The sequence below is a fragment of the Anabrus simplex genome, chromosome 2, assembly GCF_040414725.1.
Source record: "Anabrus simplex isolate iqAnaSimp1 chromosome 2, ASM4041472v1, whole genome shotgun sequence".
Classification (NCBI taxonomy): Eukaryota; Metazoa; Arthropoda; class Insecta; order Orthoptera; family Tettigoniidae; genus Anabrus; species Anabrus simplex.
In genome coordinates, this window is record NC_090266.1 from 997,647,838 (window position 1) to 998,499,238 (window position 851,401).

An 851,401-nucleotide genomic window follows, 5' to 3' on the forward strand; every position below is an offset into this window, starting at 1 on the left:
TATGGCAAATCGTTTATTACGGTATAAGGAATCTCCTCATACGATTCTATCAAAGACACTTTCATGGAACACTGAAGCTGTCCCGTTTATCGGAAGAAAAGAAGTCCTCGCACCCTCTCTTTTCACACGTTATTCTTTCTTCTACTTTCTTAATCTGTATACCCTCCAGGGTCGGTTTTTTTCCTCGGACTCAGCGAGGGATCCCACCTCTACCGCCTTAAGGGCAGTGTCCTGGAGCGTCAGTCATCGGGTCGGGGATACAACTGGGGAGAATGACCAGTACCTCGCCCAGGCGGCCTCGCCTGCTATGCTGAACAGGGGTCTTGTGGTTGGATGAGAAAGACTGGAAGGGATAGACAAGGAAGAGGGAAGGAAGCGGCCGTGGCCTTAAGTTAGGTACCATCCTGGCATTTACCTGGAGGAGAAGTGGGAAACCACGAAAAACCATTTCGAGGATGGCTGAGGTGGAAATCGAACCCACCTCTACTCATTTGACATCCCGAGGCTGAGTGGACCCCGTTCCAGCCCTCGTACCACTTTTCAAATTTCGTGGCAGAGCCGGGAATCGAACCCGGGCCTCCGGGGGTGGCAGCTAATCACACTAACCACTACACCACAGAGACGGACTCACACGTTATTATCTGACTAAAGCAAAAGCGTCACTATAAGTTATTATTTCCAGTTCCTGTCCTTTTTTACACACGAGGCTACTGGAAATTTCTATTTAATGAACTGAATTATATTTACAGGGTGGCTGGAAACAACCTCAACGGGATATAAAAGCGTTAGAGTGTTGGTCACACTGATAAATAATTTGAAAACGATAATTCCATATCTCATTCTGTTGTTATTTTATCACATCCTGAAGTTAGCTAATTAGATCGCTTCGCGGGCGAATTTAAATTGGCTTCGCAAGTCGATGTTGCTAAATCTGGACGTGGCTTAAGACCGGATTTAGTGCCATTCCACGAAATCAGCATCAAATACACAGTGGGTTCAAACCAATTTAATAGTAGCGTACTTGCCATGGGGAGCCCTGTCAGCACGGAAGTCCGTGTTCAAATACCTGCCCTGTAGGAGCTTAGTTATTCCACTGATGCTCTCACGCCACGTACAGATTTAGGAACACCGCCTCGCACGCGAAGCGATATGATTGCCTAAGAGATAAAATGACAAGGGCACTGGATATCGCATTATTATTTTCTAATTATTTATCAGCTAGCAGTTGTACCCGTTCTTCGCACGGGAATTCGCAATGTTTCCTTCAGGAATTTATGCTCAGTAACATGGATCTATTCACACATGTTAAAAAGATATTTTCGTACGAAAGTGCGTGGCAGTAACGTGAAATATGATGAAGGTGAACAAAGTCGAAAGAGAATGAGGGCGTATTCCGAATTTATTGTACGTTACAGTTCCTCGGCCGAAGTTGTGCGAAATTCTGCATGGTTCTCAGGTTGCATATTGTATCTCTGTCCACTGGCGTGGCGCTTTGACGTTGATGATACCCCCTTAATAACTTTAATTCTTTAGTTTCCCGTTACTCACCCTGAAGTGACAGACCGAACTTGTACCCCGGGGCTTGGACTAAAAATCCATTTTTTGTAATAATCTGCGTTATTATACGTCGTACGATAAATACGTACATGGCATAAAGGATCGGAAGTAACATATTTACCTAATGTTAACAAAAATATTTGATAATAACCATCCTATAAATACCAACTCCCTGTGATTACTATGATATCATATGAACCTGAAAACAAAATCCTGAGTGAGCATATTACATATTCATAGTTTGGTTGAAATAAGTCTAGCAGTTTTCCAATTTTAGGAATGTACAAACAGATAGATAACTAGACGGACAGACAGACTGACACCAAAGGGAGAGGTTCTATCTTATGTTTCCTCGGTGTTCACTTGCATTAGTTGGGGTTAATTTTTCTTTTTTTGCTATTTGCTTTACGTCGCACCGACACAGATAGGTCTTATGGCGACGATGAGATAGGAAAGGCCTAGGGAGTGGAAGGAAGCGGCCGTGGCCTAATTAATGTACAGCCCCGGCATTTGCCTGGTGTGAAAATGGGAAACCACGGAAAACCATCTTCAGGGATGCCGACAGTGGGGCTCGAACCCACTCTCTCCCGATTGCTGGATACTGGCGGGGTTAATTTTCATGCCGAGCAAAATATTATAAATCCTCTGATTTTCTCCTGCTATGGATCCTTCAAATAACTGGCTGCAGAATGTGAAGCCCGTAGGAAATGTCATTTGTAGAGTAAGCGAAGTGATGTACATAACAAACATTATTTAAAATGAAGGAGTGTTTCACACATGCATTCTACAGATTTTACATATAGTCAATAGTGTAAAAGATAATGAAAAAACCTTTTCTGGTCTTCCTATAAACTTCCAGTCTATTCAGCGGATTTTAAATGATATGCACATCGAAACCTGCTCCTGGATGAGTGGACTCTGAATATGAAGTTTGGTCGAGATATCATCAATTGTACCGGGATAAAAAGAAAATTGAAAAAACCCTGTTCTGGTCTTACTATAAACCCCCATAACAAAATCCTGAGTAAGTAGATTACATATACATAGTTTGGTTGAAATAAGTCCAGACGTTTTCCACTTTCAGGAATATACAAACAGTTAGATAACCAGACGGACAGACTTACACCAAACGGAGAAGTTCTATCTCATGTTTCCTCGGTGTTCAGTTACATTAGGTGGTGATTTTTAAATTATAGGGTATGGATATCAAAACCTGCTCCTGGATGAATTGATTCTGAATATGAAGTTTAGTTGAGATATAATCAATAGGGTAAAATTAAATTGAAAAAGATTATTTTGGTCATCCAATAAACCCCGAGTTTAATCGGTGATTTTATAAATGGTATGCATATCGAAACCTGCTCCTAGATGTGCAGACTCTAAATATGAAGTTTGGTCGAGATATAATCAATAGTGTAAGAGAAAATTAAAAAAAAAATTGGTCTTCCTATGAATCCCTAATCTCTTCAGTACTTCTTAAATGATATGCATATCAAAACCTGCTCCTAGATGAGTAGATTCTAAATATGAAGTTTGGTCGAGATATAATCAATAGAATAAGAGAAAATTAAAAAAATCTCTTCTCTTCTTCTTATAAACCCCATTCTGTTAAGTGATTTTGATATGATATGCTTATTAAAACCTGCCCCTGGATGAGTAGACTCTAAATATGAAGTTTGTTCGAGATATCATCAATAGTGTAAGAGAAGATGTGAACAAACTCTTTTGCTCTTCGAATAAACCCCCAGTCTATTCTGTGATTTCACCGAGCTCGATAGCTGCAGTCGCTTAAGTTCGGCCAGTATCCAGTATTCGGGAGATAGTGGGTTCAAACCCCACTGTCGGCAGTCCTGAAAATGGTTTTCCGTGGTTTCCCATTTTCACACCAGGAAAATGCTGGGGCTGTACCTTAATTAAGGCCACGGACGCTTCCTTCCCACTCTTAGCCCTTTCCTGTCCCATCGTCGCCATAAGACATATCTGTGTCGTTGCGACGTAAAGCAACTTGCAAAAAAAAAAAAAAATTCTGTGATTTTTTAAAATCATATGCATATAGAAACCTGCTCCTGGATAAGTAGACTCTAAATATGAAGTTTGGTCGAGATCTATTCAGCTGTTTACCCGTGATGGTGGAAGAAACAAACAAACAAACAAACAAAGAAATACGAAAGCAAAAATCTACTGATACGATCTTAATTTGGCCTAAACCGGGTAAATATATCAAAACATGGCGAAATAAATGTCATTACAGACAGTGGACCCCTACAACTTGATTTATATGACCAACTCTGTAACGCTCATACCGTACACGATTCACGTTGTTTCCTGCCTGTCTATGTCCCGAGACATATTAATGACTGATATGAAATGTCATGTTTTTACAGCGTGTGTTGTAAGTTAATGTTGCTAAAAACCCTCATTGCACATAGCATTTAAAGAAACCTCACCAGTGATTCAAAATAAAGGAAGAAGAAACCTTGCACCACTTCACACTCTGTGGATAACATATCCATTGTTTCCACAATATTTTGAATGAACAGTAAGTGATAACAACTTTAGTAAGTATTTCACGTAATAGCTTATTTGCTGGAGCGCTTATAATCAATCTTGTTTGGCCATATTTTTCATTACCATTATGTGATGGACGTCAGCTCTGAAGAATTCTGCTAGTTTTGCTCCAATATGGTCCGGGAAGTAGAAATTATTTATGTCCCTGTGACTGAAACGAAGCATTAAATTGGCTGGATTTATTCGATTGAATGGATTGAATAAAGAATTGAATAGTTGTACAGGTGACAGAATTCAAGAGTATAGAGGCCACTGTAGGAAGATTCTACGATACAATTCGTATTAAATAAGGGCTTCCGAGTCCCAACTTACATTACTCGTGAGTGCGTGGGAGTTTCTTTGACTAGGACTTACCTGAGAATCGGGACTGGATTTACAAAACCTGTAGAATATGCTAAAAGTGTACTTAGTAGAACAAAACGAGAATCGAATCTTCAGTCAAAAGGAAATGCAATTGTCGGTGGAAAAATGAAACTCTAGGAAGAAGCCAATTAGTGTGCAGTCACAGTACGCATACCACGTAGTTCACTGCACTGTTCACATTTTAATGAACTGTTGGGCAGTGCATGGGGAGTACACTTCTTCTTCTTTTCCCACACATGTGGGGTCGCGGGTGCGAATTGAGTCGCACATGTGGATTTGGCCCTGTTTTACGGCCGGATGCCCTTCCTGCCGCCAACCCTATATTGCCCCCATTTTTCCCGAGCTAAGCCCAGCCATCGAGCGAGAGATCCCAAGGTGGACCGTTCGATCGTTGGCTATCACTTTCTAGAGGCATTTAAGGGTTGTTAGGGATTGATGACCAAGCAGGATAAAAAGAAATGTTAAAACAACACTCTGACATTTATTCACATAAGCAAACAAACAAATGAAAATATTCTTGCTGATATTTTACAAAAATAGAACTTTCATAATATTGCATTTCTTCCTCGATTTAGAGTGACACGTGTTCTTAATCTCCAGCCTTACTGTGCTGTAATGAAACCAAAGAAAAATTAGGCCTCTTGCCTTTTCAAATCAAAATACTTGACTGAAAGAATTAAATAAATTAACATAGAACTTCATAAAATCATAAACAGCTGTCTTGCTAACGAGGGTTTTACAATAAATGTGTTCAAAGTTTTATCAACTCAAAGTAGTCTCAACACGTGGTTTTTAAGAGGTACTCAACTGAATTTGTCATTTACAGTATTTAATAATAGTCAATGACACCAACATGAACTTCAGTAGAAAATGAAAATAGATTTCAAAATTCTCAAAATTAATTAATTATTATTCTGATTATTATTATTATTATTAATTTCTCATCATTTAATTATCCCATGTTTCATTGTCACACGATCGTGTTCTTATTAATTTTCCACTGCATTATTTACCTAATGATCGTCATTAGCATTTCAGAATAATTATTTTGAATTAATTATTAATGACTTATTTTCACCATAACTCCAATTAATCATGCGGCTAACAAATGTCTACCTCTGATCTTTGTATTTCATTTCTATTCAAATTAATCTTAATATTTTCCAAATTTTAGAAATTTACATTACCAACGTGTGAGCTAGTTAAATAAATTTTATTTACAAATCGAGTGCCTTCATAAAATAACGAGATGATCTTTCCTTTTAAATCTCGCTAATTAAGAAAATAAATTCTTCCTAGTCTTCCTTGACTTAACTTAATCAAACTTTCCCTTAAGGGCATGAAATTATTTCTTAAGGCAACACACAACGATGAGTGTAATCTGCGTCACAGCGAATGCGTGACCAGATCAAAATTAAATGAAACCAACATGACACAAGAGAAATATACATACATACACACACACATTCACACTAGGGAAACGCGTTTTTATGTACATTTTTACATCGAATCCTGTTTTGGCAAGTTTATGCATGATTTTTATTGGTGGTCGGGACGCGTAATGTCTAGCAGAAATAATCCGTGTACTGAAATTATCCTTCATTTATAGTGGCTAGTGATCGAAGTCATGGGTATCACTTGGTAGAAACACATTTCACATATCAATGTAAGTTCATCTAACTCATGAAATTATAATGGAAGATTCTAGTAAAATCCATAAGCACTACCATCATTTGGGCTACAGGTTGAGATTACCGCAAGCGTGAGCCTTACTTGTATTACTTTTAATTCCTACCTGTGAAATACACTCGCAACACGTGCTCCAATAATTATAATCCATCTTGCGCTCCCAATACACAAGAATAAGTCAAATATCATCATTAATTCATCAACTGCACAATTATACAACAAGTATCCCTCAGGATTGGTCATATTCCAGACCCTTCATGAACAGAGCACATTCAATCTCACATATAAGGACTCTACAGTAGATTTATGGCTCACGAGCGTTTACTTCTGTTTTACCCGATCTTTAGTTAATATTATTATTATTTAAGTGATTATTACATCTACTGAACCTCATGGAATATCGTAAAATTAGATGACTTCATCATAAATGCAACAAGTGATCTTGAAAGACACTAGGTTCGACCCTATTCACTCAAAATGTACACGCAAATTTCCATCCAGTAACTTTCAACATTACAAGGAAAGTAGATTTATCGTGTGGTCAGTGATTATTAAATATAAAGTTCCTTAAGCATGGGAAATCATTCAAAGACAACCTACATGTCTACTCTAATAGATTCCAAAATTTCATTCACACGTACCTAGTCTACCACGACACCTTAAGAAGTGGAAAAATGAAATATCTCTAACTACAACAAACTAATAGATCTACGACTTAAGAAGAAAGACCTCTAGTTGTACAAGAGATAAGACAGATAAATTAAATTAAAAAGGTACTCAAGTTTTTGGTGGGGTTCGATTCCCGTCAACAGTCAGTTATTCCAGCATACTCCTCCGGTCAGTCTCCTTCCAATTACCAGATACGCCTCACATTTTACAGCTCCATGGAGGCTCTGCAACAGGTGTCCCTCGATGAAATGATGTTGTCGGTGATTGCAGAATTATCCATCTTGAGATGTTCAATTCTACGACGACTTCCGTAGAATGCCGGTCACAAGCTGTAACTGAGATGACAAAATTAAGTATTTTGCACAAGCACACGCCGAATATAATTAGCTCGTCTACACTGTCACACTTAACTTGGCTCCTAGGCGTCTTTATTCCATAGAATTCACTAATGGTTTCTCTAAATTCTAGTAGAACGGCGTTGACTTGAATTGAAATTACTTCTCCACGTGGTCTGAGAACGACGAAGGATATTCAGAGTAAGAGCTTCAGAACTTCAGAGTAAGAGTTTCAAGAACATTAAGAGAGCGATTTACTCGAAACAAGGCCTTTTATCTAATTAGCCAGGGAGGTGTGATCTCCAGCGAGAGCGGTAATTGGCTGATGGTCTCCTTTAATTGGCTCAGACTATTCCAGAAACAAGCTGGGTTGCGCGCGTGCGAAGGCAGTCACGTGGTTTGCTCTGACCTTGGCACAGTCTTGCCGGTGTGTCACCCCTCTGAACGACGAAAAAAACTCGTTCTCAGCTCGCCACAACTCCCCAAATGATATACTGCAGTTACAAGCAGACAATAAAATTTTCACTTTCCACTTGTTAAAATATTCGTAATATCGCCAATTTTAACGGGGACAATATGTAGGGATGTAATCACTATTGCGTGTTTCAGTGGTGGTTGATAGCGTAGTATGTTGTGTGAATATGAAGAGGAGAGTGTTGGGACGGACACAAATATCCAGTCCCCGAGCCAGAAGAATTAATCAGAAGCGATTAAAATCCCCGACCTGGCCGGGAATCGAACCCGGGACCCTCTGAACTGAAGGCCAGTACGCTGACCATTCAGCCAACGAGTCGACGCATGGGTAGTACACTACAAATGAAAAAAGGAAAACATGGCAGGAAGAAGAAGATATTTAAATGTCCGCCGGCCTCGTGGTGTACGGTCTGCGCCTCAGCCTCTTAAATGTTCTCAGGTTCCATTCCAGGCTTATTCGCGGACTTCAGTTGATGCCTGTGGGTTCGAACAGAATATACTCAGTCTTATGAGGTCAACTGAAATGCTGTCTGATGTGAGAGTCTGTGGGCTCTTTCAAGGGCGCCAAGTCGTTACACAAGTCATGTGAGACAAACCAATATCTGAAGACGATTTTTTTTTTTTTTTTTTTTGCTAGTTGCTTTACGCCGCACCGACACAGATAAGTCTCATGGCGACGATGGGACAAGGAAAGGCTAGGAGTTGGATGGAAGCGGCCGTGGCTTTAATTAAGGTACAGCCCCAGCATTTGCCTGGTGTGAAAATGGGAAACCACGGAAAACCATTTTCAGGGCTGCCGACAGTGGGGTTCGAACCTACTATCTCCCGAATACTGGATACTGGCTGCAATTAAGCGACTGCAGCTATCGAGCTCGGTGAAGACGATTTGACTGAGCAGAAATCCTCTAGACATTCTAAAGTCCTTAATGGGGTGCAAAGGCTACCAACTTAGTTTATATGTATTTAAACGCTCATCTGGGATAACTCTTTGAATTTAAACACAGACCACTATGAACTCGTTTGGATTCCATGTCTTACGTCTATGCATTCTAGAAGTAGTTTTGAGTGGCTTTCTATTCCAGTAGCAGGCAAATACCAATAAGGAGCTTTTCTTACAGGCTACAACCTTTTTTCTCCTCGATTCCTAGTATAATTAGTTTTATTTTTTACCTCCATGAGTTTCCCTGCTTCGATACAGTGAGTTGAAATGAAAAATACTGTTCTCAGTGATGGAACTAATCTATGATATAGCTAAGTTTTAACCCAGGGACCCATTACACACTTCCGTTTACGTCGATATTAAGAGCATGAGCCCGGAGAAAAGACTTGGAATAATATTCGATTGACCAAGCACTTCTCTGGGTTTGTATAAAATAAAAGAGAGCGTAAAAAACGATACATTAAGTTGGCTCAAAATCAAAGAGAAAAACATCGGAGTTCCATGAATATTTTTACCGTCATTCAAAGCTCTGAAAATGATAAAAGTAAAATGGACCACTGACCAGAAGCTGTAACACTTAAAACATGACATTTCTGATAAAGGCAATGACTACCTAAAATGACCTTGTCCTAGGTTTTACTACACTTTTTTCAGATAAAGTTGGAATAGTATCCTATTGCAAATACAAGAACAACGCTATAAATCCCAGCCTGAGAATAACTGAACCTACATTGTACAGAAAGTCAGATCGGAAATTCGAAATCAGGTTAATTAATCTTAATATGAGAACAGCAGTAACAAATAACAACGGCGGCGGTGACAAAAACAACGAAAACAACAAGAATTAAAATGAACTTAGAGCCTTGGCACACCCCAACTTATCAATAGTTATTATAAGCTTGGGCAATAGGATGAATACGGCCCGTAAAGTTCTCGATCGTAAATTCGGAAGTGCAGAAGAATACTTCTGTAGCATTTGATACTCAAATGAGACAATTCGTAACGCCCAGGCACCATGTTGTTACTAATATATGAAATTTACTCACTTTTCCATCTTCAATTCGTGTTGTTCATACATGAAATTTATCAACAAGAATCACGTTTTTCAAATTTGTAACCAATTTCATGGTAGTTATTTTGGTAGGAATCAGTTTGCAGGTTTAAAATGCGTGGCTATAAGAGTGTAACGAAGCTTATGATGGATTAATAGGAATTTACCCAGTTGTTTTTTCAAAATCATGTTTGTGTCAAAGTTCAAAATAAGATTTTAAACTATTAACGATTATTATTTCATTTAAATCAATCAATCAATCAATCAATCAATCAATCAATCAATCAATCAATCAATCAATCAATCAATCAATCAATCAATCAATCAATCAATCAATCAATCAATCAATCAATCAATCAATCAATCAATCAATCAATCAATCAATCAATCAATCAATCAATCAATCAATCACCATTGAGCTGTATTTAGGGCTGTCGTCCAGGTGGCAGATTCCCTATCAGTTGTTTACCTAGTTCTCTTAAATGATTTTAAAGAAGTTTGAAATAAAGCCTATCAAATATCTCCCTTGATGAATCATTCCAATCCCTAACTCCTCTTCTTATAGACGAATATTTGCCCAAATTTTTCCTCTTGAATTCCAACTTTATCTTCATTTTATGATCCTTCCTCATTTTAAAAACTCCTCACAAGTTTATTCGTCTACTAATGTCATGCCAAGCCATCTCTGCACTGACAGCTCGGAACATGCCGCTTTATCAAGCTGTTCGTCTCCTTCCTTCCAAGTCTTCCCAGCCCAAAATTTGCAACATTTACGTATCACTACACTTTCGTCACCGAGTTCGATAGCTGCAGTCGCTTAAGTGCGACCAGTATCCGGAATTCGGGAGACAGTGGCTTCGAACTCCACTGCCGGCAGCCCTGAAGATGGTTTTCCGTAATTTCCCATTTCCACACTAGGCAACCTTAAACAAGATCACGACGCTTCCTTCTCACTCTTAGCCCCTTCGTATCTCTTCGTTGCCATGAGATCTATCGGGGTCGGTGCGACGTAAAGAAATTTGTAAAAAAATCTCTCTTTTGTCGGAAAGCACCCAGAACTAATTGTGCTGCTATCCTTTGAATATTTCCCAGTTCTCGTAACAAGTAATCCTGGTAAATGAAACGGCGTATGGCTTTTAGTGCCGGGAGTGTCCGAGGACATGCTCGGCTCGCCAGGTGCAGGTTTTTTGCCCCTGCGCGTCGTGATGAGGATGAAATGATGGTGAATACGACACATACATCTAGCCCCCGTGCCAGAGAAATTAACCACTGATGGTTAAAATTCCCGACCCTGCCAGAAGCGAAACCGGGACCCCTGTGACCAAAGGACAGCACGCTAATCATTTAGCCAAATCAAAATTCGTGTAATAATCACTACTAACTTAATTACTAGGTAATTGATCGTATATTCAACTTTCTTTAGTGTACAAAGCATGAGCCTCAACTTCTGGAGAAAATTTTGCTTGCACTTAGCAGTCGAAATCTAGCTTCGTACTTTTCGTGGCCATTGTGTTATACTTATTGCATATTCTGTGAAGTGGTGAGTTATTTTCACATTTTCACAGTAGAACGTAAAGGAAACTCGTGTTTTCACCTGCGGGACGTTGGATTTTGGTAATGAAAGAACATACGAATTATCATCGATGCTATTTACAACTTTGTACGTAAATATCATATCGCATAAATCTCTAGGTGATTTAATAGATTTTAAATGGACATCTATGAGCAGACACTTGTAGCACACATTCAAGGGAAATTCACCATATTCTCATGTATAGACATCTCTGGACTTTTCTGGACTTTTTCTATTATTTCGATGCCTCTAATTTTACAAGAGTTTCATAAAAGAGTAGCGTATTCAAGTCTACCGCGTACTAATGTATTGTACCGTGAAATAATTGTTGTTATTTTATTAAGTGATTTTGCAATAAGCATGACAATTACTGGCATTTTATAAGCGTTCCTAGTTATTGTTTCAATATGACTTCGGAAAATAAACTTGGTATCAAACAGTATACCAAGGTCATTGTATTCTAAGAGTTTCTTCAAGTTCTCCCCTAACTTTGAGTAAGTGAAATTTACCTGCACTTTGGCTCTTGAGAAGGAAAGGGTTACACACTTAGAAATATTGAATTTTATTTTGTTCTTAATGCTCCATTCGCAGATGTTATCTATATAGCGCTGTATAAGATGGCAATCCCCTATTGTTGTAATATACCTGTATATTTTCAGATCAACTGTATGAAGTATAATTTGGAATGTTTTACAAAATTTAGCAGATCATCAGTAAAGACTGAAAACGGAGTTGGTCCCAGATTTGAGCCTTATGGAATTCCTGAGAAGGAAGGACATTTTTAGATGTATTTCTTCTAAAAGTGACGTGCTCTGTTTTTTAAGTATGAACTGAAAAATTGAAGAAGTGGCTTAGAAAAACTTTTCGAACTTATATTGCTCAGAACCTGGCCATGATTCTACTTTATCAAACACATTTGCCAAGTCTGTGTATATTACATCCGTCTCAATGCCCTCATCCGAGATTGTAGAAATATCCTGTGAGTACTTTACCAAGTTGGTAACTGTTGATCTTCGGGACACGAAGCCGTGCTGAGACACTCTGACACACGCGATTTTACACGAAAAATTATGTATTTACATAACAGGTAAACTCGCTTAATTTTGCTACTATTATAACATTTCTACAAGACGAAAGTTATAAATTAGTAGCCGGTTACCAGATATTTCGCTGCGGGCTATTTTCCTATGACCTGAAAACAGGAAAATATTGTCCCACTCCTTAAATCAGCCAACAAATTTAATGTTTCATCTTACCGACCAATTTTTATTCTCCCCAAACTATGCTTTATTTCTGTAACGTGTCCTCGCATTCACCTCACCCTATATCTCAACCAATCAGCATGGTTTTCTACCAGGTAGCTCTTGTCTAATAAACATGGCCACTCTGCATATTTTTGCATCACATGCCATTGCAGCTAAATCACAGCTGGATATCTGCTACGTAGACATTTCGAAAGCTTTCGATTCTGTATACCACACTCTGCTGCTCCATAAAGTGTCTGAACGATTTAATATACATGACAGTCTTCTGACCCTTCTTGCTGGCTTTCTACATAACTGTTGGCAGAGAGTGGTAATATCAGGCACATCATCCTCAGGGTTACCAGTCACCTCCAGTGTCCCAAAAAGCAGTGCTTTGACCCCTTGATGATTTCCTTGTTTATGGTCGATCTGCCGTCCGAACTCAACGAAACAGCAAATGCCCGACATTTTGCTGACGACTGCAAGATATTTAGTGAGATCATGAATCCCGCAGATGCAGCTCTTCTACAGTCCTCACTTAACGTCCTCTCGAACTGGTGCCGTACTTGGAAACGTATCCCCAATCCATAAAAATACGGCCATATCACCATAACACTAGGTAAATCTCCTCTAGCGACATCAAATTACCTACACGACAAACCCATCGCCGTAGTTACGCAACAGCGTGACTTAGGTGTAATATTCGATACAAAATTACAATTTAAGAACCACGCAGAAACATATACAACCAAGGCTATAAAATTACAGGGCATTCTCTACCGTTTCACAGAAATTTCTGATTCATCTGCTCTTCGTCACTTCTTCCTCACCGGGCGAGTTGGCCGTGCGCGTAGAGGCGCGCGGCTGTGAGCTTGCATCCGGGAGATAGTAGGTTCGAATCCCACTATCGGCAGCCCTGAAAATGGTTTTCCGTGTTTTCCCATTTTCACACGAGGCAAATGCTGGGGCTGTACCTTAATTAAGGCCACGGCCGCTTCCTTCCAACTCCTAGGCCTTTCCTATCCCATCGTCGCCATAAGACCTATCTGTGTCGGCGCGACGTAAAGCCCCTAGCAAAAAAAAAACCTTCTTCCTCACGATTATTCAGCCTCTCTTGAACTACTGCTCTCCGATTTGGACAACAGCATTTCCCTCCAATATTAACCAGTTAGACAATGCAGTGTCCTTTGCATCAATTGTTAGGAACGGAAATCCCAAGCTCAGAAATCTGTCCACACAGCATGTGGTACCGCTGCACATCAGGCGACAGGTAGCTGACATGAGTTTCCTCCAGGGAATCTTAAATGGGCATTACCGCTCGGAACATATTGTCTCACTCTTGTCTCTCCGTGTTCCTTCCCGCTCCACCAGAATCAAAGACTTCTCCACATTCCCCACACTCAGCACTCAATACTTCATGATCTTTTGTAATCCGCCCCCCAACTCTCCTTATCATCATTAACAGGAGACAAGAGCTTGATACAGCATCAAATGAAAGTACGTTCGAGAGCGGTATAAATGGTCTCTTATGGATAAGTTGATGTGAAGTGCTCATACCGCCATCTTGACTTACAGCAACTTGGCTATGAACATGGAAATTCTCATAGTTTTCGATTTGGACGTTTTTATTAGTAGGCTACGTACCTGAACTTGTTACTTTTTGTTATGTTTGTTATATTTTATCATGAAAGTTCACATTTGTTAATTAGTCTGTTGACAGTACAAGTGAAATCTGCTCAGTGTAGCTGTACCTTTTGCGTCGTAAATAAATAAATAAATAAATAAATAAATAAATAAATAAATAAATAAATAAATAAATAAATAAATAAATATTGGACATAGCCTGGAATTTTTCAAGCAGCAAGGAATGTATTGGTTTCAAGTGCAATGTTCTTTTAGAACAGCCCCGCAACCCTTGATGACATAAGGGAGGGATTAAATCTGTACCAGTAGATGCTTTCGCTTTCAGTTTCTTAATTGAGGCTGAGATTTCGTTCATAGTTATGTATTTTACATTTAATATTTCAGATAACGCCTGCTCTGCGCCGGGATATCGTATTTTGCCTGTTCTGGGCTATATACAGACTGAAAGTAGCATCAACAATTGCCTCAGCAGTCCTCAACTCTCCTGATTCAAAGTACATTGTTCCACATCGTCCATGATTTTCCTTTTTATTGTTTGTGAATGTCTAGAATGATTTGCTGCCCACTTTTATGTTGCTCTCATCAACTGATGGAATATTTGACTTATAAGCCCTTTTGTTTTTGATCTGTTAAATTCAAACTGCTCTTCTCTTTCGATGATAATAATAATAATAATAATAATAATAATAATAATAATAATAATAATTTTGTGTGGCTATTTCTAGCCTAGTGCAGCCCATGTAAGGCAGACCCTCCGATGAGGGTGGATGGCATCTGCAATGTGTAGGTAACGGTGTGTTATTGTGGTAGAGGATAGTGTTATGTATGGTGTGTGAGTTGGAGGGATGTTGGGGACAGCACAAACTCCCAGCCCCCGGGCCGTTGGAATTAACCAATGAAGGTTAAAATCTCTGATCCAGCCAGGAATCGAACCGAAGGCCCTCTGAACCGAAGACCAGTACGCTGACCATTCAGCCAACGAGTCGGACTTCTCTTTCAATGATACCCTTTTAATTTCCGATTTTGTTTTTTTATCAAACGTGAACCATTTTTATTCTTTCATTCCTCATCCTGAAGGGGTGAGGTGGGCCAAATAGAGGGCAACACCCTTTCTCTGGCCGGGAAAGTGGGCATGTTAAAGGAGGTGAGAAATAACGTGAACCAGACTGGATATCTATTACGCTTCCTGGCAATTGATATTGGAAGAGTAGTATCTATCACAGAATACACTAATCCAAAAGAAACCAATCTGCAGCTAAATCTACATCATTACTGCATAAATCGAATCTCATTTTTATTAATCAGACATCTATACAAAGCTTTTAAGTTGGCCTTTCTGAAGCTATAGCTTTCTTTAGTTTTTAAGTGAACCTGACTACAAGTGACAGTGACATGAACCACAATGTCGAAGGGAGGGTGCTGTGCCTCTGCAGGTATGATGGGATCCGTGTTTTTTTTATACCACAATGTTGTTTGATTTCGACGGTATAAGATCAAGAGTTCGAGTGTTTCCATTACAAATAGAGTTATAGGATTTCAAATCAAGTAACTGCATGTAATTTATACAATCAGATAGGAGGAAACTCGATAGAATCCCAAGGAAGCAGCCAGTCAACATATTAGGGGATTTCAATGCCAAAGTTGGATGCACCTAAGATGAGAGATACCTTCGAGACGTAGTTAGACGGTTTGGACTAGGGATGAGAAATGAAAGAGGAGAACATTTGCTACAGTTTGCCACAGATGACAGCTTAGTAAATATAAAGACGATGTATCAGCACCACTCACGCCGACTGTCCACCTGGATCATACCCAACAAAAATTTCAGCAATCAGATTGATTATGTATTAGTAAGAAGGCGATGGAGAAACTCTATACGTAACGTTAAAGCGAAACCAGAGCCGGGAATCGAACCCGGACCTCTGGGAGTGGCAGCTAATCACACTAACCACTACACCACAGAGGCGGACAGACATTACTTACAGTATTTATTTATCACTTTCACTTTTGAGTCTTTCCTCTCTCAGTATTGCTGTACAGCGTTACATGTTGATGCGACGTAAAACATCTAGCATTAAAAAAATCGTTTTCTCACGTACAATGGGTTTGTATACGTAAGATGAATTCCTTCAGAGTCACTGATAATCCTGTAGTTTTCCCCTTGAAACAACAACCATCACTTCCCTCACAATCAATTATCTTCAGATAGGGTAAAATGAAAATAAATCATAATCCGATTTTTATCCAATCTTCTTCCCTTTTTCTTTTATGGATGTTTCCTGTTAGATGGTATGGCACAGTTGCATGTTTAGTTACACAATACTGGTCACGATTTTCACAACATGCCAAATAGTGGGTTACGGTCATTTAGTACGAACTGAATAAAACCGTATAATACTCTCTACTTGATTATGTATTTATACACAAACACCTCATTCTAAACCGAAATGTATTGTATGAAACTCAACTTCGGATTGAAATTATTTACGATATTAGGAAATAAAAGCATCGATGAAAGAATTACTGTTTATCAAATAAAAGCAGTTCATACATATCGTTATATTAACTGAAATGGAGTATGGATTTTAGTGCCGGTAGTGTTCGAGGACAAGTTCGGCTCGCCAGGTGCAGGTCTTTTGATTTGACGCCCGTAGGCGACCTGTGGGTTGTGAAGGGGATGGGATGTTGATGAAGAAGACAAATACATCCAGTCCCCGTATCAGCGAAATTAACCAATGATGGTTAAAATTCCCGACCCTGCCGGAAAATGAACCCGGGACCCCTATGACCAAAGGTCAGCACGCTAACCATTTAGCCAAGGAGCAGGACGTTATCTTAACTAGCTTCAAAATACACTCATTATCATAAAAACCAGAAAAGCTTGAAAGACTAGTGATAGGAAGTTCATATTAATAAAACATGTGCATTAGTATGTTCTGAAGAAATGATTAGTATTTGAACCATGTCGGGCCTCAAGTTCAAGGTCCACATCGATATTTCGGCGCACCACCGCCGACTGGAAAAATGTGCTGCTTCTCACGTTGTCGCTATAAACCGAAGGTAATGGATCAGTGTGACTTGAGCAGACGTGGAGGATACCTCGCAGACGTATGCGAGAACCGTACCGTCAAATAAGTAAGTTTGAAACAGGCCGCGTTATTGGCATGAGAGAACGTGATGCATCCACCCGGGAAATTGCTGCTCGTGTGGGACGAATTGTGTCGGCAGTGCAACGGGTGTGTACAGAATGGTTCACAGAAGGCCGTAGAACACGACGTGATGGGCCTGGTCGCACCACCCAGACCACTCCCCGTAAAGATCGACACCTCATCCGAATGGCATTGCAGGACAGATCTGCGTCCTCCTCGGCTCTGGCGCAAAAGTGGAACAGTGTAACACACCGTACAGGAGTGACAGTCCATCGCCGTTTATTACGGTCTGGGTTACCGGCGCGTCGTCCACTTCTCCCCCCACCTTTGACTAGTGTGCGTAAACATGCTAGAATGCAATGGTGTATGGAATGACGTCACTGGGGACAGGAATGGCAGCAGATATGTTTTCGGACGAAACTAGGTTCTGTTTGTTTGAAAATGATGGCCGCATTTTGGTTCGCCGCAGACAGGGGGAGAGGCATCACACTGACTGCATTTGCACAAGACATACAGCGCCAACTCCAGGCCTTATGGTGTGGGGTTCTATTGGGTACAACCACAAATCACAGTTGGTGCGTGTCCAGGGCACTGTGACCAGTTTGAACTACGTGAATGACATCCTGCGTCCCGTAGCCATACCCTTCCTGTACGACACTCCAGACGCCATACTTCAGCAGGACTATGCCCGACCACATTTTGCTGCACGAACACGTGCCTTCTTGTTGTCACAGGATGTCAGACTGTTGCCCTGGCCAGCCCGATCACCGAACTTGTCACCAATCGAATATGTGTGGGATACGGTGAAACGACGGGTGCGGCGCTGTGACCCAATGCCAACCACCAAAGATGAACTATGGAACTAGGTGAATGCAGCATGTATGGCTATACCCCAGGACGCCATTCGCGCCTTGTACGCGTCGATGGCATCAAACATGGAACAAGTTATCAGTGTCCATGGAGGATCCAGTGCCTACTAGGCAACAGCATACATGCTGAACCTGGGTGACTGAAATGTTAATCGTTTCTGCAGAACATACTAATGGACATGTCCTGTGAATCTGAACTTCCTGTCTGTAGTCTTTCAAGGTGTTTTTTATGAACGTGAGTGTAATAACAAATAATAATAAAACCGCGAAAATAGCAATTTAATTTAGAGAGAATATTTCTGTATTGGAAATTACAAGAGTCCTGATAAGAAAAAAATGGAATGTTGTATGGCTTTTAGTGCCGGGAGTGTCCGAGGACATGATCGGCTCGCCAGGTGCAGGTCTTTCGATTTGACACTCGTAGGCGACCTGCACGTCTTGATGAGGATGAAATGATGATGAATTCAATACATACACCCAAGCCCCGTGTAAGCGAAATTAACCAATTATGGTTAAAATTCCCGACCCTGCCGTGAATCGAACCCGGGACCCTTGTGACCAAATGCCAGTACGCTAACCATTTAGCCATGGAGACGGACGTCCTGATAAGAAAATACTGGAGTATTCATATATTTGCTTATTTTCTTTTCACATTATGGGGGAGGTCTGTATTTGCATTCATTTTCTGAGGCCCAAAATCTCATACTACTTACGTAATGTACACTTATGCAATTTATTTTTACACTGGCAGTGATATTATGAAAACAAATCCACAAAATATAGAATAATAAAAATAGTACAATAGAAAATTTTCAAGGTATATTTACTCACAATTATGGAACCGAATAACTCCCACTAAATCGTTCACATTATTCCTTTTTACATTACTACTGCTGCTGCTAGTTCTACTACTACTAATAATAGCATGATTTCTGCTTTAGTTTACGTCTGGACGACTTATTGTATGGGATCAGTTATACTCAAACCAAATCACACGTACTATACTGTTCTGAAGTTATCGAATTGTTTTCTAAGTAATGTGGGCGGAATACCTCTTCCAATTTACAGGTACAGGTACTAGCAGGAACTGGATGATGAATATGTATACTATGGTTGTTGAAAAGACAGATTTGCATGTAGTTTTGAGAGTATTAATATACCTGAGTGTAGGGGCTCAAATTAGTAGACTCTGTTCTTTCTTGGTGGTGTTTTGTTGGAAGAAATGCTCGATTCACTTTGATATGGGCAATACTTGACAATACTGATAGTAGAGCGTGAAAGCACCTGCATTTTGAAAAGAAAGATTCCTTCCGAAGCGTAAGAATATTCACAGATTCAATTCAAAATATTAGGAAAGATGGCAATTGCAACATCCTAACAGTTGAATGTCACTGAAATAATATACTGTAGCTTACTGATTTTGATGTAAGTGTATTTCTTTTTAATCAGAAGGTAGGGGTTATAAGAGATCACGAAATGCTCAACTACTGATCATGTGTATGAGCACAATTAAATTATCACGAATTACCATGAGGAATATAACGGTAATAAAAAAATATATTCGATTCTAAACAGTGTAAACACGACTCGACCAACGTTTCAAACTGTCAAGCAAGTTGCTTTACGTCGCACCGACACAGATAGGTCTTATTGCGACGATGGGACAGGAAAGGGCTAGGAGCGGGAAGGAAGCAGCCGTGGCCTTAATTAAGGTACAGCCCCAGCATTTGCCTGGTGTGAATGGGAAACCACGGAAAACGATTTTCAGAGCTGCCGACAGTGGGGTTCGAACCCACTATCTCCCGAATACTGGATAATGGCCGCACTTAAGTGACTGCAGCTATCGAGCTCGGTCGTTTCAAACTGTCACTGCGTAGCCTGCATATTTAACAAATTATTCACTGAAGATATTTTCGTCCCTCTTAGCGAGTATTTGGACGAAATTTGACAAGTAAGGATTGGCATATAACATAAATATGGAATAACTTAGTGAATTCTGGCTATTGCCAATATTATGCTTATGATCAAGGAAATTCCTCCTCGTTTGTGATTTACTTCTCCCAGGCGGCCTCACCTGCTATGTTGAACAGGGGCCTTGTAGGGGGATGGGAAAATTGGAAGGGATAGACAAGGAAGGGGGAAGGAGGGAAGCTGCCGTGGCCTTAAGTTAGGTACCATCCCGGCATTTGCCTGGAGGAGAAGTGGAAAACCAAGGAAAACTACTCCCAGGATGGCTGAGGTGGGAATCGAACCCACCTGTACTCAGTTGACCTCCCGAGGCTGAGTGGACCCCGTTCCAGCTCTCGTACCACGTTTCAAATTTTGTGGTAGAGCCGGAAATCGAGCCCGGGCTTCTGGGGGTGGCAGCTAATCACACTAACCACTACACCACAAAGGCGGACTTTGTGATTTACCATGTTCTAATTATCCTGTGAATCACTACGGAATTTCAATATCCGTCTTATTTAAACGGATGTTAGCCTGCTGCGATGTCCCAATGCCATGACATTTGGAAATGAATCACCACAATATATTTAAGTGTGATTTCTACTAATAACAGGATTCACGATTTCCTTTATCTAAACGTAAATATTTTCTAGAGCAACATTTCAAATGGCAATCATAGGAAAGTATAGTGTAATTAATTTGGAAAAAGGCCCGTATGAGGTTCGAATTCTGGAGGAATAGTGCTGTATGACATAATTAGAGTGATTTCCCTATGCTACCGACCATGATAATGTATCCTTATGTAAAATATGGTCATCAACTGGATCGATGTACCATTACTTAAATATTGATATATAGATAAAGTCATCTGCAGTCCGTCTCCATGGCTAAATGCTCATCGTGATGGCCTTTGGTCCATGGGGTTCTTGCGTTCGATTCTCGTCCAGGTCGGAGATTTTAACCTTCATTGGTGAATTTCGATAGTTCGGGCGCTAGGTGTGTGCCATCTTCATCATTAGAATTCATCAATAGGTAGGATCCGATCCTAATAGACGAGCAGGTCGTTTATACGCAGTCAACGCGCAAGATCTGCACCAGGCTTCGTAGGAGGCCACATGCAATTAATTAAGCCATCTGCATTGGTAATTACGATTACCGACATAAGAAGTAGCAAAAGGAATATACAATGGGCAATTTAACAGCATTACCAACTTTCATTAGAATGACATCTCTTTCAGGAAAATTACAAGGCAGTTAAAGATAAAAAGGAAGAATTAGAAACAGTACAACGACGTCCGCCTCCGTAGCGTAACGGTTAGTGTTGTTATCTGCCGTCCACGTTGGCCCGGGTTCGATTCGTGGTACTAACAGAAATTTAGGCATCGCAGGAGGGATGGTATGTGTTTTAGATGGTACATGTAGCTCACATCAATTGGGGGTGTGTCCAAAAAGAGTTGCACCACCTCGCGATAAGGACACGAGTTTACTTTCTTAGTACAAAGAGGATGTCGCAGGTGATACTGCATTAGTGGACACTAAAAAAAACCAGATGTATGGCAGAGCGATCAAAGCAGGATGAATTACGAAACGGCATAGCATGAATATTGACGAAATATTGGGAGAAAAATACCCTGTCAACAGTAAAACACACAGTTACTGTTGGCGTTCTCTTTTCTAGTACGACTACTGAGAAAGATGATTTACGTTTACTTCGAGGAGAAAAATGTTACGTTCACACGAAATTTCAAATGTCAAATTGAAAAATCTTTCTACCAAATATGTATGGTGATGCTAGTTCGAGAAGAAATGGCTTTTGAGGAGCATCTAGTAACTTCCATTCGACAAATCTTTTAAGGCGCATCAGCCAATGAGAGTTGCTTTTTGTTGAAAGTTGAAATAGTCACAATTAGCGTGAGATCTGACAATGATATGGTCGAGGTCATTTCTCTGAAAAGTGACAAAATATGTTTAATCCTTTTCCCTGTTGAAAAATTATGTCAGAAAAATTCCCGAATTCTTCAAATATCACATTGAAACTTCTAAAGCAAGCTTCACGCTACTGCGTTCATCATAACACAGCCTTCCAATGTTTACAACCGACCGGGAAAGAAACCATTTTGTACTATATTAGCCTATTCTTGAAAATTATTTGATTTTTAATATTTTAGCTGAATTTCCCAACTTTGAAACTTATTTTTTTGAACATGTATTTCAACTTAATTAGAGTATTGTGTTGTTGATGAATGTGAAGAATCCACTTTAGTGAAATGAAGCTACTCTTCAGTATTCATTTCCTTTAATAATTTAATTGGAAATCTTCGTTACGACTTTTGAACAATTATAATAACGTGGTCCGCCTCTGTGGTGTAGTGGTAAGCGTGATTAGCTGCCACCCCCGGAGTCTCGGGTTCGATTCCCGGCTCTGCCACGAAATTTGAAAAGTGGTACAAGGGCTGGAACGGGGTCAGTCAGCCTCGGAAGGTCTACTGAGTGGAGGTGGGTTCGATTCCCACCTCAGCCATCATCGAAGTGGCTTTCCTTTCCAGTTGTATCCCCCGACCCGAAGTCTCACGCTCCAGGTCACTGCCCTTGAGGCGGTAGAGGTGGGATCCCTCGATGAGTCCGAGGGAAAAATCAACCCTGGAGGTTAAACAGATTAAGAAAGAAAGAAGATTTCCGACAAAAGAGTAGCGTTACGAAAATGTTACAGAGTTTGCTCTGGGAAGACTTGAGATAAAGGAGACGAGTTGCTCGACTAAGCGGTATGTTCCCAGCTGTCAGTGGAGAGATAGTGTGAAATTATATTAGTAGACGATTAAGTTTGAGTGGTGTCTTTAAAAGTAGGAAAGATCACAATATGAAGATAAAGTTGGAATTCAAGAGGACAAATTGGGGCAAATATTCGTTCATAGGAAGGGGAGTTAGTGATTGGAATAACTTACCAAGGGAGATCTTCAATACATTTCCAATTTCTTTGCAATCATTTAATAAAAGGCTAGGAAAAGAACAGGTAGGGAATCTGCCACGTGGGCGACTTCCCTAAATGCAGATCAGTGGTGACTGACTGCTTGAGAGTCAATCTCATGAAATATGTAAACGCAAGGAAAGAAATTTTCATCTCTGCATATCCACTAATCAGTCCAGATCGACCTCACGACAGGCCAGACACCACCACTATACCACAGTAGTATGTCCTGAAGCCTTTTATGCTGCTAAATGTTTGGGCCTCACACAGCACAGTGAGGTAGATAGGATAATGAGTGAGAGGAAATTCATAGGAATGATCCTCGGCCCACGTCAATATTTTGAGGGCGAATATTCCTGAGGTCAAATGCAGAGCTGTAAACTAAATTTGAAAAGGTCTCACTTGTTATGGGGAAGCACCGTCTTAAATTTTACGGTCATCTGTCTCGAATGCCTAACAGCCGAACACTTCGAAACACTTTTGTTCTTCTCATAACTTGGAAATTTACAACTCCATGGGCAACTGCCCTGAAGGAGGATCTGGCAGGCGTCTCTGAGACACTGGTTCAAGGGAGAAGAAAGTTCGGGACCTGGGTACACAGGATAAAGAATTTTCCGGAAAGAGTGAGAAGACGATCTGGTGCTTAGTGGTCCGAACTGCATTCTCCATCAAGATGAAGGAGTACTGGAAAGGCTAACAAGTGTTAACGGTGGACCTAAGATGCCGGAACGATATAATCATCATCATCATCCTCTTCGTATTTGTTCTCACACACCGTGCCATTTGGTGCCATTTACGCTGCCTGCATGTCAATTTCAATTTAATGTCCTATTGGTGAGTTTCAACTAGTTTTCTCTGTTAAACTTCAAATGTCTTTTACATGCTAGCATCGTCTGGCATGAAGTGTCGAATGGATTCTTTCCCGTTCATCAGTCAAACCATATCCGATGAATTTTAAGGCCGACACACATCACTGATTCACACAGATCGCTTGCAGTTTATTATTATTATTATTATTATTATTATTATTATTATTATTATTATTATTATTATTATTATTATTATTGAAAAACTGCAATACATCACTGCGAATCCACTGAATGTGAGACAAGATGGTGCCGCTGAAACAGACTCGCCTTCTCATGACTCGACGGTCGTCTGCTCATGACTCTGTCCACGGTTTAAACCGCTCGTGCAGGGCACTATTCACGGAATTCCCTCTGCGTAGTTGATATGATCGCTCAGTCAAAGCTGTGGGAAGTGAAGACAGCTGTGTTCAGGTGACCTCTACTATCTACCTACCATCCAAACTGTATAAGAATGCATTTATTTTCTGGTATGCTGGACAGTTTATCCAATAATTTGTTTCGTTGGTACACTAGTGACCTTGATCCTACTCAAACTGCTGTTTTCTTTCCTTACAGAGAAGGTGGTGCTGATGAGTATGGTGAGAGTGAGCAAATGGATGAACCTACAAGGTAAGTTTTATTTTAACCTCAGAGTAAGAAAGACAACTGCAATAATTCCTACTGGTGATATGTTCGGTTGTGTGTTGATTGCGGACGTATAGTCTACATTGCGAACACGAAATACTTTCGAAGAGTACCAGCTCGTTTCAGAGTTTTCCTTTCCACCCCTCATCCACCCATCTTTGTTCAAAAAAAGCCTGTTGTAAATAAGAGTGTATTATTAGCGGTATGTATATAAAATTATAACGAATCTTATAGATAAGAAATAATTATAAGCCTAAATTAATACGTAAATAATTAGTACTATACAATACAAACTTCTTAAAAAGTTCAAACAGTTATTTTGACAAAGCAAAAAAAAAAGCTAATTATGGAACTAGGTCTTACAACTTATGCCTACATATTCAAGTGGTATGTTTCCCATCCAATTTTTTTACTGTCATGTTTATCCAATAATTTGTTTCGTTGCCATGGGCCTAAATGTTGCCTATATATTTCTTATGGCAGAATTGACATCGTTTATTTTCTGCATGAGCTACAATCTTATGACTTATGCGTACAATCCATCTTATTAACTGTTATTTTTATCCGTTAATTTGTTTAGTTGCTACTGGCTTAAAAATGCAACCTATGAATTTCATATGGCAGAATTATTTGACGAGCCGCCTCTGTGGTGTAGTAGGTAGCGTGATTAGCTGCCATCCCCAGAGGCTCGGGTGCGATTCTCGTCTCTGCCAAGAAATTTGAAAATTGGTAAGAGAGCTGGAATGGGGCCCACTCAGCCTCGGGAGGTCAATTGGGTAGAGGGAGGTTCGATTCCCACCTCAATCATCCTCGAAGTGGTTTTCCGTGTTTTCCCAATTCTCCTCCAGGCAAATGCCAGGATGGAACCTAACTTAAGGCCACGGCCGCTTCCTTCCCTCTACCTTACCAATCCCTTCCAATGTTCCCATCCCCCACAACATCCCCTTTCAGCAAAGCAGGTGAGGCCGCCTGGGCGAGGTAATGGTCTTCCTCCCCAATTGTTTCCCCTGACCGTAAGTCTCACGCTCCAGGACACTGCCCTTGAGACGGTAGAGGTAGCATCCCTCGCTGAGTCCGACGGAAAAACCAACCCTGGACGGTAAATAGATTAAGAAAGAAAGAAAGAAAGAAAGAAAGAAAGAAAGAAAGAAAGAAAGAAAGAAAGAAAGAAAGACAGAACTAACTGACAACATAACTAATCAAAATTATAGGTAAATACAACCTCGAACGTTAAAAACAGTCTTGGATTATACTTCAAGTTACATTTCGTGTAAAAACGACGTTGGGGGTGCAAACATCCCTAAACTTAGAAACTCATTATCCCTTCGACTGAGAGAACTGTTTTTAGCTTATAATTGATAAAAAATTAAAATATCCTCTAGCAAATGATATATATCAACTATCTCCTAACAGCTTCTTTTCGAAGTTTCGTGGTAAAAATTACTTCTAATATTTAAAAAGTCTCGGGAGATGCTTTAAATTACGGTTGGAGTAAAAAGTAGGTTGGGGGTGGAAACATCCCTTATATAAAAAATTCATTATCTCCTCAAGCGATTGCCACAGAAAACTTATTTTTAGCTTAAACGTATGAAAAAATATCATCTAACAGGTGATACATATATCAATGTTTCGGGGTAAAATGTCTTCTAATATTAAACATTCTCGGTGATACTTTAAATGACTTTTAGTGTAAAATAGATGTTGGGGTGAAAATATTCCTTAACTAAAATTTCATTATCTCCTAAACCGAGGCTTACAAGGGGAGGTCACCGGTTTTGTTCAACTTTGTAGTACTTTGTAGTACATCACAAAACACGCTGGCAAAGTAGAAGCGCGCAGCTCTCATAAATTTTCGAAAAACAACTATTTTGAAAATGTCGACGAACAAAGGGCATTATGCCGTTTAATTGAGGTTCGGTCCCTCCGGCTGTTATCGTCGGGAAGGGCATCTTCCCGTAAAACTGAGGTTAGGCGCTATCCCCATTTTCAATTCAACCCTCCAAGATAGTGGCTGTCCACGTGGGGAAGGGTAACTGGCTGTAAAACTGAGGTTAGGCCCCTCCAAGATAGTGACTGTCCACGTCTAAGATGGTGTCTGTGAGGTTAGGCTTGCTTTCTTATGCAAATCCGCAAAATCGGCGTTGTACAACCACTATACTAGGGGTCAATGACCTCGGGTCAGAACCCGCATAGATATACTACTAGACCTCGGGTGCTTACTCAGCAAAAAAGTGCTGACGCTATGATTTGGGAACCCCACTGCTCCTCTACTAATGTTGTACTTTGAGAGCTTCAGGGGAAGTGAATGATAATACAAGACAATTCTGGATATTATCCGGACTGCTTCTAGAACCTTAATGGCCGCTTGGCTGTCCGTAAAAATGAAAATTTTCTTATTCCTTTAGTTCATTTTTAGATTTTCTTCAAGACATGTTGTGATAGCTATCATTTCCGCTTGAAAGATTGTAGTATGTTTGCCCAGGCTCATCTGGATTGATCTCTCAGGTCTTCCCCAGTTGATCTCTCCTCCTGTGCCATCCCCAGTCTTTGAGCCATCAGTCCACCAGAGTACATCTTCTTTTTCAGTATTCCATTTGTTGATATCCCAGTCTTCTTTTTTTATTATCTGGGTCTCAAACAGTTTTTCAAAGTTGTACTTCGGTATCGTATGATCAGAAGGCATGTGTATAATTTCCTCTGTTATTACTCTGTTGATTTTAAAGTGTCCTAGATTGGGTCTTTGTGCATTCCAGCACTCTGATTGTGCAATTCTATATGAACTCATTCTAGTCTGTCTTTTTATGAAATTGCATAGTGATGGGAGGTCTAGTAAAGTATTCAAGGCTTCTATCGGCGTAGTTCTCATAGCCCCAGTTATGGCTATGCATGCCATTCTCTGTAGGCTATCCAATCTACTACTGACTTTTCCCTGACTTACTTTCTGCCACAAGATGATTACAGCATAGGCCATCAACGGTCTAATGGTCATTGTATATATCCACATTACCAGTGATGGTCTTAGGCCCCATGTCTTCCCTATGGCTGTTTTACATGCATACAGTATTTATGATCTGACAGACGAAATGGAATGATAATGGAGAGCGTAGCTGGAATGAAAGATGACAGGGAAAACCGGATTACCCGGAGAAAATCGTGTCCCGCCTCCGCTTTGTCCAGCACAATTTTAACTTGGAGTAACCGGTATTTGATCCATGGAACCCAGTAGTGAGAGGCTGGCACGCTGCCTCCTGAGCCACGGAGGCTTGCATTAGTTTATAATATTACGAATTAATTAATTATACGTTTAATTTTAGTCTCCCTGCAACTGCAAGTTGACAGAGAAAAGGTGACCCAAAAATGAATTAGGCCGTAAGGCATTCCAGAAGGAGGCATCTGCCACCTCCTTGCCTTCACCCCTACCGATGTCCATCATTGCAGGGTAACAAACACTTGCTGGATGCACTTAGTTTGGTGTTGGACCACCCATAGCACGGAAACTTGTGGTGATACGATCGGGTATGGAGGCATGCAGAAATCCTGCCACAGTTGGCGCAAGTGACTAACACCCCTCCCCATCTAAAAACTGCCGTAGTTTTCGTACAGTCTGGTCCCAAATATTCTCTGTGGAAGAGAGGTCTGGAGACCTTTCTGGCCAAGGGAGCATGCTGATTTCACGAAGGCAGGCTAAAGATACCCGTGCTGTGTGAAGTCGGGCATTATCCTGCTGGAAAATAGGGTTGTCGAGCAGCACCAGAAAGGGAAGCATGCAGTCGCAGAATTTCCTGAACGTATTGCCGCGCCGTCAGGGTTCCTTCAGTTTACGCCAGTTTGAAGCAGAAATCCTAGGAAATGGCGCTTCACACCATGATGCCTCTCGTTGGGACGGTGTGCCGCTCTAAGAGGAAGCGTGGATCACTATGCTGTCCAGGACGTCTGTAAACCCGAACTTGTTGATCGTCTGTGTGTGTAGATAGAAGCGTGATCAGTCACTGAACACCACCCGTTGCCAGTTCGCAAGCTGTCATCCTGCCCCTTGCTAGCAGAAGTTCAAACGTGTTTGGCAATGATCAGGTCGTAATGGTAGACGTCGGAAGGGACGCGACGATGACAGATCCTGCTCTGGTAGATACCTCGATGTGGTAATGGTGGACACAGGCGTATACCCAGGTCTCGTGACATGTCTCTATATGTTGTACAGGGACGCCTGTGGAGTGCTTACAGCCTGTCGCACAATGAAACCATTCTGCATAGCTTTCTCGATGCGTGTGTGTGCCGTCACGTTCCCACTGCGTTCAATACCGACACACAGTGCAGTCAAAAAGGTTCAAGTAACGAGCAACGCGCCGAAACATAATTCTTTATATAGTTATTGATTTTACGTCCCACTAACTCCTTTTATGGATTTTGGAGACGCCGATGTGCCCAAATTTTGTCCCGCAGGAGTTCTCTAACGTGCCAGTAAATGCACCGACACGAGGCTGACGTATTTGAGCACCTTCAAATACCACCGAACTGAGCCGTCCAAGTTGGACACAGACGGCCTGCACTCTTCCGTCCGAGCTACTCAGCCCGGCAAACGTCATTCTATCTGTCTTCGTCTGACGATGCAGCCTCTCTCAATCTCATCTAACTGGCCGAAAGCTTGTCAAATTTGCCGCCTTGGCATGCTGCGTGTTCACTCAGCTTACATCTGTGGTTCATACTGTTAAAATTGCTACTAACGACTTATTTGGTGTCTAGCATCCATGAATGAGAGAGATACTTGTACGCCCCCTAGTGGGACTTCCAAGCAAGCGATCTGCATTAAACGCAATTGGGACTCATATCAGCCTAGGACGAAACTGCGTGACAACCTTCGTTGAACTTGCGTGATTCGTTCATAATGTGATATTTTAATTTGCAAATTAATACCCATTGTATTGTTATAGCCAGATTTAAAACATGACATGCATTCAATATATATAAAAGGAAACAAATATGTTTCCTTTCCTGACGTCTTCATATTATGACAGTTGTTTCTGGCTGTAATGTTTATCTAATTTTGTCAGTAACTTTGCAAAAAGAGTTATCAAAACATTTCAAATATCTTAGAAGAATCATAGATTAAAATATTTATCTTGAAGCTTAAGAACTATCAATGTTTTATTATCTTTCTCCTGGAAGGAATTCGAATTCTTAAAATACAATTTCCTAAATGAAAATATAATACTCCATTCCACTTAAAGTTAAGGTAAGCATAAACTGAAGAAGATGTGTTATGTACAAAGACAAATACGACATGAATACAGGTAGAACCCAGTGAACCAGACAACGACATTCGCAAAACTGCAGAATGAAAAACTGTGAACCAACTTACAAAAAGACGTATTATCTTAAAATATTTCACAAATATATTTATGAAATTTATATAAGCGCTTATTAAGGTTATTAAAACTGCGTTACTAGAGAAATCACAAAATATCCAACTTATAATTTTGGAAAAAGAAAAGAAGCTTGGTGGACGGAACTGGATTTTGGAGAAATTGCCTGAATGGTAAAGAAATTAGACTTCGTGGTTTTAATGTTCACCAATGTTGCATCGTATTTGATTTGAAGTAAGATACTAGAGAGCAACAAATTTGTTAGAGACGTCGATTACAAGTAGTATTATCACTTGTTTGCTAAACCTCGGTAGTGATTCATTAGTTAGATTGATAAGTTATGCCACGAGGTGGTTTGGTGATAAACGTTCCTAAATTACAGTATGTCCGTAATGTAAAATTTATAGCTTTACACATAGAGTATACACTAACATTTATCAACTGGATTTCAATTAAATAGCTCAAATTTACATGTAACGTTTCCAGTTCTCCATCATTACTAACCAAGATTCCTGGGTCAATTATAGTTTTCTTCAAGACGGTATCATGGGATTCTTGCTACCTTAAGGCATGCTTATAGTTTGATTTCCTAAAAGAACATTTCTTTCTCTTCTGATAATTTAATTTCCCTTCATTTATTATAAACTGAGTTCAACTAAATTCAATCGCCATTATTTCTACCTGATTTTGCCGGCAATCTCTGTACCTTCCTGTCTGTACCTTCCAGCATGTCAATAGGTTATCGCAAGTGTACGACAAAGTTGACCTGAATACGAAGTGCTGTGCTTAGGGATAATTTCACCTTCGAACTCATTTCTTTCTTACAAAATACTGGTAATTGCAACTACGAAATCACTTAATTACTTTCCTTGCCCCTTGATTATATTTCTCTCACTACACTGCCTCCTGGAAGAATACACGCTCTAAATTTTTGAAAGACCATACTTGATCAGATATCGTATTACTAACATGACTATTCATATCCCTAAGTACCTTCCCAAACGACATCACTTCAATCGTGCAGATGGTGATATTATCACACTCGTTACTCCTCTTTTGAGGTCTCAAAATATAAGATTTCAAATACTCGACATAGTCTCCCATTAAGACCAAGTTATCGGCATAGAACAAATTGTTTAATACATTTTAAGCCAATTGTATCATATCCAACATTTTGTGCGTTTTAGTAAGTGGTCCCTTTAATCTATGAACAGTAATTGTGAAATATTGCACTCTTTCATGTCCTCTGCACTGCCTTTCAACACAGATCTCATTCTACAAGCCATTACTGCGGTCTAATAGTAAACATAAGTGCCTCTTAATATCCACAATATCTTACTTTTGGTTCAGTGATCTCTCAGTATGGCTGACGTATTTTACTTTGGAAATTTGTCCTTCGGTATAACAGTCCATTTCAATCTTACTATATCTGAGATATATGACACATACAGAAATTCTGGTCTTGACCATATTTGCCAAATTAATCTATTCGTTCCTGTGCTTCTAGGAAAGAAATTGAAGAACATGAACATGAAAAACGTAAGTTAAGCGGTACCTCCAATATGGCATACGGTAAGACTGCAGAACGTAGCCATACAAAAGGAAGACGCCCAAGAGTGAAAGGGCGTACTGGCGGCTACAAAACTGGTAAGTAACAGAATCCTTAGTCCTAAGTAGTCCTTAACTCGCTGCAGAGGTTATTAACACTGTGATGTTCAGACTGTTTGACCCTGTGATTTAGTGATGTATTTCCCTGAAAACACCAGGGTTTAGTCTCACAAATGTGTCCCAAACCTTTATTTATAAATTGTTTACCATCTTGAAAATCGTCGATATCGAGAAGTAGAATAGATAACGTGAAAAAAGAAGAAAAACAAATGAAGCTTTTATAAGCGTAGTATTGTAAAAGTGATCTAAAGCCTTGTGATCGTTGAAGGAAGATCTAAATACAAGTTGTTGGTATAACCTAATAACCTAAAGAAGTCTACACAGTTACTCCTTTACACTCATAATTTATTCAAAACCATTAGTTTCATTACTCAAACATTTGAGCATATTGCCAAAGTCAGTTTCTTTTATATGCAGACTGAGGTACAACGTTTGGTAACGCTAAAATATCTGCTCTATTTACAAGATTGGTGGTGCCAGCTGGTTTAAACTTCTCCTGCGTAGAACCTTATATGAGGTCCCTAATACGTGTCTACTTTAATGCACCGCAAAATAAAAACTCTAAACTTTACTTTACACCTCATGTGAGGTGCGGCACTAGTCCCACCTTAATCCAAGAAATGTAAACGGGAAACATTTTGGTGGTCTTTCGAACTGTTGATTTACATGTCACTTATACAAGTTTCTGAAGTTAATACTACCACATAAATTAACCGTAGTTGGTGAGTAAAACTGTTTTCTATAGCAGAAGCATGAGTCCTTTCCAATGTTATTACGGTTTTTATCATGCATACAATATATTACTAATATCTTACCAGAATCAGGTACGTAACTCATAAGAGGTACGGTACCTACTATTTTAGAAGAAAATTAACCTATAATTTTCGTTAGAAGATGTGATGGTATTTTGTAAACTTTCACTGAATTAAAAATTGAGAAATGTCTTTAACATGAAAATGCATGCATGAGAGGGTTAAACACCAAGTACTGTATATCCTAACGTACTAGCTCTCTACAGGTTTTCTTTTAAAAGCCACATCAGGATAATCCATTTTGACTCGCTGGCATGAATCCTTACTAATTCCACGTTTCGAGGTGTCAATATATTTCGATGAGGCGCTATCACAATAAAAAATCTTCTCCTTCCCCAGCACCTTTTTGTGTTTCATAGTTATGTACGTTTTTATTCCAGTTTCACTTTCCACTAATTTTCTATGCTTCTTGAAAAGATTTTTCACTATTTCGGAAATCTTTCATCATCCACTCTAATTCCTAAACATAAGTATTTTTAGCATTAAACTGGTAAGCATTCAACAAAACATATGCATCCTTGCCGGGACGAAACCTCCTAAGTGATAATACTTTTCGAGTTATACTGACCTGCAGCACATACATTATGAAGAGCGAGAATGCCTTGACAATATTAACACAATATTGCATCTTAGATGACAGAACCTTACCGGCCAAAGTTCTAAGCTAAAATGTTTCACATAGGGCTTTGTCCCGGCAGCGACGATAAGCATCTGTAACTGTGAGTTACGACAATGGCGTGCGAGATATTTATTTAGACAGTACATCACTTAGGGGTCACGGTGCCATTTGTCGATGGGTTTTAATAATAGAAGGATAGAACATCTGATGTAGGTCACTCAGCACTGAACTGGTGTTGGTACGTAGATCACTTTGGCAGAAAAAGTAGGATTTGGTCCGTTTTGGTACTTTTATTTGCCCGCACCACTGTTCAATTATAGATCTAATCACATTCAAAATGGGAGCTGCTAGTTTCTGGACTGTCACATGGGATATCAAAACTAAATACTAGTTTAAGCACTCTTACAGTCTCAGCTATGCCAGAGTGTAACGGTTTAAAAGGGATGACCAGTCCGCTCGATGAATTTTGGTAGACTTTCGGAATAGCCATATTCTTTTAACTCATATGCTGTTCTGATATCAATGTCAATAGCACGAGTGAGAGGGAAATATATTGAGCAACCGACATGCTATGATACGTTTGGGGGAGTGTTTTAATGACTGTGTTGGTGGGATAAGAGTAATTCATGGAGATTACTATGAGTACCTGGGAAATATCTCCATTGGGGTAATCACGTAAACGGGATTTAAATAAATGTCACAGATCACTTTATACGGTGTGTAGTGGTTCTAGTAAAGGTGTAAAGTAAAGGGCATATAAGTCACTGGTAGGACCCCAATTAGAGTATGGTTCTAGTGTATGGGACCCTCAACAGGAGCACTTGATTCATGAACTGGAAAACATCCAAAAGAAAGCAGCGCGACAAATGATTTGTGTTACGAAAATGTTGCAAACTTATGGTAAGACATGGAAGTAAGTAGACGAACATCTCGACTAACTGGAATATTGCGAGTTTTCAGTAGAAAGACAGCGTGAAATGACATCTGAATACGTTAGGCTTGAATGTAGTTTTGAAAAGTAGGAAAGATGATAAAATGAAGATAAAGTTGAAATTGAAGTTATTTTTTGCATACAAAGCTCATGTGTAAATACCGTATATCCACAACTTACAATATGAATTAACGATAAGTACAGCATGTTAACTGGTACATGAAGTAGTGTGTATGTGTAATAATTTTTGTTTATTTTTTCAGATTGCCCTCCCCAGCCCACGGATCTACATGCAACCGTAAAATGTGTAGCACACAGGTAATGTTTATCAGACTTGAAGAGCATAAACCATTTAAAGAGGAATCTTTAGTGTAATATTTAATTAAATTTCAGAAACCTAGATATTTTATTGTGTGTTATTCTGTGGTAAATCATATTTGAACGTTTCTTAAGTTGTCAAACAGATTTAGTAGAAATAAAGCAGTTCCTTAATATTTCAGGAAGAAATGTTTGAGAACCTTGTACATAGGATATAGTTTGAAAGATATGTATTTTTATCAAAAAAAGACTAAAGTAATAATTTCTTAATAAATTAAGCACTGTAATATACTCGACATATTGACAACCTGTACATCATACACAGAAAACAACGATACGCTCACACATGTGAAAAGAATGTAAATTTAAATTTTCAGAATGTCTCTCATATATCGGAATCCAGTTCCTTATCATACATACATACATACATACATAAATACATACTGTAACGGTTACGACCCGTACATGAGTATTTTTTGAGTATAAATTACATTTAATTACCACGCGTAATGTTCTGAGCACGCCTGGTTTGTTTACCATCAGCGGGGCAAGCAAGCGAGTGAAGGACATCTGTGAGCTGTGACGTAGCCACAGGGGCTAGTTAGACCACCCGCCAGTCACACACGTGTTCCCAGCCTGGACTCGTATATTCTAGACTCCACGTCACATCTTCTGGATTGTTCGACGGGGAAAATTTTTTAACTCCCGTAATAATTATGCTAGCGGCTTGAGCGATATGTCATCTTGTTTGGGATCACCTGAACGTCGCAATGCTCAAGTTTCAAGTAAATTCATCGAGGGATTTAGGAGATATTCAGTCAAGCCGTATTGTGACGTAGACGCCCCGGATCGAATAAAAGGAGGGCCCACTGTAGCCTGTTCACTCAGTTACAGCTGAATAGTCAGCGTGGACACTCTCGCTGCTACTATCGTCGTGTAGTGACAGTCCCGACGAGGAACTCTGTAATTTCTAAGTTTTCATAAAGTGAACTTGTATTTTCTTCGAGTGTGGGAGAACGAATTCTTCCAAGTATTCTCAAGTGGACTTGCAATATTTCGAGTGTTAAAGAACATTTTCTAAGTCTTCATAATTGAACTTACAATATTTACGGGTGTTCGAGACTGAAATTTTTCCAATTATTCATGAAATGGACTTGTATTATTTACGTGTGCTAAATTCATAATTGGACTTGTATTATTTACGGGTGTTAAAGAACGAATTCTTCATAAATTGAACCTGCAATATTTGCGAGTGTTAAGAGACTCATTCCTCTAATAAACAGTGATTTATAAACTTTGCTAGTGATGATCTCTGAATGTGCTTTAAGTTCCCGTAAGCATAAATTTGTGATTTTGCTGGTACTGGATCAAAGACATAAACTTTGCCGGTGATGAACTCTAACTTCATTCAACGTCTTTAAAACATAAATTTAGGATTTCACCTGTGTTTATTCAAAGACTTGGATACCTTGCCAGTGATAGACTGTAAATTTATTCATGTGGATGGACTTGTGTTTTTCGTACACGTTCACTCAATGACTTGTACATTCGCCAGTGTTGATTCAAAGACTTATACATTTCGCCAGTGATAGACTGTAAATTTATTCATGTGGATGGACTTGTGTTTTTTGTACATGTTCACTCAAAGACTTGTACATTCGCCAGTGTTGATTCAAAACTTTATAAATTTCGTCAGTGATGAACTTTAAATCTATTCAGATTTTCATGTGGATGGACTTATGTTTTTCGTCCGTGTTCATTCAAAGACCTTCGCTGGTGGTGAACTTAAAATTTGGTCATAGTTTCATGAGAAGGGACTTGTGTTTTTTTTGCCATTATTTATTCAGAGACGAAGACTTTTGCTAGTGGTGAACTTCGAAAGTATTCATAATCCTCGTATACAGAGACATATCATTTTACGAGTGTTAAATTTTGAAAGTCTTGACAAATAATTACCAGTGACTTCGCTAATAGGTTAATCACCCAAGGTTTTTATGAACTCAGATTTATCAGTACTGCGAGTGACCTTGGAGACATCAACCCTCTCAGTCACACTGGACTGAGGTAGTAAATGATTATCTGCAACATAACCAGGATCATCGGGGTTCAACCTGGGCCTCGAAAGTTCGAGGCATCTCTACCTTCTACCAATCCAGACAGTCCAGCTGCTTCTGTACGGAGTCCCTGGAATCTTCCGGAACGTGTTCCAACCTGATCGGCTTGGTGAACTGGAGAATCCGAGCCATATTATAGGACTATGTGGAAGACAGCTTATATCTACCTGGAGGCGATGTGCAATTTCATGTCTTATATGAATAAACTCATGTTCAGTCAAAGTTTTCTTGTAGATAGGACCCTATCTCCTGTACCGAGCCCTAGCTACTAGTCACCCAGTTTTAGCCCTGAGAACTATATTCTTACTTACTATAAAATATAATCTGAGAGTCGGGCTCTTTTACCGGTACAATACATAGATACATACAAATATCTTCCTTATAAACTCTACGCCTTTCATCGTTCAGCATGCAAGAGCCTGTGAACTGACTACGCACCTCCACAGTCGTCTATTTACAAGTACCTCTATACATTCTTTTAGTTCCACACTTCTTTCATAACTTCATGAAAACCTGAGTCTAGCCATCGTCGCCTTGGTCTCTGTCGACTTCTATTACCTTTCATGGTCAAGTCCACTATTTTCCTTAGTAATCCACCCTCCTCCATTCGCCTCACATGAACCCTCCACCAAAGTAGATTTATGCGAATAGCTTCATGCATCGAGTTTATTCCTAACCTAGCCTTTATCTCCTCATTTCGGCAAACCCTCTTCCACAGTTCTCACTTATTTCTACCGGCAATCATCTCACTGTTTTCATATTCTGATACTTACTATTTATGAATAAGACAATCCAAATCAACACTGATTTCACTCCCGTACAGCAAAGTTGGTCTGAAAACAAACTGATGCACAGGTAGATTTGTCCGAGAGGTGACTTCCTTCTTACAGAATGCCGCTGATCGCAACTGCGAGCTCATTGCATTAGCTTTGCAGCATTTCGATGCAGTTTCACTTTGCAAACTACGATCCGGGAACAATACAAATCCTAAATATTTGAAACGATCCACCTGTTTCAATTTCGTATTCCTGACTACTTAGTTTTCATCACCACTGACATGAAGTTACTTTTGGAATTACCAACCTTCATGTCATATTCACTGTACCTCTTTTCAAGTTCCGAGATATTATATTGCAGGATTTCAGCACCGTCTGATTTTAAAGACAAAGTTGTCGCCATAGGCCACTACTTATTACATTTCCACCTAACTTAATTCCTCCCTGCCACTTTATACCTTCCAGTAAATTATCCATGTATGTTACAAACAACAAAGATGAAAAATTAGAGCCTTGCCTAACCTCTGTAACTACTTTGAAACAAGAACTCATTATCGCCGCAGCACGAATGCCTTTGAATAGCGTTAGTAATCTACCACTTACACCGTAATCACTCCGTACAGCTAACACGTTTTCCCTTGGTACTCTGCAACATGCCTTCTTAGGTTCTACGAAACAAACATAACTGTCTAATCCTCTCGTAGAATTTTTCAATTGTTGTATACAAAAAAATCGGTTCTGACAGCCCTTCTGTGGTCTAAAACCGCACTGGTTTCCATCCAAGCTGCTCTCTACCATTGATCGCACCGTCCTTTCCAAAATGCCTGTGATCACCTTGCCTAGTATAGTGAACAATGACGTATTTACAATATTTTCCTGTTAACTTGCTTATAGGTGCAATTACTGTTTTCGTCCAATCAAGAGATACCTCACTCACATTGATGATAACCATATTGATCTACTGTAATACTCCCTGCCGTCCCACTATATTTCACCATTTCAGATCTAACTTAAACTATTCCTGCTGTTGGATGTAAATGTAGTTTATTTCCATTCTTTCCACTCACTTCCTCGAGCAGAATTTCACTGCTACAATTGCTCTCCTCTCTATGAACTCCAATATTCCAGACTTCAATGAAAGAGATTTCCTTGATTCTTTCCTGCGCTCCTCTGACCAATTCCCGGCTCCTTTGTGGCTAGCTGATGTAAGGGATGTTAGGAAAGGTTTAGTTTTGACCATTAAACGGTATGCATTTCTGTCAGTAATGGCGGCTTGATTAATATTAAGCTCTGCAAGATCTTTGTCCACTTGTTTGGTTCAGGGGAATCCAGTAGCTTTGCCTTTGTTAGCAACCTTGAAGATCTTATGGGATAATCTATTAGGATCCATTCTGTATAGGTGTCCATAGAAAGTCAGACGTTTTCTCCTGATGGCATCTATGAGGTTTTCTTGATGCTAGAAAAAAATTCTCTAGTGGATCAGTCTCTTGATCAAAATGTAATGGTAATATAGGCCCCTGCTGATTATTGTATACATTGGAATCATAGTTGATGGACTGGGATCAAAATTACTTACGTCTGTCTAGGCAGAGCTGGGTGCACCTGCATTATCGTCTGTATGGTCACTTGTGCTGCTCTTGCTTCCACTACCACTGCCGGAAGGAATCTCGGGAGACTGACTTTTATGTCACTAACTGACAATTCTGACGCTTTGCTGTCACCTTCATTAACTATTGCCTCTATTTCATCACTTGTGATTAGTTTTGTTCTTGCAATTTTGCCAAAAATTTGGGGGAAAAGCAGAAAATGTAAACCGCAGTATTCTCCAGTTGTGTAGAGTCAATGAACTCGGCCGACAACTCGCAAAGAAATGTGCCTGGCATAGTCATAATGCCAGCATCCAGCTGTAAAATGTTTGGAAGAACAGCTTATGTCATTTGTTGACTATTCCTGTTACTATTTGAAATTGGATTGCTGGTAATATTTTGAAGTAATGTGCAGGCTCATACACTATATGGGTTTCAGCGTGTGAGGATTTGGATAGGTACATTGAAAGCAATCAAACAATTACTTCTTTCCTGGCTCGCTGGGCCTAACATAAAGAAGGATTTTCATGCGTGGTTTACTCCCTTAGCCTTTGAGGATCCCTCCTCTATCTGTACTACCCCAGAGGATCTTCATTTCCCATTTCCCTTCCTTCCTTCCCTTCATATTTTATTACAGTCCAGAGAGGTTTCCGTGTCAAGTGACAAAGCTTTTTATGGTTTACGTCGAGATTTTCCCGTGATATTTTCTTGGACTCTCTAATGATTCAGAGCGCAATACAAAGATTGCCCGGTACTGATGCAGACGCCTCGGAATGCCTGCGTATTTGCTAAGACTAGGTCTAAACTAAAAGAGGCCACAGGAGTAGTTAGGAATAGAGGATTGTAGCGGCGTTTAGTAAATTGACAGAGGCTTGTCAGCTACTGTATGGTGTCATTTTCTGCATGCCTTCCTTTTTACTTTTATACTGCCCTGACTTCATCATTCCACCAAGATGTTAACTTTCATACGCCGTTACACACAGCTGTCCCTAAGCATTCCTCAGCTGTTTCTGCTACAGCATCTCTGTATGTCAAACATTTTAATTCTATATTCTGAACCTGATTACCCTCTGCTCTTTGGAAATTTTCACTAATCATACCCATGTACTTCTGTTTAAATTCCAAAACATGGAGATCCGCGTACAGACAGACTTCACTTACTCTCTCCTAGGCCTATTGATATTTTGTTCTATGCCAGTCATACAATGATCCGTGTCAACAAAATCCATATCATCAAAAAATCCCCGGGATGCCTGTACATTCCTAATATATTTCCTGATTGCTTAGACAATTATGATTATAGTCTATTACAGATTTGGCGCACCCACCCTTCCATGTGTAGCGGTGAATAGCCTAATGCTTGAAGAATGAACTTGCAACTGCTAATCGCATACTAGAACTAAACGTTTCCCATTCTTATCCGCTTCCACATCTTCCCCACATTTACCCATTACCTTCTCCAATCCTGTTGTTCCATTTCCAATTATTTTATTTAAATAGGAAATTAACACTACCCTATCGTTGCTGTTAACCCTGACTACGATATCCCTAAGTGCGAAACTTCTCTACTTCATTCTTATCTACATCGTCGCATAGTGAATACACTGAGACTATTCCAAATTCATGCTTTCTCCAAATCTATACACATTATTCGTTCATTCGTTGATTTCAGAACCTGTGTTGTGTGCTATCGTTTTCCAAATGAACTACCCAACCCCACACACTGCCGTTCCCCTTTTTTAACACATTGAAGTAGCCCATCTCTTCCCCGTTTCCCCTTACACGAACATCCTTAACTCCTAGCACATCCACTTTTACCTTTCTCTGTAGCCTCTATTTAATATTGATGGCACACCATCCAATACCATTTCGTTTGCGAATTTGTTTTTAAGGAGTCCTTGGCCTGTCAAATGGAAGTGAGACTCCGTCACTTCCATAGATCCGAGGCTTCTTACAACATTCTGAGCGTTCTCGGTATATTGCTGCAAAGTAGGGTACTATTTGGCTTACACGTAGTCCCAGTGAGAATTTCTTCTTACCGGGCGAGTTGGCCGTGCGGTTAGGAGCGCGCAGCTGTAAGCTCGCATCCGGAGGATAGTGGGTTCCAATCCCACTGTTGGCAGCCTGAAGATGGTTTTCCGTGGTTTCCCATTTTATCACCAGACAAATGATAGGGCGGTACCTTAATTAAGACTACGGACGCTTCTTTACCATTCCTAGGCTTTTCCCGTCCCATCGTCGCCATTAAGACCTATCTGTGTCGGTGAGACGTAAAGAAAAATAGCAAAAAATTTCTTCTTAAACAGGTGAGGAACCACTGATGGATTGTACAATCCAAGTCACCTGAACACAAGCAAGACCACGACGAAGAATACGCCTGAGGTGCCCTCTTCAGTTCCATAGGAACTGGTATTTCGAATCTCAGGACTCCTTAACATTGCCCATGGCCATGAACATTTTTTTTACAAGTTCCTTTACGTCGCACCGACACAGGTAGATCTTATGGCGACGATGGGACAGGAAAGGGCTAGGAGTGGAAGGAAGCGGCCGTGACCTTAATTAAGGTACAGCCCCAGCATTTGGCTGGTGTGAAATGGGAAACCACGGAAAACCATCTTCAGGGCTGCCGTCAGCGGGTTTCGAACCCACTATCTCCCGAATACCGGATATTGACCGCACTTATGTGACTGCAGCTATGGAGCTCGGTTGTCCACGAATTAGGACGTGACTAATGTAACCCACACCGCGAACTACACCTTACTATAGAAAACATTTGTAATATTGTACAATTTTTGTTAAACTTGATTCTTGTAGACAAGCAAAATATGAAGAAGGACAATTAAACTGTAAAGAATTATAGTGCGCTATTACGTGTTCCGTCTGCATTCAGTACACCACTGCATATTTCACATCACGAGACCTTATCTGCCACTTAACTGTTTTCAGTAAGACACTCTATTGTTCGCAGATTATTTTAAAATGTTCACTCATGACTCCGTTGCCGCAAGCCTTACTTAAATGCACAACCTTGCCAATGTAGAGGGGGGTCTGTTATATAATAATAAATCTAAAATATTTCTCTCCTATTTATATGAGAACAAATGTTAAGCATGGGATATCATCCAGTTCGATGAAAATAATTTACAAAACATGCTGTCGATATGATAATATACATATCTGAATAGGAATAAATTTTACCCCATGTGTCAAAAATATTTAGAAGTAATTGAATTACCAGTCTTGAAATCTTGCGACTTGCTGTATGGTGTAGTTGGCAAAGCGCTTGTGTTTTAAGCTAAGATTGCGGAACTGAATCCCAGTACAGTCGAACGGCATTTAAGGGTGTTTGAGTACAAAATATTCATGTCAGGACATTAAAGAACAGCTTTTCAGTTCAAATTAAGATATTCCGATGACTAAAATAATCCGTAGTAACACCTGGTAATCATTTTCAGAAATGATCTGGATGACGATACTTACCGCATACACACCGTAATATTTCACTACCATATAAATCATTCCATTTTCATTCACTTGTTCTCAGCCTTAGAACTTATGGTCATCCAAAGTAACTTATTGAAATATGATGTAGTAGTTTTGTCTTTTTCCTTGTATTCATACTACATTTATATACCGCATCATTCAGCCGCCCCTTCCAATGTAGCTTAATGCAACCCAACTAACGTGCGACATGGTTATAAGGAGTCTAATCCCCTGCAGGCGCACTTTATGGTTCTAATGTCCAGTAGGCACATTTTGCACACGATTCTGAACCCTACCGACAGGTCATATCGTCCGCTCGCAAAACATGATGCTTTGAAATCCTGTACCGACGTCCTTTGACTATGAAACTATGTGAATGTGTCGTGCCTCGTGACCGGGTGTAACGAAGAGGGGAATCAATGCATAAAACTAGATAAAAGTGCAGTAATTAATGTCTTAAACACGGAACCGGATGGAGTGTGTACTCTACTTGCGTTGTACTACCAGAATGTTTCCAGCAGTGTAGCGTAGTAGATGTAATTAGGCGTTAGCCTAGCAATCGACGGAATGTGCCATCGGCGGTTCGAATCGTGTATCGTTCAAATGTTGTTGCATTGGTATGATGTTTGAATACGTGAACACAGGCCCACGTTTGCCACATTCAAACAGTAGAACGTCGCTGTTATTCATATTGCGCCCTGCGCATACTCCACCGGTTAGGGCCTGAATGTAATCTCTGCTGCCAATCGGCATATTTTACACAGATGAATACGTTGACATGCTCCTGATTTATGGAGGAGCAAGCCAAAATGCGTGAGAGGCACTACGTCTGTACCAGGAACGGTATCCCGACAGGCAACACCCGGCTGCTACGACTTTCTGCCGTGTTGGAAGACGCCTTAGGACAACAGGCGTGATTTCCAAGCAACCACCAGTCCGCTATTGGCCCGTTACTTCGGGTGAACAGAAGAGGCCGTTCTGGTGGCAGCTCATGATAATACACACGTAAGTACAAGGGCGATTGCACAACAGGTAAACACCAGCCAGCCGCCCGTCTGGCGAATTCTGCATGAATATAAATGTCACCCATTCCAACTTGAGCTACACCAAGAGCTCCATGGGCGGGATTTCGAAGCTCGAATGGAGTTCTGTTGGCGGCTATGGGACAGGCTGGCAATGATGCAGCATTCGTATCGCACAACTTGTTCTTGTACAAATCGCGCTTCCACAAAAATGGGAACGTCAATCGCCACGACATGGACTATTGGAGTCCTGACAATCCTCACTGGGAGCGACAGGCGGCCCATCAAGTACGATGGGGAGTAAATGTGTGGTGTGGAATCTTGACGTTTGCCTGATTGGAACTTATTTCTTTGAGGCCATTGGATGGGCCCACGTTCCCTACACTTTCTGAGACAGGAACTCCCACTGCTGCTGGAGGATGTGCCCTTGAACTATAGTTTGACGATCTGGTTGCAACAGCATGGAACTCCGCCACATTCGACTTTACCAGTTCGTAACCATCATTACAACTACGGTACTGTTCCGTACGGCACACTGTGCAGCTTGTAATATGTATTAGGTTTACTGCGGTCACAATATCAATTTAGTGTTTTGCCGACGTGTTAGGTTCATATGATCCAGAAGGCACACGCATGCCTTTCGATGTTTAATAAGAGTGTAACTTTACGGCGTCCTATCATAGTGAGGCGGTAAATACCAAGATATCCGGTTGTGTTATCTGAGTATACCGGGAGGGCAGATGTTTTCAGGACGGTATTAATATAGCGGGTTGCATAAAATTACACCAGAAGGTGCGGCTGATCACACGGTATAAGTCATTATTGCACTATATCATTAACTTTTGGTGATTTCAGAATTAGTACCATTGTTGACCAATCAATAAGGTTTAATTTCACAGGAATTACTCTTAGGCTATAAGGTGGAAGCATATTAACTGTTTATACGAATTCATGTATTATCTTTCAGTTGCCGCTATGATTGTCATCGAGGTTACAAGTTTCCAGACGGCAAGAGACAGCTGATTATCGTATGTGAAAATAAGAAATGGCAAGTTAAGGGAAGCGACTTTGAAGAACTTCCTAGTTGTACTCGTGAGTTAACACTTGTTCTAGTCATAGAGAAATAATAGCATTAGAAAAAATATAGGTTAAGTACCTTCCTCTATTAAGAATACGCACTTGCAAGTAGCTGATTTCATGACCATTTCGTAAAATATCAATGATATTCAGGGATTTAAGTGTTAGTTCTCTCAATCTGTTTAATGCAGACTATTTCAATCAAAAGTCATGTTTACACTGTACAGTTAAGGGAAAGTTGTAGAAAGAAGTTATCACAGTCCAATAAGTTAAGAGGAGATGGTAGTTTGTAGAAATATTATGTATATGTAATCGCACGACATTCCATATTTATCCTTAGCATATATCATATGTATGAACAGTATCTAGGATTGCATTACTTCGCAATATGTATAATTGATGTTAATAATAATAATAATAATAATAATAATAATAATAATAATAATAAAATCTCTTTGTATTATTGTAATTTATAAGGTACTAATGTTAAGTGGCCTAGTGTGCCACAAAACACGAAGACAGGAAGTGGAGAGACCGTAATCCCTTTTGTTAATAGCCGCCTATTGTTGAAAACAACGAGTGAAAGGTAATTAATTACATAAACATCCCTTCTTCTGGAAAACTGGACTACTGTAAATCGTAATTTAACGGAACTGTATTTCGAAATTGCATTTCCTCAAAACAGAGGATGTAGGAGGTATAATAATGAAATTGGCCCATGCTTTGTAAAGAGCTGTCGTGAGTTCGCCCGTCTCCAGCGACGCCGCATGAGGTCATAGTAACTTTAGAACGACGGAGAGCCTTACATTCCTGCAATGGCAGCCAAGGAGTCATTTTTAACTCTCAGAATAAATGCTTTGAAAACGTACACGTTATATCCAAATAAAATATTTATTTTATTACACAATGTTTCCTGAAATGTATTTTAGATGTAAAGACCTGACATGATTGTGTGGAACTTCCGTATTGCCGATTGGAGTAAGAATAACCACAAGCCTCTGTACAATGTTTCTATAAGGAGTTTTTATAAAATTAAAAACTGATCACTTTTAGTTAGTCGGTCTACTCTAACCCCTTTACAATACTTCTAACTTTTCTGAAATACTTTAGCAACAACCTAAACATATTTTGTACACGAGACTTGTACTTTCCTTGCATATTTTACCCAGACGGCTTCAAGGCACTGGTTACAGACATGACTGCACTTGTTACCTTTACACTGGCCAATTTGGCACTTCTTTCACTTTTTACATGGACACGATTCTGGATCCTCCTCTTCTTGACGCTGTCTTTGCTCTTTCCTTCTTGTCAGTTCACTTGTCAGCTGCAGAATGAACTTCATTCGTTTAATCTTCCTAGCCATAACTTGCTTGTATATGACCCAGCAGCAAGGTCTGAGGTATTGTAAAAGACATGCATCAGCCACCTACTTCATACGGCGTTGCTGATGTATTTACGAGACATTTGGTCAACTACATCCATCCCATGTTCCCTGCCAATATAGAAAGTTAGAGTTTCTGGCTTTTCTGTCTTCATTTGTTTGTTTGTTTGTTTGTTTGTTTGCTTGTTTCTTTATTCCATTCTGTGCCCACTTCTACTTGAACGCGCCGCGTGCTAAGAAGAAGGGCATGATATTTCTTCTTCTCTTCGTACACAATCAAGGTGCGTTTCCTGTCTGTCGCAAGATGGTTGTGGGATATAATTCTGAACTGTACTACTACATCTCATTAGAGATTTCACGACAAATAGGTTTGATTGCTCCCGACAATGAAAATTTCTTCTCTTGGAACTTCTTTGCTAGTTGAAGAGATGCGAAGAAGTTGTCTGTGGTTTATAAACCGTTCCATAAGGTTGAAATGACGTACTCTCCAAGGGGCGGCAGATTCGAGTGCGCGTTGACCTTACCAACGTATGGGAAGACATCGTAGGTATAATTTATCGCTACGTCTGCAACGATCCAAAAATTTGAGTCCATATTTTTCGGGTTTGTTTACCATAAATTAGGTAAATCTGCACCTGGTTTCACTGGGAAGTAAATGTTCATTGACGGTTATATTTTCTAAAGGTCGGTAACAATAAAGGCAATTTACCACAATAAACTCTACACCACCTTTGAAGGTTCTGTAATCAAATTAATCACATTGGAGGTTGACAATTCGAATTCGTTTTCTAATTTATTGCACGATGTGATATTCCTCTTGGGTTGTTGGAGGTTTCTTCACAAAATAAGGATTGCACACCCATCATCATATTCGAATGTTGACAAATTTTGACAGTGCCCTAACCATGGATTTCCGGACATCCGTCTCCTCTTGAAATATGATCCCATGGCCGCTCCATACAACATATTAATCGTTCTTGGTGGTTTTAATTACCTTGTAGAGCTGAGCTGTAGTCAGGTAACAATAAGGTAATTATACAAATTGCCCTTTGCGAAGGGTGTGATGATAATACATAATGAAAATATGACTGGGAACCAGCCCACTCGTGACAGCTCTTCATGAAGCATGATCAATGAACGCCTGTCTGGATCTTATTTTCAACCTAACAATCGAGAATTTTTAAATTATGTGGAAAGCGCACAAGTTTCTCTGAAGTACAGTTCGACACGCACTCCACGTCTCGTAAAATTCCAAGTGGATAGTGAAGCCTCTGTTCGGTCTTATTTAAGAGTAAGTTACTTCCACCAGACTCGTGATCTTCACAGAGGAACATTAGCTCTTCTTTGTACTCTGGTACACTTTCTCTTTAACGGACATTTCCACATTGTTTATTCAGCTAATATAGCACAATTAAAAGGCATTAAGTGTCCTAGACAGTAGAGAAATCTAAAGGTAATTTCGCTCCAAACGGCTCAATAACAGAAATCAGAGCTTGTATTGAGATGATTTCAGTCCTGCATCTCCTCGTATTTTTCTAGCTCTTGTTGGTAGTAGGGACTCCCCATAACAAAGTTCGAGTCTTCTATCTCTCTCGCTGGCCCTTGTTTCTCTGTCATCCGTGGCGCACCCTTATTTCTCCTTTGTCAGATTCAGCCTTCTATCGCTGGTGCCTCCCTGTTCGTAACTCGGTGAATGTCTTTCCCTCGCGTTATGCGTCAAACATTACTCCTAGAACCGCCGCATGTCACGGTTCAACATATTCTTCCTATTTCTTCACCATCTGCTGAACTCGTAGGCATATAGACTACCACTAATGTGGTGGGCATTGGCTTGGTGTCTGTCTTGACAACAATAACCTTTCCCTATGCTGATTGTAGTAGCTTACGCGCCGTTCTACTTTCTTATTCATTATTAAACCAACTCCTGAAATTCAGCTGTTCGATTTGTGTTGATAATTCTCTAGTCGAAGCCTTCGTGGCTCAGGCGGCAGCGTTTCGGCCCCTCACCACTGGGTATTGTGTTTCAAATCCCGGGCACTCCATGTGAGGTTTGTACTGGACGAAGCGGAGGCGGGACAGATTTTTCTCCGGATATTTCGGCTTTCCCTGTGATCATTCATTCCAGCAAAACTCTCCAGTATCACTTCATCTGTCAGTCATTAATCAATACCCGCAGAGGAGTACGACGGACTTCGGCAGCCGGCACAATTCTTATCCTCGCCTTTAGATGGGGCTTCATTCATTCCATTGCTGACCCAGGCAAATGACTGGAAACAGGCTGTACGTTTTCACTTTCAAATCCGTAGTCACCCAACCAAACTTCCTGCCCTTCCTGCCAACGTACTTCACCTATATCAACTACATCTAACTTTAGTCATCCATAATAATAATAATAATAATAATAATAATAATAATAATAATAATAATAATAATAATAATAATTTCGTTAAGTTATTGCTAGATCTGGGTGCTGCCATTTTAAGGCCAACCTTCCGATATGGGTAGATGACGTCTGCCCGGAGGATAGTGTTGTGTGTGGTTATTGAGGTGCAGGAGTGTTGGGGATAACACAAACACCCATTCTCCGAGCCAATGGAATTAACTGTTTGAGATTCAAATCCCTCGACGTGGCCAAGAATCGAATTCAGAGCCACGAGGACTGAAGGCTAAGATGCTGACCACTCAGCTTTGAAGCCGGACACATTGTACACGACTCCATAATGCGAGACACCTATGTTAGGGTATCTACTAACACCCTAAATCCACAATTAATTAGTAATATTCAGATGATTGCAATAGTGGATGATATCTGAATCGAAATATTGACATTTAAGGGCAACATTCTCCTTTCTATAGATTGCCCGTGCTTCAAAGATCCTCGGAAGGGAATTCCGGCGTTTCTGAAAGACCCATACTACTCGTTGAGGTGTCAAACACTTGACATTATTATTATTATTATTATTATTATTATTATTATTATTATTATTATTATTCAGCATCATGCACTTAACTTGTTGAGTCGTAGTTTTACAACGAACAAACAGAAAATGTTAATACTCTGTCATGTATTAAGAAATATTAGAATGTAATTTACACATTGTACTAATTTTGAAGTTAGATTAAGTGCTAAAGTAGGGGCAAAAGATCTCTATAGGTCGACGACCCGAACAAATAGCATTTTTAAGAAAAAATGTGCTAAGTATAAAACATGTCTTGTTGTAGCTTAATTCATAATTAAGCTTGCATCATAATGAAAGCGACCTGTACATGGCTCAATGTTCGTATCTGTAAGGTATCAGAATTTGTGAATTTATTTAGTTAGTTTACTTGTTAGTACTATTTATTTATTCATTAATTTGTTTATTTATTGCCTGAAATTACAGCTGAATGCAACCCTCCATGTCAGAATAATGGAATCTGCGTGTCACCCAATATGTGCAACTGCTCTGACATGTATCAAGGTCCCCAGTGTCAGTTCAAGAAAAATCCCTGCTACAACGAGCCTCGTTTACCAAATAATTCCAATTCGACCTGCAGCCACAGGTGAGTACACTATAAAATTACAAGTAAGTCCAGAGCATTATTCAGGGTTGCCTTGTATCTTTATAATCACTTCATATTTGCCACAAACAGCACAAAAATTATCCCTCTACACACTCAAACTCTATATGTCAGCACATACATTGTCCTCTGACTTCACCGCAAAGAGCTTCACACTCCTGGCACAAGTCTTGTCTTCAAGTACGAGCAGTGATTATAAAGTGTACTCAACAGTCTTCAGCTCAGTGGTAACTGAAAACTTTGGAGATTATTGTGCAATATTGTTAGAGTAGACCATGATTTCAGGATGAGATTAATTGGTCCGTTTTCATTCTTCTTGGCCTTCGCCCACATACCTAGGGCAGCACTAAATGTGGTTTATGTTCAGTTTCACAGCCGCATATCTTTCCTGACGCAAAACTTATGTGGAGGGATGTATTTACCATTGTGTGTTTCTGGGGTGTTTGGCAGTACGATCTGTTGGATATAAATTAGGATATGAAGTAAGACCAATACCGGCACTTCCCGCTCGAGCTAATAAATTAAGCAGACTGGGTTAATATCCTCAGATAGTAGAATCGAACCCAGGGTTCTCTGAACAGAAGTCCATTTCGCTGACCATTCAGGCAATTAATAAATACAGAACAGTTTACAATTTTCAAAGGAAATAGTAGACACTGATCCACTGGTTCAATCAACCTACACAGAAAATGAATATAAAGTTAATTCCGAGATTCACAGACCTATAATTAACCACGATACCCCACTTAATTTTGTGGTTGTGAATAGTGGAAGCCTTTATTTTTCACTCGTCCAACAACCTTCATAGCTTGTCCTTGGTATGTAGCGTAGTAGTGGCTCGATCTTCCAGTTCAGCAAAAAATAAGGCAAATGTGCTCCGTTGTCACAATTTTGGTTAAAAAGGTCATTTTGTAGGAGGTATGACGTTATGCGCTTTCCCAGCCAATTCTACTCGTGGAGCTGGAATGACATTTTGCTGCTATTTTTAATTTTTATGCGTAATACAATGCACCTGAAATCTTTAAACAGTTACCATTTGAGAGATATCTATTACACTCCAGATAAAGACTGTAGGGCCTACCAACTTTTTGAGAATTTGTAACTTATTTCCCTACCATTCACCCTTAAAATGGGATTATTATTCTTTAGAATCTCAGCGTCTCATTCACATTATCACCAGTATGGAATTTACAAATACACATAACGTAAAATAAAGTTCATAACAAAATGTACATACTTCCAGTTTGTGTATTACTAACATCGTTACTAGAATCTCAGCAAGATGTCCGATGCATGTGGAAATGAGAAGTCACGTCCCTGTGTTTCATATGAATTGGAGGTCCCATGACTATCATTACGAAACTAACAACCGCCTAAAACTAGAAGATTATCCCCATGAATTTATGGTTATTCATTTGCACCTTGTCTGCCTGATATCACTGTAATGGATTTCTCCTATAATATTGTGATAATTGCAAAGAACATGGTAGCAGAAATGAAGCTAACTAGACTTGCAATTCACAGATTTGAAGGGATCGTGTTGAGTATAAGCAAATCCAGATGCATTTTAATTAAACATGGCATGCTTTACTGGCCTTCGGTTCAGAGGGTCCCGGGTTCGATTCTCGACCGGGTCGGGGATTTTAACCTCCATTGGTTAATTCCAATGGCCCGGGGGGTGGGTGTTTGTGCTATCCCCAACATCCTTGCACCTCACACACCACACATTTCACTATCCTCCACCACAATAACACGCAGTTACCTACACATGGCAGATGCCGCCACCCTCATCGGAGGGTCTGCCTTACAAGGGCTGCACTCGGCTAGAAATAGCCACACGGAATTATTATCATACATGAATATTTTTGGTGACATCATATACAATCATAAGGTCAAGACCAGATCAAACTATTCCATATATCCGTGTAAATTATCACAACATGATTCTTTCGAACCTAGGTCAACAATGGAGAAGTAAGAACACGAATCTAAACCTGCTAGCATCATCTCCCTTTCTACAGCCTTTTCAGAAATTTACTCTACCGGTACTACCCTCGTTTATCTGTCTCGTCCTCGTCTACCCACTTCAGGCAACACCACTGCGTAAACGACAAAGAAAATGTATTTAAGATGGTGATGTACTGATAAAGACTATCCTGAAATAAATATTACCACTAGCGTACGATCTAATACCCAGAGGGCATTTTATATTCTCCAACGAAATACTAAGGGCTTAGAAGTAAATTTCCAAATATTAATTTATGTCATGTCCTTACCAGCTCTAGCAACATTTATGGAATCCCCACGTGCAACACCAACGCTGAAATAGATGAATGTTTGCACAAACTACATCTGTCTAATAAACAGTCCGTTTGAGAGCTCATAAGTGCTCGCCAGTTGAGTCAAGACCTATGCCTCACAGAATATGAAAGATTGCGCGCCTTACCTCATAAGGGCAAAGGGGTTATCCTGTGCAAGAACATTCGGTGACCGACAGATGGGTGACAAATTCTGACTGACCTTCTAGCAGTGAATGGAAATATTCACTCTAAATAATTACTTTTTTGCTAGTTGTTTTACGTCGCACCGACACAGATAGGTCTTACGGCGACGATGGGACAGGAAAGGGCTAGGAGTGGGAAGGAAGCGGCCGTGGCCTTAATTAAGGTACAGCCCCAGCATTTGCCTGGTGTGAAAATAGGAAACCACGGAAAACCATTTTCAGGGCTGCCGACAGTGGGGTTCGAACCTACTATCTCCCGAATACTGGATACTGGCCGCACTTAAGCGACTGCAGCTATCGAGCTCGGTAAATAATTACTAAAATTGTGTCCTGGTATTACCAGGCAGGTCCCAAGATAAATACCACTGTCACCGTTGCCATGGTGAGAGTGAAACCCTTGTACACGTCATCGGTGCCTGTAAACATGGTGAAGACCTTAGAAATACCCGCTATCACCGTATTGGAACTATGTTCTTTGAAGACTGGGGAGAACAGTGAAGTACATGCTCTTGTGCTCAATGGATCCTCTAAGTATAAGCATATATGCAAGATAACCATTCTCCAATAGGCTCTACTCAAGGCTTTTAAAATTGACCCTATTTTAAGAAAAAAAGGCTTCTAAAATCCATCCAAAATATGTTCATAAAGAAAAGTGTGACGCCTATGAACCTTCATTTTCATACTATAAGGCAAAATATAAGGTATTATGTATAGAATGGCATTTTCTGTTTGTCATTGCCCTTCACAGGAGTGCCCTAGGGTCAGGTATGGACGACTGGAGTAAGAAACTGCCTCCTTACTAAGTATTAACAACTCATTTTGTTGTTCAGAAATATCGATTTCTTCAAAGAGAAGGCCCGTAGAGTGTAAAGGATGTTGACTCAGGTACCTGAGAGGGGACGAGACTCATGAATGATAGCCCGTAGTAGGTACTAATACCGTAATCGCCAGAAGGTTTGATATGGTTAGTCCGTCCGCATAAGGTAGTTTGTCTTCATTCCTCTACTCTGTTGATCACATGGTATTGGAGACATGTAACTGGCATTAGGACGCTGCATTAAGACACGGTAAATTGACATCCAGAACTTCGAAGATTGTGAGGCTGAGGCCAAGCCCTAATGATCACAGCAAGTGTACAAATTAATGTTTTATTTTCAAGTTGTTGTTTTATTTTGTCTTGTGTGATATTTTGTCCATTGTATTGATTTGTTGTCGTATTTGCCATTGGTTAAGGGAATCATAGTCCGCACGCTATATTTGGGATGTGGGGTTTTCTTCTCTCTTCAATTGTATACGGTTCGGTTACCGTAAATAGATTCTGTGCTATTTTGGATGGCAGAGACAGTCCCAAGCAAGTGTCCCGACCGATTGGGAATTGTTTATAGAGGCCAAGATATGCGAATATATTAATGCAATTTCAGGTTTAAATGCTATTTAGACCGAGGCAATTGGCCATCAGCAATTTAACTTATTTTAATCTCCGTCATAATTAAATAATTTCCCGTATTCCGTGTAGTGAACTTTCGGTAACCGAGTTCGTGGTCCTTGTAAATTATGAATGACCTTTGTTGTCAGATTTTGTTTATACAAATATGTGTCATTTTCATTTGTCTGGGAAGCTGGCTGGGTCTCCAGAAGATCCACGATAAAGGGATATAGACAGCCGTGGCGTCACTGAAGAGGCGTACTAGAGAAGTGAGAAGTGAATTTTTTCTGTTTCGTTCTTCGTAAAAGATGATGTTACAGGTAGGTTTACCACTCACCCTGTGAGTGACACTTCCACACCATTCATCACACTCCTATTGCTCACACATTTTCTACGTTCATGTCGTCTAAGACTACGATAGATTAATAAAAATATCAAATTTAATCTACCCCACACCAGAAGATATAATGCGAACTGAACACTGTGTCTCATCAGACAGGCAATTATTTTTAAAATTTGCTTCGCGTTGCACGGACACAGATGGGTTAGGAAAGGGCTAGGAGTTGGAAGGAAGCAACCGTAGCCTTAATTAAGGTACAGACACAGAAAATGGGGAACAACGGCCACATGTTTATTCCATCAGGCATGGATCTCGTAGTTAATGTAATAATAACAATAATAATTTCGTGTGGCTATTTCTAGCCGAGTGCAGCCCTTATAAGGCAGACCCTCCGATGAGGGTAGGCGGCATCTGCCATGTGTAGGTAACCGCGTGTTATTGTGGTGGAGGATAGTGTTCTGTGTGGTGTGTGAGTTGCAGAGATGTTGGGGACAGACAAACACCCAGCCTCCGGGCCATTGGAATTAACCAATGAAGGTTAAAATCCCCGACCCGGCCGGGAATCGAACCCGGGACCCTCTGAACCGAAGGCCAGTACGCTGACCATTCAGCCAACGAGTCGGACTAGTTAATGTAATGGAAAATTACGTTGACTCTCCTGTAAATTCTTTGGAGTGATGAGCTTACGTTTAATTCCTCCATTTAAGCAGGTGTGAAAGGCGAATCGAAACTGTCAGCTCAAATGATGGCTCCGTCTGTCCTTCAGCGATCTGTGAGTATGTGATGATGACATACTGTGATCCCTTCATGGAGCGAGGAAAAGGCTTTTCATTTTCAGCGACAGATATTGAAGCATGTAACAGCGAGTTACAGGGAAATAAGTGCCAAATTTAAAGTTTACGTAATGACGAAATGCGGCAATGCATTCTACTGAAATACTCTGGAGTTTAAGCCCTCCATCTTTGAAACCATACTGTTTTCTAACGACAGCAGTGCAAGACGTTTCAATGATACAGTGATGTAGTGTTCCTTAACGTTACTCTAACGTTCCCAGCGACGATGGGGGAGTCGAGATCACGACCCGGAGGTAATAGCCGTGGCCTTTATTAACGCAGTGTCTGATGTCTGCTATTGAAATTGGGAACTGCGTAAAATTATACTCAGGGCTGCCGATATTATCGCTTGAACCCAGCGCCACCAGATCACTCACAAGGACGTTAATAACTACGAATTGTAGAGTTGTTACCGTAAGTTCGTCTCTCATACAGAGAGTAAGAAGCTGTCCATTCCAAGATGACCTGAGTAAGTGAATTTCCTCCTCTTCAGCATTTGCGTCCACATTCAGTGAGATTTGATGAAGTGTACACACCACAGTCTTCTTCTAAAACCAATGTCAGTTATTAGCGATTAGGTCTCCGTATGGTTAGAACGTTCACACTGCTCTGCGGTTAATCCGTGGGGACATGATACGTCATGTTGACCAGGTGACGCCTGCGCCTAGCAACACAACTGTGTGTTGTAAAGCTAAGTGTTCCTTATGTTAATGGCTAGAAGCCGGAGGTTCAGGAATTTATTTTTGCTAAAATAGGCAGGAAAATAATTAAAATAGGCATTTATAATGAGCGCTAAAATAATAAAGATGCTTTAATGTACGTAACACACATCTGTGTCACATTTTAGTACTTAGTCTTACATCGCCCTGTGGGCGGGGATGGTAGAGTAACGTCAGCGGTATCCCCTGTCTGTCGTACGAGGAGGCGACTAAAAGGGGGACCAGGGCCTCTCAATTTGTGAGTGTGAGTTGGCGACGACGGTTCCCGTAGCCGAGTCTGGCGTTGCTTTTACTTACTTGTCTGACCTCCCTTAGTCAACTCTTGTTCTTTTCCGACCCCGACGTTATTAGACTTGCAATTCCTAGGGAGTTATTCATTTTCACGCTCTTTGTGGACTTCCCTATCTTTTGCTGATACCTTCATTTTTGAAGTGCCGAACCTCTTCCATTTTCCTTCTGATAGTGTTAGTAGACGATGGTTACCAAGTTGTCCTTCCTCTTAAAGCAATAATCACCACCAGCACTTAATTTTACGTAGCAAGGACGTGACCTGGCAATCCTCTCGACCATTTGGCTTGCGGAGTTTTAGGAGAGATTTGTGTAATGTGTAAATGTTATATTTTATCTATCAAGGTAAAATGGTTTTCTTTATTATTAATACAGCGAGTTGGAATTATATATTTTCTCTTTCCATTGATTAATTTTAATACATAAATAACAGCAGAAAATATCCACAGCTTAAAAAAGCAAAAAAGGCATTTAACTATAAAATAGGATACGGAAGCTAAAATAGGCAAAATAGGTAAAATAATAACTGGTCCTAACTTTCCCAAACATATGGAAACATGTTTGTCTCTGTGACACTTTAAAATATCCACTCAGATAAGAAGGAATTTTGCCTAACATCCGGGCTCTATTAATGACCTTATATATGTCGGATTTCTTTTTCAGAGCATGCACTGTGGAGTGTCGCCAAGGCTACCAGTTTCCTGACGGCTCCTCTATCACCAATCTAATTTGCCGTGATGGTAACTGGGTCCCTACGAGGTCCAGCTGGGTAACCCTACCCGACTGTGAAGGTAAGGGTTGGTACATACAGGATATTGGAAGTGCGAGATATGATCTGGGTGCAAATAGAAATATCTAAGAAAAACTCGATGCATTTTGTCCTATCAAGTCATGGGATTTACACACTAACTAAAAACTGTAAGCAGACAAATGTACCAGAGGAATATTTTATACGCATGAGAAAAATATGTAATTGTGAATTAACTTGCTCTTCACACTCTTCATGGGTTATTAAGTAAAGAGTTGAGAAAATGAGAGAGAATAGTGAAATTGTGAAATATCTTCACAGGAATGAGAGAAGGGAAATGGGAAGAACGTGAGGGCAGAACGATACATGTGGCTAGTGTTATGGGTGGGCATTAGAAAATATCCTAGATTCTATGATTAAGCTAAAGTCTAGGAAACAATTCACGAAATCTAGGTCTTATTAATATTGTTGAAGGATATGTCCAGGAAAGACACATTTCATGTATCTACGTACGGTAAATTATGATTGATTGATTTTTGCAATATTTTGTTGTTTGGAATGTCTTTAGTGTGCTGAATTATAATTAACCAAGTGAATGCATCAGTGAAGATTACAATAAATGAATTATCTCTCTCCCCAGTAAATTATCATCCGTGAGTGGGGAAGAAGACCTTCCTTTTCCAGTTATTAATAACCAAAAAAGGGTTTCTTGGTCTTACTTATGTCACGTATTATTATTTTCTAGCCAAGTGTGACCCACCCTGCAAGAATGGAGGAATTTGTCTTTCCTACAACATGTGCCAGTGTCCTAAGGAGTTCAGAGGGCGCCAGTGTCAATACTGTAAGTATTTTCCACAAACGTTACTACATCACTGTGATTGCCTTTTTCCCAGGCTCAAGACTATCAGTTTAAGTTCTATCAAAACATTGGAATTTGATATCATTTGCCTCCTAGACACATAGATATTTGTCACAATAGCCTGCTAGCCTTGTCGATTTGCCTTAAAGGAGCGAATGAATAAAATAATGAAGACGAGAATACAAGGGTAGGAACTCAGCCGGTAAGAGGGCTCTTTCATCATCAGTCTCCTCAGATAGGGTGTGGGGTCCGAACCACAGGGGTGTGACTTTACATTTGTACTTTCTAATACTGAAGAAGCGTACGTGTTGTGATTAATGTAGCCCTTCCTCATTTCCTCGGATCCAGGTGCTTCTTCACTGCAATGCTGATCCAGTTCATACCGGTTGTGCACGGTTTTAATGAAGATCTATTGATCTATTTCTTGTGCTATAAATGTTTTCTCAGTATAGAACAGCTTTGCTTTTGTATTCGATGTCGGTGAACAGGCGAACTATGTTTGGGCAAGGTTTTATAGTTTCCGGCGTACTGCAATCAATGTAAATCTCGCTCACTTCTTCCTTCCTAGTAACAAACGAACAGTGCCGAAATGAAAATCAGTTGGCTCCTTACAATCGAAACAACCATGTCTTACTGAGCTAAGATCATGTTGTCTACAATAATATTAAATGGGATAATATTATTATTATCACTGATACTACGTCCCACTAACGGCATTTTTGGTTTTGGTTTTCGGAGACGCCAAGAGATGTAAGTATACACAGTCTAATATGTATCCATCAAGCACTGAATATTTGAGGACCACTGGAATACCGTAAACTTGCACGGTAACAGATCCTTCCATCTTTCTTAAAATCGGATTCTCGCTTTCTTTCTTATAGTGAAAATAATAGTTTTACTACGCTTGTACTACTTATCTCCAACTTGACACTTCAGTCCGCATAGTCACAGTCAGCTCACTCTTATTGTAAGCTTAATTGCCTTTCCGGCACCAGGAGTGACCAAGGCCTCGCCTAAAAGGCAACAACTCACGCCACTATCCAAGCAGGTTGGATAGGCCTATACAGCTAGCCTGAAAAATTAAAAGAGTTTATTTTCACATTAGGGTATCTCAACTCCTACTGGATCCGTCAGTTAAATCAGCCCTAAAGCTGGCTGGATCGTCAATCAGCACCGCCAAAGGTTGTCTAGTTATAGAAAATCAAAGTCATTTGTGATCGCTAAAATGAGGTTTACTAGGCAAGGTGAGACATGAGAATAAAGTCTGCTATTACTTCCTTCACTTAATGGATAATTCTAATTTTTAGGTGACTTGTGGTCTCAAAATGAATAGGATGTTACTGCATTGTTATTATTATTATTATTATTATTATTATTATTATTATTATTATTATTATTATTATTATTATTATTATACAAGTGTGAAAAAATGTTTTATCTAATTTCTAAGACAAGGGACGAAATACAAAAGTAGAGCACTCTACTTTTCATTCGGGAGATGGTGGGTACGATTCCCACCATCGGCAGCCCTGAAGATGGTTTTCTATGGGAAACCATGGAAACCAGTTAAAACCAGTATTTATGCAGTCGGTGCAGAGAGTGGGAGAGAAGAACAACATGAGAATAGCCTAGTACCAATAACAATTCTGGAGCTGGATGGCATTAATGGAATATAATGTAGCCTACAATGAACACTACATGACAGGCCTGGTCAGCATGTCGATCATGATTGATAGGTCGATTTTGCATTAGTTTTAATCCACCAATAAAGGCTTTGTGAACGAGAAGCATCCAAATTCCTGATAATCGTATAATTTATATTCCATATACTAGCATTTGTACCCGTTCTTCGCTCGGGAATTTGCGGTGGATTACATGCTTCCTTCAGGAATTTATGCGAAGTAACACGGCTCTATTCACACGTTTAATGCGATATGTTAAAATGATACTTTCCTACGAAAGCGCTTGGCAGTAACGTGAAATATGACGAAGCTGAATAAAGCCGAATGTATTACATGGTGCAGTTCCTGGTACGAACTTGTGCCAAACTCTCCGTGGTTGTCAGGTTGCATATTGTATCTCTGACCACTGGCCTGGCGCTCTGACGTTGATGATACCTTACTAACTTTATATCTGCCCTATCGAAAGGAGTAAAGTGGTTCTAATTTTTCCCCTTACCCTCCTTGAAGTGAGATGCACGGCATGTCCCACAGAACTTGGACTAAGGATAATATTTTTCGTAATCATCTGCGTTATTATCCATCGTACGATAAATAAGTACCCGGTATAAAGTAACGGAAATAACATATTCTTAAACGTTTGTTATATACAGTCTTTTGATAGACATAATGTTAACAAAAATATTTCATAATAATCTTAATACCTACTCCATGCGATTACCATGACATCATACGTACCTGATAACACAATTCTTGAGTGAATAGATTTCTAGTACATAGTTTGGCTGAAATAAGTCCAGAAGTTTTCCCACTTTTTGGAATATACAAACAGATAGATAACCAGACAAACAGGCTGATACCATAGGGAAAACTTCTACCTCATGTTTCCTCAGTGTTCAGTTACATTAGGGGGGGGGGGGGGTGTACGTTTCAAACCGAGCGAAATATTGTGCATCCTCTGATTTTTCCTGTTATTGATTCTTCAAATAACTGTAGGTGTGCGAGGGTGCCTGTCACTGGCTACGGAGCATGAAGCCCGTAGAAAATAATATTTTTCTCCGTCATTTGAAGAGTAAGCGAAAATTATGTACATAACAAAGAATAGTTTAAATCAAGGGGCGTTTCATATGTAGTCTACAGATTTTACATATTATTAATAGTGTAAGAGAAAATTGAAAATTTATTCTTGTCTTCCTATAAAACAGAAATCTGTTCAGTGATTTTTAAATTAACTTATATTCATATCTAAACCTTCTCCTGGGTAAGTAGACACTAAATGTGGAGTTTTGTCAAGATCTTTTTAGCCCTTTACCCGTGAACCAGCGAACGAACAAAAACAAACAAACAAACAAAAACACGAAAACTATAAACTACTGATACGAACTTGAGTTGACCTAAAACTGATAAATATATCAAAATATGGCGAAATAAATAATAACATTATGGACAGCGGACCCCTACAAATTTATTTATAAGATGAAAGGTCAAAGGAAATGAACAGGTAATTCAACTTCCATCAGAACTGAGAAAAACAAAATTGTAATTACAAAATGTTACTGGTTAAAGAAATAAAAAGTTACAAAGTCATATATTTTGAATAACTTAAGTTCGAAATGTAGTAAACTGAATTAAGCTTGGTCCGGTGGCCAGTATATCACCACTAACTCGATTCCGACAAGAAGTTCACGTAGCAGTGTTTTCCCCTGACTTTTCATGTATGGAAATGTTTTACACTCGCACTACACCTTGCTACATTCATAACAGTGATGATGACTTTAGGAATACAAAATATAAGTTCTCTAAAAAGAGTAAGTAGGATATCATTTTGAAGAACAGTGGTAGAATGATTACTTCTTATAGTAAAAGACAAAATGTTGCTGCCTAATTTGTAAAATCTCAGTAGCAATACGGTATCCCCTTTTTCTTTCTTTTTCAATTTTTTTGCTAGTGGCTTAATGTCGCACTAAAACATCGATGGTATCCGGTGACGGAAGAAGGGGAAAGTGCTAGGAAAGGGAAGATATCAGCCGTGGCCTTAATTAAGGTTCATCCCTGGCATTTGCTGATGTGAAAATGGGAAACGATGGAAAATCATCTTCAGGACTGCCGACGATGAGATTCGAACCCACCATCTTACGAATGCAAGCTCACAGCTGTGTGACCCTATCCAATACGGTACCTAAAAATAAGAATTTGAAAAGGCACATCAACATTCCCCACAGCTTATACTCAATAGTTAGAAAATCTATGATCTTCTCCTTGGATAATGTACCTACTCAGAATTAAAAAATATATATTTCCGATAGAAATACACAGATGGAAAAAATAATGCAACAGAAAAAGGGCATTTTATTCATCAGCGATGTGACAGGTAGTTCATAATTTCAGGAGTATATGATCACAACTTCACACCTAATGAAACATACAGGTCACAGTGAAAGGTGCCCAAACAGTCACTGAACTCCTCTCTGGCGGAAATGCAGGCGGGTATTTGAGCATGCAAATGATCATAAAGGTGCCAAATGTCATCTTGCGATAGATTTTCCCAAGCATCCTGTACCTTTTGATGCAATTCGGCTATAGTTCTTGCAGGCTCTGGAGAACGCGTACGTTCCCGCTTCATCATGTCTCATACATGTTCCATTGGCGAGAGATCCGGTGATCTTGCTGGTCAGGGCAGTTGTTGTACACCACGTAGAGCAGCACGTTGCGTCGCAGCAACTGTATATGGACGTGCATTGTCCTGCTGAGAAAGCACATCACCTTCCTCTCGAAGAAATGGCAATACCACGGGGACAACAGCCTGTGCAATGTAGCGGGCACTGGTTGCGTTACCCTGCAGAAACACCAACTGCGACCGCGAGTTTTAACTGATGACCCCTACACCATGAAGTCTGGAGTGGGACCCGGGTGTCGTGAGCGAATGCACTCTAAAATAGGCCGCTCACCAGGTCTACGCCGTACAAGTGTACGTCCATCATTTGAATACCGTCAGAACCAACTCCCATCACTGAAGACGACAGCGCGCCATTCCGCTCTCCAGTCGACTCTTTCACGACACCAGAGTATGCGTGCTTGACGTTGACGTGGTGTCAGTGGTAGCCTGTCCAGAGGCACACGTGATCGTAATCCTGCTGCGAGCAGACGATTTCCAATGGTTCTTGGTGACACAGCAGGTGCAAAATGTGACGGGATTTCTTTCCTGGATGGTGTTCGTTCGGCCACCGCTGCTAGCACAGTGCGTCGATCTGGACGTGCGTCTGTACCACGCCTGGTCTACTGGTATTAGAATGTTCCACAAACCACTGCTGAAAGCAGGGACACACCACCGATACACTGTGTTCAACATATGCAGCAATCCGTCGATACGTCCATCCAGCTTCCCGCAGGTCCACAGTCGACCCCGGTCAAATGGCTGCGGTTGTTCGACAGGAGCACGTATTCGTCGGCGGGGCATTATTGTTCCCTAGAATGAATGGTGCAAACACTGTTCACCTCTAACCTCAGCACTGTTACCGCCTGCAGAGTCAAAACAGAGCGCGCATGGACACGCCTCCTGAGTGCCATCTGATCGCCGATGTCCGTGAGAAATGAATTACTAACACAACAGCCCTCAGTATGCACATATTACACCATGGCGCCTCTGAACGCAGTCCTTGAGAATGTAGCATGTTTTTACGGCAGTGTATAATCCTATTTAAAAATGCAGGCAAATGCCGTATTCTTACCTTGTGTGAAAATATTTGTGTAAATCTATATTTTCATACTTCAAACTAAGGAACAGTCTTTCTGCCTCAATCCATGATACCCTATTTGTCCTATGCGTCCCACCTATCGCCCTATACCACATTTTCCACCGTAGGTGCCTCCGATGAGGCAAACCCAAGTCCAATTTATGACGCTCCGCTTGACACGCTTTGCTAAGCCCATCTACTTTGCACTAATGTTCAGAAGAATTCCGGGTGGAAAGGGAAACCAGTAACTCTAGGAAGTACACTCATGTTCATAAAAACCAAAACACCTTGAAAGACTAGAGATAGGAAGTTGATATTATTATTATGTTCTAAAAAAGTGAATAGCATTTCAACCATGTCGGCCCTCAGTTTCAAGGTCCACATCGTTATCTCGGAGCACCACCACCGACTGGTAAAATGTGCCTGACGCTCTCGTTGTCGCTATAAACCGAAGGTAATGGATTAGTGCGACTTGAGCAGACGTGCAGGATGCCTCGCAGACGTGTGCGAGAACCATGCCGTCAAATGAGTGAGTTTGAAAGAGGGTACATTATAGGCATGAGAGAATGTGATGCATGCATCCGGGAAATTGCTTTTCGTGTGGGACGAAGTGTGTCGCCAATGCGACGGGTGTGTACAGAATGGTTCACATAAGGTAGTAGAACACCACGAGATGGGTCTGGTCGCTCCACCCAGACCACGCCTTGAGAAGATCGGTACCTCATCCGAATGACAGTGCAGGGCACTTCGGCGACCTCCTCCGCTCTGGCGCAACAGTGGAACAGTGTAACACATCGTACACTATCAGGAGTGACAGTCCGTCGCCGTTTATTACGGTCTGGGTTACCGGCGCCTCGTCCAATTCTCCTACTAACTTTGACTAATGTGCATAAACATGCTGGACTGTAATGGTGTATGAAACGACGTCACTGGGGACAGGAATGGCAGTAGATAGTGTTTTCGGACGAATCCAGGTTATGTTTGTTTGAAAATGATGGTCGCATTTTGGTTAGCCGCAGATGGAGAAGAGAGAAGTGTATTTGTCCTCCTACTTCTCCCTCACTCCCTTCCCCTGATTTTCTTCTTTGTTCCTCAAACCACTGTGCGTGGTTTGAACTCTGGCTACGCATTCTGCTTATACTGGCTTTTCGTAGTCAAGGAAAACAATTCATTAACTGTAATTTCCCTGTGAAAAAATGAGCATGATGTAATCCCGTTCCAATACGTCCCAATTTAAGTGTTTGATCAGCACTGAGAGCTCGATCGGAAAAGGTTTTCAAACACCCTTGCGTATCTGATGATCATAAGTATTTAATGCCAGGTTATTTTTACTTTGATTGTTGATGATAGATTATTATTATTATTATTATTATTATTATTATTATTATTATTATTATTATTATTATTATTATTATTATTATTATTATTATTATACAAGGAGCCTCCGTGGCTCAGGCGGCAGCGCGCCTGCCTCTCACTACTGGGTTCCGTGGTTCAAATCCCGGTCACTCCATGTGAGATTTGTGCTGGGCAAAGCGGAGACGGGACAGGTTTTTCTCCGCGTACTCCGGTTTTCCCTGTCATAATTCATTCCAGCAACACTCTCCGGTATCATTTGATTTCATATGAAAGTGCGGCCAGTATACAGTATTCGGGAGATAGTTGGTTCGAACCCCACTGTCGGCAGCCCTGAAGATGGTTTTCCATTTTCACACCAGGCAAATGCTGGGGCTGTACCTTAATTAAGGCCACGGACGCTTCCTTCCCACTCCTAGACCTTTCCTATCCCATCGTCGCCATAAGACCTATCTGTGTCGGTGAGACGTTAAGCAGCTAGGAAAAAATCATTTCATATGTCATTCATTAACCATTGCCCCAGAGGAGTGCGACAGGTTTCGGCTGCCGGCACAATTTCTATCCTCGCCGCTAGATGGGGGCTTCATTCATTCCATTCCTGACCCGGTCGAATGACTGAAAACAGACTGGGGATTTTCATTACTATACAACCTTCTGGAAATGAACTCAGCAAATATTTAAAATTCAATCGCGTTTTATAGGTGGAAATATGGTCAAAATAAGAAGGATTTTTTAAATCACTTGGCAGTTCCTATAAAGAAATGAAATGACTGACCTACTTAGCACGTTTTCGCGTGAAATGTAATGTATTTGCATCAATATAACAATAACACATAACACCTCGACCCATTGGAATACTAATCATGATCAGTCTCGGATATCTCATGTATTTCAGTGTTTCCAAACTGCTAAAATATTGGGAGTTGCTTCAATAGTCGGCGACTATTGTAAGTTTTCAGAGCTTTTACTCTACCTCCTGACTGACATCTCTCCTCACAGTCTGTGGGCAAGAATAAAGGGGAGTGGGAAGAGACGAACACAACAGACCGTATACATGAGTGGTGACGAGGGGACGCATTGTCGTTATGCGAGTAAGTGGTCGCCGATATCAAATATCGCTGAAGCGGTCGGTCACTCAGAAGACACAGTTTGGTTTTAGATAAGAAGGCACTAGGAAGTCGGCACGGAGGGCCTTAAAACTCGCAGACTAGCTAATTTAGAAGGCAGAAATGAAGATTCTTCTCTATGAACAAAGTAATGAAGAACCATTCAGTTTCCGTTTTACCTTGATTAGTTTCCTCCATTTATTTGAATTGGTATAAAATTATTAATTTTGTGGTAATCTAGTGCGTTGTTTAAGATTATAATCTACTTTCCATTTTATAAAAATAAAATTATTTTCGTGTGCAGTAAGCGTTCGTTTAATTTGTTTAGGCTACTTTTACATGTAAAATGCACTTGTTTGTTTCGTTAAGACATTTCATTATATATATCGTATGGATTTACAAGTACACAAAACATCTAATATCAAATGGTAATGTCCAAATTTGACAACCCGTCCAGAACAGTCGGAGTCACTTGGTGTTGAAGCTTCAGATCACCGTTAAATACTCGAAGTGAACACTCCTTAATAATGCGTTCCATTGTCTGCTCCTCCGCTCTGCAGTCGCAGTCAGCATTGAACTGAAACTCCATTTCTTCAACATGTAACCACAGCTCTCTTGACCCGATTTAATTCGATTCAGCTTCGACCAGGTTTGACGCGCCAGTTGGAATCCTTCAAACTTGTTGGATCTTGAACCAAGTGAACGTTGTTGGTTGGATGTTCACGCCAACGTTGTCGCCACTCGAAGGTCATGTCGAAAGAACTGATACTTTTAAAATAGGTCCAGGGTGGTTTGCGTGATTTTAGACGAGTTATTGATGGGTCTTGTAGGGCATCGTACAGGGGAGAGTTCTTATGGGAAGAGATCTTGAGCAAGTTTACCTTAGCTGCTTTCCTCCTTGGATCTTGCGGGATAATATTAGCTAAGACAGGTAACCACTGAATGGGAATACCAGGCGAGTTGTCCGTGCTGTTAGGGGCGCGCAGCTGTGAGCTTGCTTCCGGGAGATAGTGGGTTCGAATCACACTGTCGGCAGCCCTGAAGATGGTTTTCCGTGGTTTCCCATTTTCACACCAGGCAAATGCTGGGGCTGTACCTTAATTAAGGCCACGGCCGCTTCCTTTCCACTCCTAGCCCTTCCCTGTCCCATCGTCGCCATAAGACCTATCTGTATCGGCGCGACGTAAAGCAACTAGCAAAAAAAAAAAAAAATCAAGTGGTGATTTCAATTATGGGGCCTTTCCCCAGAGGAACTATCGCGGAAGGGACACGTGGAAAAGGGGGGGGGAAGGAGAACACCCAAGAAAACTCCCACAAGCACAGGTTTCAAAAAAATGAACACATATATTAAAACAACTCCAAGAAATAACAATTGTTTACACTATTAGAATGAGAACTTCGACCATTTGATACACCATTAAAGTGGGAAATTGTACAAATTATCAACAGGTTTTCTCTCCTTTTTTTTTTGTTTAGTGTACGTATCTTAAAGGGGTAATCACCAAACCACAATAGAGCTTGGGGGGGGGGGGGCCAAGCACGAAACCAGAACAAAATTTTATGCCAATGTTCACGCGAATACCACAAAAGTAGCAAGGAATTATGGAAACAGGAAGAAGAAAATTAACATTAGTTAAAAGGAATTTTTCCAGTGCTCACAAAGGCACGTGATAAAAGAACAGGCTATCCCCCTAAAACTAAGGCACACCTTTTTTCTTTTTAAAGCAAGTAGACACCAGAGTAATCGAAAGGCACACGCCAGATGAAGTGTAAAAATTTTTAGCAGAGCACCAAGCTACAAATTTATTAATATGTTACTAGAGGTACGAAAGGTAGACGAAAGGAAGGAAAAATCGGGAAAGAGATTCAAGCAGAGAAAGGGGATTGACCAGGGTACGATGTCCGCTCCAAACGAGAGAAAAGGTTCCAGTACAACTGTTCAAAACTTGAAGCCCAGCACGCTTCCTCCTTCATATTTCCATCATAAAGTCAAAGTCAATAATTTGGCACCGTGAAACTTCGCTGTGTCCTGAAGGGACGATAGTTCAATATCGAAGCGTTATTCAAGCCCATATGATGAATGAGAGGGCGAAATAAAAATGAATGGTAAATAATTACAGTAAAAGTCTGCTCACCCAACACGTAACGGAGAACCAGGTAAAGTCCAAATGCACTCGGACCAGCCGGTGCAGGGCTTGAGCTCCCACTGCCGATTACAACACCAAGTCACACCTGATCGCCGGACAGGAGAAAGCGGCGAGTATATATACACGGAGCGAAGCGAGCTCGAGAACACACTAGAACAGGTGACGTCACGGAGATTGCGCGTGGCGGTGTAGCAGATGAAGCAGTGGTGAGACAGCATAGCAAGCAGAAGGTTCATAGAGCAGCGCAATATAGTGTGCACTAAATCAAGACGGAGAAGCAGCCATAAGGTAGGCGAAGTTGAGCTCGTAACACTCTGGAGCCAAGTTTCTTAGATAACGTGATGCACTGTTGTTTGAATGACAAGGACCGATCCAGAGTGATTCCTGCATATTTAGGATTGTAGTTATGGGATCAAGAAAGAATCCTCCTCGAAGATTTTGGTTACTGTAATCAGGCGTTCCCTGGGCAACGGTTAACCGGCTGATTACCCTACAAAGGTGCTGTTACACAGCAACAAGTATGCAAGAGAACGTGTCTACGAATAGTTCTTTTCAGGACCTACAAAGCACGGAAGAGTCATCAATTTCCATTGGTAACAACTTACGGATGTGTCACTTGAACATCGAATTGATTTCAACTGCTAAGAGTAAATATCTCTCACGCCTGATCCTACAGAATACTGTAGATTTAATAGCAATACAGGAGACTCACACCAAGGATGGCAGAGATCATTACAGAAGAGGAAGTATACATGGTTATGCTTTGGATGGATCCATAAGTGATGAATAATACGGTGTTGCTACACATGTCAGGTCCCATCTCACTGACTACAAAGTAACTTATAAAGTCAGAACAGCAGATGTCTTTGATTTGGTTGCAGAGTATGGCTTTTAGTGCCGGGAGTGTCCGAGGACATGTTCGGCTCGCCAGATGCAGGTCTTTCGATTTGACACCCGTAGGTGACCTGCGCGTCGTGATGAGGATGAAATGATGATGAAGACGACACATACACCCAGCCCCGTGCCAGCGAAATTAACCAATTACGGTTAAAATTCCCGACCCTGCCGGGTATCGAACCCAGGACCCCTGTGACCAAAGGCCAGCACGCTAACCATTTAGCCATTGTGCCGGGCGGCTGTAGAGTTTCCCGGCATCACTGTTGTAAATAGTTACAAACCTCCACAAGTCAGTTGGCCAAATCCTCCCGTAAGATCCTTCAGTCACCCAGTAGTTTGTGCCGGCGATTTCAATAGACATAGTCATGTATGAGGATATCAGAATGAAGACGGCAATGGAGCAATTCTAAGTGAATGGATGCTACACCTGTCAGGTCCCATCTCACTGACTACAAAGTAACTTATCAAGTTAGAACAGCAGATGTCTTTGATTTGGCTGTAGAGTTTCGCTGCAACACTGTTGTAAATATTTACAAACCTCCACAAGTCAGTTGGCCAAATCCTCCCGTAAGATTCTTCAGTCACCCAGTAGTGTATGCCGGTGGTTTCAACAGACATAGTCATGTATGGGTATATCAGAATGAAGACGGCAATTGAGCAGTTCTAAGTGAATGGATGGATCTGTACAATATTCAGCTTGTTTACAACGCTGATGATCCAGAAACGTTCCGATCTGATAGGTGGTTAAAGGATTATTTCCCTGATCTGTGCAACATATCTAAATCTGGAAATAAAGACAGGACGCAAAGAAATGTCATCAAGTCTTTTCCCACACAGCCAACATTGGCTAGTCATTATTCATTATGGTACAGATTTTTTTCACTAGTCACCTCCATTCCACAACCTCGTTGGAATTTTCAACTTGCGAACTAGGAACTGTTTCAGAAAGGTCTTGATAACACCGTTCAGTGGGTTTAGGAAGGAATTCATCCCCGGATGGTCTCAGGAATGCAATGTGTTATATGCTAAATATCAATAATTTCATGATGATACGACAGCTGATGACTTTTTGAGAGCTCTCAAAAAGAACAGTAGAGAAGAATGGCATAAAACAGTGCCGGAATTTAACTTTACACATTATAGTCGCAAAACCTGGAACCTTATAAGAAAACTTGGTACAGATCCAAGGCTGTCAAGCACGGTCCCACGCGTGAATGCCAATGCTGTTCCATTCCAGACTAGTCAAGAATTTGAAAGCTAAAATTGGCAAGGCACGTGTACGAATCGTGAAAAATGAACTGTACATGATGAGATCCAATTTAACACCACAACCTGACTACTCAGATGACTTCGGCATTGAGGAACTTGATGTAACCTGGAATATGCTATAGGTAAATAAAGCTGTTGGCTTTGATAGCGTATATCCAGAGTTTTAAAGCCATAGGACCTAAACAAATTGTGGGTAATTGAATTTTTCAATGACATTCTACGAACTGAAACATTACCAAAGCTTTTCAAGCAGGCTAAGGTAATTGCCATCCTGAAACCAGGCAAAGACGTAACCGATGCTTCTCACTACAGACCAGTATCGCTACTCAGCATGACCTATAAGCTACTAGAAAGGCTTGTTATAAATCGCATTCAAGAGGCCATTGATCAAATCAACCCTGTTTAACAAGGTGGCTTTAGGAAACATCGGAGCTACTTCGACCAGGATTTAACATTGACAACTCTAGTTGAAGCTAGATTTCAACGAGGTCTCCGGTCAGCTGCAGTTTTTGTTGACCTTACAGCAGCTTATGACACTGTGTGGAGGGACGGCTTGATGTCGAAGTTTATTGACTCTGGGGGTTCTACATTGGAAATCAAAATGCAGCTTATGGATCTCCTCGAGAAAGCTACACAACTTCATTATAAATCATGCAACAATAACTTAAATATAGTATACACCCCCTATGCAAACTGCTTGTACATGAAGTCCATCCTTCTCTCTTTCATTGCAGCAAATTTTTCCATACTCATGTCCCTAATTCCTTCTCAATAGAGAGCATTGCAAGAGCAGTCAGTCTTTCCTGACCATGGGTCGCCTCACTCATTGAACTACGTAAGAAAATCTTTATCCCCTTCAACGTTGAAAAACAACGTTCAACTTCCGATGTCTTCATCGGCACTATTATTATGAGTTTCAGTAATTTTATTATTTCACTAAATGGTGTACAGCACCTTTCACAGATCGAAAATCTACTCACATATATAGAATTTCCAGTTCCGTTTAAAATTTATTTTGCAAAGGACAAACTTCACACACTTTCTGAAGGTAAAAAAATGGGAACCACCTTCCATACTTTCTGTATCTACATGCATGTATAAATCAGTATTTAAATGTATACATTATTTGATTTTGTCATTTGAAAACGCCTGCTAAAAGTTTAATACGAATTATTTTAATTTCATTTACCGGTACGTATCTCTTTAGTTTGACATTCAGAAACCTTAGAACCTGTGCTAGGCTCCTGATTTAAATCAGAAGTGTAGTAGTGACAGCGCATATATTCATCATGGCAATTTTCTTCTTATGCAGACCCTCTGTGGGTGGGGCACGCAGACGAACAATACACCCACGGTATCCTCTGCCTGTCGTAAGGGGCGACTAAAAGGGGCGATCAAGTGATGATTGAATTAGAACCATGAGAATACTTGTAATCAGTACCATCACGCGAGGTACACCATGGGTCACCTTAACTTGCGAGTAGTACCACTATGTAAGGTACACAATAGGTTTGTGATTAGTAGCAACAGAGGGTGAATCAGTTTAGGTTGTACAGTACCCGTTGTTAGTACCACTATATGCGGAACACCATTGGCTTACGTTGCCTGTGATTAGTGCTACTATTTGAGCGACACCGTGGGTCTGCGTTGCCTGTGATTATTATCAACTATGTGAGGAACACCACGGAATAGTACGAGTCCCTGTGATTAGTACATCTATGGAACGAAAATAATAGGTTTGAGTTGCCTGTGAGTGGCGCCGTAATGTGGCAAACACCATAGGTATGCGTTATCTTTGCATATTACATTACATGTGAGCAGTACCACAATGTGTAGAACACCGTAATTCTACTGTACTCGCGATTAGTGCCGCTACATGAGAAATACCATGGTTCTTACTCTCCTAGCGATAACTACCATGAAGAGGGACTATTGACCTGGATTTTGGGCCCCTTTTAGACAACAAGCATCATCGAATCAGGATTGTGCTTTGGAAGGAGCCCCTTGGTCAGTATATCGTCGCTGCCGGGACAAAACCTCCTATGTGAAATATGTTAGCTTAGAACTTTGGCCGATAAGGTTCTGTCATCTAAGGTGCAATATTGTGTAAATATGGTCAAAGAATTCTCGCTCTTCATAATGAATGTGCTGCGGGTCAGTATATCTCCAAAAATATTATCACATAGGAGGTTTTGTCCCGGAAACGACGATATGCTATTGTTTTAAGATGGTTTCTGGGAAGATGAGGCATTGCGGGTCGAATCCACTGATTGTTTTAAGTGTATAATCATCGTTGATCATCTCTTTTTTATTCTAGTCAGTGGATTTGTTTTGGAATTATTTTAACTTTCAATATTGTGAGCTGGATCCGCTGGTTATTTTAAGTTCATATTCATCCATTCTTTCTTCATCATCACGACTTGAATTCTGGTCAAAGGATGAGTTTTGGCCTTTTAAATTGTCATTACATTTCGTACCATTAGGAGCCGATGACCTAGATGTTAGACCCCTTTAAACAACGATCATCATCATCATCATCATCATCATCATCATCATCCTCATCATCGTCATGTACAGGAGAATATCTCATAAAAATAGCATTATTTCTCTCCTTTTTGGCTGTTAAGGTAACGGGAAGGTGAGCATGCGTCTACCAACTGAACTCTTCGTTTTGGACAACACACAGTAGGGATAATGATTTCTCTTTCGGCACTACAAACAAGGCAATGTATACCATATGGCTCTTTATTAACCTGCTTTACCTACTAAATAATTTTGTCTTCATAACAGTTTATTCAGCTTTGCTACGTTAATGTCATGGCATTATTATAAGTATATACGTCGTCTGTTACTCTAAAAAAATGCTTTAGCAGTTGGTTTACCTGATCAAGACGAATAGCAACGAGGAAGAACCTCGAAATGTGGAGCTTGCTTCGGTTAGGTGCTCAACGAAGTTTTTTGTGCATGCTCCAACACGGCTCTGCTCGAGTTCACGTCTTACCTCCTGCATCCTCTTGCCTACAGTCCGGCACCTCCTCTCCTCCCCGCTCAACCCCAAACCATGGAACTGATGCACTTCTCCAGTGGTCCATGGGAGTAACCGCTACTGGTTAGTTGACCACCTGTCTAACTTGAATCTTGGCCACTATGTGGCTATATTTAGACCATTTCTCACTTGCATAAGTTGACCACTGAAGTTCAAGGTAGTGTGGTAGTGTATACATATTCCTCCTTAATGTAGCAAGGCCAGATTCCAAGCATCTTGCCACTTTCCTTGTTTTGTCTCTTTAATGATGATGAGCGAGGAAGTTGACACTGATGGGCTTCTCAACATAAAAGTGGTCTGGGCTAGGGGGAGTCCAAGATGTTATCAACCACAGTAATTACTGTACGACCTGTAACTGGACAGACAGGGAAGCAAGCTGTGTCTAGTATTAAGACGACCACCAGTGGCGTATACTGAGGGCTACCAAGGCTATCAGTGAAACCCAAACCTCAATTGAGAATGATGGAAGTCTAAAGCACATTATAATGTAAGCATCTGACACATTGTTCCATTTACAAAACTTGAAAGCAGTGAGAAAAAACATCGCACGTATTTCTGAGCGTAACGCATCGGAGACATATCGCAGCCCAGACTCTCGCTACTCTCCCCTCGACTCACCACACGCAGCTTGCTGCTGTATGTCGGATAGGAGCGGTCACCGGGGCAGATACGTGTGTTAGGCTTCGGTCCGTCAGATCGCCACTGCTAACTATCAACCATGCGTTACTCATCGTATCTATTTCCTCGCCTCATACTTCTGACTTAATTATATAGATAACAAAGTGCTGGTATTTCACTCCCGTTTACTTCTATATCCTTGTAGGAAGACACTGCAGGCCTGCTGTTATAAGAGCAATATAGTTTTCTTTTTATTGGTAGATCTACTAAAATGAAATGCAATCTTTCAGGGTTAGTGTTCTCTTTTGTTGGCTGGAATCGAATCCGTGATCACGGGTCGGTCACCGCCACTGATCTCCCGAGGAAGCTAATTAACCAGTGAAGGAGTGGTACGACCGCTGTAAAATTCAACATTTTATTTAATAATAATAATAATAATAATAATAATAATAATAATAGGAATCATCATTATCATAATGGGGCATGGCATCTGTATAGGCTTGGTGGTGACCTAATGAGGATAACAGGAATGACGAAGGCGTCATAAACACTCAGTGTCCAGGCCAGGGAATTTACAGTATGAGGGGGTTGATTCTGAAAACTAAACCGCGGCCATCGGACTAACGGCAAGCATTCTATCCATTTAGCCACAAAAACGTACTACCATGTACCATTTCCACTGATCAGGTGTTGAGTATTGTCAGTGGCAGAGGCCAGGGCAGTAACTCGTGAAGTAGCCTTGAAAACACAGCAGGCTTCTCCGTTAGCGACAGGCTGCAGCTCAAAACGCTGAAGGCTTGACGTTCTCTAAACCAACCGTCGGAAAGGGGTAACCTACGTCTAGTGGTAGCCCATGTCTTGATCCCAGCATACGCCACTGACGACCAGCTTTGGTTCCGGTCAAATGTGGTCAATCTAAAATGGCCATGAAGCAAATATGTAGGCCTACGTGTATTAATCCTGGAACACCATGCAGTACGAATCCTGTCAGTATGTAGTTACAAATATCACAGTTTAATAATACACGAAAATAACTTTTATTGCCCAGCACATCTCTGTAATTTTACTAATTAAATCTTTAAATCAATGACGTTTTTTGAAAAATCAATGTACAAGTAAGTTAAATCTCGCTAACGCAAGAGATAGATATTTACTATATCCTATCCATTGCAAAAAATGTCTCGTAGTAATAAAATCATATCTTGGAAAATGTGTCTCTGACAGGATTTCTTAATGATGGGTTTCAACGTGCTTCATAAGGGAACGTTGGTGTTCGTACTCGATACAAAACAAGACTCTGTTACTAAGACAAAGTGTTTTTACCCACTGCGAACATATCAAATCCATGCTTGTTTCAATGTCCTCAGTTATGTTGTAGGAATCTAATCCCAGTCACCACCTTCACTGTCACTATCCTCCAATATCTGCATTATGTTTTTTCTGACAATCTTATTCTAAAACTAGTCATTTTAAACATCACACAGATACACTGTATTTATCTTGAACCAGAACCACGTAAGTATTCGATGTCAGCACTTCAACAGTGGGCAAATACTGCAGGAGGAAAATATTGATACATGAGAAAAACACAACTGTTAATACCCCGCTGGGGTTTCTGGAACCTGACCTGTATTTGTTCGAGTCTTCAAAATGCCTCCTAGCAATTGACAGATTGGAAGGGCTCATTGCAGCTTACAGAGGGGTACTAATCTAATTTACAAGGATAAACCTAAATTATACTGCTAAAAATAAGAAATGTGCTCAATGACATATACATGTCGGGTTTATCAGACCCCTCTGTGGTGTCCCAGGGTTAAATACATTTTTTTCTTGATGAGGAGTAAATTCTCAAATGTTGTCTTGTGCAGTAATGTATTTCAAGGTGGAATAGAAAGTGAAATGTACACTAAGGCCGAAATTGACTTGGAAAATGTAATAAATCTGTCTACTTTCCGTGGTATCGTACAACATTCTAATTTTATGTTCTCACTTGCTTTTGAGAATTCCGTACAGTATTCTTGTGTAACATGACCATATGTTTATATAGACCATATTTGATCGGAAGGTGGTAAACTCGCACAGGTTTTACGGAAGTTAGAATTGGCTTTGACATTTTTATCTACTCAACAAATTTCTAACTTGCCATTATAGCAGCACTCAGCACTCAACATAAATCATTTGGAGGAAGTTTCCCCATATTCGTGATGTCAACTTTGAGACGTTTTCCCCTCTTCTTCTTTAGAAAATTACACGGTATTACTTGCAGTAATTGGGAACATGCATCATTTTCAAAAATATTTTTTTTGAAAAGTACACCAATGAAATAGTACGTAAACGTATTACATTGTGGTATGTTGCCTTGTTTTCTACCATTAAAAAAATATTTAATAGTGCCTTTCCGCAAGGCGAGTGAAACGGCCTCTGACGTAAGCGGCGCGCTGTGACGTCACGATCCAGTACCGCATGGAGCTCTACCAGCCGTTGTGCATCAGCCGTTGCTAAAAGCCGATTGTTTATTATTCATGATCGCGAATAACTTCGAAATGACAGAAGAAAGGTTCAAAACAGCACAGTCAGACAATCTACCATGTATAGATGTCATTATTCTTGAAAAATGTGACTTTTGTGGCCGCAGAAATTAGCGGATAACAAGCAAGTTTGTAAGTGGTGTCTTTTATATACGTGCAATGTACTGTAACCCATCGTATTAGGATAACAACGAACCTGGATAGATATCACATCACTTTCAACATTTCCTTCTAGACTGATTCCCCTATTAAAGAATAACATTACATTTTCGGGCTTTCAGCATTAGTAAAGTAAGAAATCGGATTTCAGCACTAACATAAACATATAGGTAGCATTATAGTACTAGTCCGCTTCTGTGGTGTAGTGGTTAATGTGTGCCACTCCCGGAGGCCCGGTTTCGATTCCCGGCTCTGCCATGAAAGTTGAAAACAAATAGTACGAGAGCTGGAACGTGGTCTACTCAGCCTCAGGAGGTCAACTGAGTAGAAGGGTTTCGAATCCCACCTCAGCCATCCTCAAAGTGGTTTTTCGTATTTTCCTACTTCTCCTCCAGGCACCTAAGGCCACGGCCGTTTCCTTCCCTCTTCCTTGTCTATCCCTTCCGATCCTCACATCCTCCAACAAGGCCCCTGTTGAGCATAACAGGTGAGGCCGCCTGGGCGAGGTAATGGCCCTCCTCACCAGTTTCATCACCATACTCAAAGTTTCACGTTCCAGGACACTGCCCTTGAAGTGGTAGAGGTGAAATCCCTCGCTGAGTCCGAGAGAAAACGAACCCTGAAGGATAAACTGATTAAGAAAGAAAGAAAGAAAGAAAGATCATAGTACTGTAGGTCTATAACCTATCATTTCTGAAAAAATATATATTTATGGTTGGGGCAACTGGCCTACCCACTTCCGGGGCCCATGAAAGAGAATTAAATATCTATGTGGAGGGAAAAATTTAAACATGATAAAGATAAATATGACTTCATCTAGTTTTCACAAGTTGGGCTGAGTGGTTTAGACGGTTGAGGTGCTGGCCTTCTGACCCCAACTTGGCAGGTTCGATCCTGGTTCAGTCCGGTGGTAGTTGAAGGTGCTCAAATACGTCAGCCTCGTGTCGGTAGATTTACTGGCACGTAAAAGAACTCCTGCAGGACTAAATTCCTGCACATCGGCGTCTCCGAAAATCGTAGTAGTTAGCGGGGCGTGAAGCCAATAACATTAATTACATTTGGCTTTTAACAAGCTGAGCATATCAGGAAAGAAAAGTGTCCTGGTGACATTTTAATCGCTCAATACAGGAATGTATTTGGGTGCTGTGACTTTTACTTTTTTTTGTTTTTGTTTTTGTTTTTGCTGTTTGCTTTACGTCACACCGTCACATCTAGGTCTTATGGCGACGATGGGACAGGAAAGGCCTAGGAATGAGAACAAAGCGGCCGTGGCCTTAGGTACAGCCTCAGCATTTGCCTGGTGTGAAAATGGGGAAACCACGGAAAACCATCTTCAGGGCTGCCAGCAGTGGGGTTCAAAACCTTCTATCTCCCGGATGCGAGCTCACAGCTGCGCGCTCCTAACCGCACGGCCAACTCGCGCGGTAATTTTACCCTTCGGTTTATTGACTTGGCTTGTATAACCTAAAACTTAGGCTAAGTTGGATAATATTTTAAACACCTACATCACTATTTTCACCTGTGTGCAATTATGTTATTTATTTCATTAATATTATGATAATTATTATAATTGAGCATTGTTAACTTATAAGACCCCAACAGACAAGCATTGCTTTTGTGTAGAGTTATACATTTGTTAAATTCACGTTGTTTCCTTTCATGGTGTACATGCCTATTCTTTGTTACATTATAGAGTATTTAGATATAGCCTAAATTTCTTTACCAATTAAGCTCTTCAATAAAGACATACATAACTGTCCCATGCCAAGATATATTGGTAGAATTAGAGCTGTTAAAATGGTTCATAACCCCTTTGATTTATTATCTTGACATGGATCACCCAAAACATAGGTTAGGTTTGGAGAATACTTTAATAATCAGCATTAATTAATGCACTGTTTATTACTTTCATATTCCAAGATGTAATTGAAGCATTTAAATAAAGCATCATACATTAAAATTTAAAGTTTTTCTACTAGAACAGCTGACATGGAAAAGTGATTTGAAAACTCAAACAAATTCATCTTACGTTAGAATCTTCAGAAAAATAAACTGTAGACTTTTCCGATATATCACCAGCATTTCTCCGGCTCGCCAAAATCCATTTCTCGCTAGTTTTAGCGTCTTTGGAACATGTATAAACAATTTGTTTGGTATGGTATGCGATGTGCTATTGCACATCGGAACTCTACACCATTTATAAGTTTTCTGCCTCACTGTCTGCGCAGGATTCATTTTAAGTCTAAAATATACCACTCAGATTATTATCCGATGTATAGACCTCGAATTTAACCATACTAGACACTAACGTAAAGTAGAAATACGCGAAGTGTATCCTGCTTCTCACAGCACACTACGTGTTATTTCGTCTGCTAATTCAGTCAACCTGTACGATGACGTCAGACCAATGAGATCGCGTACTTGCGTGACGTGACATTTTCGTAGATTTTTATCATGTTTGGAGTTATTATTTGTACATTCTGATCACATTTTTGAATTCTGCATGAAATTTTGAATCAGATTAGCATATTTTTAATTAAAACCCCGAATCATGCATGTTCCCTATTGAGGTAGAAGAATGTTTCATCCAGTTCAATATTCAACATTTAGATGCGGTGCCAAACTTCCCTTAAGAAACTTAAAGGGTACGTTAATGTTCCAGCTTCTCTGCTGGCACATAGATGCTTTCAACCTGCTGCAGTCCAACACTCACGTTGCTGGCAGCTCTTACATGTACTGTAGTTGGAAATTCAAAACAGGGGAACTGGTAGTTAAGGATGTTTGTATTTTGCATAATATGGTTATAAATATAGAGGGGCTGAACACTTGGACTATGAGGACGTACTTCCAAGAGATACCCAGTCAAGGAGGAACGACGCCGCTCCAGCTGAAGATTTTGAAGTGCGGAATAGATTCAGGGAATCTTTATAACTAATGAGTCACAATTTTGTTGGTGAGTGTATCTTAAAATAATTTGGTGTTTTAATGTATAATAAAAATTGTAAAATGCCTTGTGTGGATTTTACAGTACTTTTCCACTGCGGGAGTTGATTGATGATGATGATGATGATGATCCTTGTTGTTCAAAGGGACCTAATATCTAAGACATCGACCCCTGGGGTTGTGTGAAAGATTAAGTTACAAATGCTTGATTTCGTAATTAATTAGCACACTTTTAAACAATGTAAAATAAGGGGTTATGGAATACCTCATTTCGACTTTAGTTAGGTATCCTAAGCAAAATGTATTTACGGCTTAAAAATAGCTGTAGAACTTTGCATTAAAAAACGTGGTACTTAATATAAATCACCCGCTTGTAATAATAGAGGTCCGCTGAATAGCAAGAACAAAGTTGGCATACTGATGATGGTGCTTGTTGTTTAAAGCGGGCTACCATCTAGGTCATCGGCCCCTGATGGTACGAGATGAGACGAAATAATGGATTAAAATTAAAATTAGAGGTTAGGATTAGAGAAATGATAATCACGAGGAAAATTATCATGAATTTAAAATAATCAGTTGATCTAATTCGCAATGCCTTATTTTCCTCTAAAATGATTAAGAATAGAGTAACATGTAATAAAATGGAATAATAATCGTATGGCGTCAGTTACCGCGTGCAAGAATGTTTATTCGACGTCATCTGGCTGCTTGCTCGTCAATTTCGACGTTTCGTTTTACTCCAGGCCTACTAGATGGCAGAGTGAATTTTATAGGGTAAACGCCAAATGTGTCAGCGGAGATCTTTTCATGCCAACATCGTACAACATGGTGTGTGGAATGGACTTTCTTCCGCGCTTCAAAAATCTGCCAGGTATGAACCCGCTATCTTGGGATTCGGAGGCCGACACCCTACCACTGATCCACAGAAGGAGCTATAAAATTAAATAAGGCATTGATATAGAAGTAAAATCATATTAAAATTAAAAATACACAAAGAAAGATCAAATATAGTCAATAAAATAGAAGAGTAGTTCACAATAAAATCAAAATCAAAAACAAATAGAAACTTAACTTCTGAACACGGTAAACAGCCCACTATCCCTCATAAAACTGATTACGAGGTCTGCTGACTGCTAGTCATCTCGTCATTCCATAGTTAATCGTGTTTGAACTTGTTATGATGATCCGCACACGTCTGGTTTTAAATTATATCTAGCTAGTGATCACAGAACATCTGTACAGAGTGCGAAGTGGGAAAGAGTGGGAGAGTGGGTGACCTTGAAGGAACTAATCATAGTCCAAGTTACAGGGTAGCCGACGATGTGCTACGCGCCGAAAACAAACGTGTTTGAGACCAACGATGTGCCGAGGATAGCAGCCAGCAGCGAAGCGAGAAGCCGGGCTCCAGGGTAAAGGCACCGATGGAGATCCATTGGTATGTTTCATCATTGCCTGACATCGAGTAGCGAGGCCTGGCAATGTGCCAGCAGTGAAGCTGCAGCATAAACGTGCCCTTTATTCTTCTGCCACTTGTTACTTCCGTATCAATCTAGTAGTTATAGGCCTGCCGTAACTGATATGTGAAATAACTCCTATGGCGTTTGTTGGAGATGGAGCATTCACATGTAAAACTTCTTCCTAGTCATTACAAGCTCCCACATGATATTCGTCTTCTGTATACCGTGGACACAAATGTACGAATGATAAACAACACGTACAACTTGGTATGGGTTGTATATTTTCTCAATTTTAGTTTCGTTGACCACCTGCAGCCCTTTCTTGATGGATGCAGTAATTTTACATCTGTCTTTTGACTCACGCCAGAACAAAATGTAGCTTCTATCGAAATCCCAGTCTCATTGATTACTGTCAGGGTACGGAAGCTGCAATGATATGGGTGGTGCTGAGTAATGGCATTCAGAGCACAGCTAGTATGTCCGAGTGTTATGAAAGGTGCTACTCACCGAGATGGTCGTGCGGCAATAACATTTTCTGGACCAGTTAGGAAAGCAATGGTGAACTAGTTCATTCTTCATCCTGCCTAGTATGCCTCATTTTGGTTGTGCCACGGTGTTTACGGTTTCATTGTAGCCACATAACATTTCGTGGTACTTTCTAAGGAGCCAACAAGTTTTTAGAATTATGATCTAACTGACAGACAGTTTTGTTGGTACTACCCATGTATACCGTACAATTTAATAATGAATCATCTGCTCAACGACTGTTTTGTCAACTCCTGAAGTTAGTATGAAATCTTGCTTCCACTGTTAAAACTGACAACTCTATCTGTTTTTCTATTCAGTAGTCCCTTTGTAACTTTCTTTCTGAATACCAATAATAAAATATCTCAATAGTTAAAATTATTGAAATAAATTAAGTTAACAAAAATAATTAATGGAAATGTCTGTAGCGTGGGTGCCAGAGTTCACCAGAATATATCCCTCGAATTTTAATAGAGCATAATAATAATTCTTTCTCTCCCAGGGCGTGTATATAAAAGCTGCGTACTGCTACATCTGCTTCAGGCCTTACCCGACCTTCTGAAAACGACTAAATAGGTAGGAACTGCACCTAGGTTCATCAATAACTCCATTGATTCTGAAACTAACTAACTATATTCTCAATAAAATCCGTGCATGAGCACCTCATCAACACACCAAAGTATTCATATAATGCACACACAAAATATTACTGGAAGACTCCATATTTACAACAACAACAATGAAAACAGTGGAAAAACGAAAGCGAGAACTAAGCCACCATTTGCAGTTAGTCCGTTGAACAATGCACACACACACACACACACATATAGATAAATACCCTTCACTGTCTCAGTATCAACACGACTTGCAGATTTGTGTACTTATTATATCACACAGATACTGTACCCCATAGTACTGTGTTCACTGACTCTAATACTTGTTTTAAAGATACATTCACTTGAGCAACACACGCTTGTCGTTCTTAAACGTAAATTCTGGAAAGTCTGAGATTTATCACCTCACAGCTTTCACCAACATATAATACCAAGCCGCAGCAAGTGATAAAATACCAAGTGCCTAAGCACTCCACAGTTGTAGGCCAGTCACCTTCCACAAACATAATAAGAATACCTTCCAGAAATGTTTGAAGTCCAGTACAGTACCGTCTAGTGTTAAGTTAATTCCCGTGTCACGTGTCCCTCGCCGTATGATCACATGCATATATAAACATCAGCTTCCCCTTCCTCTCACATGATACGCCTAGATTGATCCTGGCCAGCCAATCATGAGTAGAACCTCATGTAAAGACCACGCCCTGAATCTCTTCTTGGACCCAAGACAATAACACCATCAACGGACTCTAGGGTGTTTCACATGAGTCATCGGAACTTTTCGACTACAACAAGTCCACCTCGTCAGACTCTAGGCTATTCACATGATTTATAGAACTTCCCGACTACATCAACAAGCTCATCAGTACTTCGATCTAGAACGTACAAGAGTCCGTTCATCCCACTTCCTACTGTTGGTTGTTCTTTCTGCATTGTGGCGATGTAGTAGATTGTGTGTTTGGCCCTTGCCGCACTTTTATAAATGAAATTATTGGTTCATTATAGTATTATAATGTTGAAAATGTATGTAGATATCCGAGACTTATTTGCAATAGATCTCTGCGTGGCAGGATATCTTTATTTTTTGAGAACGAGTGTCTAAACTTGCGTACCACTCGCGGCAGCTCGTGAAATTGTCTACCTTTCCATTTTCGAATTAATACCATCTAGGAAACAACAAAATCACGTTTTCTGCAGGCTTCTATGATGCTGCTGTAGTTATACTTTGCATCGGAAAGGGCAGTAATGTACACTTCCGAGTAGGGCCCTGTTTTCTGAGGCATCCCGTCTCAAAAACAATTCCACGCTCGATGCCGCATTTAACATTACTACGATGTTGTGAATACTAGACGATCGGAGCTGCCACTTGTAGCGTGCTGATGTTATCGTTTCTTAAACGCGTCACCAGAGGTCGGTAACAACCATCCGTATTAGAATAGAGCAGACAGTTTCGATATATAAAGAGCGTGTATTGCACCATCCGTTTATTGTTACTACAATCAAATTGTCTCTGCCATATCAACATGACTAACAGTGGGGAGGGGTAGTTAGGAAAGAATACAAAACCACGTTTAACTTCTACAACAATGACAGTAGGTTTCCATAAGTAAAATATTCAAGATTGCACCAATTGGATGGTAGGAAGGTTTTGTAATTTTTTTGGGCCACTTCTTGAGATTGAAAAAGGGAGAGTGACACTATGTTTAGAATTTTTGATATAACTTGTATTGAAATTGAAAGAACAACTACTAAAATTTATAGAACAACGTATAGAAAAACAATAGAGTCGCTGAGGAAAGGTAGAGGATGTACTTAATTATTTGTATTGGGCGGGCTGTTACATTTATTTGCAATATAATATAGCATTCTCCAAGATATAACAGTTTTCTAATCTGCTCTTTCAATTCTAATAGGACAGTTTTGTTAAAGGCCGTAATTTTGGCTTGGAGACTAATGCACCATTAACTATGCGTAGTTCTCTCTTCGTGCTCTTACATGTGCTCTACTCAGGAAGACGGGCTGTGAGCAGGTCTTGAGGCACAATGCAGTCTTTATATCATTTTCATTTAATCATAGATCTTAATAACTGATAAGAAAAAGAATAATAAGAACGGAATCTACTTTCTCGCAAAGATCGAAACTGTTTCTAGGAGCAAAGTTCGAATCCTGACATTAACATTAGTAATTTTTTCATTATTTGTACTCAAATTCTTGGATGATATCCCTCTCTCCAAATAAGAAATCACAGTCCCCAAAAAAGTCAATACAATAAGTGATAGACAGCATTCACACTTTCAAGCACATTCCGGTTCAACAAGAGAACTGAGTGCCTACTTACTGAAAAAAAGCAAAAACTACTGAATAATTTATAAGCAATTAATTTCCGCTGGAATAGTTATGACTCTAGGTAGCGCAGTCTGTAAGCTATTTGATCTGCATCATGCTGCTGAATGTCACTTCTCAATGCACTGTTGATTGTAGCGTTTTTACTTCAGTTCTATTTGTCTTTACAGCAAAGACCGCATGCACTGCAAAGAAGTTGAACTTCAATGGTGGATATAACTGTTCTGACAATGGAGAGACGTACACATGTGAAATCCACTGCCATTCAAACGCACGTTTTAGTCAACCACCTGCTTCTTCATATATCTGTAATTTCTCTACTGGAGAGTTTGTCCCGGCTGAGGTGCCGAAATGCATTTATGGTAAGTTGCTTTCACATTTAATTGCTTAACATACAATATATTTGAGTTTTCAGGTATAGAGACACGTGTTCTAATCCTAGGCCCAAAGAATTGCATTTATGCTCAAAGAACCCCGTGTATTTTTCGTAGATTGATAGTCCGCCCCCCCCCCTTATGAATGTGGCCTTTTTAATGCAACAAGTAAAAATTAGAACATTTCTGTTTCAACAGAATCATCAGTGGAGATCCATAGCTCTGATAACGAGTTCTTTAACGAGAAATTTCACTTTGGAACTGGAATTTTCTCTAATAAGTCGTGGAGTATGAACAAAATCCCAGATGATTCAAGGATGTTCGTGGACATTAAACCACCTAAACCTGGTGCCTGCTATACGTGGGGAGGCAGCCACTACAAAACGTTTGATGGGAATGTGATCAGGTACAATCATCTTAAATTGACATTAGTCATTCTGTAGTAGTCTCTTTTGTATTTGCTGTTGCTACCATTGTCTTGTTCGCATTTTGAAATAAGTAATTGTGTAAATTGTTATGTTAATAGTCATAATAATAATTATTGAAGCGTTCATTATACAAACCGGTTAAATCAATCATCGTTCCTTTATTCCTTCAGTACATCAAAAATATATTCCAAAACTACTACTACCTTTTCTACTACTGATAGAAATAATTCATTTTGAACGTGCTGTTACATTCTTATCATTCAGAATGTAATAATCCTGCGTTACTGGAAATGATAAAATTTTACTTTGCTGTTAAATGAAATGTATTCTGATTTTAAGTGGAATGTGACAAAAGATTTAAAGCCATGGGAGTTAGTAGATGGCATATGAACAACATTAATTCATGTAAAGGATCAGATCATGCAATGTTTTTGTGGCCCGTACAGTTGATCTCAGAATGGAAACGGCCTAATACCCTGCTAACCAACACTAAAGAAATGTACTGTAGTTTGGAGTACTGAAATCTACTCGCAATGTGACCTCGTTGTCTTAGGAGGAAATTGTGAAAAGTTTCATCTTCTAAATTCGAAGTGGTCTAAACACAATAACGAATAGTGCACAATCCATTCTATCGTCGAGATTCAAGTTACATAACTTGCAACTTACGTTGTAGAGTGTAACTAAAAGCAAATTTGAGAAATCTTCAACAACAACAACAAAAACAACAACAATAATAATAATAATTATAACATACATATATACATTATCATTATAGACTGTTATGCCTTTCAGCGTTCAGTCTGAAAGCCTCTGTGAATTTACTAAACGTCGCCACAATCCTCGATTTGCATAATAATAATAATAATAATAATAATAATAATAATAATAATAATAATAATAATAATAATAATAATAATAATAATCGTTTTCAGCGATCAATATGGATGAGTGATCAAGTTATTATTTCAAATTTGTTACTTTACAATCATTTGCCATCACCCCAGAAGTTCTCAATTAAATCAGCAATCTGGCATATTAATTTAAGTTAGGTAGGGTTTCATCACCTGATCTGGCACTTTTCAATTTCCTGTCATCACTTCCTGTCAAATTACACTGTCGAATTGAATACTCTATGAAGTAAGATCTTGTAAAACATGTTGACATATTGTGAAACCGGTACATTATGTATGGTGATGCAGTATCGATAGTGAAGGGCAACATATATGATATTAAACAAACGATTCTGCAGCGAAAACCTGGATGTATGACGTGTCAAAGGACATAAAGTGATCACTGATATTTCGAAGTTACTCCGCCTTGCATTAAACAATAATAATCATTCAAACAGTTGCTCTTCATTTAAAACCGTAAATTGTCTTATATTTCATTGTAGGATAAGTAACGGCCAGCACGTGAATATTCATCTCTCTGCCCCGTTGTTCATATGGCCGACTTAAAACCTTGGTCTGCCAGGCAGCATGCCACTTCCACATCCGTAGGCCTACTATTTGTATTTCTTGAACAAGTTCGCTGCCCGTATCAGACAGTTATTCAGTTGACTCACGAGGCTAAGTGAACTGATTAAAATCCTTCAACAAGACGGGAATCGAATACGAGACGCCCGGATCAGAGACAGTATGGAAACACAGCCCATAAATGTCTTAGGCGACTGCTGCCCTGGTTACCTGGTCTAAAAGTAATATTAGAGTGTCACGTGGTTAGCGTCTGCATTGCTTGGCTATCTTGACCAAGTTCACAGACTCTCATATCAATTGGACTCACAGCGTTGAGTGAAACCGTTTCCAACCCTCAGTCTGGGATTGAAATCCTTGAACTGACCGGGGATCGAACCCTGCGCGTCTGGATAGGAGGCAGACACGCCACACGGCTGGCAAAAGAGACAGAGATTCTATTCCATGGGACTAACTTGGTAAGTGAATAACGCGATAAAGAGGGATGCGCTCGGAAAATAACAATATTTGCTCTAAAACTTTTGAGTTTGAACATTTCTATACAAAAGTAATTAAAATGGGATTATTTATAGACTTTCGTTAGAACCACTAAGTGGAAGTATAAAAACATTCATATGTCTCAGTTTCATGTCCCATATTTTCTGCACACGATCTAGCTAAAGCCATCTTTTATTAAGGTGCTTCCGGATTTGTCTGTTTAATTGCATCGTAAAAAACACTGTGTATCTTAACTGGCAGAGATAGTAGCCTATCACTGCTAGAAATCAGGACAACTCACAAGTAATTATAACATTGTTTTCCTTTGTTTTTGTTTTCAGCTTCGACAACAATTGCTCGTATACTTTAGTTCGTAATGCAGTGGATAACACATTCAGCATCAATATTGAGCCACAGAAGGGATACCGAGCAATAAACATATTTGCTTTTGATAAGGAATACACACTCAAAAGATCTCGTAAGTAATCAATCATTAACAGTAAATGTTTCCTGATAAATTGACTGAGAAAGCTTTAATATTTCTTAATGTATTCTTTAAGCTATCGCACGTGCATCTTGCCAGTGTTGTACTTGTTGTCTGATGCATATGTATACAATAGTTGTTACTGTACCAAGGTGGCTGAGGTTTGAATCCCGGCAAGTGTACATGGGAATTTTGAAATGTGTTTTATTTTTATGACCACAACATTACCAGCGCACATGTAAGAAAAAAACTTACCCGTAGGCGTGTGACATGCTATTCATATAGATTGCTTTAAAAGATTGATCTTTTGTACGGAATAAGTTAACTGTCATAGTTACATAGCGAAAATATTCAAGCCCTTCTTTCAGGAAGAACCAAAGGAGAAGAACGTTTACGCATTATTCCACCAAGACTCCAAGATGGCACAAGGAAATCAGTCCGTTTCATTTGCTTTTGAAGAGAGAGTTATAACAAATAACATTTGGCCATCCAAATCCCCCGGTCTCAATCCTTGTGACTTTTACCTAGCAGAATAAAAAGAAGAATGTATGGATCAATCCTGTTCACTAATGATGATTATTTTTAATTATTGGCTTCGAAATTTCATTAATTTCTGAAGACGAACGACGTCATGCAAGAAAAAAAATCTCATACACAAATGTCAGCAGTGCAGGCTTTCTTTGTTTCTTTTCTTCTTTCTTTCTTCCTTCCTTTCCTACCCGGAGCCGGGCGCGTGGCGAGAGACCTGGGCTATAGAGGACTCGACCGCCGGTTAGCGACCGAAATTGATCCTGTACTGCGGTATCTTCCAGGCAGTCACTGAATTTTATTGTCTGCTAGCTCAGAAAATGTGAAGACGTGATAATGTAGCTTTAATAGTTTCTAGTCCACCTTCGTAGACTAAGGAGCTTCTCGACCCATTAACCTGGATTCAATTCCTGGCTTTGCCACAAATTTAAAGATATTTTTTGCTACTACAGTACAATAGTCATAATACAAGTAGACATAATCTAAGAGGAGAAGTGATTTCAAATCCTTCTTTCAGCCAGTGACTTTCGTTTGGCTCGAATTTGGTGGAGTGGAATCGTAAAATTTGACAAAGGCTTCTTCCGGGTTCAGGTAGCGATCTGTAAACGACCTGGAGCTACTAAGTTATCCGTACACATAAAGGGAAAACTAATATGACTCCATATATTTTCTTGTTAAATTTTATCTGAATACTGTATATGGAAGGTTTGAATCGCTCCTAAACATTTCTTCACAGGAACTGGAATTCCTGTTTTGGTGACTGGATCACGCCAGCATGCCATTCCTGTACAGTTACCTGGAGTTACCGTGGAATTCACAGCTCATTATGTTGAAGTAGCTCTTTTCACTGCTGGTGTTACTGTGAAGTGGGATGCTGAGGTGAGCATGATGGGCATTCATACCTCTAGTGTTAAGCCTATATAACTTTGTGCAATTGTATGTTGAAATATTATTAAAATTCTTTGTGTTTTGCAGAACTTTGTATCAGTGGAAGTAAGTGAAAGTTTGTGGAATAAAACTGTTGGTCTCTGTGGAAGAATTGATGGTTATCCTGAAAATGATCAAGAAACAAAAGATGGGACAATCAGTACCTATCTGATTCCATTCGTGAACACCTGGCAAGTGGACACATTAGGAGGTATGTTATATGAATATTCCTAAACTTACATAAAATATCATAATCCAAGAGCACTCCATTTCATTCAAGGACTTTTTTCCATCAGTTAGCCATTAATATCCTCAAATATTGTTTAAGTATCAGTCATTAAAATACAATGAGAAGGCAGAATACAGATATATTTATGTTGCAGAGACTTGTCCAACAACGCCCGATGAATCACATAAGTGTGATTCTCCGGAATCTCAGCTACAAGAATACGCCAAAGAAGCATCATCATTCTGTAATAAATTGCTCAATGATCCACGCTTTGCTAAATGTAGAACGGTGAGTAATGTTCGTTTCATTACAAAGACTTAATATTCCATTCCTAGAAAAAATTAAAAATACCTTCTTTACTTCGTTCATTCTGGAATGGCGTGATAAGGACGCAATATATTTTCAGCATAGGGCTCATTAGTCAGCTTCAGTCACAAAATATGACAAAGGGATCAGAGTAATAACGGACGCACTTTATTTCATATTTTATTTTCTGATACAACCACTTTATACCTTGCCTGGTTAGGGACAAAATGAAAATCCAATATGAAGTAAGTCATTAGAACTCTTCGGTGTTTTCGTGTGTGATGGTCCAACTTCCATGTGATGAAGGGACACATTTTTTGTAGGATCATGCTGTTGATCCTTGTTTCATTAGTTTATTTCCTGATATAGCCAATTTATACCTTGCCTGATCAGGGACAAGTTGAAAATACAACACCAAGAAAGTCATTAGAATTCTTGATCCTTGTAGAAAATAGGCAGTTATTATAAATATAATATGTGGGGTTCACAGCCATAGTGAACGAAGTCCTCTTATCTATATGTTGATATCAAAACCAAACCAAACCCCATGGCACTACAGCCCTTGAAGGGCCTTGGCCTACCAAGCGACCGCTGCTCAGCCCGAAGGCCTGCAGATTACGAGGTGTCGTGTGGTGAGCACGACGAATCCTCTCGGCCGTTATTCTTGGCTTCCTAGACCGGGGCCGCTATCTCACCGTCAGATAGCTCCTCAATTCTAATCACGTAGGCTGAGTGGACCTCGAACCAGGCCTCAGGTCCAGGTAAAAATCCCTGACCTGGCCGGGAATCGAACCCGGAGCCTCCGGGTGAGAGGCAGGCACGCTACCCCTACACCACGGGGTCGGCATATGTTGATATAGCTGGTGTAAAATTTACTGGACACTGTTCTGTTCACTGCTATAGTAAAGCAAGTTCGTTTGCTGTTCTAGAGTTGACTTTTTAAGGAATAAATGAAGAAAGAGGTTGTTTCCTTCACAGTCATATTGAACCTCTCCCAATACCGGCCACCTAATAAATTTTTTACTGTTTAAAAATAAAATGGTCAGAAATAAATCTGATCAAGTCAAAAGAGGCCTAATACAGTATTGTTACAATTGCCTTGAGTAGGCATGAAAAAATCAGTGTGCATGTCCATTACAACAAAAGGTAGAAATCTTACAAAACCTCACATAACAAAAACTGTTTCCCATTGCCGGCTAGCCAGACACTTTCCCTTATTATTTAAAAATGTGGAAGTGATACTTTACAAATACACATCAGTGAGACATTACAAAACTTTAATTAACAATAAAATTACATAAAGCAATTTTTACACAATAAAAAAGTAGTCCTGAATATCAAAGTTAGAAAAATTCAATCAAGATATTAAAAAACTTCAGTGGAATACACACCAATTTTCTAAATGCAATGATCACATTTCATAGGCTTTCTCCCGTTTTACTTTCAATCGCTGTTCTTTTTCTTCCAACATTTTCTTATAGGGAGTGTATGTTAGAATTTCACTCTTTTGACTTCTCCTCTTTCTTGTGCTAATTTCCCTTTCTGTTGAGTCTGATTGTGGGGATATTTCTTCTACAATCTTCAGAAATTCTTGTGATGTACAAGGCATTTCATCTCTGGAAGAAGAAGTTGCTTCCGCAGGAAGATATTCTTTTTGAGCATCAATTCTTCTTGGAGTTGATGTGGCAGTTGCAGATGTTCCTGGAATTACGACATCACGTTGTTGAGGCTCTTCTCTATCTCCAGAAAAGTAAGATGCTGTGATGAAATCCAAGTCTGAAAAATCATGTTTATTCAATGGATGTGGAATTAAATGCTGATTTTGAAAGATCCATTCTGCAAATGGATGTAAATGCTACATTAAATAAACCTGCAACGTCCTTCATAATGATCTTCAATGGAGCGTACTTCCTCATCCAAGAGCTGCAGGCATCATTGTAAGCTGCCATGAATGGTCTCATCACGATTCGATCCAGAGCCTGCAGCCTATGTGTGGCACGAGGAGGAAGACTGATTGTGTGCACGTGATTTTCTTTAGCATAAAGGACAACTTTGAGGTCTTTATGCGAACTGTGGCCGCCCACAACAAGGAGAGCTGGTTTTTCTAAACCTCTGACGGATTGACTTTCTGAACAAACATTTTCAGCCACATTAGGAATCCTGCAGCTATAATCCATCCACTCTCCTCAGCGTAGAATATAGTACCTTCAGGTGCATCTTTCTTCAGTTCTTCGGCCATTCTCTTTCTGGGAAATACCAGTAGATTAGGAAAAAAGTATTGCCAGTTGCGTTACTGGATAGCAAAACGGTTATGTTCCTTCCTCTTTCCTCTGACGTAAGCTTGCTGACCCGCTTTTTATCTTTAACTGTGAGAAATTTGCTTGCATTTTCATGCAAAACAGAGTTACCAGTTTCATCACAATTGAAAATCTTTGTAGAATGAATGTTGTATTTAATAAGAAGCTCCTCATATTTGCTGAAGAATAAGCCCACTGAGGCTTTGTTAAACCCGACAGCTCTCTGGAGGCTTGTGGATTCTGCTCTCCGGAGAGATATTTCTGGGTGACGGGACATAAATTCATAGTAAAATTTCTGTCCTGCAGTTCTTTCATCTCTATTAAATTAATGTGTAATTTTCAGGTGTTCAGCCAATGCAAAAGAAAATTGTAGGAACTCTCTATTGTTCATTGGCATCAATCTACTGTCCAACTGTTTTAGGTACTCCACAAGCTGAGCCTCTAATTCTTCCGAAAATGTACGTTTAAATCATCCCACCTGTGGAGTCACGGTCACTTGGCAACCACTTCTTATTACTCTTACTCTATCTCGAAATGTGTTTCTTTGAACAGAAAACTGAATTGAAGCTTCCCTGATGCTTAATTTTCCATCCATAACCATCTGAATTGATTCTTTCATGTTATCCGGTAACCATTTCCCTTTAGATTTGCCTTCCATTTTCAATAAAATAGTTTTGGAAAGCAAGAAAATCCGATATTTTAACTAAATGACAAATTAATTTTATAGCCGGTACTGGGGAAATGACACGAGGCCATTACTGGGCAATATACACGCCAAGATATATATTTAAATTTAATCACATGTCTCCCAATAACGCCGTTACGATTACTATCAATACTTTATCTAACTACAAATAAAATAAATATGAATAAATGGAGATCAACTCACTAGAGATTGATACACAAAGAACAAAGACTGAAAGTTTAGCAAGTACAGACTGAAAACACAATGACAACTTCTCATCACAACAGCTCCCAAGCAACTGAACACAGGCGCGAGGGATTCTGAAGGGCATCCCTTTGTTATTGTATCTAAGTAGCGGACACACTGAACATCTGCCATCTAGCGGCGTTTCTGAAAAGCACGTGGCGGCCAGTACTGGGAAATGGCCGCGTTCAGATGCACAAGATCTCTAATACCCACTGTTTCCCAAGAATCACTATTGCCAAAACACAATCTCGGAAAACAGAAAAGGGCATTTCTAATCTCGTATCTGCACGCCCGGTTGTTTTCATACATTTTTCTATTAAATTTTCTAGTGTATGCATTTTTGTTAGAAGTGGCTTTCTGAGCAATATCTAAGTCTCGGGCAGGTATACCTAATTCTTTTACCCTAATTTTTCCTTCAGAGTTCTGTTTGAAAATGCGGTTTTCAAGAGCTCTCCACTGAGTTTTCCATACTGAACAAACACTCAAACAACCCCAGCACATATACATACAAAATTAATTAAACACACAATGACCTGCAATGACAAAACATTCATGAAATCAGAAACACTTGGTGTGAGCGCGCAAACACAGAACTTCTCATTGTTACAAAAAACATTGAAATAAAGCCAGCAACGCGTAATGCATAATTACATGTTATGTTGCTATAGTGAAATTTATAAACTAGAAATTTTGTGAATAAGAAAATCACAACACCATGTCCTTATTTTACAACATAAAAAGTATAATTTGTATAGTTTACCGATTTACAAATGTGGCTATGGTATAGGCAAGTTGGGAGTAATAAAGGACCTGGCGGGAACAGCTGATGGCTTCCTCTACAGTACTTTGTTTTCCCGTTTGCTTTGAGCGATCCCCCTCTTAATACTACCGCTGAGTCCAGAGGGTGCTACATGCCACGTTCTCATTTTGGTCCAAATGCACGTGTGACCAGTGCTGCCTCTCTGTGGTTGAACGAAGAATCGCTGCGAAGTGATGTTTTGGCTGTGCTTTCCACAGCACATCGGAAAAGTTGAGCATGCAAGCGCAAAACGCAGAGTTCCTGCTTTCTGGCAAAAATATTACGAATTCTCGCTGAGCTGTGATCTGTACAGCACCCGGAGTGGAGCGCAGGACTAGTTACCTGGTTGTGGGGGGATTTTAATGATTTCCTGTTCTCTTTCAATGCACTGTGTTTGATTGTAGATCACATTATTAAAGTAATTTATTTTGACATGGACAATATGCTGCAGCACTTCAGCAAATAACGTACAGCCGCCCCTGTGCCAGCTGAGATGATAGATGCATGTTTGGTTCACACAGAAAAATGTTGTTTATTTTCCGGATCAGGCAAAGGAGAAATTTAGTACAGAAGACTAGGTACCATTTCTAGAGAGGCACATGACCCCATAACTTACATAGTCATTCATAGTCCTGAGTGCAAATACGACCAGAGTAGAGCTGTTCACTCCAAACCGCCTGGTGCTGAGAATGAGGTCACGTTCGGAACTTGAAAACCTTGACCGTTGGTCTATTGTATGTTATTCGAGTTCTAACCATCAGTATCTTCAAGTTACAATAATCATTGTTAGAGAAGTCTTAGTCATGGACAGACGTGTTTCTCTTCTGAAGAAGAGGAGCAAGGTCTCAGCGAAACGTAAATTACTTGTTTTCTTTGACACGGCAAAACCCGAAAAGATGACCATGTCCATTATTACAAGCCATTAAGGCGTCAATCTGGTGGGAATCTATATAGCCTAAATTCATTCATTTTAATGAAATATTGTCTCTATAGGCTTTATTCCTAACGGTGATAGAGTTATTCAGTGCTGGATGTATACCATATTTCTATGAATCTTGCCAAGCTTGAAAGGAAAATATTACAAAGAAGATCGATGCAGTCTTCATTTGCCTTTGAATGGTATGCGGTTACACTTGCTATTGTAATGTCTGTTCTAGTGTGCATGCACGTGTGTGTGTGATAGAACTGGCGAAGTATGGCTTGTATATTCAAATTTCAAATAGGGTAAAATGCCAGAGTATTTCTGGATTGAGCAAAGGAACCACTCGCAGCTAGGTCAGTGGAGATCATTGTTGAGTGAATGCTCATTCAAATTACGTGAGTTAATTTGCATAGCTTTGGCTGCTCTCAGGAATACTATAGTGAATTCACATGCATAGTGTCACTGAAGACTTATGTCCCATTGTAAATACTAATCTTCGCCTGGCTGAGTCGCTCAGACGGTTGAAGCGCTGGCCTTCTGACCCCAACTTCGGAGGTTCGATCCTGGCTGAGTACGTTGGTATTAGGAGGTGCTCAAATACGTCAGTCCCGTGTCGGTAGATTTACTGACAAATGAAAGAACTCCTGCGGGACTAAATTACAGCACCTCGGCGTCTCCGAAAACCGTAAAAGTAGTTAGATGAAAAATAACATTGTTATTAGACTAATATTCCACTGGAGTTCGCAAATTAAAATCGTTGTCAATGAGCTTTGAGAAAAGGAATGAAGTACGAGTCTGCTGTAGTGATGGTAATGGAAACATGGACTGGTGTATTTTTCCTAAGTAAAGTAACTCTATTAAACAGTCAATAATTCACAATGACAGGAAATCGATGGGCAGACTGAAGCTATAGTTGTTCTTTTCCAAACAGTCCTTAAGTTAATCTTAATTTTATGCAAGGGTCAACTAACGGCAAATATCTGTACAGGTGGTGGATGTACAGCCATACTATGAGGCATGTCGATGGGACTATTGTGGATGCAAGGAAGCTACACAGAGCAACTGTGCCTGTGATTCAATAGCTGTATTTGTAAGAGAATGCACACGTCAAGGTGTAACTTCAGTGACCAACTGGAGAGACAAAGACACTTGCCGTGAGTATATATCTCCAGTTAATTATCTGTTAAAACAATGAACATAAGGAATATTATCACTGCTAGGGATCTACAATATGTTTTGTCCTCCATGAACAGCAATGAAGTGCCAAGGTGGGCGGGTGTACATGTCTTGTCAGCCAGCCTCGGAGGAAACATGTGTGTCTCCTGAAAGTACCTCAGCACGAGAGAAGACATGTGAAGAAGGTTGCTATTGCCCAGTAGGCACCGTACTACATAACCAAGAATGTATAGAGCGCAAGCAGTGTCCCTGTCAGTTGCGCGGTCGTGTCTTTCAGCCAGGAGAATCCATCCCCAAAGACTGCAATACATGGTGAGTGTATATTACTTGTATTGAGGGTTATCTCGGGGAAAATAATTTGGCATTTAATGATAACTTTAGCGATTTTACTGTTATATGGCCTACTGAACTCCTCACTTTTCAGTACGTGCGTAGAAGGAAAATGGGTCTGCACTCAAGTCAACTGTGGGTCCCGCTGTGGCTCTGTTGGAGATCCTCACTACATTACCTTTGATGGATTTCGTTATGACTTCATGGGCAAGTGCTCGTACTATCTCGTGAAGGGTACCAATTATAGCATTGAAACAGAAAATGTCCCTTGCTTGGGAGCCATTTCTGAGGTGAGTGAGATTTAAGAAATATAATAGATAGAAAGGAGTCGCATTTGCTAAGTATTTACTTCTGGTGTGCATTTGGTTATATTATTTTATTTTGTTTACTGTACTTATTACACTGTAAATATACAGTAACTTATGTAAATGGTACATCAATTTCTAGAATATGTTCTTCGCTTCTTCATCCACATCACCTTCTTGCACTAAAGCAGTAACGGTACGACTAGGAGACCAAGTAATTCGTCTCAAGCAGAACCGAGAAGTTCTTGTAAATGGAGCAGAGGTCCGCAGTCTACCAGTTGTCGTTGCAGGCGCATATATTCATATTGCATCATCAATATTTCTGCTGGGTGAGAATCTTTCCATCTATTCTACTTTGAATTGAAATGTTCATAAGTTGTGTCTTAATGCTTTCAATAATTCTCTCTGGTAATTAGCTCGTCATGATTTCGAATTAAAATGGGATACTTGAAACCTTAGACATCTCGTCAGACAGTGTATTGAGGCAAATGCTGTTCAACCTCGTCCAAAATGAACAGGAGAACTGTTGACAGCTGTAGAGGGTAGACTACTGAATTCTAAGCAGGGGTTATCAGTTACTATACATGAAACGTCTAATACCTCTTCTCTGATGAATCCGACACCCATCATTTTCATTAACAACAATATTATACACTGTATAGCCATTTATAACACCATTGGTTATTTAATTATATTTCAAAAGAAAGCATGCGAGAATAGTTGTTACGTCATTAACAGTTTTCAAAATTGCAGGATACAATGTAGGAGCGATACTTCCATAGAGAGGGATGTATATGCTGCACATATTACTTACTGTACATGCTCCAAACTGGTTGAAGTAAATGATTGTCAAATCCATAGTCGGTATGAGTTGAAGCGATTCAAGCATACCCACTGATTTCATTTTAACATTACATTCTCTCCATTGTTCAGTTAACAACCACATTGCTGAAAATATTAAAAGCGCAACATATTTATCCAGGAGAAGATGTACTAAAGAGACAAGTTCAAGTACAGTCGTTAAAAAAGGTTGACAGTCCTGTCTCTTTTAGCTGTTTGACTCCGGAAAATGCCATTGCTCCGTCATTTTGGCAACGCTTGTTTATTGACAAAAGTTAAATTAATAATGATATTAACTGGCGTTGCCATGATGTTATTATTAGTATTATTATTTAAGTTTATAATGTACAGTATTGGCAATGGCTATCCCAAAATTTCCTCTCAAGGTAGATGGAAACGGTTGGGGGAAAATGCATACTTGCCTCCTGAAGCGATGAGTAGGTGCCACGTTGTAGAATGAGTCATTCAAAGTATACTGTGCTGCCTTCGTCAGTGGCTCTGCAGCTTAAGATTATCAGCGGAGTACAATGATCAGTTCGTAAGATGTACAGTTTACTGGTTCATCTAGTTCTCCGAGAAATATACCTCTCACATTGACTTCATGTAAGGATAATCTCAAATTTGGCACATTCACGTCCTAAATATTTCTTTGAAGGAGCTCTGTAAATGTAACGCTTTAAGAAAATAATATGACTGTAGTTTTAAGAATCACAGAGCTGAATATAATTCGCTGGTGGAGAATATTCTTATCATATGTATGTTTACTTTCTGCTCTCTAGGTCTACCTTCTTTTTAGAATTAATTTTATGGCCTTTTTATGGAATCCTCATAGGCCCCTACTTCACCTAGTTTTGAAGTACTGACTAAATATTGTGTCTTACAGTATCATACTACATTTCTCTAAATAGCCCTAATACTGAACAACATACGATATGCACCATTTGAATATTGAGAAACGACTGTGAACTTACGGCCGCTTATCTCTTGCAGATTTCTTTTACCATATACGGCTAGGAGTGCAGGCATAAGGAACAATAAAAGTAATAGTTTATAACATTAGTATTTTGTCCGAAGCTGGGTAGGATTAGCTATTGATAAACTGAGGATGGAATAAACGACTTTCGTCTCCTATTTTAGTGACTATTATTACTGTTAAACTGCGACTCCACAATCATTTATTATTATTATTATTATTATTATTATTATTATTATTATTATTATTATTATTATTAATATTATTATAATAATTATTCTTCTTATTATTATTATTATTAACATCAAATTCGTACTACAGTTAACTTCAAGTTAAGTGTCATTATTCTTAAATTTATTTCCTAGTTACTTTAACTGTATCAGATTCATGTAGTTATTAACCTCGGTTTGGTGCAAGAGAAGGATACTCCAAGCAAAACTGTGCAAGTAAATAAATACATACTTTCACAGCACATACCCAAAAGAAAATACAAGAGCTCTAGTTTTTGCGAGCAACATTTTCATCACTTAAAATCTTTGTGAAATTACAAGCTCTGTTGAAGAGTTAGATTACCTGTACACAGAATATGAATATTTTACCGTTTCCGGTTGACATACAAACAACTTAAGCAGTATAATTTGTATTCTTAGTTCAAATATTATTCCTACTCAGCTAACATTGGAGCAGTAATTCGTAGTTGAAAGTTCACAGATAATGCACTACTATGCAAGTTGTTAGCTGTTTCCGGCTAATGTATTGTTTGAGAGTTCCTTCAGTGAAGAACAGAACTGTTCATGTATGGATCACCGAGAACTGTTTAGGAGTTAGGAAGAGTGAGGGACCCAACATTCGTGCATTAAAGGAATCCTAGTGGATGATACTTTCTTGAACCTGAAGCAACACTTTGCAGTTTGGCTTTCATACATACATACATACATACATACATACATACATACATACATACATACATACATACATACATACATACATACATTAATACATACATACATACATACATATTTATACTGCATCCGTTAGAACACCAGTCGAAGAACATTGAGGCACCTCAGGGGTGCTCAGTAAGGATTTAGCATACATAAGAGTAATGACGTAGGATTTGGCATATAAAACTGAATAAAACTTGAATAATGGCATGATTTATTTAAATAAAATATATTCGTCATACACGCTATATATGATGATGGAGAATGATCATTAACATAAAATTAATTCTTGCTCTTGAAGTACAAAGAAAATATATCAAGATGGAATGGTACATATGAATTTTTCCCTATCTCAAAATAACAATCAATAAATACAATGTTTTGCGTCTTGTGATTTAAGTGAACAGTTTTCATTTAATTCAATTGTGAAAGATCTGTGTTCCGTCGATCAAATCTGGAAAATATAAAAAAAATCGGTAAGAAAATCATACCGTACCACAATCCCTCTTATTGAGACATTAATTTACAATAATTGTTTAAGGAACATGATTGGTGCTACAATTCATTTTAAAACTGAATGGATGCAAAAGAAGTAAGTATCTGTTAATGACTAGAGTCACCTCTAGTAAAATTAAAAAGAACCTTTGGTGAAATATCAATTTAAATGGTCCATCATAAGTTAAAGAAAAATCTCAGCTCTCACAAAACAACAGTGAATAATATGAAACGCTGAAATATAAAAACGACGTTGACTATTTCAAAAATAACATAAATGAAATGACTGGAACAATCAATGAAATCAAAGTCAATCACCGTCTCCCAAAACAAAGTTCTAATTTCTACAGGATATCTACAGCCTTCTACAATATTTACACGGTGATAAGACACACGAATTGAACGCTTATCCAACACAATTCCCGTCTGCAGATTAAGAGTCAGCTTATTCTAATTTAAACGTGTTCTTCCCACAAGAAAGTCATCGAAACTTCGAGAACAATCTTGAAGAACATTCCGAATTTATCATGAAGGAATAATGAAGTGACAACAGGTTCGGAGAACTCTCTAAACAGGACACGAAAAAATCAAATGTATGATCAAATTCACTTGCACCTAGTTTAAGAATATTTAATATCATATGAGGATCTCTAAACATCTCCACAATCATCCTTTCTGCGTAGGCGACAATCTCCTAATTATCAAGCCATAAATCACACATCGAATACTTCACCAATACGTCTATCATAAAGTGTGACATATATATATCTCGAAGACACTATACTAATAATGTACCAATCATGACCTCTTCAGTATCAGGCCCATTCAAACATTTGAATACATTCTCGATCCACCCAGGATGTGACGAATCTCATATATAACGTCACGTAAAACATCCTTCACATACATAAACATCTGACACTACGTCTAACATTTTGAAGATACAGGCTATCTCCCGGTGTCACTGTCAAAATTGAAGAGTTTCTCCCAATATCGAACTCCAATAGACATGAGGTTTGATTCAAAACAGTGGAATCAATTATATTACTCAAACCTCGTGATTTCGTAATGTCTCACGCGTAATATTCAGAATGCATAGAATCTAGAATCGAAAGTTTGTTTAATATGATGGCTTCGGAAACAAGAAAAAATCTTACGTAGCGTCTACAATAAACTGATAAATTGAAAATCGCCTAAATTTCGATTAATTATACACCGTACAGGAATAATTTAGAACATTTTATGGAAATATTTGTGGATAATCAGCATCACCAAGTTAGTTGAATTATACCAGCCAAACATTTGCCTGTGCTAAGTGGAAATTTACGAAGACTGTGTACTAAAACTACTACACATCAGAACGTGAGAACTACAAGGTTACACTAACTTACAAGACCATTCAACAACCACAAAGAAATCAACTAACCAACTATTGAACAGAAAATTACTATAAGATTTGTGTCGACTTAGCTCTTTTCGGCTCCTTCATTTTGGACGATGACTGGTCGCCCCCAATGATGTGATCATGGCAGGTACCCTCTCATCTTGAAGTGGTTGGCGGTGGTGCCAGGGTTTAAACTCTCATGATGAAGTTGAAGTTACACTCGGCAATGGGTAATGTCTTCATGTCGAATCAGTGGGTAAAGTCCTCTTGATTTCGTAGGTGAAACTTGTACAAAAATATTAGTAAAGTTGTCAAATCGTGGATCCTTTTCAATATCACAGGTGAATACGTACTTATCAGTCTCGATGGCGTTGGCGTCTGTTAGCTACAATGCTATGCATGAATCTGAGAATGTCAGTATGACAAGTCACAATACACGCGATGTTACTCGACGGTAGGAAAGTTGCGTTCTGAGGTCGGCTGGAAGATTGACCCATCAAGCAAGTGAATGAGTCACAGCTGGAAGGTGAGTGAACTTGTAGAGCCACACCGCACACCACACATATATACCGGAAGTAGTAATAGAGTTCATGTCCCAATTTAATATTACATCAAATTCACTCACATAACGAGTGCCTTCTAATACAAGCATTGACGGTGACAGAATTGCAATGTATTTTATCACTAGTAAAATTAACTTCTTGCCTCCTGATTGTAATATTTGTTTACCACACAACTCGCTTGCTGAACTTGACACATGTGGTGTTAGCATATGGCTTTCAACCCTCTCGTAACTTCGATCGCAATCATCTCTTTTCCTTTTTACAAACGAGTTTTTGTATTTGCCGTCGACACAGGCCAACATTCTCCCGCCAGAGATCAGATAACCAAGAAGAAAATAAAAACAAAAATGACGACTCGTCAAACGAGGGTGACACGTGTGCAAAGCAATCTAATATGAAGATATAACACACTTTCTGTCCAAAGCACTCCATCCGACATAACGAAACTGTCACAAGACATACATACATACATACATACATACATACATACATACAGAATCCTTTAAGGTCCTTCGAAGGATATCTGCCTTCTAGTGATGGGTCGTTCATGAACGAACTGACTCTTTTGAATGACTCATTGGAGAGAGCTAGCTGTCTAATTGAGTGTCGACTCTTGAATGAGCTAGCTCCCACCTTGATCCTTCAGAGCTAGTCGTTCAATTACGAGGCGACTCTTGTATGAGCTAGCTTCCTCCTTGCTCCTTGAGAGCTAGTCGTTCATTTACGAGCCGAACCTTTTATCAACTGCGACTCCAAGAAACAGCTAGCTCGTAACATCGACTCTCGTTCATTTCTGGCCATTACCATGCTTCAGATAATCACGTAACATACAGATGCCTCTTTCCTTTTTATAATCTAGCCTCTTCCCGCACTCAGTCAGAGTGCACTGAGTTCAGTGGTTGTGGTCTGTGTGGCATGTACGTTATTTGTGCCATAGTCATGGCTACGTAACGAAACAATGAAATGAAATAAACATGATACTATTGAGCAATACTTACCAGTTCAGTTCTTGTAGACACTCATAATATATGAAGGATGTACTGTAAATCCAGTAGGGTAAGAGGAAATAACCGACACCATGTTCGCGGTAACTATTCTAAACTAAGCACGAACAACAGTCGCTATCCCGAGTACTGAATATACCAGCCGACAAGTAGAAACGACGTAGTTTTATTCTGTCTGAAATATTTAAGAAATACTCTCACAGATCCTCACCTATTTCTTAAATGCAGTCACAGTTATTAATCAACATACGGCCAACATCATTTGGGTTTACAGTACACTGGACGATATGCCGTAGTTTTAAATCGAATTAAGGAAAATATAAAATAACGCTAGGTTTGGTTTTAAAATATAGGCTATATAAACTCATACCAAAGTGAATACCGCAGTATATTTTCAAATAATACACTGACTGACAGAGCAAATGCAACACCAAGAAGGAGTGGTGCGAAAGGGATGAAAGTTGGGGAAAAAACAGAGACGGCACGGACGAATAATTGATGTTTATTTCAAACCGATATGCAGGTTACACAATGCGCACGGCATCGACTCAGTAGGATGTAGGACCAACGCGAGCGGCGATGCACGCAGAAACACGTCGAGGTACAAAGTCAATAAGAGTGCGGGTGGTGTCCTGAGGTATGATTCTCCATTCTCTGTCAACCATTTGCCACAGTTGGTCGTCCGTACGAGGCTGGGGCAGAGTTTGCAAACGGCGTCCAATGAGATCCCACACGTGTTCGATTGGTGAGAGATCCGGAGAGTACGCTGGCCACGGAAGCATCTGTACACCTCGTAGAGCCTGTTGGGAGATGCGAGCAGTGTGTGGGCGGGTATTATCCTGCTGAAACAGAGAATTGGGCAGCCCCTGAAGGTACGGGAGTGCCACCGGCCGCAGCAAATGCTGCACGTAGCGGTGGGCATTTAACGTGCCTTGAATACGCACTAGAGGTGACGTGGAATCATACGCAATAGCGCCCCAAACCATGATGCCGCGTTGTCTAGCGGTAGGGCGCTCCACAGTTACTGCCGGATTTGACCTTTCTCCACGCCGACGCCACACTCGTCTGCGGTGACTATCACTGACAAAACAGAAGCGTGACTCATCGGAGAACACGACGTTCCGCCATTCCCTCATCCAAGTCGCTCTAGCCCGGCACCATGCCAGGCGTGCACGTCTATGCTGTGGAGTCAATGGTAGTGTTCTGAGCGGACGCCGGGAGTGCAGGCCTCCTTCAACCAATCGACGGGAAATTGTTCTGGTCGATATTGGAACAGCCAGGGTGTCTTGCACATGCTGAAGAATGGGGGTTGACGTGGCGTGCGGGGCTGCCACCGCTTGGCGGCGGATGCGCCGATCCTCACGTGCTGACGTCACTCGGGCTGCGCCTGGACCCCTCGCACGTGCCACATGTCCCTGCGCCAACCATCTTCGCCACAGGCGCTGCACCGTGGACACATCCCTATGGGTATCGGCTGCGATTTGACGAAGCGACCAACCTGCCCTTCTCAGCCCGATCACCGTACCCTTCGTAAAGTCGTCTGTCTGCTGGAAATGCCTCCGTTGACGGCGGCCTGGCAGTCTTAGCTATACACGTGTCCTGTGGCACACGACAACACGTTCTACAATGACTGTCGGCTGAGAAATCACGGTACGAAGAGGGCCATTCGCCAACGCCGTGTCCCATTTATCGTTCGCTACGTGCGCAGCACAGCGGCGCATTTCACATGATGAGCATACCTCAGTGACGTCAGTCTACCCTGCAATTGGCATAAAGTTCTGACCACTCCTTCTTGGTGTTGCATTTGCTCTGTCAGTCAGTGTATTTATTAACGTGTAGTCGTGTAAGGCGTCAGACTCCTTAGCTGGATGATCAGCGTTGAAGCCTTCGGTGCATAGAGTCTCGGATTTGATTCCCGGCAGATTCGGAGATTTTAATCTCTTCCGATTAATTCCTCTGGCATGGGAACAACACACCACACTGCCGATCATCACAGAAACACGCAATAGAAATTATGTCCCTCCACACAAGGTTAACGTCAGGAAGGACATCGTTCCGTAAAAAAAGGCAAAATCCACATGTGCTGAACAGTTCTCACCTGCGCCCTCAGCATACGTCTCGTGCGGTGCATTCAGTCTTGAAAGACATCATTTTAAGAAGAATGTAACTTGGGCAAACTAACATTAGATATCACCCAATAATAATGTACATTTGTGATACATTTCTTCGTTATAGTATATAAAGCTTTATAGTTGTATTAATTGCCAATGTTGCCAGCAGTGCATATATTATTTGTTCATTTGTTTTATTTCAAGAGTAGCGTGCCAAAGTGGACATTGTGTTGCCATCTGTTGCGGGAAATTTAAACTATTTGCGCTATCTCGTTCGTTCCCGGAAGTCATAAAGAGCGACCGGAAGTTATGAAGAACGACCGAAAGTCATGAAGAACGCCCCGAAGTCATAAAGAGCCGCCTGTCCTAAACCGGATGAACGAATGAACGAACGAACGTGGAGGATAAGCGGCGTCTGACTTCCTCGGCTCGCTCTAAACTTCCCGCTCCCAAGAATCGACCCTTTTGAACGACTCCCAGTTAGGAGCTGGAGCGAATGAACTAGCTCCCTCAAAAGAGCTAGTTCGACCCATCACTACTACCTTCCCTACCTATATGCAATCAGCATGAGATCTTTCTCTTGGGTCGCTTGTGGGTTCTTGTCACTTGCTTAGGTAAGAGGCGGTTTCAGTAATTTAAAACTAATGTCTACAATGGGTGAACTCGATTAAAAATTGTAGGCTTATTGACTATTCGAAACGAAATCTAAAACTTGTGACAATTCACAACAGCTGATCAACGAACTCATACCTGTCCATTTAGAAAGAAACGAATAATAACGATGATGAGGGACGCTGGCCTTGGAGACCTTAACTCAATTGCCTGAGGGGCATCCTTAACTAGCAACTATCGTCTTAATTTAAGAATAAAATAAAGAAAATCTGGATATCCTTAATATCGACTTCCATATGAGACTGCATGTGCCACCATAATGATTCGCGATAAAACAGCCCACGTAACACGAGTTCTGGACTCTTGGTATAATTAAGGCTGTCCAATCGGTATGTGCCACACAATGGTTGTACTGCATGCACCCTTAATTGAAACGATGTGACTTGCGACTATGTCATGGACCAACATCTAACTTCGTGATTTACGTTACGGTCATTGTGGATGATGACCGCAAGAAAAATGATGCTATAATGGCATATAGCCCTAATCTAAGTCACTGAGGTTGATGACCCCATGACCATCTAAACTCCTAGGCTGAAGGCTGAACACAATTAAGTTAAAGTAGTTGATGACCAAAGTTTCCACGTTAATAAATCCCCCAGCACATCTGGTGCTCAACAAATCAAAATCGAAATCAAAATAAAAAATAACAACAACAACAAACGCTCACAACACTTGTGACAGTAAAGTCCCTTGCTATCGGACATGTCCCCTTAGTCGTTACATTAATAAGTTGAATTTTCCCAGCAAATAAAACTAAGATTTCCAGAATACATTTTCAAGTTAGACACTTGGTTTTAAACTAATTCTCATAAGACGGTTTCACTGAATTTAATGTCCGATTCGTTGGCTGAATGGTCAGCGTTCTGGCCTTCGGTTCAGAGGGTCCCGGGGTCGATTCCCGGCCGGGTCGGGGATTTTAACCTAAATTGGTTAATTCCAATGGCCTGGGGGCTGGGTGTTTGTGCTGTCCCCAACATCCCTGCAACTCACACATCACACATAACACTATCTTTCACCACAATAACACACAGTTATCTACAAATGGCAGATGCCGCCCACCCTCATCGGAGAGTCTGCCTTACAAGGGCTGCACTCGGCTAGAAATAGCCACACGAAACTATTACTGAATTTAATAAATTAATAAGTGAAGTAATCTCATAATCCTGATTAACAACAAATTTATCTATCCCGAAATAAGTGGTTTCATTAAACCCCCTAACTGTTTCAATTAAATTTACGTTATCACTTGGACATGTTTACCAGAAACATTCTTGTAAAAGAAAATATGTATCTTTTGTTTATTCTCATAGCTTTCTTGTTTCGCAGCTGGAGTACTAAAGACATGGTCATAACTACCGGTGCTATTTGTTTATGTCATGATGTCACCCAATAAGTTTAAGTTATAACACTAATAATGATTGATAATCCTAGTCTTAAATCCTATAATTTGCATAAATTACACGAAACGTTAAATAAATCAGCCATGTTAAACTCTTATAACGTCTTCGGTTATCCCTTGGAATATTTCCGGTACCTTCTTCCGATATGACTTAATGCTAATGAGACTCAGGTGTCGCTATGCACCTCACCCAAACTCTAGGGTGAATGAACTGCTGCACCACCATGTGCTCCACAGGCATGAACTCATACCACACTAACCTACACTTGTGCCATGGAAACTAGCAACAACAATACCTCATCCATCACTAACTCTATGGATTTACAAGCTATCGTGACATTCAAATAAAATAATCGCAGGACCTTGGACAATCCTCAACAACACGAAGCAACATTACTATAGATTCTCAAATTTTGACACCCCTGGAAATGGTTATTTACAAAAGAACACAACATCGTATCATTTCCGTCGCACCTATAATGAATCCAAATTTCTCTACCAAACGATTCCCTTCTTAAGTACTGAAATCTATTTCCAAACATTTAGGCCTATTATAAATGACAAAATCTCAGTTGCAATTCCTTTCTGAAAAATGAACTGGCTCGCTCGCCCAACAGGTTGTCTACCTGGAAGGCAAACCATTCTCTCGTTATCTCTATGAAAGCAAAACCCGTTTTCCCTTCTAACTGCATCTAAAATAAAATCTTGCCTCGTCGACAACTGCGTGGAAGACAATACTTAACCAATACAGAATATGAGAAACGATTTTATATAAAACGTATTAAACATGTTACTAGCCACCACGTTCTATGGTTTTACGTGGGGTCCTAACTATGGAATGACCCTATTCCCATATCATTAAACACACAAATAAATCCTCCGGTTTTCTACAATGAAAAATTCCTGCACAAATATCACTTAAACACTACAGGATTTCAACCACCCGACTTGTGAGCCACATTTCCTCCTAACTCTGCACGACTTGAACCACTTGCTACCTCAAATTCACTACGCAACAATAATACGAAATATCTCTTTTACGCGATCCACTATGTTGTTACATAAAACAATCTGTGACAAAATAACCATCTCTCCTCGCATATCTGAGTCGAACAAAAAATATTTCAAAACCGAAATTCACAACTTGATTTCAAAAATGTTACCGTTATTTTCTCCTCACCAATTTTACACATATTTTAATAGAGATTTTGAATAACAATTCCCTTCCACAACTCACACGCCAGTTTTGTCTCGTACATTCCTTCACAAATGCTACAGCTCCGACCACATTACGGCGCACGCTCCGAAACAGCTGACGATATATCATTACTACACGATCGGTTTGAATGGTAAACCACGGATTACACTTACCGGAATTGTATCTTTACACTGAGCAGAATTTCGTAATAAATTTAACTTGGGCAAACAACAAACTTAGGAATAAACGTACGGAAATGATACATCGCTCTACACATTACATTCGTTTTACAACCATTAAATCTACTATTGTACAACATTTTACACACTAGTTTCGCGCCTCTACTGATTATCCAAGAAACATAAAATGACCTTTCCTTGTATACTTCTGACATTTACATGAAATAAAAGGGTGACCAATGAGCGTAACAAATACACAAATTAAATGGTGACATAATGAAATAAACAAATCCACTTTACAAAGGGTAGCTTGCATACCTGGAAGTCGTACGTGGCCTTGCATCGTTACAGGCCCACCAACCTCTCTCAATATCTTATCCAGCCATCCTAACACTTAGTGGACCGGGCGAGTTGGTCGTGCGCGTAGAGGCGCGCGGCTGTGAGCTTGCATCCGGGAGATAGTAGGTTCGAATCCCACTATCGGCAGCCCTGAAAACGGTTTTCCGTAGTTTCCCATTTTCACACCAGGCAAATGCTGGGGCTGTACCTTAATTAAGGCCACGGCCGCTTCCTTCCAACTCCTTGTCCTTTCCTATCCCATCGTCGCCATAAGACCTATCTGTGTCGGTGCGACGTAAAGCCCCTAGCAAAAAAAAACACTTAGTGGATTTACAAAAAATTATTTTCCTTTCATCAGGATTCCTAACCTGGGTCTTATGTTTCATGGATCATTTTATACCATTCATCTGAAAATAATGACATAAAAATATAACTGCCTTTCACACGTTTCTTCCTTGCACGGACCGAACACGTTTGTAGAACCACCAATCCGCGCACTCAATACTTTATAATACAACAATGATATTTGCTCATTCAACTGCAGGATTTCGGCATTAGAATGACCGTCTGTTGTCTGAACCTGAATCTGAATTATGATTACACATTTTGGAATACCGTCGATAACCTTTTAACCATCTCCACTTGGAGACGATGGTACAGCCACCATCAGCCAAAACTATCTGTTGCGATGTTACTCAGAAATGCGTGGATTCGCCTCGAATTAACCGGACACAATGGGCAGTCGTAAATGGCGCGGCGGGTTTTATAAATTTTTCTCCCACTCCCATGCATTTGCATTTACCAACCAAAAGTTTACTGACACAGTTTAACGTCACAGAAAATGTAATTAGGCCTGATTCTGAAATAACACATAATTCCCTAGTTTATAGCGGGGCTGATGATAAGCATTAAGGGTTCTCTTAACAAATTTGAGTCTTAAAATTAACTCAAAAGCTAGGCACTATATTTTGGTCGATGTAACAGAGTTTAAACAAGCAGGCGCGTCTATTCTGTAATTTTCCTTCTTGGGGTACTTAGCGGCCTAAAGGCTTTACCACTAACAACCAAATTGTTTCATTTATGTCCTCCTGATATTTATCACAGCGGTTTCGGCGCCAATTTTTCTTAAGAAGGAATTTCAGCAAAAATAGTTCCGCGCCAAATTACTATGTATCTCTGCACATTTTACACGTGTGAGTGACGTAATTTCTGTTGAGTGAGAATGGGAATATAACTACCGTTCTCCACATGCCATCTCTGGTCAGAAATAAAAATGCAACTAGGGCTCCTCTTGACCTAGCGCGCTGGAATTAAATGGTGCCTCATGTAATGAATTTCGGACTCTAGTTTCGTATGACTCAAAGGTCATTTTTTAATACATACATAATGTAGCAGGAAATGCCCGTACGTGTTAGACTGATGAGCATGAGATGGTACGCAGGGAGGGTACGGCAGATCAAATTGGAGTGTTTACAGAGAGTGAGAGAATTTGATTTGAGTGAAGGTCGGAATTTTGAAATCGTCTGTTTTTGTATAAAGGCAAAGTCATATCAACTCAATACAGTGGAAGATGGATTAGGCATGACGTTTCTCCGTCTTACAGTCGGCGATATCCGCGTTGATCTGCTACTCCTCCCGTCCTCACCACGGAAATGCTCTCGGCACCATGGGACCAAGTACCACTCCAACGACGGCAGCTCAAGACGTTTCTGAAGTTCTAAAAATTGTTGAAGAACGTGAAGGTCTAGGAGTTTGGATCTCCGGACTTACTCACTCGGAAGGATAGTGCGAACACACATATACTTTTCCTGGACGTTTTGGACGGATTAGTCTAAGGTGTAATTTTTGAACTGACTTTTACCGCTCCCATGAAGGGATTAAAGAAATGCAAAGGTATCGTGTCAAATGTCAATAGAATCGAACACGAACACTTCTTTAAGGTAAATCAACTGGTCACTGACTTGGACAAAATAAAGAAATTAACTTTCATGCGGCCGAATATCAATTGAAAGAACCCGCGTTCTTCCTAACGTAAGTTACACTTGGCACAGATTGTAAGATTTTTCTCACGAAACAAATGGTTCGCTTGTGCTTTTTATTCTAAGAAGAGATCGTAACTATCTGTAGAGTTATACTAAGTTCAATCAATCAATCAATCAATCAATCAATCAATCAATACTGATCAGCATTTAGGGCAGTCGCCCAGGTGGCAGATTCCCTATCTGTTGTTTTCCTAAACTTTTCTTAAATGATTTCAAAGAAATAGGAAATTTATTGAACATCTCCCTTGATAAGTTATTCCAATCCCTAACTCCCCTTCCTATGAATGAATATTTCCCCCAATTTGTCCTCTTGAATTCCGTCTTCAAGTTCTCAAGTTCTCCAATTGCTTTGAATGCATTTACAAAGTTTATTCAGACCACTGTCTTGACGCTATAAATGGCATTTACTTCACTTCGGTAGAAGAAGTTAGATGCATTACCTGTTATGTAGACATATGACAAGAAGATTGCACTATTAGACTATTAGCACATGAGTGAAATTAGTCCCTTTCACTCACACTATCATGCTTATGTTAAAACACGAATAATAATACTGGTAAGAATTTATAGCCTAATAACTTAATCGTGAAAATTCGTTCCGTTCACTGATAGTTCTAGGTTCATTTAAAGGTAACATGAAATCACAAAATTATTCACACTCGAACTTTTAATGTTTCCTAACATTCAAGTTCCACTTGAGAAAATGCAAGTCCTGATGCACTGTTTAACATTCTAATTTTGCTATCAGCAGAAATATTTCAGTCACTTTGAGGTATTTAAAGTACCGCACTTCAAGACTCTACGATTGAGTTCGTAGAGACTACTGAAATGTTTCAAAGTTATTCTCGCCGTAATTTAGTAGAACTGCATCCGTAGATTTTTACTTCGCAGTATTACATCGTAGCACCAACTTCCAACAGCCACCCACCCTGGTTGAATTATGGGATGACACTGGGTCCATGCCAGTATCCGGGCCTTTATTTATACTCATTTCGTCGGACGCGTCATAGAATTCAGTCATTTCTTCAACCTACAATAACTTCTTTGATCCTCAGAGGATTTTCACGAGACTTGGTAGTATTTTAGGTTATAACCTAGGGCACATGATGATGTTACTCTCATAGTTGTATTATTATTATGCTAGTAATTGATGACAGAAGGGATGTAATGTTCTCTAGGTGTCGTAGTTTAACCTTGAGCAGCTCGCTTCAAGCTCGTCATGACCAGCCTGCTCCCTCGCGCGCGGCGTGTATTTTAAAATCAGAAATACATCTTGCAGTGACGATGGACTAGCGTTTCTGGTACAATACATACATATATACATGCCAGTGGCGGCTCCTGGCCATTCGCATACTCGTAAGTGGACTCCCGAATCGGTTAATAAGCATGGCATTTATTTTAAAGTAAAGAACATTCAAGAACTTACAAGTTTTCGGTCACATAAACTACGTTTTCAGTTTTCGTGCTATTCCCACTGCTTTTGTTACCTCTCACGAGCATGTCCTTCCTGGCAGAATCGCAATATTAGGATCATATGGAGCAGCCTTATGATTTTGTGGAACCAAATCTGCTAGCGGGGAGCAGGGTGAAAGGCAGTTTCTTAACTGACATTGCGAAACAAGACTACGAATTATGACAGGTTATGCGCACGCACTTTTGCGAGTTGCATGAACGGTGTAGGAAACTTCTACATAATCCGAAGAACTTTCACCACCATTGGCTCACGTCAGCGTGCAGCACTTTCTGGAGATACTAATTACTCATCTACCCACTCCATCCAGTCAGGCATTACTGGGTCTTGCTAGACAAGGCCAGTGAGTGAAAGGTGTCTTATGGTGCACAGTCCTTGCCGCCTCGCTACTTGTCCACGTGCTCGTCTCCTTCTTTTCCGGTAATGGATAAATTTGCCGAGAAAAGTAGCGTAGAATGGACTTAATTCATTGACATGTGTTCTAAACCGTTTGTGTCATTGGCTGATGGAAGTGTTGATCTGTTATTCCGCTTATGTGCGTATTTGTGTATGTGAAAATACGAAATAGAAATGTTGCACACCGATTTGAATAGATGACGAGCCACCACTGATACATACACACTGCGAGGTAGTCCGCCATTTTGTTGTAAGACCTCGGGGAGCAAATATGGGTTGGTTCCACCCGGGACTGCCGATACTGACCCCGAACCCACAGGCAACCAATTGGTAATGCCAGGTGCGTAAAGCCAGCCCCTCTCTGCCACCCGTCTTTCACCGCTCTGAAGACCTCAAGACGGTGTAAGAATGACCCGGAAGGTTAACTCAGATCATTCCGAATCGAGAGGACTCTAGATACTTCTTTCAGGAAGTATCACGAGGGGAGGCCGTCCTATTTAAGACAGGCCAGACGAGCTCACGCGGTTTACTGCTGTTGAGCGCGTGTACTGCTATGAAGCACTTGGTGTGCTTTGTTCAAGGATACTGCTGCGAGTTCTCTGTTTTCAGTAAGAGTTGAGAGTTAGTTGAGCAGTGCAGTGCACTAAGTGTTCTTTCTGTGGAACTAAGACATTCATTCTGTTCAGTCCGTTGAGTCTCTCGTGTCCAGCTGCTGTGAAGTGAATGTTGGTGTATCTGGTGCAACCAGATAAAGTTTGACGAGGGATCTGCGAGGGACAGTGAACGAAGACTGTTGTGAGTGTACAGACTGTATACGACGTACAGAATTGTGAGAGTATTCTGCGTAAACTATGAACTAAGTGGATGTGATAGCGTAAAACTAGTAGGAACTCTCGTAGGGTATGAGTGGCAGTAGTGGAAGAGTGTATAATGCGTACTGTGTAGCTAGCATGATTGTGTTAGTTTGCAAGCGGTAGATTGAACAACCAGTGTTACTGAGTTTATGAAAGAAGAGAGAGCGCAAACTGATGAAGTTGTGCGTATGGGTAGTGTAAGAGAATTAGTTACTAATAAAGCGTAGTCTTTAATTTAGCGCAACCACTTGTGTTCATCTACCACCTCCGCCACGATACAACACATGATGCACCCTACCACTTGTCCTAAACGCGCCTGGCTAGCTCCCTCAGCGGTGGACCGACCGAATAGGGTCTCGAAATCTACTCTATCTGAAATTAATCAGAATAGGCAGGATCAGGAGGTACATCAGCTATGACTGAGAACTATAATTTATAGGGTAAAATCATGTTTTTTTCACTAAGAAAAAGTGACTAAACCCAAAGAAATATTAACATATTACAAAATGTGCATACGCAAGGAATACGCAATGGGGTTCACGCTCTTCTCAAATGATTCTTACAGACTGTTGGAACATGGGATACGTGTTTTCATGGAGTGGAATGATGAGGTAAGTTCTATAATCCATTTGGCCCCTAGACCGCTCACTTCAACCATCTTATGTAAGAATTAGAAAAGCTCCGCACAGAATTAATACTATACCGAAATTATACGTGTTCCAGAAATAAATACACCCACATAAACACATGGAAATGAGACCGGATAAAACACCGCCAAAAGCACTGAATTTACGCCAAGATTGCGGTTCCGACACCAAAGATGAGACTGAACACTTGATCATTTGCGCATTCGGCGCACACTATAAGAACAAAACAACAACAGGAAATACACTACACCAAAAAACACATAGACCAAACCATAGCAAGGAAATATAGCACGTGGCATACGATCAATAAGCGAGAGTCTGAAACAGAAGACAAGAAAGTACAGTGGCGCTCTCTCACAAGAGCAAACGGGACGCAATTTTCCGTCCTGGTGAGTCGTCCCTCAAGTATGCTGGACTTGAAATTCTATTGACCGCTGTGGTCGTTGTGCAAGTTTCAGGTACCATTTTGGAAATTAATCTTCACCTGAGAAAAACTCTCTATCATTGATGTGTACGGAAACTTCCGTTCAATTTCCATGTCGGATTTCTTGGATCCAGGGTGGATTTTATCATGAAATTTAACGCTTCAATTATGAGGCACTAAGGAAGAGCATCACGCCGGAAGGCTTAAGATGTTAAGCTGCCCAACTTTGATAGTCATCAATCCCAGGACGAGAATCCACCAGTTTTTAAGATAGGAAATATAAGCTAATTCGGTACTTTAGTATTTTATTTGCAAATAATTTTGGCGTTTGTTCTGTTGTATGTTGTAGATTATAGTTGGTAGAGTGCCATGCGGTACAACGTAGCAATCACTCTCCTTTTCTACTCGAATACCTCAGTGCTCAGCGAGTGAGCTAGTGGACGGGTATCATACATACATACATACACACACTGGGAAAACTCGATATCTTGACTGGGAACTGATGCCAAATACTTGATTTTTCATCTTTAGTACTGTCAGCAATTTCAAGTATTACCAAAACCATACTTCATCACATTTAGGTCTTTAACCTTGTGACTGTTGTAATATAAACAGTGAAGATGAAACTAACCAGCAGAATATTTGTATGTTAGTTACGGTGCCATGAACCATTGCTAATAGCACTGTACTCTCAAAAAAGGCTTCGTCTTTTAATTTGAGGTTTTTGTTGTTTTTATTGCAGTGGAGATGCCAAATGGCCTTGTCGTTTGGTGGGATGGAGCTACTCGGGTGTATGTAGATGCACCTGCTATACTTCATGGACAAACGCAAGTAAGTGACTGTTGTAATGATTTTTGTAAAATTCACCTACAAATCTGCTAAGTTGACTAAAATATTCCGATATTTATTCTGAACGGTTGCGACAAGTAAATATAAAGTATAGACGTTATGAACTGATACAATATTTACATAAAACAAATTCCAATGTAGAGCACTGCCGGAATCACAATTTGTAGCAAGGGTAGTATTTGAATGCAACTCGTCAAGTCCATATTTAATTTTCTACATTGATGTAATATAGTGGCACGAAGTATTCAAATGGTCGTTTTTTCTGCTGGATGCTTTGGATCCATACCCTGCAGTTGAATGGGTGGTCTAACTGGTCCACTGTAGGGTCTGTCATTGTGATGCATGAAACGACTACTCGCTACAAAGTCAGAAAAGCTGCTGAAAGTTGCAGGGGCTGCAGATTAACCAGGGCCTCAATTTTTTGAAACGCCACGTGAGGGGTCTGTGCGTTGCTTAATGTAAAACAGCACTGGTGCATAAATATCCAGTCTAGTCAAAAACATAGAAATGGAACGGCCAAGTTATACGTATGATGAACTTTTGAATGTTTGGCTGATATATGGAGAGTGTGATTTCAATGAAGGATAAGTACAGTAACATCCAGACAGATGAATTACCGATTTCAGTATGTTGCGTAATGTAAAGAGGAGAAAAAGGCAGCATGGTACACTTCATGTGACAAGTGGACCATTAAGGACATGACAAAGGGATCCGGAGGAATTAAATTCAGTGAGAGAAGCTTATACAAGTTGTGGCACTCACGTTGGAAATACATCGTGTTAAAATGCAAAAAAAAAATACAATAATAATAATAAAAATAATAATCATAATAAGTAATCATCATCTTCAATGGCTCTTGTGAAATGGTACACGACTGAATACCTACAACCGGACTACCACGCCCGCCGTAAGGCTTTCTCCGAGTGGATCGTTGAGCATGTTAATAGCTCAACATAACTATAAATTACGTTGTTACCTGAATTTATCATTACGTAGCTGGTGTCTCGTGAATCTCCATTTTAGGGCTGTTCTCGCTATTAAATTTATGCAACACTGACTTCAAACAGCGCTCATTTTGTGCGTGATCTTCGCGCAGGAACAGGAACTGTTCACACCGGCAATGAGAACAAGAGTGCGAGAGAGCATAATAAGAAGAATAGAATTAAGTGCGTAGCACACAGAGAGGCTACTTTGAATATGTGTTGTGATGAATTGTGCATCAGTATTCATATTATTGAGATGTTCTTATTACTTTTCTTCCCATATGAATACGCCTGGCAGGTGCGGTAAAGCATCATATTGCAGAATATGTATTGCACCCGCTCATGCCTTAATCCCAGACTAGCATTTATCTCAGGGGTGATCGGTTCTTCAGTAAATGTTTAAACCAAACTAATGTATACAAATAAGGTGATCAAGTAACTACAGGGATTAACAGGGCATGCAAATTTAATTAGGGGAAGGGCTCATTCGTAGACACTCAAATGAAAGACTCCGCAATAGGACTAGGGAATGACAGAATTGATTACCTTGGGCATGACTAAATATCTACAATAAAAATATAATGTAACTCTTTCCTTTTGAAATAGCAAAAACGAGCAATTTATGTAAGTAATTAGGCAATGTTATGTTATGACAGAATTTCAAATACGATATTAACAAACATGTAACAAGAATACAACCTGTGGCTTCACCATCATACCACTTTGAGGGTGGGAATAATATTATATGAGGCCAAACAGGAACCCGTATGCTTGTACGTGTAAACCTGAATCGGTCGTACACCTGATCCGTATGGATCGAACCAATGGCATGTGTACTAACATACGTAAACCTGAAGCCATTTGAGGAGCACAACCTGCATTGCGGTTGCCTCTACATCCCTTTAGATGAGTTACTGTACTACCGGGTTATTCACATATAAGGTAGCTCGGATTCCTATCCTAGAAATGCCATCGTAACAAACGGGAAATCTAGACGGAAAGACCCTAGCCTAACTATCCAGAGTCACGAGCATGCCAGTACTAGCTCACCAAATTAAGGCTCAATTTAATATTTACCTTTGTCAATGCGACATAGAAAAGTATCGGAAGATGACTCTAAAAACCTCATATAATCCTGACATTTACCAGCCGTGGTTTCACTCACAAAGTTATGCACCTAGGCATCCAAGGGAAGTCTAACTTGTTGGACAAAACCAACCCGACTCACGGAGACTGGACTGCGAGCATTATTATTATCATTATTACTATTATTTTTATTATGTTTACGATCGTCGAAAGATCAATATTATGATTACGATTACTGGTGTACAATATTAAAAGATGATGTTCATGATGATGATGATTATTGTTATTATTATTATCATTATTTTATATATACATGTTAATAAGTCCATTAAGACTACGCAAAGTACTTAGAGGCGTGCATTTGCATTCCTTTGTGTTCATATTTCTTTCATTCTTTTATTGTGGGCTTCTTTTCTGTCTTCAGACCAGGTTATTCCAGTCTTCTTGGCTGGTCTTTCCTCTTGGTCAACTTGCCATTTATGAATTTTGGATCTGAAGATTACCATGTTTTGGACATCTGCTGGTGTAATTCCTGTCTGTTTAAAATAGGTTTTAATTTCGCCAGTCCATTTTATCGTGTCTGTTTTAGCCTTACTCCTGTTTTCATAGAATTCGACTACTTGTTTGGTAAGTCTGTCTGGATGCATTCTTTTAACACGACTATAGAATCTTAGCCTGCGTTTTCTCATATCACTGTAAACATTTGTGTACTGTTTGATTTCTTGTCTGACTCTAAGTTGGTATTGTCCGTTGGTGAGTTCGGGACCTAGAATTTTTCTTACGATTTTGTGCTCCTTTTTCTCAATGGTTTCAATGTCTGCTTTCCTGATCAAAATTAGCGTCACTGATCCATAAAACATTCTGGCTTAATGACTGTCTTGTTTGGTAAAGTCTGTCTGGATGCATACTTTTAATACGACCATATAATCTTAGCCTGCGTTTTCTCATATCACTGAAAACATTTGTGTACTGTTTGATTTCTTGTCTGACTCTAAGCTGGTATTGTCCGTTGGTGAGTTCGGGACCTAGAATTTTTCTTATGATTTTGTGCTCCTTTTTCTCAATGGTTTCAATGTCTGCTTTCCTGATCAAAATTAGTGTCACTGATCCATAAAACATTCTGGTTTAATGACTGTATTTTAGTGTCTCAGTTTTGTATGCTTGGAGATACATTTTTGTTATAGATATTTTGGGTTAGTCAATGTGCAGTTTCCATACTTTGGCATTTAATTTCATTGGCTTTTGTTTCGAGTCCCTTCTCCTGAATTGTTTCACCAAGGTACTTAAATTGTGATACACTACCGCTAGTTTTCCTCTGCCTGAAGGGATTGGTTGGTGAATTTGAGGTCCAGTTTCTGTTTGCGCCATTCTTGTCTCACATTTTTCAGGACGCAGTTGAAGAGTAAGGGCGAGAGTCCATCTCCTTGTCTCAATGCCGTTTTGATTTCAAAGGGATCTGAGGTTTCCCCCGTGAATTTAACCTTGGAATTCTGGAATTCGTATCTGACAATATCTTTTCTATGATTGAAATTGTTTTCATATCTAAACTTTGTTTTTTTGTGCTACAAGTTATCTGATGTCTTAGGATTAGCTTTAGGTTCAAGATTTGCTCTGGACATGATCGGTCTGGTCTGAATACTGCCTGATATTCTCTCATTTGCGGTTCTAGTTGTTGTTATATATCTATCAAGGGATAGAATTTTGAATGCAGCCGATACTAGTGAGATTCCTCTGTAGTTGTTTACATCTGTTCTGTCTCCCTTCTTGTGTAACGGGTGAATTAGTGCATTTTGCAGTCTTCTGGGATTTGTTCTGTTTTCCAAATGTCTTGCATTATTTTTATGATTTCTTTTATAGTGTTTGGGCCTGGTGATTTGAGTACTTCTGCTATGATTCAATCCTCACCAGATATTTTGTTGTTTGTAAGTCTTTAGATCTGTCTTGTGATTTTTTCTTCATCTGGTGGCAATGAATTTGGATTTGGATATTCAGGTTCTTGTGGAGAAAAAATTTGTATTGGTTCTAGACAGTTCAGTATTTCTTTAATATACCTGGTGAGTTCCTCACAGTTTTCTTGGTTGTTTAGTGCCAACTGTCCATTTTCTTTCTTGAAGCAGATATATTCTGCAAGCTTAGTTTTGAAGTTCTTGTATAAATTTCGTGTGTTGTTTCTCTCAAAGTCTTTCTCGGTTTCTAGCAGTTGATCTTTTCAAATTTCCTTTTTATCTGTCTGATCACTTGATCTGTCTTTTTCCTCAATGCCAGGAATGTTTTGTAGTTATTCTCTGTCTTTCCTGCTGTTCCAGTTGTTGAATGCCTTCTGTCGAGATTGGATTTCTTGTTCACACTCATCATTCCGCCATTGAGGTCTCTTCTTTTTCTGCAGAGGAAGTAGTATTTGTGGTGATGTAATCAGTTTGCTTCTGAGTTGTTGCCAATTTTCTGCCCCTATTCTCTCTAAATATTCTGTGAGAGATGGTTGGATCCTAGTGGGGTCAAACTTTGGGATTAATTGTTTCTCCTTTGTGAATCTCTGAGGTTTCAGTTGTAGTTTGATCCTTGTCAGGCAATGACCTGAGTCTATGTTTGCACCCTTTCTGACTTGAACATTCATAATTTCTCTGTGATTTGGATAATAGATTGCTATAGGGTCAATTTGGAATTCGTCAATGAGTGTGTTCGGTGATTTCCATGTCATTTGTTTTGATGGTTTCTTTCTGAAGTGTGCTGACATGATTTTAAGGTTGAATATCCTGCAGAGTTCGACTAATCTTTGTCCATTTAAGTGCTGGGAATTTTCCTATTGTTCTTCTGTTTTTCTTTCTTTGTCTAATTGTGCATTGAAGTCACCTAGTAAGATTTTGACGGGTTTTTGATGAAGTTTGGATATTATTTCTTCTAGAGTTTCCCAGGATTTGTCTACCTTTTCGCGGTCTGTTTCACTGTCCTCATTGATTGGCATGTGTGCATTAGTGTGTATGTTTTATTTGCACACTTTAGGATGATTGTCATTTACAGGCTTTACATTTGTTATTGAGTATATTTTTCTTGATTGCAAAAGCGACTCCTAAAAGTGTCGTGTTTTTGAGAATTCGTTTGTCTGTTTTACTTTTGAAGAGTTTGTAGTTCCCGAAATCCATTGTGATTTCGCCAGTCAGTCTTGTTTCCTGTGATGCCAGTATCTGTATTTCTTGTTCGTTTAAGGTTTGTTCTAGTTCATAAAATTTTCCTGCCCGTATGAGAGTATTTATGTTTAGTGTTCCGAAAAACGTTTTGCTGTTTGGGTCTCCGACTCCCTCTGTTTGCGTGTCAGTCTGGACCCCCTAGAATCCGACAGTCTGGTTATACGGTTCTTGACAGCAGTGGATTGGTTACTACCTGGGGTAAAAGGTTTGATTTCTAACACGCCTCAGGGTACTTAATTATCACAAGTTTGGACCTAGGTCCAGTTCGTAGGACTGGAGTGGTGAGTTGCAGAACATGAATTTCCAGCCGCAGCTCTGGTGATCAGACGCTGACCACTTTGCCGCTTGCTGCAAGTCAGACGCTAAGTGGATTTGAGTTGACTCTTCCATCCTCTCTGCCATTGGGATGTGTCCTCTTCTCCCTTTAAGGCCGTTAACCATTTTCCCATTATCTCAGTTGATCCGTGGGTGCTAATGTGGCTATGCCTTATTCACACCTGTCCTGCATATGTATATGAACTTCTCCTATCAACCATTGGGACATGCTGTATAGGGGTTGAGGGCCTCACCGCAGTGTCTCACACAGGGTTATGCTTAGTTCTTACTCAATTCAGAGCCAATTATTAATTGTTCATCAACAGCTGCCATGTGAAACTTGTGGACACTCAACTCAACAACACAATGAGGATTATTTCAGGTGTAATAAGATCAACTCCTAACCACAGGCTTCCTATCTTGAGCAACATCATGCCTCCTTCATTCCGTAGAGCACAAGCACTGTTGAGAGAATACTCCAAGATAAATGAGAACACTGACTTGCCCATCCACTCCAATATTCCCGACCTTCAGAGGAACCGGTTGAAATCTAGACATCCGCCAGTTAAGTTCTCTCAGAAGCTCACAGAAGATAATTTCAACCCCTATGCCCAATGGAAGGAAGATTGGATCTCAAAAATAGGTGAACATCTCTGGCCTTTCTTCCCACCTAATTCGAGGTCTGATCTCCCAAGAAGAACTTGGACCATCCTTAATAGGATTCGATGTGGTCATGGTGTCTGTGCTGCGTCCCTGTATAAATGGGGAAAGATACAATCCCCCGAGTGTGACTGTGGTGCTCCTTTTCAAACCATCGAACACATTGTAAAGGAGTGTAGCAGAAGAGCCTACCCTGGAGATTGGTTTCATTTTCTAGAGGCCAATACAGAGGCTCTAGAATAGATAACATCTTTGAACATTAAAATATAATGTACTTGCTTTCTTGTTTGTGTATATCTGTATATATGCCATACGATAAATAAATAAATAAACAATAACCACAATGTAATACCGCAATCGGTTTTTGCGGTTTCCTTTTAACCAAAGGGGGATTTATAATATTGACCCACCTAGACACATACCTAGGGGCGGCAACGTTTGACCAATATTACGTTTTGTTAATACCTATAACTAGGGACCGGATTTTTTGAAAATGCATATGCGCATTTGTAAATGCATGCGGTTTTAGTGGATATAATGTATATTTAAACATAACAGCATATTTCAGCATATACATTTAAAATTAAGTATAATTTAAAACATCTCGAACAAAATTGGTTTGGTTTGCGTGTTGTACATTTCTTCAACCATCTGGGCAGTAACCCCTGCAAGCAACTTTCTGAGAAACAGATTAACAGTATTTTACGCAAGCACACTGCCTGACTATTTCAAGAAAGGGATGGAGTGGGGCATTCCTTTCGCCATCTCGGCAGCCAGTAGTCCGGGGTTATTTTTGTGAGGAGACGCTTCAGTTAATACGTTACTTTATTCTTAGTCTGCATATCCTTTATTCAAAATGCCTAAAGAGAAGAGCAGTAGAAAGTATATATTAAATCACTGGGTGTCAGGTAATAGTGATTAATCAACTGAAGGCGCTGTTGTCCATTGTCAAGTATGGTCGAAGGAAGCGAAATGTGAAAAGAAACTTCTACTCGAACAAAATACAAAAACGTCTGCGTGAAAGGAGAAATATGCACTACAACTACTTCATACGCATGTAAAACCGAAGCCTCCACTTAATACGTTTTCAGCCGATCGGTGTAAAGCGTTAGTATACAGCAATATTCCGTGGAATAAATTAAACAATCCAGTTGTACAATCATTCCTGAAGGAAGATGGTGTAAATCAAAATATCCCAGATGAGTCAACTCTTAGAAAAAATTATCTACTTCCTCTGTATAAATCCGCCGTGGGCGCAATCCTTTGTGAAATTGGAGGACACTGAATCTCGATATCGGTGGATGAAACAACCGATAAATGTGGCCGATATGTGGCGAATTTCATAGTTGGTAAGTTACATCCAGACGAACCCGACAGACCTCATTCTCTTGCATGCAAAGTGCAACAGAAAACTAACAATAGTGCTATAGCAAGATTTGTAAATGATTCTGTGCTTCTACTGTGGTTGACTGAAATTGATAATAATTGTTGCAAAGTGCTTGTAATAGTCACAGATGCAGCTGCCTATAAGCTGAAGGCATCAAAAATCCCTGTAAGTATTTTATCCAAACCTTCTACACATTACCTGCTTAGCACACGGATTGCACCATATTGCGGAAGAAATACGCACGCAATTCCCAGCTGTTAACGTTGTAATTGCAAGTGAAAAACAGGTGTTTCTAATATCAGCAGCCACTGCTCAGTTCTACAGAGACTGCTTGCCTGAAGCTGCTCTGCTACCGGAACCTTTCCTAACTAGGTTGGGAGCAAGGTTATCTGCAATTACAATTTGTGAGGAGTATTTCTATCAAGTAAACTATGTTAAAACACTTGAAGTTGATAAAGCATGCATCCGTGAAAGAAAAGTAATATTTGAAAGTGATTCTGTCTAACAAGATGTGAATTTCATCCATACGCAGTTTTCTTCACTTCTGAGAACCAGTGAGAACTTAGCATCTCACTGGTTCACTCACCCATGACTCCCTTGAACTCGTTCAGAAAGCAACTTCTTCAATGAACTCCGTTCCAGGTAAAATTGGAAATAAAATAAAATGCAAGTTAGATAAGGTGATAAACTCGAACCCAGGACGAAAGAAGATTCTAACAACTAGTAAGTACTTGGGTGGAATCAGGGTGCCTTGGCCAGATGAATGTTCGAAACCTTCGGTGCCCATCTATAAATTTTATAGACTTCACTTGATGTCTCGGCCTATAAAGTTATTTTGACAGACAACAGACGTAATTTGTATCAAGAAAACATCGAAAAACTTGCAGTTATCAATTGTGATGGTTCTTTCTATAGTGAATGACACATGTATAAAGTGAATGAATAGAATTGGTTTATTCTTAAATGCAATTCTTAAGTGCACATCTTTAAATTAGTAATGCATATTTTCTACATTTTACGCATAATTACATGCATATATTAATCGTATTTTGTGCTTAAAGTTAAGTTTCCTACCTATAACTATATTCTTGTATGCTTCGAATAATTAACATTAGAAGATATTGCCTTTACTTTTCACTGTTTCTTAGAACAACACAATACGTGTGTGTTCTGACAACAAACAGAGATTTACACGTAATACCTCTCCTTCTCAATCACAGTTAAGTTTCTCCGGAAACCACTCCTGGATAGAAGTACATCGTTGTCCATTTTCTTGTTAACCGTAATCTCTAACGAGGAACGGCTCGTCTCAAATCTACAAGATGTATATTTTCTTGCAAATTTCAGGGACCTTGTCTGTGACAAAAGCATTGTTTCACCGTGAATCATAACCGCTATACTGTATGACTGTCGTCGAACGGCAGCCACACTATCGTTTTATTAAATGTGCGATATCACGAAATTGCATGGCAAACTAGCTATTCAGTAGATACGATACCGTATTTCTTAGTGGTACAAAAGTTTGATCGCAAAGGCACCTGTATACTGTATTCTTAAATTAGTTCATTATTATTATTATTATTATTATTATTATTATTATTATTATTATTATTATTATTATTATTATTATTATTATTATTATTATTAATACATTAATTCAACTTCGCTAATCGGCCAACTAGGGACCACGATAAGCCTCACTTTACAATCTGGCATTTGTTCATTTTTTCACTTGATCCACATCGTCTTCATTAGCTCACTGTGTTTATCACGACGTTCTTCTGTCCATTTAGCACCAGTTGCCCGTTTTTCGTCCCGGAAAGTCCCAAAAGTCTTGATGGCTGCCCTGAAAAGATTTCGGTCTTGTGCATATTCTGCTTGTAGGCCCAGTTCTTTAAGATCTTTCTTGACACTAACGTACCATGGCAATTCCGTTTTTGGTTTTGAGTCAAATATACTGAAAATACGTTTCGTCCATCGAGAGTCGATCATCCGTCGTATATGACCGTAGAAGCGAACTCCGCCTTTACGCATTGTGTCCGTGATCTTCTCTATCTTAGAGTATACTTCTTGCCTGGATTTTCTGATGTAGATGCCATTTTTGTAGTTTGGGCCAAGTATGGTGTGTAGGATTTCCTCTCTAAATCCGCAAGCAAACATTTCTCGGATAGGATAAGGCATTCAGATGCATACAGCGTTACTGGTTTGATGACACTGTTGTAGTGACGAATTTTTGTGTTCAGGGAAAAGCACTTTTTGTTGTATATGTTGCGGGTGGTTTGGAAAGTGACTTACATTTTCTTGATTCTTGCTGCTATGGCCTGTTTTTCAAGTCCATTTTGCTGAATCCATTCCCCAAGGTATTTAAATATACTAACACAGTTCATCATTCCATATTTGGTGTTTAGTTGTGCCGTATCATCTTTGATATTCGACATTACTTCTGTCTTTTGAAAGGAAATTTGTAAACCTGTTTGTTCTGCTACTTCCTTCAACACAATGATCTGTTCTGTTGCACTTTCGAAATTTTCTGTCATAAGGGCTATATCATCAGCGAACGCTAAGCAATCTATTTCCACTCCATTTTCTTTGTCCCAATCCTTACGGGTTTGTAAAGTTTTCTTTCTTTTAACGTCTTTCACCACTCCTGCATCACCTTCTCAAGTACGCAGTTGTACAAAAGAGATGACAACCCATCTCCCTGTCAAACGCCTGTCTTGATCTCAAAGGGTTCAGAGAGACATCCTTGGAATTTTACTTTGTATTTGGTATTAGCTGGTGTTGCCCTTATTATCGCCAGCAGTTTCTCATCGACTCCCATTTCTGCAAGGATTTTAAGCAACACATCACGGTCGGTGGAGTCGTATGCTTTCTTGAAGTCTACAAATGTAGATACATAGGTTCGACCTCTCAGCATATGGTATCTTATTATGGTTTTTAGGTTAAGTATTTGTTCTGCACTTGATCGGCCTTTTCGGAAACCTGCTTGGTATTCCCCGAGTTTGTGTTCAACTTGCTGTTCTAGTCTTTCAAGGATGGATAGTGACAGGATCTTGTAGGCTACTGACAGAAGAGAAATTCCACAGTAATTGTTCACATCTCTTATATTTCCTTTCTTGTGTAAGGGATGGATCAAGACTAGCTTCCAGTCCTCTGGTAGTTGTTCTTTTTCCCATATATCTACAATGGTTTGGTGTTGGATGTCAACTGCTATTTCCGGGGCATGTTTCCACAGTTCCGCAATCATGGAGTCTTCACCAGGAGCCTTGTTATTTTTCAGCCTCTTTATGTGGCGTTTGATTTCATCGCGATTTGGTGGAGAAGATGGCATGTTTTGGCTCACTGGTTTGTTTGTTTTGATGGGATTGGCTGGTTTTTCACAGTTTAGAAGGTCGTTAAAATACTTAGCTAAGATTTCGCAGTTTTCTTCATTTGATGTTGCAAGAGTTCCATCTTTCCTTAGAAAGCAAAGGGAAGGTGCCTTGTATCCTTGTACCTTCTTTTTAAAATTTCTGAAGTATTCACGGGTCTCACCTCTGTGAAAGTCTTGTTCAATCTTGTCCAGTAGTTCCTTTTCATACTTGCGTTTTCTCACAGCGTATTATTTTTGCTGTTTGTGCTTGTTGTGTTTTGTACATCTTCCAATCTTCTTCTTTTTTTTCGAGGTGTAATACTTTTTCCAGGCATTCAGACGATCCCCTAAGGTCCTCTCGCAGTTATCGTTCCACCACGTGTGCTTCTTCCTCTTCTTGATTTCGGCCACTCCTTTTGCAGCTTGTATCATCTGTTTTCTCGTGCTGTTGAAGTCTTTTTCCACTGGTTATTATTATTATTATTACTATTATTATTATTATTATGTGTGATGATTGAATCTGATCTAGTTGTGAATTACCTTTCTGTAATCACGTAGGACCTATATAATATGTGTGACAAAAATGAACGCCCAAAATTAAGTTAGGCGGCATTTCCCAGACTAGCAAACGTAAAACGAGGACTATGAGGATTTGATTGACGAGTATCCCATCGTCGAAGTGAGACGAAATCTTCTATGATTGGTGAGGTTGTTTTCATCTTAAAAGTCATACGGGTCTGCATATTCAGGTTTTGTGTAATCTTACATTTTATTTGTACGGTGTACCGTATTCTGTAGTTATTTCAAGTACCAGTACTTGGTTATTGTTTTTTACTTTGAGGGCGCATGCCGTAAGTATTCCTAAGGGGGAAGAAAAATACATCCGCCACTGTTTATAACTGCATAACCTTCGGTGATGCCAAGTGAGGATCCAACCATTTAGCGAGCTGACGACTTCACAGACAGCTTGAAATGTATTTGTTTCCTCAAAAGGAATGGAAACTGGTAGGTGATCGTCATGGGAGACGGCTTTCACTACCGAGTCAAGATTTGATATACAATGTTGTGTATGGTCTTTGCTGAGAATCTCTGAATAGCCACACATTAGAATCAACAGTCTTTTACGTGGTTTCCCAGTTTCCACCAAATCATGGAAATAATATTAATTTCGTGTGGATATTTCTAGCCGGGTGCAGCCCTTCTAAGGCAGACCCTCGCAAGAGGGTTGGCGGCATGTGCCATGTGTAGGTAACTGTGTGTTAGTGTGGTGGAGGGTAGTGTTATGTGTGGTGTGTGAGTTGCAGGTATATTGGGGACAGCACAAACACCCAGCCCCCAAGCCACTGGAATTAACCAATGAAGGTTAAAATCCCCGACGCGGCCGGGAATCGAACCCGGTACCCTCTGAACCGAAGGCCAGTACGCTGACCATTCACCCAACGAGTCAGACAATCACGACGAACACTAGTACTGTTCATTCACTCCAACAACAACTACTACAGCCGTCCAGCTCCACAACGTAACTACAACAACAACACTCCAACACTAACACTGGTGAGACACTCACCACCCGCAACAACTCTGACGACGGACAGCACTACTGCTGTCCAACTCCAGGTCCTGTGTTCGTGGCTATGGTCAACAATGAAATTTCTCCACAAAATGCAATGTACCTTGTGACACAAGGAATAGTGTACTGATGTTAAATGTGTCGTCAGTCCCTTTCCATGACGATGAAATGGTATGGATTAACGTGTTCCCAGCTAAGAATCACCAAAGTGCCAAAATTTCACTTAGAAGAGGCATTCACTGACGTGTTAGTAAATCTACCGAAGGGTCTCCCGCATTCAAGTACTCTCAACTGTTAATCGACTGTGTCGGGATCGATGTAGCAAACTTAATCAGAGGAGGCGAGCACTGAACCAAATTTACTAACTGATGGTATATACTCTTGAATTTTCTGAATAACTGTAAGCGTACTTTATCATTTCTTTAATATTTCGTTTTACAAGAAGTTTCTTAGTTTAACGATCTCCTGAAAATTGTAGAGCTGATTCACAATAAATATAACGTGCATTCATTGCATTACGATATGCTGTACTGACACCATGCTCTCATATTCCAAACCTTAATGTAACTTCCTAATGCCCTCCCAGTTCAGAGATGGCTTTGGATCGAGATTTGTTGAAGATCCTTAATCAAATGCACAAATTCTCTGCTAAAATTAATGTGTGAAGGGTATAAAGAGATGTTTACTGACACTTAAGCTCGCTCTGAAGCTTTAAAGGAGAATAATTTTAAGTTGGTTTATCGAATATATTCAGAAATGTTTAGTTATTGCGATTCATGAATATTATAACGAAAGACCCTCTTCAATTTCTCTTCCTAACAATTTTCACAACTACGTTTTCAATCATTAATGAAAACTCATTTACTTAGGGTAGATGCCGTATCTCTACTTTGCAATTATGAAGAGTATTCTATAATCTCGATGAGAACTGGATAATGTCCTAAACCAAATGTTATAATTCAAGACTATACCCCGTGCTTAATTATTATAATTCAGGCAGTGACTTCATTTATCTCTAGTGCTACAGGTGTTCAGAAATTGTCATGTCTTTATGTGTTTATGTATAGATTTTGAAATGTAGAATCAACAACATATGAATGTATTCTCTGGTTTTTAACATTTATAGTGTACTACACCGAATTCCTTGTAATAAGTTAATGATTCATTCAACTACCTAAGAGAACTCTTTGAAATAAATTTATGAACTGAATCATTTGAATATTTTCATCCAGGGATTATGTGGAACGTTCAACATGAACCAGAAGGATGATTTCCTCACTCCTGAGGGAGATGTAGAGCAGTCTGTGACTGCCTTTGCCAACAAATGGAAAACACAGGAGAAGTGTGAAGATGAACCAGAAAAGGACCCAAGCAACCCTTGTGACGTAAACATTCATAACAAGGCCGTTGCCCAAAAGTACTGCAGTAAATTACATGGACCTCTCTTTGAAAGTAAGTTGAACAGATTTACAGCTAAATGTCCTCCATAAAATTATACCTGATGTAATAGTTTCAACTGTGTGATGAAGTTTCTAAGAAAACAGAACGTCATGGTTAAAGTAAATCTTTAACTAAGTCACTTGTCCAAAAATACTAGTTTCATGTATTCCTTATATTTTTGGAAATTTACAGCAAATTATTAGAAGTAATTAAGTAGATTTTACCTCATTCTGAAATCCTTGGAACTCTCTTTGGAGCTTAACATATAAAGTTCACATCGGGAGATACCGGGACTGCTATTTGCAGACGATTTATTGATCATGGCATTAACAGCAAATGGATTGCAAGAAGGGCTAAAAGAGGTAGTGGAATATACGAGAAGATGGGCGCTCAAAATAAATGTACGGAAGACGCAGATAATGATATGTAGGAAGAGGAAAGCCAAAAAGGAAAATAAATTCTGGATAGTCGAGCAGCAAGAAATCAGACCAGAAAAAATGGAGTATTTAGGAGTAATAATTAGTAGTAACGATTCGTGGGAAAACAGAGCAGAAGAGCCAAATATAAAGGGAGGGGAGCACTTGAAGTAGTGGGGATATTAGAAAATAAATTCTCGGATATAAAGTACAAAATCCAGAGAATGGTGTTCCAATCAATGGTTAAAGGAAAAATGTTATATGGGGTAGAAATATGGGGATTGGAAGAAAGTAGAAAAGAACTAAACCAGGTGGTGGCTAAATTTAGTAAGATTATTATGGGGGTCCCAAACTGCACTGCAAATGTGGGGGCTAGAGTAGTATGTAAAGAATCGATAGAAAATACTATAGCTAAGAGGGTGATGAAATATTGGATGAGAATGGAAGAAGGGAAGGGAGGGGATTTATTACAAGAGACGTATAGGTTCCAGAAAAATATGGAGAACGAGAAGTATTGGGTGAATAAGTGCAAAAATAAATTACGAAAACTAGGGTTAGGAGATATAGGGTATGAGAGATGGGGAGAGAGGAAAGAATGGGTATGGAGAAGGGTTATAAGGAGAGTGGCCGATATAGAAAAACAGAGTTTAATAATGGAATGTAGAGAAAGAGCCTCACTATCAGTATTAAACAAATTGGTAGAAACTATGAACCCGAAAACCGAAGTCGAGGACAAGAAAGGTAAAAGAGATTTATACTGGTGGGTTTTGGGAATTCCAAGAAATAGAGGGTGGATAGGTAGAGAAAATTCGGGTAGATGTATTCTATGTGGAGAAAGATGGTCGGACCTACATATATTTATCGAATGTAGGGAGTTAGAGGAGTTGAAAAAGAAAGTGTTGAGTAAGAAAGAGATAGAAAAAGTAGAAAAAAGGGAAAGGATGACGGTATGGCTAGCCAGAGAATGGGGAAGGGGAAAAAATATTTCCAGATATTTAAATATGGTTAGAATTAGATTTGTAATGAAATTAAGAGAACAAAAGGTAGAAGAGGATTGCAGAGGAAGGGGAGGAAATAGGTAGACGAAACTGCTAGGTTATATATAATTTTATTACAATAAGGGGAGTTTGGAATATAAACAGATAACATTGTATGATGAAAAGAAGATTTGGATATATTGGGAGAGGATTGCATTATATGACAGAACGTAGGTGAATGAGTTGATAACACAATAGAAGAAACTCTGAACATTAGTTTAAGATTCTAATAAGTAATGAGTGGCTGTGAGGAGGAGGAACTGTTGGACTGTTTAGAAACATAAATAAGTGGTAAGAAACGGGAGGAATAAGGAAAAGACAGGTTTGATTTGTTGGCAATTCGGTGGTTTAATATGTAAGTTCAACTATAGCAAAAATGTAATTAGGGAGTAGTTTCTAGTTTTAGTCTAAGAGACGTAAGAAAGATGAAAGAAATGTGAGGAAGAAGGAACTAGAGAATTGTCAACAAGTACGTTTGTAAATAGTATTTAAATTTTAAGATTCTAATAAGTAATGAGTGCCTGTGAGGAAGAGGAACTGTTGGACTGTTTAGAAATGTTGGACTGTCTAGAAATGTAAATAAGTGGTAAGAAAGGTGAGGAATAAGGAAAAGGCAGATTTGATTGTTGGCAATTCGGTGGTTTATATGTAAGTTCAACTATAGGGGGAAAAGTAATTAGGGAGTCGTTTCTAGTTTAGTATAAGAGACGTAAGAAAGATGAAAGAAATATGAGGAATAAGGATATGGAGAATTGTCAACAAGTACGTTTGTAAATAGTGTTTAAATATTAGCTATAGGGTGTAGTGGATGAACATAACCAAGCAGTGTAAAAGTCAACGTATAAGTATTATAAGAGAGATGAACAGAGGCAAGGAAGAAGTGAGAGGGGAAGATTGGGATGGAAGGGGGGGAGGGGTATAAGATGTAGACGGGTGGGGTGGTACAGTCCCATCCCATGGTGAAAGATGAAGCATGTCCGCTCACAGAAAATAAAGTGAATCAAGATGGGGGAAGGTATGAAGTAAGACGACTCGGTTATAGGCGGAGCAGTAGATAAAAACGTGACGGATCGTATGATGGACTGGTCAACCGCCTATACGATTCGTCACGCAAAAGAGGAGGGAAGCACGAGCTATAGGTAGGGGTAATATCTGACCCGGGAGGAGTGGCTGATAGCGGTGCTGGGTGGGATGGTTCTCTCCTTACTAGGGAATTCCGCGTGCAGCCAGTGTCTTTTTTTCTCTCTCTCTTGGCTTAGTTAGCTGTAGATAGTAGAATATGTGTTAGTACATTAGAATTGAGGTAGGGGATACCCTAACATGCGGTAGGTGTTCCTCGCATGCCAGAGACATCTCAATAGTTTTAGGCAAGGTGGTGCAGTACATGGTACGGATTCCGCCGGTGCTGTCACCACTAAATGAGTAGAGTACATAGTAAATAGTTTTAGTGTAGATAGTGAGAAGATTTACAAGATATATAATAGTATGTTAGTTTATATTGTTTTGTTTTGTTTTGTTTTGTTTTTGGGTTTAGGTGTATTTCACGGTCTTTATTGCCTGTAACCGATGGTGTACACTAGGGTGGGCAATAAGGAGTTGTATTATTATTATTATTATTATTATTATTATTATTATTATTATTATTATTATAATATAAAGTTCACATTAAAATTGAACGTACTTGTTTCTCAGGCTATAATTGGCAGTTTCCGGAAAAATGCAATATTGTGTATAATTCTTTAAATGCCCATAATTAATTTTAAAATGGGTAGTTTGACTAAATTATTCCTTCTTACATTTAAAATAAATCTGAAACTCATGACATCTGATTTCAGCCTTCATAAATGGACCAAGTATTTCTGTAGTCTTGTTGAATGTTTTACTAACTTGAAATTAGACATCATAAACCGTTTAAGCACATGGCACGTGCCGAGCTGAGTGGCTCAGACGGTTAAGGCGCTGGCCTTCTAACCGCAACTTGGCAGGTTCGATCCTGGCTCAGTCCGGTGGTATTTGAAGGTGCTCAAATACGACAGCCTCGTGTCGGTAGATTTACTGGCACGTAAAAGAACTCCTGCGGGACTAAATTCCGGCACCTCGGCTTCTCCGAAGGCCGTAAAAGTAGTTAGTGGCACGTAAAGCAAATAACATTATTATTATTATCACATGCCACGTTTCATATAAATAAAAGGCCTACGTGGGTATTTTAACACAAATTGTAACTAGTTTATTCCAAAACATTCAAATGTATGCCACAGTGATAAACTAGAACAAAAGGAAAAGATCTGAGGCTCTAGTTTGATCGGAAGTGAAAAATAGCAGAGAGCGCGAGCCATACTAGCGTACGTATAGATGTTGTCTAGAAATGAATATCTGATCTCCATTGCGTTTCCGAAGTGTTGTGAAACAATGCATGTTCGTAAAGTGATTAGCAATAATAACAATAAAGGCGTGTGGCCTCCGAAGAGGCCTGGTGCAGGTCTTTCGACTTGACGCCATGTAGGCGACCTGCGCGTCAGTTAGGATGGAGTTCTACCTCTGGTGAATTCTACTGAGCCATCGGAATTAACCAATGAATGTTAAAAGCCCAGATCCGACCGGGAATCGAGTCCGGGACTCTCTGGACCAAAGACCAGTATGGAGCCGGACCGTAAATTTATTTGTTTTCATACTTTGGTGTGTCAGCTTCTTATAGCCACTGTAGAAATGTGTGTGTATGTGTACGTGGGTGGGTGGGTGTGTGTAGAGATAAATATATTCGGTGTCTACTGATTTGAATAAAGGGGCGTATTTATATGAGGGGCTGCCTGGCCGAGGCGGTAAAGGCATGCTCGGTTCGCCCGGAAGGACGTGGGTTTCGCATCCCCGCCAGGAAGTCGTAAAATTTAAGAAACGAGATTTCCAATTCCGGAGGTGCATATGGCCCTGAGGTTCACTCAGCCTACACAAAAAATGAATACCAGGTTAATTCCTGGGGCTGGGCGTAGAGCTAACCACTCTACCCCATCACGTGCCGAGGTTAACAATGGTGGAAGCCTTTACCTTCCACTCCTCCAAGGGCCTTCGTGGCCTGTACGGAGGTGACTTTGCTTTGCCTTGCGTATTTATATGCATTTTAGGACTGGGTGAGAAACATCTAGATATTTAAGAATGGTAGATTTACTTCATTTGAGTGTGAAAAATGTTTGGAGAAAAATGCACTTTTGATAACTAGTAAAAGCCACCGTTGGTTCATTTGGATTAATGTTCACATAAAATGTTGCAGTACGTCTCCAAATTCGACTTCGAGTTTGTTTCTGGTAACGTATTTGTCACTGATCATTAATCATGTTTATATTCATACTGTTTTTCTTTTACTTACAGGCTGTAATTGGCTGGTCGACTACGAACCATACTATCAAGATTGCATGTTTGATCTCTGTTCATGTCAACAGAAGATTGGTCAGTGTCTATGCCCAATTATGGCTGCCTACGCCAAAGAGTGTGCTCGTAAAGGAGTTAATATAGACTGGAGGAACACCGTCAGAGAGTGTGGTATGATTTATCATTGTTTCTACATTCTTAGAGGAAAAGCATTATCATTATCTGAGACGACTACATTCAGTAGAAATATTAATATTTACTTCAAGTGAGGACACAAGAAAATAGATCAAGCCTGAACAAATGATGTTAAGGACGATGAAATAAATTTCCCATTGAAGATCTTGTTAGAATAACATCGTGCTCCCTATTAGATAGTGTCTGTTTCAAATTTAAATGCGCAGGAACACCGAATCAAGCTGGATGGATGAGACTCAATATCCAAACTCCATTAATTCCAGTAGCTTTGAAAGGTCAATACATTGTAAACTGGTAAAGTAGTGCTTGCTCACATTAGACAACACAGTATTAATGGTAATATAATGTGGGTTGAAATACAAAGCAGTTCTGAACAGGACATGTACAGAGGACAGTAAGCAAGGAGATCAAATTACCACAGAGTATCATCTTAATATTTGAAATGCTACCAACTAACTGGAAAGAACAACCAGCTGTTGGAAGACAAATTGGGAAATAGGGACCAATATTTAATGCTAACTAACTAGTGTATAAGCAAGAGTACAGTAGGGGTCTTTGTTAGGAACATTTCAACAGCCCGTTCTTGAGATCTCGCTTAAAGGTGTACATGTAAACGGGTGCTGTAGGTCAAAAATCTTTCATCATGAAACTCCATTGGCAGCTGTGAAGAAAAGAGCCGCCTTACTCGGTGCGCTAATAGTGGTATTTGGACACAAGGGCAGTAGGCTATTGGTAACTTTTGCATGTGTCTAGGTTAAATCTTAATATGTGCCTTAATAATGGAAAAGAGAAACCCAGCCAATATCCTTGATGAGGAACAGTATTATGTTCATGGTATGGTGTCGCGATATGTGCCCGAATGTCTCAGATAGGAATTGGGAACAACTAATATAGGAATTTTATCCACATTCAATATCAAATTTGAGCCAGGATGCCAGGATTCATGTTTATGAATGAAACCGCTCATACATAAGGTGTCCCTGTAGACGAGTACCAAGAAACAGGTCTGTGCGATAACCAGTCCAGTCTCCTGACATGATGCCTACATGGCACCCGTGGAATGCTCTTTGAGGATATTTTTTGATGATTGTAATGACATCCAAAGGCACTTTAAGAGCTTAGGATAGCAATGGTGATGATGTTAATAATAATAATAATAATAATAATAATAATAATAATAATAATAATAATAATGCCTCCGTGGCTCAGGCGGCAGCGCGCCGGCCTCTCACACCAGGGTTCCGTGGTTCAAATCCCTGTCACTCCATGTGAGATTTGGTGCTGGACAAAGCGGAGGCGGGACAGGTTTTTCTCCGGGTACTCCGGTTTTCCCTGTCATATTTTATTCCAGCAACACTCTCCAATATAATTTCATTTCATCTGTCATTCATTAATCATTACTCCAGAGAAGTGCGACAGGGTTCGGCAGCCGGCACAATTCCCATCTTCGCCGCTAGATGGGGGCTTCATTCCTTCCATTCCTGACCCGGTCGAATGACTGGAAACGGGCTGTGGATTTTCAATAGTAATAATAAAAATAATAACCCACATGACCTCCGGAGAGGCCTGGTGCATGTAATACGAGTTGACACCTGTTAGGTGACATGCGTGTCTGTGGGAATGGGGTCCTACCTATGGTGGATTCTGATGCTGAAGGCGGCACATACACCCAGCCCTCAAACCATCGGAATAAACCAACGAAGATTAATATCCTCGATCCAGCCAAGAACTCGGGGCCCCTTACACCAAAGACCAGCCCGTTAACCATTTATCCATGGAGCCGGACGGTAGCAATGGTGAAAGTGAGTAATCCTTAAACTCAGGAACGACTGGACAGTCATCCCATTCTGCCGTTCTCCATATATTACTGCAAGAGGTCATCACACTTCTTCCCATTGCCAGAATTGGACGGTGTTGAGTAGTTGCAGTTCACTGCTTATGTTAATTGTTCATATAATGAAACAAGAAATCCATTTCCGTAACTTATCACCTTTTCAAAATTATGTATAAATCTTATATCAGTACGTGATGAAGGGACCCATGGGGCTAGCATAGCATTTCAATAATTCATAAAATCCGTTAACAATTTTAAGCATGAAACTGGTGAACAGCCATCGCTGAAAAGTTTCTAAAATGTCTTATCATATTTTCGGGTTGAACTTAAAAGAAATGATCTATAACCAATTATTTTAAGGTAATATTCGAATTGATCTAACTACGATTTTTTCCTTCGATACAGGTATGCATTGTCCAGGAGGTCAGGTGTACCATATTTGCGGAAATACGTGTACGCGGTCTTGTGAGAGCATTTCGCGCAATCCAGACTGTCGCCCTGAGTGTGTGGAAGGCTGTAACTGTCCACTAGGCCAAACTCTCAATGATGTAGGAGAGTGCATTCCCATTTCAGAATGTACTTGCAAATACAAAGGTTTAGACTTCCCGGCTGGACATAAAGAGCTGAGGTACTTTGGCAGCGGACCACAGCTATGGTAAGTATCCGTTACTAAACAAGTAACATTCAACACTGTAGATAATGAACCACAATCACATAAAAATACAACATACAAGGTTATTCAGCTAATTTTTCCGACTCATGGGTCCCGGGTTCAATCCCCGGCCGGGTCGGGAATTTTAATCGCGGGTGATTAATTTCCTCTGGCTCGGGGACTGGTTGTTTGTGTTTGTCCCAACACTCTCCTCGTCATATTCAGACAACACACCACACTGTCAACTACCACAGAAACACGTAATAGTGATTACATCCCTCCGGAGGGTTGGCGTCGGGAAGGGCATCCGGTCATAAAACAGAACAAAACCCACATGTGCGTCACAATTTGCTCCCGCGATCACACAACATGTGGGAAAAGCGGTAGAAGAAGAAGGAGAAGAAGATTCAGCTAAGTTTACCACCTCAAATATCTTCTGATTCATTCAAGGTAGAGATATTCTGATTTCAAAATCTTAAATCATAAGCGAACAAAAACCGCGAACAGCCCCACCTCCCCCAACCCCAGTCACGGATAACCACCAACATGAGGGAGAGACCGTCCGATCATCGCAACCATCGCTATCATATGCCACTGGTTTTGTTCGATTTCGAAATATAACACACTTCTTCCAACTAACAAACTGTCATGATACCTAATTCAATTATAATTTACTACTACAGACGTATTCTTTAATAGTTACTTAGGTATGTCTTTGAAAGTATACAACCTTATCCTTATGAGGTATTTCCTGGATTTTAACTAAGTTATACAGGATAACTCTTCCTTAAATACATGTAACTTTCTCTGATTTCTTTACATTTCTTTTCGCAAATACCTCTAAAAATATTAAATAATTTTGCTGTTTTCCAGGTTTCTTCCATTCTGTGTTTAATAGCTTACCAAGTGTGTAAAGTTCCTGTTCATTTAGAATTTTATCGAACACTTTCCCATATATATATTTCTCTCTAATATTTAACGTTGTTTACAGTCCTTGATCAGATGATCCACTCCCATATGTGAATTACACAAAATACATTCATTTTCGCTTCTTTCTCTTAAAGCTTTATTTTTGAAAAAATCAACCACCAAATTATTACTCTCATATCCCTTTTTGTTAACATTTGCGTCCATATAGTCATATTTTCACTTATTTTGCAAAATTCTATTAGTGTTCTCTGCCTATTGCATTCTATCCTTGTTATTTGTCTTTCTATATCTTTCACTCTTTGGACGACCTTCTTGATGCATTGCTTCCCCAGTAAGATCCCATTTCTATGTATTCTAGAAGCTTCTTCACCCCATCCACCCAGTAGCCTTCATTTAGGTGTTTCATTTGGCATTGATGAGCTATGGCTAAAATTTCACCACCTCCCTCCGTTTTCAATCTCAACCAGTACTTCACTCTTCGTTTCGCAATATCAGCCCCTATACTCACCCCTTCACACATCATTCTTACTCCACTATTTGCAGTACACTTTGGCAATCCCATACTTATTTCCGAAAATTCACTAACGATTACCCCTAAGGTTACAATCTCATTATCTATTCCCCAAATTTCCGCTCCATACAATACCTTGTCTTTGACTACAGAATTAAATACGGTTTTTTGTACTTTGTATTCTATGTTAGGCATCGTTTTATCCAATAATTTTATACTATCCAAAGCACTTAATCCCTTTATTTTTGCTCTTTTTATTTGATCTGGCCATCTAACATTGCTGCTTATAATAGTCCATAAGTCTTCGATTTTTTAACCGCTTCTAACTTTGTCTTACCCATCCACCACTGTTGACTCTCAGAAAACTTGGCACCCCTTTTACAAACCATTACTCGGGTTTTCTCTCGACTAACCTTTAAATTCCACTCTTTACAGTAGTCTTCTATCTCATTAATACTATTTTGCATCTTGATGGGTGCTAATGCGAGTAGAATGATATCGTACGCAAAGGTTAGGCCTGGAATACCTTGATATTCAAGCCATGGAGAAGCGTCTTCCTCAAATACTTTCAACTGGAAAATATCATTAATAAACAATAAAAATAATATAGGAGCAAGTTTACACCCTTGTTGGAGACCCAATTTTGAAATTATCTCCCCCACTACTACACCACCTTTAACTTTGGCAATACATGTAAATTCCGAATATGTGTTATCAATTGCTCTTATAATTTTCGCTGATACTCCGATATGTCCCAACTTGTGGACGACAGCCCTTCTACTTACCGAATCGAACGCTTTCTCTAAATTGATTACTGTAATATACAACTTGCCTCTTTTCTTCTGAATATAGTCATCTATTATTGTTTTAACTACCATTATATTGTCACTTGTCCTCATTCCCTTTCTAAATCCTGCTTGAAATCTCGACAGAATCGAGCACACCTCTGTCCAGTTCATTAATCATTTTGCCAATATCCCTGTGTATATCTTGCTTAAAGAACCTAACAACTTTATCCCCCTATAATTAGTTGGGTTAGATATTTCTCCACGTTTCTTATATAAAGGACAGATGATTCCTTCTTGCCATTGGCGTTGAGTCACTGGCTGTACCGAGAGGAAGCTGTCGTCAGTATGTCATTCATTCATACAGAGAGATCTTCATGTCTTCGTGAATCAGTTATGGCTGTAGATTCCCGTTGCTTTCAACAACAGATCTAAGCCGTGTTATGTATTATTTCAAGGCCATATTATTCAATCATTTAGACTGCCACCCTTTCAACTTCCGAAATGATGCTACCACCCCCCTTTTCGGTGAAAAATTAGTTAGTTTATTGCTTCGACGGATACCCATCCGATATGGTTGCACCTACGGCTAGGCTATCTGCTTCATTGGGACGCACAAGTCTCCCCACAGCGGCAAGTTCACGTGGTTCACGTGGAAAGATACTCACGAAATTTATAGTTCCCATTCATGTTTTCTACAAATTTGTTAACTGTATTCACAATGAAACATTGTATTGGTCAAACTTTATTGTTTTAATAATAGTTTTAATTGACTGGGTTTTAAAACCTGTATTTGCTGTTTGATATTGTCAACGAAGCTTCACATTCTCTGTTTCAGTACATGTACTAATGCTGACTGGTCATGTGAACCAGCATCAAAGACTGATGTAGATAAATACCCATCTACGTTTCTGAAGGACACGTGTAGCGCAGCCAAGAATGAAGAATTTACAACATGTGAACCACCAGAGCCTATTACATGCAAGGCAAGTTTCAGTTCATACATAGTTAGAAAATATCTTCCTAAATAGGAGACCATGTTCTAAAATATTTAATATCTTTGTTTCAGAACATGCACTATCCTCCTGAAGTAAGTACAGCTGTATGTCAAGCAGGCTGTACTTGTAAGAAAGGCTTCGTGTTGGAAGCACATACAAAGCAGTGTATTAAACCAACCGAGTGCCCTTGCCATCACGGTGGTCGCAGTTATGCTGAAAGTGAAACAATCCAGGAGGAATGCAATACATGGTAAATCTCGTTTTTTTAAGAATGACACGTAATAAGGGTGAGAACTCTTCGTGTTATATTTAGCCTTTCTAAATATGTAACCTAGTAACCGAGAAAACGTGCACTCGCTGCACAATTCATTCGAAGAAATCCTCATAATTGTGTAATACTCAGTGCAGGCATGTTTGTCACGATTCAAGAAATCAAAACTTGACAATAGAGGTACGATACACTTCAAGAAAATTATTTCCACAGTACTACTTTAGCCTATCAAGAGAATACTTCTACTCCTCTCTAGGCTACATATTAGGTCTATTGTCCAAAAATATTAAAAAAGAATTGATAGTGTTAAATACAATATTTCCAGTCTCATTTGTCTGATAAGTTAGGCGTGGCAGACGAAGTACTTTTCTACAGTTCAGTACTGTGTATGGTCATCTTGTGATTTGGAAATTATCTGAAACGAGGTGCAGTCATTAAAATATTCACCGTTTTACTCATATGTTAAACACAAATCGTAGATGGTAACTATACACCATGAATATCCTGACATCATGAGACACTACTGATAATCAGATGATCTTCATGGGATGTATTTATCAACCGGTACAGAACAAATTGTTAACATTTCACTGCCCTACATACCAGATGTGCAGAATTAATCGATAATTTGTGTGTTTACCCCGGACATGCAGAGTATGCTATAATCGTCTGGGAATTGAAACAAATAACATTTTTGTTGTATCTCGTGCCATAGTCATCCATGTATCATTCAACCTACTAAATGCGATTGTAATGCTGCACTCATTGTTTGATTATTTCCCAGGTATTTACATTAGGTGACAAGTATAGCAGGCCACTGTACAAATTTATTTATTATGATTGAAATGTGTCCCAACGGTTGCTTGCAATAGCGAAATTCCCACTCTTCAGAAAATCATTCAGTTAATGAATACTCGCAATGCAGAGTAAGTCCTGGGGTTTTGTCTTGAAATCCAATAGTGTCGCATACCATGGTACCATGCTTCGCGTGGCGCACGCGCATTGGGTCTGACAGGAATGAGCACGTAATATTCCCCTAATCGTCAGTGTGATTGATCGACAAACAATATGGTGCCGTCCTTCTTTCCCTTAGGACGGCTTGTCTACGGAGAGGGTGTGGAGCGACGAAATGTTGAAGAATACATTGAATAACGTGTTACAAATTCACGCAGCAGATGAAGTGAAACAGTCTCTCTCTGAGAAAACTGGACGGATTTTCTCAAGCATTTGTCAGTGTCCGGTGTTCGGAATACTACCTACACGTGGGAGATACGTTCTTCTTTAAACCATTCTCTGCATAGTCTCCGCCGAACGGGAGCACTGTGGCTGACTGACCGTCCAAATAACACTCTCGTATATCATTAGTGTGACCTTTCTCAGACCCACTAAGTTGGCTGATTACAGTGCACATATTATGGTTAAGAGCTTCAGCATAACATTGGTAATAGTTTAATTCAAACCACGACATGTTAACCTTCTACTACCCTTCTTACGTCATGCCTACCAATTCATCGGTACTGTGCAGTAAACCTGTCCCGTGAACCTCAGATGATGATGATGATGATTTTTTATTATTATTATTATTACCGTGCTTTTGTGGAGCAGAGAGGTGAAAAAATTTGCGGACATGAATGGATGGATATACGAAAATCGAAAGATTGAATTAAAACTGTAAAATTGGCAGTTTTATTTCCTTTCTTAACCTTTCCCCTTTTTTCAAATCTTAATACTTTGCCAAGTAATTAACAATCAGTTAAAGAAATTTAGCTCGTAAGCTTAAAAAAACACCTTTAGAGAAGTCTAGAATAATCAGATAACAAATTTACAGGTTGAGCTTGAAACTCCTAATTACAGTTTTCACCTGAGCACTACTGCTCCTTTCAATCAACAGTCAGGGAGACGGATCTCCCAGTTACCTTTACATCACTAGTAAGAGCATCATTTCTCTACAAATTTTTCTACGAGACTACTCTCCAAACATTATACCACTCCAGCCCTCCAAAGGCACCATTCAACCTTTATATTAATAGGAAGAGCTTCTTTGCTCTATAAATTTACACTTTTAGGCCTATCAAAGGCACCACCTACATTTAACAAAACTAAGCAGTATACACTGTCTTAACTGCTCAACAGTCTGATATCTTTAACATAAAGTGAATGAAATAGCGTTTAACAGGGGTAACAAGGGCCCATTCTACATGGCCTTAGGTAAAAACAAAATATTAAAGTTACTGGTCAAAAACCAAACTGGTAAGGAGGCGAACTCTTGCTCACCTTGATATTTACAAGAAATGCATTTGGACTTAGGGCTCGACGTTACAGAGGCTAAGCCTACAGTACGGAGGTGACTGGATGGAGAAAAATTTTACGTTACAGAAATTACAAGATAGAAAATGTTACAAAATCATAGTCACCTCAAAATCAAGTTGAAGAGGAATACGAGAGTCCTCACTCTCTGTTCCCTGATTTCCGTTAAGTTCTTTCGGCTTGATTGAAATTTACATTTGAAGTTTGAAATTTACATTTTAGAAAATGAGGTTACATTACTAAAGATTTGAAACCTTCCCCTAGAGCTAGCTTTGAAAGACTATCACATTTTAAACCGGATCTGCCATTACCTTCAGCTAGTGGACTTCCTGAAGATGGATAAGGCTGCCCTTGCCTCCGTTACGAACACACACTTAGACTGGAGCGATCACAAAGACAACCTGGTCCGAAAAGTGCCAGCTTTTATAGCAGAGGGGAAGGTCCAGAAAACTCTGGGCCTAGGGCCAGACACCCCCCTCCCCAATTCTCATTGGATAATCAAATACATATAAAAATGTTGTCATTGGTAATTAAATAAATACACAATATTTCTAATTGGCCAACGCCTTAAGTTGGTGGTAAGAAACAGAAGTGTTGGTAACTTTTGATGATGATGATGCTTGTTGTTTTAAGGGGCCTAACACATCATCATCATCAAACAGTAAACATTCCAGTTTAGGAAACATTTACATACAAAATTTAAAGAGTATTTTAATAGTTATCTTTACACCAGATGCCAGGGGGCACAACATAAGTTTATAGTAGCGATAGCTGTTGAGAAATGTTCAAACTTCTACTACTGGTTGTTGCAAGGTGTCTTTTTCAGATGGCATTCTCCAAGGCGCTTAATTTAAATGTGCAGGGCGCGTGTACCTCCGGTACAGACCTCCACCCCCTAAAGTTTAACACAGGTTACACAGTTTAGAAAATTTACTTTTTACAGAAATTAGAAGCTGTAGTTTATAGTCAGAAAATGTATTGATAAAAGTCCATTTGTAAGTAATTAAGCCGTAAACAAGTACTTGAAGATCCTGGGGACAAGAACACCTGGAACAACTAATTTCATCTTCTGATCGTGCCTCGAAGGGCAGCATTGAACTCCATTCCTCAGCACATAAAGGACAACATGTTCCCCAGAATAAAGGGTTCCCATTATAGGAGCCAGCACTGGATCTTCCCGCTGATATTTTTCGATATCACCAAGCACCATAGGGGCATCAGTCAAAATGGCACTAACACCAGAAGGTTCGGAAATATAAGGAGATGAACTGTCCTCCTGTTCAATGGACTCAACATCACCAGAAAACATGCGGCTTAACCCATCTGCGACCACATCCTCTGATCCTGTAATGTGTCGCACGTCGAATTGAAAGGCAGAAATACGGATTACCCAACAGGCGATACGTCCTGTACGACGAGGCCTAGCTAAAACACAACTTAGATCTTGATTGTCATTTTCTAATTCAAATTTGACATATGTCGGATAAAGGCTGAACTTCTCCAAGGCAAACAGTACTTCCAGACCTTCTAATTCGTAGATGGAGTACTTAGCTTCTTGAGCCGATAAGGTCCTCGACACGTAGGCAATAGGCCGCCTTCCGAGTTCTTGAAGAAGGACAGCAGCAACAGCAGATGAAGAGGTTTGAACTATGAATTTCTTTGAGAAATTTGGCATGGCTAATACTGGGGCGTTAAAAAGAGCTAACTTGAGATCTTCAAAGATAGCTTGCTGCGATGGCCACCATTCGAACACCTTTCCTATGTAGTAGGTTCAGGGACGCCGTCTTATTACCGAAGTTAGGAATACATTTCCTGAAGAAATTCACCATACCTATGAACCTAGCGATTCCTTTGTCGTACTTAGGCGGCTTGAAGTCACAAATAGCCTGCGTTCTGGAATAGTCGATAGCAACACCATCTGGCAACACGATATGTCCTATGAATGACATAGAAGGCTTATCAAAAGCTACCTTAGATAATTTAACTATCAACCCAGCCTTACGAAGGCGATTAAAAACTTCCTTAAGATTATCTAAATGTTCTTCAATGGTCTCAGAAAACACCATGGCATTGTCGAGTCAATGATAAAGATATTCAAATTTGATGTCGGGGAAGGCCCTATCCAGCAGTCTCGTAAGAAACGCCGCCCCCGTGAGGAGCACAAAAGGCACGCGGTTGTATCCATAAAAATTCCAGGCGGTAACAAAAGCCGTCAGATGTTTGGATTCCTCCGCCAGAGGAATCTGATTATACGCTTGGTTAAGATCTCAGATGGTAAAGAACTTAGCCTTACTAAACTATGAAAAACATGAATGAAGATCAGGAAAGGGCTCTGAGCTAACATAGTTACGACCTTACGGTTTAAAGCTCTGTAATCGATGACAGGCCAGAAACCACCTTGGGGTTTCGATACAAGAAAAAAAAAGGGCGATAAATACGCCGACTTTGAAGGTCGAATAATTCCATCCTTTAACATTTTATTGATAATCTCCTTAAGAGCCTTCATTTTAGGTGCAGATAGCCTATATGGAGGAAATCGTACAGGAATTGAATCTGTTACCTCAATCATGAACTCAATCAGGTCAATGACACCCAAGTTTTCCGAAAATACATCCAGAAAAGACTGACACAACCTTAAAATACTCTCAGCCTGGTCCACAGATCTGATGACATCTCACTCTGAGCAGTCGAAATAGATGAATATGACACAGAATTACATTTCAAAAGAGGAATATGAACGTTACTATCAAATTTGAATGTGCACGACTTGCTCTGAAGGTCGAGCACAAGACCAGAATGCAACATGAAATTTGCCCCCAACATTACAGGGCCAGACAACGGTTTAGCCACAAACAACTTAATTTTCCATGTAAATTTTGAGGTACGAACTGTTGCAAAAATGAAACCCAAAATTTCTAAAGGTGAAGTATTTGCTGAAACGCATTTAATAGAAGACAAACAATAGTCTGGAAATTTACTACAGGCTTTCAACTTAGAGTACCACTCATCGGAATTAATAGAGCTAACTCTCCTTGAATCTAATAGCGCTGTGACGGGTTCGTTATTTACCTCAATTTTAAGAAATGGCACGATTCCTGGGGTCTCAGAAGCAATTCTAAGGCATTCCCTAGGGCCTTCAAATGATAAATTAGAGACAGCATCTTCCTCGAATAGTTCGGTGCGTGATTTAACGTGGGCTGAGTCTCGAGAAGTTGAACATGGTGACTCAGCCGACGACACTAGTCACTTCCTATCACCTAAGTTAGTCGAGACAGCACCAGAAGTTGAACAGGAAGGCATGTTGTTAGGTGAAGTGCAATTTTAGTTAGATGGGAAAACGAACCCGCTCTTAAAACAACCTTGGGACGGACCTGCTCCGTTTCTAGTTCCACTAGATGTTACCAAGAGACACTTATTCGGAAGGTGCTCTGTCGATAGGCACGCGTAACACTTGCGCGGAGGGAAGGTTCGGCGAGGTGGTGGCCGAGAACTGTTAGATGATGGAGGGGGCTCCCCGGCCACTCGTATGGTGTCAGCGTACCTCACTCCCTCGGCTGACACTGCCATTACCAGGAGTTCAGAGAAGGTTTGAGGTAGAGAAGAGAAACATAAGTACAGCCTATAAGATGGAGAGATTCCTTCGATAATGGTTTGCACAATTTGATCTTCTGGAAAATGAAGAGCGAATACCCGCGTATAGAATTTTATGTCTTGAATGAAATCGGCCAAATTCTCGGCCAACCTCTGTACTCGGAAGTAGTACTTCTGTATTAGAGATGACATGGCTCTAGCCGACATGAATTTAGCCAAGAGGTTGGCCTGGAAGTCTTCTATAGAGGATCTATCAGCCATCGCTTTCACGATTTTGTCCGAGAGGACGCCTACAGAATAGGGGTAAAGTATCTGGAGAATTTGTGAGTGAGAGAAAGCAAATACCACGGCATGATCTTGAAATTCAACTAGGAAACATAGAAATGAAATGACCTCATTAAGTGAATTAATCGAAAATTTGGAGATGCCCTTAAGCAACATGGCTAAGAGGTGGGGATAGCTGCTAAACCCTGGCGAAATAATACGTGACGGCATTGGAGATTGAGAGGGTTCAAAAAAGCATTACTCATAAAGAAAGGTGGAAGTTGTTTTAGATGATCAGATGCTTGTTCCTATGGGGTCGATGTTTGTTATGTAGCCACCGATTTCCTACTCGCAACAGACCTACTAGAGTCCTCTTCTGTTGTTAAGTTGACAGTTTGAACATTTCCTTTCTTAACAATTTCCCTTTTTTTAATCTTAAAACTTTGCCAAGTAATTAACAATCAATTACAGAAATTTAGCTCGTAAGCTAAAAAAAAAACACCTTTAGAGAAGTCTAGAATAATCAGATAACAAATTTACAGGTTGAGCTTGAAACTCCTAATTACAATTTTCACCTGAGCACTAATGCTCCTTTCAATCAACAGTCAGGGAGACGGATCTCTCAGTTACCTTTACATCACTAGTAAGAGTATCTATTCTCTACAAATTTATCTACGAGACTACTCTCCAAACATTATACCATTCCAGCCCTCCAAAGGCACCATTCAACCATTACATTAATAGGAAGCGCTTCTTTGCTCTATAAATTTACACTTTTAGGCCAATCAAAGGCACCGCCTACATTTAACAAAACTAAGCAGTATACACTGTCTTAACAGCTCAACAGTCTGATATCTTTAACATAAAATGAATGAAATAGCGTTTAACAGGGGTAACAAGTACCCATTCTACATGGCCTTAGGTAAAAACAAAATATTAAAGTTACTGGTCAAAAACCAAACTGGTAAGGAGGCGAACTCTTGCTTACCTTGAGATTTACATGAAATGCATTTGGGCTTAGGGCTCGACGTTACAGAGGCTACGTCTATACTATGGAGGTGACTGGATGGAGAAAAATATTTACGTTACAGAAATTACAAGATAGAAAATGTTACAAAATCATAGTCACCTCAAATCAAGTTGAGAGGGAATACGAAAGGGTACATCACTCTCTATTCCCTGATTTCCGTTAAGTTCTTTCGGCTTGATTGACATTCACATTCGAAGATTGAAATTTACATTTTAGAAACTAAGGTTACATTACAAAAGTTTTGAAACATTCCCCTTCGAGCTAGCTTTGAAAGGCTATCACATTTTAAACAGGATCTGCCTTTACCTTGAGCTGGTGGACCTCCCGAAGATGGATAAGGAGGCCCTCGCCTCCGTTACGAACACACACGTAGGCTGGAGCGATCACGAAGACAACCTCGTCCGAAAAGGGCCAGCTTTTATAGCAGACGGGAAGGTCCAGAAAACTCTGGGTCAAGGGCCCAACACAGGCCCAATTTTCATTGGATAATCATATAAATATCATAATTTTGTCATTGGTGATAAAATAAATAAAATCTGCCTCTGTGGATCAGTGGTAGAGTGTCGGCCTCCGGATCCCAAGATAGTGGGTTCAAACCCGGCAGAGGTAGTCGGATTTTTGAAGGGCGGAAAAAGGTCCATTCGACACTCCATGTCGTACGATGTCGGCATGTAAAAGATCTCTGGTGACACATTTGGTGTTTACCCGACAAAATTCATTAAATCTCAGCCACAGACGCCCAAGAGAGATCCGGTTTACTCTGTCTGCTATCTAGCGGGCCTAGTGTAAAACGGAACGTCGAAATTGACGAGCAGACAGCCAGATGGCGTCAAATTGAAATGACTGCACACGGTAGCTGAGGCCATACGATTATTATTATTATTATTAAATAAATAAACAAAATTTATGGTTGCCCAACGCCTTAATTTGGCGGGAAGAGACAGAAATGTTGATAACTTTTGAACATCAAAAACAAACACTAAACATTCCAGTTTAGGAAACATTTACATAAAAAATATATCTAGAATTTTAGTAGTTCATCCTTACACCAGAAGGCACAAAATAAGTTGAGAAATGTTCGACATTTTATTACTAGTTGTTGCAAGGTTTATATTTCAGATGGCATTCTCCAAGGCGCATAATTTAAATGCGCGGGGTGGGTGTACCTCCGGTACAATTATTATTATTAAGTGTACAAGGGCAGAAGACGGGAAGACGTGTCAGGGCCTAGGTAACTGGGTACATGGCCACACGAAAACGTTTACATTTTGAATGTATTCCTAAATCTTATTTTCTTTTCTTTCCTTCACGTTTCCATCCCAAAACAACATGAATACCAAGTAATAAAGGTACAGATTTTGAAGAATATACCAACAACATTATCAATAGGAGCTCAACAGCCTATTGAATGATCGAGGATGATCAACTCCCAATCTCAACATCTTTGGCATGTCTTTGAAGCACAATATACGTATTTGTTATGAAAATGTCCAGGACATGTTCATTTCATATATATGCACTTAGCAGAATATCATAATAATGATTTTGAACTTTTTTAGTAAAACAGAATGATTATCACTTACGTTCGCTCTGATATATAGTGAATTGTTTAACAGAAATAAACAGCACAAAGGTAGGTTTCTAGAGCCACAATTCGATAAATAACAACAGGTGACGCCCCGAGGTCAACTTCCCTGAAGTAAGAACACTCATAGCCAGTCGATAAGAAGAAAGGAGCACTCTATACACAAAGTTAAGAACTAACAGAAAACCGCAAAGTGTTGGTAGTAGAAACTTGCCATCATGCAGCATCATTAGAATTAATTTAAAAGATGTTATATATTTCACACCATCATGATTCAAAGAGGTATACAACATCAGTAAGAAGCGTGAGCTTTCAATAATAAATATTACGCATCCAAGAGATAAAGAAACTCCCAACCTTAAGCTTCAATAACATTGCGGGCCTAGTACCCACATCAAGGTATATATTAGTACACGTAAAAGCTTTTACACTATTTGACATTCACTGCCTTTAATTCAAGGGGAAACAACAACACAAAGTATGGCTTATGAAGGATCCAGAAAAACAGCAGCATTAGCTCATTAATAGAGCCAGCCAAAAAAGTACAATGGAATGCTGAAACCACTCAAGCAGTTCCGTGACATCCCTACGATAAAATCCAATGCGGCAAAAGGCCCAGTGACACAGAGGTTGAGCCATGCTAGTGAATAGGACGGGAAAAGAAAATTAAAGACCGAAGAGCAAGAAGGGAAATGTATAAATCTGGAAAAGCTTAGTCACAGAATGCAAAGTGAAACGGAAAACGAGGGTCCACACTCGTACATCCTTAATACATAGCAGCCGTTCGGGTAGTTATACTTCGTAGAAAGAAAGCCAATAAAGCTATATTTTACAAAATAATGTTAAATTAAAGAAAGCCTAGATTAAAATAAGGTAAACGCGGCTCGACCCTAACTGTTTCATGGTAGAGGGAAACGCAGGTATCTACCCGTTACCACAGCGGGTAAGTTCACCGCCTACCATAGGTGCAGCCCCAACCCACATGTAGCCTTGTGTTAGGAGTACTTCGCCCTTCGTCGCACTGGTCAAGATAAATAAATATGTCTAAGTTTGCTCCTATTTATAGGGGCGAGCTGAGCTATGATTGGTTGATTTAATTTAGAAATAGAGTAGTGGCAACTTAGAAACAGAAGAAATGCATTAGCTTGTGCCAACCCCTAATAGTTACAATACTCCACTAAACAGAGTTCATATCAAGTCCCTAGGTGGCACCCAAACCAAAATAGGGGCATCTCAAGAAACTTGAAAACTATGTGGTTTTCAGTAAGTTCATTCTGTCTCCTCGAGATTTCAACGCCCTCAGGCGTTTAAGGTGTTGCCCACCAGTAGCGAGAGGCCTTACTGATGGTAATATTATTATTATTATTATTATTATTATTATTATTATTATTATTATTATTATTATTATTATTATTACAAGTTGCTTTACGTCGCACCGACACAGGTGTCTTATGGCGACGATGGGAGAGGAAACGGCTAGGAGTCGGAAGGAAGCGGCCGTGGCCTTAATTAAGGTACAGCTGCAGCATTTGCCTGATGTGAAAATGGGAAACCACGGAACACCATCTTCAGGGCTGCCGACAGTGGGATGATTATTATTATTATTATTATTATTATTATTATTATTATTATTATTATTATTATTACTATTACTATTTTGTGTCTGTCTGTCTGTCTGTCTGTCTGTCTGTCTGTCTGTCTGTCCACTTGTCTCAAATTGAGGGGAAACGGCTTGACGGAATTTCTTATATCTCGTTATTTACGTTCAGGGGTATCCGGATAGAGCTCTAGGCTATATATTATTTGACTCGTATACTGTGGCACAGCAAGATTATCAGGAATAAAACAGAGAATGTCATTTTTCTCTGGCAATCTCAGCATTACCGATAAATTTTAAATGATGAAAGGTGTGTAAATATAATTTCCTATTTTCCATATTTTATGCACTTTTATCTTACGAATAATAATAACGGTGATAATTGTTACATTTATTACAAACTTCCAAATGTCTCCGGAAATATTAACTCTGTCTAAATAGCGTACACAATAAGCTGTTTTCAGTCGTTTATGTCCGATGCATTTTTACCGTATGTTTTAATATCACTGAGACAAAAAGAAACAAAATGTGATGGCCAACAATCTTGTCAGTCCATAAAACCTACCAGCAATAATATTACACTGACTGTTGTTAGCTGAGGGGTACTTTATCTCTTCTGCTGCCACGCATAACCAATAGACGGTGCTACTGCTGCACGGGTACGACAGCTGTTAACCGTATACATAACAATACACAACCACCAACACCACTGACTGTAACTTCAAATCTTAGCCTCTTACTTCGGTTTTATTTCAGATTAGGTCCTACATATGTCGAAAGCAATTTTTATGCGTCTATCTGTTTGGTTGTTTGTGTGAAAATCACGAGAAAAAGGACTGACAGAATGTCTTTAAATACGATATTCAAGTGTGGGGATATCCGAAGAGTGCATTGGGATATAGAGTATAATACTTTATTACCATTATTAGTAATAGAGTGGTGCAGAAATATTAAAGGTAGAAAACAGGAAATGTCAAATTTCTATGTTAATATTGGCTGTATCTAAAACTCTACATTATAAAAGCATTGCAAATATAATTTCCGATCTCTTATGTTTTATAAACTTTTACCTGATAAATACAAATTAAGGTAGATATTCGAGATTGTTATACCTTTCACAAATTTCCGAGTATCTTCAGATGTACAAAAAAGGAACTTGAAGTATGAAGAAAGTATAAATCGGATTTAATTGAATAGCGTAGCAAAGCATTCAGTACAACTTTACGTTCCATGCACGAGCTTTACAAACGTTAAATATGGCCACCTTTTGTTGAGCGGCATTATACACTCTGTAAGGAATTTCATCCCAAATTATACGAACCACATATCACGGTCAATGGTTACTTGTGCTTCTCTTATCCGAACTCGCAGTTCATTTAGACTTGCAGGAAGAGGTGGAAGAAACACTTCGCCTTTAACGCAGCTCCACACATGGAAATCCAAGGGTTTCAGATCGGGTGATCTTCACGACCAAGCTATCGTTCCACCACTTCCAATCCACGTCACAGTGTGATTGAGGTAAGATGTAACCTCGTGATGGAAGTGTGGAGGTGCACCATCCTGTTGAAAAATAAACTCTCTGTTCACGTCTTCTTTGAATCATGCCATTAGATAGTCTTGCAACTTATTAAGATAGAATTAGGGGCATAACATGACGGCTTCAGTTCCTGGAAGCGAGCTGGAAGCCAGCAGTCAATCACACCTTGCATCCTGCTGAGTTAACGCGTTCTAAGTGATCCTTCTTTAGTCTGAAATAGTCCGCATTCTTTACACTTCCTTCGTGTCGAGTGCAGTAGGCGATTTGGCAACTCCGGCTACAGTAGACGTAGTAAATCCTGTAAGCCGCTAATGGACACCGGGCTGCCGCTGGAGTGGAGAGGTGTTAGGTCGTCATGTTTTCTCCGAAGTATACCAGTAATTCATACCAATTACAGTACTCGCGTTAGAAAAGAATGAATCATACACTTTGGTATAACTTAGTGTAAGGAAGACATTTAACCTTGGCAAATCTCTTATTTATTTTGTACATGAAGGGAAAGCATGTCACAGTACTATGTTAACCATAACTTTACGCGTAAGTATGATCAAAGAGAAACAACTAAGACTTTATGCAATATGACAGAAAGAAACGTAGACAGTCGATAGTGAAAATATAACACATGATTACTTAAAACGTGATAAAAATATAAGGAAAACTTCATGATCTCAAAATCTTCAAAATCTCCAAATACCCTCTTTCTTTTCCGGCAGTAATTCGCCTCCTGGTTGAGAACAAGTGGTCCAGTAAACTGTAGATTTCCATGAACACCGTATGTTTTTGAAGTTACGTTCTCAATTAGAACTGAATCAAACTTTTACTCGACTAGGACTCAGATTAACGAGCATTTGTAGTATTTTACAGGAACATCCTAATATCTTTCCCTACAAGCATTGTTCTATTATGGAAGTATGTGCTCGTAACTCCTTCGTAAACTGAAAGACTTCTGTTTGTACTTGAATTTGTTTTTCTATATGCTATATTATTTTAATAGAATATAATGTAAAGAGAAATGTGTTACTCACTAGCCACTGATGACATCTGACTTGTTTATCAGTACTTGCCGGTCTGGAAGGTGGGAGTGTACCGAACGTGTGTGCTCTGGAGTTTGCACTGCCTGGGGAGATACTCATTTCAAGACATTTGATGCACGAATCTATGATTTCCACGGAAGCTGTGATTATGTTCTGTCAAAAGGAGCATCAGAGTCTGGCAGTTTCGTCATCACTATTCAGGTAAGTGCAAATATATAAGAACTACGATTAAAGTAACTGGCTGTTAATTCTACATGTTGTTATTACTCAGTAAACACGTTTTAATCCGAATAACGTGAAAAGTTAATACCAAAAAAATGTAAGTATGGTCTTCCTCTAATGTAAAGCACAACACGTGGTATGTAATAGCCTATGCCCGAAAATCATCTTCAGTAGGCATTGTATTTATTTCCATAAGATTTTTAGCCCATCACTACAATGGTACCGGTATGATGTCAAATGATAGAATATGAAGGCCAAAATGGTTATTTCTAGGAATCATACAGTATAAATTTCATTAGAAGTAATGTTCCAAATACTAAATTGTGTCATTTTTCAAATAAAGTTAACATTTAGTTTCAAGCTATTCAAGTGTTTTAGATAACCGCTAGTTGTTTTCGAAACAATCAGGACGTTTTAATAAGGTGCCGGTATTTTGTACCGCAGGAGTTCTTTAAGGAGGCTGAATTATTTAAACACCTTCAAATACCACCGGACTTAGCTAAGATCGAACATGCCAGATTGAGCTCAGAAGGCCAGTGTTCCACGTCTGAGCCCCTCAGCCCTGCAAGAAAACGTTTCATACGCGAATTGTCCATGTAGTTAGTGGTACTGGTAGGCGACATGAATAGTGACAATAAAATAAAGCGTCTTGAGGTGTGAATTCAGAAGATTGACCATGTTTTCCATAACCCTGAAGTAGTCAACAATATTTAAGAAAATATACAACGAACTGTCTGAATTTCAGAATTATTTGTAAAACTTCTTCACTTTATAAAGTATATGGTTCACTAACGCATCAACAATAATTATATCACTGTAACAAATTTTATCTTACAGAATGCACCCTGTAGCAGCCTAGGAGTGAGCTGCTCCAAGTCCGTTACTTTGAAGGTGATATCAGAAGGAGTTGAACAAAGCGTTACTTTCACGCGAGATAAAACTCTTCCACTACAGAAGAACATGGAACGGTAAGTCTGTAAATGTCTTCGAAAGGAGGAAGTATTTACAAATTTAGCAAAGTACTAAAATTGGATTACTGTTTTCATAATTAGAATTAATCATAGGTAGGGCCTCATCCTCATAGATGGAACATATCAGCCTTACCGAGAAATATATACTCATTCATGAAAACCATAGCCTTAATTATAACAATGATTCTACGACATTAAGCTATCTTTAAAACATAAAGTGAACTTTCTTGAAATTTGGTGTGATTTTAAAATTGAAATTAAGTTTTAACAGCAATACTTACGTTTAAGCAGGCACTATCAAAGCCATACTACAGATTAATGGCGTGTGGCATCCGAAGAGCCCTCGTGCAGGTCTTTCTATTCGACGCCGTGTAGGCCACCTGCACGTCTATGAGAATGGGGCACTACCTATCATAAAAGCTAATGATGAAGACAACACACACACACACACACACACAGCCCCCGAGCCATCGAAATTAACCAATGAAAGTTAAAATCCTTTGTCAGCCCTGGAATCGAACCCAGAATCATCTGGACCAAAGGCCAGCACGTTAACCATTTAGCTATGCAGATACTACAGATATCAAATTGACTTTAGAATGAAATATTGTAAATATGATACATCACAACAGAAGGAAACAAAAACAGTAATGCAAATTTAATGTTTACATTTACCACATTTCTTTAAATATGACAACTATCGTTGCCTCTGATCATCAATATTAACTCTACGAGTACTAATATGTGTTAAATGTTTCCCAAATGTTACATGTACAAGTGACAAATGACAACCCTCTTGCGCGCAAGATTAGAGGTATGATACCAGGTGTATGCATAAGTCTTTTCCGGTTTTACTAAGTTATGGCGCCAGCGAACAGTACGTCAGTTTGTTCGTCTGATATTAACCTACCAACACACACAAGGTGAGTCCGCCAAACACTAGCGTCAGTGGTGTATCGTTCAGTGATCATGCCGAAGTTTGTGCCTGAAAAAGAACATTTTCGGCACGCATTGCTTTTCTTATTTAATCAAAAGGAAAAGGCTGTGGAAAGTCATCGTTTGCTGGTAGAAACATATGGTGAACACGCTCCTTCAATTAGAACATGTGAGACATGGTTTCGACAATGTAAACGTGGTGATTTCAATGTGAAAGGCAGTGCGCGCTCTGGCAGACCAAAAAAGTGCGAAGACTCTATGAACTCGTGAAGCCCGACGAAACCGTTAATGCACAGCGCTATCGCCAACAAATTATTAATTTAAATCACGCATAGATCGAAAGACGACCGGAATGGGCCAGAAGACATGGCAAAGCAATTTTGTTACACGATAATGCACCGTCTCACACAGCAAAACCAGTCAAAGACACCATGAAATCACTTGGGTGGGACATCATTCCCCACCCGCCGTACTGCCCCGATCTGGCGCCATCTATCACCTCTTCGCGTCAATGAGGCACGCGCTCGCAGAGGAGCACTTCACCAATTTCGAGGAAGTTGGAAAATGGCTCGACGAATGGTTTGTTGCAAAAGACAAACTTTTTTCTGGCGTGGTATTCATAACTTACCTGAAAGATGGGTGAAGTGTGTAGAAGCCGTTGGCCAATACTTTGAATAAACAAAAATTAAATTTCTCTTGAAAATGACGGTTTTTCTTTACCACAAAAAAGCAAAAACTTATGCATACACCTGGTATAGGCTACTCCAAAGATTTTGCAATTTCGAAGAAGGAAAATTTGTAGTTTGCCTTGTTGTAAAAGCCTATATATGTTTATTAACAGTCCTGATCCACTTATTAGGTATCAACTTCATAAAATTCTTGGGTCATTCCAGTAAATGAGTTCATAACCTACATTAGATGAGTTGAGAGGCAACACAGTCGAATTACTGTCACTACACACTCACTCTGAAATGTCACTGATAACGTCCAGAAAGAGGAAGAAAAGCAAAGCAAATTCATCTCCGTACAGGCCATGAAGGCCCTTGGAGTGGTGGAACGTAAAGGCTTCCACTATCCATAACCTAGGTACTTGATGGGGTAGAGTGGTTACCTCTACGCCCGGTCGCCTTTGCCCCCAGGAATTAACCTGGTACTTATTTTTGGTGTAGGCTGAGTGAACCTCACGGCCATGTGCACCTCCGGAAGTGGAACAGAAAGAGGAAATTGTTATTTTATGACTTACTTCAATACGACAAATATTAAATGACCTTTCTTCGTGTAATTCATTTTTTATTTTAATTCAAAGAACCGATTGTTACATATTAAATTGAGCCTCCTTCAGGGCTGAGAAGATACAGCCCACGCGGCAGAGTTATATTGCATTCGGTAACATTTTCAATACATTTTAAATGCGCCTTAATGAATCAATTATCTCTAAAAAATTTTGGATAATCATTCCAACATTTTATTATTATTATTATTATTATTATTATTATTATTATTATTATTATTATTATTAAGGGCACTTAACTTAGGTCTAAAGGGATGCCATCATTTTTTCACATAACAGTTTATTTATTTATTTATTTATTTATTTATTTATTTATTTATTTATTTATTTATTTATTTATTTATTTATTTATTTATTTATTTATTTATTTATTTATTTATTTATTTATTTATTTATTTATTTATTTATTTATTTATAAGTTATGAGACAGATTTGAAACATTCACACATAAAGAACCTTCAATGCCATTAACTTCAAGAGTTGAAACTATAATTTTCCCCAGTCAGATAAACGAAGTACAAGTTCGTAATCATGTGAGTGTGACGTTGAATCAGGATGTAGTTACGAGGAAATGAAAAACATAACTTTATGATGTAATAATTAATGTATGATAACTACCGTCCAGAACTTCATTGTGTGTTTTTACTTGCTAATGTTTGTTGTTATATTTATTATTCAGAAAATTAGTAAATTAACAATATGGATTGAATACATATTTAACATTTGAATAATTTAGTCAATATATGTTCACTGCATCCTTTCCATCTCCTGAAAATATGCATAATGTGTTCCCTTGGAAAAGTTCAATAATTTCTATGGATGTCATGATTTTGGTGTGTTTTCGTAGGATTATTTTACGAGAGGCTGGACTTTTTGTGTTTGCGGAAGCTACAGATCTCGGAGTGGTGGTGCAATGGGATCGTGGCACTCGTGTATATGTTATGATTGATCCGAGATGGAGAAACAAGGTAAATATATACGTATACGGTATTCAGCTTCATGCTTGTTCACTTCAGATTTAAATCTCATGCTTGCTTTTATGTCAGCTAGATGAATTACAATCAATAAGAGTTTCAGTTTAATTGTTAATTTGTTTGTTTTTAATTACGCATACATAACTGAATGTAATTTCGTGAAAATTAATTTCAAATGAATCGTGAATTATATTGAAAACTAACTCACAAATAACTTGTGCAAATATTGCTGAGAAGGGGAGGTGATGTTTATAGAAGAAATTGAAATGTTTTCACTCGTAAGGTAATAAATTGCCTGAAAAAGGACATACAACAAAAGTGATCACATGTTCATATTCGAAATATTTTTAGTATTACATTCTGTTTGTCGGAAACAGTCCAAACCGAGATTAATGCAAATAATAATCTGAGGAATAAGAGAGAATAATAATTCGAAGTACATAGAGTGGCTGCTCTTGCATATTACAACTTACTTTTTGTTGCGTGTCTAAAGTTTCATTGTATATCTCGTAATATTTTCTTCAAAAGGCTCAATGGTCGAGTATATGGGATTTGACTCTAACGTTTCTGAAGTGCACCCTAGGAATGAGTTACAAATTTTGTACCAGAATGTAATGTATCTGGCCGGTCTGTGAGCACAGGATTCCAGCGACTTTGACCATTTCTTCATAATTTTACGAAGCCAGGATTCGCCTGTCACCTGGCGGCCCCGGGTTCGATTCCCGGCTGGGACAAAGGTTTTGATTGTAAATGATTATTATCCCTGGCCTGGGGACTAGGTGTTTGCGTCGTCCTTAACGTTCCTTTTCTCACTTTCAACACTCTACACTTCCTCCATTCCAATTACACGAAGGTTCATATCACATGGTGCAAGTAGGTCGACGCCCCGAACAACTAGTATTTAAAAAAAAGACATTTTGGGAGCCAAGAGAGGTTCACACGCCCTCACGCAGGAGGCGCGGTCGTGTAAGACAAGGAGAAACGGGAAGGTCAAAGAAAGAAAGAAGGAAGACATAATTAAGCTTTCAAATTGCAGCGAAGAATTCACCAAACAAGAGAAGAGAGCGACAATATCGTTCACCTTCGGAACAACATTTTGACAGAAGAAATTCATAATATTCGAATCGAGCACATCAGAAATTTAAATAAAAAACCCGCTTGAACATCCACGATTTATCGAAACAAATAATAATAAGCCAACTTGCTCTAACTTAAGGATATTATCAAAGTAGGTCACTTCAACGGCTACCCTGGTGAAAGTTTATCCGACGTCCACGGCAGACACAGCGGGGAAGGTCAGTAACCGTAGGCGTGGAGTTCCCACGCGTAGTTATAAACGAATTAATTGTGGAGAAATGTGTGATTGGATTCCAGGCATGAGTGGATATCTAATCATTACCATCCAGGGACTCGATTTGGGACTTTATGACCACGGAGAGAGGAGTGACCTCTCGTAATCAGCCCTATCCTGAGTCATCATGCTGCGCGGCCTCAGGAATGAGTAAATTGGAAGACAATGATGCCTCAGTCTCAAGTTACTCTTCGGTCACAGAGGTGCGTAGTCGAGAGCACTACTGCTACTAAAATGTTTTCATTCATCCCCTGAAGGGGGAGGCGGGCCTCTTAGACGGTGACGCCGTCTCTCAGGCCGGGAGATTTGTTACGGTGAAGGAGATGCTCGGAGAAGGTGAGGGGGTTGGCAGCCGTGGCTCATACTAGGAACCGTCCCGGCATTCCCCTTAGTGCAAGAGAATGGAGAACCACGGAAAACCATTCTCAGGACAGCCGACGGTTGATGCCAGCCGTGAGGTCCAGCCCTTTCCGTCTCCCGAATGCAGAGGCGTAGAGTCACGGTAGAGACGTGGCCAACCCTCCTCTGCTCGGTTGGCTGGTCAAAGTGCAGAGCTGTTGGACCACGGACCAGCCGTGGCCACTTGAGGGCCGAAACCCACTCTAGATCTACCGACCTAGGGCCGGTTCTACCACTTACGAGTAAAGTAGCGCGTAACTTGCCCTCCGCGTTAAAGGATATTTCCATTCGACCGCACCCAGGTAGCGCTATCGGCAGCATAAATTGTAGTTACCCAGTGCGTAATTTATCGGCCACTTCGAGGGCCCGATAAGACTTTACCTGCCGGGCAAGTTTTGAGAACTGAACATTATTAGCTGTATTTCTGGTGACACACAACTTAAACTAGCTTAGTATATTGATAAAAGGAAGCCTCCGTAGCTCCGGTGGCAGCGGGCCGGCCTCACACCGCTGGATACCGTGGTTCAAATCCCGGTCGCTCCATGTGAGAGTTGTGCTGGACAAAGCAGAAGCATGACAGGTTTTTCTCCGGGTACTCCGTTTTTCACTGTCATCTTTCATTCCAGCAACACTCTCAACTATCTTTTCATTTCATCTGTCAGTCATTTATCATTGCCCCAGAGGAGTGCGACAGGCTTCGACAGCCGGAAGAATTCCTATCCTCGCCGCTAGATGGAGGCTTCATTCATTCCATTCTCGACCCGGTCGAACGACTGGAAACAAGCTGTGGATTTTCATTGATAAAAGCACGATACCGTAAAAGTGATCGATATTGTATTTCAGGATTTTGAACATTAATGCTTCCCTTGAGTTGCAACGGTCACACCAGCCTCTCCCATCGACAGCGTCGGGAACACATTTTATACGTCAAGCTTTCGCAAAGAAACTCTACAAGGATATAAAAACAGAACCTATTTGGAAATGATATCAAATGGGCCTTAATTTTCTAATTCTAACTTTTCAGTTTTCAGACACAAGGTGTAAGTTAGTATATATATCTCAACTATCCCAAGAGTTCTCGAAGCGTAATGGATAACGTCCTCGCGTCGTAGTATGAGGTATGCAGCTTCGAGTAATTATTATGCCGAATACTTTTCATTTTCATTATTAGTGTTGTATTAATCTGTACGCCTCTTTTCAAACGTTCTTTTGTTAATAACACATTTCATTGAAATGTTTAATCACAAAATGATGTCTTCTTCTTCTTAATCTGTTTACGCTCCGGGGTTGGTTTTTCCCTCGGACTCAGCGAGGGATCCCACCTATACCTCCTCAAGGGCAGTGTCCTGGAGCGTGAGACTTCGGGTCGGGGGATACAACTGGAGAGAATGACCAGTACCTCGCCCAGGCGACCTCACCTGCTATGCTGAACAGGAGGCCTTGTCGGTGGATAGCAAGATTGGAAGGGATAGACAAGGAAGAGGGAAGGAAATGGCCGGGGCCTTAAGTTAGGTACCATCCCGGCATTTGCCTAGAGGAGAAGTGGGAAACCACGGAAAACCACTTCGAGGATGGAAGAGGAGAGAACTGAACCCCCTCTACTCAGTTGACCTCCAGAGGCTGAGTGGACCCCGTTACAGCCCTCGTACCACTTTTTAAATTCCGTGGCAGAGCCGGGAATCGAACCCAGGCCTCCGGGGGTGGCAGCTAATCACACTAACCACTACACCACAGAGGCGTACACAAAATTATGTCTACTGGGATAATACTTTATATTATGTGTGCTACTTATAGAAAGTGATGTTATGATTAAAATAGCATGTAGGACTGTCGCCTAGGTAGCAGATTCCCGATCAGTTGTTTAGCTAATCTTCTCGTAAATGATTTCAAAGAAATTGGAAACTATTCCATTCCCGAATTCCTCTTCCTGTTAATGGATAATTACCCCGATTAGTTCTTGCATTTACAGTATCTTCCAACTTTATCTTCATAAAGTTAAAGATTAGTGTGAAATGCATTATTAATAAATGGAAGCACGTGGAACTGAACGAGATCACAGAGCTAGTTGCAAATAGAGGATCGTGGAGATACTTTATCAATTCACAGAAGCCTGGAGATAGAATGCTCAAAGGCAAGTGTGACTCCGTCCATACGGAAAACAACGGCAGGGAACAAAAACAAATGTTTAAATGTAAATTAGAAAGACTTAAAGAACCTGTGTATCTTCTATTACGGAGCGAGCGACTTGAACAATCTACTACGAGAATACTTTCCAAAACGCTGCCTTAATGCCAGGTTATAACTAGCGTAAGAAAACGTAATCCCGAGATTTTAATCCCAATTAGGTATTGAATTTGAAGCTCATATATTAAAATCACGAAAGCTTGACATCAATCGTTGGCAATAACTCTTAAGGCTCCCCTTGTGATAATCAGCAGATGCAAGCACTAAGTCACTAAGGTACACACATGCTTAGTCTAATATCACAACATTTTTCCACCTGTCCCCTGCCAGATAGCCTTCAGCTTTCTTGCGTTAGTGCGACGTTCCGAAATGTAACGAAGCAACAGCTTGTGAACTCGGCACTTATGCCGCTTTTTTATATTTGCAGGTCGTTGTTGATGATGGTTTTAATTTTTGAAACATACCCCCCTAAGTTACGTGCGATAGTCCTTTTTCGTTGGGCGGAGGGGTGTAGGTTTACCACCTGCGACGAGGGCCTTCACTTTCCTCACCACTTCTGAGATACGGCTGGTGGCTTGTCGTGGATTTTCCTTTTTTTTTTTTTTTTTCACCTGGAATTAAGCCTAGTCAGCTTTTGCCTTTTGTATTCAATACTGCTCTGATACCGTTCTTTGATATCAAAAAATCGCGCTTCTGACACATTCCTTGGATTGCAGAATATCTATATTTATATGAATCATCACTTCTCGTTTTGATGTGTTCAAGTTGATAACAGCGCCAGCATTGGCCTTCGAACTCATCGCCAAAGATTCCATACGACCTTCTGTATTCATATAGAACAAGGCCTCTCAGGGTGCATGCACTATGCACGGTGCAAAAGACGACTTCACTTGGCTGACCGAAGTGCAGACCCCCACTTCACGATTTGGAGCAATAGCTCTGTCTCTCCATTTCCCCACGTCTGTCTCGCTCGCTCCGCCTGTCTCCCTCTTCCTCACTTGCTCCGTAGCGCTCCAAATCCGAGCCGAGCTTAGCCGAGTAGCCCAGAGGCGGAGCGTTGGTCCTAGCCGAGCCGAGTGGGACCGATGCACTGTGCACAGGAACTCTGCGCCGCAGTTTGCACGCGTGAGATTTTGGGCGTTTGAGAGGCCCAGATATATAATAAATGGCTTGAATCACGTCAGTGAGTGATGAGTTTGTGTCTGCACTTGTAGGGCAGTCTGGACCTCCAAATTAACATAGTATTTGAGCCTATGGAAATATGAGCTTGTATGTGCATCCGGTATGTTGGTTCATGGGTCGCAGCGGGAAGCAAGGCCAAATTTTGGAGCCGAGAAGCTCAGTGTTATTTGTTATCTTCAGTTTGATGGTTCTTTGTGTTAATATTTTCTAGTTTTCGTGTTACCTAGATGTAATAAATTTTCTTCTCCAGATAAGAGCCTCTTCATTTGAAGCAGATAGGAGATATAACTCTACCTTGCCTAGCCATTTAATTTAGTTAGACAAACGTGTGCCCTTAAGGACAGAACGCGCCTTGAACCTTGAGTTAGCCGGAGAATTGATGGCAAGCAAACGTGCAATAGGACTGGTAGAGGCAATAAATATGTGCTCGATTTATTTGGAAGCACATACACTAGTTCCGATTTCTCGCCAGGAATTTGAAAAAAATAGAAGAAGGTACTTTAAATTCTGAAGAGTTTCAGGGCCGCGATGTTTACTCAGCCTATCTAAAAATGAGTACCAGGTAAATTCCTGAGGGCAAAGGTGGTTATGGTTTGAATTATTCATTCAATTAAACTTAGCGCCGAGATTACGAATAGTAATAATGTGACAGAACCAGAACTTCAGCTTCCACTCTTGTAAGCAGTTTTATTACAGTAGCACCTGTTTTCTCTGTATCAAAATTAATATTCAACTGCCAATCTAAGGATGGTGATTTTGATGTCATTCTCATTACTGACCTCTGTCCCTAAATGCCTAGTCGTAAATCTGTTATTTTGACTTTTTTTAATAGGCTGGAATGAAACCAGTGAACTGAAAGGTTTTAAAATTAGATCTAATAATGGGTCGATTATATAATTACCAAAGTATACAGAAAACCATGTCACTCCACGTATCCTTTCGATGATGGAAGTTATTTTCTTTTAGTGAGAATTTTGCTCTTCCCGAAAGGTTTCAGAATGTGACAGAACTATTCATTTTTTTCTTATTGGATTGTTACTCACATATACCACTGAAACGAGAAATTTGGTCACTTTCTATAAGTGCATACCTCCATGACAGCCACACATACTGAAATGAAAACAGGCGTGCAATGAAAACAAATCTTCTTCCTTACAATAATTAAGAATCGAAATGAATAGCGTTCTTTCGACGCTCAATACACGACGTCAGTGTACAACTTGTCGTACACAAACTGGTACCTGGTCATGCACGAAAACAGCTACGTGGTAATTCAGTGTCCTAATTAGGAGTGATGCCACCACTCGCATGGCTAAGGGTGGTGGATTTTTCGCTCGGATGTGTTGCTCCTGTTGGTCCTAGACTTAATTGATGAGATCCATGTCAGGACTTGTGGAAGGCCACTCCATTCTTTGCATGTAATGCTTTTGCAGGAATATTCGAGCGATGTCGGTATCTTGCACTCTAGCATTATCATGCATGAATACTGAGTTTCTCCAAGTTACCTCACGTGAAGATTCATATGTGGCACCAAAATCTCGTCAATATACCGTCCAGCAGTCAAGGCCCTACTGCGAAAGTTCAGGAGATTGGTTTTCGTGTCAAGACTTACACCTGCCCACACCATGACAGATCCACCTCCAACAACGGCAGATTGTACAGCTGTCGCAGGAAATCGCTCCCCAGGAGTTCTCTAGACTCGCAGAAGACCAACTGAACGGTATAACTGAACGGCATAACGTTAGACGGGATTCTTATGAGAGCACAGAACGCTAGTGTCTTAGTTGTCAGAACATATGATCTCTAGTAAAATGCTGTCCAGTGCCACGTTATCGTATGTCTAGTGCAGGTGCATAGGGATCTTAAAATGGCCTCAAAGTCTGTTTTCCACTGGTTAGTAACCAACTCCTTCTCCGTAACCTGTTGTAGGCCCACCTCTAATGCTTGTGCTGTATCATAATGGTTTCGGTGAGCTTGTAGATCTACAATAGGATCCTGGCCTAGGGTTGTTTCCCTGGAAACACTTCCAGTCTGCCAGAAACTTTTCCTCCGACACCAAATTGTTTTCTCTGCAACCGCTAGCTTTCTGTCAACGTACATTTGCTAGTAGTCCTCTTGAATCAAGGTAAGTGCACGAATGGCTTCATTCGACGACAATTACTTCACCTGTTGCCTACTGTGCTCCGCATGATCACTAGACATAACTTTTAAACACTCCACTCCACACAAACCAAACTCCGCGCACGATCTGAATTGAGGCAATTGTATCTTTCAACTGACACTGACACCTCCCAAACTTCCAGTTTTGAGTGGAGCTCTACGTTATATAAACAGGTCATGTTATTACCGTAATAATGCCATTTCCATCCAACCATTCATTCTTACAATGTGGTTGGGAATATTTAAAGACGTAACCAAATTTCTTTTCCGACAAGTGTATTTTCCCATTTGTATTCCGATGACACAGATCTGGTTTTCAATTCGTGTATTTCATTTATAAGTAAACATGTGAATGTTCCTTCTTTACATCCGCCTGAAAACGGAGTAGACCGAAGAATATTTCCTCCATCGTGTGCTTTGTCTAAATCACGTTATTCAAACATCCATTCACCTTCTTCCAGGTGAAGTGCTAGGGACGATTGTATGGTTTTGCATCCTGTAAAACAGAATGCTCACAGTATGGGGACCAGAAAGATAATGACACTAACAATCCCCCCACCTGCCATTGCGCTCCACTGCACTGTAGGGCTCTCCTTTCAGTCCAGGTACCATGCATGAAGGAACTATCTGTGTATAAATTAGAGTGTCCTGCAACCGACATTCACTTTTTCTACTCACGACCTTTGAGCCAGCTTGAAGAATGCTAACTTTGTGCACCTAGTCTATATGTTCTCACAGTTGACTATCCTTGTATGAACCATTTACCGCAGTTGAAGAATTGATGCAATTTTGATCAACATATATATATATGCTAAACATAATTTAGGAAAATCTTGACTCATTTCTTGTAGCCTTCGTTTTTAAACAAATACCATGGCCTTTTCCGTACTTGTTTCAGGTGAAGGGTCTTTGTGGCAACTACAATAATGACATGCTAGACGACTTTCAGACCCCATCTGGTGGTATATCAGAAGTTTCAGCTGTTGCTTTTGGTGATTCATGGCGGCTGCAGGGATATTGTCCAGAATCTATTGAAATTACGGTGAGTGTAGGACCACAAACATGATATGGGATAACGTGACATCATTTCAAACAATGAACATATCTCTTGAACAATGATTTACATTACAGGATGCATGTGCTGCACATCCAAATCGTAAACTCTGGGCGATGAAGAAGTGCGGAGTGATGAAATCTGCAATATTCCAGCCCTGCCATTCGGAAGTTCCACTTGATCCATATATCGATAGGTAGGCTTCTTTGCACTGTATATTCCAGTTAAGTAAGGAGCACATGATTCCAACCCTCAACAACAATGCAACGCAGTTTGTTGCATATTCAGATAGATTTTCATTATATATGGTAAGTTTTATAACATTAATTATTTTTAATTTACAATAAGAACATTCCATTTCAGGGTCAAAGCTTTAACCAATGGCAGGGCATTATCCCTATTAAGATTGAGGGAGCAGTGATATTGTAACATCAATCTTACCGGATACAACATATTTTTTCTGTCTGCTAACAAATAAGGACGCATTTACTGTCCAACCATAAACAACTATACGTAATGAAAGTACACAAAAGCTTACACTGATCACCAGTTGCAAGTAGATGTATACCGCAGATAATTTAAGGTTAATCACTCAGAAAGCATCCTGTGTAACATAAATCAAATCCTAGAAAACAGCCGCCTTTGAGGAATATATCTTTATTTATAAACCAAAATATGTAGGCGGAGAAAAACGACATTGTACAAAAAATAAGAAACATTTATTTGTTAATATTTCCTGTCATTTACAGCTTGCTGAAAGCTCCTGTAAGCAATAGCACGAAAAAATATCCGTGTTCCATTAGCCTGTTTCTTTTCACTTCTCTAACTCGTTTACTAACGCAGGACCAAGTAAGTTACTCCTGAAATCAAACACAATATTGGCACTATTCCTCTTTGTAGAATAACGCTGTTTAAAAACAGACCAAACCGTTTCAATTTCCCTTCTTTCAGGAATGGTGAAAAAATGTGTTCTCTCGTTGAATTCAATGCTTTTACCAGAGTCGCTGAAAATGTGGGCATTGCGGCATGTTACCATATCAGACTATCATATGCGGGTATGTCTTATTCTGGTGTAAAGGTGTTTTATATGCAACGTAGACAGAACGTTTACCCACAATAGTCGAATATTTCAGGATCAGTTTAATTCAGTTGACAAAGAAATGTGGTTTACCATGGAAATCGAGGTAGATGGGGACCTACCACTCCCGATCAAGGAAAACACCTATGGAACTTCGAGACAACGTCTCCTAAAAGCTGGATGCACATAGCCAGGAATTGAGCTCTAGTCCTCTAGATAAGAGGCAAGCAAGTCACAGAGCTTTTAGGTTTTCTGAGAAAGCTAAATGACCGAGGGAGCTGACCGTGCTGAGAGATGGTAGGTTCGAATTTCACCGTCGGAAGCCCTGAAGAAGGTTTTCCGTGATTTTCCCATTTTCAAACCAGAAAAATGCTGGGTCTGCACCTTAATTAAAGCGACGGCCACTACCCACCCAATCCTAGCCCTTTCCCATCCTTCTGAGCCGAAAACTTTCGATGTGTTAGTGGGACGTTAAACCATTAGCAAAAAGAAAATGAACTCGGGTATCACTCAGCACCTATGCTGATAACATCTTCAGATCGTTCTTAGATGTAGAAATTATCCTATGGAACAATAATCTAACTTGATGCGTGAATGAATGAATGAATGAATGAATGAATGAATGAATGAATGAATGAATGAATGAATGAATGAATGAATGAAAAGTTCACTCTGCACGGGTAATGAGTGGACACTCAGGCATATATATCGTCAATAATGTACGGCCTGGTCACATTAACGAGTTTCAATAGTCTTTGGAACCATACTCTTAACGGTGTCCAAGGAGTTCTCAAAATTCCTGCAGCTCACACATCACACACAATTCTACCCTCCACCGCTATAACACGCATATTTTCATACACGCCAGAAGCCGTCATTGGAACGTCTCCCTTTTAAAGGCTGCAACAGACTAACGATGTCACATAAAATGATTGATTGATTGATTGATTGATTGATTGATTGATTGATTGATTGATTGATTGATTGATTGATTGATTGATTGATTGATTGATTGATTGATTGATTGATTGATTGATTGATTGATTGATTGATTGATTGATTGATTGATTGATTGATTGATTGATTGATTGATTGATTGATTGATTGATTGATTGATTGATTGATTGATTGATTGATTGATTGATTCCTACATTGTTCTACTAGTCATCTCTTGTTTTGAGTATGAAAAAGTGCAATAGCCTATATGAATTATAATATGGATCATCACTTTCTCAGTAATTATTACAGTTTAGTGGAAGACAAATCTAAAGTATCAAAGTATACGGCAATATACAATCGATATTTTCAGTATCTAAGCCAATCTGAAGAGGCCACGATCAATAACTGCTTTTTTCTCTATTGTATTTCTTAATATTTTAATGAGATGAGATTTTACACTTTCAGGTGCATATTTGATACATGTGCATGTGACATGGGTGGCGACTGTGAGTGCCTCTGCACAGCTGTGGCAGCATATGCTCAAGAATGTAACCTACATGGTGTTCCGATCAAATGGAGATCTCAAGATTTGTGTCGTAAGTAGTCTGTGATATTGTACAGTTACCACGTCTGAAATCTGATGTTCATTAGTCTTTGTCCAGTGTACATCAAAATATGAATTTGACGGCTTGAATTAAAAGTATTTATTCAATCCAATGTACATTAAATTTACGTCGTTCTATTATTTCCTTTCTCATTTACTATGTTTACATTTCTTATACTTCCTGTAACTTCTTCTCATAGATTTCAAATTTCTCAAATAGATTCAGGTTCAAATTTTGTCTGAAACTATCAGTTATAATCCTTTAAGCTTTGACCAACCCTGACCTCAGCAGTTCTTATTTCGTGTTATTTAATAACCGTTTCTTATAAAGCTTATGAGTATTATTTCTATATGTCATCTAATTTAGAGTGGAATTAAAGAATATTACAGTATTAGCTGAGCTGCAGGAGCAAGCACAACGAACACTTAGAGAAGTGATATTATTCTATAAATTCCAGCTGCAAGGAAATTCCTCCTACTTTCCCCCTTGATTTTACAGCAGGTATGAAAGATTGAAATTCTGTTGATGATGTACTTTACATTTCTCATTTACAGCAATTCAGTGTGATGAGAAATGCAGTAATTACCAGCCCTGCGTGAAAACCTGCCCGGTGGAGACGTGTGATAACCATTTAAAATTCAAGAGTTTAACTCACCTCTGCAAAGAAGAAACCTGTGTGGAAGGTGAGGTGCTAAAAATATTTTGAATTATCATTATCTTTGTCCAAGCACATAACAATTAAAAACATACATTCGCATATGACACACTTTCATACGGATAACTGTCATAAGAAAGAAAGAAAGAAAGAAACAAAGCCATTCGTGGATGAAAGTTCCTTGAAAAGAAAGTCACAAAACCCAATAGGCCTATTATGAATAATAACCACTGTACAAAAACTGTTCACATCACTTACCACACACTACACTACACTAATTTAAGGGTTCTATGATTTTATTTAAATCGAATTTCATGTTTGTATAACTCTTCGTGAGGAGTGATGTCAATGTTCCGTGAATTGCTATGCCACTCTTTGATACTATTACCCGTACAGTTGTAGATAACAGAACTAGGTCTCCGGTGAAGTCTGAGCATTGGGATGAAGATCTGTGACGTTCAGAAAACGTCATTAGCATATGTGGTTCTGTAAAGACAGATCGGTGCGCAAACAACCTCTATTATAAAAGGTGTGGTCGGAAACGATCCATTATTAGACTTCATCTGCATGATTGTTACAATGTGTCCTATGGCAGATCATATACCATGATCTGCTAGGATGAACGGAGGCATAATATCTGTCCGGGAATTGGTGGGATATATTTCACAATATTGTCTGTCCAGGGAACGTGAAACGCAGGAAACAGTCCATTAACGTGCTCCATGTTTCATTAGGTGATGAACGGTATATTTATACAGGGAGTATCAAAATTCACTACTCGAACTTCCAGGTATGATCTGAGAAGCAAAGATAGATAATTTTCATTAAGTAACCATAGGTCGGAAATTTATAGTTGAAATACATTTTGAGGTGTGCAGGAATAATTTAACTGTAATATTTTACGTACTGTAAATTGTTCAGAAGTGCGTCCTGCTTTAATACACGCTCTGCAACGACGTTCCATTGCCTCTCGTACACGTTCAAAAAACCCAGGCATGTGGTGTACAATATAGCGAGTATCTGAGAGAGAAGCTCTTCCTTGAGTTCAATTGGAGCCTCATACATTATCTGCTCTGCTCTAAATGAAAAAGAACTTACTGCATGTTGTCACACTTCATACCATTGTGTAATGCTGATGGTTTTGAAGAACGAGAGTCATAATTAACAATAATAATAATTAGTCTGCATTTAGCACTCTCTCCCAGGTGGCAGATTCCTCACCAATTGTTTAAAAATCATTTCTTAAATGATTTCAAAGAACGTGGAAATTTGTCGAACATTTAACTTCATAAAATATTCCCTTCCCTAATTCCTCCTCCTATAAATGGACATTTGCCCCAGTTTGCCTTCTTGAATTGTCGGGGTGAGTGGCTCAGACGGTAGAGGCGCTGGCGTACTGACCCCAACTTGGCAAGTTCGATCCTGGCACAGCCCGGGTGTATTTGAAGGTGCTTAAAAAGGTCACCCTCGGGTCGGTAGATTTATTGGCACGCAAAAGAACTCATGCGCGACTAAATTCCGGCACCTCGGCCCCTCCGAAAACCGTAAAAGTAGTTAGTGGGACGTACAGACAATACCATTATTATCTTCTTGAATATTCCAATGTTATCTTTCTTACCTTTGAAATCCCCACTCCACCTAATAAATCTACTAAAGTTATTCCATGCCATGTGTCCACTGACAGCTCGGAATATAGCCTACTGCTTAGGCGGTCAGCTCATCTCCTAACTCGTAAACCTTCCCAATGCAAAGTTTACAACATTTTTATAATAATACTGTTTTGTTGGAAATCACAATAAAACAAAATAAATCGTACTGCTCTCCTTTGTACATTTCCCAGTTTTCGTATCAAGTAATCATGGTGTGGGTCCCATACGGTGGACTCATATTCTAATTGGGCCTGAGACTTTATACGCCCTCTCCTTTACATCCCTACAAGAACCCTTAAACACTTTCATTACCATATGAAGAGATCTGTAACCTTTCTTTACAACTTCGTTAATGGGATTTCGCCAAAGAAGATATTTTATTATATTATTATCTGAGTATTAACAGCGATTCCCGTGAGGTACTTGCACCTCATCAACAGTGAGAGGACGCTTCCTCTTCGTGAAACTTACAACCTGACTTTTCACCCCATTTAACATAAAATCACTCTCTGCTGTCCATCTCACAACATTGTCGAGGTCTTTCTGTACTCTCTCACAATCCTGTAATGTATTCACTACTCTATACAATGTAATATCATGTGCAAAAAGCCTTATCTGTGAGCCCAATTGTTTACTAACATCATTTATATACATAAAAAACGTAGAAGTCCAATAATACTGTCCTGCGTAATCTCCCCTCGTAGTCGTTACAGCAATAAGGCCTAACCTTTTTTATTTCTCTGAGTTCTGTTTTCTAGAAATTTAGTTTCTCCTTCAACCACTATTTTGCCTAGTAAAATATCCCTCATTTTTGTCAGCGGTCTCCTATGATCTATCCTAGCAAATATCTTGGATTTATACACTTACAGAGATTTTTCTAATGTTCTAATTTTATCAATTAATAATTCGTTTCAGACCCATGGTTATTTACTAAAACTCTTGTTTCAGTCTCTTCCACAATCCTTGAAAGTTGTTTTACTGAATTTTGATACACCCTGTCTACAACTCCTTTATACAATTTGTGTTATGAAAATTCAAAACTGTGTCCAAATATACAGATGTAAATATTATTGTTATAAGGTATCGTTGATACATCCGACCTTGAGTAAATTTATCTGTGGATGTTCTAACTTCATAATTCCCCTTCATGTGCGGTAAAACTAAGGATGTGGAGGAAGATTCTGGACAACTGCAGTACATTACGCAAAAAGCCGAGAATTCTGCTGTGAAATAAGGCGCTTCATTTTTCAAAATTTCCTGAGTTTTGATAGTGGTTTAACTCCGTACTAACCCAAGGAGGGCTTTAGGCGATAGAAGAATAGAAGAGAAACCTAGTTCGGTCATGTAGAGTTCATTGGAGGTAATCGTACTTCACCATATCTTAGGTTTCAGTAGCATCTTCTTATTGAAAGTTTAGGAACAGTTAAACCTGAACTGAGGGGCTGGAATCGTCAATGCCTTCAAGGACAGTATCGCAATAGCCTACCGTGCTCCATAAATCACTCCAGCTCTAGGTTTACTACACGATCTACTTTTTAACAAGGCAAGAAGCAAGAAATTACTCTGCCTACCAGTAGGGGGTATATGACCGTGTACAAGAAGAGTATGTGCTTACATAGGACCATTTTGCTGGATGGAATAATCAGTATTTCCTTTTCCCCGATTTATTTTTCTGTCCTTGATTACCCCTTGAAATTCTACCAGGGAAAATGTTTGAGTGAAAAAATACCCAGTTTGTATACCGATTCATCCATTAAAACGATAGGTGAGAGATAAAAAAAACGCGTTACAATAAACTTGGTGAATTCTCCACCTTACTAGTCTTTATTGGTTCGAGCCGTCACAGTTTAACTTACCCATACCTACACTTTCATTATAGACTGTTATAGACTGTTCAGTCTGTAAGCTTCTCGTATAGCTCTATACCTCTTAACTACAAATCATTAGAAACTGAGTCTAACCATCGTGGTCTTAGTTGCACCCAGGATGCCTGAAAGGAATCCTACCGCATACCAGAAAACGGCAGTCTTCACTATCTCTGCTGAAGGCGCTAATTGGATTTCTATTTACTGGGGTGAATCCTCATGATACCACCCTTAGCCTTCAGTTGAAAATGGTGCGGTACATTTAATCTGTCGTCACAGTTCTTAACAGAAGTCATGCTCACTACTTTCGCTCAATCCCGAGAGTTCACTGCATATGGTCCTTTTTTGCTTCTTTATGATCAGTTGTCAATATCCATGGAACCCACACGGATCACATATTTCTCAACGCCAGTTGTTTCAGCATTTTTCACACACTTGCTATCGTAAGCCCCAGTTAGCGTGATATTTCTCTCACAGTTACATATAACTACATTGTCAGATCTTCGTGCGATGTTGTGTCTGCCACTGTGACTATCTCTGTTCCCGGCGATCGACAGTGACAACCGCATACACTTGTTTCAGCTTCTTGTGAATGCTTCTCACAGTCTAATTCTCACAACATAGGAAATTTAGAACAGCACATTGCTTTATATGGACTTTAAGAGCGGCCAACTTGAACGAGTCCTTGAATCGCACCAGGCGTGGGATCTATTCGAACCAAATTGAAATACAAGCGGTGAGGGTGCTTCTACTTATTCCTCAAAGAGTGAAAGTGTAGAAATTATTGTAGCTTTGGAAAAGTAATCTAGGTTTGGAGTGAACCTCTCACTTCCTTACAACATGGAATTCTCCACTATTTCGAGCTACTTGTCTGTGATATATATAGCACATCTTCTTTTTTCTTTCTATCCTTCTGACAACACCATTATGTTGTTTTTATCCACTCTGTTTCATATTCACCATTGTTCAGTCTCCCTACTCACTGTATCAAGTTGTTCTTGGACTACTTTCCTAACCTTTACCAAAATCATATCATTGGTAAATAGGATGGTGTATATTTTGTACTTCCTTTTGATGCATTTTCTACCAATCCCCCACAGCAATTGAAAATAGTAAATGAGACAGTAGATTCACATTATTAGATTTGTTTCAGTTTCACACCTTCCTGCCCTGCCAAATTGTGTCTTAATTCAGCTGTATCATTTACCATTATTAATTGCTTCATATTTTCTTGTTTCTTCTCTAATAGATATCTACACCCAGCTTTCCAAAACTATGCTCTGGCATAGTGAACAATAAGTAGTTTTATTGTTGGAGTGTTATTGTAACTCTCATAAATAGTTAAAGTTGCTAGTTTGAGGCTAGAGAACCAATACTACATGTTCTGTGGTAAAACCCAAACATACTAATACAGTTTGAGATAGTTCTTTGTAAGTACATAGCAGTCCCAAGACCTTTATGTGTTTTGTTTTTGACATCAAGTTATTTGATTATCTGTTTCATTGCCTTATAAAATACGAAGTTACCAACAAGTTTAACTCTTGATTATTTTAACACTATATACTGTTACACAGGTTGTGAGATCAAACCGTGCCCACCGGGACAAGTGTACTACAACAATTCTGCAACAGAGTGTGTTCCAGTTGCATCCTGCAAACCATTATGTCTTCAATTTGATAATGTGACGTATTACGAGGGAGATCTTGTGAAGAAGGACGACTGTCACTCGTGGTAAGCACAACATGTTTAGTATTTACTTTTAAATCATATAGAATATTAAATATACTTTATTATCTATATTACATAAACATACATTTAAATATCTCATTATTTATGAAGGTTATTTTATTTACCATATACAACTGCACTTTCCCTATTATTAAAGTCGAAAAATAAAGGGACGTAAACCCAAAAATCAGAAAGAGTAGACAGGAAACAACAAATTTTCAAAAAGAAAAGAAACAAAAAATTATAAATGCCATTACATGAATTTAATTTATTACAACCGGTAAAGTTACGAATACAGACCGTTAGTAGTAATCCACCTTATTAACGATAACCTGCGGTAATTTTAATCCTGTGATTTATTTTGTAAATAAGACTGTGAAGTAATTGTTGCACTAGCTAGTAAGGCCCTATTTCCCGAGCTATTTGGCCATGGTCATATTTTCATATTTCGACGAGTGTCGATGATTCACTTACTCCACAGTAGACCATTCCTAGATGATCTGACGGTCAAATAAAAGTGACATGTAAGTAGAGACGTGAACATTCACTAAAGAAATCTGTATTTCAGGAGAAATGATATCACGGCCAAAGTACTACGATCCAGACTCTATTTAAGGGCAGTTCATTTTGCTTACGATTAAAGTTATTTGAATATCTATTTCAATCACCTCTCTGTGTAAACGTGGATGAAACTGGCAGGTGGTAGCCAGTTCAACAGCTTTTTCCGATATTTTAATTGTGGTGGATATAATTGTGTGCGTGCTTAACTACTGTCAATTTCTTAGGTCGGTTAAGATGACTGTGATGCCACTGTTTCTCTATCCTTATTATAATGCTACACTAAGTAGTTCCACTTAGAAAGAAGGAAAGAAAGAAAGAAAGAAAGAAAACGTATGAGACGCTGGCTGTGACAGGACATTGAAAGCAAAATTTTAAGGGCTGTCGACAGAGGGGTTCAAATCCTTTCTCCCGAATGCAAGCTGACAGCCAAATGACCCAAACCCCGCAGCCACTCGCACTTGCCTAATTTACACCCCATCCCTTTACATTTTGTTAACAGTCACTGCAGTAAATAGTACTTTCAAATTATTCCCCGTGGTGACTGATTCTGGAACCTCCGTGTAATCGCCCTTGATTCCAGTTTAAAATTCACTTCAGTCTCTTGAACTCACAGCAGAGATTACTTTCACAAGCTGAAAAATACATCATTCAACGCAGTATCATTCAGTACTCAAGTCATGAACTAAACATGACTGGAGTCAACATCTCGACGTGGCAGCCGCAGCAGCCAGTGGACAAGGACATCTCTCCTTTGTAATCAAGAAAACATTCAATAGGTTATAGTAATTATTGTTACTTCATTATTACAGAGTTTGATAGAAATCAAACCTATGTATTCTACTACTGTATGTCGGATATCTATGTTCCAGCTATTGTTCCCACAACAAAGTGACATGCATAGGAACTCCGTGCACCACTGAGCCACCATATGCTTCCACTACTACTCCTACAGAAGAAGAAAGCAGCACACCTGTCGAGATGCCGTCTACAGAGGTCCAAATGGAGCCCACGATGAAACCATGTGAACCTGGTTGGACTCCCTGGATGAACAAAAATCCTTTGCCTGATGGAAAGACAGCATCTCTTCAGACGGAGCCTTTACCCATTATCACAGATATGGTACGAACGAGAAATGGATTCTTCTTCTTATTATTATTATTATCATCATCATTATTTTCTTTTACTACCTACCATATACATTTTAATTCATTTTTACACGTATTTGACTTGAAATTTACCAATTTTCATCGGAAAAAAGAAATAAGTTCTTATTGGTTATATTGCTTCTGATACATTTTGATTACTATTAATATTCATATTCATGAATGTGGGTGAAATCTTTATAATGAACATTTTATCGTGTTCTTTTAGTAGTGTACATATTATTTACCCTTAAAATAGGGTAGATGTTCAGGGTCTTAATGAAATACTGTCACAGCATTTCTATGAAATTAGTCATGGAGAGAGCAACACTAAAGGTTGCCATTCAAGTTACCATTGTATGGAACCAGATTATGCAACTTTTGTTCCCAATTCAGATACAGACATAAGCACAGCAATCGGTGTTACTTCCACGTTCTTGCTATAAATTTAAGTTTGAAATGTTTAGATAGGCAGGGCACAGAGGATACAGAGGAATTAACACACACTTCGCTGCACAGATAAAGAAAATTACATTTAACTAGATTATATTTTTGATTATATTTTCACAGCATAAAATAATAGACATGCTAGTTTTTTGGTCGACTTTCCATATGACCGTCCTTCACTGTCTCACAAGTAAGTTGTTAATGGCTAGTCTTGCCAGATTGTTAGAATAGACTTGATTAATTTTACCTTTCCCCTCAGAACATTGGATGCTTGATGTATTCAAGGAAACAATGTTGGATCCTCTGCCTGAAGGCTGGTTGAATCCCTGACAGTTACATCACGGAAGGGCGTACTTGGGATATGAGGACTGAAGTAGTCTTCCACTCCACCCCACACTGAACCAGAAGAAATGGTATATTATCTATGTACATCAACACAGATAGTATACTGGTATAATATTTTTCTTATAAGTTAAATGTTAAGTAACTTTTCCCATTTTACGATCAACTGAATTACAAACAATGTTCTGGTAGATGTCTAAGAGGTGTATCTATACAAGAGATAGTATTCTCAGTTGAAATCTCCAGACACAGACACAGAACCCATGTGAAGCACATCATTGAAATTGAAGGTGATAGTTCCTATTGTACCGCTTAAGGATAAATGAAACTTACGAAGTTCACAAGGAGTAGAATTCAGACCTCTGGCTAAAATATGCATTCGTTCTTGAATAAGAGTGAAACTAGTCCTTCGTACAAAATGGCGGACATACGGCGAAATGCAAAGTTGCACTAACACAGCGAATGATGTCATATCGTCGCTGGAAAGGTGAAAGGTTGTATTCCACAAAGCTCCTCCTATCAATTATTCTCCTTAAGACTGGTCACGCCTCCCAGCCACGTATGGATATGCAGTCCATCAGAACAAATTTTGTTGTGTTCATTTTCCTATGCCCATGTGTAAAGGAAAATGAACCTTACAGTACCGTACTGTAGGAATGTACGTTTGTATTACGTATTTGCGCACTCCTAGTGTACAATGCATGTAAGGTTCATTTTCGTTTAATCGTTGACATAGGAAAACGAACACAACGGACATTGTTCTGATGGACTGCGTATCCATATGTGGCTGGGAGGCGTGACCAGTCTTAAGGAGAATAATTGATAGGAAGAGCTTTGTGGAATACAACCTTTTACCTTTCCAGCGACGATATGATACCTTGTTGAAAACGCAAGCACCTCTAATATGGCCTACGAAATACCTCGGAGACTACTGGTAAACGTGACTATGTGGCATGACGTCAATAACGCATTAATTACATTCGAATGAGATTTGATGTAATCTGCGTGTCCATCCTGATGACATTCTAGGCATATTCCATACTGTGTCTCTCTTCACCTGGGTTACTACCATAAATTAATTGTATGGATAGAGTTTTTCCCTAGTGACATTGTTAGTCTGTTTCATGTGTTCTAACCAGGATGTACTCCAGTGTCCGCAATGGATTCAATTGAATGTTGTTACCTTGGGATCGCCATTGGCGCCAGTTATTGCAAATGTTTTTATACGCAGGATTTTGAAGAAGAGTGTTGTCTTCTGGCTTGCGCTCCAAAGTCTTCCATCCGGCCATGACAAACAGATGACATGCTTGTTCAATGGCCTCATGGTGAACGTGAATTATCCATAGTTTATGATCATCTGAAAACTTACAACTATGTATCAAACTAACTAGAAGACAAAACTTGGAGGTGTTTACCTATTATAGATTGTTTGGTTTCCAGGATATCCCAGAGCAGTTGTTATCACTCAGTTTCTCGAAAGCAACCTATAGTGATGAATACTTGTGCCACAGTCCTTGCCAAATCATGGCGTCCATAACGTTACCACGCATCGAAACGTGTACAGGGTGGCCGTTGCACCAATCGAAGAAGGCTTGCATTGCAGTGCGAGTCCAAGCCCACTGTACGCCTGCTGAACGAAATGTCCGATCGTCTAGGAGCTACCAATGATGAGAAATCAGCCTCAAACACAAACACACCGCGTGTTTCAGTCAGTGCAACCGTAGCGTGCTTGCTATGGCAGGATATTGTCAGCTCAGAAGTCCGTGTTCAGATTCCTCCCATGGAGTTTTTCTTCGATTGGTGGTCTCAAGCCTGTCTTAAACCACACCATCTCTCAATGGCCATTTCAATTTGCCCGTGAAGCGATATGATTGGCTGACTTCAACAGTTGATCAAATGATAACGGTGCGAGATATCGGGATGACCAGCACTCTAACGCTCACGTTGTTTCCGACCACCCTGTACACGTTTCGATGTGCGATAACGTTAAGGACGTTAAGAACAGTGGCACGGTGGGTTAAAGCCTTCAACTGGCAGACATGCTTCGGCCAGGTCATCCTAGTGACAGTGAAGAACAAGTGCATGTTCTTTCCGCGTGACAGACACTGATCGACGCCATACGATTCGTGAGCTCGCCCGAGACACCGTATTAGCGCGTACCACTGTGCTTCACATTCTTCATTGACTCTGAAGGCCATAAAATATTGTATTTTATTTCTGGCATTATCTTCTAATCTTGAGCCACATTATCTATGAAGGTAGTAACCTCATATTCACTGGGATGGAACCTTTTCTATGATGAAGTAAAAGTTCTAAAACTGAGATAGGCCTATTGGTGCATTGTTCCTTCTCTTGGTCAGATTGAAACAGCAGTATTATAAGTGAAGTGTCACATCTTCCTGAGATGAAAGATACAACACATCCGGTAACTCATCCTCGAGGTTTAACTTTCCTCATTTTTAAGACTAAATGTTGGGGATGTACACTGTCAACAGTTTTACTCAAATCGAGGTGTAATAGAATACTCCTTTCTCCGCGTGCTTATCGGGGGTTACTCAGAGTATTTAACTTATATTTATAATGTAAGCAGAACGAATAGAAGTGACTAGAGTGACAACTCGCCAGCAAGCAGGGCGCGCTGCTTTCACCACAAAGGCAAGGAGGAACGCGTTTTTCCTGCCTAAAGCGACAGTGTGCCAGTAAATTTTCCCCGATCTTTCTTGCCTATTAGTAAATATGCGTAATACCTCTTTTTATCTTTCATGTGATAAAAGTGAAAGGATTGATATATTCTCTTAGAGGAGATGAAGGACGTATACTTCGACTTACGTTCAAAATAATTACCGCACATGAATATGCCTTCAACTTGCTATGTCCCAGGTTGCATATCGGGTTACGTTAGAGTAGAATGAAAAGCTCTATCCCTTTTCACCACCCAAAAATCCAACTCTGTTCTCCAAGTGGTCGAAGGCTATTCCACGATAAGATCTGCTTATGAGTTAGAAGAAAAAGTGGTTGTGATCTTCATTTTGCGGTCGAACATATCCAAAAATATGACAGTTTCGTTATTAATAGTGAAAGTTAGAAGTTCCAGGACAGAGAAATAAACTGTATTTCAGTTTTCCTGTATATTCTTCCACATCTTCCTAAATATCTATAACAAAACATGTTTGTTAATTTGGATTTCATATCAGTTCCAGTCATCACGATCAGATGTTTCTTCCACTCATGGTTATTCTACACCAGATCCCCCTAGTGCATTATGAGCATTCTAGGCTCCAGCGCTGGTGATATTTATGTGGCAGTCTGTAGTAACGTTTGGGAAATTAAGTTAATGATCAACCAATTTCTAAAGTAACATCATTACTAATTGTAAAATACTCCCTAAGAATTTGTCACATATTTCTTAAAAAAGGGAACTGTGTATCTTATTTTACATCAGACACATGTAGCAAGTAAACGCAGTCATAGGTTAGTAAGTATAGTATACAATTCAGGAAAACCATAATGATGATTAACCTGTTTAAAATCATTTATTGAAACATGAAATTCCGAATTGATTAAATTCACATCCCACTTGAGAACACAAGATGACAGTGAGCTGCAAGTCAGCTTTGTCCGAAATAGCTATATTAGCACCCCACAGTGAAGTAACATATCAAACATCAACAGTCGTCACACTATGTTCATTTATATTCGCCCTGCACAGATTAATGTAAATACAACAAATTTCCAGAGTCTAGAAGCTTTTATAATTCATTGCATAGAATTTTCATCATCACAGTAACTAATTTTCTTCGCTCACAGCTCCAATACTGTTATGTTACCGACTATAGTATATTACCACCTGGATCGCTCCTAAATCAACATTTCGTAAAAATAAATTGTGAATATGTAATAAACCAACTTTTACTTGATTTTAGGTTTCTATTGATGGAAATAATTACACACGAAGGACATAACGATGAATTTTCTCTTACAGAAAAATCATCCAAATGCATCTTCCTTCTGCTCCATCAGCCATATGAAAAAAATTGAATGTCGTGTAGTTGGCAGCCATGAGAGTGCAAAAGATACGGGTTTCGATTCTGAATGCAGCTTGGAGCGGGGACTCATATGCCGTGGATCAAACTGCCCAGATTTTGAAATTAGAGTGCTGTGTGACTGCAGTAAGTAAACGCAATTTAAATTAGTTTGAAAAAGTTTATGAATGATGTAATTTAAAAATGTACGTTCTATACGATGAAGGCTGAAATGATTTTTATTTATGAATAGATAAATGTTATAAAGGATAGGGTAAATTTGTGAGAGAGCTTTCGTTATTGGGATCTATACCACTTACTCTTGCACCAAATTCCGAATTCCCCTTCTGTTCAGAAATATTGACATCAACCTTTGACCCCTTAAAAGAACAATCAAGTTCATCATCCACCGTCATAATAATTCCGCATTATATGCTTTATAGCCTCTCCTTGCATATTTTCTCCCCAGTAGAAGCCCATTATTGCCATACTCAGTTATAATTTCATGAAATAGATGTGTACTATAAATTGACTGCAGTTGGCATAAAAATTATAGCTTTAATATATAATGACCAATATCAACATTTACTAATTTTTCTCTCTTTACTGGGAAGTTGTAAGAAATAACCCAAAACTTCCCTTTTCATTAATGGTTCTCATTTCCCTCTTTGTATACACATTGCTTGGTGCATTGCTGTTAAGGATATATAATTTTGAGTATTCTTATCCAAAGATGCAGAACAAATGGTACACATTGCGTTAGAAATTATAAAGTTATTCTACATGACAAATACCACAAACACTTGACGTAATTTTCACCAGGACAGCATTGTTAACCTCAATCAATTGTTATAAATGTGAATGTCAGTCATAGCTCAGTATACTTCACTATAATTAAATTCATGTAGATATTATTTGTTATGATAAACTTCTATTACCTTCAGAAGTGGCACTGTTAATCACTTGGATGATAAATAGGTAATTATTAATTGTAGAAGGTTTTTCAAAGGTCTGAGTTGAAGACCTGATTCACAAGAAAATCCCTCAGAATTTAGTCGTTGGGCCTCCCTACCAGTAATGAACTTCGTCGGTTAACGCGTGCGTCGGGTTCAGCTAAACATCGATAAACTTTTATAATTGCACATGTTGTGATACACTTGCTGAGATTAACAATTTACACTGTTGAAATGCACCCTGCCGGGAATACATCAACATCAGCAACTCGCTTCCGGAGTACGATAACTGGAGTTCTGTTTTGTTTTCCAATGTTGCTCCTGGAACGCAATTCGAAAAGCACAAGAGTCGCACTCACAATGTAATATACTGTCACCATTATTTTGATAATAAACCATAACTTCTTCTATAGAGGTAACCAAACCAAACGAAACCCCATGGCACAAGGACCCCGAATGGCTATGGCCTACGAAGCGACCGCTGCTCAGCCCGAAGGCCTGCAGACTACGAGGTGTCGTGTGGTCGGCATGATGAATCCTCTTGGCTTTCTAGACCGGGGCTGCCATCTCACCGTTCAAATAGCTCCTCAAGCGTGATCATGTAGGCTGAGTGGACCTCGAACCAGCCCTCAGATACAAGTAAAAATCCCTGTCTTGGTCGGGAATCGAGCCCGGGTCCTCCGAGTAAGAGGCAGGTACGCTACCCCTAAACCGCGGAGCTGGCCTATATAGGTAACACCAGGCGAAATATCAAAAAACTATGCAGGATCCCCTCCGCATGGTACAAAACAAAGCATACTCCAAACAGATTTAGGAAATGCCTAGACTGAATAATTAAACAAGACAAAAACTATTTACAGAATATTTAGGAGATAAGTACAAAGAACCTTACGGACGGTAGGAATTAATGTCTGCAGTTCGTAAGAAATGACTTCTTTTTAAAAATTAGCGAATGTTTTCTCCGTGGGAAGAGTTTTAAATAGAGTGTGATACTTGTGTGTTATGTAATAACTTCGTTTGTTTTTCAGCTTATACCACCCCCCGTACCATGCTTCGGACAATAGGCATGCGTAACGTGTAAGAAGCGATAATTGCTATTATTCTACGTGCATCACTGCACTGCAGCTGTACTCATCATTTCACTGCGGCTGCAGGACGTATGCGTGTGTGATGTGCAAAAACAATTTGTAAGCTCATCTTTGCACTAAAACAACTTCGGGTAGTATGCATGCGTAAGTTGTACGTTTTCACATTGGAAAATATTGTAACGTATATCAGCAAATCCCTGTGTCGTTCATCATTAAATACTACCTGGGCTGCATACATCACATTTTCAACTACATTTGCTTATTTTCGAAATAGGCCATTATTCTGACGTCATATGGATTGAGGGTCCTATCAATAACCAGCAAAAAATTTTTTGTAGTTATCTTCCAAACACACTGTGTATATATACAGTATAGAATATAACTGATGTACCAAACTAATGCAAGTAACAGATCTTGTCTCAAGTTTCAGGTCTGTAGCTTGCACCGTTCTTGAGGAAAATCGTGTTTTGGGAATTGCAAGAATCGCAACGCAGCGGCTAGCGGCAGCTACTGATGAGGCCGACGGGGCACGTGCGCAATTGTTCAAACATATTGGTACCTTCTGTTGTATCCTAAATGCCAAGCTTACGCTGTCAAGAAAAACAATATATAATGACAACATGCATATCCTCTTTCCAGAGGAGCGATTGGCGTTAGTGCATTGACCGAGGTTTCTGACAGCACAGAGCGTAACTTCTCGCTTTAAAATTAAGAAACATAACGAACGCTAGGTAACTAATCAACAATGTGTTATTAAGAGTAACTTGGCTTATTCCAATTATGATGATTCCTCTCCCCTAATTGTACCCTGGAGGTAAAAATGGGAAACCACGGAACACTACCTTCAAGACGGTCGGTAATGGGATTCAAACCACTCACCATCCGACTACAGCATACTCGCCGAAATTGCGTGCCTCTGAGAACTACGCCAAGCTATTAGGGTTGACCAGCCCGTTAATAAATAACACCATAATGAGAACACAACCGTCCGTCTGCATAGCTGAAAGGCTAGCGTACTAGAGTCCGTGAGGCCAGGAGTTCGATTCCCATCCAGGCCGGGGATTATTACACTAATAAGTGCATTCCTATGGCACGGGGACTGGTGTTTTCGTCGTTGTCAACGCTTGTACGCAGCCCACAACAAAACACGACGACACTACCAGCACGTTAACTCGCAGCAATTTTCCTCTAATGGTTGGCGTCAAGAAGGGCATCCGGTCATAAAAATTCTGCCAAATATCCTACAATGCCTGACCCAGCAGTAACAACGGGATAAAATGGGATGTAATAGAAACAATCTCAGTGGCATCATTTCTCACTTCTCACCAAGGCGGTCTGGGCTTGATTCTCTTTTTTTTACTATTTGTTTTACGTCGCACCGACACAGATATGTCTTATGGCGACGATGGGATGGGAAAGGCCTAGGAAGTGGAAGGAAGCGGCCGTGGCCTTAATTAAGGTACAGCCCCGGCATTTGCCTGGTGTGAAAATGGGAAACCACTGAAAACCATCTTCAGGGCTGCCGACAGTGGGGCTCGAACCCACTATACTGGATACTGGCCGCACTTAAGCGACTGCAGCTATCGAGCTCGGTGGCTTGATTCTCAGCCAATGCATGTCGCATTTAAGAAAGGAAATGTCACGTTCTATAAGTGGGATTCCACATACAAATGGAGGTACCGTGGCTTGCGATCACAAAATTAAAGGTGAGGCAAAACTCTTTATACTAGGAAAAATGTGAACACAACGGCAATGCGTTTGTATACCTTTTAGAGGGAGACACATTCGACCAGGCTGGTTGTGAGAAATCGTGTACATTGTTACAGCAGGAGTTTGAAATGTCCACCATTGGTGGTAATACATGCTCTGAACCTTGGGAGAAAATTCACTTGAACCCGCCTCATTACCTCGTGGGTGTGACTGATGCCTTCAGCAGATTCCAACACACGTTCCCGTAGCTCTTGAAGCGTCTTCACTTCTCTATGATACACTTTAGATTTCATGTACCCCCAAGTAAAGTAATATAAAGGTTTGGATTGGGGCTGTTTGCGCCAGTCGGTCTATGAGGTAATACCACAGGTCCTATGGCAATGCCTCCCGACATCCTTGTCAAAACATTAGTGGAAAACCAAACCCGGTGGTGGGAACGCCTCATAGCATGGGGACTGTTCTCCGACCACACATGTGTGTTGCAAAAATTGAGGATGCCAGGCCTCGTATACGAGAGGCCCCGTCTATGAACAAAATATGATTCACGAAGTCTTCGGGTTGACGATGGACCCATTTGGAGAAGGTCATGCGAGGTGCATAATCCCCTCTCCGATAGTTGCTGAACACGCTGCAACACGAAGATCACGTCTAGGCACACCAGCTTTACGCCTGGAAATGACATTTCTAGTGTCAGCTATTCTCGTTATAGCTGCTACAAGACAATCTCTCCATAGAGGAGACGAAAATGAAGTGGTGCTGTTGATCTACCAAATCATACTGTGTGCTGGGATAGAAAATACGAAAATGAAATGAAGCTCTTGACCTAGAGAGGTAAGACTATGTACTAGTACAGACACCCTCTCACTAGAAGAGACGGTAATGAAGTGAAGTTACTGACCTATAGATATCAGACTATGGGCTAGGATAGACCACCTCTCAATGGAAGAGACGAGAATCAAGTGAAGCTATTGGCCTAGAAAGATCAGACTGTATACTAGGGTAGACAACCTCTCACTGGTAAAGCCGAGAATGAACGGAAGGTATTGACCTAGAGAGGTCAGATTATGAACTAGAGTAGACAACCTCTCACTGGAAGAGACGAGAATGAAGTGAACCTATTGACCTAGAAAGGTTGGACTTTGCATTAGGACACAAAACCTCTCATAGGAAGAGACGAGAATGATGTGAACCTACTGACCTGGAGAGGTCGGAGTGTAGACCAGGCTAGATAATATTTCATAGGAAGAGGCGAGTTTGATGTGAGCCTATTGACCTGGAGAGGTCGGAGTGTAGACTAGGCTAGATAACATTTCATACGAAGAGACGAGATTGATGTGAACCTATTGACCTGGAGTGCTCGGAGTGTGGACAAGGCTAGACAATATTTTATAGGAAAAGGCGAGAATGATGTGAACCTATTGACCTAGAGAGGTCAGTCTATGGACTAGGATAGACAGCTTCTCACTAAGAATGGACGAATTTACTTTTACGAAAATGTTGCGATCTTTGGGTTGGGAAGAATTGGGAGTGAGGAGACGCGCTGCTTCACGGTAGCGGTATGTTCCGAGCTGGTAGCAGAGAGATGCCGTGGAATGTCATTTGTAGATGAATATCCTCGAACTGAGTTTTTGAAGTAAAAAAAATACATAATAAATTTGGAAATCATGAGGACAGCCAGTGACAAATATTTCTTTATAAGAAGGGAAATAGGGAATTCGAATAATTTACTAATTTACCAATTCGATAAATTTTTAACTTCTTTGAATGAAATCATTTACGAAGAGAAAAGGTAAACAACTGGTAGTCAAACTGCCACCTGGGAGACAGCCCTAAATTCAGATCTGAGCAAATTGATTGAATGATTGATATTAATGTAGCGAAGATCATGAAATGAGGATTATTTGGAATGTAAGGCGGCAAATTGGGATAAATACTCGTTTATAGGATGAGGAATTAGGGACTGGAATAATTTATCAAGAGAGATATTTGATAAATTTCCATCTTCTTTGAAATTATTTAATAAAAGACTAGGTAAACAGCTGATAGGGAATCTGCTACCTAGACGACAGCCCTGTCATGTAGGTCAATGGTAATTAATCGATCGAATGGCGATATGGACCATATTCTTACGTAAATCTTTCAGCGTACATCTTCGCAGCTGCACGAGCATTCTGTCCTACTTCGCCGTAAATTAAAATCATGTCCAAATACTCCCACGATGTGAACTTTGCCATACCTGAGCTTAATGTGTTCACTAGCTGCACACTAGCCATGTCCGTGTTGTAAACATACGTCACTGGTCGCTCCTCCCCTTCAAACGTGGCTGCCGACCTTTTGCACTATTCATTTCATCATAGCTGCTTTGCCACATGTTCTTTGCTACCATTCAAGTAACAAATTTGTAATTTTTACTGCTTTTTTTTTTTTGCTATTTGCTTTACGTCGCACCGACACATATATGTCTTATGGCGACGATGGGATAGGGAAGGCCTAGGAATGGGAAGGAAGCGGCCGTGGCCTTAATTAAGGTACAGCCCCAGCATTTGCCTAGTGTGAAAATGGGAAACCACGGAAAACCATCTTCAGGGCTGCCGACAGGTGGGTTCGAACCCACTATCTCCCGATTACTGGATACTGCTAAACGCATGGAAATATAGGACAAATAACCAATAAATATTTGTTCTGGCACTAATTCGTAGGTGTTTGTGCACTCCATTGCTCTTCGAGCCATTAACCCTTTACATCACTAATTTCATTGTTATATTATTGCGTAATGGTGCAAGCTACATACCTGAAATTTGTGTTATTGCAATCTTCTCCCTAAGATATATTACTTGGATTTATTTTGTGCATCAGTTACCTTCCACTCTGTATATCCCTTCTTGACTGACACCATGTTAGGTAATATTCATTAGCCACCCAGTACGAAGACGTACTCACAAACAAACGCTATAAATTCAAACATATGTTATACATATTCAACAACACAATTTTCTCCGTGTAAGGTTATAATTTATATAGCATACAGTATGACACCTCCAGTTGTTGAAATATTTCATTAATTTACTGCTTCCAGCATAAAACGAAGATCCATAAATCAATTACACGCATAAGCAAAAACAAAGAGACATGTGTCACAGCCATATTCAACACACACACACACACTTGCCCAATAATTCAGGATGTTAGTGTAAAGGGCATAATTATGAGTCAATGTAATGTGGTTTATTATTGATATCAACAACGCTTAAGTGTTTTCCAGATATGTGGCCATGACAATATGCACCCACTCGAATGTCTGAGTAGTGAGCTTTACTCTTTCATGGGTGTATTAGACGTTTGTGAAAATAGGAAATATTGACTGAGAAATATCTCAACGTCCTATTGTATATTTTCTCATATATTGATGAGAACTTGTGCATAGATAGAATGGAAGTGCATTGAAGAAATATGTTCATCAATAAGTATGAGATCAAAATGTTGATTACTTTCTTTTCCTGTTTACTCAGTAAAATTTTCATCGGTTTCTAGGTAACTTTACTTCAAAGACTTCAACAACAACTACAGCTTCACCAGCACCAGGCCATATACCATGTGATGTGACTCATCCCAACTCTCCACATGAAGTCGACTGTCACATATTTTACCATTGTAAAGACACTCCCGAAGGACCTGAACTGGTTGAAAAGACTTGTGGCCCCTTCACGATGTATAACAGAGATACTCAAGTATGCGATCATAGCTATAATGTTATAGCGAAGTGGCCTCATTGTGCATGTGAGTAGTCAAATTAGTATTACATATTCGGAGGGAGACAAACTCCTCATTATTTTCTTTCTCTACACCGAATTATTACGATAAATAAATAGAAGTAAATGTTCATTGAAGTCGCATAGTTCAACCAAATTTGATGCCTTTGTATAAATATCCCCCGTGTTACTAATAATCTTAAACGCAATGAGACACATTGGTCAGAATTCTGCTGAGTACCGATATATTCTTCTCGTTACAAGATGGGATATTGTTTGACGTTTTCGTCATCGTTTTAATGTTGATATCGTTACGTTGTTATGATAACAATTGAAACGATTTATGACAACTTCAATGTTGCCACATAATAAATAAATGAAATACACCATTAGAGTGCTCTCAACCACATTTTAAGTACTGTAGTATACAATACTGAGCCTCCGTGGCTCAGACGGCAGCGCGTCGGCCTCTCACCGCTGGATACCGTGGTTCAAATCCCGGTCACTCCATGTGAGATTTGTGCTGGACAAAGCGGAGGCGGGACAGGTTTTTCTCCGGGTACTCCGGTTTTTCCTGTCATCTTTCATTCCAGCAACACTCTCCATTCTCATTTCATAGCATCTATTAGTCATTAATATATCACTTTGGGAGTGGCGACCCCATCGTACTAACAACCTATATATGCTTCATTCATTACATCCCTGACCCGGTCAATGACTGGAAAACAGGCTGTAGGTTTTCAGTATACAATACTGCGATGTACTGTAGCGTACAAAGGGATGTATTAAGCAGGTGGTTTCTCCTTTCTTCCAGTTGCAGTATGGTCACTTAAAATGCGGTTGAATGAGCTTCAATGAGGCAAATAGTTTACTACTGTAAATCATTAGTGAACTCACTATGATGTATTTCAATTATTTAGCTATTGAAAGATCTCCGTATGTTAATACTAATCACAGTAACTTTGTGAATGTGTATGTTATATATATTTTCCTCATATTTTAACATGTTAAAAGTGGAATGCTTGAAAGAAAGTGTTTTCTCTCATGATATGCCGTTCACAAAATTGCATGACTTAGTAAAGTATGTATATTTGATCGAAAATAAGTGGCAAAACTCAAGCACTTCAAGTTTGCTTCTCTTTTGCATAAACAATTTAATAATAACTCATGTGGTCACTTTGGAGTAATTCCCAGCTATTCATTTTGTTTTCAGTTTAGATCATGCATTCATTTTCAGTCACCTTATTACGGAATTTAATTGTTGGAAATAGGTTAGAGTTTAGAATGGTGACCTAGGATTTTGGATAAGTTATCATTCAAGTATGTTAATTGATACCGAATATAAAAATTTTATCGGCAAGAGGGCATTCATCGTACAACAAACGTGTTCCGATAATTATCATAGTTTTTCACATCGCAGTCACCTTTTCACGGTCGTTTTTGTTGTTCTGTGACTGGAAACACGACCATATGAAGATGCCTCTCGGTCAGCCAAAAAATCTTATTAATTAGGCGAATGACCTTAATACAGCCCAGTTATGACTGTCTTCGAATATAATATGTGCGGAAGGCTCAGTACGTTCTAAGTACTTGGTTCCTAATTTTCCCAAATCTAAATTTGTCCCGTGGTTTATACAAGATATTTCGTGTGGGAATATCTATTTTGCTAGAATTAAATCCAGGATGTCATAGTTGGTATTCATGTAACTTAAATGCTTTTCAGTGTGCCGAACACACAAGTTCAATATAAATATTACACTATAACACACCTGTAAAAACACACTATTAAACGAGGAATAAAAACACATATAAAATATGAAATTGAGTGTACAGTTAAAAAATACATCACTTACGTGTTGAAAAAGTTCATATTTCTGAACATACGTGAGATATGACAGCTATCAGTCAGAGCGGTCACACCCCCAAGCAGTAAATAACTTATTTATATATGAAATATTTGTGCTACACACATAAGTCGGACATATTTTGAAACCTACAAAAACGTCCTATTAGATGAAATAAAAAAATTAAAATTGGAAGAATTTGGTATATGTCCACCTTAAATTCTGAAATGGTAGACGGTAAATGACAAAGAAAACAGCCTGTGGGATGGGTTTCAAGCAATATTGTTGAGGAGTGTGAAAATAGGCATGTATATTTAAAGCTCTTAACGGATTGTAAAGAACCAATACATTATAAAAGAGAAATAAAGAGTTTAAAATGAGGTGCTGGTTAGAAAGAGATATATTTAGGAATTTTTATGGTAGTAAGCAGAGATTGAAGGATCTTGGCAGGAATTTGAAATTAGTGAAGAAATCTACCAAGAATAACATGATGGCAAGCATAATTGTTGGCAATCACATGAATTTTAGCGAAGTGAGGAGGGGTATTTATTATCACTTTAAGGCAGAAACAAGCTCCAGGAAGGACATTCCATGATTTCCTTTTTTGCTGGTGGTTTAACGTCGCATTAAAACATCGGAGGTTTTCGGTTACGCAAGGATGTAAAAGGGCTAGGATTGGGAAGGTACTACTCGTGGTCTTAACTGACGCACAGCTCAAGGATTTTCCTGGTGTGAAAATGGGAAACCGTGGAAAACCATATTCAGGGCTGCCGACGATGGGATATGAACCCACTATTTCCCGAAGGCAAGTTAAGCGACCCTAACCTCACGGTCAACTCGCTCGCTGGGGGAGTGCATATGTGAGGATCTATAGAAGGCAGAAGTATTTAGTCAGAAGTGTGTAAAGATAATTGGATATACGTGTACTAGCCAGGTAGAGATAGATAATTACTAATACTTTCATGCATATGCACTGAAAGTTACGACGATAACAAAGATAAGCAGATGGAATTGATAGCATTTCTGAGGTTATACTAAAGGCAATGTGCTATTATATATTACCATACCTGAAGCAGATTACTAATTGCATGAGGGAGCTATAAAGAATGAATGGAGAGTTGCTATAGAAAGCCCTGCGTACAAAGGAAACGATCAGTCACCTTGACATGTGTTAAGTCCATAGAAGCTTTAGGAAAGCGTTCTTTCTGATTATATTTGAAACGTTTGCGAAATTATTATCAGGTTTTATAGAAAGCAGTGCGGGTATAGGAAAGGTTATTCCAACGTGGCCCACATAAATAGTAGTATTCCAGCACGACATAGCAGATATTTTAGATTCAAGAGGTCGAATGAACTTCATCGCTACTGATATATCCAAGGCATTCACAGGGTACGTCATGGGAAATTACTGTCGAAAATGTGGGCTACTGGACTAGACAAAAGACAGATTTAATAGGTGGCTAAATTATGGTATTATTAGTAGCTAGACGCGCTAGCGAGTGGACGGCTAGCGAGTGGACGGCTGTTCCAAAGCTCTGTGTCATTATAGAAATAAAGTACCGGTAGTTATACTTACAGAAATTTGGTTAGTTATGTGTGTGTGATCTATTTACTGCTACAAATAATGGTATGTTGAGTTTGGTGATAGTGATTAAGATTATTTGTATTTATTTACATTTTACATTGACTATTTCCATTAGTGTACGGTAGATTGCGTATTATAGCTCACGTAGGGTAGGTTTATTCTGTTTCGATTTTGGTTTGGAGGAAATAAATATATTAATTTTTGATTTAAACATCGGTAGGGTTGTTGATAGAGTTCTTACGAAGACAGGATATTTTAAGGAGTTGTAACTTCCTCAGATTTTATATTCTTCCATTGAGTAGACACGGCATACGCAGCAACTAAAGAGCCGATCCACCGGTTCCCACCTATCACGAAGGTGATAATTTCTTTAATTAAGTAATACCTTACCCTTGTAAATTTTTTAAAGGAATAAATTGAAATGAATATACGGTATTTCACTGGCGAAATAGTTAAGAGTTATTCTAGTGTAATCGATTATTGACGCTCTTCGTATTCAAATATTACATTATTGGCTTATGATCCAGAGTAAATGGTACAGAAGTATTTATTATAACTGCACATTTCCATTGTTAGCCTGTTATTTCCAGTATTTTATTATTACAATACATCTAAGTAGAAAATTTTTAGTGTAGTTGTATTATCAGTTAGTATTTTACTTGCATTTTTGTCTGTAAATCTTTATGTAGCGTGCAATATTTCCTTCGTTTGACATATATACTTCTAGTCATAGATTACTCTATTTTATTTCTGTTGATATTAACATATTACTTCACATTCTCTGAAGAGATAAAAGAATGGTTAAAGAAAGGTGTAGGGATTGTGGATATCAGGAAGATGAGAGAAGAGATGGAGAGTGTGAGTAAGATAATTAAGCTTGGAACGGCGGACAAGTATTAAGTTAGTCTCCCTCAATCAATATAGGCAAGAGGGAGAGGAAGGATGAGGAGATGTTGTGGAAGACAGGTGGGCTAATGGTTTAAGGGTATTCCTCCGGGAGTGAGCACAGGAGTGGTATCTGTGAAGAATCAGTGTGAGTCACTACAGATAGAACAGCAGAGGGAAGATAGAGATCACAGAAGTGTTACAGAGGGAGGAAAGGGCAAGAATAAAGTGAAACGTAGTGTAGAGGATAGGAGCAGAAAGGTGGGAGAGGTTAGTGTGAGGGAGAGAGGGTAGGACGAAGTAGTTTCAGTAGGTCTGGGAAGTTAAGGGAGACCAGAAAAGGAGGCCATAAGTGAACCACGGTACAGTGTAGGTATAGTGAAATCCAACACTATTTTGTCAAAAAATTTAAAATTATTTTCGTGAAAGTTGCTGAGTTTGTTATGAGTTCGTCTCTAAATTTTTCATTGCTGATGACCATTATGTAAGGACGAAAACAATAATTATGGTAAATTAGACTGAATCTCTACCATTTTTACGGTATTTTATGAACTGTCAAAACAGCAGAGAAGTCAGTGTAGTTAATTATAATACCAATAAAATACATGTCAAAGTTTCGTGCATAAATGCATTTATTTGGAAGGAAAATTTGGAAAATAATTCGTATATTTCTTAAATGGTTCAAATGCAATGTTGTTCAACTCGTTTTCGAATAATGATGAATTGATCTAGTAAACATGCAATGTACTACCTCAAGATTGCAGACTGAGAGATCAATATCTTATTTACAGCTTCAGTCTCAACATCCTCTACGGAACCTGGATTAATTTTTTCTGAAAAGTCAACAACAGAAGGTGAGTGTCTTATTCCATTTATTTTTTGATATCATTGATAGAAAATTGTTAAAGTAATATACGACTACTATGAAGTGTGTCCATATCTTTAACAAAAGCCTTTGTGTTTGAATAAAACTACATAATCATGATTCATTAAAATATTTTCATAAATAACCTTGAAGTTTTCCCGTCTTTCGAAACTCAAAATTACTAGAAAATACCTGAAAATGAAAACATTTCATTAGTAACGGAATATACCCGAAAAAGGGGAACTTTTTCAGCCTAAGAACAAGGCACCTACATTAGTGAAAGTTTAAAATATTCAAACCCTGTCCACCTGTGACTGTTTCTTGATAGATATAGTATTTTTGCTTCTGCCACCTGACACAGGGCAGAGAAAATTGTGGCGTTCACTGAAGTTGAATTCCCATTTATGGCTGTGACTGTATGGAAGCTGGTGAGGTATGGGCTCTACTAGTGCCTCTGAATCCGTTAAATATTTATTCTGGAAGCCTAATGGGCATCTCTTGAAACCACAAAGGCATAAAATTCATTGTACTCAAAGGAAAAATCATCATTCGGCTAGTCCATGATGAAATAATGCCCTGCTACACTCATTCAGACATTTAATGGCATGAAGTGTCTTTTAAGGCTAGCATTTATTCATTATATTCCTTCTAGACTCATCATACCGTGTTTTAAACTGCATTACATCATAGTCATAAAGTATATTCTTTTTCAGCTTGTAGTGAAGGGTGGAGTGAATGGTTTAATACAACAGTCAACACTATTCACGAGGGCGATATTGAACTTCTAAGTTCATATCAAGAAGTGCTACCTTGTAACCTTGGCCAAGTTACAAACATCGAATGTAAATTTTATCGAGACGTCCCCAGGTATGTAAATAAAGATAATTTCAGTGTACATTTCAGTTATGCACCTTAATCTTGAACATGTTGAAACATCCCCACAGTGACACAATTTAGACATTATTTCAAATTAAATTCAGGATTGTTGATAATTGCCCTTTCTTGAACACTGATCATATTATAACAGTAGTTCAGTCTCTAGATATATTTGTAGCAGGACGCGCGAACGGAAATTATATTTCAAGTTTGTATAGTTCCTACAAATTGTTCTTATAGCAATGTATCGTCATCAGAGAGAAACACTGTTTTTGTTTTCTTATTGAGTAAATCATTCCGAAATTAAAGATCACCCACATAAATTTGAAATCATACAGAGTGCAATTAATGAGATAACAACCAAAAAGAATAAGTTACATACTTATGTGCATTATATAATGAGAATGAACACCACAATAGTTCTCGTAGCTATAATTATCTTACTTTTCACACTGTGACTTAGTTATATGACCACTTTAATAACAACAATAATTAATTTTACAGGTCGAATTTCAAATACAGGAAAAGAACTGCGAAATACCGAACACTTGGTTACGTGAAAATTTCAAAATATGATTCCAAAAATCATTGGTTCATCACTAAAAGAACCTAGAATGACCACTGCACATAGAAGGAGGCGAGCCGTTACAGGCGTCTAGATACAGAAGCTATTACAAAATTTTAAGTGGCAATGAGATATTTTACATTGAAACAATCTTGGCTGATAGAAATTCATACCCTATTCAGACATCGACACAAAAGACACTACGGATTCATATTTCAACAGTTTTAAATAGCGGGAATTGTAGATGTTCGACAGTTTTGAACGTAACAAGCACTAGTGATAACATTCGTCTTTTTGATTAATGAAGAGCTTATCAGACATTTATCTTTTAGTGAATTCTTGCCTGACCGTCGACAGTTTTATTACCTTCCTTTCTGTCTGTTACAACATAGCAGTCCTTGAATTTACCTTTGCTGATTCAATATATTTATTGCCTTTATTACTGAAAATCATGTCACTGAACCAATAAATTATTCGTACGTTCAAATTTATCATGTTTCAGTGGACAAGAGCTGGTTGACTACTGGATGTCATCAGATCCCGTTACTTGCAAAACAAAGCAAGGTCTTGTGTGTAATGGTCGTAGATGCAAAGATTATGCTATTCGAATATTTTGCTCTTGTGGAGGTAAGTGGAATCATATAATATAGTACCGTTATAATGTGTTCACGTTTCATAGCACAAGTATTAATTTGTCTGTTACATTTAAGTTCTACATCCTTACACTAATATATCTCGACATAAAATTGGTCTCTGAATACTTGAGATATTTCATTCTCATATGTTGTGGGATGTTTCTCTATTCATCCTAAAGTGAAAATGCCAGATCGTCCAAACAAAGAATACATTTGTTGTGATATTCAAATGAGTGAAATTACAGTAAAATATTCGATTGTGATAGAATTTTGTCACGATACCCTACCGTGCCTACTTTCAAACATCCTTTAACATAGCAAAATGTTTACTTCACCTCAAACCTTTTTTTATTTATATACGTTGTGACGTTTCATATGTATCAATTACGAGAATATTAAATTAATACGTTACATGAAATTTAATTTTAATGGGACTTATGCAAAGAGATGTTATAATGGGATCGGCGTAACGAACATCGCGACAGGAGCTGCCGTTAGGCCAGAATGAAATACATGCCTGGAGAAATCAGCCGTTCTTGTAGTAAAAAACAAGGAAGATATAAAATGTCCACTTTACCTGAAGTATGACATTAATCAAGAATACAAATTGAAGTGGCGTAAGTTTAATTGTCTTTTGTGGATATCAAAAAAGAAGAATACAGTAATGAATGATGCTATGAGAAAAGTTGATTGATATTAAATGAAAGCCGTAAGAAATTGAGAAATTGCTCGAATTCTCAGAGGGAAAGATTGGAGAATATCATTGGAAACAGTCCGAGAAAAGTATAATTTTCCCTCCAGAATCCAAAGTGAAGTACATGTATTTATATAAAAGAACTCTCGTGTGAGAAGTGATAAACTCATGAATACCTTTGAATGGACCAAGAATCGTGTTAATTGTAAAGTTAAGGTAATTGAGATTGTTAATGTTGTTGTTGATGGCGGCGTTTTAAGTTGTGTTATGTGTAAGCTCCGTATTATGATGAAAAAGTGATAGTTTTGTCGACAACCCAAGAGTGAGTGTGGTATAGTTTCAAAGTGTAATCTATACTAATCCGTCTAAGATAATCATTTGTGTGATCTTGTGCCTCTAAGTTAAATACTAAGCGATAATAGTGTGTAAGTGCATCGTAACCAAGAATTACAAACATTGTTCAGTGTAGCCAACTGTGAAATCGGAACAAAGAAACCAAAGGGCGTGCATTCGGAGCGGGAATCTAGGACACTACAGCTCCACTAATCACGGAATAAACAGTGCAAGAAATAAGTGCATAGTCAAGCGCCTGGGTGCGCCATCTTTGTTCCATAGGTTCTAAGAGTAAAAAACAGCAATGCTAACGGATACCGAAATAAGAGGGGTTGAAATGGGTATCTGTATGGAGATTGTGAGAGAGAACGAAAAAGCAGTTGAATGCGAACGTGGTAGAATCTGGCAACACGCTGACTGTATAAAGTTAAATAAAGGTGAATACGATATCATTAAAAGACGAACATACAATTTGACATGGATATGTGTCTCATTTATATCGACTGTTTTGTAAACTCAAACGACAGCCGAACCAGACAAAGACACCATAGCTAACCTAACCTTGAAAGTAAATGCAATTCTCAAGTTTCTGGAAACGAACCTACAGGAAAAAATCAAAGATGAAATTAAAGTAGCAATGGAAGGTGAAAATAGGACGCTCAAGAGGTAGACTGTAATAAAGAATGTAACAGAACGACACACAGACCCGTCGATGAAAGAAAGAAAAGAAACAGAACCTGACAGTATCATTCAAAGACCAAGAAGCTCTAGCGAGGGAGATCGGCGAGTACAATATATACAAATGGAAACTCAACAAACAGGCAGCAGGGGAGCAAGAATGGAAGAGAAAGAGGTAGAAATAGGGCATGATGGACCTTGGAAAATGCAGCGTAGCCGTAGAAGGCATACACAATTAACGGGCGCCACGGAAGAAGGACGCACAAGACAGGTGAGCCAACTTCAGGGACCTGGCTCTCATGAGAGAAGGGAGCTATTGCGTTGCAGTGGGGAGAGAGCAAGATTAAAGTAGCTGAGGGAAAGGGCTGGTTATACACTGGAAGGCTCAGTGCTGACACTACGAAGGAGGACCTCGAGGAATACATAAAACAAAACGGAATAAGCAACACTGATTTTTTTTGCTAGGGGCTTTACGTCGCACCGACACAGATAGGTCTTATGGCGACGATGGGATAGGAAAGGCCTAGGAGTTGGAAGGAAGCGGCCGTGGCCTTAATTAAGGTACAGCCCCAGCATTTGCCTTGAGTGAAAATTGGAAATCACGGAAAACCATCTTCAGGGCTGCCGATTGTGGGATTCGAACCTACTATCTCCCGGATGCAAGCTCACAGCCGCGCGCCTCTACGCGCACGGCCAACTCGCCCGGTAACACTGATTTTTTAAATTAAGTAATGAATGGGCAGAACCTAGCATGTGTTACTCTTTCATTTTTCTAAAAAAATTAACATGTTTGAACATCACTTAAAACTATTAGAGTATTTTATTGAACAAGATTTTTTTCCGGCGTTAATGTCCATAATGGAGAATTTTTCTTGGGCCCACCACCTGGCCAGATCACCTTACCCCTCAGATCTTTTGCAAACCTGCACCTACCACGAGCTTTGGATCCGCATCTGCGAGATGGTGTTCATTCAGTGAAAAATCACTAGTTATACATTTGTGACACCATTACCAGTGGGGTCAAGACGACCCAACATGTGCGATGTATAATGTTAACATTACATAGATTCATGTGTTGCTTGTAACATGAGTTCCCGCAATAACGTCCTGGTTTGAGAACGACGGACAACTGCTGACTGACAGGGAAAGTCGTCCCAATGGTCGAAATATCGGCTACTATAGAGCAGGAGTGGAAATCTCACTCCAATTCTTGATCATCCTAAAGCAGCTGGGCTATTCAGTCTGTCGATTGATACCCGAAATACTAGGATTAAGAAGATCGATAACAGTGAATTTGTGATGTTGAAAGGTATTCTAAGGGTAAATGTGAGAAGCTGTAGCAGATAAGAGTAACGGGATACAATTACTAGATTTCTGTCTGTAATGGGATAATTGACATTAAATTCGTACAGAAGACTGAGGGAACCTGATCGTTAATGGCTAGGTTTCATCGTTAGTTGCGTTGAATTCAGGAAATATTTGAGCAATGTCATGCATTCATGTTTTCAGGCTACTCCTCTGATTGATTGATTGATTGATTGATTGATTGATTGATTGATTGATTGATTGATTGATTGATTGATTGATTGATTGATTGATTGATTGATTGATTGATTGATTGATTGATTGATTGATTGATTGATTTATTATTTTAAATTTTTACAAATGCAGCTGTTTCAATTGTACCTATATATTTGATACCAATTCTCTCAAGTACAAAGGGTTCTTTTTACGTCAGATCACTGTGTAATTATTGAACCTGTCACCTTCTACCTGTTTCCTTTGCCTTCAGATGATCAATTGATTTATTTTTCCGATATGTAAATCCTCAGTGAATTAGAATAGGGAGAGTGACATTGGAATTACGTGCCAATGAAAATTATTTTACAAAATACCCAGTTGTGTTCCCTCAGTGGGAAAGATTGTGTAAACGCTAATGGTTTCCTAATCGTTGTCAAAACATAGCTACTTTATGTTTTAGGCACAAAACCATCTTCACCAATCACAGTGTCTACAACAGAAACTGTCTCTACCAGTGCTATATATGCCGCTGGAAGTACTCCACAGGGTATGTATTTCTCTTAATTCGTAGCAAGATAAGTTAGTAGAACAAGTTTAATTTTCAGTAAGTGGCTTAAGACTCATAACTAGGCAGGTAGTGGAAAATATTTGACGTATAAATTCGTTTGCTATCCTGAATTCACCTGTTAGCATCGATTCTCAGCCTATGTCAATGAATTATGCATTGTCTGTCCCTTGTTGTTTATTATGTGCTTAAGTCAGAACTAGAAAATGTGTTAAATGAAGAAAAGTTATATTCACTTCCTTTAGATATCAATGACCTATATATTTACTAACCTAGTAAAGGACGTGGGTTCGATTCCCCGTAAGGAAGTCGAAAAATTTAAGAAACGGGATTTCTACTTCCCTAGGTGTACATGGCCCTCAGGTTCACTCAGCCTACACCAGAAAATGAGTACCAGGTGAATTCCTGGGGGCAAAGGCGGCCAGGCGTAGAGCTAACCACCCTATCCCAACAAGTACCGAGGTTACGGATAGTGCAAGCCTTTACCTTCTCTTTCACCCAGGGCCTTCATGCCTTTTAGGCAGATGACTTTGCTTTGCTAGTAAAGGATTCCAAGAAGTGAAAATTATATATCGTCCTGTTTGAAGAATATTTGTATAAATGTGTGACGTATACTTACTGTAGCGACTACGTTGGTGCCATATGAAATGTAGGGATACCATTATGACATACAGTAAAGATGCGTTTTCAATCCAATCATCGCATAATTTAAGGATCCGGAGTACGCAGCTCTTGCCAGGCGAAATTCTTAATAAATGCTTAAAATGCATATGCCAAGGAGTCACTCGCATAGGTCTTATTACATTGTATTCCACACATTTATATCTGAGATATAATAATATGTATGAGTCATTGTTATATTTCTGCTGAACAAAATTTAAATTTATTTCAATATGTAGTTCCTGAGATATTTTGTACTGGGTAATATGGATGATATTACGAACTGTGACTAAATAGTTTGAACTATACTCATATTATACATGTGTCTATTTTGTTGAAACATATAGAGTTAACAGCGACGATAACGTCAAAAATACTGGTTATTTAAAAATATGCAAACCACACGTGTGGAGGACCAGCGACATACACAACACATTACGTTGAGGTCCTGTTAATGGTAATAGTGCGAGTGTGGACGTTTGTTGTTTTGTCTCATGGCCATAGCGGGCCAAAATTCTATCGCAGTTGAACTGGTACATGGAATGACGCGGCATCACCTGAATGTTCTGTTCCTCAATGACGTGTGTTTTCCCATCATTGTTGATGAGCACACTAAACAACCAAGTACCGTATATCAGGCTCAATAATGTATTATTTTTTTCAATCTAAAGCTGATCTCAAGCCAACTGAATGCGCTCTAGAAACAACATTGGAATCCAGGTACGGCTTCGTAATACGATCTGCAGAGCTAGAGAACCACCAGAATGAACGGTAATAATATACAGCGATTAGCGATCCTATCCTTCATATCGAGTGTTGATATCGAGCCAAAAATCGATACTCATTCCGATACTGGTAATCTGACAACCCTGTTCAGATCTGTGAACGGCAGAACACATAACTACCTCTTTTCTCCGATAGGTGGCTAAGAGTCGCCCATAAGGTTCTGCATGAACTGCACGGCTGGCCTATTCGCGTGTATTGAAGGAGCTGTGTAGCTAGGACCATAGAGTTAGTAAACAATACACTATTAGCAGCAGCGCGCCACCGTCTGCGAGAGAAACATTGCTGCCAGCCGAACATCTTCAAATCTTAGCTGTTTGGCAAAAAGCTCGCTCCGCTCTACTCATCAACATAAATAGAGAACGTTTAAAACTGTGTGGATATTGATATGGTTTAAACTTCAGCCATAATTCTACCCAACGACCGAAAACACTCTCTCTCGTACGGAGCAAATGAGTGAATTTTAGGCCTGAAAGCCTTTGGGGAGTTTATGGGGCTAAGTAGACGAATTATTGTCATCGCTGTTTTTTAAACATATATTTTACTAACTCTATGGCTGTGACATCCCAGTTCTATGAATCGTTGACAGTTACTCTCCAAACGCACCTGTAAATCACACCACCTCCTCTCTTGGACCATCACCCCCTTTGGGACAACCTTATCTTGCTGGATGTGAAAGAAAAGATCTGGCTTGACGATCTGTATTGAAATGTTACTACTCCGTGTTCGCACCTTGTAATACTGCGCCCGAGAATTATTTCAAAGCTTTAAATGGACCTTTCGACAAAAGGTTATAACAGGTAGTCTTTCACTCTGGCAAGATGAGACAAGCCGTAAAAGTAATTGATCAGTAACTGAGGAACATTCTACAAGTAATCATGAATATATTTATTCGTAATCGTAGTTAATTCAGAGTTAGGTAGTAATGAAAATGAAAACAGGAACGTTAATACCATCAGATGATGTTCCCCCTCCATTAAAACAAACCCGGCTCCCAAAGATGTATGCAGATCTCCGAACGGTTAGCGGCGCGCAGCTGTGAGCTTTCATCCGGGAGATAGTGGATTCGAACCCCACTGTCTGCAGCCCTGAAAATGGTTTTCCGTGGTTTCCCATTTTCACACCAGGCAAATACTGGGGCAGTGCCTTAAGAACTATCTGTATCGGTGCGACGTAAATCAACTAGAAAAAAGTCTCCGAACCTCTGTAAATGTGAGTGCATCGATACTACATCAATATTTTTCGATAAGCGGAAAGGATTTTCTTTATGTAACTTTGTAACTGTTGTTTTTTGGTATTTATATCGATGTCTCTCGAAATCGGAGTCTTGCAAATTGATATGTACCGTACGTTTACCTGTATTTTCTCTGTACATTTTCTGGGAACTCAAAGCTGATAGGACAAGGAGTAAGTAGTCTCTAAGGGTTTGGAGGACGGATGCACACGAGCTCAAATGGCACTTTCTGTATGCTATACGAATTTAGATTTGTCTATTACTATGGACTGGCGTCACAGAGCAGGACCATCAACATAATTTCTGTGTAACATCTTAGGTGAGTAACCCTGTATACCATACTACTACTGATTTCAATAAATCACATAAATATACCTTTTATTAACATAACGGCTATTGTACCAGATTCATGTTGATTTAATGTATAGATCTTAAACATTAAGTTTATAAATGAAATGCAGTTAAAGATATACACAGTACTTCAGGCGGCAGGAACAACTTTATCTACAAACAGATTAAACATTTACCAACGCATTTCACAAAGTGATCTCAGATAGGAAATGTGAACTCTTCTTTTTTTTGCTATTGGCTTTACGTCGCACCGACACAGATATGTCTTATGGCGACGATGGGACAGGAAAGTTATATGACTGGGAGGGAAGCGGCCGTGGCCTCAATTAAGGTACAGCCCCAGCATTTGCCTGGTGTAAAAATGGGAAACCACGGAAAACCATTTTCAGGGCTGCCGACAGTGGGGTTCGAACCCACTATCTTCTGAATACTGGATACTGGCCGCACTTAAGCGACTGCAGCTATTGAGGTCGGTAATGTGAATTCTCTTAGGTTGCTGATTCAAAGATAAGAGTTTCAACATACTCTAAATAACTGAAATATTAAAAGGGAAAGTAACTATAACAATAATACTAGCGGAAAATGACATCCCAACACCAAGAATACATTAGTTCAGAGGAGTACAATTTAGGTTAAGCTATTTTGAATGCAAGCATGTAAACGTGCATGCAATGTGTTGTACAGGTGCCGTATGTCATTTTTGTGGAATGGAGTTTCACACCTGTTGCATTTGGTCAGTAAAATAACCAACGGTTAATGCTGGTATTCGATTGCGCTGGATTTGTCGTCCCATAATGTCCCATACGTGCTCCGTGAGTGAAAGGTCTGGCGATCTCGCAGGCCACGGCAACTGGTGGACACTCTGTAGAGAACGTTGGGTGACAGTAGTGGTATGAGAACGAGCGTTATCCTGTTGTAAAACACCGCCTTGAATACTGCGAATGAATGGCAGCACAACCGGTTCAGTCACCAGTCTGTCACAACCGCTGTCAAGGTTCTTGGTGTAACGACCAGAAGGCTCCTTCGCTCCCCAGAGCGTAACTACTGGTGTAAGTCCAATGTGTCGACGCAGCAGACAGCTTGATCCCAAGCGCTCACCTGGCCTCCTCCTTTACCAAACTACGGCCATCACGGGCACCAAGACAGAAACGGCTCTTGTCTGAGAACACAACAGATCTCCAATCCAGACCCCAATGTTCTCTAGCTTGATAACACTGAAGTCGCAGATGGCAGTGATTAGAAGTTAGTGGCATGAACGCTACAGGACAACCGGCTCGGAGCTGTCCCTCAAGTAATCTATTTGTTACAGTTCACCGTGTCTCTCTGGTACCAACTGAAGCTCTAACGGCTGCTATAGGTACAGTATGATCCAGTGGCGTGCGGTGAACATATTCATTCCCCCAGTTGCAAAAAAAGTTTTTAAATATCAACAATAGTAGCCCCACTACACTCTCTAAAGTCAACATTGCCATTTTATAAGGCTGCGTTTTTCGTGGAAAGGTATACCTGAGAGGGATCCTTCAAGAATATTTTCAACCACACGCTCGCACATATTTCTAAATTGATATCCACGGCAGTGACGACACCGTAGCAGATTTTAAACAATGTACTTACAGTTTCATCCGGTGATGCTTCGTGATAGTACAGTCATGATTTTCACAAAAATACACTGGGATTAACTATTTGTTATTTACTTAAAAATCCTAATCTAAACTAATCAGCAAAATTTAACTGGTATTTTACCGTCACTGAAGTTTTATATTCGTAGTTTCATTCGCATACTGAGTGTATGTGCATCAACGACAAACTAGGAAAAGTATTTGTCACGACATATAACACACGTTAAATTCATGAAGAATGCCACAGAACTCGCGAAACCTTCACCTATAATCCAAGAGGAACACCACAAAAAATCACTATTTACCACCATCACAGACAACCGAAAACAAATCTTGTGTTCATGCTGGGCAACCCAAATACTTTTCTGCGGCTATCGGAACATATACTCTACACGTGCCATCAATGAATGGCCCGAAAAACTGTATACAAGCCGAAACCCAAGCGTAAAATATATTCTTCCATATTACAATTGATTTCATATACTGGCTCTATTTCATTAGCAAGACGATGTTCAAGTGGCTATACTGTTAAGATATTGATATTTTTCATGCAGTCTCTAGTGTGTGGCGCTGAAGAGTTCGAGTGTCAAGTACACTGACTGACAGAGCAAATGCAACACCAAGAAGAAGTGGTCAGAACTTTATGCCAATTGCAGGGTAGACTGACGTCACTGAGGTATGCTCATGATGTGAAATGCGCCGCTGTGCTGCGCACGTAGCGAACGATAAATGGGACACGGCGTTGGCGAATGGCCCACTTCGTACCGTGATTTCTCAGCCGACAGTCATTGTAGAACGTGTTGTCGTGTGCCACAGGACACGTGTATAGCTAAGAATGCCAGGCCGCCGTCAACGGAGGCATTTCCAGCAGACAGACGACTTTACGAGGGGTATGGTGATCGGGCTGAAAAGGGCAGGTTGGTCCCTTCGTCAAATCGCAGCCGATACCCATAGGGATGTGTCCACGGTGCAGCGCCTGTGGCGAAGATGGTTGGCGCAGGGACATATGGCACGCGCGAGGGGTCCAGGCGCAGCCCGAGTGACGTCAGCACGCGAGGATCGGCGCATCCGCCGCCAAGCGGTGGCAGCCCCGCACGCCACGTCAACCGCCATTCTTCAGCATGTGCAAGACACCCTGACTGTTCCAATATCGACCAGAACAATTTCCCGTCGATTGGTTGAAGGAGGCCTGCACTCCCGGCGTCCGCTCAGAAGACTACCATTGACTCCACAGCATAGACGTGCACGCCTGGCATGGTGCCGGGCTAGAGCGACTTGGATGAGGGAATGGCGGAACGTCGTGTTCTCCGATGAGTCACGCTTCTGTTCTGTCAGTGATAGTCACCGCCGACGAGTGTGGCGTCGGCGTGGAGAAAGGTCAAATCCGGCAGTAACTGTGGAGCGCCCTACCGCTAGACAACGCGGCATCATGGTTTGGGGCGCTATTGCGTATGATTCCACGTCACCTCTAGTGCGTATTCAAGGCACGTTAAATGCCCACCGCTACGTGTAGCATGTGCTGCGGCCGGTGGCACTCCCGTACCTTCAGGGGCTGCCCAATGCTCTGTTTCAGCAGGATAATGCCCGCCCACACACTGCTCGCATCTCCCAACAGGCTCTACGAGGTGTACAGATGCTTCCGTGGCCAGCGTACTCTCCGGATCTCTCACCAATCGAACACGTGTGGGATCTCATTGGACGCCGTTTGCAAACTCTGCCCCAGCCTCGTACGGACGACCAACTGTGGCAAATGGTTGACAGAGAATGGAGAACCATCCCTCAGGACACCATCCGCACTCTTATTGACTCTGTACCTCGACGTGTTTCTGCGTGCATCGCCGCTCGCGGTGGTCCTACATCCTACTGAGTCGATGCCGTGCGCATTGTGTAACCTGCATATCGGTTTGAAATAAACATCAATTATTCGTCCGTGCCGTCTCTGTTTATTCCCCAACTTTCATCCCTTTCGAACCACTCCTTCTTGGTGTTGCATTTGCTCTGTCAGTCAGTGTATTAAAACTAACATTACCTTACCTAAGCTAGCTGGCCTGTCGCCGTAAATTGCTGTCGGGGAGTGCTCACAGCCCCGCCCCGCTCCCAGAGCAAGGAAGCTTCACGTGTATGCGTCACCCAAGCGACCTTAAATTTCGCTGGGGTAGCTCTCTTTTGCGCCGGCAAGGAAACCCAGCTCGCTGGAGAAGCTGAACTGCGGTAGTACGAGCGGATTCTCGAGACAGCTGTACTTGGCTTGGTTTAGATGTTCGCAATTTTTTTAAACATTATAAAAAGCTTTCTGAGGAATAATTAGAAAATGTCAATACGAAGTTCTTTACCGCAGCAGCGCTGGGGTAGATGGGGTTCAGTGCACACCACTGGTATGATCCACGGCGTATATGGCGGTCTTCCCTCTCCGTAGTGGCCCGTGTGCGGCCAGACCACAGTCATCTTCATACAGTGCATTTCCGTGATCATTGTTGCCAGCACTGGTGCTCTTTGGATACGGTATATCTTTCTGCAATATCGCAGAAAGAATATCCACCTTTTCGTAGCCCTGTTACACGGTCTCGTTCAAACTCAGTAAGCTGCTCACACTGCCTTCTTCGTCCCCTTAAATGCACGTTTGACTCACACCTAACTCACGACATAAATACCGGATGATGACTAACGTTCACAAATTATACAACGCGTATTTAAAACGAACCTGCTTTTATAGGTCATAGTTGTGCTACTAGCACTACTTTTTATCGACTAGCGTGCAAAATTTGAATAACATGTGCAAACATGCCTTCGTAATTTCATTTATTTATTACAGCTACTTCTTGGTGTTCCGATTTCATTTTCCGCCAGAATATTTCGTGAATATGAATAGAGCATTTGGCCATAAACCAAGACAATAGTTACCAGCTCCAATTAATTGTGAACTGGTAGTATATATTGTATGTACTCAGCATCATGAGATGGAGAATTAATTGTACAATGAAAGAAGTAAGTAAACTCATGTCCTCATCCTGAGGTGGTGCAGCTCTTTTCAGGCACACCCCAATGGAGGTGAGCTGCATGTACCATTTCAACCACATACCAGCCCTCCTGCCATTCTTAAATTTCTGGCAGTACTGGAAATCGAACCCGGGTCTCCAAGGACGGTAGCTAATAACACTAACCGTTACGCTACGGAGACGGACAAATGAAGTAATTCGTAAGAATAGCTCGAGTTTGGTGGACACAATATATTGCTTCGTCGGTGACTCTGGAGTGAAATAAGTTTTCGGTTAGGTACTTGCATTGTGAATTACACAATATCAACAGAATTCAGCATCATGATTGAAATTTTGGAAACAGAGTATTATTTGTAGATGCGAGGTCTGAAAGAAATGCATCTCAGGTAAGGGAAATCCATTTATGGCGAGTTAACTTTTACATGTACAGGATGTAATTGAACTGGTGGTAGATTAGGCCATTCTAAGCAAATTACGCCTTAAAAGTTTTGGTCTACCTTTAAATTTCAAATTAAATTGAAAAAGTCAATGTTTTAGTTTGTCAGTAACTCTTCAGGAAGCATTAGCGAATTACTGTATATTTGCAGCAGATACAGTGGACTGGGGCGAGGCAATGTCGGTGAGGGGAAGTTGTTACGTACTCCAAGCTCGACTTTGCCTGATGGCAGGGGCGAAGAGGGGAGGTATTCAGCTGCTGTGACAATAGCGCTGTCGTCTTGAAAAATCCATGCATAAATAAATTGCTATTATTGTTGTCGCATCCTTACAAAATGGACTGGGATATTTGCACCGATAACACCATGTACCCCATCTAGTATGTGTGGGAGTCATTGATTGATTGATTGATTGATTGATTGATAGATTGATTGATTGATTGATTGATTGATTGATTGATTGATTGATTGATTGATTGATTGATTGATTGATTGATTGATTGATTGATTGATTGATTGATTGATTGATTGATTGATTGATTGATTGATTCCTCCTTACAGCTGAAACTATTGGTATGTTTCAGGATTTCGTTGGCTTCCCTTTGTAGCTGGGCGTCGTAAGGCACACTAGTTGTTAGTGTGGCATATTATTATTATTATTATTATTATTATTATTATTATTATTATTATTATTATTATTATTATTATTATTATTATGCAGTCTCCGCACGAAAGTGTGGCCATTACGGTTCCTTTAATCTTTATCATATCTTCTGTAATTTAATTTCCTAACTTCTGTGCTCTTTTCCATGTATTTCTATTTTTTATTTTGTGTCATCGTTCATAAGGCTGTTTGAATCCTCAACAGACAGAAATGTTATGTAATAACACTGTCTGAATCAGTGAGAAGAAAGGAGTACTGACTTTCGAACAATGATTTTTTTTATTTGCTATGTGCTTTACGTCGCACCGACACAGATAGGTCTTATGGCGACGATGGGATAGGAAAGGCCTAGGAGTTGGAAGGAAGCGGCCGTGGCCTTAATTAAGGTACAGCCCCAGCATTTGCCTGGAGTGAAAATGGGAAACCACGGAAAACCACCTTCAGGGCTGCCGACAGTGCGATTCGAACCCACTATCTCCCGGATGCAAGCCCTCAGCTGCGCGCCCCTAACCGCACGGCCAACTTGCCCGGTTTTGGAACAGTGGTCTACATAGCACAATCCCTTCCAGGGGAAGACGATATGGGGACATCAGGTCTGCTGAGGAGGGGAATCCAGTCTATTGACTTCTCAGAAACATTGACCGAAGTGTTCCTCCACTAATTTAGTTAGGAGTAACATTTCAGAAGACGTTTCCTTAGTATAGCATCTTGCACCACCAGTTTAACGGACTTCCTGTACTTCACTTAAACCCTGAATTACTCGAACGGTCTTCCAGAAATTATATACGGTAGGAAAATGGAGTCCGCTTCTGTGGTGTAGTGGTTAGCGTGATTCGCTGCCACCCCCCGGAGGCCCGGGGTTCGATTCCCGGCTCTGCCACGAAATTTGAAAAGTGGTACGAGGACTGGAACGGGGTCCACTCAGCTTCGGGAGGTCAACTGAGTAGAGGTGGGTTCGATTCCCACCTCAGCCATCCTGGAAGTGGTTTTCCGTGGTTTCCCACTTCTCCTCCAGCCAAACACCAGGATGGTACCTAACTTAAGGCCACGGCCGCTTCCTTCCCTCTTCCTTCTTTATCCCTTCCTATCTTCCCATCCCCCCGCAAGGCCCCTGTTCAGCATAACAGGTGAGGCCACCTGGGCGAGGTACTGGTCATCCTCCCCAGTTGTATCAACCGACCCAATGTCTCCCGCTCCAGGACACTGCCCTTGAGGCGATAGAGGTGGGATCCCTCGCTGAGTCCGAGGGAAAAGCCAACCCTGGAGGATAAGCAAATTAAGAAAGAAAGAAAGAAAGAAAGAAAGAAAGAAAGAAAGAAAGGAAAAGTGGAATAGAGATACGTGTATACATATGTAAACTATCAGGAGGTATATAAATTCCCATTTTCAACGTACATCGGCTGCAATTCAGTACGATGCGTGCTTGATGTTTAAGAATCTGACTGCATCCTCAAACAAATTCTCTCCACGGAAGTTATGGCTCGTGACAATCTGAAACGCACAAAGACTAGCTGTCACCGGGCGAGTTGGCCGTGCAGTTAGGGGCGCGCAGGAGTGAGCTTGCATCCGGGAGGTAGCGGGTTCAAACCCCACTGTCGACGGGATGAAAATAGTTTTCCGTGGTTTCGTATTTTCACACCAGGCAATGCTGGGGCTGTATTTTAATTAAGACCACGGTCGCTTCCTTCCCATTCCTAGGCCTTTCCTATCCCATCGTCCCCGTAAGACCTATCTGTGCCCGTTCAACGAAAAGCAAATTGTAAAAAAAAAGACTAGCTTTCATTTGATGGATAAATGATAATAAGATAGTTTATCTAACATTTACCTGCATAAACGAAATATATAAGGAAAACTATGTTTCACTTCAAATTTGTGAAGTGTTGCTCAGTGTGCAGTCACCCATATGAAAATATTCTTCTTAAACCTGTCTATCTTAGAGCGTACAGTAGACTTCTCAATCTTTCTGTTTATAACCTTCCAGAGTCAGAAAACGAATCCAATCATTACGAAGTTCTATAAAGCTCAGTATCAAAGCGACGTGTGTGCATTTGGGTGCCATGCACAAAATGCATCATATCCGAAGTAGTTCTCAAATGTTTATTTTGAAATGATGCCCTATTTTGATTTGAAAATGGGATTAGCTACATTAATCAATGTATTACCTGTTACCTGTTCATTTAATTTGTAATTGAAATGTATAGTTACAAAATAACGGAATGTAATGAAAAATAGTAGCATGGTAATAATCTTACACAGTGGAAACCTTATGGAAGTCCCCCTTTTCATACGGTTACCTCTGGATAAACTCCTATTAATTATTGGTTAATTAAGCCTGTATAATATCGTCACACGAAACTGCAGTAATAAGTAAGATCACCCATCTACACCACGTGCGGAGAGTAAACGTCTCATAGTTTTTACCGAAAGTATTTCAGAATCATTATGAATATCTTTTTTTCTGATTACTGTGTTACATTTTCATCGAATTTACATATTCATGTGGGGCATTTACAGTAACAGCAAAATAATCTGCTTTGGGTAAGGAGAAAAGGAATCATTATTCGATACATTCGACACATACAATAACTACAAACATTATAACACATAACAGCTTGATTTGTATTATACTAATGTAACATTTAAGTTAGTTGTTTAACACTTAATGTTAATTCGTTGACATTTTGAATGAATAACGTTTAATTCGAGTCAGTTAAGAAATTTCCAGCTTTACTTTAACTTTATTCGGTTAATTGTACGTATTAACTTTCCCAGTACTGGTCATTGGAGACTTGAGGCATTTTAAATCATCAGATCAGTGTACTTCAATGAGTGTTATAACCAGCATGATAGTGTGTGTAGTATAATAAATCCATTTCCAAAGTCTCTTTTCAGCATGAAGTGAATGAAGTAACTGAATAATGTACCTGGATGAGGAATATTTTAACAGTTATTGATAGAAACGATTCATATTTCACTTATTATATGCCGCAAGCAATTGTTACTTCTGTTAATACTTTGATTTGGAACATAGTTTAGCATGGTAAACATAACTTACTATTAATACTTACTATTAATTCCTACGGGACTTGGGGCATCCTCAGCCATCAACTTAGTGTACTTCAATATGTGAGACAGTTAGTCTGATAATACTGTATATGTCGTATGATAAGTGTTCTTTGAAATAAAATTGGGTTAAGTAAAATAATAAGGAGCGTATCTTACATGTACTGATAGAGATGATACAGAATTCACGTGTTTCACAGTTTTTTCCATGTTTTATTGTTCTTTTTTATACTGATGTGTTCTCAAAATAGTTTAACACATCATTTAATATGGATATGAAACTAACTTTAACATATAAACATAAGTCCATAAAATCTGTTTCTGATTCAACTTCTTCAATTATATCATGCACATCTTTCACTTATTCCATGTTATTATGTGCTACAGATATTTAACCATGAAATAAATATGTATGACTTCATTGTTTTATGATTATAATAATAATAAAATAACTACATCAGCACTGTTAATAAGAAATGGCTTTGATATTTTATAATGATTATAATTCCTCATTGTTTCAAATGTTAATTTATTCAATGTCATACGTTTCCTCAGTTTGTCCACCTGGTGAGGTATGGGAATCTTGCAGTATACGTTGCAGTCAAATATGCCATTTTTACCTCTACTACATACAAAGATCTGGCCAATGTTTGGACTCCACTGAATGCGTTGCAGGTAAGTGAAAAATGTGTAACAGAGAAGTAATAATATGATTTACAAGTAAGGGCAGAAAATCAATATGGTTAGATTTCAGTTCTTAAAATCATTCCCCAAAACTTACATATTACATATTCTCTTTAACAGGCTGTGTAACTGAAGACCTCCGTGGTGGTTGTCCTCCTGGAAAATTCTTGAGGGATGAGAAAAGCTGTGTTCAGAAAGCTGACTGTACATGTCACTCTCGCTTGGGAAATGTTGTACCGGTATTTACATTTTTATGATTATTTTTACTGTTCAAGACTTCCCGTGGATTGTATTCAATACCAGTATGATTTAGTTTTATAACATAAGTTCCGTCCGCCTCTGTAGCGTAACGGCTAGGATTATTAGCTGCCGTCCTTGGGGGCCCGGGTTCGATTTCTGGTACTGCCAGAAGTGTAAGAATGGCAGGAGGGCTGGTATGTGGTTGAAATGGTACATGCAGCTCGCCTCCATCGGGGGTGTGTCAGCTGCACCACCTCGGGATGAGGACACAAGTTTTTCTAACAGAAGTTCCAGGGTCTCCGTTCGAAATTCTAAGTATCACAAGAGAGCCTTCTAGAATGGGTAATCGAGTTTTCAGATAAGACACATCACATCTGATAGAAGATTTAAAAACTGTGACTATACAGAAGACGTAAGCTGTTTAGCTCAAGAAAGAGATCCATGACGCTGTGAGAAATTAGAGTACGGTGAACATCGCACAGATGTAGCTGGGGTGAAGTGACCGTTTAGAGATTTAAATATTATATTTATTTATTTATTTATTTATTTATTTATTTATTTATTTATTTATTTATTTATTTATTTATTTTTCATGTATTTATATTTAAATATTATATTATGTTGCTAACAATCGACATATAATGAAACACTATGAAAGAAAATGTTTATGGTACAGCTGTGATGGAAGCTGAATCATTCTTCATAATTACCACCTTTGAAGATATTTCCATAAACGAGTCCTCTTGATAGCCTACAGATATTTCAGGTTCGAAACTATATTCCATAGGAGTTTGTAATTGTCTTAGATGATGTTCTAAATATCCAGACATTAAGAAATCATGTTGAATAAAATTAGTACACCGAGGAGCACTTTATTGGAAAAGGGTAACTACTTGCAGATGGATAAGTTGCCACCGTGCCTGATATGAAAACCGTTAACTGTCATGGTTGAATCTGTAGAAAACCTCGATATTCTCATACGTTCGACAACATCCAAAGTAAAGATGATCATTACATAACAACCCTCCAGCTTTCGTTGCTCCCTTTCTTGAGATATTACCATTTTGCATATACTGTTGATACTTTTTTCATCCTGCATCAGATGTGATGGATGTCGTCTGATATCTCATTTTCTTGTTTCTTGTTTCGGACGATTCCCGTGTCAATAACGGAATGATCTCAATGGTACAGTAATAGGTAGTTTCAATGTATTCATTATTAAGTACCGTATTTTATTAGTTTTAGTCTTCCAACTGCATGTATAAATGTTATCATGTTGTTAATTCGCATTAGACTCGTTGTATAAATATCTATAGTCATCAACTATGTGAACTTAGATTGATGTAATATTTAGTGTTACTGGGTGGTCTGAAATAGTAAAACGGACAGTATTTACACATTATATACCGGATTCCGATGACAAAATATCCTAAAACCTATATATTGGTATGAACAACGACTCTCATCATCGTTACTTCAAATAAAGGAACAGGTTTCTGAAAGTGCCTAACCTAATGCAGAACATGGCTTCTTAGTTACTTGTAGTGGACAACTTTCCTATATACAACATAGTACCTTTAAAACCCAGTTCTATCTCCCACTTTTCCTCATTCACTTAGCCATGTCAATTGCTTGTTCAAGTAAGTGATCTTTGATAAGATTACAGTTAAGTTATTTTCATCAGATGATCCATTCTAGTTAAATTATTAATTCTAAAATATCACGCAACTTTAGTTCATGAATCATGTATTCATAAGCTACTTTCTGGTGTCTACTCCTCATCCTGTACAGATTCTAAGCACCCACCTCATAGAGAGCAGGCACGAATTTAAGAAATATTTAATTTATAGGCTAATAATTATTAACTTCCTTTGCTTCAGTGGTAGTATATAAGCACTAATTCTTGTCACTATCATTCCATTATTGTTAAAGATATTCATTGCATAAATATACATATTCCCAGAAACTTAATTTATTCATACTGTTACTTTCCTGCAGCCCGGTGAAACCTATCATGAAACAAGCGATGAAGTGTGCCAGTGCCTGAACGGTGACTACTTCTGTAAAAACAATACGATAACTACAACAGAGGGAGTGCTCTACACCGTAACCGTTGAACCAATCTCTAGCGAGAATTTGGTGACAACAGAGACTCCACCCGCCAAGTGTGATCCATCAAGGTTAGTACGGTGTAAATAATAAATATGGAATTACAACCTCCGAAAATTAGTAGGAACGAAATTATATTGTCATTCCATGTTATTGGTATTCAGATCTAACAACATGATTAATATCTATAGAAGGTCCGAATATTCAAGGGATATTTTGATTATATTGAAAGCAATATGATCTATGTTACATTTACTAAGTCTATCCTGGAAAGTATGGCTTCCTTCTTAACAAAATATGCAGTAAATCTAGAACTAGTCCGCCTCTGTGGTGTAGTGGTTAGTGTGATTAGCTGCCACCCCCGGAGGTTCGGGTTCGATTCCCGGCTCTGCCACGAAATTTGAAAAAGTGGTACGAGGGATGGAACGGGGTCCACTCAGCCTCGGGAGGTCAACTGAGTAGAGGTGGGTTCGGTTCCCACCTCAGCCATCCTCGAAGTGGTTTTCCGTGGTTTCCCACTTCTCCTCCAGGCAAATGCCGGGATGGTACCTAACTTAAGGCCACGGCCGCTTCCTTCCCTCTTCCTTGTCTATCCCTTCCAATCACCCCATCCTCCACCAAGGCCCCTGTTCAGCATAGCAGATGAGGCCGCTTGGGCGAGGTACTGGTCATCCTCCCCAGTTGTATCCCCCGACCCAATGTCTCACGCTCCAGGACACTGCCCTTGAGGCGGTAGAGGTGAGATCCCTCGCTGAGTCCGAGGGAAAAGCCAACCCTGGAGGGTAAGCAGATTAAGAAAGAAAGAAAGAAAGAAAGAAAGAAAGAAAGCACAAAATATAAAGCTTGTCTGTAAACGGAAGAAAATGCGGAGATTAAAAATGTGCGTTAATGCTATCATTCAAAAGTCCCTAAGAACAGACAATAACCATAGCTATTTTACGTAGAAAGGGAATAGGGGTTGCAGAGGGATGCTGTGTAGAAACAGCTAAGTAATAACATTTTATCCCATACTACCTGCAAGTTTGCCTACGACAGGCGGAGGTGCATCCAGAATAATTGTCTTTATACCTGTTCAAGAGAATTTAACTAAGATAACGAATACTAAAAGGTATCAACTTTCAATTCTGGACGCATTGTGTACGTATTCAGAGCTCCAAAGGATACGAATTACAGCTAAGAGCTCAATTTAGGGGACAATATCATCTTCAAGGGAATGTAAGTAAAATTATGAATACCTCATATCGTCAGCCTTCAATTTTGCGCGCATGTAACCAGAAGTGGAAAGAATAAGAATTACAGCTTCAACCTCAATAAACGTCAAATAAGACAGGGAAAATGAATACTGCTATGCCGCAGCTACTCGCTTCACCTAGAGCTAGGGAAAAAATTAATACTGCTATGCCCCAGCTACTCGCTTCACCTAGAGCTAGGGCCACCTGATAGAGAAGAACGCTCGCGTGAGCTGTAGTTTCAGGGAATGGGTGAGAGGACAGGGCAATGTACTTGCGTTTAAGTGAGACAGACTGAGCGGGAAATGCGGGAGAGAGATCTACACGAAAGTTTTATTGCTATTTCATGAATCTACGTCAAACATTCGGCAGTGTTATGAGTTTTTTAAACAAAACTGCCATCCAGAGGGAATACTTGTGCAATGTTTGAACATATTGGTTCATAGGGAAGTTGGTAGAAATCCTCGGACAGCTCCACAGCTTTACCGAAAGCGTAATGGATTTTAAATATGTACAGGATTAACAAACCCAGAACATGCAATTCGTTATCTACCTTTAAGGAAAAGTTCATCTAGCAAATTAAAATCGGATCCATCTGAAGATACAGCTAGGCGAAAGACGATCTGGCAACACGGAATAGACGTAGTAACGTGCATCACAGTACAATAACACAACAGCCATAGTAGCTCAGTGAGTAGACTGCTGGATTAGCTAACTAACTTTCACTATGGAGGAAGGTTTCGGATTCTGGTCTAGTAGCCTTTTTCCATTTTCTTTTTTCCTTTCACGTTTGTTCAGTTCATTGGTTAATTCACGTCATTTGTAAGCAATACAGTATTTTGTTTTTGCGTCACCTGACGGTAATAACCTATCACATGACAGTGCAATCCTGGTTTCCTGGTTTATGCTACTCCGCCGAAGAATGTACAAGACGTAATTAGCTGACGTACATGCTGCTTCAGAAATGGCAGATGCAGATGTAACGAGCAGAGTCCAGCAAAGTATGATCCAGCGAGTGGCCAAATGATTGGAAATGCAGTGTGGTTCCTTTGAATATCTTCTCAAAAGAGACCGTTGCTGATAAGTGTAGGTGCTGCAGGTAATGTCTCACTGAAGAAAAATGTGGATTTCAAAAGTAAATAGTGTAATTGTATTGGACAGAATATCTCCATTGTGTGCAATATACCGTAGCCTGTCTACTGTATTCTATTTTTGTACCTCATTTCATACAGCCCATGTTACTCTCTCCCCTATTGTCGCCCGTTGGATTTATTTGTTGGTGTACGGAAACGAGACCACTCACGACGTCACTCTGATCGTGAGGAATGGACGGCCGACCTGTGCGGTGCAAATCCGCACTCTCATTCCGGCCCGCACGAAACGTCTTGGCCCATCATTCAACCGTCTTATACGGTAATACATTCCCTCCACAGGCTACGGACAACTTCTATTTTAATCCACGAACTCTGATCACCTTTTGAAACATGCTTTAAAGCGGTGAAATCGACACTCTTCACTTCAAAGCCATACAGCAACAACACTCGAAACTGGATACACGTCAAAGTATGCGCACTACACATCTACAACGGCGCCACCTGACCACTCACATATTCTATTTGCTCATTCCCGATCGTCTGCGAGTGTCACGGTCTGCGTTGCCACTACTTTATTCACAGCCCTCGTGTGTATGTATGTATGTATGAAATACTTAAAGTTTCCTGAGTATAAAACATTCGCCGAATAAGACATAATCATTTCTTAATCTTACTCCTTTAATAAGAGTGTGATGTGTTTATCTGTTCATAAGTAAAATGAACCGTAAAGTCGGCATTAGTCGCTATGTTCTCAACATTCATAATCACATAAAATTACTTCTTTCTGTTCATAGGTATATCCCTTTGGTGCAGGGAGATTCACCTCTGCAAAATTCAGCATTTTCTTCAAGCAATCCACCACGACTGGGACACGAAGCTCACAATGCCAGGATTTATTCAGGAAAAACACGGGTCACAGGTACTTTTCTTAATATTATGATATAGAATACAAATTTGAAGTAATACTTATTAACTGACGTTAAGGAGCCCAATAATTATATAGATTTATTATTTTAGAGCTATAATTTATGGAATCATTTCTCTTCCTTCATTTCCATAAGAAAGTTAAAGCTTCATTCTTCAAATTTCTTCAAAATTTTATATTTTGGTCCCTGTTTAAGTTTTGGATTAATGTGCGATTTTATTATGCCTTTACTGACGTTATGGACCCCAATAATTATATAGATTTATTATTTTAGAGCTATAATTTATGGAATCATTTCTCTTCCTTCATTTCCATAAGAAAGTTAAAAGCTTCATTCTTCAAATTTCTTCACAAATTTTATATTTTGGCCCCTAATTAAGTTTTGGATTAATGTGTGATTTTATTATGCCTTTACCCTTCAATATTTCTTCTCATTCTAACATAAACGCCAACATCTATATGGTATGAAACTAGTGTCTTAATGTCATTCATTATACTAGTTTTTCCATCAATTAAGTTATTCCTGTCGGAACAAACTGAGTGCCTCGAACAGTAGAGATCTGGCCTTCTTCTCATTATTATTTATTTATTTATTTATTTATTTATTTATTTATTTATTTATTTATTTATTTATTTATTTATTTATTTATTTATTTATTTATTTATTTACTTATTTATTTATTTATTTACTTTCCTTAAATTCTACATGTTCAATCTAGGGGTGGTAGGATGAAGAAAGGGTAAGCCCCACATACACGGAAGTGCCTCCATCCCCACACGTAAGTTTACATAATTTCTACCGAATATTTACAGATGTATAGACAATTTTAAATTTACAAGTTTACTCTGCAGACACTGTACTCTTGAACAATAATTATCTTCATTTATTCTATACATACTAAGAGTAAAAAGACCTGGTCATTCGTACCTCACTCATAGGGGCTACCTCTGTATTCACACACTTCCGAGCTCAAACTCATTCACAACCAGGGAAACGAAATGGTCTAGGGAGCGGTGATGAGGGTACAGGGACCTGGAAGACATGTAAGAATGCCATACAAATGTTAGCGTTGAACTGTAGAAGTAATTTATAGTAAGGTGTAGAATTAGGTAATTGAATAGATATGCACTCACCAGATTTTGTAATAGGAGTTGAATCATGACTGAGAAAGGATATAAGGGATGCAGACATTTTCTCACGGAAAGGGAGTGTGAATCGTAGAGATATGATAGGAACGGTAGGAGGGGGAATATTCATTCTGGTGAAAGAAGAATTTGTAAGCTGCGAAGAAGTTAAATGTGGCAAAAATGAAATTCTTGGTGTAAGGCTAATTTCTAAAGTTAATAGGCAACTTGATGTCTTTGGTGTGTACACAACGGGAAAGGATAGCGCTGACGCTGATTCAGAATTATTTGATAAAATAATCAGCTATGAGAGAAACGATATGGAAAAGAATGTGATTGTAGCGGATGATCTCAATTTACCAAATGTCAATTGGTAAGGTAATGCGAACGACAGGAAGCATGACCAACAAACGGCAAATAAGTTAATATAGGAAGGACAGCTGATTAAGAAAGTGATGGAACCAACTAGACGAAAGAATATTCTGGACGTGGTGCTGGTAAAACCAGATGAGTTCTATAGAGAAACCGAAGTAATAGATTGTATTAGTGATCACGAAGCTGTTTTTGTCGTAGTTAAAAGTAAATTTGATAGAAAGAAAGGCTTTAAAAGTAGGACTATTAGGCAGTACCATATAGCTGATAAACCAGGCATGACGGAATTTTTAAAATGTAACTATGATCGGTGGAAAACGGTAAATAAAAATGAAAACGGACTCTGGGATGGGGTTAAGGCAATTGTTGAGGAATGTGAAAAGAAGTTGGTGCCTTTAAAGGTGGTAAGAAATGGTAAAGTCCCACTATATTATAACAGAGAAGTAAAGAGACTAAGAAGGAGGTTGCAAGTTGGAAAGAAGTAGAGTTGGAAATGGCTGTAGAAGTATGGAGAAACTGAAGAAACTTACTAGGAAATTGAATCTAGCAAAGAAGTCAGCTAAGGATAATATGATGGCAAGCATAATTGCCAGTCATACAAATTTTAGTGAAAAATGGAATGGTATGTATAGGTATTTTAAGGCAGAAACAGGTTCCAAGAATGATATACCAGGAATAATTAATGAACAAGGGGATTGTATATGCAAGGATCTTCAAAAGGCAGAAGTATTCAGTCAGCAGTATGTAAAGAGTTTTGGTCACAAGGATAATGTCCAGATAGAGGAGGTGACTAATACTAAGGAAGTATTAAATTTTACCTATGATAACAATGACATTTACAATAAGATACAAAAGTTGAAAACTAGAAAATCAGCTGGAATAGATAAGATTTCTGGGGATATACTAAAGTCATTGGGTTGGGCTGTAGTACCATATCGGAGGTACTTATTTGATTATTGTTTGTACGAAAGAGTTATGCAAAATGAATGGAGAGTTGCTGTGTATAAAGGAAGGGGTGATAGCCATACAGCTGAAAATTACAGGCCAGTCAGTTTGACATGCATATAAGCTTTGGGAAATTATTCTTTCTGATTTTATTAGACATGCTTGCGAAATTAATAACTGGTTCGATAGAAGGCAGTTCGGGTTTAGGAAAGGTTATTCCACTGATGCTCAACTTGCAGTATTCCAGCAAGATATAACCGATATCTTGAATTCAGGTGGTCAAAGGGATTGTATCGCGATTGACCTATCTAAGGCGTTTGATAGGGTGGATCATGGGAAACTACTGGCAAAAAGAGTACAACTGGACTAGACAAAAGAGTGACTTTATGGGTGCCTACATTTCTAGAAAACAGAACACAGAGAATTATAGTAGGCGAAGCTTTATCTGACCCTGTCATAATTAAGAGGGGAATCCCTCAAGGCAGTATTATTGGACCTTTATGATTTCTTATACATATAAATGATATGCGTAAAGAAGTGGAATTAGATATAAGGCTTTTTGCGGATGATGTTATTCTGTACAGAGTAATAAATAAGTTACATGATTGTGAGCAACTGCAAAATGACTTCGATAATGTTGTGAGATGGACAGTAGGCAATGGTATGATGATAAACGGGGTTAAGAGTCGGGTTGTGAGTTTAGTAAATAGGAAAAGTTCTCTCAGATTTAATTACTGCGTTAATGAGGTGAAAGTTCCTTTTGGGGATCATTGTAAGTACCTAGGTGTTAATAAACCGAGAGATCTTCATTGGAATAATCATATAAATGTGATTGTAAAATAAGGGTACAGATCTTTGCAAGTGGTTTTGAGGGTATTTATGGGTTGTACCGGTAGTAAGGATGTAAAGGAAAGGCATATATGTCTCTGGTAAGACCCCACCTAGAGTATGGTTCCAGTGTGTGGGATGCTCACCAGGATTACTGATTCGGGAACTGGACAAAATCCAAAGGAAAGCAGCTCAATTTTTTCTGGGTGATTTCCGACAAAAGAGTAGCGTTACAAGAATGTTGCAAAGTTTGGGTTGGGAAGAATTTAGAGAAAGAAGAAGAGCTGCTCGACTAAGTGGTATGTTCCGAGTGTCAGTGGAGAGATGTCGTGGAATGACATTAGTAGACGAATAAGTTTGATTGGTGTCTTTAAAAGTAGGAAATATCACAATATGAAGATGAAGTTGGAATTCAAGAGGGCAAATTGGGGCAAATATTCGTTTATATGAAAGGGAGTTAAGGAGTGGAATAACTTACCAAGGGAATCCAATAAATTTCCAATTTCTTTGCAATCATTTAACCAAAGGCTAGGAATACAACAGATAGGGTATTTGCCACCTGGGCAACTGCCCTAAATGCACATCAGTATTGACTGATGATTGAAACAGGCCTACACCCGCACGCATACACATTCGCCCACATTTAACTTTTGTTGCACACATCATTCTTGAAATTCTAATTTTACAAGCTATATACACCACAGCCAACGGCCGTAGCCGTGTTGAAACACCGGATCCCGTGAGATCTCCGAAGTTAAGCAAAATTGGGCGTGGTCAAGAGTTGGATGGGTTGCCACGCGCTGTTGGTTGGGGGTAAGGGAATGGAGGAGCGGAAAGGAACTGGCCACCCTACCGCACGTAAAGTCCGGCTCAGGAACACCTCTGCGGAGGTTCGGAACTGCCTTCGGGCAGAATAACCCTTACCTTACCTATATACACCATATATGGATTTAAATTTATAAATTTGTCAAGTTGTCTTATTTAATCCCGGTTCAGTCCGGTGGAACTTGAAAACGTTCAAATACTTAGCGTTGTGTGTCTTTAGATTGGCCGGGACTTTAAGGAAATCATGTGTGACAAAATTCCGTCACCTCAGTAGTTCCGAAAACCGTAAAAATAGTTAGCGTAGTTTAAACCAACAGAATTAAAGGTAAAATTATTATTATTATTATTATTATTATTATTATTATTATTATTATTATTATTATTATTATTATTATTATTATTATTATTATTATTATTATTATTATTTCATCTTTCCACATTTACACATTGTTTTCATCCTTAAATATTCTGATAGTTATTATCTTCCCAGTATGTTATTGGTGTAAAATATTATCAAATAAGTGTTTCCCCGCGTAAGAATTAATATACCGACGTACAGAAGCCGCGTTAATTATTTACTGCTCATTACTCATGTGTAAAAAGACTGACTTGCACAAATTCTCATGAAGAAGAAAGAGAAATCTTGGAAGTGGGAAAGGGGTGAGGAACGCAAGACGTGATTTGATTTAAGACTCTAGAATCACATTTCTTCTCAGTTATTTCTTCCTCCAAGTTGTGATGTGTTGCCCCATGTCTTGTAACGTGTTCTTTTTAAACTTAGTTGGAGTGTAAATTTACGTACCCTGACTTCACTGTGCTTTAAAAGCAACAAATACCACGTTGGTACATGCTCTGTTCAGCATATGAAAATGCTTAGCGACCGACTATCTAGACAGGAACACTTGAAATGTTTTGTCCTTTATAAATACTGTAATCTTAGAGGCACTTCAGTTTGATCTAGTCGTCTAGTGAATGGGATTTTAAATTTATCTCTTCACAGAGAAAGTAGATACTTTGAGGTAAAATGTGTGCTAGCACGTTAATGTGTTCATTTGGGGAATTTCCATGCTTATGATGGCGCCAGTATGTTCGCGTCCTTCGTCTAGTAAGTTATTGCCTTTACGAAGTGACTAATTTTTGTTTAAATGTAGTGAAAAAGGTGCGATTAGCTGAACAATTTTATCATTACCGCATAATAGAGATAGCATAACGTTAAATAATTAACAGTGGTACTGTAGAAGTTTTCTGCTTTCTATTCAGTGCAAAATTTGTCGAACCATGAAATCAAAAATTCTTTGCAATGTGTTAGCAAGTTTAAAGTTTTCATTTTTCTCTCCAACTATCAGAAAAACAAATATAGGGCCTACATAATATATATGTGTGTGTATAAAATTGAAAGGGAATTATCTTTCTGTGCATACAGCTGGTTCATGGATACCCAAGCGACAGGACAAAGACGAATTTCTTCAGATAGATTTGGGTGATCATGTCCCAGTGTACGGCGTTGTTGTGCAAGGCGATCCAGAAGGAGCTGGCTACGTCACCAGTTACAGAGTTCTTCACGGTGATGGACACTTGTTTCGTTATGTTATGAATGCTGAAAATTCCCCTATGGTAAGCTATGAAGTATACTCTCTAGTACTAGAGTTATTAGTTGTTGAGTGAGTTTTCTTAATTTCGTTATAGTCATATATGATCCTAACATTGTAAGATCCTTACTGGTGTGATGATCTTGTTACTTAACACAATCATTATCTGAGCATAATTCAGTTAACCTGTCATGTGTACGCTACATTTGGCGTTACCCTGCAACTACTATCTGAAGTGTCCGTGACTTGGAGTATATTTGCAACAGTTGCTGCAAATTCCATACCACATCGATTTGATGCCCGACAGATTCACCGCATGTATCCAGCATGTAGAGCAGGTACCAATGGTGACGATATTCTGCTTCATGGATGCATAGAATATTGTTCTGATACAATTATATTGTTATTAATTTTTGCTTTTATATAGCATGTATCATCACACGAATAGAACTTCGTTTGAACTGGAAGATTCCTTTTTGTTGTGCAAATTCTTAGTATAACTCATTCAGTGTAGTTTATAATACACGTAAAACAAGAATTTGATATATAAGTAACAAATAAGCTAATGTAACTACTCTGATGAGCATTATATTATCTTGACAGGGTCAGAAATACCTGATGGTTCATGTACGCTGCGGTTGAGAAAACCATCAACTTTGGAAATTTTAAATAAATCAAGTTAAAGGAAATTTGTGTCAAAGTTAAAACATGTCTATGATATGGATACAATATATCCCTACAATACGTACAATATTTATTCGTAACAATTCAAGTAAATTACGAGATTCTTCAAACATTACTTTACACAGGAAGACCCTAAAGAGGTAAAAGAGGCTGGATACATTGGTAAGATCAGTAACGATATTAACACGAAATAAGAAGTCGACTTAGGGAGTTAACTTCACTGACTGAATCATGTCCGGCATGTGAATGGTTGGAGAATAACGATCGTGTTAACCCATGAAAGGAAAATATAGAATATCCACAAAGAACTCTCACTGTACTTTTAGATGAAAAACAGTACTGATATTTATTTCGTCGCATTTTACCCTTAGGGTACAGATTTAATTTTGTGGCATATCTGTTAATTTACACTTGTAAAGAATACAATACGTCTGATGCGACAATATTGCACTTACAATGGCGTGGTATTCTTCAGTGAATAAACGTTGTTATACTGGTTTCTTAAGTTATTAAATGGTTTCAATTTTCCTATTGTATCCTGATATATATAATCATCAGTCTTCTACCTTGGGTTATGGGCTGAGGAACTACAATTAGGACTTGTGCGATCTACAAACGTGGCAGAAGTTAAGCAGGTAAAACTACCGTACCCGGCTTGTGAAGTATTGGTTATAAATTCAACCAACATGGTGGTGGCCCTTACGACCTCACAGGCTTGCCAACGTCGGCATTATACACAGCTACTGAATAACACGGAAAAGGATGAAAGATGCGTAACAGATACAAAATATTGATCTGGAAAGAGACCATTGGACTAGATTGGTTAGAACCGGCTAGTGACAAGACCAATGGGCTGGGGACAAGCAAAGAGTGTCTGCGGGCGTAAAATCCCAGATTAGTGACGCATAGTGGCCAACAGACCTCTAGCGCCCACTTGAGTCCTACTAAAATGTGACGAGTACGGTTACACTATGATAATTTGAAAGTGCGTGGTTTTCATGTTTGCAACAAAGGTGACAGCCTTGCGGGGAACATGATGCGAGGTCCATCGGAGGCAACAGACAACTTTTCTTCATGACAGCTGGTCGAAACCGGCCAATAGCAACATAGAAAATGGTCGCAAATATCAGATATAGATGTATACAATCTCAGTTGTAATTCTTCTATACAAGAACAAATATTTCTAGGGACGGGTTGGTGGTTCCCTGGCAAGCTTCGAGGAAGGTTCTCTCCTCTTTGCTACTTCAGGTATCGCAAAACATTATTGTTCCATGATTCCAACATCAGAACCGGGCATCGAAACACCACCGCTAACCACGGTGAACTGAAGCATGAATTTTGTAATGCTCATCTGCCAATCGTTGGGGTTTTGACTGTTTTAAGACCAAATGACCGAGCGAGTTGGCCGTGCGGTTAGGATCGTGCAGCTTGTATTTGGGAGATAGTGGGTACAAACTCCACTGTCGGCAGCCCTGAGGATGGTTTTCGGTGGTTTACCATTTTTCCATCAGGACAATATTGGAGTTGTACCTTAATTAATGCCACGGCCGCTTCCTTTTCATCGTCACCATCGTCACCATAAGACATATCTGTGTCAGTGCGACGTAATGGAAATTTTAGAAAGGAAAGGAAAGGCCAAATTACTTTCCTGATATATGAATTTTCAGCTTTAAATTTCAGCCCACCGTCCCCAGAAATAGAGGTTGCTTTCGCGTGTTCATGATAATCCCTCTTCCTGAAGTAAAGGTTTGTTACAGTTAAGCCATGAGTCAGTGTAGGTTTTCAATGAGTTTAGAAGGGTGAAAGCTGAATCGCACTTACGATAAGAACTATGTTGTACCTAGAGTCAATGGATAACTTTTAAACCACTCGAATAGAATAACAAAGACGACATTTTATTTCTGAAACATATATTTGCAGTAGGCCATTAAATATTGTACGTGCCAGCCCCGTGGTAGCCCCTTTCGGTACTTTCAGGGGTGACTCACATGACCCGGAATCTCCCAGCCGGCTTGTGAAGTGGGCCGGCCCTTCCATGTATTGTTCTCGCCGGCCGGCTTACCTGCGAGTTTCTTGGAGATTCAGCGGGAATGTTCTGCCTCTAGTAACACCGCGAAATGTCTGGCTCAAATCACGCGAGCTATAAAAAGGGAAGCTAGCCGCGGACAGCCTGTCAGTGCTGGACTCGGAGTCAGAGTTGGACTCCGCGGTGGAGTCAGTGTGACACTCAGTGAGTTGCGGTTTGGTGGCTGGGCTGAGGGCGACAGAAAAGTTTGCTGTCACCATTGTCCCAACAAGGTCTGAAAGAGAAACTGTTGTTTTGATATCGGAGAGACCAGTGAATGCGTGAACTGGAGACGACACAACGGAAGACTAGACTGTGTGTTCGTGTAATTCTCTGGACTGAGGGTCGCCGTGAACCAGCGAGGAAACCCGCTATCGTGAGTGCGAGGATAAATGGACATTTGTTAATGTTCGCTGTTGTATCGTCCTGCTGTTGAATACTGTTGAGTTGTTTAGTTGTTCGCTGCATGTGAATGTGTGAAGTACTGGACTATCTGTGCAGTCAAACTAACGAAAGTCGTCTTGTGTTGTGTAGCCAGTGGCACTGTGTTCAAATCCAGCGGTATACACACAGCTGTTGTACGAGTTGACAGGACTTGGGAAAGTGAAAGTAAGGATTATAGCCGTCCTCAGTTAATTCCAACCGGCCAGGACTCTCTGGTGTGTGTACAGAAGAGAGATTTGTAAATCGACTGTAATTAGTAAGTGTGGCCGTTCATAGCTTGTTAGAATTGTGTGTTTATATAGTTATATATATATATATATATATATATATATATATATATATATGTGTGTGTGTGTGTGTGTGTGTGTGTGTGTGTGTGTGTGTGCGTGCATTTATTAGGTCATAATGAATTGAATTAGAGTAATGAAACTGATGGAGTTTTATTCGTAACAAAATGGTGTCAGAAGTTAGAATAGACCCCATGTGTGATACATTATGGTAATCAGCGGACCAGATACTTTAGGTTTCGACCGTCATCGGGAACATTCCAGAACGTCGGTGTACAGTGAATGCACATTCATATAAATCTCTCTTTTAACTCTTGTTACTTACTGTATGCCAGTTGAGACCAGACCCCACACGAAAATTGAGGCACAGTTAAATGCGTTCTTCGATATGATGATGAAGAAGATGGAGGAGAAGATGGAAGAAAATCAAAAGAAGATGGAGGAGAATATGGAAGTAAACTGAAGGCAGACGAAAGACGGACAAAAGAAGACGGAGGAAAAGATGGAAAAATCGGAAGAAGATGAAATATGGGCAAAAGAAGACAGAAGAATATCAGAAAATGACGTTGGAGAAGTTGGATGTAGGCTATAGTAAGATGGAAGAGAGCCAGAGGAGAATAGTAGAAAGCCGAGAGAGGTGGATAAAGGAGATAAAAACGGCCATAAGAAGTCGTAAGACCACCAGGAGAAGACGGGAGATGGTCAGAAGAAGATGGAGAACGACCAGAAAAAGGAGGAAGACTACCATAAGGTGCTAGAAGATGCCGAGAGTAGACCGAAATCGACTATAATAAAATGGAGGACGGTCAGAAGAAGTAGGAAGACCACCAAGCGAAGACGAAAGATGATCCGAAGAAAATGGAAAATGTCCAGAAAAGGAGATAAAACGTCTAGAATATGCTGAAGACAGTCAGAAGATGCTGAAAGACGGCCGAAAGAAGACTGAAGACGACAAGTATAAGATGGACGACGGCCAGGAGAAGACGGAAGATTGCCAGAAGAAGATGGAGGACGACCAGAAGAAGACAGGGGCGGCCAGAAGAAGATGGGTGGCGGACAGAGAAATGATGACGAGGGTCCACGCGAGATACGGCATGTTCGGCAGGTTGACGTTCTATTCCGTAGACCTTGTCCAGAAAACTGCGAGTTCTGTTCCAGAAGGGAGGCCGAGCACGAAATTTCCTGCCGAGTGATCACCGTGTGGAGCCGTGACGCCTGGATGGAAATGCAGAGGGACGGGGATCGTCACCTTCTACTGGTCCCCCTGGCTTATCACTCCGCAGTGCACGAGGTCACGAGATCTACTCCAGCGAGGACGCCGTGTGAAAGAGAGCACCGCCTTCGGACGGATCTAGGGTTTGGCCTATCTGAGAACAATCCTGTCCCGAGAGATAGGTACTGTCTGGATCTGACGAGGAGGCCAGAGGATGGCCTAGGATGTCTATACAATTTCTTAAGGAAGAAATGCTTGTCCTTCAAGCTCCAGAGGACGTGGAAACGCCCTTACCACGTTCTGAGAGGAATAAATGAAGTCAGCTTCCGAGTACGACGGAGGCCAAGGTGCAAGTTGAAGGTAGTACATCTAGACCGACGGGCGCCATACCGAAGAACAGCTGAGAAGGTTACTGATCGGGACGATCAGCTCTCGAAGGGTGGCAATGTTACGGGCCAGTCCTGTGGTAGCCCCTTTCGGTACCTCGTGGGAGGGACTGGTGGCTCAGACGACCTAGGATCTCCCAGCCGGCTTGTAGGATGGGGCCGGCCTGTTCGTGTATTGTTCTCGCCGGCCGGCTTTATGTGAGTTTCTTGGAGATTCAATGGGAATGTTATGCCTCTAGTGACATCTCGAAATTTCTGGCTCAAATCACGCGAGCTATAAAAAGAGAGGCTTGTCGCGGACAGTCAGTTAGTGCTGGACTCGGTGTCAGAGATGGACTCCGCGGTGGAGTCACTGTGACACTCAGTGAATTGGGGTTCGGTGGATGAGCTGAGGACGACAGAGATTTTGGCTGTCGCCAGTGTCCCAACGAGGTCTGAACGAGGAACTGTTGTTGTGGTGTCGGAGAGACCAGTGAATGCGTGAACTGGAGACGACAGAACGGAGGACTGGACTGTGTGTTCGTGTAATTCTCTGGACTGAGGGTCGCCGTGAACCACCGAGGAAACCCGCTATCGTGAGTGCGAGGATAAATGGACCTGTGTTAATGTTCGCTGTTGTATCGTCCTGCTGTTGAATATTGTTGACCTGTTTAGTTGTTCGCTGAATGTGAATGTGTGAAGTACTAGACTATCTGTGGAGTCGTACCAACGCAAGTCGCCGTGTGTTGTGTAGCCAGTGACACTGTGTTCAAATCCAGCGGTCTGCACACAGCTGCTGTACGAGTTGACTGGACTGGGGAAAGTGAAGGTAAGACTTATAGCCGTCCTCAAGCAATTCCAACCGGCCGGGACTCTCTGGTGTGTGTACAGAAGAGAGATTTGTAAATAGTAATTAGTAAGTGTGGCCATTCATAGCTGGTTAGAATTGTGTGTGTTCATGTATGTGTGCCTGCATTTATTAGGTCATTCTGAAATAAAGTATAGTAATGAAACAGATGGAGTTTTATTCGTAACAATATTATGACTGATAGGTGGTTATCATGATGTTATGACAAGGGCAAAATCTAAAACAGTATGGTGTACTCTAATATCTTACCATGTGGAGCCACACTAAGCCGATGTTCTCAATGATGGTCCCTTAAAACAATTATTATTATTATTATTATTATTATTATTATTATTATTATTATTATTATTATTATTATTATTATTATTATTATTATTATTATTATTATCATGTCCAGCAAATAGCTAGAGTGCTGGCCTTTGGTCCAGAGGGTCACGAGTTCGATTTCCGGTCGGGTCGGGGATTTTAACTTTGATTGGTTTATTCCTCTAGCTCGGGGGCTGGGTCTTTATGCTGTCTTCATCACTAGAATTTCTTGTAGGTAGGGCCTTAAACTCGCAGACACGCAGGTCGGCCTATACGGCGTCATCTCGAAGGACCTGCACCAGGCCGCTCCGATGTTTGCTAATGATGCTTGTTGTTTAAAGGGGCCTTACACCTAAGGTCATCGGCCCGTTGTTATTATTATTATTATTATTATTGTTACCGTGTTTTGGTGGTAGATAGAGGTGAAAGAAGGTGCGGGCGTGAATGGATCTCAAGCTACGAAAATATAGTGCATGTAAACAAAATTTAAAATTTAATAAGGTTATATTTTCTTTTCAAAATAAATAAGTAACAAGCATGGCAGTTACAGAGTAGCAAGTCAAAAAAGGTAGTTACAATATTTACAGAAGTTGGGCTTCGAGCCCCGAATTCACAATGCTTGGGCAATCAGCTCAGTTTTATCCCAAACACAATTTTAACAGAGGGGCAGAAAACCCCATTCATACCTAGGAGCCCTTGCTCCAAATTACACTGAAAAACCTCCTCGAGGCATACAACATACAATTTTTAAAAGAGCCACACGCTCTCCAATTTAAGCCTCTCCCAGGCCACACTAAACTCCACCTTCAAGCTGTCCTCAACGGACATAACACAGGGGTAAAATACCCAATCTACTGAGGTCTGTTAAACGAAAAGAATGTTAATTAAATGACCTCTAAAATAACAATTTGAGAGGAGGCGAACTTACACTCCTAATACACTTTGTTTTTAAGACCTATTTTGGCTCTTAGGCCACTGATGCAAGGGCTAATCCCATACTACAGAGGTGACTTAAGAAAGGAACAATAGTTTTACGTTATCGAAGAATAGGTTGTGAAAAATAAGTTCACCTCAAAACAATATGAGTGGGAGCTCGAGAGGGTTAGCACTCTCTATCCCATTATGTAGCTTTACAAGAGAATAGAAGAAAAGAGTAGTTACATTTTAGGAAAAGGTTACATGATGGAAAACGCTTCGAACCCGCCGCGAGAGTTAAACTGCCGACCTAGCAAGAAAAGAAGTTATTAATAGGCCATTACCTGGTAGTAGATCGCTGCCGAGGAAAGAGGCGCTTCCCGCCTCCTGCTATGTACTTAATACACTGAAAGATGGAACAGAAGTGGCCCCGAGACCCTAAAATCAGCAGTTTAAATACTCTCGCAGAAAATTCTAGTCGTTAGGGGAAAGAAAACACCCTCCCACAAAGATTTTATTGGGTAGGACCCCGCAACAGATTCAAGTTGGGGAAAGATACACCAGATTGGTCAGAAATTCATTGAAGAAATTCGTGATTGGATACATTCAAAACAAGGGGAAGAAAGGGGTAAATATTGCCAACTTAAACAATGACAGAAAGAAATTTAACAAAGAACAAACTCCTGAAATTAAATTTTCTCCAACAAAATAGTTCTTTGACTCCGCACTAGGTTGCACTATTGTTGATCTTCAGTAGTGTCCTCTAGAAGAGAAAGTTCACACTTCTTAATACAAGCAAAACAAAAGTACGTCGAAAATGACACAGTTCACAAACTCAAAAATTTCCAGGTAGTGACATCTTCTGAGAAATTTGGAAATTAAGACCGTAGATAAAGTTCAGATTTCCTCCAGAAGAGGAGTTTTAACTGGCGCAACTTTTAAATAAACGGTGTGGAGGTGTACCGCCCGGTACAGACCTCCCCCCCCAAAAGTTCCTCCAAGGGGTAACACAGAAGAACATAAACTTTTGTTTGAAAATAAGTTCCAAGTTTTGATGTTGATATTAAGATAACTTGCAGAAGTTTTTGAGAAATTTCTTAATTCGGTTCCAAAATTTTGTTGTTGCAGGTGAAGTAAAGTCTTTATGTTTATAGAAGTTGAATTTCTGAAGATAAGCTTTTAATACTTAAAAGTGAAGGAAAAATTTGCAATGTCCACCAAATATTGCTGTTGAATTCCCAAGTGTAGTTATCTCTTATAGTAACTGTCCATGTAGTTGATGTTGATGAAGTTGGATGGCCAGACCGGCCGTTGCAGCTTGCGTCCAAAAGGAGGCCGCTCGGACCCCTTAAGTACCCTGAGATACCGCTCGCCCGCCCTATGAGGGGAGCAGAGGTGTTGAAACACGCCGCGCCCGCGGTGAACATATACAGGCTGCGGGCCAGTAGCAGGTCGTGCGCCGCACATCCGCCTTGGCCGGGAGGAGAGCTCCGGCTCGCCGTGCACATGTCGGCCTCGCTGGAGAGGAGGGGGCCCATCCCCCTCCCCAGTTGCTGCACGGCGCTGCGCGGCTGCGGGGGCACTGAAACATTAAAGCTAGGCGGCAGAATTGTGTTGGACCATCATCTTCATTGAGGGTACAGGCATTATGGAGAGGTTGAGGGGCCAGCGGCGTGTAGATATCCATGGCATTAAATATTATGAAGCCACAGTGTAAGGTGGAGCAGGAGACGGGAGCGTGGTAATGGCCGTGGCAAGGACAGAATGGCAGTTTAACGGGTCGGGACAGGTTTTACAAAAATGCTTACATCTGAAACAAAATATTATAGGTAGTGCAGAATGCCTTAAAAGTGAAACTCAAAAAAAAAATATAACCTTCATATCCTTTCAAAATAATATGAAGCAAGTTAACACAGAAATTACACCGGTTTCACCTGGGACAGGTGAACTCTAAATATCCTCTCGGTGGCTGGATTACTTAACAATAAGGTAACCGGCGTAAGAAAATCGAGAATGATACAAGGCCCATGAAATCTGGGGGCAAGCTTGCCCGCGGGAACAAAATTTTTGACCATAACCTGGTCACCTACCTTCAAAGGGGTGGGTCTCCGTCCACGATCATACCTTTCCCTAACCTTTTCATGAGACACTTTAAGATTGGCTTTAGCCTTCTTCCAAAGATCTTTAATGTTGTCCGGATCTATTGTCTCGGGCAGAATGTCACTCAGAGACCAGAGGTTAGAGAGCGGCGAGTTGGGAACAAACTTGAACATCAAAGAAGCTGGAGTAAACTTGTGAGATTCATGAACCGCCGAATTCAAAGCAAAAGCTAACCAATGCAGGGACGTGTCCCACCTGGAAGGATCTTCATGATGATAAGCAATGAGAGCGGACCTGAGATTACGGTTAACCCGTTCAGCCAGAGATGGTTGCGGGTAATAAGCAGAAGTAGTTACATGAGATATTGATAAGTCAAAACAGAATTTACGAAATAAATTAGATGTAAAAGCCTTAGCATTATCAGATACAATATATTGACACGGACCAAAAGACGCAAAAATAGAATTTAAGCAGGTAATGGTGGACTGAGCGGTAGCCAGCTTAGTCGGAAATAACCAGGAAAATCTAGTAAAACCATCTACACATACAAAGATGAACTTGTTGGCATTCCCCTTTGACTGGGGGAAGGGTCCCACATAATCAATATACAGACGTTCCATGGGGCGCGACGCTTGATGCGAAGACAAAAGGCCTACCTTGGTGGACATGGTGGGTTTACTGAGCAAACAAGATTTACAAGCTTTTACAAGTTCACGAATTTCACCGTCCATACCTTTCCAGATGAACCTTTCACGAATCTTTTCACGAGTTTTAAAGATACCCAGATGCCCCCCCAATGGGGTCTCATGATAGTATTTGAAGATCATAGGCACGAGAACAGCTGGAACGACAACTTTCATCATCTTGTCATGCCTCGAAGGGCAACATAAAACACCATTCCTCAGAACATAAGGGACGACATGTTCCCCAGAAGAAAGGGTTTCCATTATCGGAGCCAGCGTAGGATCTTCACGTTGGTATTTCTCGATATCCCTAAAGAGCATGGGAGCATCGGTTAAGATGGCATTAACCTCGGATAGTATGGACTCGGAAGGTGATGAACTGTCGACCGGTTCATGGGTCTCGACGTCGTTAGAAAACATACGGCTGAGTCCATCAGCAATAACATTTTCGGTACCTCTGATATGCCTGACATTGAATTGGAAGGCAGAAATACGGATGGCCCAACGGGCTATACGACCAGTACGACGCGGCCTACCTAAGACCCAGCTTAAGGCTTGGTTATCTGTCTCCAGGTCGAATTTGACATGTTCCAGATAGAGACGGAACTTTTCTAAGGCAAATAAAACTGCCAAACCTTCGAGCTCATAGATGGAATACTTGGCTTCTTGAGCTGACAATGTCCTAGATGCATAGGCGATGGGTCGCCTCCCTAGTTCAGTCTCTTGAAGAAGGACTGCCGCTACCGCTGACGACGACGCGTCGGTTTGGACGATGAATTTCTTCGAGAAATCAGGCATAGCAAGTACAGGGGCATTACAGAGAGCTAATTTAAGGTCTTCAAAAGCGGCTTGTTGAGAAGGTCCCCACTCAAATTTGATGCCTTTCCTACGAAGAAGATTTAAGGGCGCCGCTCTATTAGCGAAGTTAGGAATAAACTTCCTGAAGAAATTCACCATACCAATGAACCTGGCGATACCTTTAATGTCCTTGGGAGGTTTAAAATCACGGATGGCCTGTGTTCTAGAATGATCGACTGCTACACCATCGGGTGACACAATATGCCCTAGGAATGACATAGAGGGCTTAGCAAAGGCAACCTTGGACAACTTAACAGTTAACCCAGCCTTACGAAGGCGATCGAGAACTTCTCGCAGATGATCTAGATGTTCTTCAAAAGTCTCTGAAAATACGACGACATCATCTAAGTAGTGATATAAGTACTCGAATTTGATGTCGGAGAAGACCCTATCTAGTAGCCTAGTGAGCACAGCTGCCCCCGTGGGGAGCCCGAAAGGCACGCGGTTGTATTCATATAAATTCCAGTCCGTGGCAAACGCTGTAAGATGTTTAGACTCTTCGGCAAGGGGAATTTGATTGTAGGCCTGATTTAAGTCCAAGATGGTGAAGAACTTGGCCTTACGAAACCATGAAAAACAAGAATGAAGGTCAGGAAGGGGCACAGATTGCAACACCACCTTCCGATTGAGAGCCCTGTAATCAATGACAGGCCTGAAGCCTCCTTGGGGTTTCGGGACTAGAAAAATAGGTGATGAATACGCCGATTTAGAGGGCCTAATAATACCATCCTTCAACATCTGATCGACAATTTCTTTTAGAGCCTTCATTTTAGGTGGAGATAGTCTATATGGTGGAAAACGGACAGGAATCGAATCCGTGACCTCAATTTTGTATTCAATAAGGTCAGTAACACCAAGAGTATCAGAGAACACCTCGGGAAACGACTGACACAATTTACGAATACTATCAGCCTGCTCCTCAGGTAGATGTCTAAGGTCTAACAACATCTCATCCTGGGTAGGCGAAATAGATGAACATGATACAGAATTACACTTTAACAAGGGAATATTACAATTGGACGCAAATTTGAATGTGCACGACCTAGACTGGAGATCGAGCACAAGACCAGTGTGAGAAATAAAGTCCGCTCCCAGTATGATGGGGCAAGACAAGTGCTTAGCCACAAACAGTTTAATTTTCCATGTAAATTTAAAAATACGAATTTTGACCAGTACGGAACCTAGAATTTCTAATGGAGATGAATTAGCCGAAACATATTGAATAGGAGAAGAGTCATAGACAGGTAGTTTACAAACAGATTTCAATTTCGAGTACCATTCAGCCGAAATAATGGAACAAACACTGCCTGAATCTAATAGAGCTGTTATAGGCTCGTTATTTAACTCAATCTTAAGAAAAGGAACAGGTGCGGGGGTATCCGCCGCAATCCTAAGACATTCTTTAGGGCATTCAAAAGATAAATTTGAAGGCTGATCGTTCTCTGCATTTACAATCTGTTTACTAGGGGCTGAGTCTCGGGAAGATGGATTAGTCGACTCAGCCGAAGCCACTAGTCACTTTTTATTATTAGCATAGCTGGAATTTGCACCAGAAGTTGAGCAGGAGGGGGTGCTATTTGAGTTTGGGCAATTCTTGGCGATATGTGAGAAGGCCCCGCACTTAAAACAGCCTTGTGATGACCCGGCTCCATTCCTTGTCCCACTTGACTTGATCAGTGGACACTTGTCGCGCAGATGGTCAGGCGACCCGCAAGCATAACATTTACTGGGATTGACTGGTCGGCGAGGTGGAGGCCGAGTGTTACTAAAGGAAGGCGGGGGTTCTTTCGCGACACGCAAAGAATCGGCGTATCTAACTCCTTCCGCTGAAACGGCCAATGCTTCAAGTTCAGAGAAAGTTTGCGGGCACGCCGCGAAACACAAATATGACCTATAGGGAGGTGAAATTCCCTCTACAATAGCCTGTACAATCTGATCTTCAGGAAAATGAAGGGCAAACACTCTAGTGTAAAACTTAATGTCCTGTATGAAATCAGCCAAGTTTTCATCCAACCTCTGTACTCGATAATAGTACTTCTGAATAAGGGAGGACCTGGCCCTAGCCGGGATGAAATTAGCTAGCAAATGGGCATGGAAATCCTCAATAGATGACTGTTCAGCAATGGCTCTTACTATTTTATCTGAGAGAACACCGATAGCATACGGATAGATAATTTGCAAAATCTGACAAGGGGAAAGAGAAAACACAAGGGCGTGATCCTGAAATTCAACTAAAAATCTTAAAAATGAAATTACATCACTGGTGGTATTAACAGAAAACTTAGAAATGCCTCTGAGCAACATTGCCAATGGATGAGGCAAGCTGCTAAACCCAGGTGACATAGTAGGTAAAGGTTTCAATGGCAACGAAGTTAATTCAGAACGGATGTTACCCAACGATGCACGGCGTTCAGACTCGTTGTCCAATGGGGCAGAGATAGTTTGAGCAGAGGGGGTTTTCCTATTTACTTCTCCCTTAGGAGACTCTTCCTCGCTACCTACATTCACTATGGTGGGTAGATCAGATTTGGGAGGAACTTCCCCAGTTAACAATAGAGTGACCTTACTAGACAATTCAGAAATAGTTTCAAGGAGCGTATTAGCTTCCTTCCTCTGAACGTCATTCACCTTTAGAGACAACAGATCATTAACTCTATTTGAGAAGTGATATAGTCTGCCTTGCACACGCTTAATTTGATTAGGAGACGGATCATTTTCATCAAAAAAACTAACTACAGATGCTAGCCCAGTAATATTCTCGACGATCGTGGAAAGAGAGTCATCAATTTCTTTCTCTCCCAAATTGGGGATGGAAATGGGCAAATCAAGGGACTCTCTAAGCTTGTTAGTGTCTATTGCAACCGTGCCTCCAGATTGCACATTTCTGATAGTTAACTCGTATATCAACTCCTCTTTGCGCAAATAGTTAAGGAGGAGAACATCGCGAGGGCCGGGCATGATGACAGAACGATTTTGAAAAACTCAAAAAATTCCAGCAACTGGGAAAATAGTTAGAGTTTGAATTAAAGCAATGTTTAACCGTCAAGAGGGGCAAAATTGAGACCCATTCAACCACGCTCTGCTACCACTTGTTACCGTGTTTTGGTGGTAGATAGAGGTGAAAGAAGGTGCGGGCGTGAATGGATCTCAAGCTACGAAAATATAGTGCATGTAAACAAAATTTAAAATTTAATAAGGTTATATTTTCTTTTCAAAATAAATAAGTAACAAGCATGGCAGTTACAGAGTAGCAAGTCAAAAAAGGTAGTTACAATATTTACAGAAGTTGGGCTTCGAGCCCCGAATTCACAATGCTTGGGCAATCAGCTCAGTTTTATCCCAAACACAATTTTAACAGAGGGGCAGAAAACCCCATTCATACCTAGGAGCCCTTGCTCCAAATTACACTGAAAAACCTCCTCGAGGCATACAACATACAATTTTTAAAAGAGCCACACGCTCTCCAATTTAAGCCTCTCCCAGGCCACACTAAACTCCACCTTCAAGCTGTCCTCAACGGACATAACACAGGGGTAAAATACCCAATCTACTGAGGTCTGTTAAACGAAAAGAATGTTAATTAAATGACCTCTAAAATAACAATTTGAGAGGAGGCGAACTTACACTCCTAATACACTTTGTTTTTAAGACCTATTTTGGCTCTTAGGCCACTGATGCAAGGGCTAATCCCATACTACAGAGGTGACTTAAGAAAGGAACAATAGTTTTACGTTATCGAAGAATAGGTTGTGAAAAATAAGTTCACCTCAAAACAATATGAGTGGGAGCTCGAGAGGGTTAGCACTCTCTATCCCATTATGTAGCTTTACAAGAGAATAGAAGAAAAGAGTAGTTACATTTTAGGAAAAGGTTACATGATGGAAAACGCTTCGAACCCGCCGCGAGAGTTAAACTGCCGACCTAGCAAGAAAAGAAGTTATTAATAGGCCATTACCTGGTAGTAGATCGCTGCCGAGGAAAGAGGCGCTTCTCGCCTCCTGCTATGTACTTAATACACTGAAAGATGGAACAGAAGTGGCCCCGAGACCCTAAAATCAGCAGTTTAAATACTCTCGCAGAAAATTCTAGGCGTTAGGGGAAAGAAAACACCCTCCCACAAAGATTTTATTGGGTAGGACCCCGCAACAGATTCAAGTTGGGGAAAGATACACCAGATTGGTCAGAAATTCATTGAAGAAATTCGTGATTGGATACATTCAAAACAAGGGGAAGAAAGGGGTAAATATTGCCAACTTAAACAATGACAGAAAGAAATTTAACAAAGAACAAACTCCTGAAATTAAATTTTCTCCAACAAAATAGTTCTTTGACTCCGCACTAGGTTGCACTATTGTTGATCTTCAGTAGTGTCCTCTAGAAGAGAAAGTTCACACTTCTTAATACAAGCAAAACAAAAGTACGTCGAAAATGACACAGTTCACAAACTCAAAAATTTCCAGGTAGTGACATCTTCTGAGAAATTTGGAAATTAAGACCGTAGATAAAGTTCAGATTTCCTCCAGAAGAGGAGTTTTAACTGGCGCAACTTTTAAATAAACGGTGTGGAGGTGTACCGCCCGGTACAATTATTATTATTATTATTATTATTATTATTATATGACTGAGCCGTACGAGCTAACTTGACTCATGAAGCTTCCTCTCCCTGTGGTTCATATTTCTTGAGGAAATGTTGAATACTCCCTGGGTAAAACTTATGTCATTTTCAATCAGGCCTCTAATGCAATTTTTAACTTCCTAAACTATGTGTGTCACTTAAGAGGTGTAAACACTGTTTCCTAAATGTGAATTGATCTGCGATCCAGTAATGCTATGTTACGACTAAAGTATACACACGCAGGTAAAGGAAAGTTTATTGTATCTGCAGTCTACCTCATAAGTAACATTGGAGTAATGATCTTTAAATGGGCTTTGTTGAACGTAACTCTCAAACATTTACGCATGACGTCGAATATGTATTTCTCAGATTGTACAACCCTTCCTCGCACTTTCTATGAAATTAATTTATCCACTATCAGTATCACTAACGATTTATTTTGAATCAATTTCAGAAATTTAGGGGTCCTATCGATGGAAAGTCTCCAGTAATACAGATGTTCCATAAGCCTGTTGAAGCTCGCTACATTCGATTCAACCCACAAACATGGGAGAAAGAAATAGCTATGCGTGTTGACGTAATAGGCTGTGGGGAAGGAATAACTGAATCTACTACTCCTACAATACTTGAAACAGAGACGACTTCACCGATCCAAGTGACTATTGCACCAATACCAGGTAAGGGGTAATATTGTAGCATTACATTTACTGTTCTTTCCGCTGTACATTGTAAGAGGACGACGAGTAAGTGATTTGAATAATTTATCAATTTATCAAGTTCTTTGAAAAGGTTTAAGAAGAGGCAAGGTAAACAATACTGATAGGGAATCTGCCACCTGGGCGACAGCAGATCACCGATTGATTGACATCGCGAAATTTCTGGCTAAAATCACGCGGGCTATAAAAAGGGAGGCTAGCCTCGGATTGATTGATTGATTGATTGATTGATTGATTGATTGATTGATTTATTGATTGATTGATTGATTGATTGATTGATTGATTGATTGATTGATTGATTGATTGATTGATTGATTGATTGATTGATTGATTGATTGATTGATTGATTGATTGATTGATTGATTGATTGATTGATTGATTGATTGATTGATTGATTGATTGATTGATTGATTGATTGATTGATTGATTGATTGATTGATTGATTGATTGATTGATTGATTGATAAAATGGAGTGAACGAGAGAGCAACTGAGAAGAGAATTATAAGAGTGGTTTTCCATTCCATCAAGGATGGTACTTAACGTAAGTATCTAGTTACCCTGTGACTCTGATAAGAAAACAGTCGTTCAGTATGATCCAAGAAAATATTGTGACAATATTGGCCAACATTCCGATTGGGAGGTGGGGTGACAATCCGGTTGGAGTGGCGACAATTTGGGTAGTAGGGGGGGAGGGCAGCGGCGAGCAAAGCAATAGCGCCGGCAAATTGTTGGGGCTCACGATAAGGAAGTTCAAAGAAGAAGTTGGAAACTAATTATCAAAGGAGCAGGTGCCCAGAATGATCTGGAAATGGGAACTACTAGGTACTTCCACTGGCCTGTATAAGGAATGGAACCAGCGAGAGTTAGTTGCGACTCAACGTTTGCAGTTTTATCTACGAGAAGGTTGCGAGTCCGTGACGAATGCTTTCAGCTTGGAGTGAGTACGTCAGACGGTTGTGAAAAACGACGCTGCGCTGTGGAGCTCCAGTTGGAGAACAGGACTGTGTGAACGATTACTTCGTGAGGAAAACTGTGTCGAGTGGAAATTCAAACGCGATTGAACTTGTAAATAACTGCAAATACTAGTTTAATTAGTTGAGTTGATAGTATAACACGGTATATCTCCAAGTATTGGTTTTAGTTTTTAAGAACTCTGATTACCCACACAAATATTATTTTGTCTTACAATGCGTAGGGAAGTGTTTTAAGTCCGCATTTGTTTTGTCCTTTTTTACTACTTTCCGTCATCTAGAGCTGCTATATTGAAAGCGTACCACAGTTGAACATTGAATTTGGTAGTTGGTGTAAAATTGGACGTCCTTCCTGGTACAATGTGAGCTTTAAAGTTTGATATGGGAGACAAATTGCCAAGTTTGCTATTTCAGATCTCTTTCATACATAAGTTTAAACATAACGTTTATTTTACTGCCGGCTTTTTTCATTATATTATTACGTGACCGAATATATCAACATGTTTGGCATGTTTCTTCCCACATTACAAAACTCCGTCTGACATTTATAAACTAAGTGTACTTGAAGGACATCCTGCCATGACATTTTATGATAAGGTGCTTTCTTCTACAAGGGGCTACCGAGCTCGATAGCTGCAGTCGCTTAAGTGCGGCCAGTATCCAGTATTCGGGAGATAGTAGGTTCGAACCCCACTGTCGGCAGCCCTGAAGATGGTTTTCCGTGGTTTCCCATTTTCACACCAGGCGAATGCTGGGGCTGTACCTTAATTAAAGCCACGCCGCTTCCTTCCCAGTCCTAGCCCTTTCCTGTCCCATTGTCGCCATAAGACATATCTGTGTCGGTGCGACGTAAAGCCAATAGCTACTAGGGGCTGCCTGGCCGAGGCGGTAAAGGCGTGCTCGGTTCGCCCGGAAGGACGTGGGTTCGACTCCCCGTCAGGAAGTCGTAAAATTTTAGAAACAAGATTTCCACTTCCTGAGGTGCATATGGCCCTGAGGTTCACTCAGCCTACACTAAAAATGAGTACCACGTTAGTTCCTGGGGGCAAAGGCGGCCGGGCGTAGAGCTAACCACTTTACCCCATCACATGCCGAGGTTAACAATGGTGGAAGCCTTTACCTTCCACTCCTCCAAGGGCATTCATGGCCTGTACGGAGGTGACTTTGCTTTGTTTGGTTTCTTCTACTTCATCTACTGAATATTTAAATCCACAAAGGAACACATTATGTCCTTCAACTCAAATATACAGTAAGTAGTTCTTTATGGAGCATTTTGAGGAGGAGGCTACTGCTTCGGCGCCCGTCAAACCTATGATATGGTGGAGGTATGTCGATGATGTATTTGTGGTCTGGACAGAAGGTCTGGAGCATTTTGAAGAGGAGGCTATTGCTTAGGCACTCGTCAAACCTATGATATGGTGGAGGTATTTTGATGATGCATTTGTGGTCTGGACAGAAGGTCCTCAGAAACTTATCTATTTCTAAACCACCCAAATCATCAACATCCTTCATTTAAATTCACTATGGAGATGGAGTCGGACGGATGCCTTCCTTTCTTGGATGTTCTAGTAAGAAAGAAACCGGAGGGCTCATTAGGACATACCGTCTATCGTAAGCCTACCCACACAAATCGCTACCTTCATGCAGATTCTCACCACCATCCTGCACAAAAAACAAGGCATTCTCACGACACTCGCCAAGAGGGCGAGATGAATTTGTGAGCCATCAAATATCCAGGTGGAGATGGGCACGCTGAAAGTCACGTTCAAGGGTAATGGTTACAGCGATTTGCAGATTCAAAGAGCTCTGCATCCCAGAGAAACGACCAAGCAAAGCTCACAGAAGGAAGGAGTGAAAGGAACTGCCTACTTGCCTTACATTCACAACACCACAGATCGAATTACCAAGGTCCTCCGCAAACACAGTATAAAAACCGTGTTTGGCACAGCCACCAAAATTGCTCACAGTCTGAGTAAAACCAAGGACAAATTGTCCCCACTTTTACATCCTGGAGTATACGAAATTCCCTGTACTTGTTGTAAGGTATACATCGAACAAACACGCCGGGCCATTGGTACCCGTATCAAGGAACATGAACGTAATGTTCGTCTCAACCAGCCAGACAAATCGGCAATAGCTGAGAACGCTCTATCGTCGGGTCATGATGTCATGTTCCAAGATGCTCGAGCTCTTACCCACACTAGACACTACAGGTCCAGGATTATACCGGAAGCTGTGGATATACGTAGAAATCCTATCAATTTCAACAGGGACCCTGGCTATCAAGTAAGTAATACCTAGTTGCCAGCCATTAAGGATTTACGTAGGTAGTTCCCTTCCCTGTCCCTTCACTATTGTTATTTCGTCTCGGTAATTTCCAAGTTCGTACGTTCCTCATCGCCAGATGTTTCATTCCAGGCTTGTGTCAATGTCATATGTTACGTACACATGTCATGTGATTCTGATGGTTCGGTCAGCTCCCGCTAGCGTTGTGCCGCGTCCGGGGAGCCATCTGGTGACGAATGAGGCTCTTAACATCCTTGACTTTGTTTTCTTTCATACATTGCCCAATGGTACTTTTCAGTGGGGTATGTTTGTACATCTCCATAATGTCTGCATACAACGGTTTCCAACAGACAGAATTAGACTAAATTTGAATGACTTTCATTCCCGATATTTTGAAGTCTTGCTTAGGTTTCATGTGCACTTCAGTGGCAGATTTCCAGTTGTAAATATGCCAATCCTGACCAAGAACGCGCACCTGGCCGACCCTTGAAAAAATAGCATGATATTAAAATGGTAAAAGAAGCAGCTCAGTTTTCCTAATATGTTTTTCCGCTCTTCGAAATATGCGGTCAACAGGCAAGTAGCTATGACCACGCATCGGGAACGTGATGGTAAATATCACGCAGTAGACATCTGAAAGGTTGTTCAGCATAGCTCGGATAGTGTAATTCTTTTTCTTTTGGGCACTGCATACATCACAGAAAAGAGTGATACATTTTACTGACGGATTTGCAGAACAAAACTGGGACAAATAATGAACTAGTGCTCTAGAAACTTCTGAGCTACCCCTTTTGGCTTCATTTTCAGACCATGTATAAAAGGTAACATCATTCCAATCCTGTTTTGATTCTGCACCATAATGCCTCACTACACCTAAATAATATTACCACAACTGGCGAGCATAAAACGCTTCGCCCAAGGAGGTGTGAAGAAAGGTTGGTTCTGCATCATATAAAAAACAAAGCATGCAGTATCACAAGGCAATAGTTCGCGCATTAACTGGTAGAACTTTGCCCTCTGTTTATGCACAAGTAGTTCATCACAGAAAACCGCAGAGAAATTACGAAACCACGAGCGAAAAAGCACAGTCTCGCCACAATCGGTAAGCGGACACGTGATATGCGCGCGCCGGCCTATTGGTCGTGTGGAGTTGCGGCACTTTGAAAATAAATACAACTTTTGGATGCCACTTTAACCAAGATATACTCCACTTTGGAAATAAATATGTTTCCACATGATGAAGAACTATTGTGGGAATACATTCCCACGTTCAGCTTGAAATCAGAAAAAAAGTGGAGTTGCGTGACTTTGGAAATAAGCCCTTCAATTACAGGCACAACGAGACCGAGCCGTTACCAACAAAATTATTACAGTCAGATCGTATGGCTCTTATCTCCATCTGTTCAAATGTATCTGATAGCTCCCAGGTAGCCGGAACACCGGGTTGACTGTTCATTGTAACCCAACAGACTTTAGTACTGTATTTGTCCTCTCGGCAGAAGTTTTAATACTCTCACACAACGTTATATTTTACTACAGCACTAAGCTGTAAACAAATGTTATTAGCGTAGGATCTCACTTGATTAACCCGACACTCAGCGATTTTAACAGTAGTCAAGTCAATACGGCTTCCTAAATATAAGCTCATCACCTCAAACTCCGAATTTTAATACAAGTCCCTTTCCAAATCTTTATGTTGACTGACGCAGGTTCACCCTCTTGGGCCGATGGGTCCAAAGGAGTGGGGGTATTTATGAACATTTCTAGGACGCTATGCAACGCGTCTATGATTACAATAGCATATCATTTTCCATACTGCTGAGCCTACTTCTCCGAATTTAACACCAGGGATTCCTTCCATTTTCCTGATCACGATGGTGATATTTGCCGATTTTTCCCTTTCCTCCAGCGGGTGCAATTACACAAAGTTCTTGGCTGATTTTCCCGCGGTTTTATGAGGTCATTCTGACGTGTCGACTCTCCCTGGTGCTTGACCGAGGAACTTATTTCATGAACATTAATGTCCATATCTCTCCATGTGAGATAACATTTTGCAATACATTTCCATAAATTTCTAACAGTAATTTCTTCTTAACTGTGGGCCGAAATATCTTCATGTCATTAGTCATTAATGATTAACACCAGTACAATATCCGAAATGTTCTGAAATCTCCCGGTCTTACTCGGGTTCGGGTCACGTGACGCGTAACGAAGAAACAATCGACAGGAATATAAAATTTCGATCGGGAGGCTCGCTCTGTAATAAAATGGAGTCTCACCTTCCCGTGGTCTTGATACCATGACTCCCGCGGCGGTTCTCTTAGATCTAGGATTATGGGTTCAATATTGTCTCCTCTTTATTGTTGAATTTATCCTTAATTATTACCACGTGCTTATTCATTTCTCTTGTCATTTTCAGAATGTGAAGATGAAATGGGTCTTGACAGTGGTAAGATGAACATTGATCAAGTCAGCGTTTCATCTGTGAGAAATGGAGACAAAGCAAGGTATGGTACAAGTCAAGTACCCCTCAGCACAGTAAATGATGAAGATTCAGGGACTGGTGGTGCTTGGATTCCTGCAACAAATGATGTTGGCCAGTGGCTTCAGGTTATAAATATTTTAATAAATAATGAACATATTTGATACGGAATGTCTATTTTCTTAAATTTCAAAAGCATTAATTCCAACGTTTCTATTCCAACAGTTTGACTTTTTGGAGCCTCGAAATTTAACCGGGATAATTACAAAAGGTCAAAACAGCGGCAATGCCTGGACTGAAGTATTTAAAGTACAGTACAGCCATGATGGTGAAGTGTGGAATCCAGTATTAGATCGTGACGGAAATGTCAAAGTAAGTGAAAACATTCAAATTCACAAATAACTTTATCACTCAATAGATCTGCGATTTAAAATCATTTCCTCTTTCATTAGTTCCTATGTATCAAATACACGAAATGACGTAATTCATAAGAAATTATTTCTTTTTTCAGGAATTTCCAGCCAATTTCGATAGTGAAACTCCTCAGAAAAACTTATTTGATCGAGTTCTGCAAACGCAGTACCTACGAGTTTTACCAATCAAATGGCATAATCACATTGCTCTACGAGCTGAAGTTATTGGATGCTACCTTCCTTATCGTAAGTATTTAAAAAACGTTAAATTGTTCTTTCCCAATGGAAAGTATTTTCATATTATTATGATTTTCACTCCATTGTTTTGAATATTGAAGATGAAAACCGTATCACCTTTACATTTTTCAAAGATGAAGTGGACTTCTGCATTTAACAGTCTCTATTTTTATGTAGAACTAAATGAAACAGATATTCTTATAAAATACTAACATGGTACGGACTGAAAGTCTGAAAAACGTAGGATAATAGTATTCAATGTACGACGACCTTACTGTAACTCTGGTGACATTAGTAGTAAGAAATGGGTTCGAACCCCACTGTCGGCAACCATGAAAATGGTTTTCCGTTGTTTCCTATTTTCACATCAGGCAAACGCTGGGGCTGTGCCTTAATTAAGACCATGGTCGCTTGCTTCCCGCTCCTAGGTCCTTCCTATCCCATCGTCGCCATAATACCTATCTGTGTCGGTGCGACGTAAAGCAAAATTGTTAAAAAAATATAAGAAATGATCAATTTTCAGGTTTAATAATAAGATTTAATAACTGTTCTAAGGATCGGTCACGCACCTAGTAGGGCCTATAGTTATTATTACCAGGTTACTAATAATAGCGAAGTCCATCCACTTTATTTTGTTGCCTGCCAGCCTCTTCTATCCAAATATTCCCTTCCTCTGTGTTCTCGTCTTCTACAGACCTCCGAAATTTCCTTCTAGGTCTCCCAGATCTTCGTCATCCCCGTGGATTCCGGCCTAGTACTGTATTCTCTGTAGCTTCATCCGATGTCTTTGAGTGCAATCCAATTTCTTTTCCTTGTATAAACCATGTAGCAACTGACCCCCGCTTTGTAATTGTCCACGGTTTTTAACGAAATCAAAATTTGACAAAATATGTTGGCATAGTATATTATTTTGAAGTACAGTGCAAACTGTAGTTCACACAAAGATTCTCAATCATTTGCGAATTTTAATTGTAACCTTCCACGCTTCACATCCCTAGATTTTACATCAAAGTTAAAAATTCGGAGATTTGTTTCTTTGGAAATAATCTTGCTTTTCTGAACAGGGTATCGAGAAAAATGGGAGATACATACAAGTAAAATATTCCCAAAGAAAATAAAGAGATTAAAATAATAATAATAATAATAATAATAATAATAATAATAATAATAATAATAATAATAATAATTTCGTGTGGCTGTTACAGTCGGATGAAGCGCTTGTAAGGCAGACCCTCCGATTAAGGTGGGCGGCATCTGTCGTGTATGAGAAATTGCGTATTAGTGAAGTAGAGGATAGTATTATGCGTGATGTGTGACTTACAGGAATATTGGGAACACCACAAGTAAATTAACCATTTACAATTAAAATCTCATAACCCAGCCAAAAATCGAACCTGGGATACTGAGGTCCGAAGGTCAAGATACTGACCATTCAGCTATGGGGCCAGACAAGGAGAATAATGAAAGCTATGAAATGGGTTAAACGATTTCTAACGAAACTAAAATGGTATTGTGTTAAATTATTTACCTGTGTGATGATTCCGAACGTTTCAATACGACCTAGGAAAAGCATGGTAGCTGGAACAGAAGAGACCTGTTAAACGTTCATGCTTTTGACGTGAAACTGTTTTGCTTTCGACCAACATGGCTCAAAGAATCCGTGTTGACGACGTAATCGGGGAAGAGTCATTGAGTAACACGAGACAGGCTAAATTCATATCGTCGCTGCAGGAACGATACGGCGTATCTGACAAGGGACTTCCTGACAATGGATATTCCTTAAGACTGGTCACACCTCCGAGCTCCGAGCCATATGTGGATATGCAGTCTATGAGAACAATTTTCGTTGTCTTCATATTCCTATGCAAATGTGTAAAGGAGAATGAACTTTAAATACAGTGTTCTCTAAGAGTGCCTACAATATGTCCTGCAAACATACATTCCTACTGCACGGTACGGTAAGGTTAATTTTCCTTAACACATTAGCATAGGAAAGCATTTTTTTGCAAGTTGATTAACGTCACACCGACACAGGCAGGTCGCATGGCGACGATGGGACTGGAAGGAACTAGGAGTGGGAAGGAAGCGGCCGTGGCCTTAATTAAGGTACAGCCAAAGCATTTGCCCAGTGTGAAAATGGGAAACCACGGAAAACCATTTTCAGGGCTGCCGACAGTGGGGTTCGAACCCACTATCTCCCGAATACTGGTTACTGGTCGCAATTAAGCGATTGCAGCTTTCGAGCTCGGTGCATAGGAAAGCGAACAGTACAATGTTGTGTGATGGGCAGCAGACAATGGTGTGACGGTAGTGTGAAAAGTCAGGTTGTAAGTTTCACAAGTAGGAAAAGTCCACTGCGTGTTAATTACTGTGTTGATCGGGCGAAACTACCTCACGGGGATCACTGCAAGTACCTAAGTGTTAATAATGGGAAAGATCTTCGTTAGGGGTAATCATATTGAAGGGATTGTAAATAAAGGTTACGGATACAGTCATGAAGGTATTTAGACGTTGTAGTAAGGATGTGAAAGAGAGGGCGTGTAAGTCACTGCGAAGACCCCAATTGGGGTATGGTTCCAGTGTATGGGACACTCACCTCGACTACTTAATTCAAGAACTGGAAAAGATCCAAAAGAAAGCAACACGGTTTGTTCTGCATGATTTCCGACAAAAGAGTAGCGTTACGAAGATGTTGCTAATTTTGGGCTGGGAAGACTTGGGAGTAAAGAGACGAGCTGTTCGACTAAGCGGTATGTTCCTAGCTTGTCAGTAGAGAGATGTCATGTTCCGAGCTATCAGCGGAGAGATGGTGTGGAATTACATTAGTAGAAAATATGCATGAATGCAGCTTTTTAAAGTAGGAAAGATCACAATATGAAGTAAAATTTGGAATTCAATAGGACATATTGTGGCAAATATTCGTTTAGAAGATGAATATTAGGGTTTGGAATAATTTGTCAAAGGAGACGTTCGATAAATTTCCGAATTCCTTGAAATCATTTAAGAAAAAACTAAGTAAAGAACTGACAGGGTGTCTACCACCTGAACTACAATATTGAATGCAGATTAGCGGTGATCGATTGATTGATTGATTGATTGATTGATTGATTGATTGATTGATTGATTGATTGATTGATTGATTGATTGATTGATTGATTGATTGATTGATTGATTGATTGATTGATTGATTGATTGATTGATTGATTGATTGATTGATTGATTGATTGATTGATTTGACTAAGAGCACTAGGCAATTGACTTATTGCCCGAAGTTCTAATGAAGTTACAGACTAACAGCAACAACAACAACTGTGCTTTTAAATGTGAAAATTTATTCTATATTTCTGTATTTCCTAGCGGCTGTCAGCTATGAGCCAACTACAACGACTGAGCTGCCCCTTTGCAACGCATGTCCTGGAGTACCACTTGATTTGGTAGAAGGAACTAATTGCAATTGTGCTGAACCTCTTCTATGGGATGGAAAAGATTGTGTAAACAGCACAAAATGTCCATGTTATGTCAAACATATAAGGTAAGTTGCTGAAAACAGATTAAAAGACATCTAAGCAATAATAATGATAATAATAATAATAATAATAATAATAATAATAATAATAATAATAATAATAATAATAAGTGGTAGTAGTAGTAGTAGTAGTAGTAGTAGCAGTAGTAGTAGTATAGTGGTACTGTAGTACTGGTAATTACATTACATGCTACTTATGAAAATAACAAAAAAATATTATGAGATTGGTATATTACGTACATCAATACGATTTACAGTACATCTGCCCGTCATTTTGAAAAGTACTGCAGTGATAACTTAGTTAAAATACAACCGAAAAATTATAACAGTTAATTCTGGTAAATGAATTGGCATATGGCTTTTAGTGCCGGAAGCGTCCGAGGACAAGTTCGGCTCACCAAGTGCAGTTCTTTTTGATTTGATGCCCGTAGGCGACCTGCGCGTCGTGATGAGGATGAAATGATGATGAAAACGACACGTACACCCAGCCTCCATGCCAGCGAAATTCACCAATGATGGTTAAAATTCCTGACCCTGCCGGGAATCGAACCCGGGACCCCTCTGACCAAAGCCAGCATGCTAACCATTTATCCATGGAGCCGGACAGTTATTTCTTGTGGTCGCGAGATACTCGCAGGTAGTACTCACAGGCCGTCGCGTTTCCTGATGAGCAAGTACTTTGGGAAAAGCACCGTACTGTGCTTCCTTCTTACCCAGAGGCCCCAGATTCGATCCCCGGCCAGTCAGGGGTTGTACGAGGGCAATCCAGAAATTACGTTTCCCTATTTAGAGAAATAAAGACAACATAGTTCCATGAAAAACTCCATTGGCACCCGATACAGCAATGTTGGAGCTATAATCACCACCATAATGGAGACACTTGTCATATAGTGGGATCAACTTTTATATGCCGGTGCCCTCTGAGATTGGAACCGGCGTGTGATTTTCATCTTCAGCTCTTCGTCCATGTGAACATGCTGACAGGAGGACAGGAATTTCTTGAGGTGCAAGAAAAGATGAAAATCACTGGGAGCAAGATCAGGACTGCACGGCGGATGATCAAGCAACTCCCAGCCGAACTCCTGCAGAACAGCGAGCATTGCCATGGATCAGCACAACACCTGCACTGAGTTCCATGCCTCTTGTTTCGAATGGCCCATGCGATTTCCGTAGCAACTTTATCACAGACCGAAGCTTGCAGGTGGTGGGAGAAATAATACAAGCCGACATTTCGAGCAAATGTTGCTGCGCCGCTGACATCAGGTGGGACACGTCCGGACGCTATATGATTGCTAGAGTACGGCATAGTGTAGATCTGTCGCGCATGCTCATATTTCTTAGCAGAATAAGTTTACGTTACAAGCAAAGAAATAAGGAAATTTAATTTCTGGATGGCCCACGTAATTCTTGAGTGAGGGCTGGAAGGGGTTTCAGCCTCGTGAGACCAAGTGAGGAGCTGGCTGACATGAGAGGCAACGTACCCAGTCTTTAAGGATGCCAAGATATAGACTGAGGATGTCATCACGCTGACCGTAAGACACTACAGTATCTGCTGGTCATCTGACTGAGCAGCATAGTTCTTGACAGGTCAAAGCTCCACGGGTTTTAAGAGTTTTTTTTTGCTAGTTGCTTTACGTTGCACCGACACAGATAGGTCTTATGGCGATGATGGGACAGGGAAGGGCTAGGAGTGAGAAGGAAGCGGCCGTGGCCTTAATTAAGGTACAGCCCCAGCATTTGCCTGGTGTGAAAACGGGAAACCACGGAAAACCATTTTTAGGGCTGCCGACATGGGGTTCGAACCTACTATCTCCCGAATACTGGATACTGGCCGCACATAAGCGACTGCAGCTATCGAGCTCGGTTTTAAGAGTTTTAACCATATATGCATATTACTAATAGCGTTGGTTAATCAAATTTGGTTATCAATAAAATAAATCAAGGAAGAACAGCTTTCATGCTTTTCTGTTGACGTCACCACTGGCCTCTAGTTGAAGAGCTGGAGTGCTTAGGTATTTCTACGTTTCAATCTCTTTAATTCTTAAGTACAAGCAGTTCATCTATCTTTGTTGTACTTTTCATTTTAGACCAAAAAATAACCCTGCGCCTTCAAATAAGAATGAATCCCTACTAAAAATATTAAGGAACTCAATTTTGGGTATATTGAGTTGAGATTGACAGCGAGAGATATTGTGCTGCTTTTCTTGATCGATTAAACGATGCAGCTTGTACAAAATTCCGGCTGTAACATTCCCCCAAGCGTAAGTAGTCGCTATGCCCATGGAGAATCAGTGTTGTATCTGGGATGTGCAGCAAAGAACTGAGTCTTTTTCTACAAAAGAGAATTTTGTAAAATCAACGTAAGTGGTACAGGATACATCAAGTGGAAAGAGAAAAGCATGTATGATAAAAGAGACTTCCACAGATTGATGAAGAACATTAGGAGAGAATGCGAAGTAGCATACGTTAGATAGTCATGTGTGTCCTATGAAGTCCTGAAAAATCTGTTACTGATATCCCTACGGAAAGACGTTTTCAAAATCATTTACTGTATGTTCAAAGAATTTAGCTGAAGCATGAGATCAACAATGGTGATCGGTACAACTTAACAAATAGTAAAATTAATCCTTGTTCACGTGACGCAAGCTAAAGCAATACTAATGCCCTTTGCTTCCGCTCAGGCAATCGTCGCTGTAATAGAATCAATACTTTTACTTTGGCTTTACTGCCTGCCAAAATTCACTGTTCTTGCACAATACATACTGGGTGTGTATTTGTCCTCTTCTTCGTTATGTGAATTTATTTAACTCAGTTTTCAAGTTCAACCTGTAAATCTACATTCATACTTTGTATTCCAGTATATTTCTCAAATGTGATTTTAATTTTTCGTGTGACTTTAGTAATTTGAAGATGTCCACTTTACTGGACGAAACATGTCATTCTGGGTTTAAATGTATTCTTGTTTCAGATCCTCTGTCATAACTTTGTGTTTATATTATAAATTCTATTAAATCGACTGAAAATGTTTTATATTAAAACAGTTTTCCTAAATATTTTTCAATCTTATTGGTCCAGTAAAAGATCTTACTTTCTACATATTAGGCAAGCTGTATTTAGTTCTCCTTAAATAAGACAGTGATAATTAGAATAACTGATCAATTTTCCGAACATCCGTACGTTCCTTACAGACTGTTTTATGATTCCAAAGTCAGTTTCGATATAGCATATCTCTTACAATAGCCCGTACTAGCACAAAAATCCAGTAATGTTTTCCTATTTCAGCTATCCTCCTTATCTTCCTCACACGTATCCATTATCTTATCGTACTTTTCTGTTTTATTTCCACCGACAACATTGACATCGCACATTAGCACTAAGATATCTTTGCGCTTCATCTTCATAGGATATTATTCATCATCATCATCATCATCATCTGTTTACCCTCCAGGGTCGGCTTTTCCCTCGGACTCAGCGAGGGATCCCACCTCTACCGCCTCAAGGGCAGTGTCCTGGAGCTTCAGACCCTTGGTCGGGGATACAACTGGGGAGAATGACCAGTACCTCGCCCAGGCGGCCTCACCTGCTATGCTGAACAGGGGCCTTGTGGAGGGATGGGAAGATTGGAAGGGATAGGCAAGGAAGAGGGAAGGAAGCGGCCGTGGCCTTAAGTTAGGTACCATCCCGGCATTCGCCTGGAAGAGAAGTGGGAAACCACGGAAAACCACTTCGAGGATAGCTGAGGTGGGAATTGAACCCACCTCTACTCAGTTGACCTCCCGAGGCTGAGTGGACCCCGTTCCAGCCCTCATACCACTTTTCAAATTTCGTAGCAGAGCCGGGAATCGAACCCGGGCCTCCGGGGGTGGCAGCTAATCACGCTAACCACTACACCACAGAGGCGGACTATTATTCAGTTCTTTGTAAAGTTAATCTCCCTCATCCGCATCATTTCCTCATGATTGTTGGGCTGAGGAATTAATCGACCTTATCTCTGCAACTACAAGTCATTGGTCTTTTTATTTAAAAACGTCCCATTGTCGCGAATGATCATCTGGGGACGCTGAAATGCCTCACATTTCAAATATCGCTTTGGCGATCTATTTCACGCTGCGCGGTGTTTTAATGTGGGACTATTCTTCCTCTCTTAGTTCTAGGCCTGCAGGATCTTACAAGTATGTGCTGAGCACGACCTTCTTTCGTTCTCGAGGAAGGATAATGAGGTATTTCTTCATCAATGTTTTCTACATGGGCAAGATCACTGACAGGACTTATTGTACGGCTATAGAAAATGTCCTTTCCAGTTACCTGCTGACAATGAGCATAACTCGATAGCTTCAGTCGCTTAAGTGCGGCTAGTATCCAGTATTCGGGAGATAGTAGGTTCGAACCCCACTGTCGGCAGCCCTGAAGATGGTTTTCCGTGGTTTCCCATTTTAACACCAGGCGAATGCTGGGGCTGTACCTTAATTAAAGCCACGCCGCTTCCTTCCCAGTCCTAGCCCTTTCCTGTCCCATCGCCATAAGACATATCTGTGTCGGTGCGACGTATAGCAAATAGCAAAAAAAAATAATATATATATATATATATTATCCTGATCCGTGGAACTAGAATATACGTACATACTGTATGTAGAAATGAATGCAGCGACTGCGACCAGTGCCATTGTGCAGTTATTAGACCTAAAAATCAAGATATTTAGAAACATATGTAAAAAGATTTTATATTCAGTAGCACGGTACCACCAGAAATGTGAGTATGTCATGTAACGGAAAACATATTGAAAACGAGCTGTGAACTCGCAGAAATTAAATTTAAAGTCTTTACCAAATCAGGTGGCAAATCATTTCACTATTGCACTTCCTTCAGTGCCCTTGTGCTTACTAGCTTTTCTGGGACATAGCTTTTACTAACACATGATTCTCGGCATAGGTACATTTTTAGTTACTCCATATGTTGCATCAGTGATTATTTTTAGAAAATGTTAATGTTTCTATAATAATAATAATAATAATAATAATAATAATAGTTGTATATCCTCAGCTACCTACCTGCTTGTACATATACATTTGACGCCATTTATACTGTCCGCTTGTCAAGTTTCGGCGTATTTTGTGCATTATTAGGTGGCAGAGGAGCCGAAACACTGTTGGAAAATCTACAGCTGAGTTTCCATTTATTTTTGTCAGTAAACACTAAATTTGTCACCAGAGATATTTTACATGCCAACATCGCAAGGCATGGAGTGCCGAATGGACTATTTTCTGCCCTTTAAAAATCCGACTACTTCTGCTGGGTTTGAACCAACGAACTAGAAATGTGGAGGCCGATACTTGGTGTATCGATCATCCAAGTTCGAGTCTACGCCAAAAAAGTATAGTTTAGACCCAAGTTGTATACATTCTCAATGAAGCAATTTTTCAACTGACTGAAATACTCTATAAAATAGAACGTAGCAAAACATGTGCATTAGCATTCAATAGGGATTTTAGGGGAGAGATATGTTCAGACGATCTTGGGTGCGCCACCATACCGTAAATCACACAAATTAATTAGCTGATAAATTAGTGAAGGCCGCCTCTGTGGTGTAGTGGTTAGCGTGATTAGCTGCCACCCCCGGAGGTCCGGGTTCGATTCCCGGCTCTGCCACGAAATTTGAAAAGTGGTACGAGGGCTGGAACGGGGTCCACTCAGCCTCGGGAGGTCAACTGAGTAGAGGTGGGTTCGATTCCCACCTCAGCCATCCTCGAAGTGGTTTTCCGTGGTTTCCCACTTCTCCTCCAGGCGAATGCCGGGATGGTACCTAACTTAAGGCCACGGCCGCTTCCTCCCCTCATCCTTGCCTATCCCTTCCAATCTTCCCATCCCCCAGCAAGGCCCCTGTTCACCATAGCAGGTGAGGCCACCTGGGCGAGGTACTGGTCATACTCCCCAGTTGTATCCCATCGACCAAGAGTCTGAAGCTCCAGGACACTGCCCTTGAGGCGGTAGAGGTGGGATCCCTCGCTGAGTCCGAGGGAAAAGCCGAACCTGGAGGGTAAACAGATGATGATGATGATGATGATAAATTAGTGGACAGAGATGTTATGTAAATTTCATTTTCTGCAATTGCACTCTCTTTTATTAACTTTCTAAACCTATCTTATGTCACATGCAACAAGTATAGTTGATTAACCGGAGTATTTTCTGTAGTGGAAAAGCAGATGGAAGTGAAACATTTGAAGTTACACAACTTAATATAAGGACTTTGCAGTCGAGGCAGTGTAGGAGTGCTCGGTACCCGCGGAAAACCTTGGGTTCTGTTCCCCATTAGAAAGCTATGAATTTCTAAACGAGTTTTCAACTGACTTCCACATGGATATGGGAGTCACTCAGCCCACATCAAAAATGAGTACCAGGTTCATTCTTGAGGTAAAGGTTGCCGGCATAGGGCTAACCGCTCTACCTCACTTAGTGTCGGAGTCACGAATCGTATGGACTATAGAAACCTTTAACTTCCATTCCTCCAAGGGACTTCCTTGACGGAGATAACTTTGCTTTCACAATCCAGGATACCAAAATGCCAAAATACCTCCAATCGAATAGGTAGAATAGTTTTAATCTCCTTGATTCTTATTTATCTTAGATCATTCTCAAAGCTATATATGATGGTAGACAGCAACCTTAACCTGCATTGCTGAAACAAATATGAACTGCACTACGATACATTGATTCTGATATTGGTATGCAATGACAAAGTGACAAGAAAATAACCTGAAAACGAGAGGAAAATGTTCAGGATAATAAAGAAAAGCCGATTTCTTTCTTTTAACAGGTATGATGTAGGTGTTGCATTCCACACTGAGAACTGTGACAGGTGCGTGTGTAAACTGAATGGTATTCCTGACTGTAACAAGATTGACTGCAAACCTTGTGAGAAGGTAAGGAAAAAATCCTCAATTACAACTTTATAATCATTATCTGCAGACTTCTGTTGCATGTTATAAATGGTACACAAATATACTTTCAGGGTCTACGAAGAATGTTTTCTCCTTCCTGTGAGTGTACATGTAAACCTTGCCCAGAAGATACTGTTTTGTGTCCGACAACCAATATTTGTATCAATGAGTCTTTATGGTGTGATGGAGTAGAACATTGCCCAGATGATGAGCGCAACTGCGTTACAACCACAAGCATAGGTAAGTAATCATTGGTAGTACTGCCCAATAATATTAAAATACCCCCAGATTTTGAATAAAAAATGCATTTATCCTTGTATAATGAACTCTATAATATGACTGAAATGACCATAAATACATGAGGGGTCTATGTGCAATTGGACCGCAACAAATGTCTTAGAAGAATAAAGTAGTTTGAGATACTAATTTCTGATCAATATCAGTTTGTTTTGTTGAACATTCTTCATTATATTAAATGTTGACTATAGAATATGCACAATTCAAAAAATTAGGGAAACATGTTTTTGAACGTATGCCGTGCTCCACAAAATACCTCACACCCAAGTATATTACCAACTAAACCTTTATTCTTTAGCTTTGCAGTATACAAAAAAACATCGATGTATTCGCGTTCATTTTCAGAACACAAACGGAAATGTCCAAATAGGGGCGAAAACAAAGTGATAATAGTTCACCAGGGTGGATTTTTATTACAGTTGGAGAGCTTCAGTATGGTGCATGTCCTCCACGAGCATTTATCACAGCTTGGCACCTATGTGGCTTGCTGCGTATAAGTCGACGGAGGTCACGTTGCGGACGTTGCGGTATCAAGTCCCATTCTTTAATGAGAGCCTGTTCGAGGTCTTGAAGAGTCTGTAGTGGAAAAGGACGCCCACGAATACTTATGTCAAGCCTACATGCTCGATGGCATTAAGGTCGGGACTCACTGATGGCCATTCCATTTCTTGAATGTCAAGTTCTCGCAAGACAGCTCTGGTGATGCGCGGTGCTGTCCTGAATGAGTACGAATTCAGGGCCAACGCCGTATGCAGCAACCAACACATGCTGTAGCAGTATCTGCTCGATGCACCGCGCAGCGGTAAGATTACCGCGGCCGACGACAAGAATCTTACGGCCATCAATACTGTTGCCACCCCACAGCATCACAGAGCCTTGTCCGAATCGGTCGCCTTCCTGGACATATGGCATGCACTGCTCACCATGGCGTCTCCGTACACGTTGACGTCCATCACGCTGTGTCAGGGAAAATCTGGACTCATCTGTGAACAACATAGGTCTCCATTGGCGAAGTTGCCAGTTGACGTGGGTAGGGACAAACAGAAAGTGAGCTGCACGATATTGCTACATTAAACGGAGCACCCGCACAGGACCTCTGGGTCGTAAGGACACTTCTCTTAACCTGTTCCTTACTGTCTGTTCAGGCACCGTGACTCCAGTGAGCATCCTGACGTCTTGTTGCAGTTCTCTGGCAGTTGCTGAACGACGCCTCAACGCACAGATGGTCAGATATCGGTCATCCTGTGGGGTTGTCATGCATCCACAGCCTTGTCCAACCCTCTTTGTGAACTGGCCTGCCTCATTGTAGTGATTCCACAAGCGTTGAATGACTGACGGAGAGACATTGAGATCCACAGCAACACGACGAAAAGTCCATCCTTCCTGGATCAAAGTGACGCCCCTTGCGACTTGAACCTCGTTAATATGTCTCCTGGGATGTGCTGGTTGACGTACAACGTGCTCAAATGACCGCAGTAGTCTGTGTACCTCACAACGACACACGGACGCACCGCTATTCACTTTGTTTTGAGGGGTCACCTGACAGTAAAATGCATGGCTACGCCTACAGATAGAGTAGGCCTATAACTTCGATTTGACATACCCTGAGTAGCTAAGGTCTCAAGGTATGCTGTACGACCATTGGAACCCCATCTAGCAATTAGCGTTCACATACCAGACGTTACAAAACATGCTCCGCTAATTTTTTTGAACTGTGTATTTCCGACAGTTACGTTTTTACAGAAATACGAACAAACTATTAAAGGTAGGACCTCCATTTCTTTACAATTGTAAATAAAATGCTACATAGAAACCAGTGATAACTTATGATACAACTTACACAGTTTGAACAGTGATAATTACTAAGGCAGACGACGTCATTGTTACTACATACATCAAAATGACAGTATCACGACACTGCGAGGGAGACACTTACTGTAATTGAGAAAGAACCAAGTATGGGGAATTCCCTTTTGAATGAGGAACTGACATGGGCACGAGATGTAGGCAACAAGAGCGATACAATGCTGAACGTAATATTTGAACAGTTTAAAGAAAAAATGTTTTATTAACATGTTCTGGAAACATACCTAATAAATTTGACTAACTTCCCCTTATTAAATAAATATTTTGAAAGTCAAAAACCGGTTTCCTCTTCAACGCAGGAGACGGTCTCCATTTAGAAAACTTTGAGGGTCTTACTGCAGTTGTATGAAAGAAAATTCTCTTGTTCACGATTTAAAACTTGCGCCTTAACTTACACAACCCTACACGAACTATCTCCAATATAACTCATCTGCCTTTACACTGTACACGTTATTGACTGTAGAATATTACCATCATCCATAAATACTGTATAACCCCTATATCTGTCTCTCATTGAGAAAATGGAAACGTTTCGAGGGTTGAAATTGCCACCAGATATACTATAGCTTATTATCTCTCCTTTACGAGAAAAGTACTATGAAATTCTCACGAAAACGATTATTGAACCTTTTAAAGAAAAATAAGTTTCATTCAATGAAATGATTGTATCGTCTTCGCCATGTTGACGCGCACAGCTCTGCATAGCATTTTGTATCAGCATGAATTCGAATTGCGAATCTCTGAGCACGGCCAACTAGGTCCACCCTGAGCAGAAACACGTTAAGGCAGCCGTGCTCGTTCGTGTCACCTTCCACAGTGACATTAAGAAATTGAGAACGTTTAGGGGTGCGCCTCTGTGGTTTAGTGGTTAGTGTGAATAGCTGCCACCCCCGGAGGCCCGGGTTCGATTCCCGACTCTGCCACGAAATTTGAAAAATGGTACGAGGGCTGGAACAGGGTCCACTCAGCCTCGAGAGGTCAGATGAGTAGAGGTGGATTCGATTCCCATCTCAGCCATCCTGGATGTGGTTTTCCGTGGTTTCCCACTTCTCCTCCAGGCAAATGCCGGGATGGTATCTAACTTAAGGTCACGGCCGCTTCCTTCCCTCTTCCGTGTCTATCCCTTACAATCTTCTTATCCCCTTGCAAGGCCCCTATTCAGCATAGCAGATGAGGCCGCCTGGGTGGGGTACTGGTCATCCTCCCCAGTTGTATCCCCGACCCAGAGTCTGAAGCTCCAGGACACTGCCCTTGAGGGGGTAGAGGTGGGATCCCTCGCTGAGTCCGAGGGGAAAACCGACCCTGGAGTGTAAACAGTTAAAGGAGAAGAAGAAGAAGAAAAAAATTTAATAGATTAAAAAAGGGGAAAAAGGGGGTAAAAAGCTGGTAGCAGCGTCACTCGAACTCGCCATCTTCATAACTGAAGTGGAGAACCTTAACCACTCGACCACCGCGCCACAGTGTCACTTTATTCGACATTTTCAAAATAGCTTTTTTACGAAAATGTTTGAGAGTTGCGCGCTACTACTTTGCCAGTGTGTTTTTGTGATGTAGTACTACCAACCTGTCCGCCTCTTTGGTGTAGTGGTTAGTGTGATTAGCTGCCACCCCCGGAGGCCCGGGTTCGATTCCCGGCTCTGCCACAAATTTGAAAAGTGGTACGAGGGCTGGAACGGGGGTCCACTCAGCCTCGGTAGGTCAACTGAGTAGAGGTGGGTTCGATTCCCACTTCAGCCATCCTGGAAGTGGTTTTCCGTGGTTTCCCACTTCTCCTCCAGGCAAATGCCAGGATGGTACCTAACTTAAGGCGACAGCCGCTTCCTTCCCTCTTCCTTTCTTGTCCCGTCCAATCTTCCCATCCCTCCACAAGGCCCCTGTTCAGCATAGCAGGTGAGGCCACCTGGCAGAGGTACTTGTCATACTTTCCAATTGTATCCCCCGACCCAAAGTCTCACGCTCCAGAACACTGCCCTTGAGGCGGTAGAGGTGGGATCCCTCGCTGAGTCCGAGGGAAAAAGCCAACCCTGGAGAGTAAGCAGATTAAGAAAGAAAGAAAGAAAGAGAACGTTTAGGGGGATGAAATTGGCACCAGATATAGGTTACAAGAATGATACAACGATGACCATAATATTTGAACAGTTTAGAAAAAAATTACCTTCTATCAGTGACGTGAGTAAATCTTCATCATTCTGGCGTATGGAACGACATTTCCTCCCCCGGGTTGAGTGGCTCAGACTAGGGATGGGCCACTCGATCGCCTGCTCGAGCAGGCTCGAGTGCTGACGTCACGAACTGGTGTGTCGAGCGTGGTCGAGCCAGATCGAGCAACACGGAATTCCCTCGTGACGTAGGCTTGCATGTGCCCTAGGCAGGAGTGTGTGTTAGGGCTCGAGCCACAATTCCGTCTGCACTCATTCACGTTGATATTCACCTTCCGGCACTACGCGTAGAGTAGAAGTAGAGTCATTAGCGATAGCGTCCATTCTACAGAAATACATACGTACCGTAAGTCAAAGTGGACGCATCAGTTTATTAAATCCATATATGCCCGGAATTACTTTTTTTTTATCAAATGGAAGTGACTGCTCGACATGGCGATGAGCTCTGCATAGTGATAGTATTTGTGTGGTTTTCCTTTCGTTACTTGGTCGCTACTTCCATTTTTGGTTCTTCTGAACATTGTATGTATTTTAATAATATATTCTGTTCAGTTTTATTATAATGCTATATTCACTATTTCTCCTACATAATAAAACAATGTGAACAGACCCGAAGTCCTGCGTCCGATATAATATAACTGGGTTTTTTGCTATTGGTTTTACGTCGCACCGACACAGATAGGTGTTATGGCGACGATGGGATAGGAAAGGTGTTAGGAGTGGGAAGGAAGCGGCCGTAGCCTTAACTAAGCTACAGCCCCAGCATTTGCCTGGTGTGAAAATGGAAAACCACGGAAAATCACTTCGAGGATGGCTGAGGTGGGAATCGAACCCACCTCTACTCAGTTGACCTCCCGAGGCTGAGTGGACCCCGTTCCAGCCCTCGTACCACTTTTCAAATTTCGTGGCAGAGCCGGGAATCGAACCCGGACCTCTGGGGGTGGCGGCTAATCACGCTAACCACTACTCCACAGAGGCGGACTTACTTACATATTACGCCGTATCATTTCTCAGGCGATACTATTACTACTTACTTACTTTACTGGTTTTCGTTCCTCGCCGGGAGGGCGAGGCGGGCCCCTTAGAGCGTGACGCGCTCGCTCGGGCCAAGGGAAACGAAGAGAACTGTGAGGAACAAGGAATGAGTGAGATGGGAAGAGTGATGTGACAAATTTAATGAGGTGGGCTACGGATATGCGAATTTTAGGGGATTTTCGCTAGGATTGAAATTTAGAGAGGATTACTAGGATAGTATTGAAAGGTGAGAAGGTGTAAGGACGTAGTGAGATTATGAAGGGAAGATATTAAGTACCGGATGATCTCGAGTGGCGGAGGTGGGTAATGAAAGAAGCTATATGGGTGAGGAGGTGGACTGACAGATTGACGAGGTGAGAAGTTGGCTGCCTGGGGGTGGCGGGGAGAATTGTTGGTGGGATGTCTGGCAGAATTGGGGGGGGGGGGGGAGATGGACGGTTCTACTCTATGACATTTGCCAAATATGTAAGCTCCGTGGTCGATGAGGTGTTGAACATCTATGGCGCTCGGGACGTGGATGCGTACCATGAATGTTGGCCCTGTTGCATTTTTGATGCGGAAGACTCGGCGGACTGGGATGTCTTCAGCTTGTAGTTGGTGAAGTATGGTCCTTTCGGAGAGAGCCGGGTCCACTCCACGGATGACACAGCTGGACATTCTGTGAGAAGTTGTTGGTGGTTGCGAGGTCGATGATGTTGCGGAGGCTGCTGTTCTGGGTGAAGCTGGCGAAGGCGGTGCGTCGACTGCAGTATTCGTTGTTCCAGGAAATACATAGGGATGTGGAGGGATGGGGGAAGTGAGGAGTGAAGAGGTCATTAGTGAAGGTGGGTGGCATGGGACAACTGTTGTAACAGCGATCTGGGAAGTACGGAGGGTAGATGTCGGAGTGGTCGATGTGACGGTGGTGGTCGTGGTGGTGGTAAAGGGAGGGGTGTATAAATGTGACGAAGTCTGTAGTTGTGGTGGTCCCTGTGATGGCGTAGTTGTAGGCTCGGCTGTGGTATAGGCAGTTGGCAGGGCTGATGTAGTTGTTACCGGAACGTCTTCTACGCGATGGAGCCTGCCTTGGATATAAACGCCATTATCAACAGCGTTCCAGGAGTGATCGGCAGATGGAGTATAGTGTAGCACATCAGTTGAAGGTCCTGGGCCGGCGGAAGATCGTATGGCATGGTGGATGCCAATCGTACGGAGTTCTGCTTCAGTTTCTTCTTCGGGGATAGCTGGATTGACATTCCTGGCGAGACAGACATATAGAGTGGGGAGGCCGACTACCATCTTGGTGTCAGCCTGATATCCTTTTTTGGGTTCGGCGAGGCAACAAAGTTAGAGTTGGTGAGCCACCAGGCCGAAAAAAAAATTAATTGGAGATGCGCAGAGAATAGGGCAGACAACTTTCGAGTTGCGTGAGGTGTGATGCTATTACTCTAGGATAACAACCATATAATCCATATACTCCTATGTTGTGTAAGGGATTCAATGTATTCCGTTAATAATGTTAAGGCGTTATCATTATAAATATTTTCATGGTACGAAATGTAACAAGCTATTTCTGAAATTGCCGGGTGAGGATATAGTTTGTTCAGTTGTGTTCCTGTACACACACTGGTTTCATTTCATTACTGTAGTATTAAAAAAGCAAAGAAGATTGCCACTCATCTGGTTTAGTACAAGGTAATCACTCATAGATGGCAGGCCATACTCCTGCTCGAGTACTGCTCGACCTAGATCGAGCAGTGACGTCATCAATTCGAGCCGCTCGAGCTGCGCTCATGCCCATCCCTAGCTCAGACGGTTGAGGCGCTGGCCTTCTGACCCAAACTTGGCAGATCCTGGCTCAGTCCGGTAGTATTCGAAGGTGCTGAAATACTTCAGCCTCGCGTCGGTACATTTACTCCTGCGGAATTAAATTCCGGCACCTCGGCGTTTCCGAAAACCGTAAAAGTGGTTAGTGGGACTTAACGCCAATAGCATTATTATCAGACATTACCTCCATGAGATAGAACTTTTACGATTCAGTTCGTGGCGTGGCATCTAATAAATTTCGATCTTGAAGGTTTCGTTGCAGATATTTTCATAGTAAAGGTATGATTCCGGCAAAGCGGAATTCCGTATGTTTGGTCCTTTCTCATTTAAGTACCTCTTACTCAACGAGGTAAGACTGTCATTTTGATGGAAGTAGTCATCTACCGTAGTAATTACGACTGTTGACAATGTGTGGGCCAGGTTATTCATAAGAAACTTTAACATGTTTATTTAAATATTAAAAATTACAATTCACTATTTTGACTGTCGAAGGCAGGCCTACGTACTAGTTACTTAGTATGCATCAGTATTTAATAACAACAATAATATTATTTATTTATTTATTTATTTATTTATTTATTTATTTATTTATTTATTTATTTATTTATTTATTTATTCGTGTCAGAGGTACCAATATATACAAGAAAGAGATACTGAATATATGTACTGAATATGAAAAATGTACATGAACAAATTAATCGTATATGGTTGTGAATGAAGCACTTGACAAATTTGCATATGAAGTATAACAAATGGAAGAACATAAATTCTTTCTTTCTTTCTTTCTTTCTTAATCCCCTTACCCTCCAGGCTATATACGTGTTGCAGTGAAGCCACATTCCTCGTATTTGAAGACAGCGCGGAAAGGTCATACATACACAAAAGGAGCCAGAAAAGGTATTTTATTTATTTTATTTTGATGATAAATAGGGTTCCAGAGAGCAAGAGCTCTGTCAAGTGTATTGAAAGATATTGATGACAGCGTACGAGAGAACATTTATGAAGACTACTACAATCGTGGCTTCAATACCTACAGCAAACTAATAAAGCGCTATAAGTGCATCAAAAGTAAATCAAATTGCACATTAATTCTAAATTATGTGTCTGGGAAACGGGGAGCAGTTGCTCGTTTCAAAGGAAATAGACTGTCGCAACTACAAACTATAAAAGAGTATGTAATATCGCATTTGATGGTGCGAGGAAATATGGATCTACAGTTCACTATTGGCATTTGCCTGCAGGAGAAGTGGGAAACCACGGAAAACCACTTCGAGGATGGCTGAGGTGGGTATCGAACCCACCTCTACTCAGTTGACCTCCCGAGGCTGAGTGGACCCCGTTCCAGCCCTCGTACCACTTTTCAAACTTCGTGGCAGAGCAGGGAAACGAACTCGGGCCTCCGGGGGAGGCAGCTAATCACACTAACCACTACACCACAGAGGCGGACGGAAGAACATACATAAACATCAATGAACATATCTGCACTATATATACATTATTTACACAAGTTGTGACCAGTATTTGGCTACATTGATGGCATTATTTCCAGCCAGTGCCAATTTCAACCCTGTACATGAATCTGGGCATAGACGACAGTGCAAGAGATGCCTAGAAGGGTGTTCCTCTCCACATTCGCACAAAGAGTCCCCACCATGCACGGTGCCCCATTTCACAAGATTGTCCTTAGATCTTGCAACGCCGGTCCGCAGTCTGTTTAACGACTTCCATATACTCCATCCCTCTTCGTGACCAGGTGGCAACTTTTCTTCAGTTTCAACACGTTCCGGATGATCTGGGTACCTTTGTTTCCATAGCTTCATCCTGGCCTTTTTTGGGGGTCAGAATCAAGTGGAATAGAAGACCTGTAGAAAACTCTTCCTGGACTTCAGTCGAGCTGGTGGTGACTGATATTCATGAAGGGGATGGGCTGAGATGCTGCAAACCTTTTGTCTCTCAATATTAGCGGACACTTCACGTCTGATATCAGGTGGGGCTATACCTGCAAGTGAATACAACTTCTGTGTGGGTGTTGGTTTTAAACAGTCAGTGTTTAGCCTGCAGGTTTGATTCAAGACAATGTCGACTTTCTTTGCGTGAGCTGATTTGTACCACACGGGACTAGCATATTCAGCAGCAGAGTAGCAGAGTGTAGGGCAATTGTCCTTACTCTCTGGGGATGGGCACCCCATCCAGAACCAGTTACCGTACGCAATAGGCAGTTTCGTGATGAAACTTTTGCCTTGAGTTTGGTGCAGTGTGTGGTGAAGGTCAGCGAACGATCCAGGGTAACACCAAGGTAAACTGGAGTATTGCTGTGTTCCAGCTCCATTCCTTTCCAATTCACACGCAGCTTCCGCGGGGCTTCTTTGTTCTTAAATGAAAGGCGCACACATTAGATTTCGATGGGTTTGGCTTGAGGTGATTTTCCTCATAATAATCTGAGAGCATCTTCAAAGCAGCAGTAAGGTTTTGTTCCACTTGCTCGAAGTTTTTACTCTGAGTTGCCAGGGCCAGGTCACCTCCGTACAGGAAGCTCCTTGTTTGAGGTGGAAGAGGTTGGTCGTTGGTATATATGTTAAATAACATTGGTGCTAGGACACTGTCTTGTGGGAGACCGTTCTTCTGTATTCTCCATCTACTCCGCTGTCCTTGGAATTCAACAAAGAAACGTCGGTTCTGCAACAGCGTGGCAATAATCGTTGTGAGCCTTAAATCCATAGTAAGATGGTAAAACTTCCTTAGAACTATCTGGTGTTGTACAATATTATATGCTGAAGAGAGATCAACAAAAGCCACTCCAGTAATATCAACACGCTGAAATCCATCTTCTATGTGCTGTGTCAGATTAAGGATCTGTGTACAGCAGTTCCTTCCTGGTCTAAATCCAGCCTGCTCTGGAATTAGAAGTGGTTCGACCACTGGTGTTATACGGTTCAGAAGCATTCTTTCAAAAAATTTATATAGATGGCACAGGAGTGACATTGGTCTGAAATTCATAATAATAATAATAATAATAATAATAATAATAATAATAATAATAATAATAATAATAATAATAATAATAATAATGTGCGCCTCTGTGGTGTAGTGGTTAGCGTGATTAGCTGCCACCTCCGGAGGCCCGGGTTCGATTCCCGGCTCTGCCAAGAAATTTGAAAAGTGATACGAGGGCTGGAACGATGTCCACTCAGCCTCGGAAGGTCAAATGAGTAGATGTGGGTTCGATTCCCCATCAGCCATCCTCTAAGTGGTTTTCCATGGTTTCTCTCTTCTCCTCCAGGCAAATGGTACCTAACTTACGGCCGCCTCCTTCCCTCTTCCTTGTCTATCCCTTCCAATCTTCCCATCCCCCGATAAGGCCCCTGTTCATCATAGCAGGTCCTCACCTGGGCGAGGTACTGGTCATCCTCCCCAGTTGTATCCCACGACCAAATGTCTCACGCTCCAGGACACTGCCCTTGAGGCGGTAGTGGTCGCTCAGTCCGGGGGAAAACTAACCCTGGAGGATAAACAGATTAAGAAAGAAAGAAAGAAAGAAAGAAAGAAAGAAAGAAAGAAAGAAAGAAAGAAAGAAAGAAGGTGTAATAATAATAATAATAATAATAATAATAATAATAATAATAATAATAATAACATATCCTCAAACAGCTCGTGAAGTTATTTTGTTGGGATGTGGCGATACCATTTGGTGACTTCATGTCAATTTTCACAATACACTACCTCACTGCCATCTATGTCTGTAATTAAAAATAACGAATGGGCAATTTTCGGAGTATAATTTCGTCCAGTCCTCAACAAATACGGCAATGAAATGTTGTTGTGTCATTGAGGAAGTCTCATCACATTCCATGGCATAAAATACGAAAGCATATTACGTAAGCATGACATTGAGTAAATGGCTGAAATCTTCACAGATATTACAAATCACACACAACAATTGCATAATTCCAATATTTGGTCATTACCAGTCACAGTAAAAATATCTAATAATAGAGAATCGAACGTATACATCAGTTAAGTATACAATACCTTAGCAGCAAACCCCTCCATAAGGATAAGAGTGAAATTTTGAAAGCTCCCTTCTACTTCGTTCATTCTGACAAGGGACAACTTTGACCTCGAACGCTCGGAACCACACGAAACCATGCTTAGAATAACAAGCAATCATAAACAAAACAGTGGTGTGCTTCATTTCCATGCAATACTCCGCACTTTTTTGCTGAGCTCGCATCCGGGAGATAGTGGGTTCGAATCCCGCTGTCGACAGCCCTGAAGATGGTTTTCCATGGTTTCCCATTTTCACACCAGTCAAATGCCGGGGCTGTACCTTAATTAAGGCCACGGCCGCTTCCTTCTTATTCCTAGGTCTTTCCTGTCCCTTCATCGCCATAAGACCTATCTGTGTCGGTGCGACGTAAAGCAAAAAAAAAAAAAAAAAGCACTTTTCTGCTAGCGCCGCTAAACGGTGGCATGGTGTAGTTGCACTAACCAGTGGTCCAGTTGCCTGAGTGGTATAGCTGCAGTGCGTATTTGTCTCTTGGAGTGTAAGCAAGCGAGTTACTGTGTAACCTGTGTACAGTGCAGTGATATCATGAAGAGAAATAATCCTACGCATGTGGTCCAAATATTAGGGACCGAGTTGCGACGCGGTGAATATGGAAATGACATCGGGGCCGAGGATACGGAGTTCGCGGATATAATATTATAATTCAGAAATATAATGGCTATGATACAGAAATACACGACGTTACACTGGATAGTTATACGGATTTTGAAGGACACGAGGAACCTGAATCTGAAGGTGTCTCTTCAAGCAGTACACGACGTTCATCTCCAGAGCAACAGGAACAGTCAAGTGAAAGTGAGTACGAACTCTCTCCACCCAAAAAAGACGAGGTCCAGTGTATTGAAAGATATTGATAACAGCGTACGAGAGAACATTTATGAAGACTACTACAATAGTGGCTTCAATTCCTATAGCAAGCTAATGAAGCGCTGTAAAGGGCTAAAATGGTTGGCTTGGTCAATTTCAAAGCTTCCATTTTCTTTACCGACCATCTGAAGGCTGAATATGGCATTTCATCATAGCATATTACTACCGTTCTCACACGTAAGGACATAGAAGGCGATAATATTATACGTCAGAAGGCAGAACAGTTTGTGGAAGAAGTGAACATGGTTATAACAGAAGGGGGTGTGGAGAAAGGTAATGTTTGGAACAGTGACCAAAGTCAATTCCAGTATGAAATGTCTTCAGCATCAACACTGTCCTACAGAGGAGAGAAAGCTGCAGGTAGTGTGTTGCAGTCTGTACATAGCTCTACCCACAGCTACACAATTGATGTGGCTTTATCATTGGCAGGCAGACTAGCAAACAAGTTGTACATCTGTTTTCAAGAGACACAAGGCACTTTCGGTCCAAATATTTTAAAGAAACTTGAAACAGCCTGTCTACGAAACCTTTCATGTGGAGGCAAGCAAAAGTGGAAAAATTGGTAAAGAACATATGAAACGTTTTCTAACTTCAGTCCTTGGAGAACATGTAACAATTGAAAAGAGCCTATTGTTGTGTGTTTCCTGGACATGTCATACGTATCGTACCCTTCTAGATGCAAGTTTTCCAAACAAAGATGTTACGCTGAAGATATTGCCACCGAAAACAAAAAAAAAATATTGCCAATTCCTTGACGTGTACTCCTTTCGGCAGTATATATCAGAAGGATTACTCATTTTTTAAGACTACAAGGTGCCAAACCACAAGAGAAGGTACATGATCGTTATTTCATCGTGAAACTTCACTCTGTGATTTACAGTCAATTTGCTTTACCTACGGAAAGGCCTATGTTGCAATATGCTTGGCGAAAGACAGGTTATGACATTGACATACCAACATCATCTTTTCAAAATGTAATTAGTGTGGCTTTTGATATTGGACTGCGTGAATGCGAAAGTGATTTGGAATGTGATAACGTTTATTTAGTGAGGTGTGCACATTGTTCTCTCCCACTTTGTTTTAACCATTCATCGAAATCCCGCATCTGCTCTTTAAGGACTAATATAAGCACATTCAGGTGTGTGGTTCTGGTGTATATGTGTGTTTTGCTCTATTATAAGTACTTTAAGCAGAGAGTTTTTGGCGCTGCTGGTTGAAAATGTAATGATACACTGACGCCATTAAGTTATATATAATTTCCTTCCTATGGTACTGATATATTGTTACTTTGTTTCTCTCTATTAAAATGTTACTGGAGGTAGAATGCAACGTTTTGCATGGAAATGACGCACACGACTGTTTTGTTTATGATTGCTTGTTATTCTAAGCATGGTTTCTTGCGGTTTCGAGCGTTCGAGGTCAAAGGTGTCCCTCGTGAGTGATGTCAAGTGCTCTGTGGTGCAAAAATGAGCAATGTGTTTTACTATGATTAATATTTAATATAATTAATCTCTTAGAATGTACTTGTAATGAAATTATTGTGACTTCCATACGAACACGTCGCATGTATTGGTCATGTCATATTCCAATCTACTTACAGAAACTACAGTTTCACCAGCACCAGAGAAACCCACACCACCACCGTGTCCACCTATTGAATGTGAGCCAGGCTATGTACGTGTTGCAGTGAAGCCACATTCCTTGTATTTGAAGACAGCGCGGAAAGGCCATACATACACAAAAGGAGGCAGAAAAGGTATTTTATTTTTTTTATTTTATTGATAAATAGGGTTCCAGAGAGCAAGAGCTCTGTCAAGAGGAACAATACATAGATTATCACAACAATGGCGGATTAACACATAAGGTCTAAAAGTGAAGGAGTAATTATAGTGGTTTTACATATGCTTGAAGTATCACTATTTACCTAATGGAGAGGATTCTATTAAGTGGATTATTATCAGAGTAACAATTCGACTCGTTGGCTGAACGGTCAGCGTACTGGCCTTCGGTTCAGAGGGTCCCGGGTTCGATTTCCGGCCAGGTCGGGGATTTTAAGCTTAATTGGTTAATTCCAGTGGCACGGGGGCTGGGTATATGTGTTGTCTTCATCATCATTTCATCCTCATCACGACGCGCAGGTCGCCTACGGGAGTCAAATAGAAAGACCTGCACCTGGCGAGTCGAACTCGTCCTGGGATATCCCGGCACTAAAAGCCATACGACATTTCAGTTTTTTCAGAGTAACAATACAGGAGAAAGAACTTTTTGAAATTTTAAGGTGTTTTTGGATATAAAAATACAAGAGAAATAACTGTTACATATTTATAGTGCCTAACAGGTACTTCTTAAGCTTATTACGAAATGGCACAGTTTTAGAGATGATTGCTATATTGTCAGGAATGCTGTTATATTCAGATATTAGTAAGTGTTGCACTCTCCTAGTGCCAAACCTTGTATAATTTTTATGAACATGTAATTTACTTTTTTGCCTTGTTTTATATGAATTGATGTTAGTGACTTTAGGAAATTCAGAGTTGGTGCACATTTTATTATGCAAGACTTTATGAATAAGAAGTGACGCATTTAATGAGATTAATTTATTAAGAGGTAATATATTTGTTTCAGAGTACATTTTATTTCGAGAATATACTTGATGAAATCCATACACAAATCTAATAACCCTGTTTTGTAAGACCTCCAAAGTATTTAAATTATTTTGGGTTGCTTTGCCCCAAATGAAATACAAGTAAGAAAGTCGAGTTTGTATCATTGTGAAATAAATTAGACGAAGAGTGTCAATTGTTAGTAGGTACTTAATCTTGCTAATGACACCAACCAAGACAGAGATTTCTTTTTTACGTTTAATATATGAGGTGTCAAGGAGAGAGCGCTATCAATTATTAGTCCAAGATATTTAACTTCTTTAACCCATTGCAACTTAGTAATGCCAAATACTATATTTGTAGTTGCATTTAGGTGATTTTGTGATTTATCGAACATCATACAGACAGTTTTTGAGTAATTGGCTGTTAGAAGATCTAAGATATGAAAGTCATGCTGGATATCTAAAACTATTTCATCTTCAGAATTTGATGAATAGAACAGTGAAGTATCATCTCCAGAAGTGATATTTTACCCTTAAAAGAACACGGGGCTATATCATTAATATATATGAGAAACAAAATTGGACCCAATATGGAACCTCGTGGTACACCAAAGGAGATCTTTTGTAGTTCACTTTTATTCATGCCAATCTGAACATATTATTGTCGATTTGATAAGAAATCCTTAAACCAGAGCAGTGAGGGACCCCTCACACCTGCCTTTTCCAGTTTATATATCATACGTTCATGGCTAACAGTATCAAAAGCCTTTTTTAAATCAATTAACAACCCAGCAGTCTTGTAACCTTCATCAATACAATTTTGAAGCTCAATTATAATGTCCGTTAAGGCAGGATTCATCCCATCCTTTACTCTGAAGCCATATTGAAATCTGGAAAAATAATTGTATTCTTCGAGGTAACTAATAAGCCTAACCTTGACAACAGTTTCTAAGATTTTAGTTAATTCAGGTGGTACTGAGATGGGTCGGTAGTTTCCAGGGTCGGATTTATCATTCTGTTTGGGTATAGGAACCACCCTAGAGATCTTTAATGAATCAGGGACAATGCCTTTTGCAAAAAAGCAGTTGATAAATTCAGATATTGAACCAGAGAGTGCTCGATTACAGATTTTGAGAAGTTTACTGGAAATACCATCACTAGCAACTGAGCGAGCATGTTTGAGAGAATTGATAATTGCAGACACTTCTTCTGGAGAGCATGGTTCTAAGAAAAGGGTATTAGGATGATTGTTGATTGTAGCAGTACGTTCAGGATGTGGAACAATATTTTAAGATAGTGTGGCAGGGACTGAGATAAAATGATTATTCAGGGCATTGAAAATGCCACTTTTATCTTCGAAACATGCATTCCCTAGCTTTATACGAGCAATATTGATTGTTGATTTTGAAGGTTTACCAAGAACTTCATTTATGAGTTGCTAGGTGTGTTTAGAGTTGTGTAGATTGTTTTTAAATTGATTACCATATTATGACTTCTTGAGAGTCCTTTCCAGGGTTGTAACTCTATTGCAGTAACTTTTATATTCTTCTTTAATTATATCGTTGTGTGGGTATTTTCTCAATTTACTGTAGAGAAGTGCTTTATGCCTGCAGAGTGATCCAAGTTCTGGTGTGCACCATGCATTCAGAATGGTGTTTGCATTTTGATGATAACATTTTCTAACTGTTGATGCATAGTCAAGACTACTTTGAATGTATCTGGTTAAAGCAGCATATGAAGCATTTATGTCCCCATCATCTACCCACTGGAATTGGTGTTGCTCAAAATATGATCTAGCCCTTTCATAATCTATATGTTTATATGAGTGTAGTTTTGACTCACTGGGTGTATAAATAGATGTCTTTGAAATGGCTATGCTAAAGAGCAAGAGATTATCACTCATATCATCAATTATGTTACCTACAGACCAGTTATTAAGTTTTATGCTGCAAAGAAAGTGGTCGATTATTCGAACTCAGTCTGGTAGGCTATATTGTGTTACAGTTTTTAAGGCCGTAGCTCTGCATGAACATTTTATATTCATCAGTTAATACTGCATTTGAGAGTAAATTTATGTTAAAGTCGCCAACAACAATTATATTTCTATGTTTTATTTTGTTTAGTATTAGTTCTATGTCATCACAAAGCTGTGTCCAGTTTGGAGTAAATGGATTGTAAACAGCTATAATAATATAACTGCACTCTCACTTAGAAATCTCCAAAACCAGAATATTATGATGCTTTTGGACATTGTAGATGATATTACATTGCCACGATTTGTTTTTAGCGTAAATTGATATTCCCCCAGCCTTAAGTGATTTTTCAGAAGGAATTCTAAAGGAATGAAATGCTTCGTAATCTGTGATATTGTAGAAGTTAGACTCATCACCGTTTACAGACAACCATTTTTCGACAACAACTATAAAATCGATATTCTAAATTAACTCTATGCGATCAGCAATCATGTCTAACTTACCATTTCATATGTTACGAGAATTGAGATACATTATTCTCAAGGATGGAGCAATTGTTCCAAGTGAGGTAACCAAGTCACTATATTGAAAGTATGTGTTCCATTGTCTTTCTGTCATTAGTGTAGTTTAAATGAAGGGAAGAGAAACATACATAAATATAAAACATAACGAGGAAACTGTGAAGACTGACCGCTCATTTAGGCCTAGATGCTGCGAGCCTAATCAATTTTTCAATATCGTCTTCACATTTTATTGTAAACACTTCCGAGGGGGGTGGCAGAGATTTTTGCCAGAATCCTCCCTTGTCTCACAAATGCACGTTCAATTCCCTTTGTCCTAGCATCACGAGCCTTCTTGAAGAGAGACTCATTGTAGGGCGTAAGGTGTTCGTTCAAGTATATATTGACTTTTGGACAACCAAGGCCTAGGAGAGAAGATGTTAGGATCTTCTGGCGTCTTGCTGATTTCAAAAGATCATCCCTTTTCGAGCGTTGGACAAATCTGACGATTACGGGCTTCACACTGTTTTTGTTGAAAGAAGAAACCCTGTGAATCGTGTCGATGCTGCCCGGATGCACTGGTACATCCAGGATGTCTCCAATTTTCTGGACAACATTTATCTATACGTGCAGTATGATTTAGATTTCCTTTAATAACAAAAGCGTGTCTAACATCCGGCTCCTTGGCTGAATGAAGAGCATAGTCGCCTTCGGTTCAGAGGACTCCGGGTTCGATTCCCATGGGTGTGTTGGAGATTTTAAAGTGAAAATGGTTCATTCCCCTGGCTCGGGGACTGGATGTTTGTACTGTCCCCAACATCCCTGCAATTCACTTACCACACATAACACTATTCTCCATCACAATTACACGCAGTTTCCTATACACGGCAGACGCCGTCCAACCTCGTCGGAGGGGCTGCCTTATAAGGGCTGCACCAAGCTAGAAATTGCTGCACGAAATTATTATATAATGTGGTTAACGTTACCACGTGCGAGTTAAAATGTGCCATCGTATTTCTTTAATTAACCAGTTGAATAATACATTGAGGTATCACCCTCATGAACGATGTATGTCATTGGAATATATCTTCTGTTGTTCAAAATGTTTAATGTCACAACTGAGAAAAATATACCTCTCGTTATTTTAGATTATTACCCATACTTATTTATGTCCGGTTTCTTGGTTTAAAGTTTAGCGTAGAGGCCTTCGGTTCAGAGAGTCCCTGGTTCGATTCCCGAAACGGACAGGGATTTCAATGGCTTATGGTTGAATCCTCTGGCCCGGGGACTGGGTATTTGTGTTTGTCTCAATGCTTACACACGATAAAACACGTGAAACTACCAACCACAACAGAGGCACGTAATAGTTAATACATAGAAGAATGGCATCAGGCCCTAAAACAGGGAAAGGTCCTCATAAGCGACACAGTTCGAACCCGTGCCCTCACCAGGATGTAGGGTTAGTGATATAAGAAGAGATCCATGCTTCTATATCTCCGAAAGTATAGTTTAGCTGTTAGCTTTTTATTCATGACATAGCACAACATAGCTTCGCATCGTAAAATTGCTGTTCTATTACTAGAGCACAAGAGGCGCAGTTTCTTATGATAATTGCAGGTAGATAAATGTAAACGAAATATAAACCACCTCCTCTCATTTTCCTACGTTGTTCCTATGCAAAGTAGTTGAGCAATATGATATGAATATCAAGGTACAAGGCTTACTCCACGAATCTCACCGTTCAGAAAGTTGCTATTTCGACCATAAAGCCACCACACACAAAAAGCTCAGCTAAGTTACACTAGCCTAAGCAATGCCAAGCTAAATTTTAAAGATCGCCGAGGAAGAGATTTCCATATCTTCTCGCGTGCGCACAATCACGTTTTTGCCCGGCATCTAGCAAATAGTCGTATGTGTGTGTCCCTCGTGAATTACCTCAGTACGGCAGCTATTATATTGCTTAACTTTTTCTGTCCTTCTAATTATCATAGAAATGAGACCAAAGAATAAAAGATTGATTGAAGAGATACAAATATACGTATACTTGTCTGTCAAATTATTAAAGAGATATAACCACAAAGGTATGATTCATTTTTGTGGGTTACTGTAGTCACGTCCTAGTTCGTGAACCATGGGCAACGGCTGAGTGGCCTTAGTAAGTGGTCCTGAGAGTCAGGATACCAGTTGCTATGGAATGGGAGTGGGCATCTCGGACATATTCTGAGACATGGCCCTCCTTGTGCTCAGGCGGCTAGGACTATACAAATCACCGGTGGTCCATAACCCGTTAGAGGAGAGATCCTCACTTGGACTATGTGCAAGTAGGATAGCATTCTGATTCATGAATTTACCGAGCTCAGAACATTTTAAGCAAGCCATGGACCTATGGGAGTAATGGAGTCCCACTCCCATTTGACAGGCGAGGGACTCCTTGGAAACAGCTTGGCGAACGAAATGGAATTCGATGGGGAGCTATCAATATTAAAGGGGCTAATGGAAGAAAGAAGGTAGAACTGGCTGAGTCAGCAAAGAGGATGCATCTAGATGTGCTAGGAGTAAGTGATATTCGGGTAAGGGGAGATAACGAGGAAGAGATACGAGATTATAGAGTGTACTTGACGGGTGTTAGAAAGGGAAGGGCAGAGTCTGAGGTAGGGCTCTTTATCAGGAATATCATTGCACGCAACATAGTTTCTGTTAGGCACGTAAATGAGCGAATGATGTGGGTAGAATTGTCAGTTGGAGGAATTAGGACAAGAATTGTGTCCGTGTATTCACCATGTGAGGGTGCAGATGAGGATGAAGTTGACAAGATTTATGAAGCTTTTTTTTTTTTTTTTGAGTGACATCGTGGTCAGGGTCAACAGCAAGGATAGAATATTGCTAATGGGCGATTTCAATGCGAGAGTTGGGAATAGAACTGAAGGATACGAAAGGGTGATTGGTAAATGTGGGGAAGATATGGAAGCTAATGGGAATGGGAAGCGTTTGCTGGACTTCTGTGCTAGTATGGGTTTAGCTGTTACGAATATATTCTTCATGCATAAGGCTATTCACCGCTACACATGGGAGGCTAGGAGCACCAGATCCATTATAGACTATATCTTAACAGACTTTGAATTCAGGAAATCTGTTAGGAATGTACGAGCTTTTTGCGGATTTTTCGATGATACAGACCACTATCTGATCTGTAGTGAACTAAGTATCTCTAGGCCTAGGGTAGAGAAAGTGAAATATGTCTGCAAACGAATAAGGGTAGAAAATCTCCAGGAAATACATGGATATGATTAGTGAGAAGTTCCGAACAGTAGACAGTAAGCAGGTTCAGGATATATAAAGTGAATGGGTGGCATACAGGGATGCTGTAGTAGAAACAGCAAGGGAATGCCTAGGAAAAACTGTGTGTAAAGATGGGAAAAGGCGAACATCTTGGTGGAATGATGAAGTGAGAGCAGCTTGTAAACGTAAAAGGAAGGCTGATCAGAAATGGCTCCAAACAAGGGCCGAGGCAGACAGGGATTTGTACGTAGATGAAAGAAACAGAGCGAAACAAATAGTTGTTGAATCCAAAAAGAAGTCATGGGAAGATTTTGGTAATAATCTGGAAAGGCTAGGTCAAGCAGCAGGGAAACCTTTGTGGACAGTAATAAAGAATCTTAGGAAGGGAGGGAAAAAGGAAATGAACAGTGTTTTGAGTAATTCAGGTGAACTCATAATAGATCCCAATGAATCTCTGGAGAGGTGGAGGGAATATTTTGAACATCTTCTCAATGTAAAAGGAAATCATTCTGGTGGTGTTGCAAACAGCCAAGCTCATGGGGAAGAGGAAAATGATGTTGGTGAAATTATGCTTGAGGAAGTGGAAAGGATGGTAAATAAATTCCATTGTCATAAGGCAGCAGGAATACATGAAATCTGACCTGAAATGGTGAAGTATATTGGGAAGGCAGGGATGAAATGGCTTCATAGAGTAGTAAAATTAGCGTGGAGTGTTAGTAAGGTACCTTCAGATTGGACAAAAGCAGTAATTGCACTTATCTATAAGCAAGGGAACAGGAAGGATTGTAACAACTATCGAGGTATCTCATTGATTAGTATACCCGGCTAAGTATTCACTGGCATCTTGGAAGGGAGGGTGCGATCAGTCGTTGAGAGGAAGTTGGATTAAAACCAGTGTGGTTTCAGACCATAGAGAGGCTGTCAGGATCAGATTTTCAGTATGTGCTAGGTAATTGAAAAATGCTACGAGAGGAATAGGCAGTTGTGTTTATGTTTCGTAGATCTAGAGAAAGCATATGGCAGGTACCGAGGGAAAAGATGTTCACTATACTGGGGGACTGTGGAATTAAAGGAAGATTATTAAAATCGATCAAAGGCATTTATGTTGACAATTGGGCTTCAGTGAGAATTGATGGTAGAATGAGTTCTTGGTTCAGGGTACTTACAAGGGTTAGACAAGGCTGCAATCTTTCACCTTTGCTGTTCGTAGTTTACATGGATCATCTGCTGAAAGGTATAAAATGGCAGGGAGCGATTCAGTTAGGTGGAAATGTAGTAAGCAGTTTGGCCTATGCTGACGACTTGGTCTTAATGGCAGATTGTGCCGAAAGCCTGCAGTCTAATATCTTGGAACTTGAAAATAGGTGCAATGAGTATGGTATGAAAATTAGCCTCTCGAAGACTAAACTGATGTCAGTAGGTAAGAAATTCAACAGAATTGAGTGTTAGATTGGTGATACAAAGCTAGAAGAGGTCGATAATTTCAAGTATTTAGGTTGTGTGTTCTCCCAGGATGGTAATATAGTAAGTGAGATTGAATCAAGGTGTAGTAAAGCTAACGCAGTGAGCTCGCAGTTGCGATCAGCAGTATTCTGTAAGAAGGAAGTCAGCTCCCAGACGAAACTATCTTTACATCGGTCTGTTTTCAGACCAACTTCGCTTTACGGGAGCGAAAGCTGGGTTGACTCAGGATATCTTATTCATAAGTTAGAAGTAACGGACATGAAAGTAGCAAGAATGATTGCCGGTAAAAACAGACGGGAACAATGGCAGGAGGGTACTCGGAATGAGGAGATAAAGGCTAATTTAGGAATGAACTCGACGGATGAAGCTGTACGCATAAACCGGCTTCAGTGGTGGGGTCATGTGAGGCGAATGGAGGAGGATAGGTTACCTAGTAGAATAATGGACTCTGCTATGGAGGGTAAGAGAAGTAGAGGGAGACCAAGACGACGATGCTTAGACTCGGTTTCTAACGATTTAATGGTAAGAGGTACGGTATAGAACTAAATGAGGCCACAACACTAGTTGCAAATCGAGGATTGTGGCGACGTTTAGTAAATTCACAGAGGCTTGCAGACTGAACGCTGAAAGGTATAACAGTCTATAATGATAATATATGTATGTAGCCACGAAGGACGACTGTTGGCAACAAACAAATGAGACTCTAGAAATTGATTTTACGTATCACTTATTACTTTTAAGTATAATTTACCCTCCATTCTATAAATAGGGCACTTCATATTCATTTTTTTATTATCATCCTCAGCTCATGAAGCTGTTCCTGATTTAGGCGAAAGTGATTTTTAATTCTTCATCATTTCCATGCAATGCTTTGAATCAAATGATAGAATTCACCATGAATTATTCTCCCTCCAATGTTACGTATACAGAATCTTCTCCTCATTCTGTTTCTTTCTTTCTCCTTCTTAATCTTCCACGACAGCGGCCAATAAAGGAGTCTCCTCTTCAGTTAATCCGTCATCTTTAAACGGCTGCCTGGAATAGTTTAGCTGTTAGCTTTTTATTCGTGACATAGCACAACATCGCTTCGCATAGCGAAGCTTAACGTAGCTTATCTTAGTTTTCTGTGTGTGGCGGCCTTAAGTCCCTGGTATCTCAGAACATAAAATAAATGCCCTAAATCACTTTAATTAGCACGAGTACCGTGATGAAGAAATGTAACAAGTAGGAAAGTATGCTGACATTTCGTTTAATGATGAACTAACCCCATTTTAGGCACGAGTCTCATATAGCGTAATACACAATCCCTACAAAGTCACATAAATGAAACCTTACCAAATAACTCAAAATGTAGGCTAATTATGAAATTTGAATTTCAACACTCCCCGCAGGACATGTAAAATAATTCGAGTTAAAATAACCCATTGGTTATGTTTATTACTGAGATAGAGGGCTTAGCTTAGCTACTCTTTTTTTTAATTTTCAGCAGCAATTTTTTGAATCCCGTAAATGCCAATAATAAATATTGAAGTTTCCTTTTGAACCCTTGAGCAGGTACAGTGCTCGCAAAAAGTTTAAGGACACCTGTCAAAAGCAGATAATCATCTACAGGCCTTAAACATTGTGCTAACATACATTTTTTGGCACTGGAGCTGAAAGTACAGCAGAAATGCCACCCATTAATGCATTTGCTAGTAGGTCATGGAAGCTGATGTGAACCCTATGGAGCACTGTTCATTCTTTCGGGATTGTTGGGGTAACGCAGTGATATCTTACCTTCTTGCATTTAGAGGTTTGTCCATAGGCAATGTTTACGTTCCAAGTTTGGCCTTGGAGGGGTCTCCAAATATGTTTTTCCTGTTTTGATTTATATTAATGATTAGGTGATTTTCTTTGTTGAACTTAGTGTCGGACATGTTTGTTAGTTGTCAGTTGCTAACGAGTACACGGATTGTTTCGCTTCATGTAATAGAGGGTCATGGCTGGAGGGAAAAATGATGCAGTAGGTTCATTCACCCTAGATTTTGTGAAGGGCGACCCAGCATGCTCAAATCTCTTTCCGCATGAAACTACATGGATGGAGGTGCCGTATATTAGTCCAAGGGATTACCGAGGCGGTTGTACATATTTAAGGTGGAATATATATTTTAAGGTTTTGATTTCAGATTGTTTACTTGTGAATGTTTTCATGGGGATTTAGGTTATAGGTTACCCTTTACAATACATCATTTCGTAACGTTTTTTTTTTGTTGCTTTAGATTTAATAGGGGAACAGTGACAAAGCAAAGATAGTATCTGATAGTCATGCACAGTAGTATTTCCTTACTGGCACTTCAAGAATTATACGAATGTTTCGCATAATTAACGACCAATTTAACCAGAGATGATAAACGAATTATGTCAATTTAATTCAGAAGAAGATTAACTAAATTCAAGGAAAACCATTTCTCCGACATTTGATAGTTTTGTTTAGTTAATGTGTGATATATTCAGGTAGCCTAAATTTTTCAAATTGAATAAATCACTATTTGAGGTACTAAATAGATCCAAATAATTATCTTGAACGTTAACCTAGAAGTTTTAGATTTCCTTTGTGTAGAAATTATATTATTATAATATTATAATATTATTCCTTAAAGTGAAGAAAAGGGAACTGTCCTCCCCGATTTGAAGGAAAATGCGATGTACATTTATTTCATTTTTGATATTTTTAGTTTCTTCAGCACCAGAAGTGCTAGGGAATTATTAAATGAATCTTTTGACTATCAGCCACCTTAACTTATACTTTGTTTAGCCATCAGCTAGAGTAACTTATACCTTGTTCGGCCATCAGCCTCACTTACTTAAATATTTTTACCATCAGACACAGAAACTTAATTTTGTTTGTTGGCCATCAGTCACAATGACGTGAATCTGTATGGTCATCAGTCAATGAAATAGTCGTAGGTCACTCCTACTTAATGCATGACCCATGCCACGTAACCAATATCCTGCGTGGCATACGCCAGTTGGATGGCCTTCATTATAACAAGAGTCCCAAGTTCGAGTCACGAGAGCTGGACTACTACGAGCCAAGATGGCGTTACATGTGATTTCACATGGAAGCCGAATTGAGGGACTTCCAGAATTTGTTTATTACTGATCATCCGAACTTAAAGTCTGGCTCCGTGGCTAAATGGCTAGCGTGCTGGCCTTTGGTCACAGGGGTCCCGGGTTCGATTCCCGGCAGGGTCGGGAATTTTAACCATCATTGGTTAATTTCGTTGGTACGGGGGCTGGGTGTGTGTGTTGTCTTCATCATAATTTCATCCTCATCATAACGCGCAGGTCGCCTATGGGAGTCAAATAAAGAGACCTGCATCTGGCGAGCCGAACTCCTCCTCGGACACTCCCGGCACTAAAAGCCATACGCCGTTTCGTTTATCCGAACTTAAAGGAGTAGTTTCCAATTAGGGTGGCCCTTCGGGCAGTTAGATGAGCACCTTCTAAAATCATGCGACTGCATTCATTCATTTTCTGATTTATTTAACAATTAACTTCATTTTAATTCACGAAGCCATCCAACTTTTTTTCAGTTGTCATCACGTGTTTGTTACATTGCGATTAATATATATTTAACTAGCCCATCTCAGCTTTTCATTCCAAGTAGTTAGGAAGTGCTGAACACGTATAGGATATGTCAGCCTGTAAGCGACCCAGTAGAGAAGAATCTCATGATCATGCTATCAACAAATGTACGGTAATGTGTATTTTATTGCGACATATACAGTGCTGGCAAAACGTTTAAGGACACCGTCCATATTGCACCCGTCATGCCGGGCTCAGCTCGGCCGGTGAGCGAAGATCTCCAGGGTGCAGATCGTTCGCTTATCGGCTGTGCGAAAATTTTAAAGTGCAGGGATAGATGATGAACTAGTGGCAAATGAGAGAAACTAAATAGGTTTTACACATTTATTACAACTACTGCTCTTCATAAACAATAATTTACAAAATCTAGGTACTTTGTTTATCTGATTTATCTTCTTTCATGTCGTAGTCACATAGACACTTCATCGAAAAACCAAACAGCAAATGGCTGAATCTGCAAATATAATATTTATAATTTTAGCGGAAAATTAATTAAATAATTAATAATAATTGATTTGAGATGATCTCTCCCATTGATGATTTAATAACTTGAAATTAAACTTCCTTCCTTCATAGATTTGATTTTAAACAAGTTTGAAAATGATCATTTTCATTCCTCTTTGAAAATTAAATAAAAATTTTTCTCTCGTAAAATTACGGTTAAATCGTCTTCCTTGACCTTTAAATTAATTAATAAACTCAACTTTATAATTATTTAGTAGTTGCTTTTCACATAATGGCTCGGAACTTGACCTCATGTCAATCGCTGTTTATCCATTAATTGAAATAATTAATTAATTAATTGACACTTACAATTTAATTTTTGTGAGTTCAATCCACTGACATGGCCTATACTCATTTATGTGTATTCGTTAAATAAGATTCTATTCTTCCTTAAAAATGAATAAAATTCACTAAAGGTTGAAATTCATTCGAATGGTGAACCACTAAAGTTGGCGTAAATTAGGCCAAAAATTCCATGAAATAACGAAGAGCATCATCACAAATATGGATTGGAAACTTACATTAAGCAAAGTACAGTCAAATCACACACACTACACTCACACAAAGATACACGGGAATATTATATACATATTTACACGAACGCTAGCCCTTGACTATTAATTTTTATGTTTAGACAAAGTTAGGAAAATTATTCTCATGATGACACTATCATGGTGACCTCCTCTCATCAACTGGAAATGTGACAGAGTAATGACTATCACTTTATTAAGGAACACATTTATACGACGATGTTCAGAGAAAATTTACGAACACAAAATCATCCAAAAATCATCGATAAAATCGCTTAAACATAGGCCAGAATTAACATTCCGCGCACACGGTTCATGAGCTACGATATTTACTTTTACTTCTCCACTATAATTATGATTCTCGATTAATCTGCACTCATACAAAGAAATTACATCAAGTAACATATCCTATTCTTAAATTGACTCACTAATGGATGCACAGCTCGACTGCTGAATTCAATAATATCCATCTATCAGTCAACTTATCATCAGCAAATATATAAAAAATTGTATCGGTCAGATACTGCCATTTCCCAGGCCTAAATTACAATAAATGAGCGCACATCAACCATTTTCAATAATAACTAATATTATGCTCATGACCTTAGGTGTTCTTTTACGCGATAATTTAGTTAAATTATCTTTATTATTATTATTATTATTTTCCCTGGCCGCGCAAGATCATACGTGCGGAAGCTACTGCACAATAATATTTCAGATGACTCTATAGCACACAAAATTCAACCATACGTCGCATAGATGAAGAATGAACTCTGACATAATAGAATCCACGAAATTACTGTCCCATTTGATCTCATTTTAAGTCAAAAAATATTCAAATAGTCCTAGTTTAACGTTGGGGTCATTTTACATTTATCTCGCCTGCCACAATGAACTCGGGACAGTTGAAACACTTCTCGAAGACATCCACTCAAACAAACTAATAGGTTCAAATACTCACACATCCTCAATCTACCATCACCAAGAAAGAAGAGATGGAAAAACTCTAACTAATAGAAAATTTCTAAACAAATAAGTAGCGGCTATGTCATTACAATTACATTACAAAAGGAAAGAAAGAATAACAAAGTTTAAATATTACTTGGTGGTGACTGTCGGCTGTAGAACTCGGGCTGATGACCTAGTGCATTACCACCTTACGCACCATCGATCCTGGTCACGCTTGCCTGGACTGCCTTACATTTTACTCGTGCATTGGAGACATGCTAGGGCGCTGGAAATCACACCATCCACCAAGAAAGAAGACTGGCATCCTGACTTGGACTCGAACCGGTGATCTCTTCTGTGGAATTTCTTGTGAAGCTGAAACTAAAAATCACGTCTAAGACAAGGTCCAAAACTCACACCGATGTCTGATAAGATGGTAAAGAAACTTAACTTTTGAAATCCGTTGAATTATAGGTGGGATCCGAAAATATCTGAACTGCAGTTGTTATAAGTTGTAGGCTCTGAATGACGAAGTTCCCTCAGCAAGCGAAGTGCGTCTTCTTCCGTCCGTAGTTGAAGCTAGAGTAATTCTCCTCAGTAAGCGAAGTACGTCTTCTTCCGGCTGTAGTTGAAGCTAGAGTAATTCTCCTCAGTAAGCGAAGTACGTCTTCTTCCGGCTGTAGTTGAAGCTAGAGTAATTCTCCACTCGACGTGTTCAGAGGTAGAAATTTTTGAGTAAATTTTCCCTAGGAAAATCCATTATTCACTGTCTTAAGACAGGGGTGCGTCTTTTCCTCATAAGCGATTGGTTAATTTATTAACTTCGCACCAAATTAATCGCTTGATTGGCTGCCATAGTCAGACGTCACGCACCTTCACAATTATCGATCGAGCACTTGACATACATTCTGCCTGGTCACGTGGCATTCACGGCTGATTTGAAGGTTATTTGGCTAGCTGTATCTGCGTTCTCCCCTCGTTTGTCCTTGAGTGGAATTCCCAGCCACCTGGCATATCTCGCTCAGTCAACTCGATGTGATAAAACTCCCTTCCTGGTTCACGAAATATTATTTCAACACACAGTAGAAATAAAATATTTTCCAATAAATGATTTTACCAATTTTGAAGGGGACATTTTCTCCCTTGGCTGGTTAATGATTTAGTCGGAAGATGAAATCATTAATGCTGGAAATAGACCTTTAACATGTTCCCTGAAAAATTTGAGTGGTAAACATGTGTTACACTTCTATGCCATATTTTTAGCTCTTGTTCCGGCACGTAGCCTCCTGTTGTCCGCTTCTAGTGCTGCGCCTAGTAGTCGAAGTTGATTCATTATCGTGCTCTGCATTTCTTGACATTCCTCACAGGTTTCTTCTTGCAGGTTGACTTGGGTCGATGCATGGTGGTACACTGCATCCTCACTTGCATCCCATGACGTTTCTTCTTCCATTATCGTGTTTTATTGACAGTACAAGGGCTAGAATTCAGGCTATCTCCCGTTAGTTCAGGAATTGTTTCTTTTTAATAGCGCCCTGACTCTGTTCTTCTCTTTCAGGACGTTCCCTTTCTTCCTTTTCTTTGGCTCTCTGATATTCTAGGCTCTCGGCGCCGACCATGTCAGGATTGACGTCTTGGTCGTGGATAGCACGGTGCCATTTGCGTCGTTCTTGGTTGGATTGTTGGAGCTCGCGGAGATATTTTTCACGCTCTTCTTGCCTCCAGTTCCTCTTCCGGTTTTCGAATCTGCGGTCGTTGGGTTCTCTTCTCCAGCTATCTCTATTATTTTCATACGGCCTTCTTCGGTTGTTCCGCCGGTAGTAATTCCATTCTCTTTCGTTCCTATAGCCTGGTCTTGGAGAACGATCCCTAGACGGTCTTTCTTCATTTTCGCGATTCCGGTTTCTCCCTTGGCTAGCAAGGTTCCTGTCGTCTGGTCGATTGACAGTTGCATGGAACACCTGTTGCTCTGGGTTTGTACTTCGCCTAGACGGCTCCCTGGATGTCATATCTAACTGTCTGAGAATAGCCTCCGCTTGAATTGCCGTCTGAACGTTCGAGGCTATCATAATTCTTTGGATATCCGCAGGCAGCTGTCTTACTATGACCTTTATGAGCTCAGTTTCTGTAGGTGGCGCGTCAAGCTCACGCAATTTGCGTAATTGACTTGAAAAAAATTCTGAGAAGCGCGTGGGTGTGGATTGTGCATATTTCTTAGCGTACAGTTCTGTCTTAAGTTGGTCCTGAATATCTGAGTTCCAGTACTTCTCTAAAAATGCCCTTTTAAAACCTTCAAAATCGTCAAACGAGTATCGGAAGGCTGTAAACCACGTCAACACTGAGTTTTCCAGGTATCTCTCGGTTACTCGTAGTTGACGTTCCACAGGGATTTTATTATCTCGGAAGAACTCCTGCAATTCGTTAATAAAACTCTTGGGGGTTATTCCTTTTACATTATTGAATTTCTTTGGGTGATCCTCATGCAATCGTATTATATTCACGATTTGGGTTTGACCAGAAGTGTTCAGTTGACTCGTTTCCCCTCTAACAGGCTCTAAAAATGGGTTGGTGGTGTTTACGGGAACGTTTAGAATTACTCTTTCATCGGTCTTGGGAGTTGAGAATTGAACTTCCTCGGATACACGTTTCTCCAGTTGTCCCTGCCATTCTAACAGAGAATTAGCTACAATGTTATTACTCTCTCCTTGTAACTTGAGTAGCTTTAGTTCCTTGGTAAGCTCCTGTATTTCTCCCTGTAATTCCTGTTTGTAGACTTCTGAACTGGTTCTAACTTTACTTATTTCCTTGTCCACAGATGTTTTCATTGTTTCAAGACTCTGCTGGGTCTCCTCGATTGTCTCATAAAAGTATTCGAGTCGCTCCGAATTAGTGACTTGGGCTACCTTAATCTCGGCTATTACGCCCTTCTCCACCTGTTTTACTGTTTCATAGATTTCGGTGAACTTCCTGCTCCATGCGGTCTTCGTTGCAGACAAGTCCTCGGCATTGTCACCAATTTTCTCTTCAATGGTCCTAAAATTTCCCTTTACTTCGTCCTTGTATTGGTCTAGTCCATGCAGTATTCCTGTCTGTACTTTGGCTAGTCTTTCGCTGAACTCATTTGACATAGCTGACATGGAGCTATCGATTCCGGCCTGAATTTCCCCTTTCAGGTTAGAAAATTTTTGCTTAACGGACACCAACTCGCTCTGGACCGACGCTAATTTTCCGTTAAATAATTTAACGTCCATGTGCAGTTTCTCTAAGTTTTCATCCGTTCTAGCCTGAATTTCCTCTAGGGCACCCTTAAGATCTTGTTTGAGTTTATCCTGTCCTGCATTCAGTTTTCCTGTTAGTGTAAGTTCCAACTGAGTGTTATTTTCGGTTAATTTGCGTTCTAGTTGAGCATTATTCTCCGTTAGTTTAAGTCCTAATTGAGCATTCACATTCTCACTAATCTCACGTTTTAACAATTCAATGTTCTCACCTAGCTCATGTTTTAACTCCTGTTTCAATAAGTTATTGTTTTCGTTTAATTCCTGTTTCAATAAGTTATTGTTTTCGTTTAAACTGTCCTTTAAGTCCGCAGTCACTACCTCTAGGAGCCTACGAAGGTCCTCCATAGTAACAGTACCCATTCTAATTTGAGACAACTAGCAGTTCAGACATTGAACGGACCAGGTTCGATGGTCTAATACCCGAGTTCAGATCGACAGTCACGTGTGGATTGAATTCACAGTCATAAAAGAAGATTATTATTGCATAAAATAATATCTTATAATTTAGGTCCAAACTATGCGGAAATCTGCCGCAAAAATAAATTTTGAAAATATCTTCCAGATTTTGTTTATAATATAGCACCAAGGCCCTTCCTAACCTTTAACATGAGCGTAGTTCGCCACAAAAATTTGGGCTAATAAATGTCACAAAATAAACCTGAAATTTTTAATTTGCCACCGCATCTTGTTTGCATCCAAATTCTGGACTACAAGATCGAGTTCTTTTATTGGTACAGCCAATAAATCGGGCCTTAACACGTTGGCCGCCAAATCTATACCTGCACCCGTCATGCCGGGCTCAGCTCGGCCGGTGAGCGAAGATCTCCAGGGTGCAGATCGTTCGCTTATCGGCTGTGCGAAAATTTTAAAGTGCAGGGATAGATGATGAACTAGTGGCAAATGAGAGAAACTAAATAGGTTTTACACATTTATTACAACTACTGCTCTTCATAAACAATAATTTACAAAATCTAGGTACTTTGTTTATCTGATTTATCTTCTTTCATGTCGTAGTCACATAGACACTTCATCGAAAAACCAAACAGCAAATGGCTGAATCTGCAAATATAATATTTATAATTTTAGCGGAAAATTAATTAAATAATTAATAATAATTGATTTGAGATGATCTCTCCCATTGATGATTTAATAACTTGAAATTAAACTTCCTTCCTTCATAGATTTGATTTTAAACAAGTTTGAAAATGATCATTTTCATTCCTCTTTGAAAATTAAATAAAAATTTTTCTCTCGTAAAATTACGGTTAAATCGTCTTCCTTGACCTTTAAATTAATTAATAAACTCAACTTTATAATTATTTAGTAGTTGCTTTTCACATAATGGCTCGGAACTTGACCTCATGTCAATCGCTGTTTATCCATTAATTGAAATAATTAATTAATTGACACTTACAATTTAATTTTTGTGAGTTCAATCCACTGACATGGCCTATACTCATTTATGTGTATTCGTTAAATAAGATTCTATTCTTCCTTAAAAATGAATAAAATTCACTAAAGGTTGAAATTCATTCGAATGGTGAACCACTAAAGTTGGCGTAAATTAGGCCAAAAATTCCATGAAATAACGAAGAGCATCATCACAAATATGGATTGGAAACTTACATTAAGCAAAGTACAGTCAAATCACACACACTACACTCACACAAAGATACACGGGAATATTATATACATATTTACACGAACGCTAGCCCTTGACTATTAATTTTTATGTTTAGACAAAGTTAGGAAAATTATTCTCATGATGACACTATCATGGTGACCTCCTCTCATCAACTGGAAATGTGACAGAGTAATGACTATCACTTTATTAAGGAACACATTTATACGACGATGTTCAGAGAAAATTTACGAACACAAAATCATCCAAAAATCATCGATAAAATCGCTTAAACATAGGCCAGAATTAACATTCCGCGCACACGGTTCATGAGCTACGATATTTACTTTTACTTCTCCACTATAATTATGATTCTCGATTAATCTGCACTCACACAAAGAAATTACATCAAGTAACATATCCTATTCTTAAATTGACTCACTAATGGATGCACAGCTCGACTGCTGAATTCAATAATATCCATCTATCAGTCAACTTATCATCAGCAAATATATAAAAAATTGTATCGGTCAGATACTGCCATTTCCCAGGCCTAAATTACAATAAATGAGCGCACATCAACCATTTTCAATAATAACTAATATTATGCTCATGACCTTAGGTGTTCTTTTACGCGATAATTTAGTTAAATTATCTTTATTATTATTATTATTATTTTCCCTGGCCGCGCAAGATCATACGTGCGGAAGCTACTGCACAATAATATTTCAGATGACTCTATAGCACACAAAATTCAACCATACGTCGCATAGATGAAGAATGAACTCTGACATAATAGAATCCACGAAATTACTGTCCCATTTGATCTCATTTTAAGTCAAAAAATATTCAAATAGTCCTAGTTTAACGTTGGGGTCATTTTACATTTATCTCGCCTGCCACAATGAACTCGGGACAGTTGAAACACTTCTCGAAGACATCCACTCAAACAAACTAATAGGTTCAAATACTCACACATCCTCAATCTACCATCACCAAGAAAGAAGAGATGGAAAAACTCTAACTAATAGAAAATTTCTAAACAAATAAGTAGCGGCTATGTCATTACAATTACATTACAAAAGGAAAGAAAGAATAACAAAGTTTAAATATTACTTGGTGGTGACTGTCGGCTGTAGAACTCGGGCTGATGACCTAGTGCATTACCACCTTACGCACCATCGATCCTGGTCACGCTTGCCTGGACTGCCTTACATTTTACTCGTGCATTGGAGACATGCTAGGGCGCTGGAAATCACACCATCCACCAAGAAAGAAGACTGGCATCCTGACTTGGACTCGAACCGGTGATCTCTTCTGTGGAATTTCTTGTGAAGCTGAAACTAAAAATCACGTCTAAGACAAGGTCCAAAACTCACACCGATGTCTGATAAGATGGTAAAGAAACTTAACTTTTGAAATCCGTTGAATTATAGGTGGGATCCGAAAATATCTGAACTGCAGTTGTTATAAGTTGTAGGCTCTGAATGACGAAGTTCCCTCAGCAAGCGAAGTGCGTCTTCTTCCGTCCGTAGTTGAAGCTAGAGTAATTCTCCTCAGTAAGCGAAGTACGTCTTCTTCCGGCTGTAGTTGAGGCTAGAGTAATTCTCCTCAGTAAGCGAAGTACGTCTTCTTCCGGCTGTAGTTGAAGCTAGAGTAATTCTCCACTCGACGTGTTCAGAGGTAGAAATTTTTGAGTAAATTTTCCCTAGGAAAATCCATTATTCACTGTCTTAAGACAGGGGTGCGTCTTTTCCTCATAAGCGATTGGTTAATTTATTAACTTCGCACCAAATTAATCGCTTGATTGGCTGCCATAGTCAGACGTCACGCACCTTCACAATTATCGATCGAGCACTTGACATACATTCTGCCTGGTCACGTGGCATTCACGGCTGATTTGAAGGTTATTGGGCTAGCTGTATCTGCGTTCTCCCCTCGTTTGTCCTTGAGTGGAATTCCCAGCCACCTGGCATATCTCGCTCAGTCAACTCGATGTGATAAAACTCCCTTCCTGGTTCACGAAATATTATTTCAACACACAGTAGAAATAAAATATTTTCCAATAAATGATTTTACCAATTTTGAAGGGGACAATATCGAGGCTTGTTTTCTACAGCCTCTCGTTTCTTTCAAATGTGATACCAAGCCCTAACTAGCCACTGCGATATACAAAACTCCTTTCCAACATAGGATTGTGATTTTCCCCCCATTAAGTGCATTTAAGACAGACTATCGTAAATGAACGGAATATTCCTTCTCTATCGCCATTTCTCTAAAACCCGCATGCAATCTTCTTCTTCTACCGCTTTCTCCCACATTGGTGGGGTTGCGGCTGCGAACTGGGTCTCACATGTGGATTTGGCCATGTTTTACGGCCAGATTCCGTTCCTGACGCCAACCCTACATGGAAGGAAGTGTGTTTTCTGAATATGAAGAAGACAGTGTTAGGACAAACACAAACACCTAGTCCCCGAGCCAGAAGAATTAATCAGGCGCGATTAAAACCCTGACGAGATGGAGAATCGAACCCGACACCCTCTGAACTGAAGGCCTCATCGCTGACCATTCAGCCAATGATTCGAACTAAAACACACATGTAATATACTGTACACACTAAAATATCCGTCAAAAAGTATGTGTGTAAAATTCTATAAAATTTGTAACTGTTATGTTCTTCAGTGTGCAACAACTGATTTTGACTAAATATGTTCATAAACTACCTAAAATGTAAACATATGGTAACAGAATTACACCTGGAAACTAAACAAAACTTTTTCAGGCATAATTCTGTTACCATACGTCTTCTTTTCCAGGTACCGTAGTTTACACATTTGATTATTCACAATTAGTTTCGGCTGTCTGAAGAACATCCAGTTATAAATTAACTGAGTCGAAAATGAAATGAGTTGGCTTCAGATATCACCACAAATCTCTACAAAATACTTACGAGCTGGTATCACACGAAGGGTGATTCATAATAGGAATAGTTATCGGCATTTAACACCAGTACCTACACCAGCGGACAGCCGGTCGTCTGAGTGACTAGTTCAATGTGTTATGTTTCTGTTCGCCGGTAAGCAGGCCTGCCAATCAAATACCTCTCACACAAAATATTTTTAAGGTGGTAACTTACATTATGCCGAAACACACAGTGAGGAGTACTTCTCAGATGCGCTTACATACAGCTGCATTTGTGAAAATTACCAATGTAACTTTTCAACCCCTTGGGCCAAGATAATTATTATTTATCCCATAAGTCAATGGTAATTCTTATTGTTGGCAGCTTCCTAATTCTCTTTTAGTCAAACAATAGTTCATTTCTTCGATAGTTTTTCTGTACTTCACCAAAGAAGTTCCTATGCATTTGCTGCTATTTAATGTTGCATTATAGCAGAAAGTTTCAACTTCTGAGTTCCAAATTTTAAAAAATTCTTAACAGAGTAGCTAAATTCATGTTGTTCACTTTGCAAGATTCTCTGAATTTTGGTTCTGGAGGAGCGATAGTTGCTTCAGTGGCTTTCTTCAAGACATCCAGATCAACCGAAACCCTTTAGACGCCAACTTACTTCTTGGTATGATCTAAAAACAAAGAAGCGGTGAAAAGAAGGAAAGAAAGAAACTATGAGTGTTCCAAAGTACAGCAGGATGTATGCAACGACAAATATGCTCCGTAAGTCAGATGTTTTAATAAATCACTGAAAGTAGCGTATGCGTTTACTCACCAGATGGTAAGAAACACACAGCTGGTGATGTTAGTAACAAACAATTTTATTTGTGGGTTACAAAGCATTCAAGAAGAGAACCAAATATTTACTTTCCATGCTAAAACAGTTTTTTCTACAACCTTCACGCTCATTAACATAATAAATCATTACTACTATCAGTGCTACCCACATCATCCTAAAAGGAGCCACTCAATACACAAACTCAAAGCATCGTTATTCTCAATGAACGGACACAGCTCAAATTCCACATACCACCGTAACAATTTTCTAATTACCAGGTTGGAAATGCTCAAATCCTCAACAACTTAATCTAGGGACAGCTACACCTAAATGCCACATTTACAGCAAACTTTCCAAGGGGTTAACTTGTGTATCTTAAAAAGTGCTGAAAACTTGGTGAAGTTGGTGCATGAAACTCATTAATTTGGCAAAGTGGACTTCTATGAAAACCATATTGCCGATATCGGAGAGAAAATGCATCTAAAATAACGTATTCTTGGCGCTAGACCGGACTGCAGTGCTTGTGCGGGACACGTAGCATGTACTTCAGTTGTTTTTATTTAGCGCATGACCACCAGAGGGAAGGAACAAGAGTTTTAAAATACAGTTGATCGGTAAGATGGCGGGAAGCAGTAATGCCTAAATTAAGTATTTACTTATTGCATTCGTCTTAATCTATATGCTTTACTGAATATCAGAATGTAATCAATGAAGTGTATAATTTGGTCAGTGAGCGTAAATTGTGAAGATACAACATTTTACGTAATACCATGACGGTTTGAATGTTTCCCTACAGGCAATGCGTACGGGAGTGCTGGGTGCTGCCACCGAAATGACGGTAAAAAAGCAGAACTTTTACTTTATTTACGAAATGTAATGTATACGATTTTAAGTGTTTTAAATCGTTCCACACTGCAAAATAGAACATTTTATCGTGTACATATGTATATTCACATGTGCTGAGCTGATATTTCTGTAAGGGGTAAATTAAGTCCTGACACGCACAATTGTGCGAGTGTTGTTTTTCATACTATAGGTTTTATTTTGTAAAATAAACTATAAACATATATATTTAAGAGCAATTTAGTAAAAACAAAAATTCACACCTCCAGTTTTCTTTCAGGTCTGACGGCAATGTGCTGCCGCCGAAAGGACATGTAAAAGCAAAACTCATACTTAATGTATGAAATGTAATATATACTTGTGTTTAAACAAATATTTTAATTCTTTAAATCATTTCACACTGTAAAATAGAACATTTGATCATGTACATATGAATATTCACAAGTACTGAGTTGATCTTTTGTAAGTAGTGAATTAAGTCCTGACACGCACAATTGTGTGGGTGCTTTTTATCAGATGTTGGTTTTTATTTTGCAAAATTAAATATATGTCTTTAAGAGTATTTCAGTCAGTTTGTGATGTACAAACAAAATTCACACCTCCAGTTTTCTTTCAGGTCTGAAAGGGTTAAATACAATTTTTGACCGGTCATTCTAGACATATATACTTCATTCAATGTTTTTACTTGTATGCATGTACTGTCCCTCCTTCGTAAGACTTGATAACTGAAAGTTTGTGGTAGTTCTAATAGTATGCATCCAGATATTCTCTATAATGCAGATACCTAATTATTCTTTTCTCTCTTGCAGAATTCAGGAGACCTGAAACAAAGAAAGTGAGCAACAGCCTCCCTTCTTCAGAGTGTGTGCAGTATGAATGTATACCTGAAAAATATCGCCCCGGAACGCGTCCATGTGGTAAGCCAAGATGCCCACCAAAGTATCAACTGGTAACTCTAAGTGCAAAGGGAGCACGATGTCCAAGGTATGAATGTCTACCGCCAGAGGCAACATGCAATGTTACGGGCAGAACGTTTAACACATTCGACGGAACGGAATTCAAGTATGATATTTGTAACCACATCTTGGCTGAAGATAATGAAGATAGAAAATGGGATATTTCTCGTAAGTACTTACTGTGATACATAAACAGTAATGTCTTTGTTCTATTCCTTACAGTGCTTTCAGTGTTATTTATACATGTACATAATAATTTAACATCTGATGGACATTTCATGGAAATAAACAAATAATTAAATGTATGTGTTTACTCCAACCATCTGTTCTTCATCTCTCTTGGCGTCTGTCTATAAAGCATACATACATACATACATACATACATACATACATACATACATACATACATACATACATACATACATACATACTGTACCCGTAAAAATTAGTTCATATCTTTAAGGCACTTGATATTAAATGAACGAGCATGATCTTAATCTCGGTTGTGGCTTTATCATTGGAGCTGGTACAGAGAGAGGTATAGTTATCAAATTGAGAGATTATTTTGATAAATTGAGTTTATTGATCATCAAAAGCAAGTTCATATCACCTTCATACAGCAGCGTGGAAATGTCGTGGCTGGTTGGTACCTCCAAGTCCTGGGATGGTGCTGGACATCGACTGGGCAGGGACCACACCTGCTCGGATGAGGAGTTCTGGAACGTCTGGAGGTTCTGGAAGTGTCTCGACGTTCTGGAAGTCTCGAAGATTGGTACGCGTTCCTGGGTTCGATTCGAGACGTAATTCACACCTGAATTTCCTGTACGGCACTCCACACATTCAGGGCACTGTCTGAACAGATATGACCTTTTAATTATGATTACTGCAAAAACGTTCTAGAATAATCACTCGAAGAACAAGTACTGGTAGAAATGCAAGTTCATAAGGCAAGCTCACTGTAAGTCAGGATGTTCTAGAGGATTACTGTTACTGCAGTCCTAAATGCACAGTTCTGAAGGTTTAAAACATATTGGCAATGAACTGAATAAGTAGCACTCGGAAACTGTCCTGTTGCATTAATAAGCGAAGTGAATAGCCATTAAAGAAAGTAATATTTGAAAGAAAAAGTCTGACTTCATAAATTATGGATCACTCAAAATACTGGAAAGTTCTAGGCTTTCTGGAAATGCGATATGCGTATTCCGAATTGTCACAGTCTTTAAGAATCAAAACATAAGTCCCTGTGCAGCACTTGGAAAGCATTGCATATTTCACAATTAAACGTAATGTTTAATGTCCCCTAAGTTCAATGTTCCAGAAATTGATTCAAAAATATAAGTTCGCGTAAGTTCAATGTGATACACAACACACGTGAAACTTCAATCGTCGTCGAATAAGTAAGTCCTTATGTGGCACTTCAAAAAAAAACAAAGTTCCAATGTGTAGAAATAACAAAGTTCCAATGTGCAAAAATGTTAAAGTCCCAACACGACACTCGAAGAAAATAAAGTTCCGTGACAATGTTGCAGTATGTCACCTTAAGAAAATAATAAAGTCTTATCGCGACACTCGGCGAAAATAACTAAGTTCCAATGAGACGCTTCAGAAAAAAACAAAGTTCTTATATGGCACTTTAAGAAAAAAAAACAAAGTCCAATCACGACACACGACAAAGAAAACAAAGTCCCAATGTGGCAATATGACAAAGTTCCAATACGATGCTCTCAAAAGTAAAGTCCCATTCAGGCACTTCAAGAATATGACAAAGTCTTGATACAACACATAGAGAAAATACCGAACTTGGATTTCGCAGACTGTCGACTAGAAGTTCGACACGCACAACACTTCTCTTGTCACCCGTGTCACAGAGACGGCGGAGTGACAGACACTGAATTCGTAGGTCGGGTGGTCTTCCTTTTATACACGTTCGCATGGAAGTGTCTAGAACTCGGGTACTATCTACCCCTATAACTTCTATAATACTCGACGGATTTTCTTGAAATCTTAAAATATGTTGTCCATTGTAAAGGCTTTTAAGTTGGCAGTGTCAAAATAGCGATAAATTAGCTCAAAATGTACCTTTGAGGACGAGCTGGATCATTACCATATATGGTAGCGGATAGCTGGCTTACGGCGGCCACGTCACTCGCTGGGTACGTCACTGCGTTCGGCGGGCTGCCTACCTTCCACCTCGCGCGCAGTTCAACAAACATACTTCGGACTTCTGTCGTAGCGGTGTTCCCGGTACAATACATACATACTCTGTTACGACTTTCTATAATAAGTCTCTATATTCCATATAAACGGTTAAAGTCTTCACCAACCCTCATTCATAGTGAACGTAACTAAGCCATTATTCTCTAGGAAACCTTGTATCGTTCATGCATTTCAGATTGGGCCGTTCGTAAAGCAATAGAAGTGTAATCTGTCACGTTCTAATCTTAAACTTTCTTTATGGTTAATCGCTAATAGTTACTTTTATTGATTACTAGCGAATGTTCCGTGCTTCGCTACGGTATTCTACATTGTATTCGAATATCGAAGTAAATAGTGTACATGCAGTAAATAAGATTGTTTTAAAATTACATGTCTCTTAGCGTTATCCGAGAAAGAGCATGGGGAGGTCCCCGTTCGTTGTTTCCAATATAAAGTGTTTGTTACGGATTTGTGATATAACGGCAGGCTCACTTGCCTACTGGCATTCAAAATCGAGTTGGGAAGTTTACATTATAATTGCAGGCCCCATTGCCTACTACGCGGACAGAATCGATTTGAGGAGTTTTCGTTCAAATGGCAGCCCCCTTTCCTACTTCCAGACAGATTACAGTTGAGGAGTTTCTATTATAATGGTAGGCAATTACCCTACTATCACTCGAAATTGAGTTGTGCAGTTATCATTATATTGACAGGCCCCTTTTCCTACTGCCAGCCAGCGTACTTCCAGTCACACCTAGTTGGTGAGTTCCATCAAAATAGCAGGCCACTATGCCTAATGCCAGTCACATTTTAGATGAGGACATTTCTTTATAATGGCGGGCACCCTTGCCTACTGCCAAACACAATCGGGTAGGGGAGTTTTAAACAAAACTGCATGCTCACTTGCCTTTTGCAAGTCAAATCGAGAAGGGGACTATTCATTACAATTGTAGGCCTTCCTTACTAATGACAGTTACACAGCAGTTGGAGAAGGAACCCTTTCATACTGCCAGTCAAAGTCGGTGTGGGGAGTACTGATTACAATAGCAGACTCACCCTTTCTCGATCGCTACAAATCGACATCAGTGAATATATATAGATCGACATACGAAAGTATATGCGTGTTTACAATATTGAAGACCTTCATTTACAGATTAACTGCTACTAAACGTACGTCATATCGACAAAGGATTATACCATAAGACACGCCGGATTTAGTGGCCTAAATGGCTGGTCCTATGATATGTCATCTATTCTTGGGTCAGATTGAGTTAGAAACCTGGAACAGGGTAAAGGTTTTGTAAGATTATCTCACATTACATTACTTTTCGGATAATAATGTGACAGCTACATACGTAGCATTTTTCTCACATATGGCTACTGGGTGGGCCAAATTTCGTGAAGAGTTTGATGATTCTGTATTTCATATAAGTAATCGAAAGTATGAATTATGCATGTGAAAATTCCAAATTGACTTAACATCGATTAATAGAGAAGAATCAAACGTAAAAGGGATACAGATACGGCAAAAAGTCATAAGACCAAGGTTGTAGATCATTCCAAATTGAACGGAGATTGTGCAGTCCGTTATGTGATAGGAATTTCCGAAGGTCTGCACCATCATTAAAATTGCCTGCATATTTCGATATTCTTCGGGGATAAAAAATGAAAAATTTAATGATATAGTATTTTTCCATTCCTTACAGGCTAAAACGTATAATTTTGTCAAATTTCAATTATCTTCTTATTCTTCTGGCAGATTATGCCACAATGTGGATTTTGGGCGAGGCGGGTAAAAATTAGGACTTTCAGGAAACTAAACCAAAAATTATGGAGATGGTTATTATTACCCCTTAAACGGAGAGCTGTACGAAAATTTCGCCAAAATAGTCAGTGTAGAGGCACACAGTCGTTACGATTTGATTTATATAGATAAGGAATCTGCTCCATGTAAAACACCTTTTGGGCTATGTCCGCTGGACTTAACCTGCAAAAGTGACCATTCATGATATCTCCCTTATTAATCCTCCAGACGAAAAAATGCACACCAAGAAAAGGTTTAGAGGTGGAATTCCATCTCGTTTGGTCGATTTCCAGTCAGGTTCGTCTTGTTCTGTATATATTGTGGAAGAGTAAAATCACCATTTGTGTTCCCTATAAACCGCCAGTCCATTCCGGAACATGAAATGTTATTGACCTTTAAAACCTACCTTTGAACAGGTGGATGCTAAATATAAATTTTGGTTCGAATGTCTTCAGTAGTTTTCAAGTTGTAAGGAATACGCTTTACACTCACCCGCTCGTGAGTCAAGTCCGATGGGACTTGTACAGAAAAACGGTCCGTTAATGATATCTCCCTTATTAATCCTGGTATCGAAATGATGCACATGAGAAAAATGTTTAGAAATTAATTTCTACCAAGGTAGGTAGATTTCCATTAAGTTTGGTTGTGTATATTTTTGTGGAAGTGCAAAATCACTGTTTCGGTTTCGTATAAACCCCCAGTCAGTTCAGGGATTTAGAAACAATATTTGCCCTAAAACCTATCAAGGACGGGTGTATTCTAAATATGAGTCTCCCATTTTCACACCAGGCAAATGCTGGGACTGTGCATTAATTAAGGCCAAGGCCGCTTCCTTCCAACTCCTAGGCCTTCCCTATCCCATCGTCGCCATAAGACCTGTCTGTGTCGGTGCGACGTAAAGCCCATAGCAAAAAAATATATGAGTCTTGGTGGAAATGCATCCAGTAGTTTGTAGCACTCGCGTACATACGGCGTAATTAAGGAAGAAAATAATACAGTTAAGAAAGTTGAAAGTAATAGAAAATGGATTATAACTGAGGACAGCCGGATAACGACAAATATGTAAATGCCAAGTGAATGTATTAGAAAATCAAATGCCCCTCAATAAATTATGCTTGTGTGAGTTATGGATATAATAAGGCGGTAACAGGAGAAATTTAGGTCCAGTGACTCTTAGGTAAACAAATAATAAGAAGATGACTAATGGTGTTATTACCTAATTTATTCGAGGGCGGTTATAACATCCAACGATATTCCGCCAATATCTCGCAGATAGGCCGATTGACGCCTCTTTTGCCTTCTACCCAAGGAACAACCACGAATTTAAAAGCATGATGAGGAAAATAGCAATACTTTACATCCCTGCTGGCATGCAGTCAGAGACGTTGCCATGGTAACCTGTAGGTTCGTTGTCGGTCCATCGGTCACTCAATGCAGAGCATGATACCAGCGGCAAATTGTAAATTTCTCCGTCATGTGAAGAGTAAGGTAAATTATGAACATAACGAAAGTTGTTTATAATGAACAGACGTTTCACTTACGGTAAACGAAGTTTACAGAAAATCAACAGTATAAGAGAAAATGGAGGAATGGAGGAACAGACAAACAGACAGACAAACAGACAAATAAACAGACACGAAACGTAAAAACCACCGATTCGGTCTTGAGTTGACCTAAAACGGATAAATATCTGAAAAATTGGCAAAACAAATGAAATTACAGACAGCGGACCCCCTATAATTTTATTTATATAGATTGCCAGTGACATTCAGATGTCATTTAGCTTCAGTTAATGAATGAGCCAACTCGAATATACTAATAACACTCTTAACATTAATAACTAGTCCTGTTTTCAGTGCGACAAAATGGAATTTATGTGACTAACATGAACATTCCTTTTGAAAGGTATTATAGTAACATGAGAAGATTGTCAGGGGTGGACAAAATCATATACTTTATTTTTCCGGCCAGGCGTAATGGTAAGACGTAGAATTTGTTTATCAGAATTTAACGTTAAACTCTCTTATAACGTAAAGCAGAAAGCTTGTTGAATGCGAATATACTAATAACAAGATAGTTCATGGTTAGCATTCATGGGCAGAAAGCGAAAGACTCACTCTATAGTCCAAATGAGGAAAATATATTTAGTTCAGTTTCAATTAGAATGTAAAATATTCTTGCTCTAGGAAATAGCCTCCTTGTAGAAAAGTATTGTTTAGTACAATCTTCAGTTTACCGTTATTAGTTTCGTCATATTTTAATTCGACTTTGCGGGAATTGAATATAAAGATTTCCAATATTCGTAACCATGTTTACAGAAGAACATAATTGAAAATATGTGTCTTACTGGTACTTTTCGTGTTGACTTCTCGTGAGTATCGATCACTATTTCTATTCACTTTTAATCTATACCTAACACTACCTATTATTCTCACATAACAGTATTACGTATCAACTATCTTGTTATTAGTATTTTCGCATTCAACAAGCTTTCTACTTTACGTTATAAGAGAGATTAACATTAAATTCTGATAAACAAATTCTACGTCTTACCATTACGCCTGGCCCGAAAAATAAAGTATATGATTTTGTCCACCCCTGACAATCTTCTCATCCCCCCTACATTTCCATTATTTCATAAAAGGTTCCACAGAATACCAAATGCAGGATTTTCTTCTAAACGAGACTTTCCTGATAGTGTGCATTATTAACCAAGTTTTCATCATCATATTATTTCCATGCATATAAACAACTAGCTGAAGTACCCGTGCTTCGCTACGGGATTATCAGAAAGACTGACTTTGTGGTTTTCCTAACTGAAGTCAACATAGGTCATTACCAAAACGTCAGTAGGAATGTAGCTAATAAAAGCAATGTTATTATATAAAAGTCTCTAACATATGCAAAACCGCACATTTCATCACTTTTAACGAACAGTACTACGGTGCCGATCTAACAGTCCAAAGTTCTAGAGCTGGAATGACAGGCCGCAGACAGCCGTGAACACTCCTCTGCCACCACTCCGTTAAATATGCACATTGCTCATTCCAATCAGTGCCTCAGATTAGGAATTGAATATCTCGAATGCTGTGATGAACCAGTGTGTTACGTACCAGTAGTATAAGAAAATTTACGAACCAGAGGAATGGCATGCTAAAGAAGTAATTTATCTAACTCCCCACCTACTTCCCGTCAATATTTAGGCGGGATGTTACACTCTGTACGGCCGGGCGAGTTGACCGTGTGGTTAGGGGCGCGCAACTGTGAGCTTGCATCCGGGAGATAGTGAATTCGAACCCCAATGTCGGCAGCACTGAAGATGGTATTCCGTGGTTTCCCCACCTTCACACCAGGCAAATGCTGGGACTGTACATTAATTAAGGCAGAGGCCGCTTCCTTCACACTCCTCGCCCTTTCCTATCCCATCGTCGCCATAAGACCTATGTGTGTCGGTGCGGCGTAAAGCAAATACAAAAATACTCGGTACACAGCAGTAAACCTATCTACTGGAGATCAGTGACAACAGAAGGCACAAAATACATCACAACAAACAATGGTCAATGAAATGTTATTGTTGATCAATGTTACGGTAAGCGCTCTATAATGTAGGACTTCACATTAAGTTTAATTTCGACTCTGTGATTTTGTTAAATTATTTATAGCGTAGACTGTAGTTCCTTATTCTCAGACTTTACATACCAATTTTCATTAAATTATGTTTACCCATGTTCTCGTGACTCGGCGCTGATATGGACTCAGTAACAAAAATCCAAATCCGTGAATATCTTTGTGATCATAGCCGGTACGGTAATAATGTATAAGGCATAAATGATCGGAAATTTAATACTATACAACTGTAATAATGTAGTATTTATCGATACGACCTCTAATAACAAATATTTGATAACTAAATTTTAGGCCTTCCCCTAAACTACCTTTTCACTCAGTGTGAATAAAATTAACTGTAGCCTAGATTATAGCGACTTATTCCCCGACTTTGCATACCGATTTTCATTAAGATAGGACCACTAATAACATAAATACTTGAGAATTAACTTTTAGGCCTTTCCCTAAAGTACCATTTTTCTCAGCGTGAATACAATTATTTATATTCTAGATTGTAGCAACCTAGTCCCCGACTTTTCATACCGATGTTCATTAAAATACGACTACTAATAACATAAATATTTGAGAATTAAATTTTAGGCCTTCCCCTAAACTACCATTTCACTCAGGGTGTAGCGGCTTATACCCCTTTTTGCATACTGATTTTCATTCAATTCTCTTCAGCCGTTTTCTCGTGATGCGTGTACATACACACAGACAGACCGACAGACAGACAGACAGACAGACAGACAGACAGACAGACAGACAGACAGACAGACAGACAGCAATTACGGAAAATTTAACAAATGCATTTCCTTGTTACTGTGGACATGACTGATACATAAATGCCATCCTTTTTAAATTCTGAACAATGTACAGACAAAACTCTTATCTATATAAATAAAATTGTTTCTGTTTGTCTGTCTGTCTGTCTGTTCCACCATCACGTCGAAACGGCTGGATAGATCTCAACCAAACTTCATATTTAGGGTATACTCATCCCGGGGAAGGTTTTGATATGCATATCATTTTAAAATCCTTGAACAGACGGGGGGTTTATAGGAAAACCAGAAAGGTTTATCCACCATCACGTCGAAACGGCTGGATATATCTCAACCAAACTTCATATTTAGAGTATACTCATCCCGGGAAAGTTTTCCATATGCATATCATTTTAAAATATTTGAATAGATGGGGGTTTATAGGAAAGTTAAATGGTTTTTCCACCATCACGTCGAAACGGCTGGATAGATCTCAACCAAACTTCGTATTTAGAGTATACTCATCCCGAAGAAGGTTTCGATATGCATATCATTTTAAAATCCTTTAATAGACGGGGGTTTATAGGAAAACCAGAATGGTTTTTCCACCATCACGTCGAAACGGCTGGATAGATATCAGCCAAACTTCGTATTTAGAGTATACTCATCCCGGGAAAGGTTCCGATATGCATTTAAATTTAAAATCTTTGAATAGTGGTTTTCCTCCATTTTCTCTTATACTATTGATTTTCTGTAAACTTCGTTTACCATACGTGAAACGTCTCTTCATTATAAACAACTTTCGTTATGTTCATAATTTACCTTACTCTTCACATGACGGAGAAATTTACAATTTTCTGCTGCTATCATGCTCCGCATTTTGTGACCGACAGACCGACAACGAACCTACAGGTTACCATGGCAACGTCTCTGACTGCATGCCAGTAGGGAAGTAACGTATTGCCATTTTCCTCATCATGCTTTTAAATTCGTGGTTGTTCCTTGGGTAGAAGGCAAAAGAGGCGTCAATCGGCTCATCTGCGTGATATTGGCGGAATATCGTTGGAGGTTATAACCGCCCTGGAATAGATTAAGTAATAACACCATTAGTCATCTTCTTATTTGTTTACCTAAGAATCACTGACCTAAATTTCTCCTCTGTTACCGCTTTATTATATCCATAACTCACACTAGCATAATTTATTGAGGGGCATTTGATTTTCCAATACATTCACTTGGCATTTACATATTTGTCGTTATTCGGCTGTCCTCAGTTATAATCCATTTTCTATTACTTTCAACATTCTTAACTGTATTATTTTCTTCCTTAATTGCGCCGTATGTACGTGAGTGCTAGAAACTACTGGATGCATTTCCACCAAGATTCGTATTTAGAATACACCTGTCCTTGATAGGTTTTAGGGCAAATATTGTTTCTAAATCCCTGAACTGACTGGGGGTTTATACGAAACCGAAGCAGTGATTTTGCACTTCCAAAAAATATACACAACGAAACTTTATGGAAGTCTACCTACCTTGGTAGAAATTAATTTCTAAACCTTTTTTCTCATGTGCATCATTTCGATACCAGGATTAATAAGGGAGATATCATTAACGGACCGTTTTTCTGTACAAGTCCCATCGGACTTGACTCACGAGCGGGTGCGTGTAAAGCGTATTCCTTACAACTTGAAAACTACTGAAGACATTCGAACCAAAATTTATATTTAGCATCCACCTGTCCAAAGGTAGGTTTTAAACGTAAATAATATTTCATGTTCCGGAATGGACTGGCGGTTTATAGGGAACACAAATGGTGATTTTACTCTTCCACAATATATACAGAACAAGACGAACCTGACTGGAAATCGACCAAACGAGATGGAATTCCACCTCTAAACCTTTTCTTGATGTGCATTTTTTCGTCTGGAGGATTAATAAGGGAGATATCATGAATGGTCACTTTTGCAGGTTAAGTCCAGCGGACATAGCCCAAAAGGTGTTTTACATGGAGCAGATTCCTTATCTATATAAATCAAATCGTAACGACTGTGTGCCTCTACACTGACTATTTTGGCGAAATTTTCGTACAGCTTTCCGTTTAAGGGGTAATAATAACCATCTCCATAATTTTTGGTTTAGTTTCCTGAAAGTCCTAATTTTTACCCGCCTCGCCCAAAATCCACATTGTGGCATAATCTGCCAGAAGAATAAGAAGATAATTGAAATTTGACAAAATTATACGTTTTAGCCTGTAAGGAATGGAAAAATACTATATCATTAAATTTTTCATTTTTTATCCCCGAAGAATATCGAAATATGCAGGCAATTTTAATGATGGTGCAGACCTTCGGAAATTCCTATCACATAACGGACTGCACAATCTCCGTTCAATTTGGAATGATCTACAACCTTGGTCTTATGACTTTTTGCCGTATCTGTATCCCTTTTACGTTTGATTCTTCTCTATTAATCGATGTTAAGTCAATTTGGAATTTTCACATGCATAATTCATACTTTCAATTACTTATATGAAATACAGAATCATCAAACTCTTCACGAAATTTGGCCCACCCAGTAGCCATATGTGAGAAAAATGCTACGTATGTAGCTGTCACATTATTATCCGAAAAGTAATGTAATGTGAGATAATCTTACAAAACCTTTACCCTGTTCCAGGTTTCTAACTCAATCTGACCCAAGAATAGATGACATATCATAGGACCAGCCATTTAGGCCACTAAATCCGGCGTGTCTTATGGTATAATCCTTTGTCGATATGACGTACGTTTAGTAGCAGTTAATCTGTAAATGAAGGTCTTCAATATTGTAAACACGCATATACTTTCGTATGTCGATCTATATATATTCACTGATGTCGATTTGTAGCGATCGAGAAAGGGTGGGTCTGCTATTGTAATCAGTACTCCCCACTCCGACTTTGACTGGCAGTAGGAAAGGGTTCCTTCTCCAACTCCTGTGTAAATGGCATTAGTAAGGAAGGCCTACAATTGTAATGAATAGTTCCCTTCTCGATTTGAGTTGCAGAAGGTAAGTGAGCATGCAGTTTTGTTTAAAACTCCCCTACCCGATTGTGTTTGGCAGTAGGCAAGGGTGCCCGCCATTATAGAGAAATATCCTCATCTAAAATGTGACTGGCATTAGGCATAGTGGCCTGCTATTTTGATGGAAACTCACCAACTTGGTGTGACTGGCAGTACGCTGGCTGGCAGTAGGAAAAGGGGCCTGTCAATATAATGATAACTGCACAACTCAATTTCGAGTGATAGTAGGGTAATTGCCTACCATTATAATAGAAACTCCTCAACTGTAATCTGTCTGGAAGTAGGAAAGGGGGCTGCCATTTTAACGAAAACTCCCCAAATCGATTCTGTCCACGTTGTAGGCAATGGGGCCTGCAATTTTAATGTAAACTTCCCAACTTGATTGTGAATGCCAGTAGGCAAGTGAGCCTGCCGTTATATCACAAATCCGTAACAAACACTTTACATTGGAAACAACGTACGGGGACCTCCCCATGCTCTTTCTCGGATAACGCTAAGAGGCATGCAATTTTAAAACAATCTTATTTACTGCATGTACACTATTTACTTCGATATTCGAATACAATGTAGAATACCGTAGCGAAGCACGGGTACATTCGCTATTCTATATATATAAAATAAGAGTTTTGTCTGTACATTGCTCAGAATTTGAAAAGAATGGTATTTCTGTTCGGTCATGTCCATAGTAACAAGGAAATGCACTTTTTACTTTTCCGTAATGTCTGTCTGTCTGTCTGTCTGTCTGTCTGTCTGTCTGTCTGTCTGTCTGTCTGTCTGTCTGTCTGTCTGTCTGTCTGTCTGTCTGTCTGTCTGTCTGTCTGTCTGTCTGTCTGTCTGTCTGTCTGTCTGTCTGTCTGTACACGCATCACGAGAAAACGGCTGAAGAGAATTTAATGAAAACTGGTATGCAAAGTGGGGGAATAAGTCGCTACAATCTTGGTCATAAATAATTTTATTCACGCTGAGTGAAATAGTAGTTTAGGGGAAGGGCTAAAATTTAATTTTCAAATATGTATGTTATTAGTAGTCGTATCTTAATAAAGGTCGGTATGCAAAGTCAGTGAATAAGTAACTATAATCTAGGCCATAAATAATTGTATTCACGCTGATTGAAATGGTGGTATACGGGAGGGCCTAAATTTTAATTCTCAGAAATGTATGTTATTGGTGGTCGTATCTTAATGAATATCGGTATGCAAAGTAGGGAAATATGTCAATATAATCTAGATCATAAATACTTTAATTCACGCTGAGCGAAATGGTATCTTAGGGGAAGGCCTAAAATTTAATTCTTAAATATTTATGTTATTAGTGTTCATATCTTAATACAAATCGGTACGCAAAGTCGGGGAATAAGTCGCTATAATCTAGGCCATAAATAATTTTATTCACGCTGATTGAAATGGTATTTTAGGGGAAGGCCTAAATTTTAATTCTCAGATATTTGTATTATTAGTTTTCTTAATGAAAATCGGCAGGCAAAGTCGGGGAATAAGTTACTATAATTTAGGCTATAAATAATTGTATTCTCGCTGAGAAAAATGGTAGTGTAGAGGAAGGCCAAAAATTTAATTCTCAAATATTTATGTTATTAGTGGTTGTATCGATAAATACTACATAACTAAAGTTATATAGTATTAAATTTACTATCATTTATGTCTTGTACATTGTTTCGGTACCGGCTATTATCACGGAGATATTCATGAGTTTGGATTTTTGTTAGTAAGTCCATATCAGCGCCGAGTCATGAGAAAATGCAGAATTTAACGAAAATCGTTATGTAAAGTCGGAGAATAAGGAACTACAGTCTACGCTATAAATAATTTTATAAGACGCCCTAATATTACAGAGTCGAAAGAAAACTAAATGTGAAGGCCTACAATACAGAAAGCTTATAAAATTGATCAACAATAACATTAACATTGACCATTGTTTGTTGTGTTTTGTGTCTTCTGTTGCTACTCATCTCGATAGACAGGATTACTGCTGCGTACCGATTATTTTTTTAATTTCCCTTACGTTGCACCGAACGTTGGTGGCGATGGGATAGGGAAGGGCTAGGAGTTTGAAGGAAGTGGCCTTGGCCTTAATTAAGGTACAGCCCCAGCATTTGCCTGGTGTGAAAATGGGAAAACACGGAATACCATTTTCAGGGCTGCCAACAGTGGGGTTCGAATCCACTCTCTCCGGGATGCAAGCTCACAGCTGCGCGCTCGTAACCTCACGGCCAACTCTCCCGGTCGCACAGAGTGTAACAGCCTGCCTGAACATTGGCGGAAAGTAGCTGGGGAGTTAGATAACTTTCTTCTTTAGCATGCCATTTCTCTGGTTCTTAAATTTTCTGATATTACCGGTACTGGTATGAACACACTGGCTCATCATAGCATTCGAGCTATTCAATCCCTACTCTGAGGCACTGATTGGAATGAGCAGTTTGCATATAACGGAATAATGGCAGAGGAGTGTTCACGGCTGTCTGCGGCCTGGTCATTCCAGCTCTTGAACTTTGGACTGTTAGATCGGCACCGTAGAACTGATCGTTGAAAGTGACAAAATGTGTGGTTTTCCATTTGATCGAGTGTTTTACGTGATAACATTACTTTTAACCGCTACATTCCTACTGACGATTTTGTAATGACCCATGTTGACTTCAGTTAGGAAACCTACGAAGTCTGTGTTTCTGAGAATCCCGTAGCGAAGCACGGGTACATCAGCTAGTTTTATATATATAGATGATATAAACTTAATTTTATTTCCGTATTGAAGTGAGAATACAGATAAGTTTTAGTAAGGTTCAGCCTTTTTCAATATAAATTACAAGTTGTATAGGATGTTATCTACAACATTATTCAATAGTGGCACCGGTTTGAACATACACAAATGTCATCATCAGCCTAAATCACACAAATCACACAAATTGAGCAACTACATATTAATTAAAATCGTCATGGTGACATATAGGGATACACAACATTATACACTATTTTTCACCAAATAAATACGTTAATTACAATTTTTAACATGCTTTAGCTGTACCATCAACCTTTTCTAATATATTTTTTTACACTCTGAACGTGTGAAAGTTTTTAAAAGTTTCTTGTTACCGTGTGTTAAAATTAAAGTGATATACTCATAAGAAATATATAATAATCTGATCTTACTGATCTGTTTACATAAAAATGCTCAAATTATCACACGTCATTTTACAGTTGCATTTAAAATATTTTAGTGATTGTCTCTCAATTAATTAAAACCACTTGTTATTCAAATGTCGTCCAAGTATGAACAGAAATTTAGTCGATAACACACACATTGCTCGTGTAATGGAGCTTGTGGAACTATGCGTTTGTATATCTCATAAAACACGTTGTCTTAGAAAGGCTTGTTACGCTTGCTAAAATTTACACTGAGACATCTATAAAATTGTTTAGTATAAGATGGTGTCGTTTAAATACAGTAGTTGTTTGTCCTTTCGTTCTTCTCTTTGGGCGTAATACAGGTGATCTAAAATTTCTCTGTAAAATGACGTGTGAATATTTGAGCATTTGTATGTAAACAGATCAGCAAGATCAGATTATTATATATTTGCTATGAGTATATCACTTTAATTTTAACACACACTGACAAGAAATTTTTATGACTTTCACACATTCAGAGTGTAAAAAAATTGATTAGAACAAGTTGATGGTACAGCTAAATCATGTTAAAAATTGTAATTAATGTATTTATTTGGTGAAAAATAGTGTATGATGTTGTGTATCCCTACATGTCACCACGGCAATTTTAATTAATATGTACTTGCCTCAGTGTGTACGATTTGTGTGATTTAGGCTGATGATGACATTTGTATATGTCGAAACCGGTACCACTATTGAATAAATGTTGTAGATAACATCCTATACAACCTGTAATTTGTACGGAAAAGGCAGAACCTTACTAAAACATCTCAGTATGCATATAAACATTCAAGGACATATATGAACAAGGAATGAATGTTTGTTACAGTTGTCAGCAAGTGTTCTGATGAAGGTCCCTGCTCCAAGCATCTTGTGGTTATTCAAGATGAGCACCTTTTGCTTCTTCATCCAGACATGAGCTCAGAGTTTGACAACACGAAGTACACACCTGATGAGGTAATAAGTCACAATTTCTAACTATTTAGGAAATAATTTAGCCCAGTATTGAAAATCGTGTTTGTAGCTGAAAAAATTGACATTTTAAATTGTTCTATTTATAATTAATATTGAACAGAAAGCAACCATAGCATTCGTTACGCTATTTAAGAGCTCAGAAGTTCAATTTGCATCGTAATACCACTTTTTCGTACTTTGTTTCACACATTAAATTGAAACATTGACATTGCATGACTCTCAGTACAATATGAATGTATTAGAGTAGTATTTGATAATTTGTCAAAATTCTTCTTATACAATTTTAGATCAGGGATCTTCAATTATTTTTGCCCGGGGTCCGTATTGATGGTAATACTGAAATAAAGTGGGGTCTGGGGTCCAAATTTTGGGTTAAGTAAGACATGTGCTGGTCTTGCTTACGGTGATTGGTTTCTCCACACCATTTTGCAGAAAAATGTAAGTTTAATGTATATTAGTATCAGTTTGAACTGTACTTCTATACATTTCTAAAATTCCAACCAGTGGAGTGTTTACATATTCCATTTTAGATCAATAATATTTCAAATTCAATAACAGTATATACAATTCACCTACCCAACCTCTTCAGTGAGAGAAACGGCATGTCATGTTTTGTGAAATCTTTTCTAAGTCTGGAGCGTACGAAGTTCTAGCAATGGTTAAGCAGTCTGGATATGGACATTTATTCCACAAACTTTATATTGGAAATCATACATTCACACACACATATCTACCCCAAAACTGTCAGCACATATTTCGAAAACTGGCTCAAGTTATCAGAGGAGAACCCGAACGACATATCATCTTTCTCTGCCCTTTTTTCTGTCATCTGCGCCTGTAGAACTTCCATCGGGCCGATGACCTTCGATTTTAGGCCCCTTAAAGAAACAAGCAACAACAAGAACTTCCATCTGTACTTATTCCTTGTCAGAGTTGCACAATTCAGTTGCCTTGGTATACCATTATTCTCTCTTCAGCTGGTACCAAAAACAACAGAGTTCTGACGTCATGTTTTGTGGCCACGTGTAGTATACCACTGCTTGTAGACAAGATACTGAACGAAGTTTTGAAAAATGAATTATTTCCTCCCTTAGGTCTTGAATAACGGGATCTAAGTTAGCTCGAAACAATGGTACATCATCATGCAGTTCATGTACCAATGTTTCTGGCCCTTGTAAAATAGTGGCAAGGTTGTTTACGTTTATGTTACTCGAAAAATCAGCCAGTTGTATTGTTTCTTCATCATCGAGGAAGTTGATGAATTGACGTTTCTGGTTACATTCTTTAAATAACGCCACACTCATTGTGAATACTTGTGATTTCGTCTTTCAGTTTACAGAATTGTGTTTCCTTTGTTCAACCTGCGACTATAGTTGTGAAGCAAAAGTATTGTGTGCATGGCACCAAGTTCCTCAAGATAGAGTCTGAAAAGTTTGTTCATTAATAATGATCTTTCACGTAAAATATTAACTGCACACGTGACTGTACTCATGCAAGATCACAATATGTTGACAGCGAAAACAGATTTTCCCATTTCATACCATACTCGGATATTATAGCGCATAGTGCGTTCAGTAGCCTTGAAGCCTACCAATTCTTCCACAAATAAAACACCATTAAAGAAACTGATAAATATCACAGCTGAGCGCAGCCACTCCATAATGAAAATTCGTCCAGTCGCAGTGCGCACCGGGGCATCACTTATTTCCTGCTTAAGTTTAGTACGAGCACCCATTGAAAACTATTCTATCCTGCGCACATTTGTAGAAACAGAAAGTGATATAATTTCCACAACTTGAATTAGTTTCGTATCACTTGGAAAGTCAGGCAATTTTGAAGGACAATTGAGATGTAATACGGTGATGGAGTGTTCATAAAACCGGTCACATACGCGTCCAGTCCGATGGACTTTGCTTTTTTTCATCTTGAAAAATCGGGCTATCATGCATGTGTTTACTGGAAGGCAACACCTGATCATCCAGAAGGTTCAGATAAACATGCTGGTCCATGTTAGTGGTCACCTCAGCGAGCGGGCCCAATCTATGATACGAAAAACAGACCCACCTCCGGCTTGAACCTGACTTTGCATACATCCAGAATGAAATGCTTCATTTCGCCTTCGGTTCACTCGACGACGAGTGTCATTGGAATACAGGCAAGACGCAATTCGTCAGATCACATTACGTTCCGCCAGTCAGCTGCTGTCCACGTTCGATGAGGACGCGCAGTTTTATGTGCCGGTGTGAGCAATAGCCTCTAGTGAGGTGACCGACTGCACGGCCGACTTGACGCGTCGCTCTAGCTAGCTCCTTACCGGCCTTGACAATAGGATCCGTGCACTGTAATCGGAGTAGTTTCATAGCTCGACACGTGGCGCTTGTGACCTAAGTTTTCGTGGTAGAAATGCATACTCCTCTACGGAAAATACATTAACTTTGTTTGTCGATTTATCGTAAATTAGAGGTATGGACAATGTTACATAGGTTAATACTCTTAAAATGATTAATCATAAAGACTACTTTCGTTGATATTGTCCGGCCTCGCGTTCGAATCCCGGCAGGGTCAGGAGTATTTTATTGTAAATGATTAATATCCCGGACCTGGAGACCTGTGTCGTCCTTAACATTCCTCACCACTCTACACTTCCGCAATTCCACTTACACACAGATTCCTCTCATATGGTGAAAGTAGTGGCAAAAGGTCTATAGAGGTCGACGCCACGAACAAATATCATTTTTATAAAAATCGTTGATGATTCGCCAAAATAAAAACACAGAATCTCCGTCTCTGTGGTGTAGTGATTAGTGTGATTAGCTGCCACCCCCCGGAGGCTCGGGTTCGATTCCCGGTTCTGCCACGAAATTTAAAAAGTGGTACGAGGGCTGGAACAGGGTCCACTCAGCCTCGAGAGGTCAGATGAGTAGAGGTGGGTTCGATTCCCATCTCAGCCATCCTGGATGTGGTTTTCCGTGGTTTCCCACTTCTCCTCCAGGCAAATGCCGGGATGGTACCTAACTTAAGGCCACGGCCGCTTCCTTCCCTCTTCCGTGTCTATCCCTTACAATCTTCTTATCCCCTTGCAAGGCCCCTATTCAGCATAGCAGGTGAGGCCGCCTGGATGGGGTACTGGTCATCCTCCCCAGTTGTATCCCCGACCCAGAGTCTGAAGCTCCAGGACACTGCCCTTGAGGGGGTAGAGGTGAGATCCCTCGCTGAGTCCGAGGGAAAACCGACCCTGGATTGTAAACAGTTAAAGGAGAAGAAGAAAAAGAAAAATTTAATAGATTAAAAATGGTGGAAAAGGGGGTAAAAAGCAGGTATCAGCGTCACTCGAACTTGCCATCTTCATAACTGAAGTGGAAAACAACCACTCGACCACCGCGCCACAGTGCCACTTTATTCGACATTTTTAAAATAGCTTTTTTCGAAAATATTTGAGAGTTGCGCGCTACTACTTTGCCAGTGTGTTTTTGTGATGTAGTACTACCAACCTGTCCGCCTCTTTGGTGTAGTGGTTAGTGTGATTAGCTGCCACCCCCGGAGGCCCGGGTTCGATTCCCGGCTCTGCCACGAAATTTAAAAAGTGGTACGAGGGCTGGAACAGGGTCCACTCAGCCTCGAGAGGTCAGATGAGTAGAGGTGGGTTCGATTCCCATCTCAGCCATCCTGGATGTGGTTTTCCGTGGTTTCCCACTTCTCCTCCAGGCAAATGCCGGGATGGTACCTAACTTAAGGCCACGGCCGCTTCCTTCCCTCTTCCGTGTCTATCCCTTACAATCTTCTTATCCCCTTGCAAGGCCCCTATTCAGCATAGCAGGTGAGGCCGCCTGGATGGGGTACTGGTCATCCTCCCCAGTTGTATCCCCGACCCAGAGTCTGAAGCTCCAGGACACTGCCCTTGAGGGGGTAGAGGTGAGATCCCTCGCTGAGTCCGAGGGAAAACCGACCCTGGATTGTAAACAGTTAAAGGAGAAGAAGAAAAAGAAAAATTTAATAGATTAAAAATGGTGGAAAAGGGGGTAAAAAGCAGGTATCAGCGTCACTCGAACTTGCCATCTTCATAACTGAAGTGGAAAACAACCACTCGACCACCGCGCCACAGTGCCACTTTATTCGACATTTTTAAAATAGCTTTTTTCGAAAATATTTGAGAGTTGCGCGCTACTACTTTGCCAGTGTGTTTTTGTGATGTAGTACTACCAACCTGTCCGCCTCTTTGGTGTAGTGGTTAGTGTGATTAGCTGCCACCCCCGGAGGCCCGGCTTCGATTCCCGGCTCTGCCACGAAATTTGAAAAGTGGTACGAGGGCTGGAACGGGGTCCACTCAGCCTCGGGAGGTCAACTGAGTAGAGGTGGGTTCGATTCCCACTTCAGCCATCCTGGAAGTGGTTTTCCGTGGTTTCCCACTTCTCCTCCAGGCAAATGCCGGGATGGTACCTAACTTAAGGCCACGGCCGCTTCCTTCCCTCTTCCTTTCTTGTCCCGTCCAATCTTCCCATCCCTCCACAAGGCCCCTGTTCAGCATACCAGGTGAGGCCGCCTGGCAGAGGTACTTGTCATCCTTTCCAGTTGTATCCCCCGACCCAAAGTCTCACGCTCCAGAACACTGCCCTTGAGGCGGTAGAGGTGTTATCCCTCGCTGAATCCGAGGGAAAAACCAACCCTGGAGGATAAGCAGATTAAGAAAAAAGTACTACCAACCTACAAAAATTGAACAAAGTCGGTGATGCGGACATCGTGACCTCCCCTTGTTAGTTGCGAAATAAGTTACAAGATGTCAACTTCCAGGTGTATTGGTATTGAGTACTCAGTACAAAGAGAACAGGCACAACCTTGACAGTTTATAATCAAACAAATGGAGAAATTAAGAAGATGGCGAATTGCTATAACAATGACTAATGAAATTGAAAAAGATTACAATAATGTATAAAAATGTATAAATGAAATGGAAAAGTTCTCCAAAATCTGAATGGGGAAAAAGTTTCAAAGAAACATTGAAGTCAGATGCTCCAAATTCCAGCAGGATACTTCTTTGTTATTTAAAAAAACACTTTTTATAAGTGTGAATAAATATCAAACTCATTGTCCATTTCCTGTTGAGGCCCCGAACAGAACAGCATTCAAACTTGCTACATGCAGTTTACAAAATACCATTTCTAGGCAGGAACTTGTCAAAGTTCCTAATGACAAGAAACAGAAGTAGAAACAAGTCCTTGAGTCATAATGTAGAGCACAGAAGGCAGGATGCCTAAGGCGGTGTGCAGATTGCTGGCAACCAAAGTGATATGCTGTGTGTTACTTGCTGGCCACTGAAATGTGCAGTACCAGTCAGGAAACCAGCCCTTTTATTAGGAGAGGGCAAGGTGAAGTACATACAGAAAAAAGTAGAGCTGAAAGGAACTACAAACTGAAATTACTTAACAGAAGTAAGAATAAACATAAAAAATTCAAAAATGAAACATAAGACAATATCAGTAGAAAGAATATTAAACAAATAATCATCGGAAAGAACGTAAATGTCCGCCTCTGTGGTGTAGTGGTTAATGTGATTAGCTGTCACCCCCAGAGGCCCGGGTTCGATTCCCGGCTCTGCCACGAAATTTGAGAAGTGTTACGAGGGTTGTAACTGGATCCACTCAGCCTCGTGAGGTCAGCTGAGTAGAGAGGGGCTCGATTCCCTCCTCAGCCATCCTTGAAGTGGTTTTCCGTTGTTTCCCACTTCTCCTCCAGGCAAATGCCGGGATGGTAGGCTACCTAACTTAAGGCCACGGCCGCTTCCTTCCCCCTTCTTTGTCTATCCCTTCCAATCTTCCCATCCCCCACAAGGCCCCTGTTCAGCATAGCAGGTGAGGCCGCCTGGGCTAGGTATTGGTCCTCCCCAGTTGTATCCCCCGACCCAGAATATCACACTCCAAGACACTGCCCCTGAGGCGGTAGAGGTGAGATCCTTCGCTGAGTCCGAGGGAAAAGCCAACCCTGGAGGGTAAAAAGACTAAGAAGAAGAACGTAAATAATATTAAACAGTATAGCCAATCAGAAAACTGAAGGTAAGGAAAAAGTGCCACGGAAGGATATATGGCGTCATCGGGTAACAATAGCGAATGAAGTTGTCGTAGACGTCGACAGTATGACACGATAAGAGTAAACCAGTAAGAAAATTGGGTGATTGTGAAGGGAGGAAGACATTTTTGCCAAACAGAGGAGTGTGGCAATAGATAGCGAACCACCGACAGGTCAGGCCACGTCAGCAGCAACTTCGTAAAGGATGAATTAAAGTAAACAATAATAATATTACGTCACCCTACCACCTGCCTGTGTCGGTGCGGCGTATATCAAAAGTAAATTTGGAGAAACTTAATGTAGGCTGGCCAAAAATATTTAACTTCCAGAATCTTTGTGCAAGCACGAGCAATCTTCATCCATTAAGCTCTTCAATTATGATAATTAGCGATCAAGTGCATTACAATTTTTCGAAAAGTAAATCACTTGAAAATTTCCATTTAAAACTTCTAAGTTCACATACTTCCCCACTATCCTATTCGCACTTCAGTGAGTAATGAAGACTTGATACCTCTTTCATACCATATACTACAGTATGGTCTCTCCTAGTTGTAAATTTGCCTGCAAACATAAGGATTTTATGTCAATGTGCACGTTACGCCATAGAAACATCTATGCATTAATTACATTTAACTCTGTATAAAGCACTATTGGTTATACTATACAGTGAATGAGAGACATGTACGTTGCTTGTATGACAGTCTTAATATGTTCCTGTTCGCAAAGATTTCCATACTTGAGTTAAACTGAGCATAATCTTGATCTGAATGTTTGCTTGAAAGAAACATTAATAAATGCTATTTCCATTACAGGTTTATTATTAAAAATAGTGTTTAGAAATAAATAATCCATTAATCTTTTTGGAAATGTCAACATTCATAACTGTGAAACCCTGAAAGCAAGTTCGATGAGGATGATTGCACGTCACTTGAATTAGGTCATATAATCTGTACTAGGAATTATAGTAAAATATGATGAATCGTTCTGGAATATCTTTATATGGAATGCTATTAATGACCAATCCACGAAATTCATTATAAATTCAATAGCTCCTTAGAATTTTTTTATTATGAATAATTTTATATATTTTTTATCGGACACTCCTCATATTTAAGAAGCTCGGGAAGATCTGCAAAGACTCTCCTTCCAGTGCCAATTCCCCATAAAGGCATCTTATCCAGAGATAAGTGTTAAACAAGAAATATGTATCTCATCTACCTTCATATAAGTTCTAGAAGATTTCCGCTAGCTCAGAAGTGATGATGATTTATGACATTTGAAATGACTTGTACAAATACCTGCAAATGATCTTCTCTAGCGAGTGTTTTCACATATTGTCCAGTACACTCTCAGAATTTAACTTGTCAACCAAGTAATATGAAAACTATCCAACAAATACCAGTGATTTGTTTTTTTGCATTGAATTTAGGTTTTGCACATTTGGCAGTTCCAGTCTGCTTTTCTGTCAGTACTGAACACTTCATCATTAAAGTACAACCTTTTCTCATTTGGAAACTGGAGATAATGCTTAAGTCATTTTTTAGTATTTATTGATTTGTAAATTATTGTTTTACACTCTACATAAATATTTCCTCAGAACATCTGAATACAAGTTTGGTATTTCTTACAGACAAAGCGGATTGGTGGAAGGAATAAAGCCTTTCTACTATCACGCATCGGAAATTCTTTGCTCTTCAAGTCAAACCGTTATGGCTTTTGGATCATTTGGGACAGTCAATCAAATGTTAAGATTGGGGTAAGTATTCGTGACGTAAGTAAATAATTATGACAATGGTATTGTTATATTACACTGTGTGTACACTTATGTTGGTCATTGAAAATATACTTGTGTATCCTATCATACTATTCCGGATAATTAATACTGGGTGATTTAATGTTTTTGGCTAGTATCCTTGTATCATGAAAATGGTTTTAATTAGATTTCTTCATTGCATAAGCCTACTCAACATTTAGCATAAATTCATATGGGTCTTCTTGGAAGCAATGGTTGTTATATAAAAATATCTGTCATTTGTAATCCGCTTTGAAGATCCTAATGTTACAAAAGAATATTTCTCGAATGAAAACTAGAAAAATATTATTAATATTGATATTAATTTTATTTTTGACATCAGCATTTCATAAATATTTCGAGACCGAGCTCGATAGCTGCAGTCGCTTAAGTGCGGCCAGTATCCAGTATTCGGGAGATAGTAGGTTCGAACCCCACTGTCGGCAGCCCTGAAAATGGTTTTCCGTGGTTTCCCATTTTCACACCAGGCAAATGCTGGGGCTGTACCTTAATTAAGGCCACGGTCGCTTCCTTCCCACTCCTAGCCCTTCCCTGTCCCATCGTCGCCATAAGACCTATCTGTGTCGGTGCGACGTAAAGCAAGTAGCAAAAAAAAAATATTTCGAGGTGGTGTTGTATACTAGTCATATTGCAGCGTGTACAGAAATTATTTATTATGGGTTGATATATTACGATAATTTAAGAAAATCACTACATTCATATGAAATCATCCTAAAATATATGCATAAAATCAATATGGCTGAAGTAAAATTTAGTCGAATTATTGCTCTTCCTTTGAATGAGTAAACTGGTTTGTGGTGTGGGTTACTGTAGTCGCGTCCTAGTTCGTGAACCATGGGCAACGGCTGAATGGCCTAGTAAGTGGACCTAATAGTCGCCATATCAGTTGCTATAGAATGGGAATGGGCATCTCGGACATATTCTGAGTTATGGTCCTCCTTGTGCTAAGGCGGCTAGGAATATGTATAACCCACCGGTGGTCTATAACCAGTTAGAGAGACGGAGCCCACTTGCATTTGAAAGGCGAGGGACTCCTTTGAAATGACTAGGCGAGCGAAATGGAATTCGAACGGAAGCTAGCAATAGCCTATCAATAGGGCTTACGGAACAGAAAGTAGAACTGGCTATGTGAGCAAAGAGGATGCCTCTCGATGGGTTATGTGTTAATGATATTCGGGTAAGGGGAGATAACGAGGTAGAGATCGGAGATTATGAAGTGTCCTTATCATGTGTTTAAACGGGAAGGGCAGAGTATGGGGTAGGACTGCTCGTCAGTAATACTTCTGGACGCAACACAGTGTCTGTTAGGCACGTAAATGAGTGAATGATGTAGCTAGATTTGGCAGCTGGAGGAATTATCAACCATAGTGAGAGAGGGATGACGTTGACAAGTATCATGAAGCACTGAGTGCCGGCATCGTAGTCAGCGTCAACAGCAAGGATAGGATAGTGCTACTAAGTGATTTCAATGCGAGAGTTGGAAATAGAACACAAGAATATGAGAAGTTGATGGGTAAATGTGGGTAAAACATTGTAGCTAATAGGAATGGGAAACGTTTACTGGACCTCTGTGCTAGTATGGAATTAGCACTCACGAATACATTCCTCAAACAAAGGACTATTCACCGCTAGATACGGGAGGACAAGGGCACCATATCCATACTAGATTGTATCTTAACCGACTTTGAATTCGGGAATCCGTTAGGAATGCGCGGTTGTTCCGGAGATTTTCCGATAAAACAGACCACTATCTGTTCTGCAGTGAACTAAGTATCTCTAGGCCTAGAATAGAGAAAGTGAAATCCGTCTGCAGGCGAATAATGCTAAATTAAGAATGAACTCGATGGATAAAGCGGTACGGTACCCAAAAATCTGATTTGCTGTAGGGGCCATGTGAGGCGAATGGAGAAGTATAATTAGGAGAATAATGCTCTCGGTCATAGAGGATGAGAGTAGGATAGGGAGTCCAAGACGACGACAAGTGGACTCAGTTTCTAATTTGAAGTTAAGAGGAATGGAATTAAACGAATTCACAGAGCTCGTCCCAAACAGAGGATTGTAGAGGCATTTGGTAAATTGATAGTCTTTTCAGACTGAACTCTGAAAGGCATAACAGTCTATAATGAAGATGGATGTATATGTATGTTGAGTGAATAACATATAAGCTATTAACTCCTCAGAATATCGGAAAATGTTTATCACTATTTTCACTTGAGTAAATATATGAATGATTTTTAAATATTGCAGAGTGTATTAGGAATTCTATGTTCACACTCTTCTCTTTGATGCTGCAGGTACCAGGCAAGTTATCAGGAAAAGTGGACGGGCTATGTGGTTTCTATAATGGCCACTCGCATGATGATAAGCTAATGAGTAATGGAGAATTAGCCAGAACTACGAAGGAGTTTGGTGATAGCTGGAGCAACAGTGAAACTCCAGACTGTAAAGTTTATCACTGTCCTGTTGACCTACAGAAAAAGGCTTACGAGATGTGCTCACTGGTCAGGTAAGTTTATAAGTTAGAGCAGTTGAAAAATAGTGCATTATAAATGAGGTATTTGGGCTGTGATCTAAAATCTTAAAAGAATCATTATTTCACCGTAATATAACTAGCGGTGTGTATATTGAATATTTTTATGAATAATTTGTAATCAATTTAGGTAGTTAAATAATTAATCTTATTAAATAAAAGTACGAGATCAGTTTTAAATTACGGTAATTTATAGTTTCTTCATCTTCAATAATGCAAAATTACAGCAAGTCATTAATTTACTGAAACAACGGGCATTAGAATATGGTTTGCTAGGTCTGAACTATGAATTATATCTATATAGGTAGATCTATTATACAGAGTTAGTCTCACCGTCTGGTTCGAAGAAGTGCATGCTTGTGTACCGGCCATTTAGAGGTTCGTGCCTTATTACGTATAATGACGCTCCATAGGGTTGGTTAGTCAGAGTTGCTTTTTAATCTGATAAAAATACTACTAAGACAAGCATCAATCGCTAGAAATTTAATTTCAGCGGGTGTGTATTTAATTAGTGTTACGGCCGAAACTTTTATTCTAGAAAAACAAGGTACGTGTGAAAGGTATGTATAGCATCGAAATGCTGAATTATGTTGAGACACGTGAGTTTGTGGAGACATTCTCTTGCGGTACTATTGATGGAAACAGTTAGGAAGCTTATTCTTAGATTAGGAAAATTGATATCGTAGTATACTGATGTTCCCAGTATAAATTTGGGGTTATTCTGAACGTTTTCCAGAGAAGCTATACATCGCGCTTCACAGAAAGTGGATAAATTCTAAACCCCAGCCCAAAGGGCTATGGAACTTTAAAATGGAAACTATGCAGAATAACCATATCCGAAGAATTGCATCTTATGACAACATAAATCGAGAACATTTCTGAAACTAGTATTTACAGATATTAAAAAGTAAATTGGCGTCGTCGTCCCGAGGTAATGCAGCTCTTTTCAGGCACACTCCATGAGGCAGTAAGCTGCATGTACCTTCCAACCACATGCCAGCCTTCCTGCTAATCCTAAATTTCTGGATGTACCTACCTGGAATCTAACACGGCCTCAGAGGACCTTTACACTACCGAGGTGCTTTACAGCAGTGTTAACAGTATTTTTTTTTTATTTTCATTTTAATAATTTTCCTCGGTGAGGCATTGTTCCATTTTCGCTGCCATATTGCTTCATAGAACTGGAACCTATATCATACCTGACCCACAATATGCACCCCTGTATGATGATAAAATTGGTGTACAGTTTTTAGACCTACGCCACGACTAGAAGAAGAAGAGGAAGATGAAGAATAGAATCGCAATTTTCATATGTTTTGACACTAGGCAATACGGTGTTTTCACGGAAATAACATTCACAAATTTATTCACACCGCCTATTTAACTGTTGTCAGATAGATAAGAGAAAAATATATCATAACATGAGATTATGTTACAGGGGCCATTAACTGCTAGTAACAACGTTGTTTTGTTCCTTATAACAACAATCACCACCACCAAATTCTCTTGTAGATCATACTGACTCATGATTTCCGAGTCTTTCATGAAATAGAGTTATGGTCGACTTATTTCTCAGATATTAAATTTTGTGAGTTTGTAGGTAACCCTTTAAAAATCTATAGAAACAGCTCCCACTCTATGGACAAACATAAAAAAAACTGTCAGAACAAGAAGGATAACGGACCAGAAAGTTTGCTGCATCAAATAGCAATTTTATTCAAATAATTTGGGATGTGTGAATACAGAAGTGCACCACTTTGAATAACTTCTCTAGCACAGTTTGGTACTCGCTATGAACTAGGAATATAATTAATTGTGGGCCTTGTATTATTAATCAGTCATATACCTTGGAACCGGCAATAGGTCTACATGGAGAAACATGCTACCACCTAAACCGTGCACTCATCGGCCCTGACACAAATTAGACAATATGTGGTAGAAATGTTTATCATTTGCTGGTAACCTGTTCGAGATATTTCTCTTTCTATCTGTAGATGCAGAAAGGCTGGTAAATTATCATGAGTACTAGATGTGTGTATAACCTGACTTGAACAGCATGGCACAGAAAGAATAATTATCTTACTCATACAATAATAATAATAATAATAATAATAATAATAATAATAATAATAATAATAATAATAATAAAAAAATCAAAATCCATGTGCAGCCCCTGTAAGGTAGACCCACCGATCACGATAGGTGGTGTCTTTTGTGTGTAACAATCTGCGTGATAATATGGAGCATGGTCATCTTCATAACAGGCCGGAGTGTACGATATAGCAACACTGCCGACTAGCTACTGCGGGGGCCGGCTGCATGCCGCCTTTACCCAAACATGACAACAATATGCCTTCGGCTTTATTACAATTTTTTTCCTGGTAGAAGGAGCAGGCAGGAAGGAACATAACGAAACGATAAAAAAAGAGACAGCGATCTTATTAAGTACCATATTATTAACGTCTTCAACAGAATAGATAATATTTGATAATCGTATATATCCCGGCTTACTCACGCCGGGCACAAAATACAGCTGGTACCAAATTTATGTTAATATCCCAAGCGGTCCCTTTCTTACACACTTCTCTTCCAGATATTTCACTATTTCTGTTTTTGAGTAATTATTCAGAAGTATAAATATACTTGCGATACTCAGTACTACGCTCCTATTTCCTGAATTGCGAAAAACATACATCAATTAACACTGTTCTCAAAATTAGATGGAGTGTATTCTCATGTCCTGCATTTCTCGCTTAACCCCACCCTTCCCTAACTACTTACATAGAACTGTTGCTGTGCTAAAAGGTGGTAATATATCAGCATAACGAAGCTGTAAAGAAGGCTCAAGGACAATCGCTGAAAGTAGTAGGGGTTAATTTCAAAACTCTGTGTTTCTCTCATGATCAGTTTTATGTAACTTGTTCCTGGGTTGGATTAATGATTTCGTAGTTACAAAAAGTGTACTAGGTTAACGAATCGATATCAATAAATTCAATTATTTACCAAACTTCAGAAAAACAAATGTATATCCATTTCTAAATGGAAATTGTAACTCCATATTGAAAGGGGCCTCAAAATCTCCATAAAATAGGCAACATACCGAAGTTGTCGTAGAAGAACTGGACACAGTTTTATTTAGCGTCCTTCACGGCGAAAAACAATACTCAGGAAATCCCAGTGAGACCCCGAAAACCATATTTTAAGGCCATAAAGTCAACTGTTTCGGAGCTATTTCCAAAAACTCCCCGATCTTGGAAACTGATCAATGAATGGCCAGTTGTAAAAATGGTAGCGCAAGCACAAGATGTCCCATTGAACTTTCCTTCGACCTCTATAAGAGGCAGAGCCTAAGAGTGGTGGGGTTAACTTTAGCAACTGCGTATTTTGTTGTGCCATCTCCCGGCGTCCTCATAAAACACTTCTGTAAGTATTCAAAGCCTGCTGAGATAGCTTATTTTGCAGCTGCATTTTGCTCTATGATACAGCCTAAAATTTTCATTCTCTGCAAAATTAACCTCAATTCCAGGAATGAGTATGAAATGATTGGTTTCAAGTGTGGAGCACTTACTTCAACTGTATGTACCACAGTTTTGCATTTCTCTCGTTCCTTAATTCTAAAACGTTGCCTTTATTTCGTATTTTTCTTCACTCTGTTTATTCTGACATGTAGAGACTTTGTTTTAATCGTAAATTGCTGTAATTCGAAAGTCTGCTCTGAATTGTTCACCTCAACTTCATCATTAGAGGAAATAATAACTACTTGCTTAGCAGTAGTAGAAACTGTTGCTGGGTGATGAGATTGTACTACATCGGAGTAACTTAGCTTTCGCGATGAATGTTAACCAGGTTCAAGTTCAGTCGCTGAAAGTAGCAGAGATTCATTTGGAAACACGGTTTTCCTTTATGTAGCTTGCTCCCACGGGGCCCTTAGATGAGTTCTGGCATTGTTTCCACTTAGGCCTAGTTGTGCGAGGCTACGCACTTTCATAGTCTTATCCGTTCTCTCTTGGTCAACCTTTTTTTTACCCCAGTGGTATTAGGACTATGAATTATAGGGAGTCTTTCTTTTTCACGCCCTTCGTGGTCCTTGTCTTTCTTTGGCCGATCCCTTCATCTGTCGAAGTGTTGGACCTATTCCTTTTGCCATGTGATAAGTGTTAAGAGTTGATGCTTGTCCAGTTATATTTTCTCTTAAAATATTAATCACCACCACCTTTTCACTGTCATGGATATATAAATAGAAATAGAGATAATAATAACAACAACGAGGTTTCGGATGAAAAGGAGATTAAATAAAAACATAATTTCTAGGTACAATTTTATTATTTATTGTGAACCAAATTCTAAATGAATTTTCATTTTACTTTAATAATAAAATTACACTGATTGTAAAGTTATTGTTTGCTGTCATGAAAATAATTTTTTGTGAGTGAATAAATATTATTTGGTTGAAAAGAGTTTTCCGAGTATTCTGATTAAAGACACAACACAACCGTTCTGAATAAAATTATTTGATGGTATATTCCATATGTTTCTGACAAAGTGATATTTAATATCAAATTTATTGTGTAATGTGTATTTAAATTTCTCAAAACAGAACTTTGAATGTTAAAATACACTTCCAGTTATTTTCAATAATTATGACTAATGGGGATGATCTCATGTCATCATTTGTAAACTGAGTACTATATTGAAGGTGTATATTTCAGTATTTTCTTAAATTATGACATTAATGCGAGTTCCATTGCGCGCGCAACCGCTGGCCTCTATCGTGTGCTATAATAGAGTAAGATACTGTTTCGGGTAGGAGGGTAGTCGGCTATGTTCGGCTGTGCTTGACGTCAAGCATGATACTAGATGGCGGTGAATCTTAGGCCTCCCGCAGGCCACAGTTCCCAGAAGTTAATATTTCATTACATCGCCGGAAGATTTCGCCAGTGGGTAATTCCGAACAGGTGTTCGAAATCGCGGAAAGAAGTTTGCTTTACATTGTGGCTGGAGAATCGTTTCCAGTTATACTAATTTGAGCACTGGTAAATATGGTACCAGTACGCATTATTTTTACGCTTGCTGCTATACCTAGGTGATCTTCGTGCGATGTAAAACCATCCTTTAATGTTCACTAAAATACAACATCTTAGCAAAGTTACTGTGAATTTAACTTTTACCGAAATCTGTAGTTTCGGCTAACAGTGGCCACAACTTTATTGAGGCTTTTCAGACCGTATTCGGGCGTTGGGGTTGATCTCCAGGAGTCCCAGCATCAGGGTAAGGAATGAAAACATTTTGGTAGTAGTCGCAATTTTAATAATAATAATAATAATAATAATAATAATAATAATAATCATAATAATAATAATGCTATTGTTTTTAAGTCTCACTAACTACTTTTACGATTTTCGGAGACGATGTGTCGGAATTTAGTCTGGCAAGAGTCCTTTTACGTGAAAGTTAATGTAGCGAAAAGGCTGACGAATTTGAGCATCTTTAAATACCACCGAACTGAGCCAGTATCGAACCTGCCAATACGTGGTGAGAAGGCCAGCGCTTCAACCGTCTGAACCACTCAGCCCGGCAGTCGTAATTTTATTTTTGTTGTACACTCACTGATTAGTCTCGGGAAAAGCATCCTCGGTTGTAAGGGTTCTACCACACTCTGAGTGGAAAAGGAACCGTACAAGGAACTTTTAGTGAAATGATTTAAGTAAGTGATTTTGTACTAATTTTCATTCTAATTTGGTACTGCACCCGCCCCCTCCCTAAATGGCACCGGCATGGAATCTACGGGGTCGCGCATGGGTCAAGTAGAATTAAAATAAATAGGCGCTGAACTAAAGTAATCTTAAAGGCATACAGGGGAGGAGAAGCGGGGCATACATAACTAAAATGAGAACACATTCGAATTAAAATATTGAACTCACAAACCGGTTTATTTAACCTTAATGATGATGGGAAATGACGCATTAAAATACACTTATGAATTACATTAAAAATTTATAAATGTTTTTGTGAATTGTTATGTGGACATCTGTCCGTTACGCTTGATAGAAATGAGTACGTTTATCGCGAAGCGGTGTATCATAACATGTAGCGAATGGTAGTTTTATCACAACACTGAGGCTATATTATCACTAACACATAAAACTAACATGCACCCGACAACACGTCTGTGCAATCCCTATGCTAATGAAGACCTAGATTCCCCCATGAAATGACGTAAAAAATACACACATATGATACAACACCTGGGTTCGAACCGACCCTCGCTATTATAGACCTCGCCAGGCTGATGGACAGAACCATCACTGACCTTATTTACAACCACACATGATATAAAGAACACATAAATCACACATGATATGCAACAAAATACGTAAAGGCACTTTGATCTTTCTTCTGACACTGTAGGCCTCCTATGCCTACGTTGAGCATCGAACTGACAACCTCTTGCGATGGAGGCAGGGTCCTGTAATCCCTATCTATATTATACTCGAACAATTAACAATGATTCATTGGCAAACATTATCATTATCGGCCGGGTCGCTTTGTTAATAAATACACTGCTCTGGCGTGTTAGGTAAATCACATACTTTGCCGTTCAAAGAAGCCAACTACTCTTTAACAGCAATGTCCCTCCTTCCTCAGCTTACGGGACACCCAAACAAAAAAAGAAACACAACTGGGGCAAGGTCAGACGGCCGCGTCCGCCACCCCAAGGGTCAACAGCCCACATAACACGCGTGACATTCCCTTTCCAAAAGGAAACAGTAACACTTCACTCGGAAGTACGTCCACAATAAACTGCGGTCTCAAAGACTCGCGCAAATCACCTTGAATTCAACACATATTTACCCAACAGTATCACGTCATCTTCACAACGCGACTCCGGTATTACAATGGTAATCTTTGCCGATCATTATTATTATTATTATTATTATTATTATTATTATTATTATTATTATTATTATTATTATTATTATTATTATTCCTGCCGTTCTACATGGCTTACCCGCTACCTTAATCATACCTGGTCATCGTGCGGAATGTATTCAGCAATTACAACACAATTAAGTGCTCGCGCGGCAATTAACATCTGATTACTAACTGCTAATTAATCGATGGTCAGCACATGGTTACTTTATTGTCACACGGCAGTACATTCATTAATTAATTAATATTCACACGGATTGATATTTGACACACGCAATATGATCACTTCCTGGTAAATTTAATCACATAATCAATTTAAATCATATCACTTCCTATCTAAGTATTTCAAAACGGTGGGGTTCTTGGCTGTCAGTTCGGCCGCTGAGCCTCGTAGTTACGTGCCATACACACTGTAGTACTTACCGTTTTACTTGTCATGCACTTATCAAATGAATGATTACTCTAATTAATAACTACTCTCACTGCACTCCCCTAAACTGATTACTCCTGGTCTTCTGACGCCAATAAACAAACAGAATCTCCCAAGAAAGAAATAATTGAATGAATCTCTACCCCATGCAAAGCTAGAGTATTATATTCCCTAAATTATTTACAATCAATTACTCAGACCTGTCGTCGGTTTCCTAAACTAGGAATTAACAACTACGCGCCCATTTCGGCGCTCTATTTCAACTGGACTACATCTTTAATCTCTTATAGCGTCAGTTTACAATAAACATTCCCATCCCCTCTATGCATGCCAGATATTAAAACTTTGTACTCATCTCTATCACCTGATGACACCTTCGTCAGCTCAGGAGGTCCATCCTGAGCTTAGTCCTGGTCCATGGGCACCGCGGTGATTACTTCCATTTCCATTCCACCTCGACGTTGAAGATCCATTGTTTGATGCTGGTGGAGCCGCTGGCAGTTAATCCTGTACACACACAACGTCACTGTTTAATTCACACTCCGGTTAACAGCGTTCACTGTGAACGTCCGGTCACGATCTCGGATACGACTGCGTAGTCCGCGGTTCAGTACCGAATCCCGTCTATCTCTCAGCCACTACTCAGTCTGCTGCTACGTAAGATTATTATGCCGTAGTAATGATAACAATATTACTTTACACCTCACGCTTTTACAAAAAGTTAACACTGATGTCACGAAGAACAAAACTATACATTGTTTATGCTAACTCTATTATTTCACTTGAAATGGGAATTAACTTCACTTGAACAAAGAACTAACGAGGGCTTAACCGAGCATAGCTTGCCGTCGATTAGCCGCAAGTCCCGAGTGAAGCTCGTCCCTTACTGCAGTAGTTTTTACAAGGGAGCGCTACCCCTTCCACTAATTTGCGTATTGCCTATTCATGGCATGCTCGAGGTATAATAGTACGGCTAATCGGTGACCAGTATTTAGTTGATGCGATTGAGACATAACCATTCCATTATCCTTCGGTGGATCTCCTTCAATTAATTAAAATCTGTTCGGCTTCCCCCACTCTGCGTGGTGAACTCCCTTGTTCGAGGACGTGTCATGAGAATAACCAGATGGCCCAGTACTTTTCCACGCAGAAACAACACAGTATTCTTTCTTCTTCTGAAAGTTATCAAGAAAAGGGACATTAGACACTCTAAATAAATGTCCCAGTGACATTTATCCCTTTTAAATCGGGAGATGACCCCATAATTCGAGTTTCATTAATTTTCTAGATCGTAGATAATTAAGTTGGCTAGTCCGGATCCAAGATGGCTCCTATATTTCGTTTGGAAAAAGTTGGTTTCCCCTCATTCTCTGAGTCTTAAGGAGGGATGACTTCTCTCGAGTGATGTCACGGGGAATCCCCGTTCATGACCCCTCCCGGGTCTAAGTTGGCTTGGCTTCCTCTGCGCGCCCCCGCTACACAAAGGACAATACTGCGCAATAAGTCGCAGACAAAGAAATCTCGTAGAATAATTATTAAAAGACACAATTTATCTATCTTACTGGTAAGAATATTAATTAGTTTCGGTATTACCTCTATTAATGATATGAATATTAATCAATTTCAGCATTGTCTTCCTTAAATAGCATTGCGTGCGTAATTACGTAGATCAATATCAACCAAAGGTCCTTGGGTCATGCCCCTGTCGGGTTCAGTACATTTAAGATATAAACAAAAATGTCACTGTGAACCCCCTAAAATTTTTGTCACGAGCCGCCACTGATGAAAAAACATGATGCTTTGTCAGTGGAGCCCGCGGGAAACTGATGGTTTATTCCATAATTTTAAGTTCATTTGATCCTTCACATGATACTTAATAAATAGCATTACCAAAAGTTTAAATTGTCCCTTAGGTTGTGTGTTCTCTCAGTATGGTAGTATAGTAAGTGAGATTGAATAAAGGTGTAGTAAAGCTAATGCAGTGAGCTCGCAGTTGCGATCAACAGTATTCTGTAAGAAGGAAGTCAGCTCCCAGACGAAACTATCTTTACATCGGTCTGTTTTCAGACCAACTTTGCTTTACGGGAGCGAAAGCTGGGTGGACTCAGGACATCTTATTCATAAGTTATAAGTAACAGACATGAAAGTAGCAAGAATGATTGCTGGTACAAACAGGTGGGAACAATGGCAGGAGGGTACTCGGAATGAGGAGATAAAGGCTAATTTAGGAATGAAGTCGATGGATGAAGCTGTACGCATAAACCGGCTTCGGTGTTGGGGTCATTTGAGGCGAATGGAGGAGGATACGTTACCTAGGAAAATAATGGACTCTGCTATGGAGGGTAAGAGAAGTAGAGGGAGACCAAGACGACGATGGTTAGACTCGGTTTCTAACTATTTAAAGATAAGAGGTATAGAAATAAATGAGACCACAACACTAGTTGCAAATCGAGGATTGTGGCGACGTTTAGTAAATTCTCAGAGGCTTGCAGACTGAACGCTGAAAGGCTTAACAATCTTCCTCATTTAACGAAAATTAATTACTTAATTATTCAACATTTTGTAGAATTACATATAGTGATTTTATTAATGATGAATGAATTAAATTCTGGGAACTAATATGAAAATATAACATTCAACCTTATTCATTGAAACTGTTTCCACTAACGAAGCTACTTTTATTAACTTCAGTATTTTACAGCATTTTGAAGGTTGTTTTCATGTACCGTCACTGTATGAAGATATCCGTATATTTCTTTAAACAGGTTGGAGCCCTTATCTAAATGTCGAGCAGCAGTGAACACAGATCAATTTCAGTCTCATTGCATAGAGACTGTTTGTGAATGCCTAGCAGCGAATTCTTCCATTGAAGATTGCCGTTGTCAAGCATTACTGAATTTTGTGATTCAGTGTCAAGAAGCCGATAGCAGCATTGACTTAACCGGCTGGCGAATACAACATGACTGCCGTAAGTTATTTATACGTAATTTATTCAAACTCCATGAAGGATTTCTATTCTTAATGGCTTTGTACCTTTATTTGGAAAAAAGTAGTTGATGTTTGTCATATTTTTAAGAAATTGTTCTTTTATATGCCGTAATTTCCTTTACAGAAGACAAGATACAATATGTCCACGTTTCCTCATTTTACAGACAATCAATTAATTATTCCACATTGTGTAGAATCACATACAGCAATATGTAATTTATGTTAAGATATGAAGAATGGATTACTTATATCATTTTTCAAAAGTTAATGTTGCAGATGGAGTATACGATATTTTACGTACTCTCTAAGGAACTCTAAGAAATTGTTGCCAACGCCTTTGTTTTCCACGAATCTTCATTAAACAATCCAGGATATGGTTATTACTTGCAAAACTCACTAATGATTAGGATCATGATTAATAATTTGGCCGGATATTGAAGCTTATAAGACTGCATAGTTCGTTAGTATTGTACAGTACAGTACAATACCGACTATGTAGCGTATATAATTAAACATTCGAACAACTAAGGACAACCAACATATCCAATTCATTTACACTAACCATGCCTAGAATTCTTTTACCATTCATAAAAGATTGGATGATATACTGGCAACTAAAAATAGTGAAATTATGGAGAACTGTTGAAGAAGTCTGACTACCTCACTCTCATCTGGCCATTCATTAGACCAACATCCAGCTCATTTCGAGAGAATTTGAATGTGTTGAATCTTCTAGTGGATTTTATCTGCTCAGACATGATTTATATCCTGCACAGTTTGCAACACAATTTGTTGAACAGTTTTAATTTTGAGATATGATGCACAACCTGAAAATTCAATAATGTCTACAGTCAATATTCACTTCCATTTCCTTATGGAAAATACTGATGATGGCAGAGTTCTGTGGGTTCTGCAAGGGTTCAAAAATGTAATTTCCCCGTCTATATTAGGCCTTAATTAATACAATGCAGTTATGTGAGTTTTATCTAAGTGCAAATACGAACAACATGTGCAAAGGGTTTCCAATTTTAAAATAATAAAAATGAGTGAAATGAGCCTTCAATAATTAAGTAATTAAGCAATTATCAAGTAACGCAACTTTACTCTAGCACTGGAGTATATATAATAGTAATAGATTCCATATTCTAACAGCTTGTCAATTTCTTCTTTACAGCCGGGGTCTGCGAGCCGCCTCTTGTTCATTACGACTGCTATCAGCACGAGTGTGAGCCTACCTGTGATGGACTAAGACACAGTGAACAATGTCAAGCTAAGACTGAAGCCTGTTTCGAAGGATGTTTCTGTTCTGATGGGCTCGTTCGGAAGGGTGACAAATGTGTTAAACCCAATGAGTGCCGCGACTGTAAGTACTACGTACTTCATTGTAATAAGATTTCATTAAGTTACCATATAGTTGAATTACTGAGGATATCTCGCGTATTAAACAAGTGTCAAAATGAGTATTAGAGCACCAAGCAAAAAATTATCACTCTCCATACATTTGAACTCCGTTCATACATGATTCAAAATTAGCTGCAATCGATGTTTTCTAGAAAGAATTTCACCAACCTGAAATGAAATGTTGATATACACCCTATTCAGATACATAGCAATTGACATTTTAAGTATGCAGTACTCTTGGGGTGATACAATAATATTTAACCCTAGTAGCATTTTAGCGTTTATGTTTCCGACATAATAATATCTCATAATATGCCTTGTTGTCACCATTTATATATTAAAGGTAATCGAAATAAAACTAGTCGAGTAAATTTATAGTTTGCATGCTTCTGCCCAACAAGATTTAGGCCCACATTTACTCCGATATGTAAATATTTCGTAAATATTCACTTCAATATTCGTCGTGCTATAAATTGATTTTTCAGGAACCAATAATTAAGCTATCTGTGCACCTACTTTTCTGGCCAAGCAGATGACATCAAGGCAGGCGTGGAGAATTCTATTATTCGAAAATACAAGATTCAATCCTTTACTGTGACAGACTATTATTACAGTAGGTAACTCGCATTTCTTCTACTCTCACTCAAGGTAAATGTTGGAATTATACTTTATTTTAAGTGTCGGGGCACCAATCCCTATTCCACATCCAGTCATGTGCCTTTACATAGTAACAGACACAGAAATAAGTGATGTCAACAAACATTATCTGCCAATAAGGTGTTCAATTCTTGACTGTTAGAGACTATTATTAGAGTAGGTTCTTCGTAGTTTTGTACACTCACTCAAGGTAAATGTTGTAATTATACTTTATTTTAAGTCACGGGGCATCAATCTCTGTTCTAGAACCAATTATGTATGCAACTTGTACGGAAGCTTTCTGCGTATAAGAATCGAACGTTTTCGCAGTGGATAATATTGTAATGAATGTCAGCCAAGCCCTAATTCGTTTATCATTATATGTATACTACCTGAGGTACAAACATCAAATTTTCAACTTCATTTTTATTTTTCGAAGTAGGGCATTGTCTTGATGTCATGCGCATGTAGGCCCTACCAATAAAAAGCAGAAAAAATTGTACTTATCTCCCAAACATCCTGTACATGTATACAGAATGGTCGGAATTAACGTGAACCGGGAATATCAGTGTTACGAGCTTGGCCATGCTGATAAATAATTTGAAAGAAATGACTGGATATCTCGCACCGTTGTCATTTTATTAACTGCTGAAGTTAGCCAATCAGATCACTTCGCGGGCGAAACCAAGTGGGCTTTGTGCGGCGGTGTTGCTAAATCTGTACATGACGTAAAAATGCCATGAGAGCACCAGTCGCTTGGAGAGGGGTTTGAGTAGACACCTGCCAGCTGACAGCACTGCGCCAAAGCTGACACCGGCTTAAAGCAACTGTAAGTTTGTGTTTGATGCTGATTTCTCACCATGGCTGTCAAGCCATGCCGCGCAAAGCCCATTTGAATTGGCCCGCGAAGCGATCTGATTGGCTAACTTCAGCAGCTGATAAAATGACAGCGGTGCGAGATATTGAATTATTTCTTTCAAATTAATCATCATCATAGCCAACACTCTAACACTCATATACTCGCTTCACGTTGTTTCTGACTATCCTGTGTAATTATGGTACGAGTAAAGAAGTAGAACCACAGAAAAGGTTGTCTGTGGATGATGTTATACCGTATAGAGTAATAAATGAGTTGCAGGATTGTGAGTGACTGCAAAAAAATACCTGTTCATATCTGTGAGATGGACAACGGACAATAATATGATGGTATACGGGGTGAAAAGTCAGGTTGTAAGTTTCACCAATTCTGTTTATTTTAATTAATGTGTTGATGGGATGAAAGTACCTGACGGGGATCACTATACGTACTTGGGTGTTGATATGAGGAAAGATCTTCTCATCAGCGAAGTTGTGAATAAAGATTGCAGATCTCATCACATGGTTGTGAGGGTATTTATAGGTTGTAGTAAGTATGTAAAGGAGGGGCGTATAAGTCTCTGCTAAGACCCCAATTAGAGTACGGTTCTACTATATGGGATTACTTAAAACGATAACTCGAAAAGATCCAGAGGGAAGCAAGACGATTTGTTCTGGATGATTTCCGACAAAAGAATAGTTTTAAGAAAAACGTTGGGCTGGGAAGACTTGGATGCAAGGAGACGAGCTGCTCGACTAAGCCGTATGTTCCGAGTTGTCAGTGGAGAGGTGGTGTAAAATGAAATTAGTTAATGAATAAGCTTAACTAAAGTTTTAAAAGTGGAAAAGATCATGATATGAAGATAAAGTTGGAATTGAAGACCTCTCCGGAATAAGGAGGTAACCAACAAATCAGTAAATTTCAGGAGAGAGGAAAATTATTTTGGGGGTTTAATTCATGGTATACAATACTTCAACCAATTGCATATGCAATTAGTTCACCAATTAAAAACAATATTTTATTGTTATAACTTAAGGATTTAAAAATAATTTGTGAATTGGAAGTGATGCAATGGAAAATAATCTGCAATTATGTCTTACATTTGTGTAGAATATAACAAAAATAAATCCTGTACATGCAATTGCAACACAAATGATAGCGAATAATATCAGTGTAAACAATAACAAAAAATGTCAAGAAAATGTTTTAAAATGTAGATGTGATTTCATCTATGCTTTTATTTAAATGATCTATTACACCTGGTGATGAGCCAACACTTGACTAATTTTCCATCCTTAAACCACGGAGGACAAAGTTCTGCCGGCTGTAAACCAGCTAGAAGTTCAAATGTAGGTTGAACAACTGTCCCGCATTTTAAGTTATTTTGTAAATGTCCTGCAATTGGTTTGTTTTCTATCTGAACGAATTTTCGTATTGTTGACATCGGTACGAATTTTCACAATTCACAACTGTCCTGCCATCTAGCTTCAACTAAACATAGAGTAACCTTTGCCCACAGTATGATCTTTGAATGTGCAAAGAAGCAGGTTATAACATCTTTGGAGAAGCAATCCGGATGTACCTTCCGACTTTCTAGCTACCGCTTGTCCATGGCGTGTGTGCCCATTCTGTAGCACGAAGCGCATCAACACAGAGGCGTTGTATTTACTGGATATTTTCTTTAAGTTTTTGTTCTTTTTGAAATGGATTCGGTGGCGAATAGTGATGACTGTACTTCTACTTAATCATAAAAAAGAAAGCCATCATTTAAGCACGAGAAGGCAAAAGGAAAAATAAACACTCATGTACATACAATGCAAAGTGTGAAACCAGCACGCCACACTTATCTCATGATAGATGTAGCGTCCACAAGGCGTTTTGTAAACTTTGCAAGAAAACGTTCTGTATTTTTCATGGGTGAATGGTCTTCATACCATAGACTGGAAAATAAATTGTACCATGAAGATGAGTGATATGTATTTTTCTATGTTATCACTTTAGTAAGATTACTCTTGGTCAAAAGAGGGAAACTTGCACACATTGCTTTTGAAAATATTTGTCGTTTTAAAATTACAGCAAAACTTCCCCCACAATTGTGTAATGTACCCCCCTATTTGACTGTCTTGTCCCTCATTACTTCATTCAACAGTTGGTCACCCTATTCATATGTAAGACGTAAGATGACACCACAGTATGAAGGTGTGATGATGCACGCTATTTCCACTGAAACATCACTTTTCAAAAATGTGTTGGCTACATCCTCTTACCGGGGAGGTCTTCAGTTGAAGAAGGGAAATTGGGGTAAATATTTGTTCTCAACAAGAGGAATTAGGGATTGGAAAAGTTCACCGATGAGAAGGTTCGATAAATATCCAATTTCATAGAAATCTTTTAAGACAAGTCTGGGTTAAAAACTGATAAGGACTCTGCCACGTGGCTGACAGCCCTAAATGCATATCAGTCTTGACTGATTGATTGATTGATTGATTGATTGATTGATTGATTGATTGATTGATTGATTGATTGATTGATTGATTGATTGATTGATTGATTGATTGATTGATTGATTGATTGATTGATTGATTGATTGATTGATTGATTGATTGATTGATTGATTGATTGATTGATTGATTGATTGATTGAATTATACTGTTAGAGAACACATGATCTTTGTTACAATCTAATACTGAATTTTAAATATAATTAAGCATATTCTGCACTTTCAGGGTGTGATTTTATTCTAATATATAAATGTGGAAGTCGTTTACGAAGAGATACGTGGAATATTTACATGAAGAATGCTCTGATCTGACCCTGGAATATTTTTAAACGCATTCTTCATTGTGAGCTATTCCTACAAGAACAAATCCATGATTAGAATGTGTTTTGCAGAGAATTGGAGGCATTGAACAAGATATTCATCAGAAGAGGCTAGAACAAGTGAATTCGAAACCAGAAAACTAGTGTACTAGAAAACAAAAGACCACGCATCAAAATTATTTGTTTTGTGCATGATGAGAGTACTATAGATGAATAAATAATATATATGATATTCATCTCGGCAGGAATGCCGAAATTTATTCACTTTGAGATACTCCCACACAATCAAAAGAATAATTCGAAAACATATGCAGCCCATTGAAGGTATTTCAACCTAAACATTTATCACAGGAGTCCAGATCTGGTGAGATGGGAGGCCGTTTCTTTGAACCAAGACAACGCATGACCTATGTGATTTTGCTCACCAACAGAAAGTCACACGCGACTACTAGGATATCTTACCTCTTCCACTCTAGTTTCCTGTCATCGCATCACCCGACCTCAACTTATGTCGGCCTCTATAGAATTGCTTGAAAGGGGAAATAACTTGTTTTAATTCTGACAATTACTGCTGGAATGACGTCTCCTCCAATTCACTCCAAATTCCATGCAGATGGAATTTCTAAATTAATAGAGAAGGAATAAAATTCGGAAACAAATGGAGGATATTTTGATTAAAATGATTTATCTATTAAAGAATAAAGTTCGTATCTCTTCTACCTGAGAGGACGCTCAGTTTTTGGTTGACAACCCAATACATCTTCACAGGTGTGCTTACTCAAATACTAAGCGCATAGCATATGAAAACCTTAACTCAACCCCATATATGTAAACCATCCCAAAATATTTGTATTTCTGGTTTGTGAACATAATTAGTGCTCTATTCAATTACTATACGGGTAACAACAACATTTTAACTCATTTTATGGCAATATTCAGTTTCCTTCATTTTCAGTGATTGGGTAAATAGACAACAAACTGCATCTCAGATAGAACACACAGCTATTTCTGGAAAGAGAAACAATCCATGTCTTGGAATATTACGCACTAGATACTAGAGTTTATTAATCACATCCCAAAAGAAATCTTTAAAGAATATATACTAGCAATTAAACTATCAATTACTATACATGTAATAATTACGTTGCTTGCATACAGGTGTCTGCGATGGATTTGGCGACCCGCAGTATATGACTTTTGACCGCTCCAACTACACTTTTAATGGCAACTGTACATATGTAGCGGCACGCGATGTGAATCCAACAGGAAATCATGAATACCAAGTAAGTACAAGAGTCACTGATTCCACTGCCTGTCAAAATTGGGTAAATGGACTGTTTCAAAATTCGTACTAAAAATTTAGGGAACATATTGAGGATACTGAGTAGATGTGTGATTATAAATGTATGTCCAGAAAAGAACAGTGGTAGAAATATAACCAACTTTTCATTGAAAAATTAAGAAAGAATAGGTCAAGGGACGATTATTTTTGCATAAAACTACTGTTTCAATTTTGTCTGTTTAAAGGACAAATCGCGTTTACAGTGGGCGGGGTACTTATGTCATACGACGGTGGTCACCTGATACCAGGATTTTAACTACAGTATAACAATTGAGAGTCCAAATGGACATGGCTGAAGATTCACATTGAGGTAGAAAATTAAAATTTTCTTAAATATATTATGATTTATTTTCAGGAGTATAAGCATTTGAAATCCGCAATATAAATCTATAATTTATATTTATTTTAAGATAAAGAAAGAGGGTATAACTTAACTGAATCAGTCTGAAAGGAAACAACAGCACACTCTGTGCGAGATTAAAATATGTTCAAAATGTATGCTCAGCTTAGATGTTAAGAAAAATGTCGTATTTCAGATCTTCCTGATAGACTGATATCTGAAGGCATCAATTAGTTTCATATAATGAGTAACGTAATAACAAGATTGCTCTGTGGATCAGTGATTACAGTGTCGGCCTCCGGATCCCAGAACCGTGGTTTCAAACTCGGCAGGGGTAGTCGGATTCGTGAAGGGCAGATACTCCATGTCGTACGTAGTTAGCATATAAAAGATCTCTGGTAATATATTTAGTGTGTACCTGACAAAATTAAGTAAAGAAACTCCGCCTTAGACCGCCCAACAGAGATCCGGCTTAGTCCAAATTGACGCTCTGTAGCCTAAATAGTGTCAAATTAAAATGGCTGCTCATGGCAGCAAAGAGCATTGGATTATTATTATTATTATTATTATTATTATTATTATTATTATTATTATTATTATTATTATTATTATTATTATTATTATTATTATTATTAGCAAGACACGTATTTAAAATCTTCCGTTTAGGTTTGTTTAGAGTACATACATTTTAATGTTGACGATTCAGAGTTAAAATAATATTGATGCTTGTTGTTTAAAAGGGCCTAACATCTAAGGTCATCGGCCAGTTAAAATAATACCTTGGGCTTTTCACACGGTCAGTATCTGAAGAGCAAGAGACAACATGTGACACACAACTGGGCAAACAACTTTACCATTAAACCGGGACATACCAGCAGGGTTCAGCCAGACGTCAAAATTAAGCGGAAGAGGTCCTACAGGATACGCTTATTATTAATAATGCTTAACCATTCAGAGCATGTTGCTCTCAATAGTTTAAGAGATATTTTGACAATGCAAACGGTTTTAAATTTAGACTATTTAACAGTAATCGTATTCTAAGTACAAGAGTGGTAAATAATAATTTAACGAGTAACCTATTAGAATTACTTTCCGGAATCTGAATGTAATTGAGCTACAACGGAATCATATAACACCCATTGATACTTAACGTCAAATTGTAGAGTATGGCATATTTCCAAAATTTATTTAAGCAATCATCCTTTTGATTTTGATTTATGTATATCTTACAGGTGCCTTTACTTTTTTTTTCATTTGACGTCCGTTCAAATCAGTTTAGAACTTAGTCACGTGTTGTTCCAGATATGAAGTCCAAGTTATTTTAATCCTCTACATAAAATGGATAAAAACACTCAGTGAAAGCAAGAATGATTCAATGTATCTATAAACCAAACAAACAAACAAACCCCATGGCACTACAGCCCTTGAAGGGCCTAGGACTACCAAGCGACCGCTGCTCAGCCCGAACGCCTACAGATTACGAGGTGTCGTGTGGTCAGCACGAATAATCCTCTCGGCCGTTATTCTTGGCTTTCTAGACCGGGGTCGCTATCTCACTGTCAGTTAGCTCCTCAATTCTAATCACGTAGGCTGAGAGGACCTCGAACCAGCCCTCAGGTTCAGGTAAAAATCCCTGACCTGGCCGGGAATCGAACCCGGGGCCTCCGGGTAAGAGGTAGGCACGCTACCCCTACACTACGAGGCCGGCTCAATGTATCTATACTTATATAAATTTCAGCAGTACCTATTTCGTAAGATACACTTGTTCAAATTATGTCACTTTCACCAGTAGGCTATGGCAGAAACTTAAGTTCTATCAGGAGAATGAGAAACTTGCGACAGAAATATTGACAGAGTTATAAGCAACAATATTTTAACGGAGAGGAGAAACATTAGGCTGAAATCTTTCCTCCACTATATCCTCGACCCCCAGAAAGGTATTCCTCAACGATGACTAATCGGCTTTGAAGCTTACGTTACATTTATATTTTATGTTATGTATAAATACGTACAACAGATCAATCGTACCGGTATATTTTTATGGATTTAGAGCTATGATGCAATTTCAAGTTTCGCGAAAACTGTACCGTTCTTTCTTTCTTACATTTTTTTTACCCAACAAGCATTATAAATGAATCTTATAATAGAGTGGATACGTGGATGTCGTAATATGCTTATATGATAACTGCGTCACAAACACACAACATTCATTAAAACACCGAATTCCTTACACAATTCAGCTTAATTCGCAATGGAGCCAGAAACTAAGAAGAACATTTTTAGACTTAATAATAATGAATAATGACAACCTATCATACAAAATACTCAAAACACCACCCAAGCATCACACAAAATAGACAACGAATCCAACCACCCGAACCCACACAAATTATCAGGACTAAATACAATGATACACTATTAACTTTCTATACCAATGAGCACAACATATTTTAATAATTAAATACAAACAATTAAGCAAATTGCGAAAACAACCAACCTCCTCCGGAAACAAGATCGATTATTAAATAAACAAAGTTTAAACACGTGAAAACCCACACATGAAAGAGAAAAGTCCATTGCCCTCAACTACGTGCAGAGAAACAGTTACATAACAACTGATAACTCGAAGAAACTAGATTAAAAATAGCCTTAAGAACAACTGCTATCTAAAGAAAAAGAACCTTTTCCCCAAATGTCAATCACTAAACTGCAACGCTACATACATAGGCCAAACAAGACGTAAGACCCAAAGAACACAAAAACAACAACCGGCACTCAGCCTTCCAAGTACACGTTTACAACAGCTCACCCATTTCACAAACATCAACACAGTTATAAAAATTTTGCACGTCGAAAATAAAATAAAAGCTTTAAACATTAAAGCAGATATAGATATTCGCTTCGCAAAAATAACCAATTAAGCCAACCTCAACGATCAAACACATTTGAAAATCCCTCTCTCCCTCTTCGCGCTATTTAATTAAATTTTGGAACAACGTATCACACTTTTTTCATTAGAGCTTAATGAATCGAAAAAGAGGCTAATCTAACGCTAAAAGTCTGGAATGTGGGTGAAGATATTCTGAGCTGTACTAAATTCTCTGAATTTGGGCAGCGCTCTCGCCACTTCACACGTTTTAGTAGGTTATAATCACCAAAAATAATGCCACACAAAATAATCTTTAATTTGTTTCTGCAGTTTCTATCGTACCCAAAATCATTTCCACGCTCTGACACAGGTCACAAAAATATAGCATTGTTGCGTGCCAGCCCTCTATTTGCAACCCCTTTCGGTATTTCCTGGAACGAACCAGTGAGTGAGCTGGGAGCTCCCAGCAGGTGGGGGTAGTGACAGCCTCTTCCCTCTATTGTTCTCTTCGTCTGGTTTCGACATGCGCCGTCTCGAAGGTGAAACGTGAATATTCCTTCTCTGACCGTACCCCGACTTTTCTAGTACTTTATCACTAGGACATAAACCTTGCCCACCGCAAGCAGTGAGGCAGTGTAGTGGAGTTGGACAGCAGAGGTGATGGTTGTCGTCGGAGTTTTTGTGTTGAAGTGTCGAATGTATGTTGGATGTTCCACCAGATCATTGTCAGAGTCAGTTGTGAAGTTGGATAGCCGTCGTCAAAGTTGGCGTTGGAGTAAGTACGACGAAGAGTAATGTTGAAATGTGGTCGCTGTTTGTTAGTGGTGCTGTGTTATTGTTCACCGAGCTCGATAGCTGCAGTCGTTTAAATGCGGGCAGTATCCAGTATTCGGGAGATAGTGGGTTCGAGCCCCACTGTCTGCAGCCCTGAAAATGGTTTTCCGTGGTTTCCCATTTTCACACCAGGCAAATGCTTGGGCTGTACCTTAATTAAGGCTACGGCCGCTTCCCTCCCAGTCCTAGCCCTTTCCTGTCCCATCGTCGCCATAAGACATGTCTGTGTCGGTGCGTTGTAAAGCCAATAGCAAAAAAGTGTGTTACTTTTCTGCGGAGCAATACGTGCTGAGTAGTCTACTGTGTAGGATCGCCGGAATCTGGAGTCGAGCGAAGGAACAGTCGTCGTGCGTCGTGAATGCTAACGGACTATGTGTTCAAACTCGTGTGTAAAGCCGCTGTGAGGAGTGACTGCTAGAGCGAGCCAAGTGAAAGGTGATTAATAATCAGGATTATCGTTACCTCAGGTAATGCCAGCGAGCCTGACTGTCTGCTGTGAGGAGAACAGAGACTGTGTATATAGTCACTAATTAGAGAACTGTTTTTATCCATTCTCGAACATGATCCTGTGTGTGTACTAAATGTGTCATCCTGCATTAAAACAGATCGATGAAACAGTAGAAGATTTATTCCTCATAAAAGTGTTTTCAGAAATCAGAATAGAGCCCATATGTGGCACATCATTATAATCAGTGTGTATCAGTGGAACAGATACTGCACATTCCAGAACTTATGTGTATAGCGAGTACACACTTATATAAATCTTTAGGTCTCCTCTTGTGGTAATTTACTGCATTCCAATAGGGAACATGCATGATCCGGGGTTTTAATTAAAAATATGCTAATCTGATTCAAAATTTCATGCAGAATTCAAAAATGTGATCAGAATGTACAAATAATAACTCCAAACATGATAAAAATCTACGAAAATGTCACGTCACGCAAGTACGCGATCTCATTGGTCTGACGTCATCGTACAGGTTGACTGAATTAGCAGACGAAATAACACATAGTGCGCTGTGAGAAGCAGGATACACTTCGCGTATTTCTACTTTACGTTAGTGTCTAGTATGATTAAATTCGAGGTCTATACATCGGATAATAATCTGAGTGGTATATTTTAGACTTAAAATGAATCCTGCGCAGACAGTGAGGCAGAAAACTTATAAATGGTGTAGAGTTCCGATGTGCAATAGCACATCGCATACCATGCCAAACAAATTGTTTATACATGTTCCAAAGACGCTAAAACTAGGGAGAAATGGATTTTGGCGAGCCGGAGAAATGCTGGTGATATATCGGGAAAGTCTACAGTTTATTTTTTTGAAGATTTTAACGTAAGATGAATTTGTTTGAATTTTCAAATCACTTTTCCATGTCCGCTGTTCTAGTGGTAAAACTTTAAATTTTAATGTATGATGCTTTATTTAAATGCTTCAATTACATCTTGGAATATGAAAGTAATAAACAGTGCATTAAATAATGCTGATTATTAAAGTATTCTCCAAACCTAACCTATGTTTTGGGTGATCCATGTCAAGATAATAAATCAAAGGGGTTATGAACCATTTTGACAGCTCTAATTCTACCAATATATCTTGGCATGGGACAGTTATGTATGTCTTTATTAATGAGCTTAATTGGTAAAGAAATTTAGGCTATATCTAAATACTCTATAATGTAACAAAGAATAGGCGTGTACATCATGAAAGGAAACAACGTGAATTTAACAAATGTATAACTCTACACAAAACCAATGCTTGTTTGTTGGGGTCTTATAAGTTAACAATGCTCAATTATAATAATAATTATCATAATATTAATGAAATAAATACCATAATTGCACACAGGTGAAAATAGTGATGTAGGTGTTTAAAATATTATCCAACTTAGCCTAAGTTTTAGGTTATACAAGCCAAGTCAATAAACCGAAGGGTAAAAATACCGCGCGAGTTGGCCGTGCGGTTAGGAGCGCGCAGCTGTGAGCTCGCATCAGGGAGATAGAAGGTTTTGAACCCCACTGCTGGCAGCCCTGAAGATGGTTTTCCGTGGTTTCCCATTTTCACACCAGGCAAATGCTGAGGCTGTACCTAAGGCCACGGCCGCTTTGTTCCCATTCCTAGGCCTTTCCTGTCCCATCGTCGCCATAAGACCTATATGTGACGGTGTGACGTAAAGCAAACAGCAAAAACAAAAAAACAAAAAAAGTAAAAGTCACAGCACCCAAAGACATTCCTGTATTGAGCGACTAAAATGTCACCAGGACACTTTTCTTTCCTGATATGCTCAGCTTGTTAAAAGCCAAATGTAATTAATGTTATTGGCTTCACGCCCCGCTAACTACTTCTACGATTTTCGGAGACGCCGATGTGCAGGAATTTAGTCCTGAAGGAGTTCTTTTACGTGCCAGTAAATCTACCGATACGAGGCTGACGTATTTGAGCACCTTCAACTACCACCGGACTCAACCAGGATCGAACCTGCCAAGTTGGGGTCAGAAGGCCAGCACCTCAACCGTCTGAACCACTCAGCCCAACTTGTGAAAACTAGATGAAGTCATATTTATCTTTATCATGTTTAACTTTTTCCCTCCACAAAGATATTTAATTCTCTTTCATGGGCCCCGGAAGTGGGTAGACCAGTTGCCCCAACCATAAATATATATTTTTTCAGAAATGATAGGTTATAGACCTACAGTACTATGATCTTTCTTTCTTTCTTTCCTTCTTTCTTTCTTTCTTAATCAGTTTATCCTTCAGGGTTGGTTTTCTCTCGGACTCAGCGAGGGATTTCACCCCTACCACTTCAAGGGCAGTGTCCTGGAACGTGAGACTTTGAGTATGGTGATGAAACTGGTGAGGAGGGCCATTACCTCGCCCAGGCGGCCTCACCTGTTATGCTCAACAGGGGCCTTGTTGGAGGATGGGAGGATCGGAAGGGATAGACAAGGAAGAGGGAAGGAAACGGCCGTGGCCTTAGGTGCCTGGAGGAGAAGTAGGAAAATACGAAAAACCACTTCGAGGATGGCTGAGGTGCGATTCGAAACCCTTCTACTAAGTTGACCTCCCGAGGCTGAGTAGACCCCGTTCCAACCCTCGTACTATTTGTTTTCAACTTTCATGGCAGAGTCGGGAATCGAAACCGGGCCTCCGGGAGTGGCACACATTAACCACTACATCACAGAAGCGGACTAGTACTATAATGCTACCTATATGTTTATGTTAGTGCTGAAATCCGATTTCTTACTTTACTAATGCTGAAAGCCCGAAAATGTAATGTTATTCTTTAATAGGGGAATCAGTCTAGAAGGAAATGTTGAAAGTGATGTGATATCTATCTAGGTTCGTTGTTATCCTAATACTATGGGTTACAGTATATTGCACGTATATAAAAGACGCCACTTACAAACTTGCTTGTTATCCGCTAATTTCTGCGGCCACAAAAGTCACATTTTTCAAGAATGATGACATCTACACATGGTAGATTGTCTGACTGTGCTGTTTTGAACCTTTCTTCTGTCATTTCGAAGTTATTCGCGATCATGAGTAATAAACAATCGGCTTTTAGCAACGGCTGATGCACAACGGCTGGTAGAGCTCCATGCGGTACTGGATCGTGACGTCACAGCGCGCCGCTTACGTCAGAGGCCGTTTCACTCGCCTTGCGGAAAGGCACTATTAAATATTTTTTTAATCGTATAAAACAAGGCAACATACCACAATGTAATACGTTTACGTACTATTTCATTGGTGTACTTTTCAAAAAAAATATTTTTGAAAATGATGCATGTTCCCAATTGAGACCAGAAGCCACACAGAAATGGAGGCTCAATTTAATTCACTCTTGGAGTTGATGAACAAGATGAAAGAAAACCACAAGGAGATGACAAACAAGATGAGAGAAGGCTACTAGACGAGGATAGTAGGAAGGCAGAGGAAGGTGGAAAACGGCCAGTAGAAGACAGAAGCAGGCGAGAAGAAGATGGGTGATGGCCAGAAGAAGTAGGAAGTCGACTAGACGAAGATGAAAGACCACCAGAAGAAGACGGATGAGGGCCAGAAGGAAGCGGAAATCAGCCAGAGGAGGGTGGAAGACGACCAGAAGATGGAAGAAAGCGAGAAGATGACGGGGACGAAGATGGAAGCTCAGAAAAGGTGGAAGAAGGGCTGAGAAAGATCGAGGATGGTCTCCATGAGATAAAGCTTGTTCCGCAGGTCAACGCTCTGCCTGAAGACTTTATCCAGAAGATTGCAAGGTCTGCTCGTAGCAGGAGGGCGAACACGAAGTTCTCTGCCGAAGGACCACCACAGAGTTCGATGGAAACTGGAGTCATTACCACTGGATGGAAGCCCAGAGTGAATGCGATCGCCATCTACGAGTACACTACTCAACCGGAAATCATGAGAACGACCCATTGTGGTTGTATACCTCTGTAAGGAAGAGAATCTCGTCTCTTAAATTCCAGTGTCAGCTGTGAAGTTGGATAGCGGTAGTGTGGCCGTCATCAGAGTTGTTGTTGGAGTGAGTACGACGAAGAGTAATGTTAAAGTGTAGTCGCTGTTGGTTAGTGGTGTTGTGTTATTGCTAATACGTGCTCAGTAGTCCACTGTGTAGAGCGGCCACGTTCACTGTGAGATATTTGAGTCGTGTGTTTTGATTGTGCGATTTCCTGGACCCATTTGGAGTCGAGCGAAACCACAGTCATCGTGCCTCGTGACCGCTAACAGACTATATGCTCTAACACGTGTGTGTGTGTGTGTGTGTGTGTGTGTGTGTGTGTGTGTGTGTGTGTGTGAAACTACTGTGAGGAATGTCCAGTAGTGCGAGCCAAGTCAAAGGTGAGCTGTCCTTCAGTATTATTATTATCAGATAATACCGATGAGCCGGAAAACCTGATGTGAGGAGTACAGAGATTTTGTAAATAACCATTCAATAGGGAAATGTTCTCTTCCATTCTCTAATATAATTATGTGTCTGTACGTGAGTGTAAAAATTGGACCATACTAGGAGGGCTGTAAATAAAGTAGCAGCAACGTAGTCCAGGAGATCGGGCATGCGCAAATAGGATATGTGAGGGGTCAGGTAGTGCTGTTGCCAATGTGTAGTGTGCATTTGACGGGAATCCAGTTGGGAGTGTTGTTGCTGTGTGGTAATGAAGTGAACAATGTAAATTTCACCGCTCTACATCAAAAGCATATTTTCAAAAGGTGATCGGCATTCGTGGATTAAAATCGAGGTTGCCCGTTGCAAAAATACATCAGTATATCATCCATGATTACGCGAAGGATTTGGCAAGAATTCATTACCGTACAGGACGGTTGTACGGTGGGTCAAGGCGTTTCGTGCGGGTAGAAATGAGACTGCAGATTTGCACCGCATCGTTCGGCCGTCCATTCCTCAAGATCAGATTGGCATTGTCAGTGGTCTCGTTTCAATAGACCGTGGACTATCCCGGGAATTATCCGTAGAAGTTGGTCTCAGTCATCAAACGGTGTAGCACATACCAATGAAATGTCTTAACACGAAGAAAATTGCTTTCCGTTGGATTCCATATCAACTCACCGACGTACAGAAATGGCACCGGTGTGCACTGGCTTTCATCCACTTGGACAGATACCTCAACGAAGGTGACGCATTTCTGCAGCGTTTCGTCGCCATTGATAGATGTAGGCACCAGCCTACGAGCCTGAATTAAAGCGTCAATCGAATGAATGACGTCACCCAGGTACGCTACGTCCACAGAAATTTCGAGACGAACCCATTCGGATGAAGCTTTTGCTGATTGTGGCATGCGACTACGAGGATGTTATTCTTACGAATGCTGTGCCTGAGGGACAAACCGTCAACAGTGACTAATATTGCCGACTTCTGGAGCGACATCTGCGCCCGGCTATGCGGCACAAACGTCCACGTTTATTGCGAGAAGATCGCCCTATCGCGTTGCATGTCATGTCGCAAACAATATCAAAATCTTATTGCAACGGTGGCATTGGTGGGTCTTAAAACACCCTCCGTACTCACCAGGCATGAGTCCTTGTGACTTCGACTTGTTTCCGAAGTTGAAGGAACCCCTCCCAGGTCGTGAATTTCCTGACGTGCCATCTGTACTCCACGCAGTAGGGCACCCCGTCACTGTCATAAGATATAACGCCTTGCCAACGATCTCCAACAGCCTCCCGACGTTTGGCAAAGGGTAATAGACTATGCGGATGACTACATTCGAAGAATATAATGCAGTTGTACTTGTTAGTTCATTAAATGTTGTGTTCTATCAATATTGCCACTACTTTACTTACAGCCCTCGTAGATTTAATTAGATCGATGAAACAAACGGTGTTTCATTAATAAGAATATAACCACGTTAGCACTTCTTCTCCCCTACCCTTTGAACAAAGTTACCGCCTTGCACTTTTCCCCTCACCCCCTACGTAGCAAACCAAGTTCTTGACACCTTTTTCACAGTATTTTATATAACTCTTTAAAGAATCCCACAAGTGGCTACTCTGACACTAAGCGTCTCGAATATCTTGAATTCTGGCAACTATCTCTCCACTCGAGACGTTGCAGTAGGTTTTTATTTATCACTAAAATTAATATCTTACAAGATACTCCTTAATTCAACTCCGCACGTTTATTTAATCAAAATGACCCACCACTCTCTAATGCACAACATGACAATAATGAGATGACCAAGCAGCACTTCGCCTCCCTTTCTCTGCTGAACTGAGTTATCGTCTACAGCATTCCCCTCATTGCAAAACATAGCTACCACGACCGGAACAAAGGAACTGGCCTTAGTCCAAACATCGCTGGACATAACGGACAACCAACAGCTAAAATTAAGTAGAGAATACTTTCTCATAGTTACTAAGTTGACAGGGGGGACTACTGCAATCATAATTTGACTCCTTTGTTCATAACATAACCAATTCACAATCAAGGGCAATTTTACACAACGAAAACAATATTGTACATATATAGGCATATTTTCAAGCGATTTTATAGAATCTTAGGGTGTTCTTGTAGAACGAAACACGTTATTCTTTATTAGTATGTGCTTCTTTTACAGGTATGTTAAACTATTACACGTGTTATACTTATTATTTTCAACACACTGAAAATCTTTAAGGATATAATATCAATATTTGGGTTAGGATTACATGGGATGTATTTCAACTCTTGGTAATTAAACACGGACTCTTCTCTTCTCTTCTCTTCTCTTCTCTTCTCTTCTCTTCTCTTCTCTTCTCTTCTACAGCTATTCATTCCAATTCAACTCTAGCTTCTAATAGCTTACTGTGCTCTAAAACAGCAAAGGCAAAAATTGATTAGTATTCTTTACTTCCAGGTGCTAGTCTCGAATAAGCAGTGTCCAGATGAACCATCTTCCACCTGTACTCAGGCTGTTTCAATAAACTACCAAGAACATACAGTGTCTATGAAGCGCAGCGCCTCTCAGGTTTGTAGAAAACTTTTAAAGACAGAAGTACCCCTTTCCTTTGAATTCGTAACTAATACATTAAAGTCAAGTTCATTACCTGTGATTTATATTGTGAATATTGATTTCCATTATGTGACGATGACAATTACTAAATTTCATTTCATCAACAATTGCTAATGACAACAGTATTCATCACAGGTTCGATTCCTGAAGTTCAATAATATACTAAAATAAGTATGATAAAATTCATATTGATTGTGCAATGTATCTACCTTTACAGCTTGAAGTGTACGTTGATGGAAGTCCTGTAACTGATTTCTCATCTGTTGGTCCTTGGTTACGATTGAATAAAATACCAGGAACAAAAGTGACTGCACTTATTGTACCTTTACAACTTGAAGTATCTTACTTTTTCTACAACTATCAGTTCACCGTGAGGCTATCATCACACTCTTCTGGGGGCCGGACTGAAGGACTTTGTGGTAAGCGATAATTTCTTATTCCTATGAGTAAACAGATAGAAATCTATATTGTCACTTATCTCATACAAATAAGTCTTATGGAGATAAATGTATAATTTAAATTCTTATAACCTGAAAGTAAAGGCATATCTTACGTTTATATAACGGACAATTTGGAAAACAATACCTGATTTTCAAAGGAAAAAGAAAGAAAAATCGCACAACTTCCTTTCTTATAAATTTTCAATAGCCTTTAACGTCTTCCGGTAAATGACAAATGCTTCAAATACTGGGAGTAAGGAAAGAAGTCTGAAAGGAATGATGTCCAAATGCTACTCCAACATCTTCAATTTTTCTGAAGAACTTGTTTTGTTGACGTTGTTCAGATGCCTGAAAAGAGGATTTTAGGTCAATATACTATAATAAATGAGATAGTACAATTGGTCCATTTCGAAACAATATACGTACGGGGTTATTGTTCACCAGAATTCAGGAACATAAATTATATGGCACAATGTAAACTGTCAATGAAATATTTCTTGAAGTAAAGATGGTGTTGGATAATCGTTATCCAGATCGATTATATTTCCTCCAAAGCTGTCCTTGATTATCATTTACATTTAAAATCTTCTACAAATTGATATTATCTTTGATACAGTGATAGTAGATGTAAGACCTGTCTAACATCATCACTTAATCATTGTGATCGAGATATCCAGGTCTGTCCAAACTTTACACATAGTACTTTTTAACGTGTCGTCTGGGGTTATGTAAGAATTTACCCTCAAATACGCCTTCATAACCTCGTTAAGGAAATAATGTCCTCGTTTTTCAGACATGAATCACAGGTGAACTCTACTCCTTGCCCCATAGTTCAATCATATGGGTAGTGATGCTTCACATGATGACCTGGCTAGACTTTATGAAGCAGGTTCACCAGTAACTCACTCCATTCAAGCGCGATTCAAAAATCACTCTCACATAACCCATATCCAACTTATATCCATGAAATGCCGTCATTTTCAACGATCAACTTAATACTAAGCATTGGTTGGGAACCATGTATGGGGACTTCATGTACGTCCCAAATATTTTCTTCCCTTGATAAAAATGAGTTCTATGACTCTTGCTCTGCATATTCGACATTATTAAGACACTTCTGGAAAAAATATTACGACATCTTGAGCGTAGATTTCAATTTGACCAAGATTTCACTTTCAGCTGAAGTACGTCAGTTATAGTAAATTATTACGTATACACTTCAGTACATGCACGGGTCCCACGGTGCAGGATGTGTGCATCAATAAACGTGTATACAACGCACCACAGTGGAGTGTACATTATTCCACGCGTTTTGCACCTGTTCATCACATCCTGAAAAATTTCGAGGTAATCTGACGGAACACTTCACACAATGAACTGTCGTGTCATATATTGATGATCGCCCCAACAAGGAAATTTGTTGAACATCTTGTAAAGTATATTGTAAATCACGGACAGCAGGTGAAAGAGCGATATCCAAGTACAAGAATGACAACTGGTTGAATCATGTTTGGAATATACCTGGTGTTTGCCTATGTCCCCTTGAAAATAACCAATAAGAAATAGAGTTGTAACAAATGCGTCCATATAATATGGTTCCAAACAACGAGCCTAGGTGTCGTAGTTCCAAACTATCAGAAAAGTTTGCACCTTAAGTCTATGCAATTCACGTAGGTAGCCGCCAAATATGAGACCGAGTAACTCTTGAGTTAATAAGCAATCAAACTTTCGTAGTTCCAAACTATCAGAAAAGTTTGCACCTCAAGTCTATGCAATTCACGTAGGTAGCCGCCAAATATGAGACCGAGTAACTCTTAGTTAATAAGCAATCAAACTTACGTCTTCCTTAAAAATGGAGAAAGTGAACAACTCCGAGCAGCACAACGGTGACCATGAACACAGTCATGTAAAACAAAACGCAAGATGTCACGATACCAAAAACATCGTAGAAGGATGTCAGATTTAACAGAAGATGCACATAATTGTGGGGATTACTCAACTTAACTTAATAGCTACAGTAAGCACGACACTATTTACTAAGATACATTTATTCCGCATGGTATATTACAACACAGGCATGGACAAAACACGATACGTACGGTGAGATCACTTGCTGTGGTAAGCTGGCTCATTTTCTGGGGTTGTATTGGCACGGTTACTTTCTTTATCTCCTCATGCTGGCTGGTTGTGAAGTGCTGCACATTGCTACATTCGGATGGAGGGATGTCGTTTCGTCTCCCGGCGAGGCTTTCTTTCCACCCCTGTGGCCGTTGATTGGCAGCCTCTAGGTGCCTGGGGCGCAGGGATGACGTGGTTTCACCACGCCAGCCCCCCCACGAAGTCTAGGTAGTCACGGCTAAACGTAGTCTGGGGACCTATTCCTACGGCCGGAGCGAGTTGTAGATCGCTTGTCGCAGGATGGTGAAGCTTGTTTAGGTGTCGGTGATAATGGGGCTGTGTCATCGTGGAGTGTGTTCTCTGGGCTGATGCGATGATCCTGAGTGGCATTTTGTATGGGTAAGGATGTGTTACCAGCCAGGAGGAAGTCAGTTTTTATCCGATCAATGCTGATGCGGGCGGCTTTTGTCTCGTGCCTGCACAGGTCTAACACTCGATGTGGGCCGGTGTATGGCGGCTGTAGGGCAACGTGGACCGTATTATTATGTAGACAAACGTGATTGATAGTGTCCAAGTCCCTGTAGATGAAGGCAGAGCGTTGATCATGTCATGATGCTGGCAAAGGATGCAGTCGACTCATTGTTTGGCGCACTCTAACTACGAAGTGTCCTCGAGGCCATTGTCTGTCATCGCACACAGGATTTCTCCCTGAAGTCGAATTGGTTCTCCGTAGACTAGCTCTGCCGAGGAAGCACTAAGATCTTCTTTATGTGTACTTCAGATCCCAAACAAGACAACTGGTAAGGCTTGGACCAAGATGTATGAGGATGGTATACGGCAGATACCATGAGTGTACGGTTGAAACGTTTTACTATGCCAATGGAACACGGATGCCAGCTGTTTGTTCGGGATCGTGAGGATCTTTTGAGAATCCTCACGTTTCGGAACAACGGGGACTCGAACTTCGCGCCTTTGTCGGTCGTGATACGGTGTAGAGTTACAGAGCGAGAGATCCAGCATACTACAAAAGCTTCTACGACGTCTACTGATATTTTGTTTTCCAGTGTCCAGGTATCTGGCCAGTGGGTGAATCGGTCCACTGCTGTCAGACAGTATTGGTAATTTCCAGTAGGAGGGAGTGGACCAGTGACCTCCAGATGAACGTGTTGGAAGAGAGAAGACGGTAAGGTAAAGTTGCCAATTGGAGCGTTGATATGGCACGTGACCCTCAAGCATTGGCATGACTTGCAGACTCGCCCTCATGCACAGCAGTCTCTTTACATCTGGGGCCATACGAAGCGTTCTGGTGCTAAACGTCCATCGCTCTGGCACTAAGATGTCGTAGACAGTGAAGAGAGGTAAACTGTTGCTTGCGAAAAGGTGAGGCAATAAATGGTCTGGGTTAACACGTTGAAGTGTCGCAGAACAAAGTGATGTTGGTTCCTGGGATCCGGACTTGCTATAATCGAAGTGCTAATTCACGGTTCAGCAGATCAAGTAGTTCTGCATCACCTTTCTCTGATCATACCAAACCGCAGAAGTTCAAGGTGCTACTGGAAATTCCGTTGACGAGAGAAAATGCATCTGCGACAACGCTGGAGGAGCCTTCAATGCGCTGAATTTCCGTTGTGAATTGAGCGATGAACGATGATTGGTTCAGCTGCACAGGAGGAAGTTTGTCACGACGTTGTTGGAATCTGCCACCTGGACGACTGCCCTAAATGCTGATCGTTAGTGACTGATTGAATGCATAAGTTAGGGGCTTGTGGTCTGTATAAGTGGTGAGCTTTTGGGCTTCCAAAATGTATCTGAAGTGCTGGAACGCTTCATAAACTACAAGTAACTCCCGGTAGTAGGCTAACTATTCTGTTTGCTTCAGCAACAGTTCTTAGAGAAGAAGGCTAGGGGCTGCCAGGTGTCGTCTACGTATTGCTGAGGCTAACTCCAATAGCGTTGTTGGATGCATTTGTGAACAACCCTAATGGTGCTTACGGATCGGGATGCGCTAGGAGGATGGCTTGAGCATGGCTTCCTTTAGACTTGGTGAAGATACTTTCCATTCCTGGTGTCCAGGTTACTGATTGAAAGCGCGCAAACTCGATACAGCTGCGTGGAGTGGAGCCTAGTAGGCCTACTGCTATGTGGAGAGAAGGAACCGACGGTAGAAATTGATCACTTCCAAGAGACGTCGGTGATCACGAGCAGTTTTCGGTATAGGAAAATACTTCAGAGCTATGAAACGTTCCGGCAGTGGCTTTGAACCTGCGGTGGAGACTTCTTATCCGAGAATGGTGAGGCTCGGAGTTGCTAAGACACTCTTGGTAGCGTTGATTAGGGTACCATGCTCAGAGAGGCGGTGGAAGAGAGGTCGCAGGTGGCGCCCGTGTTCTTCGGGACTCTTCGAAAAGACCAAGATATCGTCGACATACGCAAATATGAAATCCAGACCAGATAGTGAGCCCTTCGTCCACGAATGTCTGAAATATTTGACCAGAATTGCACAGTACGAATGTCATGAAAGGAAAATCTAAGAGTCCGAATGGCGTTGTATTTGCGGTCTTTGGAATGACACTTGGATTCACTGGAATTTGGGTGTAGGTCTTCACTAGATCGGTAACGGAGAAAACATTGCATCCGCGGAGGTGGTGACTGAAATCATGAAGATGCCGAGGTGAATACCTGTCGGTAATATTCCGTGAGTTTGAAGCGTGATAACCTCTTCAGGTACGCCATTCTTCGTCCTTCTTAGGTACCAAATGGAGTGGAGACGACGAAGGACCCTCAGGGCGTCGTGTTGTGCTTTCCAGAAGCATGACATCAAATTCCTTCTTAGCGATCAGAGTAGTATAATACAGGGATTCTGCGGCCACCGCCACCTCCGGCTCCCAGTGGCCACCTCCACCTCAGCCAGAGGCCTCTTCCAGTACTGCCAACTTAACCTAACTAGCGCGACAGTACTGCCAACTTAACCTAACTAGCGCGAAATTTGAATTTGTAAACAAAGCCACGTGCTTTTTGACAGCTGTCATCGACAACAACGCATCGCTAACCTCAGTACTGCCATCATGACGGGCCTAAACCTCAGTAGTGCCAACTTAACCTAACTAGCATGAGGTAAACAAAGCCACGTGTTTTTTGACAGCCACGTGCTTTTTGACAGATTTGTAAACAAAGCCACGTGCTTTTTGACAGACAACAACGCATCGCAAACCTCAGTACTGCTATCTTGATGGACCTAAACCTTAGTGGTACCAACTTAACCTCACTAGCGCGAGGTAAACAAAGCCACGTGCTTTTTGACAGCCACGTGCTGTTTTGACAGCTGTCATCCGCCATCTTTAAACCACAAAGCACTGTGCTGCCCTCTATATCGCAGTAGCTGCAAAATTCGTCACCTGTCATCGACAGTGCTGCCATCTTGACGGGTCTAAACCTTAGTGCTACCAACTTAACCTAACTAGCGCGAGGTAAACAAAGCCACGTGCAGCTGTCATCCGCCATCTTTGAGCACAGTGCTGTCCTCTTTAGCTACTTACCTTTGAAATGTGGTGGCGGATAATTTGAAAAATGCTTTTTTGACAGCAGCCATATTGCATCGCAAACCTCAGTGCTGCCCTCTTTAGCTAGATACCTGTGGTAGCAGACAATTCCACGTGACAGCAGCCATCTTTAATCAAGAGAGCACCGTGCTGCCCTCTATGTGGTGACGGCAAATTCCACGTGCTCTTGTTTGGAAACAAACCCACGTGCTTTTTTTGACAGCTACCATCCACCATCTTTAATCAACAGAGCACAGTGCTGTACTCTTTAGCTAGATACCTTTGAAATGTGGTGGCGGCAATTTGAAAAATTCTATGTGCTCTTGTTGGGAAACAAAGCCGCGTGCTTTTTTTTGACAGCTGTCATCCGCCATCTTTAATCAATAGAGCACTGTGCTGCGGGCAATTTCGTTAGCTGTCATCCGCCATCTTTAATCTAGAGAGAACAGTGCTGCACTCTATGTGGTGGCGGTAAATTCTATGTGCTTTACAAACCTATGTGCTTTTCTGACAGCTGTCATCCGCCATCTTTAATCCAGAGAGAACAGTGCTGCCCTCTATATGGTGACGGCAAATTCCACGTGGAAACAAAGCCATGTGCAGCTGTCATCCGCCATCTTTAATCACCGTGCTGCCCGGTGGCGGCAAATTGAAAAATTCCACGTGCTCTTATTTGGAAACAAAGCCATGTGCTTTTTTGACAGCTGTCATCCGCCATCTTTAATCCAGAGAGAACAGTGCTGCCCTCTATGTGGTGGCGGCAAATTCTACGTGCTCTTGTTTGAAAACATACTCACGTGCTTTTTTGACAGCTGTCATCTGCCATCTTTGAGAACAGTGCTGCCCTCTATGTGGTGGCGGCAAATTGAAAAATTCCACGTGCTCTTGTTTGAAAACATACTCACGTGCTTTTTTGACAGCTGTCATCCGCCATCTTTGAGAACAGTGCTGCCCTCTATGTGGTGGCGGCAAATTGAAAAATTCCACGTGCTCTTGTTTGAAAACATACTCATGTGCTTTTTTGACAGCTGTCATCCACCATCTTTAATCACCGTGCTGCCCGGTGACGGCAAATTCCACGTAGAAACAAAGCCATGTGCAGCTGTCATCCGCCATCTTTAATCACCGTGCTGCCCGGTGACGGCAAATTCCACGTGGAAACAAAGCCATGTGCTTTTTTGACAGCTGTCATCCGCCATCTTTAATCACCGTGCTACACTCTATGTGGTGGCGACAAATTCTAAATGCTTTACAAACCCATGTGCTTTTCTGACAGAGCTGTCATCCACCATCTTTAATCACCGTGCTGCCCCGGTGGTGGCAAATTCTACGTGCTTTACAAAGCTATGTGCTTTTTTGACAAAAAAAAAAAAATTCTGCTCTCGAGATACTTACCGAACTATACTCACGAAACTGCTCATCACCTTCTTTCTTCTATGAGTAATAAACAAAAACTCTATCCTGCAAGTAAGGAGCGGGAGGAAGGTGATACCTAACCTAAAATAAAAGAATATGCCAATTCTACATTATTTATTTACATCTTGTATGTACAAGTTTTATCTCGAATCATTTCACCCTAGCGTACTTCTCGATGCAATTCTTGAATGTACAAGTTTAGACTTGACGTACCAGCGTTCCTCTCCCGAATTGTGATGTAAGACAGCGTAACGTAAGTACACACACCTCTAGCATAATGTTTATGTAAAGTAGTACTTATCAATACTACTATGCCCCCAGGCTAGCGTGTTGGTAGAATTTGGAATGACAAACCGTTTACAATCATCGCTATTAAGGGCTACCTTACTAATTAAATGAGTGTACAACTGGTGCTTCTTGCTTCTAATGACAGACATTTGCTTATGCAAAACAGGTGGATTACTTTTAATGCAATTGTTATAGTTTTCAAAACTTAGCTGATTCTGAACGACATTCTTTTTAACCCCCTTCAATCTCTTTATTTGTAATTCATTTAAGAGTTTTATGCAATATGACTTGGATTTAGTACCTACAAATGAATCGATAATATTCCCAGCACATTCATCTTTCATTTTACCTAGAACCTTTTTGTTCACTAGCGGCAGATGATATTGATTATCTGCAGGATAGTTACTCGTATCAAACCTACCCAAGTCAGGCTTTATATCATTGTAATAGTCATCAGTTTTGATTTGATAAATAAACGAATCGGTATCTGTGTAGAGCAATTGCGCATTATGCGCGTACTTCTTCATCATATAATCGTAATGGAATTCATACATGAGTGTTTTAGCCAATTCAAGTACTGTGAAGCCGACGTAGGTAGGTTTGTCATACTTAACCTTGACACGATTCATCTGTATAATAACTAAATTCTCATGTATGATGGTACAGCTGTGGAAATTTGGTTTACTTATTAAATAGTTAGCACCATACCTTTTCTTAATATTATCCCAGTTTGTAATCAATTTTACATCAACGCGTTTGTCAACATTCTCCATAGTCTTACCAAACACACTGTTATTCATGAGCTTGTAGAAATCTTTTTCAAACTCGTTAACCGCATTCGTTCTTAAATTATTGTTCAGATCGATATATGGCTTTAGCCACGGTGACTGATTAAATTCTAGTACGCGATGAATTTTGGATAACTTCAAACCATGCTGCAAACACTGTTTTAAATTTCGGTAATGAATGATATACTTAGATTTATCGCATAAATTAGCAATGAGCATTTTCGTCGTTGATGCAATGTACGGGGACTTCATATTTTCAGGGCAGAACGGTAGGTCATTATGAGAAGTGTGTAACTCTTTAGGATACTGTAAGTCAACTTCGAGGAAATAACCTTTATCAGCTTCATCACCTAGGGCGTGTAGCTGTAAAGCATCAATTTCGCACTGCGTCAGCCAGCGGAAACCACTCACCGGTAGATGCTGACTCATCGCCCACCCATACTGATTATTAGCATCGAGGTAAACGATATACCGAGATTCCTGACTGGAATCGAAACTCGGCATGTACTTATTATTAGCACTCGAATACCGGCCGCTGCACTGACTCAGACCGCCTCGAATGGATGCTTTTATAAAGTGCACCATATCGATATCGGACAGCAGTTCCAAATTCACACGCGTGTATTTTAACATCGCGTCCCAACTTAACCCAGGTGCAGTAAAATACTGACATGGGTCAAGGCTGTAGGTGTTCATGCAAACACAGCGAAAATTTTCAAAAACATCAGCTAACAAAAGTACATCTGTCTTTAAATATAAATCAGAGTATTCACCCAGCGTTTGAATGTGGAACTGCTCCCAGATATGTTGCGCATGTAAATAGTCATCATCACTAATATCTGCTGAATTCAGCGAGCTGTAAAAGGATTGTTTCGATGGTAAGGCACGTTCTTCGAGGCGGTCTAAGCAGTCGAGATATTCATAACAAAAAACACCCTTACGCCGAAGTAAATTAAACTGCGCTTCTTCAGGGAAAACGCGTCGAATTTCTGTAAATTGTTCAGGCTGTAAATGACTAGAAAGTTTATCGAGGCTACTCGCCATAAAGCGAAACGAGTCAAGGAATCTCAGTTTTATAGAATGCTCAGCATCTACTTTTACAGACTTTGCAAACGCAATGTACCGCTCTTTATTCTGAGGGATTATATCTACTTTTTCATCCGAAGCTCCAAATTGTGAAATGATGAAATGAGAGTCGTAACCAGATAAGTTATGAAAAATTACAGGGATAAATTTAGGAACTCTATACTTAAGATTACAGCTATAATGAGCGGCACATCTGTAGAAACCAGTTAAATGATCATGATCAAAAACTTTCGGGTCATTTTCGGAAAATTCCCCATCACAAATGCTACACTTTGTAGCACGTTCATGATCATTTAACTGAATTTCGGTGAGTGGCTTCATAGGAATATTACTATTCAGAATACGACCGAGACGAACTGCATCACTTTCAAGTCTTTCTAAAAATACTTTAGCAGCATCATGTCCTCGATACAGCTCTAACTTGTTAAGCGTACTATCGTAACTACACTTGATGTAATACGCGAAGCTATACGGGACATGCATGTGCGTAGTATTAGTGAAAGAGTTGTCAGGATTAGGTGAGCATGTGTTGCATGGCGTGAGGATGGCTTCAAAGTCTGCATAAATCACGAACGGTACCCACATCTGCTTGTGAAAATTTGTAAATTTTAAAACATTATTGCCTGTAGTAGGTATCTCTGTACGTACATGATTGCAGTCATTCTTGGAATGCTTCGTTAACTGATCTTCATTTCTGAAATACTGCAAGCATCCATCACATAGCCACTTTTTACACCTTTCTTTGGATAACTGACTGCCAACAAGTCTACTCAGATTTTTAATCCAGCAAAAGTGGCTATTCTCACTGTTTTCAATATAGAGTAACTTAACGTGAGTACTCTTCTTATGACATGTATAATACAGAGGACCTACTACGGACTTTTTCTCTACACCATACACATTGATACTAATGTTATTTAGTTCCTCAAAGCGCTTAATATCCTTTAACTGTACGGGAAATTCTATACTATCGAAATTTAGCTGCGTTGAATAGTGTGGATAGGATGATGTTCTCTTAGCTACGTCTGATTTCGCAGGATTTAAAGCCGACATCACCGCCCATGCGAAACATGCTTCGTCATTGTTTTGGATGTTTACAACAGCTTTTCTTTGTTGAATCCATGTCGGCAGCTCGATGTACGATGAACCTCGCATGGGATTGTACTTATTGATGTTAACTTCTAGATACATTATCTCAACTAAAGCCCACCCTGATTCCTTTTCCTGAAATCCCTCGCTCTTAGTTGAAATAATGTTAGAGACATCCCTAAGTACATCACCAAAATTAGTCGACTCACTTATGACAAAATTCTTCGTATTAAATGATTTAATGTCCGTTATTTCGGATTCATCCGTGCTTTTAATGTACAAGGCGAAAAGTTCAAAATTAACTTTAAATAAACTATGATTGGACAAAGATTTAGCAAGAAGCTGTTGTACATCCGGTTGAACGCAATTTAAAAAGTTTGAAGTGCTCTGAAACTTTTGACTGGTGCGAATTCGGTAACTAGCAATCCTACTTTTAAATGCTGTATTAATTTCCTCGATGTTTGCGTTACTACCACTTCTACACGCATTATTTTTATGCGCATTACTCCGTAAGTGTCCCTGAAAATGCGAAGATGGTACATCAGTGTTACAGTGCTCGCAGTGAATAGTTTGAAGTTCATTTTTCCTAGGTTTTTTACTACTAGTACTTTCTACAGCTACATCAGTAGCTGCACGCTTTTTCCCTACTACTACCTGAGGGCAAGTAGATATTTGATGTACCTCTGCTAAGTGAGCCTGGTATTGCTCTACATTAGCGAAGTACAGCCCGCAAACATCACATAAAGCAGATGTTATGCTAGGGTGTTTTGCTTTTATATGACGTGCGAGGTTATCCTGTCTTGCGAACGTTGCCTTACACTGTTCGCAGGGGAACATAGTAGGGTTATAGTCGCAAGCAGATAGCTGATGATGTTTTGTTTTTACATGGCGTGCAAGGCTGTCACGTCTTGTGAACATTGCCTTACACAGCTCGCATGGGAACATAGTGTCTTCTCTTTCTTCGAATAAAGTGTTTAGGTGAACAGCGTATGCAACAAGTTCTGAAAAGAGAACAACCAATAGAGATTAGCCTAAAGTTACGATGTTCAACCTATAGAGGTTGGACATGGCTGTGAGTTAGGCCTATAGCATGAGGATTGAAGAGAACGACTAAAGTTACGATGTTCGGAAGAAACCAAGTTTCAACCTGTTGAGGACAGACATAGCTACGTGTGCGTGTTTGAAATTATACTACGTCTATAGTATGTAGATTAAAGAGAACAACTATTTATCAATAGACTAAAGTTACGATGTTCGGAAGAAACCAAGTTTAAGCCTGTTGAGGACGGACATAGCTATGTACGCACCTCGTCTATAGTATGTAGGTTGAAGAGAACAATTATTTATGATTAGCTTAAAGTTACGGAAGAAACCAAGTTTAAGCCTGTTGAGGGCAGACATAGCTATGTACGCACCTCGTCTATAGTATGTAGATTAAAGAGAACAACTATTTATCAATAGACTAAAGTTACGGAAGAAACCAAGTTTCAGCCCGTTGAGGGCAGACATAGCTATGTACGCACCACGTCTATAGTATGTTGATTAAAGAGAACAACTATTTATGATTAGCTTAAAGTTACGGAAGAAACCAAGTTTCAGCCCGTTGAGGGCAGACATAGCTATGTGTACGTGTTTGAAATTATACCACGTCTATAGTATGTTGATTAAAGAGAACAACTATTTATGATTAGCTTAAAGTTACGATGTTCGGAAGAAACCAACTTTCAACCTGTTGAGGGCAGACATAGCTATGTGTGCGTGTTTGAAATTATACTACGTCTATAGTATGTAGATTAAAGAGAACAACTATTTATCAATAGACTAAAGTTACGATGTTCGGAAGAAACCAAGTTTCAGTCAGTTGAGGACGGACATAGCTATGTGTGCGTGTTTGAAATTATACCACGTCTATAGTATGTAGATTAAAGAGAGCAACTATTTATCAATAGCTCAAAGTTACGATGTTTTAGAAGAAACCAATTTTCAGCCCGTTGAGGGTAGATATAGCTATGTGTGCGTGTTTGAAATTATACCACGTCTATAGCGTGAGGATTAAAGAGAACAACTATTTATCAATTGCTTAAAGTTACGATGTTTTAGAAGAAACCAAGTTTCAGCCTGTTGAGGATAGACATAGCTATGTACGCACTACGTCTATAGTATGTAGATTAAAGAGAACAACTATTTGTCAATAGCTTAAAGTTACGGAAGAAACCAAGTTTCAGTCAGTTGAGGGCAGACATAGCTATGTGTACGTGTTTGAAATCATACCACGTCTATAGTATGTTGATTAAAGAGAACAACTATTTATGATTAGCTTAAAGTTACGATGTTCGGAAGAAACCAACTTTCAACCTGTTGAGGGCAGACATAGCTATGTGTGCGTGTTTGAAATTATACTACGTCTATAGTATGTAGATTAAAGAGAACAACTATTTATGATTAGCTTAAAGTTATGATGTTTTAGAAGAAACGAATTTTCAGTCAGTTGAGGGCAGACATAGCTATGTACGCACTACGTCTATAGTATGTAGATTAAAGAGAACAACTATTTATGATTAGCTTAAAGTTACGATGTTCGGAAGAAACCAATTTTCAGCCAGTTGAGGGCAGACATAGCTATGTGTACGTGTTTGAAATTATACCACGTCTATAGTATGTTGATTAAAGAGAACAACTATTTATGATTAGCTTAAAGTTACGATGTTCGGAAGAAACCAACTTTCAACCTGTTGAGGGCAGACATAGCTATGTGTGCGTGTTTGAAATTATACTACGTCTATAGTATGTAGATTAAAGAGAACAACTATTTATGATTAGCTTAAAGTTATGATGTTTTAGAAGAAACGAATTTTCAGTCAGTTGAGGGCAGACATAGCTATGTACGCACTACGTCTATAGTATGTAGATTAAAGAGAACAACTATTTATGATTAGCTTAAAGTTACGATGTTCGGAAGAAACCAATTTTCAGCCAGTTGAGGGCAGACATAGCTATGTGTACGTGTTTGAAATTATACCACGTCTATAGCGTGAGGATTAAAGAGAACAACTATTTATCAATAGACTAAAGTTACGATGTTTTAGAAGAAACCAAGTTTCAACGAATAGAGGTCAGACATACCTTAAAATCTTCGCGCTGCAAACTGTTACTCGGATGTATAAAATGCGTGCGTTCAAGCCTGAAACTCGAATGATAATATTCTGGTCGTACCTAAAAAAGAAGAAACATATATGAATGTAGTGTAGGGTGCATCATCTAACCTAATTATCTTTACAACTCAAAGTTCGAAAACATACCTTTTTAAAAAAATGCACGTGCTGCAGACTGTTACTCGGATGAATAAAATTGCGTACTTTCGAACGGTACCTAAAAAGAAAAGAACATATATGAATGTAGATGTCTAGCGTAGAAGTTGCTTTGCAAATAAAAAAAAGGTAATTAACAGTTCTACCTTACCTTAAGCTGAAGAAGAATATTCACTGCAGACGGGAGATGCGTGTGTACGTAATAAACGCATACAGAGAACTGTGAGCACTTCGCTGCTTGTTACCAAGCGGATATGATAATCGCTGAGCTGACAACTGCGGTACAGTCGGAACGAATGCAAACAAGAGCTCCCACCTGCAGGCTGACGTATTCAAACCTCCTGTTGATGCCGAGGTGTCAGAATTTAAGAGTTCGAGCCTTGGAAAGTTAGCGCGCGATCCTCGACTTCTCGAGGGTACATACGCGGTATTCCTTACCTGTAGGTATTGAGCTAAAGCTAGATCATGCAATGACGATCACGCAGGTCCCTCGCCTAACATTTACGGCTTCCAGTTCGAACCCGCTATCTTCCGAAGTAGCGAGAATGATTGAAGAGTGTTTGAGGGTGATTCATTTGTTCGATGGAGGTGTTAAGCTGACTTCTTCGGTAGGAGTAGGCTATGTCGGGATATCGATTTAAAATCCTAGTCAGGAAGGGCAACCGGTCGTATAAAACTATGGTGTGAGGCGGGGTGTGTGTAAAAGCTAGCAATAAGTAAGGGCTGTTGATAGGAGGCGTTAAACTATGTGCAGGCTCCTTCACCAGGAGAAGCCTACATGCCGGTACCGTGCAGGTTCTTTCGATAGGAGTAGGCACTGTGTGTGTTTTAACCTCTCCGTACAATCATGATAGTTTACGTTAGGAACTTACATAGGCTAAATGCTACACATTCCGTGGCAGAGCCAGGAATCGAACTCGGACCTCCGAGGGTAGCAGCTAACTACTGCACTACAGAGGAGGACTATTTCAGAATATTTTACAACCTTAATTAGTACTGTGTTTTAAGAGCTTGAATGGTACTCAGCTAAGAAGACGTTCGCGAGTTACAAGCCGCTTATCAGTGTCCTCGCTCAAGGTCGAGCCGGAAGATACGTGTACAATTTCAGCTAACACGCGCATTCCACACAACTCGCTCAGAATGACTGTGCCGATACTTCGAGGACTGTAGAACAAATCTATAGCCTACAGTATGCATGCCTCTCACCCGGTAGTCTCGGGTTCGATTCTCTTGGGGATAAAAATGTGTTTAAATCACATGAATGTGTTGAGTTGTCCTTCCTGATGCAAAACTAGCAGTATCTAACCTCATAGTTTTACGACCGGCTGCCCTTCCTGACAACTCGGATTAAGAATCTGTTTTACAACGTCTAACACGGGGAATCGGGGATTTACAGCTAGATGCACTTCTTAGATTTTAAATCACGAACTATTGTTTTACGGTCGGATGCCCTTCCTGACTAAGATTTTAAATCGCAAGAATTTGTTTTTAAGACTAGTCGCCCTCCCTGATGCAAAACTAGCAGTATCTAAGCTCTTGGTTGCCCTTCCTGACAACTCGGATTAAGAATCTGTCGAGAATCGGGGATTTACAGCTAGCTTAGATTTTAAATCACGAACTAACAAGAGCACGTGGAATTTACCGCCACCGGGGCAGCACTGTTCTCTCTGGATTAAAAGCTTTGTTCCCAAACAAGAGCACGTGGAATTTGCCATCACCGGGGCAGCACGGTGATTAAAGATGGTGGATGACAGCTCTGTCAGAAAAGCACATGGGTTTGTAAAGCATTTAGAATTTGTCGCCACCACATAGAGTGTAGCACGGTGATTAAAGATGGCGGATGACAGCTGTCAAAAAAGCACATGGCTTTGTTTCCACGTGGAATTTGCCGTCACCGGGCAGCACGGTGATTAAAGATGGCGGATGACAGCTGCACATGGCTTTGTTTCTACGTGGAATTTGCCGTCACCACATAGAGGGCAGCACTGTTCTCTCCGGATTAAAGATGGTGGATGACAGCTGTCAAAAAAGCACATGGCTTTGTTTCTACGTGGAATTTTTCAATTTGCCGCCACCACATAGAGGGCAGCACTGTTCTCAAAGATGGCGGATGACAGCTGTCAAAAAAGCACGTGAGTATGTTTTCAAACAAGAGCACGTGGAATTTTTCAATTTGCCGCCACCACATAGAGGGCAGCACTGTTCTCAAAGATGGCAGATGACAGCTGTCAAAAAAGCACGTGAGTATGTTTTCAAACAAGAGCACGTAGAATTTGCCGCCACCACATAGAGGGCAGCACTGTTCTCTCTGGATTAAAGATGGCGGATGACAGCTGTCAAAAAAGCACATGGCTTTGTTTCCAAATAAGAGCACGTGGAATTTTTCAATTTGCCGCCACCGGGCAGCACGGTGATTAAAGATGGCGGATGACAGCTGCACATGGCTTTGTTTCCACGTGGAATTTGCCGTCACCATATAGAGGGCAGCACTGTTCTCTCTGGATTAAAGATGGCGGATGACAGCTGTCAGAAAAGCACATAGGTTTGTAAAGCACATAGAATTTACCGCCACCACATAGAGTGCAGCACTGTTCTCTCTAGATTAAAGATGGCGGATGACAGCTAACGAAATTGCCCGCAGCACAGTGCTCTATTGATTAAAGATGGCGGATGACAGCTGTCAAAAAAAAGCACGCGGCTTTGTTTCCCAACAAGAGCACATAGAATTTTTCAAATTGCCGCCACCACATTTCAAAGGTATCTAGCTAAAGAGTACAGCACTGTGCTCTGTTGATTAAAGATGGTGGATGGTAGCTGTCAAAAAAAGCACGTGGGTTTGTTTCCAAACAAGAGCACGTGGAATTTGCCGTCACCACATAGAGGGCAGCACGGTGCTCTCTTGATTAAAGATGGCTGCTGTCACGTGGAATTGTCTGCTACCACAGGTATCTAGCTAAAGAGGGCAGCACTGAGGTTTGCGATGCAATATGGCTGCTGTCAAAAAAGCATTTTTCAAATTATCCGCCACCACATTTCAAAGGTAAGTAGCTAAAGAGGGCAGCACTGTGCTCAAAGATGGCGGATGACAGCTGCACGTGGCTTTGTTTACCTCGCGCTAGTTAGGTTAAGTTGGTAGCACTAAGGTTTAGACCCGTCAAGATGGCAGCACTGTCGATGACAGGTGACGAATTTTGCAGCTACTGCGATATAGAGGGCAGCACAGTGCTTTGTGGTTTAAAGATGGCGGATGACAGCTGTCAAAACAGCACGTGGCTGTCAAAAAGCACGTGGCTTTGTTTACCTCGCGCTAGTGAGGTTAAGTTGGTACCACTAAGGTTTAGGTCCATCAAGATAGCAGTACTGAGGTTTGCGATGCGTTGTTGTCTGTCAAAAAGCACGTGGCTTTGTTTACAAATCTGTCAAAAAGCACGTGGCTGTCAAAAAACACGTGGCTTTGTTTACCTCATGCTAGTTAGGTTAAGTTGGCACTACTGAGGTTTAGGCCCGTCATGATGGCAGTACTGAGGTTAGCGATGCGTTGTTGTCGATGACAGCTGTCAAAAAGCACGTGGCTTTGTTTACAAATTCAAATTTCGCGCTAGTTAGGTTAAGTTGGCAGTACTGGAAGAGGCCTCTGGCTGAGGTGGAGGTGGCCACTGGGAGCCGGAGGTGGCGGTGGCCGCAGAATCCCTGTATTATACTACTGATCAGGAGGTGATCCGGGGCGAGATGGTGAGTTCGGCAAGAGACAGGTGGTCCTGGTGCAGTGCGGATGATATATGCCGTAGAATGGCACGCTTATCGTGGGGCTCCAGACGGACTAGTGAGGTAGGAAATTCCCTTAAGTTTTCGTGAAAACGCAGTCGGTACATTCAGAGCCTTCATACTAGGCTGCAGAGGGTTCACAGTTTGGCGTTCACAGATAAGCTTGTGATGACGTAGACCAAGCCTTTGTTTCGACAGTCTTTCTGATGGTGGTAATACAGGAGAAAATCTGACCCTATGACGGGAAGTGTGACGTCGGCAACGACAAATTTTCATGAAAGTTATCGACGAAGTCCGAAGTTCAATTTCAAATGCAGAGTCCCGCATATGTGTATTATGGAATTATTGATGGCGACGGGTTCATAACCGGTGTGATGGCGACGCCCCTTCAGGAAATTATGCGGGAAGAAACGTAAATTAAACCCAGTGTCGATCAAAAATTCATGTTTGCTGTCCTTACCTTTGATAAAGAGGCGGTTTCCATCTACTGGGCAACCATTTACAGCCGTCGCTAGCTGCCTTCGGAGTTTGGCTGAAAACTGCAAGGTGATTCATTTTTCTGGGCCTTTTCACGGAAACGGTGAAGGTACCAGCAACACCTTGTTCACCGGCTGCTGGAGAAGACCTGCGGCTGTTGCTAGGGTTGCTTGGTCGATCTCGGAAGTGAGAGAGAGCGCGAAAGGAACTTTTGATCACTTTGTGTTTGTAAAATGGAGTGTACTTGCGACGAAAGGCGCTATATCCATGTCTAAGTAGATTGTTCTGCACTCGTGTGCTGCCCGCGAGAGAACTAAGGTGTCGTAAGCTCCGGGATGGCTTAAGGTCGCCAAGCTCTTCCTCCATGAGCAGTTGACGACCGCTTTGCTCTTCCGATAGGGAAAACTCCGAATGAGTTCGGTATGCAAGTACGCATATGCATTTTGTTCAAGAGGGTTGATAATAATGTCTTCAACTTCTGTCCAGCTGGGAAACAACATATGCTTAAACATATGCTTAGTTTGTTGCGTCTTGTGTGATGCCGGACACCCTGAACTGCGCTTCCGCCTGAGCGAACCATAGCGCCAGCATGTGTGGCCAGAAAATAGATAAATTGACTCCTACACGGTTTACTGCAGTACTAATCTGTGAGGGTGATGAGTAGTTGGCGTTGCTATTCTAGGAGATGATTGTGCTCTTAATTGCTGTAGTTCATGTTGTAATTGCTATATACCGAAGGCGGTCACTCACTTTATGGTGGAAAACATCGTCACACAATGTCACATCACGTCGGGGTTGCCAATGTGGGATTTACGCCATTTAAATTGCTAGGTACAGTAGGCACAACACCATTAAACAAGATACATTTATTCCACACGGCGCATTACAACACAGACATAGACAAGCACACAGACAAGCATACAATAAGTACGGTGAGGTTATTCACTGTGGTGAGCTGGGTCACTATCTGGGGTTGGCTTGGCGCGGCTGTTTACTTTCTCTCCTCATGTTGGCTGGCTGGGAGGTGCTGCACCCTGCTGCCTTCGAATGGTGGGATTTCGTTTCGCCACCCAGCGTGGCATTCTCTCTACCCCCGTGGCAATTTATGGAGAGCTGCTGCTTTCTAGGTGCCTGCGGCGGAAGGATGGCGTGGTTTCGCCACATTCTTATAAATTATCCAACACAATTTTAACAAACTTTATACTACATTTAAAGTAGGTACTAAAAATGTTCACCCTACTATTTTTTAAACACCGCCTCCTCGTGCTTACGGATCACTACGCTCACTCTGTACTTGGCAGAAGGTCGCACGCGCTCATCCTAATGTAAATCCCACCTGAAGTTGCCGAGATTTTAATACATGGAACTGGATTTTGGAGCTGAGTGGCAAGATCTTTGTAATTAGCACTTCCCTCCCAATTACAATATTTTGTACCCAATTGATGGTATACTGAACTACTCCCACTTGCATCGTCACGTGAGTGAAGGTGGGCTGCATAATATCATAAGATTAAAAAAAGAGTTAAACAGCACATTCCTCGTAAAGTTAGACAAAATATGCAAAATATGAACATTCTTGTGTTTCAAAATCTTAAAAATAAATGTAAAAAAGCATCAGAATTAACATTATGGAAACAATATTTTCCTAACCGTAACATTGCTCACAGGAATTGCCGTTAAAATTGTCGTATATTATTTTTCTTAAGATCCGATGCCTATAGTTGTCATTCTCAGAGATAGAATATTGGACTGAGGGTTTATTTCCACACATACCGGGTGAGCCAGCCGTGCCTGACGTTTTGTGCTGTTAGGCGTCCCACCGAACAACACTGGTGTCGTTATGGTCTATTCTCATTTGCCGTATACCAAGCAACAATCGCTTTTAATCACTCACTGCACCATTACCGTTGCAGATTTGATTTGATTTGATTTGATTTGATTTGATTTGATTTGATTTGATTTGATTTGATTTGATTTGATTTGATTTGATTTGATTTGATTTGATTTGATTTGATTTGATTTGATTTGATTTGATTTGATTTGATTTGATTTGATTTGATTTGATTTGATTTGATTTGATTTGATTTGATTTGATTTGATTTGATTTGATTTGATTTGATTTGATTTGATTTGATTTGATTTGATTTGATTTGATTTGATTTGATTTGATTTGATTTGATTTGATTTGATTTGATTTGATTTGATTTGATTTGATTTGATTTGATTTGATTTGATTTGATTTGATTTGATTTGATTTGATTTGATTTGATTTGATTTGATTATTTATCATCAACAGAGTTATTAATTCTCCAATTACAGATGATATAATACATTCAAATAATAACAATATTAACAACACTTACTACTACTACTACTACTACTACTACTACTACTACTACTAATTATAACTAAGCAATATATAATACATACATATTTACAAAACACATAAGGAAGAAAAGAAACCATGAAAACGGAAGTGTTTAACATATGAAATGATCGAAGGAAGGAAGAATAACTTTCAGTTACGAAATGCACAGAACAAGTTCCAAGGAACAACACGCTGCCTATGTAGCGTCCATAAAATGTCCGAATTTCACTTGCTGACGAGTGAAATATATCCACCATCCCGTTAATTTCGTTCAGGGATCTTAGGGCCTGCATAAACCAAGAGTTCCTGTGTGATTCTGTTCTGCACCTGGGTATGTGAAAGGTGGCAGCCTGTCGGGTGTTGCGGGAAGGAACATGAAGTGGGAACAACTGGAATAAATTGGGACAGTCAAGGAAATTACCGATACATTTGTGTATGAGACGTGCGTTGACATACCTGCGCCTAGTTCTAAGAGACTCAATACACATGTTTGTACAAAACAAATAATAATCTATCGATGACAGCTTGATACCCAAACACTTTTTACTGATCCATTTTGAGAATCTGATCTGTACTAGCTCTAAGGCATTAACTGAGTATTGCTGTGAAGGGATCCACACTTCAGAGCAGTACTCTAGGCTAGATCGTATAAGTGAGAAATACAGGGTTCACAAAGGGGCAGCAGATTTAAAACTCTTGCAATTTCTTTTTAGGACGCCTAACGTTTTAAATGCCTTGTTAACGATATTTAACACATGATCATTGAAAGATAGACCATTTTGATTACTAAAAATAACACCAAGGTCGTTAATTTTATTAACACGCTTTACTTCTTGATCCTTGATATGATAATTGAATACACTGACTTGCGATTTTCTCGTGAAGGATATTGCACTGTACTTTGAAATACTTAGGGTTAAATGCCACTTTTTGCACCAATCACTAATATTATTTATAACAGACTGTAACAATTCACAGTCACTCATCTTTTCAATTACCCTGTAAAGTTTAAGGTCATCATCACAGAGCAGGTAGTTGCTCGAATGGATTTGTGATGGCAGATCATTAACAAATAGAAGAAAACACAAAGGTCCCAGTAGCGAACCTTTTGGAACGCCAGACATAGGCTGATATGAACGAGAAATGATACCCTCGTATTTTACTGAATATCTCCTGTCGTAAAGATAGCATTTAAACCATTCAAGCAAGCTTCCATGAATGCCATGTGTTTACAACTTAGTCAGAAGAGCATTACGCTGCACAGAGTCAAAAGCCTTGGAAAAGTCCGTGTACACGGCATCAACCTGCTTGCAATGGTCCAGAGCGCTAGATATGAAGTGGGAGTACACAGAAAGATTGGTGGTAGTTGAGCGTTTCAGGACAAAACCATGCTGGTTAATATTAATTAAACCACTGACTGCACTGTACAAGGCTTTGTACACGACTCTTTCCGCTACTTTGGAAATGAGTGAAAGAAGAACTACTGGTCTGTAATTGACAAATAAAGATCTGTCACCCTTCTTAAAGACTGGAATAACATATCCTTTCTTCCATTCGGACGGGAAATTGCCTGTGCGAAGAGACCAGTTGATTATCATGGCTAGTGGGGTTGCCAGCTCCTCAGCACACTCACGTAACACAATTCCTGGAATGTGATCTGGACCACATGACTTCTTCGTATCCATCGACTTCGAGATATTTCAGACTTCCGATGCTGAAGTTACCACTGATGATAAGTCAATTTCCCCGAACTGTTCGGTGTGAGAATTACAGGGAACACTGGGTAGATGGAATTTTTTTGAAAGTGTCAGCAAAATTATCCAGAATTTCGTTCATTGAGATAATTTCCTTGTCTTCATTAACCATCACAGAGGGTAACCGCCTAGAGTTTGATTTGCAATTAATAAATTTCCATAATATTTGTGGATGTCTGATAATATCTTCCTCAACAGACCCGACATAATCCCTGTACTTTCTCCGCTGCATTTGTTTGTATTCCTTTCTTAACGTCGCGAATTCGACGTAATCTGAGGGAAGTGAAGACCTTGCAGCTCGTTTCCTTGCTCTTTCCTTTGCCCGCATTTTGTCTGTAAGTTCGGAATCATACCAAGAGGGAAGATGCCTAGTCTTCATTATACGGGAAGTTACGGCGTCCATAAGAGCGATCTGCAGTAAGTCATAGATCAAGTCAACTGCGGCACCAAGGGATGGACAGGATTTGAACAAGTTCCACGGACAGCTGGATAAGATATTTCGTAGATGAGGAAAGTCTGCTTTTTTCACCACGAATAAAGATTTTGTAGTCTGTGGTAACGGAGGAACACGGGAAATATGAAGTCTGAGCTCAAGCGCAGAATGATCTAATTGTACTACCGGTAACTGTTCTGTTGCTTCACGCAGGGTATTATTAGTGACCTTTCCAGACACGAAAGCAAAGTCCAGGAAGTTATTTCCTCGTGCTGGAAAACCGCAAACTTGGCTAAGGTTAAATTCATTGGCGATCTCTAAAAGAAAGCAGGCTTCCTCGTTGATATGGGTGAGGATAGCATTAATAGATACCGAATTATCTGAGGCCCGGGCTAATTGGCTTGTATTAAATTCGCCGCACACGATAATAGTGTCATTTTTTTGCTACGCGATTGATTCGAGCCAGGGTTTCTCAGAAGTCTTTTAGCCGTACCTTCACCTCACCTCGTCCGGGGGCAGGTAATAGCAGACTACGTACAGCGCTCGGCCAGGGGAAGGGGTGGCTTTCACAACAACACATTCCCAGTTTCCCGCTAGATCGGGTCGTTGCACTGCACCGTAAGCAGAGTTGACTGCTATTAAAATCCCACCTCCCTTGTTCTTACTAGTAATGATATTTTGCCTATCTTGGCGGAAAAAAACATAATTGTGCAGTATTTCACTATTGTCGATTGAAGAGTCGAGCCACGACTCCGTTAAACACACGCAGTCGTAATGCATGTCACTCAGAGCGACGTTAAAGTCTACGAGTGATTTCTGAAGACGACAGACATTCTGATAGTAGATGCTAAGGCTGGTATTTACCTCCGGTCCTGGGTTCAGCTGGACATCGCCGGCAACTGCTAGTAGTAGAATACTCTGCGTCAAGATGGTGGTAGATGTGTCACTGGCCGAAGGCTTGTGCTTTACACGCTGACTGGACGCCATTCGCTGCTGCTTGCCGTTAATACACAACACGTGGGCGCTTATTGTCAGCTTATTATTGGAGAGTATATCTTCCCAACAAGGTATACCACACTTAACATCGAGGTATACGCTAATCGGTTCAATTTCATTCACACGTAACCGCGATAAAAATGCTTGGACCACAACAAAAAACACGATTATCAGGAACACGCTTACAACACGCCTGTAACCGTCCGCCATCTTTCTTCTGTTGTCATACGGTTATGTAAAAAGTACGTGCAAATTATGAGCTTTCAGTAGGGTATGAAATGAACGCTAAAAAGCGATGGCATGCTGATAGAAAACGTGTGTGCATTTGTGAAGCGGAAGTAGTAGTACATCTAGTAGGCTTCCTGGAAACCTAATCGCTGAAGTAGCCGTGGTGTCATAGGTTATGTGCGGTGCTGTTTGAGAGGTGGGTTCGAATCCCACTTGAGCCTGCAAATTTTATTCGCATCTTGTACTTGGAGAATCATACACAGAGCCGATGTATGCAAATACCCTCACGTCGTGGATTATTTATTTATTTATTTATTTATTTATTTATTTATTTATTCTGGCACTGTTCTGTGCTATTTGCTTTACGTCGCACCGACACAGACATGTCTTATGGCGACGATGGGATAGGAAAGGCCTAGGAATTGGAAGGAAGCGGCCGTGGCCTTAATTAAGGTACAGCCCCGGCATTTGCCTGGTGTGAAAATGGGAAACCACGGAAAACCATCTTCAGGGCTGCCGACAGTGGGGCTCGAACCCACTATCTCCCGATTACTGGATACTGACCGCACTTAAGCTACTGCAGCTATCGAGCTCGGTGGCACTGTTCTAGGCAATTAGAGCTGCTTATATGGATGTTTTATAAACAGGGCTGGACAAGGATAGAAGGTTTCCGTAATAAGGTTTCGAAGGCTTTCAGTATTTTTCGGCTGCTGAGCGTACACTACATCCTTCAAATAGCCCCATAGGAAGAAGACCAGTGGCGTCAACTCGGGCGATCTAGCAGGCCAGGTGACAAGTCCTCCCCTTCCTATTCATCGACCGGGATGTGTAATATTCAGGTAGTTGCGAACATCTGCTGACATGTGAGGGGGAGCTCCGTCGTGTTGATACCACATGGTTACACGCTCACCCATGGGCACATCATCTAGCAGCAATGGTAGTTGATCTTGAAGAAACTGTAGGTACCGGGCTCCTATTAAATAATCCTCAAAGAAATATGGTCCAATTAGGTCATCACCAAGTATACCACACAAGACATTTACTGCCCATCGTGCCTGAGATGCTGCCTGCCTTACCCAGTGGGGATTTTCAACACTCCAGTAGTGCATATTGTGACGATTCACAGAACAATTATTATGAAATCGGGCCTCGTCCAAAAATAAAAAGTGAGATACAAACGCTAGATCATTTGCCACTTGCGTCAGTATCCACGCACAGAAATCACATGAGTTTCGAAATCTCGTCCGTGGAGTTCTTGATGTACTTACGGGTGACACGGACGAAAAAACTGGAATGCAATATCCTTACAACAGACGACTGGCTGATGTTGGCCTATTGTGCTACTGCCAAGGTACTCGTGTGAGGATTCTCCAGCAAAGTGTCCAAAACCATCTCAGTAGTTTCACCGGACGTAACTGGTGCCTCCATCACAGAGCCTGTTCGGGATCGTGACGAAGTTATACGCAAACGTCGCTTCATCCTCCTAAACGTATTTGCGTTTGGTTGTTGTCTGTGTGGAAATCTTTCCTGGTACAAGTGCTGTGCTTCCTGTACGTTCTGTCTTGCTTCACCGTAGATGAGGAGTATGTCAACATACACATCTGCTGAATACATAGCGAAGAAATGACCATGACTGCTAGGCTACTAAAAATTGGCCGAATGTGGCACGAATGACCTCTTATTTGAACCTCAAATTTTAAAATGTGAATAAAAATATATTTATCGCTCGTGGGATTTGAATCCACCTACCAACGCAACACACATGAACACGTCTGTAGTTAGTCCACAACACCACGGTGACTGTTGCCTCCAGTTTATTAGAAAGCTTACTTGGTATAAGACTACGTCCCGCTTCACAAACTCACACGCGTTTTCTATCAGTATGCCATCGCTTTTAGCGATAATTCCATAACTAATCGAAAGCTTATAATTGGCACGTACATTTCACATAACCGTATGACAGTTTGATGTATTGTGTAAATACCTGTCGCGTAAATGTTTTTGCAAAAGTCGTGCAGTGATTACGCAGTAAGTGCTTTAAAGGCGACTGTAGCTTGGTATACGGCAAAGGAAAATCGACATCACCCCACTGACATTCCGTGGGATGCCTAAGAGCATAAAACGTCAGGCGCACACCCGGTATAATATAGAGTTTTCATGAAATGGAAATAATGTGGATTATTCACGATATTATCGAGATATGCATTAAAATGTTACTTTCTTATTCCAAAATACAAAATATATACGAATACATTAATGATTTTAGTTCCAGCAGTTGAATAAATCCTCGCTGTCAAATTTATAATGCCGTGAGTGATATTCGGTCCGCCTCTGTGGTGTAGTGATTAGCGTGATTAGCTGCCACCCCCGGAGGCCCGGGTGGATCCCGGCTCTGCCAGGAAATTTGAAAAATGGTACGAGGTCTGGAACGGGCTGCACTCAGCTTCGGGAGGTCAATTGAGTATACAGGGTTCGATTCTCACTTCAGCCATCCTCGAAGTGGTTTTCCGTGATTACCCACTTCTCCTCCAGGCAAATGCCGGGTTGGTACCTAACTTAAGGCCACGGCCGCTTCCTTCCCTCTTCCTTGTCTATCCCTTCCAATCTTCCCATCCCCCACAAGTCCCCTGTTCAGCATAGGAGGTGAGGCCGCCTGGGCGAGGTACTGGCCTTCCTCCCCAGTTGTATCCCCCAACCTAAAGCCTGAAGCTCCAGGACACTGCCCTTGAGGCGGTATAGGTGAGATCCCTCGCTGAGTTCGAGGGAAAAACCAACCCTGGAGGGTAAACGGATTAAGGAGAAGAAGAATGATATTCGAATAAATATTTATAAAAATTATAATTTAAACAAAATGCACCAGCTGTGGGTTAACTTACTTGGAAAGAGATCTATTATGTTAAAATGATGAGTATTGTGAGGCTGAGCTACGAAACGAACAAGAATTACTCAACATGCAGGCATAAACATAGCGCATATCCAACTAAAGTGTGCAGAGATTGCAGTCTTCTGTCTGTTTTAGCTCGTGTAGAGTTGCATAGAGTTAAGCGCTAATTTTGAAAACTGAATAAATAAATTCAGTTTCATACAATTACAGGAAAATTATCAAAGTTTTGTAAGCGCACTTCGTCTCCTGGTATGAAGAGGAAACTGAGTTGACTTTTACAATACTTTTCTTTATTTGGGGAAGTAGGTCAAATTGAATAAGTATATATCTGGAAAAGTCTTACTGTATTCTGTACAGCATTTACAATTTAAAATTTTCAAGAAATGATGGTTCTGTCAAACGTTGACTGTCAGAAAAAAATATATCGTATTGAACATTTAATATAAAGAAGACTGTTGAACAGAGGAAGCTGATACTGTGCAGAAATGAGTACCTCCAGCCACTTTATTTTTCTACGTTATTATTTCAAAATGTTTTAAAAAAAACTCATTTTTGCTGTACAATTTGACATGTGGAGTTTAAAAGATCTGAATACGGTACAATAAATTTCAAGGTTTGCTATTCTTAATCCACGTGATCTAGGACAGAGTATGTGATATGTTTCTGAGCTCTCGACACAGCCAGTAATACAAGTGGCATGAAATCATGACCCCTAACAAAAAGGATTTTACGAATGTCCCCTTAAAAATGTATTGAACATAGGAAAGTTTCACTCAATGCAGTGACCGAGTGGATTATTGAGTTATCAGCTTGTTCTATTATAGTTATGTAATAATATTTTAATTCAGAAAATACATTTTACATGGAGTTAAACAGTTGTTGAATTAATGTAATGAATATCTTTAACAAAGAGATAGATACTGTGGGTTAATTATCAAACTATCGCTATGAATGAATTGGCAATAACAGTAGCATTTCTTCAAGAAATAAGTTTCAATTCAGATGGAGATACTTAGATGTTTACATGTCAAGTGTCTTACGAAGTTTCTTTCCAAAATCCCTCCAGTTTCGCATATAATAAGTGAATTATTCGAAATATTTGCATCAGACTTTGCACGTAGCATGTAAGTTTGTCTTAAAATACAGTGGCGGAAAAATTATCCAAACACCGTGAAATAAGGAATGTATAATATGGAAATTTTGGCAATATATTTCTCGAGGTAACGTATTTATTTAATTAAAGATTCAAGACTACAAGTTATAATCCGCGCGAGAAAAGCCATTGCAAATGTGCCATGCTGGTCCATTAATAACCTTTGTAATCGTCTGACTGTTGAATGTAGGCATGCAAACGTGCATGCATTGTGTCGTACAGGTGCCGTGCGTCAGCTTGTGGGATGGAGTTCCATGCCTGTTGCACTTGGTCGGTCAATACAGGGACGGTTGATGCAGGAGTTGTCGTCCAATGATATCCCATACGTGCCCGACTGGGGACAGATCAGGGATCGAGCAGGCCAAGGCAACATGTCGACACTCTGTAGAGCACGTTGGGTTACAATAGCGGCCTGGGGGCGAGTATTATCCCGTTGGAAAAGGGAATGCTGTTCATGAATGGCAGTACAACAGGTCCAATCACCAGACCGACGCACACATCTGCAGTCAGGCTGCGTGGGATAACCACCAGAGTGCTCCTGCTGTCATAGGAAATTGCTCCCCAGACCAGAACTCCCGGTGTAGGTCCAGTGTGTCGACGTCGCAGACAGGTGGAATGCAGGCGCTCACCTGGCTTCCTTCTAACCAACACACGGCCATCACTGGCACCAAGGTAAAACCGGCTTTCATCGGAAAACACAACGGACCTCCACTCCATCCTCCAATGACCTCTCGCTTCAACCCACTGAAGTCTCAGACGGCGGTTGTTTGGGGTAAGTGGAATGCACACCACAGGGTGTCTAGCTCGGATCTGTCCTTCAAGTAAGCGATTACGAACAGTTCGTTGCGTCACTGTGGTGTCAACTGCCGCTCGAATTGCTGCTGCGGACCTAGTCCCCTACGCCACAGCCATATGCCGAATACGGCCCTCCTCCCTCTCGGTGGTGCCACAGGAACGTCCGGATCCCGGTCTTCTTGCGTGCATACCTTCTCCTGATCACAGCTGCCAGCACGCATGCACAGTGGAGACATTTCTGCCAAGACGTTCGGCAATATTGCGGAAGGAAAATCCACCTTCACGTTGCCATTTTATACGGCCTCGTTCAACCGCAGTGAGCTGTTGACACTGGCCTCTTCGTCGTCGTAAAGACATTCTTGACCCACTCACATCACTCCGTCCAGTCTCACAGGTAACTAACGCTCTAGCACAGTACAGCCCGTATTTAATGCAAACCTGATCTGCAAAGTAATGGAGCCCCTACTAGCACCACGCTAATGCGATTTGAGGAGAATTTGAATCAATGTCATGTTTCAGATGTATAAATACGCCTACCAACGTTCGTTAATCTAGCACAACCCCTTCTTGGTGTTTGGATATTCTTTTCCACCAGTGTAGTTCTATTATTCTGAGAGTAAATGATCTCCATTCTCGTCCATTGTATTTATTTCTCCTTACATATACCATGCTTACCTTGTCACTTTTGACTTTGGTTTTTTCCCCATTGTTTGAAATTTAACCTAATCCACCGTAATTGGAAGATGTTTCTCTAGGTAGTATGCATTTACATAAGTAAGTAATACCTCAGAAATTACCCTGTAACTAAATTCACAAGTATAGATTATAACTGCCTCATTTTCAGGAAGCTGCAATGGAAACCAAACTGATGACTTCTTACTTCCAAATGGCACGCTTGCTAATACAGTTGATGACTTCGGTTTGAGCTGGTTAGTGACAAGTAATTCATCGGACGAAAACTGCCAACCGCCAACAGTAGAGGAGGGATGCCTTCCACTCCCACCTGATGAAGACCCTTGTATGTTGCTTATGGATGCTGGAGTTTTCGAAAAGGTTCGATTTACGATAAATCTACAAGAGAAAATGTGCATCTTGGATGGTACTCCTGAAAATATGTATTTTGTGATATAAAAATATGTCGTTAATCGCAGAGATTTACTTAAATTCCATTTCACCTGTATACAAACAGCGATTATGTTGGTTAGATATTAATTTTCATCCATGATAACACAGTACACTAGTGGCAATTTTAATGCAAGGGAGATGTGAGTTGAACGGTAGTTTTATATCTATGACGTAATGTCAATCGTCACTCTCTTGTAGCTTATGCATAATGTAGCTAAATCGAGTTATTTGACACAATAAAACAGCTCAATTTATATTTAATGAATTCTGTCAAATAGTTAACTTAATAAAGATCTCAAAGATGATAAAGGCTTCTTAGTTCAGAGCTTCGAAATTTTTACTTTTTGTTACAGAACAATGTTATTGGCAATCAAAAATGTACGTCTATGTTAACAATATAAGGAATTAAAGTGAAAGCAGTTGGTAAAATCAGCTACAGATTCCAAGTAGTTGTAGGAATCAGATAAAGTAAATTCGTGTCCCTTGCCTGAGGTAGTGCAGGTCTTTTCAGGCACATCCCCAATGGAGATGAGCTGCATGCACTACTTTAAATACACACCAGCCCTCCTACCATTCTTACATTTCTAGTATTACCGGAAATCGAACTCGGGCCTCCAACGACGGCAGCTAAGCGTTACGATACAGAAGCAAACGGGAATTGGATACTGCCAGGCCTATACTGAAATTTTCTCACCAGTAGGGTTCATTGTTTCCTTTGTTACTCATGTGAGTAATTTTGGTAATATGGATGCTATATTGCAGCTTATGTTGAAATGAAGTAATCAAAAATGGTGGAGAAAAAATACAATATTGATAAATATACATTTTCTTTCAATCTGCTTTATGTCGCACCGACACAGATAGGTCGTATAGCGACGATGGGATAGGAAAGAACTAGGAGTAGGAAGGAAGCAGCCGTGACCCTAATTAAGGCCTGGTGTGAACATGGGAAACAACGGAAAACCATCTTCAAGGTTGCTGACCTTGGGGTTCGAACTCAGTATCTCCCGTATGCAAGCTCACGACTGAGCGCCCCTAACCGCACGGCCAACTCTCTCGGTGGTAAATATACAGAACGAAAAGTAAATACGGGACAACATTTCAATAGAAGACGTATACGTATGATGGAATAATTTTTTAATATTAATTCGGATTCGGAAGTGCTCAACGTATGAATTATCGAACATTCTAGTATGATCTCATTACATTCTAATAGTAAGAGAAGTCAGACCAAGGTGTGACGCAACTAACACAGCAAATCACCATCACCATGGTCTGCATTTACTAGCTCTGCGTTCGAGAGACAAGTGGGTTCTAATCCCGCCGTCGACTGTCCTGAGAATGGTTTTCTGTGGTTTCTCGTTTTCACTTGTAGGTAAATGCCGGGATAGTTCTTATTCATAGGCCACAGCTGATTCCTTCCACCTGCTTACCCAGGTTCAATCATCATCATTCACTTCACCTTCCTTAGCTCCTCTTCTGAGGTTGGCGTCAGGAAGGGCATCCGGCCGTAAAAGCATGTATATAATTTCATCTCACCTCATCTCCGACTCCGTATCAGGACACTGGACTGAGGTGTAGACAATCATACCATGTCACCCAGGTAAAAGATTCCCGGTTAATTATTGTTAACCTTGTTTTTCTTGGTTACGTTCTGCTCCTTGCTATGTGCACGTCAATTCGAAGTCCGAATTATTGCAAATTCTGTGTATCGTCAGTTCGACTTTGTTGTATTGGAGCGGGAACTGTCTACCGTAATATCAAAGGTATTTGGAATAAAAATATGAAGGCCAAGTAAGCAGTGAAAATATTGTAGGCTATAAAGCTGCGCATATTGTCTGCTTCTTAGTAGGCAACAGAAGTAGGGGTAGAATTTGCAGGTGATTGAAATATTCGGTATTTCATGTTCTCTAGGTTACGGGAGTAGGAGAGGAAGAGGCTGTGGTTAGTCTCATCACAGAGACACTTGGAAGTAAAACACTGGAGGCGAATTTGTGTGTGTATTTTATCTAGATGATAATGTTATTGTTTCACGTAACACTAACTACTTTGACGGTTTTTGGAAACGCTAAGGTGCCGAAATTTTGTCCTGCAGGAGTTCTTTTACTTGCCAGTAAATATACCGACACAAGGCTGACGTATTTAAGCAACTTCAAATACCATCTGACTGAGCCAGGATCGAACCTGCCACGTTGGGGTCAGAAGGCCAGCGCCTTAACAGTCTGAGCCACTCAGCCCGGCTGTGTTTCATCTGATCAGACCTATTCACACTCACAACTCATGTCATTTATTAACGTGTTTAATTCCAAGGAAGTAATAGTAACATTATATACACTTCTATTGTTACTGTGTCAGACGTAGTTTATTTTGCATATACCTTACTCATGATTGCAGTGTCGGAACATACTGGATCCTTCAACGTATGTCGCCGCATGCCAGTTTGACTTGTGCCACAGTTTGGATCGAAGGACTGCTGCCTGCCGGGATATTGAAGCCTATGTTAGAGACTGTGAACGTGCAGGCATATGTCTAGATTGGCGATCAGAAGATATGTGTCCTTTTACATGTCCTGAAGGTAAGTATGTCGATTAAATAATCTCATGTCTTACTTTGACATCATGCAGGCAAAATTTACAGCTGGATTTATAAGAATACATTTACTGCAGATACTTTTCTCAGAGGTAAAATTATTGCTAACTGGTGTTGGTTATTTGATGGCCTACATGCACCGTGTGAAATCGTGATGTAAAAACATTATTTGAGCACCGTATAATTGCTATTGTTGGAATTGTTGGAAATCCAACAGTTTTTGTGCTGAGTTCTCAACACACAACGCAAAAACATACATGATAAAGAATCATTTGGCTATGAATATTGGGAGAGTTATCTAACCGATAGAGGACGAATAACGAAGAAGTAATCGAGCCATCCGACCTTGTGTCATAGATACAGACCAACTTCGTTCAGCTGTAACCATCATTCACACAATAGTACTTGTTTGTTACATACTTGTAAGATAAAGAGTTTGGTATGAAGCAGTGATCTTTTCATTCTCGCAGCCATTTCATCAGCAAAGCGTTGTTTGGTTTGAGTAATTTAAGAGAGTTAGAACAGGCTTCAGCAATCCAGGGAGCAAGAGTAAAGAGGAAAAAGCAGTAAAAGAACAAATTAACATGGTTCAACAGCAAGAATTTGTAGGTAAGAAACCAGTTCAGGAATCAGGGTTGTTCAATGATTTCAGAACGAAGGAAGGAGTTCTTATTAAATGACCTGTGGAATTTACTGTATTGGAAAACTAGAGAAGTAATTGTAGTTGATAACTGGAGAATTATTAAGTGAATGCCTCCATTACAGAATGTTAACAAATAGTTTATATTGCATCAAGAGTAGTGTAATAAAATAACTGTCTTCTCAATATTTTACTCATGCTTCAAAAGCAATACAGTAATACTTCAAGTAAGTTAACATAAGTATATCCATATTATTGTCCTGAAAGTTTCGAACTAACAGATATTGTCCTTCGAATTTCGAAGTTGTTCAAAGTTACCTATGGTTAAAATTTCATTTTAAGAAGCCGTCAGTACAACATACTTATATAAACTAACAAATATTTTTCGGTATTTATAGACTATATAACTAATACTTGTACTGTACTACTAATATTCTACTTAATATGTTGTAAGAGTGCATTACGTTGATAAGACAGATCCTGAATCATGCAGAAGAAATATAGAAGTAATTTCTGTTATATCTTCAGGGTTAGAATATCGAGCTTGCCAGTCTGGGTGTACGAAGACTTGTGAAAATCTGAAGGAAGATTTGAGTAGTTGTGACTCAACCACAATTGATGGATGCTTCTGTCCTGACGGAAAGGTAAATTACACTACCAATAAGTACTTTTAACTTCTTGTCATTTTAACTATACTGTAGTCCATTTTTCTGGATTAGGTAAATGAACAGTTTTAGAAATCAAACAACAAAATATTTAAGAAATTTGGAACAATGTAAATATCATCACTCTGAAATAAGAGAATACACTTACTTACTTTCTTACTCACTCACTCACTTACTCACTCACTCAATCACACACACATGCACTCACTCACTTACTTTCAATACACTATTTTAATATAACTGGAACTTCTGTGGAAGTGTTTGAATTAATAAATTTTAAAAATTTCTAGTAGAATATAACTAAAGAGCAAGTGTTTAATCATTAAGATCATATGAAGATAATGAAATGATATAACAGTATGACTGTGCCCTCGTGAGGAAGCTGGAAGAACGGATCAAGGGACCAAGTGCTGCCTACTTTAGATTCATATTCACTTTGTGCATCTATGGGTGCCATGTTCCTTATTTCCATGACTGCATTATGGTATGTGCTGCATACATATAGTAGATATTCATTGATATATTTTACTTCAATGGTGAAACGTTAATAAGATATGACTTCATGAAAGTAGAAGTGAGAGAAGGGTTTTTCATGTTGTTAGCGTGCAGCTGTATGGTTTTGCATAGAGTTGGACAAGGAAATTCAGACATTCTTATAGTTACGTAGATGGAATTATTGGACCGCACAAAGTTGCCTTCAAGATTTTTATTTTTGTCATGTAAGATTAAATTTGTATTACTTTATTAGCTAACTCAGACGGTATAATGTTCAAAGAACTTTTACACTGGAAGAACTAGGATAGTCGAAATGGTCGGTTAGGATAAACGGAAGAAAGTTAGGCTTATATACATTATATGCTACCGTGTATGTATGTATTTGATGTCTTATGCCTCATTCACCGAACTCCTCATACTCACTTCCCTCTTTGAATTGTCATTTTCATCCACCTCTCATCCAATCACTATTTCAGAACACAGTCAGAAACTGAAACGCACTTATCGATTCAACCTCACTACACCATAAGGCACACAAACTCATTTATTATTTCTTCAGCACGGCATTGGTGTACACGGTACGTGGATCAGCCTGCTTCCAGCTACGTATATATCCAAATATTTACCATTAAGGATCATAATATCAGCTAAGTTAAGATTTTGCGAATACTGTAGTCATGTTGTCATAATGGTCTGCAGTATCCTCCTCCTCCTCATTATTATTATTATTGCTGTATTGTTAAGCAGTTTTGATATGTTTTATTTCTATTTATTTAAATGTTGTACTGGTCAGATTGAAGAGATGTCCTAATCACTTTAAAATTGCCAGGCAAAACAAAGAATTCATGCTATGTATGCATGTATGTAATTAAATTAAATGACTTAACCACTTAATTATTTCATTAACATCTCTCTTTGTTTACTAACTGCATATGTTTTTCCGTAATAATCAATATATTTGTTTCTTACTCAGGTATTTCGAGGCAACGAATGTGTGAATATAAATAAGTGTGAACCTTGTGATGCTGATAACCACTACGATGGAGACACATGGAATGAAGATCGCTGCACAAATTGCACATGCATAGGTATTTTACATATTTTCTTCGCCGTACTTAACTTTCCATATCTTATTTCGAAGCATCCCGTACTCAAATTCGTTTTCCTTTACTGAGGTCACAATTTTCCTGGGGATTTTAGGTTATGGAAAATTGGATATAATGTGTTACTTCAATTCTACTTCTGAGAGGGAACATCATTCATATTATTATTTTCAATCGTGCATGTTTTTAAGTTACGTTAAATAACACAAACTATATTAGAATCTCAACAAAATTATGGCTTATGAGTATAAATATATTTTAAAAATGAAGAGAATTCTACTCATACTCTAGGTGTGTAACTGAGTTACTTATGGCTCATATATCCTTGACCGTGTGTCAGTGGAAATTTCCTGGAGTTTCAATTGCTCATTGCTATTTCTTGATTGAAACACAAACGTTCTTTTATGGATTTGAGTGTAAAATATATGCACTTCCTAAAAATTACGCATACATTAAAAGTATTAAAATTGGATGTGTCTACTCAGAAAACCAGCGTGCATCTTGGACGTACCCTATGAGTGGGACTAATACGTCGAAGTAGCTGTATGATATGTATTTCGATGCCCACATCCGTATGGATTCGGTGGGGTAACTAGGGTCAATTCTTGTCTTGGTCGAAGGTTTAAGGCCGAATGTTTTTCTGTCACCACGCGCTGCTCCTGTGCATAAACCCTACCGAAGTCACTGGAATTCAAACCCGGGACACTCAGGTTGAGAACTTAGTTAGTAAAAGTGGGAGGGTTATACCAATACTAATCCAATTTGACCTTGACACTGACCCAGGTCAATGCCGCTTACCTAGGTCAATGTGACATTACGTGTGGGTGTGTCTGATGCTTTTTTGCTATTGGCTTTACGTCGCACCGACACAGATAGGTCTTATGGCGACAACGGCATAGGAAAAGCCTAGGAGTTGGAAGGAAGCGGCCGTGGCCTTAATTAAGGTACAGCCCCAGCAGTTATCTGGTGTGAAAATGAGAAACCACGGAAAACCATCTTCAGGGCTGACGACAGTGGGATTCGAACCCACTATCTCCCGGATGCAAGCTCAGAGCCAAGCGCCCCAGACCGCACGGCCAACTCGCCCGGTGGTGTGTCTGATGACGTCCCGTTTTTGTTCTAGTTCGGGAGCGTTGACGTCACGTTGTTTGTCAACAGAGCCATGTGCTGATATTGTTACTGCAGACCTTACCCCAGGTTATGGCTATTTTGAATTCTGTTTGGTAACAGAACCATGTGCTTATTTAACACATGATCCTTTGCAGCATCTTTATAAACTTTCTTGCTTTTAAGTTGTAATAAAATATTCGCCTTCTGGGCTCAGGGATTCGAACTTCATATCGTCTACATCAGGGGTTTCCAATTTGTAAGGGCTCAAGGGCCACATGTTCGTGGGATGCAATTTATGGGCCATTTTTCGTAAAATTCTGCAAATAGTATGCACAGTTGAGTTGAAATTAAGGTTTAGAAATTTGAATTTCTTAAAACACTATTTTAGAACTGCGTAAGAGAGTAAAATTAAAAATAAACTATTATACCCAGGACAATTAAATTTTGAAGAAGAACACCCAACAATGTCAGTTCATTTGAATTAAAATTTGACTAATGACAATAAGGAAAATAGTACCTAAAGGAAGACTAAAATTAATAATGTAGTCGAAACAAATCTTTAAAAAGGACAATTTAGTGGGAGTAGCATGAACGAATGTATACCTCCAGCTCTGTTGTTGCTGTCTGCAGCAAGGAGGAATCTGAAAGTCGATTTCTGTATTGATTTTTAATGAATTTCATAGAAGAGAAAACACTTTCACGATTGTACGTGTTCCCAAACAATAAGGGAATTTTTAGTCCAAATTGCGTTAACTTTTGGTATTTTTCATTGCATAGCAGTATAAAAATGTGTGATCCCTTTTCTTGTCTGGTCTGTAGCGTATCGGCCTGCAGATCCCACAGCTCGATTTGTAGTTGTGGTTCTTGTTCCTCGATCGTAGCACCGAGAGATCTCACGTAAAGTTGTATACTGCTTTTTCAGAATATCAATTTCCTTTAATCTTGTGTGGAATTCTTCAATGATCTCTTGAAGGTGTGAACTGAAATCTGAAATTCACTGACATTGGCATTTTAGAGGGCTCATTTCCCCCCAGAGTCAAAAATAATCTATTCAGATCAAGTGAATACTTAAAAACAGGAAATAATATTAAAGAACGGATTAGTTCTGAATTAGGTATAAAAAGGGTATAAAAAGGGTAAAAATGGTTTAAAAAAATTTTTGAACGAGCTATGAAATATTTTTTGTAAATTTTCTTCACAGATCTTAAAATATATATCCTTTCAAAAGTTCTCGCGGGCCGAAAAATACGTCTTCGAGGGTCACATGCGGCCCACGGGCCGCCATTTGGGAACCCCTGGTCCCCATATTTAATCAAGCTAGTAATTACTACTTCGCATTGACTTGAGATTTGAACCTCATGCAGTGTGTTTATAAAAGAAATCACGGCTTCGTATCCACTTGAGCTAAGGAGGCGAATAAAGGGTACGTGATGGGTGGGAAGACTTAAAAGTTCTTTAGCCTACATATTAGAAATAATAAACAACGACTAGGAAAACAGGATAAGTGGTGGTAGATGAGTGGAATAAAAACAACAGAAATAGTGTACCTGTTTACTTAAAAAATCAAAACATTGTAAACTATTACAGTAAGAAGCATGATTGGTAATCTGATATTTTACGTAGCTTTGCACTATATTTAAAAAAGAAACAAATAAAACTATATATACAATAGTGTACAAAGCATATTGGGTAGATAGTCTACTGCTCTTGCAATTAACAGTGTCCCCCCGGGAAATTAGAAATGTTATCATTAAGCATACATCGTTTGTCATCATCAGCACAGAGTGTGATTTTTTCTTGACACACAGTGTACACGTGTTGTAAGCGAGAACATATGGAGTTCTGTTGACATAAGGGAACAGTATTGTAATGAAGACAGTCTGTATAGTCACTAATAGTGAGGGGAACCGAACTTCAAATTCTTTTTGCTTTGTTAAAGTAATCGCACTCGGTTTCGAACACATACATTTTCGCTCAAAGACCAATGAATTCAGTAATAATCTCACCTTTGATTTCATCTTTCAGGTAATCAATTTATTTTTCATTTCAGCACGGTATGTCGTATGGGTTATCAGACTTATAATCACCTGTATCAAACCAATGAGGAGCTATAATCATAGTGAAAAGAGGCTAATTAAATTTTGCTGAGTCGAGAGCATTCATACCAACATGCATGGGTTTGTCACTCTTAAAATTAAGTCTTCCCGTTCCATCAGATATAACCCCCTTCTTGAAACTGGCTTGAGCAATAAAGCGCGATGTTCCATACTTATCGTCCCACTGTGAAACGAGTTTTACGTCACGAAACTTACGCACATTAATGAACGTGCGTCCGAAAACAGTGTTATTAATTAATTTGTAGAAATTTGATTAGAACTTTGATGTGCTTTGCTTACGTTTCTCTGTGTTTCAGCTCAGTATAGGGTCTCATCCAGTTGGTTTGTTTAAACTGCATTATTTTGCGAATGCGTGTACATTTCAGTCCATATTGAAGAAAATGCTTCAACGTTCGGTAGTGTAGCACATACCGCTCTTTATTGTACAGTTTTGGAGAAGACCCTTTAGGCAAGCCTTTGTGTTCATCGTGAACGTCCTCTGGATAGAGAAGGTCTACTTCCAAAATAAAACCAAATTCGGTATGATCGTTGACATGCATGGCATCAAATGTGTCTTGGTTCTTTACCCATGAGAAGTCCCTTATGGGAAGAGGTTGCATCATGGTCCACCCATCCAAGTTGTTCAAATCTAGATACAAAAGATAAGAATCAGGTTAACTAGCATCGTAGGTGCTCATTGTTGTTAGCTTGAGCATACATATGGGAGCGGAAAACTACGCCTCCGTGAATGCTTCGTTCAACAAAATAAACCATGTCTATGTTGGTGAGAAGCTTTAATTGCAAGTTTGTTTTCTTAAGCAGAGCATCCCAAGACTGATTTGGTCCCGTAACGTAATGAAGAGAATCTAGATTGTATCTCCTTTAATAGCATCACACGGGTTATGTTTGTTTCTGTGTGCATGGGTTGGATTTAATATTTGTTTGTAAGTATCTAAATCACACGATTGAAACACTTCTGTGCTAGGATATTTCTTAAAAAGCAGTTCATGTACCCAAACAAGGTTGGGTATTCTACAACATCAATAGTAAACTTATATTCTTGATACGGTAACCTTTCCTTACCTATATTCTACAACCGCTTCCCTACACGTCGTACACAAAACCTTGTGTCAAGTTCTGATTTCAAATCGGGGTTGTCAAATAGAGACAAAAATTCTTGCACTATTTGATCAACTTCTTTTAGTTAGCAAAAATGGTTATGCATTTGCTTCTTCTTCTTCTTCTTCTTCCCCATAACATCATCGTAATTAAGAAATGCTCTTCCAACACTGCCTCTTCCCCCATGCATTCTATTCCTTTTATTAAACATCTCAAACTCCTATTGTTAAGACTTAGCTACTAAAAAACCACATGGTACTGTTGCCTTACAGAAGTCAAAATGGTAGCTCAAAAGCGAAGTCAAAATGGTAGCTCAAAAGCCTAAGCACATGGACAAAGTGACGTCAACGCTCCCACCTTCAGGGTGACTTCCTAAGACAACAACGAACCTACGGTAACGCCCACAAATGCTTCTGTTGGCAAGCAACGTGATGTCAACGCTCCCGACCTGGGACAACAACGTGACGTCATCATACACACCCACACGTGACGTCACATTGCTTTAGGACAAGGTCATTGATCTAGGTCATGGCCCTCCTAGGGGCAGACCAATAATAATAATAAATAACTTTAATGTGTCTTCATTTGCTGTGTATTTTAAGGGACGTCAAAGTACCGGAATTCCACCCTAAATAGGGGTTTCTTAACATGCCAGTCCAACTACTGACACAGATCTATCACATTTAAATATTCTCAAAGAACAACCAACTACACTGGAGTTGTATCCTGCAACCTTGAATGTAGAAGAAAACACCAGCTACGCTGTGCAGTTGGACGGGTTGACGATGTTAGAGTAAAGAGATGATATATATACCCGCATCTATGTCTGTGATGCACAATAACGTCGAGGAAATGATGAGGCATTATGACCATTGTTAATAATGTCAATAATAATAATAATAATAATAATAATAATAATAATAATAATAATAATAATAATATTTATTCACTTATTTACTTAGTGTAACTCACAAATCAACAAGAGTTACCCAGAAAATGGTGTATAAATGCCTAGGATTCCGACGAAAACATGCTCAAAATAAATGGATAAACTGTTTGTAATTTATGAAATGTGTTTATGGTATGTCATGCCCATTCATGTTTAAGTAGAGAGCCCAAAAACTGTATTTTCACAGCTATTAAATCCTCATTTCAGGGAGAAACAAAGAATGCCAGCGCACTGATTGTTCGGCAGTGACAACAATCTGTGAAAGTGGTATGACAGCAGTAGAGATCACTACATCTGAAATGGATTGTTGCAAGAAAGTGATTTGTGGTAAGTGCCATGCTATTTAAATACTATTCTTGAAAAAATTCTCTTGAACGGCTTAAGGAGTTGCAATGATTCACAATGTACATGTCGAAGAATGACAAAATTTATGATTTCATCATTGTCGAAAAAATATGTTACTTATCAAATTGTATTCATTGAAGAATGACTCATCCTTAAATACATATAAATATATCATATAATAGAGAAAACATACGGAGACATTACATAATCAGTATATTTTACTCTCAGCAGTAGTATATTGTTAACAAAATATTACGAAGATGAACAAGAATCCATTCTTGAAGTTCTTTATAGTGTACAGAGCACAATATTTTACTCTATATTATGCGCTCTTCAGACCCCTCCTCCAAACGAGAGAAAAATAATTTCACTTTCTGATATAACTAGAATTCCTATTTCCAAACAGTTTCATTCAGAATGTGTTCTCGAAACTCATCTTTAAGATCTCACCAGTGCTGTATTTAGGCCGGTACCGCCATAAATAAATACATGTAGTTAGCACAACGGCAAAAACCTTTATGATTGGGCTAGAGTTATTAACTGTGTCGGCGCGACGTAAAGCCCCTAGCAAAAAAAATAGAGTTATTAAAACTACTAATTTGAGAAAATTGTATTTTTTTCCCCTTTGTTGAAATGTTTGTCCGTTGTTTGTTTTTCTTGAGAACTATGCCCAGTCACTTAGAAGTTCCTGATATGTGGTAAGTTAATTTTGCTGCTTGCCCTCGAATTGGCTAGTTTATACGTACCTTATGGTAGCGCCTCAAGAATTACGCTGCAGTAAATATCTTCTTTAAAATATAGGGAAGGCGCCGTGCTGTCAGGTTGTTGGAAGATGAATGGGCTTATCGCAATTGATAATGCAATCACGTGTGCCTAAATCTGACTCCTCCAAATATTGATATCTAACCACAAAATTTATTTAGCTTTGAACTGAAAATAAATATTCAAAAGTTAATTTAATCACTATAGTAAGAGATTTCATCGCTGATAATAAAGGAGTTTAGCCACTGGTGATTTTAAGTTCTAAAAAGGTTGGATAGTTGGTATGAACACAATAAGTGTAATAAACGCCACAAGAAAAGCTCAGTGCAAGCCCATCTAGAGCCTTCTTTTAGCATAATGATAAATAAATTGTGTAGTATCCACTAAAAAGAAATTCTACATACAGTACAAGATTTCATTGATCATCTCTTCGATGACCTCTGAAATGTGCTGAAAAAAGAGGAGGGACAACGTCATTTTCAGTCCTTTGTCGCATCCAGGTTAAGCCACTCACTGAAGATTTGATCGTGCAATTCAACCAAATTGCGGGGATGCTGATGTTGGCGTGTTACCCGCTGTTCCAATGTGTCCCACAGATTTTCAGTGGGGTTCATGTCGGGTGATTTTGCAGGCCAATCGGGATTTTATCGCGTGGGGAAGTGTTCATAAAACCAGTCACATACGTCCAGCCCAATGAACTTTGCTGTTATTGTTTTGAAAAATCGGCGAATCAACAGCACACTCATATTGCAGATGTTGACTAAAGCTTATAATGGTTTCTCGAGGGGTGACGAATTTTTAATCTGGTGAGTTTACGGTATATCATATACTTTCTTTACTTATTTATAGAGAGATTTATTTTGAAATGAATGTGATAAATGTATTAAGTCTATGCACGTATGTTTCTACAGTGCCTGCAGTCACCACACCAGCACCAGGGGAAACACCACCTCCATGCCCTAAGCCTAAGATACCTGAGTGTGGAAAAGACCAAGAACAGGTTTCCATCACAGCGGCTGATGGATGTCAGACGATAGTGTGCCGTAAGTTGAAGAAAATCATTTCATTTTCAATAAACAAAGTAATATTCATTAGAATATGACAAAATGAGGAAAGTTTTCTTCACTTTAATTCAATTCCATTCAATTTTTATTTATTATCAATTGAATTTTACAGTTGTCAGACAATGTCAAGCAGTGTCTTATATGCAACGAAACACATATATTCTAATTTATATACAAATGAAAACTGCACATCCTGATTTACAGTTTGTACGGCTAATCGTACTTTATGGAATACCGACACCTGTTAATTAAGTGCCTTTTGAAACATTTTACCGTTCAGATTGTTTATATCCTTAGGCAGTAACGTGCCCTTTACATATGGCCATGGTCCACCTGTTTTTGTGTGGTGGGAACTCATGTGGTAAGCATTCCTACTTCTTCTGATATAATACTGATTTCTTTACATTCCACTATTTTTGACGGTTTTCGGAGACACCGATGTGTGGGAATTTAGTCCCGCAGGAGTTATTTTACGTGCCAGTAAAGCTATGGACACGAGGCTGACGTATTTGAGCACCTCCAAATACCACCGGACTGAGCTAGGATCGAACCTACCAAGTTGAGGTCAGAAGGCAAGCGTATCAACCGTCTGAGCCACTCTGCTTGGATTTTGTGTTTTAAATTGTGGATTTTAGGGAAGAAAGTGTCATAATATTGTGAGTTGTGAAATAATGCTTGCAAGCACTTTAATTCGAAGTATGGATGATAATACTTACAGCTTTCTTTTGTAAAACACCGGGCGAGTTGGCCGTGCGGTTAGGGACGCGCAGCTGTGAGCCGACATCCGGGAGATAGTGGTTTTGAACCCCACTGTTGGCAGCCCTGAAGATGATTTTCCGTGGTTTCCTATGTTTACACCAGGTAAATACTGGGGATGTACCTTAATTAAGGCCACGGCCGCTTCCTTCCCACTCTCAGGCTTTTCCTGACCCATCGTCGCCATAAGACTTATCTGTGTCGGTGCGAGGCAAAGTAAATTCTAAAAAACAGAAAGTCGTTCAAATTATTCATTTGCCACACAACTCCAGACAACTATCCCATAGCTCAAGTGAGGGTATTTTACTCAATAGTATATTTTAGTAATAAATTTGTACCTACAATTTTTGATAGCCTACGTAATAAAAATAATCCAGACGTTAACATCTTAAAACTATGATTAACATGATTCTTCCAAAACATATGACAATATAGAACATTGCCAAAGAATTTAGTACAGTCCGTCATCTGAAGGTATGGACTATTTAGCTGAATACTTATATCATCATTCTAATCCCTTTTAAAATCAAAGCTAACCACATTATTTTTGCTAGGATTCATCGTAACAAAACTGGAAGTGAAAAATCTGTTGATATATTTTGAGGATGCATTATGATTTTATACCATTGATTCCATATTTTTCCCGCCAATTAATAACAAATGTGTCACCTGCATGGGATACAATGCTAGAGTTTACAAGTTCTGGCATTTCACTAACATACAGGAGATAGAGAAAAGGTCCCAAGATACAGTAGTATATCGTGGAATACAGCTATTTGTGATTTCAAAGGAAGATCTAACTTTTTTTACCTCGAAATGTATTTCATAATTTACTTCAACGCACTGCTTACGCTGTTGTAAGTAAGAAGTTAGCAGATGTACTGTGACACTGCGGACACTATAGTGTTCTAATGTATTTGAAATAGGTCATGGACTACACTATCAAAGTTTAAAAAAACTGAACTAGCAAGATAATGTTATTGTAATCAATGTTAATTAAAACCATTATGAGTAAAAGCTGCTAGAGCACTAAGATTTGTCAAAACTTTCCTGAATACATATGAAAAATTTGTAAGAAGAGAATGTTTCCCGGAAGTAAGTAACTTGTCCACCCATAATGTAACATAATACCGCACAATACATGTACGGTACTTAGCAATATGCAGTATTTCTATTGAACTCATGGACGAGATTACTGGTCAGGAGAAACGAGTTCATTCAATATGTATCTATATTATTCTATATTATTATTATTATTATTATTATTATTATTATTATTATTATTATTATTATTATTATTATTATTATTATTATTATTATTATTATTATTATTATTATTATTATTATTATTCTTTCTTTCTCGTTCTGTGAGCCTCCTTTCTTTCATCAGTCCACTTCTTGCCTGTTTTCAACTTTGGCCTTTCTTGGAACCTCTTGTATCCCTGGAGCTTTATGTGGAGAGGTGCACGTTTCTGGATGTCTTTGAGTGTGATTCCTATTTCTTGAAGGTCTTTTTCAACTTCGATAAACCAGGGTCCCTTGGTTTTCTTGTTAAGAAAGTAGGAAAAGATCCTATTGGTCTGTCTCTGTGTGCTCATGCGTGCTATATGGCCATAAAAATTAATCCTCCTTTTCCGAATCGTGTCCGTTATCCTCTCCATATGCTGGTACAGATCGCTGTTGTGTCGTCTCCTGTACTCATCATTTTCTTTGATTGGTCCAAGAATCTTTCTCAGGATTTTTCTTTCTTTAGCTTCCAGCTTCTCCATCAGACCTTTTCTGTTCATTGCAAGGCATTCTGCTGCGTACAGTGCTTCCGGGCGTACAACCGAACAATAATGCCTAAGCTTGGCGTTGATGGACACTGATCTTTTGTTGTAGACATTCCTAGTCAGCTGATATGCCACCTCCATCTTGTTGATTCTGCACATGATTGCTTCTTTCTCAGAGTTGTTAAGTACTATCCACTCGCCTAAGTACTTAAACTTTTCCACCTGCTTGATTTTTCCCTGTTCCACAATGAGCTCTCTGGGAGCTGGCTTGGTGTTGGTTATAAACTCTGTTTTTTGGAAAGAGATTTGGAGGCCAGCTTTTGCTGCTTGGATTCTCAGTTGGTTAATTTGTTTTTCAGCAGTATCTAGGGAATCAGAAAAGATCGCTAGGTCATCCGCAAAAGCTAGGCAGTCTATGATAAGATCATCTTTCTTATATCCTATTCTAAGGCCATTCTCAACCTCTTCCTTGCACATCTCCTTGCGCCATTCCCAAATGATTTTATCCAGAGCGCAGTTGAAGAGAACCGGTGATAGTCCATCCCCTTGCCTAACACCAGTCTTGATTTCAAAGACGTTCGAAATTTCTCCCCCGAATTTCACCCTGGACGTAGTGCTGGTTAAGGTCTGTTGAATGATAGCACTCGTTTTGTTGTCTAAGCCCATTTCCTTCAGAATGCGGAGGAGTGTGTGTCGATCTATGGAGTCGTAGGCTTTTTGGAATTCAACAAAAGTAATTACAAAATTCTTATTCCTGGATTTTAGGTACGACAGGACAGACTTAAGGTTCATGATCTGCTCTGCACAAGATCGTCCTTTTCTAAAGCCTCCTTGGTATTCACCCAACTGTGAATCAAGTTGCTCTTCTGCCCGAGTTTGAAGGGCTTTGGAGAGAATTTTGTATGTTACTGCGAGAAGGGAGATTCCGCGATAGTTGTTTACTTCTGTTTTGTCACCTTTCTTATGTAGGGGATGAATCAGGGCTGCTGTCCAATCATTTGGGATCTTCTCTGTTTCCCAGATCTCGCGAATGATCTCAGTTAGTTTATCGATCGCCTTTTCACCTGCAGCCTTCCAGAGTTCAGCAATTATCGCATCTTCTCCAGGTGCTTTGTTGTTCTTTAATGATGTAATTATCTGTTTGATTTCCTCTTTTGTGGGGGGAGAAGAGTCTGGGTTGGGATGTCTGGATTCTTCAAAGGTGAATTCTGATTCTGGTTCTTCGCAGTTAAGAAGAGATTCAAAATATTTAGCCAAGATTTGGCAGTTATCCTTGTCGTTGTAGGCAACTTTTCCATTGTGATCTCGGAAATGTAGACTTGGTGAGGTTGTGTTTGAAGGTTCTATAGAAATCCCTAGTATTATTCTTATTGAAGTCCTGCTCGATCTGTGTCAGTTGGTTTTTGTCAAATGCGCGCTTTACTTGGCGGATCACTTTCGCTGCATGTTTCCCAGCCTCCAGAAAGTCTTCATATCTTTCTGGATTCTTCAGGGAATTCCATCTTTGCCAAGCGATTTGTCTTTGTGTTATGGCTTCATCACATTCTTGAGTCCACCACGGATGCTTCTTTGGTTTCTTTAGCAATACTGTCTCCTCAGCCGTTTCAACAATGGCATTTTTCAGTTGTTCCCAATTTTCTGTGTCCAAAGACTGAAGTTTCTGAGTGAATTTTTCGCTGGTTTTCAGCTTTTCTGTATCAAATTCGCTAGTTTTCTTTATCTTAACTCTTTTGGTGTTTCTTGGATGAAGCTTAATTTTGATCTTGGATAGATAGTGGTCTGAGTCAAGGTTAGCACTTCTCAGGACTTTAACATTTTGGATCTCTTGTGTTGCTTTTCGTGCAATGGCAACATGATCTATTTGAATTTCTCCCAAGTGAGGATTTGGTGATATCCATGTCTTTTGTTTTCTTGGTAGATGTTTGAAGGCTGTTGACTTAAGAACAAGATTGAATGCCTTACAAAGCTCTAAAAGCCTTTCCCCATTTCGGTTGGTTCGTCTGTGGGCTGGATAGTTTCCAACGATATTTTGGAATTTCCTTTCTTTGCCAATCTGGGCATTGAAGTCTCCAAGCAAAATGATTGTGTGTTTGTCAGGAATTTTTTATATAACATCTTCCAGGTCCTCCCAGAATTTGTCTGTTCCTTCTGGGTCTTTCTTGTTTGCCTGGTTGATTGGCGCATGTACGTTCACAAGCGTGTGTACATTGTTCATACTCCGAAAGCTAAGCATCGAGACCCTGCTGTTAGGAGAGCTGAAATCGGTGACTGAATCAATAATTTTCCTGCTGACAATAAATCCTGTGCCAAGGTGTGGAACAGTTTTCATCACACGTTTGCCAGTTTTCCCTTTGAAGATTCTATAACCTTGTGATTCAAACGCATGTTCATCAGTAAACCTTGACTCTTGAATTGCTGTAATTAGGATTTCATGATGGGAGAGGACATCCGTAAGATGTTTGAGTTTACCAACTTTCAAGAGGGAGTTGGCATTGAAGGTAGCAAAAAAATTTCGGTGTTTGTGGCTGATTTTGTTCCTAGGAGTCTCTGATACCTCCTTGCATGTAGGTGCAGGCTCCCCAGAATCCGAAGGCCTGCTTGCGTCACTCAAGGCGACGGTGGATTGGTTACCACCTGGGGTACAATTTCCTGTTGAATTTTCCTCCATGCTTTGCAGTTGAAAACTTGTAGTTTGGGGTCGGTGTAGTTTTACATCGACCAAGTTACTTCCAAGGTTGTAAGCCTTGGAGAGAGCCTGATGTTCGACTCGGGATGGCATTTCCTCCATACCCCATGCTTCGGTTCTCCCGCCGGTATTCGTCGGGTGGCTGATTGCAGTGGTTTGGGCCATCATATCATAGACCGGTTAGATGCAACTCTCCATGCCCCCTATTCTGTGCGAACCTTCTCATTTCTATGCAGCTACTATATCCTACATCTACTCTAATATTTTTGTCGTATTCATACCTTGGTCTACCCCTACCGTTTCTACCGCCTACACTCCCCACCAAGACTAACAGAACAAGACCTGGATGTCTTAAGATGTCTCCTATCATTCGGTCTCTTCTCGGGTCAAATTTCACCAAATCGATCTCCTCTCACCAATTCGATTCAGTACCGCTTCATTTGTGATTCGAGCTACTCATCTCACCTTCAGCATTCTTCTGTAACACGACATTTCAGAAGATTCTATTCTTTCTTTCTGAGCTGTTATCGTCCATGTTTCACTTCCATACAATGCCACGTTCCAGAAGAAATTCTTCAAAAATCTTTCTAATTCCTATACCAATGTTCGAAGTGAACAACAATCTTTTCTTAAGAAAATCATTCCTTGCTTGTGTTATCATTAGTTGTTCTGTTACCCAAGTAGCAATATTCATCTACTTCTTTTAAGACTTCATTTCCTAATCTAATATTTCCTGCATCAGCAGACTTCATTTGACTGCACTTCATTGCCTTTGTTGTGCATTTATTCATTTTCATCTTGAACTCCTTCTCTGAGTCTGTGTCCACACCTTTCATCAATTTCTCCAGATCTTCTGCAGATTCAGATAGAATAACAGGATAATCCGCAAATCTCCGAGTTCTCCGGAAACCGTAAAATTAGTTACTGGGACGTAAAGCCAATAACATTATTATTATTAATTCTCAGAGTTTTGATTTCATCTGCTTGGATTGCGATTCATATTCCAAATTCCTCCTTTATTTCCTTTATTTCCTGTTCTATGTATACATTGGAAAGGAGAGGGGGCAAATTGCAGTCTTGCCTCACTCCTTCCTGGATTGTTGCTGCTTTGCCATACACTTCTATTCTTATCACTGCCGGCTGATTTTTATACAGATTGTCGATAATTAATATTTCGCGGTATCTGATCCTGGCTATCTTCAGAATCTCAAATAGCTTGGTCGAATGAACCTTATCGAATGCCTTTTTAGATGTATGAACGCCGTGTACGTAGGCTTGTCTTTCTTAATTCGATACTCTATGATTAGACGTTAAGTCAGGATTGCTTCACGTGTTCCTACATTTTGATCTCCCAACTCAGCTTCAAATTTTCTTTCCATTCTTCTGTAAATAATACATATTAAAATTTTGAAAAGTGTGAGATAGTAAAGTAATGGTACGGTAGTTTTCACACTTATCAGCGCCTGATTTCTCGGGAATATGTAAAACAAGTTTCTGTCTAAAATCGGATGGCACTTCTTACACACCAAATGGAATAACCTCCCCATGCTGGTTTCTTCTAAGGCGGTCAGTAATTCTGAGGGCATGCATCAATTCCAGATACCTTGTTTATATTTAGGACTCTCAAGGCACTGTACAATTCTGACCTCAAAATTGCCATTTCACCAGTATAAACAGTTTCTTCTTATCATCTACTTCTTTCCCTTGATACAATAGTTTAATATGGTCCTTCCTTCTTTCTGCCTTGTCTTCTTTCCCAGAAAGTTGCTCTCCATCTGAGCTCTTAATATTCTTACCCCTAGTTTTCCTTTCTCCGAAGGTTTCCGTGATTATCATCTATGAAGTATCTACAACCATACAACCTTCAACATCCTTGCACTTCTCTTTCAGCCATTCCTCTTTAGCTGACCTGCACTTTCTATTTACTTCATTCTTTAATCACCTGTATTATTTTCTGCGCTCCTCATTTTTTGCATTCTTGTATTTTCGCCATTCATAAATTATTTCTAATATCTCCCGAGTTATTCACTGATTCTTACTTAATCTTACCTTTCTTCCTAGCCTTTCTGCAGCAGCTCTACTGATCTCATTCTGGACTGTCCACTCTTCATCTATTGTGTTTCATTCAGCCTTTTCATTTAGTCATTGTGCAACATGTTACTTGAAACAATCTATCACACTCTTTTCTTTCAACTTATCTGGGTCCCATCTTCTTGCATTCATTTCTTTAAGTTTTTTTAACTTCAGAAGGCATCTTATGACCACCAAGTTGTGGTCAGAGCCTACATCTGCTCCTGGTAACATCGTGTTATCCAACACCTGTTTTCTGAATCTGTGCCTAATCTTAATGAAGTCTGTTTGATACCTTCCTGTGCCTTCGGGTCTTGTCCAAGTGGACGTTTGTGATGTTCGAACCAAGATTTAGCAAGGACTAAATTACGATTTGTTGAATTCAACTAGCCGACTTCCTCTTTAATTCCTTCGTCGAAGTCCGAATTCTCCTACTGCAATACCTCACCTTCCTTGGCCTACCACTGCAATTCCAGTTTCCCATCACAATTAGACTCTCATCCTCTTTTACATATTGTATTAAATCTTCCACTTCTTTATATATTTTTTCCATTTCTACATCATCTGCTGAACTAGTAGGCATATAGACCTGCGCAATTGTGGTGGGCATTGGCTTGATGTCTATCTTGACGACAATAATTCGTTCACCATGCTGGTTATACTAGTTTACCGCTGCCTTATTCTCTTATTAATTATTAAACCAACTCACGCATTTCCCCTGTTTGATTTTGTGTTGATATTTCTGTAGTTGTCTGACCAAAAATCCTGCTCTTTCAGCCAACGTGCTTTACTTATACCAACTACATCTAATTTTAGTCTATCCATTTTCCTCTTCAGATTCTCTAACCTACTACAACAATTCAAACTCCTAACATTCCACGTCCCGACTCGCAAAATGTCAGTATTCAGCTTGCTGATGATTGCCCCCTCCTGTGTAGTCCCTGCACGGAGATCCGAATGGGGGACTATTTTACCTCCGGAATATTTTACACGGGAGGAAGCCATCATCAGTACATCATTCATACAGAGAGAACTGCATGTCCTGGGGAGTTAATTACGGCTGTATTTCCCCATTGCTTTCAGCCGTGTAACAGTACCAACGGAGCTAAGCCATGTGAACTATTATTACAAGGCCATATCAGTCAATTGTACAGACTGCTGCCCTTGCAACTACCGAAAGATTGGTACCTCCCTTTTAATGAACCATTCGCTAGTTTGGTCTCTCGACAGATACCCATCAGAAATGGTTGCATCTGCGGCTCGTGCCTCCCCACCGCGGCAAAGTCACATGGTTCACAGGGGAGGTTTTTTATTATTATTATTATTATTAGTAGTAGTAGTAGTAGTAGTAGTAAGAGGAGGAGGGGTCAATGACCTTCGATCTTAGGCCCCTTAAAACAGCAAGCATCATCATCATCATCAGTAGTAGTAGTAGGAGGAGGAGGAGTATGTCCGGCTCTGAGGCAGAGTAGTCAGTACTTAGGTTGCCGGTTTCGATTCCTGGCAGTATCGGGGAATTTTAATCCTAAACGGTTAAATCCTTTGTTTCGGAGACTGGGTTTCTGCGTTGTCTCCAACATTCCTGCAACTACAAATAACACAATCTTCCACCACAACAACTAGCAGTTTCCTATATAGGGTAGACGCTGCCTACCACAGTCAGAGTGTCTGCATTACGAGGGATACACCAGGCCATCAGAAGCCACACGAAATTTTATTATTATTATTATTATTATTATTATTATTATTATTATTATTATTATCATTATTATTCATGTTCATCAACATTCGTCGTACGTACTGGCAGCGTCCCGCCTTCCCAGTGATTTAGCGGTAGCGTGCCTGCCTCTTGCTCGGAGGCCCCGGGTTCGATTCCCGGCCAGGTCAGGGATTTTTCTCTCAACCTGAGGGTCCACTTAGCCTACGTGATTAGAATTGAGGAGCTATCTGACGGCGAGATGATGGCCCCGGTCTCGAAAGCCCAGAATAACGGCCGAAAGGATGCGTCGTGCTGACCACACCACCCCTCGTAATCTGCAGGCCTTCGGGCTGAGCAGCGGTCGCTGGGCAGGCCAAGGCCCTTTCAAGGGCGTTAAGTGCTGTGGGGTTTGGGGATTTGGTGTCTACCTCTTACCTTGAGACCCCGAATTCGATTCTCTGCCAAGTTAGGAACTTTTACTTGCACCTGACGGCTAATTCGGGGTCACTCTATCCACATGAGAACAGCTGACGTGCTATCTGGCGGTGAGTTAGGGGTCCTGGTCTAGAAAGTCATGAATAATGGTTGATAAAATTCGTCGCGCTGACCACGGTTACTAGGTAATTCGTAGGCCTTCGTGCTGAGCAGTGTTCGCTTGGTAGACCAAAGCCCTTTTGTACTGCAGTATCATGGGGTTTAATGGTAGTGTCCACGATGTGGTTCCGTTATCTTAGTTTCATTTGGATCTGGATTTTATTATCTAGATATTGTCGGGTTGTAGATTTATTCTTTTATGTCGTACCGACAATATAATCTGGTATGCCGACCTGTCGGAAGTGCTAGACACGTCAGACCACGCTGTACGTAATCGAGGGTTTTCTAGAGGTTCAGGAAAGCGAAACGAAGCGTTTTCATCTTCTGACACTTCGTAGCTAGGAACCGTCTAGCACTGATTGCATCAAACGTGCTGCATTTCTTATAAATCCAAATTATTATTATTAGTAGTAGTAGTAGTATTAGTTGTAGGCCTATTATTATTATTATTATTATTATTATTATTATTATTATTATTATTATTATTATTATTATTATTATTATTATTATTATTATTAAGGATATGTATACAATGAGTAATGGCTAAATACTAATTTCAGCCAAATAAGAGCATATAAGAGAACATTTTAGTTATTATTTCCATAATGAAGATAATAACTGAGCGAGTGGTTCACGTCGCGTAGCTGTGAGAATGTGTGTTCAAATCCCACCGTCGGCAGACCTAAAGATGGTTTACCGCAGTTTTCTATCTTCACGTCAGATGAATGCTGGGGCTGTACCTTAATTAAGGCCATGGCCACTACCTTCCCAGTCCTACACTTTTCCCATCCCTGCACTGGAGGCATTAATAACCTACACCGATGACCTTCAGTAAATGATGATGTTATTCATCAAGCCGAGCAGTCACTCACCTTCTGCAGTTGAGCAAGACAATGGAAATTACTCATAACACTGGTAACAAGTTATCGTGATGTTGCTTGTTGTTTAAAGGGGCCTAACATCTAGGTCATCGGCCCCCAACATGTTGTCTGGGATGTTTTCGACTCCAGAGTTTTCTGCCAAGTCCCTTAACCCTTGTATTGCAGCAGCTTCTTCTTACTTCATTTCCCAGTGTGATGAATTTTATTTTTATAGTTTTACAATTTGTCTTACGTCGTACCTACACGACGGTGGGTTAGGAAAGGGTTAGGAGTGGGAAGGAAGCGAACGTGCCCTTAATTAAGGTACAGACCCAGCGTTTGCCTGGTGTGAAAATGGGAAACCACGGAAAACCATCTTCAAGACTGCCGGCAGTGGGGTTCGAACCCACTAACTCCCGAATGCAAGCTGATAGCTATGTGACCAAAATCGAGTGGACACTTACTCAGTACTGTGATGCACGTCTCCTTTACTGCTTTTAGTAAGATATAGCACTTCGCTATCTCTTAACGGCTGATCACTTTCAGAGTTTGAATTATCACAAAATCTGGATTTAATTCTGCATGCAATACTCTGAATGAATTGAAAATAACTTTGGGCAGTGTTCAAGTATGACGTTTTGGAATACACCATCCTTTGCAGTATTCAAGGCAAACTGCGTGTGTTCATTTCGTTCAACATTTCCGAACACCCGTATGTCTCTTTTTATTAGGTAATGAAGATCTTGACGGCGTTATCTGTCGTGACTAATTCTGTCGATAGTACAGCAAGTTCATGGAAAACGTCATACATCAGTCGAAAGTCTAGAAGAAATGCTGGACTCAGAAGAATTTTTCACAAACCACGAAACATTTTCTTCGGGTTTGTAGATAATTTCCTCTCGTGCAGTGAAATCGAAGAAGGACGGTGATGTGCTCCAATTGCTGTCAACTCAGCCTTCACAATTTTCCGTGCACCTGCCACGTATAGCACACCTAGGTCATGAAAGTTTCTTGCAATGCACGAGAATTCTTAGTAGATCAATAGTACAAACTCTTCTAAACCTTGTTTGCAAAGACGTTCAATGATCATTTGCCCTGACAGCTTCAGACAGTGACAGCTTTAGCCACTGCTTTAGACAATATCATGAAAACAGATGCAAGTATCGATGTTTCAACTTTGTTACATCTCCAGAACATTTGGCAAGCACTACACTGGCACAAGAGCAACATAAGGGTGGTAACCATAGCTTGTATGAATCGATAGGCTGAATCTCCTTATATTTATTGAAATAAATAGTTCTTGTATTATTAAACAGATGGCGATCAACTTCTGATGTTAAAATTCACCGAAGGAATGGTAAACTTAAAAAGACATCAAAGCCGAAGGTATACGCAAGAAATCATAAGGTATACTGTAATGAGTGGAGTTCAGCACAGGGCATGCAGTGTATACCGTGTATACCCTCGGTCACATCACTGTCTACAAGGTGTACAACTTTGCTTCCACCGTTTTGTCCCCAACATTGGAGGCTTTAATGAAACAGATTATTTACACATGTATCATTCAAAGTACTGTCCATCGCTGGCCACGACTTTCTCCCATCTTTCGGGCAGTGTTCGAATCCCGTGTCGAAAAAATTGTTCATCTTTTGAAGCGATCCAAGAATCAACCCAATTTGTGACTTCTTCATGAGATCGGAAGTGTCGGTCAGGTAGGCCATGTGCCATTGATCGAAACAGCTGATAATCAGAGGGAGCAATGTCTGGAAAATACGGCGGGTGGGGTAGGACGTCCCTTTTTAACATTACCAGGTATGTTTTGACCTCCTTTGCAACGTTGGGTCGAGCGTTGTCGTGTTGCAAAATCACTTCATCGCGCCTCTCGCCGTATTGCGGCCGTTTGTCTTTCAATACTCTGCTCAAACGCATTAATTGCGTTCGATAACGAGCACCTGTGATTGTTTCACCGGGTTTTAACACCTCATAGTACACGACGCCAAGCTGGTCCCACCAAATACAGAGCATGATCTAGAAGCCGTGAATATTCGGTTTTGCCGTCGACGTTGAAGCATGGCCGGGATATCCCCAGGATATTTTGCGTTTAGGGTTATCGTAATGAACCCATTTTTCGTCCCCATTCAACGTCTCTTGGTTTCAGCTCATACGGGACCCAAGTTCCTTCTTTCTGAATCATGCCCATGGCCTTGAGACGTTTTGAATTGGCTTGCTGTGTCACTCCCACTGATCGTGCCAATTCTTCTTGAGTTCGATGCGAGTCTTCACTCAGCAACGTCTCCAATTCTGCATCTTCGAAAACTTTCTCTCTTCCACCACTATGCCGGTCTTCGACGTTAAAATCACCGTTCTTGAAGCGTTGAAACCACTCACGACACATTCTTCCACTAACAGCTTCCTCACCATACGTACGTGAGAGCATTCGATGAGACTCAGCCGCTGTTTTCTTCATATTGAAACAAAAGAGTAATACCTCCCGCAAATGCCGAGAATTTGGCTCGTACACTGCCATGCTCAATCGAGAACAACTTTATGATGCAGACACACATCGACTAAGTTTGAATGGGGTTATGTTGACCGCGGTCCAAGCTACAGTGACTCTATATGTACAGTGTGGCCAACGAGTGCTTCATTCTGATTGACTCCGCCATGTTTTAGCCAAATGTCCCGTCAGCTGATTTAAACGTATGTATTCAGCACAGGGTAAGATCACACTTTATGCAATTTCAGCGAAGTACAGGCTACCTGTTTTAACCTTAATACACTGAAAATATGTTCTTATTAAACACGGAAGGTTATTTAGTATTATTAGTTAAGAAATGTGTGTGAATTTTCGTATTTCTGAGGTCTGAGTTTTGAAGAAAATCACGCCAGGCTGTTATGCTTATGGTTGCAGAAACAAATCAGGAAAGGTTTTTAAAGTGAAATTAGGCAATTGCTTGTTTTCATCACGTTATAAGACGCTCCCAATAACGAGTAGATTTGTTTCGTGCATTATAATGGTAACAATTATAACAAAATGGGTTAGTAATTTTATAGAGGTCAACAGTAAATGTCAGATTTTTCCGTTAATATTCGCCGTATCGAAAACCTGTACATAAGGAAAGTTGTTTAGAATATAATTTCCGATATTTTACGTTTTATGCAATTTTACCGTGTAAGGAAAATAACAGTGATTTTCACGATTATATTATTTTTCACAAATTTTCAAGTATCCCCGAAAATATCTGTTTTATCTCAAACAAAACTTACAGGAAAGGTCACCCCTGATCATTCACTGTATGTCTCATTCATTTTCACCGTATGAGGTATTATGATTGATATATTCTCGAATTCAAGCTTTTATGGCTATTCATCTATTAAAGGGCGTGGTTATAAGTGCCGCCTAGCATCAAGCTGAGTTTTCCCATACATTATAATAATAATAACAGAGTGTCAGAGTGTCCCGGTTCGATTCCCGGCCGGGTGGGGTATTTTAATAGCTCGGGCTTGGGGACTGGGTGTTTGCATTTGTCCCAACACTCTCCTCTTCATACTCAGACAACATACCACACCACAAATCACCGCAGAAACACGCAGTAGTGATTACATCCCTCCATATAGGATTTGCGTCAGGAATAGCATCCGGCCGTTAAACAGGACCAAATCCACATGTATGACGCAGTTCTCCGACACAACCCCACAGTTCTGGGAAGAGCGATAGAAAAAGAATAAGGTAATGATAACAGTTATAACAATGTATTAGCAAAACCGATAGTAGCAAATAGAATATTTAAAATACAGCGGATATCTACCAGTACTAACCGAACCGGGGCACAGAATTAGTCGCACATCACGGAAATCGAATAGCGGGTGGTCGTAAATTGAGTCTCGAATACAAGTACACTGGAACCAGGAAAATTGCCTGTTTTCACCGAGCAACAAATAGTGTTATCTCAAACGATAGGCCTGTTGTGAAGTGATACTAATATGTAATTCCTAGTTGCGGGGATCAAACCGCAGCCATCATTAAAGGAGCACTGTACACAACCCGGGGACCATGGCAGTTGCTTGTTTTCGGCACTAAAGAGTAGCAGGTTTTCGCTATTATTTCTATTAGTACCACGAGTAAAATGGTACAGTATACAGTGGCTCAAAAAAGTATTGGTCTGTCGAGATATGCTACATGTGAGGACGGGGAATCGAAGGGAATGATGATCAAAATTGGCATATACTAGAATCCTTTATTACTTATCATCTTGTGTAACATGTACATTGTAAGAAGAACATAATTCTTCCATATCCATATAACTAAAACACCATAACTAAAAACAACCACTCTCACTTGCCACCAAAAAAGTATTGGTCTGAATTAACATAACACAGTTTCTTGATCCTTCGTGAACGTTTCAGTGCTTTATAGGCCCTCCTTTCCTCTTTCTAATCTCAGCTAACCTATTTGGCATCGATCGTACCAAGGTTTCCGTAGTTTCCTTTGGTATGTTATTCCATTCGGTGAGTAAGGCTTATTTCAGGTCAGCTTTGTTTGATATTGCATGTTTTCTGGGGTTTTGCTGCAAAGAGTGCCACAAATTCTAGACGGGGTTGATGTTGAGAGATTGTGGTGGAGTTTCCATCCAACGCGGTGTATTATATAACAGCCATAGCTTCGTGTTCAGGGCTGTGTGTTTGGGGTGGTTATCTTACTTAAACGTACACTTTGCTAAGAGTCCCAATTTTTGTTCACTTGATGGAAGATGTGTCTTCAGAATGTTAGTGGATGTTTTGTGATCCATAGTCCCTTCAATAAAGGTTAATACACCTGCACCACTCGCACTCATTCAACCCCACGCCATCAGGGAACCCCCTCCATGTTTCACAGTGGGTGTCATGTTCTTCCCTTCAAGTTCAGAATGCGTCTTCCTCTACACAGCCACCCGTCTGTCTGATCTGAAGAGGGTAAATTTACTCTCATCTGTGAAAACGACTGTTTTCCAATCCTCATAGCTGCCATTTCTGTGCTCTTTAGCGTACGTAAGTCGCTTCTTCCTGTTAGCCGTACTGATGTACGGCTTTCTTTGGGCTGTTCTGCCCTCATATCCTCTTTTGCGTAGCACATTTTGGATGGTTTCAGATGACACTTGCACTCCTACATCCTGTTGTAACGCAGCTGCTATCTTCGGCGCACTTAGCTAAGGATTTTGGGCCACTGTACACACAATTTGCCGTTTTGTCTTGTACCGATAACTTTGAGAGGCGGCCACTTCTTGGTCTATTTTCTATTGTCTTTGTTCTTTTGTACTTGTACAAAATATTTCTAACAGTTGTAACAGCTCTTCCAATAATTTCACTTATGACTTTGAAAATTTTACTTTTTGGAACAGTCACACTACAATCCTCCTTTCTTCCAAGGTTGTTTCTTTCATTTTCCCTCCCATTGCTAGCTGAACACAGAAACAGTGCTGAATATTACCTTCCAGTATGTCAGCAGAGACACAATGAGCCCGAGTTGCGGCAGACAGCACTGTCACGATGATATTGTTTATTAGACCAATACTTTTTTGGCGTGTAATGACGCACGCCGGTGTATTACTGGTCCGTTTGCAAACAGCGTGAATCTCCTTGGCTCCATATTCAACCTATTGATGTACTTGACTGTCCTACATATCCACATACGTGTAATTCCAATATATGGACAATTATTTGTCCTATACTGTTCCGTTCGTACCACGGCTATGGGCAGACCAATACTTTCTTGAGCCACTGTATTATGTTAACTTATATTACGTTAACATAAATATGGAGCTAGGTAATACAATTTTGACTACCCATCAGTTAACTAGTCATATTATTTTCTATCTTCTGCGTGTGTTCAGATTATATACATACCGATAAGTCATATATAAAAAGTATATTTCTATGTATAGTTTTATGATACTGCGTTGTATATTCTGAATGTAAAACCATCTAACCTGATATATGGTAATGTTATATTTTTTAAAAAATTTTAATGACCGGGCGAGTTGGCCGTGCGGTTAGGGAGGCGCAATGTGAACTTACATCCGGGAGATAGTGGGTTCGAACCCCACTGTCGGCAGCCATGAAGATGGTTTTCCGTGGTTTTCCATTTTCACACCAGGCAAATGCTGGGGCTGTACCTTAATTAAGGCCACGGCCACTTCCTTCCCATTTCTAGGACTTTTCTGTCCCATCGTCGCCATAAGACCTATCTGTGTCGGTGCGACGTAAAGCAAATAGAAAAAAAATATATGTAGGATAACTTTACAGTCATCACGTACATTATTCAAGAAAATGACTATACTATTTTATGCCACATGTATTATAATATAAATGTTTTGATAGGCCTAGCTACCAACACAGAATTTCTAACCTCTTCAATAATAATGACTTGTAGGCCTATACCACGTATGACTAAATTTTGAAGTCTTACGTCAGGTAGCCAGACTCTGGATATAACAAATACTGATAGGCCTATATACATACCTAGTCTATTCTTTATTGAAATACTAATAGTATCACTCTCCTTCACCTATCAGCTCATAAAGTACTTGGCTAAAACATGGCGGCTGGACTGGCCTTGGCCACACTGTACATATAGAGTCACTCTAGTCCAAGCTAACTGCCTGACGTCTGCGATCTGTTTCGTTCGACCGCTACGTACCGTTGTCGCCATCCATCGGCAAACGGCGGAAGCAATGTTGTGCACCTTGTATAATGAAATTGTATGCATGTACTTCATTCATGCATAGTTTTGAGTGTACAATGAGAGTACATATTCGCAAGCCAAATATTTTCATTAAAAATTATCCGGCTCATTGGCTGAATGATCAGCGAGGTCACCTTAGGTTCAGAGGGCCCCGGATTCGATTCCCAATCGGGTTGCAGATTGTAACCTTAAATGGTTACTTCCCCTGGCTCGGGGACCGGGTATTTTTACTGTCTCCAACATTCTTGCAACTCGCACACCACACAAACATTATCCTACAATACAAGAAAACGCAATTCCCATACACGGCAGATGACGCCCACCCTCTTTGGAGGGTCTGCTATGCAAGGGTAGCACCAGGCGAACCAATCATGACCTCGAACACTCCCGGCAGTAAAACCCTAATAAATAAATTAAAAATTAGCACTTGCTTAATATTGAGAGTTAGTTTGAGTGTCGGTTACCTCATCAAGTGCTCTTTAGCCAATCGCACAAAGCTAGCAACCCAGATGCTGAATGTACCTAACATCGATTAATTTTTGGTACCGTACATTTTCATTCCAACGTTCAAAATCTGCAAGCTTATTGAGGGCAAATTGCTTCACTATAAAGGGATAGGCCTAATCCTGAGGTGCAGAATGTGTTTTTGGAATATATCGTACCAAAGTAGCTATTATTTCATGTTTCCATGATGTCTTCCAATCATGCCTTGCAACGAAACTCAGAATTACCTCAGAAATAAAATGAGTCAAAGTTATCCTACTTCTCATCTGTAACTCGATTATCAAAATAGTATCATTGATCTTCTTATTAATTTGTTTACAGAATGTCTCCCGTGCAACGAGACAGAGGAAATAGGTACACCTGACCTTGAAGTAGATCAGCTACCGACACCAGAACCTGGACTGGTTCAAATTCTAGTCTCGGGATGCTGTAGCCACTATGAGTGGGTATGCAATCCTAAAGAATGTCCAGAACCATACGAATGCACTTCCCCACTTGAACCGATAAAGTCTCCTGCTGCAGAAGGAAAATGTTGCCCTACCTACTCTTGTGGTAAGTTAAAAATCTTCAAATAATTACTTCTGTTATTAAGATGTTCACTAACACATTATATAACTGAACAGTCAATATGAATATAAGTTTATTTTCGTAAGTCAATAAGCCTTTTGTATGCTTTTAACTTTTAACAATGTTTTCTACGTGAATAATGTCAATAATCTAGTAACTGAGCAATGGATATTTAGACTGACGAATATATCCAAAGGCCAAGCAAGACTACATGTGGACGAATAATGACAAATAAGAAAATCTGTTTAGGCCTACGTACCTTGTTGCTATAATAGAACTGAAACAAATCTCAGGAGGAAATATTTCTCCAACATTTAGGCTCATTTAATCAATCAATCAATCAATCAGTCAATCGTTAATCATAATTGATCTACATTTAGGGTTGTCGCCCATGTGACAGATTCCCCATAACTTGTTTACCTAGAATTATCTTAAATTATTTCAAAGAACTTCAAAATATTAATGGAACATTTTCCTTGAAAAAATTATTCCAGTCCCTAATTCCTCTTTCTATAAATGAACATATGCCCCAATTTGTCTTCTTCAATTCCAATTTTATCTTCACATTATGACCTTCCTACTTTTAAAAGCTCCACTCAAGGTTAATCGTCTGCTAATGTCATTCCACGCCTTCTTTCCACTGACAGCTCGGAACATACCGCTTAGTTGAGCAGCTCGTCTCCTTACTCGCAAGTCTTCCTAGACCGAAGTTTGCAATATTTTCTTAAAATTACTCTTTTGTCGGAAATAACACAGAAAAAATCGTTCTGCCTTCCTTCGGATCTTTTCCACTTCTCGTATCCAGCAATTCTGGTGAGGGTCCCATGCACTAGAACCATACTCTAACTGGGGTTGTATAAGTGACTTTTACGCCCTCTCCTTTGCATCCTTACTACAACCCTTAAATACTCTCATAACTATGTGAAGAGATCAGTAACCTTTCTTAACAAACTCGTCAGTATGATTACCCCAATGAAGATCGTTCCTTATGTTAACACCTAGGTACTCACAGTGTTCCCCATGAGGTACTATCACACCATCAACACAGTAATTAAAGCTGAGTGGAATTTTACTCTTGGTGAAACTTACACCTTGACGTCTCATCCCTTTTACCATTATCCGCTGTCCATCTCACAATATTGTCTAGGTCCCCCTGAAGTCGTTCACGATCCTGCAACTCATTTACTACTCTATACACTATAACATCATTCGCAAGTAGCCTTATCTGTGATTACATTTCTTTACTCATATCATGTATGTATACAAGGAAACATAAAGGTCCAATAACACTGCCCAGCAAGACCATCCTCTTAATCATTACAGGATCAGTTTTTTAGCCACCCATTCTACCACTCCTTTTTCTAGTCCATGAGCCCGCATTTTCGTCAGTAATCCCCCATGATATACCCTATCAAAGGCCTCGGATGTAGCAATAACAATATACAGTCCATTTCTCCTGACTTTAAAATATCTGTTATATCTTGCTGGAATCCTGCACGTTGAGCTTCACTGGAATAACCTTTCCTAAACCCGAACTGTCCTCTAACAAATCAGTTACCGGTAGTTAATATAATCAGAAAGAGATAATACGCAACACATATCAAGCTGCCTAGAGAGTAATTATCCGCTTTATGTTTGTCACCCTTTCCTTTGTACACTGGAGCTACAACTGCAACTCTCCATTCATTTGGTATAGCGCCTTCATGCAAACAGTAATCAAATGCGTATTTCAGGTATAACACTTTCGACTTTAGTATATTCCCAGGAATCTTATGAATCGCAGTGCTATTCTAGCGTTCAGTTTTTCAATTTTTTTTCTAAATACCTTTATTATCATGGGTAAACTTTAGTACTTCGCCAATATTAGTAGGCCTACACTCTTCAAACTGTGCATTATCCTTATACAGAACTATTTTAAAATACTGCTGACTGAATACGTCTGCCTTCTGTAAATCCTCGCATTTACACATTTACACTCACCTTCTCCATTAATGGTCCCTGCAATATCCTCCCTGGAACCTGTTTCTGCCTTTAATTACAAATATATATCCTTCCATGTGTCCCTAAAATTTATTTAACTGCCAATTCTATTTGCCTTCATGTCATTTTAGCAGACGTTTTTCCTAAATTCACTTTCCTTCAATCTCGCCTTACTTTCACAACCCTTCTTAACTATATTTCTTTCTAACCTGTACCTCCCTTTTTTTCTCTTTATATTCTGTTAAAATGTAGTGTGTATTTTACCATTCCTTACCACCATTAACAGTACAGACTTGTTTCCACACTCTTCAACAATTTCCTTAAACCCATCGCATGGGATGCTTATAACTTTTTACCTTTTTCCTCTAATCATAATTGCTTTTAGAAAACTCCCCCTTCCCTTTCTAATCAACCATATGGTATTGCCTAACTGTTCTACTTCTACAACCTTCCTTTCTACCACATTTATTTTTAACTGAACCAAACAGCACCGTAATCACTAGACCTGGGATTTTAAGGTAAATGCCTATTTTGTTCCTTAAGAAATAATATGAAATTTTTAAAATACACTGACTGACAGAGCAAATGCAACACCAAGAAGGAGTGGTCAGAACTTTATGCCAATTGCAGGGTAGATTGACGTCACTGAGGTATGCTCATGATGTGAAATGCGCCGCTGTGCTGCGCACGTAGCGAACGATAAATGGGACACGGCGTTGGCGAATGGCCCACTTCGTACCGTGATTTCTCAGCCGACAGTCATTGTAGAACGTGTTGTCGTGTGCCACAGGACACGTGTATTGCTAAGAATGCCAGGCCGCCGTCAACGGAGGCATTTCCAGCAGACAGACGACTTTACGAGGGGTATGGTGATCGGGCTGAGAAGGGCAGGTTGGTCGCTTCGTCAAATCGCAGCCGATACCCATAGGGATGTGTCCACGGTGCAGCGCCTGTGGCGAAGATGGTTGGCGCAGGGACATGTGGCACGTGCGAGGGGTCCAGGCGCAGCCCGAGTGACGTCAGCGCGCGAGGATCGGCGCATCCGCCGCCAAGCGGTGGCAGCCCCGCACGCCACGTCAACCGCCATTCTTCAGCATGTGCAAGACACCCTGGCTGTTCCAATATCGACCAGAACAATTTCCCGTCGATTGGTTGAAGGAGGCCTGCACTCCCGGCGTCCGCTCAGAAGACTACCATTGACTCCATAGCATAGACGTGTACGCCTGGCATGGTGCCGGGCTAGAGCGACTTGGATGAGGGAATGGCGGAACGTCGTGTTCTCCGATGAGTCACGCTTCTGTTCTGTCAGTGATAGTCACCGCAGACGAGTGTGGCGTCGGCGTGGAGAAAGGTCAAATCCGGCAGTAACTGTGGAGCGCCCTACCGCTAGACAACGCGGCATCATGGTTTGGGGCGCTATTGCGTATGATTCCACGTCACCTCTAGTGCGTATTCAAGGCACGTTAAATGCCCACCGCTACGTGCAGCATGTGCTGCGACCGGTGGCACTCCCGTACATTCAGGGGCTGCCCAATGCTCTGTTTCAGCAGGATAATGCCCGCCCACACACTGCTCGCATCTCCCAACAGGCTCTACGAGGTGTACAGATGCTTCCGTGGCCAGCGTACTCTCCGGATCTCTCACCAATCGAACACGTGTGGGATCTCATTGGACGCCGTTTGCAAACTCTGCCCCAGCCTCGTACGGACGACCAACTGTGGCAAATGGTTGACAGAGAATGGAGAACCATCCCTCAGGACACCATCCGCACTCTTATTGACTCTGTACCTCGACGTGTTTCTGCGTGCATCGCCGCTCGCGGTGGTTCTACATCCTACTGAGTCGATGCCGTGCGCATTGTGTAACCTGCATATCGGTTTGAAATAAACATCAATTATTCGTCCGTGCCGTCTCTGTTTTTTCCCCAACTTTCATCCCTTTCGAACCACTCCTCCTTGGTGTTGCATTGTCACTGTCAGTCAGTGTATGTCGACGTATGATACATCCCTTATATTTATAGAGTTTATAGTACCTTAAAATGCCTATCCAAATATGGCCTATTTTGTACATCTATATATAAACTAACATGTACTGACTGACTGACTGACTGACTGACTGACTGACTGACGTATTCATCATCGCCGAGCCAAAACTACTGGACAGAAAGACATGAAATTTTGGAGATACGTTTACATTACAGTGTAGGTGCTCACTAAGAGAGGATTTTTGGATATTCCGTCGCTAAGGGGGGTGAAAAGGGGGGTTGAATTGTTAAATAACAATGCCTATATCTCAAAAACTTGACAATTTAGAGATGTAAAAACTGGTATTTAAATCTCCTTTAAAAAGTAAGAAACACGTATTTATTGTTTTCTGAATATCCTTCTAAGTTGGGATGAAACGAGGTGAAAAATGACTCAATCCTTTTTTATTAGGATACGTATATATCAAAAACTGAATATATTACAGAGATAAAATTTGAATATTTGGAATATCGTTTCAAAATAAGCGAACGCTTTTTCTTTCGTAAAATCCGCTTAAGACAGGGTCAAAATAGTTTAAAAGGGGGTTAATTTTAAAATGAGTAAATCTAGAGTATATCTCAAAAACTGAAAATGTTAGAGATGTGAAAACTGGCATTTGGAATTACATTTAAAAATAAAGAAATATTTGTTTATTTGTTTTCTGAAAATCTTCTAAAGGGGGCTGAAAAGAGGTGAAAAAGTGGTTCAATCCTTTTTGAGGATAGTTATATATCAAAAACTGAAGATATTACTCACATGGAAATTGGTATTTGGAATCTGCTTTAAAAATTAAGAAACACGTATTTTTCTGTTTTCGGAAAATCGACTTAAGGGGCTTAAGCGGGAGGAGGGGATTTGTAGAAAATATTGAATTACTTTTATGAGGATACTTATATCACACTGAAGATGTTGCAGACGTGAAAATGGGTATTTGCAATCTCTTTTAAACATACAGAAACACGTGGTTTTTGTTCACTGAAAATCCACTTAAGTGGGGGGTAAAAATAAGTGAAGACGGAGTTGAATTATTTTTATAAGGTTACTTATACCTCTAAAATTGAAGACGATACAGAAAACAAAACATTCCTTTCTCCGCAAGCGTTTGAAATACGAGGTTGATGGTTCCTCCTGCGTGTCTTAGATTTTCAATGAAACCTTGTCTTAAAATAATACTATCCCATCTAAGGGGTTTTGACCGGGGGAGCTGGCTGACAACATACAGTAAATATTCATTTCTATCCAACCGTTTGTCATAGGGCTTCAAATTTTACATGACGGTTGTCCTATATGTGTCATATTCTGCGTAAGAAGTGGTCTTAAAACAATACACCCTCAAGGGGGTGGTTGACTAAGGGGTGAGGTCTTGACGACATAAATATTCATTTCTCACAAATCATTTAGCAAACGAGTTTGAAATTTCACATTACAGTTGCTCCCATGTGTCTTATAAATTAAATTAAAATTAGGTCTTGAAATAACACAACCCTAAGGGGTTTTGGCCGCGAGAGCGAGGCCTAAAATAAAAAAAATTCATATCTTTGAAATCGACTGGCATATGAGGCCGAAATTCCACATGATGTTTGTTCCTATCTGTAATAGATTTTAAATAAGAAGTGGTCTTAAAACAATACATCCCTAAGAGTGTTTGAATGGGGGTGGGGTGTAGCTGATGACATAAATATTCATTTCTCTCAAATCGCTCCATATATGAGCTTGAAATTTCACATGATGGTTGTCATATATGTCTTAGATTTTAAATAAAAGATGGTCTTAAAATTATGAACCCCTGAGGCATTTTGACCGGGAGGGAAAGATCTGAAAAAAATAAATATTCGAATCTCTGAAGCTGTTTGACTTAAAAGGTTGAAATTTCACACGATCGTTGTTCCTTTATGAAATAGATTTTTAAATAAAAGTGGTCTTAAAACAATACACCCCTAAAGTGTGTTCGATTTGGGGTAGGGGTGAGGCCTGATTACAAAAATATCAATTTCTCTGAAATTGCTTGATAGGTCAGAATTTCACGTGGTGGTTACTCTGCAATGCCTTAATTTTAAATAAAAGTTGGTCTTAAAACAATGCACCCCTAAATAGTCTTGACGGGGGGTGATATCCGATGACAAACACATTTATTTCTCTGAAACAGTTTGACATACGAGGTTGAAACTTCATGTAATGATTGCTCCTATACGCATTTCATTTTAAATAAGAATCGGTCTTAAACTAACACACCCGTAAGGGGTTTTGACTGGGGGTGAGTTCTGATGACATAATATGCATTTCTGTGAAACAGTTTGACACACAAGATTAAAATTTCACATGATGGTTGCTCTTATATACTTTAGATTTTAAATAAGGTCTTAAAACAATACACCTCTAAGAGATTTTGGCTGGGGAGGTGACGACTTATGACAAAAGTATTCATCCCTCCAAACCGTTTGACGTATGAATTTGAAATTTTACAAGAACTTTGAAAGTTGTAGGTGTCAAATATGACATAATTCAAAATATTTTACGTATTATGATTAGCATCATATAGAAGTTGTTGAAGTTGTAAAACTAAGTCTTCACAATAGCCAAGGTACTGATTGAATTTCCGACTCTTTTTCTTTATTGCCGAAAAAAGTTATTTGTAAAACTCAGGATTTTAACGGAAATCATCGTGAACTTGATACACAACTGGAAGAAGGTTCTTTTCTGGGACTACGAATTTCTGCAGACGTTGAATGTCTAATATTTCAAGATTTTAACTTCTCAAATTACTAATCACTTTCCCCAAGCTTAAAACATATAATAGGCGTAAATAATAAAGGAGGTTCCATCTCTATTTTTATCAGAGATCGGTGCTGCTCTTCTACACACACTAAATTCTATGTATTAGATTTTAAATAATAAGTGGTCTTCAAACAATACTCCCGTAAGGGGTTTTGACTGGGGAATGATGAATGATGACAAAAATATTCACTTCTATAAAACCGTTTGAATTACGAATTTCAAATTTCAAATAGTATCCTAGGTGTTAAGTAACAGTAAGTTTGAAACAAATTTAACGGCTCAGAGAGAGCTAATATAGACAGGGGGTGTCCACAGGGAGGAGTATTATCACCAACATTATGGTGTCTGGTAGTGGATGAACTACTTACCAGGTTAAATGTTGGAGGAATATACGCCCAAGGCTATGCAGATGACATAAGCCTGATGGCGGTAGGAAATTTCCCCAGTACGGTTTCCGAACTCGTACAGAGCTCTCTACGTAGGGTGGAAAGATGGTGCCACGAGACAGACTTGTCGGTTAATCCCGATAAGACGGAGCTTGTGGTATTTACCAAGAGGAGGAGGCTAGACGGTCTGTCAGAGCCTTTCCTATTTGGGAAAAAATTAGTTAAGACAACTTCGGTTAAGTACCTAGGGGTAATCCTTGAGGCAAGACTGAGTTGGAAGAAACACATAGATCATAAGGTAGATAAGGCTCGCAAGATTATGTGGGCCTGTCGCAGGGCCGTCGGGAAGACTTGGGGCCTAAGACCTAAGGTGGTCCAGTGGCTCTATATCTCCATTGTACGGCCCACGATCACCTATGCATCTATAGTTTGGTGGCCAGGCTCAGAGAGTAAAACTGTGAGCACCAAGTTAAACAGTGTCCAAAGACTTGCGTGTCTAGGAATAACAGGGGCACTGGATACTACACCATTATGTGCAATGGAGGCCATCCTAGGTTTTCCCCCATTACATTTATATGTTAAAGTAATAGCGGGAATGAGTGCCTATCGCCTTTGGTCACTCGGAGGATGGTCCTTCAAAAACCCGAATAGAGGTCATGCCTCTATTCTTACAAGGCTTCACCAGACTTGCCCTATGACAATGATGATCGGGGATCTGATGAAGCCTAGCTTTAATTTGAATTATAAATTTACAGTGGTGATACCCACAAGGGAGGAGTGGGCCGCGGACGCTGGGGCCCGTCTTAAGTCTGGGGGCTGTACGTGGTACACAGATGGCTCGCGGACGGAGACGGGCACAGGCGCCGGGGTCTGGGGGCCTAAGACAAGGCTCTCCCTTCCTATGGGTAAATATGCTACTGTTTTCCAGGCTGAAGTATACGCAATACTAGCCTGTGCTGTAAATATATGGAATATGCCTGGACACAGAAGACATATCACTATTTGTAGTACCGGGCGAGTTGGCCGTGCGCGTAGAGGCGCGCGGCTGTGAGCTTGCATCCGGGAGATAGTAGGTTCGAATCCCACTATCGGCAGCCCTGAAAATGGTTTTCCGTGGTTTCCCATTTTCACACCAGGCAAATGCTGGGGCTGTACCTTAATTAAGGCCACGGCCGCTTCCTTCCAACTCCTAGGCCTTTCCTATCCAATCGTCGCCATAAGACCAATCTGTGTCGGCGCGACGTAAAGCCCCTAGCAAAAAAAAAAAACTATTTGTAGTGATAGCCAGGCAGCGCTAAAAGCACTATGTGCAGTTAAAACAACATCAAAACTGGTATGGGAATGCCAAAGGATGTTAGATCAGCTGTGTGAGCTTAGCTCAGTTACCCTATTATGGGTTCCTGGGCACACAGGTATCAGTGGAAATGAAGAAGCTGACAAACTAGCGAAACAGGGCTCAATGGGTTCCTTCATAGGACCAGAGCCCTTCCTGGGAGTGTCACTCCGAAGTGTGAGACTGGCAATATCCCAATGGATAAACCAGTCTCACCTAGATATTTGGAAGAGGTTAACCATAGCAAGACAGGCACGTGAACTTATCAAAGGGCCTAGTCAAAGCTATAAAAAGGTCCTAATGAATTTGAATAGGACCAGAATGAGAATGGTAGTTGGACTGTTAACAGGCCACAATACCTTACAGAGACACCTACACATCATGAAAATCACCCAGGATCCGATGTGTAGAAGATGCGGTAAGGAGGAGGAGACCTCCGCGCATGTGTTATGTCAGTGCGAGGCTTTTGCAAGCACTAGACATCGATTCCTGGGCTCACATTTTGTGAGCCTGGAGGACATCAGGAATGCCAAAATCCGGACACTGGTATCCTTTATAGGAGCACTAGGGCTGGACTAGGCAAACCCGTTCAAGGGGCACAAAGGGTCTTCATAGACCTACGTGTGGAGCTCTGCGAAAACAGGGCTCACCCATTTCTTATCTATCTATCTAACGGCTCAGAGAGTTAAATGGGGTTTAGGATCCGAAAACAGATATATTCATTGCTTCCTCCGAAATCGTTTAAGGTACGAAGACAAAATTCCAAATAACGGTGCATATGTTAAATCCTGGGTGTGACATAGGAAAGATTTTTAAACATTCCACCCATAGGTGTTAAATGGGGTTATCGCCGCAAACAAAATTATTCGTCCGTCTAAAACGGTTTGGCATACACGTTTGTAATTTTATAAGAAGTTGGTTTCTCCCCTAAGGGGTTTAGATGGTTATTAACTGTAAGAACACAATATCCATTCTTTCGAAACCGTTTCTTAAAATTTTACATGAAGGGCGGTCTTCTATGTCCTAGATGTTAGGAAATATTGTTAAAACAAACACCGCCTGAAAATCATTTATTCCCCTATTACTTTTCAAAATACAACAACTAAACTTCACAGGCTTATCTCTCTTACAGCTCAGATATTAAATAAGATAGAGTTTAAAAACATTTCAATTCTTCTGTACGGGGTTCAAATGCGTGTTAGGAAAGAAAATTAATAATCATTCCCCAAAACCGATTGACGTACGAACTTAGGGTGTATTTTACAGGCTCATTTGACAGTAGACAGAAAAATAACTTTCAACTTAAAACCTTAGTGAAGCACGGGTATCTTGCTAGTTTCAGATAAAATTTAGTTTCTGTAATTTTTACGATGATATAATGGACACCCCTAAATGAAGAGCAGAACATCAGAGGGCGGGCTTTTCACAGAAACTTGATTTTCCCAGCCAACTGTAGCCAAATGAATGCAGTCTGACGGGGGGGGGGTATTAGCTCAGAACAACGAACAACAAGGAGCAAGTATTAAGAAGGGACATACCGTGTCAAGTTGCTAGTGAAAGAACATTTGTTTAAGTGAATATACACCGGGCGAGTTGGCCGTGCGCGTAGAGGCGCGCGGCTGTGAGCTTGCATCCGGGAGATAGTAGGTTCGAATCCCACTATCGGCAGCCCAGAAGATGGTTTTCCGTGGTTTCCCATTTTCACACCAGGCAAATGCTGGGGCTGTACCTTAATTAAGGCCACGGCCGCTTCCTTCCAACTCCTAGGCCATTCCTATCCCATCGTCGCCATAAGACCTATCTGTGTCAGTGCGACGTAAAACCCCTAGCAAAAAAAAAAAAAGTGAATATACTGTAGTTCCTCATGCCTAAAACTTAATTTTCTAAGAGTGCGCTTATACAACGGTGGCGTATACAATTTTCAGGTATATGCATAGGTTTTAAATTTCATATTAAGCTAAAACTAAGGTTTTGATATTGGCTCCTCTAATACATTTTAGAGACTTCGTCCAGACGGCCTGGGTTCTATTTCCAGTACCGGCAGTAATGTAGAAGGCTATGAGGTCTCTAACGGTGTTGACCCAGCATCGTGATGACAATTGGGAAACTGCAGTGAACAGCGGTCATGGAGGCAATGCAATACGTCTCAAAAATTTGTCATGCTGGCCACACGACCGCCCAATATCTGCAGACCATGACATGGGCAGCAGCCGTTATTGAAAGCCAAGGCCCTTCAAGGCCTGTCGTGTTCTTGTTTTTAATAAACTTTAGAGTAATTGTGGCTTAAATCAAACAGTTCAAAATCACTGACTTAATTCAGTAGCTATTCACCTTTTTTTCCTCATCTTAGTCTCGAAATTTCATCACTTTATTGTTTTTTGTTTTTTTTTATTATTTTACAAGAGAGAAAAATGCCACCTTCAGCAGCATGCAAATATTGCCACTCATGAAGCGAAAGCAGCCATGAAAAGTAACATCAGACAGACTCTTCTCAAAAAACTATATCTCCCACAACCCATAATGGTTTCTGTGCTGATATTTGTAGAACCCTAGTCGCATAAAATATCCCCTGGAATGCTGCACTTAATCCGGTTTTCAGAGGTATTTAATTTTACAGAAAAACAGCACATACCATGAGCATGTACATTAAAGAAAAACTATTTAGATATTTGTTACGATGAGGTCATTTTGTAAATCATGGGGGATAATGGGGAGACTTGCATATGGTTGTGTGTGGACGAAACCACCGACTCTGTGGGCAGGTACATTGCTAAACTTATAGTAGGAAAACTGGAACCCAATCAGGCATCTACTGCTCACCTTTGCTCTAAGCAGCTTGAGAACGTCATAGTCAAAGCACTGCGTACTTCACCAACAAGGGGTTGGAATAGTTGTATCCTGGGAGTGTAAATAATTCGAAAGTCTTTTTTTTTTTTACAAGTTGTTTGCGTCGCACCGACACAGATAGGTCTTATAGCGACGATAGGACAGGAAGGGGCTAGGAGTCGGAAGGATGTGGCCATGGCATTAATAAGGTACAGCCCCAGTATTTGTCTGGTGTGAAAATGGGAAACCACGGGAAACCATCTTAAGGGCTGCAGACAGTGGGGTTCGAACCCACTCTCTCCCGAATACTAGATACTGTCCGCACTTAAGCGACTGCAGCTATCGAGCTCGCAGTCCTTCTTCTTCTCTCTGATGCTGCTTCCTACATGATTGCTACTGCACCTCTCTCTACCCTTCTTTAATTCTTGTTACTTGCATGGCCCATGCCTTGAAATAGACTCACACGAACAGTTAGGGCCGAGTTTCCTGCGGTAACTACAATCACTTCAACAACGAAGAAAGTGTTCCCTAAGGCTCCATCAAGAATTGCCATCTTTCGAGAGAAACTCCCCTCTATTCCCCTTCCACCGCAGTCAATCATCACTCTTTGGGGTTCCTGGGTGGAAGCTGCCTCGGATTATGCGGAATGTCTTGAGGAAATAATGACTACGATAGACAATGTGCCTTTAACAGACAACTCTGCATGTGTGTCTGTCAAATAGCTGCTTACAGATTATAACAGCGTTCAGAGAGACATTGCATATATTCAGGCTAATATTTAATTTCTTCCAGTCATCATCATCATCATCATCATCTGTTTACCCTCCAGGTTCGGTTTTTGCCTCGGACTTAGCGAGGGATCCCACCTCTACCGCCTCAAGGGCAGTGTCCTGGAGCTTCAGACTCTTGGTGGGGGATACAACTGGGGAGTATGACCAGTACCTCGCCCAGGCGGCCTCACCTGCTATGCTGAACAGGGGCCTTGTGGAGGGATGGGAATATTGGAAGGGATAGGCAAGGAAGAGGGAAGGAAGCGGCCGTGGCCTTAAGTTAGGTACCATCCCGGCATTCGCCTGGAGGAGAAGTGGGAAACCACGGAAAACCACTTCCAGGATGGCTGAGGTGGGAATCGAACCCACCTCTACTCAGTTGACCTCCCGAGGCTGAGTGGACCCCGTTCCAGCCCTCGTACCACTTTTCAAATTTCGTGGCAGGGCCGGGAATCGAACCCGGGCCTCCGGGGGTGGCAGGTAATCACGCTAACCACTATACCACAGAGGCGGGCTTCTTCCAGTCACCATAACAAAAATTGAGGAGAAAGGAAACAGTTTCAAACAGCAATTTTCTGTAATTGAGGAAGCTGAGAACAATATACAAAATGCTAGGGGCAAGGTAGGGGATAAAATAAGAGACAAGTGGGCTAGTGTACTGCAGATGAGTCCAGGTTATTCAGTGCTGGAAAGGGTATATCAGGTAATGGATGGAGAAAGGTAGACTTACCTAGTGAAACTGAACTGAAAAATGTAGGTAAACTTTCCTATGCCCCTCTGACATCTGTGAGCGTGGAGAGCTCTTTTTCTGCTTTCAAAGTGATTTTAACAGATAAAAGATACAGACCGACTGTGGAAAATTTGGAGAAGTTTATTGTTATGTACTGTAAAGCAAACTACAAATGAAGGTGCTGTAGAAATTTTCCTCACAAATAAATAAACGCATACTCCGTCCGGGTTTACACCGGTAAGGGATGCCTGTAAGTGTGTTCAGTGATAATTATCATGATTTTAGTTCAGTATTGATTATGAATTTTCAAACAATCGATAACTGTTTTTACTTAAATGTATTTATAATTCAGTCTTAATTTAGTATTTATTTCTGTTAAGAATAGGTATACAACGTTCTTAAAGTAAGGGAAGATCACATCAGTGGAATGCGGTGAACACATTCGTTACCCCAGCTGCAAAAAATTAAGCAATCGTAGCCCCACTACACTCTCTAGTGTCAACATTACCATACTGCATTTTTCGCGGAAAGGTCCACCTGAGAAAGGTACTTCAAGAATATTTTCAACCATAAACTCGCACATACTTCCAAATTGATATTCACGGCAGTGACGACACCATCATAACTTAATCTATAGTAGTTTTTAAACAATGTTCTTAGAGTTTCACCCGGTGACACTTCGTGATAGTACAGTCATGGTTTTCAGAAAAATACATTGGGACTAACTATTCGTTTTTAACTTAAAAATCCTAACCTAAACTGAATCAGAAAAATTTAACTGGTATTTTACCGTCCCGAAGTTTTATAGTTTCACTTGCTTACTGAGTGTACGTGCATCAACGACAAACGACGGAAAATATTCGCCATGTCGTATAACACACATTATATTCATGAAGAATGGCACAGAACTCACGGAAGCTTCACCTATAATCCAAGAGGAACACTAAAAATATCGCTATATACCACTATCACAGACAACCACATGTAAAATTCTTTTATTTCGCACTTAGCTCTGGGTTCATGCTGGGCAACTTAAATAGTTTTCTGCGGCTATCGGGAAACATACTCTACACGTGCCATGCCGAAATCCTAGAATTAAATATATTCTTCTACATTACAATTGGCTCTATTTTTATTAGCAAGCCGATGTGCAAGTGGCTATACTGTTAACATGTTGATATTTTTCTTGTAGTCTCTACTGTGTGACGCTGAAAACTTCGAGTGTCAAATATTAAAACTAACATACCTTTCCCAAGCTAGCTGGCTTGTCGCCGTAAATTGCTGTCGGGGGAGGGCCCACAGCCCTGGCCCACTCCCAGGACAAGGAAGCTTCAAGTGCATGCGTCAACCAAGCGACTTAAATTTCTCGGATAGCTCTCTTTCGCGCCGGCAAGGAAGCCCAGCTCGCTGGAGAAGCTGAACTGCGGTAGAGCGAGCGGATTGTTGAGACAGCTGTACTTGGCTTGGCTTAGATGTTCGCAGTATTTTAAACTTGATAAAAGGCGTTCTGAGGAATAATAATAAAATTTAAATACAGAGTTATTTACCCCAGCAGCGCTGGAGTAGATGGCGTTCAGTGCTTGCCACTGGATCACATTACAGTTTAAGTGTACATTGTAATATTTTAAAGTCCATTTTCTGTCCATTTTCACATTTTCAAAGCTAATTTTAAGTGCCTGTTTTCCATTCTAAAAGTATATCTACTTATTTTAAAAGCCTATTAGGGTGCCTAACGCTTATTTTTGGAGGCAAAAATCCCAGGTCTAATGATCACTTATACCATCTATCACTTCGGTTTCTCTATGAGCTCATCCGGTTTTATCATTTTCGCATTACCATCCCAGTTAAAATTTGGTAAATTGTAGTCATCCGCTATAATATCATTCCTTTCTGATTATCTTATCAACATTTTCCACAACAGTGTCAGCCCTACTCTTAAACAAGTTGCCTGTTATCTTTAGATGTGAACCTTGCACTTAGAATTTCATATTTCTCATCCATAGCTTACAAATTCTCCTTTCACAGGCATGAATACTCCCCGCCATACCGTTCCTAACCTGTCACTACGATAAGCATTCCAGTTCCGCGAGAAAAGTTCCTCATTATTAATATCACACCTATTACAATATCTGGTAAATATGTCTCTATTGTAATAAGTTAGCGGGGTAGTAGATAAATAAATATTCGACTGGTATCTCCTACAGTGAGATTTGTTAACTAATTACGTCGTACTTATTCTATAGACTACATTAACACTCACATGCTTACAGTGCTCACCACTTACACTCACAGTTACATATTACACTCGGGTAATTTTAACATAGGCCTGTGAAATGAGAAACAACTATTCATGCCAACATTCCCAGATAATAACAATATTCACAAACAGAGAAAACAGAACAATAATAGAGGTTGTTTCTCAAGCACATTTTTGAACTAGACTTTGTACGGAGTTTTCAATAATATTCACAAGTAAACGAAATAATAGAACTTGAATGATAAATATGTTGAAGGAATATTTTAAGTACGAAGATATCAAAACAATCACAACCAAAAAAATTAGAACTTGCTTCATAAATATATTTTCTTAATAAATGTCCTCGTACTGTACATAATGCATTTCATGATAAGAAATGTGAAAAGCTCTACCACCATATGTGCCGCCTGAACAGTCTCCATTGGGAAATGAAGTTCTCCGAAAGAATGGCCGCTTTCTAATCTCATTTTTTGATATAAAACCATCTACCACCTTCTTCATATTTAACGCCTTAGCAACCTCCCTAAGATCACTTTGGGGGGAAGGGGGCAGATAACGCCTTCTCCCCCGAAATCGGTACCACTGGTACTAGACACTATTCTTACAAGCTAAGCAGTTACGTTGCACAGTTCACGTACACAACACTCTATTCCAAAAGCGGCCGCACACTACACAGTTCGCACGCGCATAAAAACCGTCGTACATTCACAAACAGGATAGCCTTTGTTCTTCAAGGTCCCACGTCGCTGCTCTGCTGCGTTCTCCCTCGCCGCTAAGCTGGACTACTCGTATTTACCGTCAGTATCACTCCAATAGAACTCAGTGCTCCACAGTGCTGTCGCTCACAGGACTGCACCGCACCGCTCTCAGACTGACCTCAAATTGAACTGGCTCACCTTGGTTTGCCGCCTATGTATAAGGAGACCAAACGTTCTAGAATGGTCCCACAGCTAGATACATCCAGAAACCTGGCGTCGTAAAAGACTCCAGATTAATCGTATCGTAATTTTCACTTTGTCACGTGCTGCCGCTACGAGTAGGAGAGGGGACTGGCCTTGAATTAGACTTGTCCCGAGTGGTATAGTTTAAGAGGAGGCGGGAGGGTCATATGGATGACATCACTAGCCCATCCAAAGTGACAAATTGGCATGATTGACGCTATAACCATTACTCTGCCCCCTCCGTAATGCTGCTTGTCCCAAGCTGCTCCACGATACGATATAACGCGATCTAGGTGGAAAACCATCATCCTCCGCCGGGGAGGCAGCCGGACACTGTAGACTACGTCGTTGATCCTCGTAAAGATCGTAAATGGGCCTTCCAATTGTGACGGAAGCTTCGGTGACGTCCCTTTAGTCCGCACGGGCCGGTAGCCGTCGTCTTCCTAGAAACCTGCAGTTTTCACCAGTATGTTGTAGCGAGCCTTCATTCGGTCACTGGCCAACCTCAGATGATGTCGGGCTATCGTGGATGTCGTTGAGGTGACCCATCAACTCCCACACGTAGTCCGTCTCTGGACGCTCCTGGTCCGGTGCCGACACGAACATTAGACCGCACAGCAAGCGGAGCTCCCTTCCGAAGGTCATGTTGGCAGGTGCCATGCCCGTTGTTTCCTGGTTGGACGCTCGATAGAGCAACAAGAAGAAGGGGACCATCTCTACCCAGTTCTTTTGGTGCGCCGAACCACCTTCCTGAGGTGCTCCTCGAAGTTTTTCACAAAATGCTCCACCATGCCATCTGACTGAGGGTGGAGAGGCGTCGTACGGGTCTTCGGCACTTACAAGCACTGCTGAACCTCTTGCATTAGCCTAGACTCAAAGTGCCTGCCCTGAGCGCAGTGCAGTTCTCTTGGTACACAGATGCGGCAAAAGACGTTTTTAACCAAGACGTTTCTTGGTTGGGGATGGCGTCGACCTCCGCCCACTTTATGAAGTAGTACATGGCCAGGAATAGATAGCGGTTCCCGGTGTCGGATTCGGGGAAAGGTCCAGCGAAATCAATGGCGATCCTTTCGAAAGATGTTCCAACGTTGTACTGCATCATCTGGCCCCTATTCCTGGTTCGAGGGCCACGGCTCGCCGCGCAGGTGTCACACAACCGGCACGTCCTCTCGACTTCGTTCCTCTGGTGCGCCCAGTAGTAACGCTGTTGGGCACGCTCCAGCGTCTTATTCACGCCCAAGTGGCAAGCAATGGTACCCGATGCAACTCAATCAACACTACTTTTCTCAAGCTTCTTGGAATTACCTGCTGGGCAATCTGCTTCTGTCCGTCGGTAGACTCCCATACGCCGGTAAGCACCCCATCACTAACCTTGAAAGACGACCACTTGGCCCAGTACGGCTTGTAGGTTGGACTGCGTCCGGCGGCAATGTCCTTCCATTCCGGCCACTACCTCCGCTCGACTTACCTAAGATCCAACCGATGTCGTCATCCTTCAACTGCTCCTTCCTGAGGATGGCTCTAAAATTCCTTCAGCGGGGGCGACCCTCACAGACTGGACGTGACGGTGCCCGCCTCTCTCTCTCCACTTTCTGGCAGTGTGCAAATCTCTCAGGAAACGGTCTTTTGGACAGAGCAACGGCGTTGTAGTGTTTCCTTCCTTGTCGGTGCTCGGTGGTAAAATTCTTACTCCTGAAGGCGTTGTATTCAGTGAGCTCTCTGTTCTTTCAAGTTTCGCAAGCCTAGGAGCCAGGTTAGAGCGAAGTGGTCGGTGCGCAGATGGAAGGGCTGCACACCTGCGATAGCACTCCGCCAATCCTCACGTCGCTGGAGTCGGTGTCTGCCATGAACTTGGCCACAGGTTTGTGGTATCCCAGGATGGGTGCCGTACACAGGGACTCCTTCAGTGTCCGGAAGGCAGCTTCCCCGTCACCTGACCACTGGAAAGGCCTCCACTACTCGGTGAGCCGTGAAGTTCCTTTGAGGTATCCATATAGCAGGCTAAAACCCGCGGCAGTACGTGCAAAAGCCAAGGGAACTCCTGAGCTTTCGCTTGTCCTTCAGCACCGCCTTTTATCCTTCGTCACCTCTCTGGGTCCGTGGCTACACCCTCCGATGACACGATTTGGCCCGTGTAGCGTACTTACTTCTGGAGCAGCTGGTACTTTCCGAACTTTATCTTCAGGTGAACCCCTCGGAGTCTCTGGAGCACTCTCCGCAGGTTCTGAATGTGGTCCCTGAACGTGCGCCCCACAATAATGAGGTCTTCCGGATACACGAGATAAGCGTCGTAAGTTAGTCCCCTCTGTACAGACTCAACCAGTCGCTCGAAGGTCGCCGGCGCGTTCCTGGGGCCGAAGGGCATCACGGTTAACTGGTACAGTCATTGTCTTGTTGAGAACGCCGTCTTTTCTTTGTCTTCCGGATGGAAAGCGACTTGCCAGTACCCAGACTTCAGGTCCAAAGTAGAAAACCACTGGGCTCCAGATAACGTGTCCAGGGTGTCATCTGTCCGAGATAACAAGAAACAGTCCTTCTCCGTGATGTCGTTCAACTTGCGGTAATCAGCTCAGAAGCGGAACTCAGGATTCTTTTCCGTCACCGGGACAACTGATGATGACCGCGGGCTGTTCAACTCCTCGATGACACCCCGCTGCTTCATGTCACCCAGCATCTGGTCGATTTCCGCTTTCTTCGCCAGGAGTACATGTGGAGTAGCTGGCTGTTCGGGGCGACGTTGCCGGTGTTAATGCGATGGTACAACCTGTCCGTCCTTTCGTAGTCACCTCCGTCAGCAGTGAAGATGTCCCGGAACTCATGGATTAGTTCCTTGAGCTGCCGGAGCTGCCCCGCCTCCAGATGCCTCCGGGCGTCGGATATACTCTTCCGAAGCTTATCCGACCCTTCCTCGGCTTTCAGGGTCTGTGCGTCTTCGTCGTCCACTGGCACGAGGCAAGTGACTCGTTCACACGTCCCAAGCTTGGTCCTGCTGTTTAACCCCTGCTCACGTGGCGTCAAATTCAATATTCGTACCGACACGCAACTTCATTCCGGAACGAGCATCCTAGCCAGGTACAGTCCTTGATCGGTTGTCGTCGATCCGGGCCCGACGAGCACGCTGTCACCTTGTGCGGGTCCCTCAATTCGATCCGTCATTATCATCTCACTGTTAGCGGGTATCACTTCGTCGCTTGCTAGCGTTAGTTGCGCTACTCGGAGTCACGTACCTGGGCGTCGGAGTATTATCTCCTGCCTGCCGAGCCTCAACACACATCGTCCCACGTCGGCATTCACCTCGTGTGCCTATAGCTCTTCTAGGCCCAGGATGACCTCTATCGTAATGAAGGCGACGAAGGCCGAGACTCGTAGGCGTCGTTGCCCCAGCGTCAGTTCAATTAACGCCTCCTCCAGGACAGCGATGGTGTCACCTGAAGCTCTTCACAACACGTAGGGGTTGTCCCTCAGCGATGTCTGCTCTGGCTATGGTTAATACAATTTACAATCTCCTATTCCTTCCTCGTTATCTCGCCTTACCCGCATATCATAAACTCCTAACACATCCAGGCACATTCTCCTTGCTGTTTTAACCAGTTCTACTTTCTTTCGTCCATAATTCCCATTAACATTAATAACTCACTATCGAATTGCAAGGAATCCCTCTACTGTCAAATGGAAGTGGAACTCTGTTACTCCTATAGATCCGAGGCTTGCTTAATAGGTTCTGAGCTCGGTAAATTCTGTGAAGCCGGACGTTACCCTACTTATACATAGTCCCTGTGAAAATCTCTCCTGTAACGGGTTAGGGAACCCCGGTAGCTTGTGTAGTCCTAGCCGCCTGAGCACAAGGATGGTCATTACTCCGAATATGTCCGAGATGTCCACTCCTATTCCATAGCAACAGGTAGACCGACTCTCAGGAGTACTGGTACTTATTAGGCCACTCAGCCGTCGCCCATATTTCACGAACTAGAACGTGACAACTGGAACCCACACCAAGAACCACAGTACTGCACTTTTTACATTACCAAAATAAATTCGCTCTTTGGCTGAATGACCAACGTGCTGACCTTTAATGATGGTGTGCCGGGTTCGATTCCCGGTTGGGCCGATAATTTTGACTCTATATGGTTAATTCATTTAGCTCGGAGACTGGGTGTGTATATTCGTCGTAATAAACTTATCCTCACTTACGTACAACACACCGCACTACCAAGCACCAAAGAAACACGCAACAGTGAATATATCCCTACACATAGGGTGGAGTCCGGAAAACATCCGATCATATAACTGGGACAAATTATAGTCACTCCTTTTTCTGTTCGTTTCTCCCCACTTTAAAAGATTTGTATTTATTCCATAAATTATCCTCACATTTACATTTCTTCTTCGGCATTGCTGCACAGAAGAATACACATACATACATACATACATACGTACGTACATACATACATACATACATACATACATTCATACTCGTACATACACATTGATACAGAAACGCCCGTACTTTAGTTTTATCGGAGAGCATGGATTGACGCCAGGGTGTGTCCGGTCCATGTTAGGAATCACAGAGAGAATGGTATTTGAATACGTTCTTTTGAAATTCAAGTCTTTGTTTCTTCAAGTTAGACAAGAAATATATCACACTTTACAGATGTGAAGGATGGATTTGAGAAAGTCCAAACAGTGGTTGGATGTGACGCTGTATCTCGGCATTGGCGTCGGCGATATCCTGCGTTCCCTGACTCCTTCCCCCTCACTATGGATCTCCTCTCAGCACCATGACAACCACGTTATCCCAAGGCGGTTGAGAGGTCTTGCAGGTCCGATGAGGATCGGGATCGAACCCGAGAGTCTGACGCCGAATGATCGATTACGTGCAACGTGGAATTTTTTATTTAGCATTTAATTCCACTTTGGTTCCATGAAAGGAGTTACGAAGTGTATAGGCATCGCACAGAATGTCAGTGAGATCTGGTACGACACTTCTTTACTGCATTGCATATTTTGCATATTCACAAACATACACAGTTCGTAGAATTTACAAGTTCCACAGTTCATAACGAAAGAAGAAGATTAACACAGTTCAACATAAATGAAGTGATTGTCCTTTGATGCACTGCCGACGTATCTCAAGTTAATAGAATATCACAGTTCATAATGAAAGAAGAAGATTAACACAGTTCAACATAAATGAAGTGATTGTCCTTCGATGCACTGCCGACGTAACTCAAGTTAATAGAATATCACAGTTCATAATGAAAGAAGAAGATTAACACAGTTCAATATAAATGAAATGATTCGTCGTTCGATGCGCTGTTCTAGTGCATCAAGCCCACTTAGCGACCGGGAGAGTTGGCCGTGCGTGTAGAGGCGCGCGGCTGTGAGCTTGCATCCGGGAGATAGTAGGTTCGAATCCCACTATCGGCAGCCCTGAAAATGGTTTTCCGTGGTTTCCCATTTTCACACCAGGCAAATGCTGGGGCTGTACCTTAATTAAGGCCACGGCCGCTTCCTTCCAACTCCTAGGCCTTTCCTATCCCATCGTCGCCATAAGACCTATCTGTGTCCGCGCGACGTAAAGCCCCTAGCAAAAAACCTACTTAGCGAACGCAGTTCAAAAACCTCGAGTCTGTTATGTCCTTAAGGCACAGTCTCATGAAAACAAATTCTGTTACTGAAGCACAGTTTTTACGAAATAAATTCTGTAGCTAAGGCATAGTCTTTAGAAATTATTATGATACAGTTCGTTGCGAAAGACTGACATGAGTCAAATGGTCTCGTTTGTAACTGAACTATCACTTCCATGAATACGTACAATAACACGATGATAAACTATTATGTGGCGAGTCCACACAATTTATGCAAGTTGATAATAATTTATGGTTATTCGCTCGGAGAATTTAGTACCGTTCTCAAGAATGTTAATTAATCGAACTGTTCAAGTTTTAATACACAAGTCTATCAGCTGTTGACGACTCAAAATATTATATCACTTCCTATCTTGCACAGAAATAGAGTTCAAAGTTTCCACTTTCGACACGTAGAAATTTGTACCCGTCCACAGAGGCGAACACTTGTACTTTCCGTAAACACAACTACCGTCGGCAGTCTGCCAAACAGAGTAACAATCTCTGACGTATATCTTCCACAGCTGGCTCGCACACCGTGGTAGCTGGGAATACACACAGATACTGATTTAAACTAACTCAACTAGCTTCTTTCTTTACCCATGGTCCGGGTACCATGGCTTCTGATTCGTCCAATTCTATCTTCAATTTCTCTGTTATCCCACCGCCGATTTTAATGAAATTTGGTATTCTACCCTCTCATGTTATGGGCTATACGATGCTGTAATTGAAAGTTTTGTATCACATTCGGTTTTGGAAGTTATGAGATGGAAGGAATCGAATGTTCGATGGCTGCGTCATATGTCCTTGGCCGGCTTTCCATCAGCGTGTAGGTTGCGTGCAGAGCTGCCATATCCGTCACCCGCGTGCACAGCGGTCTTTTCAAACCTGTCGTACAGCTGTTGTTACGAGTTGCGCTCGTTTGCACCAGAAATACTTTGATAATGAATGTTGCAGTGACATTCCCGTTTCATTTCATACATGCATACATACATAAGTACGTACATAGAGACTGTACCAGGACAAATGTCTTTAGCCGCAGATACTAGCTTGAAGAGCATGCGATATGTCTAAGTGGGTGGTACGTAAGCATTGGTGTTGGTACCGAGAGGGGTATTAGTTCATTGAATTTATATTATTTTGAAAATCTGGTTTTATTATTCATTTGAAACAAATTCATATCACCTTTTACGCAAGTTGAGTTGATACGTTGTAGAAGGCTGGAATCAGCGGGCTGATTACCGGGCTCAGTCCGGACAGGGACCACGCCCGTACTTGATGCGAAGTTCTCGACGTTCTAGAATTTCTAGAATTTCTGGAGGATCTGGAAGTTCTCGAAATTCCAGGTGCACACGTTGCGGGGTTCGATCTCGCACGAGAATAGTGAGAGGTGAGCCGTGACGAGCACATAAGTCCCCCGTATGATATTCACCTGACTTGTATCACTGTCGAATAAATTAATTTTTGCTTTAAATACTTCATTGATTCTTGTAATTAGGATACGTCAAATGTTAATGAAATCGACACTTGAATCTGTGATTCAAACACCTCGTTGAATCACTCATGTCAAAGATTCATGAAATTGACACACGAAAAGAAAACAATTGAACTGAGTAACTGACCACACGTTACATGTCAGCCCAATTGATACTTGGGGAAATTATGTACAAATTTACAATGTCAATTTCGCGACGTAAATCCGCTGATATTAACATGACAGTCTGAAATATGCTATTAGATCTCTAACGTTATCACTGTTCCTAACTGACTGGCTTCGTGATTTTTATGACTGGGTCATAACTTTGAACGTAATATTTACAGTTCGTGCAATTTCAGGACATAGCATGTTTGTTATAAGTTAAACAAGTTTAATGGCACTCGGATAATGTACTACACTGTCTGTAAATAATCATTGAAATTACGTGCACTCAACGACTGTTCAACACTGTCTATAAATAATTATTGAAGTTTAACTGCATTTGAAGAATTTTTAACACTGTCTGTGAATAATTATTACGAAGTAGAAACTATAAGCTTCAATACGGCACTGAAAAATTCTTTGTTCTCTCGGAACTTCACGAGAAGAAAACACAAGTTCAAAATATGACATTAATATTCTATGTTCCCACAGTTTGTTACGAAAACACAACTTCAAATGTGGCACTCGGAAATATTCTATGTTCGTAAACACAAGTTCAATATGACACTTAGAAAAATTACAACACTTGGAGAAATTGTAACACTTGGAAAAATGTTATGTTCCTTCGGAACGCCACTGTTTGTTTAGAAAACACAAGCCCTGATATGGCACTTGAAGGGAAAAATTATGTTCCACTGGAAACGAACACTAGGAGAGTCAGAGTATCGTCTCACCGAAATACCGAATCCCGGCTAGACTTAGCTTCTGTCTGCCGCACTTGTAGAGCTCCACCAGTCACCCATATCGTAGAGACGGTAGAGTATTACTGTCTGTCTGTCTGTCTGTCTGTCTGTCTGTCTGTCTGTAGTCTATATCACCTTGCGTTTATACCTGGAGCCGATGAAGCACCTCGAAACGTGTATATTATCCACCTCTATAACTCCTGAAGTATTTGGTAGTTTTTCTCAAAAATTGTATAGTTTGCAGCTGTTATTATAGCCTCCGCACTGGTGGTGCAAAAGTAATTGTATCTTAACTCCAAATAGGCTTTTTACAGATGGATCGGAACATAACCATATGTGGTAATGCTCGCTGCGCGAAGCCGACCTGAGGCGGCCACGTCACTGCTGTGTACGTCAGCGGAGTTCGGCGGGCTTGACTATCCTTCACCTCGCAGGAAGTTTAACTTTCATACTTCGAACTTGCTTTCTCGTATCGGTGTTTCCGGTACAATACACATACATACATACATACATACATACATACATACATACATACATACATACATACATACATACATACATACATACATACATACATACATACATACATGCATGCATACATACATACATACATACATACATACATACATACTGTTACGAATAAACATACTCTGCTTTATCAGTCTAATATATTTGTAGGGTGACCCCATTAGTACACACACAGTTATATTGGTGAATGACCACACTCCACTAACTGCTGCCTATTTAAAAGTCTCTCACAGCAGGACTCGAGTTGGGCAGTCTTTCTCTGGTCGGGCGACTTTCCGTAAATCTTGATTGGCAGTTCGCTTTACTTTCACTTCACCTCGCAAGTCCAGTCATCCCGCACAGCTGCTGCATGCAGACAGATAAAAATACAGGGCTTCTGGCCACCATACACACGACGACTGCTCCTTGCTCGAACCCAGATTAAGTCCGCCACTCATACTGTCAATAGTCAATTAGCGTGGCCGCTGACGACTAAAAATAACGGTCACACAACAGCAACAAATCAAAGGTGCTAACTAGCACTGCAGTATTCCTCACAACAACGACAATTAACACTGCCCCAGTTCTACTCACGCCAGCTATTCTACGCACTGACTCCAAGATAGTCTACAGTCCATGGCAGTACACACACAGTACCCCAAGGCAGTTCATGGACAGTACTCCGCTCAGTACACGACAATACTCAGACACCAGAGCGACACTGATGATATTCAGCACTAGTGTCATCCAGCTCCAATCACTCACTCCACGTCGGTACACATACAGTACCTACTCAAGTCAGTACTCTAAGGCAGTACACACAAAGTACTCTGTTCAGTTCACGATGATACTCTAATACCGGTGGGACACTGACGATAGCCAACACTACTGCCGTCCCAGTCCAACTTCTGAACTCTAACACTGACTCCCACCAATTACTCATTGCTAGCTTCCTTTTTATATTCTGGTGATGGATTACTAGAAAATTCGGGGCTCGGGTAGAGACGGAATATTCCCGCTGCGCCTTCTAGAAGGCATGGAGGTTCCCGGCCTGGCTTAGTCATCCTTTCCAGGAAACGCCAACAGGAGCTACGACAGAGCTGGAAAGTAATACTAAAATATATATCTTCAATATAGACTTTTAGGCATTTCATCGTTCAGTCTGCAAGCCTCTGAGAATTTATTATATGCCTCCACAATCCTCTATTTGCTTCTATCTCTGTTGCCTCATTTAGCTCGATACCTCTTACATTTAAATGCTTAGAAACTGAGTCTATCCATCGTCGTACCGGTCTCGCTCTACTTCCCTTACCCTCCATGACCGAGTCCGTTTGTTCTACGTTACCTCCCCTCGTCCATTCACCTCACATGATCCCTCCACCTAAACTGGTTTATGCGTACAACTTCATCAATCAAGTTAATTCCTAAATTAACCCTTCTCTCCTCATTAGGACTACACTCCAGCCTTTGTTCCCGCCTGTTTTTACCAGCGATCATACTTCCTACTTTCTTGTCTGATAATTCTAACTTTGAATAAGATAACCGGAGTCCACCCAGCTTTCACTCCCCTGAAGCAAAGTTGGTCCGGAAACAGATCGGTATAAATAGAATTTCGCCAGGAAACTGACTTCCTTCTCACAGAATAAAAGTTGATGGCAACTGTAAAGTCACTGCATTATCTTTGCTGCACATTGATTCACTCTCATTTACTATACTACCATTTCTTTCTGAAAATAACCAGTATGTTCATATGAAACTTAATATAATGTCAAAGCAAATATTCCGCTTGTTCGCTGGCAGATCAGCCTACCATGTGATCGTCTAAAATGACCCGAATGCCTCGTTTCCAGCAAGAAATTCTAACACTAACATTTCGTCGTAATTCGCCAACGCCCTGAAGAGAATGCAGCACTATCCACTTTCTCTCGAGATGATTTATAAGATTCTCAAGATTTTGGATATTTGTCTCGAGACTCTCGAGTGAGAGAAATTCTCATCCCTATCGTATATACAATCACCGTGGCAGAGCGGTAGTGAAGAATGTTCAAGACTCTTGCTGGCCGTTTACTTTTTCAAATAAAAAATTCCTGGACATAAGATGGTATCAAAAATATGGATAGTTTCTCTGTTCTACGCACCAGGCATAGAAATTCTAACAATCATGTTCCTTCCATTGTTTCTCTTGTGCGTTTTGGCCAAACGATAATAGACTTCTCATTAGGGGTGGCATTTAAAACATCAACATAAAAATACAATGAAGCTGTGTAAAGAAAAGGAAGACGAATTTAACTGAAGTACCAGTACGCGCAACACAACTTCTGGCGGTTCTTCAAAAACAGAACTTATGGGTAATTTTTTCCACATTTATTGTTATTGTAATTCTAATATTCTTCGTACAGTTCTATATAATGAATATTGTGTTTGGAAAAGTATGTTTTTCTGTAAAACACTAGTAAACCGCTCGGAAAAAGTGCATCTTTTTCGAACTTGCAACAACTAGGAAATCCCTACACCACGCCACTGATTTAAGCTATCTGCAGGCACGGATGGCGAACGAACACGCTTCCGCTATGCAACATATCTTCTCTGTCCTTGCCTCTTCTACTGCTTGCCAGGAGGATGATTGAGGTGCGGTATATGGTGTGCAGTAATGCTGTACTGGTAATCGTGCATTTAGCCTTCTAGGATGCACAGATTCTGTACATGTCAAGCAGATCGGATGCAGCCGGTCTTGCAATTTTAATGGTCAACAGCGTGTGTGTATTAATTGTACATATGTTGTTTTTTGTATCTATGGAATACGTGATGTAAATTCTGTAATAGCATGGTATCTTACATCAGCCATTGTCATATACTATATATATATGGATGAAACTAGAATTAGTATTAAGGCCCTATAGGTACTACATATATATATATCACCAATTCAAATTCTTTGTATTCCACGTATAGACTCAGCGTCAGTCAAATTTCAATTTTGTTTACGATAATTTCTCGGTTTAAAGTGGACATGAATAAGTTCCACAAACTCGTGTTGGAAATCAAATCATCATTGAATAGCAATCATATTCAGAGGTCCTCAACTTCATGTATGTCAATGGATGGGTTAACTCTGCTAGGTTATTGAAATAACCTAACTGGGTGAGATATACATCTAGGGCAGATCACCTACATGTTAGGGCGCCTAAAACAATGATAATATGGTACATGACAACGGCTGATATAAAATATCGCGTCATTACGATATTAACAGTACATGAAAGATTATGACAGTAAAACATTTCTTGAATCTAAGGATCACTAAACACTAACTTAAAATCTTCCTTCACAAAATGTAATGGTGGTTATTAAACTAAAATGTTATTAATTTATTTCTAGGATTACCACCTGATAAGTGTGTAATAGAGATGAAAAACATTTCCAAGGCCATTACCAGAGAGGTAAGTAGCACAATTAACTGCAGGATTAACTGCCTGTTCAAGGTCATCAATTCAAATTATTCATATTCCACAAACAAATTCGACAATACTATCAAATTTCAGTTACGTTTATGGTAATTCTTCGTTGTGAGGGACTGATAATTTATTTATTCAAATCCACTTTGAAAGTCAGAGTGTTGCATCAAATTAGTGATTCAATATTGGCCACATCCAGAGTTCTCTAACTTCGTGTATATTACAGGTAGGCTACTGAATTATTCAACTTTGGCTAGGTTTTTGCCATATTCGATTTTTAACAAAGTATAAATGGATAAGTGATCAGGTCTGGAATGTTCTTGTTATTCATTGTTGTAAGTATTTGGCATTTATTCTCAAGCATCTACTAAGTGTAGAGGTTGGCGGGTTCGATCCTAGTTCAGTCCGGTGGTATTTGAAGGTGTTCAAATCATAGTTTACCATGCACTGATTTCTGTGTACTGATGTTCCGAGTGCTTCAGTTTAATCTCTCGTGTGCTGAGTGGTGACGTGCGGGAAATGGAATTCGACTGTGGAGGTAGGGTAACCAATCGTTTTTCAAACTTAGGTTCTAACTTGGATATTAAGCATGAAGAGGAAGTATATATGGACACGGGTAACATCAGTGGAAAACAAGTGATAATCAAAGTGCGGAAAAGAAACCATCAAGTTTGAACCAATGGGCCACCGAATCGCGAGTTAGAGAAATGTATTCTAGTAATCACAAGGGTCCATGTGTGATAAAATTGGAATCCTATGATGACCGGAATGCGGGCAATTTACACCCTATATTCCTAGGTAGATTTTTGAAAGGCACATTGAAGGGATTCAATCAGTTAGTAGAAATGGAAGGAAAAGAATTGAGATACAATTCAAATTTTCTCAAGGGGCAAACTAGTTTCTAAGGCATTCGACTCTGGCAGAAATAAAACTTAAAAGCATATATCTCTTCCTCTAATATCTATCGAGTGGAGCTAGTTCGTGGTGTGGACAAAAATATTTCCATTGTGGAGGTATTGCAAGTCAGCCAGTTGTCATGGACAGTTAAACAAGTCCAGTGCTTAATCAAGCGAACATTAATAGATCGCCGTACAGAATACGTACCCACGGGTACTGTAAAAGTCATCTTTCGAACCCGAAAGCTGCCTGCACAGGTCACTATATTCAGTGTAATGTTAAATGCACAAGTATTCTTCTATAATCCAGTGATTTGCAAGAATTCTTAACACCCACAGGTCCGTCAACGTCTACAGAGCCAGCGCTTAATATGGAGAGGGTACAGTACAGTCAACACATTTAAAGAAAAAAGGACTTGCAACCAGAAGTAAAAAACGAATTTCTCAAGTTAATGGAGACTGTCAAATAGAAGGCGCATTGGCGCCATTTAATTAAGCAGTTAAACGACAAGGTGAATCGCATATTTTAAAATGATGCTCAAACTCATACAATGAAACTGTAGAAGTATATTGGGCAAGTGACACGAACTTGTCTTACTTATTAATGAGTATAATCTCCATACAGTATTAATTCAAGATTTGCGGCTAATGCCAAATTTTAGTTTTCAAATTTCGGGATATAGTGTAAAAAGGCTGGACGGATGTGGTTAAGACGGCATTTTTACATTAATAGATAACAGTCTTTCTTACAAAAAATTAGATCTCACATTCAAGATAATTAATATTTCACTTTAGCCGTGCATGTTAACATATTGCAATGATAAACATCTATCGTCCCCGCAGTGTACAAGGAAAAAGGGCGTAGTGGGATCAAATTTTTACTCAATTCACCGAATGTTCATCTGTCATAGTGGGTGGAGATTTTAACGCTCTCATTCAGACTGGCGATGTCAAGTAATTTCAACTAAAGCAGGGAACATTCTTCACTCTACGCAAGCGAATCAGCTAATAATACTTAATGATGGATCTCCCACGTGATTTACTGCCCCTGGTCAAGCTAAAAGTGCGGTAGATTTGAACATTTGAAGCTTAACATTGGCACATCGAGCCACCTGGCAAACAGTTAAAGATACTCACTTAAGCGATCACTTCCCAATATTTATTACAATTAGGGAGGGCATACAGTCGAACATATCACCCTCAACGGACATACATCATTATTGGCGTTCTTTCTAAGATTGTTATTACGAGCTTTTTTACGACAATAGGATCAGGAATCATTCTCTACATCCACAACACTATGCCTTCCTCATCACGATTATAAATGAATATTTTGCTTTTTCACCCCCTTAGATTAAAGAAACGATATTTCGGCAATAAAGCACAGTTTATTCGATGGTGGGTTAAGGATTGCACAGCGATGATTAACAGAAGGAAGAACTTGCTTCGTTTGCTTCGGAATTATTTTAATCTGCATAATTTCCTATACCACATATAACAAATACCCCGCTCAAATGTGTCAAATTTTTAATAATAGAAGAAGGGAAGCCTAGGGACAATTCATAACAAACATTAATAGAACTACGCCACCGCTAGAAATTTGCGAGACCATACAAACGATCGGCAACAAAAAACATATCCATAATATTGAAAGCATACAACAATCCTATTACATACACACTCCGAATTTTGCCGTACCTAACTCTATAACATACCTTCGGGAAAATAATATGCGCTTTCATGTCGAAATTCAAACAATTAGTTACCAATAATTCAAAGTCACTGTGAGAAGGTCAATTACAACATCACCTGGACTCGATCATATCAACTACGCAATTATAAACTCCTTACCATACTGCGAAAAAAGAATACTAATCGAATACTATAATAGCATTCTCAAGTCAGCCAAACCTCCTCAAAAGTGGAATACACTTGATATAATCCAAATTTTCTAAAATCGGATCCGAAAAATTTTCGAAATTACCGTGGAATAGCCTTGGGCTCCCGCATTCGAAAAGTCAATTTACGAATTCTTTTCAACCGAATACTTTGGTGCCTTGAGTACTATAAACTGCTTCCGAAATATCAAATTGCCTTTATGAAAGGACGTAGTACTTACTGGGCTATTAATATTGTTATGACAGATCTTCTAGCTCGGTTACGACAACATGATACTATAGGTGTCAATTTAGATATCGAAGGAGCATACAACAATGTTGATATAAATATCCTTTTACACAAATTATATCGATGCAACTCCCGAAAATATTCACCATTATAATGGGGCAACTTCTGTTTAATACACGTCTACAGCTCAAAACACACAATGACAACCTGAAGCTGTCAGACGTGTCTTTCGGGGTCTTCCACAAGGAGGTGCTTTAAGTGGGATATTATTTGCTTTGTATTTAATAGGTCTAGAACACATAGTACTTCAGGATAGGCGGATTATAATTTATACGGATGATATTCTGATATATTCCAAAGAAGCAATCTAAATGAGTGTAGACAAAGTCTCTCGTCTGCACTGACCAATACACATAATTGGTTAACATCCAATGGATTTGAAGCATTCCCAGCTAAAAGAGCTGCAATGATTTTCGCTAAAAAGAAGTTATGGTCATTCTCCCATAAACTCCCAAAGCCTCTTTATCCCACTCCGATTGCTGTTGCATAAATATCTTGACATTTACACGGATAACAAACTCAATTGGAAACATCATTTTGAGAGATTAAGATATTAAGTAAATAATGCCATTAATATAATTAAAGCAGTAGTCAGAAGGAATTGGGGCCAGTCCCCGTAACCATCCTTGCTCTATATCGAAATGCCATAAGATCAATACCTGATTATGGTTGAATTACTTTTTCGATATTACTTCTGCAACAACCTTACAACAGCTTCACACTATCCAATATAATGCACTAAGACTGTATTGGAGCTCTTAAAATCACTCCAATAAATGCAATTCTTGTAGAGACAGAAAAGTTGCCTTTACACCAAAAAGGGGATTATCTATCGCAAAAATTCCTGCTTAAAATATCTGTCCATTTCAATATATACTACTTCCGAAGTTGAAGCTCTTATCTGTACATTGTCAGAAACAGCACGAGTTAATAGCAAAACCACCAGCCCTATTAGCCAAGGGCACCCGTAGGATAGTTTGTAGGGGGGGGGGCTAGACCTGGGGGTATGTGTTAATTTTAATATTTTGGAAGATGAATGGCGACTTGTATTGCACGGTTGAATACCGCCCACGGTATCCCATACCACTTCTACGTAATACCGACTTTTAAATCATTTTCTTGAAAGAAAAACACCTGACTGCAATATTGTACAATGTATCTCCCTTCCTACCTACTCACTCCCTTATGATATAACACAATATAAGCCTCATATAATTACCACACTATTCCGTCGTAGTTAACACAGTATTAAAAAATAATCCACTAACGATTTTGAATTCCTTTCGCATATGTTTGTCATTGCAAGAGCAATACCTCATCATACACACCGATGGTTCTAAACCAAATTGGAGTAGGTGTTGCCTACTATGTTTCCTCCCCTAAAGGTTTTCAAAAATTTAGTCTGCCAAAAATGGCTTCCATTTTTACGGGGGAGGCATTTGCCTTCAGACAGTCATTATTGTACCTTAAACAACATAAAATTGCTAAGTCCATCATATATTCATATTCACTAAGTTTTCTAAATAGTATCCAAGCTGCAAATCCATCCAGTAACTGATATACAGTACTTTTAATATTTAAAGAACCTATTACATGATTTGGAACAAATGGGCAATAATACAACCTTAGATTGGATCCACGGACATTCTCACATATTAGGAAATAAACAAGCTGACATCATATCCAAAGAGGCAGCATCCGGAAATGGACTCCCCTTTCTCATATCATTTCCATATACTGATTACACCCCTGCAACGAAGGACAGCATTGAACAAACGTGGTTGGAAATCTGAGAAAATTTAGCTCGTTAAAAGGTCGCTCATACTTCAACATCCAGCCTAATATATGTAACCGCCCGTGGTATTGTAGGAATACATACACACGCCGTCATATGGCTACACCAGTCCGTGTACAATTCTATCATGCATTCATGCCGGAATATAAATTCCGATTTCAATTACAGGATACACCAATATGTACTTGTAACCAGTCGATCGGTGATACTAGTCATCTGTTATATCTATGTAAAATTTTTGAAATACAACGAAAACCATTTTACAACAAATTATTAAGCAGAACATAGCCTTTCCAACATATGTACCTTGCCTAATATATAATCATACACAAATTCTGGTTAAAATAATAACGGATGACCTCGATCATTATGACCTGCACTTAAAAAATTCAGTCTCAACCCGTACATGAAAGTATGTTCTTGAAAAATTCGTTGATGAGATTCAACACCTCAATCGAATCAGTAGCATAATTAATTCAAAAGGTAGATAAATGCTTATTAAAAGTCACAAGCAGATGATGTAAACCAATCAACAAGAGGAAGCGTTCGAATAACAGACGAAGTTCGATATCACGGTGTGGAGCCTGGGTAAGCGGCCCATTTATATTGGTATTAAAGTGCTATCCAATGCCAAACAAATCACGTCAAAGAAGAAGCATAAGAAGGAGGTGGTCAAATACGTCAGCCTCATGTCGGTAGATTACTAGCGTGTAAAAGAACAACTGCGGGACGAAATTCCGGCACTTCAGCGTCTCGGAAAACAGTAAAAGTAGTTAGTGGGACGTAAAACCAATGTCATTATTATATACTAAGTGTAGGTGAAAAACACAGAGTCGGGGTGTCTTCTGAGTATCATCAGAGCTTGGATTCAAACTCTGATTTCAATATATAATCAAGATACTTAATTTACTGAAAATTCTCATAGAAAACTAAGCACATTTCAATTCCAATCACCATCAAATCATTCAAGCATGGATTAAGAGTTCTAGGACAAAATAATTGTGAACTAACCAAGCCTTTTACACCCCGTTAGCAATGGTTAATGTAGAGTACAAAAATATGTTTATTTTTTCTACAGTTTGTTTTAAGTCGCACCGATGCAGATAGATCTTACGGCGACGAACAAAACAGTAGAGATAGGGAAGAAAAATATACGAGAACATTCTTACCTCTGACTTTTCTAGTATGAATACGTATTGATTGAGACTTGAATTTGAAGTTCACTTGGCTAAAGCCAACACCTGTCTCATCCACAGGTAAATGTTATGGCCATCATTGTAACTATTAATAAAGCAGTGTTTGGATGACACGGGATACTAGAAATTAAGTTTTTCACAGATTCACCATTGTCATCAACACACCATACATTTTTTCAGTGTATCACAAAGACTCTATTTAGTTAAAAAATATATTTTATATTTAAAACTATATATTGTTTCAGATTGGTTACAAGTGGCAGGAGACACCATGTACAGAATGCATGTGCATACGGAATGCAGGAGGAACACCGGAGATTCAGTGCAATAACACAGTCTGTCCTAGCGCTGATATGGGTGAAAATATTACCATAGATTATGTAGTAGAAAGTGTAGTTCCACCAGGAGCGTGCTGCCCTCATATCAAGCGGAATGCCTGCAAAATAGGTGAAAGGGTTCTAAAGGTAAGATCATACCCACAAGTAAAATAAATAAATAAATAAATAAATAAATAAATAAATAAATAAATAAATAAATAAATAAATACATGAATAAATTATTGAAATTAGTGAAATTAGATATCGTGTGAGAATAAAACTTCAACAGAAAACCACATTTGAATAGCACATTGGTTTAAAATAAGTAAGTAGGCCTAATGACTCTCTTAACGTGAACATATTGGAAAAGAAACCTGCCGATTTGATGCCAACATTTAGTTGTAAACTTTACATGTTCCATTCCATCGTACATAATATATATATTTTTTGTATTTCAGCCGGGACAATCGTGGGTATCCCAACAACTAGATCACTGCCAAAGATACATGTGTTTGGAGACAGATGAAGGAACTGTTAAGAAGGATGTAATTGAGAGATGCATTACCTCTTGTGACCTGGTGGGTAGTTTATTTATACCGCTTATGTAAATCTGCTAATAAATGCACTAACAGCCGATTATTTGTTCCTACGGTTCATTAAAGGAACCAAACATTTTATGCTTCATACGATGGTGTGATGTGCTATTATATATCTGTCTTGCATTAATATTTTAGATAAAACACAAACGTTACTTTAATCTAACTTACCGGTATAGTAATGTCTCAAGTATTCATAATTTCTTGTTTCTATCATCTAGGTATATAATGTACAATAATATGCACGTGTACTGAAATATGATACCAATGAATAAACGTCCATTTTCAGGGCTCCAAGTATCATCCACCTGAACCAAATTCTCGTGATTGTTGCGGTCAATGTAAACCGGTAGGTTGTGTCCACAGTGGTAAAGTGTATGTCGAAGGAGAGGTAATGCGATCAGAAGATAACTGCACTCAGTATTCCTGCCTGTTACTCAATGGCACGGTTAGTATATTTTTACCTTTTATGACAAATAAGTATTAGCATGTTAGCATGTTTGTTTTAAATCAAACTTTTATGGTTCCTTTGGAATTACTTGTACAATGTGCTATATTACTTTTCATTTTAATTTCTGGATCCTTCCTGAATGATGTAAGGATCCATTGAGCTGTAAACATACGTGTACTCACTTACAATTTCAAGTGAACGCATTAACAACAGTGACATGGTAATATTTCTCATGGATATTTCACAAGAAAAGGGATATTGATAGTATAGCTTAAAATATCCTGGGAGAAAACGGGTTATTATCAATTTTCTGTCGTGTTTCCTAACAGCCACCATTCAAAACCAACCAGCAAGTCTTAACAAATACCAGTTTAATATGTGCGTGATGAAATACTCGTAAACTAACCTCATATATATTTATTATTGGTGCATTAACTGTAGCTTAACTTGTTGCTTAACTGCAACCACAAAAGCCGGGGAATCTTCTCATAAAAGTGCACACCGTACAGATCACAAGACTGTGATCTCCCCGTCTGAATGAATTTGTATTCTTATTTAATGCGATGTGATACTGTTCGCTTGTAGAAAGTCATCACATGAAGTGAAGCATTAAATCCTCGCGTTGCGGACTTTAACGTTTTACGTCCTTTTATTGGAGTACATGTTTTATTTCTTTGTCCCTATTGGCTTTATTTTTCTGTTATAAATTTTCAACGAGAATTTCAAATTCCTTGCATCCTGGATAAATTGTAAGGTACAACATTATATTTTGGTAAAACCGCAGTTCTAACAACAGGATGTAGTGCGTCAATAGAGTCTAACCTCACCCTCTCATGGCCATTTTGAGGGTAGAAAAATTATTGCCATCTAAGCATGAAAGGAATAAAATCCTTGAAGCATATCACGCAAAAAGAATAATTGTATTTTAAGCTTTCATAAATGAAGATATTGGTAGAATTATCAATTTGGTAAAATTACCTATATCTTCATCCCCAAAATCTAAAAGTTCCATTTCGAACCAAGAATAGTTCTGTACAACATCTGTGACTTTATTTCTCTCAGTAAAATTAACAAACTGATAAGAAAATAATACAGTATATTAATTCGTATGTTAAACATCTATCTGAGAACTCGTTATTTTGACCAAATGTCTCAACAAAATACGACTAGGTGAAGGTAATTCAATATTGTTTCATACATTTTCAGGGAATTTACCGTATCATTTTAATTATACATTAATTTTTTCGATGAAAATATGGATATAATGTCATTTTGTTACATGGAAGAATCTCTCTGAAATTGTGAAGGAACTTTTATAATATAAGGACAAAACATAAACTGTGAATGAAACGTTACAAAAGAGTCCGAAACAAAGGGCAATATACAGTATGTCGCAAAGCAAATAGTACTAGAATTATGAACGTGCTCTGAATATCAAACAGTACTGAATGTTACCAGAAACTTGCCACGGAAAGGAAAAGGATGCAGCAAGATAGAACTACAGTTCACACCACAATGGAGTCACCAGCCCTTGTGCAACAACTGTTTGAAGATCGCTTAATTTCCCGTACCATTCGCAATCCCCGGATCTCATGCCCCCAGATGCCTCATATGGGGCATACTGAAGGATTCTATTTTCTGGTCAGATGAGCCACCTAGGAACGTTCCCCAGTTAATAGAGTAGTTACAGTAATTTCTTGAGTTATTACAGAAGTACAGTTTGTTTTGCCTCATACCTTATTATTCTGAAAACTTCCATATGGTAAGGATTCAGAAAACAATATGTCACAGATTCCACTTTCATTGATCCACATGCGTATGGTGTTCTTCCAGCATTAGCCGTAAGCTTTGTAATAATAAGGACATTTGTCATAACTTTGGACTACAGTGATTATTCCCATCAGCACCTCAGACATTCAGTTATTTTCCAGTGAGAAAATGCAATTTTAGTGAGTCACAAACTCAGACACTCGATAATTATTCGGCATTTTCGATTACCGTTAATGACGTAAAAACATCGTGTATGATATCTTCAAGGGCATCAGTAAGGAATTGTGTAAATTTTGGAGTTTCTCAATATATGCCAAATATATTGAAGAATGGCTGTAGATTGCTAGATAAAATATGATCTAAAGTAAACAATTTCTTTATTCGTATTATCTTCAGCACATAAATATGATTTGAGGTACCCGATATTGTTATGGATTCTAAGTTAAGAAAAGGAAAAGTGATTACACTGAAATGGTTGGTAGCTTTGAATCACTAAAATGTGAAACAATTGACGTTTAATGGAGATAACATTTTTCATTTCTGCCAATACTTTTCAACTCAGCGACTCATTAGAGGGTTGCTATAAAAGAACAATTAGGTTTTCAAACCACTGTGTTTTTCAAAGATTAAAAAATAAAATATGACTGATACGCAAAAAGAATCATAAACCTACCAGTTTGCATCGTGATACACCATTAGGCAGCACAAGTGCAGTGCAATGCAGTGGAAGATGGTTACAAAGCACGAAAAGGGATTTTGTATATTGGAATACGTGAATTATCATATAGCGTGAATTTCAAAGAGTGCACAAAAATGAAACGCCAATTAAGCAGAGCATTCTGAGTGATATTGGCATTTTAAGGACAGTGCTTTTGTGTGTGAACAGAAAAGTACAGGTCGACCAAGCGTGTCTGATGCAATAGTGGAAAGAGTTTCGTGCACAGTCCACGGTCCAAGAGCAAGCCATGAAATTCAACTTCTACAGGAAACGATGTGGAAGATTTTGCGACAGCTGATATGTTTCGAAACGTACCGTCTGTACCTATTGATACGGAGATTTATGGTGGAACGCAGAGGTAAGGGAGCAAGTGGGGTGAATGGCTGGAGAGGGAATCACTTAGAGTAACAATTTACGTTAACAAAAAGTGGAAATTTTATTTCGTTCCATTCTTAAAATTCAGAGAGAGTAATTTAGTGATATAACATGAAACAGTTGAAATATTACTTTGGTGATATTCACATTAAACAACGAGCTCGTCAGCCCCAACAAGGCATTGGACATAGGAGCCCTAAATCAGGTACAAGATTAATTGGGAGAATCTCCCAGTCGTTAACCTACATATGAAAGAGCATTGTTGTTACGAAAAGGTACACGTTATAGAGTCTGAGTTCCAAATACTTAGAGGCTAGCCTCAAACAAGCAATATGTGTTATTTACATTTTCAATTTCACTGTAAACCCCTAGTATTCGCACATAGGTTGCCCCATGGTGGGCTTATTAATTACAAAGTTTGACAACCAGCTAAAGCACTGTTCCCCAAGGAAACCTAAACTTAGGTACGATTACCCGAAAAACCATAAAGAATATACAATGGAAGAATTACCCATTCCACTAGGCCATAAGAAGAAAAAGAAAAGGTTACACGAAACAGGCCATTAACGGAAGGCGAGGAGGAAAAACACCAGCACCCCTTAGAAGGATGTTCAGGAGAAGACAAGAACCTAAGGGGGCTTAAGGCCAAATGACAAAGAGGCTAATCCCATGCCAAAAAGGGTGACTAAAGGCGAACGATTAAAAGCCGAGATAAATCCCCAAAATTCAGAGGTTGAAAACATTAGTCGACCAGCTCAAAAGTAGAAGGAGAAAGTTCGGAGGGTCACCACTCGTTCTCCCTTACATTAAATACTTTCCCAGTAGGGAATATAAATAGAGTTCGAAGACTGCGCAGAAGGTCCTTCATTTCAGCCCGAAAAAAAGGACAAGATTGCATATTAGATTTTGAGGAAAACTGCTGAAATCTTTCACGCGAAACACACGCCGGTAAAATCACATGTTTAGATAAATTCTGCCATTTCCTGTTAGCGGTGGAACTTCTTCAAGCAGGCCACGCCCTGCCTCCCGGCCCCCTCTAACCACCATTACGTTGCACTCTTAAACAGGCGAGCAAATCAGACAAGACGGCACTAAACCGCTCTCCTTAAAGAGGAAAGTTCTAGATTAAATTAAAATCCAGAGCACTCATAGGCTACATTTCCATACACCCCACGGGTACTGACTGGCTAGAGAACTTAGTTAAAGGCATGTGATAGGCAGATTACATTAGGGGAGAAGCCAGGTGAAGTGTTGACAACTTCGGCACATCAAAAAACAATAACCAGAAATAAGGTTTACCAACTAGAACAAATGAAATATCTTCTTAACCCTTTGTACCCCAAGAGTAAAAATAATTTTAATAAATTTTGTATTTGTCCTGTTCCATATTATTAGGTCACATTCAAATGCATTTTTGCCATTTTAAAAAAAATTCCCTCTTAGACTTGGATTTTTGAACATGTTGCTTCAGAGCTACATTGGGGCTCAGTGGTAATTCGAAGACAAAATAAACTGAAATTTTAAATATTCTACTCTACTTTATTAAGACATTACACAGTACTAAAAATATTACAATATCATTATTAAGACATTAAAGAGTACAAGAAACATTAAAATATAAAAATAACATGTTTTAGAACACTGGATGATGGGAGAAACGTCACATTACTTTAACAACTTTCCTTTACAAGAACTATCATTCCAGTAACAAATACAGTACACAAGTAAGGCTTACTTCGTATGGAACAGAGTGAAGCAAATTTTTGCTGGCTGTTAGGTCATCAGCCCAGAAGCTGGTTGGATCCTCAAACAGCACCACTAAAGGCTATGCAGCTATACGAAAACCACAAAAAACAATGACAGTACCAAAATGAGGCATACTAGGCAAGACGAGGTGTGAGGCAGTTTGCCATTGCTGCAGTTAGGCACAAGTTTACATTACATTTTGCACATACTACTTGAGTGAATCCACCTGGGCAAAATTTGCATCTACCTTTACCAGAGTATCCCGGCCAATGTTCATACCCGTCGTACCGAATGTCATCATGTGGGCGGACTGCAAATGTTCGACTTTTAGTGGGTTCTTTGAGTGCTTCACTGGAGTGACGTTTTGTACCTTACCCTTACCCTGATCTCGTAAGCGCACTTGCAATATTTGCCTGGAATTTTGCCAACGAATATTGACATTTTTTATGTCGTTGAGCCCGATGTCTACGATACAACAACCATCCATTCACAAAGGCAACACTAATACACCAGTATATAATTCTAGTGTACCACTTCACTGATCTCAAATCAATTCTGTACAATTCCTGAAGCATACCAGCCAAATCTACCCCTCCCATGAAGAAGTTATACTCTTTTGAACACTGGGGCAATCTATTTCCATGGTTACTTTTTGTGATGAATTCCACCTTTTACATTTCCCTACTGGATCAATTGCAGCATTAGCTGATATAAAATTCACTGCTTTTCTGTTATACCATCTTGTAAGTGCCACATTACTGTCCTTTTCCACACGCCAGTCGTAGCTGCCTCTTCCAGAGCGTTTTAGTTCAGCTTCAGACATCAGGGGACACTTGCCCATCCTGTCATTACGTATTGTGCCCACACAGAATAATCCCCTTTCTTTCAGTGCTATGGCAAGTTGAAGAGAAGAAAACCAGTTATCGAAGTAAACTATGAAGTTTTTGTGTTCAGGAAGCTCGAAGAAATACGGCTGTTTCATCTTCCGAGTCCTCAAACTCTGACAATTAATCTATTTCAGAATTAATTCCATCTGATAACTGTTCAAGAATATCAAGAACGTCCTTTTCGTTCCTTATTTGTGTCGGTTTCATGTTGGGTATTGGCATAAAACAAGTATAAAATGGAATTACAATCTGGTTGGTAAAAGTTAGGTTAGAATGATTTGTTTATACTTAACCCCAATGTAGCTTGAGAGCAACACCATTTTCTAATCAGATATATTCACTAGCTATGATATTTATTTCAGTTTATCGCGGTACATAATCTTAAAACAGTACATTGAGTTGACAAATACACTAATATAGAAAGATTAACTCTCAATTAATTGTTCTGAAAAGTGATTTTGTAACACTGGCGTAACTAGATCACAGCCAGCTGATTCACGTCACATACTAAACGCACACACTGCCACCTAGATCAGTGCTGTAAGTGGCATCTGTAGTTATTTTATGAAAACACATACCTGTAGCTTTATGGCAACAATGGGGTTGAAGGGACCACTCTAAATGAAAACTGGTGAGGTGTCCTTGAAATACACGTTGCTTAGGAGCAACACTGGTAGCGATAGGGTTAAGTTGATTTGGGCTTAGCCTACAAGAGATCGCAAGAAAATAGATATCAGGCCCATCTAACCAACGGAGAAAAAAGTTTAGAAAGCTATTGTTCAATGTCATAGATGGCCGTGGTGGAGAATGAGCGCAGTTTAAATAGCCAGGGAAGGTGTACTCCTAGTACAGACCTCCACCCCGTAAGCTTGTACAATGAAGTGGACAGTTTTGAAATCTTGAAGCACAATTACATTTGGAAACATTAAAATTCAGAAATACATCGGTAATCTTGAGTATCTCTTGGTTAAGAGTCCTTTCTTGTTTGTTTGTTTGTTTGTTTGTTTGTTTGTTTGTTTGTTTGTTTGTTTGTTTGTTTGTTTGTTTGTTTGTTTGTTTGTTTGTTTGTTTGTTTGTTTGTTTGTTTGTTTGTTTGTTTGTTTGTTTGTTTGTTTGTTTGTTTGTTTGTTTGTTTGTTTGTTGTTTGTTTGTTTGTTTGTTTGTTTGTTTGTTTGTTTGTTTGTTGTTTGTTTGTTTGTTTGTTTGTTTGTTTGTTTGTTTGTTTGTTTGTTTGTTTGTTTGTTTGTTGTTTGTTTGTTTGTTTGTTGTTTGTTTGTTTGTTTGTTTGTTTGTTTGTTTGTTTGTTTGTTTGTTTGTTTGTTTGTTTGTTTGTTTGTTTGTTTGTTTGTTTGTTTGTTTGTTTGTTTGTTTGTTTGTGTTGTTTGTTTGTTTGTTTGTTTGTTTGTTTGTTTGTTTGTTTGTTTGTTTGTTTGTTTGTTTGTTTGTTTGTTTGTTTGTTTGTTTGTTTGTTGTTTGTTTGTTTGTTTGTTTGTTGTTTTGTTTGTTTGTTTGTTTGTTTGTTTGTTTGTTTGTTTGTTTGTTTGTTTGTTTGTTTGTTTGTTTGTTTGTTTGTTTGTTTGTTTGTTTGTTTGTTTGTTTGTTTGTTTGTTGTTTGTTTGTTTGTTTGTTTGTTTGTTTGTTTGTTGTGTTTGTTTGTGTTGTTTGTTTGTTTGTTTGTTTGTTTGTTTGTTTGTTTGTTTGTTGTTTGTTTGTTTGTTTGTTTGTTTGTTTGTTTGTGTTTGTTTGTTTGTTTGTTTGTTTGTTTGTTTGTTTGTGTGTTTGTTTGTTTGTTTGTTTGTTTGTTTGTTTGTTTGTTTGTTTGTTTGTTTGGTTGTTTGTTTGTTTGTGTGTGTGGTTGGTGTGTTGGTGGTTTGTTTGTTGTTTGTTTGTTGTTTGTTTGTTTGTTTGTTGGTTGTGTGTGGTGTGTGTGTGGGGGTGTTGTTTGTTTGTTTGTGTGTGTGTGGTTGTTTGTTGGTGTGTTTGTTGGTTGTGGTTGTGTGTTGTGTTGGTTGTTTGTTGGTGTGTGGTTGGGTGGGGGGGGGGGGTGGGGGGGGGGGGGGGGGGGGTGGGGGGGGGGGGGGGGGGGGGGGGGGGGGGGGGGGGGGGGGGGGGGGGGGGGGGGGGGGGGGGGGGGGGGGGGGGGGGGGGGGGGGGGGGGGGGGTGGGGGGGGGGGGGGGGGGGGGGGGGGGGGGGGGGGGGGGGGGGGGGGGGGGGGGGGGGGGGGGGGGGGGGGGGGGGGGGGGGGGGGGGGGGGGGGGGGGGGGGGGGGGGGGGGGGGGGGGGGGGGGGGGGGGGGGGGGGGGGGGGGGGGGGGGGGGGGGGGGGGGGGGGGGGGGGGGGGGGGGGGGGGGGGGGGGGGGGGGGGGGGGGGGGGGGGGGGGGGGGGGGGGGGGGGGGGGGGGGGGGGGGGGGGGGGGGGGGGGGGGGGGGGGGGGGGGGGGGGGGGGGGGGGGGGGGGGGGGGGGGGGGGGGGGGGGGGGGGGGGGGGGGGGGGGGGGGGGGGGGGGGGGGGGGGGGGGGGGGGGGGGGGGGGGGGGGGGGGGGGGGGGGGGGGGGGGGGGGGGGGGGGGGGGGGGGGGGGGGGGGGGGGGGGGGGGGGGGGGGGGGGGGGGGGGGGGGGGGGGGGGGGGGGGGGGGGGGGGGGGGGGGGGGGGGGGGGGGGGGGGGGGGGGGGGGGGGGGGGGGGGGGGGGGGGGGGGGGGGGGGGGGGGGGGGGGGGGGGGGGGGGGGGGGGGGGGGGGGGGGGGGGGGGGGGGGGGGGGGGGGGGGGGGGGGGGGGGGGGGGGGGGGGGGGTGTGGGTGTGTGTGTGTTTGGCTCGCTGTAGAAGTGTAGTGATTGTTACAACACCAAAGTAGTCCACGTCCGGACTGTAGTGCCTATGGTTGACAGTAGGTGCGGCCGCAGCAGCCGAAGTCCAGATGTGATTCTCGAACCCCTTGGATACCCTGATATACCATCCTCCCAACACTATGACAGCTGAAGCCGATTTGATGAGAAGCTAAGACCCAAGAGCATGGTCCCACCTGAGGATTGAGTGGAGGGATTAGAGGAGGAACCAGGTGAAGTGTTGACAACTTCGGCACATCAAAAAGAAACAATAACCATAAGAAAAGTTTACCAACTACAACAAGTTAAATATCTCCTTAAATTAATTTGGACTTGGCCCACTAGAGATCTCTAGAATATAGATGGCAGAGCCATCTAACCTTCAGAGAAGAAAGTTTTAGAAAGTCTTAAAAGATGTTGGTCAGTGTCATAGACGGCCATAGTGGAGTAGGCGGCGCAGTTACAAAAATTAAAGCCGCAAGATTATGGCCTGCCATTGGATTTCTACATCAGAATGCAGGAGGTCAAAAGAAATGGAACGACTTTATTACCGCTTAGACGTGTGTTGTGTGATCAAAGGGGCACACATAGAACATTTGTAGAGTCAGAATCCATCTATCCAGCACCTGTCATCAAAGATCTTATCCGGTTTCTAACCCTATACTTGATGAATATCTTTCCTTAATGTTACCTACATCAAAGCAGCAGCCAATTAGGTATTCAGTCTTCACTTCCAGGCAATCCATACAGGATTAAACACGCATTTCCACTTTCATCGTCTAGAAACCCTAGTGTAAAGTAGAATCGGCCTTCCTCCCTTTCAGTCTACTACTGTTCAGTGCGTGTCAGAGTGCAATACTTTTTCGGCAAGCAGGGCACTCGGGAGTGGAAGAATACATTAATATCAGTATGTGTGACGCGTTTAATGCACCAGTGTACAAAAATATATGTGATCTTTCCAAACTATACACCACAATTATTACCTGTTCTGTGTCAAGATAATGTGTACATCGAGACAAATCCATCGTTCAAAATATCCTAATTTTTCAAATTGTACTCGTCCTTACCAGTCTTTGATTTATTTGCTACATACATGGAACCACATCTTCTCCTATTGGTGTATTTATGAGTATACGTGTATCTGCGTATCATTATCTCTCAACTTACGAAGAAGAATACTAGGGGTGTGTGTGTGTGTGAGGGAGGGAGGGAGAAAAACTAAAAGAAAAAATACTAGTATAAGATCAAGAGTAAAAGAAAAGAAATATAATAATAAATTAACTAAAATATCTATTTAGGAAGGAAAAATATTAATGGAGAGTAATATCCTTTGATAAAAGCAGTACGTAAACATAATTAAATATATAGCAGATATTTAAAAGGATCTTGAATTCAATAATTCTGAATATAATAAATTAACAAAACACTTAGGCAAGAGGCCACATCCCTCTTCCATCGCCCTCTTATTTTCACATCCTTTTATCCTCCTCCCTCTCCCATCACATTTCCCTTACCCATCCGCATCTATTGGCCAGAGAGAAAGCGCAACTCCCCAGGAGGCCTGCCTCACCCCTTCACAGTGGGGAATAAAAATTTATTTTGCCTATTTGCTTGCTTGTACCTTTCAGTCACCGGTCGCAGAGTAGGCTTCAGCCTACAAGTGGCCATGACTGGTCCATGGTCCGAAAATTCTGCACTCCAACCGACCAGCTGAGCAGAGGACGGGCGGCCATGGCTTTACTATGGCTCTACACCTCTGCATTGAGGAGACGGAGAGAGATTGGTTCCCACCTTCGGCTGTCCTGAGAATGGTTTTCCATTCTCCCATACTAAGGCGAATGCCGGGACAGTTCCTAATATAGGCCACGGCTGCCATTCCCACACTTCCTCTACCACCTCTACAAATCTCCTGGCCTGAGAGATGGTATCACCATCTAAGAGGCCCCCCCCCCCCCTTCTGAAGAGGAACGAAAACAATTTAGTACCGGTAGTCTGACACCTGGTTCATCACTGTGTTCTTCCATGGACTAAAGGATCGTATCCCCAGTCTGCAATATCTGGTAGGACTTTGCCCTAGAAAGGAAAACATTCATTTTCTTCCGTGCTGAGTTACTACAATGGACTCTTAATTTAAAGTATTCTTTTATGAAGGGGGATGGATCACCCTGAGAGAACACCCTCTCTCTGTCCAGGAGAGTGAGCGTGGTAAAGGAGGAGAGAAAAGGAGATGAGATGGATAGAAGGGTATTGTAATATATTAGGGGTAGGTTTATACTTTGTTTCATGGCTAGGGTGGGGTATGACACAAGGATATACTTTTATTTATTTGCTTTCTAACACTTCTAACATAGGCTTTTTTATCATGGTACGGCTTACTATGGAATACACTATTAGAAACATGGAACTGAAGTGATAGCAGTATAGGGAACAAATATAAAAATAAATAGATGGGCAAAACTACCATGAAGGCAGATGGACTACACTGTGGCCTACTAACTACTGTTGCACGGATTAAATTACATATATAATCAATGATGGACAATGAAATTATGTACTAGAATAATACATTGAATATTTAGAGGAAAAATAAATAATAAAAGGTAGGACTGTGGGGTTAATGACGAGGTGAGCAGACTGGTTGTCCGAGTGGGTAACTGTTATCCGCTGATGTTGATCATTACTGGAGGTGTGGTAGGATTATGGATAAGGGTTCATCTCAACAGAGTCTGTTTTTATGGAGGCAGTCGGTCTGTGTGTGGGGTGAGGACGAGGTGGTAATGAAATGGTGATAGGGTGAATACGGGGATTTTAGGGTCTTCGGTGGGAATTGGGATGTGAATGGATCATCGAGGAGTCTCACGAAGAGTACGGAAGGGTAGGCATCAGGTTCGGGCAAAGGGAAGATATCTTAAGGTCCTTGGTATGAAATAAGGGAGAGAGACGATATACGTTGGCCACGGCTGCCCAGGTGGTGTGACCATTGGTGATGGTAACGGGGATAAATGACTTGTGGGTGAGGAGGAGGTTAGTGTTAAGTCCGCAGCTGGTGCCGGCTGGATTTTAGGTTTAGGAAGCGGGGCTGAAATTTAAGGTTCTGGTCTTAACGATGCCTAGGTATTTCAGGGATGGCTGAATATGGATGGGGTCTCGTCGATAGTGGACCAGAGGTTAGCAGGATTGCGGGTGATGAAAAAGAGTCTTTCGAAAGGTCGAATTTAGGATGGATTGGGCTTTGGAAGAATTGAGGCAGAGGTACCTTCGCTTGCACCAAGAGGAAAAGATGTCCAGAAAGGGCTGTAAGTTATTATTGATACTCTGGATGTACGGGCGCGGCACTATGATGGCAGTGTCATTGGCGAATTGGAGGATTCGCATAGGTGGTGGTGTTTGAGGGACGTAGGCGACAAAGAGCATAAAGAATAGTGGGGATAGGGCGGGAAACTTGGAGTACTACTACTGACATGGGGAAATGTTTCGAAAGACGGCAACTGAGTGATATACAGTTAGTGCAATCGGTGAGATAGGATGCGAAGAATTGGATGAGGAGATAGGGAGTGTAAGGAAGTGGAGCTTGAAAATCAGGATGGGGTACCACACAGAATGAGGGGCCTGTTTAAAACTGAAGGTGATCAGAAGGGACGGGCGGTTAAGTTGAAGTTGTTGACTGTTGATTGCATGAGGCGGAGAATCTTGTGGGTCGGTGGTGAGACCTGGATGGAATCCACGCTGGGATGAGTGTAATGAGTGAAGGAAATTCAGGTAGGGGTGTAATCAACAGATAAGGATTTTGTCAAGGATTTTGACAAGGATTGTGTTGAGGCAGATGTATAAATCTAGGTCGGAAGGGTCTTTTCTGGATTTAGGAAAAAGTAGCATTGTGGATCTCTTCCAGGAGGAGGGATAGAATCCTGAGGTATGCGTGAATTATACAGGGCTGCTAGGAGCATATGGAGTTCAATAGAGGCTTGATGGATATGGTCGGTACCTGGGGTGGTGTCATGGGGACAGGCTATTGCACCGGTAATTTTGGTGGCCACTATGGGGTGTTTAATATGGGTGTGAGTGTGTGAGTAGGGGAAGGTTGAAGGGAGAGGGAAGAATGGATATTCAGGTAAAGGGCAGTACTAGACAGCGATGAGGAGCGGTAGGGAGAAGGGGTGAAGCGCTTGCGGAAGTGGAAGGAGAAATATCCTCCAACTCTTCCTGGGTGTTGATGGAGATTATCTATTGTGGATGATGGGGTAGGGAGGGGTGCTGTGTTGTCCGAAGAGGGAGGATAGCTTGCGCCAGAATTGGGAAGTGAGCATTTAGGGAATTTAGGGCAGTGCAGGTCTGGGACCAGTTTGTCCAGCAGTTAGATTTTAGGTAGTCGGAAACGGTTCACGTAGTTTGACGGTGGAGGAGAAGGAAATAGGTGTCGCATGTGTGGGAGTATTCGGATGGGTAGGACTGGGATATTTTCTGGAGGTGAAGAAACTTGGGTGGTAGGCGAGATTTTGACGGCGTGCTCAGTGAAGTTGGGGTGTGTATTTCTGAGGGATTGTTTATGGTGGTTTGAATGAAGTTTGATAGGGTGTCAACAGATTGGGTATCAGGTCAACAGATTGGGTATCAGGGAGAGTGGGAGTTTTAATGTGGGAGGTATCTGGCAATGTATTCACAGTAGCCTGGCCAATTGGTCTTTGCGAAGCTCGGTATTAGACGCAGAGGAGATGGTTTTCAAAGAGGTTTGTGTGAAGATATTTGGAGTAGGATGGGAAGATGGACACTGCTGATGCTGGGAAGGTAGGAAATATTTATAAGGCGGATTAAGACGTTGTATGGAACGACAACGTCAGGGGTGTTTGAGTGGAAGGGCTGAAGGGACCTAGGAATGGGATTAGGAAAGAATCAATACGGTGGAGCAAGGTGTGGAGGTATTGGATATCATTTGGTGAGTGCCTATGGAGGTTGAGGTCACCTAGAATTAGGTAGTAATGGAATTAGGTGTGAAGGAAAGTCATGAAATCCATGGGAAAAGGACGGTGCTGGCAGGTGTCAATTGTGGCCAAGTAAAGGGTCCTGGGTCGGAAATAAATGGTGGCAATCATGGATTCGGAGAAGGAATGTGGATATGGGGGAATGTGGATTCGGGTAGGGAGAGATGGGTGTACGTCAACGGCTGCACCCATATAACTGATCTCCAGTGGATGATCAGTTCGATGGATGGTGTAGCTGAGTAAGTGGGCGAATTATTGGGGACGAAGCATGGTCTCGTTTAAAAGAAGACAGTGGACTGGGTATTGCTGGTGGAATATCAGGAGGTGAAGGTGCTTTTTGGATAAGGACTGTTGTGTTGAGGGAGTGGAAAGAGATGGGTGCGGAGGATCTGGTTCTGTTGGGACGACTATCCTTAATTAAACAAGGGTTTCTATGTGTTGGAATATGAAATGGGCGTTTAGGCCAGAGTTAGTTGTTTCAAAGTGGTAACTTAAGGCTTGAACTGCAGCTGCCTGGAGGTGAATTCGGACTAGTTGACGGGAATAAGAGAAAATATTGAGGAGGAATAACGTGAAGAACCTAATGATATCCTCTATGGATGGTGGGGAGAAGATGGGGTTGGCAAGAGTGGTTAGAGAGTCGATGGTTTTGAATAGGAAACCAGATAGGGGCTGTTTTTGGAAGGGGAGGGCCTGCTTTGCAGAGACGGGAATATGTGGTGTGGGCCTGATGACAGGTTTGCAATGAAGTGGAAACTGGGTAGGTAGGATGGGATTGTGAACATTGCCCACAGAACAGCTGTTGAGCCCTGTATTGAGGGGTACTGTGTTCATTTGCAACACAGGCACCTCTCGCAGCGTATGCGCTACGGTGGAGGAGCCTTGGAAGTTTCTGCCCAATAGTGCTGTTTAAAAAGCAACACTACAGTCAACAGCAAGTTATTAACATCGGTGGTGGTAGGCAAAAGTATTCTGACCATACAGGTCGGGACAGATTTACGAGTATATGGATATGTTTTGATACTGGTTTCCCACTTCCGAGGCTCCGATCTGCACTGATTTTTGGCTTTCATTAGGATGGGTTTTCCACTTCTGCTGCCAGCAGGTGATGAGTCCGCTCCTAACATGGAGTTCAGACGCCTCCTTCTTTTTCTTTGCAATTTGCTTTACGTCGCACAGACACAGAAAGGTCTTATGGTGACGATGGCATAGGACAGGACTTGCAGTTATAAGCAAGCAGACGTGGCCTTAATTAATGTACAGCCCCAACATTTGCCTGGCGTGAAAATGGGAAACCATGGAGAAACGTATTCGGGACTGCCGAAAGTGAGGTTCGAACCCACTATCTCCGAATGCAAGCTCACACCTTTGCGACCTTAACCGCACGGCCATTTGCTCGGTCAGACGCCTTCTGCAGCCGCCCCTAACCTGGGGTCAGACATTGCTTGATAGGTTCCTGTGCAATTTCCTCCACTGAGAGGACCATCACTCCACCTGAGAGAACTCATCCACCCGAAGCCATTGGTCGTCTTTGGGACCGAGTTATTTCTCACCGCCTGACACTCAGCGCTGAGTCGTTGGCTGTACAGACCCAATTACCGTAGCAGACTGGACCGGCTAGACAAGAAACAATATTAGTATCAGTATATATCAGATATTTTAGACATAAATCAGTGGTATGAACACTAGAAGAAAATTTTGATATAGCGATATGTGGAGACTGATAGATTTGAATTTTGTGTGAGAAATTTAGTTTGTTTATCTCTTCAACTATATGCTATATGCCACTGAGATACGTTAATTTCCCCGGTCTGTATGGTCTTAGAATAGCGTAAATTAGGTAAAATGTTGAATATTTACCGTTAAGGGGAAAGTACAGGGTAACAACTTCAATGAAGGGATACCAGCAGATGGTGCGCATGCTGTGGATCAGGATATATTAGGCTAAGAAAAACATCCTTCCATTTCTTTTCTTAATAATTCTGAGATAGGTCGATATAAATCGTTGGAGATTTTATAAATTTTACTCTTGCTGTTGATATGACATACTGATTATTTTTAATAGGCCTACGATTTGTCGGCGATTGGTTATCAATGTACAGAAACTGAATATTAGTAAACATGTTACTCTCTACTGTAATTCTCCGTCATACAGATTTGTATGTTATGAATTAGTTAACTTAATTAACATATTTTTGCATTCTGAATTTTATGTTGTAATCAATTTTCAAACAACCTTATATATGGTAGTCTATCAGATGAAGAACTCTCTCCACAATTTGTATCACACGATATTGAGAACTTTAGACATTGTAATTTTATATTTACTCACAGACACTGTGCAGTTAAGGAATGTTGCCAGATACGTGAGCTCCAGATTTAATATTGGTTATGTTTTAATTACAGTTTCAGATTGACGCTTTGACCACTAAGTGTCCTGAGGTACCTAGTGAAATCCTGGACGATTATGAAGTAATTTTGAAGGAGGTGCCAAGTGAATGCTGTAAGAAGCCGCACTACCTCGCTTGCAAACATGATGGTGTGCTATATAAGGTAATTTTTAAGCCATTTGTTTGTAAAGAGAAAATACAACCAAGTGTGCAAAACTTCCATATGATTTTTCTCTCTATTAGCTTTCTTTTAGAAATTAATAAATACATCATGTCTCCTCCTCAATGCTGACTTCATTATACATGTGATATATATCCAGACATCTATATAGTTAGTGCCCTATCCTAAATAGGGGCTGCCTGGCCGAGGTGGTAAAGGCGTGCTCGGTTCGCCCGGAAGGACGTGGGTGCGAATACCCGTCAGGAAGTCGTAAAATTTTAAGAAACGAGACTTCCACTTCCGGAGGTGCATATGGCCCTGAGGTTCACTCAGCCTACACCAAAAATGAGTACCAGGTTAATTCCTGTGGGCAAAGACGGCCAGGCGTAGAGCTAACCACTCTACCCCATCACGTGCCGCGGTTAACAATGGTGGAAGCCTTTACCTTCCACTCCTCCAAGGGCCTTCATGGCATGTACAGAGGTGTCTTTGTCTTTGTCTTATCCTAAATAGTAGAGACTGATGGAATGTCTGTATCCAATAATAAAGTAACTCAAGAACTGACATTTAATTTGTAAAAGTAGTGAAACGTACTCCACTGAAATGAAGGAAAATACATACCTGTGCAGTACGTACATACCTACATACATGCATGCATAAATTTCTAAAATATCGAACTAAACAACGTTTTATTCCTTTCTTGTATCTTGCCGAGCTACACAACATCCATTGTTTATGTTCTACTGCCATTGACATTGGAAATAAGGGGGCACATTCGTTCCTAAATTTAATGTGCAAGATGCACAGGTCCACTATGTAAAAGTAATTTTAAAAAATAGTTAGTTGAGCAACAAAGAGTAAATTGGCCACAGTTCACACAGGTAAGTCATACGGGAAGGAAGGATATATTATTAATAACAAAAGAAGCACGTATCAGTAAGTTCATCAGCATGAGTAACCTGAGCCCATTCTTACTATTTTGTCACTCGTCTTACTTATCTACCTGAAACATCCCTGATAAAAAATAATTTCAAAGAAACTTGAAGTATTCTGAGAATGAGATAAGTGTACTGAGACTTGTGATATGGGATATGGCTTCATTTTTTGTTAACACTTCAACTGCTATGGGTTAGTTGGAGCTTGTTTTAGAGAATATATTGCCACTTCCTGAACAACTATGCGAGGCGATTAGTGACAAGCCTAGCTTTTAATCTGGATACGGACAATCATTGAATACAAGTGAGTACAGGTAGCGAATCCAATGTTCACTGTAGAATGTCACATCGCCAGAAAGTATGGTATCGTAGTATGGGATGCCGTTGCCAATGGTAGCGATCATGGAACACTGACACTGGTACACCCAGGAATAAATTCTGTATCCCCACGTGTTTCTCTTCCTGAAGCAGCTCCTGAATTATGTATTCCAACACGATAATACCCATCCGTAAATAGTACGTGTGTCACTTGATATCCTTACTGACGGCAACACACTTGCTTGATGCGGACCCTACCCTGTTACCCAATAAATATTTTTAGAACAATATGGGAATGCAACTCCGGCCAGGACGAATATGAAAGGTCTCGAGAGCCACTTCCATCAGCTGTGAAACTATTTTCCTCGGGAACACATCAGTCGTCTCTTACATACATATATACGTACATACATACATACATAAATACATACATTTGCAGACTATTAAGCTTTTCAGTATTTAGTGTGCAAGTCCATGTAAATAATTTATACACCTTTATAATACCTTGTTGTATGCACAGTGAATTCTCCTACGTCTACAATTATTGCCTAGAAATAATTAGCTGTGGAGTCTACCATCTACTTCTAGTCTCGATTGGCTTTTCTTGCCCTCTATATGCAAGTCCATTTGTCTCGTAGGTAACATACCATCACATCATCTGACTCTTATCACTGAAGCTGGCTGGTATGCTCAGCTTCATACAAAATATTCTATCCGACTTGACTGTTATCCATTTATTTGTGAAATCCTCTTACCTGCGTTCCTATTTCTTTGTACAAACATTCTCTCTACTTATTTGTAAGTTTATCATAATACAATATCCAGTGTTCGCCCAGATTTCGGTCTCATGCGGAAGAGTAGGCCAGGAAATAAATAATATGAGGATTATTTGATTAGTGTACAAGTAAGAACTACACTCGTATGCAACTCCACATTCACTCCATTACTTTTCCTAAACTTCTTTTAGATGTTACTCTCTCCACACTATCATCATATCGCACTAATACACAGTATATCTTCATTGTACTCTGTTATGTCCTTCAGTGTTCATCCTACAAGCCTCTGTAAATAAGCGAAGATGTTTTCTCAACCCTCTCTTTGCAGTTAATACTGTGGTCTACTCCTCACCTGCATCTTTTGCCTTCAAATCATTAAAAACTAAGGCCTTGGCCTCTCTCTGCTTCTCTTATCTCCCATGACTGTGTCCATTCTTTTCCCACATAACCTATCCTTCTCCATTCACCTTACATAACTCCACCATCGAAATTGATTCATACACAAATTCATATACGTGACTAGGCCATGCTCTCTTCATGGCGACTGTTCGTCTGCCTCTGATCTCACCAGTTTGTACCAACAACAATTATCGCTACAATCATACATATTACAGTACCTCAATTTAATGAATAAGGTATGCTGATTCCACTCAAATTTCACTACCACACAGCAAAGTTGGTCTGCAAATAGAACTATTAAAATATAATTTCCTTCACACTAAATATTGTTGATAGCAACTAAAAACTAACTGTGTTATCTTTACTACATCATAGTTCAATTTCACTACCATCCTCGGAAAATTTTCTTCTTGAGCGGCATCATTTGTACATACTAATTTCCATGTCATTCTAGTTGCAGTTGCATTCTACCCCAATGCTCACAGAATCCTTATAGTCTACAGAAATACCTTTAATAACCTACCTTTGATCCCATGAACCTTCAGGTTTGTCAAAATCGCTTTCCCTGGTATTATGTCATGTTCCCTCTCCAGATCCGTGAAACATAAGTACGTATTCTGCTGGCAGTATATCTCAGTCACTTGGTGTATAACACAAATTCTGTGCTCTGAAATAATGTGCATTTTTTCTTAATCCTATTCTCTTCCTATTATTGGTCTCTCTTTTCTGGATTGCCTGTAAAAGCCCTGCCTACTATGAAAGAGTTACTTTGACAGAATTTGCACTCTTTCCTGCTCCCTTGCTTGTCCTATCAGAAATGACCTTACCCCAATCCCATGTTAATCCTATTACCCTCTAAGGCCATTAACTCTTCTTTACTACAATATTACAGCGTCGCTGTTCGAATTTCGTCTATTCCTGCTGCCTCAAGATAAATATTTATCATCCTCTCCACTTCCTCTGGCATGATTTCGTCACCTAATAATTCTCCTCTCGATCAATTTTGTTGTTCAAAATTGTACGCTCCGGAAAGAATTCTCTGGTACCCGACGTAGCCTTTCCACGATACTTCCAAATTCCTCCCATGATTTCCTTTCAAAATGTACATAAGGTACATACTTTTGTTTTTCTGTCTTTCTTCTTTCTTTCTTTCTTTCTTTCTTTCTTTCTTTCTTTCTTTCTTTCCTCCTTACTTCCATGTACTTCTGTCTATTAACTACATCAGTTCTCTTTTGGAGTCTTCATCTTTTTCGCTTTTACGAGCTGCCTGACAGCATAATTCCACGAAACATCTGTTTTCCCCCATCATTACACACCGATATTCCAAGACATACGGTATCCTTCACATTTCTACTACACCATCACTTTGTGCCATCCATTTTCTTTACATATCGTGGATCTGATCACTGTCTATTCTTTATTTTGAAATTTTTCCATCATCATACTTCTGCAGAAAGACTGCAGTTTCCCCATCTTAGGCCTAGAAATACACAGTTTACTGCACATGAGATAACTGTATATTTCTGAATAATTCGTGGGATATATTTGTAGTTCGTATAGAGTTCCTCCATTCAAAGTCAGTTATGATATAATATGTTGTTAATAACTCCATACTTCCAATAAAGGTCCAGTAAATGTTTCTCATTCTTGCTATTTTTCATATCTTCCCCTCATTTACTCATTACTTTCTTGTACCCTTCAGTGCCGTTTCCAAATGTTGCATTGAAATCACCCATTAATGCTACATAGTCTTTGAGTATTGAATCACTTACGCTTCATGAAACTTGTCGCACTGATCTTTATATACTCTTTCATAAGAAGAATATATTGCGACAACCCTGTTCATAATTCGTGCAAGCACTAAAAAGAAATACTTGAAATATTTGCATTTTAAGAGAACATCTCAATATCCTCAAATGGTTTCATAAAACGAGCTTTTGTTAAATTTAGAAATGGAGAGTTTAGAACATCGAAGACAGAAAGATGCGGAAAAGTTCATATATACCTGTAAAATAATAAATTCGCAAATTGATAATCCTGTGTTCCTTTCCCTCCTGAATTTCCATGTGCCGCACCCAAATTCAAGATTTCATTTAACATGTTGAAATAAAAAAGCTAGAACGTCTGCTCATCAAAATTTACCACTTTACAGACTATGCAGTATCTATAACAGTGCATCTCGGAAAAATAATGCTCTTGATTTCAGTACAAACATAACAATATTTAAAAAGAATTCATGGCAGCAAGAAAGGTCACGTAATTGATCCCACAGTCAGTATGGAGCATCACACCCGCCAGCCTTTATATTCCCGTTAATGTCATAATAACCAATGTACTTTTCTTTGATATATTTTTTTGCGTTTCCAAATGTTAACGCTGTAGACTGTATACTGTGTTATTAATTGTTATCAATTGTGATACTTTTATTTATGTAATTAAACTTTGTTCTTATGGCAATGCAGAATGTCTAGAAATTCGTTCAGTTTTTCAGTAAAAAGGATTAGATTAAGATTAGTTTAGAATAGATTTAAGTTAGGCTAGGTAATATTAAGTAATAATTATTTGTAAGTTCTCTGTGTATCGCAAAGAATGCTGCTGTAATTGGGATGAAAATCTTGTAGCAAGCAATAAATTAAATTATATTAAATTAAATTAAATACTTGCATCACATGTTCATTTGCATGTTGAACAGTTTAAGTGGCGTGCTATAGTTTCCCTAATTAACAATACTATTCTACATACATCGCCTTGCCCTATTAATACCATGAGAACACTTTATAACCTCTTTCTCGTTATCTTCTTTTAGATGAATATCGTTAATTCCTAACACGTCCAGATGCATTATCTGATTTACAATCCACGAAAATTAAAATGAATTGACTTACTGGTTAGTACAAAAATTAGGTAAAGAATTGTACGAAAGTATTCAAACTCGATAGAAGACCTTGCACCTTATTTCTGAATGATAAGGGTGTTTTGAGAAGGTCAGGATTCGATCTTAAGGAAAATTTGTTTCAAACATCAACGAGAACTGACATGTGTACACTAACATAACATTCTGCATCAGGAACTACGTAATAGTGAGGCTGAAAGACTAACGTGTTTGCTTCTTAATCGTAAGATCCCGTGTTGAGTACCGGATACCCACATTTTATGCTATGTTTTTGTATGTAGTTAAAGCACAAACATCATTACTGTATATTGAATATTAAATACAAGGCTGCAGTGTTTTGATCAAAAAGTAGATTAACTAATATAATAAAGTAAAATAAAATACAACTAGATTATTGTTTCGCATGAAACATGCGTAAAAAAACAAGAATTACAGAAAAATAGTATTATACCAATGCACTATTGCAATCAATATGAGTGGAAACTCAATATTTTGCTGCCAATATCCTCACAGTATCACAATAAAAAATAACCAAGAGATATGTTCAGAAGCAAAATCGCAATAATAAACATAAATGACAACTAGCTGAAAACTCGTCAGGACATGACGTTCATTGGGTTAATTATTCATTGAAGGATTTCCTTATATACGACATTCCATGTACATTTTTAAAATTTTCTTTGGGTAGCAGAGACACAGAAAGGTCTTACGGCGATGATGGGATATAAAATGCCTAGAAGTGGGAAGGATGTGACCGTGGCCTTAATTAAGATAAAGCATTTGCCTGGTGTGAAAATGGGAAACCATGGAAAACTATCTTCAGGGCTACCGACTGTGGGATTCGAGCCCACTATCTCCGGAACGCAAGCCGCGCAGCCACTTGTTCGGTGCATTCCTCGTAAAACTACCTCTTTATATTATTGCAACTTTCAAATTTCGCTCTCTTGACATTGCTACATTTAACTGGCCATGGCTAAAAACTGGCACAGGGGTAAATAGAGACCTTCACGTCCCTTGAGGTTTATTGATTGTGATACAAAATGGCAAGCAAAGTGGAAATTGATACCTCTTGAAGGAAAATGGAAGTGTTTTATCCGAATTGTTTAAGTCAATTTCAGGTATTAGAACACTCTGTCCTGTTTTATCTTCACTTATTATTTATAAATCTAAACCATTTTCGTACATACTTCTTACAATCAGGTCCGAATCTGGTTCCGTTTACCAGCCTTTGGGAAACATTCAGATTAATGGTTTCAACTTTTAGAATAAGAATATGTGGAGGCAAAACATTAATTCCAAAGAATTCAAGAGTTGTATAGGAAATTGAAGTAGCGGTAGTGGCTTGTGGCGCTAGTGTAGGGTTTTGAGCTACCGGGTACGAGCCCAACGACTTTCAAATTAATTAATTAATTAAGAATGGCAACTTTCAAGAAAATGATGGCATATTTCGTAAAAGTGAATATTTTGCTATAAATTTCTATCACTGTGTCATCACTTGCTAAAATTCTGTCTCGTAGTTCAATAACATTTCATCCGTCACCATGTACAGAGGGATAGTCGCGTTACCGATTTCTTGCAAAAAAATTAGCAAATTCCGTTTGGAATCTCATTACCTATGATATATTTTAGAAGACTATTCAAACTCATTTATTAATTTCTATTTGCCAATAGAACTTTATCCCATATTGAGCCGTGCTAATCGAGTATCGTCAGCTGCTTTGCAATTTAATCTTAGTCTAGACACAAAACTCCCATTTAAATTTAGAGGAATTTTGAGTGTAATGTGCACTGCATGTTGTAGACTACTGCATGATTTTGCTGAGTGCACTTCTAAAGAATGGAGCATACCGCGTAGATGTACAATACATTGCTATCCAAAACTTATGAACGATGTGTAAAACAACACAGAATATCTCTGATAACTGTTACAGCATCATATGGGGCATCCTAAGGGCTTGTAAGAGCTGGTTATTTACAGTGCAAATGTACAAAATAACTGCAAATCGATAACTTAAAATTGTAAGGAGATAAGAGTCACATCAGTGAGACATCTTCAGCTGAACAATAGATTTCATTCTGCATTCATCTCCCTGATTAAAATAGTTAGCCCTCTCGATCGGACTCTGAGGATCATTGGTTTTCTTTGGTTTAAGTTCTGAAGAAGATGATATTTTCAGCTTAATTTACTTCTGAATCACTTCAATTTTGTTTCCAAATATCATATTTGGATAACGTTAACAACTTGTAATCCATTGTGGAATGCTCGACTTTGTTTTCAATAAAATTCCGTAGTATAAAACTGTGTATATCGTCATATGATGGAGGAACCTAATAGTCCATTGAAACTGTCACTACAGGAATACTGATGGCATCAGGGAATAAATACTCTTCTTTCCTGGAATTCTCTGTACACATTTAATCCACCAGCCTAGTATTAAAGTATATAGATTCTGGTGGTCTTATAATACAACTGAATTCACATTGACAACTGGGCTATATTTGTGTATAACCATTATTACAATTAGAATGTCAGGTTCTGACTTACTTGATTTCATTCCTATTGTTCCAAATGGTGTGGCCAATGACAAGGTTCTTGATTTCTCTCCATGTCTTTCCGGTATTCACAGCCCCACCTTCAACGCTGTGCCTCCAGGATTTCTTTGGACGATCTCCCTTTCGTGTCTCCTGTAGGTTACAATCCAAGACTGCTATCTGAGTAGCCCCTTGTGGTTTCCGTGCAGCACAGCCACTCCATCGCCACTTCACTTTCTTTATCTCATTTATGGCAGATTGTTGGTTTCTCATTTCTGAATGGGCTGTATTTGTAATTACGTCTGGTAATCTTAGGGTTAATGATTCATTGAAGGCATTGATTCATCAACATTTAAAATTGTTAGATGACCTGAATGCTGACATTGCATAACACAAACGCATAAAATAGAACTGAATTTACGCTAGTGTTGAATATTCTCATCTTTATGATCTTGGAGAAGGTTTTGTTTTGTCATACCGACTTCAACTGAACAAATGCACCAACATCGTTCCTCATTATCGACTGTTCTTTGCCACTAAGGTCCAAAGGCAAACAACGGAGTCCACATCTATACTCTACTCCGCAATTCCTTGTGTAAATCAATGTTCAGTGGAAACACTGACGCTTACCCCTTTCACCAACTTGGTACTGTCTTTAATCCAACAACTGCAAACTTTAGCTCCGTAGCTCCTCTTCCATGTCTCTGAAGCACTGTCATCATAGACAGATATCGTCAGTGAAGTCCAAGTCTCCTAGGCCATCTAGCAGACCCCGATGTAGGTCTTTCTTTCTCATACCAATCACTCGCTTCTTTACATTGGTCAGAATTAACAAAGGAAAAACATGGGAAAATACATATTCCTGTCGAACTCCAGAGTTGACTGGTATTCGCACTGTTAACTTCCATCCATGTGAGACTTGGTATTCATGATCTATACAGAGTGTCCCAGGAGCAATGGTCAATATTCTGGGATATGACAGAAGCAATCATTTGAAGCAAAAACTTCATATCGACCATATGCCCGGAATAGAACACATTTAGTGTACATTTGTTTTTGGGCTAGTGGCGTGCACGTATGTCTCTTACCCATCCAACCTCTTTGATGGTTTATTGTAGCCCAGCCTACCTCATTACTTTTAACATCTTTGCTCGGGATGTCTTTCTGCATTAGACTGGACCGTTTAACGCGTAGTTGGTCATGGTGTGTTGTGAATGAAGTAGTGCGATGGATTGAGAGTGCATTGGTTAACTGTGTTTGCACACATGCTGGCTAAAATGCCACACATCTACACTAATGAAGAATATGCAGATATGGTGTGTGTTTACAGCTTCTGAGATGGTAGTGCTCCCACTGCTGTCGAGGAATACCGTCGGCGCTTTCCTACACGTTGAATTCCTGATCGTAGAGTGTTTACCAGAGTTTCCAGCATATTGTGTGGAACAGGTATTCTTTCAATTTTCTGTTTTTCTTCTGAACGTGTACTTCAATAACCAGTGCGGGAAAAGCAACGCGATATTGAAATGGGGCAGCGTCGTCCTACTACCAGCACACGGTGACTTTCTGCATGTATTAATGTCTCACGAACACGTGTATGGTGAACAATAAATGCGGAAAGCTTGTACCCACCTCAAAACGTGAAATAGTTCGAGTGTATAAGACAATATATGCGCGCTACTAGCCCAAAAAACAAGTATACATTAAATGTATTCCATCCCATTCGGAATAGGCACATGTCCATACGAAGTTTTTTGCTTGTCGTACACTTTCAAATATAATTAGTATACAGGATGAACCAAAATTCTCGCACTCGGGCGTCGCAGCGCGACTCCTCACATGCCAGCAATAAAAAAATATCTGTCACAAAAGTTCGTCCTGCGAGTATATCCGGCAGAAAAAGGACGTTGAAGAATGGCAATCTGGAAACAGTGTAACCACATTTAGGGTAACTAGCTGTGTCAGCACATAGCAGTCGTGCTGGACAGTTTGTGCAGTGGATAGAGTTTTGGGTTAGCATGCAGGAGGTCCAGGGGTCGATCCTTGGTTGAGGCGTATGTTTCTCATTTCGTAAATGTAGTCCAAGTGGTATGGTATCTGGCATCTTAATCGTCAACAGCGAATAAATTCACGCCCATGACGTGGAAAGGGCGTCTTTTAAAGCTGACCAATGAAAACGATTGTTCGTCCATTTCTAGGATCGTAGTATGTAAATGTAAATGTTTTCTAGAGGACCCGCTGCAATTGCTAAAATTATCAGATTATGGTTGTGCATTCTGATAGTGCATTATTATTATTATTATTATTATTATTATTATTATTATTATTATTATTATTATTATTATTATTATTCCACTGTCGGCAGCCCTGAAGATGGTTTTCCGTGGTTTCCCATTTTCACACCAGGCAAATGCTGGGGCTGTACCTTAATTAATGCCACAAACGATTCCTTCCAACTCCTAGGCCTTTCCTATCCCATCGTCGTCATAAGACCTATCTGTGTCGGTGCGACGTAAAGCAACTAGCAAAAGCTATTATTATTTTTTGTTGATGTAATTATTGTTGTTTCTACAGCCTGGTGAAACATGGGAATCTCCAAGTGATCCTTGCAAGAACATAACATGCATTGAAGGTTCGAACGGCGAACTATCAAAATCTGAGGTGGTACAAACCTGTTCTGAGGCCTGTAGTATGGTGAGTAGTCTTCAATTTATTAAAAATGCCATGTGATTTTCTGCGGAAAAGAACTCCTACCTTGATAAGAAGACAAGTGAAAATAATGGAGCCTAAAGATATTTTGTTTTTTATAATACCCTCTAAATTGTTCATAATTCCTCGAGGAGGCTTCTAGCATTCCTTGACTCTTTGCAGAATTGTTAGCAGCAGAAAATGTAATTGCTGATTTGCCTACGCCAGATGTCTGGATGCGTTTCTGGTAGAGATAAGGTACCCCAGAAAAAAGGCACATATCTTTTCTTAGTGAAAAACAATGAATTAGTTCTTGCCTGTCTGACAATCAAACAATCCTCCCCTTGAATGCTTAGTCGGGGTCATCCAAAACCAGTTCGTTATACAGTATATCATTATTCTTCCTGTTCCCAATTCAACCCGACTATAGAGTCTGAACAGCCCAAAAGATGGGTGATTCGATGTACGATCTACCTTGCCTCTCGCATTCCGAATATACAGCTTTTCTCATACTCATTCAGTTGTCCACACTAGTGTATCATGCATAGCACATTCTATGTACTTTCCTTCAGACTGAACATATGAGCTATTTAAGCCATACGAACGTACTTGGGTAATACATATGCACGCACCATGGCACTAAACTAAAATCATTGGATATCTTCCATTGTTCTAGCTATTTACCAATATTTCTGGCTACTCAATGCTTTAAAGGAAGAATGTCATAAACTATATTTCTGGTAAATGGTTTCTTGTGACTATTGCAGCTTGTGACAGCCCTTATAAGACAAATTCTTCATTAAGTGTGTTCAGTATCTGTTGTGGGAAGTGAGCTGCATGTTGTTGTAGTGGAGAGAACTGTAGATAGATAGATAGATAGATAGATAGATAGATAGAGAGAGAGAGAGAGAGAGAGAGAGAGAGAGAGAGAGAGCGCGCGCACATATACACAACCCAAAGTGATTAATAATATACGATTGAAATTCCACTGCACAGCCGTTTTTCAAATCTGGAATGCCTTGATCCGTAGCCTCAGTACTGATCCCTCAGCCATGTATTAGACATAAATTTTATAATGATCTTAAGTAGTACAACTAAACTTCAGTAGGCGGAGCCAGAGGTGGGATTTTCATTTTTTAAAGGGAGCATTCTCTCATTACTCTTATCCTCTCCCTTAATCAATGCACTCACTCCAATAAAAATCATTCCATCTTCTTTGAATAACGTAATATGTGCTTTGGTATACAATGTCTTTGGTATTCAGAAGGTCGTTTCGTATCTCTGAAGGCCACTGCTGGCGCTGCTGCCAAATTGAGCACGTCAAAACGGGGTTTAATGATTCATGCCAGTTTCGTGATATTAGTTGCAACGATGCCGAAGCGGATTGACCCTTACTGGGAGGGCTACATAACACCCCTTTCCAATGTTAAATGTAGGTATTCTGCAATCCAAGGTACGGTATGCGCAAGAAGCGTGATTTCTTTATATCAAAGAACGGGATCAGTTTGGTATTGAATGAAAAAGGCAAAAGCTGACTTGGCTTAGGTAATTCCAGAGGGGAAAGAACAGACAAATCCACGACCAGTCACCAGCCGTATACCAGAAGTGTGAGGAAAGTGAAGGTCCTTGTCTCAGGTGGTAACGCTTCCCCACCAAAGGACTTTCACATGTACGTTGGGGATGTCTGTTTCAACAGTTAACATCATAATCAACAAGGACCTGCAATTAGAAAAGCGGCATAAGCGCCGAGTTCACAAGCTGTTGCCTCATCACATTTCAAAACGTCGCACTAACGCAAGAAAGCTGTATGAGGGTTATCTGGCTGGGGACAGATGGAAAAATGTGGTCACATTAGACGAAGCATATGTGTACATTAGTGATTGTAACAAACGCCGCTCGATTTACTATCACCCTAGAGACAAAAAATGTTTTATCCAACATTGTATAAAGATTTCCAAGGGGTTTCATTATAATCACTGGATACTGCTACAATGGCAAGTTAACCATTCGCCGTGTCACTAATAATGTGAAGGTGAACTTTACATACTATCAACAAGAGGTTTTAACACCCATTTACAACACAGATATCCCAGCACTGTATGGGAGGGCGAAAAATCAGGTACGGGTACATCAAGATAATCCAGCCACAGCTCTCGTTCGACTCGTCCGTTATTTGAGATTATTATTATTATTATTATTATTATTATTATTATTATTATTATTATTATTATTATTATTATTATTATTAACAAATACATCGCAAATGGGAAATATCCCGGTGGCAATGGTCACTTACAGCAGTGTAACAACAAAGTTAACATAATTACCCAACAACAAACAAGCAAACAAACAAACTAGTACAACTAGCAATTCCATGGAAAGAAAATATTACAAGAAATACTACTAGTTTAACATTATAAATCCAGCATCATCATATACAAATTCACACACAACTTAAGTATTGCCAGTGCTCAACACTACGGATTACAATACTATAGGCTGAGTTTACTACTAGCTTAACACTACAAGTGATAATAAAGTAAAGTTAAAACATAACTACCTCACAACTACAACAATACGAGTACAAAGAACAATTCCATGGGAAAAAAATATGACAAAAATACTACTAGTTTAACATTCTAAATCCAGCATCATCATATACATTCTCATACACAACTTAATTATTTCCAGTACTTAACACTATGGCTTACAAAACTATGGGCTGAGCTTACCACAAGCTTAACATTGCAAGTTATAATAAAGTAAGGTTAAAACATAATTACCCAAAAACAATGGAGTTGGAAAGTGGAATCTGTGCAATTCATTCTACTGGCATTCCGGTGAAGGCACCCAATGAGTCAGCCATGGACTTCTGTGCATTTGAACACCTAAAAGGACCTTCAGAAATAGGCGTCCACGCACTATCAATGGCCTCTGGAAAGCCTGTCAGGAGGAGTGGGATAAGATGGACATGCTAGCTCTGCGAAAAACTTCGCTGCAATGGAAAACGTTGTCGGGCTTTAGCTAGAAATGCTGGCTTTCCAATTGAGCATGATCGTTGGTGGAGATATGTCTTTCCATAAGCTAATTATCCTTCAAATCTTCTCCTCAGAGATCCCGAACGACCTTCTGTATAGTAGGTAGAGTGTAGATGTTATGGAAATGAGTGAAGATAAGTGATAACGGACAATTAAGTCAAGAGTAGACATTCTTTGGGTTATTAGTGATGTAAAAAGTGAATTAAGCCTGCTGCTATAATAAAATGTTCATTTAATAAGAAATGTACTTTTTTAAACAGAATACAGAGTGGTGTCTCTGTAAAGAGACAGTTTCTGAGAGGGAAAGTTGCAAATCCAGAGTACAGTGTGCACAACGGAGTCATCATGCGTGTACATTGAGCGGATATTCAAAGAGTATTGCAACTACAGGAGCACAAGAATTGCACTAAGCCTACATTTATGTGATAAAAAGGAATATGACTGCTCGGTGTTATTGATAATGGAAAGTGCGATAAAGCTATGGAATACATGGTTCAGAGCTGCACTTTGTCTTGTAGCGTGCCTGGCTCTGTAGAGATGCACTCTGCACTATGAAGAATTAATTGATGCGAGCAAATTTTGCTTTCATACAAACGATGTTCCTCTCTGTGTGCAATGCAGACCCTGGGGATGACATCATTGAGAGCGTGTTCACCCACAACAAAGGCTATTTCGTTAGTGAAGGATTTGACAACTTTCACTCACGCCTAGTGATTACAGAGGTAATATTGACCCGCCCAGACCATTCCAGGTCATTATTAGACCCGTTTTGCTGCCACGCTTCCTACATGAAGGCAATGTACTATTCCAGTAGGATAATTCTCGCTCATGTCATTTTGCATTTTCTGCGAGTTATTCAACGTCATTCCTTGCAGGCAGCATGGCCCGAAATTTTCTCCATCAGACATTAATATGATGTGTAGTTGCGTGTTAAGTCAGAACTATAAGAAGTGTTGCAGAATTGCGTCAAGCAGACGCATGGAACACCAATCGTGGCATTGCTTGCTACTTCTAAGATCATATGCTTTTAAGAGTATAGTTTATATTGAGTATATCTTACCACCGTCGGTACACTCTGCACTGAGGAATATATGCTGTGTATGTTACCATACACCGTAATCCACCTATATCATCACCTGATTAAATCTTACATAAATTCAAAAGTACCTTCAGTGCGTATATACATCGAATAAAGAAATAACTAGAATGTATTCATGTAAAGTAAATAACAAGCATGCGCAGTGAAGTATAAATTACAAGAAAGAGGTATATGGCATATGACATAACATGTCGACAGATCAAAAATTCTCAAGTTAACTTGAATTCTAGCGAAATAGCAGTGGTAAAAAAATCACTCCAGAATAATCGACAAAAGGCAAATATTGTAAAATGTGCAAAGGTGATATACAGAGTGTATCCGCGATGATGTTATAAACTTTCAGGGATGATGGAGGACGGCAAAGCATCAATTTGAGATAAGGAACCACATACTGGAAACAATCGAGTCAAAAGTTAAGCAAAATTCTACTCATTTAAGTCCGTTTACCGTTTCACAAGCTGTTCCATTTACAACAAATGTTCGAAATTGCGCCCACCTGCATCAATGCAGGCATGGCATCGTAGCACAATGTTCTGTCGTACCAGTTCGAATATCCCCGGTGTTGTCTGAACAGCATCGCAGGCAGCGAGAATTCTTGCCAAAAGATCCACTTCAGTCTCGATAGGTGTCTCAAACATAAGGCTTTTCACGTGGACCCACAAGAAGAAATCAAGTGGGGTGAGATCAGGTTAACGAGCGGGTGCACGGAACAGGACCTCCTTTTCCTATCCACTTTGCAGGGAATGTCTCATCCAGAGGTTCAAGAATTGACGTGGGGCTCCATCATGTTGGAACCACTTCGTTGACGAAGTGCAAGTGGGATGTATTCCAGGAACGTGGGTAGTACATCCCTGAGCATCACTGTGTACACTGCTGCATTTAGGCGGTGTGGAAGAAGAAACGGGCCTACCACGTAAACAATGACTATGCCTGCCCACACGTTGACTGAAAGTTTGTGCTGATGGCTCTTCACAACTGTAGCGTGGGGATTCTCTTCGGCCAAAACATGACTATTGTGACTATTTAGCATTCCGTCTGTGGTGAAACAGGCTTCATCTGTGAAAAGCGCATACGTAGGGAAGTGAGGATCGACTGTTAGGCGCTGCAAGACCCATCGGCTCAACACGACTTGAGGTGCGAAGTCAACAGGACGCAAAGCCTGCAGTTTCTATGGGTGGTAGGGGTTTAGCTGCATTTCACGTAATACTCGCCACACAGCCATATACGAAACATTAATTTCACGTGCAACTGCTCGAGTGCTGATTGCAGGTTCTTTATATCAAATTGATCCATTTGCCGTCCTCCATCATCCCCGAATGTTTGTAACATCATCATGGATACACTCTGTACGTAAATAATATAAACGAGTAGGAGAGAAGATAGGATAGAATTGAATATGTGATATTCCTCGCCAAATGTTTGATATAATTACACACAGGACACTGGGACACCTTTTAGAGTAGAATGTTTTGCTTAATTCTTCATGTAACCCTCTTTTGAAACAGACTCCCATGCTCTGTTTTACCGACAAATTCTCTGGGTGGCAGTAAAAGGCATGTAGGTCAAAAAGTGCTGCTTTTCAGGAGACACATTTTTTAATAACGAGGATGCTTCGTACTTCTTGATATACTTCAGTAAACGGCTTTTACGTGTGAATTTTATTCTGACCTCCACATGTATCAGATGAGACATTCCCTGCAAAGTGGATAGGAAAAGGAGGTCCTGTTCCGTGCACCCGCTCGTTAACCTGATCTCACCCCACTTGATTTCTTCTTGTGGGTCCACGTGAAAAGAAGTCCTGTAAGGTGTATATATGAACAAGAAGCAACCTAATTGGCACCTCGACCTGCAGCAGCTTCATGCCACATATAATGTGTACTTTCCCAGTAACATTGTTGTGAACTGTAAAGTTAAAAGTCCATAACAACCGCTTATAAAATACTATTGATGAATTCACAGCAGGTGTTGGAAAACACTGCTGTAGATCAAGCGAAAACGCTTCATATTATTGTTTTCTGCCGCTTTTAACTTACCATTTTTTCTTCTGATCATATGCTTTTTCTTGTTCGAAGTGGTGTTTGTCCCGTTCTAGAAGCGTTGTAAGTCCTCTATCTGGATAATCAGATACTTCTGTCACCGCTTGCAACGTTACTCACCTGTGGCATGTATCTAGATGAGGTTTCTTGAATTTCAATTTCATTTTGTGGAAGTCATTTGCGTAATGCTTCTTAGAAACGGGGGTCTCTCTTATGTCTTGGTAGAGTTTGAAATTAGAGTTTGAAATTTTTCAAGACATGCTCAAGAAAATAAGCACAATAGCATGAGTTGACACAGTCGTACTTTCTCACCATATCTGCGCAGTTCTGAAATAGGTGACTGTGTTTTTCTGTTATATGTCTTCTTAAGAAGCCAGACTGGCATATGCAATTTTACCACATTGTGAGCTCGACCCTAGAGATCACATAGATGAAATAAACAAAGAATGAGATTTTTTGACTTCTGTGTTTTCTCCCGACACCCAAAGAATTTATAATATATGTTCTTTTTACTGTAGGGTTGGCAGTACATTCCTCCTCCACCGGGATCACCTCTATGTTGTGGCTACTGTAAACAGGTAGCTTGCGTGCACGATGGTCAACTTTACGACGCTGGATCTACATGGAAATCTTCAGATGGCTGCACAGATTACACATGTTTGAATGATACTTCAGGTCAGGTACGTGTAAACAGAAATACATTAATAAGGTACTGCACAATTACAGGGGTAACAATTGAAAAGTTTCAAAGCTAAAACATTTTACTTAAAAGAGAGATATTATAAAAGGAAGTGATTCATATAAATATGAATGATTTGAGAGCCTCTTGGATCTAAGAGAGAGCATCATCACCTGTCACACAGATTTAAGATTCGAATCAATATGTGAAACCAACGATTGTTAAGTTAATTAAGACAGCACAGATACAGCCTCTAGAAGACAATTGCGAAGCTACCTGACATAAGAACTGGTACCCTTGTTGACGAGGCAAGGATAAACGATGAAAATAACTATTGCGATCATGTGCTAGTTATCAGTCTCCTCAGACTGAGTAACAGACATTAGAATGCTGTAATAATTCCTACCGTAATCCAGATAAATGAAATGCATTATAAAGGAATTCTCAGCTTGTGTAAATTAAATATGAACTCTTTAGTGTCAGAGGCTATTTTATAATATTTTACTTTTTATACAATAGTTAATTTTAGCGATCAAGGTCCATGGTACAAAACGAAATTTTCCAGGAGAGATAAAGAAGATAATTCATTGATGGATCATGTAACGTTATGTTTATTTGAACAAAAGCAATACCATATATACACTAAAAGGAATATTGAACAATATGGTTTCATCAACTACAATAGAAAAATATTTGTATTAAGAATCAAAGAATAAGGATTTTAGGTACATATATCAACCTGCAAGAGAAACTAACTACTAGTAGGTAAGCAATCATTTTATTTCCTTTATTGTCTCTGAAAGAGAGTAATCAACAGTTTAGGCATAACATCTGGAATTTTTGGGTACTTTTATTCTAACCTCTTGTAGAATTCTCTTTATTCTACGGAAATCTGTTCACTCATTTTCAGTAAGTCCCTTCTCATCAGGTTTAAGTAGATTAGGGACGACTAATTTAGTAAGCATTGGAAGACAATGCGGTCGTTATTATACAAAATTATGCGTTGCATTCCTAGCTTGTCCCAAGACAGGAGGTTATTGTGTGACTTGCGAACATTTACTGCTGTTGAACCATCTTCAGATTATTTCGGTTTCCTTACTTGAAATCTCACTCCTGGACATTTCAGTGGTTCAAGTTCTACGAAGTAATCACCGTCGCAAAGTTATGTGGTTTGGAAAGGGTTTCTAAGCCTTGCCTCTGCGGTAATGTATTTCAATTGGTCTGGTATGTACACTTTACATACAGAATTCCATTTCTCAGTTAGGGCAAAGATCCTATCGCATAGCAGTTATGCACTGAACACAGAAACTTCTGCTCATTCTGAGTAAAAACGTTATATCTAACCATCATATTGTACAGCACGACAATTTTGAAAATGCTATTTTGCCCCAAACATCTATTCGACCATATCATAAGTCCCATTTCGTTGGCTTCCGTAAGTGGTTCATAGTTTTATTTTATTAAACTGAACAAACATGCTTATACTTCCGAAGAACCTAATTTTACTATAGTTTTATGCCATAAGTTGGCGATGGTGTGCTAGGGATGCCACGACTTGTGCTCTGATACAGTTAGGTGATTTCGCTTGTTTATGTGGTGTTTGGCATTCTATGAATGTGAAGTATTTTAACTGTGAGCACTTAGAAATGTTCTGATCTTTCTGTGTTTGTTTGTTCGGAAATTGACTATTAGTATGCTGTTCGTTTACTACAGCAAGTTCCAAGATGTGGTTTTGTAAATACTCCTAACTTCAACATTTCAACAATAAAAGTTTATGACTGATAGTTACTCAACAAACTTCTGCCGTCAACAGTCTAGGAACGGTACTGCTAATCTTCAATATTGACAGTCGCTTACTACTCCCAACATCATATTTTGCACTTTTCATAAACCAGGCACGAATATTTCCTCTGATAAAGTTGAGTACGTGTTGTGTTTACTTAAAGCCAGTGACACGACTTGAGATTAATTAAAAAATTCAGTGCACTGATTGTTGTAATATATTTCATTATGAATGTGCATATATGAAAGAGAATGAAGTGAAGTATCTCCATTCTGCTGATGAAGCATGCCGCTGTAAGGATTGTATGAAAGCCCGGCGGGAAAGGCTATATAGGATGGAGTCGAGGGATAATCTGAGAACACTCCATCATTAAGCGAGGTATACATGTTGTTGTTGACCATTAGCCAAGAAGGTCTTCAACAATAGCACAGGGATATTGAGAAGAATCTCGGTCAATTTCTTGATATAGGTCATAAAAACTGCATAATACGTCAAAACTTCTGAAGAGTCAAGTGGAGGAACATAAGGCCTGTGTGGCGAGAATTGAAGGACTAATGGGTGAAACTTCTGCTTTAAAGGAACAAATTATTGACTTAAATCTAAAGCTAAACCATTTAGAGCAATATGATTGGCGTAGCCCTTTGGAGATCTTTGATATTCCCAGAAAGGAAAAAAGAATCTACAATCAATCACTACTGATCTGCATTTAGGGCAGTCGCCCAGGTGGCAGATTCCCCCATCTGTTGTTTTCCTAGCCTTTTCTTAAATGATTGCAAAGTAATTGGAAATTTATTGAACATCTCCCTTGGCAAGTTATTCCAATCCCGAACTCCCCTTCCTATAATCGAATAGTTACCAGAATTTGTCCCCTTGAATTACAACTTTATTTCATATTGTGATCTTTCCTACGTTCAAAGACATCACTCAAATGTATTCGTCTACTAATGTCATTTCACGCCGTCTCTCCACAGACGGCTCCGAACATACCACTTAGTCGAGTACCTCGTCTCCTTTCTCCCAAGTCTTCCCAGCCCAAACCTTGCAACATTTTCGTAACGTTACTCTTTTGTCCGAAATCACCCAGAACAAATCGAGCTGCTTTTCTTTGGATTTATCCAATTCTTGAATCAAGTAATCCTGGTGAGGGTCCCATACACCAGAACCATACTCTAGTTGGGGTCTTACCAGAATATGCCCTCTCCTTACATGCTTACTACAGTCCCTAAATACCTTCATAACCACGTCCAGAGATCTGTACACTTTATTTACAATCCCAATTTTGTGATTACCCCAATGAAGATCTTTCCTTATAATTACGCCTAGGTACTTACAGTGATTCCCATAAAGAATTTACACCCCATCAACGCAGTAGTGAAAACTGAGAGGATTTTTCCTATTTGTTAAACTCACAACCTGACTGTTAACCCCGTTTATCATCATACCACTACTTTTATGTTACAGTATTAAAGACGTTGATCGCCCTCTTGACATTAATAACTTATTACTGACGACATGATTGATGCCTGTCATAGGTTGAAGAAGCCAGCTAACCAAGTTGTAAAATTTGTGATACATGTTGATACAGATATGTTTCTTCAGAAACGTAAGGTTGAGATAAATCTTAGTTGTAATGATACTGGAATTACATTTGGGGACCTATCTTTGTCAACCGTGGACTTTCTTTAAAGAGAAAAAATCGTATTCAATGGGGCTAGGAAAGTTATAAAATAAGTGAACATTGCATATTTATGGATACATTCAGCAGGTACGTAATCAAAGGATCGTCAAAGGTATTGAGGTTTCCATTGTGACTAATATATAATCTCGTATAGATACCTTGAGATTGGTTGAGGATGTTAGGGCTTTGGTTTAAGGAGGATGAATAGTAAAGAAAATACTTTTTGTTTCTTATTATCAAAATGTGAGAGGAATGCCAAGGTAAGTGAGATATGTACGGGTATATCTAACCCTATGGCACTACAGTCCTAAAGGGCCTTGGCCCACCAAACTACCGCTGCTCAGCCCGAAGGCCTGCAGATTACGAGGTGTCGTATGGTCAGCACGACGAATCCTCTCGGCTATATACGGATATCCTTGCTAACAACTACAATGTATTAATTGAATCAAGACAAACTGGCACTGAAACACATAATGTGTATATCCTAAATTAATACTGCATGGAAAAACATATTTCATTGTAACAGTCTATTTCCCTCCGAATACTTGCGTTGAAACTCACGAACATTACTTCTCTATAGCAGAAAGCGTTGATAACATGCAAAACCATATTACAATTATTGTAGGTGATTTCAATCTCTCTATACGGGAAGCTGTGGAAATACGTAGAAATCCTAACAATTTCTACAAGGACACCGGCAATCAATTAAGTAACACCTGGTTGCCAGCCATTAAAAATTTACGTAGGTAGTTCCCTTCCCTGCCCCCTTCACTATTGTTATTTCATCTCGGTGTTTTTTCCAAATTCGTACGTTCCTCGTCACCAGATGTTTTATTCCAGGCTTGTGTCTATATCTTACACCTGTCTATGTCATATGTTACGCAAAACACGTTATGCGAACCGCTTAGTCTGATTGTGAGGGTTAGTCAGCTTCCGCTTTGAACGCTAGCATTGTGCCACGTCCTTGGGGGCCATCTGGTGGCAAATGAACGTACCATTTCCACTTCTAGTATAACGTTCAAAATTTCAAAGTGTCGTTGTTTAAGAAGCCTTTCTCATGGTCAGTCAAGATTTCTTCTGAGGACGCAGAGCACAGTTTTTTGCGAAACGTTCAAAATTTCACCTTATTTTCTTGACACGGCATAAGCCCAAAAGCATATACAGAATCATGTCTATACTTTGTATATCATTACGAAGTTAATTGAAGTAGATTAGAGTGTTGTACAAACTTTAATGAATCTGTAAGTTATTTTATGGAGTTATTAATTAGATATTGCTAGCATTTGTTCCTAAAAGGACCGTATATAAAAAGAGAGAGCATCTGCCTTGGTTTACTACAGGTATAATTAAGTCTTTGAAATATAAAAACTACCACAAAAAATACATGAAACATTCTAAGTATAGTCTACTTATGTACAGCCAATTAAGAAAGGATTCCAGGACACTAATATCAAGAGCATATAGCCAGCACATTTCTGAATAATACTGAAAGCTATTCTAAATTGTTCTGGAATTTTTTAAAACACATATAGCAAAGCAATGTATTTCCACAATAAATGACCCTGAATGGTAACCATCTCTCTATGTATAAGGAAATAGCAGATGGATTTACCTGGTGCTTTTTTATTCTTTGCTATTTGCTTTACGTCGCATCGACACAGATAGGTCTTATAGTGAAGATAGTATAGGAAAAGGCTAGGAGTGGGAAAGAAGCGACTGTGGCCTTAATTAAGGTACAGTCCCAGCACTTGCCTGGTGTGAAAATGGGGAAACCACGAAAACCATCTTCAGGGCTGCCGACTTAGGGGTTCGAACCCACTATCTCCCGAATGCAAGCTCACAGCTGCTTACCCCTAACCTCACGGCCAACTTGCTTGGTGATTTACTTGTTATTTCCGAAGTGCCTATAGGATTCAGCCTTCCTCATATTCTATGCCCGAACCAAAATGTATAGTCACACAAAGTTGATTATGGGCAGTTATTATAACACATGATGAATACAATTAAGCAGTTGCTAATTTAAAGCTAAGTAAGTCCTCTGGTTCGAATAATGTACCGCTGTACGTAATCAAGGGATCAGCAAACGTATTGAAGTTTCCATTGTGCCTCATATACAATCTCATTATCAAGGTTCAAGTATTTCCTGATATGTGGAAACTAATTAGAGTGCGTCCGGTTTTAAAGACCGGAGATCTCTCAAATATTGAAAATTATTGACAAATTACAATGATATGTGCCCCTGCAGAAATTTTTGAACAGATGTTGTATGTTAGGTTAATTTATCATGTAAAGTGCCAAATTTCTGACTCACAGCACGGTTCCTACCCTGGACGATCTATTACTACTAATTTAGTTCATTTTATACAAGATTTTACCATTTCAGTAAATGAAGATTCCTGCTGATGTAATTTGTACTGATTTTGCAAAGGCTTTCGACAAAAATGACCATGATGTACTCTTAGAAAAATTACCAAATTTTGGTCCAGCTCTAGATATGTTACATTTGATCTCTTATCTGTCATCAAGACAACAATATGTTATAAATAGTCAATGTTCATCATTCAATTTTCATATTAATTCTGGAGTGACCCAGAAGTATAATATTGGCCCTATATTCTTCATGTTGTATAATAATGACTTAACAGATGAAGATAACAATTAAGTAAAAGGTTCCACCTGATCGATACTTTATTATTTTACTATTATGTGTTGTTATTTTACTTCGGGATACACAGAAAACCAACATTCACTCCAACCACGATTCATAATAACTCCTTACATCCTGATTCACAGAAAAAATCCACTTATCATAGCTTTGTTAATAGAGCCTTCGAAATTCCGTTAACCGATAAAGAGAGGAATAAAGAACTAACTATCATTCGACAACAAGCCCTCCTAAATGGCTTTAATTTAAAAATGATTTATGGGCTAATCACCAAACGCAAATATAAACAGCAAACGAGTTTAACTAAACAAACAGAACGAACCAAAAACATACGTGAAGTTCACTTTTAATAATCCGAACATTTATGCAATCACTAACTTGTTTTGGAACCACGACATTGAGATAGCGTTTTCAACGAATAACAATACTAGACACAGGTTCTTCAATCATAACAGAGTCAATGAGAATAGTGAAGAAAAGTTTCAAAATTTAGGAATTTACAAGTTAACATGTAATCAATGTCAGGCCACATACGTCGGGCAATCCGGACGCAACTTTGCATTTAGATACCAGGAACACGTTAATGCGGAAAAACACAGGAGGTTTTCAGCAATGGGCGAACATATGAAAGAAACAGGCCACAAATTTACAAATATCAATCAGGACCTTGCAATCATCAGAAGATTAAATAAAGGAAGACTAATGAATAATTTGGAAAGTATACATATATTTCTGGATAAATTGTGTAATAAGGATAAAAATTTAAATGAAACGAACGAACAAAGAAACCCCTTGTTTGAACACATATTGAGATACATGGAATTATTAGAAGGCAATCGAATACGCCCAGCGAAAGTAGGAAGCAATCACAAAGCAGCTACGTCACAAATAGAAGCCAACCCCCTGCTCGTGACAACAAATGACGACACGCCTTCACTTCCCCTTCCCCCTCCAAATCAAGCCAGCAAAACGTCCTCATCACACAGCTACTACACAAGGTCGAGGACTGCAGAGACAAACTCGTAAACATCGTAAACATCGTAAACATCGTAAACATCGGAACAAGAACGAATTGGATAGGGGTAAGTTTAAATTTTTTCACAGTATAAATAATTCCTTTAGAAAACACATCTCCAGGTATTCTCAATTAACAAACACGTTTTCTCCACCGGTTACAGGTCGTACACCTAACTTCCCAACTTAAATCCCGAATAAAATTCGTACAACGAATAATTGGATAGGGGTAAGTTTTAATCTTTACAGTTTCACTTTAAAATGCAAACAATTTCTGCCGGGCTGAGTGGCTCAGACGGTTAAGGCGCTGGCCTTCTGACCCCAACATGGCAGGTTCGATCCTGACTCAGTCCGGTGGTATTTGAAGGTGCTCAAATACGTCAGCCTCGTGTCGGTAGATTTACTGGCACGTAAAAGAACTCCTGCGGGATTAAATTCCGGCACCTCGGCGTCTCCGAAAACCATAAAAGTGTTGTTAGTGGGACATAAAACAAATAACATTATTATTATTCAAACAATTTCTTTAGGCAACATACCCTCAAACAATTTTTAATTAATAGTTATATTTTCCTGCCGGTTACAGGTCGTATTCCAAACTATCCAACTAAGTGAAAACTGAACATTTCGACCAACAATCTACATAATCTTCTCCACCGGACAGTAAGAAAGGTCTAGAAAAAGAAGGAACACTACACCATCAAGACAAGTGTGCAAGAGCATTAACGGAAAACTGTCGAACTTAATAATGAACCAGTGCAAGTGACAACGAATTAAATCAAAGATGTTTTAGTTTAGAATAGTTTTTTAATTTGTATAATTTTAATCTTAACTAACAAACACAACCCCCCCCCCCAACCTCCCTCGCCACTTAAGCGTCCCTTACTAACAAATTTTAATTTTAAATATGAAATGTTTTATGCTTTTCCACCTAAGCTTTAAGCGAAACAGCTGATGATGATTGCTAAGCAATCGAAACATGTACTGTAAGTTTTTAATGACAAAATTTAGCCGAAGGCTATATAATAAAAAAGTATCGATCAGGTGGAACCTTTTACTTAATTGTTATCTTGATTACAATATCGATACGGAATGAAGTGGATAGTATGTAATAATTACCAGATGAAGTTAAATATTCGAAATGTCTGATGATTGCCGATGATCTTAAATTTTATAAACAAACTTCATCTCATGATCACCAGGAAAAGCGTTAGTCTGATATAAACAATTCGTATGATTGGAGCATTAGAAACAGACTTGCCAATTTTTTTAAAATGCTCAGTGATCACCACCTCAAGAAATAAACTTCTCTCTTCTTTCGATGATTCACTTAATGGTAAAATGTTACACTGAATTAATTAATGTAGTGAATGACCTTGGTGATATGATGGATTACAACATTTCTTTCAATGCCCATATTGAAATAATTGTCAATGAGTCATAATACAAATTGTTAGGTTTTATGATTAGGAATTGATGAGAACTTAATGATATGTTTTCTATAAAGATTGTATTTAGTTCTCTCATAAGAAGCATGCTAGAATATGCATGTGTAGTGTGGAATACTCACTCCTTGAATTCAGTTAATAAAATAAACAAAATACAAAATAAATTTCTGCGGTATTAGCATGATAAAATATAGAAGTTTTCATCATATATCGAGAGATTTTCTTACAAACATCTGTTAACTGTCTTCTATTCCATGTCATTAACAAGTCGCAGAGGTATAGCCCAACATATATTCTTATATAAGTCTGTCAATGGAGTGATTGATTATCCAGAATTTCTTCAATATATTATCTTTAATGTTAAAAAAGTAAACTTACGCTTGCATCGATCCTGCTACTGCATTGCTTCTACATCATTATTAAATAAAAATGTCACCTATCACAAGAATGCATGAGGAATTTCATAGACCAGTATTGAGCTGTAATGAATTTGAATTTGTGGTACCTTTTTCAAAATACAATTTTTGGTTAAGATATTATTTCAAAATTAATGGAGAGCATCAGGGGAGTGTGAGCATGACTGTACAAATAAAACAGATGCCTATTGACAATGATGTGTTGTAACTACTGTATGAATTTTAAAAGAGAAGTTAATAACAAAAGTGGCGAAGAAATTGGGCTCCATCCACAAAATATTTAGATAAATAAATAACTCAGTTGAGCATGAAAGAACTCTTTCTCCCAAGGCGACGATCATAGGCTGGCGAGGCTCCAAATTTTCTTCATTACCTTACCTGCTACTATTTAACACTGAAAATGAATGTGGGTAGCTTACTAGGTCTTCACCCCACCAATAAGAAGATATACCATAAGTTTAACTATGCGAATTCACTCCCGAAACAAAACAGAACAAAACCACACCCATAATCATTATCTGATGATATCACCTCGTCTTTCCATTTAAACAAACTCATAATGTCGCCAAAGTTGACTAACCACAGATGAGCTATATATATATCAACAATTTAGATACACTCAATCCTGTTTTACATATTTACACGTATTAAATACCTCAAGGTAATATTCCGATAGCCACAGCCTGATGCTACTGGAATTCTGCTTTATCTAGTAAGGATAGGTGCGACGACCCTTCTTACACTTGAATGCCCCTTATTTGAGAGGATCATCCCTAACCTTAATGACACACTTCCTCTTCAGTGGCGCCTTGAGTTCTTCCTGCTTCCAACTACTATTTCCCAAGGTAGGTGAGGGGCCTCACTTAGCCCCTAGATATTAATGGTTGTGTCCCATTTGCGGTCAGTCCCATTTGCGGTCACAACAAAATTTGTCCCATTTGCGGTCACTTCCAGTTCGGAAGAAAAAAGGAATGCGAAGAAAGACCAGTTCGTGTCCCATTTGCGATCACTTTAAAGTTATCAGCAGCCTGTTGGGGTTTTCCAACGTCCATGCAGCAGGGAGACCTTTCGCCATTCACCGTCCCTCAATTGTACCTACAATTTGAGGAAAATAAATAAATAAATAAATAAATAAATAAATAAATAAATAAATAAATAATAATAATAATAATAATAATAACAACAACAGTAGTAGTACGGTCTCAACTATCATGCGCAGACATTCTGATTTGATGCTAATTAGGTTGCTTGAGTGTAATCCTGACGTTACATATTACTCTGCCAGAAGGTAAAGAAACCTCTCAAGGGCGATCTATGGTTGATTTTTTTAATTATGTCGGATAAACACTACATGGTCCACCTCTGTGGTGTAGTGGTTAGTGTGGTAAGTTGCCACCCCTGGAGGCCCGAGTTCGAATCCCTGGTCTGCCACGAAATTTGAAAATTGGTACGAGAGCTGGAACGGGGTCCACACAGCCTCCGGAGGTCAACTGAGTAGAGGGGGTTCGATTCCCTCCTCAACCACCCTCAAAGTGGTTGTCCGTGGTTTCCCACTTCTCCTCCAGGCAAATGCCGCGATGGTACCTAACTTAAGGCCACGGCCGCCTCCTTCCCTCTTCCTTGATTATCCCTTGCAATCTTCCCATCCCCCCCACCCCCCACAAGCCTCTGTTCAGCATAGGAGGTGAGGCCACCTAGGCGAGGTACTGGTCATCCTCCGCAGTTGTATCCACTGACCCAAAGTCTCACTCTCCAGGACACTGCCCTTGAGACGGTAGAAGTGGGATCCCTCGCTGAGTCCGAGGGAAAAAACAACCCTGGACTGTAAACGGATAAAGAAAGAGAGAAGGAAAGAAAGAAAGAAAGAAAGAAAGACTTATTTTACTTTTAGGATCTGCTTTACGTCGTACCGACACCGATAGGTCTTATGGTGACGATGGGATAGGAAAGGGCTAGGAGTGGGAAAGAAGCGGACGTGGCCTTAATTAAGGTACAGCCCCAGCATTTGCCTGGTATGAAATTGGGAAATCACGGCAAACCATCTTCAGGGCTGCTGACACTGGGGTTCGAACCCACTATCTCCCGGATGTAAGCTCACACCTGCGCGCCTCTAACCGCACGGCCAATTCGCTCGGTAACCCTAAATGTATCACCAAAGAATTTTTACATGGGATCCGAAGACAGACGCTGCCAATGGTCTACAACAGGAGCGTATTTTAACAAATACACCTATCTTCATAGCTGTGCGCGTGTTGAGGTGTCGAAGCGCCCGAGTAGCGTTTCGTCCGAATTCCAGGAACAGGCAGCTTAAGGGTTCGGCTGTCGGCAGCCTTGAAGATGATTTTCCGTGGTTTCCCATTTTCACACGAGGCAAATGCTGGGGCTGTACCTTAATTAAGGCCACGACCGCATCCTTCCAACTCCTAGGCCTTTCCTATCCCATCGTCACCATAAGACCTAGTAGCAAAAAAAGATAATAATAATAATAATAATAATAATAATAATCTATTAATAATAGAACTCTCACTAATCCACCATAAACAAATGCCCCTCTAGTTATGTTATACAATAAAAAAATACTCTAAATCATAAGATTACCCCAAACTAAATTATTAAACATTTTTAATAAGAAAAATATTTTTATAAATATTTTTATAAATATTGTTGGGTTATCTAAAACATCCCAATGTACCAGTTAATCAGTGGCGTATGCTGGTATCAAGACGTGGGCTACCACTAGACTTAGGCTACCCATTTTCGATAGTTGGTTTAGGGAACATCAAGCGTTAAGCATTTTGAGCTGCAGCCAACAGCCAACGGAGCTGCCTGCTGTGTTGTCAAGGCTGCTTCACAACCTACTGCCACCGTCAATACTCAACACCTGATCAATCGAGTTGGTAGCCTAAGGTTTAGTAAATTGAAGTCCAGCTTTGAGGCTAAATGGATAGAATGTTTGCCTTTTGTCCGACGGCCCCGGTTCAATTTTCAGAATCAACCCCCTCATACTGTTAATTCCCCTGGCTTGGGAACTGGGTGTTTATGACGTCTTCGCCATTCATTTTATCCTTATTAGGTCACTACCAAGCCTATGTAGATGTCATGCACCATTATTATTTTTATTATTATTATTATTATTATTAATATTATTATTATTATTATTATTAACATCATAATACCGGGCGAGTTGGCCGTGCACGTAGAGGCGCGCGGCTGTGAGCTTGCATCCGGGAGATAGTAGGTTCGAATCCCACTATCGGCAGCCCTGAAAATGGTTTTCCGTGGTTTCCCATTTTCACACCAGGCAAATGCTGGGGCTGTACCTTAATTAAGACCGCGGCCGCCACCTTCCAACTAGGCCTTTCCTATCCCATCGTCGCCATAAGACCTATCTGTGTCGGTGCGACGTAAAGCCCCTAGCAAAAAAAACACATCATAACCGTTAAATAACAATGTTGAATTTTACAGCAGTCGTACCCATCGTTCAATGGTTAATTATCTTCGTCGGAAGATGAGAGGTGGTGCCAGACCCATGATCACGGGTTCGATTCCAACCAACAAAAGAGAACACTAAACCTGAAAGATTGCGTTTTATTTTAGCAGATCTACCAATAAACAGAAAACTATATTGCTCCTATAACAGCAGCCCTGCAGTGTCTTCCTACAAGGATGTAGAAGTAAACGGGAGTGAAATACCAGCACTCCGTTATCTATATATTTAAGAGAGAAGGATGAGGTGAGGAAGTATATACGATGAGTAACGCATGGTGATAGTTAGCAGTGGCGATCTGACGGACCGAAGCCTAGCACAGCTATGCTCCGCCAGTCGCCGCGCCTGTAGGTAGACAGCAGCAAGCCAGCAGTGGCGATCTGACGGACCGAAGCCTAGCACAGCTATCCTCCGCCGGTCCCCGTGCCTGTAGCCAGACAGGAGCAAGCCTCGTGAGGCGAGTCGATGGGAAGGGACGAGAGTCTGGGCTGCAATATCAGTCTCCGAAGCCTTGTTCTCAGAAATTCGTGCGACGTGTTTTCTCATTGCTTTCAAGGTTTGCAAATGGAACAATGTGTCAGATGCTTACAATATAATGTGCTTTAGATTTCCATCGCTCGCATTTGAGGTTTGGGCTTCACTGATAGCCTTGGTAGCCCTCAGTATACGCCACTGCAGTTAATGTTACTACTACTAGAACAAAAATTTCATATGAGACTGTTTTGAAAATTGTACCTGTTTTATGTATCCTACGTCAACACTAATCTCTTGTTCGCAATCTGGACAGGGTATATTTAGTTGTTCGGAATCTGGACGGTTTTTGCCTTATCCGCTATCAAGACACAACCCAAAAAGGGTCGCAATGTCGAGGAAGTAGAGTGTTACAGCAAAACATTTATTTTGAATTTGAAGAAGTTTAACGGGTTTAATACGCCCTGCTTTTGTCCTGCATTTCAAAAATCATTTGATTACACCCATAACCATCTGCTAACCCTAAATAAAAGGTACAGATAATCCTATTTAGTCTCCTTGTCCCGATATTAACGCATCGTTCTCAAGCGGTAAACATAATTAATTTAATGAGTTTCAGCATCCGAATCCTAGCACGCAGTTGTCGCCAGTTATTTAAAAGGCCGTCTGCCTGTACCAGTCCTTCAGTAGGGAATTCCATATCCCCACTGATAAGAGTGACCGCAAATGGGACAATGCCTCACCCGTCAAAAACTAGTTTTGTATTCTACCTAAGTGACCGCAAATGGGACGACACCATATTAATATACATGAATCGTCTCCTTTGTCCACAGATGTATGTACATAGTTTTGAAGGCCGGGCTTCGAAGTGCTGATTTCATACGGATTAGACTGCTGTCTCTTTCTTAACCTCATTTACATGAACAAAATAACACCATCATCATGGAATAACGTTACCACGTATTATAACTACACGAGATACAAAAAATTCCAATCACCTTACTATACCAAACCAACCCCCTTGAAGGGCCTTGGCCTACCAGGCCGAAGGCTTGCAGATTACGAGGTGTCGTGTGGTCAGGACGACGAATCCTCTCGGCCGTTATTCTTGGCTTTCTAGACCGAGGCCGCTATCTCATCGTCACATAGCTCCTCAATTCTAATCACGTAGACTGAGAATGACCTCACTATGCTATGTGAATTTGTTCAAACAACTTCAGAATGCATAATCTAAAAACGACGAATGCCATGTCGAATCAAAGAATGAACAAGCAATGAATACTACTGTTTCATCTAGCAATAATCAGTTCTGTGAGAAATAACATATTAGCTCCAGATTACACATATATACCACAACGCACTCTACATTTTCCCAGAGAATGAACTACCAGATGAACACCTTGTAGCGCTTTCCACAGAATGAGCACAGAAAATGACCTCGTAAAGAAAACTGTCGCACGCGTGTTCACGTATATATTATATTCTTGCTCCACGTGGCTGTGTAGCGTCTCCAAATGTTCCCTCATAGCAACACTATCCCTGACACATCAGTAGTATAATTGGATGGTTCTGGCGCCGCCACCGCCACCGGGCTCCCAGAGGCCACCTCCACCACCACCACAGCCAGAGGCCTCCCAGATGCCTCCTCCACCACCACCACCACAGCCAGAGGCCTCCTAGAGGCTTCCTCCACCACCACCACCACAGCCAGAGGCCTCCCAGAGGTCTCCTCCACCACCCGAGGGAAATTTGAATTTGTAAACAAAGCCACGTGCTTTTTGACAGCTGTCATCGACAACAACGCATCGCTAACCTCACTGCTGCCATCTTGACGGGCCTAAACCTCAGTGGTACCAACTTAACCTAACTAGCGCGAGGTAAACATAGCCACGTGTTTTTTGACAGCCACGTGCTTTTTGACAGACAACAACGCATCGCTATCCTCAGTACTGCCATCTTGACGGACCTAAACCTCAGTAGTGCCAACTTAACCTAACTAGCGCGTAGTAAACAAAGCCACGTGCTTTTTTGACAGCTGTCATCCACCATCTTTAAACTACAGAGCACTGTGCTGCCCTCTTTATCGCAGTAGCTGCAAATTCGTCACCTGTCATCGGCAGTGCTGCCATCTTGGCGGACCTAAACCTTAGTGCTACCAACTTAACCTCACTACCGCGAGATAAACAAATCCACGTGCAGCTGACATCCACCATCTTTAATCTATAGAGCACAGTGCTGCAATCTTTAGTTGAAATGTGGTGACGGATAATTTGAAAAATGCTTTTTGACAGCAGCCATCTTTGAGCACCGTGCTGCCCTCTTTAGCTACTTACCTTTGAAATGTGGTGGCGGTAAATTCCACGTGCTTTACAAACCTATATGCTTTTCTGACAGCTGTCATCCGCCATCATTAATCCAGAGAGAACAGTGCTGCAATCGTTAGTTGAAATGTGGTGGCGGCAAATTCCACGTGCTCTTGTTTGGAAACAAATCAACATGCTTTTTTGACAGCTGTCAACCGCCATCTTTAATCACCGTGCTGCCCCTCTTTAGCTACTCACCTTTGAAATGTGGTGGCGGTAAATTCCACGTGCTTTACAAACCTATATGCTTTTCTGACAGCTGTCATCCGCCATCTTTAATCCAGAGAGAACAGTGCTGCAATCTTTAGTTGAAATGTGGTGGCGGCAAATTCCACGTGCTCTTGTTTGGAAACAAATCAACATGCTTTTTTGACAGCTGTCATCCGCCATCTTTAATCACCGTGCTGCCCCTCTTTAGCTACTTACCTTTGAAATGTGGTGGTGGTAAATTGTACGCGCTCTTGTTTGGAAACAAACCGGAAATTTCGTTAGCTGTCATCCGCCATCTTTAATGAACAGAGCACCGTGCTGCCCTCATGCAGAGCAATTTCGTTAGCTGTCATCCGCTCGCATACCCGCAGTGATGCATGTTTAGACTTGAACACACACATACTACTCTTCAAAACTTATTACAACTTGAACTGCATACTAGTGTTCGATGTTGTTGAACACTGCATTGTATAACTAGAATCGAGCACTGTTTAGAAAGAAAAACAAAATATCTTCTCAACATACTTACTAACTACTCTTCTTCCTCTATCAAGCTACATCTCTATCGAACGTGCATTGCAAAAGCAAGAGTATTGCAAGTTTAGACTTGAACACATACTACCGTTTATAGTTCGATGTTGTTGAACACTGCATTGCAATCAAGCACTGTTTAGAAAAAGAAAAAGAATTCTCTTCTCAACATGAGCTAGACAATAACATACTTACGAATCTGCTCAACACCTTCTTTCTAGCTTTCCTTCTATGAGCAATAAACAAAAACTCTATCTTGCAAATAAGGAGCGGGAGGAAGGTAATACCTAACCTAAAATAAAAGAATATGCCAATTCTACATTATTTATTTACATCTTGTATGTACAAGTTTTATCTCGAATCATTTTACCCTAGTGATGTTCGCGTACTTCTCGACGCAATTCTTGTATGTACAAGTTTAAACTTGCCGTACTACGCTCTCAGCGTACCTCTCCCTACAATATGTACAGTGAATTGTGATGTAAGACAGCGTAACGTAAGTACACACCTCTAGCATAATGTTTACACACACATCTGCTTTATGTAAAGTAGTACTGATCAATACTACTATGCCCCCAGGCCAGAGTGTTGGTAGAATTTGGAATGACAAACCGTTTGCAATCATCGCTATTAAGGGCTACCTTACTAATTAAATGAGTGTACAGCTGGTGCTTCTTGCTTCTAATGACAGACATTTGCTTATGCAAAACAGGTGGATTACTTTTAATGCAATTGTTATAGTTTTCAAAACTTAGCTGATTCTGAACGAAATACTTTTAACCCCCTTCAATCTCTTTATTTGTAATTCATTTAAGAGTTTTATGCAATATGACTTGGATTTAGTACCTACAAATGAATCGATAATATTCCCAGCACATTCATCTTTCATTTTACCTAAAACCTTTTTGTTCACTAGCGGTAGATGATATTGATTATTTACAGGATAGTTACTTGTATCAAACCTACCCAAGTCTGGCTTTATATCATTGTAATAGTCATCAGTTTTGATTTGATAAATAAACGAATCGGTATCTGTGTAGAGGAATTGCGCATTATGCGCGTACTTCTTCATCATATAATCGTAATGGAATTCATACATGAGTGTTTTAGCCAATTCAAGTACTGCAAAGCCGACGTAGGTAGGTTTGTCATACTTAACCTTAACACGATTCATCTGTATAATAACTAAATTCTCATGTATGATGGTGCAGCTGTGGAAATTTGGTTTACTTATTAAATAGTTAGCACCATACCTTTTCTTAATATTCTCCCAGTTTGTAATCAATTTTACATCAACGCGTTTGTCAACATTTTCCATAGTCTTACCAAACACACTGTTATTCATAAGCTTGTAGAAATCTTTTTCAAACTCGTTAACCGCATTCGTTCTTAAATTATTGTTCAGATCGATATATGGCTTTAGCCACGGTGACTGATTAAATTCTAGTACGCGATGAATTTTGGATAACTTCAAACCATGCTGCAAACACTGTTTTAAATTTCGGTAATGAATGATATACTTAAATTTATCGCACAAATTAGCAATTAGCATTTTCGTCGTTGATGCAATGTACGGGGGCTTCATATTTTCAGGGCAGAACGGTAGGTCATTATGAGAAGTGTGTAACTCTTTAGGATACTGTAAGTCAACTTCGAGGAAATAGCCTTTATCAGCTTCATCGCCTAGGGCGTGCAGCTCTAAAGCATCAATTTCGCACTGCGTTAGCCAGCGGAAACCACTCACCGGTAGATGCTGACTCATCGCCCACCCATACTGATTATTAGCATCGAGATAAACGATATACTGAGATTCCTGACTAGAATCGAAACTCGGCATGTACTTATTATTTGCCTTGGAATACCGCCCGCTGCACTGACTTAGACCGCCTCGAATAGATGATTTTATAAAGTGCACCATATCAATATCAGTTAGCAGTTTCAAATTCACCTGCGTGTATTTTAACATCGCGTCCCAACTTAACCCAGGCGCAGTAAAATACTGACATTGGTCAAGGCTGTAGGTTTTCTTACAAACACAGCGAACATTTTCAAAAACATCAGCTAACAAAAGTACATCTGTCTTTAAATATAAATCGGAGTATTCACCTAGCGTTTGAATGTGGAACTGCTCCCAGATATGTTGTGCATGTAAATAGTCATCATCACTAATATCCGCTGAATTCAGCGAGCTGTAAAAGGATTGTTTCGATGGTAAGGCACGTTCTTCGAGGCGTTCTAAGCAGTCAAGATATTCATAACAAAAAACACCCTTACGCCGAAGTATATTAAACTGCGCTTCTTCGGGAAAAACGCGTCGAATTTCCGTAAATTGTTCAGGCTGTAAATGACTAGAAAGTTTATCGAGGCTACTCGCCATAAAGCGAAACGAGTCAAGGAATCTCAGTTTTATAGAATGCTCAACATCTACTTTTACAGACTTTGCAAACGCAATGTACCGCTCTTCATTCTGAGGGATTATATCTACTTTTTCATCCGAAGCTCCAAATTGTGAAATGATGAAATGTGAGTCGTAACCAGATAAGTTATGAAAAATTACAGGGATAAATTTAGGAACTCTATACTTAAGATTACAGCTATAATGAGCGGCACATCTGTAGAAACCAGTTAAATGATCATGATCAAAAACTTTCGGGTCATTTTCGGAAAATTCCCCATCACAAATGCTACACTTTGTAGCACGTTCATGATCATTTAACTGTATTTCGGTGAGTGGCTTCATAGGAATATTACTATTTAGAATACGACCAAGACGAACTGCATCACTTTCAAGTCTTTCTAAAAATACTTTAGCAGCATCATGTCCTCGATACAGCTCTAACTTGTTAAGCGTACTATCGTAACTACACTTGATGTAATACGCGAAGCTATACGGGACATGCATGTGCGTAGTATTAGTGAAAGAGTTGTCAGGATTAGGTAAGCATGTGTTGCATGGCGTGAGGATGGCTTCAAAGTCTGCATAAATCACGAACGGTACCCACATCTGCTTGTAAAAATTTGTAAATTTTAAAACATTATTGCCTGTAGTAGGTATCTCTGTACGTACATGATTGCAGTCATTCTTGGAATGCTTCGTTAACTGATCTTCAGTTCTAAAATATTGCAAGCATCCATCACATAGCCACTTTTTGTTACACCTGTTTGAGAACTGACTACCAACAAGTCTACTCAGATTTTTAATCCAGCAAAAGTGGCTGTTCTCACTGTTTTCAATATAGAGTAAGTTATCATGAGTACTCTTCTTATGACATGTATAATACAGAGGACCTACTACAGACTTTTTCTCTACACCATACACATTAATGCTAATGTTATTTAGTTCCTCAAAGCGCTTAATATCCTTTATCTGCACAGGAAATTCTATACTATCGAAATTTAGTTGCGTTGAATAGTGTGGATACGATGATGTTCTATTCGCTACATTCCGTTTCACAGGATTTAAAGCCGACATCACCGCCCATGCAAAACATGCTTCGTCATTGTTTTGGATGTTTACAACAGCTTTTCTTTGCTGAATCCATGTCGGCAGCTCGATGTGCGAAGATCCACGCATAGGATTGTACTTATTGTTGTTAACTTCTAGATACATTATTTCAACTAAAGCCCACCCTGATTCCTTTTCCTGAAATTCCTCGTTCTTAGTTGAAATAATGTTAGAGACATCCCTAAGTACATCACCAAAATTAGTCGACTCACTTATGACAAAATTCTTCGTATTAAATGATTTAATGTCCGTTATTTCGGATTCATCCGTGCTTTTAATGTACAAGGCGAAAAGTTCAAAATTAACTTTAAATAAACTATGATTGGACAAAGATTTAGCAAGAAGCTGTTGTACATCCGGTTGAACGCAATTTAAAAAGTTTGAAGTGCTCTGAAACTTTTGACTGGTGCGAATTCGGTAACTAGCAATCCTACTTTTAAATGCTGTATTAATTTCCTCGATGTTTGCGTTACTACCACTTCTACACGCATTATTTTTATGCGCATTACTCCGTAAGTGTCCCTGAAAATGCGAAGATGGTACATCGGTGTTACAGTGCTCGCAGTGAATAGTTTGAAGTTCATTTTTCCTAGGTTTTTTACTACTAGTACTTTCTACAGCTACATCGGTAGCTGCACGCTTTTTCCCTACTACTACCTGAGGGCAAGTAGATATTTGATGTACCTCTACTAAGTGAGCCTGGTATTGCTCTACATTAGCGAAATACACCCCACAAACTTCACATAAAGCGGATGTTATGCTAGGGTGTTTTACTTTTTTATGTCGCGTAAGGGCATCTACCCTCGTAAACGATGCCTCACACTGCTTGCAGGTGAACGTATCAGACGCCTCACGATGTTTCGATTTTACATGACGCGTAAGGGTATCTCGTCTTGTAAAAGTTACATCGCACTGCGAGCAGGGGAACATCTGAAAAGAGAACAACCAATAGAAATTAGCCTAAAGTTGCGATGTTAAACCTATAGAGGTCGGACATGATTGTGAGTTTGAAATTATACGATTAACCTCTTCTATGGCATGCGGATTAAAGAAAATAACTATTTATCAATAGACTAAAGTTACGATGTTTTAGAAGAAACCAAGTTTCAGCTTGTTGAGGTCAGACATAGCTATGTGTGTGTTTGAAATTATAAAATTAACCTCTTCTATAGCATGAGGATTGAAGAGAACGACTATTTATCAATAGACTAAAGTTACGATGTTTTAGAAGAAACCAAGTTTCAGCCTGTTGAGGACAGACATAGCTATGTGTGTGTTTGAAATTATAAAATTAACCTCGTCTATAGCATGAGGATTGAAGAGAACGACCATTTATCAATAGACTAAAGTTACGATGTTCGGAAGAAACCAAGTTTCAATGTATAGAGGTCGGACATTGCTGTGAGTTTGAAATTATAAGATTAACCTCGTCTATAGCATGAGGATTGAAGAGAACAACTATTTATGATTAGCTTAAAGTTAAGATGTTCGGAAGAAACCAAGTTTCAACGTATAGAGGCCGGACATTGCTGTGAGTTTGAAATTATAAGATTAACCTCGTCTATAACATGAGGATTGAAGAGAACAACTATTTATCAATAGACTAAAGTTACGATGTTTTAGAAGAAACCAAGTTTCAGCCTGTTGAGGTCAGACATAGCTATGTGTGTGTTTGAAATTATAAAATTAACCTCGTCTAGAGCATGAGGATTGAAGAGAACGACTATTTATCAATAGACTAAAGTTACGATGTTTTAGAAGAAACCAAGTTTTAGCCTGTTGAGGACAGACATAGCTATGTGCGTGTTTGAAATTATAAATTTAACCTCGTCTATAACATGAGGATTGAAGAGAACAACTATTTATGATTAGCTTAAAGTTACGATGTTCGGAAGAAACCAAGTTTCAACGAATAGAGGTCAGACATACCTTAAAATCTTCGCGCTGCAAACTGTTACTCGGATGAAAATAATGCGTGCGTTCAAGCCTGAAACTCGAATGATAATATTCTGGTCGTACCTAAAAGAAAAGAACAAACATATACGAATGTAGTGTAGGGTACATCAGTTAGCCTAGCTATCTTTACAACTCAAAGTTCGAAAACATACCTTAAAAATGCATGTGCTGCAGACTGTTACTCGGATAAATAAAATGCGTACATTCAAGCCTGAAACTCGAATGATAATATTCTGGTCGAATCTAAAAAGAAAAGAACAAACATATGTGAATGTAGTGTCGGGTGCATCAGCTAGCCTAGCTATCTTTACAACTCAAAGTTCGAAAACATACCTTAAAAATGCACGTGCTGCAGACTGTTACTCGGATGAATAAAATGCGTACTTTCAAGCCTGTAACTCGAACGGTACCTAAAAAAGAAAAGAACAAACATATATGAATGTAAATGTCTATTACCTAGCGTAGAAGTTGCTTTGCAAACAGTAACTAACAGTTCTAGCTTACCTTAAGGTAAAGGCTGAAGAATAATATTCACAGCAGACAGTACTTAGACGGGAGATGTGTACGTAATAAACGCATACAGAGAACTGTGAGCGCTTCACGCAGACTGCAGCGAGTCAATATGCTGCTTGTTACCAAACGGATGTGAAAATCGCTGACAACTTCAGTACAGTCGGAACTAAATGTTTATGCAACAAGAGCTCTCCTGAAGGTCTTACACTGAGTCCCGCAGGCTGACATATTTAAGCCGGGATCGAACCTGCTGTTGATGCCGAGGTGTCAGAATTTAAGAGTTCTGCCGCGGATCGAGCCTTGGAAAGTTAGCACGCGATCCTCGACTTCTGGACTTAAACGGGAGGGTACTAAGCTACATCCGCGGTATTCCTTACCTGTAGGCACTTAAAGGTATTGAGCTAAAACTACATTTAGCTAGATCATGTAATTACACGTTATGACGATCGCGCAGGCCCCTCGCCTAGCATTTGCTATTTTCTACGGCTTCCAACAGTAGGAGTTCGAACCCGCTATCTTCCGAAGTAGCGAGAATGATTAAAGAGTGTTGAGGGTGATTCATTTGTCGGATGGAGGCGTTAAGCTGTGTGCAGTCTTCTTCGATAGGAGTAGGCTATGTGCCGGTACCGGGACATCTAGTTATAAAACCCGCTACAACAAATTTATCGCGTATACTGCGATTTAAAATCCTAGTCAGGAAGGGTAACCGGTCGTAAAACTATGGTGTATGATCTAAGAGGCGGGGTGTGCAAAAAAGCCAGCATTAAGTAAGGGCTGTTGATAGGGGGCGTTAAACCTTGTGCAGACTCCTTCGAAAATGATTTTGAGTACAAGACGTTGATGGTGATTCATCTGTCGGATGGAGGCAATAAGCCTTGTGCAGGCTTCTTCGGTAGGAGTAGGCTATGTGCCGGTACCGGGATATCTAGTTATAAAACCCGCTATAACAAATTTATCGCGTATACTGCGATTTAAAATCCTAGTCAGGAAGGGTAACCGGTCGTAAAACTATGGTGTATGATCTAAGAGGTGGGGTGTGCAAAAAAGCTAGCATTAAGTAAGGGCTGTTGATGGGGACGTTAAACCTTATGCAGACTCCTTCGAAAATGATTGTGAGTACAAGAGTGTTGAGGGTGATTCATTTGTCGGATGGAGGCGTTAAGCTGTGTGCAGGCTTCTTCGGTAGGAGTAGGCTATGTACCAGCACTGGGTTTTACCCTCTCCCTACTATTGTATATTACATTCTTAGGTAGTTTCGAGGGCGTGCAAAAAAAAGCCAGCATTAAGTAAGGGCTGTTGATGGAGGGGTGTTAAACCTTGTACAGGCTCCTTCAACAGGAGTAGCCTACATGCCGGCGCCGTGCAGGCTCTTTCGATAGGAGTGGGCTATATGCTGGCACTGTGTTTTAACCTCTCCGTACAATCATGATATTTTATGTTAGGAGCTTACACGGGCTGAATGCTACTCAGCTAAGAAGACGTTCCGTGAGTTACAAGTAGCTTATCACCACGCAGCGTCTTCGTTCAAGGTTACTACAGCCGGAAGATGCGTGTACAATTTCAGCCAACACATGCATTCCGCACGTCGCTCTGAATGACTGCGTCGATACAACTTCAAAGACTGTGGAACAAAAAAATGTAACCTATAGCCTACAGTTTGGTTTAGTGTGCATGCCTCTCACCCGGTAGTCTCGGGTTCGATTCTCTTGGGATTAAAAATATGTTTTACAGATTTTAAATCGCAAGAATTTGTTTTAAGACTAGTTGCCCTTCCTAACGCAAAACTAGCAGTATCTAGCCTCTTACATCATACACTATTGTTTTCGACCGGTTGCCCTTCCTGACGTCAAAGAACTCGGATTAAGAATCTGTTTTACAACTACTTACCCTTTCTAACACGAGAATCGGGGTTTTACAGCTAGATGCACTTCTTAGATTTTAAATCGCCGTATCATGAACTATTGTTTTACAGCCGGATGCCCTTCCTGACGCAAAACTAAGATTTTAAATCGCAAGAATTTGTTTTAAGACTAGTTGCCCTTCCTGACGCAAAACTGGGAGTATCTAGCCTCTTACATCATACACTATTGTTTTCGACCGGTTGCCCTTCCTGACGTCAAATAACTCGGATTAAGAATCTGTTTTATAACTAGATGCTCTTTTTAACACGAGAATCTGGGATTTACAGCTAGATGCACTTCTTAGATTTTAAATCGCCGTATCATGAACTATTGTTTTACAGCCGGATGCCCTTCCTGACGCAAAACTAAGATTTTAAATCGCAAGAATTTGTTTTAAGACTAGTTGCCCTTCCTGACGCAAAACTGACAATATCTAGCCTCTTACATCATACACTATTGTTTTCGACCGGTTGCCCTTCCTGACGTCAAAGAACTGGGATTAAGAATCTGTTTTACAACTAGTTACCCTTTCTAACACGAGAATCGGGGATTTACAGCTAGATGCTCTTCTTAGTGCTGGAACTAAGATTTTAAATCGCTGTATCACGAACTATTGTTTTACAGCCGGATGCCCTTCCTGACGCGAAACTAAGGTTTTAAATCGCAAGAATTTGTTTTAAGACTAGTTGTCCTTCCTGACGCAAAACTGGCAGTATCTAGCCTCTTACATCATACACTATTGTTTTCAACCGGTTGCCCTTCCTGACGTCAAAGAACTGGGATTAAGAATCTGTTTTACAACTAGTTACCCTTTCTAACACGAGAATCGGGGATTTACAGCTAGATGCTCTTCTTAGATTTTAAATCGCTGTATCACGAACTATTGTTTTACAGCCGGATGCCCTTCCTGACGCAAAACTAAGATTTTAAATCGCAAGAATTTGTTTTAAGACTAGTTGTCCTTCCTGACGCAAAACTGGTAGTATCTAGCCTCTTACATCATACACTATTGTTTTCGACACGTTGCCCTTCCTGACGTCAAAGAACTCGGATTAAGAATCTGTTTTACAACTAGATGCTCTTTTTAACACGAGAATCGGGGTTTTACAGCTAGATGCTCTTCTTAGATTTTAAATCGCTGTATCACGAATTATTGTTTTACAGCCGGATGCCCTTCCTGACGCAAAACTAAGATATTAAATCGCAAGAATTTGTTTTAAGACTAGTTGCCCTTCCTGATGCAAAACTGGCAGTATCTAGCCTCTTACATCATACACTATTGTTTTCGACCGGTTGCCCTTCCTGACGTCAAAGAACTCGGATTAAGAATCTGTTTTACAACTAGTTGCCCTTTCTAACACGAGAATCGGGGTTTTACAGCTAGATGCTCTTCTTAGATTTTAAAAAGCCGGATGCCCTTACTGACGCCAAACCAAGGATTTTAAATCGCAAGAATTTGTTTTAAGACTAGTTGCCCTTCCTGATGCAAAACTGGCAGTATCTAGCCTCTTACATCATACACTATTGTTTTCGACCGGTTGCCCTTCCTGACGTCAAAGAACTGGGATTAAGAATCTGTTTTACAACTAGTTGCCCTTTCTAACACGAGAATCGGGGTTTTACAGCTAGATGCTCAAAGCAGTATCTAGCCTCTTACATCATGCACTATTGTTTCACGGTATGGCCGGTTGCCCTTCCTGACGCTGAAAGACCAGGATTTAGCCAGTTACCCTTCCTGATACAACAAGACTAGGATTTATTTTTTTAGACTGCACTTGGCTAGAAATAGCCACACGAAATTTTTATATAGAAAGAGAATTGCTGGGCGGATGACAGCTAACGCAAGAGTGCGGCACGGTGCTCTGTAGTTTAAAGATGGCGGATGACAGCTGTCAAAAAAGCATGTTGATTTGTTTCCAAACAAGAGCACGTGGAATTTGCCGCCACCACATTTCAACTAAAGATTGCAGCACTGTTCTCTCTGGATTAAAGATGGCGGATGACAGCTGTCAGAAAAGCATATAGGTTTGTAAAGCACGTGGAATTTACCGCCACCACATTTCAAAGGTGAGTAGCTAAAGAGGGGCAGCACGGTGATTAAAGATGGCGGTTGACAGCTGTCAAAAAAGCATGTTGATTTGTTTCCAAACAAGAGCACGTGGAATTTGCCGCCACCACATTTCAACTAACGATTGCAGCACTGTTCTCTCTGGATTAATGATGGCGGATGACAGCTGTCAGAAAAGCATATAGGTTTGTAAAGCACGTGGAATTTACCGCCACCACATTTCAAAGGTAAGTAGCTAAAGAGGGCAGCACGGTGCTCAAAGATGGCTGCTGTCAAAAAGCATTTTTCAAATTATCCGCCACCACATTTCAACTAAAGATTGCAGCACTGTGCTCTATAGATTAAAGATGGTGGGTGTCAGCTGCACGTGGATTTGTTTATCTCGCGGTAGTGAGGTTAAGTTGGTAGCACTAAGGTTTAGGTCCGCCAAGATGGCAGCACTGCCGATGACAGGTGACGAATTTGCAGCTACTGCGATAAAGAGGGCAGCACAGTGCTCTGTAGTTTAAAGATGGTGGATGACAGCTGTCAAAAAAGCACGTGGCTTTGTTTACTACGCGCTAGTTAGGTTAAGTTGGCACTACTGAGGTTTAGGCCCGTCAAGATGGCAGTACTGAGGATAGCGATGCGTTGTTGTCTGTCAAAAAGCACGTGGCTGTCAAAAAACACGTGGCTTTGTTTACCTCGCGCTAGTTAGGTTAAGTTGGTACCACTGAGGTTTAGGCCCGTCAAGATGGCAGCAGTGAGGTTAGCGATGCGTTGTTGTCGATGACAGCTGTCAAAAAGCACGTGGCTTTGTTTACAAATTCAAATTTCCCGCGGGTGGTGGAGGAGACATCTGGGAGGCCTCTGGCTGTGGTGGTGGTGGTGGAGGAGGCCTCTGGCTGTGGTGGTGGTGGAGGTGGCCTCTGGGAGCCCGGTGGCGGTGGCGGCGCCAGAACCATCCAATTATACTACTCACATTTCCGAGCGTCTCTCAATCAACGCAACATCGTTCAAAATCGGACCTTTTGGACTCGCTATCGATGGGCCGATGCGAAAATCCAACACTCGTGTTCATTCATATTGATGAATTAAAATCTTCAGCCTATACTTACCAAATGTACCCCGGGTTTTCAAACCACATTTTGCAAAACTTTCAACCAACTTCAACCACCTTCACCGATACAGTCACTGTTTCCCATGTTGCACAATCTAAGCAATCTTCACTGTTACGCCATATGTACAGATTGTTACTAAAATTTAAAATAATACAAATCGAATGATATATGTTCATTATTCTCTAACCACAACTTCTTCTTGTAACAATCCCCAATCACAAATTCTTCAGGTAACTCTGCGTTCTTACATCATAATTTAACGAACTCACATGATATTCACTACTTTAGTTTACAAATTCTCTTACGAAAATTCCCTAACGTAAAATCGGGAGATCGTACTTATGTACGGTTACAGTGTACTGAACACTAGCACTAATTGTAAACAGAATTATTTCATGTTCGATGACAAATTTCCACTTAACCTGGAGGAGTTTCCACAGAAAATTTTGAGCATACCAGTACTTGTAGAGCTAACTCCGAAGCACATGCAATACACTAAATTACTGCACGACGGCTACAAGCACACCCAAGGGTAATATGCCTACAATAGTATTTAATTACATTCTCCTCATGTACGCAAGAAACGCCAAACAATGTCCACTGACACACATTTGTACAAATAAAATACACAGTTACACCTAGCGAGGTTTGAATGAAATTCATCCATCAAATTTCTGGATTTTTTTACAGGTTGCTTTACGTCGCACCGACATAGACAGGTCTTATGGCAACGATGGGACAGGAAAGTGCTAGGAGTGGGAAGGAAGTGGCCGTAGCCTTAATTAAGGTACATTCCCAGCATTTACTTGGTGTGAAAATGGGAAACCACGGAAAACCATCTTCATGGCTGCCGACAGTGGGGTTCGAGCCCACTATCTCCCGAATACTGGATACTGGCCGCACTTAAGCGACTGCAGTTATCGAGCTCGGTTTTCTGGATTTCATTGTTACCAAAGAGAAATTCAGAAACATAAATTAAAGATATACAGGAAACCTACCGTGACTGACACCTTGCTACATAGTGTTTCAAATAACTAAACACGACACAAACATTCAAATTCATAGTGCGCACATTCCACAGTACGTCACTTTCCTCAAAAACTGACGCGAAAAATTGAACACCAAAATACGAGGGCGAACCAAAAAGTAAGTTACTCTAGCATGCTGCAAGAGCACGTTCTGTGTCGTGACCGTGGCCAATGCGGAGCAAGCTACAGTAACAGCTGACACGTCCGATAGGAAGATTTGTGTAGTATTCCTTCGAGTTGTGTGTACAGAGCGGCCTAGTCACACGCCACAAAAGAAGGCTAAGGTCCAACCTTTAGCAGGAAAGGTAACGGCGACGCTGTTCTTTGACATGGAAGGTGTGGTGCCGAAAGGCACGACAATCAACTCCGCTTCGTATTGTCAAGCGTTGAACTGTTGCGTAAGGCAATTAAAGAAAAGCGGCAGGGGAAATTGAGCAGCGGTGTGATTTTGTTGTACGATAACGCAACACCTCACACGGCTCGCCAAACGTCCGAACTGCTGCTGCGATTCAAGAGGGAGGTATGGGGACATCCTTCAAACATTCCAGACTAAGCGCCTTGCGATTATCATGTGTTCGGTAAGCTGAAAAAAGATCTCGGTGGACGACGATTCCGAAACTATGACGAGGTGAAAGCAGCTGTCTCCAGGTGGTTACATAGCGCTGGAGGTGATTTCTAACCATCCGAAATCGAAAAGTTGGATGACCGTTCCAAGAAATGTTTACGATCTCTTTGGGACCATGTGGAAAAGTGAACTTATATTGTATGTTATCATAACCGTTGTCCTATGCGTAGGTGGTTTCATAAATGGCCATAACTTGGAAGTGTAACTTACTTTTTGATTCACCCTCGTATGTATAAATTGGCAGCTCCTAGTGATTCCAGTTCTTTACTCATTGACAGTCTCTTAAAGAAAAAGAAAAAGTAAAAAACAACACAGTCAAGAACAATAACTAATTTTACTCAACACGTGTGCACGAGAAGGTGTCCAAACATTCAGGCATGGAATTAAGAAAATAAACTACCCTATAACACAAACCAATGCAGGAACAGGAGTGGAGTGACCAGATGTCATAAGCAGAAATGTGGTGCCCCAAAATGTAGAACATTCAAGCTGAAAAGACTCATATATTGATTCTTTTGATATAATATTAAATTTCAAATTATACGTATTACTTATAAAGCCATATCCAGGGAAAATCATCCTAAGTTGGGAAAAATAATAATTCATTTTAACGGAAAAATCGGTGATTTATGAGCTAGTAACACGTAGTTTAGTGGACACAGCCATTGTGTGCTTATCTGTTTTTCTCTGATGAACTCATCTTCTTTTGAACACCTTGTAGTCTTAGAATAGACTTATAGAACTCTGAACAATACCTATTCTTAAAACCATCCTTATCTAACAACAATCCTTTCACTGGATCTATATTCAGGTGATTTCAGTCAATTTTCCATTGTGCTGAAATTAAGGGCATTTCGACATTTTCATTACATCCTGGCAAAGCTAAGAATATCTACCATTTTTAAAAGTTCATAATTTTATTCAACATTTTGGCTGCATTAAAGATACTTAACCCATTTATTGTTACATGAACAGATTTCAAGGTTTGCGCTGTTTTATTCAAGAAATCTGTTCGAATTTCATAACTGGTCGGAACATTTAGCATAGTCAATTTTAGCCTCTTTTTCGTTTGAAAATCGAACCCATGCTTACGTATCTTTCATTAGCACCTTTCCATGAAAACCCACCTGATTGAAACAGTTAAAATCTGTGTATGACATAATCTATTTCTTTAAATATTCAAAGTACTTCCTATGCAAAGAAACCGATACCCCCTTATAACAATCTAGTTGATAATGACTTTCTTCCTCGTGGGCATGTGGCAAAGCCTGATTAGTAATATGCCATCGGTTGCATAATTTATAGCCAAGAGCAGAAGTAGTCAATAGTACAATGTCAGTTATCTATTTGATACCTCTAAAAAACCATGCATATTACTTCCTATGTTTTTCGAGGAAGTAAAAACTAGCATGTTCACTTTGCCTGTCGTGCATCAGGTGACTTGTGTTGCCGTCCGTCGAACACGCTAGCGTTCATACATCATCTCCTCTCCTGAAAAGTTATAACTGATGTCTTTATGGGCTTTCGATTGCCCTATCTAAACATAAGCGGTAGGTTCCTGTCAACGGCGAATTTGGTGTTTTTGAATTTTAGGTTTTAGTATCTTTAGGTCAAGAAGTGGCGGATTCTCTCTGAATAGGATGATTGTCTTGTGGAATTGTCTATGCAGCACTGAAGTCATTTTGTTCACTTGAACATATGGTGAAAATATTCCGCCGTATACACTTCATATCCGTGGTTGTTTTGGTTTCACAAATACTGTTTCGAATTTCTTTTTGTCTCTTACAATAGTATTCGCAATTAATTCAGTCATGTGTGTGACACCTGTAGCCTCGTTATAATATTCCTTTCAATACGGCATACATAATTATTTTATTGAGTTTTGACGATATTACAATTACACTTTCCATTGGAAGGTTAGGAACGTTCTCCTTTCTAGATTTCGGGATAGCGAGAATACGATTATTTATCAATTGTGATGAGGTACTAGTTATCTTTTGCCCTCAATAGATCCATGCTTACCTTTTCCCGAGAACGATATGGAACTTCTACTTTTATAAGAGGTTCGTGTCATTATCTTCTATATTGAATACATTTCTCGGATTTTGAGACTCCATCTTCAATATCCTTCGACATTAATGGCTACTGAATCACTTCCTTTGGCCGAGCCCAACATTTTATAATGCCTAACTGCCCTTCTTGAATCTTTCTCAACATATCTTCACGCATGGATCACGGAATTATTATGCATGACCAGTAGAAAAGAACCCCTTCTTGGCAGGTTAATTTCAATCTTATTTCGTAAAATACCTTAAGTTCACCAGATATCAACTTCACATCTGGCCATCCACTAGTTACTGCTGAAAGTAAGTCACCTTTTTTTGTTCAGATGTGATATTGGTTAGTTTTCCTGGACACCCTGGAAGATTTTTATTGGCGCTGATGACGTGATTCTACCTCAATTTATAGGTGCCTGTTTGTATTATTTTCGAGCGGTGACAAGCTATTTTACTGGAATATGTCTTGCTGTGTATTTGCATCGCATTACACGAACACGGCATCTCTATAGTCTACTTTATTTTATTTGAGATGTAAAATTTGGAATTAAGGGCTTGTGATCATTGCCACCTCAGTTCCTATCCCCATAGTATAGTCTTCTAATTTCGGCAAGCACGGTCAATAAGCAACACTGTTTTCTCTATTCGTGCATACCGTTTCTCTGTTTCGTCCAGCAAACTTGAGGTATACGCAACAGGTCTTACATTGCCATCCGATTGAATTTGGAGTAATGTTCCTCTGCTTCCAAAAGATGAGATGTATGCTGTGACGATGGTTTTCTTCTATGGATTAAACGTCACTTCTACGGGTGCAGTAGTTAGAATAGTTTTTACTTAATTAAAAACAGCTGCTTGACTATCACCCCAATCGAAACGAAACTGTTTCCTTCTCAAGAACTGAGTACAATGGCTGTAAAGTAATTGCTCTGATAAGAATGTTTATCATACATTGTGTCCTTTAAAGTTCTGCCTTATCCTTAGGTGCTTCCATCTCATCTATGGCCTTAAGTCTGTCTGGGTGTATGTCTATACCATGCTCATCAATCAAATGGCTCTAAAATTCGATAGTGTTACCGTTGATTGCCGTTTTGGTGTCATCGTAATTCTTCGTAGAGCACAATCTGGTAAAATCTAGAATTTTTTTGCGTCCAGTTTCGAGAAGTGCCTAGTATTATTAGAGGCGGTCCGTTCCAAAACTCGTCTTATCCATCATATGTGATTTTTCAGGAAAAGCGAAAAACCTGTAATTTTTGTAATATAAGTCTCACTTGTTTAAATGTATTACGACGCGTTCAAGTCCAATGTCATAGGGTCGTCTTACTGAAGAATTATAAATATAATTAGTAGAACGTCAATAAATTACATTTGTATTTTGGATAAGACGAGTTTTGGAGCACCCAAAAAAATTCAAAATATATTACCTCACACAACTTATTTTTAAATAAGAAAAATGGAAGGATTGAGAATATAATGTTGTAATACAACTCAACACTAAATTCATGTACCTTTTTGCTATCAGTATAATGATATTCACAAATAAATTAAACACAGCAGTGTGATTTATCATATTTACATCCTATCCATAGTATTTGGAGAGAATTCTTCCTTTATAGGCTACATTGCACCCGCTATAGAAGTAACTTGAACAATAAAACATCACTTTGTTGTTAATCAAACTGTCAAATCTGTTCCCTCCTCTTGAGGTCCATCATAAAGAACTTCTGTTTCTACAACAAGATTGTTTTCGTCTACAGAAATTGAGGTGAACAGATTCTTATATAAAGAAAGCAACACATTCCTATCCCAATCTATTCTAAAATGCTTTTCAAGCAAACGTTTTACGTCCTTTACTTTGGCGGGATTCAAGTTTAGTCCTGGCAATAATTCAGGCGGCATTAGCATATCTCGTCTGGCGTTTTCCCTTTTTCATTACCGATTTTCCTAAACCGATCTCTGAGTTGTAAGGAGGTTCTCCTCTAAGGGTGGCATTTCCCAGCGAGTCTTTGCTAATAACAAATCGTTTCACTGAAGAAAATTTACAGTGCCAAGATGCAGGCATTTTCATCATATTTTCAGAAACTATTTTCCAATTGTTCACCGAGGAGTCTCTGCCAAACTTGAAGACTTCAGCATGTTTGCTAAAGATGTCTTCATATTCTGCTGGATTACAGATTATAGAGCATTTCCATATCTCTCTCTCTCGACTTGAGTAAATACCCTGTCAGAGGGCAGAAATGAGTGGCCTGTCATAGGAAAGACCAATTCAACACTTTCTATATTAGGCGGAGCTGTGTGTGTCAAGAAATATGAGTACATAGCAATCATTGTAGATTTGCGGTTCTCGCACGAATTCGTATAGTAGTGAAGTTTGACAAATCAGTTTGTGATAATCGATGGTAAACTGCAGATGTCGTTTCATTAGACCCCTTTTTGAATTCATGCTCCATCCATGTGTATGTAAAAACATTCTCCTTTGTCAACTTGGCTTGTGAGGTACCCCTCACAATGGTAAAATTATAGGTGTACAATTGGCGACTGTAACCGGAAATCTGATCTGGAACTTTTGGATTCACAACATTATTTTGGCAGTCAAATGAAAATATTGCCATACTATCCATTTATTCTTGGAGCATTCTGAAAAAAGCTGCAGCCCTTAGTTAGAAGTCCCAAGATTAAATCATTCTTAAGTGCTACGTTCGAACTTTCAAGTTTAATTTTCTCCTTGAACTCTATGCACTTTGAGCAAGCGTCAGTAACTGGTGTTCCGAATCCTATGTTGTAGCAACGCGTAAAAATTTCACGGAAGAACCACCGCTTCACCCTGAGTTCTTCAGGCGATTTGTTGTTATACATTTTGTAAAGCCTAGCGATGCTTAAATTTCCAGGTAGATACTGTCTGACCGGTGACTTTCCGCGGCAATAGTGACTTTCACAACACTGCAAACTTTCAATGAAACGTTTCACGGAGTGCTTCTTTTCAGTGTACTCTGGTTTGATCCTAGCTCCTCCCCACTTTTCTGTTGGAAGTTTCCCTGTCGTGAAGGGATTTCTGGCAATCCTCTGAACCCGATCTTTCCTGACATGCAATACATTCAAGAATGTCTTTTGGCAGACCTGAATGTGAAACTGTTCTGTATTAGCAAGTATTATATACCTTCCACAACAAGAGCAATATTTTCGGTCATCTTAATACACTCTATTCACAGCACAAAACTGCATGAAAGACTAATACAGTTCAAGAACAAGTCAAAGAGGGGAAAGACTGGCATAAAACGCGGGTAAATTGTAGCGTGAGTCACGTGCTGAAATTATCCATTCCTATTGGTTGATTGTATATGGCGAGTTTTGGAACGACAAGCGCCGTGGATATGGCGAGTTATGGAACAATAGCCTAAGTTTGGTGACAGATTTCTATGGGAAAAGGCGCGTTTTGGTGCTTAATTTTGTGTTAGGACTATCAAAAACATCACCAAGAAGGCAATGCTACCTCTAACTCATTTTTTTTAAAAAAATGGATAAGACGAGTTTTGGAACGGACCGCCTCATTAATCAAGTTTATAATGTATGATACGTCAGGATTATGGCGCTCCTCTCCGTCTACTGCTTTATTTAATTCATGAAGATCAGCGAACATCCTGTAATTACCATCCTTTTTAACTATAACAGCCATAGGAGTGCACTATTCTATAGAGACATCAGCTGGAGAGATGATGCCCTCACAAACCATCTTACTGAGACTTTCCTCGATCTTACCGATTAGTGGGGTAGGAATTCATCTCGGTGAACTAACAGCGAATGACTTGGCATCAGGCACAATTTGCATCTTATATTTCCCAGGAATCCTAACAATACCCTGAAATAAGTTACCTTGATACACTCACTTTTCAGTAATACTTGTCATTTTCACAACTGCATTAATATGCTCGATTATTCCATGTTCTACAGCCTTTGTATTTCCCAGTAGCAGTTGGTGTGACTCTTGCATTATAAATGTGGTTTGAAGTAACTTACTGACTTCTACTTATGCTGTAGGTTAATGTCACCATAGTCTCTCCTTTTGCCTGTAGTCTTGTATCGTCGTGCCCACAAAACTTTATTTGATGACTTGCGTGTGAGCGTACTTGGCGCGAACAGCTGTACCGTCGCTGCAATTATCGATCTTAAATCGTACATCTTGACCATGACTTTGACATCTATAGTCCAATCAACATTATTTATCATGTCTTCATTGTCGAAATTCCTCTTATATTTCACGTAGAATCACGCCAACTCATCTCGGTTAATGTACATGTGAGTTCTTCAGGCTTACAGGCTTTACACAAGTGTACATTCTTATTGCAATGAAATCAGTCAGAATCCTTTGCTGGACATTTATAATGGTCGTTTTTATCTTTTGAGCACCACTGTCGATTTTCTGATGGACCAGATTCTGGATTTGTATTCTGTTAGTAGGTAATTTTTTCCTTGAGTCGAATGCTTTTATATTTAATTGGTGATGACGAGTCTCTAGAAACATCTTGTTGTTGAAGCATTTCACGCGGCTTCCTAATTCGTAATACGAGGGGGGATCAAATATAAACGGGATTTTACTTTTATTTAAATTAATTTATTGAAAATCACAAGACAATTACAATTTATTTTTCCACATAGTTTCCTACTTTGGAATTGCATTTGTTCCAGCGTATGGGCAGCTTTTTGATGCCCTCGTCGTAAAAAGGACAGGGTCGTGTCACCAGACAGTCTTCCACACTCTCGTCATCTTCAAATCGTTGCCCTCCTGGAGCTTCTTTAAGCGGTCCGCACAAACAGAAATCGCAAGGCGATAATTCTGGGCTGTAAGGAGGATGATCAAGTGTAGTCCAGTGCCTTTCCTGTAGCCTGGAGACAGTTAGAGCTGCAGTATGGGGCCGCGCATTGTCAAATCGGTTGGCCTCGCCTTTGGCAGCGCTATGCAACCCTCGCCTTGTTCAACAGCTTGCAGTAGTAAGCAGCATTGATTGTGAATCGCTCAAGCAAAAAATCAATCAGCAAAATGCCTAGCCGATCGAAAAAAAAACGGTTGCAAGAACCTTGGCAGCTGACAGTCGAGTCTTGGCTTTCACTGGTGCTGCCTATCTTTTCCTCCGCCACCCCTTACACACACGCGTCCTTGACAATGTTTGATCACCGAAGTGTGCACTCGATCTCTGGCTAATTTCCGCCATTGTAACTCCTTCACGAGCAAGAGATGTTATAATTATGCGTTGCGCAGTGGAGGGGTGAATCTATTGCTCCGACATCGTGAGTGTTGCTGACGAAACGGCGGGAAATATCTAACAACACGCTCTCCCTACTCCTAACTGTCCCGCCTAAGCATATCAGAAGGGCGGAGCCAGTCCTACCGACTTTTGGTATTCAGGAACAAAAATCCCATTTACTGTATATTTGATCGACCTTCGTAATGTCTGCTGTTTCCTCTAGTGCGCAATCTTCATCTAACACTAGCCTTTCACACAATTTCTTGTAAACGTCCGTAGTATAACGGTCAGTACTATTAGCTGCCATTCTTGGGAGCCGGGTTCGATTCCCACAAATGTCAGGAAAATAAAATTGTCGGGAGAGTTGGTATGCGGTTAAACAGGTACAAGTAGCTCACCTCCATTTGCGATGTGCCTGGAAAGAGCTGCATTACCTTGAGACGTGGAAGCAAATTTACTTTACTCAATTTATTTTCGGTGACGGCTACAATTATTCAATCTTCTTTGAAATAGTCACAGGTTCTATTTTTTGCTAAGGTATGTAAAGCAAAACCTCATAAAATCAATTACTAAATCAATTACTAAATCCTCTGAATTTAGTAATCATGTGAATTCCATTCGTTTTTGGGGCAAAATACCCATCAAATTTGTGCATAACCGTACCACTGCTGTACGTTAATTAGGCCAAAGATCGGATTTCTGCCCATTAGATCAATAAGGGCCTTTACCTGTTCTTCCTGAGTTGATATATTTAGTTCAGAAGCTAGACACAATCGTTCCAAATGTGTCTTCCATACAGGCCAGTCCACTGAAGAATTGAAATCAAACATTTAAGACGCTGCAGTATTATAAAACGATTACGTTGTGTCAATTAAATTAAAGTCAAGAACTGAAGCTATTGCGGATTAGGATTTTTGTATTGCGGTATAATTAATAATTATAATAGCTGTCAAAAATTTGTATTGCGTTTTTACTGCTGCCACCATGTTGCATCAATTAAAGCCAAGAGCTAAAATACTCAACAGTTTAATGTCAGCAATCTAATTGGTACTTCTAAGAAAATAATACATAATACTCCCTACGTTTTCCAAGGAAGTTAAAACCAGCACATGGACGTTCGCTATCGTCCAGCGTACGATACAAACTTTTCTTGCCGTCTGCTGGTCATGCTCTCATTCGTTCAACACCATATTATGGAAGCATTTCTAAATATAAATTCGCTTCGAAAACAAATCGCCAAATTATGGCAATTGAAACTACCATTCTCTCAAATGGAGTGACATTTTGAAATTATTGAAACTTCACCCGGACGTCGGACTGAAGGTTAAAATGTAGGATATGTCCGGAAAAAGAATGAAGTCTGGTCACCCTATGCTGGAGTCAATACGGAGATGAATTATATCCACCTTTCACGATGTTAAAAAATTATTCGTATTAAATGTTGCCCAAATTCTACGTTGACCGATTCTACTGAAACTTCAAAACCATGTACACAGTATAGGTTACTGTTCCCAGGTAAAAGACAGCACCTGTGTCTGACAATAACTTATTAGCCACAGGACGCAATTACGCGACTACCTAAAACAATCATGGAAATTATTGACATGAAACCCTAGCAACACACCCTTAAGACTATTAAATATGCAAATATGCAAATGGCGAAACACAAAAACTTTTATGGGACAGTTTAAGTCCTATGGACCATGCACACACATATAAAACGCCTTTTTAATCACATCGTTAGCAATGAACTCGAAGTGTTTCTATCGCAGCAGTCACCTGCTGATGAAAGCTATATTTACTGAGGAGGGATGTCTGTACCTAACTATTAGTAAAATCAGATGAACTTTAAATATTACTGACTCTCAGTGAATAACCATTGACCTAAATTAACACGTTTATGGAGATATACTAAGCAGGTAATCAAACATTTACGTTTTACAGTGCTGGTAGGCTATATACTGTTGGTTCAAGTTCGTTATTTAAGATCCCTAATAGTCACTAAATATATATAATATATACACTGACTGACAGAGCAAATGCAACACCAAGAAGGAGTGGTTCGAAAGGGATGAAAGTTGGGGAAAAACAGAGACGGCACGGACGAATAATTGATGTTTATTTCAAACCGATATGCAGATTACACAATGCGCACGGCATCGACTCAGTAGGATGTAGGACCACCGCGAGCGGCGATGCACGCAGAAACACGTCGAGGTACAGAGTCAATAAGAGTGCGGATGGTGTCCTGAGGGATGGTTCTCCATTCTCTGTCAACCATTTGCCACAGTTGGTCGTCCGTACGAGGCTGGGGCAGAGTTTGCAAACGGCGTCCAATGAGATACCACACGTGTTCGATTGGTGAGAGATCCGGAGAGTACGCTGGCCACGGAAGCATCTGTACACCTCGTAGAGCCTGTTGGGAGATGCGAGCAGTGTGTGGGCGGGCATTATCCTGCTGAAACAGAGCATTGGGCAGCCCCTGAAGGTACGGGAGTGCCACCGGCCGCAGCACATGCTGCACGTAGCGGTGGGCATTTAACGTGCCTTGAATACGCACTAGAGGTGACGTGGAATCATACGCAATAGCGCCCCAAACCATGATGCCGCGTTGTCTAGCGGTAGGGCGCTCCACAGTTACTGCCGGATTTGACCTTTCTCCACGCCGACGCCACACTCGTCTGCGGTGACTATCACTGACAGAACAGAAGCGTGACTCATCGGAGAACACGACGTTCCGCCATTCCCTCATCCAAGTCGCTCTAGCCCGGCACCATGCCAGGCGTGCACGTCTATGCTGTGGAGTCAATGGTAGTCTTCTGAGCGGACGCCGGGAGTGCAGGCCTCCTTCAACCAATCGACGGGAAATTGTTCTGGTCGATATTGGAACAGCCAGGGTGTCTTGCACATGCTGAAGAATGGCGGTTGACGTGGCGTGCGGGGCTGCCACCGCTTGGCGGCGGATGCGCCGATCCTCGCGTGCTGACGTCACTCGGGCTGCACCTGGACCCCTCGCACGTGCCACATGTCCCTGCGCCAACCATCTTCGCCACAGGCGCTGCACCGTGGACACATCCCTATGGGTATCGGCTGCGATTTGACGAAGCGACCAACCTGCCCTTCTCAGCCCGATAACCATACCCCTCGTAAAGTCGTCTGTCTGCTGGAAATGCCTCCGTTGACGGTGGCCTGGCATTCTTAGCTATACACGTGTCCCGTGGCACACGACAATACGTTCTACAATGACTGTCGGCTGAGAAATCACGGTACGAAGTGGGCCATTCGCCAACGCCGTGTCCCATTTATCGTTCGCTACGTGCGCAGCACAGCGGCGCATTTCACATCATGAGCATACCTCAGTGACGTCAGTCTACCCTGCAATTGGCATAAAGTTCTGACCACTCCTTCTTGGTGTTGCATTTGCTCTGTCAGTCAGTGTATTTGCAAGTACAAACATCGCAGCTGGGCTAAACAGTGTGATTTAGTTACCTATGTATCGAGGACTTCCCTCTCGGTGAATATCAAAGAGAGGAGATAACTGCCAAACGCATCCATGGTGGCAAATAAACTAGGTTTATTTCAAACGAGTTTAAGTCCAAGTTTAAACTGACACCCGTTTTCCCCACATCAGTTTAAACTTTGGATCAAGATTAAACTTGGTTCAAAATTAAATCTTGTGTATTGCAGGTTTAAACTGCTGTTTATGTTAAACCTTCGTGACGTGTTATAAATATATCTGTGAATATAGTACTAAACGGGTTGGTTTTGTCCACGATTATTACAACATTACTTAACAATGTACGTATGCCTACTAAAATCATAATATCGCATTAGAAAAATGGAAGAATTTATTGACATTTTGGATGAAATAGAAAATAATGATATTGATGTGCAAGTGAGGTTAAGCAGACCTGTTCAAATAAGAGTTGATCATTTTGAAGAATGGGATGGAGTATAGTTTTTCATAGATATAGAATTTACAAGCGAACAGCAAACATTGTCTTGCATTAAATAAAGGATACAGTTAAAACGCCAACTGCACAAAATAATGCTGTTTCGCCAGAAGCAATGTTTCTGGTTGCTTTAAGATATTATGATGCATGCAGTTTTCTAATTAACATCGGGGACCACAGTATTAATCACGTATCAACAACAAGAAAAATAGTAAAGGTTTCTACAGCCTTAGGAAATGTATCACACCATTATATCAACATACCATAGGGTTAAGCATGGATTTTATGTGATCTCATTTTCATAATTGTATTGGTGCAATTGACTGCACTCATATTAAAATACAGTCCCCAGGGGGCGTAAATGCAGAAACTTTCAGGGATCTCAAGGGGTTGTTTTTAAATTAATGTGCAAACTGTGTGTAGCTCCTCCCTCTTGTGTCTAGATGGCTAGGCTCATCTCATACTGATTCACATATTTTTAATTCTTCAAGAATTAAGAGGCAGTTTAAAATGATTCCATTGACTTTCGGACCAAGTAATTCCTTTTACAGGCTGGCACACAGCATTTCCATGACATATTTAGGTGTCTCGATTAACAAACATTCACCAAATACGAAATAAACTGCTTCCCAGACAAGAATGCAATTAACAGCATACAATAGTTTTTCTTGCTTTACTCGGCTACCAGGTTATTCGGACTCCTGTTGATGTCATTATTCATCTAATGCTCAGTGCACGGGCCTTCTAGTTTCCCGTTGAATTTCTTCTTTATTCACTACGTACGAACGACTTCATTTTCTACAAAGAGCTAATATTAAAACAACAATGACAGTCAATGGATTACTTGGACCTGATTGGCCAATTCCAATCGATCATGCTTTCGAGTATTCTTTCAATGCAGCCACCACTAGCGCATACTTGACCTTCGAGAGGTAGCCGATGACCTTAGATGTTAGGCCCCTTTAAACAACAAGCATTACAATTATCAGTTTAAACCGGCGAGCTGTCGTTTAAACTAAACGAGTGTCAGAATTTGATAGAGAAAATGGACGCGGGTTTAAACTAGATACTAAAGTTAAACGGATTTAATTGATACCAGGTTTAACACTATTTGGAGAAAATGGCCCTAAGGGTATGTTCTGAAGTTAACATCAATAATGGATATGTAATAATCATTGTGTTCCACCTGAAATTCAATATTGCAAGATCAGTAACCCTAATAACAAACCAAACATCTAACCATGTTATTACTATGTTGTGATACCTCCTCTCTATAAATTTTTAGGTCTCACTACATTCGTTAAATAGTTTAAGGAAATTAAATTAATAACTAAATACTTCACGCACTTCGATATGTTCTAATTTAATGGTATTTTAAGATGTTTCTTTTAATTCTTCATTGGAAATATTCTTACCTTAAGGTGCATACTTTCCATAAAAAACACTGACATTGGTACCTAAAATATTTTGTGCCTTACTTTGCTTTCTAGTTCCAGTTGACAAGCAGTGCTGAGTCATGTCCCATGCTGGATAACTGCAAACCGGAAGATATTTATCAGGATGGTTGCTGTCGGAAATGCAGAATGAACGCGGGAAATCTTCTAAGTAAGTTGAAGGAACAATTTTCTATAGCACTCGTTTTAGAAAAGGTAATAGCGTAGTATGTGTTTATAGAATTAAAAAAGAAAGTCAACTGCTCTAAGCTGATAAAATCAGTTCATGATTGCATTAAAGCATAGTGATATAATGTATTGTCTTTACCGAGAAATAATTGTTCTACCTCTTGTAACTTCTTTAATTTGTGATCATTTACAGATAAAATACTGTATACCCAAAACACTGCCCTTAAATTTTGTGAACAATACAATTCAAATCATAACCTTGCAATATTTGTAGTAATAATAATAATAATTACTAAAAATAGCAATGGGAGTAAAATAATCAAATATGAATTATTTTATTCATTCATTTTTTTATTCGCCTCACGCTTGGTTGTAAATTGCAATCTAATTCAATACATATGAATAAATAACTGAATAAATTACTAAAATAACTTAAATTAATAAAATAATCAATCGAAATGTTCGTAGTATGAGCGCCAGAGATCACCAGAAAGGATCCCTTGAATTTTGATAAAGCATGATAATTCACTGTCCCGGGGCGTGTACATAAAGCTGCGTACTGGTACATCTGCTCCAGGCCTTACCTAACCTTCTGAAAACGACTAAATAGGTAGGAGCTGCACCTAGGTTCATCAATAACTCCACTTATTCTAAAATAACTATATTCTAAATAACATCCGTGCATGGGCACCTCATCAACACACAAAAATATACATAAAATACACTCACAAAATACCGCTGGAGGACTCCATGTTTACAACAAAAACAACAACAACAACAAAAAACAGTGGGAAACCAAAAACGAGGACCTAGCTACCATTTGCAATCAGTCCGTTGAAAGTTCATTACAAAGCATATATATGGACGAATAACCTTCACTATCTCTGTGTATCAACTCAACTTGCATATTCTCATTATTGGCACTTGTTTTATCCCACAGATACTGTACCTTTATAATACTGCGTTCACTGACTCTAACACTCGGTATAATGATACTTTCACTTGAGCAACACACGCTTGTCGTTCCAAAACATACATTCTGGAAAGTCTGAGATACAGTTCCTCATAGCTTTCACCTGCATTTAGTACCAAGCCGCCACAAGTTACACAATAGCAAATGCCTAAGCACTTGTACCACACTTCACATTCCATAAACATTATAAGACAACGGTTCACCAAAGTTACATCTCCTCTTCCCACCAAAGTTTGAAGTCATGTCCTCTCTGCCGTTTGAAGTCCAGTCTCCGCTGTTTTCTCACATGCCTATATAGACCTCAGCTTTCCCTTACTTTCACATGATACGTCTAGATTGATCCTGGCCATCCAAACACGAGTGGAAGATCCTCTTGTCATTCCAAGATCACGCCCTGAACCACTTCTACGTCCCATGACAATAACAACCATACCGCGTCATCGGACTCTGGGCTATCCGCATGACTCCCGCAAACTTCCCGAGTTGTTAATAGCACTGTTTTCCCATCCGTTCGTACAAAACAAATTACTCATACCACATATGGAGACGTTCCAGATTAAAATATTAAGAACAAAATATACAGTACAACTGAAATAATAATAATAATAATAATAATAATAATAATAATAATAATAATAATAATAATAATAATAATGACAATAATATCTCCTACTTCTAAATAGAGTGCGAGGGTGTGATATGTGTACTATCACAAACCATACCCAATAGAAAATTCTTTCCAGTTTCACTTATCACTAATTTGCGTGATATGAGACGTGTGCAATTGTTAAGCAAATGAAATCCACAATCAAGAGCTGAGAAAGAAATATATTTTTCAAGCACATGAACTGACATTAGAATCCAGGAAGAACCATTTTACCCACAAATGTGGTCCTTACTAATTTAAACCCCATCGCGTAACATTCACAAAGGCCACGACCTACCAAACGACCGCTGCTCACTGCGAAGTCCTGCAGATTACTAGGTGTTTTGTGGTCGCCACTCATGCTCGAATTCTTTCAAGCACCAATTTAATGTCTCGCATATTTTAGACAGCTTTGTGGATTGTGCAAGTGGTTTTGTTTTGTAAGAGATAATAAAAAGGCGCCATTTTCTGGGATCATATTCCTTCCCTCCCTTTTGATACAGAGGAATTCTAACATCTGTACAAAATACAACTTAGTCTTCTTATGTATAATATTTTCGAAATTCTTTCTGACGATTTCTGTACCAGGAAAACGTAATCTCGGATGCCAATATATTATTTCTGCGTCGTCTTGAGCTATGTAATTCCTTTTTTCCTTTGGTTCACTGTAAATCCATTATCAAATCATCCAGTTCGAATTGTGTAAATTTGTTGATTTGTGTCATACTGACGTTGCTCGAAATCCATTCCTTCGACGTCCGCTTGCAAGGAAATGCTTTCAATTTCATCACTCAAGTTACCAGGTGGAGTACGTACTCTTATGTCAGGTCCATGAGGAACGGGCCGGAGAGGTGACAAAAGTTTTGGATATTTAATTTTGTTTTACTTTTTGTAACCAATAACGTTGGTCATAAAAGAATAACAGTCCTCATAATAAGTAAAGTAAACTCGTATCCTCATCCCGAGGTGGTGCATCTCTTTTCAGGCACACCCCCACTAGAGGTGAGCCGCATGTACCATTAAAAACACGTACCAGCCCTCCTGCCATTCTTAAATTTCTGTAGTAGGCCTACCGGGAATCGAACCCGGGCCACCGAGGATGGCGCTAATAGCGCTAACCATTACGCTACGGAGGCCGGCAGTCCTCATAATGATTGTTCTGCTTTCACCGTTGCATGGGTATGGCAAACGGCATTGCGTTTCGTCTGCCCTCATACCAGTAACGAAATCACTCGATACAGGTACTGCATGCAATAAGAGGTGCGTAAGACTTGTCTTGGTCTCCAACTTTCAATTGAAAGAAAGAAAAATAAAGTTTCTTCAAAATTAGTCTATTTGACACACTTTGGAATCAAACACATAAATTCCACAAGTGTAGCAAAACTTTATAGGATTTCGTTTGCACTGTCTTCTGTGCACCCCTGATACACTAGCCATGATGGCCTCAAAATACTAAAATAAAAGTATCATGAATAAAGATCGACTGAAACACAGTTTTTTATTTCACGTTAATGCACACATGCACAGGTACAAATTAAAGCAAAAGACACATTAAACGTGTAGCCCTTGTAAGGCAGACCCTCCGATGAGGGTGGGCGCATCTGCCAATTGTAGGTAACTGCGTGGTATTTTGATGGAGGATAGTGTTATGTGTGGTGTGTGAGTTGCAGGGATGTTGGGGACAGCACAAACACCCAGCCCCCGGGCCAATGGAATTAACCAATTAAGGTTAAAATCCCCGAACCGCCCGGGAGTTGAACCCGGGACCTTCTGAACCGAAGGCCAGTACACTGACCATTCAGCAAACGAGTCGGACGCATTAAACGTGTAGTGTTGGGGTGTATTTCAAGCACAACTGATTATATAACAATTCAGTATATCATGAAAAAGAAATGACAGTCCAACGTAAACATTGGATAAGGACTGGGTTTTAAAATATTTTTGTTTATACAACTGGTCTAAAATAGCAACTCTACTCTGTCATATCTAACTTCCTTCGCGCTCTTAATATTGCGTATCTAAATTTCTAGAAAACAGAACTCGGCCCTCGCTTACGTCCCGATCTGCTATATTCACGCGCGGCAATAATCACTTGTTTCCTTCCCATAATGCATAATATACTATTATTCCAAAGTCAGTTGCGTGAGAACATCTCTCATTGTTTAGATATTAAGAATTCAGATAAAGCAAAATAGAATTGCGTCGAACCTAGACGTAATACGCAGAGAAAGACACCATTTTCGGATTCAGGCATCCAATTCCATAACAAAATACATTTTCTATTTTACCGCAAAATCACGTTAGCTAGTGTTCTTTGTTTGTTGATTTAGCGTGTGGCTGTTAGTGCCGGCAGTGTCCGAGGATGTTTAGATCACCTGGAGTAGATGTCTGTATTTGACGCCCTTGTTTGGTGTTCGTTGATGATGATGATAACGAGGTAGGGAGAGGGTGAAACCCGGTGTTGGCACATAAAATATATGTGTCGAATAATACCAAGGGGTCTGCTAAGGGTTAATATCTCCATCTTACGGACGAATCGCTATCAACAGCGTAATATGCCCTCACTCCACATGAACACTGCTGAGAGATTTGGAATGAAATCCAGGATTTTGGCACGCAGTCCTACCCTTTTGGCCAACATTCTGATGGTGAAACATTTTTTCCACCGATTGGACTTGAACCACAATGTCAGCCTTTACGCCCTAACGTTCATGAGGACCAAGTTGGCCTAGGTAAGGAAAACCCCCTCAACATCAGCTCATTGTCGATTCTATCTCTGGGACTAGATGAATACTATGGCAACCCCTAGGGATATTGGCCTTAATAGAGATTATATTACCGAGCTCGATAGCTGCAGTCGCTTAAGTGTGGCCAGTATCCAGTATTCGGGAGATAGTAGGTTCGAACCCCACTGTCGGCAGCCCTGAAAAGGGTTTTCCGTGGTTTCCCATTTTCACAGCAGGCAAATGCTGGGGTTGTACCTTAATTAAGGCCACGGCCGCTTCCTTCCCACTCCTAGCCCTTTCATGTCCCATCGTCGCCATAAGACCTATCTGTGTCGGTGCGACGTAAAGCAGGTAGCAAAAAAAAAAAAAGATATCACATGGTTACACGCTCACTCAGGGGTACATACTCTAGCAGAAATGGTAGTTGTTCTTGGAGAACTGAACTGAAGAGACGAAATTTCGAAACTCATGTTGATTTCTGTGCGTGGATACTGACGCAAGTGGAAAATTATCCCGCGTTTGCATCTCGTCATATCATGCACTATTGGAGTATTGAAAACCCCCACTGGGTAAGGCAGGCAGCATTTCAGGCATGATAGGGAGTAGATATCTGGTGTGGTATACTGGGTGATCACCTAATTGGACCACATTTCTTTGAGGATAATTTGACAGAAGTTGCTATCCGATTACTGAGATACGAAGGTAAACAGGAAGAAAAACAGCATTTTAACTATGTACAGAGACAATTAGTAAGGTACAGGTGGAGTGAGGAACATAGAGACGAATTTAGGGACTACTATAGAGGGGGAAATTTTGAAATTTTGAAATTTTGAAAATAGGTATTGTGAATATGATAGAAGATTATAACATAGATGAAGCCATAAGAATGGTTGAAAGATCATTAGAAGTAGCTGGTAAAAAAGTGGTTGTGAGTTAAGAGAAGGGAATATAAACAAAACGTATGGTATACTGATGAGTGTAAAGAAAAGAAAAATCAAGTGATGAAGGCATTAAAAATGTACCAAAATGAGGGATCTCAGGATTTAGGAGAGTTGTAAGAAAGCAGAGGGGCAGAAAGGCAGAAGGGCAAAATGGCAAAGGGGCAGAAAGACAAAAGGGCAGAGTTGTAAGAAGGCAGAACGGCAGAAGGGCAAAAGGGCAGAGGGGCAGAAGGGCAAAAGGTCTAAATGGCAGACGGGCAAATAGGCAGAAGGATATAAGAGCAAAGGAGAACCCGTGTAGATGGCAGCTACACATGGTACTAGGGAGAAGGTGTACGGTTCAATTCATATGCTTTGTTCATAGAGGCGTAACGTTGAAAGGTGACCTCGGGTCTTGGAGCTGAGCGAACGCGTCCTCCTTCACCTCATTCACCTGGCAAAAGGGCAATAGGGCTTCTCCTCCTCATAGACTTAGTAGCGTATGACTACCTTCTCCTCATCCTAATTGCAATCTTAACCTAACAGGCATGGATTTGACTCCAAGCTTAACCTCACAGGCTCTGGATTCGACCCTAGGCTTAACCATACATGGGGCTTTAATGCTGAGCTTGGTGGAAGCTTAATTTAAAACAAGATTCTGACTACACATTGTACTGATAGGACTTGGGATATTTCGTAAGGCTTAATGCATGTGCTTTGTTCATAGGGACATATCTTTACAAAGCTACTTCAAGTTCTTGAAGCTGAGTGGCTGCAGAGTCAAAGGTTCTAACGTCTGAGCTGATGCGTAGCGCACTATTGGTTTTTGGTGTTTGGAGCACTGAATCTTTTATTGTAATAGTTCGAGCTTATTGATTCGAACTCTAAGAGACTTTCAACTGTCTACTGTAATGTTAACATCACTTAAAGAGACAATGCGGATCTCACTCTTTGAAGAGACATGAACTGCTCCGATTGCACCGTTATGGAAGAAGACAGTCAAAGTTTTAGTACCACAGCAAGTCTACCTACCGACCCGTCTTTTACATGTGAGTGTGAGGCCTGCTTCTTTGAACAAGTGTACAACACATTACTGAGTGAGGCTATTGATGCATTTTATAAACATAAGTTTTTGCGTTATACGCCAAAACATTTAATTCCCTCTCTACCATCTAGTTTTTCGGCAAAACTATGCCTTAAACGATGTAGAATATTCATAGAACCTGCTACCACTTCACCTTAAAATGGCAACCAGAAGTCGCTGCGTGTCAACATTGTAAACAACATTACAATTATAGAGGAAAAGATGGCTTCGACGATTGTGATGGACCAAACACTATGATCAAAGACTGTTCACAATGTATCTCACAGTAGTGTAATCTATTCCTGTTGTGTATATCAATGGTTATTTTTGAATGGACAACTGCACTGAATGATCTACCAGACTTATTGTTTTTATTATAGCCCTTCTACTATGAGCAGTCACACCCTAAGTTGCTTAAATTTTTTTATTATTCCTACAACAAATCACGGAAACTGATGACCGTCTTGTCCTAATACGAAAAGTTTACCGTGCTAATGATCATACTATTCTCACTAAAAAGTACACGGGAAACTGGTAACCGTCTTGTCCTAAAATGAAAATGTCACCGTGCTAATGACCAGACTATCGTCACAATAAGGTTGTACTAATAGGACTAGGGAGATGGTGTAAGACCTAATGCATATGCTTTTTTCATAAGACATAACGCTGAAGGGCGACCTTAGGTCTTGGAGCTGAGCGACCGCATAAATGGAAAAAGGGTGAAAAGGGCTAAATGTCCAAAGGGAAAAACGGCTAAGGGACAAAAGGGCAAAGGGGCTAAATTGTAAAAGAACTAAAGTGTAAATGAGCAGAAAGGGCAGAAGGGAACCTCTTCCCCCTCGTCCTCCTAACAGAGAGCTCTATCCTCCTTATAGAACTAGTAGCTTAAAACTAGTTCCTCCCCCTCCACATAAACCTAGTAGCGTATGACAACCTATACCTCCTCCTCAAGGACTTAGACTTCCTCCTCCTTATCCTCATCCTCATAGACCCAGAAGAAAGATGTTATGGTCTAGTGCTTAGAGCTGAACTTGGAACAAGATGGTGATACGAGACTAGGAAGATGGTGTAATGTTTAATACTTGTGCTTTATTCATAGGAACATAGAGGCTACACATTGTAATGATAGGACTGGGGAGATGGTGTAAGGCTTAATACATGTGATTTATTGATAGTTACATAACTCTAGAAAGCTACTTCAAGTTCTTGAAGCGGCTGCAGAATCAAAGATGCTAGCGTGTGAGCTGATGCGTAACGCGCTATTTGTTTTTGGTGTTTGAAACACTGAATTTTTTATTGTAACATTTCGAGCTTATAGATTTGAACTCTAAAGACTTTCAATTGTCTACTGTAATGATGACATCACTTAGAGATTAAAACTTTGTGTTCAGAACCGAGAAAAATTTGCGATTTACACGACCGGTAATGGAACCCAGGGTTCTTCCCTTTGGACCGCTGAGTATCATGCTCTTAACCTCACATTACCTTACGCTGGCTCTTTGTCCAGGCTTAACATTATAGACCTTAAGTCCGATTCCACGATTCCTATTCGGGTCGACGATTTTAAATTTCTTATTGCTCGAACGTTGGGTATTTTTGAATTTAACGAATGCGTTCAGTGCACAGTTCTTTACTTAGCAGTTATTAAAAATAACCATAGATATACACAACGCGAGTAGATTACATTACTGTGAGGTACATTGTGAACAGTCTTTGATCATAGGATTTGGTCCATCACAATCATATAAGCCATATTTTCCTCTCCAATTGTAATGTTCCTTACAACGTCGACACGCAGCGACTTCTGGTGCCATTTTAAGGCGAAGTGGTGCAGGTTCCATGAATATTCTACAATGTTAGAGGCATAGTTCTGCCATCAAACTAGATGGTAGATAGCGTATTAAATGCTTTGGCATATGCCACAAAAACTTATGTTTATAAAAGGCATCAATAGCCTCACTCACTAATATGTTGTTCACTTGTTCAAAGAAGCAGGCCTCACACTCACATGTGGAAGACGGGTCGGTAGGTTGACTTGCTGTATTACTAAAACTTTGACTGTCTTCTTCCATAAAGGTAAAATCGCAGCAGGTCATGTCTCCTCAAGGACTGAGATCTGCATTGTCTCTCTAAGTGATGTCAGCATTACAGTATACAATTGAAAGTCTCTAGAGTTCGAATCTGTAAGCTCGAAATATTACAATCAAAAATTCAGTGTTTCAAACACCAAAATCCAATAGCGTGTTACGCATCAGCTCACATGCTAGCATCTTTGACCCTGCAGCCTCTCAACTTCAATAACTTGAAGTAGCTTTTTATAGTTATATCCGTATGAATAAAGCACTTGTATTAAGCATTACGCCATTTTCCTAGTCCTATCAGTGGAATATGTAGCCACCATCATGTTTCAACTTCAGCCTCCACCAAGCTCAGCATTAAAGCCGCTTGTAAGTTTAAGCCTAGGGTCGAAACCAGAGCCTGTGAGTTTAAGCTTGAAGTCGAATCCGTGCCTGTTAAGTTAAGCTTGATATCAGGAGGAGGTGGTAGTCATACGCTACTAAGTCTAAGAGGAGGAAGAGCCCTATTGCCGTTTTGCCAGGCGAATGAGGAGGATGCGTGCGCGTTCGCTCAGCTCCAAGACCTAAGGTCGCCTTTCTGCCTTACGCCTCTATGAATAAAGCATATGTATTAAGTCTTACACCTTCTCCCTAGTACCATGTATAACCGCCATATACACGGGTTCCCTCTGCCCTTATATCCTTCTGCCCATTTTCCCTTCTGCCATTTAGCCCTTTTGCCCTTCCACCCCTCTGCCTTCTTTACAACTCTGCCCTTTTGCCCTTCTGCCCCTTTGCCATTTCCCCCTTCTGTCCTTCTGCCCTTCTACCCTCATGCCCTTTTGCCTAAGGGTTATTCCCCTATGAAAAAAGCATATGCATTGAGTCTTACACCATCTCTCTAACCCTATCAGTACAATGTGCAGCTGCTAAGCTCGTGTAGGGATGGGCAATCGTTAGGTTAACGCATGATCAGCGTGTGGTTGAACTTGAAGTTTAAAAGCATACGTGTTAAGCCTTATAGCCACCATTTTGTTTCAAGTTCAGCTCCAAGTCCTGGGAGGTAATGTTAGGTTAACGCGTGGTCAGCGTAACGTTAGGCCTTCAGTTAGCTCGATATAAACGTCAAGTCTAAAAGCATACGCATTAGGTCTTATAGGCGCAGTCTTGTTCCAGGTTCAGCTCTAAGTCCTGAGAGTTAACGCGTGGTCAGCGTAACGTTAAGCCTGCAGTTATACCTGGCATCGATCTTGCCTGCAATTAGCCCCTAGTATCAAACTTGAAGTCTAAAAGCATACGTGTTAAGCCTTATAGTCGCCATCTTGTTTCAAGTTCAGCTCTAAGTCCTGGGAGGTTAAGTTAGGTTAACGCGTGGTCAGCGTAACGTTAGGCCGCAGTTAGCCCGGGTACCGAACTTGAAGGGTGGGTCGGGGATTTTATTATTTATTGGGAATTCTAATAATACGCGAAATCCTGCGGAGCTAAATTCCGGCACCACATTATTTTTTATTATTGTGCATGTATAAATTGAGTCTTCAGAACGAAGATATGTTGGTTCCTCCTGCACGATTGTACCTAAGTCGCGAACTTGTGGAATCAATGAACTTTGTATTCCCTGTTTCGGCAAATAAGTTACTTCCAAAGCTAATCAACTTGCTCATGCAGTCATTTTTTGCTGATATGTGTATGCTAGGCTAAATGCGAAAAACACTGAACTTGGTATTTCAGGTCCCAGAAAATACGTCCAAGTCTAATCAACTTGCACATTCTAGAACTTTTTTCTGATTTGAGCATACTAACCTAATGCTAAAACAATGGACTTGTTATTTCATGTCTCTGCAAGTACTTCCAAAAATAATCATCCTGCACATGCAGTAAATATTTTTTGCTAAAAAGCACTCCTTGTCACGAGTTCTCACTCCATACTAACGGTCCGCAGTTAGTCTACAGTGAGAAAGAAAAGCTTGGCATCAATTTTTTTCTTATACACTTAAGCTTTTTAGTTCTGAGTCCAAGTGAGCTCCAGGTTCGAATCCTAGTCGGGGTGGGGACTTCAAACGTTGGGTGTATCGAATTAACTAATAGCCATTCATCTGTGCTGTTTCAATTAAAAGCACAAAATTTTAATGTTCAGTTATGCGTGTTTACACCACTAGAGGAACTACAAGTTCGAATCCTAGTCGGGTTGGTTCGGTCCAAAAAATCTAGTGTTCGATTTTCTTGGTTAATGTTGAGCTTCAGTCTAAGAGAGTTCCAAGTTCGATATCCGTTCTTCCTTTGTTCAAAGGAGTCCTAGACTCAATCTTTCTGTATTTGGATATTTTGACTAATGTTACTTTTATTCAAGGACACCCCCGGACTCGATCTCTGTTTTGGGTCAAATATTAATGTTTATTTCCTATGAACTGCTTTTTAGATACACCGAAGTGCCGGAATTTATTCCCGCAGTCGTTCTTCTCTTGTTCAAGTGAGTCCCAGACTCGATCTCTGTTTGGGTCAACTATTAATAATGATATTGTCTTTACGGGCTACTAAATACGTTTTAGAGTAGTCGAAGTGCCGAAATTTAGTCCCGCAGGAGTTCTATTGTAGTTCAAGGTAGTCCCAAACTCGATCTCCGTTTTAGAGTCTTAATGATGCTTCCCAATATTATGCCCCGTATGTATAAACCATACGTATTACACCTTACACCATCTCCCTAGTCCTATGGGTAGCCGCCATCTTGTTTCACGTTTAGCTTCTACCGATCTCAGCATCAAAGCTTCCTAAAGTTACCCTGGACCATGTCTCATCTTGTCTAGTTAAGTCTAGGCACATGCTTCGAACTAGGGTCTGTACGGTTAACGCCCTTAGACTTGGAGTCTAACCTGGGGGTCTGTAAAATTAAGCCTGGATACGTGTTTCGAACTAGGGTCTCTACGGTTGAACCCGATGTCTGTAAGTTTAAGTCTGGACACGAAGGTCAGTAAGGTTAAGCCTCGACACGTAGCCAGCGTAGGGTCATGGGAGGTTAAGAGCACGCTGTTAGCTAGCAGCTCATACCGCGCCGTGACGTCACTCACCGGATCAAGCCTCGTCCAGGGGGCCTGTGGTGTCAGTGCCGCAGAACCCCGAGCTTCACACTACTGCCGATGGTAGAGACATCTAACAGTTGCAAACCCAGGTATCCTGCATTACATTAGTTCAAGTTCAATTACATAAATGGCCTTATAGAAGGCACGCAGCTTAACTGGACGGTACAATAATCATCCCATTTCTACTAGAGTACGAAGTGTTGGACAAATTTTGATCAAGCCTCGGTTACACAGGTTTAGGCCAGTTATTCAGAACTTTTTCAAACAGAAGAGAGAGGAAAAGGCACTAAACACACGCCGTACATTGAATTCTTATTACGTGATTCTTAATGATCTTGTTGCCCGTCAGCAAGCAGGAAATGACGTAACAAGTCATTTGACCACAGTAAAACGCCTAATCACCTCCACTCAAAAAATATTCCACGAGGAGCAACCATTCGCTCATGTGCAACATCAGTCATACCCGAAGAGAAAACACAACCGTATCATCTTGCCTCCGAAAAGAATAACGCGAAAAATGAATACATTTACTCACTGCTTACAGATGATAACATGATTCTTATCGCTACCAGAGACTGCGTTGTTAATGACGAAACATATTTCAATAAAACATTTCATGACTTGACTTTGGAAAGACTTTTGATGGTGTTCACCATGGTTATTTCTTCACGATTCTCGACAAGTTCTGTACGCCAAGGTCATCATGAAGAGTCATTAGAACTTTTACACCTATGCGCATTCTAGAATACTCCTAAATGGACAGTTCTCCAAACCTATTCCAATAAAACTGTCAGTGTGACGGGGTATGTCCCTTATCTATGATCCTCTTCGCCCTAAATTTAGAACCCTTCATTCGAGCTGTCCGTCACCTCCTAAAGGACGTACCAAATCCGCTCAATGTTTACAGGCAGAGCTTATGCTGACGATATAACCCTTTCATTACAGAAGGTAGCCGATGTGAATCAACTGATTTGAATAATATCTGAGTGTGAAACCGCCGCCAACGTGAAAGTGAATTATAGGAAATATGTATTTATACCAGTCAGTAACTGCCCAAAGCACACAATAATTGCTGAAATCATAGTAAAAGAAGAAATAAAAATTCCTGGTTTGATATTTACAGGTAATTTTCAGGAGAGAGTTGAACAGAATTTGACAACAGTAGTCAGCGCTATTCAGAGCACAATGTCGAACCACCTCAGCAGGAATCTTAATCTGATACAGAAAGTTTAGCACATTAATTCATTCGCTATATCTACATTACAGTACACAGCTCAGGCCCTTTCCATTTCAGAGAAATATTTGCAAAGATTGGAACTTGTAATGAGCTATTTCCTATGGCGAGGATACATCTATCGCTTATCAAGAAATCAACTCAGAAGACCAGTTGACCAAGGAGGCCTGGGGATCATCTCAGACTATACTAAATGTCAGGCTCTGCTTCTGAGATTTCTCATGGCAAAGAATGGACTCGGATATATAAAGGACATGCATTTTTGGACGTCAAACGCGAAATCATTCGGTGGAATTCTCAAGCTTCAAACAAGTACTGCATACTATTGTATCAAGCCATCTTCATGTGAATCAACAGTCCATTCCAACCGCAGAAATAATCTACATTTGTATTTTAAACTGTCATTTTGTTAAGCCACCGATCATGGAAAAATTCCCTAACAAAATTGGAAAAATATCTGGAACAGTTCAAAACTCATGAGATTCCAGCAGAATTGAAACGTTCAGCAAATATACCCATTCAAGAAGCCATACCAACCGAGGAGAACTTTTTGTCACAACCTGGACTAGTCAACCTCATATAAACATTGTGTGATTCAAACTATTGACACACAACTCCACAGACTAACACGCTGTGGGGGTATGCTGGAGGTCTGGTAATGGACACTTAATATAGTGCAGCAGTAACATCTTCCATCCACCCTAACGAGATGTACCCGATCTTGTTAACTTCAGACGTTACTAACAGGGAAAATAATTTCGTCCTAGTATGGATGTTTTGATTCATAAGGAAGTATCTACAGTTTTGAAAAGTAATTCCACTCACTCAAAATAATCGGACTGGCAATTTATTAATTCCATTGTATCACAAACCCACGAAACCATACCATTGTTTGAGTAGGTCTCATTTATAGACGTAAGGGTGGAATCACTGGTTACGCAGGCTGCTGGTTAGTGGGAGGCTGGGTTCTGCTGGCGGGTTCTGGAACATAGTGCACCTGTTCCGGGATCGGTAGAGTGCTGAATATAAAATGTAATATCACAAATAAATACTTGGATGGAAATCTTCTCGATGAGGAACTTTGGAAATCAAACCCGGGCATCGAAGTCCCGTCCTCCCGACTTTCAACTGGCACAACGGCTACGCTCAAGAGCATACGGGTCAATGGTAGGCCTACTGTTCGTAAGTAAAGTCGCCCCTTAATCTAAATATATTGAAAATAGAGTGCTATAGTGATAGGAATACACTATATTACTAAATAAGAATAGATTGTTCCCAATTCAAAACGTAATTTTAATAACTGAGAAATGCCATCTTGTTGTCTGCGTGGCAATTTTAAACACAAAATTTAATTATATGGGAAATTCCGTAAATGTCCCTTGTCCGTCTTTATCACATCTGAATGTCATTCTGACATTCCCAAATCAACTTATTAACACTGCACACATATACATTACACTTCATAATCATTAAGGATCTGTCCCTTTATCTAACTTTCGGTACCCGCAGGTATCCGCTATATGATTACACAACAAAACATAGTTGTATGAAAAGGATGGCATCCTCGTAAGAAAAACAATATTATCTTACAATGTGGTAGTATGAGGACATTTTATGGAATACAGTTCCGCACATTTGCCCGATCGTGAAAATCATGTCGTGCTTGCCGTTCATAAAATCTACTTTTTCTCATTAATTATACATCACACTGTCGCATATACGCATTTGACTTCGATGTGCCACCTGAAATCCCTATTACAATCTAATTTGAATATAAAATTTGGAGGATTGCTTCACCTATCGGATCATGATACATACAACATTGACGGTAACGAATTATTGGCTTGTGAATATTCAATACAGTGCGAAAATGAGGGAAAAATTCCTATGTGACTCTTGCAACCATTTCACATATAAAAATGGACTAGTCTCGAGAGCCTGGCGCTTAACACACTGTCCTTCATTCTGAAGACCATAAATCTCTCTCTAAGAAAAGCCTGTCTTTGTCAGCTGGGAGAATAATTTCACTCACAACCAGACATATTTATGTAATTCTCAGATCATTTCTCTCGTACTCTGCACGCAAATAAACATTTATGGATAACATTCAAATATCATTTCATGTCAAAGCTTCAACCATATTCCGTATTGGTTGATTTCATTATTATTATTATTATTATTATTATTAATATTATTATTATTATTATTATCATATACTTAATCTGTCACCTAAAGCATTTTTACACATACCGTTTCGCCCTTCATTTCACACACGTATGCCTCAAATCTACGTTATTTACACATTGAGAAGATCCTAAATCGACAGGTATTTTACTTAACATAACGTTCACTGGCGTAACTATCTAGTTTATTGTTCGCACTTCGAATCATCATCTCCTCCTCCCAGTTGTCAACATCCTCAGGATTAAAAGGGAGGTAGCTGTACACATGCATTAAACTCGTGAAGCATTTTGAATAACATTTATTTGAACAATTGAGAAGACCCATCTCAGCTAATTGAACTTGGAATGGATTATGAAGTTCGCTGAATTAACAAACTCCACCTTAGGAATGCTTCACTCAAATATAAAACTCTATGAAGCCTTATACGCTAATTCATGCAAAAATACATGGAATCAATTTGTGATTGACCCATAATCACAGAAGACAAGAATCAAACTAATAATGAAACTTTACCCCATTGAAACACACATATTGCGTTCCCTACACCTTATCACAGATATCAAAATGCATGCTGAAAATTATATTTACAAAGTTAAGTTTTACATATTAATGCGACACATATGATTATCATGCATAGGAATATCATGGAATGTACTTATCATTGCTGTGTGTAACCATGCTGTCATCTGATGATACCCAAATGGATTTGGACCTCCATCACTGTCGCCTTGTTAGCAGATAGTCCTAGGTTCATCTTCTTCGAGGTTGAATCCATGGTGTCTTGATCTGCAATCTCCTGCTGTCGGAAGTTCTGCGTGGGTCTTGACTGGACTAACGGAGGCACGCCGGCGCGCTCTGGTAGAGCAGAATCCTGGGTTCGACGAGCACTCACACACATGTGGACAAATCGAGAATTGGTTATTGAAGCACTGTTTATATGTCTTCGAATAACATGAAATTGATAGACCCTCTCATAGACTCGAATGGACTACTCGAGTAGTGGTTGCTGTCCCTGAAGATCACTACTCAATTCCATTTCCTTATAAAGCGACACAGTTATTGGCCTTATTTGTTCTTACGTGAGCGTCACTTGTTCATTTATAGAGCACTTCCTGCCTAGTCTAACAACTTTTACTTGTAAGGATCATTGCCTCCTACACTCCACATGCCATAATCACTGTATAATAATTATTGGTACTCTATAGTCAATAACTCACTACGTCGTGACGATTACTGGAATATTACCCGTTCTTTGAAACATATTCATGTGAGTTGCCACTGATATAGCTTTTCTGCTTTCCCTTAATGCATATTGGGATTAGAATCGCATATATCCACACAGCACTATTATTATTTCACAAAAGAGAAATCTGACTGTATTATGAACGTGTATTAGACTGATGAAGAGTTTCACCTCCGTCTAACATAATATTAAGTAATACTGAATAACACTGGATAGCAATAAGTGTCACTAGTTGGCAATGAACGAATGAGTAACACTGGTTGACACACTGGATATTGGACGAATGAGTAACTAATGAGTAATTAAGGGCTGTCCTCGTCTCTTTATATAAGAAATACGGGTCGCCGACTACGGAGAGGGCAAACTCCGCCCACAGAAGACACATCACTCCGCTAATATTGATCTCTCAGGGTCGTACAAATATTCACTTTGTAGATCTTTACGTCCTCTTTTCACTGATCTACTTTCATGAAAATCGCATAGCTGAATCTCTGGTAATCTCACAAGCTTTCACTTTGATCTCAGCGCTCGAAGTAGCTGAGGCCGGGGACTCTTATATTTCTTTCAAGATAAGCGCTCACGACAGATGTTCCCGTCACGCACATCTGTATAATGTGCGTCATTAGTACTGCGCTCGTTAAGTAATACCTTTTCTTACATTATCAAATGTTGTAAATTATGCTTATTTCAATGAGTCCTTACTTGTACATTTCTAAGGCTTGTACCGAAATGTCATTATTATTATTGTCAGTCGACGCGCGAAATTTATGAGTTGGTATCCTTGAATATGCAGGACAATCGCGGAGAATATCCAATTCTCAAGTTAGAACCCTGTAAAGTTAACTCCGCCTCCTGACATAGGCAGTATCTGAGTGTGGCGTGCTGTTTCCTTCTCGTTTGCACGCTAAAGAGCGTAATTTCAAAGTTTCGCTGTACTGATATCTCTCTCTCTCTCTCGATACGCGCAATTAGAGCTTCACCCTTCGATCTAGAGCAGCTCCGCTGGTGTCCCGAACTGGGCGTTAAATGCTTATTACAACCAAATATGTCGAAGAATGACGCGGAACACGGCATATATGGCTTTCTGGGCCTCATGACATGCTTATTAGCATGGAGTTTAACGGTTACAATAGGTCCGACTCGTTGGCTGAACGGTCAGCGTACTGGCCTTCGGTTCAGAGGGTCCCGGGTTCGATTCCTGGCCGGGTCGGGGATTTTAACCTTAATTGTTAATTCCAATGGCACGGGGTCTGGGTGTATGTGTTGTCTTCGTCATCATTTCATCCTCATTACGACTCGCAGGTCGCCTACGGGAGTCAAATAGAAAGACCTACACCTGGCGAGCTGAACCCGTCCTGGGATATCCCGGCACTAAAAGCCATACGACATTTCATTTCAATAGGTGGTGGTAGCTCAGGAGGACGAGAGCCAGCAATTTGAATTCTTTTGATTTTGAATGACACTTTTTATTGAAAATGGCTGTTTTCAACCAGTGTCGTGCGAAGTTGGTCGATGTGATGTCTTAGAGTTCTCTCTACTCTAATGAAATGTCGTTCTCCATAATTGTTGACGATATCACGAAACGTTCAGACATATTTGTCGTTTTCAAAAAAAAAGACTTGGACACTCTCTCCCATCTGAAGGGGTCATGAATAAGTGAATTTCTGAGGCTTGAAGGTTGGCATCTGGTAAGGAAGAGAACATCGAGGTGCAACCTGAGTTTACGATTCAGTTACAGCACCACCGAAGATTTTCCGCAGCAAGTGGTGTGTCACGGTACTGGAACAGAATGTACCTGACCTTTTCTCCAGTTGAATTATCCTCTTTAGCAGTAGTAGCTTTAGTAGTTGGACGTGGCGTTTGCCCAGGCGATTTGCTGGACTGAAATAACCTTTCGAGATCTGACGTTTTCTGTAGATTTTCTGATATCATTATATTCAATGGGATGACCTAAATATTCAATTCATTCTTCAAAAACAAGCACTTCACCCAATTAACATGCAGATCAAACTCTGATATTCTCTTCACACAGGCATGTAAATTTTCATAGCACTCTTCTAACATCGGACTATGTTCACTGAAATCGGCTACAACCTAAAGAAGTCCCCTGAGAATCTGTGTCATGTGTTGATTAAATTGTATGGGGCAGTTTTAAGAAATGAGACGCTTGACCTTATAAGTTCCGCAGTGTGTTGAAATGGTTTGAATATTTTACTTTCTCGTCTGCAACGTGAAAATATAAATACGCTTTACAGAAATCCAGCTTGGGAAAGTAATTAGAATTTTGTAAATTCTTCAAAATGTCATTAATTCACTTGATGGGATCATTGGTATACACTAATCTTTCAGTAACTCCACAATTGTAATTAACTCATAATCTTTCTCTTCTGTTGTGTTTAGGTATAATAACCAAGAACAATCCCCAGTCGCATGATGAAACGGACTTGATTATTAAAGCTTTCTCCAGTGAATCAGATTCCCTCGCAAAACATTCCCTGGAAGCATAGGGCACATCCCGTTCTTTGATGAAAATAAGTGTTGCATCTTTATGTAGTAGTAAATTGACTTGAAAATTTGGCTCACAGCCTACCTTTTCCTAAAAATTATACAGAAACTCACTTACTATGTCATCAACTGAGTTGAAGGAATTAATTATGCAAGGCCCTGGAATCTGATGAGCAGTAGCGCCTATTTCTTCTATTGCTGTGTCTAGACCTCTAATCCATAATCGCCCGAGCAGAGGGCAATGTAGAGAGGTCTTTGGATCTCCCTGTTTTCATAGGAATCGGAAGACAGCAATTCATCCTCAAGATTAGATAATGTTAACAGAATATGAACGGGAGGCTGTTGTGTAAGGCTGTAATGGTGCACTTAGGTTTAATTTATCAAATTAATTTGCTAAGATCAGGGTGTATCACGCTTCAGAATCGACTTCAAAATATGAGGTTTGAGATTGGCATTAACTGTGAACTTACACTTGTCTGATTCTGGAACAATTTCAAATAAATCTACTGCATGAGAATTGGAGAAATTACCAGTAGAGTGCTTCACTCTACTCTCCCCTCAGGCACGATTGGATTGAAAATTATAAGGAACAGCTGAGAGTACCTAATTTTGTTAAACTGGATCGGGTTCTCTTCAAACTGGGTTTAAACTTTTCCTCAGACTGGAAATATAAATATGAGAATTATGGATTTCATTCCTACATTTGTCACAATATGCATCCTGATATTATGTTCTGACTCACGGTGGTTGGATGTCGCGCACCGTAAACAAAGATTTTATATTCCTAAAAGCCGATAGTTAAGTTGAGAACCCTGGAGGATGAACGGTAATACTCCCAGCCTGTGGGCTAGGAGGACAATATCTAGAATTCTTGGAATGGTGATTGTGAGACGAACTCTGTGGATTTTTATATGAGTTGTTATTTTATGATTTAATTATTCACGCTGCGATTACATATCCGCGCGGGGGATCGAAGGATGGGGTTGTTTAGATTACTCTTTGCGGTCACTACTAGAAGTTTCTAAAGCTGTAGCTCTGATAAGAATATTTTCAAATGTTGCGACATTGGCTTGCAGTGCCTGTCTCGGATCCAGTTATCACATAAACTCCTTATAAACTGGGCTTTAAGGAACACATTAGGAATTTAAGCGAATAGTTTACATTGGCACTTAACAGTGAATTGATAATCTGATAGATCTGAAGTGTAGCAATAAATTCGGTAAACAGTTATTTCCCAATCTGATTTAAATTAAAAAGGCAATGCTCAGATACAATCACATATTCCTTAGGCATAATCATTTGAGTGAAATGTTTGATCAACGTAGCATAATCCTTTATCCGTTTCTCTGGGACTAGAAAAGTTACCAGATGATTGTAACGAAGTGGCCTATTAAGACACAAAATATTTGAGCTCGTTGGGCGTCTTCTGTACCATTTTCCAATATCGTTTAGTTGTCAAATCTTTCTAAACATCCCGTAAACTCTTCTTTTCGAGGATCAATTCTTTTTACAGGCCACATACTTGACAAAGTAATCTCAGTTTTTGTTTCGCTATGAGACAAAGTGACCAACTAGGTAAGAATTGTTTTTGTTGTTGTTCAGTGTCTCCGACTACTGCTTAAAGTACTGAACATCCATGTTTAATAAAGAGCAGAAAGAAACAATGGAAAAGATGGAAACTGAAAACTGAGACTACCTTTTCACCAGAAAAAGACGTCATGCGTTGAACCTCATCAAAAACACTGTTAAGTTCTTTACATATACGGTGTGTTGAATAAGTATCTATCTCAACTATACGCTACATTGAATAATGGTTTTACCTCCAAAAACATTCAATGGGCAAAATCCAAGGAGTAACCCTCTATACTTATAGAGTAAATAAACAAGGAGTATGTATAGCACAAGGAGGATCGAAGGAAGGCGATGCTTCTATCCAGTGGCGTGCGGTGAACACATTCGTTACCCCAGTTGCAAACATGTTTTAAATATAAGCAATCGTAGCCCCACTACACTTTCTAGTGTCAACATTACCATACTGCATTTTTCGCAGAAAGGTCTAACTGAAAAAGGTCCTTCAATAATATTTTCAACCACAAATTCGCACATACTTCCAAATTGATATACACGGCAGTGGAGACACCATCATAACTTAATCTGTAGCAGTTTTTAAACAATGTACTTAGAGTTTCACCCGGTGACACTTGGTGATAGTACATTGGGACTAACTATTCGTTTTTTACTTTAAAATCCTAACCTAAACTGAATCAGCAAAATTTAACTGGTATTTTAGAGTCGCCGAAGTTTCATAGTTTCACTCGCTTACCGGTACTGATAAGGAAACATCGGCAATGGTTAAATCGCTGACCGCGATGAAACTTGGAAAACACATTGAGGTACACGTAAAAACGATGTCGGCATCAATTTTGGGTGCCAACATTCATTAGGGCGTTAACCACGGGGCCTAAAAGTTGCGACATTTCAAATTCAGCGCGATCAGCGATGAATACCTGCTGGCCAATGCTAAGCCTGCACACTGCGTGCTTGGAGACACGCCTTTGCACCTCCTCCCCTCCACGCTCCAATAGGTTCCCCACCGCACGTTTCCTTTCATCCCTCGCTAGCCCGTTTTCTTAGCTGTCGAAGAGAACCGGTGCTACAGTTTGGGTACTCTATCAGCCTTCCTCATATCTCTCCTTTGTAATTTCCACATTGTATTAGTCAGTTTACGTTTTCTGAAATGTTTATGAAAACTTTTGCACCTGGCGAGTTGGCCGTGCGGTTAGAGGCGCACGACTGTGAGCTTGCATCCGGGAGATTGTGGGTTTGAATCCCACTGTCGGCAGCCCTGAAGATGGTTTTGCGTGGTTTCCCATTTTCACACCAGGAAAATGCTGGGGTTGTACCTTAATTAAGGCCACGGCTGCTTCCTTCCGACTCCTAGGCATTCCTATCCCATCGTCGCCATAAAACCTATCTGTGTCCGTGCGACGTAAAGCAATTAGCAAAAAAATAAAAAAAATTAAAAAAGTATGGTGCCTGTTGTTAATTGTGTTTTGTTTCGGTTTTCTTTTCACTATTTTTTAATGTTTCGAGTAGACCAAGGACTGTTTTTGTTTACTATCAGTTACTGGCGGGGAGTTTGCGCGATGTAATGTATACGGAGTCATTTATTGTGTTGCCTTGTAATTGTTGTTGTACCAGTTCGCACAATAGCCATTTAACTTTTTGCGTATGTAACTGCCATTATACCCAGAAGACTGTAGTGTGATACTTTAATATCGGTACTTGTTGAATACATAGACCTTCGTCAGCTATAACGCAAAAGTACCGGTACAGTAAGACGACAGGCCTGCCTGTGATTACTGTATATCTACTGCATATATAAATGCACATCTTTTTTATTTTTCAAGGCTTTTCTTATTACGTAAAACTTTACTACATTCCATGTCATACTCATATCAAAGTTGCCTATGCATTAAATTTATTTATATTCGACAACCATTGCTGCAATTGAAATGTGTTGTGCCTGTCACTGTAAAACATGAATAAATCGTTCAGTACAAGCACAAATAAAAACATTCTACCTATAGGCCTATTCCTTATACCAGAGTACGCAATACGGAAAATACCAGTAGTTTAAAACTCGGAGTTTATAATTGTTGTTGTTGTAGTCCACGATGTCGTTTCGTTATGACACAACTGATAGCGTACAAAAAAAGGGGGAAGGGGACATAAAAAGATGATCTGGACCTATAACCAGGTTTTGATATCCCTAGGTACCGAATCTCATTACATTCAATGAGATCATTTACCCGGGCACGTAATTTCTTTACATAGAAAGGTATTTAACGTTGTTTAAAGGTGCGATATTTATTTAGTGGTGGGCGATTTAATTTAATTTAATTAATTCCATATGTATGTCAAATCTAAAGGACACTACCGACAGCTTTAAGGCGTTTTAGAAGTAAATAATAATTTAAGCGTAGGTAGGACGCAGTACCCCGTCCCACGTTTGACCACGCCCAGTGGTATTAACTCGGAGTTGTACCCACGAATGTGACAACTCAAAGGAATTAGCAGAAATGAAAATATGACATTTGAATAAAATACGGGTATATTAGTGTAGGTTATTAATTATCATTATGTGTGAAACGGAACGTTATTTAAAGGATTTCAATAATTATAGTACGAAAAGAAGCAAAGTATAGAGCCGGTCCCGTTGAACAGCTAAGCAGCCGGCAAGCGCGGAGCAAAGGGAAACGTGCGGTGGCGAACCAATTGGAGCGTGGAGGGGAGGAGGTGTAGAGGCGTATCTCCAAGCACGCAGTGTGCAGGCTTAGCATTGGCCAGCAGGTATTCATCGCTGATCGCGCGGAGTTCGAAATGTCGTAACTTTTAGGCCCCATAGTTAACGCCCTAATGAATGTTGGCACCCAAAATTGATGCCGACATCGTTTTTACGTGTACCTCAATGTGTTTTCCAAGTTTCATCGCGATCGGCGACTTGACCATTGCCGATGTTCCCTTGTAAGTGTACGTGCAACAATGACAAGCGACGGAGAATATTCGTCACGAGGTATAACACGCGTTATATTCATGAAGAATGGAACAGAACTCACGAAAACTCCACCTTTAATCCAAGAGGAACACTAAAAAAGTCAGTATATACCACTATCACAGACAACCAAATGTAAAATTATTTTACTTCGCACTTAACTCTGTGTTCATGCTGGGTAACCTAAATATTTTTCTGCGGCTATCGGGAAACATACTCTACACGTGCCATGCCGAATTCCAAGAATAATATATATTCTTCTACATTACGATTGATTTCATAAACTGGCTGTATTTTTATTAGCAAGCCGATGTGCAAGTAGCTATACCGTTATTATGTTTATATTTTTCTTCTAGTCTCTACTCTGTGGCGCTGAATACTTCGAGTGTCAAATATTAAAACTAACATACCTTTCCCAAGCCAGCTGGCCTGTCGCCATAAATTGCTGTCGGGGGAGGGACCACAGCCCCGACCCGCTCCCAGGACAAGGAATCTTCAAGTGTATGCGTCAACCAAGTGACTTAAATTTCGCTAGGGTAGCTCTCTTTCGCGCCAGCAAGGAAACCTACCTCGCTGGAGAACATGAACTGCGGTAGAGCGAGCGGATTGTCGAGACAGCTGTAGTTGGCTTGGCTTGGCTTAGATGTTCGCAGTTGTTTAAACCTGATAAAAAGCGTTCTAAGGAATAATAAGAAAATGTAAATACAGAGTCATTTACCCCAGCAGCGCTGGGGTAGATGGGGTTCAGTGTACGCCACTGCTCCTATCGTATCGGTTGCTTTCACTGGACGAACATTCGGGCTCCGTAAGTAAATGGTTAGCATGCTGGCCTTTGGTCACAGAGGTCTCGGGTTCGATTCCCGGCAGGGTCGGGAATTTTAACGATAATTGGTTAATTCCGCTGGCGCAGGGTTTGCGTGTATATATCGTCTTTACCATCACTTCATACTCATCAGAAAGCGCAGATCTCCTACGGGAGTCAAATCAAAAGACCTGCATCTGGCACGTCGATCCTGTCCTCGGACACTCCCGGCACTAAAAGCCATACGCTATTTCACTTTACTGGAGGAACATATTATTCTGGTTGCGAGGGCTGCTGAAGAATAGGTAATTCAGGTTTGCGTGGAACGAGTCTCAATGTAGGTGGAATGTCAAGGTACTCAAGCCAAGATTAGTGTTCTTTCAAAATCCTTCAATCTTTGTGAGGCTAATATAACAATCATATCTGAAGTATGGCAGGTCGACTCGAGTCATATCATGGGAAATGCAAACGGCATACATGGAGTTTTCCTCCAATAAATGACTTAGTCAACACATACTAATTAACCGTTTATGCAATTCACATGAAGAGACCGCGTCATCCTTGCCACGCACATAAAGTTCAAAATAGCAATAATAAGTTGTTTCACAACATCGAATAATGATGGATGTTAGAATTTCACTGTAAATTTCCCGCAGACATTATGGAAATTTTACTGAAAATGTAAGCTCTCGTGTCGACGTTTCTCTATTTCGAGAAAGCAGGGTAACGCTAGAGAAAAATCAAACAGCTCTCAACTAGTCCTCTAATATGAAATGTTCCGGCCTAAGTTTCCAATCTCCCAAGTATTAGACGGCAGCCTGGAGCCGGCAAGTAATGAAGCTACAAACCAATTAACCGTAGAGAATATGTACCGCAATGATCTTCTTCCTCAAAAGTCTTTTCCATCTCATTATGAAGGGAAATAAATGCATCTGCACGTTATTAATATACAATCAGAATTATTGGTTCATACAATTTGTTAAAGATATAATAAGGTTTTCTTCTTCACCACTCCATTCATCCTGTCGGCGTCAGGCCTGTGGACAATCTTCGGCACTCTCTTCTGCCCCATGCAAGTTGTCTTACTTTTGATTATTTTCCTTGTTACTTCTAATTTTCTCTGACCATCTGATCCAAAATCATCCGTGGACATCTCTTACTTCTGGCTCCCTCACGTCTAGCCTCAATACCTGCATAGGTTTCCATTCAGCAATCATACGGACTAGGGGATCAAATCTCTTGAGTGACTTCTTGTCAATTTCATTCACTACAGATGTCACCCTAAATTCTTCCCTTACAACTTTGTTCCGAATTCTGATCGTCGTAGTCCTGTTGGCAACTCGACACAGGTATTTAATTTCTGAGCTTGTTGCTCTGCTGCCATGCTTCTTTTGTCTAGTGAAAGTCTCTGAGCCTTGCAATAATGTGGACTGGAACACAGCTTTATAGATCTGAAGCTTGGTCTTCTGTGATATTTCTTTCTTGCCGGCTACGCTCTTACACTGGCTTTCTGAACTTGTGAACACTGTTACTGATTTCATGTTAAATCTTAGACATTTCAGATAGTTGTAAGAACTGTTCAGTTCCAGATGTTCTCCCTTCCAGTTGACATCTTCTCCCTTGCCTCCAGCCTTCATCACTTTGCTCTTAGAGGTATACTCGTTCTTCGCTTGTACTTGCCCACTTTAGTTTTGTCTTCTGTACATCTTGGAGGTTGCCATTAACTAGACAGTATAAGATAGGGCGTAAATGCAAGTTGCACATCCCTAAGGTCTTACTTTTCGCGATTATGATGATGCTTGTTGTTTCAAGGGGACTAACATCTAGGTCATCGGCCCCACCTTACTTTTCTGTCAATTAATATTGACCATTCCAAAAATGATTTGGAGGTGCCTTGAATTACTCTTGCAATCTTATGTGGAGTTCGAAGGTTCCGATGCACTTTCCACACTTCTTCGTGCAGCTAGATCTTAGGACGCTAAGTATACAACCTTTATTTGGCTGTCCCTTTTTTCAGTCAACATTGGAATACAGCTGATGTGGTCTTGAATTTGTCGCTCATTTCTAAAAGCTGTTTGTTCTACCTCTAACTCATCTTCAAAATTCTGTCGTAGACACTATTCAACAATCCTCGAGTACATCGAAGCAGTTGGCACGACAGTTTATTCACCGCATTCAGTTGTGCTTGCTTCTTTTTGTATCGGGATGAAGATACATGCTCCCATTCACTTGGTACTTCCTCCTATTTCCAGGCTAATTGAAACTAAACTCTGCCATTTCAAGGGCTTCAATTCACCGTATGTAATCATCTCTGGACTTCCATAATCAGTATCTGGGGCTTTCCCCTTTCGAAAACTTTTTACAGCCTCTGCTACTTGAGTTTCTGTTCAATTTCTGTAATATCGTCATGTGTTTCATGAGGTCTTACACGGTTATTTTCCGAAGAGTGAGCTTTTCCATGTTAAAATACTTGCCTATAATAATCCTCCGACGATTTCAGCACCTCCTCTATTTTAGTGATTAGCTTCTCATCCTTTGTCTTATTGTTACTGACTTTCTTTCCTTGTTTCTTTCCTGGTTTCTTATCAGAGACCAGAATCTTGTGTTATTACCTCTGGTGTCATTTTATCATTCATTTTCAAATACTTACCATGCTGTTTCCTTTGCGTCTTTAACTATTCGCTTGGCTTCATTCCTTGCCTCCGCACAGACCTCTCAATACTCACGTCTCTTGGCAAGGTAGTGTTTCCTCCAAGCATCTTTCTTCTTTCAACCGGTAGATAGTGGGTTTGAATCCCACTGTTGGCAGCCCTGAAGATGGTTTTCCGAGATTTCCCATTTTCACACCGGCAAATGCTGGGGCTGTACCTTAAACAAGGTCACGGCCGCTTCCTTCCAACTCCTAGGCCTTTCCTATCCCATCGTCGCCATAAGACCTAACTGTGTCGGTGCGACGTAAAGCCACTAGCAAAAAATCTACTTTTTACCAGCTTCTTTAGCAATTTTATTCCACTATTTTGTGCATTTTTGTATTCCACCTACCACTCATATCCCACAGATTTATTTGGCCGTCTGTAATATAATTTCCTCTGACGGTTTCTACACTGCCTCTACATTGTTCATATCTACAGTCCTTTCTGACATTTCCAATTGATCATTGATTTCGACCGCATACAGTTGTCCCTTTTCTTCATTCCTTAAATATTCAATATTTATTCTGAGGTACCTCTTTGCAGTGGTGAGGCGTGCTATTATCCACTGTTACCACTGGTAACAGTTTGAAAATATAAAAATCTAGTTCTTTTTAATATTAATATTAATATTTTCTTCGCTGGGATGTTAAACTCTTTTGCAGTAGATAGCCACCGTCAAAGCTGAGAGAGATGGAGACTGTTACCAACTCCAGGCAGTGGATACGCGTTGAATTTCTTCTAACAGCTAGGCGAGTTGCAGCTGCGCCAAGCAAAGCCCTTCTCCCCCCCCCCCCCCCCGACATTGAGATGTACCAGCATACGTTCTCTCGTCATGTTACCACAATGCAAAGTGGTAAGGAATACTTAAAACGTTGGTACTGATCAGTTCTGTCCGTTCTTTCCGCCACGCTCAAAAGTGCGCTGTTATAATTTGTGTTCATTATTGCTTTCGATACAATACGACGTGAATTTTCTTGTTAAAGTTTGAACTTATATTTATCTTAGGTAAAGGTAGCATATAGTAATGCACATCCCATTAAACGTTAATATGAATGCTGTCACTTCCATCTCGAAAATAAGTGTGTTGGTGGGCCCAGAATGCTATTGTATAATAGTTCAATAAACACGCCAGTTTTCTAAGGAAACTTTGAAGATAAAGAAAAAACATAATTCAAAAAGTTAAAATTTAGTCAAGGAATCGAAAAGAACAGTACGATATTTTCATGACTCGTGGTACAGAGATCTGCATTGGTTATTTGGTTATGAAAAATGAATACACTGTATTGTTGGCCGTGTGTTCCATTTTTCTCAGAAAAGAATGCTTGGATAAACGACGGTATGGAGAATTTACATAGTTTCAACGAGACTCCATGAGGTGTCTCAAGCACACATCTACACTTTTGCCGATATGATTCAATTCGGAAGGTCCAGACTAGCAGACTAGAGTACAGTTTACAGAAAGAAGGTGCGAGCGACAATATACTCTCAAGCAGGAGTGTGGTAATACTTTTCAAAACGTCACGCGTCGCCACTGCCTCTTTGGATTTTCCACTTTTGGTGCCCTAAACCAGTAGTCTGTGCTGTGTATTGATTTCTGCACTAAAGATCAATTCCCTTTTTTATGTAAATGGGCAACTAAATACTTCGCGTAATAATGCTAGTTCTATAATTATATAGTTGTAATTGTTCCATTTTCTATAAATATTTTCTTGAGAGGAACATTCCCCTACTTGTTTATCATATACCTAATATCCTCATAAATATATACAGTGATGTACATTATTTTATTTTCTAGACTGTCAGCCACGGCCTACAGAACTACACCAGAAGATGATTAAGAGGCATGACCTAACACATGGACTCTGTGAAAATTTAGAACCAGTCAAAAATTTTGCAGTATGTGAAGGCCAGTGTTTGTCATCGACTCGCTATAATGCATGTAAGTAAGACACGTAAAATCCCTCATATTAACCAAGATTTTAAGAATATTTTTACAACTCCGTTAAAATGACTCGCCACAAGCTTGTTTTGAAAATTTTTACTTAAAAATCAACCCTGCTAATATCATTTGCCCAGCTGCTGGGTGAAACTTGTAATTTTAACAAGAAACGCTTCATTGTTGTGGCGCAAATTGTAACATCTTAAATGTTCACAAGAAATAAAATGTATGACTATATTTATTGGGTACTGAGAAAAATATGTCTCCTCGTTTGATGAAATTCTGAATGAAAATGTATTTAAATTTGGATCCCACTGTAATGAAATTACAAAAAAATTGACAATTAATAAAAATTAAATAGATGACAAAGAGCCTGTGTGATGTTTGGTTACTGTTCGCGGACAAGATGCATTTTTAAATCGCTCGCGCTTATTACATCACAGGAGGGAAGAACATCTTTACCATAAAACTAGATCAGATAAGGAGGAGGGAAAAGAATCTGACCATAAAATTGGGGCAGACTAGGAGGAGGACACTACTAGGTTGATGAGGAGGAGGGAAGAGCATCTGAACGTAAAACTGGGCCAAATCAGGAGGACAGTACTAGGGTGATGATGAGGAGAGAATTGCATCTAGCCGTAAAACTAGGCCAGATGAGGAGGAGGAAAGGGCATCTGACCTTAAAACCGGGCCCTGTGAGTTTAGGCCCCTCCAAAATGGCGTGTGTGAGGTTAGGCCCCATCAAAATGGCACCTGTGAGGTTAGGCTTGTTCTCGTACGCAAAGTCTGCGAACCACCATAGCCATACTACCCAACTAGGGGTCAATGACCACGTGTCAGAACCCCCTAGCCTTACTACTCAACTAGGGGTCAATGACCTCGTGGGAAAATGATGACACAGTTCTGATTCAGCACCCAATATTTTAGAACCGGTCTTGCCCGTACTACTTAGCAGGTATGTGTTCGCTAATGAAAGAAGCTGTAGATTGATAAATATCTTGGTTTGCTGTACTAAGAACAAATAATTGAACTATGGTTCATCATTAACTCCCAACAATAACAGACTCACAACTTAAACGTATCACTGCACACAAATTATACACTCAATGAGACACCTCCACAACACTGCTCCCAATGTCAACCATATTAGAGTCTGCCATCATATTTATAACGAATAATGATATTTTGAAGAATTAGTACAAACATATTACAAAGAAAATAACAACTATTATTCGTCAGCACATTTTATTTCTTCCCCACAATAAAGAGTTAAAACCTACCATAACCGCTTGTGAGGCAAAATATCATTACAGTATATATAACATCGACAGTCACTGAGTTATATGTAAGACTGAGGCACCACCACCTGTCTTACGTTTTGGATACACGTATTTACTCTGTGTACCCCTAAATCTATTTACACAGTACTTTTCCAACTTCCAGACCTCAAAGTTATTTTTCATTTGTGTGGAGAGATGGTTAATGTTCTTTCGGCGGATCCAAAAAGCTTCGTTTGATTTAGATTATGGTGCAAGGTATCACAAGCATTTTTGTATACAGCATTTACAACGGGCACTCCTCACTCGTAGTACTCGTTCCAAGCAATGATTCACAAACTTTGCCAATACACGAGAATACATTCGTGAAGGTTATGATAAAAATATTTACCACAATATACGAACTGTAGTTTTAAAGCCGTCATCACTGAACCAATTATAACATAGCGGCAATCAAGTCACACGTACAAGTCACAGTAGATAAAGTTCTCTGTCCATAATAAGAATCAGAGTCTGAATTTGAATAACCATCAGAAGAAACACAATCCGAATAATTATCAGAGTCACGGTATCACAATCAGAATCAGAGGAGAATAAGAATAAACGTGTCACCATGACACTAGCCCTTATAAAGCAAGTGCAGCATTTGATGGACAGCTCTCTACCTTCTAGAACTATCAGCATCTTACAATATATAATGTGGAGTTCCAAATTCAAACGTCCTGGTGCTCTATAGTGTAGATAATTGAGTTCGTCGGTGTCGCTCGTGTGGTTAATTCGTTTAGATCACGTAGTGCAACACCGTTCATATCATTTTGCGAAGCAAGACGGTGACTGAAGGTGTAGAAGGGGGAACCAATTTTTTACTAAATATAGGAAGTCGATTAGTTTTAGATCACGAAGAAGTAGTTCAAGATCAAGTGGACAATTCAAGTGCAAGTGTTAAGGAAAATTCAAATGATAATCGTAAACATTCCCATTCGGGTGAAGCTTCTACCTTAATCAGCTAAGATACTATGATATCCAATATTCGGGAGATAGTGGGTTCGAACCCCACCGTCGGCAGCCCTGAATATGGCTTTCCGTGGTTTCCCATTTTCACACAAGGCTACCTTAATTAAGGCCACGCCCACATCCTTCCTAGTCCTAACTCTTCCCCGCCCCATCCTTGCCATGTCGATGCGACGTAAATCACCTTGTAAAAAAGTTACTATAAAACTCCCAGAGGCCCTTTACTCGTTAATGTTGAATCAACTAAGGACAAAAGTGTAGTAAATATGCATCCTATGGCTTTAGGCTGACTTTTATGCGAAAACCACTCCGATGCCATTCAAACAATTAGCAGGAAGGGTTCCAAACCTATTCATATTATATTTAGATCTACTATCTTAGCAAAACAAATTCTTATTATATCCTATTTTGGTAGAAAGGCAATTAAATGCATACATTCCAACAGCTAACATCTATCGGGTAGGACTGAGAAGAGGAGTCGACAAATCTTTGTCAGATGAGGATATCGTAGGACTTATTCAATCTCTCGAGTTATTCGAGCTCAAAGACAGAGTAGAAATGTATACGTCGTTGGACCTCCGCTGCATGTTCCTGGAACCATTCCCGGGCAACGTGGGGGCGATGTGACGGCGCGTTATCATCTTGAAACACCGCAGAACCGCCGGGGCGCTGGAAGGCCAAAAATGGGTGGAGATGGTCTTCGAGCGGCTCAACATACCGCGTACCATTCAAAGTCTCTTCCAGAACAACTAGGGGGCCCATTTCATACCAGAAAAATGCACTCCAGACCATAACAGAGACACCAGCGCCCTGGACCACACCTTCGAGGCAGGCGGGATCCATCGCTTCATGTAGTCTGCGCCATACACGGTGCCTCCCATCGGCATGGTGCAGTTGAAATCATGATTCGTCCGACCATATCACGTTACGTCATTGTTCCAGTGTCCATCCCTGGTGACTGGCGACACATGCGCGTCGTTGTGCCCGATGACGTAGGGTTAACAGTGGCACCCGTGTGCGGCGCCGGCTCCCATACCCCATAGAACCCATGTTCCTAACGGATTGTCCACTGGGAGACGTGTCTAGCACGGCCTGTGTTGAATTGAGCCGTGATTTGTTGATCGCTTGCCCGTCTGTCACTATTGACAATCCGTCTCAGATGTCACCGGTCACGGTCATGGAGGGTGGCTGGACGGCCAGTCGTTCGTCTGTTGTGGACGGTAACATCCGTATTCAACCATTCACGATACACCCTGGACACGGTTGATCGTATGAAGCCGAATTCCCGCACCACTTCCAAAATCGTACTTCCCATCCGTCGGGCACCGACCACCACACCCCGTTCGAACGGTGTCAGCTCACGAGGACGTTCCATGTTACACCTGTCATATGCACAGCCACTGATCACAAGGTCTCCTATACAACTGCCGCTGGCACAGGGGGCGTGTGGTGCGCAGAAAACACACCTGCGCATCAGTGCTCCGCTATCCCATGACATGTGCTCAGTCAGTGTATTTTTCAATTACAAGTTTTTCTGCGATCCTATGATATGTAAGGTATATCAATGGTACGGGCACAAAGCTCATAACTGTAGGGCCAATAATCCACGATGTGGAAGATGTGCTAATTCACATAAAACAAAGGAATGTACAATAACAATATTCAAGTGCCTGCTTTGCCATTTAAACCACTCTGTAGGTGCAGCAAGGTGTGCAATATATAACCAACAAACTGAAATAAAAAGACTGATGTGGGTTGAAATTACTTCATTTCAAGACGCTAAGGAAAACTTCGGCCAAAGGAGTACACACCTCTGCAACTCCCCCAACAATTCCCCCTTCTTAGGGAATATACCCAAGAAATTCGTAATGAAGTCCACAGAAAGCGGAAATTCACCCATATCATATACAAAGATATTAGAACCCCTCAGGCTCCAGCTTATGGAAGGGAAGGTTAACAAAATGTATTACGGAACCCTCCAGTAGGTGGAAGTACGGATGGTGTAAACGCTTGAACTACAACTAATAGTACTATGGGGAAGTCTACAGACAAGCCCTTTATATCTAATGACAAACACGGTAATCCCGAAAGGAACATAAGTCCAAACCACAAATTTCAAGCCCTGCCGCTTAAATTGCAACAAGATTTTTCAAAACTGATGGAACATTTGGTAAATAATGCTCAGTGGAATCATATTATCAACACCATCAATGATAACGTCAATATTCTCTTTTTAACTTGTAATGAAGAAGTTACAATAGAACTGTAGAAGTTTTAGAGCTAAGAGACCTTGAGTTAATTCTTCTCGTCAAAGAGTTTTATCCGAATTTTATTTTAATTCAAGAGTCCCGGTTACATTCAAATCGTTTTTCCAAATAACAGGATATCATATTGAACGAACTGATGATCGTGGCTATGGTGGAATAGTTACTTATATATTCAACGGCCTCCAATATCAAACATATGAAATCAGTGAAACTATTAATATAATCCTTTTATGTTAGCGATAAAAACCAGAAATATGATAATAAGTGATTCAAGGCAATGCAAAAGTATGGCACACATTTTTTGAACAGTTTACAACATCACATAATATTATAATAGCAGAAGATTTTAACGCTAACCATACTGATTGGGGTTATCAACTCAAACTCAACCAAAGGAAAGATTATCCTTGATGCAACTATTAGTAATCAGTTGTTAATTGTTAATCATTGTTCCCTACGAGAATATTCCCACCTGGACAGGCTGACAGTGCATTTGACCTATGATCGTTTACTTTAAGACATAAGATAAATCGGAAAACAGTAAAGGATACCTATACCAGAGACTATTTCCCATAATAATTGAAATAGTACCGTAGCTAAAAATCCATACAATCCAAAACCAAATCATAATTACTATAGGCAAATATGTAATTTGAATGATTTTGACTATGATGTATTTAGAAAATATATTTCAGATAGTATTTAACTCTCCAATGAAACTTTAATTGGCTGTGATTGACTAGGAACTGCTATCACAGAATATTTGGACATCTATCATCCATTAAAACGCATCTTCTACTCGAAAAAGATAAACCCTTAAAAATTCATTGGAGGAACAAGCAATGATCAGACCTAATCAGACGCAGTAACAGCCCGCTCAAAAAAACATAAATTAACCCTCGAATATTAATTAAATTACAAAACAAATATTCAGCACATATGAGAAACTATTTATCATAGACACCGGGAAACTTGGAAAATTGTTACGAATAACGTAAACAGAACAACTAATATTCAAGATATTTGGAAAGCCATCAAGGCATTAGGTCACAAAAAGTAGATTATAAGAATTACCTAACAAAATACCAAAGTACTCTGCAATTTTATCATGAACTGACACCAGATTTTGTATCGCCCTATTTCAAATTCTGTTCAGCAACTAACTATAACTATTTCAACACCTTGTTACAACCCATCAGCTTAACGGAATTTAATAACACTGTGAATAATAAGCCGTCATCATCCCCTGGTCCGGATTATGTTACCTATAAAATGAATAAATACCTTCCCTATCAAGCTCAGAAAATACACATAGAATATTATAATACAATATTGCAAACTTCCGATCCACCCAAAGAATGGAACATCTTTAATGTCATTCCAATATGTAAAACGAAAACGTCCGACACAGCTTTGCAGGTTTGCTGGGCAATTGGTCTTGGGGCCTGTATAAGAAACGTTTTCCCAAGTACTTTTAATAGACTGTTGTCGTGTCTAGAATACTACAATCTGCTCCCTCGACGTCAGTTCGCTTTCATTAAAGGTCGTTCCACAGCTGATCATATTATTTCGTTTTTAGCTGATATCGTGTTAGCAAGAATTCCAGGGGAGGAATCAATTGCTATTTTTTCTAGATATAAATGGAGTATATGACAACGTTAGTATTCAAATATTACCGCAGTAGCTAAATACTATGCATTTACCCGCAGAGTTCACTCGCATTATAAGACAACTTTCATACTATCCATGTATCCACTTGAAAACCCAATGACAGCTTCCATCTGTCAGATACGCTTCTCAAGGATTGCCACAAGGAAATGTTATTAGTGGAAAACTTTTTTGCCTTATATCTAAAAGAACTAGAATAAATCATTAATCAGGATGCACAAATTCTCATACATGAAGACGATATACTCATGTATTCCCACAACAATAATTTAACTAATTTTACCCATACATATATACATACATTATCATGATAGACTCTTATGCCTTTCAGCGTTCAGTCTGCAAGCCTCTGAGAATTTACTAAACGTCGCCACAATACTCGATTTGCAACTAATGTTGTGGCCTCATTTAGTTTGATACCTCTTATATTTAAATCGTTAGAAACCGAGTCTAACCATCGTCGTCTTGGTCTACCTCTACTTCTCTTAGCCTCCATAGCAGAGTCCATTATTATCCTAGGTAACTTATCCTCCTACATTCGCCTCACATGACCCCACCACCGAAGCCGGTTTATGCGTACAGCTTCATCCATCGAGTTCATTCCTAAATTAGCCTTTATCTCCTCATTCCGAGTACCATCCTGCCATTGTTCCCACCTGCTTGTACCAGCAATAATTCTAGCTACTTTCATATCTGTTACTTCTAACTTATGAATAAGGTATCCTGAGTCCATCCATCTTTCGCTCCCGTAAATCAAAGTTGGTCTGAAAACAGGCCGATGTAAGGATAGTTTCGTCTAGGAGCTCACTTCCTTCTTACAGAATACTGTTGATCGCAACTGCAAGCTTACTGCATTAGCTTTACGACACCTTGATTCAATCTCACTTACTATATTACCATCCTGGGAGAACACACAACCTAAATACTTGAAATTATCGACCTGTTCTAACTTTGTATCACCAATCTGACATTCAATTCTGTTGAATTTCTTACCTACTGACATCAATTTAGTCTTCGAGAGGCTAATTTTCATACCATACTCATTGCACCTATTTTCCTGGGAGAACACACAACCTAAATACTTGAAATTATCGACCTGTTCTAACTTTGTATCACCAATCTGACATTCAATTCTGTTGAATTTCTTACCTACTGACATCAATTTAGTCTTCGAGAGGCTAATTTTCATACCATACTCATTGCACCTATTTTCAAGTTCCAAGATATTACACTGCAGGCTTTCAACACAATCTGCCATTAAGACCAAGTCGTCAGCATAGGCCAGACTGCTTATTACATTTCCACCTAACTGAATCCCTCCCTGCCATTTTATACCTTTCAGCAGATGATCCATGTAAACTACGAACAGCAAAGATGAAAGATTACAGCCTTGTCTAACCCCTGTAAGTATCCTGAACCAAGAACGCATTCTTCCATCAATACTCACTGTAGCCCAATTGTCAACATAAATACCTTTGATTGATTTTAATAAACTACCTTTAATTCCATAGTCCCCCAGTATGGCGAACATCTTTTCCCTTGGTACCCTGACATATGCTTTCTCTAGATCTACGAAACAAACACAACTGCCTATTCCTCTCGTAGCATTTTTCAATTACCTGGCGCATACTGAAAATCTGATCCTGACAGCCTCTCTGTGGTCCGAAACCACGCTGGGATTCATCCAACTTCCTTTCAAGGACTGATCGCACCCTCCCTTCCAAGATGCCAGTGAATACTTTGCCTGGTATACTAATCAATGAGATACCTCGATAGTTGTTGCAATCCTTCCTTGCTCCCTTGCTTATAGATAGGTGCAATTATTGCTTTTCTCCAATCTGGAGGTACCTTACCAACACTCCATGCTAATTTTACTACTCTATGAAGCCTTTTCATCCCTGCCTTCCCACTATACTTCACCATTTCAGGTCTAATTTCATCTATTCCTGCTGCATAATGACAATGGAGTTTATTTACCATCCTTTCCACTTCCTCAAGCATAATTTCACCAACATCCTTTTCCTCCTCCCCATGAGCATGGGTGTTTGCAACACCACCATGATGATTTCCTTTTACATTGAGAAGATGTTCAAAATATTCCCTCCACCTCTCCAGTGATTCCCTGGGATCTATTATGAGTTCACCTGAATTACTCAAAAGCACTGTTCATTTCCTTTTTTTCCCTCCCTTTTTAAGATTCTTTATTACTGTCCAGAAAGGTTTCCCTGCTGCTTGACCTAGCCTTTCCAGGTTGTTACCAAAATCTTCCCATGACTTCTTTTTGGATTCAACAACTATTTGTTTCGCTCTGTTTCTTTCATCTACGTACAAATCCCTCTCTGCCTCGGGCCTTGTGTGGAGCCATTTCTAATAACGCTTCTTTTTACGATTACAAGCTGCTCTCACTTCATCATTCCACCAAGATGTTCGCCTTTTCCCATCTTTACAAACAGTTGTTCCTAGGCATTCCCTTGCTGTTTCTACTACAGCATCCCTGTATGCCACTCATTCACTTTCTATATCCTGAACCTGCTTACGGTCTACTGTTTGAAACTTCTCACTAATCATATCCATGTACTTCTGTCTAATTTCCTCGTCCTGGAGATTTTCTACCCTTATTTGTTTGCAGACAGAGTTCACTTTCTCTACCCTTGGTCTAGAGATACTTAGTTCACTATTGATCAGATAGTGGTTTGTATCATCGAAAAATCCGCAGAAAACTCGTACATTCCTAACAGAATTCCTGAATTAGAAGTCTGTTAAGATATAGTCTATTATGGATCTGGTACCCCTAGCCTCCCTTGTGTAGCGGTGAATAGCCTTATGCTTGAAGAATGTATTCGTAACAGCTAAACCCATACTAGCACAGAAGTCCAGCAAACGCTTCTCATTCCCATTAGCTTCCATATCTTCCCCACATTTACCAATCACCCTTTCGTATCCTTCAGTTCTATTCCCAACTCTCACACTGAAATCGCCCATTAGCACTATTCTATCCTTGCTGTTGACCCTGACCACGATGTCGCTCAATGCTTCATAAACTTGTCAACTTCATCCTCATCTGCACCCTCACATGGTGAATACACGGACACATTTCTAGTCCTAATTCCTCCAACTGACAAATCTACCCACATCATTCGCTCATTTACGTGCCTAGCAGAAATTATGTTGCGTGCAATGGTATTCCTGATAAAGAGCCCTACCCCAGACTCTGCCCTTCCCTTTCTAACACTCGTCAAGTACACTTTATAATCTCTTATCTCTTCCTCGTTATCTCCCCTTACCCGAATATCACTTACTCCTAGCATATCCAAATGCATCCTCTTTGCTGACTGAGCCAGTTCTACTTTCTTTTTTCCATAAGCCCTATTAATATTGATAGCTCCCCATCGAATTCCATTTCGTTCGCCAAGTTGTTTCCAAGGAGTCCCTCACCTGTCAAATTGGAGTGGGACTCCGTTACTCCCATAGGTCCGAGGCTTGCTTAAAATGTTTTGAGCTCGGTAAATTCATGAAGCAGGATGCTACCCTACTTGCACGTAGTCCAAGTGAGGATCTCTCCTCTAACGGGTTATGGACCACCGGTGAATTGTATAGTCCTAGCCGCCTGAGCACAAGGAGGGCCATGACTCAGAATATGTCCGAGATGCCCACTCATATTCCATAGCAACTGATATCCAGACTCTCAGGATCACTTACTAGGCCACTCAGCCGTTGCCCATGGTTCACGAACTAGGACGTGACTACAGTAACCCACAAACATGAACCATTAATTTTACCCAAATTAAAATTATTATCAGAACATTTATACAGCAGCATAAACCTAAAACATATGCACTCTCCCTAATAAAAGCCTATAAAACTGTTATCCCTTGCCTAATAACGTATTAAAATGTCAGTCATTTCCACAATATGCAATGCCGTATTAGTCAAAACATATTATAAAATATATAATTACAAGTTCACAGGATCCATTCAAACGTAGCAAGCCTCACCGGGAAGCAACATAATGAAACTTCCTCTAGACTCGGTAAACCCAGATGTAATAATTTATACTGATGGATCAAAATCTGACATTGGGACTGCTGTTGAATATTATATCCCATTGCACAACGCTGCTTGTAAATTCACACACCCGATATCAGCGTCAATATTTGCGTCAAAAGCTTTTGTCATTTGGCAGGCGATATTGTACTATCAAACAAAATAACATATTAAATTCGATCACAATCTCTGATTCGACGAGTGTGCTACGGAGTATAAAGTCTTCAAAACGTCAAAATAATTCGTACATACTTGTTTTTTGGAATTTGCTTTACGTCGCACCGACACAAATAAGTCTTATGGCGACGACGGGATAGGAAAGGCCTAGGAGTGGGAAGAAAGCGGCCGTGGCCTTCATTAAGGTACAGCCCCACCACTTGCCTAGTGTGAAAATGGAAAACCCCGGAAAACCATATTCAGGGCTGCTGACGGTGGGGTTTGAACCCACTATCTCCCGGATACAAGCTCAAATTCGTACATACTGAACATTAAAAAACGACATTGAAAGTAAAGTACTTGCTATAACACTAGTATGGGTGCTTAGGCATTCAAACATAAATGGATATGAACAAACAGACCGTATTGAAAGGGGGCTGCCAATGATGATGGCTTAAATTTTAATATTGCATTTCGCTATACTGACTTTCACACGATTATCGAAGTTCCTATAAGAAGAGACCGAGAGGAGACCAGGGTTAAAACATCTGATATAAAAGGAGCAGACTATTTCAACATTCAACCTAAAAATCAGTACACGTTCATGGTTTTATGATGGAACGTACTCTCGCCGGCATATGACTACTGTCATACGGCTAAGATTCAATCATGTCCTAACACCGGATTATAATTTTAAATTTAATATGATTTACTTACCAGTCTTTTCGTGTAATACAGCGATGGCAGGTATAAACCATATACTATTTCAGTGTAATCAGTTCAAAAATCATCGTCACAATTGTACTAGGCAACTACTACTGAATAAAATTTACTTTCCTACTCAAGTCTTTTTCTTAGTACGTCATCCTACACCTGGACTAGCCTCTGCGATTCAAGATTTCTTTGAAAAATATTCACTGGTGCTATAACTCTCAGTTCATAAATTCCTTACAACAGTCAACACATCTACGTTTCTTTTATCTTCAAATCTAAAGTTTACAAAAATAATAGAAGCAACAACCTAATTCTAACTCATATCGATTATTCAAGAAATACTTGTCATGCGTATGGTAAAATAAAAATAAGGCTAAATGGAAAATACGTTTGTAAAGAGGGCAAAGGCGTAAGTGGGGCCCAACAACTCTACAAGAAGAAGAAGAAATCCTAGAGCTGTGATTGGCTACTAAGTTGCTAACGTCCACTGCCTGATGGGCCACTCACCTGTCACATTGATGAATAACCTCAATGCCGGGCCATATTCAATTGTTGTTATGGAAGATGACTCACTCTACAGGGGAACCCAGCCTAGCAGACGATTGTTTTAATATATCTCCGAATTTTCCAAGTTTCAACATCTTGACCAATACCGTATTCCTCAGACTTCCACTAACATAGAATATACTGCAATATTATACATAATTTTGATACTTGCTTGTTTTAAGGGGCCTAACATCGAAGGTCATCGGCCCATGTATAATTTTATGATATTCGTACAAAATTCCTTATTCTAAATAATTTCTTATGCTCAAAATGTCATCGTCTGATATGATAAATTAGCCTAATAAAATTATATAAATTTATACGTAATAATTAATTAGTGGAGTATTTATATTAGTCAAATCTTGGGGTACGTACAATCATACGGTTACAATATCAATATTGATGTATGCATTATGTCAGGTTTTAGGCTATACCAAGAAGTTACTCTTGATTTTTCAATAAAATACTATTTGGCTCCATGACTAGTGTGCTGGCCTTTGGTCCAACGGGTCCCAGGTTCGATTACCGACTGGGTGGGGGATGTTAACCTTAATTGGTAAAGATCTCTGGCTTGGAGCCTGTGTGTGTGAGCCTTCTTCAGCATTATAATTCATGATTGGCAGGGCCCCAATCTCTTCATAGGCCATACAATATAAATATTGTGCAAGGAAAATCTCATGGACTAGCCTGAACATAAGATGAACGATCTGCAGGTAGTGTGCAGTCCCCCATTGGAAGTAGGTAAATAGGAAGGTTTTCGTTGAAATCATGAGCGACTCTACTTTCAGATTCGTATTTATTGTGAATAAATAGCAAGATTTAGAGGAACGTTACCTATTACAGCTAATCTTGAGTGGACTTCTGCTCCAGACTGAGACTCGACCTCTGTAACGTTCAAACACCAAGTCTCCATGAAGCTGCAGTCACCAAAAAGTCCAATGAAGCTCCTGCTACCATATTAGAAGTTCCATTTACTATTCTAGAGTTTCTAACCCGTAATAGAATTTCCAGTCCAATCCATGGCAAGTCACGATAGTAACCTGGGTTCTGGTCCCTCAGCGGGAGGTTTGTTCTCGACTATCAGTTGAGACGTACTCATTTTAATTTAAATTATGACTCCGAGCTACTAAGTGTAGTATACAGTTCAAGAATAACTTTGAATTTAAGCAAACTATTTACGCAAGTCCAATTCCATTCGTCTTACTTCAGTAAGTCCACAAGCAAATTATAAGTCAGAGTTCCTTGAAGATATATTATTGCAAGACTTTACACTGTCATTAAAGAATAACTCAAACTCGGCATGAATATTAACTAATCTACTGGCGTAAGTTCATAGCACCCGTGAAGCTTCCTAATTTTTGTCTAAATATTCTACGTTCCTTAAACATTATTCTTGGAAAGTTTTTGACACGATGTAGTACATATTTGGAATAAACGCATAAGTTCCTTAAACTTTGTTCTTGGAACGTTTTAGTACTTGATACTGCTTGAAGAAACAAAATTCATATGAGTTTGAATATTGTTCAAGAATATGCATTAACACTTGACACACGTTTATAACAGTTTATATCTGTTACTGAACACTGGGCACTGTTTGAAGGAAAACATTACAAGTACGTCCAAGTCTGTAGTACAAAGGCGGAACCTAATATGTCAAACAACGCGATTTTTCAAGAGATGCTTTGAAAAATTTGCGCGAGATAGCTGAAATTCAAATTTCAATAACCTCTAAATTGAAGTGGCAACAATTTCTGAATGTAATAAAACGAAGGAAGGAGATTTATTCTTCATTATTCAGCAAACGAGCAACAAATCACTCGGTTGCCTCATTATCCTCTGGTACTCTGCCGCTCGTTTCCAGATTTACGTAAAGGTTGTGATACTCTGTGTGAATTAGTGGAAGAAGACTTAGTAGATCCTTTTGCTTAAGAGGACTGATGAGCAGTGGACCTTCGTAACCTATCGTCGGCACGGGTATCATTGGAATCACTGCAAATCGAGTATCCGGAAGTTTTCATCTTCAAGTGAATTTTCATCTGATTATTTGATGTTTTCCACTTCAAGCATTTTGAAGCATTTCCATGAAAAGCCCTTTACCGTCCTTAACTTAGTGTTTCAAAGCACCTTTCACGGCAACAGCTACCGGCCAACAGGAACTTCCCTTTGCCCTCTCTATTCTTTGCCTCTTTGGCATGGTCACGCAACTTCTTCTGTTGTTTTATTGTATTCATTCTTCTTTTCTTCCATGCTGGAGTGCCTTCTGCTCGAGTGGAACTTCCTTCGTCATCTCTTCTCTTTCATGAATCAGCCATGTGTTTTATTTAATGTAAGATATACCTGGGGGTCAGTCATCAATGACACGGGGAGCGGTAAAGAAGGGATCAAAAGAAGAATTGGCCTAGGTCGAACTGCAATGGTTAAGCTGGCTAAGATCTGTCAGGAGCAGGCAATATCAAAAGCTCCGAAGATGCGTTAGGTGGAATCACTAGTGTTCTCAGTCTTTTTGTATGGCTGTGAGACCTGGGCCGTGAATACTCGAGACAAAAATCGAATTTATGCTTTTGAAATGTGCTGTTGGCGGAGAATGTTACGTATACCTTGAACGGAAAGAAGAATTAATGTGTCCATTATGGACTAAGTGAACATCATGAAACGTCCATCTTTCCATGGGAGTGAGTGACACCTAGAGTTCTTCGGCCACATTTTCAGAAGAGAAGGAGAGAACGTGAAAAGGCAATGCAAAATTGAAGGCAGTAGACCACGAGGAAGAAACACAAGTGGGTGGTTAGGTCAGGTGAAGAAGATCACTGGTCTACCCCTTCAAATCATATTAAGAAAGCTGAAAACCGCTCTGGATAGAGGCATCTCGTCAAGGCTGCAGAAATGATAATATTGTGAGATCATGACACTCAGCAATGAGCGAAACGACTAATGATGATGGCAGTAAGCTCATAATTGTCTTCATACAATTGCAGATAGTTTTCAATAGTATAAACACACTGTTTATTGCTGTTGTTTTTATTCTCTTCCGGTGTTTTAGCGATAAAATAAATATACGAGAGGTGACATGGAGGTAGGCCGAAAGTCATGTGGTGTACGTAATCATCTCCAAATTGAAACTTAGGATTTCTGAAATACTTCTAATAAGAACTCAGAATTTGACTCCTATTATTACTGTTTAATGCTGCAAACAACTATTTTTACTATAATTATAGTAGTGCTGGAGATATGGTAGTGTATGCACTGAGAAAGAATATTGACTATATTTCTTACTATAGAACATGTTACACATAATGGGATCTTGAGTCACAGAATATTGTGCGATACCAATACTGATAATTTCAATGAACGTCTCGGAACTCAGACACTATATGCCCAGTAAATGAGATACTGTTGGTAAAATCGAAAATGTCCACTAACAAAAGTAGATAACATTCCTCGATCGACGGTGTCACGTGTTTATTGGGAATACCTCACGGAAAGTATTACCACCCACAGCGAACAGCGCAATGGCTTCATGATCGCGATTAGTGGCATCTGGATAGAATTGTCTGTGGTAACAGAAAAGCCACATTGGCTAAAATCAGGGGGCACCAGACCAACATCCAGAAGGTCAATGCAGCGTTTTTTAATGTAAGTGGGATATGGAAGCAGAAGAACAACCAGAGTGTACTAGTTAACATCATGACACCGGGCACAGCGTCTAACTTGGGCGCGTGACGTTGCTAATTGGACGCTGGAGGACTGGCAAAATGTAGCTTGGTCCGATGATCCACTGTTCCACTTGTTTATAGCTGACGGTAGGGTTCTGGTATGGTGCATGCTCCATGAAGCCATAGACTCCAGTTGTCAAGTAGGCCCTACAGAGGCTGGTGGTATGTCAATAATGGTGTGGAATGTGTTCATGTAGCAATGGTAGGATCCGCTGACCCAGCTCAACATCTCTTTGACCAGTGACTCGTACGTTGAACTGTATGGTGACCACTTCCAGCCCTTCATGGACTTCAGTTACCCTTACAAAGGTGAGATATCCCAGCAGGATGATGCACGCGGTCTCGTCTCCTTACTCCCAAATCTTCCCAAACCAAAGAACGCAACCTTTTATAACCCTACTCTTTTGTCGGAAATCACCCAGAAAAAATTGTGCTGCTTTCCTTAGGATCTTTTCCAATTCTCGTATCAAATAAGGTAGCAGGTTTTTTGTCGCATCAAGTAGAACGACAGCAGGTCTATTGCATCGTATTGTCTTGTCAGTGATCTAAGAGTGATCTGGAGGGATTCAAGGACGGATGTAGCCCCCTCGTTCACCTGATATGAACTCTATCGAACATTTATGCAACGTGGTCGTGAGGTCCATTCTCATCCAATATCCTGCACCTACAAACAGCAGGAAGCTGTGGATAGCTATCCAAACGGCGTGGGGTCAGAATCTATTCACAACAGTTTCTTCCACTTGTGGAATCAGACACACGACGTGTTGCTACATTTCGCTGAGCTAGAGGATAGCCTACAAGTTACTAGTCACTTACCCCATGACTTCTGGCATGTCGGTGTATCTGCCTATTAATATATGCATTACTTACAAAGCATTTATACAGATGATTCAAGTTGTGGAGTTATGCATTGGATGTTCCACCTCCAAGAATTTCTGGACAATGTGGCAGTGGCTATATGGCTTCTTTTTGTAGTTCTATGTAGCTGAAGAGGTGTAGATTGGGAATTTTAATACTGTCAGGTAATGTATTTGCAATAAGGCAATTGCACTCTATGACTGTTGGATCTGTGACCAATTTCTTGGCGCACAACACTGCTTCAATTTCCACTGACGTATTTGTCCATTTTGATATGTTTTCTGTATTTGTTGCCTAAAGGTTATGGAAACCTGAGCACCCACTATGTATGATGTAGCATGTTTCCTTTGTCTTATCAAGCAGAACGATGTCTGGTCTATTGCATGGATAGCTATCCAAACGGCATGGTGAGAATTGATCAGTGATCAATCAGTCATAGTTCAGCTGAATTTAGGACTGCTGCCCAGGTGATAGATCCCACATCAATTACTTAACTTGTCTTTTCCCTAGTGATTTCAAAGAACTTGGGAATTTATCGAAAATTTTCCCTGATTAGTTATCCCAATCCCCAATTCCTCTTTCTATTTTTGCCCCAATTAGTCCTCTTTAATTACAACGTTCACATTCACATTCACATTATTACGTCTCCTGGCTTTAAATGCTCCACCGAATCTTATTCGTCTACTAATGCCATTCCACTCCATTTCTCCAATCGCAGCTTGGAGCATCCCGCTTAGTGGAACAGCTCGTCCCCTTACTCCCAAATCTTCCCAACCCCAAGAACACAACATTTTCATAACCCTACTCTTTTGTCGGAAACAAACCCAGAAAAATTGAGCTTCTTTCCTTAGGACCTTTTCCAATTCACGTATCAAATAATCCTGGTGTGGGGACCCTACACTTGAACCAATTTCTCTTGAACCAAACTCTAATTAGGATCTTACCAGAGTTTTATACATCCTCTCCTACACATCATTACTATAACTCCTAAATACTCTCATAACGATATGAAGGGATCTCAAATCTCTATTTACCACCTCGTTAATAATGTGAATACTCCAATGAGGATCATCCATTATATTAACACCTAGGCACATGCAATGATCCCCGTGAAGTACTTTATCCCCCATCAACATATTAAAAGTGAGAGGACTTTTCTTCATGGTGAAACATTCAAGCTGACTTTTCATCCCGTCTACCATCATACAATTGTTTGCTGTCCTTCTTACAACACCATCGACGACTTTTTTGCAGTCGCTCACTATCCTGTAACTTATATATTGCCTTATACAATATAACATAATCTGAAAAAGCCTCATCTAAATTTCCAGTTTTTGCCCTCATCACCCTCATCTCTAAAAATACTATCCTGTGGAACACCGATCTTAATCGTTACCGGATCAGGCTCCTCCCACATCCCGCACACTTGCAAACTCTTGGGACCTACTGAGGGCTCTGCCGGACAGATAATGCCCGTCTGCACTCTTCCTTCCCTTGACAAGCCCACATTGTCCTTCCAGGCTCCTCCGGCACCCCGCACACTAGCAAAGTCTGGGGACCTACTCAGGGCTCTGCTGTCACAGTACGAGCGCCTCACGACTAAAGAGAAAACATCGTGCTTGCTGGACAGCAGCCATGGGCTGAAAGCCGTTGCCATTTTCTTTAAAATAGAAAAGCAAAATGTTAACAGCCGAAACAATCAAGATAACATTGCCTAACTGAATATCACACCATATAAGTTCGACCATCGCTGCATTTGTCCACATCTTTACGTAATCATTTACAGAGTGAAATAACGTCAAATGTTTTTGAAAAGGTGGCGGGGCGGCGCCCAAAAGCCCTTCATGCACGAACCGCCACTGCACCAGATGACGAGTATTACTAATCGATTTCGACATCACCTTAGGGTTCGAATGTCTACGAGATAGCTCGTTAGATGATCGATCGCTTTCAAGATAATCGCTGCAGCGTATAAATATCGAACACCTAACTGCTGGTAATAACAAATGCATCAGTGACAGGGTTCTCGCTGTTTAATACAGGAATTTTGAAGGGACATGAACAACTGTCGTTATGACGGAAGTCTCGCTATATGTCGCTATAATGGACTACTACTGTATATATAGTAAGGGATGGGAAAGACCCACTTTATTATAACGGAGAAATAAAGAGATTCAGAATGGTGCAGGCAGAAAGAAACAATGTTAGGAATAGGTGTCGAAGTAAGGAGAGATTAAAGAAATTTACCAGGGAATTGACGTTGTTGTTGGTTGTTGTTTAAAGGGGTCTAACATCTAGGTCATCGGCCCATTAGGAAATTGAATTTTGTAAAGAAGTCAGATAAGGATTACTTGATGGCAAACATAATTAGAAGTCATAATTTTGGAATAAAATGGAACGCGCTTAAAGGCAGAAACAAGTCGCAGGAAGGACATTCCTGGGATCATTAACGTAAAGGTGGAGTGTATGTGTGAAGAATTACGGAAGGCAGAAGTATTCAGACGTCAGTATGTTAAGATATTTCGGTGTAAGAAAATATCTAGGCAAAGGTGTGATTACAGATACTGATGAAGTAGTTAATTCCACCTATCATAATAAAGGTATTTACACACAACGATAAAAATGTTGAAAGCTAGAAAAACAGCTGGAATTGATAAGAATTCTGGAGACTCACTGAGATACAGTGCCATATATCAAATATTTATTTGATTACTTTTTTCAGGAAGGAGCTATACGAAATGAATGGAAAGTAACTATAGTAGCCACATTGTTCAAAGGAAAGAGTGATAAACATAAACCAGATAATTAAAGACCAGTCAGCTTGAAATATGTTCCATGTAAGCTCTAGGAAATCAGTTTCTCTGATTATATTGGACACTTTTGCAAAATTATTAATGGGTTTGATAGAAGATATTTCTGATTTCAGAAAGGTTATTCCAGTGAGGCTTAACTTGTAGGATGCCAGCAATTTACAGCAGATAATTTTGATTCAAGTGGTAGAATGGGCAGTGTCGGTATTGACTAATAAAAGCTTTTGACACAGTGGATTATGGGAGACTGCTGACGAAAATGAGGGTCTACGGACTAGACTAAACAAAATAGTGGTTGAACGGATGGTTACATTTCTAGAGAATAGAACTCGGAGAATTAGAGTAGGTGAAGCATTATCTGATCCGGTAACGATTAAGATCGGTGTTCCACAGGGTCAGAGGTAAGAAGAGTGCAGGCAGATGTAAGCGCTGAACGGCGGAGCCCTCAGCAACATTGCCAACCACTTTAAAATGTACCTGAGCTTTTCCCCCATGTCTTATATTAATTGTTGTTAGAGATTAATTTCAAAACATTTTACAAAACAACGAATTCCATTATACTGACTATTGACAAAATTCAGTTCTACAAAGAAACTAAAATAAAGATTCAAAATATAACCGTAGGGTGATCAAATTGTTCAATACGTTGTCATGCTTTGAAATTTGAGCAAGGAGATAGAAATTCCGGGGTGCACTGTTTATTTGCTTTAATGAATGTTGTTATTATCAATTGTGATTGTGATCAGTGAAGCTGTGCAGTGCCATAATAGTCGAGAGTGCATTAGCTGTTAGCTTGTTCATTAATGTGTGTGAATAAATGCCACTGTAGTATAGTTAATTAATTAGGCTAATTAATGTTGTAGTGCAAGCAGATTTCCATTCAGCCAGTGTCACCGGATTATTATTATTATTATTATTATTATTATTATTATTATTATTATTATTATTATTATTCTACTTCTTCCTCTTCTTCTTCTTCTTCTTCTTCTTCTTCTTATTATTATTATTACATTGAACATTTATCGAACATTGAACATACAGGCTTTACGCCCAGATACATGTTCACAATGTCAGCTTACATTACACAAAAAGAACCATTAAAACCAACGAAACTGAACACTTATAAACAGAACTAAACGCTATATCTACTAAGAGGCCATTACACGGGCGGATGACCGGTCCACGTGTAATGGCCAACCCTACAACCCTTACCACTAACTAGGTGGCCCCCCACACGGGCGGATACCAGTCTCCGTGCAAGGCACCACCCCCAAAACTAAATCTACTAAGCTGCCACTAACATGGGCGGATGACCAGTCCACACGTTAATGAACTCTAACTTGTTGTCCTCCTACACGGATGAGAAACCAGTCCACGTGTAAGGCGCCACTCCTACAACTACTACCCGGCCGTGTCATCCCCTTGGTGAGTAAAGGAGCCGCCCTCCCAAGGATGACACGCCCTGCCCTACTCGAGGGGCCCAAACGTGATGACCCCAACATCCCGTACCAGGTGACGGAGCGAATTTCTCACCATTCCCAAATAACTCTAATAATATTAAATAATTTTGCTATTTTTCCAGGTTTCTTCCATTCTCTGTTTCATAACCTTGTAAGTGTGTAAAGTTCATGTTCATTTAGGATTTTATCTAATTCTTTCCTCTCTACATATTTCTCTCTAATATTTCTTGTTTCTTTACAGTCCTTAATCAAATGTGCCACTTCCATATTTGAATTACATAAAATACATTTATTTTCGTCATTTCTTCCCTTAAAGTTTTATTTTTATACACTCCCCATCAACCACCAGATTATTCCTCTCATTTCCCTTTTTGTTAACATTTGTGCCCTTATAGTCATATTTTCACTTATTTTACCAAATTCTATTAGTGTTCTCTTGCTGTTGCATTATGACATTATTATTTGTTTTTCTATATCTTTCACTCTTTGAACTACTTTCTTATACAATCTCCTATCATCCCTTGATACAATACTTACCCAGTAAGATCCCATTCCTATGTACTCTAGAAGCTTCTTCACTCCATCCACCCAGTAGCCTTCATTTAGATGTTTCATTTGGTGCTGATACGCTATGCCTAATATTTCACCACCTCCCACCCGTTTTTAATCTCAACCAATACTTGACTATTCGTTTCGAAATATCGGCCCGTATACTCACCCCTTCACACATCATTCTTACTCCACTGTTTGCAGTACAGTTTGGCAATCCCATAATTATATTAGCAAATTTACTAACGATTGCCTCTAACGCTAAAATTCCCTGATCTATTCCCCAAATTTCTGATCCATACAATACCTTAACTTTAACGGTGAATTAAATACAATTTTCTGAACTTTGTATTCTATGTGAGGCATCTTTTTATCCAATATTTTGATACTAGCCAAGGCACTTATTCCCTTCATTTTTGCTCTTTTTATTTAATACTTACAATCGTCCCTAAGTATTCGATTTTTTAACCACTTCTAACTTTGTCTTGCCCATCCACCACTGTTCACTCTTAGAACTTTTACAAACCATTACTCTGGTTTGCTGTGGGTTAACCTTTAAATTTCACTTTTTGCAGTAGTTATCTACTTCATTTATACAATTTTTCATCTTGCTGGGTATTAATGCGAGTAGAATGATATCGTCCGCAAAGATTAGGCCTGGAATATCTTGATACTCTAGACATGGATAAGCTCCTTTCTCAAATTTTTTCGAGTGGAAAATGTCATTAATAAACAATAAAAATAATATGGGAGACAGTGTACACCCTTGTTTAAGACCCAGTTTAGAAGTTATCTCTCCCACTACTACACCATTTTTAACTTTGACCGTACATTTAAATTCCGAATATATGTTGTCAATTGTTCTTATAATTTTAGTTTGATACTCCGATCTGCCCCAACTTGCGGACGACAGCTCTTCTACTCACCGAATCGAACGCTTTTTCTAAATCGATTACAGTAATGTACAACTTGCCTCTTTTCTTCTTAATATATTTTTCTATTATTGTTTTAACTACCATTATATTGTCACTTGTCCTCATTCCCTTCCTGAATCCTGCTTGTAATCTCGACAGGGTCGAGCACTCCTCCACCCAATTCATTAATATTTTTACCAATATCCCTGTGTATATCTTATTTACGGAATCTAGCAACGTAATCCCTCTATAATTACTTGGGTTAGATCTACCTCCACGATTCTTATATACAGAACAGATGATTCCTTATTGCCATGATTTAGGGAATCTTGCTCCCTCAAAAATCTTGCTAAATATTTTGACTATACTTGCTGGGATAAAGCTGTTTTTGTCTGCTTCCTTCCAGAATTCATTGTTTATACCTGAAATTGCTCCTGATTTCCCCTTCCAACCTTTCTCTAATATTTCCTTTACATCGTCGACTGAAATTTCCTTATCTAAATCAGGCAGGGTGCACTCCAATCCTCTCCAGACTCCCATCTTCTTTGCATCCTGTTTCCAACGATCTTCACCACTTAACAGTTAACTAAAGTGTTCTATCCATTCTCTATGACTCATGTTTAACTGAGTTATATTTTTTCTGTCTCTACAAATTTGATTTATTCTATGCCATACTTTCTTCATATCATTAATCATAGCATCTCTGTTTAAGTTGTCAGTCTGTGTCTTCTGCCACAAATCTTTAGTTATTACCAATAATTCTTTGTACTCTTTTCTTTTGCGACAGAATGCAGTTCTTGATTCATGCCCACCTGCGTTTCTGAATGTGTCTAGTGCTTTCATTACTTCTGCCGTTTTCGTCTCCATTCTTCATTGTACCACCCACTATTTCTTTGTATTCTTACCTCCCGAGCCCGCATCTTCTGTCCTGCCATCAGTATTGTGTTTTCTAGTAGCTTTATCGCCTAGTCTATTTTATTTTCTTCAATCGCGATCTTAATTCCTGTCTTAATAATTTCAAAAGACCTCCCTTCGAAATATTCCTTGAATTCTGTGCTAAGGTCTTTTCTCCATATAAACTTTGACACTGATCTCTCTTTAATATTACTTGATAATTCACCCCCCCCCCCGCTATTCTTTTCCGGGCTTACCGTATTTATAATTATGGGTAAGTGGTGCGAGTTCCCCCAACCTTTAACATGTATCCTCTTAATTAGTGGTAATGCCTCCTTAGAACATAATAATAGATCAATTGCACTACCACCCGTTTCTGTTATAAACGTTAAATTACACCTTTCACCTCCTGGTCACCACCCATTTAAAATATAGAGTTCTTCTGTTCCACATAATTCTAATAGTTTTTCGCCATAGTTATTATAACCTTCATCTTGACTAGTTCTTTTTTTAATTATTATTTCCTCAGCCTCTTTACAATAAACTGGTTTTAAGTCTGCAATCCTCGCACTGGAGCTCCATTATTACAATACCTATGTCCTCGTGTATGTTTTTAATCTATTTATTTCTAAAGCTAACTCTGTGAAAAATTCCTTGTTAGCCAATGTCGAGCACTCAGGAGGACTGTATACAAAACCGAGACATAGATTAGCATCGCTCTTCTGTTTAAACCTTGTTTTCACCCAAAGTATTTCTTCTATATCTGATTCTATTATTTCAATTTTCTCCTTTACTTCTTTCCTTATCAAGGTTAGTATATCACCGGGATATCTACCTTTACGAGCATTCCTGCCCCTTGACTTACTATACGTTTTAAGACCTTCAATATGTACTTCATATCCCGGTGCTATCCAACTCTCAACAAAGGTAATGATATGCATTTCTGCCATTAATAATTTGACCTCTTCATTTTCTAACTTGTTCAAAATACGTTCTATATTGACCGTACCAATATTCAATTCTAGCTATTTCCTACTTTTACCCTCAGACGAATTACTTGTCTTGCTTCTAGTCATTCTCTTTTTCTCCAGTTCTAAAATACTGCCCTCTGGTGAACTCATAATTTCTTTATATAAATTGCCTTTCTGTCCTTAGCCCTTTTTGACCCAGAAGTCCATTACATGCAAGGATTTACCTTTCCCTGCCAACGTCTTACTTCTGTCATCCGATAGGCCGCTGCTCCCTGCATTCGTGTCGATTCGACATTTAGCTAGTTGTAGATCCCCCTCTACTATGCGTTCATCACTCTGCTGTCTTCTGTTCTTCTGTAGAGTATGAAGGTTGCTGTTGTCATCAGATCGTACGTTATCAGCAACGGCACAGGCAGCTGACTGGCAAATTCCTTGCTCTGCAGACAGTTGCACTTCCTGGGGCGATGAACTCAACTGCCTATCCATTTCCCGTAGCTGTGCAATTGACTAAATACGCGACCAGTTAGTGGTCACCTACTATAAGACGTTTGCCTCGTATGTATGCTTTTAGTCCGAAATTCCTAGCTTTTACTAGATGAAATCGCAAGAATCTCTGTTCCATGACAGTCTCTTTATCCATATCTCTTCTCACTCAAATCCTTTCTCCTTTTAAGTTCTTCGCATTGAGGATGATTTTGTTCGCCTTCAGAGCCGAAATCAACTTAACTTGAATACGTCTTTTCCCTCTGACTCCTCCCAGTCTGTAAATTTCATCAATATCTTCTTCTTTACAATTTTTCTTTATATGATTATTTATAATATCCAACACTTTACTCGGTAGATCATTCAGATCCTCCTTTCCATTCTCCGATATGCCGTATGTGAAAATATTCTTCCTCTTAGTGTCCTGAGTAGTCATTTTCTGTTGCCACTTTAATTTTTCCATTTCCCCTTCAATCCCCTTCATTTTCGCCTTCAATAATTCTACTTCCCTAGAGTTTTCCACCACCTTTTCTGCCATAAGTCTTATTTCTTATTTTATTCAGTCTTTTATTTCTGTCATATCATTTCTCAACTCGTGAATTAGCTCCCTCGTTTGATCAATCTGGCAAGCCTCCCTGATTATTTCCCTAATCTTTTCCATGTCCTCCCAACTCATTGATCCCGTTGGTCCAGGGTTCACTTCTACGCCTCCTATTATTAGAAGAATTGCCACTACTGCTACCACCATCATAGTTACCACGAGCCCAGATTGTCGTAGGTGCACCTTCCCACTTGCCGTACACTACACACTTCACTCGCCCGTGCCATCGCCCTATGGTCGCGTGATGTTGCTGTACAGCAATATTCATTCTTCTCACTCAACACTCATTGGACAGTACAACCTCTCGCTTCGCTAGCTCGATTACAACTGTTATTATTATTATTATTGTTATTATTATTATTATTATTATTATTATTAATCTAAAAGTACCGTGATGCTGGTCAGTGGAAACTGGACCAATTGGGGAGAGAAAAGAGATGGCGGCACAGCCCTGCCAGAGTAAAATGTCACGAACCGCCACTGATGTGGTGTTTCGTAAACATAATTCGAAATGAAAGAGAATATATTTCCGTAATAAATGCATAAATAACGTGGCCGATGGCAGTAGTTAACTCGTTATAAATAAAGGCTGAAGTAAACGATCCCTTAATTTTAATGCCATGTACTGAAATTAAGTAAAAATGTAATACACCGCAAAATACAGCGGAAGTTAGTTTAATCCGAAGAACATCCTTCGGCCGTTTCTGCAGGGGGCAAGTAAAGAAAAGGTGTTAAGCGAGAAAACATACTATTGAATACACAAATAAAAACTATTCTACAATGATACACAGGCCTAAATACTTGATATGTTTTTTCTACTTGCGTGCATTTTATGTCGTCTATGTACGAGTATAGTGAAAGATATAGGCTATCTACTGTTTCTAAAGATGATGAGATGAGTGTATTAATAGGCGTGAGAAAGACGAGAGAACATTTATGAAAACCTTTTCCACTGGGTGTCGTTAAATAACAAGTGTGTACTAAAAGGTGTGTAAAACAGCAGACAGAAAATATAAATGCATTTGCACTGGGGCCTATTATAAGCGCATTATTGCAGTTCACATTACTTCAAAAACAAACGTCAGTTGAAGCCTTATACACTGCCTAAAAAGAGTACATGCAACATCCTCAAGGACTGCGTTCAGTGACACCAGGGTATAATATGCTCATAGTGAGGGCATGTTGTGTTTTTTTATTCATTTGTCAAGGACATTGGTGATCAGATGACGCTCAGGTGGTCTGTCCGTGCGCACTTCAGGCAGTAACTGTACTGAGGTTACAGGTTAACAGTGTTTGCACCATTCATTCTAGAGTACAACCATGCCCCGCCGACGAGTACGTGCTCCTGTTGAACGGTGTCGCATTTTGGGCCTGCTGGATGGACGTATCGACGGAATGTGGTACATGCTGGGCACAATTTATTGTTGGTGCGTAGCTGCTTTCAGCAGTAGTCTGTGGAACATTCCCCACACTCGTAGACCAGGCTCCGGCCGTCGGCGTAGTATAGACGCACGTCAAGATCGATGTATTGTGCGAGCAGCAGTGACCGGACGATTATCATTCTGGAATGAAATCCGTTCAAATATTGCAACTGCTGTGTCACCAAGGACTATTGAGAACCGTCTGCTTGCAGCAGAATTACGATCAAGTGTGCCTCTGGCCAGGCTACCACTGACACCACAACAGAGCCAATCATGGCTATTCTGTTGTCGTGAAAGTGTCGACTGGAGAGGGAAATGGCGCTCTGTTGTCTTCAGTGACGTGAGTAGGTTCTGTCTGTTTGCAAGTGATGTATGCACACATGTACGGCGTAGACCTAGTGAGCAGCCTATTCCGGAATGTATTCGCCCACGACACCCACGACCCACCCCAGGCTTCATGGTGTGGGGAGCCATCATTTAAAACTCGCGGTCACCGTTTGTGTTTCTGCAGTGTAACGTAACCAGCGCCCGCTACATTGCACAGGTTGATGTCACCATTCTACTGCCATTTCTTCAACAGGAAGGTTGTGTGTTTTTTCAGCAGGACAATGCTAGTCCATATACAGCTGCTGTGACGCAACATGCTCTACGTGGTGTACAACAACTGCCCTGGCCAGCAAGATCACCAGATCTTTCGCCAGTTATACACGTAGGGGATATTATTAAGCGGGAACTTACGCTTTCTCCAGAGCCTACAAGAATCATTGCTGAATTGTATAAAAAGGTGCAACATGTTTTGGACAGTCTATCGCAGGATGCCATTCCGCACCTTCATGACCAATTGCATGCACGAGTACTTGCCTGTATTGCCACCAAAGGAGGGTACTCTGGGCATTGGTGTGACTGTTTGGGCGCCCTTTACTGTGACATGTGTGTTATATTTGGTCTAAATTTTTAATCATACACTCCTGCAATGATGAACTATCTGTCACATCGTTTGTGAAAAAATGACCTTGTCCTTGAGGATATTGCAGGATTTTTCTGGCAGTGTATTTTGGACCACTGGGTTATTAAACATAGCTTTCTGGTCACACCCTTCAACCTTGTTATTTTAAGATTAAACTCGACCATGTGCGAGGGAATGACTTTCACCGTCATCTTGAATGCAACAACACTTCGATCGACTCGAGTTGAAATTTGAAGGTGCAAGTGTCAACGCCGTCTGCTTGCAGCAGGGGCCTGTTCCACGAACGAACTTTGCAACTTTTCACTTTGCACTTTGCACTTTTCAGTTCAGATTTTGTTCCACCATCACTTTTCAGATTTAGCTTGCAAAGTGAAAATTGAAAAGTGCAAAGAAATGAAGTGAAAAGTTTTCATAAATCTTGCAAAGAGATGATTCCCTTTTCATATGTCAATTAACAAGTATGTACATTAGTTTCTCGGCGTAGAATTTGGTTTAGTGATATAAACACGTTACGACGTGAGCTTTTGTTAGCATCAAGTGAGGACAGTGATGAAGAAACCAATAAGAGAACGTACAACGTACCTCACTTCGACGTAATATCGCGAGTGATTTCGTATTAACCCAACACAGACAGACTATATTCTTAAAATGATCGATCATGTATTGAAACATGCAACAAAAAGAAGTCAATTCCTTTCCGATAAAGAACAAATTCGTATATGCTTACATTGGTTAGTAAATGGTGCCCAGTAGCACGGTGTAGCAGCAATGGATGAGACATCAAAATCAATTATTTGCGAACTGTTACTAAAGTCGTAGGTGTTATAGTAAATGTAATATTTCCTAACAGTACGTTGGCCTGATAATCCACTCAATATAGCGACGGGATTTCTAATGAAGGGTGAATTTCCTTCAGTGTGTGGATGTGTTGTCCGCCTCTGTGGTGTAGTGGTTAGCGTGATTAGCTGCCACCCCCGGAGGTCCGGGTTCGATTCCCGGCTCTGCCACGAAATTTGAAAAGTTGTATGAGGGCTGGAACGGGGTCCACTCAGCCTCGGGAGGCCAACTGAGTAGAGGTGGGTTCGATTCCCACCTCAGCCATCCAAGAAGTGGTTTTCCGTGGTTTCCCACTTCTCCTCCAGGCAAATGCCGGGATGGTACCTAACTTAAGGCCACGGCCGCTTCCTTCCCTCTTCCTTGCCTGTCCCATCCAATCTTCTCATCCCTCCACGAGGCCCCTGTTCAGCATAGCAGGTGAGGCCGCCTGGGCGAGGTACTGGTTATTCTCCCCAGTTGTATCCCCCGACCCAAAAGTCTGAAGCTCCAGGACACTGCCCTTGAAGCGGTAGAGGTGGGATCTCTCGCTGAGTCCGAGGGAAAAACCGACACTGGAGGATAAACAGATTAAGAAGAAGAAGAAGAAGAAGAAGAAGTGTGGATGTGTTGACGGTAGCCTGCTCTCGTTAACACTGATGTGTCATCATTTGAGAGGTTATCTTTAAAGTTGTCAAAAAAGGATGTCACGTTTCTCCTTGATAACTTCCAGCACAGCCAGCGTCTTGTAATAATCTTTCTTTCCCATGATAAAAAGTTTAACGGTACGACAATTATACCGCCAAGTTCGCCGCGAAAAGTAAAGCATTAAAATCATAGAGTATTAGGCCTATACAGTTTGCTCATGGAATAAATTCGATCGGATCACTCATTCGCAAAGACTTTTCACTTTGCGAAGAAATTGAAAAGTACAGCCCAGTTCATGGTGGAACAGAAAGACTTTGCACTTCGCAAGAATTGAAAAGTGAAAAGTTGAAAAGTTGCAAATTTCGTTCGTGGAGCAGGCCCCAGGTTTACGATCACGCGTGCCTCTGGCCAGACTACAACTGACACCACGACACCGCCAAGCATCGCTACTGTGGTGTCTTGAAAGGGTCGACTGCAGTGAGAAATGATACTCTGTTGTCTTCAGTGATGAGAGAGAGACCGGGCGAGTTGGCCGTGCGGTTAGAGGCGCGCAAATGCTGGGGCTGTACATTAATTAAGGCCACAGACGCTTCCTTCCAACTCCTAGACCTTTCCTATCCCATCTTCACCATTAAACCTATCTGTGTCGGTGCGACGTAAAGCCACTAGCAAAAAAAGTGATGAGAGAGACTGAACCGTTTGCACAGAAGCCATTGGAGTGATTCTTCTCCAACTTTTCAGAATGAAATTGAGCATACGCGTTCACACTGCATCAGTATTTGAAAAATAACTACTGTAATGTGTAAGCCGTAGTGTGGAAATCAGCACAAACACTGTTTTGAACAAACTGATTGCCATTTACACTGACTGACAGAGCAAATGCAACACCAAGAAGGAGTGGTTCGAAAGGGATGAAAGTTGGGGAAAAAACAGAGACGGCACGGACGAATAATTGATGTTTATTTCAAACCGATAAGCAGGTTACACAATGCGCACGGCATCGACTCAGTAGGATGTAGGACCACCGCGAGCGGCGATGCACGCAGAAACACGTCGAGGTACCGAGTCAATAAGAGTGCGGATGGTGTCCTGAGGGATGGTTCTCCATTCTCTGTCAACCATTTGCCACAGTTGGTCGTCCGTACGAGGCTGGGGCAGAGTTTGCAAACGGCGTCCAATGAGATACCACACGTGTTCGATTGGTGAGAGATCCGGAGAGTACGCTGGCCACGGAAGCATCTGTACACCTCGTAGAGCCTGTTGGGAGATGCGAGCAGTGTGTGGGCGGGCATTATCCTGCTGAAACAGAGCATTGGGCAGCCCCTGAAGGTACGGGAGTGCCACCGGCCGCAGCACATGCTGCACGTAGCGGTGGGCATTTAACGTGCCTTGAATACGCACTAGAGGTGACGTGGAATCATACGCAATAGCGCCCCAAACCAATTTGCCGCGTTGTCTAGCGGTAGGGCGCTCCACAGTTACTGCCGGATTTGACCTTTCTCCACGCCGACGCCACACTCGTCTGCGGTGACTATCACTGACAGAACAGAAGCGTGACTCATCGGAGAACACGACGTTCCGCCATTCCCTCATCCAAGTCGCTCTAGCCCGGCACCATGCCAGGCGTGCACGTCTATGCTGTGGAGTCAATGGTAGTCTTCTGAGCGGACGCCGGGAGTGCAGGCCTCCTTCAACCAATCGACGGGAAATTGTTCTGGTCGATATTGGAACAGCCAGGGTGTCTTGCACATGCTGAAGAATGGCGGTTGACGTGGCGTGCGGGGCTGCCACCGCTTGGCGGCGGATGCGCCGATCCTCGCGTGCTGACGTCACTCGGGCTGCGCCTGGACCCCTCGCACGTGCCACATGTCCCTGCGCCAACCATCTTCGCCACAGGCGCTGCACCGTGGACACATCCCTATGGGTATCGGCTGCGATTTGACGAAGCGACCAACCTGCCCTTCTCAGCCCGATCACCATACCCCTCGTAAAGTCGTCTGTCTGCTGGAAATGCCTCCGTTGACGGCGGCCTGGCATTCTTAGCTATACACGTGTCCTGTGGCACACGACAACACGTTCTACAATGACTGTCGGCTGAGAAATCACGGTACGAAGTGGGCCATTCGCCAACGCCGTGTCCCATTTATCGTTCGCTACGTGCGCAGCACAGCGGCGCATTTCACATCATGAGCATACCTCAGTGACGTCAGTCTACCCTGCAATTGGCATAAAGTTCTGACCACTCCTTCTTGGTGTTGCATTTGCTCTGTCAGTCAGTGTATATCGATGTTAATGTGTGTGCGGTCCTCCACCCTCTCCCCCACCGACTTTTACAAAAGGTCCGCTTCCTGGACTTTAACTTTGTCTTCATTAGTAAACGATTTCTCGACATTTTCCGTATTCATAACTGGGCTACTACAAGACAAATATACACTACGCTAGTCAACTTGACATGATTATTTTCTAAATTCGTAGGTAGTCTATCAGGCGACACTTTTTCGCTACCATCCACTTTATCAATCAACACAGAATACATTTCTGACTTCTGAATGGAATGCGAAACATAAGCCCATGGTTGCATTTTATGCCCCCAGCCTGGTTATATTCTGTGGCCTCCCGTTACATCGGGTGAAGATGCCTTTCGTAGCCACTTCTAATATAAAATACAGGCGCTAGTTGTGGCTGAGTGCTTTTAAGGCGGTCCTCTCCCGCCTTGTCACATTGCCGTCTTAGGATCTATATGGTACTGCTTATAGGCTGGAATGCCACTTAGAGATACACCACATCCTAGTTGAATGACGCTGATAGTCCCACACTCTTGTTCGTCGGCTTTTCCACCTTATACCACAGCTGCTGTCCATATATGGAGAGTACCACACAAACCACCAACTGTGAACCCATCTGCTCTCAGTCGGCACTGCGCCATCCTCCAGGAGGAATTATTATTATTATTATTATTATTATTATTATTATTATTATTATTATTATTATTATTAGTAGTAGTAGTAGTAGTAGTAGTAGTAGTAGTAGTAGTAGTATTGATACTGAGATTTATCATGGAACTCAGAGGTAAGGAAGCGCGTGTGTGAATGGCAGGACAGGGGATCACTTAGAGCAAAAATTTACTTGACCAAAATTGGAAATAACATTTCCTTCCTCTCTTAAAATTAAAATAGTTTAATTTAATAATATAACAAGAGACAGCTGAAATATTACTTGAGGATATTCACATTAAATAACGAATCGTCGGCTGCAATAATACATTGGACGTAAAATTCCTTAATTGGGAGAAACTCCCAGACGTTAAGCTACTCATACTACAAAGGAAAGACAAGAATTGCTCCTGACAGGTACAACATTATGAAAGAGCATAATTGCTCCTAACATGTCAAATATTATAGAGTCTAAGCTCCAAAAAGTGCCTCAGTCAAACAATCAGTTGCTATTTACAATTTCAATTACACTGGTAACCCCTAGGGCGACCCCACTGCATAGTGTTCATGTACAGGTTGACCTATGGTGGGCTTATCAATTACAAGGCTTCACAACTAGTAAATTACTGTTCCCCAAGGGAACTTAAACTTACACACGATTACCCAAAAACCATACAGAATATACTGAGGCATAATTACCATGCTACTAGGCCTTAAGAAGGGGAAAAAAGGTTACGCAAGAAAGGCCATTAACAAAAGGCAAGGAGGTGAAACACCAGCACTTCTTAATGAACATTCGAGAAGAAACAAGAAGCTAAGTGGGCTTAAGGCCCAATGACACAGACGCTAATCCCACGCCAAAAAGGGTGACTAAAGGGGAACGTTTGAGCCAGCCCCGTGGTGTAGTGGTAGCGTACCTGCCTCTTACCCGGAGGCCACGGGTTCCATTCCCGGCCAGGTCAGGGATTTTTACCTAGATCTCGGGACTGGTTCGAGGCCCACTCAGCCCACGTGATTAGAATTGAGAAGCTATCTGACGGTGAAATAGCGGCCCCGGTCTGGAAATCCAAGAATAACGACCGAGAGGATTCTTCGTGCTGACCACACGACTCCTCGTAATCTGCAGGCCTCCAGGTTGAGCAGCGGTCGCCTGGTAGGCCAAGGCCATTCAGGGCTGTACTGCCATGGAATTAGAATTGCTTTAAAGAAGAACGTTTAAAGGCCGAGTAAATATCCAAAATTTAGAAGTTGGAAACTTTAGTCATCCAACTCAAAAGTAGATGGGGAGAGTGCTGAGTGTTACCACTCGTGCTCTCCTATGTTTAAAAAATTCCTGTAGGGAATATAAATAGAGTCCGAAGACTGCGTAGAAGGTTCTACATTCCAGCCCTAGGAAAAGATTACATATTAGATATTTAGAAAACTGCTGAAATCTTCCCCTCGGAAAAACAAGCCAACACAATCAGATGTTTAAGTCAATTTTGCCTTTACCTTTTGGCGCTAGATCTTCTTCAAGCCTCACTCCCCATGCCTCCTGCCCTCTCTTACTTCCGTCAAGTCGCACTCGCAATAACCAGAGCAAATCACACAAGATGGCTCAAAAGTGCTCTCCTTAAATAGCTCCGTAGGGGAGAGTTCCAGATTAAATTAAAATCCAGAGCACTGATAGACTAAATTTCCATGCACTCCGCCGGGTTTGATTGGCTGGAGAACTTGTTTACAGCCATGTGACAGGTAAATTACTTTGGAGGAGGAGCAGATCAAGTGTTGACACCTTAGCCACATCAAAAAACAATAACCAGAAAGAAAAGGTTTGCGAAATAACACAAATGAAATATATTCAGAAATTTATTCGTGTTTAGTCCATTAGAGATCGCTAGAAAATAGATGGAAGATCCATCTAACCATAAAAGAAGAAAGTTTTAGAAAGTCAAAATTCTTGGTCAGTGCCATAGATGGCCGTAGTTGATAAGTGGGGAAGTTGTACCCCCCCCCCCCCGCTACAGAACTCCACCCCATAAAGTTTTACAGTAGAATGAACAGTTTTGAAATCTTGAAGCACAATTAAATTTGGAAACATTGAAGTTCAGAAATACATCGGCAATCTGGTGTATATCTTGGTTGTGAGTCCTCTCTTTTTGTTTGTTTTGGCTTGCTGTAGAAGACTAGTGATGGCTACAACACCGAAGTAGTCCAAGATCGTGCTATAGCGCACAGGGTTGACGACAGGTACGGCCGCAGCGGCCGATGTACGGATGTGATGCTCGGACCTTTTGGATACCCCGAGAAGCCATCCTCCCAATATTATGGGAGCTGAAGTGGGATTGAAGAGAGGCCAAGACCCAAGAGCAAGGTCACACCCAAAGATAGAGTGGAAGGATTAGTGCTGCGTCCCAACATCTTCCCACGGTGACAGGCTCAAATGAGGTTGAGTTTGGAGTCACAGCCGGAGCAAGGCGGGCCCGAAACCCGCGCCGGTATCTCTCCCAGGTTGACTGCCTGTGGCCTCAGGTGTAAGGTTTGGCACTGTAGCAGGTATATTTTGGTGGCCAGAGTAACTGTTATACAATGATGTTTACGTAAATACATGAACGTGTCTGACGAAGCGTAAAACTAAGTTTCTTATTAAGTTTGGAGGCAGGGGCGGCTATAGCAGAATACGTAGAGATATTAGAAGGTAAGATTTTGACAGAATGAATTTTTACAACAAACAATATAAGTTAAAATTTAGGATACATCATAACCATATGAATAGATACTACTCATAGTTCACATACATAATTTCTGATACCAAACAAAGAGCAGAAGGGCTACTAACCTTTATTTTAACACAAAATAAGGAGGCACGAGTTTTCCTAATAATACCTAAACTTACACTTACAAAATAACCTAAGGGAAGAAATAGAATAATCCCAGCAGTTTAACAAATAGGTAACATTTAAGCTAATGGAAGGGAACCTTCATAAAGGTTTTACTTAAAAGAGGTGAGCATGAAAAATCCTTTCAGTCTCCGAATTACTCACCAGAAGGTTGACAGGAGTGAAAAAATACAGAATTGCACAAAGTCCATGAAATCTGGGGGCAAGCTTGTCCGACGGAACAAAAATTTTTACCATGACCTGATCTCCAACTTTCAAATTGGTGGGTTTTCGTCCACGGTCATACCTCGTTTTTACTCTCCTATGTGTAGCTTTAAGGTAATACCTATCTTTCTTCCATAGATCTCGGATATACTCGGGATCTATTCTCCCCGGTAAAAGCTCGTTGATAGACCACAAATTAGACAATGGAATGTTCGGAACGAACTTAAACATAAGTGAATTGGTGAGAACTTGTGGGACACATGAATGGCGGAATTAAAACCCAATGATAGATAATGCAAGGATGTATCCCGACGAGAAGGTTTTTTGCGGTGGAAGGCAATAAGTGCTGATCGAAGATTTCGATTGGCCCGTTTAGCCAGAGATGACTGGGGGCAATAGGCAGAAGTTGTGATATGTAAAATGGATATATCAAGCAGAACTTGCGAAATAGGTTGGAAGTAAACGCTTTAGCATTATCAGAAACGAGATACTGGCATGGTCCAAATGTCGCAAATATGGAATTGAGGCAAGAAATAGTAGTTTGTGCAGTGGCGGGAAAAGTAGGAAACAACCATAAAAATCGAGTAAAACCATCCACAAGGATTAATTTATTGCCATTCCCTTGTGATTGAGAGAAGGGTCCCACTAAATATATATACAGTCGTTCCATGAGGTGGGGGGGGGGGGGGAAGCTTGATGAGATAATACCAACACAACATTGGTAGTTAATGAGGGCTTGATTATCAGACAGGTTTTACATGCTGTGACCAGTTTTTTAGTTTTTGCATCCATGGCCTTCCATATGAACAGCTCCTTTTTTTCTGGTTTTGGAAATGCCCAGGTGCCCACCTAATAATGTCTCATGGTAGTATTTGAAGATCATCGGTACTAAAATCAATGGAATAACAATTTAAATATTTAGGTCGTGCCGTGATGGGCTACATAGGACCAAATTCCTCCGCACATAAGGGACAGCATGTTCTCCAGAAGAAAGAGTTCCAATGACGGGAGCAACCACAGGATCTTCACGTTGACACTTAGCAATATCATTCTTCCTCGGAATCAGAATAACTAGTAGGATCCCACAAAAAATTATACTTAACCCGTCCGCGACCATATTCTCAGGACATCGAATGTGTCGCACATCAATCGCACATCAAACTGGAAATCAGGAATTCGAATTGCCCAGCGAACAATTCGATCAGTACATCGAGGCCTAACAAGCACCCACCTTGCAGCTTGGTTGTCGGTCTCTAGCTCAAATTTGACGCGCTCAAATTACGTGCGGATTTTTCCAAGGCAAAAAGCACAGCTAGTCACTCAAATTCATACACTGAATATTTAGCCTCTTGAAGTGACGCGGTACGAGCCGCATAGGCAATGGGGCGCCTTCCAAGTTCGGATTATTGCAGAAGAGGAACCGCTGCAACAACAGATGAAGAAGCGTCGGTCTGAACTATCAACTTGTTGGAAAATCCGACATAGCCCAAACAGGAGCATTGCAGAGGGCTAATTTGAGATCCTGAAAAGCGGCTTGTTGGGACGGACCCCATTCAAAGTTGATACCATTCCTACAAAGCAGATTTATGTGTGCCGCACGGTTAGCGAAGTTTTAAATGAACGTCCTAAAAAAGGCTTAACATACCGACTTCGCATCACCTTTAACATCGTCAGGAGGCTTAAAATCACGGATCGCCTGAGTTCTAGACTAATCCGCGGAAACTCCATCGGAGAAACTATATCCGCAAGAAAGACATCGATGGTTTAGCAAACAATACCTTCGAAAACTATACAGTCAAGCGTACTTTTCGAAGACATTTGAGTACTTTCTCTAGATGAGCTAGATTCCTTCGAAAGTCTCTGAGAAAACAACGGCATCATTTATATCATTTATGGCTGCCGCCCGGTTAGCGAAGATTTAAATAAACTTCCTAAAAACCTCGCATCACCTTTAAAGTCTTTAGGAGGCTTAAAATCACGGATCGCCTGAGTTCTAGACTCATCCACGGAAACTCCACCTGAGGAAACTACATCCGCAAGAAAGACATCGATGGTTTAGCAAACAATACCTTTGAAAACTATACAATCAAGCCTGCTTTTCGAAGACATTTGAGTACTTCCTCTAGATGAGCTAGATAACCTTCGAAAATCTCTGAGAAAATGACATCATTTATATAGTGGTAAAGGTAGTCGAATTTAATGTCGGAGAAGTCACTATCTAGCCATAAGTGAGAACAGCTGCTCCAGTGGGGAGCACGAAGGGGACGCGGTTGTATTCGTATAGATTCCAGTTGGTAGCGAAAGCAGTTAAATCGATCCTCCGCAAGTGGTATCTGAATATAGGATTGATTAAGATCCAAGATCGTGAAGAATTTAGTCTCTCGAAACCAAGAAAAGCATTAATGTAATCCAGGAAGGGGTGCTGACTGGAGAACTATCTTACGATTCATCGCCATATATTCAACTACTGGCCTGAAGCTACTCTGTGATTTTGACGCAAAAAGTGGTGACGAATATGCCGAAGTAGTGGGACGAATAATAGCATCACTCAACATATTAACCACGATTTGCTGGAGGGCCTTCAACTTGGGAGGTTACAATCTCTAAGTACAAAATCTGACAGGGATCGAATCCGTAACCTCAATCTTGAATTCAATCGTGACGGTCACACCTAGTTTTTCCCAAAATACGTCAGAAAATGGTTGATCTACTGTACGAATATTCGTGGCCTGGTCCTCAGGTAAATGACTAACATCTAAAGTCATCTCACTCTGAGGTGACGAAACACGAGAACACGACACAGAATTGGCCGAAACACATTTTACACTAGAGGAAATATATTCAGGAAATTTACAGCAGGTCTTTAACATAGAATAGCAATCTCCTCATATAATGGATACTATACTTCCGGAATCTAAGAGGGCGGTGACAGGTTCATTGTTTATTTCAATTTTGAGGTATCGAACAAATTCTGGAGCAACAGAAGCAATTTTTAAACATTCCCTAGTACATTCAACGATAACCTTAGACGGTGTTTCTTCTACAACACAAGTAATAGGATAATCTGAATTAATCTTGGCTGAGCCTGGAGACACTGCCCGGGAAGGAGGCTCAGGCGACAGTCTAGTCAAATTGTATTACTGTTATCGGTGGAAGTTGAGCAAGAGTGTGTAGTGGTCGGAGAATCACATTTCTTCGCCAAATGCGTAAAAGACCCACATTTAAAACAGCCTGAAAAGTCAGAAGATCCATTTTTAGAATCTTTGTAATTTAACAGCGGGCACTTATTCTGTAAGTGGTCCGCAGACCCGCAAATATCACATTTTCGACCGGAGAATGTTCTACGCGATTATGGCCTAGAAACATTAGAAGAAGGTGGTGGATCGCGCACAATTCTTAGAGTGTCGGCATATTTCACTCACTCCGCAGAAACAGACATAGTCTCAAGTTCCCTTAAAAGTTCGAGGACGGGAAGCAAAGCACAATTAAGAGCGATAAGTTGGAGAAATGCCTTCTATTATGGTCTGCATTATCTGACATTCGGAATAGTGCAAGGCATAAACTCCGGCGCAGAATCTAATGTCCTGAACAAAATCAGCTATATTTTCTTCTAGCCTCGGAACTCTGAAGTAGTATTTCTGAACTAACTAAGACAATGCTCTAGAATGAATGAGGTTCGCCTACAGATGTGCATAATGTCTCAATGGAGCTCCTTTCAGATATTGCTTAAACAATTTAGTCTGACAAGGCACCGAAGGTGAAAGGGCGTATGATTTGCAAAATTTGGGAGTGTGAGAGAGCAAACACCAAAGCATGGTCTTGGAATCCTACTAAAAATCTTGAGAATGAAATGACGTCGTTCGTGCAGTTGACCAAAAATTTGTAAATCCCTTTAAGTAACATGGATGGAAGATGTGGATTACTAATAAAGCCTTGGAATAATACACGTGAAGCAATCGGAGTGTTAAGTGGTTCAAAAGCGGCATTGCTAATGATAAACGGGGGAAGTTGTTATGGGTTTCCAACGGTATTGGCTATCTGTTCAGATGGGGCAGACACATGCTGTGGTTCAATATATTCCCCACTATCCGTAGACTTATTATGGTCCTCGTCCACATTGATAGTTCATGGGGCAACATAATCACCCTTTCCACTAACAAACCCAGACAAAAATTGGATCACCTAATTAGACAAATCAAAAATACGTTGACATAATGAATTAGCCTTACTAGAATGTACTTCACTGTGCTTAAGAGACAAGAGATCCCCCACTCTGTTAAAAAAAATTAAACAGCCTGGCCTGAACATGTTTAATTTGGTTATCGATGGGTTCACCTCCTTCAAAAAAATGCCAACAGAAGCAAGATCAGCAATCTTAATGGTGATCATGGATAATGACTTACCACACTGGCGTAGCCAAGGGGGGGCAGGGGGGCCTCCCCAAAAAAAAAGTATTTCCTGGAACTAGAGCCATTATCAGCCGTTGTTATACGTACGGTACGAACAACTTAAACACGCCGAAATATTAAATTAACGTAGCGACAAAGAATCTACTAGGAAGGCTCAATAGGCCATACATAACTCTATATATCTGTACTGCTTGAATGAAAGGAAAACACTTAGGATTGTGATGCGCGGGGATATTTCCCTGTACAGGCCTCAGTATTGGGGACGTAACCGGGTGTTGACAAATGTCAAGAGATGATGAAAAGGGCAATTTGCAATTAGCAAGGGATTACTCAGTAGGGGGCCGGAACATGACCACCGAGATAACGGAGGTCACGTACAGAACAGTTGCAAGCTTACAATATCGTGTCAGCTTTTGCACATCGGTTCCAGGAAACAACAATGCCCTAGCGATCCTGGGGTTGTACCGTGGTTGAGATATGTGCTGTGTTTAAGTTGCAGCGTTGGGAAGACTGTGACAGGATCGTGAGTTGCGCGTTAGTTCCTCATTTTGTGCCATATAAGTAACTTTTTTGAAGCCAAAACTATGTGCATCCTCGGTAAGTTATGAAAACGGTTATTTTATTCTAACAGTAAGCAAGCGGATGCGTGCCTAAGGCCTATAGGTAGACCTATATATTTTGTCAAATGCCCGGGGACTGATTGGAACCTCAAATGGCACCATCAAAAATGCGGGTAACTAATTTGTAATTAGCGGACGTGATAACTCAGTTGAAATAGTTCTATCTTCTCATCAAGACGGCCGAAGCTTGAATAGCAGTCGATGTATAAAACATTTTTAAAATGGGGAGTCACGTTTTATTGATTCGTCACTTACCTTTCTTTAGTAAGTTTGAGCCATAACCGAATCATTTATGGTGTTGTATTTTAAGTATCCAACCATTCTTCGGGCTTACCTTGTACCTTAAATGGTGAGTGGATGCAGTGGCGTACCCACAAAATAATTTCAATGGGTGGGGTATAAGTCCAGGCCAGTAGCGTGGATACATCTTTTCCTTGGAAGGGGTTGTGGAAAGATTTGTATTTATTTTTTATTTAGAATTCGCTTTACGACGCACCGTACGTCTTATGGCGACGATGGGAAAGGAAAGGGCTAGGAGTGGGAAGGAAATGGCCATGGCCTTTATTAAGGTACAGCCCCAGCATTTGTCTGGTGTGAAAATAGAAATCCACGGAAAACCATCTTTCCGGCAGTGGGGATCGAGCCCACAATCTCCCGGATGCAAGCACACAGCTGTGCGCCCCTAACTGCACGGCCAACTAGCCGGGTGGATATGAAACGAAAGTCGGTCCTACCGAGTGCGGTGACGGATCTTCAGTAGATATTGATGGTTTTGATTGTTGCCATGTACAATCATGGCTTCTGTACTCTTAACATAAACCGGCTGCATTATTGAAACTATTCGTAAAATTGATAATATCTTCATTTATTTTGTCTTCTTAAAAAGGAACCACTTTTGTACTACGCCCCGTGAAGGTGACTACCTTCTAAGTCGTAGATATTTAGATTATGGGAGATTCTACTGCACCCACAAACAAGGCTGTATCTTCTCCATCCCATGCCTTTCTTAACTCTGTTAGTGCCGGGAAACGAATGCAGGATGCCTTAAGTCAAATTCTAAAATAAGGAGACCCAAAAGTAACCAGGTGGCCCCGCGGTGTGGGGGTGGCGTGCCTGCCTCCTACTGGAGGCCCCGGGTTCGATTCTCGGCCAGGTCAGGGATTTTTACCTCGATCTGAGGGGTGGTTCGTGGTACACTCTTCCCACGTTCTTATAAACGAGAGGCTATCTGACGGTGAGATATCCGCCCCGGTCTAGAAAGCCAAGAATAACGGCGGAGATGATTCGTCGTGCTGACAACGCGACACCTCCTGATCTGCAGGCCTTCGGGCTGAACAGCGGTCGCTTGGTAGGCGATGGCCCTTCGGGGCTGTTACGCCATTAAGTTTAGTTTGGAAAAGTTACCAGAGTAGGAAGCGACACCCCTGCAAGGCTCTTTAGCTTCCAGCTAGTTGTTCCGTCCGGTTTCGTGCATTTAGGACAGTTGGAAAACGTACGACTTAATAAATGCTCCTCATAAAACCATTGTAAAAAATACTAACTGCATCTATTTGTAACAATCATCACAAAAGCCTCCTTTTCATGTGACTCATTTGGTTGAGTCGCTGTCCTTCTGAGTCCGAGTTCTCAGGTTCAAATCCCAGCTTCGGTCGGTGGCCCTTAAAACGGTGTTGAAATGGCAACAGCTCCATGTCGTTAGTTTCTGGCACGTTAATAATAATTATAGATACGAATATTAACGTCATAAAACTGTAACTTGGGGCCGATGACCTTCGATGTTAGGCCCTTAACACAACAAGCATCATCATCATCAAAACTGTAACTTTATAGTACTATATTCTGTATCCCAGGCTTGCGAGGGAAACTAATTAACAATTTGCTTTACGTCGCACCGACACAAATAGGTTTTATGACGACGCTGGGATAGGAAAGGCCTAGGAGCGCGAAGGAATCGGCCGTGTCCTTAATTAGGGTACAGCCCCAGCATTTGCTTGGTGTGAAAATGGGAAACCACGGGAAACCATTTTCAATGCTGCCGACAGTGGGGTTCGAATCCACTATCTCCCGGATGCAAGCTCACAGCTGCGCGGCCCTAACCGCGAGAGAAACTAATAGGACAATGTAAACTCTACCTAGCATATGTTGTGACGTGTATTTTTCTTTCCCAACTAACAAAATATCTATACCCCTTGCATTCTATATTTAACTTTATTTATTTATTTATTTATTTATTTATTTATTAATTTATTTATTTTTATTTTTTATTTATTTATTAGTGTCTTTTTTACAGTGGCGAAGTTAGGGCTAGAGTCCCTCTCCTACACTGAAGCACATACTAATCAAAATCTTAAATAAAATACTGAGTTACTTAAAATAGTTAATACTACATAAATTAATAGAATTGAAAATATATTTAAATAAATTGCTAACTAAATTAATATTAAAACTAATTCATATTAAAAACTGTTAAACTAGCTAATCCTCAGGCACGCACACATTCATACTTCAATCATTCAGTCAGCTGTCCTCAGCAGGTAGTCTCATTAACTTAAGTTAGTTTCTCTGACCTGAGCTGGCAGAGAGTTTCATAATCTGGCGCCGGTCACCACAAATGATCTATTAATTTTATTTGTGCGGTGCAGTGGATTAGAAAGAAAGGATCTAGAACGTGTAAGTTCTGAAATGATGATAAAAAGTTGATTTTAGAAGAATTATGCAGTGGCTGACTTTCAGCTAACACTCTAAACACCATCCATAAAATGTGTAGCTGCCGACGTTTATCAGGCTTCAGCCATGACACAGCCTGATAGTATGGGGTGGTATGAACATCGTACTCGATATTGTAATTAAATCGCAGGCAGGAATTTAGTTCTCGTTGAAGTTTAATTGTTTCTTCTCTCGTCATGTCAACTAAAACAACGTCACAATAATCAAGAATAGAGAGAATGATAGTCTGTATTAGTCTGGCCTTTAGCTCAAATGGAAATACATCCCTCTGCCGTTTAAGGGGGTGGAGCACTCCAAAAATCTTTTCACGTATTTCTTTCGTGAGATTCGAACAATGAAGTGTTTCATTCATAATTACGCCGAGAATACTAACCGTTTTACTGTAGGGAATAATGTTACCATTCAGTAGAATAGACGGGATTACGACATTGTTTGAGCAGCTCAGTAATTTTCGTGATCCAATTATAATTGCCTGAGATTTTGTGGAGTTTAGTACAAGAGAATTTCGTTGTGCATATATACTGAGTTGTCGGAGGTCATTGTTAATATCTTATCTTGCAGCGTCGATATATTTGAAGATTGTCAGCTTAGAGGTGGTGTGTGTTATTTCTTGTCACAGATGGTGGGTCATTGATATAGATACAGAAAAGTAAGGGTCCTAGAATACTGCCCTGTGGGGCACCAATTTCATTTTCTTTTTAGAGGTCTTGTCGTTTACTGTTACACGCTGTTGACGGTTACTCATATAAGAATTTATAAACCTAAGCGCAGCCAGGTCCATTCTCTTTATCGTAGTCGGAATTTATATAGTGTCAAAGGCGCTACTGAAGTCAAGAAGGATAATTATAGTGAGCAGTCGTTTGTCCGTAGCGTTTCTAATATCTTCAGTAACCTTCAAAAGTGCTGTCGCGGTACTGTGATCCTTCTTAAATCCAGATTGCAAAGGGTCCAAAAGAGCATTTTTATTTAGGTACTCCAGAACTTCCTCTTATACTAAATGTTCAAAGGCTTTAGAAAGCGCAGGGAGTATGGACACAGGACGATATTCAGACGGTGATTGTGGGTCTAAACTCTTAGGTACCGGTATAATATTGGATGTTTTCCAGAAAGTAGGGAAAGTTCCGTTTGGTAAACAGTAGTTCAGTATGTGCATCAGTATAGGTAGGACAACAACCATAATGTTTCGTATAGAAGTAATATCATCTACACCTGTAGCCTTTGTTTTAATCGAGTACAAAGCCTTTTAACCTGATTTTCTGTGACACTGTGAAATGTGAATGGTGGATTGGCTGGAGGGGAGGGCGATGAGTCGGTGCAGTTAATTGGGGTGGGTTGAATATTTATTCTACTAAAATAATAGTTCAGTTCGTCAAGTAGAGTGTCAGGAGTTCTCTGCCTCTGTTATGTTTTACTATTCCCAGGGCTCTAAATTGGTCCAATGCGCGATTAGAATTTAAGTTGTTAGCCAAATTCCGGAATTTTGTACATTTTTTATTTCTGATTAACTACGTTGTGCGATTTCTTAGATGCGGTAAGATTCTAAGCCTGTGTCATCTAGAGTTTGTTTGTGATGTCGAAATAACGAGTCACAGTGGGCCATCATTCTCTTGGTTTCATCATCTAGCCATGCACTAGAAGGGCGAGAAACCTTTATTCGACGCGTGTATGTGTGTTTCTTTGCTACATTGATTGTATAAAATGTCACTTCTTTTCTTTATAGCTTATCACGTGACCTTTATTATAATAAAATTACAGTATTTATTCTTTTTTTTTTTATTTGCTTTACGTCGCACCGACACAGATAGGTCTTATGGCGACGATGGGACAGGGAAGGGCTAGGAGCGGGGAGGAAGCGGCCGTGGCCTTAATTAAGGTGCAGCCCCAGCATTTGCCTGGTGTGAAAATGGGAAACCACGGAAAACCATCTTCAGGGCTGCCGACAGTGGGGTTCGAACCCACGATCTCCCGAATACTGGATACTGGCCGCAATTAAGCGACTGCAGCTATCGAGCTCGGTAGTATTTATTCTAAACCAGAATATTTAATCTTTACTCAAACTGTTTATCCTTGCATTCATTTCTCTTGTACTCGGAATATATGAAATGCTGCAGTTATGTTGAGATGGGAGTAACAGAGGTTGGCGGGGGTGTGAGTGGGGTGCGTTGTTGTCCAAGGAGTTGAGACACCCCAGGAGTTTTAACGAATGTATTTTTTTAAGCATTTTATATATAATGTATATTACTATTAGCTTCTGGAGTCCGACTCATTGGCTGAATGATAGTGTTGAGACCTTCGGTTCAGGCAGTCCCCGGTTCGATTCCGGCCGGGTCGTGGATTTTAATCGCGCTTGAATAATTCTTCGGACTCGGGGACTGGGTGTTTGTCCCACCACTTTCCTCTTGATATTCAGTTAACATACTACACTACCAACCACCAAAGAAACACACAATAGTGATTACATCCCTACATATAGGGTTGCGTCGGGAAGGGCATCCGACCGTAAAACAGGCTCAAATAAACATTTGGGACACAGTTCGCACCCGCGACCCCACATGTGGGAAAAGAAGAAGAAGAATACTATTAGCTTCCGGAATCCGCACGAATCCACCACTCTTACTTGGATCCAAGGACACTCATTTCCTTTTTAGGTATTCTATACCACCTAAACTCAAGTTTGGACACCTACCAAAATAAAATTCTGAATGCCCCCGCCCCCCCCCCAACTGAAATCTTGGCTACGCTACTGACTCACCAAATTCCTTCTCACCATAAACAGGAGTAGAAATAGGTAATTATCAGGGTTAGGGTTTTTAGATGCAAATTTCAGATGAAAAAGGAGGGGAAAAGGTGCTCAAATAATGTAAAGAAAAGAGACAAAAACGTGCTGTTTTATTCAACTAATTCAACGATTTCTCTTTCCTCTATTCTAGTTTATTGAATTACAAACAAGTACATCAAATTATCACTCATCAAAGCAAGAAAAAATCATGAAGTTGTTGTACTACAAGACATTAAGCACCTGTACATTTTTGAAAGTGAATCTGTTTCTATTAGGAGATAGAATGTCTTTGTAGATGCTAAAGCTTCTTTCGACATCCACAGAAACCAGTGGGGCAAACCTTGTATTCACTCGAATGGCAACTCTACAGGTGTGGCGAAATCCTCAATGTCTGGATTCTTCTGAAGACTAGACTCAAGTTTGTCTTTGGCAAAGCCATCTAACGGCTCCCTCACGGAAGGATAAATATCCCTTTTTTTTTCTTTTCCAGAGCTTGTTCTTCGAATCGTTTAATAACTGCAGTCTGTTACTTGTAACTATGGACACAATGTATTTCTGCCCGCAAATTATGTATTTCCTCCGGTAACAGAAGTTGCTGTGCCTTGGAAATTGCACCTGCGCTGGCTGGATCGAAATAAAGCACAAACTGTCTAATTTTGGCAAAATTCTCACACACCATAGCAACACACTCAATCCACGATCCCCAGAGAGTAATGACCGGGAAATTTGGAAAGGGCAGGCCAGTGGTTTCCCTGTAGGCAACAACACGACTCGGAACTTTCAGTAGAATCTTCTTCAGGGCAGAGATGAATTGATTTGCGATGTCGTATTCATTCCTTGTGGATTTACAAACCCTGTGAAGGGCATGCAGCAATAATGTCCCATGCTTCAACTAAGGAAATGAAGGTATCAATTGGTCAACAGCTGAAACTATGTATGGAGCTTGGTCCGTAACCACAAGAAGAAGTTTTCAAACTCGATACCAGTAGGCCAGAGTTATTGGCAGAAGTCCATAATTGATTGCATTACTGTACTGGCATTGGCTTTCTGCAGCTCATACATTTTAACAACATGGGCTTAACGTTCTCCTCTGCAAGGGAAAAACTAAAATGTTCAAAACATATCGTTCTACTGAGTCTATGGTTTCATCCACAATGATTCCCACATCGCAATCAGACACTTTCTTCTTGAATTTTTGTACGGCTTCTTGGTAAACAGGCTCCGTATAGTTTTTTATTAAAGTAGTCTCATAGGGCATTGAAATCACTGAGTATTTTTCAAGAAATCCCTTGAAGGCTGGATGGTTCACCTTATTGAGTGAAATTCCTACTTTTGTAAGAACTGCACACAAATCAATGTTTAATTCTTCCAAATTTTGGCTTTTTGAAGAACTCTGTTGAAACGCATTTCGTAATAGAGGTTGCCGCGATCTGTTTGCTTGAAGAGTCGTATTCATTTGATGTTTAGAGTGGAAATGTGTTGTTTGATGCGCTGGTATTTTTGATCTAACAAAAATTTTGAATCACACATAGTTCATCGCATAACAGTTCCCCGTCTATGAAATCTTGTTTGAATTCCTAAGCCAGAGCAATAAATCGGGCACTGGTTACCTTTGGCATGGTAAAATTTAATTGTACACTCGTTTAGTAATGTAACAAAGCGCTAGCATTGCTAACTCAATGCGACTATCACACAACTCACTCTTGCGCTCACTCGCTCACTTGCTGTCCACACTCTCTTATAACACCGCGACAGTTACCAGAATGTTCTCATTCATGCTGGAACTGCAGTCTCAGCGATTTCTAGTAGCTTCGAGCAGAACTCAATCTTAATTCTCGGAACTACACGGGTGCGGTTGCTGACATTTCTGCGTCACCAGTTTCCGCCTCCATGCGAACAGATGACGTCTCACAGTAACAAACTCACATTCACGAACAGCAGGCTACTGATTCTGGTGGGATAGAATCACTCATTGCCAATTGCATTATTGCGGGCTAAATTATAGCGGTAAAGCGAGAGAACGGTGTTTTGTCGAACGCAGGATTATTTTCCATTCTTGCAGGTGTGCTTTCAAAACCCGCGTGGTGTTTACTGAAAGAGGTAGGCTTACTATTCACACGTACACAGCAAGCTGAGGAGACGTTAATTGAAAGTTAAATATTTTATATTAATTAGTAATCTTATAGAACAAACTTGAGTTAAACTTAAAAGACAAAAGGGGGAAAGGGGATTATGGGCGTGGTTGGAGGAAAAAATGATAAAGGTCCAAAAAAGGGAAAAAGGTGTATTAGGGATGCCTCTTTTCGCAACTAGAAACAAAATTTCACACTTTGATTTCTTTCCGAACAGCTTTAATTTACCGTAACAGAAAAGGTACGCACCTAAAAATCCTAACCCTGGTAATTATAATGAATCCTTCAATCGTGATGCGTCTTTTGCAAACGTGCCACCGGACGGAACCTTTCTAATTGCCAGCTCGTAAAATAGCTCCTCCTCCCGTAAATACCAAGGAACAAGAACGTCTCTGGGGCCAGACATAATGAATATTAACTTTGACATAATTTAGAAAATTTAGAAAACTGAAAAATTTCCAGTGTAGAAATACCAAATTTATTGAGAAATAGTCAAAAGTGTATTTTGTCTAGACTTATTCAACCACGCTATGTTACCACTTGATACTGGGATTTATCATGGAACGCAGAGGTAAGCAGTCTCTTGGGCTGAATGGCTGTACAGGGGCAAAACTTTAAAAAAAATTTAAATTCATTTTCTTTCCTCTCTTAAAATTCAGATAGCGTAATTCAATGACATAACAAGAAAATCTGAAATGTTACTTATGATATTCACATTAAATATTGGACGTAGAAGTGCCTAATCAGGTACAAGATTAAATGGAAGAAATTCTCAGACGTTAAGCTACTCCTGGCAGGTACAATATCATAGAGTCTGAGCTCCAAAATACATACAGTAGAGGCTAGCCTCAATCAGACAATCAGTTGCTATTTACAATTTCAATTACACTGGAAACCCCTAGGGTGACCCCACTTCGTATTGTTCATAAGTAGGTTGCCCATGGTGGGCTTATCAATTACAAGGTTTCACAACCGGGTAAAGTACTATTCCCCAAGGGAAATTTAACGTAGACACTATTAATCAAAAACCCATCAAGAATATACAGGGATATAATTACCCATTCTACAAGGCTTTAAGAAGGAAAATAAAAGGTTACGCAAAACAGGCCATTAACGAAATACAAGGAGACGAAACACCAGCACACCATAGAAGAATGTCCAGGGAAAGACAAGACCTAAGTGAGCTTAATACCGATGACACAGAGGCTAGTCCCATGCTAAAAAGTGTGATTTCAGGGGGGAAATTTCCAAACCTCAAAGGTTGAAAACTTAAGTCACCCAACTCAAAAGTAAAAGGCGAGACTGCCGAGGGTCACCACACGTGCTCCCTTATACTAAATATTTTCCCAGTAGAGAATATAAATCGAGTCCGAAGACTACGCAGAAGGTGTTGCATTTCAGCCCAAAGAAAAGAAAACATCACATATTAGATTGCAAGGAAAACTACTGAAATCTTCCCCTCGAAAAACACGCCGACTCAGTCACAGGTTTAGGTCAATTCTGCCATTACCTGTTAGCGCTGAATCTTCTTCAAGCCGGCCGCGCCCTGCCTCCTGGCCCCCTCTATTCTCCGTCAAGTCGCACTCTCAATAACCGGAGCAAATCAGACGAGACGGCCCTAAAGTGCTCTCCTTAAATAGCTCCGGAGGGGAAAGTTATAGATTAAATTAAAATCGAGAGCGCTGATAGACTAAATTTCCATATACTTCCCCGGGTTTGATTTACTAGCGAACTTAGTTACAGGCATGTGATAGGGAGATTGCATTAGATGAGGAACCATGTGAAGTGTGAAAAACTTCGGCACATCAAAAACAATAACCAGAAGGAAGGTTTACCAACCACTATAAATTAAATATCTTCTTGAATTAATTTGGGCTTAGCGCACTAGATTTCACTAGAAAATAGATGACATAGTTATCCAACCATCGGGGAAGAAACTTTTAGAAAGACTTAAAAGTTCTTGGTCACTGTCAAAGGTGGACGTAGTGGAGGAGGCACGCATTTTAAATAGCCGGAGAAGGTGTACCCCGGTACAGTAATAATAATAATAAGAAGAAGAAGAAGGCATTACTGCTACTGGATCGAAGCTTCGCTATTCTACAGAGTTAAAATCTCCTATGACCCTGATGATATGAATAAATAGATCCCATGCAGTGCAGTAAGAGGAACATAAATACGCACATAGCTTCATTTGCCAGTTCACTAATTTCTTTTCCTGCGCTTCTTCCCAATTTATTGGGGTTACACTTGTTATGGATTTTGTCCAGTTTTAAGGCCGGATGTCATTTCCGATACCCACCCTATGTACGTGTTTCTGTGGTGGCTAGTAGCGCGGTGTGTTGTGTAGAAGTGTATTGAGAGAGGCACAAACATACTCGCAGTTAAAATTGTCGGCTCAGCCGAAATTGAGGCCTGTGAAGAAAACATAAAGGTCCGTAATATTATCCTGCAGGTGTCCATCTTAATCACTACATAATCAAATAATATTTCGCCTACATCAATTCACTTCTATTTTTTAGAAATTTAGCCACTCCTTCAATCACTCCTTTGCTACAGTAAGCAAAAAATTCCTAATTTTCATCAGTAGTCTCCCATGATATAATCTGTACGCTATCACTAGTCTTTGATAGGTCAATAGCAACACAGTTCATTTCATCTCCTGAATCTCAACTATCTGCTATACCTTGCTGTAATCCTGCAAGAAGAACCTCACTGGAATCACCCTCCGTGAACCCGAACTGCCGCCTATCAAATCACTTAGTATTAATTTTTGAATTTATTGTTGAAATGTCCTGCCTAGGTCCTGTTGCTGCCATAAATTACTGATACACGCCCTTCAATTGTCCACTAAAATTCATATTACTGCCAGCTATGCTCAACATCATGTTACCCTCAGCTTTCGTATTTGCTAAACTCAATTTCCTTATAATTTCTTTCAATTCCTCCTTTCTCGCGACCATTCTAAACTCTATTTCTTTGTAACATGCACCTCCTTATTAAAATATTTATTTCCACGCCTTCAAAAATCCATAGACCTAGCTGTTTTCACACTCCTCAACTATTGTTTTAAACCCTTTTAAACCCTTTTTTATATTTTTATTTACCATTATCCACTGATCATAATTACTTTCTTTTATGTACCCCATACCTCTCTTATCGACCATAATATATTGATTAACAGTCCTACTTTCACTACCATCCTTTCTATCACGTTCATATTTAACTACGATTAATCGTGATCACTTTTACAATTTGACACTTATGTTTCTCTATAGGGATCATCTGGTTTTATGAGCACCACGTGCAGAATATTGTTCCTTCATCTTCAACTAAATTGTTCTGAATTTCAGTAGACGTGTCTTTGAAGGCTGTAGCATACTTCGAATGATCGGCTAAAGCAGAATTCATAGTTTGACTAATGGTAAGGAAAAAGTCGATGTACACCTCTTTGTTTGAGAAATTTAGTTCGCCTTGTCTTCGAACGTACATTTCTGCTTGCTCATAAATCACACAGTATATTTTACGCAGGCCTGAATTTTCTGTAGTTGGTACCCTTTGTTCAGCCTATTTCGGCTCCTTCTCCATTGTAATAAAAGTGAAGTCTACGGGATAAAATTAAAACGCTATATTTAAATATGAAGTGTAGTTGATCGTTAATTTGAAAAGTTCAGTTCCAAAAATCATTTTCTTTTACTTATCGGTGTAATGATATATGATTAGTCAACATAATACCATCAATAATTACTGTGTTACTTGAATATTCGATTAATTTGTTGACTTGGAGAGATATTCCAGGATTTATATGAGATTAGAGTAGGAATAGTGCTTGTGTATTACAATAGTGTAGTCACTTGAAAGCAGTGATGGTGAGCATCGTGACATCGATTGTAGCCTATATGTTAATACGACGAGTTCTGTAGTGGATACACAAAACAACTCAACGGGCATAAATACTGCGGTAATTTACACTCAAGCTTCAAACTCAGTTTTAAGATGTATGTAATTTAATAAGGTGATAGTGAAAATTATTGTTTTTATTATTTATTTATATTTGTAGCAACTATTTAAATCAATTAAAAGTATATACTAATTATCAGTACAATAATATTACTTTACAGAAGGACATTAATAAATCATTACGTGTTGGCTAACTTTTGCGGCCCCCAAAATATATCGCCCTCGGCGCCGGCCCAGCTGGTTCGTTTGTAAATCCAACACTGCATTTAAGTGTTATAAGACCTGCCTCTATTCCCTAATTTTTCATTACATGAGGAATGAGCAAATATATCTGTTCATTCAATGCATGGTCGATTCTGCTGTATTAGTGCCAGACATTTACAAAGAGGCTAACATTTTCAAGAGATTTACAGATTTCATATGTCTCTTCCATGCAGTATTTCAATAAATTTAAGTTGTTCTTCCTCCCAAGTGATTCTAGTTATTGCTTATTCAGTACAACTACGCAGCAATTGGCATGCATGTTCTTGGTATTTTAAAACATAAAATGCTAATTTTAAAGCTTAAAATGTGGTATGCAGAAAGGGGAACACTGACAAAAATTAAAATAACACGTAATAAACAGTAGATAGGCATAGCAGTTAACCCATAGCTCACAGAATGTGTCACTAATTGACTCTCATCTAAATTAAAATTCCATAGAGCAGATGCCTTGAGCCAGAATTCACCTCCACTAGTTTGGCATCTAATTGATTTAGCTAATATTCTTTATATAAATCGTGTACAACTTTTCTTTATTCCAGAGATGTAATAGGATGCGAGATTTTGATGTACAAATTACCGCCTGTCTAAAAATGGATTGTAATTTTTTAATTTCTAAAAAACTTACCCTACCTATAGGAGGGCGAAGCTATAAAGTCATTAAATCACTACTACTACTGATAATAATAATAATAATAATAATAATAATAATAATAATAATAATAATAATAATAATAATAATAATAATAATAGCAATAAGATATTTCCATGTGGCTATTAAGCCGAATAAACCCTTTCTAGGGATACTCTACGACGAGGGTGGGTGACGTCTACTATGTGTAGGAAACGGAATGTTGTGTGGTGGATAATTGTGTTGCGTGTGGTGTGTTTGTGAGTTGCAGGAATATTAGGGACAGCACAAATACCCAGTCCTCGGGCCAAAGGAATTAAACATTCACGATTATAATCCCAGGACCGGACGAGAAATCGAGCTTAGGACCCTATGAGCCGACGGCTGTTTCGCTGACCTTTCAGCCAAGGAAGTGGACAAATTACTAATGATATTCGTGGAGTAAAAAGGAATAGGGAAAATTTCATGTTGAACATCAAATCTTTTGAAATTCTACCTCTTCTGCATATTCTAGTCAGTGATTTCACAGGTTGCAAAGAAACTGGAGCAGCCCTTAGAGGGGTCGAATAGGAATGTCCTGAGGCAGGACAAGCCTGAGAATATGAGAAACCGCATAATGATTTTAATTATTTTCCAAAATGCTCTACATTCGTAAACAATGTGCAACTGACAGTCAGTGAAGTGATCATATTCGCTTTTGTGTACACTTTACTTACACACCGGACGTAGAATATTCGAACTATCGCCCACCACATTCAATGAAGGCGGTGACGGGGGTAAGCATACGGTGTCATAGGGCTCTGCGTTCGATGAAGACGAGCAGTCTGTTGTCACACCGAACATAGTACAAGAGACGCATGCGCTGGGTACATCTGGTTGTCATTTGTTCTCTCAGCGACCAGATTGCTGTTTGTAGTGTGATACGGTACTGTTACTGGTAGTTCACACAACGGTATTCCGTGGAAGGTAACTATTGTCAGTGTGACATCCGTGAGGGGACGCAGGCTAAACACGGGTAAACGTTTTCAGAACTCCAAGGTGTGCATTTCATCCACGGCAGAGCCGCTGGTAATCCACACAAAATTGAACGCCTGTACCCCGAACAATATACGACAAGACATTCCAAACCATTCACCGCCGGCTCCGAAAGACAGATTTGTTGTGCACTGTGCACCATGTGGACTGTCCACGTCGCGCTCGAACATCTGTTACAGAAGACGAGGTATTTGTTTATATGGAAGAAGGACAATCTACCAGCATGTAACTTGGAAATTTCTCAAAGTAGTATGCAGCATCTCTTAAATGGCAATCAGCTGCATCCCTATCATCGCCACCGATTTAACTATTTGAATGAGGAGGATTTCCCAGAACGAGTGCAATTTCGCTGATGCCTGATAGACAGTTGTGCCACTGAGCCCAGTTTTCTAAGTTATGTGTCGTTCATAGATGACGCAGAGTTCAGCAGAGATGGTTCCTTTAATAGTCGTAATAACCATATCCCGGCGAGGAACTATCACTACGTATTCGAACACGACAACCAACACACGCTCGCAGTTAATATATGGGCCATTATTATGGACAATCTCTTCCTTTCACCATGTTTGAATAGGATGGCGTACCTTACCTCATTGAAGATGATTTGCCATAACTGTTATAGAATTAGCCAGACCTTCCATACTCAGATCTGAATGCAATTAAATGGAACACCGGCACACATTATTCGTGCAGTAAGTAAGATAAAATAATGCACATATCCCGGGCGTTGGATCTAAAGAGGAGGTCGAAGACATGGCCAGCCTTGATTTGAAGCCTCTGAATTTCTTCTTGTGGTAATACCAAAACTTTGCGTACGTGACATCAGTGGCCAATGCAGAAAAACGCGTTTGCAAAATCTGACGAGATTCGTGCGATATGTGATGTACAGTATACAGTAGATAGCACCAGAGTTTACTACGCCGATGTAATGTTTGCATTGAATGTGATGAACAACAGTTAGAACAGTTTTTGTGAACTTCACAGTGTGTAAAAACGACTAACACTTTATTGTTTGCCAGTTCTGAATTGCATAGGACTGTAGAGCATTTTGGAAAAGTAAATCTCTTATGTCGTTCCTGACCTTCCAAAACTTGATCTGATGCAGGGTTTGGCCCTAGACTATGTGCTCTTATTCGAAAGTTGTTGTATTTTTTGTACTTCAATTTCTGCGCAAACTTTTGAATCTCTCTGTATATCTGTTTATATGCTATGTGCTTAAAATATGGTTCTTTAATGTGCTTGTTATTGTACTGATACAGATTTCTCAAGTACACAGGAACCTACTGCATTAGGAATTGATCCCGCAACTTAGAGCGCACGACATGATTGTCTAAAACTACGTTACGCTAATGGTTATTCAATTCCATCTTCCGGTAACAAATATATTATAGACCACAAGAAAACCTTGATATGTTAATTATGACAATTATTCTGACTTTATGTTTCATTTTCAGATACTAACAAACATGACAACGAATGCAAGTGCTGTCAGCCTACAAAGTATACACATATCAGTGTCACAATGACGTGTCCCGATAAACATGTATACAGAACCCAAGTTCCTGTTCCCACTATCTGCAGCTGTCATGCATGTGGTGAAGCATCACGACCTGGAATGAAGTCCATATCATCTAAATCAACAACTTCATAGAGCTGCCAAGGGGTAAAACAAACTGTTAAATATCTCATGAAATGTAAATATGATTCCTGATGTAATATAACTCTCAGAATAGTGCTCAATTGTTCATATCATTTTTACTTCTATCTATCGTGAAATTTAAAACTGGTATTGTATCTGTATTTAAGGAAAGAGCATTAAAGGCGAATTCACATTTAATTATGTTATTCCTTAAAATCAGTTGTTGTACAATCCAACCTTGAACTTATCCCGAGTGTTTATAAATCATTCATCTGCACTAAAATTAAGTACCGTAATGATTTCATGTACCAATATCTAAAATGGCCTTGATAGGGATTTAATTTGAACAGTTAAAGACTGCTTACGGGTTGGAAAAAATCCTTTTCCATTATTTCCTTTCTTCGTACGTTCTTATTACAGCCTTTCCTCGATCCTGTGTACACTAACATAAAACACCTATATCATGTATATAATCCCGCAACTTACAGCACAGGAGATCATTCTCTAACAAACTACGTTGCGCAAATTGTTACTCAACTCCATCTTCCAAGAGCAAATATATGACAGACCATAGAAGAACATGATATGATAATGATGACATTCTAATTTTATTCATTTTCAGATACTAATAAACATGACAACGAATGCAAATCCAGTCAACCTGCAAAGTATAGGCCTACATATACTGTATAAGCATGAAAATTACATGCCTCGATTACACGTATACAGAACCCACGTTCCTGTTCCCACCATCTTCAGCTGTCATGCATGTGGTGAAGCATCGCGTCCTGGAGTCAAGTTCATTCAATCTAAATCAATAACTTCATACAGCTGCAATTAACGGGAAGTATACAGTTAATTTACAATTAGATAACTTTAAACTTATAATGACTAACAGTCTTGATACTCAGAGATTATTATAAACATTTAAGGAACAAAAAAGTTCCATTTTATAATCAAACAGTACGATCGTCATTAATCTCTTCAGGTACAAACTAATCACCGAATTAACACCGGCTACATTTTTAAGTAGGTAACATCAAACTACGTCTTACAATGGGAATGATTCCAAATAGTTACACAGGAGCAGAGCTCAAACTACCAACTGCCCAGAGAGTGGCAACTAACGATAGAAAGATAAGCTAACAAATATCACTCAGATATGAAAACGAAATCAGCATTAAATTATTAAAGTCTAACAATGAATAGAATAGGGATATCAAAAATGTCATTCATGATCGCTTGGGAATAACATGACAACACGATCTAAACGAGCCTGACAATACAGAGGATAACCCCATGCTAAGCTGTGAATAGGAAAAGGAGAACATTACAACCGAAAGATATCAGAAAATTAAATTTCGGAAAGTCCTGGTCATAGGGAAGAAAAATGGAAACGGGGGTCCACACTCGTGCTTTCCTTGGAAGTTTATAATAGTTTCTCGACACCTACTTTAGTTCAAGAAAAAAATTAGCTATAGAAATATTACGTTGTTAAAATGGAGAAGTGAATGCAGCTGCCCTAAACTTTACATTACAAGATCACTAAGGATCTCCATCTGCCATTAGATTTTAAAAATTACAAGATATTTCAGAGCCTCGAAGTCTACCTGATAATCGCCCACCGGCGCCAGCCGACCGTCCTAAGAGAGTTCTGCACTTCAGCAGGCGATGATAAGAAAACCGGTGAACATGCGTGATCGAGGAAGTTTTTATTGACAGCGAGCTGGGGGAAGGTAGGGGCATCCAAGCAGAAATAAACAGGTGTCCCAACCTCTAAAAGTTACAATTCTCGCTAAGAGTATAAACACTAGCTCCTAGCTAGGTGGCCACACTAGTTAATAAAATGGTACCTATGGGCATTCTAAGGAAACGGAACGAATAGCAATATTATCTTGACAGAGTTCTACGTTTTACCATTAGATGCAACTAATGCATTTTTTGCTATTTGCTTTACGTTGCACCGACACAGAAAGGTCTTATGGCGACGATGGGACAGGAAAGGCCTAGGAATGGGAAGGAAGCGGCCGTGACCTTAATTAAGGTACAGTCCCAGCATTTTCCTGGCGCGAAAATGGGAAACCACGGAAAACCATCTTCAGGTCTGCCGACAAAGGGATTCGAACCCACTATCTCCCGGATGCGAGCTCACAGCTGCGGGCCCCCAACCGCACGGCCAACTCGCCCGGTGGCGAAATGTTTAGAGAGTTGTCTAACACAAGAAGCATCCTCTTCCGCCGGTTAGAGACCTCCCCTTCTATACATGACAAAATGTATGCACATGAGAAAAATATCTAAATTCAAAAACAAATCCTGATGTTTAGTATATTTGTTTCAAAAACACGGCGTTGGAAATTCCATAGGCGTAGAAAGCAGTATCCGCACAGTGCTGATGGTGAGAGAGACTTGCCGGCCTCGCCGGAGGCCAAATCCAGGAAAGTGGACTCCTGAAGTACGCTAAGATACCGATACTATGAGAGAGGGTAGGTACTGGATGATGTCAAATCTAGTCATGAAGCATGCACGTAATATGTAGGTACATTTGTTGGTATAGAGTCCCAAAGCACCCAACACGGCTGATGACCAACGACTGCGGCGAAGTTTACAGATGAAGGCAGTATGTCAAGTTTGCGGAATGAGGAAGATCATTGTCCACGATCACTGCGGTACATCAGGATGTCAGGTCCGAGGACGCCATCTCCAACAGCAGGTGTAAAGTGAACTGAAACAAATATCACTCGAGGACATAAAATGTTTATGAATGTAGAAGATTATTAGTCATAGCATTGTTGAGATTTCAGTGGAATTCTTCTGGGTTATTTTATTACGGGGCAAGCAGGCTCATAATGTAGAAAAGAAGACATATAAATGGTTTCGGTTGATGCAAACTGAAACTAAATTTACACTTCAAAAATGGTAGAATATAGTTACATTAAGATGGTCCGACAGATGCAAAGGTAGAATTTAAGGTAAAACGGGTAAATCCGCCAACGCACACCAGAGGATAGATATATGTTTCTGTATATAAACGGCTGAACTACGTCTAGTTGTACGGATGAAACAGCAGGTACAATATAGAATTCATTTTAGAAAGGGATCGACGGCTGGAATTTAGCCCTTTCTAAACTGAACTCCCCTGGCACCTAGTGATCATGTACGAAAGTACACAACTCATTACCGTGTAGCGATCACATATCACCTCATGATTGTCAATGTTAATTTGTTCCCTGAGTTTTGAATAACATTTCGCAATATTCGTAGATGCCCAGGGAGTTGTTTTCGCAATGATACTTGTCAAAATGGACGCTTCGACAAGCAATATTTCGGTTGTTGGAAAAAGGAGAAAGAAGAATGGAATAACTAATAATGCAACTCTGTGAGTTTGCATCCAGAAGATAGTAGGTTCGAATCCCACTATCGGCAGCCCTGAAGATGTTTTTCCGTGGTTTCCCATTTTCACACCAGGCAAATGCTGGGGCTGTACCTTAAATAAGGCCACGGCCGCTTCCTTCCAACTCCTAGGCCTTTCCTATCCCATCGTCGCCATAAGACCTATCTGTGTCGGTGCGACGTAAAGCCGCTAGCAAAAAAAATATTTAAAAATGCAACTTACAAGTATAAAGGGGAAGTGATAAAAGGAAGTAAAATAGCTGGTTTACAACACATAAATTATGCTGGAAGAGTGATACCAGCCAGAGTATTGGGGACAGTTGTAAGTAAGGTACTCAACATAATAATGCATAGAAAACCATATATTTTACTGAATTTGAATACCCCTTAATTAACGGGAGCAGACGACAGCGTTTCCCTCTACTGAACGATGCCCAGAAATGGAATTTATTGGATTCTTTCAACTACATGCAAACAAGGAACAAACAGGACATGTTTCTCCAATCCCTCATTGACGGTTCTACAGTGAAGAGTCGAAAGAAAGATGTTAATCCGAGTACCTCCAAACCGCAAGAATGTTCTTTTAAGTATATTGCATTAAGAGTAATTAAACAAGGCAAGAAGTCTGTAAGGCTCATTTCCTCAAGATTTTGCTGTCAGTGACAAGAGAGTGAGGAGAATTAAGACACTGCCTATGCATGGCAAATGTCGTTATAGACATGCCAGGCATTGGCAACAAGAAGAAAGCTCTTCCATCAGATTAATGTTAACTTATTTAAGATCACATTTCTTCCTTTCCCGTGAAATGCAATCACTATTCATCCCAAGAATACCAGTATTTAGATGCAAGACTGAATAGTAGAAGGATGTACGATATGTTTCGTGAACAGCACCCTACATGTAAAGTGAAGTACTACCGTACTTGAAATATTTCAATGAAAGCATTAACCTATATTTTGGACAGCCTAAGATAGACATATCCATAACACGTGAGGAGCTTCAAGTGAAAATTAAGAACCCCACATTAAATGATCTTGCAAGAAAGGTAGCTGCCACTGAAGTCAATGTGCATAAGCACCGAAATTGTAAATATTTTTCGAAAATGAACTAAAGAAAAGAAGCATATCTGAAAAATGATACGATTATTGCACTGTATTTTCATTTCACTTTTTCTGCGAACGAGGGCTGGGGAAAATACGCAGATAGAAAACATCTGTGGCAACTATGAGTATATATATTCAATATTCATAACCCGAATAAACGTAAATCTGTTATGAATGGTAACCACGAAGGTCAGGAAAAATGGAGCCAATGACGTCTGTATATTCATCTTGGACTGCATTAACCATCATGTTTCTGAGAAAGTAAGAGAACGTCATCTCTACTCGGAGGGTTTATAGGCCAAAATAAGAACCACTTCATTATTATAATGCAGACGGCGTTAGTCAAAAGCAAACGATTATACAGGATCTGTCTCTTCATTCAGTTATACAAAATTCATTCAACGCATGTTACGGAGATTCTGGTGTAAGTTAATAAAACGATGCATCGGGAATTATGATCGTATTTATTTCGTACAGTAATATGTTGAAATCCTTCCAAATGCAGTAAAAGGAAACCGATTTATAGTGAAATATTTATCACAGAAGGATCTTCTAGATGTTGCGACATGGTGGCAAATGTTTTATAAAAGGATTTGCTTTTCGATAGAATCGCAAAATAAAGAAGTACCCCGGCATGAAAAAGTAATCTTACAGCCTACTCTGTTCATAGAATTCAAGTACGACTCCAACCATCCGGGACAAGTCCATACCCCATACTTCATTGGAGGATTAGTACAACATAAATTTGACCTGCGAATACGTGCATCAACAGCTGTGCAAATATTAATGGCCCAGCGTACCAAGTGAACAGATCGAAGAGTTCCTCCTAACACCCAACTACAATCTTGGTTGTCAGTCTCAAGCTCAAACTTGGCGTGTTCAATGTACATCCTGAACTTCTGTAAAGCGAAAAAACTGCTAGGCCCTCTAGCCTATAAACAGAGAAGCTACATAAGGGTAAGTGTCCTAAGAGCGTAGGCAATAGGGTATCTTTCCAATTCGGAATCCTCAGGCAGAACCTATGCAACCGGTAATGAAGAAGCGTCAGTCTGAACAATTAAGCTTTTCGAGAAGTCGAGCATAACCAAAACTGGGTCATTGCAAAAGGTAAGTTTGAGATCATCAAATGCCGCTTGTTGGGAAGTAACCCACACAAATTTCACTCCCTTGCGACTTAGAAAATTAAGAGGAGCACGGTGGACAAGGTTCGGAATACATTTCTGAAAGAATGTACCGAGCAAATTAATCGAGATACTTCTTTAACATCGATAGGAGGATTAAATTGTAGATAACTTCAATTCTGGACTGATCTATAGATACGCCTCAGGTGATACTTCATGGCCTACAAGGGACATGCTAAGCTTAGCCAACGAAAGTTTAAGTAACTTAACCATGACACCAGCGTTCTTAAAACGCCTTAGGACTTCGTTGAAATGAATGAGATAGTCTTCAAAAGACGCTGTATAAGTAACAAGGACGTCAAGATAATGACATACGAAATAAAACTTGCTCCAGCAATATCGTTAGAACTGCTGTACCGGTTGAAAGTACAAAGGAAATCTATTGAACTCACGCAAGTTTCAATCCATGGCAAAGGCGGTTAAAGGTTTCGATTTCTCAGCTAATGGGACTTGATAGTATTCTTGGTTAAGGACCAAAACAGTAAAATACCTAGCCTTATGAAACCGTGAAAATCAGGAGTTTAAATCGGGTAGAGATATTGATAGTAGTATAATGGGAGAGTTCGGGCGCCACCTCCACCTCCGGCTCTCGGGAGAGGCCAAAACCTCCCGCGGGAAATTTGAATTTTGGCGGGAGATTTGAATTTTGGCGCGAGATTTGAATTTTTAAACAAAGCCACGTGCTCTTTGACAGCTGTCATCGACAACAACGCATCGCTAACCTCACTGCTATCATTTTGACGGGCCTAAACCTCAGTGGTACCAACTTAACCTAACTAGCGCGAGATTTGAATTTGTAAACAAAGCCACGTGCTTTTTGACAGACAACAACGCATCGCTAACCTCAGTACTGCCATCATGACGGGCCTAAACATTAGTGGTACCAACTTAACCTAACTAGCGTGAGATTTGAATCGGTAAACAAATACACGTGCTTTTTGACAGCCACGTGCTTTTTGATAGACAACAACGTATCGCAAACCTCAGTGCTGCCATCTTGACGGGCCTAAACATTAGTGTTGCCAACTTAACCTTACTAGCGCGAGATTTGAATCGGTAAACAAAGCCACGTGGTTTTTTGACAGCTGCAAGTTCCGTTAGCTGTCATCAACCATCTTTAATCAGAGAGCACAGTGCTGCACTCTTCAACTACTTACCTTTGAAATGTGGTATTGGCAAATTCCACGTGCTCTTGTTTAGAAACAGACCCACATGCTTTTTTGACAGCTGCCATCCGCCATCTTTAATCAAGAGAGCATCGTGCTGCACTCTTCAGCTACTTACCTTTGAAATGTGGTGGCGCCAAATTCTACGTGCTCTTGTTTGGAAACAAATCTACGTGCTTTTTCGTCAGCTGTCATCCGCCATCTTTAATCTACAGAGCACCATGCTGCCCTCATGCAGGCAATTTCTACGTCACAGGTGTCATCCGCCATCCTTAATCAACAGAGCACCGTGTTGCTATCATGCGGGCAATTTCGACAGCTGTCATCCGCCATCTTTAAACTACAGAGCACCGTCCTGCCCTCTTGCGGGCAATTTCTACGTCACAGCTGTCATCCGCCATCTTTAATCTACAGAGCAGGGTGCCGCACTCTTGCGTGGCAATTCCGTCAGCTATCAACCGCCATCTTTAATCTACAGAGCACCAAGCCACACTCTTTGTAGTGGCGGACAATTTGACAAGCTGCCAGCTTTAATGAAGAGAGCATCGTGTTGCCATCTTTATTCTTTGACATGTGGTGCTATGTAATATGCTTAGCAACCATCTTTAATCAAGAGAGCACCGTGCTGCGCTCTTTATCGTAGTAGCGGACAATTTAAAAGAACATGTCAAGGAATACCTTTTCCCTGCTCTGTCAAGGCATAGCTTTATCGAACTTACAACGCGATCTTATGCATAAGACAGCACACATATCGCGTGCCTGCAGTGATGCATGTTTAGACTTGAACACACATACTGCTGTTAGAAAACCTATAGTTTGATATTGTAGAACACAGCATTGCAAGACTAGAATCAAGCACTGTTTAGAAAAGAAAAAATTCTCTTCTCAACATACTTACTAAGCTGCACTTCTTCCTCTGTCAAGGTACATCTCTATCGAACATGCATTGCAAAAGCATGATTGAAAAACATAACAAGGCTAGAATCGAACACTGCACTTGGTGTTGTTAACTTCAACATGTGATTAGAACATTACATTAGATTAAAACATAACAAGACTAGAATTGTGCACTGCACTCGATGTTGTTAACCTTAACATGTGATCAGATCATTAATTGAAGTGTTCAAAACACTAAATAAGTGATCAAGACTAGAATAGAACACGATACGAGATGTTTGAGAATACCTTTATGCATATCGCGTGCCTGCAGTGATGCATGTTTAGACTTGAACACACATACTGTTGTTAGAAAACCTATAGTTTGATGTTGTAGAACACGGCATTGCAAGACTAGAATCAAGCACTGTTTAGAAAAGAAAAATTCTCTTCTCAACATACTTACTAAGCTGCTCTTCTTCCTCTGTCAACGTACATCTCTATCGAACATGCATTGCTAAAGCATGACTGAAAAACATAACAAGGCTAGAATCGAACACTGCACTCGATGTTGTTAACTTCAACATGTGATTAGAACATTAAATTAGATTAAAACATAACAAGACTAGAATTGTGCACTGCACTCGATGTTGTTAACCTTAACATGTGATCAGAACATTAATTGAAGTGTTCAAAACACTAAAGTAGGGATCAAGACTAGAATAGAACACGATACGAGATGTTTGAGAATACCTTTATGCATATCGCGTGCCTGCAGTGTTGCATGTTTAGACTTGAACACACATACTGCTGTTAGAAAACCTATAGTTTGATGTTGTAGAACACCGCATTGCAAGACTAGAATCAAGCACTGTTTAGAAGAGAAAAAATTCTCTTCTCAGCATACTTACTAAGATGCTCTTCTTCCTCTGTCAAGGTACATCTCTATCGAACATGCATTACAAAAGCATGATTGAAAAACATAACAAGGCTAGAATCGAACACTGCACTCAGTGTTGTTAACTTCAACATGTGATTAGAACATTACATTAGATTAAAACATAACAAGACTAGAATTGTGCACTGCTCTCGATGTTGTTAACCTTAACATGTGATCAGAACATTAATTGAAGTGTTCAAAACACTAAATAAGGGATCAAGACTAGAATAGAACACGATACGAGATGTTTGAGAATACCTTTATGCATATCGCGTACCTGCAGTGATGCATGTTTAGACTTGAACACACATACTGCTGTTAGAAAACCTATAGTTTGATGTTGTAGAACACCGCATTGCAAGACTAGAATCAAGCACTGTTTAGAAAAGAAAACATTATCTTCTCAACATACTTACTAAGCTGCTCTTCTTCCTCTGTCAACGTACATCTCTATCGAACATGCATTGCAAAAGCATGACTGAAAAACATAACAAGGCTAGAATCGAACACTGCACTCGATGTTGTTAACTTCAACATGTGATTAGAACATTAAATTAGATTAAAACATAACAAGACTAGAATTGTGCACTGCACTCGATGTTGTTAACCTTAACATGTAATCAGAACATTAATTGAAGTGTTCAAAACACTAAAGAAGGGATCAAGAACTAGAATAGAACACGATACGAGATGTTTGAGAATACCTTTATGCATATCGCGTGCCTGCAGTGATGCATGTTTAGACTTGAACACACATACTGTTGTTAGAAAACCTATAGTCTGATGTTGTAGAACACGGCATTGCAAGACTAGAATCAAGCACTGTTTAGAAAAGAAAAAATTCTCTTCTCAGCATACTTACTAAGCTGCACTTCTTCCTCTGTCAAGGTACATCTCTATCGAACATGCATTGCAAAAGCATGATTGAAAAACATAACAAGGCTAGAATCAAACACTGCATTCGGTGTTGTTAACTTCAACATGTGATTAGAACATTACATTAGATTAAAACATAACAAGACTAGAATTGTGCACTGCACTCGATGTTGTTAACCTTAACATGTGACCAGAACATTAATTGAAGTGTTCAAAACACTAAAGAAGGATCAAGACTAGAATAGAACACGATACGATATGTTTGAGAATACCTTTATGCATATCGCGTGCCTGCAGTGATGCATGTTTAGACTTGAACACACGTACTGCTGTTAGAAAACCTATAGTTTGATGTTGTAGAACACCGCATTGCAAGACTAGAATCAAGAACTGTTTAGAAAAGAAAAAAATGATCTTCTCAACATACTTACTAAGCTGCTCTTCTTCCTCTGTCAAGGTACATCTCTATCGAATATGCGTTGCAAAAGCATGATTGAGAACATAACAAGGCTAGAATCGAACACTGCACTCGGTGTTGTTAACTTCAACATGTGATTAGAACATTACATTAGATTAAAACATAACAAGACTAGAATTGTGCACTGCACTCGATGTTGTTAACTTTAACATGTGATCAGAACATTAATTGAAGTGTTCAAAACACTAAATAAGGGATCAAGACCAGAATAGAACACGATACGAGATGTTTGAGAATACCTTTATGCATATCGCGTACCTGCAGTGATGCATGTTTAGACTTGAACACACATACTGCTGCTAGAAAACCTATACTTTTATGTTGTAGAACACCGCATTGCAAGACTAGAATCAAGCACTGTTTAGAAAAGAAAAAATTATCTTCTAAAATACTTACTAAGCTGCTCTTCTTCACCTGTCAAGGTACATCTCTATCGAACATGCATTGCAAAACCATGATTGCGTAAGTTTAGACATGTACACATACTACTGTTGAAAAAAAATATACATACTATAGTTCGATGTTGTAGAACACTGCATTACAGGACTAGAATCAGACACTGTTAGGAAAAGAAAAATTCTCTTCTCAACATACTTACTGAGCTAGACGATAACATACTTACGAATTTGCTCAACACCTTATTTCTTGCTCTTATTCTTCTTCGAGAGGAATGAGTAGTAGGAGAAGAAGGTAATACCTAATCTAAAATAAAAGAATATGCTAAATCTACATTATTTATTTTATACCAAATACTACAACTTATGCTCAGAATTTTAACGGTTTTTTAGCATGCTGTACGATATTGCAACAGTATAAACCTTTTTTCTTTAGATATGTCGATGCGCCTAAAAAGAACAAAAATATATGAATGTAGCATAGAAGTACTTGTGCTAATAGGATATGAAAGGGCAAGTTAGTTTGTTAACAGCTAACCTAGCAATCTCTAACTCGATGACCTTTATTACCTAGCATAAAAGCACTTGTAATAATAGGATATGAAAGGACAAGTCAGCTAGCCTAGAGTTGCGATGTTTAGAAGAAAACAAATTTCAACCTATAGAGGTCAGACATTGTTGTGAGTTTGAAGTTACAAGATTAACCTCTTCCTTGTCTACGCTTTATAATCCTCCTATCCTAGAATGCTAAAAACAATGAGCAAGCCTAGCTATTTTTACAAACATGCAACTCAAAGATTTTTCATTACCTAGTGCAGAAGCACCTGTAAAAATAAGATATAAGAGAGTAATTTAGTTCGTTAACAGTACCTGCCTGAAAGCACATTCTCATGTTTACATACACAGCCTTTGTATTACATATAGTAATAATAGGATATGAAAGGGAAGTTAGTTTGTTAACAGCTAACCTATCTATCTTTAACTCAAAGACCTTTATTGCCTAGCGTAAAAGCAAATATAATTGTTACCGTGGTTCGGTGGATCAGCAGAGGTGAAAGAAGGTGCTGGGATGAATAGGTCTCAATATACGAAATTAAAGTTAATTTAAAATTTAACAAAGGTTATATTTTCTTTTCAAGGTCAAGAAATAACAAGTATAACAGGAACTCATTTGTATATCAACAAGTTAAGAATGTACAATTACAGTTTATTAATGGCTTTTGGGCTTCGAGCCCCAGAATCACAATCCCTGAGCAATGAACCCAACTTTACTTATACACAAGGTTCAACAAAGGGGCAGAAAACCCCAATCATATCAAGGGGCTCTAGCTCCCCCCCCCCAAAAAAAAAGTCCTACCAAGGGGAGACACCGAAGAACACCAACATTAAAAAAAGGCCGAGTTTTGATGTTGATATAGAAATTAATTACAAACAAGTTTTCTTAAATTGATGGGATCCAGTTTCATAATTCTTTGTAGTAATTTTTGATGTAATGTCTTTATGCTTGTAGAAGTTGAATTCAGAAGGAAAAACTTTTAATTCTTGAAAGGGAAGAAAATTTTATAAGTCCACCAAATATTGCAGTAGAATCCAAAAATGTAGTAATTGTTGATATGAAATGTCAATGTAGCTGATTAAGTACATTCAATGTTGATTAAGTTTGACGGCCAGACCGGCCGCCGCAGCTTGTATTCAGAGGAGGCCGCTCGGACCCCTTAAGTACCCTGAGATACCGCTCGCCCGCACCATGAGAGCGGCGAATGTTTACAGGCCGCGGGCAAGTTGCAGGTTGTGCGCCGCACATCAGCCTTGGCCGGGAGGAGGGCTCCGGCTCGCCGTACACTGGTTGACCTCACTGAAGTAGATCGGGCCCGTGCTCTACCCCAGGAGCGGCACGGTGCCGCGCGGCTTCGGGGGCACTGAAACATTAAGATCTCGGCGGCAGAATTTGTTGGACCATAATGATTTTAGGGTACAGTCTTTGTGGTGAAGAGGAGGGGAAAGCGGCGTGGAAATATTTATTTCATTTAAATAGCCACTGTGTGTTGTTGAGCAGGAGACGGGAGCGTGGTAATGGCCATGGTAAGGACAGGATGGCAGTTTAATTGGTCGGGGAAGGTTTTACAATAAATGCTTAAATACAAAGAACCTGATTCCAAGGGCAGAAGGCCGCAAAATGAAACCCCCAAAAATATGACCTTCCGAATACTTTCAAAATGTTAAAACAAATATAAAATCAGCAACGTTAGCGCGGAAGTTACACAGGTTCCACCTGCGACAGGTGAACCCTAAATATCCTCTCGGTGGCTGGATTGCTTAATAACAACGTAACCGGCGTAAGAAAATCTAGGATTATGCACGGCCCATGAAATCTGGGGGCAAGCTTGCCCGTGGGAACAAAATTTTTGACCATCACCTGGTCACCTACCTTCAAATTGGTGGGTCTCCGTCCACGATCATATCTTTCCCTAACCTTTTCATGAGACACTTTAAGATTGGCTTTAGCCTTCTTCCAAAGATCTTTAATATTATCAGGATCTATTGTCTCAGGTAGAATGTCACTCAGAGACCAGAGGTTAGAGAGCGGCGTGTTGGGAACAAACTTGAACATCAAAGAAGCTGGAGTAAACTTATGAGATTCATGAACCGCCGAATTCAAAGCAAAAGCTAACCAATGCAGGGACGTGTCCCACCTAGAATGATCTTCATGATGATAGGCAATCAGCGCCGACCTCAGATTACGATTAACCCGTTCAGCCAGAGATGGTTGAGGATAATAAGCAGAAGTAGTCACATGCGAGATGGCTAGATCAAAACAAAATTTACGGAAAAGATTTGAAGTGAAAGCTTTAGCATTGTCGGACACGATATATTGACAAGGACCAAAAGACGCAAAGATAGAATTTAAACAGGAAATGGTGGATTGAGCGGTAGCCAGCTTAGTCGGAAATAACCAAGAAAATCTTGTAAAACCATCTACACATACAAGAATGAACTTGTTGGCATTCCCCTTTGACTGGGGGAAGGGTCCTACGTAATCGATGTAGAGACGTTCCATGGGGCGCGACGCTTGATGAGAAGACAAAAGGCCTACCTTGGTGGACATGGTTGGTTTACTAAGCAAACAAGATTTACAAGCTTTAACTAGCTCACGAATTTCACCGTCCATACCCTTCCAGATAAACATTTCACGGACCTTTTCCCGGGTTTTGAAGATGCCTAAATGCCCCCCTAATTGGGTCTCATGATAGTACTTGAAGATCATTGGTACAAGAACAGCTGGAACTACAACTTTCATTTTTGATCATGCCTCGACGGGCAACATAAAACACCATTCCTCAATACATAAGGGACGATATGTTCCCCAGAAGAAAGGGTTTCAATAATGGGAGCCAGCGCTGGATATTACGCTGATACTTTTCAGTGGGAGCATCAGTCAGAATGGCATTAACCTCAGATAGTATGGACTCGGGAGGTGAAGAACTATCATCCAGATCAGGAGTCTCTACATCATTAGAAAACATACGGCTTAGTCCGTCAGCAACCACGTTTTCAGTACCTCTGATATGCCTAACATCAAATTGGAAGGCCGAAATTCGGATGGCCCACCGGGCTATACGACCAGTACGACGCGGCCTACCTAAGACCCAACTTAAGGCTTGGTTATCAGTTTCCAAGTCGAACTTGATATTTTCCAGATAGAGACGGAACTTTTCTAAAGCAAATAAGACTGCCAAACCTTCGAGCTCATAGATGGAATATTTGGCTTCTTGAGCCGATAGAGTCCTAGATGCATAGGCGATGGGTCGCATCCCTAGTTCAGTCTCTTGAAGAAGGACTGCAGCTACCGCCGACGACGACGCGTCGGTTTGGACGATGAATTTCTTGGGGAAATCTGGCATGGCCAGAACAGGGGCGTTACACAGAGCTAATTTGAGATCTTCAAAAGCGACTTGTTGAGAAGGTCCTCACTCAAATTTGACGCCTTTCCTACGAAGTAAGTTCAAGGGCGCCGCTCTATTGGCGAAATTTGGAATAAATTTCCTGAAGAAATTCACTATACCAATGAACCTAGCAATACCTTTGATGTCCTTGGGAGGCTTGAAATCACGGATGGCCTGTGTTCTAGAGTGATCGACTGCAACACCATCGGGAGACACAATACGCCCTAGGAATGACATTGAAGGCTTAGCGAAGGCGACCTTGGACAACTTCACAGTTAACCCAGCCTTACGAAGGCGATTGAGAACTTCTTTTAGATGATCAAGGTGTTCCTCAAAGGTCTTAGAAAATACGAAGACATCATCCAGATAGTGGTACAAGTACTCGAATTTGATGTCGGAGAAGACCCTATCTAGCAGACTAGTGAGTACAGCTGCTCCCGTGGGGAGCCCGAAAGGCACGCGGTTGTATTCATACAAATTTCAATCCGTGGCAAACGCTGTAAGATGTTTAGATTCTTCAGCCAGAGGAATTTGATTATAGGCCTGATTCAGATCCAATATGGTAAAGAACTTAGCCTTCCGAAACCATGAAAAAGAAGAGTGAAGGTCGGGAAGGGGCACAGATTGTAACACCACCTTCCGATTGAGAGCCCTATAATCAATCACAGGCCTGAAGCCACCTTTGGGTTTCGGGACTAGAAAAATAGGCGAAGAATACGCCGACTTAGAGGGCCGAATAATACCGTCCTTCAGCATCTGATCAATGATTTCTTTCAGCGCCTCATTTTAGGTGGAGATAGCCTATAAGGTGGAAAGCGGAAAGGAATCGAATCCGTAACCTCAATCTTGTATTCATTAAGGTCAGTAACACCGAGAGTATCCGAGAACACCTCTGGAAACGACTGACACAGCTTACGAATACTATCAGCCTGCTCCTCAGGTAGATGTCTAAGGTCTAACAACATCTCATCCTGGGTAGGCGAAACAGATGAACATGATACAGAATTACATTTCAATAAGGGGATTTTACAATTAGAAGCAAATTTGAATGTGCACGACTTACTTTGAAGATCGAGCACTAGGCCAGAATGGGACATGAAGTCGGCTCCCAATATAATGGGGCAAGGTAAGTGCTTTACCACAAACAATTTAACTTTCCAGGTAAATTTAGATATACGAATTTTGGCATACAGAAAACCTAAAGTTTCTAATGGAGAGGAATTTGCGGAAACATATTGAACCGAAGTCGAACAAAAATCAGGAAGACTACAAACAGTTTTCAATTTGGAGTAGCATTCAGCCGAAATAATAGAACAAACACTGCCTGAATCTAATAAAGCTGTTACCGGTTCATTATTTAATTCAATTTTGAGAAAAGGAACAGGTGCGGGGGTATCCGCCGCAATCCTAAGACATTCTTTGGGACCTTCAAAAGATAAATTTGAAGACAGAGTTTTCCCTGAAATTTCGGCATGATTACTTGGGGCTGAGCCTCGAGGAGAAGGGTTCGCCGACTCAGCCGAAACCCCTAGTCACTTATTATTATTGGGCTTGGTGGAAGTTGCACCAGAAGTTGAGCAGGAGGGAGTGCTGGTAGCATTAGGGCAGTTCTTGGCTATATGTGAAAACACGCCGCATTTAAAACAACCTTGGGATGAACTTGCTCCATTATTTGTCCTACTAGATTTGATCAATATACATTTATTGCGAAGATGGTCAGGCGACCCGCAAGCGTAACATTTACGGGGTGTGATGGGTCGGCGAGGTGGAGGCCGAAAACTACCAGATGATGGAGGGGGTTCTTTCGCTACACGCAAGGTATCGGCGTATCTGACTCCTTCGGCTGAGACAGCCATAGCCTCTAACTCAGCGAATGTTTGCGGACGCGACGCAAAACACAAGTATGAGCGGTATGATGGGGAAATACCTTCCACTATGGCCTGAACAATTTGATCTTCGGGAAAATGAAGGGCAAATACCCTAGTGTAAAACTTAATGTCTTGGATGAAGTCTGCTAAATTTTCATCCAACCGTTGTACTCGGTAGTAGCACTTTTGAATGAGCGAAGACCTAGTACGGGCGGAGATAAAATTTGCCAACAGATGGGCATGGAATTCTTCTATGGATGACTGTTCCGCAATTGCCCTAACTATTTTGTCGGAGAGAACACCCATTGCATAGGGATAGATGATTTGCAAAATCTGACAAGCAGAAAGAGAAAAAACAAGAGCATGATCCTGAAACTCAACTAAAAACCTTAAGAATGAAATTACGTCACTGGTAGAGTTAACCGAAAACTTAGAAATACCTCTGAGCAACATTGCTAAAGGATGGGGCAAACTGCTGAAACCCGGAGACGTAGTAGGAAGGGGCCTAAGTGGCGGAGAAGCAGATTCAGAAGGAGCATTATTTAACACAAAGGGTGGAATGGACGTGCGGCGATCGGACTCGGTTCCTAATGGGGCAGATGTTCGTTGTGTAGTCGCCTCAGTACTGCTTCTTTCCTCTTTAGAGGAATCCTCCACATTTACAATATTTACTACCATAGGCTGGTCGACATTAGGAATAGCGAATCCAGATAAAAATGGCTAAATTTGCTAGACATTTTAGACAAGTTTTCGGCAAGGGCACTAGCTTCCTTACCCTGAAGGTCATTTAACTTCAGAGACAACAGATCACACACCCTATTATAAAAGTGGTACAGCCTAGCCTGTACTCTTTTGAGTTGATTAGGAGATGGATCACTTACTTCAAAAAATAACTACAGATGCTAGCTCAGTAGTATTATCATTGATCGTGGAGAGAGCGTCGTCAATCTCTTTCTCTCCCAAAGTCGGGATGGTAATAGGCAAATCAAGGGAATCTTTTAGCTTATTGGAGTCGACTGCAACCGTGCCTCCAGATTGAAAGTTTCTAAGAGATAGTTCATAAATTAATTCCTCTTTACGCAAATAGAAAGGATGGAGAACTTCGCGAGGGCCGGACATGATGACAGAAAATTTTTAGAAAAAAAATTCCAGCAACTGAGAAAATTGTTAGAGTTCGCAGGCAAAGCAATGTTTAGCCGTCAAAAGGGGCTAAATTGAGACCCATTCAACCACGCTCTGCTACCACATGTTACCGTGGTTTGGTGGATCAGCAGAGGTGAAAGAAGGTGCTGGGATGAATAGGTCTCAATATACGAAATTAAAGTTAATTTAAAATTTAACAAAGGTTATATTTTCTTTTCAAGGTCAAGAAATAACAAGTATAACCGGAACTCATTTGTATATCAACAAGTTAAGAATGTACAATTACAGTTTATTAATGGCTTTTGGGCTTCCAGCCCCAGAATCACAATCCCTGAGCAATGAGCCCAACTTTACTTATAGACAAGGTTCAACAAAGGGGCAGAAAACCCCAATCATACCAAGGGGCTCTAGCTCCCAATTACCCAGTCAGGCCTGCTCGAGGCACACAGAAACCAAATTTAAGAAAGAGCGACCCGCACTCAAAGTTCAAGCGAATTCCAAAGCCACTCCAAACTCCACTTTCAAGCTGCCCTCCAGGCACACAACAACAGGGGTAAAAATACCCAACCTACTGAGGCCTATTCCATAAAGAAACAGGACAATTACATGGCCCCAAAATACCAACTTGAGTGGAGGCGTAACTTGCACTCCTAATACACCATTTTAAAAACCTATTTGGCTCTAGGCCGCTTATGCAAGGGCTAATCCCATACTATGGAGGTGACGCGATAGGAAAACTTTATTACATTATGAAACGAAGAAATACGGTTGAGAAAACGTAGTCACCTCAAAAACAATATGAGAGGGAGCTCGAGAGGGTTAGGCACTCTCTATCCCGATTTGTAGTTAAAGAGACAGAATTTATACCAAGTGTCTTTTACATTTTAAATATAGGTTACATGAGGAAAGTTTCGAACCCGCCCCGAGGGTTAAACTGCTGAGCTAGCAAGAAAATAAGTTAAAGAACGGCCAGTACCTGATGGTTGAACTGCTGCCCGAAGAAAGAGGCGCTTCCCGCCCCCTGCTACATAATCACACAAAGAAAGACGTTACTGAATTGGCCACGAGACAAGAAAATCGGCAGTTTATATATCCTCGCGGAAAATTCGAGACGTTTCATGAATGAGAACTCACACCCCCATCAACTTTATTGGCTAGGGTCAAGCAACATATCCATATCGGAGAAGACACACCTTATTGGTTAAAAATTAATTAAAGAAATTCGGGATTGGCTAAATTCAAAACAAGCGGAAAGAGAAGTGTTATACTGCCAACCCAAAAAATGACTGAAAGAAATTTAACAAAGAACAAACTTATGAACACAAAATTTCTCTAAAAAAACAGTTCCTTCACTTCGCACCAGGGTGCACAATTGTAATTCTTCAGTAGTGCCCTCTAGAAGAGAATGTTCACACTTCCCACAACAGAGAAAACAAATATAAATCGAAAAAGACACAGTTCAGAACTCTTCAAAATTTACAATAGCGACATCTTCTGAGAAACTTTAGAGTTAACATGGTTGTTAAAGTTCAGGCTTCCTCCAGTAGAGGAGTTTCAACTGGCGCAATGTTTTAATTAGCGGCGTGGAGGTGTACCGCCCGGTACAGTAATCATAGGATATAAAAGAACAAATCAGCTAGCCTAGAGTTGCGATGTTTAGAAGAAACCAAGTTTCAACCCATAGAGGTTAGACGAAGTTACAAGATTAACCTCTTCCTTGTCTACACATTCTAATCCTCCTATCGTAAAATGCTAAAACTTTGAAGATTACAAAAGTTACTTGGTTTGTTAACAGCTAACCTAGCTATCTTTAAATCAAAGACCTTTATTGCCTAGCGTAAAAGCAAATGTAATAATACGATATGATAGGACAAGTCAGCTAGCCTAGAGTTGCGATGTTTAGAAGAAACCAAGTTTCAACCTATAACGAAATTTCAACTACTAACGATCAACCAGCATGAAGGATTGAAGAGAACAACTATTTATCAATAGAGATTAGCCTAAAGTTGCAATGTTCGGAAGAAACCAAGTTTCAACCTATAGAGGTCAGACATTGTCGTGAGTTTTGAAAAGCAGACAGAGAGATGAATGTTCTATACCTAAAAAAGTAGAAGGACTCTTGTTCTTAAAACTATAGTAACTCAATGTCCTTCCCTCGAGTTGCAATGAAAAAACTAAAATTCAATTAATAACGACCATCCAGCATGAAGGATTGAAGAGAACGACTATTTCCTAAAGTTGCAATGTTCGGAAGAAACCAAGTTTCAACCTATAGAGGTCAGATATTGTCGTGAGTTTTGAAAAACAGACAGAGAGAGATGAATGTTCTATACCTAACAAAGTAGAAGCACTCTCGTTCTTAAAACTATAGTAACTCAATATCCTTCCCTCGAGTCGCAAAGAAAAAACGAAAATTCAATTACTAACGATCAACCAGCATGAAGGATTGAAGACAACAACTATTTATCAATAGAGATTTGCCTAAATTTGCAATGTTCGGAAGAAATCAAGTTTCAACCTACAGAGGTCAGACATTGTCGTGAGTTTTGAAAAGCACACAGGGAGAGATGAATGTTCTATACCTAACAAAGTAGAAGTACTCTTGTTGTTAAAACTATAGTAACTCAATGTCCTTCCCTCGAGTTGCAATGAAAAACTAAAATTCAATTAATAACGATCAACCAGCATGAGGATTGAAGAGAACAACTATTTATCAATAGAGATTAGCCTAAAGTTGCAATGTTCTGAAGAAACCAAGTTTCAATCTATAGAGGTCAGACATTGTCGTGAGTTTTAAAAAGCAGACAGAGAGAGATCAATGTTCTATACCTAACAAAGTAGAAGCACTCTTGTTGTTAAGTCAGCTAGCCTAGAGTTGCGATGTTTAGAAGAAACCAAGTTTCAACCTATAGAGGTCAGACATTGTCGTGAGTTTGAAGTTACGAGATTAACCTCTTCCTTGTCTACGCTTTCTATTCCTCCAATCGTAAAATGCTAAAAACAATGAAGGTTGCAAAAGTTACTTGGTTCGTTAACAGCAAACCTAGCTATCTTTAAATCGAAGACTTTTATTACCTAGCGTAAAAGCAGATGTAATAATGCGATATGAAAGGACAAGTCAGCTAGCCTAGAGTTGCGATGTTTAGAAGAAACCAAGTTTCAACCTATAGAGGTCAGACATTGTCGTGAGTTTGAAGTTCCAAGATTTACCTCTTCCTTGTCTACGCCTTCTAATCCTTCTATTGTAAAATGCTAAAAACAATGAAGGCTACAAAAGTTAATGGGTTTGTTAACAGCTATCCTAGCTATCTTTAACTCAAAGTCCTTTACCGCCCAGCGTAAAAGCAGATGTAATAATACGATATGAAGGGACAAGTCAGCTAGCTTACTGTTGCGATGTTTAGAAGAAACCAAGTTTCAACCTATTGAGGTCAGACATTATTGTGAGTTTGAAGTTACAAGATTAACCTCTTCCTTCTCTACGCCTTCTAATCCTCCTATCGTAAAATGCTAAAAACAATGAAGGTTGCAAATGTTACTTGGTTTGTTAACAGCTAACCTAGCTATCCTTAACTCAAGGACCTTTATTGTCTAGCGTAAAAGCAAATGTAATAAGAGGATATAAAAGAACAAGTCAGCTAGCCTAGAGTTGCGATGTTTAGAAGAAACCAATTTCAATCCATAGAGGTTAGACGAAGTTACAAGATTAACCTCTTCCTTGTCTACACCTTTTAATCCTCCTATCGTAAAATGCTAAAAATTTTGAAGACTACAAAAGTTACTTGGTTTGTTAACAGCTAACCTAGCTATCTTTAACTCAAAGACCTTTATTGCCTAGCGTATAAGCAAATGTAATAATAGGATATAAAAGAACAAATCAGCTAGCTTAGAGTTGCGATGTTTAGAAGAAACCAAGTTTCAACCAATTGAAGTCAGACGAAGTTACAAGATTAACCTCTTCCTTGTCTACACTTTCTAATCCTCCTATAGTAAAATGCTAAAACTTTGAAGGTTACAAAAGTTACATGGTTTGTTAACAGCTAACCTAGCTATCTTTAAATCAAATACCTTTATTACCTAGCGTAAAAGCAAATGTAATAATACGACATGAAAGGACAAGTCAGCTAGCCTAGAGTTGCGATGTTTAGCAAAAACCAAGTGTCAGCCTATTGAGGTCAGACGAAGTTACGAGATTAACCTCTTCCTTGTCTACGCCTTCTAATCCTCCTATCGTAAAATGCTAAAAACAATGAAGGTTGCAAAGGTTACTTGGTTTGTTAACAGCTAACCTAGCTATCTTTAACTCAAAGACCTTTATTGCCTAGCGTGAAAGCAAATGTAATAATAGGATATGAAGGGACAAGTCAGCTAGCCTAGAGTTGCTATGTTTAGAAGAAACCAAGTTTCAACCTGTTGAGGTCAGACATTGTCGTGATTTTGAAGTTACAAGATTAACCCCTTCCTTGTCTACGCTTTATAATCATCCTATCATAAAATGCTAAAAAACAATGAAGGCTACAAAAGTTACTTTGTTTGTTAACAGCTAACCTAGCAAACTTTATCTCAAAGACCTTTATAGCCTAGCGTAAAAGCCAATGTAATAATACGATATGAAGTCACAAGTCAGCTAGCCTAGAGTTGCGATGTTTAGAAGAAACCAAGTTTCAACCTATAGAGGTCAGACGAAGTTACGAGATTAACCCCTTCCTTGTCTACGCCTTCTAATCCTCATATCGTAAAATGCTAAAAACTTTGAAGACTTCAAAAGTTACTTGGTTTGTTAAAAGCTAACCTAGCTACCTTTAACTCAAAGACCTTTACTACCTAGCGTAAAAGCAAATGTAATAATACGATATGAGAGGACAAGTCAGCTAGCCTAGAGTTGCGATGTTTAGAAGAAACCAAGTTTCAACCTATAGAGGTCAGACGTTGTGAGTTTGAAGTTACAAGATTAACCTCTTCCTTCTCTACGCCTTCTGATCCTCCTATCGTAAAATGCTGAAAACAATGAAGGCTACAAAAGTTACTTGGTTTGTTAACAGCTAACCTAGCTACCTTTACTAGCGTAAAAGCACTCGTGATGAATGGATATGAAAGGGAAAGCTAGCGTAGAAGTTGCTTTCGAACAAAAATGCAAACACTGACTAACAGTTTAGGCTTACTTTAAGTTGAAGGCTGTAAACTGGAGAATAATATTTTCAGCAGACAGTAATTTTCTAAAAAAACAAAGAAAAAAAAGAAATCGTAAATAATAATAATAATAATAATAATAACAATAATAATAATAATAATAATAATAATATTCAAGGAATTAATCTTACCTTCTGTTTCTTACTACTAGACGGTAGGTGAGCAAGTAAAGGATACGTACACAATTAACGCACACAGAGAACTGCGAGGAGCGCTTCACACAGGCTGCATCGAGTAAATATGCAGCTTATCACTAAGCGGATATAGGACTTGCAGGCGTGTGCGGTGAACTACGTACTCTGCTGATGTATCACATTCCAACGACAGTTCGCCAGCCGGATGTAGCGTGTGTGTGTGTGTGTGTGTGTGTGTGTGTGTGTGTGTGTGTGTGTGTGTGTGTGTGTGTGTGTGTGTGTGTGCAGGCTTGCTTCAAACTTCATCTAAAAACACACATCCCAGATATTTTTTCTTGTTCAGGTCCTCTAGAGTCTGCTTATTCGAAACCCAGTGCTAGTACATACCTACTCGCAAGGTATAACCCTTGAACCACACTAGGAAGCAGCTAGCTGTTGCTCTCCTACTCCTAGTCCTGTTTCACGACCGGATGCCCTTCCTGATACGAGATTTTAAGTCGTAAGGACCTGTTTTACAGCCGGGTGGCCTCTTAGGATTTTAAATCACAGTATCTAGTGTTTTACATCATGAACTATTGTTTTACGGCTAGATGCCCTTCCTGACGCTGAAAGACCAGGATTTAACCAGTTACCCTTCCTGATGTGACAAGACTACAATTTATATTTTCGCTTAGTTACAAAAGCATGTTAGGTGCAAGTTATGCTAAGCAGACAATCGCTATCTTACGCAAGCTGTTCAGAAATGTAGTCTTGTTATTTTTTTTCTCTTAGAACGAAGGTGCACCCCAAAACACATCAATCAATGTTCTCATCATATGTTGTATATAGTACAGTGTTCGATTATATTCTTAATCACTTCTTTTGTAATATAACCTTCAAGTATTCGATAAAGCTATGCCTTGAGAGAGCAGGGAAAAGAGGAGGTTATGTTTAATTTCTGTTTTAATTCTTACCTGCATGAAATTCGGAATGATCTAATGAAGCCCTCCAACAGTGCTTCTTCACTCCTTTATAGTCCACCAAAGAATGCCATGTTCATCGCAAGTATCACATCGGTGTAGTAAAGTCTGGCTTAGGTAGTCGTACGGTGTTATTGGGCATCGGACTGAATGATGGCGAACAGAATGTTGTCACACCTCACTCCATAACAATCCAGCATACAATGCCATGTTCAATGCATCATATCGGTGTAGTAAAATCTGGCGGAGGTAAGTATACTGGTAACGGAAGTGAAGGTTAAATCAACACCCCGAATACCATGTAACAGTTGATCGTAAATGGCTTGTTTTTGTTGCGTATATGACATAATGTTAAAATCTGCTATAATGATGCAAGTACTGTATTTACGATCGATATATTGTTCAAATTTGTTAGGTGGAGTAGGCCCAGGAGATATATAAATTGTTGCTAAAGCTATTATTTCACTTCCAATCGTGACTTCTTTTATTAAGTTTTCTGAAGGGCACTCATTTAAATAATGATAACGTTGTTGTGAGGGGAGGGATTTATGAATACTACACTAGTGTCCAAAAGCTAAGCATAAGTTACTAGTAAGCAGGGCAAAAGGAAATAGACCGCAAATCGCACATATGCACCTACCAACCTTACGTGTTCGCTGTGTATAGGAAAGGAGTGTTCCCTGCTTTGACTAGCGGCGTAATCATAAGGTAAACACAGCCAGTACCTGCGCCCCATATTCCCTCGGTCGTGTTTGCCCTGTCAGAGTGTGCGGAGTGACGCCTCGTGGTGAACGTAACAAGATAATGGCACAACGACGCCATTTGGACCGCGTTTTGCAGGGTAGAAAAATACTCGGCCGCCTGGAAGCAGGCCAGACACAGACCGAAGTCGCCGTATCCTTGAATGTGCCACAAAGTGTCATTCCCAGGCTTTGGAGACGATTTCGAGATACAGGAGGTGTTGCTAGCAATCAAGTGCCAGGTCGACCAAGGGTAACCACCCCGCAAGCAGGACCGATATCTGGCCTTAAACGCCCGACGAAATCGGAGTGCACCTGCAAGACAATTGTTAGCGGAGCTTTTAGCCGTCTCAGGAGATGCCGTTTCCCGGCAATCTGTGTACCGGGGGCTGAGAACAGTAGGGCTGTTTGCCCGACGTCCAGCGGTGTGCATCCCACTCACTCCAGCACAGAGACGGGCCTGTTTACTGTGGAGCCGTCAACAACGAAACTGGACCATGAATGAACGAATGAAAGCATGTGCTCTTCACAGATGAATCCCGCTTCGGTTTGCAGAAAGATTCCCGTCGCACAGTAATCTGGAGAGAACCAGGTAGCCGATACAACCACAGGAACATCGTGGAACGGGACCAGTATGGTGGTGGTGGCGTCATGGTGTGGGACGGCATCATGTTCAATTGCCATACGGGTCTGCACATCTTCATGGGTGGTCCGAGAAACACTGTTAACGCTCGGAGATACAGGGGTGAGGTACTGAGACCACATGTTCGACTCTTCAGAGGTACGGTTGGGCCAGACTTCCTCTTAATGGACGATAATGCCCGACCGCACCGCGCTGCTCTGGTGGATGAATTTCTGGCTGGGGAAGACATTCATCGCATGGACTGGCCAGGGAGGTCTGCGGATCTGAATCCTATAGATCATGCCTGGGATGCATTGGGGAGGCGAACTAAATCCCGTCAGACTCCAGCAAGGACCCTCCATGACCTTCGACTTCGCATTGCCGTTTCGGAGGAATGGGATCGACTGCAACACAAGCTCTTGGACCATATGATAGAGACCATGCCACGTCGCTGCGAAGCATGTTTGGCCGTTAGGGGTAACCATACACCCTATTAACAGCATATTTTGTTGTAGAAGACATTGGCAAGTTTTGTTAGGTGTTGTCAAAGGTCTACTGTAGCTATCAGAACCTTTCTGACACTGTTCTGACAAGTTGTGTGAAATATGGTGTGTGAGTCAGCTTCCGTTTGTTCAGCAATCCGTCCCTTATTCCTATCAGGCGGTATGGCCTCGTTTAGTGATTATGCCTATCTTTTGGACACCAGTGTAATTGCTACCCTCCGTGACCTCTGTTGGGGCGATAGGAGTGGTAGAAAGTATGGTCTTTAAATTCTGGACATCGTTTTCGTGTTAAAAAGTTTCATTAGAAATTATGATATCCGTTTTGTGTTGATCTATTTGCAGATCCAGCAGCGGTCGTTTGACCCTCAAAGAACGTACATTATCGTAATAAGCTTTCATTTAGCCTACTACAATAGTGGACTAAGGGAAATGATGCACAGTGCATTCTTGTTCCAGAGAACGTTGCGTCCGGGTGAGTATGGAAGATTAATGCCGCCGCTAACTGGATCTGACATTGACCATTATTACGTTAGAATGGGAGAACATTCTGGAGCACCATAGTGATGAATCACAGAATGTTCTCAGTAGAGGGAGGGTTAAGAATGGAAGAAGAGGGTGGGGTAGGGAGGTGAATGGGGGTGGTATGTTACATGGTCTTACATGGTCTCTAGCTGAGTGGGAGAAGGTTGAAGTTTATCCTTGCATTTAACTGAAAAAGTTGTGTGATCTTCGCCGCAAGTGCTGAATTTGGGTGATCCCTTGTTCGTGCAAGCATGTGAGGCGTGTTCACCACTACAAATCGCACATACCTGATCGAAAAAGTACGGAGTAGTAGCAGGATTAACCTAGGATTGGCAGCGATCACAGCACCTGCACTGTGGTGGAGATGAGCGTGAGGGACCCACACGATGTCACTTCGCGTAGATCAGCACACCACTCCTCAGCAGCTGTTCTAGTGTTGCCGTATCATGGGACAGGATACGCATCAGCGAGGTGGGTCCGTTGGCTTTCCGGATCCGAATGGCCCGGGATATTTGATGTCCCTTTTGTTGGAGATGGGCAGCGACATCGTCCTTCGTGTAGCTGCGATCGACCGCATATGCCACCACTTGACAAGATGGGGCTGGGCGCGAAGATGTTTGGTTGCGCCTGGGTTTTTAAGCCAGGTGCTGTGTTGCAGCGTGCTTCCCAAAGTGCGCCAGTCCTATTGAGTTGACTAGGACTGTATACAAATGTCTACGTACAAGTTATGATGTTGTGGCCGTCTTCGCTCCATTGAATTTCTAGGTGGTAATCTCGTAGGGCGTTGGGCAGAAACTTGGTGATTAAATCGTAGATTGCCCTCGGATGGTTGATGTACGGGGTCAGATTTCTCAACTTCACTATGTAGAATGGGGCAGATAGATAGATGTTTGTTGCTGTGCCACTGCACTGTCGTACTTGGCGCGGCAGTGCAGGGTTTCTTGCTGCCTCGGCATAGCTCCTAATATTTAATAGCATAAATCCTGGCGACCGGTTCTGAGGTGTGAATGGAGCGGTGAGAGAATATCACTCTCTCAGATGTTGACGGGTGATATGCCACGTTTATTACGTCACAGCTCAGTCACTACTTCAACGGGGGACTAAGACAGATGGGGAAGAGGAGGGAAGGACATCTGACCGAAAAACTAGGCCCCAGATGACAACTGTGTAGTTAGGCCCCTCCAAATGGCATGTGTAAGAAGGGAAGGGAATCTGTCCGTAAAACTGGGCCAAAGGTAGCGATTGTGCTGTTAAGCCCCTCCATGAATCGCGACGGGAAGGGTATCTATCAGTCAAACTGGGCCCAAGATGGCGACAGTGTGGTTGGACCCCTCCAAAATGTCGTCTGTGAGGAGAGAAGGATATATGACCGTAAAACTGAGCTCAAGATGGCGATCGTGTAGCTATGCCCCTCCAGAATGGTGACGGGAAAGTCATCTGTATGTAAAACTGTGCCCTGTGTAGTTAGGTTCCTACAAAATGGCGACGGGAAGGGAATCTGAATGTAAAACAAGGCCCTGTGTAGTTAGGCCGCTCCATGAGATTACGCATGCTCTTTTATGCGAATCACCTATTACCCTACCACTCAAGATGATGTTGGCAAAATCCGCGAATCCCCATTGCCCTACTACACTAGGTGGCGTCGGGTAGGGCATCTGATCGTTTTTTTTGCTAGGGGCTTTACGTCGCACCGACACAGATAGGTCTTATGGCGACGATGGGATAGGAAAGGCCTAGGAGTTGGAAGGAAGCGGCCGTGGCCTTAATTAAGGTACAGCCCCAACATTTGCCTGGTGTGAAAATGGGAAACCACGGAAAACCATCTTCAGGGCTGCCGATAGTGGGATTCGAACCTATTATCTCCCGGATGCAAGCTCACAGCCGCGCGCCTCTACACGCACGGCCAACTCGCCCGGTGCATCTGATCGTAAAAGTGAGGTTAGGCCCCTACAAATTGGCGACTGTGAAATTAGGCATGCTCTCTTTTGTAAAATCCGCGAATCGGCATTGCACTACTACTATACTAGGGGTCAATGACCTTGGGTCAGAACCCGCATAGGTACACTACTAGGGGATCAATGACCTCGTGGGAAAATGCTATTCAGCACCCATTGTTTCTGAACCGCTGTTGCTATACTACTTGCATGTATACATTTTCGACTTAGAATTCGTAAGAGATTAGCGCACAAGACGTGCAAGATTCTTAATTAAACAGAAGTGATACATCTCAATGTCACGAATGTGAAGCATTAATAAATCTATATTCTTTTCACAAGTTTTGTTTGAAACGTACAAAGGAACAAGGGTAAACTGATCATTATTTTATTTCTTTTTTATGCAAACCCATTTGTTTTCATCATACTGAGGACCAAATAAATTTAGAGAGATTTCGTTTTGATCTAAAAAAAATTAATGTATCGCATTTCCATCGGGACTGGTATAACCTTTAAATTCAAATAAATTATAATTTGGATAAGAAGAAATGCGACTCACATGATGTTTAGCTGGAACTAAGCCGGCAACCACTCTCATTACAAAGCAAGCAGCGTGTGTATTGTGCAAATTAATAACTGGCTTCTTGTTTCTAATTGCTGAAGGCAATGCTAGACTACTCTGCGATTTCCCCAAGTGAAAAATAACATATTTATTAATCTTTATCCTCAATTCACAAATTCGTAGCAGAGGCCAACCTGAATCACGAGCCTAGAAGTCTGTCAAATTTTTGAATTGATTTAGTTACATGCTCATTTTACCAATCATGGGCGCCCGCAAGGGGGGGCAAGGGGGGGCAAGGGGGGGCAAGGGGGGGCAAGGGGGGCACTTGCCCCCCCTGGAATTCTAAAGATGTTGATGTTCAATTGTTTAATATCATACCAGATTATTTCATAAACTGAAATTACTGACAGTTATCTAGCATATGTTATAACTGGAAGTTTCTGTAAACAATTTAATGTTGCTGACGTTATATTGGTTTTTATATTCAAGAAAATTGTTAATATGCCCCCCCCCCTGGAAAAAATCCTGCGGGCGCCCATGTTACCAATCTCTTATATTCGTACATTCATTAATTTCTTCGTTCCTAGTATGAAAATAATTGTTAGCGATTTCATCGCGAAGAACATGTTGTGTGCACAGAAACAGTATTTACTTTCAATGCTTGTGTACTAAGTGCTTTCCTCACATATTTTTCAAACCGCGCGAAAGATTTATCTAGGAAATATTCGGAAGTAATAATTCATTGTTAACATTTACTACCGCCAGTGTGTACATTATACAACCAAAGGCTCCTTCAATTTGCTTACATTTTAAAGGAGACAGATCTTCTATCTGAAGAGGTACCCCATCAACACTGCGAGCGTGTAAATAAATTTATAAAGTCCGACTAAACAATTTCTCTAACTCGTTTAGATTTTCAATAAGCTCTAGCTGAGCAGCTACTTCTCACTCTTTGCTAGGTTCAAATTTATACGAAATTAATAGAGATCCATTTACCTCTCTCATAAACACACGAATGCATTCAAACGCACTATGAAAATGACCTTGCACCCTTCCCTCATCTCCATCCGTCTGTAAAGTAAAGTCTAATACTCTACGTTTGATCGAAGGAAACTCCACGACTAAAATGTGGTCGTAAATTGAAGAGCTCGATTCCAAAATTCACTAAGTCAAAAATGATGATTTTTCAGGAAATGCATTTTTGAAACGGAGCCTACATTGGCAATATTATTTCATTATGACATAAAAAGACATTTTTCAAATTAACATGAAGAACAATGATAACTAACCAAAACCCAGTTTTGAAGTTATTAACATTAAAATACAAGTTTTTCCAAACGTACTCTAGGGCTCTTGACTTAGGTCAATTCTGGAAAAGAATTACAGACTTAGTGAGTTCTGGAATAAAACATCTACATACAGATGGTAAGGTACACATTTAGCAGATCGGAAGCAAGCACCCAAAACAATGATATTTTAGTGATTTATTCTTGATTACACAAACTTCCCCTTAAATCAATGAGGTAAAGAAAAAGTTATTGAATTGTCCAATACCTGCCATTCGGTAGGAGGCTTATTGAATTATTTAATTCAATCATATCTATAATTTTCTTGTGTCTTTTCCAGTCTAACGTGTGGTAAATCTAAATCATCCCTTCTCCGTGTATCGTATGAGTGCACATTTCTACGAGATGTCAGATAATCGTGATTTTTCTTTAATATTCAGGATGCAATGGTATATGTATAGTGATGGGAGAGTCATAATAACAAGTTCTTGAAACATAGGCCTTGCCTTTTATACATCTTATGGGCTTACTTTGCCATTTAACCACATCTCCTTCGGCTATCAAAATTCCCCTTAATATGATACCGTACGATAAATGTGAATGGAAGGAAGCATAGTATGCACACAGCACCTGATTACTACTAACTGACTCTGTCAGTCTTCGAAGTAAATATAACCCTTTAGACAGTCTTTTGCATAACTTATATGTGTGAGTATACCAGGTTAACTTAAAATCCAAATGTATTCCCAATAATTTGACAGAACTATGTTCATTCTCGTCTAAAGCTGATGTAATTAAGTAAAATTAAATAACTTCCGTCTTGTTACTGTTTAAAATAGTTTATTAGCCTGCAACCAATTGGATTATATCTGTAGCATCTCTAACCTTTTACCTTCCACATTTGTTAAGACCTTACCACTTGTTATGATAGTGGTATTATCTGCACAGGGTAATGAACTGCAGGGTAAATTACTTACAGTATCATTTATATACGCGAGGAAGAGAGAAGGTCCTATAACAGAACTCTGAACTACGCCTCTTTCTACTTTGAGTCCTATAGATTTTTCTTGGTCTCAACTTGTACAATTTGATGTCTATCGTTGAAATAGGATGTGATTAAAAATAACTCGACATATTTAACCCCGTAATAGTTGAGCTTCCTTCTTAGTACATCATGTGGTAACCGGTACAAAATCAAAAGTTTTACTGAGGTCTAATAATGTAGCACATGTTATGTGGTGAGACTCAAAACCCTGCATTGCCTCGGTCACAAAACTTTATACAGATTTAATGGTACCTTTGCCAGTCTGAAACCAAACTGTGCGTTATTTAATAAATTGTACACTTCAAAATATGCTGATACCTTCTCCTTTATACAATGTTCTATTATTTTAGATATAATTGGAACAATTTAAATGGGTCGATAGTTGCCTGGATGCAAACTATCACCATTCTTAAATACGTGTATTGTGACTAAATTTCAAACAAGCTGAAAACATTCCTTCAGTCAACATCCAATTGATTACCTGAGTTACAGGAACTAATATTATGACAATAATTTGTTTTAAAATATAGTTTCTTAAACCACAATAATCTTAGAAATTTGTGGAATTTAATTCTGATACTATTTTAAGAATTTTTTCATTTTTTATTTCTTGCCACCTGAACTGAGGTCTGTAAGTTTCAAGAATTCCATTATTTTAACATGATATTGTACATTGTTTTATTATCACGAGGGACGTTACTGTGGTTCATATATTTGGCATTATTTACAAAATATTCATTCAATACATTAAGTCTATTGGCACTGACACTTTATCCTTTATCCTACAATTTCACCGTTTTCAACAGATCAAGCTGCCTTACGTTTATTTTTAAGTTGTTAGTAAAATAATCATTAGCTTGCTATTTCGCTGTTTTGATTTCCTCACGATAAGACTTTTTAATAACGACATAACTTTATATCATCTGAAGAACCCACGTTTTCTGCATTAATGTAATAAGTCATCATTAGATTCCTAATAGTTACATTTCCTTTTCTGTTTACCTTTGTATTGACCTGATGTACCAATTATCTTTGATGTTCTAAGACAACATAGTCTCATACAGGACCCTAACATTTGCAAAAAGTCAGATGCTTCTGAAACATTACTGGAGATCGCTATCATGTTTTCAAAATTGATGTACAGTAATTCATTTCTCAGCTTAAAAATATTATTATCTGCCAACGTACTAAAGTTTTTAAGTTGTCTGTGGTTACCGTGATTTTCCAAGACATTTTTGAATTTTGACCATAGACCGCAGTGATCAGGCAAAGGAAGCTCTGTGACACCACATGGAAAATCACCTTTTCTAACATTAGTAAAGATATTGCCTAAACACGAATTTTATCAGGTGGGTTGATCATTCGTAATATGGAAGTTGTAAGACCTCAGAACATCATAAAAATAGATTTCGTCAGATGTTTGAACTAAAGTGTCAATATTTATGTCTCCAATATAATAGTTGTTATAGTTTCGATACCTTTCCAAGCACTCAGCCAAATTATCTCGCAAGTTCATAAAGATGTTAATGTCGGAATCAGGTGTTCGATATAGAGAAACAATTATCAGTTTAATATGAGTAAATATCACTCCGACTACTTCAAATAGCTTTTCTACACAGAACTGATCTAAGTTGAAAACAGTGTATTTCATGTTGGTATTTATTTTCCTATATAATACAACTTCTCCATTTGAAATCTTACTTCTACAGAAATACACTTCGTATCCTGAGGGAATATAAAAGTCAACCTCTTCCATTACAAGACAATGTTCATTCACACACAGAATATCAACAGAGAATGAATTCAGGAATATTTCAATTTTACCTAGCTTATTTCTGATGGACTGTAACTTTATATGGAAAACAGTAATTTCTGTATTTACATAATAATGTTTGCTAGCGATCTGAACTGTTCGTGGAGATTGGTCCACTGAAAGATTTTATTTGGTATTAATATCTTTACTATTTCCTAATGTTACATTTATCTCATAATTTGTGACTCCATTTTGACCTCGATCCTTGTGCTTAAATCTTAATTTAACCCTGGAACCGGCAAGCAGTTCACCTTCAAGCTGCAAGCATTTAGGCGAGTTTTGCAAGCAACTTTTAAAAAATTCATGAAAATGTTTTTCAATTTATTTTTACGTATAACATGTCATTTTATTCAGAAAAGGCCTAAAAATACTATAGTAGGAAATTAAACTTACCAATTTTGTATCCTGAAGCAGTATGGACGAAGTATCCAACACACACTAAGTATTCCGAAATAATCCGAAAGTTGTGGGCAACGTGTACGTAAAAAGTAACATTATATGAAGATTTTGCTATATACAAAATTTGCACAATTTTATGCTGATTAAAAATATGTGCAAAAGGTTTCACTACATTGAAGTATTGTAAAGTAAAATAGAACTGAAGTAACCCAGGCACATCGCACCAAGACGTGAGTCTACTTAGTCAGATTCATCCTCGCTACCTTCGAAGTGGCTCATCTTTCTTCCTGCTTTCATAGGCCTCCAAAAATGTTCTAATTTATGGTAGTACTGTTGATGGACATTACAATTACATCCTGGGCACAAGAAGTGGGTGCGTGACTGTCTTCTGCAGTCGAACAGATAGGGCACAACCGCAGTTTCTTCCCTGGGAGGCGTACCAGCTGATGTCCCTTTTCTGCTGAAGGTCCAGGTGGAATGTTTGGAATAGTTTCTTCATCTACAAGACCTTCGACAATACTAACCATAAATTCCTCCTGTTCAGGGGGTTTGTCGGTGTTCAAACTATAGAGCATATAGGCATCAAAAATTACCATTACCAACAGGTTATAGAATATTTCTTTCCAGTCGAAACGTTTGAGTGACATGACTTCAGAAAAAAATAGAAATAAATTATTTGCGATTTTGAAGTGTACCACTATTTTTCAATGTTGTGATTAGGGTTCAGACCCATATTTATAACTAGAGAAATGATTTTTTTTTCATTTCTTGTACTGTAACGTCAACCCATCTTTTCTGACGTGTATACGGACCCATATTTCCGGAATTCGTTTTATTTCGTATAATTTCCTGTGCGTATGTATTTATTAGTTTCATTATCTAAAAGATTCCGGATAGCATTGGAGAAAATCAAATAGAAATATGTTAGAGGAGGACTGCTCCTGGGAGGGCAATTTCATATACCAGCGTTTCTAACCTTCAACTTCTCTTCCACTTTTATTTCTGGCTCTGGAGGATAAACTCTTGTCCACTTCGGTTCTGTTTTGTCAACTGCATTACCGTCATTATCGTTATTATCATCAGTGGCTGGTTCATTGTGTTCCACATCATCGTCAATACCAGTGTCGAAATCACTTGCCACTACCTGACGAATTATTGTCAACATCATCGTCAGTTCCTTGTAAAAGTACGTCACTATCACCTTCGCCGTCCAGATCAAACAAACAATTACGAATTTCACTACTTCCCTGACAATTCACTCATTTTGCGCCACGAAAGCTAATGCACATCGGACAACCAGAGCAAGCACAACAGAATGACCGTCTGCAAAGCGTTCTCGTTTTTCTACGTGTATACCGCACACTCTGTCACACTAAACTACTTTAGAATTGTGGTGTATTTATAGAGTAGAGTTTCCTCTTCAATATGATGCAAGATATGTCATAAAGATGTTGAGTTTCAAGGCGCTATCTCTAAATTAGTCAGTGCTGGCGTAATGCATCTCGATAGCGACTCTGCCGGTTGAGTAACAGGGAAATGAGTCGCGATCGCGACGATTGCCGGTTCCAGGGTTAAGGACCCGGGTTTTTCCCTGTATATGCCACTTCAGTGGAATAGGTATACAGATACTACATATATCCTGCACATCATTCCTGATAATGTTAACAGTTAGTATCTTTAGTGTTTTTTCCCGTCACTATTAACATGTAGGCCATGCTTAGTAAATAAGTGCCTGCTAAACCCCCAAACATCTATAAAATCAACATTTATAAAATGTTTACACAATCTATTCATTCTAATATTTACGTCCTGCACAGCCTGGTTCACACATGAATCCTTAACGAGATCATGCCTATATGGTACATTAACTACAATTAATTTTAAATCGGTTAATTTGGAAATCTTACCTCTGAGGTTCATGACTAATTCCTCTCCTTTATCTAGAGTAATATCATTTGTCCCGCTTATAATCACAACATAGTTGTCCTTCTGTAAAACAGGATCACAATCCTTAAGAATGTATTGTGTTCTGGCACCCGGTTTATTAATCCATACACCTCCGTCCCTGGATACTGCAGATGAGACTTTATGTTTTCTGCAATCCCTCGTCCTTGAATTTCCGCGTTCAGATGGATTTTCGGTGATCTTGTTCGTAAATTAATTTTATTCTTCCGCTGTTTTTCTTTAATGCATTTTAATTTAATGTTTGGAGCACTTACAATTGGGTCATCTGAATTTTGTTCCAGTAAATGGAACTTATTTTCGCACTGAAAGTAGTTTGTATCCGATTTTGAAATTATCCTGTTTCTTCCCATTTGTATTTGTTTACCATTAGGCTTAAAATGTCGATTCAGCACTTTACTCCAATACATATCTTCCTCACCATGCTCTCCTCTGTTTCCCAGTGTCCTGGTTCTGTCTTTCAAGCATTCATTTTCACCTTTCAGGGCAGCTAACTATTCTTGTAGAACACCTAAAATTTTAAATATTGTCTCGTAATTGTCTCTTTCTTCTTGTCTTGCATCACTAAGCGTATCAGTTCGTTTACGCTCAGGACATAGCCACTAACGAAAATTATACCATTCGTCACATTTCTTATACGGAATAACACTTTTGACCACTCTGTTACATTTACTACCTTTTTTCTTCGCACCTTAATAAACATTCTACTAGAGATACCACCGATTCCTATACAGTAGTAGCCCCCGTGATGAACGATATTTTAATATATACTACTGAAATCTCCTTAAGTGAATGTAGACAAGTCCTCTCTTCCGCAATAATAAATGGCTGTAGCTGGTTTCTAAACCACGCATTCGAAATATCACAATCCAAAAGTGCAGCTAGGATCATTAGGAATATGAGAACATATTATCATTCGCCTAAAAGCTCAGCCCACCTTACAATTCCAAATCCAATTCGCACGACTCATAAATGTCTAGGAATTTCCCTAAATAGTAATCAATTAACTTGGAAAAGTCATTTTAAGGTATTAAAAATCAAGCAAACAAATTTATTAATATTATTAAAGCAATAGTGTGGAAAAATTGGGGTTCGGATCTTGCCACCGCAGTTATGTTATACAGGAATACCATACGGTCTATACTTGACTATGGGTGTTTTAATGTTGATAACGCTTCACTATCATCCTTACAACAACTCAGTACCACTCAACATAAGGCATTGCGTCTTTGTATTGGGGCATTAATATCCACCCCTACTAATGCACTATAAGTAGAAACAGGTAAACTACCATTCTCTCTGAAAATAAACTTTCTTGCCTGCAAATTCTTAATTAAAAATATTTCCCTGGTCTAACATTATTTACTTCCGAAATTGAAATTCTTATCTGAATATTTTTCAAAACAATAACATTCACGTGCTAAACTACCTGCCCTATCAATTGCTTATGAAATAACCATCCCTCATCGCAACAATATCATACAATGACCATCACTTCTTCATTACACATTTCCCTACTGTATAAATCACCACAGGCCTCATATCATTACATCTACATATGGTCCGATCAATTCCAACATTCAACAAAACCAGTTACTTTTTCTTAAACAATTAGAGTCCAGTTACCATTCCTGGAACCGGATATGCTAATCTATACCGATGGCTCGAAATGCAAAGTAGGAACAGGGGGTGCTTATTATATTCCCCGTCGTAATACACTGACTGACAGAGCAAATGCAACACCAAGAAGAAGTGGTTCGAAAGGGATGAAAGTTGGGGAAAAAACAGAGACGGCATGGACGAATAATTGATGTTTATTTCAAACCGATATGCAGGTTACACAATGCGCACGGCATCGACTCAGTAGGATGTAGGACCACCGCGAGCGGCGATGCACGCAGAAACACGTCGAGGTACAGAGTCAATAAGAGTGCGGATGGTGTCCTGAGGGATGGTTCTCCATTCTCTGTCAACCATTTGCCACAGTTGGTCGTCCGTACGAGGCTGGGGCAGAGTTTGCAAACGGCGTCCAATGAGATCCCACACGTGTTCGATTGGTGAGAGATCCGGAGAGTACGCTGGCCACGGAAGCATCTGTACACCTCGTAGAGCCTGTTGGGAGATGCGAGCAGTGTGTGGGCGGGCATTATCCTGCTGAAACAGAGCATTGGGCAGCCCCTGAAGGTACGGGAGTGCCACCGGCCGCAGCACATGCTGCACGTAGCGGTGGGCATTTAACGTGCCTTGAAAACGCACTAGAGGTGACGTGGAATCATACGCAATAGCGCCCCAAACCATGATGCCGCGTTGTCTAGCGGTAGGGCGCTCCACAGTTACTGCCGGATTTGACCTTTCTCCACGCCGACGCCACACTTGTCTGCGGTGACTATCACTGACAGAACAGAAGCGTGACTCATCGGAGAACACGACGTTCCGCCATTCCCTCATCCAAGTCGCTCTAGCCCGGCACCATGCCAGGCGTGCACGTCTATGCTGTGGAGTCAATGGTAGTCTTCTGAGCGGACGCCGGGAGTGCAGGCCTCCTTCAACCAATCGACGAGAAATTGTTCTGGTCGATATTGGAACAGCCAGGGTGTCTTGCACATGCTGAAGAATGGCGGTTGACGTGGCGTGCGGGGCTGCCACCCCTTGGCGGTGGATGTGCCGATCCTCGCGTGCTGACGTCACTCGGGCTGCGCCTGGACCCATCGCACGTGCCACATGTCCCTGCGCCAACCATCTTCGCCACAGGCGCTGCACCGTGGACACATCCCTATGGGTATCGGCTGCGATTTGACGAAGCGACCAACCTGCCCTTCTCAGCCCGATAACCATACCCCTCGTAAAGTCGTCTGTCTGCTGGAAATGCCTCCGTTGACGGCGGCCTGGCATTCTTAGCTATACACGTGTCCTGTGGCACACGACAACACGTTCTACAATGACTGTCGGCTGAGAAATCACGGTACGAAGTGGGCCATTCGCCAACGCCGTGTCCCATTTATCGTTCGCTATGTGCGCAGCACAGCGGTGCATTTCACATCATGAGCATACCTCAGTGACGTCAGTCTACCCTGCAATTGGCATAAAGTTCTGACCACTCCTTCTTGGTGTTGCATTTGCTCTGTCAGTCAGTGTATTTATTTAATTTATAATATTTATAATATTTATAATGTATTTAATTTATTGTGCTTCAGACAGGTACAAACCTAATGATGTGAAACACATATATTATTACATTAGATAAAAACAAATATTAAATTAAAATTATAATATCTCTTATGAAAGTCCTTGTAAAAAAGTCATAAATGAAATAAAGTACACTTTTTTCAGTAACATAATATTACAAATATTCAGTTACTTATGCACATATTATAACAAGGTATTTAAAATATTACAATTAAAATGATTTACGAACTGCTTTAAAGCTGCATTAGTATTGTAATTATACATGATGGTAGTGATGTTATCGAAGATAATAATTGATTATGAGGCATATGGTATAACTAGAAACTAGAAAGATAACTAAAGTTATGAGCTTAACAATAGGAGTCAGCAAAGTGGGATTTTAACTTAGAACAGAAAACAATAAAATTAAGTAATTTGTTTACATTGTTTTACTATGGATGTGTATGTAGTTGCAAATATATCTAGTCTGTACTCATTGCTATATTCATTAAAATATTTTCATTGAGTTTAACACTGGTGAATTACTATGTTGTTGGGTTCTTGATCTAGAGCAGTAGAAAGTAACAAGTTTCAGGCGTGTAGATGGATTAGGGACAGACAAGTTGAACAGAGAGAACAAGTTAGAGCTACCAATAAGATTGTTACATAATTTGTAGACAAATAGAAGAACTGCAATTACTCGTCTTTTTTGCTAAGGACTTATAGCCAAGTTGTTTCATTAAGTCATCATATGAATCAAATTAGGGTAATTATTAGTTAATTCGTACGTAAGGTATCTAAGAAATTTATTTTGCACCAACTTTGTTTTCATATAGTTTAAAGGTGGGATTCCAAATGGTCGATGCATAATTTTTTTGCTAGTTGTTTTACGTCGCACCGACACAGATAGGTCTTACGGCGACGATGGGACAGGAAAGGGCTAGGAGTGGGAAGGAAGCGGCCGTGGCCTTAATTAAGGTACAGCCCCAGCATTTGCCTGGTGTGAAAATGGGAAACCATGGAAAACCATTTTCAGGGCTGCCGAGAGTGGGGTTCGAACCTATTATCTCCCGAATACTGGATACTGGCCGCACTTAAGCGACTGCAGCTATCGAGCTCGGTGATGCATATTCTAGCCGACTTCTTACAAAGGAGTTGTATAATAGCTTTATCGCCTCGGGATTTGTGAAGTCACGTGTGCATCTCTTAATAAATCCTAATATTCTAAGCATCTGCAACTATTTCGTTTATGTGTAGAGAGAACGTCAATTTAGCGTCAAAATGCACACCAAGATCCTTGATATAATTCACTGATGCCAGATTAGTGTTCAAAATATCATACGAGTGGCTAATTTTATTTTTATTCCTGGAAAATACCATTACATTACACTTGTAAATGTTAAAATCTAACTTGTTAATAACGCTCCAGTGTGATATGCTATTGAGGTCTTTCTGAAGAAATCCACAGTCCACCTGTGAACGAATGGTTTTGAAATTTTTTACATCGTCTGCAAATAGCAATATGGTTGAATACTGTATGCATTTAGGAAGATCATTAATAAGTAGTAAGAAGAGTAATGGTCCAAGCTTTGAGCCCTGTGGGACACCAGATCGAGTATTGTAATACTCAGATTCAAATCCTTTATAAGACACAAATTGTTGTCTAGCAGAGAGATATGATGCAAATAATTTTATTAAGCTGTAAGAGAGTCCATAATAACCTGATTTATTTAAAAGTACATCGTGATCAATTTTATCGAATGCTTTTCTAAAATCTGTGAAAACTACATCAACTTGGACTCCTGTATTCATGGCTACCGACACTTCAAAGTAAATTTACTTTACCAAAATCGGCGACAATCTTTACAGCTGAAGCTTTCGCCATAAGACAGGTGTTACTGTATATTATATTTTCCGATTCCCAAAGTACCATTCACAGTATACAATCTCAAAATATACATCCTAATTGGTATATCCTTAACATCAAAAAATTGTTATACGACTTAGAGAACAGGGGCCAAAATACAACCCTAATTTGAATTCCCGGACACTGCAATATCAATGTAAATGTACACGCTGATCACATAGAAAAGGACGCGGCAACTGGAAATGGTCTAAATTACAACATAGCCGTAACGTATACCAATTATCACTTGGTAATTGAAGATTGTACTTATCAGAGCTAGAAAGAGGTATGGGAAAATCTGCTCAGCTAAGATATAGGTCTTATTACACCATAACGCCTGACATACGTAGACGTCCATGGTATTAATACGGAACAAACACAAGACGATACATAGTCACTACCATTCGTGTCCGCCCTCACACCTGCATGCAAATTTAGATTCAATCTGCATAACTCGTCTTGATGTTTCTGTAAACAGACGACTGGTGACGCCAATCTCCTAATTTTTCAGTTTTTCAACGTGAAACATTTGCAGCTCATCGTCAAATTTTCCTACAACTACTTAAACAAAATATTGTTATTCCTACTAGTGTCTCTTGCCTAAAATATAATCTTACCCGTAGGATAATTATTGCATTAGAAGAATTCCTCGACAAAAGCTCTCTGCGTCTATAATAACGTCAGCCAATCGTGTGAAAATCATAGCCTTAAATTCATTAAGTGAAATACAACACAAACGGGTACATTATCAGGTTGATCTCAAATTCTGCAAGTGATCTCCGTTTGTTATGAACATCTTATATCACCCAGGAAAATTTGTTCTATTCAAATAAAATTCATAACAGCTGAAGATCGAAAATAAGCATGGAAACTGGGCGAAGGCAATGGAAAAACCGATAACCCACGAAGAATGGAAGAAGAAGAAGAAGAAGAAGAAGAATGTTATTCCTTAGTGCCTCAGTGCAACGGGTGAAATTCTAAAGAGCCCCATACACCCGCAGACTTCCGAGAGACTTATCTGTACATCCTTGCCTCAGAGAGGTATATCGGAGGTACGTAACTGCCCACACACTCTCATGCTTTTGATTTGCTAGGAAGCTGCTAGAGGTAGCTGAATACGCGCTCAGCTGTTTTATATGCTCAATACGCACTCGGTTGTTTTCTTTATGATTATGCATTTCACTATCCTGGTCGTTAAAACGGATTGAAATTGTATAATTGTAGGGAATTGAGTAGTATAATGGGAGAGTTCGGCCGCCACCGCCACCTCCGGCTCCCAGTGGCCACCTCCACCTCAGCCAGTGGCCTCTTCCAGTACTGCCAACTTAACCTAACTAGCGCGAAATTTGAATTTGTAAACAAAGCCACGTGCTTTTTGACAGCTGTCATCGACAACAACGCATCGCTAACCTCAGTACTGCCATCTTGACGGGCCTAAACCTCAGTAGTGCCAACTTAACCTAACTAGCTCGAGATAAACAAAGCCACGTGCTTTTTGACAACCACGTGCTTTTTGACAGATTTGTAAACAAAGCCACGTGCTTTTTGACAGACAACAACGCATCGCAAACCACAGTACTGCCATCATGACGGGCCTAAACCTCAGTAGTGCCAACTTAACCTAACTAGCATGAGGTAAACAAAGCCACGTGTTTTTTGACAGCCACGTGCTTTTTGACAGATTTGTAAACAAAGCCACGTGCTTTTTGACAGACAACAACGCATCGCTAACCTCAGTACTGCCATCTTGACGGGAATAAACCTCGGTGGTACCAACTTAACCTAACTAGCGAGAGGTAAACAAAGCCACGTGCTTTTTGACAGCCACATGCTTTTTGACAGCTGCCATCCGCCATCTTTGAGCACCGTGCTGCCCTCTTTCGTCACCTGTCATCGGCAGTGCTGCCATCTTGACGGGTCTAAACCTTAGTGCTACCAACTTAACCTAACTAGCGCGAGGTAAACAAAGCCACGTGTTTTTTGACAGCCGTCATCCGCCATCTTTAATCCATAGAGCACAGTGCTGCCCTCTTTAGCTACTTACCTTTGAAATGTGGTGGCGGATAATTTGAAAAATGCTTTTTGACAGCAGCCATATTGCATCGCAAACCTCAGTGCTGCCCTCTTTAGCTAGATACCTGTGGTAGCAGACAATTCTACGTGACAGCAGCCATCTTTAATCAAGAGAGCACCGTGCTGCCCTCTATGTGGTGGCGGCAAATTGAAAAATTCCACGTGCTCTTGTTTGGATACAAACTCACGTGCTTTTTTGACAGCTACCATCCACCATCTTTAATCAACAGAGCACAGTGCTGTACTCTTTAGCTAGATACCTTTGAAATGTGGTGGCGGCAATTTGAAAAATTCTATGTGCTCTTGTTGGGAAACAAAGCTACGTGCTTTTTTTGACAGCTGTCATCCACCATCTTTAATCAATAGAGCACTGTGCTGCTATCATGCGGGCAATTTCGTTAGCTGTCATCCGCCATCTTTAATCCAGAGAGAACAGTGCTGCCCTCTATGTGGTGGCGGCAAATTGAAAAATTCCACGTGCTCTTGTTTGAAAACATACTCACGTGCTTTTTTGACAGCTGTCATCCGCCATCTTTAATCCAGAGAGAACAGTGCTGCCCTCTATGTGGTGGCGGCAAATTGAAAAATTCCACGTGCTCTTGTTTGAAAACATACTCACGTGCTTTTTTGACAGCTGTCATCCGCCATCTTTAATCCAGAGAGAACAGTGCTGCACTCTATGTGGTGGCGGTAAATTCCATGTGCTTTACAAACCTATGTGCTTTTCTGACAGCTGTCATCCGCCATCTTTAATCTAGAGAGAACAGTGCTGCACTCTATGTGGTGGCGGCAAATTCCACGTGCTTTACAAACCTATGCGCTTTTCTGTCATCCACCATCTTTAATCTAGAGAGAACAGTGCTGCACTCTATGCGGTGGCGGCAAATTCTACGTGCTTTACAAACCTATGCGCTTTTCTGTCATCCACCATCTTTAATCTAGAGAGAACAGTGCTGCACTCTATGTGGTGGCGGCAAATTCTACGTGCTCTTATTTGGAAACAAATTCTACTCGCTCTTCAGCTGTCATCTACCATCTTTAATCAAGAGAGCACCGTGCTGCCCTCTTTGTGGTGGCGGATAATTTGAAAAAATTCTTTTCGACAAGCAGCCATCTTTAATCCAGAGAGAACAGTGCTGCCCTCTTTAGCTACTTACCTTTGAGGCGGTTAATTTGAAAAATTCTTTTCGACAAGCTGCCATCTTTAATCCAGAGAGAACAGTGCTGCCCTCTTTAGCTACTTACCTTTGAGGCGGTTAATTTGAAAAATTCTAGCTGCCATCTTTAATGAAAAGGGCATCGTGGTGCTATCTTGCGGGTAATATTTTACGTCACAGCTGTCATCCACCATCTTGCATTGCTAACCTTAGTGCTGCCCTCTTTAGCTACTTACCTTCGACAAGCTGTCACCCGCCATATTGCATCGCAAACCTCAGTGCTGCACTCTATGTGGTGGCGGATAACTTGAAAAAATCTTTTTGACAAGCAGCCATCTTTAATCAACAGAGCACCGTGCTGACATCTTTAGCTACCGCCATCTTACATCGCTTACCTCGCTGCTGCACTCTATGTGGTGGCGGTTAATTCGAACAAGTTTAATCACGCATCGGGTAAGCTAGAGTAAGCACGTGCTGTTGTGATGACATCATCATACATGTTTAGACTTGTCCGTTTTCTTAAGAGTAAGTCGATGTAAAGGAATGTGGTAGCGGTAAATTCGAACGAGTTTAAACATGCATCGGGAAAGCTAGAGTAAGCAAGTGCTGTTGTGATGACGTCATTGTGCATGTTTAGACCTGATCGTTTTTCTTAAGGGTAAGTCGGTGTAAAGCAATGCAATAAGTACAACATTTTTTGAATGCGATCAAATATTTATTTACAAATGTACTACAACAGTGTTCGTTTTTGCTGCTGACAAGGTTGGTGTGCTTCTTAACAACGTATGCTTCCGAAATGCCTCCTGCAACATTCAAATTAAACAAAGCATTTAGAAATATATTATACTAAGTATGTTATGCTTTACAGAGAAGATCATGTACTTCTTACCTTGCTGTTATTCCTTTTCGGAATCATCATCATCATCATGAAGTACTAGAGAAAGTTCATTCATACACTGTGTACAGTGTTCAATCCTCGGATTTGGTCCATTCCAATCATCATCACCATTTTCTCCTCGATGCTTGTAATGTCGCTCACAAGTTCTGCATAAAGCTACTTCGATTGACATCTTACTGTGTAGAGGAAGGATGTCCCAAAAATTATGTACGTAAGAGGCAGCGTACGTATATAAAAATCCTGGTGGTAAGTATTGAATAAGATGCTTCGGCATCGATGATCTACGTTTATAGAACATCTTAATAGCCTCACTCACTCGTGAAACATAAATAAGATGTTGCGTATGAGCATGCAAACAGCATGCACATTTACAGTTTTGTTCCATAGCGTACGATGTCGAAGCACACACTAATGAAAATGATAAAGATCTATTCTTATTTATAGTCTCGTAACAATATTCGTTAGCGGATGGTAAGTAACATCACTCATATGAATAATAAGACAATAGGCTGCTGTGTTAGCAGGAATGTTTTCAGATGTTTCAAATTCTAAACGAATATCAACTGGAGATTCTTTTATAGATTCTTCATGATAAGAGCAGTCTATAACTACAATCGGTGCTTTATTTTTAAATTCTTGAGGTGTAAATAGCGGACGATCTTCTTTCTGATAATACGATGATTGAAATTTACAAAACATGTCATAGAGCATCCCAAACTTATTTTTCTCAAAGTTAATGTCGATGTTTTCGTAGGGATACGTAATTCCATTGAGATATAGTCTAACGTGTCTTAATTTGCAGTGATCAAACAGTGAGCTATCTTTTTCGTGATTGAATTTACGATTAGTTTGAAATCCAAAAATAATGTACAAGGGCTTCTCAGTAAAACGTGATGTTTTAACTGCCCAGCTATGCTTGTTTGTAGGTGGTAACACAGGATATTCATGCAGCTCCCAACTTCTAAAACGTATAGGTAATGGTGTATCATTTTCTACAATCTTGAGCAATCGAAGTTTTTCACGATCAGATAAGGTTACATGTGGGATCCGCCACAGTATACGATGCAGTGTTATTTTCGATTCTACAGGTGTTTCTACTGCTTTAAGAGAATTGTAATCACTTCGATCACGGATTAGAATAAGCTCTTGTTTTACGTTGATTATAATACGTGTAAAGTCTTCTGCGAATCCAAAAATATGTTTCAGTGATAACATACCCGTAAAAGTTCCATCCTCATTAATCATCCAGTTGTTAGTAGATTTTGGACACCATCCAGCCATCCGCAAAAGATTACTTTCTTCATCACAGAAAGAAGGGTAGAGTTTCATTGCGCTTGTAATACCAACATTCTTCGTTCGATCTATTTCAACATTATTTACTTCATATCGCGCTTCAGAAAAGAGAAAAGCTAGAGCATGGTTGTTTAGTTGTGAAGTGCTTGGTCCACTTCCATCAGACTTTTCTAATCGTCCTTCAATATAGAGGTAGCTTTCGTGTGGTAAGGTGTAAACATCTTGTTGATTAATAATAAAATGAATTTCATCATTGTTATTTAATCCAAACGTAAAAGGTTGATAAGAATGAAGCTCACTTCGTACTACACCTTCACGACTTTCTACTGTATTCGTAATGTCTAGCATTTCTTCCATTCTGTTGTAGTAGTGTATATCCTAAATCTTGGAGTATCTGCTTATGGGTATCTGTTAACTCGATGAGTCTCTGCACACATGTAGTATGCCTTCGGAATGTACACCGTGTTTTATAGATGGTTTTCATACTGGTTTAAGATGTAGTTTGTAAGCTACGTACGCGTGCTGATCTAAATGAATAAGCTGATTATGTTTATTTACAAGTCTAAGAGTAATGTTGCTAATGTGTTTTACAGACACAGGATGATAAAGAACTACTGCTGGTTTCTCACAAATAGTATATCCACGTTCCTCTGTAACAATAAAGTCGTGCAGGACGTGCGAAGGTTGTAGATTACTATTCAAGTCTGTAATAATATTACAAGTAATGTTCACATTATAATCATCGAAGAGTTTTATAGGTTGATCAGACTCGTAACGTACGTTCGGTAGGAGCTCCCTCGATGAAAATCCAAGCAGTGGTCCAATCGAATCAGGTTGTGATTTGAAGTCAATCTTAAATGATGATTCAATAACACATTTGTGCGTAATGTTGCTTATAGTGATTGAGAACTTGTAATTATGATTACTAAAACTATCTTCCCCAAACTGATCAATTAACGTACTTTCAATATAGTCGTGAATATCATCTACTGTATAACTACCTGAGGGTAGTGTTAGCACATACTCATCGTAATAGAACTTGTTTAAACCATCACGCACATTATAGATTTTATTGTAGCTTTCAAACGATACTAGTCCAAGACTATGCGGCTGATAACCAAGTTCGATTGGTGGATTAAAATAGACGGTTGTTTCAGGTCCTTCTCCACGTACAGCAAACGTTCTTTCACTGTTCGTCATCACGCATACACTAATGCACTTTCTCTACTGTCTGGGTTTGATATAAGAACATAAGACATAATCGTCCGCACATGCGTGTATTAAAGTTTTGCACACGGTTTTTATTGTAAACAATGTCTGCACTGCTTCCGAAATAACGTATGAGCTCAAAAGGAGGAGGTAAATCTCCATAGCTATCAAAATACCATACTTTAGATTTACGTTTTACATAAGCAACGTAATGAGTTCCAGGTCCACGACTGTCGTCCAAGTTAATTACGGCACTTTCACGTTCACGTGGACGTGCTGGTAGTTGATCACGCATATACACTCCTCGAAAATAATGAATTCCTAGTTGTTTAGCAAACGTAAAAACTTCATCATGCGTTAGAGCTCGATATGGCAGTGCATTCAGTAGACGTTTTTGGAGAAATGTAGATACCAAGCCCTTTCTTGTATGGCGCTAGCTTCATGTTCACACCTTTGCCTCGTAACGCAATTGCCTCCATCGTCTTGTTATGACGTTCACTCTCTTTCAACTGTTGTTTCGCTTCTTCTACAGCTTTGACAGTTCTCGCTACAGCACTAGCACCGCCTAGCAATGACCCTAAAGCTGCTAAGCCAGCAAACAGCGCAGGAAGAAATCCTCCTCGTTTTGGTACAGGAATAATTCGCGCACGTTTACTAAATATTGCTCTGCACTTTGGAGAAATTCTCGCTCTTGCTGCGCGTAACGCCTTAGTAATAGCTACACGAGGATTGTATTCCCCTCGAATAGCTTTTTGCGCAGCCTTTATAACATCTTTCCATCCAACAGTTTTTACTTTCTTCTTCTTCTTCATGTCGTTTGGATATCGTTGTTTCACCATGCTGGACACGACTTTACTAGTCAAGAGCAAATCATAAACTAACCGTTCCCTCTTGTTTCGTTTAATATATATATTACTATTACGTACTTTATGATTCAGTTATCATGAAGATTATAAAGCAGCAAGACACGCTACCTGTTACCGACATTGTACCACATCTCTTACCTAGTTCTAGTACAACTACAAGAAAACGTCATGGAACGTTGTTTCCTTTTACTGTGCGATGTATTATATCAGGTCCGTCGGGATGCGGTAAAACAAATCTTTTACTCACACTTATTACTTCTGTAAATGGTATACGCTTCGAGAATATTTACGTTTTCGCAAAGTCACTCTATCAGCCGCTATATACTATTCTACAAACTGTAATGCACGATCTAGTTAAAGATGGAATAAGATATTTTAAATTTAATTCACATGAGCAAGTACCATCACCAGACGATGTGCTTCCTAATTCTCTAATGATCTTTGATGATGTCGCAACAGAACAGCAAAACGTTATTCGTGCATTCTTTAGTATGGGTCGACATAAATATGTTGATTGCATCTATTTGTGCCAAACCTATTCTCGTGTGCCCAAGCAGTTGATACGCGACAACGCAAATGTTATTGTGCTTTTTCGGCAAGATGAGCGCAACATGCGACATGTGTATAACGATCATGTTAACACTGATATGACATTCGATGACTTTAAACGTATGTGTGCTAAATGTTGGTCATTACACCGTTACAGCTTTTTAGTTATTGATAAAGAAAGTGATGTACAGCATGGACGATATCGCATGGGTTTCGATCATTTTATATGCATTAACACAGACTTACAGTAACTACTTGATTAAAAACCACCATCATGTTAACATCTAGCAAGGAGATCACAAAACATATCATCCAAGCTCGAAACAATATTCGACGGAAATTTAAAGAGCTTAAACGTATTCAAGCAGACACGGATTTATTTTTAAAAACACAACTAAGTACACCACTCAAAGAAATTTTTAATTCTACTTCATTACCGCAGTCTACTTCAAGTTTTGCTTCTATGCAAACATCATATCATAAAGAGAAGCATGAAGAAGAAAAGCATGAAGAAGATACGGAAGAGAAGAAGCAGGATGTAGATCAAGAAGAGGAAGATAAGGAAGAAGAAGAAGAAGAACTTAATGATGCATCACCATCTAAGCGTGTTGAGTTTTTAACTACAGATGTTATTGCAGAAACACCTACTACATCGACGCAAAATCTACCATCTTTGTCTGAGGTTATGATTACACCAGAATATCGCAATCAGTTTAGAACTTTTATTCAAGATACCTATGGATCTCTCTTTGCACCTTATATAGAAAAACTTTTTGCAGGACAAACTGACACTACCTATGGTATTCGCTACGAAGATGACTGTTTCCGGATAGGAAATTCAAATGTTAAGATTAATAGCAACAAACTCATTGTAAAAGGTGTTACCTATAAACCTACGAAAGGACTCTTAGAACTTCTTTTCTCACGAATACCTGACAAGGATATAATTTTACAAGATGATCTTAAAAAGTATAAAGCAATACTTTTTGCTACCGATGCAACACGACGTAATTACAAGAGAACAGAAGCTGTAAATGCGAATAAGAGTTACAAGTATCGTGAGTTTATTTCTAAGCTGTTTCCGACTGCACGTAGTCTAGACGTTATCTACAAGCCTTTGTTGCCGTATGTGGATGTAAGATACTGGAATGACCCAAACTTACTCGTTGAACGATTACAACTTTTAAGAGCATCGCAAGAGGCTGGTCACACTGGTCACGGATCAGAAATTCTAGAAATAGAAAGAGAACTACGTTATGCCGGTATTATTTTATAATGGCTCGTCAAGAGAAGATCTCACCTGTAAAGGTAAACATCGCACATGAGTTACATAAACCAGCACGTCGCACCTACTGTCGCAGACGCGTTATTACACGAGGAAAAGATGATCTCTAGCAAGCAGACTTAGTAGAAATGATTCCATATGCTTCTAGTAATAAGGGCTATAAGTATCTACTTACTGTTATCGATGTGTACTCAAAGTTTGCTTTTGCACAACCCGTGCGTTCTAAAACAGCATCTCAAGTTAAAGAAGCATTTAAACATATTGTTGAAGAATCGAAACGCTGCCCAAGGCTTCTTCAAACTGATCAAGGTAAAGAGTTTTACAACAAGGATTTTTCTTCTTACCTCATGTTACTTGGCATTCAACACTACTCTACGTTCAGTAATCTCAAGGCAAGTGTTGTAGAACGCTTTAATCGTACACTCAAAACAATGATGTGGCGAGAATTGACAGCGCAAGGTTCATATCGTTGGATTGATCTGCTACCTAGACTTTTATCCACCTACAACGATACACCTCATCGCACTATCGGAATAAAGCCATGTCTTGTTACAAAGAATACACCTCGTCTAGATGCTATTCATCTTGTAATCAAAACAGCTGATCCACGTCGCTATCGCTTTAAAGAAGGTGATTTCGTTCGCATCAGCAAACACAAGTCTATCTTTGCAAAAGGATACACACCTAACTGGAGCACTGAAATTTTTCAAATCAGAAGTGTTAAGCTTACTAATCCAGTTACGTATTTACTTCGCGATCTCAGAGGACAGCCTATTGAAGGAGGATTCTACATCGAAGAACTGCAGAAAACAAAATATCCTGATCACTATTTAGTTGAACGTGTTATTCGACGTCGTGGTAATAAACTGTATGTTAAATGGCTTGGTTTTAATAACAGCTTTAATTCATGGATTAATAAAGAGGATGTACTTTAAATCTTATGTGTGTTTTCTTTTAATCCTCTAAGTTTCCTTTCTTCTAAGTCACTAGGACATGCTGTAGGATTAAACCACACCTGTAATATGTTTTGACAATTCATATTTATTTTAGACTATATACATACATTTTTATCCTTTGTTCATGTTACGGTCTTTGTCACTCAGTTTTTCGTTTTATTGCACCAACAACGACAAGTGCTGCTATATGCTTCTGAGCAGCTAAAGCACTAGGTAATAACACATACACACACACACACAGCATAACTTTACGAAGCAGATTTTAACAGCTACACTCTATGCAGGCAGCATGTAACTACGTATCAGGCGAACGTGTTCTAGGGCCGCAGGGGAGATGAAGCACGAAGAAAAGAAGATCAATCACTCTATTGATGAGTCCACGCCCAACATGCTTCCTCATCTTTCTCCCAGCACGTTTCTTCACCTTTTCCTTGTTTACTCTCTCCACAGCCATGATAAGTGTTTATAAGCGAAGACAACTCGTTAGTTTTAGGTCCGTGATACAGTTTAATTAGTTGACATGTACGGCACTGTCTCACAGAAGGTCTTCTAGCTAAACTCACGTGTTCATGATGTAAACTACACGTTTGAAGCTCTGACAAAACAGGATCTTGAGTCCACTCACGAGGCACCTTATCCCAAATCTTCTTTACAGCATTCGCAGCTACATTGACCAAAAATGCCTTTGGTAATGCATTTAACTCTTCTTCAGTAAAAGTGTTTAGTTTCTTTTTGCATGCATAAAACTTTACGATCGCCTTTTCAACTGCGTTACACTTAGTATCTGTTAGAAATGACATGATGTCTTTACTCTACAAATGTTTCTTTTACACTAAGGTTATTTCGACACTGCACTTTACATATGTTGTTCACTTCCCGACATGCACTGCGACACAACCAATCAAAGAGCATGCATACATGTTGTAAAGACTGTTTAGTTGTTTCTCTACTATGCTCTTTCGGAAGAGTTTTAAATGATGGGCACCCCAATTCATGCATGTCGATAACTTCACATGATGATGGTAGAAAATCACGCAACCATTCTTTCTTTTCACAACCCTTTAAAAGAACAAGATCTGCTCTTGACAAATGTGCATTCATCATTAAAGGTAGAAAACGATAAGGTATTCCTTTTTCTTCCCACTTCAAACCTAAATTGTTTTCAATCCACTGAGTCTGCTTTTTATCTTCATCTGTTTGCAAACAGTAAGGGAACGGTGGACTAAATACTAAACTAACAAGTTTTGGTGCCCACAACACACAGCAATCTAACACAGCCACCTCTTTAAACACAAACTTGTTTCCGTTTACTTTAAAGCCTTGCACATCAACTATTAATGTTTTCGTCATGTTTGCACTCCACACTCTATCACTGTTTCCCGAAGACTAAAGCTTTTAGTCAACGAACGGGTTTAAACATGCATGATAACGTCATCACTGCAGCACGTGCTTACTCTAGCTTACCCGATGCGTGATTAAACTTGTTCGAATTAACCGCCATCACATAGAGTGCAGCAGCGAGGTAAGCGATGTAAGATGGTGGTAGCTAAAGATGGCAGCACGGTGCTCTGTTGATTAAAGATGGCTGCTTGTCAAAAAGATTTTTTCAAGTTATCCGCCACCACATAGAGTGCAGCACTGAGGTTTGCGATGCAATATGGCGGGTGACAGCTTGTCAAAGGTAAGTAGCTAAAGAGGGCAGCACTAAGGTTAGCAATGCAAGATGGTGGATGACAGCTTGTCGAAAAGAATTTTTCAAATTAACCGCCTCAAAGGTAAGTAGCTAAAGAGGGCAGCACTGTTCTCTCTGGATTAAAGATGGCAGCTTGTCGAAAAGAATTTTTCAAATTAACCGCCTCAAAGGTAAGTAGCTAAAGAGGGCAGCACTGTTCTCTCTGGATTAAAGATGGCTGCTTGTCGAAAAGAATTTTTTCAAATTATCCGCCACCTCAAAGAGGGCAGCACGGTGCTCTCTTGATTAAAGATGGTAGATGACAGCTGAAGAGCGAGTAGAATTTGTTTCCAAATAAGAGCACGTAGAATTTGCCGCCACCACATAGAGTGCAGCACTGTTCTCTCTAGATTAAAGATGGTGGATGACAGAAAAGCGCATAGGTTTGTAAAGCACGTAGAATTTGCCGCCACCGCATAGAGTGCAGCACTGTTCTCTCTAGATTAAAGATGGTGGATGACAGAAAAGCGCATAGGTTTGTAAAGCACGTAGAATTTGCCGCCACCACATAGAGTGCAGCACTGTTCTCTCTAGATTAAAGATGGCGGATGACAGCTGTCAGAAAATCACATAGGTTTGTAAAGCACATGGAATTTACCGCCACCACATAGAGTGCAGCACTGTTCTCTCTGGATTAAAGATGGCGGATGACAGCTGTCAAAAAAGCACGTGAGTATGTTTTCAAACAAGAGCACGTGGAATTTTTCAATTTGCCGCCACCACATAGAGGGCAGCACTGTTCTCTCTGGATTAAAGATGGCGGATGACAGCTGTCAAAAAAGCACGTGAGTATGTTTTCAAACAAGAGCACGTGGAATTTTTCAATTTGCCGCCACCACATAGAGGGCAGCACTGTTCTCTCTGGATTAAAGATGGCGGATGACAGCTAACGAAATTGCCCGCATGATAGCAGCACAGTGCTCTATTGATTAAAGATGGTGGATGACAGCTGTCAAAAAAAGCACGTAGCTTTGTTTCCCAACAAGAGCACATAGAATTTTTCAAATTGCCGCCACCACATTTCAAAGGTATCTAGCTAAAGAGTACAGCACTGTGCTCTGTTGATTAAAGATGGTGGATGGTAGCTGTCAAAAAAGCACGTGAGTTTGTTTCCAAACAAGAGCACGTGGAATTTTTCAATTTGCCGCCACCACATAGAGGGCAGCACGGTGCTCTCTTGATTAAAGATGGCTGCTGTCACGTAGAATTGTCTGCTACCACAGGTATCTAGCTAAAGAGGGCAGCACTGAGGTTTGCGATGCAATATGGCTGCTGTCAAAAAGCATTTTTCAAATTATCCGCCACCACATTTCAAAGGTAAGTAGCTAAAGAGGGCAGCACTGTGCTCTATGGATTAAAGATGGCGGATGACGGCTGTCAAAAAACACGTGGCTTTGTTTACCTCGCGCTAGTTAGGTTAAGTTGGTAGCACTAAGGTTTAGACCCGTCAAGATGGCAGCACTGCCGATGACAGGTGACGAAAGAGGGCAGCACGGTGCTCAAAGATGGCGGATGGCAGCTGTCAAAAAGCATGTGGCTGTCAAAAAGCACGTGGCTTTGTTTACCTCTCGCTAGTTAGGTTAAGTTGGTACCACCGAGGTTTATTCCCGTCAAGATGGCAGTACTGAGGTTAGCGATGCGTTGTTGTCTGTCAAAAAGCACGTGGCTTTGTTTACAAATCTGTCAAAAAGCACGTGGCTGTCAAAAAACACGTGGCTTTGTTTACCTTATGCTAGTTAGGTTAAGTTGGCACTACTGAGGTTTAGGCCCGTCATGATGGCAGTACTGAGGTTTGCGATGCGTTGTTGTCTGTCAAAAAGCACGTGGCTTTGTTTACAAATCTGTCAAAAAGCACGTGGTTGTCAAAAAGCACGTGGCTTTGTTTATCTCGAGCTAGTTAGGTTAAGTTGGCACTACTGAGGTTTAGGCCCGTCAAGATGGCAGTACTGAGGTTAGCGATGCGTTGTTGTCGATGACAGCTGTCAAAAAGCACGTGGCTTTGTTTACAAATTCAAATTTCGCGCTAGTTAGGTTAAGTTGGCAGTACTGTCGCGCTAGTTAGGTTAAGTTGGCAGTACTGGAAGAGGCCACTGGCTGAGGTGGAGGTGGCCACTGGGAGCCGGAGGTGGCGGTGGCGGCCGAACTCTCCCATTATACTACTGAATTGTAAGGATGTGGCGACCCCATCGCCCAGTGGGCAACCACTGCAATTAGCCTCCCGAGTATTGGCGGTTAAATCATAGACTTAACTGACATGAGGAAATGCGTGTCAGGCACCGACCTTCTAGTGCAGTGGTTCCCAACCTGGGGGCGATCGCCCCCAAGTGGGCGATTTGTGTTATCAGGGGCCAATAAATAAGTGGGTGGCTATTTGGGGGCGATGAGTATTCAAAGGGTGAAAATGAAAATAGGCCTAGTACCGTACAGTAGAAGTTGCCGGGTAGCACGAGTCACTGGCTATTCTCAGTCGGCGAGTTCACTGCACTCACCCCTCTCCACAGTCCCGATTTACTGTTGCTCAGCGCGGTCGACTGGTGACTCAACCCCCTCCCCCCCTCCTGCCATCACAGTACACTTGCCATTGATCTACATTCGTCTTCGGTCTTAACTACCCTTTGTGTGCCTCACCATCAGTTTTTGTGCGTTTGGTTTGAAGTGTAGAAGTTCATGCACAATGGATTCACAAAAGAAGTGCCGTCAATACTCAGCTGAGTATTTAAAATTCGGTTTTATCGCGTCACCGCAAAATGTGCAGTTTCCACATTTTCTTTTGTGCAATAAAATATTATTAGTAATGAAGCTATGAGCCTTCGCGAATGGAAGATCATTTATGAAGAGTACACAGTGATAAAGTGAGTAAAGAACTTAGTTATTTTCAACACCTCAAAGCTAGAGCTGATAAACGGCCTAATGTGGGAGAATTATTTAAAAACGAACAACCGATCTTTACAAAGGTCTTCTTGCTTCTTACGAGGTGTCTTTATTGATCGCTAAATGTAGTAAACCTTACACAATTGGCGAAACTTCTGTTTTACCGGCTACCTAAAAGTTGTTGAAATCATGCTAGGCGAGGGCCCTACTAATATGATAACTCAATCGGTTCCTTTGAGCAACAATACTGTTTCCGGGCGAATTGACGAAATGGTAACGGACGTTGAGTCCAAACTCACCAATTTGTTGAAAAAAGTAAATTTACGTTCCAGATTGATGAATCAACTGTAAATGATAACAAAGCAATTTTATTAGCTTATGTGTGGTTTGGCAATGAACAAAAGGAAATTACCGAGGAAATGTTGTTTGCTAGAACTTTGATCACTTATACGAAGGGATCATCGATTTCTTAAGTGGTACAAGATTATTTTGAGGAAAAAGAGATTCCCCTAGCAAACGTGAGCGTTAGCGCAACAGACGGTGCTCCTGCCATGTCAGGTCGTCATGCTGGGTTTCTAGCCCACCTTAAGAAAGAAGTGCCAGAGGTCATCACTATTCACTGTGTCATTCGTCGTCAACACTTAGTTGCGAATACCATTTAAACCTGCGAAAAGCTGCATGAAACCCTACAAGTGGTTATTACTGGTATAAACATTATCAAAGCTAATTCCCTCAGTGATCGTCTGTTCCGACAACATTGCCATGAAAATGATGAGAAATTCGAACGCTTGCTTCTACATACGGTCGAGAGGTGGCTTTCCAAAGGAAACTGTTTACGCCGTTACTTAAAATTATTTGACACGGTTACTGAGTTTCTCGACATGTACGATCCTGTTTTAAGTGAGAATTGGAAGCAATGCAAGTTGGACCTTGCGTACCTTACAGATATTTTGAAAGAATGAACGAAGTCATTATAAGGCTTCAAGTAAACAATATGAACCATATCAAGTCCAAAGGAATTATTTCATCATTCATCGTTAAGTTTGATATTCACAAGGTAAATATTGGCCGTAAAGAACTGATTCAGTTTCCAACCCTTAAAACGTGTTCAGTGTCAGGTAACTGAAATCCTAGGAGAGAAAATCCTAATTTTTACTGACCTTGACCAGTTAAAACTGACATGGAATCCAAAGATTTGACCAAACTGCAAATTCCGAATTGGATTCTAGATCCATTCTCGTTTGAAGCTGTGGATAAGCTTAACAAATCTTTGCAGACGGAGTTTATAGATCTGAAGTATGACTGTGAGGCGAAAATCATTTTCAAGCAGAGCGGTTGCGAGTTAGCCTGGGTGAAACCTATGGACACGTATCCACAACTGTGGGGAAAAACTGAACCATTTCTCATCTCGTTCCCGTCAACATAGAGTATTTAGTTAAAAAGGATTTAGTTCTGTTGCCCATATCTGCAAAAAACAAAGAAATAAGTTGGACATTGGCCTCAAAGAAGATTTGCACCTGAACGTGACGAACATAAAGCAGGATATTCAAGCTTTAACTGAAATCCACCAAGCACAAGGAAGCCATTGAAAAGGTAAAATGAAACAATAAAAAAGTTTTCAAACTTACATTTTTCTTCAAATTTAACTGTCAACGTTCTCAATTTTTCCAGATTCCAATTTAAAATTGATAGCATGTACTCCTGTTTTTTAAATGTACGTTAATGATCTTAGTTAATTTTTCACTTCTTTGTTACTAAAAAATCTGTAAAAACGTAGATTTTAATTTTTTATTTAGTTTAAGAGTGACCGGATAAAATTGCTTTGGTTGTTTTTATATACGGTATAAAATTGTTTAAAATAATAAAACTGCTTTATTACTTACACCTTACTTCAAATTAAAATAAGGCATACAATGAATATGAAAAGGGGGCGATAGGTGTTAGTCAATCTCCAGAAAGAGGAGATGGGCACAAGAGGTTGGGAACTCCTGAGATCTAGTGAATAACAAAGTATCGACACGAAGATCCATAGTAGGCCCAGCAAGCCAGTGGTAGCGTCTTAGAATTGCTTTCAACAATCAAACGAGCCTCGGATGGAGATCAAGAATAATGCCGTAATTGACAAAGTCTTTGAACAGATCTGGCAGGTATGACGGCAAACATGGCTCCGATGAAAGACAGATATGTCCGAAGAACAATGTAGCAATTGGGACTACGAATATTTTGACCCTGGCTGGAAAAACTGAAGAACTTATCGATATGATGAAGAAGAAAATTCTACCCATATTGGGAATGAGTTAAACAAAATGGAGAAAGGCAGGTAGCAAGATTCTCAGAGATGGTTAAAAATTAGTATGGAGTCGATGCGAGGAAGAGGCCACAAATGGTGTAGCTTTCCTGATAACAAAAGACATGGACGCCATTATTGAAGTAATCTATTAGAATGACAGGACCATTAAATAATCTATGACCGGGCGAGTTGGCCGTGCGTGTAGAGGCGCGCGGCTGTGAGCTTGCATCCGGGAGATAGTAGGTTCGAATCCCACTATCGGCAGCCCTGAAAATGGTTTTCCGTGGTTTCCCATTTTCACACCAGGCAAATGCTGGGGCTGTACCTTAATTAAGGCCACGGCCGCTTCCTTCCAACTCCTAGGCCCTTCCTATCCCTTCGTCGCCATAAGACCTATCTGTGTCGGTGCGACGTAAAGCCCCTAGCAAAAAAAATTAAATAATCTATGCAGCTTGAGTCCACAAATTACACAGTAGTGCAGGTATATGCACCACAGGTTGGATGTAGTGCTCAAGAGAAGGATCAATTCTGCTAAGATCTATAACATATAATTGATTAAGAAAATGGCATCATCATTGGGGACTTAAATGCAAAGTTAGGAGAGACAGACTTGGTTATGAGGAAATCATTGGACCACGTTGATTTGGGAACAAAAATGCAGAAGGCGAACAACTGCTTGATTTGTGCAGAAGAAAAGGATTGATCATAAAAAATACCTTCTTCCAAAAACAAGATAGCCACAAGATAACAAAATATAGCTGGGATGCCAAACATAAGTCTCTCATCGACTATATCATCACTAACAAAGGAGGAGGGAAATATGTAACTGATGTCAAAGTTATCCCCAGTGAGAGTATGGACAGTGATCATAAATTATTGACTGCAGACCTAAATCATGTGGCTAACAAACCCCGAAGAAAAGAAAAAGAAAACTTAAAATGAAGACTTGGAAATTAGAAGAAGCCAAGATGAAGGAATAATATAAAACAAGGATACAGAGACACTTACCAAAAGGGGAAATAAATACAGTTGAAGAAGAATGGAAAATTTTTAAAGATACTTTGGTGGGTGAAGCTAAAGACCTATGTGGATTAACAGGATTCACCATGAAAGAACTAGATACACCTTGGTGGAATGACAAAGTCAGGTTGGCTACAAAAGAGAGAAATTGGGCAAAAAAGATGCTAGACAAAGAAAAGCAAAGAGAAGCAAAAGATCTAGGTGGCCAAGAAATGACTAAACTACAGGAACTCTACAGGGCAAAAAACTTACAGCTAAGAGAATAGAAAGAGAAAAAATCGAATGAGTTTGTGGGAAAAGTTGGAAGAGGACAGCAGAGGAAACCAGAAACTTCTTTACAGAGTAACTAAAAACCAGCGAAATAACCTAGAAGACATCGAGGTAATAGAGCAGGACAATGGACCAGAGGACGATAGGAAGATGGAATCAGGGGAGAATTACAGACCTTCCTTGAGAAGCTCCTGAATGGAGAAACATCAAATATATTTCAAAACATAGAAAAATATGGAAAAAATTAAGAGCCCAGAAAAATATGGAGCCACCAATCACATGGCTGGAGATAGAGAAGAGCCTTAAAAGTATGGAGAAAGGGAAAGCTGCAGGAATAGAGTGTGGATATGTTGAGAGAAGGAGGAACCCCAGCAATCCAGTGGTTATATAGACTCCTAAATGGCAGCAAAACACCATCCCAGAAGACTGGAAGAAAGGTATAATTGTACCTATATTCAAGAAAGGCAGCAGACGGAAATATACCAACTAACATGGCATCAATCTACTCCCTCATGGACTAAAAATTCTGGAAAACATTATAGGGGATAGATTACGAGAAATTGTAGAACCAATTTTATAAGAGGAACAATATGAGTTTAGGCCTGGAAGATCAACAACAGATCTTATGTTTGCTGTCAGGACGCTAATGGAAAAACATTGGGAAAAAGAGAAGCCTTTATATCTACTGATCCTTGACATCGAAAAGGCCTATTACAGCATACCAAGGGAGCTTATTTGGGAGTGCCTGAGAAAGCTCAAAGTTCGAGACAGTCTAATTTCAAAAGTTAAGGTGCTTTACGAGAAAACCAAACGCTATGTGCAAGTCGGTTCTGGACTGACAGACAGATTTGTGACAAAAAGTGGAGTACAACAAGGCAGTGCTTTCTCTCCCCTATTATTTATCATTGTAATGGATACCATACTAAAAGCGCTAAAAGAAAAGGGGCAACAAGACATAAAAGCATTTGCAGATGATGTAGTAATTTGGGGTAACTCAGAGAAGGATGTGGAAGAGAGACTGCAGGGGTGGAGTCAGGAGTTTTAGAAATGTGGATTAAACATCAACAAAGCTAAAACGGTGGTGTTGAAAGTACGGAAGGGTGACAATCAGCCAGAAATAATGCTAAATGCACTAAGCTGGTCAGTGTCACAGAATTTGAATACTTGGGTAGTATAATGTCGAAGGATAACTTAGCTAGATATGAAGTAAACAGTCGAATCAGCAGAGCAATACATTTTACCTCCAGGTAAGACAGCTACTATGGGATAAACAAGTACCACTCGAAACCAAGATGACACTGTACAAATCATACTACACCCCTATCCTCACCTAAACACTGGAAGGACAACCCGAAACTCCAAACAGCAGAAATAAAGTTCCTACGCACAATGATCCAGAAGACCAGGAAGGATAAAATCAGGAATGAAAAAGTCAGATGGACTAGAAGACTCCTTACTTCAGAAGATCCAAAGGGCAATACTGAAGTGGTTTGGTCATGTGAAAAGAATGGGTGCCAATAGGTCTGCGAGAAAGGAGTATGGAAGAGAAATATGGGGAAAGAGACCAGTGGGCAGTCCTAGAGAAATATTGACAGACTTAGTGAAGAAGGATGTAGAGGAGAGAGGACACGATTGGGAGCGGGTTGTGAACGAAGAATGGTTCAAGGACCGAACAAAATGGAAGGGGATCGTATACCACACGTGGAAATCTGGAGTTCGTCAACGATGATCATGATAATTTTATTGTATTATTAGGCATTCAACATGCAAGATGAGATATTACTTTGCGTTGCCGTTGCGCTATGCGCAAAAGTGCCTCGCAAGAAAAGATTTAAATGGACCAAAATTTGGTTGCTGGAAAGAAGAAAACACTCGCATGTGAACTTGCTAAGTGAGCTACTATTCGAACCCAGTGATTGGAGTAATTATTTAGGAATGGGCGAGGAAGCATACTTTTAACTCCATCATATGGTAGCACCAATCATCAGCAAAGAAAATACGGTAGAGACTCGATTCCACCCCACGAACAATTATCTGCAACATTCAAGTTTCTTACTACTGGTCTAAATTAGGAGGATCTGAAATTCCCCACCATAATATCTGCACAAGCATTGGGAAGAATAATTCCTCGAGTCTGTAAAGCAATTTTCATGGTCCTACGGAAGGAATATTGCAAGGTAAGTCTCCAAAGATAGTTCTTAAGTACAATTTACAATTACATAAAAAATCAACACAATTATTTCTGGCTCCATAAACCCTGAAATGTCCTCTACTGAGGAGTGTACTACTCTCAGTCAATCAACCAATCAATCAATTAATCAGTCACAATGGTCTGCATTTAGGGCGGTCGCCCAGGTGGCAGATTGAATATCAAATGTTTACCTCATATTTACATAAGTTTATAGTTGTTTATCGACTATTTTCTTAAACATAATCAACGAACTTGGAAATTTATCTAACATTTCCCTCGATAATTTATTCCAATCCCTTACTCTTCGTCCTACAAGTGAATATTGCCCCAATCCATGCTCTTGAATTCCAATTTTATCTTCATATTGTGATATTTCCTACTTCCAACAGCTCCACTCGAACTTACTTTCCTACTTACGCCATTTCACGCAAACTCACAATCGACCGCTCAAAACATACCGCACAATCGAGCATTTCATCTCCTTACCCCCAAGCGTTCCCACCCCAAAGTTTGTAACATTATAGTTACACTACTCCTTTGTCGGAAATTTCCCAGAACAAATCGACCAACTTTCCATTGAATTTTTCTATTTCTCGTATCAAGTAGTCCTGGTGAGGATCCCATACACTGGAGCCATGCTCTAACTGCGCTCTTACCAGAGTCTTATACGACTTGTCCATTACGTCCTTACTACACCCCGTAAATCCTCTAATAACCATGTGAAGAGACCTGTAAACGTAACTACCTCGTTAATATGATTACCCAAATGAAGATCATTTCTTATATTAACACCTAGTTACGTGCATTGTTCCCCACAAGATACTATCACCCTATCAACACAATAATTAAAACTGGGAGGACTTTTCTTCTTGGCGAAACTTACAACCTGACTTTTCATCCCACTTATAATCATTACGTTGTCTGCCGTCCATCGAACCACATTGTTTAAGTCCCCCTGCAGTCGCTCACATTCCTGCAACTTATACACTACTCTATACAGTAGAACATCATCCGCAAATATCCTTATGTGTGATTCCATATCTTTACTCATATCACTTATATACATAAGAAAATATAAAGATCCAATAATACTGCCCTGCTCAAACCCATCTTAATCATTGCACGATCAGATAACGCCTCACCTACTCCAACTATCTGAGTTCTATTTTCTAGAAATGTAGAAATCCATTTAACCTCTCGTTTGTCTAGTCCTATTTCCCTCATTTTTAGTATATATAATTTCATGTGGCTATTTCTAGCCGAGTGCAGCCCTTGTAAGGCAGACCCTCCGATGAGGGTGGGCGGCATCTGCCATATGTAGGTAACTGCGTGTTATTGTGGTGGAGGATAGTGTTATGTGTGGTGTGTGAGTTGCAGGGATGTTGGGGACAGCACAAATATCCAGCCCCCGGGCCATTGGAATTAACCAATGAAGGTTAAAATCCCCGACCCGGCCGGGAGTCGAACCCGGGACCCTCTGAACCGAAGGCCAGTACGCTGACCATTCAGCCAACGAGTCGGATTTTTTTAGTAATCTCCCATGATCTACCCTGTTAAAAGCCTTGGATAGGTCAATAGCGATACAGTCCATTTTTACCACCTGAATCTAAAATATCTGCGATATCTTGCTGGAATCCTACAGGTTGAACTTCAGTGGAATAACATTACCTAAACCCGAACTGCCTTCTATAAAACCAGTTAGTAATATGGCAAACGTGTCTCACATAACCAAAAAGAATGCTTCCCAAGAGCTTACAAACTACACATGTCAAGCTGACTGGCCAGTAATTTTTCGCTTTATGTTTGACATTGAGGGTACTATTGAAACTCTCCATTCATATGGTATAGCTCCTTCATGCGAACAGTAATCAAATAAGTATTCCAGATATGGCATTATATACCAACCTATAGCATTTAATATATTCCCAGAAACCTCATCAACCCACCTGCCTTTCTAGCTTTCAAATTTGTATTTTTTTATAAATGTCTTTATTATCATACGTAAATTTCAGTATTTTGCCATTATTAGCCACCTCCCCTATCAGGACATCATTTTTATATCCGACTACCTTTACATATTACTGATTGAATACTTCTACCTTCAGAAAATCCTCGCAACTACACTCCCTTTCTTTCATTAATGATCCCAGGAATGTCCTTCCAGAACCTGTTTCTGCCTTAAAATATCTATACATATACTTCCATTGCACCCTAAAATTCATGTGGCTCCCAAATATGTTTGCCATCATGTTACCTTAGCTGATTTTTTCGCTGAATTCAATCTAATAGTGTGCTCCTTCAATCTCTCCTTACTCCTACAAACATTTCTAACTATACTTCTTTCTAATCTACACTTCCTCCTTAATCTCTTTATTTCTCTGTTATAACACAATGGATCCCCGCCATTCCTTACCAGTTTTATAGGCAAATGACTGTCTTTACATTCCTCAACAATATTGCTTTAAACCCATCCCATAGACTGTTTACGTTTTCATTTACCATTTTCCATTCATCATACTTGCTTTTTCAAATTTCCCCGTTTCACTCTTGTCAGCCATATGGTATTGGCTAATAGTCCTACTTCTACAACATTTCTTTCTAACCCATTTATTTTTAACTCTGACAAAGACAGATTCATGATCACTTATACAATCTATCACTTCAGTTATAGAGCTCATCTGACTTTATCAGCACCACGTCTAGTATGTCTCCCTCTAGTTGGTCCCATCACTTTCTGATTCAGCTGTCCTTCCCATAAGAATTTATTCACCATTTGTTGGTCATACTTTCTGTCATTCACATTTCCTTCGTTCCTCTCTGTATCGTTCCCCACACAGGTGATTATCCTCTCAAATAATTCTTCATCAGCGTCATTACCAGCCTTGCCAGGTCTGCACACCCCAAAAGCATCAAGCTGCCTATTGCCTTTAGAGATTAGTCATACGCCTAGAATCTCATGGTCCTCATACATAACTTGTTCGTAGCTTATAAATTTTTCTTCACCAGTATAAATGCTGCCACTCCGATCGTTCCTAATCTGTCTCTACGACAAACACTCCAGTTCCTTGAGAAAATTTCCGCATCCATAATATTACTTCTCAGCCACGATCCAATTCCTATTACAATATCTGGTAAATATATATCTATCAAATTACTTAGTTCTATTCCTTTCTTTACAATACTTTTGCAGTTTAACACTAACAATATTATGTAATCCTTACTCAAGTGCATATACTGTCATCATCGCTTCCTGGTCCACCCCGTTTCCCTGACTGTAGCTCCCTATAACTCTTCCAAACATTTATGTATACCATTGCGGTTCAAGTGAAGGACATCTGAGCGTAGATCCCTATCTCCTGCCCACCCATTAGGATCTACAAACCTCACTCCCAATTTCCCACATACCCATTACCTAGTCTCATTTAAATCCCTAATTACCCTCCATGGAGTATCCATCCTACACTGTATCCTAAGGATACCAATCTATGCGTCCTTCAACTTCTTCCGAGATCCCAAACATCTCCAACTATGTTAGTATCATTTCTGATGGCCTTACGTTGCTGGTACCAATATGAAATATTACCACCTTTTACTATTCCTCCTCCCTCACTTCTATTTTCCTCAACATTTGCCTTAACATGGTTCCTGGTTAACACTCTATCCTGGTTCTCTTTCCTCCAAATACTTTCCCCACATGCCTGACAATTGAATCCCCCATGACGAGAACCTCAGCGACACCCTCATTAGATCCCCTGCACTCCTGGCCTCCCTTTATTCCCTGACGCTTGCAGAACTCAATTCTTCATCCCATTTCTCCATCTCACTACCCTATTCCACCTCCCTCTTTCTGCCCTGTGCTCTATGCTTCCCTTTTCTATTGGCCCCTTTCCACTCGCCCCGCTCCACCTATGTAACATTTGCCTGATCTCCATCTTCCCTCTGCTGATCTACCTGCAGTGACTCATACCGATTCCTCACCGATATCTCTCCTGGGAGTACTTCCGGAGGAATCCACTTTACCGTTGTTGTCCTAGACCTTAAGATATTAGCCCACCGCCTTCCACAACATCTTCCCTTCCATTCCTTCCCTCTCTCATCCCTACCCTCTACTGTACACTGATTAAGGGAGACCTATCTCATTTCCTGTCCTACATTACAAGTCTAATTATCTCTCTCAAGCTCGCTACCTCTTCCCTAATCCTCCTTAGTTCCATCTCACACCCACAGTCAGCCATTTTTTATCTTTAATATGGAAATATCAACAGAAGTAAAATTGTGTATTCTATGAACAGAAGTGGGTATTTATGTCAGACGAGGGAAATAATGTATACTACACAATGATTTCACGACGATAATGCAATCAGGAAACAAACTGTTAGAATAACTTCACTACAATTATATTACTTAAACTTATCCTGATTATAAAATACTAGGCGTAAGGGACTGAGTATTTAAATGTTCTAATACACTAAGTACGTATAGTTAGGGATAAATTATTATTATTATTATTATTATTATTATTATTATTATTATTATTATTATTATTATTATTATTATTATTATTATTATACCATGGGCACACTTTTCCTGACTACTTAAACTGCTCGCCTTCTCTATGGCCATCTATGACAGTGACCAAGAACATTTAGGAATTACTAAAAGTTTATTCTCCGATGGTTAGATGGCTCTGCCATCTATTTTCTATTATTATTACTTTAAATCTTTATTACCCCACCATAGTTACAAACCATCGGTATAAGGACATTAAGAAAATAGCACATGATTAGATTAACTACTTAACTACAACTAAATCTACTACAACTACAACTACAATTTAATCTAAATCTTCTATGTCTAAATTACAGTATATTAATCTACCCTGTAGCATCCCACACATGCGCGGATCTCCAGCACCACATGTAAAATGCTACCTTAACTACAATAAAACTAATTTAAAAGAACAGGCTGGTCGTAGTATCCCCCTGGTAAGGAAAACTGCTCGTCCAGCCCGTGACACCACTCCCAGCCACGCCTCGCGGATTAGATGTCTTCTCCACCGACAACTAGCTGACAATGTGTTTTCCTCCCATTCCTTGCGCGGCAGATCACATAAAGCGGAAGCGGAAGCCAATCCATCATGTGACCCGTCACGTACTTATCTACAGTCCAGCCTATTGTATACGAGTCGCCTTTCTTTCACATTGCCAGCATCCATCCTAGCTTCTCCTGTTTCCCCACGTGCGGACATGCTTAATCTTTTTAACCTTGAGGTGGGTCAGTCCCATCCCACCCTTTCACCTCTTATACCTCCTGCTCCCCATCCCGTAACTTCCAGTCTGCTCTTTCTCACTTACATCATACACTTCTACCTTATTTACATCTTGTTCTCTACACTCCACACACTAATTGTTCATTTTCTTACACTCTGCCATAAATTTATTATCTATACACATTTTTATATTTGCTCTCTCAACCTCCCTTCTCCTTTCTACTTTCGACTATTACAAAGTGTTTCACATTCCCCCGCTCAAAATATTACCGCTAGGCACTTAATCCATTCCAGTACCAGTATTACATCTACAGTATAATATCTACCTTGTATGAATATGTCACTCATTCTAATGACTATCATCCTGCTCAGTGCGTATCACCATTCCTCTGGGCAACATACTCTACCTCCTTATCAAAGTCTTGCTCAATCCATCTTCCTAGTCGACTACTCTAGATACACATCCAACATTCCTCGTCCTCTCTCCACAGTTCACAAAACCGACCTTACAAACATAACAAGAGTTTCCTTTCTCTTTACCAATGTACACCATCTTCATACAGTTCTTCCACCTTATTTACTTCTCATACTCTACAATCCGCTCACTAACTACACATTTCCTTAAACAGCACCATAAACTAAATATTTATACAACCTATTTACAGTTCCTCTCTCAACTTTCTTTCTCCTACCTAATTCATCTTTATTACAAGGTTTTCCATCCTCACACCTATCTAGATATTACCTACTCGTCTCTTAATACATTCTTTTACCAATATATACAAATCTCTTCTTATTGTACCTACTTTATATATAATATGACACATTCGTTTAAATCTTACTACCTCTTTCTCTGAAGACTTCATTTCCGTATTCAACTCGCCATTTCGCCTATCTCCTTTCTTCCTCGCATCTCCCCCTGCTTATCTCACCTCCTATCCCCTTTTCTAATATAACTCCAGCCCTCCCTTCTTCTTCTTTCTTTCCTTCCCCTTATCCACATCTTGTCTCTCTCAACTTTTTATTGTCCCCTTTTCGCTCTCACCATTCTACCTGTTATTCCCTCAATTTCTTTAAATATCTGGCTCTAACCGCATTTAAATGTTTTTATATATTTGTTCCACTCTCCCGCTCTCTACACAACCATGCTATCATCTTATAACTCTTTTCTACTTTTTCTATCTCTTTCTTATTCAGCACATTCTTTGTAATCTCCTCTAAGGCTCTGCATTGGTTAAATATATGCAGGTCCCACCAACCCGCCCCACACAAAATACATCTATCCTTATTTTCTCGTCCTACCCACCCCCTGTATTTCGGAAATCCCATTACCCACCAATATAAACCTCTTTTTTCCCTTCTTCCCTTAAATTCGAATATCGGATTCGTTGTTGCCACCAATTTGTTTAATACTGATAGTGAATTCCTCTCCCTACATTTCATTATTAAACTCTGTCTTTCTATATCTGATATTCTCCCCTTTAAGTTTTTCCATGCCCATTCTTTCCTCTCCCCCATCCCGCACACCTTAGCTCCCCTAACCCTAAATTTTGTATTAGTTCTTTCACACTTATTCACCCAGTATCCTTCGTTCTCCATACTTCCAATCGTATCCAATACTTAATCACCCTCTTACCTATTGTAGTTTCCATCGATTCTTTATATACTAATCTAGTTCCCACATTTGCAGTAAAGTCTGGAACACCTATCATAATCTTACTAAATTTCACCACCACTTGGTTTAGTTCCTTCCTACCCTCCTCCAATCCCCATATTTCTACCCCCAATAACATTTTGCCTTTTCCCAGTGTTTGGAACACCATTTTCTGAATTTTGTACATTTTACCCGGGAATTTATTTTCGAATACCCCCACTGCTGCAAGTGCTCCCCTTTCCTTTAATTTGGCCCTCCTACATTGATCTTTCCATGATCTGTTATTACTAATTATTACACCTAAATACTCAATTTTTTTCCCAGGTCTGATTTCTTTTAGTTCCACCATCCAAACTTTCTTTTCTTTCCTGGCTTTCCTATTCCTACATACCATTATCTGTGTCTTCCTTACATTTACTCTGAGTGACCATCTTCTAGTATATTCAACAACCACAGCTAACCCTCTTTGCAACTCACTTGCTGTTAGTGCCTAGATCAATAGATCATCTGCAAATAGCAGGCCCGGTACCTCCTACTTCCCTATCCAAGGACATTGCCAACTCTCTCCTCCATGTCTCTCTAAAGTATTATTTATAAAGAATAAAAATAATATCGGTGATACCTTACAACCTTGTCTCACTCCTCCCTTCGACTCAATACACTTACTCAACACTCCCCACTGTAATTTTATCATCACCAGTACTTTCTCATATATTCCTTTTATTTCGCCCTCATTTTTTCCACAGCCCTATCTCCATTAATCTAGTAAATAGCGCCTCCCGACTCACTGCATCAAAGGCTTTTTCTAAATCAATCGCTGCTACATATAATCTCATCCCTGCTATCCTCACATACTTCGTAATCAAAGTATCCTAAATCCACACATTATCCACCGTGTTCCTCACTTTCCTAAACCCATTCTGATACTCCGATATCCTCCAATACTGCTCCGCCCAATTTTTAATCCTATTGGCTAAGATCCCTGTATACACCTTGGACAACTAGTCAAGAAGTGTTATTCCTCTATAATTATTAGAATCACTTCTAACCCCTTTATTCTTATAAATTGTACATAATACCCCTCACTAGGAACTTCTTGTAATCTCTTCTTAATTCACAATATTCCTCCCTCTTTTCTTGTTTCCCTCCCTTCTTAAACTCCGTTAGAGCTGTCATTACAACCTCTCGATTACTCCTACAGTCTTCATCAAACCACCCCGTGACTCTGTTATTATTTCCCCCTTCTCTTATCTTCACTTTCTTTCTTCTTCTCCTCCTCTTTTCCTTTCTCCATACCTCCCCACAAATCTTTCAAACTTATTGATCTTCCCTTTTTAGCGCCTGTCTCCTCTCCATTTTACTTTCTGTATCCCCTTTACACGGTGAGGTTGAATCATTACCCTGTCTCCCATTGTCTTCCCTCACCCCTTTCATTTCACTCTGCACCACACGTGGCATATATCTTTCTTCAATCACCTCTGCGCTATCCTGGCTCACCAAGGTCTCTGCATTTCCTACCATCTGTCTGCTGACACTACTATTCAGCAGTTCACTTCCCGATCTTGGTGTGCTGTGGACTTCGCTCACTTCCGTAATATCGCTGTCCTCTACGTCATTGCTACTTCTCCTTGTGCCCGTCATCTCTTCTCCCTCTGCCGTCGGGGTCACTTGCTGATGTTGATGTTCTTCATCTAATTTCTTTAGCCGGCCCACCATCTGCCGTCTTCAACAACCAGCTGCTGTCCTCTAATATATGCTTTAAGGCCTTGCTTTTTTGCCTCCCTTAAATGCCTGCTCAAGATTCTACTCTCCTTGATGCCTTCCCTACCCTTCTTATCCACACTTTCAAGCCTTTTAAATTACTCGCATTCCTTATCACAACATCTGCCATCCTTGTAGATAATAATTTCATTCTGATGGGCCTCCTTCCCTTAACTTTCCCCACACGGTGCACATCGTCTATATCATCCTATTCTGAACCACTTCCACCACTTTTTACACTTGTTCCACTTTAGTCTCTTTTTCATCTTCTTGCACACCATATATGAAAATATTCTTCATCACACCTTGTTGCTCACCGCACTCTACTAATCGCTTCGTCTCTCACAGGTATTGCTCCAAACTTCTTACCTTTTGCTTCAATAGATCCAGCTCAGCTTTGTTACACCCTTCCTCCTCCATTATCGTCCTCACATCTTGCTTAATACTCAACTTTATGTCCTTAAACTCCTTAGATAACTCTCGAAACATTTATCTTATTTGCTCCGTCTGATATGCCTCTGTTATCATCTCTCTTATCGCTTCGAACTCTTCCCATCCAATGGAACCCACTGGACCTGGACCAGGATTTACTTCCACTCCTCCTATTATCAACAGCACAGCCACCACCGCCGCCACCAGTAGAGCAGACAACATCCCCCTTTTTTCTCCATTTACCTTCACTCTTCTCTCCTTTCTACTTTCCATTCCACAGTGCCAGCTCCAAATCGCTAACCTGGATTTTGCCAACGTGTTGCCTATTGCTCCGTACTCAACTCAGCACATCCGCACTCCTTGCTGACTCAAAGACGACTGCATCTATTTTCTAGCGTTCTCTAATGGACTAAACACAAATTAATTTCAGAATGTATTTAATTCATGGTAGTTGGTAAATCTTTTTTGATGTGGCGAAGTTGTCTACACTTCACACCTGGTTCCTCCTCTAACATAATTTGCCTATCACTTGCTGTAACTAAGTTCTCTAGCCAATCAAATCCGGGGAAGGGCTCTGGATTTTAATTTAATCTGGAACTTTCCCCTACGGAGCTATTTAAGGAGAGCACTTTAGGACTGTCTTGTCTGATTTGCTCCGGTTAATGACAGTGCGACTTGGTGTAAGTTAGAGAGTCCAGAATGCAGGGCGCGACCGGCTTGAAAAAGATCGAGCGCTAAATGGTAAAGGCAGAATTTACACAAAAATGTGATTGTGCCGGCGGGTGTTTCGAGGGGAATATTTCAGCAGTTTTCTTAATATTTAATCTTTACCTTTTTGGGCTGAAATATAAGACCCCCTCTGCAGTCTTCAGCAGACTCTGTTTATATTCCCTACCGGGAAAACATTTAATGTACGGGAGCACGAGTGGTGACCCTCGCAACTCTCCCCTTCTACTTTTCAGCTGGGTGAATAAAGTTTACAACCTATGAATTATATAAATCCTGTCTCGGCCTTTAAATCTCCCCCTTTAGTCACACTTTTAGTATGGGATTAGCCTCTGTACCATTGGGCCGTATAGCCCATTTAGGTTCTCTTCTCTTCCCGAAAGTTCGTTAAAGAGTGCTAGTGTTTCTCCTCCTTGCCTTCTGTTAATAGCCACTTTGTGTGACCTTCTTCTTCTATTCTTAAGGCCTTGTAATATGGGTAATTATGCCCCTGTATATGTTTTATGGTTTTTGGTTAACCGTGTCTACGTTTAGGCTCCCTTGAGGAAAATACATAACCTTATTGTGACACCTTGTAATATATAATCCCACCATGGGTCAAATGTGAATGAACGTTATGAAGTTGAATCACCCCAGGGGTTACGGGGTGTAATGGAGATTGTAAATAGCATCAGTTGCTTGTTTGTGGCTATCATCTATTTTATTTTGGAGCTTAGACTCCTATAATATTGTACCTGGTCGGAGCGGCTATGCTCTTTCATAATATTTTAACTGTGAAGATCAATTATGCTCTTTCACATGTACCATACGACTGGGAGTATCTCCCAACTAATCTTGTAGATGATTAAGAACTTATGTCCAGTGCATTGTTGGACCGACAAGCTCGTTGTTAATATGAATATTCCAAAGTAATATTTCAACTGTTTCTTGTAATGTTATTAAATTAGCCTTTATGAATTTTAAGAAACAAAAAAAATTCCAATCTTGTTACAGTAAACGTTTGCTCTAAGTAATATCCGTCCAGCCATTCAACCTAGGCGTTTCCTATTCCTCTGTGAGCCACAGAATCACGGTAACAGTAACTACTGTTGTTATTATTATTATTATTATTATTATTAACAAAGATCTTCTTGTTTCAGTTTAGTGCTTCAAAAGAAAAACAGATGAACATTGGCAAACAGTTTGAGATATGGTGGAAATTTCCTAACTGTTTAGGAGCAGTGGATGGGCAACACGTGCGAATAAGACTGCCGTCCAAAAGTGGTTCCTTTTACTTCAATTATAAAGGGTTCCATAGTATGGTATCAATGGCTGTGGTGAATGCAGACTCTGAGATTATAATGTTCGATTTTGGCACAAATGGAAGGGTCCCAAATGGAGGGATAACTGAAAACACACAGTTTTACGACAGATTGCTGGAGGGACAACTGAAACTGCCACCTGTTGACGAAGAAATAATCTTCCGTACGTCTTTATGGGGTTTGGGGCGTTTACACTCAGGCCTGACTTCATAAAGACTTTCAGTGAATTGGAAATTAACACCTGAGAGGAAACTAGTGAACGCTAGACTCAGTCATGCTAAGCGAGTAGTGGAGAATGCTTTCGGAATCATGGCCAGTAGATTCCGTATCTTTCATACAGAAATAGGGGTAGCACCGTGTAATCTAGGATGTATTGTTCTCGCCTCATATGTTTTTCATAACGTTTTGCGAAGGTAGTGCTGTAATACATAATCTTCTGACACATGTGATGTAGGAGAGATTATGGAAATATTTACGCCAGTAGAAAGAGGGCACAACAGAAATCTGAAAGACGAAGCAAGGAATGTAAGGAACCTGTTTCTACAGTACTTCCTTGTTCACCCTGTGTAGGCCTACTTATGAGAATAAAAAGATAAAGTATAATAAAGCTGTGTACTTACATCTCTATTTTCTTCCTCATTTTCATTAATATTTCAAGTGCTCATAGAAGGGGGTTTTTAATCGTACAGAAAATATAGATATTTATAGTACCACAGTTTGGGCATATAAATACTGTCCACACCACTTCCACTTAGCATGGTTTCTTAAACTTTCTTAGCTTCCTTCCTATAACACGATCTTAAATCATTTATCCTCGTAATTTTCTGCGTGTTTGTCCGCGTTAACTTTCGCCTCTCTTAACTGCTCGACGAAAATTTCATAAGCGTCTTGTTTCATTTACTTGTTTGCATATTCTTTTCATTTAATTTTCCACAGACATGGAAGCGACTTATACAGCTCTTTGAAATGCACAATGAACTCATGCCAGTAATTTCTCATGTCACCAGAACACGTTGCTTCACCCATTGGTAATAACAAACCAAATCACAATGTATTAACAAAGCACTGGCAAATCACTAAATGAACAGCGGACATTAACCTCAATTAACATCAATAGCACGTCACCAACTGAATACGATGATTGATCGCAGTTTCAACTTCGTATGTTACTACGTTTTCTCTTTCTGCCGCTGCCTATCAAAGGGCGCTTCCGTCGCGAAGTCTCCGTCTTAATTCAAGCATTGCTAGAAAGTCGGAGACTTGTCTGCGGACTCCTTGTTGGCAGACTTAAGGGAACTAGGTAGTGTGGAATGACCGAAAATAACACGATAAGCCTGTAAACACCGACTTGAAGAGAAGTTAAAGAGAATTCACTGTAATTTCACTGGGTAATTACGGTAAGTTTTACTTAACAGTTTTTTGGATTGTTGATGATTGTTGCTAAATGCACATGATAGTTGTGTAAATAAATAAAAAGTCAGCTGATTCATTATTCCCATAATTTGTAGTCTTAATTCCCTGCATACTTTGTACTTTCCACCTTCGTTTATTCATCGAATAAAAGTTAATAATCAAATTCCTATATCCCCATAATATTGTATTTCAAGTCCCCGGCGTGGTTTTGACAGAAATTATAGAAGACAACCTCTTATTATCAGCATTTAAGGACACTTTTATTCTCCGTCCCGTGTAGTAGGGAAAATAATACTAATCCACCAGCGGTAAAAGTTCATATAACCACACTTCAGCTGAAAATTGTAGTGTAGATACATTGTAGTGTAGATACAGTATATTTAGATAGTGCAGTATCTTGCCTGATATATTCCTGTGTTATCTTATATGTGTATATATTACAGCGTAGTTCTAATAATAATTTGTCTAAGTATTTAGCTTTGTTGGTAATCTTTGAGTACGGTACAGTAGTTCTCTCAAATTTCATTTCTGTTCGTGCTTAGTAGTGACATACGGTACCGGTATTGTAACTAGGATACGTCTGAAAGTAGTTTAAAAATTACTGTAGTGTTCTGTACAGTAGTATACGAGTAACTTAATATCCTTTTAGAATTTAGTGTGCTTATTTTATTATTGTAAAATATTTGTGTAGTACTGGTGTAGTAGAGGTATCGGTAGAAACTCTTACTAAAATTCTGTTGTTGTAATTAGGATAGGCTTCATTGCAGTTTGGAATTGTGTAGTTCTTGTGTATTCCTTTAGATATTCAGTAATAAACAACAGAAATTTTTTTCCTGTTAGGGGTTGTACGATAAAAAATAGAGTAGTATTGTAGTGTAGTCGTATATTAATTACCTTATCGACCGTTCATTTATTTTTGCAAATAAGTTATTTTATTTTTACTTTCATTTTTTTACATAAAGAATGGCTAAGGAGCGCGAGTGTATGAACTGTGTGTGTGGCGAGGCATTGAGGAGTATGAGGGAGGAGTTGGAGTGTTTGAGGGAGATAATTAGGATTCTCACAGAAGACAGAAAGGAAGGTAGCAACAATGTACAGGTTACAGTAGGTGTACAAGAGGGAGAGGAAGGAAAGGGGCGAGTTGTAGTAGACAGGTGGTCTAATGTTCTAAGGGGAAGGAGATTGCAGGCAAAGGGCTCTATTCAGGGTCAGAATTCAGGACGGGTGTCTGTGCGATATCGGTACGAGTCACTCCAGGTAGAACAACACAGGGAAGATGAGGGACAGGAAACTGTTGTGAGATGTGTGGAAGTAGGAGGAAGGGAAAAGGTAGGGAAGGGAAATGTAGAATAGAGGATAGGAAAAGACAGGTGGAAGAGGGTCGTGGGAAGGAGAAAAGGGAGAAGGAAGTAGCTTATGCAGCTATCAGGAAAGATAGGGCTGACCAGAAGGGGAGGGGATCAAATGAGGTGGGTAGGGTTGAGGCTCCGGTCATGGAGGATTCTATCGTTAGACACGTGGGGAAAGTATGTGGAGGAAATGGAACCAGAGTAGAATGTTATCCAGGAATTAGGTTGGAGCACATGTTGAGGAAAGTAGAAGAGAGGGAGGAGGGGAAGGAGAAGGTGGTAGTGTTTCACGTTGGTACCAACAACGTAAGGCAAGCTAATATAAGTACCAACATAGTTGGAGATGTGTGGGATCTGCTAAATGCAGCACGGGTGAAGTTTAAGAAAGCGGAGATTGTTATTAGAGGAATACTGTGCAGGAGGGATACTGACTGGAGGGTGATTGGGGATTTAAATGAGACTATGGAGTGGGTATGTGGGAAACTAGGAGTGAAATTTCTAGATCCTAATGGGTGGGTAGGAGATAGGGATCTGCGCTCAGATGGCCTTCACTTAAACCGCAGTGGTACGTATAAGTTGGGAAATTTGTTGGGAAGGGTAAGAGGGAGGTACGTTCAGTGAAAAGGGGTGGCCTAGGGAGCGGTGATAACGGAACAGGGAACTGGAAATGAGTAGGGATGGCATAAAATACTTAGTGTTGAACTGTAGAAGTATTGTAAAGAAAGGAATAGAACTGAGTAATTTAATAGATATATATTTACCAGGTATTGTAGTAGGAGTTGAATCATGGCTGAGAAATGATATAATGGATGCAGAAATTTTCTCACGGAACTGGAGTGGGTATCGTAGAGATAGGATAGGAATGGTGGGAGGGGGAGTATTCATTCTGGTGAAAGAAGAATTTGTAAGCTACGAAAAAGTTAAAGATGAGACATATGAAATTCCAGGTGTAAGGCTCATTTCTAAAGATAATAGGCAACTTGATATATTTGGAGTGTACAGACCGGGAAAGGGTGGCACTGACACGGATTCAGAATTATTTGATAAGATAATCAGTTATGTAGGAAACGACAAGGAAAGAAATGTGATTGTAGCGGGTGATCTCAATTTACCAGATGTCAATTGGGAAGGAAATGCGAACGACAGGAAACATGACCAACAAATGGCAAATAAGTTAATATGGGAAGGACAGATGATTCATAGAGTGATGGAACCAACCAGAGAGAAAAATATCCTGTATGTGGTGCTGATAAAACCAGATGAGCTCTATAGAGAAACTGAAGTAATAGATGGTATTAGTGATCATGAAGCTGTTTTTGTCGTAGTTAAAAATAAATGTGATAGAAAGGAAGGTCTGAAAAGTAGGACTATTAGGCAGTACCATATGGCTGATAAAGCAGGCATGAGGCAGTTTCTGAAAAGTAACTATGATCGGTGGAAATCGGCAAATAAACATGTAAACAGACTCTGGGATGGGTTTAAAGAAATTGTTGAGGAATGTGAAAACAGGTTTGTACCTTTAAGGGAGGTAAGGAATGGTAAAGACCCACCTTATTATAATAGAGAAATAAAGAGACTAAGAAGGAGGTGCAGACTGGAAATAAATAGAGTTAGAAATGGCTGTGGAAGTACGGAGAAATTGGAGGAATTTACCAGAAAATTGAATCTGGCAATGAAGGCAACTAATGATAACATGATGGCAAGCATAATTGGCAGTCATACAAATTTTAGTGAAAATGGAAGAGTATGGATAGGTATTTTAAGGCAGAAACAGGTTCCAAGAAGGACATTCCAGGAATAATTAATGAACAAGGCGAGCGTGTACGTGAGGATCTTCAAAAGGCAGAAGTATTCAGTCAGATTGTAAAGATTGTTGGTTACAAGGATAATGCCCAGATAGAGGAGGAGACTAAAGCTAAAGAAGTATTAAAATTTACGTATGATAACAATGACATTTACAATAAGATACAAAAGTTGAAAACTAAAAAAGCGGCTGTATTGATAAGGTTTCTGGGGATATACCAAGGACAATGGGTTGGGATATAGTACCATATCTGAAGTACTTATTTGATTATTGTTTGGTCGGAGGAGCTATGCCAGATGAATGGAGAGTTACTATAGTAGGGCCTGTATATAAAGGAAAGGGTGATAGACATAAAGCTGAAAATTACAGGCCAGTCAGTTTGACATGCATTCTATGTAAGCTTTGGGAAGGCATACTTTCTGATTATATTAGACATGTTTGTGAAATTAATAACTGGTTCGATAGAACGCAGTTCGGTTTTAGGAAAGGTTATTCCACTGAAGCTCAACTGGTAGGATTCCAGCAAGGTATAGCGGATATCTTGGATTCAGGAGGTCAGTTGGACTGTATCGCGATTGACCTGTCTAAGGCATTTGATAAGGCAGATCATGGGAGACTACTGGAAAAAATGAGTGCAATTGGACTAGACAAAAGAGTGACTGAATGGGTTGCTATATTTCTAGAAAATAGATCTCAGATAATTAGAGTAGGTGAAGCTTTATCTGACTCTGTAATAATTAAGAGGGGAATTCCTCAAGGGAGTATTATAGGGCCTTTATATTTTCTTATATATATAAATGATATGAGTAAAGGAGTGGAATCAGAGGTAAAGCTTTTTGCGGATGATGTTGTTCTCTATAGAGTAATAAATAAGTTACAAGATTGTGAGCAACTGCAACGTGACCTCGAAAGTGTTGTGAGATGGACAGCAGGCAATGGTATGTTGATAAACGGGGTTGAAAGTCAGGTTGTGGGTTTCACAAATAGGAAAAGTCCTCTCAGTATTAATTACTGCGTTGATTGTGTGAAAGTTCCTTTGGGGGATCATTGTAAGTATCTAGGTGTTAATATACGGAAAGATCGTCATTGGGGTAATCACATAAATGGGATTGTAAATAAAGGGTACAGATCTCTGCACATGGTTATGAGGGTGTTTAGGGGTCGTAGTAAGGATGTAAAGGAGAGGGCATATAAGTCTCTGGTAAGAACCCTACTAAAGTATGGTTCCAGTGTATGGGACCCTCACCAGGATTACTTGATTCAAGAACTGGAAAAAATCCAAAGAAAAGCAGCTCGATTTGTTCTGGGTGATTTCTGACAAAAGGGTAGCGTTACAAAAATGTTGCAAAGTTTGGGCTAGGTAGAAATGAGAGAAAGAAGGAGAGCTGCTCGACTAAGTGGTATGTTCCGAGCTGTCAGCGGAGAGATGGCGTGGAATGACATTAGTAGACGAATAAGTTTGAGTGGCGTTTATAAAAGTAGGAAAGATCACAGTATGAAGATAAAGTTGGAATTCAAGAGGACAAACTGGGGCAAATATTCATTTATAGGAATGGGAGTTAGGTATAACTTACTAAGGGAGATGTTCAATTAATTTCGAATTTCTTTGAAATCATTTAGGAAAAGGCTAGGAAAACAACAGATGGGGGATCTGCCATCTGGGCGACTGCCCTAAATGCAGATCAGTATTGACTGTTCATTTTCTTAGGTTCAAAAAATTCTCCATTCTTTCCAGATTACACCTATATATAACACATAGGTATAGAAAACATATTTGAGGTCTTTATTGATAATTGAATGTAACCATGCATACGTCAATTTCATGAAACGACACGCCCTCTTTTTTCCGGCAATATTTCTTGTTCTACTTCCTGTAACTGAAAGCGGGAAAGTTTGTTATCTTGGGAGATTCTTTTGGTTGTCACGTGTGCTAGCCTTTGTGCGCATTTACGATTTTCATTTGTTTTCCCATCTCTCAGCGTGCTTTGTTTATAGTGAAGTTGTCGACGATTAGGCAGTAGGTTGCGAAAGTTGAAGAGGGACTTGAAGGGACAGAAATTTACTGATGGTAAGGCCTTAGGAGGTCCTGGCCGACTGACCGACTGTGAAATAGACTTACTGCAGACTTACTTTGGTTTAGCAATAAGAAGAAACACCAACAGCTTGAAGGCCATGCGTGAGGCTGTGTGGGCATCATTTATACGCAAGTGTTCCACTGACGAAACGCCACAGCATGCTCTCTGCCCTAAGCGTCCAGACTCTTGGTGTAAGTACCAGCGATCCTAAATTACTGGGGAACCGTACAGCCATAAACACTCTCTTCCCTATGCAGTGACGGAAGTCATGACACCTATTTACAGGGACCTGAGCAAACCTAAACTCCTGAAGAAATGCTTGCACGGAAAGACTCAAAACCCCCATGAAAGTCTCAATTAGTGCATCTGGGTGAGAGTTCCAAAATCCGTTCTTGTGTGTCAGCAGGTACTGAATATCGAAGTAAAGGATGCTGTAATCACTTTCAATGACGGAGCTTTGGCTAGGACACTGGTGTTACGGGAAATGGTTTCCAATCCGGGAAGAAACTGCCAGGCGAATCTTCTACGCATTGACAAGGAGCGCATACTATTTGCAAATAAAGCAGCTGAAGTAGGAACAAAAAAGCGAGGACCAAACGAAGACAAAAAAAATGTGGATAAGAAGTGGAGGATGACGAATATGGACCTGGAAAGTTTTAGAGTGCTAGGTAAACATTTATATTATTATTATTATTATTATTATTATTATTATTATTATTATTATTATTATTATTATTATTATTATTATTATTATTATTATTATTATTATTATTATTATTATTATTATTATTATTTGCGTATGGATCCTGTTAGATCCCGCATTACATTTATGATTCGTCTTTCTAACAGACCATATTGCTTTCATTCTTTCACTGTATGCCTGTTTCCTTTCTTCTGACCACTTAGTCCCCAATCTTTTAGGGACTTCATTCTCTGGCTTTACTACCCAACTATTTATCTTGTGATAGTAAATGTTTCTGCCCAGTATTTCTGATGATTCTATGTGGGCCTTTTCTAAATCATTTGTATCATCTTGTATCCATGGTACGTTCTTCAGTTTTTTCAGTATATGTCAAAATCTTGTGCGTTAGCCTTGAAGGCTATAGTCTGTGAACGTGTCCATAGAATTTCAGTCTTCGTTTTCTGATGTCTGCGGCAAGGTTGGACAGTCTTTCCGTAGCTTTGCGTGGTTTCAGTCTATACCCTTCTTCTTTTTTCTCTGGGCCCAGAATTTTCCTCAAGATGATCCTTTCCTCCTTCAAGATGTTTTCCAGATCAGCTTTATTATTAAGTACCAAGATTTCACTTGCATACAGCACTTCATGTTTAATCACCGTATTATAATGTTTGATTTTTGTATGTATGGACATGCATTTCTTGTTGTAGATGTCACGGGTTCTCCAATATGCTCTTTTGTGTTTTTGTAATTGAACTTTCTTTGCTTCCTTTTACAACCCTGTTGGTTCTAGGATCTCACCGAGATATTAAAAGTATGAAACTCGTTTGATCTGCCCATATTTTGTTTGTAATTCCTGAATGTCGAATTTAGTGGAAGTAAACTTGGTCTTCTCGAATGAGATTTTAGCCCAGTTTTCTCAGCGCATTCCTTGAGGACTTTAATTTGTTTGATCGCTGAAATATGACTGTCTGTTAGTATCGCTAGGTCGTCTCCGAAAGCCAAACAACTGACCTTTATGTCATCGTTCTTTCGGCCAAGTTGAATGGGTTTCTCCCATTCTCGAATGACTTTGTCTAGAACAAGGATGAAAAGCAGTGGTGATAAACCATCGCACTGTCGCACGCCGGTCTTAATGGCATAGGGCTCCGATACTTCACCCATGAATTTCACTTTTTACTTCGTGTCCGTGAGTTTTTCCTTGATGAGTCTTAATGTCTTTGGGTCAATCCCTTGTTCTTCTAAGATGTTAAAAAGGGACTGTCGATCGACCGAATCGTTCGCTTTCTTGAAATCGACGAAACTACAAATAATCGGAGAACTTCAGATTGCTCTATATTTCAATATCGTCTTCAAGTTAAAAATTTGTTCAACAAAGGACCACCCAGGTGGGAAATCGGCTTGATATTCTCCACTTTTGTGTTCAAGCTGTTCTTGTACTCTTTGAAGAAGACACGCGGAGAGAAACTTGTAGGTGACTTGACCGAGAGAAATCCCTCTGTAATTGTTTACATCGGTTTTGACTGAATCTTTAACCTTCATTTTTTCAAGATTTAATTTTTTTATATTTTGGACCATTTTCTCAGGAACTTCATTCCTGATCAAGTTGAAATTTTCTGAAGTTATAGATGCTTACAAACCAAACGCTGCGAAGCAAAATGGAAGTCCATATTTTAGATGGTGCTTGAGATCATTCACAACGTTTAGATAGTTATGGGTAGAATCTGTATTGGCAGGCAAGTAGGCATGAAATGAGTGATTAAAGGCCGTTTCCATCGAAGTGAAGCATTTCAAGCCTAACCTCAATCAGCGAGCCATTCTAACAAAGAATTAGACGTATAACATCAAGTATTACGGACGTAATATTGCTGGATTGCATCGAATCCGACTTTGCCCAATCGATTAACCTTGTTCGAACTTATGTCGATTTTAAGCGGTAGTTCCCATGATGCTCTTTGTGTTGTTCTTTATATTGATTTGAATTCCATATGCCCATGTGCCTATGTTGTTAGAAACCGTAAATCACAACCTCTCGAAAACTTGTTTTTAACGAATATCCCCTTGATGGCTACACGGAGGTCGAAAACTAAGTCCAACAAACAAAACAAGAAGAAGAAATATCTTTTAGTTGGTATGGATAGACTGAAGAACTGCTCCCTGTTCGGGTGTGAGAATACCTCACGGAATTCTGACGTGAGGTTTCATAGTCTCCCGAGGGTAAAGATTATATTCTTAAAACCTATGAAGTCATTATATTGCACGGCATAATATTATCTACACGTTGCCTATTTTGTATGAATTTTGAAGGATGTGTTTTTCAAATTATCTTGTACATAACTATTCTGTATCTAATCATTAACGTTTACTGCTAATATTTTACTTCTTCTGTTATATGATATTGATTCAGAATTTCTAATTGTACTTGTATCATTTTGTTTCAGATTGAAGGAGTGGGTGGCATTTTGCCAAAACGAATGGTTGTCGGGGCTGGCGCCGAAGTATTGTTCCCGTTTATATGTATACAGTGCCCAATTCACAAACGCATGCTACCAGAACGAGTTACTGGTGAGGCTTTATAGGAATGCTTTACCTTCACTTCGTACACCTTTCTATCACCCCCCCCCCCATAGTGTTCCCCACGTATCTCCACCTGTACAGCCATCTCCTTCTTTCATATTCCTGTATAACCTCATAACCTAACACCATTTTTGTCCTCAAACAATTTTCAGACCCTCCATTCTCTGCCCAGCACCTCAATATCCACATCCCGCCGTGTATGTCGCCTTTCCTTTGGTCCTCCAATCTCAGATGTCTCCGATAAAAGTCTAGGATGCCTACTACTTGAGAAAACTCCCGAGCCTTCATTTGTAGCCTATTCTGTTACTGATTCAGCTTTAGTGGTAATGATGCCGGAAGTACCTCATTATCAACTGGCTCAGGGAAGAGGTTGACCTCGTCTCAGCTGAAGATGCGCACTACGTCAGAGTTAATTCCTTTAAGGGAGAAACTTTTTAATTACGGTTAGATGAGAGACAAGGCCTTCTTTCGTTTTCAAATGAAGTATTGGGCTAAGAAAAAGGAGCTGAGGGATATTTCCTTTTGTAAAAGTAAGCAATTTTACGGAGGCAAATGTCTACTTCTGCTGCTACTGTTTTCACGTCGTAATGACTTTGCTCGAAGAAGAGACCACGGGAAAGGCGCTCGACTGTAGAAGAGAAGAGCTTAGCACTGTCCATTTGCAAGAGGAACCCAAGATGTTACCCACACCCTTGTAAAAGGGCCCTGCAGAACTTGATTAATTCTGTGCTCTTCACTGCTGGGATCAATGACGTCATCTTAACCACACTCAAGCATTCACTCAAGTATATGTCGGAGCGTGACAGACCACTTACCTCATTTTACGAGATGTCATTGAGAGAGGGCCTGTGTTATAATTCTAAATTTAATTGTATTTATGGTTTGGAAGATCGTGGACACCTGGGTAAGACTTAACTTCTGGAAAAGTATGCTCTGGAGTTCATGCTTCGTGGACTGGTACGGAAGTGGAAGCAGCCCGTTGCTTTTACTTCAGTAAGAGTAGGATGTCATCAGTGTACCTAGGCAAGTTAATCCTGGAGGTACTTGATGCTTGTTTTGATGCTGGGTCCAATGACATAGCCACGGAGTGTGATCTTGGTTCGAACAGAGCAGCATTGAATGAGCTTACCGGAAATAATTTGTTATCAACTTATGATCCGGTTTTCCCCTTCCGAGTCAGGAGCATTGTCACCATTTCCACACACACACACACCCAATCTCCTCAAGTGTGCTCGGAACAGTCTCTTGAGACATGATGCGAAATTTGTTGTCACAACTACCAGTTTGCAGTTTGGACGCGTGGCAAGCTGAAAGCACACAGAGGTGGTATGTTTGGATGACAAGAAGTTTCCAATTCGTACACTCAATAAATCGACCGACACACGCACAGTACCTGATTCCCGTGCCAGGATTAATGTCAGCGTTGCTGTCCACGTCCTCAGTAACTCTGTTTCTGGAGCCCTACATGCCGGTGTTCGAACAGGCTTGCTTCTATTTCTCATGGAATTTTAAATTAACTAGTTATAGAAAATTACTCCTGACGATCGCAATTTAGTGTCTAGTTTCATTAATTGTATTATTATTTATTTCAGGCCTGGTTCATGTTTGTGGGTTACTGTAGTCACGTCCTAGTTCGTGAACCATGGGCAACGGCTAAGTGGCCTAGTAAGTGGTCCTGAGAGTCGGGATACCAGTTGCTATGGAATGGGAGTGGGCATCTCGGACATATTCTGAGTCGTGGTCCTCCTTGTGGTCAGGTGGCTAGGACTATACAATTCACCGGCGATCCATAAGCCGTTAGAGGAGAGATCCTCACTTGGACTGTGTGCAAGTAGGGTAGCATCCTACTTCATGAATTTACCGAGCTCAGAACATTTTAAGCAAGCCTCGGACCTATGGGAGTAATGGAGTCCCACTCCTATTTGACAGGCGAGGGACTCCATGGAAACAACTTGGCGAACGAAATGGAATTCGATGGGGAGCTATCAATATTAACGGGGCTTATGGAAGAAAGAAGGTAGAAATGGCTGAGTTAGCAAAGCGGATGCATTCGGGTAAGGGGAGATAACGAGAAAGTGATAGGAGATTATAAAGTGTATTTGACGGGTGTTAGAAAAAGAAGGGCAGAGTCTGAGGTAGGGTTCTTTGTCAGGAATACCATTGCACGCAACATAGTCTCTGTTAGGCACGTAAATGAGCGAATGATGTGGGTAGATTTGTCAGTTGGAGGAATTAGGATAAGAATTGTTTCCGTGTATTCACCATGTGAGAGTGCAGATGAGGATGAAGTTGACAAGTTTTATGAAGCATTGAATGAAATTGTGGCCAGGGTCAACAGCAAGGATAGAATAGTGCTATTGGGCGATTTCAATGCGAGAGTTGGGAATAGAACTGAAGGATACGAAAGGGTGATTGGTAAATGTGGGGAAGATGTGGAAGCTAATGGGAATGGGAAGCGTTTGCTGGACATCTGTGTTAGTATGGGTTTAGCTGTTACGAATACATTCTTCAAGCATAAGGCTATTCACCGCTACACATGGGAGGCTAGAGGTACCAGATCCATAATAGACTATACCTTAACAAGCTTTGAATTCAGGAAATCTGTTAGGAATGTACGAGTTTCTCGCGGATTTTTAGATGATATATACCACTATCTGATCTGTAGTGAAGTAAGTATCTCTAGGCCTAGGGTAGAGAAAGTGAAATCTGTCTGCAAACGAATAAGGGTAGAAAATCTGCAGGACGAGGAAATTAGACAGTAGCACATGGATATGATTAGTGAGAAATTTCGAGCAGTGGACAGTAGGCAGGTTCAGGATATAGAAAGTGAATGGGTGGCATACAGGGATGCTGTAGTAGAAACAGCAAGGGAATGCCTAGGAACAAATGTGTGTAAAGATGGGAAAAGGCAAATATCTTGGTGGAATGATGAAGTGAGAGCAGCCTGTAAACGTAAAAAGGAGGCTTGTCAGAAATGGCTCCAAACAAGGGCCGAGGCAAACACGGATTGGTACGTAGATGAAAGAAACAGAGCGAAACAAATAGTTGTTGAATCCAAAAAGAAGTCATGGGAAGATTTTGGTAATAACCTGGAAAGGCTAGGACAAGCAGCAGGGAAACCTTTCTGGACAGTAATAAAGAATCTTAGGAAGGGAGGGAAAAAGGAAATGAACAGTGCTTTGAGTAATTCAGGTGAACTCATAATAGATCCCAGGGAATCATTGGAGAGGTGGAGGGAATATTTTGAACATCTTCTCAATGTAAAAGGAAATCATCATAGTGGTGTTGCAAACAGCCAAGCTCATGGGGAGGAGGAAAATGATGTTGGTGAAATTATGCTTGAGGAAGTGGAAAGGATAGTAAATAAACTGCATTGTCATAAGGCAGCAGGAATAGATGAAATTAGACCTGAAATGGTGAAGTATAGTGGGAAGGCAGGGATGAAATGGCTTCATAGAGTAGTCAAATTAGCGTGGAGTGTTGGTGAGGTACCTTCAGATTGGACAAAAGCAGTAATTGCACCTATCTATAAGCAAGGGAACAGGAAGGATTGCAATAACTATCGAGGTATCTCATTGATTAGTATACCAGGCAAAGTATTCACTGGCATCTTGGAAGGGAGGGTGCGATCAGTCGTTGAGAGGAAGTTGGATGAAAACCAGTGTGGCTTCAGACCACAGAGAGGCTGTCAGGATCAGATTTTCAGTACGCGCCAGGTAATTGAAAAATGCTACGAAAGGAATAGGCAGTTGTGTTTATGTTTCGTAGATCTAGAGAAAGCATATGACAGGGTACCGAGGGAAAAGATGTTCGCTATACTGGGGGACTATGGAATTAAAGGTAGATTATTAAAATCAATCAAAGGCATTTATGTTGACAATTGGGCTTCAGTGAGAATTGATGGTAGAATGAGTTCTTGGTTCAGGGTACTTACAGGAGTTAGACAAGGCTGTAATATTTCACCTTTGCTGTTCATAGTTTACATGGATCATATGCTGAAAGGTATAAAATGGCAGGGAGGGATTCAGTTAGGTGGAAATGTAGTAAGCAGTTTGGCCTATGCTGACGACTTGGTCTTAATGGCAGACTGTGCCGAAAGCCTGCAGTCTAACATCTTGGAACTTGAAAATAGTTGCAATGAGTATGGTATGAAAATTAGCCTCTCGAAGACTAAATTGATGTCAGTAGGTAAGAAATTCAACTGAATTGAATGTCAGATTGGTGATACAAAGCTAGAACAGGTCGATAATTTCAAGTATTTAGGTTGTGTGTTTTCCCAGGATGGTAATATAGTCAGTGAGATTGAATCAAGGTGTAGTAAAGCTAATGCAGTGAGCTCGCAGTTGCGATCAGCAGTATTCTGTAAGAAGGAAGTCAGCTCCCAGACGAAACTATCTTTACATCGGTCTGTTTTCAGACCAACTTTGCTTTACGGGAGCGAAAGCTGGGTGGACTCAGGATATCTTATTCATAAGTTAGAAGTAACAGACATGAAAGTAGCAAGAATGATTGCTGGTACAAACAGGTGGGAACAATGGCAGGAGGGTACTCGGAATGAGGAGTTATAAAGGCTAATTTAGGAATGAACTCGATGAATGAAGCTGTACGCTTAAACCGGCTTCAGTGGTGGGGTCATGTGAGGCGAATGGAGGAGGATAGGTTACCTAGGAGAATAATGGAGTCTGCTATGGAGGGTAAGAGAAGTAGAGGGAGACCAAGACGACGATGGTTAGACTCGGTTTCTAACGATTTAAAGATAATAGGTATAGAACTAAATGAGGCCACAACACTAGTTGAAAATTGAGGATTGTGGCGACGTTTAGTAAATTCACAGAGGCTTGGAGACTGAACGCTGACAGGCATAACAGTATATAATGATAATGTATGTATGTATGTATGTATGTATGTATGTATGTATGTATGTATGTATGTATGTATGTATGTCGTGCCATCGGATGGCCTTTCGACCTCAAAATATTTTCGGCGACCTAATGGACTCCTTCAATGGAAGTTTGCCGTATCCTATTAGTGTGTACAATTGTAGCATATTTCTTATAACAGAAATGACCAAGTATACCTAAGTAACAGAAAGTTAATAATAAATGTTGCATATTACTGAATTGGTTTATTTTTTACTTTCTTACAGATGGAAATCCACTCAAAGTGCGTTTGGGAGGTAGCAGTCCACATTGGAAAATGTGGGGAGAAACCTTAGGGAGTTTGGAATCGTTGCGCTTTTTAGTTCCTTCCAGGGTTGTGGGTCAGTCTCCGAAAGGGGAGAAAATGCCCTTTCAGCATGCTTGGACTATATCCATTAAGGCTATGAAGCTTTTGTGGACAAATATCAGGTATTTCAATCGCAGCTGTGAGAACATGGCTGCTGAGTTTCGTTATTTGCAGCTGAGGTATCTTAATCAGGATGCTCCTGAAAATGTGTTAGGGTTAATTCGATCAAATTGTGGTTGTGGTGACCATCTCACAATGTGGTAGTTTGCAGATGCACTGAAGACCGGAAGACTGGCATTTGGAAACATCCTGCGAGGTTCCAATTGTATAAACGACGATGCAGAGCTTCTGTTCAATTTACGACAGTTGCTTTGTGGTGTTCATGAATCCGATGTGCCTGAAAATAGCAATATACCTACTTCCTAGCCTGTGGATGACATAATGCCTGTCACGGTTGATTCTGATGAGGCCCGATTTCCAGGTGGCAGCGTTATGCGCTCTACAGCCTGAAGCTATAAGACGTCGGTCCCTAGGAGATTCGAAGGTCTGTTTTGTACTGTGCTGACTCAGATAATTTTCTGCATAAAGTCATTGACTCTGGAGAGAAGGGCCCATATCAAAGACGCTTGACATATCCCTCAGAAAGTCCAATTTCTGCCGTCGCTTGAGAAAATACTTGATGCAGATCGAAAGATGGCAGATTTGATTCAAACTCCAGCAGGGAATTTGGAAAGAGGGATTGAATTTTCTTGTTTACACAATGTTGGCTGTTGCCATGGCAACATCTTACTGCAGAAGTTTCTCAGAGTTCTTTGCCTCATCCGTGTATGTGCGTGTGTACCCAGTATAATAGGGAAGTCAAAGCATCTGCTAAACTTCAGCGTAAACTAAAACAAACTTAATGTGGCATGAGCATTATTGTTTCCCTATCTTCTCAGTAGGCTATATGTCTCAGTCTGGTAACAGAAATTTTACGTTGTATAAAATATGCGAGTATGTATTTCACCATGAGGTGTTACTGCAGGTCCATTAAACTAGGAGTGAGGTTAGGAATTCATATTTTGGAAGGTTCAATTCCAGACAAATACACTTCCTTTGCAGTTCCACACCATGTTCTAGTGGTTAGATGAGTAGTGGAGGTAGTGATTATTGTTTCAAGGGAAGCACAACTAGGCAACTATCCAAATTTTGAGGAGTATATTACCAGCTTTATCACCTTAACACTCGCTTGGCAGTATTAACCAGGTCCTTCATGGCTACAGATGTATTCATGAAACAAGAAAGAAGCCAGCAATTTTGTTCTTTTATGTGATAGGTGATACGATCACACCCATGAGACCTCGAGATCTTAGAATCCAAACCCGAGGAACATAACTCTCCCTGTAAATAAACCACATGTTCATTGAACACAGTTATAGTTGTCACCTTCGTCACAAAGTCAAGTCATATGCCTGTTATAACCCTGTGTAAAGTGCTGTGAAGTGCTGTGAAGTGTTTTTAACAGATAATTAATGACCTATAGAAGTGGCACTATGGATAGGGTGACCAACTCTAAATTTTCAAATGGAGGGCAGACTCTTAATGAAAGGAGAACTTTTCATAAAAATGAAGGACAAATGGAATTTGAATGTTTAAATACAAAGTTTAGTATTACGTACCTTATAACTGTTATGGTGATGATGATGCTGAAGTTGTAGCTATTTTATATTGATACTCATCAACTACACACACTTTCGGCACCAAAGATGAATTGTTTTTGTAATACATAATTGTAAAACACTCCACATGGCATATTTTTAAGTTGTACCTCGCTATGATAGTACTTTTAACCGACTCGGTCAGCAAACGAGTTGTTTCTTCTGACCACAGTGAAATAATCAGGGAAAACACCCTTTCAACGCTTGATATTGCAACATGGAATAGCGAAATAAAACTGACAAATTTCAAGCAGCTCATTAAATGTTTCAGTGTCAGGGCTACATTCGATAAACTCATTATAAACTAGATAAACTGACACCACTGCTCATCTAATGTTGCACGTTTATCAATTTCGGAACGCCTAGTGTACGTAGGTGGTTTGAAAAGTTCTCGGAATGTACTAGGATTAAGTATCTTACCTCGGTGGAACTGCTTTATTTTTCAACATAGTCTCCCTGTAGACTAATGCATTTTGTCCAGCGATGTTCCAATTCCTCGATCCCATCTCGAAAATGAGATTCGTCCAGGCCTGCAAAATACCTCTCCAATTCGGCTGTCTGTTCTTCCCTTGTAGAAAATCTCCGTCCACCGAGGAAAATTTTTAGCTCGGGGAATAGATGAAAGTCTGATGGTGCCAAATCAGGTGAATAAGGTGGATGTGGCAACAATTCGTACCCCAGTTCATGATGTTTTGCCATGGCAATAACACTTGTGTGCGGCGGAGCGTTGTCCTGATGAAAGATGACCTTTTACCTTGCCAAACCAGGCCTTGTTTCACGTATCTTTTCCTGTAGTTGGTCTAGGAGGTTTGCATAGTATTGCCCCGTAATTGTTCGGCCAGTAGGAAGATAATCTATCAGCAGAATGCCTTTTGCATCCCAGAAAACTGAGGCCATGAACTTTCCGGCCAAACGCCTGCCTTTGCTTTCTTTGGTGTCGGTGAATCAGCATGTTTCCACTGCTTTGACTGCTGTTTTGTCTCTGGGGTATAGTAGTGGACCCAAGTTTCATCTGTAGTCACAAACCGGCGCAAAGAATCTTGTTGGTTGCACTGTAAACGAGCCACACTTTGTTCGGACATTTCCAGTCTGGTGCGTTCATTGTCCAATGTCAAGAAGCCGCGGCACCCATCTTGCAGATAATCTGTTCATACCCAATTCTTCGGTTAAAATATAATATACCCATTCAGAAGACATCCCTACAGCTTCAGCAATCTCCCGCGCTTTCAGTCGACGGTCCTCCATGACCATTTTATGCACTTTTGCGATAAATTCGGGGGTCGTATCACATCCAAGCTCTCCTGACCAAATTTAAACTCGCTGGTCCACTTGGCAACAGTTGAAAATGAAGGAGCAGAGTCCCCCAGTGTGTTCTGAAAGTCGGCATGAATTTTCTTTGCTTTCATACCTTTCTTTACAAAGTATTTAATCACTGCTCGAATCTCAGTTTTTCCATTGTCACAAATCACTACGGGGAACAACAACAAAGAGTCGTTACTACCACACTCCTGCAGCTAGAGCACTGACGCGCCACGTGTTCCCTCACAAAGGATGTGTGATTATTGCGCGGGAACCTCGTTGCTCTAGCACTGACATCTAGCGGTGATTCCGAGAACTTTTCAAACCGTCCGTAATTCTGAACATTGCAAAATTGGTCAAAAATTCAGAATTGTCTATCTCCACACGTTTTGATTGTATACACTTGATACAAGGAAGAACGTCTTCAAACGTAATGCCTTTCATACTGTGAAGCTTCATCCATTAGACACTCTTAAATTCCTCTTTCATAGGGTCCCCCCCACTTTAATAGATATCGAATAACATTTCGTAAAAACCAACATGTTCAACAAATGCAATGCATTCTCTTTCGGAACTATTTCCAGTGAGGGATTTCAAAAACTTTTCGAATTAAAGAGAAATAAATTTCTTTTCCGTGCTATCATAAAAACTTTCTTTGGTGAATACCCATCGTAGTTCATCTGAAAGCCTTTGGAGGGAGAGAGAACATGAGTAGATTGGTGCACTTGCGATTCCATTGCGAGGTTTCATCAGTGACGAAATCAGAGCGCATGCGCACCGAATAACCAAGTGAGCAAATGTGGTATTCTGACAGGGGTATCCAGAATATACACTGAGATAGACGAAGTTCAATAAGAATTGCTTTGCAAGAGAGAAAACAATAAGAAACTGAATAAGTGAAGAACAGAGAAGGCTATATACAAAAAGCTGGACATTTAATAGCAAATAATGAATGCCTGCGGAACAGAGGACAAGCATTAAAATAGGAGGACACATCCGGCAAACGCCAGACGGTTGGCCACCCTAGCTATTATTTCCAACATATGTTAATTTTGTGCAGGAATATTGTGATTTGGTATGTATTTTTCAAACTTGTCATCGTAAGTGACAAAATTACCATGTGAAATGTCAGTGATGTGTAAAAGCGTGTTTCTAATACTTCATTGAAAACTTTCCACATTAACATCAACGGTTAAAATTTTACTTGCCCAGCAAATTGACTTGTGTAACTGTTATGCTGGAGATGCGTACTGATGTACTATTCAAGACACTGTTTACAATTTTATCACGAAATGCACGTACATCCTTATATACATACTGAATGAAACTGCAGTCAAAAGTAAGCTACTTTTCGGCGATCTTCTACATTTATTGTGGAATTTTTCAGTGCTTAATGTTAGAGTTGTGAATGTTATTCTTGAGCTTAATATTTTTTATACATTGCTGGTCACTTTTTCTTTCTGTGTGTTTGATAGTAATAATAAATGTATACCTCCTTATTTTGTTTGTATAATTCTTCGCCAGACCTGAAATCCTGTATTTCATGTTTGAGCACATCTCAGGGCCTGGAAGCTGAATGGTTCTATTCATCTATTTCAATATAATCTCTTTCTCAGTGCATTTAATTAAATCTGTTATTTTTATTTCCATGTGAAAAATGAAAATCCGCAGCTTGTTCCCAGTCATTCGACTGGGTCAGCAAGGGAATGAATTAAGACCCGAACTGGCGGCGAGGATAGGAATTGTGCAGGCTGCCGAAGCCTGTCGCATTCCTCTGGGGCTATGATTAATGAATGCAGTCTAGCTCGAGCGGTCGAGGAGAGAGGTCGTGTAGAGTAGTGCGTGCGGTGAACATGGTTGGCATCGAGCAGTACCGGGCCGCTATTGGCAAAAAATGGCAGGCGAAGAGGAAGAAGGAGAACAAGAATGGATTGGTGATAAGTAAGGACGGATTAAAAATGAGTGAAGCGGTGCTGGTAGTGGCAGTGATAGCGGTGCTACTGGTTATTGGGGGGGGGGGGGAATTAAACCCAGGCCCAAATACCAGTGGAAAATATAACACAGAGGATTTGGCCGCACTCAGGGTGGTTGTGAGTGAAGTCATGCAGGAGAAATGCCAGTGGGAGAAAGTGCAGGAAATAAAGGACATGATGGAGGAGCAGAGAAAGGAGATAGGCAACATGAAGAAATGGCTGGAAACGAGGACGGAGGAATCAAGCAGAAGAGTTGATAATAATGAGAAAGAAATCGAGTTATTGAGAGGGGAAGTGAAATATTTGAAAGAGGAGATGATGAGGATGAAGAAAGAAGGCGTCGCCATAAGACCTATCCGTGTCGGTGCGACGTAAAACCCCTAGCAAAAAAAGAAGGGGAGGAGTACAAGCAGAAGAGATGGAAGAAAGCCATATTTATATATGGAGTTGAGGAAGATGTGAGGGAGGACAAGATGGAACTGATAGACAAGGTGATCGAAGTTATACGTGATACAATGAAGATAAATTTCAGTAGTATTGACATAGACGATGTAGAAAGAATTGGTAAAACTAAAGGTCGGAGGCCAATTAGGTTAAAATTTTTATCTACCCTAATGGCAGAAATTGTGTTAGGTAACAGTAAGAATTTACAGGGACAGAAAATAAGGGTGAAAAGAGACATGGGAAGAGAAGGAAGTGAAAATATGAGGATCTTGAATAGGCACCTATGGAGAGCGAGGAACCAGGGGCTAAAGGCCAGAATAAGAGGTCTGAGGTTGGAGGTGACAAACGGGCGATGGGTTAGAGTACATTCAGTGATGAAGCTAAAGGAGATGGACGAAAACGAGAGGGTTGAGGGTGGTGAGATGACAAGGCAAGTTGGGAAGAAGAAAGAAGAAAAGAAGAGGAGGAGAGACGTGGCAGGAGAGGAGAGCATCTCAGAAAAGAATGGGCAGTGCAGCCGGGAGACAGAAGATCAAGATAGTGAAGTGGACGGTGGGAGTGAGCAGCAAGAAACTGGGAGAGTAGAGTGTAGTGCTGCAGTGAGCAAGAAAGGACAAGGGAAGGTGGATTCAGAAGTCGAAAATAGTGAGGAGGTGAGTGGGGGTGAGCAGCAAGAATCGGTGAGAGCGGAGTGCAGTGGTGTAGTGAACAAGAAAGGACAAGAGGAGACAGATCGACAGGAAGGTTAAAAGTTATGAGTAAAGCCAGAAGTAGGAGCTTAAAAGACATATGGGGAAAAGTACGTAAAGGGATGGAAGATACAGAGGGTATGGAACAGTATAGGTTGGTTAAAGAAGGAGGAATGGAGATGAGGGATGAGAGGTCGATAACTACTAGAAGTAAGAATAGAGGGGGAGACCTAGAAGGGAGGGAGGGAAAGTTATAACTATATTGGAAAATAGGATGTGTGAATATTGAGGGACTAAGGAACAAATTAGGAAACAAGAAAGTTCGGGAAGTAATTGAAAGTTTTGATGTTGTGGCACTCTTGGAGACGTGGCTGGAAACAGGGAGGGAGATTTCATGGAAGGGGTTTGTGATAAAATATAAATATAGAAGAAAAAAGAGGAATAAGGGACGAGCACCAGGAGGGATGATAGTTCTAATTAGGGAAGAAATTAGTGAAAGAGTAGAGGATATAGAGACCGATATGTTGAAAACCATATGGTTGAGATTGAATATGGGAGGGGGTGAGGGAAGGAGGAAGAAAATAAATCTAGCTTTTGTTTACTGCCATCCTAGTAATTCAGCATATGCAAATAAATATTTTTTTGAAGAGTTATTGGTAGATATTGATAGGATAAGGGGAATGTTTCCCGGTGAAGATGATATGTTGTTATTCGGGGATTGGAACGCGAGAATAGAGGAACAGAGCCCAGTATATAGTAGGGAGGATGGAATGTGTTTGTTGGAAAGTAGAAGGAGTGAGGACAAAATTACAAATAGTTATGGAGAGAAGCTCCTAGAGATGTGTGCTGTGGGAAATTTGTATATTCTGAATGGGTGGATAGAGGGTGACAGGACGGGGAAATTGACATATGTTACTGAGAAGGGTGGTAGTGTGATAGATATGGTTTTAAGTTCGGAAGGGATGATTGAGGAGGTTGTAAGAATGGAAATAAGAGACTGGATTGAATCACACCATTTCCCGGTGAGGGTTATGCTGAAAAGGGGGGAAGAGAAGTGTACAATGAAGGAAGATGAGACAAATGATAAACGAGGGAGTGGTTATAATAAGTATAAATGGACAGAGAAGGTGGGCCGGAATTGGAATAGGGTAGTAAAAGAGGAGTTACAACTTCTGAAATATGGGTGGGAAGGGGCGTTAGAAGAGAATAATACTGATAAAGCCTTGGAATTGCTGCTACATCCAATAAAGATAATAGCGCAGAAGGCGAAAGCTAGAAAGGGAAATAAGAAAGAGGGAGAGGAATGGTTTAATAGGGAGTGTGAAGGAATGCGGAGGAAGGTGATGGACACGTTAGGAGAATATAGAAGGAAAGGTGGGAGCCAAGAAAGGGAGTTTTTCTGTAGATTGAGGAAGGAGTATAAAAAGAAAATTTGTGAGACAAAAAAGACGTGGTTAGAGGAACAAATGGAAGCCATAAATAATGACTGCAGGACAAATAATTTTGAGAGAGTTTGGGACAAGATTAATAAAATTATTAAGGGTGGAAGGTATATAGAGAAAACGAGTATTGAGGAAGTGCAATGGGTCAGACACTTTGATGAATTACTAGGGAAAAAGGGGGATGAAAGTTGGAGAGGTTCGGGAGAAGAAGTAATTTGGAGGAATAGGAGAGTGGCAATTTATGACCTGGATAAAGAAATCACAAGGGAGGAAATACTGAGAGTGATAAGCAGAGCCAGAGCGAAGTCGGCCGGGGGGTGTAATGGTATAAATAACAAGTTTTGGAAGGAAATTAGCAAAAATGAGATAATGATAGAGGGCATGGTTAAACTATTCAATAAGATATTTGAGGGAGGTAATTACCCTAAGGAATGGGAAACAGGAATTATATGCCCTATATACAAGGGGAAGGGTAGTAGGAACAATGTGAACAGTTATAGAGGTATATCTCTGTTGGATTCTTTGAGTAAAATATATACTGGGATGTTAGCGAACAGAATAAGCGGGTGGGCGGAAGAAAATGAAATTTTGACAGATTACCAAGGGGGATTTAGTAAAAAGAAAAGAACAGTGGATAATATAATGATAGTAATGACTATTCTAGAAAAGTATAAGAATATGGCTAGAAGTACGGTTTATGTAGCAGCAATAGATTTTGAGAAAGCTTTTGACAAGGTGAATAGAGAGGCCCTATTAGAGAAATTAGGCAGGCTAGGGATTTCGGAGATGTTGAGGGCAGTGGAAGGAATATATAGGGTTGTCAGGTTTTGTGTAAAATTGGGAGAAGAGAGACTGAGTGGACCCTTAGAGTCCAAGGTGGGTTTAAAACAAGGATGCAAGTTATCACCAATACTGTTTATTTTATTTATCAACGATATTTTAGAGGGGTTTGGGGCAGAAAATTGGGCTGTGCCGGTGATTAATGGTTTAGAGGTACCAGGACTGATATTTGCGGATGATGTGTTATTGATGACGATAACTTCAGGGGCGATGAATAGGGCCTTAAAGTCAGTGAAGCTATTTGCGAGGAAATGGGGACTGAGAATTAATGGAAATACGTCTAAAATATTAGTAGTCCAGGTGGACAAAAGAAGAAAGATAGAAGGTAATTGGGTAATTCAGGGAGAAAGACTGGAACAGGTAAGGAAGTTGGAATATCTAGGAGTTATTTTTAATGATAAAGGAACGTGGAATGACCAGATCAAAAGGGTGAAATATAGAGGATTGGCAGCCTTAGCCTCAGTCAGAAATTTGCTAGCCAAATAACCGGGGATCAGTTATAAAACACTGATGCTAGTGTTGAGGTCGGTAATTTTTGGGAGGGTATTATACGGCGCAGAAGTTTGGGGGCTGAATGAGAAAAGAGAGGAACTAAGAAGGATTGTTAGTAGTTTTGCTAAGTTAGTAATGGGCTTACCGAGGTGTACAGCAAATGTAGGGGCGGAATTAATGTGTGGGGAGGATTTGGAATCAGAGGGTGTGAAAAGAATAGTTAGATACTGGATGAATTTAAAAAGACAGGAAGGTGGGAGGGTATTACAGGCAGCGTATGAACAGCAATTTAAGAGCATGTATAGGGGTGGATGGTTAGAAAAAATAAAGGGATATTTGGAGAAGATAGGATTAGGACACCTGTGGGGGGAGGTTTGGTCGAAGACAGAAGTGAGAGGGATGAATATACTGGAAAGGAGAATTAGAGATATCCATAGGCAGAAATTATTGGGGGAAAGCAGACTAAGAAACTCGCTGACTGTTTTGACGAAAATAGAGGAGATAGCAGGGTTGAATATTAGATACGTTGATAGGTCGAAACGGTATGGGATGATGTTGTGGCTTTTAGGTTTGCAAAGTAATACAGGGTGGCTACAGGCGAGGGATAAGACAAGGTGTGTACTTTGCGGAGATGTGAATGATGATTTTCACTTCCTAAGAGACTGTGAGGTAACGAGGGAGATAGGACATGGATTATTGAGTGCCGAGCATCGGGACATATTGGGGAGAGGGGATGAGAACGGAATCCTGAGATGGATTATTAAACAATGGGAAAAAGGGGGTGAATTGAACAGGTATTTATGTGCGACAAAAAAGGCCTGCGAGAGTAAAATGAAGGAGAGTGAGTTAGAGGGTGGGCAGGGGAATAGGGGGGTGGAATAGTTATGTAAAGAAGGGAAGGGGATAGTATGATAAAATTCTAATGGATTAGAGAATATAGGGGTCGAGTACTTAGTTATGTGGAGTTGGGTAATAATACGGGATTGCATGGTCTGTTTGTTTTAAAGTTGGCTGGAATGCAAGTGCTGAAATGCTGAGTGTTGTTGTTTGATTTATTGATTAGGTGTAGGTCAGGAGTAATAATGTGACGCAAGTACAGAGCATAATAAGGACACTGGATGAGCATGTTTGAACATTGAGTGAGTGACTGCTACAGCTTATGACTGCTAGAAGAATACTATATTATTCTTATTATTATCCTTATTATTATTATTATTCTTTATTATTTATTTTACTCTGCATGTGAACATGTACAGGGGCGAAGTTGCCTGTTATGTTCAATAAATGTATGTATGTATGATTAATGAATGACAGATAAAGTGAAATGATATTGGAGATTTTTGCTGGAATGAAAGATGACAGGGAAAACCGGAATACCCGGAGAAAAAGCTGTCCCACCACCGCTTTGTCCAGCACAAATCTTACATGGAGTGACCGGGATATGAACCACAGAACCCAGTGGTGAGAGGACGGTGCGCTGCGACCTGAGCCACGGAGGAACGCTATTTTCATGTGGTACTTTGGTATTGATGTGATACCCCATTATCTTGCATATGTTGTGGTCTGCTGTCGTGCTTTTGAAGGGATTTATTATTTGTCAAGTTAAAGCTGCTTTGTGGTGTGAGGTTTTGTTCTCATTAACATAGTATGCCATACGACTAGGGGTATCAGGTCATTATTTCGGGTATTTATCTTCTTTCTTTCTTAATATGTTTACCACACCAGGGATGGTTTTCCCTCGTACTCAGCGAGGGATCCCACCTCTACCACCTCAAGGGCAGTGTCCTGGAGCGTGAGACTTCGGGTCGGGGATAGAACTCGGAAAGATTTCCAGTACCTCACCCAGGCGGCCGCAAATGCTATGCCGAACAGGGGCCTTATGTTGGGGATGGGAAGTAGGAAGTGATAGGAAAGGAAGTGGCCGTGGCTTTAAGTTAGGTACTCTACGCTTTCGACGAATATCAGTCAGCTTCTCAGGGTAGATTCGATTAGTTTAATGTGGATTCCGGAGAAGGAAAGTGGATGCCAATGTGCCGTCTACAACGTTACCGCACGTTTTGTTTATTAACTACCCCGTTAAGATTAAAATAAGCCTCATCACAGAACCAAATATTAAATGGTACTTCATCTTTATCTTGAATCCATAAGGCATAAAGCAAACTCTTTTGCCTGTGAAGATCTGTTAGGTTGTGTAGTACAGCCATTTTATACGGGTACAATAGACGATCACTGCGTAACATTATTTTGAACTGAACGGCGCGATATTCCACTTTCTCTTGAAGCTCGCCGTGTTGACTTGCGGGCTGCGGTGCATGGCGACCGTAAGCGCAGCGATGATTTCAGGAGACCAATCTGCTGGTGCATGTGGTCGTTTTTCTTCCTTCACACTGCTTTGCTCTTCAAATTTTCTGTACAAGCGAAGGATGGTGTTCCTTGCTGGTGACCACTTAATCTGAAATACAGCTCGAAATTTCCTTTGTAACACTTTTTGGTCAGCAATAAAAGAGAACTGTTTTGGCGCGCTGCTGAACGGAGAATCGACCGTGGTCAGCCATAGCAGAAATCTCACTGGAATGCAGGCATTTCAAGACAAAGCAGCACTGTCAACTCTACAGATATTGCCATGAAACAGGGAAGGTGTGTGCGAAATTTTAACAACATAGTACATAAGTTGCATTTTATATTTGCTTTTAAATTGTGTCAACAATTCATGCACCACCCTGTATATCTATACTCTCTTCTCTTAAGAAAAAGGTAAATTAATTCACACAAACATTTGCTCAAATTATAACATTTCAAAACCTGACCTAACTCTGTATGAAGCTAGCATAGTTCACTGATATATTATTTCATACATACATACATACATACATTATCATTATAGACTGTTATGCCTTTAAGCGTTCAGTCTGCAAGCCTCTGAGAATTTACTAAACGTCGCCACAATCCTCGATTTGCAACTAGTGTTGTGGCCTCATTTAGTTCTATACCTCTTATCTTTAAATCGTTAGAAACAGAGTCTAACCATCGTCGTCTTGGTCTCCCTCTACTTCTCTTACCCTCCATAACAGAGTCTATTATTCTCCTAGGTAACCTATCCTCCTCCATTCGCCTCACATGACCCCACCACCGAAGCCGGTTTATGCGTACAGCTTCATCCATCGAGTTCATTCCTAAATTAGCCTTTATCTCCTCATTCCGAGTTCCCTCCTGCCATTGTTCCCACCTGTTTGTACCAGCAATCATTCTTGCTACTTTCATGTCTGTTACTTCTAACTTATGAATAAGATATCCTGAGTCCACCCAGCTTTCGCTCCCATAAAGCAAAGTTGGTCTGAAAACAGACCGATGTAAAGATAGTTTTGTCTGGGAGCTGACTTCCTTCTTACAGAATACTGCTGATCGCAACTGCGAGCTCACTGCATTAGCTTTACTACACCTTGATTCAATCTCACTGACTATATTACCATCCTGGGAAAACACACAACCTAAATACTTGAAATTATCGACCTGTTCTAGCTTTGTATCACCAATCTGACATTCAGTTCTGTTGGATTTCTTACCTACTGACATCAATTTAGTCTTCGAGAGGCTAATTTTCATACCATACTCATTGCACCTATTTTCAAGTTCCAAGATGTTAGACTGCAGGCTTTCGGCACAGTCTGCCATTAAGACCAAGTCGTCAGCATAGGCCAGGCTGCTTACTACATTTCCACCTAACTGAATCCCTCCCTGCCATTTTATACCTTTCAGCATATGATCCATGTAAACTACAAACAGCAAAGGTGAAAGATTACAGCCTTGTCTAACTCCTGTAAGTACCCTGAACCAAGAACTCATTCTACCATCAATTCTCACTGAAGCCCAATTGTCAACATAAATGCCTTTGATTGATTTTAATAATCTACCTTTAATTCCATAGTCCCCCAGTATAGCGAACATCTTTTCCCTCGGTACCCTGCCATATGCTTTCTCTAAATCTACGAAACATAAACACAACTGCCTATTCCTTTCGTAGCATTTTTCAATTACCTGGCGCATACTGAAAATCTGATCCTGACAGCCTCTCTGTGGTCTGAAACCACACTGGTTTTCATCCAACTTCCTCTCAACGACTGATCGCACCCTCCCTTCCAAGATGCCTGTGAATACTTTGCCTGTTATACTAATCAATGAGATACCTCGATAGTTGTTGCAATCCCTCCTGTACCCTTGCTTATAGATAGGTGCAATTACTGCTTTTGTCCAATCTGAAGGTACCTTACCAACACTCCACGCTAATTTGACTACTCTATGAAGCCATTTCATCCCTGCCTTCCCACTATACTTCACCATTTCAGGTCTAATTTCATCTATTCCTGCTGCCTTATGACAATGGAGTTTATTTACTATCCTTTCCACTTCCTCAAGCATAATTTCACCAACATCATTTTCCTCCTCCCCATGAGCTTGGCTGTTTGCAACACCACTATGATGATTTCCTTTTACATTGAGAAGATGTTCAAAATATTCCCTCCACCTCTCCAGTGATTCCCTGGGATCTGTTATGAGTTCACCTGAATTACTCAAAACACTGTTCATTTCCTTTTTCCCTCCCTTCCTAAGATTCTTTATTACTGTCCAGAAAGGTTTCCCTGCTGCTTGACCTAGCCTTTCCAGGTTATTACCAAAATCTTCCCATGACTTCTTTTTGGATTCAACAACTATTTGTTTCGCTCTGTTTCTTTCATCTACGTACAAATCCCTGCCTGCCTCGGCCCTTGTTTGGAGCCATTTCTGATAAGCCTTCTTTTTACGTTTACAGGCTGCTCTCACTTCATCATTCCACCAAGATGTTCGCCTTTTCCCATCTTTACACACAGTTGTTCCTAGGCATTCCCTTGCTGTTTCTACTACAGCATCCCTGTATGCCACCCATTCACTTTCTATATCCTGAACTTGCTTACTGTCTACTGTTCGAAACTTCTCACTAATCATATCCATGTACTTCTGTCTAATTTCCTCATCCTGGAGATTTTCTACCCTTATTCGTTTGCAGACAGATTTCACTTTCTCTACACTAGGCCTAGAGATACTTAGTTCACTACAGATCAGATAATGGTCTGTATCATCGAAAAATCCCCGAAAAACTCGTACATTCCTAAAAGATTTCCTGAATTCAAAGTCTTTTAAGATATAGTCTATTATGGATCTGGTACCCCTAGCCTCCCATGTGTAGCGGTGAATAGCCTTATGCTTGAAGAATGTATTCGTAACAGCTAAACCCATACTAGCACAGAAGTCCAGCAAACGCTTCCCATTCCCATTAGCTTCTTTATCTTCCCCACATTTACCAATCACCCTTTCGTATCCTTCAGTTCTATTCCCAACTCTCGCATTGAAATCGCCCATTAGCACTATTCTATCCTTGCTGTTGACCCTGACCACGATGTCACTCAATGCTTCATAAAACTTGTCAACTTTATCCTCATCTGCATCCTCACATGGTGAATACACGGACACAATTCTTGTCCTAATTCCTCCCACTGACAAATCTACCCACATCATTCGCTCACTTACGTGCCTAACAGAAACTATGTTGCGTGCAATGGTATTCCTGATAAAGAGCCCTACCCCAGACTCTGCCCTTCCCTTTCTAACACCCGTCAAGTACACTTTATAATCTCCTATCTCTTCCTCCTTATCTCCCCTTACCCGAATATCACTTACTCCTAGCACATCCAGATGCATCCTCTTTGCTGACTCAGCAAGTTCTACCTTCTTTCTTCCATAGGCCCCATTAATATTGATAGCTCCCCATCGAATTCCATTTCGTTCGCCAAGTTTTTTCCAAGGAGTCCCTCGCCTGTCAAATGGGAGTGGGACTCCATTACTCCCATAGGTCCGAGGCTTGCTTAAAGTGTTCTGAGCTCGGTAAATTCATGAAGCAGGATGCTGCCCTACTTGCACATAGTCCAAGTGAGGATCTCTCCTCTAACGGGTTATGGACCACCGGTGAATTGTGTAGTCCTGGCCGCCTGAGCACAAGGAGGGCCACGACTTAGAATATGTCCGAGATGCCCACTCCCATTCCATACCAACTGGTATCCCGACTCTCAGGACCACTTACTAGGCCACTCAGCCGTTGCCCATGGTTCACGAACTAGGACGTGACTACAGTAACCCACAAACAAACATGAACCATTATTTCATGGCTTAATTTTTTACTTTCGATTTGTGGTGTTATCTCATGCTCGTGCATCGTTTCTCAAACTGCAGAATATGAGTTTCCATTTATTTCAGCTCAAAATACGCTGAGAGTACCTAAATTTAATCCACCATCTACCATAATATCTTAGAATTACCATTCATGTGCACAATAATACAATTATAAAGTATCATCAAACATGTATCAACTTATAGGCATATGAATAGAATAATAAGATCTAGCGTAAGACAACTAATGTTATGGGCAGATCATTTCTGAAGACATATTGATTTTCACCTAATTTTTAATCACATACAGTAAGCCTGGTTCGCTGCATAAACTTTATTTGTGCCTTGGCCTGCTTATAAGAATACAGCTGTCTTCCTCAAGTTCTATCTTAAAAAGTACTAGTTGCAAATCTAATAAGTTGATTGTTCTAAGAGGCATATGCTTTTATTCGATGACTGTGGCCTATCTTTCTAATTCCTACATGTTATCATACATTGTAATAACTCTACAGCATTTTGTTACTCGATACTCCTCACAATTCAAAGCTTCTGTGATCCTTATTTGCGTCATTCTTTCCATTAAATATTCGATACATTCCATGTGTTGCTTTAACTCGACGTAGAATAAATTTATATTTACTCTTTTATTCACTTCCTTCACGTAACATATTACTATCGTAAATCATCTATCTCAATTCATATTTCTTGAAATTTATGCCTCTTCTTAATATTAATAACCTCTCTTGACGCATAAATACCTTCCTGCATATACTAGCACTCTCAATTGGATCCTTAGCTTGTCAATGCATCGTGAACTTTCTCTTCTCTGATGTCGTTTTAATATCACATAACCTTCCTTAACACAACAACGTATTCCCTATATATGCGTTATGAATCATATTGCCTACAATCATATGGCATTGCTATTTGGAATATAGTTCACTTCCAACCTATTCTTATAATAAGAACTACAGCATTGGTTATGGCACAATGAAACTTAGGCTGAATCTTGTCTGTCCACTAGTTTGGGATTTGCCTATATGTTAAAGAAGACTGCCTGAATCCTTATAAATCGATCTCTAGTGAAGTTACTCGCGAGAATATCTAGCACCGGTTAGTTTTCTGACGACTTAAGCGGTACCACTCCCAACTTTCAATCACATGAGGTCAAGAGAAATATTATCTACTAAATATGTATATTTTATTAGAAACTTATCTTATTCCTATTTGTAATGTGAAAATGGGAACTAATATTTACTGGACATAACTGAATTATTACATCAAAGCATCTAAGTGTATTTATTTATTCATCTGTCATGTCGACTTGTGTATCCAGCCGTTATCTGTATTATCGGTCATTGTTGGAACTGTTTCCTAACTGTGGAAGTTACCAGACCAATTTAATTCAAGTTATCTATCCATTATTGTCAGGCATTTGACTGAACTCTGTAGTGCGCCGAATTATCATTTGTAACTTCTGCGCATTTTCGCGGTGCACGCATTGAATTATGGGACTGCCTCTCGGCTAGCTCGGTGTGAGCTCAGTAGTCTGCTGTAGTCAGCTCCCCGTTACTCTCCAAGATGGCTGTGTTGTATGAAGCTCCCAAGCAGACGGCTTGGCGAAAAGGGAAAGCTATTATAATGGAGCTTGACTCCGGCGGTTAAGGAGTAATGTGAGGGCTAGGCCCTATTATTCCTTCAAAGTTATCCAGTGTGCTCCAACCCTTTTTTTGTTCTTAATGTAACATGTAAACTTGGTGCAGTGAGTTATCCGTTATCGGAATTCAAAGTTTCAAGTGTCTTGTAAGTTTGGATATCTTTACTCCAAGTAAGTACTGAAAATTATAATTTATTGAAGGGATCCCAGTCGTTCAGGCACCTATGTGAGTAATTTCATCTTGGACATGAGCAACATTATAAACGACTATTTTGGTATTGGTTAACCTTGTAAGCAAAATCTGATATATATTTGAAGTGAATGCATTTGAAAAAGAAAATTTAATGTAATGTAGGGAGCTCGAGGATCGCTAGTTATGCATCTATGAGGTGATATTTTGTGTAAGTGATTTTATCTTACGTTTTTGTCGGGGTGCATTTTTGCCAACTGTGTTTCTTGATATTCATTATGATGGCGATTATTATTATTATTATTATTATTATTATTATTATTACTTTTATTTTTTTGGTAATTCATTTCGGTGCGTGTTTTCTCCCTTAGTGTTGTCCTGTTTGGTTGATATTGCTGTCTAATTTTGTCCTATTGCCTTCGTGGCTGGTTATCTGTATGTAATGATTATCGCATTGTTACGGGCCTCAATTAATGACACCTCATATTCGCATCGTAGCGCATTCCACGGCCCCCTCTGTTCTAAAGTATGTAAATCGCTGGTGATTTAATTAAGTAAGGCTAATGTAAACTGGCACTATCACCTCTTGGATAAATGATAATTATTATTATTATTATTTTAATAACTTAATATCTTAAAATTGAAATTTGCTGGTCGAAATTAAGTTTAATAATGGGACTTTTCTTTCGTTGTCTTATTATCTTTTCTCCCATTGTTTGGGTTCCTTGCTTTTGTCTTTATTACGTCATGTCACCCCTTCTTATCTTATCTGATGATACGTTAATATTTTGGGTGGCTTTTGATGATTATTATGTGGTTTCCCATTTTCACACCAGGCAAATGCTGGGGCTGTACCTTAATTAAGGCCACGGCCGCTTCCTTCCAACTCCTAGGCCTTTCCTATCCCATCGTCGCCATAAGACCTATCTGTGTCAGTGCGACGTAAAGCCCCTAGCAAGAAGAAGATGATTATTATGGGATCTTGGCTTCGCGTCGGTAACGGGTAGCTTCTGTTTGGTTTTCAGTGTTCCTTATTTTTTATGAGTGCACCGTTAATTGTAAATTTCCTTTTATATACTTCGTTTTGTTGGAGTTGCTGTGCGCTATCATTTTATTGTGTTTTCATCTTGCTCGTTTCTTTTGTGTAATGTTTATTCGCGGTTGGAGCCACTAAATTTTCTTCTTTTTCGTGTGTCCTTGTGTGCGTCTTGTAACTTAGAATTTTGTAGTGTAGCAAATTTCAGTTTTAAAGTGATTTTATATCGCGGGCCCGCATATCGGTTGCAACCAATTTTAATGTTTCTATATGTAAGGTAATGAGTTATTAATGAATTTTCAAACCTTAATTTCGGCGGAAGCCTATGTTTATGTGAGCTTCATTTTTCCTTAATTTCTACTTTATTTTAAAATACTGTTTTCCTCGTCTAGCTTGATTGCATTTTTAAATTTCAGAAAAAGAATTATATATTTTTTTTATTGTTCTTATTTTATACCATTTTCAAATTACATTTGCTTAGTAAATTTTCTTCATTTCAAATTTATCTGGTGTGTCATTTAGTAGCTAGCAGTATTTACCTGGCAACCTGTCAAAGTTATGTAAGATCCTGGCCTTTTTAATTCTCGCTTTGCCTTCCACGCTTCATATTTTATGCTACTGCCTTTCGGTAAGTATTGTGCTTGTTTTCTTCTTGATGTTTGTGCTTTTCTTTTGAATGTTTGGTTTTCTGATTGGTAAGGTGGCAGTAGTGAGTGGTAGCAATTCGCTGTGGTTATTGTTATTGTTATGCTAACAACTTGATAAGTTGCCCGGGTCAGTGTTGCTGGCTGCCAAAGGAAACCAACCTTTTAAACTTAAAAATTGTAAGACTGAAATGGATCCAAGTAATTGTGCTTAATATGTGTTTCATGTTTGATCGAGACTTGCTTGTTGCTGCCCTCTTGTACTTGGAGTATGGCGTGGCTCTGTATCTATGCACTGGCTGCTTGTTTTGTTTACCATGTTCCGTGGTCATGGAATCCTGTTGTGTTTTTGGGTCTGCTTATTCTATACCTGCCATGTAGGGGTAAGTTGAAGACCATTCTCACCTTTATTATTAATTAATTTGAAGTATTTACTTAATCTGCTTTCTGATTTAAATAATTGAAAGTTTCTTCCACATTTTACCTTAATGATGTGATGTTCTTTGACCTTGTTATCTGCAGCTTCTTGGTATACTATAGGTCTTGCTGGAATTGCAGTACCTATCCTTGGTGGGATTTACTTGGATTAATTTGTGTTGCGTTTTGGAACTGTTGTTGTGACCCTGATTTAAATTCTAAGTGATGTTTTTATTCCAGTTTCATCCATGGTCCAGAGTGTCTGATATGAATTTGTATTGTAATAAAATTTTCTCTTGCAGTGACTGTGTACCCACCTCGCTGTTTGGCCTGAACATGTGAAATTGATTTACAATCTTGACCCATGGTGACTCTCTCCTTCCACTTTTATTTTTACCCTTCTGCCTTGTCCAGGTTACGATGTGTTATGTGTTATTATTCTGAGTTTATTTAATGTGGTGAGTTCTCATGTGTTGGTGATTCTTGCTTATGTAGGCCTATATTGGTTCGTATCTGGGTCATGTGCTGTGGGATTTCTTCCTATTTTACCTTATGTGGTCTTGTGCATGTTCCCGTTCTTGATATGGTGTTGTTGTAGGTCTGTATTGAACTCGTGAATGATTATGTCATGTGATTATGGTGTATTGATGGGAATCTCACTTGGAACTGTTGTGTTTAATGCTATTTGTGTAACCTTGGGCAGTCTTCCTATTGTCATATACTCTGAAAAGCCTTTCCTGATTGAACGGTGATAGGCTACGTCTGTATGGTTCATCTGAGATGGTATTATCTTTTAATTTGATGTGTCCAGGTCAGGTAGCTCTGTCAGTTCTGTTGTGGAGTGATTAATTTCAGTACCTGATGTTATTCATGTCTTGTGCTTTTGGTGCTACTCATCACCTGTTATTCACCTTCTCCTGCTGTGTGCATGTACTTCACTCATGTGGTCTTGTTGTAATGAGGTGTGGTCTTAATTTCCTTGTAAATCTGTGGGTTGTTTCACCTGGTTAATTGTAGTCATTGTGTATTAGCTTCTTCCCCTTGCATATTTTCTGTCAGGTGTCTGTGTACTAATTCTTGCTTTGGGTTTCATTCTCTGCTGCTCATTATGTGTGACTAGTGTCACGCATGTGTGTGATCTTCTGGTGCTGGTTAATAATATCAGTTTTGGCCATGTGCTTGAGTGAATTTTCATTCTTCCTGATTTTTCATTGCTAGTCCTAGTTGGTTGCTGCATGTGTTGACTCTTGGTCATCCTTATCTCTTGTCGCTTTACCCATGTGTTGTTACTGGTACTTCATGGCAGTTGTGTGGGTTCATTTCTGAGTTCTGGTGTGGAGTACAGCTGGCTTATCGCTTAAACGACCCTTCGTTTTTACTGTGTCTTCATGTTGGGATTTTGGTTGTGAGTTTCGCAATTGTTGTGTTGTTACTGGTGCTGTTCCTTATCTAATTATTGTGGAATCTGTCCTAAAATTAACCTTCTGTGTTAAATCTTCCTTCCTGTTCATTTTCTGTGGGTTATGGGAGTGTAATTGGTAAATCTTGTCATTTTGTGAATGTACACTGTCCTGATCATGTCTTCATTTGATGTCTAGTGGTATGAGCGCTTATGTCTCTTTTGATTTGTATCCGTGGATCAGATGCTGTATGTGATCTGCTGTTATTGTGAAAAATTTGTGTACGAGAAATTTTCCTTGCATCTGGTGCTTGTCACTGTGTAACGTCTTCCGTTTTATCTTATTTACATAAGGTATTCCTTTGTTGGTGCCTTCCGTAGTTCCTCATCTGGTTTAGTAAGGTAACCCCTGGTAACTCAGTTGCTTCTGGCTCTACCCTGCATGTTTTTGCAACACTATATTGTTGCCTGGTTGTCATCTGACTGTTCTGGGTTCTATTCCAATGAGTATGGGATCATTTGGGATAAATCCGGCACTGTCGCTAAGATTCCTTGTCCGTCGTTGGGGTATGGGACCCAACTGATTGACTGAAGGTCCTTCTCCATCAACTTATGCGCTTTGTCATCGTGTAACCTATCACTTCTTCATCATTTATATTTTATTATATCCCGTGTATTCCGACTGGCTGGTAGGGTGTCTGTGGTGATTGGCCTAATCACACAGGGTGGACTGTTGTTTTGCCACCATATTATTAGTCCTGGGTTATCCAGAGGTTCTTCTGAACACTTGATGGTTGTGATAATACACCTGTGCTCAGTATATTCAAGGATTATTTATATGGAGAGGTAACTTTCCCTGAATTTTGGCCCTTATTATGCTGCGTTGAGCTGGTTCTGGTGGACGTAATATCTTTTCCATGTTTTTCTCAGTTGTTCTCTATCGTCCTGACTGTAATTGTTGGCTGTCATGTGGTTGTTGGCCTCGGTAATGGTTGCATGGTGATCTCTTGCGGACACACATTGTGTACACCCCTCTACCTATTATATTGTCGACGAAGTCTCCAGTTATTGCCATTGCTTGCTCCTTATTCTGGGTCGATTATCTGTGTGATTGCTACGTTACGGTTGCGGATGGTTGTGTTTAATGTAAAATTTTCTGCCTCTTCGTCTCCTGTTTTCCTAATCTTCATGTTCTGGGCTACCTGTTTTCTGTACATGGTTTGTCAGTATGTGCTCTGCTGCCTCCATTTAGTAATATCTTTTTGCTCTGTTACCTCCCTGTACACCCTGGTCATTTATCTTTCCTGCTCTTGGTCTTAACGATCTTTCTGGTATATGCACTGTCCTGTAGAATTATGTAATGTGTGGAAGTATGCTAGTATTACATGTAAAAGAATGTGTAAACTATAATGGTCTTCGACCTATCAAATTGTTGTGTCTATTGAATTTTACTTAACTAGCTGGGACTAAAACCGCTGTAACTTGCCACTGGATTCCATGAGCCACCTTAAATATTCAAAATTACATTTCTGATCTCTCGTGATTGGTCTCGATACTAGTATATTAAAGTCTTGGAATATTTCAGTTGAGTTATTTTCACTTTTCTTAATATGTAAGTCTTATTCAAAGATTGGATGGGTAATACTATAACTCATGAATTGGTAATTCAAAAATTTTATATGTTTGCTTACTAGTCAACAAAAGAATGTAAAACAACCTCGTTATTTTGGTAATTCTCCAAATGCCGATACAAACTGTGTGGTCTAGTATAATGACGTTAACGGTGTTACTTATGTGTTCAACTCGGATGCAAAATTGGAACTATTATCGGTGGTAAATTTGGACATGTGGAACTTGTGTAACTCCTCGAAGCATAATGAAATATTACTAAGGTGTCCTGGAAACCTAGTTGGAAAAATTTTGTGGTCCCTAACATTAGTGGTTGAATCATTTCCGTTTATTATGGTCTGCTATGTACACTTGGACCCTCTCTTTCTGCTCCTGTGTGTGGTGTTCCAGTTATTTGCGCGCGCGACCACCCATGCATCTGCTGATTGGAGATCTAATGTGTGTGATATCTACGGTTCCCTACTGCGCTCGGTACTGGTGTGATCAATGTGCTGAATAATGTACTGTCAACTTGTGTGGTGCGTGATGAGACGCTGGCCCCGTTGCATCCCATTCTGCTCACACTCAACATGTAATCTGCTAGTATTGTGTGAAGGTCAACATTCCTGCAACCAAGTAAGACCATTCCTTGTTATTTGAACCTGGAAAAAAAATTTGGTGTCTCTCTTCCTGTATCCAACGTACGAAGATTGGTTTGGACATTGAAATTATACCATTGGCATGCTATCCATTGTTTTGGACTTGCGCCTCCCCTGTGTTCTGGCTTCGGGAGGGGAGAACTGTAATGTGAAAATGGGAACTAATATTTACTGGACATAACTGAATTATTACATCAAAGCATCTAAGTGTATTTATTTATTCATCTGTCATGTCGACTTGTGTATCCAGCCGTTATCTGTATTATCGGTCATTGTTGGAACTGTTTCCTAACTGTGGAAGTTACCAGACCAATTTAATTCAAGTTATCTATCCATTATTGTCAGGCATTTGACTGAACTCTGTAGTGCGCCGAATTATCATTTGTAACTTCTGCGCATTTTCGCGGTGCACGCATTGAATTATGGGACTGCCTCTCGGCTAGCTCGGTGTGAGCTCAGTAGTCTGCTGTAGTCAGCTCCCCGTTACTCTCCAAGATGGCTGTGTTGTATGAAGCTCCCAAGCAGACGGCTTGGCGAAAAGGGAAAGCTATTATAATGGAGCTTGACTCCGGCGGTTAAGGAGTAATGTGAGGGCTAGGCCCTATTATTCCTTCAAAGTTATCCAGTGTGCTCCAACCCTTTTTTTGTTCTTAATGTAACATGTAAACTTGGTGCAGTGAGTTATCCGTTATCGGAATTCAAAGTTTCAAGTGTCTTGTAAGTTTGGATATCTTTACTCCAAGTAAGTACTGAAAATTATAATTTATTGAAGGGATCCCAGTCGTTCAGGCACCTATGTGAGTAATTTCATCTTGGACATGAGCAACATTATAAACGACTATTTTGGTACTGGTTAACCTTGTAAGCAAAATCTGATATATATTTGAAGTGAATGCATTTGAAAAAGAAAATTTAATGTAATGTAGGGAGCTCGAGGATCGCTAGTTATGCATCTATGAGGTGATATTTTGTGTAAGTGATTTTATCTTACGTTTTTGTCGGGGTGCATTTTTGCCAACTGTGTTTCTTGATATTCATTATGATGGCGATTATTATTATTATTATTATTATTATTATTACTTTTATTTTTTTGGTAATTCATTTCGGTGCGTGTTTTCTCCCTTAGTGTTGTCCTGTTTGGTTGATATTGCTGTCTAATTTTGTCCTATTGCCTTCGTGGCTGGTTATCTGTATGTAATGATTATCGCATTGTTACGGGCCTCAATTAATGACACCTCATATTCGCATCGTAGCGCATTCCACGGCCCCCTCTGTTCTAAAGTATGTAAATCGCTGGTGATTTAATTAAGTAAGGCTAATGTAAACTGGCACTATCACCTCTTGGATAAATGATAATTATTATTATTATTAATTTAATAACTTAATATCTTAAAATTGAAATTTGCTGGTCGAAATTAAGTTTAATAATGGGACTTTTCTTTCGTTGTCTTATTATCTTTTCTCCCATTGTTTGGGTTCCTTGCTTTTGTCTTTATTACGTCATGTCACCCCTTCTTATCTTATCTGATGATACGTTAATATTTTGGGTGGCTTTTGATGATTATTATGGGATCTTGGCTTCGCGTCGGTAACGGGTAGCTTCTGTTTGGTTTTCAGTGTTCCTTATTTTTTATGAGTGCACCGTTAATTGTAAATTTCCTTTTATATACTTCGTTTTGTTGGAGTTGCTGTGCGCTATCATTTTATTGTGTTTTCATCTTGCTCGTTTCTTTTGTGTAATGTTTATTCGCGGTTGGAGCCACTAAATTTTCTTCTTTTTCGTGTGTCCTTGTGTGCGTCTTGTAACTTAGAATTTTGTAGTGTAGCAAATTTCAGTTTTAAAGTGATTTTATATCGCGGGCCCGCATATCGGTTGCAACCAATTTTAATGTTTCTATATGTAAGGTAATGAGTTATTAATGAATTTTCAAACCTTAATTTCGGCGGAAGCCTATGTTTATGTGAGCTTCATTTTTCCTTAATTTCTACTTTATTTTAAAATACTGTTTTCCTCGTCTAGCTTGATTGCATTTTTAAATTTCAGAAAAAGAATTATATATTTTTTTTATTGTTCTTATTTTATACCATTTTCAAATTACATTTGCTTAGTAAATTTTCTTCATTTCAAATTTATCTGGTGTGTCATTTAGTAGCTAGCAGTATTTACCTGGCAACCTGTCAAAGTTATGTAAGATCCTGGCCTTTTTAATTCTCGCTTTGCCTTCCACGCTTCATATTTTATGCTACTGCCTTTCGGTAAGTATTGTGCTTGTTTTCTTCTTGATGTTTGTGCTTTTCTTTTGAATGTTTGGTTTTCTGATTGGTAAGGTGGCACTATTGCCTGGGAATTGGCCTAGGTCTGATCCTATTCCTTCATCTCTGAGCGACGCCCAAGGTTGGTATCTGGCCCTGTTGTCATCCACGGTATGGGATCATCTTGGATTAGCTCGGGTCGTCTCGTGAAGTCCACTTCCTCATCTTCTTACAGATTCGCCATGTTGCAGTATTCAGTCGTAGAATCATAAAATACAATGGGAATCACCTGACATAAGACAAATATCTGCAAAGCCTTCCAAGTAATTAATTCATTTTTAATGAAATGCTTGGTTTAGTCTCTATTATAATATCAGATTCTGCATATATCCACTGCCTTCACAAATTATATATTGGATTTTCTTCTTTTTAGTAAATTTTGGTAATATTAATCTGTATTGCGATCTATTTCTTCTTTACAGCCGTCCCGATGTGTTGGCGTTTCCTGCCTAGTTGGTCTTCCGATCTTGTTATTGATCTGAGTTGATATTAAGTATTTCTTATGTATCTTTCACGATGTCTCATGTTGATTTAATAATTCAGCTTCGCTAAGGTATTTCCTTTTAATATTCTACTTTTCTTAACGTTATTCGGATATTAAATCTGCAGATTCACTTCTGTACTTCTGAATGCAAAGATTTCCAGTCGGTATTTTTTTCAGTGTTAGCTCTCTTCAACAATTCGAATCTCATACTTTCGTTTTTTATACACCGCCTTCATGATAATGTTATATTTTCTCACGCTATCAGCCTAGACTAGTGAGATTACTATGATATTTCAATATGCTTAATTTCGTCGCGGATAATTTATTTTACGCTTACTCGACCGAAATATTACTTCTCTGAATACTGCAATGGTACAGTACCATCCCCGCATTTGTCTGGAGGAAAAGTGGAAAAAAATAAGACTTCTATGTTTTGTCCAGCCCCCTTCCTTACGGCAGCACTGGAAGAATTTTAAAACTCTAATTGAACAATGGCACTTAAACCTAAGATTAACATCAGAAGACAAAAGTATTGTGGTAAGTTCTGCTATGTATCTAAATTATTGCTATGGTAATAAAAGTTATTTTTATTGTTCCTCACAGTTAAGGAACGTCAGTTGGACAACTCCACCTCTCCGCAGTTTCATTTCACGACATTATTTTGGCAAATATCAACGAAAGTAACCTTTAGGATTAATCATTTTAACAGTATTGGTTAATGTAATATACTGCACATCTTCTTTCCCTAAATTAAGATAAATCGGCAAAGTCAACATCAGAACGTCAGCTGGATTCCTCCAACACTCCGCAGTTTCATTTCACGACATTATTTTGGCAAATATCAACGAAAGTAACGTTTAGGATTATCATTTTAACAGTATTAAACAATGTAACATTCTCTATGTCTCTAAATTACGATAAATCGACAATCAAAGTCAATATTTTTCCATAGAAGAGTATGTATTTCTACCGTAAAAACTTAGGTCGCCAGCGCCAGGTATTGGGCTATGAAACTACTCCGATTACAGTGCGTGGTCTCCAAGATTGCGTTCACAAATTACTACTCTCCAACTCCGAGTAAACTCGGAGTTCACTCTATCCGTTCACAAAAGCAATGAGTTAACTCTACAAGATGTTCAGAAATTCCATTTCAGTTAACTCAGAGTATACTCCTTTCACTCCGCGTAAATAGGTTGATAGATTTAACTCGATATGCGCAGTAATGCATTCATTGTTGGCGGTGAAAACCTTTAAAACACAAGTACGAATATATTGACATGGAAATGAATTCCAATTATTATCTAGTTGTTGAGAAAGAAGGACTTTATGTACTGAAGGACGAAGGAGATATTTGAGCCCAAAACAGGGAAAGTAGGTACCTATTTGATAATCGGCGGAAATAACATGATTACATTCTTATAGGAATCCCCATGTTATGATTATACCCATGATTTTCAACCTCAAATTCCTAAGGTTTATTTGGTAAATGTATATATAACTTTCTTTATTTTATTTATTTATTTTATTGACTTGTGGCGTGGCTCAGGCTATGAAGCCTGCTGTTATGCCAAACCATCTCATATTTACTACATTGTACAAACTAGAGAGTATTAAGATTTCTAATTACATATAATTAATTATAAAATTAAACTTAAATAATAGTTATAAACAAAAGGTAAATTTCTGAGAGTCACTATTTATAAAAACATTAAATACTATTTTCTTAAGCCTATGTACCATTTATAACATGTTTTTAAAATACATTTCTACTATGTATGTCTCTAATTACAGCCGGAAGGGAATTCCAAGAGCGTATGGTTGCAGGTATGAATGAGTTGTCGTACCCGGTCGTGCGGTAAATTGGGAAGCTCAGCAGGAAAGAGGTTTCTGACCTTGTAGGTATACTGTTTGGAGATGACAAGTATTTAAGATCCATTCTCAGATAACTTGGTGTGTCTGTACGGAGAATGTTGTGAACAAGCGAAACAGAGTGAAGGTTTCTTCTCTCCGCCAAATATAACCACGACAGCTGTTCAAGACAAGGTGATATATAACAATACCTGGGCATATTTAATATAAAACGGATGCATGTATTATAAGCCCGCTGAAGTTTAGCGTTAAGTGTGGTGTTTAGGTTGTTGTATATTACGTCACCATAATCAAAGATGGGTAGAATTAAGCTTTGAACAAGTAACTTTCTCGTATTTAGAGGAAGGAGATCCCGTAAACGTTTAAGAGAATGCAAAGAAAAGAATACTCGTTGGCATATTTTCGTCGTGTGTCCCGTCCAGTTTAAGTACTTATCAAAAATGAGGCCAAGGTTTTTTACAGTTTCGTTTATTTGTATTGGTGTTGCGTGGAATAGGATTGGGGGAATTTTAACACTTTTCAGTTTGGTATGATTACTTTTGGGTCCAATTATGATTGCTTGCGATTTGAATGGATTGACTTTAAGAGAATTATTTTTAGTCCAGTCTTTTTTATTTTCCAGGTCATCGTTTAGTTTGTTAATGTCTAGTTGGATGTCGTTCGGGTTTGTTTGTATATAAAGTTGAATATTGTCTGCGTAGAAATGGTATTTACACGTTTTGATATGTTCTGGTAGGTCATTTAAGTACAGTGAGAATAGCAGTGGCGCTAGAACACTGCCCTGAACTACGCCAACTTCAGTTTGTTGCCAGTGTGATACTTTCGTACCTGCTGAAACGCCCTGCTGCCGCCCAATTAAATAAGAGTGCAGCCACGTCAGTGCGCTTGAAGAAAATGTTTGTGCTTGTAGCTTAGCTAATAATATTTCCCTGTCCACACAGTCAAATGCTTTACTTAGGTCTAAAAGTACAAGGATAGTCATTTGTCCGTTGTCCATGCCTGCTTGAATGTCATTTGTAACTTTTAGTAGTGTTGTGATTGTGCTGTGGTTAGGTCTAAATCCTGACTGGTATTTGTCGAGTAAATTGTATTTGTTAAGGTAATTTGTTATCCGCTTGTGAACGACCTTTTCTAATATTTTACTAAGACAAGGAAGTATGCAAATTGGTCGAAAGTCTTCGGGTTTTGTTGGATTATCGATTTTTCTTATCGGTCTATTATGGCACTTTTCCATATATTGGGAAAGATTCCTGTCATGAGTGAGGTATTTATTATGTGTGTAATTGTTGGGAGAACAATTTCAGTGAGTCTTTTAATTAATGTCAAATTTATTCCGGCACATCCTGTAGCCTCTGACTTTATTTCATGAATTGCGTCTCTGGCGTCATTAAGAGTTACATGTGAAAAATAAAATTCTTCTCCATCGTGTTTTGTTTTCGTATGTAGTCTGTCGATTGTTTCCCTTTTAGTTCGTTCGTCTGTATGTGAATTTTGTGAGCAGAAAAATTGATTTAATTCGTCTAATGGCAAGTCAGTGTTGTTTTCTTCGGTTTTATTTTTTGTCAAACCAATGTTTCGAAGAATTTTCCAAACATTGCCAGAACTGTTATTTTTTTAAGATTTCATGTGTATGGCGTATCTTAGCATTCCTGATGGTCTGAGTTGTTGTGTTACGCAATTTTTTGTACTTTTCGAAATTGTCTGCGGTTGGATTTTTTCTATAATATGTGTAAGCTGCATTTCTTTCCTCCATTTTTAACCGTACGTCTTGCGTCAGCCAAGGTGATGGTTTTCGTTTCACTCGTGCAGTCCGTATGGGGGCGTGTTTGTCATACAGTCCTAAAAGTAGTTTGTTAAACAAGGTTATTTTGTCGTTAATGTCATATACGAGCTGTATGTTGTGCCACGGTGTTTTGAGTGCGTCCTCAATGAACGCCTCTTCGTTTAGGCTTTTGAAGTCTCGATAAGAAATTAATTTAGGCTCATATTTGGGACATTTCAGTGAGTAAGTGGCGTAAATTAAGTCATGTTGAGAAAGTCCGGGAGCTGGCTGTTGTCCGTAAGTCTGCATTCTATAAGTATTGTTTGTAATAATTAAATCCAGTAGTGTATGGGAAGTAGCTGTGTGGTGTGTAGGATTTAGGGGAAGGATCGTCATATTGAGTGACCTTCTGAATGAGACTGCGTCTAAAGTAACTGAAGTGACTGAAGACCTTAAAGCAGATCATAGTCGTTGGTCACACAATGCGGTCTTATTGCTGTTGGATGGATACAGTAATAAAATGTTCGCATCCTCTGCCGTGCGAAATGACGTCGTGTGAAATAAAATTGCCACTCAGTTAATGTCAGAAGGATTTAATTTCTCACCAAAACAGTGTGAATTTAAATTCAAAAACTTAAAGAAGAGGTACCATGCCAAAGTGGACAATATGAAATCTACACAATCTGGAGCTTAAGAATTAAAATTAGATTATTTTGATCAGTTCCACGAGTTACTTGGGAAGAAACACAATGTCGTTCCTGGAGCATTGGCTTCTTCAAGCATGGGTGCTAACATATATTTGTCTGATGATAAATATGCCGAAATTTTAGATGAAAATATGGATAATGCTGACTATCCAAAACTCAATAAGGCGTCCAAGCAGCCTCCTAAAAAGAAAGCGAAATTAGAGTCAATGCTTTCACATTTTTCACAACTAAGTGGCGAAAGGGAGAAAGAAAAGGAGGCACAAAAAATTAATCTACGTGCAGAAAGATGCCATACGTGTTTTCAGTGAAAAAAATGGACAATTAATCGAAAAGCTATAATATTGTAATTTTTGGAAAAAGTTGTCCGTCTCCATGGCTAAATGGTTAGCGTGCTGGCCTTTGATCACAGGGGTCCCGGGTTCGATTCCCGGCAGAGTCGGGAATTTTAACCATAATTGGTTAATTTCGCTGGCACGGGAGCTGGGTGTATGTGTCGTCTTCATCATCATTTCATCCTCATCACGACGCGCAGGCCGCCTAAAAGCGTCAAATCAAAAGACCTGCATCTGGCGAGCCGAACTTGTCCTCGGACACTCCCGGCACTAAAAGCCATACGCCATTTCATTTTTTCATTTGGAAAAAGTTAACTTACAACAAATTATTTTTAGTTATTCATGTTTCTTTTGTGTGTGTGTTTGGCATTATTTGTTAATTGAAGGTCATATCCGTTAATAAGTAGAGAAGGAAGTAAACTAAAAATTATAGCGTTCGAACAAGAGTTGAAATATTTTGCCAAGATGAAATTACTCAATTTAAATAAAGCTGCTGGGCTAAATCTCGTCTCTTTTCATTCCCATCTCGTACATCCTGAAGAAAACAGTCACAATTTTCTATTTCAATCTCAATCTCATCATTTCGTTTCTGTCCTTCACGTATGTACTCTTCTACCAAAGGTCGTGGTCAATACAGATGTTGTGCAAAACGCAAGCGGCTAGAACTGTTTCAGGAATTAAATCTGTCCTATTCATGTCCAAATATTTTAACATTCTGAATCTACCTTTCAGCAGGGCGAATTCTCTTTCTATCACTTGCCTACTTTTGGAAAGTGTTAGGTTGAATTTTTTTCAGTTCTATTGAGGTTACCTCTATCAATGTACGGTGAAATGAGCCAATTCAATACAGGATATGCTGCCATTTAGAAAGAATTGATTATTATTCAACATGATATCTGCGTAAATGTCAGAATTTCTAAGGAGTCGTACATGACTGACAGAGCTCGGGTATCCCACAAAACAGTCGATGAACTTCAAATTTGAATCATAGATTCCTTGTAGTTTTATTGCGTGAAAACATTTCCTATTCACATAAATTTCAGGACCTTTCTTTGAGGCTTTAATGGGAATGTATGAGCCATCAATAACCACAATGACATAACTGTATGTATGTTTGATATTTTTGAAAGGCTTCACATGATTCCTGAATCTCACTACCCTGCGGCCATTTAATTATATTATCAGAAATACCACACAATGCATTTATAACTCTCACGAAACAGACGGAAAGAGTTGACTTGGCCATGTTAAACTTTTCGCCAACAGATCTGTATGAGACAAGTGTTGCTAAAAGCCAAGTTACAGCCAGAAGTTGCTTTCCTGGATATCGCAATGGTCTTCCTCGTTCCCCGATTTTGGGTTCAGAAAGTTTAGGACCAATGACTCCGAGCAGTTTTTCGAATACTGATCTCGGCAATCGAAAATGTTGTTTAAATTCAATTTCGTCGTAGTTGTTAACAACATAATCTACATATCCAGTTATTCTAACTGGCTTATCGTGCACCAATGCAGAGCAAATATATTTGTATTCGTCATCATTGTCATCAGATTCTTCCTGCGAGATAAAGAATGACGGATATTGTTTTAGGACACATTTCGGTGAGGAAAGTAGTAACAACTCACACAGCACACTGCTATTAAAAAATCACCTGAAAATTATTCATTAAATTCCTCGCAAATGAGGTAATGGTAAATCAAATGAAAAACGAAAATGAAAACCTACGACCTGTTTTCCAGTCATTAACCAGGGCAGGGATGTAATGAATGAAACATATATAGGTTGTTATTATAATGGGGTCGCCACTCCCAAGGTGATTCATTAATGAGTGATAAATGCTATGAAATGATAATGGAGAGTATTGCTGGAATGAAAGATGACAGGGAAAACCGGAGTACCCGGAGAAAAACCTCTCCAGCCTGCGCTTTGTCCAGCACAAATCTCACAAGGAGTGACCAGGATTTGAACCACGGTATCCAGCGGTGAGAGGCCGACTCGCTGCCGCCTGAGCCACGGAGGCTCCGGTAAATCAAATAACTTTCCTTAATTGATTAGCCATGTTCTGTTATTCTATATTCACTCCATGCGTTCACGAAATACCGTTACTCAGAGTTAACCTTATAAGTTACTCCGCGATACTCTACTCTACTCGGGGTCGTATTTTGTGAACGCAGCCCAGGGACTAATTACTCCCTGGTGGACCCTATTGTCAAGGCCGGTAAGGAGCTAGCTAGAACGACGCATCAAGTCGTTTTTAGGTTAGGTTTCCGATTCGGTGTTCGGCTGTTTTGCAGTGCACATGTCTCTACCTAGAAAATGGTGCAGCGGCATTTGGTTCTTACGTCTGTAGATAAGTAGAGTGTTTTGTGTTTGTGTTTGTGTTTGTAATTTTGTAGTTCGTCCCTTGTAGTTGTTTCGGCTATCGTATAGCGTAATCACCTTTCGGTGACTAATGTTTATAGAGAGTGGAGGAGGCACTTAAAGGAGACCTCCCGATACTGGAAATGATTCCAATAATGAGGACTTACTAATGGACGATCACAATATTGATTCTCAAAGAGAGATTACACAAGATCTCGTACGTAACACGGACCAAAGTCAACAAGTTCCATTCCATAATCTATAACTCATCTTGGTCCCTACACAGTATACGTAGAATCGAGCAACTCTAACAAAAAATAGGACATCTTCATACCCTGGCTCTGTGCCGTTTGTTCTATGAGAGGCAAATAGGTGAAGTAAAGGCCATCCATAGAATACAGGATACAGATTACCTTTCTGTCTAGTAAGGCTGCAAACGCCTTTCTTAATCGTCCTCTCCTTGTGGAAAAACTTGAAAGCGTTAATTCCGTCTTCAAATATTCATAGAATAGGAGTAGTACGGGGGGTAGATACTAATCTTTCAGAATCAGAAATCCTAAAATATTTACAATCTCCATACCCTGTTGCGAAGGTCTAACGTATCAACAGACGATCATCGAAAGATGACAAAACTTAATATATCCCTACAGGTACTGTGAAGTTCATATTTGAAAGCCAGCATCTCCCGAAAAGTGTTTCCAGTTTAATGTCATTTTAGAGGTTCAGGCATTTATTTTTTCACACTTAATATGTAAACGCTGTCAACGGTATGGCCATACTGCTACAAATTGTCGCTCAAGGGAACCTAGATGTGGTAAATGTTCCTTCAATCACACTTCCGAAGAATGTACTCAACAACTCTTTAAATGTGCTAATTGTGCAGGAAATCGTCCAGCGGGAGCTGAACGATTTGAAATTAAAAAAAAGAAATAAAAAAATTATGAGTATTGAAAACAAATCATATTTAGAAAAAAATGGTTTACCCCATTAGAGTCCATATCCAATCCACTCATGATGCGTCAACACTTCCCCCCGTTACCAAATAGAAATTCTCAATAATCAGAAGAAAGCGGAAATATACTATAAAGGTTAGTAATCCCCCGCCCACCCATCAAACCAGGTTATGACAGGACAACGTATCTTAATATTTTAAGTAATCCGAAGGTAGTTGAAGAAAATTCTGGAACTCCAGTAGTAGGACTGATAAATGCTAATACAAACGAGGCTGCATCTACCTCATGGAGGCACAGCCAACAGGGACAAACTTAAGACAAAGGTGCACATACTTCAGTATCCACCTTCACTGTGGAGGCTCTAAATTATAGTTAAAATGTTAATTCAAATGACAAATGTCAAACCGTCTCTAAGAAATTTGAATTATTAATGGATCAAATGGGGCAAAATGTTCAATGGAAACATTTTTAAAGTCCTTACATGACAAGGTTATTCTTTTATTGGGAAATTCCGCTATCTAAAAGTAAATCACGCGGTTATTGCAATGGAACTGTCGCAGTATTCCGAACAAGAAACATGAATTAGTGAGTCTTAAATTCTTTCGCTCCCCATCTAATTTGATTGAGTGAAACTTGGCTGAAACATCATTTTAATTTCCATATGAAATGTTTTTCTGCGATGCGACATGATGCAAACACATCAGGAGGAACCTGCATTTTAATCAAACAAGACATCTATTTTCAGAAAATTCCCGTAAATTATATTACATCGGAAACTCAAGCCATCGCTCTAACACCAGAGTGACCATTTCCCATTTCCCAATAATGATATAGACCTTACAATGTGTATCATGAGCTACACTCCAATTTATTTCATGTGCTAAATCAACAGTGCAAAAGGTTAGGTCTACAGCCCTTTTATTAATATTTGGGGCTGTAGGTCGAGTAGGAGAGCCATCGTTTATAGGAATGTCTCTAATTTTACTATATCCCGTAAACTTCGTTCTTTTGATCATGACGTATTCGTAACCTTTATAACTGATAAAATACGCTCTACACTTCAAAATAAAAATACACTCGACTACAATCTTTGTACATTTTATTCATTGCTATTTAGAAACCTATCATCCCAACGAAAACAAGAAGATATTTAAAAAGCAGAACAATTCCATCACATGGTGGCATTCCGAATGCGCTTCCTTAGTCCAACAAAGACAAGTCACCTTAAAAGCATATCGAAAACATGGAACATACGATAACTATATTCGGTATAAACAAATAGTCGCTTCTATACAGTATATTTTAATGAAAAACGACGAAATGTGTAGACGGTTTTTGCCATGTCTCCCAATAGACAAACTCCTATTCAAGATATATGGGCGGCCATTAAACATCTAAGCCATGCTCACACAAATATTGTCAATAAATCAGACCCCATCGGAATTTCTCAATTTTATCAACAACTGACACCAGATTACGCGGAGCCTTCCTACGAATATAATTTCATATACTCCTCCCCGAAACTCTCTAGTCTCCTTCAAAATGTCTCCCTAAATAAACTTGATATGGCACTCGGCAACCGAAAAGATGCTTGTCAGGGTAGAGATTACATAACTTATAAAATGTTAAAGTATCTACCGTCCCACGCTAAGTATAAGCTACTAAATAAATTTAACGACTTACTCGACAGTGATACAATTCATATTGATTGGAATGATTTTCAAATCATACCAATATTAAAAAAGGTAAACATACTCATCATGCAAACAGATATAGAGGAATCGCATTGAGATCATGTCTTCGTAAAACATTCCAACGAATTCTCTTGCACCTTCTCATATGGTGCTTGGAATATTATAATATAATCCCAATCTATCAGTTTGGTTTCTTGAAAGATAGAAGTACGGCGGACGCCCTCAACATATTCTTTACCGACTTATTACTTGCTAGAAGTCGAGGCGACTGTTTGACCGCTCTGTTTCTTGATATAAAAGGAGTATATGATAGTGTGGACTTCGGTGTACTCCTCGCCAAATTGCATATGTGGCAGTTTCCTATCCCGTTTATTAATATCATAAGACAATTATTAACTAACCGTCGCATTTTCGTAAAGAACAACGGACAAAGCCTCAATTCTAGGTATACTTCTAAAGGTCTTCCACAAGACGATATTTTGAGCCCGATTTTGCATCTTGTATATACCTTCCAATTAGAGTAGGTGATCACTTAACAAGCTAGAATCATAAAATACGCCAACGACATCGTTATTTATTCCATTAAAGATCGGTAATAGAATCCCACACTACTATTGAAAATGCATTAACGATTCTCCATAGATGGCTTCTGCGTCATGGTTTAGAAATAGAATACAAAAAATCTACTGCTATGATCTTTACGAGGAAACGTAATTATGATCATACGCTAATAAAATCAGGCCACCATGAAATTAGTATAAAAAATTCGACCAACTATCTGGAAATTAAAACTGATAATATATTACTCTGGAAAGAACATATCGATTATGCTAACTTCACATTAGAAACTAAATATAATATTATAAAAGCTTTCACTAAACCCACATGGGGATCTGATCCATACATACTTCTTACGGTATATAAAAATATAATCCGATCAGTATTAGAATATGGTTGCCAATTTGTTGACGTAGCTTCCTCTTGCCAAATACGCAAACTAGGTACCTTTCAGTTTAAAATAATCCAATTAATAATGGGAGCTATGTCCTCATCCCCAACTAATGCTCTCTTAGCTGAAGCATTGGAACCGCCATTAAGGTTTAGACGACGAATACTTTCAAGCAAATATATTCTAAACAAATTAAATAAATATCACCATCCCATTCTCCCGAAAGTACAGCATTTTAAAGAATATTATAAAAAAAAGGAATGTTAATGAAGAACATCAACTGGCTCTATTATGTGCATTTAACCAATTTGGACATTTTCGTACTACTATGGTACAAACCTTAAACCACCCAAAGTACTCCATACCTTTCCGAGCTAGTACATTTAAACCCGAAGTCCTTCGCACTAGCTTCGTAGAAAGCACTTCATTACTAAGAAAAATAGTCATGTTGCGAAAAGATTAATCAACCTAGCTTTAAACAATCACGAGCAGTATATTCCTTTCTACACGGATGGTTCAAAACATCTATCTCCACTGGCGTAGGCGCAGCATTTTAGTCGCCACAACTGACTGTGGAAGAGAATACACTCTACCACACCTAGCTTCTTCTTTTATGGCAGAAATATTTGCAATACGACAGGTCTTATTGTATATAAAGTATTGCAAAATATTAAAATCTCTAATATGCACCGATTCATTAAGCACTCTGATGGCATTAGAAACCCCGAACATACGAATAACTGGTATATTCAGAATTTACGCAAATTAAGCTATGACTTGTTCCTCCGTAATGTTAAGTTAAACTTCACGTGGATACCTGGGTATTCTGGTATCCAGGCAACATGAAAGTAGACACATTAGCAAACAAGACAGCGATGGGTACCGGATTAGACTATTACATAGCAGTTCCACACACAGACTTAAGGGAACACTGTCGACGATTCATCAAAGACCAGTGGAATGAGGAATGGCGTCGATCATCACAGCCGAAAGGTAAACACCTATTCACTCTTATGAATGATATTCCTCACAAATCGTGGTTCGCTTTTGGAAAATACACTCGCCGTCATATTACTACAATCATACGGATCCGTCTAAATTATATATGTATGCCGGAACATCTCTATCGCCTCAATATGATTGAAAGCAATATATTGTACCAGGAAGGCCTAGGTCCTGGCACATATCAATTGAAAAAAACTTTATTTCAGCATACGATTTCCGTCCGACATGTGAACAGCCGAGCGAAGGAACATTCCAGTACGTACCAGACTCCTCGAGCGACCAGGCGAGGCCAAGTGACGTCACCTACCGCTTGAAACTTGCCTCCCCCTAGAGATATTTTTCGAAAGAAATTTTTACTCGTGAACTTCTTAACGCCTCAACTAATTTGAACAGGACCAACGCTAAATTGTAGCAAACATCGTAAAAGTAAAATCCTGTAAATTTCGAAGCAACCTGTCCAGTAGTTTCTGAGTTATAATAATATAAAGTTTAAGAAGATCGAGCACTCTCGGTCACATGACTTGGAACACCACCCCTCCTGGCGCAGATATATATGCCACTAGGTCAAGGCCAATAAGCAGTTCAGTTCAGCAGTACAGTCTAGCAGTGCAGTGCAGAGCAGTGCAGTATGTGTGTGTGAGTGAGACAGAGGGGAGACTGACCCTCGTACAGTATGTCAGTGCAGTCTCGAAGACAGTACTTTCCGTCGCGTTTCGCGGAGACGAAATTATGGGATAATCAATCGCCGTCGTACTTGTAAAAGACGTCGCACCGTACCTAGTTTATCATGCCGCGACCACGATATAATTACAGACATTTCGAAGTATAACACGTGTGAAATCATTGAAGTACGAAGTTAAATATTGGACATTCACAAACTAGAACATGACGTGTGGACTTAATTAATTTCACATAATATTAAATTACCACAATAAACAGAAACTGTCGTGTACAATAACTCTAACTACTCTAAGACTCATTTTTTCTAATACAGTACATCCTTGAACTGTGTTTCTTTATTTACGTGTCATGTTAGGACATGACTTACTACAGTGATAAACTTGGTGAATATTAAGAACTTTTTCTAAAGTAATATAATTTTATCACCACCAGAAAATCAGTGTTATCTGTTAGGATAACGATTCAAAGACTATGGTCAGTGACTGTAATGTGAAATATTACACGTAACTTTTCTAGTGTTTGAACTGTGTATTTATGGACGTTCTCAAGTGACGATTTAAAATAGTGTTTTATGCAGCAAGGACTGTAATCATTCATTTAACGTCATAAAATTTTCATAATAACTGAACTGTGTTCAACAGTGAATGATAACATCTGTAAATACTACGTGCGCCAAATGAACGTTCCGTGTGCTAAAATCACCTCCACGAGCCGCGGAAATCTTGATGAAATTCTACAAGATCCAGCTATCTTCAACATCATCTCATCTATGGTACCCATCGAGGGACGTCAACGTGGTTTCTTCGTGGAACATCGAGTTCGAGTCTTCGTCCGCACCCCGCGGAATGTTCCAGTCTCCCATCAACATTTGTAAGCCAAATTTTCTTTATTAAGTGAGTAGTCACAAACTGACTGACTTTTCTTATCAATCTTGAACAGTGGTTTACTCAATGCTGCGTGTGACGATATTTCGTAGTTTTTCATCATTTCTCAGAAATTCATCTTTAATGATAAGTGTTCTATATTTCAAGGCTAACAAACTGAGAAACTTTCAACAGAAATTTAAATTCTTATTTCAATTTTCAATTATAAGTGTGTGTTCATTTCATGAATTAATACTTAGAAAGACTTTAGGTGAAGAACTGACACTTCGTGTTTCACAAAAAGACTATAGGATCTATGATATTTATTTATTTACACGAACTGAATTCAAGAAGATTTATGTTAACATTTTTGATTTCAACAAAATATCTGAGTCCTATATTGATATTGCAGGGTGATGAATCATTTAACATTATTAATAAATTGTTTGGAAAAGGTATAACCACCTATTATTCGCCCTGCGATTCTATCCTGCTCTGTATCGGCTCCGAAATCAACTTCCACTACCTGAGATCCTTCTCATGCCCTAAACCCACGAACTTCTCCTGGTACAATATGTCCATGTGGACAGGCACTTGGCAGTGTTAACCGCATCTTGTTTCAATGCCAGACATACGAACATCAACGATGCGAGTTCACATCTAACCTTCTCAAATCGGGCTACCTGCCTTTAAATGTTTCGTGTTTGGTGTACCATCCGACAGTTCACATTGCAGAGTTAATAACCAGTTTTTAAGTGCATCTAACATTCAATTGTAACCTTTTCCTTTCAATCTAGGTATGTACATCAACATCCCAATCCTTATTTGTGGCCCGGTCTAGTTCGTTTGTAGTAAGTCGTCGTTTCAGATCATACAGACGTGAAGATTTAGAACCTTGTGTCCCAGTGTTTTTGTCTTGTCCAGAGAATATACCCCTATTAAAATAGTAATTAACTAATATAATCATTTCCCGCTGTGAAATAGCCCCATTAAAAAGGTATCCTTTCCCTTATGTTGAGCACCTATTTTATTTAAGTTGGCAATTTTAGTAGAATATACCTAACCCGCAAATCAGTGACTGGACGTAGCAGTTCGTGCTCGACAGCACTTCAAGACGGTTGTCTAGTGCAGTGCGTAGTATTCGTTGTGCTTGAGAGTCGTGTGTAGAGAGGTGCAAGTCAGCCAGTGTGCTTATCAACATATAATGGTAGTGTACAGTGAGTAAAATGGAGGTCAACAGTGGAGGCGAGGAAGCGCCCGACCCTCCATAATTAATAGTCTGGAGGGAAGAGGTAGTACACATGAAGGACGATATAAATCTGACGAACCCCAAATGCCTAATAATGCGTTACAAATACCAGTAGGTTCGAGTGATCACAATCGTTCTACTCCACCTACTCCAGTTGAACAAGAAACGTACCCAAGATCGCATTACGTCCCCTATATTGTTCATATAGAATCTAACACTACACAAAATATTGGTCATCTACACCCAATGACCTTAGGACGTATGTTTTATGAACATAATATAGGAGTTAAATCTATCACTCGAAAGGGACGCAATCGTCTACAGGTCGAATTTAATTATGCTGTGCAAGCGAATGATTTCTTACGTCACCCCATCCTAAAAACTCTCAACGCTAAAGCTTTCATCCCTAGTTCTAATAAACTGCATGCAGGCATCATTCGCGGTGTGGATAAGACCTTATCAGACTCTGAAATCCTCAAAAATCTCAAATCAACGGAGCCAGTCAAATCTACCCAGCCCTTAAACCATAAAGTTACCCAACAAGGACGTATCGACTATGCACACACGGGATCCATAAAAGTTGTTCTTCGTGCAAAAATTTTGCCTCAACAGGTTTCCTTGTATCAAGTATTTATGGATGTACAACAGTTTATATTTTCACCCATTCTATGTAGGAAGAGTCAACGGTATGGGCATACTGATAAAAATTGTAGAGCTACAGCACCAATGTGCGAGCGCTGTTCACTTCAACATCCCACAGCGGAATACACAGAAAACTTCAGTAAATGTGTACATTGTCAAGGGTCCCATTCAACCGGTTCCCCAACTTGCACGGCGCAACAGCATCAGACTCTAGTTAAAAAATAATGAGTACTGACAATATCACTTTTCACGAAGCTAATTCCAACTGCATCCCCCAGTATTTCATCCAGCGAAGCACCCTCAACTCTTGCCCCATTTACTAGGGAAACGCCCCCCCCCACCGCCAATAGAACACCCTCAAAAGCGTAAATTTACACAAGTGGTCTTGCAAGAACCCCAGCCTACTCCTCTTCCCGGATATGACCGAGAAGGATATCTGAATTTACTACGGGCTTCACAAATGCCTACAATTCAACCAGCTTTTTTCAGCTCAATTCAAATAAACCAGCTCAACCCACTCCTCACACGTAGAGAGCACGAGCCATGTCTGGTGGTGTCCCTTGTCCTACAACAACTAGTAATATTCAAAGCCATCGCGACCATTTACAAAATGACGTTCACCAAAAGCTCGTACAACTCATACAACTTTTGGGTGACAACACCCCGGTGTCAACTGTACTTTATCATCTACGTGACAGCGTATATAATATAATTTCTTTCTATGATCGAAGTAACACAGTGGAATGCCAGGAGCGTACTCCATAAACAGCATGACTTGAATTTCCTTCTCGCTCAAACCACACCCCATATTGTAGAGCTACAGGAAACATGGTTTTCGTCTCATCAATACATTCATGTCAAAGGATATAACATGGAACTTTGTGATGGACAGTGATATGGCAGAGTTGCTATCCTCATTCATAACAAATGGTCATATAAACCCTCGAATATCCACAATCAGATCCCTAATAACTTTATTATAGGTATCACTTATCAAAATATCCACATTATTAATATGCATTGTCCTGATATATCTATTACAGAAAGCCATTGCTCGAACTTTTTTCACCAGTTTGATACTGTGTCGAAGATCCTTCACTTAGGAGATTATAATAGTCACCATACGATGTTGGGTAGTTCCTCCTATACGCTTAAGGGCACCCACCTTCTAGCCGCGACTCATCATCATGACTTATCCATACTTAATGAAGGTTCCTCCACTCGTCTAACTCCGCCCAGAGCTCCCCCCATCGCTGTGGTCCTAACCCTTTGTCGAAGCACCATGGTACCCGTAACATTATGGCATACGCTAGCAGACACATATACAAGCGACCATTTTCCGATCATAATCACTAATGGAGTGGGAAGACCGAACCCGTCCCCCATTGCTCCAACACGTATAAGTAACGTGTGCTCCCTTCGAAATTTCGATGCAACTACCTTCAGTAATTATATAACCACTCAATTCAGCTCAATGCCCGGTAATACTTTGACGTATTCTTCCCTTCTTACCATTTTACACGACTATATTAATACATACTTCCCATTTACGGTAGCCACTACCCTTCCGGCTAGTCAACTTCACCGCATCCGCTGGTGGGATAGCGAATGCCATCAGACAATACAAAAGCGACACCGATTGTTTCAACCCTACTGCAAAAATTCAACTCTACTGCAAAAATTCAACTCCCCAAAATTATTTCAACTTAAAAATTCATATCGCTTACTCTCGGCAAGTCTTTGATGCAAAAAGGCGAGAAGCATGGAAGGGCTTTAAACACTCACATCCCTGTCACCCAGCTATGGACTGCAGTTCGCGCTCTTACAAGAGTCTCAGAGCATGTAACGCATTTGACAATACCCAGCATTGTTCTGCCTCCCTTTCTTACTTCCATAACTCCCGATTACGTGGTACCCGCTTTCGTCTCTCCAACTGCACACTCCAATACCCACTTTTCCTTATTACTGCAACCCATTCATTCCACCGAACTGGAAACGGTATTAACTACATCCTCTAACTCTGCCCCAGGTCCCGATTACATTACATATAAGATTATCCAATTACTACCCCCTTGTGCTAAAAAGGTGCTCTTGAATATCTATATATATAAAATAAGAGTCTTGTCTGTACATTGCTCAAAATTTGAAAAGAATGGTATTTCTGTATCGGTCATGTCCACAGTAACAAGAAAATGCATTTTTTACTTTTCCGTAATGTCTGTCTGTCTGTCTGTCTGTCTGTCTGTCTGTCTGTCTGTCTGTCTGTCTGTCTGTCTGTCTGTCTGTCTGTCTGTCTGTCTGTCTGTCTGTCTGTCTGTACGTATGTATGTACACGCATCACGAGAAAACGGCTGAAGAGAATGTAATGAAAATCGGAATGTAAAGTCGGGTGATGAACCGCTACAATCTAGGCTATAAATTATTTTAATCACGCTGAGTGAAATGGTAGTTTAGGGGAAGGCCTGAAATTTTATTCTCAAATATTTATGTTATTAGTGGTCGTGTATTAATGAAAATCACTAGACAAAGATGGCAAATAATTCGCTACAATATACGCTATACATGCTGAGAAAAAAGATAGTTTAGGGGAAGGCCTAAAATTTAATTGTCAAATATTTATTTTATTAGTGGTCGTATCTTCACGAAAATTGGTATGCAAAGTCGGGGAATAGGTCCCTTTAATCTAGGCTATCAAAAATGTTATTACACTGAGTGGAATGGTAGTTCAGAGGAAGGACTGAAATGTAATCTATATATAAAATAAGTGTTTTGCCTGTGCATTGCTGAGAATTTGAAATGAATGATATTTCTGTATCTGTCATGTCCACAGCAACAAGGAAATGCATTTTTTACTTTTCCGTAATGTCTGTCTGTCTGTCTGTCTGTCTGTCTGTCTGTCTGTCTGTCTGTCTGTCTGTCTGTCTGTCTGTCTGTCTGTCTGTCTGTCTGTCTGTCTGTCTGTCTGTCTGTCTGTCTGTCTGTCTGTCTGTCTGTCTGTCTGTCTGTCTGTCTGTACACGTATCAATAGAAAACTGCTGAAGAGAATTTAATGAAAATCGGTATGTAATGTCGGGTGATGAACCACTGCAATCTAGGCTAGAAATTATTTTATGCAAGTTGAGTGAAATGGTAGTTTAGGGGAAGGCTTGAAAAGTAATTCTCAAATAAGTTATTTATGTTATTAGTGGTCGTATCGATAAATACTAGATAATTAACATAACTTTAGTTATGTCGTAAGTTAGTAGTAGTTATGTAAGAATTTATTAAATTTCCGATCACTTATGTCTTATACATTGTTACCGTACCGCATATAATCAGAGATATTCATGAATTTGGATTTTTGTTACTAAGTCCATATCAGCTCTGAGTCACGAGAAAATGGGTAAACAGAATTTAGTGAAAATCGGTATGTAAATTCTGAGAATAAGGAACTACAGTCTACGATATAAATAATTTTGTAAGACACCCTAATATCACAGAGTCGAAAGAAAACTAATGTGAAGGCCTGCAATATAGAAAGCACATAAACTTTATCACCAATAACATTACATTGACCATTGTTTGTTGTGATGTGCTTTGTGTCTTCTGTTTCATCTCATCCCCGACAGATAGGATTACTGCAGCGTACCGAGGTTTTTTTAATTTGTTTGCCGTCGCACCGACACAGGTAGGTCTTATGGCGATGATGGAATAGGAAGTGAATAGTGGTGTGAAGGAAGCGGCCTTGGCTTTAAGGTACAGCCTGGTGTGACTGGTGTGAAAATGGGAAACCACGGCATACCATTTTCAGGGTTGCCGGCAGTGGGGTTCGAATCCACTATCTCCCGGATGCAAGCTCATAGCTGCGCACTCCTGACCACGCAGGCAACTCGCCTGGTCGTACCGACTGTAACAGCCTGCCTGTATATTGGCGGGAAGTAGCTGGGGAGTAAGATAACTTTCTTCTCTAGCATGCCATTCCTCTGGTTCATACATTTTATGATATATCTGGTACGTAACACACTGGTTCGTCATAGTATTCGAGCTATTCAATCCCTACTCTGAGGCACTGACTGGAATGAGTAGTGAGCATATTTAACGGAATAATGACAGAGGAGTGTTCACGGCAGTCTGCGACCTGGTTATTACAGCTCTGGAACTTAGGACTCTTAGATCGGCATCGTAGTACTGTTCGTTGAAAGTGAGAAAGTGTGCGGTTTTTCATTTGATCGAATATTTTATATGATAACATTGCTTTCAATCGCTACATTCCTACTGACGTTTTTGTAATGACCTATGTTGAATTCAGTTAGGAAAACCACCAAGTCAGTCTTTCTGAGAATCCCGTAGCGAAGCACGGGTACATCAGCTAGTTATAACAATATTTTGACCACCTTAGAGGCACCACCACAATGGATTGATTTTTTCTCCTTCCCATACTCAAGCCACACAAGACAGCCACTGAACCAAATAACTATCGAGGAATTGTATTAGGATCGTGTCTCAGGAAAACGTTCCTTAAAATACTGTTACAGCGATTCATGTGGGTCATTGAATACTACCAACTTGTTCCGAAATATTAATATACATTCTTCAAAGGGCGCAGTTCACAAGATTCTGTTAATACTTTCACAATTGATGTACTGTTGGCAAAATATCGAAGACAATGTACTATTGCAATTTTTTAGATATCCAAAGAGCATATGATTCTGTACCACTTCACGTTCTCTGGGACCGCCTCCCTATAAGTCGAATCCCAAACAGCTTTATACATATATTAAGACAATTATTTACGTACCGCTCGCGCATTGTTAAATCAACACAACACATCATCTCTAGCCGCCAAACAACACACGGTCTTCCACAGGGAGATTTCTTCATTGGAATTCTATTTGCCTTATATATGAGCGAATTTGAATAGTTATTGTAAGTTCAGCCCGCATACTTGCCTATGCTGATGATTTTGTCATTTACTTCTCCCATGATAGCATAGATACACGTAGAAAACACCTGTCAAAACTCTTGAGCGAGGCGGCCTCATGATTAAATTCGAATGGTCTTCAACTCCTCATCTCAAAATGTTCGGCCATTATATTCACTCATCGTCGTTGTTATGATCGTTCCCCTATTTCTTTTTATGACTGTGCAATATTAACCTGCACCCAACCCAAATACCTTGGGATAATTCTAGACCACAAATTAAATTGGAACCAACATCTCCAACATTTACGTCATAAAGCAGATGTATACATAAAAGTATTCAAAACCGTCACGCGCTGGCATTGGGGAGCGGATCCTGTTACAGCTATCTCATTATATAGAGCTACAATCAGATCGTATATGGATTATGGAGCACATATCATTGATACTGCCTCAGTCACTACTTTGACGCACCTCAATACGAACTTCAAGCCCTACGTATCTGTCCAGGAACACTCAAATCTACACCGACTAATGCTCTCTCGTAGAATCGGGAGAACCCCCGTTGATGATACGGCGACAAATGCTGACGAAAAGATACCTTCTTAAAATATTCGCACTTGTTGCTAATCCGCTTATCCCAAAATTGCAACTTCTCCGCGAATATTACGAAATGAAACGCCCTAGAAACTGACAAATGCCAGCGCTATATTTTGCATATGAATCGTTAGATGTATATCGACATTCTTTTCCGAGAACTCTCATACCAACTCCATTAACATTTTCACTAGCCAGCCTATTTTTCACACCTAATATCATTATCCCAACCACTACAAATTACTGCCAAGCACAACATGGCCATCAATGCACAGAAGAGGCTACGAAAAAATGACGATGTACCATCTCCGAGAGAGGCATTGATATATACACGGATGAATCGAAGACCCAGCATTGAGTCGGAGCTCCGTTTTTGTGTCTCATTCCCACGTCACTGAACAATACCGCTTACGTAGCACATTTTCTATTTACTCAGCTGAATTATTTTTCATTCAGCAAGGCCTCATATATATCAAAAACCATGCTTTCTCCAAAGCAACCATTTATACTGATGCCCTGAGTGTGTTACAGTCTCTATCTTCTCCCCCTTCTCTCCAAACTGGTATCTTTATAATGTTAAGCATCTCATCTATACGCTGGAACAATCCCGAGTGCACCTAACATTAGTCTGGATGCCCGGGCACACCGGTATCTTCGAAAATGAAGAGGCAGATTATTTCGCCACACGTGCTGCTAGACTTTCAACACCTCCCCTTCGTGCAGCCACACCTCCGACAGATTACTTTTCCACTTTTAAAGAATGCCGCATATAATGCCTGGCAGGCGGAGTGGCATAAAACTGCAAAAAAACAAAGGACGCTTTTAGTATCAGTTACAACCCCTAATCCCTCACAAACCTTGGTTTATGAAATTAACTTATTCTCGCCGACATATTACTAACATTATCCGATTACGATTCAATCACGCACTCACTCCTCCATACAAGTACAGATTTCACATTACCAAACTGCCTAATTGCACATGTGGTAACCGAGATGGAGATGTCAATCATTTATTTTTTCAATCTCCATTACATCATTCCGCTCGTCAGACACTTATGCGCCGACTCGCTAGACTTAAAAACCCTTTTCCAACCAGTGTTTCCTGTTTGCTATATAATCCGACTCCTGATATGATTGCTGCGATCAATACATTTCTTGATGATTCAAAACTTGTATTGTGAGACTCAGCACCGTACATCCCATCCCGCCGGGTCACACGCTCCTGCTCCACTCGTGTTTTCTGCACAACATTTTGTTTATTTTGATAAATATATTATAGTGCTACACGTGAATGTACACCAGAATTAATAAGTGTTGTGCTGTCTGGCGAATAAAAGCATTGTGAGTGTTTCTCCTATAAAATAGGACGTTTTCATTCATTCATTCATTTATTTCAATTAATTCCAACGAGCCTGCAGGCTCACTTATCGCCATACAGGAGCCCACAATCATCATCAGAAAGAAGAAGATCAGTTGTGAGCGAGTGTTTTTCCTGCTTTCACTGGTGTTTTTTGTACATACTTTTGCTTGTTACAATCATACATGTAGTGCCAAGGCCGACTGGATCCCTCGCTGCGCTCCTTATACCGGCCTTGACAATCGCTTGCGAATCCCAGCATAAAACTGTAATTGGAAAGTTTCACCATAATGCCGCTGAAGCGTTGGCCTCCTAGTCACTGACAGGAAGCTGTATACCTTCAAACTGCCACATTTCCAGTTTTATTTATATTGTCTTCCTGTCGTAAAGGTTGGCAATGTGTTCGCAATGAGGTACTTGTCGGCTTGATATTGAGAGCTGATAGTTATGCGCTAGTGAGTTTATTTTTTATTGTGTAATGTGGTTATATTTCTTAAAATGTGTTTACAAGTCTTGGAATCTTTGACAATATTGTGCGCCTATTTGTAGTTCGATCAGAAATTTTCTGCAAACAAGAACAAATGTAATGTGTGGCTCAAAGTGATTTCTCGCTGTAACTTCGTCCTAAACTAAAATATTAAATTTATGCGCTAATTCGTGTTTATAATGGTGTAGCGATTTGCTTTTCTTTAACTGTGCTTGGAAATATTAGAATATGTATTGCTGTGTGCCTTTTTGTATTTCGAACAGGAAAAAAGAGTAAAGGGGCTCTATCATTTCACGAATTCACTGTAGACCAGGATAAAACTACGAAGTGGCTCAAAGCAGTTAGCATTTTGATCTTAGTTTTCCATTTCTATTTCAGGTATTTATCTTCTTTCTTTCTTTCCTTCTTTCTTAATTGTTTACCCCTTGATATTGACGTGATACCCCATTATCTTGCATATATTGTGGTCTGCTGTCATGCTTTTGAAGGTATTTATTATTTGTCAAGTTAAAGCTGTTTTGTGGTGTGAGGTTTTGTTCTCAGTAACATAGTATGCCATACGACTAGGGGTATCAGGTCATTATTTCGGGTATTTATAATCTTTCGTTCTTAATATGTTTACCCTCCAGGGATGGTTTTCCCTCGGACTCAGCGAGGGATCCCAACTCTACCACCTCAAGGGCAATGTCCTGGAGCGTGAGACTTCGGGTCCGGGATACAACTGGGAAGGATGACCAATACCTCTCCCGGGCGGCCGCAACTGCTAAGCTGAACAGGGGCCTTGTTTTGGGGATGGGAAGATTGGAAGGGATAGACAAGGATGAGGGAAAGAAGCGGCCGTGGTCTTAAGTTAGGTACCATCCCCGCATTTGCCTGGAGGATAAGTGGGAAACTGTGGAAAACCACATCGAGGATGGCTGAGGTTGGAATTGATCCCCGTCTACTCAGTTGACCTCCCGAGGCTGAGTGGAACCCGTTCCAGCGCTCGTACCACTTTTGAAATTTCTTGGCAGGGTCAGGAATCGAACCCGGGCCTCCGAGGATGGCAGCTAATCACGCTAATCAGGTATTTTTACCATTAAATTCTCTTTCATTGAATAATCCTTTAGGCGGAGTCGTATTTGCCATATGACAGCAACACAACACATTTTTATCCAAGATAATCTGAAATTTAACATTTAAACACTAAAAAGAACCATTACTGTTATGATGGTAAGGCCAATGTATGAAGTGTTGTTACCTGAGCAATAAACAGTTTACTATGTATTTATTCAAAATAATTTTCTCTCACTGAATTTTTATTAGAAATTCTTCTTTTTTGCTAGTTGTTTTACGTCGCACCGATATAGATAGGTCTTATGGCGACGGTGGGATAGGAAAGGGCTTGGAGTGGAAAGGAATTAGCCGTGGCCTTAATTAAGGTACAGCCTGGTGCGAAAATAGGAAACCACAGAAAACCATCTTCAGGGCAGCCGACAGTGGGGTTCGAACCCACTATCTCCCGGATGCAAGCTCACAGCTGCGTGCCCTTTACAGCATGGCCAACTTGCCCGGTATTTAAAATTCTAGAGCAAGGTATGAATGAAATGTAATCTGAAACTATATATATTGAAAATAAAATTTAAACATGTTTGAGTCAAAATATTTGTGTTATCCATACAACGAAAGTAATACTTTTATGTTTTGTCCAGCCCCCTTCCTGAGAACAGCACTTGAAGAATTTTAAAACTCTAATTGAACAATGACTCTTAATCTTAAGATTAAGATCAGGAAACAAAGGTATTGTGGTAAGTTCTGCTATGTACCTAAATGCCATGATAATAAAAGTGATTACTATTATTCCTCAAAGTTAAGGAACGTCAGTTGGACTACTACATCTCTCCGAAGTTTCATTTCACGGCGTTATAATGGCACATATCAATGAAAGTAGCCTTTAACATCAATCATTTTAACAGTATTAGTAAATGTAACGTACCGGTACTCCTTTATTCCCTAAATAAAGATAAATCGGCAATCAGAGTCAATTTCAGAACGTCAGCTGGACTACTCCATCTCTCCGCAATTTCATTTCACGACATTATTTAAGCAAATATAAACGAAAGTAACCTTCTCCACAGCTCCAAATTACGATAAATCGGCAATCAACGTCAGTATCTTTTCCATAAAGAAGTATGCATTTCTACCGAAAATAATTAGGCCGTCAACGCCACATGTCGAGCTGTGTAACTACTCCGATTACAGTGCGTGGATCCGATTGTCAAGGCTGGTAAGGAGCTAGCAAGAGCGACGCATTAAGTCGGCCGTTGTAGTGTTTATATGAGTAGCGTATACGAGTCCAACACTCGGCGAGTTGGATTCCTTGCTGAACACCTTTTAAGCAAAGAGAATGCTTGTAAGGAGTCTCGATTGCAGAAATAGCCGACTGAACGCAGAAGGTGTGGTTTGTATGTGCCATCTGTCGGCATTTAACTAAACTATTGGCTGATCGATTAGCGAAAGAGGCTTCACTATTATCTACAAACCCAGCTACATTTTCTATTCCCGCCATAGATTTCATATCTCTCTTAAAATCACAACAAAAACAATCATGGCAACACATATGGACAACATCTGCACCTCAGAAGGGCAATTTCTATCATAGTCTACAACCACTATTACCTACTACTTTCTGGTATCAACACGCAACCTATACTCGTCGGCATATTATCAATATCTTACGCCTTCGCTTTAATCATGCTCTTACGCCACTATATAAATTTCGCTTTAATTTACAACAGCATCCCCTATGTCATTGTGGATCCGTAGATGCCGATATCAATCATCTCTTTTTTTTTCAATGTCCGTTGTATAACTCCTCTAGACGCTGCCTGTACTCTTCTTCTTCTTCTCCTTCTTCTTGATACTTATGGACTTTTTTACTGTCGTCCAGCCACTATGCGTATAAAAAGGAGATCACACGCCAAATAGAGTCCAAAAAACATAGGATAAGTGCATTTTGCACATATTATAGAGGGTTGAAAAAACTTATGTCTTTGAAAACAGTCTAAGGGTTCACTGTTCACATACAACCGAAAATTTGCAGTGGATTCAAAGATGGAAGCCAGAACAGAACGCAATAAAGATAGGTATAAACTTGTGGAGAGAGCAAAATATATGGAGCACCAGTAAATATGATCGAGCTGTGGATATGTCATGTAAATTCTCGTATGGAACGTAACAATGTAAAGCAGTTGAGAAGGGGGGAAATAAGGGTGTGTGACACAGAAAAAAGCACAGGGACACAAAGGTACTAAACTTCACGCCGAAGTGGCCTGTCTTGCTTTTTTTTTTTTTTTTTCGGGGGGGGCCCCCGAAGCCCGCTCCCCCCGCGTGACCAACGACTCAATCTACATGGCCTCCGACATGCTATTATTTCTAAGAAGAAGAAAGAGATAGCAGGGAAGAGTGGGAAGTGATACAAGGAGTATCTGCCTGTTTCCATGTCAGACACGCTACCAGGCGAGATAGTATTAGGTATATGGTGTTGAAGTATGGTATTGAAGGGTCAGGGAAAAACCACATAGGCAGAAAGAAGAAAGAGCCTACATGTAAAACCTGACATCTTTTGATAGCACATGCAAGGATGTGGGCTGGAAAAAGACCAGAGGTTATGTTAGTTAGGAACAGGTAACATGCACAAAACATAAACCAATTCCTTGCCGTTCCATCACCTGGAGATCAGTCCGTCTGGGCACTGCTGTGACTAGCGCGGTCCTTGCCGGCTGCGGAGCCATGCGTCAAGTACCACTAGGGCCTGTCGCACGACTCCACCTCCTTGGGGTACCTCGTACCCAGTCTCCGATCCAGGAGAATGAGGCCAAGCCCGCCGAGGCGGGGGCCTCCTGGAAAGGGGTGGGTCATAGCGCCGGGCCTCCTTCCTCTCTGCCCGCGCCATGGCCCGGTAGACAGGGCAACTGCGATGGGAGGCCGGGTGGCCCCCCGAGCAGTTGGCGCACACCGGCGCGTCTCTAAGTGTTGCGCAGGCCGTGTAGTAGTGATCACCACCACAGCGGTTGCACCTCACCTCGAGCCCACAGCTAGCCTGACGGTGGCCCCACCTCAGGCAGCGGAAACACTGCAAGAGCTGCTGAGGGGGACGTTTCACTCTCACCTGACTGCCGCTACCCGCTGAGGTCCTCTCCTGATTGGCTCCTCGGTTGACTGCTGTCCTGGGAGCAGTCCTGGGTTGCGGCTTGGCGATCCTCTCCTGGTGGGCCAGCGTCGCCTTCTGCTTCCTGGTGCGGCGTCGTCTTCTTCTTCTTCTTCCCGGGGGTTGCTTCTCGGCGGGGGAAGAGGCCTCGTCCTGGTGGCCCTCTTCCCGGCCTGGTGACCCCGGGGTAGTTGGTGGCTGCGCTGCGTCGCCATCTTCTTCTTTCCCCTGGCTGGCGGCGGCGTCGTCGGTCGGTCCCAAGGGTTGCTTCTCGGCTGGGGAAGAGGCCTCGCCCTGGTGGCCCTCCTCCCGGCCTGGTGACCCCGGGGTAGCTGCCGGCTCCTCTGCGTCGCCATCTTCTTCTTTCTCCTGGCTGGTGGCGGCGGTGGCGTCGGTCGGTGCTAACACTCGACTGCGTTCCCTGTCCTGGGGGGCGCACATCGAGGTCTGCAACTCGACAGACGTACAAGCAGGCTGGACCTGGGCAGCAGTCTCAGTACGCCAGGGGGCGTCCTTCTCCACCGCTGTGCTGCTCTCCACCATCACGGGCGCGTTCCTGGTTTGCGCCCGGGTGACAGGCCCTTCCTGGTAGGCCTGCGTCTGCGACCACTTCGCCCTGGTTGTCACCTTGTTGGTCTGCGTGTACTTCGTGGAGTACAGCTTTCCAACTGGGGTCGCGCCGCCGTCGTCCTCGGTCGTTGGCTCCGTCTGCGAGGCTACCTCCTGGTAGCCCGAGACGTCCAGGTGCTCCCTGAGTCCTGGTAGCCGGGCAACCTGGAACTGCTGGGACGCGCGCTCCTCGTAGACCCTGAAGCTGGCTGCGTCGTTAGGGCGGATGATGATCGCCCAGGAAGCAACCATAATGCCGATGATCGGCAGGAGTGGCTCTCCGATGAACTCCGCAGTCGCATTCAAGTGGTCGAAGACGCGCAGCGTCCCCTGGTAGTCGCTTTCCCCCGGCCGGTTGAACACCACCAGTCCCGGGCGTTCATAGCTGGGGACATCGGCCGTGTCGAGCGCGTCCAGCAGCTTCTCGACGGCTCCCTGGTAGTCGTAGTCGACCAGTCTCACTGGTAGGGTCGGCTTCTCCATCTTGGTCCTCCTGTAAGATAACCTGAAACAGAAGAAAGAGCGAGCACTGAGAAGTGCTACAGCTCAGACAATGCTCCTTCGAAAATGTACTAATAAGTACAAGTGCCTGGCTGATACTTGAAAAGTACAGAGCGCCTGGCAAGGAGAGAGAGAGCGCAGCGAGAGGCACGTATGTCCTTTCACTACGGCAGTCAGCTCGCTCCTTCCTGTCTTGCTGCCTGTACTCAAGCTTAATACATTTCAATTTTCCCCTCCCCACGTCAATTGCATGTCTGGTATACAAGCCCTCTCACACAATAATCAATATATTAAATCAGTTCTTAGATCACTCTAATTTACAACTATAATCCCTCATTACCACAATACATTAACATCACTTACGTATTTCATAATATTCTCATTTGACTCACATCGTCCCTACCGCCTGCTTTTAAACCAAGCCACATGGCTACCGTATATTGTCATCTGTCCCCCTCCACCGATCGCGTGTACATTTTCATTGACGACAAATGATCACACTGTCACCCCTCTTATTTTTTTGTTTACGATCTCAATAACACTTTCCGCTCTCTAAATCCCCAAAATACATTGATCAGATATTAATTTCCCTCTGTCCAGAGTCCCACACTCTTACATATATTCACCCCTCCGTAGTTCCACTGCCCTCTCCTACTTATCCCTTATATGTTGGCCCGGTGTTGTATGTTTTGTAGAAGTCGCTGAGATCGGCCACTCTAGCGTGAAGATTAGTATACCTTGTGTCCCTGTGATTCTCCTATATCTCCTAGTATTGTGTACATAATTTAATCACTCTCATTTGTCTAGGTGCTACGTCTTCTAATGAACTATTTCAAGTACTTTGAAACCATTTTGTGCGTCCACTGCACGATCTACTTTACTCAATCTTCAAGTACTTCTCAATCAGAGAACATTACGAACTGTATTGGTGTCCTAATTTATCGGAATTGTGTGCGAGTGTCGAACTAGTGCAAATATAATAACGTATTGTGTCTGGGTGAAATAATGAGCCCACATCAACTTCAAGGACAAGAACAACTAAACTATTGGAATGGCTGCAAGATCTGGCAGAAAATACCATATATTATGTTATCCAGTCCAACTGTAAGAATACGATAAATATAATGACCCGACTTATAAATAACGGTGACATTGCAGATAGATTAAGTTTTAAATGTTATTTTCTCCTCTGCCTTATAATTACCGTTGCCTACGCTATAATACAAGGCCTTGAAATGCACTCGTGGAAACGGGTTGCTTTCTAGTTCCCCATTCAGCCGCTAGGATCGCGGTCTTGCCCCCTTGTATTCGCATGGCCGTATATGTCAATAAGTAAAGTATATCCTAAATAAAAAGAACTGAATGTTTTTGCGAGTATTGACAGTACTTTATTTACAGAGCGGTGCTTCATTGGCTTGGATATGTCATTGAAGTTTCGAAACTTTCCTTCTGAGAGGCTTCTTAACAAGTTTCAAAACTTTCTCTCTTCTACTTGAGTGGCTCAAAGCAATGTTGTCTAACAGAGGTCTCAGAAATTTTCATAGTAGAAAAAGAGGTGGTTTGTCGTCTTTACACTTTCCACACTTAATTTCACTGTTGAACACGTCTTTCGAAAAAATAAACGTGCACCTTTTAGTAACTCCCTTCGGGACAAGTACTGCGTAGTGGAAGTGACAAATTCTGTCGTTCACTGCAGAAGTGCCACAGACGATTTTCGGTATATGAGGGCTCCTCGATCTTGAAAACGAATAAGACACAATGTTGGACTTTGAGTAGCTGGAGAACAGATATGTTCTAAACAGCCTTTACAGTCTGTTTTTTCTTTTGCCACACGAACCAGAATGTCATTGTATTCCGCTTGGCGCCTTAGATAGCTGAAGAAGAGCTCGATGCCATAGCTCGTTAGGTTCCTCATCAATGCATAATGCAAATGTATACTTACGAGGTATTTTACGCAGGCCACAGTGGACTGGGTAGTCCTATGCCTGATACATTTCTCTCATGATTTTTTTTTTACTTTCTCTGAATGCATTTTAAGTTTCTTAATATATGACAGGAAATCATTAATTAACCAACTGAGGAGTTCATCTTCAGTACTAAAAGATGCTTTTTGTTTTTTTTTTGTTTTTTGCTGGTGACTTTACATCGCACCGACACGGATAGGTATTATGGCGACGATGGGATAGGAAAGGCCTAGGAGTTGGAAGGAAGCGGCCGTGGCCTTAATTAAGGTACAGTCCCAGCATTTGCCTGGTGTCAAAATGGGAAACCACGGAAAACCATCTTCAGGGCTGCCGACAGTGGGATTCGAACCCACTATCTCCCGGATGCAAGCTCACAGCCGCGCGCCCCTAACCGTACGACCAACTCGCCCCGTTAAAAGATGCTCGTTTGTTCTCGTTCCTGAATATGTCCCATGGGAGGTGTTGCAGACGTTATGCGCATTAAATAATTTAATAAAATGCTCCATAAAACAAATGGCTTATTTTAAACTGTATTTTATGCTCTCGAGACAAAACCACCTCCATACTTTACAAACCAGAGATTGTTTCAAGGGAAAATACAATATTTTTAGCTCTTGCTACATTCATTTTCGTGAAATTTGTTGGGAAAATTATTTTCCTCGTTGGTTTCCTAATTTAAGATTTCTGAATTTGAAGATGCCTCTCAAATGATTGCAGGTCACGGTAGCATAGTTTAAAAAAAGTCCAGTGACAAATTTGGGGATCGCCCGATTCTTATGACGTAACTCGGATCAAAACTTAGGAACAGAGGCCTACTTCGATCAGCATGAAGTCGTATCCCATGCGTAATACTTCCTCTGTATAATGTTTCGAACATTGAACATTCACTGGGAACTTGTGAAACGAAATTCCACTACCTTTAATTTCTCGTGAATAAACCATGACTGGAACTGCGAATGCTTAACATCAGACAAATTCATAATACATTCACAACCAACTCAGTTAAAAAAATCACGTTTAAAGGCGCGAGCCTGGTAGACAGGGGGGTAAGATAGCGATCCTAGCGGCCCGGCATTGAACTGCAGTGTAACCACTTCCATAGCGTTTTACGGGCTCTATTTCCAGGCCTTGTATTATAACGTAGGCAACGATAATTACCATATATATTTTACCGAACTCGCACTCTCATATTCATCGATAGTACTGATTATATAGGCTACTTGTTGAACGTATTTATAATTATTACGAAAGGTAGTGATGGGTTGCGACTGAAATCGCGAAGAGTCGATTCCATATGCCTGGGGAATCGGGTACCCGATTCCGGAATCGATTCCGAGGAACTAGTAGCACCATCTATGATGCAGATACGTAAGCACATGCAGCACGAATGTGTTCTGTAATGTTCGTTCGTTTTGTTTTATAACCAGATCACTGTACAAGCCATACCTGCTCTCATTATAGTGTCCTGGAGTTATATACTCTAATACAACTGTGATTTGATCAGAAAATATGTACGGGATAATGACATTATTACTATTTCAACAAAATACAGTTGTACTAAAGAGAGAACCTTAACTAATGTTAAGCAGTGATGAAAACAAAAATAGTAATTCTAACAGTTTCTCATAAAAATATTTAGCAGTAGTGTGAAATGTTCTTCTTCATCTTTTTCTACCACTTTTCCCACACTTGTGCGGTCGTGGGTGAGAAATGTATTGCACATGTGAATTTGGACCTGTTTTACGACCAGATGCCCTTCCTGACGCCAACCCTATATGTAGGGATGTAATCACTATTGCGTGTTCCTGTGGTGGATGGAGGTGTAGTGTAGTGTGTTGTCTGAATATGAAGAAGAAAGTGTTGGGGAAAACACTAACACCCAGTCCCGGGGCCAAAATAACTAATCAGAGGCGATTAAAATCCCCCACCTGTCCCGCAATCGAACCCGGGACACTCTGAACCAAAGGCCTCAACGCTGACCATTCAGCCAATGAGTCGGACAGCAGTACGAACTGTTCGTTGCAAATTAAATGTAACGGAAGGCAGGTATGCTACGAAACAAGTTGTGTACTTATTAAAAATGTGACTTAATTCCACAGATTTTATACGTTTATACTAGCGATATTTGAAAACCACATTAGAAAAAATAACAATGTCGATTGCTACACCCAGTGTCGAAAGGTGTAATGTGATTTCCAGACTACCAGGTTAAATTGTTATTTCATTATTATGTGGCATAATCGCCTCTGTGGTGTAGTGGTTAGCGTGATTAGCTGCCACCCCCGGAGGTCCGGGTTCGATTCCCGGCTCTGCCACGAAATTTGAAAAGTGGTACGAGGGCTGGAACGGGGTCCACTCAGCCTCGGGAGGTCAACTGAGTAGAGGTAGGTTCGATTCCCACCTCAGCCATCCTGGAAGTGGTTTTCCGTGGTTTCCCACTTCTCCTCCAGGCGAATGCCGGGATGGTACCTAACTTAAGGCCACGGCCGCTTCCTTCCCTCTTCCTTGCCTATCCCATCCAATCTTCCCATCCCTCCCCAAGGCCCCTGTTCAGCATAGCAGGTGAGGCCGCCTGGGCGAGGTACTGGTCATACTCCCCAGTTGTATCCCCCGACCAAGAGTCTGAAGCTCCAGGACACTGCCCTTGAGGCGGTAGAGGTGGGATCCCTCGCTAAGTCCGAGGGAAAAACCTGAACCTGGAGGGTAAACAGATGATGATGATGATGATGTGGCATAATTCATTCATGGCCGCCTCTGTGGTGTAGTGGTTAGCGTGATTAGCTGCCACCCCCGGAGGCCCAGATTCGATTCCCGGCTCTGACACGAAATTTGAAAAGTGGTACGAGGGCTGGAACGGGGTCCACTCAGCCTCGGGAGGTCAAATGAGTAGAGGTGGGTTCGATTCCCACCTCAGCCATCCTGGAAGTGGTTTTCCGTGGTTTCCCACTTCTCCTCCAGGCGAATGCCGGGATGGTACCTAACTTAAGGCCACGGCCGCTTCCTTCCCTTCTCCTTGTCTATCCCATCTAATCTTCCCATCCCTCCACAAGGCCCCTGTTCAGCATAGCAGGTGAGGCCGCCTGGGCGAGGTACTGGTCATACTCCCCAGTTATATCCCCCGACCAAGAGTCTGAAGCTCCAGGACACTGCCCTTGAGGCGGTAGAGGTGGGATCCCTCGCTAAGTCCGAGCGAAAAACCGAACCTGGAGGGTAAACAGATGATGATGATGATTCATTCATGACAACCAATAAGACATTTCATTTAAATGGGTGTTATATCATACTATACTGTATACAAAAGAAATAGTAAATCTTCCACGTTCGAATTTGACCCACTTATATACGGACGAATCACTCTAGTGAGTGCGTCCAGCACACTCTGGTGACGTCATCCGGGAACCGACTCCTCGCATGCGACATTGAGTGCGACCGCGGAGTCGTAGGAACCGATTCTCGCGATTCCAGGCATCATTCGCGCACATCACTAATGAAAGGTATTGTCAATACAATTTGAGGTAAGGTACCGTATATACATAATTCCTAATAATGTTGACAGGGAGGAAATATCCATGTAAGAGCCATTTGCTGTGTTAAAAACGTGTAGAATCTGTTGAAGTAAATAAAGAAATTAGAATATGCTACATATAGCACACTTGAATAATATTTTATATTCATTTAAAGGTGGCGTTCGCAGCATGTTCGATCTCTAACCTAAGTTTCGCCCAGTGGGTACCGAAAGATTTGCCGATTTAGATACATGCAATCACTTTGGAAGCTCTTAATCTGTTCAAAGATCCCTAGCGTCACCTGGATATTTCTTTAGTCGGAGTTCACGTCCAGATAAATTCCTCACTGTCCCCTTCTGACATTGACCTTCAGTATTGCTGCAGGCAAGCTCCCCACTCCATTGGCAATCTCACTGTTCACATATTCTGGCATCGCAGTAAACATTTCAACGCCTTGCTCAAAAGGTTTAGAATGAAAAAATTCCTCAGCCTGTTTCCAGATATTCGACCATGAATGGAATGGCTCCCCTATCTAGCGGCGAGGGTAGGAATTGCGCCGGTTGCTGAAGCTTGTCACATTCCTCTGAGGAAATGATTAATGAATGACAGTAAAAATTAAATGATTGTTGGGGATTTGAGATGAGTACATTAACACATACTACTTTCCAGGAGTGGCATATCTTTTGATATCCTTATTATGTATGATTGATACATTAAACCCAATACAATACAATCTCCACTTCAACTCTGACACAAGTACACACTAGTTTCAAGCTTCGGACCATAACAATAACAAAGACTGCTACATAGTCTTCTTTACTTCCTGGCAAGTTTTCAGTGAAGCGTCTGAAGAATGGGAAGATTTGCGAGTGTTGCCCGGTTGCTCCGGTTACTCCTCTGAAGACTGAATATCTTGCGTAGAACTTCATGCACCATAACTGGATCAGCATTGAGCTCCAACAGTTCCAAAACTATCCTCAAAATCTTCGGTGACAATGTAATTCCAGCCAAACTAGCCAATTTAAGAAATTCTTATTGTTGCAAACTTCCACCCCAGCAAATGATTCCAGTGTTCTACAAAACACGCAAATGTAGTGCAGAGTGACTTTTATTCTAAGTTTATAACCATAGAGTACCGACTTTTATACCTATGCCTTTATTCTTGTCGTCACCATAAGACCTATCTTTGTCGGTGAGACGTAAAGCCACTAGCAAAAAAAACCTTTCTTCCCTTCTGTGTAGTACATAATACCTAACAAAGAGGTGGTAATTGTTACATAATGGAAGAGGCTAATACACTGCCCCCTGAGCGACAGAGGCTCCTCTAAAGGTTTTTTTTCAGTCACTCCTGATCTGCATTTAGGGCAGTCGCCCAGGTGGCAGATTCCCCATCTGTTGTTTTCCTAGCCTTTTCTTAAATAATTTCAAAGAAATTGGAAATTTATTGAACATCTCCCTAACTCCCCGTCCTATAAATGAATATTTGCCCCAATGTGTCCTCTTGAATTCTAACTTTATCTTCATATTGTGATCTTTCCTACATTTAAAGACACCACACAAACTTATTCGTCTATTGATGTCATTCCACGCCATCTCTCCACTGACAGCTCAGAACATACCACTTAATTGATGATAAAGATGTTGATTGATTTATCAGGTTCCCAATGAAAATCAACATCTTTATCATCTGATGGCCAGCCAGGCATCAATTTTTAAAAATGAGACAAAGTCTCTCTTAGTGTATTGACACTGCCGGTAGCTCCAAGTAGCCTACGCAATGCCCTCCAGGGTATGCACTAACCACGCGTCTTGGTAGGAGTGCTGATACCAACTGATGAGCCCAACTTAGCACACTGGGGTGAAACGCTTGCAACCAGCAATGAATTAGCTGGAAAATATTTATAATGTCCAATAACGGACCAACTGTATTAGTAACATACCACTTAGTTGAGCAGCTCGTTTCCTTTCTCCCAAGTCTTCCCACGCCAAACTTTGCAAAATTTTTGTAACGCTACTGTTTTTCGGAAATCACCCAGAACAAATCGAGCTGCATTTCTTTGGACTTTTTCCACTTCCTGAATCAATTATCCTGGTGAGGGTCTCATACACTGGAACCATACTCTAGTTGGGGTCTTACCAGAGACTTATATGACCTCTCCTTTTCACCCTTACTACAACCCCTAAATACCCTCCTAACCATGTGCACAGATCTGTACCCTTTATTTACAACCATATTTATGTGATTACCCCAATGAAGATCTTTCTTTATATTAACACCTAGGTACTTACAATGAACCCAAAAATGAAATTTCACCTCATCAATGCAGTAAATAAAACTGAGAGGACTTTTCTTATTTGTAAAACACACCATCTGACTTTTAACCCAATTTAACATCATACCATTGCCTACTGTCCATCTCACAACATTATCAAGGTCCTTTTGCAGGTGCTCACAATCTTATTACTCTGTACAGAATAACATCATCTGCAAAAAGCCTTATCTCTGATTCCACTTCTTTACTCATACCATTTAGATATATACATATATCAGCAAACAGAATGGTCTAATAATACTGCCTTGAGGAACCCCCTCTTAATTATTACAGGTACAGACAAAGCCTCGCCCATTCTAATTCTCCGCATCTATTTTCTAGAAACACAGCCACCCGTTCAGTCACTCTTTTTTTCTAGTCAAATTGCACTCCAATACAGTCCATATGAACTTCTAAAACCAGGATATCTGCTATAACTTGCTGGAATCCTACAAGTTGACTTTCAGTGGAATAACTTTTCCTAAACCCAAACTGCCTACTAACAAACCAGTTATTAATTTTTCAACCATGTATAATATAATCAGAAAGAATGCTTTCCCAAAGCTTACATGCAATGAATGTCAAACTGACTGGCCTGTAATTTTCAGCTTTATGTCGTTCACCTCTTCCTTTATACACAGGGGCTACTATAACAACTCTACACTCAATTGGTATAGCTCCTTCATGCAAACAATAATCAAATAAGTACTTCAGATATGGTACTATATCCCAACCCATTGCCTTTAGTATGTCCCAAAGCTTACATGCAATGAATGTCAAACTGACTAGCCTGTAATTTTCAGCTTTATGTCGTTCACCTCTTCCTTTATACACAGGGGCTACTATAGCAACTGTACACTCAATTGGTATAGCTCCTTCATGCAAACAATAATCAAATAAGTACTTCAGATATGGTACTATATCCCAACCCATTGCCTTTAGTATGTCCCCTGGGACCTTACCAATTCCAGCTGCTTTTCTAGTTTTCAATTTTTGTATCTTGTTGTAAATATAATTGTATTCATAGGTAAATTTTAAAACTTCTTTAGTAGTAGTCACCTCCTCTATCTGGACATTATCCTTGTAACCAACAATCTTTACATACTGCTGACTGAATGAATATTTCTGCCTTTTGAAGATCCTCGCATACACACTCCCCTTGTTCATTAATGATTCCGGGAATGTCCTTCTTGGAACCTGTTTCTGCTTTAAAGTACCTATACATACTCTTCCATTTTACACTAAAATTTGTATGACGGCCAATTATGCTTGCCATCATGTTATCCTTAGCTGACTTCTTTGCTAGATTCAATTTCCCAGTAAGTTCCTTCAATTTCTTTTTTCCTCCACAGTCATTTCTAACTCTATTTCTTTCCAACCTGCACCTCCTTCTTACACTCTTTACTTATCTGTTATAATATAGTTGATCTTTACCATTCCTTACCACCATTAAAGGAACAAACCTATTTTCACATTCCTCAGAAATTGCTTTAAAGCCATTTCAGAGTCGGTATACATTTTGATTTATATTTTTCCACCGATAATACTTACTTTTTACAAACTCCCTCATGCCTGTTTTATCGGCCATACGGTACTAATAGTCTTAATTTTAATACCTTCCTTTCCTTCATATTTATTTTATAAAATACCATAAAAACAGCTTCATGATCACTAATACCATCTATTACTTCGGTATTGTAATAGGAGTTGAATCATGACTGAGGAATTATATAATGGATGCAGAAATATTCTCACGGAACTGGAGTGTGTATCGTCGAGATAGGATAGGAATGGTAGGAGGGGGAGTATTCATTCTGGTGAAAGAAGAATTTGTAAGCTACGAAAAAGTTTAGGATAAAAAAATGATTTTCTGGGTGTAAGGCTCATCTCTAAAGATAATAGGCAACTTGATGTCTTTGGGGTGTACAGACCGGGAAAGGGTAGCGCTGACGCCGATTCAGAATTATTTTACAAGATAATCAGCTATGTGGGAAACGATAAGGAAAGGAACGTGATTGTAGTGGATGATCTCAATTTACCAAATGTCAATTGGGAAGGTAATGCGAACGACAGGAAGCATGAACAACAAATGGCAAATAAGTTAGTATGGGAAGGGCACCTGATTCAGGAAGTGATGGAACCAACTAGAGGGAAGAATATCTTGGATGTGGTGCTGATAAAATCAGATGAGCTCTATAGAGAAACCGAAGTAATAGATGGTATTAGTGATCACGAAGCTGTTTTTGTTGTAGTTAAAAATAAATGTGAAAGAAAGGAAGGTATTAAAATTAGGACTATTAGGCAGGACCATATGGCTGATAAAACAGGCATGAGGGAGTTTTTGAATGTAACTATGATCGCTGGAAAATGGTAAATAAATATGTAAACAGACTCTGGGATGGGTTTAAAGCAACTGTTGTGGTATGTGAAAATAGGTTTGTACCTTTAAAGGTGGTAAGGAATGGTAAAAGATCCACTGTATTATAACAGAGAAGTAAGGAGACTAAGAAGGAGGTGCAGGTTGGAATGAAATAGGGTTAGAAACGGTTATGGAAGTAAAGAGAAATTGAAAGAACATACTAGGAAATTGAATCTAGCAAATAAGTCAGCTAAGGATAAAATGACGGCAAGCATAATTGCTGGTCATACAAATTTTAGTGTAAAATGGAAGAGTATGTATTGGTACTTTAAGGTAGAAACAGGTTCAAAGAAGGACATTCCAGGAATCATTAATAAACAAGCGGAGTGTGTATGTGAAGATCTTCAAAAAGCAGGAGTATTCAGTCAGCACTATGTAAAGGTTGTTGGTTACAAGGATAATGTCCAGATAGGGATGTGAGTAATACTAAAGAAGTATTAAAATTTACCTATGATAACAATGACATTTACAGTAAGATACAAAAGTTGAAAACTAGAAAAGCAGCTGGAATTGATAAGATTTCTGGGGATATACTAAAGGCAATGGGTTGGGATATAGTACCATATCTGAAATACTTATTTGATTATTGTTTGGTTGAAGGAGCTATACCAAATGAATGGAGAGTTGCTATAGTAGCCCTTGTGTATAAAGGAAAGGGTGTTAGACATAAAGCTGAAAATTACAGGCCAGTCAGTTTGACATGCATTGCATGTAAACTTTTGGAAAGCATTCTTTCTGATTATATTAGACATGTTTGCAAAATTAATAACGGGTTTGACAGAAGGCAGTTTGGTTTTAGAAAAGGTTATTCCACTGAAGATCAGCTTGTAGGATTTCAGCAAGATATTGCAGATATCATGGATTCAGGAGGCCAAATGGACTGTATTGTGGTTGACCTATCTAAGGCATTTGATAGGGTAGATCATGGAAGACTACTGGCAAAAATGAGTGCTATTGGACTAGAAAAATGAGTGACTGAATGGGTTGCTATATTTCTAGAAAATAGACCTCAGAGAATTAGAGTAAGCGAAGCTTTATCTGACCCTGTAATAATTAAGAGGGGAATTCCTCAAGGCAGTATTATTGGACCTTTATGTTTTCTTATATATATATATCAATGATATGTGTAAAGAAGTGGAATCAGACATAAGACTGTTTGCAGATGATGTTATTTTGTACAGAGTAATAAATAAGTTACAAGATTGTGAGTGGCTGCATGGTGACCTCGATAGTGCTGTGAGATGGACGGTGGTCTATGGTATGATGATAAACGGGGTTAAAAGTCCGGTTGTGAGATTCACAAATAGGAAAAGTCCTTTCAGTTTTAATTACTGTGTTGATGGGGTGAAAGTTCCTTTTGGGGATCATTGTAAGTACCTAGGTGTTAATATAAGAAAAGACCTTCATTGGGGTAATCACATAAATATAATTTTTAATAAAGGGTACAGATCTCTGCACATGGTTATGAGGTTATTTAGGGGTTGTAGTAAGGATGTAAAGGAGAGGGCATATAAGTCTCTGGTAAGACCCCAAATAGAGTATGGTTCCAGTTTATGGGACCCTCACCAGGATTACTTGATGCAAGAACTGGAGAAATCCAAAGAAAAGCAGCTCGATTTGTTCGGGGTGATTTCTGACAAAAGAGTAGCGTTACAAAAATGTTGCAAAGTTTGGGCTGGTAAGACTTGGGAGAAAGAAGACGAGCTGCTCGATTAAGTGGTATGTGATTGGAATAATAACAATAAATTAATTTATCAATTTGACTACCTAATCAATACAATAAATCTTGTCTTTGTTGATTTACATTGACATGTTAACTAAAATGGTACATGTTTCGCCCTGTATATAGGCATCATCAGCCATTGCCTTAACATTGAAATAAAATCAGGCACCTGATTTACATATAAATAAAATAAAACTAATTTTTGAAAAGCCTTGGAGAGACTAGAACTAAAATTAACATATAGTAGAAGACTTGTTCAATGTTGGTTTTAAAGATATTGCAATGAGTGAGGAGTTTACAATTGGTGAAAGTATTTGCAATATTTACATTAGAAGGCTACTATTATAATTAAAATGAACAAAGCAACAGTCTGTTAAAAACAAGTGGTAAGATTGCTATAAAATTATGCTGACCGACCAGCGGTTATAATTAGACAAAGACGAAAATTACGATTAAAATCATATTATTCAAAAAATAATGTTGAATATAATAATGTCGAAGGATAGTCAAGTGACCTGTAATTATTTGTTTACATGAGATAAAAGTCGAAAGTCAATGGCATATGGTGAAGTTGTGGTTCACTTTGATGAAAAAATACGAAGTTATAGTTGAAGGTTGATGAACGATGTTTAAATTGGACCTCTATGGACCATCTCAATTTGATGCGATGCTAAAACGTTGTTAAGAATATGGGCTTATTGACATTTTAGTCAAAAGGCTATGTGGCAGTTGAATCTGTAAAAGGAAACCAGAAGCATGGTGTTAATTGTGTGAAAAAATCGTAATATCGTAATAAAATGTTTAAGTTTTATCTCATGTAAACAAATAATTACAGATCACTTGACTATCCTCCGACATTATTTTATTCAACATTATTTTTTGAATAATGCGATTTTAATCGTCATTTCCATCTTTGTCTAATTGTAACCGCTGGTCGGTAAACATAATTTTATAGCAATCTTACCACTTGTTTTCAACAGACTGTTGCTTTTTCCATTTTAATAATAATAGTAGCCTTCTAATGTCAATATTGCAGATACTTTCACCAATTGTTAACTCCTCACTCATTGCAGTATCTTTAAAACCAACATTGTACAAGTCTTTTACTATATGTTAATTTTAGTACAAGTCTCTCCAAGGCTTTTTAAAAATTAGTTTTATTTTATTTATATGTAAATCAGGTGCCTGATTTTATTTCAAGGTTAAGGCAATGGCTGATGATGCCTACATACAAGGCGAAACATGTACCATTTTAGTTAACATGTCAATGTAAATCAACAAAGACAAGACTTATTGTATTGATTAGGTTGTCAAATTAATAAATTAACTTATTGTTATTATTCCAATCAAATATCATCAATACGGATCAAAAATGATATTTATCACATGTAATAAGTGGTATGTTCCGAGCTGTCAGTGGAGAGATAGCGTGGGAGGACATCAGTAGACGAATAAGTTTGAGTAGTGTCTTTAAAAGTAGGAAAGATCACAATATGAAGATAAAGTTGGCATTCAAGAGGACAAATTGGGGCAAATATTCATTTATAGGAAGGGGAGTTAGGGATTGGAATAACTTACCAAGGGAGATGTTCAATAATTTTCCAATTTCTTTGCGATTATTTAAGAAAAGGCTAGGAAAACAACAGATAGGGGATCTGCCACCTGGGTGACTGCCCTAAATGCAGATCAGTATTGATTGATTGATTGATTTTCTATCGAGCTCATCTGTTTTTACCAACACCACATCCAGAATATTCTTCCCTCTAGTTGGTTCCATCACTTTCTGAATCAGATGCCCTTCCCTTATTAACTTATTTGCCATTTGTTGGTCATGCTTTCTGTCGTTCGCATTACCTTCCCAATTGACACTTGGTAAATTGAGATCATCCGCTACAATCACGTTCCTTTCCATATCGTTTCCCACATAGCTGATTATCTTATCAAATAATTCTGAATCAGTGCCAGTACTACCCTCCAGTCTGTACACTCCAAAGACATCAAGTTGCCTGTTATCTTTAGAGATGAACCTTACACCTGGACTTTCATGTTTGTCATCTTTAACTCTTTTGTAGCTTACAAATTCTTCTTTCTTTCTTTCTTTCTTTCTTTCTTCTTCTTCTTCTTAATCTGTTTACCCTCCAGGGTTGGTTTTCCCCTCGGACTCAGCGAGGGATCCCACCTCTACCGCCTCAATGGCAGTGCCCTGGACCTTCAGAATCTGGGTCGGGGGATACAACTAGGGAGGATGACCAGTACCTCGCCCAAGCAGCCTCACCTGCCATGATGAACAGGGCCTTGCGGGGGGATGGGGAGATTGGAAGGGATAGACAAGGAAGAGGGAAGGAAGCGGCCATGGCCTGAAGTCAGGTACCATCCCAGCATTTGCCTGGAGGAGAAGTGGGGAAAACCACGGAAAACCACTTCCAGGAAGGCTAAGGTGGGAATCGAACCCACCTCTACTCAGTTGACCTCCCGAGGCTGAGTGGACCCCATTCCAACACTCGTACCACTTTTCAAATTTTGCGGCGGAGCCGGGTGTCGAACCTGGGCCTCCGGCAGTGGCAGCTAATCACACTAACCGCTACACCACAGAGGCAGACTCATACGATCTCTTTTTAACAGTAAATAATAATCTCAGCCTAGCTGCTTTCTTAGAAGTTTTTATTACACAAATTCTCAGACTATTAATTAAGAACATGTAATATGGACTTCCTTAACTCTGTATAATATAGTATCTATGGAATATTTTGTACAAAATCAGGATCCTGATTATTGATTAAGTGGTACGAGATAAGGCCGATGATGTCCAGATAGAGGGCGAACACATGTCCCAATAATGTTATTATGACAAGATATACATCCTAATTATAAGAACTTTACATTGTATCGAATAGGTTGTAAAATTCAATACGGACCAACAATGAGAATTATTACGTGTAACACACTGCAGTTCCATGAGAAAATGTCTGCATGCATTACATCATTTCTCACCCATGATTCAACTCCTACTACAATATCTGGTAAATATATATTAAATTACATAATTCTATTCCTTTCTTTACAATACTTCTACACTTCAACACTAACATTTTTATGTCATCCCTAATAGACTTCCAGATCTCTGTACCCTCATCACCGCTGTAACGTCCTACTGCCATAACCTCTACATCGACGTTCTACGAGTTTCTGCAAACTTCGTCGCATGTACATCTCCACATACTCTACAAGTTTATACAAGACTATAATGCTATTATTATTGTCTGCTCTGCTTATCAATACTTCTTCCTATCATCAGAATTACCTTACTTTGCTCACCTGTCGTTACCCTCCGACCTTTCTCGACACACTGACCGCTGTCTTTCTGTCTGCCTCGCACCTACTACGTCATCTGCTACGTCACTTGATCTTTCTCGAATGAACTAGTCTTCGCTTTCGGGCGTGTATATATTGGACTGCTTGGCCCGTCTTCGGCAGACTGGCATCATCCTTTGTAAATAGTGTGTGTGTGTGGAGGGACTACGGACCTCGCACGGCTTGCCGTGTGCTGCGCCATTTTCTTCCCTACGAGCTGATGGAATTATTCTGAAAGGACTTTGGTGAGCTAAACATATCATTTGCTATACTTGTTTTTGGAAACTTTAATATTCGGCCTGTTTCGGCATGTTGAGAGATGGCATGCTATGAAAACTTTCAAGGCCTTGGCATCGAGTTTAATTTATTGCCACCTTCAAAACTGATTAAGTTTAATTGATTCTTAGTGCTGAATACTTGGTGATGTGGACTGAGCCTAAACATCGTCAAACAGAAAATTTTCACAACTTTAGACGATTCTAAAAAAATCTATTGGCAGATCAGACATTCTCCAGCATTACGCAGTCGGAGTTTCCTTTCTTTTCATCCTCACTTGTCCTTATTGTACTGATCCTTCTTTTTACCCTACCCTTTTATTAGGTGTGTATACTTTTTATATTAGGGCGCCCTGGAGGCGTATTTGGGTTTTTTAGTGTGGCCAAATATTTTCTTGATCCTCATGGTAAAAACTGTTACTTGTTGTCTCGAAATTTGATCAGATAATAATATTTAGAAATATCTTCTGAGGTGATTGTGTGTGTGACACCTCTCTATTCAAAATATAAATGGTAATATTTGAGAAAACTGGTTTTGGCCGAGATTCACGCTGACACAGTGATTCTATTGTAACGATTTTTCCTTTTTTTTTTAATTTTTTGTCCTAACTTATCTGAGGGTTAGTCCCCTTTCTAAAACGGGGACCCGAGCTGTTTTGTCTTTGTAAAATCAATGCCTGGAATTTTTTTCCTCGGACTATATTTTTCTTGTTTAACAAGGTGCATATTATATATATATATATATTGGTCAAATCTATTCTGTAGGTTTTAGCTTAATTATCCCTTTGATTATTTCCTACAACACCCAGAGTGTATTTGAGGATCTTGTTTTTTCCAAAAAATGTTAATGTGTGCTGTATTCTCGTTAAAGCTGCTGTTTCCAATACACTTGGTCATTTAAAAACTTTTAGTAACGTGGTGTTCTTTTTTGATTTTCTTTTTTGGTACCATCCACGGTAAACCTCTCCTACTATCCCTCCCCCAGTATTGCTTCTGCCCACTCTGCTGCTTTCTTGTTTTATGTGATCGACTCCTCGCTGCAGTGTTACCTATGCACAGACCTCGTTTTAGTGGTTTAAGTGTGTTGCACATAACGTCACACCGCGCCCTAGACAACCCCGTTTCCCTGAATGTACCTCCCTATTACTCTTCCAAACAAATTTCCCAACTTATTTGTACCACTGCAGTTTAAGTGAAGGCCATCTGAGCACAGATCCCTATCTCCCACCCACCCATTTGGATCTAGAAATCTCACTCACATTTTCCCACATACCCACTCCATAGTCTCATTTAAATCCCCAATCACCTTCCAGTTAGTACGCCTCCTACACAGTATTCCACTGATAATCTCTGCTTCCTTAAACTTTACCCGTGCTGCATTTACCAGATCCCACATATCCCCAACTATGTTGGTACTTACACCTGCTTGTCTTACGTTGTTAGTACCAACATGAAACACTACCACCTTTAGGTTCAGAATAGCCATTAAAAAGTGTTAAACTTGACATGAAAACGTTAGTCATTTATAATATTGAAAATGGAAGAAAGTTGACGTGCCTGGTCTGGTGACATGTGAACGTGTTCTACAAAGCTAGAGGAGGGTGCAATGAAATTGAGATGCAAATAATGATCATGGAACATAATTTAGAGTATGTTTATGGGCAAGCAGGAGAAGAAAAAGAAAAAAAAAAGTACTTGTGTTATTTCTAAATAAGTAAAGAATTTTTGTGAGTTGGCACTGTACAAGATTTTAAGCTGCGACGTAAAGCCCCTAGCAAAAAAAAAAAAGAACTTCTTTTAGCTTATGCTTATCATTTTGAAGTAGTTCTAATTTCCCTATCGTTACCTGAATTGCTTTATAATTTCTTCCATAATACATTCTGCTGTAGCTTCTGCAGATTTATGCAATTGCTTCATGTGACATTGCAGTTCTAAGCAACCATCATTTTCTAGGAAAGAGGGAAGTGCTTCTTGAGAGGTACGAACAAGGTTTTGTGTTAAATGCATGACACAGTAGTGGACATGTTTGCATATCATGGTTCTGATAAGATAATCCAGGTAACTGCAGGAGAATGTATGCACACAGATTTTGCACTTATCACATAGCAACTGATAACAGTCCGCCAGTAATTTTGTCTCAACATGGTACATGCACACTTTCCATTCATATTCATTTTCATGAATTATTTCTTCCTGCATTGCCAATGCAGTTTGATGCCCCTTTCCAAAATCTTTAAAATATTTATGGTGCTTGCATTTTATTAATTTCTCTATTCTGTCAAATTCATTATCTCACACTAACTGTAAGAGAGTATATATAGGTACTCTAATCAAGTCTTTTAACATGCACACTTCCCAAATATTCATACTTTATTATTCTGTGAAGTCTTTCTAGATGCATGTTTGTGCTTGTATCACAACCTATTCTAAAGCATTTTGCCTACATCTGTGGAATACTTCTATAATATCTTCCATAATACAAACCAAAATTTTGGGTGTTTGGGTCTTGTGCACATTCTTCACAAAAATATTCAAGTGCCCATGAAAACTCCTTTTGATGAGGAAGAGACTGAAGAAGCTTGTAGGAAGTTATGACCTTTTCACTTTTTGTGCATTCTTAATTTTGGAGTAATTCTCAGTTCATGCTTTAAACACATGCCATAGACATAGCAGTCTCTGACCTGGCTCTACTATGATACTCTTCCATGCAATGAAATACATTTCAGTGATGTCACTCATAAAGAATTTGTCATATAGAGAACCAGTTCTTTCCTTAATTTTCATGAAGAGTAATTCATAAATATAAGTCTCTTCAATTAGAAAACATGAAAAATACAGGGAAACCTTCATTGTAGTCATCTAATACTAATACAGTTGTTAGTTCAATGTCATAACCATTTAGGCCATGTGTTCCATATATACAGATGGCATTCCTTGAAAATTTTCTTATCATATGCTTCTGTGCTTCATTCATAAGCACAATGCAAAAGTCATTCCTTGACAGCTCATGTGATTCATCCCCCTGTTTTTTGTAAAACATCACAGGATTTTGCTCCCAAGCTTCAGGGAATCCTGCACAAAAATGTCAACACTACAGGAATCGTTTACATGACTCTGCCCTGAAAGAATATTTCAACTGCATTCTTTTCTTATATTGTGCAGGTCAATTCTTGTTACAAGGTCAGATCTCTTCACTTCAGAGCCAACATTTTCCCGAACAGAATTTAGCACCGTTTTGGCAGGCAGATCTAAACTCATCTGACCTACTAAACACTCTCTCTCTGCCTCTGTAAGTTGGAGATGTTTTCTTTCCTGCCCATGATCATAATGAGTAGCCCAAAACACTTCATTGCTTTTCCCCCTCTGTCACTTTGCAATGGCTGGTGCAACCTGAATTGATCTTTGGAGATCCTTGTGCTTTAGAAGCTCTCTGGCTTGGTGCTCTACATTCACGAGACTTTCCTGAGCGATTGCAGTCATAGTAAATAATTTTGGAACCATAAGTTCTTCTTCTTCTTGTCCTGCAATAATACTGTGAGTTGTTTTCTCGTTGCTTCTGTCTCAGCCACTCTTCAAAGTCTGAAAAGAAAGAGTTTAGATAACTATCACATATCTGCAAGCTCATTCATGTTTCATTATAAAATCATCTGGAATGGTTCGTGGTGTGGGTTACAGTAGTAACGTCCTAGTTTTTGAACTATGGGCGATGGCTGAGTGGCCTAGTAAGTGGTTCTGAGAGTCAGGATACTAGTTGCTATAGAATAGTAGTGGACATCTCGGATATATTTTGAGTCATGGACCCCCTTATGCTCAAGTGGCTAGGACTATACAATCCACCGGTGGTCTCTAGCTGGGCTACAATCCACTGCTGGTCACTAATCCGCTAGAGAAGAAATTCTCACTGGGAATATGTGTAAGTAGGGTAGCATTCTGCTTCACAGAATATTTCCATTGAGCACTCAGAACATCTTAAGCAAGCATCAGACCTATGGGAGTAACAGAGTCTCACTTCCATTTGATAAGTGAACTCCTTGGAAACAACTTTGAGTAACAAATGGAATTCGATTGAGAGCTATCAATTTCAATAGGGTTTATGGAAGAAAGAACGTAGAACTGGCTGATTCAGCAGAGGGGATGTATCTGTATGGGTTAAGAGTTAATGGTACTACAGTAAGGGTAGATAATGACAAAGGGTTAGTAAATTATAAAGTGTTCTTAATAGTTGTTAAAAAGGGAACAGCAGATTATGGGTTTAAGACTTTTCCTCAGGAATAGTATTGTGTGCAACATAATTTATGTTAGGCATGTAAATGAGCAAATAATGTGGGTAGATTTAGCAGTTGGAGGAATTAGTATGAGAACTATCTCAGTATATTTACCATGTGAGGATACAGATGAATTAGAGCATAGTACTAATAATAACCTGTCTAAGCATTTAGCTTTGTTGGTAATCTTTGAGTACAGTAGTTCTTGCAAATTTCAAACTTGCAATTTTCATTTCTGTTTGTGCTTAGTAGTGACATATGGTACCGGTATTGTAATTAGGATACATCTGAACATAGTTTAAAATTATTGTATTATACTGTACAGTAGTATACGAGTAATATCTTATTAGAATTTAGTGTGCTTATTTTATTATTGTAAAATATTTGTGTAGTACCGGTATAGTAGAGGTATGATATAGATGTTCATTCCCATAGGGAATCTGAAATATTTGTTCCGCATGAGTAAATTTATAATACCAATATAAATGGTCCGTTATTGGACATTATAAATTTTCCAGCTAACTCATTCCTGGTTGCCAGCGTTTCACCCTCATGTGCTAGGCTAGGGCTCATCAGTTGGTACCTAGCACACCTACCAAGACGCTGGCTAGTGCATACCAGGAAGGCCACTGCGTAGGCTAATTGTAGCTACCGGCAGTGCCAATGCACTATGAGATACTTTGTCTCATTATCAAAAATTCATGCCTCCTTGGCCATCAGATGATATAGATGTTGATTCCCATAGGGAATCTGAAATATTTGTTCCGAATGAGTAAATTTATAATACCAATATAAATGGTCCGTTATTGGACATTATAAATTTTCCAGCTAACTCATTCCTGGTTGCCAGCGTTTCGCCCTCATGTGCTAGGCTGGGCTCATCAGTTGGTACCTAGCACACCTACCAAGACGCTGGCTAGTGCATACCGGGGAGGCCACTGCGTAGGCTAATTGTAGCCACCGGCAGTGCCAATGCACTACGAGATACTTTGTCTCTTTATCAAAAATTGATGCCTGCTTGGCCATCAGATGATATAGATGTTGATTCCCATAGGGAATCTGAAATATTTGTTCTGAATGAGTAAATTTATAATACCAATATAAATGGTCCGTTATTGGACATTATAAATTTTCCAGCTAACTCATTCCTGGTTGCCTGCGTTTCGCCCTCATGTGCTAGGCTAGGCTCATCAGTTGGTACCTAGCACACCTACCAAGACGCTGGCTAGTGCATACCGGGGAGGCCACTGCGTAGGCTAATTGTAGCCAACGGCAGTGCCAATACACTATGAGATACTTTGTCTCATTATCAAAAATTCATGCCTGCTTGGCCATCAGATGATATAGATGTTGATTCCCATAGAGAATCCGAAATATTTGTTCCGAATGAGTAAATTTATAATACCAATATAAATGGTCTGTTATTGGACATTGTAAATTTTCCACCTAACTCATTCCTGTTTGCCAGTGTTTCGCCCTCATGTGCTAGGCTGGGCTCATCAGTTGGTACCTAGCACACCTACCAAGACGCTGGCTAGTGCATACCGGGGAGGCCACTGCGTAGGCTAATTGTAGCCACCAGCAGTGCCAAGGCACTATGAGATACTTTGTCTCATTATCAAAAATTCATGCCTGCTTGGCCATCAGATGATATAGATGTTGATTCCCATAGGGAATCTGAAATATTTGTTCCGAATGAGTAAATTTATAATACCAATATAAATGGTCCGTTATTGGACATTATAAATTTTCCATCTAACTCATTCCTGGTTGCCAGCGTTTTGCCCTCATGTGCTAGGCTGGGCTCATCAGTTGGTACCTAGCACACCTACCAAGACGCTGGCTAGTGCATACCGCGGAGGCCACTGCGTAGGCTAATTCTAGCCACCGGCAGTGCCAATGCACTATGAGATACTTCGTCTCATTATCAAAAATGCATGCCTGCTTGGCCAACAGATGATATAGATGTTGATTCCCATAGGGAATCTGAAATATTTGTTCCGAATGAGTAAATTTATAATACCAAAATAAATGGTCCGTTATTGGACATTATAAATTTTCCAGCTAACTCATTCCTGGTTGCCTGTGTTTCGCCCTCATCAGTTGGTACCTAGCACACCTACCAAGACGCTGGCTAGTGCATACCGGGGAGGCCACTGTGTAGGCTAATTGGAGCCACCGGCAGTGCCAATGCACTATGAGATACTTTGTCTCATTATCAAAAATTCATGCCTGCTTGGCCATCAGATGATATAGATGTTGATTCCCATAGAGAATCTGAAATATTTGTTCCGAATGAGTAAATTTATAATACCGATATAAATGGTCCGTTATTGGACATTGTAAATTTTCCAGCTAACTCATTCCTGGTTGCCAGCGTTTCGCCCTCATGTGCTAGGCTGGGCTCATCAGTTGATACCTAGCACACCTACCAAGACGCTGGCTAGTGCATACCGGGGAGGCCACTGCGTAGGCTAATTGTAGCCACCGGCAGTGCCAATGCACTACGAGATACTTTGTCTCTTTATAAAAAATTGATGCCTGCTTGGCCATCAGATGATATAGATGTTGATTCCCATAGGGAATCTGAAATATTTGTTCCGAATGAGTAAATTTATAACACCAATATAAATGGTCCGTTATTGGACATTATAAATTTTCCATCTAACTCATTCCTGGTTGCCAGCGTTTTGCCCTCATGTGCTAGGCTGGGCTCATCAGTTGGTACCTAGCACACCTACCAAGACGCTGGCTAGTGCATACCGGGCAGGCCACTGCGTAGGCTAATTCTAGCCACCGGCAGTGCCAATGCACTATGAGATACTTTGTCTCATTATCAAAAATGCATGCCTGCTTGGCCAACAGATGGTATAGATGTTGATTCCCATAGGGAATCTGAAATATTTGTTCCGAATGAGTAAATTTATAATACCAAAATAAATGGTCCGTTATTGGACATTATAAATTTTCCAGCTAACTCATTCCTGGTTGCCTGTGTTTCGCCCTCATGTGCTAGGCTGGGCTCATCAGTTGGTACCTAGCACACCTACCAAGACGCTGGCTAGTGCATACCGGGGAGGCCACTGCGTAGGCTAATTGTAGCCAACGGCAGTGCCAATGCACTATGAGATACTTTGTCTCATTATCAAAAATTCATGCCTGCTTGGCCATCAGATGATATAGATGTTGATTCCCATAGAGAATCTGAAATATTTGTTCCGAATGAGTAAATTTATAATACCGATATAAATGGTCCGTTATTGGACATTGTAAATTTTCCAGCTAACTCATTCCTGCTTGCCAGCGTTTCGCCCTCATGTGCTAGGCTGGGCTCATCAGTTGGTATCTAGCACACCTACCAAGATGCTGGCTAGTGCATACGGGGAAGGCCACTGCGTAGGCTAATTGTAGCCAACAGCAGTGCCAATGCACTATGAGATACTGCACCCATCAGATGAGTCTGGTTGGCAAAATTTTAATAATTGTATTTAATAAATAAATAGTAATAGCCCGGCGGGTTAAAGCATAGGGCAGCATTAGAAATTTCTAGTAGCCAGGCGTGAGAACGAAGCCTTGCTCGAAACCCACGCTTCTTTCTCTGCTAAAAATAAATTGATGTCTCTGGAACACCTGTTATTGCATCATCTTTCGAAACTGCGTAATAGGAGTGGAAAAGTACTGGCAGGAGTGACTGAGATGGAGAATCGTGGTTCGAGCTACCTGAATTCCCTTATTTTGAAATGGACCCGTCCATACAGATGAACATCGGAGTATGCGCTCCAATCAGATTACTGCATTCAAATAATTTCAAAATTAGCGCGACCAAATGTTATGGTGCTTGTAATTAATCCCTGTCAGTAATTAAGGAAGATTATATCAAGAGGAGATGTCAATAATTATTGTAATAATTCTTGACCGATTTACTGGTTTGTGGCAAATGGATTGGAGTATCTGTGTACCCAGGTGTTTGATAGCAACAGCAGTGGGAACCCCTTGCCAGAGCGGAGAGTGGTTCACCAGCGCGGCAGAAGATGTAGTCCAACTAACGCCTACTATATTGTCAGAGTAATTATGAACAATTCAAGAATCACGGTGCATCATGGCAGTAACAAGAATTTATGCAAACTGTGTGTACAAGGCATTTCATGTTTTTAGCAACTTTATTTTGGAGCTACCCAGTACTATTTTAATTGGGATTTTTGGTGGCAAGAATTAGTGTTCCTACGCCGATAAGTGCGCCAACATCCCCGAGCAGTAGCTTCTCACTGGTCAGTCATCATCCAGGGTCTACTGGCGGTCAGACGTGTCTTAACTTTGCTCCGTACTCAAGTACAACTATATTGAATTATGTGTATTTATTACTACATTGGAGATGGAAATATGTTTTATAAACAGAAGTCGAGTTGGTAAAGTGTTTGAAACCACACAAGTGAGTGGATTAACAGAGTAACAGATTTTACAAGTGTTCAGTCTACGCAGGTAAAATGAAACTTTGAATTATGCAGTAGTTGCATCTTATGTGACACAGTTTCAATATGTAGCCCGCAGAGCAACGCAGACAGTTTAATATGTATTGGTAAGCCGTAGGAGTGGAGGATATTTGCCTGTTACAGCTGAGTTGTTAGTTGTGTTTGAAACGTTGAGCAGAGAAAATACTTTTACTCTCTATAAAATATTTAGGTCAAGTGAGGGTAGACGCTTTCACTAGCAGCTTGGTATATACAAAGGGAACTGCTGATCTCACGAAAGACTTCGCTACATTAGAAGCAGCTGTGTGCTAGAGCATAGTACGTGAAATCAGGCCTAAGTTACAAGATATCTGAGTACTGCGTGTGGTGTATATATATTATAGTGTATAATGTTCAGTGTTACAACAAGTGTCATATTTAATATTATGAGCAGGAAATAAACGTGTGTAAAGTGTTAACAAGAGTGGAAGTTAGTATATAAGCTAATGTCGGATACAGCAAGAATGATCAATGGTATTAACATGTTTGTCATGAGTCTGTAAGACAACATGGCTGCCTCAAGTCCTGGGTGATCCCGAAATGCCATCAATGTGAGTACAAAATCTCATATATGAATTAGAATCTAAAGCTTTTCTTTGATAATGGTATCTTGATGTAAATAGGTATGCGAGTGACGGTGGTATAACTAGAAAACCCGAGTGCACAGCCAGAAAATTAGGATAATTCTGTTTATGAGTAGTGTAAATATTATTATTATTATTAATAGTCGTATGTGTACTAATTTGATCTGTCAGTAGCGAACAAATTATATTTTTGAGGCAATTATAACGAGCAGTTTGCATATATCTGCACTATTATTATTATTATTAGTAGCATTGTCAGTATTTCATTTAGGCAGATTTTCATTTGTTTGACGCAAACATAGACACCGTAGTAGATGGTTGATGAAGTCAATTAACGATAAAACATATATATATATATATAGGATAGTTACTGTCGAGAATTCTGGTTGGGCGACAGTAACACAGATACATCTATATATTTTTATTGCTATGGCAAGTACCATAATTAGACAGTTGGGTGAACAGTGATAAATAAAAGGATTTTTGGCTCAGGTAAATCGAAGTGTTGTCGAGCAATGAGAACGATATTGAGTGACGGTAATTTGTTTGAGATGTTTGAAGGTCCGTAGTTAAGAGTATATGGTAATACATGATGTTATTTACCTGAAGAAAAGTATGTAGAATAAAGAGTATGGTAGACATATTCTCAAATATGACTGGAAATGTGGGTATTCAGCGTGATAGCTGAGATGTAATAGAATTTATGCAGAATAGAAATGGTAATGACGTCGTAAATGAATAATGTGGTGGAAATAAGCCAGTCAAAGATGGTGTACGATTTAGAAGGACCAAATGATACGTATAATGGTTTAGCCGTGACACAATATCGTTTATTTAGGAAAAGGTTATCGTACGCATTTGAGTGCCATTTTTATGTTATGTTGGTAACATTGATCACCCAACTGAGCTGTTGTGAATGCTTGCCAACAGGAACTACCTTCGTTGGTTTCAACAGATGATTATTATTATTATTATTATTATTATTATTATTATTATTATTATTATTATTATAATATATTTTGCCTCTTATTAGCCATTTTTTTAGTTACATTCTTTTATTGTCTGTACATTATCCATGTGTTCTATTTGTGAGGGGACCACAGTAATATTTGCACTGGCTCATGGTCATGTTTCAGCGAATTATAATATACTGGGATGCTGAAATAAGCCAAAAATGTGGTATGAGCATATGATAAGGTTCATTTATGTATATATTAGCGCAAATTTAGGCATTAGGTTAGGGTTTCTGGCTGTGTTATCTCGCTTGGTGTACATAGTAGAATAAGTTATAGTATGTTTTATTTTAAGTAGGAGAGTTTGTCTTCTCCAGATTAATTTACGGTATCTAAGTAAGGGTCACTCGCATATATATATCAAAAGCAAAGTTTTAGATTCGTACACAGCAACAACCAAGGTCCATTATGTGAGTTAAAAGTTACTGAATTCTCAGGTTAAAAATTATTGTTTATTGTGCCTGGAAGGAGGATTTGAAATTATAAATTCCACATGGGAAGTCGGTAACAGTTTTGATCAGAGAAATGTTATTATTATTATTAATATTGGTGAACGTCATTATGAGAATTTTATGGTTACGCCTTTACACAGTGAATCTGATATTTCATTAAATTATAATCTATCCTAGCAACTATTGTTCTATTGATGAAGAAAACTCAATAAGCACGGTTAATAAAAGTTTATATTCCAATGGTGTTAATTATGGTAAATGAATGTTCTAAGGTAACAGACACAAACACGGATGGTTTATCAGGAGGGTGGATCAATAGTACCGTAATTACAGGTCAGGTTAAAAATATTACTATTTATATTATTATTATTATTATTATTATTATTATTATTATTATTATTATTATTATTATTAATACTGGCTTTTGTTATTATTTAACATTTCACCAGTGCAATTCACAGGCCATTAGGGAGTCCTGATGAATATAATATTAATCACTTGTATCAGTCAATTGTGGATTTATTAAGTAATTAAATATTAACATTTTATTTATATTAATCCAATTTATCTACAATTTGGTTATCAACATTATTGGATTTTGGTAGGCAAATATTAATTCTTAGGATTTATTAATGATATCCAATATAGAAATAATATTCAGTAAGTGATATTATTGTCATTATTTCAGTTATTATTATTATTATTATTATTATTATTATTATTATTATTATTATTATTATTATTGCAATATTATTATTATCATCTCAATGCATTGCAAATTCATTTGATATCACTATATTGGAAGATTTGAGTCATAAGATAATGGTTTCCAGTAGTCAGTTAGGCAATTAATTATGTAATTAATAAATTTGATTGCAATTAAATTAGTAAAATTAATTATTTTTTTTTATTACGGTAACTTATTGTATGTTTGTTTGTAAACTTATTTTACATATTTGAGGGGTTATCAATGATATTTCTAGATTTTGATTTACGCAAAATCGTCGTATTATTTAATTATTATTATTATTATTATTATTATTATTATTATTATTATTATTATTATTATTATTGTATTACATTTTCAGGTGGGTTTTCCACACTTTATATACGCATTTGGGATACACTGTGGAGACATTCATGGATTCTTTTAAATAGTTTACAAATGCATTTCAGTGATATCAAAGTAATTTTATAAATTAATTAATATCAACATCTTTATTTATTGTTATATCCTAGAAATATCTATTATGATTATTTGACCGATGGCAAGTAGTATTTCGCTGAATAACTTGGGTTGGCCACATTAAATTTATTCACATCAATATTATTATTATTATTATTATTATTATTAGTATTATTATTATTATTATTATTAAATATTCTCATTATTATTACTGTTATTCAATTGATCCACCTGTTACATAAACACTATTATCCTAGTAAATGTGTATAGTTACACGGATAACATGTAATTGGATGAACAAATATGGAAAATATCATTTGATATAAAAATTTTATGATAAATTATAATCTTTTTTTTATGGATAAACGAGGTGGTCATGTGTGTTATTATGAGAATTTCAGCTTGTACAGTCTCATATGGTAATGACATAACATTAACAAAAATTTATTTTACATTTTATAATATTTACCTACACTTTTCTTTCTTTTGATTTTATCAATAAAAATTTTATATACACATTTAAATTGAAACCAGTCTGAGTCATAAATCATTGTAGTGAATAGTTTACCAAACGCACTATCCCTATGCATCCTGATTCGACGACGGGGACTGATCGCGCCTGAGAAGAGGATCTCACCCACCTTCGGTAAGTTTTTTTTTTTTTAGGGCAGCCGAGGCAACATTGACATCCAGTCAACACCGAAGGAGCTCTGCAAGGGTGCAATACGTTGTCTCATTATCATAAATTGATGCCTGCTTGGCCATCAGATGATATAGATGTTGATTCCCATAGAGAATCTGAAATATTTGTTCCGAATGAGTAAATTTATAATACCAATATAAATGGTCCGTTATTGGACATTATAAATTTTCCAGCTAACTCATTCCTGGTTGCCAGCGTTTCGCCCTCGTGTGCTAGCCTGGACTCATCAGTTGGTACCTAGCACACCTACCAAGACGCTGGCTAGTGCATACCGGGGAGGCCACTGCGTAGGCTAATTGTAGCCACCGGCAGTGCCAATGCACTATGAGATACCTTGTCTCATTATCAAAAATTGATGCCTGCTTGGCCATCAGATGATATAGATGTTGATTCCCATAGGGAATCTGAAATATTTGTTCCGAATGAGTAAATTTATAATACCAATATAAATGGTCCGTTATTGGACATTATAAATTTTCCAGCTAACTCATTCCTGCTTGCCAGCATTTCGCCCTCGTGTGCTAGGCTGGGCTCATCAGTTGGTACCTAGCACACCTACCAAGACGCTGGCTAGTGCATACCGGGAAGGCCACTGCGTAGGCTAATTGTAGCCACCGGCAGTGCCAATGCACTATGAGACACTTTGTCTCATTATCAAAAATTGATGCCTGCTTGGCCATCAGATGATATAGATGTTGATTCCCATAGGGAATCTGAAATATTTGTTCCGAATGAGTAAATTTATAATACCAATATAAATGGTCCGTTATTGGACAATATATATTTTCCAGCTAACTCATTCCTGGTTGCCAGCGTTTCGCCCTCATGTGCTAGGCTGGGCTCATCAGTTGGTACCTAGCACACCTACCAAGACGCTGGCTAGTGCATATCGGGGAGGCCACTGCGTAGGCTAATTGTAGCCACCAGCAGTGCCAATGCACTATGAGATACTTTGTCTCATTATCAAAAATTGATGCCTGCTTGTCCATCAGATGATATAGATATTGATTCCCATAGGGACCATTTATATTGGTATTATAAATTTACTCATTCGGAACAAATATTTCAGATTCCATATGGGAATCAACATCTATATCATGGCATGACTTTTTGATAATGAGACAAAGTATCTCATAGTGCATTGTCACTGCCGGTGGCTACAATTACCCTACGCAGTGGCCTCCCCGGTATGCACTAGCCAGCGTCTTGGTAGGTGTGCTAGGTACCAACTGATGAGGCAAGCCTAGCACATGAGGGCGAAACGCTGGCAACCAGGAATGAGTTAGCTGGAAAATGTATAATGTCCAATAACGGACCATTTATATTGGTATTATAAATTTACTCATTCGGAACAAATATTTCAGATTTCCTATGGGAATCAACATCTATATCATCTGATGGCCAAGCAGGCATCAATTTTTGATAATGAGACAAAGTATCTCATAGTGCATTGGCACTGTCGGTGGCTACAATTAGCCTACGCAGTGGCCTCCCCGGTATGCACTAGCCAGCATCTTGGTAGGTGTGCTAGGTACCAAATGATGAGCCCAGCCTAGCACATGAGGGCGAAATTCTGGCAACCAGGAATGAATTAGTTGGAAAATTTATAATGTCCAATAACGGACTATTTATATTGGTATTATAGTAGAAGTATCCATAGAAAAGTTCGTACTAAAATTCTGTTTTTGTAATTAGGATAGGCTTAATTGCAGTTTAGAATTGTGTAATTCTTGTGTATTCCTTTCGTTATTCAGTAATTAACACCAGTTGTTATCCTGTTAGGGTGTTGTAGGATAAAAGTAGGGTTCAACTAAGTAGTATTGTAGTGTAGTTGCATATTAATTACCTTATTGTCGTGTAATCTTTGAGTACTATCCCAGACAATATATCACTCCGTTCATTTTTTTTGCACATAAGTTATTTTATTTTTCCTTTTATTTTATTTTTTACCGCAAAGAATGGCTAAGGAGTGCAAGTGCAGGGACTGTGGATGTAGTGAGGCAATGATTGGTATGAGGGAGGAGTTGGAGAGTTTGAAGGATATAATAAGGATTCTCACAGAAGACAGGAAGGAAGATAGGCCTCCCTTAAACAATGTACAGGTCACAGCAGGTGTACAAGAGGGAGAGGAAGGAAAGGGGAGTTGTAGAAGACAGGTGGTCTAATGTTCTAAGGGGAAGGAAATTGCAGGCCAAGGGTTCTATTCAGGATCAGAATTCAGGAGAGGTGTCTGTGCGAAATCGGTATGAATCACTCCAGGTAGAACAGAGGGAAGGTGAGGAACAGGGAACTGTTGCTGAGATGAGTGGAAGTCGGAGGAAGGGAAAGGGTAGAAAAGGGAGATGTAGAGAAGAGGATAAGAAAAGACAGGCAAAACAGGGTCATGGGAAGGAGAAAAGGGAGGAGGAATCAATCAATCAGTCACTACTGATAAGCATTTAGAGCAGTCGCCCAGGTGGCAGATTCCCTATCTGTTGTTTTCCTAGCCTTTTCTTAAATGATTGCAAAGAAATTGGAAATTTATGGAACATCCCCCTCGGTAAGTTATTCCAATCCCTAATTCCCCTTCCTATAAACGAATTTTTGCCCAAATTTGTCCTCATGAATTCCAACTTTATCTTCATATTGCGATCTTTCCTACTTTTAAAAACACCATCCAAACTTATTCATCTACTGATGTCCTCCCACAGCATCTCTCCACTGACAGCTCAGAACATACCACTTAATCGAGCAGCTCATCTCCTTTCTCCCAAGCCTTCCCAGCCCAAACTTTGCAACATTTTTGTAATGCTACTCTTTTGTTGGAAATTGCCCGGAACAAATCTAGCTGCTTTTCTTTGGATTTTTTCCAGTTCCTGAATCAAGTAATCCTGGTAAGGGTCCCATACACTGGAACCATACTCTAGCTGGGGTCTCACCAGAGACAAATATGCTCCCTCCTTTACATCCTTACTACAACACTGAAATACTCTCATAACCATGTGCAGAGATCTCTACCCTTCATTTACAATTCCATTTATGTGATTTCACCAATGAAGATCTTCCCTTATATTAATACCTAGGTATTTACAATGATCCCCAAATGGAACATTCACCCTATCAACGTAGTAATTAAAACTGAGAGGACCTTTCCTATTTGTGAAACTCACAACCTGATTTTTAACCCCGTTTATCATCATACCATTGCCTACTGTCCATCTCACATTATCGAGGTCATTTTGCAGTTGCTCACAATCTTCTAACTTATTAATCACTCTGTACAGAATAACATCATCTGCGAAATGCCTTATCTCTGATTCAACTTCTTTATACATATCATTGATATATACTGTATAAGAAAACATAAAGGTCCAATAATACTGCCTTGAGGAATTCCCCTCCTAATTTTTACAGGGACAGATAAAGCTTCACCAACTCTAATTCTCTGAGTTCTATTTTGAAACCGAGCCACCCATTCAGTCACTCTTTTGTCAAGTACAATAGCACTCATTTTTTCCAGTAGTCCCCCATGATCTACCCTATCAAATGCCTTAGACAGATCAATCGTGATACAGTCCAATTGACCTCCTGAATTCAGGATATCTGCCATATCTTGCTGGAATCCTACAAGTTGGGCTTTAGTGGAATAACCTTTCCTAAACCCAAACTGACTTCTGTCAAACCAGTTATTAATTTTGCAAACATGTCTAGTATAATCTGAAAGAATGCTTTCCAAAAGCTTACATTCAATGCATGTCAAACTGATTAGCCTGTAATTTTCAGCTTTATGTCTATCAGCCTTTCCTTTATATAAAGGGGCTACTATAGCAACTCTCCATTCATTTGGTAGAGTTCCTTCATGCAAACAATAATCAAATAAGTACTTCAGATATGGTACTATATCCCAACCCACTGCCTTTAGTATAACTTATCCCCCGAAACCTTATCAATTCCAGCTGCTTTTCTAGTATTCAACTTTTGTATCTCACTGTAAATGTCATTGCTGTCATAGGTAAATTTTAATAATTCTTTAGTAATAGTCACTTCCTCTATCTGGACATTATAATTGTAACCAACAACCTTTACATACTGCTGACTGAATACTTCTGCCTTTTGAAGATAATCGCATACACACTCCCCTTGTTCATTAATGATTCCTGGAATGTCCTTCTTTGAACCTGTTTCTGCCTTAAAGTACCTATACATACTCTTCCATTTTTCACTAAAATTAGTATGGCCACCAATTATGCTTGCTATCATGTTATCCTTAGCTGACTTCTTTGCTTGATTCAATTTCCTATCATGTTCCTCCAATTTCTTCTTACATCTACAGCCATTTCTAACTCTATTTCTTTCCAACCTGCACTTCCTTCTTAGTCTCTTTATTTCTCTATTAAAATAAGGTGGGTCTTTACCATTCCTTACCACCTTTAAAGGTACAAACCTGTTCTCACATTCCTCAGCGATTGCTTTAAACCCATCCCAGAGTCTGTTTACATTTTTATTTACCGTTTTCCACCGACCATAGTTACTTTTTAGAACCTGTCTCATGCCTGCTTTATCAAACATATGGTACTGCCTAATAGTCCTACTTTTAAGACCTTCCTTTCTATCACATTTATTTTTAACTATGACAAAAACAGCTTCATGATCACAAATGCCATCTATTACTTCGGTTTCTCTATAGAGCTCATCTGGTTTTACCAGCACCACATCCAGGATATTTTTCCCTCTAGTTGGTTCCATCACTTTCTGAATCAGCTGTCCTTCTCACATTAGCTTATTTGCTATTTGTTGGTCATGCTTCCTGCCTTTCGCAGTTCCTTCCCAATTGACATTTGGTAAACTGAGATCACCCGCTACAATCACGTTTCTTTACTTTTCGTTTCCCACATAGCTGATTATCTTATCAAATAATTCTGAATCAGCATCTGCGCTACCCTTTCCTGGTCTGTACACTCCAAAGACATCAAGTTGCCTCTTATCTTTAGAGGTGAGCCTTACTCCTAGAATTTCATGTTTTTCATCTTTAACTTTTTCGTAACTTAAAAATTATTCTTTCACGAGAATGAATACTCCCCCTCCTACCATTCCTATCCTATCCCTACGATACACCTTCCAGTTCCGTGATAAAATTTTTGCATCCATTATATCACTTTTCAGCCATGATTCAACTCCTATTACAACATCTGGTAAGTATGTATCTATTAAATCACTTAATTCTATTCCTTTCTTTACAATAATTCTACAGTTGAGCAGTAACAGTTTTATGTCATCCCTACTTGATTTACAGGAAGTAGCTTCTGAAGCTTTCAGGACAGATAGGGCTGACCAAGAGGGGAGGGGATCAAATGAGGTAGGTAGGGTTGAGTCTCTGGTCATGGGGCATTCCATCGTTAGACATGTGTGGAAAGTGTGTGGAGGAAAGGGAACCAGGGTAGAGTGTTATCGAGGAATTAGGTTGAGGCAGATGTTGAGGAAAGTAGAAGAGATGGAGGAGGGGAAGGAGAAGGTGGTAGTGTTTCACGTTAGTACCAACAACGTAAGGCAAGCAGGTACAAGTACCAACATAGTTGGGGATGTGTGGGATCTGGTAAATGCAGCATGGGTAAAGTTTAAGGAAGCAGAGATTATTATCAGTGGAATACTGTGTAGGAGGGATACTGACTGGAGGGTGATTGGATATAAATGAGACTATGGACTGGGTATGTGGGAAACTGGGAGTGAAATTTCTAGATCCAAATGGGTGGGAGATAGGGATCTGCTCTCAGATGGCCTTCACTCAAACAGCAGTGGTACGTATAAGTTAGGAAATATTGTTTGGAAGAGTAATTGGGAGGTACATTCAGGGAAACGGGGTTGTCTAGGGAGCGGTGATAAGGGTACAGAGATCTGGAAGTCAAGTAGGGATGGCATAAAAATGTTAGTGTTGAACTGTAGAAATATTGTAAAGAAAGGAATAGAATTAAGTAATTTAATAGATATATATTTACCAGATATTGTAATAGCAGTTGAATCATGGCTAAGAAATGATATAATGGATGCAGAAATTTTCTCACGGAACTGGAGAGTGTGAAAGACGAATTTGTAAGCTATGAAAAAGTTAAAGATGTGAAACATGAAATTCTAGGTGTAAGGCTCATTTCTAAAGATAATTGGCAACTTGATGTCTTTGGAGTGTCCAGACTGGGAAAGGACAGCGGTGACACGGATTCAGAATTATTTGATAAGATAACCAGCTATGTGGGAAACGATAAGGAAAGAAATTTGATTGTAGCGGGTGATCTCAATTTACCAAATGTCAATTGGGAAGGAACTGCGAAAGACAGGAAGCATGACCAACAAATGGCAAATAAGCTAATATGGGAAGGACAGCTGATTCAGAAAGTGATGGAACCAACTAGAGGGAAAAATATCCTAGATGTGGTGATGGTAAAACCAGATGAGCTTTATAGAGATACCGAAGTAATAGATGGCATTAGTGATCATGAAGCTGTTTTTGTCATAGTTAAAAATAAAAGTGATAGAAAGGAAGGTCTTAAAAGTAGGACTATTAGGCAGTACCATATGTTTGATAAAGCAGGCATGAGACAGGTTCTAAAAAGTAACTATGGTCGGTGGAAAACGGTAAATAAAAATGTAAACAGACTCTGGGATGGGTTTAAAGCAATCGCTGAGGAATGTGAGAACAGGTTTGTACCTTTAAAGGTGGTAAGGAATGGTAAAGACCCACCTTATTTTAAAAGAGAAATAAAGATACTAACTAGAGAGGAACTAATTACGACCCTCAGAGGTAAGATTTCGAAACTACCTGACTCAAAAGTAATTGTAGTTAATGTGCCACCCAGGTATGACCTTATAGAAGACTTGTGTGTGAACAAAGCTGTACATGATGTAAATATAAAAATCAAGAGATTAAGTAAGAGTTTTAGAAATGTCTATGTAGTAGATACTTTAGGTCTTGGCAGGCAAATGTTCACTAGGCATGGGTTACATCTGAATGGTAATGGAAAAGCAACTCTCTGTAGACAAATTGCTACAATTATCAACAGAGATTTACAAACTAATATGCACTTAAGAAAACGCATACCACTAAATTGGCATATACAGGGAAACTTGCCAGAAAACCCAGATCCTTAAATCAACATCTATGTACAAAGATCTGGGTTCCAGGGATGTTCTCAACTCATGAGTCAAATGTTACCCAATTACAACAGTCAAGTTTTAGGGAGGAAGGGGGTCTGAGATTGCTCTTGGTAAACTGTCAGAGTGCAGTAAATAAACAAATAAAATTCAGTACATTGATGGAATCTTATGAGACTGATGTGGTGATTGGAGTAGAATCATGGTTGAGAGAAGGGGTGGGTAATAGAGAAGTATTTCCAGAAGGGTATACAGTCAATTGTAGAGACCGAGGAAATAAAAAGGGTGGGGGGGTGTTTATTCTGGTGAAGGAAACTTATTGTTCACATGAATGGTTTCCCAATGAAAGGGATGAAATATTAGGGATAAAATTAGTTTGTGATAATATGAAGGAGGTGGGAATTATAGGAACATATAGGCCTGGAAGAGAGGAAAGAGACATGGAAATATTTGAGAAAATAATAGATTATACTCATAAAAACAATAATAATGATATGGTAATAATTGGGGGAGATCTAAACTTGCCTGAAGTTGAATGGAATGGAGCTGCAAGTGAAGCCCATGAACAGAAACTGGCAAATAAGTTAATTTGGGAGGGAGGATTTACACAAGTAGTACAAGAACCAACTCGTCTCAACAACTTGCTAGATGTATTTTTGGTTAAACCATAGGCAATTGATGATAAAACTGAGGTAATTGAAGGAATAGGTGACCATAAGGCTGTAATAATGGATGTAGGACTTGTACCAAAAATGCTTAATAAGAGGGTCACACAAGACAAGAAATTATACAGAAAAACTAAAGTTGATGAATTTGGGACTTACCTTAAATCACAATTCAGTTGTTGGATAAGTGAAGAGAGTAATGTGGATACACTTTGGGCTCAATTTAAAGGAATCATTTGGGAAGGAGAGAAGAGATTTGTACCTGTTAAGAAGGGTTAAATGACCTCAGACCCTGTTTATTATACAAGGGAAATAAGGAAATTAAAAAGAAAATGTAGAATAGTAAACAGGAAAATCAAAGAGGGTAGGGAAAATAGAGAAACTAGAAAACAGCTAATGAGGGAACTGAATAGAGTGAAAAAGGAAGCAAAAGAGAAATATATGAATGGCATACTTCAAGAGGGTAATGACCACAAAGGAAAATGGAAAAAGATGTATTCATATATTAGGAATCAAAAAGGAAAAGGAATCCAAATTCCTACAATGGTGGGAGAAGGGGGTGAACACTATTCAACAGATACTCAGAAAGCAAATCTATTTAGTAGGGAATTCAGAGATTCAGTAGAAGATTGTCGGGAGTTGGAAGCAGTAACAGAAGATAGAGAGGGAGAGACACATAGGGAAACAAGAAGCTTCTCATCCACAAATGAAGATATTTTCAGAGAAATCCAACTGCTTCAGCAAGGAAAAGCAGCAGGAAGTGATCAAATTACTGGGGAGGTATTAAAGACAATGGGCTGGTACATAGTGCCTGATTTAAAATTTATCTTTGACTGTCATAAATAATAGTGTAATACAAAAAGAATGGAAGGAATCTATAATAATACCAATTTATAAAGGAAAGGGTGATAAAAGGAAACCAGAGAACTACAGACCAATCAGCCTGACCAGTATAGTTTGTAAAATACTGGAGAGTTTAATAGCAAAGTACATCAGAGGGATATGTGATGATAAAAATTGGTTCATGAGGAGCCAGTATGGATTTAGAAAGAAATTTTCTTGTGAGGCACAACTGGTGGGATTTCAGCAGGACATTATCAGATCAGTTGGATTCAGGAGGCCAGTTAGATTGCATAGCCATAGATCTTTCCAAAGCCTTTGATAGAGTGGAACATGGAATATTATTAAAGAAATTGGAGGGAATAGGATTGGACGTAAGGGTTATACGTTGGATAAGAACATTTCTAAATTCAAGGGTTCAGAAAGTCAAAGTAGGAAATGATATATCACAGGAAGAGAAAGTTTGGAAGGGAATCGCACGGGGTAGTATAATCAGTCCATTACTTTTCTTAATATACACAAATGATTTAGGGAACAATATAACATCAAAAATAAGATTGTATGCAGATGATATAATTGTTTATAGGGAAATAAATAACATTGAGAATTGTTCAGAATTACAAAGGGACCTTGAAAGTATCCAACAGTGGGTTGAAGAAAATAATATGAAGGTTAATGGAGGCAAATCAACTGTTACAACATTCACAAACAGGAGCTTTAAAACTGAATTTGAATATACTTTGGATGAGGTAGTTATCCCAAAAGATGGCAAGAGCAAATACTTAGGTGTGAGATTTGAAAGTAATTTGCACTGGAAGGGTCATGTTGATGACATTGTTGGGAAAGCATACAGATCGTTACATGTCATAATGAGGCTACTTAAAGGATGCAACAAAGAATTAAAAGAAAAAAGTTACTTAAGTATGGTTCATCCATTATTGGAATATGCAAACAGTGCTTGGCATCCTCACCAAGAATACCTAATAAAAGAAATAGATAGTGTGCAGAGGAAAGCAGCAAGATTTGTAACAGGGTATTTCAGGAGAAACAGTAGTGTATCAGAAATGTTAGAGGAACTTGGGTGGGAAACTTTAAGTAAGAGAAGGGAGAAAACTAGACTTATACAGGAGAAGAAGTATGGGGAGAAATCCGTGAGAGGCTTCAGTTGGAAAATAATTATATTGGCAGAACTGACCACAAGTATAAAATTAGAAGGAATTTTAGCAGAAGCGACTCGGGTAAATTTTCATTCATTGGGAAGGGCGTGAAGGAGTGGAACAGTTTACCAAGGGTAGTGTTTGATCCTTTTCCGAAATCTGTACAGGTATTCAAGAAGAGAATAAACAGCAACTGGGAAAATAAATGAAATGTTACAGGGCATTCGAGCAGTGAAGGCTATTGTAAATAAAAAATGTGTGTTAAAAAAAATTAATTCCATCCCCTGGTCCATGGAGTTTGGACAGCCAAAGTAGGGGACTGCCTGTAGGGGTGAAGTACAGTGGGGACTTCGAGGGCCCTGGGACTGCTACGGTAGCTGTGAAGGCCCTTCAGGAACTCTGAAAAGTGGTGGAAAAAGGGGGCTCTGGTTAAGACGCAGCAGGTCGTTATGCTACTTAGGTTCCAAAATGGGTAAAAAAAAAACAAGTAAATAAATGCAATGTAAATTTTAATCTTATACCAGTTGCATTTGAAGTAATTCCACATACTGTATATGAGTTGACTATGTTTGTAAGTATAGGAGACATTATAAGTAGAATTTTGTAAACAATATAAATTTATTAAGGATGATCCATTTGTTTAATAGAAAAAAAAATTCTTAGCATAAATTGTATATTATTGTATTCTAGAAAAAAAAAAATTCTTCCCTTGTTAATTTAAAATTTAGTGCTTGACAATAATGTATTTTAGTGTACCATTTGCCACCGAGGTAGACACCTCATTTGCAAATAAAGAGATTTTGATTTGATTTGAGAAGGAGGTGCAGATTGGAAAGAAATAGAGTTAGAAATGGCCGTGGAAGTAAGGAGAAATTGAAGGAACTTACTAGGAAATTGAATCAAGCAAAGAAGGCAGCTAAGGATAACATGATGGCAAGCATCGTTGGCGGCCATACAAATTTCAGTGAAAAATGGAAGGGTACGTATAGGTATTTTAAGGCAGAAACAGGTTCCAAGAAGGACATTCCAGGAATAATTAATGAACAAGGGGAGTGTGTATGTGAGGACCTTCAAAAGGCAGAAGTATTCAGTCAGCAGTATGTAAAGATTGTTGGTTACAAGGATAATGTCCACATAGAGGAGGAGACTAATGCTAAAGAAGTATTAAAATTTACCTATGACAGCAATGACATTTACAATAAGATACAAAAGTTGAAAACTGGAAAAGCAGCTGGGATTGATAAGATTCCTGGAGATATACTAAAGACAATGGGTTGAGATATAGTACCATATCCAGTGGCGGCTCGTGGATATCAGCAGTGAGGGGCGCACCTTAGTTTAATAATTCCACAAATATCTCAAGTTCTTCAAACCATGTTATCAAGATAACATACTTCGAACACTATACGGTGCAATGCATATGCAATTGTTTTGATTTTTTTTTTTTGCTAGGGGCTTTACGTCGCACCGACACAGATAGGTCTTATGGCGACGATGGGATAGGAAAGGCCTAGGAGTTGGAAGGAAGCGGCCGTGGCCTTAATTAAGGTACAGCCCCAGCATTTGCCTGGTGTGAAAATGGGAAACCACGGAGAACCGTCTTCAGGGCTGCCGATAGTGGGATTCGAACCTACTATCTCCCGGATGCAAGCTCACAGCCGCGCGCCTCTACGCGCACAGCCAACTCGCCCGGTGTTTTGATTATTATTATTACTATTATTATTATTATTATTATGAAAGTGACTGAGGTATGAGCGATGCTAGTAATGCCATTCCTTCTGCAGCCAGTCCCTGCTATGAATGGTGTGAAAATGTTGATAGGATCGGTTGGTGCGTGCATTTCAGTGGGCTTGGCAGACTGATATGTAACAGCAACTTCTGGCTCGGTGAGGAAAGCAACGGGAAACTACATCACTCCTCATTTCCCTAGTATGTCTCTTCAGTGATGCCTAGGCCATCTATGACAGCTGATGGCAGAGCTGTTGAGGATCCAACCAGCCTTAGGGCTTAAGACTGAACATACATCCCCCTGTGGGTGGGGATGGTAGAATAACACCCACGGTATCCCCTGCCTGTCGTAAGAGGTGAAGAAAGGGGCCCCAAGGGCTCTAAACTTTGGAGCGTGGGTTGGCGACCACGGGGTCTTCAGCTGAGTCCTGGCATTGCTTCCACTTACTTGTGCCAGGCTCCTCACTTTCATCTATCCTGTCTGAACTCTCTTGGTCAACTCTTGTTCTTTTCCCTATGCTAGTCGGTTTGCAAGGGCTAGGGAGTATTTCATTTTCACGCCCTTCGTGGCCCTTGTTTTTCTTTGACCGATATCTTCATTTTTCGAAGTGTCAGATCCCTTCCATTTTTCCCTCTGATTAGTGTTATATAGAGGATGGTTGCCTAGTCGTACTTCCTCTTAAAACAATAATAACCACCACCACCACTGAACATACATACACATACATTATTATTATTATTATTATTTCATAATAATAATAATAATAATAATAATAATAATAATAATAATAATATTTGCCTGTTCTTGTCCACGATCGAGTTATGTTTACGAATAGTTTCACTGTAGTGATCACTTAAACAAGACACGACATTGACTTCACCAAGCATTTCAAAGTCCATGGTACTATTGATATCATCCCTGTGGTGACCCATTATCTCCTTTCCTAGAATGGGAGAATAGCAGGCAAGGAAAGCAGTAAAAGGTTTCTGAGATATCACTTCCACATATCCGTGAGTTCTTGTTATATACGTCAGGAGACTTAATTTGTCTTTGGAAAGCCCTATTTTCACTTTTCTTGGTCTCCGGTCTTTTCAACAAGAAGTCTGGTGTCGGCCTAAAACACTCCTTCAGTTCGACTTTCTTCTCGATAGAAAGAGAAGAAAACGTCAGTACTTTAATATGTTCGACGGTAATCATACCATACGAAGTGCAAACATAACACTACGCCTACATATAAATCACAACATTTCTCCTAATTTCACCTTGTCACAGTCACCTCACGAGATCATTCATCAACACAAAGTTAAACATCGCGCTCTCCAGTGAGTATGGCCAACATGAGTCAAGTGCGAGGAGACAGTAGTTACAGTCGTTACTCGTTTCGTTAGTTAATAATCCTAAAAATTACAAGACTATCTTAAATATATACCAGCACATTCAACTCGGGTAAGTGCCTCAGTAAAAGAGTTCCTAGTTTTAGGAGAGAAATGGCATAAACAGACCCCTATTAAATAGAAATCAGATCACCAATGTTTCGGGTAGGTTGGCTGCAACAATAGGCCGCGGCAGAAACGCGCCGGCATCTCCGTAGAACAGCACATCTCTACTACGCCTCTGATTGGCTCCCTCAAGGCCAGTCAAGCGAGACTCGGAGTATTTGGTCCGCTATGAGAGAGCGCCCTCCTGCGCGGGGCCAGCAGCGCATCGGGCCGCAGTACAGTACCACTCGCGTCCTTGATAATAATCTTATAGTAAAATATTTACCTTGTTAACATTTAAGATTTAAATTCCCGAATTTAATGGAACCCCGTGGGGGGCGCGCGCCTTAGCACCTCCCAAACGAGCCGCCACTGACCATATCTGAAGTACTTATTTGATTATTGTTTTGTTGAAGGAGCTATAACAAATGGATGGAGAGTTGCTATAGTAGCCCCTGTGTATAAAGGAAACGGTGATAGACATAGAGCCAAAAATTACAGGCCAGTAAGTTTGACATGCATTTCATGTAAGCTTTGGGAAAGCATTTTTTCTGATTATATTAGACATGTTTGCGAAATTAATAACTGGTTCCATAGAAGGGCAGTTCGGTTTTAGGAAAGATTATTCCACTGAAGCTCAACTTGTAGGATTCCAGCAAGATAGAGCAGATATCTTGGATCCAGGAGGTCAAATGGACTGTATCGCGATTGACCTGTCTAAGGCATTTGATAGGGTAGATCATGGGAGACTACTGGCAAAAATGAGCAAAATTGGACTAAACAAAAGAGTGACTGAATGGGTTGCTATATTTCTAGAAAATAGATCTCAGAGAATTAGAGTAGGTGAATCTTTATCTGACCCTGTAATAATTTAGAGGCGAATTCCTCAAGGCATTTAGGTTTTCTTATAGGTATATATAAATGATATGAGTAAAGAATTGGAATCAGAGGTAAGGATTTTTGCGGATGATGTTATTCTGTATAGAGCAATAAATATGTTACAAGATTGTGAGCAACTGCAACATGACCTCAATAATGTTGTGAGATTGTCAGCAGGCAATGGTATGTTGATAAACGGGGTTAAAAGTCAGGTTGTGAGTTTCACAAATAGGAAAAGTCCTTTCAGTTTTAATTACTGTGTTGATGGGGTGAAAGTTCCTTTTGGGGATCATTGTAGGTATCTAGGTGTTAATATATGGAAAGATCTTCATTGGGGTAGTCACATAAATGGGATTGTAAATAAAGGGTACAGATCTCTGCACAAGGTCATGAGGGTGTTTAGGGGTTTTTGCAAGGATGTGAAGGAGAGGGCATATAAGTCTCTGGTAAGACCCCAACTGGAGTGCGTTTCCAGTGTATGGGACCCTCACCAGGATTACTTAATCAAGAACTGGAAAAAATCCAGAGAAAAGCAGCTCGATCTGTTCTGGGTGGTTTTCGACAAAAGAGTAGCATTACAAAAATATTGCAAAGTTTGGGCTGGGAAGAACTGAGAGAAAGAACCTACCAACATTAAGATATATATATTTTTAGACTAAATTATGAGATTGACCTACAATTGTTTTAACTTGTTGTTTATAAGATTTACTTATAACTTTTTAATAATGGTATCAAAAACAACTTTTAATGTCACATTTTATTCCAATCTGATATGATTGATTATTGTAAGACAGTCTTAAATGTAACTATTATTTTTAAAGTTGTTCATAGTGCTGATGATGCCCGTTAAGAAGGGCGAAACATGTTCACGATTTTTCAATTATTTATGATCATTTAACCACAATAGTGGTAATTGTAAGTATTGACTAGGTTGACATTAAACAAATATTTTTTAAAATTATATGTAATCATTGTCGTCAATACGGACCAAATATGAGATTAATGACTTGTAATAAGTGGTATGTTCCCAGCTGTCAGCGGAGAGATGGCGTGGAATGACATTAGTATACGAATAAGTTTTAGTGGCATCTTTAAAAGTAGGAAAGATTGCAATATGAAAATAAAGTTGGAATTCAAGAAGACAAATTGGGGAAAAATGTTCATTTATAGGAAGGGGAGTTAGGGATTGGAATAACTTACCAAGAGAGATGTTCAATAAATTTCCAATTTCTTTGAAATCATTTAAGAAAACGCTAGGAAAACAACAGATAGGGAATCTGCCACCTGGGCGACAGCCATAAATGCAGATCATGATTGATTGATTGATTGATTGATTGATTGATTGATTGATTGATTGATTGATTGATTGATTGATTGATTGATTGATTGATTGATTGATTTGACAAGTTTCATGAATCAGTGAGTGACATCATAATCCGGATCAACTACAAGGATAAGATAGTGCGAATGGGCGATTTCATTGCGAGATTTGGAAATAAAACTGAAGGTTATGACAAGGTGATGGGTAAATGTGAGGAAGATATGTAACAGGAAGCTAATAGCAATGGGAAACCTTTACTGGATTTCAGTGCTAATATTCAAGCTTAAGGCTATTCACTGCTACATGTGGGAGGGTAGGAGCACGAGATCCATAGGCCTAATAGACTATCATAACCGACCTTCTATTCAGTAAATCTGTTAGGATGTTCAGGTATTCTGGAGATTTTTGATGATACAGACCATTATCTGATCTGTAGCAAAGTAAATATCTCTAGTCCTAGGATAGAGAAAGTGAAATATTTCTTCAGGCGAATAAGGGTAGAAAATCTGCAGGACAAGGCAATTAGACAGAAGTACATGAATGTGATTAGTAAAAAGTTCAAAACAAAAGACAGTAGGGCCTAAGTAAGTTCAGGATACAGGAAGAAAATGGATGGCATACAGGGATGCTGTGGTAGAAGCAGCAAGGGAATATCTAGGAACAACTGTGTGTAAAGATGGGAAAAAGTTAACATCTTGGTGGAATGATAAAGTGAGAGCAGCTTGTAAATGTAAAAAGAAGGTGTATCAGAAATGGATGTTAGGATGTATGTCACACCACGGTGCTTCATGTCTTCCATCAACTCATTGTCAGTGTTCAAGATAAGATGACAGTGGTAGATAACTCCACAAACCAGATTCGAGGTTTTGTGCTCTTTCACTATGATGGGGATTTTGCCAAAGTGGTCGCACTTGAGCAACGGATCAGCTTGAAGTGGAGTGCGAGTCTTAAGTAGCAAACTACCATTGTGCATTTTCTTTAAGTCTTCCAGTTTGCCGCAGACACCTTCAGTGTATCTACGGAACAAAACAGACTTCACCACCTTGAAATTATGCCATCAGTTGTGCTTGCACGCAGGAACCTAGGGAAGCTGGATCTCATGCTTTCATGCTGCGCCTGTTCCCAAGGGGTTGAGCTCCTGAGGGAATCACAGGTGAAAGACTTGGGTGGCAGACAAACCTGGGCAGACCTGAGGCGTTTTGAAGCCATGCAGAGAAACAACCTCCCCAAATGCCACCCACTTCGATCAGGGGCCTCTGTAGCCAAACCAAGCTTCCAAGGCAATACTCACCTGGTAGTAGCAGGTATTGCCCGGGGTCCAATGTTGAACAGTGCCTAGTACAGGCTGATTGAGGCTATGAGCACAAGGACTCCGTTCCTCAAATCACTTGCAATAGCATGTACAGAGTGATAAGTATAGATGTAAAAAAATAATAAGTCCTTCTGGCATTAGGCTGTGCAGGGACCTGCATTTTAAGGCGGATACTACTGCTGAGTACACAGCACTCCCACCCAACTGGACTCTTGGGGTACCATCTGGGCTTTTGAGCATCATCGCACACATAAGAGGCCCTTCCCCAAGCTACACACACATCAAAATTTTGATTCAGTCTACAACTAAACCTCCAGAAAATATAAAAAGATAAAGAGGGGACCAAGTGCCACAGGACACTTTTAGTTGCCTTCTACGACAGCCAGGGATTACCTGTGGATGTATTCAGTCCCTCCCCTCCACAGAGGGTACAACACATGGTACTAAGGCCACAATCCATTTCCGCACCTAGGTTGTCCCTTTTAGTCACCTCTTATGGCAAGCAGGGGACCCCACGTGTGTATTCTTCATCCACGTGCCCCACCCACAAAGGGTTACACCGGTCTATTTTCAGTCCAACTCTGATTTACGGAAGTGAAAGCTGGGTGGACTCAGAATGTCTTATTCGTACGTTAGAAGTAACAAACAGTGAATGTAGTGTGAATGATTGCTGAAAAAAACAGGTGGGAACAATGGCAACAGGTCACTCGGAATGAGGAGCTAAAAGCAAAGTTAGGGAATGAACTCTATTAATGAAGCTATATGCATAAACTGGCTTTGGTGGTGGGACCATGTGAGGCGAATGGAGGAGAATATGTTACCTAGGAGAATAATGGACGGCTCTGGTAAAGAAGCTGACCATCGCTAATTTGGGTTTCAAAAACTTGTTAACCTAAGGGTGAATCCTTGCCATGTCCTAAGAAGGATCTTAGGTGAAAAATTAATGATTTTTCACTATTTGTAAGTGATTATTATATTAAAATATTTGCCAAGCTCTAAGACTATTTAGCCACAGTAGCCATGTTTATGTCATAGTTCACAGTCAACTTGTTGAAAGTCACCACGATTAAACTATGACATCACAAGCCAACATCTGACATTAAAATTTGCATAAAAACACAAACTAAGCACACCATGGATTACAGCAGAAAATGATCCCTTCACATCACAAGCTTCTAAGTTTACCACAGAAATCACAATGTATCTTTTAAGGGACTTGGTCATGGACGATAAGAGAAGTACAGGGAGCCCAAGACAATGATGGTTAGACTTGTTTTCTGATTATTGAAAGATAAGATGTGTGGAACTAAACGTGGTCACAGAGCTAGATAGAAATAGAGGATTGTGGGGTGTATAGTAACTTCACAGAGGGTTGCAGACAGAACACTGAACAGTCTATAATGAAGATGTATGTAAATAAACTAGTGTATTGCATCATTGAGCACATTTAAATCACCAATAAATAGTAATTATTTTAAAGCATAAATTAATAACGTCCGCCGCTGTGGTGTGGTGATTAGTGTGATTAGCTGCCACCCCCTGAGGCCCAAGTTCGATTCCCGGCTCTGTCACGAAATTTGAAAAGTGGTATGAGGACTGAAATGGGTTCCACTCAGCCTCGGTAGGTCAACTGAGTAGAGGTGGGTTCGATTCCCACCTCAGCCATCCTGGAAGTGGTTTTCTGTGGTACCTAACTTAAGGCCACGGCTGTTTTCTTCCCTCTTCCTTGTCTATCCCTTCCAATCTTCCCATCCCCCTGCAAGGCACCTGTTCAGCATAAAAGGTGAGGCCGCCTGGGCGAGGTCCTGGTAATCCTCCCCAGCTGTATACCAGCCCAGATTCTGAAGCTCCAGGACACTGCCCCTGAGGCAGTAGAGGTGGGATCCCTCGCAGAGTCCGATGGAAAAACCGACCCTGGAGGGTAAACAGATAAAGAAGGAGAAGAAGAAGAAGTAATTATAACAGAATCTTACCTCGGAAGGAATCAAATATCAACTCTTGCTTTAATCTTAATCTGGCTACCCTCCAGGGTTTGTTTTTCCCTCGGACTCAGCGAGGGATCCCACCTCTACCGCCGCAAGGGCAGTGTCCTGGAGCATGAGACATTGGGTTGGGGGATACAACTGGGGAGGATGACCAGTACCTTGACCAGGCGGCCTCACCTGCTGTGCTGAACAGGGGCCTTGGTGGGGGATGGGAAGATTGGAAGAGATAGACAAGAAAGAGGGAAGGAAGCGGCCGTGGCCTTAAGTTAGGTACTATCCTGACATTTGCCTGGAGGAGAAGTGGGAAACCACGGAAAACCACTTCCAGGATGGTTGAGGTGGGAATCGAACCCACCTCTACTCAGTTGACCTACCGAGGCTGGAGTGGACCCCGTTCCAACCCTTGTACGGTACCACTTTCCAAATTTCGTGGCAGAGCCGGGAATCGAACCCGGGCCTCCGGGGGTGGCAGCTAATCATACTAACTACTACACCATAGAGGCGGACTAACTCTTGCTTTAGAGCTATGAATTTGATGTTGTTCCTCAAGATGTTATTAAATCTACTTTGAAATGGAAGCTTGCAGTACACAGTGGTTCCAAACAGCTATTCATTGGCTTAGAGCATACTTCCTCCTCTCCATGGGCTAATTGCGTATGTCTCCCAATATTTTTAGAATTAATACTCATATTACACTGACAGCAAAAGATCTGATAAGTCGACAAAGTCCATACGGAATCCAAGACAGTGTACCAAAAATCAAGCGGAGTTAAACGTAATAACGGATCAAGTGAAACATACCGATTAAATTGAATTATTATTATTAATAATTAAAAGACCAGAGAACAGGAAATCGTGCAAACTTCATCCAGAATCCAAGACAGTTCTTAATGTAATAATAATAGTAACGTAATAATAGATTGTCTTGTCTTGTCGTGCGGATATTTATTTGGGTACCAATATATAATAATAGATTAAGTGCTTGCTGATGCTTATGGGCTGTGTCTACGACATTTCACCCAGTCAATACTCGCTTACTCATGTAAAAACACTAGTATAAATGAAAACTTCAGTTCAATAATTGATGCTTGAGCTTGCAAGTAGAAAACACAAAACACTGATCTTCACTATATCACATAATAACCCTAGTTTGCTAGAGCAGACTGTTCTCATACGGGAAAACTTCCAATCTTGCAATCACACTTCTTCTAAAGTTTCACACACACTAATAATCCAAAATAGCACCCTCAAGTAATACACTAATGATATGAGGAATCACTCAAATGGAACCTTCAAAAGCATGAGCAAATCCCACCCTATAATACAGACAGAATTATAACACGATATTGGCTTCATCTAGAAACAAATTTAGCACTCTAATAATCTCGACTGTAGGATTACAGAGCAAACAAGAAACACTGGTTGCAAAGACCTGCTGAGTCGCTTGAGATTAGTCATAAGTTTTTTTACGGGGGTTGGCATATAACGAACATTCAAATAAAATGTGGTTGGAGTCGCCATTACTAATATTTGTACCACACAAACAGTTTGTATCCTGCGTTAAATGGAAACGAGATCTATATTGTGGTGTAAGAGCATGATTAAACCGTAACCGAATGATGTTAATAATATGGCGTCTAGAATATGATCCTCGTATAAACCATGGTTTAACCAAAAGTGTTGGTTGTAAATGATAATAGAAGTTACCTTTGACTTGTGCAGTCTGTCTCCAGTAATTCTGCCATTCTTGACGTCCATCCTGTCGGATAACAACTCCATAATCAGAAGCAGGAACAATATTGTTAGTATTCGGAACAGGAAGACGAGAAGCTTGTTTTGCAAGACAATCTACTTTTTCATTGCCTTCGATACCCACATGTCCTGGTACCCATACTAAAGTTATGTAAATACCAACGTTGTCAAGCATATAACGGAGACTCTTGACATTGTATACATACCAATTATAGGATAACTCATACGAAACCAAAGATTGTAATGCACTCAGCGAATCCGTATAGATTGTAACTCGCGTATATCCCTGTCGCTGAACAAAAAGTAAAGCTTGCTGTATAGCGAATAACTCCGCCGTAAAAATCGAACAATCACTAGGCGAACCATATTGTTCTTTAACATTTAGAGAAGGTATATAATAAGCGGACCCAACTCCATTAATGTTCTTTGCTCCATCTGTAAAAATGTTTATGCTTCGTGGAATATTGGAAAATTTCACTCTTTTAACAGAACAAATCTCGGTCACCTGCAGACAAGTAACGTTAGTAGAGCCATTACGTATAGGCCATATTATTTGAGGCTTATAATAAGAAACCGGGTAGGGTATTAAGTTAACACTGTGTATTAAGGTATACTGTTTCGACTTCAATGTAGTAAAAGCATGAAACAGGACTGGCAATCTTCGTAAACCCTGACGCCGTAAGGAATAATACTCCGAGAGTAACTGTAACTTCGGAATTAAAGGATGACTTGTTAAAGAAAACTTCTTAAGTAAATATTGCGTAGCAAGTATTTTTCTACGTACTTGTAAGGGAGCTTCGCAGGATTCGACTAAAAGTGCATTGGTAGGTGTGGACTTTAAAGCTCCAATACAGGAGCGTATTGCTTTATATTGACAAGTGTTAAGAATATTCAAGTTAGTATACGATGCCAAGTCAAAAATATGTGATCCGTAGTCCAATATCGATCTAATAGTGGTTTTGTACAGAGATAGCACCACAACTGGATCTGCCCCCCATTGCCTACGGGTTACAGCTTGTATTACCTGAATATACCGTTCACTCTTCGAACGCAAATATAAAAAATGATGTTTCCATGTAAGTTTTTGATCGATAAATAACCCAAGATATTTATGGTGAATAACCACGGGTATTTCATACTGATCAAAAGCAAGTGGCGATCGGTCATAGGTTCGGTAATGAGTAAATATCATCGCTCGACATTTCGCTATGGAAAGATTTAACCCATGGGCCTCTAACCATGTTCTAGCTTCATGAAGCGTGAAACTAATATGTTGTCTACAGAGTTGTAAATTTTCATGTGTATAATAAAGCAAAAAATCGTCAGCATACGCCTGTAGTCGAGCATGACGTAGAATGACCGTTTCGAAATCTTTCATAAAAAGAGCGAAAAGAACACCACTCAGAATATCGCCCTGTGGCAACCCATTACTTACCTGCCGGGGCTGGATTGTATAAGGTGTCGATTTGAATCTGAGTGTTCGATAAGTCAGAAGTTGTCTGAGAATGATAATAAATCCCTCAGGAATCTTAAGAGTTGCAAGTTTTTCCCATAATATGTTCAAAGGTACGGAATCATAAGCCCGTGAATATCAAGGAAAACCGCTATGGTACTATGCTTTCTATGACGAGCTAATAGTAAATCGATAACAAAACTATTAAATGCATCAGATGTACTGCGTCCCTTAAAAAAGGCATATTGATATCGAGGCGTCAAGTTATAGTATTCTAATACCCATATAATTCTTCGAAGTAAGATCTTTAGAAAGACAGTTCACAATTTGTTCTGTTCTGTTCTGTTCTGTTCGTGAAGTTGATTTGGGCTCGTTATTTCACCCAGACACAATACTGTATTATATTTGTACTAGTTCTACACGCGCACACAATTTCAATAAAGTAGTACACCAATGCAGTTTACAATGTTTTCTGATTACGAAGTACTTGAAGATTGACGGAAGTAGACCATGCAGCGGACTCACAAAATGGGTTCAAAGCACTTGAAGTAGTTCAGGAAAAGACGTATCACCTAGACAACTGAGAGTGAGGAAATACGTATACAAGACTAGGAGATATAGGAAACGCACAGGGACACAATGTATACTAACCTTCACGCTAGAGTGGCCGTCTCAGCGACTTCTACAAAACATACACACCGGGCCAACATATAAGGGATAAGCAGGAGAGGGCAGTGGAACGACGGAGGGGTGGATATGTGTGAGAGTGTGGGACTTTGGACAGATGGAAAGAAATATCTGAGCAACGTATATGGGGGATGTAAAGAGCGCAAAATGTCATTGAAATCGTAAACAAAAGATTAAGAGGGGCGACAGTGTGTTGATATGAACATCAATGAAAATGTACACGCGATCGGTGGAGGGGGCGATGAGAAAAAACGATAGCTATGTGTCTTGGTTGAAGAAGAGGCGTTAGGGAGGGCGTGAGGCAAATGAGAATATGATGAATTATGTAAGTAGTGTCAATGTATTGTGAGAAAGTGGGGTTAGAGTTGTAAATTAGAGTGATCTAAGAACCGTTTTAAGATACGTATGATTGTGGGAGAGGGCTTGTATACGAGACATGCAATTGACGAGGGGAGTGGATAATTGTATTGTATTAAGCTGGAGTACAGGCAACGGCGAGGAGAGTTGTACAATGGGCATTGAAAAAAGAGATGATTGATATCAGCATCTACAGATCCACAATGACATAGTGTGACCGTTCACAACGTCACCTATGGTATGTCATGATATCCAGGAGATGAAATATGCCGTTTTCCGCGTTATTCTACGATAAAAACTGCCCAAGTCAGAATTTTTCTGCCCGCTCCAGGACTCGAGTTGCAATATCCAGAGTCGCGCGACCCAGCTCTAGTTGCTGGTAATTAGCAGCAAGGCGGTGCAAGAGCGCTTGTACTCGAAGCCCTCTCACTCCCACCGCAAGCGAGATGAAACGATACGCGTTATCACGTGACAAAGAATCTAGGTCACTAGCTGAGCCCAGAGAGTAGGTCCAACGTGAAAACTAACATTATACCCTGTTTTCCTCGCTTATTCACCACTGCCAACTTAACGCATTCAACTGTTTTATTTCTGTTCATTTTCATAAATCGCAAAATACCCAATGGATAATTAAGCGCAAACATTCATTTGAATCAGGGAATTTTACGCATAATTATGGGACCGAGAAGTGCTCTACTTAACTGACAGGGCAGTAACTGCGCTGTAAACAAGGGCGCGTCTTAATGACTAACAGATGTTGGGCCCTAACCGTGCCAAGGAACACAAGGAATCCCCTGTGCTCGTCATCATTCACCGCCAGAGATTAAAGGACGCTTTTAAGATTGCTTCAAAACCTACGAAGTTATTTTAATAACAGTCACTCAGTGGAGATGGGAATACAGGAGCTACATTTCGATACCCCGTTCGTCACTGTACGTTGCGTATTAACGGATCAATGTGTGAGAAAGGATTGCATTTTTCCCCCCACCCTCAGCATTCGGGTCTCTAGCGTAGCGCGCCTATATATTCATGAGCTGAGAAGGAGACACCATCCAGTGTATTCTCAATGTGACGCCAGCACGGTAGTATTTCGTGGTGGTTTGTGTATGAGTCGTTTGTGAAGAAATAATCTTGTAATTTGAGCAGTGTTATGCAGATTCATTAAACCCTGTGAACATCTGCGAAAATACCCACAATTTAACTAAGTTTTTTTTTGCGAGTATAGTGTGTCGCTATTTAATATAGTGGGAGCAGCACGAAACCGAAATGACTGCTGTCCGTGTGTCGAAGAGGTCGTGCGTCGAGCCTCATATGTGCCGATACTAATACGGCTTAATTAACCACAATAGCCAGGTAACTCAGTGCGTGGAGTCGTGTGTGTGTCTCGACACAATTGAGAGATACAAAGAAAGTGCGTGAACGGCTCAGTGTCGGCATAATTAAGGGTAGTGTCACGTCTATAAAATCGATAATGCAGTTGAGAGCCTGACTTACGCATGACTAGGCGAGATAGAATATGCTTGAAGTGTGGTCGTGTGAGACGAGAAATTTTAATCCAGTAGTGGCCTAACCAGTGACATTCTTTATTCAGGACCTAGAATAGCTGCATGCTGTTTATAAAAGAATAGGTACATGAGGAGGGAGCAGTGTCGGGCTACAGAGACAATACCGGCATTGGGTTGGAATGCTCGTGCTATTGAGCAGATCCAACCATATATTCAAATTGTGGTGTGTGATAAACTAACGTATTCACTTGAGATAGTTTCCCCTCATTTACATGTCTACGTGAACGCCGGAGTGAACGTCGACGCCCATCTGAATGCCAGAATTTTGCCTGCATATTAGAGAGAACCAGACGCCTAGCTGTCTTCGCCTGGTGTAGCAGAGAACGTCGAGAACGTCATACCAGATCAAGCCGTCATGTTCGTGACCTGCCAGGAAGTCATCATGGGTCTTCACATCGCCGATGACGTGATGCAAGCAGTCTAAAATCCATGGAGTGCCTCCCTGTAAAGCTGTGAACGTGGTATCCAGAAGGCTGAGTACATTTCCAAGTATTTATTTCTTTGAAGGTCGTGTCCCATTGTAAATATGTAAATTTTTCACTTAGATATAACGTAGACTGCAAGCACGCAATTTCAGAGGGATAATAATTATAATTTCATTTTATTTGGGTCTTTTATAGAATACTTTCTTCATGGTTTGGGAACGACCATACTTTACTTCCATTTTTTTTACAAGGGTTTGATAATGCATGACGTAAATTTAAGGACCTCAGATTAATTAAGTGTGAAGTACCGTCAAGTAAAAGGGCCTGAATATTCTACGTAAGCGACTCCAGTTATCATCTTTTTACAGCCAATAGGAGTCCTCAGAGATATCTCAGTAACTGTTTTTTTTTTTTTTTTTGTACTTCACAAGCTCTTAGGAAATCCTCCTTACTAGAAATTAAAACTGCTGGAACAACGAATGGAGCATGAGATTGGGGTATATATCTTACATCGCTAATTAGTTCGCGAATGTGCAAGTTAACTTGGACCCTGATGGCAGGAGATCATCATTAGATCTGCATCGTGGTCGATGTACCGAGAGGAAATGAAATGGCTGAACAGGCTGTAGCCATAATATATATTGCGAAATGAAATGTGAAGTTCCCTTGGAATCTGTCATTAAGACACGCGAGGTGCATATCGCGATGTGAATATGTTGATTAGGCCGGATATAGGGCCGTGATTTGTGTGATGCCATTTATGGCCAGTATTGAAAGAAGTGAATAGATTATTTGCCGTGAAGTCATTGCCCGAGAAGGCTAGTGGACCGCTCTTTGAAAGTGTGGCACGGGTAGCTCCCAGCGGGAGTTTTATGAGCCCCTTTAAACGGGGGAGTGAAGGCGTTTCTTCAGTGAAATAGAACAGATACAAGGGGCGAGTTTCTTTTCCTTTCGATACAAAGATTATGTGTGCTAATTTAAATAGAGCCAACGTCGCAGAGATTCCAAATGAGCATTAAATGAAGGATCCCTCCAATTTATTTCTTTAATTATCCACAGCGTATAGGGAATTCCAGGTTAGATATACCCCGTCTCAGAAGGTCCTGAGTTCATCGCAGGAGACAGTAAAGCCTTCTGTCACAAGCGGCAGGTGAAATAAGACCACCTGCGGCCCATTATGTGTATGTGAAGTGTATATATTCTTGTCCATTTGTTGCAGGTGGTGCTATAATACTTTGTTTATGATGTCTGGTATTGAAGTCGCTAAATGCTTGTCCATAGGTAACATCGTTGTGTAAATAATGTCCTGATATATGTGTTGATAAAAATCCTAATGAAATGGGCGTGTTTGTCATACTGCATATTTGGCAACGTTTAACTCAAAGTAGTGTTGTAACGCGACTTTCAAAGGATTGGGAGTGTAAATTGCCTATTTCAGTTCATACGATACTAGCAAACTTATATCATAATTTGATGCAAATTGAATATATTAATTTTCGACAAACAAACAGGATTACAGCTGGGCATGCCTATGTTGAATAGATTTGTGTGTAAAGTGATTAGTGTAAATGTAAAGTGAAATAATTAGAGAGAAAACGCCTCTCTAAATCTGAGATAGTGTAAATAACCCAAGAGGGAGTGCCTTTCTTAAGTTGGAATATTTAAACGTATAATGAAGTGTAGAAAGGACTACCGAACATTCAAACGTCAAGATTACCCAAGTTACTATATGTAAGGTGTTTGTATGGCATACCCATGTAAATAATGTGTTTCACTAGTATAAGTAAAAATTTATTATACAAGATATTGTCTCTCTTCTCATTAGTAATGAAATAGTATTCCTCTCATAATTAACTTTTCCCCCTACTATAGAGACTATTACTAAAGGACTTACCGCCCCATCGGACAGTCCACAGACCCGAAAATGCGATACCGACTCGGCTAGCGAACTATTCCAGTAGGGGAGGGTGAGGCTTCGACAAACCGGGCTGAGTTCGAAGCTCACCGATGTTGCTCCATTCTAACGTCATATTAATGAACAATGGTAACTGGTTTAGGTACAGATGCCTTGGAAAGGTTGCATAATTGGCGCCCAACGTGGGACTCGATTGTTGTTTGGGGCGAGCTACATATTGTTCTCGCGACGCATAATTTAGCGTCCCGTTGTTGGGGCAAGTTTGTAAAGCCCTACGGCACCATAAATATTGATATAGCCAATATTAAGGCACAAGTTCGAATACCACTACTATAAAAGGAGTACCTAAGGTAGTAGGATTATCAAATTGATTCGGTTAGAACTGAACGAATGGAAATACCAAATTTTACCCGTATATTAAATTTGCTAGAAGAGAGGAATACAAAATAGAATCAGAGCGTGTGAACGTGATAGTTAATATGGATAATGTGTCGGATGGAGCGCGTAAGCTGCTACCATAGACAGTTACGTCACGCGCAATGATATTTGAATGAGTGACTGGAATAAATTAAATCCGACGGATGTAGGGAGAAGAATGAAGAGATCGTGTACCAGGTTAAGTGGAAATATACACGATGGTCACTCAGAAGTATGGCGGACCTGGAAAAAGTTATGGAGTTGTGTAACTTCAGGGGAGCAATAAAATGACCTTCCCATTGTTGAGGATAAAATGACTGGATTGAGTTCTTCAAATTCTTCTGGTCACAGGTTCATGCCGAAGGCGATGCATTTGTAGCAGGCCTTGGTAGTTTAGGGGATTCATCCAATGTAAACAGAGTAGATATCGCGGATAAGAGTGGAAGCCTCATCACTCTTAATTTTTTTTTCTCAAAATGAACAGTGCAATGTTGTCAGTTCGAGACGGGGAATTGTCTGCTAAAGCATCTTCCAAATCTCGAGGCTGAAAACATCCAATGTTTATTAAGTGCATCACATTTCTGGCACACGTAAAGTACCGAGCCCATTTAGGTCGCGGATTTAGGTAATATTTATCTTATAAAGGGCTACATGAATTTAATTATTAAAAAACAATATGTCGGGATAATGTTTATGAATTACGTAGGAAAATACTAGGGAAACACAAGTAATTGTTAGGAGGTGTGACGCAGCTGTTTTGAAGCTAATTTTGGCGTAAAACGACTTGGTCATTTTCAAAAATTGCACACCTTCCTAAGTTTAGGAAACTGAATCGTATGAACTGAAATACCACGAGCAGCTTAGTTCAGGGGGGCACACATTTCTCAAGAAGTAAAGTATTATGGATGTGGAAGGTATTAAACAGTTGATGGCCGCCTTACTGGCCGAACAAAGTGAGAAGCAGGCAGAGCTTTTCAGGGAACAGAGTGCGAAGTTTGATGAGCGTCTTGCGAAATTGGAACAGGCTAATGCGGACAATAGTGAAAGACAGGCAGGACTTTTAAAGGAGCAGCTAAAGGCCGATAGTGAAAGACAGGCAGGACTCTTAAAGGAGCAGTTAAAGGCTGATAGTGATAGGCAGGCAGAACTATTAAATAAACTAGGACAGGCAACCACACAAATTGAAGAACGTTTAGACCAGCACAATAGTCGAGTAGGTCAGCTCACTGCACGGTTAGACGGATACGAGGCGTCGTGTAAAGCCCAAGCCGCGGAGCTCAAAGAACATGTTAACTCCCGCATTGATGACGTGACGACACGCACAGATTCCCTCGCGTTGAAGCTAGAGCAAACCAGTCGCCGTCTGGATGAGCGTACAGCCGAAATAGAAATAAGAATGACAGCTCAGGAAAGCCGAATAGCAGAAATGGAAGGACAAATAACGCAGGTTCGGGACAGCACAGAGACTAAGTGCAAAGAATATATTGACCAGCAGATGGACCGAGTGAAAGTTGAATTGAGGGTCACCGCCGAGGAAAAAGAACATGAAATTACTTTCGACACACTTCAAAGGGATGTAAATGGCACACCAGACAATGGTGCTATCAAAGCAGTGAATGAGGCAACAGGGCAACTGAATGTTCGACAAGGGAACGCTGCAGAAATGAAGAGAATTCAGAAGGGCATGACGAGACGACGGAAGAAGAAGAAGAAGACGGATAAGGTTAAATACCGGAGGAAGGAGAAGAAGATGAGAGAATCACCGGTAATCCGGAAGAGTACACTTAAGGTTGGTCTTCATGAAGGCATAATCAAAGAGCTCCAGAAATTTTTTATATGGACCAAAGGAATGAACAACCTTACGAGTTATCAGCGATTATCTAGGATATTGAGAAGATGCGTCATTGAATCAGGCCGGTCGCATGACGATATTCAGTTCTTCAGGAAGAAACTAGAGAAGAAAATCGTCAATGAAAGAATACGTCAGAGAGTACTTAGAAGACACGGGAAAACAGGAAATTTTCGTCTCAACACAGTGTTCCAGACAAACTACGGACTTAAGAAGACCACTTTTACTACGGGAATTAGGGAGCGCACTAAGAAGGAGAAATTTGCTATGTCGCATGGCCAGAATGAAGTACCAGGGATGCTCAGCCCAAGACCTCGTGCTTTGGAAGTAGGGTTGAGTGGACAAGAGGAAGGATCGATACACTAATGATAAGCTACGATCCGGCTTGAAATGTATATTATGTACATATGGAATAATATTAATTTATCTAGTATAAGGAATAAAGGATATGCCATCAAAACACGCCAGAATATCAAGACGCTGAGAGACATGCGCAAAACTATAACTACATAAATGGGATCTTGTACAAATATGTGGATGATGCGCATACTCGTCTTAGAGTGGTCGTTCCACCCGCTCTCCAGGTTGACTTAATATGGCTGACGCATCACTCCATAGGACACGCTGGTGTAGACAAAGTCATGGCGACGCTTAGAGAGACCTTTACATGGCCGCGAATGAGGAGGATGACTCGTACAGTTTTAATGACTTGTGACATCTGTCAACGTATTAAGCCCAACGCGTACTTACTCAAACAACCACCGAAGCCGTTGATTCCTGAGAAGCCCCGTGAACTGTTTTCCATGGACTTCTATGGTCCGCTTCCAAAGGCGACCAGGGGGCTCCAATTCATTTTGGTGTGCATGGACGTCTTCAGCAAATATGTTATGCTGTGTCCAGTACAGAAAGCAAATACGCGTACCGTTGTCAACCAGATAAGGAATAAGATCATTCCCAAGATGGGCAAACCCGATAAACTCTTAACCGATCACGGATCGCAGTTCACTTCAGCCGCGTTCCGTAGAGACATGGAACAGATGGGAATTCAACACCTCATGAGTTCGATTCGACATCCAGAATCGAATCCGTCTGAAAGGATTATGAGGGAGATCGGAAAATTTTGCAGAATCTATTGCCCGAGACAGCATTGGCGGTGGGTAGATGTTGTTCCAACCATCATGGAATGCATAAACTCAACCGTACACGAATCGACAGGGCAGATTCCTAGCGTCGTGCACTTCAACGAACATCCCGAGAGACCATGGAAAGACGTCGTGCCATGTCCAGAAGATCCAAGACCATCAGTAGAGTTGAGGGTGAGAGATACGTTGGAATCTCTGAAGAAACAGGCAGAGAAGCGGTTACGACGATTGCGACGCAAACGATTCCACAGACCTCTACGCGTGGGAGAACTTGTATTGGTCAAACGTCCCGCAACTTCGGATCCACCACGGAAATTTTACCACAAATTTGCAGAGCTGTATATTGGGCCTTATCGAATAATTCAAAATTTAGAAAATAACGCGTACAAGGTACAATCCATGGATGGGACAACTGAGGCTATCTATAACGCCTCAAATCTGAAACTATACCATGTGCCAGGACAATTACTGGAGGAGAATCCAAACGATCCAGATGACCTAGAAGATGAAGGACAACCTCCAGAAGAAGACGAGGACGACGACGGAGTGGACGTCGCAGATGAAGAGGATCCTGAAAAAGAAATGGATGTAGTAAACTACATGGAACTAGAAGATCACCATTGGATGGATGATAACATTGACGAGTCGGGAGATGAAGATTGTCTAGCATGCACGGAAAGACGAGATATCATGACCCAAGAATACTTGCATATCCTTATGTCCAGATACGTTCTAAGACAAGAAAATGCCATCCTACGATACACTCACTTTTAATGATACGAGAACCATGTGATTGGTAAGAAAAATCCCTACCCGTGATTTTTCTTATTTTAAGCAGGGGAGGGATGTGACCGTTCACAACGTCACCTATGGTATGTCATGATATCCAGGAGATGAAATATGCCGTTTTCCGCGTCATTCTACGATAAAAACTGCCCAAGTCAGAATTTTTCTGCCCGCTCCAGGACTCGAGTTGCAATATCCAGAGTCGCGCGACCCAGCTCTAGTTGCTGGTAATTAGCAGCAAGGCGGTGCAAGAGCGCTTGTACTCGAAGCCCTCTCACTCCCACCGCAAGCGAGATGAAACGATACGCGTTATCACGTGACAAAGAATCTAGGTCACTAGCTGAGCCCAGAGAGTAGGTCCAACGTGAAAACTAACATTATACCCTGTTTTCCTCGCTTATTCACCACTGCCAACTTAACGCATTCAACTGTTTTATTTCTGTTAATTTTCATAAATCGCAAAATACCCAATGGATAATTAAGCGCAAACATTCATTTGAATCAGGGAATTTTACGCATAATTATGGGACCGAGAAGTGCTCTACTTAACTGACAGGGCAGTAACTGCGCTGTAAACAAGGGCGCGTCTTAATGACTAACAGATGTTGGGCCCTAACCGTGCCAAGGAACACAAGGAATCCCCTGTGCTCGTCATCATTCACCGCCAGAGATTAAAGGACGCTTTTAAGATTGCTTCAAAACCTACGAAGTTATTTTAATAACAGTCACTCAGTGGAGATGGGAATACAGGAGCTACATTTCGATACCCCGTTCGTCACTGTACGTTGCGTATTAACGGATCAATGTGTGAGAAAGGATTTCATTTTTCCCCCACCCTCAGCATTCGGGTCTCTAGCGTAGCGCGCCTATATATTCATGAGCTGAGAAGGAGACACCATCCAGTGTATTCTCAATGTGACGCCAGCACGGTAGTATTTCGTGGTGGTTTGTGTATGAGTCGTTTGTGAAGAAATAATCTTGTAATTTGAGCAGTGTTATGCAGATTCATTAAACCCTGTGAACATCTGCGAAAATACCCACAATTTAACTAAGTTTTTTTTTTGCGAGTATAGTGTGTCGCTATTTAATATAGTGGGAGCAGCACGAAACCGAAATGACTGCTGTCCGTGTGTCGAAGAGGTCGTGCGTCGAGCCTCATATGTGCCGATACTAATACGGCTTAATTAACCACAATAGCCAGGTAACTCAGTGCGTGGAGTCGTGTGTGTGTGTCTCGACACAATTGAGAGATACAAAGAAAGTGCGTGAACGGCTCAGTGTCGGCATAATTAAGGGTAGTGTCACGTCTATAAAATCGATAATGCAGTTGAGAGCCTGACTTACGCATGACTAGGCGAGATAGAATATGCTTGAAGTGTGGTCGTGTGAGACGAGAAATTTTAATCCAGTAGTGGCCTAACCAGTGACATTCTTTATTCAGGACCTAGAATAGCTGCATGCTGTTTATAAAAGAATAGGTACATGAGGAGGGAGCAGTGTCGGGCTACAGAGACAATACCGGCATTGGGTTGGAATGCTCGTGCTATTGAGCAGATCCAACCATATATTCAAATTGTGGTGTGTGATAAACTAACGTATTCACTTGAGACAGTTTCCCCTCATTTACATGTCTACGTGAACGCCGGAGTGAACGTCGACGCCCATCTGAATGCCAGAATTTTGCCTGCATATTAGAGAGAACCAGACGCCTAGCTGTCTTCGCCTGGTGTAGCAGAGAACGTCGAGAACGTCATACCAGATCAAGCCGTCATGTTCGTGACCTGCCAGGAAGTCATCATGGGTCTTCACATCGCCGATGACGTGATGCAAGCAGTCTAAAATCCATGGAGTGCCTCCCTGTAAAGCTGTGAACGTGGTATCCAGAAGGCTGAGTACATTTCCAAGTATTTATTTCTTTGAAGGTCGTGTCCCATTGTAAATATGTAAATTTTTCACTTAGATATAACGTAGACTGCAAGCACGCCATTTTCAGAGGGATAATAATTATAATTTCATTTTATTTGGGTCTTTTATAGAATACTTTCTTCATGGTTTGGGAACGACCATACTTTACTTCCATTTTTTTTTTACAAGGGTTTGATAATGCATGACGTAAATTTAAGGACCTCAGATTAATTAAGTGTGAAGTACCGTCAAGTAAAAGGGCCTGAATATTCTACGTAAGCGACTCCAGTTATCATCTTTTTACAGCCAATAGGAGTCCTCAGAGATATCTCAGTAACTGTTTTTTTTTTTTTTTGTACTTCACAAGCTCTTAGGAAATCCTCCTTACTAGAAATTAAAACTGCTGGAACAACGAATGGAGCATGAGATTGGGGTATATATCTTACATCGCTAATTAGTTCGCGAATGTGCAAGTTAACTTGGACCCTGATGGCAGGAGATCATCATTAGATCTGCATCGTGGTCGATGTACCGAGAGGAAATGAAATGGCTGAACAGGCTGTAGCCATAATATATATTGCGAAATGAAATGTGAAGTTCCCTTGGAATCTGTCATTAAGACACGCGAGGTGCATATCGCGATGTGAATATGTTGATTAGGCCGGATATAGGGCCGTGATTTGTGTGATGCCATTTATGGCCAGTATTGAAAGAAGTGAATAGATCATTTGCCGTGAAGTCATTGCCCGAGAAGGCTAGTGGACCGCTCTTTGAAAGTGTGGCACGGGTAGCTCCCAGCGGGAGTTTTATGAGCCCCTTTAAACGGGGGAGTGAAGGCGTTTCTTCAGTGAAATAGAACAGATACAAGGGGCGAGTTTCTTTTCCTTTCGATACAAAGATTATGTGTGCTAATTTAAATAGAGCCAACGTCGCAGAGATTCCAAATGAGCATTAAATGAAGGATCCCTCCAATTTATTTCTTTAATTATCCACAGCGTATAGGGAATTCCAGGTCAGATATACCCCGTCTCAGAAGGTCCTGAGTTCATCGCAGGAGACAGTAAAGCCTTCTGTCACAAGCGGCAGGTGAAATAAGACCACCTGCGGCCCATTATGTGTATGTGAAGTCTATATATTCTTGTCCATTTGTTGCAGGTGGTGCTATAATACTTTGTTTATGATGTCTGGTATTGAAGTCGCTAAATGCTTGTCCATAGGTAACATCGTTGTGTAAATAATGTCCTGATATATGTGTTGATAAAAATCCTAATGAAATGGGCGTGTTTGTCATACTGCATATTTGGCAACGTTTAACTCAAAGTAGTGTTGTAACGCGACTTTCAAAGGATTGGGAGTGTAAATTGCCTATTTCAGTTCATACGATACTAGCAACCTTATATCATAATTTGATGCAAATTGAATATATTAATTTTCGACAAACAAACAGGATTACAGCTGGGCATGCCTATGTTGAATAGATTTGTGTGTAAAGTGATTAGTGTAAATGTAAAGTGAAATAATTAGAGAGAAAACGCCTCTCTAAATCTGAGATAGTGTAAATAACCCAAGAGGGAGTGCCTTTCTTAAGTTGGAATATTTAAACGTATAATGAAGTGTAGAAAGGACTACCGAACATTCAAACGTCAAGATTACCCAAGTTACTATATGTAAGGTGTTTGTATGGCATACCCATGTAAATAATGTGTTTCACTAGTATAAGTAAAAATTTATTATACAAGATATTGTCTCTCTTCTCATTAGTAATGAAATAGTATTCCTCTCATAATTAACTTTTCCCCCTACTATAGAGACTATTACTAAAGGACTTACCGCCCCATCGGACAGTCCACAGACCCGAAAATGCGATACCGACTCGGCTAGCGAACTATTCCAGTAGGGGAGGGTGAGGCTTCGACAAACCGGGCTGAGTTCGAAGCTCACCGATGTTGCTCCATTCTAACGTCATATTAATGAACAATGGTAACTGGTTTAGGTACAGATGCCTTGGAAAGGTTGCAATAGGGGATGCTGTTGTAAGCGAAATCTAAATTGATATAGAGGTGTGAGGGAATGATTAAAGCGAAGACGTATGATATTGATGATATGACGACGAGTGTAGGTGGCGTGTTGATACCAGAAAGTAGTAGGTAATATGGGTTGGAGACTATGATAGAATTTGCCCTTCTGACATGCAGATGTTGTCCATGTGTTTTGCCATAATTGTCGTTGTTGTGATTTGAGGAGAGATATGAAATCTGTGGCTGGAACAGAAAATGTAGCTGGGGTTGTAGATAATAGGGAAGCTTCTTTCGCTAATCGATCGGCCCGTTCATTGCCTGGTATGTTCTTATGTGCAGGTATCCAAATGAGGGTTACTTGGACACCTAATTGGTGTAAATTGAAGAGGATATGTTTTACATTATACACATACCAGTTCAGCGTAAACTTGTTAGATTTTAGTGTTTGGAGCACGGAGAGAGAGTCAGTGAATATATTAGCAGATTGTATGGATGAATTTTTTATGTACAGTAATGTGTGTCGTATGGCAAGGAGTTCAGCAGAAAAAATAGAAAAGTGGGACGATAAATGAAACAATTCAGCATACTGAGTCTGTTCGTAATAAAAAGCAGCGCCGACACCACAAGAATTTTTGGATCCATCAGTATAATAATTGGGACAGGCATTAGTGGATGAAATGCGAACTTTTTTAGAATGGAGAGGAAAAAATGAAAGCCGGTAAGGGAGCATAGCAAAAGATTCTTTAGAATGAATAATAGTAGGAGTATATTGAATCACGTCGTATGCCACAGAATAGTATGGTAGCACATGACTACGAATAATAGTAGGTTTAAATGGGGAGACAGGCTCAAATGCCCAAATTAAGGCAGGGGCTCGGCAAGGATGTGTGATAGGTGATGAGAATGATTGAGCGAGTAATTGTATTTTGGGTATAAGGTTATTGGAGAGCACTAGAAGTCGTTTGAGGAGATACTTAGATGCTAGAAATCGGCGTCGAAGGAGAAGAGGAGGGTCACCAGTTTCAACTAAAAAGGCATTAGTAGGAGTGGTAGACAACGCACCAAAACAAACTCGTAGTGCTTGATTTTGAGTTGTATTGAGGGATTGAAGGGCGGAGGGTGATACAAGATCAATTATATGTGCACAGTAGTCGAAATGAGCACGGATGGTGGAGCAGTAGACTAATTTTGCTGTAACAGGATCAGCTCCCCAGGAACGACGTGTAAGGGCTTTTAAGAGGTTAATATACGTGGCAGTACAGTTGCGTAGGTGTTGTATATGTTGGGAAAATTGTAATTTACGGTCAAGGATAATGCCAAGATATTTATGGTGCGAACGTATGGGAATTTCATAAGTATCGAACAGTAAAGGCTCGGAGTTGTAAACCCGCTTGGTAGTAAAGATTACTGCAGAGCATTTATCGGGTGACAAAGAGAACCCATGAGTGTGTAAGCAGGACTGAACGTGAATTAGCAGCCGTGTTATGCATTTGCGAGCAACATCTACCTCTTTATGGGAAAAGTAGAGAACTATGTCGTCGGCATAAATAAGAAATCTGGCAGATTGGAGGGCAAGTTGCTCGGGGCCGGATAAATATAAAGCAAACAGTATTCCACTGAATATATCACCTTGAGGGTCGCCGACAGTAGCTTGACGAGGGGATGGTGTAGTGAGAGGAGGTTTGAAGATTAGAGTGCGAGACGTTAACAGATGATGTAGAAGAGTTATGAAAGTGGTTGGGATGCCTTTCTGTGATAACACATCCCATAACATATTCAGGGGGACGGAATCAAAGGCACCTCGTATATCGAGGAAGACAGCAATAGTGTGTTCTTTTCTAGATTTAGCTAATAATATGTCTATTATAAGCATATTGATCGCATCCTGAGCATTTCGACCTTTACAGTAAGCATACTGATACTTGGGAAGAAGGGAATAATATTCTAAGTAACAGAGTAACCTTTGGAGCATGAGTTTAAGAAATAGTTTGCGTATACAAGATGGCAAAATTATTACCCTAATATTGTGAGGGGAGGTCATTGGACGACGAGGCTTTGGAACCGGGACTAGGAAAAAAGTGTTCCATTCGGGAGGAGGAGTCGTAGTATGTAACACAAAATTAAAGTACTGAACAAGCACTTGTAGGACTTTGGCCGGCAACTGTTGTAACATAGCATAAGAGATATAATCGGGACCTGGAGTAGATGATTTGCAGGAGTTAAGAACGGACGTGAGCTCAGGGAAAGTGATGGGACGAGAAAGGACTGAACACTGACTAGTGGAAGCAGAGATAGCTGGGGTATAAGGTGGAAGTGCATAATCTGGAGTGAGGTACCTTAGAAAGTCATTCAGAATATTCGGCGGGATTTGAGGGCGTGGGATGTGAGTGGAAGCCCGGGTGAGAGCACGGATAGCATTCCATAATTGAGATGCAGAAATATGGTTATGGAAAGAGGATATAAAAGTTTTCCAGGCCTCTCTTCGTTCTTGATTGAATACACAACACATCGGATGCACAGAAAGCTAGACAAAGTGGCAGGTTAGCGCGCAACGTACGAAGTACGTCGCTCTAAAAATTTAAATCATCGACCCTTGCCGCCAAACGCTAGGAAGTAGAACGCGGTAAAAATCCAAATTCGCTAGGAAGTAGTACGCGATAGACATTGAAATCGCCGGCTATTACCGCCATTCCAATAGTTTAGTTGAATGCTGACAGATGCCACATACAAAACACACCTTTAGCGCTCACACGGCTATTTCTGAAATCGAGACTGCTTACAGCTCCTTACAAGCATTCTCTTTGCTTACAAGGTGTAAAGCGAGGGATCCAGCTGGCCAAGTGTTGGACTCTTAGACGTGCGTGACTACCACATTTTAAGTCCGACTCGATGGCTAAATATGTAGCGTGCTGGCCTTTGGTCACAGGGGACCCGAGTTTGATTCCCGGCAGGGTCGGAAATTTTAACCATCATTGCTTAATTTCGCTGGCACAGGGACTGGGTGTATGTGACGTCTTCATCATCATTTAATCCTCATCACGACGCGCAGGTCACCTACGGGAATCGAATCAAAAGACCTGTACCTGGCGAGCCAAGCATGTCCTTGGACACTCCCAGCACTAAAAGCTATACGCCATTTGATTTACCATATTTTATAAGTGATGTGTGCTATGCTCCTATAATAATAAGTGAAGTGTCGACCTTCGTACAAGCATATTGCGAGTGTTTTTATATAAATCAGGATTTTTTACTGACCAAAATTAAAGGAGCCCATAATAATCAAGGAGAAGAAGAACATTGAACGTAGCGTTTACTTACGAGGTCCAACAACTAACGACGAAGAAAAAGACGCATCAAGTCGGCCGTGTGAGCACCGCCGTCTGGATCCTCCCATAGGATCGAGACAGCAGTGGTGTGAGCGATGTAACGAATGCTGTGCTATGCTTTTTTACTTCTAAGCGTAGATTTGATTCTGAGCCACTTGTGTTCGATCCACTTGTCATTCCCTTTTGTTCCTTTCATAAATACCTCGGCGTACTTTTAGATCGCTCCTTATCTTGGAAACATCATATTAATTGGTTACGTAATACCTCTAATGCGCATATTAAAATTCTCCAATCGATTACGAGACGATCATGGGGTGCCGATCCGGGCACAGGTCAGTTGTTATACTCTGCTACTATCCGCTCTAGACTCGACTAGGGGCCGATGACCTTCGATGTAAGGACCCTTAAAACAACAAGCATCTTCATCAGCTACAAGACTCGACTACTGCGCGCATGTTAGAGATACAGCGTTTGATTCTTCTCTTAACCACTTCAACACTATACAATTTAAAGCCCTGAGAATTTGTGGTGGAGCCTTATTGTCTACCCCTACTAATGCTCTTCTTGTTGAGACCGGTGAGCTCCCTCTTCAAATTCGACGTAAAATGATGACATCTAAATATTTATTTAAATGATTTGCCATCGCTCAACACCCGTTGCTTCCCACATTACAATTATTAAATGACTACTCCCTTCTCTCGCAAGACCACCGTTGCAAAATGCCTGCTTTATTGTATGCCTATCGAGTTTTCTTCTCTTATAAAAATTCTATCTTACACACTCTTGCTCCTCCGTTTTATTCAGTTAATTTTGACAGTTTATTTTTTATACCTTCCCTCATTGTCTCCCCTACATCTCGTTTTTCTTCCTGTATTTCTGGTTCCTCGTTGAATGACCCTCCTCTTGAAAATCTACGTATTTCTCGAAGTGATTCCTACTTCAATATATATACTGATGGCGCAAAAAAACACTTCTGGCGTTGGAGCGGCGTTCTTTATTGCCAATACGCATGTTGCTGAACTCTATCGTTTACCCAGTAAATCTTCTATTTAAATTGCGGAACTCTTTCCTATTCGTCAAGCTCTAATGTATATTAAGTAACATTCTATACCTAAAGCAGCTATTTATAGGGATACTCTCAGCGCCGTCCAATCGTTAATGTCCTCTCATTTCTCTTTCAGTTGGTATTTGTATCGTGTTAAAAGTCTTATTTATACCTTGCATCAATCTGGGGTTGTTCTCATCTTTGTTTGGGTCCCTAGTCAAATGGGTATCTATGGAAATGAACAAGTTGATTTGTTCGCTAAGCGAGGTGCTCGTGAAGGGAATTCCCAACTTCAACTTGCCGTTCCTCTGCCCAACTTTTATCCTCTTCTTAAAAATTCTGCCTATCGTCAGTGGCAAGAAGATTGGACTCGTTCTGCCTCTTATAAAGGTCACTTTCATTACAATATCCAGCCCTTTATTCCTCCCTATCCTTGTTATTTGAAGGGTAATTACTCTCGCCGTCATATTAAAAACATTATTCGCCTTCGCTTTCATCATACCCTAACTCCTCTGTGCAACCATCGATTTCACCCCCTCCCCCAATTCCTCCTGTATATGTGGCACACCGACTGCTGATGCAAATCATTTATTATTTCAATGCCCTTTGTATGATTCTTTTCGTCTGGTTTTTATTCCTCGTCTTGTCAGTCTCCATAAACCTCTCCCCACCAGCATCTCCTGTTTGCTTACTGATATGTCTCCTTCCATAATACATGCTATAAATCAATATCTGGATTTATCCTCATATTGCTTTGTAAACATCCGTATTTTTTCATCTTGGCAAGGTTACATACTCCTGCTTCCACTGTTTTTGATTCTGCGCACTTCCTTTGTTCGTCTCTTGTTGCTTATGATGTGTGCATAGACATGGTGTTCAACTCTGTTCTCGGGCCCTTCGTAGTGTAAATAACTGCGTGTGGTTCTGAACTATCAGTGTAATTTCACGATTATACGGGGTGTGACTGGATGAAATAATAGAGCCAATAACTTCTCCAACAACAACAACAACAACAACAACCGGATGTAGCGCTGCACTCGCAGTACTCGCCATAGTCTAATACACACTGTCGCGAAGCTCGTTAGTGATGAAATGGCAACCTGTTGACAAGCGGAATGACACCAGCGCTCGCAGCGGCCAGCAAGCCAGTACTGTTCTCTACACAACTGCTGATTGTACCTCCACGTAAATTATAAATATTGCAACCATCTGAACAACTATTTTAATATAGTAAGCCCAGTCATAAGTAATAAAAATTTAGATAATCATGTATCAACAAATGCTCTAATAAACCGAATTAATAAATTGCACCCGCTCACCTCCTGAGTCCCAGACTAGCCTTAATCTCAGGGGTGATCAGTTCGTAAAAGATGTTAAAAATTTATAATCAAAAACAATATATATATATAGGCGCACCAAATGAACACAGGGATGAACGGGGCATACAAATTAAGGTAAAGGGGGACGGCTCATCCATAGATACAAATTATAGACTCCACAATAGGACTGAGAAGTGACAACTTAAATTCCATGGGCATACTGGACTAACTACAATAAAAAGATATGAAAACTGCTTCCTATTGAAATTGCAATAAGGAGCAATTTATTTACTTATTTTGCAAACTGCACATGATGACAATTATTACATTTAGAAATTTCCATCCTGAAAAAGATAAGACATAATACTTGGATTCACCTCAGTACTCTGGTAGTGTAAAATATTTGATGAATTCGCCCCATTGGTTACTGGGGATCGAATCCACATCCGTATGAGTGGACGTTTCACCGCTGGAGATCTCCTTTCGGAGACGAGGGCATGAGAGTAACTATTTACTGTCATCTCCACGTTCCGTTGGACATGAGTCACTTCCGGTATGTACATTCTAGTAGGCCTGACCCCCACCGTGGAAATGTTATCATATCTAAAACGGGAATTTATTGTACGGACAAACTCTAGCCTATATTTCCAGATTCAAAAATATGCCAGATGTAACTCGTTAACTCAAAGCTTATCTCAATATTTACATTTGTCAATACGACAAGACGTACGGAAAGGTTCGTTACTATGCTCGCACAATGAAGACATGTGCCGTCCGTGGGTTAGTCCGCACATACCGCCAACAATCTCCCACGTGGAAAACCAACATTTGGTTCCGACCAATTCGACACATGACGACTGTCCCTATCATATCTTCCTATGATTATTAAATAATTATCATTATCCTTTATCTGATCATTATCATATTTTGTGATTACCATCAATTTTCTTATTATTATCATTAATTTCAATTATCATCCTATATTTGATTATCATTTATCATCCGGGATGATTTTATACTGTCCTTTGCCGACGTTTCAAACGAAGGGTCGTTTCTCCTCGTAATTAATCCGCACAAATCAATGATCAGTTTCATAATAAATTATTATTATTATTATTATTATTATTATTATTATTATTATTATTATTATTATTATTATGGTAACTTAATTTCACGTGCTACACTACCATTAGCGATATTTATAGTTAATGCATAAGCTTTTACAATTTCGGTCTACTTTGGCACTAAGCAATTGATTTAAGACAAGATTCACTTGGATTATTATTATTATTATTATTAAAATGGAAAGTTTTATATTTTTTCCACTCTCTACAATTTAGTCAAATATGTTGAGTCCCAATATGAACCACCAAGATCCGATTTACATCGATCGGGACACCACGGTATTCGGAACCGCAACCTTCATTCTCGTACTGCCGTTAATTTTATGGGGACACCATGTCCTCCCAAGATACATCCCATGGCACATCGCGGCAGGGCAAATACATCCAATGCCTGCGATTGCTAAATTATTCCTTCCTTTTCATTTGGAGTCCTTTTAATCCACTGGAACTCTTCAACATTTAATATAATAATTAATCCTCGGTGCGTGGATTCTGCCACTCATAACACCGGAATCGATATTTTATCGTCTTAGGCATCGAGATTTATCTATTCCATCATCAAAAACAGTACGACTCAATTCTCACCTCATGCCGGATTTTCGTCCCGCACGGCTTCCGATCTTAAAAATGGGCTCAAACCACTCTGGACTTTCAACATAACGTGACGATCCTATACACGTGCCTCTATCACTTCTAAACAAATTGTTATGGTTATGATAAAGTCCAAAAACGTGAAATCAACAATTTACGTAATATATCAAATTTACTGCCCGAATTAAAGTCTTTTACGCTACATATTATCTCTACATTGATTATTACTTTCACCCGCGAAATTTCACAGTATTATTATTATTATTATTATTGTTATTATTATTATTATTATTATTATTATTATTATTATTATTATATTTTAACTTGCGAACTTATAAAGCATTATTATTATTTGCTCCATTTTAACTTGCACACTCACAAAGCATTATTATTATTATTATTATTATTATTATTATTATTATTATTATTATTATTATTATTATTATTATTATTATTATATTTTATGACCTTCCGTACGCAAACACAAATTTTACACACCCTGGCACTTTCGTAATCTGGTTGTCTGGTAACAACTATGCCTAACTAAGGTACAAATAATCACCGTGGTGATTGAGAAATTAAAATAAACTCAGTGGCGATTCGTGACATTTTACTCTGGCAGGGCTGTGCAGTCATCTCCTCCCCCCTCCAACGGCTCAGTTTTCACTGTCCAGCACCACGATAATTGTAGATGAAATATTTAATAATAATAATAATAATAATCCGATGACACTGGCTAAATACTGTAGGTATCTTCTTCCGAGGCAGAACGATCACGTAGCGAAAATCAGATAATATAGAAGCGGAAATGAGTAGAAACTGAAAGCATCGCAAATCCGGAAACACATAATACATCGAAAATAAACATATACTTACGTTCACAAAACCACTAAATTCATGAAAACTCAACAACTGAATCCGAAAAACAATTCTAGTAGATTACAAAATGTCAGTCATTTGTTATTATAAGTATAAAGTTCGTACTTTGATGATGATGATGATGATGATGATGATGATGATGATGATGATGATAATGACGGGATGAAGATACACATGAAAATAATACAAGAAAGTAGGTAACGATACCTTAGCTGACTTGCTTGTATACAAAATCCATTCTCCTCTCCTTCTGCTCTGCGAAGTGGTTGATGACACTTTCGTTGAAGTTAGTGCGACGCCCCAAACAATTTAGCTAATTGACAAGCGTCATAGGGACGTGCGTGCACAAGATAAATATTAAAGGAGCAATAATTCATCACAAATTAGATAAAACATAACGAACCAAGGAAGAGTGCTGAAACCAACCCAACAAGGAAGAAGAGAAGGAGATCTAGGAACTACAAGGCAACACATCAAAATGACACCAACATTTAAAAAAAAATATAATCAATAAATATTAATTTACATTACACTAAATTATGAAGAGAAAGAAAAATTCTGAAAATAATTATAAGATGATAGAAGAATAATAAATCCACATTAAATAAATAATCTACATGTAAATAAGGTTACTTCTGAAGTAAATAAATTCATTACATTTCCCCCAAGCTACACTGGTGCACCAGCTTCTTAACTTACACATTTAAAATATATCTACATGACATAAAATTTAAGATAAACACCAGAAAAATGGGTTGTATGGCAAATGAAGGGCCTCTGACAGCACCCAACGGAGGTTAAGTCCCCACAATACCCACATAAATAAGGACACCGACACATCACGTTAAAACACAAGGGAACACAAATCTCAGCCTAATGTCATCCCACAAGATCCACATAATAAGGAGAATAGCCCAAATAAAAAGATAATATAAAATCGCAGAAACAGTAGAAGGCTAGGACGACAAATAAGACGCCCAAAACATATTAAAATAGAAAGGGTCAGTTAACTTCACAACACCGAGATCGAATAACAAAGTATGACATGAGAAGAAAAACAATGCATTGTCATCCACACTGAGCACGAACAAGATGCTGTTATCTCGGCCGATACAAGACGCAATAAAAATAATAATTATTTACACAACGGCCCAGCACCAGAGATAAAACAACAATGGGAAATGAGATAACGCCAGGGCCCAAACATCTCGCGCTAGGACTGCCCAAAACCCTTGACTTAAACCAGCAGACGTTACAGTCATTGTTGAAAAATGATGTTAATACTACGCGGGATTACATACCAAATTTAGTAAATATCACATCAAACACTCGCAATAGAAACAAAACAAGGAATAGCAACCCAATCCAAGAAATAATTTCCCATGAGAAATTAAAAATTTGTAAAGTTAATAATAATAATAAAAAATAAAATAATATTTTTTTAAAAGAAAACTTAGTGCAGCATAGCATTAGCTCGAAACACGTACAAGAAGGCCGAAATACACGAAAGGATGCCAGGAAACCAAACAGAGAATCACGACACCAAACACCGGGGCAAACACGAATACCGCAACAACAGCGATACGTACAAAATTTTAAAAATAATAACAGCACTCGCATCAAGGAAATAACACAGAAAACTTACACATATACGCAGGTAAATAAAGAATACCAGGGAAAACAATGTTACACCAAGGCAAGGGCGAATTTCCTAAAGTTACGCAGACAATAATGACCTTCACAGCTACATGTGACGTTCACTTGAAACTAGAACGCAATAACACCAAACTTAGATAAAATTCAAATCATAGTTAAAAACATAAGCTATAATATAAATTACACACCCCAAGAACACAACATTAACACAAATAAATTAGAACAGCGTACTTATAAAGAGGCCATATCACTGAGTAACCGATGTGTTTCGAACCAACACTAATGCACTCACTAGTAATTATGTAATAAATTTACATGCTACACCACACAACTATACTAATATAAAAGAAGAATAATAAGGCAAGTACAATCCCCTGCTGGGGCAGTTATACGCCTTAGCCAATACCCGAAGGTAAAATCATAGTTTTTTGTGCCCGTAAGCACGCCATTATTGAGCAGTCAACCTTCCACACTCGTTGAAGCCAACCAGTCAACAGACACACTCAGACCACGGCCACCAGGAGCGACAATCTACAGGCGCGCAGCGCGTCCTGGTGGGCTCCGTCAAAGCACACCCAGTAAAGCAGCTCACACATAGATAGCGCGAGAGTACAAGTTGCAGTCCACAATACGATCGACCACACTAGATATAACTTGCAGAAACGTTACGCGCTGTCCTGTCCCAATAGCTGTACATCCAGTGAGTAATATTACCATCCACTAGTCACCTAGTGTTGAATTCCAGTTTCAAATAGATAATGGCAATATTATCAATGATGACATCGACGCATTATCAATTAAGCAGAGTCCAACAGTAAAATGCTTAATCCACAAAATGTTACTTGCTCGGATAGTTCACACAATTTAATAAGTGTCGCGTAGACAGCTGATAGTAAAAATAATATTACATTATTAAGCGTATTTAGTTTAATAACGCCACATTAGGAACTGCCAAAAACTGTTTCTCGGTGGAGCACATAGCAAGCGCGTTAAGTCGGTCTTCCTCCACATCCTTATCAGCGTAGAGAAGTACCTTTCATTTTCTGACGTTGTCATCGGTATTGTACAAATAGTTCGTAATAACTTAATTGACACGGGAAGAAGTACTTCCAGGTTGTTATCACAAATACATGTCAGAAGAGTTAGGGCACCTGAAGCGTTAGCAAAATCACTTCTGCCGTATAAAACTGAGAGTTCATGCTTTAGTTCAATTTGGATAATAGGAAATAATCTGGCAGCCATTTCAAATTCAGTTTGCGGGAACAGTATCCTATACCTCGGAAATAAAGTAGGCTGAAAGATTTCGGCAACAGACAGATGGTCACTGAACAAAAAACGGTCCTCTATCCCGGATAAAATAACATCGCATACCTCTCTCGCAGCAATCTTTCTGTTATCTTCAAACCGCGCGCGTTTCTGACTTGAGCCTGCTGGATTTCCATCGGTGGGGTCTGTGCCATTAAGCCAGTGATGGTCGTAATCGAGAGAGTTTCTGACTCGTTGCACCGATAACTTCAAATCAGATACACTTTTTTGAGCTTTTATACTATCAATTTCGCGGTGCTGAAGCTCGTTGAATAGAAAGTCACAGTGAGGCAGAACTTTAGAGAATAGCTCTAGCCAGAATAGAAATCGGGATCCTTCAGTAGATTCCTTAGGCCTACGGCTTTTCTCACTGTCGAATAGTCATTATTGTCATCGGCGATCTTCTCGTGACACTCCGATATTTCATTTCTGTACATAAAAACCGTACTTACACATCGTGCCTTGAAGTTCCACCTTGTGGCGGCATTTCTTGGGATGCGCCTTTTTACCACTTCGTCCAAAACAGCAGTCCGTTTCGCAGATTTTGAAAAAAATGATGAAAACCCTTCTAAAGTACTAAAAACAATCCTGACCGGCTTATTCTGAGTAGTACATCGCTCAACAATTAAATTTAAGTGATGCGCGTAGCAGTGCACAAAATGAGCGTTTTTGCAAACGACCTTGACCCTTGCTTGAACGCCAGTCTGCCTTCCACTCATTACTGAATGGCCGTCGTACGTCTGCGCAATGACTTTGTCCGGAGTTTGGTCCAGCTTAAGTTTTTCCAACTCCAGGAATACTGCAGAGGTAATACCTTCTGCTGAGTGATTATCAGGCAACACGAAACTTATGAATCTTTCATTTATTTTGCTACCCAGCTCGTACCGTACAACAAAAACGAGTTGAGATAATGTGGAACAATCGGTGGTTTCATCAAATTGAATTGCCACAAAATTTGTTTGAGAGATTTCTTCCGAAATCATTTGATGGCACACGGCATAGATTGAATTCAGAAGCTCGTTCTGTATGGAATTAGATAACCCAATACTCTGTTATTTGCTCTTTCGATATGTTCTTTCGGTGTGCTGTCTAGCTCTGACATTAAATTGACTAAACCTCGAAAAATGCCTGGGTTATCAGACGTGTATATCTCATCGTGGCCCCTGAGCGCTAGTTCAAACTTGCCACAGAAGTTCATAGCATCAATTAATTTACTAAGAATGTATCGATTCTTAGAAACCTGTTCATTAGATTGTTTAATTTTAAGTCTGCATGCACTGTCTAATTAGCATCGAATATCTACTCTACCAAGCATAGCAAATTCAATACCAGCGTTTATATGTTTCTCGCTCATTTTATGCTTTTTCACTTGTTCATCTAGGTGTTTTATGTCTGATACCTCGACTGATGTCCATGGAGCGTCAACGACATTCATTGCTAAACAAGACTAACAGAAGAACGCATTCCTTATCTCACATCCGCACAGCCAGTCGGCCTGCTTATAAAGTGACGGACTGAATTTCCTAGTATATGCATTTTTGTTCTTGTAACACTTCTGTTCTTGTGCAATATTTAAATTTGGTCGAGGAGGCCCTAATTTCTTTAATTCTATCCTATGTTCAAAACTTAAATTCCCATCACTACTTAAAATACTATTTACAGAATTCATCTTCCTTGTCTTCTTAAATTAAGACTGTAACATTTAGTTTTCAAAAGGGCAGATAAGTACTAAACACACGAATGAAGATATTAATACGACACTGAAAACTGATGGTTGAATTTACAATGTTATTTAAACTATTATGGTACCGTAGTTTTATCTACTGAACACTTGCACGACAACACTACACTACAATGGCATTTAAACACACACACATTAGCCGGCTAACAGCTACTACAATCACGGCTACTATGGCACTCAACTGTTTCACTGATCACAAACGACAATGACATTCACGAGAACAAATAAACAGTGTACACGCGAATTCTTTTCGGCTTCCTCAAATCTCAAAGCAATGTGACCAACGTACAAATAGTGCCGTCAACTTATGACTAGAATTTAAATCTTTATTTTAGCTTATTTTTAGAACTGAATTGTTTAAATAGTCAGTCTAATGGAATTCATTGTTTCGTAAACAGTTCTGGAATTAACCTCTAACAACACTTAACATAAGACGTGGGGGAAAAGGCCTAGGTACATTGTAAATTGGTTGGCGACGTTGCTACGGGCTCTGCCGGACAGACCATATATCTTTCAAGTATTAAATGCTCTAAGCATACACCCCGCCTGCACTCTTCCTTCCCCTGACAAGCCCATATCGTATTCCAAGGCTCCTCCCTCACCCCTCTCCACGTTAAACTCTAGGAACTTACTGAGGGCTCTCCTGCCAGCACCCGACCGCCTAATGACTAAAGAGAAAACATTGTGCTGGACTAAAGAGAAAACATCGTGCTTGCTGAACGGATGCCACGGTCAGACAGCCTTTGCCATGTCTTTGAAAATAAAAAAGCGAAACGTTTACAGACAAAACAATAAAGATAACATTGTATAACTGAATAACACACTACCATAAGTTAGACTTTGCTACATTTGTCCATCTCTTTATATAATCAGCTACGGAGTGAAATTATGTTACGAGTTTTAGTAAAAGCGGCGGGGCGACGCCCAAAAGCCCTTCATGCACGAACCGCCACTGAATAAACTGGGTTAGCATAAAAGAAAAATCTAACACTTGAAATGAACTTAAATCAAAGTATTCTCAATCAGCGTGCATTAATTGAAAGAAATATCCCATATTTACATTATATAAAACAAACAAATATTCAATTAATTAGTCTAACCCATAATTACGTTAATGTAAATTAGTTCGTCCGTCTATCTTAAATAAATCATGGATTCGGGAAGCGACCCATGTGTTACGTTAAGTAACCATGATTAATTTACATTGAGTCCCGTTTTGTCGCGATAACATCCCCAAATATATCAAATTTGTGTACTCATGCCTGTGTAGAATTCCATTGTCTCGTGGCGATGGAGAAGCCTCATGGCCCCATCTTGGTTTACTCGTGCATCATGTCGCATTTTATAATATTAACAAAACAAAACACTTCTGGGCGATTCCCCATTATTAACACTTTACTGAAGAATTTACAATGATGTATACATAAAACAACACTTATAGGTGCCTAAAGGCCCATTACACTTTCACCATTATATTCTTCCTTGAGCGCGAACCACAAGTCGTGACATTTACGACGATGTGTCGTTTAATTCGACCCGGGGCGTATCGCGTTAGTCAACCGGTACTTCCTGGCGTATTCCTACGCCGTCTCGTGATCGCTTCGCTCCTACAGTTCCCTGCTCGGATAATTGTATCATGGTCTATCTTGTAATATTTACTTCAGGCTCCGCACACTGCCTTCCAAAAGTACGATCGGCGTTCCGTTAGTTATTTATATTCAATAGCATGAAGCATTTTAGAAATGTATTAAATTCAACATACAGTTGTACTGATTATTTACACTCGGTACAATGAATAATGTCACTGTTCGTCTTCATTCTCATACTAACTCACGTACTTTCAGCGTTAACTGACTTCGAATGCGTCCCGAGGTACTGTCCTACAGAGTCAACGTGTCAGAGTCTCAACTACTTCATACGACTGATGCGACTGACACGACTGGTGACTGGTAACAACTGGTGATGTGAGGTCCAACTGTTGGTTATTTATGGACGATATGGTTTCCCGCCGGGGTCATCCGCTGTCATAGCAGAGGGAGGGGGATTGGTTATCCTAAATCGGCACTTGCAGGTGGATTTGAATCTCTTAATTTATCCCGCTTAATAAACTGGCGATACACATTCACGTATCGTATTCTGATCTCATATCGTTCGGCGATCACGGAGATATTACTTGATTTCTGTCCTCCATTTTTCGCGCGCTAAGTCGGCATCTATGCTGGTGAGACATCGCTGACCAATAGGAAAACAGCGTGGACCTTTTCCTATAATTCTATATTGTAATTCATCAAGATTACAATTAATCAACATGGGGATGATATCACAAAAATCCCATCTGTTCAATTCGGTGGTTGGAATATATTTATTATTATTATTATTATTATTATTATTATTATTATTATTATTATTATTATTATTACTGGAGATAACTGGAGTTCATTTTGACTTCGGTTATGTTGGCTCATCTGCGAGTCCTATACTAATTTTGTCATTGGCTAACACTGCAGCGGTTCGTTTAAATATCTTCCTCTGACAACTTAACAACAAAATGCATCGAGGCGTGGGAAAATCTATTGCGTAATATTCTCCGTATTTGTGACACAAGGAAAGGTTCTTGTTCAAAAATAAATGCTCTGTCACTTCCTTGTTGCAATTTGGACTGTTGTTCTGAGTTCTAGATTTAATCCTCTTAGCTTTTGACAAGGAAATAATACAGTACTACCCATTATGACAGGCTTAACTCTTGGCGACAGATTGTCGCGAACACGTCTGACTATGTTGAAATCTCTTGGTCTAAACCAGAATGATAATGTGTATATTCCAATACACTCATATGCCTGCATTTATTTTATAATATCAAATCATGATACCTCTGGGCTATCTCATCCGGGTACAAAATATACGCCTGCTGTAATCAATGTGGATGAATGAACTAAAGCTGATGGGAGGGATATATATGAAGTTTTGAAATTTGGATTATAAAGTAGGATTAGAATTTGGTTAAGATCACCGCAACCTAAATGTTTTCGGTTTTTTCTATGGCACTGAAAATTTTCATTGCAAAATTTGATTATGTAATACAATCTTAGTTTCACAAGTAATTTCAATAGCAACAGCTTAGTACCTTCACAGCATTCCTGTGGAAAATAAGGTATTTCCATTAGGGAGTTAACGAACAGTGTCCACACAGAAGCTTGTGAGCATTCTCCTCAAACATACAGGAAAGTCTATGTTCACATTTTCCTGAAAACGAACATGGCACATCGTTACACATAGTCAGGCCACCAAAAGCACTGTTATGTTCATAATTTTTGAAATGACAATAAATCGTAACACTATCATCTAGAATATCTGTCTTATCTTCTAGAAACTGTCTGCATGTATTACAATCGTGAACAGAAAGAAACTGTTTTAACAAGTAACCGAACACATATTTCATGCTATTTAAATCACCAAAATCTTTCGACAGTTCGACATTCGGAACCCCAATAACTGACTGAACATTACACTATTTAATAATGTTGATAATTTAAGTTTATGAGCACTTTATATATCCAACATTAATTGGACCCAACTCAATACCTCACAGTCGTCATTCTCTTTTGAAGTGTTATTAAATATTTGGCTGAATGCAGCACTGTAGAATGCAGAAATGAACTCCTTTGGAGGTGGATTTTAGCAAAACCCTCCTTTCTACCTTATCGTAGAGAAGAAATATTTCAGGCGATCCTGGTTTATTTTTCGCATTAATAGATATCTATAATCATTATCCAGTAATTCATTTTTCAACATCCCTAATGCTTGTTGTTGGTTGTAGGACAAAAAAAATAGAGCACGACTAAGTAGTATTGTAGTGTAGTCGTATATTAATTACCTTATTGTTGTGTACTATCCCAGACAATATATCCCTGCGTTCATTTATTTTTTTGCAAATAAGTTATTTTATTTTTTAATTTAAAATGTTTCCCCCTAAAGAATGGCTAAGGAGCGCGAGTGTACTTATTGTGTGTGTGGTGAGGCATTGAGGGGTATGAGGGAGGAGTTGGAAAGTTTGAGGGAGATAATTAGGATTCTCACAGAAGACAGGAAGGAAGATAGGACTCCCTCAAAAAATGTGCAGGTTACAGTAGGTGTACAAGAGGAAGGGGAAGGAAAGGGAGGAGTTGTAGAAGACAGGTGGTCTAATGTTCTAAGGGGAAGGATATTGCAGGCCAAGGGCTCTATTCAGGATCAGAATTCAGGACAGGTGTCTGTGCGAAATCGGTACGAGTCACTCCAGGTAGAACAACAGAGGGAAGATGAGGGACAGGGAACTGTTGCTGAGATGCGTGGAAGTAGGAGGAAGGGAAAAGGTAGCAAAGGGAAATGTAGAGTAGAGGATAGGAAAATTCAGGTGGAACAGGGTCATGGAAAGGAGAAAAGGGAGGAGGAAGTAGCTTCTGCAGCTATCAGGAAAGATAGGGCTGACCAGGAGGGGAGGGGATCAAATGAGGTGGGTAGGGTTGAGGCTCTGGTCATGGGGGATTCCATCGTTAGACACGTGGGGAAAATGTGTGGAGGAAAGGGAACCAGGGTAGAATGTTATCGAGGAATTAGGTTGAGGCAGATGTTGAGGAAAGTAGAAGAGAGGGAGGAGGGGAAGGAGAAGGTGGTAGTGTTTCACGTTGGTACCAACAACGTAAGGCAAGCTGATATAAGTACCAACATAGTTGGAGATGTGTGGGATCTGGTAAATGCAGCACGGGTGAAGTTTAAGAAAGCGGAGATTGTTATTAGTGGAATACTGTGTAGGAGGGATACTGACTGGAGGGTGATTGGGGATTTAAATGAGACTATGGAGTGGGTATGTGGGAAACTGGGAGTGAAATTTCTAGATCCTAATGGGTGGGTAGGAGATAGGGATCTGCGCTCGGATGGCCTTCATTTAAACCGCAGTGGTACGTATAAGTTAGGAAATTTGTTTGGAAGGGTAATAGGGAGGTACATTCAAGAAACGGGATGGCATAGGGAGCAGTGATAAGGGAACAGGGAACTGGAAATCAAGTCGGGATGACATAAAATTGTTAGTGTTGAACTGTAGAAGTATTGTAAAAAAGGAATAGAATTAAGTAATTTAATAGATATATATTTACCAGATATTGTAATAGGAGTTGAATCATGGCTGAGAAATGATATAATGGATGCAGAAATTTTCTCACGGCACTGGAGTGTGTATCGTAGAGATAGGATAGGAAAGGTGGGAGGGGGAGTTTTCATTCTGGTGAAAGAAGAATTTGTAAGCTACGAAAAAGTTAAAGATGAGACACATGAAATTCTAGGTGTAAGGCTCATTTCTAAAGATAATACGCAACTTGATATATTTGGAGTGTACAGATCGGGAAAGGGTAGCACTGATGCGGATTCGGAATTATTTGATAGGATAGTCAGCTATGCGGGAAACGACATGGGAAGAAATGTGATTGTAGCGGGAGATCTGAATTTGCCAGATGTCAATTGGGAGGGAAATGCGAACGACTGGAAGCATGACCAACAAATGGCAAATAAGTTAATATGGGAAGGACAGCTGATTCAGAAAGTGATGGAACCAACCAGAGAGAAAAATATCCTGGATGTGGTGCTGATAAAACCAGATGAGCTCTATAGGGAAACTGAAGTAATAGATGCTATTAGTGATCATGAAGCTGTTTTTGTGGTAGTTAAAAATAAATGTGATAGAAAGGAAGGTCTTAAAAGTAGGACTGTTCGGCAGTACCATATGTCAGATAAAGCAGGTATGAGGCAGTTTCTAAAAAGTAACTATGATCGGTGGAAAACGGTAAATAAAAATGTAAACAGACTCTGGGATGGGTTTAAAGAAATTGTTGAGAAATGCGGAAACAGGTTTGTACCTTTAAGGGTGGTAACGAATGGTAAAGACCCACCTTATTATAATAGAGAAATAAAGAGACTAAGAAGGAGGTGCAGACTGGAAAGAAATAGAGTTAGAAATGGCTGTGGAAGTAAGGAGAAATTGAAGGAACTTACTAGAAAATTGAATCTAGCAAAGAAGGCAGCTAAGGATAACATGATAGCAAGCATAATTGGCAGTCATACAAATTTTAGTGAAAATGGAAGGGTATGTATAGGTATTTTAAGGCAGAAACAGGTTCCAAGAAGGACATTCCAGGAATAATTAATGAACAAGGGGAGTGTGTATGTGAGGATCTTCAAAAGGCAGAAGTATTCAGTCAGCAGTATGTAAAGATTGTTGGTTACAAGGATAATGTCGAGATAGAGGAAGAGACTAAGGCCAAAGAAGTAATAAAATTTACATATGATAACAATGACATTTACAATAAGATACAACAGTTGAAAACTAGAAAAGCGGCTGGAATTGATCAGATTTCTGGGGATATACTAAAGACAATGGGTTGGGATATAGTACCATATCTGAAGTACTTATTTGATTATTGTTTGGCCGAAGGAGCTATACCAGATGAATGGAGAGTTGCTATAGTAGCCCCTGTGTATAAAGGAGAGGGTGATAGACATAAAGCTGAAAATTACAGGCCAGTAAGTTTGACATGCATTGTATGTAAGCTTTGGGAAGGCATTCTTTCTGATTATATTAGACATGTTTGTGAAATTAATAACTGGTTCGATAGAAGGCAACTCGGTTTTAGGAAAGGTTATTCCACTGACGCTCAACTTGTAGGATTCCAGCAAGATATAGCAGATATCTTGGATTCTGGAGGTCAAATGGACTGTACCGCGATTGACATGTCTAAAGCATTTGATAGGGTGGATCATGGGAGACTACTGGCAAAAATGAGTGCAATTGGACTAGACAAAAGAGTGACTGAATGGGTTGCTATATTTCTAGAAAATAGATCTCAGAGAGTTAGAGTAGGTGAAGCTTTGTCTGACCCTGTAATAGTTGAGAGGGGAGTTCCTCAGGGCAGTGTTATCGGACCTTTATGTTTTCTTATATATATAAATGATATGAGTAAAGGAGTGGAATCGGAGGTAAGGCTTTTTGCGGATGATGTTATTCTCTATAGAGTGATAAATAAGTTACAAGATTGTGAGCAACTGCAACGTGACCTCGAAAATATTGTGAGATGGACAGCAGACAATGGTATGTTGATAAACTGGGCTAAAAGTCAGGTTGTGAGTTTCACAAATAGGAAAAGTCCTCTCAGTTTTAATTCCTGCGTTGATGGGGTGAAAGTTCCTTTTGGGGATCATTGTAAGTATCTAGGTGTTAATATAAGGAAAGATATTCACTGGGGTAATCACATAAATGGGATTGTAAATAAAGGGTACCGATCTCTGCACATGGTTATGAGGGTGTTTAGGGATTGTAGTAAGGATGTAAAAGAGAGTGCATATAAGTCTCTGGTAAGACCCCAACTAGAGTATGGTTCCAGTGTATGGGACCCTCACCAGGATTACCTGATTCAAGAACTGGAAAAAATCCTAAGAAAAGCAGCTCGATTTGTTCTGGGTGATTTCCGACAAAAGAGTAGCGTTACAAAAATGTTGCAATGTTTGGGTTGGGAAGAATTGAGAGAAAGAAGAAGAGCTGCTCGACTAAGTGGTATGTTCCGAGCTGTCAGCGGAGAGATGGCGTGGAATGACATTAGTAGACGAATAGGTTTGAATGGCGTCTATAAAAGTAGGAAAGATCACAATATGAAGATAAAGTTGGAATTCAAGAGGACAAACTGGGGCAAATATTCATTTATAGGAAGGGGAGTTAGGGATTGGAATAACTTACCAAGGGAGATGTTCATTAAATTTCCAATTTCTTTGAAATCATTTCGGAAAAGGCTAGGAAAGCAACAGATAGGGAATCTGCCACCTGGGCGACTGTCCTAAATGCAGATCAGTATTGACTGATGCTACAATATTCATTCTCAACCCCTTTATACACTTTATTCTATTTGTTACATCTTTATTGCGCACATCCACAAATCTCCAAGATTATACAAATTCTGTAAGACCAGGAAGCACTTCAAAATACTCAGAATGACATGTGATGGCATTTCTCAACTTAACTGGACCATTAAGACTATAACAAAAATATCAAATAAATCATTCAACTTCTGGCAAAACTCTGCACTAGGCAAGGCTGCTGGACGCATACTGCCACCTGCCCCAAGTGTTTCAATAGCTGATGCCACAGAGTGGCTTAGCACACGACAAGTAGTACCAACTTTCATTTTCTAAAAAGGTGGCAGCTCTACAGATTATTTTGTAGACTTTGGTGCAAGTTTATATTTTCTTTTAGTGTCACTTTCTTACAAGTCTTTATATATTGCCAAGATGCAGTTCCTACTTCACCACTTTCTAAGCTGTACACCACATTATATTTAAACAAATTGTTCCTAACTCTTTTTATTTAATGAGGTGTGTCATAAAAGAAATAAATATTGTTATCACCAACTGTTATGTATGGCTTTGACTCAGTAATGCCCAAACCCATTCTTCACTCCATAAAATTAAGGCCATGATCATATGCACAAGTCTTAACAGTCAATCCTATTTCTTTCAGTTTATCTACAACAGTAAAACATAAGTTTTTCAAATGCTTGGCACTTGTTCCATCCTGAGTAAGACAATATAATACCGGCTGCCTGAAATTGCTAAAAATCCATTTATCATCATAACAAATGCACTACTTGCAACTTTTGGTGTACGTTCATCACTCAAATCTTCAAAACCTATGATACTGTCACTAGAAGGATCATATGCCATGTTGCGCATTAATGACACGGCATTTCATCCATTAAATTATTCACTAATCTTTCATGTTCTGGAAAAGATTTTACTTTTTCTTTCAGTGGTTAAAAATACCTTCATTCAATCCACATTTATGCCGAACACACTCCATGTATTTCTGTAGTGTTCGTACTGAGGGGAGATCAAAGTACTGACACAGAAATCGGTAGCCTTGCGGACTACAGTATAATCAGTTTAGAGCGAATAAATTAATTTCGTCATACCATCTAACTCCACACTAATTTTTAGTGGTTTCCTAATTTGATGTAACAACACATTAAGTGCCTCCTTCGTCGGGTATTTAGAACCTATACATTTCAGTCTTTCCCTGTCCGAGAGAACACTTTCCCTAGCTACTTTATGATTTCTACCTTGACATTTGCATGTGCATTTACACCTCTTTAGCTCCCTACACTTCCGCCGCAAACGAACCACTTCAGCTGATTTATATTTGCACTTCTTCTTCAGGCTATCAATAACTTCATTTAATTTATGTCTTTCTTCTGCCGTTGACACTTTCACTGGATTACTCGATACAGATGGTGCGATGTCTGAAGCAGTCTCTGTCCTAACAGCAGTTCCTGTCCTCTTAACGCCCCTTGACTGCCTACAAGATAATTTCTTCTTCTTTGACATGGGTCCATCATCTCTAATCAAATAATGTTCGCTTTAAGGAAATCCGTGGTGGTTTATCTGGAATGCCGAATACAGTTGGAACTGCATTCCACACTAATTTCTTCATCTCGGCTGACATAAACTGGCTGTCTTCAAAATGATTCAAGCATAACTTTATGTTATTGCACAAAATAGTTCACATCTTTCTTCATTAAATCAGCACTCCTACTATTTACAAGCCATTTCTACACCTGAAAATTAAAATATCGCTACGTGTTACAGGAAAAGATTGGGTTAAAAAGGTTATTTAATTTCATAATTGGGTGGATTTCCCTCACTGAGTTATACTTTTGGATAATTGACAAACCAAAAGCCTACTTATTTGAACTTCTATTTATACATCCTCACAATATTGGTCTATTATGCGAAAATGTAAACCGTAGCCAATAATCCTTGCCTTACCTTTCAGCATCTTTATCAAACCTAAAAAATGATAGCTCTGGTGTCTTCTTCTTCTTATAGGAGCAGTTAACTGCACTGCATACATCTCATTTCAAGAAATCCACCTTAAATTAACAGAAAATGAATAACTTGTAATGGAACTACCTCACACTAACCCCGTAAATTATACACAACTTACACATCTCAGTAGACCAGAAGCTTGCCTGCCACGTGGAGCGCTGGAGTCGCATGGATGAAAAAATGAGCCAAGCATCGCGACTGTGGTACTCAGTTTTGTTTGCTCCTTTGAGTAGTGAGGTTGTTTCGCGAGTGAGTTTGAGTAGTATCCTGTAGGTTCCCGAACGTTCTACATCGTTCTTGAAAATCAAAATGTCTTTATTTGCAAATGAGGTGTCTTTCTAGGTGGCAAATGGTACACTAAAAAACATTATTGTCAAGCACTAAATTTTAAATTAACAAGAAAAGAAGAAACTTTTCCTAGAATACAATAGTATACAATTTACGCTAACAATATTTTCTATTAAACACACAGCTCACCCTTAATAAATTTATATTGCTTACAAAATTCTACTTATAATATCTTCTGTACTTACAAACATAGTCAACTCATATACAGTATGTGGAATTACTTCAAATAATACTATACAACTGGTATAAGATTAAAATTTACATTGCAGTTATTTATTTATTTATTTATTTATTTATTTATTTATTTATTTATTTATTTATTTATTTATTTATTTATTTATTTATTTATTTATTTATTTATTTATTTATTTATTTATTTATTTATTTATTTATTTATTTATTTACCCATTTTGGAACATAAATAGCATAACGACCTGCTGCGTCTTAACCAGAGCCCCTTTTGCCACCAATTTTCAGAGTTCCCGAAGGCCCTTCACAGCTACCGTAGTGGTCCAAGGGCCCCCGAACTCCCCACTGTACTTCACCCCTACAGGCAGTCCCCTACTTCGTCTGTCCAAACTCCATAGACCAGGGGGTGGAATTAATTTATTCACACACATTTTATTTACAATAACCTGCACTGGTCCAATGCCCTCTAACACTTCATTCATTTTCTATGTTGCTATTTATTCTCTTCTTGAATATCTGTACAGATTTTGGAAAAGGATCAAACACAACCCCTGGTAAACTGTTCCACTCCTTCACACCCTTCCCAATGAATGAAAATTTACCCCAATCGCTTCTGCTCAAATACTTTCTAATTTTATACTTGTGGCCAGTTCTGCCGATATAATTATTTTCCAACTGAAGCTTCTCTTGGATTTCTCCCCTTGCTTCGGAGGTGCAGATTGGAAAGAAATAGAGTTAGAAAAGGTTGTGGAAGTAAGGAGAAATTGAAGGAACTTACTAGGAAATTGAATCTAGCAAAGAAGGCAGCTAAGGATAACATGATGGCAAGCATAATTGGCAGTCATACAAATTTTAGTGAAAATGGAAGGGTATGTATAGGTATTTTAAGGCAGAAACAGGTTTCAAGAAGGACATTCCAGGAATAATTTATAAACAAGGGGAGTGTGTATGTGAGGATCTTCAAAAGGCAGAAGTATTCAGTCAGCAGTATGTAAAGATTGTTGGTTACAAGGATAATGTCCTGATAGAGGAGGAGACTAAGGCTAACGAAGTATTAAAATTTACCTATGACAGCAATGACATTTACAGTAAGATACAAAAGTTGAAAACTAGAAAAGCAGCTGGAATTGATAAGGTTTCGGGGGATAAGTTATACTAAAGGCAATGGGTTGGGACATAGTACCATATCTGAAGTGCTTATTTGATTATTGTTTGGTCGGAGGACTTATACCAGAAGAATGGAGAGTTGCTATAGTAGCCCCTGTGTATAAAGGAGAGGGTGGTAGACATAAAGCTGAAAATTACAGGCCAGTCAGTTTGACATGCATTCTATGTAAGCTTTGGGAAGGCATTCTATCTGATTATATAAGACATGTTTGCGAAATTAATAGCTGGTTCGATAGAAGGCAGTTCGGTTTAGGAAAGGTTAATCCACTGAAGCTCAACTTGTCGGATTCCAGCAAGATATAGCAGATATCATGGATTCAGGAGGTCAAATGGAATGTATCACGATTGGCCTGTCTAAAGAATTTGATAGGGTGGATCATGGGAGATTACTGGCAAAAATGAGTGCAATTGGACTAGATAAAGGAGTGGATGAATGGGTTGCTATATTTCGAGAAAATAGATCTCAGAGAATTAGAGCAGGCGAAGCTTTATCTGACCCTGTAATAATTAAGAGGGAATTCCTCAAGGTAGTGTTATTGGACCTTTATGTTATCTTATATATATATATATATATATATATATATATATATATGATATGAGTAAAGGAATGGAATAAGAGGTAAGGCTTTTTGCGAATGATGTTATTCTCTATAGAGTAATAAATAAGTTACCAGATTGTGAGCAACTGCAACGTGACCTCGATAATGTTGTGAGATGGACTGAAGGAAATGGTATGTTAATAAACGGGGTTAAAGTCAGGTTGTCAGTTTCACAAATAGAAAAAGTCCTCTCAATTTTAATTACTGTGTTGATAGAGTGAAAGTTCCTTTTGGGGATCATTGTAAGTATCTAGGTGTTAATATAAGGAAAGATATTCATTGGGGTAATCACATAAATAAGATTGTTAATAAAGGGTACAGATCTCTGCACATGGTCATGAGGGTGTTTAGGGGTTGTAGTAAGGATGCGAAGGAGAGGGCATAAGAGTCCCTGGTAAGACCCCAACTAGAGTATGGCTCCAGTGTATGGGACCCTGACCAGGATTACCTGATTCAAGAACTGGAAAAAATCCAAAGAAGAGCAGCTCGATTTGTTCTGGGCGATTTCCGACAAAAGAGTAGCGTTACAAAAATGTTGCAAAGTTTTGGCTGGGCAGAATTGGGAGAAGGAAGAAGAGCTGCTCGACTAAGTGGTATGTTCCGAGCTGTCAGCGGAGAGATGGCGTGGAATGACATTAGTAAACGAATAAGTTTGAGTGGCGTTTTTAAAAGTGGGAAAGGTCACAATATGAAGATAAAGTTGGAATTCAAGAGGTCAAACTGGGGCAAATATTAATTTATAGGACGGGGAGTTAGGGAAATGTTCAATAAATTTAGGGATTGGAATAACTTACCAACTGAGATGTTCGATAAACTTCCAAATTATTTGAAATTATTTAGGAAAAGTCTAGGAAAACAACAGATAGGGAATCTGCCACCTGGGCGACAGTCCTGAATGCAGATCAGTATTGATTGATTGATTGATTGATTGATTGATTGATTGATTGATTGATTGATTGATTGATTGATTGATTGATTGATTGATTGATTGATTGATTGATTGATTGATTGATTGATTGATTGATTGATTGATTGATTCCTGTATAGGCTCTATATAATCCTATAAGTCTAGTTTTCTCCCTTCTCTTACTTAAAGTTTCCCACCCAAGTTCCTCTAACATTTGTGATACACTACTCTTTCTCCTGAAATACCCTGTTACAAATCTTGCTGCTTTCCTCTGCACACTATCTATTTCTTTTATTAGGTATTCTTGGTGAGGATCCCAAGCACTGTTTGCATATTCCAATAATGGACGAACCATACTTAAGTAACTTATCTCTTGTAATTCTTTGTTGCATCCTTCAAGTAGCCTCACTATGACATGTAACGATCTGTATGCTTTCCCAACAATGTCATCCACATGACCCTTCCAGTGCAAATTACTTTCAAATCTCACACCTAAGTATTTGCACTTGCCATTTTTTGGGATAACTACCTCATCCAAAGAATATTCAAATTCAGTTTTAAAGATCCTGTTTGTAAATGTTGTAACAGTTGATTTGCCTCCATTAACCTTCATATTATTTTCTTCAACCCATTGTTGGATACTCTCAAGGTCCCATTGTAATTCTGAACAATCCTCAATATTATTTATTTCCCTATAAACAATTATGTCATCTGCATACAATCTTATTTTTGATGTTATATCGTTCCCTAAATCATTTGCGTATATTAAGAAAAGTAACGGACCGATTATACTACCCCGTGCGATTCCCTTCCAAACTTTCTCTTCCTGTGATATATCATTTCCTACTTTGACTTTCTGAACCCTTGAATTTAGAAATGTTCTTATCCAACGTATAACCCTTACGTCCAATCCTATTCCCTCCAATTCCTTTAATAATATTCCATGTTCCACTCTATCAAAGGCTTTGGAAAGATCTATGGCTAAGCAATCTAACTGGCCTCCTGAATCCAACTGATCTGATAATGTCCTGCTGAAATCCCACCAGTTGTGCCTCACAAGAAAATTTCTCTCGAAATCCATACTGGCTCCTCATGAACCAATTTTTATCATCACATATCCCTCTGATGTACTTTGCTATTAAACTCTCCAGTATTTTACAAACTATACTGGTCAGGCTGATTGGTCTGTAGTTCTCTGGTTTCCTTTTATCACCCTTTCCTTTATAAATTGGTATTATTATAGATTTCTTCCATTCTTTTGGTATCACACTATTATTTATGACATAGTCAAAGAGAAATTTTAAATAAGGCTCTATGTACCAGCCCATTGTCTTTAAACCCTCCCCAGTAATTTGATCACTTCCTGCTGCTTTTCCTTGCTGAAGCAGTTGGATTTCTCTGAAAATATCTTCATTTGTGAATGAGAAGCTTCTTGTTTCCCTATGTGTCTCTCCCTCTCTATCTTCTGTTACTGCTTCCAACTCCCGACAATCTTCTACTGAATCACTGAATTCCCTAGTAAATAGATTTGCTTTCTGAGTATCTGTTGAATAGTGTTCACCCCCTTCTCCAACCAATGTAGGAATTTGGAATCCTTTTCCTTTTTGATTCCTAATATATGAATACAGCTTTTTTCATTTCCCTTTGTGGTCATTACCCTCTTAAAGTATGCCATTCTTATAATTCTCTTTTGCTTCCTTTTTCACTCTATTCAGTTCCCTCATTAGCTGTTTTCTAATTTCTCTATTCTCCCTACCCTCTTTGATTTTCCTGTTTACTAATTTACATTTTCTTTTTTAATTTTCTTATTTCCCTTGTATAATAAACAGGGTCTGATTTCATTTTAGCCTCCTTAACATGTCCAAATCTCTTCTCTCCTTCCCAAATGATTACTTTAAATTTAGCGCAAAGTGTATCCACATTACTCCCTTCACTTATCCAACAACTGAATTGTGATGTACGGAAAGTCCCAAATTCATCAACTTTAGTTTTTCTGTATAATTTCTTGTCTTGCGCGACCCTCTTATTAAGCATTTTTGGTACCAGTCCTACATCCATTATTACAGCTTTATGGTCACCTATTCCTTCAATTACCTCAGTTTTATCAATAATTTCCCATGGTTTAACCAAGAATACATCTAGTAAGTTATTGAGACGAGTCGGTTCTTGTACTACTTGTGTAAATCCTCCCTCCCAAATTAACTTATTTGCCAGTTTCTGTTCAAGGGCTTCACTTGCAGCTCAATTCCATTCAACTTCAGGCAAGTTTAGATCTCCCCCAATTATTACCATATCATTATTATTGTTTTTATGAGTATAATCTATTATTTTCTCAAATATTTCCATGCCTCTTTCCTTTCTTCCAGGCCTATATGTTCCTATAAATCCCACCTCCTTCATATTATCACAAACTAATTTTATCCCTAATATTTCACCATTCATGTGAACAATAAGTTTCCTTCACCAGAATAAGCACGCTCCCTCCCATTTTATCTCCTCGGTCTCTACAATAGACTGTATACCCTTCTGGAAATACTTCTCTATTACCCACCCCTTCTCTCAACCACGTTCGATTCGTAGTGTGCATCGGTGTGTGACAGTATGATTAGTGAAAGTGGAGGATACTAGGAGCCTGATCCTGCAACTAATTCAAATGTAGGACGGGAAGATATAGTGAATACGGATCTACTTTCATCAAATAGCCTCCTGAAGACCCCTGTGTTGAATAATACCACTCTTCGTAACTCTAATGCTTCACCTTCTAATACCACTAACACTAAGTGTGACTCATATATGTGACTCATATACCTACCCAATTAACCATCCAGGTCCGTATATAGTATTTACCTCAGCAGAAACTCCTAATAACATTGGTAACTTGCACCCAATTGTATTAGGTAGACTCATGTATGAAAGTGAATTTCCGGTACAATCTATTAAGCCTGAAAGTAGAAACAGAATACAGCTTATTTTTCAATCTGCTATGCATGCCAATACATTATTGCAAAGCACTTTTCTGGCATCACATAAACTCCAATCATTCATACTGCATACAAACATCTTTCGCGTTGGGATCATTAGAGGTGTAGATAAGGATCTTGCTGAAACTGACATCTTAGCCCTCATCAAAAGTGAAATAAAGGTACACTCTGTACAGAGACTAAATCGAAAGACCGTACAAGACGGCAAAGTAGTATATGTGGCTACGGGATCAGTTAAAATTATTTTTTGTGGGAAAACCTCCCAAAATATGTGTCTATTTACCAAGTGATATTAGAGGTTACTCCATTCATATTTTATCCGACTACTTGTTCTAAATGCCAAAGATATTGCCACACTCTACGCAATTGCCAGTCTTCCTCATTTCGATCTCGGAGCTGTGCATTGAATCAAGCACAGCTGACTGTATGTCTAATGTACTACAATGTTTACATTGCAACCTAAATTATGTCACTGGTTCTACCGAGTGCGAGGTACATAAGCGACAAGTAGACATTAAGAAATTAATGTGTTTAGAGAATATTTCATTTCTTGAGGCTGCTTCCCGTTTATATCCCACACAGATTGCTCCATATGATACTCATCAGAATTTCCCTCCCCTTCCTCCACATGCATCTCCAATTACTGTTGAAGCTCCGCGTAAGCGGAAGTTTACTCAAGTTATTGTTAATGATTTGCTTCCTAAACCACCCCCAGGATATGATCGAATCGGACATTTCTTCAGCCACATCATCTACCACGGCAAGTACCGATTCAGAATCAGCAATATCCCATTTCCCCTGCTTAGCCGCTCCCATCTACGTCTAGACAACTCATACCCCTGAAACCGGCACAACAAACCGTTGTGCCCGTTCCCCCAATACACAAAATGGGCTGTCTCAGATTGCATTCATGCGCACCTGTTACAACTTACACACTTACTTAAGGATCAGCCCAATATCTTACCTACGATTGGCCAATTGCGTCAAAGCATCCAGCTACTTTTCGCTCAAGACATTGAGACTTCTACTATGGAATGCTAGGGTCATATGAAGTATATATCATGAATTGCACATCTTACTACAAGAAACATCAATGTACATACTAGTACTGCAAGAAACTTGGCTTGCTCACGACTATAGATTCTTTTCTCGCTGTAGCTACTGTGCTTCTAATTGCATTACTACTATCTTTTGTCATTCCTCCCACTAGTGTTTATGTGCGTACTCCTTTTTTCAACAAGTCCAAACATCACACGTTACGGATTTCTGTTATGACGCCGACACTAATAACAAATTCTTCAGGTATTTTTCACATATTCCTTGCTACCTTCTTCAATGTAATCCCTCCCATTGTTCTCCAATCCCCAAAATGAACTCCTTTAATGCTATTTCCACATGTCTTCCCTTTATTCGCAATTGTTGATCCGGTAATGTTCGCCTGGAAATAAGTCGCCAAGATGTATCATTTCGGCGTGAAGATTAGAACCTTGTGTCCCTGTGCTTTTTTCCTATACGGAAATTTTTGTGCTGTGCTTCTCTACACCATCGTATATTATGGTTAATCGTGTTGTGTAGTGTTTAATTTTTAAATGTATTGGAACTGGGTGAAAACTGAAGAGCCCATTCAAATTTCAAGAATTTCTGCTATGCTGACGATTTAGCCATCGCTGTACAAACTGTCACATTAGAAGAGGGGGGAGCATTCTCTCAATGACTTGGAAACATTGACTGCATACTACACGAAGTGGAGACTTGGCCCAAATGCGGCTAAGACAGAAGTATGCTCATTCCATCTGTGTAACAAAATAGCTCACCAAAAGCTCAAGGTTGTGTTCTGCCAACAAAGATTTAAACATAATTTCAACCCCAAGTACCTTGGCATCACCTTAGACCGCTCTTTAACATACATGAAACGCCTCGAAAATAAAAGTCAGAAACTTAAGTCAAGAAACAACATCATGAAGAAACTAGCTGGTACGACATGGGGAGCTGATGCATCCACACTACGTACTACTGCCCTCACCATGGTTTATCCAGTGGCTGAATACTGTGTCCCAGTGTGGCAACGTAGCCCTCATACTAGCAAGATCGACGTCCACTTGAACGAATGTATGAGAACCATAACAGGCACACTAAAATCCATCCCAATCCCGTGGCTGCATACCATCAGTAACATACCACCTCTGGAACTGAGACGACAGGAAGCAACTATATGCGAGTGAAAAAAGTTATACCATCCTGATCATCCACAGAATCTCCCAATCCATGAGGTCCTTACTGACCTACCTCCTTCCATCTCAAATCAAGGAACCCAATATGGCATGACATAGCTGGCTTCAATATCCGGGAAAAATGGCGTCAACGTTGGAGCTCTGCATGTGTGAAACACCAAGGCATCCAAGACCCCACAACTGGACTCCCAGGACTTCACCTGAAGAGAAACAGGCCACGCTAATGTAATGCCATGCTAAATACGTGGGGACTTCAAGAATCCCCTGCCTGTGACTGCGGAGCGTCTTTCCAGTCAGTGCAATACATTATAGAGGAGTGTCCTCTGAGGAAGTATGATGGATCAGCCTAAGATGTCATCAGTGCAGCGCCCTCTTCTTAGAATGGCTACAGCAACTGGACATTGATTTGTAAATGTGAACGCTACCAACATTCTTGTCCTTGTATATACTGTAAATTTTCTTTTTTTTTGGATACTTGCCATACGATAAATAAATAAAAATACTATGTGTTGTTTCTCACTACTATTAGAGGTTACTGGGTCATAGTAAATTCCGCATAGTAGCATCAATCCTACATAATACTGAGGTATCCGTCATACATCCTTTGGCAAGAAGTTCACATATATTGGCACATACGGAAATGTTTGTGCTGTGCTTCTCTACACCACCGTATATTATGGTTAATCGTGCTGTGTAGTGTTTAATGGGAGTGTTCTAGGCGAACTTCGTTTTGCCGCCACAAGAGTGCAGTAAGTACCGGCAGTTTCCTGGCGCATTGGAATGGGCAGATATACTTCAATCTTTCTAGTGCAATCAGCTGTTCTGTCAAGCATCGGAATGAGTGAAAGAAACAATTATGAGAACTGGAATTTATTTCAGTTGAAGGCGGAACTCAGAAGAAGAAATGTGAAAGTTCATAGAAGGAAGGGTGTACTAATAAAGAGGTATTGTTGTTTGGGTTATAGCTGCTGTATATTTTCTTAACCTGACATAGACCTAGGCCTAGTACAATGTCAGTTTTATGGATGCTTTAATCGTCAATATCCGCGTAACATTTCGTATTTTATGTTTTATAGGCTCGAAGATTATGATGCCACATTTAATGTAGAAAATCGGCAGGATGAGGAGGAGGATATTTTCATGATGAAAGTACTAAGTGCATTAGTATACAAGGACGTTAATGAAAGTACAGACCTTCCAAATGTGACAGCCCAGTGTTTTTCAAGATATTTAAGGAATTGTGAGCGACGTGATTCAGGTGTGGGTAGTAAAATGTATAAAGAGGGGTATTTGTTGTGCTTGCGTTGGACAAAGGAAGGTGAATTTACATTTTAAAAGGCAGAGTTGCATCAGAGTATAGGAAAATAGCAGACTTCTTAATTGAGGAGTGCCAGTGTGAATGTAGTGCTGGTATGGGACCATTTGCTCATTTCAAACGTGTATGTAATACATTACCGGTACGTGCTTTGTTAGATTTCAATACCAGCAAGGCCTTCATCTGCCAGGAAACCTGTACCAGCCAGCTACAATCTTTCCACAAGTGCAAAAAATTTAAAGCCTCCGCAGTTAATGCTAATGCACTAGTTTTAAATACAGTCCAGGTCAAGTCATCTGTTCAAGAAACAAGTCACGATCCCCGGCCACACCATTACCGAAATACTTCTTCATACAATGAGTACTTCAGAAATGTATCCATAAAGTTCACTGCAAATTACCCATCCCCAAATCCCATGCCAATTTTACAGTTGTATCCCTCTGCACATCTGAAAGGTGTTTATAATGATCATGATTATTTTGGATCTGGTGAGGAGAAATTTTTAACTTCCAGAATGTTGAAAGATGTTTCTCCAGGGGATTGTACTGATATGGAACTTAAAACTAGGGGACAGAGTGCAAATCCACTTTGGTTCACAGAACGCTCCATCAGAATACCTAGCTCGTTGTTTAAACGTGTTTATCACCTTACCGAAAGGACTGACACAAAACAATTCTTAGCTCAAATAACATCAAGTCATGAATTGTCTACACCTGCTATTCATGGAAGAAAGTATGAAGCTGTGGCAGTAAACGCTTTCGAGCAACTTTATTCCATGAAGGCACATTAGTGTGGATTATCCATAAGCACAGAACATCCATAATTGTGTGCTTCACTTGATGAAGTTTCGGATGAGAATGAACTTCTTGAAATCAAGTGTCCATACTCATGCAGAGATGAAATTGTTTCCTGTGAAACTGTGGAATACTTGTATCTTTGTGATGTGTCACGAAACCTAGCTTTGAAAACTGATCACTCATAGCCTACTACTATCAGATACAAGGGTAGCTGTACTGTGCTGACAGGAGTCATTGTAGACTTGTAATATACACCTTCAGGGACATGAAAGTTATCCTTGTTCATAAGAATGAAGAATTTGTTAAACATATGATTTCTTCACTAAAACACTTTCACAATAACTATCACAAATCATATATCATAAGTTCTTATACTTAGGCAGTAAATAAGAGATGAGCTCATAAATATTGTGTAACACAAGGATTGTTTTGTAATATTATTCCTGCAACATCATTTACCTTAAATGAAATCACAATTTAATACATTTAATTAATTTTGTTACAAAATTTCTGTTCTTAAACTTAATTCCTAACATAAAAAACAACTGTGCGCATATCCTAAAATGTTGTAAGCCTACAACTGATCAACAAGTATAATGGAAATTGCTACACATCACTAGAAGTTCTGTTTATATAGGTATTGTATTTTAAAAGTTACTTAAAACTGACTTCACTGTTACTAATCAAGCATCCTTCTCAACAATTTTTCTTCTAAAATTGCAGAGCATGTAACAAATAAACATGATTTCTGACGACAAGGAAGTATTTGAGGGACTCATTGGAGATTGCAGTATTTTATATTTTTTACCCAAACCTATTAGTCTCCCAATATGTGCGGTACCCTTTTACTGGCTATTTTCCTGTCTCTTCTCAAAGTTTCACTTGGAAGCCTATTCATTCTCTTAAAAATCTTGAGATGTTAACAGTGACACCAAGAGCAACAAGCATTAATTTCTTGTATATCAAATCCCTTATCAGCCATAATGGAATCACCAGAGTGAAATTTGTCCAGAATGTTACTTCTTTCCATCATCTGTCTATCACTAGTAGCACCTCCATAGCATTGTGAAATATATAAAATGAATCAACCTAGTGTTGAACCAACTAAAATCTTCATTGCGTTTCTATATTTGTAGGAGGAGAATGTTGCTTGTTGAGCTGTTGTAAGAGATGGCTTTTTGGTGGGGCATTCATCTGAGTCTATCATCAAGCGTGTGGCTGGATACTTAATTTTAAAATCAGTTGGCATATGAAACTTCACCAGCTGTTTGGAAGGCCATATATCTACCTCTTACCACTGGAGATACCTGAATCTTATCCAAGTGTTACAAATGTTTGAGACATGAGAAACAGAAGCAGATAGCATGAAACTCACCTCTTTGTAGAGTAAATTCCGTCTTAGAATGATCATAGTCCAAAAGAGTAAATCTAGAACTTCTAAATGGGTAGGTGGTGGTCTGTTTATATACCTAATTAAGATGATATGATGCAGATCCTAGGGAATAAAAACCAAACATAAATTTCACATAACATTCTAAACCAGTGTAATAGTGTAGCATGTTGTCATTTCCTTGATAATTATTTATAGTGTATGGGATGAATTTGCTTTTAGTTTGGGCGAAGTGAGATTCTCCAAAAATTTCACTTTTTAGCTGTAGGCCTATTTCTTCAGTCTATGTTGCAGTACTTGTAGAATGTAGCCTTGCTGTTTTTTGGTTATGGGGATGGTCAGTAGCAGAAACCTCTAATTCATCACCGATTGGAAAGGGAGAAATGTCATCAATAACCTCAAAATTATTCTGGTTACTCGCAGGAGGTACACAGGCACTGCTATCTTTGCCTCCTTGGATTAACAGTAACTGTCCCTTTTCATGTCTCTCTTTTCGTTTCTTTCCTGTTACACTGCCCTCCTTTGTTTTCGTCCATGCAAATACTGAAGGCACAGCTGCCTTTTGCAAGGTCTTCTTAAGAGGTATATTGCCTCCTGAAAATGAACATATTGTGGTATATTACGGAATAGCAAATCGTATTTTGGGATTAAGATTTAATGTAAATAGTTTGAGAGTAGCTATGACTTCTGCAGATCTTTCTAATATACCTAGGGCAACAACTGTAGGCCTACTGCACATGGCTGTTATATGTACAGTATTAAAGTTTAGAATTAAAGAGCGAATTCCTGAGGCGATTAATTAAGTACCAATCAGGCATTTAAGGGATCATTAATTTCTAAACTATGTTACTGATGATTGAATTACATGTCCTACCTCGCCCAGTAGAGCTAATATAATCCTTGGGTGCGAAATGGTCCAAACAAACAACACCTGAACAACACTGCTGTAAGTTGGATTCCATTTAATCCGCCGAATTTTTTTTATCCCAAAACAGAAGATACAGAGGGAGGGACACATAGGGAAACAATAAGCTTCTCATTCACAAATGAAGATATTTTCAGAGAAATCCAACTGCTTCAGCAAGGAAAAGCAGCAGGAAGTGATCAAATTACTGGGGAGGTATTAAAGACAATGGGCTGGTACATAGTGCCTTATTTAAAATTTCTCTTTGACTATGTCATAAATAATAGTGTAATACCAAAAGAATGGAAGGAATCTATAATAATACCAATTTATAAAGGAAAGGGTGATAAAAGGAAACCAGAGAACAACAGACCAATCAGCCTGACCAGTATAGTTAGGTTGCATAGCCATAGATGTTTCCAAAGCCTTTGATAGAGTGGAACATGGAATATTATTAAAGAAATTGGAGGGAATAGGATTGGACGTAAGGGTTACACGTTGGATAAAAACATTTTTAACTCAAGGGTTCAGAAAGTCAAAGTAGGAAATAATGTATCGCAGGAAGAGAAAGTTTGGAAGGGAATTGCATAGGGTAGTATAATCGGACCGTTACTTTTCTTAATATACGTAAATGATTTAGGGAACGATATAACATCAACAATAAGATCGTATGCAGATGACATAATTGTTTATACTGAAATAAATAACATTGAGGATTGTTCAGAATTACAATGGGACCTTGAGAGTATCTAACAATGGGTTGAAGAAAATAATATGAAGGTTAATGGCGGCAAATCAACTGTTACAACATTTATAAGCAGGAGTTTTAAAACTGAATTTGAATATACTTTGGATGAGGTAGTTATCCCAAAAGATGGCAAGTGCAAATACTTAGGTGTGAGATTTGAAGGTAATTTGCACTGGAAGGGTCATGTTGATGACATTGCTGGGAAAGCATGCAGATCGTTACATGTCATAATGAGGCTACTTAAAGGATGCAACAAAGAATTAAAAGAGATAAGTTACTTAAGTATGGTTCGTCCATTATTGGAATATGCAAACAGTGTTTGGGATCCTCACCAAGAATACCTAATAAAAGAAATAGATAGTGTGCAGAGGAAAGCAGCAAGATTTGTAACAGGGTATTTCAGGAGAAACAGTAGTGTATCAGAAATGTTAAAGGAACTTGGGTGGGAAACTTTAAGTAAGAGTAGGGAGAAAACTAGACTTATAAGTAGGGCCGATGACCTTCGATGTTAGGCCCCTTTAAACAACAAGCATCATCATCATCATCATCATCATCATCAGACTTATAGGATTATATAGAGCCTAAACAATTGAAGAAGCATGGGGAGATATCCGTGAGAGGCTTCAGTTGGAAAATAATGATATCTGCATGACTGACCACAAATATAATATTAGAAGGAATTTTAGCAGAGGTGATTGGGGTAAATTTTCATTCATTGGGAAGGGTGTGAAGGAGTGGAACAGTTTACCAGGGGTAGTGTTTGATCCTTTTCCAGAACCTGTACAGATATTCAAGAAGGGAATAAACAGCAACAGAGGAAATAAATGAAATATTAGAGGGCATTCGACCAGTGCACGTTAATGTAAATAAGAAATGTGTGTGGATAAATTAATTCCATCCCCTGGTGTAAGGAGTTTCGACTGCCAAAGTAGAGTACTGTCTGTAGGGGTGAAGTACAGTGGGAACTTCGCGGGCCCTGGGACCGCTACGGTAGCTGTGAAGGCCCTTCAGGAACTCTGAAAAGTGGTGTCAAAAGGAGCTCTGGTTAAGGCGCAGCAGGTCGTTATGCTACTTAGGTTCCAGAATGGGTAAAAAAATAAGTAAATAAATGCAATGTAAATTTTAATCTTTTACCAGTTGTATAGTATCATTCGAAGTAATAACACATACTGTATATCAGTTGACTATATTTGTAAGTAGTACAGGAGATATTATAAGTAGAATTTTGTAAACAATATAAATTTATTAAGGATGAGCTGTGTGTTAAAAAGAAAAATTGTTAGCGTAAATCGTATAATGTTGAATTATAGGAAAATTTTCTTCTCTTGTTAATTTAATATTTATTGCTTGCCAATAATGTATTTTAGTGTACAAATTGCCACCGAGGTAGACACCTCATTTGCAAATAAAGAGATTTTGATTTGATTTGATTTGATTTGATTTGATTTGTTTTGATTTGATTTGATTTGATTTGATTTAAATGCCAGGCCATTTTCGCATGCAATACACATTTATGTTTCTAACAAATTTAAGAACGCTTAAACGGAGAAAAGTTAGACATGCGGCACGCCATATTACGCAGAAAACTTTATTTTATATGTTTATATAAGTATTAGATAATTTACGTACTTATCTGGTGCTTATCAGGCGATTAAAATTTTGGAAAACTAAAAAGTTTCTTTTTCATAGTTTCAAGTTCACCATTAGTAATAAAAACCACTCATTTTAAAAAATCACTATATACAAAACACGTGATTTTTCTTCTAGTTTTGAAAAATATTAATTTCTCACAAGTAAACATAGAAACAAAATCAAAAACACAATTACAAATTTCCGTGCTGCACACAGTTCCGTCAGCCGCCGAGCACTACTGGAGGTCATTCTCGGAACGTTTTCTTTTCCTGCCAGGCCTCATAGGCCTCCAGAAATGCTGCAATTTATGAATGCATTCAGGTGAACCCCAGAATTACATCCAGGACACCAAAAATGGCTACGTCCCATTTTTTTCACGTGACGAAAAACAGCACACAGCCTTTCCTTTCGTCCAGGTAGATGAGATATTTGATGTTTGAGATCACCTTCTTCTGCTATATTCGCTGGTGGGTCTAGAAAAGGATTTACCTCCGTGAACAGAAATACATAATGGGTGTACTGTTTCGGGCGGACAGTTCTTAAAGCCAGGATTCCTGACGCGGAACTTATCGGAAACATCGAACTCTTGTTCGGGTGGATAAACCCTGCATCACTATCGGGTTACGGAACAGTATCATCCAATGAAACGTCGACAGGCCTGCTCTGTTCATCGGAATCACCTTCAGATTCTGGAATATAATCTTCTCGGCTCTCAGAACAATCATCAGCTAAAAAATATATGTCACTGGAAGGGGAAGCATTCCAATCATCTTCAAAAACGATGTGAATATCCCTTGAATCACGTAGCTCATCATCCATGATGAAAGTTTACACTTCAAAAGAAACAATGTAAAGTTAAATATTCTGTTGAAAGAGATATTCACAGAAACTAACAGGAACAGCGAGCGAGCGCGAAGTTACATAGCAACTGAGATGACAGGGGGATGAGGAAATAGTAGCTGAATTTCATACCTACCCTGACCTTGACTGAGTCATTTCCGGCTAGTAAGGAATATGCGATGAAAGACTTGAAGCTTCCTCTTCAATATCTTACTTGCTAAAATAGCGTAAGTGAATGATAAATGGTGTTATAAGCGATTAAGCGAGTGCATGTACTATGCGTCGGGCGTGCGACGTTGGCATTCTAGTGACATTATATTGAGTCGCAAGCGCGACGTTTGGCAGTTCTAGGGTTAACAGTCGCCATTAGCTGCATTAAGGCTGGTCTCCACTGATTAACATTTAACAACATGTTAAATGTTTAAAGTGTTAAATGTTGACTGGTGACACTATCAACATGTTAAATGTTAAATACCGTTTCATTTAACATTGTGTCCACACTTAATTAACATGTTAAAATTGACTTTCTTTGTTTATATACAGGTTCTTCATCATATCAATTTGTGGTAATACCAAATACAGCAGAGAAAATATGCGACACTCCGCGAGATATGAAGGGTCAGCGATTAGAGCTCTGTCTAGCGGAGTGACCTGAGAGTTACTGATTATGTCATAAGAGCACGTGTATATGTTTGTGAAGTTTTTGGTGTTATTTATGCGTTTTCATTAAGTTGAGATAATTAAATAGTAGCGTGTGTCATACCATTATATCTCCTGTCAATATGAGTGGAAGGATATGTGCTGAGTTTGGCTGCAATAACTGTGAAGTGCAAAAGGATTCGCGGTCTTTCTTCCGTTTCCCTCGTGACAAGAAAATGTAAGTTACTGTGTTTGCGTATATATTCTTCCACTTACAAAGAGATTTTTATAGTGCATCCTAAACTTCTGACCTGTGCGACCCATATTTTAACGGGCTTAAAATATAATAAGCTTATTTTATTGTAATAGTGCAGCAGTTAACCTTCAATACCGATGTGTTGTTGTAGATGTGATCTGTGGGTTTTGATTTAATTCAGGAAAATGCATATGTGTGTGTGGCTGGTTGTGTTCCAAGTTACCCTATTTGGAATGCCGTAATCCGTTGTCAAGCACTGAAGAAAATATGGGTGATTTAAGAAATGTGATGATGATGTAAATTTGCCTAACCCTAATGTAATGGCAAGTATTGCTTATAGGGAAATTTTTTAATGTTTTGCGGCTAAATTTATAGATTTTCTTTCTGTTAGTAGACTTCAAGTTAAAAGGAAAATTGTCCAGCTCTTAAATGTAAATTCATTGAATCATGTGTGTAAGGAATGTGCCGATGTTTTATTGACAAGTGTGCTAATGTAATGCACAATGCTTTTAAATGAGAAACAAAACAAATCTAGTCGTAAAAGTTCAGGCAGGGATGCTAAAGCTAAAAAAGTAATGCATAAATGAAAGATCAAGCTCTTTCATAGCAGTCCATTTCACATCTTGATTATGTGTCTAATTTCAGTCCTCAAATAATAACCTGTTAAATAATTCTTCATTCATGTATCCAGAATTGCTTAAGCAACTTTGAAGTTAATATTTTAGCAACACTTTCTTTCTAGACAAAATTTATTTATCCATTTCCGTATATATATATTCCCATTGATATTTGAATTTAGCGCTAATTTTCAGGTCACGCCACTAGGAGCGCCACTTGCGAATTGTCTCCCATTTTAACAAGGCTAAATCCGGAAGTGCCGCGTATTGTATCTACTGCATTTGGTAATACATTTAGGTGGTGTCTAGTACGGTATCTTCAAACAAGGACAATGGACTCAGATGAAGAGGACTTAACCGTTTTTAACTGTTGCTTCTTGTTATGACATAGAAATGCAGTTTTATTGGGCACATTTCCTTTCCTCATTCTGCTACTTGCTTCAAAAGCAAACCACTTTGAAGTTTCTGAACTCTTTGCAATTCTCGACTGTACTGGGAGCGGAGGGAAGCTAGTTCTTTTTCGATGCACTCGCGGGAAAAATTGTAGATAATTTCGAGTTCCTGGAAACTGTCGGCTTTGTTCGCTTTATCTCTTGTATTCGTTTGATGAGACATCCCACAAACAAGGCCTTTCAATGACATCATTAATTAAGTCTAGAGTAATCTCCTTGCTTCTAGTTCGGCCCCGCGGTCTGGGGGGAAACGCGTCCGCCTGTCACCCGACGGCCCCAGGTTCGAGTCCCGGGAAGATCATGGGTTTTTAATTGTAAATGATTAATATCCCTGGCCTGGGGACTGGGTGTTTGTGTATTTCTTAACATTCCTTTCCTCACATTCACCACTTTACACTTCCGCCATTTACAAAATACACGCAGGTTCCTCACATATGGTGCAAGTAGAGGCAAAATATCTTTCTAGGTCAACGCCCCGAACAAATAGCATTTTCAAATAAAATAAAAAATAAATAAAATCTCCTTGCTCCACTCCATTTCTGACTATAAATTTTAGCATAGAGCAGAGAGAACGACACACGCCGCGTGCGTTCCCGTACTGTACTTGTAACTGATAACAAAGGGGATGAGTGTTGCGGAGTGTTGTAACTATAATCCTACTCCACGGGAAGCACGTCGTTTGCTTCGTTTAGGCTATCTGTTGGCATGGAAACCGCACGGAAGTTGCCGAAGCTGTGCCGACACCTCCAAACAACGAATTTACTTGACACGCCAAAATGTTGCTTGCTTGCTTGCTTGCTTGCTTGCTTGCTGATGCTTATGGGCTGTGTCTACGACATTTCACCCAGTCAATACTCCCTTACTTATGACATAGAACGAGCACTAACAAACACTACCGTTCAAGAATATATGTTTGATCTTGCAAGTAGGTTACACAAACACTATTTTTCACTATATCACATAATAATCCTAGTTTGCTACCTAACACTGATCCCATAAGGAAAACTTCCGTTCTTGCAAACACACTTCTTCTATAGTGTCACACACTCTGATAATCCGAAATAGCACTCTCAAGGAATACTCTAATGATATGAGGAATCACTCAAATGGAACCAGTAAAAACATGAGAACATCTCACCATATATTGTTGACAGAATTATAACACGATATTGGCTTCATCCAGAAACAAATTTAGAACTCTAATAATCTCTACGGTAAGATTACATAGCAAACAAGAAACACTGGTTGGAAATACCTGCTTGAGTCGTGTGAGATTAATCATAAGTTTTTTACGTGGGTTGTCATATAAAGAAGATTCAAATATGATGTGGTTTGGGTCTCCATTAGTAATATTTGTACCACACAAACAGTTTGTATCCTGCGTTAAATGGAAACGAGATCTATATTGTGGGGTAAGGGCATGATTAAACCGTAACCGAATGATGTTAATAATATGTCGTCTCGTATAGGATCCTCGCATAAACCATGGTTTGACCGGAATTGTTGGTTGTAAATGATAATAAAAGTTACCTTTGACTTGTGCAGTCTGTCGCCAGTAATTCTGCCATTCTTTACGACCAGCTTGTCGAACAGCTACTACATAGTCAGAAGAAGGAACAATATTGTTAGTATTAGGAATAAGGAGACGAGAAGCTTGTTTTGCAAGACAATCTACTTGTTCATTACCTGAGATACCCATATGTCCTGGTACCCATACTAATGTTATATAAATACCGAAATTGTCAAGCATATAGAGAAGACTCTTGACATTGTATACATACCAATTATAGGATAACCCATACGAGACCAACGACTGTAATGCACTCAGCGAATCCGTATATATCGTAACCCTCGTATAGCCCTGACGCTGAACAAAAAGTAAAGCCTGTTGTATAGCGAATAGCACCGCAGTAAAATTCGAAACTTCACTAGGTAAACCATATTGGTTTTTGACATTTAGAGAAGGTATATAATAAGCGGCCCCAACTCCAGTAGTATTCTTGGCCCCATCTGTAAATATGTTTAAGCTTTGCTCGATACTGGAAAGTTTCACTCTTTTAATAGGACGATTCTCTGTCTCCTGCAAACAAATAACACTAGTATAGCTACTACGTGTAGGCCATATTATCTGAGGCTTATAATAAGAAACCGGATAGGGTAAAGTATAGGGCAGTAAATTAACGCTGTGTATTAATGTATGCTGTTTCGACTTCAATGTGGTGAAAGCATGATACAGAACTGGCAATCGTCGCAAACCCTGAGGCCGTAAGGAATAATACTCTGAGAGTAGCTGTAACTTCGGAATAAAAGGATGACTTGTCAGAGAAAATTTCTTGAGTAAATATTGCGTAGCAAGTATCTTTCTACGCACATGTAAAGGAGCTTCGCAAGATTCTACTAAAAGTGCATTTGTAGGTGTTGTCTTCAAAGCTCCAATACATGAGCGTATTACTTTATATTGACAGATGTTAAGAGTATTCAAGTTCATATCCGATGCCAAATCAAAAATATGCGATCCGTAGTCCAATATCGCTCTAATAGTAGTTTTATACAAGGATAGCGCCACAAATGGATCTGCTCCCCATTGCCTACGGGTTACAGCTTGTATTATCTAAATATACCTGTCGCTTTTCGAACGCAAATAAAAAAATGTTGTTTCCATGTAAGTTTCTGATCGATAAATAACCCAAGATATTTATGGTGACTGACTACGGGGATTTCATACTGATCAAAGGAAAGTGGTGATCGATCATAGGTTCGGTGATGTGTAAATATCATCGCTCGACATTTTGCTATAGAAAGATTTAACCCATGGGCTTCTAACCAAGTTCTGGCTTCGTGAAGCGTGTAGATAATATGTTGCCTACATAGCTGTAAATTCTCATGCGTATAATAAAGCAAAAAATCATCAGCATATGCCTGTATTCGAGCATGACGGAGAATGACCGTTTCGAACTCCTTCATGAAAAGAGCGAAAAGAATACCACTCAGAATATCGCCCTGCGGCAGACCATTACTTATCTGCCGGGGTTGGATTGAATAATGTGACGATTTAAATCTCAGTGTTCGATATGTAAGAAGTTGTCTGAGAATAATAATAAATCCCTCAGGAAACTTAAGAGTTGCAAGCTTTTCCCATAGTATGTTCAAAGGTACGGAATCATAAGCCCGCTGAATATCAAGGAAAACCGCTATTGTACTATACTTTCTGTGACGGGCTAATAACAAATCTATAACAAAACTATTAAATGCATCATATGTACTACGTCCCTTAAAAAGGCATATTGATATCGAGGCGTCAAGTTATAGTATTCCAATACCCATATAATCCTTCGAAGTAAGATCTTTAAAAAGACTTTACGGAGGCACGAACCTAGCACTATACCGCGATAATTATTTGCTTCAGTGGGTAATTGCTTATTTTTAAGAATAGGAATCAGAAAAAATTCATTCCAATTAACTGGGGTACTGTAAGTGCGAAAAATATCATTGTACATGTTTAATAATACCTTCTTGGCCCTAAGAGGTAATAATTTAAGCATCTGATATGATACATTATCTGGACCGGGGGATGAATTCGAACACGATTGTAGAACTGCCTCTAATTCCTGATAATCGCATAGTTGTAACAATACGGAAAAACTTGCATCTTGTGTGTCGTGTGAATGCACATACTGTGATACGACATAGTCTGGCGTCTCTCGAACAAGAAAATCGGACAAGACCTGACCTGGGATAGTCATGTCAGGGGAATGTTGGGTAACTCTTACGATTGCCCTAATGGCATTCCACAAGGCTGCGATTGGAACCTGACACGTGAAGGACGATATAAACTCCCTCCAAGCGACACGACGTTTCCTATGAAAAATTCTTCGAGTCTGAGCTTTGTGTCTTTTGAGCCGAAAATAATTTTCAGTTGTGGCTTGCTGCCTATATTGTCGGAAAAGCACCTTACGGGTTTGAATCAGTAAATGACATTCCTCATCCCACCATTTGACATTCGTAGGTTTCCTAGAAGATAAAGGAGGTGTGGCGATGATGGGGTGGTGAAGATTAATATAATCTGTTAAAATCTGAAGTAAAGTTTGATAGGAAAAAATATTGTCCGGTATTTTTTGCAACGCATCCTCAATGTAA

At 40.0% G+C, this 851,401-nt stretch overlaps 1 protein-coding gene across 1 annotated transcript; it reads left to right on the forward strand.

Moving 5' to 3' along the window:
• Nucleotides 1-17,069: 17,069 nt before the first annotated feature.
• Nucleotides 17,070-603,332, forward strand: Hml (Hemolectin). The gene is made up of 78 exons (XM_068226073.1): nucleotides 17,070-17,167; nucleotides 24,462-24,515; nucleotides 31,398-31,537; nucleotides 34,184-34,238; nucleotides 44,187-44,311; nucleotides 49,061-49,220; nucleotides 56,011-56,138; nucleotides 56,841-56,936; nucleotides 83,543-83,734; nucleotides 83,945-84,152; nucleotides 86,465-86,601; nucleotides 87,872-88,014; nucleotides 88,111-88,273; nucleotides 88,446-88,579; nucleotides 94,535-94,700; nucleotides 94,800-95,034; nucleotides 95,147-95,342; nucleotides 95,500-95,686; nucleotides 114,038-114,126; nucleotides 127,915-128,134; nucleotides 132,939-133,109; nucleotides 135,373-135,622; nucleotides 138,684-138,831; nucleotides 138,915-139,093; nucleotides 152,083-152,260; nucleotides 153,119-153,249; nucleotides 156,327-156,447; nucleotides 164,628-164,771; nucleotides 164,861-164,979; nucleotides 167,266-167,396; nucleotides 167,960-168,088; nucleotides 173,149-173,305; nucleotides 174,733-174,982; nucleotides 179,777-179,963; nucleotides 187,099-187,344; nucleotides 192,422-192,484; nucleotides 193,209-193,362; nucleotides 194,439-194,563; nucleotides 198,258-198,344; nucleotides 210,722-210,841; nucleotides 210,971-211,089; nucleotides 213,089-213,270; nucleotides 216,317-216,441; nucleotides 221,966-222,156; nucleotides 237,989-238,211; nucleotides 243,928-244,118; nucleotides 244,216-244,362; nucleotides 244,502-244,649; nucleotides 247,998-248,172; nucleotides 254,979-255,084; nucleotides 255,174-255,342; nucleotides 268,799-268,954; nucleotides 292,905-293,219; nucleotides 308,489-308,616; nucleotides 316,325-316,450; nucleotides 318,802-319,013; nucleotides 329,163-329,365; nucleotides 330,560-330,748; nucleotides 336,257-336,381; nucleotides 347,832-347,942; nucleotides 348,205-348,406; nucleotides 377,757-377,965; nucleotides 380,432-380,612; nucleotides 381,795-381,910; nucleotides 383,400-383,514; nucleotides 389,011-389,130; nucleotides 390,822-390,953; nucleotides 408,958-409,188; nucleotides 437,123-437,184; nucleotides 443,519-443,737; nucleotides 444,049-444,168; nucleotides 444,476-444,634; nucleotides 460,347-460,493; nucleotides 470,915-471,034; nucleotides 477,720-477,881; nucleotides 519,377-519,491; nucleotides 548,000-548,143; nucleotides 602,950-603,332. The coding sequence occupies exons 1-78, from the start codon at nucleotides 17,070-17,072 to the stop codon at nucleotides 603,144-603,146; spliced, it is 12,108 nt and encodes a 4,035-aa protein (XP_068082174.1). The 3' UTR covers nucleotides 603,147-603,332.
• The last annotated feature ends 248,069 nt before the right edge of the window (nucleotides 603,333-851,401 follow it).

Excerpts from the sequence above, each read along its gene's own strand:
- Hml (XM_068226073.1), top strand. The coding sequence starts at position 17,070 with ATGTCGGGCCTCAAGTTCAAGGTCCACATCGATATTTCGGCGCACCAC. Across the intron at positions 377,966-380,431 it reads ATGCTGGAGTTTTCGAAAAG|TGTCGGAACATACTGGATCC; the intron begins GTTCGATTTACG and ends TCATGATTGCAG. Across the intron at positions 471,035-477,719 it reads GTTCTGAGGCCTGTAGTATG|GGTTGGCAGTACATTCCTCC; the intron begins GTGAGTAGTCTT and ends TTTTTACTGTAG.